General features: G+C 41.0%; 4 protein-coding genes, 1 long non-coding RNA gene, 3 other non-coding genes and 2 pseudogenes across 17 annotated transcripts in view; 5 read left to right on the top strand and 5 right to left on the bottom strand.

Annotated features, from left to right (window-relative positions):
- Fhit (fragile histidine triad diadenosine triphosphatase) overlaps nucleotides 1–44,046 on the bottom strand; it is a 1,445,121-nt gene extending 1,401,075 nt beyond the window's left edge. For 2 of the 5 annotated variants that reach the window (XM_058582092.1, XM_046453014.2), the window contains exon 1: nucleotides 43,875–44,044. The gene's annotated coding sequence lies outside the window, so the exon portion shown is untranslated. Of the gene's footprint in view, nucleotides 1–31,403; nucleotides 31,468–43,645; nucleotides 43,737–43,874 lie in introns of those variants that run through there. The other 3 variants (XM_046453018.1, XM_058582093.1, XM_058582094.1) reach the window with 3 other exon arrangements.
- A 127,688-nt stretch (nucleotides 44,047–171,734) lies between these two features.
- On the bottom strand, nucleotides 171,735–171,841 carry LOC124098250 (U6 spliceosomal RNA). The gene has a single exon (XR_006853521.1). It is a non-coding gene; the product is annotated as a U6 spliceosomal RNA (small nuclear RNA).
- Nucleotides 171,842–177,209: 5,368 nt separating this feature from the next.
- Nucleotides 177,210–189,078, top strand: LOC124098132 (charged multivesicular body protein 2a-like; annotated as a pseudogene).
- Nucleotides 189,079–238,113: 49,035 nt separating this feature from the next.
- Trnag-acc (transfer RNA glycine (anticodon ACC)) lies at nucleotides 238,114–238,186 on the top strand. Its single transcript has one exon. It is a non-coding gene; the product is annotated as a tRNA-Gly (tRNA).
- Nucleotides 238,187–345,349: 107,163 nt separating this feature from the next.
- Nucleotides 345,350–1,057,358, top strand: Ptprg (protein tyrosine phosphatase receptor type G). 3 transcript variants are annotated; one of them, XM_046452932.2, is made up of 30 exons: nucleotides 345,350–346,159; nucleotides 519,232–519,336; nucleotides 757,313–757,492; nucleotides 771,327–771,475; nucleotides 846,635–846,730; nucleotides 897,427–897,493; nucleotides 919,035–919,192; nucleotides 930,772–930,964; nucleotides 952,810–952,994; nucleotides 956,313–956,421; nucleotides 963,212–963,261; nucleotides 965,013–965,793; nucleotides 980,911–981,040; nucleotides 993,738–993,824; nucleotides 1,006,177–1,006,268; nucleotides 1,018,412–1,018,503; nucleotides 1,026,251–1,026,347; nucleotides 1,030,685–1,030,767; nucleotides 1,030,953–1,031,087; nucleotides 1,032,008–1,032,142; nucleotides 1,033,822–1,033,994; nucleotides 1,035,693–1,035,828; nucleotides 1,036,324–1,036,470; nucleotides 1,038,727–1,038,820; nucleotides 1,039,403–1,039,479; nucleotides 1,039,913–1,040,041; nucleotides 1,043,258–1,043,404; nucleotides 1,044,038–1,044,180; nucleotides 1,052,146–1,052,281; nucleotides 1,053,004–1,057,358. In XM_046452932.2, exons 1-30 carry the CDS (start codon nucleotides 346,075–346,077, stop codon nucleotides 1,053,148–1,053,150), a joined length of 4,338 nt encoding a protein of 1,445 aa, XP_046308888.1. In that variant the 5' UTR covers nucleotides 345,350–346,074; the 3' UTR covers nucleotides 1,053,151–1,057,358. The 3 variants fall into 3 exon arrangements, with proteins under 3 accessions (XP_046308888.1, XP_046308887.1, XP_046308889.1); XM_046452931.2 differs by having other exon boundaries at nucleotides 345,351–346,159; nucleotides 980,908–981,040; XM_046452933.2 differs by lacking the exon at nucleotides 993,738–993,824 and having other exon boundaries at nucleotides 345,351–346,159; nucleotides 980,908–981,040.
- On the bottom strand, nucleotides 885,997–886,070 carry Trnag-ccc (transfer RNA glycine (anticodon CCC)). Its single transcript has one exon. It is a non-coding gene; the product is annotated as a tRNA-Gly (tRNA).
- LOC124098195 (uncharacterized) lies at nucleotides 1,018,554–1,081,679 on the bottom strand. Of its 3 annotated transcripts, none has more exons than XR_006853495.2 (4): nucleotides 1,036,317–1,036,452; nucleotides 1,035,288–1,035,738; nucleotides 1,033,762–1,034,127; nucleotides 1,018,554–1,023,793 (listed from the first exon to the last, which is right to left on the bottom strand). It is a non-coding gene; the product is annotated as an uncharacterized LOC124098195 (long non-coding RNA). The 3 variants fall into 3 exon arrangements; XR_006853494.2 differs by lacking the exon at nucleotides 1,018,554–1,023,793 and adding an exon at nucleotides 1,081,608–1,081,679 and having other exon boundaries at nucleotides 1,033,931–1,034,127; XR_009227566.1 differs by lacking the exon at nucleotides 1,018,554–1,023,793 and adding an exon at nucleotides 1,079,873–1,081,510 and having other exon boundaries at nucleotides 1,033,931–1,034,127.
- LOC124098114 (mitochondrial import receptor subunit TOM6 homolog) lies at nucleotides 1,066,695–1,067,082 on the top strand (annotated as a pseudogene).
- A 2-nt stretch (nucleotides 1,081,680–1,081,681) lies between the features above and the next one.
- Nucleotides 1,081,682–1,095,752, top strand: Cep15 (centrosomal protein 15). Of its 2 annotated transcripts, none has more exons than XM_046452992.2 (5): nucleotides 1,081,682–1,081,838; nucleotides 1,083,141–1,083,224; nucleotides 1,084,964–1,085,087; nucleotides 1,093,386–1,093,460; nucleotides 1,095,359–1,095,752. In XM_046452992.2, exons 2-5 carry the CDS (start codon nucleotides 1,083,172–1,083,174, stop codon nucleotides 1,095,491–1,095,493), a joined length of 387 nt encoding a protein of 128 aa, XP_046308948.1. In that variant the 5' UTR covers nucleotides 1,081,682–1,081,838; nucleotides 1,083,141–1,083,171; the 3' UTR covers nucleotides 1,095,494–1,095,752. The 2 variants fall into 2 exon arrangements, with proteins under 2 accessions (XP_046308948.1, XP_046308952.1); XM_046452996.2 differs by having other exon boundaries at nucleotides 1,081,736–1,081,796.
- Nucleotides 1,095,753–1,131,504: 35,752 nt separating this feature from the next.
- On the bottom strand, nucleotides 1,131,505–1,135,389 carry Fezf2 (FEZ family zinc finger 2). Its single transcript, XM_046452678.2, has 5 exons — nucleotides 1,135,160–1,135,389; nucleotides 1,133,893–1,134,805; nucleotides 1,133,419–1,133,553; nucleotides 1,133,096–1,133,228; nucleotides 1,131,505–1,132,169 (listed from the first exon to the last, which is right to left on the bottom strand). The coding sequence occupies exons 2-5, from the start codon at nucleotides 1,134,745–1,134,747 to the stop codon at nucleotides 1,131,910–1,131,912; spliced, it is 1,383 nt and encodes a 460-aa protein (XP_046308634.1). The 5' UTR covers nucleotides 1,134,748–1,134,805; nucleotides 1,135,160–1,135,389; the 3' UTR covers nucleotides 1,131,505–1,131,909.
- Nucleotides 1,135,390–1,153,433: the final 18,044 nt, after the last annotated feature.

The following is a 1,153,433-nucleotide window of genomic DNA, read 5'->3' as shown; positions in this document are numbered from 1 at the left end:
TCTGCTAATTCACTTATTAAACCAGCATTTCTTTCTCTGTGAAGCCAAAAACCCTAGCACACATGCTCACAGAGATTCATACAAGAATGTTCACAGAAGTCTTTCTGGAATGGCAAAAAGTGCTGAAAATAACCCAACATCTGTCAACAGTACAACAAACACATTTTTAAAGATTCATACAATGGAATATTATACAAATTTGAAAAATCAGTGAAACCATTACCTGCATCAATGGTGTAAGAGAAAAAAATTATAGAGGGCCATACATAATGTTATTCCATGTATACAACATTCAAAAAAAGCAAAAACAAATACCATATAGTTTAGAATTCAACATATGAATGGCAAGGAAAAAAAAGCAAAGAACTTCTTTACACAGAATTCAGGCTATCTTGAAAGGAGATGTAATAGGTGAGAAGCACTGGAGGCATTTTGGAATATGATGACGCTTTATTTTCTTGGCTTAGAAAAAGGTATTGGGATGATCAGTTTATCATTTTCTTTAAAGTATGTATGTACACTTTCAAAAATTATTTTGTACAAATATGTAACAACAAATCCCATCCTTATACAAATATGATGCACCAATAAAAATGTGGGAAAAAAGATTGAAGAAATAGAAAAAAATTATTTTGTATGTATTCTCTATTTTAATTTAAAAACACATAAGAGTTATCACCAAGAGTAGAACAAAAAAAGGATACAAATTTCCAAATCAATGGTGGAAATAAAATGAAATAAAGTGAATTCTCCAGAGAATACTATAATGGAAGGGAGAAAGAAGCAAAGGAAAACAAGGTGAGTATAAAGTGAAAAAAAAAAAAAAAGTATTTCAAATAAGTTTAAATACATCAGTAAACAGAACAGATTAAATATCTGTAAAAATTAAAAATTTGCCAGGTCAGGTTTTTAAAAAAATATCTTGCTATGTGATGTTTTAAAAAAATACATCTAAACACGAAGAAGGCTTTAAAGGAAAAGTATGAAAAACCATACACCACACAAATTGGAACCATGAGAGTGCTAATGGAAATAAACTTATATTAGGTAAAATTGAAGTTAGCTATTGCTACATAACTAATTGCTCAAAAAATTAGTAACTTAAATAAATAATTTATTATCTCTCATGGCTTCTATGGGTCAAGAATCTGAAAGACCATTTTTCTTCATGCTACAATGCCCATGGCCTTAGCTGGAAGACTTAACAGTTAGGGACTACAATCATCTGAAGGCTAATTCCTTCCCATATCTGCCAGCTATTGTTGAGGGTTAGCCAAGACCATAGCTAGAATACCCACACATGGCCTCCCCACATGTCTTGGGTCTCCTCAAAACATGGCACTAAATTCCAAAGACAAGAGTTCCAAGAAAGACAGGAAGATGCTGTATTGTTTAAGCCTCAGGCTTAAAAATCACATAACACTATTTACACTGCACTCACTGGTCAGCATAGCCACAAACCCCTCCCCTAGCTCAAACGAAGAAAAGAAAGACACACACATCTCCAAGTGGAAGCACAGCCAATCACATTGTAAGAAAAGCACATGGGACTAGGTAAATGTGTCGGTGTCATCATGTTTGGAAACCATAATTGGCCTCAACATTCTTTACAAGTATCTGTGGAACATAAGCAAAAACATGACTATTAGGCTATGAGGGTGGTCTCAAAAAATACAAAAACTTTTCTTATCAGACTGCACTACAGATGGAAAGCAATTACAAAATGAGATTTTAAAAATACTTTTAAAAATTAGTTTCCCTTTCTTAACTGGGGCTGGACAAGGACATTGACCAAATCCCACTGCATTAGGGTCCATATCTGGAGTCCTAGAAAATCACTAGTCTGGTTGAGGATAAACTGGATTTGAAGTGTCCTTGAGACATCTAAAAGACAACATCCAGGTAAACAATTAAATATGCTGGTCTGTAGTTTAGAGAGGGGACCAGGGAGTGACGAGCTCTCTAAAAGCAGGAAGTAATGACAGTTGTAAATATGGATGTAGGTGTCCAGGGAGATGGTATCCAGCAGAAAGAGAAAGGAACCTACAGCTGATTCTTGAGGAAGTTCAACATGTAATAGTTGCGATGAGGAGGGTGAATCCTACACAAGAGAAAGAATGGCTGCCAAAGAAGTTAAACAAAAATCTCAAGCATCACAGAAAGGTCAAGTGTATAGATACCAAAAATGTCCAATATGAAAGTCACTGAGGAATTCAGCAAGAACTAATGGAGACAGAATGCACTTTAGAAGTGGTTAAAAAAGAAGTGGAAGTCATTAAAGGAAGACTATGAATAAAGACAATCTTGACAAGTGACTGTGTAAAAGTAGGTAGCAAATGGAGGACAGGGGACTGAAAGAGGGTTTATTCATACAGTTTTTAACATAAACAACCTGAGCATGTGTCAGGGTGATAAGGTGGTCCATTTAAGACAAGGAAGCTGAATGTACAGGGGAGAAAAAGAGAGAAAGGTAACTAATCCTGAAGGTTCCCAAGAAGGTTGGAAAAGTCAGCTAGGGAGACTGGTCTTAAATAAAGCTTTGGTCTAACGCTAAGCATTTAATGCCTTCTAATAAACATTCATGCTGTCACCTTAAAGTATTACTTTCTCAGGTGTTTGTTTTCTCTCCTCAATTAGAATCTAAGCTCTTTAAAACCTGTGGGCTTTATTATTCAAACCAACCTACCTTATTTACACACTTCAAGCCCCTGATTCTATGCCACCACCCATAGTCATTCAATAAATACTTTTGTTCTTTTTTTATTGCATTCTTGATATACATGAAGCAATTATTATGGTTGTTAGGTTTTGGCAGTACTAGAACTTGAACTCAGGGGCTTGAGCATAAGAGCCTTCTACAACTGAGTTATAGCCACATCCCCCATTCAATACTTGTTGAATAAACAAGTCCATGTGGATTTTACAGTCTTTGTGTGCATCTCTGGTGCCTGAAAATGTGTGTGTAGGTGTGTATGCACGGTGAGCGCGCATATGTTTGCTCTAATTATTCGAAGTGGGAGCAAATCCCAAAAGTTTTTGTTCCTATGCCAAAGTACATGCTCCAGCCAAAAATCAGGAAAGCCACTCAAGCCTCCCTCTCTTTCCCATGTTTTTCTTGACTCCAAAATTCAAGAACCTAAACTACAAAAAAAAAAAAAAAAAAAAAATCACCTGTAGCTCCAATGTTAACACCACTTCTTACACTCCTCAGGCCCAACTCCCCCACATTTTGTTCTAGGACAGACAATCTCTATGCCCTTCATATGACCTTCTGCAAAACATAAATTAGATTTAAATGAATCCAAATAGGTTTGGGCTTCTGCTGCTCCTAAAAGAAATCAACATGGAAGCAGAGCAGAACAGGCCAATAACACAATGATTTATCCTGGTTTTCAGATCTTACAAATCCTAAACCCTTCAATCCATGGTCCAGCACCCAGCTCCCTTAAAAACTGATATGAATTTAAAGAAACATCTTTCCCAAATATAGAAACCTGCTTTGATTGTGATTCATCTTCTCCCATTTGAAAACTATTACTGGAAACCATCCAACCGCACCTTGCCTAAGGGAAGATTGCCTGGAACTGAGGGATTTGCCTCCATTGTTAAGTTCTGCAGACCTCACCTGACTTAAATGCCACGTTGAAGGATTGGTTATTGACCTTTAAGTCTTTAACAGTTATCTACATACCTAGGAAAGAGTCTGTGCATTCAGGTACAAGAATGAAGACACTGAATAAATTCAGCCCTGATTTTCATTTTTATGCGACATTCAGTGAGCTGTTACTGCACACAAATTATTGCAACATTCTTTCAAATGATAGCCAATTTCCAACTACGAGAAGATTCTTAAACCTCTTTCTAAAACCTTTTTCTAATATCGGTGAGAACCAGGCAGTTGGAAAACATAGCCCTGGTTAAACTACCTGATGATAAATGACTATTTTAAGCACATGGGATTATTTGAGAATCTGCATACTGACTTCACAAGATATAGCAGGAAAGACTCAAAAACCTGACACTTCTTGGATACATTCTTAGAAGTTTTATATCCATTTATACATATTTCTTATTGAATTCTTTGAAAATTTAGATACATTTAGAGTTCAGAGAGGGTAACCGGAATAATTTTTAATTTTCTGATAAGTCTAGAAAATGAGCCAATATTGTCAAAATAAGTATATATAAGGCTTTCCACTAGACCATAAGTTCAAGAATAATACGGACCATGTCTCACTTGTTCTATGCTTAACCTACATCCTCTAGGACTGTGACTAGCATGTAAGATACACTCAAAATTTGCTTTATAAATGTGGAGAAAAAAGAATTTAGTCTTCATTATTATTAAATGTGAACAATGATTAGGAATTCTAAAGCTAGTTTTGTGCTTTGTTCTTGTTTTTTTTTTTTTTTTTCATCTCTTATTTTGGACTGAGACTTCCATAAAATTAAAAGACCTATCTCCACAGAAGCCTGCCTTTCAGTAGCCTCACACATGCATGCACATGTACACACAAACACCCTACACCCTTGTCACACCTGTTCAATACTGTCATATTTGCCAGGTATTGGAAAAGTAAATTTACCAGGTAGCACAAGATCTAGAAAATCATTAGGTGACATCTGTGGAACAGAATACCAATCAGCCAATAATTAGCATCTGAAAATTCATAGAATTACAGACAAATCAAATTCCATGAAATCTCGGGGAGCATGACCTGAGTTGACAATGGGGGGGGGGGGTCAATGAATCATCTGACCCACCAGACAGGACTAGAAAGCACTAGACTAACCCCAGGGGAGACACTATGACAATGTGACATTTGCACAGGGATGCCCTAACATGGCCCCAGTATGTTTTCTCAGAATGGGATGACATTTTAAGTTAAACAGCTCTGTTCCCAATAGCACAGGCCCTCCCCAAGCTCTACTAGCCTGAATTTGAGAAAAGGAGGCTCATTTTAGGGAGAAACTAAGATTATGCAGATACAGTGTTAAAATAATCCATTTTTGAACACGGGGAAGATGGCGGCGAGGGGAGTGCATTACCCCCGTGTGCTGCTTCACTGTGTGGGAGTATGACAAGTCAGGACGGCTAAAGGATATCTTGTTAGGAATTTCCAGCAATAGTGGGGTGCGCCGGAACCTGGAGGAAGGATTTCCATCGCATGAGGATCGGCTACGGGGACTCAAACGCGAGAGGTTTGTCGCACGGAGGGTAACACTGCTTACTCAGCAAATCGCCCCGCGGCTAGAGTCTGCAAGGCGCGCTGGGATAGAGACGCAGGGTTACAGCGCTGCAGTTTCTGCCAGACGCGCAAGCACCGCACTCAGGGCTGAATTCTGGGTTCGAGACGGGGGAAGGAAGCGGTCCATCTCGGTTCTCCACACCGGTCAGACCACAGAGGAGGCCAGCAGCCACCATGTTGGTAAACTGACGTCACCACACCTGTTTTTGACTGACCGCAGCTCATTCAGCCATAGAACAGGTAATTTCAGGCTGCAATTCGCCTGCGGCTTGCAGACAGATTGCTAGGGTTCAGCGCCTGGGGGCTTCTTAAAATCTGATCTTATCGGAGTGAACACGGAGCGCGGGGCGGCCGAGTCCCGGCTCCCGGAACCGTCCCGGAACCGCCCTGGCTCCTGCGGAGGCTGCTTCTTGGACCCTGCTAATATCAGAGCAAACACGAAACACCAAGAAGCCGAATTCCAGCTCCCGGAACTGAGCCCGCGGGGACTGCTTCTTGGAGCTTACACTTATAGGAGCTTACACCGAGCACAGAGCGGCCGAGTTCCGGCTCCCGGAACCGTCCCGGAACCGCCCTGGCTCAGGGCTGCGGAGCCCGCGGAGGCTGCTTCTTGGACCCTGCTACTATCAGAGCATACACCAAACACTAAGCGGCCGAATTCCGGCTCCCGGAACTGAGCCCGCGGGGGCTGCTTCTTGGAGCCTACACTTATAGGAGCTTACACCGAGCACGGAGCGGCCGAGTTCCGGCTCCCGGAACTTCCCTGGACCGGGGCTAGGAGCCCGCGGAAACTGTGTCTCGGTCCGGGTCCTGCTGAGGGCTGGTCAGGTCTCACCCGTTGCTTGGGTTGCCTGGCAAGGGGAACGAAATGCTGCCATTCGCATAGGATACCAACATGGCAGAGATCTGATGTCAGCAGAAAGCGGTGGAGGAGAGATCTTCATCAATACCAGCGGTGACATAAGCAGTTGGTCTCCTGGTAAGGGGGGTGAGGCTCAGTCACCCGAGTCTCCTCAATTTGTCCTCGAGCCAGAGGGAAGGAGCCGGGCCGCCGCCAGCCCCCGGAACAGGCCCAGCGGCTCGCCAGCGTGGTGACCGCGTGACCCCAATTGGAGAGGGGGCGGAGCGGAGCCGCAACCCACACCCGCCAGGTGGGCAGACCCACGACCCAGTAGTGCATGGGCGTGGTAGGAGGGGCAGGGCAGAGCCGCCCTTCGCGCTTGCAAGGTAAACAGACCTGTGACAGCCTGGCGGGTCAGGCCCAGTGGCCTGCCAGTGTGGTACACACGTCACCCCAACTCGAGTAGGGGCAGAGCAGATCCTTATCCCACGCCCAGATCAGGCCCTGCCGGTGTGGTGGTCACGTGACCCCAATTGGAGTGGGGGTGGAGCGGAACCGCCACCCGTGCCCGCAGGGTGAGCAGACCAGTGATCAACCTGCAGATCAGGCCCAGGGGTCCGCAGGCGTGGTAGGAGGGGCAGGGCAGATCCGCCGCCCGCGCCTTCAAGGTAGGCAGACCTACAACAGACCGGCGGATCAGGCCCAGGAGCCTGCCGGCGGGGTACAAACACCACCCTAATTGGAGTAGTGACAGAGCAGAGTCGCCTCCCTTGCCAGGAACAGACCCAGCATCCTGCAGGCGGGGTAGTCACGACACCCCAATTGGAGTAGGGGCAAAGCAGAGCCTCCACTCGTGCCCGAAAGGTGGGCAGATCTGCGACCGACCAGCAGGACAGGCCCAGTGGCCTGCTGGTACGACAGACACGTCACCCCAATTGGAGTAGGGGCAGAACAGAGCCTCCACCAGCTCCCAGAACAGGCCCAGTGACCTGCCGGCGTGGTAGCCACGACACCCCAATTGGAATAAGGAGAGAGCAGAGCCGCCGCCCGCACCTGCAGGAAAGATACGCAAGCAGTATGAAAAGACAAGGAAAGAAAGGACCACAAGCAATGCAGATCAACACAACTTTAGAAGAGGTAACAGCTGCAGCAGATGGAATGTCAGATAAAGAATTCAGGATATACATGCTTCAGATGATCTGGAGTATCAAGGAAGACATTAAACAGCAAAATCAGACAATGAAAGATCACTTCGACAACGAATTACGCAAACAAATCCAGGAAGCAAAGGATCAACTATACAGGGAGATAGAGGTTATAAAAAACAAGCAATCAGAAATCCTAGAAATGCAGGAAGCAATAAACCAACTTAAAAACTCAATGGAGAATACTACCAACAGAGTAGAACACTTAGAAGATAGAACATCAGACAATGAAGACAAAGTATTTCAACTGGAAAAGAACATAGACAGCTCAGCAAGACTGTTAAGAAACCATGAGCAGAACATCCAAGAAATATGGGATAACATCAAGAGACCAAACTTAAGAGTCATTGGGATACAGGAAGGTACAGAGCTCCAAACCAAAGGAATGAGCAGTCTATTCAATGAAATAATACAAGAAAACTTCCCAGACTTGAAGAATGAGACAGAATCCCAAATCCTAGAAGCCTACAGGACGCCGAATGTGCAAAATCATAAGAGATCCACACCTAGACACATTATAATGAAGATGCCCAACATACAGAATAAGGAGAGAATTTTAAAAGCTACAAGAGAAAGGAAGCAGATTACATTTAGGGGCAAGCCAATCAGGATAACAGCTGATCTTTCAACACAGACTCTGAAAGCTAGAAGATCCTGGAATAACATATTTCAAACACTGAAAGATAATGGGTTCCAACCAAGAATTGTGTATCCAGCGAAATTAAGCTTCAGGATGGAGAATGAAATTAAAACCTTCCACGATAAACAATAGTTTAAAGAATTCGCAGCTAGAAAACCATCTCTTCAAAACATCCTAGCCAAAGTATTACAGGAAGAGGAAATGGAAAATAACAATGAAAACCAACAGTGGGAGGTAGGACAGTAAAGGGGGGGGGGAAACAATCAAAGAGGAAAACAAACAATGTTTAGTAACAGAAATAAACAAATATGGCTGGAAGAACAACCCATATCTCAATAATAACCCTAAATGTTAATGGCTTAAACTCACCAATTAAGAGACACAGGCTAGTAGAATGGATCACAAAACAAGACCCAACAATATGCTGCCTACAGGAGACGCATTTGATAGGAAAAGACATACATAGGCTGAAGGTGAAAGGTTGGGAAAAATCATATCACTCATATGGACTTCGGAAACAAGCAGGCGTGTCCATACTCATATCAAATAAAATAGATTTCAAGCCAAAGTTAATCAAAAGAGATAAAGAGGGACACTACATACTGCTTAAGGGAACCATACACCAACAAGACATAACAATCATAAATATTTATGCCCCAAACAATGGTGCAGCTATGTTCGTCAAACAAACTCTTCTCAAGTTCAAGAGTCTAATAGACCACCACACCATAATCATGGGAGACTTCAACACACCTCTCTCGCCACTGGACAGATCTTCCAAACAAAAGTTGAATAAGGAAACTATAGAACTCAATAACACTATTAATAACCTAGACCTAATTGACATATATAGAGTATACCACCCAACATCAAGCAGTTACACTTTTTTCTCAGCAGCACATGGATCCTTCTCAAAAATAGATCATATATTATGTCACAGGGCAACTCTTAGACAATATAAAGGAGTAGAGATATTACCATGCATCTTATCTGATCATAATGGAATGAAACTGAAAATCAACGATAAAAGAAGGAAGGAAAAAGCATACATCAATTGGAGAATGAACAATAGGTTACTGAATGATCAATGGGTTATAGAAGACATCAAGGAGGAAATTAAAAAATTCTTAGAGATAAATGAAAACACAGACACAACATATCGGAATCTATGGGACACATTGAAAGCAGTTCTAAGAGGAAAATTCATTGCTTGGAGTTCATTCCTTAAAAAAAGAAAAAACCAACAAATAAATGATCTCATACTTCATCTCAAAATCCTTGAAAAAGAAGAGCAAAACAACAGCAAAAGAAGTAGAAGGCAAGAAATAATTAAAATCAGAGCTGAAATTAATGAAATCGAAACAAAAGAAACAATTGAAAAAATTGACAAAACTAAAAGTTGGTTCTTTGAAAAAATAAACAAAATCGACAGACCCTTAGCGATGCTAGTGAAGAGAAGAAGAGAGAGAACTCAAATTACTAGCATACGGGATGAAAAAGGCAATATCACAACAGACACTTCAGAAATACAGAAGATAATCAAAAACTATTTTGAATCCTTATACTCCAATAAATTAGAAGACAGTGAAGGCATAGATAAATTTCTTAAGTCATATGATCTGCCCAGATTGAGTCAGGAGGATATAGAAAACCTAAACAGACCAATATCAATTGAGGAGATAGAAGAAACCATCAAAAGACTACCAACTAAGAAAAGCCCAGGTCCCGATGGGTATACAGCAGAATTTTACAAAACCTTTAAAGAAGAACTAATACCAATACTTTTCAAGCTACTTCAGGAAATAGAAAAGGAGGGAGAACTTCCAAATTCATTCTATGAGGCCAATATCACCCTGATACCTAAACCAGACAAAGACACTTCAAAGAAAGAAAACTACAGACCAATATCTCTAATGAACCTAGATGCAAAAATCCTCAATAAAATTCTGGCGAATCGGATACAAAAACATATCAAAAAAATTGTACACCATGATCAAGTAGGATTCATCCCTGGGATGCAAGGCTGGTTCAATATACGGAAATCAATAAATGTTATTCACCACATCAATAGACTTAAAAATAAGAACCATATGATCATCTCGATAGATGCGGAAAAAGCATTTGACAAAGTACAGCATCCCTTTATGTTCAAAACTCTAGAAAAACTAGGGATAACAGGAACATACCTCAATATTGTAAAAGCAATCTATGCTAAGCCTCAGGCTAGCATTATTCTGAATGGAGAAAAACTGAAGGCATTCCCTCTAAAATCTGGAACAAGACAGGGATGCCCTCTCTCTCCACTTCTCTTCAACATAGTTCTCGAAACACTGGCCAGAGCAATTAGACAGACGAAAGAAATTAAAGGCATAAAAATAGGAAAAGAAGAAATTAAATTATCACTATTTGCAGATGATATGATTCTATATCTAGCAGACCCAAAAGGCTCTACAAAGAAACTATTAGAGCTAATAAATGAATTCAGCAAAGTGGCAGGATTTAAAATCAACACGCATAAATCAAAGGCATTCCTGTATATCAGCGACAAATCCTCTGAAATGGAAATGAGGACAACCACTCCATTCAAAATATCTTCAAAAAAAATAAAATACTTGGGAATCAACCTAACAAAAGAGGTGAAAGACTTATACAATGAAAACTACAGAACCCTAAAGAGAGAAATAGAAGAAGATCTTAGAAGATGGAAAAATATACCCTGTTCATGGATAGGCAGAACTAACATCATCAAAATGGCGATATTACCAAAAGTTCTCTATAGGTTTAATGCAATGCCAATCAAAATCCCAATGGCATTTCTTGTAGAAATAGAGAAAGCAATCATGAAATTCATATGGAAAAATAAAAGACCCAGAATAGCAAAAACAATGCTAAGCAAGAAGTGTGAATCAGGCGGTATAGCGATACCAGACTTCAAACTATACTACAGAGCAATAGTAACAAAAACAGCATGGTACTGGTACCAAAACAGGCGTGTGGACCAATGGTACAGAATAGAGGACACAGAAACCAATCCACAAAACTACAACTATCTTATATTTGATAAAGGGGCTAAAAGCATGCAATGGAGGAAGGATAGCATCTTCAACAAATGGTGCTGGGAAAACTGGAAATCCATATGCAACAAAATGAAACTGAATCCCTTTCTCTCGCCATGCACAAAAGTGAATTCAAAATGGATCAAGGAACTTGATATCAAATCAGAGACGCGCCGTCTGATAGAAGAAAAAGTTGGCTACGATCTACAGTCGGTGGGGTCGGGCTCCAAATTCCTCAATAGGACACCCATAGCACAAAAGTTAATAACTAGAATCAACAAATGGGACTTACTCAAACTAAGAAGTTTTTTCTCAGCAAAAGAAACAATAAGAGAGGTAAATAGGGAGCCTACATCCTGGGAACAAATCTTTACTCCTCACACTTCAGATAGAGCCCTAATATCCAGAGTATACAAAGAACTCAAAAAATTAGACAATAAGAGAACAAACAACCCAATCAACAAATGGGCCAAGGACCTGAACAGACACTTCTCAGAGGAGGACATACAGTCAATCAACAAGTACATGAAAAAATGCTCAACATCTCTAGCTGTCAGAGAAATGCAAATCAAAACCACCCTAAGATACCATCTCACTCCAGTAAGATTGGCAGCCATTAGGAAGTCAAACAACAACAAGTGCTGGCGAGGATGTGGGGAAAAGGGTACACTTGTACATTGCTGGTGGGACTGCAGATTGGTGCAGCCAATTTGGAAAGCAGTATGGAGATTTCTTGGAAAGCTGGGAATGGAGCCACCATTTGACCCAGCTATTCCCCTTCTTGGTCTATTCCCTAAAGACCTAAAAAGAGCATGCTACAGGGACACTGCTACATCGATGTTCATAGCAGCACAGTTCACAATAGCAAGACTGTGGAACCAACCTAGATGCCCTTCAATAGACGAATGGATAAAAAAAATGTGGCATCTATACACAATGGAGTATTACTCTGCATTAAAAAATGACAAAATCATAGAATTTACAGGGAAATGGATGGCATTAGAGCAGATTATGCTAAGTGAAGCTAGCCAATCCCTAAAAAACAAATGCCAAATGTCTTCTTTGATATAAGGAAAGTAACTAAGAACAGAGTAGGGACGAAGAACAGGAGAAGAAGATTAACATTTAACAGGGATGAGAGGTGGGAGGGAAAGGGAGAGAGAAGGTAAATTGCACGGTAATGGAAGGAGACCCTCAGGGTTATACAGTGGAGGGGGTAGAGAGAGAGGAGGGGAGGGGAGGGGAGAGGTGGGGAGGGGGGAGGGTGGATGATGGGAAAGGCAGCGGAGCACAACAGACACTAGTATGGCAATTTGTAAATCAATGGATGTGTAACTGATGTGAATCTGCAATCTGTGTATGGGGTGAAGGTGGGAGTTCATAACCCACTAGAATCAAAGTGTGGAATATGATATGTCAAGAAATTTGTAATGTTTTGAACAACCCACAATAAAAAATTAAAAAAAAAAAAAAAAAAAAAAAAACAAAAAAAAAAAAATAAAATAAAATAAAATAATCCATTTTTAAAAGAGGCCAAACCAGATATTCAGTGTTTAACTTCATTCTTTACCTCTCCATCATTACATAGACTGCAGACAGCCTTAGTCTGAAAATCCACTCTCATTCAAGCAAACTCCTAATCCTGGAGCATCCTCAATGGATACTTATCAATGCATGCTGAAACCAGTTCAAAAGTTGTGCTACCGAGAGGCATGGAGAGTGACTGTCAGTGCCCTGTGGCCTCACCAAACCCCTGCTGCCTGGAACTGCTGTCCACATGCTAGTTAGTCCAAGGACACATGGCCACCGCTGTTACCACTGCCTCCAGCCTATCTAAGGTCACCTTTCTTGCATGACTGCCTCCTCTTTCTAAAGGAAGGAAACAGAGAGGTTGGAGAATGAATGCCAACTCCCATTTCGTTTCTGCAGTTGCCAGTTCTACTCCCCACAACTTGAGGAAAGCACCCTAAGGAAGGAGTCCGAGATGAGTGGTCCAGCCTCCTACCAGACTGGGGGTAAATGCCCTGCCTCTACCACGTGGCCTGTATGTGCCAGCTGGATGTGCATCCCCCCCACCCTAAGCCGAGGGTGACTGTTCAGCCTGGCCCCCGCTCCACTGCAAGTCAGGCAACAGTCTGTGCTCCTACTGGCTCCTGGCCCAGTGCTCAAATGGCCCAGCTACGTCACTGTGGAGAGGGAGTCTGGTTGTGCCCTCCTCTGAACTCTCCATCTGGAAGATTCTCTGGCCTCCTTCCCTCTCATTTTTAATCTGACAGACACTGCTGGACAGGGAAACTCAGAGCAGCCCAAAGTTCATCTTCCCTTCCCCGCTTCTCGGCTGGTATAATCACAGGGGCAGAACAAGGTTGGCATGGACCAGGATGCCAGGAATTAAATGAGGGTCCCTGACCACTGGACCACATTAGTCCTGCCTTCCAAAGTCTTAATTAGTCCTCCTCCACCTGGCACACCCACTTGTCTCTGGAACCCACAGAGGTGACAGGGTAAGATGCTGTGCTCACAGCAAGGATTCAACAAAATATTGGTTGAGGATGGCGGTCACAATGCCTGCTGGCACATGGCTTTGCAAAAATAGTTTCGAGGTCTGGGCACCAGCAGCAAGATTTCTGCTTCCCTTTCTAATGCAGAGTTCTACTAGCGTTATTCTGAGTGATATTCAGCCACAGAGCTCAATTTGGAAGCAAAATGATCTTAACAAACAGTGGCAGACTTGACAGACAGGCTGCTGAGCCTAGGGACCAAAACAAAGGATGCAAAGCAAAAGAAAGGAAGGGTTTATGGCAAAAGGAAGACAGGAAATGAACGCGGCATAGAGAAATGAGAAGGGTATAGCACTAGATAACTCAATTCTACAACTCTGAACTGAGCTGGGAGCATAACAGATTCGGGGGTGGGAACAATGAGGGGGAAATCAAGGAAAAGGAACAGGGCAGCATCTGTTTAGAATTTTGATGCTGACACAGACACAAGGCTAGCATGGAATAGATTCGACAGTAACATTTGAGAGGTTCCAAAAAACAATGAGTCTTAATTCTGTCCTGTTTTGCACCTCTTGAATTATAGTGACACACCAAAATTTGCTATTTTTCTAAGAGGACATTGACAGATACAATGGAAACTCTGAATACATTTTTCCCCTCTGCATTCATTATCACTGGCCCTTTTCCACAGGCCTATTGCAGACTAAATTGGATTTTGGATCACTGGTACTGAGGCGCTGCAATTAATTAACAATAGAAACATAATATTTATATCCAGGCCTAACAACATCTGACATTTAAACTATTCTGCCAGTCAGGCAAATTCCATTCGACAAATTTTCATTTTAATGAACATGACAGGCCACAGTTTACATGATAGGCCAAGAAGCAGAACAGAGTTGATCTCTTGGCATGTGCTTTCAAGGACTGGCCATGCTGCAGGAGAAATAGGCTGGGAGACTGTCAGAATATCAGAGAGACCTGATCCCTAGTTCTACCCAAATAGACCAAGGGCATACCAGCCCATGTCCCTCCCTAAAGATCCTAGGATGAAACTGTCCTTGTTATGCAAGCTCACAATTAAACACTTACTGTCCCTTATGATCCACTGGATAATTTTTCTATCTTTGGGCTGCTGACATTTTGGGGGGTACTAAAATCCCTTAGTCCTTCCTAATTAAAAAGTGATAAACGTTTTGCAAGGCATCCAATAATGTGCAAAGTACACAAGAGTTGGAACTGATGCAGCTTTTTCCGTTGGCACAAGACTGGCCTTCCTTATTTTGCCAGATGGTGTATCTCAGTAAGTCCCCATTCCCTGACTCAAGTGAGGGGCATTGTCAATCCAATACTAAAGCTGAGACTGTCTTTAAATGCTATCTTATTTTGCATTATACTAACACCATGGGCATAACATTTATTCTTGCTGAAACTTTCACAGCTAAAGAAGTTTCATTCTTCTATGACTCATTATTCAAGCTAACCGAAGATGATACAGATGATGAGAAAATTCCACACCCATAAGAACCATGTGCATTTGCTGGTGACCAATGTTAGAGAGCAGATCTCCCAACCTGACTCCTCCTCAAGGGGCTACTGGTCTAAAGGACACTAGGTGAAATAGTGTGGATATTTCCAAACCCATCTCTACTACCCTAGAAACACAGATGTGAAGGATCGAAATGAAGACAAAAAAGCAAACCATACATTACAAGGCAGATACAAGCTTAACAGATGCAGGAAACAAAGTGAAACCCTAACAATGAATTGTTGAGAAGACCCCTTCTTATTGTAAAGGCCATACAAGTCTAGTTCACATGCCTAAAACATGCCTTATCTCCCAGCTTTTATGTCAATTCAAAAGGACTGAAATAAAGTTCCATTTTAAAAGTAATATTCTTAGAGTATGGATTTGGCTTCAGGGTTACAATCTCAACAAATGAAACAGCCACCTTCACAGAGATTTGTCTTTAAGTTGTGTCTCTACATCCTAAATGGTAACTATGTTATTTCAGATATGGCCACAATACCAGAACATTAAGCACCAATAGGATGAGCTGGGATTGTGGCCCAGTGGTAGAGTGCTTGCCTAGCATGCATGAGGCACTGGGTATGATTCTTAGCACTGTATATAAATAAACAAAAGATCCATCAACAACCAAAAAAACTATTTTTTTTCAAGTACTGGCTTGATGGTAGCATTTCTGCTATCGATCTCAATTTAGAATCAGTAAGACTTCACTTATGTGAAATCACATGTGGACAGACACACACCAATTATAATAACCATCACAGTTCATGGCTTTACATGCATCCACTCATGTATAACACCATAAGTTACATTAAGAAGTCTGTTATACACTAAAGAAAGGGTGATTACAGTTAACTAACCTTCCTAAAAGGTGAAGTCCAAGGTTGTAGGCATGTAAGTGGCAGAGCTGAGGTACAAATCCAACACTGTCTCCCTCCAGAGTCTGTGCTCTACACAACACAGTGGCATATGACGGCATCCACCAGGGAGAAGGCAAGAAGGAATTGATTCCTTTTGGCAATAGTCAAAATATCTTTTAAATATCAGGTATAAAACATTTTCAGACCACCAGATGCTTATTTAATTTTTGAAAAATCAATTTTATGGAGATGCTATGAGTAGTTACATGTTTGTGAGCGGCTGGTTATATTCTTGAAAAAGGAGAAGCCTGTAGATCTAAAAATGTCTGTCTGAAAATCAGGGGGGGAAATAAAACCCTAATCAGAGTGAATGAAAAATGTTTGACAGTACACAAATAAATAGAATCTGTAACTTCAACATGCCTTTGTTGCGGCACAAATGGTCATATCAAATTCTGAACACAAAAGATTTAACATGCTTATTGTTGTAAACAAAGGCATTTGGTTAAATGAAAGTCCCATCAAAGCTTAATAAGTGAATTCAAGTGAACACAAAGTAAAGGGTTATATACTTTCTGTGGTTTCAGTAATAGCTAATCTAATAATGGTAAATGGAAGGTTATTGTTGATTCCTTTGCCTCTGTTTCATAAATTAGATAAAGCAACCTGGCAGTTACAGTACTTTAGAGTTTTATTCGACTAAGTGATTTTAAAGCTATCTCAAAATATAACCAAGTCATGACTTGAATGACTGCTGAATTGTACCTTGCTTTCTGTCACCACATTAGAACTTTCACCAGTGTTAAGTAAAAAGCTTCCGTTGAACTAAAACAATTCTATAAAGCATATTTCTATCTTTAGAACCAAACCATTTAGAAGGCAAAGTGTCATTGATACAGTATTATCTGATATTCCGTTTCACCAGGGCTGAGCTTGTAAAATTTCAACTATAAGAGCAGTCAAGTGTTATTTATTTCTTCTGATCCTAAACTCAGGAACAGTAGACTTTCTCTGCCTAATGATTTTTTCATAGCACATTTCCAATTTTCTACTACAGTTTATTGATCTGGAATACTAAAATGGTTTTCCTCCCTGGCTAAAGAACACAAAGCCTATGCCCAGGGTCCCATGGGATGAAGCTCTGAAGACGATCGTGGTGGCATCTCATCAGGCAGCTGAGGGGCAGTAATATGAACCAAGGAACCAAGGCATTGTCCTTACTGAAATGAGGTGCTGATTCAATCTTGGGTCTTTTCATAACAGGAAACACATGCTGAGCCTCTGCAATTGGAGATGAGGTTCAACACCTTCAGCTAAGAGCCAAGAGTTGCCCTTCACAAAGGCAGTCTATTTTCCTGCATTTTCCCCTCGTGCCCTGATATGGTTACTTTCAATTACCCTGATAGCCCAGGAAGAAAAATATCCTTCTCTCCATATTTCATTCACATAATAAGAATCTGCAAGCTGTTCTGTATGACAGATGAGGACTGTGTGCTGAAGCAACTTGTTCCGCCTGTCAGCCTCCAAGAACCCACTGCGATGAGATACAATTGTGATGACATTACTAGAGAAGAAGTGGGTCAAATACATGGTCACTTTAAAACAGAATGTCAACTATTCTTTCTACTCCAGTAATTTGATGCAGTGGTATTCAAAACACACATACATATATACAATACACAGAGAGAGAGAGAGAAAGAAAGAAGAGTTCCCTATCATTATCTTAGTGTCCACACACACACAACACAAATGCAAACATTGCTAAGATGATTGTTCCGCATGCTCTTAAGTGACTTTTTCAGCCTCCAGCCAATTAGCCAAGAAACGCTTATTAAGCATCTAGTAGGAGCCAGACACTGAAGTAGGTACTGGTAGTAGAACACTGAAAGCAGACACAGCCCCTTGCCCTTGTAGCATTCACAGTCAAGAGTAAAGGACAAACATTAACATGCAATTGACATTAAAGTAATAAAGGTTGCAAAAAAATGAAATCCGAGGTACTAAGGGAGCTTGCAATTAAAAAAAGTAATCCAGTCTTATGGGTTAGAAAAGGTTTCCCTATGGAAGAGCTGGTCAAGTCTAGGTTTCAAGTGTAATTAGAGGTAGCAATGGAGGAGATGAGGGGAAGAGGGCCAAGCACAGGGCTTTTCTCTTTAAAATGACTCTTTTCAAAGAAACCATTCTGATAAAAACAGCAAGATGCAGTAGAAAGCCTAATGGACTAAAGAAAGCCACAGAGTCTACCACTGGGAGTAATTATCTATTCTCTATTTTAACCCCTCATTTAAAAATTTAATTAATTTTTTAAAATTTTAAACATTAGTGTAACTCTGTCCTATCTTGCCACTTAAGGGCAAAAGTTAATCATAATCACAATTTCTTGCTGATCTACATATTAAGGTAGATCTTATTTTTAAAAATCTAATTTATCTTGACTGTACTGACTAAAACCCATGGGTTATTTTTAAAAATATGTTTTGACAGCAGTGAAACTTGTAGCACATACAATACTGACAGCATGAATTTGCTCAGGGTACAAGTACATGGAAATTAACAGAAGCAGTTGGTAAATTTAATTTACAAAAAATTAAAAAGATTGCTTATCCTGATTTGAATATATATTTATTGAAACATCACATTGTACCTGATAATTATGTACAAGTATGTGCCTGTTTAAAGAATAAATAAATTAATAAAAAGACTACCAATTAATGCCACAATGGGTAGAAATGAAGAAGAAAAGTAGTCCCTTCTCCAACATTTGGTCATAAAAATCCTATTTTTTCTGCATAAAATTGTTTTGGATTATTATTCATCTCTCACAGTACACATTTTTTTCCATGGGATCAAAAAATTGGAAAAGAGAGGGAAAGCCAGACATATTTATGAATATGTTTGCCCTTTCTACTAAACCCCAGAGTATGCCATTTGGATTATTTTCTTTCCAAACTCAAAGTCCATCTCCAGAATCCAGAAATAATAAAAATTGCATTGGCATAACTGATGGTTGAATTTGGTCCTAAAAACTCAATGACTGTGTAGGGCAACTAATATAGGGAGTGGTTTTTTTCTTAATGTGTTTAGCTATTAACATCAGCAATGACTTAGGTGACTACTTTAAAATGAACACAATTCATAGCTATTGTAAAGAAACAGACTGTATGAACCATGAGAATTAAGTATAGTGTGAAGGGTAGCAGAATATGCCATCCCCAAATATGCCTATTTGGCATAAAACAAAGCACTTTAAAAAATAGCAAGCACAAGAAGAATGTTCTGACCCTCCCCCTTTTCCTCTTGAAAGCAAGAGCTAACACTCTCAATGGAAAAACTGTCCTCCCTATAGGAAAAGGAAACTAATATTCTTGTAAGGACCAGAAGTTGAACCAATAGAATACTGTATAAACAAACCTTGTTACACTAACCTTTATCTTCCTAGTCACTTCTTCACCCAATTAACTTCCTTAACCCAAGCCCCTGTGCATTATCACTTTTTCACAATATACTGCTCTCTCTCTCTCTAATTCAGCATATAAGTACTCAACCCTAATTTCATCTGTGGGCCCCTGTTTCCTTATGAGGGCTCCTATGCTACAAAAATTTATATTAATTAAATGCAAGTGCTTTTTTTCCCTATGAATCTATCATATGTCAATTTAATTCTCAGAACTAGTCAAATGCATAAAAAGGTAAAGGTAGAATTTTGTTTCCCCTACATCTGTACTTAGATCTTGAGTAGGGTTCAATCTGGAAGGCATATTTAAGGAGGAGTGTTGGCCAAATTAGAAATCACCTATTGGAAGGCAACTAAGAATGGGGCAGTTTCCAAACTTCACAGAAAGAACGTAGGGATATTCTGCCTGGAGAAAAATAATGGAAGACAGGAAATGTGCCTTTATGTATTCCATGGGCTATTCATTGCTAAAACCATCATTGAATACTTCCTTTAGACAAAGCAATGGAGATATGAGACTTCCTTATCACATGGAAGACAAAAGACACTGTATCTGTGGCATTCCACAGAATATGGCATAGCAGAGAAAAGCAGAGATTCTGGAATCACCAATAGAATGTAAGCTTGCAGCAGGTTGAATGGCAGACCCTCTCAAAATATGTCTGCCTCGGCCCCAAATTTCTTAATAAGACACCTATAGCACAAGAGTTAAAACCAAGAATCAACAAATGGGACGAATTCAAACTAAAAAGTTTTTTCTCAGCAAGAGAAATAATATGCGAGGTGAATAGGGAGCCTCCATCCTGGGAACAAATTTTTACCCCTCAAACATAAGATAGAGCTCTAATCTCTAGAGTATACAAAGAACTCAAAAAGTTAAACAACAAAAAAGCAAATAACCCAATCAACAAATGGGCCAAGGACTTGAACAGAAACTTCTCAGAAGAGGATATACAATCAATCAACAAATACATGAAAAAATGCTCACCATATCTAGCAATCAGAGAAATTCAAATTAAAAGTACTCTAAGATACCATCTCACTCCAATAAGAATGGCAGCCATTATGAAGTCAAACAACAATAAGTGCTGGCGAGAATGCGGAGGGGCGGGGTGTGTGGGAAGGTACACTCATACATTGCTGGTGGGACTGCAAATTGGTGCAGCCAATTTGGAAAGCAGTATGGAGATTCCTTGGAAAGCTGGGAATGGGACCACCATTTGACCCAGCTATTCCCCTTCTCAGACTATAACCAAAAGACTTAAGAAGAGCATACTACAGGGACACAGCCACATCAATGTTTATAGCAGCACAATTCACAATAGCTAGAATGTGGAACCAACCTAGATGCCCTTCAATAGATGAATGGATTAAAAAAATGTGGCATTTATACCCAATGGAATATTACTCAACACTAAAAAATAATAAAATCATGATGTTTGCAGGCAAATGGGTGGCATTAGAGCAGATTATGCTAAGTGAAGTTAGCCAATTCCTAAAAAACAAATGCCGAATGTCTTCTCTGATATAAGGGGGGTGACTCAAAATGGGATAGGGAGGAAGAGCATGAGAAGAAGACTACCACTAAATAGGGAAAAGAGGTGGGAGGAAAAAAGAGGGAGAAGGGGAGTTGCAAGAAAGATGGAAGGAGAACCTCATTGTTATACAGAATACATGTATGATGTTGTGGTGAGAAAAAGAAAAAAAAAAGTGTGTCACATTAGATTGGATAGAGAGAAAGGATGGGAGAGGAGGGGAGGAGTAGGGGGATAGGAGGGGCAGCAGAATAGAATAGACAATATGATTGATGTATGTACATTCCATGTATGTATTATATGTCAAAATACATTCTACTGTCATGTATGACTAAAAAAAAATAACTAAAAATTGAAAAAAATATGTCTGCTTCAAATTCCTGGAGCCTGCAAATGCTACTTTAATAAGAAAAGGGGTCTTTGCAGATGTAATTAAGACTCTTGAGATCATACTGAATTATCTGGGTGGGTTCCAAATACAATGACCAATGTCCTTATGAGACAAAGCAGATGGAGATTTGAGAAAGACTGAAGAGAAAGCCAAGAGAAATAAATAGGCAGCTACAAGCCAAAGAATGCCACTAGGCACTGGAAGAGGCAAGGAAGATTTCTCACCTGAGGCCTTATGAGTAATCATGACCCTGCCAAGCCCTTATTTTTAACTTCTGGCCTCCAAAATTGTGAGAATATTAATTTATGTTGTTTTAAGCCCCAAAGTTTGTGCTAACTGGTTACAGCAGCCCTAGGAAACTAATAGACAGACCACGCCCCTTTCTAACTGTGTTACCTAGTGCTTTAAATTCTAACCCTTTGAGAATAAGGCCATCCTTAGGAAATTGGAAACAATAAGAGTGCCTATCTCACAGGTCAGAGATTAAGGTGACAGTATGTAATATACAGCATTGGACCTGGGACAAAGTTCTTGGTACACATTATTGTTGCTAGCAATGAGTTCAGAGTGACAGGAAAACAGCTGTAGACTTTATAAGGATACATCACAGGTGTAAAGATTAATTTATATAATAGAAATGTCCCTACTATTAAACATATGCCAATAGAGACAAAATAAATAATGTTTCCAGAAACCCTGGAGAAGGAATGTTTATATTATGTGGGAAGCTGGACTAAACATTGTCTACACTTCCTTCTGGATCAACCCTGTAATCATTTCTCCTTGGTTCATAAAGTCAAGATCCATAGATCAAGTAATTCAGTAGGAAAACATGGGGGATGTAAATAAGGTTTTTTCTGTCACCTTGGAGAGCCCCTCCCCTCTCTAGGCCATGTTATCTTCAGATATAAAGTAGGAAGCATGCTTTAATCATCTCTCAGGTATTTATGCCTTGAGAATGCAATGATACAATGACAATGACTTAGATTGCACACTTAAATGTTCTGATCCTCAGACTAAAGCAATTAGGCTAGAATCCGGCTTCCCAAGAACCAGTTGGCCAACCAGGATCAGACTATCACCAAGTTTTTAACAGGTTCCTTGGAAAATGAGAAAAACATAAAACATATGTAAGTTTTTCCAATGTCTTTGCTTGGGAGAATTAAAAGTTAGCAATTCTATATCAGTTCCCACCCTATTTTATCTTCCAATTAAAAAATAATATAATCCAGGTGCAGTGGTGCACACCTATAATCCTAGCAGCTCAGAAGGCTGAGGCAGGAGGACTGCAAGTTCAAAGCTAGCCTTAACAACAGCCAGGCACTAAGCAAGTGAGTGAGACCCTCTCTAAATAAAATACAAGAAAACAGAACTGGGGATGTAGCTCAGTGGTTGAGTGCCCCTGAGTTCAATCCCAATACCCCAACCCAAAAAAATAACAACGTGTAGGGGCTAGGGATGTAGCTCAGTTGCAGAGCACTTACCTAGCTTATGTGAGGTCCTCAGTTCAATAACCAGTACCACAAAAACAAAACACCAAAAAAAAGGTGAAAATAAAAAAAATAACATTTATAGTTTCTGAAATTCTAAAGTTTGGGAACTTCTACAACACAAAGTAGCACATTGAAGTTCTATTCCAGTGCTAATACGCTATGGTTTTTAAAGAAATTTTAAAACTATGGAGTTTAGCCATCAAGGAAGTATTCAAGATTAAGAAGCCATCCTTTCAAAATTCAAAAATACTTACAATTATGCAGAACTAAAATAAACCAAAGTAAAACTGGAGAGATATCAGTGAGACAAGTAGATTACATCAATGTCAATATCCTGATTATGGATGTTAAACTAGATGTAAAACTAGTTTTGCAAAATGTTATCATTGAAGGAAACCAAGTAAAGTGCACACAAGAATCTCTCTAAACTACTGTACAGCTGCATGTGAGTCTAAAACCATGTGAATAGACATCTCAGTGAAAATATGCTCACTGAACTCTGAATGTCCTGGTTTCCATTTATTAATTTAGTCAAATTCAAATGAATGTAAGCAACCATCTTTTATATACAGCATAATAACAGTGATTATTATGAAGCACTAGTTTGGCAAATTTCCTAAACATCTTCTTATGTGCCAGGCACTTTGCTAGGCCCTGGAGTCCATTGGCTAACCCAACCCTTTCCCTCACAGAGGTTACACTCTATTCAGAGAGAAAGGCAGCAAATAAATAATCAAATAACTTAACTTTGTAACAAGTATTATGAAAAGAAGAAGGAGGTGAGGTAGAAAACAGGGGTTGCTTAGGATGATCAGGGAAGGCTCACTGAAGAGTTGACCATGAAGCCTTTTATAAAGGACACATATTGGACACGTAATTGTAGCTCCAGGAAACTAATGGACCATAGAAATGGAAAATTAAGTTACCATTTAGGCCCTTATCTCTTATATTCCTGTATTCTTAACCTGTTATAAATTCCAAATACTGGAAGAACATGGTTTGGTATGTTCTTAGAGTGAGCCACCACTCCTCCACACCAATAAAAAGAAGAGAAGAAAAGGCAAGACTGCCTTTAACAAAGGCAATATAAGATTTTCCAGATGTCAAATTAATCATACAATGAACTCAGCACTCTGTTAAGATTAAATTCCTTAAAACATATAAATTCCTTAAAGAATATAACTTTCTATAAGAGCGCACTATCCCTGAAGTGAGAATGAAGAACTTGGCTCTTTACCCAAATTAGAACATGAAAATATTTCATGATCAAAGCTAGGGGAGAGGGCTGGGGTGATAGCTCGGTGGTAGAGCACTTACCTAGCATGTGTGAGGCACTGGGTTCGATTTTCAGCACCACATATAAATAAATAAAGTTCATTGACAACTAAAAAAATATTCAAAAAAAGGTGGGGGAGAAGGACAAAACATGACCTTCAAAGAGCATAAGCCTACTTTGAAATTCTCTCTTCTTGGAAAATTCAGAATATTTCAGATACTGTCAACTACACACTGGAAGGCAGAGTTAAAATGTGCAGTAGGCCAGGCAGTAAGATAGGAAATTAAGACACATCTGCCTACTCCTATTAGTGGCATACTGCAGGGCCAGAATATCATGGTTTGTTTGGGCCTTGTTTGGCTAAAAGAAACAGGTCTCAAATAAAGCTAGAGAAGAGAATAAATAAAGTATGGAATATTCACATAATGGAACATTATACAGCAGTCAAACCAAATAAAGTAAGGTGCAGAACAATGTATATTGTACACTACTTTTTATATAAGAAAGGAAAATAATGTATATGTATTTTTTTCCTGTGTGCACTAAAAAACACAGAAGAGAAGTAAAAGGAATTAGCGATAGTAGCTACTCTAGAGGAGATGAGGACAGAGATGAGAGAATGGGAAGAAGAACAGGAGAAAAGGTTTACTTTATACCTTTTTGTGTTGTTGGGAAATTTGAACCAGATGAACAGGGTGCCTGTATGTGCATGTGGGCATGCATGCACGCGCGCGTGCGAGCACACACACACACCCACACACACGCACACACACACACTTAATTCTGTTAAAAACAAAGAGCTAAAAAGACTATAAGAACTCTCATTGCTGGTAGTAGTAGAAAGTAGCACATTTGAGGCTGGGGTTGTGTGTGCCTAGCATCTGTGAGGCACTGGGTTCGATTCTCAGCAGCATATATAAATAAATAAAAATAAAGCTCTATCAACAACTAAAAAAATATTTTAAAAAGAAAGAAAGTAGCACATTTGAAGAGGGCTATTTGGTGAAATTCTCCAAGGCCCTCAAGAACAGCCATTCCTAGACCCAGTGATTCCACTTTTAAAAGGAATTCATCTAAGGAAATAAGATATTCATACACACACGCACACACACACACACACTTATACACAACCATAAGAAGATGGTTCACTGCAGAATTGTTATATTTAAAATTCTGGAAAAATCTACATGTAAAATCATAGGAAATGAGTGAAGGAAATTATGAAGCATCCAAATCTGAGCAATGTGCAGCTATTAAAAACTGTGCTGTAAAATACATACTCTAGAAAAGTATTCAGTGATACAGAAATGTATTTAGACTCTGTTTTTTTAAAAAAAATTCATTAATTTTTCAGCCAGGCAAGGCAGTGCACACCTGTAATCCCAGCATTTCGGAAGACTGAGGCAGGAGGATCACGAGTTCAAAGCCAGCCTCAGCAACTTAGTGAGGACTAAACAACTTAGTGAAACCCTGCCTCTAAATAAAATATAAAAAAGGTCTAGGGGGCTGGGGCTGTAGCATTTGCCTAGCATGCATGAAGCACTGGGTTCGATCCTCAGCACTACATAAGAATAAACAGATGAAATAAAGGCATTCTGTCCATTTACAACTACAAAAAAAATTTTTTTTAAAGGGCTTGGGATGTGCTTCAGTGGTTAAGCATCCCTGGATTCAATCCCCAATACCAAAAAAAAAAAAAAAAGAATTCTTTTCAGTAAACCTTTTAAGCATCTATCAGGTTCTAGGCACAAATCTGGATGCTGGTTAAAAAGGTCAGTTACAGGCTAGGGTTTATAACAGTGGTAGAGCATTTGCCCAGCTTGTGCAAAGACCTAGGTTCCATCTCCAGCACCACAAAAATAAAGGCCAGTACACAAAAGGATAGAACAGGCAGTACAAAAAAGGATAATCCCACTTTTCTGTGCATTTATAACTAGATTATTTGTGTATATATGGAAATGAGAGTAATAATTACCTGTGAGATTACAAATTAAATGTATTTTTGATAAGGAACATATATTTACTTATGTTGTCTTAAATCACAATAAGAGAAACAGGAACAACTTCAATGGATCAGGCTAACAACTCCCAGGATCAAGATATATATCTCATTCATCTCTCTTGTCTATCATTCCTTCTAGGAAGGATAATGCTAGCTTCAGCCACAGCCATTCCATGACCATGAAGGAAAAGCCCAGAGCACTGCAGAAATGCTTTCCACATCTCTGACCTGCTGAATAGCCACCTGTTTCTGATTTTGTTGTTGTTGTTGTTGTTGTTGTTATACAGAAGGAAAAGAAAAAAATCCTCTTTTTTTTTTTTTTTTTAAGCCATCCTAAATCAGATTTTCTGCTACTTGCAGCTAAAGACATTCTGGCATACTTAATAATACATAACATGTATTATGGAAACATATTAAGTAATAGTGTTTACTAATATAATAAATAAAACATGGCAACATACTAACATACTAAATAATACATGGCAGGTCAAGTCTGGCACAAGCAAATCAACTCATTTGTTTTGATCAACCAGAAGAGCTTGAAGACTGAGAGAGTTAACTGTCCCATAAGCTTCCAGCTTTACAGTCTCTTCTCTGAAGCTCCAGGGAAGCAGAGCCCAGTGGAAGCAGTTAGTGAGGATTCCATGTCTACAGGGGATCCCTGCCTGCAGCAAAGGAAAACCAGGGGATCCCTCCCTGCAGCAAAGGAAAACCAGGCAGATGCTACCATAACAAACAGTGTGGCCCAGCACTGCCACTTATGAGAATGTATCCTAAAAAAAGAATCATGGATGTGATTACACACATATACAAATATTCTCTATTAATATATGTCAGGAAAAAATGATGGGGAAAACTAAATGTTAAAACAATTGGGAAATGTTACAGCAGAAAATCCATGTTCTAACAGGGATAAACCATGGAAACAGTGATGACCTGAGAAAATGCATATGAGTGACAACAGGTAACAAAACTATTTATAAAGCATGATCCCAGTTTAGAAAACTAAGAAAACAAATACATACATGTAATTTTTAAAAAGGCTAGAAAGGGCCTATCCTGAAACATAAACAGTGCTATCATCTAAGAGTGTAATGGCAAAGAGATTATTTCTATATCTTTTAAATCTAAAATTTCTTATGCAGCTACCAAGAGGTTTTGTTTGTTTGTGGTGCTGGGGATAGAACCCAGGGCCTCACGAATGCAAGGCAAGCATTCTACACTGAGCCACATTCCAGCCCTATTTTTTTTTTTTAATAGCACCTTCTCATAGATTATTCTGAGCTCTCTGATCAAGATGTTGGACTCATTTGACACCAGATATTTGTTTAATATCTTCCTGTAGATTCAATGGAGTTAATGAGAAACAATTTATTTTTGTGTTTTCAAAATAGACTGATGCTAACAGCTGCAAACTAGTCTACAGAAAATGATTTAAAAAGTTTCATGTTTCTAAGTGAATTTGCATTATATAAATGCAGTATGTTTTCTTTAATTCCATAAATATAGTTTTGATGTTGCCAATTTGAGAAAAATATTGATGTTTCCTTAAATAAATCTATTCTATATTGAAATTCATCAACTTACTTGGAATTGAATGATCTCAAAAACAATAAAAACAAATGTTAATTTGCTGCCATTGATAAAAAGCAAGTCCATTTATATTGTCTTTGTCCATTAGACTTCATTATACAGAGGAAGCAACTACTAAGAAGATATACCATCTAAAGAAATCAGCTGACAGAGTTCAAACTCCCTGGATGGATGGCTTGGATTCATGTCTTTGCCCTACCGCTTACCAGCTGGGTGCCCTTGAGAATTTACTTAACTTCTCGGAGCTTCAGTTTTCTCCACTACAAAACAAGGATAATAACAGTCTCTACTTCAGAGAGTTGCTATGTGAATAAAATGAGAGAATTCATGCAAAGCCCTTGATTTCATGCTTGGCCCATACTAATCCAATAAAATGTAAGGTATCTCCTAACTTGCTTTCAACTCCTGATCATGAACCTGAAAAAGCAGATTTTAAGGAAGCCTCAAAATCCTGGTTTGAGAAACAATGTTTGATATTTAACTTTTAAGTACAGATTTAACATCATTTACTTAGCATTCCCTATAATAAATGAGATGTTTAAGGAAGTGTTGGGTCTTTGAACTACCAGAAATATTCAGCATATGTATTTGAGAAGGTTACTATACTATACACCTCATATTATCTAGTTCTTTCATAAAAAGCACTATTATATTCAAGGTATTGTGAGCGATTATAAAAATGATAGATAGGGGCTGGGATTGTAGCTCAATGTTAGAGCACTTGCCTTGCATGTGTGAGGCACTGGGTTCGATCCTCAGCACCACATAAACATAAACAAACAAAACAAAGGTATCATGTCCATCTACAACCAAAAAAAATTTTTTTTAAGTGATAGATTTGGGCTGGGATTGTGGCTCAGCGGTACAGTGCTTCCTTAGCACAGGCGGGACCTGGGTTTGATACTCAGCACCACATAAAAATGAAGGCATTGTATTGTGTCCATCTACACCTAAAAACTAAATATTAAAAAAAATTTTAAAAAAATAATAGATTATTGCTAACATGTATTTACTGCCTACTGTATACCAGTTTTCATGTATTATCTCATTTATTCCTCCAACTAACCAATGAGGTAGGTTTTTTTGCCATCCCTAGTTTCCAAATGAGGAAACTGAGGACAAAGAGACAGAAAAGTGCTAAGTCAAGATATTATATTATATATATATATATATATATATATATATATATATAAAATAACTGTTATAGTTTATACATTAGGTATCCCCCAAACGCTCATGTGTGAGAGAATGCAAGAAGGCTTAGAAGTGAAATGATTGGGTTATTAGAGCCTTAACCCAATCAGTATATTAACCCCCCCCCCCATAGGATTAACTGAGTGGTAACTAAAGGCAAGTAGGGTGTGGCTAGAATAGGCGGGTTATTAGGGGCATGCCTTTGGGGTATACATTTTCATCTGGTGAGTGAAGTATCTGTGTGTCATGTCCTACCCTCCCTCCCCCCGACGCTTTCTGATCATGTCCTGGGCCACTTTCTTCCACCACACTCTTCCACCATGATGTTCTGCCCACCTCAAGCCCTGAGGAATGGAGCTGACTTTCTGAATGGACTGAATAGACTGAGACCTCGGAAACCATGAGCACCAAAATAAACCTTTCCTCCTCTAATTGTTCTTGTCAAGTCTTTTAGTCACAGCAGTGAAAAAGCAGACTAAACCAATAACACACTATACAATATTATGATATAATAACAGCAATAACAATATCACAGCATCATCATTTAATTCCTGTGACATGACAGATGCAATATCAGATACTCTCCAAACATCCTCTCTTGTGTTTAAAACAACCCTGCACTATTCCTACTTAATGGATGAGGAAGCCAAGGACTTAAGTGAATTACCTATGATAACACAGGGTCCCAGAGTCAGCTATGGCAGAATTACCCTCTGCAGAAGGCAAGAGAAATGCTCATCAGAGCCCAGATCTTCACTCATATCACATGATATTGAAGAAGAACAGGAATTCAGAATGATCAGACCCAAGCCCTGGCTTCATAGATGTAGAAAGGGAGGACCAGCAAGAGGAAGAGATTTGTGCAAGGCATTGGGAGAGCCAGAAATAAACTCTAGGTCTCCTGATTGTCAGTACTATGCTCTTTTGGCAACATAGTGAGTCCTTCTCATGTTGAGCTGGTTATTTCACATCCTGTGGAAACAGAAACAGAGAGCCCATCCACATCAGAATGATGGCAGCCACCTGTCCTCTCTCCCTGCACTCCCTCCTGACCCTGGAGACTCTAGCATGTGCTTTCTGGAACATTCAGAGCTGCAGCACCATGAATCACTGAGAAGAGCTGAGAAGCCTGGGGAGAGAGCCCCCAAGGACAACAGGAAGCACCCATGTGCTTTCATGATCTGCCAGTGGTCCGTTTCCATTGCGATTCTCCTGAAATAGAATTCAAGATCAAGGGACAAGGAGGGCTTGCTCGGATACATGTGTGTCTCTTTTGTTGAGATAAAACACAACAAAACCCAAGTCTTTGAAAACATGATCTGAATCAGCAAATCACCTGAATTTTTTTTTTATTTAATGCATATTTTTCTTAGTTTATATATTGGATAAAAATAAACTGTCTCATACAGATTTTTTTAATACAGCTTTGGGGAAACTGAATTTAAAATGTACCTAACATTATGTAATCCTTGAAATACAACAGTTATTTACTCTGCTTTGATTTCTAAGCTTTCTCTTTGATGACAAATATTAATATTTATCATTTTTCTGATGTTGGACTAATGAGAATCTTAAGTGTTTATGAGAAGGCATTTAAATATTACAGTACTGTGGATGTATTTGTTTTCTGATTTATATTCCAGTCTTTTACATCAACCAGCACTTATTTTTTTTCTTTTTTTTTTTTTTTTGCTAAATTCTGGGTTGTTGTTCATCAACATTTTAATATATTTTACATACTCAAAACTGACATTCTCTATGTTTATTTGATGACCAAAGTGAATATGAGACTTCACCATGTAACATTGTACAGATAAAAGGCTAGTTTTGATTTTCAAAGTGAAAACTAGCATATACATATAAGAATTAGCCTGCAATAAGAGATAGGCAGATTTAACAACACCAATTTCAGATAATATTTGTTGAGGGCTCACTATGTGCCAGGCACTATGTGGGGCATTATTTACATCAACGATTTTACTTATCTTTACAATAACTCTAAGAGCTTGGTAGTATTGTCATCTCCATTTTCCAGAAAGTGAGGTACACAGAAGTTGAACACTTCACTCAAGATAACACAGTAAATGAAAAGCAAAGCCAGCAGTCAGTCCTCAGAGCCAGATAATAAGCTCCCCGTTATGCCTTCCCCTTAAGAGTCTCTCCTTGACTCTCCAGCTTTTGAAAATTCCTATTATTTGCGCAGTACAAATAGCCAATCTGCATAGAGTATCCGCCTTCAGGATAAAACCAGGAGATCAACTTTCAGATCTTGATGGCAACAATGAGATAAAATTTGTTCTATCAGAGGCCATGCATTTTTCTATGTACAGACACAGAGCCATGAAAAAGACCAGCAATGTCCCTGTCCTCCTGGAGCTAACTTTCTAGAGAGGGAAGAAAGACAATATTAATATAATAAACAAGGTAATAAATCCAATGAGGAGGAAATGGGAGGCTAAGCAAGCTCAGAGAAATCTTAAGAAAGGTTGAAGTCTAGGACTTGTGTAGATTCACTTGCCTCTACACCCCACATGTCTAACATATAAAATGTCATAATTCTAACATGTAAAATTGTATATTACCTCTTCTTTCCACTAATCAATAGATCCCAAACTGTTCTTCCTCAGTCCTTTTCATTCTGTCCATCTACACCCTCCAGCAAGGGCTTTGCTCTTGATTATCAGTGCCATAAGGCTGAGAAGTCAGATCAGGAAGGATATGCACTTGACAGCACATCCAGAGCAGATATAACAAACACTGAACAGAAGCCAGATAAAGGAAATAAGAAGGAACTGTTAGATACATAGAACCTGGTGTCTGATGAGCAGGTTAACAGGCCTCCGAAGCAGCCTATGAAAATACTACCTTAGAGAGGAATCATCCAAGACTGTAACTGATGTTCCGGCAATATGGAATGACAAAGAAGTCTAAGAGCAGATTCTCAGTAAAGAAGTAAGCCAGGAAAGAAGGTCTGGACATCAAAGAACAAGCCTCCAACCACAGTACCAAAATTCAGGAATAGGACCATTACCTAGATAATTAAACCCCAACTCCATACCTTGACTCCAAGGCCCTAAGTAACTTGGGCATTGCCTATATGGCCAATCTCATTGGTGCCAGTCCCCACTTTAATACCTACAGTCCAGCCACAGAGATCTTTTTTCATCCCTTTGAGTAGGCAAGCTCCTTCCCATGTACCAGCTCTTCACATGGCTGGCTCTTTCTCATCCATTACTCAGGCCTATGCTTAAATATCAGCACCCTCTCTTATCCTTTTATTAGGTCTCTGCTCAAATCACTGGCCATTTTGTCTAAATAGGTTACCCACCCCTTTCACTACCATACTACTTCACAATCATCCTTCTTGAACTTGGCATTCTATAATAACAAGTGTCTGCTTACGTGTTTCCCATCTCTTCCATTATACCCCATAAGGGCAGGCACTGTGCCTGCCTTATTTATTGATAAATACCCACACTTAGCCCAGTGTCTGACCTACAGGAGGCCTCAGTACATGCTTGCTGAGAAAATAAACGATAAATAACAGAATGACTCATACCCAAAGAGACTGGCAAGAATATAGCTGGGGATTTAGGATAGAAATTGGGGTACCAGGCAGGTCAGGTTGCCAAGGCATGTATTGAGTCACATTGAGACCACAGCAGAGCCTGGGTTCAGCCACAATCAGAAGAGCATTGAGGCCCTTGGGTTTCAAGGTTAGAGCAACCTTCAGTATCAAATCAGATTTGTGCCTGGGCCTGTCACCAAAGTATTATACCACACTCCATCTGCCTACTTGATGTAACCAAGATCCCTTCCCCTTACCTACCAATACACCTAATGGGGACCATATACTGCTCCTACCACACTGACAGTCTACTGCCAAGAACTCACAGAAACATAGCCAAACCCTATTAGTAGAAGCTACTTGTGTAGACCCCTCAAATCCACTGCTTAGTATTCATAGTAATGAGACTAGCTAATATGAGCCAAGGCCTTCATATATCCAATATTATTCAACCCTCACATTCATAGGCCATTACTATTATAAATCCCTATTTTAAAGCTGAGGAAACTGAGGCTTAGCCAAGAAATTTGTCCAAGCACATGCATCTGGTAATTAGAAAAGCACATGTTTTGGATTTAATGGATATGAACCTCTGAGCTCAACAATAATAAAAATGTAAAACATAATAGCTGATTAAAATAGCTAACATTTACCAAGTATTTACTTGAAAGGCACTATGCTGACAGATTATCCCATCTAATTCAGACCTACCCATAAATTGGGTATTAAATACATTTTTCAGAGAAAAATAAAACTCTGAAAATAATAATCCTCACCCTATAATATAGTGATAGATAGGCAGACAGAATTTGGAAACTCTAAACAACTCTACTCATTACTTTAAAACAGAAGACATAAAGATCTAGAACACTGTTATTCCAAGGGGGGACCATGAACTAGCAGCTCATGCAACACCTACGAGTTTGTTGGAAATGCAGAAGCTTCTGGTCTCATCAGGACCCTTGCATATAGTTCTAGCCAGTCCTTCACCCACAGGAGTTGGACCCAGCTGTTCTATCTGCACCAGGAAGCCAAACACAGCTAATTCCTCTAGGCCAGTAAAACCTTGGACTGTTGCCTTGTGGAAGTTCAAGAGCCCAGAGGAAGTCTTAGATTACAGGAAGCTTTATCCCCTACTCCAAGGAGCCAAGAGTGGGCCTCAGCTGCAGATTTATCTGTGGCCACTGGCTACTGAAGCTTCCTGACCTTGTTTCTACCCACTAAGCCAGCAGAACCTAACAACTGGGATTTCAAACTGCAGTACTCACCTGTTGTTTTTATACCCTGAGTATCATTTCCCCCTCTTCTGAAAGTATCAATACCTCCATTTGAATAGGGTATCACTATGGTTTGGGTATGAGGTGTTCCTCAAAAGCTCATGTATGAGATAATGCAAGAATTCCGATGAAATGTTCAATTATGAGAACTATAATCTGACTGGTGGATTAATACACTTGAATGGATTCACTGGGTGGTAACTACAGGCAAGTAGGGTGTGGCTGGAGGAAGTAGGTCACTGGGAGCATGCCTTTGGGGTTTATATTTTGTCCCTGCCACCTCCCATAAACACATCTCCCTCCCTCCCTCCCTCCCTCCCTGCGCTCGGGCTCTCTCTCTCTCTCTCTCTCTCTCTCTCTCTCTCCTAGTGGTTGTTTCCTGGGCTGCTATTCTCTGCCTCATCTTGGTCCCAGAGCTAATGGAGCCAGCTGACCATGGATTGAACCCCTGAAACTAGGAGCCAAATACTTTTGCTCCTCCAAATTGTCCTTGAAAGGTAGATTGCTCACAGCAATGCAAAGCTGATTAAAACAGGCTGATTAAAACAGGCGTCTCTCTGTATATCCATGCCAGATATGCAATTCCATGTACATCAAAGTACATGTGAATGGTACCTTTGTTGCTGAGCAATGAGGCATCCCTGCCTATTTCCTTTAGATGAACCTCTCTTCTCCAGGGGTGGGCATATTCCCCAAGACTGGCCAGTCACAGAATCCCCTCCCACTGGGTGCAGAAATAATTCCAAGAGGTTGGCATATGACATGAGGAAGTCCTTCAACCCTTTTTAAATATTGGGATATTATGGGTGTATTTCAGCCCATAAAATTGAGTCTGTCTAAATTTGGTGAGAGAAGAACCCTGGTAACTTAAAATAATATATTATATCTGCTATATCTCATATTAAGAATAAAATGAGGGGCTGGGGTTGTGCCTCAGTGGTAGTGCACTTGCCTAGCATGCATGAGGCACTGGATGTGATTCTAAGCACCACATACAAATACAGAAAATAAAGGTCCATCAACAACTAAAAAATATTTTTAAAAAAGATTAGAATGAGGCTCCTTTGCCTCCTAAAAGAAATTTATTTACCCCAATTATAGTGCCCAATTCTTTACATAAATTTGACCTGTATGGATATCTTTCTAACCAGTTATTTGTGGCCATGGCTAAAAGGTGAAATCACCCAGAATGGGTCCCATTTAGATCAAATCGGGCGCTTGGGGAGTTTGTGCAAGCCTTAGTACCTCAATTTCAACTACACTGGAGTGTGACCACCTGTTTCTCTAAAATATCCACCTATGATTTTTGAATAACTTATAGTCTGTACCTCAAGGGAGTTCCAAATTAGTATACAAAAGTCAGTAAAAATAAGACCTACCGCTTTCATATGATATAGTGACAGAGACTTAATTTTAATTACACAGATGATTGTAAAAACACAAACTTTCCCTCCTCTTCCACCAGCCACCTTTTTGTTGCTATGTTCCTCTTCCATACCCTCTGCATTTATCCTCTCTCTGGTCCCTGTTCTCTCCTGGATTACTACCTTTTCTCTCACCAGGCTCATTCCTGGGAGAGGTTAACAGGAGTTATCAGTGCTTCAGGGTTAAAAACAACCTTATTCTAGCAGGTTCCCACCCCTCCCTCCATCTGTCCTCAGGCTCTGACTCCATACATAAACTGCCTGGCACTGGTTGAACATCCCCTGGCTCACGCAAGCAGATAAGTGTCCTTTAGGTAATGCAGTGTGAAGAAAGTAGCAGAGGGTTTTGTTTTTGTTTTTAAAACTGAACATACCAGAAGACTTCAAGATGTTTAGAAAATGAAAATTTTGTTGTTCCCACACACCACAAACTTCACTGATTAAGTAACTATAGACTGTAGTCTCCCTTCAACTGAAATATGCATGCATTAAGCCTCATGAGGGAGTACTGATACTTCAAAATTATCTATGATGGTTTTTAACTCCGGTAACTGTAAGTGTGAGAAACTGGAAAATATACTGAATTTTAATAGAATTCTGATTGTTAATAGAAAGAGGAAAATCCATAACAAGGATGCTAATAAACACATAAGAAGACTGAGTCTTTAATTTCCAGAAAACTGTCAATGAACCTTTTGTGAACTTGAACACCTTGTCAATTTTCTCTTCCACCCATACTTATTCATTACAAGAAAACACTGGCATACCTACAAAATGCCCCTAATATATGTAATTTTTAACTGTATTAAACCCTTTAGCAACAACATTCTTTTCCCCACTCTCTTTTGCTCTCTGTGGAGTCAACAACTAGAAAAATAAATCTACCACATTGTGAAATAACCTTGTGGTAAGTAGAGAGGCTTAGAAAATGAGATTATGGTGTGGGGTAATATAAATTCAGGCTAAGAAAGCTCCTGAACCTTTGACATTAGGTTTTACATACAAATACTCAAACAAATATAAGTGCACTCATTTTCTGTGAAGGAAAAAAATCTTAAAAGAAAGAGGAACTAAACGGGATCAGAATCTGCCACTCCCAAAATATGCCACTTTAGCATCAGGGTTGTTTTGAGCCAGACACAGGGAAAAATAAATAAATAAAACAACTCTGCCCTCCCCCATCTAGCTAAAAACAGGGCATAAATTTCCCTCAGCAAAGGAGACATATTTGTAAAGGTGGTCCTGGCTCCCTCCCAGAGACCAGAAAGGAGTCTTATCTACATAGGGAACCTTACTAGAAACAACCTTTTGTTCCTAGCCATCTTCTCCCAGCTATGCCACACCACTTTTTTCTTTGTCTAGTTTCTCTCCACAGGGCACAGAAGCTCCAAGGTCTGCCCATGGGTTTGGAGTCTTCTTTCCTATGAAGGCCTCCATGTAAATACATAACAAACAGTTTCTCCTCTTAATCTGGCTTTTGTCAGTTTCGTCTCCAGGGCCCGGGAGCAGAACCTAGGAGGATACAGAAAAGATATTTTTCCTCCCCTACAGTCTCCAATATATTATGAATAATCCAGAAAATTAAAGGTGTTTAATCAAATTAGCCTCATTATTATTCTGCCCTGAAATGGAGAGTGGGATAACTATTTTTTAAAAAGAAAGAAACCAAACTTTATAATAGGCAGCTTAAGTAGTTCATTTCAAGCTATTGCCTTAGAATGTAAGAATAGTATTAGTAAAAGTGGGTTGCATTTTACCGGAACAATCCTTTAAACCTTTTCCATAATACTGTCATGGGCCATGAAAGTTTCTTTTGAACATAGCTTTAATGGGTTTACCCTTTCCCCTCCAGCTATGAAGAATGAAACAAACTAAATACAAGAAAGAGAGAAACAAACTGAAAGTTGATATAAGGAAAATCCTGATACAGGTAAACAAAGCCAGAGATACAAGAGCTTCCCCACCCTCAAACATAACTCAGGGCACAACCTGTTGTTAGTTCATCAAATTGCACAAGAGCTCGGTGAGGGGCCATTTCACCTCTTTCACTCCCAAAGCCTTCAAACTGCCACTTTCTAGATATTTCATTTCCCTCTGAGGCCTTTACCTATTTATACCTGATTCATTTCACAATATTCTGTTGTTAGCATTGGTGACTCTCAGTTCTAAATGTACTTTGAAATCACCTGAGAGACTTAAAAAGGAAAATACCAGCACCTACCTCCCCTCACCCCCTCTAATTTGATCTATTTGGATAAGACTAGCCCCAGGTGATCTAATTGTAGCCAGCACTGAGAACCACTGGTTGGTAAGCAATCCAAATAGATTAATATTACATAAAAAATGAATTTCCATAAGAAGGGAAGATAACTTAAACTCCTACCTTAATAATCAGATATAACATGTTACTTTAAGGATCATAGATTCTTCCTTGAATTTAGAGAGACTCAACTGCACGGTGTGACGTACATCTATTTTCCCATGACAGGGTTCATTACATTATACCCCAAAATATTTAAAGCAAAGGAATTTGAAAAAGTTACAGAAGCAAGAAGGTTCTTCCTCCCTCCCTTTCCTGGAAGCAGGTCATAAAACCCTGGAAGGATTTTATGACCTTCCCATGAAACAGGGCATAAGACCTCTCATAAGAAGTGTCCTCCCTACACCGAAAGAAAAAGAATATCTTGCTCTCTGGAAACAAGGGTGATAGCAAAGAATCTAAACAAAGAGCCCATGTTATATTTCCTCCAGTTTACTAACATTAGATCAGACTTTAAAAATCTAATCAGACTTCTTCATAATTATCTCATTTTTATCAAAGTGAGCATGAAAAATACACAGGTTTACCAATTTATTCAGGTCTTCATTTCCTCATGAAGACTCCCATGTTTCACAAAAATTTTATGAAACAAATTTATATTCTTTTCTCGTACTAATCTGTCTTTTGTCATAAGTCTAGGATGAGTGAGAAAAAAAATAGTTCTCCTCCCTTGTATCCGTAATACCCAAGCATTTACAAAGGAAGAAAAAAAGTATCAGAAATGATATATGGGAGGTAAACAAAAATAGTAGAATTAAAAGTATTCATATATTACACTCAACATTCAAAATATGATAAAGAAATATAAAGCATATGCATAAAGTTGTGATTTTATTAACAATAATAACAGTAAAATCAAAAGCTACCATTTATTGAATGCCAGCTACTATGTTAAGTACTTTCCAGTGAGGGTTACCTCATTGAAAACTTAAAATACTCCTCAGCAGTTAGAATTATTACTTCCATTTCATATATGAGAAAATTGAGGCAAGATTAGGACACTTTCCCCAGAGTCACACAGATAATAACTCATAAGGCCAAGAGTCCATTCTCTTAACCACTATTATCTCTCACCTGGGCAACTCAAGCATCTTCTAAATACTTGCTACTCAAAATAAAGTACATGAACTAGCAGCATTATCCTATTAGAAATAGAAATACTAACTCTTTGTTCCATTTCAGATCTTTTGAATTAGAATCTACATTTTAAAAGCAGCAAGAGATTCATATGCACATTAATGTTCAAGTACTGTCCTACCAGGTATTTCCACATCAACCATTAACTTTCACAAATTTACTATCCATACCTCATCTATCTTCCAAAAAAAAAAAAAATCCAAACATTTCATTTCCCCACTTAAGACTGATAAATGATTTCCTAAATGTACTTGGAACAAAATCCAAAATTCTTTTAAGATGTAAATAACTAGCTTGGGCATGGTGGCACGTGCTTATAATTCCAGTAACTCTGGAGGCTGAGTAAGGAGGACCACAGTTTAAGACCAATCTGGGCAAGGTAGGGAGATCCTGTCTTAAAATAAAAAATAAAATAAAAAGTGCTGGGGATATAGCTCAATGGCAGAGTGCCCTCGGGTTTTATCCCCAGTACCTCCCCCCCACACACACACAAAATACAAGTAACCAACTGTGCATATTATCACCCATGCTTGCCTCTGCAGCCTCATCTCACCACTTCCTCCAGCCATTGATTTTTATACCACAAGCACCCAAACCTCTTTCTGCTCATCAAATCCCAACATCTCCTTTCTTTCCTTACTTCTTCCACTGCTAGAACATACCAGCACTCACCACCATTATCACTTCCCTGTTAGCTATATTCATTGCTCTATCACCATCATATACGGTGGTATCTGGCAGAGCCAGAAGCAAGAAGAATGTGCTGGATACAAGCACATTTAGGATGCCGAGGGCCTCTGCTGTTTCCTTTGCCCATCTGCTCTTTGTTTCTGCCATGATCCTCATTGTTGTTCCTCCTCCCTCCCTTGGCCTTTCCATCACCTTTTGCTGTGATTTGGATCTGGCATGTCCCCCAAAAGCTCGTGGGTTGAAAGCTTGATCCCCACTGCAGCAATTCCAAGAAGTGGTGCTTGAGGAAGTAATTGGATCACAAGGGCACTGACCTCATGAGTGGATTAAGCCATTGATAGCTGAATGGACTACTGGAAGGTAATGGAAACTATAGGCAGGTGGGGCATAGTTGGAGGAAGTAGGTTACTGGGAATGTACCGTTAGGGACTATATCTTGTTGCTGGCCCCTTGTTCTCTCTCTCTCTCTCGCTCTCTCTCTCTCTCTCTCTCTCTCTCTCTCTCTCTCTCTCATTCCTGGCTATCATGAGCTAAGCAGCTTTCCTCTGCCACACCCTTCCACCATGATGTTCTGCCTTACCTCAGCCCCAAAGTAACAGAATCAGCCAACCATTCACTGGGATCTCTGAAACCAGGAACCAAAATAAATCTTTCATTCTTTAATTTGTTTATGTCAGGTATTTTGGTCACAGCAATGAAAAGCCATCTAACACACCCCTTTACAGAAACTCACCTCCTATCTACAACCTCATAGCTACTGAAGTTGTCAGCTTCAGAAAGAAGCACTACCATGTCCATATGAGTATATCCCCTAAATTATTCACCAGCAGGGTGACAACTGTTTCCCTTCATCCTGAGGATCCTGGGATGGGCCCAAGTCCTTCCTAGAGGTAGAGAGAATATCTCACTGACAGAAGTAGGCTTCTTTTCAACCCAAGATTCAAAATCTTTCAACATCAGGGACCTCTCAACAGACAGAACCTAGCCGAAAACTTCACAATCACCCTGCCCACAAAGGAAAACATCACTATGCTAACAAGATGGGTTAGCAAGAGTTGTGACAAACTTCATATATTAAATGTTATGACTAAACTTGCTACTAAGAAAACAAATGGCAAATTATTCTATAAAATAGATATCTGGCTTAAATTTTAATCTCGAGTAAATACAAATTTTCATATACAAAATGACATTAATAATGAAAAACAAGAGCTATTATTTATCTATTTACTGAAATCTATTGAGAATCCAACAATATGCTCAAAGTTCAAATACTTTCTTCTTTACCACCATTCCATGAAGCGTGAATGGTTATTATCCCCATTTCACAGAGAGGAAACCAAGCCTAAAATAAGTCTAAGAGAAAGCTAAGATCTAAAATCACAAGCCTCCACATGACCAACCCCTAGTGCTTTTCTGTTATGTTTTGCTATTTAGAGAGCTTTTTCATCTAAGAAGTCAGAGACATGGACATGTCCAGAGAGACAGACCCTTGGAGGGGGACCTCAAAGGCTGAGATTTTCTTCAGCAATGTAGACGCTGAAAGGAAAGTAACCTCCTACATCTTATATTTCAAAGCTGCATTTCTACATTAAAAGAGAAAACTGAAATTCAAGGAAAAGATGTGGGAAGAGAGCTCAAGGGTGCTTATGAATGCAATTCCACAAATACATTTTCAGTATCTTCTAGTGGTCAGGCAGTGTGCTGGAAGCTGAGTTATCATTGTCACTTAGTAGAATGCTGGGTGACACGGCTTGATGGGGAGAATTCTTGCATAGTGAATCTTTCAGGAATGTTTAGTCAATAATTTACACAACTGTTATGTTATTATCTAATTATGTAGAAATCATCATTCATAAAGGAAAAGTGAGAGTTACTAGCTTATTATCTGTGAATACATAATTGAAGGGCATATGTATGTTTTAAAATCAAAGTTTTGTATGATTCAAATACCTCTTGTACATTTCTGATACCTTATATCAGAGGGTTAGATTTTAATATCTGTGAATGCAAATACAGTATCAGATTGTGTTATCAAGTATCTGAAAGAACAAAATGGAAAAATATGGACAGCCAATACAAGGCTAATTCCCAAAACAGAAATGGAACATATTGAAGCTGCATGTACATACAATTAAAGATAAGGATATATAAACATGTCCTAAAGCAGTCCACCAAATATTTACAGAATGAGGCTCAGACAAGGATATCAAGCAGAAGACAGTATGACCCTGGAAAGGTCACACACCATTCTGTGAAGCCTCCAGAAACCTGCCTCCTTTGAAACAGGATGCTTTTGACACAAGAGCATGAGAGGAAGACTGTATATCACTCCCCTAATTTATAAAATGAAAGAGATAGATGATTTATAAGTTCCTTTCAGCTCTAACCCAGTAAATAGTTTTCACCTCTGTGGCCCTTACACCTCAAGAGACATGAGTATATAAAGATGCTCAAAAGACATTTGTTGAGTTAATGAATTATTACAACCTTACCAATACTAAGAAAAGGGACTTTACAAAATTGGCCCAGTCTGTGGCATAGAAAGAGCAAATTAGTGGGAAAACAATTATCTAAACAATTGCACATGTGGTGCTTCTGCTTGCTGACTGCTGGCAAGAGGAAAATAACCCTGGACTTGGAAATAAGATGCGTGGTCTAGTCTCTGAAACAAACCAACCGTGTGACCTTGGACAAACTGCATTACCACCTGGGCCAGTTTCCCCATCTCTAAAATAAAGGTATTATGAGGCTATATATAGCTAACATTCGTGGAACCTTTACTATATGCCAGGAACTGTTCCAAGATCTTTGCCTTAGACTTAAATGATTTCAAAAGTTTTAAAAGCACTAATGTTTACTGTCTAACTACAGAGGTAAAAAGGTTGGGCTCTCTCTCAGCTCTGAAAGGTGGGGTCTTTTTCTAAGCAGAGATTGTGAAGCACAAGTGGCTACAATTCCAGTACTTCTATTCACTGGCTGGGTTAACATTCTGAATGAGTTGCTTAACCTTCCTGACTTTATTTTCTAATCTGTAAAATAGTTCGTTCTTTCTTTCATATAGCTTTTTAAAGGACTGTTATAATAAATGTAATATATATTTAGTAAAATACATATTACTTTTTATTACTAGCTGTGTAACCACGGGCAAACCATCTTCTGCATTTTCTCATATACAAATGGGAGATGCAGTGTTATTAAAAAGAGATCATGTGAACACGCTCTGTAAATTATTGTTCGCTGTTTTTGAAAGAAACGCACATTCTCTAATACTTAGAACACATTATACAATCCTATATCTCATACGCGTAAAAGTATAGATAACCAACAGTAAGAAAAACAAAGAACAAAAATCTTTACTAAACATTTCTCTCTAGTCCCGGCTCAAGCCGACTGGACTCAGACCACGGCAACCAAGAATGCAGAAACACTTGGGAGTTGTAGTTCTGAACGACAGGGCTGCTACACCGAGCGGCTGAAAAAGACTCCAATTCCCAGGAGACACCTCGCCACGCCAAATGGCACGTAGGGAGGTAAAGTACCAGATAGTTTGGACACAAGAGGCAGGACTCCAATTCCCAAAAGCCTTCGCTGCACACACTTCAGGTCATAACATGGAGCGGAAGAGGAACTTTTAGGCACACCTGGCTTAACCACAGGTGAGAGTTTCCACCGTTCTCTGTATTCTAGTCCTGGCCCAGCTGGGGTCAGAGCCTTTCTTTAAAAAAAAAAAAAAAAGGGGTGAGGGGCGATGTATTTTCCACTGGCCCGCAGCACATTTCTGAGAAATCCAGAATAATAATACCAGTTAGCTTGCAAATGGCAAACTTTCACCAACAAGACCTCAATTTAGATTTCGGCTTCAGACAGCATCCTTGGGCCACTTGAGCACTAAGCCCCCGCCCCCCCAGATTAGCACTGTGAGAGGCAGGTCCAAGGTGACACAGCAGAGGCAGAATCTGAACCTACCAGAGGAAGCTGCAAATACAGCTCAAGTTAGTCACTAAGTTGCGGGAGTCCCTTCCACAGCCCCCCAAATATGGATATACCTTTGAAATTCCTATATATTAATCTAAAAATCAAAACCGCAAACATAAAATATAAGTACTGATGAGTTCTCACACAACTAACAAGATGCTTTTTTTTTTTTTGGGGGGGGGTCTTTTAAATATCAAATGAGCATTTTTCTCCCCCAAATACTGACTTCTACATGCCCTGCTTTGCTCCTGTCTGGGCACCTCTTCAGAGCTTCTTTGGGGGACCCTAGAGTTACGTGTTTAACACAGAACTGTAGGGGCAGGGATTCCTGCTACTTATCTATGACACCGACAAACACTGGATCCAACAGAGAGGCCAGAACCGACTACAGCACAGGTGGCAAAGTAGGTCGGCTGGAGCGACCCCATACCTCAGTTTCCCCACTTATAAAAGGCAAAGGGTGCTGAAGAATTGAGGGGCCTGAGTCCCAAACCCGAGATGTCTCAGCTGGTGGGAGGGTCCTGCGGACAGAGCCTACCGCTCGCGCTAGCCCAGTCCCCGCCCCACTGGGCAGCGGGGGGTCGTGACTCGACGCACGTGGAAATCCAGAACCGCATCCCAGGTACACTGTTCCACTCAGGCTCGCCCCACGCCCCTACCTTCCAAGGTCTTGGCAGCTGGGAATGAAAGAGGGAAGGAGCGCGGGGCTGGAGCGCTACCCGAGCGTGTGCCCACTGGGATGGCCTCCAGAGGGACTTGGGGGTCTGAGTGCAAAAACTCTCTGACAGGGACACAGCAGGCTGGGACTGCAATTCCCAAATGGCCTCACGGTAGGGGCGGGACCCAAGATGGCCGCTCATCTGGAGACAGGTACAGCGACCAATAGGCGCAGAGCACGCGCCTACACTGGGCCAATCGGAAGCCAGTAGGTAGGAACCCTAATTATTTTTTCACGAAAGAGCAGTTGAGTGAGAATCTCAGAAAGGGATTTTTTGTCACAAATCGCACAATCCTTGGCCTTGTCCAAATGAAATAATAAACATGACCTTTTTCACGTGAAACGAAAGCCCGCGCTGTGTTTTTGCTTCCCTCTTTCCTCCTAAAATGCGTTTTCTTGCTCCCTCACAACTCCCTTCTGACTGGATCGCCTTTCACTGCCTTTCCCCACTCCCCACTCTGAATCCTTTCTTTTCTTTCCTTTCTTTGTTTTTCTTCCCTGTGTTGGGAATTGATCCCAGGGGCGCTCACCCCTAGCCCTTCATATTTTTGAGACAGGGTCTACCTGAGTTGCCCAGGCCGGCCTGGAACTTGCGATCCTCCTACCTCAGCTTCTGGAATTGCTTTTATCTTTCCTGATTCCTCAAGCCTTCCTCTCTTTATATTTCTATCAAAATACAAGCCCAGAGTTCCTTACGTTGATCCAGTTTAGGATTACACTTTTCCCTCCCTGACATCCCATCAAAATTGCACCACAGTCTCCCTACTTCTCTTCCTTCCCCCCTTTTTAGTGCGATTTTTTTCTCCTTAGCACTTGTCACTACCAAGCACATTGAAATTTGTTTACTTATATCTTTTATTGCCTTACTTGTCCCCTAAAATGCAAGATCTATGTAGATGTGGATTTTGTTTCTTTAAGGTATTTCCAGTACCTAGAAAAGTGCCTGACACACAGTAAATATCTTTTGAATAATTGAAATCTAGAGGTGACCCTTCTCCTCTGATGCAGATCAATTAAATTCATCTCTGACCACCATGGATCCCTAGTACTGGCTCTGTTTTTTAATTTAAAAAAATTTTTTTTCAGTATATTCTGTACCTAGTGTCATGTGGATGTGGGAGAAATCACTGATTCAATACCAATTCCTAACCTCAACATTTTCTGGGTCTGGTGGTGTATGAGAAGTAAACTTAATTTTGCAGTAAATGCAATTGCAAATTGCAGAGCAGGTAAATAACTGTCACAGCAGGGACTAGAATCTGGCCTTCAGACTCTTTGCCACTACTAGCCATCACTTCTTAAAAGACACCCCTTCCTTTTCTCCCATCCCCCCTTGCCAATCCTATTTATAAGGAAGAAGAGACATTTGCAAGTCATCTTTTCCATTTTAAAAGGGGAAAACAAAGCGCAATTATACTGGACAAACACTGACATGTGTCCCTACTTTCCCTAGTACAATATTCATTTTATTCTCTTTTTTTTTCTCTTACTTTTTTCTTTGACCTGATTCATTACATGCAGGTGATTACACCAAGTCTTAGATCTCTCTTCCTTTCTGATGTTTGAACCCCACAGAGAGTAGCAAGGTGTCCTACAAAGCATCATGGTGTGAAATACTGATGTCCTTGGAAGCTTGACTCTCAGAGAATGTCACACTGGATTATAGTCAGAATGTGCATATAACACAGAGACACTCTGGGCACATAAAATATTAGAGAATTGTGAATAATAAGATGAAACTGAAAACAATTATAGTTAAAACAGCAGGAATGTGATCAATATATATATGCAGACTAATTTTGTGCCTAGAGATTAAAACACCCACCCCCTTCAGGCTTCCTAGCTTAATCTTCTGTCAATTTGGGGTTCTTTCCTCCATACAGCAATTCTTTCTTGCTTTTACAAGCACAGACTTAGCTCAGCAGTCCCAGCTTTTCTCAAGCTTATCGGCATGTGAGATTTCAACACTTGTGTCAGCAGCCAGACTAAACATGGAAGAAAATCGCTGAACCATTTGAAACTGGAAAGCTCAACAACTAGACTCTCCTCCTGAGGAAATTTACCAGCTTATATCATTATATCTTCTACTTCATGGTTAAAAGGCAAATATCATCACAGTACTCAGGATCTAAACAGTGCTATCCAAAGATTGTTACAACATCGTCAGACCCTGTAATGAGCACATAGGTATTACTTGGCTGTGGATGTTGCTAACTGCTGGGCTGAATGTCAACTGTGGTCTTCAGCAACACATGCATTTACAAAGAACATTAAGACATGGAACTTGGGCTGCGGTTGTGGCTCAGTGGTAGAGCACTCACCTAGCACTGGGTTCAGTCCTCAGCACCACATAAGAAGAAATAAATTAAATAAAGGTATGTGTCCATCTACAACTAAAAAAATTTTTAAAAGACATGGAACTTCCCATGAACCAGACTCCAAGTATCAAAACAATCTAATTTACAACTTGAATGAATAATCATATTACTTTGGGTTTTCCCAGAAGCAGATCCTGAGACAGATAACCAAGTACAAATAGTTTATTTCAGAGGTAAGTGCAGGAAATAACCAATAAGAGAGTAGCAAAGGAAAATAGGCCAAAAAAAAAAAAAAGCCAATCCAGTTTGTACTAGCAGGAACAATTATAGCTTAATAATTCTAGGGAATTCTGGGAAGCAATATGGAACACATACATGTCTTATTCTGGAAATGAGTTATCTCACCAAGGAGAAAAGACAAATTAGTTGTTTAAACATAAATTCCCAATCAGTCAATGGGGGCTATTTTCAGGGACTATTAAAATTCCTGAATTGTCTGCCATGGATAAGTAGGTGAAGATACCTCAGTGGCCAAACACAGGCAGAATTAGAAGTACTGCCATTGGAAGTCAGGCTGGCATGCACTTAAATGGTAAGAAAAGGGTACTGACAGGCACCACTATCTACTACAGATGGCTTTGATTCACCACAAGCTCACATCACTGATAATCCAAAAATTAAGTAGATATATACAAAAATAAAGAAACCAAGATGGCTACCACCTTGTATCATCATCATGTGTGAGATCATATTTGTAAATCTTCATTAAGACGTATAAACAGGGCTGGGGTTGTGGCTTGGTGGTAGAGCACTTGCCTAGCATGTGTGAGGCACTGGGTTTGATTCTCAGCACCACATATAAACAAATAAATGAATAAAAAATAAAGGTTCATCGACAACAATAACAAAAAATTTAAAAAGACATACAAAAACAAAAGCCACATTTGTACGGAGAAATAGGAACTCTTTGAGGACAGGAGGAGGCATTGGGGGATTGGGGTGAGATAGGGCAGGGAGGAGGAAGGTCAAGAAAAGAGGGGCATGGTGCAGTGGTGCACGCCTGTAATCCCAGCAGCTGCCGAGGCTGAGACCGGAGGATTTCGGGTTCAAGGCCAGACTCAGCAATGGCGAGGCACTAAGCAACTCAGTGAGACCCTGTCTCTAAATAAAATACAAAATAGGTCTGGGGAGGTGGTTTAGTGGTCGTGCTCCTAAGTTCAATCCCCAGTACCCATCCACTGTCCCCCCCCCAAAAAAAAAGAAAGAAAAGAGGAAAGGGGAATTTTTTTAAAATGTATTTATTTTTTTTAGAAGTAGTTGGACACAATACCTTTATTTCATTTATTTATTTTTATGTGGTGCTGAGGATGGAACCCAAGGCCTCACACATGCTAGACGAGCGCTCTGTCCCTGAGCCACAATCCCAGCCCCAGAAAGGGGAATTTAAAGAAACTATTGTTGAAGACAATGTGTTTTTTATTTCATGATCTTGCAGAAGCACAAGTAAAGGGCTCAAATATTTTGAGAAAGTAGTACAAAGATATAGTCAGTCTTTGGGCCTAGAAGACAATTTTGTGAAAGACCTTTTCTGTAATTTGGCCATGATAGCACTACAAGTAAATAGCATTACTTGAAATTATAGTCACTATATAGTTGTCTTTTTATCATCTGTCTCCTCCAAATAAAATGTAAGCTTCATGAAGGCAAGAACTTTGTTTTTATCTTATTCAATAATAAGCACTTGTCTGGGTATAGTGGTGCATGCCTGCAATCCCAGAGACTTACTCAGAAGGTCCTGCTGGGAAACTTAGACAGACTGTCTCAAAATAAAAAATAAAATGCCTTATAGTTGTAGCTCAGTGGTACAAAACCCCTGGGTTCAATCCCCAGGACTTCAAAAAATTAAATAAAATAAAAATAAGCACTTAATAAATATACTTCAATGAATGCCTATGTTATGGCCACAGATAAAACAGAAGAGTCTGGCATTTGGGCTCTTGTAACATTTCTATTTTAATACTTATTTCTTAGTTTTAGGAAGACATGATATCTTTATTTTATTTTTATGTGGTGCTGAGAATCGAACCCAGTACCTCATGTGTGTTAGGCAAGCGCTCTACCACTTGAGCCAAAACCCCAGCCCTCTTGTAACATTTAACTAAGTCATAAAGAGGTACAGTAACCTTGCAATAACCTGCCATTATCCCAAAGCACAAGACCATCCTTATTTGTGGAAAGCCTGGTGGTCACATACTGTTTAACTTTAGTGAAACAACCCCAACAGCAAACTCTTCAAACCCTCAGGACCCACCAGGAAATCTCTACTATGGAAACAATTTCAAAACAAGAAAGGCCTTAACAATCAAAGAGTTCAACCCTCTGCATAATTCATCTCAGCCATATGTTACAGGTCATAAACTAGACTTTCAGTCAAGAATCTTGGGGGGATTTATTTGGAAAAACATCATATCTAATATGAAAATGCTATATTGGAAAAAGGAAAAGCAATACATTGTTTTTACAACACAAAGTATAGAAAGGTTGGGAAACTCAGCTGTTTCCACATTGCTCCAGTCGTCATCCCAGATTTCTCAGCACATAATCGTTTAATTGTTTGGACATGGAATATTCTAGATGCTAGTAAGAGCAAGAGCCATCTTACGATATGCTAAAATTCTCAACATTTCTGCCTACTACTTTTTTTTATTCTCTCGCCTTATTTTCCCTTTGTTGCTCCATGTTAAATGTATTCCTTGGGTAGATTTGTTCATCAGATATTTAGAGATCAGTCTATTCCCTATAGTTAGTGAACATATGCATGCTGTCTCCTTTTAACTATGCCTCATAAATAATCACACTTAATCCTTCTCACTGCCATCTTTTGCAATCATCTTCCAGTTACCTAGAACATAAGGTGCATAAAACTAAACTCAGTGTCCAAGCTGTGATCTCACTAGGGTGGCTCACAGATAAGCCATGATTTTTCATCTTTCTCTTTCATGAAATTATTTCTGTAAACACACTGCCCTGGTTTCATGGCGGCTTTAAAGACATTTCATCATTTTAAAAGATAAAACACAGTAAAAGCCTTTCCTCAAAATACAAAAAAAAAAAATCTAGTTCTTTAGTTGAGGACATAGGGAAGAATGACATGCATTTTTAATTCAGTAATTAAGGGTTCTTTTGTGCCAGACACTGTGCTACAGTTTGAGATTCACCAACAAATGAGATATACATCTGGAATTGTACTATAGTGAATGCAGCACTGTTCTAAGTTGTAAACAGATGAACAAATAATTGTGATGCTGTCTAGGAGTCCATGTCAGAATGAATCAATTTTGCTACCAATGGTGGAGGGGAAAGGGTATTCCAGCTACAGGTAATAGGCAAGCTGCAGAGCTCAATATAGATTCATCAGTCTGCAACATAGAAGGCAAGTAGAGTTGGAGCCAAAGACACCAGAAGAATCCCAAGGGTCAGCTCATGAGTGTTTTCTTGGTATATTCCTTAATTTGCTATACAATAATTTGGGAGTCTGATAACCATAATATAAATTACTTCATTTGAAGACAAAAAAAGGTAAAAAGTCAATCAAGAAGTCTTTATTGAACATAACATTGTTGACTACCTCTTTTTTTAAAGATGACTTTTTTAAATAACTTTATTTTATTTATTTTTATGTGGTGCTGAGGATCAAACCCAGTGCCTCCCACATGCTAGGTGGACGCTCTACCACTGAGCCACAACTCCAACCCCTATTGATTACCTCTTGAATCACCTATAGTTTTTAGCCAGTGGTACCCACCACCAAGCAGGCTTTAATTATTGTGTGTTGCTTTTTCTTTCTTTTTTTTTTGGGGGGGGGGTACTGAGAATTGAACTCAGAGGTGCTTAACCACTGAGTCACATCCCCAGTCCTTTTTTATATTTTATTTAGAGACAGGGTCTCACTGGGTTGCAAGTGCCTCTCTTAAATTGCTGAGACTGGCTTTGAACTCGCAATCCTCCTATCTCAGCCTCTGGAGTCGCTGGAATTACAGACATGTGCCACCACGCCCGATGTTTTATTAAAAAATTTAAATTTATTTTTAAATTATATGTGTGTGTGTGTGTGTGTGTATTTTAATGTGGTGTTGAGGATCAAACCCAGTGCCTCACACGTGCAAGACCAGCGCTCTGCCACTGAGTGAGCCACAACCCCAGCCCCTGTGTGTTGCTTTTTTGGTATTAACAGCTCTAACCCTACTAGAGACCAAAGTGAACCCTGATTTGTATGTCTCTAATAAGGTGTTTTATCTAGTGTTTTGAAATTATCCTGTGTAGTATTAATGTTACCGCATTGTCCATTTGGGCTCCTGTTGTTTACAACTGAAAACACTTGAACTGTCTGTTTCTAAAGGACAAGAATGGAATTGATGTTTGGAATGGCACTTCTCACGTAGTCAAGCACCTCAATGGACTAAAGCACTGTTTGTCTTTCTGTAGACATGGGTTTATATTCTCATTTCATGCTTAATGTCTTATTCTTTCAACATGGACATTTTGAGGCTAAAAAAATTACTTGGTTGAAAATAAAACATATAATGTTAGCCAAAAAAAAAAAAAAGTATTTATCGAGCACCTACTATATGCCAAGCATTGTTCTGGGTGCTAAGGATATGGTAGTAAATGAGTTGTAAAAAAATTCTCAGCCCTCATGAGATTTATCATAGAGAAAAGAAACACTAATATACAAATTTATAAACATATGATAAATATTGACGTATAAATGCCAGAGAAAGAAAGCAGAGTGAGGGACTAGAAAGTGATAGGTGGTCTTCTTTTACAGAGGGTGGTCAGGGAAGCCCTCGAATGAAGAGGTGTCATTTAAACAAAGACCTCTTTGAAAGGGTATAATGAAGTGAGGGACCCAGCCAGGAGGAAACTGATGTAAAAATGTTCCCGACATAGGGAATGGGAAGTACAAAATCCTTAAGTAAAAAAGGAGCTTGGCATGATGGGAAAACAGGAAGGAGGCCCTGTGACCAGAGAAGAGCCAGTGAAACGGAAGAAAATGGAAGGTGAGGTCGAAGGTACACAGAGGCTTCGTAGGCCCTGGTAGGATCTTTCAGGAAAATGTTAAATTACTCCATAAATGTAGTTGTCAGACAGTATGTAAACATGGATTACATGATTGCCTATCTAAAACTTTCGGTATAGATATGTTTTGGAAATTAGTTATTTTGTATGTTTAGAAAGGTACATGCCTATTCTACCTAGTCCATAACACCCCTAGTGCAGTCCTGGAACAGCACCCTGTCAACAAACATATTTCTATGTCTGCCACAAAATCTATGGGATAAACAAGTCATTGAAGCATGCCATAAATGAAAATCAGTTTGCATCAGAATCTACTTTTGACCTTTAGGTAAGTGGCCTCCTTAGTTTTCAGAGATTTTTTTTTTTTTTATGGATTTCAGAACTGTAGCTAAGGGACTGTGGACCTGTGCTTGCACTTGTATGGAAAACTTTCCAGAAAATCCCAAGTGATTGTGAACAATGTTTGGAGGAGTGAGATGGTGGTGCTGACAGGAATGTCTTTTCTTCTACTTTAAAATACCTTCCAAAGCTCTGAACATTTTTTAGCTAAGAATTACTTATGTTATTACAATAATACAAACTTAAAAAAATTTTTAAGGTGGATATCAACATTTTTATTAATGTAGTCTTTGGGTATGCAACAATATGGATGGTATTAAGGAAAAACATGTTCAACAAAAGAAGCAATAGAAAAGATTTTGAATATGCATTACAAAATTGCTTCTAAATTTAAGTATTTTAGTCATGACATTCAACTTTTAACAGGTACTCCATTTACTTTTCAGATTTTTTTTTTTTTTGGTATTATAAATATGTCTGTGGACTGGAGGGAGTCATAGAATAAAATGAGTTTATAAGGGGTAGGAAATTCATTTCTAAAATTCAAAATAAAATTTTTTTTTAAATTTATGATAAATCATGCTTCCTAACGTTCCAAGAAGTTTCCTTCTTTTCCTGATAGAACATGGTCCATTCTCAGGAGTTGTGATGATTCTGTTTTGTTTTGTTTTTAAGGCAAATCTGTGGGGTTTTTTCTGTTTTGATAACAGGATGTCATGCTTGTGATAAATACTTGCCTGAAAGATATTTATAATGTACAAACCCCTAAAATATTTAGACATTTTAAAATTGCAATTTACAACCTCCCTATTTCCTAGCACTCTCCCCCAACAAAAATTCAGAGAGATGTATTTAACAGACGCCACATTTCATGGTGAATGTTATTGGCTGTGTGGCTGAAAACTGTAATTAGCCATGCTTCACTGATTCATACATGAATCGTTTGGAGGTTTATTATTCCACTGGAATGTTAATGAACATGAATACAAAATACTCTGAGAGATTTTCTTTTTATCTTGGTAAAGTACATATGGTAAGGGGAAAAAACATTTAAAATAATTAATGAAAAAAATACTACGTGGATATAAGTAGCCCCTTGACTTGTTTGAATAGTAAAGAAGACTGTATAATTTATTACAGCCTCTTCTCTCTGAAGCATATGGTAATTTTGCAAGCATCGACTGATATAGCTTCAGGACCCTTACCAAGTAAATATTAATAAAACCCAGGACTCCTAGCTCTTTGACCTTTGCTCCAGTTTCCAGGTAAGATGCTTCCATATCTTCAAAAACAAAATGGTCATGAAACCAAAGCTCAGATGTCATTTATGAGTAGCATTCTCTTATGAACCCAGTTGAAAATAAAAGTAATTTAGGGAAAATAATATTTCAGCACTGCCTTCATCTAGCAGGGATTTTCTTCATGAGAAAATTAAACTAAACACAAACTGGAAGTATGACTTAACTGGGCCTGCTTCTGCATTTAGGGTCACCAAAGCATACTGTAAATGGAAATCAGATTGGTTTAGAATCCAAGAACAAACTCTACTTTTGACCTTTAAAAAGCTCATGATGTATATGCCCACAAAATAAACAAAATAATTTCAAAGTAAATTCGTTGAGTGCACCTGACCTTTGGAACAGAGCAGATGATGTTAATCAGATTTGTACAACGTTAATCTAGCTCAGCCTCCATCTCTCCGTGTATTTTTTTTTAAATATCATAAAGAAGAGTCTTACAACAGGAAATCTTTCAAATCAGAATAGGTTTAGAAATGGAACAGAATGTATGACCTGGCTTCAAACAATGAAGTATATATATAGCTCAAACATGTAAGCCAGTGAGCATTATGACTATAAGCCAATATATTATATGTCTGAAGAAACAATGACTTCTAAAAAATATTAACCTTGCTGGTGATGCACGCCTATAATCCCAGCTACTCAGACACTGAGGTGGGAGTATTATGAGTTTGAGGCCAAACTGGGTAATACATCAAGACCCCATCTCAAGGGGGAAAAAAAAGAAGAATTAAAGGCAAATATTAACCCAAGCACATTGTAGGCAGCCTTCTCAATAAAATACCGTTGGAGTCCTCTACTGTGTAATGTGTTGGTAAGGCAACTTTGAGTTGAAAATGGCCCTGCATATTACAAAAAGTTATTCCATCTGGCCATTGTTTCTATTTTCATCCAGTCTCATCATCTGCATTTTAGACTTTGAGTGTTTAAGCCATGTCCTTCCCAGAATAGCCCGTTAAGTATATTGGTAGGCATATGCTCATCTTTCCAGGATCATCTCATGCTGAATAACCAATCCTGACCCCATTCCAATCCATAATCCTTCCCAATCCAAGTGTCTCTGCTTGGGGCTGACCACATTTGTTCCTGGCACGGGGAGGGCTGGTCACAAAAAAACAACCTTCACCAAAGGACTTCATGCTACTTGGCCATATTGATTGGTTCAGGGAGGGCACATAACCCAAGCTGAGCCAATCCTCCTCCAATGTTTTGTCTGAGAGATTTTTTAAAAATTTAAAAAAAAAAAAGACAGTGGCCCTTTGTCTGCAATTATGAGTTGTAAGGACAAGTGTGGGGCTGCTGGCTATCTTGCCCACCCAGGAATTAAGTCAAACAGGGCAGAGCTGAGAGATGAGATGAAGAGAGGAATACAGCCCAGCTGGCACTGCATCCCAGAATCCAATTGCGCCTGAAGCTACCCCTTTGATTTGCCAGTTATAGAAGTCTTTTCTTGTTTCAGTTGGTTTGAAATAGGTTTTTGTTGCTTGGAGCCAAAGGAATTCTGACTAATCCGCAAGTTCAACTCTCAAGCTGCCTAGAATAGAAAAGTGAAATGAAAGGGATAATCCTCTCCCATGGTATTGTAATTTGGGAATTCTCCAGACCTGAAACCACACCAGCCTCTCCTCCACCAGCCACAAAATAGTATGTGAGGCACACCACAGTTGTCTAAGGAACTAGAGATGATAAGCCTGAGAAAGAGAAGACATAATGTGCACTGAGCTCAACTGTGTAGGGGTCTGTCTGTTTTGTGGCAAACAGGTTGGATTCATTCTGTGGAGGTAAAACTTAGACGATGAACACTCATCCTTGAAGGAAATAGTCTATACAACATGAGGGATAACTTTTCTAACAATGGAAACCATCCTAGCCTCTAGGTAACTTTCTATCGCTTTCTCTGCTGATTGAGAAGTTAGACAAAACAACTTCTAAGATGCCACTCAATTCTGATTCCTTGATTCAAGCCAAGTTTGGTCATATTGACTGCATTTGCAGTGTATCATAATGTCACCTCAACCTTTCAGCACATCACCAATCAATCATATAAAAGAAGACAGAGAGGAAGGGAAGTATTAGCAAAGGTTTCCTAAGTGGGATGATACTAGGAACAGTTTGTTGTTGTTGTTGTTAGGTTTTTTTTGGTACCGGGGACTGTACCCAGGGGTGCTTAACCACTGAGTCACATCCGAACCCTTTTTTATTTTTTCATTTTTTTAATACCTTTATTTTATTTATTTGTTTTTATGTGGTGCTGAGGATTGAACCCAGGGCCTCGCATGTGCTAGGTGAACGCTCTGCTGCTGAGCCACAACCCCAACCCCTCCCCCACTTTTATTTTTTATTTTGAGACAGGGTCTCACAAAGTTGCTTAGGACTTCGATAAGTTGCCAAGGCTGGCCTTGAACTTGCAATCCTCCTGTCTCAGCCTCCCAGGCCTCTAGGATTACAGGCATGTGCCATCATGCCAGGCACTTGAAAAGTTTGGATTACAAAAAAGTCTTGGTTTATACCAAACATACCATATTGATTCATACTTCATTCAATTCTGATTTTTTAAAGAAGCATTTGTCTCTGTAATATTTTCTTTAAAAATACATGCACATATGCAGAATAACAACCTATTAAAGTATGCTATAAATAAGTAAAAACTCTCTCAAGTCTTACAGCAGGGTTTACCAGATATTGTCAGTCAATGAATGCGGGTCCCCAGCTATCACACTTTACTATTTAACCCAGAGTTAGGAGTATTCTATAATACATGTTTTGGCTACACTTTCTACCATTATTTTATGTACTGCCAAAATATTTTGTGTCCTCAAAAATCACTTTTTGACCTACAATGTTGAACAAAAGGTATGCAAATAATATTCACATAGTAGATCTGTCATAATAACATGACAACCTCATGCTACACATTGAAATGCAAGTTTCACAGAGGTTCAGGGTGCCTTCAAGAAATGTTTGAGAAGATAGAATTGGGCACTTGGGGACTGATAGATATCCCTTGGCATTATAAAGGGCAGCATAAACACCACTGCAGCCAAGGAAAATAAACAAAAATTGTATGAATGCTACTTAGAAGAAATTATTGTCAGAGAAGATGTCATTACTGAAGGGGTTTTAAAGAGAGTGCAAGTGTGGTTGCCATGTGAAGTAGCAAGACACATCTCCATGGACAGTGTTAGGAAGACCTGGGGTGATGCTGATCATGACAACACTCCGATTTCCAGGAGCTGAACATCGCATCCACCTCCTGCCTTCTCTGGAAGCCAACTCTGTGAGTGCTGCAGACCAAGTTAGGGAAACGATTCAAGACAGAGGAAATAGCATGCAAAAAGGAAAAGTGTCAAACAGGCAGTTTAGAAACTGTAAGTGGTTTAATGTTACTGGAGAGGAGGGAGATTAAAAATGAGAGTGAATGCAAAAGCCAGACTATGAAAGAGCTGATGAAACATTCTCCAGACCTAGGGCTTGATGTGATAAACAGTGGGGAGCAAATGATTGGTTTTAGCAGGCAAGCGATAGGATCAAGTTTAAGTTTTAGAAAAAAAATTCCTGAAGCACTGTGGAGGCTTGATTGGAGTGGGATGTCGCTACAGGAAGGAGATCAGTGAGGAAGTCACTGTTAGCAATTAGACAAATTATTTTGCCTATCAAATTACTAAAAATAAAAATAACCCAGTGGTAAGAAATAAATCATAAATACCTAAAAAGCTGTTTGCAATAACCAAATCTAGTCAGAAGTTTTAAAATGCTAATATTGAAGAAGTTCATGACCCTTTGGCTTATGAATTCTATTTCTAGGAATCTGTAGTAAGAAAATAGAGATGAAGACAAAAGCATGTGCTCACCAGTCTTCCTTCTTCCTGAAAAATTAAAAACCATTTTTATGTCCAATTCAAAGAGTAATGGTTAAACAAATGAAATATGTCACTGTCATTTAAAACATTTCCAAAAACATTCAGTGACATGGAAAATTGCCCCAGGATTAGTGTTAAATGAAAAAGCAGAACACAACATTAAACATTCAGTATGATCCCAGTCTTCGGAAAGGTATATACATTCCCATAAAAACACACAAAAATGTAATGGCTGCTTATATCCAGATGGTGAAATTGTGGGTGATTTTCATTTTCATCTTTTTGTATTATTTTTTATTCACTGTATAAACATGTACTAATTTTGCAGACAAGCATTAGGTTGAACCATTTTGAATTGCCTGCTATGGACTGAATTGCATCTCCTGCACCCTCCACCCCCATGCATACATGAAAGTCTTAACTCCTCATATGATTAGATTTGGAGATGAACCTTTAAGAGAAAATCACGTTTAAGTGAGGTCACCAGGATAGGACCCTCATGATGGGATTAGTATTTTTGTAAGAAGAAGAAACAGAAGAGCACCCCCTTTCTTTCTGTTTCTCTCTCTCTTTCCACATGAAGAAGAGGTCACATGAGCACACAGTGAGATGGTGGCTATTCACAAGCCAGGAAAAGTACTCTTCACCTCTTCATCAGAACCTAATCATGCTGGAACTCTGATCATTGTCTTCTAACCTCCTGAATTAAGGGGAAATAAACCTCTGTTGTCTAAGCTAGCCCATCCATGGTATTTATTACAATGGTCCAAAGCTAACTAATACACTACTGAAATTGATTGTAAAAATGGCAATTCCATATGATCCAATATATAAAAGAGAAATAAAATCAAATGAGAGACATTCATCAAAAATGCTTTTGCAATTAATCCTAAGCAATAACAGTAAGATAAGAAGAACAAATATGCAAAGGATAGGGGCTAGGGTTGTAGCTCAGTAGTAAAGCACTTGTCTAGCATGTGGAAGGCACTGGGTTAGATCCTCAGCACCACATTTAAAAATAAATAAATAAATAAAATGAAACTGTTGTGTCTAACTACAACTAAAAATATTTTTTTAAAGAAAGATGCAAAGGTTATTAAGATGGCAGATTCTGTAGCTTGACAGTAGGTAGGATTGATATGGTAGTATTGGTGCTTAAGAGCAGGTATCTGTATCTAAAACAAATTCTTAAAAAAATTTTTAAAGTAAAAAAAAGAAGAAGAAGAAGAGAGAGAGAAGGCATCTAGAAAATGAGTCCAAAACTTTCAAAGTCATAAATTGGGGAAGGGGACATATTCAGGACAAGGAATATTCACAAAAACCTGTTTGGTAGCTAGCCTCTAAGGTGACCTCTAATAATTACCACCTCCTGGCATCATACCCTGGGCAACCTCCTTTTTTCACGTACAAGTGAATCAGTACACTGGTCCCTGACATGGTTCAACTTTACAATGATATAAAAACCATAAGTACTCAGTAGAAAATATACTTCAGATTTTGAATTTTGATCTTTTCTCAGGCTATTAACATGCAGTATCTCTAAATTTGGCTGTGAGCCAAATTTCCCAGTTAGCCAGGTGATCATGGAGATAAACAACTGATGCTCTATAGTATATAGTGTTGCTTGTATTTTTTGTATATAAACGACATTTAATTTAATTATAAGAAGCATTCACTATAAAATAGACTTAGTGTTAAGTGATTCTTCTCAACTCTAGGTTAATGTTAGTTCTGAGTATGTTTAAGATAGACTAGTCTAAGCTCTACTATTTGGTAGGGTTGGTATATTAAATGCATTTTCAAGTTAACAATGCTTTCAGCTTATAATGGGTTTGCTGGGACTTAGCCCCATCATTAGTCAAGGAACATCTGTACCCTACCTTCCTACTGCAGAAGTGATAGTGCACTACTTCAGAGATGAGCAAACCGTAATAGCTGGGTTTGGATACCTCATATCCAAACCCAGCTATTATGGTTTGGATATGAGGTATCGCCCAAAAGCTCAGGTGTGAGACAATGCAGGAATGTTCAGAGGTGAACTGATTAAATTATGAGAGCTGTAACCCAATCAGTCCATTTCATGGATTAATTAATGGGTGGTAATTGTAAGCAGGTAAGGCATTGCTAGAGGAAGAACGTCACTGGGGATGTAACTTTGGGTTTACATTATCCCTGGCTCTTTGCACTCAAGTTCCCTGCTTTCTGACACCAATGGATACAGCAGCTTTCCTTCAACACACCCTTCTGTCATGATGTTCTGCCTCACCTCAGGCCCAGAATTATGGAGTAAGCCGACTATGGACTGAACCTCTAAAACTGTGGGAGCCAAAATAAAGTTTTCCTCCTCTAAGTTGTTCTCACCGTGTCTTTTGGTCACAGCAATATAAAGCTAACACATTAGCCAACAGCCAGCAAAGAAGAAAGGTCTGAACACAACCTCATAAGAGAGACTGGAAGCAGAGCCTCAGGACCCAGTCAAGCTTTCCGTGGATGGGACAACCCCAGCTGATACGAATGCCACCTGATTCCCACACCATGAATCTCAGTGGTGTCCCAGTTCCTGTTCTACAACAACAGTGAGAGAAATGTTTGTTTTATACTGCTAATTTTGGGAGTAACTGGATGCAATGTATAATTAATACAACCAGTTTTGATTACTTTGCTATTCTAAAGAATTGGCTATTCCTTGAAAGCAGAAGTAATATCTTAATATGTAAGGCCTCTTGCTGTATTTGGCATATGATCTATATTCAATAAATATATATGGCAAGCTGAAAATGTAGCAAAGAGACTGGGAAATTTGGCAAGATTATCAACTGGTAGGGATAATCCCTGGTGGGGACCCATTAAAAGATCTCAAGGCATAACTTGTTCAGGATAAAGATTTGTTTGAAAAGCAATGTGGTGAATGATTTTTGTGCTTGCTCCTACTTTAGGGATATATAGTGCTTGTAAGTGCACTTTAATAATCTTTTGTGCTTTAAAAGCCCATAAATCCCAAAATACTCCAAATTGTAGAGTTCTAAAGCTGCAACTATTTTCATTTATAGAATAAACTTTGGAAAAGTGTGTACCTAAACATTTTTAAGTACAAAAAGTTTTAGCATGTGATTTTTCTCCAAATTCATTTCAGTACCTTACATAATTTGTAGATAGCAATTGCCTACTGGCTTTCCTTTTATTCTTTGAACTCTCATTGACCTCGATTTAAAAACTAGAGTTGGTGAAATTCAAATTTTTCTAGGACATTTTGCCAATTATATGCAGCACTCAATCCAAAAAAATCTGTCTTTTGAACTTCATCCATACCTGTTCTTTGTTGTTCTATCAACAACCAATTGGATCTCATTAATACGTGGACACATGCTAGAACCCAGAAGAACAGAACATACAATAAAGAGGTTCAGTTCATTTAAACCTGAATGTACCGACAAAGATGCCTGGTCTCTAAGTAGTTCCTTGCTGAAATAAACACAGAGACACACCCCCCAGGTTTTACAAAATCAACTCCTACTCTTTTCATCACAATGAGCACAATGAAAAATAGAGGGAATTTGCAAGTGTCTGGAAATAACACTGTATGCTGGCTGAGAGTGAAATCAGAAAAGTCTGTGGTACTCTTCAGAGTTCTTATTAAAAAGAAATAGAGGGAAATCTCACAGGCTAGCCAAATGTAAGCAAACTTCACATGAAATGTTTACATCTAGGAATAGACTCACAAAAACTGAGAAAGAAGAGGCAGGAAGCCTAAGGAGTTAATCCATTAATCCATCGCTCTTCCCAGGAAGGACTGGACTCTCTTTCTTACTTACCATAAAGTCTAATGTTCTCTGACATTCTCTCAGCCACCAAATTCTAACATATCTTGCTTCAGAGACTCCTAATTAATTAGGTACAGCAAATAACAGTTTCCCTCCCAAAAGGTGTCTGGTTCTTCCTCTTTTTTAAAATATCTCTTTTGATAATTCACTTTGATACTCCTTGTACCTTTTCCAAATAATTTGCAACTTTAAAATATTGGAAGACAGCCTTGCCATGCAGATTTCATTTAACTAAATCATAGTCAGGTAACTTTTACCTCCTTTAAAAAAGAAATGTCAAGAACATGTTCAACCTTCTATTTTTCCCATAGAAATACAATAAATAAAATATGAATCAATACAACAAATTTATTCATACTGAAAAGTGAATAATGAGGTATTTCCTGTCCTTATGTTATAGTCAATTAGAAGGACTTCCTATTATGTGACCTTTAGAAAAACATTTAACGTTTCTATGCCTTAGTTTCCTATTCTATACTAGTCTAAGAGTTCCTACCTTTAGGATTAACTAGAATTAATTTAGGATTAACTCATATTATATTATATGATTCTCTCATGACAGATGGTATTATTTGTAATATTTTCCAGAAACCTCTGGACTTAGTATTTTCAAAAAGTTTTGTATTTCTTATTCAGTTGGTGCCTTATAATCTAAAACAAGCATAATAAAAGGGTTTTGTTGCATTTTGTTGCGTTAAATTTTGAATTAGAAGTAGCTATTGAGTTGCAGTATCCTTAGATATAATGCTATGATAAGTAGTATGCAGACACACACATGTGTAGATACGTGTGACTATGTGTGTATGTGTACCTATGTATTTATATATCTACATTTGCATATATGGAAAACTCTAATACAATATGTTTTAAAAGTTGCCAGAGGATGGGCATGGTGGCACATACCTGTAAGCTCAGCAACTTGGGAGGCAAGAAGATTGCAAGTTTGAAGCCATCCTGGGCAATTTAATGAGACCCAGTCTCAAAAAATAAAAAGGGGTGGAGTACTTGCCTAGCATCCACAAGGCCCTGGGTTCAACTTCACAGTACCACAAAAAAATAAGTAAATAAATAATAAAGAAACAAAAAACAAAAGGAGGAAAATTGGCAGAGATATTTATGTTGAGGCATTATTACTTGTATATTTGTGTTTTAGTGTTCTTTTGTGATGAAGACATGGTAATTCATATATGCAACCTTCACTAGGAAAAAAAAACAAAAAACATGATACACCTCAGCACCTCTGAGCTGCTCCTTCTCCTGCCAAAGCAGTTATTACTCCCTCTTCTTTTCATGGGCTTCCTTCCCACTTCCTGGAAAGAAAGCTTGAGCTAAATTCATGGGAGGCAGAAGAGTGAATTCAGAGCTCAGGCTTTTAGATTTGCTTTCAAATCCAAAACCTATTACTTCCTATCTGTGAAACTATAGCTACCTTACCTTCTCTAAGTCCAATTTACCCTTCAACAAATAATGAGAGTCTTTGATATAACAGGGATTAAATGAGATCTCATGTGTAAAACACAGCATCTAGCACTAGTAGGCAGGCACTTCCAGTGTGGTTGATGGTTCTTGTATCAGACAGGTTCCAGCCATTACAGTGAACCACGAAGAGTCAGTATAACAAAAATTTCAACAGAGCACAATTTTGTTTCTCCTCCCTCAGAACCAATATGATGGTTCTAAAGGGCTCAGGTTTCTTTTATCTTATTGCTTTGACATAATTAACTGAAAGCTTCCATCTTCAAATCCAAGATGGCTGCTTCAACTTCTGCCATCTTATCTACACACAGCAATGGGAAGACAGAAAGAGGGAAGGTAGTTATTTATTTACTTTTCTGGAAATTTTTGCATAACAAAAAATGTAGTGACGTAAAACAGCAATTAATCATTCCCAATGATTTCTGTGGGAATGGCATTTGGAAAAGGCACAACCAAGATGGCTTGTTTCTGCTTCACAATATGAAGGGACCTCATTTGGGAAGACTTGAGGGTTGGGAGTTAATCCATGGTTAGCTTCTAGGAATCACTAAGCCTTCCATGCCTGAAGATTGATGGCTTCAAATTGGCACTCAGCTGAGGCTGTTAGCCAGAACACCTGAGCCTCTCCATGTGGCTACTTGGGCTTTCTGTTGGATGGCTACAGTCTAAGAGAGAGTTATCCAAACAGAACCAAATGAAAGCTGCATTGCTTTTTAATGGCCTACCCTCAGAAGTCAAGTAGCATCACTCTGCTGCTCACAAACTCTATTCAAGAGAAGATTGGTAAACCCCCTCTCAATGGATGGAGTGTCAAAGTCACAGTGTGAAAAATCATGTGGGATGGAAGATTGTAGGTGTCATTTCTGGAAAATATAACCTGAGATCATTGGCCTGTGCCCGCTATAGCAACTTTATGTTAGTAGTAATGCCTATTGTACTTTCAAAAAAATATTTTATGGGTGTATACTATGCACCATTCCAGTTTCTAGGGACAAAGTGGTGAACAAAACAAAGTCCCTGTCTTCATCATAATTGTATTCTCATGGGGAAGACAGAGTCTAAAACAAATATACTACACCAGTGTGTAGTGACACATGCTGGGAAGAAATTAAAATATAAAGATACAAAAAAAAATGCAGCATGCAGATGCTATTAACATAATGTTCTTTTCTGAGGAGGCACATGGGAACAGATACCTCCGTGGTTAGATGATCCAGCTATGCAAGAGCTGAGAAAAGAGCATTCTAGGCAAAGGGAGTTACCCAAGTAAAGATCTGTAGTGGAATACGCTTGACTTACTCATAGTACAGCAATAAACACGTGTGGCTGGAGAATAAAGATCAGTCAGAGCCTACCAATAGAAATTGGAGGTCAAGAAAATGAACCTGAATTTTTTTTTTTTTTTTTTTTGTACCAGGGATTGAACTCAGGGGCACTCAATCACTGAGCCAGATTCCCAGCCCATGAACCTGAATTTGATTCAAGGTATTTTAAAACAGCAAGATATATATATATATATATATATATATATATATATATATATATATATATATATATATATATATATAATTTAAAAGCTCCTTCTACTCTGTGTGAAGAACAAATATTACAAGAGGATAAGAATGAGAGTATAAGTTACTACAGGGATCCAGGAAAAGGTGACAATGGCCTGAGCAGAAGAGTGACCTTAGACATGAGGAGAAGTAGTCACATTTGTACTCTTTTGGGGAAGACCAACCAATCCTGATGTGGATTAGATGCGGGGTGTGAAAGAAAGAAGGTTATAGAGAATGACTTTTAGGCTGGAGGCTCTGTTTTGCACTACTCCACCACAAAGCTAGAGACCCTGAAGTGCAGTGATTCTTACCCTCCCCCAAGAAACTCAGGGTCAAAGCATAAAGTTTGAGGCACACCCAGCAGTGACCTTGAACTCCTCCAGTCCTCACAGACCAAGGGTAGAACCAGGTAGTGCCACATACAGAAGTTGAAGCTTCTCAGATGAAGAGAGAAGAAGGAAGCAGGGGGTGGGTCAGGAGTTTTGAAGGTTATTTGTGCAGTCGCAGTGGCACAAAGGAATCAGGCACTCCCAGAGCAAAGCACAATGGAGCCCTGAGGCACTCAGGCTGGGTAATTCCCTCAGAATTGTGGTCTTTGCTTCATTTCTGCCAGGCACCCAGTGGACACTCCCTGAACACCAATGACCACAGAAATGATGTTGTCGACTGGGCAGTACTGCACTCATTTGACCAATTATTCATGATTGTTCAGCTGATTTCCCACTCTTATAATAGGCTTCAATTTTACTGCAAACACAATTAGGGCATGCCAACATAAATGCTTTACCGCCACAGAAATAGATCTTACCTCCCACTGGATGCCTTTATGCACTAAATTTGTGGCTAACAGACCACTAACAAAATCCCAGGCAGGGTTCTCCTGCCTGCAAATGAAGATGATTGTAGGAAAAGTCAACGGACAGGAATCAGCCCTACCAGAGTAGGATGGGCCTACATTTTCATTCTTGGAAACCTTGGTCCATTTTCTTCTCCTCCTCATTCTACCATAAGCTCCCTGCATTTACATATTAAAGTATACATGTATGTAATTTCATCAAAAACCAATCTCAATTGATCCAACAGGCATTTTCTTACTCTTTCCCCCTTCCCTTTATATTTCATATTTAACTCAAGTTGGGGGATAAAGAAGGTTTGAAATTACATTTGTTTCCAAATCCATACAATTAATCCTTTCCCCTGGGAATGTCTATTTTTCCCTTTCTAGGTTTCCCCCTTAGTATTTATTCATTTATTCAATGTAGTCATGGAATTTTTTTTTTTCCTTGATATCAAATGATTTTGTGACATGGACCTTGTTTCAGTCAGTTTTTCATGGCTGTGACTAAGAGACCCAACCAGCACAATTGTAGAAGAGGAAAAGTTTATTTGGGGGCTCACGGTTTCAGAAGTCTCAGTCCATAGTCAGCTCCATTCCCAGGGGCTCAAGGTGAGGCTGAACATCATGGAGGAAGAGTGTGGTGGAGGGAAGCAGCTCACATGGTGACCAGGAAGCAGAGAGACTCTACTCTCCAGATACAAATATATACCCCAAAGCCACGCCCCACAATGCCCACCTCCTCCAGCCACACCCACCTGTCTCCAGGTACCACTCAGTTAATCCCATCCAGGGGATTCAGCCACAACTTGGGTTGATCCTCACAATCCACTCACTTCTCTGAACCTTTTCGAATTGTCTCACACATGAGCTTTTGGGGGGCACCTTACATCCAAACCATAACAGACCTTTTGCATATCACTACCCTCCCCCACCAAACCCAGCTAAGAGAAAAGAGGGATGACAAGTGCAAACCGGAAGTGAATACTAAGAAGAGGTGGGCTTCCCTTTACAATGCACAGCACCCCGAGCCCCCTAACTCATGCAGAACCAGGAAAAGCAATAACCTGCTATTTATTCCAGAACATGCTTACAGCAAGAAACCATGAATTGTGAATTTTCTAAATTTTAACATCGGTGGCCAAATGGGAAAATGTTGGAGAACACAAGCACCCTTGATTAGCACAACTAATCAATATTTGATCTCTATTTCTTTGAGACATTTAAACTATAGATTTTCCCCCCAAACACCACTTGAGTAAAAGCATTCTGTGTGTGACTGAAACTGATTCCAAGTTTCTCTTGTGGATGTGACAGGCTATCTCTTTTCTCTAGGGCTTGACTAGTCCTCACTTAACTATTTTGGGGTTTATTTTTAGGTCATTGATAAAGAAAGGAACACCTTGTCTCATTAAAACTGGTTGATCTGATATTTGTGATAGAATAAATAACACACTGATTCTTTCGTCGATTCTCTAATGTCAGAGACTGAAGACGTGGGTGATTTAACAGATTGGGAACTCCAGATCTCTCCCTCTTTTTTATTTTCCTGCTACCTAAGAGGGACTTATACTTAAATCTCCTACACTCTCACAGTCCTTTAAGCCCTAAGTATCACTTTACTTTTCAGTCATATGTCGAGATAATAGTAAACTGGAAGGGAAAACACTCAAAATTAAATCACGCTTTCCACAGACTGTTGTAGTTTTAAAGAATGTCTGCAAGTTTTTTATGTTCCTTCTTTGAGTGTAGACTGGACTTACTGACTTGGTTCCAACAAATAAAATATGCAGATGGAAGTGTTAATTGCTCTGATTTGATCAGTATACGCTGTATATGTGTGTTGAAATATCACACTGTACCCCATAACTATGTACAATGGTTACATGTTAATAAAAATAAAATATGAAGTGCCTGTTTGTGACTTTCAGGAGCGAGTCAGAAGATTCACTGTTATTTCTGCTGCGCTCTCTCTTGGGATACTTTTTCTGGGGTAGATGAGACTGGAAGATACTGCCCTAAAATATGGAGGTTTGCTCAGCTGAAGACAAGCAAGAAGAAGCAGATGCAGGAGTGCTCCCTCCCCTCTCTGTATTCCTGAAAGTAGGGCATAAATTTACAAAGGCAAGAGGCACCCTGCCCAACCCCCCTACGACGTTAATAAACATTAACTACTGAAGACAACTTTAGACACTCAGCCGCCTGGGGATAATATCAGAGGAATTTATATTAACAAGCTTTACTAATGTAAGGGTGGAAAGGTGTGATACCTTTCCATGCCCATCATAAGGATGAGGGCTGACACTCTTATAACAAAAGACAGGCTAACCAGAGAAAAGCATAACAAATTTTTGTGAAAAAAAGTTTAACATGACAGGGGTGCCTGCAGAAATGAAGAACCAGAGACCCAAGGATAACTGTCTATTTCTGTGCTGAGGTGGGATGACAAGTGGACAGCCCTAGAAAAACGTGACTGAACAAAAACGTAAGACCTATTGGTAATCAACTGAGGAGGGGGGCACTCAACAGCCCATCTGTTCAGATTCTTCTTGACCTGTTGGTGGAGCATTCTTCTAGCCCACTCAAGGGCAGGACTCCTGTAGAGTGAGGGTCATCAAAGGTGAAGGGAAAAGAAAGAGAGTGACCTTTCTGGATTTTGTTGCTTGCTTTTGGGGGAGAGGAGTTCTGGTTTCTATGATCTGCCTTGCAGGAGAGGAATTCTGGTTTCTACTAATCACCTTGGGAAGAAAGAAGGGGCCAGGAAATAGAAGGCAGGAAAAGGTCAGTAACATGTTCCCTCTGAGGCCTCCCAGTGTCCCTTAGATCAAAGTAATCAACCTGCCAAGGTGCCACACCTTGGCGTATTGAGTTCTGAGCCTCAGCACTAACTAACCTTTATCTGCCACAGGTTTGCTTTCCTCCCAAGTTGCAGCCCATAGAAACTCAATGTCCTTTCCCTTTGTCTTGTCACTTCTCTAAAAATTTACTGTTCTTGGTTGAAAATTCTATATAAGCTGAAATTCAAAACCATCTCTTTGAGAACAACTCATTTTCTGGGTATTTCCCATGTATATATAAAATGTACATGTTAATAAATGGTTATTTGTTTAATAAGCTGTTTATTTAATAAACTGTTGTTTGTTTTTCTTGTTACTCTGTGTGTGTGTGTTGGGGGGGCTGTTTTGTTGTGCTTTGCTTTTGTAATAGTAATATGTCCCATTTATGGACCTATGTGGGCTATTTTTTTCCCTATAGGAGGAAGCCATATCATGAAAATACTCATTTCCATATCATGAAAATACTCAAGTAGATTTTGGAAAAGTTTCACAGGACCAGGAACTAAGACCACTTGCTGACAACCGTGCAAATGAACCATTTTGGAAGTAGATCTTCCTGCCCTGGTTAAGATTTTGAATGATTAAAGCCCTGGCCAATGTCTTGATCATAGCATCATAAGAAACCCTGAACCAGATCCACTTAGTTAAGTTGCTCTTTAATCTCTTTCCCACAAAAACCGAGATAATAAATCTTTGTTGTTCTAAACTGTTACATTTTATGTTATGCTGCAATAGATGACTAATGCACCCATTATTCCACATGTTTTACATTCTGCTCAGTTTGATCTTCCATTGGTCACTATATCTTACACCTAAATTTCTGTATGCCCCTGTAATCGTGACAGTTGATTATTGCACAGAATATTTGTAAAATGGGAAAACATTTAACTAACTCAAAAGTATCCTGTGCTTTTCCCTTTTTGCTTTTGTTTTGTTTTGTTTTGTTTGTTTGTTTGTTTTGGGCACTACTGTTTGATCACGAAACATAAACAGAACTGCTAGGCTACACCCTTAGCCCATGTCTATACATTTTTCAAATAAGAAAAATATTTCTTAAAGTGTTATCTCTCAGATGGGAAATACTTATAATACTATTATTTGTTGAATACCTGTGTATTACAATTATTATATTACATTTATATATTTGTAATTTACATGTTATAAATTACACTATATTTATATATTGTATATTGTATAATCATATTTATTATGCTATATCATCAAACTATTTCATTTCATCCTTACCACAACTTTTGTTGTTAATATTATTATCACATAGAGTAGAAAAGTAAATCTCAGAGAAATTGAGCAACTCATTAATAAACAGCAAAGTTAAAAAATCTATGTCTTGGGAGACTAAATTTTATACTCTTTTGGCGTGACCACAAAAATTCATTTTCAAAAACTTCCCACTAAAAAAAATGATCCAATAAACACATGTGAACTTCAAATATGTATCTTTTTTTAAAATATTTTTTTTTAGTTGTAGTTGAACACAATACCTTTATTTTTATTTATTTTTATGTGGTGCTGAGGATCAAACCCAGTGTCTCGCATGTGCTAGGCAAGTGATCTACTGCTGAGCCACCACCCCAGCCCCCAAACATGTATCTTGTCAGACAAGATGTCTGACAGTCTTTCCATAACACTAACCAAGAGCCTAAATTATTATATTATTGTCTTAATCCATTTAGGTTGTTTTTGCATCAGTATTAACACGTTAGAACCTATCAAACTGATGTGAAAACTGTTAATCTCAGCTGTGCCCTGAATTTTCTTCCAGTGGCGAAATTCTTTTACATTATAATGAGCTTACTGGTACCATTCCTTACCCATTTCATTCTCTATTACTCTCACATAGGCTATAAAAATCTTAGCAAGTTGTGGGGAAAATTAATACAAACATCTACATCATTAGAGGTAAAATAATATTTCTATAAAAATCTGTCTCTGTGTCTCAAATAAGTTATGAGGAAATGTGCTCAATTTCAGGCTCAACAGATTTTTTTCTCACCATCAAAATGATCTTGCAGATAATTTAGGTCAAAATAATACAATAAGCACTGAGATGATTGTTAACATTTTTTTTTCTCTAAAGCAGTTTTTTTTCTTATCAAAAGTGACAATTAGCAATGGTTTCCTACATTCACAGGTGAATGATTTTCTCCACCTTATAAAATAAATGACCCAAAACAAATTACTTTCAAAAGCTATATTATTATGTTTGTGTCTCTACCTTCACATTTTCTTAATTCAAAGGCTAAATGAATTTTTAAATTTCTCAATAACAGGTTTCATTGTCTGAAATTTTCATGGGTATGATTCTTCATTGAAGCAGAATTTTTTTTCTTTCACATTTTCAATTTGACACTCCAGATTGTTCAATTTGTTGAAAGACAGAAGGCTTAAGAAGCACATTAATCTGTTTTTCAAAACTGTGGCAATTCTATAGTCTCCTCCTAAAATCTGCATAATAAAAAGTACATCTGTAGTATATCTGGGAAATAAAGTTTTTCTCAATTTAGCTATGAGGACATTTCTTCTGCAGTTTTCATTACCAAAGAACTTAGTAACTAGGAGACCAAAACAAGAAAACCCAGTGATTAGTTAATCACTCTATCATATTACTTGCAATTGGTCTTTGGACACTTACTATCTTATATCTCTCTATGAAGTTGTTTGTATAAATACATTATTTTCTTCCCTAGTAGATTATAATCAATGTATAAGCAGTCTTGTTCTTTCTTTTTTTTTTAATATTTTTTATTTGTTGATGGACCTCCATTTCATTTATTTGTATGTGGTGCTGAGAATCGAACTCAGTGCCTCACCCATGCTAGGCGAGCGCACTACCACTGAGCCACAACCCCAGCCCAGTCTTGTTCTTTCAAGTGTTTGAATTTTCTTTAGGTCCTAACTGAATCTTTCAGATTAAAATATCTCTCCAATTAAAAATATCTCTTATGGAACTTTTAGGACTTCAGACAGTGTTAAAAAAATTGGCTTTGGTGTCTGTTTGAAATTTGCCATTTATCAATTTTTCAAAGGTATTTATGATATATTAGATTGTTAATTCCAATTTTTCATCTCCTGTGATAGATTTATACATGGAATGTTACACTTCTCTCTCTTTATAAGTGAATGCTATCCTTCTGTCTTGTTGATATCAGACTAGGTCTCTGACAAACTCGCTTTGGCCAATAAAATGTTAATGGAGGCCTTAAATGCACAGTTTGGTCTGCCTCTTATATTTCTGCTCTTCATCACAAGAACTAGGTTTCTTTCTTTTCCTTTTTTCTTTTTGTACTAGGGATTGAACCCACGGGGTACTCTACTACTGAGCTGCATTCCCATCCCTTTTTATCTTTTATTTTGAGACAGGGTCTCACTAAATTGTCCAGGCTGGCCCTGAAATGCAATTCTCCTGCCTCAGTGTCCTGAAATTATAGGCAGGAACCACTGTGCCCAGCAGAAGTAGATTTCTTGAAATCACAGGCAAGCATGTTTTGTAGGAGGAATTGGCAGGTTAAAAGGTAGAGTGTTAATATGACTGTATTTAATTATTAATTCAGCTTCAAATGTCTATCTGCAAATTCCAGGGTTCATTTGTATCCCAGCTGTGCACAAAGATTATTGCTATAGTTATCTCAACATTTAGAAGCAAAAATATTGAAAACAACATAATGTATAATAGGGGATTAATTAAATAAAATTTCATGCAGATGGGATAGAATGAAGCTAGAAAAATATTGCATAATAAGGAACGATGCCCATTAGATGTAGCTTGAATGGGGGGGGGGGAGTTATAAAATAGTCTTTGTATTTTGACCCCATTTCTTTATTAAAAAGAAAAAAACATACTTGATGATATGAAAAACTACATTAAGAACCATTTCGTTTATGAGATTGTCAAAGACTTAAAGGTCAATTACATTGTGTATTGAGGAGTTGAGGGAGAAGAGATGCTTACTCATGGCTCATGAGAGCTGTAATATAACTTGTATGCATGATAGTTTTGCAACATTTATTGAAATTCCATATGTGCATTTTTTACTAAGCAATCCTAAATTCAAATTCTAGAAATTTCAAATCTCAGATTCTAGACTTGTATCCCAAGATATATTTTATTTATTTATTTTAATTTTTTTTTTTTTAGTTGTAGGTGAACACACAGTATCTTTATTTCTATGTGGTGCTGAGGATCGAACCCAGTGCCTCACACATGCAAAGCAGGTGCTTGACCACTGAGCTACAGCCTCAGCCCTCCAAGATACACTTTATTATGTGCAAAATAACATCATACAAAGTGTTTGTGCCTTTCCCCAAATTTGTATGTTGAAACCCTAGTCCCCAATACATCAGAATGTGAGCTTATTTGGAAATAAAATTGTTACGGAGATGAATGAGATCATTCAGGTGTACCCTCATCAATATGACTGGTGTTCTTGCAAAAAGGGGAAATTAGACATAGAGTCATTGAGAGGTGACATGAGGAGACAGTAAAAAGATGATTACCTAGAAGTCAAGGAGAGAGGCCTGGAATAGATCCTTCCTCACAGTCTTCAGAAGGAATCAACTTTGTTGCTACCTTGCTTTTGAACTTCCCCCATCAGAACTGTGAAAAAATAAATGTTTGCTGTTTAAACAACTTATGTGTGGTGCTTTGTTACAGCAAACTAATAAGATTACTCATCACAGAAGTAAGATTGGAAACAACCTAAATAACCATCAGTATAGAACTAGTTAATTAAATTAAGGTATAATGAATTTACATATTATATAAGAACAACATATATTTGTATATTGAATACTGTAGATTGATCTCTCTCTCTCTCTCTCTCTCTCTCTCTCTCTCTCTCTCTGTACTGGGGATTGAAACCAGTCTGCTCCACCACTGAACCACATCCCCAGCACCCACCCCCGCATTCCCATCTTTTTTTTTTTTTTTTCTTTTTTTTAAGTCAGGGTCTCACTAAGTTGCCTGGGAGGGCCTCAGATTTCCATTCTCCTGCTGCAGTATTACAGCTGTGCACCATCACTCCAGGTTCTAATTTTGTTGTTGTTTTTGGGGAAAAGGAAATAGATACTTTATTGCTTTGCTAGCAAAGGAGAAACACAGGAGAATCCTGTCCCAGAGGCTGTGATTCTATCCATCAGCAGGAACAGGGGGCTTTTAAGGAGGTGGTTCAAAGGCTACATTCCATATGTTCTCTGTTGGAGTTGTAATTCACTTGTTAATTTGGGAGATAGTCATTTCTGAGATCTTCTGTTACCATCCCTGAAGTCTGGATTACTTTGTTCTTATGGTGGGTATGTACTCAAGGACAGATAAATCTGCCTAAAATGGGGAAAAAAAGTAATCCTGTTTCCCCTGAGATTAGGGAGGAGAAGAGATGAGGGAGGAGAAGAGAGGAAGACAAAGAAACATATCTGTTCTAAAAATAGGTTGCAGTGGCAGAATGGCAAGAGCTATATTCAAAGCATAAAGTGGACCACTGTTACATTTCCTCACCGTTAATTTCTACAATCCATTTCCTTGGAAAAATTGGCAATGAATCTCCAAGCTGCTTCCTGTTGAAAGGGGTGAAGCCTTGTTCTCTATCAGGTGTGACATGGACAGTTAATAGCATTCAGCATCAGAGCAATCCAGAGGTCCATGACAGGTGACTGGACATACATAGGGCAGGGATCATGCTAAGACAACAATAAACAAGACAGCAAAGCATTACTTTTTTTGTAAACAATAAGCACAAAAGCAATTAATATTTTGGCCAGTCTCTGAAAACCATGAAGACAGGTCCTCATAATCATATCAATGAAAAATAGATTGCGTTTATCAAGGTAGGAGATTAGGAAGATTTGTAGGTCTAGATATTTTTTAAAGGGAATCTTTTGATATTATAATAGAAACATATCCAACTTAGATAATTAAACTTAAATGAATCTTAATCTTATTTGAATCTACTTAAAATACCTCTGTATAAAACAGAGTGTATTGGGGTCTCTTTGGAAAGGAACTGGACAGCTGAGGTTCTGAAGAAGGAAAATTTGTTCATTTTATAACCTTTTTGCCTTTTGAATTTTGAACCATGAGACTGCATTCCTCATTCAAAAATTAATTGGTGTGTATGTGTATACATATAGAAATTAATTGAAATGGTATAAGCAAAATCTTAGGGCAGTGAAAGAAGTCATTTTTCATTCTTATCTCCTTTATGATTAAAGTATTACCCTTGCAATTGGAAAAATCACTGGATTTTTAAAAAATGTTTTAAAAATAGAAATATAGAGACAAAAAGGAAAGAATTGTTTCATTTTTGCTTTGCTTTCTAACCAACATGGCAAGAAGGATGTTAATAGAAGGATGTAAGAGAGAATCTTCCATTCAAAGCAATATTAAATAATTTTCATGGTTATCTTAACTTTCATGTACTAAGTTAAGGAGAATTATTTTCTTTCAACAGATACAAATGCAACAACCTATTTCAATTCATTAGCTTGAAATATAAAATCAATTATTCATTGGAATGCCACTAAAATAAAGTCTGCCTGTGTCTACTCTGAGATTCAGTCCTCACAGAGCTAGTAATAGTTCATATTATGATTGTAAAGAAGCAGGTGCCTAACTTTTCTATGTAGAATATCATTAACAAACTGCATTATATCTGAAAGACTGTCTCTCAGATGGAAGAAATGAAATTGAGGGCAGGTATTTGAGCCCTTATCAGTTCATTAATGAACTAGAAACTTCTCTGTATAATGGATAACACCATAGGGCCAACTGAGCTGGAGCCAGGAGTGATACCATTGTACACGAAGCAAAACAGTCCCCATAGGCATGCTCTAAGATAAACCGTGAAGAAAGAAAGCCCTGAATAATGTGAATTTTAATGTTGACTTTGAAAAGATTTCATTTTTTTCCATAGCATAATCTAGGTCAGCAATAGACCTTTACAGATTTGGTAGTATTAAAGGTCTATAGAAAGAAATTGCTTATTAAAAAAAAAAAAAAAAGGCTGCACAATTTGTATTCTCTTGATTTTACAAAGCAGACAACATATCATTCATAGCCTCATATTTATCTTTAATATGCGGCTATTCAAGTACGAGGTAGTTCAAATGGGTTTTTCATTTGCTAGGTTAAAAATAAAATCTTGTCAAACTCAGCAGAGAATTTACAGAGCCGTAGATTGGTTTTGCATTACAGGTGGATTTAACATTCCAGTTCTTTGAGTTGGGATCCAAATGTTTCTCAGTGCTCATTCTTCTCTGCCTATAGCAGTTGGGAAAACATTCTTGGCTCTGCTTTAGAAGAGCCAAATAATACCTGAGTATTTTATATTGGGATTCGCTGAGGAACACTGAGGCAAAATCATGTCTCTATAATGCCCAGCATTATAAAAAGTATCAGGACCATAAATACCCCTAGGAATTATTTTGGGCAACAAGAGAAAGATATCTCCTGAGCCCACTGCAAACTCATTGTGATGATTTTAAATATATATATACCTCCTATAGGACTGCTCTCTCGTTTCCCGCCCCCACCCCTTGAATCTGGACTATCACAGTGACTTGTTTGTAACCAAAAGAAGGCATTGGAGGTGATGCTCCATAATCCTGAAACTAGGTCGGAAAAGGCCAGTCAGCTTCTGCTTTACTCCCTTGGCATGCTCACATGTGAGAAATCTGATGTCTAAGACCACTCTGCTGGAGACACCATGTGTAGGCTCTTGGTGGACACCCTGGCTGAGCTCCCAGCCCAGAGCCAGACTGAACAATGGTAATGTGAGTGAGCCATCTTGGATGTCCTTCCTGCCCAGTCAAACCTCCTGTTGACTTCAGCCTTGCCTGACCCACAACCACAACCACGTCAGAAACCCCCAGTGAGATCTGCTCAACTAAGTCCCTCCTGAATCCTGACCCGTTATAGAGTGAACAAAATAAATTGGTTAATTTAAGATACTCAGGCTTGGGCTAATATTTTACATTGCAATAATAATCAAAACATCCCTATATGCAAATCATGGTAATAGATAATGCTTCAGCCTTTTTGTGTCTGAAAATATAGGATTAGCCACCTTCCTCCAGGGAGACCCCTCTAACCTGGGTGTGTGTGTATGGGGGGGGGAGCTCCCACCACACCCTCCATGCCTTAAAAAGTATTTGGTATTTTTCCAACCTGTTCTGATACTTCTGGTTTCTCAATATTCCACTGATATTCAAATCTAGACTGCAGACCAGACTAAAAAAGATTGGACTGAAATGCCAATAACTCCAAGGGAAAAAAAATGTGGGTTTCATTTGCCAGCCAATACAATGGATTATTCCTGAAAGCTGAACAAATGCTACTTAAGCTAGAAGTCAGCCAGAGGAAGCCAGTGCTTGGGACCTGCAAAGAGTTTGAGAATATTGACTACATAGAAATACTTCACCTGAGCACAAACATATTCATGCCTTCTCTTGTTCCTAAATAAACATTGTTTATTTATATTATTCAAGGTCAGAATAAAGGTATTTTTGTTTTTTGTTTCCTTTGGTATTGGTCCCTAAGCACAGCCACTGCTAACAACATAGGACATACCTGCAGATGGCAGAGTTTATGATAAAACATAGTGAACGGTCTACAGTTCATCCACATCAGTGACTATTGCAGGACATTTGAAGTTCTTATCCTGCACAAAAGTGTGATGATTAGAGGAATTCAATGAGCTTCAGTTCTCACTTGATTTGCCAATGAAGCTAAGGACTTCCTGAAATGGGTGAGCATTTCCAAATGATAAATGACAAAGAACCTTAACCACATCCATTTAGATAACCTCCACATGGCGTCAGGATGAACTCAGGCAGAACAGCCTGCCTGGATGTCACAGCTCTGAGTCTACTTCAGTCATGACACTCGTCTCATCAGAATGATAAATTCTCAGGCAGATAAGCAGGGGAACCATCCCTGCACTTTGGCTAAGGAGTGATTTTCAGAATCTTCCCTGAGTTGTAATATTCTATATGAATAATGCACTGCGTCAAAGATGTTCTGTTGCAAAGAAAATTCAAATTTCTTCCTTACAGACTTTTTAATGATTCTCAAACACCTAACCTCTTCCTAGATCACTTTCTCTGTATATCAAGTGAAATTCAAGTAGCTGGTTATGAGTTCCATCAAAATAATTCAAAAGTAGAAGTTAGTCAAAATTATAAATTGGTTTTGGTAATTGGAGACTTTCAAATAAAGGGTCCTATATAATATCAGTTACATGCTCCATAACCTATGAATGGTTAATATAAGATAGTCATTTACTGCATTTTCCTGCCTAGCACTTATTCTGGAAATAAAACTCTTATTTTCTTTCAGGCAGTTGACCCTTTTCATCCTCAGGCCTTGTGTGTGTGTGTGAGAGCGTGTGTGGTATACCCAAGATTTAACCCAGGGGCACTTCACCACTGAGCTTCACTCCTAGTTTTTCTTGATTTTTATTTTGAGATAGAATCTTGGTAAGTTGCTTAGGACCTCACTAAAGTTCTGAGCTGGCCTTGAACTTGCAATTCTATTTCAGCCTCTGAAAGTCACTGCCCCCACACCTGGCTCCTTGGACCCAACATTTTGAGTAGGGTAGATCTCACCCCCACCTCCCATTTCATGTGTGAGCATATCATCCAGGTCTTACCAATTGGATCACTTAAGGAACAGGGTTAGGGAACCATAAATGGTTGGTTTTGAATAAATGGTGTTTTAGTCAACTATTTTGTAGCTGTGCTAAAAGACCTGATCAGAACAACTGGAGGAGGAAAGGTTTATTTAGGGGCTCACAGTTTCAGAGGTCTCAATCCATAGAAGGCTGGCCGAATTCCTCGGAGCTTAAGGTGAGGATGAACATCATGGCAGAGTGTGTGGCAGAGGGAAGCAGCTCATATGATGATCAGAAAGCAGAGAGAGACTCCAATCATCAGGTACAAATATAGACCCCAAAGCCACACTTGCAATGAACCACTTCCTCCAGCCACACCCACCTGTCTCCAGTTATCAGTTAATCCTATCAGAGATTAGTTCATTGATTAGGTTAAGGGTATAACCTAATCATTTCTCCTCCAGACCTTCTTGCATTGTCTCACATGTGAGCATTTGGGGGACACCTCACATGGAAACCATAACAGATAGTTTATTCAAAGAGCTAAGAATAGGTGAACACAAAATGAATTCCATAGCATGTGGAATTCAGAAGACAGAATGGAAAGAGGTGAGAGATATAAACCCTTGGATGCTTTTGGAGGAATTTCCCTGGGAGACATCTGAGGGCTTCAAGTAGGGGAGATATGAGAGCATTTCTGTATTTTCACCAGGTAACACGGTTTGCAGTGTAAATAATGAGTTTGAAGATGGGCCCAAGATGGAATCAGGGATACCAGTTGAGGAAAGTGTTGTAGAAATCTCCACATGTAATAGTTGTTCCTGAATCAGTGTGTGGAAATAGTATTGGTACATATTGAAAGGATTTAAAATCAGCATACTATAGTGATGCAAACACATCAATGTTTATAGCAGCTCAATTCATAATAGCTAAGCTATGAAATCAACCTAGGTGCCCTTCAACAAATGAATGGATAAAGACTATGTGGTATATATACACAATGGAGTATTATTCAGCCATAAAGAAAAATGACTTTATGATATTTGCCAGTAAATGGATGGAACTGGAGAGTATCATGCTAAATTAAATAAGCCAACACCCCCGCCCCAAACCCAATGTTCTCTTTGATATGTGGAAGCTAACCCACAAAAAGTGGGGAAGTGAGGGGAAGAACAAAAGTTCAGTAGATTAGACAAAGGGGAATGCAGAGAAAGGAGGAGGGATAGGAAAAGGAAAGATAGTGGAATGAATCAGACATAATTTTCCTATGTACGTATTAGAAAACATCACAGTGAATCCCACTATCATGTCCAGTCGTAAGAATAAGATCCTAGCTAGAATAAGACATATTATTCCATGCTTATATAATTATGTCAAGATGGATTCTAAATGTATAACTAAAAGAACCAATAAATGAATTTTAAAAAATAACTGTTATAGAGGTAGAAAGTGATTGCTGGTTTACTCAGGAGATGAGCAAGAGGAGGGAAGGAGATATGGGCTACCTATTTGCAAATACCATGTTAGGTTGCAAACATCTTGGGGCAGGACCCATATCTGGCTCATGTCAGTATCTTACTTAAAGAGGCTTTGTTTGAATTTAACATTGTGTGGTGGTTAAGAGCCCGGATTCCAAAGCCAATCAGTCCTGCCACTGACTAGCTCTGCCACTTTGGCATTTTACTAAATCCCCTTGTGCCTCAGTTTCCTATTTTGGAAGATGAAGGATTATACCTCCCTTATACGGCTGTTGTGAATATTAAATGAGATTCTCCATAGGAATATGTTTTAGAACATAGCAAGTATTATGTCTTAGCTAGTATTATTAATACAGTATATCCCCAATAAACATGATGATAACAAGCTGACACTGCCCCAAAACGCATATTCCAGGGGAAAATAAAATGATGTCTTTTGACATAATTTATCTTTGTTATCTGCTCCACAGGCTGAAATGAAGAAAAGTTACAAGCTACTTTCTGTTAAAAAATATTACAACAATATTTTAACAAGACTGGGGGAAAAAAAACCTGACAGAATAAAAAATAACTGTTAACAGGTCAGAGTCAAATTGGGAAAAGCAGTATGCTAGAAGGCAAAAACTGAAGCACATGCTATTTAATATCTTTATTAATGATCTGAAGCACCAAATGAATTGTACATTATTCTTATTTGCAGAAAATCATAAACAGTGAAAAATAGATCAAGAGGACCGAATAATCCAGAGACCTTGGAGAGGCACACCAGTTTAAGTGTGATGAGTTCAATTTACAAGAACATAAAACAATACACTTTGGGAAAAATACTAGAAGGCATAGACATAAACTGAGAATTCTTCTGAAGAACAAAAAGGCTGAAGAGGTTTTGGGGTGATAGTCAACTAATTCACAAGAGTTTACAATGTGCTATTAGTAATATTAAAAAAAAAAAGCAAGGGTGGTAAATGTTTTAAAAGAAAAGCAATGTGAAAGTACCACTACTGCAAACGCCAGTTAATACATGCAGTAATCTAAATTATTCCAAGTCACCACATGATTTCCTAATTTCTGTTTCAGGAAAGTATCTAGCAATATATCTCTCACTATGAAAATGGACACCTCCATATTTGTACTTCTGAAATAGCAAGGAACACAAGAAATGAGCCAGAGAGAATAGAAATCAAAAGGACTCTCTCCAAATAAAAATTGTCCTTTAAGGAATTGGAGTGAACAATAATACGGCACTGTTATCATAGACAGTAGTTATCTGTAAAGGAACATCAAATAAAAACACTGCATTGATTCATTAACTGATTCAGCAACAATTTATTGATAAATGATATTATATATGTTATATTTTATATATGTATTTATTGAGAATTTATATTATATGAATAATAATAAGGCATACTTGTGCAATATCTAGAGGTACAAAAATGAATAAGATATAATTCTCCTGTGAGAAACTGACCCTTCAGCTGATCCTTGTGACCCAGTGTAGCGAATCCAATGAAAGAGGATGAGAACTCTAATCCTAAGTAACAGGAGGACTGTGCAAAGTTAAGGTGAGAGGTGCTCCAAGCAGTTTGTGAACTAGAGCATGGGGTCTAGACTGAAAGAGGTGAGAGCTCTCTCTCTCTCTCACACACACACACACACACACACTCACCAGGTCCTTGAGGAATCACTGAAGAGTGTTAAGCCAGGGAGGATAAGAGTCATTTGGAGTATTATGAGAATCACTCTAGCAGCCAAGTGTGGAGGCTGAATTTGAGGTGTACAAATTTGGAAAAAATGGCACGTAAGAAACAGGGTGCTACGCAAGGCGCGGTGGCGCATGCCTGTAATCCCAGCAACTTGGGAGGCTGAGGAGTATCATGAGTTCAAAACCAGGCTCAGCAATTTAGCGAGGACCTAAGCAACTTAATAAGACCCTGTTTCTAAATAAAAAATAAAAAGGGATGGGGATACGGCTCAGTGGTTAAGTGCCCCAGGACTCAATCCCTAGTATTAAAAAAAGAAACAAGGTACTGTAAGTGACATCGGATATATTTGCCTAGGCAAAAAACAGTGAACCCTTCCTTTGGAAAGAGTACATGGATTCCACAGACTGCATCCTTGGTGAGAAGATATGGGCAGGAGACCTAAGCCAGGCTAATCTTAACCATGCTTCTTTTCTTCCTGGAATTTGAATCATGAGCCAAAGGACAAGCAGATTGTAAAATCATGGAGCCACTTTACCACTAGTTTATGCCACCTACATCCTTTATACTCCCTTCTTGTCCTTCCTAAGGCCTCAGTTTCTTTCTTAGAGTCTAAGAACACCCCTCCACTTTCTTTTGGCCTGATTTAGTCAAATTTCCATTCTGTTACTTGCAACTACAGAAAAACTAATAAAGGTCTGAGAAATAGGAGTTAAAAATAAGCAGGGCAGGGGCTAGGGATGTAGCTCAGTGGTAAAATGCTTGCCTGGCATGCATGAGGCCCTGGGTTCAATTCCCCACACTGCAAAAGACAAAACACAAACAAAAACCCAACGAAAATAAAAAATATATGTACATACTAGATCTCAAAGTAAAAATAAGAAGAACACTGTTTCCATGTATCACACTAGTTTTTGATTAATAAGCATGGCTAGGGGTAATCATATTCATATTTTTTCTAAAAGAATATGTAAAAAATTACAAATATTAGAAGTCCTAACATTGGCAAAAAAAAAAATTAGCAAGCACTTATAACTACTTCAGATGAACCACTCAAAAAACTATTTGTGAAATTTCTGTTTTTAAGACACAAAGCAATTTAACTTCCAAAAATATTGAGTTTCCCCAATTAGCATTGAAAGATGTTTAAAACTCTACTCCAAAATCCCTTAAAAACGTATTGAAGAGGCACGTAAAATCAAGTCATGACATCAAGAGAACTATTGAACGGTAGGCTCCCCAAGCATTTTCCCCAAGGGAAAATGGGTAGAGTACTTAAAATGATTTTTTCCATTAGGTATAGCAATGAATCAATTTGAAATTATTGAGTGGCCAATGTTATAACACAGAGGAATAATGTTCTGGAAGTCTCACTTAAATTACTGACATCAGATATTTGAAAATGAATGACTATGAAATCTGCCCACAGGTAAGACACCATGTATGCAATTATTCTTTCAATTTCAACTAGGGAAACATGCTTTTAAAAGCTTAAAATGAAAGGGTTTATTATTATTATTATTACAATGCCCATTATATGTATAATTGTACAATCATGGATATAGGGCTCTACTTTTTTTCCCCCAGTAATTGGAAATGGTAAAGTGAGGAACACCCTCACTTAGGAGTTCAGTACCAACTAGAGACATAAGGTCTCTTTGGGTCTCCTGGATTCTCCATTTGTCTCGGGACAAGTCCACTCTTTTAATGGAGATTTCAAGGACATCACCCATCAATGTACAACATCGTTCAGATTTCAAGTTGAACAAAATATGCTCAATCCTCTTAACTCCTTTGCCCTTGGATCCCTTCTTGGTGTAAATTCCCCATTGCTACCAGTACTGTCTGTCCATCTGTCCAAACTTAGTTAGTACTTACAGGTCCCCTCAGTATTTATCTTCTCTACAAAGACCCTTCCTCTACAAAAATCACCCATGATTTTTCCTCTTCCAAACTCCTCCTAAACTCACATATGTGCCAGTTATTGATCAAACATAATCTTGGGTTGTTACTTTTCTTGTTATATATTCAGCTACCATGTCCCTGGCTAGGACCTTTATTCATCCATCAAATGTCCTCTCACTTCCTACCATATGCCCAAGTAGTCTTATAAGAGTCCAACAGTGAGCAAATCAGGGACATATAGTCTGGTCAGGAGGTGGATGTTTGTTATTCTGGTAAGCATTGAGTCAAGAGTGAAGTTATTTTGTCCACTAATATAGCTCTAGTTTCAATAATAGGAAATCTTTACCCCAAATTGGCAAAACCGGTATGGATATGGGCCACCTTTTATAGGAAGCTTGGCAGTAAAGTGGCTCTACTTGCTTGGAGGCATCTCCAAGCTGGCCTCTGCTTTCTGTGGGCTCCATCCTCAGGGTGGCTCCAGGGTACTGCAGCTGTTCCTGAAAGCTCATGTTGGTCAGCAGAAACAGCAAAAAATGGACTGTTTCCTTCGAAATCATCTTAATAGCAAGAAAAACTATCTCCAGAAGCACCTAGCACATATCCCTTATTTCAATGGCCCAAATTGAATATGTGCCATCTTGTATCCAATCATTAGCAAGATAATTTACTTTAAGGTGGAAATAAAGTCATCTTCCTCTGAGCCACAGAGAGAGTGGAGGATACCTAAACAAAATTCAGTTTTTGTAACTAAGGAAAAAGGTATAAATGAGTGAAAAATAGGCAACCATCCGAGACTGGTGCAACTACCATTTGGAAGCTAGAGACAGAAGAATCTGATTCCATGACAGTATAACAAAAGAATGGTTCAGAGACTGCAGGACAGCAGAGGAGTGGTCCCATTTGTGATTTTGTGTGTGTGTGTGTGTGTGTGTGTGTCTGTGTGTCTGTGTGTAGGGGGTGGGATGGGGACTAGAGATTGAACCCAGGGGCATTTTACCACTGATATATATCCCCAATCCTTTTTATTTTTTTATTGTGAGATTGGGTTTTGCTAAATTGCCAAGAATCTCATTAAGATGCTGAGGCTGCCCTTGAACTTGCAATCCTCCTGTCCCTGCCTCCGAAATCTCTAGAATCACACACACATTCCAACATGCTGACCCCTTCCTGAGCCATTTAGGAAGTGAGATGGCCAAGACTGGAGGATGAATTGAATGGCACAGAGAAAAGAATGGCAGCATCAGAGATGACCACCATTTTCTGGCTAGCCTGGAATTAGATGAGAGTTAGGGCTACTTCTCAGGCTAGGAAACTTTGGAAGGAGACAAAGTATAAAAGGAAATTTAAATGATAATTCCAGTTTTGTGCACGCATTTTAAAAAATTACTTTGAAATATCCAAGAAGCTGAATCAATAAGGCAGATGGGCATATGGATCTGGAGCTAGAGAAGCAATCTGAGCTGAGAAATGTAACCTTGTGAAACATCTGGCCATTGCAGCCATGGGAATGGTTGAGATTTTTCCAGACAGAAAACTAAACGCTGATAAGAGATGGCTTGGGACTGAGTCTTAAAGAACTCCCTAATTAATGACAGAGAAAAGAAATTGGAGAGGAGAATGAAGAAAGAGTTGGTAGGAGGGAGTAGATTGTAGATTAACTGGGGCAGGAGCCTTTCCCCACTCCTCCTATCCTTCCGGTAATAACCAGCATGTGGGCTACTGGTTGTAAGCACTCACCATTTTTCTTGATTAGCTACAATGACTCTTTCCATTTAAACACCGTTCGTTAATGATCATCACAATTTGCACCTTTAAAAAAAGTACCATTATTCTCAACTTACCTCTAATATACAATTTAGCACTTCATTTTCCCCTTGTATTTGCATCCATAGAGAATTACGCATCTCCTACATACTTCTGTTTAACCTGCCTGACACGAAACCCCCCATTGGCCATGACCAGCTCTTTCAGTCTCTTTGTTCTCAAGGTCCTAGCACAACATTCTACCCACAGTAGTCTTTCAGCAGAAACTCTTGGAATTTAATTAAATTCATTCTGATACTTCCCATGCATTCATAATATCTTTAATTCTAGGATACTGTATAGTCTTACTGGTCTTGTGTTAAGTTTAGAGCTAGGCCTACCTTATGTTGCTGTGACAAGAGCTGAGATAAGGGACCAACCAATCTATTTCTAATCCATACCCATCACATTCCCAAGGTCAAAATTATCAAAAAGCATTTTTTTTTTTACTAACTATGCCTTTGCCATTTAATCTGCAGTGTCTCATTATTTTTCTAATAGAATGGTTAATAATTTACCAAGTACAAAAATGAAGACTGTGCCTTCGAAGAAACATGCCCCCCCTTTTTTAAACCAGATAATTGCTAATAACATTAGACTGCTGTCAATCAAGCCACCCCATTCTAATTTTATGCTCCGAAAAGGCATTAGGATTCATTTGTACTCTGTCCCTTTAATGGCCAACATTTCAAATTAATTTTAGAAATTCAGTAATGACTGTAATCTATCCCATTTCTAAGTATCTGCGTCTAAAACCAAACCTGTAGTCATCGGATGGACATCTGTACACCTTGGGATCTCTGGCAGCTGTCGTGGGAGCCTGCAGAATCATTTTAAGTAAAGGGATAAATAAATGTCTATCCAAATGAGCAGCATAGAAATATCACTGCATGAATAGGAAAAATGAAATATTTTCAGGAAAGCAAAGACCTGGTAGGGTTGATAATGAAGAAGACAGGCCATAGTAAGTTGCCACGAAATCAGCCAAGTCAGAAATTCTGGAAAAGTTCTTTCCAAGACTGCTGAAATTTTACAGCAACATCATTGACATTTTCAATAGGGAAAATCCTGGTCAGAATTTTTACCACTCGTGAGGACCCAAAACAAAAGAGCTGGATGTGCTCTGAAGCACTTTGTGCCAATCTGCAGTTTACCTACTTTGTAGCCTTTTAGGCATTGTGCCTTTGTGTCATTTAGGTTGTCAATCAATCAATAAGACCCATATTGAGAGCCTTCTGCAAATCCATGTGAAGGGGAGGCAAGGCTATGTAGTAGCAAGCTTTCTAATCTGGTACCTTGCATTAAATTCCAAAGTCACTTGTCTTTGTCTCTGTATTAAAAGAAATGATTTCATGTCCAGTCCCTCCTTTACAAAGTGGCAGAGCTCAACCATGCAATATTCATTAGTTCTTTTGGGCAACTTCCATTTAGCTAATGGAAAATCAGGTACATTCATGTGCAATTATTAGATATTGAAAAATTAGAAAATGTCCAACTTTTCTTCTTATAACACACCCATTCTCCCAGGTTTTACTCAACAGGTGTAAAATAAACACATGCAGCTGCAATATGTCAATAAATGTCTGTATAAGTGGCAAGCTTTCAGTTTGTTACATTTATGTGTAGTTTGACAGCCACAGGTTCAACTTCTTTATCATTACGGTTCTGCCCTAACTCTCTGAGCAACGCTGTATGTATGCCTGCTACTCAAAAGTTTACCCAAAGTAGGTAAAAGCTTAGGAGGATGGGTAGAGGTGAGGGACTGTGCACCCCTACACTATGATGTTTAATTTTAGGCATCAACTTGACTAGCTTAAGAGGTACCCAGATATCTGGGAAGCATTATTTCTGTGTATACCTATGAGGATCTTTCTGGAAGAGACTGACATTTGAAGTAGTGAACTGAGTAAGGAAGATCCACTCTTACCCAATGTGGACAAGCAGCATATAATCAGAACACAAAAGAAGAGGAAAGCCAAATTTGCGATTTCTCTCTCCCGTGTACAAGCTGGGACACTCTTCTCTCCTGCCCTTGGATCTTAGAACTCAGGTTCTCCTTCTTTTTTTTTTTTTTTGGTGGTGGTGGTGGTGGTTGTGGTGGTACCTGGGGATTGAACTCAGGGGCACTCAACCACAGAGCCACATCCCCAGCCCTATTTTGTATTTTTTTATTCAGAGACAGGGTCTCATTGAGTTGCTTAGTGCCTCACCTTTTGCTGAAGCTGGCTTTCAAATCATGATCCTCTTGCCTCAGCCTCCAGAGCTGCTGGGATTACAAGCGTGCACCACTGTACCTGGCTAGAACTCAGGTTCTTGATCCTTTGGACTCTGGAACTAGTTTCAGGGGTCCCCCAGCTTCTCAGGCCTTCAGCCTCTGACATAGATAACACCATTGGGTCTGGTTCTGAGGCTTTTGAACTTGGACTGAGTCGGTCCACTATCATTCTTGCTTTTCTAGCTTCCATATGTCATAGAGTGGGACCTCTCAGTCTCCATTATCATGTGAGTCAATTCCCCTAATAAGTACCTAGGCTAGTCTGGTTTTTTTGTTACTATGACCAATATACAACTGACAAGAACAACTCAGAGGTGGAAAAGTTTCTTTTGTTTCATGGTTTCAGAGATGCAGTCCATGACCAGCCAACTCCATTACTCTGAACTCAATGTGAGGCAGACCATAATGGAGGAAAGGCATGGCAGAGGGAAGCTGCTTTGCTCACAGAAATCAAGCATCACAGAGAAGATGCACCCTTCCAGGTACACTCTCAGTGACCCACTTCCTCCAGCCATGTACCACCTGATCACAGTTGCCACCCAGTCAGTCATTTCCAATTAGGATGGACTGATTCGGTTACAGCTCTCATAATCTAATCATTTCGTTGCTGAACATTGCTGCATGAATACATAAGCTTTGTGGGGGGGACCCCCATTTCTAAACCATAACAGTCCCTGATTCTTCCCCCACCCTCCAATGATTCTATTTCTCTGAAGAGCCCTGACTAATACAAACACTTTCTTGACAAAGCCACTCAAAGGCCAGTACCTGGAGACAGGTCTGCACTGATGGTTGACAGTGCTCACTGTGGAGTCACCTTGTTACCCATGTTATCTACAGCAATCTGTGTCATGTGTCTCAGTCTCAGCTTCTTCATCTGTTAGATGGAGATAATACTAGGACTAGAGCATGCACTATGATGAGATTTTTTTTAAAAAAGATTAAAATTTAATAGAGTGAGGGGGAGCATGGGAGGAATAGATGAACTTTAGATAGGGCAAAGGGGACTGAGGAGAAAGGAAGGGGCCTGAGGGTAGGAAAGATGGTAGAATGAGATGGACATCATTACCCTAAGTACATGCACACATGTATCAATATATGAATGGTGTGACTGTACAATCAGAGACAAGAAAAATTGTGTTCTACATATATAAAATGAATTGAAATGCATTCTGCAGTTATATATAACAAATTAGAATAAATCAAAAATTATTAAAAATTTTAATAGAAAAAAGCGCAAAAGTTCAGATAAATCATATTTTCAGGCAATGTGTTTTTTTATAAAATCAACATGATGATCTACAGAAACATTCTTTTTGGTCAATAAATTTTTTAAAACATTTTTTTTCGTTGTACATGGACACAATACCTGTATTTTATTTATTTGTTTTTATGTGGTGCTAAGAATCAAACCCAGTTCCCCATACTTGTGAGGCAAGTGCTCTGGCACAGAGCCACAATCCCAGCCCTCAATAAAGTTTTATTGGAACCAGGACCTGCATCAGGTGAGTGAGGGAGAGTCATGCAAGTAGAGAGATGGATTTTGTCTTTAAAACGTTGCTATTTTATTCAACAAGAGCTTTTTAGCATTCAGTTTGAACTTTGAAAAGATTGCATGAAAATATTGTGTAGCTGAATATCTGAGTTTAGAGCCATTCCTCTGCCTCACCCAAGTCCAGATTTCATGAGATGTTTATCTGGATCTTGGGTGGGGGGGGGCTCCCTCGCCTGCTATGCACAGACCCTGTGCATGTTGACAGCTTCCCATCTTATATACTGGGAACCTCTCTCCTCTCCCTGGAAGTTTTCTCCCCCATTAGGAAACTCATAAGCCTAAGATCAAGTAGGGAATTTCATGTCTCCAAAGGAAAATTCAATCAAAGAGGACTACGATAAATACCCTCCTTCAATATATACAACTTTCTTCTCACAGTCCAGCTGACTAGCAGAGAAAAAGCAGGACTAGAGTGGGGAAATAAGGTGCCAGCCTTCCAAGCAAAATTTAAGGGGGTGCCAAAAATTCAGTAGCAAGATATATAGTATTTTCATATGGCATTTTAAAAAACAATGAGCTGAGAAGCGGACAGATCGTGTGAAGACCCACTTAGAACCCCAGAGTTGGTACAAAGATGATTTTAAGCTAAAAACATTTAGAATTCAACAAATGTAGAAACAAGTCTTCTTGAAGATTCCCTTATCTGACTAAAAGCAGAAACTTCTGGGAAATGAGACTGCCATAAATTCCCTCTTCGGGGCAGCTTTTACTCCCAGGAAGGAGAGCAAAAGTAAACCCATCATAAATCCCCTCTGGGGGGTTTTATGGCAATGAAGAAGACAGAAAGGCTACTTGCACCTGCAAGAGCAAGCATTATCACAAACTTCCTTATCTCTTGTTTGTTTTTCTAGAAACCCATTTGTCTTTCCTAAAGAACCCCATTTGGTCCTCCCATACAGCCCTTTTCTCCCCACTTGCTCTTTCATCCTAAATGAGGTATATAAGTCTCTAGCCATTTATCATTTATTCAGCCATCATTTCTTTTCTTAGCTCCTATATTCATGCAAATAAACTCTTTTTTTTTCCTGCTGTTAATCTTTTGTCAGTTTAATTGGCAGGCCCTCACATAAGCAACCTAAGAGGGAAGAGGAAGAATTTTTCTTCCTGTGATTGTTTGGAACTGATTGTTTGATGAGGAAGTTGGAAGTCTTAAGTTCCACATCGTATTAACTCAATCTGAAAGTAAAGCTAGAAATGTATGTATTTGAATGTAACATAAGATGTAAGGAGAAATAACAAAGATAACAATTCTGTCCAATGTGAAATGAGTAGAGAGTTTCAACGTGCCAGAGATTCTCTTCATTTTTCTTTCTAAACATCCTAACACTTTTCCCCCAAAACAGATTACTCATTACCTACAGAAATTATGACTACACTGTTTTTGCAAAACAGATAATGAGGTATAACCAAACACATTTGGCTCACAAACACATTTTTCCCTTCAGCCAAAATCCACTTTTATTATTTTTCTTATTAAGAGATGAAAACAAATCCAAATATGTGAATCAAAGAAAGGGTCTTGTGTGTTTTAATTAATTGGTTTCTCCAATTCCACCTCATCTTTAAAAGCAAAGCCAAGTAGAGTCTGTCAAGAGTGCATATGAAATTGCCTCGTCCTGCGTCCCTTGGAAGAGGTTTTTTGTTTATTCACAACGCCTTACAATGCAGAAAACGTAAACACAGGATTTTTCTCTCCCTAATCCATCACAGCAGAATAAGATTTTAACATCGCCCTCATCCTGACCAGTTTCCCCTCACACCTTCATTCAGCCCTGTGCTTAGGAAAAGAATACCAGCTGCCCAGAGGAAGGGAGAGGCTGTGTGGAATCCAGATGCATGGGGACTCTAGTTTGTTTGGTCCTTTGCTCCAAGACTTCCATTGAAAGTATGTGATCCCCTAACCATCCAGGAAGATCAGGAAGAGAACACTTGGATCTTCGCTCTGCCAGAAGCATGGCATCTTCTCTCACTTCTTGATCATCCTTCTATTTCTAAGAGATCCTAGATGCACTTGAGCAGCTGCAACTCACTGAGCTGCTTGTGTTCAACCTGGGATGTAGTCCTTGTCCCTTCCGCACCACCTTGTCACCACAGCTGCTTCTGCAACCATAACATATGCCAGCCAGCCTTTCTCCACACACTGCCACCACTCAAGGAGGTATTAGTTTCATCCTATTTGCATTTAAAACTTAGAGCCCCATTCCCAGGAGAACTCATGCAGAAAATACTGATGAAATTTCACTAATAAGGCACGGTAGTGGTGACGGCCCACTAAATTCAGCAATACGCTACCAACCTTCATGGAAATAAATGCAGGCTATAAGAGGGTGTTTTTCCTCCAAGTAAATTCTAATGTTTTAAAAATTGAAACTCCAGGCTCAGATCATCAAGAAATTAAAAGAGAGCAGGATATCTCCTCCCTCTTCAGCAAATGTCATATCCTATTAGGCTACCTAAGCTCAATGTATGAAGAATCCTATTTAAATCTAAGGTAGACACCAAAATAACATATATTTTTTGAAGGAGCAAGGAAACACATTAGAGAGCTAACCACACAGTGTGAGATCCAAGTAAATGGGCATTGGATTATTAACATGTAAAAGTGCAACAAGCCTAACCAAGCACAAATGTTGCCTCTGAATAAAATATTAAATAATTTTACACACACAGTGAAAAGCAAGCCATTCCAATGTCGTTTAAGTCAGTTGGAAAATTAGTCTTAAACACAAGGGATTGGGCTGGGGATGAGGCTCAAGCGGTAGAGTGCTCACCTGGCATACTCGGATCGCTGGGTTCAATCCTCATAAAAATATAAATGCATACATACATACATACATACATACATACATACATAAAGATGTTGTGTCCACCAAAAACTAAAAAATAAATATTAAAAAATTCTCTCTCTCTCTCTCTCTCTCTCTCTCTCTCTCTCTCTCTCTCTCGCTCTTTAAAACACACACACACACACACACACACACACACAAGGGATACACTGTAATCCCAGTTGCATGGGAGGCTGAGGCAGGAGGATTGTGAATTCAAAGCCAGCCTCAGCAACTTAGAGAGGCCCTTAAGCAACTTAGCAAGACCCTGTCTCAAAACAAAAAGTAAGAAGGGCTGGGGATGTGGCTCAGTGGTTAAGCATCTCTGGGTTCAATCCCTGGTACCAAAAATAATATAAAAACTAAATATTAAAAACAAAAATAAATGGGATACATTAAGTGCTTTAGATTCAAATCTGAAATAGAAGAAATTGGCCAGGATTTTAAAAGATTGCATTAAACATGATCATAATGGAAAACTCATGTTTGTTACATTGTTACTTAGCTCTTGTGCTTCCAAAAGGAGAATCTATTTTCAACATTTTCAAAATCTCTTAAGAATATTTCTCAAAATATATTTAGAGATAGATTAACAAGATTGCTCAAGGAATGACAAATTCTGATCAATTTAATTAACCAGAAATCTCTTTCGATACTTATTGTTGAAATCCTTACTAAATTCCTTTTTAACCCATTAAGGCCCAAATTTTCACTTCTGAGGATACTACAACTAAATTGACACAGATGCATTAAAATAAACTGAAAATCAGAATCTAGAGCTTATATTGTCATATTAATAGAGCTAATATTGTATTATAATTGAACAAAACAGACATTATTATGTTATATACATATATGACTGTGTGATCAATGTGATTCTACAACATGTACAATCAGAAAAATGAGAAATTATACCCCACCTATTATGATATATCAAAGTGCATAAATGCATTCTACTATCATGTATAACTAATTAAAACAAACTTTAAAAATTATTTTAAAAACTTATTACTATTTCTATATAATTATATTAAATACCATATTTAAGGTTTTAAAGGTGCTCCACATCTGGGATGGTAGGACAAAATGTTAAGGAGAATGAACTGAACTTTGCCTTCTCCTGAGAATCTGCCTATGGGATGATGACTGATCACACATAACTTTGAAAAGAAAGCAAAGATTTAGTTAAATCGGTACAGTTATGCGACCTGACCTAGGGTCTGAGGGGAAACATAGACCCACTCATACTGCTTATTCTCCCTTACTCTATTGAGATATAAATGCCTGCTTAACCTAGTCAGGATCAGGCTTTTAAAAATGGTGTGGGGTAAGGTGGTTGTTCAGGGTTCTCCTGAGAAACAGCCAATAGGGTGTGTGTGTGTGTGTGTGTGTGTGTGTGTGAGAGAGAGAGAGAGAGAGAGAGAGAGAGAGAGAGAGAGAGAGGTATTCTAAAGAATTAGCTCTTATGACAGCAGGGACTAGCAAGTCCAAAATCTGCAGAGCTGGCTGGCAAATTGGAAACCCAGGAGAGAGTCAGTGTAGCAGAGTCTAAAGGGAGTCTGGAGGCAGAATTTCCTTGGGGTACATCCATTTTTTTCTCTTAATACTTTCAGTTAAAGAATTTGGGGTGCAGCTCAGTGGTAAAGCACTTACATAGAGTGTGTGAGGCCCTGGGTTCCATCCCCAGTCCTGCAAAAAATAAACAAATAAAATATAAATTTTAAATTCTTTCAATTGATTTGGGTGAGGCCCACTCATGGGGCCCACCCACTTTATAGAAGGTAATGTGTTTACTCTAATGATTTCACTGCCAATTTCATCTGAAAGCAAAAACAAAAAACCTTCATAGCAACATCTAGAGTAATATTTGATCAGGTATCTGAGCACTGTGGCTCAGACAAAGTGTCCCAGAAAATTAACCATCACAAGTGAGGTGGAAGATTTTTGAAGATACAGAATTTTTCAAGTGGGAAGAGAACTAGAGGGCAAGTTGATCTGCTTTACCCTCGTATGTAAAGGGAAGAGAATGGAAGAACTTGACTTTATATCAGCCAGGGTCTTTTTTCTTTCTGTTATTAACTGGTTTAAAAATTATCTACTTACATCTCCAAAGCATCAGGTTCCATGTTAATTGTTCTAATGTCCCATGCCTTTGCTCTGAGAACCTTGTGAAATGTCATGAGGTGGTAGAAAGTGATCTTTGAGCAATGACAACTCATTAAGATCCAGTACTAGACACTTTCCATGTGTTATCTTATTTCATCCTCAAAACAACCGTCTGAAGTAGATAGCAGTGTTTCATCATTTCACAGGTGAGAAAACAGGATCAGAGAGATGAAATGACCAGCCTCAGATCACCAGCAAGGAAGAGGCAGAATGATGGCTCTCAGGTAGATAATCTATTCCCTAAGCTCACATTCTTACGCACTGTAGTAGACCATACATCTCTTTGTTTTTTCCCCCATTAATTCTCAAGTGCATATCAGTTGTGATTACACATAAATTGTGTGCTACTTGGGCTACAAATATATAGGAAATGGAAAGCTGAGGATGGTGGTTGATGTGTTCCCCAGCTCTCTCTCTCTCTCTCCTGTTTTCCCACTTAAGAAACCCAGCCAAGCCATATACTGCATGCGAGTAATGTCAAGTCACCACCTTATATATTTCCTCAAATGATTACTGAAAGACAAAATGATATCGTCATCATGTACAGAAAGGAAATTTAGATATAAACAGCTACAACAGGGAAACGAACTAAATGTAACACATACAACATGGGGTACTGTGCATGCAAAATATGAAAAACATCCCATCATCCAGTCTGCCTTGCAAACAAATGCAAAGAGTTCTCTTTCTTAAGTATTTTGAAAGAGTGAACCAAGAATACAGGGCAGTCTGTACTCCCAAGAAGCTCAGACTCTTCTTGGAGAAACAAAACTCCAACATAAGGGCAAACAAATTATTTAAATGTAATTAAACACAAATAATAGTGTGTTAGGGGCTCTGGGAGGTGAGGGAAAGTTTTTTGGGGGTTTTTTTTTTGCTTAATAATTGGCCTTAAGTCTTTTTTTTATATGTATTTTTAAGTTTTTTTTTAAGTGGACACAATATCTTTATTTTACATTTATGTGGTGCTGAAGCTCGAACTCAGTGCCTCAAGCATGCTAGGTGAGCACTCTACCACTGAGCCCCAGCCCCTGGCCTTAAGTCTTCTAACTCCTCCAAGAAAATTCTAGGAAAGTGAGATTCTTGCCAAGAAGCAATGAAAATCATCCAGTGACACTTTGAAAGTGGTATACCTTGGCTGGAAACTTCCAGCTCAATAAAACCTGTTAACAACCTGTTGTGACTTTCCAAATGGTTCATCTTCACAAGCTTTGCTTTCACAAGTAGCATCCAAGGAAATAAAAGCAACCATGAGTTTCCTCAAGGTTAAACAATAATATGGTCAAGTTAGCAGCAGCTGCTGGCTCTGTATCCTGCCTGTGAGTTTCTAGATGGTCCACAATGGCAGGTTGTGCTTGGTTCATGTTATGGTTTAGATGTGAGGTATCCCCCAAAAGCTCATGGGTAAGACAGTGCAATACATTTCAGAAGTGAAACGATTGGGTTATGAGAGCCTTAATCTAATCAGAGGTTAATCCACTAATAGGAATTAACTGGGTGGTAACTGTAGGCAGGGAGGGTATGACTAGAGGAGGTAGATCATTGGGGGCATATCTTTGGGGTTTATATTCTGTTCCTGGTGAGAGGAACTCACCCTCTGCTTCCTGACTGCCATGTCCTGAGCTGCTTTCCTCTACCACGCCCTTCCATCCTTACCTCAGGCCAAGAGCAATGGAGTTAGCTATCTTTGGACTGAGACCTCTGAAATCATGAACCCCAAATAAACTTTTCCTCCTTTATGTTGTTCTTATCAGATCTTTTGGTCACAGTGGCGAAAAAGCTGATTAAAACAGTTCCAAGTTGGGGACGGTGGGCCACAGTGGGACAAGTGTCCCAATAATGACTGAGGTTAAAATGAGACCCGTCATCCCAAAGTGAGAAAACTTAAGCAAAGATTTAAGAAAGCTAAAAAAAAATGCAATTATTCTTCCACTTATGAGGCTGTAGATGGAGATTCATAACTGCTGCAGCAGTTTAGTTTACAAATTGCAAATAGTTAAGTGTAAAGTACTCGATTGGGGGTGCATTTGTCATCCAGGGAAGCCAGGTGAGGTAGTAAATATCATTTTGCAAGAAGCACATCCATGCAGAGCCTTGCTAGGATGCGAAAATGTCAACGTCAACCCAGCTGTGGTTGATGACCCTAGGGTTCCAATTTGGAACCTCAGGGAAGAATAATCCACACATGGACACATCTGGCAGCTTCTTCAGCCCCTTCCTCTTGCCTGATGACTCAAATTACATATCAACTCCAAATTACATATCAACTCCCCCACAATTTAAATTCATTTTGGTGCTAGGATAAGCAGTTTATCTGTATAGCAATCCCACTTTCTAAAGATTAACACCCTGTCTATGCAATTAATAACAACAAAATACAACATCATGATAAAATCTGCAAAAACAAAAGTCACGATATTATCTGTTAGTCCTTTCTGCCAGGACATGGATCCTTAAAGTGTAGGAAAAAAAAAAAAAGAAATAACCTCATGTTACCATTTTATAGAGAGCATTAATGTTAATCTCATTTTACAAATGAGGAAAAGAGAGACCTAAAATGGTTTAAAACTGCCTGTATAGATGGTAAAGGGAGAATTGGAATCCAAGAAACCTGACTCTAGAGCTCTTGCTTTAAAAAAAAATTTTTTTTTCTTTCATTATTGTAAAAGCACTTCATTTGAAATCTACTCAAGTTGCTGGGATTACAGGTGTGCACCACTGCACCTGGCTCTTAACAGATTTTAGAGTGCACATATAGTATTGTTAACTATAGGCACAGGCACAGTATTAGTATAGAAAATCTCTAGAATTTGTTTGTCTTGACTAAAACTTCATACCCACCGATTAGCAACTTCCCATTACTAACCTCTCCCAGACCCTGGCAACCATAACTCTCTTCTTTGCTTTCACAAATTTGACTGTTTTAGATAACTCAGAAAAGTGAAATTCATATAGCACTTACTGGCTATTTCACTTTGCAGAATGTCTCTCCTTCCAGGTTCATTTATATTATCTCAAATGTCAGGAATTCTATCTTTTTTATTTATTTATTTATTTATTTTTTTTTTGAGTTACCAACATTGAATCCAAGGGTACTCTATCACTGAACTGTATCCTCAGCCCTTTTATATTTTCATTTTTGAGATGGAGTCTAGCTAAATTGCTGAGGCTGGCCTCAAATTTGTAATCCTTTTGCCTCAGCCTTCTGAGTTGCTGGGATTATAGGAAAGTGCCATCATATCTGGCTAGGAGTTTCTTTTTTAAGGCTGAATAATATTTTATTGTGTGCACACATATGCCACATTTTAAATACCAGTTCATCTGTTGATGAACATTTAGGTTGTTTCCAAATTTTGACCATTGAGAATAATACTGCAGTGAATATGGAATTACTAATAGCTCTTCAGGATTCTGACTTTCAACCCATTAATAGGATTGCTGGATCACATGGTAGCTTTATTTTTATTTATTTTATTTCTTAAGCTTTTTAAAAATTTCATTTAATTTTTATTTGTTCTTTTTAGATATTCATGGCAGTAGAGTATATTTTAACATAGTTATACAAACATGGAATATATCTTATTCTAATTAGAATAGTAGTTTTATTTTTAATTCTATGGGGTACCATTGAACAACCCACCCACAGTGTCAAGGATCCAAACTTCTCCAAATCCTCTGCAAGTTGTTGTTTTTTGATTTTGTAATGTCAGTCATCCCAGTATAGATAAGACAGAATTTCATTTTGTTTTTGACTTGTCACTGATAAGCAACCATCTTTCTATATAATTTTTGATCATTGATAAGTCTTCTTTGGAGAAATAAAGCCCTTTGCCCATTTTTAGTTTATTTTTATTTTTTATTTTTTAGTTGTAGCTGGACACAATACCTTCATTTTTATTTATTTATACGTGGTGCTAAGGATCGAACCCAGTGCCTCATACATGCTAGGTAAACACTCTACTGCTGAGCCACAACCCCAGACCTACTCATTTTTTAGTCAGGTTATTTGATCTTTTTTGTTATTAAGTTGTAGGACAGAGGCCATGCTTTTAATTGTTGCAGAACATCTCCTTCACAGTTGCAGTAGTTCCCACCCATCTGTGGTTTTGTTTTCTACCATTTTGGTTAGTCCAGGTCAATCAAGGTCCAAAAACATGAAATAGATAATTCCTTAAATAAACTACTCATAAATTTTAAATCACGCACCACTCTGAGTAGCATAGTGAAATCTTGTTCTGTCTTACTTCATCCTCCCTGGAACGTGAATCCTCCCTTTGTCCAGCATACCCATGCCATAAAAGCTACTTGCCCACCAGTCAGATAAATTGTTGCAGTATCACAGTGATTGTAGTCAAGTAAAAATTAAATGAAACTTTATCATAAGTATGTATGTGTAGGAAAAAACATAGTATACATGAGGTTCCATATTATCTGTGGTTTTAGACATTCACTGGAGGTCTTGGAACATATTCCCCATGATTAAAGGAGGATTACTATATTACAAAACAAATAAGGGGTAGGTGTTTAAAGATGGCCCCAGGTTTGCTGTAACACACTCTTCAAGCCCAACTTTTTCATGTCCCTGAGGTCCCAGTTTTCCACCATCAGAGGGACAGCAACCACAACCTGCCCTGTAACTCTACCTTGTCTCCTTGCTTTAAAATTCCTTTCTAACCAAACCCTCTTCCCTGTCTGGGCATATGCCCCTGAATACCTCTGCAGGTGACATTTAATTCTTCTAGACCTAGGACATTCTACCTTAGAGAAACCCAAGAGGGACTGGAGTAGGGACAGCTCCCCTTGGAAGAGATATCCCATCTACAGGAGGAAGAAGTCATTTGAAAACTTGTGTGTGTGTGTGTGTGTGTGTGTGTGTACACTGTTTTTATTTGGAAAAGCATAAATTACATACTGTTGTACAATATAAACCTGTATGAAATGCAGTAAAATCATCTTTGGGGTGGTAGGAAGGTCTTCAAGATTGGTGATTTTCAAAGATCAAGGAACTAAGTTCTGATAACAAAAGCTAATTTGTTTTATTTTCAGAACATTAGTTTTGGTGCTCAAACTAATCATTGGGGTGCAAGTGTTAGGAAGTGTTCCCATAACTGATGAAGGTGGAGAAGGGAGAGAGGCAGTGGGAGAGGGAAGGGAAAAAGTCAAATAAGACTGTCATATATGCCAAGTCTTATTTATGGAAACCGCTCAATCTGTCAGGGAGCTCTGGGGATGGTGTAGGCAGTGATTCTCAAAGGGTGGTCCCCCGAACAGTACATCAGCTTACCTGAGAACTTGCTAGAAGGGCTAATTTTCAGGCTCCCCCTGAGACCAGCTGAATGAGAAACTGTGGAGTGGAGCCCGGTGCATCATCTCTGAACAAGTCCTCCTCAGATTCTGAGTCATGCTAAAGAGCAGGTGTAGGACATCTCAGAGCTGTTCCTCAGCAACTGGTGTTGGTGCTGTAGTAAGAGATCCAGTGGGCTTCAGGCAGCGGGCATTGAATCTTTCCCAAAGGGGTCACTGACATCAGTGTGACTTGATAGAGGTGCCACACGGCCCATTGCTGCCAGTCAAGATTCAAATCTAGGTCCATTTGATTCTAGAACAAATCTTCTAACCAAAATACTACAGTGCTTCAAGAGGCGCATGGGTAGAAAACATTGAGATGCATATGTTCCTGCAGACTGCTGGGGAGTGGGGAGTTCCCTCTCTTGCTCCTAGGCCTCTTTTCCTCAGCTAAATATGTTCACTGAATGAACCAATAGCTTATTAAAACATCGGTTACATCAATTTGCATAACCGCCAGGCTATCAGTGACAAAGCCACGCCTCTCATTTAGAGTGCCATCCTCTCTAACCTAACAAATCACTAGAGGCAGAAGGATTTCTTTCTTAGAATTTTATGGCAATAAAATTTTATGGCAATTCTACATAGAATATCTAAAAAAGTGGAAAGACCTGCCTTCTCGTCCAATCTGTAGTGGTATCTATTTAGATACTGATGAAGCAGATAAAATGGAGATTATATAAATTGGTTTTTCAAGCAATCCAACAGAATTACTTAAAAAGAATCATGATTCATGGGAAGGTTTCTAAATAATAACCTTACTTCCATTTTTTTCAGGTGTGTGTGTGTGTGTGTGTGTGTGTGTGTACTGGAGACTGAACCAAGGGATACTTGACCACTGAGCTACATCCCCAGACTTTTTTATTTGTTAAGTTGCCCAGGCTGAACTGGAACTTCTGATCATTCTGCCTCAGCCTCCTGAATTGCTTCGATTATAGACATGTGCCACTGTAGCCGTTCTTTTTACCAATGTAGCAAAAACTAGCAAAACCTGGAGAACACCTACTTCATTAAATATAATTATTCAGTGCAACTCATCTACATACTACCATGTAACATACAGTGGACTATTTCTCAATTTAGGTTTCACAAATAAGATTTTGTAAATTTTATACTGCAGTTCATGAATTATATAAGCATTTTATATTATCACTTATAATATTTTTTTTAAATCTGATGATTATAAAAAGAAAAGTAAACTTTGGTTGTTAATTATATTTTCTAGTAGATAGTTTAATAGAATTATAGATTAACACGGGTATCTCTTTGGTTGAAAAATCTTCAAATATATTTCTGGGGGCTCATTGGTTTTTCCCTTTACAAAGAGTCCATAAAGTACTCAAACATAAAAATCACCCTTGCTCCTAAAGTATGTTCCTTGGGGTACCTGCATCTCTTGGGGAACTGTTAGAAAATATAGAGTCTCAGACTTCACCCACATCTAATCAATCAGAGTCTACAATGGATTCTTATCCATAGCTTGTGATCTGATTCCAGTGCCAACACTTACCAAAAGTTATTTAACCTTTCTGAGTTTCAGGATTCTCACTGTTTAAAGAAGATGAAAATATAAATTCTTACTGTATAGGTTTGCAGTGGGGGTGAAATGAAAGAATACACAATAATGTTGTCAATGATACAATGTAACCCCAAGCACTCAGTATAGATTAGCTATTACAATATTTCTGTCAAAACAGTAAGAACAGAAAAATCTTATCATGAAAATAGTTTTCTGTTTCAGCCAATAGAATGATACATCTTGGATGGTTCAATGCTGACATTGCCTTCAATGTTCGGAGAATACACGCTTGGATTTCCTACTAATTTGTTAATGGATGATAGACCCAATATTGATTTCCTTAATGGCAATGTGTAACATGAGAGTTTATCAAATTCTCTGTGCAGTGAAAGTAGATTTCCAGAAACAGCGTTTAAGCTCTGCTTGATAGAAAAAAAAATACTTCTGTTTGCTACAAAAATGAGGAGAGGAAATTGGAAATGCTCCTACTGGCAGACTTGCATTCAGAAGAGGACTCCATCCATAGAATTCATATTTACATCTTTTCTCCAAAAACCCTAAAATATTGACTCATATTTTAAAACACAACGTCAAGTCCAATTCAATGTGACTGAAAGAAGCCCCGTGGACAGCCTTATCATGTCGTTATGGCAACTTCTCGTACAACATCCCTTTCAGTCATTGAACAATTGCTAATTTCCTTTCTTTGCAAAGAAGCCCAGTTGCTTTCTCAGAAGGCTCATCCTGATATCAAAAGAAATCTTGCATGATAGTGACAGAAACATTCCCAACAGTAACTTTTGGAAAAATAACATTTTATCATTAGTCCTTCTGCATTTCAACTTGTTTTCCCCCTCAGCATGCTGTTTGTGGTGTCCCTGATTTTTGCCAGATCTGCCGACTTTTATCAATAAAGGGACTGGTTGGAACTTTTATTTCTTTCGAAAACTCAGGATGGCACAAAAAACCCTAAACCATCTATAACTAAAAGGGATTTTTAGACAAAAGCTCTCTGTTCTCTGTTCTTCAAGTCTAACTAAACATGATTACTGGAAGAATAACAGACGATCACTGAAGTTTTGAAGTGTATTTCTTCGTTATTTCCACCTTTTCCAGAGTGTGAGAGAATCATGTTAATGTCTTACTTTTTCAAGACAAAAATGGAATAATCATATGAAACACATCAGATATTGATGCACAGTTGTACCTAGAATTGTGCCTTGAATGAGTGAGGCTCGATGAAGACGTTTAAAACTGAGACCTTTATTCATGAAACACTAGAGATAAGATAACTAAAGGCACTGTGGGAATCCCAGTTGAATCCTGGATTAGGGAGGAATAAACAGTTATAAAGGATATTATCAGGATAATTGGAGAAATTTTAATAAGGGCAGTATATTAGATAATGATCTTAAGATTAAATGGCCCAAATATAATAATCATATGGTCATATAGGAAAGTTTCTTTGTTATTAGGAGACGATTGCCAAACTATTTGCTATGATGCCTGTAACTAACTCTTAAATGGTTTTAAAAAAGTTATTATAACCGGGCACAGTGGCTCATACCTATAATCCTGGTGGCTTGGGAGGCTGAAGCAGGAGGATCGAAAGTTCAAAGCTGACCTCAGCAAAGGCGAGGAACTAAGCAACTCAGTGAGACCCTGTCTCTAAATAAAATATGAAATAGGGCTGGGGATGTAGCCCAATAATTGAGTGCCCTGAATTCAATCCCTGGTACTTAAAAAAAAAAGTTGCTGTATGTGTGTGTGTATGCACACAAAAATTCACAACACAATTATATACACACAGATAAAGCAAACAAATGTGGCAAAATTGTTAACAATTGATATATTTTGGTGAAGAACATAAGACGCTATTCTTGAAATCTTTGTAATAATAAAAAACAGAAGTCCTTTATAATGTCTTAAATCTGACAGCAGAGAAATGGCCAAAAGGTAAAGATGTGAGAGCCAAGACAATATGATAATCTCACAACGTAGGAAATGGTACAAAAACCTCTTTGGGGACCAAAAGTTTCCACATTAGAGTCCTATCCAGAGAGACAGCATTTGACCTTAAATGTATAAATAGATTTTATTACACATAAGATCAGACCTTTAAAATAACAGAAATAGAGCAAAATGATCCAAGAGAGCTTAGAAGTGGCAGAAATAGTCATGAAAGCAAGTGATGAAGAGAGAGGAATAGATACCTTGGACCTGTCCTCTTGGATGACAAGCCTGTGGACGGATGACTGGCGGAGCTGGGGAGCCTGGCTTTCAACCACTCACGTGAGTATTGGCATCAACTGTGTGACCTCTTACTGAAGTGCACAGTCCTACTCAAGGGCTGGACCCATCGACTGACAAGCTTTCTAAATGGCCGAAAAGATCCAATAGGCCAATATAGTTTCTTGGATCCTTCTTAATAATGGATGCAGATCTGACAAATATGCTTTTTACTGATGTCTATTGTTCTTATCCTGTTTTAAAATTTGAAAAAAAAACGGATCAATCTACTTCTTTCAGATACATTCTTCAACAATCATTAATGCACAGTGTAATGGACTAGAGGAGGGTACGAGATGGGAAGTCCATCTATACCAGAGGTTGAAATTTACTAGCTAGTCAATCTTTTAAACTTTCAGAGTCTCAGTGTCCTCATCTGCAATACAAGAAAAATATATTTTCCCCCTCACAGACTAGCTGAGCTTATTAAATTAGACAGTGCTTTTGGGAGAGGCCTGGTGACCCTCTACCTATCAGCTAACATTATTTATAATGCATTTCAATATACCTGTATTCACTTATTTCCTACAATAGGAGATACTAACATTTGGAAGTTACACATAGCAGAACACCTTGCCTCTATTAAAAAGACGGGTATAAATACTAACATCAATCATCTAGCATTCCTGACATCACACAACACGGGAGAAATTATATCAGACTTCAGAGTTTTAGAAAGCTGGGTAGAAATTTCTGATTTATTCTCTTTATCTGTGTGCTCTTGGCAATGCTTGATATCTTCCTGGATCCATGTTGTCATCTAGAAAATGGGACTAACAACACATTTCTTGCACTGAGATGACCAACTGTCAGTACAATGTCTACCATACTGCAGCCACTCAGGAAATGGTAGCCTCAATTGCTCTCATTCAGCCAGCCTACTGAACAGGTATGTTTGCCCAATAACATAAATATGTGTGGGTATTACCAAATTTTTTAAATAACAGTATTTCAAATAGCTTCAGTCATAGTCCATAGCTATTTAAAATGTTACAGCTTCCAGCAAATGACTTTGTAAACACATTGATTTTTTTTTTGTTTTGTCTAACTTTTTATAGGGGTATAATCATGCAATAAAATGTACTAATTCTCTAACGCTCACCAATCACAAGTGCACAGCTTGAGGAACTTGTATACACATGAGTTCACATCCACATACCCGCCACCCAGGTCAAGACATGAAACATTTCCAGCATCCTTGGGGTCTTTCCAGTCAAGGTTCATCCCCAGGGGGAGCCACTTCTCTGACTTCTATTACCACAGCTCAGTTTGGTCTCTTCTTGAACCTTCATAAACAGAATGACACAAAGCATACCCTTTTCTTTTTATTTATTTCCTTATGACATTACAATATGTTCTCTTTCGAAAACATACAAAACTTCCCGTGCTGTTTCTGTTGAGCTAGATTCCTGGGCTCTTCCAAGAATCTTTTTAGTAATTTTTTTTTTCATTATTGGAAATCCCTTTTGTTGGTCTTGTATTCGCTTTGCTGTTTGTTTCAGATCAATTTTCTAGACATGCTCTGAAATTAATGGACTGTATCCAACCATCTTTCAGGAACTAAATGATTATGACTTGTGTTGTTCTATTGAAAGGAAAAACATGGGTGTGGGCACTCAAGTACATCCTTTTGAGAAAGAACACACAAGAGGCTGCTGGGTGCTGTTACATAACCAACAAGCATATTCTGATATATGAGGCATAAATGTTTCCTGTTGGGGTGTGGGAACAAACATCCAATTGTAGAGTTTGGGGGAGATGAATACTCAGTAGGAAAAAGTCACTCCAGGAAATAGCTGCTACAAGAGCAGGATTAGAAAAGCAAAAGAAAGCAAGAATTTATGGCAAAGGCTTCTAAAATTACAATAGGATGTTATGCCCAGGAAAACAAAGGCGACTTTTGCTCAACAAAGGACGAGAGCATATAATAAAAGATGCCAAATAGACTATAAAGATGGAGGGACTATGTTGTCTCCACCTTTAACACAAAGAACGAAGAAGGCAGGAATTCAGTAAGATAAATATTAATGAGTCCCAGGGAATTTCAAGAAACAGAATTAATATGAGGCAGGTAAAAGAATACTTACACAATTTAAATATTTATAAATCAGCAGAGCTTGGGTGAAATTCATTTGAACATATTTGATGAACTGGCTAAGGCAAGGACGCACCTCTGATACTAGTATTTGTTGTAGAGACTTATATACCAGAGAAATTTAAGCAGGCTGATTTAGTGCTGGAAATAAAGCAGCCAAAAGCAGATCCGGGAAAAGGTGGGCTAGTTAGCGTATCCAAACTACCAGTCAAAACCGTAAATGAAACCATAAATCAGTCCATGAGCACCTTGAGGAAAATAATATGGTAAGTAATAGCCAAGGAGGTTCATAAAAAATAGAGCTTGTCAAAGCAACTTAATCCATTTTTTTTTTTTTTGGATACGTTAAGAAATTTGGGGAAGGTAATGGGTGTTACAGACATTGCTTAGGGAGTCTTCACCGATGCCACCAGACAATTCATCTGGACCCTTCTTGTTGATGTAATGGTTGCTGCTCTCACCATTTCCAACAGAGAAGGGCAATTTCATTTGCACACTTAATATGCAGGAATAGGACTCTCTGTTCATTCCCCATGGCACCCCAGCATGGAATTTAGCTACAGAATAAATCCAGTCAGTGCATAGAACTACCAACTAAATGTTACTCAAATGACAGTAAGAGATATTGATAATTCTGGAGCTAAACACTGTGTATGTCTCTCTGTGTGTGTATGAGTGTGTACAAATGTGCATGCAAATAGCAGGATAATTCAGACAGAAACAAATGTTTCTGCTTCAGTTCTCATATTATGAAAAATATGAAAGAATGTGAAAACAAAGATGCTTTTATAAAGTATGAAAACTTGATTATGTCACCAGGTTGTGCCAAAACTGTCCAAAGACTTCCCATTGTTCTCCAGTGAGCACATCTGGCCTGTGCTCACTTCTCCCACTCCACACTCCTCTGCTCTCTGGGCAAGCTGACTACTCTTATCTTCTTTCAGTTCTTTCAAGACTTCCTGTTGTTGTCACCACTGGGCCTTTGCACATGTTATTCTTCCTTTCACTTACTTAAAATATTCCTTCTTTAGCTTTCTACTTAAATCCTCTTTAATCTCCCATACCATATGATTTCCAGTGTATTTTACCATAATATAAACACATCTCCTTCTCAGACACATTTATTTTGAAGGGCAATTTTACATTCATTTCCAAAAAGAAAAAAAAATTAATACAGTCCTTCCCCACCAGGCTTGAAGATCCATAAGAGCAGGAACAGACCATAAATTATTTCAAGATTGTATTTCCAGAATCTTGCACAGTGCTGAGCACTAGATATTTTGTGATGAAATTTAAAAGCTTACATAGATAGGTTCTGTTCATAAAAGGTTAACTGGTGAGGATATCTCTCCATCCTGGATAATATAATATTCTCTTCAGTTTTTCTTTCAAGTACAATATACCAGGAAAAAGTCTTTAATGAGGGTCTTGTTGACAGAGGTGTAAAAAACATGAGGCAGCTAAAACTTGAATTGTTGAATCCTGCATTTGCACATTATATGTACCTCTGATGTGTTCCAAAATTTCATTTCATGGTGATAATGAATCTGTGGGAAATTAGCATTCTACCGCTCTTCCCATGAGAGTGTTAGTGAAGGTTTTCTAAGCTCGGTATCATACAGAAAACAAAACATTTTTCAGGTATCCAGCTTTGTAGCACACCCTTACAGCATGAACACATCTTTACACCTTGCAGATAGCTCAACCTTGAATGGAAGACAGCCAAGAAGTTAGAGAACAACATTTCCTTCTAAGGCCAGTCACTGACAGAAACTTTCTCCTTTTACTAGAATACTTGGATTATTTTTAAATGAAAATTTGTACATTAGCAAGTAACCAGGTTTTTTTTTTTTAGCAGTAAACAGTTTTATTTGGATGCAGCCAGGTTCGGAGGGCACAAGTAACCAGATTTTGATCCATCTGAGCCCACACAGAAATTTGTGACCCCGCAGGTTCTAGAAAGTAGGTTTCTGATTTTTGGTCTGTTGTTCTTTTATTAGTTCCTTTGTTTATTCAGCAAAGGAAACCTGAATGGTTCCCATGAGTCCAGTGCTGCATTAGGCACTGAGAAAACAAAGGTGAGGACACGGTTCTTGTGGAATTTATTGACAAGAGAAACCAAGCAAAGACAACTGACTACCACAGGACAGCCTCTCAGCTCACCTCGGATTTCAGCGGTAGTGGTGCTGGACAGTTCCCATGCCTGCTGCTGGGTTCCTTCCTACCTAGAGATTCTCTGCAGGAGTTGCTCAGCTGTAGACAGGACAGCCCAGCAGGGACTGAAGTGACTGTCAGTCCCTGAGAGCAACCTTAAACCAGAGTAGATGGGAGTTGGTGGATAAACGCCCAATCCCCATCCTTCAAAAGGACAACTTGAAGGGTCAGTCTACGTTCTGTCCACTTTACTAACCACCTCAAGAAAGTACCTTAACTGGCTACTTCTCCTCACTCCTTTACTATTGGTTGTTTATATCACCTACCGATTAGATTTCTTGCACCCAAACTCTTGTGACATCAACACACCACATCACTGAAGGAATGAATGCAGGGGAGACCCTGGAGCCTCAGTTGCAAACTGGAACATCTTTTGTTAATTACCCATGAAGTCACTGTCTGTGGTGCATTGGTCGGTTTGGGGTTTTGGTTTTGTACTCTGTACTTGAAGATTGTGTTGAAAGTGTTGGGTGTGGGAATAAAAAAACCAGGGCTTCCGGGTCAGAGTTGAGGAGCTTCATTAAATAAATAGAGATATAGGGTCGGGTGGGGGAAGGTAGGATGTAGGAGCAAAAAATATTGGGCTGGTGCACTTGGAGTCTAGGCAGGAAAGGAACAAAGAGTGGATACAAGCGAGGTGGAGAAGATTCGGCTCTTGGGGATTGCTTTTGGAAAAAGGAACATTGGGCTGGTGTGACAATTCCCCTGGGCTCTCCCTGGGCTTACACTAAGCTCTGTGTGCCTCTCAGGCTTCTGAGGCTACGGACACATGAGCATGGTTTCAGAGTCACTTCTGGGACTCTCAGCTGAGCTCCTTCTCCTGGAAATGCTGCCATTCACACTCATACACTGTCATCAAGCAATGACAGTGAAGGAGACGCCAAACAGGAAAGATAGAGTAAAATGTCTACCTAGGGTAGCATTCCTTAGGATTTTCAATGAAAACCACAACTTATTTACAAGTTATGCTTTACAATGCATGAATAAGGATTTGGAGTAAGGGAAATATTCCCAACCAATGTAATTTAGATCGTTTCTTTCTACCATGATGCTTCCCACTGTATGGGGACGACATCTGTGTTGGAGCCTCAGCATCCAGCATAGTGCTGGCTAGACTGGTATGCAATGCATATTTATTAAAGAAAATCAGGAAGCAAAGGAGGAAAAAATGAAATTATAATTAGATATCTGATCAATGAGTCATCAATCAAAGATTTTAGCAATGATGTGAATTCAGGATTGATGCACAGAACCCAGTAAATTAAATCTTCATGAGGATGAAGACAATAACAGAATTAAGGCTCTCCCTGGATCTTTTTGGTTAGGAATGTTATAGGAACTGGGGAGTGGGTGGAGAGAACACTGTGTTCCCACTGAGTAGTGAAAAAAAAATTTTTTTTCGCCTTTGGAAAACATCAGTGGGTAAGATGATGCTCTCTTAGTAATGAGATATGGGCTTCCTTCCAGAAAGTGACAGAGATTCTTCCAGCAAATCCTGTAGCCTTTGATGGGAGCACTGCTGAGAAAATATCTTCGGCTGAGCAAGAATGGAAGAGAAATTTGAAGAAGGCATTTCATGTTCTTCTCTGTCGTGTCTTTGATGTACACAAAAGATTTGGTCCTAGAAGATAAAGACCTCATCCGTTTTCCTTTCCCCTGAGGAAAGCTTTGTTCCCTATTTCCCTGTTGGGACATAATCCCATTAAATAGGTGGCAAATAATAAGGTGGTCTCATTATCCAAGTATTTATTACCCAAGTCCCCATAGGCAACAGGTTGCACAGAACAATAGTTATCATAACACAAAAATATTTACCAAGGAGTTTACCATTGAGAACGTTATCCCTGACTTTCAAGTTCCCTGCCAATCACACAAACCTATATTACACTGTGCAGCCAATCAACTGCTAAGAAAAATTGCAATTCTTATAAAGGATACAGTTTCATGAAGTCAATGGCAATGATCTAGGAGAAGTGCTCTAAGTACATCTGTCTAAACTTTGGCCAAAGACAGTCTTGCCTAGTTAAACCAGCTAACAGTGGAAAAAGAAGAAAACTAATAAGAACAATGACATAATGGCCCTTTGGAAAGAAAACGGTCTGAATATCAAACGAACAGATCCTTGGAGAAATTGACAAAGCCTGAATATTTTTCTCAAAATGATTTTTATTATGAATTTCTCATGCAACTTGAAGTATGAAGTAAAAGATGTCATTTGACTGCTTCCGTAAAATTTGTGTCAAAAAATTATGGACCTCAAACTCCTGATTCATCCTTTATCTGAAAAATTAGTTTATAATTGTGATTATACCCTAAATAATTACTGGTAATATAAAAATATGGGTTTGAAAACTAATTTTAGCTTAATTTTTTCCTGGTGAGTTCCAAACAAGTCATTCACCCTGCTACTTACTTGGAAAAAATGGCCCCTATACTAAAAAAGAGTTCATTCACTTTCAGGTGTCTCTTCCAGGTATCAATCATCCTTGCATAAAGAAGGCCTCTGTACTCTTGAATCTGTCTTCTCCTATCTTTACTGCCACCACCTTTATCTAGAGTCCATATTTCTCATGTGCATTACTACAAAATCCTTCTACTGCCCCTGCCTCCTGGTTCACCATCTTAGTTGTTCTCTCCACTTTAGCCACATGCGATCTTCTCAAATGCAAGCAGCCATGTCCCTCTCCTACCTGTAATTCTTTCACCAGGCCCAACTTACCTCAGTGCATACTTTTTAGCAGATCTTACAGAGTCCTTCATGAATGAACTCCCTTCCAGATTCAAGTCTGTTCTCTTTCCATTGTCCTCAGTCCTGGCTCCTATACAGTGTCCCCTTGATTTCACCCTCTCATCACTCCTTGAAACCACTACTATTCTTTAGCTCTGGTTATTGCACCAGTCTAATACCTACTCAGCCCCCAAGTCTCAATTTAGAGATCACTTTCCACTTCCCCCAGGATCACTGGGGTTAGGTGTTTCCCTGTTGTGGAACAACAGCATCCTTTACTGACTGACTAAAGTGAGGCCTTCATGACACAATATTATACCTCTCTCAGGAGTGAGGGCAGAGACTGGGCCTGACACTTCCAGGATCTCTGGCATCTCACTCAGAACCTGGCCCACAGCAGCTATCTAGTAAACGCTTAATAAAGGAATGAATGAGCTGGGTGTGGTGACACAGGCCTGTAATCCCAGTGGCTTGGGAGGCTTAGGCAGGAGGATCGTGAGTTCAAAGCCAGCCTCAGCAACTTAGTGAACACTTAAGTAACTCAATGAGACCCTGTCTTAAATAAAATACAAAAAATAGGGCTGGGGTGGCTCAGTGGTTGAGTGCCTCTGAGTTTAATTGCCGGTACCCAAACAAACAAAAAAGGAATGAATGAATGACTGCAGCATGAAGGAAATCACAGCAAAATGACTATATGTCACTAAAGGAGTGAAACCATACAGTTAGTCAGAGAGGTGTTCAAATCTGATGGGTAAAGAATAGAAAAGTTAAAACATCAAAACTATTCCCACTGGTAATTTCTGAGGAGTGAAGAAATTAGGGGAATATAAGGAAGGAATTTCATTTATTTTACATACCTAACAATTGTTTGACATTTTTGTGAGTATGCATTGCCATCTTAATAAAAAATATTTTAAACCATAAATTCCTATAACAGAATGTTTACTGTTAATTGTAAATGGCAAATGATAAGCTTCTTAATCACTTTCTTCTTAATTTGAATATTTCTACTTATTTTTTCTCCCTAAGTTGTTTAAATGTAGAAAAAACTTAAGAACTATCAAAAAATGAGTTGTTTTGAATATTTTAGATTGTTATCTGATGTGTTTACAGGATCTCAAAGATTTTTGCTGAGCACAGTGGGACACACCTGCCATCCGTGCAGCTCAGGAGAATGAAGCTGAAGGATCGCAAGTTCACAGTCAGCCTCAGCAACTTTGCAAGGCCTTAAGCAACTCAGTGAGACCTTGTCTCTAAATAAAAAAATAAAAAGTGCTAGGGATGTGGCTCAGTGGGTAAGTGCCTCTGGGCTAAATCCCTGATACCAAAAAAAAAAAAAAAAAAGATTTTTGCCCATCATGGAATCTTAGGATGTTTTTAAAAATAAAGTGCTTGGAGAATTTAATGTTAGTCCTTCAGTGAAGTGAGACTGGCTGGAGGGAAGAACAGGGTACATTTAGAGAGAAGGGACATCTAATTTTTACTGTATCTCCTTCTGTACTGTCCAAAAAATTTACAAGAAGCTCATTTACTAATGTAATAAACTAAAAACTCATTAAAAATGCAGAAGCAAATATTGGCAAGCATTTTATGAGGCTTTAAAAAAATACATTAACATTCTGGTAACAGCAAGGTACATGCTATCTTCATTTTAAAGATGAAGAAACTGAGACTCAGAAATTCTATGACTTGTCCAAGGTCCCAAAGTTAATTAGTGGCAGAATGAGAGCTCAAACACAAATCTGATTTTAAGGCTAAGATATAGCCCTTTAAAAATGTAATACACAATGTTTTGTTTTGCTTTATTAAACGGCAGATAGCCGTGTGCTTAGAGGATAAGCATGTTACTTTAGGGATGGAGAAAGATTTATTTTCCTGGTTTAGGGCAGTAATAAAGCTTAGGGATACAAAATAAATGCCTTCCTGGACTAAGGTACCCAAAGAAGAATTATATTAGCTGCCAAATTGAAAAGAAATTTCCTCCTAATACTATTATTAGTATCTTAAGCATTATAATGTTTCCTAAATATTATCTCTCAGCTTTGGCAACAATAAAGCCTTAAACATAGAGCTTTGTACATAGGAAGCAATCAATAGTTATTTTAAATTTGTTAAAGTATCAACGCATGTGTATATTTATATACATATATGTGTCTGGGTTTTCATATTTGTTTTTTCCAGAAAAAATGCACACTAAATGTAACTGTTAATATACTCAATAAGAAAATTATATGAATTATAATTTCTCTGGAATTTTCTACACTTTTTCATTTGCCTAAGATGAATATTTGTTATTTTTGTATAAATTATTCTAAAAGCTAAGGTGACTTACTGTAAAGCCAGAGTGACCATTTGTATTGTTTCAGGAATAGACAAACTGATCAAAGGACTGGAATACCATGGATAGCCCAGAAATACACATGAAAATTTTATATATGACAAAATTAATGGCAACAGTGTGTGTTAGAAGAATAGGAGATAGGAAGAAAACAAATTCAACAATTTGAAATGGAAAATACTATTTTGTCTCAGCACTTCAAATAATACTCAAAAGTATTATTAGAATAGTATCTTAGAATAGTATCTTAGAATATTGAGAGAGGGCTAGAGTTGTAGAGTTCTTGCCTAGCACGTGTGAGACACTGGGTTCAATTCTCAGCACTACATAAAAATAAAATAAAAGAATTGTGTCTAAATTTTTTTAAAAGTATATTGGGAGAAAGTTATTAAACAAGATATAAAATAATGTTAATCCTTAAAGGAAAAAATTGATAAGCTCAACTGCATTGAAACCAAGGATTTATGCTAAGAACACCCTAAACAAAGAAATAAGCAAGTCACAAGCAAGCAGAAGATATCTGCAAGGGTATGACCCCCAATACATCACAGAGAAAATAATATAAAAAATGAAAAGAAAGCAAACAAATCAATAGAAAAATGGGCAAAAGACATGAACAGACATTTCAATGAAAAGAAGACAGTGGCCAATTGATACAAAAAGAGATTGCCAATCTCTTTAATAATCAGAGAAATACAGATCAGGGCCAACCAAAATGCCACTTTATACCCATTAGCTTGCAAACAAACAAACAAACAAAAAACAAATGCAGGAAAGGATGTGGCTCAATAGATAGGTTGACATGTTCTGGCAGCAGGATGAATGATTGCATTCATTTGGGCAAATAATTTTCTATTACCTGTTGAAGTTAAACTTCCACATAGCTCAACCCAGGAGTTCTACTTCTGGGTTCACCCACAAGAAAAAATCCAGCTCATGTACCTCCATGTTCAAGAAGGTGTGTGGTAGTGTTCTCAATAGTAGGACGCAAGATGCCCATTGACAAGAAAATAGATCACCATGCCTAAGGCAGTGCCCATCAGTTCATAAACAGTCACTAAGCCGTGGTCATTGTTATTAGCCCTGAGCATGGGTTTCTTTGTGTATAATATGGCAATAAGACCTACTACATGGAAAGTGTAAAGAATTAAATGAGAACCAAATGTAAGCTATTTTTTTTTTAATTTATTTTTTTGATACTGGACATTGAACCCAGAGGCACTTAACCACTGAGCCACATCCCCAGCCCTTAAAATATTTTATTTTAAGGCAGGGTCTCACTGAGTTGCTTAGGGCTTCACTAAGTTGCTGTGGCTGGCTTTGAACTTGTGATCCTCCTGCCTCAGCCTCTTGGACCACTGGGATTACAGGTATGTGCCACCACACCGAGCAAATGTAAGCTCTTGACAGAAGACATTTGATAAAGGATACTGTCACCTGTTAGGCCTGAGTGAGGGCTGGGACTGAGCCCTCCATTGGCAATGGAAGGAAGCATGTAATGCCATGTTTCTGGTCAAGGCCCAGCCTTGGCAGGCGTCCATTGCTATCAGTTTTTATTATGAGTCAACATTTGCATGCCTACTCTCTGCCAGGAAAGCACTTTCTGAGGTGGTATGTTATTGTTCCCATTTTCCACATATGGGAATTGAGCCTTTGGGGGCTGGATGACTTGCCCCAGGTGACCTACTTTGGAAGGAGTAGATCTAGATCTCAACTCAGGTTCTCTGATCCAGGACCCATTCTCATAATCCCAAAGCCCTCTGCTACTTACCTAATGCTACCCAGAACTCAGCATCACCTCTAACAGAAAGTCAAACAAGATCTCAACTTGCAGGGATTCCAGATCCTCATTCTATTCCCCACCTCTAACTGAGGTGTGCATGTATATGTTTATGTGCATGGGTGGGTGGGTGTGCATACGTGGGCTGGGCAGGGGACACCCAATCTTGACAGCCTTTGGGAGACTTAGGAGCCAACATCAGCTCTGAGGAGCAAAAGCTACAAATGGTTAACAGCAGTTCTCTATGAAGGGCACCAGAAAGTCAAGTAAGCAATTCTTGACCTTTCAGAAGCTATTATGAAGAAACAATTCTGCGGTCTTAATGAAGGAACACTGGGAAAAGTGTAATGGGCTATTTGTGCACATCTCAAAAGCATCATATAATTTGGCACAATTGGCAGCCTTTTCTCCAGCATGGCCAAGCAGGGTGTTGCTACTTAGGCCCAAAGTGCTTTGGCAAAGCCAGGTCCCCACCTCCATCCCTTCTCCAAAACCCAAGGTGTTTCTCTAAAACCCAAGGTGTCCATGATTTAATTTCCAAGGCTTAAACATCGGTTGCTGAAATCACACATGGCACCGGCTCATTCATTTTCTCCAAGTGCAAAAATATGTTTTAGGCTTCAAAATAGAAGTCCTATTTTGATTCAGTTTTTTTTCCCCACTACAAATACAGAGGTTTTTTTTTTTTTTCTTTTAATAACATTTTCAGGCCATTAGTTCATTAGGTTGATGCAGCTCTTCATGATTTTGGCGGGGAATGGCGGGAGAGTGAGGTGGTACAACACTTCATTATTTTTAAAAATGGTTATTGGCCATGCTCAGCTCCCATATTTCATTCCCAATTTCATAAGGGCATTTAGTATGCAGAGTTTGTGCATAAGATCATCAGCTGCTACATTAGCACAATGGCTCTTTTGGAGCCATAACAGTCTACCACGGAAATGATCCGTGGATTATATAAGTTTATAAGGTCCAATACATTTACAAACAAATAATTTTTCCCTCTTTTCTATTATTTATTCCTCATTAGGCCCCCCTCCATTTTTTCCTGCTCTTTAATATAAATGCAAAAATAACACCCAACTCCAGGAAGAAACATTCCCAACTATGTTTAACTAAAGCTAAGAGAAGGCTGAGGAAACGAGTCCACCAAAGCAAAGATGCCAGTTATCTCTGGGCTGCAGCCTATGTTCTCGGTCCTAGAGTTTTTGTTAATCTTTATTGCCTTCCCAATTCATAAATAAGTGTGTGGCTTTGGGGATCAGCATTTTTGGGGGGTGGAAGTGGTGGTGGTAATGCCCATATTTGGAGGACAATCACATGATTTACACAAAGTGTTGCTCTATTTGCCATAAAGGACCTGAATCTATTTCAGGTTCTTGATCATGCTGAAACTGAGTGGCAAACATAAGAAGCAAACATGGTAACCATGCATCCGGAAAATGTGGCATTTTTAATTAATTTATGGAAAAGACAAAATTTTTTCTCAAGCCGACAGAGTTCACCAGGCAGAGAGCAAATTGAAATAGCTTCAGTGAGTCGAGTGACTCTGGGCTTAGAGCCTATGATTGGTAAAGTCATAAACAAAAGCACAGCAAACAGAATCTAATGACAACAGAAACGTGCCCTGGATAACTGTCACGGCTCCCGTTTGAGTGGATAATTTCTTACTAGAAGTACAACCTTACCCTTCATTTCTGACACCAGAAAATAGATTGTTTTCTTAGAAATGGAATCTTCCAGTAAAAGGTATTTTAAATATTAGTAGCAATGTATCCATTTGGAACAGAGAAATGATCATAAGCATTTATTGTCTCTCCCTGCCAAGACCCAATAAATGATAGTAAAAGAATAAACCCATAACCAAGATAGGCATGGAGGGGAGGCCATCAATGAAGAGGGCAATTTTCTGATGGGTGGGTATAGATGAGGAGCTTATTGGTGGATGAAAGAGAGGGCTATAGAGTGTGTTGGAGGAGAACACAGGAGGAAGGACACAACTGGCTAGGAGAGCCCTAGAGAAGCTGAGAGTCAAGATGGGCAGATCCTCAGAGGGTAAACATGAGAAAGAGGTTGATTAAAATTACCTTTGGAAAAGACAGTAGAATGAATCAGACATCACTTTCTTATGTTCATATATGAATACATGACCAGTGCAACTCTACATCGTGTAAAGCTAAAAGAATGGGAAGTTATGCTCCATGTATGTACGGTGTGTCAAAATACAGTCTACTGTCATGTAAAACTAAAAAGAACAAATTAAAAAAAAAAAAAAGAAATTACCTTTGGAATTTAGCTTCCTCTCTCACCTTCCCTTTCCTAACTCTGGAAGGTAGCATTTGGTTGATGGGACAACAGTGGCTTTCACAAGCCCCACCCAAGGCCCCAAACAAGCAAAGCTGGGTTTCACCTTACTGCTACTGCCATCCAAGCCCAGCATGTTACCCCCGTGCTGAAAACTAGATGAAAGTCAGAAAAGTCAAGTAAGAAATTCTTGACCTTTCAGAATCTATTATGAAGAATAAAGCAGTAGAAATAACTGCCTTGGAGAGGAGGGAATATTAGAGTGGATCCAGGTTCTTCCTCAGTACCAGGCATTTGGGAGCCTCCCATCAAAAAAACAACTTCCTGCCTGTTTATCTTGAAGTAAAACCATCTGAGTAGTAATTCTTGCATCCTCAGAACAACCAGGCAGCCTGCCCACTCACAGATTAGCAGCATGGAGACCTATGAGGGCTGTAATCAATAGTTTGTCATTGCTGTTGTGTTACCATTATCATCATCATCAACCACTTATTGAGTGACGTCATTTCCTGGATCTCTCAAAGGCATTGTAAGCTTTTCCACCAAACCGGTAACATTCTTCTCCAATTCTCTCCCTAAACTGCTCAACTTACATATTTCCTCTTTCCAAGAATGGGCCTACCAATTATCATAGTTAAAATCTGTAGAGGACTAACCTTATGCCTAAGCACATCACATATACATAAAACAACTTGTTTAAATCTCACAGAAACTCTAGGTGAAAGGGAAGACCCATCTGAAATCAACAAGTCTCCCCGATTGAACAGAAAAAGAGATCACTGAAAAGAGATTCAAATCTCTAAATTTGAAGTGATTTGGTGTTATTGTTCCTCTGATTCTGCATAAATTCCATACCAAAAAATTTTATGGTATTATTTATGTGCTTAGTTCTACACTCTTTTTCACATAAATTTTAGGTCCCTGAATCTAAGATTTAACCCTGAATCCAAGAACCTGGGACAAAGAATCAGACTTAGGTGAGAATTCTCACTGGCAGCATTGATATGCAAAATGTGTGTGTGTGAGTGTGTGTGTGTGTGTGTGTGTAGGCTGATGCAATTATGAAGGCTGAGACCCATGAAATTGACATGAAGATCATTTTAAACTAAAAATATTTGAGATTGAACAGATGCAGAAAGAAGTCTTCTTGGAGGTCCCTTAATCTGACTAAATACAGAAACTTCTGGAGATGGAACTGTCATGAATCCCCTCTTCAGGGTAGTTTCACTCCCAGGAAGGAGAATGAGAATGAAATTGACATAAATCCCCTATCCAGGGGGTTTGTACTAGCCACAAAAAGGATACAGAAGACCACTGCATTTGCATAAACAAACATTATCAAACCTTATCTCTGGTTTTGTTCTTAAAACCCATTTGTCTTTGCTAGAGAAAACTCATTTGTTCTTCCCATAGAAGCCTGTCCTCCCTCCCCACTCCTTTCACCTTCTTATAAAAGTTATAAAGCCCCTATTTCTGGCTGCTTGAAAAGTCAAAATTTCTGTGAATTCCCCTGCACATACATGAATATAAATCTGCTTTTCCTCTTGCTAATCTGTCTATTGTCAGTTAAATTGCAAGCTCCCAACCACTGAACATAAGAGGATAGAAGAAAAGTTTTTTTCCCTTTGAGAGTCAGGAAGACAGAAAAAGTCTTGCTCTTATGAAAACTACTAGAGAACATATTCAGAAAGAGAAAATACGATCAATATTTACAGATTTCAATTTTTGCCATAAACCAAACAATCAGGTGGATCAACACAAGCTGCTATTCACTCCGTTAGCCCCAGTTATTTTGTTAATACTGCTAACAGTGGTCCACTTTATGCTTTGAATATATACCCCTTGCTGCTTGAACATAGCAACTGATTTTTTAAATGGACAGGTTTCTTTCTCCTCCTCTCTCTCTGCTCTTCCCTAATCTGTCCCTCTCCCTGATCTCAGGGGAAACAGGATTACGTTTCTTTCCCATCCCAGTCAGATTTATCTGTCCTTGAATACACACCCACCAGGAATGAGGTAATCCAGACTTTGGGAGATGGTACCAGAAGAACTCAGAAAAGATTATCTCCAAAATTAGCAACAGAATAACAACTTCAACAGAGAACACGTGAAGTGGAGCCTTTAAATCACCTCTTTTAAAGCCTCCTGTTCCTGCTGTTGGGCAGAATCTCAGCCTTTGGGGCAGGAGTCCCCTGTGTTTCTCCTTTGCTAGCAAAGCAATAAACCTTCTTTTTCCTTTTTCTCAAAACTGTGTCCTCCTTATTGGATTGGCACCCAGGACAAGGACCGAGCTTTCGGTAACAAAACTATGAGACCAAAATAAACTTTTCTTCCTCTAAGTTGTTCTTGTTGGGTATTTTGGTCACAGTAATGAAAACCTAACACATTGGGGAAGAATGTTCTAGGTAGAGGGAGGAGCACACACGAATTGCTCCTGCCCTTTAGAGCACAAAAGTCTCAAGCGTGAGTAGGGCAGAGGCAGGCAGGGTGCAGGGGTGAGGTGAATCATGTTACAGGGACATGGTCCTGCCTCTGTCTACGCAGGATTTCAGAAATGGCCATGGTAGCCACTATAATCATTCTTTGTGTTGGTGTTGCCAAAACTTGGTTCATATCCTGGATGCCAGTCCAATGATGAAGGACATGGTTTTGCTAGCAAAGGAGAAACACAGGGGACTCCCATTGTCAAAGGCAGTGATTCAAAGGCTACATTCCTCACTTTCTCTGTTGTAATTCACTTGTTAGTTTGGGAGACAGTCTCAGATAGTTTCTGAGATCTTCTCTTACCATCCTCAAAGTCTGGATTACTTCATTCCTGTAGGGGGTATGTACTCAGGACAGATAAATCTGCCTGCTATGGGGAAGAAAGGTAATCCTATTTCCCCTGAGATTAGGGAGGGGGAGAGATTAAGGAAGAGCTGGGAGAGAGGAGGAGAAAGAAACATGTCCATTTTACAAATCAGTTACAGTAGCTGAGAAGCAAAGACTACATTCGAAGCATAAATGGATCACTATTACAGGAAGGTGTGGATGAGCTGAATCTAGAGGCAGAAATACAAAACATAGGGCATTTATCAAGTCATGGATCATGATTCGCAAACATATCTGACTCATTGTGTTTTAGTTTTCCTTTATAGGAACAGTAAAAAAAAAACAGGGTCACACATTAATTTTTGTACTCATGAGAAAAAATATTAGAAAGATTTATCCTTCATCAAGCAATTGATGGCATGATATCCCCTGGAGACAGGTATCAACATCCAGGCCCTCCGAAAAGGTAAGCAGAGCTGTTTTAAAACAATATTTATTGCAGCAATGAATGGGAGAGTTTCTACATTTACATGACTCTAATATTCTTATAATTCTGTCTGGCATCACTCACTGAGGACTTGGATCTATTTTTTTTTTTTTCTAAAGGAGAGTGAATTTTATGTCATCCTCGAGGAAATACAGTATTTAAAGTTAACCTTATTACAGGAGGAATTCCTGGAAAGATATAATAAAATCCAACAGTTGGTGGATTCGGTGGATTCCAGCTGGAGGTCACTCTAATTAAGAAAGGAAAGAGTAAATGGAATGCAAACAATCCTATTTCACACTAAACAATTCAACGTGAGGAATCATTTTAACATAATGACTCAAGGGCAGATTACATTCTCGGATGCACCAGCACAGCCCCCATTGACATCCACCGCAGACACTGATGCATCGCTTAGGAACAGTTTGGGGCCTAGAGGCTGGTGAAGTAAATTGTGTGAATCAATTTAAAATGCAGCCAGATGTTTTTGATTCAGAAAATAAAAAGACACAGGATAGGAGAAAGAAAAATCCACAGATAGCCTTCATGGCTAAAGACTGGCAATGGATGTTTTAAAACATCAAGGGAAGATGGAAGGGGAAGAAGAGAAGCCCATTGGATTATACAAGGGGGAATGAAGGGAAGGGAGGGGAGGGGAATAGGAAAGACAGTAAAATTAATCAGACATAATTTTTCGATCCTTGTATTTGAATACATGACCAGGGTGACCCCATATCATGTACGACAACAAGAATAGGATCCTAAGTAGAATAAGTTATAATCCATGTGTATATAATATACCAAAATACATTCTACTGTCATGTATATCTAAAAAGAATAAATAAAATTGAAAATTGAAAAAAAAAAAACACCATTGTTTCTGGGTGCAGAAACAGCCTATATAGGTAACAGCCTATAATCCCAGCAGTTTGGGAAGCTTTGGCAGGAGGTCTACAAGTTCAGAGCATCCTCAGCAACTTAGTGAAGCCCTAAGCAACGTAGTGAGACCCTGTCTCTAAATGAAAATAAAAAGGGCTAGAGATGCGGCTTAGTGGTTAAGTGCCCCTGGGTTCAATCCCCAGTACCAAACAAAAAACAAAGAAATCACCATTGTTGATTAACTTAAATTCTTTTCAATTCTTGCTATCCTTTCGCATTTAGTCCCTTCTTGTCTGTAGTATCACCTTCTGACGTTTCAGTTCCCAGACAACCACAGTCTGAAAATATTTAACGGAAGATTCCAGAAATAAACAATTTGTAGATTGCAAATTGTGCACCATTTTCAGTAGAATGATGAAAGGTAGCAGTGTCCTATTCCTTCCTTCCTGGGATATGAAAGCACATCCACGTGGTATACTCTACCCACCCGTTAGTCACTTGCCAGCTCAGTTATTAGATTAACTATCTCAGTAATATGTTCAAGTAACCCTTATTTGAATTCCAAAGTGCAAGCATAATGATGCTGACCATTTGGATATGCCACAGAGAAGCAATAAAGAGCTTTAAGAGGTGAAGTTTATCATAGGCATATATGCATAGGAAAAAATATAACATAGATAGGGTTCAGTATTACTGATGGTTTCAGGCCTCCACCCGCTGGAAGTCTTGGTAATACCTCCATAGATAAGGGGGGAACACTGTATTCCATTTCAGGAGAGTTCATTCCAATAAATTCTTTCATCTGACAAGCATTTCAGAAGGCCTCCTGAATTTAGAGTACCCTGAGAAAGGCAAACATGGATTGGCCTGAATTTGGATCTCTATAAGCTCAAGTTTGGGTTAAGAAATGATTTGTACAGCTGGGCCCAGTGTCGCATGCCTGTAATCTCAAGGGACCCAAGAGGCTGATGCAGGAGGATCTCGAGTTTAAAGCCAGCTTCAGCAAAAGTGAGGTGCTAAGCAACTCAGGGAGACCCTATCTCTAAATGAAATATAAAATAGAGCTGGGGATGTGTCAAGTGCCCCTGAGTTCAATCCTCAGTATCTTCCTCAAAAAAAAAAAAAGAAAGAAAGAAAGAAAAAAGAAAGAAAGAAAGCAATGATTTGTGCATCTATAAGCCAACAAGATTATACAAAGTGGGGCTAGGGTTTTGGCTCAGTGGTAGAGTTCTTGTCCACCAAGGGTGAGACACTGGGTTCGATCCTCAGTACCACATAAAAATAAATAAATAAAAATAAAGGCATTTTGTCCACCTACAACTAAAAAAAATTTTTAAAAATATTATACATTCATGAAATAATCACAGAGATATGAAACAAATGGCCTATATGGATTTTGGAAAATTGTATGTTTTAAGCATATATCCTAAATAGGGATTAACTAAAAATGATACTTTTCTCAAAAAGTACCTATTAATGGTGATGAAATAATTTGAAACTGTCATAAAGGATGTTAGAGAAAATACTTAAGAACTTGGAAAATTGTGGATGAAATATTACCAAGTGAAAAAACAAATAAGCAAATATTGTCTACAATATGATTTCATTTCTGAATGAATAGAAAAATATTTTTACACTGGTCTGTTTGTAGGAAGGAGGGAAATATTTATCAAAATATTTACAATTTTTATCTCCTAGTGTTATAATTATAAATATTTTCTGCAATAAACACCCACTAGCTTATATAACTAAGAAAGAAAAATACTAAAATGAGGGTTTATAGAGAGCAAGCATTCCTCTACAACAAAGAGAAATTTAGAAGAATGTCAATTGACACCAGGTGTGGTGGTGCATGACTGTAATCCCCGTGACTTGGGAGGCTGAGACAGGAGGATCACGAGTTCAAAGCCAGCCTCAGCAATTTAGCAAGGCCCTGAGCAACTCAGTGAAACTCTGTCTCAAGATAAAAAATAAAAAGGGCTTAGGGTATGGCTCAGTGGTTAAGCATTCCTGGGATCAATCTCCCATCCCAGAAAAAGTAAAAGAGAAAAAAAAAGAAGAATGTCAGTTGAGAGAAACTAAAACTAGAGAAGATGGCATTAGAGTTGGTCAATGGAGAAAGAATAGAGTTGAAGCTAAAAAAATCTAACATTGATTTCTTTCACCAATTTCTCACCATTCACTCTGCACAACCTTACCATAGAAGAAATAAGTATACTCAGCCATCGGTATCAGTGGGTTCCATACTTATGGGCTCAACCAACAGCAGGTGAATTTTTTTTTTTTTTAAATACAGCTGTACTGAACATTCACAGACATTTTTCCTTGTCATCATTCCTTAAACGATATAGTGAAACAATGGTTTACATTGTTTTTATACTGTATTAGCTAATATTGATATGCTCGAGTTCGGGACCCCCAAGAGACCACCAGAGACCAAGATTGATGTAAGCAGCAAAGAGGCTTTAATTTCGAGCTAGCTCGGTCCTCTGTACACACAGCAACTGGTGACGCTGAGAGGCCCCGAGCCCAGGGTTTGCAGCAGTTTTAAACACTCTTTGGGGAAGGCAGGGACTTCACATACATCATAGCATCTCTCAGCAAATCATCACACACCTCGGGAAAATCATAAAACAACTCTAAAACATGATTAGCACATTCACTGGTGGGCACAAGTTGGGTAGGAGTGATTGGTCAGTACAAGAGGGGGATTCGTTTGAACTGATTGGTTTAAGCCACGAGGGGTGTACGGACTGAACTACATGGTTTCCCAACATGTTATCTATCAACCACCATAAACTACTGGGGGGTCATCTGGCTTCCCAGGTATTTTCCCTGTCTCATGCTGATTGGTGGCTGCTAGGGGGTTGCTATGGGTCCTCACCTAGCCTGACTGAGTCAGGGACACCTGGCTCTGCAGCTCTCTCCTGTTATTTGCAGACAAACAACTCAGCAGGATGGGTATGTGCCTAGGAGTGCTCTGTGGGTCTTTCCAAGGACAATGGCCATGCCCCCTTCTTTGGACAGGCTTTGCTCTGAGGTAGAGGCTGGTTTCTCAAAAATGGAGTCACATCAGTTTCTCAATATAAGTAATCTAGAGCTGAGTTTTAAAATATGGGAAGATATGCATTGGTAATATGCAATTTTATATTAGGGACTTGAGCATCCAGAGATTTGGGTATCCATGGGAGGTCCAGGAACCAATCCCTCATGGATACCAAGGGACAAGTGTAGGCCAGGCCACTGTGCTGAGTAATTTTTTTTTTTTTTTGTACCCGGGATTGAGCTCAAAGTCACTCGACCACTGAGCCACCTCCCCAGCCCTATTTTGTATTTTATTTAGAGACAGGGTCTCACTGAGTTGCTTAGCGCCTCACCATTGCTGAGGCTGGCTTTGAACTCAAGATCCTCCTACCTTAGTCTCCTGAGTGGATGGGATTACTGTCATGTGCCACCGCGCCTGACATGCTGCATAATTTTTGATGGGCATCATTAATGTAAGTGGTGCCCTCTTTGTGTGTGTGTTTGTATGTGGTACTGGGGTTTGAACCCCGGGGTACTCTACTGCTGAGCTATATACCTCCAATTCTTTTTTATTTTTATATTAAAAAAGGGTCTCATGAAGTTACTGAGGCTGTCTTGGAAATTGTGATCCTCCTCCCTTAGCCTCCCAAGTCACTGGGATTACAGGCACGTACCACCATGCCCAGCTAATGGTATCCTCTTAAATCCTACAACCTGTCGACTTAAAGGCAATACACTCTTCCCCATGGGACTTATGGATTTTGTTTGTTTATTTGTTTTTGTTCTGGGAATTGAACCTAGGGGCACTAAACCACTGAGCCACATCCCCAGCCCTTTTCGTCATTTTTATTTTGAGTTGGGGTCTTGCTAAGTTGCTTAGGGCCTCACTAAATAACTTGGCGTCAAACTTGCAATTCTCTTGCTTCAGTTTCCTGAGTTGCTGGGATTACAGGTATAAGCCACCATGCCTGGCTTGTGGTTCTTGCTCAGAAAAGAAAAGAAATAGAAAAACAAACCAGGGAAAACCCCACAAGTTCATTGATCTAGATACATAGAAGTGTGGGATTCTACGAACATACCTCCCAAGCACCTAATAAAGACAGGTTTACTAAGTGAGATCCTGGACTTTTCTACCTTCCCTGCCCCATTTCCACAGGCAATTACATAATTTGCACTGTCTATTGCAAAATGAAAATATGAGGCCTCTTGTTATAAAAGCAGAAAAAATGTACAAGACGAAGGGATCTAACATAGGTCACATGGCACAAAAAGTATTCTGTGCTGAAGGCATTTGAAAATCAGCAGATGCAAGAAGAGGCTTTGTTTGAATAACCCTTCCTGCCTAAAATCAGAGCTTCATAAAAGAACTTAAGTGCCATAAATCCCCCTTCAAGGAAGGCTTCCTATACCAGAAGAAGAGTGACTCCTGTCACCAGAGATGAGAAACCAGTGCCAAAAAGAGAAATTGCATAGACAGACCTTCCCAAAACAAACCTTGACTTCCATTATTCCCCTCAATTATTTTCCTCAATCATTTCTGGTCCTTTGAAATCCTGACCCCTCCCCTCGTTAAGATGGTTTGTAAACCCCTATTTCTAGCCAGTCCTTTGAGTCACATTTTTCTGTGACTTCAAGCATACCCATAGGAATTAAAAAAAAAAAAATCTGTCCTTTCTCTTGCTAATTTGTCTTTTGTCAGTTTAATTCCAAGGCCCCCAATTAACCAACACAATAGGGAAGAGAAAACGTTTCTCCTCCGATGTCAGTATTACAATATAAAATTCTTTCCTTTCTTCTGTGATTTCTCTCTTGATTCGTCTCAATGCTTTTTAAATTTGCCTTTCAATGTTGTTCTAGGTAAGGAAAAATTAAAATTTTAAATTATTACCATCAGTTGTACCATTTATCTTTATATTGTGCAATACATAGTTTTAAATGCAAAGAGAACATTTAATTGATATACAAAAAAATCACTGAAATTACTCTAATTTTATAGCTTGTATATGCATACATATTTTGTTCTTACAAGAACAAGAAAGCTGCACAAATCTACCTCAATTGTTTTTTTATTTTACTTTTTGATATGCACATATTCTTCTAATACTCTTCACCACTGGTTTACACATGAGTTAGGAAAGACTGTAGGAAAAGGAACAAGAGGTTACTTCTTCTTTTTCTTTTCTTTCCCCCCACCCCACACCTTTTCAACCTAAGTAGTTGGCTGTTAGAGACAAGTAACAGGAATACCGAAAACTACAATAGAGTTTGTTGATTGTGTCTGTTAGAATGCCATTTCCTTCTTGGTGTTAGAAGCAAATTCTGGTTTAAATGAAAAGTGTGGCTTCTCCACCTATGCCTACTCAGTTGTAGATGTGACATATTTATGTTAGGATGGCTTCGAGTCTCCCTAACTCCCACACATAGTGGGTCAACTAGAATTCTATTCTCAAGGGATATTATCCAACTCTATATGCAAATGACACAGCCACATGCAAATGAGGCAGCTAGGAACCGACAACCTAATACTGCACCTACTCCTGTTCCCTGAGTATGTTCCATTGGCTCCTGGGACATCTTTATAAAACATAAGTTCACAAATAGAATTACAAAGGATTTCAAGTGGTAACAGCAGATCTCTAACCTGAGCATGGGGAACTTCTGAAAGAGGGACCCTGTGCCGTTGCCCAGGTCACATACCCACAAAGTCAGCCCCGCGCACTTCTACCAGAACAGTTCCATGTGGGGTTCCATTTGAAATTCCATTGGAAAATAAAAAAAAATATTAGTCTGGATTAAGAGACAAATTCAAATACCTATGGAAGTAGGAAGGTAATGGAGAGGCACCTATTAGGAAAGTGCCCTCCTCCTCTTGCTAGCTAACTGAAGCCTAACTTTAAACAATAACTGTCCCCCCTCTTGTTAGATAACTGAAGCCTAGCTTGTAGTGAGAACTGGCCTTGAATACAAATAGAAACTTACCCTTCCTGAAAGAAACTACCTGACTCTTATGGCCAGACCAAGAATGTTAACCCCTCCCTTTGCAGCAATGGCTGTTCCAACTAAAGACTGTCCCCCACTTAAAAAAAAAAAACAAATAACAAACTTGCTTAATTCATTCATCTATTGAAGGGCACCTAGGTTGGTTCCACAGTTTAGCTATTATGAATTGAGCTGTTATAAACATTGATGTGGTTACATCACTGTGGTATACTGATTTTAAGTCCTTTGGGGTATAGACCCAGGAGTGGGATAGCTGGATCAAATAGTGGTTCCATTCCAAGTTTTCTAAGGAATCTTCATACTGTTTTTCAAGAGAAGTAAGCCAATCCCCCCCCCCAAAAAAAAGGCCAAATGTTCTCTCTGATAAGTGGATGCTGCTGATCCATAATGGTGGGGGAGGGGCATGGGAAAAATGGAGGAACTTTGATTGGGCAAAGGGGATGGTGGGGTGAGGAGGGGCATGGGGACAGGAAAGATGGTGGAGTGATATGGACATCATTATCCTAGGTACATGAATGGTACAACGCTACATCGTGTATAACCAGAGAAATGAAAAGTTGTGCTGAAATTGTGCACAATGAATCAAAATACATTCTGCTGTCATATATATTCAATTAAAATAAATAAATAAATAGTTTAAAAAATCTTGCTTAAAAAACCCTTGCAAATTTTCTATAGGCGCAGCACTCTGCTAGGGGTGTCTGCCTGAAAGTCTGCTCCAATAAAACATTTTATTATATGCAGTGTGGTCTCTTCTCCACAGTTAACTTTATAGCACCAAGCTGACTTTCTCAGTCCCTCTTTTCCCCACTGTTGACAGATACAAGAGGGTAATATTATTCCATTTCCTCTTAAATCTACATAAGAAAACAACAATGATCATGCTATGATAAATGGCTTCTGACCCTAAGCTTCACTGTCTGGAGACAGAACGACAAGGGATTTCTGCCCCTCTGAAGGAGTAGCCCTTGTTCAGGGCCAGCAGCTGACCATGGAGGAAATCAAGCTCAAAGCTGATGGTGTAAAATGTACTGAAAATCCAAACTCTCAAGTGAAATCTTCCAACTGTTCAATGTTGTCATCTAATTAAACTGAATTTTGCGGCTGGGGATGTGGCTCAAGCGGTAGCGCGCTCGCCTGGCATGCGTGCGGCCCGGGTTCAATCCTCAGCACCACATACAAAGATGTGTCCGCCAAATATTAAAAATAAATATTAAAAAATAAATAAATAAATAACTGAATTTTGCATAGGGGACCTTAACATACAATAACATACCAACAAATCAATGGGGAAAAGAATGCTTGCTAGAGTGTTGGGAAAACTGGCTTATTTTATGGAAGAAAATAAAACTGAATTCAGAGAAGAATAAAACTACATCCTGAGGCTAGGGTGCAGCTCAGTGGTACATTAAGTGGTGGAGATCCTGAGTTTAATCTCCAACATCAAAACAGACAAACAAAAAACTGAATCTTAGCCAGGTTGGTGGTACATGCCTCCAATCCCAGCGGTTTGGGAGGCTGAGGCAGGAGGATCGAGAGTTCAAAGTCAGCCTCAGTGAAAGGGAAGCCCTAAGCAACTCAGTGAGACCCTGTCTCTAAATAAAATACAAAAAAAAAAAAAAAAAAGGGCTGGGGTTGTGACTCAGTGGTTGAGTGCCCCTAAATTCAATCCCTGTTATCACCTCCCATAAGAAAAAAACTGAACCCCAATGTGATTTCATATGTGAAGGATATAAAAGCTAACATAATAAAAATAGCATAAAAAATGTAGGAAAAATATCTTTGTGACCTAGGCATAGAGGAGGACCTCTTTAACAAAACTTCAAAAACACCAATCAGAGCAAAATAAGTGATATGTGCCATTACAATATGTCACCACAAAGTTAACAGATGTGCAACATATCAGGGAAGATGTTTGCAATGCATAAATTAGGAGATTTTTATATGGAACAGCACTGTCCAGTAGAAGCATACTATAAGACACATATGCAATGTTAACTGTTTGATAGCCACACTAGAAGAGTAATTAAAAACAAATTAACTTAGCCGGGCATGGTGGCGCATGACTGTAATTCCAGCAGCCTGGGAGGCTGGGACAGGAGAATCGCATGTTCAAAGCTACACTCGACAACTTATGAGGCCTTAAGCAACTCAGTGAGATTCTGTCTCAAAAGTAATATATAGGGCTGGGGATATGGCTCAGTGGTTGAGTGCTCCCGGGCTCAATCTCTCGTACCACAAACAAACAAACAAAACCCAGATTAACTTTAAAGTGTATTTTATTTCCATCCATCTTTTCAACATGTAATTTCTATAAAAAATTTTTGAGGTCTCTTAGGTCTCACAAATACTAAATATACCAACCAACACTCATGTTGGTATTTCACGTTTACAGCATGTCTTAATTCAGACTAAACACATTTCAAGGGTTAGAAAGCCACAAGTGGCTATAATCTCCCATGTTGGACAATAGAGGCCTAAAAAAAACACACGAGGAATTCCTTTAGATCAATAATAACAACTTCTGGTGTCAATTCCCATAGGAAAATGAAACAAATAATATGGAAAGACACTTTATTTATTTATTTATATTTTTTTGGTACCGGGTATTAAACTCAGGGGCACTTGACCACTAAGCCACATCCCCAGCCCTTTTTTGTATTTTATTTAGAGACAGGGTCTCACTGAGTTGCTTAGGGCCTCACTAAGTTGCTGAGGCTAGCTTTGAACTCATGATCCTCCTGCCTCAGCCTCCTGAGCGCTGGGATTACAGGCATGTGCCACCGTGCCCTGCTCAAAAAGGCAAATAGGGGAAATACTACTCAGATATGAAGAGATGCTCAGAATTGTTGCTAATCATAAAACCATCAAAATAAATCTGTATACTCAGAAAAAATCATGAAGTTACCTAATGCTAAGAATGGGTGAGGATATAGGTGTAAAGAATTCATCGGCCAGCAGGAGGCTAGACGAGTAGATATCAGGAAGGGTGAGTTCATCAAGACATTTGTTTTTTAGTTGATTATCTTCCCCACTGAAAAATAAGCCTCATGAGAGCATGGATTCTGTTTAGCCCTTCTTTGTACCTCCAATGTTATGTTCAGGGCTGGTGCAGAGTAGGTGCTCAGTAAATATTTATAGAATGCATGGATTACATGGTAATCATCACAGAAGCCCAGTGAGGCATAGATGAGGAAAATGAAACACAAAGCCGCCACCCCACCAACATTGCATCCAGTGGCCAATGGAGACATCATTAACATGAAGTCCAGCAGCTCAGACTAACTCCCAAGTATCATCTCTTCATTATTTCAACACTCCTTGAATGAGCACCTCACAGGGAAAGTCAATCTATAACTGGAAAGAGCAACTACATCACTTCAATTTCAAGGTTTAAATTAGCGCATGTCTAAATACATAAAGGGCCGCTTGGTAAGATTTCCTTTCAACTCCTTCAGAGGCGACTGGGTCATGCCATTTGCATGAGGATTTCTTTTTTAAAAAAAAAAAAGAAAAAAAAGAAGAGAGGAAGGGAAGGCAAAGAGATTGAAAGCTTTTGTTCTGATACACAGATTTAACCAGTCAGTCACAGAACAGGCAGTCTCAGAGAGAAACAAATCACAGCTTTATTTTACAACTTGAATGTTAAAAAAGGGTTAACACTTCCCCATCAGCTTGCAGGCTTTTGATTTTTGCCTTTTTTCCTCTTTCTCTTGAGAAGATCCTTCTGAATACTCTTTTCGTTTCCTCAGTTCTTTTTGGCCACCCATTCCTTGGCAGGTTTCACCCTATTTGGGTGTAAGTACCCGCTCTCCATCCCCTCTCCCTTCGCTATTTCATGAATCGAGTGTTAACTAACTTTGTAGCAAAACAAATCCATCTGGAAATTGGCATTTCTACGACGTGTTTTTTAAACTGCTGTTCATCATTCCCGGCGTGTACGCATGTGTGAAAAATTCAGAATACATTTAAGCAGAAAGCACTGGAAAGGCTGGGTGTGCATTTAGAAGTCAGACTGTCTGTCACAAGGGGAGGGCATACTCTTGAGCACTCGAGGGTTGACAGGGGATTGCATCGGGCACGCTAAATATTTGGCCATTTTGACTAAATGCTGTTAGTTTGAACACAGTCCACCTTCTCTGTCTACTGAAAGATTACTTCCTAATTGTAAAAAGGATTATAGTTACACAAAGTTAAAACAGAGTGCTTTTTCTTCATTAGTTAATTTATTTATATCCATCTTGGCTTGTTGCAAAAAAAAAAAGGATTTAAGGTAGCTCATACATGATTTGAAGGACTGTATTATCTGCGGGGAGGGGGAAATTCCTTTTTTATGCTGATTCCTATTTACAAAAACATAATAGTAATAAAATTCATAACAAAGTAATGATTCCAAATCAATAACATCCTTTGAGTGTCCACCATGCGCTGGATTCTGCACCAAGTATTTCAAGTACATTTTCTCATTAAACTCATACAATAACGCTTTGAGGAGACTTGAGTTCTATGCCCATTTTACTGATAGGGAAACATTATAGCAAATAAGTAAGAGGGATGAAGCCAGATTTGGAATCCAAGTCTGTTCCATAAAGTCCCCTCCTTATCAACTCTTACCTACTTCTTTTCTCATAGGTGTCCTTACTGGAGAAAATATTCCAATCAGCCACCTGAGTCCAGTCCTTCGTGATGAACTAAGAAGATGGGTGAACAAGACAAAATGTGTGATGATCTAAAGTTGCTCAGTGCAGGGGGACAAAACAGAGTTCCCACACACTGTTGTGCCTCAGGTTTCTCCCTAGATTTCAGAGCAGTGACCATTTCTATTAATTTACCAGTCTATACCTGTCTATTACACAAGCTTGGCAATCCAGTAGGAAATCACTGACTATTTCGAAATAAATGAATATACCATTAGGCCACCAGCTCAGGGAAAAAAAAAAGTCTAAGGAGGCAAGAATGTCTAAAGAGACACTGCCTTGAGGAATTGAAGCAGAGAGCAGGAAGATAAATGAATTACCTGTGGTAAACCACTTCTAAGATGCCTCCAGGGATTATGCCCTACTGTTACGGTTTGGATGTGAGGTGTCCCCCAAAAGCTCATGTATAAGACAATGCAAGAAAGTTCAGTGGAGACATGATTGGGCTATGAGGATCTTAACCTAATGAGTGAATTAATCCTCTGATGGAATTGAGTGGTGACTGGAGGCAGGTGGGGGTGGCTGGAGGAGGTGGCATTGGGGGTGTGGCCTGGGGGTATATATTTTGTCTCTGGAGAGTGGAGTCTCTCTCTGCTTCGTGATCACCATGTGAGCTGCTTCCCTCCACCACACTCTTCCTCCATGATGTCCTGCCTCACCTAGAGCCCTGAGGAATGGAGCCAGCTGTCTATGAACTGAGACCTCTGAAACTAGTGTGAGCCCTCAAATAAACTATTCCTCTTGTACAGTTGTTCTGGTTGGGTCTTTTAGTTGTAGCAGTGAAAAAGTTGACTAAAACACCTACCTAGGTAATCCTCTCCCCTTGACTGAAGGCCAGACTTACTGATTTGCTTTTAACAAATAGCATATGGCCCAAGTGATAGGCTATCACTCTAAAAATTAGACAACAAATAGACTGTAGCTTCTGAATTATCCTTTTTCTAGCATGTACATTCTTTCTTCTTTCCTCCTCCTCCTCCTCTTCTTCCTCCTCCTCCTCCTTCTTCTCTTTCTCTCTCTCCCCGTCCCCTCTCTCTCCTACTGTCACTCAGGGAGCCTATTGAGAGGCCCATATGGTGTAAAAATGAAGGCCTGCCAACAACCATGCAAGGAAGCTTAGAAGTGGATCATCAGATGCCTATCAATAGCCACAGGAGTGAGCTGGGAAATACTCTCCAGCCCCTGCCCCCAGGAGTCTTGGAATAACAATAGCCCAGTTGTAGACAGGTTGACAGCAGCCTTATGGGAGGCTTGAGCCACAAGCACCCAACTAATCCATGCCCATATATCCATAACAACTGCGTAATCAAAAGCGTTTATTGTTTAAGCTGCTAGATTTGGGGGCAATTTGTTATGCACCAAGAAATAGCTAATACAGTCTCCAATAACTCTCAAGAAAATGAATCAAGTAGTATCAATGAGGAATTGCAGCTATTGCATAAATGGTGTAAGAAAATGTAATAAATGGCCCTCGTTACAACCTGGCAATGAGATATAAATATCTTTACAACAGAAAAGGATCATGTTCATAGCCAGGAAAAGAGTGAGAAGGACTGGAGACACTTGGTCTCATTCCACAGCCAGTCCTAGGAAGAGAGGATCTTTTTTTCTTTTTTTAATTTGTAGTTGGACACAATACCACTCCATTCACTTAGTTTTATGTGGTGCTGAGGATCGAACTCAGGGCCCCGCATATGCTAGGCGAGCACTCTACCACTGAGCCACAATCCTAGCCCCATAGAGGATCTTTAATAAGTTCAACATGGGGTTGTAGGTTTGAAGAGGGAAGACAGGCAGGCATGGGGTACATACCCAAGATTAATAGCCCTGTGGAAAATTCATCTTGGATCACTGTCTTAATCAGCGTTTTGTTGCTGTGATCAAAATACCAGACAAAAACAACTCAGAGGACAAAGATTTTATTTTTGTTCATGCTTTCAGAGGTCTCAGTCCATGGGCAGCTGATTCTGTGGCTCTGGGCTAGAAATGAAGCAAAACGCCTTGGGGGAAGGGCAGCTGGAGGAAAGCTGCTCCATACACACCAGCCAGGAAGCAGAGAGAGAGGACGGAGCCAGGGACGGATGTAGTCCAAGGCCACACCCCCAGTGATCTACTTCTTCCAGCTGCACCCCTCCTGCCTATGGTTATGTTCCAGTAGTTCATTCAGCTATCAACAGAGTAATGCAGCAAATGGTTTCATCACTGATGAGGTCAGAGTTTTTATCATTGCCTAAACCCTCACATCTGCACTAGCTGTATTGGACACCATGTTTCTAACATAAGCTTTTGGGGAACATTCCAGATCTAAGCCATAACAATCCTCAACACTCATAAGGCTGGATTTGAGTGACAGATGAATTGTAATTAGGTTCAGCTGTAAGAAACAGCAAACCTCCAGTACCAAAATATTAAAGGAAAAGAATATACTTCTCTGTATGTAGAAAATCATTTGAAAATGGATCTGGCTTCTCTATGATGCCATCTGAAGCCAAATTCTTTGCATCCATTCTTGAGGACATGCCTAAAGGGCAACTCCAGCCTCAGTGGTTCAACATGGCTGCTTCATATTTGCACTTAGATCTGCATTCCAGCAGTGAGCGGAGAAACAGTCAAGAACACACCCATCCTTTTATTTTATTTTATTTTGGTACCAGGGATTGAACTCAGGGGCACTCCACCACTGAGCCACATCCCCAGCCCTATTTTGTATTTTAGTTAGAGACAGGGTCTTACTGAGTTGCTTAGGGCCTCACCATTGCTGAGGCTGGCTTTGAACTCGATATCCTCCTGCCTTAGGCTCCCAAGCTGCTGGAATTATAGGCATGTGCCACCACACCCAGATAACACCCATCCTTTTAAGTAGACTTCTTGGAGTCTTATGAAACACTTGTCTATGTCTCACTGACCAACATCTATTCACAGGCTACACCCAGCTACTAAAGAGGCTGTGTCATATGCCCAGCTAAATTCCAAGGTTCTGTTATTAAAAAGAAGGGAAAAGAGTTACTCAGGAGGCAGAGGCATTAGGACTCACAACGGGGTTATGTCCTGATGAACTCATTATAAAAGCTGAAAATATCATGTCAGAAATGCATTTACCATGCCTGACTTATGGAGCATGATAGCCTAGCAACACAGTGCCCCAAAGAGTTTTGGGTGAGCACGTGGCTCCCTGGCAACTGCAGCTCTTTACCACTGCCCAGAGTTGTGAGAGGTACCACATATTGTTACCTGGGAAAAGATCACAGTTAAAAACTCTTACTGTGGTTCCTAGTGAACAAGTATTACTTTTTTAATATTTATTTTTTAGATGTAGTTGGACACAATACCTTTATTTTATTTACTTATTTTTTATGTGGTGCTGAGGATTGAACCCAGGAACTTACACATGCTAGACAAGCACTCTACCGCTGAGCCATAACCCCAGCCCACAAGTATGGCTTTTGCACCATCAGAAAGTCAAAAAAAATCACAAATCAAAAACTTAAGTCAAATCACTGATAGTTGGTAACTGTCTGAAGAAACCTTTGCTCCAGGCGATACATTCACTAGAAGCTTTGTCATTCTAAGATTTCCATGGTCTAACCCGTGTTACAGGTTTCTCTCTCTTTTCCTTCTGTCAATCAGGACTAGAAGCTTCTCTTTGTACTTTCCCATCTTTTTTTGGTTTTGTTGTTGTTGTTCTTTTTAGATACACATGACTGGAGAGTGTGTTTTGGCATATCACACACACGTGGTATAACTTATTCTAATTAGAACCCCATTCTTATGGTTGTCCATGATGTGGAGATTCACTGTGGTGTATTCCTATAAGAACATAGGAAAGTCGTGTCCTGTGCCTTCCCATCTTTAAACCTTTGCTCCTGCTGGTGTTGGTGCTGAGGCTCAGCCCTCGCCATCCCTACTAACCCCATTCCAACATTGCATCCTCTGGGATTCTGTGTTCAGCCCTCTCTCCTCTGAAAACCACCAGTACTGATTTGCACCTTTGTCCAACTTAATAGAAAATATTATCATGTACTTTTCAACTGCCAGACAGTGCGCTTGGAATGCCAATGTGAGCAAAATAAGGACCCGGTCCTCAAAAAATCTATAATAGTCAACTGATAAATGTTTGTTGAATAATGGATGATTAATCTGGTTTGCAGTATGGTATCAAGCTTTTACTATAGATGGTGTTCATAATCATAGAAATGACAAAGGATAGAATGTGGCCCATGCACATCTAATTCAATAGGATTTCCTCCATCCCTCCTGTGTGCTTGCTATTATGTTTCAGACATGACCCTTCTTACATTCACATACTTATTTAATATCAAGTGTGTTTCTGATATTGTGCAAACCACTGTACATTAAATGACAATCTAGGGCACGCCTGTGATTCCAGCAACTCAGGAGGCTGAGGCAGGAGGATCACAAGTTTGAGGCCAGCTTCAGCAATTCAGCAAGACACTCAGCAACTTAGTGAGACCTGCTCTCAAAATAAAAATTAAAAGGACCGGGATGTAGCTCAATGGTAAAGCACCCTAGGGTCAATCCCCACGATTAAAAAAAAAAAATCCTGATCTCCATTTCTCAGAGGGAAAGAGAGAAATAGAAAAATAGAGTATTATAATGCAGTACAATAAAGAACTAAGTTAGAGATGTGTATGGAGTGATAAAAATACTAAAAGATAAGTTAGAAGTTAGCAGGGCTCAGAGGAGAAGGAAGAGCATTCCAGGGCAGAGGAAGCATCATCTACAAAAGCCCAGGGGTAAAAAATAGAACATGGTTTTTGCAGTACAAGTAACATTTCAGTATAGCCAGAATTTAGTATACAAGGTTGGGAAGGTACAGGATGATGTTGGAGGTAGAAATGTTTCCATGTGTCAGTAAAGCACTGAATTTGAATATGAACAAGAGATCTCTTAAAAGAGCATCTTAAATACTTAAAAGGCTGTATTTTTCTTTTACAACAATGACTCCAAGGGTAGGCAGTTTAGGTCTGGTGCAGACGTCACCATGAGGCACATAAGGGATGTCCTTTTATTACTGTGTGCAGACACTCTGGGTATATACTTGACTCCGGTGGTCCCAAGATGGTTACTGAATTTTTCAGCATCTTACTTGGATTCCAAACAGGAAGAAAAGGGAGGCCAGAGGTTCACCTTTTCTGTAAGCACATTGAGTCAGCTTTTGCATTGCCGTGACTGTATACCCAACAAGAACAACATAGAGGAGAAAAAGGTTTATTTTGACTAATGGTATCAGAGATGCAGTCCATAGTTGGCTGACTCCAGAGCTCTGGGCCTGAGGGGAGGCAGAACATCATGCAGAAGGGCAAGGCGGAGGAAAGCAGTTCAAGACATGGCAACCAGAAGACGGAGAGAGAACTTTGTACACCAAAGGCACACTCCCAGTGAGCTGACCTGCCTATGGTTATAGCCTCGTCAATCCACCAGTGAATTAGTCCACTGGTGACGTTATATATCTCAACATCTGATCATTTCACTTCTGAGAATTCATGAGTTATCTCACCCTTGAGCTTCTGGGGACATCTCATATCTAAACCATAGCACCCATCTTATATCTTACTGGGCAGAAGTATGCCATGTGTCCCCAACTAAAGCAACTGTTGGACTGGCTGGTAAACAGGGTCTGAGCTGGACCTACTGCTGCCCCTAACCATTAGGGCTCTGTTCATAAGGAAGAAGGGTAGAGGGGATGCTGGGGAGAGAGACAACAATCCATGTCAACCAACCAACAATCCATGGAGAACCTAGCACAGTCCAACCACAGCTTAAAGACTGATCCTCTGGCATTGGGGAGGAAGGAGCCTGGTTTAACCAGAAGAGCAAGGATCTAGCCCGATTTGCATTTCAGAAAGTCCTGAAATTAAACAAAGGGAAAATTGGGGGTAAGAGGAAGACAAAGTTAGAAATGAAAAAAATGTCAGGAGGCTTTTGTGGGAAGGACAAGAATATAGAGTGTGATCATGGGATAAAAAGGCTGGGAGTGGATTGAAGAGTACCCCTCACCCCAAGTTCATGTACAATCAGAACCTCAAAATGGGACCTTATTTGGAAATAGGGTCTTTGAAGATGAACTTAAGGTAAAGATCTAGATGAGACCAGACTGTATTAGGGTGGACCTGAAAGCCAGTGACTGTATTATTATAAAAAACATAAAAGACCACACAGAGACACAGAAAAATTGCTACAAAGATGGAAAAATACTGGAGTTATGCATGTACTAGGCAAAGAACACCCAGGATTGCTGGCAACCATCAGAAGGTAGCAGAGAAACATGGGACAGTTTACCTCCAGAGTTTCCAGAAGCAGCCAACCTTACTGACATTTTGACTTTGGACTTCTAGACACATGAACTGTAAGAAAATACATTTCTGTTCTCTAAAGCTTACAACTTTGTGGTGATTCATTATAGTAACTTCAGAAGATGGATATGAAGTTAAACAAAACAAACAAAGAAGACAGAATCCATAGGACTGAGTGGGCATGAAGGCAGAGTCCTTGGTTTCTGGCTTGGCCATCAGAGCAAATTCTGGTGCTTCAACTGAGATGAGGAGTACAGGAGGAAAGAAGGATTGGGAGAGGAAATAATAGGTTCAGCTATAGACGAGTTGCTTTGGAGGTGCCTAAAGGACATTCAGGGAACAGGTCTGGAATGAAGATTAGACCTAGCAGCACTTGCAAGATCCATTAGAGTGGATCATGCCCTCAAGTCACCTAATATTCTTCCAGGGCAATGAGACTTTCAGATGGGAGACAATTTGGGAATAGTATAAGAGAGTTTGTGCTAAATGGCCAAAATGTGGAGCATAACTATTTCAGGAAGCCTGAATTAAAGGAAATTAATGAAAGGTGGACAAGATGACCCACATCTCTATAGTAATGAGCAGGGGTTGCTCCATTTTTATTATTAATTGACACGAACCTGCATTAGCCTCTGACTAAAGAGGTTGTACCAACTCAGAGACTGGTTTTCATTACACTGGTTTTCATTACACAGAATGTTAGAAATAGAAAGGACATATCCTGTCCAACCTCCTTTCATACAGATGGAAAGCAGAGGCTTTGAAGGATAACCCGCTCAAAATCAGTAATGACCAAGTGAGATTCCAATATGGGTTTGGCCTCCACCCTGAAATTCACATAATAAAGTGCACCATGAAAAACCTCATCTAAGGGAAAATGAGGTGTGGTTTGCTCTATAAAAGTCAAATGATGAAGAAAATGAGCAGATGAAAATGTCAGTCTCCAGAGCCAGAAAGACTTGGTTCCAAATCCAAATGCCATCCAGGCGTATCAGTATGGATGCTTTTTTGGCTTTAAAAAAAAAAAAAACAAAACAAAACTCAGCAGAGGCCGGAGTTGTGGCTCAGTGGTAAAGTGCTCACCTAGCACATGTGAGGCACTGGGTTCGATCTTCAGCACCACATAAAGAAAAAAATGAAATAAAGATATGGTGTCCATATACAACTGAAAAAAAAAAGTCTAACAGTGGGGAGGGCTTGCAGTGTGATTGAAGCAGCATTCCAGTTTTGTTTTTACTCTTTTCCACACTTTTCTCTGTTCTTTGTAACATCTCCTTTGGACGGTTTTCCCCTAGCATCCTTATGTAGGTGTATCTTGTTCCAGAACACAGCTCTAGTACAGTGGTCTACAAAGAACAAGATGGTGGGAGTTGTCCACACTGGGAACAGATAATGGGAGGCATGCTATTTCCAGAGAATTTTAAAACAATTATAAAACTGAGGAAACTGGATCAATCATCCCCTGCAATGGCAACCTGACATAAAGTCAGTGATAAAATGCTCCTGTTCACAGCCAGGCCAGCTGGAACCATACCCAAAGCTTGGCATGCCAGTGCATCTGTGTTCCAGAATTTCAAATGGAAGTCCCTAGAGCCACACTGTTTGGATAACTGGCTAGATTAAGTCATGTGCCCACTCTTAAGCCAGTCACTGTGTGTGGAGCATGGAACGTGATAACTAATTCTGCTTAGGTTGTGGGCTCATCCTGAGAGGGAGAATCAACTTTCCCAGGCCCCTAGAGGTTTCTAATTGAAACCTTGGATGAGGGGATAAAGAAAGATGAATAGATTTGGATTAACCAGCCACTAGGTGTTCGCTATTCTGGGTAATGAAGGCAAATTATTGGACTCAAGTCTCAGTTATATGTCAGACACCATCCTAAGCATTCTACAGATAAGTAAACTCATTTAATCCCCATATCAACCATAGGATATAACTCTTCTGGTTATCTCCATGTATCAGCCAGGATCCCAATAGAAAACAAATAGCATTTTCAAGTTGAATCACTTTAACTTGTTTGCAAAAAGGTTAGTTACAAAGGTGTAGGTTGGGTGTAAGGAACTAAAGGGAGAATACAGGTACTTGAAGCTAGGAGTGATAGCTGATACCATCCCTGGGCCTGCAGGGACAATGGGGTATGTTGTTTAAATATGTTCTCAGCAACTTCATAGAAACTCGTTTGGCCAAATACACAATCAATCCAAGACCTCTTCTCAGTGAGGAAACATGATAAATAAATACACTAACCTCACTCTCCTTCCTCCCTCCCTCCAGCTATGGGAAGTGCTCCCTATTGGCCATCCTGAACAGGAAGCAGAGGACATAATAATCTGCTGATCACTGCCATCCAGTCTTGGAACAGAAGTTTGGATTTCTAGAAAGAGGTAGAAAGTAGATCTGGAAGGTCATAGAAAATATATCCAACACATCCCATATGGCAGGTGAGGACACTGAGATTTGGAGAGGTTAAGCCACTTGACTGATCCAGAGCACATGTTCTTAAACGCTGTCCTTGACAACCTCTTGGAGCAAGTAAAACACCAAGCAGAGTTCCTTATATACAATGCGTGCTTCACAGAACTTCGTTTCCACTTCATTGCTGCTTTCATTAGCAAAAAGAAACTACGGATAAAATCACAGTGTCCAGACCCTCACCAGGCACGATGCTCTCCCCAGCAAATGAACAAAGCCTCACCCTTCCCCGCCAAGGGAATAAACCTACATCTTACAGTCCACACGGTTTCATAGCACCCAGGAGACCACGCTATAAATGTAAACGACATGCTGCTCTTCCTCTCTGCCTTTCTAAACTAACTTGAATCACTGGCGGTACCACGAAAATAAATCAAAATGTGAGTCTGTGAATAGTTTCCATTCAAGGTGCAATTGATTTGTTACACAATGCACACGGTAACCAGAGCCACACAGACTAAGTAAACAGGGTGACTGACAAGGTGCACGTAGCCTAGCAGGCAGCGCCTGCCTATCCACTCTCTCCAAGAAAATCAAAGTGTTCGACTGGCTTCCTCTTCATCCAATTCATGCTTGCCTCACTCTTGTCAGAGAGGTGGGTGGCAGATATTATTTATCATTCCAGTGTCACTGGTGGGCTCAGAAGGGTGACATGATTTACCTATTGTCAAATGAGTTTTCATAACAGCTAACTCCGTTTGACACATTCTTTTCAGCAAGCCAAATATGCTGTCGGTCCATACCTTGAATGTGTCAAAATAATTTGCAAGCGACACCCACATCCCCATCCCATTTGATAGAGTTGGGTTAGTCACTTGGGAGAGTTACTAGGGAGGTTGTTCAAAGAGGAAGGATGCTGCAGAGGCTTCGCCTCACCTGGATGAAGCTGGTAATTAATTTGATAATTACAATACTGTCATGTGCCGAGCGCTGACGGTGGGTAGGGTGCTGCTGCAAAGCTCTGTGCTTATGTGATCCCCTTTACAGCTCATAAGCACCCTGTGAGGGGCACTACCATTTTACAGAGGAGGAATTTAAGTCTAGAGACATAAAGTAGCAAGCAACCCTGAAAGGGCCCTGGCACTTGGTTTAATGGTCCCTTGTTGCTAGCTTGAAATTGTAATTTTTACACAAGGGGACCTGCATTTTCATTTTGCACTGGGGACTTCAAATAGCAAAGTTGATCCTGCCTGGAGACATCTATTCTACAAACACGGACCGGGTGCTGTTTTAGGCAGGGGGTGAGGAATAAATAGTCACAAGAAGTGCAAGATCTCACTCTCACGGAGCTGCCATTCTACTTAGGGGAGAAGAATCAAGGGAACAGTAAGTTAACTATAGATTAGGGTGGATGCTAGGAGGCAAATGGGGTGATAAAGTAAATGAGCATGGGGTGCCACTTTCCACAGAGTGCCTTTGTTGGAAGAAATGACACTCAGGTGAGGCCTGAGACTGGGATGCAGCCAGCCTGGCAGGACCCTGGAGAGAGCTGAGGCCAAGATTAACGTAAGCAAGGGCAAAGGACACAAGGACAGCAGGAGCTAGAGAGGCTGAAAGGCTAGCAAGAGGCTGCAGCTGCTTCATGCGTCTGGAGGGAGCTGAAAGAGACAGTGAGGGGAGGAAGTCAAGGTGAAGTTGAGAATTAGGCAGAAACCAGACAGCACGGGCTCCTGTAGGGCTCAGTTAGGAGATTGGATTTGATGTTCCTGACATGGGAAGAAAGGGAATGAATGACAGGGGCTGATGCATATTTTAAGGTGATCACTCAGGTGACCAGATGGAGAACAGATTAGAGAAGGGCAAGAGACACGGGAGCAAACTAACTATAACCTGAACCACAGAGCATAGTGTCCTGCAGGACACGTTGGGTAGAGTGCAGGGATTCCAGGAAGGCATCCAGAGACTCTACACACAACGGATTCATGTCCTGTGTCTTGGTATGTGTGCATGTGTGTATGTACATGTGGAGAATACATATTTAACTGATTCACATTTCATAGATGTGTAAATACATACACATATACACCTATACATAAATTTTAAAAGAAATGTTAAAAAAATATGTGCACACAAATATATCATATTCCAAGTTTACGTTTAATATATGAATTTGTGGAGTCAGATAAACACCTTTCTGTATAACATAAGATTTAAAGTTCCTTTGCTATCCCTGCTTATTTTAAGAGTCTTCTGAGATTGCAGGATGATATCATTAACAACACTGTCACTATTTATTTATTTATTTATTTTTATTTTGTAGGGCTGAGGATCAAATCCCGGGCCTCTTGTACACCAGGCAAGTGCTGTCCCTCTGAAGCACACTCTTAGCCTTGTCACTATTGAAACCCACTTTCAGGCTCTTTCTACTAGGGTACAGCAACAAAGGATGCTGGGACCAGTAATTGTTAACTCTCACCCAACACCCACAATTTTATATTTGGCACTCCTCAGCTTGTCTCTGACAACCTTGAAAGAAAATAAAATGTTATGCATTTAAGAAGGTGTTCCTATTTTACAGTCTGAAAGAATGATTTGTTTATTTAATGACTATTTTGCAAACCATACTAATAGTGAATATTGATACACAAGTCAGGTCATTTAAACATATTCACTCATGAAATCCCAACGACAACTCCAGCAACAGGATTCAATTGTGGGCCCCCTGTTCACAGAGGAAGAAATTGAGCCACAGAAAACTTCATAGCTCCCCATATTAATAACTTAACAATAAGGTCATACAGCTAGTGAGTGGCTGTGCCAAGATACACACCCCAGTGTTGTAGCTGCAGAGTCCCTGCTCTGAACTGAGTTGGCAGAATGGATTGGTAAACTACAACCCATGGACCATCTCCACTCCTTTGTCTGTCTTTGTGAATAAAGTTTTATTATTAACACAGACATTTCAATCTAGTCAATGCCTGCTTTCGCTACAACGCCAGGGTTGAGTAGATGCCCCAGAAATCATATAACCTGAAAACCCTGAAATATTTACTGATTCTCCATAGAAAAACCTTGCTGGACTGCTCTAAACCACCATCCTCTACTGCATCTACGATGTACCAGACATTGTTCTAGACACTGGGGAGATTGTGATAAACAGAACTTTACAGAAGTTCCTGCTCTCATGGTGGTTATAATTCCATCATGGATTTCATGAGATTTTGTGTATGCCTACAAAGGGGGAAACTTCTGCTGCTAAAAATGCTAAGCATTCAAATGCAGATAATCACTTACTTCTCATTCTTTTGTTTAAAACAAGTATCTAGTGATAGCGGATCCAACGGTGTTCTAAAATTTCTTTAGAAGGGAAATTGATATCATTCTAGGGGGCTTCTGTTTCAGGCAAGCTACAAAGAGCATGGATCTGACCCAGCAGGGTAAGTCTTATGTATAAAATACACCTGCCTCTTAGAATTATACAGCTGGCTTGTTCTTGACAAGTATGCCAATAAAAAGATAATTAATAGAAACAAAGATTGCTGAGATTGATAAACGTTTATAAAAATCAAATCTGAGCTTGCAACTAAAAAAGAAACCTGACTAATACCATAGGAATTAAAATGTTTCTGAATCAAAACTCTACCTGCAATATTTATTTTTTCCTCCCACACCTTCAGTTGTCCCTATTAAGAGTTTGTGATTGTCAACATTACTATGGCAACCTGTTTGTAAAGGGCTGCAAAGAGATGTACCTCGGGCTTCCTTATAACTGATATACAACAATAATTCCCATCTTTGACTAAATGGGTAAGGTGCAAACTCTTGATGTAACCAATAACCTCTACCAAAAGGCTTGCTTTTTTAAAAAAACAGTTTATCAGGTAATTAAGAAATTCATTGCATTCCTAATATGAGCTGAATCCTGGTAAGATTTCACATTTGTAATCAAAACATGGTGAAATCCATCAATAGAGAACCGTTTGCTGATCATATTATCATAATTGTTGATTGAGTGATAGATGACATTAACAGTCTAAACACAGATTTCCTTCTCTTTTGAAAAATTCATTCTTAATTCTAACTTGTGGTCTTATCTCATGAATTTTGAAGCCACTAATTTGGAATTTGTGATTCAAATTCAATCAAAATGTATTGAATGCAGGTGCCTTCACATGCATCTTTCATTTAATTCTTGAAGCTACACAACTATTCTAGAAAGTACATATTATCACATCTATTTTGCAGATGAGTAAACAGAAGCTCAGAGAGGTTAAGTAACTTTCCCAAGGTCATCTAATTTAAAAAAGGAAGGCCAGGCACAGAAATGCATGCTTGTAATTCCAGCAGCATAGAGGCTGAGGCAGGAGGATGGCTGGGTTCAAAGCCAGCCTCAACAATTTAGCAAGGTCCTAAGCAACTCAGGGAGACCCTGTTTCTAAATAAAACACAAAAAAGGCTGGGAATGTAGCTCAGTGGTTAAGTGCCCCTGAGTTTAATCCCTGGTATGAAGAAAAAAATTTAAAAAGACAGAACCAAGAGTCAAATACTAGTGTGCTTTTGACATTTTCAAACCTAAATTGATATCTACCATTGCTTAGCAATATTTCCCTCATAGATTTGATTATATATAGTATGAAGATAGGACAGGCATTAAGATAAATAAGGCAATTATTTTTAAGTATCTCAAGTTCTTTAAAATATAACATCTATACTCAAATCCCTACAAATTTGATTAGTACAAATAACTTTCTATGTTATTAAGGTAGTTTAGAGACTTTGTAGAAAATATTGGGCTTATAATTAAAATTATTTCATAAGCTTGAAAGAAACTGTGCTGAATATTCTCCATTTGTCTTTCCAAACCCACTTGTACCCTTCTTCATCCTATTCAATGCTCTGGGAGGCCTTCCTGAAAAAAAGGAGGTGTCTTTGCCCTCTGCCTTCCTGATGGGTTCAGATAATGGGGGGCCCTGGAGAAGACCCACAAATCAACCCCTGGATCCTCCCTGCAAGCTGGTCAAGATTCTCTATCAATACACCAAACTCCTACCAGACTGTCTTAGCCCAGAGCTTCAGTTCTCACTATATTTCAGCAAAAGCTCCCTTTTCTCAGTCTTCAGACCTATTGGTGGCTAACACTTTCCTTTAGTGCAAAACCTGGGTGCACTAATTTCTTTTAATTCTCCTCTAATTTTTAAAATTTTATTTAAATTGATTTTTTTAAATACATGACAGTAGAATGCATTACAATTCTTATTACACATATAGAGCACAATTTTTTATATCTTTGTAAATAACATGTGTTCATGCCAATTCATGTCTTTATACATGTACTTTTTTTGCATTACAATTCTTATTACTCATATATAACACAATTTTTCATATCACTGGTTGTATATAAAGTATGTTGACACCCAATTCGTGTCTTCATACATGTACTTTGGATAATGATGTCCATCACATTCCACCATCCTTGCTAATCCCCTGCCCCCTCCCTTTCCCTCCTACCCCCCTCCTCTGATTCTTGTTAGTGATCTTCATGAAGCTCTTTTCAATCTAGTCTCTCAAAGTCAGAGTTTAGACTATTGATTTGAGACTTGCCTCTTTTTTATTCCATGTTAAGTTGTTGCTGTACATATTTATGGGATACAAAGTGATGCTATCATTTTTTTAATACATCGTAGAATAAACAAATCAAGTCAATCAACAAATCAAGTCAATCCATCACCTCAAACATTTGACATCTTCTGGTATGACAGCATTCGGGATCCAATCCCCTCCCCCAGCAATGCTGAAATGTATAGTACTAAACTACTAGCTATTTTCACCATGCTGTGCAACAAAGATCAAAATGATTTTTAAAAGAAAGAAATCAAACTTAGGTCTCCTATCAAATTGAGGCCTTTTACCTTTTGATGATCATCCTTATCACTCCTAACCCTCAATCTCTGGTAACTACCATTCTGCTCTCTGCTTCTATGAGTCCAATTATTTTAGACACCACATGTAAGTAAAAACCTGCAGTATTTGTCTTCCTGTATTTGCCTTGTTTTTCTATCCATATTGTCACAAATGACAGAATTTCTTTCATTCTTAAGGTTGACTAGTGTTCCATTATGTGTACAAACTGCATTTCTGGATCCGTTTATCCACTGATGGATGCTTAGGTTGATTCCATGACTTGGCAATTGTGTTTTCATTCCTTATTAACTTTCATTGGTAAGATAAAGATTTTTGCTGGGTGGTTAATCAGATTGTTTTCTTCTATAGAGTTTATTGAATTTCTTATATATTTTGAATACTAATCCTTTATCAGAAGTGTGGCTTACAATTATTTTCTCCTATTCAATAGATTGTCCCTTTTTTCTTTTAAACATCTCGTTATTAGACCAATGTTTCATTTATTTTTATGGGTGCTGAGGATCAAACCCAGTGCCTCACATGTGCTAGGCAACTGCTCCACCACTGAGCCACACCCTCTAGGTTATCTCTTTTTTCTGTTATTTCCTTTATCATACAGAAGCTTTTTATTTTGAGGTAATGCCATTTATGTATTATTTATTTTGTTGCTTGTGCTTTTGGGGTCATATCCAAAAAATCATTGCCCAGAACAATGTCTTGTAGATTTTTCCATTTTCTTTTAGTAGTGTTATAGTGTCAAGTTTTATGTTTAAGTCTTTAAACTATTTTTCTGTTGATTTTTATATGGTATGATAAGATATGGGTCTAACTTAATTCTTTTACCATATGGCTATCCAATTTTTCTGATGCCAATTATTAAAGAAACTGTTCTATTTTCATTGTATACTTAACAACTTTATTGAAAATCAACTGATTGTGTAAGCACATAAATTCACTTCTGGGCTCCCCTCCATTGGTCTATGCATCTATTGTTATGCCAGTACTATCTATTGCTTTATGATTTGAAATCAGATTGTATGATGCCTCCAGCCTTGTTCTTTCTTGCTCAGGATTACCTTGGCTATTTGAGATTTTTGTGGTTCCATATCAATTTTAAAATTATTTTTGCTATATCTGTGAAAATGACTTGGGAGTTTTGATGGGAATTGCACTGAATCTGTAGATCACTTTAGGTAATATGGACATTTTAACATTATTAACCCTTCCAATCAATGAACATGGGATGTCTTTCCATTTGTTTGTATCTTCATCAATTTCTTTCATCAATGTTTTAGAGATTTTCATGTATAGGTCTTTCACCTCCTTGGTTAAATTTATACCTGAGGTTAAATGTATTTATTGTTATTGTCACTATTGTTTTGTTTTTCTTTTGTTGGAGCTATTATAAATGGGATTATTCTCTTGATTTCTTTCTCAGAAAGTTCATTGTTAGTGTAGAGACATGGTATTAATTTTTGCATGTTGATTTTGTTTCCTACACATATACTGGATTTTTAAATCAGTTTTAACAATTTTGGGTAGATTTTTTAAAGGTTTTTATATATATAAGATCATGCCATCGGCAAATAATGAGTTTTACTTCTTCCTGTCCTATTTGGAAACCAATCTGACTTCTTCTCTCTACCTCTCACAGTCTTATGTTTGTTTTATATATAACATCCAGGGGTTTTAGTCACATGTAGCCAAAGGAATAGCATAAAGTATGTCCATTCATCTTGGAAACAGAAGTATTCACATCAGGTAGTTTTTTTTTTTTTTTTTTTTTTTTTTTTTATTTCTTTTTTTTTTTTTTTTTAAATTTTTTATTGTTGGCTGTTCAAAATATTACATAGTTCTTGATATATCATATTTCACAATTTGATTCAAGTGGGTTATGAGCTCCCATTTTTACCCCATATACAGATTGCAGAATCACATCAGTTACACATCAATTGATTTACATATTGCCATACTAGTGTCTGTTGTATTCTGCTGCCTTTCCTATCCTCTACTATCCCCCCTCCCCTCCCCTCCCCTCCCCTCCCCTCCCCTCCCCTCCCCTCTCTCTGCTCCCTCTACTGACATTCGTTTGTCCCCCTTATATTATTTTTCCCCTTCCCCTCACTTCCTCTTGTATGTACTTTTGTATAACTCTGAGGGTCTCCTTCCATTTCCATGCATTTTCCCTTCTCTCTCCCTTTCCCTCCCACCTCTCATCCCTGTTTAATGTTAATCTTCTTCTCATGCTCTTCGACCCTACTCTGTTCTTAGTTACTCTCCTTATATCAAAGAAGACATTTGGCATTTGTTTTTTAGGGATTGGCTAGCTTCACTTAGCATAATCTGCTCTAATGCCATCCATTTCCCTGTAAATTCTATGATTTTGTCATTTTTTAATGCAGAGTAATACTCCATTGTGTATAAATGCCACATTTTTTTTATCCATTCATCCATTGAAGGGCATCTAGGTTGGTTCCACAGTCTAGCTATTGTGAATTGTGCTGCTATGAACATCGATGTAGCAGTGTCCCTGTAGCATGCTCTTTTTAGGTCTTTAGGGAATAGACCGAGAAGGGGAATAGCTGAATATTTAATATAGGGAACTAATTAGAGAAGGTTAGATGAGTTGAAAAGACAAATGGTATAACAAGGCAACCCAAAGATCTGCAATATCAGGATGTGGCTATTACTTAAGGGCCAGAGTTAGACAAAGAGTATGTAGGTGGTGTTAACAAAACCCAGAGGCTGAAGCTCTCTGGTAAGAGAGTGAATGAATGAGGGAGAGATTGTACAGCATTAATTTGAACAATAAAGGCAAAGCAGCCAATGTTGGACTTCTAACCCTCCCTAACCACAAGTAGGAAAAAAATATTTTAAAAATACCCTGACTTCTCCCCTCTTCTTTCCCTCTAGTCCCCTTCCAGTGTCTCCGAATGGTCAAACACAGTCAAATATCAGTTGGCAAGGACGCCCTGGAAATTTGCAGGGATTGATAGAGACTAGGTCTGAGAGGAAAAAAGCAGATGACCGGCACATGGATAGATAGTTATTTCAGAGCTGTTATGGATTTGGAATTGAAATGGCCCTAACAGAATTATAGGATAACAGCAATAACATAGTAAATATATCAGAAGCCACAGGAAAAAAAAAATGTCTTTATTGGGTGGCCTTGTGTATGCTTGAAATTGAAGGAAGACCAGTCCATCAAACGCTAAAATATCCAGGTAATTTTCTTAAAATCTAACTACATTTCTCCAGCTGTAAGACTTCACTTGAATAACATCATACCCCAAGTGTTTGTTCTTGTAACTGTACTGTCCTTAGAGTCCAGTGTTCTGATAACCAAGGGGGAAAAACATAACCCAACATGTGTTAGGAATGCTTCCCTCTGTCATCTTCTTCGTGGGACTAAATTCTTTATAATACATTTTCATTCATTAGTGAAAGCGACTGTCTGTCTAGTGGTTTTCATTTATTTAAGTGATTTGAGTAGAGGTTAGGTGGCCTTCCATTTTCAGATGGATACATGAACTTAAAAAGAGCATTAATAAGGGACTGGAGGTGTATGTAGCTCAGTGGTAGAGACCTTGCCTAGCATGAAGGATGCCCTGGATTTCACCCCCAGCACCCCAAATAAAACAAGACCCAAACAAACAATAAGATCATTGCAAAAATGTTTTTCAAACTGAGTAGGAGAATAAATAGATATTCTACACCTAGAAGTCCCCTGAATAGATGAACCCACACAAAAGAGCAACAGAATTTTAAGGGACACTACCACTGTATCCTTGATGCTAATTTAGTAGCAAACCATGTGAAATTTCTGACACGTTGAAAAGGAGTTGGAAGAAAATTTTGTTGGTGGAATCTGTGAAATTAACAATAAAGAATGATGAATGGAAAAGCAAATATTTTAAAGATTGCTTTCAAAGAATCAATTTTAATAAACAAACATTGTGTTCCTGAAAATTCTTTGCCATTTCTTATATTTTGGAAACCTATTTCTAAACCTTAGAGGACTAAATCAATATTTTTATAAAAAATATCTCATAACTCAGATTTGTTAGTATACTTCTCTCAGTAGGGTGGAGGGTCAGTTCTATATCATATAAAGTAGTTTATGTCCAAGACAAACAAGCTGTGTCTATTCTCTCAAGTGAGTAACTTCTTTGATTGACAGGTTTTTCCTAATTAGCACAGCAACCATAGCTGACCATACTAGTGTTAAAAGCCCAGTGCAATAAATTACCCTTCAATTGTCATTCAAAACAAAGTTTGAGAAAGAACTAAACATTGAGTGGTAGGGGGTGTGAGATGCACAGTGTGCATAGTTTATTAATAATGTGCAAGGATGGCCAGCAGAGTGCTTAAATGAGATGGGGGTGATAAAAGTCAATTAAAATCTTGAGACAGTTTTTGAGATATGGAATATTAATTAGAAAAAGTAACCACAGCACACTGGCATAACCAGGCACACATTTGAAAATCTTGTTTGTAGTTCAAGAAGCCATTTTTTAAAGAGCACTTGAGAGACTAAAAAGATGCATCTAGAAAAGAAAGCAATTAAAATAATTCAGAGTTAGAAGACATTAGGTCAACTCGGCATGCATAGTATAAAAGGATTCGGTGGCTGGTTCTCCAGGAAAACTACTAGAACAGTTCGTTCTATGAAACTCTTTAGTGCTTATTGCTTTTTTTCTGGCAAAGGCCACTTTTGGGTTTTGTTTGTTTGCTGTTTGTTTTTTTTCAATGCGGGAGATTGAACCTAGGGGTGCTCAACCACTGAGATACAACCCCAACCCTTTTTATTTTTATTTTAAAAATTTGAGATAAGTTCTTACTGAGTTGCCCAGGCTGACCTCGAATTTGTGATCCTCTTGCCTCAGCCTCCCAAGTAACTGAGATTAGAGGCGTGCACTACCGTGCCAGCAAGGCAGAGGCCACTTTGAAAACACAAATGTGGAGGGAGGCAGCCACCAGTGAGCAGAGTTGCAAACTATTATGAATTGCTTCTTTCAAGCATAAGTGAACGAAAGGCCATTTCTGCTCTGGTTAAGCAAATCACATTTGTCTACAATAGGATTAGAGATGCTACTGACTGGGGAGCTTGGCTCTATTTCTGTGACAGGATGTCTGCCCTGCAAAAATAAAAATAACTAACATCTTTTGAGAGGCTTCTCATGTACCAGGCCCTATAATAAAATTTCTGAAATGGTTTTCTTCCTTCAAAAAGTATGCTACACAAAGGCAGAGAGGTTTGCATGTTTTGAACATTACTATACCCTGCCTGCTACATAGTAGAATAGTAGGCACTCCAAAAACATTTTGCCAAAGTTTGCTTCTCTAGTGGTTGGATTTGTGTGTGTGTGTGTGTGTGTGTGTGTGTGTGTGTGTTACTTTTATAATCTGAGAATAAAAAAGAAAGAAATTGTGTTGGACTGCTTCTTGGTATTCATGCCCTTGTGCAAGCCCCTCCATCTGAGGGCAGGCTGGACCTAGAGACTCAGACCGCCATCTTGCCTGCTATTGGTCCCTCACCTGCTGGTTATGATGGTAGCCGGCCACCATCTTTCCAGCTGCCCTATGAAGAGTCCCATGTTGCAAGGAACTGAGGGAGGCCTTTGACCAACAGCCAGCGAGGAAATGAGACCCTCAATTCATTAGGGACAGACTGCATCCTGCCAATAACCACGAATATGACCTCAGAAGTGATTTGCCAGCCCAGGGTGAGCCTCAAGATCACTGCAGCCCCAGCCATGTGATCTTTTGAGAGACTCTGAGCCAGGGTTACCCACTCAATCCATGCCTAGATTCCTGGCACACTGCAACTAGGAGATAATAAATATTGGTTGTTTTAAGCTACAAAATTTGTATATAATTTGTGATATAGCCATAGATAATTAATATATAAATATGCAAGAGTAGAGGCAGTTTTTTTATTCTTCTTTCTAATGGCATTATCATTTTCCACTTCCTGTTCTTTATGGGATGTACTAATATTTCTCAGAAATTAACCCTCCTTTGGCTAGTGATGCTAGCTGCTTTTTACTGGCCACCGGATGGAGGTGGAAAATTACAATGGAAAATTTATTGTCCCATTCTATAGGATACCCTGGCATATTGACAAAGGGATCCTTCAATGGTTCCAATAAAATTGTAAATTGAGTCAAAGCGGGGAAAAATAATTTAAAATCCATTAGGTTTATTCAACACAGCACTGTACATATCATAAAGTTACTATATGCTAAAATTAGTCTCTGGACACCCTCCTATTGAAGTTAAATGGGCTCTCTATATCTGGTTCCATCTCTGGCATAATGACATCCATTTGCTTCTTTGTTATTTGTTTTATAATAACCAGACAACATCTATAAAAATGAGTCCTATGGATTTGCACCAATTCACCATTCCATTCTGTTATCTGGCACCCAGATTCCAATTATATGTACACATTATAATTTAATTTTGTGCTATTTATGTATAAACTCTTAAATTTTCTAAGATGCATCCAATAATAAATGGAAACAAAATAAATTATTCTTTGAAACTTGAAGAGTCCTGTAAGCTACCATTATGTATAGCAAGTACTGTTTGAGTCAATTAATATGAGCCTCTTATCATGTAGTTTCATCTTGGCCATTTATTTATCATCTCCTAAACAGCAGATCTCCTGTTTTACCCCTGCAGAGCACCTTGCACACAGCAGGAAGTCAGAAGTCTATGTCTAATGAATCAACACATGAACTCCACCTACATTGATCCATTCAAAGGTAGTTCAGCATGATACTACATTCAAGGACTGATGGGGAGAAGAAGAAATATTAAAATAATCATGATACAAAATAGTAATAAAAACTACTTTAGAAAATATTTCAAATAATATTGGGTATTTATTTTGAAATATTCAGATCCTGGGTCCCCAGGCTCCAGCTGAATATTTAATTTAACATATAATGTTTAAATTTAACTTGGCTTAAGAACCAAGTTATAGATCAGAGGCTGATAAGCTTTTTCTGTAAATGTCTAGATAGTGAATGTTTGGGGCTTTGCTGCCATTGTAGCACAAGAGCTGCGGTAGATAAGTGAACGGATATGGCTGCATTCCAATAAAACCTCAAATATGGACACTGAAATTTTAATTAATTAGTTTCATATCATTTTCCCACATTAAGATATAATCTTCTTTTGATTCTTTTTTTCCAACGATTTCATAGTCATTCTTGGCTCTTGGGCTATATAAAACAGACTTTGCCAACCTTTGGCATAGATAAAAGAACACAGACTCCATCTTCTTAAGTTTGCATTCATCACTACTCTTTAGTAGCTGGTGACCTGAGCAAGGTACTTATTCTAAGTGAGCCTGTTTCTGCTTCACTTAAGACATAAAGAACTTCAGTCATACCTCCTCCATCCTTGAGGTGGCAAGAATCCTGAAGACCAAAAAAGACAGAGAGACATGGCGGGCAGGGGCAGGGGGTGGCTAAAATGCCAGTGTGTTAAAACAACAACTGTGCAACTTGAACTATCACAGTAAACATGTTTTCTTCTTACATGCCAATCAGGGAACTAATTTGGACATGGGATTTAATTAAATGCAGTTGGCTGCATCACTAATAGACTCCTCTCTCTTCATCATATTCTATTACACAGTAGTCACTTGGCTTTGGCATTTGTTATTGTAATGTGATGAGACCTCACCATAACGTGTCGTGGAGTGCACCAGGCAGCATCTTTTATTTTTATATGACTAGGTTTTAATGGGATTTTACGATTTAGCTCTAGGACGTCTAGCCTGCCAAATCATTCAGCAAATGCTAAGGAAATTGTCTTAACTAGCACACTGCAAGGAAATGGTTCAATTTAATACATCATAAAAATAATAAAAAGAGGAAAATAAAATGGATAGGGAAAATTATTTTGGAAAAAAAAAAAGCCTGGCTTTCTCCAAAATTAAGATTGTAGGAAATGAAGTTTATGGATTTTTTTTCCTGATGGGGGTTATAGCTACTGTGATCATGATTTCCCATCACTACCACCCCCCAAAAGACATGTCCTTAGTTTAATCACATTTACTTTATATGATTCCTAACAAGTAGTCAGTCATCCCACCTGATTATAGCAACCTGTCCCTGATCAAGGAGGATCATAAAGGAACAATGCCTTAAGCCAAGAGAATGAGTATCTAAATAATATAATAAAATGCATTAGACTAGAGGCAAGTGGGTAGAGGTCGGGAGTTGAAGCAGTAGACTTGTAGATAGAAAAGAAGCCTACCCTATTATTTGAGGAGCCCAGGGCTAGAGAACCCACGGTGACTGTATAATATGTGGAAATAAAAGTCAGAAATCAATCCAAATCCTGCCCAAGGCCCTGCAGCCAATATCTGGGAATAGTCCCCCAGACTGAGTGTTAAAAGCCTGCTGAACTGCACGGTGGCAGAGATATGCTGGGCACGGTAGGACGTGAGCTGGTCTTGGGCTTAAGCCCAGGGCTTCTGAGTTGTGACCTCATAATCAAGTCCAGCAAGGTTGCAGGATAAAAGATCAATATAAAAAATCAATTGTATTTCTAGACACTAGCAATGAACAATCCAAAATCAAGAAAATAATTCCAGGGGGCTGGGGCTGTGGCTCAGCAGTAGAGCACTTGTCTAGCACGTGTGAGGCACTGGGTTCGATCGTCAGCACCACATAAAAATAAATAAATAAATAAAGATGTATTGTGTCCATCTATAAATATGTATGTATGTATGTATCTATGTGTATATATTATATATATGTATATATATATATATATATATATATATATATAATTCCATTTACAATAGCATTGAAAAAAATAAAATGTTAACTGTAGACTTCAGAAAAGAAGAACACAACCTAAACTTAGAAAACATTTTTCAAGAAAACGAAAGACCTAAATAAATAGAAACAAATTTCACATTTATATATTAGAAGACTTAATTTATAGATGGCAGTACTTGCCCAATTGATCCACAGATTATACACGACCACTATGGGAACTCCAGCTGGAGTTTTATTGTTTCTGTTTGTTTTGGGTTTTTTTTTTTTTTTTGCAGAAATTGGTAAACTGATGCTAAAATTCATACAGAAATATAAAGGACCCAGAAGAGTAAAAAAAAAAAAAAGAAATTACCTTGAAAAATGGAAAAGTTGGAGTACCAATTTTAAAATGAACCACAAAGTCACAGTAATCAAGACAGTGTGATGTGTGTCTAAAATGATAGATGTAGATCAATGGAATAGAAGTGAGAATACAGAAACGAAACCTCACATTTTTTGAATTGTTGTCAGTTAATATTCTGCAAGAGGGCCAAGGCACTTTGGTGGGGGAAACAGTAGTCTTTTCAACAAATAATGTTGGGACATCCCCTACAAAATAGAATAACACTTGATCCTTACTATTCAGAATATTTAACTTAAACTGGACCATAGACCTGAATTTATAAGTAAAATTTAAAACTCCTAGAAGAGAGTATAGGAGTAAGTTTTCAGATCATGGGTTAAGCCAACCCATCTTAGATAACACACCAAAAGTATAAATGACAAAAGAAATACCAAGTCAATTGGACTTCATCAAAATTGAGACTTTTGTACCTCAAAGATACCATCAAGAGCATAAAAAGACAATCCACAAAATGAAAGAAAACATTTGCCATTGAAGGATGGCAGAATTTGCTATCTTAAAATGTGTCACTTTGGCATAAGGATAATTTTGAGCTATAAAGCAACTGAGAGAAAATTGATATGCCTGAAAAATGGGACCTAAATTTGTATGGAAGTTAATCCCTGACAACCCTAGACTCTTCTCAGCCCAAATACTGCATCCCAGGAATCTACATAACAAACTTTACCGACTAGCCCTTATTTCCCATTAGACTCCTATATTTTGACATTCCCATAAAATGCTCCCCTAGAAATGCAGTCATTTTCCATTGTCTTGTAACTTCTCTGAATATATATTGCTTTTTGTTGAGTTGAGATGCTGTGTAAGATCAAGTTCTAGCCACTTCTTTTAGTTACTCATCCCTGAGTTTCTCCTTTGCACAAATGAGATAAATTTATTTGTTTGTTCTCTTATTAATATGTCTTTGTTACAAAACCCCAGTCAAGATCTTAAAAGAGTACAAGGAAAAGTATGTTTTTTCTCCCTTATACTATATACATCTGATAAGGGACTTATATCCAGAATATATATATATATATATATATATATATATATATATATTTTTTTTTTTTTTTTTTTTTTTTTTTTTTGAGAGAGAATTTTTTTAATTTTTTTTTTTTTTTTTTTTTAGTTTTCGGCAGACACAACATCTTTGTATGTGGTGCTGAGGATCAAACCCGGGCTGCACGCATGCCAGGCGAGCGTGCTACCACTTGAGCCACATCTGCAGCCCCAGAATATATATATATATATATATATATATATATATATATATATATATATATTTTTTTTTTTTTTTTAAAAACTCTTACAATTGAAACACAAAAAAGAGCAATAACTCAATTTTACAATGGGCAAAGGATTTGTAAAATTTTTTTTTTTTTTTGCAAAGGAACAGTGAATAAGTTCATGAAAGGATGCACATCATTACTCATCCTTTGAAATGGAAACCCAAATTACAATGAGATATCATTTCACACCCACTAAGAAAGCTATGATTGGCAAGATGATAACAAGTGTTGGCAAAGGTGTGGAGAAAAAGATGTGATGCACCCACTTTGGAAAACAATTAAAATTAAACTCAAAATTAGCATATGACCTATCAATGCTACTTTCAGGTACCCAAGAAAAATTGAACTATTCGTGCACACAAAAGCTTACATATATTTATGGATAGAAACATTATTCATAGGAATCAAAAGGTGGAAACAACCCAAATGTTCATGAGCTGACTAGTGGATAATGGAATATTATCTGGCAATGAAAAGGAAGGAAGTACTACTCCATTCTATGACATAGATGAACTTTGAAAGTATTATTTGCATGTGGTCAAGTGAAAGAAGCCAATCACAAAAGGTCACATATTGTATTATATGAAATAAATTATATGAAATATAATACAATATATATGAAATGTTTAGAACAGGTACATCTATACAGACAGAAAATAGATGAATAATTTCCTAGAGCTAAGAGATTTGGGAGGATATGGGGAATGGCCATTAACAGATATGAGTTTGTTTGGGGCATGATTAAATAATTCTAAATTTGATTGTGGTGATGGTAGCATAAGTTTAAAATACTCTAAAATCCATTGTATCATACTTTTTTTTTTTAATTCCTTCCAGTGCTGGGATGGAACCCAGGGCTTCAAGCATGCTAGGCAAGTGCTCTACCACTGAGTTACATGCCTAGCCCTGGACTGTACATTTGAATAAGAGAATTCAATAGTATGCAAAAGGGCAGAATGTTTTCTCTAATATTCGGATGCTAATTCACAATAAGGGGGGGGGGGCACTAGGGAAGAATAGTGTTACCTTAGATTAGGTAAAGGGAAGTGATGGGAGGGGAAGGGAGGGGATGTGGGGATAGGAAAGATAGTAGAATGAAACAGACATTATTACTGTGTGTGTATATGTGATTGCATGACCAATATGGTTCTGCAACATGTACACTCAGAAAAATGAGAAGTTATATCCCATCTATGTATGATATATCAAAGTACATAAATGCATTCTACTGATTCTACTGTCATGTATAATTAAAATAAATAAAAATATTTTATTCATATATATATATATATATATATATATATATATATATATATATATCAGTAAAACTGTTATAAACACACAAAAAAATTAAACCACTCAGTTATCTGAGGAACCCAGGCTGTCTAGATATCTGCATAGGCTGACTAGGAGCAGACACCTTGAAACAAAAGCCACCCTGGTTCCCAGCAGGCTGTGATTCTCTCTCCTGTCTGGCCACTCCACATTTGCATACACCCTCAGCCTTCCATCCTCAGGCTGTGGGGGCTCACTTATGTTCAAAGCTCACTCTTCATTCCTTGCCAGTCACCATTCACTTTCTTATAAAAATGAAAAGAAAGCCTACCTGTATACCTGGATGTTTATAATACACAGGCATATTATAATATTCTTTAAAAGCTGGGTTCTTATCTTGACCATGTCTAAGGGCAGAGCCTGCAGGGCCTTTTAGAAGGTCCACCACAGCACATGGGGGAGACAACTGGACACTCCACGACTCTTGCTTATTTCCCATCTATGCTCAGATAACCTGAAGGACCCCTCGATGTTCTCATGCGCAAAAAACTGAGCATCACAGAGTGTGGTGTAGGCAATTGACTAGTTCCTCTTACCACCATACAATTCACCCATATACATGGCTAAAGATTGGGGATTTTTATACTCCATGTATGTGTAATATATCAAAATACACTCTATTGATCTGGGGTTGTGGCTCAGCGGTAGAACACTCACCTAGCACATGCAAGACCCTGGGTTCAATCCTCAGCACCACATAAAAATAAAAAAATAAAAATAAAGGTATTGTGTTCAACTACAACTAAAAAATAAATATTTTTTTAAAAATACAGTCTATTGTCATGCATATTTAAAATAATAATAATAATAATAATAATAATAATAAGAAGAAGAAGAAGAAGAAGAAGAAGAAAAATAGATCGGGGATTTTTATTTCAATGTTCTTTAAACTTAAATCTTAAATCAACCTCAATGGTCTATCTCTAACTTTCATACTATTTGTTTTCTTCCTTATGAATAACCCAGGAGAGAGTTAAGACTGTCTTTTTAAAAGCCTCAAATTATAAAGCAGTATTATGATCATTAAAATAATAGCTGACATTTTCTAAAAGTTTACTAAGTGCCAGGCATGGTGTGAAGAATGTGACAGTCACTTCAACCTCACCACACGTTTATGTAATGTGACTCATCGTCATTCCCATTTGCTAGGAAATCGAGGCTTGGGCAGATCTGAGGCAGAGACAGCTCTGAGAAGAGCAGGATTTCAATTTGGGAAGTCTTAACTGCTATGTGTATTAGAATGTTAGAATCGATTGTGCCATTCGTGGTTTTAAAACTGAAAGGAAGGAAAGTATCTGACCCCACAGAAAGTTGGATTCCCCCAAGCCCAGGGGAGTGGAAGGCTCCAGTGAAGTTCCCATACCCCACTCCCACCTGAACCCCGGCTAGTTGACAAGAGTTTTGATGGTGTGAGTATTTGGGTCCCTTGGGACTGAGTGCCAAGCTTCCTATTGTTAAAAGATGATATGGAGTCCCCAGAGCCAAATCTGGCATGGAACAGAAAGGAGACTCCAACACTACACCCACCTCAGTGAACTCAGGTTAGGGAGAAACAGAATAATCACCACGAATGGACACTATGGAGAACATTTTCCAGCCCTGGAGAGATGGGTTCCCCCAAATAACTCTAATGAGACTTGGTTCCAAGGAAACTGGTGAGGTCTGAGTTAGAGGTAGTTTAATTTGGCAAACTAAAGAAATGAGGGGCTGGGAATGTGGCTCAGTGGTAGAGTGTTGCCTCGCATGTGCTATGGCCCCAGGTTCAATCCCCAAAATAAATGTGAGTCTCCTTGTAACTAAGAACCACTGAACAAATCCAATACTAGAGTTGAAGGTGGAGGAAAGGGATGGTAAAAAGACCTTATATTGGGGTGACGGACCAAAAATTAGAAAGTTTACGTTTCTTGTTTGAAGGAGTAGAAGTTAGTGATCAGAGGAACTGGTTTTGAAGGATTAAGGGGGAAAGCAATATAAAGAATCTAATTCAATCTTCATGATCATAGTAAGAAATTACTTTAACACAGTTCTAAGAACTCAGACCAAATCTGCTTTCTATTTCTGTGATGAACAATACTGGGACCAAAACCAAATATAGCTTATCTGCTTACTCCAAAGTAGACCCAGGCCTGGAAGATAAGACTGGGGACTATCTAAACAGACTAGTATCAACATTTGCTTCAAGATTTCACCTTTTGACCACTGATCCAAATATTGTGCCATTAAACTCAGCCTGGTTTCCATCAGTTTCTTCCTTGCAAAACTTGCTTTAAAATCACCTTCAACTCTGTAAGGATCTCCCCCCCCCCAAGACATTACTAAAAGCCTGAAGGTGGTCTCCCCACTGCAGTAAATTTTAAAAACCTAGCTTTGCTTCATCAACAGGTTTTTCTGGAGATCTTTGAGAGCTGTTAGCAGTCAGCAATACAAAGTGGATCAATTAATAACTTGTAGAAAATGAATATCATGTAGAGATAATGAGGCAATATTGAAGTAAATACCTGAAAATGAAAATGATTATTTTTTTAAAAATGGCCTCCCTCTGGCAAACACAGGGGACAGAGAGAACACACAGAAAACTAGACTTCATGATGTTTTTCTGGATGAATTAGTTCTTTGTTTCATCTTTATTAGTTCATTTTTGTTATACATAACGTTGGGGTTCATCTTGACATAATTATAAAAGCATGGAATAAAATTTGCTCCAATTCAGTCCCCAGTAATACCCTTTCCCTATCCTCCTCCTTCCCTCTGTTCCCTTTTTTCTACTGATCTTTCTTCTATTTATTTATACTTTTAAAAAATTAGTGTATTATGTGTATGTACACAAAGGTGAAATTCACTGTAGTACATTCATATATACCAGGGAAAGTTTGGTCAGGTGCATTCCATTGTTTCTGCCTTTTCTCTGGACCAATAGTTTTTAAAAATTTGCTTGTGTATTCATCTGATAAAAATATCAAACTGTTTAAATATTGTTAGCAGTAATGCAGTGATGCTTAAGCCATTCTCGCAAGAGAGCTAACGCTCAACTTTTTGTATTTAGTCTAAAATAATATGATACTGAGTTAACAAAGCATTAGAAGTTACATCCTTTCCTGTCACATGGACATAAAAGCCACAGCATAACAGGCATATTTTGCAGGCACTAAGATGAGGCTGAAAAAATGGAAACTATTTCCAGGGTCCACCCTTCATCTGTTTCCATAGGATTTCCTGGATAATGATTAAAACTATAAATTGATCTGCATAAGTTTGGGACTGGGTCTCCCTCCACACTCCAACCACCCCTGCCGGCTCCGACACACATTCCCAGACAACTCCTACTTTTAACTTTCAACAACAACAACAACAAAAAAATCACTAGGAAGAAGTCATTTTTCTTGCAGGGGAGACCTTGTTCCTGAGCCTCAATTATGTTTTACTCTTAAACCTTAGAGAGAAAATTACCTTCTCAGATTGGAAATTACCTTTTCAGATTGGAAACCACCATTTCTGCCCAGCTTCAGCTTGAGTTTACCTGTGAAGCACTTTGCTGTAAAGGCACAGCGTTCAGAGGGAGTATTTGGAAGATTGATGGGAGAATTTAGAGGTAGGTTATGGAAGTTATTTGAGAGGTCTTAGCAGACCAAATGTAGACACATTCTTATTCGAAGAATAAACATGTATTGTGAAAGCTTCTCTTAAAGTAAACATCTAGGGATGCAGGTACAGTGCAGTGGTAGAGCATTTCCTAGAATGCATAAAGTCCTGGATTTGATCCCCAGCACTGAAAAAAAAAAAAAAAAGAGGTCCTTTGGAAAGTACATATCAAGACACATGCACATTCACATAGGCCATGTTCAAAGAGCCTTTTTCTCTACAAAGACCATAATGCATGTTAAATCTGGGTCCTCTTCCCACAAACCTTAGAACAAAAGAAAGCATCCACTGAATGAAGCCCGTCACCCCTAAACGTTAGAATCCAACCCCAGAGTTGGTCAAGAAAAACTTTTATGACCATGATGTGACTCTAAAACAAAAACAAAATCAAACCCCTCAACCCCCGTTTGGGGTAAGGGTTAGTAGAAATATTAACCAGAGTTCACTCAATAAACATCTGCTGAGCATCTAAAAGCCAGCCACAGTTCCGGGCACTATGTATGGGTAAGAAATGAATAAGACCAAGTCTATGCCTACAGAAACTTCCAATCTAGCATTTGGCACATATAAGGCCATTGTAAATACTTGATAACAAAATGAATAGTTTTGTAAGTCCAAAATAAAATAAAAATCACACTTGAGCAGCAGATGTTTCTAATTCTCTTAAAATACATTTTCAATGTCAATAAAGAGTAACTAAATTGGAAAAAAATATACAATGATAGGAATATTGATGATACTACTTTAGGGAGAAAAGACAATGTAAAACTATGTGCACGGTTGTGATGTTAACAAAAAAAATTTAAATCTCTATAGGAGGGGGAAAGATTTTTAATAAAACAATCTAGGATGATAATGCAATTTTATTTAGGATTAGAAATGATCTGCTTTACATTATCTATTTTTCCATATTTTTCAATTTTTCTATAGTAAACATACATTTTTCTCATAGGTAGGACATTTATTTTTATTTTTATTATTTACTTTATTATTATTTTGGAGGTACTGGGGATTGAACCCAGGAGTGCTTTACCACTGAGCTACATCCCCAGCCCTTTTTATTTTTTGAGGCTGGCCTCAAACTTGTGATTCTCCTGCCTCAGCTTCCCAAGATGCTGGGATTCTAGGCGTGCACTATTGCACTCAGCCCAGAAATTTGATCTTTAGCCGAGAACAAAATCAGTAGTAATTTTTCATGTAAGAGCCCTTCAGAAAGTGAACTGGACTGACAAGCTAACTAGGTTCTATCAACTTATTCTTGATACTACAAGACACTTTTATTTTTGCTTCTCAAGGCTTCTCTCTGGGTGGTGTGAGAGTTGCCCAACAATAGAAAAGAGACCAGAAGCATCAGCTACAGGAAGAAATCAGAAAAAAACTGCTACAGTTGTGCCATCCAGGAAAACATCAGGAACTCATGCAAGGCAGCCTGCACCTGGTACTAAAGAGCCCTTAAAATGACACATATCTGGAAAGGTCATTAAATCGATTCTTGATATTTTCATGCACCAGTTTCCAAAGTCATGAAACTTGTAATATGATGTTTCATATTTAGTATCTATCAAAGGATATGGTCCTTAAAAAATAAATGGTATCATAGAATAGGAACAAACAATGAGAATAAAAAGCTAATGATTTTTGCACAATTACATGTTCCTAAACTTGTGCTATACATTGTACATGTGTTATTTCATTTAATTCTGAGTCCTAGGAAATCGGTACCATTATCACCCTTAAGAGGAAATGGAAGAGATACTAAGGAACTCACAGAGATCATAAAGCTAGGTGAAACAGGTGGTCTCTAACCCAGGTTTGACAGCATCCCGTATCCCTAAGGAGTACGCGTCTGAGTTATTGACTGTTTTTCTTTCCCTGTGCCACCAAGAAATTGAGTGAAATATCTTCAAGCTATGGTATGTAATATTTTTTTCCAAATGCTAGGAGGGGAAAAGATGTGAGGTTTAAGTTTTAACAGCCTCTATTTAGACATTTACCCATCTTCCCCTCCTTTTTTCAAGAAAATAAAGCTTTAGAGAAGGAAACATTCTAAAATGATTTCTTGAAGCCCAGCATGGTGATGCACACCTGTAATCCCAGAGACTTGGGAGGCTGAGGCAGGAGGATCACAATTTGGAGGGCAGCCTCAGCAACTTAGAAAGGCTCCAGTAACTTAGTGAGATCTTATCCAAAAATTTAAAAAAAAAAAAAAATTAAAGGGCTGGAGATGTAGCTCAGTGGTTAAGCATCCCTGAGTTTAATCTTCAGAACCAAAAATAAATAAATATATAAATTTTCTTTAAACCTAAAAGAATAAGTCATTACATCTTATATGATCATTTCTATATCACGTTTTGCCTCATACCTTATATTTTTTTAAAAAAATACCCACCATATCATATTTGTTATTTTCCACCAGCCTCTAGAGTTTCGATAAAGAAAACCATGTAGACAGAATAATAATACTTCTGACGAGTGTATTGCTTCAACTTTTAACTTAGAATGTGTTAGAGAGAATCAGTAGGCACATACTCTTCTTGGGAACCATACTTGCATATTTAAACCAGCTCAGTACTTCTTTTGTGGAAACATATCAACAGCTTGCAAGTGGGTAGAAAAGGATCTATTTCACCGAAAACCTCAAGTGAAATAATAGTGAAGGAGAGAGGGATTGTACCAGACAAGAACTGTATGTACACACTCAAGGAGCACGGCTCTCTTCTATTATGTGTGATATGGGTAAACTCCAAACTTGGAAGGTTAGGTTTGAATAAGATGTCGCCTTCCTATTCAAAGTCATTAGAGCAAAAAGCAGTGCTTCTTAATCCTCAGGTCCTTTTACCAAAAAAAAAAAAAAAAAAAAAAATGAGGCTCCAATTTCAAATATTCTACCTGCCCCAGCTTCCTGGAGATTTATACTTGACATGATTTGAAGTATGTGGCTCATCACTCATACTTTGAAAAATACTGCTGTGGATTAGTGTGAATCCAAGCATGGATTCGAGTCAGTCTAAATCTAAGTTTGAATCATGGCCCTTCTATGAATGGACATGGCAACTTAATCTCTTTCAGTCTCAGTTTCTCCATCTGTGAAATGGGAGGATACCAACTATCTTTTAACAGCTGTTGCAAATTTTTAAAACATAGAATATATTTTTATAGAAGTGTATTCTTAACCTGCTATGCTTATGAAGTCCCCAAATTTCATAAAAGCCTTATTAGGTATTCAAACAGTCCTCTCTACATTTCAAAATATTAGAACATCAGGAGAGTCTATTGCCTAATTTGTTCTTAGTTGGTATGATAATTGTAACTGGTCTCGATGGATCCCTTCATGCAGTGAATAAAATAAATCCCAAAGCACAGAGAACCAATTAATTAGTTATCAAAGTATTGTGCAGATGTTTTCTAACAAGAACATTCTATATCACTATTTGATTTTTAAAGAATACACATATACTAATTAACTATAGTTTGCATTATAAATCAGGGTGGAAACATGTTTTGATATTAAAATCCAAGTTTCTAGAAGACCTGTGCTTTTGACTCTTTTATGGATCTCTGATGTTCGCACAGTTAAGTGCACAGTCTTCAGGCACACGCTCTGGGAATTCTGACATGGAGAATGTACTCCTGTCCCACATAGGAGATGGACATACAGAACACCACCAGAGTGACAGCTGGTCCCCTCATGCCCCTCCCAGTCACTACCTGTCCCATCTACCTTATCACCACCCATTAGTTTCATCACTTTCAAATTTCAAGTAAATGAAACCATAAAAGTATATGCTGTTTTCGGTCCAGATTTCTCTCTCATCTTTATGTCTTTAAGTTTGAGATTCATCTATACATATTATTTGTAGCAATAGTTTCTTTTCTTTTTTCTTTTTTTTTTTTAATCAACATAGAGTATTCTATCATATGCCTGGTCGCAAGGACCTATCTATAGACAATTGGGTTGTTTCGTTGGGGGCTATGATACATAAAGTAACTGAATATTTTGTCCATGATTTGTAGCAAATGTGTACTTACAGCAGAATTGCTGGGTAGTAGGTTAGGCAAGTGTCTAGTTTTAGTTAACACTACCCTCTAATTTTTTTTTTTTTGTACCAGGTATTGAACCCAGGGATGCTAAACCATGGAGCCACATCCCTGTTCCTTTTTTTGGAGAGTGGGGGTGGTACTGGGGACTGAATTCAGGGGTACTTGACCACTAAGCCACATCCCCAACCCTAGTTTTGTATTTTTATTTAGAAAAAGAGTCTCATTGTGTTGCTTAGTACCTCGCTTTTGCTGAGGTTGGCTTTGAACTCATGATCCTCCTGCCTCAGCGTCCAGAGCTGCTGGGATGACAGGCTGTGCCACCATACCTGTCCCTTTTATTTATTTATTTGTTTTAGAGACAGAGTTTCACTAAGTTGCTTAAGGCCTCTCTAAGTTGCTGAGACTGCTCTTGAACTTTTGATCCTCCTGATTCAGCCTCCTGAGCCGCTGGGATGTCAGGCATGCACCCAGCTAACCCCTAAATTTTAATGCAATAATTTTATCAATTTATACTCCCACCAGCAGTGTATGGGTTTAGATCTTCCAACGTCGTCAGATTAGCAATCTTGGTATTCTCTATCTTCTCCATTTTAGCTATGATGAAGCATCTACAGTGATGATGTGTTTTAGTTTGCATTTTTCTCATAATCAATGAAGTTAAACTTCTTTTCTTGTCTATACTGTGCACTTAAATATCTTTTTTTTAAATGTTCCTCTCAAGTATTTTTGCCCATTTCTCATTTGAGCTACCTATCTTTCTTTCATTTTTATTTTTAATAAATGTTTTAGGGGAATATTTTAGACTTACAGGTATACAGGGCATTCCTGTATACCCCTCATGCACTTCTATTTAATGTTTTATATTACGGCACCTTTGTTAAAATTTAGAAACCTACATTGATACATTACTAACCAAACTTCAGGCTTGATTTGGATTTTTCTCATTTTTTCCACTACAATATTCTTCTTCACTTCTGTAATTCAAATTAGAATATTGCATTTAGTCAATATTCCTTCTTAGTCTCCTCTGGTCAACAACAACTTCTCAGGTTATTTTCCTTGTTTTTTATAACCTTGACAATTTAAAAAATTATTCACATTAGCCAGATAGAATATCCCTGATAAAATTTATAGAATGTCCCTATTATGGTTTAGATATGAGGTAGACCCTGAAACTTCTTGTTAGAGTAGGAATGTTCAGAGGTGAAGTGATTAGATTATGAGGGCTGTGAACTAATTACTGGATTAATCCATTTGATGGATTAATGATTCTAATGGACTAACTGGGTGGTAACTGTAGGCTGGAGGAGGTAGGTGATGGGGAGTAGCATGCCTTTGGGGGTTATATTTCTCTGGTGACTTACTTGTGGGTTCTTTCTCTCCCCACCCCTTGTCCTTCCTGGCAGCCATGAGCTCAGGAGCTTTCCTCTGCCCCTCTATTCTGCCTCACATCAGGTCCAGAGCAATGGAGCCCGCCGACCTTGGACTGAACCTCTGAAACCGTGAGCCTGAAATAAACTTTTTCTCCTCTTACTTGGTCTTGGGTATTTTGGTCACAGTTTTGTAAAGCTGACTAACACAGCCCCTCAATTTGAATTTGATGGGAGCATGTGATTAGATGGGAATTACAGGTTTTGTAAAGAACACCACACACAGCCTGAGGGCCCTTTTCATCCTATCCCATCAGGGTTACCGAATAGCCATATAACTCATCCTGATGAGGTTATGTTCTTGGTTAAGGTGATGTTTAATCAGGCTCCTGCTCCTCTGTAAAGTCATTATATTTCACTTTCCATACACTATTTCATGGAAGTGAGTCATTAAATCCAGTGAAAACTGGACATCATTACTTTTTGATCTATGGTTTTAATGAACTCAAGATATGGACCTCGCATTGGTCATATACATGTACTATTTATCTTCTGTATCATCAAAGAATATACTCCATATGATTTTAATCCTTTGACATTTGTCAACACTTGCCTTATGACCCAGCATATAGTTTATTTTAATAAATGTTCTATGTGTCTATAAAAAAGAATGTGGAATGTTTTGCATTGTTTGATACAGTATTATATACCCCCACACATACACACATTTGCTCACTGTATTTCTCAAATATTATATGCTTTACTGAGTTTTTTTTAACCTTTATTTTATTTGTTTATTTTTATGTGGTGCTGAGGATCAAACCCAGGGCCTCGAACGTCCTAGGTGAGCGCTCTACCGCTGAGCCACAACCCCAGTCCCACTTTACTGAATTTTTGACGAGAAAGATATGTTAAAAATCTCTCACTATGGAGCTGGGGACGTAGCTCAGTGGCATAGTGCTTCATGTGTGAGGCCTTAGACTCCATCCCTAACAGTAAAATAAAATGAGATTAAAAAAAAAAAAACTCTCACTATAAAGATTATGGATTTGTTTATTTCTCTTCTTATTTGTATCTGGGCTTGGCTTTATTTTATTTTATGTATTAAAAATTTTTATTGTTGTTGTTGGACCTTTATTTTATTCATTTATTTTTATGGGGTACCGAGGATTGAACCTAGTGCCTCACAGATGCTAAGCAATCACTCTACCACTGAGCCACAACCCCAGCCCCTTATTTTATATTTAGGATATTTTATTTTTAACCTGTTCAGGGTTTATAGAGCTTCATGACTCTTCAGTCTGATATCCTTGATCAGTTCCAAAAATTATTTTGCCAGTATATTTTCAACTATTTCTCCTGTTTTATTTCCTCTCTCCTCTTCTTCTAGAACTTCAATTAAACATTGATTACCCTTACTACATTTTTTATCAAGTTTTATATGATATTATCTATATTTTCCATTCATTTTTCTTCTTTGAACTTCAAATATAATATTTGCTACTTACCAACTTCCAGTTTCTCAATTCTCTATTTTCAGCTCCCTAATTCTATTCTGTTGTCTCATCTGCAGTTATATTTTGACTTCTTGTTTTTTTCTCCTATAGAATTTCCATTTAATGGTGTTTTTATACATTCTAATGTTTTGATGACATTCTTTTGTTTTTAATCTACTTTCTTTAACCTACTGATTATATTTAAGATTATATTTCTGTTAACCCCCAAATCTATACCAGCTATTTTGTTTTGTTTTGTTTTTTTCCTGTTAGCTTTTGTCATTTGGTCCTGTTTCCTGGCACACATGGTCTTTTAGATTGAGCACTGACATTACATGCATGAGAGGTGGCAGAGATTCAATGGATGATCTTATATTTCTTCAGAGAAGATATTACTCTCCTCTGCCTGAAAAACAGGAAACCCTGATTGAATCAGGAATTAAAATAATGAAAGTCTTTTATAGGGAGGGAACTGTGATTGAACTCAGGGTTACTCAACCACTGAGCCACATCCCCAGCCTTTTTTTTTTTTTTTGTATTTTACTTAGAGTCAGAGTCTCCCTAAGTTGCTTAGTGCCTCGCTATTTTGAGGCTGGCTAAGGATCCTCCTGCCTTAGCCTCCCCAGCCTCTGAGATTACAGGCATGCACCACTGCACCCGGCAATGGAAGCCTATTGTTAACACTTTGTGAAGGCTGATCTATTACTGATTTATCCCTACCATCAGCCACAACACTTCAGAAGTATCATCTAAAAGCCGGGAAATTTTACTTTTGGCAGGTTCTAAATTATATTTTTGCTTGTTTGTTTTTTCCCCAGACTGCCAAAAGCTCTAATAAGCTTTTTAGCCTCTTAACATTTTTTATTTTTTTTCTGGATTTCTTAGCCTTTTACTCCATTCATGCATGGTTCAGGAATTAGCTAATGCCTTGAAGAGAAATTTTGTAAGGAATTTTCAGAGCACTCCTCTTCAGGATCTTGACTCCCTGTAAGTTCTGTCTCCTTCACTAGCCCTGAAGTTCAAATTTGATCTCTTCATCCTAGTGATATTGCTGCAAGTTCTAGATCTCTGCTTCCTGTTCAATCCTTGCCTGACTAATTACTCCATTTTTCAGAATAAAAATTTCACTTGAATACACAATATGCAGAATAAAAAGGTTTAATTTATAGTACATATGCATATCTTAATATTAATATTTCTTCTGTTTACTTGCATATCTGACATACTATTTTTTGGAAACCAAAGAAACTTCTATTTTTAAAAAATCAAGATTTGCTCATCTTTAAATCAATTCCAATGTCTACAAACTTATCATGTCATGCATGTAAACGTAAATATACATTTGAGTACAAAAAGCCATTCACAAAAGTCAAATATTCTTCTACATATATAATTTTCATAATATCTTAGGGCTAGAAGAAACTTTAAGGATAATTAGAGATTATATATGGAGATAGATGGATAGATAGCTATCTTCTCTCAATAAAGACACAGAGCTCCCAAAAGTTATCTTAAGGTAACCTAAAAGATATATCCAACATCACAGGTAGATCCCAAGTTCTCCAGACTCCCACTACAATACAATTTCTCCTTTACATATTCCCCAACACATAGTTTTCCTATAGCAAACTCCTGTTCCTACAGCAACAAATACCTCCTGCTTCTATACCCTAGTACATAAGAATTAAAGGATTTGGAAACTCTTTCATACTAAGATCTAAAGGGCAAGATATTTCCTTCTTCTGAATTTCATGTAATAGCCATTTAGATTTTTATTCACTAAGCATTTGCTAGGCTACCTATCAGTAGTCCCCAAGGATTTGGAGATGCAGATGGTTCATTAGAATTCTTTGTTTATTTCAACTGGAAGAATTTACCGAGTTCATGATTTATTAGGTAGCTGCAGCAGACACATCTGGTGCCCCAAGTCATATCCACCTAGCCTTACATTTGATTTTGACCAGATTGGAATAGTAATTCACGATAGTCTTAGATTTGCTTCAAATGATAAGATCTCACCCCTAGTCCCTACTGAATATCTTTACTTTCTGCCTCATGCCTGTCTTGGGAGCTTGAAAGAATTCTCTTAACCCATACATAAATGGAGAGAAAGAACAGAGTCCAATCTGGACCAATGGACAAGAGCTAATGGATATGCACTCCTGCCTCCCAGCCATTGTGCTGAAGATTGGGAGAGGGGGCAGTCTACGTGCTACTTAGTAAGTTCCAATAGAATTGAGCCTTATTGCCCACAGCAAGTTAAAATGTCAGACTTATGTTTCTCCTTTGTTCCTCTTCAATCTCATTCTCCTGCTCTCTTATGACTACTTCCAAGACCAACTTTTGGAGGAACACAAACATATAAAACTCCAACACTAAATTCTCCCATTTATAAAATAGCCCTATTCCAAAGCCCTCTCTTCTTCAGTTTCACATGGGCCGTTCCTCAGCTTCTGTTTCTGTGGCATGTCTTCCTAGACAGGAAAGGATAACTAGAACAAATGTGTTCTATTATAGTGCCATCTAGTGGCAAGGATGAATCAAAGCTCATGGCACCTAAGTGGCCATGGTGTAAATATTAAACTTGAACACTGGCAAATTCACATTACATGAGATAGATAGATGTATTCAAACAGCAGGCAATCCTACTACAATTCCACTGAAGGTCAAAAAGATAAATGTTTCTGACAGGATATTAAAAGGTTGGGATAATTTTATGATGTGTAGGTAACACAAGCTAAGACAATGATAAAGATAATCAAATCTCACGCATGAAAAGGCAAAAGCTAATTGCCGACAAGGTCAGGTGGAGCTTTACCTCTGTTTTGATTTAGCTGAGCATGAAGCCATATTAAACACACAAAGTTGTTTCTCACAGTACAGAAATCAGCCCCAATAGCCACTACTAAAGAGATCTTCAGATAGGAAAAGAGTCCTACCATGACTAGCAACTACTATTTAATGAGTACCTACTATGTTCCCAGGCTCAGTGCTAAGCATTTTATTCATATGGATTCATTTAATTTTCACTAAAAACCTATGAGGTGGTTATCACTGATATCCTTACTTTTTCAGATAAAAGCAAGACTTAAAAAAAAAATTGAAGTTCCCAAGGTCACATACTCAATACAAAGAAATGGGTTCCAAGTCAGGTCTATTTGGCTACAAAGTTGGTATTTTTTTAACCAAATACATAATTCATACAGCATTAGAAATCATAACTAATTTTATGCCAACTATACTGTTAGTGATCAATGTTGTCTCTAATAGAACCTCTCCATTTTGCAGATGGAGGGCTGAAATAGGGCTGGTTATTCTTTGCCTTGGGTTATCTAGAAAGCAGTAGCTTGCATGAATTAAGTCTTTCTGCTCACTGGACTCCAGTCAAAACATATATTCTTTCTTTTGACTGACTTCTGCCAGCAATTAATTTATATCCTCAAGCAAATGATCTGATTGCCTTATCTTAGATTGTGTAACAGAAAATGCTATTATTAGATAAGATATTCTACAAAACTATGAAAAATCTCTATTCCAGGGAATTTAACTTGATTCCATCTTCTGACAGTGAGTCTCACAGGTTAGTTAAGTTTTGGGTGAATCAGAACTTGATGGTCAGCATATATCATCCTGGCTGTTCATCCTAACACAAGAATCAGGGACAAGATGTATTGACTACCACTGCTCATATGAGCATCTCTGCAGCTAGAGACATGTCTCTCCCCTTAAGAAAGAAGAAAAAAGCTTTTGGATTCTGTAGAGAAAACTTTAGCAAAATCTTAAATAGAATATTTAATTTAATCTTTCTGAGACTTTTCTTTGCATCTTTGAGTAAGAACAATGAAGCCAAGTTCATAATGGTAGAGAGGATTCATCTACATAAATAATCAAGGATGACACATGATACATAGTAAAACAATTTGCTTTTATTTCCTTCTTTTATTTAGTAAAGAATTTTGAATTTGCTTATGAAAATGATCTCAAAAATGTTACCTCTTCCTCCTTCCTCTGATCTAGTGAAGAAAAATCTTTATAGCAAGTTGAACGCTGTAAAGGACTTTCAAAATGAATACCTTTGAAATATTTGGGTTTGCCAATGGAGAACAATTTAGCAACATCTAACAACTTACAAATTCAAATACTATTTGATCTAGCAGTCCCATCTATGGGAATTTAACCTACAGATTAAATAATATATGTACAAGGCTATTCATCACAGCATTAATTTCAAAAGGAAAGGAATTTTTAAATCTAAATGTCCATCAATAGAGGATTGGCTATATAAATTATGATGCACAGTAATCCATACAAGGGAAAATATACAACTAGACAAAATTCCAGGAAAAAATATATATATACTTTTTCTTTAGTTGTAGATAAATGCAATACCTTTATTTATTTTATGTAGTGCTGAGGATCTAACCCAGTGCCTCACATGTGTGAGGCAAGCACTCCACCACTGAGCACAACCCCAGCCCCCAGAATATATATATATATATATATATATATATATATATATATATATATTTATTTATTTATTTATTTTTTCTTAAATATGGAGTACTTCATGAATTTGTGTGTCATCCTTGCATAGGGACCATGCTAATCTTCTCTGTATTGTTCCAATTTTAGTATATGTGCTACCGAAGCAAGCACCCGGAATATATTTTTAATGGAGAAAAGTAGGATATAGAACATTATAGCCAGATATAGTAGCACATGCCTGTAATCCCAGTGATTCCGGAGGCTGAGGCAAGAGGATCACAAGTTCAAAGCCAGCCTCAGCAACTCAGCAAGGCCCTAAGTAACTCAGTGAGACCCTGTCTTTAAATAAAATATAAAAAATGAGAGGGATGTGATCAATGGTAAAAACACTCCTGGTACCAAATCCCTGGTATCAAAAAAAAAAAAAAACAAAGAACATTATGTATAATATACTTCCTTAATATTCCAAAGGAGGAAAGATAAATATATGTTAATATTACTTTCATAATCATAAAGAAATTGAAAGATAGCCAAAGAATGTGTGGTTCTGGTGGGAAGGGTGGATGAAACTGAATCCAAGGGTAAGATGGGTGGGGAGATTTTACTCTATTTCACATTTTTTTTTAAATGGAAAATTTTAATAAGTGTTTTAAATATTCAAAAATATTTTAACTGGACTTTTATCTGCTTCCTTCCACTAATGCCCTTTGATCTCACACAGCCTCTAATAGACAAATGGATATAGTGAGCCAGAATCTACCAGATTTTTTTACATAAAGACCATCATCCCATCCTGGAGACAGAGCTACTGCACCCAAGCCTATTTATATTCTTTCAATTTTGGTCACTATTTTCATATTCTTATGCTTTTCCAACAGGACAACATGGTAGCCAATCACAGGTGGAACAGTTGTACCACTGGCTTTTAGCATAACTAAGAACACATGCCATGTGCCCTTCAGGTCGTCTTCAGCAAATTCATGACACTTAATTGGACTGTGAATCACATTACTGATTATTTATTTATTTATTTATTTATTTATTGGTACCAGGGATTGAACCCAGAGGCGTTTAACCACTGAGCCACATCCCCAGCCCTTTTAAAATTTTTATTTAGAGGCAGGATCTTGCTAAGTTGCTTAGGGCCTCATTAAGTTGTAAGGTTGGATTTGAACTTGTGATCCTCCTGCCTCAGCCTCCCGAGTCCACTTCCCGAGTCACTGGAATTACAGGGATGTGCCTCCACACCCAGCTAAGAATGTCAATTTTAACTATAACTTAAAGATCTTCCTGCAATGAAAACTCCAGATCCAAATTATATATATATATATATATTCATATACACAAATTCTATCAAACATTTAAGGAAAAAAAATAACAATCTGAAATTCACAAAATAGAAGAGGAATGAACACTTCACAACTCTTTTTATCAGGCCAGGATTACTCTGATACCAAAACCTAGCAAAGACATTTTGGGAAAAGAAAATCCAGGCCAATATCCCTCATGCCTACAAATGCCAAAATCGTCAACAAAATATAGATGGTCTCTGATAGTTTGACTTAATATTCTTTATTTTGTGATGGTACAAAAAAAAAAGGCTATGCATTCAGTAGAAACCATACTTAGAATTCTGGATTTTGATCTTTTCCTGGGCTGGCAATATGTGGTATAGTGCAATAGTCTTCCGTAATGCTGGACAGCAGTAAGGAACCTCAGCTCCCAATCGGCCATATGATTGTGAGGGGAGATATGGGACATTCTGCAGTGGACCATGTTGCTAATCTGGGATGGTCAGTAGGTTAGAAACAGTAAATGCATTTTCAACTCATGATGGATTTATCAGGACATGACCCCATCTGTATTAGTAAGTTGAATCTAGAAACACATTAAAAAAAAATTCTATGCCAGGCATGATGGCTTACACCTGTAATCCTAGAGACTCTGGAGGCTGAGGCAGGAGAATCGCAAATTCAAGACCAGTCTCAGCAACTTAATGAGGCACTAAGCAACTTAACAAGATCCTGTCTCAAAATAAAAAATAAATAAGGACTAGGGATGTAGTTTAGTTCAGTGCCCCTGGGTGCAATCCCTAGTACCAAAAAAGGGGGAGGGGAATTCAATATTCAATTATTAATCCATTCAATCAATGTAGTTTACTACATTAACACAAATATAAATCCAATGATCATCACAACAAATATACAACAATTATTTGGTATGATAAACACTCAGAAAATTATTAATAGAAAGGAAATTCTTCATTTTATAAAGGCTGTCTATGGAAAACATACAGCTCTATTAATATATTGAAATTCTTTTTTATTAATAAAGGGTATCTATGAAAAAATGCAGCACATGTTAATATATTAACACTTTGCCTCTAAGATCAGGAAAAAGGCAATGGTTCTCTCGCTGCTTCTGTTAAAGCTAGTACAGAATGTCTTGGTACAATTAACCTATAAAAAGATATAAGCATACAAGCTGAAAAGGATAAAGTAAAAGTCTTAATTTACAGATGAGTTCACCATCTACACTGAAAATCAAAAGCAATCCATTTTTTAGAAAACTAATTAGTAAGTGAAGTTAGTAAGATTATAGCATACAAGGTCAATATACAAAAATTAATTATATTTCTGTATACTAGCAACAATCAGAAAATTATACTTTGAAATGCTATTTATAATAGCAACAAAAATATAAACATTTAGGAATTAATTTAGAAAAAAAGTGAAATCTTTACACTGAAAACAGAACAACACTGCTAACAGAAATTAAAGAAAATACAAATAAATGGATACAGATCTTCATGGATTGAAACAGTGATATTAAAATGTCAACTCTTCAAATGGATCTATAGATCCAATGTAAGCTCAATTTAATCTCATCAAGATTTTTTTATACAAATTGACAAAGTATTTCTAAAATTTACATGGAATTTCTAAGGTCTTGGAATAATCAAAACAACAGTTACAAAAAAGAAAACTAAATTGAAAAATTCATATCACCTGATTTCAAGATTTACTATAAACCTGCAGTAATTAAGACAAAAGTGGCAAAATAATTCAAAAGAGAAAGAAGAATTCCTGCAACAAATTGTTCTGGACTAAATGTATATTGTATAAAAAGTTAAATAAAAATCAACCCCTGGGGTGGGGGATATATCTCAGTTGGTAGAGTGCTTGCCTTGCATGCACAAGGCCTGGGTTCAACCCCCAGCACTACAAAAAAAAAAAAAAAAAACCTTAGACATGACCAGAAAATCATGACTCACATTATAAAAATTAACAAACTAATTTAAAATTTAAAACATCAACACTTCAAATGACCTTGGAGAGGAATTAAAAAGGCAGATGACTGGATAAAAATATCTGATGAAGATATTGAATCAAAAATTTATAAAGTGTCACTGAAATGCACACTTAAAATGATTAAATCATACACTTTATGTTATATGTGTTTCTCGCAATAAAAAGGTAAAATATATAAAGCACTTTTAAAACATCAATAAAAAAGACAAAATGGGCAAAAAATTTGAATAGACATCTCACAAAAAAAGATATACAAATGGCCAATAAGTACATGAAAAAGGATGTTCAACTGCCAGGTGTGATGGTGCATGCCTGTAATTCCAACAGCTTGGGAGGCTGAGGCAGGAGGATCACAAGTTCAAAGCCAGCCTCAGCAACTTAGTGAGGCCCTAAGCAACCTTGGGAGACCCGTCTCTAAATTAAAAAAATACAAAATAGGGTTGGGGATATAGCCACTGGGTGGAGTGCCCCTGAGTCCAATCTATGATATCCCTGCTTCCCCCACACCCCCCCCCAAAAAAAATAAGTAAAATGGTCTGGGAATGTGCCTCAATGGCTAAACACCCTTGAGTTCTATCCCTGGTATAAAAAAGAAAAGAAAGTTCAACTAAATTAATCAATAAGGAAATACACATTAAAACCATAATGCATTATCCTTGTAAAGTGGCTAAAATTAAAAAGACCAACAACAATACCAAGTGTTCACGAGCATGTGGAGCAACTCTCATGATCTGCCAGTGGGAATGCAAAATTGGCTATTTAGAAAAAATTTAGGAGCTTCTTTAAAAATCAAACACAGATTGGTGATGTAGCTCAGTGGTAAAGCATACACTTAGCATGCATAAGACCCTGGGTCCAATCCCTACCACCCAGAAAAAAAGGAAGAAAGAAAGAAAATTAAACATGCAACTAACTCAAGTTTCACATTTTCGATGCTGTTGACACTTCAGGCCTGGTAGTCTTTGCTGTGAGGAGTGTCCCAGGCGCTGTAGGATATTCAGAAGTATTCCTGGCCTCTACCTACTAGACGCCAGTAGCACCCTCACAGGCATGACTAGGAGAAATATCCCCTAATATTGTCAAATGTCTCAGAGGACCAAACTGCCTCCTGTTATTTTGGAATTTCAGAAAACAGATGCATTGAACTGCATATTTGTGTCCCAACAAAATTCTATGTTGAAATCCTAACCTCCAATGTAATGGTGTGAGGAGGTGAGGCATTTAAGTCATTAAGGTGGTATATCCTCAGGAATGGAATTAGTGCTCTTATGAGAGGGAACCCAGAGAGCTCTGGTCCTCTTTCCACCATGTTAGGATACATAAAAATGTTAGCAGTCGACAACCCAGAAAAACAACCTCACCTTGCTCTTGCTCTGTTGGCACCTTGCTCTTGGCCTTCCAATCTCCAGAACTATGAGAAAGAAATGTTGTTTAAGTCACTTAGTCTGAGGGACATTATTACAGCAACCGGAACTAGGACAGAGACTTTTGCACAAATGTTCCTGTGAATTCTAGTCTGGGGCTGGGGATCTAGCTCAGTTGGTACAGTGCTTGCCTCGCAAGCACAAGGCCCTGGGTTCAATCCCCAGCACCACACACACACACACACACACACACACACACACACAAAGTTTGAATTTTAGTCTGAATAACTCAAAAAAGCTGGAAACAGCCCAAATCTCCCTCAAAAGCTAAGTGAATGAACAGATTTTAGTAACTCCATACAATGAAATAATGAGTATATTTTTTCACTTTTCTCACTTGTCACCCCCACCTAATCCCATGCCTACATGAAATTTCCACAAGAAAAAACACGGCCAGTTTTCTTCATCAGTGTGTGCAATATTACAGTGGTGCCTAGAACATTGCAAATATTTATTAATTACTGAATGAGGGGATCAGCTATAGTCAATTGTATGACTTGAGTTAATGCTTCTGTCTCCTTCTGGACTTTGTCCCCTCTCCTCCCTCTGCCTAGTGGCTTCATGGTTTTCAAAGTCTTGGGACCTCTGGCAGTCTATAAGGTCAAAAGAATTTTCAGGGCTGGGGTTGTGGCTCAGCGGTAGAGTGCTCGCCTAGCAGGAGTGAGACCTTGGGTTCAATCCTCAGCACTACATAAAAATAAAATAAGTGAAATAAAGGTATTTTTTTTAAAGAATTTTGATAATAGCAGTACGACATTTGCTTTTTTTTTTTTTTTTTTTTTTACCATATTGACATTGGCCCCGATGGTGGGTAAAGCAGTGGTAGGTAAAGCCACGGGTGCTACTACATGAATTAAGGCAGGGGCAACCGTCTACACTACAAATTATTGTATTATTGTTCAGTTTTATTAAAAAATACCAGTGTCACTTAATATCTCGGCTGAAAGACCATAGCAATTAGTTTTATTAAATCTTGATCCTGGACTAGATATCATTTTCATAGTCTATATGACAAAATGGGAAATAGGCACAAAGTACTTTGCATAGCAATGTTGAGTGGCCATGCCCAGGATGGGTAGGTGTCATGGGATGGTTTGAGTTGCAAGGTGATCCAGATGCTCTTCTCATGGAATAAAGTATATAAGTAAAAAATCAGAAATTTGGAAAATTTGTATCCACCACGGGGAGCTCAACAACTTCCACCACTTAACACCCCTTCTGATGAGATCGATGGTCACTATTTTTATATGTGATTTTTTTTTTATTAACATGTTAACATTTGGAAGATCTGCAAAAGCTAATGATCTACCTCCCTAACTACTCCATGCATGATATTACAAAATTATCAAAGTGCAAAGTAGATCAATGGATTGTAATGGGCTTACAAAAAGTTGACTGATAAAAAAAAAAGTTTTTGAATCTACAGGACCACTTTTAAAAAACTTACCCTTTTTCGGTTTTGATATAATACCAAAAAAGAATGTTCACGGCTCTCTGAAAGCCCTCTTTTCCACCCAGACAAGGCTAGAGTTTCTTCTTGTATTTCCACCAAAACAACATAGCTCAATAAACTGAATACAAGAACCGGAGAAAAGCAACTGGATTAAGCCTCAACCTTACAGAGATTTGCAGAAATATAAAGCAATAGCATTCTTCTCATTATTTATTTGTTTTAGAAAACATAATTATTTTCACAGAAAATGTTAACACGCAAGGAGTTTATTGATTTATTTTTAAGGGCAATAGTAAATTTTTTTTTTCAATTTGAATTTTGAATTTAGGCAAATCTTTGTCTAGGCTGGGGACAGAACCTGAGGAAAGGGTGTTCTAAGTCCAGGAAGTGATTCTAACTGTGAGTGGGAAAAGACCCTGTAGGAGTGCACCTGGGCTTGCCTTCCAACATTTAGGGATCAGGAAGACATTCTGAAGAAGTCTAGGGAGTGAAGGCTCAAGATACAAGGCGTGATAAGAAGAGGAAGGAGCAGTGACCCCTGGATTAATGGAGGTCTTTGGAGATCCCAAGAGGAATGGAGTACAATTTCATGGGCTCATTTTTGTATACTCCTCAGGATGCCATGCACTTCGTGGCAAAAGCCCTGGCGCATACCTGGCATTGCGTGCTTAAGTTTGTATCATGCAGGCCAATGTCCTGGCTGAGTCCCTCAAGACTCAAGAGCTGAAGTCCAACAGCTCAATGGCACAAGCCATGAAGGGCATTACCAAGGCCAAGGGTACCATGAACAAACGTGTGCGCCTCTCCCTATCCCCCTTTACACTCCCATTGATTTTTTTTTTAATTTTTTTTTATTTTTTTAATTTTTTTTTATTGGTTGTTCAAAACATTATAAAGCTATTGACATATCATATTTCATACAATAGATTCAAGTTGGTTATGAACTCCCAATTTTACCCCAAATACAGATTGCAGAATCACATCGGTTACACATCCACATATTTACATAATGCCCTATTAGTAACTGTTGTATTCTGCTACCTTTACTATCCTCTACTATCCCCCCTCCCTCCCCTCCCATCTTCTCTCACTACCCCATCCCCTGTAATTCATTTCTCTCCTTGTTTATTTTCCCATTCCCCTCACAACCTCTTATATGTAATTTTGTATAACAATGAGGGTCTCCCTCCATTACCATGCAATTTCCCTTTCTCTCCCTTTCCATCCCACCTCATGTATCTGTTTAATGTTAATCTTTTCTTCCTGCTCTTCCTCCCTGCTCTGTTCTTAGTTGCTCTCATTATATCAAAGAAGACATTTGGTATTTGTTTTTTAGGGATTGGCTAGCTTCACTAAGCATGATCTGCTCTAGTGCCATCCATTTCCCTGCAAATTCTATGATTTTTTCATTTTTTAGTGCTGCGTAGTACTCCATGGTGTATAAATGCCACATTTTTTTTATCCATTCATCTATTGAAGGGCATCTGGGTTGGTTCCACAGTCTAGCAATTGTGAATTGTGCTGCTATGAACATCGATGTAGCAGTATCCCTGTAGTACGCTCTTTTAAGGTCTTCAGGGAATAGTCCAAGAAGGGCAATAGCTGGGTCAAATGGTGGTTCCATTCCCAGCTTTCCCAGGAATCTCCATACTGCTTTCCAGATTGGCCGCACCAGTTTGCAGTCCCACCAGCAATGTACAAGAGTACCCTTTTCCCCACATCCTCTCCAGCACTTGTTGTTGTTTGACTTCATAATGGCTGCCAATCTTACTGGAGTGAGATGGTATCTTAGGGTGGTTTTGATTTGCATTTCTCTGACTGCTAGAGATGGTGAGCATTTTTTCATGTACTTGTTGATTGATTGTATGTCCTCCTCTGAGAAGTGTCTGTTCAGGTCTTTGGCCCATTTGTTGATTGGGTTATTTGTTTTCTTATTGTTTAATTTTTTGAGTTCTTTGTATACTCTGGATATTAGGGCTCTATCTGAAGTGTGAGGAGTAAAAATTTGTTCCCATGATGTAGGCTCCCTATTTACCTCTTTTATTGTTTCTCTTGCTGAAAGAAAACTTTTCAGTTTAAGTAAGTCCCATTTGTTGATTCTTGTTATCAACTTTTGTGCTATGGGTGTCCTATTAAGGAATTTGGAGCCTGACCCTACAATATGTAGATCGGCACCAACTTTTTCTTCTATCAGATGCAGAGTCTCTGATTTGATATCTAGGTCCTTGATCCATTTTGAGTTAACTTTTGTGCATGGTGAGAGGAGGGGATTCAGTTTCATTTTGTTGCATATGGATTTCCAGTTTTCCCAGCACCATTTGTTGAAGATGCTATCCTCCCTCCATTGCATGCTTTTAGCTCCTTTATCAAATATAAGATAGTTGTAGCTTTGTGGATTAGTCTCTGTGTCCTCTATTCTATACCATTGGTCCACCCTCCTGTTTTGGTACCAGTACCATGCTGTTTTTGTTACTATTGCTCTGTAGTATAGTTTGAAGTCTGGTATCGCTATACCTCCTGATTCGCACTTCCTGCTTAGAATTGCTTTTGCTATTCTGGGTCTTTTATTTTTCCATATGAATTTCATGATTGCTTTATCCATTTCTACAAGAAATGCCGTCGGTCCCATTGATATTGAGGGACCAAACTCACCTTTCCCTAATTCCAGCTGAAATTGCCCCAAATCCAGAAGATCATGGTGGAGTTTGAATGGCAGGCAGAGATGATGGATGTGAAGGAGATGACGGAGGATGCCATTGAAGATGCCACGGGTGATGAAGCAGATGAAGAGGGGAGGTGTGGGGAAACGGGTGGGAAGGTGGGATATTCTCCTGGTCCTCAACCCTGCATAGCCCTCATCAAGCTCTTCCTCTTCCTTAGGGATGCTGTTGTGTCCCAGGTCTTGGACAAGCTGGACTGAGCCAGACAATAAGCTATGAAGTGACAGCTCCCTAATGGGTTTTTCTGTGAATGATGCTTGTGAATCCTGGTATATCAGAGTCTATTTACGTTTGTACTCTTAATTCTTTGGGATATGTACCTTAGAGTGGAGTTATTGGATCATCTAGTAGTTTTGTTACATTTTTTAAGGGATCCTCAGCAAAGGGGGGGGGGTGCGAGAAGATTGTGGCTCTGCGGTAGAGCGCTGGCCTTGCACATGCAAGACATTGGGTTCGATCCTCAGCACCACATACAAATAAACAAGTAAAAATAAACGTATTGTGTCCAATTACAACTAAAAATTTAAAAAAAGATTGCAAAGGGTTCCAAGGATTTTAAAAAAAAGAAAGTTGATGACTTATTCTAGAACATTCAAACTTTGCCTGGATAACTTCTGTTTGTTATAAGACAAAAACAGGCATCCTCTATAAAGAAAAACATTTAATTCAACTCCAGGTTATGAGGCTGTCCTAAATATTTATATTTATATTTATATTACATTTGTATTATACTTATATTTCTCTTTTAGTCAGCTATTTTGCTGTTGCAACTAAAAGGAGACCTGACCAGCACAATTGTAGATGAGGAAAGGTTTATTTGAGGGCTCATGGTTTCAGAAGTCTCAGTCCAAGGACAGTTGTCTTCATTCCTCAGGGCTCAAGGTGGGTCAGAACATCATGGCGAAAGAGTGTGGTGGAGGAAAGCAGCTCACATAGTGATCAGGAAGCAGAGAGAGACTCCACTCTCCAGAAACAAATAGGGACCCCAAAGACACATCTCCAATGCCACCTCCTCCAGCCACACCCACCTGCCTCCAGCCAGTTAATCCCATCAAGGATTCATTCACTGATTGGGTTAAGGCTCTCACAACCCAATTATTTCTCCTCTGAACCTTCTTGCTTTGTCTTACACGTGAGCTTTTGGGGAACACCACATCTAAACTGTAACAAACTCCATCATTGCTTTTAGTACACTGTGTTAAATCCCATTAACTTCTATTTTTCTCTTCCCAAACAGAAAATCCTTTGAAGGCAGGATTCAGATCTCTTGTATTTGGGTATATGCCCAATATCTGGAACATATGGTTCATGAGAAATAGTTGCAACATAGTTTTGAAGGAAATGAAAGATGATTATTTGAAAAGTTCCATAGGAAGATTAAATAAAAATTTCAATTATATGTCACCTCTAATGGTCTATTAAAGCTGCCCTGGAGGGGCGGGGGTTTTGGCTCAGCAGAAGAGTGTTTGCCTCACACGTGTGAGGCACTGGGATCCATCCTCAGCACCACATAAAAATAATAAATAATAAATAAATAAGCTATTGTGTCCATCTACAACTAAAAAAATTAAATTAAATTATTAAATTAAATTAAAAAGCTGCCTGAAGCACTGTGTTGAGAGGGATTCTGAGGTCATATAGAGGCTTAGAGGAAGGAGTGCAGGGACTAATTAGCAACATAAGTGGGGTGTGGAAATACCTCTTCCTAGAATAGATGCTAACCCTCTTGCAGTTCTAATATTCCATGTAGGGAAATATAATTAATTTTGTCTTCAAATCTCTTCTTTAATACTTTATCCTAAAAATCTGATTGCTCTTTTTAAAGTAAATTAGATGTGACTATGTTGCAGAATCCACTGGATTAAAAAAAAAAAAAACTTAAATATTCCCCCTTCAGTCTGTATCCCTAGCCCTGGAATCCTCCAAGATCAAAAGTTCCTTATAGAATTCTTCATGGGTTTTTACAACTACATCAATGCAATTTTATGATAATATGAGGCTGTTAGATTTGAAATGACTCACACTGCTTTCATCTGGGGACTCATTTCTTATCCAAGCAGCATTCAGAGGCAAATATATACAGCCCACATTTTCATTTTATTTCTAGTTTCATGTCTTTGGTTTTATTTACAAAAAGCTATACATTGTTCGAAAATGAAAACTATTCAAACATGTATTATTACATTATTTCTTCAATCTTTCTTTTGCAAATGGACGGCTGTCTGATATCTAAGAATTTACTGGCTAGGCTTAAAAAAAAATTAATGATGTCTCAGAAGAAAGACTAACAGGATACATTTGAATGGAGCATCTGTAATCAGTACAGCCTCCATCTCAGAAAAAAAGGAGACATCTATAAATTAAGTGCAGGTATATTACTATCCATGTGGGTGACATAATATGTTGGCATATCACTGTATTAATTTACCCACAGATTGATCCATGGAGTTGGAAGTGGACTGCAGATGTCACTCCCAGAGAAATCCTTTCATTTGTGCCGTTTAGATATGTTCAAAGATTATAAGGCCCCAGAGAGCACATGATGTACTTATCTTAAGCCCACCCTGGAAGGTGTAGAAACAACAAATGAGAAATTGAAATTTTTATTAAAATCTAAGTGATACTACCTTCATAAAGAGAAGAAATTCCAATTTCTCGAGGAGAGCAAAAAAAAAAAAAAAGAACTATGAATGCCCTTTTTCATATGCATGTATGTGGAGAAGAGTCAATAAACAAGACAATGGAAAATAATATTGCAACCAAGGCATACAAAAATACTATATCGAATTTTATAACACTTTTTGTTTTTTTTTTAAACACGCTCATATCCATTATTTCATGCTTTCCTTTCAAGAAACCTGTAAGGTAGGTATGTCAGGTTTCATTACTCCAAGATTTATCGCACTCTCTTACCACTACTATTTTATGATAGGGTTCATGGATCCAGAGAGAAATACTATTTGTATGGTGGCTATATCTGGTGACTCACAAGAATCAAAAAAAAAAAAAAAAATGAATTAACCATATTATGAGAGCCAGGGACACTCTTTCTTACCTTGGCAGTAAGATTTTCTTTATAAATATTTAAACAGAAAAAAAATATCAATAAATACATTTGTTTTACTAAGTTAAAATGGGCATTTTCAGACAAATCACTTTTGATTTGCCAGGATAAGGGGTAACTCTAAGACACAATCCCAATGACTATGTGCAACATTCCACTTTTGTTGTTTATTTTAAAAAATAATAATAAAATCAATTAAAAAAAAAAAACTTCCACTGTACCCATTCAAGTTATAATCCACATGGAAGTAAGAACTTTTCTGATTTCCACAGATTTTTTTCACCTTATTCAAAATACTATCTGGTAGAATTTAATAAAATAATACAATATAAATAAGTAAGTAAGTAAATAAATAAATAAATACAGCACTGCTCTTAATTTCCTTACCCTCTTATTAACTCATCTCTGGCCTTCAAAAGATCAAGAGTCAAGAGGAAAGGATAGGAGAGAAACTGTCCTGTGTAGACAGAGTGTGTGTTTCTATTTAACTTAAAACTAATACATGTGTGTGACTGGGGTTGTAGCTCAGTGCTAAGGCTCTTGCCTAACATGTGTGAGGCACTGGGTTCAATTCTTAGCACCACCTATAAATAAACTAATAAAATAAATATCCCTTGACAACAATTAAAAATATTTTTTAAAAACCTAATACATGTGTTATTTATTCTAGGTCTTATTAGAAATACAAATGAAAAACATTTATTGAATGCTAGCAGTATACTAAGCAGAGTCAATAAATTTGCATATAAAGATACTAGCTGGATCTCAATGTGTGCTCTTCTGTTATGGAGAACAGAAGCATCCTCTAGGGACGCAGGGCTCACACTGGGCCATGTTGATCAGGGGAACCTGTCCCCTGGAATTGACTAACATTCTTCTGACCATCTGATGATTGAAGACGGTTAAATATTATACCTACCATGCTCAACATTAGTATTTGTTATTTTATTTTCTTTTGTACAAGCTCAAAATCATGTATATGGTGTGTATATTATATGTAAATAGTGTATGTGCATATGTGTGTGTGTATATATATATATACATGTATGTACACACACACATATATATATACACATGCATATTTAAGATAAACGAGTATTTGGAAGCATTTCAACTCAGCTTATGAAATGAAGTGGACACACAGCATCAGGAGTCCCACAAGCTTCTGAACTCCCAAAGCCCCTCTCACCATGTTTAGACCTATCTAGGCTAAGAATCTGGCCTCTGCACTGAGTCTTAAGGCCAAATTCAATTCTTCCAGTCACAGCTTCCCTTTATTTTGAGGCAGTAAGAATGTGAGACAGTATTACTTATTAAGATACAAATTTAAATTTGATAGTATGGCAGGTGCCTCTACTGATTGTTGTTACAGGTAGTAGACCAAACCTGACCAAAAGGTTTTCCTCCTCTGCTCTTCTCTTGTGCTGCCATTTTCCCTTTTGATTGGGCAACTGTTTGGGGTCCACTGTGCAGCTAGAAGTATGTTCCATTTATCACCGATTTACTGTTCAATAATGAGAGGGCAACTCCTTCTCCTCTCCTGGCTCCTGGGAGTTACAGGAGCTTGGTATCTGTACCCTAATCCCTCTTTTTCTGAGTGACCTTAGAAAAAGTAATTTACATGAACAATCGTGTCCTAAAATGTAAAATGAAAGTACTAAAACCTACTTCAGAGGGCACTTGTTGAGAATTAAATGAGGTAAACTTAAGACACCTTGTGTAGGAGCTCCAGTGGAGCAATCGGTTAGCACGCAGTAATCATAAGACACTGTGTGTAGCATGTAAGTTCTCAGGAGATGTTAGGAGGTTCCCATGTTTGTACAGTTATAAAACATTGTACTTGACCATGATTACAGGCAACATTATGAGAGATGAGATATAATAGTCGGGAAGGTGGTTTTTTTCATACCTTCACTAATGATCTTTTCAAACAGAGCCCAAGATAAGTGTACATCTATATTGACTTTCTGAAGTCACATTAAAATATAATATCAAGACTGAGGGTGTAAGTTGGTGGTAAAGGGCTTGCATAGATAGCATGCACAAGGCTCTGGGTTCAATCTCAGCAAGGACAGGAGGAATACATACATATATATAATATGTAATGTATATGTGCATATATAATATAATTGTATATTAAGTACAGTGGAGGAATAGAGATAGGACATAATTGCATAAGATATAAAAAAGTATCACATTTCCTACCACTATTCCACTATTGTATCTAACATTCACTATGTATCATTCTGCAATTTTTTTTTTTTTTTTGGTACCAGGAATTGAACCCAGAGGCAATTAAGGGCTGAGTCACATCCCCAGCTCTTTTTATTCATTTAGAGACAGGATCTCACTCAGTCCTTAGGACCTTGCTAAATTGCTGAGACTGGATTTGAACTCGTGATCCTCCTGCCTCAGCCTCCTGAGCTGCTAAGACTGCAGGTCAACACCACAGCACCCAGCTTCATTCTGCATAACTTTATTGCCTTGTCTTAGAGAATGGGAGCTTTAGAAAAGAAATCTTTAACTTAACATTAGCTCTGGCTCCTCTAGGTCTACTGAGAGATTCTTACCTGGATGGTCCAGGACTCATATGGTGCCCCTGAAAAAACATTCTTCAATCCTGATTTCCTTGGGTCTACTTCTCCATTGCACCTACTTAAGGTCTTCTAGAAACCTCCCCTTTCCAAGATGCTGTTCCTGGCCAATTCTCCTCCCATCTCTCTGAAGATTTCATCTTCTCCTTCCTCTCTGACTTAACCTCCAGACATTTGTTTTCCCATTGCACTGTGGTTTAAAGAAAGATACAATTCTATATTTGCTAATGTAGAAAAATTTTCAAAACATAATGAAAATTTAAAAGCAAGGGGCTTTTACTTATTATCTGCTGTCTTGCTATCATTTTTTAAATTTTTAAAATATTCTTCCCATGGATATGTATGTTAGTCTCCTGGGGCTGTCAAAACAAAGTACCATAAAACTGGAAGGTCCAAACCACAGAAATTTATTCTGTCCTAGTTCTGGAGACTAGCCATCCAAAATCAAGTCAGTGGCAGGTTAGGTTCCCTGGAGGCTGGAGGGGGAGAATCTCCTCCTTGCTCTTTCCTGGCTCCTGGTACTCCTGGCAATTCTTAGTATTCCTTGGTTTACACCTGCCTGGCTTCGTTCTCTGCTCATGTAGTCACATGGTAATTTCTCTGTGTTTCTGTCTGTGCATGACTTTCCCTCTCTGTGTGTCTGTGTTTAAATTTCTCTCACTTTAATGAAGACACCAGTCTTTGGATTAGGGCCCACATCCCTAATCTGGGATAACCTCCTCTGAATTAAGAACATCTTCCTAGACCCCTACTTTCAAATACGCTCACAGCCACAGGTTGCAGAGGTTGAATTTCAAATACCTTTTTGAGCAATATAAATCAACCTACAGCACTATGTTTTACTTTTAAACTATTTTAAGTGTTAAAAAAGAAATCTGAGCAGTACACCTGAATGGATCATTTTCTTTTCATCTTTATGCCTTGTTTATTTTTCTAAATCTAACAATTGTCACATATACACACAAATATAAAAATATAGATATCAGAAGGCACACAAGCACCGCCATATATTTACAGTTATATAATAATTAGTGCCTTGTAACTTTCTGTCCTGAATTACTGAGGTCTCTATTCCTGAGTCTTTCTATCCACCCTGTGTTGTGGACTAACTTGTGCCTTCAGATTTACATACTGAACTGGGGGCAAGGCAAATGGCTTAGTCAATTTGGGCAACTATTTTTAAAAATGTACTAAGTGGCTTCAATTCCAAACACATGTTTCTCAATTTCTCACAGTTCTAGAGCTCAGAAGTCCCAGATCAGAGTGCCAACATGGCAGATTCTGGTAAGAGTCCTCTTCCAGGTGACACAGAGACAATTTCTCCTTAATGCTTATATAGCCTCAAGAAGATAAGAAAGCTCTCCAGTGAGAAAGCTCTCCAGTGTCCCTTTTATAAGGGCACTAATCCCATTCATAAAAGTGCCACCCTCATGATCCATTTTTTTCTTCTAAATGCCCCCTCATAATAACATTGCATTGGGGTTTAAGATTTCAATATGTGAATTTTGGAGGCACATAAAAAAAATCAGTCCATTGCAGTGATTCAACAGAGGACTTTTAAAGAGGTATTTCAGTTTAAATAAGGTCAGAAGGGTGGAGCCCTAATGCAGCAGTCCTTGTAAGAAGAGAGAGAGAGGCATGAGTGTTGTTCGCACACAAAGAAAAGGCCAGTTGATGACATAACAAGAAGACAGCCATTTGCAGGCCAAGGAAGAAAGTGGCAGGAGAAACCAAACCTACAGGCACCTTGGTCTTCTAGCCTCCAGAACTGTTAAGGAAAGTCACTCCTTAGGTTTAAACCCTTTGCTATGTTGTTTTGCTATGGCAGCCCTGCTGTGTTTGCACGGTTTTATTATTCTCATGAGTTTAGTTCCTCCCTCTGTGCTAAAGTTTCCCACATTGACACCTCTAGTTCCAACCTCTCAATGGGTTCAAATGTGCTACCTGACGGAGGGATCATTTAATATGTCCACAGAAAAATATCATGAGCTTTTCCTATTCAACTCCCATCCTGTACTTAGACTGTTCTGCCCAGGAACACCCCATTTCTGGGAGTCCTTCTCCCTCAGACCTCACATCCAATCACCACCCTGCTGATTCTGCCTCATTAATAACTCTCAATCCAAGTCCTCTTCTCCATCCTACTGTCATTGCTTAAATCCAAGTGCTCATTATCTCTTACCTGGGCCACCGTTAATTGGTCCCCCTGCATCCAATCTTGACCCCTTAAGTCCATCACTTCCAGGTAACTGGAGTGATTTATATAAAGTGCAAGTTGGATCTTGTTGCCCTGCTGGTTAAAACCTGTGCCTTGCTACCCCATCCCTCCAGCCCCTCAACCTGCACACAAGACCATCCCTCATCTGTCTTATCCACTCCTTCAATTTGATCTCTTGCTTCTCTTTTCCTTTAATGCTATGCTACTGATATCAAATTGCTTGCAGATACTGGTTCACGTGTCTCTTCTTCTGTTGGATTAGTCCCTCTGCCAAGAATGCCCTTTCTCTTCTGCTGCCTAACTTTTATTAACTTTAAGATGCAGTCCAGGTAGACATTATGTCTTCCAGAAAGCCTCTTTGAATCCCAGATGAGGCAAAGTATTCTTTGCCTGTGTGACCCGAGCTCTTTGAGCACCCCAAAGCACGCTTAAATTGTGTCTTCCTCCCTGAATCTAAGCACCTAAGTGACAAAGACTTTGTATTTTGAACTATGTATCTGTAGTGCATACCCTAGTCCTTGGCAAGAAATAGTTACTAAAGAAATGCAGGTTGAGTAAACACAAGAAATCGTCTTTTATGATTCAAGAATTCCTGTAGCTGGGCGCATACCTGTTATCCCAGCAACTGGGGAGGCTGAGGCAGGAGGATCATGAGTTCAAAGGCAGCCTCAACAACTTTTCAAGGCCCTATGCAACTCAGTGAGACCCTGTCTCTAAATAAAATAATTTTTAAAAAGGGCTGGGGAGGGGCTGGGCTGTAGCTCAGTGGCAGAGTACTTGCCTAGCATGTGTGGGGCACTGGGTACGTTCCTCAGCCCCACATAAAAAACTAAACAAATGGGGGCATGCTGTCCATGTACAACTATAAAAAAATAAAATTAAAAAAAAATTTTACAAAAGAGCTGGGGATGTGGCTCAGTGGTTGAGTGTCCTTGAGTGCAATCCCTGGTACCAAAAAAAAAAAAAAAAAGAGAGAGAGAGAGAATGTCCATAAACTGTTCATACATGAAGGAATAAATGACCATTTCTTTGTGACTTAATAACATCTTAATCATCATTTTGTTTGGTAGAGGTCAGGGTTTCTCACCTTAGAACTACTGACATTTGAGCTAGGTGATCCTTTATAGCAAAAGCTGTATCCTTGGCCTCTACCCTCCAGATGCCAGAGGCTCTCCGCTCCCCTATTTGTAACAATAGAAAAAGTTCTCCAAATTTGGCCAAATATCCCCTGGCCAGGTCAGGGATGGAGATGAGAGAGCCGGGGAGGGGTGAGATTGCCCACTGGCATAGACTGATGTTTAACATCAGTTTTGAATTTCATGACAGCTCTAAAGACAAGGATTCCCAGAACATTTTATTTAATCCCCCAGGATATCAATTATTCTGTGTAAGAACAGATCTGCCATAGTTTATCATATGTTTTTAAAGGCATTTTAAATCAACTATGTAAAACTTTTAAGAGTTTTTCTAATATAATTACCTTGTAAAAAGATGAGATCATGTCATTTATTGTTCTATAAAAATGTAGGTTGTTTAATATATATATATATATATATATATATATATATATATATATACTGATTCTCATATGGAAAGAAAAGAGGTCTATAATTTAATTTGAAAACCGCTCTCCTTCTGTCTAGGAGAGAGGGAGGGTTTGAAGGAAGAAGAAAGAGGGAGAGGGAGAGAAAAGAAATGAGGGCTGTTTTAATCTAAATGGGGGAGAGGGCCTTTTTCTGTTAACTCCCTATTTCCTTTGCTCTCTGCATGATTTTTACCCACTACTATTGATCATTGTGGTCAACATTAAACAAAGAACAGCGAACTCAATTACACAGCCTGGTCAAACAAAGGTCAATCCAATATTCTGGTTGACAGAGTTTCCAATATTCAAAGTTTTCTATTAAAACATGAAAACTGAACTAAAATATTTTAGAAATTCTTTGAGACAAAGGGACCACCTCCTCAGTGCCAGGAAGTATAGACTTTATTTTTATAAAAATGAATCACACAGACATGAACTGTATTCTCTGAAAGTTTATGATCTAGTCGGGGGATATAAAAATTAATGAAATAGTCACACTGATGGGGGTATAATTACAAGTTGAATAAATGCTGTGCAGAAAAGTAATTAAGGAACATGACCCAGACTTGAGGAAGTGACACTTGAATTGAGATCTGAAGAAGGAATCTAAGAAATTAACTAAAAGAGACAGAAGAACAGCCGCACATGAGGGGCTGCCCTGAGCTTGCAGGGTGCAGAACTGTGAACTGAAACGAAAAGTCAGGAAACCTGATGGATCTGGGGAGGTCAATCAGGATCTAGGGGGTCATGCTAAGGGCAGATGGATGGGCCATCCACGGATGTGCAATTTAAGAAATCATTCTGTACTGTGGGGAATGGATTGATTAAGCAGTATGGAAGAGATTCAGGGAAACTCTAGCCTCCCCACTATATCAAGGTCCTTCAAGATCAGGCAAAAAAGAAAAAAATCCCTTTGTACACCATGTATGAATTTTGACAATATTATGCTAGGCAAAAGAAGCCAGTCACAAAAAACTCCAATTGTGTGATTCCATATGTATGAAATGTCCAAATAGGAAAATACATAGAAGAGTTAGTGGTTGCCAAGGTGGGGATGAGGGGGAATAGGAAGCCACTGTTCATGGGGTATGGGGGGGGAGACGAAAATTACCAAGATTGAGTAATGATGGTTGCACAACTTTGTTAATATATTGAAAATCAATGAGATGAACACTTTAAAGGGTGAATTTTATGGCATGTGGATTAGATCTCAATAAAGCTGTTATAAAAATAAAAAACTTATTATGCCTTAGGACAAAAATGAGCCCTAAATTTCCTAAGTAAAAACAAGGTTAAGAGTTGACTTTCAAAATTCTTCGAGTCATGTTCTTTAAAATGTTCTTGCATTCTAAAATTCAGTTAGTTAAAAATTTAAAAATTATATTGAATCAGAAGCGTTTCAACCAGAGTAGCTGATCAGTGACTGAGAGAGCTCCATAATTCCCAAATCATAGTTTTTGTTAAGAAGAATTATAAGAGCACCAACCCCTGGGAATTAGATCAATTGGAATTTTACTATTTTGTCAATTCTGTCAAACAGCAGATTTTAACTCTTAGCACGGTTTTCACTTTCTACCTAGACAGCCACTTTGTAGGTATGGGATATCAATCTTGATTTCCAACCTCAGCTTTCTGTTCAAATTTAATGGGGAAGTAATTGTGCAAGAATGTGTTTTAAAACACAAATCTTGACTACCCTGTTATTACATTTACAGATGATTACCATGTGAATTGCCTTCATGTGATGCTAGAAGATCACTAACACTGTTCTCTGGAGGCCTACAGTATAGTACAAGGTGTATGGAACAGCTTCTAATGAGAATGACACTGCCTAGTATTTTTTCTCAAACTTAAATTTGTTTTAATTTCTTTCTTTTTTGTTTTTCGGTATGGGGGATTGAAACCAGGAGTACTTAACCACTGAGCCACATCCCCATCCCTTTTTTGTGTTTTATTTAGAGACAGGATCTCGATGAGTTGCTTAGGGCCTCGCTAAGTTGCTGAGACTGGTTTTGAACTACTGATCCTCCTGCCACAGCCTCCCAAGATGCTGGGATTACGGGTGTGCACCACCACACCCAGCTAAAATTTTTATCAAAAAAGAGAGAGAAAGACAGAGAGATTGAGAAAGAGCATCAATATATAGGGTAGTTACCTATGCTAGGACCCCTTTGGGTGTGACAGAAAATCCAACTCAACAAAATGTAACTGATGACATGATTTTCTGGCCTACTTAACTGCCAAGTTCAGGGTCGTGCTACCTATCGGCACAGATGATACAGGGCTCTTGGGTCTATTTTCTGCTAGCCTGCTAGGTTTTCATGTTCATACTCAAATTTGTCCCTCCTGACTGTAAGATGGAAGCAGCAGCCCCTCTTTTTCCTCCCCTGGGATTCTTAGCCACACACTCGCTGTGTCTCGGGACTTCTACTTGAGCCATGTGCTCAGCCACAGACCTATTGCCATGGCTAGGACAACAGGGCAGCGTGACTACTTGAGCCTAGGACACATGCTCACCCTGGGAGGACAGAATTCCATTTGAAGCATACAGATTGAGCGGAGGGAGTGGATGGACCCTTAGATGAAAAGTAGATATTGTGCCTAAGAGAAAGGAGAACTGTAGCTGTCAGAAAAAACAACAAATGTCATTAAAATTTCCAGTGAAAAGACAGGATACAAACCAGGGCAGTGAGTCAAACTAGTCCCAATGTAAAGCCCTCTAGAGAGAAGCAGTGGACCCTTCTGGGGGTATCTTCCCAGCCAATGACCTGTCCTGAGATTTTCTCCACTTGCCTGGTGGGTTGACCAAATCTCTTCTACTGGCTGTCCAGGGCCACTCTTCACCCTTTGAGTCCTGCTTTCTCTCCCAGGAGACTTAACTTACATGGAGGAGAACATTAGTTCCTGGACCCTAGGACTTCTGGTTGGGTTTGGGAATTGAGTGCATCAAAAGGAGAGGGAGGGAGAAGAGGAGGGAAGGAAGGGTCCCTTCCGGCTAGCTATATCAAAGACCAATCATCACAGCTTATTTTAATATTTCCCTCTCTACTTGAACTTTCACTCATGGCTTTGGGAACTGTTTACACTGCTTGATCTTTTACGGGTAAAGAATCCCTCTGTTTCACAACCTGAGGTGCCCTGCCATTTGTCATGGTTTGAATCTGGAATATTCCCCAAAGGCCCATGGGGTTCCGAGCTTGGAGCTTTTAAGAGGTGGAGCTTAGCAGGAGGTATTCAGGTCATTGGTGATGTGTCCTTGAAGGGAAATGTGGAACCTCAGTACCTTTCTCCTCTCGTTTGCTTCTCACCCATGAGTCACTTGTTTTGCTCTGCCACTTGCTTCCACCATGATGTGCTGCCTTTCCACAGGTCCAAATGTCACAGGAGCCACCAGTCATGGACTGGAACCTACAAAACGGTGAGCTGAAAAAATCCTTTTTATAAGTTGATGATCTTGGGTATTTGTTATAGCAATAGAAAGCACACTAAAGCATCATTCTTTGTGGGTTTCCCTGAACCCTGCTGATAGCTTTGAAAATAATCCCTTAATTAAACGCTTTATGCATTATGGTAATTTGATTGCACCATCTATTTCCTGCTGGGACTCTGACAAACACACATATGGAGAATAGCAGCCATTCTTTTACTGCATGACTTCACTTCATATATTATCTCTAATCCTTTCATTTATCCTATGAAACAGGTACCTAACTTCCCTTTTGACAGATGAGGAAACTGAGACTCAGAGAATTTAAGTAACTTGCTTAAAGTCTGATGCTAATTAGAACCCAGCTGACAACAGAAATGAGGTCTCATTCCTCATTGTGTGTGTGTCCAAGCTCTAAGATCTCCAGCCTGAAGCATAGCTTCCATTCTTGCCCTCTTACACATTTTCTCTGCACAACAGCCAAAATATCATTTGCTCTGTAGATCTGGCAAGACCAGTATGAGGAGCCAGGGCAATCATAGGCAAAGACAGCTTATAAATGCAACACATTAGCTCACTTAATATCTAGGTATATCCTCTGGTCACTTTCAGAATTTGATTCCTTGGGATTGGAGGATTTTGAGACAGTAAAAGATTGAATCTAGGGATCTGGTCCCCTCTGAACTTAGCTGACCCATCCTCATTTCCAGAAAATCTCCCTGATACTCCGCATGTCGAGGCATCCACTCTACACTCCCACAGTATTTATCCCTACCATAGTATTCATGCTGTGCAATGTTATTATTATTTGATTTCTCTTCCCTATCCCACATTCTACTCTAATTATCCATTTGTCACTCTCTTACTGGACACCAGTTTCTAGAAGGCAAGAGTGATACCTATTATTCATATGTCCCTAGTGCCTGAAACATACCTGTAGCTAGATGTCAAATGTGTTAAATCAATGCAACAATGTTCTGAACAAAAACCCTTCCTGAAGGGATCCCCTCTTGGCAGTTCCATCCTGCAAGATGGGTTATCAAGGACAATAATAAGGGGATCCTTCAATAGGAGGAGAAAGGGCCAGAACTGCTGAGATTATACATTGTTATGGTTTAGATATGAGTTATCAAAAAAAAACATGTTTGAGACAATGAAAGAATATTTGGAGGTAAAAAGATTTGATTGTAAGAGCTGTAAACTAATCAGTAGATTAACTGAGTGGTAACTGTAGGCAGGTCGAGTGTGATGGGAGGAAGAAGGTCACTGAAGGCACGACTTTGGGGTTTGTATTGTGTCCCTGGTGGGCAGATCTCTGTTTCCCGAATGTCATGTCTAAACTGCTTCCCTCTGCCAGGCCCCTCTGCCATGATATTCTGCCCCACCTTGGGCCCAGAGCTATGGAGTCAGGCAGCCACGGACTGAACTTCTGAAACCATAAGCAAAGTAAACTTTTCCTCCTCTAAGTTATTTTTGCCAGGTATTTTGGTCACAGCCACAAAAAGCTGACTAAAACACATCCAAAATCTAAAATTCTGTCATTCTGGGTAACTGGGGTATAATTTTACGAGGAAATGAGTTTCTCACAAGGGTATGTGTCAATACATCTTAAACTACCTTATGTAGTTTCTACTAGCAGTGATCAAATAACTAAATATATCATAGATGATAAGAACCAGACTTCTCACTGTTAGAAATAAAGACTTTAGTGAACAAACTGATGAAAAAGAAGGTCTTTAATCTAATTAATAGCATCCTATCAAGGCCAATTTCTAAGCATGGTTATGTAAGACGTTCACATTAGGAAAAGAAGGCTGAGTGGTACTAAGGAACTTCTGTACTATTTTTATAATTTTCCTGTAAATCTCAAATTTTTTTAGTTCTCAATGAAGTAGACCTATGTCACATTCTTTTAAAGCCAGGCTCTTAGAATCTAATATAGTTGGTTAACAAAAAAAAAAAAAAAAAAAAAAAAAAAAAAAAAACCTTCATCAAGAAGTTCAATAGGGTGCAACACATTAATAGCTTGTTGTGTTACAAAGGATCACAGGCTATTTGAGCTTGGATGTCATCTTGGCAGTCACAGTCCATCATGATGCTCTTGAGGGAATCCCCTCAGTATTGTCCCTGACAGCCTAAAGTCATTGCTGGGACATCTTCAGAGGGAAAGCTAGGCACCACGGCCCCAAAATGAATTGCTAGAAACATCTTTCTCCTTCTATACATCATGAGAAAATGTGCCCCTGGCTGATTCCTCTGGACTCACATGGTGACCCTTCCAGATGCCCAAGGAGAGTTGGCGTCGTCCCTCCTGCAGCTTCTCTGCTTCAAGAAAAACAACCCCAGTGTCTCTTCAGATGACATAATGATGATTTAATAGGGACTTCTTTGCCTTTTGGAGTTTCCGAATTTTTTCCTTAGTCATAAAACTCGGTCAAGGAAATGCTCGCATGAGAGGCAGACTGTAAAACAGATAAAAGTAAAAGGACTCCACCAGAAGTGGCAGGGAAGGACTATCTGCTCTCTGACACCTCCCTTTCCTTAGGGAAGTACAACCTTAAAACTTCCCAGAATAAAATTCAACAAACTTTCCTCCAACCAGAGGTATGAAAGGACAGGGAGTCTTAAATACCCAAATAGTTTGTAGGAAAAATGTTCTAAGTACATTCCCTCTACTGTCCCCCAGGGTTGACCACATGGATAATTCCTGACATAACCATTTGTTAGGTCATACATGGGGATAAGCATATCAACAACTAAGATCTAAGACTTCATATGTATTAATTCAAAAACCTTTATGATATGGATGTTGGGATCATCTCATTTTATAGATGAGAAAACAGAGACCGGGAGGTAAACCAACTTATACCGAGTCAATAGAGACAACAGAGCTCTGCTTAACCTGATATCAAACCCTTCACTATTGTGCTCTCCTGCCCATTGGGAATGGGGCTAGAGGAGAATTGATGGAACGTCAGCCCTCTCACCTGTATCCATGCCTACACTACTTATCTTCCAACCTGGAAATCCTTCTAGAGGAGATTAACTAGAGAATATGTTTTAAAACAGTGTGGGTCCCTAAGACCAATTCTCTCCAGATATAATGCACAGCCCTTCCTTCAGATACACCTGAGGTCTCATTTAAACAGCATCACCTGGGAAAGAATGGCTCTGAGGTCCTGCGGATAAAGCATTCTTAAAATGGCAGACCAGCTCCTGAGGTGGGGTCATCTCAATACACTCACGCTGCTGTCCTGCACAGCCAGGGGCTGAACTGACCTGGGACTCCACTCTTGCCTGTGACCTATGGTTGCTCTTTCCTTCCGTGGATGGCAAATGTTTGGTGAGCCTCTATCAGCAGCCTCCGTTCTCTAAGTGAGGACTAGGGTGGTGGTCATGTGATCACTGCCAGTCCAGCACCCATCCTCCCTTTGCTGAAAACACATATTTCCTTTTGATGGGACCCCTCCTGCTACCTTCAGTCCCTGTGGTTTGGGTTAGCAGAGCTCACTTATATGGGAGGCTGCCATGTCTTGTGACCAGTGTTTTTCCTCTCCTGATTGGTTTGAGGCACTGTCAGTCATCCCACCCTCCCATGATCTGGCTGCTTTCAAGTCGCCTTAGACAATAGCCTGGATCTTGGGGGTAGAAATAATGCAATCAAATGTGTCTTCATGCGTGGGCGTGCCTTCCAAAATCCCCATGGATTGAGCTATGCTCACCTGTTCCTTTGTGATATTACCCCTTTTCCCTATTTGGGATAGAATGTTATGTTCAATGGAAACACCCTTTGTGTGTCCCCTTCTCTTACTCTGCCCTTGGGTGTGGTCTTCCTAGATGCCAGTCATCCTGCTGACAGTGGACATCAGGAAGCTAGACTCAGCCCCTTGAAATCTGACTCCTTGTCTCATTGAATGGCTTCTCTTCAATAAAAGGGGTCAGCACCACACACGGGCTCTCTCTCTCTCTTTCTGCAGACCCTTAAGGTCAGAGGAGCTGCCACAGCACCCTCAAAGAAAAAGGTATATCTGTCTCTTGTGTGGTTATTTCACACAGCCCAGTTCCCCTGGAGTGACCCCTGAGTGTTTTAGTCATATGCAACGCGACAGGTGGCGTCCCTGGGTGGGCAGGTTTGAGTGTTTAAGTCACTGGGAACGCAACACACTTACCCAGTCCTGATTCGGGAGCAAATACCTAGATAAGCCTGATGATCAGCACATTTCCAGTTTCATGTGATCTAAGTCACATCAACGAGACTCTACCTTAGGACTTGTGTTGGAACCAGTGGGGAAGATGGTCTCTCTTCCCTAGAGATTGCCTGTTGAGCAGTTGCTTGTCACTGGGAGGGAACCAGCCATGGGTTGAAACCAAGGAAAAGAAGACAAAGCCAGGAGAAGAAGAGACAGACCAGAGAAGTTCACTTTAGCCATTGCATGCAGCTGGCTCTCCAGAACTCTGCTGTTAGCATGACCCAATTTCTTCTGCTCTGCTTTTCCCTTCTTCTTCCTTCTTTCTTCTTCTCTGCCTCTTCTGTTCTGCACCCTCTCTCCCATCCTTCCATAGCTTCACTAAGTTATTTAAAATTCAATTTTATAAGTTTGACATATGTATACTCCCATGAATAAATTGCCACAAACAAAAGAGCATGTCCATCCCCCCAAAGTTTTGCAAACCCCATTTTTTTAATATTTATTTTTTAGTTTTAGGTGGACACAACATCTTTATTTTATTTTTATGTGGTGTTGAGGATCGAACCCAGTGTCTCATGCATTCAAGGCGAGCATGCTACCACTTGAGCCTCATCCCCAGCCCCATGCAAACCCCATTTTAATCCCCTCCTCCACCTTCTCCATCCTGCCCACTATCCCCAAGCAATTATTGATCTGCTTTTTGTCATTATAGATTAGGTTACATGAACTAAAATGTTTAATAAAACAAATCACACAGTATGTACTACTTTCAACTGGTTTCTTTTCCACAGCATACCTATTTTTGAGATTCTTCCATGATATGGTCTGTCTTGTATTCTACTGTTTCATACTGCTGAGTGGTTGTTCTACCCCAATTTCTTTATCTATTTAATAGCTGTAAATTTTTAAGAAACTGCCAAACTTTTCCAAAGTGGTTATTCCATTTTACATTCCCACCAGCCGTGTATGAAAGGGCCAAGCACTTCACATGCCCATCAATACTGGGTGTGTCAATCTTTTAAAATTTAAATCACCACATGTTAATAGGTGATGTGCTCATGGATTCAAATTTGCATTTCCCTAAAGAACAATGATGTTGAGCATCCTTTATGTGCTTGTCTGCCATCTTTACAACTTCTTCAGTGAAGTCTCAGTTCGGATCTTTTGCTCATTTTTATAAGGGTTGTTTGTTTTCTTATGAATGTATTTTGCAAATCCTTTTAGGTATAAATCTTTTTCTAAGGTATGTGATTTGCAAATATGTTCCTCCAGTCTGTGGTTTATCTTTTCATTTTTATATCAGTATCTTTTAAAGAGAAGTTTTTAGTTTTGATGAAGTCCAACTTATTGATTTTATTATGGATTATGCCTTTGGTGTTATACCTTAAATGATTTTGCTTGGTTCAAGTTCACAAAGATTTTCTGTTTTCTTATAGATGTTTAATAATTTTGGTTTCATATTTAGGTCTATGATTTATTCTGAACTAACTCTTATATGTGGCATGAGCTATGAATTAGAGTTCATTTTGTTGCCCATGAAGGTACAATTGTTCCAGCACCAATTGTTGGAAAGGACTGTCCTTTAAATAGCCTTTGTCAAAAATCTATTAACTAAATACGTGTAGGTCTATTTCTGGAATCTCTGTTCTGTTCCATTGATCTATTTGTCTCCCTTAGTACTGGTACCAAGCTATTGTGATTACTGTAGCTTTAAAATAATTCTTTCTTAGCATCAAGTAGTGTTATTCCTTCAACTTTGCTCCCCGTTTTCAATTTTAGTATGTGTGCTGCCAAAGGGAGTCTACTCCCCATTTTCAAAGTATTTAAGGTTATTAAAAAAAAAAAGACACCCTGTTGGCATTTTGGTTGGGAGTGTTAGAAATCTATAGATTAACTTGGGAAGAATTGCACCCTAATAATATCAAGCCTTTCCATCTATCCAAGAGTATACATCTCTATTTATTTGTATCTTAAAAGGCTCTCTTATATTGTTTTATAGTTTTCAGTATACAGGTATCAATTTTTTTTGCAAAGTTTATCCCTAAGCAATTAATCTTTCAGATGTTGTTATAGTCTTACTTAAGGAAAGATTTTATAAAGCCAGGGAATCTTTTGAAGTGCTGGCTTGAGACCTTGTCATAGGCCAGGAATCAGCCAGTTCAATTGTCTATAGCTGAGTCCAGAGTCATAGGGCCTAGGTCATGTTCCCACCCAGCTAGGATCAGCCTAGAGTCCCCAACCCTCTGTAGGGATGGCCCTTGATTAGCCTATTCACACACAGGGTAAAACTAGCACTGACAAATCACTAAATGGGTCTGAACCAAATATTCATGTTATGCTTTTAGATTTTGCAGTTAAAAAAAAATACCTTATCTATGGCTGTGGAGGAGGACCATCAAAAAAGAATCCTGGGATCCAAGATGGTGGGCCAGAGGGAGGCACCATTCTGTGTTGCTCTGTGACCTGGGACTCAAGTAGTGAGAATACTGCTTCTCTGCCAGTGATATTCCTTCTCCCGCACAGGAATCATGGCCACCATGCTGTCCAGGGCTCCAGGCCTCAGCATCAGAGTGGGTCTCCCAACTACTCTCCCACACAGGACTACCAGGTAACTGAGTGGGACCATCAGCATCAGCACCTGCACAGAACTTTAGGTCACACACCTGAGCAGAAATCACCATTGCCACTCCCACACAGGACACCCGGCAGCTTCCCACATGCAGGAATTCAGGCTGCCACTCCTGTTTGGATCCCCATCTACCAATGTGGGGCTCGCCCAGTCGCCGCCATCTTGGGACTCTGCAGCGGCAGAGATAGTCCCCTATGTGCAGTAGCCTGCCTGCACCCGGGAACCTCACACAGGCCCTGAAGTCAGCCAACAGCCACACACTGCAAGCCACAGAGCTCATCTCTGAACTCACCATCTAATGCCACCACCCAGGTCCCCCCACCCAACCTAACACCCCACTGCTGAAAGCAAGCACCTCCATCTTGGGCCACCTTCATCACCATCTTCAGTGGGGGGAACTCCCAGTTTTGGAACTCTGGCTGGCCAGGTACCCAGTTTCTGACTCCCCCTCTCCCCAGCAGCCACTACCCCGACACAGTGTCACCCTGGTTACCTTCATCATCCTGAGGGCAGAGATACCAGTTAACAACAGATGACCCCACCTTTTGGATGAGAAAGGAAGCAGGAAAGATACTGATCTCCAACCAAAACAATCCCTGTTTCTTCCTTCAAGATTTTCCCCCTCCCTCTCTATTCTTTCGCCCTCGCATCCCCAACATATATGAAACCAAGTACTTTGCATGAATTAGGATTTTGAGGACTGGCACATCTGAATAGTATATTACAGTTGTGTTGTATATTCTTTTTATTTTTTCTCTACAATATCTACTATTTTAACATTTTTTATTTTTCCTAATATATATGTGTGTTTGTTTTACGTACTCTAGTGTCTTCCCACTTACTTGTCTAACCAGAATTATTTTCTCTCCCTTCTCCTGTACTCTTATTCCCTTTAGATTTCTCTTTCACACGTCCTAAGATATAACAACTTTATATCCTCACCTCCTACCTCCTCAGCATATCTTCCTACACCTCACCCTTGGTTCTGTGTCCACCATCAAAAACTGTAAACCCTTTTACAAACCTACTGAGTTTAATTGAATTCACCATTTCTGTACATTGTGACCAAATTGTAAATGTCTTACTAGCAAACATTTGTTTGTTTGGATAACATTTTCCTTCATCTCAAAGGAGAGATATTGGATTCCTACAGAGGCCCCATAAGCCTATAGGGTAAAAATGGTAATGCCTAGGATCCACAGTGCTAGAAGGAAAGACACAAGTACCCCAAATAAATCAAAATACCACATTATTAGAATCCATGGCCAGCACAGCTCACGAAATAACAGAAAAAGTTCAGGATGTACATAATTAAAATGTTCTGTGAATTAAAGGATGAGAAGACGCCATCAGAAGCCTACCAACCAAGAAAAGCCCAAGACCAGATGGACACACAGCTGAGTTCTACAAGACCTTTAAAGAAGAACTAACACCAATACTCTTCAATTTATTTCAGAAAATAGAAAAAGAGGGAGCACTTCCAAACCCATTCTATGAGGCCAGTATCACCCTGATTCCAAAATCAAGCAAAGACATCAAAGAAAGAAAACTTTAGACCAATATCTCTAATGAACATAGACACAAAAATTCCCAATAAAATTCTGGCAAACTGAATACAAAAACATATCAAAAGATTGTGTATCATGATCAAGTGGGATTCATCCCAAGGATGCAAGGTTGGTTCAACATACAGAAACCAATAAATGTAATTCATCACATCAATAGACTCAAAGATAAGAATCATTTGATCCCATCTCAATAGATGCAGAAAAAGCATTTGACAAAATACAGCACCTTTACATGTTCAAAACACTAGAAAAACTAGGGATAATAGGAACATATCTCAACATTGTAAAGGCTATCTACACTAAGCCTCAGGCCAACATCATTCTAAATGGAGAAAAATTAAAGGCATTCCCTCTAAAAACTGGAACAAAATAGCGATGCCCTCTTTCACCACTTCTCTTCAACATTGTTCTTGAAACAGTGGCCAGAGCAAGTAGACAGATGAAAGAAATCAAAGGGATATGTATAGGAAAAGAAGAACTTAAATTAGCACTATTTGCTGGTGATATGATTCTATACCTAGAAGACTCAAAAAACTCCACCAGAAAAATTCTAGAACTAGTAAATGAATTCAGCAAAGTAGCAGGATATAAAATTAACACCCATAAATCAAAGGCATATCTGTATATCAGTGACAAAACCTCTGAGAAGGAAATGAAGAAAACCACCCCATTTATAATAACCTCAAAAAAATAAGATACTTGGGAGTCAACTTAACGATAGAGGTGAAAAATCTATACAATGAAAACTACGGAACCATAAAGAAAGAAATCAAAGAAGACTTTAGAAGATGGAAAGATCTGCCTTGCTCTTGGATAGGCAGAATTAATATTATCAAAATGACCATACTACCAAAAGCACTATACAGATTTAATACAATTCTGATAAAAATCCCAATGGCATTTCTCATAGAAATAGAAAAAGCAATCATGAAATTCATCTGGAAAAATAAGAGACCCAGAATAGCTAAAGCAATATTTAGCAGGAAGAGTGAAGCAGGTGGCATCACTATACCAGACCTTAAACTCTACTACAGAGCAATAGTAACAAAAACAATTGGCACCAAAACAGGCTGGTAGACCAATAGTACACAATAGAGGACACAGAGACTAACCTCCAAAATTACAATTATCTTATATTAGATAAAGGTGCCAAAAACAGGCATTGGACAAAAGATAGCATCTTCAACAAATGATGCTGGGAAAACTGGAAATCCATTTACAACAAAATGAAATTAAACCCCTATCTCTCACCATGCATAAAACTCAAAGTGGATTAAGGACCTAGGAATTAAACCAGAGACTCTGCATCTAATAGAAGAAAAAATATGCCCTAATCTTTATCATGTGGGATTAGGCCCCAACTTCATTAATAAGACTCCTATAGTGCAAAAATTAAAACCAAGAATCAATAAATGGGATGGAATCAAACTAAAAATTTCTTTTCAGCAAAAGAAACAATCTGTGAGGTGATTAGAGAGCTTACATCCTGAGAGCAAATTTTTACCCCTCACACATTAGACAGAGCACTAATCTCTAGGGTATATAAGGAACTCAAAAAGCTAAGCACCAAGAAAACAAATAACCCAATCAACAGATGGCCAAGGAGCTGAACAAACACTTCTCAGAAGAGGATATACAATCAATCAACAAATATATGAAAAAATGTCCATTATTTCTAGCAATCAGAGAAATGCAAATCAAAACTACTCTAAGATATCATCTCACTCCAGTCAGAATGGCAGCTGTTATGAAGACAAACAACAGTAAGTGTTGGCGAGGATGTGGGGAAATAGGCGCGCTCATACATTGCTGGTGGGACTGCAAATTGGTGCAGCCGATATGGAAAGCAGTATGGAGATTCCTTGGCAATCTGGGAATGGAACCACCATTTGACCCAGCTATCCCTCTCCTCAGACTATACCTAAAGACTTAAAAACAGCATACTACAGGGACACAGCCACATCAATGTTTACAGCAGCACAATTCACAATAGCTAAATTGTGGAGCCAACCTAGATGCCCTTCAGTGCATGAAAGGATAAAAAAAAATGTTGCATATATACACAATGAAATTTTACTCAGCAATAAAAGAAAATAATATCATGGCATTTGCAGGTAAATGGATGGAGTTGGAGAAGATAATGCTAAGTGAAGTTAGCCAATCCCAAAAAAACAAACGCCGAATGTTTTCTCTGATATAAGAAGCTGACTCATACTGGGGGTAGGGAGGGGTAGCATGGGAGGAATAGATGAATTCCAGATAGGGTAGAGGGGAGAGAGGGAAAGGGAGGGGGCAGGAGATTAGCAAGGACGGTAGAGTAAAAAAGAGAGTAAAAAAGGTGGTGGAATGAGATGGACATCATTACCCTAAGTACACGCATGAAGACATGACTGGTGTGAATATACTTTGTATACAACCAGAGATATGAAAAATTTTGCTCTGTATGTGTAATATGAATTGTAATCCATTCTGTTGTCATGTATAACAAATTAGAATAAAAATTTTTAAAAAAATTTAAAAAGAATCGTTCATTAGAAGTCAAGTATTTATTTCTGTTGCCATCTCAGAATATAACCACGTGGTTCTAGAGGCCAGAATGTTACAAATTCTACCTACTACAAGAAAGTCTCCATTCCTGGGAGACCACATGTCTAACGATGTGTTCCAGCCCTTTAATTTATACTTTGGTCTATCAACAATTCTGCTTTTATCTGGTCTGCTGAGCATGGAAGGCAGTATAGTTCAAGGGACACTCAGAGAAAATAATAGGTACCTCTGATGAATGCCTGTCTTTGAGGAGCATTGGAATTTTGTGACTTGTCCACCACTCACTAAAAAATACATCTGAAGTCTGCAGCACTTTTAACGACTGCATTTGAAAGCTGAGTTTTCTTGGTTAATTATGATGTGTTCATATAACTCCCGATTCCTTAATTTTTAAAAAATTTCCTTTCATTCCTTCATTGAACAGGTATCCACAAGGATCAACTTTGGGTTTTGATGGCAGGGTGGGAGTAAGGATAGAAAGAAATATCAAGATTCATAGTAGAGGATACTTAATGATGGGGGAAAGACACACTTATACACCATATATAACGGTACAAAGTGAGATTAGTCGCTGTGATTTGTAACATATAAAGCACACTCCAATGTTTGTCATGTTATTACTCAGAAGATGAAATGACCCTACAGAGAATTGAGGGTAGCCTCTCAGAGGATAGAGTGTCGGGTGAACAGGTCTTCATTCTTTCACAGGGTGAGAAGATACAGAAAGAAGCCTTTGTTTTGTCTGTCATCTTCTCCAAAGAGTTTAGTGAATTATAAAGAAGGAAACTGGAGAAGAATATCCGGTAGAGGGTTGTGGTAGACTCTAATTTTCAAAGAAAGCCAGGTCCTCCATCAAGAGAACAGAATCTAACACTGGTAACTTCAGCCAATTGAGTACAGCAGACATAACCCTGCACTTAGTCCCCTTTCTGTTGCCATAATGGAATGGCAGAGACTAGGTAATTTATAAAGAATAAGTGTTTCTTTAGGCTCATGGTGCTGGAGGCTGGGAAGTCCAAGTTTGGTGTCTGCATCTTGTGAGAGTCTGAGAGCATCGTAACTGGCAAAATAGCAGAAGGCCCAGGGGCATTTTAAAAGACAAAACACAAGGGACAGCCTTACTACCTGCATTTTCCCAAAAGAAAGACATTTGTCCCTCTTAAACAAATCACGGCTTAAAGACCCCACACCTCCCAACATCACCATAACAATCAAATTTTAACATGATTATTCTATGATCAAAGCAAAGCATTTTCTTTTTTTACACAGTATCAGATAAATTTGAATATTATTATCAAAATATATAATATGTATTGTAAATATACACTAAAATAAAACTATGATTATAATTATGTCCACTTGAAAAAAAAATTTTTTTCAACATGAAATTTACAGGGGACAAATCACAGCAACTTCTAACAAGGTTAAATCCTCAAATTCTGTCTTTTTAACCAGAACACTCGTGAAGGGGCCTCAAGATACCATGTAAGCATTTCCACTGTCCCGAGGATGTCCTGTTGTGAGGAAGCCCAACCCGGCCCAGGCAGAGACCACACAGAGAAGCCCCAAGCTGCATAAGAGAGGAATGCCTGGCTAGCCCCCAGCTGTCCCAACCACCCTCTAATGGCAAATGCAACAGAGACTTCAATACATAACTGCTCCGCTAAATCCTTTCCAAACTTCTGACCCATGGAAGCCATGCAAGATAAAATAACTATTGTCATCAAAGTCACTGAGTATCAGGATGATTTGTTCCATAGTGACAGATAACCAGAACAAGCAAATGAGAAGTGACTTGTATATTTCCACTTTTCTCATCTCATATCAGATGAGATTTGGTGTAATCAGACAAGGTCACCTAACTAGAACCTAGAGATGAGCCTCACCCTGCAGTGCAAAAGAGGCTGTTAGGGGAAACCCAAGAGCAGAGGCAGAATCTAGGTAAGTGGGCATGGAGACAGTAGGTGACCAGGCCCTGCCAAGCCTGGAGGTCAAGAGAGAACTACACTAAAGCAGGCTGCTGAACAGACACTCAAAGCAGGGACACAAGCATCAGGCAAGGGCAAGACGCTTGCTCCACTAATAAGGTGACATGAAAATAAACAAGAAGTGAAACTTGAACAGGAACGAGAAGGGTGACTTAACACAGACTTGTGAAGCTTTGTTGCTCCCAACTAGGGAATCCAGAATGTTCTCAGAACCTGAGGTAGGGTGGGAGATGGGGCTGGTAAAGCTAAATTATTTTATTCTCTGCCTTCCCTGAAAACTGCCTAACCTTTTCACCTGCCCTTTAACAAGAGGAAAGAAGAGCCATAACAAGAGCCATCTAACAGAAAAACAAAGTGGGCCCTGCGTGGGGGTGTGTACCTGTAATCCCAGCAACTTGAGAGGCTGAGTCAGAAGGATCTCAAGTTTGAGGGCAGCCCCAGCAACTTAGCAAAGGCCCTAAGCGACTTAATGAGACCCTGTCTCAAAATGAAAAAAAAAAAAAGTGCTGGGGGTGTAGCCTAGTGGTAAGGGACCCCTGTGTTCAATCCCCAGTACCAAAAATAAAACTAGGAGTGAAAAGATCACTGATGGTGCCCTGGAATTGTTTACATCCACTGAAAACTCACTTTAGGAGCCCTCCCCTAATTTGGCAACATATATCAAAATATGCTTGAAAATATTTTTAAAAGACAGAACAGCATGAAACAAGTAACACAGAAGGATGATCATCCAACAATGTTTACAATAGCTACATCCATCCCAATATAGTATTCTCTAATTCTGAGCAACTGAAGTAAAGAATGCTATTCAGCCTGTTTTTTGTTTTTTTTTTAATGTTTGGTAAAGTGAAGAAATATTGCCAAGATATTTTTGGTTAAGAAAGTTCCTTATAAGAAGGTTCTAGGACTCTGTATCTTTAAACTTGACCTAAATACATGTTGGATATCCATAAAAATATTTCAAATGTATTCTCCTGGGGTCTCCTGCTTGTGGATGAATATTCTCTCTTTACTTAACTGTACACATTATGTCTTAGCCCCAATTATCCAGGCATCATTTGTTATAAATTCATTTATGTCTATTCAGGAAAAATCTTATCAAGATTGAAAAGGAGAGAAAAATAGAGAAATAGAGGATCGGCCCCCTTCTCAAGAGATTTTGTCTCCTAACACCTCTCAGTTGTTTCCAGCCTCAGTTAAGACCCCCCAACTCTGAAGCTGAATTAGTGCTGCGTGCACATTTGCCACTTGAATTGGGGACAGTGCCAGCGAATCGTTATTTCCCTCCCACTCCTCCATTTTCTCTGACAGCCCTGGGAATTCGGACTGATTTGAAGTGTGGGTGGTGGGAGAGTGGGAGGTGTTAATCAAAAGCCCCCTCCCCCCAACTGCTGCATCACACAGAGCTGCTGCAGAGATCACACCACCCGGGCCGCTCTCCATACTGTCCCAGGCGGGAGCATATGGAGATTCTTCATGTGTTTTCTCTCATTTCTTCCTCCACCCTCATGCTCGGAAGGAAATGGGTAAGGTTAGATAAAATTGCCACTTAATAAGGGGTTACTGAGTGTGTAATTGCTCCCAGAGTGTTTTTAGAGTGATAGTCTGCTGGTAAGAGCCAATCTGGCTATAAAGAATCTCACTAAACTGCCCAAAGAATGTAATTCCATTCATTCACGGTTATTTGAGTAACACACCAAAGATTAAGGAGCATCATTTACTAAAAGGCTTTTCCTCCCACCTCATCTCAAACGAGTCAGCAAATTCAGAAGTTCAAGGTTTCCATCCTTGAGCTGCAGAATGATCAGGGTCCTAAACTTAGTCTGAGGGGACCCTAGGATCTTCCTTCCCACAGAAGAATATACTAGCAAGTAGAAAGTGTTCTTTGCTAGGGTAGAAGACAGAATCACTGCACAGTAAAATTTTCGTAGAGCTTGAGGGATCTTCAGGACCATAATCGTAGTCATGTGCTCCATTTCACAAACCCGGTCACCAAGCTGGGAGTGGAAGTTCTGCTGTGTGCTAACTTACTGTTCTTCCCAGGACAGTGGTAAGGCCTAACCTGATCTCTGGTGAGGTGGTTCCAGAGCACTGGGACAGTCTGACTTGGTAGGTAGTTTCTGCCCAAGGTGCCCGCGGTCCTGGTGTTTCCCTTGGTGGAAACTGCCAGTTTTCCACTGTCCCACAATTGGTGTGAGGTGTCCCCAGCACCATCCACCTCATAGCTAGCCTCCTCCAGGCTTTGCCTTCAATGCCATGGCCTGGGAGTGGCAGGTGGACACTGTCCAAAGCCCCTCCCTTTCCCGTGGGTGCTCATGGGATCCTGAGCTGTACACTACTCTCTAACATGGTTCAGTCACAGGAACCCACTTCAGGGTATCCACCCAAAGGGCATCGCCCACCTGGAGATGAATGTGTTCAGTTCCTGTTATTTTCTCACATCCAGTCTCAGAGTTTTAGCTTCTTCTGGGACAGATGAGTCAAGTCAAACCCTGCTCACCTACTTTCCCAGCACCACTTCAAACCTACTGTGGTCAGAAAGGCATCTCCTCTTCAGGCCATTGGAGATGGAGTTCCATAAGAATTCTTGTTTTTTTTTTTTGTTGTTGTTGTTGTTTGGTTGGTTTTGAGGGGGTGGGGTTTCTGTGGGCTCTCCATTCAGCTTCTTGGGGAGTCAGACAGGTTTAGGGGATAAGATTTCTGCCTGTCCCCGATCCCTTCTTTCCATGAAATGCTCTAAAAACGAACCAAGTACGATACATGCTACAGCGTAAGAGAACCGCAAGTATGTCCCGCTGAGTGAAAGAAGTCAAACACAAAAGACCACGTTCTTATATAATCACATTTATAGGAAATGCTCATAAACACCAAATCTACAAAACAGAAAGGAGATCAATGGTTGCCTGAGAGTGGGCGTGGAAAGTGGATGTGACTGCAAATGAACATTCCTTTGGGGAGTGATGAAAATGTTTGCAAATTAGATTGTGGTGGTGGTTACACAACTGTAAAATTTACTGAATCATTGAATGGCACACTTAAAATGAGTGAATGCTATGGCTTGTCACTTAGACCTCAATAAAACGTTTTTTTTTGAAACCAGTGCAACCAAAGACAGCCATATAGATTATCTTAGACAACCAAGACCTCTTCACCCATCCTTGATTTTATTTTCTTCTGTTTTCTGAAGAGATTTACACCAATCCGCTATTAGTTTCGCATCCTCTGTACCAGCTAGCTTGTACAAAAATGATCCTAACAGAATCAGAGTGGTCAACCTATTCATTTGGGGCTATGATGAAGAACAGAAATAGAGCTAGAAAATATCACCAGCTAAAGCTAAGGTAGCATTGATTGTGGAAGCCTGTTCATCTTCATGGCTTGCACAACCAGTGAAAACATTCCACCCAATACAGACAACTTACTTATCTGGGGAGGTATTACATACTGCTAAGACATGGGCCATTTGCTTGCCTGAGAAAATAGAGCCAGCTGGTCATTTTAGGCATCCATTAAAACTATAATATAATTGCCTGGTTCGGAATGTAACATCACGGTGTGGAGAATGCTTAATGCAAATTTCTTCGCCCAAACATATCATGATGTTTCTCTAATCTCTGTAACATAAATAATCTTTCCGTGTGGGAGGGGCTAAGCATGATTTGACATAAAGATACAGAAAGAGCCAAAATATTTTTTTTTAAAAAAAATATTTATTTCTTTAATTTTTAGGTGGATACAGTATCTTTATTTCACATTTATGTGGTGCTGAGAATTGAACCCAGTGCCTCACTCACGCTAGGCAAGCGCACTACCACTTGAGCCACATCCCCAGCCCGAGCCAAAATATTTCTTGGCTACCAATAACCTCCTTTTTCCCTGAGTTGTAAAGGAAATATGATACTGAGGAACTGATAATTTTTAAAGTAACAATATCATGGCTAGGTCTTTATATTTTATAGAAAGTGTTCCAACTCAGTAAAAAAAATTTCCTTATATACATTCAAGTGACCAGCACTCCAGCCTGCCATTCGTAGGGTGCCTGAATGCATGATTTGAAGTGAGGCATCACGAACTGCTGCCCCGTTTATTCTTTTCCAAAGAGACAGCTGTTCAAAAACACTTTTTAAAAAAGAATTTTAGCTTTTTTGTCAATCTCCAGTATAGCTCATAAATTATGCCCAGGTATGCTTTAAAGAAAACTGACTTCCTTATTTAAAAAAAAAAAAAATTCCCCTATGAATTTCTTAGGCTGATTGGTTAAAAATAATAACCATTTTAAATGCATATGTATATGTAAAGTTCATATTTGCTTTACACAGCTGCTCTGGATGGCTTAATACCTCTAAGATTTTTTTCTTCTGATTTTTTTTTCTTCAATGAATGTTTGATGAGTCCCTGTGTGTCGCGTTCTTTGTGACAAAAACACTCAGGGTCACTCCAGGGGAACTGGGTTGCACAAAATAACCACACAAGAGACAGAGATACCTTTTTTCTTTGGGGTCCTGTGACAGCTCCTCTGACCTTAAGGGTTCAAAGAAAGAGAATGCTGAACCCTTTTATTGAGGAGAAACCATTCAAATGAGGCAAGGGGTCAGGTTTCAGGGGGTTGAGTCTAGCAGGTTGACTGACATCTAGGAAGGCCACACCCAAAGGCAGAGTAAGAGAAGGGGACACATAAAGGGTGTTTCCGTGGAACATTCTATCCCAAACAGGGTAAAGGGGTAATATCACAAACAGGTGAGCGTAGCTCAATCCATGGGGCTACAACCCTACGTCTGAAGACACATTCTGCTACCTGGAGGATCCCAATATCCAGGTCACTACAAAAGTGACTGATAGAACTGTCCAATCACGGGAAGGAGTATGCAAATTCATTCAGACTGGCTGCCCACACCTGTGGTGCACTCCTTCCACCATAAAATGCAGCCATTTGTGGGTAGGGTAGTGATAGGAACCCATAGGTACTGCTGGTATTGCCAGAGCAGCTATGTAAGGCAATTTTGCAAGGATTGCATCAGATGGGAGGGAGGGAGAGCATAAGCACCAACAGAGCAACCCCCCCCACCCCCGCCAAACACTGATGAGAGTCTGTGGATGCGCAGCAAAAAATGGGTTAAGAATTCTTTTCATGGAAAAACAAATGATTAAATGTTTCCTAATTAATCAGAGCACCTTGTAGGTATTGATTATAACTTAGGAAAATAATAAACCGGTGCATCATAAATCAAGCAGAACATATTCCTTAGGGCATGATGGATGGAAAACAATGGATTGAACTTATTAAAAGTTCACTGCAAAAATAAAAGGGTTTTGAAGGTAAATTGTTTATACTTCCTATTTATCATATGATCTTCCTAAGTGAAATAGATCTTGAAGCACATTTTTAAGAAGCTGAGATTCTGATCTTACAGCACTAATAGAAAAAAAGGAAAAAATATCAATCACCCCAAAATATTACATGATCCAATGTCTGAGGGACATAATGAGATTATAAATAATGAGAATTTGATGGACATTTTTTTTGGAGCTGTAAACAAAATAAAGCCTGAAATTTAGGTGTGTGTGTGTGTGTTTAAGAGTTTATTTGCAAGGTATTTCTTTATTATGATGCATTTAAAAGATACCCGAGCTTAAAATGGAAGACTGAAAAAAACTCTTATTTTGGGTAAAATAAAGAAAATAACTTTTGAGTAGTGTGTAAACAAAGGAATAAGTATTCAAGAGTGTGTGTACTGTAAAATCACACTACTGTGCACAAGGCCAGTGTATATTAGTAAATTATGAATAGGAAAATATTTGAAAAGAAAACAAATGCTGTTATTTTTCTAGTTCATGCCTCATAAATTGAAAAAAACAAAAGCCAACAAAGTGCGGACCTGATGTTAGGGGCTAGTTTTAATTAGTGTATGAGACTTATTTGCACCTAGATCAACAAGCACCCACTGAGCGCCTTACTGCATGTCCACCCAGGTGTAAAATGCTGGGAAGATACTTAGGATGACGTCATAAATTTGGCTTCCCTAGGAAATCAACAAATTTATTCAAAGCATGACCAATTAGAGACCAGTATAATTTTTTTTAAAAGTCAGAAACCCTTCATTATTACAAAAGAATGTATTTCATAGAGGGTCATTATGGGGAAATTGGGGCAATTTGTTGTTGCCCTGTCCTGTTATCCCGTGACATTTTCAGTAACCGGTGAGAACAAACAGTCCTTCAACTCAGGATCTGCTCCAAGTGCTGCTGGTAAACCCTCCATAATGACCCTGATCCTTCCATATTTTTTCTTTTCTTTTTTAAATTTGTTCTTTTTAGATATTCACGACCGTAGAGTGTATTTTGACATATTATACACCCATTCTTGTGGTTGGACATGATGTGGAGTTTCCCTGGTCGTGTGTTCATATATGAACATAGGAAAGTTCTGTCCCATTCACTCCACTGTCTTTCCTATTCCCACCCCACTTCCCTTTCCTTCATCCCCCTTCATCTAATCCAAAGTACTTCTATTCCACCCCTCTGCCTTATTGTGTGTTAGCATCGGCATATCAGAGAGAACATCCAGCCTTTGGTTTTTTGGGTCCCTTCTAATTTAAGGCTTATCTTTGCCATTGTAATGGGAAACTTAATCATTATTTTCATTATAATCATTTTCAAGGTTGTAATTATAATAGCGAACATTTCTACATGCCAGTTAATCTGCTCAGGTAGATACCTGATTTTTTGCCTACTGGTATCCGATTCCCCTTCTTTGGAAATGCAATCCAGATCTTACTTTGAGGAAGTCCTCCTTCCCTACCTCTCTCTCTTATCTCCCCAACACACGTGGTTTCGATCAGTGGTCCTATGACCAAGGTAGGATTTCTCAAACTATCTCCCTGACTATGGTCATGGGTCAAGATGACACAGACTGATCTAATGAAGACTAGATCTGATTTTGCTGGAACTTTATATGGTGCTTATTAGTTAGACGATAATAGTGTAGACTTAGAAAGACCTCTTAAGAATCAGGTTGATAGAGAATAAAGCAAAATAAAATCTTGATACCTGTATTCAGCAATACCTGAAATCCACTCCTAGACCTTTCAGTTACATGAGCATAGCCTCTTTTTTGCTTGTGCTCTTTTAGGTTCTGCTTCTAACCCTTGCAATGAGAAATATCTGCCTAATAGATGTTCCATTTCATTTGACTTGTACAGCAATCCTCTGGAGATGATACTGGTATTCTCTACATTTTATATGTCAGAAACCTGAGGCTAGCTGTAGTCTCAGCTACTGAAGAGAATCACCTGAGCCCAAGAGTACCAGGCCAGCCTGGGCAACCTAACAGGACTCTGTCTCTAACACAACCCCTTCCAAAAAAAATCAAAACAATAATAAATACTCTAAGGATTACAAAGATGAAGAACTTTTTCCTTTGACACAGACATGAAATGATAGAGCTGGGTCTCATATCTATGTTCATCTAACACCAAAGTCTTATCCCCTGTAGGCATTTTCTCCCATGCCTCATTTTTCTCTGTGACCCTATACTTAACACAGACTCCAACACATGCTAGGTGCCCTGTCAATGTTTTATGTCCAGTTGGCATTAGAAGAGAGAGGAACAGGCTTTCCTGCTCAGTGAATAAAGGCATAAAATCAAAGATCTGGGAGATAATAAACCAGGGAGTGGGGGATTATACCAGGTAGGGGAGAGGAAATGAGATAAATTTGACTAGAATAAAGGATTTTGGAGAATTCCTAGAAACTGGCCCAGTTAAATCCTTGATAAAAAACAGTTAGTTCTCAAAAGCGGGTTAAACATTTACCTGAAATATCTTATGCATTGGGTGCATTTACTTAGTAACCCACACTCCACAGATAACGCAAATTGTTAAATGTGCTCAGATTCCTAATGAACAAATGCAGATCAACATATTCTCCACGTTTAAGGCAAGCTTTTCCACTTTGCTACTCTATCATTTCTTTTTTGAGTCACACGAGTCAGTGATCCCAAAAGGACCCTGCTTCTGTTCATGTTCCAAGAGCTGTGATGCTGATCTGAGGACAAACCCCTTGCAGAGTTCAAAGGGAACCCTACCCTCAGATATGCTCTGTGGAATTGCATAGCAAGACAAGAAACAGCCTCTTACATGGGAATGCAGACGTGTGTGTCCTAATTAAATAATACCCCCACGCAGCCTCTGACTTAATCATATCACAAAACGTGCCCCAAATATCATCAGCCCCAATGCGCACCCAGGCACACCAGGGCCAGGACTGCAGGGTGAGGCAAAAAATGCACAGTGGAAAAATGGCTGCTGAGTTATATCCATGCCGTGGATTTCTGCCAAGGATGGCTGCCAAGCCTCACCTATCTGGTTTGCTCATCCTTCGCAGGTCTGAGTCCATTAGGCAGATGATGGGGGAGTGAGGCTAAAGCAAACCAAAGACATTAAGACTCTGTATGTCCCTGCCAATGGATGACTGCACAGAGATTCCATCCCAGGCGATAGCCCAGGAGGCAAAGAACTCATTGAGAAACTCCATAAATTGTCCTGATTATTTAGCATATGTCAAATATGTGAAATCACCATAATAGCTTCAATTTGCTGAAGTCCTGCTGTAGTTCAGGCACTTGCTAAGATTTCTGCAGTCCTGATCTCATCCTCATAACCAGACCTACAGGGTTTTTCCTACTGTTATGCCAGTTATCAAGCTAGGGAGTGAGGCTTGGTGAGCTCAGTCACCTGCTCAAGGTTCTACGGCTCCTAAGTGAAGTTCAGTTTTATGGCTGGCCATCTCTGGAATTAGGGCGCTTAACCCAATGCGTTCCACCACCACCAGAGACCACAAGGAACGTTACAGATGTCCTCTGTAATGTTTGATTCCGTTGCCTTTCTTCTGATTTTTTTAGGGTGGTTAACTATACATAACATAAAATCTGCCATTATAGCCATTTTTAAGTGTCCAGTTTGGTGACATTAGGGACATTCATACTGCTGTGCAACCCTTATCACCAGCCATCTCCAAAATTTTTTCATCGTGCCAACCTGAAACTCTGTATTCATTTAACAATAACTCCCCATTCTTTCTCCCCCTGCCAGCTGCTTGTAATCAATATTCTACTTCCTGTCTCCATAAAGTTGACCACTCTAGGCTCCTCATATAAATAGAAACATAGTACATCTGTTCTTTTGTGTCTGGCTTATTTCACTTAGCATGATGTCCTCAAGGTTCATCCACGTTGTAGAATGTAACAGAATTTCCTTCCTTTGTAAATCTGAATAAGATTCCTCTGGGACAGGTGCGGTGACACAGTTGTGATCCCAGTGGTTCTGGAGGCTGAGGCAGGAGGATCACGAGTTCAAAGCCAGCCTCAGCAACAGCAAGGTGCTAAGCAACTCAGTGAGACCCTGTCTCTAAATAAAATACAAAATAGGGCTGGGGATGTGGCTCAGTGGTCGAGTGCTCCTGAGTTCAATCCCCAGTACCCACTGCACACACACACAAAAAGATTCCTCTGGGCTGACACAGTACATTTTGTTTACCCATTTAGCTATTGATAGCCATTTGGGTTGTTTCTACCTTTGTCTATTATAATAATGTTGCTAGGAACATCAGAGTATAAATATTTGTCTGCATTCCTTACTATCAATTATTTTCAATATATACCCAAAGTGGGAATTACTATAGTATATGGTGATTTTATATGTAATTCTTTTTGAGGAACCTCCATACTATTCTCCATAATGGTTGCTCCATGTTGAACTTCACCAACAGTGCACAAGGGTTCCAATTCATGCACATTCATGCCAATACTTGTAATTTTCTAGGATTTCTTTCATTCTTTCTTTTTTTATTGCTGTGGAGGAATTGTTATTTTTCATAATGACCATCCTGATGATGGTGGAGTAATACATGATTCTGAGTTTGAGTTGCATTTCCCTAATGATTAAGGATATTGATTATATTTCCATATATTTATATGTCACAAATATGTCTTCTTTAGAGAAAAGTCTGAGTCCTTTGTCTATTTTTTAATTGGGTTATTTGGATTTTGTTTTGTGTTGTTAAGTTGCAGAAACTCTTTATATATTTTAAATATTAATCATGTATTAAAAATATGATTTGCCAGTATTTTCTCCCATGCTTTTTCACCCTGTCATTATTGTCTTTTGATATAAAAGTGCTAATTTCAATTGCATTTTAATGAAAAGCTGTTACCTATGTACACAGCATTGTGGTCAGGAAGAGATATGAAGATGAATGACCGAGATCTTCTACATCAGAGAGGGAAGCAAAGGTGATTAAAGACCCAGGGACATTAAAAAGTGCTGAGGTCAGAGGACAGAAGGAGAGGTGGCTCATATCAACAACAGAGACCTGGAAAGATTTCCAAAGAGGAGAATGTGAGAAAGGGACAGAACTCTGATGACCACCCGGAAACTCCTTAAGGGAAAAGGATCAAGACATAGCCAGGAGATTGAGAAGTCAGAGAAAAGGAGAAGCATCTGCTGATTGCTGTAAGATATCGCTAGGTACACTGGGAATTTTTTTTTTTTTTTAAAGGCCCAGTGTCAGAAGACCAGCATGAAAATCCCAGCTCTACCCAGATACCAAATGTGGGGTCAGAAATAAGTCATTTAACATTTCTAAATGTCAGTCTTATCTCTAAAAGGGGGGTAGAAGGACCTGTCCTTTCTACATTCATATCTGCTGTAAGGGTTAGGTGAGTTCATGTCGTCATAAACTGCAATGAACCGCTCTTGTAGAATTCTAAAAGTCAAGAGATATCAAGCAGAAGGGCATATTCAGCTGTTTAAAATTTGACCTAATATTTGAGAATTTAAGACAAAGATGTTGTGGCAATCTGGAGGTCCTCAGTGTCCAAGCAAGTCTCCTGAGGGGCAGGGGAAGAATAGAGGCCATTTGCTGCAGAGTGACTGGGAGAGGAGAAACCTCTGCAAAAATGGGGAATGCTTTCAAGTTATTTGACTGGCAATCCGGGAGGGAAAAGGGATCTTGGTAAAGTTGCTTTCTCCCAATAGTGGATGGGTCATCGCAAATCCAACTCAGTTGGAGTGATAGAAGGACCCTTTTCTTTAGAAAAGCTTTCTTTACTAAGGAACAGCTTTACTGAGATTAAAAATTCACATACAATAAAAATCATTCTTTTAAAGTCTATTCCTATACAATTCTTAAAAGAATATTATGTCCTTATTGCAACCTTCTACTCTTTTTCCTTCCACCACCCCGTCACCAAGGTCATTAGTTCTGATGGGGATGGCAAATGCATAGAATCTGCTCTCCACTGCTGTTCTAGAGATAGGTGGCCATAAGACTTAGGGCTGGCGCATCGGAATATCCTGTCCATTTATCCACAGTGGTTGACTCAGGATAAACACACAAGCCAAACCAATCCAGTCAGTGAGGACTGTACTTGCAGACACTGGAAGACAGAAGAGGCACTCCTTCCTCAGAGGCAACCCAAGTGAACTGGTAAGACTGTAGTTGTCCCTGTGGACCTCACTCACTGCCCCTCCTCCACTCACCTGGTTACATGGAGGAAGTCCATCTGCACTGAGCACGAAGGAGATCAACCAAAAAAAAAACAATGGACAGAGGCGGGTGAGAAAGAAACATACAGAGACACCAATACCTAATGATCTGTCTCCAGAACACAGTTCACCAAATCAACACCCGCCCTGGAACCCAGCCCTGCCCTGTTTGCACAGTGAAAGAGCTAAGTGTGGTTTTACACATGTATGTGGCTAGAAAAAAAATCAAACGAATATTAATAATTTGTGACACATGAAAATGATATGAAACTCCTATGAGTCTTGCCCATTAGTGAAGTTTTACTGAAAGACAGCCAGGCTGTCTTTTACTGAAAGCTGAAAACATTTACTGCCTGACTATTTCAGAAACAGCGCACTGATCATTGCTCTAGAGTAAGGCCAGTACCAGCCCTGAGACCCCCCAAATTCTCTTTATTGCCTATACCAATAGGGGTTGGATCTCTGCCTGAAAGATATCCTCTTGGCTTTAAGGATGAGGACACAGGCTGGCTTCGTGGATATGTACCCGGAGTAGCCAGCCAGGACCCTGTGCTTAGAAGGGGTCTGTGCTTGGTGTAGTGGCCTCTTATTACAATCTTGAGATTCTTTTAAAAATTTGAAGAAGAGTTCTAGCATTTTTGTTTTGCACTGGGCTCTGCCAATCACTAGCTGGTCCTGATGCTCCCACGCCATCTCCTCAACCCTTACAAGCCTTTCCCTATTCTAACCACATTCGACTTCAACATTATAATTTTCAATCACCCTAGCACATTAATATTAGAGAAACTGATGTTAGAGCAGCCTTCGTGTTTTAATTCCAACATAATTCATAGTCAAAAGCACACGTTTTCCCACCTTTATAACCAAATGAAGATTCTCCAAGGTTCACGTAAAATAGCTATAATTTTCTTTTTCATGTGATTTAGTCATTCTCCTTGGTAACTGTTTTGTATTTATTTTGTACTTCACTTGTGCCCTGGGAGTGGCGTGACAGTGATTCTGCAAGTTCATAAATTGTGAACAAGATCTTAAGGATGGTGCTTGTTATTGAATCATTTGGTTTTGATGATAATTGAAATGAAACTATATATAATGTGCTTAGATATCCCCAGAACAGAGCCATGTTTGGGTCAAGTAATTTATAGCACAGGGCAAACCACATTGTTTAGGTACTTAGTCCAACCTAAATCTCTGTCCAAAGCAATTTAGCCTGCTAAAAAATAAACCTAAGAAATACAAGAGGAAGGAGAAGTTAAATCACAGGGGACAATATTGCATTTTCTCCAACATTAATCTATTCAGTTTATATTAGATTTTTCATGTTACCTGGGCTCCTCATTTGTCTTAGACCTTTAACTAGCTTTTACTTACTTTTTTGGGGGGTGATGTTTACCATTTTTATAAATTACCAAAATAATACAATAATAAAATTGTTTATTGTAGGAGATTTTTTTTTTTTTGAGGAAAGGTAAGAAAAAAACATGAACATAAAACCACCCATTGTTTTACCACCCAGAGATAACTATGGTTAACATTAATTCTTGTCATTGCTAACATTTAGAATATGTCTTTTCTGACTGATTTTCTATGCACACAGAAAACTTTCAAAATTGGAAGCTCATTGTATACTCTGTTAGGAAAGAGTTTGTGTTCCTTTTCCAACTTCTTCATGAGTGTTCTGTATTCTCAGCTTAATGTCTTCATTCTGGGGCATCTGTTGAATAAATCCTTATCATTGGACATTGGGGTTGGATCTAATTTTCAGACATTCAAAACAACACTTCAGAGAATCTCCTGATAGTTATATTGATGCGTACACCTGTTTATTTCTTTATTTCATTTTCTATTAGAAACTAAGAAAAACAATCTTTTAAATTCTGTAATTACACAACTTCTCATTTCCATAATAGTATTATCAAGGAAGCATGGATAAAAGTGTGTGTGTGTGTGTGTGTGTGCAGGATCTCAAAACAGTTGTATAACATAGTATCTGCATAGTATCTAGTGCTTGCTCCAAGACAGCATAGCTCCCTGACATCAAAGTCTAAGAGCAGTTTATCTTAGCTACCATTTATAAACCTCAATGCAACCTTTTCAGAGAGATTTAAATATTCGTGTTGTACCTTCCCATAGAGTATGAGTTCTACTACTTTTGCAGCCATATTAAAAAAAGAGAGAGAGAATATCCTTTGCTCTCACTTATTTTTTTAGTGTGGTCCTCCTTCTATTATTTTAGGATTAGATTAATCCATCTGAACTAAAACTAGACACAAAATTTACAAACTCATAAGGATATATTTATATACAAAGCAGTTCACTATGTTCTTTTCTAAAAAAGTGCAATACTTGTAGAAACAAAGATCCAATCCCAACTTAACAAAAATTAATGAATGGAACTCAAGATTTTCCATTTTTATGTTAAATACATCTAAGCTATTTTATTATAACTGGCAGGTAATTTTAATTTTAAAAACTAGATTAAATACTAATAAAAAGTGGATTAAATTTCTTCCCCACTCGGTTCAATATTCTACACAGCACCAGTCTCTTTTAGACTTTCCAGTAAACAAACTTTCAACCTAGCAAATTTTCATTTAGGTGTCAACAGAGATGTCCCGTATATTGCAGGTTTTCTATGAATGCCTAAATAAAATAGTCATCACTCCAAGCACACTAAAGATGGCTTTGGAAAGTGTTGCAGTTGTTTCTCAACTTAGAGCCTGGAATATAGATTACAATAAAGTTTTCACTAATCAATCAATGCCATCAGATATTGTCTCTATTGCTACCATTCAGGGTAACTTTTACTTCTCTTTCTTTTAATCACCATTGATTCATAACTTCTCTTGGTCCTCACCTGTGTAAAATGAGAGTAGGTATGGTGCATCATGGAGTGATTGTGAGAATTTAGTGTACGGAGAACACCTAATGCCAAACACGGCACTTAATAATTCCTCAATGAATATTAGCTATTCCCACTAAGAGCAGCATGATCGCTATCACCACCAACATCACTAAAAGCAAATGCCAACTGTCCTCTCTCTTTTAAGCAAGACTTCTTTTCCCCTTGAGAATGTTATTCTGCTCTAGTTGTGTTTCCAATATATTCTTCCCCTGGGGGTACCATGTGGAGAGAAGTCAGGGAATGGCAATTGAAGGAGAGAAGGAGCCAGTTAATTTGGGGAAAGCAAGATATCCCAGAAAACCTTGGCCTAGCATAGGAGAAAATGGAGTTGGCAATTACAGTTGTTATGAAACTTGTGTTTTATGAAGCCAGAGGCTGGAACTGTACAATGAAACAACTCCAAAATATCCAAAGACCTCTTTGGGTGGCCTGCCAGTGGATTATAGACATGACTTTTATACTGAGAGGAGATGTCTGGCATTGAATCAGAGGAACTATATGGTTGGAGCAGCAGGATATCGGTAGCCAGTTTGGGTTTAAATAAAAAATCAAAAGTGGCACATTGATACAGCATAAGCAAAGCCTAAGAGATTTGTTCTGTACGGTGTAAAGAAAGTGGATTCTGTAAACATCAAACTCTGGAGGAAAATGCTGCAGATTTTCCTTATTTCTCTCAGTGCACTGAAACTTTTCGTGCACTTAATTGATTTTTAGGAAGACATTTAGCATTACAATCTAGATGAGAACATCCTTCAAGGTAATTTAAGAACAAATTCATCATAAAAACTCGTTTTTTCTAATTATTGAAGGGAGAATAAAAAAGATGGCAGGTTGAAAAGAGACATGTCAGAAGGGAGTTGCAGTGGGGGGCCAGGGGGAGATCTCTCTAATTTCCTCACATAAAAGAAGGGAAGGCAAAAAAAAATGCCCTTTGTTGAAAATCACACCTGCAAATGCTAATGGGAATATGGCATCACCATCAACATGTCTGTTTAATTGCCAATGACTGAAAAGTAGCTAGTCTTGTCAAAGCTATCTGTTCAACATGGAAACCAAAGCATGCATGAGTTTTAGCTCCAACTTGGTCAGACTACAGCTGATTCCAAAACTCGGATACTTGCTGCTCCCTCCCTTCAAGACAGATTACTGATCCACATGCAGTTCAAGTTCTAAATTCATTTTTGCAGCAACCACTGCCATTTCTCATCTGCCAGAACGCAACATATACCAAATGCACAAGCCCGCAAAATGGAGTTATGTTTTAGGCTGTTTAAGAGCTAAGTCTTCTGTGAAAGCAGGTAAATGATGAAATAGAAGAGAATCCCAGTGCTAAAACTGAATACAAACAATCTATCATTTCTCCCTGGAAACTTCTGGAATGTTTTTTTCCAGTGAGTTAATCCATACTAAGGAAGAGGAGACTTCTGGGTATTATAAATGACGTTGCTGTATCTGCAGAAAGCATCTTCCAGAAATGGATTGTTATAATATTAACAGATTTTAAATGTTTGTGTTTGGAGTGTGATCCACGTGCTGGGGTTAAAAACAGAAGGCTTCTTTCTGTCACACACTCTGATGCTACAATGTCCTGCAAACAGGACCTGTTTGGCTGGAGGTCCTGCCATTGGCTTTCCAGTGGTTCTACAGAAAGCGTCTGAGACCTAGATTGCAGCTAATTAGCTCAGCTCCAAGCAAGGTGTTTAAACGTACCACGGGTGCTGGAGTTCTCTCTCTCTCTCTCTCTCTCTCCTATTTTTTATTTATTGATTGATTGATTGTAGTTATAGATGGACAGCATGCCTTTACTTTGTTTGTTTTTATGTGGTGCTAAGCTCAAACCCAGTGCCTCACATGTGGTAGGTAAGTGCTCTGCTGCTGAGCTACAGCCCCAGCCCCTAGAGTTCTCTTGTTAAGCTCAGACTGATCTTGCTGCTCCCAATTCAATCAATCCTCCACCGCACCATCAGAGACACCTTTCTAAAACATAAATCTGATATTGTCATTACCCTGTTTTAAAAATCATCAGTGGCAAACCTCTTTCCTACTGGATTAAGTCCAAAATTCTTATAATAACCATTTTTTTAACTATGTACTGGACACTTCGTAAGCATTCCATCTAATAGTATAATAATTATAATATTTCAAAATTCTTAAAGACTTTTTTTAAGGCTAGGCATGGTGCTTATAATCACAGCTACTCCAGAAGCTGAGGCAGGAGGATCCAAGTTCAAGGCCAGCCTTGGCAGTTTAGCAAAACCCTGTCTCAAAACAAAAAGGACTGGGGAATATTGCTTAGTGGTAGAGCACCCCAGGTTCAATCCCCAGGACTGATAAAATTATTTAATTTCCCTTAAATCATCTACCCTATGGCTTTCATCTATTGCGTATACAGTTCTAATTTTTCCTGAGTAGAGCAGATATACACCACAGTTGTGGTTTTTAACCAGGAACAGTTTGTCCTCCAGGGGACATTTGGCAATGTCTGCAAACGTTTTTGATGGTCGCACTGGGAAGGGATGACTGACATCTAATGGGTGGAGGACAGGGGTGCCCCTAAACATCCTTACAGTGGCACAGGATAGCCCATTACAACAAAGAATCATCTGGCCCCAAAATGAATAGTGCCAAAGTTGAGAAACCCTGACATAAAACAATAAAAAATACTGCTCAATCTATGACCATGAAATTCAGGTTTAGAGTTTCAGACTATAGAAGTGGACCTTCGTGGCTGATAGATGGCTGCTTCTAGGAATTAACTTTGGCTTCACTTAGGGTTGCTGTGAACACTCAAGAAGGATATGGGATTATATTGCACCAATATATGTATTGTATACCTGGTGGGCCAGACGGTTTAGATGAGTTAGGCAGAGAAAGGGATCAGGATGAGTTACAAATAAAAATAAAAGAATGGCAAAGGAATTTCACTGGCCTATCAGATTTCTCAGCACTGGCAATATCATTCATGGCTGGATGCCCCTAGGAAGAATTTAAGGGACCTGAGAAGCCATCCATCTGAGAGCAAGCAATGACACATTCTGCTCTAGCTAACCATCTGTTTCTATATTCTTTGCCATTTAAGATTCTCACATCCTCCAACTTCTTCTGTTGGTGGCTCCATTAGACAAAAGCATATCAGGCAAACAATGATCTTGGGGAGCCAGACTGAGTTGAACAAGAAAAAGGAACTGTGATTCTCCCCTTAACATATCAAAAATGAATAAGATCCGAATCTACATATATTTTATCACAAACCAGGAAATTGAGATATAAGACAATTTCCCACCTTCCCAGACACCAAGTGGAAGGTGTTTGCACAATAGGGGGTCTGAGAGGAATGTGGAGGTAGGGGAAAGTTAGGCCTAAGGGTAGTGACTTCCCTACAGGCCCAAGAGCCTGGGTGGGGCCTCAGGAGAGGTGGTAAAATAAAAAATGCCCTAGCGCAACTGAAACCTTTGGGGATTTAGGATCAATATAACATTTGTAATTCCGGAAAGGGAGGGCCTTTCAGAATGCCTCTAACAAATATTCAATAATGAAGGAAAAGGAAACGTTGGTGAGCTGGGGGCAAAGAGATAGCCAGGAGGAATCCAGATGTTTCCACACGCACCCAATGAGGAATGCAAAAGTTAGCTATTAGGTTCAGTCAGCAGTTGAAGGAGAGGTGACCTTAGAGTAGAGACTGAGTGGTCAACCAGAGCCTGGGCCAAAGGGAGGACGCAGTTGAGGGTCACGGGATCTGCAGAAAGAGAGCCCATGTCAACACGGGAAGGAAGAAAACACATCATGGAAAACTAGTCGAGAAAATAAATGGTTTGCCATCTCTGAAACGCAGCAGCTATTGCCAAGTGAAACCAAACACATCTTCATGAGGTCAGCAAAGACCTGGAGAGACCAGCAGTGTGTCCCTGTGGACCTGGACTGGGTTAGGGACAATATGTGTGTATTGTCAATATATGTCATTGACAATGTAATATGTATTGTAATGGGCACCAGCTTAGGAAGAAGGACAACTTGCTGAGGGAGAGGAACAACGGAAGGTCATTCAACCTTGTGAGCAAGACAAAAGAATGGACACTCTTGAAATTGAGACAAGTTCTAGAAAATAAAGAAGCTACAACATTTTTGCCAACCTAAGGGATAGTATTTAAATGTTGATGCTCGTTTCAATAGGAAACTCCTAGATACAGAGTGTAATTCCAAGGAAACCGAAACACAAAAATAAATTGAACTGAACTCACCCAAGGTCACAGAGCCAAGAAGAGGGGGAGCCCTGGCTCCAAAGACCATGACCTTCCCACTGGGCCTCCCCGAGTCACCACATAGCAACACACCCAGGACAGTCTGGCCCCACCCTCAGTTACTGGCCAGCTAGGTCATTGCCTCATACTCTCTTTGTTTCAGTCACAGGATTAGTTCCCAAACAGGTCATGTTTTTTCCTCCACAGTTTTCTGAACAAGTTTCTCCTGCCCCATCCATGTACTCCCAAGCCACCCTCCCTCCCTCCCTCCCAGTTGATTTTTCTCTTCCACCCAACTTAACACCTTTGGGTAAGCTGGAGCCCTCTTTGTTGATAGCTAAAGGTGGGAAATACAGAGGAGCAAGCTGGCAAATGGCGTTACCCAAGCCAATTCCCAGAGAAAGAGCTCTATTGTCTTGCCCTGTCTGCTTTTCCTCTGGGCAGAGAAGCTGCCAGGTTCAACAAGCCAGGCGGTGTGAGTTTACAGTCCCTTACTTGATTTTTGCTGGCTGCAACCATTTCAGCAGTTACACCATGAAGCTCCCAGTCTCTGTTCAGCCACCCGCTGTACAGTCCCACCATCCCCTTGACATCCATCCTTGTCCCCCGCCCCCCGGCACACAACCTTCCCCAATTTCTCCCCGACTTTCCTCCACACGGAAGCTAGTCAGCCCTATCCCAAATTTCTGTTTATCTTATTTGCATGTGGCTTTTCTTAGTATCATGTCATTTAACATGAAATGTAAATCCCTCTAACCAAGATAATCAGAAATGTTTCTGCCGAATCCTCTGACTCATCTGATTTTGTGGTCCCAAGAATCTCAGTACCCTGCAACTTCTTTCCTTATTGACTTTTACTAAGGTTTTCCTAAAATTCCAGGTCAATTCATGTTCTCCTGTTGTAGAGAAAAACAAGGCAGGGCACCGAAGATAGCAGGAAACAGTTTTTTTTGGCTGCAGCCAGGTTCAGAGGGCACAGCTTTGGCTGTAATCAATCAATCCCCTGAACCCCAAGTTCAGGGAGTTTCAGAGTTTTTATACCCAGCTTGTAAGGGGAGGGGCTCAGAAGTTCACAGTCTGCAGAAGTTCACATAAAAGCAGCTTTTTCTTTCCTTATTTTGGGCAAGTTAACCCTTCAAGGACAACAACTGAGAAGGGGAGAGCCTCTTCTCCCCTTTCTTTCCTCCCCCTGCCAGCTGTTACCATGGAGCCCATTTGTAACTTATCTTAAAAATGTAGACATCTCTGTGAAGCCCAGCTCAAGGCCAGAGGCCTTGTTTGCACATTTCTTCAAAGTATTATACTGGATATGTTTGTAAAAAACTAGTAAGGGGGTATCCAGCACCTGGAGTACTGGTATCTTCTCGGCCAGTGGCCAAGTAAACAGGGTGACACGAAAATAGGAAGTTTATCTACAATGGACTCTTTTGCTGACAGTCCTAAAATCAGCCATGATGAAGAGGGCTTTTCTGTAAAGAAAGGGGGTGCCACTTCACTCCTAATGCCAGTTTAAGGATACTACAGAACTTTCCAATAGGATTTTGGGTGATGATGGAATATTCTACATCTGCAATGTCCAATATGGTCCCCGCAAGTCACATGTAGCTACTGAGTCCTTGAAATAGGGCTAGCATTACTAAAGAAGTGAATTTAAAATTTTCCTTAATTGTAATTCATTTAACTGTAAATGGAAATCACCATATGTAGCTGGTGGCTACAATACTGGGCAAGGACAGGGTTAGAACATAGTGTTTCTACCAATGTAATGTTCTCAAACATGTATTCCAAGTACACCATATGAATATGTACATTAATATATACATGGCCTGGCATAGTGGTGCATGCCTGTAATCAAAGCCAGCCTCAGCAAATTAACGAGGTCCTAAGCAACTCAGCAAGACCCTGTCTCTAAATAAAGAAATAAAAAAGGCTGGAGATGTGGCTCAGTGGTTGAGGACCTCTGAGTTCAATCACTGGTATCAATATATATATATATGTATATGTGCATACACACATGTATACATACCTATATATGTGTGTATATGAATATATGCTGATATATTCATATACTACCCACTAACAAAATTCATTTTATATACTTAATACTTAATCTAAAGTACAGTAGATTTCCCTTTTGTTCAATAAAAACTACCACCTATTATAATCAAGACAAGTTCCTCCCTGACGAAACTTTCTCTTGTCACCTCTATGGAAGCCATTGTCACTTGCATGCATTTCTCCCATGCACATCATGGAACCCATCCCTGAGTATAGGTTCATCATTTAAGTCTTGATCTCCCTTCCTGTTAGAATGGAAGGAGAGAAGAGATTCTGATTCACTTGACCCACCAACACCTAGAGCAAGAATAGTCGTAGGTACATAGTAGTAGTTGTATAAATAAACAGTAGCAGTTGGATAAATAAATGAATGAAAAATAATAGTGGAAACTTGACAGAAAGGTTGCAACTTCTTTTTTTTTAATGAACATAGGAATGATGAAACTTGGCTGGGGCAAAGAGGATAAGTGTATTATCATCCGGGGTCTTTTTCTTTCACATTTCTTGTAATGGCAGTAACTGTGATCTATTTGAGAGATGATACAGAATTCTAATTGCTAATAAGGCCTCCATAGAGGCGAGCATTAAGCAGTATTTGAGTTGTCAGTTATCAAATGTTGGGAGACAACATGCCTGGTGGAACAGTTCTCGCCACAGTTGTCGTCTGCTATGCACACCAACCCAGGACATATTTCTGCAGGCTTCTGAGTCACAATTACTACGCAGAGTGTTGCTGTCACTCAGCCCCCTCCTATCCTTTGCCAAAGCACAGCTTGGTTTTCTTTTTAAATGCAAATGATGTTGGGTCAAGCCCAGGATTAAAATCCATTTCCCACCCAACTCCTTAAAGTGACCTATAGGACCCTGAGTGCTCTCACACCCGCCCCTACTGCCCAGTACCATCTCACAGCATGCCCTACTCCAGCCCGATGGCCTTTCCTCCCAACATCAAGATCTCCATTACGGTCTCCACCACATTCCTTCTGGGCCACAGAGCAGGGGCACTTTCTACTCATGCCCCCTGGAGCCTCTCCCCTCTCTTTATGCATAGTTCATAATGGCAACTCATTCATCAGCTCTCAGCTCAGGACCCACTTAATTGGGGAAGTCTTTCCTGATGTCTGGACAAGGCCAAATCTTCCCTTTATCAACAACATATACCACTTCAAAACACTCATCACAGATAGTTTTACACCTTTTCATGAGTACTTGATGCATATCAGTCTTCACCCTCAAATGCTGAGTTCTGGGAGGATGGGAGCTACGTTTAATTTTAATTACCATGTGACTCCCTGGCCCTTAGCTCTGTCCTGATGGAATATTCTACATCTGCACTGTTGGATATGGTCTCTGCAAGTCACATGTGGCTATTGAGTCCTTGAAATATGGTAGCATTACTAAAGAAGTGAATTTAAAATTTTACTTAATTGTAATTCATTTAACTGTAAATGGAAATCACCAAATGTAGCTGGTGGCTACCATACGAGGCAAGGACAGGGTTAGAAAAGCAGAAGATCAATAAATAACTGTTGGATGGATGAGATCATGAATTACTGGTAAAGGCACAAATAATTTTTCTTAAGAGCGTATGCCCAACTACTAAATATTATCAAAGATCACAACTTGCAGTCCCCAAAGCTCACCAGAATTAGGTCCCCAACAAAGAATAAACACATTCATTACAGACCTGACTTTCTCAACAACAATAATGACTCTCACACAAAAAAATAAGGCACTCAGATCAGTTAACAAATTCTTTCTTATTCTAGTGCCCCCATATGGAAGTGACTAAATCGTCACACATATACAATCTGCAGTGACAGGCCAGCTGCGTCTAGGGGTAATTGGAAACAGTGATATTAAATTATACAGAAGCTATCATTGTGAAATTTAATGCAGGGGTCAAGGATGTAGACTTTTTAGCTTAAATGTTTTCCTTATAATTAAGACCAGCCAAGGGAAATGGAGAGTTTCGCTTTGCACATTTTGGGTCTGGTTTTAGGTACTGCCATGGTTTGGATGTGGCTCATGCCCCAAGGACTCATACCCTGGAGGACTCCTGTGCTGGAGGGGTGGTCCTCAGTTTCACTGTGTAGAGGTGGTAGGGAACCTTTAAGAAGTGGGACTCATAGGAGTTCCTGGGAGGGGCAATTGTCCTCAGAAAGGATTAAGGTACAGTTGTTGACAAACAAGGCAATATGTCCCCACTAACATGACTCCATTGAGTTAATTCCAGAAGGTTCTCTGCCATCTCACTTCGAACAGGGCTTTATTAATGTGCCAACGTCAGCGCCCAAAGGGTCCATGTTTTGTTTTCTTTATTTGAAGGGTTCAAAGGACCTCCTAGAGCAGAAATAGGGGGATTACTAACAAGTAATGGGTTGGTAGAGGTGCATACGTAGAATCTGTTCCAGGACAACTACAACTATCAGCTCAAGCTGGAGACATAGCAGTAGGGCTGGCCGATGGCGGTTAGAGGTTTTCTCAGCTTAGTACCCCCAAATGAGCCAACCTGAGTTGGCTTTCAGTTTGAATAGTGTTCCCCTTTTCCCAGCTGGAAGCTCATCTAGTTGTGGGAAGTAAAAAAACACACTTGCCTCTCCAGCATGCCTCTGAAATCTTTGGGCTAGAAGCCTCTTTCAGGGAGTCTTCAAGTGAATGTGTTGATACTTTAAAGTGAATGACTCAATCCTGGGGGAAGAACAAGTCCCCTTGGGAACAAGTGAGAAAGCACAGCGGTAGGTAGGGACACTACCCAGTTGGAGTCCTAACTGTGCCTAATGACCTTGCCCCAAAGAAGCGCGCTGATAAGTGTTCCCTTATACATTTTATTCTCCTGTTCTCACAGGAGAATAAAATGTATAGAAAGACATTCCTGGGGTCCAGTGAAGAATCGAGAGGATTTCTTTGACTATGTTGGTTATGGATTTCTCACACATACAATAACAAGTTTCTAGCTTCCCCGGCACATATGTTTGAGCAATGTGTTGCTGTATCTCTGACAGTTGGTGACATTTCCTTTGCAGTCAGCAAGACTTGTACAGAGGCTGTGTGTCCAACGAAGAAATTAACATCCTGAGTCCCTCTATTTATTATCAGTCACCAGTGTGCCTCTATTAAAAAAAATTGTCCCTGAACTCCTACTATGTGTTCAGCCCCCGCAGACACAGAGATGAATCCCAAGTAGTCACCTGTGCCAAAAGGAAATTACACGTGGGCCTAAATAGTTGTATTACCTTGTGACTTTATTAATTAGAACAATTGCAATTGACATTTATTAGAGGACTGACTTTGTGCCAGGAACTGTTCTAAATATTTTGCATGAAATAGCTCCTCTAATCCACTTTAAAGAAAAGGAACGTGGAAAGTTTTATATCCCAAAATCATACTAGGACCATGATAACAGGGCAAAGTGCTTCTAAGTTTCAAGAGAAGGGTCTTGGTCCCTCAGAGGGGTGCCAAGAAGGTTTAGCAGCAGAGACAGTGTGTGAGCTCATCTAGCTACTGCGCAATCTGTGAAGTCTGTCTGAAGGAAATGTGAGCACGTGTCTTTTGTGAGTCTCACCTTCAGGAAGCATCATTAACCTGCGTCCTTCATACCAGTGTAGCTTATGAATCTGCAGGTCCTGATAACAGACTTAACATGAAGACCTTGGGCTTATATTGATCTCTTTTCAAAGCTAAAAAAAAAAAAAAAGTTCATTCTATTGGTCTATTGTGTTGGAGAGCTGAGATTTCAGTAAATCGATTATACACAGGGGAAAAAAAACTACTACCGAGTTAGGAGATCAATTGAAGAAACTGATATTTTGATAAGTTACCTATTGGGTGAAAAGGCCATTATATAGTCAAAATTTTTCACATGGGTGAGACCTTAGACATAACATAATCTATCACTTTTGATTTAAAAATGAAAGAATGATCCGGGCACAGTGGTACATGCCTGACATCCCAGCCACTTGGGAGGCCGAGGAAGGAGCATTGCAAGTTCAAAGCCAGCCTCAGCAACTTAGTGAGGCCCTAAGCAACTCAGTGAGACCCTGTCTCTAAATAAAATACAAAATAGGGCTGGGGATGTGGCTCTGTGGTCGAGTGTCCCTGAGTTCAATTCCCGGTACCTCCTCCCCCAAAATGAGTGCATAAAGATATGTAGTGATAAAAAAGGCCTCAAAAGGCCTGTCCAAGACTTGTCCAAGGGCACAGCTGTCTTTGTATAGGAGTCAAGATGGCAACCTCATCTTCTGATTCCTAATCCAATGTTCTTCTTACTTAAGAGAATCATTCTATTGAGCTGAAATTGATTACACTAAATCACATGTGTCTAAAGTATACAATTTAATACATTTTAACATATGTATTCAACTGTGAAATCATCATCACAATAAATATAAATGATTTCATTGCCCCCCCCAAATTTCCCTTATGTTTTTTAATCCCTCTGAATACCTCCATGCTTAGGCAAGCACAGATCTACTTTCTATTCACCTAAATTTATATCTTTGACAATTTTATGTAAATAGAATAACACAGTGTATATTCTTTGGAGCTGATTTATTTCACTGACATCATTATTTTGATATCCATTCGTGTTGTGTGTTCCATAGTTCATTCTTTTTTCTTTTTCTCTCTTTTTTTTTTTTTTTTAGGTATTTAGTTTTTAATTTATTAGGTTCGTAGTACTTTCTTGTTGAATAGAAGTCCACTTGTTCAGTTATTTGATCACAGTAGCTACTATTTAATCACCACTGACCACATGTCAGGAATTGTACTAAGAATTATCATTACAGTTGGATCTAGATGACCCCCACTAGCTCATGTGTTGCAGGTTTGTTCAAAGGTGGGGCTTATAGGAAATGATTGGATCATAAGGTCTCTGACCTCATCAGTGGATTAATCCATTGAGGGATTCATAATTTAAATCGACTATTGGGAGGTGGTGGAAACTGTAGGAGGTGGGACCTAGCTGACGGAGTAGGTCTTTGGGGGCATATCCTTAGGATTTTGGGCATCTTGGGTCTTTTTCTCTCTGTGTTTCTCAGATGCCATGAGGTAAGCAGGTTTCCTCCACCCCACTCTCTCCGCCATGATGCTCCACCTTCCCAGAGGCCCAGAATCGATGGAGCCAGCAGAAACCTCTGAAATCATGAACAAAAACAAATCTCTCCTCCTTTTAAGTCACCTATGTTGGGTATTTTGTCACTGTGACGAATAGCTGACTAACACAATTTCACATCAGTGATCTCGTTTTAGGTCTCATATAACAACCACTGGAAGTCAGTATTACTAGTTCTGCTTAACACATGAAAAAAAAGTGAGTCATAGAGATGATAAGTAACTTGTTCATGATCCCCAAACTAACTAGTAGAGACCTACTTGAATCTAATTCTGTCTGATTTCAAAACCCAAACTAGCCAGACTTGGTGGTGCTCACCTGTAATCCCAGGGGCTTGGGAGGCTTAGACAGGAAGGTTGTGAATTCAAAGCCAGCTTCAGCAAAAGCAAGGGACTAAGCAACACAGTGAGATCCTGTCTCTAAATAAAATAAAAAATAGTGCTGGGATGTGGCTTGAGTTGCCCAGTGGTTGAGTGCCCTGAGTTCAATCCCCAGTCTCCTCCCCATCCCTCCAAAAATACTATTCACCATTAAACTCTACTACCTTTTGAATAACTGAATATGAATGTGAATGTAAGTGAATATGAAACCCTCTTCAACCCTCAATGAGTCTATCCCATAATATCATGAATTGATTGCAGACATTGTAGCAATTGACATTGAAATAATTCAAGAAATTCCTGCAGTCTTTAAATTTTTCAAAAGGAATAGGTCCTCCATGCTCCTGAGCAAATTCTGGAAGGAAGAGGGAATCCATATTTAGAACTTTGGTTACTAACTCTACTAACTTTTCCCTTTCCTTTTCTTTTTTGTCAACCCATGAAAGTTAATGTTTCAGCAGTTAATACCCTTTCTCAGAGATATATAAATGTTTTTATAATTTTTTTCAGAGATAGATGAAAATATATATATTATGGTTTGGATAAAAGTCTCACAAAGGCCCATGTCTTAAAGACTTGGTCTCTAGCCCACGGTGCCATAGGAAGGTGATGGAATCTTTAACAGATGACACCTAGTTGGAAGTCTCCTGGTCATTTGAGGGCATGCCCTTGAAGGAGATATTAGGACATGATTCCTCATCTTTCTGCCTTTGCTTCTCAGCTGCCATGAGAGTAACAGTTGCTCTGCCACATGCTCCTCACAATGATGCACACCTAGCCACAGTCTAAAAAGCAATAGAGCCACATAACTGGAATCTCCAAAACTGTAAGTCAAAATAAAACTTTTCTATTTTTAAGTTGATTTTCTCAGAGATTTTGGTATAGTAATGGAAACCTGACTAACACAATATTCTTCCCCACAATGTCCAGTGTTTTCTCGCCTTTGCCATGTACGAGTCTCACCTTGGGAACTTATTAAAAACAGAACACCAGGGCCTTGCACTCTGATAGTCTGGTTCAGTAACGTTGGTTCTGAGCCTAACATCTGAATTTTCAACAAACACTATAGCTAGAACACACAATTTTTTACCTGTAAGCTGCTTATCACTCATTCTGTGACCTAAAATCAACACAATTTTATTTGTAAGAATTGTCCCTCAGGGCTTGGTCCTGGTAGGAGGGAAATTCCAGGAACTGACTTCCATAGAGGCCAACCCCCTCTCCCCACCATCCATTAATCTAGATAAGAAATTGGCATGGGACCTAAGCTGAGTCAATTTTCTGTCTTCTCCCAAAACATTTTGATGCAGTTCAAAAAATGGCATTCTTTTTCAACCACGCCTACTTTTTGACCACAGGCTTTCCTTGGTACCTACCTGGTTCCCTCAGGATCCAATCAATTCTGCAAACTTTCATTCGACTTGCCAAAATATTTTTCAACAAATATCTTTCTTTCCTTAAGTTAACTGGTCGGTTTTTGAGGCTTGCAACCAAATAGTTGCACGAGGATACCTCAAGCAAATCTGAGGCAAAGGAGCCAAAAGCCAGCCCTGGGGAAACACCAACATTAATTTTTAGTGCTTCCCCACTTGACATCATTTTGGAAAAGGGCTTATTACCTCTGCTAGCTATATCCAGCTGTCATTGATACAGAAGAAAAATTCAAATGTTTTGCGAATCATAAGGGAATCCTATTATAATGTTTTATTCTTGTTTATCGCACACGATGCATGTAATCTCAACATGGAATAAGGATCTCTTTTGGACCAGTACATTGGAGCTCCAGAATGCATTTCTTGGGCTGCCAAACCCAGAATCATTCTCACCAGCTTTTTCTTTACGTGTGTACCTCAGGGGCCTCTGTTACAGCGGAAGGAGAGTTGGGAGAACCAAGTAGACATCTGACAAGCCACTAATTAGCTTCCTGGTAGTGTGCTGATGTGGGCCATGACCTCAGGGAACTGATTACAATGTGAAGATCCATAGGAAAGCATGGAAAAACCAAAAGAGCACCATTATTAGCAACTCCTGATGAAATGATGACATTCCCATGATAACAACAGATGCTAATTGTCCCCTCAAAGGAAGTTTCTATGGTAATAAGCCCTTGGTCACAGATTTGTGGCTAAAGAGTTAGTCATTGTAGAACAAATTATAGCAGAAAAGAATAAGGGTCGTGACCTTCTTTTCCCAACTAAGGCAATCTTTGTGTACTTTGGTGTTATGTAGTGTTGTTAGCAAACTAGTTCTGGATGTAGCCTTTATGTTGATCTTCAGAAGCATGGACATCTGGTGGGGTGTGGACGTCTGAGACTTTTGACTATCCAGAATCATTATTACCTCCCTTCCATTATTATTTCTCTTTCTAAGGATGAGATCCCTATGTGTCTCTGAGAGCCCTCCATTCTCCATGGTAGTCGATGTCATTTCAGTGGAATTGACACTATCTCCTTAGTTCAAGGTGGGCGCAGAACACATTCCGTTTCCCTGTGCACACTGACCGAGCCAAAGTGGGCATATGAGGTAACCAGACCGGTGAGACTTAGAGCTGCACTTTTTCCTAGAGCTATTGAGAAAAACCTGCTTTTGCTGAGTTGCTTAACTTACTTTATCTAGGCCAGTTTTGCTGCCATTAAGGGAGAGTCCATCTAAGAATCAAGCCAACTCAGGAGAAAGCAAAGCCAGGAGACGGAAGAAGACAGATTCCTGATCCCATTGCGGGAGCCCTTGAATCCGGCCATGACGGACACAGCACTACCCACTGGCCTTTTCAATCACAGCAGCCAATAATGTCCCTTCTGGTTTTACTGAAGTTGTTTCTGAATTGGGTTTCTGTCACTTCCAACCACCAACATCTTGATGAATCCACACAGGAGGCAGGAGATTAACCTCCACAAAGGTGATTTGATCAGTTCGTTAATCCATTCATCCGGAACTTTCTGATCCACTCTTTCTGGCCTAGGAGGGAAAGTGATATAGTCATAAGAAAAGAACACAAAGCTCTTATAATTGAATCCTCCTGTTATAAACACTTTCCCACACATTTCCTAAGCTATGCAGCAAAAATCTTGTTTCCCTGCCTTCCTTCTGTACAATGTTTCCAAATTCAGAACATATGCTGAAACACTCCAAATGAACTTGACTTCTGCTGTTTCTCTTTCTTCAGGAAACCATTTCAATTTTCAATGGAGTGGCGGGGCCTCTCCTGTCACCTCGATGTCTTTCTTCCAGTTGTGATTTCTTAAAGAAACCCTCCGAGGTCAAGGTCATGAGCTCTCACACTGAGAGCTCATGAGCCTCTTCTCCATCAGCAAATGAATTCAAGAGAAGACTGGTCAGGTTCGCCTGCTCGACCCTGTGCACACACTCTTACCCTTCATGAATTCACACCCAGGGAGGCACTCCAGTCCATTAATATTTAATCACCCTTTGGATGTGATGGGACAGAACTATTGAGTATCCCAACACACCTCACTAGCATGAAGTTATAAAGTCAATTTGCAGCTTATTACCATCCTTGACTCGTCACAAGCAATTTATTGCCAAACCCTGTGATTTATATCCACAAGGAGCTTAAAAAATGAAACTCAGATTGGCTAAAAGAAAACTCAGGGTTTTCAACATCACCAGGTCAGGGTGTGGATAACCCCATGATCAAGTGCATTCGCTACATGACAAAAAATAAGGTCTAAAATCTTGTGGAGACTAGCCAGGAACAAAGGAGAAGATTAAGAAAATGTGAATAACAAAAATCAAATCAAATCCCTGGATGGGTAGATTCAAAGGAAGAGACAAGTGGAAAATCATTCTGGAGTTTCTTGCTGAGGAAATTAGAAAGCAGAAAGTAGTAAGAGATGAAAGTCGGCAAGTGAAAAAGTATTACTTTTTTTGTGCAAAATAATACTGTTTGATTGTAGAAATGGAAATCACCTAAAACCACACTGTCCAAGTATAAACACAATTTAAAGTTTAATGGGTTTCTTTCATACCTAAATACATGCTCTGATTTAGAAAATCGGCATGATATTGTTTGTACTATTTATTACAACCTGTTTGCTTAAGCATAATATTTTATGATTATTTTGACACATCACTAAGTATTCTAAACACGATTTTTTAAAATTTCATTTTTCACCTAATTACTTAATAGTTTAGACATATCAAGAGGTATAAAGAATGAGATAATAGGACTGGGGAGGCAGCTCAGTGGTAGTGTGCTTGTCTGGTGTGCATGAGGCCCTCGGGGGGAGGGAGGAAAGCATGAGATAATAAACACCCAGCTCAAGAAAGAAATCATTACAAACACGGCTGGAGCTTTCCATGTGTCCTCGGGATACATTCTCCTCTTCTCCAGGGGTAACCACTTTATGCATTAAGAGTGATATTGTCCTGGTTGCAAAATGCTCCATCAGAGAAATGTACCGTAAGCTATTTAACCAATTCTTTATAGTCAGGCATTAGGATGGTTTCGAGTTTTCCATTGTGATAGCCAACACTGCAATAAACATCATCGTATATACATTGTTGCACACACATCTGTGATTTTTTTTATCCTGAAGACAAATTCCTAGAAATAAAAATGCTCTGGCCCAATGGTTAGCACATTCTGCTGGAGGGCAACATTGCCAAGTTGCTTTCCAGGAAAGTTCTAACCAAGTGTACCCCATCCCACCCTCAGCCGGGTTAGGAGGGAACTTGTCCAACAGCAGCTGCATGAGGAAGCCTGGGGAAGTGTCATAAAGTGTGCTTCTAATCCACCTTGTCAACAGGCAGACAGGATCTGCTCCTGGCCCTGGGCTTTCTGCCAGGTACTGAGAATACAAAGGCCAGTAAGCCACCCCCCTACTCCCACCCCTCGGATCTAACTAGGGATGGTGCTGCTGTGGGAACAGAACTGTGTGCAGTAGAGACACAGCCTGGCAGAGGCTTTGGAGCACCACTTCTGGTGCAGGCTTTGACCTTGGCAAACTGTTTCACTTCTCTGTGCCCCAGTTTCCTTATCTGTAAAAATAGGTGGCATGAAACTTGCCCAACTTCACCCATAAATCTGAGGTTCCAAAGGTGCCATGCACAGAGCCAATCGCTTGGAACATGATGTTCTTAACTCCCGCTTTTGCATGAAGTCTTAGAAAAGCAGGAAAGGAGGTCAGATCAAAGAGTCGAGATGAGTCAGGGAATCTGCCCAAGCTCATCTCATGGAAGGGAAGAGTAGAAAAGTGGTTGTCAAGGGCTGGAGGGGGTGGAGGGCAGGGAGGGATAGGAAGTGACTGAATGATCGAGATAGAGCTATGGTTAGACAGCAAGAATAAGTTGTTGCACAGCAGGGTGACTATGGTTAATGATATCATATCAAATATTTCTAAATAGTGAGGAGTCTGAATGTTCTCACGACAAATAAATGATAAATGTATGAGGTGATGGATGGGCCAAATACCCTGATTTGATTAGTACACAATGCGTACGTGCATCAAAACATCAGGATGGGGGTTGGGGATGTAGCTCAGTGGTAGAGCACTTGCCTACCATGCATGAGGCCCTGGGTTCAATCCCCAGCACTCCAAAAAATAAAATCACAATGTACCCAATAAATATGTTCGATTATTATGCATCCATTAAAAATAAAATTAAAAAATAGAAACAAGGAAGGAAGATGGTTAGGAAGGAGAGCAATGAGATTTGGGCTCATGGCACAGAAATACAATTACCATCCTAAGTAAGAAGGCCCAGTAAATGATCCATGCCAGGTTTCCTGTGTCCCTGCTGGTGTGTCACCCCCAAAACGGATTAACAAAATGCTTCCTGACTGTGATCCACTCCACTTGCCCGAGGCAACATCTGAGCTGTACAGAAGGCCAGTTACTAAGAGGGCCCTGGCTACTACACAGAAGGGTGTGTTTTCCGTGGCCAGAATGGAAAATGCTTTCTCTCCTCATACACTTCCTTTAGTTTATGGGTATTAGCACATACAAGAAAGCACACTGTGGGGAAGACAGAGGTATGGGGATTGGAAGTTTGAGGATAGCCTCAGCAACTTAGCAAGACCCTGTCTCAAAATAAACTATAAAAAGGGCTGGGGATGTGACTTTGTGGTAGAACATCCCAGGATTTAATCCCCAATACCAAAAAAAAAAAAAAAAGAAAGAAAAGAGAAAGCACACTGCAGAATAGTAGATTGCAAAAGATACCATAGACACAGATACAGCATGCAGTAGTTCATTAAGAAGTATTATTGAGGAGCCAGTCATGGTGGCACACGCCTGTAATCCCAATGGCTCGGGAGGCTGAGGCAGGAGGATCTCATGTTCAAAGGCATCTTCATCAATCTAGTGAGGCCTTAAGCAACTTAGCAAGACCCTGTCTCAGAAACAACAATATCAAAAACGGGCTGGGGATGTGGCTCTGTGGGTAAGCGCTGCTGGGTTCAATTCCTACCCCCGCCCCCCCCCCCAAAAAAAATCACACAATCGTGAGATCCACAATAGCCATAAAGACAGAGGCAGACAGACTAACAGAAACAGAAAAATAACCAAATAAACAAGGTCAAAGAAAGCTGAGAAAGAGCCAGGATGAAAAGGGGAATTAAAGACACTTCGATACCAGAATGAAACCGTTCTGCTTAATAATCTCATTTAATGATCTGTTGGAGACAGAGGTCAGCAAACTTTTTTCTGTCTGGGGCCCAACAGTAAATATTGTAGGCTTGGCAGATCTTCAGGTTCCCGCCACAACTACTCAGCTCTGCCATGGCAGCCTGAGAGCTGCCAGGGACAACACTGAGATGAAAAGGCAGGCTGTGTTACTACAGGACTTCACTGGTGGACAGGGGAATTGGAATTTCACAACACATTTTCACCTGTCATGAGATATTATTCTTCGTTTAATTTTTTTTCTTGACCATTTAAAACAATAAAAATTATTCCCAATTCTTGGAGCACATTTGGCCCAGGGGTCATAGATTGCCAACCCTGACTGAAAAAGCTAAAGCTACATGTAAGTCCATTCATGAATATTCCCATTTTTTTTCTTTTTTTTCCCTAGTCCCCAGGATTAAACTCAAGGGCACTCTATCATAGAGCTACATCCCCAGTTCTTTTTATCTTTTATTTTGAGACAGAGGCTGGTTAAATTGTAGAGGCTGGTGTTGAATTTGCAATCCTCCTGCCTCAGCCTCCTGAGTGGTTAGGATTACAGACATGAGCACCTGGCCCAATATGCTTTTTTTTAAATATTTTTTTAAAGGAGAGAGAGAGAGAATATGATTCTTCTTTTTTTTTTTTTTTTTTTTTTTTGTAGATGGATAGAACACAATGCCTTTATTTTTATGTGATGCTGAGAATCGAACCCGGGTCCCCACCCGTGTTAAGCGAGCGCTCTACCACAGAGCCACAATCCCAGCCCCCAATATGCCTTTAACTAATCCCCGACTGGTGATGTTAAACTAGTTTCTAGTTCTCCTTATAACACACAGTGCTGCGATGAATGTCCTTGTATGTGCAACTTTGCATCCTTGAGTGCATAAACGAGTGTCTTCTATCTCCCGGTCTCAGTCCTCTCCCATGTCCCCAGCACCAGCCTACTGGAAAACATTAGATGGGAGGGCTTCCTGAGCATGCCGAGGCTCATAATGGCTCTTTTATTCACCACCCTAATAATTCTATTTTTAAAGGGCTGTCAAATTGCCTGACATGAGTTATTCCTTATGAACCCTGCTGCTTGTTTTCAGTGATTCATCGTCCTCAATATTTACCAAAAGGTTCTCAAGATGGCCTTTGCAGTTTCCCCAGGAGGCTGCTAGACTCACTGGAGAGCCATTTGCCAGGCCACCCTGCCTCGAAGAGAGACCCCTCCTCCCAGCGTCTTCACCAGGCTACCCGCCCCATTTTTGCTTTAGACACTGAATTTGATGTAAGATTTCTTCCCCCTGCTGCTGGAACTCAGGCACTTGGATAGAGTTTGGGTACATTTGTAGATTTTTTTTTTTCTACGTATGCATGGCTATCTCCAACCTATTTCGTCCCCTTGCCATTTTTATTTTTAGGTCATTTTTGCAAAAAGGAATACATACTTATTGCAAGAAAAACAAAAATAAATACAAGCTAATTAAACCCCATAAAGTGGACAGTAAAAGCCTTTTTTCCCTATGCCCCACCACTAACCTTATCCAACGACCCAGTGGCAGCTATTTTTCAGACACACTGAGATTCTAACTGTAGAACTGCTTGTCTGTGTGAGCTTAGACAAGTCACTGAACTTCTGTGAGCTTTAAGTTCTTCATCTGTAAAGTGAGAATCATGCTTATGAAGCATTTAACATTTAGTAATACAGTGCCTAACCATGGTAAATGCTCAATAAACAATAGATGCTAGTACTATTATTAAGAACATTTCTTATCCTTTCTCTATTGCAAATATAGTCCTAATTTTAACATAATATATAAGATAAATGGTATCATTCTATGCATAAGTTTGGTATTTTTTGAGTCAATTCATCTTCAATATCAATCTTATTCTTTGTAATGATGATAGAATGCCAAAGTACTTGTACCTTATTATTTGTTTAATAATTCCATTATTGATGGTCATTCCAGTTTTCAATTCGGATTTTCAAGACTGAAGAGAAAATCCTTGAACATTCAAGGCTGGGTATTGATGGGAGTATTTTCAAAGGATGAATTCTCACAAATGGCCTTGCTCAGTCAATGGGTATAGATGTTTTGATTTTAATAGTTATGGCCCAAGGTAGGCATCTGCCCAGCTCTGAGAATATTTCCAGTTTTCTGCCTTCCAGAGCCTCATAGAGCTGCACCTCCTTGTCCCCTTGCCAGTAGAAAAGCCACAAAACTCAGTCAAAACATTATGTTTATGAGGGACGTGTACCTTTACCATTTTATTGCCAATTTGAAAACTTCCCGAGTCTCTGTCAGCTTCTACAACAGTGATCCTCGACATTCCAGGGAGTGGCTTCTTAGCAGCCTGAGTTCTGTAGTGATTTCAATATGGACCAACACCTCAGCTGACCTGCCACAAATACTAAATGAGGAAGAAACATGTTTTAAAGCCACTGTCATTGGGTCATGGTTGGTTACTATGGCCCGACCTGATGGATACTGCCAAAGAGTTCTCCAGAAAAGTTTCTGCCAATTCACACTCCTGTTTTCTCACATCCCTTTTGAAAGTTTTTTTTCTGAATTTTATAGATTTCTCTCTTCCATTAGACTTATTAGAGATGCTCAGAGAAAAAAGGTGTGTGATGTCTCTGCCACTTACCAAGGCTTTATTAATTTTATACCCCTTATTAGCAAATCCCATTTTCTCAAAAATATCCCACCACGCTAATATGCAACTAAAAGCCTTTCTCATGCTTTTTAATTCCTTGTCTTTTTTTTTTCAACACCTCCTAATTCCCTTTCTGCTGGCCTCATCTGAGGCCCAATAGTCTTAACAAGTATATTATAATCCTATCCACGTCTCATCTCACTATCTTTTTTTTTTTTTTTTGATGTAATAGGGTCAAATTTGTATTTCTTTTCAGAGGATGAAAATATTCATTAGCTTATTTAACAAGTATTATTGAATATCTACTACATATCAAGTACCATTCTGGATGCTAAGCATAAAAAATTTCCTGTCCTAGTGAACCATCTTGGTAATACTTTTAGGACCTCAGAATAAAAATAGAACTTTATTATGATGTTCCACAATTTATATGAAATAGTACTGTTGCCAGTTATTTCATGCTTAAGGCTGAAACTTTGATACACTACTTTTATTTTTTTTTTATTTTTATTTTTTAATTTTTTATTGTGGGTTGTTCAAAACATTACAAATTTCTTGACATATCATATTCCACACTTTGATTCAAGTGGGTTATGAACTCCCACCTTCACCCCATACACAGATTGCAGAATCACATCAGTTACACATCCATTGATTTACAAATTGCCATACTAGTGTCTGTTGTGCTCCGCTGCCTTTCCCATCCTCCACCCTCCCCCCTCCCCACCTCTCCCCTCCCCTCCCCTCCTCTCTCTATACCCCCGCCACTGTATAACCCTGAGGGTCTCCTTCCATAACCATGCAATTTCCCTTCTCTCTCCCTTTCCCTCCCACCTCTCATCCCTGTTAAATGTTAATCTTCTTCTCCTGCTCTTCGTCCCTACTCTGTTCTTAGTTACTCTCCTTATATCAAAGAAGACATTTGGCATTTGTTTTTTAGGGATTGGCTAGCTTCACTTAGCATAATCTGCTCTAATGCCATCCATTTCCCTGTAAATTCTATGATTTTGTCATTTTTTAATGCAGAGTAATACTCCATTGTGTATAAATGCCACATTTTTTTTACCCATTCATCTATTGAGGGGCATCTAGGTTGGTTCCACAGTCTTGCTATTGTGAACTGTGCTGCTATGAACATCGATGTAGCAGTGTCCCTGTAGCATGCTCTTTTTAGGTCTTTAGGGAATAGACCAAGAAGGGGAATAGCTGGGTCAAATGGTGGCTCCATTCCCAGCTTTCCAAGAAATCTCCATACTGCTTTCCAAATTGGCTGCACCAATCTGCAGTCCCACCAGCAATGTACAAGTGTACCCTTTTCCCCACATCCTCGCCAGCACTTGTTGTTGGTTGACTTCGTAATGGCTGCCAATCTTACTGGAGTGAGATGGTATCTTAGGGTGGTTTTGATTTGCATTTCTCTGACTGCTAGAGATGGTGAGCATTTTTTCATGTACTTGTTGATTGACTGTATGTCCTCCTCTGAGAAGTGTCTGTTCAGGTCCTTGGCCCATTTGTTGATTGGGTTGTTTGTTCTCTTATTGTCTAATTTTTTGAGTTCTTTGTATACTCTGGATATTAGGGCTCTATCTGAAGTGTGAGGAGTAAAGATTTGTTCCCAGGGTGTAGGCTCCCTATTTACCTCTCTTATTGTTTCTTTTGCTGAGAAAAAACTTTTTAGTTTGAGTAAGTCCCATTTGTTGATTCTAGTTATTAACTTTTGTGCTATGGGTGTCCTATTGAGGAATTTGGAGCCCGACCCCACCGACTGTAGATCGTAGCCAACTTTTTCTTCTATCAGACGGCGCGTCTCTGATTTGATATCAAGCTCCTTGATCCATTTTGAATTCACTTTTGTGCATGGCGAGAGAAAGGGATTCAGTTTCATTTTGTTGCATATGGATTTCCAGTTTTCCCAGCACCATTTGTTGAAGATGCTATCCTTCCTCCATTGCATGCTTTTAGCCCCTTTATCAAATATAAGATAGTTGTAGTTTTGTGGATTGGTTTCTGTGTCCTCTATTCTGTACCATTGGTCCACCCGCCTGTTTTGGTACCAGTACCATGCTGTTTTTGTTACTATTGCTCTGTAGTATAGTTTGAAGTCTGGTATAGCTATACCGCCTGATTCACACTTCCTGCTTAGCATTGTTTTTGCTATTCTGGGTCTTTTGTTTTTCCATATGAATTTCATGATTGCTTTCTCTATTTCTACAAGAAATGCCGTTGGGATTTTGATTGGCATTGCATTAAACCTATAGAGAACTTTTGGTAATATCGCCATTTTGATGATGTTAGTTCTGCCTATCCATGAACAGGGTATATTTTTCCATCTTCTAAGATCTTCTTCTGTTTCTCTCTTTAGGGTTCTGTAGTTTTCATTGTATAAGTCTTTCACCTCTTTTGTTAGGTTGATTCCCAAGTATTTTATTTTTTTTGAAGATATTTTGAATGGAGTGGTTGTCCTCACTTCCATTTCAGAGGATTTGTCGCTGATATACAGGAATGCCTTTGATTTATGCGTGTTGATTTTATATCCTGCCACTTTGCTGAATTCATTTATTAGCTCTAATAGTTTCTTTGTAGAGCCTTTTGGGTCTGCTAGGTATAGAATCATATCATCTGCAAATAGTGATAATTTAAGTTCTTCTTTTCCTATTTTTATGCCTTTAATTTCTTTCATCTGTCTAATTGCTCTGGCCAGTGTTTCGAGAACTATGTTGAAGAGAAGTGGAGAGAGAGGGCATCCCTGTCTTGTTCCAGATTTTAGAGGGAATGCCTTCAGTTTTTCTCCATTCAGAATGATGCTAGCCTGAGGCTTAGCATAGATTGCTTTTACAATATTGAGGTATGTTCCTGTTATCCCTAGTTTTTCTAGAGTTTTGAACATAAAGGGATGCTGTACTTTGTCGAATGCTTTTTCCGCATCTATTGAGATGATCATATGGTTCTTATTTTTAAGTCTATTGATGTGGTGAATAACATTTATTGATTTCCGTATATTGAACCAGCCTTGCATCCCAGGGATGAATCCTACTTGATCATGGTGTACAATTTTTTTGATATGTTTTTGTATCCGATTCGCCAGAATTTTATTGAGGATTTTTGCATCTAGGTTCATTAGAGATATTGGTCTGTAGTTTTCTTTCTTTGAAGTGTCTTTGTCTGGTTTAGGTATCAGGGTGATGTTGGCCTCATAGAATGAATTTGGAAGTTCTCCCTCCTTTTCTATTTCCTGAAGTAGCTTGAAAAATATTGGTATTAGTTCTTCTTTAAAGGTTTTGTAAAATTCTGCTGTATACCCATCCGGACCTGGGCTTTTCTTAGTTGGTAGTCTTTTTATGGTTTCTTCTATTTCCTCAATTGATATTGGTCTGTTTAGGTTTTCTATATCCTCCTGACTCAATCTGGGCAGATCATATGACTTAAGAAATTTATCTATGCCTTCACTATCTTCTAATTTATTGGAGTATAAGGACTCAGAATAGTTTTTGATTATCTTCTGTATTTCTGAAGTGTCTGTTGTGATATTGCCTTTTTCATCCCGTATGCTAGTAATTTGAGTTCTCTCTCTTCTTCTCTTCGCTAGCATTGCTAAGGGTCTGTCGGTTTTGTTTATTTTTTCAAAGAACCAACTTTTAGTTTTGTCAATTTTTTCAATTGTTTCTTTTGTTTCGATTTCATTAATTTCAGCTCTGATTTTCATTATTTCTTGCCTTCTACTTCTTTTGCTGTTGTTTTGCTCTTCTTTTTCAAGGATTTTGAGATGGAGTATGAGATCATTTGTTGGTTTTTTCTTTTTTTAAGGAATGAACTCCAAGCAATGAATTTTCCTCTTAGAACTGCTTTCAATGTGTCCCATAGATTCCGATATGTTGTGTCTGTGTTTTCATTTATCTCTAAGAATTTTTTAATTTCCTTCTTGATGTCTTCTATAACCCATTGATCATTCAGTAACCTATTGTTCATTCTCCAAGTGATGTATGCTTTTTCCTTCCTTCTTTTATCGTTGATTTTCAGTTTCATTCCATTATGATCAGATAAGATGCATGGTATTATCTCTACTCCTTTATATTGTCTAAGAGTTGCCCTGTGACATAATATATGATCTATTTTTGAGAAGGATCCATGTGCTGCTGAGAAAAAAGTGTAACTGCTTGATGTTGGGTGGTATACTCTATATATGTCAATTAGGTCTAGGTTATTAATAGTGTTATTGAGTTCTATAGTTTCCTTATTCAACTTTTGTTTGGAAGATCTGTCCAGTGGCGAGAGAGGTGTGTTGAAGTCTCCCATGATTATGGTGTGGTGGTCTATTAGACTCTTGAACTTGAGAAGAGTTTGTTTGACGAACATAGCTGCACCATTGTTTGGGGCATAAATATTTATGATTGTTATGTCTTGTTGGTGTATGGTTCCCTTAAGCAGTATGTAGTGTCCCTCTTTATCTCTTTTGATTAACTTTGGCTTGAAATCTATTTTATTTGATATGAGTATGGACACGCCTGCTTGTTTCCGAAGTCCATATGAGTGATATGATTTTTCCCAACCTTTCACCTTCAGCCTATGTATGTCTTTTCCTATCAAATGCGTCTCCTGTAGGCAGCATATTGTTGGGTCTTGTTTTGTGATCCATTCTACTAGCCTGTGTCTCTTAATTGGTGAGTTTAAGCCATTAACATTTAGGGTTATTATTGAGATATGGGTTGTTCTTCCATACATATTTGTTTATTTCTGTTACTAAACATTGTTTGTTTTCCTCTTTGATTATTTCCCCCCCCCTTTACTGTCCTACCTCCCACTGTTGGTTTTCATTGTTATTTTCCATTTCCTCTTCCTGTAATGCTTTGGCGAGGATGTTTTGAAGAGATGGTTTTCTAGCTGCGAATTCTTTAAACTTTTGTTTATCGTGGAAGGTTTTAATTTCATCCTCCATCCTGAAGCTTAATTTCGCTGGATACACAATTCTTGGTTGGAACCCATTTTCTTCCAGTGTTTGAAATATGTTATTCCAGGATCTTCTAGCTTTCAGAGTCTGTGTTGAAAGATCAGCTGTTATCCTGATTGGCTTACCCCTAAATGTAATCTGCTTCCTTTCTCTTGTAGCTTTTAAAATTCTCTCCTTATTCTGTATGTTGGGCATCTTCATTATAATGTGTCTAGGTGTGGATCTCTTATGATTTTGCACATTTGGCGTCCTGTAGGCTTCTAGGATTTGGGATTCTGTCTCATTCTTCAAGTCTGGGAAGTTTTCTTGTATTATTTCATTGAATAGGCTGCTCATTCCTTTGGTTTGGAGCTCTGTACCTTCCTGTATCCCAATGACTCTTAAGTTTGGTCTCTTAATGTTATCCCATATTTCTTGGATGTTCTGCTCATGGTTTCTTAACAGTCTTGCTGAGCTGTCTATGTTCTTTTCCAGTTGAAATACTTTGTCTTCATTGTCTGATGTTCTATCTTCTAAGTGTTCTACTCTGCTGATAGTATTCTCCATTGAGTTTTTAAGTTGGTTTATTGCTTCCTGCATTTCTAGGATTTCTGATTGCTTGTTTTTTATAACCTCTATCTCCCTGTATAGTTGATCCTTTGCTTCCTGGATTTGTTTGCATAATTCGTTGTCGAAGTGATCTTTCATTGTCTGATTTTGCTGTTTAATGTCTTCCTTGATACTCCAGATCATCTGAAGCATGTATATCCTGAATTCTTATATCTGACATTCCATCTGCTGCAGCTGTTACCTCTTCTAAAGTTGCGTTGACCTGCATTGCTTGTGGTCCTTTCTTTCCTTGTCTTTTCATACTGCTTGCGTATCTTTCCTGCAGGTACGGGCGGCGGCTCTGCTCTCTCCTTATTCCAATTGGGGTGTCGTGGCTACCACGCCGGCAGGTCACTGGGCCTGTTCTGGGAGCTGGCAGCGGCTCTGTTCTGCCCCTACTCCAATTGGGGTGACGAGTGTACCACGCCGGCAGGCCACCGGGCCTGATCCGCCGGTCGGTTGCAGGTTTGCCTACCCTGCAGGCGCGGGCGGCAGCTCTACTCTGCCCCTACTCCAAATGGGGTGACGTGTCTGTCGTACCGGCAGGCCACTGGGCCTGTCCCGCTGGTCGGTCGCAGATCTGCCCACCTTTCGGGCACGGGTGGAGGCTCTGCTCTGCCCCTACTCCAATTGGGGTGTCGTGACTACCCCGCTTGCAGGACGCTGGGCCTGTTCCTGGCACGGGAGGCGACTCTGCTCTGTCCCTACTCCAATTAGGGTGGTGTTTGTACCACACCGGCAGGCTCCTGGGCCTGATCCGCCGGTCTGTTGTAGGTCTGCCTATCTTGGAGACGCGGGCGGCGGATCTGCCCTGCCCCTCCTACCACGCCTGCGGACCCCTGGGCCTGATCTGCAGGTTGATCACTGGTCTGCTCACCCTGCGGGCACGGGTGGCGGTTCCGCTCCGCCCCCACTCCAATTGGGGTCACGTGACCACTACACCGGCAGGGCCTGATCCGGGCGTGGGAGAAGGATCTGCTCTGCCCCTACTCCAGTTGGGGTGACGTGTGTACCACACTGGCAGGCCACTGGGCCTGACCCGCCAAGCTGTCACAGGTCTGTTTACCTTGCAAGCGCGAAGGGCGGCTCTGCCCTGCCCCTCCTACCACGCCCATGTACCACTGGGTCGCGGGTCTGCCCACCTGGCGGGTGTGGGTGGCAGCTCCGCTCCGCCCCCTCTCCAATTGGGGTCACACGGTCACTACGCTGGCGAGCCGCTGGGCCTGCTCCGGGCGCTGGCGGCGGCCCGGCTCCTCCCCTCTGGCTCGAGGACAAATTGAGGAGACTCGGGTGACTGTGCCTCACCCCCCCTACCAGGAGACCAACTGCTTATGTCACCACTGGTATTGATGAAGATCTCTCCTCCGCCGCTTTCTGCTGACATCAGATCTCTGCCATGTTGGTATCCTATGCGAATGGCAGCATTTCGTTCCCCTTGCCGGGCAACCAAAGCAACGGGTGAGTCCTGACCGGCCCTCAGCAGGACCCGGACCGAGACGCAGTTTCCGCGGGCTCCTAGCCCCGGTCCAGGGAAGTTCCGGGAGCCGGAACTCGGCCGCTCCGTGCTCGGTGTAAGCTCCTATAAGTGTAAGCTCCAAGAAGCAGTCCCCGCGGGCTCAGGTCCGGGAGCCGGAATTCGGCTGCTTAGTGCTTGGTGTATCTCATCTCACTATCTTGATTTTTTTTTACCCCTCCAAAGAGAAATGAGCACTGTGTTTTATATGTAACTGTCTTGAACGTCCTTTTTAAAAACTCACATAAACAATTTCCTATCTTTTACTTTTTTTTTTCTTTCTTTTACAGCACTGGGGATTGAACCCAGGGCCTTCTAGTAATGAGCCAAGTCCTCAGCCATTTTTATTTTTTAGTTTGCAACAGGGTCCCCCTAAGTTGCTGAGGCTGGCCTCAAAGTTGCAATCATCTCACCTTGGCCTCCCGAGTGACTGTAACTACAGGTATGATCTACTGCACCCAGTCTTCTACCTTTATTTAACAAGAGGAAACAAGGATGGACATGCACCCTAGCCCTAATCACTTTCTTTTTTTTTTAAATTTGTTCTTTTTAGTTATACCTGAGAGTAGAGTGTATTTTGAAATATTATACACACTTGGAGTACAACTTCCTGTTTTACTGGTTGTACATGATGTAAAGTTTCAGTGGTCTTGAATTCATATATGAACATTCATATATAAACACAGGAGAGTCCCGTTCATCCCATTGTCTTTCCTATTCCCATCCCCCCTCCCTTCCCTTCATTCCTCTTTGTCTAATCCAAAGTACTTCTACCCTCCCTACCCCTCCGCCCTTATTGTGAGTTAGCATCCACCTGGAGCAAGCATCATAACCCAGATCTAATTCTGCTGAGAATGGAAGCTGAGAATCAGCCTAGTCATTCTTTAAGGATCAACTTAAGTGTCTCCTTCTTCCTGGAGTTATTCTTTGTCATTCTCAGCTTAAGTAACAGTTCCCTTCTCTAAAGTCCCACGTATTTATCTTTTTCACAACACTTGCTTTAGTGAATTGCAGCGAGAGGGGCTGCCTTGTGAACTCACTCTTCTTCTGTCTGTTTTGCGATCACATTGTTGGTTTACATGGAACACATTTTTCTGTTCCTGAATCATCAGTTATATCATTGGGTAGCAGCTCTCCCTGGGAGCCAAGGAGGGCGTGTGATCAGAGCACTAGTGTATAAAGCAAGACCTTCCCAAGAAGGATTTGGAAAAGCCTAGAAGCCTTAAAGTAGCTCAAATTCTCAAACCCCAAGTGCATTCTTGTATTTTTTTTTTTCTATAAGTCATGATTCTTCTACTGACAAAATTCAGGACAAAGGGATTTATGATGACCTTTGGTGTCTGAACAGTCTCTCTGATGGGATGTCTCTGGCTTGGAAGGATCTAGCAGGACAATGTGAACTAACTGGATCAAGCTTGAGTACAACTATTAGGTTTTTTTTCCTGATTTTTTTTTTCAGGCTGTATGTTCCAAGAGGGAACATAATAGTTGTTCATTTATTGTTGAATACATACTTGGAGGTAAATCCGTGTCAACTACCTCTTCCTTCTCTTGTTGCAATAAAGTCCAGCAACAAAAGCCAGTCCAGCATCAAATTCTATCACACAAACATTTATTGAATAAACATTTATCAGCAAGCAGGTACAAAAACAGTCACACAACTTCCAAGCTCAACCACCGCTCGCCTTAGCTCTCTGATCTTCTGTGTGCTCTGACCATTCTTGCAGGAAACTTCCCCTTGAGATGGACAGGACCACGTTCTTTTAAACACTAAGCCACATCCCCAGCCCTATTTTGTATTTTGTTTAGAGACAGGGTCTCGCTGAATTGCTTAGCACCTCACTGTTGCCATGGCTGGCTTTGAACTTGGGATCCTCCTGCCTCAGCCTTCCAAGCTGCTGGGATTACAGGCGTGCACCACTGCACCCAGTTCACACCCATATTCTTTTTTATTTATTTACTTACTTATTTATTTTTAGTTGTAGATGGATGGCATGCCTTTATTTTATTATTATTTTTCTAATGTGGTGCTAAGGATTGAACCCAGGGCCTCACACATGCTAGGCAAGCACTCTACCACTGAGCCACAATCCCAGCCCATGCCCACATTCTCAAGGCACAATTCAGTGAACCTCAGAACCAGCATCAGGCAACCAGAATCATGTGTTTGTGAACAGATGTAGGACCAGTTTAAAATCATGCCTCAGATGCCATTTTGAACATCAGAGACTAAAAAGCACACTCAAGTTTTGTGTCCTGTTCATGCAAGATTGAGAAATGTCTCTAATATATTTTAACCAATCTACATATCCTGAAAACCTGCCACTTTACAGTTGAAAGCCCACTTCTAATATTTATTATACTAATTAACATGACCTTGGGTACTGGACAAGCATGAATAGAGCTAGGCTACTGTGGTTAAATTCATCAGCATTGTGGTCTTTCAATCAAACAGGTGCAAATGTCCATCTCTGGAACATATTCCCAATCAGACTGTTGGGCACTAGGGTGTAGCTTAAAAATGATCAATCGCTTATTTAGACCACTATCCCTCCACTGGAATAATTTAAAATCAGTTACAATTATCAAGACACAGGTGTTGCTCACAGAAGATTCTATAGCACAAAAATTAGGGTATCAAATCCAGCTCTGGAAATCTGGGGTGGTGGCGAACAATAAGCTCCATAGGGATCTCTCTGTGTATTTCCAGTCACATTAACTTCTGTGACAATGTGATAAAATGGAGAATTTGACCCACCAAGAAGACATCTGTCCTGGTATAGTGGGAACAGCTGTCAGGTAAGGCTCAGCATTCCAAATCTATCAGAAATACAGATGTCTCACCCCAATGCTCCTATTCCAGCCTTGGAATGCTTCCAATACATTGTTTTATTCCTTTTATTAAAAAGATTTTCCTCTTGCCAGGTGCTGTGGCGCAGGCCTAGAATCCCAGCAGCTTGGGAGGCTGAGGCAGGAGGATTGAGAGTTCAAAGCCAGCCTCAGCAGTTTAGCAAGGCTGTAAGAAAATCAGTGAGACCCTCTCTCTAATAAAAATACAAAAAAAAAAAAAAAGGACTGGGGATGTGGCTCAGTGGTCAAAATGCCCCTGGGTCCAATTCCTGGTACTAAAAAACAAAAACAAAAAAATTTTTTTCTTCTTTAGAGCAGTTTTTGATTTGTGGAGCAGAAGGTACAGAGGTTTCCCACACATCCCTTTTCTTCATGTGAACAGCCTCCCTCATTATTGAATTCCCCACCAGAGGGGTCCATTAGTTTCAAGTGATGAGCCGGCAGTCACATGCCATTATCACCCAAAGTCCGTAGTTGACATTAGGGGATACTCTTGATTTTGTACCTTCTATAGGTTTGGACAGCTTTGTAATGACATGATTCCAACATGATCATTTCATACAGAGGAATTTCACTGCCCTAAAAATCTTTTGTGCTCTGCCCGCTCATCCCTCCCTGCAACCACTAGCAACCATTGATCTTGTTACTGTCATCCTTGACCAGTATTATAGGTCCTGTTAATTAGCATAATAAATATTAGAAGTGGGTTTTCATTGGTAAAATGACTAGTGTTCAAGAGATGTAGGCTATGGCTGGGAATGTTGGTGCACAACTATAATCCCAGTGGCTCCAAAGGCTGAGGCAGGAGGATTATAAATTCAAAGCCAGCCTCAAGAATTTTTTTTTTTTCTATTTTAAATTTTTATTAAAAGTTGCAGTTTTACATATACATATATATATAACTCTGCCATATATGTGTGTGTAAGTGTATATATATATATATATATATATATATGCTGTAGATGAACACAATACCTTTTATTTTATTGTTATGTGGTGATGAGGATCAAAACCAGTGCCTTCCATGTGTAAGATGAGCACTGTACTACTGAGTCACAACCCCAGCCCTGCAGAGTTTATTTTTATATATGATGCAAAACGTTTTATTTTTTAAATTAATTAATTTATTCTAATTTATTACACGTGACAGCAGAATGCATTTCAATTCATAGTATACATATAGAGCACAATTTTTCCAGCCTCAACAATTTAGGAAGCCCCTAAGCAAATTAACATGAACCTGTCTCAAAATTAAAAAAAAAAAAAAAGGCTGGGGATGTGGCTCAGTGGTTAAGGATCCCTGGGTTCAATTTCTGATACCAAAAGAAAAAATAAAAAAACAGATGTAGATTGGCTGAAAATATTTTAGACACATTTCTTTAAAGTGTTTATGGATAGAACTGGATTTTAGTTGTAGATGGGCATAATACCTCTTTATTTTATTTCTTTATTTATATGTGGGGCTGAGGGTCAAACCCAGTGCCTCACACATACTAGGCAAGTACCCGACCACTGATCCACAATCCCAGTCCGTTTTAGATACATTTCTCAACCTTGCAAGATTAGGACGTAAAACTCGAGTATGTTCCTCAGTCTTCTTAGTGTTACCTTTTCAAGAATGACTTACAGTTGGAATCCTACAGTAGTAGTAGCCTTTCCAGACGGGCTTATTCCTTCTGTATTGTTTTAAAGAAGACTATAAAGGAAATGAGACCTTCTCTTGGACCCTTACTAAATTGCCCCTACAAGCCCCCAGTCTGCATCACTCCTTCTCAGTATGTATGTGGAGGTGACGCAGATTTAGATGCAGGTGGATCTTGAGTCTCCCCCACCTCTTCCTCATTATCACTCCCCTGTTTACGGCCATGGCATTTTGCACAACATCTTATTGTGTCCCCATTATTCCTCCACCAAGCCAAGGGTCAGCATTTAAAGGTACAAGTGATGGTACTTGGCCTTCTGTTATTTCTTCAGTATTTACATAATGCCTCTTAAGTGTTTTTTAAATGTGTTTTGGGTCAGTGTTAATGGATAAAAAGTGTTGGATGGTGTGGCTCAAAATATGTATCTTCTTGTACAATAATTCTTATGGAAATAACTTCCCATTATAAGTTCTATGAGTTGCATTTTTTTTTCTCCCCGGGAAATAGCTTTGACATGTGATATGGACCCCTCATGTTTTCAGGCAAATTTCGTCTCCACATTAGATACTCTGAGGGCAGAATCTGCATCTCTTTAATCTCTGCAGGTCTAGTATTTAGCTCAGAGCAGAGGAACATAACAGGACTTCAGCAAGCATTTCTTAAGCAGGTGGATGGGAACTTGGGTGCTCATGAGCAACTGGTGGCTATTTGAGCTTGATTTCACTGTGCTTTTGGCAGTATTGAGACCTACTTTGTTCTGAAATTCTGTTAAAACTTCAATGTATTTAATTGCATCCTAAGCACATATAAAAGAAGTTTAGAGTCTAACTTATTTTATTTTTCCCTGGAACTAATTCTACATTTTTACAGAAGGATGGTAGGCATGGCGCCAACTCTGCAGAATTTTTGCCTAAAATTAAATCAGTAGTTGCCATTTTTTAAAAGACTAAATTGTGGGGACAAGTGGTAGCTAAGCAATTTTCGAACAAGAAGAAACCTTGGAGATTATTCAATAATACTGGTTTATGTTTACTGTAGACTTACCATGTGCAAGGCTTAGTGCCAAGTACCTTACAAGCATGATCTCATTTAATCCTTTTCCCTTTTTGCCTCAGGCTGCAGTATGGTTTGGCACAGCACTGTTACTGATCTTGTCTTTATTGAAAAATGTGGATAGTTTTTTCATCGTGAATTTTTTTGCATTAATTTTGACTTTTTAAAAATATGGTATTAAAATATTATTTATCTTGATTGCTGAGCTTTGGGGCACCTACCTACATTTTGTGCCCTATTCCCAGCAGCCGTCTTAGGAGGTGGGGGACTTTTATTTATTTATTTTTTTTTTTCCCCTTTAGAAATGATGAAACTGAGGGTCAGAGTGGTTGCATTTGCCTGAGGTTTATAGGTGCCAATAATATTGGAGTAAAAAAATCAGAATCCCCATGACCTGGCGTATCATCCCCCAGCACATAATTTCACAGATGGGGGAACTCAGAAGCAGAAGGTCTGGAGGATTTTCAGAGTAATTCAACAGCTTTGGGGCAGAACCATATAAAAGCCCAGGATTCCTCACCTGTTACTAAAATGTAGCAAAAGGAGCCATTCATTGTGAATGTGTCATCCTGATTCTCCAGACTGCACCAGGCTAAAGAATTCATTCTTTTCATAATTGTATTAATCATCTCCTAGGAGCAGCATAATATGTACCAACTGCTTGCTGATCAACTTCTTGGCAAAGAGGCTTGGGGAAAGGTAGTCTTAGAAATCACTCCGTCCTTCATTCACTGTCTTAGGCAGAAATACACAGCAGAACATGATTCTAGGAGGTTCACTGAAAAAAAGGATACAGATATAAAAGATGATAAGCTCACCTGTAAGAAGTGCTCAAAAGTTACAGATCCCCTGTTGCAGATTCTGAATGCTGAGTAGCTTCAGTTTAGCAAAACAGCGCAATGTGCTGGTGGAAAAGAATTCAAAATGTAAAGTAACGGGCTGAGGCTGTGGCTCCGTGGTAGCGCGCTTGCCTGGCATGTGTGAGGCACAGGGTTCGATTCTTAGCACAGGATATAAATAAATAAAATAAAGATCTGTCAACAACTAAAAAAAAATATTTTAAAAAAATGTAAAGTAAGCTCCCTTTCTTTCAGGCATTTATATTCCACTTGAAGAAAAAGTTCATACACATTTGACATGTCCAGCACTTACCCAATCCCCTACTTAGGCAGGTGACCCTTTTAGAATTCTCGTAGTATACAGATTTGTCTGTTGTATAATCATTCATTTCTTCATTCCTGAAAAATGGGTTGCCTGCCTACCATGCGCCAGGCATTTTTCCAGGTGCTGGAGAGGTATGTGTGTAAAAGGTGGAGCTGATATAAACAAAGAAAATAACTTCATAACAAAAAAGACCTAAGACAGGTTTGTTATCAAAAGATTGGTCCTCAGCCAGGCACAGTGGTGCGTGCCTATAATCCCAGCGGCTCAGACAGGAAGACTGTGAGTTCCAAGCCAGCCTCAGCAAAAGCAAACCCCTAAGCAACTCAGTGAGACCCTGTCTCTAAATAAAATACAAAACAGGGCTGGGGATGTGGCTCAGTGGTCAAGTGCCCCTGAGTTCAATCCCCAGTACCCAAAAACAAAAACAAAAGCTTGGTCCTTGTCCCTGATGCCAATCCAATAATAAGGACACCATTTTGAGAAAAAGGAAAAAGAAGTTTTATTGCTTTGTTAGCAAAGGAGAAACACAGGGGACTGACTCTTGTCCCAGAGGCTGTGATTCTGCCTATCATGGGGAACAGGGGGGTTTTAAGAGATGAATCAAAGGCTACCCTCTCTGTCAGAGTAGTAATTCACTTGTTAATTTGGGAAACAGTCATTTCTGAGATCTTCTGGTGCCATCCCCAAGTCTGAATTACTTCGTTCCCGAGGTGAGTGTGTGAACAGGTAACTCTGCCTAGGATGGGGAAGAAAGGTAATCCTGTTTTCCCAAGATGAGGGAAGAGGAAAGGAAAGGAAGAGAAAGAAACAGGTCCATTTTTAAAATAAGTCACAGTGGCAGAGCAGGAAGGGCTATAGTCAAAGTGCAATGTAGACCACTGTTACAGGGTGAACAGATGATGTATGGAGGAAGGTTTCTATGAGGAACTGACGTTCGATCTGAGACACGAATAAGAAAGATCCATTAGAGATGATGTGGAGCCAGGCATGGTGGAGCACACCTGTCATTCAGCACCTCGGGAGGCTGAGAGGAGGACTGCATGTCAAGGCCAGCCTCAGCAACTCAGTGAGACCCTGTCTCAAAGTAAAATACAAAATAGGCTGGGGATGTGTCTCAGTGGTTAAGGGCCCCTGGGTTCAATCCCTACTACCAAAAACAAACAAACAAAAAAAAACCCAGAGATGATATAAAGCCAAAGCACAAGGTAGTAGCAGGTGCAGAAGAGACTCTGGGTGGGAATGACCTTGGCTGGAAGTTCAAGACAAGATCAGAGACAAGCCACACCCAGATCATGTTAAAAAGAATAATTTTAATCTAAATGTACTCCTCCTGTAATAATTTCACAACCGCCTTCCAAATGAGGAGAGAAGACCCCCAGGGCAGGGGTTTTACTGCTTTTGTTCTCTAGGCCTGGTCCAAATGGCGGAGAATCTGTATTCAATACGTGTTTGGGAATGATAAGAACTGCAGAAAGAAACCCTTTAGGAATTGTGTCATTTTGGACACATGTTTCCTTAGAAGTTCATTTTGATGGATTTATTTTTAACATCTTCTTCTTGCCCTCAATCACCAACTTTAATCATCCATCTGTGCTCCGTGGGCACAAGCTATCACAGATAGATGGCAATGGGATTAGAAAGGATCCCTGATAAAATGTTTGTACTGGAATTTGGCTGAAGTAAAGAAGTATATGGTACCTTCTCCAGATGAGGTGTTCAGCATCTGATAAACATTCTGTCGTGTGGGGTAATGGAATCTAGATTAATAAAGCCCCAACTCTGGTGACTTCTTTAACTTGAAGAATGGATTATTGAACTAGAACTAACTTCAATGAAGCTGTTTTAGGGTGATTATGAGGGTTACCTGGGGTAGGTTTTTTGTTGTTGTTTGTTTGTTTGTTTGTTTGTTTTCCCCAGTGCTGAGTATCAAATCCTCACATATGCCAGGCAAGATCTCTACCCCTGAGCCACATCCCCAAGCCCTTGCTTGGTTTTTTGTTGCTGTTGTTGTTGTTTTTTAATAAAAAGACTTAAGACAGATTTAGAAACCATTGCTGGATATATAACCTCACGGAATCCAAGAGTCAGATTATTTGTAAACAAACCTTTGAAAAGACCATTTTAGAAAGCAATTCAGGGCTTTCCTGTCAGCAGGGCAGACACTAGATAAACAACACTGCTGAACAAAACAAGTAAAAAAGCTGGATTAGAAACATAAAAATGTCTGTTTAAGTGCTTCAGTGGACTGGGAGGGAAAGAAGGATTCCCCAGAGGCCAAGAACAGAAAAGCAAAGTTCCTGGGAAACATTCTTCTGAGATGAGAGACCTTGAACTTGGTCACACACAGCTGCTCAGAGTGGGCACCCGAGCTGTAGGGGTGCAGAGGGTGCTCATCGGACATCCCCACACAAAAGTTGAGACCCTCTGTGCAAGACGCAAGGAGAAATAAATCTAGAGTATTGACAGAAACCAAAAGAAAAGAGCTCTGGGCAAAGATAGGGAGTAAAAAACCCTTCCCCTGAGCATTTGTAACAAGGCAACCTTCACCTTCCTGGGTGTGCAGTCTGCATTCTACCTGTAGGATCCTAAAATACTTTCAGAATAAGATTTAATATAAAGTAGGACGAGAGAGTTTAAGGTTGTGCCTTTTTACACGTTGAAAGGCAATTCTTTAAAATCCTTTCTTTTCTTTATTATACAGGTACATTTAATTATCATATGTGGGAAAAAAACAGGAAATGTAGAAAAGAAAAAAAAACAGGAGCAGATTTCAACAAAGTCTACATATTCTGAATTAATAAGAAATTGGAGAGTTTTAAGAACCGCAGGCAAGGAGTGCCATGGTAGCAAAATGCTTAAAGGTCACACAGTCTAAAGAGTGACTTGTTTTAATTATTGGCCTGTCTTTTTAAATCTTTTTTTGGCTTTCATATGAGAAAAAGGAAATGAAGCTATGGAGGGATACATTGGAAGCAGGTGATGGGACGATCCTCATTAGTTTGCTAAATTAATGACAATCAATAGTTTTTTAAAAATTATATCAATATTCTAGCTCAGGGGGACTGATAGTAGACTTTCCCTGGACTTAGTCAAACATTGAACACTGGAGCCTGGCACACTGGCGCACGCTGGTAATCCCAGTGGCTCAGGAGGCTGAGGCAGGGGGAAATCAAGTTCAAAGCCAATCACAGCATAAGTGAGGTGCTAAGCAACTCAGTGAGACCCTGTCTCTAAATAAAATACAAAAAAAGGGCTGGGGCTGGGGCTCAGTGGTCAAGTCAATCCCTGGGTTCAATCCCTGGTACCCTGTCAAAAGAAAAAAAAAACCACATTTGACATGGAAGATCTAAAAAGCTACTAGATAAATGGGCAAAAGCATCAGATCCTGGTACGCGTACTGGGGTCACTAGGGGAGAAGTAACATAAAGGGAACAATTATCTTGACATATCAGTGTTTTCCTCTGATAGTTAGCCTCAGTCTTCCAGATGTTTCAAATTTGCTTTATTTGTCCAAAGGGAACTGAGGAAGTCTAAAAAGCACATTGTTAAATAGGCTCCATATTTTATCCAAATTGATTTGTCCCCTATCCCATTCTTTGCCTGATCTATCTTTCTTCTTGGAAACATCCCTCCTATATAGTATATCAAGTAATTCAGGCACTGCCATAAATTTAGCTATTGAGAGACAAGGAGATGAGACTGATACTTACCAATGCTAAACCTAAATAATTAGTAACTTGATGTTGGGAACAGGGCTTGGTAGTGAGACTGGAACTATTTTAAATCTCCAATCAAGATGTCTCAGCATGACTCCTTTCAAACTATGAAAATAGGTCTCTATAGTATTTCATTAACCATAAAGGCACTTCTTCCACAAGTCAAAATGAATCTCATTTTTCTGAAGGATGCCTTCAATACAAAGAGCTAGAGCCCATCTTTTTATTTCCAAGCCAGCCTGTAATAAGTGGGAGGATGATTATTCCTCTAACTCAAGTTCCACTCACCAAAAACTGGTAAAAAAAAAAAATTATACTGCATTGAAATTTAGAAAATAACATAAAAGGAATATGCCTTAAATTATAAACATTTTTTGAGAGAATAGTTATTGGCTGCCTCCCCTGAATAAGTTCTCAACCTTCTTCCTTTTTAACAGGAACCCAAATTTCTCAGTCAAAAGATCTGGCTGAAATTGAACTCTCCCAAGAATCCAAGGGTAGGATTATTATCAAGGATTATTAATCAACACTTATTGACATAAGCCTTGACTGGCTTATGTCAATACATCCTTCTCTCAACCAGTGTGAATGGCCTTTTGGAGGAATTCTGGGGAAAAAAAAAGTATCTTCTCTTTTCTGTGGAAGCTGCCAAAAGAATACATTCTCCAATCTGCTGAAACAGAAAAAAATGGAGCTTCTGTTTCTACCACGAGCCTTTTGAAGTCATGAAGAATTCCAACCTTTAAATGGAACTAATGATAAGGAAGATAATATGGAGAAAGGCAAAAAGCACTCTAGTGATATGGGTAAACCACTAGATCAATCTACGCCTGAAGTTTTAACCTATCATGGAACTTCTTGGTTAAATAAGCTGATGAGTTCCTCTTATTGTTTGAGCTAGTCTGAGCTGGGTTCTCTGTTACCTTGTAAATAAATGAATCCAGTCAATTATTAATGGAGGTTGAAACCTCCGAGGTAGGTAGGTGTCCTTTCAAAAGTCCAGACTTGAATATAATTATCCAGGTATCTTAGGGATTCACAACTTAATTAGACAGTGTAGGGCATCTTACTCAACTGTAGCCTGGTGTTTAGTAAAGTTGAATCTATTATGAAGAAAAGACTTCTAACACTAACATGTTGAAAAATCTATTACTGCTGCCAGAGTGGCAGATTTTGTTAAAAACAATTCACTGTGGGAAGAGTGAAGGCTCATACCTCTCCATCCATGCTAATGAATAGGCAATGAAGAAAGAAAGAAAAAAAAAAAGACCCAGTATATTATTTCCTTCATTATCTCCATGGTAGCTTTCAAAGTCTCCATCACAAAATGTTTAATCCAAGAACACAGTTGGCTGGTTGATGGAAAGATTGGTTGGTTGATTGGAAGGTTTGAAGAAGAAAGATAGGAATTCATAGAAATAGTCTTTGCACATCCAAGTTAAAGCAAAGAATTCTTTCCCACTTTTCCTTCTGAACGCCAGCAAAAAAAGCAGCACATCTAGAGATTTCCTCCATGTACTGTACACTTCTCCGTTTGTCCAGGTAGTGCCTACCCCTGGCTCAGTCTCCCTTTCTTTCATGCACGTGGTAACACTGGATTCCCAACAGCCATGATTATTTACAACTAGTCTGTACTTACTGGCTTCTATTTATTGCACCAGGAAAGAACTCCTATTCCAATGAGCCAACCAATATCTTTTCTAGAAATCTGGATTTGAAACCAAGAGGTTGTCAAATTACTATGTCTACTGAAACTGAACTGGGACATTTAAAATCTATAGGATTGAGCAGGTAGGCTAGGAAGTTAAGAAATCAAGTATTCAGTGGTATATTATAATAATAAGAATTCAAAGAGCTCTCAGTCACTCTGATCAGCCCTTTTTACTTGTGTAACCTGCTTAGGGCTCAGAATTACCTGTGAGGACATTACTGTTATTTCCCCTTTACAGATAAGCATATGGAGTGGTTAAGTAAATTATCCAAGGCCAGAGGGCTAATGTCAGAGCAAAGGTTTAAATTCCAACCATGTGTCTTTAGACCATTTGTTTTGAATTTCTAAGTCCCATCCCTGGTGCCATTTTGTGTCTGAGTTTCAGATATAGCTCCGTCTTTCAATCCTAAAAAAACCATCTAGGTTTTTTTTGTTTGCTTTTTGTTTTGTAGACCTGGGGATTGAACCCAGAGGTGCTTTACCACTGAGCTACATCTCCAACCCTTTTAATTTTTATTTTGAGACAGGATCTCAGTAAGTGGCTGAGGCTGATCTAGAATTTCCGATCTTCCTGCCTCAGCCTCCCAAATTGCTGGGATTACAGGAGTGCATCACCCTGCTTGGCACCACCCAGCATTTCTATGATAAAGTTTCTCTTTTAGCATAAGTTGGTTTCTGCTTGGAAAAAAAAAAATGTCTTAAGGAGAACATTACTAACAATCAGGGATCCACATTTATAGTTCCCAGGAACTCAATAAGCAGTGAGTAAATGGGTAATCGAACACCACAGAGCCCCCTCTGCAGTGGGCTTCTGGGCATCTTAATTCAGGATGACTCCAGACTCTGAGTCGCTGAGCAATGCATCCTGTTTGTGCTCTGTACGAAGCAGATGCTCCATCCCTGGGCATTTTGGTGGTAGGTGGATAATTTCCTAGAACTGGAAGCACAGACAATACCCTCCTCTGCAGGCTTGGCATTTTGAAGGACAGATGTAGGACTCAGTCAGTAGTTAGAAACCAGGGGAAAATTGCATTGAAATTGAATTTTTGAAAAACAAAGCCATACTACTTATGGCAAGATTAACTCAAGGCTGAGAATCTAGCTTTGGAGTCAAGCAAATCTGAATCCGAGCCCCAGCCAGTTCCACTCTGAACAGTTTTGTGACATTGGTCAAGCTTCTGAATGTTTCTCTAAGTTTTATGGATTTTTAAAATATTACCTTGGGAATTGAAAAAGTAACCCAAGAAAATTAAAAAAAAAAAAAAAAACAAACTATGTTTCCCCCAGAACTAGTTGTCATTACATCTCAGCATATTTACCCCTCTGTGCCACTTTTTATTTTATTATTATTTTTTTTTTTTTTTGCTTATTAGTCTACTTGGTTAGAAACATCACACAACGCTGTTATAAAAATGGTACATGTTCATTACTAGGAATCCAAATGATACAAAAATTAAAAGGAAAATTTATTTTTATCACCAGAATTCTGCCATCGAGAAATTACTATTATTTATATTAGAAAATTACAGAAATTTTTCTAGGTATATACGTACTGATAGAGGGTTGACCACACATAAAATTCATTGTTTGATAAATAGATTAGGTAGATGGATAGAAATATTTTGCTAAAATCTGATCTGCTTTAGATGGTTTTAAAAATAAAAGGTTAAATTTAATTTTGTTTGGCTTTCATTTAAAAGGAATAATATATTTTAAAAAATGAAAACATTTCAAAAAAAATAAAATAAAAAGAACAATGAACTGCAAGGATGCTAAGAGCACTAGTACTGAAATTTTTAACTTCTAATTTTCTTCTGTGTGTTTCTTTTTTTTCCTATTTTAAGTGCCCATGTCCTGGATGATGCTTATGCAAAACTTCTCACACTCCCCCAACATCTGGATTGCTTAAATTTCAGAAGGAAGATCCAGAGATCATGCATGTTCTTAAAACTAATAAAATATGTAAAACATAAAATTTTATCATTTTAACCATTTTGAAGAATACAATTCAATGGCACTTAGTATATTTTACATGTTGTGCAAACACCTTTATCTAGGTCCAAAACATTTCACTACCTCAAAACAAGATTCTCTATGAGAATAATAAGTTCCCTCCTCACTCTCTCCTTCCTCCTTTGTGACAACCATTAGTTGGCTTTCTGGATTTGCCTATTATGAGCATTTCCTATAAATGGAATCATGTAATATGTGAGCTTTTTGACTGTCTCTTACTAAGCATGCTTTCAAAGTTCATCTATACTGGAGCACATATCAGTATTTCATCTATTTTATGAATGCATAATATTCCACTGCATGGATATACCACATGTTTATCCCTTCAACAGTTGATGGGCATTTGGGTTGTTTCCACCTTTTTTTGCTATTATGAATAACGCTGTTCTGAACATTCATGTACAAATTTTTTATGGGAGGCTCTTCTTCTGTTCTTTTGAGAATATACCTAGGAATGGAATTCTGGTCACAAGGTAATTCTATGTTTAACTTATTCAGGAGTCACCCAACTATTTTTGATAGCAGCTGCCCCATTTTTCATCACAGGTTTTGATTTTCATCACCTCAATCCACACCTCTCAAGACTTCCTATTGAACAAGGTTAAAAAATCCCCAAGGCCAGTTCTAATACTTTCCAACCATATTCTGCCCATTGCTCCTACTGGACTTAGATGGACCCAATCATAGTCAATTCAACTGCTATTAACCAAACATGATCCTTTATCTGACTGCCAGTCCAAAAGCACACACTGTCAACTGATCAGCTCTCTACAACGCAGCAACAGCTTCAGAATTCCCAACCTACCCCCACTGCCAATCAACTAATGGGGAAACAATAACTGAGCTTTTTATCCTCCATGCCTCAGTCTCCCCTGTGTTTCCCTCCAGGTATCTTGCTCACCAGGAAACCCCTTTTCTTGGGAGTCTCAGATGTCTGTTTGCAAGACCAGATCAGACTTCACTATTTTCATGAGGATACCAGTTTCCCCACTGAGAGCTCCCAGAGCCACCAGCCTGTGCCCATCGGTGCCCATTTCGAAGCTCTTAGCTTTACACCTTTTGTTTTATTGTATAGATATTTTCTACCGAGCACACATGTTCCTTGCACACTGTGAGTGTGATACAGACAGGAAGAGTGAGCAGAAACCAGGTCATATGGGTCACTTACAGGCTGACCTCACACTCCGTTATCATGAGACAAGCCCCCTGCCTGTCTGGACCACCTCTCTTTTCCCTCCTATGAAATTCTGACATTGCATGTTTTCATCCTTAGAAATGATGCCTATGAAATTCATGGGAGGTGAGCAATAAATCGGGAGGGTGCAGAGCAACATCATCTATATTTTTACATCTATCTCTCATCTGTCACTGACAAACACTGCACATAGTAGGAGGTCAGACAATGTTAGACTGTTGCCTTCACACTACACTCATTCACCACCCTTGGTTGGAGATTAAGAACCAGTAGAGCCATGCATTTCCTAGTTTTTAATATTCATTCATTTTCTTATCTATTTATGCTCATCTCTTGCCCGCCCCCAAAAAAGTTGATGGGACACACTTATTCTCTTGTCTAGGTAGGCTCTTTCCCTGTGAACTCTCAGCACAGCCCTGTGACTCAATTCAGCAGGTACTACTGTCATCCCCCTCAGGTGGGGACATTGAGGATCGGGTCAGGGTTAGCCCTACAGCTCCTCAAAAAAATGGCAGAGATGGAGTTTGAGCACACTGTCTGACTGCTTGGTCCTCGATCTTAACTCCTACACTAAGTTGGGTCTAAAAGGAGCGGGTTTGTAGCATACGGGATTTTTGTCCCATGGAGCACAACACAAACCTAAGAGAAAATACACACACACATATTTTTAAGGAGTAAATAAATAAAAAACAAATGATTTAACTTTCAGGCCCATCTCCCACCAACACATTTCAACATTAATAAAACCTGATGTGATTATACAGTCTTTAAATCATTTAACCAGCATTCACGGATCATTACTCTGTACTAAGCACTGTGCTTGGTGTGGTATCCTTTTGAAATTGTTTTAAAAAAAATTTAGTCCATAAATTTAACCATTAGATGTGCCCTATGTTTCAGAGAGACTACTGACTTTGCTGTAGGCATTGCTCAGTTCTTCTGAATGGACCTGGTAATTAGTTACTAAGAACAAGATTAAAGAGGAATCTGAGCTTTTATTAAAAACCATAACAGTATCTTCATCAATATTATTAAAATTTGACTCATCCTTATCACTTCTGTGAAAATTAAATGTCATTTAAGCCTAAGGATTTCACATAGTTAAAAAAAAATCAAGTCAACATGGAATGATTCAAGCATATTTTTAGAATGAGACCACAAACACTCCATGTTCTCACATCTTTGCTGTTGGAATCAGAAAACTGGCCCTTCGAAGATGTCCACATCTTAATCCCTGGAACCTGTGACTGTGATACCTCACATGGCAAAAAAGCACTTTGCAGTTGAGATTAAGTCTCTTGAGATGAAAGATGATCTCGGAATACCTTGGTGAGCACAGTGTAATCACAAGTGTCCTTAATAAGTGGGAAACAGCAGATAAGGGAGACAAGAAGAGAGAGGGTGAAGTGATGTGGGGCTATTAGACAAGAAATGTGGGCAGCCCCTAGAACTAAGAAAGAGGAGGAAGCAACCTCTTCTAGAGCCTTCAGAAAGGATGCGGCTTTGCTGACACCATGATGTTACCTCATTAAGACTGACTTGGACTTCCAGAACTGTGATGTAATAAGTCTGTATAGTTTTAAACCACGAAACTTGTGATAATTTTTTATAGTAGCAGTAAGAAACTTACAGACAGACCTTTCTGAATCACATAGTAGATGTTAAGTTACCTCTGAATCCAAGATCTGACACCATAAAATTACATCATTAAAATAAAAAGAAATGCCTTCTCCTGCTACTAACCTTTTTGCAAGCTCAAGAAAACTAAACCTAAATTATGGCATTTGCCAGTAAATGGATGGAACTGGAGAATATCATGCTAAGTGAAATAAGCCAATCCCCCCCCAAAACAAAGACCTAATGTTCTCTCTGGTATGTAGATGCTAACCCATAATAAGGTGGGGTGGAATGGGATAGAAGTTCACTGGATTAGACAAAGAGGAACAAAGGGAAAGGTAGGGGAATGGGAATGGGAAAGACAGTGAAATGAATGGGTCAGAACTTTCCTATGTTCATATATGAACACACGACCAGGGAAACTCCACATCATGTCCGACCACAAGAATGGGGTTTCTAATTAGAATAAGTTATACTCCATGTGTGTAGAATATGTCAAAATACATTCCACTGTCATTGTACCTAAAAAGAACAATTAAAAAAAAAAAACACTAAATCTGGGCCTTTTGTAAAGGTAAAGGAAACAAAGATGATACAATGTCTAATTTGACCTTCCTCAGAGTTCAGTGTGTCAACTATAAACACAAGAAATAATGGCAATTCAAAAGTCTAACCTACATAAAACCCACACACACCCCTACTGCATGGTCCAGTTTTAACACCAGAGTCACATTCAGAGAAACAAAAATCAGATTTAAAAAGCACAATTCAGAGCTACTCAAATCTTGTTTAAGAACATTCTAAAAGGGAAAATTCATGCCATCAGCTGAGGAGGCTGAGGCAGGAGGATTGCTAGTTCAAAGCCAGCCTCAGCAATTTAGCAAGACCCTAAGCAACTTAGTGAGACCCTGTCTCAAAATAAAATATTTAAAAAGGGCTGAGGATGTCCTTCAGTGGTTAAATATCCCTGGGTTCAATCCCTGGTTTCCCCAAAAATAAAGAAGAAAATTCACTTTTAACTGATAACTTCTTAAAAGTCTTCTTGAGGTTTATCTCATTCTTTATTTAAAGCATAGCAATGGCTCCCCAAAAGTTTCTCTTTCTCTCTTTCTCCCAGAATTGTCAACACCCAGATTTATCTCCTTTCTGGTCTTGTTCCCCATCCTCTCCAAGTCTCAACCCTTTAATATGTAGATCTGTGATTCTCAAGGAGGGGCTAAAATACACAGGCCAGCCTCACAACAAAGAACTGTCTGCACAAAATGTCAAAGAACCAGGTAGCTCCTGACCAATGAGGTTTCTTCCCCACAGAAATGAAAGGAGGGAAAACATTTACAGTATCTTATGATTTCGGTCTATTTTCTTTTATATCTGTGCCATAAGAATTCTATGTGATAACATATATAAAGTTTCCAGAATGGTGGCTCAAACCATGAATGCTCAAAAAATATTAGTTCTCATCCTTTTTCTCTTGAAGGGAATGAAGAACCCAATTTATTCTAAATACAGTATCCCTAAAATAAAATAGCATTTCACCCTCTGTGGCCTTCCACCTTACGGCTGCCTCAAACTTCTGAATATTTCAATTATAAAAACTATTCACCTACTAAAAGGGAGTAGCACATTCCTCAGGAGAATTAGGTTTGGAGAATAAGAACATCAGAAAAACAACAGATAAGAGGATTATTAAAACCCAGCATTCTATTGCTGAATACTGAAGACTCCAATTAATATGTTTCAAACTTAAAATTTTTATCAAGTAGCATGCACAATTTGTTAGAAAGAAAACGACTTCTACCCTGTTTTAAAAAAATGCCACATTTTTATTGTTATGACCAGGAAGACCTTTGCATTTTGGTTGGATATATATAGAATTTTAATTTCTCTGCATATGTTTTTAAAATTATGGAATATATATTATTAAATTTACCAATTTAACCATTTTAAATTATACTGTTCAGTGGCATTGAGTATATTTGCATTGTTGGGCAACCATCACCACCATTATCTCCAGAACATTTTTCAATTTGCAAATCTGAAACTCTGAGCCCATTAAACAATAACTCTCCATTGCCCACTCAAGCAGCTCCCCGGTGACCACCATTCCACTTTCAATGCCTATAAGTTTGATTGTTTTAGGTCCCTCATACAAATGGAATCATGCAGTCATTGTTCTTTTGTATCTGGCATATATTATTTAACATGACATTTTCAGGACTCATCCACATTAGCAGGTGCTAGAGTTACTTTCCTTTCTAAAGTGGGATAATATTCCATGGTATGGATGTAGCACATTGTTTATCCACTTATCCATCAATATGCTCTTGGATTGCTTCTAGTTTGTTGGTTCTTGTAAAAATAATACTGATATGAACATGGCTGTAGCATGTATGTTTTATAAATACTCAAGTCATGGCAACTGAAAGAATCATCTGTATTTACTTTCGTTTGTAATTATCGAAGGTATTTGTTAGACAGCTTTGCATTGTTGGAACCAATATACTGAAAAGAATAACTGAGAGGAGGAAAAGTTTACTTTCAGCTCATGGTTTCAGAGATTCAGTCCATGGTCAGCTAACTGCACTACTCTGAGCCTGGGGTAAGGCAGAATATCATGGCAGAAGGGCTGGTGGAGGAAAGCTTCTCAGCTAATGGCAGCCAGGAAAGAGAGAAAGGAATGGGTGGATAGATAGATAGACAGACAGATAGATAGACACACACACTCACACACACAAGGGGGGGGGGAATAGCACACCAGGAGCCAGGAACAAGATGAAGTCCTATGGCAGGCATAACTTACTTCATGGATCACCTGTCTACAGTTACCACCCAGTAGTCCATTCAAATTATTAATTTATCCAATGAATTAATCCACTGAAAATCTAATCATCTCACCTCTGAACATTCCTGTATTGCCAAACACATGAGCTTTTCAGGGCACCTTAGCCAAACCATAAAAATATGGAACTCAAATTTTACTTTTGCAAACCTGCAAAAATAAACCAGTTAAGGTTTTTGAAGCAAAATTAAACAAAACAACAACAAACTCATTATTTTAAGGACTAAAGGTGCCATGCTCTTTTGTTAACCTAGCCATGTGCTACTTTAGGGAAGTAACTTTATCTTCCAATAGTAATTTTCACTGAGTGTCTACTATGCACCAAATATTATAGCATACTCATAACAACTCTATGAGAGACAGATCATCACTACCTCTAGCCAGGAATAAGGGTATGGACTTGAGCTACATTACTAACTCCTCTATTTACTAGCTATGAGTCCTTAAGCAAGTTAATTAACTATGTATTAATTTCCTCTAATGTAGAATAGAGGTAGTAGTATCTACTTCAGAGTGCTACTGTCAGGATTAAGTGAGATGATATATGTGAACATTTATCTTGGGACATTGCACATAATACTTACTCATAAATATTGCATGTTAATATTTATGTCTACTTTTCAATTCAATCCCAGCACATTTCTTTCCTACATCTGATAGTCATATTTGAAAAATGAGGTCAGACTTTACAAACTAATGTTAATATTAGCTTAAGCCAAAAGAATATATAAGAAGTCAGCTTTTCTTTTAAATTATATAAGAGCAGAATAAAGGTGGTATTAAGATCACATTCCAAGTTCAAGTAAAATCAGTTGAAGCTATTTATCAAATTCTTCTCTTCCCTAGTATGGATAATGACTGAATTGAAATTTGAGGGACATCAGTTTGAGATCAAATTGTTTGCCAGTCTTGCAGAACAATCTTGGACAAATTGCTTCAAAATACTGTGGCTCATTGTTCTCTTGAACTCCATGTTGGGGGAAGCCCCTTGTCTCTCATTCAGCCTAACAATGAGGACCCTGCACAGGTCAAAGCAGGATTATTTCCTAACTTCCTCAAACCTGTTAACAGAGAAATCAGGTGCCCAGTTTTGTGTGAAGGCAAAATTTTTACATATAGTTTGTATTCTTCTGCATGCGTATGCTATTGTTTAATAAAGAATATCTGTCTATTTCCTTAAATGACCCAGGCCCAGTGGTACAGGCCTGAATCCCAGCGGCTTGGGAGGCTAAGGCAGGAGGATCATGAACTCAAAGCCAGCCTCAGCAACAGTGAGGCCCTAAGCAACTCAGTGAGACCCTGTCTCTAAATAAAATACAAAATAGGGCTGGGGATGTGGCTCAGTGGTTGAGTGCCCTGAGTTCAATCCCTGGTACCCCCACCACCACCAAATTTTTTTTTCTTCAAATGAGCAGTTCCTGAGTGGCTCCTGTAACCCATCAACTGCTTCCTGTTTCTTCACTTTTATGAACGAAGTGGCTGGCATAGTGAAGTTTTGCTGACCACAGCACCATGCCTATAGCCCATGGCTTTCTGACTTAGCATGTGCTATTTCATCCATAGGCATATCCTTCCTTCCCAAAGGAACAGTTATCTATTCTTAATGGTCCACTTCAAATACCATGTTCCCCAACGATATTCCCTACAGTCTGACCATTTGTAATGTTCTTTCCCTTGTAGTTCCAATAGCATTCATATTGCATTAGTTTGTAACTATGGATCTTTATCATGTACTCCTCTGCTTGGTCTGCATATGTGCATCTGGGGACTTTATCTTTTTCATCTTCAGAATTCTCACTTAATGCGGCATATCACAGATGTTCAACAAATATTTGATGCTACCTGTAAACTACAGCATCTACCAGTAGATGCCACCGAGGAAAATGAATCTGATAATTCAATGCACGTGACTTGTTTTTGTTCCTGGCCATCCACAGAATAGACGGTGCTGAAAAGATTTGTCCAAACAGACTAATTGTTTTGCATCACCTTGACATTGTCTAAGTCTTCTTAATCAGAAAATGTAAGAATGAGAACCCAGAAAACCAAAAGGAGCATCTTTTTCTATTCTGGATGGGAAAAGCTTCTTATGCTTGGATTTGGTGGTGTCCTTAATGACCTAATGGAAAGAAACAACAGGCTTTGGCAGGGATGACTTCCTTAGTATGCTGTGAAGATTCTAGGAGATAAACAATCAAAGAAGAGATGATTTCAAAAGCCATCATGGATAATCTCATTGGATACTAAACTAGACCAAATCTCATCACAAATAAACAACTTTGGGTAGAAATAATGGTTGGAAATATGCAAACATAGACCGATACCAATTTGCAACTTTTGTTAAGACAAAGTGGACGGTCTTTTGGATTTCTCACAGCTATTTATAAAAGTCCAGAGGGCTGTGGATTAAGAATAAAGTACTTGAGAGTTGGCAAGGCGTAAAATTCATGGGCTGATATCCAGAACTGAGGTCACCTTAAATGCTCAAAAAGGGCCCTCTGTCTCACTTTGGAGAACTGAGTTATGCGTAATGTTAAAGGAAGAGAAACCATATGCAATTGAAGACCAGAATCATCAGAGTCAATATGCACAAAGATGTCAATTGGCAAGCAATATTTATCATGAATAATTAAATCTAGTATTGGCTGAAGCCAGACTCCAAGTAATTCCTTAATGTAAAACCAAACCCATTGAATAACCTCAAGGGAAGATGCCCATGTGTTCAATGGAAACCTCAGTCCCAAGGATCTGCACCTGGATCTTGGAAAGAGAAAAAACTGGCTACACTCCTGACGTTATCACCAAAGAGCCCTGCCCACCTTCTCAGGAACTGAGATGCCCAATTTTTCTCAAATCAAAAGCATATAAGTACAAAATGGCAATTACTTTTTTTTTTTTACCAGAACTACACTTTTTACCATAAATATTTGTGCTTGTGTTAAGAGACACAGAGATAATTAAGTCATGGTCCCTTTCCACAAAGAGCACACATTATATTAATAATAATTACAGTAAAAGGATGAATGCAATAGAATCATAGACAATTCTCATTCAATATATGGAAAGACCTTTAATCTTGTTCTTTATTAAAATTCTTTTGTAGTTGTAGATGGACAGAATGCCTTTATTTTATTTGTTTATTTTTATGTGGTGCTGAGGATCGAACCCAGTGTCTCACACATGCTAGGCAAGCACTCTGCCACTGAGCTACAGCCCCAGTCCCTCAATCTTGTTCTTTAATTGATTTTGCAATTGTAGGTTGCCTGCTTCTACATTTAATTTTATAATCTGTTCTGTCAGTTTTTACTGAAAAGGTGACTGAAATTTAGAATGGAATCGTGTTGAATCAAATATCAACTTAGAGTGAATTGACATTTAGCAATATTTAGTTTTACAACCCATGAACATGGTATAATATCAGCTTTTATTTGGGTCTTCTTTAAAATTTCAGCCATACTTTCAGTGAAAAAGTATTGGTTGATTTTTAAGTATTTTGTATTTGCAGACATTACTATAATTAAAATTTAAAATTTACTTTCTTAATTGTGGATAGTGTATAAAATTCATCTGACACATATCTAAATATATTTTATGTTATTGTACACATATAAATACATATTGTGATATATTTTGTGGTTTGTTGATATGAGGGATTGATTCAATTGATTTTCAAAAGTTGGATAAGCCTCACATAACTCCAATAAAGCTCCCTGGATATGGTGTATAATTTTTAAGACATTATTGAATTGAGTTTGTTAATATTTTGTTGAGAATCTTTATATCTAGATTTATAAGAAATATTGATTTGTAGTTTTTTTTCCTCCTCCTCCTCCCTCCTTTTTTTTTAATTTTTACATTGTCTTTATCTGCATTTAGTAATAGTAAGAGCCTCCAATGAGTTGAGAAATTTGCCTCTTCTGCTTTCTGCAACAGATTATATACATTTGGGATTAATTTTTCTTCCAGTGTATTTTAGGATTCTCCAAATGAAGCCGTCTAGGATGGAAGATTCCTTTTTCCGAAAATTTTAAAATTATGACCTTAATTTCCTTAGTACTTAAAGGAATGTACTTAGTACTTAATCAGAATGTCTTTTTCCTATTGTGGCACTTTGGTAGTTCACGGTTTTTGAGGAATTGATCCATTTTCCTCTAAGTTGTCGAATACATGAGGCTAAAGGTGTTGACAGTATTATTTTATTACTGTATTTTTAATGTCTGCAAGACATGTAGTGATAGTTTTTTTCATTCTGATATTGGTGACTTATTTCTTCTCTATTTTTATTTTTTCAGTACTAGAGGTTTATACATTTATTAATTTTTGAAGGACCAGGGTCTTTTTTTCCCATAGAGATTCTCTATTGTTTTTCTATTTTCAATTTCAATGATGTCCGCTTTTTTTCTTTGTTATGTTCTTTCTTCTGATTTCCTTTGAGTTTACTTTGCTCTTGCTTTTCTAATTTCCTGAAGTAGGAATGCAGTTTATTGATTTTAGATCTTTTTCGTTTCTAACGTAATCATTTGTGCTTTCAATGTCCTTCTCAACACTACTTCAGGTGCATTCCATCAATTTTGATAAGTTGTGTTTTCTCTTTCCTTGAGTCCTGGGTATTTTTAAATTTCTATGGAGACTTCCTTTCTGAGTCATGGATTACTTAGGAGTGTGTTGTTCAATTTCCCGGTTTTAGAGATTTACCTCTTGTTTTTCTGTGATCTAGTTGTTTATCTGTGATTTGTTTCTAGTTGGATTCCTGTATGTTCAGAGAAGACACTATCTAATTTCAATTATTTTCCATTTATTGGTGTTTATTTTAAAACTCAGGATATGGCCTGTCTTGATGAATGTTTAATAGACTCTTCTGCGATTATGTTCTACGTATCAGCTGGCTCTGTGGGTTGATGGTGTTGCTGAAATCACACAGATGGCCTCTGCCAAGATGCATGTAACTGAGGATTTGTCTATTTCTCCTTTCTACCCTGTCAATTTTCGTTCCATGGGTTTTGAAGCTCTGTTCTTCAGTGCATATACATTTAGGACCATTATGTCTTCCTAGAAGATTGATTGTTTTATCATTCTGTAATGCCCCCTTCTGTCTATAGTAATTTTCTCTTGTTGAAACCTGCCTTATCAGATACTAATAATATTTCTGATATTACTGATTGTTTGCATGGTGTCATGTTCCAACCCTTTCTTTCGACCTACCTGTGTCATTGATTTGGAGTTTTTTACATACTCCATAAGGTTGGGTCGAATTTTCTTATATTGCTCTAACAATCTGTCTTTCTGTGCATATATTTAGATCATTTACATTTGAGGCAATTCTTATATGATCACACAAATCTGCAATTTTATTATTCACTTTTATTATTCATTTTTATCTATTTCCTCTCAATATTGTTTCACTGTTTCTGCTTTGAATTTCTGTGTATTGGACATATTCTAGGATTCCATCTTGACTTACTTATTTTGGAATTTTTGAATACATACCTGTGTATATTGGTACTCTGGATATTTTAATACATATATGTGACATAACATTGACTGGTATCTTTTAGCTATTTGTGCAGGGGAGGGGACAGGGGTTGAACTCAAGGTCTTATGCAGGCTGGGCAAGCACTTTACCACTGAGCTACACCCCCAGCCCATTTTTTTAGGTATTATTTTGAGACAGTAAATTGCCCAGACTGGCTTTGTACTTGTGATCCCCTGTTTCAGCCTTCCACAGAGCTGGAATTATAGGCATGCACCACTGTACCCAGCTCATTTTACCTTTTTAAAATTTTTTTCTCTATTGGAGATTTAACCCAGGGGCACTTTATCACTGAGCTACATCCCCAGCCCTTTGTTAAAATTTTTACTTTACACTTTTGAATATAGACATCTCAATTCCACTTAGATCCTTTGACTTTTCCCACCTGTGCCTTGAACATAAAATGGTGTTATCATTTGGATGTTGATCATTAAATAAAATCTATTAAATTCATGAGAAAAAGAATATTAAAAAGCAAAAAATGTGTATTCATGTTTCTGCTCTTTCTGTTCTTCATTTTTCCTTCCTGACCCTCCAAGAGTCTTTTTTTTTTTTTTTAAGAGAGAGAGAGAGAATTTTTTTTAATATTTATTTTTTAGTTTTCGGCGGACACAACATCTTTGTTTGTATGTGGTGCTGAGGATCCAACCCGGGCTGCACGCATGCCAGGCGAGTGCGCCACTGCCTGAGCCACATCCTCAGCCCCAACCTCCAAGATTCTTTCTTTCTGTATTGCGTCCTTCCTATTTGAAGAAACTCCTTTAACTAAGAGTAGCTCTAGCAGTAACAAACTTTTTTTTTTTTTAGTTTTTCCTATTTCCCAGTATTCCTGAACAATAGTTCCACCAGATTTAGATTTTTACGGTTGGTAGATGTTTTTTCTTTCAGCACCTCAAAAATAAGGTAACACTTCCTTTTGGCCTCCATGATTTCAGATGAGAAATGTGCCATCATTTGAATTAATGTCCTCTGTAGGTGAGGCATTGTGTCTGACAGCCTTCTTCATTTTTAGTTTGCAAAGGTTTAATTACGGTATGTCTTGGCATGGATTTCTCTGGGTGTATCATGGTTTGGATTTGATCGGCTTCATGGACCTGTTTGTATCTTTAGCCACATTTGGAGAGTTTTCCATCATATCTCTTCAAATAGTCTTTCAGCCTCACTCTCTTTCTCCTCTTCTTCTGGAACTCTGATGCTACAAATATTAGATCCTTTATTATTTCCTACAGGTCGCTGAAGAGTTGTTTGTTTTTACCTATTTTCCTTCTTCTGTTCAAATTGAGTGAATTCCGTTGTTTTGACCTCAAATTCACTGATTCTATTCTCCTCACTCATTAAGCCCGATCAGCAAGTTCATAAAATTTCCACATTATATTTTCTGGTTGTAGGATTCCCAATATCTTCTTTTTTATAATTTTGATTTCTTTACTGAGATTGTATGCATTTTTCATTGAAGTTTGTTTCATGAGAATTTGTATTTGATTGCTGAAACATTTTTATGACGATTGTTTTAAAATCTGACTTATCGCAGTATTGCTATCAATTGATTGTCATTTCTCATTCAAATCGTTATTTTTCTTCATTCTTGATTTTGGGGTGATTTTCCATTGTATTCTGTATGTATTTCTATATCGTTACAAGACTCTGGATCCTATGTAAATCTTCACATTTTAGTGGTCAATCACTTATTTAGCTTTAGAACATGGATCATGGATCATGGTCTACTGATCATGGTCCAAACTATGGTTTCAATGACAGTTTAATATTCAGAGACTTTGGGATGTAATTTTGCTCTGCTTGGTTTGCCTACTGACTCCGGTGCCATCCAAATTGACCAAAGAGTTTTCCCCACACTGGGCTACCAGATGTCTCTTGGTGAGAGGGAAATGAGGTGGGATTTGATTTTAGATCTTTTTCAGCTGTTGCTTTGGTATCTGTAGGTGAGGAAAGAGAGTGTGGGTTTATGGGGACAAAAAAAGAAGCTTCTAGACTGGGTCACCTAACATACTACAAGCGCTCCTGTAAGCTCCGTATACCCAATTTGGTATCTTTGGGCACAAATGGATAGTCTCAGGTATGTAATAGAAAAAGAGATATCAAATGCATTTTTTCTTTCTTTTTTTTTTTTTTTTTTTTTGGTGGTGTTGGGATTGAACCCAGGTCCTTGTGCATATGAGGAAAGCACTCTACCAACTGAGCTATATTACCCTATCCCTATCAATTAAATTTTAAGTGTTAACTCAATCTTGCGTTTCTGGAAGATGGACTCAATTTCCTTAATTTTTTTTTTTTTGCTCAGGATTTGCATCAGAGGTTCTCAAGGATACCACCTATAATTTCTTGTACTGACTCTCCTCTGGTTTAGGTGTCATAAAATAGATGGAGGTGGACTCTCTCCTCTTTTCCCAATAGATTGTGTAACAGTGGCTTTGCATCTTCCTTGCATATTTAGTAGAATTCAACAGTAAGACCATCCAGACCTGGAGGGTATTTTATTTGTGGAAGGTTTTATGATAATGTATTCAATTTCTCAAATAGCTATAGGGCTATTGAGATTTTCTGGTTCACCTTGTATCACTTTAAGTCAGATGTATTTTTTTTTAGGAAATCTGTCATTTCTATCCAGCCTGTTAAATTTCTTGGCATAAAGTTGTTTGTGATATTATATTACCCTTTTAATGGGTGTAGGATTTGTAACTAACATATTTGATTCCTGATATTGGTGATGTGTGTTTTGGTTTTCCCTGACAATTCTACCTGGGAGGGTTGTTAATTTTGTTATTTCAAAGAACCAAAGTTTTAAGTAGTGAATTTTTCTTGTTACTTCTCTGAGTTTTATTTTGTTTTTCTCATCCATCTGCTCTTAATTTTATTATTTTCTTTCTTCTACTTATTTGGGCTTACTCTGTTCCTCTTATTTTAGCTTCTTGTGAATGCACAATTCTTTTTCTTAAAATTTGTTCAAATTAGTTATACATGACAGTAGAATACACTTTGACACATCATACATATATGGAGTATAATTTCTCATTCTTCTGGTTGTACATGATGTAGAATCACAGGGTCATGTAGTTATATATGCACATAGGTAATAAAGTCTAATTTATTCTACTGTCCTTCCTCCCCCCATACCCCTCTCCTCCCTTCACTCTCCTCTGCCTAATTCAAAATAGCTTTATTCTTCCCTAGAGCCTCTTTATTGTAAGTTAGCATCAGCATATCAGAGAAAACATTTGGCCTTCGGTTTTTTGGGGATTAGTTTATTTCACTTAGCATGATATTCTCCAGCTCTATCCATTTACCCGTAAATGCCATAATTTCATTCTTCTTTGTGTCTGAGTAATATTCCATTGTGTATATATACCACATGTCCTTTATCCATTCATCTGTTGAAGGATACCTAGTTTGGTTGCATAGCTTAGTTATTTTTAATTGAGCTGCTGTAAACATTGATGTGGCTTTGTCACTATAGTATGCTAATTTTAAGTTGTTTGGGTATAAACAAGGAATGGAACAGCTGTGTCAAATGGTGGTTCCATTCCAAGTTTTCTGAAGAATTTCCATACTGCTTTCCATAGTGGTTGCATCAATTTGCAGTCCCACCAGCAATGTATGAGTGTACCTTTTTCCCACATCCTTGGCAACATTTATTGTTGCTTGTATTCTTGACACTTGCTGTGAAAGCACAATCTTGATACACAATCTTGTGATACATCCCTGTAATCCTAGTGGCTCAAAAGTCTGAGGAAGGAAGATCACAAGTTCAAAGCCAGCCTCAGCAACTTAGCAAGTCCTCAAGTAACTCAGTAAGACCCTGTCTCTAAACAAAATATAACAAAGGGCTGAGGACGTGGCTCAGTGGTTAAGCACTCCAGTACCACCACCCCCCCAAATTTTGGCACCATCATTGATATAAGAATTTAAAGTTCAATCTTTTCATCTAGAGTGATTTTAGTTTCACCTCACAAATTCTGACATATGTGCATTTTTTATCATATAGCTCAAAGTTTTCTAATTTCCCCACTGATTTTTTTCTTTAAAACATGAAGTTACTTTTAAAAAAAAATTTTAGTTGTAGTTGTTGATGGTCCCTAATTTTATTTATTTATTTTTATGTGGTGCTGAGGATCGAACTCAGTGCCTCCAACTGCTAGGCAAGCGCTCTACCTCTGAGCTACATCCCCAGCCCCTAAAACAAAAATTATTTAGAAACACATCATTTAATTTCCAGATGTTTCAGGTTTACTTAGATACTGTATTGCTAATTAATGTTTTATTCTTCTGCAGTCAAAAATAATACTTTATATGACTTAATTTAATCTATGGCAACTCTTTTTATGACCTAGCTTATGCTCTGTTTTGTAAAAAAAAAATTTATTTTTTAGTTTTTGGTGAACATAATATCTTTATTTTACATTTATGTGGAGCTGAGGATCGAACCCAGTGCCTCCTGCATGCTAGGTTTGATTCCTGATATTGGTGATATCCAGCGCTCTACCACTGAGCCACAACCCCAGCCCTTATGCTCTATTTTTATTAATGTATGAATGAAAAGAAGGTATATTCTGCAGTTCCTGATACATTTTATATATATATATATATATATATATATATACATATATATCAGATCAAGTTGACTGATAGTGCTATTGAAATTTTCTAATTCTTTACTGATTTTTTTGGTCTAGTTTTTCTATCAATTGTGATGGGGTATTATAACCCAGTACTACAATTATGGAATTATTTTTCCCTTTAATTCTGTCAATTTTTCTTCATGTACTTTGAGGCTCAGAAGTAGTAAGCAGCATGATATAGTCAGGAAATATAACAACTGGGACTCACAACTGGGCAAGGCGGGGCATAGAGTAATGTTGGAGCTATTAATTTTCATCTTTATTAAATCATGTCTGTGTGGGTAGTAATAACAACATTATCATGCTGTTTCCAGCTCATACTGTAAGACTTTATTACAATAAAAATAGTTATCAGGAAAACCTCCAGGTGCTTCCAGAATAAAATACCATTAGATGGCATTTAAGTGTAATCCTTTATAGAAATTTGTCTTAAAATGTATACACACAAGTAGGAAGCTCCATAATGATTATCATTATACTATCAGAGGTAGAGTCCCCTTCTAACCAGTTCCATGCCAGAGAAGGTTGTGTTCTATAAAGTCTTTTGTACTAAAAAAAAAGTTCATTAGAGTTGTTTTAGAAACTTTTTATAGAGTCTCTATGGTGTTAGTGAAAGGGAACTCTTTTCTAAGGAAAAGAAAAAAAGAGTTGGGTGGGAGATAAAAATATTCTGAAAATATATCTTGATGAAGAAGAATTAAGTCTGTACATAAGCATATGGGGAAAAAACTGACCAGGATGTACTGTTAAATGAAAGAAAGAAAGAAAGAAAGAAAGAAAGAAAGAAAGAAAGAAAGAAAGAAAGAAAGAAAGAAAGAAAGAAAGAAAGAAAGAAAGAAAGAAAGAAAGAAAGAAAGAAAGAAAGAAAGAAAGAAAGAAAGAAAGAAAGAAAAAGAGAGAGAGAGAAAGTTGTAGAGCAATATATAATGTAGATTTTTAAAGACGTGCAACTCTACATGTGCATATGTATTTGCACAGGTCAAGATCAAGAAAGAAATTGTTAAATACAGACAACTCTGGTGGGAGAAACTTGGAGGTAGGGAACTGGCTCTCCGGGGGCATGAGAAGTGGAGGAGTACAGGGGTCGGGGGAAGAAAGGGGCTTTCACTTTTTTCTTTTTAGAGTTCTATATTTGCATCTTCTTTTATCACCAATAACTACTGTTAAACAATAACTTCTTTTTTAAGTTTGAGCATCAAATAACTAATCAAAAAAGCAGGGCTCAGTATATTAATGGTGGAGCACTTGCTTAGCATGTGCAAGGTCCTGGGTTCCATCCCCAGTAACACATTCGCACGCGTGCACACACACACACACACACACGGTATAAATTTGGTCACACTTACTAACACTGGGAAAGAACAGAACCTCGAAGAAAGATAAAGAGGCACTCTCTGGTAAGTTTTCTTCTATAACAGAAGGCTCTTATAGATACTTTGGGAGTATCTTTTTTTCCCATAAATTCACAAAAATAATCTTCTCTGGGGTTAATGATAATTATAGATTGTAACTTATTTGATCTATTGGATTTTTAATCAAAATTAAAAAAAAAATACAACTCAACCTCCTGAGCAATGTAGCACCATAGCAGCCCTCTCCTGTGCTGTACTTTTAAGGTTAATTAAATGAAATTGGTTGTTGGGGGTTGCAAATTCTACAGAAAGCTAACGGACCAAGACGCAGGGGGCTCCCCAGCCACTTTGAACACAGGATCAGGACTTGATTTGATGGGCTGGTCACCGAGAATCAGAAGCTTCAAACAATAGCATCCTTAAACAAATTCATTTTGTTCCAAATAGATATGTAAGGCCACTCAAGTGGGGTCGTTCAGAATGCAAAGCAATCCTCTAAACCAAGCGGCAATCTGGTTGTGTCACAGACGTTTTAGGTGCCAATCTAAAGGCCATTTCCCTACCCTTTTTTTTTTATTGCTAGGCAGTCCCTTCCTCAACTTCTAAGAAGCTGAAAATTCAGTTACTCAATTTCTTAGCCTTCTTAAGTGAGGGCGTAGTTATGTGGCCCTGTGCTGTTCAATGGGATTGGACAGGAGGAACTTTCCTGGAATAAAGAGATAAATGAATGAAATGCCTCTCACACCCTCGCTGCTTTTGAACATTGTAGGTTTTTGCTGCTACAGCGGCCACCTTGCAGCTACAGAGGGACACGTGTCACTGATACACTGAGGGTGCCAGAGCCATCTGAGGGAAATGACCTGGGCTCATCATCAGATGGGAACCCCTCGTTGGAGTCCCCTGACTGTGATTTTCTATAGGCTTTTCCTTGGGACATGGAGAGGTCTGTGGTCTGCAGAGAACCTGAGCAGAAAGAGTGGACAAAGAGGAAGGGTAGGTGGCGTTCACATCTTTGGTAGAGATAGGAGGACGGCCGCAGTGTTGCAGAAGTGTTAGGCATGCGATAGGAAAGGTTCTGTGTTATCCTGCGTGATCTGGGAAGGTGCTAGAACCATGGCGGCTGGAAGTAGAGGGTGAAATCCTCCTTGGGAGACTCACGGCTCCTCCCCAGCCAGAGCTCTGTTTCCCAGAGTGAATCCGCATCGGCCAGGCCGATTAGCAGGCAGTAAAATAGAACCCATTCAGCTGTTCCAAGCAGATACTAAATCCATCCAATCTGTCTCTCATGTAAGTCATTCATTGTACAGAATTTCTCATTGTTGGGCATCAAGACCACTTATCCTCCATGGTTCTTCCAAAGATCCTCTTCAGAGACTTCTACCTCCAAGGACCTGAAGAATTCTGTACTGAACTGCTGCTATTCCAGCTGAGGATGTTAATTCCTAGGCAATAATAGTGAAATAGCTAAAATTTACTTATGAAATAGCTTATTCTATGCCAGGTAATATTTTTTAATGCTTTTATATGTTAACACACAATAATTCCATAAAGAAGATAATACCATTTTCCTCCATTCTACAGACAGGAGGCTGAGGCATTAGGTAAGTCAGCATCTCACATCTTGTAGGTAGCAGAGCTGGGCTGTGATCCCTGGCACTGTAGATCCAAACACTGTGTGCCCAACTCCCCCTTCCCATTAGTACTGGGAATTGAACCCAGGGGCACTTTAATAGAAAAAGCCGGGATATTGAGCCATATCCCCAGCAGTTTTTATTGTTTATTTTGAGACAGGGTCTCACTAATTTGCTTAGGGCCTCATTAAGTTGCTGAGGCTGGTTTTGAACTTGTGATCCTCCCAAGCCACTGGGATCACAGGCATACACCACCATGCCCAGTGATTTTTTATTTTTTGAGATAGCGTTTCACTAAGTTGCTGAGGCTGGTCTCAAACTTTCGATCCTCCTGCCTCAGTCTCCCAGGTCACTGGGATTATAGGTGTGCACCACTGCACCCACCCAAAACTTCAGAAGTTTCTTTCCAAATTTAAGTGAAGGCAGGAGAGAAGAATTAATCTGGAGAACAGATGGGTAGAGGACAGCGTAGAAAGAAAGAGAGGCCACAAGTAGAAAAGTGATCAACAACGCAAGTGACTTTCCTGTGTCACCCAGTCATTCCAAGTCGGATACCCTTATATTTCCTTCTTTCTGGAAAGAAGCAAAAGCATCACTCTAATCAAAAGACCTCCCTCACCAGCTTGCCAAGGTTGCTAATCTCTCTTCCCAAAGCTCCTACTTTCACTCTATGCAATCCCTCATTGCATTTTGTTTGTTTAATAATGTATTTGCCACATGGTAGATCTGAGCTTGACTGTTGCTCTTTTTTTGTGGCGGGAGGCACTTGTTTGGAGACCATGACCCTTTTGGTGGCATATGACAAGGATGAAGTTTCAGTTTTCGTAAACAGAGATGAGCCACAGGGTGGAATGATATACAAGAAAAATACCACATTTCCTAGCGTTCCTTTTACCTAAGGACACTCACAGCCAACAGAAGACTGGGCTCCCAATGCTTCGTCTCTTCCCCCGGCCACTTTTCCCAGTAAGGATCCCCAGCATCACCGAGACTACATCAGAAATTGTTTAACCAGAATTTTCCCCTAAGACAGTCATTCTCCTGAGTACAGTTAAAATCACCTGGGGAGCTTAAAAAACAAACAAACAAAACCTCCAGGAGCCACACTATGCCTCAAAGCAGTTACATCAGAATGGCCTAGAGGTGCCACCCAAGGAACAGTATTATTTAAAGTACCCCCAGTGATCATAATGAGGTTGAGAATCACTTCCCTAACAGAATGTGTGACCTCATTGTTAAAATATCATTTTCAAAAAGGTAAAATCATGACTCTTATGCAAATATAAAATGAATGTGTCAAGTTTGTTCAACTCATCAATGAGTGAGCCAGTAATATGTCAAAACCAGTTCAAAGAGCATTTGGGGAGCTAAATATTTATAGGCGATGTTAGAAAAAGGTTGTTGTATTACATACAAAATTCATTAATGTCACTCCCTGAAGCAAGTTATAGATTCAATGCAATCCCTATTAAAATCCCAGTGGTGGTATTTTGTTTTGTTGTTGTTTTGTTTTTGGTACTAGGGATTAAACCCATGAGCGCTTAACCACTGAGCCGTATCTCCAGCCCTTTATGTTTATTTTGAGACAGGGTCTCGCTAAGTTGGTTAGAGCCTTGCTAAATTCCTGAGGCTAGCCTTGAATTTGTGATCCCCCACCTCAGCCTCCCAAGCTGCTGAGATTACAGGCATGAACTACCAGGCCTGGCTCAATGTCCTTTTTTTTTTAGTTGCTATGGACCTTTATTTTATTTATTTATATGTGGTACTGAGAATCGAACCCAGTGCCTCACACATGCTAGGTAAGTGCTCTACCACTGAGCCACCACCCCAGCTCCCCCAATGTCATTTTTAGAAGAAATGAAAAAAAAATTAATATGAAATTCCAAGAGACATGAAATCACCAAACAAATCTTGAGAAGCAGAAAAAAGTTGACAGACTCTCACTTGCCAATTCCAAATATTATTACAAAGCCATAGTGCTCAAAACAGTGTGGGACTGGTATAAAGATATGCGCACATTACTGGAGTTGAATAGAGTCTGGAAATAGACACACCTATAGACATTTGAATTATTTTTTTTAAATATTTTATTTTTTTTAGTTGTAGTTGAACACAATACCTTCATTTTATTTATTTATTTTTATGTGGTGCTGAGGATTGAACCCAGGGCTCTACCTGTGCTAGGCGAGCATCTACTGCTGAGCCACAACCCCAGCCTCAGACATTTTAATTTTGACAAGACCAATAAATTGAGGGAAGAACAGTCTTTTAAACTGATGGAGCCAAAATAATTGGTTATTATTACAAAAGAATGAAATTGGACCCTTATCTCAGATCATATACCAAAAAATCCTCAAAATAAAAACCTAGGGGTCAGGGTTGTATCTCAGTAGAGAGTACTTGCTTAGCACATGTGAGATACTGGGTTCAATCCTCAGTACCACATAAAAATAAATAAGTACAAATAAAGGTATTGTATCTATCCATAACTAAAAATATTTTTTAATAAATAAATAAAGTCCTAAATGTAAGAGCTAAAACTATATAAATCTTGGAAGAAAATAAGGAAATAAATATTCATGATTTTGAATTTAGAAATGGTTTCTTAGGCCGGGCCTGGTGATGCATGCCTATAATCCCAGCAACTCAGAAGGCTGAGATAGGAGGATCACCAAGTTTGAGGCTAGCCTCAGCAATTTAGCAAGATCCTAAGCAATTCAGTGAGACCCTGTCTCAAAGTAAAAAATAAAAAGGCTGGAGTTGTGGTTCAGTGGTAAAGCGCTTGCCTAGCATGTATGAGGCACTGGGTTCAATCCTCAGCACCACATAAAAATAAATAAAAAAAAAGAAGGAGGAGAAAAGAAATAGTTTCTTATATTTGACACCACAAGAACAAGCAACAACAGTAATAAATAAATAAATAAATAAATAGAAACTAAACTCAAGAAAGTGAAAAATAAAATCCACAGAATGAGAAAAAAATACTTGCAGATTATATATCTGGTAAGGATTTAATATGACGAATACATAAAGAATTCCTAAAACTCAACAAGAAAAAGACAATTCAACCCAAGTTAACACTAGCAAGGGATTTGAAAAGATCTTTCTCCAAAGAAGATACACCAGTGGCCAACGAGCATATGAAAAAAGTGCCCAGTGTTTTTAATCATTGGGAAATGCAAGTTAAAACTATAAACACATGCCATGCTATACCCACAGGGGTGTCCATAAACCCTCCACAAAAGGAAAGTAAGTGTTGATGGGATTTGGAGAAGGAGGAATCCCCATACACTGCTGGCAGGAATGTGAAATGGTATAGTTGCTATGGAAACAGTTTGGTACTCCCTCCAAAGGTTACGCATAGAATCATTGCATGACCCAGAAATCCGACTCCTAGTTACATACCCCCCAAAGAATTGAAAATGGGTATTCAAATACTTTAACGTATCACTGTTCACAATAGCCAAAGGTAGAAACAACCCAAATGTCCAAACACAGAAGAATGGCTAAACACAATGAGATAGAGCCATATGTGGAGCAGTATTCAGTCATAAGAAGGAATGTAGCCACCACAGAGGAACCTTGAAAAGGTGGTGCTCAATGAAAGGTACCAGACACAAAAGGCTACATTTTGTATGATTTCACTTATGAAAAATTATGAAATTTTTTATATTTTTTACTTGTAGTTGGACACAATACCTTTATTTATTGATTGATTTTTATGATGTGCTTAGGATTGAACCCAGGGCCTCGCATGAGCTAGGCGAGCCCTCTACCGCTGAGCCACAACCCCAGCTCAAAATATTATGAAATATTCAACATAAGTCAAAACACCTCATAATCTCTGCCCTATTTCCAAGGTTTGGATATTTTTGTTGACAGAGACAGAAATCAGACTCATGGCTGCAAAAGGAGTAGGGAGATGGTGGGATGGGATTCCATTGGAGTGTTGAAAACTTTTTAGAACCGTAGGGAGATGATGGCTGCACAATATTTCAAATCCACAAAGTGCCCCTGAATTATACATTTTAAAATAGTTAATGGAGGGCCAGGGGTATAGCTCAGTTGGTAGAGTGCTTGCCTTGCATGCACAAGGCCATGGGTTCCATCTCCAGCACCACAATAAATAGATAGATAAATAAATAAATAGATAAAATAGTTAATGGTTGATTTTACATTATAGGAATTTGACTCCGATTTTATAAAGAATTAGTTAAATGTCCAACAAGACCATAAATGGGAACATTTATGTTATCTGTTCCACCAGACAGAAACTAATTTCTTCTGGCTAAACCCAAACAGAAAAAAATCTACTCGCTCACCTTTGCCCCTGTGGGTTGACAAATGGCCCCAACAATAGGAAATCAACCCAGCAATGCTGCTTGCAATGCGTTGAAAAAAACACCTCGTAATCTCTACCCTATTTCCAAGGTTTGGATATTTTTGTTGGCAGAGTCCACGTTACTGATTGAGACTTCATCCTCACCCTTACTGGGGATTACTTACACGTTTGGAGAAAGCATATATAAATATATATATATATATATATATATATATATATATATATATATATATATATATATATATATATATATCTTTATTTTATTTATTTTTATGTGGTGCTGAGGATTGAACCCAGTGCCTCACACATGCTAGACAAGCGCTCTACCACTGAGCTACAATCCCAGCCCCACTCCTTCTTTCTTTGTAATGGAGATTTAACTAGGTTTACCACAGAGCTACATCCCCAGCAACCACCCTCCTTTTTTTTTTTTTTATTAATTATGAGAAAGGGTCTTGCTAAATTGCTTGGGCCGTCACTCAGTTACTGAGACTGGCCTCAAACTTGCCATCCTCCTACCTCAGCCTCTGGACTTGCTGGGATTACAGGTATGTACCATCATACTTGGCCAAGATTTGTGCCCTCCCCTTTTTGTTTTCTTTAAATCACCTGGTCTCATTCAGAGCCACCCAAGTCCATTTGAAATTTTGCATTTAAAGCAGAAAGGGAAAGTTCTAGGATTTAGATTCTTTTTACCATAAAGGTTTTTTATTAGCCCCTGTGTAAATCTGCCCTCTCTGGGCAGGTTTATCTATTTACTTATCCATAGCATGTATTTATCTGTGTGGGCCATGGGTCAGGAATAAGCATCTTTCACTCAGTATTTTGCAAGTAAAACAAATGGCAAATCCTACCAAACCCTTTCTCCAAAAGATAAGACAGACAGGGTCCAGGAAGAGGGGCAAGGAGAGGTCAGGGAGAAGGGAGAACTCAAGAGCTCACAAAAGCTGGCAGTCACTAAGGTGCTTCTGTGTGTCGCTTCAAATGTCGCTAAATGTTTTAGGAATGACAGAACCCTTTGAGAATTTAAAGAAAGCTGAGGATATATATTTTTCCCCCTGCAGGAGAACACGCATGGGTATATCAGAAGTCTGCAAATAATTTCAGTTGATTTTATTCCTCCAGAAAGGTTTCTAAGAATTCCTACTCTCAGTCCCCCCAAAACCAGCTGAAATGGTCAGGGTAAAGCATTTTAAGTTGCTTTGGTGTGATCTGACTAACCCATCTGTAGACAAAGCCTCCAGCCTGTAGCTTTCATCTTTAAAAAAAAAAAAGATCCACAGAATATATGAAATTGCTCCCTTTATTTGTAGGTTCCTGAAATGAGGTACTGTTCGAATTGTGATGGAGAAGAAAACATCAAAGAGGAAAACTTCCGCATAGACTCGCTTTCTGGAGCTCTGTTATTTTAACTAATTAGTCAACTGCGGTTAAAAGACATTATTTTGAGAAACGTATTTATTTTGCTCTGCTACATTGATTTGCTCCGTGTTACTCTTCTGTGCATAGATTACTGGTTAATGAATTCCAGACCCACCGTACCCAGCAGGCCTTGCCGGTTCAGGTGAAAGTGCAATGAGCTATCTCAACCTCTCACTGAAATTACTCATCCTCACTTTTTTTTCTCAGCTGGAATATATTTTTATGGCCCCTTTTGCCCCTCCTACTCACAAACTCATTATTTTCATCTGCTAATTTACTTTTTAATTACTTATTTTTACTCTCGCAACCCAACAGTATTCAGTGGTTCTTAGTAAACCTTGAGCCATTTCAGAGAAAAAAGGGGGAGAAAAAAAATGTCAAAATGGTATTTTTTCAAGGGGTCTAAAGTTAAAAATGAGATTGACTCTGCATGCACCATTAAACGTGATAAATCTCTCAACTTCAGTTAAGAACATAATAGCATCAAATGTCACAGAAATCCCTTCTCTATGCTACTTATGTCATTATGAAGTTTAAAGTAGAATTGAAGGTCTTTTTTTTTTTTTTTTTTTTTGAAATGTCATAGAGTTGATGAACAATGCTTCCAGAAAGATGGGGAAAGAACTATACAACCAGAGCTGGTAATCAGTCGCCATGCATCGGTACCCAGTGCGGGTTTTCACAGCGAACGTCCCTCTCTTTGAGCCTGTAGTCACTCTGATTGGCAAAGCACCTTGTTTAATCTGGGGTAACCAATTTATCCCTGATTGCCTGAGACTTCTTCCGCTTTAGCACTGAAAGTCTCACATTCCCTCTCAGTACTAGGAAAACTGGGACAGTTGACCACCCTAATTACCCCTTTCAGTAAAATCCAACATTACTAATTTAAAAGCACCTCAAGTCTACGTTTTATAAACAACTGTCCCTCTCCAGGTTTGTGATATATGCCAGAAAAAAAAATGCCTTTAATATACCTACTTAAAACACATTTAAGACCAGAATGGAAATTACATGAGTATTATGTCAGAAGAGTCTTGTAGCAGAAAGACTAATTTGCATTGGCATTTACAATGGAGGAAATTTACATATTACTTGTGAAATTAAAAATAAAGATCTTAAAAAGAGGCAGATTTGGAAATCTGCCTATAAGATGTTAATCTGAGAACAGTACAGAATGGAATTTTCTTCTACAGCTCAGATGTGTGTGTGTGTGTGTTTAGTTGTCAATGGATCTTTTATTTTATTTATTTATATGCGGTGTATGGAACCTAGGGACTCACACATGCCAGGCAAACTCTGTATCACTGAGCCACAACCCCAGCCCTGTGTTGGTGTTTTTAAATCTGAATCGTATTTATTGGAATAGGTAGTAAACATATAGAGTATAAAAGTTCAAAAGAAACACTTTGTATGCACCATGAATTATCTCCCTTCCACCCCACCCAAACGATTGTTGATTTTTAGGATTCGTTCAGGGGTGATCTATGCAAATATAAACAACTGGAATTTTTGGAGAGTAAAATGATATTTACTGAATGTGGAGTTGGACTTTTACAGAGGGCCTAACCTGGAGCAAGGGTTGGAGAAATCTGCCCTGCAGGCTTGCTTTAAAGTTGAAGGGCAGGGATTGCCAAACTGGAAGGGCAAGGGGGTGCAGAGGCACAGCAGGCAGGCAGCTTTGGAGCCTGCAGGGAACCACCTTGGGTTCAGAAGGATCACGGCAAAGGGTACAAAAGCGGTGGGGGCAGTGAGCAATTAATCTGGAGAGACAGGAAGGGCCAGCAAATACTCTTTCCTTTGGTAGGAAAGCAGTTTTTGTTTTAAATGAATGTGAGCCAAAGAAAAGCAGACTAAGTCTCTAGCAGGGGAGGAAAAGCAACAAAAGGTCTTGAGAGACAGTTCTCTTATCAGTTGGGACCAACCTCTGCATGATGTGTCAAATGGCAGACTGTGGAGGAGGGAACAAAGGGATCCACATTCAAGAAGGTATCTACAACTGACATGAAATGGAACCACCATTTCACCCAGCTAACCCATTCCTCGGTTTTTGGCATATTCAAGAGCTTAACTAGGTGGTTTTGACTCAGGATTTCTCATGGGGTTAGTTAGCCAAAGGACTTAAAATCAGAGTACTACAGGGACGCAGCCACATCAATGTTTATAGCAGCACAATTCACAATAGCTAAACTGTGGAACCAACCTAGATGCCCTTCAGTAGATGAATGGATAAAGAAAATGTGGCCTATATACACAAAGGAATATTACTCAGCAATAAAAGAGAACAAAATCATGGCATTTGTAGGTAAATGAATGGAGTAAGCTAATCCCAAGAAACCAAAAGCCAAATGTTTTCTCTAATATGTGGATGCTGATCCATAATGGGGTGGGGGGGTAGGAACATGGGAGGAATGGAGGAACTTTGGATAGGGCAAAGGGGAGGGAGAAGAAGGGAAGGGGCATGGGGTTAGGAAAGAGGGTGGAATGAGATGGACATCATTACCCTAACTACATGCATAAAAAACACGAATGGTGTGACTCTACTTTGCATACAACCAGAGACATGAAAAATTGTGCTCTATATGTGTACTATGAATTGAAATGCATTCTGCTGTCATATATGACAACTTAGAATAAATAAATAAATTTAAATTTTAAAAAAAAGGTATCTACATTCAAGACCAGGCTGAGTTGCCTCCAAGATTGGTGTCCATCTCCATGAAATGAACCACAAGGAAAACTCTGACAAAGGTAGGTGACGAAGTTGTTTCAGTAAGGGCCTCCACTTCTCCCTGGACCTCTGGGATAAGCAGGTGGGTGGTAAGGGCTGCTTTAAATGGGTCTCATCAGTGCTGCCTCCTTCAATCAGGGTTCAGCCGAAATCAAGTCTGCGATCTTGCTGGGGTATTCTCTCTAGGAGAAACAACTGGAAAAGCTTAAGAAACACAGTCCTTCTGTGCACATTCCTCTGCCTATCAATAGGCTTCTGGCAACTGTGGGCATGTTCCCGTGGCTGAGCCAATAAACAGGGACTTCTATTCTAGAGAGAATGACCTGCAACACTGCATAGTAATTTCCAAGTCAAGAGAATTCTCAAGCAGAGTAAGGCTGTAATTCCTTGACCTGGCTCTGTATTGAAGCATCTTGAGAACTTAGAAAAATAAAAGGTTCAGGGACCCAGCCTAGATGTACTAGGTCAGAAGAGGGGAGGGATGATAAAGGCTTTTGTCTTAAAAACAAAAACAAAAACACCCCTGTGATTATCATGATAGATTAGATTTGGGACACTCCATCTGCCAATGCAGAATAGGACAAAGTCCTCAACTTGTCAATCATTTGTAAAAATAGAACTTGCTTTGAATGGGCAGGGAGGCTGTAGGAAGGTTTCTGATGATAGTTTGGGGTACTCTTTAACCCCCTGGCAATTTGCCAGCTTCCACAGCAGAGAAGATACTAACAGAAACCCATTGGTGGTGGGTCATTTAACCACACTGGTGTTCCTTAACGCAGATGTGCTTCAGAAACAGGAGTGACTAATCAAATATTTCAAATGTGTTAGAGTCTGTAAACAAGTCAGGATGGCGCCTGGCAAAATGCCAGAGGGAGTGGTTTGTGAAGTAACACCAGCGAGCCATTAAGTGTGGAGATTTCTTATTGGTTGACTGATGTATCTAGTTTATGCTAATTAAGATAAGCTGTGTGGAATGTATAAATACCACTCCTGTCCTACAATAAAGGACTTCCACTCCAGCTGTATCAATCTACGCAAGTTGTTCGTCACCACCCGGTTATTTTGCTGCAGCCGGACTGCGGCACAAATGGAATTTTTTTTTTTTAATTATGGGAGAACTAGAGATTTAAAGGGATTTTATGTGGCATTTTTCAATTTTTTTTTCAGGGATTGAACTCAGGGGTACTCGACCACTGAACCCCATTCCCAGCCCTATTTTGTATTTTATTTAGAGACAGGGTCTCAATGAGTTGCTTAGGGGCCTCGATTTTGCTGAGGCTGGCTTTGAACTCACGATCCTGGTGCCTCCCGAGTTGCTGGGATTACACTCATGCACCACCACACCTTGCCAGTATTTTATTTTAAATGTTAAAATTCACACAAGTAGAGGAGGAAAATAATATGAGAGGTTGAAGTCACTCTGCCCCTTCTCATTCCTTCAAAATAATCAGTTTTAACCTTTTCTTATTTCCCAACCATTTTTTAAAATATTTTTTAGTTGTCGATAAAACTTTCTTTCTTTTATGAGGTGCTGAGAATTGAACCCAGTGCCTCGCACATGCTAGGCAAGCGCTCTTCCACTGAGCTACAATCCCAGCCCTTTCCAGCCATTTTAAGTGCCTGTCCCATCACTATTTCATCTTTTCTTTTCCCCACTATTAATACATGATGGGCACCATTCCATGTTAGGAGATATACCCCACCTTTCTTGTAGTGACAGAATGAATGCATCATAGTATCTATGGTCTGTGTAACTTGGATCTCTCTCTCATACACACACACACCCACACACACCCACACACAAATGTTCCAATGAACATCTTGGTAAATACATTCTGTGAATATATCTTTATACATATATTAAAACGTATTAGTCTATTTTCTGTTGCTAAAAACACAATACCCCAGACTGGTAAGTTATAAAGAAAAGAGGTTTATTTTGACCCATGCTTTTGGTCCAAGATCAAATCTGTGAACGGTCTTCTTGCTTGGCAGAGTCTTGAGGTGGTCTAGAGCATCACATGGTGAGAGAAAGAGCACACACGCGCTATGTATTTGTCCTGATCTCCCTCTGTCTTCTTATTAGGACACCAGAATTTAATCATGAGGACGTTATCCTGATGATCTCCTTTAATCTAAATACCTCTCAAAGGGCACCATACATGGATTAAGTTTCCACCTTCTCAATACCCCTTATTGGGGATTACATTTCAATATAGTCTCAGAGGGGGCAACCCATACTCACACTATAGCAACAGATATGCATATATCTATGGGATAATATATGGTATACTCACCAGATAATGTTCCAAAAGTAAAATGGCTAGGTGGACTATGTGCACATCAAATGCAGTAGACATTTTCAAAATGTATTCTCCCCCAAAGTGCACCCACTTCCACTCCCAACAGGATAGGTGATGGTGGCCGCCTGCCCACTTTCTCACCTCCTGTCTGTCCTATCAAACTGTTTCCTCTTGGTCAATCTTATCAGCAAAAACGGCCTCTCATTCTTCCTCAAAGTCGTGCTTACTTTACACGGAGGCCGAGTGTATTTTTCTGTGTTCACCAGCCACTTTGATTCTATGGAGAATTCTCTCGAGAAGGAGAGTCATTTTTCAAAGTGATCCTTCAGCTGCCATGATTTATCCCTTTCTAAGTTTGGGCTGTCACGAATCAGCCAGAACAAGTCATTTCCAAGGGGTAACCATGCACAGGTCACCCTTATTTTGAAAGAGCCATCGCTGGATCTGCTCCTGTCCCAGTTCTGCCTTGCCTCGCTGCCAAGAGGTTGATGCTCATTTCCTCCCGCCCACACCTTCCTTAGTGACCAAGCCCTGGCATCTGTCCCCACCACTCTCCTGAAAGGGCGTTTTGGAAGGTCACCAAGTGCCTCCTTATTGCTAGACCCCTTGACCTCTGCTCTGTAATGATTCTCCTCCGTGTGTGGGAAGCCCTTAAGGGGCTCAGCCATTCCCTAACCTCTCCTGGGATAACTCCAGAGACACTAATAAGAATACCCTTCTTGTCTTGGGTTTGATGGGAGTTTTAAAAGAAAGAATATTAGTGTACTTTGTAAGTTATAAAACACTACATAAACACAAATTGTCGCCATTGTTCACCTGGACCCCCACAGTTCCCAGGACAGGGTTAGGCTTCAAGGAGACAGTTCATTCTTATTGATCAGCTGATGAACTGTCACTCTTTAGTGTACTGTCTCTCTGAAGAGGTTTTTATTGAGTACCTACTATCTGCCAGGTAGCATATGGGGGAAAGGCAGTAACCACTTTCAGGAATATAACCAGTATGCCCCACTGTATCTAGCAAGCCCCCGGAATGAAGATGATTAAGCCCCATATGAATTCTCAGAGGCAAGTGTTTTTACCGTGTTTTAAAGATAGGAATCTGAAGCCAGCCATGGTGGTACACACCAGTAATCCCAGCTAATCGGGAGGCCAACACAGGAGGATTGCATGTTTGAGGCCAATGGGGGCCACTGGCCAAGACCCCATCTCAAAATAAAAAATAAAAAATGGGTGAGGATGTAGCTCAGTGCTAGAGCAACTCAGATGACGGTTACCTTGATGAGTCCTTGTTTCCCCAACACCAGAGAAGAACACCCAGGCAAGTGGAGAGTAGAAACCGACTTCTCCCCAGAGGAAGAAGGGGACCCGAAAGACGAAATCCATGAGATAGGAAGTCCCTCCCTTTTATATTTAAGGTTTTCTTTGTCCTTTTACATTCCTGTCTTTATCTTACTTGGGATGGGGGATGCAGGAGGGAAGGGCCAAACGTGGGCAACAGGTGGGCCCAGGCAGCTGGAGGGGGAGTGATGGGGCAGGAAGGGCCTGGGGTGTACTGATTAGCACCTCTCTATCTGCTGGGAGCTGCTTCATTAACAGTTCTTTAGGACAGGCCAGGGGGCCTTGGGGACATTAACATTTCAATCTTCCAGATGCAGTTTCTGATTTCCCGGACTCACATCAGACTCCATTTTCTTTATTAGACTGACTCCTTTTTTCTCTATTAGACTGGATAGCAGACCTGATTTACCTCGCTACACTAACTACCTCTCTTTAAATCTGGCTTCACAGGGTTCAATCCCCAGTACTGCCAAAAAATACAATAAATAGAAAACTGAAACTCAGAAAGGTTATGTCATTCATCCAAAGTCACACAGGTAGTAAGCAGAGAAGCTGAAATTTGAACACAGGTCTTGATAACTGCTCCTCCACAAAATGCTTATGACCTGGTACATACACCTGCCTTATAAGGCTGGTGGGAGAGTTCAGTGAGACAAGGTAGGTGCTGAATGAGATGATGTAGCTAAACAGGTGCTTAATAAAGTTCAAGCTCCAGGACCAAGAATGTCAACATGGATAACTCAGGCACACTCAGGTCCTAGACAGGATGGACTTGAGCCAGCACACAGGAGGTGGGGGGGCACTTTGATCTTCCAGGTGAGCCCAATAATGACTCTGCATGGTGATCAGCCTGTGTCACAGCCAATTACCAAGCCCCCCTCCTGCCACAGGCAGGACTCTCCTGCTTTCTATGGCCTGTTATTGGAGACAGCAACGTGGGCTCAGGTGTCAAGCTGTCGTTTTAAGTCGTTTTAAGAAGAGCTTTAGGCTCAGGTCCCTGCAGGCAATGAGAGCAGTCAGCTTCCACTGGAGAGGAACCAAAGCACTCCTTAAGGATGAGGATAATATTCTCTTGAACAGGGCACCCTGAATTAGTGATCATTCTGGGTCCTTTTGCACATTTATCAGAACCAAAGAGAGACAAAATTCATTAGTAAACCATCATATCAAAAAATGGGCCGGGCGCAGCGGTGCACACCTGTACTCCCAGTAGCTTGGGAGGCTGAGGTAGGAGGATAGAGAGTTCAAAGCCAGCCTCAACAATGTTGAGGCCCTAAGCAACTCAGTGAGTGTCAGGGACTAGAAGGAAATTCTCCTTCAAAGATTAGCCTGACAGCCCCCTGGGAGACATCCTGCCTGGGAGGCATCCTGCAGCTACCTATCTCCCTGGAACATCCTGCAGTTATCAGGATCATCAGACATCTTGCACCTGGCAGTTTTACCACCCACATCCAGCAGTTGTTGATTAGAGAGCTTCCCCATCCCCAGCATATAAATACCCCTGTGTGAACAATAAAAGTCTGCAGCTTGATCAGACACCTGTCTTGCTGTCACCTTTCGTGTCTCTTGTCCCTTCATTCCTCCCCATCTAGGTTCGCTGCCCACGTTGATGTGTCCTGCTGGACGGGACAAGTGAGACCCTGTCTCTAAATCAAATACAAAATAGGGCTGGGGATGGGGCTCAGTGGTCGAGTGCTCCTGAGTTCAATCCCCAGTACCCACTGCACACACACACACAAAGATTCCTCTGGGCTGACACAGTACATTTTGTTTACCCATTTAGCTATTGATAGCCATTTGGGTTGTTTCTACCTTTGTCTATTATAATAATGTTGCTCCTGGGTTCAATCCCCAAAACCAAAAAAAAAGGAAAGAAAGAAAAGAAAGAACAAAATGTCAGGTACAGTGGCACACACCTATAATCCCAGCGGCTGTGGAAGCTGAGACAGGAGGATCTCAAATTCAAAGCCAGCCTCAGCAACTTAGTGAGGCCCTGAGCAACTGTTTGGCAAGACCCTGTCTTTAAATAAAATATTAAAAAGGGCTGGGGATATGGCTCAGTGGTTAAGCACCCCTGAGTTCAATGCCCAGCACCCCCCCCCCCCACACACACACACACACACACAATTGCCTCTACGGTGCTAAATTGTTCCACCAGAGAAATATACTTGGCCCCACGGGCAGCAGATGCAAGTCCTATCATGACAGCTATGACTGCTGCCATTTCTCACCCAAACTACAACAATAGCAATTGTAGAACATGCCACTTTCTAAAAATGAAGAGGCCTCCTCATTTTTAGAAGTTTGAAATGTGGAAAAAAAAAGTTTCTCAAAATTGGTAGAAATAAAAACCACTATTCATTCTTCAGAACCCCATGAGGGAGGTGTAACCACCCCCTTCTTTCACAGGTAAGGACGTAGAAGCCTAGAAACATCTCTACCAGTCACACAGGATCATAGAAGTGTCCCTGGGTTCTAGATCTGTCACACCCAAGTGCTCTTTCTGTGACCACCTCCCATCAATTTGGAACAGGTCAGCCTGTTCTTGGGCATGCCCACTGGGCACTCTGGAGCCATGGAGATCAAGTTGGAGATTGAGTGTGGGTGGGAATGGTGCCCAGAGCTGCCACCTGCTAAAAGAAGACATGGGGACAACAGGCTGCAGGAGGCGCCTCTGGCTCCCTGAATGGTTTCAACAAGGTCATCTGACATCAAAGAACAGGAGAAAAGTTCAAGGCAAGTTCTGGAATGGAGTGTACCACCAGGCCTCATTTATCTTCTGTAGCAAGCTGACCTAGGGAGAGTGACAGGAAGCACAGTGGAAGGGGCTCTCTCCGCCGGCTTCCCTTCACCTCATGTGGCTTCATTCTGGAAAGTTCCCTGTGCCCAGACAAGGCTGGCTGGCCCAGTCAGAAACAGAAGAGCCCCTTTTAGGCATTGGCTCTGAGAAACCTCTAATGAACATTCGAGAAACACTAGTTGTAGTCATATGCCCTTTGATTATTAAATGCCTATTTTCAGCCACAGCTGCTCAACTTCCTCACACCCCGGCCCAAGGCCAGCTTACCCCATCTTCAACAGCTGAAGGTCTGAGACAGGTAGAGGTCATGGTCAAGTAAAAAACTACCCCCCACCTTGCTCCATCCCATTCAAACCAGTTTGCCTCAGCTAAATGTTTTTACAAGGTATTGTTAGCCAGCTTTTTGTTGCTGTGACCAAGATACCTTGACAAAAACAACTGACAAGAGAGAAAGTTTATTCTGGCTCATGTGTTGAGTCCGTGGTCAGCTGACTCCCCATTGTTCTGGGCCCAAGGTAAGGATGAACGAACGTCATGACAGAAGGGCCTGGAACAGGTAAAGCTGCTCTGCTCAAGGCAGCTAGAAAGCAGAGACAGGGAAGGGGAATGAGCTGCAGGGGAGATGCACCCTTCCAGGACACGCCCCCAGGGACCTCCTCCTCCAGCCAGGCCCCACCTGCCTCCAGTTACCAACCAGTCTGTCCATTCAAACTAGGAGGGAAGCATTAGGTTACAGCTCTCATATTCTAATCATTTCACCTCTGAATATTCCTGCATTGACACAGGAGCTTTGGGGAAACACCTCGGTGGCTCCAAACCATAACACAAGGGAAATCAATTTTGTGACTAATAAGGGACAGCAATGTCCTCCAGCGATATTCTCAACAGATAAGGCTTTCCTGAGGACTCTCATTAAAATATGGATGCCTGCCTCTTTCCCCACACCTACTAAATCAGATGAGGATCTATATTTGTATTCTAGATCTAGAATTTGTGTGGGGTTTTTGTTGTTGTTGTTTGTTTGTTTGTTTTAAGCACTCTTGGTGAGTCTTTTGAGCAGGGAAGTTTGGAAAACTCTGCCCCACAGGCACTTCTTGTTTTAGTGGCTAAAAAGCCACAGAAACAGGAGGTACTTGGGTTAGCAAGCTGCTGAAATGCAAATTCACTTTTTGAGACAAATGTGTAATTGGAAGAGTCGTGGTTCTTATTATTTTCTTTAAGAATAAAGTTCTCCCAGCTATTTCCTGACGTTGATGGAGATGACTTGTGCTCTTAGTGGCTACAGCACAAGATGGAAACTCAAGAACTGCAGATCACGGACCATAATTTTCGTGGCTACTGTTAAACTTCTTGAAAGCAAGAATAGGTGTGCACTGTTATTTTTCCCATTTCACAAGATGAAGATTCCAAAGCTCAAAGAGTTTAGCAGCCTGCACAAGGAGTCAAATAGTAGGAGAGCTAATGGGAGCTGAAGAGATAGGAAGGAGTCTAAGCTTAAAACTGTCATTTAGGTAAATCTAATCTCTCAATCTGGAAATGTCACTTTAGGCCTTTTAAAAATCATTAGATTTTAAGATATGGAATCAAGCCGGGCATGTGGGCTCATGCTTGTAATCTGTGACTCAGGAGGCGGAGGATGGGAGGATGGCAAGTTCAAAGCCAGCCTCAGCAGTTTAGGGAGATTCTCTGCAATTTGGTGAGATCTTGTCCCCAAATAAATAATAAAAAGGGCTGGGGATGTAGCTCCATGGTAAAGCACCCTGAGTTCAATCCCCTGTAAACACACACACACACACACACACACACACACACACAAAATAGAATGGGAAGGGGAAGATTGGGGAACAAGTTGGTTAATGGGTATAAAATTACAGTTGGATGGGAGGAATAAACTCTAGTATTCTATGGCACAATCAGGTGATAATAGCTAACTTATTCTCTCTTTTTAAAATTTCTGCTGAGCCACATCCCCAGAGCTTTTTATTTTGTATTTTTGAGACAGGGTCTCATTAAATTTCTTAGAGCCTCGTTAAGTTGCTGAGGCTGGACTCCAACTTGTGACCTTCCTACCTCAGCCTCCCAAGTTGCTGGGATCACAGGCCTGTGCCACCACCCCTGGAGAAACCCATTTTTAAAAATAATGATGGGGAAATATTCATTGCACTTCAGTTGCACCCATTCATGGTTCTAATTGTAAAAGGTCAAATTGACAAAAACGGGCTTTCATTTTGTACAAATGCAAACAAAACTTCCCTCTCTTTGTGCTATTAAAATAATTCCTTAGCTCTGTGATGGAATGTCAGTGTGTAGTACTCCTTTTGCAGCTTGTTTGCAGGGCAGAATTCATTCAACAGATTAGGTCTAGGGTGAGACTGAGACAGGTGCATATTCATAAACAGCCCATTTGAATCCCATTTGAATCCTACCTATAAGACTCTACATTAGCAAAACTTCTTGGTAACTACTTTTCATTCTTACTGTCCTCTTTTGCTCCAAGACAAACAATTCTGTTTTTTTTTCATTCATTGAATACAGAATTCTCAGAGGTGGCTGGGTTTCAAGAAAAACAGGTGAATTACCAGCAGTGATTTACGAAATGAAATGGCTCACTCATTTAGGCAAATCGGCTCCCCCTGGTGGAACGTCTTCTATGGCAGGTATTGGCCTGGGTTAAGGAACCACAGGTCTTGATACTGAGCTGCCCGACAGAACTCCACCGAGAATATTCTTGTGGTTGTAGAAGCTGGAATTCTGGAAACTCCATTTGTTTTCCTGCCTTCTCCCTCACTTGACTTCTTGCATCTCATCTGATGGTCACAGTTCCTGTCCCACTGATGGTATGAATAGAAATCAATGGACTTACCCTGGGTCCAATTTTTCATTTGCACAAACCCACTTAGAATTTAATTCTACCACGTCTGCTTTGCTCCAAGCCCTCTCTTTCAGAGGTAAAATCCCTAGAAAAACAAACCACCAACAAAAAAAGTTTTCCCCTTGGCTATTTCCAAAGATAGATAAGCTAAATGAATTTTACATAATAGCTTCCATCATCATTTCTAAAACACACATTTTTTTTCAAACTCTCTTAATTCTATGATAATCTCTTGTAATGTGTGTTTGCCATATTATTTAAGATTATTCAATTCTGCAATAGAAAATAAGAGACACAAATAAGAAAAAAGAGATGAAGTTAAACATAAAAGCTTATGAGACTCATTAGATATAAACAAAGTAGAGCAAAACACAGGTTTAACATACATAGGAGGGGCCAGAAAAATCAACAAGTACCAAGTACTCCTTCTACAGTAGAAGTTAGAGACAAGTTGTTGTTGTTTGGGTTTGCTTTTTGGGGGGTGGGGGGTGTCTACTGATTTAAACCAGCGGTGCTCTACCATTAGCTACATTCCCACCCCTTTTTATTTTGAGAAAGGGTCTCCCTAAGTTTCCCAGGTTGGCCGTGAACTTGCCATCCTCCTGCCTCCCGAGTCACTGGAATTACAGGTATGCACCACTGCACCTAGCATTAGAGATGAGCTTTTTAAAAGAGATGTTGTACAAAAAATTGCATTCATACAATTGGACTTCAGGGAGAGGAGGCATTCAGTATTCAATCTATGGGGTCATAAGTGGGCTCCCATGGGTGACACCCTTTCTAGTCACAAGGTGTATGCCCAAGAAATATCAATGGCTGCTCCCCAGGATTTTTGGCAACCTACAGGTGTTGGCCAGGGGTACTTCCAAGTGTGTTTCGTTTTTATTATTATTATTGGCTTTTTTTTTAGTTATACATTATAATAGAATATTCTATGACACAATTATAACAGCATGGAATATAATTTGTTCTAATTCAGTCCCCACTATTTCCTCTCCCCTTTTCTTCTTTCCTCCCATTCCGTATCCCCTCCTCTAGTGATCTTTCTGCTATTATAGTTTTTTTTTAATTAGTATTTGTGGATGTACATGACAGTGAGATTCACTGTGGTATATTCCTATATGAACCCAGGAAACAGGTCAGATTTATTCCACTGAATTTCCCTATACCATCCCCTCCCTTTCTTTCACTCCCCTCTGTATACTTCTCTGACCTTAGTCTTATTCTTTCTTTTTATACTCCTCTTATTTGAATTAGCTTCTGTGTATCAGACATTCGACATTTAATTTTGGGGGACTAGCTTATTTGGGACTTAGCATGATAGTCTGCAGTTCCATCCATTTACCAAAAGATACTATAAATTCATTCTTCTTTATAGCTAAGTAATATTCCATTTTGTATAAATACCACATTTTTTTTAATCCATTAAGCTGCTATAAACATTGATGTGTTTGTGTCACTGTAGTATGCTGATTTTAACTCCTTTGGACATATACTAAGGAGTGGGAAATCTGGGTCATATGGTGGTGATTTCATTCCTAATTTATTTTTTTTTAATTTTTTTTTAGTTAAAGATGAATACAATACCTTTATTTTACTTATTTATTTTTATGCTGTGCTGAGGATCAAACCCAGTGCCTTACACATGCTAGGCATGTGTTCTACCACTGAGCCACAAACTTAGACCCCTCATTCCTAATTTTTTGAGGCATCTCCATACTGCTTTCCAGAGTGGTTGTACTAATTTGCATTTCTACCAACAATGTACAAGTGTATGCTTTTCACAACATCCTCGCCAACATTTATTATTATTTGTATTCTTGATAATTGCCATTCTGATTAGAATGAGATGAAATCTCAGTGTAGTTTTCATTTGCATTGCTAGAGATGTTGAACATCTTTTTTTTTTTCATGTTTGTTGACCATTCACATTTCTTCTTTTGAGAAGTATCTATTAGCAATTGTGAATTAAGCTCCTCTAACCATTTCTTGTTTGGGTTATTAGTGTTTTTGGTGTTGAGTTTCTGAGCTCTTTATATATCCTGGATATTAATGTTCTATCTGAGGTGCAGGTGGCAAAGATTTCCTCCTATCCTGTAGGCTCTCTCTTCATGCTCTTCATTGTCTCCTTTGCTGTGAGAAAACTTTTTGATGTCATTCCATTTATTGATTTTTAATTTTACTTCTTGCACTTTAGGGGTCTTCTTAAGGAAGTCAGTCCTTGAGCTGATATGTTGGAGTGCTGGGTCTACATTTTCTTCTAGCAGATACAGGGTCTCTGGTGTAATTCCTAGGTCTTTGGTCCACTTTGAGTTGAGTTTTTTGCAGGGTGAGAGATAGGGGTTAAAGTTCATTTGACTACATATGGATTTCCAGTTTTCCCAGCACCATTTGTGGAAGAGGCCATCATTCCTCCAACATACATTTTGGCACCGTTGTCTATTATGAGATAACTGTGTGTACATGGGCTTGTTTCTGTGCCTTCTATTGGATTCCATTGGTCTTTGTGCCTGTTTTGGTGTCACTACCATGCTGTTTTGTCACTATAGCTCTGTAGTATAATTTGAGGTCTGGTATTGTGATGCCTCCTGCTTCACTTTTCTCACCAAGAACTGCTTTGTGTGAACTGACCTCTTATTTTTCCAAACAAATTTCATGACTGCTCTTTCTATTTTGGTGAAGAACATTATTGGAAATGTGATGGGAATTATATTGAATATGTGTAGTGCTTTTGATAGCATGACCATTTTGACAATATTGATTCTGCCTATCCAAGAACATGGGAGGTCTTTCCATCTTCCAAAGTCTGCAATTAATTTCTTTCTTTCTTTTTCTCTTTCCTTCTTTTCATAGTTGTAGATGGACAGAATGCCTTTATTTTATTTGCTTATTTTTTTGTGGTGCTTAGGATCGAACCTAGTGCCTCATGCATGCTAGACAAGCGCTCTACCACTGAGCTACAGCCCTAGCCCTACAACTTCTTTCTTTAGTGTTCTATTTTTTTTTCAATGTAGACATCATTTTGCCTCTTTTGTTAAATTGAGTCCCCAGTAATTTTTTTTTATTTTTTATTTTTTATTTTTATTTTGTGTGTGTGTGTGTGTGTGTGAGGCAATTGTGAATGGGGTAGTTTCCTAATTTCTTTTTTCAGCAGATTCATCACTGGAGTATAGGAACATGATTGATTTATGGGTGTTTATTTCATAGTTCAATACTTTGTAAAATTCATTTATGAGCTCTAGAACTCTTGTGGTAGAGTTTTTTTGGGTCTCCTACAGAGAGGATAATGTCACAGGCAAACAGAGATAATGTGAGCTCATCTTTTCCTATTTGTATCCCTTTAATTTCCTTCTCTTGCCTAATTGCTTGGGCAAGTTTCAAGGATTATGTTGAAAAGCAAAGGTAAAAGTGGGAATCTTTGTCTTGTTGTGTTTTTAGAGAAACAGCTTTCAGTTTTCTCCGCTCAGAATAATTTTGGCCTTGAGTTTGTCATATATAGACGTTGAGGTAGCTTCCTTCTATCCCTAGTTTTTCTAACGTTTTAAACATGAATGAGCACCGACTTCATCAAATGCTTCTTCTGCATCTGTTGAGATAATCATTGTTTCTTGTCTTTAAGTCTATTTATGTGATGAATTACATTTATTGATTTCTGCATGTTGAACCAACCTTCCATCCTGGGGCTCAATCCCACATGATCATGGTGAATTATCTTCTAAATGTTTTTTGTATGCACTTTGCTACTATTAAGAATTTTTGTGGCTGGGTAGGGTGGCTCACACCTGCAATTCCAGCAGCTCAGGGGGCTGAGGCAGGTAGTTCCTGAGTTCAAAGCCAGCCTCAGCAAAATCGAGGTGCTAAAAGCAACTCAGTAAGACCCTGTGTGTAAATAAAATACAAAATAGGGCTGGGGATGTGGCTCAGTGGTCTAGTGCCCCTGAATTCAATCCCCACCCCCTACAAAATAAAAACAGGTTTTTTTGCATCTGTATTCCTCAAAGATTTTGTTCTGAAGTTTTCTTTCCTTGATATGTCTTCGTCTTGGTATCAGGGTTTTGGTGTCAGGGTGATACTGGCTTCATAGAATGAGTTTGGGTAAAACTCTGCTGAGAATCCGTTTGGTCCTGGGTTTTTCTTTATTGGAAGGCTTCTGATGGCTGCTTTGATTTCATTACTAGAAATTGATCTGTGTAAGTTTTCTACGTCCTTCTGGTTCAATTTGGGTAGGTCATACAGCTCAAGGAATTTGTCCATACTTTGAAGCTTTTTTAGCTTATTGGCATATAAATCCTGAAAATAGTTTCTGATGATCCTTTGAATTTCAGTAGTGTCTGTCATGATATTTTCTTTTTCATTTTGGATTTGGATGATTTGAGGGTTTCCTCTCTCTCTTCATTAGTTTAGCTAAGGGTTTATCAGTTTTGTTTATCTTTTGAAAAAAAACCCAACAATTCCTTATTTCACTGATCACTTGTATTTTATTTTTTAAAATCTCAGTTTCCTTGATTTTGTCTCTAATTTTAATTATTTCCTATCTTCTACTGATTTTGGTGTTGTAGTTTTCTTCTTTTTCTAGGGCCTTGAGCGGTCACATTAGATTATTTATTCGCTCTTTCCATTTTTGTATGAGCTCAACGCTATGAAATTTCCTCTTAGAACTACCTTCATACTGTCCCAGATTTTGATACATTGTATCACAGTCCTCAGTTACCTCTAAGTATTTTTTTTTATTTTGCCCTAATTTCTTCTGCTATCCATTCATCATTCAAGAGTGTATTGTTTCGTCTCCAGGTGTTAGAGTGGTTTCTATTTTTTATCTTATTGTTGATTTTTAATTTCATTCCATTATGATCTGATAGAAGTCAAGGTATTACCTCTATTTGTTTGTATTTGCTAAGATTTGCTTTGTGAACTAAAAAATGGTCTACTTTAGAAAATGTTCCATGTGCTGCTGGGAAGAAAGAGATGAATAAATTATTCGAAAGATGTCTGCTAGGTTCAGATTAGTAATTGTATTTTTTAGTTCTAAAAATAATCTTTATTTAATGTTTGTTTGGATGATCTACCAAGGGATAAGAGAGGCGTGCTAAAGTCACCTAGAATTATTTTATTGTGATCTATTTGATTGTTAATAATGAGAAGGGCTTGTTTGATGTATGTAGATGCTCCATTGTTTGGGGCATGAATATTTATAATCATTATAGCTTATTGATGTGTGATTCCTCTAAGCGATATCAAATGACCTTCTTTGTCTCTTCCGATTAATTTTGACTTGAAGTCCACTTTATCTGGAATGAGAATGTTGACCCCTCATTGTTTATATGGGTTGTATTTTTTTTCTTTTTCTCCTCATCCTTTCACCTTCGATCTGTGGATGTCTTTTCCTATGAAGTGAGTGTCTCATAGATAACATATTGTTGAGTCTTCTTTTAGACCCAATCTGTCAACATATGTTTTTTGATTTAAGAGTTTAGACCATTACATTCAGTATTATTATTGAGAGAGATTATTATTTCTCCTGCCATGATGATTTATTTATAGTGTTTACATTGGATTTCATTCTCCCTTGATTGACTATTCTTCTAATGTAATGCCTCCTTAGGCTGGTTTTCATTTATTCTTCATGAAATATTTTCTGGAGTATGTGTTGTAGAGCAGACTTTCTAGTTATGAATTCTTTTAGCTTTAGTTTATCATGGAAGGTTTTCATTTCATCTTCAGTTTTGAAGTTTCATTTTTCTGGGCACAGCATTCGTGGATGGCACCCATTATCTTTAGAAGCTTAGTATATATTTTTCCAAGCCCTCTGTACTTTCAGGGTTTGGATTAAGAAACCTGTTGAAATCAGGATTAATTGACCTCTAAACCTGACCAGTCATTTCGTCTTGCAGCTTGTAGAATTCGATCCTTATTCTACATGTTAGGTCTTTTCATAATTATATGTCTTGGAGAAGATCTGTGGTGATTTTGTAGATTTGGAGTCCTATATGCCTCTTGTATTTAAATTTCCATTTCGTTGATAAGTTTTGAAAATTTTTCTGACTTTACTTCATGGAAAAGATTGTGTATTCCCTAGTTTGTGTTTTTCAGCCATCATCTATCCCAAAGAATCTTAAATTTGGCCTTTTAAGGTTATCCCAGAATTCTTGAATATTCTCTTAACATCTTTTCTCTGTGGTCAATTTTATTTTCAAGATTATATACTTTGTCCTCAAAGTGGTCTAATCTATTGGTGATGCCTCCTGCTGAATTTGTAGCATGATTAATTGATTTCTTCATTTTGAGGATTTCAATTAGATTCTTTTACAGAATCTCTTTTTATTTAAGTGATCTTTCACTTCATGTATTTTCTTTTCAATTTAACTCCCTACATCATCTTTGAGCTCATAGAACAGTTTAACTATGAATTCCATCTCTGACATTCCTTTTAGTGTCCTGTCAATGGAGTCTGTTGTTGAAGCATTATGGGTTGTTTGGGGTGGTTTGTTCCCTTGCTTTTTTCATACACCCATCTATCAGTATAGTTCTGACTTCTTCTTTTAAGTGAAGGGCTATTATGTGAGCTACTTATTCTTGAGAGCCAGAGGTTGGGTGGATGTCTAGACTAGGATATTTTAATTCAATGTTTGACCTCTGCTGACCCCAGCATTAGCTCCACTTGAAGAGACACCACTGAGCCCTATTTACTGTAATCACTTCTGAGCCAAGCCTCATACTATTCAACCTTGTAAGAACAAAAACTGGTTGCAGGTGTTCTCTGCAGTCCCTCAAATTTTGGCATCATAAAGTTCTGGAACAGGTCAGAAAATTAGCAGTTAAATTTAGTAAGCTTAAACCATAAACCTTAAATGAGTGTTTAAAGGGGCAGGAAGAACGTTTGGGCAAATGGGGGAGGAAAAAAGAAAGAAAGAGAAGACAGATTGAGATAGAGGGAGAGAGAAGCTATAAAAGGGTAATTTACAACAAGGTGGAAAGGAGAAATAGATGAATAGGTGTTATCTGAGGTTGTAGCAGGATTGTGCAAGAGGATGAGTGGGAGTAAGAGAGTCAGGTAAAACTAGAGTAAGGAAAACAGAGATAGGAAGATTGATTCCAATTAATGCTTTAAACCATTAGATGAAGTACATTCAAATGGGTTAGAGACACACACTGTTGGCTATTGAGTTAACGATTATTATCCAAGTTAAGGAATTATTTAGATGATCAAAGCTGACATTAGAGTTGTATATAGTCTTGCAGCGCAGTGAGTTGGCGGATTCTAATGTTGCAAAAATCTAGGATGCAGACTCTTAAGTGCCCCCGAGTTCTCTGTGGGTAGGGGGTATACCTCTTCCACTCTACCAAATCCTTTTCATGGTAGTGGAGAAACTGGTAGCTGTACAGTAACGTGGCTGTGGGTTTTCCCACACTCATTCTAGTTTTGCCCCTGCTGCCTCCGCTGTCTGAAGTGCCATAGTGAAGGGTCTCTAGTGGTTCACCCGGATTCTAGTTTCCACTGCCCCAGGTTATGAATGGTGGATGTTGATTCCCTTTGCTTAATAAGTCTGGTGCAAGGTCCCACAAGTATCTAAACAATGCCCTGTCACTTACCAGTTGCAAACACTGTTCAGGCTGGTATCCAACCCCCTCTGCTATACAGCCTCTGGCAATTGGGTCTGTCACTGAGTATCAGGGAGTTTCCCACTGGAATGGAGCTGCAATCCCAGAATCCCATGGTGCCTCCCCTGCAGTGCCAGTGGTTGGGACCTGGTGACTCAACTTTCCTTCTTTCTGGTTCGAAGTTGCTTCATTGTGGCTTCTGAGTTGAGGGAACCTGTGCTGAACTTTCCACCCTTGCCTGGCGCTCAGAGGCTGGGGGGCACTAGCCCTGCACTTCCTTGCCCAAGTCCCCACCAGCCCACTCTGTTCCCCTGGTTCATGGTGAGGGGGCTGGTGGACAGGAATTTGCAAGATTTACAGCCAGTAGTGGTCCTTCTGAGATAGGAAAGGACAGGCAGTGGAGAGTAGGGAAGGGACAGTAAAGGTGGACAAGAGGGCAGCACCAGGACACCCATTGTAACATGCCCAATATGTTATAAAATAGTTCTTCAGAAGTGGTATCAAATGCCATCCCGCCAAAAGTGAGTGCATAATCCTTCCTCCATCCTCCATCCTGCACCCACCACGGGACAGTTGAATTATCGAAACCCAACAAGAGCAGCTTATCAGTCTCCCCTCACGTGCCTTTCTAAGGAGGACTGCTGCAAGACTTATCCAGCTCCCTTGCCCCTTGACATGCTAGCCTGGGCTTCTGGATCTTTCTCTTACTTTAATTCTTAGTAAAATTCCCACTCACTTGTGTTTGCGATGTTTGGCCTTTGACTCATGGAACCCAATCTGACTCCTGCCAGTCACACTTCAAGATGGTCTTTCTGGCTACATTCTCAAGAAGTACCACTGCAAAGGGCTCCTCTCTGGTTTCAAGTGTGGCTGTCCAGGTGTGGGAAGACGCCCAGATGATTCAAGAAGGTGACTGGTTGACTGTGGACTCCACAAGATGCCTGAGGGCCATCTGCTCAGCTTTCTCATCACAATTTGATTTTAAGCAGTTTGTGCTGGGTTTTTTACTTATTTATTTATTTATTTATTTATTTTTAATGTGGTGCTGAGGATGGAACCCAGCAACTCACACATGCTAGGCAAGCACTGAGCCACCACCCCAGCCCCCAGTGTGTGCTGTTTTAAGGAGCCTTCTGCATTTTAAATGTTACTGTCTTTGCAACACTTTTCCGACAGTTTTTAAGTGGGTGAGCTTAAGAGAATGTCCTCTCCCACCCACTTTCTTTTTCTCTCTCTGATGCCCTCCCCCACATCCACAGGTTCAGGTTAGGGCACTCTGAGTTTTATTTCCTCCTCTGGTAACCTATTTTCTAGTCCTTCCAGATCTCCAACTATGTAGCATCGAATCCCAGAGCATTTATTTTATCACACACCTCTCAATTCTGCTTTTATTCACTGCCTCCTCTCCATGGTGGGCAGAGATCTGGACTTGCTGCCTAGTTTGCTTCCACCATCTTCTGAGAGCAAAGAAAAAAAAAAAAGGCAAATATTTGAATCAAGAATTTGAAGCGGAAAACTCATAATCTAACCAATACCCTCTTGGTTCGAATCCTGTGATTATATCTACAAAAGTCATTCAGTTTCTGAAGCTATAAAAGTCCTGCACCCACTCTGCCTCTTGTACAGAACGTCAGTCATCACGATGAGTTCTTATTTAAATTTAAAAGCATGGTGGATTGTTAGAGTCTGTAAACAAGTCAAAATAACACCTGGCATTTAGCCAGGGGAATGTTAGAGTTCGTAAACAAGTCTGGATGGTGCCTGGCAAAATGCCAGAGGGAGTGGTTTGAGAAGTAACAAAAGCGAGCCATTAAGTGTGGAGATTCCTTATTGGTTGACTGATGTATCTAGTTTATGCTAATTAGATAAGCTGTGTGGAATGTATAAATACTGCTCCTGTCCTGCAATAAACGGCTCCTACTCCTGCTGTATCAACATACACAAGTTGTTCGTCACCCCCCCCACCCCCCCCACCGCCCCCACCCCCCCCCTCGTTAGTTTGCTACTGCCAACTGCAAACTGCCAACCGAAAACAGAATAAAATAGTTTGGGGGATGGAGAATGAATGACCAATTAAGAATATTGAAGCTTATTTGTTTATTTATGGTATTAGGATTGAATCCAGGGCTTTGCACTTGCTGGGCAAGTGAGGGCTCTCTACTGTTGTACTGCATCTCCAGCCTTATAGTTTGGATTTTTGTTTTGTTTTCTTTTGGTGCTAGGGATTAAATCCAGGGGCACTCTACCACTGAGCACTGAGCTATATCCCCAGCTCTTTTTATTTTGAGACAGGGTCTGGCTACGTTCTGTAAGGCCTTGCTAAATTGCTGAGGCTAGCCTCCAACTTTCCATTCTCCTGCCTCAGCCTTGGAGCAACTGGTATTACTGGGATGTGCCACCACCCCTAGCTTAGTTCTTACTTGTTAATCACCAAATGCAACAAGCTAGGTTTAGGACATAAATATACCTCCAGTTCTCTATTTTATTCACCATAATTGGTTCTCCTTCTCTCCCTTCCTTCCTCTACCCTTCGGTCCTGTTTTCTTCTAAAGGGTCAGGACAAAATGTAATTCAGGATATTGCCCACTTGATTGTGAATTCACTTAAATGAAGACTGTCCTAATTTCCTCCACTATACCATTTTTTTCTACTCTATTTCTTTTTTAGAGATCTTTCTTCTTACACTTTACTAAAAATACTAATATTATTTTAAAACATAAGAATCAATTAGAATTCAAGTTTCTCAGTAGCACTAAGATAATACAGTTTTTTTTTAGGGGGGGGTGCATATCAGGAATTGAACTCGGGGTCCCTCGACCACTGAGCCCCATCCCCAGCCCTATTTAGTATTTTATTTAGAGACAGGGTCTCACTGAGTTGCTCAGGGCCTCACTAAGTTGCTGAGGCTGGCTTTGAACTCACGATCCTCCTGCCTCAGCCTCCCAAGCCACTGGGATGACAGGCATATGCCACTGCACCCAGCTAATGCAGCTCTTCAGTGAACTTTTACCTGAGCTTTTATTAATTTATATGAATATTTTATTTGATGTTTATGTGCAAGGTCTCATCTTTCAGTCCTCAGCTAAGTGTTACCTTACCACTTAGACTTGCTAACAGCTGTGTTATTTTTACTCACATCATCCTGAAATCCGAGTTTTCTATTTTTGTTTGCTTTTAAGTTTAGACACAGTGAAATGGAAAACTTTGGTTAAATTGAGCCTGAAGTTTTTTTCCCCCCACTCATAGTGTTTTTGTAAAAATTTGAATTAATTGCTAACTTAAAACTAGGGAAATTTTGCATATTTGTATATATTTGTAACTTCTCGTAAAAAATCAGAAGGCCTGGAAATGTGCCAGGCCTGTCTCCTCCATCCTGTCCATCCCCAGGGTCATCTGCTTTGCTGAGAGCTGCATTCCTAATACCCATCACGAGGCCTGGCACATACGAAATACTAAGTAAGAGTATTTACAGCAAGAATATGGATGGAATGGGAACAATTCCTTTTAACTTATACAAGAATCAAGTAAGTGTCTTATGGATGGTTTTGGGGTTTTTTTTTGTTTGTTTGTTTGTTTGTTTTGTTTTTTTTGGTACCAGGGATGGAACCCCGCGGTTCTTAACCACTGAGCCACATCCCCAGCCCTTCTTATATTTTATTTAGAGACAAGGTCTCACTGAGTTTCTTCAAGCCTCACTAAGTTGCTGAGGCTGGCTTTGAACTCCCAATCCTCCTGCCTCAGCCTCCCGAGTTTTTGGGATTACAAGTGTGTACCACTGCACCCAACTTCTTATGGATGCTTTTAAATATCACCACAAATTCCATGGCACTTCTTCCTATAAAAACTGGAGCCCAATCCTCGTCCCCTTGAGTGTGAGATAGATTAGACACTCACTGCTAATGAGTTGAATGTGTTCACTACAGTGTCTGTGATTCTTGCGTCTATACCAAAACAGATATTAATACTTTTACCTTGCTGCCTTGGCTGAACGAAAGGCAGGCTCAGCCTTTAGAGAGATTCACATGGTCGGGAGCTAAGGCCTCCTGCCTCCAACAGCACCATCCTGCCAGGCCTGAGAGTGATCTGCCTTGGAAGCATCTCTGCACTCAACTCAAACCTTCAGGTGACTGTGGACATGGCTGCAGCCTCCTGACTCTGAGCCAGGACCTTCCCATGCCCCAGCCACCTCTGAATCCCGGATCCAAAGAGATTGTGAGAGAATCAATGCTTATTGTCCAAACTTAAGTTTGAGGATACTTTGCAAAAAGCAATAAATCACTACTATCTCTCAAAATAATCTAAGTAAATTTGATTGTTCACAATTCATGCGTTGTATTTGATGGACACATGTCCTAATAGTCTGGGTAGGGGGAGGACTAGCAGTTCTTCCTGACATAATTACTGAATGGAAACAACAAAAGGCGAGGCTCCGGTTTGATTTTTCCAAGCAAACAAGCAGGTACAAAACTGTCACACATTCAAGTGTTTGAACTTAGCTGTAGCCCTGTTTTCTGTCATTACAGGCACCCTGACAGCATTTTGCATGAAAGGTTTATTCGGAGACAAAATGGACCCTGTTATGACCAGGTGAAAGTTGGATCAGATGAAAGAGTCTTCCAGTCAGTAAGCAGACATGACATGGAACTGAACTGAGTCCTAACCTCAGGATGATACCCAGGAGGCGTTAGGCTTCTGGGCTCACCAGGTAATGATACCTCAGCCGTGCCAAAGTGAAGATGCTGGGGCAGTTTCCTGCCAACTTCACATCATTTCACAAAAGAAAACTTATTTTTAACACTTTTTGTGTTAATTAATAAAACTTCTGGTGCTGATTCAGATAGGGATATTTGAAGCTCTTGGTGTGCTGATTTCTGATGAGAAGTCTCAGATGCCAATGCGTGTAGATTCTTGATCAGGGCACTCTATTACATTTAATAGGGTGATGGAGTAATGTTAATGTGCACATATATTAAATGTCAGCTTTCTTTCTTTCTTTTCTTTTCTTTCTTTCTTGCAGTGCTGGGGAATTGAACCAGGGTATCTCACATACTTGGCAAACACTCTACAACTGAGGCACATTCCCAGCCCTCTTCTGACATATTTTATTCTATATTTTTCTTTTTTTACTTGGGATAAAACCCAGGGGCACTTTCCCACTGATCTATACTTCAAACTCTTATAATTTTTTATTCTGATGCAGGGTCTCTCTCTTATAATTTTTTATTCTGATGCAGGTTGCTGAGGCTGGCCTTCAACTTGTGATCCTCCTGCTTCAGCCTCCTTGGTCACTGGGTCACTGGAATTACAGTCATATGCTATCATACCTGACTCCCAATGTACTTTAAGTTAGGCTTTAGAACTGGGGTCATACTTCAGTGGTAGAGCTCTTGCCTAGCACGTGTCAGGCACTGGGATCCATCCTTAGCACTGCCAACAAACTTTAGACAAAGTAAAATTAAGAGATGTGAGAGAAATTACTATCATATAATGTAGTCTCAAGTATGCTACTAAGCTAGGTAACTAGGAGGTCACTTACCTGAGAGTCTTCCAACCAAAAGAAGATGTTCAGAGTCGGGCGTGGTGGTGCACGCCTGTAATCCCAGCTGCTCCGGAGGTTGAGGCAGGAGGATGGCAGTTCAAAGCCAGCCTCAGCAAAAAGTGAGGCCCTAAGCAACTCAGTGAGACCCTGTCTCTAAATCAAATACAAAATAGGGCTGGAGATGTGGCTCAGTGGTCAAGCACCCCTAATTTCAATCCCCAGTACCCCCACCCGGCAAAAAAAAACATGTTCAAATCTTAAGGTTCATTGTAGTAATTAAAAACATAGTCTCACTTGGGTATGGTGGTGCACACTTATAATTTCAGAGAATCAGGAAGCTAAGGCAGAAGGATTGAAATTTAAGGCCAGACTCAGTAACTTAGCAAGACCCTGTCTCAAAATAATATGTATGTATATATTATATATGTAATATATGTGTATATATGTGTGTGTACATATTACATATATAATATATACATATATATTATTTTGAGATAGGGTCTTAAAAATAATATATATTATATATGTAATATATGTGTATATAAATGTGTATAAAATATATATTATACATATTTTTATACACATATATTACATATATAATATATACATATATTATTTTGAGACAGATTCTTGCTGTAAAATAAAATATGTAAAGTAAAAATATAAAAAAATATAATATAAAAGTAAAATAAAATATAAAAGTAAAATAAAATATATATACATATATATGTATATACATATATTATTTTGAGACAGGGTTTTGCTTATATGTATATAAATATAAGACTGGGTTATAACTCGGTGGTAAAGGGCCCCTAGGTTCAATTCTCAGTACCAAAACAAACAAGCAAGCACCCCGCCCAGCAACAAACCAAACAAAACAAAAACAACCACACACACAGTGTCAAGCAAAGGGGAAAAGATAGGGTATGTTAACACACTTAATATAGGGTACTGATGGGGTGAAAGGACACACTATCTGAACTCTGTGGATGTTTATATATTTTCCCAATCCCCTCTCTCTGTCTCTCTCTCTCTCTCCTATATCAGTCTTCCCTGAGATGGTGTGTTTATGAGGACCAGAGGTGTGGTTTGATCAACATACCCAACAGACAAGAGATACCTGAGACCCCATCTCACGCTTGTTGAATTAGAAGCACAATCACAAGAACTGGGAGGAGAGCTAGGCAGTGAGTCTCGATCTGACTCTATCAGATCATAATGGAATGAAATTAGAAATAAACAATAAGATAAAAAGTAGAAACCACTTTAACACCTGGCGATTAAACAATAAACTCTTTTTGCTTAGTTATAGATGGACATAATATCTTTATTATTTTTATGTGATGCTAAGGATCGAACCCAGTGCTTCACATGTTCTAGGCAAGCACTCTACCAATGAGCCACAACCCCAGCCCCAAACAATACACAATTGAATGATGAATGGATAGCAGAAGAAATCAGGGCAAAATTTTAAAAATATATTGATTTTTTATACTAAAGTAACTGAGAACTGTGATGCAATATATCAAAATCTCTGGTAGAGTATGAAGGCAGTTTTAAGTGGAAAGTTCATAGCTTAGAAATCATACTTTCAAAGAATGGAAAGACTGCAAATAAATAACCTAACATGACCACTCAAGGCCCTAGAAAAGAAGAAAAAATCAAATACCAAATCAGTAGAAGACAGGAAATAATTAAAATCAGAGCCAAAATCAAAGAAATTGAGATTAAAGAAAACCCCATACAAATGATAAATGAAACAAGGAGTTTGTTTTTTGAAAGGATAAACAAAATTGATAAACCTTTAGCCAAACTGAAAGAAAGAGGGGGGGGGAACCTCAAATTGTCCAAATCCAACATGAAGAAGGAAATATCATGACAGACACTACTGAAATTCGAAGGATCATCAGAAACTATTTTGAAGATTTATACTCTAATAAAAAAGCTTGAAGATATGAACAAATTCCTTGAGACATATGACCTACCCAAATTGAATCAAGAGGACATAGAAAACTTGACCAGATCTATTTCTAGTAATGAAATTGAAGCAGCTAACAAAAGCCTTCCAACAAAGGAAAACCCAGGACCAGATGGATTCTCTACCCAGACTTAAAAGAAGAATAATACCCATCCTCCTCAAATTATCCCATGAAATAGAAAAGGAAGGAACTCTATCAAACTCATTCTATGAAGCCAGTGTCACCCTGATACCAAAACCAGACAAAGAAATATCAAGGAAAGAAGACTTCAGACCGACATCCTCGTGGATCATAGATGCAAAAATTCTTAATAAAATAATGGCAAAACTCATCAAGACAGTGTACCAGGACCAGGTGGGATCCATCCCAGGGATGTAAGGTTGGTTCAGTATACCAAAATCAACAAATGTAATTAATCACATAAATAGACTTAAAGGTAGAATCAAATGATTAACTAAATAGATACAGAAAAAGCATTTGATGAAGTCAGTGCTCATTCATGTTTAAAACATTGGAAAAATTAGAGATAGAAGAAATCTACCCCAACATTGTAAAGGGTATATACGACAAACCCAAGACCAACAATTTTCTGAATGGAGAAAAACTGAAAGCATTTTTTTAAAAAACAGGAACAAGACAAAGATGCCCCTTTTACCTCCCCTATTCAACATAGTCTTGAAACTAGCCCAAGCAACTAGGCAAGAGAAAAATATTAAAGGGATACACATAGGAAAAGATGAGCTCACATTATCTCTGTTTGCCGGTGATATTATCCTCTACTTAGGAAACCCAAAATACTCTATCAAAGACTTCCAGAACTCATAAATGAATTTCACAAAGTAACAGACTATGAAATAAACACCCATAAATCAATCGTGTTCCTATATTCCACTGATGAATCTGCTGAAAAAGAAATTAGGAAAACTACCCTATTCACAATATCCTCAAAAAAAAAATACTGGGGACTCAATCTAACAAAAGAGGCAAAAGCACCTATACAACGAAAAAAATAGAACACTAAAGAAAGAAACTGAAGGAGACCTTAGTAGATGGAAAGACCTCCCATGTTCTTGGATAGGCAGAATCAATATTGTCAAAATGGTCATGCTACCAAAACACTACACATATTCAATGTAATTCCCATCACATTTCCAATAATGTTCTTCACTGAAATAGAAAGAGCAGTCATGAAATTCATTTGGAAAAATAAGAGGTCAGTACACACAAAGCAGTTCTTAGTGAGAAAAGTGAAGCAGGAGGCATCACAATACCAGATCTCAAATTATACTACTGAGCTATAGTGACAAAACAGCATGGTAGTGACACCAAAACAGGCACAAAGACCAATGGAATCCAATAGAAGACACAGAAACAAGCCCACGTACATATAGTTATCTCATACTAGACAAAGGTGCCAAAATGTATGTTGGAAGAATAATGGCCTCTCCAACAAATGGTGCTGGGAAAACTGGAAATCCATATGTAGTCAAATGAACTTTAACCCCTATCTCTCACCCTGCAAAAAACTCAACTCAAAGTGGACCAAAGACCGAGCAATTACACCAGAAACACTGTATCTTCTAGAAGAAAATGTAGACCCAGAACTGCAACATGTCAGCTCAAAGACTGACTTCCTTAAGAAGACCCCTAAAGTGCAAGAAGTAAAATTAAACATCAATAAATGGAATGACATCAAAATGTTTTCTCAGCAAAGGAGACAATGAAGAGCGGTGAAGAGAGAGCCTACAGGACAGGGGGAAATCATTGCCACCTGCACCTCAGATAGAGCATGAATATCCAGGATATAAAAAGAGCTCAAAAACTCAACACCAAAACCACTAATAACCCAAACAAGAAATGGATAGAGGAGTTAAAAAGACACTTCTCAAAAGAAGAACTATAAACAAATCAACAAATATATGAAAAAATGTTGAGCACCCCTCTCACTTAGAGAAATGCAAATTAGAACTACACTGAGATTTCATCTCACTCCAATCAGAATGTTAATCATCAAGAATTCAAATAATAATAAATATTTTTGAGTATATGCCTAAATGGTACACTCATATGTTGTTGTGGGACTACAAATTGGTGCAACCACTCTGGAAAGCAATATGGAGATTCCTCAAAAATACTGTACAACCCAGCTATCCCACCCCTTGGTGTATATCCAAAGGAATTAAAATCAACATACTGTGAGGCAATCACAGCCATGTTTACAGTAGCAAGGTTCACAATAGCTAAGCTATGGAGCAACTACGTGCCCCTTCAACAGATGTATGAATAAAGAAAATGTGGCATATATACACAATGGATTATAATTCAGCTATCAAGAAGAATGACTTTATGACATTTGCTGGTAAATGGATGGAACTAGAGACCATCATGCTAAGTAGACTAAGCTAGTCCCCAAAAAATTAAAGATCAGTTGTCTTCTCTGATACGTGAAAATTAATTCAAAATAAGAGGGGGATGGATTAAAAAAAAGAATAGAAATAAGATCAGAGGAGTTGACAAAGGGGACTGAAAGGAAGGGAGGAGGGATGGGATAGGGAAATTCAGTGGAATGAATCTGACCAAACATTCTCATGTATATATATGAACATTAATCTCACCATCATGTACATCCACAAGACACTAAGTTAAAAAAAAATTCGAAGTAAATAGCAGAAAGATCAGCAGAATTGGGGGAAGGAGACAGGGGTAGGGAAAAAGGGTGGGGAAATGAAAATACTAGAAACTGAATTAGAACAAATTATATTCCATGCTTTTATAATTATGTCATCACATATTCTATTGTTATGGAGAACTAAAAGGAATGGATAAAAACAAAATTAGCCTTTGACCTTAGAGAAGTTATTCCATCTTTCTAAACTTTTTATCTTTTAATCTGCAAAATGAAGATGATATTGGAGATATATGATCCTTAGTGCTTTGTGTCATCCGTTGTCATTACCGGGTCACGTGCCTTCCATATGGCCGTCTGTGGAAAGGAGTCAACTCACCCACCTCTTGATTTTTCTTACCCTTAAAACCACCTGTTCCTTGTAGGCTACAATTTGGTCCAACAGCTGCTTTCTTTCTTTTTCTTTTCTTTTTTTTAATGGACACTGTACCTTCATTTTTAAAAAAATTTGTATGTGGTGCTTAGGATTGAACTCAGTGCCTCATGCATGCTAGGCAGGCGCCCTTACAACCCCAGCTCAATAGCTGTTTTCTTCACTTCTTCTTTAACATCACAAGGTATGTGTTTTTTAAGTCCCTGACAAACTGCCCCAACCGTCTTCCCAGAGGTTCAAATCCTGGTCTTCTGTCCCTGACCTCCTCACTTAAACTCTCAGCTTATTTGCCTGGACAGAAGAATAAAATCACTTTCCCAGCTGTGATATTAATTAGAACAAGTAAAGTGTTTTGGAAATGCAAAATACAGTTAATTTTTAAAGGGTAAAACATAAGTGTTAAGTTCACTGGAAATTTTAATCACACTGTAGAGGGAATATAACTGCTTTAATGCTTTTTTTTTTTTTTTTTTTTTTTTGCAGGAAAACACTACATGGTGGTGGTAATTCTGAGCTTTCAGAGACCTGGGTTCATATGGAGCACAGCTAAAAAGAGTTTTGTGAGCTGAACCAAGTTCTTAAAAATTGGAATAAAAAGAAACCAGGAATTTTATAGGGCTACTTTCTCTATGAGATCTCTTTAGTTAAAAATGAATGTTTCCAGTTTCCAAAAATTTCCACTATTGAATATCTCTAGTTTTAATATGGACATAATAGAATGCAACTTTTCTCTGTGTCACTAAGGGAATCTCGGTTCAGTCTGAAACTGCTCTTTCCACTTGTGGAAGTGAGGGCCCAGGCCTGAGTCACCAAAGAAGTGTCACAGATTTTATGAGCTGGTTCCTATCCGTAAGGTGTTGTAGAGTAATGATTTGCTTAGAGAACTGTTTGGTTTTGCTAAATGTAAGTATGATCCCTTTGACTAATAAAATTGACATAGACATTCCTAATGGGGAGAAAAATTGTTCATGACCCACGTAGAAATCGATGTTGATAATGACCAAGGATGCTGGCTCACTTTTATTTTTTTAAAGACTGCTAATTTTTATTTATTTATTCATTTTTATTCCAACCTTTGAAGATTCCCCCATGAGGCAGAAGAAGAACATTATCTCCATGGATGGGAGGAAATGGAGGCAGTTGGTTGAGCTTGGTGACTAAACTTTTCCTGAGTTTGGGATTGAAGCTAATGAAAGAACCAAAATTAGATCACTGGGTTCCTGCCCACGGTGCTTGCTCCTCTAAGCCCACTTCATTCCAGGCAAAAGTGCACTCCACTTCACATTTCCTGTTTGATCTCCAGGGAACTCCACCCCTCCCTATTCTTACTTTTTTTCCTTTCGTCTGGCCTTCCAAAGACAGGAATATTTATCAAAGTCCTCCTTCCAACAGTTCTACCCAGCACCAGCCATTTTTAAATTTTACTTAAAAACCAAGCTGGGGATACCCAGCATTTGTTGAATTGTTTTGAGGGGTACAGTGGTATGCCTCTGTCAAGGGACAGAGGATGATTAGAAGGGCTTAGAAACAGTGGCTAGGGAGGCTGAGGCAGGAGGATCGCTAGTTCAAAGCCAGCCTCATCAATTTAGCAAGGCTCTAAGCAACTCAGTGAGACCCTGTCTCTAAATAAAATACTGGGGATGTGGCTCAATGGTTGAGTGCCCTGGATCAAATCCCTGGTACAAAAAAAAAAGAAGAAGAAGAAGGAGGAGGAGGAGGAGGAGGAGGAGAAGGGGGAAATGAGTCCCATGTGACGAGGACGAAATTAGCTGAGAAAAAAAGAAAACAAAATCTAAAGAGGACCTTGAACAGGAAGTATTAAGAAAAAGAAAAATAGTAACTGGTGCTCTACAGTGATTGAGAGCAGAGCTGGAAATCCAAGTCTCAAAGTGCAGGAAAGACGTTGAAAGAAGAGGAAGTTTTTTGCTTCCTGGCTCTGATTAGAAAGGTGGGTAATTTGATGATGTTGATGTACTCGGGGAGTTTGGATGCAATGCTGCCTGGGAAAGGGAATGGAATAAATGAGACTTCTTTCTGACCCACTGTTTCAGACTGAGAGTCTGAGGCAGGCTAAGGCATGGCACTTGCTCAGTCAAGTGCATATTCTAATTCCCTGTGCCTAGATGTGGTTCAAGTTTACATTTCTATCTTTTTTTTTCTTTTTTGGTACAGGGCACTTAATTACTGAGCCACACCCCCACCCCTATTTTTTTTGAGGGGGAGTTACCAGGAATTGAACTCAGTGGCACTCAACCACTGAGCCACATCCCCAGCCCTCTTTTGTATTTGATTTAGAGACAGGGTCTCACTGAGTTGCTTAGCATCTTGCTTTTGCTGAGGATGGCTTTGAACTCACAATCCCCTTGCCTCCTCCTCTGAAGCCGCTGGGATTACAGGCATACATCACCGCACCTGGCACACATTTCCTTTTTCTTTTTCTAGTACCAGGGATTGAATCCAGGGGCTCTTTACTATTAACTACATCCCCAGCCTCCCCCACCCCCTTTTTAAAAAAATTGTTTTTGATACAAGGTCTCAGTAAGTTGTTGGTGCTGGCCTAGAACTTGCGATCCCCAATTCCTGGAAATCACATGTATGTGCCACTGCACCTGGCTTTCAATTTACATCTCTTTTTCTTTTTTTGGTACTGGGGGTTGAACCCAGGGCCACTCTACCACTGAGCCACATCCCCAGGCCTTTTTGTTTATTTTTATTTTGAAACAAGAGTCTCACTAAATCACTGAGGACCTCGCAAATTGGCTGAGGCTGGCCTCCAACTGGTGATTCTCTTGTCTCAACCTCCCAAGTCACTGGGATTACAGATGTGTGCCACCAGGACAAGTTTTCAGTTTACATTTCTAACCAGCTCCCAGAGGCTGCTGCTGGTCCGTGGAACCCAGTTTGAGTACCAAGGCTCTAGAGTTACGCTGTTAAATAGACATGTGAGGCGAGCCACAAATGTAGCTTTCAATTTTCTCATAGCCATCTTCCAAAAAAATAGATGAAAGTAATGACAATGTTTTATTTAGTACAACATATCAAAAATAGCTCCTACTTACTCTGTAATCAACCTAAGATTATTGATTTCCATATGGAATGTTTGATATCTGGTGTATATTACATACTTACATAGCATCTCATCCCATGTACTAGGTGCACAGGTCTACACAATCCCAGCAAAACTTTAAGAAAAATACAGATGTTATTGGCCAACTGAGGATAACTGTGATTTTAGCACTGGAATCCACTTGGGTGGGATCTAAGACAATCCAGGTGCCTATGAATTCTCTAGTATACAGCAGAAGCCTTCAAAGTGGAGTGATTCACCAGGATCCCCCAGAAACAGGGTTAAATTACAGATTCCTGGGCTTAAACCCTAGAGATTAAAAAGAAAAATAAATAAAAAAAATTTTGTCATTAGAGTGTGAGCATCTATACCCAAAAATAGAGGAAGAAAAACATCGGACCTCTTCCCTTTCTTTAATGCCACTGACGTTTTTGTTAGAGAAACTGGGTCATTTGGATTATCAGGGCTCTTTGTCCCTCTTTCTCAACTTGGCGTGATTGCTTCCCCATAGTGTTGTTTTCACTCATTCTTAGGTTCCCCATATTTCCTGCAAACTGGCACTTATTGCTGGAGAACTGGTAAGATTCAGAGTCCCTGAGATTCTAATTAGAAAGGGGGTTTTCAACCCTGGCTCCATATGGGAAATGCTTGGGAACGTTACAAATTGCTGATACCTGGGTCCCGCAGAACTCCGGATTTCATTGGTATGGGGCATACTCTGTGCAATCAGGACTTTTTGAAAGCTTTGGGGTGATTCTGGTGTGCAGCAAGGGTGGAGAACCACTGAATTCCATAAGCTGGCTTGAAATAAGGCCAGGGCTTCATATGGGCCTCAAATACAGGCCTTCCCCTCCTCCTTATATCATCCTACATCCTATCCTGAAGGTACCTACCTTCTATTCCCACAGAAGGAGAAATCCCTGAAACACTCCTAGAGGAAAGCCTAGAACAAGTTGACAACGTTTACTTGCAAAATAAACTTTCGTTTTCCATTTTAGGATTTGCCTTGCAAAGGTGCTTCAGTCACAGGGCCTTGCTGGGAAGCTTACCAAAAAAAAAAAACCCAAGTCCATACCACCCTCAGAGAATTTGATAGAATTATTTGGGGTGGTCCCTGAGTTCTGAGGTGATTCCAAGGTATAACAAAGATTGACGTCTAGAATGTGCTTCTCAGTTTGAATGAGCATACGAATCATCTCCTCAGATTGTTAAAAAAGCAGACTCTGATTCTGCAGGTCTGGGTTAAGTCCCAGGTTCTTCATTCCCTTGAAACCTTTGGGTAACGCTGATGCTGTTGGTGCCACCCTTTAAGCAGCAAGAGTACAAATGGATAATGCCCTGCCGCAGTCTGGCTGGGCACAAATCACGAGCCACTGAAGCAGGAACAAACTTTATTTCTGAACTCTACCAGCACACTCCACACACGCTCCCCGGGAACTCTCCCTAACGCCATGCGGCTCCTCCAGGAACTACCAGCCGAAAATCCCTCCTCCGGCACTTCCCCAACCAATGTGAACTCTTCAGGAATCCCCGTGAGAGCTCAACCGGAACTCAACGGGAACTCTGCGAGAACTCAAAAGTCATCATCTTAATGGCTCGCTGGCATCACCTCTCAACCACTACTTCTGGCAAAAATGCCATGCGTCATTCTGACTCGGCTGTGGCCCTCAACAATGCCCACTTTTCCTCTATGGCTAATCAACACTATCGTGTAAGAAAGAACGGCGTTTGATTTCTGCTTTTGCAACTTTCTATCTTGTGTGACTTTCAGCAAATCATTTCAAAACCTCTCTGGTCCTTTTTCCTCACCAGCAAAATAGGGATAGTAATAACGCCTACCGTTAGCCCATCCCATGCCAGGTGTTCAGTAAATAGCGTCCCATTACTGAGGGATGTGAACAGCCTAGGGAGCCCAGTTGGATGTGGGGTCCCTTGAAGTCTTTTCCCAATGATGCTCAATCATTTCCAGGAAGTCTGTTTGGCTTCTAGCAGATCCCTTGCTCATACTGTCAGATCAGGGCACTTAAAAATAAGTATTCTGAGACCAGCAACCCTATTCCTCTGCTTGGTGTCAGGCTCTCTGCTTAGCAAAGCAGAATTTGAGACCATCCATGACCTGCAACGCCAATGCCCTCCTTATCCTCATTACCTCTGATGGGCATCCCACCCACTTTGCTTCTCTCCGGTGTTCTGGATTAATCGTCCTCATGTCGTCATAAATCACAGCTGGCACCACGCATTTCTATGTCTACCTTGAAATAAAACGCCTCTCTGCTCACCACCCGCCTCGCTTGCTCCACATCTGAATCTCAGCTGGTTCTCCAGGTCCTGACTTTCAGTGCTCAGAACACTCGGCCACAGGAGTACCAACCATAGGTTGAGAAAAGATACCCCTGATTACCCCTGATAACAGGATTTAGGAACTACAAGGTCAGATCCTCTGCATTTATCCATATGGGACAAACTGGAAGTTTATAAATCACACGACTGTATGAACTAAACCAAAACAAACTTTTTGTAGTAAAATAAAAATAAAAGTGATATATATATATATATATATTTTTTTTAAGTTGAAAGTAAAAAAAAAAAAAAGTTGCTATGGCTTCTTGACTTGACAAATGCACTGTCCCAAAGTTAGGTGAGGTTGTGCACACCTGGAATTCCAGCAGTTTGGGAGGCTGGGGGCAGGAGGATCATGAGTTCAGTCAGCCTCAGAAACTTAGTGAGGCCCTAAGTAACTTAGTATGACTCAGTCTCTAAATAAAATATAAAAAGGACTAGGGATGTGGCTCAGTGGTTAAGTGCCCCTGGGTTCAATCCTTGGTGCCAAAAAAATAAAAAAAAAAAAACAGTGCCCCATTGTTCTTTGTCATCGTTAACCATTCACACGGGAAACTAACACCATGAAGAGTTTTTTAGTTCGATAGCCCTCTCGCATCTGAATTACTCTTAACATTTGTCCATTTTCCTCCCATGCTTCCCATTCTGGTACCTGAGTCTCAATTTCAAGTTTCTATTGTCTTTTGAGGGATCAAATAAAAAGGCTTTGTATTTGTTTCCCTGTGGAGATGTCCTTTTGCTAAACAAAGTGATTGGGAAAAAAAATGTGTTTTCTATTCAAATTAGAGAAGAAGAGATGCGACCTCTCTACATCAGTATTTTATTTTATTTTTTATTTTTTTAAGTTGTAGATGGACAGAATACCTTTATTTTATTTACTTATTTTTATATGATGCTAAAGATCGAACCCAGTGTCTCACACATGCTAGGCAAGCGCTCTACCCCTGAGCTACGACCCCAGCCCTCTACATCAGTATTTTAAAAGCAGTATTTTATTATCAGTATTTTATTAACTATATTAACTGATTCAACGAGTCATTATTGAGTGTTTGCTGTGTTAAAGATACCGTGCTGAGTACTGTGGAAGGAACCTAAAGTGAGGAGAATATAAAGTGTCTGTCCCAAAGGACTGGAGATTCTAGAAGGGAGAATAATCTACATATATGCATCTATAATATGGGCACAATGGGAAGGATGTTTCTGAAAGCGTTCAGGTCCACTGGGAGTTTGCTTGTATTCTCTGTACATGATGCAAATACTATCCGTCTTGTTATAATTAGTTGTCCACTACCGGGGCCCTTGGGAGGGCTAAAAAGACTGGGAGGTCAGAAACCTTATCTCAGTATCTCTATGGCCTAATTGTGGGTCTAGAACACAATGGGCACTTGAGGAATGGATGAGAGGAAGGGAGGGAAGTGTGTGTGGTTGGGGGAAGAGGCCAAGTTGGAGTGAGTGGACATTAAGGGTGAGAAATGGTACCTGTACTTCTGGCACTTAAAGCCTGTTGAGGGAGGTGAAATCAAGTCAGGTTGGAAGATTAAGAATCACATTGAGCAAGCCAGGCACAGAGCACACACCTATAATCTCCGTGGCTACCGAGGCTGAGGCAGGAGGATCGCGAGTTCAAAGCCAGCCTCTGCAAAAGCGAGGCACTAAGCAACTCAGTGAGACCCTGTCTCTAAATAAAATACAAAATAGGGATGGGGATGAGGCTCAGTGGTTGTGTGCCCCTAAGTTCGATCTCTAGTACCCCCCCCAAAAAAATAATAATTATACTGAGTAAACATGTAAAACATCTTCAGGTTCTGTAAGCCAAACTCACATGGTCAAGGATAGTGTTTTCTCTCATTTGTGGAAACGAGAGAGGAAACAGGAAAAGAAAAGGGGCTGGGGGCAGGGATCTCATGAAAATCAAGGGGGAGATCAATAGAGGACAGGGACCAGAGGAAGGGAGTAGGGGAGGGAGGGGGAGCCCTGGGAAGTGTTACTGGCCAGCTTATATTGCTATGTGGTGTGTGTGTAGGGATATGTAACAAATTCCATCACTAGGTACAAACATAATGCACCAATAAAAAAATGTGGGAAGAAAAAAATAAATGGGGGGGTGGGAATTCAGGCTCAAGAAATGCTAAGAGAGGTCTGGGGTTGTGGCTCAGTGGGAGAGCACTTGCCTGGCACATGTGAGGCCCTGGGTTCCATTCTCAGCACCACGTAAAAATAAATAAAATACAGGTATTGTGTCCATCTATAACTAAAAAGGGAGGAAGGGAGGAAGAAAGGAAGGAAGGAATAAATGCTAGGAGAGCTGAGTACAGTGGCACACACCTGTAATCCTAGAGATGGAAGGTGAAGGCACGAGGATTACAAGTTCCAGGCCAGCCTGCGCAACTTAGTGTGACCCTGTCTTAAAAAGGGGGACAGCAGGACTGGGGAGGTAACTCACTAATTGAGAGTCCAGGGTTCAATACCCAGCACCAAAAATAAAAATAAGTAAATAAGATAGATGTGATGGCACATGCCTGTAATCCCAGTGGCTGGGGAGGCTGAGGCAGGAGGATCAGGAGTTCAAAGCCAGCCTCAGCAATTGAGCAAGGCCCTAAGAAACTCAGTGAGGCTCTGTCTCTAAATAAAATATTAAAAGGGCTGGGGATGTGGCTCAGTGGTTAAGCACCCCTGGGTTCAATCCTTGGTACCAAATAAATGGAAATTTTAAAAGTCTCCGAAAAGCTGAAACCCTCCGCAGTGAAAATGATAAGGAAAGAGCTGGTGAAAGTCCTGGTGGCATAATCACCCACTCTCTTTGGTTCATTAACCCAACATATGTGATTGAATGCATTGAACCTAACCCTGTGCAGGCTCTGCTCCAGGTTCTGGGGACCAGAGTAGTGCGGATGAGGTTCAGGGTGGATGGAGAAGAAGGCACACTGATGGGAGAGAGCAACAGGGTCATGCACATACATGATGGAGTGAGTTCCTGCGGAGGGGTCTGTGCGCTGAGATTGAAAGTGACCCGTTGGTAGGGTGCTCAGGGACGCCTCTGTGAAGCTGAGCTTGGAATAGTGCAGATGGAACCACCCAGCGTTGACTCCGGCATAAACAGCCATCTCCACGGCGGGCATTTTGTCCCCACGGAACATTAGGCAGTATATGGAGACATTTTTAGTTGTCACATCTTGAGAGGAAGGAGGGTGGCTGCTAACATCCAGTGGGAAGCAGCCCAGGATGCTGCTAGACATTCGGCAGAGCACGTGACAGAGCCACAGCCCTGAGTTATCTGGCCTCAAATGTCAGTGGTGCATGGGGTGAGAAATGGGGTAACCTCAAGACCCTGACATGGGAATTAACTAAACTTTTTTGGGTTTTTTGGTGGTGTGGCGGTGGGGGAGTGGTGCTGGGGATTGAACTCAGGGGCACTTGACCACTGAGCCACGTCCCCAGCCCTATTTTGCATTTTATTTAGAGACAGGGTCTTACTGAGTTGCTTAGGACCTTGCTTTTTGCTGAGGCTGGCTTTGAACTCGTGAACCTCCTTCCTCAGCCTCCCTGTGCGCCAGTGCACCTGGCCAGAATTAATTACATCTGACAAATAGGCACAAGGCTAATATGGATGGAAGAGTGGGGAGGCCTGGGAGGAATGGAATGTGAAAGAGGGATGGAGAGGCGGAAGGCCTGGGGGACAATGTGGGGCGTGAGTGACAATGAGTACACCTCCATTGTGGTAGTTTGGAACAATTAACCTGGATCCCATAATAGCTACAATTTAACATTTTAGATGAATAAGTTATTTCCTTTTTCTCTTTCTTTCTTTCTTTTTCTATTTTGTGGTGCTGGGGATGAGACCCAGGGCCTCACCCTAGCTAGGCAAGCGCTCTACCACTGAGCTGCACCCCCCTGCCCCAGGGTACTTCCTTTAATAACTTTTAAATAAACATGTCATCCTATGCCGGTTGCTATTCCCAGCTCTCTGCTATTCCAATAACAGAGGGAGAAAAAAAATGATTTCAGTACAATTTTCTTCTAAGAGTTTGGGGAAAAAAAAGAACTTGCAAACAATTGGCCCCTTCATTCTGTGGATCAACAAAATTCCTGCAGCAAAGAGGGACCCAGAAAATGGAATCTTGTTTAACCTTGTTTAATCCAATTCTCCAGTCTTCTTTCATACATCTTTATGGCTCTTTCGCCCACCTAAATTGCTAATGTGGAAAGAAAGACACCTTCATTACCGAGAGCTCAGACATGATGGATGATGATGTAATGATTGATTGGCCCTTGTTGGAAAACGGAGCTGTACATGTTAAAACCTCATCGAGAGAAGCAAGATTGAACGGGAATGTGGCTATTAATGTGGTTGCAGAGAAACATGAAATAATGTGCCTTCAGAGGTTTTTTCGTGTTCACACAAAGATATAGCTTTATAAACATATTCATAAATGCTTGGTTCTCTGTCATGCATGCTGCTAATACTATGGAACTACTACTCTGCGGAGGAGAATGTGTACAGTATTCAAAACTGAAAGGAAAAATAAGGCAGAGTCCTTGGTTTCAAAGAATTTGTGGTTTATGTGGAGGTCATCACAGAGTTGACAAGAGCCTCCTGTAATGCAGAATGTAAGAAATGCCAGGTGGAAGGCAGAGATATCTCTAGTTTCTGATCTATCTAGCATGTATTTGTTCTAGTAAATAACAGCTTGGTTTTTTTCCTACTTGGAACCACCTCGCCCTCACTCTCAGTCCATATAGGTTGGATCAGTTTGATTCTCACTTACCCTTATACCACTGGGTGTGGGCACAGGACCCAAGCCCAGCCAAGAGCATATTCCATTTCTTTGGCCACAGGTGAGCATGGTCCATGATCTCAGGATGTACACATGACCTACATTGGTCCAAAGAGAATCAACCCCATTAAAAAGAAAGTCTCTACTTCCCATGCCCCTCCCTGCCCCTCCCACCCCTCTGCCCTATCTAGAGTTCTTCTCTTCCTCCCCTGCTCCCCCTCCCTACCCCACTATGAGTCAGCCTCCTTATATCAGAGAGAACATTTGGCATTTGGTTTTTTTTTTTGGATTGGCTAACTTCACATAGCATTATCTTCTCTAACTCCATCCATTTACCTCCAAATGCCATGATTTTATTCTATTGAGATTGTCATGTGATTCTCTTTATTCTATTGATGTGATGAATTACAGTTGTTGATTTCCATATGTTGAACCAACGGTGCATCCCTGGGATGAATCCCACTCAATTGTGGTGTACTATCTTTTTAATGTTTTTGCATTTGATTTGCCAGAATTTTGTTGATAATTTTTGCATCTATGTTCATTAGAGATATTGGTCTGAACAAACAGAATCTTTTTACAAAGGCAATTTAATGTGTACTCATTTTAACTGTGTGTGCATTGGTTTATATTTGCTACAGTATAGTGCTTACAAATAGCCTTTCAATAAATTTATATTGAAAATATGAATATAAAAAAAAGAAAGTCTGTCTTAGACTATATCCAATTTAGAGCAAAAGAGACAAGAGTTGGAGGAGGTTAAGTCTTATTGTTTAAGCTCCTGGATTCAGCCATGCCTGAAGTCAGTATCCCATTTTTTTAAAAAAAATATTTTTTTAATTACATGCAGGAAAGCATCCATAGTTCTAATGAGTTTTAACACATCATATATTCATGTAGCTACCACCACAATTAAGATTCAGAACAATTCCATCACCCTCTTAAACTCCCTCCCTCGTGATTTTATAATCAGACTCTTTCCATAGCCCTAACCCTTCTCGTCTACTGTTCTGTTTCTTTCCTTATAGTTTTATCTTTTCCAGAATATTACTAAATAAAACCATGGAAATTTAACTTTTTGAGACTGGTGTCTTCCCCCAAGGATGACACCTTTGAAATTCACCCAAGATCTTACATATATTAATATTCATATCTTTGTATTGCTGAGAAGTATTACATGGGTAAGACATATCACTGTTTATCTGTCTCCCTTTGAAAGGAATTTGGGTTGTTTCCAATTTTTGAGTGGTTATGAGTAAAGCTTGTGATCACATTACATACCAGGTTTTGTGCAAACATAGGTTTTTCATTTCACTTGGGTAGGTGCCTAAAATGAGATTGTTGGGTTGTATGATAAAAATATATTTAACCTTAGAAAACTGCCAAAATGTTTTCCGGAATAGCTGTGCATACTACATTCCCACTAGCAATGAATAAGAGTCCAATTTACTATGAATCCCAGGCAACCCTGGGCTTTGTCAGTCTTTCTTAAAGCCCTTTTCACAGGTGTATAGTGATATTGTGAATCAGCTTGCCTATATCTATGGAAAGTCCTTCTGGAATATTGTTAGGAAATGCTTACATCTGTAGATTGATTGAAAAGGGACTTCGAAACTGTAAGGAGTCTTCCAATCCATGAGCATGGTATAGTTATCATTTGTTTAACTTGTATTCTGTGTTTCATCAGCATTTTGTAGTTTTCAGTATACTGATCCTGTGGATGGGTTGCTAGATTTATACCAAAGTGTTTAATTGAGGGGAGGGGGGGGTGGTATTGTAAATGTGCTTTAAAAAATTTCAGTGTCAAATTATTTTCTGTTCATAAGTGAACATACAACTGGTGTGTACAGATTAACCTTGTATCCTAGACCCTTGCTAAACTCACTAGGATATTTTTTATAGATTCCTTGGGTTTCTCTGTGTAGACAATCACGCCATCTGCAAACAGGGGCAGGTTTATTTTTCCTTTTTATGTCTATTTATTTATTTATTTATTTTTGGTACCAGGGATCGATCCCAGAGTTGATTAACTGCTGAGCCATGTCCCCAGCCCTTTTATTTATTTTTTTATTTTGAGACAGGATCTTGCTAAGTTGCTTAGGGCCTCACTAAGTTGCTGTGGCTGGCTTTGAAATTTCGATCCTCCTGCCTCAGCCTCCCCAGCCTCTGGGATTATAGGCATGCACCAAGCACCCAGCCATATATGACTTTGTAACTTGTGTTATTGTACTGGTCAGCATTTCTAGTGTAATGATGACTAAGAGTAGTGACAGTGGATATCCTTACCTTGTTGCCAGTTTTAGAAGCAAAGAATTCAGTCTTTGACAAATAAATATGAGATTAACTATTAAAAAAAAACATAGATGCCCTTTACCACATTAAGGAATTTCCTTTCTGTTCCTAGTTGGCTGAGAGTTTTTGTCATGAATGAACTTTGAATTTTGTCACATCCTTTTCTGTTCTAATGGATATGATCATATAGTTTTCTTTAATCTGTCAATAAGATAGAATAAGCTAGGCACAGTGGTTCATGATACCAGCTGCTCAGGAGGTGGAGACATGGTGATCACCAAGTTCAAAGCCAGCCTGTGCAACTTAGTGAGACCCTATTGCAAAATAAACTAAAAAGGGCTGGGGAAGACTGGGATTGTGGCTCAGCGGTAGAGCACACCCCTAGCACAGGCGGGACCCAGGTTCGATTCTCAGCACCACATAAAAAAATAAAGGCATTGTGTTGTGTCCATCTCCAAAAATGATTCTCTCTCTCTCTCTCTCCTTAAAAAAAAGGGCTGGGGATGCTGCTCAGGGGTAGAGCATTTGCATATATATGAATGATGTAATATATTGACTTACTTTCAAATATTGAACCAGCCTAGATTCCTAGCGTGAATCACAATTAGTTATTGTGAATTAATCACAATTAGTTATTAGTTAATTCATTTTTTGTTATATATCATAAAACTCAATTTGCCATTATGTTATTGAGGATTTTAAAGTCTCGTTATTTATTTATTTGTTTATTTGTTTGTTTGTTTATTGTGTGATGCTAGGGATTGAACCCAGGCTCTTGTGCATGCAAGGCAAGCAACCTACCAACTGAGCTAGATCTCCAGTCCTTATTTATTTATTTATTTATGTTTAAGCCAGTTAAAGTTATATTTCTGACACTTACAACTATAGGTTCAAGAAACTAGTGTGAGGACTAAGAAGAAAATAGAATAATTTCTGAATGTTATAATCAGGGATGATTACTCAGAAGAGGTATGTAATACCTGTCACAAATAGTAGCTGGGTACAGTGGCACATGCCTTTAATCCCAGCTACTTGGCGGGAGGATCACAAATTTGAGGTCAGCCTCAGCAACTTATAAGACCCTGTCTCAAAATAAAAATTAAGAAGTAGTTCATGGTAGAGTGGTGGGTTCAATCTCTAGTACTGAGAAAAAAGAAGTAATAAACATAAAAAAATGTGATGGAATTAAATCATTATAGAGTTTCCTATAGTTGTTTTAATACGTATTCTTGGACTTACATCACAAAAGTAAGTTGTTTTTATAAGTGAAATAGCTTTACTTTTTGAGATTGTACAGGTCATATGTACAGGCAGCATAAAATGTCCAGAACAGGGAGACATTTCTGTAGGACAAAAAGAAGATCGGGGGTTTTCAGGAGCTGGAGGGTTGAGAAATGGGATGTGAATATTTATTGGGCATAGGGTTTGTTCTGGGAGTGATGAAAATCTTCTAGAATTAAGTACCCAGAATGGTTTGCACAACCCTGTAAGTATGTCAAATGCCAACAAATTGTGCATTTCTGAATTTTAAATTTCATAAATTTTATAATCTCTGAATAATATCTCAATAAAAGTGTTATTAGAAAAGAAGAAAGAATACAGAGAGATTCCAGGTGTCCAAATGGTAACATCTCACAAAAATATATCATGATATCACAACCAGGATATTGACGGGAAAAACCCATTGGCTGTCTGTGGGGTCTTTTCATGTCTTTTGCCCACTTTCTAATTAGTTTATTGATTAATTTTTTTTCTGTTGAGCTTTGAGAAGTCTTTAAATACTTTAATTCTAGTCCTTTGTTGGATAATTGGTTTGCAAATATTTTCTCCTACCCTTGTCTTTTTGACCTTTCCATATGAACTTTTGCAAAGCAAACAACTGTTAATTTTGATGAGGTAAATTTTAATCAGGCTCTTATGCTTTGATGTTGATTCTAAGTACTCTTTGCCCAGCTCTAGATCCTAAAGATGTTCTCTTTTTTTTCTCCAAATTTTTATAATTTTATCTTTGACATTTAATTATATGATATACTTAGTTAATTTTTTTATATATTGGGAAATATATATATATATTTGTATCAGAGATTGAACCCAGGGACACTTAACCACTGAGCCACATCCCTAGCGCCTTTTTATATTTTATTTAGAAACAGGGTTTCACGAAGTTGCTTAGGGACTTGCTAAATTGCTGAGGCTGGCCTTGGACTTGCGATTCTTCTTCCTGAGCCTCCCAAGTCACTGGAATTATAGGTGTGCACCACTGTGCCTGGCTATATGTTTATATATTTGACTGCAGATGCCCAATTGCTCCAGCTCCATTTATTGAAGAAGGTATTCTTTTAAAAAAAATATGTATTTCTTAATTGTAGTTGGACATAATACCTTTATTTATTTATTTTTATGTAGTGCTGAGGATCGAACCCAGGACCTCGCATGTTCTAGGCGAGCACTCTACCGCTGAGCCACAACCCCAGCCCAAAGCTCTCCTTAATCTATTGAATCATTATTACATCTTTGTGAAATAGTTCTGGGACTGGTGCTATTCAAGAGGACTTTCCTGCAGTTTCTGAAACACTCTAATCTGCACTCTGCATTGCCGCAGTCTGGCTGGGCACACAATCACGAGCCACCACACAGCTTGTAGATTCAAACAGCAACTCTTTATTCCCGAACTCACACCAGCCGTCTACAAACACGTTCTGGGGAAATCCACGTTCTCTGCCCAAATCCACCTCCACTGGGCTTCTGTCTCCCAAAAATATACTGTCTGAATCCCGTGAGAACTCAAGGGGAACTCAGGCAGCAGGATACGCCCTATTCCCAGCAGGAATAATCTTAAACCTTAAACCTGGAACCTAAACTGGGAACGCCCTAAACCCGATTATCCTAAACCGGGAACACCCTAATCCGCCCTGGTCCTTGAGCAAGGTCACCTACATTCAATGTCACTGCAACAAGGGGTACGCTGGCAAGGAAATTGTCATACCTACTTGGCTAATGGCTCCCAGCACTGCATTATGGCTGTCACTAGCCCCTGATGGCTACTGAGCCGTTAGGAGGTAGCTAGGAAACGGAATTTTTAAAAATATGTATCTAGTTTTCATTCATTGAAATAACCATGGGTGACTTTTGGCTTCCACATTAGACAGCACAATTTTGGATGTCTTTCCACATCAGAATTTACACCTCTACACCTTAATTTTTAAAATTTAGCAAAAATTGATATATTTTGTGTATTAAATCTCTCTGTCTAAACTGTTCTGCCTAACAACCAACTCTCCGTACCAAATTCACTCACTTACTCATTACCACCTGTCTTCCTTCCTTTCTTGCAGTACTAGGAACTGAACCCAGGGCCTTGCAAATGTTACACAAGTACTCTATCACTGAGCTCTGTCCCCAATCCCCAAATATATATATATATATTTTAAAATAGATATTTTTATAAAGAAGTTTTACATTCCAGATAATGGTTGGAAAGGACATGGAAACCTCAGTTTTGAGAAAGATTTATTACATAGCAATTATATCAGGGTTGCTTTGGACAATAACTAACAGAAAACTGTTGTAATAGTAGCTTAAGCAAATACAAATTTGTCTGCTATAGGAAGTCTGAAGCTCACGAACATCACCAAAGACCCAGGATTCCTTCCATATTTCTGCTCTGCTCTTATCATCTTCATGCTCTTAAGCCTCGTGGTAGCAGGAATGCTGCTATAGCTCCAACATCACATCCATTTCCAACTAAAGGGAAAGGAGAGAAAGGAAAATATCAGCTAAATCCACCCGCCACATGCACTTTTAAGACATTCTGGGAAATTTCAAACTTATGCCAAAGTATACAAATAAATGTAATAAATTCCATGTATCCATCATGTAGTTTCAAGGAAGATCAACTAATAGGCAAAATGGTCTAATCTATCTCCCTATCTACTTCTCCTACTCCAAAGATATTCTGAAGCAAGTCTGAGCCTTCACTATTATTTCATTTTCGAACATTTTAGTATTCATCTCCAAAACCAAAGGTGAGGCATGAACAAAATGCTAAATATCATCGCTACTCTTACAAATTTCATCCTTTTTTTGAATTTGGGGCCTCTGCTAATGGTTGATATGACTCTCAAGTCACTTTTAAATCTACAGATTATATTGTTTTTCTTCCTTCGCAACGAGTATGCTGATAAAATAAGGCTTTCCCCTGGTTTTCCTTGGTCAGGGTTCTGATGTTATTGATGTGAGGTCATGAAATCAATTTCTCTTCATTCTGTATTTGCTATAAAATGATAGTTGAATCTACAGGCTCCATCTGATTCACAGATTCATATTTAACTTTTAAAATTTATTTGATTCACTTTTTGGAGGTACTGGGGATTTAACCAAGGGGCATTCTACTACTGAGCGACATTCCTGGCCCTTTTTAATTCTTCTTTTGAGACAGATTCTCCCTAAGTTGCTGAGAGTAACCTTGAACTTGAGATCCTTTTGCCTCAGCCTCTGAAGTTGCTGTGTGATTACAAGCATGTGTTTCTGGGCTGGACCAATTTTTTAGAACATTATTTTGTAAGTGGGGGTGTAGTCTTCTCTCAGGAGGCAGGTATTAAAATTAAGCTCCACCAAACACTCTGTCTCTGCGTCTCCTGCCCATCAACCTTCTGCTTCAATCTTATTGATCAGAACTGGATCACATGACTATGCCTAGTTGCAAAGGACATTGGGAAGTCAAATATATAAAGTGAGTGCTCACAAGTGCACACCAGTAATCCCAGCTATTCAGGAGGGGAAGGCAGGAGGATGGCAGGTTGGAGCCCCCGCCTGGCAATTTAGGAAGACCCTGTTCCAAAATAAAAATATAAATAAAATAAAGGGCTGGGGAGGTAGCTGAGTGGTAGAGTATCCCTGGATTCAATTCCCACTACCATTAAAAAAAAAAAAAAAAAGCTGGTGGGGTGGCACATACGTGTAATCCTAGCGGCTTGGGAGGCAGAGGCTGGAGGATCACAAGTTCAAAGCCAGCCTCAGGAAAAGTAAGGCCTTGAGCAACTCAGTGAGACTCTGTCTCTAAATAAAATACAAAATAGGGCTGGGGATGTGGCTCCATGGTTGAGTGCCCTGAGTTCAATCCCCAGAAACACCCCCCCACACACATACACACAATAAACAAATAAAGAAAAAATAAAAGGTGTTGGGATGTGGCTCAGTGGTTAAGCATCCCTGGGTTAATCCCTGGTACCAAAAAAAAAAAAAAAAAAAAAAAAAAAGTGAGCAGGATCTAGAGGGGACCCATTAGTCCTATAAACTAAATCAGGGTTCTCTTAGGAGAAAGAAAGGGCAAGAGGTGTTGTTTGGGCCGTGAAAATTTGCCATAACATAAAAATCCAGTATTATCCTGGCTCTGCAAAAACTAAAAATAAATAAAGGATTATGCAATGGTAAGTATTGTTTATAAAGCATGACAAGTGACACTTGTAGATGGCCATTAGATGTTAGAAAGAAGAGAATAATTAAGGTTAATGATAACTTGTCATAGTATTCTTTATTATGTCTCATACAAGTCCGCCTATATTTGGTGGCTTATTAAATACAGTACAAAATGGCAGTTATAGATAATTTTTCTTAAAACAATTTGATTTCCTCAAATGATCCCTTAGTTTCTCACTCTCCTCCTGTTTGATATGCTGAAAGGAATATGTTTCTAGGGTCTTTGAGAATCTTCTAATGAGGGCTGGCTGAGCAGCGAACCTCATATTTTCACATAAAAATAAGAATTAAGTGGGTTTATTGTACAGTTGAAGAGCTGTTATTTGACTTTCTAATTTTCTCTGTTCAAACCAATTTCAAGGCAACAGTCTCTTAAATTTTTTCAAAGTAAATGTTTCTGTGTTAAAATTTTCATTGTAGAAAAGTTAAAAAAATGTAAGAAATTTAAAGAAAATAAAATCACTGGGAATTTCACCACCCTGAGATGATCATTGTAAATATTTTAGTGTTTTTCTTTCTAATAATTTAAATATGCATGTAGCTTTTCTATAAAATTGAACTACAACCATGTATTTAAATTTATGCCATGGGCTGGGGATGTGGCTCAAGCGGTAGCGCGCTCGCCTGGCATGCGTGCGGCCCGGGTTCGATCCTCAGCACCACATACAAACAAAGATGTTGTGTCCGCTGAAAAGCTAAAAAATAAATATTAAAAAAAAAAAATTAAAAAAAAATAAATTTATGCCGTGATTCTTACCTGACACAGCAAGTTAAGCTATTTTCTCTGTCTTCGTAAACCTAATTTTAATGTCTGTGCAATAGCCTATTATATGGATAGTAGGTTAAAACCTACTAAAGTAGGTTTTTCAACATATTGTTGTGCATTTGTAATTTGCTATTATAAATATTGTTGAAAGGAACATCTTCCTAAGTATTTTTGAGGGACTTCCTTTCCCGCCCCCCTTCCCTCCCCCTTAGTAAAGGGAATTGAACCCAGAGCTTTGTGCATGTGAGGCAGCCTTCCTACCACTGAGTTACACTTCCAGACCTTTTGGTTTTCATTTTGATACAGGGTCTCACTAAGTTTTCAAGATTGGCCAATAACTTTTGATCCTCCTGCCTCAGCCTCCCAAGTAGCTAGGATTAGAGGCATGCATCACCATGCCTGGATCCATTTGCAATTAACACTATTTTTTAACAAATTTTTTTATTTGTTCTTTTTGAATATACATGATAGTAGAATGTTTTTTGACATGTTACACATACATGGAGTATAACTTCCCATTCTTGAGATTGGACATGATTTGGAGTTTCCCTGGTCGTGTGTTCATATAGGAACATGGAAAGTTCTGTCCCATTCACTCCACTGTCTTTCCTATTCCCATCCACTACCTTCCCTGCATTCCTCTTTGTCTAATCCAATGAACTTCTGTTCTATGCCCCCACTTGTTGTGTGTTAGCATCTGCATATCAGAGAAAACATTCGGCCTTTGTTTTTTAGGGACTGGCTTATTTCACTTAGCATGAAGGTCTCCAGTTCCATCCGTTTACTGGCAAATGCCATAATTTCATTCTTTTTTTATGGCTGAGTAATATTCCATTGTGTATATATACCATATTTTCTTTATCTATTCATCTGTTGAAGGGCATCTAGTTTGGTTCCAATAGCTTAGCTATTGTGAATTGAGCTGCTATGAATATTGAGGTGGTTGCATCACTATAGTATATTGATTTTAAGTTCTTTGGGTATATACCAAGGAGAGCAATAACTGGGTCAAATGGTAGTTCTATTCCAAGTTTTCTGAGGAATCTCCATACTGCTTTCCAGAATGGTTGTACCAACTTGAAGCTCTACCAGCAATGTATGAATGTGCCTTTTCCCCACATCTCTGCCAACATTTACTGTTACTTGTGTTCTTAAGAACTGCCATTCTGACTGGAGTGAGATGGAATCTCAGTGTAGTTTTAATTTGCATTTCTCTAATTGCTAGAGATGTTGAATATTTTTCATATATTTGTTGATCGATGATCGATTGTTTTTCTTCTGTGAAGTGCCAGTTCAGTTCCTTTGCCTGTTTATTGATTAGGTTATTTGCTCTTTTTTTTTTTTATTTTTTATTTTTGGTATTCAGTTTTTTGAGTGTTTTGTATATCCAGGCTGAAGTGCAGGTAGAAAAGATTTTCTCCTGTTCTGTAGGAGATCTCTTCACCTTCTTGTTATTATCACTATCTTAAGAGGGTACGAAAAGTATAGTTATTGGGCAAAAACATATGAAGATTTTTGAGGTTCTTGATACAGACTTACTGCAATGATCTGAATCTGATTTGGCTTTCTGGATTCATGCAGAAATTTAATCTCCATTGTGATCTATTCAGACGGTAGAAATTTAATTTGACTGAGATGTTTAGAAGTTTGCCCTTCGGGAGGTGATTAGGATTCAATAAGATCATTACAATGGAGCTTCTATGATTGACTCCTCATGGCTTTGTCTTTTGCCATGTGATGCTCTATACCACTTTTCTGTCAGCAAAAAGACTTGCACCAGATGAGACCTCTAGATCTTGCATCTCCAGAGCCATGAGCCAAAATAAACCTCTTTTATTTATAAAGTAGCTTGTCTCGGGTATTTTGTTATAACGATGAAAAACATACTAATTGTTTTTCAGAGCATGTATATCAATTCATATTCCCCTTTTACTGCATTTTTTTTTACCAGCATGTAGTATTATCAATGAATATTTTACATGTGAATTCCCCACACACCTTTGTTTGCTTGCTTGCTTGCTTTTTTTCGGGGGGGGGGGGCGGGGCAGGGTGTTGGTTTGCAGAGATATTATGTGTTTAGAGATCAATCATTTCAGAAAAATATTTGGGAACCTTCTTTTTCTTCACTAACATGGAAGAAACTTAAACAGAAATCCTAAAAACATTGTTTTCACATACTTCATTTAAAGTCCCCTTATTTTCTGCAATTGTGGAAAGCATTGTTATGGCTGTGAAAACTGTTTTACGTTTTAACATGATCAATTTTAAAATGCTCATCATGAATAGCAGCATAATATTCCACTAAGTGGTTACACAATGATTTGTTTAAACTGATCCCCAATAGTTGAAGACATTTTAGTTTGAAATGCTATGAAGAAGATGCTTCTCTATAAATTGCCACTATATCTGGTCATGCTGGGCCTACGATATCAATGTGCCATGTTTCAATGATTTAACTCTGGCTTCAGCATTGAGGTCTGGTAACTAGGCCTCACAGCTTATTTCTGAGCCTATGGTATCCAGCAACTGAGTCCCTGGAGATTAATGCTTTCTCTGAGGTGTTGGTGGCAAAGATTTTTTCTCCAAAGCTTCTCCTTGGAAGCTTCATTTTGAATTACCTAACTTCTCAGTGCCTCAGCTTCCACACCTTCAAAATAGGAATGATAACAGTTCCCACCTCACAGGGCTGATGTCAAGAATTAAATGAGGGGCTGGGGATGTGGCTCAAGTGGTAGCGTGCTCGCCTGGCATGTGTGCAGCCTGGGTTTGATCCTCAGCACCACATAAAAATAAAATAAAGATGTTGTGTCTGCCGAAAACTAAAAAATAAATCTCTCTCTCTCTCTCTTTAAAAAAAAAAAAAAGAATTAAATGAGATTGCCGTCACTTTCTCCCATGGGACTTTTTCTTATTCCTTGTCTGTCTAAAGTGCTGAAAACCAGGAGTGAGTTTTTCTTTTGCTACCAGGTTGGCCAATCCTAGGACCTTGGTCCAGGCAGGGTTATAGAACCCAAGATCAATCATGACATCTTGGGGCTGGGATTGTGGTTCAGTGGTAGAGTGCTCGCCTAGCATGCACAAGGCACTCGGTTCGATAAATAAAGATATTGTGCCCACCTAAAACTTAAGAATAAATATCTAATGAAAAAAAATCATGACATCTTTTGGGGGAATCAATACTGAAAATATTTCAGGAACAGCAGTCACCAGGAGTCAGGGAAGGAGGGCAAGGAAAAGGATGGTTCAGTATTAGTTTCATGGTGCTGCTGTAACAAAATGTCAGAAACTAGGTTTCTCTAAATGATAGAAAATTATTTTCTCACAGTTCTGGAAGCTAGGAGTCCAAAATCAAGGTGTGGATGGGGTTCTGCTCCCTCGAAAACCTTTAGGGAATTCTTGACCTCTTCTTGACTTCTGCTGGTGGCTGGTACTCGTTGGTACTCTTTTGTTCCTAGATGCATCACTACAGTCACATAACTGTCTTCTTTTTGTGTCTTCACTGTGTACTACTGGCTGGTATCTAGGTCCAAACTTTTTCTTTTAAAAGGATACCAGTGATATTAGACTAGGGGCCTACCTTAATGATTAACTTAATTACCTCTGTAAAGATCGTATTTACAGATAAGGTCACATTCTGAGAAACCCAAGGTTAGGACTTCAACACCAAAGGTTAGCACTTTCAACCCCTAACAGGCTTGGAAAAAAAGCAGTTAGAACAGGCATTGTGGTGTACGCCTACCATACTAGCAACTTGGAGGCAGAGGCAGGAGGATTGCAAGTTTACAACCTCCCATCTCAGAATGAAAAATACAGGGCTGGGAATGTAGCTCATTGGCAAAGTGTCTCCAGGTTCCCTCCCCAGTACCACAAACAAACCAAAAGCAGTTTTCTTTCTTCTTCTTCTTCTTTTTTTTTTTTTTCAATGCTGGGAATGATCCCAGGGCCTTGCACATGCTAAGCCCCACCAATTAGTTTTAATAACAGTTGGTAGACGAGGTACCTCATTTGCAAAGAAGGTCACCACAATTCCTCCCAGTCTTATAGCCATGTCCCTTTGTGATGTGACTCTGCTGATCTTCCCATCAAGAGCCGGAGTCTGTTTCCACCTCCTCTTCAATCTGACCTGGTGGTGCAACTTGCTTTGACCAATAAAATGCAGTGGAAGTGATGTCATACGGTCGCTAAGCCTGGGTCTCCTGATGCCTGGTAGCTATTGGCATGGATCTCCGTCAGTCCTAAGATCTTTTTGTGAATGGATCTAAGATGGGCTGCTGCAAAGACAAATGGATGTGAACAGCCAGCACCACACTGCATAAGCAATGAAGTTTTCTTAAATGATGTGGCCCCAGCGGAGCCTCGGCATGCTGGAACTGTCATTGCACGAACGACCTCAGATGAGGCCGGCAGAACTGCACAGTTGGGTCCCGCCCAAACTTTTAGTCTAGAGCATCGAGAACAAGCAAAAATGGTGTTGCTTCAAGCTACTAAATTTTGGAGTGATTCGTGAACCTGACAATAAGTGATTGATACAATAGATCTGGTGTCAGAAGCTCGAGTCTTCTGTGGTTGACCATCTCAATCACCTCAACTAAATCACTTAGTTCTATCAGCTCCTGCTTCCTTCTTTGGTGACATGTGGACATTTTACGTACCCATCACCCTTGGTTCCAGATTTCAGGTTTTTAGTTTCAATAAAACTCCACTCAAAGAGGAATAACCAAGTAAGAGGAATTTATCAGCTCAGGTAATTGAAAAGCCCAGTTGGTTCTGGCTTCAGGTATAACTTAATTCAAGGACTCCAGCGAAGATATTGGGGGTTCCTTGGCCCCCACCTCTGCTCTGTTCTGCTTCCTTATGTTCATTTCATCTTTAGGCAGCCTCAATGCAGCTGGCCCCTCCCCTCTGACTTCAAGGCTTAAGTTCATCCATCCTGGCCAACCCAAGAGGAAGTTTGACTCTCCTTGTACCAAGTGGAAACAGGGCTGGTCAGGTTGGGGGGCTGAGATGCTTGCTCCCCACAGCAAGTGAAGTAGGGAGGCAGAGAGTAAGGGGTGGGGAAAGATTGGAGGAGACTCACCAAGACCATCTGGGGAGATTTGTACATAGGGAAACCGGGGTGTTATTACTAGAAGAAATGGAAGCCTGCGCAGCTAGAAAATAACAGATGTTCGCTCTCTATCGCATTGCTGGGTGAACAGATAACAGTAATAGCTTACATTTATTAAATGCTTATTAGGTGCCTGGCACCACTTTGAGTACTTTATGTATATTAATTCCTTTTAATCCTCTCAATTTGGAAGTAGATGCTGTTATTTTCCCACTTTACAAATGAGAAAGCCCAAGCACAAAGAAGTTAAGTTTGCTGTTGGCCACACTTAAATAAGCCACACGAGAACCCAGCTAAGGTAGCTTGAGAACGAGTGTGCTTTTAACCACCCGTCTATAGAGATGGTCCCTGACTTAGGAGGGCTTGGCTTTATGATGGTGAAAAAGTGATCTGCATTCAGTCCAAACTATACTTTGAATTTTGAAGTTTGAACTTTGACAGGGGCTAGCGCGAGTTCTTGAGATGCTAGGCAGCAGCGGCTCTTAATTAACCACGTGATCCTGAAGGGAACTGATATTCTACAGTTGCTGTGTTGCTAGGCTAGTATGTTCAGTAGGTGTACTAAATGCTTTTTTTGCCTCATGATATCTGTGACTTACAGTGGGTAAGTCTGTAACCCCACCAGGCTGTAACCCCATATGTTAAGGAGGATCTGTACTCCCCATAGGTCACTAGCAGGATGGTCCCTAAATTTCCCACTCCCTTATATACAATCCTCTTGTCCTAAGAGTGAGTTAGTTGTTCATATTGCAAAAGTGACAGATAGTTACTCTCAAGCCAATCACACGGGGTTCTCTTGCCAGCTTGGAAAAAGGGAAGCTGCCATGTTGTATGTGGAATTGAACTTGTAACGAAGAACAACCTGGGCCAAGAGCCAGCAAGACAATGAAGATCTCAGTTCTACAACCACAAGGAACTGAATTTTGCCAGTAACTAGAAGAGGACCCCCAGTTCCTAAGGAGAGAGCCTGGCCCACACTTTGATTTCAGCCACATGAGCCCCTGAGCAGAGGATCTGGCTGTGCTGTGCCCCAAACTCAGGCTTTTAAGTATTATTATTTTTTTAAATTGTAGATGGACACAATACCTGTATTTTATTTTAAAATTCTTTGGTGGTTGTAGATGGCCACCATGCCTTTATTTTATTTGTATGTGGTGGTGCTGAGAATCAAACTCAGTGCCTCACACATGCTAGGCAAGCACTCTACCACTGAGCCACATCCCTAGCCCCAAACTCAGACTTTTAGATTTGCAAGATAAATGTGTGCCGGTTTCAACTGCTAAATGGAGGGTAATTTGCTGGGGACGGAAGCATCTTCTCATTGAAGCCTTCTCATCTTCCCATCAAGGAAGTGAGCTCCTCTTTCCTCTCCCATCCCCAAGACATTCAGGCCAGCTCTGCTTCCTGGACTGTGCAGCAGCCACATGGGGTAGGGGTAGTGCACATTGTAATCAGGTGGGAGCATGGCAGGGTCACTGCCTGGTAATCTTGGGGCACCAGTATTGAAAGAGTGCCTGGTGCTTATGCTGTGTGGTTGGTTGTAGAATGAATGGAAACACATCTGTGTAACGTACCTGTAATACCTGTAAAACTTTTTAAAATAAGAACAGATGGGCCCTGGTTTGTGCTTCTGAGAGCAGTTTGGGGTAAACTTCAAACTGGGGCCTGAGGGCAGTCAGGCCCAGACCTACTATGAGATGAAATTTTAGCATGAGGCCCCTGCACAGTGGTGATTCACTCTCCAAATCCGCTCTGGGTTTTTTTTCTGGGACTCTGAAGCCCTGTCTTTTCATTATCAGAGTTGTGTGTGGTGTTCCCAGCATGCTCTGCAAGGTCAGTGCTCAATAACTTTGTTGAAGCAGCGAACAGTTCATAGAAGGAATTTGGCATGGTGCCTGGTAGACAGTAAGCGCTTCACAAAGGGCAGCTTTTATTATGTCCATTTTACAGATGAGGAAACTCGCCTCAGGATGCTGATCTGAGAGTTCTTTAAATTCAACAGATTACCCCCCATTGTATCACTTAACCTTTAAAGAACTAGGTTCGCTGGGGTCATTCCACCCTGTCTCAAACCTCTACTAACACATGAACGTCCCTTAAACGCAACACTTACAAGAAAAAGGGCCCTCACAAGCATTCAAAAAGGATTCAGGACTCCAACAAAACCAGGAAGGACCAAATTCCAAAGCAAACAAACTGGCCTCATTCCCCACCCTGCGCAGGGTGTTCACCCCGTTCTGCTAAAGATAGAGCTTGGGCCCTCCCCAGGAACTTCCTGGCTTTTATTAGTTTGTCATCCCAAACCTAACTTTTCAAAGGTTTTGCTTTGGAAGCGTGGGTGTGAAATTGCTTCCCTAATCACATCTTGCGGGAGGATCTCCGAACATCTGTATATTATTTGAAAACCGAGCATCCGGTTGGGACGTTTGGGCGTGTGTGGGACCCTGCCGGGGTGGGATGAAACTGCAGGGGCACGTTAAAAACATGTCAACGGCGCTTTTAAACAGAGGCAGAAGAAATTAGGCAAAAATTACAAATGGCTAATTATCTTGGCTCAATTACACATTTAATCAAAAGCCCGCCTCCCCCACTTTTAGTATTAGCGTAAGAAAGAAAATAGGGCGCTTAGAAGTCTAAGCGATAAAGATCTTCTCACCGGGAGCCAAGGGACAAAACTCATTACAGATAAGCCTAGTCCTCCCATTTCCCCCGGAAGCCTCTCCCCATTGCTAAAGAAGCAGTGGCTCCCCGGGTAGCTGCCAGGAAATCAGTCCTGCCCCGCGGCGCTGCTTTCACCCCGCCAGGGGTAAGAGGCGCACTTCCCGTGCCCTCCCCGCGGTCAGACTCGGGTGCACGAACCTGAGGAGCTGCGAGTTGGGAAAACTCCGCCACCTATTCTTAGTGGCTCCGGGAAAGGGGGTGTGGGTCTTGGAAGGGCTAGATTTTGTAAGCCTGAGATCGATATCCCTCCCCTCCCCCCTCTCCAGTCGTGGACTCGGCCAATGGAAGCTCGAAAAGGGGGGAAAATTAAATCTCAAGGCAACCCGAGTGCAAAGGCCGCTCGGCTTTGTTTCTAGGTGGGGGAATGCGCTGGGCTGGGGGCGCGAACAGGGGGCGCGGATGGTGCGCCCCACCGCGGCGCTGTCAAGGCAGTGAAGCTAACAGGAAACCCTCTCGCCTTAGAACAGGCAGCTGGTTGCCTCTGTCTTTTCCCCAGACTCGGGCCAAGCCACCCCTAACCCCACCCCAAGTCCGGGATCAGCGAGCTACGCGGACTGGGGAATCTAGCCAAACGCGCGGAGCGCGCAGCGTCTTTGAGAACTCGCACAACGGGAATCTGGCAGGCACGTCGGCCCCTGAAGGCTGCCGCCCTCCTCTGTCTCCGAGATTGAGCCAGAGTCACCCCCAGCCACCAAAACTCTTCCCAGTAGAGCTCGCAGCTCCCAGGGTGCGCTTGCAAAGCTGAGCTGTGGGACCTTCGGAAGGCGGGAGCCAAGCGTGGCCGCTTTAAGAGCGCGGAGCGCGCGTTCCCGTCGCCGGCTGCCCCGGGCTGCGCGCCCCCGTCGTCACAGCGCGTCCCCGCCGCTGCGCGCCCCCTGCTCGCTCGCTCGCCCGCTCGCCGGCTTTAAAGTCTCTGCCAGGATCCATGCTCACATGTTACTTCCTGTATGGAGGCATGGCCAGTTTCCAGCCCCGCGCTCCCGATTCCTCCCCAGCCTGCGCCGGAGCCACAACTTTCAGGAGCATGGACTGAAGGCGCCCTCGCCCCAGCGCCCCTCTGAGATCCTTTGTGTTTTCCTGCGTTTCCTCCGGCCGTTTCTATTCTGGGGGGGCCCTTCGATCCCCCCGCCTCTGCCCTCCCCTTCCCCGATCGCAAACATGCCTCCTTCCTTCCCGGGGCCCTGGAAGGAGCTGCCTGCCTGAAGCCCGGAGACGCCGCGCCGCGATCAGCCCGCCGCCGCCCGCCGGCTCTCCGGCTGCGCTGTGCTGCCGACTCAAGTTGGAGATCCTCGGCTGCTCGCCGTCGCCGCCCGCGGTCCCTGCCTGCCCCGGGCCCCGGGCTTCGTCGCCGTCCGCCCACTCCTCGCCCTGCCCGCTCCGCTCTCTGCTGTTTGAACGGCAACCAGCCCTTCTCCGCCGAGAGGATCGTCCCCAGCGTGGCTTTGCATCCTCAGTCACTTTTTGAGATTTTCCGGGGGGGCGCTCGGCGGCTTCCCGGATTCCAGGGGGACTCGCCGCTGAGCGTGGGGGGCCCGTGGAGCTGGCGAGCCGGGAGAGCGCCCAGGCTTAGCGGAGGCTCGCACGGAAGCAAGAACTTATTCAACAAGTTTACCCCCCCTGCTTTCTTCTTTTCGATGTGCGTTTTCGGACATGCGGAGGTTACTGGAACCGTGTTGGTGGATTTTGTTCCTGAAAATCACCAGTTCCGTGCTCCATTATGTGGTGTGCTTCCCCGGTGAGTGCCGGCGGCCGAGGGCACGCAGCCCCGGCCCGCGCGCGCTGGGTATGCCGAGTTGTTGCCGGAGCGCGGAGCTTGGGCGCCAGTCCTAGAGACCCTGGAGAGGGTGGTGGGGGGCCGGGCTCCTCGGGGAGGAAAAGGGGCTCTGCTTCACTGGTTCTGGCGACGTTTGGCGGGACTGGTGGTCTGAGAGGGTGAAAGCAGGGGCCAGCCGGGTAGAAGGATTGTAAACCAGGGGTCTGCTCCAGCTCTGGTTTGGGGTGGGGGGGAGGCTCGGGAAGCTGGAGTCTGGAGAAAAGGGGACTTGCTTTGCTGATCCGGCGCCAATCGGGAGGCTAGAGTTGTAGGACGGTTGGCGAGACTAAGGCCGTGAGAAGGATGCTTCTGTGGGTTTTGGGGGGTCCTGGGTGCTTCCCTCGCTCCAGCGGGGATTGAAAGAGCTCTTAAAGGGAGCTCGTTTTGTAGTTCTCCGACCCCTTGGAAGCGCTGGTGTTCGGGGATAGTAGCTGGAGGCTGGCCGCGTAGCATTAGGGGAACAGCCCGCCTTCTGGTTCCAGGGGCCGGGGGCGCCTCTCCTTACCCCAGCTGGGTCTGGGGCGCGGGCTACGCCTCGGTGCTGGCGCGAGGCAGCTCTCTGGGCGTGGGGGCCTGGGCACAGTGGGAGGGCAGAGAGTAGGCTGTTAAGGGAGATCGGTTCTCTCGCGTCCCGCGACCCCCTTTCCTTGGCTGCTTTGCCTTGCCGGGCTGCCTGAGTCGGGGCGCAGGGGGCGGGTCGGCGTCTGGGTTGCGGTTCGCGCCGGGAGGATTTTTTCCCTGGCTCGCACGCCCTGCCTACCTTCATCTTTGCCCTTTTGCAGGCTGTTCGCGGCTGACAGACCCAGACCCGCTCCTTTCTGGCCAGGTTAAGACAGGAACAATATTGGCCACTGGTGACAATAATAAATCACTGCACGTAACGGTGTGCAGCTCGGCGACCCTCCACTTCCCGCAGCCGGCAGACACCCTTCCCGCTTCGGGAGGGCAGAGGCCAGCTGCCTTTCTTTCCCTTCTGGCTGGGCCCCCGTGCTGCATCCCCAAGCTCCCTCGAAGCTGTCCAGCTCCTTCCCTGGGGATGGAGGCCACGTCCTCTGCCCTAGCCTGGGGGAAAGAGTGGGGGAAAAGGAGGCGACTCTTCATTTTTCACTCCCCTGAGGACATAGAATCCCCCGTTTTTTCTGCCTTCTCATCCACCAGTTCTTGGGTACTTGGAGGTGGGGGTTATCTGAATTAAAAAAAAAAAAAAAGAGGCTTGTGTCCTGATGTTTCTGCTTTCCCTGGCAACAGCCGCCTGTCCCAGGCAGTCAGAGCGCCAGGTTTTGGTGCAGAGGGTCCCGTAGCCCCGTTGTGCACCCCAGAGCAGGGCGCGGGCGTCCTGGTTGCCCTCGGGGACCCTCTCCAGAGGGACTGGCTGCGAGTGCACCCTCTGCAGGCTCCGGGGTGGCCTTGAGGGACAGAGAGGCAAAACATTGTCTTTTTTTCAGCCCCCCCCCCCTTTTTTCTCTTCAGTCTCCGGAGCTGCACTGAGCTCTTGCCACAGTCCAGAAACCCAGCCCTGAGGCTGAGCGAGGATGTATGTCCACAGTAACCTGGAGGCCTGGTATCTGCCCACCAAAGTCCTGCCTCCACGGGACTGGGGACCATGGGGCATTTCTCCTAAGAAAGAGCCACCCTTTCCCCTTTAAAGGCCACCGGTCAGTGTTTGTATTAGTCGTCTCCCCTTGCTAGGAGCTCCTTTGGCACCGACTTGGCGACTGAGTGGGTTCAGGTACACACAGGGGCTTTGTGAGGGCCACGCTTAAATAGGGGAAGGGGAAAGGCATCGGAGGGCAGCCTTGAGAAACCAATTCCCAGTGTCATTTCTGGCCTTCCTATTCGGTGATGGAGTTAATGTTCCCACCATGATTTTCTTCTTTCTTTCTTTTTCTTCTTTTCTTTTTTTTCTTTTGGTGTCTAAGGAAGCTTGAAATCCAAAATGGGACTTGTCAGGGATGCTGCCTTGGTGGGGCTTGGACCACTTTCTTATTCCCTATTTTATTTCTGTGCCCGTGATGCGAGATAAATAGTCTTTATCCTTGTCCGGGAGCCGAGGGGTGTAGGAAGGGAAGGGGGGTGGTGGGAGGCATGGTTTGGAAAAGTACAGCCAGAAGAGTGTGTCGCGGCTTTTAGAACCAGGCAAAGTTAAAATGTCAGAGCCCTGAAAGACACCGGTTTTCGGTTTTCCGAGGGTGCCGCGACGCCGGTGGACCTCAGGGGGCGCCCCCGAGCCACTCATCGTGTTCCTGCCACCTCCACTGGTGGGCCTCCGCCACCTCCACGCAGCGGGGATGGGGCTCACCCGCCCAGGTTCGAGGCTGGGGGGCTGCGACGCCCCTGGGCGCCAGGAGGGGGCCACTGGTCTCCTCTCCAGCTCCTTGGACGTCTGAAATCGTGTGTGTGTGTGTGTGTGTGTGTGTGTGTAGTGCGGGGTGTCCAGAGTTCTCTGGGGGACTCCCATGATACCTTTGAAGCATTTCAGTGTTTGACCAGAGGGATAAAAATGCTTCTAGTATTGGATTAGGGTCTTCTTTGTGAGATCTTAACCCAAATCCAGTTCGGGATTCAGGGTCTCTGTAGTTGAAGAAGGCTTTGAAAACAGCCCCGGCATAGGTCTTTCCCCAGGGGATCCGAATCGGCAAAGGGTGGCTTTTACTCTTTGAACAGCAGGGCAGGTGTGGAATCCGCCTCCCCTTTAGTGCTTCAAGTGATGGCTTTCAAAGCGCAAAGCGGAAGGATTATCAAACCTGATATTGTGCATCTTGCATTCTTCTATATCTTTTTTCAAAAAAATTATTATAAAAAACATAAATACAGAAGACTATAATGGACCTCTATTATCTCTTACTGGGCTTCCACAGTTGTCAACTCAGTCTGATTTCATCTATGCCCCCTTCGCACCCCACCCCACCCCACCCCGTCCAAATATTTTTTTCTTCTTCTCCTTTTTGGTGATTATAATTATACACAACAATGAGATTCTTGTTACATATTTGTACATGCAATAATATAACAGTTAATTTGGCTAATTTCATTCCCAAGTACCTCCCAGTTTCCTCTCTCTGGTCATGCTTCTTTACTCTGCCTGTCTCCGCTCATTATTTTAAAGCAAATCCTACTTACAATTCATTTAAATATCTGGTACGGCATCTCCAGTCACAGGATGTTAAAATCATGTTACCTGGAAGGGTTAACCTTTTAGCTCTTTTGCATTCTCCAGCTATTCAGCACAAACTCTTTTTAAAAATAGGTTTCTCTCTTGGCCCTCCCAGTGAAACTTCTTTTTCATTCCAGTGTTTTGTACCATGATTCCTTTGCATCCAGGTGGCTGCGTTGGAAATACTTTGGTTGGACAAGCTCAGCTGTATAGCCTGATATATCAGAATTGGAAGATCCATGATTGATGTCCTGTGAATCTCAATTTCCCCTAAGCCATCTCGAGATTTCCTGCATTTGCATGTTTTTGCATGCTTTAGTCCTGATGGGTATCCCTCCTGGCCTTCTTAGTAGAAGGCAAAAGTAATATTTGGAAGTTGGCCATCTTACTCTCAGATACCCTGTGAGGGAATCACACAGGTTCTCCCTATCCCCCATGTCAAATATATCCTTGGAAGACTTTTTACCCAGTCTCTAAACTAGGTCTTTTTTGGACAATGTTTATGAAATAAGTTTTTTGATATTCCCTCCTAGACAGTGTTCATGGGAGAGGGTTGATGAAGCAGGAACATTAATACAAATAGGTGTTACAGGATCTTTTGAAATAGAGGGAGTAAGGGTCCCTGGAGGAAGAAAGGGTGTAGGAAAGGTTTGTTAGCATATGAAAGGTGCTGTCCCATGGTGAATCTGAGAACAGGTCCCTGTTTTCACTGGACACAAATTATGTTGTTTACATGAAGCTGTCCAGGAAATGCTGACAATTTAATGCAACAACACAAAAAAACCTTCCAGATTTACTTTTCTTCTGAAAATCTCCTAAGATAAACATCGCACGTATGGGGTTATGATTGTGCACCAATTCCTTGCTGTTCATGTAATATCATTGTAAATGGCCTAATGTGATCATTATTACTTGTTCTCTTTTCCTATCTCTCCGCTCCCTTTTTTTTTTTCTTTTGGCAACTTCTTACCCAAAAAAAGAGTCTAGGCATTGGAATTGATCTGATCTGGGTTAAGCACTGGTAGCTAGTAGGTTGTTTTTACAGTTAGCCTTTGACTGTGAAAGGTGGTGGTGTTTGCTTTTCTTTTTTTGGTAATACTATGGATTGAACCCAGGGATGCTTAACCACTGAGCCACATCCCCATCCCTATTTTTTTTTTTTTTTTTTAATTTTGAGACAGGGTCTTGCTAAGTCACTGAGATCTTGCTAAGTCACTTGCTAAGTCATCAAACTTGCAATCCTCCTTTCTTAGCCTCCCAAGCCCTTGGGATTATAGGCATGCACAACCACTCTGTGTGGTGGTGGTTTTTAATCTAATTTGCATCCAGTGTTTTACTAGCAGTATGTGGGGCTATGCATGTTGTTTCTAAGCAGGTTGAAGATTGTGAGTGTGTATTTGGAATCTGGAGATTAGAAGTTACGATTGACCCTTTATCCTGGGGGCACACTTTTCTAGAGGTCATATTTTATAAAGAGGAAAACTGGGAACATTTGAAGTTCCCTCAACAGTATTTAATGCCCTTCAGTAAGTCCTTGGTACACCTTGGTTACAGGTTGGCTGCTATCAGATGATGAGTGAGAATCCCTTGCGCTGTGTTCTTGGCTGCGCCTGTGTAGGGAATAAAATCTAATAATGTAGTGGAAGCCAAGAAAGAGGGTCCCAATTCTGAATTCTCCACCAGGGCTCAATCTGGGTCAAGCCAGCAGCCACTGCTGAGGTAGAGGGAGGGGCTCAGGCAAGTGAGAAATGTTCTGAGACTGTGAGACCTTCTTGTGGAATTTGGCAACTGTCACTGAATATGTCCCAGAACAATGTGGCCTGGGCACATATTAGGCCAAAGTTGTCTGTGCATGCTTTTGGCCCTTGGTAAATATTTGCAAAAGATTAAAAGATCAAGTACCTCTATTTCCCTGTCTGAGGAATGGGGCGACCTTCTTGCCTGCAAAGAGCCAAGTAAGTGCAGGGACTATGAGAATGTTCTTTGCATTTAGGAAAAAAGATGATAGGCTACTGACTTTGCTTTGACTTATTTTAATGCTGTTTATGTTAAGTTGTAACAAACAAAACAAAACAATAGTGACCCCAAGGCTGGGGGCTTGGCTCAATGGTAGAGTTGCTTAGCATGAGGCCCTTTGTTTGATCCCCAGCACCACAAACATGCACGTGGGCACACATACAGTCCTTCTAAAAATGATGTGTTTCACCACTCTGTGTTTACTTCCCCCTGTTTTTTTTTTTCCCTTACAATGCTCCTGTCTCAAATTTCCAGAACCAACGAATTGTTAATCTCTTAGAAGAATAAAAATCTGGAAGTAACTCCGGTGAATCTCACTTGGAGGGAAGTCCATGATTCCAGGAATGTCTAGCAGGTGATTCACACTTGACCCCTATTCTGAGAAGGATGGCCAGCTCTGTAAGCAGTGGCTGTGCAAGAGGGTTGGGTTTAGCTAGAGGATGCCATGAACAATATTCCCGTTTAGGGACACCTGTAATTGGAGGGGCCATTTTACTTGGTGTCATATGTAATAAAATGTTTAGTGTTTCAGACAGAATAAAAAATCAATGGGAAATGGCTTACTAGGTCTGTGCGGGCTTGTGGTTTTGATGGGCACTTGATATGACTAACATTTAAAAAACATTTTAACAAGTGTTCTTTAGACTGGGTAATGGGCATCAGGTTCTCTCTACGCAGTGCTCTGTTTTGGAAGCTCAAATTGGGCGGTGTTTCTGTTATCCTTCGGGTTGGTCCTGTGGGAGGCGATTCACACCATGAATGAGAACTTTGGTATGTGTTGGCCAGTTTAGAAGAGTCTTGGCCAGCACAGAGCAAGAAGAAATCCTGTAGTAGTTTGGAACTTGTTAATGCTTTTAACTTTTTCTAAATCAGGTTCCCATGGAGAATTGTATGGAATATTAGAGGACTAAGAATTTGGGCCTTTGGAACCAGCTTGCTTCTGCCCTAACTAGCTCTGTCACCTTAGACAAGTTACCTAACATCTCTGTGCCTCTCTTTTTTGTTTTCCATTTTGTGAAATGAGATGGTGATTGTATCCTGACTCCTCAGATCATTATGCGACTGGAATGAAAATTCATGTTAAGGACTTATCATTTATAAGTATCATACTTATCATTACATGATAAATAGTGAGTCTCAATACATTCACCATTTTCATGTGTGTGAAAGAGATTTGAATAGGAGCGTATGGAGAGAGGAGAACGGAGCCAAAGACCATGTAGGTATAAACACATTTGGTTTTTTTTATTTGTATAATGTACATATAATGGGGTTTTGTGCCTGGCCTTGCTACTGGGGTTGGGAAAGAAGGACTGGCTGGAGATCATCTCAGATCAAATTAATAAAACTGTTAAATTTGGAGGTTGAAGAGATGAGATCGTCTCCACGAGGTGTAAGGTACTGCCTCGTCCCTCCTTGTCCACAGTGCAAAGAGCGTCTCTGCCTTTTCTGTTTCCAATGGGAAAATTGCTTCCCGAAGGCTGAAAATGCTCCATGTGCGTCTCCCAGGTTCCCTGCAGGAAGAATGCCTTGGTGCTGGCTCCTCTTCTGTGGACCTGTGCTCTGTTGCTGGCATTCTGGGGTTTTAATTTGGTGCCACCGATGGGAAGCAAACAGTACTATTGACTGGCTGCTTTCCCTTTGCGCCTGGGTGACCCTGGAACAACACATAGTGTCCCTGTGTCCCTGTTTTCACAGATCCAGACCTGCCAAGGGGTCGAGAGGGAACCCCCAGACCCAGGTGCGGCCCCTGTCCTCTGATCACTTTTATTTTTTTCTTTCAGACTGAAATCAGCCTGATGGTTTTCTGGCCAAACAACAAAATGTGATTTTTAAACTACTCGGTTTAGCTATTTTTGGGGTGTAGCAAAGTGACACAGTTGGCTGCTGAAATCTAGCAACTGAAAAGGGAGGAATGAAAGCATAGTTCATGGAATATGTAACACTTCCATGGAAGAAAATAGGACAACTGGTCTTATTTTTGGGTCTGTGATACTATCTTTCTAACAAGGCGAGCGGGAGCGGTTGTTGTATAATGTAGCGGGTTTGCTTTTGAGGAATTCATATCAGTTACTCTGTGAATCAAAGAGCTGAGTTCTCATGCTGCTGCCGCCTCCCGAATTCCTCTGCACACTTCAATCAGATAAACTCATTAATTTGGAATAATTTGGGTAGGGGGCGTGCAGCCAGAAGCCATTTACCAAGCAGAGTCTTGATGAGTAGGGAACATGCTGTTGATGTCAAGATTGTCTTTAAAACTTTTTCAAAATTCTTAGGAGGGTCTGTTATGTATTCATAGTCCTGTCCATTTAAAAAAATAATACCCCTTAGCTGGGTGCAAACCTGTAATCCTAGCAGCTTGGGAGGCTGAGGCAGGAGGATCAAGAGTTCAAAGCAATTTAGGGAGGCCCTAAGTAACTCAGCGAGATTCTGTCTCTAAATAAAACATAAAAAGGACGGGGGGTGTGACTCAGTGGTTAAGCATCCCTGGGATCATTCCTCGGTACCAAAAATAAATAAATAAATAGATAATAATACCCCTTTTTCTGAAGTGTTGCCATTTGGGTACTATGGAGGCTCAGGGCTGGCGGCTGTTCTTAGTGCTGGCACTGGGTGGCAACACTGCCTTCGGCAAGTGACCCAACATCTCTTGGAAGTGGGATTGGGTGGTGCTGAGGGTCTGGGAATTCCAGGTATATATACCTTTTATTTAGAAACCATACCAAGTCCTCACACACTGAGGCTGGACTTCTAGGTCCATTGTAGCAGTTGTCTTGGACAAACACACCTCAGCTTTTTCATCTCTAAAATGGGTGCAGTGGTTATGATAGCCCATACTCACTGAGCATGTGCACCATCTAGACCCTGTGCCTGGGTTTTTTATATGCCTTTAATTCTCTTTGGAAGTAGAAACCATGCCTATTGCCACTTTGGAATGAGCAAACTTGAGCAGGGGAAAGTTTTCACTCATCTGAGGTCACCTGGGCAGTTAGTGGGGGTGGCTATAGTAGGTTTCTCTAATCATCTCTTAGGATTATTTTGGTTTTCAGAGCAGTTGCTGTTTGAAGGCAGTTTCCAGTTTTTCCTAATTGCACAGGAGAGACAATTAAAAGACCCAGTTTTACGCCTTCTCCTATATTATTTTTCCTATGTAAGTCAGTCCCCTAAATGCTGGGTGGAATAAAGGTGTCTTCCTGTATTTGCTACAATTAAATAAGGAAGTAATGCAATTAGCATAGGATTTTATTTGGTTACATCAAAGGGACGACCTTTTAGCAAATTACTTGAGCTTCTGAATAAGCAGATAATAACTGTAGATAGAGTGAATTTGTTGGTGGTGAGGTTTTTTTTTTTTTTTTTTGACTCCTCTTAAGAATAATTGAAATCGATTTGATTTGTCGTTTGAGAACTACTGTTTGGGGGCATTGACTATAGTTACTTGGTAATAATGTGGTATTTTTATTATCCCGTATATCATCTGAGTGCGGGCTACAGGCTCTGAATCATGTGTGACTTCAGGCACAGGTCTGAGGGAGCTGGACTTGAACTTGGCAAGAGATGGTTTGGATTTTGGATTTTTTTCCTCTGGAGTTTTGTCAAAGTGGCTGGCTAGGCAGCTGTGGGAGCATGTGAAGGGTTTTGATTACTTTGGGGATGTTTTCTTCACCCTTAACTAAATAGCTTCTAAAATTCTTTTGGAATTTTAGAGATTATGGACCCTATGCTCAGTAGTTTGGCAGGGTTGTGGCCCTTTTGCAATGTGCAAGTCAGGTGCCTGGTGCTTATTGTGATTTGTGAGGTGCACTTCCTGTTCCTTTTTCCTGTGAGTTTGCTTCCTACAGAGCTAAGATCCCTTCCATTATCTTGCTAACCTTGCTACCTCCAGGAAAGCCAGATGTTTTATAAATCCCAAAGGGAAGAGAATATTGCCTCCACTTTTGTCTATAGGTTGTACAGTTTCAAGAGGGTACCATTGAGCTGAGCAGGTGTTGCACTCTGGTAATCCCTGCAGCTCAGGAGCCCTGAGGATCTCAAGTTCAAGGTCAGCCTCAGCAATTTAATGAGCCCCTGGGCAACTTAGCAAGACCCTGTCTTAAAATGAAAACTAAAAAAATGGGCTGGGAATGTGGCTCAGTGGTTAAGCGCCCCTGGGTTCAATGCGTGATACTAAAAAAAAAATTTTAAAAAGGGGAAAAACAGAATATCTCCAGGGAGTAGCAACAAGATGGTGGGCAGATTCTAGTTAATGGAATGCTGTAAGTTTCCCTACCCCCAGAAACTCATTTATTCAGCAGATATTTATTGAGCACCTATGGGCCAGGAGTGTAGTGATAGAGTGGTAAACAAGAAGGACTTCATATCTGCTTTCGTAGGGCTGAGGATCTAGCTTAGTTTTTAGAGTGCTTGCCTAGCTTGCACAAGACCCTGGGTTCAATTCCCAGTCCCACAAAAAATAATAATAATAAACGGCGTCTACTTTTCGTATCTGCTTTCGTGGCATTTAATTACGGTAGTGAATAGCAAAGCCATTCCAGGGTATAATAGTAAGAGTTTGTAATCCAGGGACCTGACCCTGATTGGGGATCAGAGCTCTTGGTCTTTGAGGCTATAAATAAGCAGGAGGTGTTTGGGTTGGTGACATGAATGAGCTAATGTGGGTGAAAAAGCACCAAGTCAACTTTAGAGGGTTAGTTGTGAAAAAGGAGAAGGTGGATTGGAGTGGTGGCACACACCTGTAATCCCAGCGGCCCGGGAGGCTGAGGCAGGTGGATTGTGAGTTCAAACCCAGCCTCAGCAAAAGTCAGGCACTAAGAAAGTCACTGAGACTCTGTCTCTAAATAAAACATAAAAAAGGGCTGGGATTGTGTCTCAGAGGTAAAATACCCTTGGGTTCAATCCTTGTTACTGAAAAATACATACATATGTACATACATAAATAAAACTAAAGGAGTAGGTGACAGTGTGCCCTAAATGTCAGCAGAAGTGCAGATCAAAGGCAGTGACATCAGACAGAGATCAGGTTTACAAACTGATGCTGTTAGTAGGAGTTCAGGGACTCCCAAGTTTGCCGAGTAGGGATACAAGAAAAATGCTGCTGTCAAGACCTGGAGATGAGGCATCAAGTCCCATTAGCATGACCACTCCTGCCACTGAGGACTTATCGCCCACGATAACTTCCCATGATAACTCCTGCCACAGGGTTGGTATTCTAAAAAGACTCATGGGGGTAAAGTGGACAGTATTTTATTTTATTTTTTGGTACCAGGGATTGAACCCAGAGGTGCTTATACACTGAGCCACATCCCCAGCCCTTGTTTAATATTTTATTTTGAGACACTAGTCTCGCTGAGTTGCTTAGGGCCTCGTTAACTTTCTGAGGCTGGCTTTGAACTCGCGATCCTCCTGCCTCGGCCTCCCCGAGCTGCTGGAATTACAGGTGCACCATTGAGCCTGGCAAGTGGACAGTATTTAAATTAGGTGTTCTAAAGTAACCAAGGGGGGAAAATTGGACACTCATTTCCGTCAGGTGTCATAAGATGATCAATGGGAGCAAACGGAGTAAGGTCTTCTATCAGGTCTCTATAGGGAAGAGAACGCCTCACAGCTCAGCATACGAAGTACCAATTTCCAGACATGGGGCCTTGAGCCTCTCTCTTGCTGGTCCCACTCTGCTATACCTTTTGGAGTGCTATTTCTACCTTTGCCTTCAACTGCTCTGTACTTTGCTATTATTTCTGTGTGTCTTGCTCCGTTCTTTGTTCAGGACACCAAGGACCCGGATCCCAGCTGCACACCCCAAAGATAACAGCGCTGCTACAGAAGTCCAGCAGGGGTCAGTCTGAGTTTTTTTTACATTAAAACAAGATAATAATACCTGATTCAGGAAACATGACTACATGTGTAATACCCCTCAGTAACACTATCCCAGGATTGCTTGGTTTTGTGTTTTTTAAATGAACATTCAGCCTTATTTCTTCAAAACTCCAGATTAATAAAACCAGAGGTTCGTGCATGCCAATGAAGTTACCGGATGACTTAAAAAAAAAAAATGGGCTGGAGATGTAGCTCAGGGGTTGAGCATTTGAGCATTCCTGGTTCCATCCCAGTACTAAAATAAAACAACAACAACAAAAAAATCTAATGGTTGGGGTGGTGAGGAAGGAGTCTCTCTAAAATGAGAAATCAAGGCTAGTTCTGGATTTTTTTGGTCTCAATGTAGAAGAGAGAAGTGGAGAGAGGACAGTTATTTCAATGATCTGGATTTCGGTAGAGGGCATTTAGCCAACAGATGCTCTGTTTGGTCAGACTGGATTTAAATAAAAGAGAAAAAAATGGAGCCTTTCACATTCATGCCTTAGAGTGTCTTCCAAGAACCTCCCATGTGCCAGGTGCTGTTCTGTGCACTGGTAAGACAATGGTGACCAAAACAGATGGAACCTCCTGCCCTCATGGGAGATTCCCATAAAAGGCTAGGTTACTTTGGAAAAATCGGGAGTTAGGCAGCCTCCTCGTTGGTTGGCAACGTCACTAAGCCAGAATTAAATAGCCGCTGCCCCTTGGGATGGGGCGCGCACCTGGCCCGCAGCGGTTATTTACAACAGTAGCTGATCCCTGGAGGTGTTGGCTGCCCTTGGATAGGTGATTACTACCTGAGAGATAGGTTTTTTTTTTAAATGCTTGTTTAGGGTTTATACTGCCTGGATTGGATGCATGTATGTGCACAGGCACTAGTGTAAGCACACATGGATTGTTGACTGTCAGTCAATGGGATTTTTTGCTGTCAATCTAGCCTATGAAGCTGAAGCTCAGCTGGGCTAGTTGGGTCCTTTTTTTGGCTCTGCAAATGGCCTGCTGCTTGCATGTTTCACAGTCACATGTTGACATCTGTTGATGATCTAAATAACTGTTGGCTTGATCAATGAAAAAGAAGTGATTCAAATACTCTCTCCTTTGATGGAAGAATTGGCTCTCTTGGGACTTTCTTGTTAACAAAGTATGCAAGATGGGGATGATGTGGGGTGTTTTAGTCAGGTTTTTGTTGCTGGGACCCAATGATCTGATGAGAACAATGTACAGGAGGAAAAGTTTACTTTGGTTCATGGTTTCAGAGGTTCGGTTCATGGTTGGCTGACTCTTTAACTCTGGGCCAAAGGTGAAAATCAGCTCAGGATGTGACAACAGGAAGCAGAAGAGCACTGTGCTCACCAGGGACCAGATGTAAACCTCAAAGGCACGCCCCCAGTGGCCTACCTCCTCCAGCCACACCTTACCTGCCTCCAGTTTCTGCCCAGTTAATCCATGCCAGTGGATTAATCCACCGGTTAAGACTCAGAGCCTAATCATTTCAATTCTGAAAATTCTTGCATGAGTTTTTGGGGGACACTGTATTTCTAAACCATGACATGGGCCAATAAAGGAGGCCAGTGATCAATACGGTATAATTGAAATAGATCAGTATTGGAGATGCTGTATTAGTGGGTCCCTTGCCACTTAAATTTTTGCACCCCTAATTTTTGTAGACGGATTTCTAATAAGTGATAGAAGTTTCACATACTTTAAATTTTCCAGCACAACCTATGAAAGCCTGTGGTTTGTATTGAGTAGAGTTGCCCGCTTGTGACTTGGACAGACAGAAGACTTGAGGGAATGGATTCCCCATTTATGACTCCACGCCTGATTAGATGGTTGGTGAGGACAGGCCCACGTCCCTTCTCCCATCTGTTGTATCCTCAGTGTCCAGGTGGCAGTAGTCACATTTGAGGACTGACAGGATGAGTAGCATCATGCTCTCCAAAAGGACCACAGGACATTTTACAAGACACTGATAATCATTGCATGTTGTTCCCAGACATCTCACATTTGTGTATCGTGTCCTTTTAGAGAGATGATGATGTCAGAGGTGGACGTCTTCCTTAAGAGAATTTGGAGGGTAGATGTTGTCTTTCAAAACGGAAAAGCTCAATTTGCACCTCGGTGGCCAGCCAGCAAGGTTGTCTATTGCTGATGACAGGCTGTATTCTAGTTCAAGGTCAGGGTTGTGGGCTGGATGGTTGCTGTGGTAGCAAACCTCACCTCTCTTCTGGAATAGCTTAGGCTACATTCTCTTCTTCTGGTGGTCATTATATCACAAACGGCCTTGGCTTTAATATTACCTAGAAGCAGCACTCTCATTTCTGCTTTGGTTGTTCTAGAAACAGGATGGTGAGGTATGTAGAGGGCAGCAGAGCCTGCTGCAGCTGACCAGATGGCGGGAAGATGCATGTTCATCGGTTGCTTAGAGATAGCTCTGATCTAGGAGAAGGACACTACAACTGACCATTTTTGCTTGGGTGACAAGTACTGACTGGCCTACCCACCTTGGCTAGTGCCCTCAGTTAGATACACATTGGCCTGTGCGGCAGGCTGATTCCAAATGTGTTTGGGCAGAAACACATTTCTAGGAAATTGGCTAGTCCGTGCCTGGCCTATTTTATTCTTGATCCAGCTAGATTTTTTTTTTTCCTTTTTCTTGAATGAGTGTAAAGATGTGAGTGGAGGGTGTGGACTATCCCTTGACAGTTTTAGGCATCAGTCCATCATTTTTCAACTGGTCAACTTTAGAAGAAACTGCTGAAATTATTTCACGTGATAGGAGTTGGGTCAGTCTGGCATTAGAATTCTTTTTGAACTTTAAAAAAAAATTTTTTTTTTAATTGTAGACAGAAACACTACCTTTATTTATTTATTTATTTTTCTATGGTGCTGAGGATGGAACCCAGTGCCTCACACATATTAGGCAAGTGCTCCAACACTGAGCTACAACTGCAATTCTTAAACATTTTTAATGCTTTCAAGAAGAGTAACTTTTTAGCTGCTATTGCTTTTAATTTTTTAATTTTTCAATTTCCTTGGTATTGGAGATTGAACCCGGGGGTATTTTACCATTGAGCCACATCTCCAGCCTTTTTTCTTTTTTTTTAAATTTTATTTTGAGACAGGGTCTCACTTAGTTGTTGAGGCTGGCCTCAAACTTGTGATCCTCCTGCATCAGCCTCCTGAATCACTGGGATTACAGGTGTGTGCCACCATGCCTGGCTGTACTTTATTAATTTTTGTCTAGTTACTTAGCCTATTTGGTTTCCTCATTTGTAAACTCATAATGTTAGGTTCAAACTCTTAGGCTCCTTGTGAAGATGAAATGAGATTTGTGGGCAAATCATCAGAAAAGCATTGGGGATACAGAACCTTATAAATTGTACCTGTTTTTAATAGCTGTTTTCAAGATATAGGCAACAAATATTTGCATAAACACGCTCTTAATGAATGCTATGCAATGCCACGAAGAGTCGAGGAGGCTGAAGCTCAGTGAGAGTGGGCAGCCCACAGATATTGAAGTGGCAGAACCAGGTTGGAACTGGCTCGCTGGATGCTGTCATGCTTCTTCTTTATTAAGAGAGCTGATGGAAGATGAATTTAAGGCCCCCATGGCTACTCAGGAACATTTTTTATTGACTGCAATTTAGCAGAGATGACTCTTGTGGGGCTCATTTCCCTTGCTGTAACAAAATACCTGAGATAATCAACTTAAAAGAAGAAATGTTTATTTTGGCTCAGTCCATGCTGGTTTGGATCTGTGGCAAGGCATTCCATCATGGTGGGAGCAGAGAGTGCAGGAAGTGTGTTCACCTTTGAGTGTTTGAGAAGTCACTTCCTAAAGGTTGAACCACCTCCTCAAGGTCCAAAGATTCAGCTACCTCCTCAAGGTCCTACCACAGGATGGTGATCAAACCTTTAACCCATGGGCCTTTGGAAGACACCTTAAATCCAAACTGTAACAGCTGTTGAAGTTTAATCTACCCTGTATGCCCCATAGTTTGAAGAGAAACTGTAACAGCTGTTGAAGTTTAATCTACCCTGTATGCCCCATAGTTTGAAGAAACGGATTTATAGATATAGGTTTTTCTTCCTAATACTGTTGGTATTTTCATTACTGAAATTATCTGGATGCATATGCCTTGTTACATAGCTCTGTGATAAAAATGGGGCCCATCATATCCTCTGGGTGCATAGGAAAAGTGCAAGTGAGCAGTGCATGTCTTCTTCTTATTCTTACATTGTTTTGCAAATTTTCTACACAGGGTTAGAAGTTGGCATTTGAGCCCAGGATTCCCAGTCCCTTAGCCATGGCAGACATTGCTAATCGATCACAGAGTTGTCTGTGCTCTACTAAAGACATATTAGCCCACCTTTGAAAATGCTGTTAACGAGGGGAACCACACCCAAAGTCTTTAACATCCTTGGAATTAGTCGTGCTGCTAAATGGGCAATTTTTAAAGTTCTCTGATCTATGAAGTTGGTTTTGTGTTTGACTCACTCATGTTTATTCAGGGTTAAAAAACAAATCCAATCTATCTCTTGATGGTGGTTACATCATATTGTAATTGGTGAGATCTACTCATGGAGTTTTAGGGGATCTAAAATTACTTGGTTATTTTTCTTTTCTTTAAAGCCCTGTGGTTTTGCATCAGATTATGGCACTCCAGGACTGTTTGTATTCCAATGTGACACCCTTCTGAATTCTTAGCTAGTTAAGTAAGTGTTAAGTATGGGGTTGGTGACAGCAGTTTTAAAAACTGTGACTGACTTAATGGGTCTCTTTCCTCTTTGCTACCTGGGTAAGTATCTTGTGTTTACTTTGAATAAGTTCATTGTTACCTTTAGGGTAGCTTGTTTCTCAAAATTTGAGTGATCCTCTGATGAGTGTTATTTTTGTAAGGGAATTTGAGAGTTGGGATGAAAGACAAAAGGTATTTTTTTGTGAAGCTGACATGAGACCCATTATTAATGAATGGGACATACCAAATACTCAGATGGCACCAGGTTTGGTTTGGTTCCTGGATGTGCAGTTTTTCCTCCAAAGTTTTCCTCTGATGGTAACATCTTGACCATTTACCAGAAATGTCTGTGGAACTGCTGTGTCTGCTTTGGTAGCCGCTAGCCCTCATGTGTCTGTTGCAAATTTGAAATGTGGCTTGTCTGATTTTCTTTGTGCTTTATGTATAAATACCCATCAGATTTCAAAGACACAGGAAAAAAGGTATGTAAAACATCCTATTAAAGTTTTATATTGATTGCCTATTGAAATGATAGTGTTTTAGATATAACAAGTAGAAAAATACCATTAAAATTAATATCATCTGTTTCTTTGTACTGTTTCGTGGGACTACAATAAGGCTTAAAGTTTTAAATTAAAAGAAGCTTAAAATGGGGCTCGTATGCACAGCACGTGTCATCCGGGTACACACCGTGTGTTTTTATCTGCGTGATCATCTGGAGTGCTCCCTTCTGCCTTACCTTATCTTACCTTGTGGATGAGTGGGTTAGAGCTACAGTCCTGTGTAACCCAGATGACCTCTTCTGCCATCCTTATCCCCTCAAAACTTAGAGCCAAGAGAAACTCTTGGCCTTTTGGAAGACACTGTGGCTAGCAAACATGGGAGTCTGGGTATCAGGACAGGGTGCTGGGTTATTTAACTTTGGGTCTTTGTGAAGTGGGGTGATAGCCCCTGCTCCCTGAGGGTGTTTGAGTAATGCATTAAGTAAGGCTCTTAGGATTTAGATATGAGATGTCCCCCGAAAGTGCATGTGGGAGACAGTGCAGGAAAATTTAGAGGCGAAATGATTGGAGAGCCTTAACCTAATCAATGCATTAATCCACTTGAGTGGATTAACTGGGTGGTAAGTCTAGGCAAGTAGGGTATGGCTGGAGGAGGTGGGTCTTTGGGAAGGGTCCCTTTGAGGCTTATATTTTGTCCTTGTTGAGCAGAGTTCTCTCCCTTTGCTTCCTGATGGCCATGTCCTGAGCTGCTTCCCTCTGCCACGCTCTTCCGCCATGATATTCTGCCTCATCTTGGGCCCAGAGCAATGGAGTCAGCTGTCTATGGACCGAGACCTCTGAACCTGAGCCCCCAAATAAACTTCTCCTCTAAGATCATTCTTGGCAGGTCTTTTTGGTCATGGCAGTGAAAAGCTGACTAAAACCAAGGCCATAGAAGGTGCTGTAACAGGCATAGGGGCACTGCCGGGCATAGAGAAAGCACTTGGAAATAATAGCCTTCATTGTCATTTTACCTGCTTGCGACTGAGCATTGAGCAGAGTTCCTGGCATTGATTTCTCCCTCTGGTTCCTGTTGATGATGTGTCATGGGTCTTGTGGGGGATTGCAAAGCATGCTGGCCTCTGCTGCCCAAGAAATCCAGAGGCAGCAGGACACCTTGAGCATTCTAATGGAGCGCCTGTTCCGCAGTGTGAAATGCAGAAGGGACCTTGGAGCTCTTCAGACATTGCATGTGGCCCACACAAGATCCTTGACAAAAGTGCCCCTGGGTAGCAGCCCTGGTCCCTCCTGCCTGATGGAGGATACTTTGTAATCTTTTCTCATATCCCATCCCAGACCCTGGCTTTTGCTTTCCTGGTTATTTTATTTTATCCAAGCCCAGGTTCCCATGTTTAGTGTCTAAAAGTCCAGAAGGATCTGAGCTCTGGACTCCACGTTATTTCCAGGGGTTCAGGCTTTATTCAATATAGCTACGGGTTTATTTGGTCAGTAGGATTGGGTGGTGGTCTCTGTATCCCAAACTCCCTTTAAGGATGTTTGGTTCCTTTCTCCAACATAATGTTAAAATGAGTGGCTCTTTCAAGTGGAGTAAATATTCTGTACTTTCCACTTTGCTACAGTCATCCCTTGGTATCTGTGGGGATCTGGTTCCAGGACTGCCCAAGGACATCCAAATCCACAAATGCTCAAGTCCCTTAAACAAAATGGTATAATATTTGCATATAGCCTCTGTGCATCTCCCGTATACTTTAAATCCTCTCTAGATTACTTCTGATGTTCAATAAAATGTAAATACTATGTAAATAATTGTTATACTGTATAGTTGTTATACTTTATTGTTTAGGGAATGTGATAAGAGAAAAAGTTGGTGCATGTTAAAAGAGATGGAAATTTATTTTATTTATTTATTTATAATTTTTTTTTCCAGATTTATTTCACTTAACATGATATTCTCCAGTTCCATCCACTTACCAGCAAATGCCATAATTTCATTCTTTTTAATGGCTGAGTTATATCCATTGTGTATATGGACCATATTTCTTTACCCATTTATCTGTTAAGAGTACTTAGGTTGGTCCCATAGTTTAGCTATTGTGAATTGAGCTGCTATAAACTTTGATGTGGCCGCATCACTATAGTATGCTTATTTTAAGTCTTGGGTATATGCTGAGGAGTGGGATAACGGGGTCAAATGTGGTTCCATTCCAAGTTTTCTGAGGAATCTCCATACTGCTTTCCAAAGTGATTGCACTATTTTGCAGTCCCACCAGCAATCTATGAGTGTATCTTTTCCCCCCACATCCTCATTAGCATTTATTACTTGTATTCTTTTTTTTAAAAAAAGGTTTATTTATTTCTGCTATCAAAAATTCTCAAATTATCAAAATTCTCAACCGAATTATGACAGTATAATTTAACAATCCTAATTGGCTTCATTTTTAATTTTAAAATCAGGTAACACTTCATTCCATAAAACAGAATCAGTTTTCCTATGAGCCAAGCACTCATCAAAAAAATTTTGATGAGTTAACATCAGATTATTTATTTTGCTTACACTAAATAAGGACAAGGGAACTTCACTATTTCGCCAGTTGAGAATGGCTGTTCTCCCTCCAATCCAGATTTCTCTTGGAGGACCAGATGTGTCAGCTTGGTTTGATTGACTCCATGTTGTCCCCCCACCTCCCCGAATATTGTCTCTGTTGAAAAACTGGCTTCACAAAGAAGGTGGCAGCAGGAAAATTTCAGAATCCAAAGCTTAAAAATTAGTCTTGGTTAGTGTGGGGTTATTTTCTGTCTCTGGGAGGGATCATCCGGTGTCCGAGGACTGGGGATAGAGGCAAAGTCCCCAGCCACCCATCCAGGAGATGTCACTCTCAGTAGCATCTGGTGTCCTGACCTGTGCTTGCCCAGGATGACGGTGGGTAAGGAACAGCAGGTCACAGGGGCCCCATGACCCTCTGGGAGACAGAGCTCTCCCTGGGCAGACCCCCCGGGGCTGAGGGTCAACGGCCAGGGGAGAATCATGTCAACGGCTCCCCACCTGTAGTCCCTGAGGTCCTGGGGCAGGGAAGTAGGAGGCAGCTAGTGCCATAAGACGGGACATCCCCAGCCAGGCCAGGCGCCTGGCTAAGCGAGGAGAAAGTCGGTCTTCCTCCTCAGGGCCTGGCCCCTGCGCTTGGTCTTACTTCCTCCCCGGCACTGCCTGGAAGGGGAGGAAGTGACACCAGGGGAAGGCCGGGAAGTGAGGCCACCACCGTCACATTCAAGTTCAGGGTGTGACAGCTCAGCTCCCCTTCATGGGCCACATCCCTTCTGAGAGTCACGCCCTGCCCTTTATAGGCACAAGGACCCAGAAGTTCCAGGGACACGTCCATGTTTAGGCCCTCGGATCCGGAAGTGCCTCAAGTGTCCATATTTAGGCCCCCCGATCCGGAAGTTCCTCAGACACCCATGTTTAGGCACCCGGATCCGGAAGTTCCTCGGGCGCACATCCATGTTTAGGCTGTAGCGTCCAGAAGTGCCTCAGGTACACATCCATGTTTAGCCTCCCCCGCCCCCATCCAGAAGTTCCTCAGGTGTCCATGTTTAGGCCCACAGATCCGGAGGTTCCTCAGCATCCATGTTTAGGCTCTAGGATCCGGAAGTGTCTCAGGCGTCCATGTTTAGGCCCCAGGATCTGGAATGCCTCAGGCATCCATGTTTAGGCCCCCCGGATCCGGAAGTTCCTGAGACACATCCATATTTAGGCCCCCAGATCCGGAAGTTCCTCAGGTGCATGTCCATTTTTAGGCCCCCAGATCCGAAAGTTTCTCATGTGCATGTCCGTCTTTGGGCCCTCGGATCAGGAAGTGCCTCAGGCTTCCATGTTTAGGCCGCAGCATCCAGAAGTTCCTCAGGCCCACGTCCATGTTTGAACCCCCGGGTCCGGAAGTTCCTCAGCATTCATGTTTAGGTTCTAGGATCCGGAAGTGCCTCAGGCATCCATGTTTAGGCCCTGGGATCCCTAATATTTTTGATTCTTAGTTGCAAAACCCATGGGTAAGGAACTGGTAAGTAAGGAACCCATGGACATAGAAGGCCAATAGAACTGACAGAAAGCTCTGTTAGATTTGCCCAGAAGCTCTGTAGCATGGGATCCTGTTGTGTTATTGTGCCAAGAATGTGGTCCAGGGTGGCCTGTGCTGGGGAGGGAAGCCAAGGGACAGCTGGGAAAAAGGCCATCCCTCTTTAATTGTGTTCCAGGTTCCCACTGGGAATACTTCCTTTGCAGGGAGCTTGGCCCAGTGGATACCTACTCCTTTGTTTGGTGCAGGTGATAAGAATCTGGGTTTCACTTGGAAGTTCTTTTACAAGAATAAACAAGGATGCTCAAGTCTTCCAGTGAGGGTGGCCGGAGGGGGGGTGATGTAGGAGGAGGCTGCCTTGGAAACCCAGGAGAGGGCTCTCGGTGCAGCTGTGCTGCCCACGTTGGGGGGGGGGAAGAGAAGGAGTTCTCTGAGGACTTCCTCACACTCTGCAGCTCAGCCAGACTTCAGAGTGACTCTTAAAGGAGACTGGTTCCCCTGTTGGGTAGGCGGCAAACCCCTTTGTGGAGAGGGCTGTGGTGGCCTGTATCTTCCCCAGTGACAGCTGCTTTCTTCCCTGTCCCTTCCCTGTCGTATTTTCCACTGTAAGCCCTGAGCCATCTTCCTTCCATCCAGCTTGTAGGGTCAGGGAAGGTGTCTTGAAATTCTGCTGCTACTCCTTGCACAGTGTTGTCGTAATGCAGCTAAGGGAAACCACCATGTATTGAGCACCTACTGTGAGCGTGAACCAGTAAAATAGAATGGCCTCCTTTTAGGTCAGGATACATACACCTCATCTGTTCATCCTTGCATTTCCAGAAGTTTCTTAACTAAAAGTGCTGGCTTCATAGCTTGCCATCTTTCAGACACCATGGTGCTTCTATTTGTCGTACATAGATAACCGTCTACACATCCTTTGTGAATTGCACTTACTGTTTTAAGCTCTGAGTACTTTGCTGGTGGCCGAGTTTTGAAAAGGGGAAAGGATTGAAGGCTAACTTGGACTGATGTTTTAATTCTGTAGCACTTGGCCACCATAGGGATCCATAGGGTAGGGTCACGTCCTTGAATATGCTTTAGGGGTGATGAAATGCTCGAATGCATTTGAAATTTAGTAAATGACATATATGTTAATAAGAGTGAGGGAAAAAAATAAGTCTTGCTGGGTGTTTTGTTCCTTTGTTTTCTTGTACTAGTAATTGAACCCAGGGGTGCTTAACCACTGAGCCACATCCCCCACTCTTTATATTTTTCATTTTGAAACAAAGTTTCACTAAGTTGCTTAAGACCTGGCTAAGTTGCTTAGGACCTTGCTAAATGACTGAGGCTGGTTTTGAACTTGTGATCCTCCTGCTTCAGCTTCCCAAGTCACTGGAATTACAGGCATGTGCCACCCCACCCCCCTGCCCCCAGCCCAGGTAAGTGTATTTGATTCCTGTGTTCAAGAATTAGGTAAAAGGACTTAAAGCTCATTATTTTCTTCTGGCTGCAGAAACCCTTCCAGAGCTCTTAACACTTTGCTTTGGGTAGCAGATATAATGACACCCTTTGTCTGCAGAGGGCATGTTAGTAAAAGGTATTGTGTGTTTTGGACTGGTTTCCGGAGGCTTCCAAGTAGATATAGAGAAGTCATGTCTTTTGATGGAGAGAAAATATTCGTGTTTCCTTCATTGCCATCTTAGTCAGGGAACACGGCAAACACATGTTCTTGGCCCTCTGACTTTTCTGTTTCTGGGGCTTGCTCCAATCAGGGGCTTTTGCTGATGATACCATGTATCTATAACCAAGGAGGCAACCCTGTAGCCAGGAATGAATTTTGAACTTCTGCTGGCAGTGGATACTTCTGAAGGCTGAATAGGTGGACACTGTTTGAATAATGAATCCCTCCTCGGGATGCCAGCAATTCCTTCTAGCCTGCAGGAGCTCTGTGTTGCAAAACCACACTCATCAATTCCAAGTTGCCAAGGTTGGTTTGTTTCTTTCTTTCTCGCCACACCTGTTAATTAGTTGCAGACTCTAGTTAATCGGACTGCAAGTGTGAAAGCCCAGGGGTAACTGGGAAGGTCAGACGGGTTGTCTTTCTGCACACACAGTGGAAGCCCTTGTTTTAATAGAAAGGTTTGGTGGGGGCTCCCCCCTCCCCCTGGGTTCCCTAATGCTGGGTGTGATTCATGACTGAGTGCATCATACTGGCTGTGTGGCATTTGTGTCCTGTGATGTTGGGTTTGTGCATACTGATTTAAGAATGTGACAGCGGGATGGGGGGGCAGGGGTGGTGGCTCAACGGTAGAGCGCTCCCCTAGCACGTTTGAGGCTCTGGATTTGATCCTGAGCACCACATAAAAATAAGTAAATAAAATAAAGGTGTTGTGTCCATCATTAACTGAAAAAAGAAAAAAAAAAAAAAAAAGAACGTGAGCTGGGGTATCCAGAGGCCAAGGAGGGCAAGAAAGAGATGTGAAAATCTGGGTTGTTTCTTTACCTTGGCAGCTGCCACACCTTTATTTTTATTTTGGCTGGGAGTGTGGAATACATAGTGCATATTTACATGTGTTTGAGTGCAGTTTGAGGATCCCTGATCCTAAATGCACACCACTGGCATCCGATCAGATGTCAGATTATCCCCCCCCCCATTTCAGAATATTTGCATATTCATGATGAGGTACCTTGGCGATGGGATCCAAGTCCCAGCATGAAATTCACAGATGTCTCATGCACTGTACACACAGAGCCTGGAGGTAATTTTTATACGCTATTTTCAGTGCACCTGCATTTTGACTGCGGCCCCTGGCATGCACTCAGGTGTGCACTGCCCACGGGCCACATTGATGGGCAAAAAGTTTCATATTTTGAAGCATTTCGAATTTGGGATTTTTTCAACCTGTATATAAGAGATGAAAATTATAAGGGTAGTAACTAAGTGTGACCAAAATCTTTATAGTTTTTTTTTTAACCTTAGTTGTAGATGGACACAATACCTTTATTTTATTTATTTATTTTTATGTGGTGCTGAGGATCCAACCCAATCCTCACATGTGCCAGGCAAGCACTCTACCACTGAGCCCCAGGCCCAGCCCTTGAAGAGTTTTTAATACATTGTTTCTCAGAAGCTGCCTCTTTGTGAGTAATGGGGCGAATCTAGGGGCTAAGAAGTAGCATAATTTGAACTGAGGACACCTTGCCTATTTTTGACAAGAGTGGGGTTAGTGTTGAATTTTGCTGTGGATGATTGTTTTCGGGGGCAGGGGGAGCAGGTACAGGTAATTGAACCAGGGGCATTTAACCACTGAGCCACATCCCCATCCCTTTTTTTTTTTTAAAAAATATAATTTTGAGGCAAGGTCTTGCTAAGTTCTTTAAGGCTTCACTAAGTTGTTGAGGCTGGTCTCGAACTTGTGATTCTCCCGGCTGTTGGGATGCTGGAAGCGGGGCAGAGGATGACCAGACCCACTCTTGGTTGAAGCAGGTGACTTTGGGACACTTCTCTTTCTGGTCTGTACTGACAAAAATGAAGGGCTGAGCAGTCCGATGGGACAGGCTGGTTTTTGATTGTGGTGACACTTCTCTTGCACATGATTCCAAGGAAAGGCATCATCAGTCCAAGTCAAGTCTTAGTGGAAACTTTATGAGTTAGCACTTTGGGGTGATGGGGGTTCTTAGAATGTGTGCAAATTGAGAACTAAGATAAAGGTCCCTAAAACCAATTGTGTAGCTGAAGATCATAAAGTGATGAGATACTGATTCAGATCCAAAAGTATTCAGGAGCCACAGAGAATTGAGCTCCCTGAGAAGAGGAGGTTTTGTGAACTTTTGAAGGAACTTTCACATGTGTGCATGAAGTAGGGCAACCAGTAAAGGGAACAGTGGCTCAGCTCACAGAGTTGACCAGTGTGTGAATGTGCTTCCTCCTAGGGCAAAGTCAGATGCCTCTGGGACTTGAACCCCTGTCTACATTGTGTCTCTGCTTCTTCTTCATGGAATGAGTCCTTTCATAACTAGATTTACAGATGGGTGCTTGCAGAGATTTTTTTTTTTTTTTTTTTTTTGGTACTGGAAGTTGAACCCACTTTACCACTGAGCCATATCCCCAGCCCTTTTTGTTTTTTATTTTTGAGACAAGGTCTTGCTAAGTTGCTTATGGCCTCACTAAATTGCTGAGGGTGGCCTCAAACTTGTAATCCTCCTGCCTCAGCCTCTCAAGTCACTAGAATTACAGGTGTGCACCGCTGCTCTTCCCTGAGATTTGAGAGACATGGGGACCAGTGTTGGATGCTTTGTATGGCCCTTGACTGAGGGACCATCTGCAGATCAAGGGACTGTGTCATTCCTGATCGAGGGTGGTACAAAGCCCAGGCTAGACTGGTCACACTTTTTCTCCCCGGATTTGATTGTTCCAGTCAGGTGACACAAGGATGCCATTATCTCTCTCAGTTCCAACTCCCTGAATCCTCACAACCGCTCTGATCCCTGCCCTTTCCGAAGGCGGCTTGTTGGGCGGTTGATTGGATTCTTTGAGATGTCCAGGTTCCTTTCAGTATATTCTTTCTCTGCCTGTATTATCTCCGGTTGATTCTGGTCATTTTCAATCAAAGGTCCCCAATCTCAACTGGAAGGAACAAAAAGATGAATGCCTGGATGTTGAGAAGGAAAAGGAACCTTCTTCCTGCCTGACCCAAATAGCCTTTTCATAGTGGTTTTGTTCCTGTCGGCTGGGTGATTCGAGTTCATTCATTTAGACGTTTTTTGTAAGAATCCAAGGACTTTTCTTTTGCTGTTAGGGAACAGCCTCTCTTGAGAAGACATGCTGCTAACACTTAGCCTTAACTGCTTCTGTTGATTTTATTTGAAAATTAGAATCCTAAGGATCTGGAAGGAAATGAGTAAAACTTAATTGAACAACATTTTTGCAGCCAGAATTAAAAAAAATAATAATAAAAAGAGTCTGTAATGGTTAAGAGGCCCTCGGGGATGAGAGGGACGCAAAGCCATGTGTCACACCTAATTCTTCTGGTCGTGTTTTAACTACTGCTTAGACTGGAGGTCAGCGGAGTGTCTGATTGCCCCCAGAGTCCTCCCTTATCATGTCGGGTCCTCATGAGCCGTTTCCTCTTCCGGCATTATTGGACAGAAAGTGTTCTAACCTAAATTAAAATCAATAGGAAGCAATTTCATTTGTGTTTAACTACGAAGATGAGCGTTTTCAGCTGAGCGCTGTACTTCCAAGTAAAGTTCAGTTTGGGAAGGTTTTCGTTTTTATTTTTACTCCTTCTAGCTGGTGTTCAAAATGCATTGATTTTCATCCAGGCACAATAGCACACACCTGTCATCCCAGTGACTCAGGAGGCTGAGGCAGGAGGATCAGAAGTTCGAGGCCAACCTCAGCAACTTAACAAGGCCCTAAGCAATTTAGTGAGACCCTGTCTCAAAAAATAAAAAGGGCTGGGGAGTGGCTTAATGGTTAAGTGCCCCTGAAGTTAAATTTCTGGTACCAAAAGAAAAAAAAAGCATATATTTTCAGTGTAAACCCTGCTTTGATTTTGTTACAAACTGGGATTGTTGGCATCTGAATTGTTTTTGTGTTTTATAGGTCCTTAGCAATCAAAGCACCATGAGGGTTGTGGGGCCCTTGCAAAGGATCTTGTTGGAAATGCAGTAGCCCAGCCCTGCCCTGGCCATCGGAACCAGAATTTGCATTGCTACTGGCTCCCCAGGCAATTTGGTACACTGCAGAGTCTGAAGGCTGCTCTCTGAATGGGAATGTTATTTTAATCTTCTTGTTTTTTTTTTTTTTCATCATTTCTTCACTGATTATTGAAGTGTAACAAATGTTCATTATAGAAAACAAAAGACTTCTTAAAGATACATGGGAAAAAATAGAAATCATCTATAATGTCAACACACAGGGATAACTCATGGCTCACCACTGGGTCTGTGGCCTGTTGGTGGGTCATTGGCATGTTAAAAAAAAAAAAAGAAAGTTATAGATTCATACTGTGAATATGAAGCTATCTTCCGCATAAAGCTTAATTCTCAGGAAGGTGAAGGCGAGAATTCTCAGGAATTCTCAGAAAGTTCAAGTTCTCCTTTGATCAGTGGCAGAAGATTTTTTTTTGGAGAAAGCTGACTTGTATCCAGATGTTTAGAGCCAGAATTTGAAACATAATAAAAAAGAGTCCACAATGGTAAGGAGCTCTGGAGGATGAGTGAATGTAAATCCGAGTGTCACACCCCATGTTTTAACTACTGCTTAGATGGGAGGTCAGTGGAGTGTGATCGCCTCCAGAGTTCTTCTCTCTTTTCATATCTTGTAGATTTATGGGGGACCTACTATGTGCCAGATGCTTCTCCCTGCCTGATGGAACCATCATGTCAATCAAGTGGATAATCTCAACTTGATTCCTTTAATGGAAATTAAGGCATGGATTGGGCTTTTCAATTTTTTTTCTTAAAATTTTCTATAATTTTAGTTGTAGATAGACCTTTACTTATTTATTTATTCACTCATCTATCTATCTATCTACCTATTTATTTACTTACTTATTTTTTATATGTGGTGCTAAGACTTGAATCCAGTGCCTCATACGTGCCAGCCAAGCACTCTCCCACTGAGGCACAACCCCAGCCCCCTAACATGCATTTTTTTTTTTTTATGAAGCCTCTGGACAGTTGAGGCATAGGAAATTATTCATATAGTTTGCTTTTTGTTTAATTTTCCTCCTTTTAAAATCTATTTATTGCCTTGTTTTTTCCTGAATGGATTTTGAATTAATTGCATCTTTAATTGCTTTAATTAGGCGATAGATTCCTCTGTGATTGAGTAGACATTTTCCATCCCACTATATCCTGGAGTTGAAACTTAAGGTCAGCAAGGACAAGTTCTTCAGCAGGGAAATTGAAAAAAAAAAATAAAAAAGAAGAATAAAGTAAAAAAAAAAAAAAGGTGGTTGTCTTGGTAGCGGCTGCTTGCTAATTACACCGCCAGTTGTAGTATCTATTTATGATGGAGGCACTGGGGACCCAATTAGCAGGTCATGTTCATGTAAGGGCTTTGGGATTGGGCCCTGGTGTATGAGGATGATATTGCAACCGGTGATTGCCTTCTCCGGCAGGGGACCTGGGGATGCTGTTAGATCTCCTTGCCTTGGATTGCCATCCTTCGCTGACAGGAGACTAAAGCTCCACTGTTCCTTCTCATGGGTGCAGAGTGGAATGTTACTCACTTGGGGGCTGCCAAGGGCAGAGAGAGATCGTGATGAAGCCACTGTTAAAAGGATGGGAGAAGATGGGCGTGGTGGTGCACACCTGTAATTCCAGTGACTCTGGAGGCTGAGGCAGGAGGATCGAAAGTTTGAGGCTGGCCTCAGGAGCTTAGCGAGACCCTGTCTCAAAATAAAATATAAAAGGGGCTGGGAGAAGCACTTTGATTCCTTTTATTTTGCTCAGGGCAGAAATTAAGGGCCTGTGGTGACATCAGACGCAATCTTGGTGTTAGCTTATTTGCAGCTCGAATGGCAGATATCACGTTACCTGGTTTTGAAAGGTAAAAACCTAGAAAGCAAACAGGTGTGCTCTCTCTACCAAGGGCTTTAATATCATTTGTTCTTTGCCTTTCAATTTTGAAATAATTTCAGCTTTCCAGAGAAGTCTCCAGTGGATTCTCCCAATATTGTTTCTCATATTTGTTTTTTTTCTCGTTATATACACATACCCAGTCTCTCTCTTATTCCCTCTCCCTCTGTCTCTTCTTTATTCTCTCTCTCTCTCTCTCTCTCTCTCTCTCTCTCTCTGAGTTTGTTTCTGGACAGTTTGAAAGTAAGTCGCAGATACCACACTCCTGTACCCTTAAATACCAAGGTGTATTTCCTCAAAACAATTCTCTTACATAAGTATAATAAGGATACAGTTCTGAAATCTAATTGATAGTTTTTATTCATATTTGCTCAATCATTCCGCTACTGCTCTTTGTATAAAACCAAGAGATTTTTAAAGTTTTTTTAAATTTATTTTTTATTTTTTAACTTTCTTTCCCTGGGGCTGATGCTGTAGTTCTGTGGTAGAGTGTGTTCCTAGCATGCATGAGGCCCTGAGTTCCCTCCCCAGTATCTGGTCCGGGGTCACAGCCATGATCACATGTTTCATTGCTGTATTTTACCTCTTTGGTCTCCTTCCGTCTGGAACTTGCCCCATGACAAGGACCAGCCACTTACATTTCAGACTCTCTCCCTTTACTGGGTTTGTGGGACACGTCTTCATGATTTGATTCAGGTTGTGGTTTGCTCTGTATTGCAGTCAGGTGTCCTGTTTGAAAAGAGACACCTAGACCTCACCTTAACTTTTTTTTTTTTTTTTAGGTGGGGGAGGCACTAGGGATTGAACCCAGGGTCTTGTGCACTCGAGTCAAGCACCTTACCGACCGAGATATATCCCCAACCCCCTCACCTTAACTTTTGGATCTGATTCTCTTTTAGGGGGAGAAAAAGTTTTGAACGTAGACTCCTAAAATCCTTAATTTTATAAATTATACCTGCACCACTATACTGATATCATACATCATAGAACATTCCCCCAAAGAGGGATAAATTAATATTTATGTAATGTGTTCATATGTATCTATACAAGTACCTATGAAACTACCTGTATGTCTGAGTATTCAAATGGTCTCTTTATTTCTTTAAGTAGCCTGGTGCTGGAGGCTTCTGCAGGCACCATCAGTGACAGCTCTCCACATGGTGGAAATGCTTATTATGGGATAGGTTGGTAGTTATTGGTCGCTATGTTATAGGATTTCTTCTAATACAGGGGTCAGCAAACTGTAGCCAGGGGCCAAGTCTGGCTCATAGCCTGTTTTATATAGCTAGTGAGCTAAGATGTATTTACATTTTTTAAGTGTAATAATTAAAGTTTATTATTATTATTATTTACTGGGGATTGAACTCAGGGACACTTAACCACTGAGCCACATCTCCAGCCCTTTTTAAAATTTTATTTAGAGACAGGGTCTTGCTGAGTTGCTTAGGGCCTCACCAAGTTGCTGAGGCTGGTTTTGAACTTGTGATCCTCCTGCCTCAGCCTCCCAAGCTGCTGGGCTTACAGGTGTGCACCACTGTGCCTGGTTTAAAAATAATATTTCAATAGAAAAAAATGATGACATTCAGATTTAAGGTACATCAGGAAAGTTCATTGGAAACCAGCCCTACCCGCTTGTTTAAATGTAGGATCACAATGGCGTTTTCCTGCATAGTCCACACCCCTGAAGTTGTTACAGAATAAGATTGCCAAGTCCTGCACTAACACCGTCTTGTTCATTAAAGTGTCACGTGTTAAGTGAATGATGTTTCCAGGTTCTGGACTTGGCTTTTGGCATGTATTAATTAATGGCACTGCAACCCCTTGAGATGGGGGTCTCCTAAGCCAGCTCAATGAGAAATGAGAAAACTTTGAGGCTTCCAGAGAGAAAGGTCTTCCCCTACTTGTACAGCTGATCATTGGTAGGGCTGTTTGTGTTTTGACTCTTGGTGACTGAACATCATTGTGCACTGTTGAGAATTCAGGTGACAGGGGGACAGGTTACTGTGAGAAGCCCAGCCCTCTTAGCTGGTCTGCATGGTCAGAATTGCCCAGCCCATATCTAGGTCTAGCACTTTGGGTGGATGGCAGGTGCCTGGTGAAGAGCTGAAGGGTGGATGGATAGATGTCTCACCCAGCATGAAAATAAAAAGCAGAATAGGGCCGGGTGCAGTGGCGCACACCTGTAACCTCAGCGGCTCAGGAGGCTGAGGCAGGAGGATTGTGAGTTCAAAACCAGCCTCAGCAACTTACTGAGGCCCTAAGCAACTCAGTGAGACCTGTCTCTAAATCAAATACAAATAGGGCTAGGGATGTGGCTCAGTGGTTAAGTGTCTCAGAGTTCATTCCCCAGTACAAAAAAAAAAAAAAAAGGAATAGGGACATAGGGTCAGCTGTTAGATTAGATTAACAGAAAGTGACTAGAGCAAGAGATCTGCAGTCTCAGGGAGTCTGTGATAAGAGGTGGAAGTTAGGCAACAGTGGAGGCGGGAGGTCATGAGGGCCCTGGGATGAGGTTTCCCAGACACCTAGGTGGTGACTGAGGGTGGCATAGTTCTTGGGAATGCCTAGACCTGGCCTCTGTGTTCCTTTTCAGGCTGGCCTCACCTTCTCTTGCAGGAGAAATACAGCACTCACTCCTGTGGTAGGAATTGCTGCAATTTATTTGTTTTCTTTAATTTAAAAACTTCTAAACCCCGTGTGGCTCCTGCCTGTAACACCAGCTCCTTGAGAGGCTGAAGCAAGAGGATCACAAATTCAAGGTCACCCTCAGCCAACTTAACAAGACTTTGTGTTAAAATTTACAAAAAGGCTGGGGATGTAGCTCAGTGGTAGAGCACCCCTGGGTTCAATCCCTGGTACTCCTCCTAGCCCCCCCCCCCCAAAAAAAAAAAAACCACCCAGCCACAAACAAACAAACAAAAAAAAAGACAATGATAAACTCAACAACAACAACAAACCCCAAAGCAAACAAAACAAACTTCTCTCTAATATATGAATATGTTCTTGTTCAGGGCATTCCAGCTAAAGCTTTAATCTGTTGACTACTTCCTCCATCCTGCATGTAGAGAGCACAAAACTATTTTAATAGTTTTATGTATGTGTTTATACAAATACATAGATAACTTTTACACAAATAACACTGTATTTATCATCACACTGCTTGCTTTTTTAAATTTAATAGTGGTTTATAAAAATTTTTTCATTGTTGATCTCTCATGTATTTAACAGTAGTCCTTTTAATTGCTGTATAGTATTACTTTGTTAGAATCATGCCACACAGGTGATTTGATCTGTTCTTGCTACTAGTCATTAAGACCATTTCACAGAGAACAGTCGTTGCATATACTTCCTTGTGTACATTCGCCAGTATTTGTTTAAAGTCAGTACATGGAATTGGACCTGCTGGGTCATAACAGAAAAGTGTGGTCTTGGCTAGCTTGTGGCTCTGGTCCTGGTAACCTAGCTCTTCTGTAGGTTCTGATTCAGCCTTCCCTAGCTGGTTTTCTCCTGTTTCTTGTATGCATCTTTTCTCATTCTTTCTTTGTGGAGGTGGAGAGGGCTCAGGGATCAGCCTGCTGTGATAGTTGCACAAATCCAGGGACATCCTGCATTCTTTGTCACCAGCCAGGATACATTTGTCTTAGTTCTCTCTGTGTATTGAGCAAGAGAGGCCAGCGGCAGCCCCTCTGCTTGGAACCTACAGAAAACAGTAGGCAGGGGAGAGGGCAGTGAGGAGTGTGGGCGAATTAGAGAGAATCCTGATTATGGGATGTGCTCCCGATGAGAAATAGTCTCAAGAATCCCATGATATAGTTGCAGAGGAAGAAGGGGTGGAAGGCAGGCGGACGGGCTTTGGAGCTGGGTAGATGGATTTGGTTCAAATCTTCTTTTAATGCACGACCAGCCTAGCCACTCAACTTGCTCTGAGCCTTGACTTCCCTGAGGATCCTTTGAGATTCATTCCTCAAAGTAGACATAACCCAGAAGATGATGGGCGTCAAGTGCCATACACGTGCCTCAAACTTAGAGACTTGTTAATTATTAGTTCTCTGCTAGGTGTCGTTTACTCAGTAACTAAGACATGCTCTTGCCTAGAATCCTCCTGGTTATAAACTTCCATGTAAGGAGGGCGCGGTGGCACATGCCTGTAATCCCAGTGGCTTGGGAGGCTGAGATAGGAGGATTCCAAGTTCAAGGCTATCCTCAGCAACGTAGCAAGACCCCATCTCAAAATAAACATTTTAAAAAAGGACTAGGGGTGGTTAGGTTGTGGCTCAGTGATAGAGCACTTGCCTAGCATGTGTGAGGCATTGGGTTTGAATCTCAGCACCACATAAAAATAAATAAATAAATAAATAAAATAGAGGTCCATCGACAACTTAAAAAAAAAAAAAGGACTGGGGATGTGACTTAATGGTTAAGCACCTCTGGGTTCAATCCCTGGTGCCAAAACAAACAAACAAAAAACACCTAACACCCCCAAAGTTCCTTGTAAGTCAAAATTACTATTTGATGAGCATGAATTGCAGAATCTTAGGACTGATTGATTCTTACTGTTTGGAGTGTGGTGTCTCCTCTTTGGCCTAAGTGTGGTGGCCAAGGGGACCTGCTGAAAGTGGTTTCCTAGGGAGAAGGATGCTCTGTATGGGGATAGGGCATTCTGGGCTATGTAGTATCTCACTTCTCAAAGTCTCCTCTGATTGGTTAGCATCACTTGGGAGCTTGTAAGATGTAGAATCTCAGACTCTCAGCCCCCACACGGGGACCTCCTGGATCAAAATCTTGTACTCTTAAGCGATGCTTAGGCACATTGAAACGTTCTTCTTTTAACCAGGACCTTACAAATGCCAACGCTTGCTGTCCACCATGAGCTACTCCCACTCCACCCCCACATGGGAAATTTGAGATGCACTGGGCTGGGACCAGTCAGGGCCACTCCGCCCACATCCACCAAGCATGTCCCCTGCAGACACTTTGAAAGGATACAACTGTAGGTCAAGAGAGACCCCATGTTGGAGAATTGCTTTCAGGTGGCCCATTCAGTGCAGGAATCAGCATTTTCTTTGTTAGCTAGGTAAAAACAATGACACTTAAAAAAAAAAAAAGGCCCACATTTTCCTCATAGTCCAAATAACTGTGGTTTCATGGGTGGGAATTGCTGCTTTAAAGGCTGCAAGTCTGTTCCTTCAGAATAAGCTGTGTATACAGTTCTCTTCCCTTAGCTAAACAGAATGAAATGGCTTTCAAAAATTGGAGATGAATGAGGTTTTTATAATAATCACTTGCATTACTCACCAGCTCTTGTGTCTTCGTTTCCTTTTCAGATGGAGGCATTTTTTAACCAGGAAAGGAATTGGAAGGGGGGGAGGAGTGGGGGGGTTAAGAGAAACCAACACACAGAAAGAAAAATTCGGCTGAGCTCCATAGCCCTTCTCAGTTCTTTAAAGTGCTTGAAAAGTAATATTTTGTTGCTACTAAATCTAATTAATAGCTGGCTGGTACTCATCAAGACCCCATTTATTTCAACCTTGAAGGCAATTGTAAAGATACACAGTTCTGTGTATTATCACAGCGAACAAATTCTCATTTTTCCTTAATCACTTAGAGCTTTATCAGCAAGGTAGACAGCAGACGGACAGCTGTGTTTAAAAAAATAAAACACCTCTCAGGGTGTTCACTGTGGCATGTAATGAATGTGTCTTGATTGTGAGAATTACTTTTTTTTAAGTGTGATTTTTGAAAGCAGAGTCTAAACTATGTACTAAGCATGTTTCTTAAATTGAGTACCCAATGTGCTCCTGAGCATCTGGATGAAATGAACAAGTATTTGGAAGCCGGAACGGACACATCAGAATGTCATGGACCCAGATGGTTTTAAATATGGTGAGAGAGCCAGGTGTCTAGGTGCATGCATGCCTGTAATCCCAGTGGCTCCGGAGGCTGAGGCAGGAGGATCGAGAGTTCAAAGCCAGCCTCAGCAGTTTAGTGAGACCCTAAGCAACTTGGGGAGATCCTGTTTCAAAATAAAATATAAAAATGGCTGGGGATGTGGCTCTGTGGTTAAGCATCCCTGGGTTCACTCCCTGTTATTAAAAAAACAAAAACAGTGAGAGGATTAAAAAACAAAAACAAAAACAATGCCAAGTAGATAGATAACCACCTGGACCCTCTGCATCTTGGCCTGTGCAGGGTGCAGTTGTGAGTTATTAGTTCTGTGGGTATGTGTTCATTTTGAGCCCTCCAAGTGTGAATTGAATTGGTGGCTGAAGTAGTCTCAAGGGAAAAAACAGGTCAGGCCTTTGTTGTGGCTGTCCCACCCTGGGAGTCTCAGCAGAAAGAAGCAGCTATTGCAAATGCTGTTTATTTAGAGGGCAAGTAACTTCAGAGGCTGGATGAGTGTATCCCCTCCCCCCCATACAAATCAATTAATTCTGTCCAAGCACCTAGAACTGAAGTTTCAGTTTGGCGTTTATTTATTAAGGATCTACATTGTGCCAGGTCCTAGGTTTGAGCCTCAGATCTGCTGCTGGGGTAGTTTTGCTGGTGGCATGGACATCCACCAACACTTTGCGTGCCCCTAATTTACACTATGCTAATAATCTGGCAGCCTGCTTTCAAGCTGACTCTTATCAATAAAGCATGACAGGGATATCTGCACAGTGTGTTCAAGGAAATAGTTTACAGGAAGAAACAAGATGTTGCAACAAAATTGGCCTGATCTAAGCAGAGCCAAGGTCTGAAATCCACAGGGAATCGTTACAATTAGTGGTGGTTGTTTTGTTGTTGGAAAATGAAGGCCCTTTTCTTAATCCAGATGAAACGTGAGAAAGCTGGTCTGTTTGCTTGCAGATGTTTGTCGTTTAGTCAAAACACACAGATGATGGTCTACATTTTCCGGTTTCCATCTGGACATGTTGTTCAGGCCTGCCTACAGACAGCAGCAGTAATCTCCCCATCTCCCTGGACAGAACTGAACAACATGGGGGTGTTTCCTTTGTACCCTGAAGGTAGAAGCTTTGGCCTCTGTGTGTGCTGATGGACCATTTGTTTCCACACTGCATGGATGGTAGGGGCCGCCCAGTCATATTAACACTTCAAGATGTTCTGTCTCCTGCATGCAAAGAAGCCAACTAAATAAAACCGTGGGGACTGAAATTCGTGTCCTTATAGTCAGGAATATATCCTCAAAGTTTGGGTGTTCTGCAAGACACATGGCTGGAGCAGTGTTACAGTTCCAAAGAAAAGTCTAGATGTCACAACTTGGGCAAAGCAGGCATTTCCTGCAGCTGTGGGGGCAGGGGGAAGGTGGTAGAGATCTTCATTTTGATAGTTAAGTGGTTTGATCTTAGGCCTTGATGCTGCTGCTAAATGAAAATACATCATACTCATAACCTGGCAGGCTGGAGCACTGAATATCAATCAATCCATCAGTTAATCAGTCTACATATATGTGTATGTGCACATGTATACTTGTGTAATATGGGTGTATATGAATGTAAATATGTTTATATGTAAACATATATGTTTATATTTAGGCAGCAGCTGCCAAGCTCTAGTGGGGCTGTGTTTAAGATCTACATATACAGCTGGACTTGAGTCTATCAGTTGTACAGATGTAAGTAACTGGTTTTATTGATAGGCAAGAAGTCTAGCTAATGTTCACATGTGAGTAAAGGTATAGATAATTCATAAGTTGCTTTTTTTTTTTTTTTGCTTTTGTTTCCACTCGTAAATGACATTTGAGGCAGCGACTGGAAGGTTACCATCACTGTATACTTTTGCAAGACCTGAGAAAGTGGAAAATATTTTTGAAAAGGAAACTGTCCCTTCTTCATTTAATGTATACATAGCCTACCCTCAAGGCAACACCGTCTTTAGGCAGAGGGCAATTCATTTTGAAAACAAATATGAACCATCTCAGTTTATGGCTGGTTTTAGAAATGGAAAATATATGTGTTTTAAGTCAGTTTTTGGTGACGTTGGCCAGAAATTATTGTAGGGCAGAGAATATTCTGTAAGAGTTGCTTCTCTCTCTCTCTCTCTTTCTCTTATGGGGGGGTGGGTGCTGGGTATTGAACTCATCAAAACAGCCTGCACTACATTACCAATACACACACACACACACACACACACACACACACACAACACTCACACACTCTCCCTAGCCTGCCAAGATTTGAAATGCAATGTAAAAATTTATATGTTGTCATCTGTATTCTTGAACCCTCTAATATCAGGCCCAACTTGTCTTTCTGTGTCTAAAGACAGTGGATGTACACATTTATCTTAACATTGAGTGGAATTTTAGGTTATTTTCACATGTGAGTGAGGTATATACAAGTAACAGGATTTTTTTTTTTTTTTCTGGGAAAAAAAATCTAGATATCACCAGTGGTTTTCAACCTTTTTTTTTTTTTTCTCCAAGTATAGAATCCCTTTTTTCCTTTTTTTTGAGAGGGGGGGGAGTAGGGAAGAGTGGATTGAACTCAGGGGTCTCAACCACTGAGCCACATCCTCAGCCTGCTATTTATTTATTTATTTAGAGACAGGCTCTTGCTAAGTTGCTTAGGGCTTCACTAAGTTGCTGAGGCTGGCTCTTGATCCTCCTGCCTCAGCCTCCTGAGTCACTGGGATTACAGGTGTATGCCACCATTCCTGGTTCAGAATCCTTTTATTAAACCTTATTATTGTTATTTTTTTAATTGAAATACAGTATGTGAACCACATTGCATCACCTCCTCATTTGACAATGAATGATCTGGCAGCAGCAGAATGAGACCTTCTCTATCATAAGGCTTTAACAACACATGTTTGTTTTTGAACTAGTGGAAACCGTCTCTCACTCCTGATGAGAGAAAAACTTAGGTCCAAGGAGTCAGAGACCCATCGTAGATCACAGTGAGTTGCAATTGGATTTGAAACCCAACTCTTTCAGTTGCTAGCTCATGATTGTTTCTGTGTTGACAGGAAGATGAACAGAAATGGAAATTGCATGAATATGAGTTTAAAGTCTCTTACTTTACAGAAGCAAATAATTTTCCCAAGGTTCATTGAACTCTAAGTAAATGTGCCTTAGTCCATTTTCTGCTGCTGTAACGGAATGACTGAGACTAGGTAATTTAAGGACCAGAAACTTATTGGCTCACGGTTCTGGAGGTTGGAAAGTCCAAGATCAGGTGGCTGGCATCTGGCATGGGCCTTCTCAATGCAGCCTCCCATGGTTGAAAGGCAAAGAGATGAAGGGCAATTGGATATGTAAGCAAGCATACATGGTCTCACGGCCCTGAACTTGTCCTTTCATTTATTTACTTTTTCCACACATTTTTTTTTACTGGTGCATTAGAGTTATACATAATGGTGGGATTCCTTGTTACGTGTTTGTACTTACACACAGTAGAACAGTATAATTTGACCAAACCATTCCCCAGGATTTTCCCTTTCCCTCCCCCTTCTCCTTCTGTCTGGTACCTTTTCTTTATTCTGCTGATCTCTGTTCAATTTTCTGAATTTGTCCTTTTATGAGGAACCCAATCCTGCCATCATGAACCCACTTCCAAGATGACAGTGACCCACTCGTGAGAGCAGTACCCCTACGTCCCAAACACCTCCCTTAGGCCTCACTTACCATTGTGGCTCCAGTTTCTAATCCATAAAATGTGGGGGATTCTTTCAAACCAGAGCAATGCATATATGATTGAAATAAGTGATGGAGAAGGTTTCCCTGGTCTGTTAGCTTAAGATACCACCAGCTGCCCTTGTTGTCTAGGATAACCAAGTTATTTGTTAAAGGGTCTGATATTATTATTATTGGTACCAAGGATTGAACGCTGGGGAGCTTAACCACCAAGCCACATCCCCAGCCCTTTTTATTTTTTATATAGAGACAGGGTCTTGCTAAGTTGCTTAGGTCCTCACTAAGTTGCTGAGGCTGGCTTTGAACTTGTGATCCTTCTACCTCAGCCTCCCATGCTGCTGAGATCACAGGCCTGCCCCACTTCCCCTGGCCAAGGGTCTGATTAATTGTACCATGTACAATTTCATGTCAGGTCCTTGTCCTCAACATAATGGGTTTGTTTTAACATCTCACGTGTTGCATGCTCACGTCATGTTTCATTTAATCCATTAAATGATTTGAAAGGACGTTGATGATCCTGAATTTCTTGGACAGATTTTTGCGAACCCTTTAATGACTTTATTTTTTGGCCGCCTATTGATATTTACATGAAAAGGAAATGGAGTGGCTTGCATTAGTAATTAGGGTCATTTCACTAATATGAAATTTATCCTCTTAAAGCTCTCATGGCCATTATCATGGAGCATAAAATAAAACAAAAAACCAAACATCATCCTGGCATGGCCAATCCACTTCACAGGCATAGTTTGTTGCCACAGTTTTTTTTTTTTTTTAACCAACCAAAGATACGACTTTGAAAATGAGTGGCTTTGGCCTTGGGAAGGAGCCATGGGCACTGAGTGAATGCAGCTTCTGCACATGCTTGTTGTGAAATTCCACTCCCCTTGTTCGGGGTGGACTCGTCTCAGTGGAAAGAAGCTTAAAATGAAATAATGCCCTTTCGCCAACACCATCTCGATTCCTCTTGTGTGGACTTCGGGAGCCAATGTAACACATAATGTAGAGTAAAACAAGGAATCGATAAGGCCATTAAGCTGCTCCCTGTCCGGGGAGGAATGTTGATGAATGGGTCCGCGTTTCCCCTTGGGTGTTTTTATTCACCGCAGCAAGAAAAGGAGAGGTTCAGCTCAGCAGAGGAATGGAGACCGGCCCTTCTCCACGGACTGGGGCCACCCAGCCAGTTTCTCTTGTCTTTTTACCTCGTCCTCTTACATGTGGACTTGGGTATGAGGTTGGCTGCCCTGTGCTGTCCCCTCCCTGTCTTCTTATTTTTGGGGGCCTCCTTACTCGATCAAGGAGGGAAGGAGGTGTAAATCACACTCATGAAACTCAGCCACCTGTTAAGTTTAAGACTGCTTAGGTAGACAGGAACAGTGCCCTAGAACTTGGGTTTGACAGCCATGGTAGAGTCAAGCTGCAGAAGAAAGTGTGAGCTTTTAGTGTGTTTCAGGGACCCTGTAACAAGACACAGCATGGGTGGGTTAGACAACAGATGGAGCGTTTCATAGGTCTGGAGATTCTGAGTCTGAGGTCAAGGTCGGGTACAGTTGTCTAGGAAAGGCTGTTCTGTGCCTCTCCTTTAGCTTCTAGGGCTTTGCTACCAGTCTTGGGCTTCTAGAAATACCACCTCAGTGTCTGCCTTCTTGCTCATGTGACATTCTCCAGATTTCCCCTTTTTGTAAGGACACCAGCCCTTATTGGATGAAGGGGCCTCCCTAATAACCTTATCTTAATTCATTACATTTGCAGTTGCCCTGTTTGCAATTAAGGACGGATTTCAAGGCACTCACTGAGATTAAACAATGGGAGTTAGGGCGTTGGGAGTTTGGGGGACACGATTCAACTCATCGTGGATAGAAATATAACTAGTTTTGTATCTCTAAAAATCTACATTAAGAGTGACCCCAGCCAGGTGTGGTGGTGCACACCTGTAATCCCAGCGGCATGGGAGGCTGAGGCAGGAGGATGGTGAGTTCAAAGCCAGCTTCAGCAACTTAACGAGGCCCTAAGCAACTCAGTGAGACCCTGTCTCCAGGTAAATATAAAAAAAAGTGCTGAGGATGTGGCTCAGTGATTAAAGGCCCCTGGGTTCAATCCCTACTACCAAAAAAAAAAAAAAAAAGAGTCAATCAAGGAACCTACAGATTCAAAATGGGAGACACCTGCGATGTCAGGATTTATTTTCAGGATTTTCACACACCCTGCACTCCTTATTACAACAGTTAACTGTGTTCATTTGTCCAGAAGCTGCAGAGGCATTCTTAGTAGAATAAAAGAGAACAACCCTGTAGGTGAATGGACATGCTCTAGAATCTTCTTCTCACCTTGTGTTCTCTTCTGGGTACCGAAAAGCAATTCTAATCCCCACTCTTTTACATGAAGCCTTTGATTTTGAATCCAGCTCAGTGGGTGGCAAATGTAGGCATTAAACAAAACATGTACTTTGGTTTGGGCTGTTCAAAGGATTCGTCAAGGGTCATTTTGACTGTGACTGTAACTTGTGTACTGACTGGCTTTACCAGAGTTTGGTGATGATGTGTCTTTGTTTTGTTTTAAAATGTCTTCAAGTTGAGTGTTTTCAAGACTGCCTTTAGCAGTGGAACGTGTTTTGCAAATAAAATCATATTTGAAATGTCAATATAAAAAACAGATTTTTAAAAAGTGCTTCATTGATTAACTCAGGGTAGAGGCTTCTGGTCAAGCTCTTCCTCCTCCTCATCTTTCCTTGGTAAGTTAGTGAGCTCACTCATCCAGAACATGGTTGGGGAAGACCTAGAGAAATATTGAGCTTGTTTGTCTCTGTGTGTGTGTGTGTGTGTGTGTGTGTGTTTTGTGTGTGTGATTTCTATTTTTAAGTTTTTGTTCATGTTTTGGTACTAGAGACCGAACCCAGGGGCACTTTACCACTGAGTTAATGCCCTAGCACTTTTTATTTTGAGACAGGGTCTCACTAAGTCATTTAGTGCCTCACTAAGTTGCAGAGACTGGCTTCAAAGTTGGGATCCTCCAGCCTCAGCCTCCTGATTTGCTGGGAGTACAAGTGTGCCACACCAAGCCTGGTTATTTTTTATTTTGGGGGGATACCGAAGATTGAACCCAGAGCTTCATAAGTGCTAGGCAAGTACACTACCACTGAGCTACAATCCAGCCCATGATCAGCATTTAATACCTAGGGGAAAATTGCAATAAGTACAAATATTTTATGCTTTGGGTTGTTACAGGTTATTTATATTCTCAAATCAGTGTTCATGGTGTATTCTTTATTCAGCAAAAATTGAATGGAATTTGTGTAAGATGTTGGAGATTTGAAGATCAGTGATAATACATAATCTCCTAAGAGTTCCTATAGTGTATAGTTCATCCATTCATCCATCTATGGAGTGCGTCCTATGTGCTATAGCCCTTTTTAGGTCACTGAGAAAATGACAAAACCAATAAATAATACCTGTTCTTATGGGGCTTGTGTTTTATTGGGGAGGGTGGTAAGTGTCAGGAAACAAGAGAGAAGGATAAGGGAGTTTGGGAGTTCCTGGAGGTAGAGAGTTGGATAGGTTGTCACCTATTTTAATTAAGCCTCATCGGAAAAAGTTGACATTTGGCAAAAATACGAAGGAGGAAAGTAAAGCCTGTAGGATCTGGGAGCAGAGGGACAGACACCTCCCTGCAAGAGCTGAAGTTCACTTGTCCAGGACCAGGTGGCTAGGAGACAGTGGCGGAATTGCAGCCAGTGGGTGGCTTTGTGCTAGATGCACCTGGCTAATGGGACAGAATTGTCTGAAACTGTATTCATGGGAGCCTTCTTGGGGCTTCTGTTTCAGGCTCTCTCTAGCCTTTTGCCAGCCTCTTTGTGTCAGGAGGACCGGGGATTTTGTGTCTGTCTTGCTCACATGGTCTTGAGGGTGCCTAGATCAGGGTCCTTTCTCACTGTACATGTTTTGGATTGACCAAAAGAGATGGAGTCCTCCCCACCCCCCCGCCCCCTATGTAATTAGCGAGAGGTTCAAACACCCAAGGCAGCAGTGCTAAGAAAACAGTCCCCAGAGTCCCTGGGGAGTAAGCCTGGCTTCTGCCTGGTGCTACCAGTGGAGCGTCCAGCTGTGCTGCAGCTGGGGCTCCTGTAGCTGCCTTACATAAGCAGGCCTCTAATTTTCTCTGTGGGTCACACTAAATAGTCCATTGTTCATCAAGGAGAGCGGAAATTGATTTCAAATTACTCCTGTATTGGTTAAAAACCGAACTGCCAGGAATGCTTTATGGGATCAGGGAGAAGATAGGCCCAGGGTTTAGCTGCAGTAAAACCTGCTTAATTAACCGAACACTGTCTATTACCATGTGACAGCCAGCGTGACCCTCTTCTGCACAGGGGCTTTGTTTTGAAGACCATGTTCCCAGGGCAAGGTGTAGTTGAGTCCTGGGAGGATGGGGGATTTGTATTGTGAGCTCTTCTTTTCGGATTTTCATCTCCTTGCTGGGGACACTGCTTGTGCTGGCTAATGAGGTCACTGGAGGAGTTTCTGGCCAGGAGACCTGGACTCAGGGCCAGTAGGGTCCTTGGCATATGTGATGGAAAAAAAATTTCAGTACACACTGGTCAGAGACACAGGTTTATTTAGGAGGCAGATGCACACGTTCAAAGGAGGATGCCAGTCATCTCCAGAGGAAGAGACATCAACTTCTTTGTCTAGGGTATTGATATTTAAGGAGAGACAGGAGCCCCAGCTTACAGGAGCCCCAGCTTACAGGAGCCCCAGCTTACAGGAGCCCCAGCTGCAGCTAGTGGCTAGGCTAGAGGTGGAGTCAGGGTAGAGTTACATAATTTCAGCTCGTTTTTCCTGTGTTGGGGTATTGCCTAAGTCTGTTTTCTTTTGCTTGCCAGGACACCTGGTAAGGACTTGGGCTAAGTAAGGACGCGGCTGGGCTGCTCATGAGTTGACTGTTTTGCATTTCAAAGGTTCATGGGTGTTTCCTGCAAGGCTTCCTGGGCTCTTCTCTTTTGAGACTCAATATATCTTTCTTTTTCTGTATCCTCAGATTCTTTTATCAGTGAGAACTGATTATTGCATATTCAGGAATGTTGAGAGCTGGTTATTAAATAGTCTTTTAAAAAACACAGAATTGTGTAAACTTACAATTAAATTATATTTAAGAAGTAATGAATACCCCCAAAATCATCACTTTCTAATTATTTCACTACATTTTCTATCATCTGTACTCTTGAGGCTGTCTTGTGTGTGTGTGTGTGTGTGTGTGTGTGTGTGAGAGAGAGAGAGAGAGAGAGAGAGAGAGAGAGAGAAAAGAAGAAGAAGAAGAAGAAGAAGAAGAAGAAGAAGAAGAAGAAGAAGAAGAAGAAGAAGAAGGAGAAGAAATAATGCTGTTTGCTACTGCACATCTCTTTCCTGCTTCACTTTGGTTTTTTGGTTTTGGCTTTGTAAAATTTAATTTTCTTGTTTTATTTTATTTTTTTTTTGGTACTGAGGATTGAACCCAGAGCGCTTCACCACTGAGCCACAAGCCAGCCCTTTAAAAAAATATTTTATTTAGAGGCAGGGTCTTGCTGAGTTGCTTAGAGCCTTGCTAAGTTGCTGGGGCTGGCTTTGAACTTGCGATCCTTCTGCCTCAGCCTCCCGAATTGCTGGGATCACGGGCATGCCCCACTACATCCGGCAATACCATGTCATTTTGGTAGCTTGAAATTGACCATGGAAAATGAGCTGCCTTGGGGCTGGAGTTGTAGCTCAGTGGTAGAGTGCTCGCCTAGCCCGGGCAAGGCTCTGGGTTCAATCCTCAGCACCACATAAAAATAAATAAATAAATAAAGGTGGCCAACTACAACTAAAAAAAAAAAAAGAAAATGAGCTGCCTTTCCAGAGCTGGGTAGTAAACATGTATCAAAACACTACTGACCAGGATCATCTTCTGTGTTCGTTTCCCACGGTGGCCATAACAAAGTAACATGACAGAAATTTGTTACCTTTTTGTTCCAGAGGCCAGAGTCCAAAGTCCAGGTGCTGGCAGACTTGGCTCCCTCTTGGAGGCTCTGGGGGAGGTTCTGTTCTTGTCTCTTCCTGGCTTCTGGTCCTCCCTGGCTGTCCTTGGCATTCCTTGGCTTGTGTGTGTCCCTGTGATCTCTGTCTCTGCCTGCTCTTGACGCTCCCTGTGTCTGTTTTCACACGGGCACCTTCCCTCTATGTCTCTCCTTAGCATGAGGACACAGTCACGTTGGCTGAAGGACCCATCACTCTCCAGAATGAACTTATCTTACCTAAATATAACTATAACGACCCTATTACCAAATCACGTCCCTCACATGGTGAGGGATTAGGGATTCAAGTTTTAATGTGTCTTTTGGGGGATGGGCTGCTCATGAGTTGTGCTCTTAGATATCCTTCAGTGGTCTTCAGTTGCCTGTTGGGGTACCTTGCCTGTGTAGGAGCCCAGCTCAGGTAAGTAAATGTAAGAACCTTCCATGATAATTCAAGTGGGTTCCTGCACCCGTTCACTCTCAAACTCCTGAAAATGAACTGACATTGGTCCCATTTAACAGACTAGGAATTGGGGTCTGGGTAAGGTGGAATAGATATTCTAGGTAGCAAGTGGCATATTAGGTATTTGAACCCAGATCTGTGACCACTATATTATCCTAGTGTCTGACATCAATTTGTCATATGAGGGTTTTTTTAAAAAATTTTTTAAGTTGTAGATGGACATAATACCTTTGTTTTATTTTTTAAAATTTATTTTTATTTTATTTTTACGTGGTGCTGAGAATGAAACCCAGCGCCTCACATGTGCTAGGCAAGCGCTCTACCACCCAGCCCCAGCCCCAGCCTCAGCCCCAGCCCCTGTCATGAGTTTTATTTCTCCAGAACCCATTAGTTGTGGCAAGTCCACACAAAGGGCCAATTATGGCAGAATAGGAGAGGTGAGGGAGGTTACACACACACACTCTCTCTCTCTCTCTCACATGCATGTATATATATATATATATATATATATATATATATATATATATATAAAATATATACACACACATGCACATATATGTGTATATATTTTTCTTCCTTTTTAATTTTATTATTATTTGTTTCGTGTGTGTGTGTGTATGTGTGTGTGTTAGTTACTGAGGACTGAACCCTGGGGTGCTCCACCATGGAGTTCTGTCCCCCTCACTTTAATTTTGAGAAGGGTTTTGTTAAATTGCTGACGCTGGCCTTGAACTTGGTGATCCTCCTGCCTCAGTCTCTTGAATTGCTGAAATTACAGGCATGTACCACCACACCCAGCCTGTTTTTTAAATAAAATTGCTCATACTCTCAGGCACCAAGCTGAGGGCCTTGACATATATATTGCCCGATTCAGTCCTCATGACAAGCTGAGATGGGGCCTCGGGTTTCTCCTGACTCACAGACCCTCCTTACGGGATCCTTGAGCACATCCACATTGACCTTGAGCACATCCCACATCTGATAACCTGGCACCTCCCACTCCTGGTCTTTCTCCTTGGTGGAGGATTTAGCTACACATTTGTTTTCTCATTCTGTTAATAAGTATTGAAGAAACCCTGTCCGTGTGCTCAGGCTGTTAGGGGATGACTTGTACCTTGAAAAGAAACATCACCAGTTCAAGTGTTAGTACTAGAAACCAGTCTACCACAGCCACGTCGTGCCCTTGGGAGGGCACCAGGTCCCGCCTCTGTCTCTGCCATTTTCCTGCTGGCTGGCAACCCTCAGTACATCTGGTGTATACAGTTTCTTTTGCTGAGTCACAAGTGTCATTTTCTTTGGAAAGAGAAGTCTTTGCCAAGAGAAGAGGGCAGTATCCTTTTAGCATGTGAACGTGACAGATGCCACTTTAGGGAGACATGCATACCCATGCTTATCACAACACAGTGCACAGTGGACAAGTTACAGGATCAGCCTGGGTGTCAGCAGATGAGTGGATCAAGACGAGGTGGTATATGTTTGCAGTGGAGTTTGATTCAACCATGAGAATAAATTTATTTGCAGAAAAATGGATGGACCTGGAGATCATTAAGTGGAAATTAGCCAAACTCAGAAGGTCAAGGGTTGTATGTTTTGTTTCCTATGGGGCAGCTAGAAGGAAAAAATAAATGGTCATCATTAAAGCAGAAGGGAGACCACTAGGGGAGAGGGATTGAGCAGAGGAGACAGGACGAGAGGATGGGGGAGTGACTGAGGAGTGAAATTGACTAAATGATGTTCTATGCATGTGTGAATATGCCACAATGAAAACCCACCATTCTGTATTATGACTATGTACCAATAAAACATGACAGATGCTGCTGGGCATGGTGGTAAATGCCTGTTACCCCAGTGGCTTGGGAGGCTGAGGCAGGAGGATCGAAAGTTCAAAGCCAGCCTCAGCAATTTAGTGAGGCCCTAAGCAACTCAGTGAGACCCTGTCTCTAAATAAAATACCAAAAAGGGCTGGGGATGTGGCTCAGTGGTTAAGCGCCCCTGGGTTCAATCCTCAGTATCAAACAAAAGAAAGACAGATGCCCACCTTGGAACCTGGGGTGACTGGCACATCTTCCACATGGACCTGACATAGTTCTATGGGTCTAGAATTGGAACTCTGTCCTTCTGGCCTCTACTACAGCTGGTGAAGATGGAAGCTGTGTGGATAGCCCCAGATGGCTGGGGGTTAAATGTTCATCCCTGCTAGGTGTTTGATTTGGTATAAGTCCTCTGTCTTCTTGACATCGGCATCCTTTTAAATACTCTTGAATATTGTCCTGAGAAAATACCACAGGACTTCAGAAGGCAGATTAGGCTGTGCTCCTTGGGATTCGTTAAATCTAGAATGCCCGGAGCCAAGTGCTAGCAAGATGCATCAAATGCTAAAGTCGATCTGGGCCACATCTCTATGCTGCTTTCATTTCACTGGGTTTCCTTCCCACAGTAAGGCCATCCACCAAGTCTTTACATTTTATGTGTGTATGTTTTTTCAATTTTTTTTTTTGGAAGGGGTACGGGGGTTGGAAGGAGGGTCTGAGCAAAGATGTCAGAATGTGGCTAGAAATTTGATGATTAACCTGAATCTCCCCTCCTGCTTCTTTTTGGAAGTAAATGCTCCAGGAAGAGACCTAGAGGTGGGAGTTCTAGCTACTGGATTTTCTCTGTTTGAGGGCCCACTTTCTTCTGCAGATCTCTGTGGTCACTAATGCAGGGGTTGCCTATTCAAATAAATTCCATTGTGTTCAGGAGGCTAAAGACAAGAAGTGAGGTAGGAGAGCAACAAAGAACTGGACAAGACTTGCCTCTTCTCAAAGGTGAGCTTGGTCAGTCTTAGGCTGGTATTGCTCTGTGGGTTTTTGAGTGTGGGCCGTTTGTTCATTCCAGTACTTTTGTAGAACCTAGAGATCTGAAATTTCACCTGATTTTGCTAACGAATTGTTTTTGTTATATCATGAGGCCAGAAAGTATTGTTTTTGGTTTAGGCTTTTCCTGTGGGTAACCAATTTTGATCTCTGGTCTGCATCTTGCCCAGGTAGGAAGGTTTTGGGGGCATCCATTTCTGTTTGCCTTTTTCCTTATAGAGTCTCAGTTGATTTTTGGTACTGGGGATTGAACCCAGGGTTGCTCTACCACTGAACTACATCCTCAGTCCTTTTTTACTTTGTGGCAGAGTCTCACCAAGTTGCCCAGGCTGGCCTTCCAACTTGTCATCCACCTGCCTCAGCTTCTCCGGTACCTGGGTTCACAAGTTTGTGCCACGGTACCCAACTAGACATTCAGGTTTGCACAGGTGCCCACCTTTCCCTGTGGAGCCCTTTAGCTAGGGAGGAGCCAAACCCCAGCTCTGCTTTGGATTTATTGGGTTAACATCCCTTATTCATGATTGGTTCATTACTGATCATGTGGTTTGACTCTGTCCAATGAAATGGGAAGGTGTGCTGTTGGGCCCTCCCATGGAAAACATCATCTTTCCTTCAATCCTGAGAAGCTCGGTCAAGTGGCTGTTGGGATGTGCCACCTGCAGCAGACTGCCTGACTGATGGAGTCCGGAGTCCTTCCCAGGAAGGGAAGGGAAGGGAAAAACCTGGACTCTTGAGCTGCTGAATCAGCTGCCTTTGAAACCTGTCCTTTCTTTGGACTTCTATTTGTGGGAGATAATAAATTCTTTATTGCCCTTCTTTATTGTTGAAGACAGCTGGAGATGGCCTGAGCAGCAGACTGGGGGAGAGGTTCCAGTCCACTCCTTGACCTCAGAAACATTTGTTGATAAAGAATGCCTTTCTCTATGCTGAGTTAGGGGCTAGAGGATGGTGGAAGGATTTTTATCTTCTTTTTCTTTTTTTGTGTGTGTTTGGTACCATGGGTGCTCAACCACTGAGCCACATTCCCAGTTCTCTAGATAATCTCTAGATAGCTAATCTCTCTTTTTTTGGTTTGTTATCAGGTTCCAGGGATTGAACTCAGAGGCTCTTCACCACTAAGCACAACTCTCGCCCATTTTGAGACAAGGCCTTGCTGAGTTACTTAGAGCCTCACTATGTTACTTACACTGGCTTTGAACTTGAGATCCTCCAGCCTCAGTCTCCTGAGGTGCTGGGATTATAGACATTGTGCCACTGCCCCAGACTAGTATATTTATCTTTTATCTTTATGCTGATCCTTTGCTGTTAGCTCTTTGGAAGATGATCCAAAAGCAATATTTCATCCTTCTCTTGAAAAAGAACCCACCTTTCTGGACTTGGTGGAGAAGAGGAATATGATCAGTTATATTTGCTTCAGGGGCTCAAGGTGAGGACTGTCAGTGACATCATGTGTTCACCATCTTTGGTTCAGGATCCGGCCAGCCTGATCGTGATCCCAAGAACTTGGGTCTCTGCAGAGGATTAGATAAAGATGAATACTAACTAAAAACTGTGACCTTTTCCATTTATGAAAATTATTCGTCAGGATGTCCCTTTATCATGGAAAGAGCCTCTCACCCTTCAAGGGAGGCTGAATTATAGTCAGTGCAATCCAAAAAATTTAAGGTACTTAGAAAAGTTACAACAGAAAAGCAATTCCTGCCTGACCATTGGTTCTCTATGAAAATAAATCAACTTGAAGCACCCCACATCTCTGTACATTCCTGTTTCCTAATCTGTGAAACAAAAGTAATTCTGGGACCAACCATGGGGGGATATGAGAACTAACAATTTAATGCCTTAGTACATTTAAAGTCATTGGAACAGTGTCTGGCGCACTCTCTGTGCATTTGCTGTTAGGCATAGTCAAAAAATAATGGTAATTAAATCTGCTGTACTCAGGCTGACTGTATCATCAGTCTCCGTTAAGAGATTTTTGAAGACCCAAATCATTTGGTAGATGTATTGTCACTGTGTCTTAGATTACAAGTGATTTATTGCCATACATAAAAAAATTGCCCTGGGGGGTGAGCCTGGGGGAAGGAGCATCCTTGGGACAAGGATACTGGGCTGTAGCCAGCTGTCTTCATGGCAGATGGATAAAGAGATTATATAGTGAGTTTTCCTAGGATGGATTCGGCTGTCCTCAGGGTGATAGTAAGTACAGGAACGAAATGTTACTTAAGAGCTCAACACCAAAGCGTGTGGCATTTAGCGAGACAAACCTTTCTCTGTCAGATGGCCATTCCTCTCAGAACTAGGTGAAGCTCTTCCTTTCATTTACTTATCATTATTCTTCTTCTGTCTCACCCACTCTCTTTCTGAATGTTAAGAGCTGTGGAAGTGTGCGGGCACCAATCCTAATCATCTTGTAGTAGAAATGGTGTGGATTTCAAGTAGTAAAACCTGTACGTGAACTCCGAAGACATCGTGAAGTGCTATGACTCCAGGAGGAGGTTATTAATCTCTCTTGAACTCAGTCATTTCATCTGTGAAAGGGGGACATGCATCTCTCAAGAAGCTTGCTAGACGCATCAAATAGAATCACATATGTAAAAGTGACCAGCAAGCACTGTGACATTCTCATTTTTTTCCTCCTCTTTTTTCTGGTCTATTTCTAACCAGCATCTTGGCTACCAAGTCAGAGAACCTGAAAACTTTTTTGGAGGACTATTATATGGTGTGCTATTTTTTTTTCTTTCTGATATTTCTGGTAGAGTTTTCTGAGATGGGAGCCTATTTTTAGGCTTAAAAAAATCACTTTTTTTCCTCTCTCATGAGTAACTTCATTTTTATCCTGTCTTTTTTGGAGACAGGGTCTCACTGTTTCCTAGCAACTCCTGGGCTCAGGCCATCCTCCTGCCTCAGTCTCCCAGGTAGCTGGGACCACAGGCAGGTACCTTTGTACCCAGCTAAGTTACTACATTTTTCTAAAGGGGCTTTTAGTGTATTTGGGGTTTTTTCTTGATATTTGTGGGTGAGTTAAGGCAGAGGTTGGCAAACTTTCTGCAAAGAACCAGAGAGTAGACATTTTGGGCCTGTGGGCTGTCCATTTTATCTGTACCCACTTAGTGGGTTGCAGCGCAAACGTAGCCACAGACATACATCAGTGAGCGGGCCTGGCTGTGGACAAATAAAGCTTTATTTATGCACCCTGAAATTTGTATTTCATGTACTTTCACGCTTTTGATTTTTTTCAGCCACGTAAAAATACTAAAACGATTCTTCACTTGAGGATCGTACAAATAGTGCCAACAAGTTGAAGTTTGTTACCTCCTGTAATAAGGGGTTTGATAAATGGCATTGGAACCTGTCTAGGGGAGAGGCTGTCATTTAAAGACCTGGCCTGGCCTTGTGCCTGTAATCCCAGCGTCCTGGGAGGCTGAGGCAGGAGGATCGAGTGTTCAAAGCCAGCCTCAGCAACTATATGAGGCCCTAAGTAACTCAGTGAGACCCTGTCTCTAAATAAAATACAAATTAGGTCTGAGGATGTGGCTCAGTGGTTGAGTGCCCCTGAGTTCAATCCCTAGTACCCCCCCCACCCCCCCAAAAAAAAAGACCTGATGTGGTGAACATCCTGGGTGTAAAGCATCTTTCTGTAATATTTGTAGTGTCTCTGCCATTTGATCCTGTTGAGAAACTGTTTTCTTGGTCAGCCTTTGCCCAAAGTGAGATGCACTCATGCTTTCTTCCCAGTTCAATTCCAGGCAGTTGTGGGAGGAGTAGCGCGCAGCCTGTTTCCAGTTACCAATGCTCACACTGTGAGCCCCAGAAGCTGCAGATGGCCACCCTGAAAAGCTGTCAGCTTCCCCCCCCCCAGCTCCTCTGAAAGAGCTTCAGCTTTGTGCGGTCATTCCTGTGCCGATTTTCTTTCTTTGGCGTCCCCCACCCTTCCCCTCATGCCCGCCTGTCTTTTCTACATTAAAGGTGCGTTAATGTATTCTCAGCGCGACACTTTAGAGTTCTTGGAATGGGCAGAGAGCAGTTATATCCCATAATAGCAGGATAATCAATGGAAAGAGATAGATCACCAGGTTGTAAATCATGTATTTGATGATATCAGCTTGGGGTGGTGTGGGGAGGTGGATCTTATTACTCTTTCTAGTTCTGAATTCTCTGGTTCCTGGAATTAATACCCCCCCCCCCCCACTTGTAATCATCTGGTAGAACAGCCTTTGCCATGAACTGGAGGATGACTAAAGAACAGGTCAGCTTTGTGCAGCACTTTCCCTCCATTTCTCCCTGTCCCTGTTCACCTGAGATGGGCAATGCTTTCTGGGTGGCCACAGTCAGCACTGTGGAGTGGCTTCTACTTAGACTGTCAAAAAGTGGGAAGCACATTTATTTCTCCATATTCAAAAATGAAGAAAATCACACCCTTCCGACCAGGACACTCAAAAGCCTGGCAGCATCCTAGCAAAATGCAGTTGCTGGCAATAGAAAGTGAAGGGCTTTTTCTGTTTTCCAGTGAATAAACTGTGCTTTTTACTTTCTGACTTAATGTGGAGAGATAAAAATATGCTAAAAACATGCTCTTTTTTTTTTTTTTAAAGAGATAGACCAGAGACATTCTGAAACCTTCTCATCTTGCAAAGCCAGCTTCCCTTTAAGCAAAGCATCAGGATTGCTTCAATATTTAGGTATTAATATTCCCTCGTGGCTCAATCAGCTCTTTGAAAATGAATTTCTCTGCAGTGCTGTCACAATTAAAGACAGGCATGCTGAGGTGAATGGGAATTTGTGTGTTTCTTAGATTGGAAGAATGTGTTGAGTCAAATGAACATCCTCTCAAGGTTAAGTTATCTATTTAAATCCCTCCCAATTACAGTGCTAGGGACAATCTCTGATGAGATTCAGAGAGAACAAATGACTTCATCTGTGGGACAGAGATTCTCTTTGTGTGAAGGCGAGGCTATGAAATCAGAATGAACTGGACATTGTTTACTATGAAGGGAAAAATAGTTACATAAATTGAACACGGTGTAGTCCCGATAAGACACGAGCCATTATTGGGTGACTGAAGGCGTCACTATAGAAGGGGGGAAGCAGTGATTTCCTTGCTAGTTGTTAATGGTTTGGATTTTTTTTTTTTTTTTTTGTACCAGGGATTGAACTCAGGGGCATTCAACCACATCCCCAGCCCTATTTTGTATTTTATTTAGAGACAGGGTCTCACTGAGTTGCTTTGGGCCTCACTTTTGCTGAAGCTGGCTTTGAACTCTTGATCCTCCTGACTCAGCGTCCTCAAGCACTGAGAATATAGGCCTATGCCACTGTGCCTGGCTGGTTTGGGTCTTAAATGTCATCCAAGGGCTTATGCATTGAAGGCTTGGGCCCCTACCTGATGATGTTCTTGGGAGCTAGTGAACTCCCATGGAAGGGAGTTAGCTCATTGGGAGGGGTCTCCTTGAAGAAGATATCGGGACTATGGCCCCTTCCTCTCTCTGGTTCCCAGCTGCCATGAGATGAACAGGTTTCTTCTGCCATGCACTTCTGCCTTGATTATTCTGCTTTACTATAGAGCCTAAAGCAACCAGGCCAATGGACCAAGGCCATAACCTCTGAAACTCTGAGCCCAAATACAGTTTTTCTCAACTTAAGTTGTCTGTCTCAGGTGTTTTGTCACAGTGACAGAAAGCTGACCGAAATACTAGTTGTGCTTTTATGGGGGGGGGGGCAAGAATCATGAGATGAACAGAACAAAAACCCACCAGCAATCGATACTGTGACCCCTCTGTATTGCAGAGTGTCACTGAAGGAATTTGGTTGGGACTACAGTTTTACTTAAAAGATGATCTCCTGGTGTGACTTTTCCAGAATCATTACCCAAGTCCTTTGACTTTTTCCTCCAAAATAAATCAGGATCTAGGGCTGGGTTGTGGCTCAGTGGCAGAGGGCTTGCCTAGCATGCATGAGGCACTGGGTTCGACCGCCGGGACCATATGAAAAATACTAAATAAACAAAATAAAGGGATTGTGTCCATCTACAAGTATATTAAAAAAAAAAAGTCAGGGTCTCTGTGGCCAGTGCTCTTTATCCCTACCACTACTGACTTGGTAGGACATTGTCTGTCCTCTTGTAGTTAAAACATGGTGACTTAAGTATGTTTCTGTATTCAGAAATATCTTCCCATTACACGTGCTAAAAATCTGAACTCTGAGCCAAGGATCTGCCTTCACCTTTTCTTTAATTTGCTCCTGCTCCAGACTTTGTGGCTGAGATGCTCCAATGGATCTGTTTCCATCTTGCCTCAAAGTCCTTTGCAGTTAGTGACTTGGGTTTGCCTTGATGGTCCAGTAGTTGCTAGAATGGTAGGTTCAAATCTGAGTTGTGCTACTAACCAACCCGTGACCTTGGGTGAGTTATTGAAAACTTTCTGTGTCTCAGTTTTCTCATCTTTGAAGGTAATAATAATTCAACTTTAATAATAATAATTCCTCTTTAAGTAAATGATTTAACATATGGAAAGAATTTAAGCCGTGGCTTTGTTCTCATTTGTAAGCACTGCTTAGATGCTGCTGCTGATTTGTTATTAAATACCTATTGTAATTATCATCTTTGGCCCTCGAGTTTTTATAGGGCACCTCCATCTCTTGCACATCTTAGCTCAAGTGCCCTTTTCTTTCTTTTTGAGTTCCCTTTTTTACTTTCTGGAAAGAACCTCCCACTTCCAAACATACCTTGCATTCTATTTCAGATTAAAAAAGAAAATTAAAAATCAGCTGGGCATTGATGCATGGTGCATTCCTATAATCCCAGTGGCTTGGGAGGCTGAGGCAGGAGGCTCTGATCTCAAGTTCAGAGCCAGCCTCAGCAATTTAGTAACATCCTGAGCAACTCAGGGAGACCTTGTCTGGAAGTCAGAAAAAAAAAAAAGGGCTGAGGACGTGGCTCAGTGGTTAAGTGCCCCTGGGTTCAATCCTTGGTACCAAAAGAGAAAAAAAAAATCACAACAGCATGTAAGAATTCTTTTCTGCTGAACCACTTGGGTTCATTTGCCAACCTGGTGTCTTATCATCTCTGAGCACTTGAATATGTATTTCCTTCAAAGAAAGAACTCCTACAGTACAACAACATATCAGTCAAAATTGGGAAATTAGCTTGACACCATACTATCTAATCCCCAGACGCCATTCAAATTTGCCCTGAATGTCCCAATAACAAGAAACGACTTAGAATCCTGTGTCACTTGTTATGTCTCCTTCAGCCCTGGAGCAGTTTCTTGGGTTCTTCTAGATGTTTATGACCTTGACACTTTTGAAGCTAACACGCCATTTCCTTGATAGGCTGTCCTTTGGTTTTGGTCTGTGTGTCTCCGTTCTTGATTAGACTCAGGTTGTGGGTCAGGCAGAACGCCACAGAAGGCCTTTTTTATTTCTTCCTGCTGCCTCCCATCACATAATTTTGCTTTGTCCCTTGCTGGTGGCATTAACTTTGGTCACTTGATAAAGTCAGCATCTGCCGAGTTTCTCCACTGTCAAGTTACTTTCTTTCCCCCCTTTTGGTAAACATTTTGTTTGCAGGGACTTTGAAACCATTCTCTTCCAACTTTCAGTTTATTCATGTATTACATGTGTTTGAACTTAAAGTTATCATTATATGGTATTCATTTTGACCCACATTTAGATACGTGGAAATTCCTTTCAGTGGGTTCCTATGGCCTTTGAGACATATCTCCGTTATTATTTGAATATTTCCTTAGTTTCTGGATCAAGAAGTTCCGGTTCATGTATTTTGCTGGACACAACCCTGATTTCTTGGCCAAGGACAAAGAGCCAAAGAGCTCTGATTTCTTTTAGAGAAGAATGGTATTGAGTAGCCAAGATGTGGGCATTAGGTATCCTCATTATTCTTGGAATGTTGCAGCTCCTAAACCTTTGAGTGATTAATAAACATGTCCATGCATGTCTCTAAACACACTCAAATCTGTTTTCCCCCCTACCATTTTATGTATTAAAAATCACTAGTTCACACTGATACTTCCAATTCAGTTAAACACTGCACAGTTCACTTTGGTATATTCTCTTTCGTAGATATGTGTTTTAGTTAGTTTTTTCATTGCTGTGAGCCTAAGATCTGATAAGCACAGCATAGAAGAAGAAAAGCTTATTTTGGCTCATAGTTTCAGAGGTTCAGTCCATTGTTGGCCAACTCTATAGCTTTGGGTCCAAGGTGAAGCAAAACATGGCAGAAGGGTATGGCAGAGGAAGGCTACTTAGGACAGGACAGCCTAGAAGTAGAGAGAGTGTTTCACTCACAGAAGGACAAAACAAATCCCAAAGGCATGCCCCCAGTGACCCACTTCCTCCAGCTGCCCCCATCTGCCTATACTTACCACTCAGTAACTGGATTAGTCCACTGATTAGGTCACACCTCTCATAATCTAATCATTTTACCTCTGATCTTTCTTGCATTGTCTCACACATAAGCTTTTGGGAGACACCTCCTATCTAAACCAACAATGTAGAAGTCCTTTTTCCAGCAGGGGAAAATCTTTCTTCTCACTGTCTCGAGTGTATTTACCTGGTCAGTCCATTGCACTTCATGTTGTGCCACTTCCCTCTATAGACATCCTCCTCAAGTTTGCTAGACAGCAACACTTCACACCAAGTTCTTCCTGCAGGGTACAGGTGCCCTCCTTACTCCACTTGGATGTCTCTTCTGGGCAGAGAATGCCTTTGGGCAGTAAAACCCTTCTGGGTGGACAGCAGCACCATGCTAAGGTGTACTCAGCTTAGCAAGCAAGGTGTGGGGGTTCAATGTCATTTTCCTTAGCTGACCCTGCATGTTTGTATTCTGTATAAAGCACCCAACTTTATGTGGCAACCCTGAAGACTCTTGGTCCCTGGTTTCAGTTGATTGGCCCATGGTGGTGGGCTTCTGACCCACCTTGGGACTGAGATGCCACTGCTGTGGCCGCCATGTCTGTGTTGAACCAAGGAGATTGGAGAAACAGCGGCCGGTAGTTGACTTCTTGGTCTTAACAGTGGAAAACAAAAATCTTGGCTCAGTGAGAAGGAAATAAAACTGATAGGGCAGAGAAGGGAAGGAGAAAGAGAACTGTCGGAAGCATGGGTTTGTGTTTGGATCCTGGTTTGTGTCTGAGGCTCTTGGCAGGAACAATCCTGTATTCTTAAAATACAGTTATCTCCAAGTTAAACTGCCAAGTCACATGGCAAACCCCAAGACAAGGGACAGAGTGGTGCACTGTATGGGAGGTGCCATGAAGTTACCTGGCCAAGGACCTGGACACAGGGACCAAGTATCCAGTCCACTTAGAGAGAGGTCAAGTTGTTTGCCAAAGGCCAACTCTTCGATAAATGGTAGAGCTAGGAATCCAATGAGGTCTGTCCAACTAGGTTGATGGCATAAACTCCTCCATGTCTTCTGGATAAAATACTCAGGGATTTGATCTGTACATGGGTTTCTTGGGGTGTACAAGTGACTACAAGGGCTTTCTCTCTCTCTCTCTCTCTCTCTCTCTCTCTCTCTCTCTCTCTCTCTCTCCTTTCTCCTGCCTTCTTGTACATAAGGAAGTTTACTTTCAAGAAGATGGTGTTAATCAGATACACATCTTCCAAGAACCAGATGGCTTTCATTTCTTTCTCCCTGATTAGCTATATAAAACTAATTGTCCAACTGAGAAAGGCTTAATTTTAGAGGCTTATAGGGGAGGCAAGTTTATTGTTTACAGCTTTTCACCCCCTTCTTGCCTCTCTTGCCAGAGGGCTCTGCTCCAGCAGGGGGGTCTGCATCTAATAACTGAAGACTTTTGTAAGAAGTTGGATTTTTTTTTTTTTTTTTACAAGGAGTCGCCACCTAATAGGTATGAGACCCTTCAATTCTGTGCAATTCAAGTTGTGTCCGTGAGGTTCTTCTTCCTCCATTCTGTGTTCTCTTTTAAATGGCTTTGAGCAGCAGTGGGAGTTCCGAATGGTGTTTTTTGGGAGATTGTCTGCATTAATGTCCTGTAGGCCGAGGCCCAGTAGTGCCGTGGACCAGAGTTAGTAATTGTAATATAAAAATTATGCTGCATTGTAAATGTGCAGGAACACATTATTCTAACTAATTATTAAGCTTACAAAGAGGCCAAGTGGTACTTGGTAAATCTGATTATTTAGTGTGGCAGAAAAACATTTTTTGCATCGTGGAAATATTATGCCAAAGCATTGTGCCTTTTATGTGGAGTGAAGATAATAGTGGCTAGAATACAGGATTAGCCATGTGCTGTGTGAAAGATGGCAGGCTCTAAAAATCCATTTGTATTTTTTGGCAAATTATCTTAATAGAACAAACATGCCTTTCTAATTTAAAATACAAAATTTCCATAAAGTTTATGCCAGAGTTCTATCCATTAAGAAACCGGTAAAAAGAGTTAAGTCATAAAGCCTGGACTCTCGCATTTGGGGTGTGTGGTGTGTGTGTGTCCTGCTAATATTTGAACTGTGGATTCACTTCGTATTCTCTCCTAAGGATATGCCATTTTTAATTAAGACTAAAACATGGCGGGGTATTCTAAATTAGGACTGATTATAATTGCAGATGGCAATTGAGCTTTTGGAAGCTGTTTGTTTTTTTAACTCTTAAATAAAAATTGTCTTTTTTAGTATTGGTTTGTGAAAGTTCAAAAGTAGTTACCGAGGGAAGGATATCTTTCACCTCTATATTTCCAGTCAACTAAATAGCATAGCATATCCTCCTACTGAGGTTGTTTGGCTCTGAAAATTTTTGTCTTCAGATTTTCTGAACAATGGATCAAGTAAGAAATCTTGGCCCTTAAAACTGAACTTTTGCTGAGTGCTGTGGCGCACGCCTGTAATCCCAGCAGCTCGGGAGGCTGAGGCAGGAGGATCGCATTTTCAAAGCCAGCCTCAGGAATTTAGCAAGGCCCTAAGCTACTCAGTGAGACCCTGTCTCTGAATAAAATATAAAATAGGGCTGGGCATGGGACTCAGTGGTAGAGTGCCGTTAGTTTAATCCCTGGTATCCCAAAAAAGAAAAACCAAACCAAAAAAATAAAAACAAAGAAAAAAAAAAACCCCAAAACCCCACAACTGAAAACTTCTGGAGACTTTCTCTTGATGAATATGGAAAATTCATGATAAGTGTCGTCCAGATGTTGTTCTCTGGATAATTTTTGAGCCAATGCAATATAAACTGGCAAATTTGGGGGATTGTACTGGGGTCTAAACTCATTCTACCATTGAGCTACATCCCCATCCCTTTTTATTTTGAGATAAGTTGTCTCTGATTTGACCAGTTTGGCCTTGACCTTGCCAGCCTCCTGCCTCAGCCACCTGAGTCACTGGGGGAATCACTGGGATTCCAGGTGTGAGCCACAACACGGGGCCTGTTCTTTTTTTATGGCAAAGAGCCCACTTGACCATGCCCCTGTTAAGGATCACAGTCAGCATCTTACTTTAGCCTTCTGTTTAGGGAGACAAACTCTTTGTTCCAGGTTCGAGAAAGGAAATGTGGGCAAGATAGGCTGTTGCCTGGGTATGGAATGGGTTTGTGCATGGAGTTCTCTGGGGATAGAAATGATTGATATACAACGCCAGTTTCTACCTGTTAATGGCGTGTAAATCCACCAGACCCTCGGTTCACAATTGGGATTTCAGTTTTGTTCTGCCAGCATTTTCCATTGTCAGGACTAGGGGCTGATGTCCCTGGCATTTGCTAGCTAGAGGCTGGGATGCCTGGAATGCCACCAAATATCCTGTAGTGCACAGGACAGCCCCCTGCCTCCTGGAAGAATTATCTACTGCAACACATCCAGAGTGCAGCTGTTGGAAAACCCAGCACTGAACCCTGAGGCTATAGTGCCTCCCCTGGTCTCCACTGTACAAATGGACTTGGAATCACTGTGAACCTACTGTATCTTATCCTCTCATTACAGTACCCATGGGTTGTCTAGTGAATTAAATGTGACTTGATAAGAACTGGTTTTCTGGCTGAGGGTGAAGCTCAGTGGAAGAGTGCTTACTTAGCAGGCTCGAGGTCCTGTGTTTGGTTCATAATACTGTTTTCCCACCCCCCAAAAAAGTGTTTTCTGGAAGAAGTCAACAAGGAAGTCAGAGCTGAGCCGTGAATCAGTTTTGAACTGGGTAACTGGTATCCTGGACCAAAGCAGAGGTTACACAGGCCAGGTGGTGGATTGATTTGTGGGCTCTGAGGAAACAGGATGCTTTGATCCCTAGAAGTTGCCTTTTTTTGCCGGGGCGAGGGGTGTTGGGGATTGAACTTAGGGGCACTCTACCACTGAGCCACATTCCCAACCCTATTTTGTGTTTTATTAGGGACAGGGTCTCCCTGAGTGGCTCAGGGCCTCGCTTTTGCTGAGGCTGGCTTTGAACGCACGATCCTCCTGCCTCAGCCTCCCAAGCCTGTGGGATTATAGGTATGTGCCACCGCCCCTGATTTAGGAAGTCGACTTTCAAAAAATTTTTATTTGGGGGCTGGGGCTGTAGCTCAGTGATAGCGTGCTTGCCTAGCCTGGGTGAGTAACTGGGTTTGATCTTTAGCACCACATAAAAATAAATAAATAAAATAAAGGTATTGTGTCTATCTACAATTTAAAATAAAAAAGAATTATTTATTTGCAGGTGGGTACTGGGGATTTAACTCAAGGGCTCTTTACCACTGAGTCACATCCCAGCCCTTTTTATTTCATTTTATTTTATTTTTTAATTTCAAAATAGTTTCACTAGGTTGCTTAGTTAGGGCCTCATTAAGTTGCTGAGCCTGGGTGGTCCTCCTGCCTCAGCCTCCCTGATTGCTGGGGATATATGCCTGTTCCATTGCACTCAGCAGAAGTCAACTTTTTCATAGGGCCCATCTTGTCCCTGAAACATTAGTTCTCCTGAGTGCTGCATTCTTGCAAAGGTGCTATGAAAACATCTTAGTAAATAACATCCCACAACTGTGTTATCCTTCACACTGAATTCTGCCTAATAGGATTGGCTGTGTACAGCCACCACTGCTTCATTTTATTACACTTGGTATGCACCGCTCAGAAAATTAAGAGACCCAGGGAACCAGTATTGAGTAGAATAATAAAAGGACTTTCTTGAATGGTGGCACTTTGGATACTTCTTTCTGCCTTCCGTGACTGGAGGAATAAGGATGTCATGGGGTTTATAAACAGCTGATAACAACAGGCTTCGTTTACATTTTGTAGCTCATGTACCCGCCTCCTTCAGGCACGTGCTGAGGGAATTGAAATTGCAGTTTGCCTTTTATGTGTTGGCAGTAATCTTTCAAAAAAAATTTTTATGTTTCAAAATCAGGCAGCCAACAGCAGTAGCCAGTGATCTATGGAGCTATTGATGTGAATTGAATTTGCAGAGGGAAAATGGGATTTGGTTGCAGTATGAACTCATAATGAGGTGGCCCCACACATTTGTAATGGTCAGCCATTGTTTATGCCCAGAATCAGCTAGAAATCAAATATCTTCTGAGCAGAGACTGAAATGAGACTTGAGGGCTTTAAAAGAATTTTTTTTTCCTTCAATGCAAATAAGTCATTCCAAGTTGATGTCATTTAGTTGGGCTATCAAAGATGTGCAAACTTAACAGAATGACCCCTTTTGATAAGTGAAGTTGGATCAGGGATCTTCACTAATCTCATTATCTTATTGATAAAGAAATGGGACCCAGACCCCCAATATATATATTCTATAAATATATAAAATACATGCATCATTTTTTTTATCAGTAATGTATATGTGTTCATATACTGAAATCTTATGTAAAGTAGAAAACATAAAAAATGCAAAGTCTGAAGGAAAAAATAGTTTTTACTGGTTACGAAGGGTAGGCATCTGTTCTCACAGGCCCAATGCAGTTTCTTATGCACCCTTGGGTGCTCATGATGGAAATGACAGTTGCTAGTTAATACTGCTTTAGGTGACTGTGGCCGGTGAGGGAGGACCCTGGCTGGGCTGCCTTTCCTATCAGAGTGTAGCAACTGGCTGAGATACATGAGTTCATCCTGAGCCTTTCTTATGATGTGGTGGGAGCTGTAGACAGGGGTGGGATAGTATTGAAGATTCAGAAGCTGTTCTCCTCTGCTGCGGATGTAGGCTGGGAAGAAGTTTAGCCAAAGGAAGCGCACCCACCCCTCATGTGTTACTCGGATGTAGTGCCTAAGAAATTCATTTCCTGAGTCATTGCAATATTTTCTTTTTTACTTCCTTTCTCCCTTTCTTCCTCACTCCTTCACTCCTTTTTAAACCTTACTTATGTTTGTTGTCTGGGAGACTGGGGCACCGTATTTCCTGTAAATATATTTCTTCTCTGAGGTCAGAGTTTTGGGTTAAGAGTATGGGTTTGAAGTTACAGTGATTGCTGTATTTGAATAAGTTGCATGAATGAATATTGGGATCTGTTCCCGTAGTCCACATTGTGATGCTTAGGCAAGCTGGTAAAGCCCTCTGATTTGACATTTCCTTAATGTTGGGCCATGTGAACCCAAGTGCTTCTCTGTAGGTTTAAGTAAAGGGCATGTGACGTAGCCATTGTGTAAAGGCTCATTTAATCTTGGTGGGTGTGATCATTCTCACTTCACTATAAGTCTTCAAAGTGTTTCCTTTCTTTTTTATTTTTTTTGGCACCAGGGATTGAACCCAGGGGTGCTTAACCACATCCCTAGCCCTTTTGATTTTATATTTTGAGACAGGATCTCTCTAAGTTGTTTATGGCCTTGCTAAGTTGCTGAGGCTGGCTTTGAACTCACGATCCTCCTGCCTCAGCCTCCTGAGCTGCTGGGATTATAGGCCTGTGCCCACCATGCCAAGCTTTAAAATATTTTTTAAAGCCTTCACTTAACCTCAGAACATTTTATACCCAAGTGTTAAATGGGACACTATGTACTGGGCCTGGGACATTCACTTTGGTGTTCTCGTTTTTTGGAGGGTTGGAATTAAATCTTAACTTTCTATTATGGTTCATGTGTCTTACCTTTTCCCCAACACCAGGCCGAACGGGGAAATCAAACAGCTAATCCTTAGTTGTCAGGTGAAAAGGAATTTTTGATGTTTGAGTATGGCTTTAGATTGGATCAGAGGAGTTGTTTTTAGTATTACAGAAGTTGAATGAGGAAAGGAGGAGCAGGAAGGATCTCAGGAAGGAGATTTTGCTAATTGTAATTAGTGTTGAACAGAAGTTGGTGCATTTCTGTAGTTTTCTGATGTCAATCACTTTCAGTAAGAAAAAAAAAATTTTTTTTGCTATTATTTTTAAGTGACAGATTGCAGTATGTATTTTAGGACCTGCCACCCATTTTGATTGGAAAAATTATGTTGTTTGAATTTTAGATACTGCAGGTAAAGTCCTCATTTAACTAAATAACAGGGACTTAAGGATCTTAAAAATTACTCTTGTAACTGAAGGTGTTTTTCTCTGACTTATTATTCAGATAAGTGTAAATCCTATAACTGAGCAGAATAAAATTTTTCATGTCCTTTAGAATCTGTTTTCTGGCTTCATCTGAGGCTGTCTTACCTTAATAGGCAAGAAGTACAAGTTGTGTGGATTATGGAGCAAAGATGAAGGGCAGCATATTTTGCTTATTTCCGGTTTGCAGCTGCCTTTTAATGTATCAGATTGAATGCCGCAGCTACTTCCTTTTCGCCAAGTTGTCTTTGGTAAGGCATATTTGCACCTTTTTTTGGGAGGGATGATAGGGATCAGGGATTGAACTTTGGAGCACTCCACTGAGCCACATCCAAGCCCTATTTTGTATTTTATTTAGAGACAGGGTCTCACTGAGTTGCTTAGGGCCTTGCCATTTGCTGAGGCTGTCTTTGAACTCGTGATCCTCCTGCCTTAGCTTTCGGAGCCACTGGAATTACAGGTGTGTACCACTGTGCGCAGCACATTTGTACCTGAAATGCAAGACAGAGAGATTGTTATTTTGCTCTTTTTTCAGTAAAAAGCGATAATGTCCTTATTTGTTCATTCTAGAATTCCAGGCATCAACCCCTGAAGCTGAAGGAGAATCTCATTTTGCACCATGTATGTTAATAATCAGGGATGTGTCTCAAATGCACTTCAAACCGATGACACAGAATTCTTGGTTGCAGGCAGCAGAGTGGGTTTTGACTGACTTGGCTTTGGAAGGGTACTACAGACTTCTCAGGATGAAGGAAAAGAGTGGGATCATCAAACCTTGGAAAGTACAGGAGCTAGTAACAGTGGGGACTGAGGAACAATTGGTATTCGAATGAATTGGTCCCTACTATGTTACCTTTTTAGGGATGGCACTCAACACCCAGATCCCTCTCTGGGAAAGCTTCTGATCAGCTTGGTGGGGGGACAAGGTGCTTGCATGGATAACAGAAGGGAACATTGGGAGCTATGACATGGAGAAGTGGGGAAAGGACCATGGAGTTAACTACAGCTGGGCCTTCTGTCCCTGCGGGCTTCTGTCATAGAGTGGCTTATCAACCATGGGTGTCAGAACAGGATCTGAGCCTCCTGACTCAAGCCCTAAGGATGGACTTGTCCGGAAGGCATAGCCAGTTCTGTAACTGATGGCTTAGCCTCGTTTTCTTTACCTTTGCCCCAGGCTAGAGAATTGGTTTCTGAGTGATGCTGTCTCAAAGTGGGAAAGAAAAATCTCTCTTAATTAGCAAAGATAAAGTATTGACAGTGCTATGGAGCAGATGCTTGGAAACATAGGCCTTCTATAATTGGAAAGGAGCAATTAAAGAAGACACAAAGAAAACTTTCAGTTGCTTTTTGTAGAAGCCAAGTTAAGGTTTACCTGTGAAAGGCTTCAGCTATTTAGGATCTTAATGATTCCTTGAACAAGGAGGGCACCTGAAGGCACGGTAGCATGCAGGCATGTCTATTCCCAAATTTCACTGTCCAGCACCGATTACAGTCTCTGGTATTTAGTTGGAAAAAGCTCTTTTTAAGGTTGGGGCATGGGAGAGGGCTCTGCTCACTCTATTCCTTCTTTGGACTTGTTGCCAAAAGGTTCTTAGTTTACCTTGAAACCCCAAGGAGGGGCCACTGAGCTCAGAAGCAGCTCTTGGGAAGCCAGACTCTACAACTCCCTTTCACATAAGACTACCCCTTTATACAGGTCTTGGGTTTTCTGGGAATGTAGTACAGTCTGGAGATTCTGAGTGTGTGTTGATGCATCCTACTTTCCCACTAAAGAGCTGGGCATGTTTTTAACCTCTTTGGGTCAGTCAGTTTTAGTCAGTTTTGTTGGTTGTGATCAAAAGACTATTGAAGAACAGTTGGGCGGGCTGGGTTGTAGCTCAGCGGTAGAGTGCTTGCTTCCCATGTGTGAGGCACTGGGTTTGATCCTGAAAATTCTCGCATTATCTGGCACATGAACTTTTGGGGGACACCTCATAGCTAAAGCATAACTGGGATTTTTTTGCTGGATTGGCCTAATCGGGAGCCATCACCTCTTTTTTCCTTCTTAATTGAATCTGTTATTGTGATGGTAATGAACCCCTAAAAAGAATGGTATTCACCAGCTCCCCTGCCAGTAGGGATGGTTGTTGAGTTACATGTAAAATTTGTTGTTTGGGGCATCCGGAAATGTTATTTTTGATTTTTCACATTTTACATTTCAGATGTGAAACAGATGTAATAACTCTGAGCTGCAGCACCCATTTTGGGACCATGAGGGAAAGGCCAAAGGAATTACAGAGATTGGGGGTTTCTTCACACTGCTGTGTATCAGTAGCTACTGAAAGAAATCAATCCTTAAGTATTGCATCCCCTATAATGGGCCTCCAATAGGGTTGATAGTAGAGGTAGGAAGGGGAGGGATATGGTTATATAGTTACAAGAGTCGGTTTTGTATTTTCAAACCTTCATTTTATTTTGATGTTGTTGCAGGATGGAAACAGTGTTATGGTTGTTGAATAAATAAGTCGAGCAGGAACAGAATACAGCTCCTGATACCAAAACTCAAGGTTTTCCATTTGGAAACTGAGGACACCAGCTCTTACCTTGTAGGCTCATTTCTCAGGATTCATAGAAAACATGCAATCTGCCCCTGCACTGACAATCAACAGCTGGTACTTTTCACTTTAAGTTGTTGTCACATAGCGCATAGTGACAAGTATTAGTTTGCTAGAGTTGCTGTAACAAAATACCACAAGCTGATGGCTTATTTATTGCCTTGCGGTTCTGGGGACTAGAAGTCTAAGATCAGGGTGTTGGTAGGGTTGGTTAAATTTGAGGACTTGGAGGGAAGGCTCTGTTTTGGATTTCTCCTTGAAAGAGATGGCTCACTAAAGGCAGATTACTGTCTTTTCACTCTTTTTACATCATATCCTTTCTCATATTGTCTTGTGTCCAAATTGCAAGGGTACCAGTCATGTTGATATAGGGTCCATTCTGAGGTCTCCTTTTAACTTGATTACCCAGATAAAATGAGGTCATGTCCTGAGGTTACTAGGTAGAGCAGAGAACTCCAGCATACCTTTTTTTCAGGGCACAATTGAACCCATAAATTGTACCTATGTAAAATATTACCAGTGAAGCTTTAAGTCTTTAACGTTTTTTTCTGATTATAGAATCTCTCTCTTCTCTTTTTTGGTAGTGGGAATTGAACCCAGAGGCACTTAACCACTGAGCCCTTTTTTAGATTTTTATTTAGAGACAGGGTCTTGCTAAGTTGCTAAGGGCCTTACTAAGTTGCTGAGGCTGGCTTTGAACTTGCAATCCTCTTGCCTTAGCCTCCTAAGCCCTGCTGATTATAGAAACTTTACAAACAAATCAAATACCTGTAATCCCAGCTCCTTGGGAGGCTGCAGGAGGATCACAAGTTTGAAGGTCAACCTCAGCAAATTTGGGTGAGACTCTGCCTCAAAATAAAAAATTGAAAGGACTTGGAATTGTAGCTCAGTGGTAAGAGTGCCTCTGGGTTCAATCCCTACGATCAGGGGTTGGGGGCAGGATCAAATACTTGTCCATGAAAAATGTCCCTCCAAATGCCCTGTTTTATAAATGACTTTTAAATGTATATCTCTGGATTCTAGAATCTCAGGGCTTGTAAAGAGGTCTTTTATAGTTTTAGGGGTGATGATTATCAGCTCTTATCATGCTCCTGGGTTTGGGTATTGGTTTGGATAGGTTTCAAGCTCATGACTGTATTTTATAAAGTATCAACACCATCAAGGTCATTCATGTGGTCCGGTGGCAGGTGCTCTTGGTGTATCCCAGAGCCTCATGGTTCAGGATGCCCAAGATGGACTACCTCAGGATATTGGACAATGCTACTGAACATATCAGCAATATTACAAAATACTGGAGGCTCCACGTTTGGCAGAATTCTTTAGTTCCCATTAAATTTGGAACCCAGGGTTCTTCCAGCTGCTCTCTTTCTCTCTGCAAACATTTCAGGCGTTGAGAACATTACCTCCTGAGTGCAGCACGGTAGCTTGTGCATTAAATAAATAACATTCCTGTCCCAACTGGCTTTTTTTTTTTTTTCAAAGATCACTTTTAGGCGACATTCTGTATTTGTAGGGGCTTGTCTGCAAATAAAAGGAGTAATTGAAATACAGCTGAATAGGAATCAAGAGTGCGATTCAAGTGTAAGGTAAAACTGATGACATCCCTTATTGCTGTGTAGATGAATTACTTTATGGTGGCCTATTTCCTGATAAAGCTTTTTTTAAAAAACTAAAAAAGCATTTTTCTTTACTCTAATCGTCCATCCTGACAAGAGAAAAAAAAGAAAGGCTGTTTTCCCTCCCCTCCCTTAGCAACGATAGTAGAAATTGCTTATTGCTTGAAAATCTATATTTGCCTGCTGGTGTGCCATTAAAAAGGGATTTGATCGCCTGGATTACATTTTTTTATTTAACATAAGATACAAAGGATTAGAGTTTCCATATTGGCAGAGTGTGGAATGGATAGGTAGGTTTTCTTTTTCAATTAAGAGAATGTTCAGATCCTACATATGCCAAGGAATTGGGCATGTTTAAAAGTGAGCCCCAGAGATGGCATTTGGGCTCAGAGTCAGGAGCCCAGCCAGGGAGGTAAGGTCACCACTTGCAACTGTTGCTCTGTGTCTCCTAACGCTGGAATCCAAAGGAGGACGCCTTTACAAGCTCTGAGATTCCAGAATCTCAGCTTTCTAGCCCTCACCTGGGATAGGTGTGGGATGGGTGGGGGGAGGAGTGCTGTTTGGCAAATCATTAAAGGCATTTTACATTTGTTTCCCAATTTCATTTTCATGGCCCATGTGACCAACTATGATGTATGTTTGAGGGGGAAAAAACATAAATCAGATCAAACCTGGATCACATGCTGGGAATAGAGCATAAAGGAAAATGAGACAACTCAAATGTAATCAGAAAGATCTAGAAGGAGGGGAATTCTACACTTCAAATTATTCCATTTGGGCTGGGGTTGTAGCTCAGTGGTAGAGCACTTGCCTTACATGCATGAGGCACTGATCCTGAGCACCACAGAAAAATAAGTAAGTAAGCAAGCAAATAAATAAGTAAAAAATAATGATATTGTGTCCATCTACAGCTAAAAAATTCCAATTAAAAAAAATCATCTGTTTATGGAATTACCACTTTTTAGGTACAGATCAAATGAGAGAACAGTGTTGGCATTCTATTTTTAAAAGTCCCTATCTTTTAGATAGATGCTGAATTATTTATAGATGAAAATTTGATATCTAGAGTTTACTTTAAGATAATTTAGTTGTGTAATCCCATCAGCTGGGGAGGATGAGGCAGGAGGATTGCAGGAGGGCTGTGCCCTTGGGTTCAATCCTCAGTACAAAAAAAAAGAGAGATAATTCAGTTGGAGTAGGAAGGGGTAGGTTGGGGCACAAAAGAAATAAGGTTTGCCATATGTGGCAATTTTTGAAGGTGTATGAGGACACTCTTCTATCTTTAAATACTGGAGATTTTCATGGTACAAAATTAAAAAAAATAATCATGACATACCTGTATCCTATTCTTCATGATGACTGCAGATGTTGCAAGACTAACTTCTTTTTAAATATTCGGGGGGTAATGAATATTTGAATATATAACCTTTCACCTCAGAATACTCTTAAGTTTAAGTCTGGCCATTTACTGCAGCAACAAAGTCTTGCAGAATGGACAGGTTTTATTTAATGACCCATTTTCCTTTATTTGAACTAAGCCCTATGGAATACAGGGGATGTTTTATTCATTAGACTCTCCCCCCCCCCTTTTAAAAAAAGTTTTTAAATCTTAGCATGCCTTTGTAGGAATTAGCAGGTGTTTAATTATCAATAGGAGGATTCTTTATTTGCTGAATGCAGTAGAAAGTCATTAAAAGAAGTTTAAAATATGAAAGAATCAAATGGAGGAACTTGGGGGAAAATGAATAAATCTGGGTTTATCAAGGTCAGGTGACGTGTGGCTCAGTGTCTTGCAGCTCCCTTGTAAAATGAGCCAAAGTAAGATCTTTCTGCCTTTGGATCAAACATTCCTTGTGAAGAGAGACCACCTAGGATGCATTAATGCCAAGGTTTGGGGGTCATACCATAGATCTTAAGGTTTGGATATTTGTGGACAGATTTGTCCCCAGTCTCTGCATGAAACCATCAATTCCTTTTTTATTTTTTTTGCATTTCATTTCATGGTCTAAGTACATTGTGGACTTCCTCTCCTGTATTCACCTGTGTTCTGGGCCCCCAGGGAAAAAGACAAGTAAAAATTATATATATTTTGCCTTCTTTCTGGTTCCTCTTGTCCTATCTTGGTATCCTTTTTTTTTTTCATTTTTAATTGATTTTTTAAAAAAAATAAATGACAGTGGAATGTATTACAATTCTTATTACACCTATACAGCACAATTTTTCATATCTCTGTTTGTATATAAAATAGGTTGACACCCAATTTGTGACTTCATACATGTACTTTGGATAATGATGTCCATCACATTCCACCATCCTGGCTAATCCCCTGCCCCTTCCCTTCCGCTTCCTCCCCTTTGCCCTATCTAGAGTTCCTCTATTCCTCCCATGCTCCCCCTCCGTCCCCTTCTCTTTTTCTAACAGCACCATCCTCTCTGTTTCTGATGATATAATGTTCGTGTGACAGTTGTTTGGGTTTAGAAGAAGAATAAGAATAAGAAAAAAAGATGTGGTTAAGTTGAAGTGTTTGCAGATGGGGTGAGGTAGGGGAAGGTGAATGGCTCCCATTCATCCAGTTCTGACCCTGTGCCCTGTGCCTTCATTTATCTCATCCCTAAGTCCTGCTGTTTTATAAGGAAGAAAAGGAAACTCAGAGCTTAAGCCACGGCCAAGGTCTCATGGCTCATAAGATTGTTTGATGGTAACTACCAAGTCTGTTTAGCTGTGGGGCGATGGACAGCCTGGGCAGTTTTTAACAACACATCTTCCATCTTACACCATGATGTTGCTTTTCATTGATTCCATCATGAGAAGCAGAGAAGGAGGTAGGACCAGGACATTTAGGAAGTAGAGGCTTTTGAGCCTTTCATCAGTTCTCTTAGGGTACCCGCACGGAGTCTAAGATTCCCTCAGTTAGATTTAGAGCTCAAATATTTTCTGAGTAAAAGAAAGATGAACACTGATAGGTTTGGCTACTGTGAAATAACTCTGTTTTTCTACATGCTGCATTGTTTTAACCTCAAAGTTAAAACACCTCCATGACTTAACACAGAGATTTTCTGAATAAGTCTCCTTGCAAATCACAGGCATTGATAGGAGCATGCTATCTTCTCCGGCTTGTAACTGATATTATTTTTGTGGTCTCGGGCAAATAAAGGATCACTGTAGTTTGTCTGGAAGGCGTGTGGAGTTGGTGGTGAAGCCGGTTGCAGCTGGTCCCTTGGAAAGATCTTCATGCTGTGAAGTGTCTTCAGCTTGGAGTCTTCTGCCTTTCAAGGGCCTCTCTGTCAGGCTGTGGGCCACCATGCCAGGGACAAAGTTGGATGTTAAAGCAAAATGTTTGCTAAGCAGTGTTGATGGAGGGTGCATTTCAGGCTAATGGGGAATAAGTCATAGAAGTAGAAGTTACTCAGGCTGCAGAAAAGGGCCCAAAGATGCAGAGCTCATGACAGATGTGCATTGATGTGGTGCTTTGTGGGTCCATGTAAGGTATCAGTGGTAGGAATCAGTCAGCTGGATGTGCACTTCAAATGGATGATACTATTGGTAGGAAATAAAACAGCGAGTATCGACTTGTGTGCTGCACCTTATTCTGGGTCCTCTATAGATTTTGGGTAACCTTTCATTTAGTTAGAGAGGTTGTCTTGAGCTTCATTCTCAGGGAGTTGACGTGAGCTAACTTGTGTAGCGTGAGCATGCTGGCCTTCCAGCTGTGTGAATACCAAATGTCACCTAGGAATAAGGCATGTATGTTTTCTTTAGTGTCTTAAGCACTAAACTATAAAGTATCTGGAATACTTAAGTATTCTGTGCTTCCTTGTTAAGAGTGGCTTTTTTTTTCCCCCCGATGTCATCCACCTCTAATAAAAAAATTGTTTCTTTCTTTCTTTAGAGAGGTCTTTAGGGGGTCTTTGTGTGTGTGTGTGTGTGTGTGTGTGTGTGTGTGTGTGTGTGATGCTAGGCATCAAACCCAGGGCCTGTCTCTGTCTCATGCTAGGCAAGGGCTCTACTCAGGCACCCCTCCAGCTCATAGGGGATCTTTTTAAAGATTGGCTCAGCCAAAGGAGTTTTTCAGTTCAGTGCACATTCTTTGCAATGTGTCTGTGATCTGACGTGGTTCAAAATATTTATTATTTCCAATCTCCGGCAATGAGAATAGAATGAAATATTAGTGAGCCTTCCTCAAAATGTGGTAGTAATTTGTAGCTACTTAAAAATTTATATATCCTTAAAGTTAATAATATTCAAATCTTCAGACTGTTAGGGGTAGGAAACTGTTATTGGGAACGAGCAATCAAAGCTGGCTACTGGTCTTACTTCCTTGAAATTGTACACTTAAACAAAGAACAAAACAAAAAAAGGCTAGTCCAGGCACATTGGTGCACACCTAAAATCCTGCAGAGACGGGAATAAACAATTGCTAAATAATTGCCAGCCTTTTTGTTTTTTTGTTACCAGGGATTGAACCTAGGGGAGCTTCATCACTGAGCTACATCCCAACCCAAGTCTTTTTTATTTTTCATTTTGAGACAGAGTCTCCTTAAGTTACTTAGAGCCTCACTATATTGCTGAGGCTGGCCTTAGCTTGAGATCCTCTTGTTTCAGCCTCCCGAGTTGCTGGGGTTGGCCAGAAGATGGATATTTAAACAACAATCAGTTGCAGTACAATGGTGTAGCTGTTCTGATTGTCACTTAGAGTGGAGGGGGAGCCAGTTACAGGGAGTGCTGCAAGAATCTGTAGTAGAAGTAATTAGAAGACACATAGACAATGAACTTAATACTGGATAGGGAGTGCTGAGTTAAAGGAGGTAGGCAGGTAAAGTGCTCTTTGTTTCTAGAAAAAGAAATGACAGTCTTCTCTCTGTATCTGTGAGGGTTTGGTTTCAGGAGCCCCTGGGTATTCCAAAATCTGCATATGCTCAAATCCTTTATACAAAATTGTGTAATAATTTGCATAGAACCTTCACACATCTACTCATATATTTAAATTATCTCTAGGTTACTTATAATACCTAATGCAATACTATTACTATGTAAATAGCTGTTTTACTGTATTGTTTTATGGAATAAAGGCAAGAAAAATGTCTGTGCACGTTCAGGACAAATGTGATCATTCTCCACTCGCCCCCCTCCCCCGCCCTTTTACCTGCCTACCCTCCTTCCCACCCCCCACCCCCAATATCAATCCCTGGTTTGTCAGGTCTGCTGTTGGTTGAGTCTGCGAATTTGATAGAGGACCACCTTATGAACGGATTATAGTCCCTTAGTCATATGAAAAATGTGGGAGGCAATTGAGATAAATTACTTAGTGGATCGGAGAGGGAGGAAATAGATCCAGGGCCACACAGTGAGCAAATATGTGAGCTTGCACCTGAGTTGAGCATTTCTGACCATTTAGTACACAAAGAAGTGGAGTGATCACCTTATGTCACTTCCTTTCAACTTCCCCTCCCCCATGCCACCCTGCTTCCTGCTCATGGCTTCACATAACGGATGGGGTGCAGCTGTCTCCAGTACGGGCACCCTTGCTTACCCTGGAGGTCAGCTGTTTTAGGAATACACTAAACTTATTTTCAACTCAGGGTTCTTTAAGACACCTGTTCCAGTTGCATGGAAAGCCATCCTGCCACCTCCCTTCCTGATTTGGCTCCTTGTCAGAATGGGTACTTTCCCTGGCCTCCACATCTAAGCATGCTTCCCTTCTTACCAGTCCCTGCCTCTCTGCCCTGCTTTATTTATTTATTATTATTTTTGGGTACCTGGGATTGAACCCAGGGGTCCTTAACCACTGAGCCACATCCCCAGCCCTTTTTTATTTTTTATTTAGAGACAGGGTCTCACTGAGTTGCTGAGGGCCTCACTAAGTTGCTGAGGTTGGCTTTGAACTTGCCCTCATCCTCAGCTGCTGATTTATTTTGGTTATGGCACTTAGCCGTACGAGAAGTTATCATTGTTCATCTGTTTGTTGTCCCAGCATTTCCAACTACAGGTGAGTTTCATGCTGGGGGTTGACAGGGATTTTGTGTTGTTTAACATTATATATCCCCATTGCTTGGGATATAGGAAGCACTATATAAATCTATTAAGTGGACAGTTGCTTGAATTACAATTTAGGGTAGCTTACCAAGAACCAGAAGTGAAAATCATTGGGAGGATTTTGGGGGGACAAGGTGATGCGAAGCACAAACTATTAATTTCATGATTGGATTGTTCATTGCTGATGTATAGAAATGGGAGCATATTTTGTATATTTATCTTTTGTCCTACAACCTTGATGTGTTTTATGATCTCGGAGACTGTGAGTGTGAGTGTGGTGTGTGTGTGTGTGTGTGTGTGTGTGTATTCCTTAGGATTTTTTAAAAAATATATTTTTTTTTAAGTTTTAGGTGGACACAAGATGTTTTATTTTACATTTATGTGGTGCTGAGGATGGAACCTAGTGCCCCGTGCATGCTAGGCAAGCATTCCACCACCGAGCCACAACCCCAGCCCCTTCCTTAGGATTTTCGATCATGTCATCTGCAAATGGTTTAACTTCTTTCTTTTCCATCTGGATATCTTTCATTTTTCTCTCTTGCTATCGCCCTGGCTGGATCCTCCAGTAAAGGGGCGAATACAAGTGGCCTCCAGGAGAGAAAATAGGAGATCAGACAGCCTTATCTTGTTGCTGATCTTAGGGGGAAGCAGCCTGTCACAAGTGGGTCTGATGTTAGCTGTGGCTTCTTACAGATGCCTTCTAGCGGGCTGAGGGAAATTCTCTTTTATTCCTGCTTTGTTGAGTGGTGTTGTTTTAAACCATAAAATGGTGTTGAAGTTTGTCAGATGCTGGCTCTGTAGAAACCTAAACTTCTAGAGGAACATTATATATATATAAATGTTTTTTACCAAGCACAGATCGCATTGTAGAACCTTCCTTCCTGACCCTGGCTTGGCAGAGGTTTGAAAGTTCTGCCCTTGCCTCTGGTGACCTCACTAACCACCTGGAGCGGCATTTGTCACAGGTTAACTGTCCAAGAAAGATGCTGTCCCTGGGGAGAACTCTAATGACAGGACGTTTCTCAGCAACCCCCAGAATGCGGTGCCACATCTGAGGAGCACAGGGTGGCTGTTTGTTTTGCAGGTGTAAGACTGTCACCACGCTGTTGAGTGAGTGATCTTGAGCTGTTGATATAGTTCAGACCTTGGCAGTGGTCTAATCTCCTTGAAGCTTTAGTGTTTGATTGAATTCGTTTGCCCTGCAAATAGTCAATGGTGTAAGTGATCTCAAAGTGAGAATATATCTAAAGCCTGTATTTATAATAGACAAGGTTCAAAGGAAAGCCGAGACCTTGTAAAATACACATACGGACTTCCTGAGCAAGTAATGAGGACTTCACTTCCACCTGTGAAGTCCTCATTGGAACCTGTCAAACAGTCAGATTACAGGCCTGGCTTGGTTGCATGAGACTCTTTTTTTTTTCCCCAAATTTATTTTTTTAACTGATACATAAAATTATAAAATTATACCTATTAATGACTCTTATAGTCACTACAATATCATCCATAAAAAAGATTAGAATCTTAGTATCTTAAAGATAGTTTCTGAGAACCAAATGGAAATAAATCCCTTTGGTAGTATTCATGACCCAGACTCAGGTAACCCATGCATGGATGCTTCTAGTACTGGGGAGCTCACTATTTCATGTTAGCCATCTTTTCTGTTGTTGTTGTTGGTGGTGGTGGAGGAGGAGGAGGAGGAGGAGGAGGAGCTGGCTTTGAACTTGGCAATCCTCTGCCTCAGCCTCCTTAGCCGCTGGAATTATAGGAGTATGTGCCACCACATCCAGCTGAGCATAAAATTTTCAAAGTTTGTCCATTTTATAGCAGGTATCAGAACTTTATTCTTTTTTTATGGGCAAATACTACTCCACTGTATGGATGCACTACATTTTTCCCCCATTCATTATTTTATGGACAACTGTAGTAGTTTCTTCATTTTAACTGTTACCAGTATAGGTATTTTTGCAGGTAAGTTTTTGACTGAGGAGTGGGTCTCTCCCTGCTTCTGCCCTGTTTACTTGTTGGTTCATCTGAATATAATATCATACTTGGTAAAATCAAGTATTGTTGGAATTGGTTCCATCTTGTTAGAAGTGTGAAATTCTGGTTCTTTGGCCGGTTCTGTGATGTGTCCATTCCAACCTTTGTGCTATGCCAGTTGGTTTCATCTCCGTTCTCTGTCTTGAGCCAGCTCATAGATCAGAGCACTGAACAGAGTGAGGTTGGTTCTCTGCCACATTCCTTGATACTATGGCGATGGCAGGGTGGCTGTATCCTTCTAACTGTTGGCTTCTGTGCACTGAAGGGACTAGCACTTATTTATGCTGATATGAGGTATTTGCATTCTGGGTCTTGTACCACTGAGTACCAGAATGACCTTGGGCAAGTTACTTGAAGCTTAGCATGTATGAGACACTGGGTTCGATTCTTGGTTAATTTTCTCTTCTGGAAAATGAGGATAATAGTAGGACTTTCCACACAAAGTTATTGAGAGGATTGTGTGAAGCAGTCTGTATAATAAAGCTCACATCATGTGCCAGGTTCGTTGCTAAGGGCCATATTTCAAGCAAGAAAATGGAGGCCAGAGAATTTTCTGTTCTCATTATCGAAGCCAGAGCTGCACTGATCCAGCAGAAACACTTCTTGTTCCTTTGGAGCCTTGTTCCCTAAAGGTTTCAGTTCCAGAAGGAAGTGAATCTGTTACTGATGCTGAAACACACACCTGTGGACTCCTAGCTTTCTTAGGGATTGACCTGGTTTGCTTTATGTGGCTTCCAGTCTGCTCCTTCCTCAACACTGTGGTCAATGGTGAGTTTGTGTGTGTGTGTTTATCCTTCTTGGCCATGCACCACAAACAGAGATGTCAGTCACATCTGAAACCCTGTAGGGCTGGGCTCCATTGTGCACACCTCTAATCCCAGCAACTCAGGAGGCTAAGGCAGGAGGATTGTAAGTTTGAGGCCAGACTCAGTAATTTAGCAAGGCCCTAAGCAACTGAGTAAGTCCCTGTCTCAAAATAAAAAATAAAATAAAAATAAAAAATAAATAAAAAAGGGGGACTGGGGTTGTGGCTCAGTGGTAGAGCACTTGCCTAGCATGTGTGAGACAGTAGGTTCGATTCTTAGCACCACATAAATATAAATAAAGGCATTGTGCCATTTACAATTTTAAATGAATGAATGAATGAATGAATGGGCTGAAACTCCGCAGGTTTTGCCATTGAGAAATCTCCTGCCCAGAAACATGCATGGCCCAGTGTTTGGAGAACCTCATCTCCCTAGTGAGGTGGATAAATGAGGATAGCCATCTTCTCATTCAAGCCTGTGAATTACTGTTTACTTGGCCTAGAATAATCTCGTTAAGAGAACTGTGTGGAATCTCTGCATCATAATCGGATTTCAGTTATCTCTTGGAACTGTGACTGGGTCTTAAGTAATTTTAAGGGCATAATTAAAAAAAAATGTTGATTGCCTTCTAAAAAAGGTATTTGTTATCCTTAGAGCTATTAAACCTTCGGGCACTGCTTTCCAAATTGTGGTACAAAATTATTACAGGTTGACTATCCCTTTCCTGAAATGGTTGGGGCCAGAAATGTTGCAGATTTTAGACTTTTTTGGACTTTGGAATATTTGCAGATTTTTACCCATTGAGCAGTCGTTAGCTGAAAATCCACAAAGACAAAATGCTACCAAATGCAAAACTTTTTAGGTGTCTTGTTGGCGCTCAGAAGATTTTTAGACTATTTTGAATTTTTGAATTAGGGATGCACAGCTTATATTTGCAGGTATTTTTATAAAAACCAAAAATGCCGAGGGAAGAAAGGTATCTAATTCTGCTAATTCTCTTCGGATGCTGATATGGAAATGCTCTCATGTTCGGTATTCAAGAACACCCACCATAAGGATATTTAAATTAGTATATGGTTGTTTTCTGTGTGGTTTAGAAAAATGTTGAGACCATACTATAGCAATGTGTTTCTCAAATTTAATTAATGATCAACAGGTAAACACATTGGAAGAACCTGTGAATTTACCCACACCCTACAAGCCTAAGGTAGGTATAAACACACACACACACACACACACACACACACTTTTTTTTTTATACTGGGAATTGTACCCAGGGGGGTTTAACCACTGAGCCACATTCCCAGCCCTCTTTTTTTTTGTTTTTAATGTTTTGAGACAGGGTCTCCTTAAGTTGCTGAGGGCCTCACTACGTTGTTGAGGTTGGTGTTGAACTTGTGATCCTCCTACCTCAGCCTCCAGAGCTGATGGGATTATAGGCGTGCACTACCACATCCAGCCTTCGAAAATACCTTGACTGCCAGCTTTCGAGGCTCTTCTCTGGTTTGGTCTTCACAAATGGGAGTATTTATTTGATTTTTAGAGTATCATGGAATTGAGAAACTTGAACCTCTGACCTCCTGAGGCTTTCCAATATCATTTTGAGAAACACTGCCCCTGGGAGAAAATGATGACCTGGTGAACCCCGTGGAGGAGAGACCAGGTTGTACCTTCTTGAAGTTTGGGGTCAGGCTGTGAGACATTTTTTTCTTTTCTTCTGGGATTTGGTAAAGTAGGGGGTGCTAGTTTGGAGGACAGTTTTAAAAATAAAATCGTGTGTGTTTGTGTGTTTGTGTGTGTGTGTGTGTGTGTGTGTGTGTGCGTGATTCAACCATGTATTTATCAACTTCACATCATGAGTTCTTATCTCCAGCTGATGCCCTGGTTCCTTGGACCGTCTCTGCAGATCTTGCCTTAGCTGCCTTGAGCTGGACTGCCAATTTGTCACTGTCTGACGGAATGTGGAACCTTCTGGTTGGGTTTGTGCCTCCTGGATGCCTTAAGGAACTGGAGGTGACTCCTTAACTCTGCTGCCTGGACATCCGAGATTCCTAGGGCTGCACGGCAAATCACCACGAACCCAGTAGCAGCGTTAAGCTAGAGAAATTGATCTCTTGCAGTTCTGGAGACCTGAGGCCACAAATCAAGGTGTTGGCAGGCCTCGTTCCCTGGAGCTTCTAGAAGAGAATTTTTTTCTTTCTTTCTTTCTTTTTGTCTCTTGCAGATTCTGTGGTGTTGGCCTCCCTTGACTTGCAGCTCCCGCTCTGTCTCCTTGATCCCCCTGCCTCCTTGTCTTCTGCCTGTCGAATTTCTCTCAGCCTCCCTCTCTTGAGGGTAATTGTCATTGGGTTTAGGGCCCGCCTGGGCACTCTGGGATGAACTCCTTTCAGAATCCTTAATGGCATCGTTTGCCACGTTAAGGTGCACATCTGGGGGAAAGAAACCACTGGGTTAGCAAGTGCCTGAGCTGAGTGGCCCAGAGCCTGAGGGTTACCAGTAAACCATTCTGTAAAAGAGGCCTTCAGGATTTAAGGAAACCACAATTCTTTTAGAGACACTACAGTGATGTATTCAAGATCCACTGGCTTCTGGATATTTTATGTTCCCCCTTCTGGATTCTTCCCAGATCACTTCCTGAATATGGTGGGTTGTGGAGGAAACAGTGGCTCAGGCTCTGAGAAGTTTTCTTTCCTTTTTGTGTCCCAAGTAGGGGGTGTTGGAACATCAGGAGAGAAGCTCCTGATGGGTTTGGGGGTGCCCCTTGCCTCCTGAGGGATCTGCAGGGAACTTGGCATGGAGATGGAGGAGATGAGGGAACAAGTGTCCCAGCTTTGGCCAGGGGAAGTCCAGGTTGGTTATTTTTGATTTACAGGGAAGAATCTGAAGCTTGCCCATCATCCCCTCCTGGGAGTGCCCTTTTAGTTCTGAAGGCCTCCTGCTTTTGGAGAAAGGAATGCAGTTCTTCTTCTGTGGTGCTGGGATATCACAGTGAGACAGCAGCAGGCAAACACCCCTGCCCCCTGGGCAGTTCTCTCTGGGGACAAGGTGGAACAAGACATGTCCAGGAGAGCAGGGCTTGCAGCATGAGTTACCCTGTGGACCACAGTCATGGCGCTTGGACTTGCTTAAGCAATACTTCTCCTTATTAATCTGGGAAACGGAAAGGTGCCAGGTGTTACCCATTGTATAAAAATACCCAGTGTATTTTTTTTTTTTTAGTTGCAGATAGACACAATATTTTATTTACTTATTTGTTTTTACATGGTGTGCTGAGGATCAAACCCAGGGCCTCGCACATGCTAGGCAAGCACTTTACCACTGAGCCTCAACCCCAGCCCTTACTGGGTATTTCTAAAGAAAAATCAGTTCATACGTCAATGTTTCCAATTCATCTGAGGCTTATCAGCTTTTGTGTCTCCTCCCCACTGCAGATGGGCCTTGTGGTTCTGTGGGGGAGATGGGCCTTCAGTTACTCATAGGGAAACTTTTAATCCAGGTTTAAGAGTATCAACAGATGTCCTTGGGAAATCTGACACAAAACAAAAACCCCACAATTCTCTGTGTGGTTTGGGAGGGGCCGGCCCCAATCCAGGAGCAGCCCACTGGCCATAATTTCAGTGCTTATGCCTTTTAGAAAAATTAAAATCAGCAAGGAAACCTTGCCTGCCTGAGAGGTCTGAGATTTAGAATGGATGGCTCTAATTTTGTTTTGCATTTATATTTAATGGCCTAGGCCCTTTTCCTGTGGTCTGGGACACATTTAGCTAATGAATGCCTTCGGAGGGGACCTTGGTGGCAATAGGGAGGGCCTGTCCCGCCTCACCATCTGGAATCCCCAGAGAGGCCACTGCAGGGTTTACCTGTGGAGTTGTTGTGATGCCTCCCATTTGGCTGGATGTTAATTTATAAAAATCAAAGCACCGAGGCAGAAGCCCAAGTGCTCACCCTGAGTAATCTATTTATTTATTTATTTGGAGGGGAGTAGTACTGGGGATTGAGCCACATCCCCAGCCCTATTTTGTATTTGATTTAGACACAGGGTCTCACTGAGTTGCTTAGGGTCTTGCTAAGTTGTTTGAGGCTGGCTTTGAACTTGTGATCCTCCTGCCTCATCCTCTCAAGCTGCTGGGATTACAGGCTTCACCCCTGAGCCTAGCCTCTGATTATTAACTCAGCCCCTCCAGCGGTCTCTGCTTAACCACAATGCTGCCTGCTAGTACTAGGCCCTGATCCTGTGCTGTGGTGTGTGCCCGTCTACACCTCTGGCCTTCAGCCTTCCAATTTTTAAGGCTGTTGCTCAGTCAAGTTGAGACTGTTGATTTCATGTTTCCTGTGTGCACTTTGCACGGTTCACTGTTCTGGTGTGAGGACCTTCCCTGGCCCACCTCTGGGATGCTCTCTTCAGGTCCCCATGCCTGCCTTGGGTGTGGGGAACAGCTCAGGATCCCCTGATGACTCGGGAAAGTAATCAAGGTCTGGTCTGATTCCCCCAGCAGGGGGCTGGGTGGATGGCTAGGTTGGCAACCCCTGGGAGAGGTCGGCATCATGCCCCAGGCAGCAGAATATGAGGGCCTCCTGAGTTTTCTCCCACTCCACCTGTTTTCCTTACCGCCCTTTGTACCGAATGGACATAGACACATGTGTGTGGCCATCTTGTCTTCTTTTTTTTTTTTTTTTGGGTGGGGGGTTTCCCCCTGAACCTGAGAATTGACTTAAAAATAACAAGACTTTTGGAGGTGGCTTCTGGTCATACTCCATGTGGTGGAAGTCTGGGTGTATGGTATGTATGTATTTAAAAAATATTTAAAAATAGTCAGAAGGCTGAGCCAGGAGGATCATGAGTTCGAGGCCAGCCTGAACAAGACATGTCGTAAAAACAAAACCAAACGAAAAATCCATTAAGAATAGCTTTTGGAGCTGGGTGCAGTGGCTTACCCTTGTAGTCTCAGGCACTTGGGAGGCTGTGGCAGGAAGATGGCAAGTTCAAAGCCAGCTTCAGCAATTTAGTAAGAACCTGTCTCAAAAAAAAAAAAAATAATAATTGGCTGGGGATGTGGGTCAGTGGTTAAGCACCCTAGAGTTCAGTCCCTGGTACCAAAAAAAAGAATAGTACTTGGAGCTGGAGGTGTAACTCAGTGGTACAATGTTTGCCTGGCATACACTAGGCCCTGGGTTCCATCATCAACACCGCCCCCCCCCCCGCCCCAACAACAACAACAACAACCACCACCACCACCAAACTAAAAACCATACACAGCCTTTTAATTCTGGGTAACCCAAGCTGCAGATGAGGGCAGAGTTTTCTCTATAAAATCATCATAGCATCATAGCTACAAATGAAGACAGAGGATGGAAGAAGAGCCATTTTGTAGCCCCTTAATATAGTGACCCATCTGGGCTTGCAACTTCCACAGTTGGTAATGTCCTTAAAAGAGACAGCCATGTGCCCCTGGTGGTGGAACACTTGATTATCTCCAGCCAACCTGATTTGTTCAACTATTTTTTATAGTAGGAGTTAGGGCAGTCCGTTAAACATGGTAAACATCATGGGAAATAATAGGTAAATTCCAAACTGACTGGAGATTTGGTTACTTGAACAATTAAATTGCAATGAAAGAAATATGGAGATAGGAAAACCTATAGACCAAAGACATTTAAGAGACATAGAAACCAATCCCTGTGTGGACCTCAACTGGATCCTGATTAAAATGAAATCAGTAAAAACCAGGCATTTGGAGATTTGAAGCCTAATTGGAAATAAGGCCATATCAAGGGAACAATTGTTGAAATTTTTTAGGTGTAACAATGATTTGGTGTCTTTATTTTAAATATTTGTGAATGAGTTGGTGTGGTGGTTCAGGTCTATAGTCTCAGCAACTTAGGGGACTGAGGTGGAGGCCAGCCTCAGTGGCTTTGCGAAACCCTCGGCAATTTAGGGAGATGCTATCTCAAGAAAATAAAACAAGTACTGGGAATGTAGATCAGGGTTAAAGTGCCCTGGGTGCAGTCCCCTGTACTGCCGCCCCCCCCCCCCCCCGCCCATTAAATAATATTAGTGGATGAAGGTATTTGAGATTTGTTTCAGATTATTTGGAAGGAGAATGTGAGTAGGTGTGTCCTGAAACAGGATTGGCCATGAGCTCATAGTCTGTGAGGCCGGGTAGTGAGTGCATGGGAGTGGCACTTCTTTACAGTATTTATTTTAGCCTGTGTTGGAAATTTTTCATAATTGAAATGTACAAGGGAAATATGGCAAGGTATAACCAGAAAAGCTTTTATTGTTTTCCTAATATAAAACCACATGTGCTAACTGTAATAAATACAGATAACATAAATCTCTTTGAGTTACTTGCTTTGAATACCTTGATGTGTTTATGTGCATATACATATCTCCGTTTTAAAAAATGACAGCAAATACTATTGTATGCTTTAGTAATCTGCCCTTTTCATTGATCTGTTTATTTTGAGTGTTGTTGTAGGCTATTACATCTCTTCTGAAACCTTTAGAATTGACTGTAGAGAAATGTTTGATTTAATGCTTATACCATGATTTTTATTTAACCATTCCTTTATTGTTCAGTAAATGGTACTTATAATTTTGGATGTGATAATGAGCGCTGTGATGAAAGTCTTTCTAAATAAATCTCAACACATATCCATCTTTCTTTAAAATAAATTTCCTGGAAGTGTTAACCCATATTTATCCTTAGTAGATTTTGCTCATGTCCTTTGCTTATGAAATTTTCTTAACTGCCTCTCGGAAGGATTTCACTTTCTTTCATGCATTGTACTGGTCTGGAAGCCAGGCCCCATATTTTCAAAATCTTTTGTGCTTTGTGAACACCTTGTCTAGATGTTCACGAATGTTCACTCCATTGCCTGTATTTCCCCGAATCTGTAAGGGATGGAATTCTTACTAGAGATTGGTGATGATGACATTGTTATTAATTGAGTGTGTCCATGTAGCATTTTAAAAATAAAATGAATAGTCAACATTTTCATCAAGCTTAAAAGAAAAATTGGAGACCCAACCTGTGCTCTGACATTTATGAGTCTGAAGGTAAAATTTTCCTTTGTAAGCATGGAGCACCAAAGGTCAATTAGTAAGGAAATAACTCTGCAGTGCTTGTCTTCCATGCATGTTTGAGGTGGGCAAAAACCTTACTAATAAATGCCACCACCATTGTTTAAAATGCTTTAGTTTTGTTTGGGTGGCTTGGGTGCAGCCAGCTGTGAGGTTGTTGACATGTCATAGAACATGTGTTTTGTGATCAGAGGGCTGCTCTACACCGCCCATACCCTTGACCTGCATTCCCCTTTTCCAGTTCAAGACTGGATCATGCTTTATAGATGGACATGGAATTGCTGCTTTGCACTTCCAAATTCCATTTAAGAGCTCATCCTCTCTCCATGGACCAAGGAAACAATACAATTTGAGCATCTCTAATCTGAAAATCCAAAGTCTGAATTGCTCTAGAATCTGAAACCTTTTGAATGCTAACATGACACCCAACGTGGAACATTTGCACCCCTAACCTCATGTGATGCGTCACAATCAAAATGCATGTGCCCCAGCTGGGGGCTGTGGTGTACACCTGTAATCCCAGCAGCATGGGAGGCTGAGACAGGAGGATCGAGAGTTCAAAGCCAGCCTCAGCAACTTAACAAAGTCTTAAGCAACTCAGTGAGACCCTGTCTCAAAATAAAATACAAAATAGGGCTGGGGATGTGGCTCAGTGGTTAAGCACCCCTGGTTTCAATTTCCTGTACCAAAAACAAACAAAAAGCCACATGATACTAGAGATAAAGTAGCTTCTCTAAAAATCATAGTGTTATTAATGAGAGCCTGACTTCACCTAGGTCTTCTGTGAAGGTGGCCAAGTGGAATGAATAGCCAACCTGTCCTTGACTCTGTATAAACCCACACATGTGGGGTCTTCTATATGACTTTGGAGGAATAGGCTAACTCTAGCTTTGTTTTTTAAGGCTATAGTGTAAACAGAACTGAGTTTGACTCTTAGTATGCCACACACACACAGAGTTTTGTCATCTCTGGTAAGGCATGCCACAGCCCTGCTGGCTGGGCAAAATAACCGGGGGGTGACGAACAACTTGTGTACATTGATACAGCAGGAGTGGGAGCCATTTATTGTAGGACAGGAGGGGTATATATACATTCCACACAGCTTATCTTAATTAACATAAACTAGATACAGCAGTCAACCAATAAGGAATCTCCACACTTAATGGCTCGCTGGCGTTACTTCACAAACCACTCCCTCTGGCAAAATGCCAGGCGCCATCTTGACTTGTTTACAGACCCTAACAAAAGTACTTCAACTCGTGCCTCAGTTTCCTCACTTGTAAAATGGTGAATGACAAATAGAACTCCTTCACCAGGTGGCTATGAAGGTTAATGAAATAATGAATGAAGGCATATATGTATGTTTGAAATGGTTTGAACAGCACCTGGCATGTAATTAATTATTATGTTTATACTGGCTTTCTTTTAAGACATGTTATCTAACACAATGATTGCATATGGCAGATGCCAGTAATTTTTTGTTAAATCCTTGGTTGGATTGTATGCTGTATCATGTTTATTGCAAAACCAATCTACCTTCCCCTAAATAGAAATTCCATGCTCCATTTTCCAAAGCGGGGGAAGGGTAGCCAGGCTTGTTTTATCTCTGTAGAGGGAAGGACTTTGCTGAAGGAAATTCAAGAATGATTCCAAAGCTTGGTGGTTTCTTGGTGGTTTGGTTTAGATAGGAGGTGTCCCCCCAAAGCTCATGTGTCAGACAATGCAAGAAAGTTTAGAGGTGAAATGACTGGGTTTAGAGCCTTCACCTCATCAATGCATTAATTCACTTAAATGGATTAGCTAGATGGTAACTGTAGGCAGGTAGGGTATACCTGGAGGAGGTAGGTCACTGTGGGTGTGCCTGTGGGGTACATATTTTGTACCTGGGGAGCGTAGCTGTCACTCTGCTTCTTGATGGCCATATGGAGAGTTGCTTTCCTCCTCCACACTCTTCCTCCATGATGCTCAGTGAGTACCTAGAACAATGGAGCTGGCCATCTGTAGACTGAGACCTCTGAAACAGTGAGTGCCGAATAAACTTTTCCTCCTCTCAGATTGTTCATGTCAGCTCTTTGGTCACAGTGGTGAAAAAGCTGACTAAAACAGAAGATAACCATTTTTGAAGGGCTTTGAGCTTAGACCTTGCAAGACTTAGTTCCGGCACTAAAAATATGTGCCTCTTATTTGCTCCCTTCTTATTAGTTGTTCTGTCTCTGTCCCAATTGGAAATAGTGTGGCTTTAGTTAACTGGAAGCAATCCTTACTTTGGAAATCCTGGATACATGTTGGGATGCTGGGAATGATTCTTCATATTTAAAAATGAAGGAACTCTGTAAAATTTAAAAGAGGTGATTTGCGTAAGATTATCATTGAAAACACTGCCCCCCACCTTCCTTAAAAATAATCTTTAGTTACTTGTAAGCTTTAGATCGTTGGGGATTATTACTTCTTTTTGAATGGGCAGAACATTCATTTGTTTTTAAGCCAATCCAACAAGAGGAGATGGTGTTACTTTATGATTGACAGATCTCATTTTTGCTAGGATGTTTCTAGAATGTTTGGGTTGCCTGATTTACATTGTTATTTATTTTTTTTGTACTACTGATTAAACCCAGGGATTTTTAACCACTGAGACTGAGCAACACCCCCAACCCTTTTGTAAATATTTTATTTTGAGACATGGCCTTGCTAAGTTGCTGGGGCTGCCTTTGAACTTGCGATCCTACTGCCTCAGACGCCCAAGCTGCTGGGATTACAGGCGTGCGCCACCTCACTCAACTGCCTTGTCTTTTAAAATCAACTTCATTCTAAAACCACACAATGGAAGAGGGTCTGAACTTGGGTATTGTTACTTTGCCTCCTACTAAATTAAGGGTATTAAAAACTACAATAAAAAAAATGAAGCAGGTCCCACCCAGGAATAAAAATATAGTATAAAAGAAATAAGGGAAAACTGAAGAGGAAAGTAAACAAATAGAAGCCCAGGCTCAGCAAATATTGACAATGATGAACACCACCTCTTAGTGGTCAAGTTGGCAGAAAACCCAGTGTTCAGGTTGAGCCACAGAAAGTAACAGCTAATTCATTTGGGTGGAGGTTCATAGCTTTATCCACATTCCACACACTCCTCCTGTGCTGTGGTTTTGCTTACTTGCTGTCTGGAACCCCTTCCTGGGTTTTGCCTGGCCTGCTGTGGGTCCTGGTTGGAGGCACAGAGTCTATTTATCTGATGTTCAGATTTCTAGCCTCCCTTGCAGCTATTTGGGCAAGGACCTGGATGCCACCAGTCGCTTGGATCCGCCCCAGAGGAAAAGACATTTTAGCAATGGCTATATTTTATTGACAGGGACACAGTGGTGACAGAGGGGCCTCACTGCCTTAACTGGCCTGATTCTTGAGCTCCGTTATCTAGCCCAGGGGTTAGAAGATTATTTCTATGAAGGGCCTGATTGTAAATATTTCAGGTTCTGTGGGCCATGCAGAAACTTTGCTGAAACTACTCAATTCTGCTCTAGTGGTAGAAACGCAGTTATAGACAAAACGTAAATGAATGAGCATGGCTGTGTTCCAGTAAAACTTTATTTAGAGGAACAGGCAGTTGGGCTGGACTGGATTGTCATTTGCCAATTCCTAATCTCACCCACCAAGTGAACCTGGGAGCTGGGCTGATAAACTCTTGTAATAAATTCTTTTTCTTAGATCTGGTAGAGTTGGTTTATTTTCCTTGCTGCTAGGATAATAATTCCTACTTCCAGAGTCCATTGTCTAACTTACTGTGTGTAGAGGTACCTGCTTTATGGTAGAAAAATAGGGCCACTTTATGCAGAAGTGGCAACTCTCCTAGGGTAAAATATGGCTCACTCCTGATTCTTTGCAGGGGATAATTTATTTCATTCCTTTTTTCCTTCCCTCCCATCTTTCCCCACCTGCCTGCTTCCTTCCTTCCAGCCCTGGGGATTAGATACTGGGCAATATACTCTACCTCTGAGCTACATCTCCAGCCCTTTCCTTGAATATTGGAGGGGACTCATTCAAACCACACCAGGGCTGTCAGACTAATACAGCAAGGAGGCTTTATTATGTTAACCATAGCACAGGGTAGTTGCCTTGTATCTTGACTCCTTAGAAATGGATCATCTTATTGTATAGATGAGCAAACTGACAGGAAAGTTTTAGGTTTTTGCAACACATCCTGTGACAGCTGATAGGGCCTCTAACTGATAGAGGCTGTGTTTGGAGCTTGAACATTGCTTTTAAAAAAAAAAAAAAAAATCTCTAACTCCATTATTTCAGCAGGATGCTGTGTTCTAGTTCATCAAAAGCAGACTATAAACAACCCCTTTTACAGAGATTAGCCTGAAAGTCCTAGTAAACTGGCTACATTACTATTGAACTTATTATGAATCATCTCCGATTTCTTTCCATTTTGTCCGTCCTTAATTCCTCGCTCTGTTCTTCCCAAAAGGAAAAATGATGCCCACAAGCATCAGGAATTAAAATGCTAGGTGTTTTTTGTCCCCCTGTACAAATGCAGCAATACATAGTGAAAGTACAAAAATCAGGGCTATACGCTGCTGCTGAGAGAGAGAGGTCTTTGTGCATCGGGGTTGCAAAACAGCATCCAGGAAGCCAACCAAGAGTGGGGGCATCATGTACTGCAATCCTCAAAACATCGAATGCCAGCGAAGTATCTTGGAATTTGCCATTGCCACACACTGGGAACAGCAACAGGAATGTGTCATACAAGATTTTTGTGGAATGAGACTCATGTTCAAAAAGCAGAGTGGCGAGTTCTGCACAAACCTTCTGAGAAGCAGCCAAAAGAGAGCTCGTGAATGAGGGAGCCCCGGCCAGGAGAAGCGGAATTTGGCACCTGGCTTTATTAGGATGCAATAATTATCCAACCTTTGGATGCATCTGCGGTTTTCCTGAAGAGGTGTGTGGGATCTAGGGTGATAATTGGGGAGGAGGAAGTTTTGTCTTTGAGTCTGTGTGTTTTTAACCAGTAGTGTTCTTTCCCTTGGAATAAATGTTCTCCAGCACAAGTGTGAAAATTGAATCAAATAAACATTTCATCACCAGGCACACTGTCAGGTTTTCTTTGTTGTTGTTATTATTATTTTGTTTTTGGTACCAGGGATTGAACCCAGGGGTGCTTAACCATTGAGTCACACCCCCAGCTATTTCTAATATTTTATTTAGATACAGACTCTTGCTGAGTTGCTAAGTGCCTCACCAAGTTGCTGAGGCTGGCTTTGAACTCATGATCCTTTTTTTTTTTTAAGCCTTGATTTTATTTATTTATTTTTATGTGGTGCTGAGGATCAAACTTAGCGCATCACATGTGCTAGGCAAGTGCTCTACCACTGAGCTACAGCCCCAGCCGGAACTCATGATCCTCTTGTCTCAACCTCTTGAGCCACTGGGATTATAGATGTGTGCCACAATAATTGGCCACATTAATTTTTTTTTTGAAAGTTTTATTTGTGTGATCACTTGCAAATGCTTCATATATACACATGTGTGCTTGTGTGTGCATGTGTTATTTACTGGAGATTGAACCAAGGGTGCTTTACCTCTGAGCTATATTCCCAGAGTGGGCCCCCCTCCCTTTTTGAGAAAGGTCTTGCTTAACTTGTTGAGGCTGACCTTGAACTTGCCATCCTCCTGCCTCAGCGTCCCTTGAGTGGTTGGGATTACAAGCAGGGCCTTTACACTGTGCTAAGTGCTTCCTATTGTTTTAACTCTTAATTTGCAAATGAACTAATTTGTGAGATTTGTGCATCTGGATGGGTCTTTCACCAGGGGGCTTATAACTTGGTTTTCTTCTCAATGTTGTAAACTAATTTTAACTACCAATAAAAGTTTTAGGAATCCCTTTTACATCTGAACAGTGATTCAGCAATTTGAAACTATATTTTTTGCTCTGGAGTTGTCTAGTAAAAAGTTTATATGGCTCTGCTGACTCTAATGGCTCAGATAAATTACACATTTATCTTTGTGTATGTTTATATTTCTTTTCTCTGTGCCTACACTTTTAGAATCCTATTCATCAACCTCAATTATATGGGTGTGTTTGGACACTCTTTCTCTCTCTCTCTCTTTTTTTTAGAAGAAAACCATAATTTCTGTATGCTACCAGATGGGTATATTGGCTGTAAGATTAAAAAAAAAAAAAAAATCCCCGAATACTTAACAGGCCATCTGGTACCTTGGTGAGGTTTAGTTGATTAAGTTCTTGGGTCTTGATTTTCAGCCTCAGCAGAGGTAATCTCATCCCATTTGGATTTCAACTTTAAAAAAAAAAGAAATAAAAGTTGTCATTTATGTTTTGTCTCATGGTTAGTTTTTTTATTTTTATTTTGGCACCTGGGATTGAACCCAGGGGCACTTTTTAAAGATTCTTAGGCACAAAACTCATTGGTGATAGATAGCAGTAGTCGTTTGTTCACAGGTTCATGCTGATGCTGGTAGACAAGCTGTAGGTCATGCTGAACAGGCCTATTGAGGCTAGAGAAGGAGGCTCTGGGATATAGCTTTCTTGGGGGGATATGTATATGTGTCCATTTGGGAACTGAGCTTTTGTAGATTCACTGATTTTCAAGTTGAAGCCAAGCAGATTCCATGCACCAACATGTTGGACGTCTGTACTTAGCAGGCTGCTTCTTAACCTTGTGCCCTTTGTGTATGTTGGACAGGATTAGAAGCTTGATAGGCATTGACCCATGTAAGTCATTTAAGAGATAAATAAGTAGCACTCATTATGGGGCCCTTTCTGCAGACGCAGACTGTGCTAGCCAGTGGCACAGTTCCCTGTCCCTCTGCCCCCGCCCAGCTCTGAAGTTGGAGCTGCCTTTGGGGTGCTGTTCTATGCTACCTCTTAGGGGGGACTGATGCCAGTCCTTGCCTTGTGCCCTGAACTGTGTTGGGGTTAAGGCATGCTCAGAAGAACACACATGTCCCTTTTACCCTTTTGGAACCTTGTTCTTCTACTAATAATACCTCATGTTATTTCAAGAATAATGTTTCTTCTATCATTTATATTTAGGATAGGTAACTCAAACTCCCTGCTTCATAATAATGAATGCTTTTCATTCTAATACCTCGAAACAGGATTTCTCAGCCTCAGCACTATTGACATTTTGGGGCCAGATAATTCTGCAGCCCTGTGCATTATGGGATGTTTATTTACCCATCCAACTTTCCCTAGACTCCAGCTCCTAGAATCCCCTTAGGTTAGAACAACCTATTTGGTTGATGGACATTTAATTTAATTTTAAAAAATTTTTATGTTATGCTTTTATAATGCCTTTTTTGTGGGGGGGTGCCAGAGATTGTATCTAGGGGTGCTCTACCATTGGGCTACACCCCAGTTCTTTTTAATTTCATTTTGAGACAGGATCTCTTTAGGTTTCTGAGGGCATTGAACTTGGGATCCTCCTGCCTCAGCCTCCCAAGTTGTGGATGTTACAGGCATGTGCATAAATAATGCTTTGATTTACTTCCCAAATACTTAATTTACACCATACCGTATGCCAGTCACTCCTTTTATAAGGCACTCAGGATAGAATGGTGAACTAAATAGATTTCCGATCTCATAGGTCTTACAGTTTTGTTACACAGTTGTCGCTATGACTTAGCGCACATCTTTTGTTTTGGGGTTGGGGAATAATTGTGCCTTATAGTTGTCCATAGGTGCTGTCCTGTACCCATCCAACTTTCCTTGCTCTCCAAGGCAAACTCTTCCTGTGTAAGGACCCGATCTCTATGAAAAGAAAGCTCTAGAATCTGTTTGCCTGCGAGATTAGAATCAACCTTGGTTCAAACGGCTCCCAGTTACTTAGTGTTACTTAGCAAGTTACTTAGTTTCTTCCGACCTCAGTTTGGTGTTGTGCTTCTTAGACTTGGTGTGAGAATTGAATCAGACATGGGAGAAATATTCATCATGGGGTCAGGGGACTGGGGGCTCCTCAAGAGAACAAGCTGTTCTCACCTCTAGCTGGTCTTATGAGGGACTCTTTTTATAGGTATCTGCCATGGGCCAGGAACTTGACATGTGTTCTCTGATCTAATCATCTGAGCACACCTAGGAGAGTTCTGTCAGGTTGTGCTTCCTGTATTTTAGGGCCGTGTTTGGTGAATAGACCTTGACACTATCTTTCTGGGGGATTGGCCATTGTATCTTGCATGCATCTTGGGACCTCACGGGCTGAACTTCCTGCTGGTGACAAAGAAGGAGATTCACTCTTGTTTTTTGATCATTTTGTCCAGATTTGGGGCAGAGGTGTTCCTGGTCACCTGACGAGTCATCCTACAGGTGAAGTTGCTGAGTCTCTTGAGTGCCATGCACTTGCCTCTCAGTGACAGGAAATAGACATCATCTCTCCCTCCCCCTGTTTCTCCTTATTTCAATCCCTGATGATTGTCATCCTGGCATTTAATTATAGTTGCAACTTCTATTCCATTTCTTTGTTGTCTCGTTCACGATCTTCCTTTACTCTTTAGATGAAGATCTATAGGAGCTGTTATCAGTTGGTCACTGTCGTATCATATAGTCATAGAAGAGCGCCTGTGTGGCAGGCGCTTGAAAATGTATGTGGAATGAATATTGTCACTGAAACTTCTCAAGCAGGAATAATTGTCAGCTAGACTTGGTTGTTTTGCCTGAAGATGTACTGATTTGTGCTAATAGGTAGTTGTACCAATTGGCTTTGACCAAATGGATGGTGCCATTTATTTCATGGAAGAGTTTCCTCTTGGAGTTAGTGTTGCCTTTTCGCGTTCAGGCTGGGCAATGCAGAGGTGCCCTGGATCTCAGGGATCAGCACATGCAGAATGGAAACGCTTCTGAAATCCCCAAGTTATACGTAAACACTTAAGAGCTGACATTTCTAGGAAGTGAGATGTAACTGGAAATGCATTTTAAGGAATGAGTGTTAGGATGGGCAGCTTTCCAGAGGAAGGAGGAAATACTGGTACTCTGTGCTTGGTACCAATGCCATTCATTCTCCTTTGACTACATTATTTTAAAAATTCACTGTACAGGCTTCTTCAGGTATATTCAGCCTTGTAACAATGCTTTGATGTGATTTCATTTGATGGGTCTATTAAGACTCAGAATCTCTAGGATTCTGAAATGCCAATTTTACCTTTTAGGAAATAGGTTCCCTGTTTCATGTCCAATATCCTTGAGTCTCTGGAAATAACAGGTGTGGCAACCACGCCTGGTTTATTTAATATACAAAGTTTTGTGTGGCATGGAAGCCTCCAAAAATTAAGAGCCAAAGATGTAGGGAAGCTGTATTTTTATGGACCTTCATGAGGATCTCTGATTGAAGGGCAAAGGTCATGATTAAATGTCATAAATCAGGGGTGGGGAGCTCAAGAGACCTTTGTTTAGATTCTTCCTGACCTCTCTGTGTCTCCAGAGATGACGACCCCCGTGGAATAGGGGTCTTATGATCTAACTTGCAGGGGAGAACATCAGCATGGGAGCAGGGGGAGGGGACGATCACAGAGCCCTTCCTATTCCTGCTGTTCTCAGATACCTACATGTCCTATTTTGGGACACTGTGTCCTGGTCTCCTGCATCTCTTGTAGCTCCATCTTGGCATGTATCTTTCTTGGGATTCATTGTAACCTTGCATTTCCTGCATTTCCTCTCCTCTCTTCAACTTTCTTTGCTCACAATATAATCAGTTGATTAAAAATGAAATGGATTCAAGAGTCTTTTAAAGTAGTTATTCACAACCGGAGCATTTAGATGTCCCCACTTAAAGAGCACTGTTCACAGGGCCACCCAGAGTTCTGTGGAGACCGCTTCTCTTTGTCCTGAAGTGGATCCATAGCAGGCGGCCGCGGGGAATGTGCTTTAGAGTTTGCTTGTGAAGAAGAGGGCTTCAGAGCAGCTGGGGCCAGCGGGGCCCTGTCCCCACTGACCTGACGGGGGTGTGTGCCTGTGCTTGTCTAGACTGCGCTCATGGCGCTGGCTTTGAACAAGGGTCAACACAGCTTCATGATGGACCTGCTTGGGAAATCCAAGAGCTATGGGCTCTGGGAGGAAATGCAGACAGGACCTGATTCTGGATCCCAGATTTGGAATTGAAGAGTTTTTTGTTTTTGTTTTTTAAATTAGGTGACTCTTCTGACGAGGACTTGGTGGTGTCGTTGTCCTCAATCCCAGGGGCTGCCCAAACTGCTGGGATAGAAGGGTTCTGGCCTGACTCAGGTACTAGTGCCTGTCCACAGGACAGCTGAACATTGTGAATCTAGGTGGCCCTGACGGGAGGGTGTCCTAAGACAGTGACCAGGTCCAAGGGGTCAGCTTGCAGTCGGAGGGAGAACTTGGGTTGGTCCTGTAGTCGGGGAGCTGTGGTTTCAAATATCAGCTTGCCCTTAGCTATGTATGTGACCCTGGCCAAGTTGGACAGCAATTTCATCTCCTGTCTCCATCTTTGGTTGTCATTTTGTTACTGGGGATTGAACTCAGGGGTGCTTAACCCCGAGCTACACCCTCAGCCCTATTTTGTATTTTATTTAGAGTTGCTTTGGGCCTCACCAAGTTGCTGAGGCTGGCTTTGAACTCGCAGTCCTCCTGCCTCAGCCTCCCAAGCTGCTGCGATGACAGGGATGCGCCACCGTGCCCAGCATTCCCCATCTTTGAAATAAGGGTCTGATATCTCACTCAGCTCCCTGGCTTCTGTTCTCTGCCTTCCTCCTCTGTCACATTTCATTTTTAAACACTGTCTTCTTTCTATCACTCATCCTTGAAATAAGGTGTTTGTTTTGTTGTGTGTTTCACCAGGTTGCATATAGGTTTTTTGAGAGCAAGGGAACTGATTTGTCTTGTTCACTGCTCAGTCCCTGCACCTTGGACTTATCAGGGAAAGTATTTATCAGATGAAGGATGGGTTCGCTGCAAGCTCACGGCCACTATCCTGCCTGCGCACCCTGCCCTATTTCTTGGCCACATCCAGGAAAGATCACATGTATGTAGCACAGAGCAAGTTGAGCATCCCTTGTTGGAGACATTTAGAACCAAAAGTGTTTCAGATTTCAGAGGTTCTTGGATTTTCTAATATTGGTGGATTCCTGGTGAGATGTCTTGGTGGCACCCAAATCTAAACCCCAGATTTATTTGTGTTCTGTCAATACTCCATACACAGAGCTGAAGGTGATTGAATATAGTATTCTTAATAATTTTGTGTATGAAACCAAGCTTCACACATGAGCTCAGATGTGGAATTTTCCACTTGGGGTATCTTGTTGGCTCTCTGTTTGGGATTTGGGAGCATTTTGAATTTCAGAGTTAGGACCTGGGGATGGGCAATCTGAATATGACTATAAACCTTTTAGACATCATGGATTCTGCCCCTCATGGCCTTGGCATTCAACCTCTGTGCTTGTTTGCAGATGAATAATTGATCACTCTTTGTTGTGGCTTGCTTTGGAGGATGTCTTTGGGAATTGTCGCTGACAGCCGTCAACTCAGGGGCATGAGCTCTGCTCTTCTCTACCTGCCCCTGTCCTGCTCCCCTTTCTCAGACAGTGCCCCCTGGGCCTGGAAGGGACCCCTCTTGGTACCTCCAGCTTGAAAGCCTTGCTGATCTCTGTTTTTAATGGTCCTGATCCCTGGTCCCATGAAAAATCAAAGACAGGATACTGGTTGCTTTATTCTGGTAGCCCCAAAGCTGTCAGTCTGATTAGGTGTTTATATAGGCATAGAAAAATGTATGTTTTCTCTCATCAACAAAGGCTGTAATTGTGCAAGTCCAAACAGTGCCGCTCAGCTGTGTGTTTTCTAGTTTGATTTTCAGGAGCTCTTGACTGACTGCGCTCTGCTCGTTGGAGAGGAGGATGCTTTGGTAATGTTGCTGTGTGCACCTCTTCAAGTGGAGAAGGCTTTGCAGATTGTCGCATGGTTGACTGCTGCAGGAAGCAGATTCAGAATAGAGTCCTGATTTTGAGAGCTTATTCCCCTAAAACACTTAAGCAGTTAAATATTTGTTTTTAAGCCTTTGAGGGTCAAGTTTCTTCTTTCTTTTTTTTTTTAAAGAGTTTATTAGATTCAATGCAATGCAGCCAATAGACTTCATTTGAGTGTCTTTGATGATAATTAGGTAGAGACTACTTGGAACCCTGTGTTGAGAAGGATTCTGAAGTCACATGTGGGCTCCTTGGGAAAGTGTCCTGATGAGACTTATAGGTGACTTATTTACCTAAACCAGATGTGACTAGTTTTTCATTCCTGTATGTGACATAAAGTTTCTTTTAAAATAGATTCATTTAATTGAAAGACTTGAAATGCTGTTTTAAATAAGAGTAAGTTAGAGATTAAGGGCATAGAGATATGGCAGAGATTATGAAGGTCATATGAGATAGAAATTCTAGAAATGCTAGAGATGAATGTTAACCTGTCCAACAGGATTGATTTGGGGTTTGGAAGCAGGTGGTAGCTTTTTTTTTTTTTTTTTAAATAGTTGTAGATGGGCAGTGTGCTTTTATTTTATTTATTTATTTTTTATTCATTGCTGAGGATAAAACCCAGTATCTCACAACGTGCTAGGCATGCGCTTTGCTGCAGAGCTTCAGCCCCAGCCCACGTCACAGCTTTTTAAAGGTATCACAGAGATACCACATTGTTGTTAAACAACTTTATTTAAAAAAAATTTTTTTTAGTTGTAGGTGGACACAATACCTTTATTTCATTTATTTTTATGGGGTGCTGAAGATCGAACCAGTGCTTTGTAAGTGCTAGACAAGCGCTCTGCCACTGAGCCATCACCTCAGCCCCTATACTTCTTTCTTGATCAGGAGGCACACCTGAAACTAGAGTCTTCTCAAAGCACATGGCATGGTGAGAATGCCTTGCTGTCCTGTGTTCACAAGACCAATAAGTGTGCAAATTCTCCCCTGAGCCTTAGTTTCCTTTGTATTAAACTTGGAATAATAATAATATCCATTTTATGGATTTTGATGTGAGGATTAAAGGGCTAATTCAGAGGAAGCATCCAGAGTAGCATCTGATTGGGTGTAACCCAGTGTGCCCCTGTTGGCAACGATGGTGATGTTAGGATCGGGTACCTTATACAGTTCATTAAACAGGTTTAAATATTTCCTTCTCGTTGACGTCCCACACCCTTTTTGGGCTAAGGATTGAACCCAAGGCTTTGCACCTGCTAAGCACAGAATCTACCATTAGATGTAATTGCCAGGACCTCTCCCTCATATTAAAACAGAGGTGGTTGACCTTACTGATTGCTGAGACTGAAGTCTTACTAATATTATCAAATTTGCCCCTTTTATTGTGGGGAGGGAGAGAAGTTATTTCTGGGAGGAGGAGGAGGGGGAGGAGGCGGAGGCGACCTTGACATTGGCGAATATGTTATTTCTTCCCCAGTTTCTATGTGTTTCTTCTTGTGCTGTGTATGTCTTATTTATCTGGCTGCCCGAGGCAGTTTAGAATATATAAGCATTCATGCAACTGAATATTTCTTAAAATCGCAGCGTCTTTGGTGAATGGCCCCTTCTAGGCTGAGACATTTTATCATGCTATAAATACCCCAAAACACTAGGAACTGAAGAAGAAGTTTTTTCATTTTAATTTATAAATCCCATCTCTTTTGTTTTGTGTAGGATAAATAACCTTTTTTTAAATTTATATTTTAGTTTTAGGTGGATACAATATCTTTATTTTTTACACTTATGTTGTGCTGAGGATAGAACCCAGTATGCTAGGCAAGCGCTCTACCACTGAGCCACAACCCCAGCCCTGGATAAATAACTTTTTTTAAAAAAATTATTTTTTACTTGTAGATGGACACAATACCTTTATTTTATTTATTTATTTTTATGTGATGCTGAGGATTGAACCCAGGACCTCACTTTCCATTGAGTATGTGACTAGACTTAGTGACTCACTTCTAATGGACTCAGTAAGGAAAAAGGATTGCACCTTTAGAGATGAGGTCTCTAGAAAGACTTGTGCTCTTGGGTCACTCATTTTGGGGAAGGCCACCTGTTGTAATGGGAGGTCAACCAAGTAGCCCTGTGGGGAGCCCATGTGGTGAAGATTTGGGGCCTCCTACTCTAGCCACGTGAGTGAGCCTGGAGGGTGAACCTCTATCCCAACTCATTTATTATAGCTAACAGCTTGAGTAACCCCATGAGGAATCCTGAGTCAAAACCACTTAGTTAAGCTCTTGAATCGGAGTGCCAGAAACCGAGATGATACATGTTTGCTGATAGAAGCCCGTCTATTGTGGGCTCATTTGTTACACAGTAATAGATAATGGATACATGTTCATCATGGGAGTCAAGTGGACAGGAGCAGTCACATGACTCTCGTTGGTGTACATACCCTCTAAATGGACCAACGATGGTGGGTTATCTGGGTGAGGTCTTTCTGGCGGCAGAATAGGGAGTGTTTTCAGATCAAATTTGGTATTTAAGGAGGATCTGTTCCCATAGCAATTTTAAGAGTTACGGATGGTGTCTTGGTGCAGACAGCTGTCAGGATGCAGGTGTGGGGGTGAGCAGGGGGATTCAGAACAGGATGGAGAGTTCAAAAACTGGCTTCTGATTCATCTCTAAACCCACGTACCTTCTGATGTGCCTCCTGTCCTAAGTTTTCAAAACCCACTGTGAAGAAGCAAGGATGTTGGGACCCCAGTCGAGTTTTGTTGAGGAATCTGGCTTGGCCCTCTGAATGATTGACATCTCTGTGCAGGACAGTGGGTGTCTGGTTCACACCTGAGTACCTGGCATCACAGAATATGGAATGTTCTCAGTAGATCTTTGTTGAAAGAATGAATGGACGTCCTTGCATGATCTTGAGCAAATGACATCCTTCCGAGCCTGGGTTGCCTGTTCTGTATGATGGGGATACCTCACCTCTACCTCTTGTGGTCATTGTAAGGCCCGGAAAGAGTGTGTTCAGAGCACCTGCTGCCACGTCTAGCCTGTAGTCGTCGGGCTTGCATTTCCCCAGGTGCTCGGAACTCACTCTGGTTGGGATGGTCCCAGAATGACCTTGGAGCGTGGATCATGTTGCACTTTCTATTGGGGCAGAAGTGGTCTGAGTCATTCAGGTCTTTAAGTTGTCAGTGATGAATTCCGAAAAGGAACGGTTGCCTTTGGCTTCACGGCTGAATCCTGTTAAGTGGATCATCACCAGGTTCCCACTGTACATGCTCCTTGCACTGAGGCTGATGTCACAGACTTCTCCTTTCCAAGGGGATAACTTGACAGCTCTCCAGCAGGAAGCCACATCCCCAGGACTGACACTGTGGCTGAGAACAGAGCTCTTAATCGGATGGAGCCCACTCCTTGTACAGACTACAGTCTTCTGTCCCCAAGCTTGTCATGATCTTTTATTTCCTTCACTGTGGCTGTTCCAGTAAAGTGACCTAGTGTACATTTTCGGTAAAAACAACTCACTTTGACCTTTGTGTTGAACATAGTAATTGTGAGCCTTATCTAATGCATGGGATGTCACCCATTTTTAACTTTTTTTTTTTTTTTTTTTTTTGGTACAAGGGATTGAACTCAGGACACTCAACCACTGAGCTCCATCCCCAGCCCTTTTTATATTTTATTTAGAGACAGGGTCTCACTGAGTTGCTTATGGCCTCGCTCAGGTGCTGAGGCTACCTTTGAATGGTGATCCTCCTGCCTCAGCCTCCTGAGCCATTGTTTTACTTTCTTTCTTTCTTCTTTTTTTGCTAAGGTTGACAGGTGGAGTTTGCTGATAAATCTTAGTGCCTCTCCCTGTCACCCTGTAAATAGAGAGTTATGATGGGATTCATGTTTAATGTCAGATTCCTTCTGGTTTGTGCTCCTGGGTGAAATTCTGAGGGAAGGTCATCTTGTGCTATATGCAGGGGACAACCCTGACCACACTAGCTTTTGCCTGTCTGCCATCGAGGACCGGAGACCTGGATAAAGTAAGAAATGGGGATCCCAGAAATACATTATGGGGCCTTTTGTGATACTGGCCTGTCTGTCCATTTGCTGTCTGTCTCTTCCTGCTTAATGTGGTTTTGCATTTATTGCAGAGTCACATAGGTGGACTTCTGTGAGTCAACAGATATTTGTTTGGGGAGCAAGGACTGGAGATTGAGCCCAGGGTGCTATACCACTAAGCTACTTGTAAATGGCTGAGACTGGCTTTGAACGTATGATCAGAGTCCTGTCTCAGTCTTCTAGTAGCTAGGATTACACGTGTGCCCCACTGTTCCTGGCTCAATAGTTCTTTTATAGAGATATGCCTTCATTTTATGGAGGCTCAGAGTTTCCTTGCCAAGTCAGGACCAAGTTAGGAGTGAAAAAGTTCAAAGCAAAAGATACCGAGTTTTAAAAATTGAATACATACGTTGGGCACGGTGGCACATGCCTGTGATCCCAGCATCTCCGGAGGCTGAGGCAGGAGGATCATGAGTTTAAAGCCAGCCTCAGCAAAACTGAGGCCCTAAGCAACTCAGTGAGACCCTGTCTCTAAATCCAATGCAGAATAAGGCTGGGGATGGGGCTCAGTGGTCTAGTGCCCCTGAGTTCAATCCTTGGTTCCCCCCATACATAAATATATTAATTAATTAAAGATTTAATTTTTTCTAAAAAGGAACTATGCAGATGGAAGCTCTCAGTTGGAATTTTATATGTGAATTTGGGCAATAGGAAGCTGGAAATGAATCTCCCCCCCCCCCCCAATAAGATGGCTAATTATACTGGGAGTCAGAAACAGGTGGCTGTACATCTTACTTGGGTAAATAAAGAATGATGTTAACCTTTCCTGAATGCTGGTGTCTGTTGAGTTTGAGAAAATCCTATAAAGGAGAAAGAGCTGCAGTGTGTAATCAGCTCCCAGGTGCTCGATAAGGGCCTGTTCTTCCTGTGCCGGCTGGTCAAGATCAAGGGTGCTGCTGCGCTGTTGAAGGCTCCTTCCCGGTGTTAAGGTGATGAGATCTCTCTTTTGCTATCTGTCTGAATTACTTCTGGGCTTGACAGCGATGGGGACTCATTTGATAGCAGCTCAGAGACTTTGGATATCTTATTTCCCTTCAGTTGAACCTACCAGTCTTGAATTGTTGAATATTTTCCACTTTGGGCCGTGTGTGTAGCAAACCCGCCAAGTTTGTGTTCAGTTCCTGATGTTAGTCTGGGACTGTGCAGCGTGGAACAGGCAGCTCACCCTCTCTGTGCCATCTTTCCTGGTCTCTGTTGCTAGACAAAGAAAACAAAACTGTGTTGTAGGGTTGTTATGAAGGTGAAATGAGATGATTAAAAAAAAAAAGAGCTGACAGGTGGTTTTCTTCTCAATACCTTTCTCCAAATCTAAGACAGTGTTTTCTCAGTTTTAACTCTGTTGACATTTTGATCTAGATGATATCTAGGGTGGGGTACCGTCCTGTGTATTGAAGGGTGTTAGGAGTATCACTGACTTCCTTGGCAGATGCCAATCGCACCCCACTCTACTTTGTCACCCAAAGATTCCTCCAGATGAATTTGGCCCTTAACACTGACGAAAACGTGCTTATGAAAAACTGCTGTCAGATTTTCTCTTTATGAAAACTTGGTGTAGAATAGTACTTGGAAGGCATGGGTGATGTGAATTTAATAATTGCTTTTACATGTAATGAATAAATTGTATAATGGCATTGCTTGCCCCACTCCCAATTCATCGAGTTGCTGATTGAAAAAGTGCTTTTAAAACTTCAGCCCAGCCATCTCCTCATTCTTTTTGCTGGAAAGCAGCATTAAATGCTTTAGGATGATTTTGAAAACAATAGTGGAAATGGTGTCCTACGATCCTAGATCACAACAAAAGAACTGAGATCCTAAGACAACCACAAATACCCCTGGAATAAGCCCGAAACTTCAATGTGTCCTCAGTCATTTACATTTGGGGTGTGTGACTTATGTATTTGATTTGACATTTTAGCTTCTATAATTTTTCCCTGTTTGGGAGTGATCGGAATGGAACCCAGGCCTCTTGCAATCTAACACAAGTGCTCTGCCACTGAGCTACTTCCCCAACCCTAATTTTATAAATTTCTTAAAAGTTTTCTGCTTTGAAGATGTATACCCATGGATTGTCAGAGGGATGGAAAGAAAATTTCTTTTTCAGTTTTTCTAGAAAAACCGCATCTTTGACATAATTCTAACAGAAAGAAACGTACACGTTTGTTACTGGTTCTTGGGTAATGGTATTAGTTATATTAAAAATACTGCATGTAGGGCTGGAATTATAGCTCAGTGGTAGAGCACTTGCCTAGCATGTGCGAGGTACTGGGTCTGATTCTCGGCATCACATATAAATAAACAAATAGTAAATAAATAAAATAAAGGTCTATCAATAATTAAAAATATATTTAAAAAATACTGCATGTAGCCGGGTGTGGTGGCACATACCTGCAATCCCATCACCATCAGCTTGGGAGGCTAAGGCAGGAGGATTGCGAGTTTAATCCTCAGCAATAGTGAGGTACTTAGCAACTCAGTGAGACCCTGTCTCTAAATAAAATACAAAATAAGTCTGGGGATGTGGCTCAGTGGTTCAGTGCCCCTGAGTTCAATCCCTAGTACCCCAATCCCCCCAAATATACAGCTTAATAATGTAACGGCTACTATTCCTTTCCTTGAACTTTCAGTTTCCTGGTTTCTCAGAATAAGCCTATGGTGAGGTTCTGTTAGGCTTTCTTCTCCCTGTTCATTTACTAGATAAGGAAACTGAAGTGAAGAAGCTAGGTGACTAGCCCAGGACTACCTAGCTCACAAATATAAGTTTGGCTACTAGTCATATTTTATTCAGTTGATTATAAGACTGGATCCACAACATCAGGAGTTGGCAAACTGTGGCCCACAGGCAAACAGCTGGCCTGTTCTCTAGTTTTGTAAATAAAGTTTTATTGCAACATGGCCACTCCTTCCTATCTGTGCTGTTCTCTTGCTACAGAGTGTTTGCAACAGAGCCACAGGAAACGATCAGCCTGAACTGTTTACTACTATATGGCTACTACTACTATATGGTTTACTACTATATGGCTCTTCACCGAAAACGTCTGCATACCTCTACAAGAGTATTCTCATCCATATGTATGGTCTAGAGAAAATAAAAAATAAATAAATAAATCTCCCAAATCCCATAAATTTAAAAATGCAATTTAGTTAAAATTCATTTTTATACATTGAGACTCTTAAGTATTTCTTCATGGTATGCACGGTGGTAGAATGGATGTTAAAACATTTATAGTACAACCCTCTTCCTCAGGGCATTCCCAACAATTCTACCCAAGAAAGGGAGAAGGAACAGATAAAGTTGAATACATGAAACACGGGAGTGAATGTGGCAAGACAGGTTGATAGACACTTGTCAGAGAGTATGCAATTAAGGTCTTGCAGAAATGAAAAGTGAGGGTGGACGGTCTTACTCTCAGTGTGGTGCTTGTCGTCCTTGCAAAATTTGAACATAATACTCTAATAAAAGTTTCCATTCTTCCTGCTGCTTTTCTGCAACAGGTTGGGAAAAGTAAGTGATTTCTTTGATAGAAAACATGTTATAGAAAGCACCCAGCAAGCAAGTCTGGTGGCGCATGCCTGTAATCCCAGCGGCTTGGGAGGCTAAGGCAGGAGGATCTCAAGTTCAAGGCCAGCTTCAGCAACTTAGTGAGACCCTGCCTCAAAATTAAAAAAAATATAAAGGGCTGGGGATGTGGCCCAGTGGTTTAATTACCTCTGGGTTCAGTCTCTAGTACCAACAGAGGAGGGGGGAAGGAAGGAAGAAAAAAAGAAAAGAAAGCAAGCAGTGTGTGGGTTTTCTCCTTAGATCACAGCAGGTCAAGTTTGAGAAGGGGGAGACCAAGAAATGAGTTTCTTTTGTCAAATCCGAAATTATGCAAATTCTTCAAAAAGTATTAGAGGAAATGGGTATGGCTTTAATTGGTTTTCATGGCTTTATCGCTTTTTTAAAAAAATAGTCACTTTGCCCACATTATCCTCTGTTGCTTCTGCTGAACATTGTAGACACTCCCTGAAGTTTAATGAGATCTTGGAGGAGAGTCACCACAAATGCCATTCTCGAATATTTTCGAGAAGTGGTGTTATCTTAGGCTAAAAGGGTGTTACACTAGACTGTCCCTTATTAGGAGGATTCTCTCCACCACGCAAGCCTCTCTTTATCTGAAATGACTGACAGGTGAAGCCCTGAGCTCACACCAAGTCCGCAGACCTACTTATTTAGTGTATACTAAACCAGTGGTGGCCTAGTTTTTTTTTTTTTTTTTTAAAGGCTCATGTATTATGCTGAACTTTAGTGAAACGGAAATTCTTTATAATTACAGTTTTGTCCCCTGGTAAAACTAATAACACCGTGCACGGCATTTTTATTATTGACATTTCCTTCTAGGCCGTCTGGAGTGAAGAAGTTGGGGCTGCTCCTAGGATGGGTCACCCTGCTCTCTAGCTTCTGTTTGGGCGTGGCCTGAGCTTCTGTGGATCCAGACAGGAAGGGTCTTTTCAGTGCATCATTTCCCGTGGGGTGTGGATGGGCGATGTTTGTGGTTTAGAACTTGTGATATAGGATCAGGTCACAAGGACTGATTTCAGACGGTGCATCGTGGGGCTGGAGGTGTAGCTAGAGTGCCCACGTGAGCCCTGGGCGGCCCTCCTCGAGCTGCAAAATAAATAAATAAATAATACATAAATTAATTAATGGAAAACTTAATTTGGTCCCTGGGGATTGGTTGTAGAGCACATGCTTCAAATGCATGAAGCCCTAGGTTAGGTCTGCAGCACACTGGTGTACACATGAGTGCGTGTGTGTGTGCGTGTAATGCATGCACTACACACACACACACACACACACACACATACTGTACCATGCTTGAATGCTGGTAGGGGATCAGCACATGTCAGTGGCTACACAGTCACACTTGTAGCTGTCCTGTGACCTTCAGGGTCTTTAAGGGCATCTACTCCTGCCCTTCTGACTCTTCTAATTATAGACTCGAACCACACTGTTCATTACAGTCGTGTCTATTTCAGACTCAGAGTTAGTCTGGTTGTCTGTCAGACCCCAGCGCCTATAGTGTATTGTTAAACGAGCGGATGTTCTGATATTTCTTCAAGGAATTTCCTGCTTGCAATTTCCTCATTGCACAGGTTTATCTTAACATTCCAGCTCTGGTAGTATATATTCCCTCCATTGTTGCAAAAACAAAAAAATCAATCTATTGTTCTTCATATACTTGTGGCATGCCATGGGGCTGAGAAGGGACTGGGGCAGGCCCTGGTTGGGCAATGCCATGGTAACAGGTTAGGAGGTTTCAGAGACCAGAGCCTGTGCTGCCTGTGTGTGCAGGTGGAGATCAGTGAGTGCAGTCACCGGAGCCTGCTCTTGTGGGGAAGAGGCAGTTATTTAAGAGTTTCAGCTATGAAGTCTAGAAACTTAGATTTCTCATAGACGCACTTGCTCCAGGAGCGCCTTGACCTTGGATAACTTGAAGTCCTTGACTATTCCGTCTCTTCCTTCCTTTGATGGGGATAAATACTGGCCTCATGCATAGCTCCTTGCAAAGGTGTTACAAGCCCAGCGCTGGGTCTTGCTGGTCAGTACATTCTAAGTGTTAGTTTCCCCTAATTGAATTGCATTGGGACCCTGTCTGCCCTCAGTGGCCTAAGGTACAGAAACTTGGAAGACCCAGGAGGGAGTTTGGCTTATCCTGCCATCAGGTGTTTTTTGTTTTTTTTTTTAAATGATTTTCTAATTCTTCCTGGCCAGCAAGTTCTCATCTAAGGCTGTTGGAGAATTAACTAGTTCCCAGGGGTCTTAAAATGTCACTGTGGCTTCCAGACACATCTGAGTTATTCTTAAGAGCACCTTGCCTGGTAGGAATTCATTTTGTTATATTTGTTTAAATTATGTTACAGTGCATTGTGGACGTGTAATCTGTTTTCAAAATGGTATTATCTGCCCCCATATTGATCAACGCCACATCTTATACTTGCTTATCTCGGCTTCCCATATGGTCAGACTCCAAAGCCAGGCCTAGAAGGGTCCCGCTAACTCATTAACCTCCTTGACACCAAATACAAACCTCCCAGAGGGGGACTCACTACGGGAGGCTGAGGGTTTAAAATCTCTTTCTGCCCCGTTGCTTTTTCCTGAGACCTGGTGATAGGTGTTAGATTTGGTGCAAGTTTCCACAACACGGGAGGATTTGTCCTGGTTGGGTTTGTGTTGTCATTTGAAAATTATGACTCAGTTCTTTGAGAAATAATTAAGTTGAAACCCAGAAAGGAGCCCTTTATTGTCATCTCAGCCCTCAGCAGGCCTGCCCTGACATGGGGGCGGTGTGAAGCAGAAATTTTGCAAAAACTGGAGCAGGCAGGCAGTGCTTAAGTTCATGGAAGCCAAAACTGTGATTCAACTTGAGAACATGATTGTGTGTCTGTCTCTAGGCTGTGAAGGGATCCAGGAGAGACCAATGGGGAGAAAAGAAAGGAAATAAATGCATCTGTAGGAAAATCAAGTTTTTCACTATGTCCTCATCCTGACATAGTGTGACCATTTTGCAGAGAAAACTCTTTGGAAGAGCGCCTCGTATTTGGAGTCTGAAATGTTCCAAGTTGTTCCCACGTAAAGCAGAAGTTGTCCTGCGTGTTAACCAAGTTCTCTGTGCTTTCTGAAAAATCATAGAAATTCCTGTTGGATTGACAGCCTGGGCAAAGGTGCTTTCTAAAACTTTAGGTTAGAGGCTTTGGTAAATGACAAAAGTGCTTCAATGTCCCAAGGGATAAAGCGCCAGATTGAGACTTAGAAAGTTGAGCTCTTGAGATATCTGTCAGTGTGTGGAAGAAGGATGATATGTTGAAGACAGTGAAGTTCAGGGCTGTCACTGAGTCCTGGTTTGCCATTGGGCATCAAAATGAGTGGATAATGGATCCCTACAAGTTTTTCTTTTTTCAATAGAGATGAATGTACGAGCAACACTTGAATGATGGGGAAGACTGGAGTAAGAACAACGTAAATTCCTTAAGTTAAAACCTGGCAGAGGAGGCTGGGGCTATGTAGCTCAGTGGCAGAATCCTTGCCTAGCATGTGAGGCACTGGGTTCGATCCTTTGCACCACATAAAAATAAATAAATAAAATAATAATAATAAAAAAGAATTGCTATAAACAAACAAAACCCAGCATGATAGAGGGGTAGGGGTGTTCAGTGGTAGACCATTCACTTAGTATGCAAAAGGTACTAGGTTTAATACCAGTACCCTCTCCACCCCGCAAAAAGATTTGGTTGCAAAAAACCCCACAGTGCTGTGCTTAATGTTGGCTTCTGTAGAAAGAACTGGATCCTGGCTGGGTACAGTGACACACACACCTTCATCCTAGTAGCTATTGAGGAGGCTGAGGCAGGAGGATGGCAAGTTGAAGGCCAGCCTGGACAACTTAATGAGACAACCTGTCTCAAAATGATAACGAAAAGTGTCTGGGGATGTAGCTCAGTGGTAGAGTGTCCCCAGGTTCAGTCTCTACTACAACAATTAAAAAGAATAAAAAGATATGGGTCCTGATCTCCATCTCCCCCACCCCATTATTAGATTTTTACTATTACCGAATGCATTTACAGCCATAATGAGACTCTGTAACTATTCATTATTTATTTTTTAAAACATGGGTGGAAGGAGAGGATTCCCTAGTTCTTAAAAAAAAAAAAAAAGGGAGACTTGATACACTACTGAGTTCTCTTTTGTTTAGCAAATGTTTATTGACTACTTAGAGGTCAAATTGATCCAAAAATGAATCTAAAATAATTTTTTCCTCGACCTTTTCTTTTTTTTTTGCAATGTTTACATCACCTCATGAGGTCGCTGGGAAAGTCCTGGAATGTGTTTCAAACTCTGGGTGGGGAATTACTGTTTAGAAGTTGTCAGCCAGTGTCACTAGGTGATAATTCCCCTCTGTGTGAATGTCATGGTTACAGTCTGCTTTTTTTCTTTTTTTTTCCTCTAAAAGAACAATTATATTCCAGAAATTTCCTAGTGCATTTAAAAACAGCTGGGTGAAAGTCATTTTAAATCCCCAAATCCAACACATTAGTTCTTTTATGCATTTAATTAAGCAGAAGTTAAAATAAATTAGAACAGAAGACATTCAGTGCTGATTGTTGAATCAACAAAGCAAGAAACAGCCTAGCATTACCCCACCGCAGATGTCTGTCATTCAGTGCCGGTGCCCTAGAAATTTGCATCAACTCTTAACATTTTTTGAATAATGATTTCTTTTCTAGTAAAAAAAAAAAAAAACTGGCACATAATGTACAGTGGGCAATGTTCTTTAGGAAACTATTGTATCACTGGGTGTGCACATATGTTTGTTGTGTGTGTAATTTGTTCTCTCTCTTGATACCTTTCCATGGCTGACCAGATAACTTTGTTTTTGGAGGATGGGGGAGGGATAAGCAAGATTGACAAGTAAATTTGGGTATTTTTAATGGAAGTGACTCCCCGTGATGGTTTTGTTTCTTGCATTCTCAAGGACAGAATGAGTTGGAGTTTAATTTTTAATTTAATGCCAATAATGTACTGTTTGTTGCAGAAAAGGCTGAGTAAAAACACATCATCTCAAAACTGGGCCCTGGATTCATGTCACCCATGGATATCATTGTTAGTATTTCTGTGCAAAGACTTTTCCCCTTGCGTGTGTGTACTTTTGGCTAGTTTCTTAGGAACAAATATGCTTTCTAGATAGTCCTATGTCTTTTTCCCTCTTTAATATCATGATTGCTTTACTATTTCTTACTGCTTTCCATACAGTCAGGGAGAGGACTTGAGGGTATGACTACTGCTTTAGTTCATACAAGATTTGCTTTAAGATTAGGATAATTTTGTGGACGTAGTAACTTTGGAGGCTAAGGCTGGAGGATTGCAAGTTTGAAGCCAGCCTCTGCAATTTAGTGAGGCCCTGAGCAACTCAGTGAGACCCTGTCTCAAAATAAAAAAATTAAAAGTGCTTGGGCGGATGTGGCTCAGTGGTTAAGTGCTCCTGGGTTGGATTTCTAGTGTCCTTTCCCCGCAAAAAAAGATTGGGATAATTTTTGTAGCTGGGCAGTGGGAATATGAGGGTTCATTATATTCTGATGCTTTGGCCCACAGTTTGAATTTCCCTTAATAAAAACATTTTGTGTGTCACCCAGTCATGAACTTCTCCCAAGGTCTACACATTCACATCTATGTCCTTCTTACTCTTGCAAGCTGAGTTTCCGTCCATTGAGCATGAACCATTAATTCAATCAATATCCTATAGTCTGATGCCTCTGTCCTCAGACCATTCTTGTCAATGGATGAAAATTTGTTGGATCATCTTCTTCAGGAGAACTTGTAGGTTAAAGTTTTATTCTTTTCATAACCCAACAAAGACTCTTGAATCCTGGTAACCAAAGAGATTGGCTGGTATTTTACTTACTTAACTGAACAATAATCAGAAATGTAGGAAAGTTATTAAAGTCTATGAAATTGTTAAAATGTCTGGGTACTTTGTTGTAATTCAAGTGCATCGTGTAGTTTCACTCACATACTCACACACACGCTCATATACACACCCACACGCACCATGCACACACACAGAAGTTTCGTCCCCTTGATGGTTTTTGTTAGCAGAGGTCTTGGATATATTTTATCATGGGATGCAGTGGCTCTTCTTTAAACATCTACTGGGAAATGGAAATTGGATAGTTCATGTTTGATCTGTCTTCCTGTGGTTTTGTTCATTTATCACCAACAATTAATTCTCATTTCTCAGCAGAGAGCTTTATTGGGCAGTAGAGTCCGAGAGAGATGGGGTGACTCTCCCATTGTGGGCCAGTGATCTCTCTCTGTTATCTCCTTTCATGCTTAGGTCACAATGATCTGTTTTGTAAGCCTCAGTCCAACTTGGGTGACAGCAATCCATTAATGATCACTACCTCTTAGTGTGTGTAGAATGAGACAGGTGCTATGTCACATCTGCTACTACTATATCCAACTGACTCTTTGTAGTAGCCTTTGGGGAGCAGGCTGTGGTCTTTTCCCTACTTTATAAGTGAAGAAATAAGACCTAGAGAGAAAAAAAATAACTGTTTAGCTAAGTACAGATTTTTGGAGACTGTTATCAACCCATTTAGTGGCTTCGATCAAGATCCTGATGTATCAGTGATAGATTTTTAATAGATGTGCATTTCCTTCTTGATTATAATATGTGCAAATGGAAGTCCTAGATATAGGCCCATGATAAAATCTGCTTGTTGGTGACTCTGAAAGTTTCTTTTCTATCCAAGCCCTCTATAGCTAAATTTTGCCAACTTTCCATTTTCCGTCCTTAATTTGATTCAGAATAAACAAATCTCAAATGCACAATGTCCTGGGGGCAGTAGAGTGGTTTGCTTATTCGACATATTTCTAAAGTTAGAAATTTCTGCAAATTGGCAGCCTCCTTTGATATAGAAGACTTAGACCATAAGTCAATTATAGAGAACTTACAGAGCTGGGCAAAGTGGCACACGCCTGTTATCCCAGCAGCTCTAGGTCTGAGGCAGGAGGATCACAAGTTCGAGGCCAGCTTCAGCAATTTAGTGAGACCCTTGGATTCAGACGTCAGTACTGGAGAAAAGAAAAAAAAAAGTGTGCTTAGGCAGGCTGAGAGTGGGGTTGGAAGGGGCAGGGAAATGACTGGTAGAGTTTCCATAGGCTGTTTGTATACAGCCCTTCCTCATGGATTAAAATTTATGAAAGCTGTTTCGGGAAATTCGATACCCAGGGGTACGGGCACTGCTCTTGCAAACAACATGCTGTGTGCAGAGCACAGTTTTGATGTTGAGTAGATTAGGATGCTTTATCATCATTAGGCCAACCGCACAGACCAGCCAGAAGTAGAGGCTGGGCTGGGATGAGCAGGCTGTATTCAAGCAAGCCAGGTAGGTGTGTTGTGTTAAAGGTGGATATAAATGACTGTTGCTGCAAAACCAACAGAAAACTCCTCTAAATATCCGGATGGGTAGTTTGATGCGTTTTGTAAAATGAAGGAAGGGCTAGATCTTTAAGTTTGGTCCAGGGAAGACATAATCATTAGGTGTTTGAGCATGTCTGCTTATTCGTCTACAAGCACTGTCATCTGAATACACAAGGGGGAAGAAGACAGGTGTGAATGGAATTGGCACATATACCCTGGTGTTTCCCCTCATCCTCCCCCTCCCCCACCTTATTTTTAAGAAGTGTACTTCATGGTAGCTTTTCTCTTCTGTCTTTGCATCTTTGATTGCTCCAGCTCAAAGTCTCTCCAAACCAGATTGCTACCTCCTTGGTAAAAATTATTCAATAATTTGGTGACAGGCAAGGTGGCACAAAGCTTATCATCTCAGCTGTTCTGGAGGCTGAGGCGGGAGGATGGTGAGTTCAAGTCCAGCCTGGGCAACTCAGCAAGTCCCTGTCTCAAACAAACAAACAAAAGCCAAAAATTCTTTGATAGAAAGCTCAAAGTGAATTTCCCATATTGGTTTCCAGGTATCTCATTTGTAGAAAGAGTCACAATCCTGTTATAAACCATGTCCCATTTGGATCATTATCAAATCAACCCCAGATTCACCCATTTTCTTTATGGTTATTTGACTAAAACATTTTGTTTTCCAAAAGTAGATGCTTATTGTAATAGCCAGTGTCCTCTTTCACACCCCCAAATTTTGGAGGACTTCCAATGCCTATCCCTCATGAAAGATCCTATAAAATACATTCATTTTTCTTTTTTCCTTTCCTGAAGGCTTCTCTGAAATAATGGATATTCCCCCCTCCCTACAGTGAAGACAATCACCCTAAGTTCAGTGTATCTGAGGTGGAAGGGGAGAGAATATCCAGTCTGTGGGATTGCAGACACGAGCCCGTGCCACGCACAGTGAAATTGGATAGTTTGCAAATCGTGCTGCCTTAGGGATGGATGTACATACAAACTCCCAAATGGTACATTAATTGATTTTGATTATATGACTGATTCCAAAGCTGGAGCATTTCAAACTGTTTTCAAACTAATGGCCGCTACATTTGGCAAGGAGCCCAACCGCGCGCCGGGTTCATTATAAAAGGAGATCTTGACAGCCCATCAGGGGGACAGAATGCATGCTAGGTTTCCGAGTACTTGCTCAGTTTTGGAAGACTTTGTATTGTTCTTCCTTAAAAGGCTCCAGAAATTTAGCATCCCCACCTCCCACAAGAGCCAGGCCTGCATAGGGCAGAGTGACCCCGGTAAGAACAACAAGACCTTTACCATTTGGGCGTTAAGGTCCACTGATTAGATTCCAGCTGAGGTGCAGGGGTTTCAGTGGAATTGGATGGGAAGTCGAGGGTGATCCTCAGGATGAGTAAAACCTGTGACACCTCGCCTACTTCCCTGTGTCCCACTTTTTCCTGACCTGCCTGGTTACTGGGACATTTGTCTCTGTTTTCATTTTTGATTGTCCCCTTCAGCAATTTACTAATTAGACATTAAAACTTCTATCCTCTCGATCCCAATGCCAAGTGGATGAGCACAAACCGGTTGAGCTAGAAAAGAATGAAGGCAGATCTGGTGAGCACAGACTGATAACCAGAGCCAGAATGGGTCACCCAGGCAGGGTGGCCGACGTCCGGTGAGTGCCAGTCAGCTTGTCCGAGTGCAGTTATTATCAGCTCCTCTTTCTGTGGTTAGAAGTGTCCATGAACAGTTAATGACGAGGCCACCCTAGAGCCAGCATCACTGCAGGGAGCAGGGTGGTTGAGCGGGAGAGGACCTCATCTTACAGGGGTAGCTGGCAGCCTGCTTCAACATCCTTGTCACCGGTGAATGGTGACATTCACTGTTGCCCCAGATGAGTTTCAGAGAGACCAGAAGTCTGGATTTTTAGGTGAATGTCCTGGTTTTAAATGTCCAGATTAAAAAATAAATAAAATAAAAGGTTGGCAGTTATCCAGTTTTATAAAAGCACCAGCCAAATATGTCTATGATATTTTGGTTGATTGGAATGAAGCGTTCCACTCATTCCTTTTAAAAAAAGGAGAAACCAGGAGATGAAGGAGGAAAATGGGATGTCATGGAGATCCGAGCCTTTGACAAGGACTGCGGTACAATGGTGAGCAAGGAGACTGTTCCTATATGCTTCTTCTTCTTCTTTTTTTTTTTTTGTATTGAGGATTGAACCCAGTGGCATTTAACCACTGAGCCACATCCCCAGCCCCTTTTTAATATTTATTTAGAGACAGGGTCTTGCTCAATTGCTTAGGGCCTCACTAACTTGTTGCGGCTGGCTTTGAACTCATAATCCTCCTGCCTCAGCCTTTTGAGCTGCTGGGATGACAGGCCAGCACCCCCCTCCCGCAACCTCTTGTAGCCCTTTCGGATAGTGAGGTGTGGATCAGGGGACAGCAGGGTGAAGGAGCTGGTGGACCCTGCTGTCCCTGGGTTGGTGTTTGATGTCTAGTGTAAGTGGCTGGGGAATGGAAATCTGTGTGGAGCACATCCCATGTGCTCTGTGGGATGTGTTTAATATGTGGGAAAGGAGCAATACAGAAATCATCATTTGCAAATGTGGCCTTGGCTTTTAGGCTGTGAATTTTTGTACATTTCCACAACCAGTTTAGACGAACAGCTTTGGTTTTGAGTCAAGTTGAATTAATCTTATATCTTTATGTTCTTCTAAAAAAGAGATGCAATAATGTTCAAGTTTCCTCAGAGCCATTTGTGTCTCTGCAAAATAGGCGATTTAAGGTCCATCCTATCCTAAAAGCTTTTAGCTTGTGCAAAGCTTCTTCTTCTTGTTTTTTTTTTCTTTCTTTTAAAACCTTTGCTCTGTATTTAGAATAAATGGCAATCCTAGATCTGTAAAATAGGCAGTTAATAATGCCCTGGAAGCTGCCCACTGCACACCCAACCATAAAACCTGCTTGGAGGGCAAGACATGTTTGGAATATTCTTTAAGGATCAGATGCTGAAACATCACAATCAGCCGTGACCCTCCCATCTGCATGGCTAATTGCAGTCTTCATTTACCGTGGGGTATTGATCTGCTTTTAGTTTGTCCTGAAGGTGACGGGATCTCAGAGATCTATTTGTGCCTGTGGGGACCAGCTTGAACTGAGCTTCTTAGAGGAAACATTGTCACAGGGAGAAGATGAGGCTGTTCCTTTCACTTTGATAGGATTTCCAATATAAGCTTCATTCCTCTCCTGCAGAATGTGGGTCGGGAAGGACTCATGACCCATGAAGTCTTCAAGGGGTTGAGGTAACTCCTGTGACGTGCTTGCTACGGGCACACAGTAAGCTGTAAAGAAACAGTAGCTGTTTTGATTATTTGTTTGTTTATTTATTTGCCCCAGATTTTAATTTTTTAAAGTTCTAAATTTTGGATTAGTAATGTCATTAACTCTGAAGGAAAGTTGACAAAGGATGATGGTTTCTTTTTTGTAATTACTGGGAAGTGAGCGGGTCAGGAAAACAAATGGCATAAAAGAAATTTGGGGAATAATTGGTAAAATGCAGATATGGACTATAAATTAGATCACATCGTAGCAAGGTTCGATTTCCTGAATATCATTACGATCATTACATCAGAGCACATCCTTGTTTTAAGACATTCACTCAAGCATTTGGCATGGAAGGGACATGATATCTGCAGCCTACTCTCAGAGGGTTCAAGAAAAAGTGTGTGCCTAGAAATTTTAAAGCAGATGCTGCTAAGTGTTGACAATAATGGCGTGGAGTTTGTTGGAATATTCAACCTTAAAAAAAAGATTTGGATAAAGCAGGCTGGCCAGGGAAAGTGTACCTGGTAATTGTTCCTTGTTTATTCACCAGGTAAAACTATCAGTTCAGTTCTCATAGAACTTTCTCTCAAAAGATGGGTTTGGCCAGGCATGGTGGTGCACACCTGCAATCCCAGCCTCTCAGGAGGCTGAGGCAGGAGGATCATGAGTTCAAAGCATCCTCAGCAAAAGTGAGGCCCTAAGCAATTCAGTGAGACCCTGTCTTTGTACTAAATAAAGTACAAAATAGGGCTGGGGACGTGGCTCTGTGGTTAAGTGACCCTGAGTTCAATCCCTGGTATCCCCACCACCACCACCAACAACAAAAAATAAAAAGATGAATTTCTCTCAATTAGTCTCCCCATCCTGCTCTTTTCCCAAACCTGCAGTTCTCCATTCCTGGAGATGGTTATTTGACAAGAGGAACTTCCTCACCACAGTTAGTGCTCCTGCTGTTTTCGTTTCCAACTCCCAGCCATAATCCTTTGTTCATGACATTATAATCATCACCACAAGTGGCTAATTGTGATGTCACAAATGGAGGATTATGACTCAAATGAGGAATAAACAGCAGGGGTGGATTAATTCCTAAGCAACGTAGAGGAAGATTCTGTTTGGTGCAAATGCCCCAGGGTAATAAAATTTAAAACAGAAAAAACACAAGTGGAAGAAGACAAAGGCGAACATATGTGATCTATTAGCCAAATTGTCTTTAAGTGGAGGCACCCCCCCAACCACTTTCTTTTTACTAAATTTTCCACGTGGCAAGAATAACGTAGATAAATGTATTTGTTTTCAAAGCTCAAGGCGTCTTGCTGACTAATTACAGGGCTGTCACACCTGGGCTGAAAAGTGGGTCACTGTGGAGCCATTGAGGTGTTTCCATTTTCCATAAAGTTGGATTGCTCGGTGCCTTCAGCATTGCAAAAGTCAGCCGGTAAAGATCAGCGTGATGGCTGCAGACAGCTGGGCTGATAATTGACAGCAGTCCAGACCTGGAAGTCCTGGGTGAGGCCAGCAGTGCCAGAATGACATCCTTAGCTCAGGACAGTTTTCTGAATGGGTTACATACACATGAAACACGGGTAACAGCTGTTGCTGTGGATTGGCCCCCAAATTAGTAGTCAGTTCTCCCTGGGACTATAATTTTCAATTCCAAGTCGAAGGATGCATTTTTCCCCCCGTTTTAGGAAATATGTGGTTCCTATACTATTCAGTTAACCAAGCATCCAAATTCTCCTCTTCAAGTGACATTTAACAGCTCCTTTATCCCTGAGGGTTATTTGGCGGTCTCAGGAGTACTCTTAAGTTTGTGGCCTTTTTGAAAACCATGGTCTCAGTAGCCAAACTAAATTGGAAATCCCTTGGAGTTGTTTTCCTCTTCCTGGGACATAGTGTCCCCTTGTTCTGTCCATTATATTTAGTTCTTTTCTCATGCTCTCTTGAATTATGACTTAACCTCCGCTTGGAGCCTTGGGAAACATCCGCCAAAGACTTGGGGCTACGGTCTGGCATTAGCAGTGGAAGAACTAAACCCACATCTTAGAAACATGGTAAATTGAGTTCATCAAGAAGCCTTTCCATTTGAGTCTAGGCATTTAATAATAACCTTTATGCACAAAGTAGAAATTATGTGATTATGATCTTGGGGCTGTGATTAGAATGTGTTGCTATATTGGTAACATTTAGAAATATGTGACTTTATCCAGTGGCTTAGATAAAGCAGTTCTGTGGTATCTGCAGCATGGCTGGAACATGGTCTTGTAGATGCCTCTAGTTTGAGGTTCCCTGCAGGCAGAACAGCCACGGGAAAGTCATGGTCCCGTTGGTCACTGTTTTCTATGGGAAGAGTCTGGTTGCTCACCATCGTAATACCCTGTGACAGTTGGCTGTTCTTTGTAGTTGAACTTACGTTGAGATTCTCACTTTGGGTATTCTGAATGGAGCATTTGTGGCCCTTTAAAAAAAAACAAAAACAGTCATTTTGGTGTGAGTGCCAGAGGGGCTCTGTCTCAACACATGATAGGAGCTCTCAAACCGGGTATAGTTTGGTATTGTGGGAAGTCTATATCACCCAGTGCTGGGAAAAACGCACACTGTGACCTCTGATCCTTAGGTTTTATACAACTTCATTCAGGAGCCACCCCGGCTGGCCAAAGCTTAGCAGATGCTTACAATGATTGCATTGCCATGTGTAATAGCCCAGAGCAGTTTCAAAGCCAAGAATGAGCAACAGTGACTAGTATAGAGCGAAACTTGCCTCTAAGTTTTCAAGCAGCTTGGAGTTCTGAAGTAGTTAGGTTGGGGAACCAGGTTTTAGAAGAAGCAACAGAGGGTGGTGAATATGACCATGATCTTTGTCATCAGAAGCACTTGGGTATGAGTTTCCCTGCCTCTGGGGACCTATCTGGTTTCTGGAGATGGATTCATCTCCCCGGACGCCCTCTTACTCTTTTTTTTTTTTAACACGCGAGCACCTACCCACATTATCACATTGTCAAAATTCAGGGAGAGAGAAGGGCATGTGAAGAATTGGACAAAAATGTCTGCATTTACTAAATTGAGAATTTGAAATGATCAGTGGGGGCAGGAGGAATGCCAGGCAGGGAGACGAGCATATGCAGGCAGACACGTGGACAGAGAAGGATTCCACGCAGGGCCCTGTGATGGAGAGGTTAGAGTACCAGAAAGGAAGGTCTGGGTCTGGGATGCAGTTCATGGCAGTGTGTGCTTTTAGCATGCTAAGGTCTTGAGTTCATTTCCCAAACGTGTGCATGCACACATGCACTTATAAACACACACAAAAGAGAAAGGAAAAGAAAGCAAGGCTCAGGAGGTCTGAGCATGGAGAAGGTTTGATTAAAATTAGGAGTGCTTATAGTCCCCTTGGGGATCTGACTCCCCCATCGTGTCATTGAACCAATTCAAGGATGCAGGCACTAAGTTAGTGGTGCAGGGTATTTATTGGAGGTTAATGTCTGATATAGAAGAAGGAGTGTGTGTGTGGGGGTCAAGATTGGGCAGGAGAGCCTCAGAATAGGATGCAGATGTAACCGTCTCAGAGCCACGGTTCCCTGATAGGTGACTCCTCTGAGTCCACTTGGGCAGCCTTGGGGCTGGGGATGAACTTTGATGTGACCCCAAATGTTGCTTGGATCCTGCAGGCTCCTTACCGTGGAGCAACAAGTTCTTTCTTTAAAGGGAGCAGCAATTGCTGTCCCTCTAGGGCTGCATGTCAGTTGGGGCTCCTAGCTTATCATTTCTAGCACAGCGTCATGTTTATTGCTTTTTTAGCATTTTATCAATATTAATAAAAAATTTGCATGGTTCATTTCGGTCCCCAGAGTGTGGCGTCTGTCAGTCTCGGATACTGGAGCTTAGATGTGGGCATTTCTTGGCAGCCTGGCCGACAATGTGTCAGGCCTCTTACTGCCACCGCCTCTCATTTGGGCTTGGAAAGATTAGATACCACGTGTTGGGCTGTGAGCAGCAATGCAATCATTGTAAGCATTTGCTAAGCTTTGGCCAGTGCCGTGCATTTTGGTGAGTAGCTAGTGTATGATTTCTCATTCCAGCAGTCCATTCTGGGAAGGGACTGGCTTTTATTGGAAGGATGCATGCATACATTTCCACCTGATGAATGAGGAAACCAACCTTGAGAGAGCTTAAGACATTTAAGACGCTTCAGGAGTGGCAAAGAGGAGACCTCAGCTCTCTGGCAGGATCCCACCATGCCTGCCATCTGAATTGCTCTGCTATCGGGTGGCAGATAGAAGTGGGAGTTAGTGAGCTAACAGAAGGAAGATTTGACCCACACCTGCCCTCCGATACTTCTCATTGTTCTCTGTGCCAGAGTTAATGGCCTTTTAAAACTGGCCGGTGCCATTAATAGCTGGTGAGGCTGTGGGGAAATGAGTCACCTTAGATGTCACCAGTGGGGACTTCCAACTGGTATAGTGTCTGTGAAGGGACTAGGCTGTGTCCATTGCAGTAGAGAGATATATCCTTTGATCTGGCAACTCTGCCCTCCAGGTGCTTACCTTACAGAGGTGCTTGTCCACAAGTATAAAATGACTCATGTCAAAGTTAGTCGTAGCAGCAGTGTTTGGATTTGGGGAAAAAAAAAATTGGAAGCAACCTGACAGCCCATTAATTGGGGCAGTTTTAATAAATTATGCTCTGCTAAATAGCAGCATATGTGCAGCTGTTACAATTAGCAAAGCATCTCCCTATGAACAGATACATATGTTTACCCATATATCTATCCATATCTATTTCCCCGAGATATCTTGTTAATGGGGGTGGGGAGCAAAGCGTACAACAGGATCTAGATGAGGGTAAATTTCTATGGGATTTACATATGGGTTTCGCTGAGTAGTATTGGGAAAGATGAGGGAAGAGGGTCTAGTTTGTATTGTCCGTCCTTTTCTACCTGTGATGTTGATTTTTTTTAATTGTATATGCACGCATCATCAATTCAAAACAATAAATTAACAGGTCTCCAAAACCCACTAAGCCCAAATGAATCAGTCATTGGTCATTAGGACCCAGAAAAAGATGATTCATAGTTTACCACCTAGATAACATATACCATAAACCAGCATTTGTTTCTTTCCCATCCAGAGCAGAACACCTGGGTGATTTGCCTTCAAGTTTGGCAGAGATGTTGGGAATGGTTTGACTCGAAAGTCTTATTTGGAATTTCCTTTAGGGCTTTCAGTGACACCCTATGTAAGTCCTTGCCCTGGAACCCAGATGTGTAGTGGTAGTCCTATTCAGGGTAAGAGCATCATATATTCATGTAACTGTGATTGGTGATTCTTCTGGAAAGTGCTGAGGGGGAAACCCACCTTCCATATGGATTTGTCAAGGTGGTAAATAGTATTTTAGATACAGATAAGATTATTCTAAAATTTATATGCAAAAGCAACTGTTTTAGAATACCCTGGGTCCAGACATCAGGGCTCCTGGCCCTTATCGACTTAATGTGGCTTTGGGACCCTCTTGGAACTTAACTGGTTGATACCCTTTCTTCCTTTTTAAAGCAAATGATTGCCTTGAAAAGAAAACGAAACTGTTATCTTTTATATTTATACAAAAAGTAAGGGAAATAATGAGGAGTAAGGGAAGTGTGCCTTATTTTTTAAGCAGGACTTTGTAGCGTGGCTGGTCATAGAAATCTTTTTATTAACACATTAGACAAATTCTGTAGAGGCCAATTTGCATTCACTTAAGAGAAACGCGTGGGGGTGGTATATAAATGTGCAGCAATACCTGCTTCTTTTTGGGAAATCAATTTGTTAAATAGCCCTCGGAATATGACAGCTTTGTGGTAGGATTATGACTTTTTTTGTTCCCATGTCTGTTACAGGGCTAACAGAATAAGACAGTTTAATCACATGCCATTATGTTGATAGGGGTGTGGGAAGCTCAGATGTGCCTCAGAGAGAGAGGAATTGGATGCCCAGCTTTTGCTTCTTGGCAGAGGCCTGTAATTAATTCCATGGTTTAGGTATGTGCCCTCCCAGCCCCGCTTCTTCTAAAGGTGTTTGCTAAACTGTAGGTGACATCACTTTGGCCACCACAAACAAATCTGTTAAGGTGGGCTGTTAGGGAAGATGGGCTACCAAGTAAGGGCTTTATTTTGAGAGACAGACAGACAGACAGACAGACAGACACACACACACACACACACACACACACACTGACTTCCCCATGTTTCCAGCCACAGGTCTACTCTTTACAGGGGTTAGGCAGGGACCAGGATTTAGGCAGGTGTTACCCTGGAAAATGGTTTTCAATCCTCAAGCCAAAAAGGGCTTTGTGCTGGACTAGGGCTGTGTCCAGGCTTTTGTCCTCCAGCCAGGGATCTTTGAGGAGTTACAGCTGATAAAGCCAGAGCTCATCAAGGCTCTCTTTTTTCCTCTTCCCCTCCATCTTTCCGGAGACTCAGAGGCCACCAGCTGTGGCAGCGGGGTCTCAGCTTTGTCAGTGATTAGCTGCTCTGCAGGGAAGGCTCTCAGTGTTTCTCTGTGTTCTGGGAAGCTCTTTGGTGGATTGGAGCCCTCTAATCTGGCCCCTCACCGGGCAGGATGCAGGCAACTCAAGGAAGAGAAAGCATCCAATAGTCCACCACCCCCTTGTGTTTTCCATACCAAAGGACTTAGCATTTATGTTTGCAAAATTCAATTGTCAGTGCCCTTGTCAGCTGCTGCTTTAAATTCTGTGTCCTTTGCCTGTTTCTGGGTCACTGCCTAGTCAATGGTAAACACTTCCATATCCCAGCTTTCTTTTTCTGGGTGACTTGGTGTGTGAGCCTTGTTGGTAGCAGAAGCTTAGATAGGGTGCCTTGACCTTGACCTGTCTGCCACGTTCATATTTGTCCTGTCTCTCTTCTCAGCACATCAGGAGAAATATCTGAACATGTCCAGTGTGATCTTGAACCAGACAAAGAGGGCAGAGGTTGAGGAAGTTTGGCAATGATTTTGCCCTGGGCCAAGGAGCTGGTATCCCTGAATCACACCTTACTTCTCATGAAGGACTGTTCTTACTGTAATATTTTATCACTCCAGACTTCATGTTCTAGGAATGAAAATTATACTCACTATTAGCTGAAGGAAAACATTTTTGGCAATTCATATTTGGAGCTGCTAATCACAAACATCCCTAACACCATCCCGAAGCCATTTGGTGATTGGAATTACCAATTTTTTGGGCAGTGATTCATGTGTGCAGACACCCATGTGTGTACACATACATATGTCTTTTTTTTAGTAGGTCTTACAAAAAATTCTAGAAGGATTTTCAGTGAAATGTGGATACATATTTATGATGGTCTGAGTTAAAATGTAGACTGTGTGGCATGTATGAAGTTCATTTTAGAGGGTACCATGTTGGTCAGCTTTTTGTTGCTGTGACCAAAATACCTAACAGGAATAACTGAGAAGAGGGGCTGGGGTTGTGGCTCAGTGGTAGAGCGCTCACCTACCATGCATGAGGCACTGGGTTCAATTCTCAGCACTACATAAAAATAAATAAAGATATTGTGTCCAACCAAAAAAATAAATATTAAAACAAAGATGTTATTTCCACCTAAAACTAAAATATAATTAAAAAAAAAGAATAACTGAGAATAAAAAAAAAATTAACTTGGGCCCACTGTCTCAGAAGATCAGTCCATGGTCCACCAACTCCATTGCTTTGGGCCCAAGATGAGGCAGAACATCATGGTGGAAGGGTGTGGTGGTGGAAAGCAGCTCATGTTAGCAGGGAAGCAGAGCCAGGGAGAAGAGATAATCCCTTAGGACATGCCCCTCCTCAGTGACATCCCTCCTCCAGCCACCCCCACCTGCCTACTATTACCACTCAGTTGTCTATTCTGATTATTAATCTATCAAATGGATTAATCCACTGATGAAGTTACAACTCTTATACTCACTTCTCCTCATCATTTTTTTCGGGAGACAGCTCACATCTAAACCATACCAAGAGCTCCGGGAGAGTGGGAGGAAGGAAAGGAGAGAGGGATTCTTTTGTAGGGCAGCTAAAATTGAGAGTAAGAGGCCCATGTGGCTGGGAGGATCTAATCTCTGCTCTAGGATGCTGAGGACTATGGTGTCTCTGGAAATTGGGGCAACACAGCTGGAAGTGTCAAGGGAAAATGTGAATTCTGGACATCGATTTGTTTCTCTCAGGTGCATTTCTGTATAGCCCAGGTGCAGTGCCATTAGGAAGTCCAGTCTTTAGGAAGAGAACAGACTAGCAGGCTCATCACAGTGAAGGCAAGAACTAGCAGTCTGTCTCACTCGGAGCGTGATCATCCCCATCACCTAAATGCATGGATCCCAGAGACTCAAGTCTCCGTCGACTTCTGTTTATTTTCTACTGGAGGCATTTCGGGAGTCTCAGCTTATATTCTGATAATTTTCTAGGTAGGAAGCTCTTCATAGGGCTCAGAGTAATGTTCCTCTCAAGAGCTTTGGACACAGCATCAGGCAAGGAAGGGGCACATCTTCTTGCAAATCCCACTGTACTTTCCATTTGCTGCCTGCTTCCATGTCTTTGCCTCCTCTGGGTGCCCTCCAAGCCCTCCCCTGGGTTAGGTGATGAGCCACGGTTTCACCAGACTTCATTCTGGCATTAACTGCAACCAGGCGATGGGCCTTACTTGTTGTGACAGTGTCACCAGCTCTCACTGTAGTCAAGCAGATGGCTTGGAATGCAAAGCAGTGATTCCTGTGGTTATCACTTCTTGGAAGTTCTGAGACCTCCAGGTTCTTCAAGGCTACTGAACCCAAGAAGGGATTGGGGCGGGGATGGCAGAGACTTCCCAAAGGGGAAGCGCCACATTCCTTTCTGACTGTTGCTGCTTCTTTCCAGGACAAAAGGTAAGTGCCTAGCTGTCCCTGTGCTCGATGGGCACGTGTTATATAGCAGCTGTTTTGGGACCCTCTCTGCCTCGATTTCCCTCTCCTGGACCTCTGATGCATGCAAAGTGGAGGGAATGTAGGAAAGGGTAGAAGACAGGTTGAATCAACATGCACAAATTTAAGTAAGGCTTAGGTCCCTAAAACCCTGGAGGTGCACCAAGGGATAAATTCATCCCCTTTCCCTATTATCAGGCACCAAGGCCACCAGCGATGTGCATTCACAGGTTGTACATCCTAAGAGAAAACCATTCGCTCACATCCTTTCTGATAGTTGACTCTTGTTCTCTTTGAAAAGTCCTCCTAAGTATTTGGCCAGAAACAAAGCTCTTTGAATAACAGCAACCCTCTGTTGGCTTTTGAGCATATGTCAGGCTTTTTGCTACAGAGTGATTTTTTTTTTCCTAAGGAAATTAATAGATGATACATTCAATGCCAGACAGTTTTAGATCTTGGAGCCGTCTTCCTCGAAAGGCACATTATTGTGTCTTTACATCTCTCAGATGGAACTGCTTAGGGGATGATTGATTGGTGGAAGGAACTGCTGTGTTTTTACATAGACAAAGTAGAATCCTGTCATCTGTAGATGGAGGAAAGGTTGAATTAAAATTATGGCATGCCCAAAATGGTGGAATATTATGTACCCTCAAATGTCATAAATGTATATAATGACAGGGAGAAATGTCTGATGTGTTGTTGGAAGATAGAAGCAAGTGGCAGAGCTGTGTGGAGATTGATCTTATTTGTGTCTTATAAATGAATTTCAGGACCTGCCTAAATATGTATGCATATCTCTGCGTATGTTTGCATATTTATTTCAAAAATTTGACAAAAAAGAGGAACAAAACTGTGTTCCCTCAGGGGTATGGGGCAACAGTGGCTAGAAGAGGACAGAGGGTGATCACTGTGTTCGCTTACACCTATGTGTTGTCTTTATCTCTCACAACAGGCGTATATTTATATGCCATAGATATACAAATTCTGGAAAAAAATCTCCCAGCAAGATCAGTAATGCAGACAGTAAGTACCTTACCTGAGGCTACCATTCTGGTTCTTATCAAGAGCAGTTGTTAGCATTCAGCATTTCAGTAAAATATGAATACTTTGGAAAGCACATGGCCTTCCCCAAGATCTGGCAGGTACAGTAGAGTCACATTAACTAAACATTAACTAAAAGGGCTTACGTTTGAATCCCTGATTCATAATGAACTTACTGATGGGAAGACAGAAAGGGATATTGTTAGCATACACAGGTCACACAGATGAGCACATCTTTGGTTGTACAGAGTAGATAAAGTAAGTAGAATGAGTATTCCACCCTGTATTCGCATATATTATTATTTATGGAGTACATTCCAATGCTAAACATAATGAATCAATGACAAATATTGAAATTTCTTTTCCTACCATGCTGTGTCCCCATAAGGATGCAACTGCCCATCGGTAGGTACGGTCAGGTTACTGGCTCCATGAAGAGTTTCATGTTATACTTAAGTTGCAAATAACATTTGTTTTATTTGCATGCCCCATGGAACTGGACAGATCATTGTTCAAGTCTCCATCAGGCAGCTGAGGACCAAACAGTACATCCTTGTGTTAAGCTTGCAGCTAGACTTTTCAGCTCTAAAAAGTAAATGACAAAATGACGTAGCTCCGCAGAGTTGGGATGTATTAAATGAAAGAGTTCAGGGGGGCTGGGGTTGTGGCTCAGTGGTAGCGCACTTGCCTGGCATGCATGAGGCACTGGGTTCTATTCTCAGCACCACATTCAAATAAATAAAATAAAGGTCCATCAACAACTTTAAAATATTTTAAAAAATATGAAATAGTTCATGAGAGTGACAAAAGTACAGTTGGTGGCGTGTCTTGTTGAATGGATATGAACTGCCTTTACTATGTGTGATACCGTGCAAAAGCACAGAACTGAAAATCTCATGGCAAAAGGTAGCTGCTTCTATGCAAGTGTGTAGTAAAATTTTTCTTATATATTGTTCATTTCCTTCCCAGCTCTTTTTGGTAATAAGTTGTTTTTATAGCAATTGGATTTGATGTGAGACTAAGAATTTTTATTAATTGGTTTCTATTCTTTGGTATAAAAATGAAAAAAAGATTAACAATGGAAGAATATTAAAAGCGTGATTTGGCCATTTATTACATCAGCTGTTGCAGTTTTATAGAGACGTAGGCATCTTATTAAGGTCTAACTATTCAGCAAGATGTATAAATGATTAATATACAAGAAATTGTGAATTTAATACCTGTCCAAAACTTGTTAGAATAAATGATTTTTATGTTTCCATTAGGTTTTGTGATGGGAAATAATATATTTTCTGTAAGAGAAAATTCAAATCCTTCTACTTATTACCCACGATGTGTCTGTAGAGTTGGCACTGTCTTTTTCCCTAATGTATTCTGAGCTCTTACGGTTCAATGCCTAGGTAATGTGTTGTAATTGTGTATACGTTCATATGGGTGGTGTCTGTGAGCTGGTATCCAGAGGACTCAGCAGACATGTTCTGTCCATTAAGGTGGTTAGACTCAGTGCTCATGAGTGCCCAAAGAGTCTGAGACCTTTGCCCTACAAAGGTGTCTTCCAGTACTCCAGGGGGTGGGATGAAGGTACAGGCTGCCGCAAAACAAAGGTCTTGAAAGATGTGTGCATACTGGACCCGAGGTGCATGCCAGGAATCCCAGTGGCTAGGGAGACTGAGGCAGGGGGATTTCGAGTTCAAAGCCAGCCTCAGCAAGAGTGAGGTGCTAAGCAACCTGGAGAGACCCTGTCTCTAAATCAAATGCAAAATAGGGCTGGGAATGGGGCTCAGTGTTAGTGAGTTCTATCCCTGGTACTACCCCCCGGCCACCCACCCCCCCCCCCCCCCCCCCCCCCCCCCCAAAAAAAAAAAAAAAAAAAGAAAAAAAAAGATGTGTGCATCTGGATGTGAAAGGAAGAACTAATGAAACCTGACTCTGGGCTTGTGTGTGGAGAGAGATTACGAGAAGTTAAGACTGAAATCTAATGGGTATTTGGGTTGAGTGGGGGATGATTCCCAGGCAAATAAGAACCAGCCGTGACATTTCAGAGCAAGGGGATAGCATTTTACATAGAAGACGAACATGTGCTAAGATGTGTGCACCAAAAATGCCAGTTAATTCTTTAATCCATTATATCCCAGCATCCCATAGAACCCCTATAGAAAAACTGAGTACAGGTTAACCTGTATATTTGTTGGATAAGTTGGCCTATGTGTCCTATATATGGCACACTGGGACATGGTGGTTAAGGAGTGGCTGAAGCTGTAATGAAGATGACTGTGGGTTAAGGTAGGCCAGAGGCTGGTTCATGAAGGACCTTGGAGAACTTTGCAGACAGTAAGACTGTGGCTGTGCTGGTGCAGTGGCGCACACCTGTAATCCCAGCATCCCGGGAGACTGAGGCAGGAGGTTCATGAGTTCAAAGCCAGCCTCAGCAACTCAGCAAGACCCTGTCTCTAAATAAAATAGGGCTGGGGATGTGGCTTAGTGGTTGAGTGCCCCTGAGTTCAATCCCCAGCAAACCCCCCCCCCGCCAAAAAAAAAAAAAAAAAAAAACAAGACTATGGTACTAAGGAGCCCTCATAGGACTAGCAGTAGTTGTAATAGTTGTTGTTTTAAATAAAGTCCCTTACATATCAAAACCACAACATTATTTATCTCATGTTGATTGGCAAAGATGAACATGTTTTTTGACAAAACAGTAGGTTGATAAGGATGTGGACCAAAGTACTTTCTAGCTGAATTACTACCAGGCTGTAACCATGCCAGTGGGAATATATACTTGGTTCAGTGATTTTTGAGAGCAAATCCTTTCATTTTCACAGACAGTAAAATTATGTATGCATTTTGATTCAACTATGCCGTTTCTGGAAATTCATCCTGTGGACAAACCTGCTGGTTGGTGCCAAAGCTGAGGTTCAGAGACGGCCATTGCGGCAGCTATTGGAAAAGCATGAGACTGGAAACAACCTAAATATCTGTGATGGGGGTTTTAAAATTGACCATACTTGTGTAATGGGGCACGAGGCAGGCATTTATAGGAAAAAGAGGCATTTCCATGTATTGATCTAGAATGGTTTTCAATCTGCATAATGAGTTAAAAAAAAAAAGCCAGAGGTCGACTTGGTGTGGTATTCGATTTGTTTCAGTTTATGGGAGACAGGAACATATTTGTGTGTGCATTCTCTTTCTTTCTGTACCTCATCCTCTTTGGAAGGATCTGGAAGAACTGTTACTAAAGGTGGCTTCCGGGGAAGGGATCTACATTATTTATTTTTTTTTTATTACTACACTTTTTATTTAAAGTCTTTTGAACTCTGGGTTTTTTGTTAACAGAAATTCCCATCTTTTCAAAATTTAAAAATTTCTTTTTGTGGGGCTGGGAATGGAACCCAGGGCCTCACACATGTTTGGCAATTTGATTTTTCAATTATTGACTATTCAAGATATGTTTTTTTTTAATTTTAAAAAATATTTATCTATTTATTTATTTTTGCATTGCAATTCTTAATACATCATTATATCATAATTTATCATATCTCTGATTATATATAAGGTATGTTGACACCAAATTCTCAAGAGGTGTTTTAAAAATCAAACATTTCTATTGAAGCGATGCGTTTTAAAGCTAGTGTGATTTGTTCCATTTCATGGTGGGGTAGCTCAGAAGGGACTTTCTTGTTGATTGAATTTTAATTTTCCTGTTTTTGTCAGGTAAGCAATGATTATAATAAGGATGCTATTGATTATATGATGTACAGAGTCATTTTGGAGATTTAAAAACACTGCTATATTAAATATATATTGATTTTAATAAATACACCCCAAGTTCAAAATGTTAGAGAGAATGAGAGGAACGATCATGGGGGATGGAATGAGACAGGGATTTAAGGAAATGTTTTAAGCACATTTTATGGTGCAGTCAATATGGGGTTGGGCTGATTGAAATATAACTGCATGAAATTTTTTGGGGGGGCCGTGGGGGCCGGGTGTATCATGGATTGAACTCAGGGGCATTCGACCACTGAGCCACAATCCCCAGCCCTATTTTGTATTTGATTCAGAGACAGGGTCTCACTGAGTTGCTTAGTGCCCTTCTTTTGCTGAGGCTGGCTTTGAACTCGTGATCCTCCAGCCTCAGCCACCCTAGCTGCTGGTATTATAGGCATGTGCCACCGTGCCTGACTAGCTACATGTTCTTAAAAGGAAGACTTTGAGGATGTTGCCATGAGAATATAATATGGGGTTCTTGTATGTACCAAAGTGTCCCTAAATTCCTTCTAATGCTTATGTGGTTCTGCTTTTTATTTATTTATTTTTATTTTTATTTTTTGGGTAAACCCCCACAAATTGACATCTTAAGTACATATGCATTAAAAAGAAAATTCTAACCTCATGCTCATTTCTAAGGTGAGCCCATGCTCAGCTTTATAAGGCTTCCTCAGTGATGGGCTCCAGGAACATCCTCTGCCCTTTGTCCACACTGGCCAGATACCTTGGGGAGCAGGTAGCTGATGATGCTAGCAACCACCCGTCCAGTGGAAATGACTGGACTCCAGTTCTGTCGTCAGTGGGGAGGTTCCTTTCCTGGATTTGGGCAGTATAAATCGGAGATCAAGAAGGCTTTATGAGAAGTTAACCATGTTTCCTTTTCATGCTTGAATTGGCTCCTGGTTGATCTTGGAGTCCGTTTTGTGTTTGCATGTGTGGCCTTCTCCACTGGGACAGCCTTGGGACCTGAAAGCACCTCAACTTTGTGAGCTTTAATTTTTCTTTTTTTCTGTATGCAGTGAAGATGAAGACAGGGTCTCCCTCATGGAGTTATTAGGAAGATTGATTTTTGTCGGGGTTCAGAATACACTATTCGGAAATCTGGTACCTTGGCATTTGACAAAATAGCAGCAGCTGTCTAGACTGGTTCAAAGGCCCTTGTCTGAGAGGTCTCCTCCCTTACTCCGAGGGAAGGAACATTCTTACCATCGAAGACACAGAGACTCTGAGAAGGATCTGAGCACACAGGCTGTGCCTTCTCCCCATTCTGCATGGCTGTTGGATCACCTCTGTTCATCCTCCACCCTGTTTCCCTGTGACTGTCACTCCCCGTCAAACCTAGGCATACAGTGTAGGCGTTGACCTGCATCCTAGGGTCATGAGTTCTGTAGGAAGGGCTCCTTGTCTCGTATGTTTTATGATGCTTCATCCATGGACCCAGGATGCGAAGAAAAGATATTTCTTTCACTTGGTATTGGATCTATGTAAACTGCCCCTGGCACACAGTGCCTGGCTCATGGAAGATGGCTAATTAGGGTGGGTTATCACCACCACTACCACCTTCATTATCATTTCTTCTTTTCTGGGGTTACCGGGAATTGAACTCAGGGGCACTTGACCACTGAGCCTAATCCCCAGCCCTTTTTTGTATTTTATTTAGAGACAGGGTCTCACTGAGTTGTTTGGTGCTCAATTTTAATTGGCTTTGAACTCAAGATCCTCCTGCCTCAGTCTCCCAAGCTACTGGAATTACAGGTGTGCACCACTGCACCTGGCCATTATCATTTCTAAAAAGAGCCACATAGTCAATATTTAAGGCTTTGCAAGTAATACCTATAGCTATGCCCTTGTAGGGGGGAAAAAAAAGACAACATGTTAACCCATAGGTGTGACTGGGTTCCAATACAATTTTATTTAAACACACACACTGTATTTGACCCATTAATAGTATATGAAACAAATGTAGTTGTGTGTCAATACAACCTGCTTTACAAAAATCAGACAGGTTAGATTTGGCTTATGGGACCTAGTAGTGATACTTAGACCTTTTAATTCCATATTTCCTCCACACTGTTACAGATTATTGTGGAGGGGGCTGGGGCAATAGCTCAGTGGCAGAGCGCTTGCCTAGCATGTGTGAGGCACTGGGTTCCATTCTCAGCACCACATAAATATATAAAATAAGGGAATAAGAAATATAGTAATATTTTAAAAAATTATTATGGATGGTTTTGTTGGGAAGTTGAGGCAGGAGTATCAACAGGTTGAGGCTAGCCTGGACAATTTAGGAAGATCCTGTCTCAAAAAAAAAAAAAAAAAAAAGAATAAATAAAACATGGGCTTGCATGTAGTTCTCAATTACATGGCCTACCTAGCATGCATGAAGGCCTTGGGTTTGACCTCCAGCACCCCTCTAAATATATCAGTATGTACCCCTACCCCGAAGAGCTTTTGTTTACATGTATTCTATCCATTGATCTTTATCATTTTAAAAATCAAAACCAGAAACTTAAAATTTATTAACTCACTTAAATTAACAATATGAACACCATAGCATGTTAACATAAATGATCCTTTTTTTAAAAAAAAATTTATACTTTTTAGTTATACATGGCAGTAAAATGTATTTTGACATATAACATGCATTCATGGAGTCTAACTTCCCATTCTTGTGGTTGGACAGGATGTGGAGTTTCCCTGGTCGTGTGTTCATATATGAACAGAGGAAAGTTCTGTCCTATTCACTCCACTGTCTTTCCCATTCCCACTGCCCCTCCCTTCCCTTCATTCCCCTTTGTCTAATCCAATGAATTTCTGTTCTTCCCTCCCACCTTATTATATGTTAGCATTTGCATATTAGAAAGAACATAAGGCCTTTGGTTTTGGGGATTGGCTTATTGAACTTAGCATGATATTCTCCAACTCCTTCCATTTGCTGGAAAATGCCATAATTTCTTTCTTTCTTATGGCTGAGTAATATTTCATTGTTTATATAACACATTTTCTTTATTCATTCATCTTCTGAAGGGCATCTAGGTTGGTTCCACAGTTTAGGTATTTTAAATTGAACTCCTATCACTAGTATGCTGATTTTAAGTTCTTTGGGTATAGACTGAGGAGTGGGATAACTGGGTCAAATGGTGGTTCCATTTCAAGTTTTCTGAAGAATCTCCATACTCTTTTCCAAGAGTGGTTGCACCAATTTGCAGTCCCACCAGCAATGTATGAGTGTGCCTTGTTCTGCATGCCAACACTTATGTTGCTTGTATCTTGATAATTGCCGTTCTGACTAGAGTGAGATGAAATCTGAGTGTAGGGCTGGGGTTGTAGCTCAGGGCTAGAGCACTTGCCCAGCATGTGTGAGGCTCTGGATTCAGTCCTCAGATCACATCAAGATAAATAAATAAAGGTATTGTGTCCAACTAAAAAAAAAAAAATACAAAACTCAGTGTAGTTTTAATTTGCATTTCCCTAATTGCTAGAGATGTTGAACACATTTTTTTCATACATTTGCTAACCAATCATATTTCTTCTGTGAAGGGTCTGTTCAGTTCATTGGCCCTAAATGGCACATTTTTGTGAAAAGGATTTATTTGCCAAAACAAAACACGTGAGGGGAAAGAGTGCCTTGGCTTTGCACATCTCAACATCCGGCTTAGCAGGAGATGGCTAGATTCTCATAACTGCTTTTGCATCCAGTCCCTTGTGATGTTCCAAGTCATGTCATCTCTGGAAAAGACCCCCTCTACCTACCTCCCCAACATGTCTTGGGTTTCCGGACCACAATCCAAGCATCTCTGTTCTGTAGACATGATTAATGGAAATGAAGTGAGCCCTTACCTGGTAAATACCAGCTGCTTCTACCTGCCATTTCAGAGTTCCTTTGTCATCTTTTTTCTGAGCTGGGAGGGAACCCTGCAGTGTCTTCCCTTGCCTGGTCCCCCCCCACCCCCCCTTCCTGCAGAAGGCATCTGCAGTCCTGTGGTAGGAGGTGGTGAGAGCAGGAATGCTTTATTTTCTGAAATGACTGTCACCTTCACTTCCATTGTCTGTCTCTGCATCACAATAGAGCTTCACTGGGGCCCAGAAACAAAAGCCAGGAGACAGTCTGAATTCAGAGTCCTGTGATGACAGAGAAACCCCAAAAGAGCGATTTGCATAAAACGGAAACACTGGAAAAGCTCCCAGAAAAATCAGGTTAAGTACAAAAGACGCTCAACCTCCAAGTGGCGGCTTTTGAAATAACTTTTCAGGATTTTCAAGAATCAATGTTTCACACATGGTAGTGTTGAGGGCCCTTGAACCATCCAGGGCAAAGATGTCTAAAATCTGGCTTCTGTCTCTGTGGGCCTCTCAGAATGCATCCTTATGTCACTGAGACCTGGGGTGGCTCTGAGACCTGGGGTGCTCTCATAGTGCCTCTGTCTATACCCCAGGCATTTCCACAGGCTGGTGTAAACTTGACTTTTCAACCAAGAAATAAGATGGACTGGGCCTGGCTGAGATCCTGCTGTGAGATCCTCATGGAAACCTACATATGTGAGATTTTTTTTTTTTCCTACAGAAAGGCAAAAATTATTTCATCCTATTTTCTTAGATATTTGTGAGTAAACAGATTGGGGGATAAAGTGGCAGATCAGTTGAGGTGGTTGAACCCTGAGATTTCTCCTAGTCCTGGCTAGATGGGAATGATTGTTCAAAGTTATTCAGCACAGCGCTAAAAGCTTGTACCTAATTGCCTTTTCTTTATATTTAGCTTAACTTTAAAAGAAATTTATAACTAAATTGGGCTCAATGAATTCCCTGGTTGACTACTTTTATTATCCATTAAAACTTATTTCTATATTTCTGTTTAATTTACCTCGTAGAGCCCTGTTCCTTCAGTGAGGATGTGGGGATGTATTTGGAAGATGGTGAAGTGAATTTGATGTATTTGGAGGTTGAATTCTAGGGCCTCTGGAAGGAAGGAAGGGAGGAAGGAAGGGAGGAAGGAAATTTGGACCTGCATCAGTGGCCCATTTTATGCCTTGAATGTAGCCCCTGCTGCTCTGCCACTGTGACTTACTTTTAAAATGACATATTTCTATTCCTCTCTCCCTCCTCCTTCCTACTCTTTCCCCTTCCCTAATGTCACACCCACCCCTGGATGGAAGTAATTCAGACTTTGGGGATGACACCAGAAGATCTCAGCAATGGCTATTTCCCAAATTAACAAGCAAAGTACAACTCCTGACCGAGAACATGTGGATCATCGCCTTTGAATCACCACTTTAAAAGTCCCCCTGTTCCTGCTGATGGGCAGAATCACAGTCTCTAGAGGGACCGTAGTCCCCAGTGCTTCTCCTGTGCTAGCAAAGCAAGAAAACTTCTTTTTCCTTTTTCTCAATCTGAGTCCTCTTTATTGGATTGGCATTGGGGATGAGGACTGAGCTTTTAGTAACAGATGCAAGTTTATAGTTCCAGTGCCTCAGGAGTCTGAGGCAGGAGGATCACACGTTTAAGCCCAACCTCAGCAACTTAGAAAGACTCTGTCTCAAAAATGAATCAATAAAAGCCTGGAGATGTGGATCAGTGGTTAGGGCACCTCTGGGTTCAATCCCTGGTACAAACAAAACCAAACCAAACAGCCACAAAGCAACCTCACCTCGTTCCAGAATGTTCTCATTTTTGTGTTTTTCTTTTTCCTCCTGAATGTAGGAGAAATGCCCCCGATTTTTTCTGTCCCTCGTGTTCGGTTCTGTCATTTTCACTCTGTGTGTACGCCCCTGCCCCATTTGTGACACCTGTGACTTTTACACTCCACAGGAAATCAGTGTGGAACAGCAGAACCCCTCTGATGCTGAGAAACAAATGTGCGCTCCTATCATTGAGCCACAGCTGTAAGCTCTGCCTCCATCCAGGTCAGAAGGCCCTGACATAGAAGGAACCCCAGCCGTTAGCCCCCAAGTGAAGACAGGCCGGTGAGGCGGCTCCTGGTATCCTGGGCCCACGTGCACGGGGAGATTCGGCAGTCCCTAGCCCTGCTCACTGGCCCCTTTGTTTGGGTGCCTGTTGGCTGCACATTTCTCCCTGTGTGTTCCCTGTGCCCTCCCCATCGCACCATCTGGGCTCTTTCCTCTGGTGATTAATCAGGTGGCACGCTGGGCTCTCGATTCCCCCGGGACCAAGTTTCCTCCTGGTCTTGTCAGAACATGCGGAACATCCCTGCCGCATTTCTCTCCTTGGTCCCCACCGAGGTCCCCACGACTCCTCCTGATCCCAGGGGATAGAAGACCCCGGGAGGCTGCTGGGCTGCTGGGCCTGTTTCATTTTCAGATCTCTAGTAGGTCCGAGTTGGAGGAGGCCCAGGTCACATTTTCTGATTTCTGTTGCATCTTTAATTTTATGTTGTTATGATACTTATTATTATCATTTTTATTTTGCACAAAGTGGTGTGGTGAGCAAAGCCTCCATGCAGGGGCTAATTCCCACCTTTGCAATATATGAACGAAGACAAGTAAAGAAATATAGAAGCATTATTATTGTTGTAGTTGGGCGTGGTGGTGCATGCACGTAATCCCAGGGACTCAGGAGGCTGAGGAAGGAGGACTGCAAGTTTGAGGCCAGCCTTGGCTGCTTAACAAGATGCTCAGCAACTTAATGAGACTTTTGTCTCAAAATTAAATTTAAAAAAAAAGGGTGTTGAAGGGGCAGGGGATCTTGTTCAGGGGTAGTGTACTTCTGGCTTGAATTCTCAGTACCCCAAACAAACAAGAATTATTACAATGATAATCATGATAGAAAAAATAGCAGCCTACATGCTGTCAAGAGATAAAATTACAACAAATTTAGTTATGAATTGAATTAACTTTTGTTCATGCCTGAACGGGGGCCGCCTCCTTTCTTTGGAATAGAATCCCAGCTCCCACTGGGCAGTGGCAGAACAGTGAGTTTTGCAAGTAGAAACAAGAAAACAGAATAGGGAAGAAAAAGCTACTTGTTTAACATCAGGTTACACTTTGGGGAGTGTTCCAGCAGAGGGGACTTTCTTGTCATAGGGACTGGAGTATACTGGAATCTCCTGTTTTCAGGAAGAATTGGCCTGTTTAGGGGTTCAGTTTGATGAGGTACTGCTTAGCCGGAATGACTCTATCTTGGTTTGTTCTGGTCTGTTTGGGTATAATGCAGAAACTCAGACTTCCCATAGTCTACTCCCAAACCTTGTTTTATATTTGTCCACAGGTGAATGTGGTGGCACATGCCTGTAATCCCAGTTGCCGGGGAGTCTGAGGCAGGAAGATCACAAGTTCAAAGCCAGCCTCAGCAACTTAGTGAGACCCTGTCTGTAAAGAAAATACAATAAAGGCTGGGGACTCAGTGACTAAGTGCCCCTGAGTTCAGTCGCCGATGTATTAAAAAAATTTTAACCACAGGTTGGTAGGATTAAAAACTATTACTGTCTTCATTTTAGAAATGTTGAGGCTTAAGAAGTGAAGTACCTGGCCTTGAGTCTTTCAACTGTTAAGTGGTAGAGTCTGCTGGGCTTGGTGGTGCAGGCCTATAATCCCAGCAGCTCGGGAGGTTGAGGCAGGAGGATCGAGAGTTCAAAGCCAGCCTCGGCAAAAGTGAGGTGCTAACCAACTCAGTGAGACCCTGTCTCTAAGTGAAATAGAATATAGGGCTGGGGATGGGACTCAGTGGTTCAATGTCCCTTCGGTCAATCCGTGGTACCTCCCCCCTGCCAAAAAAAGTAGCCGTCACATGGGTTTTTTTTTTAAACAATGAAACTTCTCTGGTAATTGAGTTAAAATGTACATATCTTTATCTATCTATAGTAAAGTGCACACATCTGAAGCTTGTGACTGGAGACACTTATGTAGGTGACCATTAACACTGCTATCATCCTAGCCACCTGGGTCAATGCTCCTTATCACCCCCTCCCCCTGCACACACCAGGGAACCACTATTGTGATCTCACTCATCATAGATAATACTGCCCATAGAACCTCAAGTAAGCGCATCCTGCAGCATTTTCTCTCTTGTCCTTATGTCCCCAATGTAACATTGATTCGAATCACTCATTGGGGCTGTGGCTCAGTGGTGGAGCGCTGGCCTAGCATGTGTGAGGCACTGGGTTCCATCCTCGGCACCACATGAAAATAAATAAATAAAATAAAGGTATTGTGTTCAGCTACAACTAAAAAATATTTTGTTTTACAAGAGTTACTCATAATGTGGTGTGGGGTATCTGCTCTTGAGTTGTCGGATTATGTGAATACATAGCCATTCACCCATTTCCTGTTGTTAAGCCTCTGAGGTCTTTCTAGTTTTAGACTTTATTTTTATTTTGGTACTGGGGATTGAACCCAGCGGTGCTTAACCATGGAGCCACATCCCCAGCCCTTTTTTATATTTGATATAGAGACAGGGTCTTGCTAAGTTGCTGAGGCTGGCTTTGAACTCTCCATCCTCCTGCCTCAGCCTCCAGAGCCACTGGGATTACAGCATGCACCACTGCACCAAGCTAGTTTTAGGCTTTTAGGAATAAAGCCGAAGAGTGTTCTTGTCAGTCGGGTCTGTGCATGTTTGTCTGTGGTTCCTGTGGGTGCGTCCTGTAGGGAATTGCTAGGTAGAAACAGAACTTCACTTGAACCTTGATTCTGCGTCCCCAAAGGTTTGGTACTTTACCACTATACCCTCGGTTGCCGCCTGTTATTTAAAAATCTGAACTTATCCTCAGCCAGAGATGTTTTGGATAGTGTGTGAAAGTGCCCATAAATCTGAACTTTGAGGTGATTCTTAGCTACTTGTCCCTGCCCCACCCATCATATAGGATTGTTGGTGCTTTGAGTGAGGGAGTGCCATTTCTTTCTACTATTTGACACTTTGTGCCCACATAATTGTGGTGGAGGGATGTCCTGTGCTTGTAGGGCATTTAGCAGCATCCTTGACCTCTCTCGGTACACTCAATTCCTCCCGTGTGCCCATGAAAAATGTCTCTAGGCATGGCCAAGTGTCCCAAGGAGGGGACAGAATTGTACCCCACTTCCCTCTCCCCTTTGAGAACCACTGGTCTTAGGTTCAATTAGCTTCTAAATGCTATGGCCCAAATTGACTGTTACCTTCAAGAAAATGTCCTTTGAGCTGGGCGAGTATCCCAGTGACTCTGGAGGCTGAGGCAGGAGGGTTTCGAAGTTGAGGGCAGCACCCTCAGCACCTCAGCAAGTCCCTGTTTAAAAATAAATAAATAAAAATAAAAAAGGGCTGGGTTCATGGCTCCGTGTAAAGCATGTCTGGTTCAATATCCGCCCATGACGCTGTGAGGAGTAGGGACAGAGGAAACAACACAGAGTGGCCTCCTCCCTCCCTCCAACATGAGGACCTGGATCCAATTTTCACCTTCTTAAGCTTCTCTCCTGATTTTTTTTTTTTTTTTTTGGTACTCGGGATTGAACCCAGGGCCACTGAACCCCTGAGCCCCATCCTAGCCCTATTTTGTATTTTATTTAGGGACAGGGTCTCACTGAGTTGCTTAGGGCCTCGCTAAGTTGCTGAGGCTGGCTTTGAACTCTCCATCCTCCTGCCTCAGCCTCCTGAGCGACTGTGATTACAGGTGTGGCCACTGCATCCTTTGCTTTTAACCTTTCCCTAAGTAGCTAGCACAACTGCAGCCACCTATCTAAAACTCTCAGTCTGCATCTTGTTTCCTATTGCTGGAAAGTGTCTCGGGGGACATTTATGGTTTCCCCATCCCCACCTTCATCATCCCTATTCGCAGGCCAGAGAGGGGCTGAGGATTGAAATGTGGGGCATGTGATCCCTGCCACCGCAGACAAGACTAATTGCTTGCGAGCTGTCGACACTTTGAAATGCCTTGCATTTCAGACTTAAGGAGAGCTTTTGGAATTGGGGGATACCTATTGTTAAAATATCCTATTTAAAAAAATATCTTGGGAGAATGCTGTATCTGGGAGAGGTCCCGATGATTAAGTGCCCAATATGAGCTGTGTCTGCAGTTTAAACCAAGGCACTGACCTATTTTTCTTACTAATCATTGGAAAACATATAGTGATAGAGCATCTATAGCTGGGATGCATCGTAATTTGGTGCTTGGAGAATGAGTATGAACATTACATCCCCTCAGTTTCTTTGCATTTTATCTTATATGCCAGTATATTAACAGTTTTGTTGGATTTTTAAAATTAAATAAAGTGATGTATGAATACAATGATGTTTGAAATTTGAAAAAATAGAGAAATACACTAGACCTACTCCTTCTGATTCCAGAACCCTCTCAAAGAAAATTGTTGTGAATTGTGGGCATTTACCTATGGGGAAATAACTAATTTTTATGTTACACAAATAGTATGTTCATATTGTTAGTAAATTTTTTTCCTACCTAATATCTCCTGGAAATCTGTGCAAGTTATTGTGTAGATAGTGGATAGTAGTTGCATCATAGTTCACTGCTGCATAGTATTCCATAGCTACATAGTATTCCATAGTTTATAGAGCATATAGCTGTTCATGATTGCAGTGGCATCATTCCAGTTCAAGTTCAATAGCCTTAAGACTCAAGTAGAGCTGAGTTTTCAATATCAGTCTGAAGGCAGGGTCCAGGAAGGCTCATAACATGAAGGTGATCAGGCAGGAGGAATTACCTGTTAGGAGAGGATTAGCCTTTCTGTTCTATCCAATCCTTTAACTGGTTAGATGAGGCCCACCTACACTACAGGTGCTCTGCTTTATTCAGCCCACAGATTTCAAATATTAGCCTCTTTTTATGTGGTGCTGAGGATCGAACCCAGTGCTTCACACGTGTTAAGTCAAGCGCTCTATCAGTGAGCTACAACCACTACCCCGCCCCCCATTGGATTTTTGAAGAATGTTCTGGAAACTTCTTATTCTTCATGTTTCCACTTCAAACTGTCTTGGAAGGGACTTTCCCTAAGAACAGAAAGCCAATCGAATAATAAAAAAAAAATCCAAGTCACGTGATGTGGCAGGTTTGGATTCTATCCCAGGGAAGTCAACATTAGTTATAAGGGCAGCCGGCCCTAGGTCGGTTATTATATTAAAGGAACCGTGCCTTTCTAGGTCTGGCACTTTCCATGCACCAGGTCCATTTTGGTGCTCAGTCCTTCCCATGGACTTGCTGAGCCAGAGCTATTTCTGTCCCATTTTGCAGCTGAGGTTCCTGAGGTAGTTGCTGCTCATGCACAGCATGCAGAAGGGAAGGTGGGTGAAGCCTGTGATCTAGTGGGTCGGACCCAGAACTCTTGGCTAGGTGTCAAGCAGGTGGCTACCTCCTGCCTGGTAGAGCCCTTAGCTGGGAATGGCTTTGGCTTTTTTGGGTGATGATGTTTTTTTCTTGTTGTGGTGCTGGGGATTGAACCCAAGGCCTTGTGCATGCGAGGCAGGCACTATACCAACTGAGCTAGATCCCCAGCCCAGGGTGATGTGTTTTAAATGGTTCCATAAATACCTGCAAATTTGGCCCACAAAGTGAGAGATGTGTACCATCTAACCCTTTGCCAAAAAAAATTCCTGCAGTTCCTCCTGTTGACTGGTGTCCCTTCTCCACTACCCACGACTGAAATCTTTTGGGTCAGATGAGAAGTCATTGAAGCTGTTGCCCCGTCCACCTTCATCACAGGTCAGAACGCCCAGGAGGCCTTGTTCAAGTACAGAGGGGCAGATCCAGCCCTGAGATCTGGGTGGGGCCTGAGAACTGGCATTTCTCAGTGGGTTAGGGGGCGCTATTCCCCAAGATCACAGGCTCCAGGACTGACCTTGGAGGAGGAGCTGGGAGTTACCCATGTTTACCAAGGAGCTGCCAGCTCTCCCTCCAGTTTTGGGGGACTGGGAGTGGCCCCTTCAAATTTGAGCTGTAGAGTAGGGTTCATGCATTAATCTAGAAGGCTCTTTTTTTGACACCAACAAATTCTACAATATGAAAATGGAGGACTTAACTACTTCAGCTTTTCCTTCTTAAATATTTTTAGTCACTGGAGTGGTTTGATACATATTTAAGCCTTTTCGTATTTAAATGATGCTCATTGGTGTCGATGATGATACTTTGCCAGCTGTAGGTAGCACTTAGGTGCCAAGCTAGACTCTCTGTTGAATCTTTTGCACTGAATACAACAATCCTAATAGACTAGATTTTAGTACTTCCATTTTTTTTTGTTTGTTTTGTTTTTGGTGAGGCCAGGGGCAGTGCTAGGGATTGAACCCAGAGACACTTAACCACTGAGCGACATCCCCAGCTCTTTTTTGTATTTTATTTATAATTATTTTTTTTTAGAGAGAGAGAGAGAGAGAGAGAGAAAGAGAGAGAGAGAATTTTTAATATTTATTTTTTAGTTTTCGGCGGACACGACATCTTTGTATGTGGTGCTGAGGATCGAACCCGGGCCACACGCATGCCAGGCAAGCGCGCTACCGCTTGAGCCACATCCCCAGCCCTTGTATTTTATTTTGAGATAAGGTTTCACTGAGTTGCTTAGGGCTTCTCAGTAAGTTGCTGAGGCTGGCTATGAACTTGCAATCCTCCTGCCTCAGCCTCCTAAACTACACTGGGATGATAGGTGTGCGCCACCATGCCTGGCACTACCTCCATTTTAAAAAGTAAACTGGAGCTTAGTGAGATGGAGAAAGGAATGTCTGTCCGAGTCACTTGTTTATGGACCTTGTTTATGCTAGAACTTTCCCTTCCCTCCCTTAACATCCTGACTCAATATTCCTCCACAGCTACCACGTGGATTTATGTTAAGTGAATCCTGTTTGTCTCTTTAAAATTACAAAAGATTCATTCTGAGGGGAAAAACATGGCTCCTACAGGTACAATTTTATCAATGCCATTATTTTCCTAGACAAAGCCTCTACTCTTGAGTTTCACTGTCTTTGTTTTTCTTAAATTCGAGTTTTCTTCAGTTTTTCCATGGAGAAAATGTACCAGACATGCAAATATTTTGTCACAGTTGCCTAAGAGGTTTTTGTTTTAAGAAATAGAAAGCACTAGAGATTTACTAAGTTCCTAAATATCCACACACCCCTTCCTTCTCTAGCCCAGCGTGATCTCTTGTTTTATTTATTGTGGCCAGACTACAGGAGCATACGTGGAAGATCCTGAGTGGTGGCTTTGGCGTGTGATGTCATTGTTATATGTGTTGACAGATGATGGAGAGAGTCCTTTGTGAGAAGTGATGGGAATAGACCCTTGGGGCTCTCTCTGCATTGCAACCAAATTTTTAGGCAGCACATTAACCTCATGCCAACACCTAGACCACTCTCAGGCACCCCTGCCCTCCTGATTTACGTCAGATGGGATTTTTTGTTTGTTTGTTTGTTTTTGGTCCCAGGGATTGAACCCAGGGCTGCTTAACCACTGAGCCCCATCACCAGCCCATTTTGTATTTTATTTAGAGACAGGGTCTCACTAACTTGCTTAGGGCCTCGCTATTTAGCCGAGGCTGGCTTTGAAGTCACGATCCTCCTGCCTCAGCCTGTAGAGCCACTGGGATTATAGGCCTGTGCCACTGGGCCCAGCAGGATTTTGTGGTTGTTTGGTTGTTTTGTTTGGATTTTCCTGTGTCTGTCTGATTCCTACAGTGCATGTCTTTAGGGGTCAGAGCTTTAAGTTCTTGTCAGAGTTTGACCAGAATCTTGGAAGCAATAAAAATTTTTAAATCCCGAGAGGCATACAGTAGAGTATGAGAGCGAGGTGGACATCCCCCTTTCCCCCAAAGAAGTGGTATTAAGGTCATTCCAGTTTTCATCCTTTGCCCTCCATTTTCTATCATAGGATTTTTCCAGAAGTGACCAATGCATGCAGTCCCAAGGAGGCCCAGGTTTTCTGTGTGGGCCTTGGGGTTTGGCCATGGTTAATGCCATCCTTGTGTGTAGCCGGCCCGGGTGTCCTGATTTTTTGGTTCATAAAAGGTGGTCACCTTATCTATTACCCAGCAATGAGGCAGCCACACTCTTATGAAATGGCCTGCAAAAACTCGATGACCATTTGTTATTAGACATGGTGCTAATTGCACGGGTGATTTAAATGTTAAAAAGGCATTAAAGCATTTGTTGTAATAATTAACAAAGGGATCGGTAGGTCACAAATGAATGATAATGCCATATTTTTAAAATATAGCGTTACGTTTCGGCATAAAGTAGGATAGTTATGAAACATTAATATCCAAATGAGAGGTTTGAACCGAATGATCTCTAAAATCCATTCTAGTACGTCCACTCTGGCTTTTCAAAGTACGAGCTCTACAGCTGTGAGAGAAGTCAACTGTGCCCCACTTCTCTGCACACCTCAAGGAGAACCCACGTCTGACCTTTTTTTCATCATACCGCTGTATTAACTGAACCTCGGGCCCTGGTCTAGAGGCTGCTTATTGTCTTCATTTTTATTTTTCAATAACAAAAAAAAATCTTTGTTTTTGAGGTGAGCACAGAGTTACCTGGAATAAAGACCAGACTTCAGCCTTTCTTGGAATTAGCTATGATTTAAGCTCTGGTTGGTGGAATATAAGTGGAAATGACATGGAACCTTCCAGGCATTTTCCTAAAATGGGATAGGAGCGTATCCTTTTTTGCTGCTTCTTATCTTGCTCGGTTGGAATGTGGACATGGTGACTGGATCTTAGGCAGCCATTTGGGATCATGAGGTTGGTACTGGGTGCACAGACATAAAATGGAAAAAGTTTGGAGAGGACTGTAATATTCTGTTATACAGAAAGACTTGGGGGGTTATATACGAGGGGTTGAACTTTGACCCAGGCTCTGTTTTCCAAGTTGTGTAATTGGGTGGGAGTTATTTATTTATTTATTTATTTGATAAACGAATCATGTGTTTGGTAAACCATGTACCTGAAGGGCTCTGGAGATCTTTTCCTAACTTTTTCAAGAATCTTGATGCTGTGGAATGACCCACCATCCCAAACATCCTACTTCTAAGCTACATTATTGGTAGAGAAAAACAGCAAGAAGGATCTTGTTTTGTCTTATATCGATTCTTTTTTGTCATTTTCTGTTATCCATACCTGGAGCCCAACCCTGACCAATATATCACTGTCTTTATGTTTGCAAGGGTCGCTTTGGGTTGATTTGTTTGTAAATAATAAGAAGCAAATATGGGTTGTTGAAGGCAGTGGAAGTTCTTGTCTTCAGGAGCTTATGGATTAGAGAGGCAGACTGGAGAGTCCCTGTTGGTCACAGGGAAGAGACAAAGAAATGGCACATCCCTCGGAGCCAGGCTGGGAAGGGTGCTGGGTACTTGGAGTAGTGGAACTCAGAGTGGGGTGGGTCTGTCCCCTATGGGCCTCTTCCTGCAGGTCAGCAGTCCCCAGCTCTGTCTAAGGAACCCTGACTCAGCAGGACTCAGTGATCCCAGGAGGTCATTGTCCACTCCCTGTAGCCTGGATCCTCTGTCTTATCCCTGACTGCTGGGCTGGGCAGAGGAAGGCCCTGCCCCTTGCCTCCTGCTTCTGTAGTAAAGTGGCTTGCCTCTGGCTCAGCTGTCTCAGTGCCTGCAGTGGAGGGAACACATTTTCTCCCCAAAAAAAGGAAAAAAAAAAAAAGGAGCTGCAGATGGGGGTGGGGGAATGCCTGCCAAGCAGCCCAGAAGGAGAAACAAGGAAAGAAAGAAAATAAGTTGATAAAGATGATATATGTGATCACACCCCTGCAGCTCTCAGAGTCAGAAGTGGAAAACCAGTTTCCAACACCCCCTCCTACCCCGATTTCTTTTTCTTTTTCTTTTTTGGTCCTTAATTCTCTACCATCAAGAGGGCAGTGCTGGGCCGGGGCTGGGGCTCAGCGGTAGAGCGCTCACCTAGCACCTGTGAGGCGCTGGGTTCGATCCTCAGCACCACATTAAAAATAAACGTGTGTGTGTGTATATATATATATATATATATATATGGTATTGTGTCTACCTACAACTAAAAAGAAAAAGAGAGGCGAGTGCTAACTCTGTCAACCCAGATCTATTAGTCCGCAGTTCAATCAGCAGATCCTCATCAACTGTCCCCTGGAAGATAGAGAGGGGCACTGTGACAGACTGGATGGGGTGGGCTCTCCCTGTCCAGTGTGTCTGGTGTCCTGGCCTGCAGAGTCCCCTGGAAGCTGCCAGAGTGACTCTGACCCTTCTGCCCACCTGCTCCTTCCCGCTCCCCTTCTCTTCTAACCTTTTGGGGGATGGTTGACCGGCTTTTGCCCCCAGAGTCTCCGGGATCAGGTCTCAACTCCGAAATTCTAATATCGTCTCCAACCCTGCAGAAGTACGGCTCTTGCCTCTGAAGTGCCGTTGCGCGGTAATTTTATGGCTGTTCTTCATGAATAATTTACCCGTGGAGTCCTGATACCTTTGTATAACAGTGGATCCCGTTGTTTATCAAGGATGTATCTCCAACTGCAAGAGCGAGATCAATTTCTTATTACGAAGCAAAACACACAGATGAAAGATCACCTGCCCTCTGGGAAAACAGGCTCTTTTATAAGCATTTTGGATGATGATTATTTAAGTCTTAAGGCCATAGATATAGGAATAAATTACGATCCTGTGTCATAAAGAAAAGGGCGTATTTGCGACTCTTTTTATATGTGTTCTTATGATCTGCTTGTGTTGTTGGGGGATGACCGGCCCCGTGTTCCCAGGGTCTCCAGCCCAGTGACAGATCTGTACTCCACATGTTATAAAAATACTTGCCTTCCCCCGACCCCCATGAAAACAGCATATCTCTCCATTCATTTAAAAAAAGAAAAAAATATATATATATATAAAATATGCATATATAATATATGTTTAATATATTTATATTATATATATTTGTTGATAGACCTTTATTTCTTTTTAAATTTTTTTTAGTTATACATGGACACAATATCTTTATTTTGTTGATATATTTTTATGTGGTGCTGAGGATTGAACCCAGGATCTCAAACATGAGAGGCAAGCGCTCTACCGCTGAGCCACAACCCCAGCCCCAGACCTTTATTTTATTTATTTATTTATATGTGGTACTAAGACTCAAACCCAGTGCCTCAAGTGCTCTACCGCTGAGCTACAACTCCAGCCCCTCTCCATTCATTTTTTTAAATTATTTTTTTGGATCTTTTTATTCGTGCATTACAGTTACACATAATTGCAGGGTTCGTTTTGACATACTCATAAATGTATAACATATTCATAAATGCATATAACATCACTGGCTCCATTTCAGTGTCCTGTACTGCCCATGTCCTTCCCCTCCTCCTTCTCCCAGCCCCCTTCCTCTAGTCTATGGATCTTTCTTCTGCTAATTTAGTTTTTAAAATCGGTGCATTGTAGTTATCCATAAAAGTGTAATTTACTGTGATATATTCCAATATGCCTGTAGTGTAGTTTGGATGATCTCATTCTGTAATTCCTCCCCTTTAATAATCGCCTGAATTTTTAAAATAAAAATTTCCAGAAACATTGGCTCCATAAACTGATGACTTGTCTATTTTGCCTTAAGATTTTCTAGCTCTTTCTGGAAAAGGTACATTGATACTCCTGTACAATGTTTTTTTGTTTTTTTTTAATACCAGGGATTGAAACCAGGGGTGCTTAACCACTGAGCCACATCCTCAGCCCTTTTTATTTTTTATTTAGAGACAGGGTCTCCCTGAGTTGCTCACGGCCTCACTAAGTTGTGAGGCTGGCTTTGAACCCAGCCTCCTAAGCTGCTGCGATCACAGGTGTGCACCACCCTACTCGGCTTCTTGTCCGATTTTTATAATCAGATTGTCCCTTGACTTGTGATAAGGCTACAACCAAATAAGCACATCGTAGGTTGAAAATCTTGCCCATTGACAATCTTCCCTAACCTGGCTTGCATCCTCGATGGGCCAGTCAGCATACTATAGAGGATAGATTATTCTGCTCCTGATCTGCCTGGCTGAAGGGAAGCTATGGCTTCCTGCAGCTGCACAGCATCTTGGGAGAGATTTACCACTCCGGGGAAAAGATCACAATTCAAATGCAAAAGTGTGGTTTCCACTGAATGCATGTCACTTTCACACCATTGTAAGGTTGAAAAATCGTGTCAAACCATCTTAACTTGGGGACCATCTGTATAGATTTCTTGGAATCACATGCTGCAAAATATGTGCCTCTTAAGCCCAGAAGCCCATAATGTCTGTTTTTCTGTGCTTTTTGCAATTAATCTCTGAATGCCCAAAGGAAAGGAGGCTAGTAATCATAATGGTAATGGTTATAAATCTTTGAGTTCTTCCCTTAGACAGTATCTAATCCTGACCACTACCCTGCGAGGGCCATACAGTTATTATTCCCGTTCTACAGATGATGAAACCAGAGCCCATGTAAGTTCTCAGGGCCAAAGGCAACGACGGATTTGGAACTTGAGAGATCTCTGTCTCTTGGAAACCCATATCACTCCTCTGTTTCTCCATTCCTAGTAGATTGATGTCTACTGTACATTTTTACTTGAAGGAGAAATTGCAAATGTAACAGCAAGGATCGAATTATGTTTTTTTGGGGGGAGAGGGGGATGTGGCATACCAGGGATTGAACTTGGGGGCACTTAACCACTGAGCCACATCCCCAGCCCTATTTTGTATTTTATTTTGAGACAGGGTCTCACTGAGTTGCTTAGAGCCTCACCATTGCTGAGGCTGGCTTTGAACTCACAATCCTCCTGCCTCAGCCTCCCACATTGCTGGAATTACAGGTTACCTGGTCAAATTATGCTTATTGTAGGGACAAGTTGAGCATCCTTACAATACAGGCTGATCCATATGCTCAAACAGTTTCAAGTTTCAGAGCTTTTCTGATTTTGGACTTTTGGATTAGGTGTATGCTCAACTGCTAAAGTCTGAAAATACCGCCCCACCCCCACCCCCAATTTGGAAATGCTCCAGAACCTGAAATACTCTGGGCCTCAAGCCTTGCAGTGAAGGGATACTTAACCTGCAACAGAATGTGTTAAACTCCTGTTTGACCCAGAGGATCTCCAATTTCCTTCTCTTTCGATTGGCCTGTTCATGTCAGGGAAGAACGTGTTAGAAAAATTCTTTTCATAGTCTTTCTTGCTATTTGCCTTGGCCAGCTATAATTGGTCACAGAAATTAGTTGGTGCCAATAGGACTCGTCCTGCAGTCTGGAGAAGGAAGGCATGGATCCTCATGTTGTGAATGCATTTTTACTTTAGTGGGTTAAAAGAGTAAGAATGGTATGATGGTATTTTGATATTGAGCTTTAAAATCTGAGAATTTTTTTTTGGGGGGGGGCATGCAGGAGTCCTGGGAATTGAACCCAGGGATGCTGTCTGTACCCCAGAGCTACCTCCGAGTCCTTTTTGATTTTGAGACATATCCCTGCCCTGGAAAAAGATCACAGTTCAGATGCAAAGTGTGGTTTCTGCTGAATGCATATCATGTTAACACCATGGTAAAGTTGAAATCTTGAGGCCAGTCTCTGCTACATGGTCACCCTCTGCCTCAGCCTCCCCAGTTGCTGGGATTCCAGAGGAGCATCAACCACTTCACCTGCTAGGGGACTGTTTTATAATGGTTACTGGAGGTGAACAGAAAGCATGGAGAGTAGAATTTTTGCCTCTATCTCCATTGCTTTGAAACGAACTCAGGAATTCAGTGGGTCTCCATGAGCAGCCTGTATACCTAGCTTGCTTGCTATTGAGGTTCAGTAGCTCTTCTTAGGGGTTTAAAACTGGGGCCTCTGGAAAGCAGAGGAATTGAAGGGGCCCAGAGACTGAGGACAGGTGGGTAAGCTTGCCAAGTGGAGCCTCTGCGCCCAGGTTTTGATAACCTCTTGGCCTGGGGCTCTGCTTCCTGGAGTCAGTTTTCCATTAGGTAATACAAGCTTGAAATTCAATGCTGTTGACTTTGAATAGTCCTTGAATTGTGAGGCACACAATGAATTCGGAGTTTGGTTCTTACCTTGAAAGAGGATACACCATCAGCTTTGAATTGTTACCTGTTAGAGCTTTGGTGGCTTTGTAAAATGCCCCCAGTGATCCATCATGAGTGGTAGACACACCTGTCACCACCTGGCTTCTCAAAAGTGATAGAAATCCCAGTCCACTCGGCTCCTGCAAAAGTTTTCATGAGCAGCAAGGATTCCATATTTGAAATACTGTGTTGCCTCTCCTGCTGCTGAACCATAAAAAACTTATCACAGGGTTTGTGGCTCAGTGGTAGAGCGCTGGCCTAGCATGTGTGAGGCACTGGGTTTGATCCCCAGCACCACGTAAAAATGAGGTATTGTGCCCATCTACAACCAAAAATAAACAAACAAATAAATAAAATAAAAAAAAATAGCTATCACAGAGGCCTGGGAGTGTGGCTCAGTGATGTTACACTTGCTTATCCTGTACCAGGCCTTGGGTTCAATCCACAGGATTGCCAACAATCAAACAAACAAACAAACAAAGCCTGAAACAAAGCAAACTATCAGAGGGAGACAAATTTTCAATTGATTGTGAACCTTAGAAGTTTTGGAGAGGTTTTTCCCTCCCTCCTTCCCTCCACCCCCCTCCATCCTTCTTTTCCACTTGTGTTACAATGATGTAATTGAAGAATGTTCCTGGGGTTACTTTCCTCAGTAAAAGACTCTGAGCCAGGCATGGTGGTGCACCCCTGTAATCCCATCTACTTGGGAGGGTGAGGCAGGAGATTTCCAAGTTTGAGGCCAGTGTAGAAAAAGTAAAAAAGGCCTGGGGATGTAGCTCAGTGGTAGAGCATCTCTAGCATTTATCAAGCACCTGCAGCCTTGGGCCTTTACCCCAGGGGCCTCTGGTGACTGTGATGTGCAGGTCTTTTCCTACTAGAGTACTGGGGACAGGCCTCCTCTGTGTCCTTTACAAGCTCTTCAGGGTCTCCAGGCCTGCAGTCACCTTCTGTTTACCCAGCTGTGGTTGGCTTCTGGGCTCTCCCAAGTCTTCCTGCTTCCTGACCTCCTCCATGACAGTGGGGGTCTTTGGCAGCTGGCATGGTAGTGTCAGAGACAGGAGAAGGAAGAATGAGCCAGTGGTGGCCTGCTTCCCTTGTTTTGACCTTGATCCTTCTCCTCCTGAGCCTGTGTGTATGTAGAAGGTGGAAAAGTGGAGCTAATGATTGGGTGGGTTCTGTGATGGTGTGGATGGGAAGTGTCCCCCAAAAGTCACTGGTGAGATAACACAAGAAGGTCCAGAGGAGACATGACTGGGTTGTGGCCTTAACCCAACCAGTGAATGAACCCCTGATGGGATTAACTGGGTGGTGACTGGAGGCAGGTGGGTGTGGCTGGAGGAGGGGGCACTGGGGGCGTGGCTTTGGGGTCTCTATTTGTCTCTGGAGAGTGGAGTTTCTCTCTGCTTCCTGGTCACCATGTGAGCTGCTTCCCTCCACCACACTCTTCCTCCATGATGTCCTGCCTCCCCTCGAGCCCTGAGGAATGGAGCCTGGTGTCTATGGACTAGGACCTCTGAAATTGTGAGCCCCCAAATAAATTCTTTCGCCTCTACAATTGTTCTGGTCGGGTATTTGAGTCACAGCAGTGAGAAAGATGACTAAAACAGTATCCTGATCGTCACTTTCATGGTTCTTTGAGGAATGACACAATGTGTCAAGGGTTGGGAGGATCAGTGGGGCCCCCACTTTTTTGCATATTCTTGTTCTTATTCTTCCAAACTCTGAAAGGTCCATTGTTTTCTGTATCTTGCAGTGTTTCTCTGGGGAGATCTTGTCACCCAGGGGACATTTGGCAATGCCTGGAAACATTTTGGCTTGTCTTTCTGAGGAGGGTTTTGCTAATGGCATCTAGTGGATAGAGGCTTGTGTTGCTAGTAGAATGACCCCCTACAGAGTCTTGTCCTGCTCCAAGCATTGTGGGTGCTGAGACTGCAAACCCCCTTCCCCTGAGACATCTCACTGGGCCCAGCAGGAGCGCATCTTGCCTGGCACATGCATTAATTGCTGCTTTAGCTTTCTGAAGTGTATAAATCTGATTTCCTAAACTGGTAATCATTGTCCTTTTAATTTGTATTGCAAACTCTCTTTTTAGACAAGGCCAATTTAATTGCTTCCCCAAAGGACCACCAATTCCAAATTAGTGGATTCCAAATTGGAGGTATTTTTTTCCCCCTCTGTTTGGCACCAGGGATTGAACTCAGCGGCACTCGACCACTGAACCACATCTCCAGTCCTTTTTTGTATTTTATTTAGAGACAGGGTCTTGCTGAGTTGCTTTGAACTCGTGATCCTCCTGTGTCAGCCTCCTGGGCTTCTGGGATTACAGGTGTGTGCCATTGCACGCAGCTGAATTGGAGGCTTTATACCCTGGGAGTCATGCCAGTTATGGGTCATTGACAGAAAGTCTGAATGATCCATAGTGTGGTTGACTCGGGGCTGAGAGTAGGGATTTGATGTTGCTGGTGTTCCCCTGGTATGAACAATCGCTTAGATCCATCATTTGTGCCAAATCATTTTTGTGCTGTGTTATCTTTCCGATCTCCTCTGCACTGTGCCATTTTGGGGTTCATCTCATCTGTCACTTTCCCCTGGATGCCTCCTCAGTGCCTCAAGTTCAGCTTCAGGATGTTCATTGTCACTGAAATCCTTGAATCCCAGTGGCTTGTTTGTGACCCTTGAAGGGCCAGTGACTTCAATGGCCAGCGCCTTCCGCCTGTCTTATTTCCCTTCTGCTGGACACATAGTAGAGCCTCTGTAGATAACTGCAGATCGTCGAAAGCGTGCTGCTTAATTGCAAAAGGAATGAAGGTAGGAAAAAATAGAAACTTGGTGTCAAAAAATGTATGTTGAGTGGATTCATGAATCTTCTTCCTTTATCAAGTAAGTGGGCTAAATGAAAAAGTTCTAAATGGGGAGTCTTTGTGTCTCCTGTAGGCACCCTCACGGGGACAGTACTGTCAACATGAAAGTTGGTTCAAAGACAAAATGATTCTCTGTCTTGGAAATCCCTGTGTGACCATTACAAGATGAATTCAGGTCTTACCACTGCAAGACTTCTTTTTATTGGTCGCAGGGGGCGCTGAACCACGGAGCCCCATCCCCAGAACCTATTTTTTATTTTATTGAGCGACCGGGTCTCACTGAGGTGCTTAGGGCCTTGCTAAATTCCTGAGGCTGGCTTTGCACTCATGATCCTCCTACCTCAGCCTCTCGAGCTACTGGGATGACAGGTGTGTGCCACTGTGTCTGGCTCAAGCAAGAGTTCTTCCTTAGAATATCAAGCACCGGGGACATCTGGTCCCCATCAGTGTCTGACTTCTGCTGGATTCCTTGCAAGCTTGGCTCTAGGACCCTGTCCCTGTCCCTGGGACTCACATTTCCCAAGTGCCTTCATGCCTCAGCTCTTTATGCAGTCATCCTCCTTATCTGCAGGGAATGCATGTTGCAAGACCCCTCCCCACCCCTGTGGCTGCTGAAAAACTCAGTATCAAACTCTCTGAAGTTCATGAATTTTTTTTTTCCCTGTACATATTTAACCATGACAACCTTTAATTTATGCATTGACAGAGTAAGAGATGAACAATAACAATTGTTATTTAATTGTTATTTAATTCTTGGGAATTATTTCTAGAATATTCCATTTAATATTTTCAGACTGCAGTTGACCACAGGCACTGAAATCAGGAAGCAAAGCCGGGGAGTCAAGAAGGACTACTGTAATTGCTTTTTCTTTGCTTGGAATGTTCTTTTGCTGAGAGACCCACATGGCTTGCTTTGAATTGCCTTGTGGCTCTTTGCTCAAAGGCACATTTCCACAAAGCCCAGTGTGGCTACTCTATCACCAATTACAGCCCCCTTTTTTCTTGTCCTATCTCCTCTCTCCGTTTTATTATTATTTTTCCCCTGCCGAGCGCCATTTGTCATTCTTTATATTTTACTTTTATTTTTTAATCTTGCTCCTGTCTCTGACTTTCTTCCTTTTGAAACTGTAAGTGCCCAATGGTAGAGAGAACTTTTTGTTAATTTTTATTGAATCGTAATAATACGCCTATGAGAAAGTGCAGACTTTATAGTGGATAGTTTGTTGCAGGGCCAGAGCACACGAGTGTCACCAGCCCCAGGAATTAAAAAAAAATACTGGCAGAGAAACCTGCATATCTGAGGTAGCTGGATTTTGGAAGCTGATCTCTATTTATGGATTAATGTATGTCTTTGGAAAATGCAGTTAGAGGCTTTTGAAGTTTTATCCCATGGCAAGACACCGGCCACTCTAACTCAGGGCAATTAGATTTGTCACTTGTTTCTGCTGCGTTGGCCTTGATTATTTAAGTATTTTACCTGTGATCTCTTTAGGTCCACTCTTCTGGCTCGTAATTTTAATTTATGGTCTATTCTATTTGCTGGGCACTTAATCAGACATCTCTCTGGTGATTGTCGTCTTACAGGATTATTTAACTTCTTCTTACCTTTTGACTGCATTGTAAATTTAACAAAGCATGATAAATTTGCACCAAATTTTCCCCTTTGGTCTTGATTCTGTCCTAGCTGAAATGATTGTGCATTTCAGCTTCTGGTCACTCGCCAGTCTCTGGGGCTATTTGAGAGTTGGTTACTGTTCCACATGGCTGCCTGCATTAGAATTGCAACCTGAGTTGTTTTAGTACTTTAAGTAATAGAGTGTCATCAGATCTGATTATATTGCTCACCATTTGAGATTTGATGATGGGTTCAAGGCCGAAGTGGTTTCTCCGGCTGTAAAGTTGTCTGCAGTTTCAAGGATGTGCCATTCACTAGAGTCACTTTGTAAATGATGAATAAAGTTATTGGGCCTTTGTCCTGGAAGATGGTAGTAAAGTGTCCAAAGGAAGGAAAACCTTTTCTAACTCACAGGAAGTTCCATATCAGGTGACTGTGGATGGAATATTATACAGTCAATAAAAATCAAGAAGAAACATTATATTTTAGGGCTAATTTTTGTCCATCAACACCGTAAGCCGCATATTTTCTTAAGTGGGGAAATGCATTGAGAAGTCAGATTTTTTTCTCTTAAAACCCCCAGAGATTTCCTCCACCTCCCAAATCTTTCAACAAGTGCACTTTGGTGGATCCATTCAGACCGTAGCAGAGCTGTCAACTGGGGGTAGGGGGCCGGAGAATCCAGGGACTGAATTCATTCTGATCTGGAGGAGGAAGCAAAGTCACTTTATGGTGGGGGGTATATACAAGACTGGCATCTGTCCCAACTACTGGTATTCACATTGGGCTTATGCATAAATCTCTCCAGGTTTATATTTTAAACTACTATATGAGATATCAAAGTTAATATTGGATTTCTAGTTCCATTTTTCTTTGATTTAATATTTTAAAGTTAAATTGCTATTTTGCTTAGGTAACTTAATAATGGTGAATTTAAAAAATCAATTTCTGTTTAATTTTAGTTGATTTTTGCTCATGGGGTGTCGGGGGAGTACTGAGTATGAAACTTGGAGTTTTGCTTAAACTAGGCACATGCTTTCTTACTGAATTACACACTGAGCCACATCCCCATTCCCTGTTTATTTCTTTATTTTATTTTCAGACCGGGTCTTGCTATATTACTGAGGCTGGGTCTCAAACTTCTGTAGGTGGAATTATTTAGGACTGCTTATGTTTTCTTTTCATGAAAAAGACTGTTTTGTAGAAATCACGTAATTCATCCTTTAACTGGCATGTGGTTCAAAGGTCTGGTCATGTGCGGTAGGTAACACACTTTGTTTTATATCCCTGTATTTTTGAAGATAATCAATAGTAAATACACATTTAAAGTAAGGTGGCTTTTCTACCCCCACCCCCCACCCCAATTACAGCATTATTGATATTCTTGATCTGATTATCTGTGGAGGTGTCTTTCTAAGAGGTTGCTAAGTGTCAGAAGCCCCCATCTCCTCTTCCCTTTGGTTTTTTTTTTTTTAATTTTTAGGGTCAATTTATGAATAGAATATGTGTGTAAGTTTTTAGTAGAACAAGAAATGGGGGGGAAAGGAAAGAAAAAAACAACCATGCTCTCATCGTATGTATGTATGTATGTATGTATGCATTTATTTATTTATTATATTTGGTGCTTGGTTTTACCACTGAGCTATCTTTTTATTGTGATCCTCCTGCCTCAGCCTCCCGAGTCTGGTATTACAGGTGTGGGCCACTGCATCCAGAGAGACAGGAAATTTTTTTGTTTTTTTTTTTGGAACCTGGGATTGAAACCAGGGTACTTAACTACGGAGGCACATCGGGAGCCCATTTTAGAGACAGGGTCTCACCGAGTTGATTAGGGCCTTGCTAAGTTGCAGAGGCTGGCTTTGAACTCACGATCCTCCTGCTGCCTCAGCCTTCCAAGTTGCTTGTCAGCATGTTTTGATCATCATAACACTCCTCCTCTCTATCTCTGTTGAGTGTACCAGTAACCTGCAAGCTTCTTTGCGGAGTAGGTCTTCATGGTGTGGATATCTCACCATTTTTCATCCTTTCACCTTTTGAGCGAAACTTTGGTTGTTTCTACTTCCTTCCTGCTCCGAAGTCAGTTATTAACAGCTGTATATACCTAAGAGATTTCACTTCTCCGGGATAAATGCCCAGGAATATAATTGCTGGGACATATGGTGAGTGTATTCTTAGGTTTTTTGTTTGTTTGTTCGTTTTAAGAAACTTCCAGACTCTCTTTTAATGTTTTTTACTGTTCTAAATTCCCAGTATGTCAGAATTTGCTTATTTTAGCTATTCTTTTTTTTTTTTCCTTGGTTCCTGGAATTGAACCCAGGTGCACTTAAACCGCTGAGCCATATCCCCAGCCCTTTTTAAAAATATAATATTTAGAGTCAGGGTATCGATAAGTTGCTGAGGCTATCTTTGATCTCGAGATCTTCCTGCCTCTGCCTCCAGAGCTGCTGGGATTACAGGTGTGTACCACTGAGCCCTGCAGATTTTAGCTATTCTGGTCACTTTATAGAGATACCTCAGGGCGGTCCCAGTTTGTATTTCCCTGAGGTTGATATTCTTGCTTATCCCCGGTGCTCACTTTCTTATTGGATTGTTTATTAATTTATTTTTTACTGTTGAGTTTTGAGAGCTCTCTGTACACTCTAAATGGCAGTCACCTGTCAGATACATGTTTTTGTTTTTTGTTTTTCCTGTTGCCAGTCTACACCTCTCCTCCACCAAGGCCCTTCACAGAGCAAAAGCTCTTACTTTTGATGAAGTCCTCTTTATTAATTTTGCCTCTTCTGCACATGCTTTATTTGTCGGGGGAGGGGGGGAGCAGTTGGTGGAGTGATGGGGGCCGGCACAGGGGATCAAATCCCAAAATTCTTTCCTAAGCCCCAGGTCCAGAGGATTTATTTTCCTATTTTATTTCCTGAAAGTTTCATATTTTACATCTATATTTATGATCCATTTTGAATTCATTTTTGTACAAGGTTTAAGGATTAGGTGGAGATCCACCCCACCACCCCCGCATGTTTTTGTTTTGGATTTTGTTTTGCCTATCGATCAGCCAATTGTTCCAGAATGATTTGTTAAAGTTTTTGCACCTCTTTCAAAATCTTTTTTTTTTTTTTTGGTACCTGAGATTGAACAGGGGCACCTAACCACTAAGCCACATCACCAGCCCTTTTTATATTTTATTTAGAGACAGGGTCTCACTGAGTTGCTTAGGGTCTCTCTAAGTTTGCTGAGGCTGGCTTTGAACTTGTGATCCTCCTGCCTAAGCCTCCCAGGTTGCTAGGATTACAGGCCGGTGCCACTGAGCCTGGCCAGGTCTAAAAATTGGGGCAGAGTGATTCCTTCTACTTGGCTCTTCCCTTTTGATGGTATTCTCCCCCCGCCACCCCCAAGTTTTTGCTGGGAATGACTCTCTTCCTGTAAATGACCTCAGGGCCCTTTGATGTGGCACTTTTCCTGATGGCCAATTCCAGAGGATTAGCAATGTCTGCTTATCATCTGTTGCATTTCATTCTTTTTCTGGAATCCAATTTTGAGCCACGTGGAGAAGACAAGACCCAGTTCAGTGGGAGACCACTCTGATCCTTGAGTCCTACCTGCTCGGAGTTTAGAAGAGGCCCATGGTGTCCACAGTGCTTGGTGTTTGACTTACAGACTTCAAACAAGGCACTGGCAAGTGGTAGCTGGAGAAGAGCCAGAAGTTTCTGACTGCTTTGGAGACGAGCAGAGAAGGCGTCTTCCCCGCACTTTTAATTTAACCTCTCTGGTTTAAGCATTTCCCATGAATCATCTTCCTGCATGACCCTGTAACATACATCCGCGTGGAGCTGCAATGCTTTTCTTCAGACTTCAGTCAGATCTCATTATGGTGGTTGGTGTGCTGTGGCTCTCTCTTCTGAGCCTCTGCTTACCCTGCTGGCTGCTTGTTTACCATGTCTTTCAAGTGCAAGGGTCTCTCCATTGTTAACTGCATGGGATCTTTCTCAGCTCCCATAGAAGTGTGTATGGGATCATGACTGAACATGTTCCTTGTTCAGAATGTTTCTAAAGCAATGGGGCGAATCATTCAGGAGGAAACAACATATCAGACCTCATTGGTATTGAGAGTTTTTATAATGGAAATGTACGGCCCCTTAATGGATGCCAAAAAATAGATGCTATTAAATAGAACTGTAAGGGGACACTTTCCTACTTAGGGTTTATGAGGTACAGTCAAGGTCATTTTATAATCCATTCATTCCTGCTGTAGCACACTGTCTACTCCAGTGTCTGTTCTAAATTGCCTGTTTTGATGCCTGAAGTTTCCCCTGTGAGGATTATTATTATGGTATGTTTGCATCCCCGGAAATTTTGTTAGGTTGACAGTTGACCTGGGTTCATGATATAGTAAGCTGTTCCTACCTGAGATTGGACTATTGAATTTACTTTTAATTTTATGTAGCCTTTTTTTTTTCCTTTTTTTAAATGTGCAGATGTTTGGAATGGAAGCGGGGAGAGGGATAGGCCTATTTTGGGAGAATGGTGGCAGTCACTAACCTTGAAAAATCATGATTTAAAAAAAGTTAAAAACATGGCTTTTATACAAATAAAACAAATACATATCAAATTCAAATAATTAATAAAGAAAATATTAATATGATAACTCTGGCTAAAAGGGCATTTTAAACAACTGGCTGTCTATAGGCTAAAAAGGAATACTGGGATGTGATTAATAGATTCTATCCAACACTGGTTAATGTCTATAGGATAATAAACCTATACCTGTTTTACTTCAAACTGAACTTAAATCTACACGTTAATCTGTATCTTTATCAAGTCTTGTCTTTAATCATAGTGCACAGCAAATCAAACAAAGTCATGTTCTCGGGGGTAATTAAATAATTTGGGGGTAAGCTTGTACAGTTCTGACCCAAATGACATTGAAAGGGCATGCTTTATTCTCTTTATGTTATTTCCAATTTTGGGGACCCCCACCCCCACCCTATCAGCGGTTTGTGAAGCTTCAAGGCAATAGCAAATGTCTGGATTTGACTGACTTCACCATTTGCCTTTGGCTGGTACCGAAGGCTGGTCTACCTGTCTGCAGGGTGAAAGTCTGTCCAATCATGGAGCTGACCCATTTGTGAATTTTTTTTTTCTCCTTCTCTGTTGACACTTAGCAAGTTCAGTCTCAGCCTTCGTCACTTTGTTCATTCTCGATGAGTACTTTATGCTCCTCCTAGTTGCTGAGCATGCTGGTACCCAAGACTGGGCTACTGGAGAAGACTGAATTCTAGAAACATCCCTCAGGGTCTTTGCTGTCTTGGGCTCAGCCTTGTGTGGACATGCCTCTGCCACCCACGACCTCTGTGACCCAGCCAAAGTCTCTCCAAATCACCTAAGATGGGCTTGACACTGGTGCTTATTTTGAAGGGATAATGTGAGGATTAAAGGATTAAAATTAGTATTAAAAGTCCTGCTTAGCACAGAGCAAGTTTTCAGTTACGATCATCTCTGAGAGCTCTGGACTGTTATTTGGATCTCTAAAGGAGCTTGGAGGTATACTCTAGATTACTCAGAGGATTGGCAGAAGTCAGCAGGGGAGGGGACAACTGGCTGCTGATAACTGGAGTCCCCTTTGGGCAGAGAATCTTGCATGTAGGGTGATAGGGAAGGGGAATGGGAAGGTGGCCCACCCCTGGGGCATTTGAGGCAGTTGTCACCTTGTGGTACAGAAGGGCTCCCTATGAAGATTCAACGAGGCTTCGTATGAATTCTCATGTGTTCTTTCCCCTGTGTAAATGTGGACAACTGATAGACATAAAAAATGTGCCAGGTTTGTGGGTGCCCTGTAGTTGGCTTGAGCTTGCTCCATCTGCTCTGGGTTGATTCAACAAAAAGAAACATACATTATTTAACTCAGATCATGTCAGACCTTGAGTGACTGTAACAGTGATTTCCCCAGTATCCTGCTGTGGAGACAAGGATGTGCATTTGGGCAGAGTCCTCTGTCCCATTAGTGGTGAAAGTTAATCCCACTGTTTTTTTATTTTTATTTTTTTTAAGTTTTGGATGACTGTTACTAGGAAAGTTAAAAGAATCTATGTGATTCAATCATGTTAATTTCTTTGGAGAGTACTAGGGGGAAAAAAAAAGGTGAAGGAAAGAACCCACCATTATCTAACGTGTCTAAAAGGTGTGAAAGTCACGTGATTTTATGGAAATGAGCTTTACTCTTACACATCCTTCCATGGGGGGTGGGTTATAAAGGTTGGCACAGACTCATTTTTGGACAGTTTGACATGCATTTAAAAAATGAGCCTATTGATTATTGAAAGAGAGGAGGGGAATGCACCCAAATCGGAAGAGTGTTTATGGTTATTTTTATTTTCTCGTTTATGCTTTTTATGTACTCTCTTGTCTACTTAATGTACTCTGCTCATTAATGTACTTTGCCTAATGTGCTCCTATCATGAATATTTATTGCTTTTATAATCAGAAAAAGCAATAAATGCTCTTAAAAAAAGAGTTTATCATGGAAATGACTAGATGTGTGATAATATGATTATTGATCAGTTCCACCGCCCCAAGAGTGTTGCCAGCAAATAATGATTCACTATTTCATTTGCTCCAGAAAAATGATAGTGCATCTTGCTTTGTTCCTTAGATATGTTTGCCAGGGTCTTCCTGAGGTCTGCGGTGATTTCTTTGGCAGAATGGGTTTGAGACCACCACAGGGTGACATCTGAGTAGCTGGTGCCACCCCTGGGCAGCCTGCCCGCGGGGGATGCCGTCTGTTGTGGCAGAGCCAGCCTGTCCTGCTGGGTGGAAGCCTGCCAACTGTTGATGCCACAGTGTCCCAGCTGTTGTATTTTTACACTAACTGTTATTAGCCATGCAGACCTTTATAGTTCAAACCAGGCCACATCTGCTGCGAATTCTGTGACCTTCAAAACCCAGACCAAGAAGAGGAACAGTTTGACCAAAGAGCTGTCTTCTAGGGCAGGAACACAAGTAGTAAGTATGTCACCAACCGGTGGCATTGCTAGCTGGCTTCCCTTGTGCCACTCCAGGATTTAGAGCAACAGGTTTTTAGACACATTCGATTAGGAAAGGGTGCTTTCTTTCTTCCACTGCTTTCCTAACTTTTTTTCTATTGCTTTCCAATAGAAACCTAATGTGAACAAGCTGCATAGATGTGTTTAACTTTTCTTTATTTTTTATTATTGTAGTAGAGATTGAACCCAGGGATGCTCAACCACTGAGCCACATCCCCAAACACCTTTTTTTAAAATTTTGGGACCGGGTCTCACTAGGTTGCTGAGGCTGGCTTTGAACTTGGGATCCTCCTGCCTCAGCCTTCTAAGCTTCTGGGATTATAGTGCTACCACCACCAGCTGCTTTTAACTTTCCTAGCAGCAGTCATCAAAAAGTAAAAAGAAACAGACGAAATTAATAATTTATTTTATGTGACCCAGTATATATATCCAATATATCACTTTAACACATAATCAAAATGAAACCCTGTAGGGACATTTCGCCTCCTTTCCTTGTTTAGTCTCGCATGTTTTCTTAAGCCCGCGTGGCCAGGGGTTCTGTGTGGGATGGTGGGGTACTAGAGACTCCTCTCATCCCCAGGTCTCAGTGACGGTGTGAACATCTGTCAGTGTGGGATATTCCCTTCCTGAGTCTTGTGTTCCCTGCAGTTAGTTGATATTGTCATGCCTCCTGTGTCAGTTGTGGTGTTAGGATTCTCTTTGTGAGCCTTGTAGTAATTTACAGGAATTATCACTTTTATTGCAGTATCTTTTGGTGCAACTAGAGGGACTTTACTGTGTGAAATCACTTAAAAGGATGATCAAAAGCATATTCTGTTTCTTCTGGGACATAGGGTTGGGCATCCAAGTGCCTTAGTGGAATCCTTGAGACAGAATATATCACATTAGTATCATCCAGAAGCTTTCTGGTTTAAAGGTCACTTTGTTACATTTGGTCCGAATATGTTGCTTTGGAATTTTGTGTTTAGGTCTTTGTGTATGTTTATTTGAAAAAATCCCTAGATCTATACCATTCATAGTGGAGCATCAGTGGAGATTTATTTTCTTTTCTCTATCGGTATAGTGTCTGGGTTTGAATTCCTTTCGCATACAAAGTGCTTTGGCAAGGGACTTAGACCTTGGTTGCCCTTTTTTTTTTTTGGTATTGGGGATTGAACCCAGGGGCACTTAACCACTGAGCCACATCCCCAGCCTTTTTTATATTTATTTTAAGACAAGGTCTTGCTAAATTGCCTAGGGCCTCCTACATTGCTGAGGCTGTCTTTGAACTCTAATCCTCCTGCCTCAGCCTCCAGAGCGGGCTGGAATCACAGGTGGGCACCACTTTGACCTGTGTTTGCCTGGTTTTGAACCTGGGAGTGACATTCTGCTGATGTCAGCCTGAGGTCATCTAGTTAAAGGAATCCCAGCACTGTCCCTCCTGTTCCACAGTGATTGCAAAAGAAATCTTATTTGTTCCCGGCATCTTTATTAATTTTAGAAATTTAAGCAGTGTATGCAAGAGAAATTTTAGGAATGGATATACTTCTTTGACATTGAGATGGAGTTTAAAAAAAAAATCTGTATTTCTTCCCCAAACATATGTTAAAAAACCTTCCTTCTGGCCCAGTATCTCCAATCCCATTTCTCTGTTCCTTCCACTGTTTTGTGCTGGAATTGAGTCTCTCTTCATTTTGGGTAGATTATTTTAATAAGAACTTCCTGGTTAGAGTATCACTCTTAAAAAATAAAAGTTCCCAATACATTTCTCATACTGTATTTTCTTTTTCTTGCTTTTTCTATAGCACTAGTTCCTGAATAAACCTCAGATATCATCCAGGGGCTCTACAAGATCTAAAATCAGCAGAAGGTTTTCTCCAGTTTTGGGTTCCATTGTGTTAAATAACAAAGGATGGATTAACCAAACCTTGAACACACCAGCAGGAAAGAAAAACCCCATGGTTTCTATTTGCTTCTAGTACCTCTCTGGCTCTTCACTTAATACTCCCTTGCAGATTATGCAGAGGTGATATTTAAGAGCCCATCTGTTGAATAGACCTTTGTAAGTAATATTTTAAAGGAGTGTTTATTTTTCACGATCCACTCAGAATCTCTGTCACCCAGGGCCCTGTAGTCTTAGCCCACGTGTTGTACCAATTTGTTCCAGAATATTCAACTGCATATGCTACATCCTTCTTATCGGCTGTGCAAAATCAAATGAAGAGTTGACTTCATTCAATTTTGCCTGATACTGAGGCCCCCCAAAGACGTATAAAAGCTGCCTGAATATTTATTTTAAACCAATAGGATAACACTGTCTCTTTATTTCCCCTCCTGTCCCATGTTTGACTGACTTCCAGTCATAAAAAGAATTTAAATTTAGAGTAGAAAAGTCTCCCTGAAATTGATTTCACTATGCTTCTTGTATATAAGTAGGTATTGACGGCGGGGGGAGGAGATATTGAACTGAAACTTTCAATTTTGGAGTTGAGCTTTCTAAAGTCATAAAACGGCTTTTCCATTTGACTCTTGATGGGTCTTGTAATGTAATTGGTCCTAGCCTGAGAAGATTTTGGAAGAAGCAGAACCAAGGAAGGAAAAAGAAACAAACCTTGCTTATTTAATTGCTGCCCTTTCTTCATCAGGAAAAGGACGTTTGGTGAAATAGCCCTTTTTCTAAAAACGGGAAAATTTCCCCCCCCTTATAATTATTTAAGAAATTGCTTTTAGAGCTATCTAAATAGACTTAGAGATAAGTGCTTTAGCCATCTTGATGTGATCTGGTGAAAATTTTTATGTGGTTAGGATTTTTTAATTAAATCGTTTTATTTTAAGATTGTAATAGCCCTCTTAAATTATTTTCCTCGAGACTTGTATTGTGTTATTTCAAGTTAATAACTCCTCTTCAAGCAAAGCAAAAAATGCAAGATATTTCTTCTGATGATTTCTTTGCTGCAATTGAAGAGAACAAAGCCCACCTTACTCTTGCTGGAATGGAAGCAAATCTAACACTTAATAAAAATGGAGATAACAAAAAATGAACTTGTAGTCCTGGGATATTCTGGCTAGTAGCATTAAAGTGGTTGCCTGGGCAATACTAACCCAGTTCCGCGGGTTATTATTATTTTTCTTTTAAACGCCAGCGACAGGTGTCAGGGATTGTATCAAAGAAGGCCATCCCAGTGGCCTGTTTTTCAGGGTTTCAGGAGGCAGAGTATCCTCCTGGGGGACTCCAAAGGAAGGAGGAAGCAGTCTCTTTAGTCATTTATCTCCCTATCAGTGCCTAGCATGTTTATCCCTGGGTGCATTTGCATGATTATAGATAATCTTCAACAGTTGCTAAAGACAAATCTTTATCATTGTGTAGAGATGAATTACCTTTGATTTCACTTATCAATTGGCCTTTGTCTAAGTTGCCTTCTGTTCCAGTTGCTCACCACTACTTGTGGGAGACTTTTTGTTTTCTTCTTCTCCAGATCCATTTCTGGGAGAGATGGGGTTGAGGCCATGGTTTCATTCCTGCTTATACATAAAATGGGTTTTTAAAATATCTCCCTCTAGGGTCCCTCTGAAATACCAGTAAATCCGTTCCTTTCCAAGGATCATACAGACAGGTGCTTATTATCATCATTATTTTTTACATGATATTGCAGATATGTAGTTTTATGCAGTATGTAGCTCTGACAGAATATAGTGAGAAAGATCCTTCTTGCTTCTTTCTTTTCCTTATTGTATTGGTAAATAATTGTATCTGCTTTGACTCTCATAACTGCTATATTTTAAATTGCTATTCCATAAGCAACCCCCCACCCCTTCTGGAGAACTGAACCCAGGGATACTGTACCGCAGAGCTACAGCCTAGCGTCTTACCAAGTTGCACAAGCTCATCTTTGAACTTGTGATCCTCCTGACTCAGCCTCCTGACTCACTGGGATTATAGGCACGTGCCACTGCACCTGACTTGCAACTCATTTCTAGATGGTTCTTAATTCAAGTGAAAATGGTCAAAGTGATGTCCATAGAAAACAACAGAAAATGTACATATTAGGGTAAAATGTTTGCTCTCCAACATTTAGCTTCTGGGAGAATGTCTCCGACTTGCTTTGCACAAGTGCAAGAATACACTTAGTGAATTTTCTGTCCTGACCTCCCTCTTCCCGGGGGCTAGGGAGATCAGCTTTAGCTTTGACTCCCACCAGCTTTCCTCCAATCTGTTCCCTGCACTTCAGAGTCATGTTTTAAAAGCATACATCGGTAAAAATGCTCTAAAATTAGATTATGGTAATGGTTGCACAACTCCGCAGTTACACTAAAACCCATTATATCTCAATGCAGCTGTTTTAAAGGATATGATACACGAGACCACATTGGCTGCCACCATTGAGCTCCCCAGTCTCCCCTGAGGTCCTGGGGGATCCTGCCCTTCTTCTTCCTCCATTTCCCCCTTCTAGCTCCCCAGCTGAGAAGCTTCCACCAGACCAGCCTCCTTAGGCCACATTTTACTCTGGTTTTGCATCCTTATGTAGGCTGTTCCCCAGTCCACCCTCCCTCCCTGCCAGTGCTCTCCACTAAAACATCTCCTTCCCTGATCATTCTCTCCAATTATATTCCTCCCCCACCTGTGCCATTTGTTTCATTCCATTTTTGCATTCTGTTCACCAGGTTTATAAATTAAGCCTCTAGAGGGCAGGCAGGAGGGTGTGTAAGTAGGTATGGTTAGAGGCTCCATACAGTAGCATACTACCATGGAGAGATCCCAGACTCCACAGAAACTCTCTTTAACTACTTAAGTGTGGAGGGAGAATAGAAACTTGTTGACCAGTCGTCCATATGTCTGGGGAATAGTCAGTCTCCTGAATGACTGGCCAGACAGAATTTAAAAAACGTCTCCAACCTAGCCCTGGAGGTCACAGGTCTCAAAATTGATTAGATGGATGTATGGAGTGCCTTCTGTATTTGATCCTCAAATGTAGGGCCTGGGCTTATACCTGCAATTTACCATGGTTGGGGATTATCTCTGTAGATATTTGTGTTATTGTGAAGGTTACTGTCTTTGTTTTCTGTTGCTATAACCACAGACTGGGTGGTTTATAAAGAATAGATGTTTATTTAACTTACTTAGTGAAGGCTGGAAAGCTCAGAGACATGGCCCTGGCATCTGGTGAGGGTCACCTTGATTTGTAACACGGTCGAAGGGCCTCACGTGGTAAGACACAGAGCAAGCATGCCAGACACAACTGGCTTTTATAATAAAGTCACTCCTCCCTATCCCGTTAATGGGTTAATCTGTCCATGATGGTAGAGCCTCATGACCCAGTCACTTCCCACAGGTGCTACTTCCCAGCTCCAAATACCACTAATGAATAGATCGGGGTCTTACGGCTCCAAAACATGAAATTTGGGGGACATTTTTCAAACCATTGCACTTACCTGCTCCGAGTTCTGGAGCTGTGAATCACCTGCTTGGTGATGTTGTATTTTGGTGGAGTTGGTGGATGTGGTGAGGTCAGCAAATGGTTTCCCAACCACTTTTAAGTAGGATTTCTTTGTCTACTCTTTTTCACATAGAATGTGTGTGTGTGTGTTGACTGGACTCTATAAAAGGCCCAAGTTAATGTTCATTTCTTAAGAATTAAAAACAATATATCCAGTAGTCAGTTACACATTTTATGCAAAAGAATATGAAAGATGAGAATTTATTAATCCATATATCACTTTTGTATTTCCTTCCCCAAGTTTTAACAATATGTATTTCCACTTGGTATGGAAGTGGCTTTTTTTTTTTTTGGTAGACCAATAACTAATAACTAATGTTTGCCTAGTTGTAATTGGAGATCCTCAACAACATGGTAGAAAAAAAATCATTCTTTTTTATTTTTCTCCTTCTAGTATTGGGAATTTGCTTTTTTATCTTTGACAATTCCCTTTGGTAGGAGGAGTTGTCTAGACAGCTTCCTTCTTTTGAAATTCTTCTATTTTTAGTTGTCTGAGGCTTATGTAGGAACTTACTTGTGATGTTATTTACCTTTGAGCAAGTGGAGTAGCTATTAACTCAAAAGACTTTTTGTGAATGTGAAAATTTCAGTTTTGTGATGAATATCTGTAAGAGGCCAGAGGTGTGGCTCAGTGGTGGAGCACTTGCTTATCATGTGTGAGGCCCTGGGTTCCATCCCCAGCAATACACACACACACACACACACACAAATAAAAAGTAAATTTAAAAAGATTGTGATAGTGTTAACTCTACAGTCTGTAGAGTAATATCTGGCTCAGGTCTCTGTGTTCTTGGGCAAGTAACATATCTTTTCCGAAAGTTATACGTAAACTAGGATTATTGGAAGAATTACATGAGCCGGTGTATTGATTATACTTTTAACAGTACTCAACCCATGGGCAGTAATTGACTTAGTAAATAAATTACGATTGTGCCAGGCCACGGGGGCATGCTCAGAGGGCCATAGGTAGACTATTTAAGAAATATAATTGATCAACTGGGACTGGGTGGAGATAGGGGCCAGTTGGAAATTCTTGGCTCTTCTCTACGGAGAAAATTCATGTAGCATTTTGCTGCTAATTGGGAATAAGGTCCAGATCTCCCATTACAAAATAGAAGACAAACTGGGCTTGATGATTCACGCCTGTAATCCCAGCTTCTGGGGAGGCTAAGGCAGGAAGATTGCAAGTTCAAGGCCAGCCACAGCAACTTAGGCCCTAAGCAAATTTGGGAGACCAAAACACAAAAAATAAAAACATAAAAAGGACTGGGGATGTGGCTAGTGGTTAGGTGCTCCTGGGTTCAATCCCCAGCAACCCCCACCCCCACCCCCCCACACACAAAAAGAAAATCCCAAAACAAAGACAACATTTGTTCTCTCCCCTGCCTTTTCCTACTTTGGAAATTCTACCTGCTTGTGTACACACACACACACACACACACACACAGAGGATAAAACATCTGATGCATGGGTATGTTCAGTATGGTGGCCATGCAATCTTTGGGCTGGATCCCCCCATTTTTCAGATGTTGAAAGAGATGCTGCAGTTGTCAAATTGGAAGTAACTATCCACAGCCCGGGACATTTCCACAATGCTTCCAGTGAACATGCTTCAATTTCTGGATAAATTACAGAATGAAGAGACTTGATTCATTGCAAACCACAGGATAAAAACAGACTGTCTCTGTGTGGGTCTGTCTGTGTGTCTATCTATCTACCTACCAACCTACTTAGAATACTCAGTTGAAACCAAGGGCACTTTACCACAAACTACATCCCCAGACTTTTTAAAATTTTGAGACTGGGTGTTTTAAGTTGTGTAGGTCCTTGCTAACTGGTTGAGGCTGGCCTTAAACTTGGCAATCCTCCTGCCTCAGATGCCCTCGTCCCTTGAATTACAGGCGAGTGCCACTATGCTCGACGGGGTTGTTACATTTCTATGCGATGTTATATAGTTTTTAGAAGCTGGGGGCATTTTTTTTTCTTTTTAAAGATGTTTTCTCTATGAAAGAAAGATATTTTCAGTTTCTTTACAAATGTATAATGAGCCCATTCATTATAAATCAATTTTCTAAGTGTGCTTTTTCTAGACCTGTTGGAAAGTGTGTGTGTGTGTGTGTGTGTGTGTGTGTGTGTGTGTGTGTGTGTTTAATTTCTGAAGTTTTTAAACTATGAGAGTTAACAGCAGAGGGATGGATTTTTCTTTTTTTGGGGGGAGGTCTCTTTTTAGTCCTTATTTCTTTAAAAAATGGGTTCTACCTTTTTGGGTCTACAATATTTTTTAATAAACTCACAAGAGAAACTCAGTATTTTGCTCTCCCACCTGACAACTCATTTTTACAAGGGCAGTTTGTGTTTCTTTTGCTCCTTGGGATACAACATTGCTGTCTGATTCCTTTTCCCCTTGCCTCTGAGTTTTAGTAATTCATTTTACTTATCTTAAAAATAAAACAAGAAAGAAAGAAAGAAAGAAATCATGGCTCTATATTAGATCTCTTTATCACTTTAGATGATGAAAAAATTTTCTTAGTTGAGACAATAGAGACATTTGAATATGATAAAATAGGCAATCTACTGTAATATTATCTATTGTATTTGAGGTTAACTCAGTATCACAAACAGCTAAGAGGACCGTTTGTAATGCAGTAGTTGTAGAAGAACACACTTCTTGATCCTACTATTTGGGACACTCACCAAGTACGTTTTTAACACAATTAATTGAAACACAGGCACAAAGGAAATGAGAGGCTGATTGGAATATTTAATTACTTTTAACTATAATTTGATCCTTTTGCCTATTGTAGGCACAAAAAAAGATAAAGATATATTCGTTTCAGACTATTGTGTGGGATTTTATGTTCTTAAATGCTCTTTAAAAATTTGGAGAAAATTGTGCTTGAATGCAGATTTTGCCGTCCTTGAGGGATCTTTAATTTGTTTGTTGTATGAGCAGTTATAATAGATATAAACAGCCTGCTTCACTGCTTGTCTGCCATTCTGAAAATCTGTATTCCGGACTCGAAAATGAGAGTGCCTATTGCTTATTTTTAGTGGGCTCGTTTTTTTGGCAATGACTCTGGAGGAAGAAAGAAAACTCCTTATGTGAGTGTGACCCATCCATCATCCTAAGTAATTCTACATTCTGGCACAGGGGCCTCAACATTTCTGTGTTCTGCTGTTTTCCGGTTTGGTTGGGAGTTGAATTATTCTGCCCAGCTGTTTATCCTGTGGAATGATCTAGAAGTGGCTATGGGGTGAAGTGGAAATAACTTCATGTATTACTGCTGTAGTTGGCTTTGGGCCCAAGACGTCCAGTCAAATTGTAGAAGGAACTTTGGGATGTTCTGATTATCTGCCTTCACCCATGTATAACCTGTGCTGTGTACCCGCTTTTCCCCACAGAAGATCAAGACAGCAGAGATCAAGTGGATGTTGTGGGTCTATCCGGGATGATGAAGGACTACAGTGAGTGGTTCTTTTGAAATCCTTGGTGGCCTCTTGTCTTCTTTTCTTGGTGGACATCTTGGACTTCTATTCGCATTCCCGTATACAAATGCACGTAGAAATGGACCGCCTTTGTCAAAAGAAAGTAGGGCATTGTACTCTCTAATTTCAGTTTTGGAAGAAAAACGTTTTCAACCCCCATGTAGTGACTTTATTGTTATCTAATCTGGACTCAGGGATTCTTGCTTCTTTCGGATGGGAAATCCTAAGAACTGTATGTCAAGAACATTATTTAATATGCCCAAAGGGGCAAGGCTCTTAGATGGAAAAGGTTCCCTGCAAAATATCAAAGAGTTAACACAGCTTGAAGTCCCCCCCCCAACCCACCCTTCCCCATGTCAAAATATCTGTGAAACACTGAGAACACTGACTACACAGAATTCTCCTGAAGATCCAGTTAAGGCAGATGGGTTACACATCTGCTTTAATATTCCCAGAATAAAAACATTTATTCTTATAAACTATGTCCGGTAGCTGTGGGAAATTAAATCATGCACATAGGAAGCGGTTGCGTTGATATCTTCAGTAGTAGGTAACTCTGAGGCTATTTTTATAGGAAAGGATTGGGCCTTTGGGGCTGGAAACATTTTTATCTTTTTCGCTTCAGGCCTGAAATGAGGTAGGCTCCGTAGAAGTTCTGAGAGGAAATGGAGTTTTTGAAAACTCCCTGATGAAAATACCTGTCACTCATTTAACTCTCTGCCTAGCAACCAGGTTGACTTAAGATTCCTCTTGCTGAGGGAGATGTAAGCATCCCTGGCTAGTTAATACTACTGGTTTTGAAATCTCCGCTTTCATCTTGTTGGAATTCAGAGACCTAGATTCTCCTGGAGGATGGGAGTGGCTGGATTCTTCCATGCACATGATCCAACCCTCAAAGGCAACTTTAAGTTCAAAATTCCTTATGCTCTGGTTCATCACCCCACCAAGGGTGTGTGTATGGTGGGGTGAGGGTGGGGCTCAAACAATACTAGAATTGACCACTTTGAAGAGATATACAGCTGTGTATACGTCTCCATATATAACTGTTCTTCCAGTAAGTTGCAATGTTATAACATGATAAAAAGTCCTCCTGGGCTTTTCTTTGACAAATGAATTTAGCTCCATAAACCATAGTGGTTTGGTGCTGTAGAACCTGGTCGAATAACGTGTTTGCATAAGCCAGTCCTCCCTCCCATGATAACCATAGGCAGATTTACGCTTATTTTCTGTTCTGAAGTGAAGCTACATATTTTCATAAGCATGCTCCATTTTTAATTGTGTAATTAAGTTGCTGACATAAGCAACTATGCAATTTCACATTAAGGTAAGGATTCGTAAAGGCATGCATTTGCATAATTTAATTTTCTGCACAGAAGATATTGAAAATCAATAGCATGATTCATAGCCATACCATATCATTGCCATGCCGCCATCGGTTGGCTGTTTGAGCTTAGGAGGGTACAAAGAGTATTAAAATTGATTGAATTTGGTGTGCTGACTCTGTATCTTTACTTGGGAACCACAGACTGTTTCTATTTGCAAATCTTCTGTTCCTTGCCAATACAATATGAAGTTGTTTAATACTCTCTATATACATTTTTGACTGCTTTTCAAATAATAGTTTCTAGAAAATTGTTATTTTTTTAGAATCACATTATTATTAACTGAAGTGCATTGAGGAGAGAACTTAAAATTTTGTTTTAATTTATGCAGCAATCCAGTAATGCATGATGATGTTTTTATTGGGGGTTGGGGTAAGGAATCACACATTACTGACAGATGTAATAAAAGGGAAAACTAAATATAGTCACCTTTAATGAATAATTTATGTGTTGAACAAAACAAATCTGGTGCCAAGTGATAGAGTCCTTGGCTACACTGTTCCTTTCTGCATGGCCTCCCTGAGGGTTTGCTTATTAGATAGTCAGGATGGTTCCTGCTTCAGATCTTTCTGAAGGAGAAGGTGGCGTTTTTGTTATGTATGCACACACATACACATACACATACATACACTGTTACATCCTCTACCTGCCAGAGTAGTCGCCTTGGACCTTTCTGTCATTCATTCATTCACTCACTATTCATGAACACACAGTATATGGGGGAGCTCCATTATGGGGGTGTTTTGGCAGTAGTCCAGGAAACACATGCGCTTTTCCTGGGTCCCTTCAGCCCTTCAGAACCCATGCAATATGGCTTTCAGAAGTAAGTTTTCCTGCCCGAGCTGCCCTGGCTATGTGAAATACACCTTGTACTTCAGTACTTTGAGGGAGAGTGAGCAAGACAAGGGGACCATCTCTCTTGGGGTGGCCCTCAGTTCTTCTGTTACTGCTTGTCAGCTGGGCTGTGTTCGACATTACTGCAGCTCCTGTTTTGTTCCAAGAGACCCATCTTTAGACAGGCAGTTTCTGCTGCTCAACTCAGATCCATGTTCCCTATGTCACTTGGAAGGTGACTGCACATTACGGGTATTGAGTGCATAGGGGAGGATCTTATGGTGTCAACTTCTCTGTTTCTTCCATTGGATATATCTTTGTGGATTTGCTTTTGCATTAATAATTTAGTTTGCTTCGGGAGCTGGTTAAGGGTGGGACCTCAAACCTGATGGCCTCAATGCAGACTTGTTCAAGGCTATTGGGATACAGGTCCTGGAGATGTGGGCTTACCTGACTCAGCTGTGGACCTGCCACTGGGCTTTCCCAGCACTGATGCTCCTCCAATAGGAGACCTTCCTGGCAGTCTCTGTGCGCCTTGCACTACCCTGATGATCCCAGAGGTTCTGGGAATCGGGGGTTGGTGGGGATTACGAGTCTGAGTTCCATCAGAGCATGGGAAGGAATTAATATCCTTGAAGAACACCCCATTCCTTCCTTAATTTCCCACCTGGTTTGTTTGTGAGCTTTCAGGTTAGAACTCTGTTCTTGCTCAGTTTGGAGCCATGTTTTGGTCAGTTCTGCAGCAGGCCCACTCCCCTGTGCTCTGCCAACCCTGCATCAGTGTGAAGCCTTTGGCTGTGAAGTTACAGACCTTGAGGACAAGAGTTGGGAATGTCAAAGATAAGGGCGACCTTAGGCCCAGCTCCCTTGGGACATTTGCTGGTTTTTATCTCTGGGTTCAATGTAGAATCACACAGAGGCAGGAGCAGTGGCTCATTCCCACAGCCCCAGCTACCCGGAAGACTGAGGCAGGAGTTTGGGGCTAGCCTGAGCTACATAGCAACACCCAAAACTGGTGTCTTAGCTCCACCCCAGACCAATTAAATCCAAATTCCAGGTATAGTTTTGTGTTTTTTCCCCTCCCCTTTTGATACAAGGGATTGAAACCAGGAGTGCTCAACACTGAGTTGCATCCACAGCCCTTTTAAAAAATATTTTTAAAAAATTTGATACAGGGTCTTGCTAAGTTGCTTAGGACCTTGCTAATTTGATGAGGCTGGTGTTGAACCTGGGATCCTTCTGTTTCAGCCTCCTAAGCTGCTGGGGTTACAGGCGTGCGCCACCACACCTGGCTTTTTTGGTTAAAAGCAGTTCAGACCACTATTCTAACAATGGCCCTTTATGAATGGAGAAATTGGCAATCAGAAGTTGAAGCAACTGTTTACAAGACACTGTGGGTCTCACTGGGCTATCTTTTGCATGTGAGAAAGAGAAAAAGACACTTGAACAGGTAATTGGTTCATGAAGCTATAAAGCCACAGATAGGGCTGGCTTTAAATTGCCTTTGTCCAGGTCATAGACATTATCAAGAGAGTTCATCTATAGGTTTGCCTCCTCTGACTTGGTTCCATTTTTTATCTCCTCTGTTGATACCTTACTTGATCCTTGGCCACTCTCTCAAGGCTCTGGGCTAATGTCATAACACCTCCAGAAGGAAAGGAGAATCTCTGATTGGCTGATATCCCTAGGCCTGGATGCATCAGTGGGAACAGGGAGATGATATAGTGATTGACAGGCTGAAACAGTCTATCGCTAGAGCTGGCAAGATTGGTGATGACAGGGAGTGGCTGTCCAATCTGTAATACCCACTTAGGTTTATTATTGCAAATGAGGAGACTGTGTGGTAAATTTCTACTGTGTTGTGTTAAAAGGAACATCCTTAGGTCAATTGAATTTAGCAGAGTTTATTTGAACAAAACCAAAAATGATTTGTGGATTGAGTGGGTTCTGAGAACTCCAACCAACATGTGATCTGACGGCATTTGTAGGGAAATGAAGGTGAGACAGAGGAAAAACAAGAACTTAACAGGCTACAGCTTAGTCAGTCACCTGGTTGGCTGGTTACCCATTAAATGTTTGCAATCTAATATTAATTGGCTGCAGGTACTTCTGCACCCAGCCAAAGCTCAGTTACTGTGGTTAAACTTACATGTTGGTGTGGTCTCTTGGCCTCAGTCTAAATCCAGGGCCACTTACGAAATGTTATTTCTTTACAGGCATTTAAAAAGCATTGTATAATCAGTCGTTTTTACTCATTTTGTGTGGATACAACGAGAAAGAGTTATTTGACAGAACTTACTTAAAGCAGAGTAAATAGGCAAATAAAGTTTCCCCATATGCAAAGAACATAAATAATCCTAATGATTAATAATTTAGTTTTCTTTTGTGGAGGGTTAATGGATTAGGGGACTAGATGGTGAGACTTTACTTTTGACCTCTAGAAGCTCGGATTGGCCAACTTCCTGGGGCTCTGAAGGGTTCAATTCTCTAGAATCATAGGATGAATTGGATGATGATTACCTAAGCCTTTATTGTTTTATGGATGGGTAGTAATCAGAACCAGTGAATAAATATGGGGATACGAGGTTTACTGTTTGGTTATGTTTTGGGGTTAATCAGATTCCCCCTTTTCTCTAAAGGGCTCATACTCTATAGAATCTCTCTGCTCAGGCATTACTTGTGTTAAAGCTTGTCTGTGCACTTGAAGTGGAAGCACAAAGTACTTCTTTTTCCTGATTTTTCTGTTCCAGCCTGTCACATCCTCATCAAAGCTACATCATAATATTATTATTATTGACGAATTTGGAATGGAAAATGTATTGTGCTTTCCCGTGGCTCTCTTCATCTTAAATTGAATATACAGATTCCTCTCCCCGTTTTCTTTTACTTTTGCAAAGCACTTGATTTTGTTTGGGTGGATTTGAATATTAACATCGTCAGGTGGTGGGTATTGTTGGAGTATAATTCTGTTTCATTTTGGATTCCGGGCACCTGTGATATTTCTCATCTAATATATCAGTGCATTCAGGTGTGGATTCACAACAAGAGAAATTTGCATCCATGAAGAGGCTGGGAGAAGGGTCTTTGAACGCGGGAGCAGGCAGATGGGAACTCTCCATAATGGGGTTGAATATTTTTGCTTTTGCTTGATGGATCGGATTCATTTCGAGTTTTCCAAAAAATACATCATGAAGCAGTGTTTCTTTTCTGAGATTGTTGCGGGGGCTTCTTGTTTTAGGGGCTCAGTACTGCAGGTGACTATTTGTGGGTCCAATGGTGTGGAACATGGGTACTCACCACGGGAATCCTTCTCATGTCACACTGTGCCTTGTTTGGGCGGGATAGGCCCTGACACCCTGGTCTGCATGCTTACCTACGGGTCCTCTACTTATAAAACAAGTAGAATGAGCCCCAGCTCTGTGAAGATCACATAGGCCAGGGGACCTGGGTTTATTGATGTAAGTAGAACCAAAGTCCTAGATTCCAGTTCTACTATTTATCTGACCTTGGGTGAGTGACAGTTACCACCACTTCTTGAAACGTTAGTTGGCTCAAAACACCATAGGGTGCTGTTTTGCAGACCAAAAAAGATAGTGCATACAAAGGACTTAATGTCCTGTGCTCTTTGCTACAAAGTGAAGGGCTCATGGTAGGCTGTTATTATATGAGCAGTAGTCGTGATAATCTGTGGATTCTCCTGCAAGTTTTTTTTTCTGTAAAATGAGGTTCTATTTGGTCATTCCCAAGGTCTTTGTTTCTCTGAAGTCTCCCAGATCTGTTCATGAGACCCCCTGTGTGTACGTGGTGGGGTGATGACTTTGTCTCACTGTGGGTCTCCTCTCCCTCTTGCAGCCTTGACGGAAGGCTACGTCGGGACCCTGCATGACAGCAGACACGGCAGCTCAGTGCAGATCCGCAGACGCAAGGCTTCAGGGGACCCATACTGGGCTTACTCTGGTAAGTCACACTGTTGATATTGGCACTATAGGCATCCGGTCAAGTCTGGCTCAAAATCCTGCTTGTATCACGTTCACACCTGAGTTCTGTTTATTGCACCCTTTTATAGTTCACTACTAGTGAAGTTGAAAATATTCAAACCTGTTTTTCTCAAGGTTGTTAATCTTTCCCACCTGTTTTCTCCCTCAATTTGCATTTATTTCTGAACTCGTTCATGAGTTATTGTACCTAACTTGTGACTTTCCTGAAGACGCACATTTTCTTTTCTGTTTCTTTGGTGGCTGTGATTTTTGGAGACCACAAATTGTAAGGCTGGTCTTCAGGTGCTTAAACTTCTGCTAAGTATTATAAAGCATTAGATATCCAAAACTAAGCAGAGAAATGCAACTTTATTTTCGAATCAGTCTTGTTTGTGGAATTTATTGTAGTTCTGTTGACTGCAGTTGTTTTCATTTATATTTTGACTGTTAGCCTTTGAGCCAGTGAAATGGGAGATCTTTGTTACAGCTGTGTTGACAATTATATTGGAAAAAATTTTCTTTCATTTTAAGGTGGGGGGAATGGAGACATACCATATGGAGGGTCCCCACAGTTAACCAAAATGTGACCGGTGGATTGTGATTTCTTAAAGAGATTTCGAAGCTCAAAAATATACGGAAAATAGATTATAGCTAATTAAAGAATACTTGAGGAAGATAGACCACTTTGGAAATTACTTTGACACTGAATAATTCGGATTGCTTATATGAAGGAGCTGAAAGTCATAGAGTATTAGTCTTAATAATAAATCTATGCATTATGCAATGTTGTTGCATATAGAGCCGAAAGCGCTCCTTTCATCGTTAATGCTCTGGTTTTAAATTCTGAATTTCCGCCTGGAAATCCTGTTAAATTTGTGTCAGTGTAAAATTTATAGGTCTGATCTTTAATTACACCTTATCTATTGGCTTTTTGCATCCTTTTGTCTATTGATAAATCTCCTGCCCCTACAGGGAGAAAAGCCTATCTGTTTTGTTTTGTTCCTAGCAGATAGTGATTCTGAAGTCTTCCATCACATCCAGTTCTTTGTGATTAGAATTATCTAATTAGAGCCTTTTTGTCACCATTTCTGATAAATGAGGGAAATTGGAAGATGAAGGCCAAAATTACATATAAAAAATATATATATATAGCTTCATGCCAAGAAACCCAAAGAAAATTTATCATTTTGTTCTTTGCGGCTCTGATATCAGTCAGGAAGAAGTGTAAAGTGGCCTGCTGTTTACAGTTCGTCAATCTAGAATGATAATGCTGTTACTCAGGAAATTGGAAGTTATATCCCATCAGCATCTCCAATTGCCATTGAGGCAAAGAAAGGAAAGGCCTAAAACTTCTCTCATTACTCAGTTAAGAATAGACATAAGCGATGTTATCTTTGGGATGGAGGCATGATTGATGTCCTTCCTTGGGTGGGCTTAAACAGCCTCTGTTTGGTCCCTGTGGAATGCACGGTGTCTGGATGTGGGTACCTTGTCCGCCTGTGGCATAAGTTGAGGCACTGGGACACTTTTTCTGAAAAGATACATCTTGGGCTTTTCGGGTCACGTGGTCTCAGTTTCAGCTACTCAGATTGGCTGTTGTAGGGTCAGAGCAGCCACAGAGAGTACAGGGCTGTGTTCAGATAAAACTTCATGAATTTGAGTTTTGTAGGATTTGTCTGTGTCAGGAAGTCCTGTTCTTTCAACTTTTCCACCCAACCATTTAGAACTACAATAAAGCATTCTTTCTTCACAGGGTGTGCAAAAACAGGTTTCTGGTTAGATAGGGTTCACAGGCCACCGCTTGTCAACTCTTGTTTTAATTGATATTTTCCCTCTGAAATTCAGATTAGGATAGTGATTTGAGGAATCCTTCAGAGGCTATGAACTGCTTTGTTAGGTGTAATAGAGAAAATAAGGAGAGTGAGACAGATATCAGATAATGGTACAGATTGATATCCATATATCCTTATCGAAAATACTTGGGAGTATTTCAGGGTTTTTTGGGGGGGGAGTTTACCGGGGGTTGAACTCAGCAGCACTTGACCACCGAGCCACATCTCCAGCCCTATTTTGTATTTTATTTAGAGAGAGGGTCTTGCTGAGTTGCTTAGCGCCTTGCTTTTGCTGAGGCTGGCTTTGAACTCGCAATCCTCCTGCCTCAGCCTCCCAAGCCCCTGGGATTACAGGCTAGCGCCAACATGCCTGATGGTTTCTGGTTTTGCAATATTTGCATATATAAAATGAAATGTCTTGGAAATGGGAACCAGGACTGAGCATGAAATTAATTTGTTTCACATGAACCTTATATAGACAGCTGGAAGCTGATTTTATAGGACATTTTTACTGTGCCTGTGTTTTCACTGGGCTGTGTCACCAGGTCATTATGGAATCTTTACTTGTGTTATCACGTTGGTACTCAGTTTTGGGTCATGGGGATGTTCAGATTTTTGAGTCGGGGATGTTTAACTTGTATGCGGTCATCATGTGTGAGACGGTGCTTGCTGAGAATTCCACGGTCTCAGTGGTTGTCACATGCCAAAGTGATGGTGGTACTGATTCCCACATCAGGAAGATGAGGGGTCCATCAGAGACACTCCTCACCATTTGGCCAATAAAGAAAGGGCAGGAAGAGTTGGAGCCTGTTGTTTTCGGCAGTTCAACACCTTAAAACTATCACAGACCTAGATGTAGGACTAATAGTTGTACATGTGAATCTCAAGGTATAAATGTTGCTTGGCAAAAAAGACTGACAAATGAGGTCAGGCTCTTTGCTGGGGGAAATGTTCTTAAATTTAGCTAAGCTGAAGCAGGCCATTCTGAAAGATTGGATTAATGGTCCATACTTTATTTTCCTGTCTTATTCTCTGATTTCATTTGCTTTCTCCTACAGTACTGTCTTGGGTGGCTTTGGGGCATGTAGTGTGTGAGAGTATGGTTTGGTTTGTTTGTTTATTTGGTGTTTGGTGGTGCTGGGGATTGAACCCAGGGCTTTGTGCATGGTAGGCAAGCATTCTACCAACTGAGCTATATCCCAGCCCTGAGAGTATAAATTTTGTATTTATATAGAGAGACCACGGTTTTATCAGTTAAGATTCTGCAAGTACATGTAGTTGCTCGATGCCTCAGTTTTCCCATCTGTGAAATGGGGAACAATTAATAGGACTTCCCTTGTAGGGTTGTTATGGGGTTGAGTTTAACATTATCAGTAAGTACCTATTGCTGACACTGTTATACGACTTGGCTGCTGTTGAAGTTGTTCATTGAATTTTCTTTGGGGAGTCATGATTGACAGTGGGTCTATTACTAGGTAATACTGAGAGCTAGTACCCAAGATTCACTCAGCTGTAAGTCACAAGAATTGCCTAGTTGGGATTTGGGAAATCTCAGTTTTATCAATTAGGATTTTGGAAGGACACCTAATTGCTCGCAGCCTCAGTTTCCCCATTTGTGTTGAGCCTCAGTATCTTTGGCAAGCCTTTTCCACAGCATTCCCAGTGGATTCTGGTGATCCTTCTGTTGGGATGGCCTTGGGAGCAAGGAAGGCTAGTGAAGAGGGTGGTGTTTTGGGGAATGGGTCAAGGTGACCAGTGGTGTTGCCTGGTTTGGGTTTCAGTATTCTGCTCCTTAAGTCACCTTTGTGTGGAGTGAAGCTTGATTGATGTTGACTCTGTTATTCTGATGACATCCCTCCCAGACCTGACAGATAATTGCATGAGGTTCTGATCGTGGATGGCTTGGTTTTGGAACATCTTCCATATCACCCACAGTTCGTTAATATTGGGATAACACTTCACTTCTCACTTTAGGACGAGCCTAGCTATTTCATTTCCCCTGTGTCACTTTAGATAATGGAGATGCCTACTTATCTTTGAAATGTCAAAAAACTTTGCTTTCATAGTCTTATCCAAGTATTCCTTTGTGAACACCTGTAACTTTAGCAGAGGGGATTCTGGATGGCAGAACCTGTTCAGTTCTGTCATGGTCATCTATATGGGTCACCTTTGTGGTTCTTAATTTAGTCTCCTGTACAAAGGGATCATAATATCAGCTCAGTGGGAGAAAAAAATCATCCATCAGATAGATAAGAAGATATTATTGTTAACTCTTAGTAATAGGAGTATAATTTCAAGATTGATTTATATGTCCTTGGATTTCTTTTTTCACATGCTAACACAGAGGGGGAATCAAAGGGAATGATCCTTTAATATATTTCATGTAGAATGACATCAGGAAAAAAATGCAATAGTTTAAAAACATATCTCATTGGGAATATTAAAACAGTTTCTCTTCTGTTCGTTTTACCCAGCTGAGATGTAGATACTTTTCTCTGTGACTTGAAGTGATGACAGCTCATGAATTTTTGGAGTTTTCCCAGAACTTCTGTAATTATTACACGAAAAGTAACACATGTTGGGTACGTCACTGTTGCCGGAAAGAGGAATGAGAAACAAATCTGGGACAAGCCAACTGGAAATTCAAGGCATTTTTATTAAGCAGTTTTCTCTCTTCTCCCTCAGATATTTAGAGAAAAACAGGTGTGGTCTCTGCCACCCCATTTCCCCCCACATCTTTAATACTCTACATCTCATGTTCCTTCTGTGTTTAAAGAACTATAAAGTCAGGCAGGTGTGGTGGTGCAGGCCTGTAATCCCAACAACTTGGGTGGCTAATTCGTGTTTGAGACCAGTCTTGGTAACTTAGCCAGTCCCTGTCTCAAAAGGAAAAAAATAAGAAAGGGCTGGGGATGTATCTCAGGGGTAGAGCATCCCTCGACTCAATCCCTAGTACCAAGAAATAAAAATAAATAAAATAAAATAGAAACTTAATCAAGACATCATTAGAAGAATCCAAAATTGAAGCATGTATTAACCACAGTTCTCTGCAAAAGTTCTGGCACTGGGGTTAGATGAAGGTCAAGTGGCGTAAGAGGCATTCCTTCCTAAACCAGGGGACATGCATGGTCCTGGGGTCGATAACTTGCTCAGCTGTCATTGGGAGATAAATGGACACACTTGATGGGATGACTTGGAGGATTTGATGTATGTCAGCACGTGGTATAATTTTTGGCTTGCACCCGGCCTATCAATTATATGCCACCCCACTATGTGTTCATGTGAACATCTTGTATTGTAGCAAGATGCAGGTGTGTGTGTCATTACTCCTGCTAAATGTAGAATCTTTGAGGACAATGGTTATAGTTCAGGATACCTGGCTTCTCCTGCTGTGTCAGAACATCTCCTTTTGTGGATATTTGGGGCACAATTTTCAAATGGACAGAGGGATGGACAGATGGATGAAGATCTTGACAGTCTGTGCTGAGGCACTCACTCTGGGGGGTGGGAGCTTCTGATACAGTAGAGGGTGATTCACAAAAGCTTTCCCTGTTGGATCCCTTCGAGTAACAAGCTCCCCTGGTGAACTTAAAGATATAATTAAAATTCCTTAAAATTTCATTTCCATACCTATTTTTAAGAAGGTCTGTGCAGGGTAAATCAAAATATGCATGCCTGCAGATATCTGCCTTTGTCATTAGAAGAATGGAAGGCAAGGCAGAGTCCCCAAGGTTTAATGTTAATATTGTCAGATTATTTGCACCCCTCCTAAAGCCTCCTAGGAAGCCTCTTAAGGGAATCATTCCCTAGAGAGCTTCTCTTCTTTGCAGTAGACATCTCTGCTCCAATGGAGCCACATCCCTGGGTAGAGATCAGCCTTGCATTCACTCTTGACCATCCCAGCCCCAAAGCTATCTTGGCCCTCCTTGATCCATCTTTCCCGAGTCTCCTTTACATTTTACTTTCCATCTTCTCTCCACGTCCATATTAATCCGATGACACTTTGTAAGTCAGAGTTACTTGTTTGTCATGCTTGTTAACTGCTTATTCTCTGCCAGGTGTGCTATCACAAGAGGTACCAGAGCAGCTACTTTGCAGAATTGCTTCTGCCAGATCTCTACCTTTAAGGGTAGATAAGGAGGCTCACGGGCCTTTGAGACCTGAAACGCTCAGATGGTGACAAGGGAACTGGCTTAGTATATCCAGAGCATGTAGCAGGCCAAGGAAAGTTAAGGGATTAATGCGGAATATTGGATTTGGGATATGGAGAGGGTTGCAGTATTCCTGGGACCTAGAATTTCTTTCCGGAGGTATTAGGGATTTATGAATGGATTTAATGGAAAACTGTTGCTTTGGGGTAAGAACACCATTTGAGGATTGGTAGGAGGAAGGAAAAGTGTGAGAAGAAGAATGTTGAGAACTAATCATACCTCATGGGGATTTATTATTGCTTGTATGTGGAAGAGAAAGTAAATCCTAATCCCCGAGGGTGACTGAAGATGGCACTGCATTTAATTTAAAATGAGTGAAAGGGAACAGGAGTGTGGGATAGTTGTACAGTTTGGACTTGAACCAATTAAGATGCATGTTCTTGAGTCTCGTCGTTCTTTGAGTAGTACCTTTGTCTGTAATTAATCTTCCTTGATCCGTGTTCCTATCTCGATGTTTTGGGGGTAGGAGGTCCTCAAATTAGGGAACACATTGTAGGATAAACTGTCTTCCTGTTGGTATTCTTCTTCTTTTGTGTTCGATCTGTGTTAATAGGGATAAAAAGAATGAGTCAAAAAAAAAAAAAATCACATGATCCCATAGTTGTCAGGGCTTTCTGTACATAAGGGAAAAAAATGTGTGCCAACATTGGCTTTGGGCACCTTGAACTTGTCTCAGTACTAGGCCACTTTGCCTTTTTTTTTTTTTTCCTTACCATTTGAAAGAAGTTGTTTTCTCAGCTCCCTTCTTTCTCCCGAGCTGTATTTGAATCCTTGCTACTCCTGGAGCTAGTTTCATAAGCGTTTGTAAAGTTCATGGATGCTGATGGGTAGGAGGATGAACTATTGTCCAACGTGGCATTGGTATCAAGTGCTTTGCGTCAGTAATGATGCCTGGTAATGGGGCTTTTGAAACACCAGTGAATGGAAGGCTGAGAATTTTGATTTGCAATGGACTCTAAAGGGAGCAGGTTGATGAAGCCTTTTTTGGAGGGCTTTTTGGTAACATCTGTGAAAAAATTAAAAATTGATAGTCTTTCGTCCAGCGCTTCTGCTTTTAGGGACTTATCTTTTAGATACACTTTTGCATGTCCTGAAAGTGGCACTGTGTTGAGCAATCTAAATGACCATCAGGAGGGATTTGGGTATGTATAGTACATCCTTATGGTGAAACGCTTACCTAACAGCCACCAAAACAAAGTAGGTCGAGCTAGAGGAGGAGTTAAGATAATATGGGTAAATGGTCCTGTTCATGAATACAGTCGAATTTTGGAGACTGGCCACTAAAGTTAATTGTGGGGGTATTATTGAGAAGTGATATGTATTGCATCTTTACATTCTTATTTCTAAAATTGTTTAATATTTTATGAAAGTATATCAAGAATTAAGTTTCTTATACCAATATATCCGTAATATGTCAACTTATATACATTATTTTAAAAATACATAATATATTTCATTTTATTAATATATAAAATAAAATATGTATTCACAGTGAAAAAATTTTAAGTTGTACATGGACACAATACCTTTATTTATTTATTTATTCATTCATTCATTCATTTTTATGTGGTGCTGAGGATCGAACCCAGTGCCTCACACATGCTAGGCAAGCGCTCTACCACTGAGCTACAACCCCAGCCCCCATGTATTTATAGTTTTTATGTGTGTGTATGTGTGTGTGTGTAAAATGTATATAATTTTTTTTGGCGGGGGTACCAGGGATCGAACCCAGAGGCACTTATCTTCTGAGCCACATCTCCAGGCCTTTAAAAATGTTTTTATTTTGTGAAAGGATCTCACTAAATTGCAGAGGGCCTTTCTTAGGGTTGGGGCTAGCTTTGAACTGTCAGTCCTTCTGCCTCCCAAGCCACTGGGATTACAGATGTGGCCATGTGCCCAGCTTAAGAGAGAAGCCAGAGGGAAAGCAAAAGCCTTTTTCTCTCTTTAATTGGCTGTATCTAGTTGTTTTTTTTTTTTTTTTTTAAGGTGGATGTTTTCACCGGCAATTCAAATTTTATAAAACGCTGATACGAACCATGCAGAAATTAATGAACTGATATTGACTCAGTGTGAAAATGAACATGGAGATTTATTGGGCAAAGCAGTAAATATTGACCCAGGCAGAGATAAGGTCAATATTTACTTTGACATTACATAAATCCTTATATTCATTAATCTATAAGTTTAGTGGGTCTACAGAAGGCACACAGAGAGTTATATCTAAGTGTATATTTTTCATATCTGTGATGGATCAAAGTCAAACATCTTTCTTTTTTTTTTCCTGGTTGTAAATTTGAAATGATGATTTTTCTCTCACCTTTGAAACTGACTTCTTGGGGAGAGGCCTGGAGGAAGTGTGGCGGGCGGGAGGATGTGATTAATTTAAATGTTGGGAGGGAAAGTATATCTGGCCCACTACGTGCCTAACAGATTCCAAATGCTGTGTGATGTCCTTAAAGGCTGCAGGTCTTTCTTTGTAACCTGACAAAATATACTCGTTTATTTTATCTGTATTCTCGTTTATTTTATCTGATTTGGTACACAAAACCCACTTTCTGCTGATATAAAACAGAGGAACATTTTGTCTTTCCCTCCAGATATTGTTAAGCTACCTTTTGTAGAATTTTCTTTTGACAAATAAAATATCATTGGTATGTGTCATGCTGGGTACCACTTTTTTGGTCCTTGTTGAAATTATTAAGTTGAAGTCTTCCTACTTTTCTTGGCAAGGTCGTCTTGGTGGTAATGTAACAAGTTAAGGGAGGGCCAGCCATAGTGACATACGTTTTTAATCCCAGCAACTTGGGAGGCTGAGATAGGAGGTTCATAAATCCGTGGCCAGCCTTAGCAACTTATTGAGACCCTGTCTCAAAAATACAATGGAAGGGGCCGGAGAACATGGCTCAGGGTAAGTGCTTTGCCTAGTATTGCCATGAATAAACAAAATAAATAAAATTATGGGGGAGCTTTTTTATTTATTTATTTATTTATTTTATTTTTTTGTTTTCTTTTTTTCTTTTTTATTTTTTATTGTTGGTTGTTCAAAACATTACAAATTTCTTGACATATTCCACACTTTGATTCAAGTGGGTTATGAACTCCCACCTTCACCCCATACACAGATTGCAGAATCACATCAGTTACACATCCATTGATTTACATATTGCCATACTAGTGTCTATTGTGCTCCGCTGCCTTTCCCATTCTCCACCATCCCCCCTCCCCACCTCTCCCCTCCCCTCCCCTCCTCTCTCTCTACCCCCTCCACTGTATAACCCTGAGGGTCTCCTTCCATTTCCATGCAATTTCCCTTCTCTCTCCCTTTCCCTCCCACCTCTCATCCCTGTTAAATGTTAATCTTCTTCTCCTGCTCTTCGTCCCTACTCTGATCTTAGTTACTCTCCTTATATCAAAGAAGACATTTGGCATTTGTTTTTTAGGGATTGGCTAGCTTCACTTAGCATAATCTGCTCTAATGCCATCCATTTCCCTGCAAATTCTATGATTTTGTCATTTTTTAATGCAGAGTAATACTCCATTGTGTATAAATGCCACATATTTTTTATCCATTCGTCTATTGAAGGGCATCTAGGTTGGTTCCACAGTCTTGCTATTGTGAATTGTGCTGCTATGAACATCGATGTAGCAGTGTCCCTGTAGCAAGCTCTTTTTAGGTCTTTAGGGAATAGACCAAGAAGGGGAATAGCTGGTGCAAATGGTGGCTCCATTCACAGCTTTCCAAGAAATCTCCATACTGCTTTCCAAATTGGCTGCACCAATCTGCAGTCCCACCAGCAATGTACAAGTGTACCCTTTTCCCCACATCCTCGCCAGCACTTGTTGTTGTTTGACTTCCTAATGGCTGCCAATCTTACTGGAGTGAGATGGTATCTTAGATGGTGAGCATTTTTTCATGTACTTGTTGATTGACTGTATGTCCTCCTCTGAGAAGTGTCTGTTCAGGTCCTTGGCCCATTTGTGGATTGGGTTGTTTGTTCTCTTATTGTCTAATTTTTTGAGTTCTTTGTATACTCTGGATATTAGGGCTCTATCTGAAGTGTGAGGAGTATAGATTTGTTCCCAGGGTGTAGGCTCCCTATTTACCTCTCTTATTGTTTCTTTTGCTGAGAAAAAACTTTTTAGTTTGAGTAAGTCCCATTTGTTGATTCTAGTTATTAACTTTTGTGCTATGGGTGTCCTATTGAGGAATTTGGAGCCCGACCCCACCGAATGTAGATCGTAGCCAACTTTTTCTTCTATCAGATGGCGTGTCTCTGATTTGATATCAAACTCCTTGATCCATTTTGAATTCACTTTTGTGCATGGCGCGAGAAAGGGATTCAGTTTCATTTTGTTGCATATGGATTTCCAGTTTTCCCAGCACCATTTGTTGAAGATGCTATCCTTCCTCCATTGCATGCTTTTAGCCCCTTTATCAAATATAAGATAGTTGTAGTTTTGTGGATTGGTTTCTGTGTCCTGTATTCTGTACCATTGGTCCACCCGCCTGTTTTGGTACCACTACCATGCTGTTTTTGTTACTATTGCTCTGTAGTATAGTTTGAAATCTGGTATTGCTATACCGCCTGATTCACACTTCCTGCTTAGCATTGTTTTTGCTATTCTGGGTCTTTTATTTTTCCATATGAATTTCATGATTGCTTTCTCTATTTCTACAAGAAATGCCGTTGGGATTTTGATTGGCATTGCATTAAACCTATAGAGAACTTTTGGTAATATCGCCATTTTGATGATGTTAGTTCTGCCTATCCATGAACAGGGTATATTTTTCCATCTTCTAAGATCTTCTTCTATTTCTCTCTTTAGGGTTCTGTAGTTTTCATTGTATAAGTCTTTTACCTCTTTTGCTAGGTTGATTCCCAAGTATTTTATTTTTTTTGAAGATATTGTGAATGGAGTGGTTGTCCTCATTTCCATTTCAGAGGATTTGTCGCTGATATACAGGAATGCCTTTGATTTATGCGTGTTGATTTTATATCCTGCCACTTTGCTGAATTCATTTATTAGCTCTAATAGTTTCTTTGTAGAGCCTTTTGGGTCTGCTAGGTATAGAATCATATCATCTGCAAATAGTGATAATTTAATTTCTTCTTTTCCTATTTTTATGCCTTTAATTTCTTTCGTCTGTCTAATTGCTCTGGCCAGTGTTTCGAGAACTATGTTGAAGAGAAGTGGAGAGAGAGGGCATCCCTGTCTTGTTCCAGATTTTAGAGGGAATGCCTTCAGTTTTTCTCCATTCAGAATGTTGCTAGCCTGAGGCTTAGCATAGATTGCTTTTATAATATTGAGGTATGTTCCTGTTATCCCTAGTTTTTCTAGAGTTTTGAACATAAAGGGATGCTGTACTTTGTCGAATGCTTTTTCCGCATCTATCGAGATGATCATATGGTTCTTATTTTTAAGTCTATTGATGTGGTGAATAACATTTATTGATTTCCGTATATTGAACCAGCCTTGCATCCCAGGGATGAATCCTACTTGATCAAGGTGCACAATTTTTTGGTTATGTTTTTGTATCCGATTCGCCAGAATTTTATTGAGGATTTTTGCATCTAGGTTCATTAGAGATATTGGTCTGTAGTTTTCTTTCTTTGAAGTGTCTTTGTCTGGTTTAGGTATCAGGGTGATGTTGGCCTCATAGAATGAATTTGGAAGTTCTCCCTCTTTTTCTATTTCCTGAAGTAGCTTGAAAAGTATTGGTATTAGTTATTCTTTAAAGGTTTTGTAAAATTCTGCTGTATACCCATCCGGTCCTGGGCTTTTCTTAGTTGGTAGTCTTTTTATGGTTTCTTCTATTTCCTCAATTGATATTGGTCTGTTTAGGTTGTCTATATCCTCCTGACTCAATCTGGGCAGATCATATGACTTAAGAAATTTATCTATGCCTTCACTATCTTCTAATTTATTGGAGTATAAGGATTCAAAATAGTTTTTGATTATCTTCTGTATTTCTGAAGTGTCTGTTGTGATATTGCCTTTTTCATCCCGTATGCTAGTAATTTGAGTTCTCTCGCTTCTTCTCTTCGATAGCATCGCTAAGGGTCTGTCGATTTTGTTTATTTTTTCAAAGAACCAACTTTTAGTTTTGTCAATTTTTTCAATTGTTTCTTTTGTTTCGATTTCATTAATTTCAGCTCTGATTTTAATTATTTCTTGCCTTCTACTTCTTTTGCTGTTGTTTTGCTCTTCTTTTTCAAGGATTTTGAGATGAAGTATGAGATCATTTATTTGTTGGTTTTTTCTTTTTTTAAGGAATGAACTCCAAGCAATGAATTTTCCTCTTAGAACTGCTTTCAATGTGTCCCATAGATTCCGATATGTTGTGTCTGTGTTTTCATTTATCTCTAAGAATTTTTTTAATTTCCTCCTTGATGTCTTCTATAATCCATTGATCATTCAGTAACCTATTGTTCATTCTCCAAGTGATGTATGCTTTTTCCTTCCTTCTTTTATCATTGATTTTCAGTTTCATTCCATTATGATCAGATAAGATGCATGGTAATATCTCTACTCCTTTATATTGTCTAAGAGTTGCCCTGTGACATAATATATGATCTATTTTTGAGAAGGATCCATGTGCTGCTGAGAAAAAAGTGTAACTGCTTGATGTTGGGTGGTATACTCTATATATGTCAATTAGGTCTAGGTTATTAATAGTGTTATTGAGTTCTATAGTTTCCTTATTCAACTTTTGTTTGGAAGATCTGTCCAGTGGCGAGAGAGGTGTGTTGAAGTCTCCCATGATTATGGTGTGGTGGTCTATTAGACTCTTGAACTTGAGAAGAGTTTGTTTGACGAACATAGCTGCACCATTGTTTGGGGCATAAATATTTATGATTGTTATGTCTTGTTGGTTTATGGTTCCCTTAAGCAGTATGTAGTGTCCCTCTTTATCCCTTTTGATTAACTTTGGCTTGAAATCTATTTTATTTGATATGAGTATGGACACTCCTGCTTGTTTCCGAAGTCCATATGAGTGATATGATTTTTCCCAACCTTTCACCTTCAGCCTGTGTATGTCTTTTCCTATCAAATGTGTCTCCTGTAGGCAGCATATTGTTGGGTCTTGTTTTGTGATCCATTCTACTAGCCTGTGTCTCTTAATTCGTGAGTTTAAGCCATTAACATTTAGGGTTATTATTGAGATATGGGTTGTTCTTCCAGCCATATTTGTTTATTTCTGTTACTAAACATGTTTTGTTTTCCTCTTTGATTATTTTCCCCCCCTTTACTGTCCTACCTCCCACTGTTGGTTTTCATTGTTATTTTCCATTTCCTCTTCCTGTAATGTTTTGCCGAGGATGTTTTGAAGAGATGGTTTTCTAGCTGCGAATTCTTTTAACTTTTGTTTATCGTGGATGGTTTTAATTTCATCTTCCATCCTGAAGCTTAATTTCGCTGGATACACAATTCTTGGTTGGAACCCATTTTCTTCCAGTGTTTGAAATATGTTATTCCAGGATCTTCTAGCTTTCAGAGTCTGTGTTGAAAGATCAGCTGTTATCCTGATTGGCTTACCCCTAAATGTAATCTGCTTCCTTTCTCTTGTAGCTTTTAAAATTCTCTCCTTATTCTGTATGTTGGGCATCTTCATTATAATGTGTCTAGGTGTGGATCTCTTATGATTTTGCACATTCGGCGTCCTGTAGGCTTCTAGGATTTGGGATTCTGTCTCATTCTTCAAGTCTGGGAAGTTTTCTCATATTATTTCATTGAATAGACTGCTCATTCCTTTGGTTTGGAGCTCTGTACCTTCCTGTATCCCAATGACTCTTAAGTTTGGTCTCTTAATGTTATCCCATATTTCTTGGATGTTCTGCTCATGGTTTCTTAACAGTCTTGCTGAGCTGTCTATGTTCTTTTCAAGTTGAAATACTTTGTCTTCATTTTCTGATGTTCTATCTTCTAAGTGTTCTACTCTGCTGGTAGTATTCTCCATTGAGTTTTTAAGTTGGTTTATTGCTTCCTGCATTTGTAGGATTTCTGTTTGTTTGTTTTTTTATAACCTCTATCTCCCTGTATAGTTGATCCTTTGCTTCCTGGATTTGTTTGCGTAATTCATTGTCGAAGTGATCTTTCATTGTCTGATTTTGCTGTCTAATTTCTTCCTTGATACTCCAGATCATCTGAAGCATGTATATCCTGAATTCTTTATCTGACATTCCATCTGCTGCAGCTGTTACCTCTTCTAAAGTTGCGTTGACCTGCATTGCTTGTGGTCCTTTCTTTCCTTAACTTTTCATACTGCTTGCGTATCTTTCCTGCAGGTGCGGGCTGCGGCTCTGCTCTCTCCTTATTCCAATTGGGGTGTCACTGGGCCTGTTCTGGGCGCTGGCGGCGGCTCTGTTCTGCCCCTACTCCAATTGGGGTGACGAGTGTACCACGCCGCAGGCCACCGGGCCTGATCCGCCGGTCGGTTGCAGGTTTGCCTACCCTGCAGGCGCGGGCGGCGGCTCTACTCTGCCCCTACTCCAAATGGGGTGACGTGTCTGTCGTAACGGCAGGCCACTGGGCCTGTCCCGCTGGTCGGTCGCAGATCTGCCCACCTTTCGGGCACGGGTGGCGGTTCTGCTCTGCCCCTACTCCAATTGGGGTGTCGTGACTACCCCGCCTGCAGGTCGCTGGGCCTGTTCCTGGCACGGGCGGCGACTCTGCTCTGCTCTGCCCCTACTCCAATTAGGGTGGTGTGTGTACCACGCCGGCAGGCTCCTGGGGCTGATCCGCCGGTCTGCCTACCTTGGAGGCGCGGGCGGCGGATCTGCCCTGCCCCTCCTACCACGCCTGCGGACCCCTGGGCCTGATCTGCAGGTTGGTCACAGGTCTGCTCACCCTGCGGGCACGGGTGGCGCTTCCGCTCCGCCCCCACTCCAATTGGGGTCATGTGGCCACCAAATCGGCAGGGCCTGATCCAGGCGTGGGAGAAGGATCTGCTCTGCCCCTACTCCAGTTGGAGTGACGTGTGTACCACACTGGCAGGCCACTGGGCCTGACCCGCCAGTCTGTGACAGGTCTGTTTACCTTGCAAGTGCGGGCAGCGGCTCTGCCCTGCCCCTCCTACCACGCCCATGTACCACTGGGTCGCGGGTCTGCCCACCTGGTGGGTGCGGGTGGCGGCTCCGCTCCGCCCCCTCTCCAATTGGGGTCACGCGGTCACCACGCTGGCGAGCCGCTGGGCCTGCTCTGGGCGCTGGCGGCTGCCTGGCTCCTCCCCTCTGGCTCGACGACAAATTGAGGAGACTCGGGTGTCTGTGCCTCACCCCCCCTACCAGGAGACCAACTGTTTCTGTCGCCGCTGGTATTGATGAAGTTCTCTCCTCCGCCGCTTTCTGATGACATCAGATCTCTGCCATGTTGGTATCCTATGCGAATGGCAGCATTTCGTTCCCCTTGCCGGGCAACCAAAGCAACGGGTGAGTCCTGACCGGCCCTCAGCAGGACCTGGACCGAAAAGCAGTTTCCGTGGGCTCCTAGCCCTGGGCCAGGGCGGTTCCGGGAGCCGGAACTCTGCCGCCCGGCGCTCGGTGTTCGCTCCGATAAGATCAGGTTCTAAGAAGCCCCCAGGCACTGAACCCTAGCAATCTGTCTGCAAGCCGCAGGTGAATGGCAGCCTGAAATTACCTGTTCTATGGCTGAATGAGCTGCCGTCCGTCGAAAACAGGGATGGTGATGTCAGCTTTCCAACATGGTGGCTGCTGGCCTCCTCTGTGGTCTGACCGGTGTGGAGAACCGAGATGGACCGCTTCCTTCCCCCGTCTCAAACCCAGAATTCAGCCCTGAGTACGGTGCTGGCACGGCTGGCAGAAACTGCAGCGCTGTATTCCTGCGTCTCTATCCCAGCGCGCCTTGCAGACTCTAGCCGCGGGGCGATTTGCTGAATAAGCAGTGTTACCCTCCGTGCGACAAACCTCTCGCGTTTGAGTCCCCGTAGCTGATCCTCGTGCGATGGAATTCCTTCCTCCAGGTTCTGGAGCACCCCACTATTGCTGGAAATTCCTAACAAGATAGCCTTTAGCCGTCCTGACTTGTCATACTCCCACACAGTGAAGCAGCACACGGGGGCAATGCACTCCCCTCGCCGCCATCTTCCTAATCCTGAGCTTTTTTACTGGATTGTGAACTTTTAATATTGCGAGAATGTAGCTGGAATAAGCATCTGATGTATGCATAAATTTTTTTTATTCTATTTCAATGCAGAAACTAATTCAATCATAAGGTTAAATTGCTGGGATTAAAAATGTGTCTTACATGGTCCTTTCATCTGTTGAGTTAGTCAGTTGTCTGTTACTGTGACAAAAGGCCCAAGCCAATCAACTTACAAGGAGAAAGGTTAATTTGGTGCATAGTTTCAGAGATTCCTCTGTTGTTCTGGGCCCATGAGTAGACATTGCATCTTGGTGGTGGTGAGTGGTAAAGGAAGTTGCTTACCTCATAGTAGCTGGGAAGCCATTGAGGGGGTCTAATATTCCCTTCATTGGCACTCCCTTAATGAGATAACTTCTTCCCAATAGATCCCAACTTCTTCCCAATAGATCCATCCATCCTTCCATCCATCTATCTGTCTTTTGGTGATGATCAAATTTGCTAGGCAAGCACTCTACCACTGAGCTGTATTCCCAGCCCTTAGACCCTCACCTTTTAAAGGTTTTACCTGCTTACAGCAATGTCACAAGTTAGTGACCAAGCCTTTAATACATCAGCCTTTGGGGGTGTTCAAGATCAAAACCATAGCACCTGGAGTCTTCTTTGAGTGACAGTGATATGCTCCAGGGGTTTGTTGACTGATTCTAAAATGATCCTCACCTTTACCTCTCATCTGGTGGTACTCTTTTATGACCAAACCTATTTGAGATCAGCAGCCTTCAGACTTGTGTATTTGGGTTGATTTTCATGCTGTTAAAACAGAAATGTTTCTTTTACTTTAAACCCCATTTCCTATTTTGTAACAAAGACCTATAGATTAAAAAAAAACAACAACAAAAACTCAACAGTAGTATGCACGTAGTTTAGAATCTTCCCTTTTTGTGAAATACTTGGTAGTAACTTTTGGAATACTCACTTTTCATTAATACCTCTCTACCCTATATTTTCACTAACCTTAACATTGGATGTGACTATTGTGCTACTAGGATTTGACATAATAAATGTTATACAGTCGTTTCTTCTTGCATGGATTTTTAATCAAAGAGAAACTCTGGTAGGGATACATATTTAGCACCTTGTGATTACTTGCTAATATCTCTTTCCACCAAAAAGCAATTGGACTGGCTCAGAGTCTTTAGCAGGGAGAGTATGTGAAAGCTTGACCATGTGCATTCCATCATTTCCTGGTACCCCTTCTATTTAGCAAGCCCTGCTAGTTTTCCGTTTTGGGTGTGCTCTGTTTCCTATTAAAGTCTAGTTAAGACTTTATTAAAAGTGGGCCATTTTAAAGACAACTTTTATCTAAACAGTTGTGCAGCTGGTATTCCAGTTGGGTAGGCATAGGTTTTCTTCTGTGGAATGTCTTCTCAGCATCCTGGAAGGACTTGGAAAAGCCACCTGTTTCCTGCCATGCAATCAAACTGGTTTGCAATATAAAAAAATACAAAGGGTATGGAGATTCCTTGAATCGGTTTACAAATTAGTGTCCTGATTCAGAAACCACAGCTCATTGTAAGTATTGGCTCTAGTATGTGTAAATAGGGAATAGTTACAAATCTTAACAGTTTACATGTGACCCCTCCCCTGTGAATTGCTGCTCTGCCACTGCTCAAGAAAACTGCTTCCTCTATGGTGGGGTCTCCTCAGGGTCCTGTAATGGACCCCCACAGGCATCCCCACCACCCATCCCAAACCTCTGGTTCCTCAAGTGTTTTAAATGTCATCTCTGCATGTCGCGATGGAGGGAATTTCAGCAAGGAATACGTTGAGGGTCCTGGATGTGTTTCCAACCCTGTCCTCCACGTCTGGGCTTGAGATTGTCCAGGAAGTTGGGCAGGCCCTGGATACAGGTTTCTTGTACATGTTGCTTCACATTCTCCCAGTTTGCAGGCCATTCCCTGGGAGGAAAAATAAGCTCCTCTGGAAGCTGTGTGAAACTTTGCTGCTCCCAAAGGTACCATTTAGTAGCTCTGCTGGTTATCACTGGCACTTTTCTCTCCCGTAGACAATTTTTCTCTGTCCCATCCTTTCCTGTAGTTCCAAACGCCAGGATGTTGCTCTTCCTTTGAGCAGGGTGTGTGTGCCATTAGTACAATCAATATCGATTGGCTATTGAGAAATTTTTAGCAGGGAAATGAAACACGAACCTTTGCTGAGCTGTTTGACTCACATCTGTTAAGGATGAGCAAAGCCATTTTGGGGCTTGTTTCTGCTTCTGCAGCTCACGGTGCTAATGGGGGGTACTCTTTTCTCACTGTTGTTAAGTACATAGTCCCCGCTCTCCTCTTGGGGAGTGGTTTTGACACTTTTTGAAGGTCCTGTGGCTTTTATGTTCTTACACCACCTCCTAATGAGCTGTCTTATAACAACCTCTTCATGTACAGATTGCCCTTGCTCTCACCATCCACTAGGGTGTGAAGAGGAAGTTTCCACACTCACAGCCAATTGGGCCGCTCACCTGCTGTGCCAGAAAGAACTCCTCCAGGTTCCACTTCCCTTTTGTCACTTGAGTACACTGTCGCTCGCAATGCGACCAGGATTTTTTTTTTTTCCTAAAATCTCACAGAAGTCATTTCCCAGAGCAGGTTCTGAAAAAATAACCCTGACAGATATGGCTTAACAAGGCCGTTTGTTATCTCATGTGTCACAAGGAAACTCTGGGCCACCTCTTTGTCCTGACTCTGTCATCTGTAAGGTACACTTTCACCTTCTGGAACCTTGGCCCTGCTTTTGCAGATATGCCTGGTCTTTAGAATCACTTTCCTCCTGGTTTCACGATGGTTTTAGGAGTTCTAGAAGTCAAGTAGGTGACTTATCAAGTTCAGCGATAGAAAAGTGTCCCTTTCATGGTTTTAATTTAAAAGCAAGGAATAAGTTCCTTGTAGCACTACAAGTTCCTTATAGCGCTCCGCCCCCTCTGGAGTCAACTCATTGACCAGACCCAGATCACCTGTAACTACCAGTTTCTGCTAAGAAGAAGGAGATTGGCATGACTGGCCTAGATGGGTCAGGACTTAACTCCAAAGTCAGAAAAAAATGGCTGTTGGATAAATACCCTCTGGTTGCTGCTACACTTGGCAACTTTTACAGGTCTTTAAGGTTAGGCAACCCAACAGTGCTTCAGAATGAAGGAAGTTATAAATAAAGAAGTTTGTTTACTTTAGAAATAGAAATTTGATTTCAGAAGGCCGACCTCCTCATTGCAAATAATTTAAGTAGTAAATCTCTGAATTTGGAGTGCTTTATACTATTCAAGTTTCTCTGTCTACTTATGTAGCCACGGGTCATATAGGTTGCTATCGAAATTTAGACTAATTAAAGTTAAATGAGATTTAAAATCCAGTTCCCCAGTCACACTGGGCACATTCCAAGTGGCTACCCGACTGCACAGCCCAGATGTAGAATGTTTTCATCCTTGCAGAAAGTTCTGTTGGACAGTGCTGTTCAGAGGATGTAGAAATTACAGAGGAGCCAGTAGGTGAACAGTTACTGAGCACTGACTCAGTCCCAGGCACTGGGCTGGTGTGCTGTTTCTTGTTTTTTCTTTTTTGAGACGGTCCTCTTTATGTTGTCCAGTCTGTTCTGCTACAACCATGTTAGTAGCTGGGGCTTCAGGCACGGGTCACCACTCCCTGGCACTCTGTCTAAATTGATGTTCCTATCAATCCCCAGAGCTGTGCTCTTTTTGAGGAAGGGAAAGTAGCTTCTTGGGGAGCAAGTGAGAAACCTCCCACCAACTGTCCACTCTACCTTCCCAATCACTAAGACTGAATTTGGGGGGTGGGACATTCTCCTTAATGGAGGTCCAGGTGTTGCTTTGTGATCTTCCCGAAAAGCTTGCAAAATGCCCCAAGTATGCAAACTTCTAAGATCAGGGTGGCCCATGTTGACCCCCCACCCCCACCCCCCTTTGTGGGACTCAAGAAGTGAGGCTAAATTATAGCTCCTGCGCATCATTTTCACCAAGGTTCTCCATCTTTGGCTAAATAAGTCAGCAACTTAACAGTAAGTAGGGTGTTTTGGGGGATGGTAGTTTCTCTTGCCCATTTTCATTCATTGAGTCATTCACCGAGAAAGTATTATGAAGTACTGACCAGGTGGCCAGCTGAGTTCTAAACACGAGATGGCAACAGAGAACATAACATGAATTCCATTTCTACCTGGTGGAGATGGACATTGAAAAATACACAAAATTAATGTGCAATCTCCTCACATAGTGCGTGAAGTAAGTCAGGTCATGCTATAGAGACTGGCAGAGGCCAGCAAGGTGCTCTTGTAACCTGGAGAGATCTCTCTAATGAGAGCGAATACCTAAATGTAATGAGGGACTGAGCCCTCTTATGCATCCCATGGGGTGGGCATCCCAGGCTAAGGGAAGGGGGACAGACACTGAGACCTCGGAAAGATTAAATGATGATTTACTTCAATTTGTTTTAAGTTTAGTTCGGCCTCATTCTGGAACCCTCTGTTTCTGGAGTTTGATTGAGGAAAAAGTTTTCTTTCGTGCTGGAGAAATAGTTCTCAATTAGGGTCAATTTTATCCCCTCTGGTAACAAACTTTTTTTGTGTGTGTATGGGGTGCATACTGGGGATTGAACCCAGGGGGCTCTTGCCACAGAGTTACACTGCCAGTCCTTTATATTTTCCATTTTGAGACAGGGTCTCACCAAGTTGCTGAGGATGACTTGAACTTGTGATCCTTCTGCCTAAGCCTCCTGAGTTACTGGAATTACAGTCATGCTTTATTGAGGCTGGCCCCTGAAAATATTGGTTTTTTTTTTTTTTTTTGGTTGTGACAATTGGGGGTGACTGAGTAGGTAACTGGTATTTTGTGGTAGAGGCACAAAATCCTATTCAGCATCTTGAGATTCATAGAATGGTCCTTATTCGAAAGAATTATGTGGTCTCAAATGCCTAGAGTCCCAGGGTTGAGGAATCCTGGTCTAGAAGCTCACCAGAATTCATCACTTCTGTGCACTTGGTCATCATGATGTTGTGAGAGTTAAACGTTGACTAACCAGTTATTGACCCAGATTTTTCCTTGAGTGAGTGTTGTGTGGTAAGAGCAGAGCAGACTATATTGTGCAGGAGGGCTGATGCATTACAGTAGCAAGTGAGTGGCCTGGGATTCAGTCCTGTCCCTGGAGAATGGAGAAACCAAATGGAAATTTGATAAGCTGAATATTGCAGAAGTCACTGCATGAAACCATCATGGCATGAATCACACTTCTGATCACCATGAGAATCCTTCATCTCCTGTCACGTGGAGGTGACAAAGGATGGTAGTGGTGAGATTGCTTTTATCATTGTTGTGTTATTTTTGAGGTCCCTGATGACTACTCATGTATCAACTCTTTGATCTAAGAGGCTGTTAGAAAATAATATCCATTTTAGTATCTCTAACCATGAAGGACCCTGAAGAATCAGCTGGCCATGTCTTTGCAGTACCGTGAGATAATTTATAGTCATCCAGTGGTAAACCTTGACAAGTCACTTCAGGGCTGCGCAAGGAATAGCCACTTCTTAAAGGATGTCTTTAACAAAGGGGGTGCAAAGGGAAATAGAGCTATGAATGGTGATTGACAAATTTTTTTTTTTTTGGTCATGTGCCACCACCTTAATATTTGATGAGTTCCATAAATGTAGTAATGGCCACAGATTCCTCTCAAAATCGAGTTTTCAACTTTGTGTCCAGGTTAGACCAAAATTGCATCTTGCTGGGGTTTAAAGGCAAGTCTGTTTATCTCTTCCTTTTCTAGTGCCTTAACTTTCCACAGCGCAGATTGGTCGTCATTGTCAGCCCTCTTGTACATGTGTGATTTTAAAGATGGATTCATCTGGTCACTGTTCCGGGAAGCTCAGAGTCTCTTTTCTTCTGAAAGTGAAATTTTATTATCAGTGATAGCCACTGAAGGTCAAACATACCAAGACCAAATATGTTTATCATGCTGTTAACAGATAGACCCATAGATCTATGTATTTCCAAGAGGTTGACAATGTATAAGATCATTCATATACCAGGGCCACTTTTAAGTTTCTCCTTTAGATTTTGAGTCTAACATCCCTGATTGATACTGCATTTTCCAGGTCTCCATCTATATAGAAAAGGGGTAGGTTTGGGATATCCCATTTCTCAGATAGAAATAAAGACTGCATTTTCAAAAGGAAAGATGGTGGCTGGGGTTGTGGCTCTGTGGTAGAGTTCTTGCCTAGCATGTATGAGGACCCGGGTTTAATCCCCAGCACTGTCCTTCACCTCCGATAAGAGGAAAACACTTGCTTATCAAAAATGTAGTGTTCAACACCATTATTATATAAAAACATTTTCTTAATTTAAATGCTAATAAAATAGCCAAAGATTATTAAAGCTTGCTATTTCAGAGCAAAAAGAATCACTACACTCTATTTCTTAAATGTTAATTTTTTAGTGGTCTGAGAGCTATCTCATGTTATTTTATTTTGCTCATATTTCCTTTTTGCTTATTTAAATATATGGTGATTTTCTTGTACTAAATTATTTTTTTTAAGTTCCCCTCACACAGATGATTCTACAATGTATAAGATTCCTATGTAAATAATTTTCTTTAAGTTGGCTTCCAACGAGTTCTGCCATTTGTAGAATGCTTTACAAAATATTAAGAGCATTTGTAGTGTTCTTTAGTATTAATTACATGGTACTTAGGTATTCTATTTTTAATTAGGTAAAGCTTTGATAGAAAAAGTGGAACACACACACACATTTTCACTGTTCAAAGACACTTTAGTGTATTGTGGAATACTTAACATGGGAGTAAAATGGAATATTTGATACTTTATTTCTCTTCTCATTACAGAAAAGAATAGATTTATGTGTCAGGACAGGTAATATAATAATTAGAAATATATTAATTGATTTTAGATTTTTGTCTGTAAAATAGTAGTCATAAATACAGTTATTAGAATCCATGTTTATGGTCTTGGAATTTGATTGAGACAGAGAGTTATTCATCAAAAAAGCCACCAGTCTCACCATTTATCACAACTGATCATGAATTTATATCTCTGCAACTCACAGGTGTGATGTATGTCTTCTTTTGGTAGGGACATTTACGACAGGAATTAATTTCAGACATTGGGAGACTTTTACAGTCATTTTAACTGTTGAGCCACCTAGATTTCAATAATTTCTTTAGTTTCTTGGCATTCGTCTCTGGGAGGAGAGTCCTCTATACAAAACAGATATCATTAGTGCAGAATTGAGTCCTTCTCTGATGACCCGCCCTGCACTACTGATTCTATGTGGAAGTTTCTGGCAAGGGGCTGGGTACAGGTGATTGGTTGCTCAGGGTGATTTCCCCAGGTCTGCACCTGAAAGATTAGTGGAGTTGGCTGTTAATAGGCCTTTCATGGAAGGAAGGTTTTGTGACCGAGGAAGATGGGGAAATGCTGAATAAAGATAGTAATGCTGCTTTCTTTCTTGGAGGACATCTTGGCGCCTTTATCTGTACTCCTCATACAGAATTTGATGCTCTCCTTCACTGTGCACTTAGACATTCCTTTAAGAAAGAAAGGAGGGCTGGGGTTGTAGCTCAGTGGTAAAGTGCTTGCCTAGCATGTGAGTGTCAGTGGGTTCAATTCTCAGCACCACATATAAATAAAATATAAAGGTCCATTGACAACTAAAAAAATATTAAAAAGAAAAGGAAAGAAAGAAGAAGTGTGTGTGTGTGTGTGTGTGTGTGTGTGTGTGTGTGTGTGTGTTTTCAAGCATGCAGCAGGTGGGAGGTAGGAGGTTGATTCTCCTGAGCTGGGTCAATGTCTGCTCTCATTAGTGAATTCCCAATAGCTCAAAATTGTCCTACCCTTGAGGAGTGTGGTGACCAGGGAATTTCAGTCTGAAAAGATGAGTTTCCAGTGATTTCCACACTTAGCGTAAAGTAGCAATAGGCAAAACTATGCCAGTGTACATCAGAAATGTTTTCCTCTTTTATTTGTTTGAAATGGAGCATTTGGTGTATTAAAGAATTCCTTGGGGGGTGGGACACTGTTTAGTTTAATGTGATGAAAATCTGTGTTTAAATCACTATAAATGAAAACATTTACTCGAAATGACTATATTCAAATTTATGGACATGTTTTTATGTATTCCCTTCCTTAAGAGAGTGATGATGTATGAGAGTTTTATTTCATATTGATTTTGGGATCATAAAATCATTGCCCCAAATGACTAGATGAAAGGAATAATTCATCCCCCCAACCCAGCTGAATTTCTGATAACAACAAATTAAAAGACTTTAGTGAAGCTAGACCATGTGTGACTGGCTCTTAGTGGTGAGGGTCCCAAGGCAGATTAAGTTTAGAAATTTAATTTTCCTAGGGAAGAAACAGACTTGTAGATTATTTATAGAGGAAGAATATGGTAATGTGATTCTCTAATTTGTCCTTTCATTCTTTGTGACTGTGAAGAGTAGCACTTCCCTCCATTGGGAAAAGTGTGTCTGTTGCCCCATGTCCCCAAGAGAGGCAGGGGCAGAATCCCTCTTGGTGGAGAATCACAGGTATGAAATGCTAAGAGGTAACAATGACACAGGATAGTGTAGAATTTCTAACTGATCAATGTGGCCATGATGTTTGACCTCCCAAGTTTTTGGTGATAATTGTAAAAAGCTCTTATTACATGTGGGCCAATTTTAACCCTTTCTTATCATTTGTCACAGCTAACGAGGTAGGTTGGTTTTCATTTCCCTTTAATTTGTGCTGTGTCAGCCCTGGAAAGCTTGGGTGAGGTGGATTATAGTTTATATGGAAAATGACTTTCAGGTCAGAGGTGTCAGTCTGTGCAATTATCGTTTGAGTTTAATATTGTGGGATGAGTGAGTGGATTTGTTTTTCGACATTGGCTATGTTAGCAGGATTGTAGTTGACAGAATTTCTTCCCATTTATGGAAGAAATCTGATATTAATATGACAATATAATTAATATTACAATATAATTGATTACAATATAATATTACAATACAATTGATATTAACATTACAATCCTGTTTTTTTAAACTATTTGAGTATGTTAGACTGCAGAATATGCGTGTATATATACACGTGTGTATATGATATCCAGCTATGTGTGTGTTTGTGTGTGTATACATACATTTTTTTTGTGTGTGGAGATTGGGGCTTATTAGTTGAATGACTTTCTTAATTTTGCATAAATTTTCCCTGCCTCCCACATTTAATCTGTTTTCTTTCAGATCATCTCTAATATCTGGAGGAGTGGCTTCTCCATAAAGAGTTGGAAATGAACTGTGACTGGAGATTTACTCTTAAAAATTGCATTTGTCTGGATTAGAATTTTATCTGGAATTATAATTTAAGAGCTCTTAAATTTATTTTCAAATTCTTATCTATCTCTTTAATCTCTCTTTCTCTCTTTTTTGTACTGGGGATTGAACCCAGGGGCACTTAAACACTGAGCTACATCCTCAGCCCTGTTTTTGTATTTTTTTTTTTTTTTTTTTTTTTTAGAGACAGGGTCTCAATGAGTTTGTTACAGCCTTGCCAGCCCTCACCAAGTTGCTGAGGCTGGCTTTGAACTCCAGATCCTCCTGCCTCAGCCTCCTGAGCTGCTGGGATTACAGGGATGGGCCAACATGACTAGCTCAAATTCCTATCTTAATGCAATCAAAAGTTAGCTGTTTTAGGGCACAAGGAAAGCTTTCTTCCCTCCCCACAAACTCTTCTTTGTCTGCCAAGGGGTGCTAACCCCTCCCCACCTTGGCATGGCTATGGGTGCCCTTTGCCAACAATCTTTACTTAGAACCCTTTTGGTGTGCTGGGTCTAAAATGATGTCTGGCACAATTTCTGCTTTCTCCCTTTCTCTCCCCCTGGTGCAGATAAAGTCTGCCTTCCTCTGGCCCCAGATTGTATCCTAGCTCGGCTCCATCTCACCATTGCTATGGTTGCTTCTGATTCTTCTGGACATTTTTCATTTGGGAGAGTTTGGCAGGTGGGGAGAGTTGAATTCAATGTAAAGAAATTGAACTCTTACCTGTTTTACACTAAGCAATGCCTTTAAAAATAAAAGAAAAAGAAAATAACAAAGAAAATACAATGCATTATAATGAAGCTTTGGCAGTTTCCCATAACAAAGCTTTTAGTTTCCATAATGTGGAGTTGAGGTCAGAAAAATCTGCCAAACCTCTTGCTCTTTGTGCAGCTTATGTTTATTCTGGCTTCTAATGGGGCAGGAACAGGGGGCTGCAGAAACTTGAGAGCTTTCTCTTTGGGTCTTTTTATTTTTGTTGTTTAAAAAAAAAAATCTCTGACGAGAGTAAAAAGTGTGCATTTATTTTGTATTTCAGTAGTTCTTTGAGTTTCCTTTAGACCGTACAAGCTGAGCATTCCATGTGACTTCTGTCTATGTGTTAACTCACATTTAAAGATCATTAACATGCTTAGGCTCATTACTAGACTCCTTTGGCATCCTCATAACTTGTTTTTACAGTTTAATTGCTGCAGAGTTGAGATATACAGCCAATACCAAAAATAATTATTATGCCTCCACATCTCGTATTTCCTCCCTCAGTTTAATGGGTTTCAGTGCGCTGTCTTTGTTTACAGTAATTCTCCTTCTGAACCCCAGTAGACTGGAGGCAGCTTGAGCAGGTGGGGGGTTGTGATGGCCTCTGAACCATCTTGAAGGTCCCTCTTTTTAGCTTCTCACTAGGACCCATCAGGGCAGAACCAGGATTTGCCTGAAGATTACACAATTGAAAGAGGGCGAGGGAGGTAAGTGGGGAGGAGAGAAGTGTTTGGTCCATCACAATCCATGAAGCACATCTGGAGTGTTTTCTGGGAGTTGGGGAAAGCTTCTGTTTTATTTCTGCCTATCATTAGTGATAGGATTATCAAAGTGAATTACAAATATGCTTCACCATTACATCATTTCTTTTGCATAATGCCTGATTCTTGGATCTATAATTTTTCCCCTTTTTTTGGGGGGGGTACCAGGGATTGATCTCAGGGGCACTGGACCACTGAGCCCCATCTCCAGCCCTATTTTGTATTTTATTTAGAGACAGGGTCTCACTGAGTTGCTTAGGGTCTTGCCATTGCTGAGGCTGGCTTTGAACTCGCAATCCTCCTGCCTTAGTCTCCTGAGATGCTGGATTTACATTTCTTTGTATTTTATAAATAACATGCTTCATTTAGTGAATTAATCAGTGGAATAATAGTTGATGAAATTGGCATTCCCCTCCTCTCATCCTGCCTTCTTGGGATAGCCATTCTAATCTTGGTTCATGCATACCACAGAGCATGCTCCCTCTGTCCCTCCGTCCGTCCCTCCCTCCCTTCCTTCCTTCCTTCCTTTCCATTTGTTCTTTGATAGCATCATTCTCATATCCATAGAATCTGTAGTCATCTGAGTCAATACATAAAACAATCCTTTTGAAAAAAAATAACTCTGAATATTTCCTCTTGATAGACATTTAACTGTACATAATTCTTGGATGTTTCCAAAACTCTGCAGTGTGCACTCTCACACACTTTATTGATTGATTGATTGATTGCCATTGATGGAGAAATGGTCAAAATGAGATTCCTGCATTAAAACGTGTTGCTTTCTCCCCTGCCATTCAGTATTGGGCTTTTCAGATTTGATGATTTTCTCCATCAGAGAATGGGAGGAATGAATGAATGGTACAACTAATATTAGACTAAAAATGGGAGAATTGATCAACCATGAAGGAATTGCTTTTATAGGCAAAGGTAACATTTTAAATATCACATGTTGGTGTGCTGAGTTTAAAATCAAAACACACAGGTGTGTGTCTTATAAAGAAGAGGAGCGAGGGCTGATGTACATAGGTTAGAGGGCTGGGAGGTTTGTCTTTGAGGGACTTGGTTGTACCCCATAAAATCTTCAGAAGGGTATCTGACAGATGTAGTCAGCCATGGAAATTTTTCAGAAGAAACTGACAAAGACTCTGTAGTAACAATTAACTAATTAACTAGAGAGATAGGAGATAGGGTTTTTACGAGAGAGAAAATTTGAGAATTGGAAGAGATCCTCTGGTTGGTTGCGTGTCTTATATGTTGTTCATCTTTTTGAAAAACAGTTTTTTACTTGAACTGAAGGAAACGAGGGAGCAAGAGGAAAGATTAATATATAACTCATGACCAGTGAAAGCAAGGTAATAAAAGACTCCAGTTCACTGGGGGAGGAAGTGGTAGAAAGTTCTAGGGATGCTGTGGATTTGAAAAAAACGATACCATTTGAGTAAAATGAGAGGCTTTTGGGATCAAGGACAGTTATTGGATAAATAATTTATGGCTTTGTGTAAATGTGTTTGAGGTGAATAATGTCTTTTAATATTTTCCGGCAATCTTAAGACAAAGATGTGGAAAAGTAAGAGTCATAGAATTAAGAAACGTGCCCAAATATTGCTACTTTGGCTGAGAGCATTTGGAAGGGCCTAGCACATAGTGTGTGCTTAGGGAAAAAAAAAAATTAGTATGAGATGGAAGATTTTATAAAAGCAAAATCCAAAGCCAAAAAAATAACTTGAGCTGGGCACAGTGGCACAGACCTGTAATCCCAGTAGCTCAGGAAGCCGAGGCAGGAGGTTCTCAAGTTCAAAGCCAGCCTCAGCAACTTAGCGAGGCCCTGAGCAACTTTCTCTATATAAAATATTAAAAAAAAAAAAAAGACCGGGGATGTGACTCAGTGGTAGAGTGCCCTGGCTTTCAATCCCAAGTTTAAAAACAAAAAACAAAAAACTCAAAGGTCAAGTGCAAATGAGTTTGGTTCCTAGGAATCCCTGAAGTATGAGACATTCATGCTCATCTTGCCAGTGTGTTGGGAAAGTGTACCTGGGCTCAGGTTGTGTGGTTAAGTGTTTATGTGCTTTGGCTAATCACTTTTGCAGATGATTGTATTAATACTCCATTTAGAGCTTCTTTACTGGCACTTAAACATTTGGCTTCTACCTAAGTAATGTGATAGCGAGGACTGGAACTATCGCATAAGAGTCCAGATCAGTTATGAAGTCCATGAGTGACACCTGAGGACAGTTAGGCTCTGGGATGCTGGCAGTCTGGATTCAATGCAAATCTGGTCATTTCTGCTTTATTTTCCGTTTATAAGGCTGGATGTGTCTTGATTACTCTCCTGGGAGATTCAAAGTTAAAATCATTGTTTTATAATTAGGCAGTGTTAAAATCGTTGTCAATTATAATAGAGTCAGCATAAAAGATGTGTTTTCTGGCTCTGTACTCACAGGCAGAGGGAGGTGAAGGATGCTTGCTGGCTGGTGTCTCTGCCTCACTCCCCACCCACAGGTGGCTATTGAGTTGCTTCTCAATTTATTAAGAAAACAGAGCCCTAAAAGGGTTTTTGGTTGAAACAAGGTTAAAATGGGTGGCCAAGTGACCCAGGGATTGCACAGTGTCAGACTTGTCCTCAAAATGGAAAATCTATTTTTTTAATTAATGTCCACTCTGTACAATTCCAAATTAAACCCCTTTCTTGGGCCTTCTCTAGTTTCAACATCAGCAGAAGAATGGCATTCCCTACTCCCAATTAACATGGTTGATTAGTTTGTGATCCTGTGACATTTTATTTCTTAATGTTCTTTCAACATTTTCAAACTTGCAAGACTCTAGCAAACCTCGCAAAGCACCGTGGCCTGCCTTCCCTGCTGATGACGAGTCTGTGTCTTTAGTAGTGCTAAAATAATGTTGCCTGAAAAATATTTTCCTCAGAATAGAAATCTCACTTTTTATCCTTTAGTGGATAGTAAAAATAGTCTTATCAAATGCTCAACCATCTTAAAAATAGCTTCACTTAATAGCTCATTGCTGTCCATGACAAACACTAAAGGTATTGGCTGAGAATTCGAGGTTCTGATACCATCTGTGGATTAGGTTGGGCTGACAACTTCATATCTTCAAATTTTTATCCTGATCTGCAGCATGGGGAGTGATGTGGAGCCTCAAGGTCACAATTTGCCCAGGGATTGGTATTGCTGGCCAACCCCAAAGTGTCCTGCCAGTGCTTTCTTGGCAGGGATGTGAGCCACAAACTGGATTTTACTTCATTAAAAGGTTGGATGACTTTTTAACCCCAACTTCTCATTATTACTGGGATTTTCAATTTAATTTCCTTGAACAGATCGTTATCAACATAGGTGTTTTCCCCTTCATTGCCAGGCATATTCAGGAATCCAAAGGAAACCCTTCATATTTATGGAAGGAATCAGTTTGTGTCTTGCTCTTAAATTTTTTGAGAGTCCAGTTCCTCAGGCTCAGAAAATTGAAGCGGAGAGGTTGCCATCCATAGTGAAATAGGGAGATACCTTCTACCTAGGAATTTACAGGCTAGTATCTGTTATGGTTTGGGTGTGAGATATCTCCCCAAAAGCTCATGTTATGAAATGCAAGAGTGCTTAGAGGTGAAAGGATTAGATTATGGGAGCTGTAATCTGATCATTGGATTAATCCATTTGATTGACTGATTTGAGTGCATTACTGGGTGGTAACTATAGGCAGACGGGGGCATGGTTGGAGGATGCAGGTCACTGGTGGCATGGTCTTGGGGATTCTATTTTCTGTTTCCTGGCTGCCAGGAGCTGAAAGCTTTTTTCCACCGCTTCCCTCAGCCAAGATGCTCTTCCTCCCCTTGGGCCCAGAGCCATGAAGTTGGCCAATCATGGAATGAACCTCTGTGAGTGTGTACCCCAAATAAACTTTTCCTCTGCTCTGTTGTTCTTGTTTTAGGTATTTTGGACACAAGTGACATAAAGCTGAGTAATACAGTACCCAGTTTCCTGCACAAGAAATTCTATCCTTTAACCAGAGCCTGTTGGAGACTGCCTGGTTGCAATGAACTGTAACCTCGTATTTTGCCACAGTTTCTCTTGTACTTCATACTTGAGGGCCAAAAATATTTGTCTCTTGAACATTCTTGATTTTTTTCTTTTTCCTGCAGCTGAATCTTAACTTATATAGACTTTTTGAATCTTGGATGGCTTCTCATTTTCTGTTAAAACCCTCCCTATCTTCAAGGAGTATCTCAAAAACTGTTTCCTTGCCTGAATGTTGTTAGAATTTTAAGTTTCACTCCATTCTCCATTTTGATTTAATAATTGCTTGTCCTCGTAGCTTAGGAATTGGTTTTGTACTGAATTGTTGGTGACTTTTGACTGGTGTATGGTGCTTTGCATATAGGTTTGAGAAATTCTATTTTTTAAATACTGGGGATTGAACCTGGGGCACTTAGCCACCGAGCGAGCTACATCCCTAGTCCTTTTTATTTTTTAAGACAGGATCTCTGTGTGCTTCTAACGATGGCATGGAATTTGCAGTCCTCCTGCCTCAGCCTCCTGAATCCCTGGGAATCCAGGCATGTGTCACCACACCCAGCTGGTTTGTGAAATTCTTGAGGGTCAAGGTCTTACTCCTTGGAATCTCTGCTGGGCCTAATCTGGTGCCGCACATAGAAAAGTTCCTCAATATATGTTTGAAACATTTTTAAGTATCTCTGTGGAATGTTAGAAATAACAGCTCTTCTAAGTCAATAACTAATAAAGTGTTTACTTGTGGGTTTATTGTATAAAGATCCATACCAACACTGGTCCAATAGAATTCTCTTTCATGAAGGAAATGTTCCATTCTGTGCTAACACCGTAGCCACTGGGCACGTATAATCATCAAGCACATTCAATATGGCTAGTGTAGCTGAGGAACTGAATCTACTTTCATTTAATTAACTTTAAACACCCACGTGCTGCTAGTGGCTACTGTGTTAGTGAAGGCAGAGGAATAAGCTTTTTCGATCTTGATCTTTTCCTGCTTTATTTCAGTAATCTTTATGAAGCACCTGTTAGGTGGCAATCCATTTTCTAAGCCCTGGGGATACTGAGAAGCATTGGTTCATTCCAGGACTGGAGACATGTTCGCAGTACTATAGAGGGACTGCCAAGATTTTATCGTTCCTTAATGTTGGACAGTAAATGTAGTGCTGTCAGGATGGACAGGCAGTTTGGGAGACATAGAAGAGACTGGTTTAAAGCCAAGGATTCTTTGTAGCGCAAACCTTGGAACTCAGGCCATGACAGGACAGGTCAAGGAGGTCTTCACAGAGAACAGTGAATACAGTTTACTGGCCATGGTGGCAAAGTCATTAGCTATAGGTTTATGAAACATGGCAAGTGGCAATCCAGTTACCTGTTTGTTTGGAAGAAAGTCTCCTGTAAAAGAGCATTGAATTGCTAATACTTTGCCCAGCACAAATACCTAAAATCCTATTTGTACAGGGTTTGACTCTCAGCCAAACACTTTTAAATATGCAGAGTTCCAACTATGTTATAGTTGGATCTCCTGTGTCTAGTGCAATACCTGTCACATCCAACTTACAAAGGAAATTTTCATTTACTTATTTCTATAGCAAATGCTTACTGGCCTGCTCATTAGCACCTCAGCTGTACTGGAGAATGTGACCCATTTGGTCCCTGCTGACATGACACACATCTCAGTGAGGCAGTCAGGCAAGAAACTATCGGAACACTGTCAGCTTTGAGTCACTGTGACGTAAAGACCTGACAAGAACAACTTAGAGACGGAAAAGTTTATTTTGGCTCACAATCTCAGAGGTTCAGTCTATGGTTGGCTGACTCCAATGTTCTTGCCCCAAGGTGAGGCAGAGCATCATGGTGGAAGTGCATGGAGGGGAAAGTGGCTCAGCCCATAGTCACCAGGAAAGAGAGCTCCACTCACCAGGGACAACATTATAAACCCTGAGCTCAGTACAAATATCTAAATCCAGTGACCTTATTTGTTCCGTTACACCCTACCTGCTTGTATAGTTACCACTCAGTTAATCCAGATGAGTGGATTAATCCACTGATAAGGCTGAAGCTCTCAAAATATAATCTTTTCACTCAAGTGAGCTTTTGGGGGACACCTCATATCTAAACCCTAACAAATGCATCAACGGATAAAACTCCTGTATTCTAGCCATAAAGGAAATGAATGGGTCTGTGATAGGTGGCAGCACTGGGAACCAGTTTTAGATGATGACCCACAGTCACGTGATCAATTAAGGGGAAAGAATTCTAGGCAGAGGGGATGGCAAATATTAAGTTTTGGGCATAGTGGGGGAGGTCATTAGCTATAGGTTTGAAATATGGCAGGTGGCAATTAAGTGACCTGTTCTCCTCATCTTGGTTCTGAATAAAGTCTCTTATAAAAGACAGAGCTCTGAAGTCCATGACTTTCCCAGTTCTGTGACTCTCAGCCAAATGCTATTAATTATTCAGGGTTTCCCCAAAAGGCTATATTTATCTGACAATTGCCACCACCACGGCCATCGCTAAAACTTTTGGGGAAAGCACATGATATGTTCCAGCATTTGATCGAAGACCAAGGAGGCTGAAGTGTGATGAAGCAGAGGGGAATAGTGGAAGATGATGTCTGAGAAGGGAGAGGAGGAAGAAGGAAAGACCTAGGTCTTGCAGAGGACCTTGGAGGGAAGAAAATTCCAAAGTTGATAAACAGTTATTCAAGGTAAGGACCAGAGTTTGCATTCCTATCAAGGATGTTTTCACACATGGGCAACTCATTCTAAGGGAGGAAAGTTTGTAATGTTCTACTTCATCTGAGAAGTTACTGACCACTTCTTAGGGTTCGTCACATTGCTATTTTGAGATACCCTCATTTTGGCCATAGTTTAAAATCCATTAGGAAACTGTAGAGTGCTACACACTCCTGGGAGTGCTTGAAGCTAAGTATGCTGGGGGAACATCTGATGAATCCTTGGAAAGACGAAAGTGGAGGAGATAATGCTGCACAAGTAGGTTTTGACTCCAGGTCTAATTTTAAGAGTGAGCCTCCCTGTGAGAGGCAATAATTGGCCAGAAGAGTGTGATTGCTCCTAATTGCCTTCCTAATTACACATTGCCAGTGTTGGGGGCTGGAGGCCTGATGCTTGGCACTGTACATCATGGTTTACTTGTCCCAGGAGAGCTGAGACTAAAATATCTCCCAAGGATGAGTCTATTTTTGCAACTCTTTGGCCATTGAAGAGGTAGGTAGAGATTGAGGAATAGAGGTTATATAAATATTCTTTTGTACATGTGCACGATCCAGCTCCGAGAGGAGACGTCCCATCAAACCTTCTGGCATTAGGCATGGGGACTTCTCTTTTTTTAGCCCTTGCTCAAGGTCACTAGGGTATACCCAAAGTCCACATAGCATATATTCTGTTACTTCCTTACCCATCTTTACATTTCACTATCTTTCTTGTGCATGCTGATCTGTTCTGTCTTTGAGTTTTCTGGAAAAAATAGGAACCTACATCTTTTAGTTTAGGAGGGCTGGGGAGATCCATGTCCCTTGGACAACAACTTTGAACCAGTAATTGATCAGAGTTGGAAATCACTCATTTGCCTACTATTGTGGATTGATTTAGAGGTGCTCTCCAAAATTCTTGTGTTAATGCAGAAATGTTCAGGGGTAGGATGATGGATTGGTGAGGGCTCTAATCTAATCCGTTCACCCTAGTTTGAATATATAAATGGTAAGGATAGGAAGGTGGGGCATGGTTGGAGGAGGTGGGTCCCTTAGAGGTGTGCCCCAGAACCCTGTGTCTTCCCTGTGTTACCATTCTGCTTCCCAATTCTTCCATGAGCTGAAGAGTCTTCCTCTGATGGCCCCTCCCACCATGGTGTTCTGTCTCACCAGTGCCCAGAGCAATGGAGTGGGTTCTCTATGCCCTGAGTCCTCTGAAATCTTGAGCCCAAATAAACTTTTCCCTCTAAGTTGTTCTCGTCTGGCGCTGGAACTCCTCCCTCGTCTAACCCAACCCTGTTGTTTTCAGGGTCATCTCATAAATCAGGTACTGGTACTTGAATCTTTGTCTCAGACCCTGTTGGGAGGGAATCCTGCCTAAGGTGCTCTACCTCAAGAAAAGTTGATTCAAGAGCTTCATGGTCCACAAAGCTTTATTGACAGACTTGGAAGTTGCACATGAAGCCTAAGTGTGTTTCTCTGAATAGGACAGCCAGGCTTTGTAAGGAAAGTATAATCAAGTGGTGACAAGTGGCTTCAAATCAGTCATTTAATTAGCACCTCTAGGTTATGATGATTGCCCTTTTGTTTTGTGATGTGGATCCTTTTATGAAGGTGGAAAAATATTTTGACTCTTGGGTTGGGGACAGGTGGATACTCAGACGCTCAGGGAAAATTTTGGGAATGCTTAAGGAAGCCGTTGTGAATTTATGCATGGAACTAAATCACTACTGGTAAACTAGAATTGTCTTGAATTGTGGACTGCATTTGCTCTGCAAATATTTTGTGTGAGAGTGTTTCATGTTTTAGAATCAGTATCCCACATTCAAAAAAATTGGGAATGTTAATTTAAAAGCTCAATATTAATATCTCGTGTCAAAAATCACCATGCACATTTTCATAAAGGAGATAAAAATCACACAGTCGAACAACAGGGAGTACATTTCTGCATGTCCTCAATTCCTCCTACCCAGTCCCTTCTGCTCAGGAATATTTTGAAGTATGCCATTCATACTATCTGCCTGGCCCCGTGAGACAGTAGAATTTGCATCTGTGATCTCAGAATTTGTTTTCAGTTCATTAACTCTTTGAAAAACTTAATTCTGAGGCACTCCTGTCAATTACCTTTAAATATGAAGAGAAAAGATCTTTGGAATTAAAATGCGAGCCTGTGTCCATCCTTTTTATTGTAGAGGGTGGTCTACTTGATGGAGTGGTATTAGAAGTTAATGGGATTTTGGTAACCAAACACGGATTAGCTTAGAGCTGTCCCTGAACGTGCCCTCCAAGGGAATGGGGAGGAAGTTTTATAATTATGTAGTTCTTAGAGTGCCTGACTTGGGTCTCCTTAGTTATGTTAGCTAATTTCAGATGGCGTGGAGTGTCTGGCGAAATGTTGAGGGGATCACGTGGATTTGAAAAGGATTTGGGTAGGAAAGGCTCATGGTGATCTCGTAGGAGGAAGGGTGCCCCATGACTGTACCTGGTGTGGAATTCAGTATGGATTCCTAGCTCCCATCCTATTCACCAAGTTCATAAACCTTAGCAGCAGAAGAGCTAATGAATCGCGAATTGTTCCATATAAAATGATTTTAGTTATATGCTCTCTGCAGATGAAACATCGAATGATGACTGGATATGAACATTTAGTCAATTTTTCTAAAACTCTAATGATAGATAAAAACTCTAACTCCAGTTTGATGACTGTCTGATCGATGATTATTTCTAATCTATTTTTTTGAAACTCACGGGGAATACTCTATGTTGTGTGGATCAGTGATTTTGAAATAGTTTTCATCCCTTTATGTATCCTGAGCGAGTCCTCCGCTCAACAAAATTTTCATTCATGATCCTTATATTGCTTCTTATCAAGCATACCACTAATTCCTACTATAGATAACAGTTGATTTTCAGTTCAACTATTATGTCAATTACTGAATGAACTGAGTACATTATGTAATTAGTCATTTTCCTCTATTTCTTTTTTTTTTAACTTTTTTTTAGTTGTAGTTGGACACAACACCTCTGTCTGTCTGTCTATCTATCTATCTATCTATCAATCAATCAATCATCTATGGTGCTGAGGATCGAATCCAAGGCCTCACACGGGCTAGATGAGCACTGTACCACTGAGCCACAACCCCAGCCCTCCTCAGTTTCTTAATTAACATGATTTTAATTTGTCAGAGCTTCTGCTGAGCCCATGATGGTCAGCAGCACCACAATGAATGAGCATCATCCCAGCCCTAAGCAAAGTATTTTATTTTGGCTCACCATGCATGACATTGGGAAACACCACTGAGGTATAATTCAGAACTGAGCCGCTTCTTATTTCCATTTTTCCTTGGCTTTCATTAAAGCTTGTGTTAAGCCGGGTGTGGTAATATGTGTCTGTAATCCCAGGGTCTTGAGAGACTATGGCAAGAGGACTGCAAGTTTGAGGCCAGCTTGGGCAACTTAGTGAGACCCTGTCTCAAAATAAAAAAAGGGCTGGGGATGTTGCTTGGTGGTAGAGCAGTTCCCAAGAATACCCCCATCCCCCTTCCCCCTATCCCACCCTCCCCAACAAATGCGAACTTGTGTTAGGGTACTCAAATGAACCTATCTCATTCAGCATCTCCTCAATCTTAGGTGCTCTTAGTTTTCCAGGGTGTCCCTGAGGTAATTTGATGAACCTATCAGTGCTAATTTAATAACAGATGAAGACAATGCTCTATTCATCGGTTGAATCATGTGTTAAATCTGTCCGTAAATTGAATATGAATCGTTAAGCCCGCCTGATGAATCTACCTGTGGCAAAACATAGTTTGTATGAAAGACGAGAACCAAGTGGGTCTTGTCATCATTCGTCAACATAAAAGTGTGAGGTGTGCAAAGAAGAATTTTGGTGAACAGCTCAATGAGAGTGTTGAGTGGGCGAGAAACTAAAGTCTTAAGGAAGGGAGACATTGATGTGAAGCCAGACAGCGTGATCCCATGAGATGAATTCAAAAGGAAAGAATGAAGAGGAATATGTAACCTAGTTACCCTTGAATCTTTCTTGGCTGATGTGATCTTTAAAACTGAGGGGTCTATTCAGCATCTGCTCTGTCTTCCCAGGTAATAATTGCATGAGTATGGTTTTATTTTCCTTTGTAATTTATTTTTTAATGTACATATACTTATTACTTATCCACTTTGTGCCAAGGGGTCTCCTGGGTACTAAGGAGCTGAACAGGCAAGAGGAACTCACTGAGGGAAATCTAGGGACAGGGAAATGAATCCAGTAAAGTCAGAAGAGTATCTGGTGAGCCCCAAACTGGCTTGGATGTTTTAAATAGGACTTTAGTGGATGAGGTGAGTGGAGCCACACTCCCATTCCATTCCCAGCAGGTGATCTGTCCAGCAGCACTGCACCATGGGGCCTAGGATAAGGTTAGGCAGAGCTGGATCAGGCAATAAACACCTGTCAATCAACAAATTTTTTTTCTTTCCTCCATATTTTTTTAAAAGATAATTATTTTCTTAATGTCTATGATAATATGTAAATACATTTTTGATTCTGTAGAGACCTTTTTTTAACCTTGTGAATCCTGGGGTTTGTTCCTGGAAGCAGTACTGAGATTGGGGACATTGAGGCTGAGTTAGATGCTGGCAGCTGATTCTCTCTAAATCCTCCTGAGGCATGTGCTACATCTAGGTGGTTGTTGGCTTTTAAGTTTCTTGGGCATGGTACTAGGAAATTAGGGGCCCGATAATTTCATTCAGTGACCATAATCTGTGTCTTTTGCTTTTCCATCTTCACGTGTAGAAGCAAATATCATTAACAACCAAAATGATCCATTTGCTCTCATTACGCGATACAATTCTTCTCGAGAATTTAGTATGCATATCCTTGACCTTTTTGGGAATTAAAAATTATCTTGCAAATTTACCTCTACATCTGTAATTTCTGTGGTGTGCTCAAGAACAGCTTAATAGTCTGAAAACGGATGAATTTAAAATTAGAGAGTTGAAGGTCGTCACCCAGCCATGATAACTCAGCTAATGAAATATTCATTTCCAACTACAAAGTGGCACTGTATATCAATATGTTGTCACTGTCTGTCATCGTTACGTAGAGCGCAGGTATATTTATGCATTTATAAATAGCTAAGGGGAGAAAAAAAGAGGCTAATTACATGCAGGAATGTTAAAGAAATTTCCAGGGCCCTGCTTCTCATCGCCAGCCACGAACCATTTTTCCAACCCACGTTTATGAATTAAGTATGGGTTCTGCACATTAACCTCTGGTGTATTTGGTTTTAGAAGGTTGCAATTACAGGAAGGACAGTTCAGGAGATATACTATTTTTTTTTTTCCAGGTCGGGTCCACATCAGGGGTTTGTTTATACAAATGTAAAATTAAGTGTGGAATGTAGCACTTACCTGGAAAAAAATTGAACTGAAAACTCTGATTCGAAAAATCTAGAATATTGTGGAAGAGATATATGTTTATATAATTAGCTTTACCAATTAAGAATGGATCCACTTTAGCAAAAATCAATGTAATTTTCCAGATAATTCAGGCTAATTAAAGTCCTTCTCACATCCGTAGACCTTCATTAGCCGTGTGTTTCTGGTAACAGTCAATTTTTTGGTGTTAAATTAGCTTTATCATTTGTATTCCTCTTGCTTTATTTGGCTGGTGTAGAACTGGGTTCAATGGATAGTGCCTGTTTGATCAATAGATATCTTCAGGAGAGAAAAAAAGTGGGAAATATAAGAGATTGAATATTGAATTGACATCATGAAGGTCCTTGTGGACTCATCTCAGAATATGGGGTCTTTAGATCCATAGACACATTAACCATGATGGAAAATTTTTAAGAAACCTTGAAAACTGGGTTGAATGTATACATAGGATCGTGAGAACAATACTTCAATGAACAGTCTGCCTTAGAGATGAACAGATGGACAGATGGACAGACAGACACACACATACACACTCAGATGCGTATACATAGGATATACTTCAGGGAAGCATTGCCACTTTCACCCCATACCTTCCCCTTCTTTAATCCTGTCCTTTCCCCAGATCTGAAAGTAACCACCCTTCTCCCCAACCTGACTTTTTGGACAGCCCCCTCAAAACTGAAAGTGACAGCCACTGAAACTATAAATAAGTGCCACCTTAAGTAAATGTCATATGCAAGTTCTCTAAAAGTCATATGTGCCTCTGGCTTTTTTCTTACCCTTCACTGTGGGATTTTTAAAGCAATCCGCATCGTACCCCATGATGTGAGGCTGGTGGAGTAGGTGGTGTCAGATGTGTGCGTCATGGTGGTGGTTCAGAAATGAAAAGACGATTTGCCTTGGGCAATTGGCACTTCTCATTTGAGCTCCCGAAAATTTCATTCTGCTCCCCCCCCCACACACACACCCCTTGGCTTGACTGTTTCTATCTTTTAATGGGAAAAAAAGAACACAGATTATGGTGAGGGTTTGCTTTATGGCATGGAAGCCGTTTGATCACAGCTAAACGATCTGAGTCCACTGCCCGGCTGTGAGCTAACATGGTACCAAGGGCTGTAGAGAGAAGTCTTTCCTTATCAGTTAGTCACACTTATGGCTCTTTGTCTTTAGGGGGATTTGAGAGAAATTCTCAATCAACTAGGCTGGTTATTATAATTATTGTAGGAATTCAAGGGTGGTTGGAGAGACAGGGTAGGAAGGGAGGAAAGCAGTAAATTCCAAAGCAGAATGCATATCACTGGGAGTGTCAAGAACAGGCAGGCATCTTATTTTGGGGAGGGAACAAAAAAGGCCCCCTTTTACCTTTGGTGTCCTTCTATTTTTATTCTCATGTCTCATGATTTTATTTTTAAACACCAGAGATGACATATGTCTATCAAGTTTTGGGACTAATATATTTTAAAATAATTATTCTCTGTCTGATTAGATCATGTAGATTTAGAATATGCTAAAAACTGAAGAAAATTAGCATTGTGTCTTTGAAATGTCCCGCTGGGAATAGAAGCTGTATTCAATGCAACTGTGCTTAAAAGACAGGGACAAAACAGATGTGTTTGAATACTTTCTGAATTATATCTTGATTGTTCATGTCTCACTGCTGGCCTCCCTGATAATCTAAGTGCACTTAGAATTTTTAACATAGCCCACTATTTCAAGGGGAAATAGTGATCTAATATGCTTCTTCAAATGTGCTTTATAAAATAGGCTAAAAGAATCTCTAATATTTTCCTTTGTAAGAATCTGGATCCTTTGTTTTGAAAAACAGGGAGAAAGATATATATATATATTTTATTTTTTGGTAGGAGGTTTTACTGGGATTGAACACAGGGGTGCTTAATCAGGAGCCCAGCCCTTTTTCATATTTTAATTAGAGACAGTCTCTTGCTGTGTTCCTTAGGAGCTTGCTAAATTGCTGAGGCTGGCTTTGAACTCAAAACCTCCTGCCTCTGCCTCCCTAGCCACTGGGATTACAGGCTTGTGCCACCATGCCCAGCTGGAGAGATTGATCTTTAACCTAAGAAACAAATAGCTTGTGGAGTTGACCTTTTTTTTTTTTTTTTTAAAGAATTTTTTTAATATTTATTTTTCAATTCTCGGCGGACACAACATCTTTGTTGGTATGTGGTGCTGAGGATCGAACCCAGGCCGCACGCATGCCGGGCGAGCGCGCTACCGCTTGAGCCACATCCCCAGCCCTGGAGTTGACCTTTTAGCACATTTTTTTCCCATTACCCCAGAGGCAAAACACCCTAAAAACTTAAATATAATATATAATATTTAACATTATATGCTAATTAATCACAAAATTATAATAAAATATTAATTGATAGATTAATAATACAACCTCTAGATTGTGATTTCCAACCTATTTTAAACCATGCATGTCAATTTCTTTGAAACATTCATAGAATTGAATACTTGGGGGGGGGGCGGGGTTGTGGCTCAGTGTAGAGTGCTCACCTAGCATGCGTGAGGCACTGAGTTCAATCCTCAGCTCCACATAAATGTAAAATAAAGATGTTGTGTCCACTTAAGATTAAAAAATGAATATTTTTTTTAAAAAAAGAGAACTTGGGACTTAAGTTAAGCTCACCCATGTCCCCTCACCACCCCCTCCCAATAAGGTGATTGGGAAAGAAGGAATTACAGCATTGAATAATTCCTGGTGGCCTCTTAGTGTTCATTTGTGTTTTCCAAGGATGGTTAAAGTTAAGGAAAATTACTTCGGAAAGGGTCCAGCAAAATGAAAAACATCAGTTGCTTTTCTGAATTTTTTTCTGGATGCATCTAAGGCAGCTTTGTCAAAATTACATTGTCCCTGCTGGAAAAACTTCCTCGTGATTAGTTTTGGTGACTGGATCATCTTGTGGGTGTTGAAAAGTTGGATCCCAAGTGATGTCCTTCCTGTTCCATTTTTGGTGGGCTGTGACCTCAGAAGCCCCCGAGCAGCACAGACAGGAGCTCCATCAGCACAATCTGCTTGATTAGGCCCTTCTAGAAGGCTCCTCTGACTCCCATCACTGACCTTGTGGACCTTCAACATCCCTCTTTGCCCGTTCTGCACTTTAATGTCCTTTCCTGATTTCCTGAAAGCCTGTAATTTCAGTACGACGAACATTATATCTCAATAGTTCCCCTGGAGTTGTTAAAGTCAATTTGTTCTTAGAAACTTCTTAAAAGTCCAATTTATTGACTTGATGGGCTGTAAAGCTGTTTCCCTTCATTAGGAGAATTACCTTCTTAGCCAGGCACTCATGGTCACGATGGCTTTCATGATCATTCTCTTTACCCAGTGATGTTCCGTTAAAATTCTCAAAATGGGGCCACCTGTTCCCTAATGAAGGCGTCTCCATGACTGTCCTTTTGTTTTTGAAGATACATCCCAATTTAAGGGAGATTGTGAGTTGATCTTGAGCAAAAGATTGATGTGCAAACTATCCAAGACAGAGGCTCCAAGTTTGAGAGCTGCCTGTCCCTTGGTTCTTCCTCTGTCTTCAGGATTAGCATGTTGGTCACCTTGTGTCTCCACCCAGCTGTCACAATGATTTACCCTGATGGTTCAGACTTGAAGTTTCCAGCTTCAGCGTGCTCCACTTGGGGCCTTGTGAGTATCCAGGCAAGGAGATACACTTCACTACTAGCTACCAGAAAGAAGTCCAGGCCCTTAGGATTATTTAGATTTATTATAAATATTTTTTAACTGTATCAACTAGAGTACATGGGATAACAGAGGGAACTAATTATATTGAGATTGTTATCCAAACATTTAAAGTTTGTGACCGACAATACATAAATGTTTTATTAACACATTACAAGATTCACTAGCCGGTCTAACAACTAGCCCCACATTGAAGTCATCATGAGCGCCTGTGATATTTCAAGATTCCTGTCGTAACTGTAAAGTGATGTCAAATGAGGACAAATTCTCAAGTACTGCTAGTAGTAGTACTTTGCCTGTTCCTACATTCATGATCTTAAGAAATGCTAATTGCCATAAGAAAAATTAGTCCTTATCTTCAATAACCTCAAATAGGTTGTTGAAGATAAAGACTAATTCTTTCTTGTTGCAAGTTCATAGACCACTGCAATTTTAACTGCAGTTTTTTCTAGATCAGGAGGTTCAAACTTTTTCGGAAAAGGGAAAGGTGGTATATATTTCTGGTTTCCTGCATCTCTTACACTCTGCCCCACGAAAGCAGCCATAAGCAATTCTGAATTGATTGGTCTAGGCCAGATTCTAATAAAACTTTATTTAGAATCACAGACCCAGGGCTGGACTTGGGCCATGGGCTATAGTTGACTGACCTCTTTGTTAGGTGACGGTTGTTCTTGCCAAGGCTTATTCCCTGTCCTGACTGGCACATTCTCATTTGGGGCCTTAATCAGTGGTTTTTTTGTTTTTTTTTTTTTCAGTCTGCTTAGGCCTCTCAAGTTTGATATTACACTTAATTTAAAAAACCTTGTAACTTGAGTACTCATAGTTCTGGTTTCTTAGAATACAAAGGTGACTATGACTGATTCTCTCACCTTGCAGAACCTCACGCTAGTTGTGTGGACCAACATAGAAGTGGGATGCACGGTGGGTAAACAGATTGTTATCATTGCTGTAATAGTTAAGCATACAATGTTTTTGAAACAATGGTGACCCCCCCCCCCCAAATGCCTTATTACAGTCCTCTGTACTTTGCATTCAACACTTTTTAAAGAAAAGTGGGTTTTTTTTTTGTTGTTTCTTTCTATGACCCGGTACCCCTGAAGGTCATTATGAGTATATACTGGAGTTAAGTATTTTATTTGAATGGGCAAAAAGCTGAGAAATTCTCATTGTTTAGATTATGATAATACAAGTTTATGTGCAGAAAATCATGGATGTCCTTTCTTTCCAATGAGTTGACCCTTATTTTAAGCTTCTGTTGTTAGGTAGAAGAGATAAAGATAATGCTCAAAATCCTAGTCCTCTAACCTCAGGGGAGTAGATTTTGTTCATGGAGGGAGTGTTTGCATCTGGCATGTCTACCCTGATCGAGCCCTGTACATTGTATTATAAAAGATTTCATTTCCAGCTTCTAGGTACCATCGGGGTGAGCGTGCCCAGTGGGTTTTGTTTCCTTGCTTCTTCTAATAGATGATGCCTTTCCCCATGATTGGTGCTTCCTGGCTCGTGATGCGTTTATTATATTTCTCATAATTTAGAAAATCCTTACCTGCTAATGTTTCTGGATACACTGCTTGCTGGTGGACTCTTGGGTCATTGCCTTTGTTTCTTCCCCTCTTTGTCCCCTCCTTAATCAAGCATGAGGTACACAGGAGAGCCATCTCGTCTTTGTAACTGTCTCAGTCACCTATTCATTCTAAATTTGCTGCTGAACAAAAAGTGTTTTAGTCCAATAGTTTGGAATAAAATCAAACTTGGTGAAAAAACTGAAACTGTGCTGTTTTATTGAAAACATCAGTATTGAATTTCTTAGAACTCGTAGAGCTAAATTAAGAACCATCATGAGCCGGGTAAAGTGGTACAGGCCTAGAGGCTGAGGCAGGAGGATTGGAAGTTTGAGGCCAGCCTCAGCAATTTAGTAAGACCCTGTCTCAAAATCAAAAGGGGCTGAGGATGTGGCTCACTTATAAAGCAGCACTGGGTTCAGTCCCCAGTACAAACAAACAAACAAAACCAAAAACTAATCTTCGTGGAGAACATTGTTGCTGTGGGTGGTTTGCTGACCTTCGTAGTTAACACATTCTTTTGCTTTTAACTAAGTTTATATATAAGATTATAACTTTCCTTACATACATGCCAAAGTGCTGGAACAGAACCTTTACAGCTATTTACTTTGCCCTTGGTACACAGCATAACATTACCCAAACCCCACATGCCAGTTGCAAAAAGTCACTCCATTTTCATCTCTAAAATTCTTTGGTCTTTGAATATTTGGGGGGCTATAAATTTTTCATAACATTATGTATTCACATCATGATTTAATTATTTCATCTAGGAAAGTACATATGAATCAGTCATTTAACTCTCTCATAGATTGGTGATTGATTTGTTGATCTACCTTTAAAAATCAATAAGATAAAGTATATGTAAAATCAGACTTTTTGAATTATTGTTTATCACCAAGGATATCCTTGGTTAAAATGGATCAGAGGGCCTGGGGACATAGCTCAATGCTAGAGCACTTACCTAGTGTATGCAAGGCCCTGGGTTCAAATCCGGGCACCACACACACACTCAAATAAAATGAATTATAAATCAGTTCATTTTTCTCCTTTTACTGTGTTAAGATAAGACTAAAAGATAGTCTAATCAATTGTTGTCATGTTGCTAAGTTATTAATGAACAGCAGAGAAGTGTGGTGTCATTTTTTTTTTTTTTATTATTTGACTTGACTTCTCCACTTATGTTTACACATAATTGGTCTTCAGCTGGTAGATCTCAAACTTCGAGGACAGGTTTGGGAAGCCAGAAACCATTGTTTCTCAGTGGGCTTTCGGGAAAGACAGAGTCAACTTTTGGCTTGAGTATTTAGAAAGAGTTGTTTCTTAGATTTCCCATGGAGGCTGGGGAATATCTCCCATTTGCAATGATGGGTTCCCAGAGATGTGGTGTTCCAGCCTTTGATGTCACATCTCCAAGTTACTTTAGGAACAGAAAGGATCCTATGATCCTGTGACTTAGATCCCCTGTTTGAGGTCAAGATTGGTGAGGTATTTGTAACAGTTTTAGGTTCCCAAGCCCGCTCTATTTGCAACAAAATTATTTTTAATACTGAATGAGCGTTCTGTACATTATAAATCTCTGTGCTGAATGTGACATTAAGGCATTCTTTTGTTTTCAGAGGTATTTAAAGTATCAGGCTTCAGGTACAGCTGGCTCCAGGGGCTGAGTTGGTATCATCATGGCTCTCAATCTTTTTTTTTTTTTTTTTTTTTTTGGCCTTTTAGGCTAACACAGTAATTAATGGTTGTCATGCTTGCTGCTAAATTATTAATGAAATAGGGAAAAAGTGTGGTGTATTCTTTATCCATGAATTATCTAGGAACATATGTCTGAATAAGTCATACATTTCTGTCATGGGTAGTTGGTTGATTTATTGATACATCTATGAAAATCAGTAAGATAAAGTATATGTACATTCAGATTTTTTTGACCTGTTGTATATTAGCAAGAATATTCTTGGTTAAAATGAATTTTAGGTGTTGTGGATTCTTTGTATAAATCTCATCTCATGGTTTAGGTTTTGTTAATGATTTTGTAACTTTAAGTGCTTTGGGGTTTCACAGCAAGTATAAGATCCACCGAATGGTTGTGAATATTAAGCGTGTCAGGACGTTTCTTTGTTGGGCCCTCCTACACCCTCTCAGGTTCCTTGCTGGTCCTCACCCTCCACAACCCAGGGAGGGCTGTCGATTATAGTGACCAGAACAGGAGCCGACCACGTGCCTCATCTGTCCTCTCACGAGTGGGTATGCTACATGGGTTTTTTTTGGAGAAACAGGCATGGTTTCAAGACCAGTCATGTGTCTTGGTAAGGCTAATGAGTATCTTCTCTGAGTTTGCTAATCCCCTTAAACAGAGCATGTATCTTCTTAAGAATTTATTTCTCAGACTGGGGTGGTGGCTCAGTGGTAGAGTACTTGCCTTGCATGTGTAAGGCACTGGATTTGATCCTCAGCACCACATAAAAATAAATAAATAAAATAAAGTTGTTGTGTCCATCTATAACTAAAAAAATATAATAATAAATTTTATTTAAAGAATTTATTAAATTTATTCATTTAAATAAATTTATTTATTAAATTTATTAAAATTTGTTAAAAGAATTTATTTCTCAGCCAAAGAAGAGTTTGGCTTTGTGAAGGCAGCGTATTAGCCTAAAAAAGCACAAAAGGGACCTGAGCTATGGTGACACCAGCTGTACCTGAAGCCTTTTACTTTAAACACTTAAAGTGTTTAAATTGATCAATTATTTTTTTTCCCTTCTGTATACTTTTTAAAAAATTTTTTTTAGTTGTTGATGGACTTTTATTTCACTCAGTCCCCCTTCTGTATACTTTTGACATAGATTTATGTTTGTTTTACTCAAAAGAGAAGCAATATCCTGGGGAAGTGGGTACAAAATACTGCTGATACAAAAATCAGAACACTCTTAACTAGCTCAAGCCTTCACTTACACAATAACAGGAGTCTGGATACAGACTTCAGGATGTTGTCTGCTTGAAGTCAATGCCACCGCACCCCCCAATCCCTGGTTCCTCCTACCACCCCTTGCCTGTCTTCTTTTAGCTATGAAGAGCAAAATTAATTCCAAGATCGGTTAGGTTGTGAAAAAGAAACAGGGGATCAGCTGTTCTGTTTCTCCCCGCCACACAGAAATAAACATCGCCTCAGTTATTCCATTCCAGCCGAGCTGCTGTTTTTCCGTGGCATGTTGAGGTTGTTTCCACTGGATCTTGTTGGAGCAAACTGATTTTGCTGTGCAGGAGGTGATATTCCTGTTAGTGGGTGAGGCTACAAGTTTGGTGTATCTGCCTATAGCTAGAGGCTCACCTCTCTGTACAGTTGGCTCAGCTGCCCCATCGTTTCAGCCCCGAAGATCCTTTTGCATCAATGCTTTTATCTAAATCCCATCTTTTCCACCACTTTCCCATCTCGCCCCCGATTTAGCTTTATAAAAATCCGAATAGCATTTATCACGATTAGTTATTATGGCCTGTATTTGGGTGTCCTTTAAAGGATGTGTTAGGATGACTATTATTTTTAAAAATCCTCCTTGTCTTTATTTTCCCGTTGCCATCTGTTCTTTCAAATATTCTCAGATTGTTTACGGTTGCAGTTTTCCCTCCATACATTTCCTGGCATTTGGCTCTCCTCTTCTGCCACGATAGGTCAGGCTTTTAGAAATCTGGCCCCTGTGTAATTTGACTTTTTTTTCCTCCGTCAACACACCGCCTATGCCTTCGGAAATCTTTCATCTCTTAGGTCTTCGAGCAGATGTTAACTGTTTCAATATTTTGTTGTTTTGGTGTAAAGAAAATTGAAATATAAGCCGTCAGTGATAGCATGCGTTGCTTATACCAGACCAGATTGCTGCTTTCAAGTGGAATATGCAAACGTCTTTAAAACATGGAACATTCCCTTATGCATTTTAACCATCATCTACAGGTTGTGTGCTCTGAAGAGGGAGTGAACGCTCCAGGTTACGGTGAAGGTTTTTGTTGAGCCACTAGATGTCTAGAAATGGGCATTTTAATTCTCTGAATTTAATTTTTAATTTTAATTTTTATTTTTTGGTACTAGGGATTGAAACTCAGGATTGAACCCTGAGCCACATCCCCAGCCCTTTTTAATATTTTATTTAGAGATAGGGTCTCACTGAGTTGCTTAGGGCCTCACTAAACTGCTGAGGCTGGCTTTGAACTCTTGATCCTCCTGCCTCAGTCCTACCGAGCTGCTGGGATTACAGGTGTGCACCACCACACCTGGTTCTGAATTGGTTTCCAATGGTGGGATTTTACTTTGGAATAGACTCTGCCTTGTATATGAGAATGAGAAGGCAGTGGCTCTGTGTGTGTGAGTTATACCCCATAATTTCTGGTTCACATTTTGTCAGTGGTGGCATTTGGAATGGCATGGCCATCATTTTGGTATTGTTGGTATTGAAATGTCAACTAGGAATGTCCCATCGCACTTAGCAGCAGCAATAGCAGCAGTGTGTTGGGAGTCCTCGGCTCCAAAAGCTAACTTCCTCATCCCCCCCCCCCCCCAGAAGAGCCGTCCAATGGTGAGCCCTGCTGGCTCACATGATCCTTACCCACCAATCAGACTAGCCCTGCTGGCTCACATGATCCTTATCCACCAATCAGAAAGTACCCCATGCCAACTGTCAAACCCTTCAACCTTTAAACTGTCATAACTGTCAAACCACCCCCGGCTCTATAAATATGCAGAGCTGTTCCTCAATAAATGGGCATTTTCTCCGACAACGAGCCTTGTTCGTACTTTCAGGTGGTATTAATGAACAGTTTAATTGAACACTTAGCATTTATTGCTGGTCCTGGCCCAATGTCTTATCTAGACTTTCTCTCAGCCCTGGGTGTTCATCCCTATGATGTTCCCATTTTTCAGACGAGGGGACTGAGGCTCAGAGTAGTTAGCAGCTTTCCTAGGACCTCAGGGCTCGTTTGTAATGGGGTTGGGACTGCAGTCTCCGTGATCCATGCTCATCGCTTATGGGCTTGACCCCTAGTGAAGGACTTTGTAAGAGTCCAGGCTGTGAAGATCAAGACGATGCATCTTCTTTATTTCCAGCTGTAAATGCAGACAGGAATTGCATCTACCTATGTTGAGAGGTTAAATGACAGAATGCCCATCCCCGGCTGGTAAGTGGTGAGTAAATAACCAGCTGCTGTTATTTTTGAAGCTATCAATTACTGTTCCACCGTGGAACTTTAGGTGTTACCTTGCCTCCGCTATGAGGGGGCCTCTGGACAGTCAAAGTTCATTACGGTGTTGAGTGTAATCATATCTTTGGGCGGGTAATGCTTCACTACCTCTGTCTTACATGATATATTAAATAATTGAAGAATAGCAGATCTCTCCTTCACTTTATTCAGATTTCATCCTAAGCCTGTTTCTCTACCAGCCAAAATGAGGAGAAATTTGTAGCTCAGGCCCTCACGTTGAAAGTGGACATTAATATTAGCAAATTCCCTTTAATAATCACCACATTAAATTTGATGACTAGAGGGGACATCCTCATAGCTTATAAGCAGGAAGTAATGTGTGTGAGAGACAAAGGAGCCTTCCTCAAATGCTAAGTCTTGAGCAAGATTAAAGAGGACCCAGGAGGCCCAGGGTGGGCGTGTCTTTCCTCTAGTCTACACTTGGTAACTGCTGGTAGGTTTCCTGAGTACCCTGCAGAAAGAAGGTGATAGAAACCCATCCTAGAGCAAAGATCACTGACACTTTTTCTTCTACGTGATTCAGAACAAGAGGATTGTGATAAATAATGACTCTGACCTTGGGGTTATTAAATAGGAGTCCTTGAATTTTGCCTACAGTGGAGCTGGTAGTTGCCTAGGCAGGAGTCTGGAATGGCAGAGCTTGGTTCCTGGAGGTCCAAGCTGCCTGGAATCGATGAAATCTTGCATAGCACTCAGTGCAGGTCCAGGGGGTGATCTAGAACCAGAGGACAGTGTGGGGACCAGGGGATGGCTCCTTGGCACTTTGTGCCCAGATCTTTTGGCCCTGTGAGCATCTTCCCTCTGCTTTCTCCTCCTCCTCCTCCTCCTCCTCCTCCTCCTCCTCCTCCTCCTCCTCCTCCTCCTCCTCCTCCTCCTCCTCCTCCTCCTCCTCGGATACTGCAGCAAGGAATTTGTCCATCTTAGGGCATAACCCAGGACAGGATGGTGGATGGTAGTGGGGAACTTAGTTCCCAAAACCATTTAGAGCATGAACATCAATTGCTATCTTATTCCATATGTAGTTAGGAAACCACTGTCTACATCTCTCTTCTCCCAGGGGAAGGAGTTAGTTTTGGGATCCAACTTGATCAGCTCGAAGAAGCCCAGGGAGGGACTCTATGAAAATTTGCATGTCGCACACTGCCAGGTGCTGTCAGGTTCTTAGACCCAGGGAGCAGGCGAGAGATCTTCCTCCCCACAGGGGCCAAGATGGCCCGCATCTTGGAAGTACAGAAAGGGTGCTCCCTGGGTCATCAGCGTCCTCGGAGTCTTAAAGGATTGAGCACATTTTCTTGTTGCTGATTTTTTTTTGTTAATACTTTGAAATCCAGAAGGTAGTTTTCATTTCATCATGTTTAGGAATTGTTTTATATTTCATATGTTTAAACATTATGGAACTTGGGGCAAAGGCTGAATTCTTGAAATAAAGTAATGGTGGCAGGCGAGGTATGGGTGAGGCTAGATGTTATCATTTTATTCTGGAATAAAGGAGAAAAAATGTAGATGCAGACCTTGCCGGGAGAAAGAAGGACACCTTCCCATGGAGGAGGAGCTTGGGCCAGGTCCCTGAGGTGAGGCTCTTTCAGGTCTAGGGCTGGCACTAACCTCTTGTCATTTTACCTCCCTGTGTCCTCTATAAATCAGGGTTTTGGGTTTCAGGCAAGGGAAATAGGTTTCATTTCGGGTGCTGTTGATTGACAGCTGCTTATTGGAGCCCAGTATTCAGAAAGATCATGCTGCCAAGCACTGAGGTTGTAGGCCCATGTTAGCATCATTAGTGCCTTGGGGCGTGGTGAGGCACACCTGTAATCCCAGTGGCTTGGCAGGCTGAGGCAGGACATTTGCAGGTTTGGGGCCAGCCTGGGTCATTTTGCAAATCCCTGTCTCCAAATAAAAAGGACTGAGGATGTAGCTCAGTTGTAAAGTGCCCCTGGGTTCAATCCCCAGCATAATAACCCTTACCAGGGGAAAAAAAAGAAAAAAGAATAAGAAAAAGAAAAATCTGGAGGAAGATGCAGGGTGGGAGAATGCCTTACATTCCACTCCTGGATTAACTGGGCATTAGCTCCAATTTCCAGTGTTAAAAAGAGAAGAGTGAGGAAAGGAAGGAAAGGATGTAAGGAAGGAGGGAGAAAGAATAAGAGAGAGAGCTATCAGAACAAAGAATCAGTGGCACTCCCTTCCCAGCATAAGATAAAGGAAAGTAGCGATTTTGAGTCTTCCTACTGAATCCTATCACGTAGTCATTCTCTTGGAACAGTTATGGGCACATAATTTTGTCCCTTCTTAGAATACATGTCTGCATTTTAATGGAGATAATTGTATTAATTATCTCTTACAGGAATACACTTTTCCCATAAAGACTATCTATGCCCACATATGGTAGAGTTTTGTTTTGTTTTTCCCCAAAAAAAGTTTTTTTGGCTGTGATGTAGGAAAGAAAATTTCACTTCTACTGCAGAAGGTTATGGAAGGTAGTGGACACAAGTGTAACAGAAATACTAAAATACTAGCTCAACATTTGATCCCCCAGATACACTCCCTCCCCGCAAAATGTTGCAAAATATGATCTAAAATGATATCTAGTTAATTCTTTTGGTAGGTTAAGAAAGACTCTTTGGATATTGAAAATAATATCAGGCAGGAATTTTTCAGTGTTGTGTCCATCAAAATTGTCTACAACTCATTGCTCTTTGAGGCTTGTATACAAAACATTTCCCAGAATGAAATAAATTCTTTCAATGTCACTTGGCTTTAGTAAGCCTGTTTATTACCAACATACTAGGGCATTCAAGTGGTATTTTTGCTGCTGGTTTTCTTTTTTCTCCTTTCCTTTTTAAATCTCTGAATGATTTGAATCGTTTCCTTTTTACCTTTGCTTTGGCAGGGATGGTTGATGGAGGTGTTTTCATTTCTAGGGGTCTTCCTGTAGTTCTTGGATCAAAACAGCTGGTCCGATGACTTGAGAGTTAGAGCCACAGACTTGACGAGTGAATTAAATGATCTGCTTTAATGTTTCACTAGCAACTAGAGCGTGAAGTGATCCACAGACCAAACCAGAAGCATCATGGGATTTTGACTGATGGGTGCCTTCCATTCCCTTGACCCTGAGGCCCAACAACTTTGAGGGTTTCTTAGGTCCCCTCTAGCCATTCAGGGACTTTTTTTTTCCCCCTGTACTAGGGATTGAACCCAGGGGAAATTAACCACTGAGCCACAACTCCAGCTCTTTTTTTTTTTTTTTTTTTTTACTATATTTTATTTAGAGACAGGGTCTCACTGAGTTGCTTAGGGCCTCACTAAGTTGCTGAGGCTGGCTTTGAATTCACAGAGCCTGAATGTGGAACCTGGCATGCTGGAGTGGCACGGGTGGATTCAGAAGCCAAATTAGATTCTAACCTATCCAGCTATGTATCTCAAGAAGTTAGTTCACCTTTCTGGGCCTCAGTTTCCTCCTCTGTTAATAGGGATCTAATAAAAAGACATAGTGAACAGTAAAATAATAGTCTAGGAATAATCTATGGCACTGTGCTTAGGCCCCTCCCTGTCAAATTAGAACTGCTTATTAATATTGAGCTTATGTAACAAAGTGAATTGGCGTGGGGCTTGGGTGCCCGTCCTACTGGTTCTCAATTAATTTGTTTTCCGATTGAACCAGTTTTGTAGAAGATGGTGGGTTTTCCGAGTGAGTTAAAGACCATTGATACCTGGCTGCAGAACCAATTTCCCAATAGAAACCAAGAAGATGCTGTGGGTCAAAGCTGCCCTGAGCACTGGTAGAAATTAAAAAGTTCCTCTGAGAAGACTAGTGGGTGTAAGGATGGAGGAACATTCTTAAGGATGCTTCTGCATATCTTTGTGGGTTCAGAGGTTGATGCAGGCTCTGGATGAGTTGCCTCCAGGGCCTAACATTCCCTGTGAGTTAGATGGTGTTCTTATTCCTCTCTTGGGATTAGTGTTTCAGGCTGAGTTTTGCTAGGGTAACAGGAGTGGAGGAAGAAGAGTGAGTGGAGTGGCCACCAAACTCTGTGCACAGGTCCTTTAGGAGGGAGAAGCCTGCTAGGAAGCAGAATCCATGGGAAAAGCTTTGTTTGCTGTGTTCCTGGGGTGAGGCCCAGCCTCAGGCCCTCCTGCTCCAGCTTTCCTCTGGGAAGTGACTTCCTGGTGAGGGGAAAAGTGTGTAACCAGATGCTTCTGGGAAACAGATGTCCCAGCAGCTCAGGGGAATGCTCCTGTGGAGGGAAATGGCTTCTGACTGCTTAATTTTGCTTCAAAAGCACACACACATTTTCATGATTATCCCCCGGGGGTCGATACAACACACTGAGGGACCCACAAAGGACACAGGCAGGGTATCCACATATACCTTCCAGATAGAGACCCTGAAGTGTGTGCTTGTGTATCATTTTTTTTTTTTCATACATATACATAGAGAGCTGAAGGGTGGAGCAGGGAAGGGGAGTTAGGAGACTGGGGGTGATGGTTCTAGAATATTCAATGTCCGACACCAGCAATAGGTGCAGTTGGTTTCAACAATACAGCAAAAGACTTAACTTTGGCCTGGTCTTCCTCTTGGTAGGATTCAGCACCCCACAACTGTTAGGGTCCCTGTCTTCTTTCTGTTCAGGGTTTTGCCATCCATAGTACAAACACCATTTTAACTCTGGCTCTGCTTCATGATGTGCATGTTGCTGTGTTTTGTTTGGAAGGAAGAACTTTTTAGGGAGCCCTGGGGTCTCAGTGTGTCAGAGGGCATTATGGTGCCATGGCGCTGTTTTGGTGTACCTGGCCATCTTCAGGGTGAGGTTTGTGGTGCAACCCTCCAGTCTGGGTGGAACCTGAAAATATCTTTTTAAAAAACTTTATAGCAATTATCAGTAAAATATAAAAGTAGTTTTAAAAATACAGTGAGCTCCAATATGCTCAGTGTTCCTTCCCCAGCCTGGGCTCTCTCTCTCTCTCTTTTTTTTTTTTTTTTTTTTTGCTTTTAATCATCAGTCCATGGTTCAGACAAAGAAAGTATGACCGCCTAGACTAAAATCAGGATTGTGGCCCAGGGATGCTAAAATAAACTTCCAAAGATGAGGAAAGAGAAGGTGAAATGAATGCTGGGAATGTTACCATGGTGTTTATTGCTTGGTTGTTTTGGGAGTCCATCCCTGATGGACATGTTAGAGGAAGGGTTTTTTTTTTTTTTTTTTGGTATTTATTTAGTGTGCTATAAAGAAAATATCATCTGCAGTTTCCTTTACTGTTGGTGTCTGTGTTTTGGGGAAGCTTGACCAATATATTTATTGCAGATTTTATTTCCTTTATCAATAGTATCATTGGACTCATCCTTGTTGAAGTGTGTTCTCCAGATATAATCATTAACGAGGCCCCTCCTTTTCTTCTCAAATTTGATTTCCTTTGGAGCATAAACTGTCTGGCCAACATCTTTCTCAGTCCCTGATAGGAATATCCACGATCAGATTTCCTGACTGCCTGTCACCTTGGGGTGCCTCTTTCTGTACTACCAGCTCTACAGCAGAAATGCTAAGGCAGGCACAGGGGTGTATCTCTCAGTTTTCTGTCATTGGAACAAATACCTCAGAAAAATTACTTGGAGGAGGAAAGATTTATTAGGGCTCATGGTTTTCAGCGTATTCACTTCGTGGTTGGCTGACTTCATTGTTTTGGGCCAGTGATGAGGCAGACATCATGACAGAAGGGTTCCACAGAGCAAAGCTGCTCATCTCATGGTAGCCAGGAAGCAGAGAGGGAGAGAGAGAGACAGAAAGATACTGGGGAGAAAAGGCATTGTCCCTAAGGGCATGACCTCAGTGATCTATTTTCTCCACCATTTACCATTTTTCTCTATCTCCCCAAATACCATCAAATATGAATCTTTCCACTGATGAGGTCAGAACCCCTTTGATTTAATCTCTTCCCCAAACTTCCACCTTGAAACACTGTTGCTTTGGGGACCAAGCTGTCAATACCCAACTTTGACAGACCATCTGGATTTTTTTTTTTTAAAGAGAGAGAGAGAGAGAGAGAGAGAGAGAATGAATTTTTTTAATATTTATTTTTTAGTTTTCGACGGACACAACATCTTTGTTTGTATGTGGTGCTGAGGAACGAACCCAGGCCGTACACATGCCAGGCGAGCACGCTACCGCTTGAGCCACATCCCCAGCCCAGACCATCTGGATTTGAAGCATCACACAAGGCCATTGCTTGGAAGGCCATTTAGTCTTGTGAGTGACAGGCACTCTGGGGACCAGAAACACTAAAGCCCAGTCCAAAGGCTTTTCTCATGTAGATTTGTCCAGAACCCATGCTAGATACAAAAGTGTAGTTGCCAGCCACATTCAGACCATGGATTCCTGGTATGTCCATCTTCCTCTTTGTAGGAAAGTGCTGGTAGACCCCAGGTCAGCAAATGAGGACACAAATGCCAGGTTTAGCTTTCAATCCCTTTTGCAAATAAACCATGATTGGAAACCAGCCACGCCCGTTCATTGGCACCTTATCCGTGGCTGCTTTGGCACCATAGTTCCAGACAGAGGCTAAAATTTGTTTTTTTTGTCAGATGCTTAGAGGAGATTGCTGACTCCTGTTCTGGAACATTGCTTTTTAATAGCTACATTCTTTGAGCCATCAGTGTGAGTCACAAATGTATTTTAAAATTTTCTAGAGGTCACACTTAGGAAGTGAAAAGAAACAGGTGAAATGAAGTAGTATTTTTGTCAATCCATTATGTCCTGATTATCAAAATAGCGTGTCATCAATGAAACTATCGGCGAGAAGTTGTACGTTCTCTTTTTCCTGCTTGAATAAACACATTCTCCAGAATAAACACATCTCAATTCTGACTATGCCACGGGTTGAGTGTTTAAGTGGTCACAGTGACGAGGAGCCCACTCTATTGGACAATGTGGTTTATAGAGATTGGGCCTGAATCATTTCTCTGAGTTACTTTAGCTTCTATTGGCTTTAAACTCCTATTTGTGTTTTATTACATACATTAATTTTCTCCCAAATGATGTCTTTTTTTAATTTAATTTTATTTTTATTCTTGTGGAATGATGATGGTTTACCCCACTCCAGTGCTGGGTTGTGAGTGTCTGGAGATCGGCCCGCCTCTCCTACTGGGTGACAAACCTCCATATACCAGATTTCTGGGGCTCCAACTTGTTTCTTCTTCAAGAGATTTAAAATTACCTATTTGTCTTGGCTCTTCTGGGCCTGTTAGAATAATCACCAAGCATTTGAAAAGTTAAAAGTTGCAGCGCCAGGGTCTTTTGTGCTTCCTCTAGGACATAGCTGTCAGGTATGAAAAATCTACCACGGCAAGATCCATTTGTTGTATTAATCACTACCTTTCCCTTGGAGTTGATTTACGGTTCAGTGGGAAATTCTGGAAAAATGCTTCATGCAAACCATGCTACTTCCTTCGTGGACTGGAAAATGCATGTTCAAAGTGAAGGAAAATTCCAATTTCCCTGGGGAGGGAAAGGCTGAAATTCCCACGATAGGCTTTCTGTAAGTTTACCTATTTGCTGTTCTTCCTTGGGTCTTCTAGCAACTCACACAGACATGTAAGGGAGCAGTGTTAATTGCACAGGGTCAACTCACTACCAAATGTTCTTTTGGATTAATCTCAGGTCTCTATTGGTATTTGAGGCTGATAAATAAAGACATAAGGTGCAGGATTTCCTTCTCTTATTGGAAAGGTGGTCACTTGAGGGGCAACTTGGGGTAAAGGGTGAGAACTAGTTAATATCATCTTACTGGAATGTGAGCTATGTCACCTGAGTAGTCCAATTTCTAAGGAAAGAGACGGTAATTTTAGGTCTTAGCTTTTAAAGCTGCCAGACTTGGTTTGCTTTTATATCTCCCAAATGGAATTGGAACCCTCTTTATCCCAATGGTACTTTGCAATAGACTGTATTTGGCAACCTCTCCTGCTTAGGGGTTAAAATAAATCTGTCTCATCAGTGTCTTTTTGTTTAAGGATAGCATAAAAGTGCTGATGGTTAGCTTTACTTGTTCATATGCTCACTTTTTTATTTTTACTGCAGGATGTACTGACTTTTCCCCCCTTTTCTCTCTCCCAAAAAGAAAAGGAAAGACAAAAAAAAAAAAAAAAACCAAACCTTCATTTATATGTCAAAACCATGAAAATATATTATAAACATAATGTCTCATAGCATTAGACATTTGCCAAAACAGCGGTTTTGAAGCCCCAATTTTCCCCTTTCCTGATGTATAGATGCCAATTCTCCTTTCCCCTCTGCAAATGCACACATTTTCCACTTGGGGGTTCAAGTTTTATGTTAAGACATTATGAAGAGTTTGACAGATTCTTAAAAGTCTGTTGTATTTCTTGTTGGTGGTGGTGATGGGGAGACAGGTGACAGAAACCCAGAGAGGCAGGACAGATTGGCAACATTCTTCCTTACAACATCATCAGGGCCAACCTTAGTCATTTTTAAGGGTCTATTTTCTTTGTCCAAAAGCAGTGCTTTCTCGCCTTGGGAGCGATTGTTTCCCTCGTGGGGACATTTGGCAATGCATGGAGACAGTTTTGGTTATTATAACCGGACTGGAGCCAGCAGTATACTAGACCATGGTTCAGGATGCCATTAAACATCCTTCAGTGTTCAGAATTGTCCTCCCAGCAGAGAATAATCTTACCCAAGTTGTTAATAGTTCCAAGGTTATGAAATGCCACTATCAGGAGTGCTTCCTAGAATCAAGTGGTGGCTTATGTGTTTCTCCTTTTTTTTTTTTTCCTTCCCTTTGCTCTTCAAAATGTGCCACAAAGTCAAGAGCCATCATGTATATTCATAATAAATTGCCTCTTAAAGAAAATCTCAAGTCTACTCTTCCTGAAAATGGGAAAGAAAAATCCAAGTGGTCCCAGGTTGCCAGATGGTGGCATTTCCGGAAGAGGGGGCTTAGCTTAAAACTAAAAGGTAGCAAAGTCTGTGTTCAAGGTTGTCACCGATTCAGCCCCCAGGTAAACCCCTTCATTGGGATGTGGGATGTGTAATTGCAGTTAAATCTCATATTGCTTTTATTTTGTGATTCGATAGAAAGGGTTGCTCTTTAGTCATTCTTACCCAGAACACAACTCATATTTTGTAGTCTTATGTACCTTCTTGTGAAGGATAAATGTTGGGTAGTGAAGGGAGGGGGGTATTGAATTTACAAATATTGTACTTTGCAAAGTATGACGTGACCTTTAGTTTTTATACCTTGGATTGTGTCTTCTATTAAGCTGTCAATCATATTCTCTCTTTGCCATTTAAGGAAAAGAAAACCTTGGGCTGGGGATGTAGCTTAGTGGTAGAGCACTTACTTAGCATTTATGAGATTCTAGGTTCATTCCCCAGCACCACAATAAATAAATAAATAAATAGATAAATAGACAGACAGATAAATAGAAATCCCTTTTTGTAAATATTAGTCCACGTTGACAAATTTTGGTGGGATGATTGCTAAAGTTCCAGAACAGGCCTTTGGAGTGGATTTCTTTGAAATTGATGAGTATCAAATGAATTAAACAGAATTTTGGGTGCTGAGATCTCTACGAGAACTTGATCTCAGGAGACAGGGGAAACTTGAGCATTATCATTCTGGTCTTTTAGAGTGGCTTGGGGGCAGGGGTCAGGCAATCCAATTATTGCAGGCATACTTGATTGACTTAGAATGGACTTTGTGGGAAATAATGGTGTTGGCGAGAAATAAAGTTAGTTGTTGAAAGGTAGTGAGCCCGTGTGCATCTGTCAGCACAAGCGCATCCAGGAGAAGTCTCCCTGGAATAATTCAGTGGATATTTGTAATGGATGGGTTAAAGACTTCATTTCACCTTCATCTTCTTCCAAGTTCTAAATACATATGCCCTGCCTGCTCTGTGGTTCATTTTAGATACAGTGAGTGGAAAATTGAACTTAATTATTAAGTCCCTTTGGTTTCTGAGTTTTGGATATTCTTATGATTTTGTTTGTGTGTGTGTTGGCGCGCATGCGCTTCTGGGTTTACAGGGCATCTTAATCAATATCATTTCCCCCCTCCTTTAATTGTCTAAAAAATGTGATAGAGTGTAGAGTCAGTTGTGCCGATTACATCTGTGGGCTAGTGAAGGAACACAGGGTGACAGAGCAAGGTTCCTGTGCGGGCAGGTACAAGCTGAGTCCCAGAGTGGTAATTATTCTTTAAATACTAAAGTAGAGTTTTACTTCTTAGAAGTCCTGATAAAACCAGGAGCTGCCATGTATCTGATTTCTGCTGTTGATGTAATTTTAGGAAAATCAGATGAACGGAGGTGAAAATGAGGTTTCATGCTCAGTGGCTGGTGTGCCGTTTCCTAAGTTCTGGGGGAACGTCATACAAGTTTTGCTGTGAAAACACAGCAGAGCCCCAACTTTTATCACTTCAGAGAACAGGCCCTTCATAAACAGAGAACACGAGATCCTGCCTTTTATCTTGCTATTTAAAAATTCTTCATTTTCTGCACTCACGTTATTGATCATATGGTGCGGGGAGGACACTTCAGAATCTTGAGTTTCGAAAAAGGAAAAGAAAAGCTGCTTGAATTTCTATTAAAATGAATTGTGGGCTGGGCTGGGCTGGGCTGGGGTTGTGGCTTAGTGGTAGAGCACTTGCTTAGCATGTGTGAGGCACTGGGTTTGATCCTCAGCCCCACATAAGAAAGTAAAAAAAAAAAAATAGTTATTCTAAATAAAATATTTTAAAAAATGAATCGCATAGGCTGCGCATCACTTTCTAATTTCTGAGGTGACTTGTACATCCTGGGGACAAAAGAGGTTATACCATTGGTCAGGGGGAAAATGGGAAGTCTGTCAAAGACTAATAAGAGAGAACTGCTGGTCTGGGAGACCCTGGCTTGGCAAACCAGTGCATTTTGAAATTCATCAGACTTGTAAGCAAAGGGAGAGCTCAATTAAAGTTACTTGTCACTATTCCAGTTTGCTACACTATCTCTGGGACAGAGTGTTTGCTTGCCGGTGACCTTGTCAGAACTTGGATCTGACCTCCAGAGCTGTGTGTTTTTCTTCAACTCTATTCCCATTCCTCTTTCATCATACAGAAATTTGTAATCAATTCTGTGTCACAAAGTTGATCAATAGAAGTCCCAGTGGTTAACTAGATTGTGTTTTTCTTCATTTAAAAAAAAAAAATTTTTTTTAAGCCTGTGACTACAAAGTGGTTAAAGTAATCTGAGTTCCAGGAAATGCCTGGTAGCATACACTTATATACATGTGCGTAAACCCTGTAAATGCACACACCACTGCATATCTTGCATCGTGATTGATTGGTATGTGTTTGTGTATGTGTGTGTGTGTGTGTGCAGATATATGAATCATTGAATCTTGTCCAGATGATGGTTTATCCTTTCAAACTCTGAAGTGTGTCTTGAGGCTATTGATGCTTTTCTTATAAGCGAACCCTTTCTTTCCTTCCTTTCTGCAAAGAGGCTCAGAGAGTGACTTTATCTGGGAGATGACATTTTTGATCTTGTGTAGAGCGAGGAGCACTCTGACTTCTGCTTCAACAAAGTCTGGAAGGCTTAGGCATCCAGTCCTTGTGCTGCTGCTGTTAACGCCTGTTTATCAGATTATTGAAGGGCAAGCTGCTTGCCTCAGAATGTGCTTGCTGCTCCCAGAGTTTCTGTCATCCTCTCCAGGCCCAGGCCTGATAGCTTTGAACAAACAGAGCTCTCAACAGACTAAAGCTCTCAACCTTTCAGTATGACCAAGTAATGTAGGTGACCTAGTAATCGCAGTTTGCAGCTTTTCAAAATTGGTGGTGTTAATCTCAGAGAAGTCGAGAGTAGAGTAATGGTTACCCAAGGCTGGGGAGATGGAGAGAGATTGGCCAACAGGTACAACATCACTGTTAGGAAGAACAAGCTCTTGTGTTTCTAGTGCACAGGAGGATAACTTTACCTAATAATAATGCATTGTATATTTCAAAGAGGTATAAGAGAGGATTTTGAATGTTGCCACAGCAAAGAAAATGATAAGGGTATAAATTGAATACGTTGATTACCCTGATCTCATCCTTACGTGTTATATACATTGCAACATTGAACCCAATAAATACATAGTATTATTTCATGTCAATCCAAATAAAAATAAACTACTTCACTTAAATCAGTGGTAGTTTTGGATGCAGAAGCTAAAAATTCTGAGAATCTCTATTGGATTTGTTATTGTTGTTGTTTATTTGTTGGGTTATTTATAAATGGATGTGTTTTAGAGTCACTGTTAAGGTGTGGTATGAACTGGAATGGACTGGTTCTCAAATCTTCCATCTCACCAGAAACCTCTAGGGAGCTTTGTAAGTGGTTTCTACCTTTTTTCCAACTTGGACACCTCTACCTTTTTTTCATCTATCAGGATAATTCTTGCCATGTGTGTTGGTGCACACCTGTAATCCCAGCGTGTTGGGAGGCTGAGGCAGGAGGATCACGAGTTCAGAGCTAGTCTCAGCAAAAGCAAGGTGCTAAGCAACTCAGTGAGACCTTGTCTCTATCTAAAATAATACAGAACAGGCCTGGGGATATGGCTCAGTGTTCGAGCACCCCTGAGTTCAATCCTCAGTACCCACTAAGAAAGATAATTCTCATGGGACCTTGGTCCACTTTGGGAATCCTAAAATAGGTTATCCACCTCATCATAACCCATCCAAGTAGGAATCAATTTCCTTGACCCATTTAAATTTTATGATGCAATATTGGCCCTTACAGCAGATTTTATTATATAGGACAGACGATCCTTGTTACAAAACACAGATATCAAGTGAGGCCTGAAGTCTTTGGAACATATAGTACATTGGGCACAGATCCTCTGGCCTAGATAATACTGAATTAAACTCCTCCCTTTCCTGCCCTCCCACATGGAACTTGGCAAGAGAACCACTGTGAAGGCTATTCTTAAAACCAAGCCTGTTGTTCAAATCTGGCAGTGAAAAGGGCTTTAAGACTTGGGTCCACTCCTAATGGAGCCTCTTGATCCAAGTGCTTTAAAGTCTAGACCTTTTGTGTCTTTGTTGATGAAGACCGAGGTGTAATATACCATTTTAGAATGTTCCATTCTCTCTCCTGGTTCTGTCGGCTTTGAATCTGTGTTTGCTTCCTATGAGGGAGGGGTGTGACTTGGAGCAGGTGACTTTAACCTTGGCACACTTTGTTTCTTTATGAGCTGAATGGGTTCAGTGGAATCCATAGAGTTATTGTAGGAATCAATGGAAGCACACGTAAAGCGTTAGCTCATTATTTTTCATTTGGCAAAGGCTCCATAACTGTGGTGTCACATTATCATCCTGGGGGTGGGGTAGGGGGGTTACAATGCAAATGGACAGCAGCTATTGTCCTGCAGTGTCAAATTTGGGATAAGGTGGAATTATATACCCTAGCGCTGGTAAGCAGAACGACAGGCTCTCAGAATAGAACAGAAAAATGATTGCATTATCCCCAAAGGAGATGTGACTGCTGGTGGCCTTTTGCTGACTCTTTAGGGGAGACATTCATCCCCCAAGGAAGGACTTTCTTTTCAAGCTGAAGTTAGAAGGGAAAGGGAACTGGGGCCACTAGGGGAAGAAACCGAAAGAGGAAATGATATGATGTGACAGTATCTGACACACAGAAAGTACCCTGCAAACAATGGCGGAAAAACATGGGGCTTGATGGGGAGAGAAACTAGTCTTTTCTTACAAATTTCTGAAAAAATGGTTGTTATGATGAAGACCCCCGAGGGGCAGAAGCACCAGGTGAATATCATGTGATGTGCTCAGCAGGATATTTGGCACACTGTAAGATTGAAAAGACATTAATGTCATTATTCTTTGTTTCTATGATGGGGAAGAGAAGATATAGGACTAGAAATAAAAGAGTGGACCAGGCAATGGAAACATTTTAATACTGAGATTTTACTCACTGGGACTTGAGATCCATGGAAGCTCTTAGATGGGATGTGTAGTCAATGAGACTCTGCGCTCTGGTGATTTCAAGGTTATGTCCTCAGGGAACAGCAAGAAGGGACGAAGTTCTCCCCCCACACCTCCTTTCCAACAGGGATGTATTGCTTGGGATTGGATCCGTGCCCACCTGATAGATGCACAGGGATGCCAAGTTGTCTCCTGATGAGCCTCTGTAGCTGGTCATGAGCTCTGTGTCCACTTCATATGGCTCTTGGCTGTGGCCAGGCAATCAGTGACATGTGGGAGTGTACTTTACAGGGATTGCAGAAGATCAGAAAATCCATCCAGTTGGCTCAGAGAGGAGCAAGGGAAGACATCTGTGTGGGAGGCTGGAGCCTTTGGCTTGTAGGCTCACAGTGAGTTCAGGTGCAGGTCGAATATCGTGGAGGAAGAGATCCACAGGCGGGAGTAATTTAGGAGCAGAGCACAGGTCTGGAAGTATTATTCTGACTATCATTCACTTGGACGGTTATCAAAATCCCAACTAAGGAAAGATTGTAGAAAAACGAATAAGAAAGGAATAACAAGCCTAAGGAAATAACTTCCCTTTTGGTGCTCTATAGGAAGTAGCAGCACCCAGGGGTGCCTCATTGAACATTCATAAAAATCTCTTCATCTCCTCTGTAGGAATGTGATCTCAGTAAAAGCAGCAGTTTGTAGATGATGCAAAGCCACTAGAAGGCAGGTTCTTGGGTTTGGCTGCCCACCCCACTTCCTGCCCCAAATCCTGTCTCCTTCTCCAAGCAGAAATTCAGTTGCTTTCGCTGGGCCTTTGATGACAGAGTAACAGAGACCAGCTGAAACGAATCAGGACGAACCAGGCATTTCTTATAATTTAATGTAAGCAATTCAATGACGAATGGAGATCTCCATCCGCAAGAAGGTCCTGCAAAGAGGGCGGCTGTTGGGCTTTACTTAACTTTCCGCTATCAAGGTGACACTGCAGGGAGAATGAGTGTCTGATTGGCCACCTGCCCGCCAAAGAATCATCTCCCCTGCATGAATCATCTGCAAGAATCATCTCCTCCTTAGCCTACCTGTGGTGAAGCATGGGGGAGTATTAGAGGAGGGTAGGTTAGGAGGAATTTGGAAGCCAAGGTGTGCTGAACCTGGTGGGTAGATTTGACACTCAGGAATAGTCCTATTATGGTTCCCTTATTGGATGACTGTGCCATTCCTCTCACCTGGGCCTACTGAGGACATTTTCCTGCCCTGTTGACCTTGGACTGGGTTCTGTGATTCTCTTTAGTCAGTGGAAAGTTGTGGAAGGTATATGAAGAGAGAGCTCCAACGTGCTTTCTTGGCTTGACTCAGCCTCTCTGCTTCTGCTGCCTGCCATGAGAAGACCATGACTTAGGGTCCCTGGTAGCTGCTGGTCCCAGAATGAGAGAGATGTGGAATTTCCAGGACCCAGCCTGTAGCACAGCTGTCAATCACCCCAGCGTATCCAAATACTGGCGAGCAAGAAATAAATGTCGCTTTTTGTCCACTACCAATGTTGTTTTTTTCTTTGCCCATTCATTTTGGCCACACTGCATTATCCCAGCAGAAATCTGACCTAGACAGCAGGCAAGCTGACTCTTCTATCTGCTCTTCAGCCAGAAGACGGAGAGGAGCCAGAATGGCTCAGAAATGAATCCATCATGTCTAGGGTCACAGAGCCCACCCTCCACTGGACCACCACTGATTGTCAATCATGCCTATGCTGAGTATTCAGTGATCATCTTCTTTTCTTTTAAAATAAAACCACAACTTGTGCTTTCATATTCTGATTAATAAAGGCAATATATATCATTAGTGTTAATTTAAAGGTGTAATCAGCCGTGTCAGTCAGGTAAGGGAGAAAATGGTGCCATGGACCTTTTCCAAATTCCCACAGGCTTAAAATATAAAAAACTCCTTCAATAGTGCTGACAGCACACCTTGCCTGTTATTATAGCTTGGGTTTTGTTTTTGTTCCTGTGCCAGTACGAGAATATCATTAAGTTACAAATCAGATCTAACGGTTTCGATTATTGTTCATCTTGAGCTCTGTGCTTTCTCTCCATTAGTTGTGGCATAACAGAAATAATTTAATTTATTAGTCGGCCCATCTTCAAAAAAGGCTTTTATTACCATATGTGCTTGAGGACATGGCGGGGGGGGGGGCGCTGGGGGAGAACCACAGACCTGTCTTCAGCATCTCAGGAGGGAAAATTGCTAGGATATAACAGGTTTGCAGATAGATGTGTGGTTTTGCCCAATGAAGAGATACTTGTTACCTGATATAGCACATCCTTGCTACAAAGAACAGATTTTCTGGCACCTTCTTTCTGGTAGCTGCAGTTGGTTGTTTTCAGCACGTCAATACCATGATTTTAGATTTATTGTCTCGGGGGTAATTGAGCAATAGTTGCTGGCACTCATGCATCTCCTACCCTTTGTCAATCCGTCTGCCTGCCGTTCAGCAAATATTTATTCTCCATCTTTTCAGGGCATGGCCAATTTTTCTTTTATACCTAATAGCCTTTTACACAGGTTGAAGATTATTCAAAATGGATATGTACCTTTTAGCAGTACAATGAAAACTCACCAGTTGAAGCTCAGATTTGTTACTAAATTTCATGTTGCCTCCTAGCGACCGACTTAGTTGCTTTCCATAGTGGAGCCTGTGGCTCTTTCTGAATAGATATGGGGTGCCTGTGTATACCAATTTAAATTCAGACTTGTCATTACATTTCCGTAGGATTCCAGATAGTTCCAGCTTCTTTTCAAAGTGGGGATGGCAAGATTAGCAAAATGTTCCCTGGTCTTTGTGGGTTTTGTTTGTTTTCTTTGAAATACTAGGGATAGAACCAAGGGCCTCTTGTATGCAAGGCAAGTGCCCCACCACTGAACTTCATCACTAGCTGGCATCCAAATCTTTAAAAAAGTACAAGCACTCTCAGGGCTTTCCTCATTCCCACTCTCCCCATGTTGACTCATCTGTGAGTTCCTTCAAAGATGTGCAAGGAGCGTGGGAAGTGTTGGAGGACACCCAGGTGGACAAGGATGCTGTGAACAGCTGTTTTGCTGGTTTGACGAATATTTAACGTGCACCTACTGGTTTAGGATCCTGGATTTACTTAAATGTGCATAATTGCCTGTAGGATCTGTAGAGCTGCCCCTGTGATTTATGGTGACATTTAAATTTTAACTTCCATAAGCAATGTTGTTACAGGTAATGAATAATTGCTTAGATGATCTGAAACAGGTTTCCGCCAATTACTGTTCAACAAAGACCAGTGTCTGGAGGTACTTGGACAGTTGAGTGAGGTGGAATAGGGAATTTTTTTCTAGTATGGGATTTTGTGTTTGTCTCCACTTCCTGGTAAAGGATAGGGTCTGAGGCTACAGAGACACTATGGAATTTAAGAAGTAAAATCTTTTTTTTTAAATATTTATTTTGTAGTTGGACACAATATCTTTATTTATCTATATGTGGTGCTGAGGATCATACCCAGGGCCTCACAAATGATAGGTGGGCGCTCTACCACTGAGCCACAACCCCAGCCCAAGAAATAAAGTCTTATTTGTGTTTTTCTATGTGTGGAGGGGTTTACGTTGTTTTTTTGTTTGTTTGTTTGTTTTGTTTTGTTTTGTTTTGTTTTTTGGTTTTTAGCTATCCTGGTATGAAGAGTTCTGGATGCCTATAATCATGGTAGTTATAGTAATAGTAGCTATTTATTTATTTTTATTTTATTTTGGGGAGGGGGTTTGGTGCTGAGAATCAAACCCAGGGCTCTGTACATACTGAGCATGCATTTTTATCACGCAGTATTTGATTGGGTTATACTTCCAGCACCAATAGTAGGCATTTATTGAATGCGTACTGTGTTCCTGGTTCCTCCCATGGAACATCTTGTTTGATTTAGCCTAGTAGACCTAAGATGAAACAGTTATTACTTTTCTCATGTGGCAAAAGAAGCAAGTCCATGTTCCAAAGTCCATGTTCCAAGGAAGGTTCTGTATGTTCCATTTATATGTTGCTGTAACATGCCCTCTTCATGTATTACTTTTTTTAAAAAAAAAATTTATAGCTATAGATGGACAGCATGGCTTTATTTTATTTACTTTTTTATGTGGTGCTGAGGATCAAAGCCAATGCCTCACACATTGTCACTGAGCTCCAGCCCCAGCCCGTATTACTTCAGTTCTTACAGAAACGTCAGATACTATATTTAAAGCAATGACATTCAAGTGCACTAAGTTAAGGACCTGTTGAAAGTCATACAACTCATTAGTGGAGGAGCAGTAATTGAACCAGACCCCATATCTTCTTTGTTAAGAGCACCTACTCAGTAACTGTTCAATAAATTATCAAACTGAGGGATGGACTTTGACTGCTTCCACCCCAGACAGCTTATGTGAAATCTACCAGGAGACCTAAGTGTAATGGTCATTTGCATTGTTGGTATATGACCTTGCTGGTGTACAGTGTCTCTAATAAACACACAGTTTCTGCTTGCGATTGATTGATTGATTGATTTATATGAAGTGCAGAGGATTGAACCCAGGGCCTCCCACATGCTAGGCAAGCATTCTACCTCTGAGCCTCAGCCCCAGCGCCACTTGAGTTTTTCTTTGTAACTTCAGAACTGCTATTGAGGTCTCCTGAGACCCCAGGGAAATGTGAGTTACAGAGAAGGTTGCTCACAATTCTAGAAAATTGGGATTAGATACCTGGGGTGCCTCATCCATAAGCAACATGAAAAAAGTATATAGAAAAATGTGGGTGCCCCTATAGGGTGTGTCTATTGCTTTTTACCCGTGTCTCACTTTCTTCTTCTTTTTGTTCGTCTAGGGTGAGGGGAAAATTAATTTTCTTCTGGAAGGGCTTGGGAAAATGCGTTTTGTTCCATTGCTCTTCTCTGTCAGGTACATAACAAGAGTGCTTGGCATATCTGATCTCATTTACCCCTGGTGGCAACTGTTAGGGAACTAGCAATTTATAGTATTATACTGTAAATAAAGATGCTGAGGCTTAGACTAGCCAGTGGTAGAGACAGGATTTAAAGTCACATCTGCCTGGCTTTCAATGTGGTCCATTTTCCCCTCTGCAGGTTGGCCTCAGATTCCGATTCTACGACCCGCCTGCTCATTAGGCAGATAATGGCTACTGCTTTCCCAGATTTAGTTTTGTTTAGTATTAAAAGAAATCTCATTGTTTCATTTTTTCTGTCTCTATCGGCTGCCACCCTGTTTCCAGTGCAATCTTGGAGATGGAATACATTACGATGGGGATTACCATTTCCCTGTGTCACCTCTCATTTGAGCTAATCAGAGAATACGAGCTTATATTGTGGCAAGATTGTTGGGACCCAGATCATGGGCCTTCCTTGTTTTACTGAGCAAAAGTAGTTTATCCATTCTTTATTGCAAGTGCTTATGGAGAACCGTATTGCTCTGTGGTTGCAGTTATTACTGAGCAAGATGAAAGATACAGTAACAATTTATTAGGTTAAGGGAGGTCCATGCAGCCATCCAATACATATTTATAAAGCTCCTGTCCATGCTGGGCACTGGTATAGGCACTGGAGATACAGGAGTGAAAAAAGCTGGTCAGGATCGTGATTTGCTATAGAAGCCTAACTAGTCTTTGGAAATTGTACAGGGGCTTTTTCATCCTATTCATTTTTATTTCAGGCTAGGCTGTTTTATGTCCTAAGATCCAGATGACGACTGGCCATCTGGAACCCCTGAAGATATTCTGTCAAGAGCAGAACCCATAAGTGTCCTTGTGGGTGGCTGAACAGCTCTTTTAAGCTTGTTGGTGAAGTCTCTAAGGTGACTTCAAGATCATCTTTGCCAAGCTTCCACATCTGTGTGGAGAGCATATTGAGGTCACGTTTAAATAACTAGGCTACTCTGTTCAGAGAAGGAAGGTTGACGGGCTGCTTTGGTGGGTTGACATTCCTGAGCAGAATCCATAATGCAGAACAAATGGCAGACTCCATTGGTCATTTACTGAACATGTGAGCTTTCCCGGTTCTGAAGGTTTTGAGGACCAACAACTCCTTGGAAAACTTCTCCCCACAGAAATTGCCCCATGAATTCATATATTCAGATTGCTTATACAGTTTTTGAAGATGGTTTGAAAAGGGATGTGGAGGGTTGTTTCTTTGGTAATTCTAATGAGAGATGATGACAGGTTGAGGATGAGGGGACGAGTGACCAGATTTGAAGTTTGGGTGGTGGTGCTGGAAGAACAGATTCTCTTGTAAATTCTCATCGAAATGCAGCTTTTGGAGTAGAGATATTTAAATTTAATGGTAAGAAGCTTGTTGTAGTTAGTGTTTTCAGTGATCAATTTCCTTATGTGTCTATTTGGGGATATATTTACAAACAGCTATTGATAATGTGAAATAAAAGTAATGCTTTTATTTCAAAGTAATTCTTTTATTTCAATCACTAACATTTTTTTTTCATGGAATAAGCTCTTGAACAATTTCACAGAAAACATTGGTAGGTGGTGTTTTTTTTTTTGCCTTTTGGAGGCAGTTGAGACATTTTTAATGTACCTTTAAATATTTCTAAGAAAAATGAAATGTTTAATTGATTGTTTTGTCTTGAGAAACATTATAATTTGAGTTGTCAGTGTTTTCTGAAAAGAGAACAGCCCTGGTGACAGTTTTTCAATCTCACATTCCTCCATTAAAAAAAAAAAAAATTGAAACAACTAGGGAAGCTAAATTATAAAATCACAAACATATCTGCAATACAACTAGGTCATGAGGGGATGGGGTGGTGGGTCAGTGGGAGAGCACTTGCCTAGCAAGCTTGAGGCACTGGGTTCGATTCTCAGCGCCGCATATAAATAAATAAAATAAAGGTCCATCAACAACTAAAGACATATTTAAATTTTTTTTTTAATCTGGATTATGAGGTATCTCTGTTCATCTCACAGTACATGTGGATTGGATAAATCACAGACAGCTATGGGACTGTGTGGAATTATCCCTGGAGGGAAGAGACAGAAGACCTGCACCCCCAGATCAGCTGCAGATTACAGGCACCCATGGGAAAGTGTGGTGTGCCCATATGGAATGTTCGTCTGAGACTGGGAATGGTTCCACAGGATGCTAAGTTCCTGGATCAGGGCAAGGAGACTGTCTGTGGTATACAGCAAGGTTTGCTGATGCCAGGGTTCCCCCATTTCTAAACTAACAAACTGAATTTCCCTTCTAAGGCAAAACACCCCACCCAGCAGGAACTGTTGGGAGTTAAACCCCAACTGAACCTTTAGATGGAGGCTCAGGGTCCAGGGAAGGGAGGGTTCTGTCAAGAAGGGTGTTGAGACATTTGTGAAAGCAGAAGGTCACAGGTGTTAGAATCATTTTATGAAAATGCAGATGTAGATGTTTGCAGGTTCAGCAGTTGTTTTGCAATGTTTGTTTTACATTACGTTGAACAAAAGAAAAGGATTCTAATTGGACCCCCAACAAAGCTCTTATAAAGAAGCAGTCTCTTAGAGTTGAAAGCTACATTCCCTGATATATTAGTCTTAGAGAAGTGAAGAGACCCCCCCCCCCAAAAAAAAAAAATTCAGGCAAGGCAGAGAAATAAAAGGAAACAATTTTAGAAAGTGAAGAGTAAATTTGAAAAAAAAGTCACAAAAGGAAGTAAACACAAGTGGTAATTGTGTTAGTAATTTTTCCATTACAATAATAAAATACTTGAGATTGGGGGCTGGAGGTTGTGATTCAGCCATGGAGCATTCATCTAGCATGGGAGAGGCCCTGGGTTCCATCCTCAGCACCACAAATAGATAGATAGATAGATAGATAGATAGATAAGTAAAAAGGTATTGTGGGTTCGATCCTCAGCACCACGTATATAAATAAATAGATAGATAAGTAAAATAAAAACGTATTGTGTCCAACTACAACTAAAAAATAAATATTAAAAAAATACTTGAGATAATCAGCATATAAAGAGGCATGGTGCATTCTGGTGCACAGTTTTGGAGGTTCGGTCTGTGGGTTGTTGGCTTCATTGTTTGGGGGCCTGTGGTAAACCCCACTTTAGTGGGGAAGCTGCTCATTTGTGCTGGCCTGAAGTGAAACAAGGAGATTGGAAGGGGTTGGGGTCTCATTATTGTCTTTGAGGATGAGCCTCCAGATGTTCTAAGGCCTCACTGCCTCCCGATAGTGTCAAGCTGGGGGCCGGGTCTTTAATACATGGGCCTACTGGGGACAATTTAGATTCCAACAGTAGCACTACTATAAGAAAAGTCAAGGAAATGGTTCAGTAGCTTATGTCTATAGTCCCTGTGACTCAGGAGGCTGAGGCAGGAGAGAATCTGAGACCAGCCTCAGCAACTTGGTAAGACCCTGTCTCAAAAAACTAAAAGGTCTGGAATGTTGCCCAGGGGTAGACCACCCCTGGGTTCAGTCTGCACCCCATACCCCTGAAAAAGAAAATAACAGTAGAGCAAACAGGTATAATTTCCTTTTTCTGTTTCCTCTCCCTGTCTCTCTAATTTTGATGGTATATACACTGCCTAAGTGAGCTACATCCCAACCATTTTATTTTTATTCTTTTTTACTAACATTTTTATTTACTATTTTTTATGGAGTGCTGAAGATTGAACCCAGTACCTCACATGTGCTAGGTAAGCACCCTATAGGTCTATGCCACCACACCCAACTATGATGGATTATTTTAATAATCAAAGAGAAAATAGGTGCAATAAGAGTATTCAAAAGAAAAAACTTGAAAATAAACAGGAAATAATAATAATAATACCCTAAGAAAACCTGATTGACATAAAAGTCTTTTTCTGGGGGTGGGGTTTGAACCCAAAGGTGCTAAACCACTGATAGCCCCACAAGATAGTTGGCACTATCAGGGTGCCTAGCCCTTTTTATTTTTTATTTTGAGATAGAGTTTCACTAAGTTGCTTAGGTTCTTGATAAGTTGCTAAGACTGGCCTAGAACTTCAAATCCTCCTACCTCAGCCTCCTGAGTCACTGGGATTACTGCACCCAGCTGAAATAAAAGTCCTTGAAATCTACATGGAAAGGTTTATTGTATTCCTCAGAAAATCATCTCATATCACTTCTGAGACAGTATAGTGGAGGGATGGATCATTAACAAAAGGCAAAAACAAGCAAATCCTCTGAGCATCATGGAAAAAAAAAGACTTTATTGCTATCAGGAAAGGAAAATGAATTCTGATGAATTTTTTTGACAGTGTTGTAATACCCCAAAAAACAAGAACAATGCAATATCAATTTAGGATGAGCAAGGACGAAAATATGGGCATGAATTTCATAATGGTCCAAGCTGATCTGTAATATAAATCAGGCAGGTGATTATAAATATACCAGCAACCAAGAAATTTTATTTCTATGTGAGTTTATTTTAAATAGATATTTTTTTAAGTTGTAGATGGATATAACACCTTTGTTTTACTTATTTTTATGTGGTGCTGAGGATCAAACCCAGTGCTTCACACATGCTAGGCACATGCTCTACCACTAAGCCCCAGCCCCTCCATGTGAGTTTTTTAGGGATTAGTAGCAGCTAATCATCATGGAGTTTTCAGTGAACTGGGGAGAGGTAGCACTGAAAGCTACATAGTTTTGTAACTATTATGGCGAAAATCATTAAGAGTCACTAGTGTCACCACTAGGGAAATGTATATGGATCTTACATATTTCCTGATAGAAATCTTCAACACTATCTGTTAAATAGTTCTGCCAACAAAATGTGCATCGTCTGATCCAGCTTCTGAATCTTACAAATTAACAGAAAATAAAATGGTAACATGTTTATTGATAGGATGGGCAGGCAATTAAGTATACTGGCAAAATCCTGAACATGGGAAGCTTCACAAAACAACGGGGGTATAAGAAGATAAAAAGGGAACTTTTGGGTTAAGGGATTGAAGAACACATCGATTTATCATCATGCATAAATCTTATTTGGGTTTTTATTCCAGCTACTACAAATTGAGAAAATTATATAATTGAGAAAATGTGAATAATAGATTTTAAGGAAATGCTGATTCATATTTTTAATGTATCATGGTTTTTTAGTAATAAGGCAAAAGAACAGATTAAGAAATAATGTTTAGTGTGACCAATTAAAAAGTATGAAATGATGACTCATTCACTTGAGATCTTAGCAGCTACATTAGCCAGAGAAACAAAATTAGCAAAGAAATTTATTGTTCAGGTTAAGCAACCCTGACCAAAAAATCCCAAATCTGAAATGCTCCAAAAATCTCAAAATTTTGAACATTGATATGGTACCCCAAGTGGAAAATTCCACACCATGATATTGCTTTATGTAAGAAAATTATTAAGGATATTACATAAAATTACCTTCAGGCTATGTGTGCAAGGTCCAGATAAAGCAGAAATGTTTCTATGTTAGGACTTAGGTTTCATCCCTAAGATACCTAATTATGTACTTGCAAATATTCCAGAGTTTGAAAAAGAAAAAAATTCAAAAATCTTAAACACATCTGTTCCCACACATTTTGGCTAAGGGATACTAGGTCTGTAGGAAATTGTCTCATGTGATTATGGAGGCTGAGAAGTCCCAAATCTGCCATCCTCAAAGTGAATATATGGGAGAGCCAGTTGTAGGTTCTTATCTGAATTTGAAGTCCCAAGAAGACCAATAGCAACAACAACAAAAATCATACTCAGGTAGAGAGAAGGTGAATTTTTCCTTTCTTTACCTTTTTATTTAATTCTGGACATTAGGAAATCGGACAATGCCTACCTACATTTGCTTTATTCAGCCACCAGTTCAAATGCTATCTCATCCAGAAACACCTTGACACATACTGTTTATACCAAATACCTGGGTACCCCAGGGCCCAGTCAAGTTGACATATAAAATCACCCATCCTGGTAGAAAACACTCCATTTTTATTTTTCATTCCTGTGTTCCTTTGGTCCTTGGGGCTGTAAGTGATCAAACATTTATTTATTGGTCTTGAATCACTGTGGTCATCAAAATGGAAAAGCAGATTTTACAGTTCAGTAGTGAGGCTCCTGACCACTGGGGGTTGTTCAGATTACAGGCTCAATATTCATCTTCAGTGGATCTGGTTTTTTTTTTTTTTTTTTTTGCACTACCTGTTATCGTGATGGAAAAGTGTATGTGAGTGGAATTTCTTGGGGTCCCTTGGACACTCTAGAGAACTTAAGTACTTGTTACCTCTAACACCTTTATTCAACTTGATATGTTTTGATTCTCTGGGAATATTTATGGGATTATTCTGTTCCCTATACCAAGTATTTCAAATACTGCTATCCTTAATCAGGCTTTTAAATTTAATTTTAATTTTGGATACCAGGGATTGAACTCAGGGGTACTCAACCACTGAGCCACATCCCCAGTTCTATTTTGTATTTTATTTAGAGACAGGGTTTCACTTAGTTGCTTACCACCTTGCCATTGCTGATGCTGGCTTTGAACTTGAGATCCTCCTGTCTCAGCCTCCTTAGCCGCTAGGATTACAGGTATGCACCACCATGCCTGTATGTATGCAATCTTCATTTCAGTGTTCATTTGTTCTAACTATTGGTAGCTGCTACTTTGTCAACATTTCTGACAGTAAATAATAGCAACAACAACAAAAAAATCATACTCGCTGTGACCAGTTCTTGTCTTTATGACCTTCCTAGGTTGACAGAAGAATTGTTTTACATGATGTCATCCTGGATCATGGGTAGGCTTTTTGCTTCCCAGTTGCATGCCAGAAAACTGGGGCTAAAATGATAAGTGACATGCTATGAATTATAAAGGCAATGAGGGAAAGCTAGGATGACCCGAAGGGTACAATAAAGAGGAGAAGAGTTAAGAGAAGGATAGACAGGTTAAGGAGGTATGAAGAGCAGTAAGTCATGAGCTGTGAGGGAGATTCATGAACAGCCGTATGAGCCATGACACATTTAACGATGACAGCGACAGCAAACATTCTTTTGGAAAATCGGGCTGAGATTTTCTACACTGTCCAGAGGAGTAAAGAGTCACCTGGAGATTTTGTAAGTTGAACTGGGCAGGTGCTACCTAGTCAGTGCAGGGCTGTGACCCCGTAATTGGACTGCCTCTGGAACATACCTTAGTCTGTGTCTTACTCCTTCATCTCCCTGGGTTTAGGTAACTGTGGTCCAGAGAGGTGAAGCAACTTTCCTATGTGCTTAAAATGAAGAGGCAGAGCCAAAAAGGGAATCTCTTATGTTCTTTCTGGAAGCATTATGACTTTGCTCACTGAGTTTTGTTTGTGGAACAGCTTCTGCAAGGCCAAATTCTTGTCCCTTCAGTTCTGTTTCTTTGACTTCGTGGCCTGTTTTTTATTGTTTCACCTCTTGTCTTTCCTCCCACATTCCCAAATATGAAATAGAGAGATTGACTTTCATGTTATAATTGGAAAAGGTAGAAGCCAGCCTGAAGATAATTCTGGCCCCAGAGGAACCTCAGTTTGATGTTAAGAGAATTATTTTCTTTCTCATCCCTGAGTTTAGATTTAACTTTTTCATTAAGGAAGACTCACAAGTCAGCATTGCCCCTGAACTTTCTTCACAATAGCCCACTAGTGGAAGCATCTGGAGCCAGTCCTGGTTGTGAATGCAGAACACCAATCTTCTGTAGAAAAGGGGAAGGGGAAAAGAAAAAAAAAAAGAAATTCTGTCTTCACAGGGATCCTTCTTGTTTGGAAAAACCAAATGGACAAGAAAAAATAAATCAGACACTTGAAGGAAAGGAGGGACATCTTTGAGAGCATTATATTCCTGAACATTCTCATCGTCCAGAGATTTCCTTGCCAACTGAAGCAAAGAGGAATTTTCCATTGTGAAACTATTTTCACATGGCCATGAACAGGATATTTTTGGTGCAAAAGTAGTTGCTGGTCCTTAGTGTAGCAACCTTTTTACCCTTTGAGTCAGATGTATTGCTCTTCCAGCCACACACAGTAGGAGACTTTTCTCAGTCACAGCCTCTTCAGACCTTCCCCATAGAAGGAGTCACAGGAAAGGAATATTCGTTTTGAGACGGAATTTTCCAAGGCTAAGGGTGCTTGAGAATATGTTTTTTGCTTCTGTGGACAGTGAAGAGGAAGGGAGCCATCCATTCTCTGATGCTGTTCGGGATAGCATCCCTTTGATAGTCCTTGTGCTACAATCCCTAGTTAAGAATTCCTGAGAGCTTTCAGTCTCTAAGGGTATTTACCACCATCCACCCCAACCCATTATATGGCTTTTGTTATTTTTTCCCCCCAGTACTGGGGGTTGAACCCAGGGACACTCTACCACTGAGTTACAGCCCCAGTTCTTTTTTTTTTTTTTTATTTTGAGACAAAGTCTTGTTAAGTTGCTGAGGCCAACCTCAAACCTGCCACCCTCCTGCCTTAGCCTCCCAAGGAGCTGGGATTATAGGCATGCACTTTACATGTACTTTTTATCCCAAAGTTGGTTGCATTGGGAAATTGATGAAGCCAGAGTTAATGAATCAGTTGCAAAGGGATTTTTGGTGAGTGAAATTGTTTTTTCCAGTGCAGAGGAGCAAGTAGAACTTAATCATAGCAGGAATATTTGGTTTATCATGTCTGTAATTTTAAAAAATGAAATTAATTTTATCTTAACACAGCGAGAGAAAACTTTTGAGAGATTATTATGGCTATTTGTAGTATTTTTATTTGGTAGGGTTAGCTCTTAAGGTAAAGTACCTGTTCTTCATGCAGGTAGAGTGTATGTAGATTCACAATGTATAGAGGAATTGATAACAGAGAAACATTTATGTTTTTTAGAAATATCTGTCCAGCAAATGCTCCAATGATAAATATCAGTGATACAATGATGGAGAAAAATTGGTTGCTAATTATGAGATTTGATTCAGAGACCTTGAATAATTTTTGCAAACCAGTCTCCTGTTGAGTTAGTTTAAGACATTTTCCAGGCTTTTTTTGCAGAAAAGACTTGTCATATTTATAGATGAACTTGTTAATTCTGCCTGAGAAACCAGGTTGCATTTTTATTCGTTTACTTCTGTGGGTGTTAAGATTTTGCTTCATGAAAGAGTAGGCAGCCTTTACCCATAAACCCCACCGAGGTTTCTACCATGAGCTTGCTCAAGTAGGGAATTATGTGGAGATGGCTCTCCTTGTAGCAGGAAAAAACCATAGCTACAAGCTGATTCCATGTAAAGATTTGTAGTCTCATGGAATGTAATTTCTCCACAGCCAAGAAACTATGATACATGAGTTTAACCACAGCCCTTAACTACCTGCTTGCCATGTTGATAAAACCATTCAAGGTCCAACTGGATTCCTTAGGTTTAACAACCCATGCAAGCCAGCGCCTGTTGGTTTAGCCACATGGAGTCCAGAATCATCCTTTGGATGTGGGCGGGGCAGAATGGGTAGCATCCTTGTAGAGAACAGGGAAGCTGCTTTTAACCCTGATTCCTGTGTCTGCTATGAGGGTGAATTGGTGAGAAAGGCCAGGATGGCGAAGACGTGCCAGTCAACATACCTCAGGCTGGACACACATTCCTAGTTATTGGTCTGAATTGGCTTAAACTGCAGTACATCAATATATCTCAGTGCTTTTCAGGATCACCAATGAAGACAAACCAAACAGGCTTATCATTCTCCTAGCTTTTATTTTAAAGGTTGGTAAGGTAAATGCTTCGGGTGTTGAGACTGTTCATATTGCATACCGAATAGTAAAAATATTGAAAAATGCAGATGGGGATTTATAATCTAAGAGATCAGTTTGTTTTTGGTGATGTCCCAGTAAAGACTAGAATATATGCAGGGGAAAAATAGAAATGTAAGTGTTGCATACCTATCGTTTTGGTAATTTTGTAATGTGTACCATATTATTAAAAAAAGCTACATTGGGTGTCGGTTATTAGATTCTAGGTATGAAATAGGAGACAGTATTGTAGGGTAGTTAAAGAAACATCATGAGCCTAGTGTAAGACCAAGAGTTGGTCTCAGATCTATCACTTGCTAATTCCATGATCTTGGTAATAAAATGAAGCTAATAATAAGAATTTTGTAACAGTCACAGAAATCATGCTTGCAGTGTGGCTGGCATATAGTAAATGCTCAGAAATCTTTAACCATAATTAGAATTAAAAACTATCCCCATGGTTTTGAAATGATGTAATAAATATCTGAAATAAAACTCTTTTTTTTAAAGTTTATTTTTTATTGGTTTTGCATGATTTAGCTGGGGGAAAGCTTCTTTGTTTCCCTTCTGGAAATTTAGTTTGTATTTGCTAAAGACGTTGCTCCCCTCTGTCAAAGGGTCTACTGTCTCCCATGGTGCTTTGCATGTACAGAATATCAATGCAGATCCGCGGAAGTCCTGGAAGCACGGGGGACTGGCCCACGGTGATGCTAAGTGGATCAGACATGGTAATGACATGGAGGTTGTCATGGAGGTTGCTGCCGATTAATCCAGGTCACTGGAGAATCATTGGGAAGTGCATTTGTCCTTTCACCTGACCCTCCCACCCCCATAAAAGTGCTTGACAGGAAGCTTGGGGTCACCCTGGCCATTTCTCCACATCTTCCAGAACTTAAAAATGGAATGTCTATACTTTCGGTGATTGCTGCTTTGTTAAACATGTAAGAATGGCTTGATGTTTGTGTTAGTGGCAGCCTGGATCTAGGTATGATCATCTTCTTTCGGTTTTCCTATTATCGTTCTCTTCCCTTCCCTTCCTTGAGCTAGATCGCAGATCTTCCAATGTGCCAGGCAAGTACTCTACCACTGAGCTCTGCCACCAGCCCTAGGTGTGGATTTCTTGATGATTATGCAAATTGCTTCTCCCCCAACCACCTCCATTGCACATCTCCTATAAAACCTCTTTTCATAAGCAAAGATGATTGACTCCTCTGTTCCTCATCTGTTAAGCACTACAGGTCTAGAGCTTGTGAGACGGTGTGGCCAGGTAAAAAGCATTCTGGGGCTGGGGCTCAGTGGTAGCGCAACTGCCTGGCATGTGTGAGGCACTGGGTTCGATTCTCAGCACCATATATAAATAAATAAGGGTCTATCAACAATTAAAAAAAATTTTTTTTAAATTATAAAAAAATGGATCCTCCCACCACCCCCATTTTTCCCCCAAACCTAGTGTGTCCCGAAATCATTGGTGATCTGAGCAGTAGTCATTATATTTCAAGAGATATTTGACTCTCCACTTCCACGCCTGTGGTGGCCTTGAACTTGCTATCTCTCCTATTTTGGGCTTGCCTGTCACCCTAGCTTAAGAGAAATGGAATTCAAGCGAGTATAAAGAGTGCTATTACCTTTAGGTGGGAGCTTGAAGACGGATGGTGTGCTTTGGTCGGGAAGACTTTTCTTTTCTCTGCAGATAGGGAAACTTGAAGGGGAGCTTCCCTGGCCTGGGGACCTGATGGAAATATTGAGCCTCATCTTCCAAATGGTTCATTTGGAGCATGAGGAAGAAAACGCACCATATTGGTGCAAGTTTCAGTTCTGGATGACTGTTTGTTTTGGCCACATAATCTAATTCACTCCGGAAATCTTGAGGTCAAAAGAAGACTTTCATGTTTACTCTTTCATATAATTTATTATGGTTTTGGAAAAGGGTTTCAGTCCCCAGTTCCCACTGTCTCTCTTGTCCCTCCTCATGCTCTATCTTCTCCCTCTGTCCACCTCCATGATGGCCAAGTTCATTTGGGAGAAGAGATAAGGAAGTGAGAATTTGGTACTGGCTTTAATCACAGATTAGTATCAGAAATCTCTATCTATCAATCAACCAATTATCTAGCCTTCCCAATTTTTAACTTCATTACATTGTATAAGTATCAAAATGACATAATATTAATGTCAGGTAGATAAAATACATTTTTCCCCCTCTTCTAATATACAGGTCACAATTGCTGGCTCTATCCTTACATAGCTAGTTTAGACATCTAAGGACGTAAGATATTATTTCAAGAATAGAGTGCCTGCTGTGCTCATATTCTAGTACCTTAAAATGTTTATAATAAGACAAAATAGCATGTTACTTTATATGTACTACTTAAAGTGAAGTGTCTTCTGTTTATTGGTAAATTTGAAGTGCTTTCCTTAACATTAAAATGTGTTTTCTTTAGTCATTTCCTTCAATCAACTGATGATTGTTAGATCAAGTCCATTATTCATTATTGATTTATATTCCATGTTGTTTTGCTGTTAGTTGTGAGTTGCAGCTACATTTTTCTTTGCCTTTGCTTCTCAGTATATAAAGGCATTTTTACATGTATTCTGTGTTCCAAGCCTTGCTAGAAGATTATATAAGTGTCATCACATTTTAAAGGTTTAAAATATTGAGGAGACAAAGGGAGAAGTTACTTTCTCATTTGCAGTCGAACCTGTGTGACAGTATAGAAGATAGTATCAGTCTATACCTGTGTCTATGCCGCAGTCTGGCTGGGCACAAATGCCGCAGTCTGGCTGGGCACACAATCACGAGCCACCACACAGCTTGTAGATTCAAACAGCAACTCTTTATTCCCGAACTCACACCAGCCGTCTACGATCACGTTCTGGGGAAATCCACGTTCTCTGCCCAAATCCACCTCCACTGGGCTTCTATCTCCAAAATATACTGTCTGAATCCCGTGAGAACTCAAGGGGAACTCAGGCAGCAGGATACGCCCTATTCCCAGCAGGAATAATCTTAAACCTTAAACCTGGAACCTAAACTGGGAACGCCCTAAACAAGATTATCTTAAAACCGGGAACACCCTAATCTGCCTTGGTCCTTGAGCAAGGTTAAGTACATTCAATGTCACTGCAACATGGGGTACGCTGGCAAGGAAATTGTCATACTTACTTGGCTAATGGCTCCCAGCATGTCTATCCTTTAACATCTTTGTATTATGTAACTACCCTGTACCGAGTGTCCTCAGAAACATCTAAATATATACAAATTAAAAGGACGTTTTAGACCAGAACAAGGTAGACAGATCAATTTTGTGCAGGACCTATCCCCTTGTTTGCACGGCTGGCACATGATTAACACCAAATAGCTAGGAAGCTGGTGTGTGGATCTGGTACCTACAGCTACCCAGCACCACTACCAGGTGCTTCATCTGGATTCTGCAGGAGGTTCTGGGTGAACCCAGGGATGGAGGGACTGCGCCAAGCTGAATGTGATGCATTGGAAAGCATGCAGCTAGGGAGGTTTGGGACCCTAGCAAGTGGGAATGGTCTTGGTGTATAACTTGGGACTGGGGACAGCTTGTGCAAAGGCACCATGGCAAGAATCATGTGGAAAGAGGTACACTGTGGTTTTCATTTCCCTGAGGCATCTGTTTATTTGGACCAATATCATTTCGATTGCTCTGTTGGTTCTTCTTGGACCAATATCATTTCTATTGCTCCGTTAGTTCTTCTTGGTCAAGAGTGAAAGATAGTTACCTGTGACTGACAGTTGCCAGAAGAGGTCACAGCCAACTACAGACCCCATCTGCGTTGTGTAGAGTGTGTGTTTTGTTGGCCTCTGCTTGCATCATGTGCAGATCTGTGTTCTTTGCCCATGGCATGCGTGCACACGTGTGACGGGGGTCGACTGGACTTAGTGTGCCACGGGAAAGGAGCTATTCAGTATTTGTTTTGACTCATGTATCCCCACAAAGGAGAAGTAAATGTCGGTGGTGTCCTACATAAAACACGAAGCACTAAATAATATTGAGAGAGCCTTATGGAGCCCTCCACAAATAGTACATTAATGTCAAGGAAGTGTTGAGGAATTCCCAGAGAGCATTGTCGTTCAATAATGACCGTTATTTATCACAGATGTGCATTCTGTTTATTCACATTGGGTAATGAATGACCTTGCTGTTTCCAAGGCCAGGGCCAAACAGGCCTCTGTCGACACCGATGCAGGCTGGGGGCCATTTATCATGCCTCACTTAGTGGGATCACTGCCTTAAAGGATGCCACCTGGGAAATGCCCAGCTTAAGGGATCAGGCCAGGGGAAGGCCTTCAGGGGTTAAATACTCCAAAGCAAATACTGACCCTCCCTTCCTGCTGTGAGCACCTCACTCTCTCTCTCCCTCTCCTTCTCTCTCATCCACACACCAACCTTGCAAGTGGTTTTTTTTTTTTAACTTTTTTTTTTTTTGTAAATGGACACAATACATATTTTGTTTATTTATTTTTATGTGGTGCTGAGGATCAAACCCAGTGCATCGCACGTGCCAGGCGAGCGCACTACCACTGACCCACAGCCTCAGCCCCCAGTAGAGTTTCCATCAAGACCCTTGACATTGTGGACAGGGAAAGTGAATTAGCGTATTTCTCCATCATAAAAGTCTATTTCCAATATTGTTGCTACTTGTAGGATTTGGTCCATTTTGTTGTCATATGCCATAGCTTTATTTGTTTGTTTATTTATTTATGATATCTTCTATTGTCCTTGAAGTAAGAGTCAGACACTTCAGAAATATCACTTAGCAGTGTTTTTTGGTGTATCATGGTTCTGAACGTGGGATAAAAGGACATAAATGCCTGTGGGTGTTGTGGGGGAAGTTGACTACTTCAAATCTCTAAGGGCTCTCAGATTTGCATGGACCTGAAGAGAATCCATGTTTTTTGTGTTTTTTTTTTTTAATTTTATTTTTAAAGAATGCCATCAGGTTCCCTGGGGCACAGCTCCTGGAAAGGAGGACGGAGAGGGTTTAGTTCTGATGATTTAAACACTGCAGTGTGAAGATGGCATCTTTTTCACACTGAGTAGTTGTCCTTAAAAGTTAGATTTATATCAGATGCTGGTCAAATTTATTCACTTAAAAATGCATTTAAAAGCCAGCTCTCAGAAAGGCTGTGATGTCATCTGGCACAACCCTGGGACTTGTGCCAGTTCTAGAAACCTGGGTAGCAAATCAGAATTGCCATATTTTTGGAAACTTGACTGTGTGAATTTTGAGACTGTTATGCTTTGGAATTGTCTGGTGTGAATGATGTTACCTTCCTATAATAAAGAATGCTATCATTTTTCAGCTTAAAAATGTTTAATTTAGATGAGTGATTGAATTTCTACCATTAAAATAAAAAAAAGAAATTCCTTTCTTTCAAAATCAGAAAGAAATCTCCTTCCCCTCCTTCCTCTTCTCTCCCACCCCATGTCCTCCCTCCCTTCTTTTCTTCCCCTTCTTTCCTCCTTCCCAGGTTTGCTGACGCTTGACAGGTTTATTGACAGTCTTTTCTTCATCTTCAACTGGTGATAGTTCTCTTGATCAGGGTTTCATCATAATGCATGGAGCTAAAGTGAAGTTTGTGCTTCTTTTTCACGCATTGGCATCTTTAATTTTGTTAAAGACATAGTGAGACTATTGCGGGTTCAACACTCAGTGCCGTAGCTTGATACTAAGTATTTGAAGAACATCAGGGGTTTGATGAACATTTAGCTGTATATTCCTTCAATCACGTGCATGCTTCATCTCTCTGAGCTAAGGCCTTTATGTGTATCTATCCTAGTTCTATGGAAGGATCAAATTCAGGCATTAACCCAAGATTCTCCTACCTGAAGGTGCAGACGTTTCCACCGAAATATATTATTTATACATATAAACATCTGTCTCACAACTTTTGACAGGGAACATAATATGCATTTATGGTAAAAGAAGGAATTCACTTTTTAAGAATTGAAACAGTGAACAATTTTATTGGGAGTAATTTTTGCATATTGTAAATATACACAGAAACAGTCTTTTGTTCCATTTTTTTATTTTATGTGACACACCCCCCCCACACACACTTTTTTTTAGACCTCTTATTTCTTCCCTTGCTTAATACTCAAGCCAGTGTTCCTTTTGGGTCCTGGATAGCATCCATCTCTTATCTTCTCTCTGTATGAATCCAGGTGACTTACCTACAGTTGTTTCTGTGCCTTCATAACTTGGGAATTTTAGGAATGGATGAGCTGGGAGAAAGCCAGTGGTCATTTGAACAGAGCCAAAGTCTACCAAATTTTGGTTATTTTTTAACCTCTTCTTCTTATGGGAAAGGATGTTTTTGATTTCCCACTGGGAATAAAAAAAGAGATCATTTTGGGTAAGACTTATTGGTTGTCTAGATAAATAGCTAAACCTAAAGGTACATATATCCATGCACACACACCACAGATATTGATGTGATCAAAGTTTCTAATGACTTCAAATGAGAAGACCAGGAAAATGACTTGCTGGTCTTCGATCATAACTATTCTAGGTGGTATGTTTTTTTTTTAAATAATTTAATATTTCTATAATGTTTCTAGATGAGGGATTATATTTATACACCGATTTATACATTTGTATCTTATAAATATCCCAGAAAGAGTCAATCAAGAAATTATATCTGCCAAAATACGTGTAATCATGTTGTTCAGTCAACAAGGAGGAGGAGGTGCTTTGCATGCACAATTCCATGCAAATGAATTCACATTTCCATTTAACTATAATGGGCATATTCTCTCCACAGCTGTGCTTTTGGTTTTGACATGGTGATAGAATCCCTTCGTTCAAATGGTTGGATTTGGAAATGGAGTTTGGAATGTTGAATTTGCTGCCTAAAATAATAGCATTAAAAAATAAAAAAGAAAAAAGCATTATTAGTTGCCAGGCACTGCTTAAACCCTTTGCCTGTACTAATTCATTTAATGTTCATTGCCACCCTAGGAGATAGGTATGCTAGAATCTTGCAAAGGAGTCTGCAGACAGAGGGTGCACATTTGGGTCAGGGTCACACAGCTGAGAAGAGACAGAACTCCTACAGCTGAGCTCAGTGGTGTTTTGTGGAGGGGTCTCTGGCCCTCATGTCATTTTTCTCACCCATTTCCCTCTGCATCCTGTAGGGTGGGTATTATTTATTTTAGGGCTAAGAAAACCCAAGACTCAGAATCTCTGGGACCAAAAAAATTAAAAAAAAAAATAAAAAGAGTGGGTGTTCTTTGTATGTGCCTGCTTCTTTTTATTTTTATTATTTTTATTTTTGCAGTGTTGAAAATTGAACTCGGGGTCTCACACATGCTAGGCAAGCACTCTGCCACTGAGTCACACCCCAGTTGCACCTGAAGCTTTTTCCTGGGCCGGTGGAATAGAGTGGGCTGGATGTGTGGGTAGAGTCTCTTGATTGAAAGTTATTTCGTGGCTTCTCCAAATTCTATAGAATGTATACTTTAATGCCTTCAATTTTGTGGGGGCAATTTGGTACATCTGTCAAGTTAAGCATGCCTATTTTTGATATAGCAAATCTGCTTAAAAGCTAGTGGAAGAAATCTCAAGAGCTTTTACTGGTTTAATCGAGTTTATTTCAGAAATTTAGATTTTACGCTTGGGCCAGTGTTTGTGGCAATGCTAGGCCCATTGGTCCCTGCAAGGACATCCTGAACACTCATGTCCTACCCTGGCAAATTCCTTTAACCTTTGCCATTTCTCTCCCAGTTCTCTGCAGCTCATTCCTTCAGCGTTGAAGTGTTTTTCAGGGTCGCTCAACGTGGAGTGCTCTGTCCAAATGTTAGACATTCTTATCCACAAGGTTATGGGTTTTCTTTCTTCTCCTCTGTATTACTCTTCAATTAGTCACAGCGCAGTAACTTGATAGGATTAATAACGCAGAGGACAGCTTTAGAACTTTAGGAGGTCCTTTTCTTGGGAAGTAAACATCATAGGTCGATTGTTCCTATTTTCTTTCTTTGAGGTTATTTGTCTAAGAAGACATCTGCCTTGAAAAGAAATTATTTGTTATAGCGTCTTCTTTTGACGTGTTGCCTCTCTGGAGTTGCTTCTCCACAAAAAAATCTCCTGCAGTTACAGTGTTAGATGGAGCTTTGATAAAAATCCGTCTTGGAATCATCTGGAATATTTATACTGTCAAGTATGATCCTTTTTTTTTTTTTTTTTTTTGGCCTTAAGATGATTTTTCTCTCAAAGATATTCTCTTGGTAGGTGGGCAATTTACAGTACAGAACTGTTTTTACTGTTGAGCTTAATTTATTTAAAAATCTGGTTCTGATGTGAGGTGTGAATTTTGGTTTTCATCCTGAATGGCTTTTAAAGTGGACATATCAGAAATCTGGGGCTCAGGATTTAGACAGTTGGGTTTTATTTCAGCTAGCTTGTCAATCCAAGCCCATAAAGGTTTGCTTTTGTAGGCTTGTTATTATTATGTTATTGGATTTGTGTCATATTTACAATCTTTAACTTTGCATTCCATCTTTAATTCAGCTAAACGTAGAAGTAAAATCTAAATACACCCGAGATCCGGCATCATAAATGTCAGGGCATTTGAGAGATGATTTGTATTTGTAGTCCAAATGATACTGTCAAGCGTGGAGGGTTCCCGGTGTCTCTGTTCTGATGTGATAGGCAGTCTGCCTTGCTTTAGCTCTTTGTTGTGAATCTCTGCCTCTCAGTTCTCAGGAGAAATGGGCAGCCAGGCTTGCATCCACTTCTGGTTATCCTTCTGCCTTTTGTGTTTGCCTTCTCTGCTCCGGGCTTTTCCATAAATGGGGAAGTCAGTATTCTTCCTTAATCAGATCGTGACATTGCCACCATCCATGTTCTTGATGATCAACCTTGTTTGCAACCTCAAGTCGACATCCGTGGTTCTTGAGCCTGCCTTGCCACCAAGATGATGTTGAGCATATGTTAAAAAACAAAACAAAACACACACATGCACACATATGCACCTGGGCCCTGTTGTAAATTAATCTTTGGGTGACTCAAGCATTGAGCCTGGTCCATGCTCTGGGAACTGTTTGTGGGAACCACTGGCGGGTCTTCACCTTTATGGTCTCTTCTCTCCTTTCCAAACCATTGGTCTTTGTTTATCATAGAGTGTATCTCTTGTGTGTTTCATATACTTGCCCTTGACCTCTGGGGAGTGGGCTTTCCTCCCCTTTCTCCTTGCTTCCTGAGTGTGTAGCACATTTCACTAGTTTGGACATAGTTGACCTGAATATTTTCAAGGTCATTCCATTCGGGGCCATGGTATTAGTGTACAGGATGCTCCATTCCTGAACAAGCCCCTCACCTCATTCACTGTGCTCTGCTGTCTTACACACACATTGCTTAATGCCTCCTAGACATTGCTGAAATCCAGTTTTGACATGAAAGATATCAGATATCTATTGCCATCACTTTGTAGTTGAAGAAACAGAGGTGCAGGATGAATAACGTGCTCAATATGGTGCAGTTTGTATGTAGGCGTTGTGCAGTATGAATTCAGGTGTCTTTGCCTTTATTTAGACCTTGAGGTTTTGACAGTTACCCAGGAAAACCTCCTGAAATGTGAAACAGTGGAAGACAACACAAAGTGTGACTCACAAGAGGGTTCCCGTTTGCCCGCATCTTGCAGAATACCAGGGTTGCTCAGGGTACCAGACTGTCAGTGGCTGAGTACAGACTTGCACTCTGAAAGGAAATCATCGATCCAGGAGGGCAGGGACATTTTCCAGATCAGACGAGAGTTTGAGTTTGGCCTTAGATTTTTAGTGTGAGGATTGTCAAAAATAAATGAAGGCTGGGTGTGGTGGCACACACCCGTAATCCCAGCAGCTTGGGAGGCTCAGGCAGGAGGATCATGAGTTCAAAGTCAGCCTTAGCAACTTAATGAGACCCTGTCTCTGAATAAAATATTAAAATTAAAAAAAGAAGAAGAAAAGGGGGCTGGGGATGTGGCTCAGTGGTAAAGTGCCCCTGGGTCCAATCACTGTACCAAAAGAAAAACAAGTGAAAATATTGATACCAGGTATATTCGTCTCCTAGAGCAGCTATGACAAAGTACCACAAACTGGGTGATTTAAAGAGCAGGAATTTATTTCAGAAGGCTGGAAATTCAAGATCAAGGTGTTGGCAGGTTTGGTCTCCCCTGAGGCCCCTTTCTTGGCTTGCAAACAACTACTTTCTTACTTTGTCCTCATTTGGTCTTTCTTCTTCTTTCTCTTATGGAGACATCTGTCCTTTCTGACTCAGGCTCTATCCTTATGACCTTATTAAACTTAAATTACCTCTTTAAAAACCATATCTTGAAATACAGACGGTTTCTGACTTAAATGGTTAGATTTAGGATTTCGCAAACTTTACTGTGGTGCAAAAGTGATAAGCATTCAGTGAAAACTGCACTTCAAATTTTGACCTAGCCTCATGGTAAATTAAAGAGCATCCATAGATAGAGGTTAGGGTCTGGGGAAGTGAAACCCGTGACCAGATAGGGTAGAACTTGAAAGAATTCCCCACGCAAAGACACTTCGCCAGGAGAATCCCAATTTTATTGCAAAAAGCTGTGTGCTTATATAGAACTAAGGGGGAGATGGTAGGGCTTAGATAAATGGCAGGCAACCCGTTTATTGGCAAGTTCTTTCAGATATCAGCTCCGGAGCCCAGGAATTAGTTCTCATAGGGGCTAAGGTTCCCCGCCAGCGAGATTTGAAATTGGCCCCAGCCGGAGAGTTCACAGGGGTGGGAACTTTTCAGGCCACTGCAGAAAAGAAGAAGGTAGGAAGAAGTCCTTAGGCGTCATGTTGGGGTTTTTCTCTGGGGTATGGCTGCCATTTATACTTTTCCCAACAGAACTGGGCCAAGAAAAAGCAAGATTTCTATGACAAAGGATGAAGGTACCAGAATGATTATTCCACATTTAGTACCTAAGAAGCTCTTGAGAAGTTTTGCTGTTGGGCTGGGCTCAATCCCAGAGTTATTTTTGGCATGAAATGATGGATCCTAGAAGTTGGGACTGACTATAGATTCAGGCCACTAAAAATACATGGATGTACATGCTTTTATTTTTCCTTTAATCCTTTTGAAAAATGCCTTTTGGATGTAATTGCAAAATCAGATTGTCAAATTTAACTTTGAATTAATAAGTTTCAGCATGCCTTGGAGATTTCGATGTGCTAGACTCAGGAAATTTAACTTTCTGTAGATGGCTGGCCTGAAGTGAATGAACAGAACCTGCAGTGTGATGTTCTGACCCACATGGTGATTAAACCAGGCTTTTCTTTTAAAAAATTCAACAGAGTGGTTTATGGCTTCAAATCCTGTATATATGTCTGATGTCTTAAATAAGGGATGCTTTCACTTTGTTGTCCTAGACCTTTTGAACTAAAGATCAAGTTAGAAAAACTTAAGAAATATAGGTGATCAAATTTTATCTCAAATCACCAGAATATCCTATGTTAAATGACTGGACCAAAGAGAGAGAGAGAGAGAGGGGGAGAGGGAGGGAGAGGGAGGGGCACTGAGTGTCCTCACCACTCTTCCTGAGCATTTTCTTCTTCATTTGTTTTCTCCTGCTACAACTGTCATTTGGAATTAGTTCTTGTCTTGTGTTTCTGTAAATAAAATTGATAGCATGTTATTAGTGTCTTTGTTTCCAGAATTCTGAGTGTTTGCATTTTAAAAGGAGCTATATAAAATCTAAGCTTTTCATGTTTAAATGGGCTGGTCTTTATGTGAACAATAGTGTGAAGTTAGCAGATATTAATTAAAATGTCTGGAAAACCAAAGCTTTATGAATTCAGAAAGGATTGAGAGAAGTGTGTGAGTTTCTGCTTTATATGCTATTAACAGAGAATTTTTAATGTTGTAAGCAAATTGAAAACCAACATATCCCTCCCTGAAGATAATGGATAACCTTTCATTTCTGTGCTTTAAAGTAAGAAATGTTGCTGAGAAAAGACATTTTCGAATAAACTATTTTTATCGGTGGCAAGAGAAGTTCATTTGATGTGTGAAATATGTTTACATAGCTCTTGAGTTGAGTACACCTGAATACTATTTACCTTTAGATAGATATGAGTTTGGCCTTTGTAGAACAAATGTTATTTTAGATGCATGGAAAGCAGTAGACACGAGAGAATGTTCTGTGGTTTTGTTTCTTTAAAAATATGTCCAGCTGCTCCAGAAAGTCCTAGATCAGCAAGGAAGATAAATGCAAAAACAAACCAAAGACAAACAGTCAATGTTCTCTTGCTGCCAGGAGAGACTTCTAGGAAGGACCAGCACTAAGAGCCACAGCCTGAATGACATGTCTTAACCCAGCCTTGACAGAGTTGGGGCTTGAACTACAAAGGCAAGAATTTGCCTTACAAAACAGTACAACCTTATAAAGCCATATTGCATTCTTTGGGGAATAAAAAATGCTTTCAAACATTTTTGATGCGATTGATTTTTCAGGTTATAGAGGCCACACGTGCTCAGGAGAGAGACAAGTTAGAAAACAGAATTTTTAGAGAAATGAAATAACAGTTCATTAAATTCGTGTAAAAGAATCACTTTTGACGTTTTGTGCCTTTTCTTTCTGTTCTGTTCTCCCACCCTCTCAACTCTCCCCCCTCCCCCTTCCCACACAGCAATTTCTTCATTATAAAACTCACAACCCCCATACACTCGGTTTATTTTGTAATCCAACTGCATCTCAGGAGTTGTCGTGGTTTTATGTGGTACTATTTCTTTTTTTCCAAAAAAAGCTGCTATTAAAATGACTGTGTATTTCAAAATTCATGGAGTCTTACAATTTAGGGAATACAGCACACATTTATTTATGTATACACTTACAGTTTATATCCACATATAGATTTAGATGTGTCTGCATTTCCCCCTTGATATGAGATCATAAGCAGTTTCCTAGTAGTATGAAGGTCTAGGCCCTTGCAATGGCGAGATCACATTATGTGATTATGTTTTAATTGATAGGATTTTGCTTCCGTCAGTCATCCTGATTGCTTTTACTCTTTTGACTAAATATAGGTAACTTTCTTAAGAATATTCTTGGATCATTTCTGTATCTAAATATCCAGAACCCATTTTGATCTATATTCTTCTAGTTACCAAATCTTTAACATGTAAAATAGTGAGAGTTGGGTACCCATCCTGATCTTAGAAATGAAAGTCTTACACACTGACTTGAGATCTGGGCAAATATTTTGTATTGTTCTAGGGCAACAGTGACAATTTAAAAAAAAACCACACACAATGCAGCTTTCCTTTCAAAGGTAGTGATTTAATAGGCAGGTAATGAGTGTCTAATGAGGATCATTTGGATTTCTTTACAAATGATGTCAGAGTGTAAATTGTGTAAGACTTCCTTGCTTGGGTCATGCCAATCTGAACTCTAGGAATAAAATCTTTCTTTATTTGTCAAGGAATCTGTGAGTGACCTGTCACCCTCTCTGTGGTCATGATTGGGATGGGATGTGTTTTATGTTTTGAAGTTTACTCTGGAGGGAGCAAGAGGACATCTGAACAGACAAGAGGCAAGGTATACATGATATAGGTAGCGGAGTTATACTTTTTTTACTCAGTTCAACGTACAGAGACAATTTTAAAAGCATAACTGTTAAAGAAGTTTAAGCAAAAAAAAAAAATATCAAAGAGGTGTTTTATATGTAACTGTTTTATATGTTATAGTTGCGGGAGGGGTCTTGTATTTGAAAAACCTTTTGGCTTTCTAAGTCAGATGATTGTTGGAAAGACAGGAGCTCAAGGTAGGACTTCCAGTAGAGAAGAGACAATTAAGATCCTTTTGCTTTCTTTTCAATGATTTTCAGTGTTGTGAGGTTTCTTTCTTTCTTGTGAAAGAAAGAAGTGGGGTGGGGTGGGGGGGGGGGAACCTTTGTCCTGGAGGTATAAAGTCATTACAGGGACTAATGGGGCATTGAACTAACCTGAGGTACAAGGTGGAGTCTTTGTAAACCTTTTTATTGAATTCTTTTCTCTGTCAGGTCAAACAAGATGTGATTAAACTTAGCCACCTCCACCGCCGCCCCCCCCCCCCCGCTGCTGCCCCCAAGAATTATTTTCATGCTAAGGAAGTGGCCCCACAAAAGAACCATCCTGGCTTCCATCTATTGGCAGTTTACTAAATAAACTAAAAGTAAGGGAGAAAAGAGAAAGCTATGGGGTGGTTAAGTTGTTCAAGTATAAGACAAACATGTGAATAAAGAAAGAGCTTTGCATGTGCCAGGTGCCAGGGGCCCTCACTGTGTCCACAGATTTCTGGCATTGAGGGCTCACAGAGCCGTCTTCTTCCTGGCCACCTCTGTGTGGACTTGACTTAGGAGACATGATCTTCCCGACGAGCTATCCTGGGGTGCTGGAGGCAGACGATGCCAGAGCACAAGGTTGCTTTTAGGGGTGCAACTGGAAGGAATCAGTAGTTTTTATGGGTCCAAGGAGGAGGTATGTACTCCCAGGCAAGTGAGAGCTCGAAGCCGTGTCACTGGGGCATGTCAGGAGTCCTGTGGAAGGCGAGGCCCACCTCTGGGAACTAGATCAGAAGGCTGTGGCCCTCTGGATGCCCAGGCCCTCCCTTGGTCCATCCCAGCCTGGTGCTTTCAGGGCTCTGTTGAAATGCATAGTACCAAGGCAGTCAAAGGCAGGAGATGGTTAGGATGGAAGGAGAACGCACCTATTAGAACCTTTTAAAATTAGTTGCCTAGATTCTAGGTGAATCCAATCCAAATGTCAGGACTTTTAAAACTGAAATTTGGCCACCTGACTCAAAATGTGTCAGAAATCCAGATGGTGTAGACAAGCCAAAACAAATTGGCAAAAGAACAAAATTGGTGGCTGAACGTATCTGATATGAAAACTTTGCATAAGGCTCCAGGCAACCAAATCACGAGGTCCACAGAAAACTTGTACATGATTGTTCATAATTGGCAGAGACTGGAGTGTCCATGAACTGGTGAATAAGCATTTGTGGTACATCCATGCTCAGAAATCCACCTTGGCAACAGAAAGGAACTTGTAATAGGTGAATCTCAAACACATTATGTTTTGTCAAACAAGCCAGACATAAAAGATGATGTACTATGTGATTTCATTAATTCAAAATTCTACAACTCAAAAAAAAATTAAACTGTGATAAGGAAAATCAAATGAGTGATCTCCAGGAACTAGGTATAAGTTGGCATAGAAACTGACTACAATTTCATGGCATCAGGGAACCTGGTGGGGGAGGAGTGATGGGAGTATTCTATATCTTGCTTTTAATGCTGGTTATACAATTTTGTTATTTTGCTAAATAAACAAATTGTGCAATGAAAATGAATAGATTTTACCTTAGGCAAATTAGACTTTAATTTAGTTGGCATAAAATGAAAATGAGAGGTCATCACGCCTCTTGCCTTGCTTATTCAAGTTATGACTAAATGGAGACTTTGGAAATCTATTCCTTCCATAGAATATGAATTTCCTAAGCTCTTGATGTAAACAGAAACTACATTGTTGTTTTAATTACCTAAGTTTTGCAGTATTTTCGGTGCATGGAATTGATAACTTGGAAAACTTTTATTTTGAAGAAACGTTTAATTTGAAGAAACATCTAATGTTTAAGAGGTTTTTTTGCTGTGCATACCAGGTGTCAACTATCACCACTGGAGAATAATCGTTTTACTGTAGCTGTGTCCGAGAAAGATATGAGCTAAGATTTCAGAGTTGTAAATGAAAAACCCTTTCTGGTCAATGGAATCTTGCTGATAGAATAAACATTTGGGTTATGGTAATAAAAAAGGAGAAGGGAAATTACCCCAGAGATTTACCTCCTGGATTTGGAAAGGACTGGAGAATCTGAGAACTGCCAAAATTATTAAAATACCTGACATAAATGCTTAGTCAGCTAAAATGCCACTTTTTTACCAAAACTTTTTAATTAATTTTCCCTATCAACATATTCCCTGAGGGTAAGTTTTCTCTTACATTCATTCATCTTTCTCTCATTTTTCATTTATACATGAATCTGTTTCTGTATATGTATGTGATCCTGGGGGTTGAACTTGGGTTTCTCTATATCACCAGCCCTTTATTTATTAGGTTTTTTAAGACAGAGTGTTGCTAAGTTGCTGAGTCTGGCCTTGAACTTGCCACCTTCCTGTGCCAGCCTCCTGAGTAGCTGGGATTACAGTTGTATGCGGTGGTGCCTAGCTTTTATAGTGGTTTCTTTTGGCAATACCATGCTTCTTCAGATACGAAATTTAGAGTATGCTTTTTCTTGTAATAAGAACATTAATATTTACATTTGATTATTCAACTTTTTTTTTCTGGTGGTTCCTGCTTCCTATGAACTGTAGACCTAACTTAGACATTTCCAGATATTGGTGGTCATGTAGCTCATCAAAATTTAAATCGACATATGCAGTCAAACTGGCTTTTCTTTGCAAAATGAATCAGTGTGAAGGCAAGAAAGAAGAGAATTTTTGCTAGGTGTGGTGTGGTGTGGTGGTGCATACCTGTAATCCCATTGATTTGGGTGGCTGAAAAGAGGGTCACGAGTTGAAGGCCAGTCTGTGCAACTTAGCATCACCTTGCTCAAGTTTAGCAAGGCCTGGCTCAGTGGACTTGGGATGTAGCTTACTGGTAGTATGCCCCTGCATTTGATCTTCAGTTCTGCCAAAAAGCAGAAACAAAATCAGGAAGTAAAAGGAAAAACAACAACAACCAAAAAACAAAACAAAACAAAAAAAACAGAGACTTTTCCTATAAAGTGGGAAGCATTATAGTATCCGGCTGGTGTGATCCAGTTGTAAAAGAGATGCAAGTCGATTTATGAAATATAATTTGAGTCTTCATTTGCTTTGCAACGTCTTAAGCATAGGTTAATAATGTCAGTGGCTGGAATAGCTTCTCAGATCTTGATTGTTTAACACAGTAGAAGTTTGTTTCTAATTCATGCAAAGTTTACTACAGGTGTGTCTGTTCACCAAGCTCCCCTTCAGGTTGTCATTTAGGGGCTCAGGTCCTATCTGGGCTATAGTTCTGTAGCTCTGGTGTCCCTATTTAGCTTCCAAACATTATATGGGTCAGGTCCAGAAGTAGTGCCTATTGCACGTGCCAAAATTCCATTGTCCTAAAACACTTTTGGCGTCCACACCTTAACTGCAGTGAAGGAGTTTGGGAAACTGTGTGTGTGTGTGTGTGTTTCTGTCCATTGAACCCAGACCTGGGCCTACTGCATGCTGGGCAAGTGCTCTACCATGGAGTTAGACCACCAGCCCTACTTACTTCATCTTTGTCATAGGGAGGAAAAAAACAGATTTTGTCGTAGCAGTAGAAGCCTCCACTATAGCGTATTTGAAACGTCCTGCATATATGTAAGTCAGTTGGCTTGGTTCAGCGTAGACCTGCACAGCTTTATTCACTAGTCCTTGATATAAAAGATGACCCATGTAGTGAATGTAGATCTGCACCATCTTCCCTTGAGGATATTGGTGGCATTGACAGTCCAGAATAAGGACTTGAGCCAAGCATTGCTGGCTCAATACATATGTGATGCAGGGGATCCACCACCCTCCACGTGTGGCCTTCCTGATGGATGTTTGCAGCAGCAGGGGGCTGACCTTGACTGTTTGGTACTAAATGTGGCATAGGGTGTGAGAGCCTGAGAGCCCAGTCTGATTTTCTCTTGCCCTTTTCAACACAGCTCTGGTTCCTGTAAGTGTATTTATCAAATACAACTAGAAATTGCAGTCTCACAAAGAAAACTTCAGTTATCCCTTCCTTTTTTTTTTTTTTTTTTGTTCACTCAGGGTGGGTGTTTTGTACATCACTGGGGGTTGCCACTCAGAGCAGCTGTCATGGAACCGTGTAGTGACCCAGGTTCTCCTGTGTCCCTCTCCCACGCTGTAAACCAGATGATTTATGTGCTGATTTGCCTGTGGTTATTAATGCATCCAGCTCTGGGAGTAAAATCTCTATTTCACATTTCCTTTTGACCAAATGATATGTCAGGCTTACCAGCTAAGATATAGATATGCTCAGTTAAATTTGAATCACAGGTAAAGGACAAATAACTTTTTGTATAAGCATGTCACAAATACTGAGTGGGACATACTAAAAAAAAATGATCTGATTTAGATTTAGTTGGGTATCTGTATTCTGTTTGCTCTATCAACTGTAGTTTTGAGAGCTGTTTTATCTTGTAACTATAAATAGACATAAAATGGTTGCATCATTTAGGGATACCTACATGAAATAATTGCAGTAGCTGGAAGATCTTATTTATTTATTTATTGGGCACCAGGGATTTAACCTAGGGACACTTCAACCACCGAGTTATATCCCTAGCCCTTTTTATTTTTTATTTTGAGACAGGGTCTCACTAGGTTGCTTACAGCCTCGCTAAGTTGCTGAGGTTGGATTTGAACCTGTGATCCTTCTGCCTCAGTCTCCTGAGCCTCCAGGTATTACAGGTGTGTGCCATCACACCCCATAGTTGGAAGATTTATTGGCTCCATATACTAGGATGAGATGAGGCTGCATTGGCTTATTTTGTTGTTCTTGATTTTATTACAGAGTCTGTCACCAATATCCAATATCCATTTCTTATATGGATGTTGGTGAATAAAGGGAAATTCATTCATTCATTTTGTCATTCTGTTCGTTTTCATTGTGTCACACTCTCCACAGCAGTTGAAAGGTCTTGTAGATGGCGCTTGTTTCCCATTCTTCCTAGTGTTTTTACAGTATTTGTGATTTCAAAGGCACTGGTAGGAGACTTGTGAGTGAAATATTCAATTGTTTTAGTGGGTGCAAGTACACTGAAGGATTATTTGAAGGAGCAGCTCGTGGTTACCATGCTGAAATTTGAAAGAAAGCATTCTAGGCTCCAGAGGAGGACCAGCAGCCTCGCAGTGAGGATGATTAAACTCTCCTTTGCCTCTTGGGGCAAACAGTAGTGACTGCTGCTTTAGGCAGTCAGAGGCAGATGTCTCCGCTGGGAAATTGTCTATTGATCTTATTATCCCGGGACCTGAAATAACTTTTCAATTTTCCTCTTGAAAACCCTTGATGTTGCTTTTAAAATCACATTCTTTATCCTTAAACTTTCATGCAAAGCTATTATTTGTGCTAAAACTCTCTTCCCAGAAATGTCTTCAAGGAACACATTCAGTGTCTTCGTGTATATTGTGGGAGATGAGGGGGCAGGGGAATCCTATGTTGTGTTGTTCCCAGTGTGAAACAGGTTGGACTCTTTACAAGGTCCCTCTGGAAGCTGTGAAATAATCCTGTCATGTTGCATTTTTCATTAATTTGTTGGTTTGTAAGCATATGTAAAAGTTGTCAGAAATCAAATGGCAGAGAGGCCCTGGGAGAGAGGGTTTTTTTTTTTTTTTTTTCTTTCCCTGGGCAAACCCAACCAATGTGAATTTGGATCCTAGATGAGATGGACCAGTCAGTCACTTGCTTTGTGACCTGGAGCAAATTGCCTAACCTTTGAAAGCCTCAGCACATCTGTCAAACCAGGGTAACAATGCTAACTGTTGAGAATTGTTAGAAGGTCTATATCAAGCACTCACTTTAGTGTCTAAATGCCCTGCAAACTTGATCTGCTGTATTTTATTACTTCTACAGGTAACGTTTAAGAGATAATTATTGTTACATTGTTGAGACTCAAAACTTCAATAGCAAGTAATTAATCCGTATGACAGCAATTAATATCTGAGTGATGAATTGTCTTCCTATAAGAAATAGCTAGGCAGTGTAGTCAACCTTGTGATTATCATGTGTCCCAGGGCACTTTCAGAGTTAAATTGCAAAGGACAGAGCTAATGGGTGGAGCAGCTTCGCATAGTGTTTGGAGTCAAAAAAGACCTACTGGGAATCACATCCTGACTCTGAGCTTGTCACTTACAGGCTTTTGGACCTTGAATGAAGTACAGGTACTTTCCTCCCTGAATTTGAGCTTCCTCCCTGGGTACCTTCCTCCCTGGTAGAAATCCTTCTGTGCATGGAGCTTGCCACCAAGCCTGGAACCGACCAAACCGTGGTCAGAGAACACAGTGAAAGAGACCACATGTTAGCCAGATGTGTGCAAATGAAATAAAATTAAAAATTTACTACCTCCTTGGTCGAGGTTGAATTTGACCTCCCTTTCCTATATGCATGGCTTAAAGCTCAAATGCCCAGTACCCAGAACCCTAGAAAGGGACCTTATTAGAATAAATAGAGGTATGAAAGATAAAATGAGTTAATACAAAGTGTTACTGGAATAGTATGAGCACCTAATCTGGCAACTCTGGTGTCCATACAAAGTGGGCAACTTTAGATGGAGATACTCAGGTAAAGCAGCACATAAACTTGAGGTCAGGGATCAGGATGGTGTATCTACCAGCCAAGACATGTCAAAGACTGCCAGCAAATTGTGAGAAGCTAGGACAGAGTCTTGGAAGACATTCTCCTTAGAGCCTCAGAAGGAATCAGCCTGGCGGCCAGCACCTTGATTGCATAACTGTGAGACTCTACATTTCTGTTGTTTAACGCCACCCAGGATGTGGTCCTTGCTTCAGGCAGGCAGCCCAAGAACATTTAATACCCCGAGCCCAGCTAGCTGTATACAGAGGGTTCACCAGCCACCTGCCACTACCATCTTGGAAAGTGAAGACACTGAACATGAGGATCACTGTAGAAAGTCCCTGTGGGCAAGATTCTTTTGGGGATTCCAGGTTGTCTATAGCCCCTAAAACTGTAGTTTTTAAAAAGTAGGAAGGATTAGAATGAATTATATGAATTATATTCTTTGTCCTTATATCCAGAGCAAAAGTAATAAATGGTTAAAAATAAATAAATCAATAAAATCTACCTTAAGCCTAGGGTGGTCCTTGTGGCCCATATGGACAGGGACTTCCTGCTCTGGAGGAGGTAGAGACAGCAGCTGAGATGGCCCTGTCTCCTGTGCGGGATGAATCTCTCATCTGCTTCCAGTGTTAAAGTCTTACATAATTGCGTTCTATATATAGAGCTTCCTTTTGTATCCAGCTCTGCTTTTCTCCCCTTGTCTTCTTCAGACTCTATAAAAGTGTTTGCAAAGAATCATCCCCCCCCCCCACACGCTGTGGTCTGTAAATAGGCCCAGGGAGGGCCTGCTCCTCTGTCTGGTGACTGACTGCTCTGCCTTGGGAGGGTTATGGAGCCTTCCCTGGTTTTGAGCTGTGGCTGATGACACATGGCAAAACTCTGGTGCACCCTTGCCTTTGCTGGAGCCCAGATGTCGCAGAACCTGTTCCCAGAGTGGCTCATGACATGTAGCTGGCAGTGAAGGGCCTCCTAGGCCTGGATTTGAGGTGAAACCCTCTAGACCTGGCTGTCCACCTCCTCCTCTTTGGGATATGTATCTGCAGGTGGTCGTGATCTCTGCTGGGATGGAGGTCATGGGCCTTTCTGCAGGCTTTGACCCGGTCACTGTCCCCGGTCATGTGGGAACAGTTTGCGTGTCAGGCCTCCACTTGGCCCTGAAATGACTCTGTTGGCAAACTTGTCCTTTGGTGAGTCAGAATGTGCTACCTTTTCAAGTTCCAGTTGTACTTTTAAAAGTAGGGTTATACTTTAGAGGATCTCAATGTCTTTTATAGCAACTCATGATCTCCAAAAATGGGTCTTGTCTTTTCATGGTAGGAATGTAATTCGAGACTATTTTTACTCATTAAGGCTTTGGCTAAACTGAAGTTGTTTCTATAATGAACAAGGAACCTAAAGAGTTGCTTTTCCCTAAATAGCTCAGGACATTGTTATCTTTGGTTGCTTTACACTTAACCTGATACTTAAGATAAAGCATAAAACATACATTCACATTTGTATGTACACAGATGTATAAAATAACACCCTACTATGTCGCACACGCACTCTGCAAAAATATATTCATTTTAATCCTTTCAGTAAATCTTACAAAGAGACTGAAATTAATCCCATTTCATAGATGGGGACACTGAGGTTTGAGGGTCTCCTTAACAGTTCTCCTGGCTGAAGAACAGAATGAAACTTAGCTGACACTCTGGCCACCCCCACCCTCACCCCGTGCCTGGGAAACAGTGATTTCATTAAATATTGTTCCAACCAAAATTGTGTCTGTTCTCGCAACCTTTGGAGCACACTGGGTCCTTTGGAGTTGGGACAAGCCCATTTCCTTTCTCAGCGGGAAATGCTCCAAAGTAGTCCTCTTGAAACAAAACACCCAGGATTATTTTTACAAACTTCTGTGGAGTCATTTTTGGACAACACCCTGGAACAGGAAACCACAGTTTCTCCTAAATTTGTATGGGATGGAAATAGATAGCATTTTTCCTAAAACCATGGCCACAATTAGTGCTTTCAGATCAGCATAAGGGCAGAGGGTTTGTCTTAGGCATTTTTTAACCTGAACAGATTATTGGAACCTGCCTCGTGGGGAAATTTCATGAATCATTTTAGAGAGTTTTATTTTATAAACTAGAAATGTAGTGAAAATATACATTGAGTTGTGGAAGGAGAGTGCTATATAACTCAAACTGTCTGAAAGTTTTCCCTGGAAAATGGACTAGACATTAAATGGGGTATAGCACTGTAAGTGATGAGGATGGCCCAGCCCGGGTATTGTTCAGTGATACTGGAGAGAATGTGATCAACTTAATGACATAGAAGCTCCTTGTGGTGACAGCCTGCATAGCAATCAAAAGACACCTGTTCTTACAGGTTGAAGTTTTCTTCGCTTGCCTCTAAGGGAGTAGCCAAAACTATTCAAGCGCAAATCCTAGGTACACCCAAGTTTGGATAGAATTGGGGTGCTTATCTAGTTAACCCAAAACACAGTGCCTGTAGTCATTTTTCTAAAACCTCCAGGGCTCCTTTAATTTTAGGCTTATTTTGGCCATGTTCCAATAGCTAAGTTGACTAAAGCTGATTAAGTGTTTTGAGGCTACTCTATTTTCATGAGTAGTTTTTAATTATTATAAGCAATGTGTGGTTCTGTTGTCCTGGTGAGAGATTGACGGGTTCATACAATCCAGTCTCATTCCTTCCACATGTTCTCTAATCCCAGACCCTTCTTCCTGCACATATGCTGAAAGCAGTGGTATCAGCCTGTAATCCCAGTGGCTTGGGAGGTTGAGGCAGGAGGATTTAAAACCAGCCTCAGCAAATTAGTGAGGGAGGCTCTAAGCAATTTAGCAAGTCCCTGTCTCAAAATAAAAAAAATAAATAAATAAAAGAGGCTGGGAATGTGGCTCAGTGGTTAAACATCCCTAGGTTTAATACCTAGTACCAAAAAATCCAGCACTGGGTTGGTTTGTATATTACTTGTTTGCTTTGATTGTGTGTGTACATATCTATGTCCCCAAGGCAGATATTTAATATTGTTTTTCTTTTTAAATGTGGAAATGTTTGTGTGTACGTGTGGGTCTGTATGAATAATATGCTTTTAAAAATTTACTTTACCTCATTTGTGCCTTTTCTACAGTAGTTTGTGTCTATTTTCTTCATGTTTCAAACTACTGCTGACGGTTTTCTTACTCTGGTTATTTTATGCTGATTTATTAGTTCTTTGTCATGAGATGTTTAGGTTGTTTATATTTTATTGACATTAACAGTGATACTTTCCTTAACATCTGTCTCCCTGCCACCATTACATAAATGACAATGTTTATGGTAATCACATTTTAAATTTCATTTTGTTTTGGTATCCGGGATTCAACTTAGGGGTGCTTAGCCACATCCCAGCCCTTTTTGTATTTTATCTTGAGACAGGGTGTCACTCAGTTGCTGAGGCTGGCCTTGAGCTTTTGATCCTCCTGCCTTAGCTTCCTGAGTCACTGAGATTACAGGTATGCACCACCATGCCCTACACATTTAAAATTTTAATTGTGCAAATGCGAGCACCATTTTAAAGCAAATCTTAGGGATCCTTTTTGCAAAGCAAAACATATCTTTGTATGAAATAGGATATATTCAAAGGTGGATCCCAGGTTTACTTCCCTGTGTTATGTCTGAAATAGATGCATGGGTCCCTGTGACTAGGTATCTTAGAGTGTACACTGCTGTGCAGGTTGTTACCAGGATAGATGGGTTCATAGTACTGCTCCCTTGTTTTTTCTGCCCACTGATAACAGAGTGTTCTGGCTATTGAACAAGCACTATGTGGAACTGAGTCCTCAAACAATAAAAAAAGTTGACATGGATCATTCACTGTTGCAAACAGCAGAATGCTCAGCAGCAGCAGGGATGTACTTTGTTGGAGAAAGATAAAGTAACTGGTGAAACCTGTGGGAAAACGGAAAAATCCAGGTCAGAAGAGATTAGATCAGTGGGGAATCTGACCTGAATTTTTTTCTTTTCCACTTACAAATCTCTTTAGGGTAGGACAGTCCTACTCTAGGGAGAGTGATTGCCTGCTTGAATGAAAGATTCCTACAGAAAGTATCTGGTTGGGAAAGTATTAATGCAAAAGAAAGATCCAACTGCTTTGAGCAGAGTGAGGAATGCAAATACTGAGTCCTCAGAAAAATACACAATAACTGTTCCCCACAAATACATTTGGCCATGTATCTCAAAGCTTTCTGTATCAGAACTGCCTCACATTTTCAAAATTTGACTTCCACATCTAATTCTTGTTTCTTTGCCTGTTTGGCAAACAGGTTGTTAGGACTGAATTCATATTTACAAAGATTATAAAGTGGCCTCAGGATTTGAAATGTGGAAGTTGACATTAAGATGCAGATTTATGTTTAGACACATCCGCTTGCCCAATTCCGATTTTTTCCCCTGAAGAGTTTTTATGATTTTATTTTAAGTTAAAAAATATATATTTTTTTTCTTTTAAAGAGAGAGAATTTTTTTAATATTTATTTTTTAGTTTTCGGTGGACGCAACATCTTTTTTATTTTTATGTGGTGCTGAGGATCGAACCCAGCGCCCCCGCACATGCCAAGCGAGCGTGTTACAGCTTGAGCCACATCCCCAGCCCAGAAAATATATTTGTAATTGATTCAGTAGTGGTACATATTTGTGGGAGAGAGGATAACATTGCAGTACATGTATACAATGGCATCATTATCAGGTCAGTGTCATTGGTATTTCGATCAACTCATTTATCGTTTCTCTGAGTTGGGAACATTCAAAATATTATCTACTACCTATTTTGAAATATTGGGTTATTGGTTGTCTAATGTAGTTGTCCTATTGTGTTTTTTTTTTTAAATTTTAATATTTATTTTTAATATTTGGCAGACACATCTTTGTCTGTATATGGTGCTGAGGATCGAACCCGGGCCGCACGCATGCCAGGCGAGCGCGCTACTGCTTGAGCCACATCCCCAGCCCTCCTATTGTGTTTTAAAACATTGGAAGTCATTCCTCCTATCAACTGTATGCCTGAACCCATTAAGCAGACTCTGTTCCTTCCTGCTGCCCCAAACAAAGCCTTTCTAGGCTCTGGTAACCACTGTTTTGTTCTCTGTTTCTTTCAGATTAACCTTTTAGCATCTGCATTGAAGTGAGCATGTGCAGTAGTTGTCTTTCTAAACCTGATTTATTTCACTTTACATCCTGTGCTCCTGACTTAAACAGCTCCAGAGATGTTATAAAGTGGGGGTGAGACCAGAGTTATCAAGTATGTTATGTTTTACGTACATCAAGCCAAGTCTCATAGGAGGAGGTGATGAGTCTTCCCTGTAGGGGTAGAATTGAGACTGGAATTGGGCGCTCTTGATTTCCACAATACTCAGCGCTCTTCACTTCATGGTACCTGTGTTTTTGGTCAAGTTCAGGCTGGCTCCTGAGGACCATGAGCTTTGAATATCACATGTGCTAGAACTGTGGAACAGTTTCCTTTATGAAAATCGCCTGGTTCCCTCTTGTTTCAAGGTGTCTATTTAACAGTTTTCCTCACACTAAAGTCTAAGGACACGATACCAGTGTTTGCAATGGTCCAGAAGGCTAGACTTCTTCAAGACCTTGACTTCATGAGTGAAGTGGACATCTCCTGCTATCGCTTGCCTGGCAGCCATTTCCCGTCTTCTCTTCATCTGTTCATCCGACTTCCATTTATTGAATGGCTTCTGCGTGCCCGCTGCTGTGTCAGATGCCATGGATAGAATCTTGAATGGAACATTCAAAAACTGCTGTCCTCGTGGACTTGCATTGTACGATAAGAAAGACTTTATGAGTCAAGTGAATGAATAAAATATGCTCCTCAGTGATCAGTTCTAAGGAGAGAAGGAGAAAGCAGAGAAGGGAACTGGGAGAAGAGAAAGTTGAATTTTGAAAGAAGGCATCTGCTGGCCTTCGAGTGGCCTCCAATGGGCCTTTCTTCTTGTTATTCATACCTTTCTAGTCTTTTCCACAAAGGATCGAAGCTGGTTTGTGGGATCAATACAATATCTGTGACTTCTGAGACCAGGCTTTGTGACTTCTAATTTGATCTCAGGATTTTTCCCCATGGATCAGGCCAACCATCCAATCACTTGGCCATCAACTGGCACTATTTGGCCCCTCATAGGAATTAATACTGCCAGGACCAGTGCAGCCTTAGGTGACTTTTTGCCCAGGTGACATCTTTGCTGCAACTGTCTTAGATACCTGGAGTCTCAGCCTGCAACTTGGCCATCACTAAGTTACTGACCAGTGGAGACTGCGATAGATACTAAATATGTACCGAGGTGTTAAGTTACTGAGATCTGGAGTCTTCTGCTATAAGAGACGTAATGACTCAGAGAGAGGAAATCCTTTCTATAAAAAGTGCGTTTGGGGAAATGACTGTACTCTTCCATGTTGATGTATTCTGGAATGAGCCATTTTCCCTCTGTGTGCTCTAGGAATGGACCCAGGCTTGGTCATTTAGGGTATTAAGATTGCTTTGGTAATGAGAGATGCACTTGTTGTGTCCAAGGCCCATTGAGTGAAACTTAGTTCTGTGCTTTTCTTCAAATTACCATGTCCAAGTCCTTTGTATCCTGAGTTTTCTATGCCCATAGGAACATTAGCTAGGAGGCATGGGTGGACTATGCAGAGAGAGGTGCCTGTTTGACAGTGTTATCAACACTGGAGCCAGCCTGAACTTGATAGAATGAGCAGATGAGAGAATCTGAGCTCTGTATTCAACACTATATATACCCAGAGGTGCTTTACCACTGAGCTACGACACCACTCCTTTTCATAGTTTATTTTGAAACAGGGTCTTGCTAAATAGCTGAGGCTCTTGTAAGTTACTGAGGCTGGCTTTGAACTTGCAATCCTTCTACCTCACCATCTCAGGTCATAGGGATTACAGGTGTGCACCACCATGCCCCACCAACCCCTGCATATTTTAGATTTGTTTCACATAGGCCACTTTCCAATAGGTTTGTCTCACTCTCAGCCCATGTCCTGAGTTCTTTGTTTTAATCTAAAAACACATCAAGCCTCATTTTTCTCATCTATAAAACAAATGGGTCTGATTTCACCTACTTTTGGCGGTGAAAAGTTATTAGGAAAGGTATGTAGTTACAGAGTGAGACAGAAAGTTAAGATTGGATGGGGTGTGTAGTTCAGTGGTTTGCCTAATATACATAAGGATGTGCATATTAATACCTAGCTCCACCCCCAAAACAGTTAAGATTTCTGCTTCTTCTTCCCTTGATCCTCTACTTTATTTTAAAGAACTGAGAATGTTATCTCTTGAAGTTTGTGCTTCTTAGATGCAAACAGGGCTGGCAATGTGGCTCAGTGGTAGAGTGGTTGCCTAGCATATGTGAGGTCCTAAGTTCAGCCCCTAGTTTGCAAATAAATTAATAAATGTGTACATGTGCATGTTTACATACATACTTTTAGACTTTCCCTAGTACACTGTAATGTGTGTGCTGTATTGGCAGTTACCAAAACTGTGCTAGCAGATCAGACATAGATAAGATCCAACAGGGTCATTTCCTCATTTCCTGTAATTGGAGCAGCCTGCATGGGCAGTATAAAACGGAGATTTCAAACAGTTGTCAGGGAGGAATATTGGTATTTGAGGATCCAGGTACCTTAACAACCTCTAGTGTGAAATGTGTAGAGAAAGTTACTGCTGATACTGTGATAGGGAGGGATAGCTTCTATTTCTGGTTCACCAGTAATAGGTATATCTCCCTGTTATGCTTTTGAATTTAAGATTCAAAATTCCATGTTTTGGGATTACTTTTTTCTTTTTGCTGACTGCGTTCCTTTTTAGCATTAATTTTTGTAGCAAATCTGGAGGGTTGCTGGCTTACTGCGGTATGAAGTCTTTTTGGAGATTTAATATTTCTTATTTTCATTGCTTTAGAAGGTGAGTGACTCCTTTGCGGTTCTTGTGTTTGACACCAGCTTTTCCTTGCTAGTTTTGTGCCCAGCCCAGTGTGGTAGGATGGAAGAAATCAAGACAGGTAGAAAGGAGACGAGGGGCCACACAAGAGTGGCCACGATGTACAGTCCAGATTTAATATCCATTTCGACATGGATTAAAAGTCCATGTATAGCAGAGCATGATGGCCACACACATATAATCCCAGTGGCTCAGGAGGCAGAGCTAGGAGGATCAGGAGTTCAGAGCCAGCCTCAGCAACTTAGCACGGCTCTAAGCAACTCAGTGAGACCCTGTCTCTAAATAAAATACAAACTAGAGCTAGGGATGTGGCTCAGTGGTCGAGTGCCCCGGAGTTCAATCCCCAGTACCTGCCCCCACTAAAAAAAGTCCATACTTAAAGGTCACCTACAGCACTATTAAATCAATTATTAGACCTTATCTACAAGGTACACCCATGTAATACTATGTTCACAAAGCAGAATGCATCCAAACCAAAGAAGAGGATAGCATCTCATTCCAATAAAGGTGAATTCAAAAGTCAGTAAATGACCCCCATCCTGGTGATGGACGACATGCGCAGTCACCAGCACAAAGAAGAACTGTAAACAACCCCCTTCAGTGAATGTCTATGAACCTGTGGGTAGTGCGTTCTCTCCAACACCTGAGTTTTGCCCTGTCTCTGTGGGTGTGTTCTTTCTGTCTATAAATTTGGTCTGTGCCTTAAGTTGACTTGTCCTCAACTGACCTTTTTATTTGTACCAGGGATTGAACTCAGGAGCACTCGACCACTGAGCCACACCCCCAGCCCTATTTTGTATTATATTTCGAGACAGGGTCTCACTGAGTTGCTTAGGGCCTCACTTTCACTGAAGCTGGCTTTGAGCTCCTGATCCTCCTGCCTCAGTCTTCTGAATTGATGGGATTACAGGCATGCACCACCAGACCTGGCCTCGAATTGCTTTTTGTGGCAACATCAAGGACCCTCGCTGCCTGAATTGAGGTCCACCTCCCTTTTGGGGGACCTGCTTGGAACACTGTCCCAGAGACACCCCTACACAGGTTCCTGAAAGCATTACCAAGCTTTCTGGGACCATGGCTGCTAGCCTTAAGTCATAGACCTAGAGGGAGAAACTAATGGGTGTGGAGCTTTTACCACTGGAGTTTGGTTCCAGTTCATCTTTCTTTTCTCCTTCTGAAGGCACTCATTTTCCCCAAACATCTCTCTCTGTGCCTCGGAGTTTAAAGTCATCTTGTTGGAGCTTACACCTCCAGATTCTGATAATGAATCCCTCTTTGCTTTCATGGTGTAAAGATGTTCTCACACCCCTTTCGACACAGTAAGACTCTTGCCCAGCCTGCCTGGTTCTCGGGGTGTTTGTGAGAATTCTGTGGTTCCTGGGTGTCTTGGGGAATTTTACTTTCTGCATTTGGGTCTTCCATGTAAAACTTCACAATGTAGTTGGAAGAAAGACTCAAAATAGGCTTTGAAAGTTCAAGTGAAAGTAGAGTTGTGAGATGTTTTTCTAGGGTTGTAAAGTAATCTGATCGAGTTGAGCTTTTTAAAGTAGAGCCCTATATGTGATGGTGATAATTTTCTTCCTGAATTCTGTCCTGGCACCCCTAAGTTCTTGGTTGCCTTGTGTTCTGGGCCTAGCATTAGGAGATTTGCAGAGGAAGCAAGGCTCAAGCTGTATGTATGACCGCTGTCTTGCTGGGGTTCTGAGACTTTGGCAGTTGATGGGTTTTAAACCAGGGAAGCTTAGAAAGTGTCTGCCCCTGGGCTTCAAGGAACATTGAAGTCAGATTTCCTTGCATTATGGAAGAACAGGTGACTCTATGACTTCCTGGGTGCATTTCTTTTCTTTCTGCCATATTGTCTTGCTATCCAGGAATGGAGGTGCCTAGGGATGGTAGTTGGTCTTGGTGAACCCAGTCTCTTCTACTTATGTAGAACATTAAGATCACGACATTATAAAATTGTAGACTACATATAAGATTTGCCATTTTAACAATTGAAGATGTACATTTCAGCAGCCGTACAGTCACAATGTAATGCATCTAGTTCTTCACCCCCAAGTGGAGTCCCCATGCCCATTCGGCAGTCATGCCTCATTCTCTGCTCTGCTCAGCCCCTGGATCTATTGAAACTAAGCATTTGTGTAGGTATTAAAAAAAAAAAAAAGACAATATTTGCCTTTTAAGCTCCAGTGTAAGAATAAGCCAAGAGGAATGCTCATGTGCAGCCCACAGTCTTCTCCACCATGTTACCCTTCTTTTCAGCATTCCTGTTCTCCACCTCCAGCCCCAGTGCCAGGTGTGTGCTGGAATCTCCTTCCATGTTTCTTTTATGAGCTCATCTCTAGGTTCTTACAAACAGTTCTAGCTCATTTCCTCTATAAAACACCGTATCCAGGTGCGGTTGCAGACTCTTGTAATCCCAGCCACTCGGCAGGCTGAGGCAGGAGGATTGGAAGTTTGAGGCCAGCCTGGGCAACTTACGGAGGCCCTGTCTCAAAATTAAAAAAATTAAAAGGGCTGGGGATGTGGCTCAGTGCTGCCCCTAGGTTCAGTCTTCACCTCACCTCCCCCCATTAAAAAAACCCTCTGTGGTGTTTTATGATGGGGATAGTCCACAAATCTCTCGATCTTGCTGCTCTTGGAGGCCCTTTGAAGAAATAATCATTAATCAAGGAAAGGTTCTGTGATGATGGCTGGCTCTTGACTATGTGAGGACATTGAACCGGAGAGGGCAAGTCATTTCCCTAACAACACGAAGATAGTAGTACTCTGTGACACTGTCATTCACACTCTTGTCTTCCAAATCCGTTCCTTCCAATTCCAGTGAGTTTTTTCCACATGCTGTTCCTTTGTTTTTAAAGATAAAATGCTGTTTTTCGTTGGCTCTTTGTCTGATTAATTCTGAACCTGCTCTCATATTCCTGCGTGTGTCTAATCTTTCTTCTTTACTCCCTCCAAATAGCCACATACATTTAGTATTTGGCAGTTTTGTAGTTGAGGTACAAATACCTCATTACTTCCCAAATCTCATATTGCAACATCTTATTTAGAGTTAGAATTAAAAAGTCCCCTCGAGGTCTCTTAGTGTCTGATGTTAGAATGTAAAGAAATATACTGAGAGTTTAAGTGACTTGCTCAAGTTCATACAGCCCTCCAGTGGCCATGGCGAGACTTGAACCCACCTCTCATGAATTCATTTCCCATTGTGGATGCCAGATACTGTCTGTCCCATGGAAACTCCTTCCTGTAGAGGGTGCCTTGAGTACCATAGGAGAGTAAATCACACCTTTGGATTGATTACTGATATCTGCCTTGAATGGAGTCACCCCAAGAGATTGGTAGGTGTGTCGTGGGTTGCTTTCACCCCAGCACAGCACATTGACATCTATGATTCTGGAGTGTGGCTATAGAATTATCATATCTCAGCCCAGGGACCAAACAGGTTGAGGTCCTGCATGTCTTAAGGCTTTGGGACCAACTAGCTGACATTTTCTTTAATTTTATTTTTAAGTGGTTGAATTATAAGTTGCTAATTTGGTGCCATTATTAGTGTCTTTTTATTACCCTCAGGAACACTAATTAGTTACTATTGTGTTTTCTATTTTTTTTTTTTAACCAGTATAGTGCCGTTGACTATGTTGAGTTTGTGAAACTGGTTCCTTTCTTTCTGCAGTCGAATATGTCTGTCTTTTTTTCTTTGGAAGAAATGGTATAGGTTGGCTTAAACATGGCCATCACTGTCTGCACCATGGATCTCGGGGCTAGATAAATCTCGGTTGTGGGAGGGCTGACCTGGGACTTCTGGGATGTGGCCTCTGCCCACTGGCACCAGTAACATCTTCTTGTTCCCCCCACCTCCCCAAGCTGGGCTACTGGGAATTTCTCCAGACATTGCCCAATACCCCTGTAGGCAAAATCACCCCTGTCATAGAATTACTGGGTTAACTGGATATATGTTTTTAATGGGTTATACTAAATGTTTTAAATGATTATTTTCTCTGTGGTTCTGTTTGTATTTTAAGTGTTGGAATTGGAACAGCAAGGCATAGAGGGGAAAATGAATACTCTTTACCATTAGGAAGAGTAGCTGGCCTCCCTCCCTATTGGACGAGCAGGAAAATCAAGAATATAGAAGTTCATGTTACAACAATAGGTGGCACACTTCCACCAGAAGCCAAGTTCAGGAGTGGAGGAAGAAGCAGTATGCACAAGGAATGTGTTTCAATCCATTTTTACTAATAGTATTACTGACTCATTCTCTTATTTTTCTCAAAAGAATATTTTGCTTAACCGAATTTTGTTCTGTAAAAATGAACACCATTTACCATGTAGTTTACAAAATAAGCCTACAACCAATATTGTATTTATAATGGAAATGTCATTTAATCATGGGATTAAACCAAGTGAACTTTGATGTGCCAATTATTTTCTTAGTGCAAAACAGAAAAAGATATTCCCCCCACCTTTCCTGGGGATGTTAGGTGTTCTGTAGGTAAATTTGTTTGAACAAGTAAATGAATATTTACTCTCTATTAGTACTTTAATTAAGAAGCACACTATTATAATATATGGCTTCTCTACAAAACAGGTCATGAGATGCCAGTTAGGGGGAACTGAAATTATGGCAGCTCAATGCCTGTGTTCCTAGTAAAAATCGCCTTAACTTTTAATTATAATGCCTTTGTGTGTATTTGGAGAGGACTATAAATTGAAATTGAAATTTAAAAATTATATCCACAGTGCTTACAGCTAGCATGATAGACTGCTTCATTACAAACTCTCTTTAATAAACTGTCTACCAATAAATTTTAAAATAAATACTGTCTTTTTCTTTTTAATGTATGCAGGGCATGATGAAAGAATTAGGAATTGAAGCCCCTTCCCCTCATAGATACTAAATGAACATTTAAAAATTTTTTTTGGTATATGTCTTACTTTTTTAGGACTCAACTAGAATAAAGCTTAGTCTTGTGGAGGATCACGAATGGGAAGATCACGTTCCCTTTGAAAATCATTACAATTAAAATGCATGTTAATATTTTTAAACATTTAGAGATGTGTGGGTTCTTTATCACATGAATACTATTGATCATTTATTGCTTTCCTACTATATGCCAAATATTCTTGAAGACTTGGGAGACATTTTCTTTATTTCCTACAATGATTTTGTAGGAGTGAACAAGAAGGATCATTATGTCCCATTGTTATTAAATCACACTAAAACCAAGATCTAATTTTGAATTAACCCTTTATATAAAGTCAAAGAATGTCATAAGAAGGAAAAATTAGGCCTACTCTTTAACTATTCCTATGTCCCTAACATTCCTATTTCTTCAAACCATATGGAAAGCCCAAGTAAAGTTGACCAAGGGGCTGTTTCTTATTTTAGGTCCTGTGTGATGGTCCATCATTATGGATGCTTGGCTTTGAAGACTTACATTTATCAACCTACTGAACTATTTTGGACTCCTATCTTTTATTTTAAAATAAGCAAAGAAATTGAATTATGGAAGGGTTCATGATTGACCAATGAATGATTGAGCTGTTGTTAAAGAAATGACCTGAATCTAATAGTCTTGAAAAAACGCTAGGAAAATGACATTTCTCCTGGAGTATTTTGAAATAACCAAACACTGCTGCCCATGACATTTAATTTGTGTGTCTAATTCCTGTCTCTTTACTTGTATATTTCTGAACTACAATGCAGACTTCCTTGTTCAGTGTATATTTTTAGTACTTTATATAGTCCTTGGCACATAGTATATGCTCAGTAAATTTTTGTGTAGATATATGAGTGTATCATTAACCTTTTGTATGCAACTGCTCATCTTGGGACATTCTCAGTTTTGGTCAACGAAACAGATCCTGTATTATGTAACCTTTCCTTTATAATTTAGCAAACTCTGGAAAACACTGAGTGATTCTCACTTGTACATCAGTTTCTAAAATCATGTGTAATTGCTTAGTCAGGTCATGAAAGGAGGAATACAGGAGGAAACGTTCTATGTGCATTTCAGAATTAAAAGTTCAAGGTAAGGATCTGAAACTAAAACAGTTGGTCAGGAGTCCTGGACTGTGGAAGAATTTCTTCCCCTAAATCTTCCCATCATCATTTCCTATCTTTCTGACAATTGGTCTTGTTCTTCCAGCCATCAAAGAGTCCTTCTCTGCCTTAGAAGGTCATTGATTGATGAACAAAATGTGAAGTTTATCCCAGGGACATAGAAACATAGCTCACTTTTTACATTAAAACTTTTCAGATAACTATTGTTTTACAAATAGCTGGATGAAATAAGAAGAGAAATCTTATAAAATTCTTACATCTCTGTGTGTGAGTGAGTGAGTGTGTGTGTGTGTGTGTGTGTGTGTGTGTTGTGCACAAGTTCATTACCTTTTAGGTTCACACATCCACCACCACAATCAACATCCTAAACAAGTTCCAAGACCCTAAAAGCTTTTGCCTTTCTACCAACCAGGCCTGCCTTCCTCCTGGTTCCTGATCCTTGTCTCTGATCCTGAGCAACCTCTCATCTGTCTTCTGTTTCTAAATTTTTGATGTTTTAAAACATTCCAACAAAAGGATAATAGAATAAGTAACTTTTTTTGCAATTGGCGTTTTTTTTTTTTAATTCAGTCCAGTTTGCTGGAGAATTGCCTAAATTGTTGCAGATGTCAAAAATTTGTTTCTTTTTATTGCTGAGTTTTAAAAATAGGCCTGCATTAAGAAGGTGCATCAGGAAGTGAGCCTCCAGTATGCAAGGTGCAGTGACATAGGTAGAAAGGCAGAATGTTTGTCCTAATTGCTGTTGTTTTGGAGTTTCAGTAGAGTATAGCTTTTAAAATAAATAAACAAATAACATAGGCATCATCCCTGAAAGCTTTTGTCAAACTGGGGGCTGAAAAACCCCATGAAGTTATTGATCAAAGGTATCCCTGTAGGAGTCAGTCCTGGAGGGGAGAAAAAATGCTATCTTCCTTTTCCTGTGTCACTATTGTTGGCTGTGAGTAGAAGCCTGTCCTTTGTCTTCAAAGCTTTGGAGAAGTACTCCACATAAAAGGAAATGACGCTGGGGCCACCAAAGAGGCCTGTCTTTGTTGTTGTTTATGTGGAAAGTATTGTTCTTTGCTATTGGCAAAGTAATTTTCAGCTCCAGGTGAGCCCAGATCAGTCACAGTGGTTTTCACAAGGCTGATAGGGAGGCCTAGAGTGGTGTTAATTAGTCAGAGGTGGGCGATGGATGGCCTGGGTTGGCATTCTCCACCAGCACGCTTCCTTTAAATGGTGTGAGAGCATTCCGTAGTGGTCCTTGGGATGGTAGGGCATTTAATGCATGCTGATGCCCGTGGGTTTTATTGCACTATTTAAATCTTCTGCCATCCTTCCTGATGGTAGGAGCTCAGTGCTACTTCCGAGATGCGATCTGAGTTGTGAAATGAAATTGAAAGAACCTGATGGGGGCAGAATTAAGATATGGTACAAGCGGAGGCAGAAGGGGTGAATGTTCTGACACTCTGGAGTTGTAATACTAGATGGATTACTCATCTAGTAATAAATGTATCGGAACTCTTGGATATTGGCACTGAGAATAATGGCCTCCCTTGGGCTTTAGCCAAGGACCCATAACTAGTATTAAAGGATTATTGTAAATGTGGATTTTTCACAGACCTAAAGAATGGAAGAGCAGCCACGTGTGGTGGTGCATGCCTATAATCCCAGAGGCTGAGACAGGAGGATCACGAGTTCAAAGCCAGCATCAGCAACTTAGGGTCTCGCTGAGTTGCCTAGGGACTCCCTGTCTCTAAATAAAATGTTTAAAAAGGCTGGCTTTTTAAACATTTTATTTTAATTATAATGCCTTTGTGTGTATTTGGAGATGTGGCTCAGTGGTTAAACACCTCTGGGTTCAATCCTCAGTACCACCCCTTCCTCCCAAAAAAATGCTGGGCATGGTGGCATAGAATTGTTATCCTAGTGACTTATAACAAGGAAAAAGACCCTTTAGGAACTGAAGTCTTACTTCTTAGCTAGTCCCATGTCCCATTTTTGTTCCTTTCTTTAGCTGTGGAAAACTTTGGTCAAGTAAAATCATATGGAAGCCCCAAGTACAGTTAACACAAAGGGCGGTTTCTTATTGGCAGCCTCCATTAATGGTCCATGGTTTTATTTGTGAAACCACGGAACTGGTTCAGACTCCTGACTTTTTTATTTATGAATAAGCAAAGACACTGAATCATGGGGAGCTTTGGGAGGCCTCAGGAAGAGGATTGTGAATTTGAGACCATTCTCTGCAACTTGGCAAGACCCTCTCTCAAAATTAAAAAAAAAAAATTTAAAATGGTCGAGAATGTCACTCATTAATAGATTGTGTCTCTGTTCAATACTCAATTCCCCTGGGTGGAGGGGAGTTACCTATCTCTTATGTGGACTTTATTTTCTAGACCTTCTTGTCAATCTCGTAGGGACTTCCCTCCTGTTTGCTTTGCTTCAACCCCATTAAGATTAAGTCCTCTTGTATTTGTGACCCTGAGCATGATAGTGAAACTCTCAGGGCCTTCCCTGCCTCTAGGGTAAAGCTAAAGCTTGGATTTCAGTAGATGCCCCCTAAATTCCCCTCATGTTGTAACAGTCCGTACGATTGTTGAGTATATAATACAAGACCTGGCACCTTTTCTTGAAGAGACTGATTATGCATGAGGTGGCCTTGAATTCCTGGAGAAGACTCTGGCCCTGTGTTGTCCTCAGATACAGGGAATCTGCCTGTGTGTCTCCTGGGGCTGCCAGTACTTGGAGACATTACAGGCAGATTCCCTTTATCTGAAGACAGTGGACTGTGTTATGGTTCAGATCTGGAATGTTCTCACCAAAACTCATGTGTTGAAGGCTTGGTCCCGGGGGCAGCAGTGTTCAGAGGTGAGGCTTTTGAGGAGTGATAGATCATGAGGGCTCTGACCTCATTAATGGATTAATCCCTTGGTGGCTGAATGGACTACTGGGAAGTGGTGGAAACTGCAGGCTGGTGAGGCATCTGTGGCTGAAGCAGGTCACTGGGGACATGCCTTGGAGAGGTTTATCTTTTCCAGCCCACACCCTTCTGCTTCCAGGCTTTCGTCACCTCTGGCCCAAAGCATTGGAGCCAGCCCAACCTTGGACTGAGACTTCTGCAACCATGAACCAAAAAGAAATCTTTCCTCCTCTAAGTTGTTCTGTCAGGTATTTTGGTCATGGTGACGGAGGCGGACTACCACAGAACTGTGTGGGGACTCACTGTCTTTACCCGTCTCCGTCAGTCAGAAGGGGTCTTGCCCTCCTCTCATGTCTTCCTTGGTAATGTTAAGGCCGACATCTGAGTGGTAGGTATGTAGATGTTCACTGTAAAATTCTTTAGACCTCTTAAATATATTTGAACATTTCCATAATGACAAGTAGAAAAACAACAACAAAGAAAAAAGAAAATCTAGCAGAAATTAAATTGCTTCAACTGGGGGAGGAAGTTGGAGCATATGTTTATTAGCTGCAGGTTTGAGTGACATAGACCTCATTCCTGGCTTTCTTGGACCCACATTCCTCTGGAAGGTCAGTTGTCTGCAGGGCAGGAATTAGTAAATGGAGAAAGGACGGCTTCATTTCCTCTTTGGCTTCTTTGCTTAGTTGCTATGCAAGGCAATTATCCCGCCCTTCACCCCCCTTTTGGTACTAGGGATTGAGCTCAGGGGCACTAGACCACTGAGCCCCATCCCCAACCTTTTTTTTTTTTTTTTTTTTAGAGACAGGGTCTTGCTTAGTGGCTTAGGGCCTCACTAAGTTGCTGAGGCTGGCTTTGAACTCGCGATCTTCCTGTCTAAGCTACCTGAGCCACAGGTGTGCATCATTGTGCCCAGCCAGTTATCCGAGTTTTCGATGTGGGGCTCAGGAGTACTGTTCCCTCAGACTCTGGCTTTTTAAGAAGGGGTTATGCCACCCTGCTGCTGTTTGTATGAGTTAAGGCTCCCCTCCCCTGTCATTATATCATTTAAACTGGTAATAGGAGAGCTGAGCTTTGCATGCATGGTGAAACCTTTCCCTTTCTCTAGAAGATTGTTCAGCAGTTTGAAGGGAAAGATTTAGAACGAACCTCAGTATTCTCTTATGCATGTACAGAATTCACTTTCCTATACCAATTTTAAACAGGTTGCCCACGCTTAGTTAGATTGATGCTGTTTAAGGGAAGTAGCAATGGAGCCTGATCATTCCAGGTCCAAATCCTGATTCTTGCTTGGCCCTGAATTATGGAACTTAGACAAGTCACTCAGCTTCTGATTTTCCAGTGCTTCACATTTATAAGAGTGAAAATACTTAACTTGTAATGTTATTACAACAAAATCAAGCAATCTCTACAAGAGCGTGTCTTTTGCACCTGTCTTGATAATTCTCAATCAACATGTCCTCTTTCTGCATAAGTAAAGCCTATTCTATCATTTACCCCTATATTTTCCCTCCAGACTTATTTTATTAGAACCCCAACAGACAAAGACATCCTTATAGCTCATAGCAGTGGGGAGACTTTGTCTCGGGCCATTGATCTCTAGAGGTGATCTTTATATGAAGAATGGATAACTGGGTAGTTGCTGTGATTTTGGGTGCACATTGAATATGCGCCTCCAGAATTCATGTGTTGGAAGTTTGGTCCTCAGTGTTGGTACTGAAGTAAAGGAAACTTAAAGACATGGGGCTTAGTGGGAAGTAATAAGGTGCTACCCTCAGAAAGGATTAAAGCAATTCTCTAAGCACCTGTTATTCACCTTTAGAAATGTTGTTGTAAAAGAGCAAGAGAGACCTTATCCTTACTCTCTGGCTTTTTGTTTCATCTTGTGATCTCACCTCCTCCAACATACTCCTGCCATAATGCCATCTGCCATAAGACCCTCGCCAAAGAACCAACAAATACTGTTGCCTGATCTTGGATTTTCAGCCTCCCAAACTCAGCTAAGTAAATCATTTTCCCCCTACAAATATTTCAGCCTTGAGTAATTTGTTATAGCAGCGGAAAATAGACTCATACAGTGACATTCTCTAGTCCATGATTGCAGGGTATGGAGTTTCCCAACCTTCTTATTCTGTCTAGTAACAAGAAAAATAAGTACAACCGAGTACCTTAAGAATTCTGGGACAATTAAAGTAAACTCGAGGGGGATAAGAAAATGAGAGTCGTTTGCTTGTCACATGATCTCTTAATAAATAATCAAGTTCAGCTTTGTAGGCTGAAAGGAATCTTATTTCAGCTCTTAATTTTTTACCTTGTAGCTGTCATTCTCTGGTTACTATTGTTGTCTTTAAATTCGGTTCAGCAGCCACCCAATGCATTCAAATCTCCCAGGCATTGTCTCTGTAACATCGGGAAATTGAGAGGAGACCAGAATTTAGGAATACATTGGGAATACCACAGGCTCCATCGCCTCGCAACATGTAGTATCTATTTTCTCATTCTTACTAGATTATTCCATAGTGATTCTTGCCGTACTTCTGTCTAAATGGTTTTCCTAACGCTCTCTGATGGTATTTTGGTGTCTAGAAGGGCCTTCTGGTTCAGCGTGTGACTTACAGTTATTCTCTCCCCCTTCCCTGCTCTGAGACCATTTTATATTTGCTCCCTCCAATGTGACATGCTGAAGTGATGGGCTGTCATCGGGTGCCTGGAAATAGGGGGTCATTTGTGCTGATGATTGGGGATGATGGTGCTTTTGTCCTGACACATGCTGAGGAGTCGCTTTTTGTATGTGTCCAGGAGAGAAATTCCTTCAGTTTCTGTGGGTTTAATACCAGGCAACTTAAGAGTGCTATTCTCCACTCCACTGATGCTTGTCCAACCACCTCAACAATTGCGGGCGTGATGGTAATAATGGTAACAGTTTCCAGGCAGCCTGGAGTGAGGCCTTGTTTCAACATCTCATTTAATCCTTCCGATTTCCCATGGGGAATTTATTTTTCCCATTTTCTGGCTGGAGGTGGGAGTAGGACAATCGCAACCAAAACAAAACATGAGCATTAGAGATTCTATTCCAAGGCCCGTGTCTTGTAAATGGTGCAGCCAAGACATGAAGTCAGGTCATAACCACCTAGTAACCCGGTTAATACTGACTGTGCATCATTCGCTACTATTATTATAAGCTACTGTGCAGTAGATAGGGTTAGGGGCCTGTCCCCCTTCTGATGGCCTCATACATGCTCATAATAAAATCATACTGTCTTGGACCTGGTTTCCTCCCATGCTGACAAGACAGGTGGCCGAAAGCTGCTTCCTCCACATGAGCGTGGCAGAGCCCCTTGGCCTTCTCATCAGAAAAAAACCTCTCTTTCCTTTGTGCACATGTGTCTTCTCCTATTGTAGCCAGATTTTGGTGTGCACTGCCCCAGGAGAAAACATATTTTCCCTGATGGCCACATAGCTGGAGCAGGCACTGATGGCCTGGGGCGTGAACTGCTCTTCATTTTCTGCTGGCTGCATCTGTAGTCTTCTAGAAAATGTGGGGATTCAGCAGTTGTTCAAAAGGCACTGACATGTAATTATCCTGTAGGCTCCTGCCAGAACAAGTCTCCGTAGTTGGTTCGGGGCTAAGACAGCCTTCTTTACAAGTCAGGCGGGCAGGGAGTGGGGTGGGCCCTGGTTCATTCATAGGTTTCATCTGCAGCCCCTTTAAGCACCAGTGTGAGGAGGCTGGGGAAGTTCAAAGGTCAGACAGTTTCATAATTGAACTAGAGCGCTCCTCAGCGCCCGCTCCTGTGAGGCATGGTAATAGTTCACACATTGTCTTGCTCACTGAGTCTACCAAGAAGTGGCTAACCTTCATCTGTCCAGTTTTTATTTTTAAATTGGGGATTCAACCCAGGGGTGCTTAACCACTGATCCACACCCCCAGCCCTTTTTATATTTTATTGAGAGACAGGATCTCCCTAAGTTACTTAGTGCCTCACTAAGTTGCTGAAGCTGGCTGTGAACTTGCGGTCCTCCAGCCTCAGCCTCCCAAGCCACTGGGATCACAGGCATGCACCACTGTGCCTGGCCATCTGTCCACTCTTGAGGGCAGCTGCTTCCAGCCATCTTCACCGAGTATCACTGTGTTATTCTACACTGTCCATCTAATAATGTCTGATTTCCCTTGTTCTTATTTGGATGAAGATGGAGTACTTTTCATTTTGCCATGGTAACACGTGCTTCTTTTGGCATACCACCCAGGTCATCTTCTTCAACATTCTCCCTGCTTCTCACAGAGGAGCAGCAGAAGGTTGTGTTGGTCAGGCTTCGGCAGGTTTTTTACTCTACTGTGTGGGCCAATGTGGGGCTGGGGCTGCGTTATCCATTCTAGAAGATCTGTCTAAGAGAAATGAACCCAGGTCCTTTCTGTAGAAACCACATTTATTTAGAGTGGTCCCTGTTTGGAATTGGTGGTTGTTTTCTCCTAACAGAAACTTGTTTGAATGGAAGACAAATGATGGGAAGGCTCAAGCCCTGTTCAGGGCAGGGTTGGCTGGGCATGGCAGGTCTTCTCGTTGGCTGGTAGAACCTTGTCCTCCAAGTCAGAAGTCGTCCTTCATCCCATTGCCTGGGATTGGAAAGGGATCAGTACCAGATGGCCTCCGGGCCCCAAAAGTTCCTTCTGGAGCCTAGCAGGGCTTCCTTGTTGCTGTGATTTTTGTGACAGCAGGCAGTGATGGCCGCCACTCCGGGTGCCTGGCATGGCCTCCCGCCCCCTGCTTCTCTGTAGCCCTCCTCTATGGCCAAGGAGCAGTTGCATATGGAGCCTTACCAGCAGCCTCCCCGTGGAGCTGACTCGGTTGCCTGAAGAGAGGATGGTTAAATGGGTAATTGATGGAAACAAAAAGCCAAGGGAAGTAGGTACCTGCTGGGTAACTGGTTAGCTTGAGAGGCTATGCACATGTAGTTGATAACCTTTCCAAAGTAGGCCTTTTCTCTCCTTAATAACATTCATAATGCATTACTTTTTTTTTTTTTTTTTTTTGGTACCAGGTTTTAAACCTGGGTGCTTAACCACTGAGCCACATCCCTAGCCCTTTTTAAGATTTTATTTAGCCACAGGGTCTCACTGAGTTGCTTAGGGCCTTGCTAAGTTGCTGAGGCTGGCTTTGAACTCGTGATCCTCCTGAGCTGCTGGGATTATAGGCATGCACCACTGCGCCCATTTAACTCATTACTTTTTTATAAGTCATATCCTAAGCTCCTTAGTTACAATGACCTTTATATTAAAATTAAGGAATTAGGAAACCAGAGAGGTAAAAGGAAGTGCCCAAGGTCACACACTTTGATTAGTGGCAGAAACTGGGTCTCAGGGCAGGTCCTTCTAATTTGACTATCCAAGCTTCACTCTAACCCTCTTCTCTATGTCTTTCTTCAGCACCTTTTTTTCCCCTTCTTTAGAGGTTTTCTGAGCTCCTGTGTTGGGGGTGGGGTGGGGTGATCGAGTTCCAGAGAGACCTTCCTTTAAGGAGCTCCACATTTCCGATGAGGGGGCAAACAAGTCCTCCTGACTCCTCATAAGGTGGGGAAACCCAGGGTTGCACAAAGCCCTTTGCCAGGTTTCCGCCTGAGCTGGGGGAACTTCGGGTACAATATTAAAACTCGAGTGCTGTATTTCCCCTGTTGCAATCTGGGCTCAGAGCATTTCTTCAGTACACCAAGCATGCCTTAGGAGCCAGAATGTCCCCTTTCCTGTAGCTATCCCGTAGATGCGGTTGAACACATAGGATTGGCGAGTATAACATACATGGGCTCCTGATTTCCTTAAGTCAAGCCCCAAAGTCTCCCCTAACCAAGAAGAATGGGGAGACCTGTCCTGAGCCCCCATTCCGTGCTGGGGTTTGGACTGCATCTTTCCATTGCTAGTTATATCATCTCTTCTTGACTCTGGATTCTGTTTTACCTTGTCACTACAAGTAAAACCCCAAGATTAGAGAGTTTTTGGTAGGTGTTATGTCACTTCTGTGCTTCAGGCCCCTCTCCCAATGCCTTGCCTCTCAGAATTGATTCCAAAATCTCTATGTGTTAGAGAAAGGCCTCATAAGATCTTGACCCTGTTATCTCATTGATCTCCTTCCCTGCCACTCAACTCCAAGCGCCCTGGCCTCTCTGTTGTCCCTTGATACTCCTGTTCTGGCTTTCTCTGTTCATCTCTTCTTCCAGTCTTTCTTTTTTTTTTTGTTGAATTCTTCTTGTGTGAATTCAACTTCAGAGGTTTGTTTTTTGTTTTTGTTTTTTTTTTTGGCAAAGTGAACACATTTGACCTATAGAATTGCCCTGAGGCCAATTTATAGCAGAAAATGTTTGAAAAAGAAGGATTTTTTTTTCATTGTTGTTGTTTTTTTAAAGTCACAAATAAGGTGAACAATCCTAGGTTGAGGTCAAATACTACTTTTCCTGGTTTCTAAGGCCAGGCTCTCTAGTTCTTGTATTCTTGTGGACTCCTTTGGGCCTGTGTCTTTCTACCTGAAATAACCTCATATATTGAATTCATCACACACATTTATAATGAGGTCTAGTTTGATGAGTTGCCCAGGATTTTTTTTTTTTTTTTTTTTTAAGAATTTTGGCAGAATCATGGGGCCTTCTGGCCTTTTGAGCGTGTCCTCTCCAAACCCTTTTTTGGTAAAGCAAGTCTGATCTTGCCTCTCTTTCCTGATTTTCAGATCATTAGGAGAATGGAATTTCACAGCCTGTCCCTGGCCTTTCCTGCTGCTCACTGAATTTTAGCTCTGAGGGATCTCTGACGGGTCCACTTAGCTGATCTGTCCCTTGCACCTTCTAACATTGAGGCTGCCCATGAGGGACTGGACTCACCAGAGGAGGAGCACCCAGATCTCAATCCAAGGAGATTTTCCTCTTCTCTTGGGTGTTTGCATATAATTCAGAGTTTATTTCTAAATTTTGACCTAAGGGCGTCTTCCTGCCATTCTCTGGGTGTGGCTCTCTTTTTCAGGAAGCACAGAATGGAAGAACATCTTGCGGTCAGTCTGTGGGCAGATCTGGGGTGAGAGATGAAACCACACTGTAGTATTTTGGCTGCATGACTAAAAAAAAGGTCAAGACCCACAAGGAATCCTTACTTCCCAGGCAGCGGGCTTCACACGCTCTGAACAACCAGCAGGCTGCACACGCTGCGAACAACTTCAGTGGCTGCTTTCATGTGTTCCCTTGTTCCCAGTAACCTGTCTTGTGCTCAGAAGCCATGGGTCTGTTCTGGACTGTGTCACCCAAGTATTCCTTGTCTCCTGTCTTTCTGCCCCTAGTGCTCGCTGTCCCCTTCCTCTCCTTGTTCCCTCCACCTCATTACCATCATGGTTTATGGAGCTTCTACTTGGCACAGGCCTGACCTTCCAAGGACCCCACCTCCTAAGGCCATCATGTGTGAAGTTCATTTTCAACACGAATTGGGAGTGGGGGTGCAGCACAAGCATTTAGATTCTAACAGTAAGAAATATCCAGTGCTCCTGTTTCTATGACCTTAGGACAGAAGTGTTCATAGATGCTCTTGTATAAATCTTCATTCTGGTTTCTTTTTGTTCAGGAGACAGTTTTTATACAAAACCTACTTTGATGTTAAAATTTCCATTGCAAAATTGAAAAGATAATTTTTTTTTCTCTTTTTTTTTTGGGGGGGGGGAGGTACCAGGGATTGAATCCAGGGGCACTTAACCACTGAGCCACATCCCCAGCCCTTTTTTGTATTTTATTTAGTGACAAAGTCTCACTCAGTTACTTAGAGCCTCACTAAGTTGCTGAGGCTGGCTTTGAATTCATGATCCTCCTGCCTCAGCCTCCTGAGCCACTGAGAACATAGGTGTGAGCCACTGTGCCTGGCTGAAAAGATAATTCTTTACCTCCCGGCCTTGGGCATCATCACACAGTCATGTAAAATCTAAGAAAGGGCTGCCTGTTGAAACCTTCAAGTCCCTCTGAGAAGTGCTGGTTAAAATTGAGGCAACCATAGGAGAAATAATTGAACCATGCTAGGTTTCTGTTTATGCAGTAAGTTTGCCATTTACTGAAAGCTCCATTAATGGATGGTACTAGGAAATTTAAAAAGAAAAATGACTGTTCATAGCCAACAGTGGGCTAGAGTCACATACAGATAAATATTCCAACTGGGCAATCTTAAGAATAACTGAGAGTGGTTTTTTGGACGGTCAGGCGGTATTCACTTTCCTTCCGTCGGCCTCTCTCCCCACACTACCTTTTATTGTTAAGAACCTTGAAATGCTGACCATTCCAACGGTGTCTGATTCTAATGGACGAAGTATCATACTATGGGCTATGCTGGATCACGGATCATACTGTTTGGCAGAATCACTGGTGATTTCTATGAAAGGAGGACAGTTTGGGTGATGTGAAGTTTTGTTGCTCTCCAGCCTTGTATTTGAGAATTCTTCTCGTGCTCTGCTTCCCATTGATTCTGGGGGAGTCGCTTTGGTAGTCAGGACAGCAGGGCCTAGAAATCTCCAAGGCCTTTCGGAATTGCAGCTCCCAAGCAACATTGCCTGCTTGCCTTGCTGTTTGAAGGAGATAAATTGCTCTCTCTCCCTCTTTCTCTTCCTGTTTCTCTGCAAGGCTGTTTAACTTTAAAGGCCCTGGGCATTAAGGATCCACGGTTCTGTGTTTCAGTGCTGAGTGCTCTTGCCTAACCTTGCAGAAGCCCAGCTTAGAGCCAAAGCTCTCCACTGCTGAATTACCCCCTTGCTCTATTCATCCAGGGAAGCCAGGCCAGCTTCTAGGATAACAGAGCTTTTCTCCTATCCTCCAGGGACGGTTGAAATCCTCAGTAAAGGAAACACTTTCCAAAGTGCCTTGTTATGGAAAGGATTGGGCCAAATAAGTGTATTTACTGTGGAAAGTAGTGTGTGCTTGCACAAAAGGGTGGTTTCTCTAGTACAGCTGGAGTTTGAAATGCAGTCAGAATGTTAGATCTGGTGTTGGAATGAATTGGTGCTAGCGTTTGGCTTTGAGGCACACTTGTATTTATGATCTTGGACAATATACCTTTGCCCACATTTCCCCATTTGTAAAATGGGAATCACAGTTGTTTTTGAGCTGGGGTCATGAGGCAGGGCATGATCTGGCTGTGTTAGCCTTACCTGGCTCCGAGTCAATGCTCATTCATAAGGACCTAACTGTTGTTGTTGTTGTTGTTGTTGTTTTTTTTAATGACTTTTCATATGGTATATGATCATATGTTTGAAAAGGGCCATAGTGTCAGGCACGGTGGCACACGCCTGTAACCCCAGTGGCTCCGGAGGCTGTGGCAGAAGGATCACGAGTTCAAATCCAGCCTTGGCAAAAGTGAGACCCTGTCCTTAAATAAAATACAAAAATAGGGCTGGGGATGTGGCTCAGTGGTTGAATGCCCCTGAATTCAATCCTGGGTACTGCCCTGAACCAAACAAACAAAAAAACAAACAAACAAAAAAAAGAAAGAATAAAAGAAAAGGGCCATTGTTACTTCTCTTAGGGAGCTTTTAAAGCTATCTGCTGTGTGTGAGCTGCAGTAATGTGGTTTTCTTGGGAGCCAACCATCTCTGAGCTGGTTTGGGTATGAGGCTTTTGCAGTCCTGTGTGCCCAGAATAATCCAGAAGTCCAAGCAGAATTAAAGCACGGAGCCTGATAACAGCACTCCATTGAGATGGAAAGATGTTGTTAGCATTTGGATATCAGGTGGGCCCCCAAAACTGCTGTTGATACAGGAATAGTCAGAGGTAAATGATTAGGTTTGTGAAGGTGATTGTGGATCAGGGCCATCCATTAGCGCAATGACAAAGACTCAGAGAATGAATTAAAAGTTGTAAACTATAACTTTTTTTTTTTTTTTTAAGAAGAGCCATTGAGTAGGAATAAATTGATAAAACCACTTGGGGCAACTATATAGTAATTCCATAAAGTTGAAGCTCTGTCTACATGGAGGATCTGTGACGCCATTAGTCACTTAGAGAAACTTTTGATACATGCAGCTGGGGTGATAGATACGAGAAGGTTTCTAATTTATAATAGCACTTTGGGCGGGGGAGGAAACTGGCTACAACCTGAGTAACTATCAAAGGCAATAAGTAAACGTGCTGTGGTTTGTTTACACCTTGGGAGACCACACAACCGCTGAAATGAGTAAACAGGACCAAGAGATCAATGTGAGTACATTTTTATTTTACCTGTAAGATTTCATATCTTAAAACAGATCTCAAGCAAACATAGCAAAACATTAAATTTTATTAAATAATGGTGACTTTGTGTCTGTCAGTTAAATTATTTCAGGTGTTTGAAACCATTTTTAATTTTAGATAGCTGGTGGAAAAGAAGAAATATTCTGTAGATGGGTTATGGGTTTCTTTTGGCATTAATTTTTTTAAAAATATTTATTTAGTTGTAGATGGATACTTATTTTTATGTAGTGCCGGGATCAAACCCAGGGCCTCACGCATTCGAGGCAGGCACTCTACCACTGAGCTACAACCCAGGCCCGTTGACATTGATTTTTATGTTACAATATACTGTTTCCTTGAGGGAAATAAAATGGAATATGTGTCCCAGGGAATGTTTTGAGGGAATGTGGGTATTTGGGGGATAGAAGATTGATATCACCTGACCCCCATTCTAAACAGTGGGAATGACGAGCCCTCTTTTCTGGGGTTTTGTCTTAGTCACTGTTCTTCTTGCTTATGGGAATGGGTTGGGGAGACTCAATCCCCCTCCCACTGCTTGACCTATGAACCTGACCAGACGAGTAGTGTGGATTGAATGAGATTATCTCTCTGGATTCAAGTACTGGACAGTATGACTGTGTTCCGCACAGAATCAAAGTCAGCTGTTTTTTATTGTAATGACCTGATATGAGAAAAGGGATTCTGGGTGCTGGCAATAGTACTGAGCTGCCTAGAATATGGAAGGTATAGATACAGGTGGAAGCCTCCTTCTGTAATCTGGTTCACCAGCTGGCACTGGGAAGGCTGTAGAGCCCATTTTTACCCTTTGCAGATGGGTCTGAACTACCCAGGTCCACGTCAAAGGTACTTGGTTCCATCTGCAAAGCAAAATGCTGAGGGGGTGAGGGGTTCAACTAAAGGAATTATCGTGTTTTTAATGTTAATTCTACAGGATACTCTATTAATCAGTAAAGTGCCATCTTTGTATATTAGGGAAACTGGGATGTGTCACAAAAGGAAGGTTGCCTAGTGGCTACAGAGAGATGCTTGCTTTGTATCTGTGTTTTACAGCTTGGGTAGCTTGTCAGATGGAGAGCTGTCCCTTTGGAGGCATGTCTCAGCCACACACACACACACACACACACACACTCTGTCAAAGCCTTATTGCTTTTTAAGTGTGCCATTGTGCGTGGAGAACAAGGCTCACATAGCTAGGTGAGTTCCTTTCCTACTCCCACCTTCTTCCTGGAATTAGGGTGAGACATAGGTCACAGTCCATCTGTTATTGTCCTGATTTGGTAAGAACCCAAGGTAAAGGACCCAACTAGCAGCATTGAAATGTTATCCCTATTTTTTTTTTTTTGTACCAGGGATTGAACTCAGGGGCACTTAACCCCCAGCCCTATTGTGAATTTTATTTAGAGACAGGGTCTCACTGAGTTGCTTAGGGCCTCACTTTTGCTGACGCTGGCTTTCAACTGGAGATCCACCTGCCTCAGTCTCCCGAGCTGCTGGGATTACTGGTGTACACCATTGCACCTGACATGTCCGTATCTTTGATGGTCTAAATCATCATTGATTTAAAGTGTTTTTCCCTTTTTTAATAAAAGCCTTTATACATAAGGACTTTAGGATTTGAGTATTCAGTAGCCCATTGTCTGTCCAAAAATAGTGGTTAGGAAAGACATAGGATGATTTCTTTGTGATCTTGACAAATGCATAACCTCACTCCCATCTTGAGACACAATAGATACACCCACATTGGGGCTTGTTCTATAATAATAATCATTAACCCCAATTCTTCTGCAAAGATTCTAATAGACCAGGAGTCAGAGGGACTGTTACACAGTGGATGAAGGAGAGGAGAAATTGCAACTAAGACCAATTTGGAGTCGTGGATGGAATCCTGCATTGGACAGAGGACTTTAGGGGGGAAATCTAGGACAGTTCAGATCACATCTGACATCTAGTTAATAGTGTCATATTGATGTGGATGTCCTAGTTTTGATCACTGTGCTGTGGTTATGTTAGGTGTCAGCCTTTGGGGACTCTGGGTCAGGGGTATATGGAAATTCTGCTATTGTCTCCACCTTTCTGTAGATCTTGACTTTTTTTCATGGGAATAAATATTCTTTTAAAATCAAGAATTAATGTGTATAATAACCAAACTAAGTTAAGCCATTTCTATTATTTTCTCATCCAGATAGGATTTTAAATAGCATTTCATATAAATAGTTTTCACACCTATTTGTCTTATGAATTGCAAAACCACAAAAGTATTGGTTCCAAATATCAAATGACAGATTAATTTTTAAAATCAGGAGGATACACTAGTAAATTTTTTGATGTTTAGTATCTGACATTTAAAAAATGCAAATGTAATGGGCTTATTATCAAAATCTAAATAATGCAAAGTAGAAATGAGAATTCTATTGAATTCCTGTTTTTATTCCTCCTTATATTATCAGTATGCCCCTCCCAAAGTTAAGTTAGGTGCCATAGTTAACAGGATTTTTATTTCATACATGTTTATGTATATAATATATATTAAACAGAATGGGATCATCTCTCACCAGTGGTGATTCAAGGCTTTTTCTAGTACATACATTTCTGCTGTAAAACATTACCTTTTTAACAATTTTGTTATAATGTGATTATTTAATTACAGCTATCTCTTGAGTATTAATTTATAAAGTGTTAACCTCCTTGAGATCCTCTTTGTCCACCCCCCAAGTTGAGCCACCTTGAGACTTGAAGAATCACTTTTGCAATGCACTGATATTCTTTTATCAGGAGAGAGCAAAGACTTTGTATTGTGCAAGGTATATATTCCTTTTAAATTCTTTGTTGCTAAAATTTAACTTCCTAGATGTCAAATATCTCGGCCCATCTCTGAGAACATATTGCATTTGAATCTGCAAATAGAAGACCACCCCTATTTAAATTCCATGGTTTCCTGGTTTTGGACCACTTTGGTCGCATAGGAAGGCAGAATGGTGTGTTGGCATTTGGATATTGAGAATGCAGTTGCTCTGAAGTAATGGAGAGGTGTATGAGTAGTCTGGCCTTGTCCTCAGAAGTTAATTTTGTGTTTCTAAACTCTGGTAGAAATGCTTAGGCTCCCAGCAGGAGGTTAATAAGTCAACCACAGAGAAGACACAGAGGTTTCTTCCCTAGGGTTGGCTTGTAGTTTATCATTACACCAGAGAGGGTGTTGCAGAACAGCTGACCAGAGGGTTTACAGAAATGTATCATATTTGAGTGGTTAATAAATACATATTTTGTATTTGCTTACTTGAATCTCAGAAATGTGCTTATAGGATGCCAACATGTTTTTCACAGTAGGACCAATGTCATGCCAATCAGGACAGTAAAGTGGAGGAAATATAAAATGACTCCTAGTTGGTGAAGAAAACTGTCTCATCATCTGCAAAATATTTACAGTCCAAACAACATGTGTGTTGTGGAATTTGGGGGGTTAGTCAGGACAACACTGAACATAAGAAAGAATGAGTTGAAATTTTGAATCTAGCAGACTCGCACGATTACTCTAAGTACAGTAAATGTCCCTATCGTTCTTTGGGTTTAATCTGAACATAATTAGCTCCCCGCACAATGGAGTGTTTAATTTGAAATGCTGCCAAGGGTCATTAAGTGAGAGAAGTACTTCCTGAGATCTCTGTTGTTAAATTTGGGCCTTTTTGTATGAGATAATTTTCACTTGACATGTCAGGGTATCAGAATTGTTGCTCGTATGCTGGCATTTGTCACCAAAACTCACTGAAACACTTAACGTTTTCAGTTTTATTGATGGAGCCTTTTATGAATATTGGGGAATTTGCTGGATCACATGGAAAGACATTAATTTCAGGAAGCTTGACAGCCCTTCTGAGGGATAGACCCATTTGATTCAAAGAGACTTTTGGATACAATAGTAGTAGCAACTGTGAGCCATAGGATTTAATTCTCTCTTCTTGTTGTAGGTTCCATTTAGGTGTTTGATTGCTCAGGAATTCACAATTTGAACACGAGTTTTCTACTTCTGTTTTGGTCAGTACTTGACTTTCCCCCAGCTTTTCAAACACAGTGGAATGGTCCTCCAACTTATAAATCTGATTATATGGTATTTTCACTTGCTTCCACAGTCTATAGTTATGCTAAGAGGCCTTCGTAGCACATCTAATTATATAAAGATCACTGACCTGCATGTCCTGGAATCCCTGGGTCTCTTCAACTATGCCCATATAGAAACAGAAAATCTAGAGTCTAGATCACAAGGATGCAACACTAATTCACCAGGAATACATCCCTGTGAGTCAACCTCATTTTCATTTGTGACGAGAAATGAACCAAAGTTCTAAAAATTCCTTGCAAATGTCATCGACAGTGTGAGCTCTAGGACTGTAAGGCCTTTTCCTTTCCATGGTGATCAGACACCTGTAGTCTTGATTAATCACTCAGTGAATATCCTGAGGGACTCTCTTGTGAGATTCTTAGACTATGTTTGCTCTGTCTCCTTATCGTCAGCTCAGACTGGAATATTGCAGCAATATGAAATCTTCTGATAGATGAGCATGGGATAGCTTTCCAATTTATTTATATCTTCCATTCCTTTCCAAGGTGTTCTGTAGTTTTTCGTATACAATATTTGCATTTCTCTTATTTCTAAGCATTTTATCTTATTTTAGGTTTTTTTGTATTTATGTCTTTGCAACACTGAGGATTGAACCCAGGACAATTTGCATGCCAGGAGAGGACTCCAGCACTAAGCTGTTTTATCATTTTTGATGCTCTCTTCAATGGAAAAAAATTTTTTTAGTTATTGATTGATCTTTATTTATTACTTACATGCAGTTCTGACAATCGAACGCAGTGCCTCACACATGCTACGCAAGTGTTCTACCAAATGAGCCACAACACCAGCCCAAATTGAATTATTATTTTTTTAAATATTGTTTTTATTTGTAGTTGGACAAATAGCTTTATTTTATTTATTTAGTTTTACGTGGTGCTGAGGATCAAACCTAGTGCCTCGAGTGTGTTAGGCGTGTTCTCTCCTGCTGAGCCACAACCCCAGCCCCCAAATGTAATTATTTTTTAATTTCATTCTTGCATTGTTAATTGATCATATCTACAAAAAAAGCTTAATTTTTTTATGTTTCTCCTGTATGCTGCAAACTTGATGAGTTTATTTATTAACTCTAATAGTTGTTGTGGATGCCTTAGGATTGTCTATATCTAAGATCATGCCATCTGCAAGTCGGGATAGCTTTTCTTTTTCTTTCCCATCTGGATGCCTTATGTTTTTCTTGCCTAATTGCCGTGGCCAGAACCTCCAGCACAGTGTTGAATAAATTAGGTGAGACTAGACATCCTTGATTTCCTAATGTATTCTGGGAGTTGTTTTCTTCTGCAGTTTATGTACAGAGACATTTTTAATTATAATACAGCTCAGGCTATATATACTTCCCTACCCAGTGCTTTTGTAAGACTTTTTGATAGAAAGATGCAAATAAAAATGCACTTTATAGTTTAGGATGTGGAAAATTGAATCGAGGGTTGTCTCTGTTGCAGTCTGTGGTCCTTTTCATGGTCCTTCCCATGGAAAGTGACCCAATGGTAGCTCCATTCCTTTGCTATTCCTCTTTACTGGACCATAGAGCCCCTCCAGCCTCTGGCTCCATTAATAGAATATTCTCTTCTGGCAAACTAATAAGGACATTTTAATTCATGTATTCATCACACATTTATTGAGTGCCTACCAAATACCGAACATAATTGATGGTCTGAAGAAACAACAATTTGTAGGAAACTTCGAGCCGAGTAACTAGACGCAAAGTAAAAAAGTTATAAACGTAAAATTTGTTTTGAATATTGTCTCCCCAGCACCATCTCTTCTACAGTTTGTGTTTTAAAATTTGTACAGAAATGGAACTATGGTTTGGTAAGAAGCCTTGAAGCCCTAGAATGGGAAGAGGAGCAAAAGAGTCTTGGAGTGATTACATGATGTTTAGCCATGCAAGTTGGGATATAGGAGAGGAGAGAAGGGAGGTGTATGTTATGGTGACTGAGTAGTTGGTGCTCCTGTAAGAGACTGGGATCTCTTTATACCAGAGGATCTCCCGACTCAGTTCCCAATGACCTCTTTTCCCTATTGATCTCCTTTTCACTTACCATTATCCTTTTACAGGGGTTTTGTAGCCATTAGGGTTGTCAAAGAGCAAATTAGTCACCAAAAAGCAGCTGTGACTGCCCCATGGAATTGGCTAGATTTCTACAGAACACTTTCCTTACACCACACTCCAGTATATAGAAGTGAACATAGGACCGTCACTTCTGTCCTTATCATATCCTCTTGGCTTCTCTTTCATGGTCTTCACTTCTGATGGGGCTTTTTCAGGGCCATGGAGCTGATTTGGAGAATCCCTGGATCTGGTGATCTTTCAAGGTCTATCTTTCTCTATAATCATGTTTCTCAATATCAGCACTGTGGACATTTAGGGGGACTATAATTCCTTATTGCGGGGTTTTCTATACATTGTAGGGTCATCAGCAGCATTGCTGGCCTCTCTACCTGACGCCACGATCAGTCATGACCATCACAAATGGTTGATGACATTGACATTATCCCCTGTGTGTGTGTGTGTGTGTGTCTCAAAATGGGCTCTGATTAAGAAGAACTCCTGGGTCTATGTTAGGGGTTTGCTTCTGCCTTTTCGGTCTTAATCCCATTATATCCCATCATCCTTAGTATAGGAAACCTTTGAAATTTTATAGGACTTTCCTAAATAGCTCAATAGATTTGTAGATCCTATACCGAAAAACATCAAAGAACATTTAGTAGTTTTGAATGTTGAAGCTTCAACTTTCGAGATTGATGCCTTTGGAGCTTCTCTGTTATATTCATAAGATGAAATTTAGTTACAACTTCCTCCTTGAAGTAAGTATGGGTGTAGCATGTGGCATTGCAGATCTTAAAGATGGAATGTAAACAGGACAATGGATGATTTAGGTTGTTTGAGAGTGTGTTTATGTCTGAAACTCCTTTTGCACAGCTATTTCCAAACATTCCAGTAACTTCTTTGAAAGAAATATTTTAGAGTTTTAGCAACCGTGTGTTGCACCCACCCCTGTAAAGCATGGTCTTGCTGTCCCTATTGTCCCACTGCAGCCTCTGCATATGTGACTAAGCTGCCACTTCCTCACGGAAGCAGCCCACAGGGGTAAGAGCACCACTTTTGACTACTGCCCTGTTCATGGTGTTAGTAGTCACCGTGTTTCCCCTTCTCGAGAACATACATGCCAAGTCTTTCATTTCCTGAGAACATAAGCTGGGAACCGTTCTCCAAATGCAAAAATCATTTGGCATTTTGAAACATAATTAAAGAGCATCTGGGTAACTCATAAATTGTGGGTCCGTCCACTGCATTTGTCGTTCATACAATGCCAGCAGAAACTAGTTGGAAAGCTGCTTCCTCTGAACCGAATGGCATGCTCGGATGGATTTTCTTTCCAAAAGGCTGGGATTGTTAAATTGGTTCGTATTCTATTTTCAGAAGCCAGAATGTCCTAGAAAGTATGTGGTTCTGATGGGGCATGTTTGGAAGTTACGCTCCTGCACTTAGTGAGGTATCCTTACTCACGTGAGAGAGGTGAGTCTGAACCTTGGAGAGGATGGTTTGGCTTGGTCCAGTCTTGGTGGCACAGTTAGTATGAGACACTAAGGGCTTTTAAAGTGTGTGTCAGCTTTAGGGCATTTACATTCCCCTCTTTCTTCTCTCCTGTATTAAATTATTTCAGAATTTTTTCATTGTTTTCTCCTGCTACCCCCTTTTTGGAAACCTTTCCTATGTGGTTGCTAAATTAATATCTATATTGTACTCAGAGGCTATGGCAGGTAGAATACTGATTTAGGAATGGGTTTAAGGTTGATGTCTTTCACTTGGCATAAAAGCACATGGCATTACCCCCTTGGTGAAGGGGATTTTAAGATGATGTGATCCGATGTAATGTCTGCCTTCCAGTACGTCAATTTAATCAGAGATGGTACCCAAGTCACATCTGTATTCTTTCTAGAAAAGTCCAGCACATTTTTAATAAAGGTCAACAGTGAAAAGAACCTAACCGTGAATCTCCACATCATATACATCCACAAGACTGGGCCCTAATTAGAGTAAGACATACTTGATTTTGAATTCATACGTCAGTATAGCTCAGCTCAGTGACTTAGGACTGTAATTCCAGGGGCTCAGGAGGCTGAGGCAGGAGGATCACGAGTTCAAAGCCAGCCTCAGCAACTTATCAAGGTCCTAAGCAACTCAGCGAGATCCTGTCTCTAAATAAAATATAAATTATGGCTGGGGGTGAGGCTCAGTGGTTGATTGTCCCTGAGTTCAAGCCTTAGTACACCCTCCCCGCAAATATGTCAATAGATACTCTACTGTCATGTTTAACTAAAAAGAATAAATAATATTTAAAAGGAAAAGAAAGTGAGAATTCTTGTAATTTCGTATCTCAGTTCTTCCCCACCTCAGGCTAGTTGCTCTCCTACTTTCTAGAATGTTCCTCTCTGGATTCAGGGCTGTTTGTGTTTTCACCTCAGAAGCCCTATTACAGTGTGTGGAAGCTGCCTGTTCATCCGTGTTTCTTTCCCCCCTCGATCATTGGAATCCTTGACCACTGACACAGGCAGGGTTCTTAAAGGTGGGTCCCCAGGTTGTGTGTCCTTCTTGGTGACTAAGTTTATTTGACCCTTCCAATACCATTATAAAGAGAAGGAAAAAGAATTATTAAACAATTATATTCTGAACCCCGTGTGCTATGTTCTGACTAAACTACTCCTGAGCTTTTTAGTCTCTTTTATATATTAATGCCCCTTGCTGCCTGTACCTAGCTGAAGCTCCCGGTGTTCGCCGTTACCCTGTGATTTTCTCTATGGTTCTTCATCTGGGAAGCTCCAACCCATCCCACAAGGCCTACCAGGAACAACATCCCATCCTCCAAAAACTTTTCTCTGTGGCTCCACGCAGATTAATGTCTCCTGCTTGAGTGTCCTTTTAAAATATTTGTGAAATAACAACCCTCCTTATTTAGTAATTAATAACTCGCCTTGTTCCAGAAAAGGAATTTAAAGAGCTTACAGGGATATGGAGTATTCAATAAGAATTCCATGGGAACAAAGAACTGTATCTCTATAATTAGGATTAAAAAAAAAAAGTCCAGAAAGAAGATTTATATAAAAAAAAATACACGTCATACAGCCTGAAATACCTTTATGGATGATTGTACATTGTATTCTGAGTTCTGTGCTTGTTATCTTTGCTTATAAGCTTTTGGTGATTAAAATGGCAGAAGGCAATGGCAAATCCATGACATCTTTAGGGCATTTACATTCCCCTCTTTCTTCTCTCCTGTATTAAATTATTTCAGAATTTTTTCATTGTTTTCTCCTGCCACCCCTTTTTTGGAAACCTTTCCTCTATGGTTGCTAAATTAATATCTATATTGCACTCAGAGGCTATGGCAGGTAGAGTACTGATTTAGGAATGGATTTAAAGTTGATGTCTTACACTTGGCATAAAAGCACATGGCATTACCACCTCGGTGAAGGGGATTTTAAGATGATGTGATCCGATATAGTGTCTGCCTTCTAGTACGTCAATTTAATCAGAGATGATACCCAAGTCACATTTCTAGCACTGGGGCAAAACACCTGAGATAATCAACTTAAAAGAAGGAAACATTTACTTTTGCCTTAGGATTTTCAGAAGTTTTGGCTCAGAGTTGGTTGACTCTGTTGCCTTGGACTTGTGGCCACCTGGTACATCCTGGTGGGGAACCTGTGGGAGAGGAGGCTGTCATCTCATGCCAGCTGGGATATGAAAGAGAGAGAGAGAGGAAGGGGTGGAGCATACCAGTAAACCTTCAAGGACCTGCCCTCAGTGACTTAACTTAGTGTCTCCTCCCAATAGCACCATAGACTGGTGACCAAGCTCTTAAGTCATGGGCTGTTGGGGAACATTAAAATCCACACCATCATAGGGACAGTGCTAAAGGTAAGTAAAGAAGCAGATTAATTAAGTTACTAGAAAACATGTCAGGTATTTGGAAGGGAAGAAATTTCTGTGCCCCTGGATCCTTTAAGAAGGAATGTTACAGATGGTCTTCAAGATAGCATTTAAACCATCATAAAAAAATGGAAATTCTGTTGTGAGGAGTAGTCCTTGGTAGGTGGAAGAGTTTACCCAAGGGCTTCAGGGTTGCTATTTGAAGAAGTGAGAAATGTCTATAGAATCAGAATAATTGAACTTATTTTCCTTTGCGAAATTAACATTCTCTTTAATGTCATAGGAACTTCGTTTATCTTTGTCCTTTTATCTCTCTCTCTCTCTCTCTCTCTCTCTCTCTCTCTCTCTCTCTCTCTCTCTCATTGGAAAAAGCAGTGGTTGATACAAGGCTGCATCTTGCTCCAAGATTCTGACTTGCCACTTTCACTAAACTCGAAGAGAGTGATCTTCATATTTGATTCCTGGCAGACTTAAAATGCCCCCAGCTAAAGAAAACCCCAGAGGAAAGACGTGGTTAAAGCATGGGAAAGTGGGATGCTTCAGGTTTAATCAGAATCCTGCTCTTGGGCCCAGAGTGGCTTCCAAGCTCTGTCCTGCGTATGTAGTCAGTAAATAATCTTGACATGTGGTGTTCGCTTTCATTGCCGGCTGGAGCGAAATGTCATTTATTTCACTCTGCCAAATTGAAAACCATGCTCTTTTATGAAAATACAAATAGATGAGGTGTAGAGGTGGGGTTTCTGCTGTCTTTTCAACCAATTTGTAAATTTCATAGATCATACAACAGGGTACACCCTGACAGTTTTGCTTAGAACCAGACGCTATGCAAAATGTGTTTTGAATTTTACCCACCAATCTCTGTTCTGCTCTTTTCAAAAAGCAACCAACACAGAAAAACCAAAATACCTGTGTGGGGTTTTTTTTTTCTTTCTTCTTCTTCTTTTTAAATACTGTGGGTTACTTGAAAAATACATTAAACCCTAAATAAAGCAAACATGGTTCCTCATGCTTGTAAGACCAAGAGCTAGCCTCTTGGTGTATGAGCAAACTATCCATTTTATCAGTGATCAGGCAGGGTTGCACAAGACAGCTTAGATCTATAAATGAGGTAGAGCCTTTTTATATCTTTGCACTGAGTGTAAATCTTGGACCTCCTCATGAAGAGATGGAGTGTGGAGAGAATATCCCTGTTGAGACAGGTACACTGATGGTTATTTTCTCACTGTCTCATTGCCTGCAGAGTAGAAGGTAATAGAAGACACACACACACACACACACACACACACACACGTAGAGAGATTCTGACCCAGGATAATGAGAGCTCTGCTCTACAGTGACATGTCACATGTCACCTGTAGAAAGAGAACTGGTCACATACAAGTTATTCAAGCAGTTAGAAAATCTGAAGGATATATCCTGATATCCATTGGATCCCTCCTTCCTGTTTCAAATCAGAAAACCTCCTTGCTGTCTACAGACAGAATAGGCCATGAGGATTGAGATGGAGAATTACTAATTTTTTTTTTTCAGGGAGTGTCAGGTTAAAACCATGTATTTTCAAGCCTCCTTGAGTAAAGGCATAAAAGCAAGCCTTTCTGAATTGGATTTTCAGGTGGTATTGAAGGACTACCTAATGGTTAATTTAATTTGCCTATAATTGTATATGCTTTTAGGTGGGAGGAGGGTTATTTTGTGTTTTTATTGAATAGTATTCTCTGAGGTCACATGGAAATCATCTTGGAGATCTGTGACCTAGAGGAAGTAGGAGAGTCCTCGGGAGCAGGAATATCTCATATTGGGTGGTCTACGTATTGTCCCGCTTGCGGGTTGGAGCCCACCCTTTACTATTAGGATCTGCAGAAGTCAAAGATATGGAGGTAAAGAGCCTGAATCGGGCATAGGGAAGTTGATCAGAAGAGTTACTTGAGGGCTGGGGTTGTGGCTCAGTGGTTGGAGGACTTGCCTAGCATGTGTGAGGCACTGAGTTCGATTCTTAGCACCACGTATGAATAAATAAAATAATGGTCCATTGACAACCAAAAAAAAATCTATTAAAAAAAAAGTTACTTGACACAAGCTACATTGCTGGGTTTATACTTCCTAGTTAGTTATAACCCAAGACCGTTTTGAGCTCCATTAACTAGCCCTTCCTTTTGCTATTTGTTTTTAGATTTGTGTTTTGTAGATAATCTTCTTCCAAATAGAAGGGTTTTATTTTCTGCTTAATTGAGTGTAAACAATTGATTACATGTTTGCTTCACTAGCTCTGTTTTGTGGTGTTTTTCTGCTTTGGGAGAATTGATCAGAACAGGACTGGACTATTTTTTTTTTCCTTAAGTGAAGTTTTGATTAGGAATGAAGACAAACAGTGCACAGTGTTCATGGACAATCAAGCAAACCACTGAAGCATCTTGTACGCTCTGCTAATAAGAGGAAAAAATCTCGGGTTCCAATTTTCTGATTGTTTTCCGCTGAAACACTATCTGTAAATAGTAGTTTTGAAAATATAACCATAGTATTTTATTTTTAAGTGCCACTATTAGATACTCATTTTCATCTGGTAAAACAAATTCAGCTATCAGTGAGGAAAGGAAGATAGTTTTGAATAAAAATCTATAGGATGAGACTCTCCTGTGAATTCTAAACCCCTGGAAGTCATTTTCTTGACTTGAATTAATTTTAACAGAACCTCTAGACACAGTGAAAAAAAAAATGTATGCTAAGAATCCAGCAAGATGTTGAAAATTTTCTCACTTAAAGATTTACTAATCCCCTTCAGTCTTGAAATGTATTCAGATAGGAAAACAAACAAAATCACACAAAATTTACCCCTACACTAGATGGGAAGTTTCTTTACCATTTAATGAAATTCTTGCGACTTTTGATATGAGCACAGGATTGACCTTCTTTGTTCAATTGGGTGGTGGTGTAGAACAGTAAGGGCATTATGGAGTTTGACTACTGTTGTTTTGTGGATCCTAAGCCATATATTACCAGATCTTAATTATGGATATTGGCCTTCAGTAATTAAAAGAAAAAAGATTACATGGTTACATCATCCATATTTATTTAAAGCACAATAGGACCTCAGAATATTTTGCATATGGTCTTCTCTCTTAAATAAAAATTAATACACCATTTATCTGAATATTGCTGAGGTTACATTCCAGGAAATGCAAAGATATTAGAGGAACATTGCTCAAAATCTAATTTTTTTTCATAGGGACCATATTATAGATTAAATCAGAGAGTTCTGGAGAATACCAAAATGGATTAAGGTAAGATCAAATAAGGGAAATATGTCTTTTTATAAATGGAGCCAGGGCTGGGGTTGTGATTCAGTGGTAGAGCGCTTGCCTAAATGTATTGTGTCCATCTACAACAACAACAAAAAATATATATATATTTTTAAATGGAGCCAAACAGAGTCACAGCTACAGAAAGTTCCATGTAGGTCATTGCCTAATGGTGAATTATCTATGTCTTTCTCTGCACCCTAAGAGTTTTTTGAATGTCTTTATGTTTTTATATAATTTCAAATATTGAGGAAGCTTGAAAGAATAGTGCAAAAACCAACTTCTGATTCAGACTTGCCCATTTTAAATTTCTGTGTTTATTGGGTTATTTATAAAGTTGTATGTCTCCTTACAAATGTTTTACCATGACCCTCCTAATACAACATCCCAACAACCATATGACTATGTATATTAGGAAATTGCTGATATGGTACCATCATCAAAATCCATATTCCAGAGTCACCATTTGTCCTTTATAGCAAATCTCTCCTCAATCTAGGCTCTAATGCAGGACCAGGCATTGCATTTAGTCTTCATGTCCTTTTAGTCCCATTCATGTGTCTTCCTTTGAGTTTTTGTGAGGATGACATTTTAAAGAGTACTGGGTAGTAATTTTTCAGAATGCACCTCAAATGCGGTTTTGCTGATATTTCCTTATGCTTCCATTTAGCTCTTGTGGGAATGCTCAGAGGTAATGTTGTGTTTTTCTCAGTGCATTGTATCAGGAGGAACTGAAAGTCAGTTTGTAAATCATTGTTGTTGACGTTCATAGAAGCTTAGACATATTCCCCCAGATTTCTCAACGAAGAAGGGATTTGTCAGGTGATGTTTTGCATATGTGTTAATATTCTGGGTTTTTTTTTCCTTCAAATGTTATTCATCTCTTAAGGTTTATTGAAAAAATGTTGATGTTACTGCGATGGTTGCCAAATGATAATTTTCTATGATTTCTTTGCATTTATTGCTTTACCTTCAGTTGGCATTCTTCTGAATGGAGGTACTTCCTTTCTCCTCTGACCATATATTTATTCGTTCATTGACTTTATCATTAGGACTCACATATTTTATTCAGTGGATTATAATCTGTTACTTTATTCAGTGATTATTATGGTTTTGGTGGTTACACTGATTGTCTCTGATTGGGCTGGTGGGATCCTTCAAGCTAATTCCTTTGCCAGATGTGATTCGGCAAGTTAAATTTTACCACAATGGGTATGTGTGTGCATGCACGCACGCACACACACACACACACACTCACACACACTCATGCATGCAGATATATTTATGTTCCATGATGGGAAGACTTGACCATTAAAATGTGTCTCCATTATTTCCGTCAGTATTTTTTTGTTGTTCATACAAAAGGCTCTTGCTTTTGTTTTCCATTTGTATGCTTGAGCTGTGAGTTTGTTTAGACATTATAGTCTACTTAAAGTTAATTAATACTATCTTAAGCAGAATCCTCCAATAAGTGGGTTGTTCTTAGGGGGATGGCATTGCACCCTGCCCCAGAAATCTGTCATGCCCTGCTAAACTGTTTGCATCATGAATTGCAGATGCCATTGAGAAACTTCTTTTTTGTTTTAATAGTTAGCTTATTTCCCATGTCCCTTCTGAAGCAGGCCAATATTCATAATCTGAATTTAATTATAAAAAAATTAAAGATAGCCCATATTACAAAGACTTACCTATAAACAAGTGAAGAATGTCAGAGAAACTGACAAAGGTGGGGGGCATTCTCCCTGAAACACATGGAATTCTTTTCACAAGTATTCTGTTAAGAGGCTGCCAAATGGTGAGAATTTTGCAGATAACTATTCTCATATTTTTTTGTAGAAAGATATTTTGAGTTTTTCCCACTTAAGCTTTTCTGCAGGGTATATGCGGACAGCTGTTGCTTTTTTTTTTTCCTTTTAGTAGCAGAGTATGATTCATTTTGCCATCTGAAGGTCAGACTTGAAACTCAATTGTTACCCCGAATGTATTTAGTGAATGGAAAATAATCCATAGCTTGATTTTTAAGGTTAACTGGATTGCCAAATTTAACCTACCAGGACGATTTAGCGAAGAGTGTCACCATGTCTTGTCTTCCCTGTCCTGATTTCTCTTTCCTGAGGATGGCTTAGACCTTTGGATTAACCAGGCCAAGCCTTCCACCATCAAAGATGGTGAGTGATGGATGGATTTGTGGATTTGTTGTTTTGCTTTTGTTCTTTGTTTTGCTTTTTTTTTTTCTTTTCTTCCTCAGGTTTTTCAGTTGTCTTTTCAGTTCCTAGCTGAATAACTCCATCATCTTTGGGCAAAGAAGCCTGGAAGTTTTGGCAAGAAAATTACAGGCATTCCTTGAAATAGCTGTCCCTGTGCCTTCTGTCCCTTTTGGTTCTAAATGTGAAAGGAATTGAAGTCAAGTCTTCATCTTGAACTCCCCCTATTTTTCCCCCCCAGTGTCAAGGGCTGAACTCAGAGGTGCTTCACTACTGAGCCATATCCTCAGCCTTTTTTGAAATTTTCTATTTTGAGACAGATTTTCTCAGGGCCTTCTAAGTAGCTGAGGCTGGCTTTGAATTTGCAATCCTTCTGCATCAGCCTCCCAACTTCTGGGATTATAGGCATGCATCACCACATTTGTGGAACTCCCCAATTTAAGAAAGGCTTTTTAAAATATAAAAAAAGATATTGCACAGAGGTCTGAATCCCACTTGAACGCCACTTCCTGTTTGAAACCCACCTTGCTCCTTGCCTTCTGAAAGTTTGTGAACAGATTCTAATAGTTCTTGAATTTCTGAAGGAAGGCTGTGCTCACCTAACTCTTCACCCTCTGAAATCTCATGAGCAGATTCTATCTGCTCTTGAATTTCTGAAGGAAGGCTGTGCTTACCTAAATGTGCTAGAGAGTGAGGATACCCTTGTGAATTGCATTCAAGTGTTCCCTTTCCTCAGTAGGAAAAGACAGTTCTTTTTTTTTTTAATGTGTAATATATATTTTACAAACTTTGAGTTTGTAAATTGATCTGATGGAGAAGAGCTGTTGATTTTAGATGTCTGTCTTAATCTGTTTAATATTTTTAATACTTTAATAATATCAGTGGCCTTCCTTACCCTCTGTCCCACCCTGCCTTTCATCTCAGCTGGCTTGGGTTTTTGGAGACATATCTTCTGAAATGTGTAGACCGACCTGGAGATTTTTACTGTATAAAACCTTTAATTTCTGTCTGATAGTGGAAACAGCTGTATAGTCTTAAAAGTTGAACTTTTTTAGGTTGTTGAGTCAACCTGGTTAATTGCTTAATAATGGTGAACACAAGTCAGTGAATGAAGTCCAAGGGAAAGAAATAGTTCTTGCTAAGCATGGTCACGCACAACTGTAATTCCAGAGATTAAGGAGGCTGTAGCTGGAGGATCACAGGTTCAAGGCCAGTCTCAGCAAATTATCGAGGCCCTAAGCAACTTAGGGAGACCCTGTCTCTAAATAAAAATTTAAAAGCTCTGGTAGAGCTTCCCTGGGTTCAGTCCTCAATAACCTCCCCCAAATTTATATAGTCATAGTGTAACTTATGGAAACCTCATGGGGTAACTCCAGACAGGAGGGATGACCAGAAGTTGGTTTTAAAGTGGAAAAGCCCTCACATTAGTCTGGATTCTTGAGAGAGGCTAAGGTACCCTCTAAGCCATTACATACCTAGCACTTAAAATTCTTTGGACCCTTTTATGTGTTATGGAAAGTTTCACTTTCTTACTTTAATGGCAGTAATACACGTAAGATGTTCACTTACATACATGTCAGTCCTTTGGGATGTTATCATTTCACTAATTTGCTAACACAAACTGCTAATTCTTTGAACTGTGAAAATATTCAGCTGAACTTTCACTTCGTTGTTGCCACTATAAGAATATGCATTTTGGGTCTGTGCTCAGTGGTAGAGTGCTTGCCTAGCACTTGTGAGGAACTGGGAACAATCCTCAGCACCACATAAAAGTAAATAATTAAAATTTTAAAAAATATTGTGTCCATCTACATCTAAAAAAATACTGCATTTTCCTATCTGCTGAAAACATACACTGTTCTTAAGAAATATTTTTTCATTTTGAGGTTCTCAATATTTCTGTGAAGTACTATTATTGGCTCCCTTTTGGAGATGAGAAAGGCTATCTCGGCTTATGGAACATTCTCCTGTCCATCCAACTACTTACAGTAGCAGACACCAGGTTGGCATTACTATGTCATAGTAATGCCGACTGAGGTCCTTCTATGCCTCCAGTCGATTCTCAACTTCTGTGTGTATTAATGATGAAATTAAAAATTAGGGGCGTTTAGTTCAGTTTTTTTAAATGAGACCATCTTAAAGATTGAGGTTGGTTGATAAAGAAAAGGCATAATACAGAATGAGAATGAAAGTCAGATGCATGGGAGACCTCCAATGCCTGCTTGGAACATAGGGCTGTAACAGATGTTCTCACATCTAAACTGTTACCTTGATCGGCAGCACATCATTACCGGCGACTGCTGATGAATCTTGGGCGACTGTTGCTGGGAGCCACGTGTGATCGGGGAGGAAGTTCTGATTGGAACCTCTGAATGTGGAAAATTTAAGAACTTATCAAGGTTTTAGGAGGTAGCATATTTTGGGAAAGCGAGTGTACTTGCAAGCTGTTGAGAGATGTTCGGGTGCACTCAGTGAAAATTCGAGATCTGCAGGATGCAAGGGTAGGAAATTCCAGTTCCTTTGTTAATAAGGATAAAAGCCCCTATTGAGAACTTGGTAGCATTCACGTGCATTAAATGTACTATCTTACTATCTAATTTAATCCTTATAAGAACCCCATGCGGTGAGTTCTGTTAATATTCCTTTTTAATACTCTGAGCATGTAAGACCTAAATGGGTAGATAAGTTGTAGCGACTGTAGATGGAAAGAGCCATAGTCTAGATTTCATGTACTTCTGCTGTCTCTGTGATTTTTAATGGCTCATGCTATTTGGAGACTAGGTGATATTTTCTTTAAGAGAAAAGTCTTCCGTAATCTCTTTAGTGTTCCTGGTGTATCTGGGAATCTGTAGGTACAAACATTTCCTTCTAACCCTTGTCTTTATTTCGAGGAGGAGCCACCTCTGTGGGATCACCATTTTATCATTTGGGCCCAGAACAACCAGGCTTTTGATGTACAGTAAATTTGTTGACCAGACTTGGATTCCTGAGCTTTGCTGTTCAGGGCCACTGAAAACATTTTATTTATGCAAAACAATTCTTAAAGCCTAGATCTCAATCATGCATTGAATGGTTGGATGTTACGTTGTTTGGCTAATAGGAATGGTGGTCTCTTCCTTTACTCCTTGTATGGGGCTAGTAGGAGACTCGTAGAGTTGCTGGTGGTGGTACTCAAAGAGAAACCAACTGGCACTGATGTAGCAGGTTTATTAGAAATGACCAGCTTTGGGGATTGCAAATTGGTGTAGCCAATCTGGACAGCAGTATGGAGATTTCTTGGAAAACTTGGAATGGAACCACCATTTGACCCAGCTATCCCACTCTTTGTTTATACCCAAAGTACTTAAAAACAGCATATTACAAGGACACAGCCACATCAATGTTTATACCAATGTGGAACCAAGCCAGATGTCCTTTAGTAGATGAATGGATGAGGAAACAGTGGTATATATATATACACAATGGAACATTACTCAGCATTAAAAGAGAATAAAATCATGGCATTTGCAGGTAAATGGATGGAGTTGGAGAATATAATACTAAGCGCACTGTGGCAATCCCCCCAAAACCAAGGGCAGAATGTTTTTGTTTTTTTTTCTTTTTTGATATGAGGATCTAGACTCATAAGGGTGATGCGGTGTGGGGGTGAGGGGAGCATGGGAGGAATGGAGGAACTTTAGATAGGGCAAAGGTGAGGGAAGGGAAAGAAGAGAGGGGACAAGAGTAGAAATGATGGTGGAATGAGTTAGACCTCATTACCCTAAGTACATGTATGAAGACACAAATGGTGTGAAAATAAGTTGTGTACAACCAGTGACTTGAAAAAATGTGCTCTATATGTGTAATATGAAATGAATTTCATTCTGTCATTACGTATAACAAATTAGAATAAATAAATAATTTAATAAAGAAAAAAAAAGAAATGACCAGCTTTTATCTGGCACTGGAGGAGCAGAAACTAGTTAAAAGAGTAATCAAGTTTATTCTAAAAAAGAGGGAGAATGGGAATTTGTTTACTCACTGGACAGCTGAGAAATGAAAAGATCAATGAGAAAGAAAGAGTCCATTGGTAATAAAGATTCATGTTTATTGTCTGGGATCTACACTACATTCTTAGGTAGATCTTATTTATTTTCATTTTTCTAACAGCTCTCAAAAGAACAATCCACTTATCTATAAGATAATGCATTCTTGCAAAAGACAATTGCCTTACTTAATGTCACCCAGATATTTCAGATCAAAACTGGGATTCCAACTTGAGCCTTAATGGTATCAGAATTGGTGTTCTTAAAATGCTTCATGATCACAGAGAAAATCATTGGGCTGAATCCCCCTTAGCTGTTACTCCCCTGACATGCTTAGCCAAGTGTCCTTGAAGGTCACCATCACTAAGTAGCTCTAATTTCTTAAGCTTGTTGTATTGTTGACTTTGTGTTACTATGATAAAACATCTAAGATAAACAACTTGTAAAGAGGAAAAAAGTTTCATTCCATCTTGACTCGGTTGCTTTGGGCCAGCAGCAGACTAGCAAACCATCACAGGAGTGTGTGGCAGAACAGGCTGGTGGCTTTATGGTGGGCCAGGAGGCAGAAAGAGGGCAGGAAGGAGCTGGGTTCCCAGTGTAACCTTCAAGGGTGCACCCCCAATGACTTAACTTTCTCCCATTGGGTCCCATCTTCTAAAGGTTCCACCATCTCCCAGTAGCTCTATGGACTGGTGACCTGCTGTTTAACACATAGTCCTCTGGGGGATAATGAAGATCCAGACTTTTACACTTGCTCTCATATCTTCTGAGTTTTCCTTTTACATCAATGCAAGAGGAAAACTCAATGAAAATATTCTTTTATATCAGGCAGTTTCAACCTCAGCACCGCTAACATTTTAGACCCCATCAGTCTTTGCTGCACTGTCAAGTGCTGAGCCGTATCCCCATCCCCTCCTACCTCCTAGTTGTGACAACCATAATGTCCCTTGATAGGCATTGCTAAAAGTCTCCTGGGGCAGAATTGGTCCCTGTTGAGAACCACTACTCTAAATGAAGAAGATAACAATAAATCATAAACAGATAAATATTCAAACAGGAGTTCTGAGATTCTCTGTGGAAAAGTCACTTGATATATCTTGTCCAAGTGGTTCTTCCTGAGCATTACCCTGACTTAGCAAGTCTAGGTCGGAAGCAGGAAATCTGCAAAGGGATTGGTAGTCCTGGACCCTACTTTGAGAGGAATTGGCCACGAAAAGCTGAACCTCACATCCTGCCAGAGAAGGCAGCTCTGCTTCAGAGTGCACTACCTTTGTGGGTACCAGAAAGCTCTTCTTCCCAATCCTTTCCATCTTTCTTAGATTTGCTGGCCTGTCTTCTTGCAGTGATTAAGTTTACAGTTCAGCTAATGATTGGCTCCACATTTCCCAGCTTGTTAAATGGCATGCTGTGCATATAAATGCGTAGGATTTTGACCTTATAAACCGAGGAGCAATTATCCACATGTCTTAAGACCTGGGAGCCACCTCTTGACTTTGAAAGTGTCACCAGGAAGGTGTTTTAATTTTAGGAAGTCAAGTTTTGTGTTGCTAAATATCTGTTTATTAGACTTGATGGTAGCAGTTTATAACAAGCTTTTGTAGGGAATAGGGGCTGGCACAATTGATAGAATTGAAGTTCGGGGTTTTAGGATGGGATTTGGTTTTTATGTCACGCTGGTCTCCTGTTGCTGCCTATAAGCAAAAGTTGGCTCTCTGGGCGAGTTCTGCCAGTGTTCAGAGGGTTCTTTCCAAATCTCAATTTAGAAGGCATTGTATTAGCAGGTGATTCTTCTAATGAGTTCTTTGTTTTTCAAACACTGCTTTGGGGTTGGCTTTGATAAATTTGAAAGTGAATCCATTTTCTATTTCAGGATCTGTACCAATCAGCCACATCTCTAGCCTGCTCAGCAGCATATATATTTTTTTAACTTATTTTTTAACTGATATTCATATTCAGTTGTACAAAATAATGCAGTGATAATACAGAGTGATCCTTTAGATACTTTGCCAAGTTTCCCCCAAGATAACATTCTACAAAACAACAATGCAGCTTATCACAGCATATTGACAATGATATAATCTTCTGACCTTATTAAAATTCCCTGAGTTTTACTTGTAGACTTATTTGTGTGTTCATTAAATTTTGTCAAATAATATGTATATGTTGGGTGCTGGGGATGGTTCTTAGGGCATTGTTGCACATGTATTCTTCTAACCACGTGCACCCCCAGCCCCAGATTTTGTACAGTTTTATCAGTTTTAGAGAATCCACCACAGGGGTCAAGATATAATATTGAACACTCCCCATACCCAGGAGTCTGTGTAGAAACAATCTCATCCATAGCCCCCTTCTGTCCCTAGTTTCTGGATATCTATAATGTCCTGTTTCCATTTGTAAAGCTTTCACAACTTCAAGAATGTTAGTTACATGAAATCAAATAGTTTTTTGTTTTTTGAGTTTTTTTGGGGGGTGGTGGTACTAGGGATTGAACCCAGGGCCTTGTTATGAAGCAAGCACCCTACCAACTGAGCTATATCCCCAGCCCCAAATAGGATTTATATCTTTCGAGATTTTTTTTTTTTTACCCTAACTCAGAATCATTCCTGGGAATTCAGCCAACCTCTATGGATCAAAAGTTGGTTCCATTTTATTGTCAAGTAATATTCCACTTTTGGGCTACTATAGATGAAGGAGCTGTGGACCTTTGTTTTTGAGTGAATGTTCAATTCCAGTACACTGGAGAAAATATCCACAAGAACAATCTCTGGGTTACGTGGTAGTTGCATGTGTGGTGTTATAAAAAATGGAAAAATGGTTTCCTGAGTGGCTGTACCAGTTTTTCTTCCTGCAGCAGCATTTGTGAGATTCAGCTTACCTGTTGCTGATGATGTCATTTTACCCTTCCTCATGGGTGTAAGTGATAGCTCATGGTCATTGTAACTTGCTTTTTCTTCATGCCTAGGTAAAGATCTAGTACTCCTTTCCATGTGCTGTTTGCTATCTGTGGATTCTCTTGAATGTTCTGTTAATGTTTTATGTTCACTTTCCAATTTCATTTAACTTTTTTCTTTTTACTTCTAAAATTTCACAATTCTTCATATATTCTAAATACTAGTCCTTCCTTGAACCTGTGGCTTGCAAGTATTTTTCCCACTCTGCAACTTGTCTGATTTTCTTTGACTTTGTCTTTATAAATGTTCTCAGAGCAGAATTTAAAAGTTTCATTCAGGCCCCGTTTACCAAATTTTTCCTTTGTAGATCCTGCTCTTGAGGTTTAGTTTAAGAACTCTTTGCTAAGCCCTATATTCTAAAGATTCTCCATGATTTCCTCACAGGTTTCTAGCTTTACATTATACATTTAAATTGACGATCCATTTTGGGTTAATTTTTGTCTAAGGTGTGAGGTTTAGGTCAATCTCCTTTTCTCATTTTTGGTCCCTGAGTGTCTTAGATACTTGAGCACCATCTGTTGCAAAAAGACTGTTGTTCTTTCAATAATTTTAAAACTTCAGCAAAAGGATGCACGTGCATTTGTGTGGGTTTGTTTCTGAATTCTGTCTTCTGTTCCATGGATTCCTGTGCTTATCCCTCCACCAAGTCATGCTGTTTTGATTGCTGTAGGTAAGTGCTACCTTACCTATGTGGTGAGTTTATTGGTCAAAATTATTTTTAGCAATTCTAGGGCCTGTACTTTTCCGTGTAAATATCGCAGTCTAGTTGATTGGTATCAAATAAATAAATAAATAAACAAATAAACAAAATTAAAACTCCTGGCATCCATCTATCTATCTATATCTATCTATCTATCTAGATATTTATTTATTTATATTATTTGTGCTGGGGATTAAATTCAGGGGCACTTGACCACTGAGCCCTATCCCAGCCCATTTTTGTATTTATTTTTAGAGACAGGGTCTCACTGAGTTTGTTACAGCCTTCCAGCCTTGCCTAGTTGCTGAGGCTGACTTTGAACCTGTGATCCTCCTGCCTCCACCTCCAGAGCTGCTGGGATTCAGGCATGAGCCACTGTGCCTATGTTTTTAAAATGTGCTGCTGGCATTTTAATGGGAATTGCGTTACCAGTATAGATTAGTTTGGGGGAGAGTTGATGTTACTGTGCTGAGTCAGTCCATGAACACCATTTCTCTATTTATTAATTTGAGTATTCTTTGGTTGCTTTAAGTATCATTATAATTTTCAGCCACCATATCCTTAACTTTTTCTTTTACTTTTTTTTCATACCAGGAATTTAAACCAGGAGCAATTAACCACAGAGCCACATCCCCAGCCCTTTTTATTTTTTATTTTCAGACAGGGTATCTGTATATTGCTGACGCTGGCTTTGTCCCACCACACCCTGCTTTTTGTTGTTGTTGTTAATTGATACCTAAGTATTTAATTTTCTTTGGGATAGTTGTATAAAGAAATGTGATTGCGCTGGGGTTGTGGCTCAGAGGTGGAGCGCTCGCCTGGCATGCATGAGACACTGGCTTTGATCCTCAGCACCACATATTTCAGCCCAGAGCAGAAAAGTTGGGGTGCATACTGTTAGGTGTTGCATCAGAACCACCCACGTGCTCCTTCATGCCTAGCTCTTCTGATTGGGCAGTTGAAGCAGGTGACATGTAGCCTTGCCATATGTTTCCCTGACATGCTTCTCTTCCTCCTGTGCTCTGCCAGTGGATTCTCTTTTGTCATTGGGCAAAGCACAGCGGGGAGAGGTCTCCTTTGGATGGTCCACCTTGCTGTTGAAGAGAATAAGAACAGAGGAACTCAGAGAAACAAAGACCAAGAGAAAATGATCTTGGTGCCTGCGGGGTCAGGTTAATCTGGGTTGAAACTTGGTTCTCAGAATTGGTCATAGTGTGTCTGTCCCTGGGCAATGTGCTCCACTCCTTGTGACCTCTCTCAGGGTGGTTTAAATGAAATCATGCGTGTCGCCTACTCTGCCCACTGCCTGGGTGTCTGGTATCCTCATGACCGGTGGTTAGTTTTGATCTCAATCCCTCAGTTACATATGGAGTGCGTCAATAGGGATTTAGTAGGGATGGAGGATGGAAAGAAGAGGGAGGCTGTAGGATGGAGGCTGATATAAAACAGTTAATATTTTTAGGTCAATGAAACCTAAGGGAAATCTTTTCAGAGAAAAAGCCCAAAATGCCTGAAATAGTTGTGTTTCACCATGAACATATGGAAAACTTACATATTGAATCATTATTTCTTACATATATATATATATATATATATATTGATGGCCCCTTCATGAGGAGAGCTGTCAGTTTCTGCTTTGTTAACGTCTCAGTTTGGCTTATAACTTTGCTGTCTTCTCTTAATACTGCCCATGGGAGAATGTGAACCTTCCAGAAGGCAGTAATTGGTCCCAAGCCAGACTTTCCTGCAGACTCATCTGGGGAACACCTGCTACTGTATTTTCAGAACCTGTTTCTTTATTCTAATTCAGTAGATTTGGAGTGGGGTGAGGAATCTGTATATATTCACTGATACAACCACCCCAGGAAATTCTGATGTGGGGCCAGAGAATGAATGGGAACCATTGGAGTGACATCATCATTTGGGACCCAGTGGCTGCAGTAACATCTTAAGTTCTGCTACTGACTTGGTGTGTAACCCCAGGAAAATCAATTAACCTTTTTGTACCTTCTTTGATTCAGCCTTTTGAAAGAGAAGACATAAGGGATAATAACTCTGACCTACTTTACATGGTGGTTGTTAAGAATGATGTTTAAAAATGACTGCAAAGCATTTTACAAATAGAAATTGCTCTATAAACGCCTTTTTGGGAAAAAAACACATAATTTTGTAACACAGCTTTAAACACAAATAGTCTTATAGAGTGCATCCGCTCAAATTACAAGTACCCAGTGACATGATATGATAGTTAGAACTGGTGTTTTCTTATATTTTTAATACCCAAAGTTGAAGGCAATAAGGAAACAACATAAAGTTGTAATCTCTTCTTTATCTGTGTCTTTGTTAAAAAATAATGCCGATGCTAACCTCTAACATCCACATTTTGTTTTGTTTTGTGATTTTAATAGGTTACTCCCACCAGTTTGAGAATTTAATTAGAAAAATAAATGACTTCTACCATTGCTGCTGTGTTATTAACTCCCCCCCCCCCCCCCCCGAATCCCAGTCTCTCAATTAAAGTCTCGCTCTTCTAGTCACAGGCACATCTGTGGATCTGTTAGAATTCTGCAAATTGGTGTACACCTGCAGAGCTGGCAAAGACACCTTTCATCCCTGTCCTCTGATGTGAAGTGTATTCTCCTGTCACTCTTCCATCCCTGTTGGAGTGCCTCGAAAGTCAACTCCTAAAATCTGCCAGCACAGATTCCCCCCGCCCCCCAAAACCCATTCTCTACTACTAAGATGCTTAGAAGCCTATTGATGGTGATGGATGTCATTTGGATTGGGGATAGACAGATCAAAATTTTGTGGCAGGATTGTTAAGGTGATAACAAGTATCTGACAAGTTACAGGGGAAAGTCCGTCAGAGTTCAGAACTGTTTTACTGTAGGCACTCACCATTAAATGTACATATTGTCATTTTTTAAAAATGTAGGTGGAAAGACTGAATAGTTTTTTCAGGGTTGGATGGGCCAGGTACAAGTGCTGGCCCCATTGTGGCATAAGGCAAGCGATCTAATCTCATTCAGCCTCCTTTAACTCATCTTTGATGATGGGATGCTACAAGTAAAGATTTCACAAAGTTCCTTGAAGCTTCATGGAAAAAAGCAATGAAAATCCTTAGTTTGGGGCCAGGGATGTATTAAGTGCTCAAGTAGCTCAGCAGTCTTGTTGGCTGACAGAGGCATTGGTGCCCTTGTGGGAAGAGAAGGCAAAAGGGGTAGACTCGTAAGTTTCAAAGGTTGTAGCTGTCTGCATGTAAATATCTTTAAGCACTAATACCAATACATTTATTTACACGTACAGCTTACATTTTGCTACATTTTCTTTGAAATTATATTTTGCTATTATCGTGTACGTATTTAGTTTTCTCTACAGATAGCAGCTTTACTCTGGGTGGTTTTATGTACATTACATTTCAACTATTTTAACAGACAAGATGACCAGAGAACACATCAGCAAGCAAAGGGCTGCTAACTCTGGTTTAGTTTTTCCATGCAAAAAGTTATTAAATGGCATCCTACTTTTAATTAATTTCTCTATTGACTATGCTATGAAAATGTTATTATTGGCCCACTCTGGGGTGATATATATTGAGAACTGGTAGACTTGGAAATAATATAAGAAAAACACATGGGTGTGGTGTTTCAGCTCCCTTAGAAACTATTAATTGGAAGGTGAACTTGTGTGAGGCATGCAGAATGGATATGCTCCCAATGTGAACTGGAGATCCCGCAATCTATGCCGAAGCATTTGCCTTTTGTGCCCTCCGTTGAGATGGGGCTGAGTGCTAACAGCATCCCATACTCTCCAGTGCAGCAAGCTTAGAGCCTTTTCACACTGTTCCTCAGATAAGCCAGTTTGCCACCTGCTCGCCCCGAGTGACCACCTGCTCCTAGGGGCAGAACCATTCTGTTTTAGACAAATTCAAGATCCCCAGTTTAGGACTGCCTTTTCTTTTACTTTTATTTTGAAACACTGATATCACTGCCAAAGATCTACCCATTTCAAAAAGCAAAAGGAAGCTAATAAATTAAAATGACACTTACAAAGGGCATTAGCTGGTAGATATGATTGCCAATTTATATGCCTACTCCCTCTTTCTTAATGAATTTTTTTTTCTTATAATGAAGCTTGATAATGAAGGGCAGATTGCATGAGAAGGTCCTCCACTGTCCTATAAGCTTGGGATGGAGACAATGAAAACACTGACTATATACCAAATTATTGTCATCCAGTGTGGATTTACCTTGTCCCTATATTTTGAGATTAATAATACTTTCATTTAGAGACAGGGTCTCACCGAGTTGATTAGGGCCTTGCTAAGTTGCTGAGGCTAGCTTTGAACCTGTATTCCTGCTGCCTCACCCTCCTGAGCCTCTAGGATCACATGGGTGTGCCATTGTGACCAGCAAGACTTACCATTTTTTTTTTATGTACCACAAAGGAGGAAGATTCATTACCAATCAAATTTTTCTGCATTGCTCAGATACCACCTATTATAAAATAGTTTTGATATCGGAGAGAGAAAGATGTCATTTGACAAACATGGAAGCACTTTCATCATAAATTTATAAGAGCCACAGTAGTTCACACCTGTAAAATGTCGGCTCTATCTAAGCACATTGTGAGCACTCAGTAGTCATTCGTGTTATTCCCTAAGCCATTTTTCCTCCTGTTATTTTCTTCTTCATTTGTTAGTTTTGTTTTTTTTTTGTTTTTGGTACTCAGGATTGAACCCAGGGGCACTCAACCACTGAGCCACATCCCTTGCCTTTTCTAAGTTTTCATATATATAGTAGAGCATGCATCACTGTGCCCAGCTGGCTCAGTCTTTTTGAGTGCATGATACAGATCTGGCATTGTTCTGCGTATTGGGCTGTATCGACAAACAGAGTAGTCGTAGATCCTGGCTCTGCTGGGTCTTATAGTCTATTCTGTGGGCTCACTCCAGACTCATTACATTAGTAGCCCATATGATGATCCCTGAACTCAACTCTCCCATTAGAACCTGTCCTTGGCCCCATTTTTTGGAGTTGAATGCCTGTGTCATTAGCACCTGCACGTGGGAGACCTGCCTGAGTGCCCATAGTCTGAAGACGCTGTGGTCTTTTCTACCTATCCATATTCTGACAAGGCTGACCGTGCATCTCAACTTCCAAGTCTTTCTCTGTGTTGTGCCCCCCACTCCTCATCTGATATTTCATTCTTTAGCCATGAGTGCAGTGCAGCTCTTCCCAGTACTTTCCAGAAGCTGCCTCTTTGCTGATGCCTTTCCTAGCACTTCCAGAATTGAGTTTACCTCCTGGGCCTTCTCTACCACACTGCTTTGCATTGGTTTCTTGGGTGGTGCTTACTGAAAATTGCAGTCATGTGGATGTAGACTTTTCAAGGAAGCCCAGTGAACAATCATTGCAGGCCAAGGATACATGTTGTTATTTATGCACATGCATAGTTTTAAATAGCTTTCTACCTTGTCTCTCTGCCCTGTTCTTGCTTCCGCATGGTCTATTCTGAATACATCATTCTGGCTGGTTTTATGAAAGCCAATTGTAGTCCCCTCTATTCTCAGTGAATACATTTCAAGACCCCTCCCTAGTAGATGCTTGAAATTATACATAATACTGAACCCTAAATATAAAATGTTTTCTCCTGTGCATACCTATGATAAAGCTTAATATTGTTTGTGTGTGTGTGTGTGTGTGTGTGTGTGTGTGTGTAGCAGATTAAACCCATGGACACTTAACCACCATCCACATTCCCTGCCATTTCAAATATTTTATTTAGGACAGGGTCTCACTGAGTTGCTTAGGGCCTTGCAAAGCTAAGGCTAACCTTGAACTCACAATCCTCTGCCGCCTGAGTTGCTGGATTATAGGAGTGTACCACCACACCCTGCTATGACATTTAATTTATAAGTTAAGCACAGTAAGAGATTAACAACAATAAAAAAATACAACAGTTATAAACAATATTCTACCATAAAAATGAACGTAGTTTCTCTCAGAATATCTTTTTGTATGTACATTTCTTCTTTTAGGGATAATGCAAGATGATACTTAAAAGGAAGCATTTTTTAGCTTCTCTTGGGCATATCTGAATTGCCAGTGTCACTGTTCTTCTGCTTCGGGGCCATTATTAACTGAAGGAAGTGTTACTTGAACACAAGAGCCAGTGGGCCACTATAGCAGATCTGACACCTACTACATCGCCAGTGAGTGAGTGGCATTTGCAGCCTGAGTTTGCTGGATAAAAGGCCGATTCACCTCCCAGGAGGGACAGAGTGAGATGGCCTGAGATGTTATCACGCTCCTCAGAATGATCTGCAACTTGAAACATATGAATTGCTTATTTCTGGAATTTTCCATCTAACATTTTCAGACCACAGTTGATGGTGAGTAAGCAACTCCCCCCACCACCCCAAAGAACAGATAAAGGGAGACTATTTTATTCCATATTTTAAACAAAAGAAGTCCAGGGCCTTCCTTCCATGGAGGGCATACCACAGTCTGTACCTACTGAATTATTTTTATGTTTTATTAACTGGAAACCGCCATTCAGTACCCACAGCTCTTCTCACCTCGTGCCTTTTTATATGTATGTCTGCTCTGTCTCCTCGCATTGCTGGACTGATGGGAACTTGTCAGCTGGTGGATGGATGTCACTCAGGCTTTGGCAGGAAGAGGTGCTTCTGGTAATAGGCTCTTTCACATCTGGGTGTTCTTTTCTCCAGTTGGGGCTCAGGGAATCTGATGAGCCTTGGGCAGGAGTTTCCACACCCAGGACAGCTCCAGATTGTGCCGCTTAGTGCTCTGCTAGGCCCTAACCTCATCCTGTCCTTCTGCGTTTTTAACGCCCAAGTGCAGCTGCAGGGCCCTCAGCGGCCTCTGGCTTGCCAGTACCCACCACTTGAAACTGGGCCCTGCTGCAATTGTGATTCTCTATCCAGAAGGAGCCAAGCTTTTCTCCAGACTCAAGAGACTGTGAAAGTCTCATGAAGAGGAAAAAATGTGTGCCAAGAGGAAGGCGTGCAAACACCCTCTGCTTTCCGCCTCTGCAGCAGGGCCAGTGGTTGTGCTGCTGTGTTTTCTTGTGTCATTTGACTAATCATATTCTTACAGGCCCAGGCAAATGTGATCAGTGCTGACCAAGCCTCCCAGGACTCTGGGAAGTATCTTGGATGAAGGATTTTCCTGGGTGAGATGTGATTCTAGACTCCCTTTGGTAGGTGTGAATAATCAATCTCCCTATTTTTTTTTAGGTGCAGGGAAGGCAGGGGGTGCTGGGGATTGGATCCAGGGGTGTTTAACCACAGAGCCACATCCCTACCCCTTTTTATTTTTAATTTAGAGACAGTGTCTCACTAAGTTGCTTAGGGCCTCACTAAGTTGCTGAGGCAGGCTTTGAACTCTCAATCCTCCTGCCTCAGCTTCCCAAGATGCTTGGATTACAGGCATGCCTCCCCCACGTCCAGCCTGTCTCCCTAGTTTTGTGGTCAGCTTTCTAGCTCTTACGTAATCCCTGAGCATACAGCCGTGGTTTTTTTTTCCTGCCTTTCAATTGTTACTCAGAATTTTATGGAGTCTTTATTAAAAAGCTTTTCCCCAGGTGGTTAAAAAAAAAAGGTGTAAATTCAGTCTGTAAAAGCTGTGAATGGCATATATATATATATATATATATATGGGTACAGTCAGCATTTAAAATTTTTCAGACTTTTTTTTTCTGATTTTCTACAAAAACCAGCCTAGTAATTTTGTCCTGGGTTTCTTCTATTTTACTTCTTTGTTTTACTTTCTTGCATTCCCCTTCTCTCCCTCTTGCCCCCCCCCCCTTTATTCTTAAGAGCAGAGTTGTAAATAAATAAGACATCATTCATTTGGAAATTGTCCTTGGCACCCACCTTTTCCCCCACATGGATGGTGAAGTCTTACCCAAGCCCATAGAAGACCTCCCAGGTGAACCCTATTTTAAAAAAATAGGGTTCTCTCTTTTTGAAAGATTTATACATTGTCAATAATCCGAGATTATATTTAATGATCAGAAAATTATTTTGATGACCTGATTACTCTGACTCATGTAGCTAATGTCACTCTGTCATGTCTGTTAACACATGACAGGTAAGCAGAATGTTTATACTTCAATGGGATAAAATGAAGTTACAGACAGGAGGCTATGTGCTTGGGGTCACATGCCCAAAATCTCAAGTATACTATGGCTCGATTTATCTTTTAAATAATCTTCTTGTGCCCATTTCAGCAATCACATGATAATCTTCTAAGACCACATCTATAACTGAGAAGTTCTTTTATGCTCCCTTCCCCTCTGTCTTTTGACATTGTTGATGCAACCCTTAGGGTGATTTATGTCCCTTCCAAACTTTATTTTCCAGGTTGAAGTTTCATCTTCTCTGGCTAAAGGTGGTCTTTTTCCTTTCTTTTTTCTTTTTCTTTCTTTTTTTTTTTTTGGGGGGGGGGTACCAGGGATTGAACCCAGGGGCAGTCAACCACTGAGCCCCATCCCCAGCCCTTTTTTGTTCTTTATTTAGATACAGGGTCTCACTGAGTTGCTCAGCATCTCGCTTTTGCAGAGGCTTCTTTGAACTCACAATATTCCTGCCTCAGCCTCTGGAGCTGCTTGGGATTACAGGAGTGCACCACCATGCCCGGCCAAATGGGGTCTTTGATAGGGGCTGGCTGTATCTATTAGTTCGTTCTTTTCGCTGTTGTATATTTAGCATAAGTCCCTAGAGACTGAGAGTGTCTTATTTGCCTCTTCAGAACATTCAGATTGAAGAGCAAACTTCTGAAGTCAAACTTGGCAGCTTCCAATACTTGCCAACTTGGTCATTTTTTCTCTTTTATTATGGGCGATCAACAGGGATAGCTGAAGTTTCTACTAGAAGGTTCCCAAGTGGTCAGTGAAATGGGCAGCAAATGCTGGAGAGTCTGTGTCCATTTGACTTCCAAACACTCCTCTTCTTTAGGAAATAGGTTCATGTAAAGGCAGCGGTAACATTAAATATGTCCTATCAAGAGATCTCTTGTAGGTTCTTCTCTTTTGAAGGAATCCTATAAATCTGACTGTTTTTATTAATATATTCCATTTTGGAGAGACAAATATATTAGGTTTTCCTTTAACTTTATAGTTGCATGTGACATCATTAAAGGTGGAAGACTTCTTTTGTTTTTCCATGAAGAAAATGAGGTCATATTTGAAGAGACTGACACCTTAATATCTGAGATGGGAAAATGATGGGGTTATATTCATGTAGGATATGTGATAGATATGTTACTGTTCTGAAATTGAACATATTTGGGTTAGGTTTTGAAAGCTCTGTCTCAATACTATTACTCCTGGCTCTGAAATTAAGGAAAATTTCCCAGATTTCTTTTTGGGAAAGAGCAACATATAGTTTTTTTTTCCTTTTTCATAGAAAACTGAGTTAATTGAACCAATAAATGAATTTATTGAATATTTTTGATGAGCAAAGTAAAACACACATGGTTGGAGATTTTTAAAGCCCTTTCTCAAAATGCGTTCTCTGGGATATTTTATATTTGTTACTTTTTCTTTTTCCTCCCCAGTTTCTCCCCATTCTTTTTCATATTAATGGTATTTCATAGGAAGTATTCATTATAGAATATAACACCGACTGGTCTGGGTTGCTGCATGCCTCATTTGTATTCTTGTAAGAGAAACTAAAGGATAACTCCCAAATCTCAGACTATAAGAAGCATTTTGAGCACTTGGAAAGCCTTCATTCTGGACCTGCAGGTGCTTGGTGAGTCTCTCTGGTTCCATGATCCTGGAAGACATCGATCAGGCAGTCTTCCCAGCAGAGCCCAGATGTACCTGCCTGTTCTTTCCAGCACTCCTGTGCAAACTGCCTCCGTCAGTCACGTTGAATTGGTACTCAAGATGAAGTCTGTTAGTCCCCCCTGAATGAAATGTTTTTATTGAAGGTCCTCTGATAGGCAGAACTTGGCACTGAAAGGAAGTACAGAAAATCTTTTCTTTTACGAATTTCTATTTCTAGTAAGGAAGATTACTACCACACTCCGTAGAAACATTTGCAAACAGTAGATAGATGCTCTTATAATGAAGAGGCCACAGACATGGGTCCTAGGAAAATCCTCCATTGCTCTGATGTAACTGAAATCAGCCTGTCAGTGATTCTTCTTTCCTAATCATGGTGAAGGTGAAGAATTTGTTTCCTGCATAGCTCTTGAGCAGAGAGACCAAAGCACAAAGCAAATCAAGGTTTAAAATCAGTGTTTTGGGAGCAGAAATCTTGTAAAATATATGCGGGGAGGCCATTGACCATTTGGCCCCAATTCTGAACCCACATAAGCTTTGGAGGATATGGTTAGAGTTTGAGCAATTTAGGATTCATCGTTCTATCTTGCATAATTTAGTGACTCGACACAGTAATAAACCTTGGAACCTTCTGCTTCAGTGTTTCTTCTGCACAGAAATTAAGGAACGAGAGAAAGAAAGCAAACGTAAATTAATTTGATATTATACACTTAAGCAGACATAATGAGAACCTGTTGATGAGGTAGAAGTTCCCACCAATCTACATAAAAATGAATAATATGGACATTAAAAGAAGAACATCAATTATGTTGCTGTGATTGCAGATCTAAATCACTTCCAGACTTCTGCTTACACTTAAGAGTCTTAGGTACCTGAGTTTGTTGGACATTACATGGAAGCCAAGATATGGTGGAGGGATCTGGAATGCTGTCCTGCCTGTACCAGGCAAGATATGCTGTTCCTTTAAGTGACTTTCCCATTCATTAAATAGCCCTGCCCCAATTGGGAAAGCTAAACAGACTTTTATGGCTTTTCATGAATTAGGAATGAATTGGGTTTTTCTATCCCCTTTGATAACCAGGTAATTTTAATAGCAAGTTTATACTTTGCTTCATTTCTTGGCCAGTATGGAGATGATTTTTTTGGGCACAATAGAACCCACATACATTGTTACAGACGAAGAATCCAGGATTTCCTATTATAAGAGTTCAAGCAAGTAATACAAGTTACACAATTATTTCTAAGGCTAAGTGGACCTCTTCTGGCTAATTAATGTAAATCTCTGTTGTTTTAGTCAGCTTTTTTGTTGCTGTGATAAAAAGATCTGACCAGAACAAGTTTAGGGAAGAAAAGTTTATTTGGGATTTCACAGTTTCAGAGGATTCAGTCCATAGACAGCTGGTTCCATTCCTCAGGGTCAAGATTAGGCAGGACATCATGGAGGAAGAGTGTGGCTGAGGGAAGCAGCTCACATGGTGATCAGGAAGCAGAGAGACTCCACTCTCCAGAGACAAATATAGACCCCAAAGCCAGCGCCCCAATGCCCCCTCCTCCAGCCACACCCACCTGCCTCCAGCCCCCACCCAGTTAATCCCATCAGGGGTCCATTCAGTGATTGGGTTAAGGCTCTCCAGACCCAATCCTTTGTCCTCTGAACCTTCTTGTACTCTCTCACACGTGAGCTTTTGGGGAACACCTCACATTCCTAGTCATAACACCTGTCAATGTAGGTTTTTTAAAATGTGTGAAGAAATGTGATTAAATGTGAAGGGGAACAAAATAACAATCAGAATGTATACCCTTTGTTTGAAAAATATAGATGCTGATGTTACTTTCATGATGTTCTGATCTGATAAAATATCAAGTGAGATTTATATTGATGAGAAAGAATAGTTTCCAAATTACTTGGATATTTTATTTAAAAAAAATGTAAATGCCAGGTTCGGAAAGTTAAATCAGTATTTTTCATTTGTGAAGGGACCCTTGTACTTTGTGTTTTACTTCTTTATGTTTCTCTTTCTCTCAAATTCCTTTCATTTTTCCCTCAAAGATATTTACTACTAGTGTTTTTAATTCACCCAGTGGTTTTATGTTATAGAGCCCCATCTCTTTCTGCACATTTTAATGCAATAAATACCATCTTTCAACAGCTGAGTTGCCTTCTACACATCTTTTTTATTGCATTTGTTTGTTTACTTACTCAATTAGAACTGGGGATTGAACCCAGGGGCACTCAACCACTGAGACATATCCCCAGCCCTTTTAATTTTGAGACAGCATCTCACTAAGTTGCTTATGGTCTTGCTAAGTTGCTGAGGCTGGTCTCAAAATTTAAGTCCTCCTGGTTCAGCCTCCTGATCCTCAGGGATTACAGGCCAATGCCCTGCCCACTCCTCTGCCCCAGAGCCTGGCAAGTTTATTGCTTCTGATTGCCCTGTGGAATTCCATGCATCTGTTCTTCCATTCTACTTACTTATTGCCACAGATAAGGCCACCTTGGTTTTTTTTTTTTTTTAACAAATCAGATATCATATATTATTGATAATTCATCTTTTAGTTTTTGGTGGACACAGCATCTTTGTTTGTATGTGGTGCTGAGGATTGAATCCGGGCCGCATGCATGCCAGGCGAGTGCGCTACCTCTTGAGCCACATCCCCAGCCCCCACCTTGGTTTTTGAACTCAGTACTGCCATGCGTATCTTCACACCTACAGATCTTTATATATGTGCGCACACACACGCCCACACATTTGTGTATGTAACCATCTATTCTTGCATCCATCCAAAAATGGGTTTCTCGAAACCTATCCAAAAATGGCTTTTGGTGAATTGATGAAATTCAGTCATTTGGGTGGCTAGTCACAAACATCTGCTTTCTCACTTTCTGAAATGACTGTTTAATTTTTTTTTCTTGATCCAATATTCTTTGTATGTGAAGATTCATATGAGCGTGCCAGTGATTGACATATATTGATTTCAGACAACCCAGTGGGTATAAGATGGTAACTTAGTGATGTCCTTATTCTTCTATGGTTGTTGTACCTTTTGATATCCCTAACTACTGGATTTTCCCCTGGGAAATTGCCTATTCCATTCTGTCCTGTTTAAAAATTGCATTTTCTTGCAAACAATGACTGTTTTCTTAAATTTGTGTATGAAGTCTTGTGTGAGAACATCCTTCAGACTTTGAGGCTGTGAAATACCACCTGAAATTTTCTCCTCTTGTTTCTTTTTATATTTTTATTTGTAGATGGACATAATAACTATTTTATTTAGGGTTTTTTTGGGGGAGGGCGATAACGGGTATTGAGCGCAGGGGCACTGAACACTGAGCCCCATCCCCAGCCCTATTTTGAATTTTATTTAGAGATAGGGTCTCACTGAGTTGCTTAGCACCTCGCTTTTGCTGAGGCTGGCTTTGAACTCACAATCCTCCTGTCTCAGCCCCCGTGCAGCTGGGAGTGCAGGGATTCGCTCCTGTGCCAGAAAAAGTTATTATATTTTAATGTGGTGCTGAGGATCAAACCCAGTGTCTCACATGTGCTAGACAAGAGCTCTACCACTGAACCACAGCCCCCTCTCATTTCTTTTTAAAAACCCAAAGTCCTGTTTGCACCTGTGCTCTTATTAGCCTCCTGCTTTCCCAAATAGCTTCCTGCCTCAGGTGCATAAACCCTACAGGCTTCACTCTCTGAGCCACCTCCCTTGGTGCTTGGTGCCTGGTCTGAATCTTTGCAAGGTCTGGAGACCCCTCTATTCATGATTTCACACTCGTCTCTGATTCTGTTTCCCTTTCCCAGTGTCTTCTCTAGAACCAGCATTCCCTGTTCCCTCTCTGTACACTCTTTCATCTGGATAATGTCTACTCTTTGGTTCTGGAAGCATCTTCAGGAAAGTCCTCCTTGGCCTTTATATTGGGTTAGGTCTCTCTGTGCTCCCCACCCCAATGGCAACCTTTACTGAGTTTTTTGAAACATTTTCTATGCTTCATGTTCATCAACTAACATTTAATATGTTAGAAAGGGGACAGGGGAGTTGAGGTTTCCTTTGGGGGGTAAAAAAAAAACATAAGGTCAGTACCTTACATGTGCTTCATTTCTCCCTACTGTATCCTAAGCATCCGGTCCACAATTAGGGTAAGATGGGCACTTAATATGTGTTGACAGGGGATAAAAATGTGGGCACATGAGCTGGGTGCCGTGGTGCTTGTCAGAAATCACAGCTGCTCCAGAGACTGAGGCACAAGTATTACAAGTTCAAGGCCAGCCTGGCCAATATAGAGAGACCCTGTCTCCAAATAAATCAGGAAGGGATTGGGATATAGCTCAGTGGTAGAGTCTGGCAAATGCAAAACCCTGGCTTTCAATCCCCAGTTCTGCAGAACAGCACACAACACCCATCCCCCCAAATGTGAGCACACTAAATGGTAATTTTCTCATTTTGTCTTCCTGTCTAAAATTTAGATTATTTTGTCCAACTGGACCTACTTTTCATTGTCTTTTACACTTATATATATGTATATCTAATTTTATTTTTCATGCTGTGAACATTGTTTGCATCTTTATTTTTAATAGGGACAGACTAAGCATGTCATTAGAATAAACATTATTATAGACTGAGATGCTATATCATGGTTTTTATAATCATTTTCCTATTTGGAAACACGAAGGTGTTTTAAGTTTCATTATTATTATAAGAAAATGTGATATTTCTTGGAGTAAGTTAATTTCTTTCCCTCCCCCAGTTATTTCTTTGGGATATCTGCTGTTCTTATTAAAGGCTGCTCCATGGTTTAGGAAGATTGAAGTTGGTTTCATTGCTGCAGTGTGTACCTGTTTATCTAGAGCTCCATCAAAATTGAGGTTTATAATTTCATTGTATTTTAATAGCTCTGAAGTGTAACTTTCAAATTGTTTCCATTTGTGTTTCTTTCCCTGCTGATAAATCTGTGCATTTTTTCTTCCGGAATGATTTACGCCCTCAATTTCCTCCATTTAAATAGTCAGGGTGTGTTTTCTGATGTCCTCCTCATGCAATTAGATCTTTTCTTCTTGTGAGTGGGTCTCAAGAGCGAGAAGTCAGGATCTTATCGCACTGCACACTATTTTTTGAAGTGTGTTTGGAACCTCACAGGATTGGCTTTGCAGAGTGTTCCGTGATACTCTTAGAAAATATGTATGAGATGCAAGTCAGCCTTCAAGTCTCCCTTCATTTATAAATAATTCCTGTTTAAATGTAGTTATGGCCCCTACTACTTCTAAGACCCAAACAGTACAAACAAAATAATTCCTCTCTTCATCTGATTGAGAAATGTCCCACAGAAAAGATAGGCATTTGTATGTAACAGAGACTGTGTTCTTGGTTTACTTTTAAATTCAAAAGTTATTTATGGGTTTGCATTCCACCAGGGCCTTGGCATCATTTAGAATTAGGCTTTGGTTACTGAACTCAAACTGCAGACCTCACTTAAACATGACTCAATTACTTTTTCATGTAAAGGGAAAATCAGAAAAAAAAAATCCATTGGAATTTGTCATTACGATTGATTCTTGGGCACAGAAGACTGGCAATCTTTTCCAGAACTTTCATGGCTGGTTTTGATCTCTTGCCTTTTTTGTTTGATATACTTGAATAATCTGCATAGTTTTGATATTTAATTCCCCTTATTCTTGTCAATTGGGATCTAGGTTTGGGAGGTTGGCATTTCTTTATTCTCCATGCAGTTAGAGGTTTCCTCTACAGCATTTAAATTATGTAAAACCTAGAAGCATTTCACGAGTGGTTTGATGTGGGTAGTTTGGTTTACTGGGAGGTATTGGGCTGCATGGATTTGCATCAAGTGAAAACGATGTTTAGGTATTAAATCATTTTTCTGTCATTGTTTAATTTTGTTTCCTTACCATTTCTTTTCTCTTTATGGGCTATTCTCTTTTACAAGTGAAAGACTACAGTGAACAGCTGGGCCAGATGTTCACTGTGCAAGAGCACCAGCCATGAGGTGCAATCCAGAACAAGGGACACTTTTTTTTTTTCTCACTCACAGAAATGAACTCTGAGCTGGTAGCTTCCTCCTGTGGATGTGACTATAGCTGTCACTCAGTTTTCTAGGTCCTGCATTTCTATGTGGGGTTCCTTTCCTTGATCTCATTCCTGTTCTTGCCTTTGTGGCCTTTTGAAAGGGAAATGCAGAGATCCCTTTCCCCATTTATGGTGAGTTCCTTACTAAGCCAGCACCCTTGGCTGCATCCTTGTTAACCCACTCATTTAACCTGAAGTGAGGGCCCTCTGTTATGTGACTCATCTCTAAGGGAGAGCTCCTCAGCTGTTGGAGCTTCATATAGCTTTCTTCTCCCCAGGGAATGTCTGGTTTTACAAAGCTGTGTAAACAGGGTCTTATGGAAGACCCCAGCTTGCAGGGATTAGTACAAGTTGGCTAAAGAGACCTCTTTTGTGTCTGTGCTGTAACAGAAGGACCCCCTCCTCCTTTTCAGCCTAATTGAGTATGAATCACAGTGGGAGCCCAGGAGCTCTGGTGTTATTTCCCACTGAATGGAAACCTTGGGTCATGGAGTTGCCTTTATTCTCATACCCAGTTCCTCTGTAGTTCATATTTTGAGTGGAACAAGACTCCAGGTGAATGATCCCACCATTGACATCCCCATCCCCAATCAGATGAAGGTCAAGATCAAGATTCCATTGGTCTCCAGTTTCCTCCCTTTCATGACCCACTTTTTCTGTGTTGGAAAGGGTTCCTTTTACTTAATTTCTGTTTGCAATCCCATGTTGGCAGCTGGAGTAAGACAGGAAGTTTATTGATGTTCTTGAAGCTACATCTTCTACTTTAAGCCTCAGGTTTAATCTGCCACACTCACTCTCTCATGGGGAGGGCTTTCTGCACCCTGCTCATTTTGAAAGAAATGTGCTGGGAACTCTCAGCCATATATGGTGGCCCCTGGCCTCCTAATAGTTATTATCAATTATTTCTTTTTCATGCTAAGAATACAGTAAAGTGGGCAGTGGAGGCTTGCCCATCTGCTTGAATAAAGATGTTCTTCTGAAATAACATTAGTTTTTCTTCCAGTTTTTATTAGCTCAAATTTCTTCCTAGCACCTGACCAAGGATGTTGATGGTAAAGGGAAGGTATGATTATCCCAGCATTTAAGTTAGTTGAACTTAGGACCAGAAAGATATGTGCAAAACCAAGAGTCATTGTTACCTGTCCTGGTGAGGAGAAGCCCTGCCTGGAGGACCCTGTGAGCTCTTTGTAGGATGCATTTTCTATTTCTCCAAACTTAATCATAATGTGTGACCTATACAGTGCCAATCTATTAGTTATGTAAGAACAAAGAGGACAAGATTGTGAAAATCACTTGAAGACTTTATTTCCTTAGCCTTTGCACCTTCTGAAACGGGGCAGTGTTTCTCACCCACTTTTCCTGTTCTGTGTTTTCTGAATGTTTCAGGACTTCGCTCTCACTTCTCTCCTGTGCAATTTGGCAGTGGCGGGGGAGTAGAGCGGAAATCCTGATGAATGTGGAAGTGTTCCTGTGTCTTTACTGTTTTTAGCAAGAGATCGCTCCGAGTTGGAGGAAAGCGTTGTTGTTCTGTAATTAGAGCTGCAAATGCATCTTATTTGTCATTATTTTATTTCTCCACCTGTTTCTAGTGCAAAAAGTTTGTGAGCCCGCTTTCAGAATCTGTGGCTCCAGGCTTTTACAGAGGGAGGCCTTAGAAATTTTCTTCCTTATTGGGGGGACAGAAGTTCAACAAGCATATGCATCTAGTTATTTTTCAGATACTCTATGTAAATGGAAATTAATTTTTCAACAAGAGCACTAAATCTTAGGAGGTATTATTGAAGTTTGCAAAGCATCTCATTATCACTTGATTTAAAATCAAATACCTGAACTTGAATAATATGGGAAATTGCAAATAGTGACACCCGGATGTAAGGCAGCTGGGGTTGCATTTATAACTCCTAGCCAAACAGCTCCAATAATTGCAGCCCGTTCCTGAATTAATGTGTCTGAGCCCGTGACTTAGCACCTAGGAGGGAAAAGTCATTTGGGAGGCCCCTGGACTGTGTTAATTCTCATGGATGGAAGGTATACATGGGTCTGTGCAGTGAGGCAGGACTCTTGTGGCACCTGAATGTCTGAACCCCAACCAAGGCAGTTGCATTTGCCACAGGAGAAAATTTAATTTGCCCTTGAGTCGGGACACTGAAGAAATACTCTCCTCTTGAGCCATTAAAAGTTGGCTGTGTATTTTTCTTTGTTGGCTTTTGCAAATTGAGTTTTTCGCAGGATTCTAGACTTATTTTTGGCTGTGTGTATAGAGTCATAATATTTAATGAAAATATGGTTTGATTCAGACGTTGGGCAGTGGTGCTGGAAATTATTTAAGTAACCAGGTTAACATAGTTTAAACCTATTTTGCAAATCCTAATTTCAGTGCTAGAGAGTACCAAGAGACCATCTATTTCACGCCTTCCCCTGAACTATTTTAAATAATTTTTCTTTCTTTCTTCCTTTTTCTGGGGGCGATTCTGGGTACTGAAATTGGGGCGTTCAACAACTGAGCCACATCCTGAGCCCTATTTTGTATTTTATTTAAAGACAGGGTCTCACTGAGTTGTTTAGTACCTTGCTTTTTGCTGAGGCTGACTTTGAACTTGCCATCCTTCTGCCTCAGCCTACTGAGCTGCTGGGATTACAGGCTTGCATCACCATGCCTGGCTCCCTGCACTGTTTTAAATAAATAATCTCTAAGGCTAGGGTGTAGCTCAGTGGTAGAACACGTGTTGAGCTGGGTTCAATCCCAGTGCCAAAACCGAAAAAAAAATAATAAAGATATCTAGAAGCTATGGCTAAACTGTGCTGAGAATAAAATCTCACTTTGAAATCAGGTATATATGTATTCTGATAGGAGATGGTGGTCATTTAGTTTAAAGGGGAATTTCATAGATGCCTGTTTTGTTATAATTTTTAAAACCTGTTTTGGAAGAAAACTTAAAAGCTTACTTTATTGTTGTTATTAGATATCTTTATTTTATTATCACATATGTTTATTGCTATCTTGTGGTGAGTTCAAAACGTACAAAATCCCCATAGAGTATGAGTCCTTAATCTCCAGTAGATATGGTCTAAGGCCTCTAGCAGATGCCTGTAAACGAAGGATAGTACTGATCCTTGTATATACTATTGTTCCTATACAAACAGTCCTATGATGCAGTTTTATTTACTGTTAGTCAAAGAAATTATCAGCAATAGCCAATGGCAAAATAAAGCAATCAATAGACTGTCTTAAAATTGCCATTATCACTCTTCTTGGAATTTTGGAGCTTGTATTAGAGAAAATAAGGATTACTTGAAAACCGTGTCAAGCTGGTAAATGCTACAACTATTAACTGACTTTAACAGGAGGGTGGTATATCCAGGATGGATATCGTGGACAATGGGAGCGATTCATGTTTCGGGAAGGATGGCATGGGATTTCATCATGCTACTCAGAATGAAAATAATTTTTAAACGGTACGGATTGTTTCGTTCCAAAATTTTCCATATACTATTTTCAAACATCGTTGGTGATGGGTAACTGACACCTTGTGGCTAAGAGTGGCTACTGTGAATACTGACATCTCATAACAGAGCCATATGACTTACAGGTACTGCTGTCTTTTAAAGAAACTAAGGTATAGGAATATTTACAAAACCCTAGCCAGTTCTTTCTTTCTTTTTATCCTGGTTTTAGGGATTGAACTGAGGGGCACTCTACCACTGAACTCCATCCCCAGCCCTTTTTATTTTTTTTTTATTTTGAGACAGGGTCTTACTAAGTTGCTGAGGCTGGGCCTCATACTTGTGATCCTCCTGTCTCAGCCTTCAGAGTCATTGGGATAATCCACAAACCCCAGCTAGCCAGCTTTATGTTTGAATATAATAACATTCTGAGAACGTCTAAATAATGGGCCTTACGGGGACAGTGAATGAGACTCTTCTGGATAGTTCTTTCCATGTACTCTGAGCCATTGACTGAAGAAGCCTCTGACCTGTCTTGGTCCTGGTGATGTAGGCATTGGAATGCTGTGGAATCAGCTGTCCTGGCTGGTGGCAGATGCATTTTGGGTCAAGGTGGCAGCCAGTGCTTTTTGGGTCTCCCGCAGCTGTTGCGACAGGATGAATCTGCGCCATGGAGGTCTGCCAAGTGAGACTCGCAGCTTCTCATTATGCTCTGGAACTCACACTTTCCACAAACCTCCTGCCCTGCAGTGGCTCACATCAGTGCATTGCTATGTCAGGCTGAATAATTCGCAGCATTTAGCACTTAAATTGGCTCATTGCAGACAATCCAATTAGAATAAAGTCTATTATCGTTTTGGTACCTTGGAACGAAATGGGGTGTTTAAGCGATGAACATGTCACGTTGCCTAGCGGTTGCCGCACGTCTAACTCATCTTCGTCTTGCAGGTTCTTTGCGTCTAACTAAAATGACACCCTGCCGCCCTGTGAGCCTTCCATGAAGTTCAGTGACACACCTTTTCTCCGACAAGCTTTCTTGGGATGCGTCACTATCTGGAGGCTTCTGAGAGCAGGATGATCATCCAATGATCATTAAAATGATAGTTATCCATCCTGCTAACAAGGGTCATTTAATTAAGGTGGCTTTTCAGATCAGAGTCAAGAATCCAGGTGCACTGTAGAGGAGGTAACAGCATCCTGTGAGGAACAGATCATGCAACTTAGTAAATTAGAAGTTGGAAGGGAGAAGCAACTTATGGTGGTCTTGTATATGCTTCTCTATAACTTAACCAGTGATAAGGGAGAAAGGGGAAGAAACTGGGACAAAGTCATGATGGGGGAGAGATAATTTAAGGATGATAGTGAATAAAGACTTCCTTGGACTGAGCCCCTGGTAGAAACGTGGCAATTCTGAGGTCAGTGTGAAAGCTAGGCATTCTTGGGGGACTAAGTCAGAAAGAAATGGGAACTAAGTACATCATTCCTAATTGATATCATAAAGACTCAGATATACTTAGACTGCTTAGGTTAATCAGTAAGAAAAAAAAATCATTATTGAATGGAATACACATGTTGAATATATGTGTATGGGCATTTTTAACTACCCAGGGATGGGTCATGGTGCTCTGAAAATATCATCAGGTGTTGTGATTGGTAGAGCTGGATATGATATTAACCTCTGTCGTTTTCTAGTTGTGTGACCTTAAGGTAGAGCAGTTAATCTTTCTAATCTTCATCTTAACCTGAGCATCGTATCTCTCCCCCTGTACAAATGGTACTAAAGCAGGAAGAAATATGGGAAAACAACTTGTATTTAGCAAAATACATCAGTTTGGTCTGCTTGTTTCATCCATAAGCTCTGGAGTCACATGGACAAGAACGGTGCTTTGAATAGCTTCCTTGCCACTTTGAATCTGAGTTGGACCCTGTGTAGGGATCATCAGGAGCAGGGCTGGGGGATGCCCTTGCCATCCCTTCAGTGTGGTGGCTATGTAGACCACTTCTCTCGATCGCACCTTCCTTTTGGTCTGATATAACTTTTCTGTTGCCTCTTAGATTTATTTTGCGCTATGATTCAAAAAGCCTGCCTCATTTCCTGGGGACAGTGTTGTTCTGCAAATGCCTTTCATCCTTCTGTAAATGCCGTTAATGGCCTCTTAAGAAGTCTGCAGTTGTGAGAAGGGTACCCGGAGATCTCTGTAAGTCTGCTGGCACGCTGTAGTGAGAGTTAGTTTTTAACTCTGTTCCCTGTTTCTGCAATGCTTCCACAGGTTGGATGTGCCCTTGTGATCCCTGTATGTAAAGCCAGCGATGGGCATGATGCTCATGTTCTCCTTGGGAAGCACTGGGGTTTGAGCTGGAAAGGGAGCGCTGTTTTACATGGGGGAATTGCCATCTGATTTTTGCTCATCTCTGCTTCATCCAGGTGTTGTGAAGAGGGTTAGAGTGCAGATGTGATTGGTCACACACAGTTGAGGAGGCGAGTGTATGGGATCTTTCCAAAAAGAAACAACAGTAAGTTTGGAGAATGGGCAAATGTTTGCTCTGCAATACTCAGAAAGCAGATTTAACACGTCCGTAGTATCCAGGTGGTCATCTGCAATGTGTGTTGCTATAGGTGGAATTCCTGGGTCCAAGTAACTCCACATACCTGTCCCCTTATGACGTCTCCTGCTTGATAATGGGCATGAACTTGGAACCCACAGCTCTTCTCAGACAGTAGGGGAAATTGCTCAGTCGAGGGTTGTGAACTTAGGTGAATGGGAATAGTTCTGAATCGTCCTGTTCTGTTCCCTGGGAAATCCCAGTGGCATGCAATCATGGAAAGAATTTTCTATATTTCATGTACCCCTTCTAAGCAGCAAGCTCCTGTCCACAGTGTGTTTAAATGCAGTCTTTGGGGATTGGATAAAGAGTGCTTGCCTGTGTTCTCTTCCACCCTTCCCTTGAAAGTGCAATCACCAGGGGCTCCTGTCTACTAATCCTGTTCACTACCCAGGAGAAGCAGAAAAAAAAGGATCTCAGGCATGGGGTAGGAAATTCTCTTGATTTTCACCATAACCAGAAGTGTGAAATGAGAGACTGTTCCAGCTTCAGAAGTGATCTTAGGAGGGTGTGACAGTTCTGATTTGGGAAAGGAAGATGGTCCTGGGGTGAGATATTTTCCTCTGGAGGGAGGTGACTCCTGGCTTTGCATCTCAGTTCTAGAGCAAGCCTTGTCTCCCTTCTCAGGGGTACATTCCGGAGTCCATGCTGGTGGAAGGCCATGTCCAGAAACTACGCTGTTTATCATTCCCAGGCCCCTCCCCAGTGTTTTAGTGCTACAGTTTGTGGTTGGATGAGCTTCTGCAGAGTGTTTTGATAGTTGCTAATTCTCCATTTTCAGGTAGACATTTTTTTAGACTTCCTTTTTTTAAAACCATAAATTCAGGTCCAGTGAACAGCTGAGAGAAAGGCACAGAAATATCTTGTATGCCCCCTGAGATAGACATTTCCATCTTTCAACATTTTTAAAATTTGGCTTACTGTTTATTGTAGGACTAGCAATACTTAAGACATTTTAATGTACATTTGATGAAGGTGAATTTCAAATTGGTAGGATCTTAGGTGAATGGTGATGACTTCTCTTGTTCAGTTGTAAACCTCCCCAAATAAAGAGCTTTGTTTATTTATTTTCTATTCAACATCCCAAATTTTGGCTTATGATAGGTACTTTATATTGCATCAAAATGAGGGTATTGTTATAATAAAAATGTTAATATTTCTATTATTATTTTTGCAATGCTGGGGAGGGGAGGGACCCAGGGTCTCTCGCATGCTGAGCAAGTGCTGGAACCCTGGAGCTACAGCCTATTCTTGCTAAAATAAAATCCTTGAGCTGGTTCATTTCACTTCTCTCTTCTCCTCTTTTCCGAATTCCATCTCTCTCTTCTTCTTTCTCCTTGCCTGATTGAGAACAGCTTAGAGAAAAAGATTGGACAGATGTCTCATTTGGCTTTAGGAAGTTTGTATTTCCTTGGAATTAATTTCATCATGTGGATAGTGTGAAGAGAAATCTTGAGTTGGAGCTAAGTGCCGAAAACACAAGGTTGAAGGAAAGAATGTCAGAGGTGGTGGTGGAAAACGGAAATGGAAAACACTGTGCTGGAGTGCAAAGGTTTGTGAGATGGATCGTTCGCCTTTGCTGAGAGGTTTTCCTGGCTTCTGTGTTTACAGGACAGGAAATTGGTTTCCTTCCAGAATGTCTTCATAGGGAGCAAAAAGCGGAGTCTCCATGTATGTGGAGTTTAAGTAAACTGCATCTCAACATTTGCACACATCGCACATCACTTGCGTTCCTATAGCCTCTGTGTGTTTAATATGGTAAATTAAGCATCCAGATCTGTTTTTAATTGTATCAAGCATGACCCTCGCCTTTAGTGTAAAGGAAGCTCTAAAATGTAAATGTTGCCCAATTAATTGAGCAGGATGTGCTGCAATCAAGCTGCTTACTTTCCAGGTGATCTTTTTTTCCCCAGCAACATGATGATTCTCCTCAGCCATAAGCAACTGAAATCCCCTTAATGGCTTTGAATCTTGGGTAAAATGTAATTTACAAATAATTGTGGAAAACATTTTCCTGGGATCCCCTTTCTGCATAGGGATCTGCAAAGTTTGCTCAGTCGTTCAACAGACATTTGGGTCTGTGTTGGAGTTGCATGATAGGATACAGGTTTTGTGCCTACAGAGGCTGTGGTCTAGGGAGGAAAATGGCTAAGCAAGGTAGAAATAGCAGATACCCTGAGAACCAAGGGAGCTGGGAGGTGCATACACTTGGGCTGGTCTGTGTGTGTGACCCAAGAAGAAGCCTTCTTTGGCACAGGCTCTGGAGCTTGCCTTATTCTTGTCTGTGGCCTCTCTAAAAAAAAAGAAAAAAGAAAGAAAAAAAATTCTACCCTGCTCTATACCTTTCTCCCATCTTTTTAAAAATATTCTTCATAACAGTTTTCCCACAGGCCTTGGTGTATCTGTTGTCCCACTCCTATGAAAAATTAACTCTGTATACCCTGTTGTTTTCCCACTGCCTAGAGCTTGGTAGGTACTGATTGAAGTTTATTAAGTTAATTAATGCTGACAGAGCAGCTCACTCTTTACCGTAATTTGAGCCCTTTAACTATTTGTGTCTGTTTTCCCCAAACATGGCAAAACTAATCTGGGCTTTTGCAGGTGTGTAGGTGGAAGCCCTGAGCTGTATGCAATGACTTTAGAACAGTGCTGAGAGTGGTCTTACAGATACATGATATTTTCTGCTCCTTGGTATTTCTTTACTTGCTGAGTGATGTCGTTAGGGTTTTCCCAGAAGCAGAGGTCTCCCCTTGAAACTGTTTCTCAGGCATGTCTTTCTGGGGGGAATACCCACAGACAGTCTATAATAGATTATTAACTGATCCTATTATAAGTTGCTTGTAATATTGTTTCTGATACAGGAAATCGGGCAGGAGGACGAAAATGCGAGTAGAAACACCATTTTAGAAAAAGCAGAAATAACTGGGCGCAGTGGTGCACATGTAATCCCACGGCTTGGGAGGCTAAGGCAGGAGGGTCACAAGTTCAAAGCCAGCCTCAGCAATGACAATGCCCTAAGCAATTCAGTGAGACCCTGTCTCTAAATAAAATACAAAATGAGGCTGGGGATGTGGCTCAGTCTTCCAGTGTCCCTGAGTTCAATCCCCAACTGGGTACTCCCCCCACCCTACCTCCGCAACCAGAAAAAAAGAAAAAGAAATAGCAGCAATAATGCTTTGCTGCCATATGATAGTCATGCCATAATTTTGTAAGGGAGTGCTCTGTTGTGAATGGTCCCCCTCCCCCAATCAATATACATGTCTAGGCCTAATTCTTCAATGCTGCAGTATTGAGAGGCGGGGCTTAGTGAGAGATGTGGTCATAGGGGTGGAGCTTCAGGAATGAATGGATGAGTGCCTTTCTCCAATTTCTGCTTCTCTAGGACTGAACTGGTTACCACCAGAGCAGGTTGATATAAGGCAAGGCCACACTCCTGTGCTCTTACCTATTGCACTACCTGTTTGCCCTTCTCCTCTACACCATGATTTGAAATAGCACAAGGCCCTCACCAGATGCAGCCAACATATGTTTGGACTTCACAGCCCCTAGAGCCATTAGCCAAAATAAAGCTCTTCCCCTTACCAATTACCCAGGCTCAGGTATTCTCTTATAGCAATAACACATGGGCATGGTCAGAAAGGTGGTTTTTATTTTTTTATGGCTATGTTATGGAGTAGAAAATAGAGGCTCTTCAGAGCCCACATGATTCACCCAGGTCCATTTGAAGATAGTCTAGCCAAGTTCTTACTCCACTGCCTGTTTTGTTTTGCTTGTTTGTTTGTTTTTGTGTTTAACCTCTGTGATATTATTCTACAAAATTTAACAGGTACATTAACTTCTTCTTTAATCCCAGTGGCTCAGGAGGCTGATGCAGGAGAATCACAAGTTTGAGATCAGACTCAGCAACGTAGCAAGGTCTTGAGCAACTTAGGAAGACCCTGTCTGGATATTAAAATTCTAAAAAGACCTGGGGATGTGGCTCATTAAGTGGTCCTGGGTTTAATCCCTGGTGCAAAAGAAAAAAAAACATACACACACACACACACACACACATTGAGTCTTAATTTTATCAAGGAAAAATTTGTCTTTGAAAACAACTGGTAGATATTGATTTACAGCATTCTGTTTTTTTCTACAAGACAATCTTATAAACGTCTATAGAAGTCTCTTTAAGATATCCTGCAGTGACTCTCATGTTGCAGGAAGCTGGGGCTTTGACCATCCTTGGATCTCCTGTTTGGTTTTCCCTTCCTTCCTTTCTCACAGTTTATGTTTTCTCTTGGGCTCACAAGAGGCTGCCTGCTATTTTGTGCTCTTGCTGTGCTGTGGACTTGAGTTGACTACATCTCAGGCTGCTGGTCCTACAGTTGCTGACCTACACTTCCAGGTCATAGGGAAAACTGCTTCTGGATATGACCAAGTCCAAATTGGAAAACTACACAGGAAGGAAGTGGGGTTTGTGGAGGATGAAATGGAGGCTATTATTATTAACAGGGGGTTATATTAAGACCAGTCATTTTTAGCACTTTCTAAATGCCTTATATCGAAGAGCTAAAGAAGGGAACGGAAACTGCGAAACAGTCTTTGATAAAACATAGGAGCCTAATTGCAATTTGTACACCTTTTCTGTCATCTTCTATGTGCCTGGCATTGTGCTGGAGCCTGGCATATAGTAGTGAGCTAGAAAGCTTTGGAGTTCACTCTCCAACATGGAACATGACTGGATAAAATAATCATTCATTCTGGGAATCCTACAAAGGTTAAATGGAAGAGGCCATGAGGAATCTGGGTAGGTAATTTCATATCTATGCCAGGGGTCAGCAGAACATTTATGTATTTATTTATTTAGGTGCTGGGGATTCAACTCAGGGAGACTTGACAACTGGACCACACCCCAGCCCTATTCTGTATTCTGTTTAGAGTCAGGGTCACATTGAGTTGCTTAGTACCTCCATTTTTCTGAGTCTATATTTGAACTCCTCATCCTCCTGCCAAAGCCTCCCATGCCACTGGGATTATAGGTGTGTGCCACTGTGCCTGGCAGCAGAGCTTTAAAAGTTCCAGATGGTAAAGGTGTGAGACTGCCATGGCCATGTGTTCTGTTACAGTTACTCATCTTTAGAATGTAGCTGCCATGACTGAATATTGTGTAAGTCCTGAAAGTCATGTTGATGCCTTAATCCCCAATGCGATGACATTATGTGGAAGGACTTTTGGGGAAGGTCATTAGGTCATGAGGGTGGACTCTCAGGAATGAGATTCATTCCCTTTTAAGAACAATTACAAGAGAGATGATCTCCTTCCCAGCCATGTCAGGGTCCAGCCAAAAAGTTCTCTCTCTTCTCCAGCACCCCTCCAAACATGCTGGCATCTTAATCTCTGACTTCCCAGCCTCTAGAACTGTGAGAAACAATTTTCTGTGGTTTAAGCCCCTGACATGGTTTGGTTTGGTTTGTTTGGTTGTTTTTTGTTGGAGTACCCTGAGCTAAGATAGTAACCATAACCTGGTTCATCATAAAATGGCGCATGGGACTGGGGTTGTAGCTCAGTGGTAGGTCACATGCCTTGCAAGCATGAGGCACTGGGTTTGAATCTCAGTGTTTCACATAAAAATAAATATATTATGTCTATATACAACTAAAACAATATTTTTAAAAATAGGACATGGCTGTCCTCTAATAAAACTTTATTGACAGAAACAGTTGGAGGCTTGGATTTGACCCCTGGGCTGATTTTTGTTCTTGGCCGCTTTTCTTCTTCTCTGCTGTCTCCCTCGGTGTGTGCCCTTTCGCTTCTGTCCTTGCCATCTTGTGGTTCTACAATGGCACTTCAGCTCCTTGGAGCCTCACCTCACATGGCCAATTACAGAGGAGGGACTAAGGGAAGAGGAGAAATGATATTTGCATCAAAGCAAGTCTAGAGCTAGGTTCTCCTGAAAATACACTGTCCTACGTGGAAACAATCACCTGCACACCCTACACCAGTGTTTACCAGAGAGAATCGGGTTGATCAGGATGGCGGGGCCAGGGTTGAGCACAGTTTGCTGTTCCCTCCAAAAAATAAAAAATAAATAAATAAAAATTCTTTCCTCAATAAGAAAATGAATGGCTGCCAATGAGGCTATTGATGAGGTTTCCATAGGAACTGATCTCCTGGCTACTCCTAGCATGGTTCCTGACCAGCAGCCTCAGCATCACCTGCCGTCTTATTAGAACTGCAGAACCTCAGAACCCCTGGGAGAACCCATCAGTTCCCCAGGGTGTGTGCACACGCATTCAAGTTTTGAGAAGTGCCTGTCTAGAGGGGTCAAAGCAGGCCATTTTCAGGAAATCCCTGGCGAAATCCAGGCTCCAGGACATTCCACTGGCCAGCTTTGACTCCCATTCATGTAGTGTCATGACAATTTTGTCAGTTTCCAATGGCATTTCAAATTTAATCCAAATCTTAGCACACTTGATGGTGTTTGATGTTCAAAGTGGACCACAGATATTTACAGGATCCTACTCATTCCATTTTGCCTCCAGCAAGTCATAATTGTATTAGATGTTGAAAATTCAAAAAGGAACTCCCCCTTTACAAGTCCAGGGGTAGGAAAACAAAAGTCAATAAACTTTTTTTTCTTTTTACTTTCCATAACATTACAAGGTTTAAGGGTGACATGGAATTTCTTTTATTTTGAAAATAATTTGCTGTCCTTCCTAATGTGCCACTTCATGTATGCATGAGAGTATCAAGTGTCTGGATTCTATTTTCGTTTATAGGAGAACTCCACAGTTAAGCAACAGAATTCTATTTCAGAATTCCACTTCTGTTTGTTTCTTCTGTTCCTTTGATCCTTTCCATCAGCACACCCCTACATTTTAGAGCATGATGACACCACCCCCGCCCCGCCGTCCAGCTATATGTTCTGCTCAAAACACTGAGGGCTTCTCCTAGAAATAACTGCCTAGCTAATTGGAAATGGGGTTGATCTTAGGGTATATCTTCAGGTCCCAGAGCAAAGCTCTGTACCTCTGGGCGTCTTTGTGACATGGTCCAAGGCAGCTCTCTTAACCGTTCCGTGGAATTGCATTATCTGGCATGCAATTGTGAGCTAAATACAGGGAGAGGCCTATTGGAGATTTTCCCAGCCAGCTGGGCAGGTCTCCCACTTGGCTGGTTTGAGAATGGCTGCATCCTGTACTGTGGAAACAGGATGAACTTGGCCATGAGCGCGGGCCAGAAGCCCTCTCTCCTCTTTCTCTCCTCTTTCTGTGCCCTTGCTGGCTGGTTCTGAGAAGTGCATGACTTAATTTGGAAGCTCACTGTGGTTTGCACCTAACCATCTTGACTCTGCAGAATGATGTCTTTAAAGCATGACGGGACAAGGTATCCTGGGGGCTGTATGCGGTGCGGTTTGTCTGGAAGGTTTTAAAAGCTCACGATAGGATTTTCTTGCTTGATAAATTTGAAGCCTTCTTGAAATGTGGTGTCATTTCTCTGGTTTGGAAATAGGATTAGCGTCTGCTGGTAAGGGTAGTCTTTTCATGTGTAATAGAAACTGGAGATCAAATTCCTCCAGAACGATTTCATAATTATTTGTTTGGTAAAGTTGAACCTTTCTCCTGTCTCTTGGTGAAGTGGACTTGTACTCAAGGAGGTGTGGAGCGTGGGTGTGGATGGCAAAGGTGTTGACAGTGTTGAGCAATCCTGTGTGGCTCAGGGGTTTTCCTTTTTTAGCCTACTGTGTGCATCAAAGGACAGTTTTCTGTGGAGGTGTGGGTGAAGATAACGTAGGTGGATGATGGGTTTTTGGACGTGTGGTATCCCCAAAACTCCTGTGTGAATGCAGGGATGGTCAGAGGTGAAACAATTCGATAACAAGAGCTATAACCTAACCCGTGTGTTCCTTGTCACCTTATAAGATCTGGATGGTCAGTTTAAACTCCCAAGTGAATGTAGAATGAAATCCAATTACATTTTCTAAATCATAGTTATTATTTTACCTCTGTTTCTATTTTTTTTTAAATCCCTTCCTTTCTACCTGGAAAAGAAATTACATGAATTTACTGAAAGAAAAAAATATCATAGCAGTTGACAGATTGTATGAACTGGGGATTTATTCCTTTTTCATGTATAAGGTCAACATTTGCTAGAACAAGTTGATGAAGTTTGTTTGCTTTTGAATTTTGGGATGCTGTTTGAAAGTCTCTATCCAATGAATATGTTAACACTGCTGTGATAATAGGAACCCGAAAAGACAAGGATATTGGTGATTTATTTTATTTACTTTTTTATCATTTTGCTTTTAACTGCTGTATTCAAAGTTTTTAATTAAATTTCCAAAGATGTTGGAGACACAAGGTTCGAAAATATCATTGCTCTTTTTTTTTTCAGCTTGATATGTTTATATAATAATATTCAGTATAATCCAACAGTTTCTAAATGTAAGAAATTGTCATTTCACTAACAAATACTAACAAACAGTTGATTGGAGAGGTCCATTGGTTCTCAACTACAGGAAAGTTTTCTTTCACCTCTCACAGAGAATCTGCAGGGTCCAGAGAGATGTTTCATTCATAACTAGAAGATTGGCACCAAGTAGGTAGAGGCCAGAGATGGCGCTAAGCATCCTGTGGTACACAAGGCACAGTACAGCACACAATGCAGATTTTGTTGTTTTTACTTACTTAGTTATTTAGTTACGTTAACTTAGCTAATGGTACTGGAGATTAAGCCCAGTGGTGCTCTTCAGTGAGTTACATTCCAGTTCTTTTCATTTTTTAAAAAATTTGAGACTGAGACTTATGAAGTTGCCCTGGCTGGCCTTGAACTTGTGATACTCCTACCTCAGCCTCCCAGTAGCTGGAATTGCAGACACACATCACCACACCCAGGTGAGCACCATTTTTTAAAATAATAAATGTGAAGTTGATGTGCAATACTGTTTCCTAGAGGTAGCTTTCTCTTTGGGATTGAAGACTAAGGTGCTTTTTCACCTTCTAAAATTCTAATGTGCATTAGAATTGGGTATGATTCTAAAAATTATACTGCTTTGACCTGATGATTTCCTTAACACAATTTCTCTTTTAATCCAGTGATTTTTCAAATCACCCGATGTGTAGTACTTTGATTCCTTTCCTAGATTGGAACTCAATATTTAATTTATAGGTTCCATATGCTTTTCATTCTGTATTTCCTTTGAGAAAAGCCCATTAATTGAGCTAGCTTGTCCTTTTGGATGTTAGCTCTTTATTGTGAATTTCTGCCCAAAAGGTGATGAATTAAATCCTTAAACTCATTTTATTTGTGACCTGAGATTAATGGAAGTATATTAGAAAATACAGCCTAGATTTTTCTAGAAACAGGGCATCAGCATTTCCATCAGAGTTAGTGTAGATGTGCGGTTGTGTAGATGCCACTGCTGTGGGCTCCAGGGTACAGTGTTGAGTAGCAGCAGCTGGTGGTAGATTCTGTGCAACATGACATCCTTTTGAGCTTGAATGGTATTAAAGTTTACAAGTTTTAGCTTCAAGATTTTTATTTTCCTTCAGCTTTGTGATTTTTATTTGTCTCCATTGTATTTTATGAACAGAATCATGGGTACCACTTCAACTAGATAAAGGGCATCAAATTGTCAGTAATGAAATGTCAGGTAGGCTTTAATTAAAATTATTAGTAATGTCCTTTCTTGCCCTGGGTAGTTGGATATTGACATGATTAATAATAGAATAACAGAGAATGTGATTTTTTTTTTTAACTCCTACAAATTGCTTTTCAGTTCTCCATGATCTGGTTGACAATTGCAAGCATAGTATTTATAGAGAAAGATAAAGCTGGAGCTACCTACACGATGTCTATAAATACAGCTGTACATACCAGTGAGAAGATGACAGCCATCTTGTTTATATCAGATGTGCAAGATTTTAGGAAGATTTGAATATAGATTAGTATTTATTCAAGTTGGGTTTTTTTTAAAAAAAAAAATTCATGTAGCTTTCTACTTTCCAGGGTGGATTTTTTTTTAACGTTTTTTGTTCTTTTTACTTATATTTGGCAGTAGAACATATTTCAACATGTTATCCATGCATGGAGTCTAACTTCCCATTCTTGCGGCTGTACATGATGTGGACTTTCCCTGGTCATGTATTCATATATGAACATAGGAAAGTTATGTCCACTTCATTTGAGGGTCCATGGTGATTTTGATGCAAGGACACCAGTAAATTCGTGCCAATAACTTCCATTTGGGAGAATGGTAGTGATTTTCTGCAGGTTAGAGTTGTAGCTCCTTGCGTCCCCATAGGCGTGAACCTAGCAGCTCTCCACACATGAAGGGTCACATCCATTCATTTCGGTGCAGGACTGGATCTTACCCATTACCTCTTGCTTGTGGCCTCTGTGAGCAACTGTTTCCTTTAGCAGCCACTTACGCACTAATTGCACGCAGGAAGGGAGAGAAGACTGAAAAGCTGTGTGAAATTCACACGACCTCAAAGCTCTGGATGTTTGGTGGCCTGTGGTTCCGCTTTGTGTAGGCAGGCATCACCCTGGGTGTCATCCATGGGTGTTCCTAAAGGAAAATTATAACTGGAGAAAGAATCCTGGTGATGGTGCTATTAAAACCATACAAAAGGCAGCATGCAAAAATGGGTTGACTGTGATCCATCACTTAGAGGGTCCACAGCCTCTGCCTACCCCGTGTGCTGTGCGCTCTGGCTGCCCATGGCCTCCCCAACTTGTTGCCTTCTGCTGTCTTGCTCTGTATGCCCCTGCAGCACCTGCTGCTGTGCCAATTTTCTCTCTCCTGTCCACGTTACCCTTGCTGACTTTTCGGTTGCTCTAGAATTGCTTTTCTCACTTCTCTTTACAAACGTGAATTCTTAGAGGAAGAGACCCTGTCATCATTCCTTTGCCCTCATGTTCTTCTGCTCCCCTCCATAGACGGAGTTTGCCATAAGAACTTGTTGCGTGAATGCATACTTTTTTTTACCCTACAGTATTTAATTAAAGGTAATTTTCATATTTAAAGGGTAGCATTCATGTTTCTGAAATGAATTCTAGGAGATAACGATGAGTGGAATTTTGCAGACCAAAGGCTTTCCCAGTTTATTTTAGACTGAGATGGTGATGCTTTGGGATTCTTGCTAAATTTTGACTCAGTTCCCTCCATGCTTCTTCTAGAATTCCGTGACTCTCATGGAATCTTCTGGAATGCCCCTGCAGGCACAAGCACAAGCCAACCCCTCCCAGTCTTCTTCTTTGCCTCCTCTGACCATGCTGGTCCTCAGCTTTCTCCACCCAGAGAATACAGCATTGAAGCTCATGATCCACTGATGTTATATTTTTTTGGGTAGACTCAAATTAACCATGGAATCAATGCTGTTTATTTTCTGGTGGCTTATTAAAATAAATAACCACTACTAAAAAGAAAACAAACAAAATGCTAGTAGATTTTTCAAGAATGATGATTATGTCATCATTTGGCAATAATAATTCACGTGAGGTCCCAGATAGATATTAGCATGAACTTTCATCTTGGATAACAACTCAGTATTCCTATATTTGGCTCCAACTTGAGACCTATGGGTGTAATGTTTTGTAAGCTTATGCATGAAACATGGCCATTTATGTTGTCTTCCTTTCTTATCAACCAGCAGGGTTTCCTGTACTCCCATAGACGGCATTTATTCACTATTTCTAATTTCATTTTATGAGCTTTATTTTTTTGATTATTGAATAGGCGAGTTAGTTGTGGTTTAAAAATATTTTCCCCTATCAATATCTGCTACCTGTTTAAAAATGATGATCAGATTTACTCCACAGTTCAGCAGAATATGTCCTACTGAAAGCATGTAAGATGTAGTCTCCAGATGTGGGACTCACTTGCTTAAGCCAATGGTCTGGTAAATCCTTGCTGGCCTGAGTGCTGCATCTTTGGCTGGGGTATTGCCTGGATTCTTGTTATACAGCACGACATGGAATTATCCTACTGTGGGCATCAGTGTTGAACACAGTGGACCATAAAATTCCATTTCATTTCTGTTGCATAAACATAGGATCACAAATAGTGTGATTATTTCTGGCTGCCTCGGGCGCCTTAGCCAAGAGAGAGATGTAGGAGAATATGAATACTTAAATATACTATAAGCTTCCCTGTGTGAGCTGACCGAGTGCCTTTGGCATTAGCCTTTAAAAGGGTCAAATATAAAAATCTCTAATACCGCCATTTTCTGAGTTCTTACCACGTGTGCAAGGCACCATTTTCTTGATTCTATTTCTGTTGTCACAGGTAGTCTTCAAACCAACAGTATAGTCTGTTCTGTTCCCATTTTACAGCTAAGGGAATGGAAACTCAGAGAGCTCATGAGATTTGGCCAAAGTGTACCACAAAGAAGAGAGATGGGCTGGGAACCCATGTGTTTGGACTCCAAAGCTTGTATCCACCACACCCATGCATATTCTGGTCTCATAGTCAGAAAGAAAGGACTTCTTTTGTCACTCTTTGATTTTGATCTGTTTTCCCTGGTGAATTTTTCAAGTGTCACCTACTCATGTTCTCCCTGTTACCAGATCCCAGGGAGTAGGCATGGCTTGGGACTCATGGGGGTCTCATATGGATCAAGAGAAGAGCAAGAAGAAACCAAGACCCCCCCACCCACCCACCCACACACTCCTTTTACTTTTAGCTAAAGAAGCTGAAGTCCAGAATGGCTAAGCTGGCCGTCTGGAGAAGGACTGCCAATTAAGAAACCCATATGGCTAAGAATTTGTGGTCAGACAAGCAAAACTGAACACAGCCGCTGCTGCAATCCTATAATTGGGGTCCCTGAAGCATTATAAATATGTAAAACAGGGAAGGTGTAAGACAGGAGGAAATGAGGGTGCCCCAGTCCACATGGAACCATGTGTTCCCTCTTCAACTTCAGGTTTAAAAAGGAACAGTATCAAGTGACAACTTGGTGGTCGGTCATAATGTTGCCAAGATATATGAGTTTGTGCCTTCTGCATTTTGGATGCAGGACTTCAAAGGCAGAGACCTTATGTCTTGTGATTGTGCTTTGTGCTTGGCTGGCACTTCTTAAATATGTTGAGTGAATGCACCTTGGTTTCCTCATCTATAAATTAGCCACCATAACAGTTCAACAGCTTAGTAGAAAAAATGAGACTCTCCTTGCTCTGTAGCAATGATGGTGGAATGTGATGGACATCATTTTCCAGAGTACATGTAAGAAGACATGAATTGGTGTTAATATACTTTATATACAACCAGAGATATGAAAATTGTGCTCTTTACGTGTAATATGAATTGTAATGTACTCCACTGTCATATGTTTAAAAAACCAATTAAAAAAAATGAGATTCTCCCCAAAGTGCATTGGCTTATAGTCTGGCAAGTGTAGGTTCCAGCAGAAGTGTTGACCATTGATAATAAGTTCGCACAAGTTGAATAATTGATTGCTATTGTGTCACTCCTTTTGCTTTTTTTGGAAGCAAATATCTTTTGGAAGAGATCATTAAAGTGTGATTCACATTGACATTGGAAACAGTCATTTATCTTTGGCTGTTTTTTAATTATTTTTGAAAGGTTGAAGATTGAACCCAGGAACTTACTTATGCAAGGTAAATGCTCTACCACCAAGTGACCTCCCTGGCCCATGGCCACTCTTAGTCCCATTGTTTCTCTACATTTTCTAGAGTGATTTTTTTTTTTAAGGCACTGTATCTCACCAGTAGCCACAGAAAATGACAAGATAATCTAATTGATTTCCCCCTTGTCTCCTCAATGACACCAGTCTTTTCTTTCTCTGGCATTTATATCAAACATATAATCAGTAGATCAGCTAGTTTGAAAATAGTCTCCACTCTAGAAATTCACCCTGTTAGATATTTGTGCCATCGAGCCCAGGGAAAGCAAATTTCCTCTCTGCAAGGGAGCCACATGTGGGTTGTGCCAGGCCCAGTCTTTCAATCCTGCACCTGGGCTTCTGTGCCTGAATATTTTATGGACTCAAAGATGCAGTTATAATTACCTTGCTTTGTGAGAACATTTAGCTTGTTCAACTGGGTGTTTAGATTCTCAGTGGAAGGGGGGATGCTCATCTAAGTTATGTATCCTAGCAGGAACCTCCTTTAAACAGGTTGTCATATTCAGTTCTATATATGCATGTATAGTGGTATGTGTGTGCAACACAAAGAAAGTGAATACACACACACACACATTGTGAATTTGAATCATGGAAGGTGGAAGCTTAAGTAATCTGAAGAGTAGATTATATTCTCGAATTTGCTGTAAAACTTGGATTTTTAAATATCAGTTTTGTCACAAATATACGAGTATGTTTTTTTAGGTAAGGATAATTGCAATGCTATACATCTGCTGTGATAATCCAAGGAACACTGACTTAACCAATATGGTGAATTTTGTTTTCATAGAATAGTCTACAGCAAGCCATTCGGGGCCTATCTGGGATTTTTTTTTTTTTTTTTTTTTTGGTAATCCTGACTCTCCCTATCTTATTATTTGCCTGTTCATGAAGTAGGAGTCTCAGCTAGAAAATGCACAGTGTATGGTGTTTCCCAATCCTTTTAAGAACATGTGCTACCCCCACTCTCTTCCTATTGGTCAGAATTTAGTCACATGTATATACCTGGTTGCTAGGAAAGCAACTATAGAGCCTGGGTGGCCATTAGTCCAGGTAACATTTCAAAGTTCTGTTAGTATTTCATCCAAATGAGTTGTTGTGGTTTATAATCTCACCCTGGTAAGCCTGTTGGTCTTCTTGAGTGTTGGCTCCTGGATAGTCCTATCATTGGGAGGCATATCATCAATACATGAAATAATATTCCTTAAATAAATGAATGAAATGGAGGCCATTTCATCTTTGGAACTTCCTGAGTGTGGAGTTCCCAACAAATCCTGATTTCACCTCCTTTTCATTACTCTTCTTTCTATGCCATGGGTTTACACAACACCCCCCTCTTCCCACGTACGTGCTTAACTTAGTTTGAAGACAGCTGCCATGTGCAGCCTCTTCCTCTCTCTGCCCCCCCCCCACCAGGCCCTGCACCCACATTCCCTGTAACTGTTGTGCACTTTTGTAAACTGAGGTCCTTCCCCCATCCTTGTCTCTCACTTCCAAACACATTCCAGTTTGCTCATTTCTCGTTTCAAAGTGTGATCTACAGAATGAAGCACAGCTTCTCAGTTTCGCAAGTTGACAGATGGACAGAAAGCAGTCTGCTCCATGTGCTTTTGATGGACACCCTGTCTTCTCCAAATTCTTGATTGCAGCTTCTCCCTGTGTGTCATGGAGATTGGCAGAGATACACACGTGCGAGCACACCCACCCTCACACCCTGCCCACTGAAAACACATTCAGTGAGCCTCCCAGGAGGTGGAAGGAATGAACTTCCCATGTGTGAGGGAGAGCTGGTCCCTGGTCCATTGTGTGTCACTCTTAGCGTGCTGGGATCTGCAGAATTTCCTTTTGACTCCTGACTTGACCTCTAATGTCATCTTTCTTTTCTTACTCTCATTCTCACTTTTTAAAAATAATTTTATGTTCTACTTTCTGCACATTTATAAAATGTCTCAAATCCAAGGAAGGGCTTTGGCTACTTATACATGTCTTTGAATTATTTTATCAGTAGCCACCCTCATCTAATCTTTGATCTGTCCTGGGCACTTTTTTAAAGAACTTTATGTAGACTCTTTAATTGAAGAACCCTGTGGAATGGAAATCATTTTTCTCTTCCTTAAGAAAAAACTGAGGCTAAGAGAAGCAAGTAACTTGTGCAAGATTCCTTTGCAGAGATTCGATTCAGTACCAGGTGAACTGATTCCAGAATTTATCACCTTGAGCCATCATTGAGTGCTTCTGTACACACTTGTGACCTTGAAGTTTGATGTTAACCTAGGCTCACTGTAACTGTTGCCATAGTTCATTGTGCATAAAGGAAATGAAAGTTGGGCTCGGATTGTGGCTCAGTGGCAGAGTGCTTGCCTGGAGCATATGAGGAAGTGTGTTTGATCTTGGCACCACACACACAGACACACAAAAAAAATAAATATATAAATAAACAAAATAAAGATTATGCCCATGTATACATTAAAAAATTTAAAAAAGAAATGAGTTCCCTATGTACACATTCATATACACAAGCAACTGTATACACACACATACATACCCGAAAATAGAACTGTGCCCAGTAGAAAGAGGACCACTATCAGAGCTGTGTGTTTGGAAGGGCTGATTTGCATGGTATCTACATTGCGCCAATCATGCCTCTCTTTGCTTTTCCTTAACATGCCTGCTGTGAAATGGGGACAATCAATTGCATTTCAGGTCTTCTTAACACTGTGGGGATTCTGGATTGTATCTCAGAGTCTCATCTTCTGGATGTGGAAATTGTATGGTATTTATAGCTGACACATGAAGAAAATTACCAGAAGTGGTAATGAGGAGGGAATACCCTTTGTGGTTTTACTCCATCAAAAAACAACCGCTGTGCAAACACCTCCTTATAAAAGCCATCTGAGGGAATAGGATAGTTGGCTCAGAAGCTTTATGATCCTTGAACTTCAGAAAAGTGATGTACACGTATATGCTTTTAACCCTCAATTCCAATGACCGGACCAACAAGGCTTTTTTTTGAGACATCTCCCAGGATACAGTTGGCTAAAATAGGAACCGTTTTCTCTAAAAATAGTGCACTTTCATTTAGATGAGAGGTAGTATCCAAAGAAAGTTCTCGTGATATTGCATCGGCTAAACTCTTTCCTGGAATGTTGCAATCCTGGAGGGGGAACCTAGCCTACGTGACGGGGTGCTTTCTGGGATGTCAGGCTAGGTAAACAAAGAGATTGAGCGGGGATGCCCAGCAAATTTAGCTTCCCTACCTGCTCTTCTTCATGTGAGAATCACTGGCCATTTCATTTTCACTCAGATCTTGTGACTATTGTAAACTGGCCTTTCAGATCTCCGGTGAGCTTTGCTACACTCATTCACATTCCTGGACATTTATGAGAGGCAGGTCTCTTACAGTTGAAACCCGTTTCCTGGGCCAGGATGTCTGTACATGTTGGTTATCAGATCTAGAGACTGAGAAGCTGTTTGAAACACTTACTGAGGATTTAAACCCGATCATATTTCCATTATTCAGCACAAACATTTAAAAATCTAAGACCAACTTGCCTTTGATGGAGGCGGCTGAAGCAGTCAGAGTTTGCCCTTCTCTTTTCTGAGCCCGGGAAACATGGAAACAATTTCACAGCTTCTTGCTTATTTTAGAGGCAAGAAACATGCAGTCAGAGAGGATGGCATTTTTAGATTTATAACAGGTGACGGCAAAAGGAGAACATTGTGCTCATGGTACTCCTAGTGCCACTTCCAAATCCTGGCTCCCATGTATTTATTAACATCTTTTGAGTAAAGTCTTAAAATTATCTATTAAGCACGATTTTTCACCCTTTCTGACAGATTACCAGTGCTGCCAAGAAGCTTTTAAAGCTGTAAATGAAAAGGAAAAACAATCTTGCATTTGATCTTGGGCGCCCCCTCCCCTTCTGCAATGAATTATCTTGGAATAGAATTGTGCCCTGAGTGCTTTTTATTGGAATTTAAAACTATAATGCTACCCTTTTTCTTCTGTCTGGACTTTAGATTTCCTACTGTTCTAAGACTGCATTTGAAGTTATCTACCTTATCTTAGTAAAGGTTTTAAAAATACTCTTCCTTTTCATTTAAATTTCTTTTCTCTATAGTTAACCAAATCTGAATGATTGATTTTTATCAAAGCTTTAATATGCATCCCTTTTACCCCCAGACACTTTTTTTTTAACATTTTGCCCCCTTTTCTGTCTTTTTTTAAAAAAGTTTTTTACTTTTATAAAACTTTCCAGATTTGGTTGGATTACCATATGGTTATATGGGTGTATAAACTTTTTCTGTATGGCTAAAAACTTTGAAAATGGGTTTTAAGAAAACATTTGCACCCTCTTATCCTGCAAATTAGAAACTTTCTGATCTGGAAAAGGATTTAAGGAATGTCTCATGTATTTCCCTGGAGTTTTATGTAAATTAAAATTTATTATGAATCAGATTCTATTTTAGGTGTTCTTGAGGAATCTGTAAATGCCAGTAGAGAAGGGAAATTGATTTAGCATTCAAAACTTTGTGTTTGAAATGTGTAAGTTCTTCACTTACATTAGTTATTTTTCCTATAACCTTTCAGAAGAATCTACTAATGAAAGCCGTTACCAATTGTTCATGGACAGTGTGCTCAATTGTAATATTTGCAGTTGCTCTAGACATTATACAAAACCAAGTCTAAAGTGGAAAATGAAACTTTTAATTACAGTTGTCCATGTTTCTAGAGGAAATAAACAGATCTTTTGGAAGGAGATACCATCAGTGTTGCTTAACGTCTTCATCATCCAATTACCATTGGTCTTTGGATTTTTGCATTTGGGGTGATAACTTTTTTAAGTGACTATTAATCCCCATCATAAATAATGGGAAAAACTATTCATTATAAATGGAAAAACCAATTCAGACATCAGTAACATTTGCTGGAAATAGCCCATTGCACTTCATGGTCAATGTGTCATTTTAATTATCATAAGTAGAAATTCCTCAAGCAAGTGGGACCAGAACTTGGTTGAGAACTTGGGAAAGTGGTAACGTCCACACATAGGATTTTGACAGTTGTTTGGATACTGTGCAGAGGAGAATAAACTGGTAGTCACACTTACAGTGTATTTTAGAGCAGTTTTCGCACAAATTAGGGAAACTTAAAATACCACTATTTTCTGACACAAAGCAGCTCTACATAAACTCACACGAGTTCTACAAAGCTCAGTGGAAACCTTGACATCTTGCACTTATAAGTAGACCTCAGAGAATCGCTTCACCTCCAGTAAGTATCAAAAGAGGATGACTACAGAGCAAACTTGAGTGAATATATATGACTCATAAAAGTCATAAATGGTGGACCCTAAAGAAAAAGACAATGTGTGATCCAATTGCATTGTGAGGATACATTGCTAAATCTGCCATCATAGGAAAATACCCGACAAATACAGAGAAAATGCTTGTAAAGTTTTTCAGGCTTAGCCTGCATTTTGGAGAAGGCAATCCATACTCTAAAATGATGCACCGCTAGTTTTTATTAATAGTACAGGAAATATTTTGAAGGTTATGTTTGACTGTATTTTCTTGCTTTAATCTAAAGGTTTCGATAACATGCTGAATTTTATTATTTGAGGAATAACAGTTACCTGTTTTGAAAAGCCAAATGGGAAACCCTATCTCTTTCATGGAGAGTGTTCAGTTTCTGAACCTAAAACTGCACGTACAGTTTCATTTGGGGCCTTCCGACCACAGTGCATTTGGTGGGTGTGCACCCATGTTAGATGCAGAGCTAGAGTAAAAGACATTTCTGTAAACCTTTTGGATTGACTGGAAAAAAGTCTGCACTGATTTCAGTTCTTGGCTTCATCAATAACTTGTATTTAATGCAGTTGCATGCATTAATTTTTTTTTTATTTCTTGTAAAGAAAAGGCCATTTTCTAGGAAGAAGCCAATTAATCAGTTCATAGTTTTATGGCAACAATTGCAAAGGTTGTACACGAATGAATGAACTGCAAGAAATGATGTTGAACCTAAAATCTCACAGCCCTGAGAATATTCTAGAGGAACTTCCAAGATCTTACTTTATTTTTCCAACTTCACCAATTGCTAGTTTGTGCCAGTGATGTTTCTGCATCTGACCTGGGGTATGGGCTTATGTGAATTATGATGATTTCAACACTTTTTTCTATCAGTAGGATTATATGTTTTTCTAGGAACCGGACCAAGTTGCATTCTGGTTTTCATAGATTTCTTTCTATTCAGTAGGTTGTTATTATTTGATGGTAGAACATAGCTTTGAAGGGAGAATTTCTGTACTTGGGTGGATGGATTGACAGTCAGATTCCAACACTAGCAAACAGTTACTGTATTTTCTTGAGCAAAACGATAGCCCTGTCCAAACTTCTAAAAGTTCCATTTCACAAATATGCAAATCAGAACCCTGAAGTAAACACATATTTTCTCCTTGTATCTGTTAAATAAGAGGAAACAACAGTCATCCTAAGAACATCCAGTATTTCCTTGAACACTAATTAAGTTTACTGTATGACTGCTTTTTTTTTTTTTTTCATTTTGACTTTATTTTGGGGTCAAATTCAGTCCCAAGACACATTTGTTGTCTACTCTGTGCCAAGAATTGTGCTGAGTACATTTCAATACCTCATTTAATTCTCTCATCCAATCTCTGAGATGGATGATAATGAGTATTATTTCATCTTTTTCTGAGAGATGAAGAAAATGAGCCTCAGAGAGGTTGGTGAACCAACATTAATTTATACAGCTATGAAACAGAGGAACTAGGCCTTCACCCAGACCTGGGCCGACCTTATTTATTTATTTATTTATTTATTTATTTAAATTTCTCTGATTTTTGTTTTAAATTTATTTTAATTAGGTATATATGACAGTAGAATGCATTTTGATTCATTGTGTACAATTTCAGCACAACTTTACATTTCTATGGTTGTACACGATGTAGTGTTGTACCATATGTGCAGTCATACATGGACCTAGGGTAATGATGTCTAGCTCATTCCACCATCTTTTCTACCCCATGCCACCTCCCCACCCCTTCCTCCTCTTTGCCCCATCAAAGTTTCTCCATTTTTCCCATGTCCCCCACATTATGGATCACCCTTCACTTATCAGAGAGAACATTCAGCCTTTGGTTTTTTGGGATTGGCTAACTTCACTTAGCATGATATTCTTCAACTCCATCCATTTACCTGCAAATGCCATAATTTTATTCTCTTTTAATGTTGAGTTATATTCCATTGTGTAGATGTACCAGAGTTTCTTTATCCATTCATCTATTGTAGGGTATCTACGGCATCCACAGTTTAGCTATTGTGAACTGAGCTGCTATAAACATTGATGTAGCTGTGTTATCATTGTATGCTAATTTTAAGTCCTTTGGGTATAGACTGAGGAGTGGGTCAAATAATGGTTGAGCTGGGTCAAATAATGGTTCCACTCGAAGTTTTCTAAGGAATCTCCATATTGCTTTCAGATTGGTTTAATTCTACGAAGCTAGTATCATCCTGATACCAAAACAAGGCAGAGTCACATCAAGGAAAGAAAATTTCAGACCAATTTCCCTGATGAACATTGATGCAAAAATTCTCAATAAAATTCTGGAAAATCACATACAAAAACATAATAAAAAATAGTGCACCGTGATCAAGTGGAGTTCATTCCAGTGATGCAAGTTTGCTTCAACATATGGAAATCAATAAATGTAATTCATCACATCAATAGATTTAAAGATAAGATTCATATGATTATATCAATTGATGCAGAGAAAGCATTTGACAAAATATAGCACCCTTTCATGTTCAAAACACTAGGAAAAACTAGAGATAGCTTTTACAATGTTGAGGTATGTTCCTACTATCAATGCTAAACCCAAGGCCAACATCATTCTAAATGGAGAAAAATTGGAAGCATTCCCTCTAAAACTAGAACAAGACAAGGATGCCCTCTTTAACCACTTATATTCAGCATAGTCCTTGAAACTCTAGCCAGAGCAATTAGACAGATAAAAGAAATTAAAGGGATATGAATAGGAAAAGAAGAACTTAAACTATCATTATTTGCTGACGACATGATTCTATACTTACAGGATGCAAAAACCTCTACCAGAAAACTTCTAGAATTAATTAATGAATTCAGCAAAGTAGCAGGATATAAAGTCAATACCCATAAATCAAAGGCATTTCTATACATGAGTGATGAATCCTCTGAAAGAGAAATTGGGAAAACTATCCCATCCCATTTACAATAACCTAAAAAAAAAAAGAGAGAGGTGAAAGACCTCTACAATGAAAACTACAGAACACTGGAGAAAGAAATTGAAGAAGATTGAAAGATCTCCCATGTTCTTGGATAGGCAAAATTGATATGGTCAAAATGGCCATACTATGCAAAGCTCTATACAGATTCAACGCGACTCCCATTAAAATCCCATTGCCATTTCTTATAGAAACAGGAAAGGCAATTGTGAAATTCATTTGAAAAAATAAGGACCCAGAATAGCAAAAACCATCCTTAGCAAATAGTCGGAAGCAGGAGGCATTACAGTACCAGACATTAAACTATACTACAAAGCTATAGTAACAAAAATATCATGGTATTGACACCAAAATAGACATGTAGACCAGTGGAACATAAGAGAAGACACAGAGACAAACTCACAGTTCACTAGTTGTAGAGAACTGACTGACTTCACTTTGCAACATTCCATACTACAGCTGTGCTGTTGGGTTATTCCAAAGTTGAAGGGAGTCACGTGTAAACCGTTGTTTTCCTAACAAATACTTTTACTCATTTCAGGCACCAGATGTTGAAAAATGCCTGTATAAAACACAGCTATATTATTTGTCATAGGGAACAAGCTGAATTCCTGGTTGGAGTTTTGAGGTTCATTTTATTGTTGTTAGCCTGCTTTTCCAAAATCCTAATATGTAAATGATCATAAAAATACATCTATGGGGCTGGGGATGTATCTCAGTGATAGTGTAGTTGTCTAGCATGCGTGAGGCACTGGGTTTCATTCCCACACTGAGGGAAAAAACACACACACACACACACACACACACACTCTGATTCTTACAATTCTTACCATTTAGGGTTATAATGCTTGCATAGTACTGAAGAACACACTGCAAGTGACAAGATGTATATTCAGCCAGGTACAGGGGTATATGTAATCCAGTGACTTGGGAGACCAAGGCAGGAAGATTGGAAAGTCATGTCCCTCCTGGGCAGCTCAGTGTCTCCAACCATCAAAACAACAACAAAAAATATTGGCCTGGGGTTGTGGCTTCATGGTAGAACACTTGCCTAGCATGTGCTAGGCCCTACCTTAGATCACCAACAACAAACACAAGTGAAAAAGTTATCACTACAGGGGAACTTTCAACATGCCATTGATTTACCATCATTATTATCTTGAACTAAAATATTCTCATTCTGTTAATAAGAATAACTGAGAGGAGGAAAAGTTTATTTAGGGTCACTGCTCCAGATGTTCAGTCTTGGGTGGGCCGACTCCATTGCTCCGGGTGTAAGGTAAAGCAGACTGTCATGGTGGAAGGGTGTGGTGGAAGGGTGCTTAGCTCAAGACAGCCAGGAAGCAGAGAGAAGGGGCTCCCCAGAAGATGCACACTTCCAGAGCATGTCCCCTCTTCAGCTGTCCTCACCTACCTACAGTCACCACCCAGTCAGTCCATTCAAACTAGGATGGACCGAATAGGTCACAGTTCTCACAATCTAATTGTTTTACCTCTGAATCTACCACAGGAGGTTTAGGGGGACATCTCACACAAACTAGAACAGACAGCAAAGGACATAGCTAAGTTTACGATCAGTAAGTAGAATATCAATTAATGTATGTTATAAGGGGTGCAGACCTGGCCAGTGAGTTTTATGCACAGTACCAGGAACTTCCGAATCTAGTAGGAAGTTTTGTATACTTTTGGCAAACTTCTGTTCCAGCTGACACTGAAAGCCCTTCAGTCAAGGAAAACTTAAATCAGGGCCTTGCAAGAAGATTTCATGAACTCATCTGAGCCATAAAGGATGCGCCTACAAATCATAAAAAAATGGATTTAAATGAACAGATGGAATTTTTCCGGAAAAGGATATTGACGAACTGCAAATAATAATTTATTGTTGCTAAATTAATAAGATCAACAAAGGCTGCCATTTATTGAGCATTTACTGGGCACCTAGGCACTGTCCTGAGATCTGTAAATGTAGAGTAAAAACTGAGGGCATTAGCCAGGAAGACCGGCATTGCAGTAGACAAGATTGCTCTTTTTATTATATAGAGGGGAGAAATGAAGCTCAGGAAGATGAAGTGGCTTGCCCAGACTGTAGAGTTATTAAACATGGCTGTCGAAGAGTGCTTTCTTCGGCTCAGCCAAGTTTCCTGACTGATTCCTTCAATCTTCATCATCATCATTGTTTTTACAATTGTTTCTCACTGTTTATTTGATTTGCCACTTATAATACTTTGCTGGAAGGTTATTAGCACCAATTGGGGAATCGTTTTTCTTTGTTTTTTTTTTTTTTTTTTGGGGGGGGGTCATCATCTTAGAATTCCATAGTAGATTCCACTATGCCTAGCAGTGAATAAAATCATCCTGGATAATAAGGTTCACATTTTCTTTCTATCAGATGCATGGTTAAGGCTGAGCTCTGCAAACAAATAACTCCACAATTGTCAGAAGCTGAGGAAACAACATATATTTCTTAATGTGATAAATTAAAAAAAAATGTTAATGCCTGCTATGCCTAAGAGGTTTGGATCTGGGAACAGAGAAGGATTTAATTTAGGGAGCACAGAAGGATTTAATTTGAAAATGATTTTGTGAAGACTTAGGTTATAATTAAGAAGACTGAAGGAAAGGATCAGGCCCTGCCTGCCCCCGGCCAGCCACTTTTTATGGAACTGTTTGATAGTGAGCTGACTCCCACCTTCAGAAGGTGTCCTCTGAACCCCATGAACTGCTGTGAGCATATTTGAATACAGATGGGATGCTTACCCACAGGTAAGCCAAGCACAGATACCACAGTCCGTGGCAGTGGATTTTAGCTGTCTTGATTTTGTAAATGAGAGGCCCGAAATACCTGTGCTCAGTAATTAGTGTCGCTTATAGCATCAGTGTGCTATTTTGGCACCCCACTCTTCTGTTGCAGAAATTCGAAGACATCTGTTTACTTTCAACTCTCAGAGACCTTTTTAAGCACCCTCAATTGGTAGGACATGAGCTTGTTCTTACATTAGAGTTCTTTGCGGTATCTTCTCTCTTCTAGAACATTTTTCCTAAATTGTCAGAAAATTAGTGAAAACATTTGAGCAAATTTAGACGTAGCATGATGAGAAATGACAGCTTCTAATAATGGAAAGAGTGTTCTGCTGTGATTCTTGCTTGGGGGATGTGTGCTGGGGGTTAAGTAAGGAAGTGTCGCAGAGGGTTTTCAACAGAGATTCAGTTCTCTAATAGAAAAGGCCCCCGTTGCTTTCCAAAATCACCCAAGTGGATCCACCAGGGTGACAGTCCTTTTATTAGCAAAGATAATTAGCCCAACCAAATTGCATCTGCATTTGAGCTTCTGATCCCATGCTAATTTGTGAGCCTGCAGAAGGAGAGAAACTCTGGTGGGCTAAAGGTCAGCTTTGTGGTTGCCTGAGATCGAGCATCCATTCCAAGCATAGAGGGTGATTATTTAATCACGAACAACAATTTATGAAACCATCTTAGATTGGAAAGGACAGTACATGATTTGCACCCTAGGAATTATACATACAAAATACATGACACAGGGAAGGAATCATTTCTGCAGTTGTGGTTCTGACATGTGCCTGGGCACCGTGCTAATGATGGATTGAGGTGAAATCCAAGGAGATGTTGCGTGAGGGAATGTCACTGACCTGGGACTGAAGCACAGGAGGTTACCCAGGTGAAGGTGAGGAGGTATATGTCTCTGTTCATTAGGACCCATCTGGAGCATGTACTAGAAGATCCAGGACAAACTGGATTGAAGCAAAAACTGAGATTTATTGACTAAAGTAACTGCAAAGTCTGAGGAGGTTTCTGCCTCCCCCATCACTGCACCTGCAGGGTTCTGCCTGATTTGGCTTTATTCCTAGCCAGCTCTTTCTTCATGGTGGCCTCCAGCATCAGTGGGCTTAAATCATCCTTAGAGCTTACAATGTCAATGGAACGAGAGCTCCTTGACCTATACTTTCCTGCAGAGGTCTGATCTCTGGACCAGTCACACTCTACATCTGGTGGTCGGATGGGAATAGATAGTTGCTAGATCTGGATTTCTACCGGCTTCGATTTTCAGAAGAGACCCCTGACACCCTGCTTGCCTTTCAGAAAGGCTGAATATGGATCGAGGGAGTCACTTCCAAAAGGAATCTCAAGCATGTCTTGAAAAGAAGAGAAATTGATGCAGGCCACGAAGAACACCTGTCTCCCAGGGAATCAAAAAGCAATCTGTTCATCCATTCATTCGCTCTCTCCTGTCACCAAAGAAAAATTGAGCACCTACTATGGCCAGGCATTGTTCTAGGTGCAGGGAGTTCAGCAGTGCACAAAACACCTGCAGCCCCTTTCTTCTTGCAGCTCATAATGTCTTCATGCTATTGTTGGGGGGTCAGGAGTGGGGATTGTTCCCAGATATTGAGTGGTTGGTTGCTATAGCTACAGAAAAGGGCAGAGGGGTGGACTAATTCTGTGAAATGAAATCGAGGGAACAAGAGATGGGCATGTTTAGAAAACAAGGATGGAGAGAGGTTTAAGGACTTCTGAAGAGGAAGCAGGCAGTGGGTACCTGGTGTATTTTATCAAGCACAGAGGGGTTTAACTCGGGTACATAAAAGCCTTTCTGGTTAATTGGGAGTGGGAGAGTTAATGTATTTACTTTTGAAAATGCAGTCATGATACTGTATTATTTTAGATGCTTCGCCTGCCCTGGAAGAAGCACGAGTTGGTGATCAAATAGCTTGTTACCACTGTTAATGTCTATGATTATCTTTGTCACAGTGGGAATATAGCTGTCAGGGAAAGAGAAAGGCATTTCTCCTTCACTATCAGTAACACAGCTCAACTTGCTAAAGCAAAGGCACTTAGCGGAAAAAACAGAAGCTAAAACCTGCCTCGGGACCTTGACACGTGGAGGCTTTTAATTCGAGTGTGCAAATGGTATCACTAATACCTGGAGGTTTTGCCCCCAAAGGTCTCAGCTCTTCAGAGTGTGACCTGATGGCTTATAAGGCAAACAAACACAAAAACCTAAACCAGAGAAAACAAAAACAGGTGTGACGGGGGTATTTATAACTGAAGGAAAAACAGATTTAAATGAACAGATGGGAAAATAAAAATAATGCATTTCTTGTTGATGGTAGCAGAATGAGGATTTATTTTTTGAGGGATACCAACGGGAAGGAGAGCATCTGATAAAAACTGTCTGAGGGACATCGCAGCAGGAATCACAGAGGAGAGGAGAATCAGGGACTGTCCCTGGTTGGCAAAATCCATTGTTAAGACAAGGCTTTGGTGGGGCATTCATCACATGCAGAGTGGGGTGTCTTACTGTTTTCATAACTCATCAGGAACCAGTATTGTCCCAATTTCACATGTGAAGAATTTGTGATAGAGGTTCGGGAGCTAAGTTTGCTCAGTTGGCAAATGCTAACTCACAAGGTCACATTTTTATCCCACTTCTTGAAGCTTTTGATGTATTGTTGTGGTTATTGTTGATTTTTTTTTCTTTTTTAACCAGGGATTGAACCCAGAGATGTTTAACCACTGAGCCCCATCCCCAGCCCTATTTTATATTGTATTTAGAGACAGGGTCTTGCTGAGTTGCTGAGGGGCATTGCTAAATTGCTGAGGCTGGCTTTGCACTCACGATCCTCCTGCCTCAGCCTCCTGAGTTGCAGGTATTATAGGTGTGGGCAACTGTGCCAGCTTTTTTTGAGCTTTTTGATTGTTTGTTTGGTTGGTTTTTTGCTTCTGGTTTTCCCCCAATGCTTTCAATGCCATTGTCCCTTGGTATCCAGTGGGAATTGGGTACCAAGGATGGTATTCTATGATCTTTCACACATAACAAAAGATGCTCAAATGCTTTAAATAAAATGGCATAGTATTTGCATATAACTTGTGCAATTCTCTTGTATACTTTAAATCATCTCTAGATGACTTGTAAGACCTAATAAAATGTAAATGCTATGTAAATAGTTGTTATACTATATCATTGAGGGAATACTGACATAGAAAAATGTTCAGTACGTATGGAGTTTTTAAAAAATATTTTTTCTGGCCATGGTTGGTTGAAAATGCTGAGGTATCATCCATGGATACAGAGGGCCGGTTGTACTTCAAATTATCTGGTCACCATAGCAAATGAGGTCAGGATTCTCCAGAGAAACCCCTTGGATGGCCTGGTGGAGCTGGTAAAATGGAGCTTTCCATTGCATGGATTACAAGATGCTTTCTGAGCCTGATCCAGCTGATTATTGACACTCCCGCTCTGAACCATTTCCTCTTTTCCATCTCCCACCTGCTGGTGTCTGTCTGTCTTGTGTCCATGCAATTTTGCTTATACCTGTGATGATAGTTTGGCCTCCAAATTGCATTTTTTTTTTCTTCTGAATGCTTGACTGCAGGAACTCTCAGATGTTCTAGTCTTGCAGAAATTGTATCTTTTTTTTTAATCACCTTCATGTTTTACACGTGGTAAATGTACAGTGAAGTGAAGGCTGGAGGAAAAGTGCAAATGGAGGGTTTGAGAGGCTCATTAGTTATTGGTATCCCCCCCCCCCACACACACACACTGAGGATTGAACCCAGGGGCGCTTAAAAACTGATACACATCCACAGCCCTTGTCTTCTTCTTCTTTTTTTTTTTTCTAAATTTTGAGACAGGGCCTTTCCAAAGTTGCTGAGGCTGACCTCAAACTTTGGAGCCTCCTGTCTCAGCCTCCTAGATCACTGGGATTATAGGCTCACACCCAGCAGTTGTTAGTATTTCTTTACGTACTGAAGTTCCAAGATGAAGTTTAGGAGGAGGAACAGTGCCTTAAATGATTTCTATTAATATTTTGAAAAACTCATTGGCTATAAGTTCTTTCTGTATGATTGTTTGAGAGAGAGTGGGTATCCTTGTGCCTCTGGTAATTGGATGAAAATGTGTTCATTCACCTGGGAAGTTTTGTTCATAGTTCCCCTGGCTGATTCAAGCCCCTTTTATTTTATCATATTTATGGTTGCCAAAGGATATGTGAAAATTGCTATTTTTAGATCACTAGTTTGAAATTATTAAGATGAGGCATAACAACTGGGAAGAGGGCTTGGTTGCTACATGACTTGCTGTATTCACAGTTTCCTATTAAAGAAAAAAAAAATTCTAGGTTAAATCGTGGTAGCTTGATAAGGATATAAGCCTTTTAAGGATAAATCAAGGAACTACGTAGTTCCTTCTCCTGCAATATGGAAGAGTCCTTTTTGTGTAGGTGAACCCTGGCATACCCAGGTTCTATCATCTCTCCCTCCAGCTCACTGACTTTGCAGAATTTTCATTGCAGGAAATTGGAACTGGTTAAATATAACTTTCCTGAGTAGTGCAGGAGGCCAAAGATTGTCCCCAACTTTGAGAGAGACAGCAGTTGGTGTCAGATGTGATAACATTTATCTGTATGTCCATTCAGACTTTAGAAATGCTTCTGAGTCTTTTAGCCCCTTCTGGTCATATATTTTATATTCAAAAAGAACCTTCTGCTGTCTAATCCCTAATTGTACTCTTTTCTCCCAGTTACTAAAATTGGAATTGACAGTCAATTCTTGATTTTTTTTTTCCTCTTTCTTTCTTTGTGGTCCTGGGGGATTGAACCTAGTGCTTCACCCATGCTAAGCAAATGCTGTACCACTGAGCTCCATCCCCCAGGGCCAACTTCTCATTCAGCTGCTGCAGTGTTTCCTGAGGTCTCTGCTGAAACTGTCCTTTTCAAGCAGATCAGAATACCTGCTTGACCTGCAGCTTTTATTAGTCTGAGTTTCATAAGAATTCAGTTTTTTCAAAATTTTCCTTATAGTTCTTTAGCCCACGGTGGATGATCATCTGCCTTTGTGCTGGTCGAGCAAGATATTTCTCTCCTTGTGGCAAATGTGGTACCAGGTTGTGTTACTTTGGGAGACTTTTTTTTTCCAGGAACATTCTTCATCTTTATGTGTGTGTAGGAAGTCTTCCCAGGTTTGGTCTGGATTATTGGGCAGCATGATGTCTCCCAGTCTCCCCTGCTGGTCTTCTTAGGGCTGAGGATTGCCCTCATTTTCTGGGATATCTCCAGTTCCCCTTTCAGAGCTAGTCTGCAAATAGTGATGCTTGGGAAGGTGCAAGGGTTTCACCCAGGGAGCAGTTGAATGGCTCCTGCTGTCTTACTGAGCAGACAAAGAGTTGTTCATTTGGTTCTGTGAAGTCCTTTTTGTCTGCCTGAAATTAACATATAACTCAAATCCAAATAAGAATTGGTAGACTCCAGTGGAATCACACTATTCCTCAAACCTGCAGGCAGTGAATGCTTAGTAGCCCTAAGGGGTAAGATAGCACAGGGCTACAGGGACCTGTTGATGATCACACAGAGCCCAGTGACCCCCAGTCTCTAAGCCAGGAATCTGAAACTTTTGTGGGCAATGTTGCTTTAAGCAGTGGAGGCTCATACTCTGTAGATTTGTGATCAGGGAATGACAAATCATTAACCAAGTGAAGGCTTTGAATGATAAAAGGGTCAAATCATTGTCTTTCATTAAGTTCCTTAACTGTTGGAATTCCCCTAAGGATCATCTGGGGGCCCTTCTCTTCTCCTCTGTTTACTTCTTTCCCCAGCGGCCTCCTCATGGCAAAAATTACTGTCTGTCCCAAGAGCACTCTCAAATTTTGGCTGAGATCTCCCTGCTCCCTCCTTGACATTGGGGTTCTCAGGGTACCTTCAAATCTAGCTCAGTACCCGCCCCTCCCCCTTTCTACTTCCTCACCTCCAACCTCCTCTTCTTCCTGTTCCAGTGAAAGGCAGAATCCAAGGTCCATTCCCTGTGAGCTAGTTCCTGTCAGTTTTCCTTCTCAGTGTCCCTGGAATCCATTCTTTTTACCCACCCCCAAGCCCACCTTTCAGTAATGGTCTCTTCAACTATCTCTCCAAGTTTACTCTTGGGACCTGCTGTTATCTGCACAGAAATCTGGGGGATTTTTTTTTTAATGGATACATGATGGTGTCAGTAACTGTTATGGTTTGGATGTGAGGTGTCCCCCCAAATGCTCAAATGCTCACCTGTGAGAAGGTTCAGAGGAGAAATGACTGGGTTGTGAGATCCTTAACCCAACCAGTGAATGAATCCCTGATGGGATTAACTGGGTGGTGACTGGAGACAGTTGGGTGTAGACAGACTGGAGGAGTTGGCATTGGGGGCGTGGCCTTGGGGTCTCTATTTGTCTCTGGAGAGTGGAGTCTCTCTCTGCTTCCTGATCACCATGTGAGCTGCTTCCCTCCACCACACTCTTCCTCCATGATGTCCTGCCTCCCCTCCAGCCCTGAGGAATGGAGCCTGCGGTCTATGGACTGGGGCCTCTGAAACCCTGAGCCTCCAAATAAACTTTTCTTCCCCTAAAATTGTTCTTGTCCTGTCTTTACATCACAGCAGTGAAAAAGTTGACTAGGACAGCAACCTTTCAGGTGAAAAAGTAAATGAACAAATACCCTGTCAGTGGATTCCCATCTGTCTCGGGGCGCATTCCAGCACGGCCTAGCCTTGCTACCTCTCTTGTACCCTCTCTCCATGAGCTTGGTTTGTGTCTGCAGCCACCTCTACTGGGACCCTCTTTCACTCTTCCCAGGCTTCAATGCTCAGGTTAAATTCCTTCTTTAGGAGGCTTCCCTAGCCTCCAGCTAAGCCTTAATTGGTTGTTCTTCTTTGCTCTGCTATAAAACTGACAATGAAGGATGACCTGAAAGGGGCAGAAATAGAAGTGAGGTTCTGGCACAGGCATTCAGGCAAAAGGCATGGTTAGACCAGGAATTGAGGGGTCAACTTGCTGTGGTTGACTTTGTCCCTTGGTCTTTGCAAACCTGGGTAGAACACTGACTGTCAGTGTCCCCTGCTCCAGGTGAGGCACCTCTCCATGCCAAGTTCACTTCTAAAGCTTTCCCTAAGAGCCCCCTAGGAAATTGATCTCAGATGCAGTGGCAGGTAAGCAGTGTAATAAATGGGGTTTTTAAGGTTATTCTGTGGGGCTAGAGAGACTCTTCCCACAAGCTGCTCCTCTAATTATCATAATTTCTTGCCTAGGGCCCACTGCAGCATTTCTCCTCCAGTGTAGAAGGACATCAGATGGGTGCCATTTTTTTTTTCTTTTTTTTTTTTTTTTTTTTTTTTTAAATACTTTCTTTTTTTTTTAATATTTATTTTTCAGTTCTCGGCGGACACAACATCTTTGTTTGTATGTGGTGCTGAGGATCGAACCCGGGCCGCACGTATGCCAGGCGAGCGCGCTACCGCTTGAGCCACATCCCCAGCCCCATTTTTTTTTTCTTTAGCCCATGATATGCACTCTTGCTATAAGGGGAAAGGAGGGAAAGGAAAACCCACCCATAGATACAGTGCTCATGGTCCACCCTGAAGTACATATGCCCCAGAGAAAGTTCAGGGGACTGATAAAATCAGTCAGATATTGCAACCTGTTCATCCGGTGAGTTCCATGATTCTCCATTTCTGGCTACATCGATTTCCTACCCATGGTTAAATTGCAAGCCAGTTGCTGTCTCTCATACTTCCCTGGGCAGAAGGTTGAGTTGGAAATCTGGGGAAAGGGCAGACTTATGTGTCTTTCTAAAGGATTTTGGAGAGATAATTTTGATGATACTCTGCTTGGTTTAATAGTTTGTTGACATCAGCACCAGATTCCATCCATTCCCAGCTACCGTCCCCCACCAAATACCCTGGCCTTTGGTTAAGGTCGAGGGTCTGCAGAGATCCCCATTAGTTCCTCTTATATGATGCTCGTTTCTGTATAACTCAGATGTGCTGGGAAGCCGGGTAGTGGCAAATTTGCCCCTGACTTTTCACAAGCAAACGCAATATTGAGAGAAACTGGGCAGGGAAGGGTGATAAAACACATGCTCCCACACTTGGAGTGTTGGGGAAAGCTATAAATACCATCTGCTCCCATCACCTTGATGGTCTGTATAAGATAAAATGATAGATAAAGACAGGGTTGGCTTGTAGAGCTTTTCTATTTAATGAAGTAAGCAATAGGGACCTGCAGAGATTCACGGGGGAGATGTTTATTACAGCCCTGAAAAATGGCACCATTTGGACAGGCAAGATTGGAGTGGGGAGACCAGACTTAAGAAAAGCAAGCAGGAGAGTGGCAGATGAGACTCAGCAGGAAGATACTTCCCTTTTAATCCCTTAGGAAATCTCAAACTACATCCATGATTTCTTTGGTGAGCTAATGTATCTCAGGGGTCGCCTGGAAATATTTTGCAGTGAAATTATGGGAATTTGGTGCCTTGAAGAAGGAAGATCAGGATGTACAGGTGAGAACATCTCAGTGAGAGGTGGAATGCAATTTAAGAAATCAGATGGGAAAGGAGAAGCTTGAGGAGAAATCAGTGGAGGTGAAAGGAATGGTGTGCATCTGAGTTTGACTGAACAGCACCAACTTGTCCTGGGGAAGGAACGGCCTTGTCTAATACTGATCTGATGAATTAACTCGAGATTAATTGTTATAATCATAGTATTATTTTAATTTAATGACCTTACATAATAGCATCTCCCTGCAATTAATCTAACATTAACCCCCACCTTAGTTCCTGGACATAAAGTATGGTTTAGGCTGAAAACATGATGGATAAGAGTCATTGGCTGCTCTGGTACTCTGGACCTATATATAATGTGTCATATCCTTGGACTTCATTTATTTATTTTTTCAGCTTCAGTGTTTTCAAATCTTCATCCCTGAGACTGAGTCTGTTATTTGTGGCTCAATAGGATGTTAGATGTTTTTAACTGGAAAATGTTAACAGCCACCTCCCCCCTACCCTTAGGAGAAGTAAATGTTATATAAATTGAACTTTAATGCTTTTATGGTCCCAGAGGATGATAAAAAACCATTAGCTAATGATGATGGTGATATTCAAATTGTTTTTAATTGTAAAATAATTTTTATAACCTGCAATGCTATTCCGTTGCTTTTCAGACTTAGGAAAAATTTATGAACATTTACATAAATGTATGTAAGTTAGGCACCAGGCATAAAAATGGCTTAAATCTCTTCCTATGTGTGTTTGCATCCCAAGCAATGTCAGTGTCTGGCTAAAAACCCGCCTGCACCAATTATAACAAAATGTCAGATTCTCCTACAGTTTCCCATTATTAAAAATATCTGTGTCTTAAATTTACTTTGTCAGGGGAATGTGCTTGGTGATTATCATTTTGTGTTACTCTAGGGAGTTAAAAACATTTATATTGTATTTCAGTTCCACTAAAATAATGACATTCACCGCCACACACGTATCTACATGTATACATAAATGTATTTGAGACAGTTCCCCTTTAACAAAAGATGGTTCTAATATTGTCTGAAATAAACTTTTTAAAAAAGCTTTGTTTCCTATCACTGAGTAGTGTCATACCATTCTTATTTTTTTTTTCTGCACTCCTGAAATAGGTAAGACAACATAATATGTTATGCTCATTAAAGAACAGAGTTTCAATTTCAGGGATGGAATTGCCAAGTTCATTATTTCTGGGAAAGGAACAAATACACCAACCCACTCCCACAATGAAAGAGCATGTGAACAAATGAAGTATATCTATTAAAAAATGGAATGTTCTGTCTTTGAGTTGCGTTGTAGTTATTTTCTTGCTTTTTCTTCTCCCCACAGCAGATGTTGGATTCCCCTCCTTGAAATGGGCCATGAGGAATTACTTTTAATTTTCTTTTCATTAATTATTTATATACTGTATATCAGTGTAACACCCAGCTCTTGAACACCCCCCGGCACACCCCCTCCACCACCCCATTACATCCTCACCTGTTTATTCTTCCAGGAAGAGATCACAGAAGGAACACTTCTAGAAAGTTCTATTCCAGCTATGTGCAGAACCATGTCAGAACCTTCTTATCACATCTGTGGGTTAGATGTAGCCCTACTGCCTTTGGAAAAATGTTTCAGAAGGATGGAGTACGTCCCTGTCTAGTTAAAAAGACCAAGAAAGACCATCTATTTATTTACTAATTCCTATCTCAAAGCCAGGTCAACATTTAACTCAGTAGCTGTACCAGACAGTCAATCTAGAGGGTAATGTAAGGAAATTGAAAGACAATAAAGAAGATGAAGCAGGACAGAAAGGATCTTATGAGGCGGGGTGACCTGTGCATGTGGTTCTAGCTTCTGGGGAGGCTGATGAGGGAGGATCTCTTGAGCTCAAGAGTTTGGAGCCAGCCCTGTGCAATATAGTGAGACTTTGCCTCTGTTTCACAAGAAAAGAATTACAGGGCTGAGGGTGGAGCTCAGTAGCCTTGGTTTCCATCCCCAGCACCCTCCCCACACCAAAAGAAAAAAAAAAAAAAACTTAGTATTGCTATAATGAAATGAAAAACTACACTGTCTTCTTATATCCATGTATTGAGATTTTTCACTTGTCAATAGTTGAAGAAGACACTTTCATACTTCTTTTCAAAACCATTTTTGAATATAATGTCCTTTCTCATTGACATACAGTGTGACATATGGAAGGAATCTTGGTTATTCATGTCATAGCTATCTTTTTTTCATCCTGGAATAGTACCACAGTGTGACTCTTAACCTCCTTAAAACACTCATTAATGAAATTGTGTTGGAATGTACCATTCTTCTGGTGTTTCTCTTTTATTCTGTTGCCTTGTTGAGCATATACAGAAAGTTGAGTTGAAGACTTGTTAGGATTCCACATTAGTATTAACTCGAAGTCTCCCCCTCGTATCACTGAATCACTACAAATAAAAACTGGTACTGTGATGCATGTTGCTTGTCTATACATACCACCTGAAAAAAGAGAGCAAATAAAACCGTGTATGTTTAACTGGGAACAGTTGAGAATTAATGCTAAATTAAAATATTGTCACACAGATTAGTAGAAGCAGACACACACACAGTCAAGTCTCCAATGCCTTTCTCTTTACTGTGAACACTGAATAATAATTATTTTACGAAGGTAGTGCATTGTAAATATTTATAAACAGAAATGTAAAACAGTGAGACCACAGTGAATAAATCATTTTGAAATATTTTAAAATCCAGTTTTTATATGCTTTTTAGTAAAAAATTATTCATGGTGATCAATATTTCTTTCGCACTTGCCATCTGCTCTGCTTCTTTGGCTGTGCAGTTCTAGGTGAATGATGTACTGTGCTGTATAATTCACTCCACAAATTTATTGACTTGGATGCAGCATTTGTAGGGCGAGCGTGCAAACATGTAATCACTGAGCAGAGGTCTTCTGGTGTTGGGGATTGCCAATTCTTTCCCATCCAGTGGACCAATTAGGTGATGCTCTCTCTTCTCTTAGGTGTTACTGAAGGACACCAGAACTATCAGATGGGAGGAATTTATTCCACATCATCTGGAAACACTACTCAGAATATCATCTTGTGTCCTGCAGGCAATTTTTGTATTTTTCTGTTATATCTGTTTCATCTAAAATAGAAGTTGTAAAGAACTCTTTGTCATATCAATTCCTTTTTTAAATTTTATTGATTGATTGGTTTTGACACCAGGAATTGAACTCGGGGGTGTTTAACCACTGAGCCACATCCCCAGCCCTTTTTATTTTTATTTTGAGACAGGGTCGCTAATTTGCTGAGGGCATTGCTAACTTGAACCTGGGATCCTCCTGCCTCAGCCTTCTCACCTGCTGGGATTACAGGCTTGCACCTCCACACCTGGCTTCAATTCCATTTTAATTGATTCTCAGCTGCCAGCCTTATACCCTGGATTCCGCCCCCTCCCACCTCGAAGCCTCAGTTAGGGTCTTTGGACTGAGACAATGGCATTTAAGTGGTTTGGCCACCCCTTGCTTCATCTGAAAGCAGTGTGTATAGCTGGTTAATAATCTGTGACTCTTTGTTTTTTTGCCTGGCTTTGGGGACTTGCCTTAATGAGGTGTTATATGTTTCCTTGTTTTGTTGAACATCCTGTCCATCCCCCTAAGCAAACTATCATGGACTTTATTATTGTTTTAAATTTCACCCTGTTCAGGCTGAGGTTTTGGCTCAATGGTAGAGCGCTTGCCTAGCAGGTGTGAGGCCCTGGGTTCAATCTCCAGCATTACATAAAATAAATAAAATAAAGATATCGTGTCCATCTACAGCTAAGAAAATTAAAAAAAAAATAATCTGCCTGTCCTAGGAGGGTTACAAATAGTCAAGAACTTTTCTTGAAACTGGTAAGATGATAGCAAGGGAGTGGTGTTGCTGGTATCTCTCAGGACTGATGAGGGTCAAAGGTCTTAATGAGGCCACTCTTGATTTTGTTCTTTAAATTAATTGCTGTCTTTGGTATGCATCCAGTCCTCCCCTTTTATGTGCTGCTTTACATATATTGCTGTTGTGGTCTGCTTCGATGCTGGAAGGCAGAATCTACAGACACAGGAATGGAGTTCTTCTCATCTCTGTTTCCTGCTGCAGAGCATAGAATATATAGTTGATAATTACTTGTTAAGTTGAAGACAGTCAAGTTCTTCAAGTCTAAATACCCTCTGGACCCTCATTGTATCAGTCAAGGACCATTTGGTGTTGAGAATAGAAATCAGTAGAAAGTTTCTTTTAAAGCAAAGGCAGGAGTTTACTTGGAGAATACAGGAGTGGGTCTGTTGGATTCAGCTGGGGAGCACATCCAGCCAGGACTCAGGGAAGAGACAGTTTATGCTAGAGTCCTGAGATCCCTGCACTATCGCTCATGGACTGTCATGTGATTCATGATCTGTTGTCTCAGCATCTGTCAGTCTATGGAGACAGCATCTTTCTCTGTCCATAGAGCCCTGTCCCTCTGAACCATTAACTAAGAATCTATCCAGATGGCTGTGTTTCCTTCAGTTTCTATAAGCCTAACTTCAGATTCCCTGTAGAGACAATACTGTGGGTTTTCTGTGGATCCAGAGGTTTTTTTTTTTCCCGGAGGGCAGGGTGGTGGATTAATCCAAAGCCTTGGGGAAAGAAAGACATCTAACAGAGGGTCATTCTGGCTGGGTGCAGTGGCTCACACCTGTCATCCCAATGTCTTGGGAGGCTCAGACAGGAGGATTGCGAGTTCAAAGCCAGCCTCAGCAACTTAGTGAGGCCCTAAGCAACTGATTGAGACTCTGTCTCTAAATAAATATACAAAGGGCTGGGGATGGGGCTCAATGGTTAAGCATGCCTCGATTCAACCCCCAATACCAAAAAAAAAAGTGTCATCTCATTTGGAGAGCTACCTTGCCCTCAGATAGATGGGTTCTCTAAGGGGTGACTGTAGATGGACAAAAGTCATTGGTGAAATCATGTGCTCGGTATCTACAGTACAGTTCACCAAAGACCTTGGGCAGTGAACATATTTGAAGGGAGAAAATAATGCCCATGTTTGGTTTTTTTCCCTCAAATTTTTGTATCCTTGCCAAAGTCGTGTTTACTTCTCTCAAATGTACCACCTGCAATATTTGATCCATATGCCATCCTATATAAGAAACCTTTCTGGAACACTGAGCCCAGAGTGGTCTAGTTTTTTCTTTATGCTTTTAGAGAATAATTTATTCCTATTTGTGAGAGTCATACATGCTCGGCAAGTGCATCCCCCTGAGTTTCCAACCCTGGGCCATGTTGCCCCTTGCTCCTGTTTTCCATGTGGCCTTCATGTAGCCATCAGAGGTGGGCTGCAGTGTCACCTCTCCAGATCCCCTCTGCTGTTGTGGATTCTCCCAGATCGTTGCACCTCCCATTCTGTTATTTCCTTTTCTTTTTCACAAATTGGAGTTGTACAAGTGGGTGCTCGGTTAATCCATTAATGCCTTTCTCTTTCTCTAGACTACAAGACCCTGAAGTCTCTCCTGCCTTGTTTCCCTTGGGGCTCATTGCTTGGTATACAGTGGGAGCTCCATATATGTTTCTTTCACGTGCATCTGTGTGGTTGTCATTCATCTCCCAGAGGCTCATCCTTTTGAACAACTGACACTGAACCCTCTGTTAGGCCATCTACATGAGGGCGATTAATTCTCAGTCTGCTTCCCTGCCATGAATGTGGCACTCCATTATGAGCATAATACAATCATTGAGCTTTTGGGGTTGTTTTTCTGCATCATTGGATCAAGTCATAAACCTAAGTTATGAAATCTACTCTGGAGACTGAGTCTAAGTAAAACAGATCAATGCGATCTGTCTCAGGAAAAAGAAATTTAATATACTCTGCCTGACAGCTGACTAGAGTCATTGTATTTTGCCTCCTAAATGCAGGACTAATGGTCCATATATGACAAGAGGTGGGGTTTTTATTTTTACTTTTTGAGGAGTGAGAGAGACAGTTTTGGCCTCCTTGTTTTGGGATCAGAGGACAAGATGGTTTTAAGCTTGGCGCTTTGGGTAGTGGAAGAATCATACTTTTAGAGTGGGACTCCTCATGGAGCCTGGTGATGGCCAGTGCACAGGCAGTGAGAATCCACCAACACAAAGAGAAGCAATTAAGTGAGTTTGTTTATTGGAGGATGAGAAGCTGCAAGGTAAACACATCTGTGGGCTCAGCAAGGATCTGGGTTTATGTGGGCTTCTGACTTCTTTGTTTACCTTTGATGGCAATTCTTGTTAGGAGTGCTTTCAGCTAGATGAAGAGTGATTGACAGATTCCTCTGCCTTGATTTGGATGTGAAGCTCATGGGTGAGACAATGCAAGAAGGTTCAGAGGAGAAATGATTGGGTTGTGAGAGCCTTAAGCCAATCAGTAAATTAATCCTCTGATAGGGATTAACTGAGTGGTAACTGGAGAACTGGAGGTAGGAGGGGTGTGGCTGGAGGAGGTAGCATTGGGGGTGTGGCTTTGGGGTCCATATTTGTCTCTGGAGAATGGAGTCTCTCTCTGCTTCCTGATCACCATGTGAGCTACTTCCCTCTGCCACACTCTCCTGCCATGATGTTCTGCCTCACCTTGAGCCCTTGAGGAATGGAGCTGGCCTTCTGTGGACTAAGATCTCTGAAACTAAACTTTTCCTCCTCTAAAATTGTTCTGGTCAGATCTTCTAGTCACAGCAGGGAAAGGCTGACTGTAACCCTTGCCCATACTGCTTGTTACACGTGCACCAAATGCTTATTCCAGGTTTTAAATCAGGGGCATGAGATGCAAATAATATGTATGAGGCCTTAAACAGGGAACTTTCTCTTCTTCAGTGACTTTAGATCAAACTTGCTGGTCCGTGGGGCAATATGTGCATGCTCATTGGAAAAGTTGAAAAATCTTTTGAAAAACAGAATCTTGCTGTTTACAATTTGCAGAAAATAGTTCCTCCAATAACCATACCGTGGTTTAGCACTTTAGTTATGCTCATTTTTTTTCTGCATTCTTGGGGTAATTGTAGCGTGACCCTTTAATGCCCCAAATAAGAATGGTTAGGCATTGTTCCTTTGGTTTGGACACTCTTTTCTTGCCTGAAGTCTTGTTCTAACTGAATTATACCCTATCTTAAAAACTCAGACTGGGAAAATTCAGCCTTGCTTGAGAAACCTTCTCTTGGTATTTTTTTTTCTCAGTTTCAACAATCAACTAATACTGAGTAGAAGCGGCTTTCTTTAGACCAGTTGTTCTCAAAGTGCAATCCCTAGACCAACAGCATCACATCAACTAGGGACCTGTACAAAATGCACATTTGCACACTGAGACACTCTACGGTGGGTGCAGCAACCTCTGAGGAGGCCCTTTAGTGATGCCCATCTGGCTGGAATTTAAAAAGCTATTGCAGACTGAACTTGGGCTTTGAAGTTTTCCACAGTCTCCACTCTGCCCCGCTGCCTTGCAGTAGTAGGCTCCTATCATTGAATTAATTACCTTCCTGGTGCCTGGAGACATTTTTGTGTGAGGTCTTAAGGATTTTAGGGTTGTGATATACTGTAGTTCTTTTGAGTTCTGCCTCAGTAGGTCTGATGCCTTAAGCTCCTTAACTCCTTTAAGCTCCTCTCAGCCCAAGTCAAAATATATGATGGAAAGGACATGTCTCCAGGAGTGTGCTTAACACCCCAGAAGATTGTTGACAGGTATGCTGACTCTCGGCACATACCCTGGATGGAGGACTATCTCAAAAGAAGGTCCTAATTTTATTCCCTAAAATAAAAGGTAATCACCTTTTTTTCTAAACATACTAGCAAATTATAGGATGTGGAATCAGGTTACCTGTTTGCAAAGTCTTTGTTCCTGAAATTGCCTGATTCGAGGAGCATTGTTAACGTCTCTGAGTATAACTTTCCTCATCTATAAAAGGGGTATAACAACTCATCTCAAGGAGAAACATGGAGATTTAAGTGGTATATATAGAGAAACCACCTCCTTAGCTGGAAGGTTCACTTTTTCCTATCTATAATCAAACTTTCTGAAGAATAAATGCATACTTTAGGAATCACAGAGGAAAATGAGAAGCTTATTTGTAGATTATTTTTAAGAAAACATATAGTTTGTCATACATCAATAATGTGTATACTACATATAATGTCATGAATCATATTTGGGTTTTTTTTGTTTTGTTCTGTTTTTGATTGAACTCAGAGACACTGTACCACTGAGCTATTTTTACCACTTTAGTTATTTTTATTTTCCTGATTTTTTAATTTTAAGGCAGAGTCCCTAAATTGGTTAGGACCTCACTAAATTGCTTAAGCTGGCCTTGAACTTGCAATCCTCCGGCCATAGCCTCCCGAATCACTTGAATCACAGATATAAACCACTGAATTGGGTAGGTAAATGGTTTTTGATGCTTAATATTTGTGAGGCGCTGCTCTAGATAGGGGTGGGGACATCACAGAGGGTACTTAGGAAAGATCCATGCTTCTGTGGTGCTCCTATCCCACTTGGGAGATGGAGAGAAGAGACAATAATAAATTGTATGAGAAATTGTAGCGCATGCCTGTAATCGTGGAAGCTCATGAATTCATAGCCAGCCTCAGCAACTTAGCGAGGCCCTCAGCTACTCAGCAAGACACTGTTTCTAAATAAAAATTTTTTTAAGGGCTGGGGATCAGTGGTTAAGCGCCCCTGTATTCAATCCCTGGTATTCCGTCACCACGCCCCCCCAAAATCAAATGTAATTCCATATGTTCTTTCAGATAGTATTCTATGTAGTACCTTAGTAACAGTTACTCATTTAATGCCTCCAGGTAGCGTACAGCCATCTGGAAAAGTATCAGTGGAATTGTAAGCAGTGGTGTGAAATGTGCTCAGTGCTTCTAACCCACGCTGTCCTGTGGGACAAGTTGGTGGGGCCTTGGGCACATGGTGCGTTATCTTTTCCAGGAATGTGGAACTAAATTGATGGGACTGAGAGAACCATTTTATTCTATCATCAGTAAAGCAGTTTGGAGACTTTCCCAAAGATACTGCAGAAAGGCTGTATAATATCAACCATGACTTAGGATAAAATTAGCCCTCTTCACTAACGTGGGGAATGAGGTAGGTAATGCCCAGGGGGGTATTGCTCGGATGGCTCACTCCTGGACAGCGTTGCCGCGGTCCACATTTATTTACAGTGGGTTACAAGTTAATGACCCCCCTGTACCCTGATTCCAGAACTAAAGGTTTAGGAGAGATCAAAACCCTCCGTCAAACACAGTTGAATTCTAAATCACTGCACTGCCCTTCCCTGGAGGGAAAAACGATAGGACCTGTTCCGCTTTTCTCCAGGAACCTCTAAAGCCAATAATTCTGCACTCATGTGGATCTCCTCTTGTCTTGACTGCCTCGGCCCCTTTTTTCCGCTCTTGGTTACAGTTTCTTTGGGTCCGTGGCTTTCCATGCATGGCTCAGCCTGACTTCGGACTTTATTCCCTCTGCTCTTTTTAAAGCCTTTTTGATGAGGTGCTCTATCCTCCAGCCCACACTGTTGTCATTTGATTACGTGTCACCTCAGTGACGTAGAATTTCAGAAGGAATGCAGTAGAGATCAGTACCTGAATTATGCAGCCTTTTCTTTAAAAAAAAAAAAATTCTAACTAAAATGAAATGATTGTGTAGTTAGTAAGTAGTTAGTAAAGAAAGAATCCACAACGACAATGTGCACTGAGAGCCTTTGGGGTGGGCTGATATTATTAATGAATGAAGAATGTTTGAGTTATTGAAGTGGGTTTTTCTAAAGTCCCTGCAAGGATAGTTTTCGGTGTCCTCAGTCATTCCGTCATTCTTCCATGGGTATTTATCATGGTCCGACTGTGTGTTCAGCCTTGGGCAATAATAAAGCTCTGTTTTCGTCCACTTTGTGTCCCTGTGACCAATATAACTGGCCAAGAACAATGTAGAGGAGGAACCATTTATTTTGGCTCTTGGTTTCAGAGGTCTCAGTCTCAGTTCATGGTCTGCTGACTCCATAGCTGTGGGCCCAGTGTGAGGCAGAACCTCATGGTGTGGAAGGCTGCGGTGGAGGGAAGTGGCTCGGGACATGACAGGCAGGAAAGGGGGAGAGAGAGAATGAGAGCACATGCATACGCTCAGCTTGCCAGGGACAAAAATATAAAAATATTTATATAAATAGTTCTGCATTCTCTCATAAGAGCTTTGGGGGACACTTCATAATCCTAACTGTATGCTCCAATTAATAACAGCTAATACTTAACCATATAGCATGCTGTTTGCAGGGTACCATTTAAAGCACTTAATCTCATCCCTTGCTATGAGTTAGGTACGGTTATGAACCCCATGTTGCAGACAAAGAAATCGAGGTGCAGAGTATTTAGGTAACTTTCCCAGGGCTGCTTATAACCCTCTAACTCCTGTATTCATGGTCATATAGTATATAGCATATAGCTATATGATGCTTTTATTTGTTGAACTTATCTGGTTGAACTGGATCCATGCAGTTTTATTTTTAGGATTCTCGAAGCAAACCTGACCTCTATAGCATAAAAACGGGTCTTTATTCTAGTTCTGCCTGTGTTGTTACATGATTCAAATTAACGGAGTTTGAAGGAAAGTGATTTAAGCACGGTTACCATGCCTCTCCACCTGACTTGTGACTTGCATGTCAAGAAGGTCTTCCATATTGACTGGCACTTAGCATGTGATATTTGGTTATGGAGTTTAAGTTGGGCAGCACCTTGCATGCGTAGCTACCTGCTGGCGAATACTTGATGCCCTGGGATGTATCCGAACCAGTGGAGCATTGCAAGTTAATTACCAGTGAGCACAGCAGGTAGTGCTGGAAACAGGCAGCCACAAGCAATTCAGGGATGAGATATTACTTGAGACATCTGATATTGGGTTGTTAATGAGTCATTTTGATGAGTGGGAAATAGAGAATGTGAAGCAGGCCAAGTACAGCTCTAATCTAGAGGAATGTTGGTTCTGATGGAAGGTGGATGGGCTCTGAACCAAATCATTGTTTTAAGCTCTGGCTTGCTGCTGTGAGGGTGTCATGTGGTGGCACCAGTAGAATTGTAGGACAGGGATTCAGTATTGATAATGCCACTTCCATCCCATATGAAAAACATCTGTTAAGGGGATCAGGCACAGTCACTTAGTTTTCATTTATTTATTAGTTTTTGTGTGTTTGTTGGTTTTATTCATTTTTTTACTTTATGAATTTGAGAAAGATCTATTGGGTATCCATTTAGAGGTCCATCAAGATATAAGGGGAACAAGTGGGAGCAAAAAGGACAGGTGGCTCTAGACGTTTTATTTAAGGTTTAGTTACTACAGTGTGGAAGTTACAGAATGTGTCTTGATTCAGCAGTGGTCTAGCAAGCAATTTGCTTTTACTTACTTGCATGATTATTATAATGCCATTTAAGGGTAGCCCCTTAGCCAAAGTTCTCTCCTAGCTGTAAGAATTATAGTCAGTCCGGTAGGAGGTAGGAGTTGTGGCAAACTCAAAGGCTCAAAGGCTTTCAGGTGAATCAAGGGGATTAACAGTTTCAGAGGAAAGTGATAGTTTTCTGAAGCTTATGACAGAGCAGACTGATCTAGGATAAGGGTTCAAGGAAGTTTCTTGAAGAAGTGAAACTTAGGCTGAGATGTGACATGGATCCTATACCTGACCTGGGCTGTCACTGGAGACCCCATACAGGGCTGGTCAAAGGAGGAATGTGGCTACTTGTCTCCATATTCCTAGTGGGGAGATGGCTCTGTTAACGAGGGCCTCTGATTATGATTGGATATCTTGCATTGATCATAGAGGCTTTTTAACAAACTAGGGAGACCTCCATTAGAAAAAAAAATTGTTCTTAACTCATTTTTATCAAGACCTTCAATTCATCTCAGCCTTTTCAGTTCCCTAATCTCCTTGTCAGAAGTGGTGAGAAATATTAACCCACCCTAGGAATGGTCTCAAGCCTCATTTCAAATGTTAGTAATGCATCAAAACCCTAAGTCTTACATTAGCTGCATTTCAGATGTCTTGATTCATTCCCTTCTTGGGAAGGAAAGGTATATACTTAAAAGCAGAAAAGGGCTAATGACATAATAATTTATAATCATAGCCTTCAGATCAGAAATGGGTGACATTCTGCCAGATTCAGTGCACAGAGCTGCCACTGAACACAGATTATAAATTTGGCTAATTTGAGCAGATGCTTCCCTTGCTGGGCTAAGATTGGCCATGCCTATTTGACAGGTTATAGAAATAGTGGCTATAATGTTGTAGGAAAACATTTTTTAAAATAGAATTCCTGGGACAAGGAGAATGGATTTTTTAAAAAAACAATTTTTTTTTTAAAACACATTGATGGACCTTTATTTTTATGTGGTGCTGAGAATCAAACTCAGTGCCTCACACGTGCTAGGCAAGTGCTCTACCACAGTCACAACCCCAGCCTGAGAATGGATGCTTTTAAACATGGTTGATGGATGTATGTCTAAGCAAAATGTTATGCGAGTTTTTGGTAATATGTATATACATTGATTTCAGATTTTTCTCTAAAGAGCATGCTAAACAAGCATTTTCCTAATAATGATGATATGAATAATTTTTAAAAAATTTCTTGCACTTCTCTGGGGAGATAAAAGAGAAGTTATATTCATTGTAAAATATATAAAGCAGTCCCAGTTGGAAGTTGAGTCAGAATAATGAAAAACTGTTCACAAGAACATGTTTATTTCTTCCATGAAATAATTGGTGCAGACTTTAAGCTAAGTGGTTGCTTCCTTTTGGGTCTTGAACAAGTACTACATTTGACTCATAAAATGGTCAGAACCCTTAAGCATAAAACATATTTTATCAAACATTTGTAGAGTGGTGATTTTTACAATCGTGGATATATAATTTCATGCTCTGATTTTCTTCAATGGACTTCACCTCTATATTCAGAGCTCTGCTGGTACCATCTCACGAGGTATACCCTCTCATTGTTGGGACAGGCAGTCTATTATTCCCCTTTTCACATTAAAAATAGGGGTAGGAAGGTTATCTGGGCATAACTGCTCCTTTGCTTAATTGCATTTTCTTAGATTCTTATATTCCTGCATGTGGACTCATCGGATGGAAGTGTGAAATTTGTTAAAAAAATCATATATATATATATATATATATATATATATATATATATATATTAATTATAACTAACTAGTGTTTGTCAGCATTTTGTTCCTGTGACCAAAAGGGGTGGGAGGGGGAGAATCCTGATAACAACATAGAGGGAAAAACTGTTATTTTGACTCATGGTGTCAGAGGATTTAGGCCAAGGTCAGCTGGCTCCTAGTTAGAAACATCATGGTGGAAGGACCTGGTGGAAGAAAGCTTCACCTTCATTCAAACCCTGAAGTTCTTTGAGAGATGGTGTCTGCACTCTGCATATTTTACTGAAAAGATAAGGTCATATAGGATTAAGATCAAGAGCAAAACCTTGAGTCTTAGATTCACTAGGATTTGTATTCTCACCGCATGTGCTATATTGCCTTGGTGCATGAGTTTACATACTTGTGTAATGGGAAAGTGATACTAGATTTGACTTAGGACAGAGTGAGGAATAAAATCAACAATGCAGGCCAATTACCTGGGTCAGTGAAAGGTTCCTGGGAGGTAGTGAAAACCACACAGCAACGGCAGGAGCTGTGTGCACAGTTCTTCATGAGCCAGAGTCCCTTGTCCCTCACTCATAGTCTAATGTATCCTAGATGCAGGTCCCAAGAAATATGAGGCCTGCTGGGTGCAATGGCTTGGGAAGCTGAGGCAGGAGGACCCCACGCTAGTCTCAGCAACTAAGTGAGGCACTTAGCAACTCAGTGAGACCCTGTCTCTAATAAAATATTTTTTAAAAAAGACTGGAGATGTGGCTTTGTAGTTAAGTACCCCTGTGTTCAATCCCTGGCACCAAATAAATAAATAAATAAATAAAAATGCTTTGAATACTTGGATTAATGAATATATAATAAGAGTGGTAACAAATAATTATGTTGCAAATGCATTGATTATTTTCATGGGGAATGTTATTGAATTAGTAAGATAATTAAAAAGTTGGGGAAATAGTAATCTCATGTTGAATTATGTGAATTATCTTTCTCAGATTGATGAAAACAGGGTAGATGTCATTCAGGGAAGCAGGGAGTGGGTGTGGTGGATAGTAGAGGATAACTGGGAATAAAGCAAGGAAGTGAGATGGCTCTGGGCTTGGCAAGATAAACCTTGGTAAAATTCCCCCCACCCCCGCCCCTGGAAATACACTTCAGACTCAGGGTCCTCCACTCCCTCTATCTTGCATGTGTTTTGTGGACCCTGGTGTGCACATCTGGCTATTAGCACAAATACATTTGGCATCTTGAACCTGCCAAGGGACAGCCTGGGGAGCCTCTTGAGGGGTAACAGGAGAGGAGGAACACAGGGATCGTGATTTTCACCTTGGAAAGTGGCCCTGGATGGATGGTGCGTGGCTGTGTGCCTTCTCAATCACACCGGTGGGACAGATTAATTTATGTGGGAGTGCAAATTAATATGAAACCAATGAGGTTGTTTTGAGATTAATGCATTTCAAAATCAGCTGAAGATCATTCTGAGTTGAATTTTGAGGCAGAACGATCTTCAGTGGTAGATAGATTCCTATCATCCCTTTTAGCAAAGATAATTGTTCATTTGACTTTGGTCGTAAATATCCTTAAGCGAGGTAGTGAAGTGCTACTTTTTTTTTTTTTTTTTTGGAATGATGTGAGATCCATCTTCTGATTGTTTGTGTTTATCATGTCAACTCAAGTTATTTTAATTCACCAGCGTAGGCTACCTGGGTGGCATTTTAAATTGTACTGAGAAACTCCACATCTCAAGAGGAAGAGGAAAGAATGCTTTTAACTCCTATCATCTTCTCATCTGTATCTGTGTTTTATGTTGGGAAGTCTATATATTAGTCCATGTTTTAATAAATGACCACCAAAGTAATGCAGAAAACTGAGGGAAATATCTAATGTGGCCTGAAGAAACCACAGTTGCCTTTTCAAATTTGTTGTTGCTACATTTGGAAGCTAATGTAATGTCAGAAATAATCAAGTAGATCTTCATACCTTCATTACTCTGGGCCTGAGAGAGAAAGTCTTCATGTTTGGAAGTGGTCCTGCTCCAATCATGCCCTGCATGTTCCTCCTGAGACTGGAGCTAGGTAGAGGGATCACAAGCACCTCAGCCTGCCAGGAACAAAGAGCTAGTGGAGTGGTTTGATCGATTTCTCTTGGTGTCCTGCAATTTGCTTCTCTTTTGGATCTCAGAGAGAGGAACAACCTATACCGTATCGATCCTTATAGAAATTTCAAGTTTAATATTAAGCACAGTATTAAGTGATGCTTCTCTATGTGACCTGTCTCAGTAAACATGGTTCAGAGGTTCCTGCTCAAAGAATTGTCTGTTCTTTACCAAATATTTTTTTCTCTTGTTTTTCTGAGATGGGTGTTTTGGAAAGAGTTACTGAAAAAAACTTGATGCTAATAAATGAAAACAACCTCGCCTAATTGAAATTCTCGAAAGGTCTCAATTTCCCCTTAAAAAGTAGTCCTGCAGTTGAACACCAAGGTTGCAAAGAGAATATAAACTGATTACAGCATGCTTCCTCCTCTGTCCAGTATCTTCTGAAAATGGTTATTTTATATTGAGACTTTGTCTGCATTAGCAGTTTTATCTGCAAGGAAAGGACTTCTAATTTGCTAATTAGAGCACTTGTTTTTTTTTTGTTTTTTTTTTTAAAAAAAGCAGGATCCAACTGTTTTGGAAATCACTAAGCATTTTCTTTGGGACCAGAGCTCTTGAACTAAAGAATTCTAGCTAGGTTCATCAGTGTGGTGGACAGGAATTGACATATGCTTGCAGCTCTCAATGTTCAGTTCTAGGATCTGGAAGGAAAAAAAAAAGTATATTCTGCCTCCTGCTTAGTCACAAACTGTGGATCTTCCCTATTAATCCTATTTTTTAGATCCATCTTGCCAAACATGTTTCTTCCTTGTATTGTCTCAAACAATTATTCCTTTCTGATATTTACCTCTCTTTTCTTTCCTTTTTCTTCTCTGTTTTAAACATAGAGAGAGATCACCATGAAATTGTCAATTCATGGTGTCAAAAAACTGTCATCAGGGACAATTTTTTTCTCCTTGATATTAGTGATACTTAAATAAAAGATTGAAGGATTGCAGAACCACACTATAGAGTCACATTTCGAGCCCACGTTTTTTCTCATCAATTCTAGTTAGCATGTTTTGACTGCAATTACTGACCATAATCCCTCATAACAGTCTTCATATAATCGGGTTGGTATTGTTTCTTAAGTATTTTATTCCCTTTAAATTGGACAGAACCTGTTAGTACACAAAAGTCTATGATATTAATTTTCATTAAGGTAACATTTCCATCAATTTTTCCTTTCATCTTAATCTCTCCGTGTTTGTGGCATGAGTCTTCTCAAAGGTGGTGTGATAATTAGGGAATATGTGTCTTTCTGTGGCTGGTTGTCTTCAGACAACAAAAATTGTTGCTAACTCACTTGTTTCTTTTGTTCCCCGCCTACAGACACATAGTTTTATTGAAAATAGTACAGTGTTTTCGCAAGTACTTGGGTAATTAATTATCAGCGTCTTCTTATTTTCAAAGGTGCTGATAGGTGATTCTATCCAGTCTTTGAAGTTGCTGAGTAATGGGCTCAGATTTCAAATCTAATAAGGATCCAGAGTTGAAATTGACCTCTAGATTTAACTAACACCAGAACAGCCCAGAAGGACTTACTCATTTAAATAGGACTGTAGTAGGAATGTTAAGAGGGCATCTGGAGCCCTCTGAGGTTGAATCTTGCCTCTACACTTTATTTATTTTTTTAATATTTATTTTTTAGGTGTTTTTTGGTGGACACAACATCTTTATTTTTTTATGTAGTGCTTAGTATTGAACCCAGCGCCCCGCGCATGCCAGGGCAAGTGCACTACCACTTGAGCCACATCCCCAGCCCCTCTACACTTTCTTAATGGTGTGATGTAAATACTAAAGAGTTTGATCTTTCTAGGATATGGTTTCTCCATTCATAAACATTGGAGATAATTTTTTGGCGGGAGCAAGTAAGATCGTTGGTGGACCTAGACTATTATCACTGGCCTGCATATATTACCTGTTAATAAAGAATGGTTTTGGAGGGGTGGGGACTTGACACCTGTTTACTGGGGCAGAGATGTTGGATAGCTTATTCAACCCTCATACCCTCACATGCCCTATCTAAAATGCAAGGATAATAGTGGAATTTCTGGCCTATAGTTGATTTGAGAATTATGTGAGATGACTCTTTTACTTTGCACAAATGTCTGCTAACAGCTAGCACTCGATGTCAGCTCATAGTTTCAAGGATATTTTCATTATTCTTAAGGCACGTTTTCCTTCACCTTAACTCTTGGTGATGCTGATATGAGGCCTGAGGAATGTGGACTTTGTAATGAAGTTCCCAGGTCCCAAACACCAAGCAACAGGCTTTGGTTCAGTGTTTGGAACCCCTGTCTCCCTTATCCCCAGCTATGCTCAGTGTCTTGCCATATAAATCCTAAACAGAAAGTGTGTTTCACTTACAAATAAAATTCCAGCTGGTGCATGCCTGTAATCTCAGCAGCTCAGGAGGCTGAGGCAGGAGGATCGTGAGTTCAAAGCCAGCCTCAGCAAAAGCGAGGTGCTGAGCAACTCAGTGAGACCCTGTCTCTAAATAAAAAAAAGAAAGAAAGGGCTGGAGATGTGGCTTAGTGTTCAAGTGCTCCTGCTTTCCGTCCCCAGTTCACACACACACACACACACACACACACACACACACATTCCAGGGTTTTTCTCTATATGATACTTAGCAGAAAAAGTGTTTAACTTTTTTCTTTATCAGTATAAGTCTTCTGTAAGTCTTGTAATTGAATGGTTTTTTTTCTACAATGATCTGTTTAGCCCTCCTGTATTGGATGCCCACTCCGACACCTGTTGGTCTACCAAAGCGAGGAGATTTGTGAGAACAGTGTTCTGATATTTCACTGGGGAAGTCTCTGTTACCCGCTGCTTTGGAACCCTGCAGTGTGTTGAAAACATGACTTGATTTTCCAAGTTCAGCCGACATGGGTGTCTGGATTTCAACAAGAACCTTGACAGATTCTCTCTTGATATTCTTAGCATTGAGAGGGAGACGGGAGGATTCATAACAGATTGAAAAATCCTTCCCAGGGAATTCTGGAAAAAGCACCACTCTCATGATGAAGAGTTCTATCTTTGACCCTGGCCTTTTGAGAATTTTTTTTTTATCAAACAACTTGACAAAGGAGATGGATTTATTAAATTTGCGAATGGCATGTTGCCGGGAGGGACAGGTCACAAATTGAAAGACAAAATCAGGATCTTCCCAGTTCCTGAAGGGTGAGAATGATGACTAAAAATGTAATGTAGTGGAGGAGGGCAGCAACAGGCAGTACAGCAGACCAGGGAGGTTGGACCGCTGCGGGTTCATATCACAGCCTCAGCCCTTGCTCAGCCTGTGAGGGAGGCCGGAGTGAACATTTCTAGTAGTCTGTGGATAGGTAATTTGTCAGGTCTTCAGATGGGATTAAAGTACAAAGCAAAAGTGAGCACCCTGTTGACCTCTCATAATTGTGGGTTCCTTTGTCTCATATTTAGGTTAAAATATGATCCCACTTGACAGTCACATAACAATGCCCAGGGTGCCTTCATGTCCCCACATCATTCCACAAGGTATTATTCCTTAACCCTGTGTTTTAATTTTTGCCTTGTCAGATACAGCTTTCCTAATCCCTGCCCCGTCTACTGGCCCAGCACATGAAACCTTGGTATCACAGGTAGATTGTATATCTGATGATGTACTCCAGGTTTATGTGCTTTAAAGGTAAAAAATGGTGAGCTCTTTTAACTTCCCAAGTGCAAACTTCAACTCCATTGGAGACAATGCTGTCCCAGGAGAGTGCATGCTGGGATGAAAGCAGAGTTTCAGATTCCATCCAGAGGGCTCAGGGGTCAAGGTCTGGCGAATGTATTTTTCCACATTTCCATACACTTCTTCTTCTTCTTCTTTTTTTTTTTTTTTTGATCAATTGGGGAAATAACATATGTATCCTCAAAATGAATTGAATACTCACAGTAAGTGTTACCCTACATCACGCTATTCTCATTTGACTCTCTTTTCAGAGGTGATCATTATCAAACATGCAACAGGCTTCATCTTAATCTTGTGTTATTTTCTGTTGTGATTTATTTATTTTTTTCTTTACATGTTATCATGTAATTCTGTAATCCTAACTCAGGATTTTTTTTTTGTTCTTGAGAATGGTGTCAGATACTCCTATCTCCATTTCAAATTTCTGTGTAGTGTTTAAAATCAAACAGTAGGAAAAATGTTTATATAGTTCAGTGTTCAAAGAGTATAAAAGAATAAGCAGTGAAAAATTGCCCCCCCCCAGTTCTTCATCATTGGTGGTACAGTTTTTTAAATATGCTTGCAAAGTATTTGATACATCTATAAGTAAATACCTATAGTCTTTTATTCTCCTCGTTTTTCACCTTTTTCCGTTTCATCATGCTAGGCAGTGAAACCTGGAGGTTTGCACTTACCTAGCAAGTTCTCTATCACTGTTTTTTTTTTTTTCTCATTTTAAAAACAAGCAACAGCGTATTATAATACATGTTGGGTTTTTAACTTAAAAATATAACTTTTCCATTTTAGCTTAAACAATTAGCTTTCCTCCCTCAAGTTTAGATTATTTCATTGAATTGATTTGCCATAGTTTAGTTCGCCAGCCCTTTAGTGACGTGTATGTATCATGTTTCCAGTCACAAAAATTGATCTTGCTACCATTATTAACTTTAAGCTTATACAAATGCAAACATTTCTATAGAATTAACACCTACTGGGTCTTAAGTAGTTTATATTTGTAATTTTCATAGCTAGTACCAATTTTCCTTCTGTGGGGGTTGTATTAATATCTGGGTAGTGATAAATGAAAGTAGTTATTTCAACACATCATTGCTAACTATGGAATCAAAAGTCTTGATGTTTGCAAATTTTTTTCCTATTAATTGTAGTATATGTTTCTCATTATTCCTCAGAACCAATTTCACCATATGAAGGGATAATTTGCATTTCCTTTTTTAAAATTTTCCTTTTTTTAAATTATGGGTTCATATCCTTTGCCTACCTTCATATGAGGTTTTGGATTTATTGATTTCTGTAATCTCTTGTTACAGTAAAGAGGCTTTTATTCAATAATGTGATATTTCCTTTAGTTACAAATATATTTTGAGTGTCGTTCATTTCTTTAATGTGTCTTACAATAGTTTTTGCAATGCAGAAATTTAAATATTATTTAATGTGTTTCATTTTACTAGTTGTCTAACTTTAGGGTTTAGATAACATGTAGAAATGCTTTTCCTCTTCCATATTTTCCTACAGTTTCTTCTTGCATTTTTATTTATTTATTTTAAATATTTAAATGTGGATTCATTTGGAATTTTTCCCACAGTAAGCTTATCTACTTTTGGACGATTTGTATAATGTTATGTACTGAACACAATCAGTTTAGCAAATCCCTTCTGGTGAATATTTACATATGTTCTATTTCTGCTAGAGAAGCAACATGGTATTCTAAAGCCAGGGAAAGGAAGCATTTCTTTTAAGAGTCAGGGGCTAAATATTTTTGTGTGGTATCTCTTTCATGACTACCCAACTCTGCTATGACAATTTGCAGCCACACACAATATGTAAATGAATGGAATGGTTGTATTACAGAAGAACTTTATTTACAAAAAACATGTGTTAGACCATATTTTTGCCAATAAGCCATAGGTCGCAACCCCATTTTCTAGAGCAGATGAGACTTCCTGATCTGTCACTTACTACAGGAGAGCAAGTTTCCTAGCTTCTGGAAGCCTCCGTTTTCCCATCTGTAAAATGAGAAAAATGTAAAATATAGTGAACATTCCCAGTGAATATTCTGTCCATTGATGAAGCATGGTTGATGTCATCCTATTGCTATCTACTTTTAAATATCAGTCTCTCGATCAGTTAATACCAGGACTATGACTAAGGTTCCCAAAACTCGGTCATCAAGGTCGGTTATATTTTAGAACAACATTTTTAATTCCTCATTTTTTCCTTTGGCCCCAGACTCTTAATTATCTTTATTTAAAATTTTGATATTTTGCTTATGATGGATGTTTTTCACATGTATTTTACAGTTTAAAATATAGTATTAAAATGTTGATAAGTAGGATTATGGTAGGTGCTCTACTCCTATCCCAGTTGAGCATATATGTATTGAAAGTGAACAAGTCTGTGACCTCAGGGACCTTCTTTGCTACTGGTCCTTATACCAGGAAATGGAGTCAGATGGTGAAGGAAACAGAGAGGGTGGGATGCGATTTTAGTGGTCAAGGAGAGCGAGGCCCCTTCGGTAGCTGGGTTTTATCCCTACAACTTTAACTAATTTTCTTTCTGTATCCCAGTTGTTGGAAGTTGCTTATACTATGAATTTATCGAAATAGAGAAAAGAACAACTTAACATCTAGTCCTCACCTGTGAGAGTGACACAGGGACTCCCTCATGTTGTTCTGGCTTCACCTGGTAAATGGGGCACTTTGTTTCCTGTCATTGTCCCGGTGGTGTTTAATAGTTAATGTATTTTGGAACATACATCCCTTTTTTTTTTTTCTAGTTGTCACAGGAAAGGTGTCAATCATCCTGTGCACACCCTCAGCAGTGGTGTGGTCCATATTTTTAATTTTCATTTCTGATGGGTTGGTATAAGACTTTCTCTTCTCCCAAACTCCCAAATGATGTCTCTGGGAATCCTCTCCCACATCCCTGTCTTTTTGTGAAGGAATTTCTGATGACCCAGAGTGACTTAGAATAAACAAAGCATTGTGGCATAAGATATTGATGGTAGAGAAGCCGTGTGAAAAAGTCCTTTCTGAGAAAGACAAGAATCCCAGCCATGTTTAATCCAGACTCAACTACCAGGTTTCATTTTGCACTTTGGGCTGCAGTTCTGACCTTGCAGAATAATTCATGGTCACCTTAACGGGTCTTCCCCACATAATAGCCTGAGCTGTGGCTGGTCTCTAAGGTGAAGAACTTCAGTGAGATACAACTCTTCCCATTTAGTCTCTCATGGGTTCTTTTCCCATGACCCAGTGTTACCTGAGTAAAAATTTATGGCAAGGGACCCGAGAGCCTATTTCCTATCCTTATGTCTAAATGAGATCTTTAAATCCTTAGCCTGGTTTATTCTTCTCTTATGGGGAAAGAGGATAGGAAGAAAGAGGAAGCAGGAGATGTTATCTGTGTATATTCCATTCAGCACACATTCCTGATTTTTATCTTTATAATTTGACATTTTCATCTTAGTGATGAATGAAGAAAGCATTGAATAACTTAACTGTTGGTCTCTTAAACCAACATTGTTTACACCCTATGTTGTTAGTCACAAATACAGAGAGCTTACTCCAGTGGGTTTGAATGCAAAGACACTTGAAATAGAAAACTATGGAGATCACATTTAAATTTGAAGTATGATTTCATTGGGTCCCTGCCTCCATTTCTTTTACCTTCCTTATGTTCCTGACTTTGCACTTGATAGCTGATTTAAGCTGATTCTCTTCTGTTTTCAGGTGAGTTCCTGCCTGTTGCAGTCAGGTTTTTTGTTTTTTTCTATGCTGTGACCAGAAGACCTGACAAAAGCAATTTTGGAGGAGGAAAAAGTTTATTTAGTTCTCATGGTTTCAATGGTCTCGGTCCATAGATGGCCAACTTCATTGCTCTTGGCCCTTGGTGAGGCAGAATATCATAGCAGAAGGAATGCACCTCAGGACATGCCACCGGGAAGCAGAGAAGAAGTGATATCAATCTGCAGATTTGCTCACCAGAGACAAAATATGTACCCCAAAGGCACACCCCCAGTGACCTGTCTCCTCTAGCCACACCTTGCCTTCCTGCAGTTACCACCCAGTTACTCCACCAGTGGATGAATTCACTGATTGTGTTGAGACTCTCCTAACCTAATCACTTTGCCTTCTAATTTTTCTTGCATTGATTTCACTGCCCATTCTTCTGTATGCACCTCCTGGAAAGTAATTTCCTCCCACAGACTCTGAAAGTTCTCACTGCCTTGTGAATAATACCAGCCCAAAGTAGTTTCTCTGAGCAGGGAAATCCCAATGGATGCCATACACTGTATGGACATGATATTGTGCCCCCATAGGGTTAGGCCCACGCTAATGCACTTTCCTGGCTCAGTCTCCTATCAAGAAGGATGAGATTCTGCTAATTGCCAAATGCTATAGTGGAGATGGGTCAGGGTCATGCCTTTCAGACATAAAGGTTTAGAAGTGGTTATCCTAGAGGAAAATGTAGAGAAACCTGTTTATTGAGCATTTACTGTATGCCAAGCACTATTGCCTAAGCTTTCGATATAATTATTTAACCCTCATCATATCTTTGCAGTTAACTTTTAAGAAAGAAAGAGGAAGCAGTGGCGGGGTTTGGAGATTGACTGGAGACTATCCACAAATATCTTACATGCTGACTGATTCTTCGGGTGTTACTGGAAATGCTTTTATAAAATTGAGAACTCTCAGGAGTTTTGGAGATGAGGTGATGTAACCTTGTAATTTACATATAAAGAAACTGAATCTTTATTGAACTTGACTCCTTCCACTGTCAACTGCAATCTCCAGAATTGAAACCTGAGGGGGAAGAGCAATTGTGTGACATGCTGTCCCCGCCTGTCCCTCTGTAGCCATGACAGGCATTGCTAGTGTATTGTGGCCCTCATGGTGAAGGAATCCTACAATCTGGGAGACATTGAGAGCCAACGTGTTAGTCAACTCACTTGCCACTGTTGAAGATGAACTCTAGTTGTTAACTTCTTTGCCTGTTGCTCTTTTCTCTATGCTCTATGATTTTGTATGAGGGTGATTGTTTTTGTTATGGCTTGTATGGATGATTAGAATTTTTTAAAAAATCAGTTCTGTTGTCAGATACAAGGCAAGGATTCCTGAAAATGTACCTCCCTTGAAAGTTGAAAGCTTTAGATCTGGAATCTGCTTAGCTCCATTTTATACAAAAATATAATATGTTTGGCATTTGGACAATAAAACATGTGATGACCCTATTAGTAACTCAGAGGCTTATTTTAACCAATTTCATGATGCAACTGGAAGATGTAACAGTAAAGATGCCCCAACTTGAAACCATAGTAGTTAAATTTTGAGTGAATAAATGGTCTGAATTAATGGTAGGAATTTTTTTAATTTTTTATTTATTTATTTTTGGTTCTGGGGATTGAGCCCAGGCCCTTGTGCATGCGAGGCAAACACTCTACCAACTGAGCTATATTCCCAGTGCTTGGTAGGAACTTTCATTAAATATTTGGATGCAGGGTGGATGCAATTTGAAATTACATCTATTTGTCTCAGATGGATCTGATAGTGCATGGTTTCAGACTATGACTTGGAAGAACCGAGAGTCTTTGGGTGTATGAATTGCAGGCATGTTCATGGTGCAAGTTTTGCTACTCTCATCTACCCAGGTAATTAATCAACTCATATGGAGCCTCCACGTAGGCTCCTGGTGGCTTCAACCTTTCAACTGACCCATCTTTAAGATATCCTCAATTTTCAAAATAGCAAAATAGAATCCAGAAATCCTTATCATTAGAACCTGGGACACCCCCCCTCTCCCGCCCCCGGCATCTCCTGCCCTGATTTTAAAGACTATGTAACTAGGAAAGTCACACAGTATGGTGAAAAGAGTACTAGGCAAAGAAGATAGCAACTCGGATTCTAGTTCAAGGGTGACACATAGCTGTGACTCACCGGCTATCTCTAGATGACTCACCTATCCTAGGATCCATGAAAACTAGATCTGTTAGCAGTGCCTAATATTAGGGTTTGGATATGTGGTGTCTCCCCAAAGCTCCTGTGTTAATGCAGAATTATTCATGTGAAATGATTAGAATCTGAAAGCTGTAACCTAATCCATCCATCCTAGTTTGAATGGACTGACTGGGGGGGGGGGTAACTATAGGCAGGTGGATTGTGGCTGGAGGAGGTGGGTCTCCCCCTGCTTCTTGGATGCCATGAAGTGTTCCTTTGCCACGCCCTTCCACATGATGTTCTGCCTTATCTTTGTCCCAAAGCAATGGAGTCAGATGTCCATGGTCTGAACCTCTGTAACCCTGAGCCAAAATAAACTTTCTCCTTCTCTTGGTTCTTGTCCTATATTTTGGTCACAGCCCCCAAAAGCTGACTAGCACACCTGTCGAAGGTGAAGAGGGGCAGTTGGGGACAGCCAGGTCCTGCGTTTGCTTTTTCCATTCCTATTTTAACTCTATAAAGAGAGTGGAGTCGAATGTGGAAGTTGTCAAATTTGATGGTCCTATATAAAATTTTACCTGAAATTACTTTTAACATCCAGCCCTCAAATAGGTACCCTGGGAAATTAGACAGATAATGGTGTTAAAAAATGAAGAAAGGAGCTCTGATTTCTGGTGCTATTGTCTGCTGGCATTTCTGGTATTATGGATAGTTATCAGTAGTTTCCTCGAAGCGCACCATTGATGTGGAATGGGAGAATGAAGTTTTCATACCTGTAATTTCAAAACCTCAAATTTTGGAAACTGTGATTTGTTATCTGGGGTCACTGTACATTTTTTTAATTGATTCAACAGTTAACAATATTCCTATAAACAAAGTTGAACAACTTCATAATCATACGTTAATAAAGTAAAAAACAGTGGAGAGTAACAGGAATGTGTTTTAGTGCTTTTCCCATTTTTCATTTGTATAACAATAAATGCAAAAAGGAAATTAACCTACCAGTATGACAATATGCAAAGGAATTGTAAGCTAAATCCCATAAAGGAGTTTAATTAAAAAATGGAATAGTTTAAAGATGTATACTAGATTGGGAGAAAAAGCATTAATTATAATGCCAGGTAAAAAATGAATGCACTTATTTTTTGGATTGTTGATGTTGGTTAAAAGTAGATTCCAGGATGCAAGAGTAATAAGCCTAGATCCAGGTACTATTTTTAATAAAAGTTCCCTGAGGGGGGCATTGATAAGCATATTTGACTAGAAACAGCACATAACATGTATATTAGTTTTGTTTTTAATTAGATTTGGACAGAATTCATTATTTTTAATGGCTTTTCATTAGTGAATAGAAACCATTATTTGGATGTATTATGGTAAAATAAATTCAAGGTGCATGCTTATTTTCAGCAAAATACCTCTTATGTATTTAAAGAAAGTATTGTTTGGAATACAAATCATAGGTGGGTATTTGAAATTCCTTGGTCTTAGACAAAGATATGATTAATATGTCAAAAAATACTTTTTCTTAAATTTTACAAAACTCTTGCTGCTGACTTAAAAAAAATTTTGTTTTGTACTTGGGATTGAACTCAGGGGCACTCAACCACTGAGCCATGCCCCCAGCCCTATTTTGTATTTTATTTAGAAATAGGGCCTAAATGACTTGCTTAACACTTTGTTTTGCTGAGGCTGTTTAACTCGAGATCCTCCTGCCTCAGCCTCCCAAGCCGCTGGGATTAATAGGTGTGCACCCAGCTTCTGTTTTTATCTGGACTTTTAGGAATGCTTCATGGTATGGGTAGAGGTGGAGATGCAACAAAATTTAGATGCTTCTCTCATACATGGCAACCAGATTCCTTGGGCTGAATCTGCCTAAGGAAAAAATAAAACATTGAATATCAAATTGACTCTCAGACATGAGCCCAGATTTACAGTATTTGCTATTATTTCTGCATGGAGAATTGTGTCTGCCTCAAAGAGGCCAGTTGGAATTAATCTTCAATTGCATGATTTATGCTCCATACTATAGAAATATGTCTTTCTGATGCTAGTCAACTAAATTGTAGCTTCTCAAAATGAGAAAAACCACAGTGACTTGTTAATGGCACACCGAGGAGGAAAAGTGGATTGTTTTAAGGCACAAATGAGCCATAAATTAAGCTCATAATGTTGTTTCTTAACTACAATTTTTAAAGGTGAATTTCTCCAACTTTATATATTATACAATTTTATATAACCTTAAATAATGAAATATCACCTACCAGCTCAGTGGATTTTTTTTCTCTAGCTCAGTGGGTTTTTAAAAAATTTTTTTTTTATTTTTTCCTCCCTTCCATCTTTCTCTGTGCAAATTCCTTTCCTGCAGGAAAGGTGCTGTGATATCATCTCTCGTTTATCCCCCACCTGTTATGCCCTTGACACAGTCGCAAATTCATACTAGCAAATGCAATCAAATAGGCATATTAAATTTTAAGTCATTTAAAAAAACGTACTTGGCCTCTGTTCAATTTCTTTTATTTATTTATTTATTTATTTTGGCAGGGGGTTGGGGTGGGGTACCTGGGATTGATCTCAGGGATACTTGACCACTGAGCCCCATCCCCAGCCCTATTTTGTATTTTATTTAGAGACAGGGTCTCACTGAGTTGCTTAGGGCCTCGCTGTTTCTGAGGCTGGCTTTGAATTCACCATCCTCCTGCCTCAGCCTCCCCAGCCACTGGGATTACAGAGGTGCACCACTGCACCAGTCTCTGTGCAATTTCTTTTTTTTTTTCTAATATCATTTTTTTTTAGTTCTAGATGGACACAATACCTTTGTTTTTATGTGGTGCTGAGGATCAAACTCAGTACCTCACATATGTTAAGGAAACACTCTACCATTGAGCTACTAGCCTAGTACCTGTGGACGATTTCAAAAGTAGTTTTTCATTTTGTTTGCAGAATAGCCACTAAGAATAACCTTTGGACCGACATCTACTGGGAAATCAACACTGATGTATTATTAACTGAATTTCAAACTTCATTCAGAGCTCATGAGTTTCTCCATTAATTCCCATTTTTGGTTTGACCCTTCAATCTTGAACAACACATTGTATTTATGATTACAACTCCTTGTTCTTCTCTGGTCTGGGACAGGGAGTTACTCTTTCCATGTTTCCCATGACCTTGATGTTTTTGAGGAGGGATGGTGAATTGTTTTGTGGATTGTTCCTCACTTTCGGTTTATCATGTGTACTCCTTGTGATTGAGGGGGTCTATGGATTTTTGAAAAGAGTACTACCCAGGTTAGCATATCCGATCAGGACCCCCACACTAGCATCATGATCTCGTCAGTGATATCTTCTTTTACCTTTAGTTGAGCTGGCATTAATTAATCAGGCTGCTTCATTTGAACGAAGTTACTGTATTTATCTTTTCCTGCTTAAATCTTTGCAAGCAAGTCACTAACTAGCTGAATCTGGGATTCAGCTCCATTTCCCAGTGGAATCAACTGGCCTCTCCCCAAGTGGGAAATCCTTGAATTAAATGACCTGAGCTTTGTAAACCTGGGTGCACTGGAAGTAATATCATTCAAATGTCCCTTGTCTGCTTGTTCCCACTGTGGGAGGTGAGGCCCCTCCTCTTTCTTTGTATTCCCCAAAATACCTGCATCCACCTCAGGAGCCCTTGGTTGGACTGCATGTCCATTTCTTCTATGGAATACAGCCTTCAGTGTATTTTGTAACCCAGCAACAAAGAGCAACCACTTGGTGACATTTTGTTGAGTGATGCTGCATATGAACTTGATTTACATGATTATCTTGTGTAATCTGCACACACAAGCACCCTCTGTACAGATAAGGGGCCTAAACCACAGAAGGCTTAAGTTGACCAAGGGAACCCCAAGGAATCTGGGGCAGCCCTGTTCTCTAAACCCATTTCTCAGGACCATACCTGGTACTATGCAAGCATTCAATCAGTGTTTGAATGGCAACACTGATGGATTGGTTAATAAGACTAAATTTCCTCCTCAGTTGACCTTCTTTGATGAGAGAAGTCTTTGAAATTATACATGAAATAAGAGAAGTTGAAACATGACTATGTTCTACAAAAATGTTACAAACTAAAAAAAAAAAAAAGAAAATAATAAGCCACCCTTGTGCAAATTATTAAATTTGCACATAGATTTGGATATGTGTATCTCATCTCCTCAGATAATGTTCTGACTCCCTGTAATAGTGAAAAAAAAAAGTTGCATTTTCTTCAGTGATGTGTCCTCAGAGAGATGGGTAAAATTAACACCAAATCACGCACAAAGAGGTTTCCGTAGTGCAATTAGAAGACAGAGCTCGGCCACTCTTTGATCTCCTCCTGTAATTATCATTCATGTATGTAAATTGTTTTAGGGCCTTACTATGTGGAAGACCCTGTGTCAGGCATTGAGACCAAATTGAACAAAATATTAAAGGAACCACTTCTCACAGAATTTCCCTCTAGTGGGCAAGACATATATTTTGTACATATATTTATTAGTGTATAATAAACACTAAATTTCAACGATGATATAACTAGGCTCACAGGAAACCCACATGTCTATGCCAGGATAGCATACCACCCCTCTGTTCTCTGTGTCCCCGAGAAAAGGACATTTACCCTGAGATCAAAGGAATATTTCTCATCATTTGTTGAATATGAAGCCTTGTTAGATTCCCCTAGTATTGAACGGTTGGCAGAATGTCTGTATCCAGATCTCATTCCTGCAAGGTTTATTTTTTGATTTTTTTGATTTTTTGATTTTTGGATACTGGGGATTGAACCCAGGGGCACTTAACCACTGAGCCACATCCCTCGCCGTTTTTATTTTATATTTTGAAACAGGACCTCATTAAGTTGCTTAGGATCTTACTAAGTTGCTGAAGCCGGCCTCAAATTTTGTTCCTCCTGCCTCAGCCTCCTGAGTCTCTGGGATTACAGGAGTGTGCTACTGCCCTGGCTCATTCTTGCAAGATTTGTAACAGGTGGATGGGAAATGGCTTTCAGCATTCCTAAACTATCTCGAAGTTCCTACCTCTGCCCTCCCCTTTTCCTCTCTGAGAATGTAGGCTTGTCTATCAGGTAGTGATGTCAGAGTTGGTTAGCTGTTCAGAATGAGATGAGCTGCCAATATGCAAATATCCTGCATTCTAAGAAAGCTAGTAAGAGGAAACTAAAGTGTAAAGACTTCTTCTATTTTAGATGGATAACATCATACCTAAGGAAGGAAGGCTTCTTGCTGTTTTTTTTTTTTTTTTTTCGGTCCCCCATCCCTACTCCTAGGTTTCAGCTAACCACAGTCTTTATTTAGTGTCATGTTTTTTACTTAGAAACATTTATTCAAAGTTCTCAAAAACAAAGCATTCAATACTAGGAGTCTCTGCGCAAGTGCAAATGATTAATGATGTAATTCTCAGCCCTTTATAAAGTGTCTTAACACCAGAGAGATTTATACAGTGTGCAATGGTGGTAGTGCTTGGATGTGAGAATAGGTAATCAATATCTGCAAGCTTGGAGAAACGGCTTCTATTTCCTCCACTAATGACATAGGGGGTTTTGCAAGGCAAGGGTGTCTGGAGCATGACGCGCTCCAAAGAAGAATTAATTTAAAATCTGAAGTGGAAGATCAGTTTCAATTAAAATTGCACTTGAACGTCTATTGGTGCAAGTGTGAAAGTAAGCATGGCGTCAGCTTAAACCTTCAGATTGTTACCACTGAATAAATGAATCCCGCGAGTCCAAGCCCTGATTATACTTTTATAGAGCACTAAATTATATCTCACTCATATCTGGAAGGTTATGAGAAATGGCATGAATGGAAGTCCTTTCTGACGCTGCAGATTATTGTTGTTGTTGGCGGTAGGATCATTATCAGGTATCTGTGTTTTTGTAAAGGATGACTTGCATTTATTATTCCTTTGGAGTCGTATGTGTTTGGGTGTATTTTACCATCTTCTGTTCCTTTTTTCCTCATTGAGTGTGATTTTATTGTAGTAGTAAAGTCCTGTAAGGCATTATTTATTTATTCTTTTTAGTTGTACATGTCAGTAGAGCCAATGTTGGCATATTTATACAAACATGGAGTATATGTTATTCTCACTAGTATCCCACTCTTGGGGTTGCACATGATGTGGACTTTTACTGGGTGTATTCATATATGAACATAGGAAAGTTATATCAGATTCATTCTACTGTCTTTCCTATTTCCATTCCCCTTTCCCTTCCCTTCATTCCCACTTGTCTTAATCCAATGAACTTTTATCCCTCCCCCCTTATCGTGTGAGCATTCACATATCAGAAAGAACATTTGACCTTTGATTTTTGGGGATTGGCTTATTTCATTTCACATGAAAGCTTTCAAATGCATCCATTTACAGGCAAAAGCAGAATTTCATTCTTCTTGATTTCTGAGTAATATTCCATTGTGTGTGTGTATATATATATATATATATATATATATATATATATATATATACCACACATTATACACACATACAATATTAACAAATGAGTTCCCATGTTTTAGACATACAGGCCCAGTTATAGAAAACTAAAATTTGTATTTCTGTCACCTTGTTTGATTAGTTTTCGTTTGTTTAGTCTTTGGACATGTGAAAGAAAATTTAAACTTGTCCCTGTAATTGGAGGCCATCTTAACATTCTCTCACCCCACCTTTTTCTTAAACTATACAGATGCATGGGGCTGGAAATGTAGTTCAGTGGTAGAGTACTTGTGTAGCATGGGTAAGACCCTGAGCTCAATCCTCAGTACCTCAAAACAACAAAAAGAAGACAGAAATGTGTGTGTGTGTAAGGTGAAAGTGAAGTTTGGGTAAGATATGGAAATGCACAGTCTGTGCTTCACCTTCTTGGAAATTCAAGCAAGAGGTGATACAGCAGGAATAAAGTGCTCATGACGTTTCCTAGTTTAGTTGGAGTGCTACCGTAAGGAAAGTTGACTTATTCCAAGAAGTATTATGGCATTTGCAAATGACTTACAAGTGTTCCAAGATCACCCATCTTTGCCATCCCCAGGGGATGTTCTTTATATGTGTTTTTTTCTTACTGTTTGGGATGACAATTAGGGGAATTTTTCAAATAGGAAGACCTGTATCTTCCTTTGCACAAGCTTGGATGTGTACTAATGCACAGAAATACCAGTGGATGAACAAGTTGGTCCCCTGGCTCTTCTCCTCTTCTGTCTGATCTATGAAGACATTTAAAGCTAAAAAAACTGAGACTATGAATGTCTGCATGTTTACATATATTAGCATGTGTATTTACATATACTCAACATTCTTATCTGAAAACCTTGGGTTTTATCTACCTAAAATTGTCCAGTTTAGACTTACTCTATGTCTCATTCTCAAAAGGAGATTCTTCCTAATCTGTTTAGCAAAGATTGTGTCTTTCCCTGCTTTGTTATACTGACGTGGTTAAAAGTAGAATGCAGAAAATCCTAAGAGCTCATTATCCACTTAACAGACATTGACCCCACAACATTTCATTTCCAAATAGGGCAGAGAAGAAAATATAGGGGTTTTTCTGTGTTCGAGTTGGATTGGGACCTATACGAATCATGCTGTATAATTGTACCTCTTCCTTTATTTTTATGGCATATGGTTTCCCCAGGTGTCTATTATTTCTATGAGCCCTGAATCCAATCTGAAGGCAATCTCATACTTCCCTCTCTGAAGAGAGAGAGGTTTGGAGAAAAAGAATAGTTTAACATCTGAGACCACAAACTAATCAAACTGGGAAATCTGTCACAATTCACCAAAAGAAAAGCCTGCCTTATTGTTTATATCATTTCTAATAAATCTCATCTACTTTTCTGTGACTTACTTTATTTAGTTAGTCAGTTAGTTATTTTTGAGTGCCAGGGATTGAACCAAGGTGCACTTAACCACTAAGCCACACCCCCCAACCCTTTTTTGTATTTAGAGACAGGATCTCACTGATTTGCTTATGGCCTCACTAAGTTGCCAAGGCTGGCTTTGAACTTGCAATCCTCCTGCCTCAGGCTTCTGAGCCGCTGGGATTACAGGCGTGCGTTTCTGTGACTTTTAATTTTGATTTTTTTTTTTCCTTTCCTTTCTCTGTTTACAGACTTTGGTGTTGTTAGAAAAAAATTGTGTTTCGGATACTGTTCACATCAACAAAACATGCTAAGTTGATTAAGTCACTTCCTTGTGAATGAACGCTCTGCTTATTTTAAGAAACTTGTTTCAAAATTGTCAAAAACGTGAACAACTCTTGACAGCCCTTCTGTGCAACTCCCTGAATCTGATTACAGATTAAGTTAGCAGGGGTTGTAACTCAGTGATAGAGCACTTGCCTACCACGTGTGAGGTACTGAGTTTGATTCTCAGCAACACATTAAAAAAAAAGATATTAAAGTTTTTTTTTAAACATAGCAAACGTTTTGATTGCATATCAAGAAGCTAAACTATCTTGGGTCATACATCTTTTCTGAAATCAAACCAATGGCATCAACCTATAACGTGTAATACTGCACGGTATGACCTCTTTAGAGTTGGCATGTGTTGGAAAATGTAGTTTGGTAGATGTGGGGTTCATCTTCCTGAGTCTTATTCATTCCATCTCTGATACTTGAGCCCCGAAGATTGAAGTGTTGCTTTCTTTCGACAGGTGCCTATGGTCCTGAGCACTGGGTCACGTCCAGCGTCAGCTGTGGGGGTCGTCACCAGTCCCCAATAGACATCTTAGACCATCATGCACGTGTTGGTGAAGAATACCAGGAGCTACAACTCGATGGCTTTGACAATGAATCTTCTAACAAAACCTGGATGAAAAACACAGGGAAAACAGGTAGGCATCTTTACTTGTCTGTGGATCAACAGGTAATATTTTGTAATCGCTTGTGTTTACCTTTCCCGGAATTTGCTCTTAAATAGTGCACATGGCCATATGGAGTCTAAATTAATCATGTGACTTTGGGCAAAGAGCACAGCCACTCTGAGCTTCAATTTTATCAAAAATATATAAAATGTGGCTGGGCATGGTGGCTCACACACTTATAATCCCAGCTGCATGAGAGGCTGAGACAGGAGGATCCCTAGTTCAAAGCCAGCCTCAGCAAAAGCAAGGCACTAAGGAACTCAATGAGACCCTGTTTCTAAATAAAATATAAAATAGGGCTGGGGATGTGGCTCAGTGGCCCAGTGCTCCTAAGTTCAATCCTTGGTACCCTCCCACACACACACACAAAAAAAACATATTTATATATTTGGACAATGACATTGTTTCACCCTCATAGCATTGTAATGATTCAACGAGTTAAAACATGTAAGGTACATAGTATGATCTTTCCAATACCTATCCAGTACGGTAGCTTTTGGCCACATGTGGCTATTTAAATTCAAGTTTTAATTAAGAATTAAATAAGATGGAAATTCAGCCCCTTGGTTGTACTGGGCACATTTCCAAAGCTCAGCAGCCGCATTTAGCAACTGGTATCATATTGCAGATACAGACAGCACTGGGCCCTATGTGCAGATGGAAATAAAATGATTTTCTTTGAGGTTTGGCTTTGTTAACATTTCTTATGAAAGCATGTGTGAACTTCTCCCTTGGTGTGTTTTCTGTGTGGTTCGATCCCTCCACTTTCTTTTTACCTCTCCACCTTGGCCTTTGGGGATCTGTGAGTAGTTGTCATCGTCTTTTTACCATGGCTAATGCGGAGAGTGGCCTCCCCGCTCATTAGTGTTGGGTAGCTCTCAGCTTCAGGATTTCCCTGTAAGTCTCTGTGTCCCCAGTGTCTGATCTGAAAATAAACACTGAGATGTGATATTATACTCCTGCTTTCTGCTGCCTGGGGTTACATTGATGGCTAAAGAAATTTTCTACATCTTCTTATTTCACTTCTTACAATTTTAACCCGTTAAAACACATTCTCTTTTCCTCCTTTTCTTCCTTTCCCTGTACTTGAACCACTCTGAGCAATCCCTTTTAAATCCTGGACAGCCTGAGGCCCCATGCTGGGCTAAAATGACTTCACTTTCAACCCTTTGGTTCGAAGCATGTTGTGTGAGCCCCAGAGCTGACTTTTGTCTTAACCTGACTGGCTGCCCATGCAGCTTGGGGGATCCATTTTCTTCCTGTGTGCCCGCCATGGCCTGAGATCATTCATGGACCATAGCCTGGCTTGTTCGTAGAATTGCTTCCCATTCAGAACAGTGATTCCTGAGTTTGGGCTTTTTCATAAACAGTTCTTCCCATCTACCAGCTGGCTATCCTCTCCTCTACCTTCATTCATCTGTTTCAGTAGCTGCTATGGAAAAACTTTGTGCACCTGCAGTGTTTGCCATACCCACCTGTCATCCATTCACCTCTGCTCCTCAGCCTGGTCTGTGTGCTTATCATTAGATTTCACAGTATCTACCCGTGCTCCTGGCTTATATGTCAGATGTAGCTGTCCCTTGAAGAACTGCAGTGGGAACACTCCTCTTTGACCATCTGATCTTAGCGGAGGAGAGCTTTGCCACAATGGGTGTGATCAGAGCTTAGAGCTCCGAGCCACCTCAGTGGCCCATTCTGGGGGCCTGTCAGTGGAATGCGCTGGGCTCTCTGATGCGGTTTTCTTCTTGACTTACCACGTTTGACAGCCTTCTGCAAAGATAGCACGTTTCACTGACAGCTGGGTATCACCAATGAAAGATTTGAGACGTGCGTAGGGTTCACTCAGTGGAAGTTGATTCATGACCCTTGGTCTTCCAGAAGCTGATTATCAATCTCTGTCACTCGGCTGACTTTCTCGATTGATCCACAACTTGCTGCCTCTCTGGGAGTGCATGCTTCTGGTTTGAAAGCCCAGCTAGCCAGATCCGTGCACATCTGTCTCAGCAAGCTCAGAAGCTCAGCGCTGAGCCGCAGGAATAAATCCCTGCTACTGTACTGATTCCTGTGAAAATTCTTGAAATTCCTGTGAAAATTCATACTACCTAGGCCCCCATCTCATAAATCCTTTGAAATGGCTTTAGAGGAGGGGTTTTTATAAAGCGACAGCCAGTTATATGCAATTTAAAACAAGAACATGAAATTGTTTTCTTCATTTCACAAAGTGTCAATTCGCAGTCGTTTAGAAAGTTTGATGCAGAAATCAACTTGTGGGTTTTTTTTTTGTTGTTGTTGTTCTTTTTTTGCTTTTTTTTTTTTTAATAAGCAGAAGGCTAGGAAGGTTTCCTTCTGTATATCTTGAAATGCCACATTAGCTCATCAATATTCAAGTATTTAAGCGAAACGAGAATTCATTTAATATATTAAATGAAGGCAACCTGAATAATTGCAGTCTTTTTTTTTAAAGCACACATATCATTATGTGTTTTGAAAGATGTTATGAGTGAAGGAAATAGAGCTGTAGGAGCAAGGTGTTTCATACAACTGCACATGAATCTACAATTACCAGAAAAATTAAAAGTTTAAATTTTTAAATAACGCATCTGACAGGAGCCACATGGTCTTGTCTTGGCTGCAATCATTCACTTTATATCTGCCCCTCATACCTTGTTATAGAAAATGCTTCTTTTGCTTAAATCATTAATTTTTAAGCAACACAGATTTTTTTTCTCCTCTCCAAGTATTTTTGTGAACTTCATCTTTCCAGAAAGTAAATTCAAGAGGGAGTATTTATTTATTTATTTATTTATTTTTTCCCTGATGGAAATTTACAGGTCACTTATCTGTAAAATAGACTCTGTCTTTGGATATTAAAATATGAATATAGAAAGTTAATATTTAAAGCAGCCTATTACATACAGACAGTAACTTTCCCATAAAACAGTTTTAATGTTCAGATCTGTCTTCACCCCCGAGACTGCTATATATCCCCATCCGGCAGAATCAATAGAGCGACTTCGTTTCACCTCGCCCACTTCTCGAAAGTTGTCTCAAATATCTTTACAAGACAGATAGTGTCTCTCTATTTCTTCCCAAGGAGCCATAACTAACTGTCCGTTGTGCCAGTACTCATTTCATTTCATCTAAAGTTATTTCTCTCGCTTTCATTTTCGAGGGATGAAAAGATAATGCATTCTATCAGGAGCACTTCAAGATGATCTTGCTGTTGCTAGCATTAGCTTCTTGCTAAACGCTCGGAATTGAAGACTTTGATGGCATTTTTTGGGTGTGTGTTAATAACCATGGTCCGTAAATTTTAACTATTAGGTGTGCTTTTTGATACACACACACACATTGATATATATTTTTTTGTATCAGGGACTGAACCCAGTGGCGCTTAACCACTGAGCCATATCCCCAGCTCTTTCTTATATTTTATTTACAGACAGGGTCTTGCTGAGTTGCTGAGGGCCTTGCTAAGTTGCTGAGACTGGCCTTGAACTCGAAATCCTCTTGCCTCAACCTTCTGAACTGCTAGGATTATAGATATGTGCCACCACACCTGGCTTTCCACGACTTTTTCTTAAATTCTGCACTAAGGATAAAGAGGAAATGTTCTCCATGAAGTACTCCCCCCACGTTCTGTTGGTTTGCTGTATTTCTTGTTAGCCTACATTCTGGTTTTTATTTTTAATTTTATTTGTAGATGGATGCAATTTCTTTATTTTATTTATTTTTATGTGGTGCTGAGGACCGAACCCAGTACCACCCACAGGCTAGACAAGTGCTCATTGAGCCACCCCCACTAACCCAGCCTACATTCTTTCCTATTGGAGTGCAGAGACCACAGTTCTATTCCAGAAATAGGTGTTAATTTAAAAAGGATAGATGGCAGAGAGCACGGGTGTAGATAGTTAGATCAGGATCCATTTCCTAGTATGTTCCCCATAAAATTCAGATGAGCATCTGAAGACCACTGTACTCACTTTATTTCACCTGGCCTTGGAACTTTTATGGGAGAGTATCAGCACAAGAACACACACATTTATGAACAAACAAATTGCTGGAGAAACACAGAATCTTACTCCTGTTTATTTCTATACACTGTCTTCCTAAGTGACTGTGTGACCCAGGTTGAGTGGCAGAGAAACATGCGGCTTTGCCCTTTTTCCCACACACAGGGGTAAGGCCCCACGGAGCAGTGAGAGTCTAATGCTGAAACTTGCTCCATGGTCATGGTCCCTGTAGTCCCGAGCTGGAGCTCACCTATTGCCTCTGTGCAGCCCAAAAGGTCGCTGTTCTCTTCCAAGGTTCGCAGAGACAACAATCCAAGCCTTTGGGTGTCAGCACTGGGCTGCCACAGTGGGCGCCCAACTGGGTTTTCAGGTGCATTCTTCATGATACATGAGCTCCCTCCCAAATTCATGGGCTGTGTTGCTTAGCCCCACCCCACAACCGTACCAGCCTGGTCACCCTAAAGTCACTTGCAGGCAAGAGCCTTTGTCATCTGGAGATCGGAAAGGAAGTGTTTTAGTCAGTTTTTTCACTACTGTGAGTAAAGGACCTGAACAGCACAAGTGTACGGAGAAAAGTTCATTTGGGGGCTCAGGGTTTCAGAGGTCTCAGTCCATAGACAAAGGCTCCATTCCTCAGGGCTCGAGGTGAGGCAGGACATCATGGAGGAAGAGTGTGGTGGAGGGAAGCAGCTCACATGGTGATCAGGAAGCAGAGAGAGACTCCACTCTCCAGAGACAAATAGAGATCCCAAAGCCACGCCCCCAATGCCCCTCCTCCAGCCACACCCACCTGCCTCTAGTCCCACTGGGGGTTAGTACCCAGGGCCTTGCACACTCCAGGCAAGCGCTCTACCACCAAACTACACCCCCAGCCCCAAGAATCAAAATTTTTTTTAAAAAAAAATATGTATTAGGGCTGGGGCTGTAGCTCAGTGGTAGGGTGCTTGCCTAGCATGAATGAGGCACTGGGTTCGATCCTCGGCACCACAAAAATAAATAAATAAATAAAATGAAGGTATTATGTTCATCTACAACTGAGTAAACTGTTTTAATTCATAATATCTATGGAGCAGAGATTTTGGTATTGACTTTACCCTAAATTCATTCTCATTTCAATAAGAACTATCTTTTTTTGTTTCTGGGTTTTTTTTTTAGAATTTTTATTTATTTATGTGTACACAAATGGAGCATAGCTTTTCATTTCTCTGTACACAATGCTAAGTCGTACCATTCATTCCATCATACATGTACATAGGATAATAATGTGAGTCTCATCCACCATGTTTCCCACTCTCTTTCCCCTCCCCTCCCCTCCCCTCCCCTCACTCCCCTCTGCCCAATCCATAGTTCCTCCATTCTTCCCTTACCCACCCCCATTATGCACCAGCATCCACGTATCAGGGAAAACATTTGGTCTTTTTGGTATTGGCTTATTTCACTCAGCATGCTATTCTTCAGTTCCATCCATATACCTGGAAATGCCATAATCTCAAGCTTTAAGGCTGAGTAATATTCATATATATATATATGTGTGTCATATATATATATGTGTATATATATATGACACATATATATCTCACAGTTTCTTTATCCATTCATCTCATTAAGATCTATCTTAACCCTAATAATCCTCTTGGCTGACCAGGACCTGGATCATTTCATTTGACAGATTCTTCACCTGTATTTCCTTAGGAGTTCCAACTTGCTTTGTGCCAAATCCTTACCTTTATTTTTATGACAACATCCCCAAACCCACTTCAATTCTTTAATGACCATTAATTGGTATGAATGTGGGATATGGAAGAAAGACCAGTTTGGGGTTCATAATTCCTCATTTCTTTTTATCTCCAAGTTTTGTTGATGTCGCTACAGATTGATGGCTAAGCAGGCTGCCAAGCTCCTTAGCCATCAATCCGTATCGACACAAACAAAAATGGATTTTTGGAAAAATCTCTGATTCGGCATCATTTGTACTGGGCATCCCTGACCCTGTGTGCGTATTACACTGGGTCATCTCTGCTTAGCTCAAGGTGGCCCAAAAGAGAAAGTTTAAGATTAAATTTTTGTAAGTCCATTCATGGATTAAGAAATTGTGACACATACAGACACGCGCACACACACATGCAGTGGAGTTCTACTCAGTCCTAAAGAATAAAATTATGGCATTTGCTGATAAATGAATGGAAACAGAATATCATGCCAAATTAAATAAACCAGACTCAGAAACTCAAAGGTTGAATGTTTTCTCTTGTTATGTGGAAGCTAGAATAAAATAAAGGACAGAAGGGTTGATGGAAGGCTAGGGTCACATTCAGGCATAGGGAAGATCAGTGGTGTACAAGAAAGTGATCAAGATGGAGAGGTGAGATGGGAAAGGGGAGGTTATGCAGAATGAATTCTTTGAAAATCAAGTGTGCATCTATAAATATACCACAGGGAATTTTTACCTTTATACATAAGTAGAAAGCCCCAATCAAAAAATATATAGACAGGCCAGGCTTGGTGGCATCCACGTAATCCCAGCAGCTCAGGAGGCTGAGGCAGGAAGATTACCAGTTCGAGATCAATGTTAGCAACTTCGTGAGGCCCTAAGCGACTCAGTGGGACCCTGTCTTAACATAAAAAATCAACAGGGCTGAGGATATGACTCAGTGGTTAAGCACCCTGGATTTTATCCCCAATATTAGTTAGGTAGACATACAGACAGACAGACAAAAGGAAGACTGGTAGAGTAGAGGAAGGATAACGGGCATCTGGGGAAGGAGAGCAGGGGTCTGGCAGATGGCAAATGGGGTTCGTGAACTGAAATTAAATTCCATGCATGTAGGATTTTGTCGGGATGAACCCAATTACTATATGTAATTCTAATGCTCTGATATAAAAAAGTCGTCCTCTGGTATACAAAAGGAGTCCATTCTTTTGAGGAATACTAGGCATGATTTGGCTCTTAACTTTATAAATTACTTTGTTCCAGAAGCCCCAGATCATTATTTCTTTCTGATTATTAACTATCTCATCTTATCTGAATCCTGGGATTCAGTTAGGACCGATTTCCCCGCTTTTCTGTTGAGTGAGAGGCACCGCAAGCTCTGTTTCTTGTTTGCTAAGCTCCATTTCCTTTGTCTTGGCCCCTCGGCCCCACACTCTGCATTCAGGTTGTAGGTTAGAGTAGCTGCAGAGACAGAAGCACAGTTAACCACTTGCCCTGAAATTCAAGGTCACTTTGGAAGTCCCCTTTCTTTTTTATGGTACAGAATCTTCTGTGAGACTCCTATCTGTCATATCCTCCATGGTCAGAGGGTTACCAAGTCCATGTTGTTCATCTGTGCTACATTTACTAGTGAGTTAACTGAGACCTAGGATAATCCTGTGGTTTGTCATCTCTTGGATGTCTGTTGTTCCAACAGAGCATGTCCAGTGTCTTTTCTGAATAACTGCAGGAACTTTTTTTTTTGTTTTCTACTACCAATTTTGGTTTCCTCTCAAGCCTTCTCCACAGCGTAGCCGTAGGAATCTACCTAGTTCTCTAATCTGATCTTGCTCATCTCTCTTTCCTTTTCTCTTTGGTAACCATATCAATGACTTCCCATTATTCTTGGGACAGAGACAGGTGGCTCACTATTTCTGCCTCTTACTACATCCTGCTTTCTGGGTAGAAGTCACTCTGGCTACCTCCTCCTCAGTCCTACTCCCACCACTTCCACTACCACAGGACCTTTGCATAAACTCTTTCTCCCTTGACTTGGTCCCTTCTTGTGAGCATTTCCCCAGGGAGCTCTCCTGGTCAGGCAACTCCTATCAAATCTTGACATATCCTGAGTTAGATGCCCATTTGCTAGAAGCTTTGCTTCTGCCATCTGTTTAGTCCTCAGTGCCTGTCATTCCCGTTGAACTTCAGCTCCACGAGGGCAGGAATATGTCTGATTTTCCTGATTCTCTTCCTCAGCAATTATTCTGTAACTATTTATTGAGTCTGCACAATAGCACATGCCTGTAATCCCTTAGGCTCAGGAGGCTGAGGCAAGAGGATTGCAAGTTCAAAGCCAGCCTGAGTCACTTAGTGAGGCACTTAGCAACTCAGTGAGACCCTGCCTCGGTGGAAGGCTGGAACTAGATCCCAGGCCTCCTGGCTTTCAGACCCTGGCCCTTCCTTTTCACCAAGAGCCCCAGGACAATACAGAAGTCAATATGGTAGAGGGTGGTCTGGGGTCCTGTGTTCAGATCCAGTTTCGCAGACTTTGCTGGCTGAACAGAGCTGCAAATGGGAGAGGGGGTTCAGATAGCGAGCAGTTGGCACGCCTCCCATTTATTTTTCTTTTAACTTTTAGCACCAACTGCTGTTTACATAGATTTGTGGTGTGAACATTTGCTTTAGCCCGGAATTATATACACACATCCAACTTCAGTTATCAACTCTTGCTGGATATCCTGTGAAAAACTGCCCCGAGTGCCAGGGCCGAGGTCATCCTTTCAGAGATAGAAGGAAACCAACGCAATTCTGTCTTCACCCAGCAATCTGACTCCCTCTCTACCTCTGGTTCCTGAGCAGAACCTATGGCACCCTTACATTATGGGGGTCGCCAGACCCGGGGGCAATCTGGGGAGAGCCATGGATCGGCTCCCTGGGTTAATCACTTGATAAACAGCACTTCCTGGAGCCAGCTGTCGGCTGGGACATCGGTGTGAATGGCTTTTCTGAGTATTCTTTCTGTGTCCACCTTTGTGATCCTCTTTCGGAATCTGTGAAGTCCTTGCTGTTTTATTCCAGTTTTACAGAGCAGAGGTACCAAAAGATGCATTTTTTTCTTAAAACACGGACCATGTGCGATCTAGGTTTCCAATTCCGACTCCTGGATTCCTGAAGTGCAGCTGTGCTCAGAATGTGACTTCTCATTTCAGGGGTCATGGATCCAGAGCGCTGTAGGTGGGTGCCACCGTGGGTTTTTTGACCTCTGGGTTACGGGGCCCTGACCTGAAGCTCCCATCTTCTTCTGCCTTCTCCATCCTACTGCTTCAATTTTACCATAAGCCGTGTTAGCCCCCAGGGCCCGTTCTAGACAATCCACTCTCATGTATACGTTTCCTCCCCCTCCTCCTCTCTCCCCATCCGTCCTGGTCAGTTCAGGCTGCCATATCAAAATGCCATTTCAGTGAGTTGGCTTCCACCAGAAATAATCCTCAGAGTTCTGGAGACTGGAGATCCCAGGTCCAGGCAGTGGTAGTCTCTGTCTGGTCAGGACCTGCTGAGAAGAGGGCACCTTCTCTCTGTCTTCAATAGGGAGGTCCTCTCTCAGGTCCTTGTGAAGGGCACTAATCCCATTCATGAAGACCCCACCCTCATAACCTGATCCCTTTCTCATGAGCCCCACTTCCTCCTAATTCCCTCATATTGGAGATCAGCCTTTGAGTTTATGAAGTTTGTGTGTGTGTGGGGGGTATATTAGTGAGCTCATTTTACCACCCATAAATTTACTACCAATAGTCCTGATGAGAACATTTAGAGGAGGGAAAGTTTATTTGGGGCTCATTGTTTTGGAGGTCTCAGTTCATAGTTGGCCAGCTCCATTGCTCTGGGCCTGAGGTAAGGCACAACATCATGGCGGAAGGAGGAACGCAGCTCATGACATAGCACCAGGAACAAAGTATATATCCCCAAAACAGGCACCCAGGAACCTACCTCCTCTAGCCACACTCTAGCTGCCTATGGTTCCCACCCAGCTAACCCCCGAGGGGATTAATCTATGGATGAGGTTACACCTCTTATAACCCAGTCATTTCACCCCTGGACTATCTTGCATTATCTCCCACATGAGCTTTTGGAGGACACCTCCTATCTAAACCATGACAGGGGAGCTCGATCACAGGCTGTGATGCCAATCTTGGACCATCTTGCATATCTACATTCAGCTGTTATGGCCCTTGTTTTAAAATCTGCTTTTGTTTATTATTCTTGTAATGTTATATACTTGCTTTTATTTTTCAGTTTGCTTATTTTGTTTTCATGAAGTCAAATGGATTTTAAAAGAAAGCTTTTTATGAGCATTGTCCGTAGGAAAAAACCCCATGCTCTTTGACATGGATAGTTACTGTGAAAAATTTTACGTGCATGGTTTATGGAAAATAAATCAGTTTCCCATGTTATCAAAATCTAGTTTAATACTTTCGGGGCAAAGGGGAAGGAGTGTGTGCCAAGGATTTGTAGAGCACCAAACAGGAGATTTTCTTTTCGTTGATGTGATTCAAGGGATAGAAAGAATACATAAGAGCAAATATCTTTTTAACAGCTGTGTTTTAGTGAACTAGAAGTATCAATCACCCCTTAAGATCTGCTCCAAGAGAGTATTTGGGCTATACCTGGCCTTAGTGGTGGTCCTATGTCATGATGCCTCTTATTTTCTTTCTTTTTTGGGTGGGAAGGAGAGAAGGGGATGGTTGTACTGGGGATTGGTCTCAGGGCCACTAAACCACTGAGCCCCATCCCCAGCCTCATTTTGTATTTTATTTAGAGACAGGGTCTCACTGAGTTGCTTAGGGCCTCACTTTTGCTGAGACTGGCTTTGAACTTGCGATCCTCCTGCCCCAGCCCCCCCAGCTGCTGGGATTGCAGGCATGTGCCACTGCAGCTAATGTGATTCTTATTTTCTTCCAAGACCGTGTTGCTTTCATGCTGAACTCTATCTAAAAAGGGACAGTTCCACCTGTATGGCCACCCCACTCCCTGTGCTGTACCCATGTTCCAGGCTTGATTCTAGAAATAGTTGACAGACCCCCCATTGGTCACATACCTTCCAGATTCCTGGCACTATACTCAGCTCTTTGGGAATGTGGTTGCCTCTAAATGTCAAAGGAGCCTCGAAGCGCAGGCAGGCAGTATTGGTACTGCCATTTGATCAATGGGGTAGGATACCTGCCTGAGGTCACGCCCCTGCCAAGTGGCAGGATGAGATGCCAGTCCTCTCGGAGCTGATGCTCATAGGACATATTGTGTTCTCTGGTAACTACCTTTGGTCCCTTGTGTTTTGAAATGATGGCCATCCTCAGGGTCCTTAGAAAATTGTTACAGGATAGCCAGGATGATGCCCCCTCCCCAGTTTTATAAGTAAACAAAAATAGAATCCATTCTTGAAAGGGGCGAATGTGCGTGAGGCACGCTGTGTGCTCTGGTGAGAAATACAATAAAATGAAAAATGAGATTAATGTTTCAGATTGTACAGTTCCCTAATTATGTCTTTAATTATTCATATAAAACAAGTAAAATGACCCCTGACAGAGACATAAATGATTTAGGATAAAATCAAATATTTATAGGATGACGCTGACTCCCTGCGCGTATTGTAACAGATGCACTTAGAATCTTTGCCTTCGTTCTCTGGATGTAAAATTTTATATATTGAATTTATAGCAGTGTGAGAATAAGCAACAGTATTTAGGACTCTACTGAGTTAATACCTGGGTGTTTGACATTGGAATGAAAGGTATGTGCAACATATTATCTGATATTTTGGAAGCTACATCTTTATGTATATGTCAGTTTAGATATTATCTTAGCTAATATTTTATCTTACAAGAGATTACATTTTCCAGGTCATGGAAGGACAATCTGTTTGCTTTTGTTTACCTTTTAATGTTTTAATTTGAGACAGGGTCATGCTAAGCTGCGTAGGGCCTCACTAAGTTGCAGAGGCTGATATCCAACTTTTGATCCTCCTGCCTCAGCCTCCCAAGTTGCCTGGATTACAGGCATGCACCATCATGCTTTGCTGTGTTTTTTTTTTTTAATTTATTTTTTAGCTGTAGGTGAACACATACCTTTATTTTATTTTTACGTGGTGCTGTGTATCGAGCCCAGTGCTTCACGCATGCCAGGCAAGTGCTCTACCACTGAGCTACAGCCCCAGCCCACGCCTGTCTGTTTTGTTTCTGGTGTATCAGGGATTGAACTCGGGCACTCCAGCACTGAGCCCCATCCCCAGCCCTATTTTGTATTTTATTTAGAGACAGGGTCTCACTGAGTTGCTTAGCACCTCGAGTTTGCCGAGGCTGACTTTGAAGTCAAGATCCTCCTGCCTGGGCCTCCGGAGCTGCTGGGATTACAGACGTGCACCACCACACCTGGCTTGTTTACCTTTTTAAGTGGTTAGAAAATCAAAAGGAGGAAGAACTCTGTGAAAATTATATCAAATTCAGATTTCCATGTGGTTAAGCGAGGTTTCACAGGAGGCTGGCCTCAGTCATGTCATTGTGTATGCCTTTGGCTGCTTCTGTGGCATAAAGCTGAGACCTAATAAGTGCACCAGAGAGGGCAACTACTCTATTAAGCCTAAAATATTTAGCAAATGCCTCTTAACGGGAAAAGTGTGCCAACCCCTGTTCTAAAACATGCCCCAAACAGGAAAAAAAAAATTAGAATAATACCCTAGCGTGTTTAATTGGCACAAGAAACACTTGCTTTTACTTCATTTCATCCTTTAATTTGCTGTCCCACTAATTGAATGTTCCCTGTATATTTTCTCAGAAGTTGGAGAAAAACTGCCTTTTGAATGCAATAAAAAGGGATTTATATGAGCAGGGTTCCTTCTCTTGTGTTTAATGCTTCCTTTATTTAGAGAAGTACTGAAACTAATTGCCCTGTTTTAGAAATGGGTCATTAGTCTAGTCCCTATCTTTTATGGAGACCTCATTTGCATGCAGGGTTTCTCTCTGAAGCTCTAACTGGGATCTCTTCAGCAAGAGGAGACAATGAGGATCTGAGAGCTTTCCCATGGCCCACACAAGCTTGGCTTTTGGTCATAAGCCATTCGGTATATTGGTTGGCATCTTACATGTACTTAGTAAGGATGTATTAAATGAACTAATGGATCCACTTTAGGAAAAAGAAAATGTATCCCTTTTAAAATAGAAACTAGTATGTACCCATTAGATATTAAGATTCTTTTGCCGAAATAAATTTCTCCAAGAGCCTTAATCTAAGTTGTTCTCCAATTTTCTTTCTCCTTGTTCAAGAAGGAAAGATGTGTTTTTGCAATGAAGGCTGTGATCAGGTATAGATCCCCAATGTTGTGCATGCTCTCATGATTTTGTTTTCCCTCATGGATAAGGGAAGTATTCATGTGTTTAGAATTAAGAATAGAGGAGTTCTAATTTGCAATGTTCGAGTGACTTAATAAGTAGATTTTCCACCGCAGTTCCCTGGGCATGTTTATCAAATGTCAAGACTGCCATTGCCAGTCCTAATAGTCTTCTAATTTTTGCATTAATATTGGGAAAACTTGCAAATTCCCTCCCTGATATCTTGCCTGGGTTTTCTGATCAAAGAAACATGCTTCATGCATCTGGCTCAATGTATACATTTCCTGTCTCATTTTCAAACCTTGAGTCTTGGGGGTAGCCCCAGGAAACAGTGCTTAAAAAGAAACCTCTCACTCTCCTGGTAGTTTTGATTGTCATGCTAATTTAGGAGACACTGTCACAGACCAACTTAGTTTGTCATATATTCTCTCTCTCTCTCTCTCTCTCTCTCTCTCTCTCTCTCTCTCTCATATGTTAAATGGATAAAAAAATTCTGAGATTTCTCTCTCTGGGAATTGTCATGATGGAGAACCTACGGGTGATCTAAGCTTGTTCTGCTGCTAGAATGTCCTAATTTCTTCATGCCCGTGGTTTTGACTTGTTGTTTAACAGGTCGGTGAGGAGATGATTCCCACCATGACAATCATGAACTGTATTAGAAGCAACAGAAGCAATCCTTCCTTAGGGTGTGAAACTCACGGTGTGTTCCCCTTCTCTTTTAGTGGCCATCCTTCTCAAAGATGACTATTTTGTGAGTGGTGCTGGCCTGCCTGGCAGATTCAAAGCCGAGAAGGTGGAGTTTCACTGGGGCCACAGCAATGGCTCTGCGGGCTCCGAACACAGCGTCAACGGCAGGAGGTTTCCCGTGGAGGTGAGAGAAGATCTCTAGAGATCTGCAAGCATGGCTGTCCTTTGAATGTTGATGTTAATCACATGCTCTTTCCTTACCTTCATTTTTTTGTACAAATCAGACTGGATAAAAAGAAACATTTCTGCCAAGAAATCCTTTATTGGCTGGATATCATGATGCATGCCTGTAATTTCAGTGGCTTGGGAGGCTGAGGCAGGAGTATCGCAAGTTCAAAGCCAGCCTCAGCAACTTTGCAAGGACATTTGCTCAGCGAGACCCTGTCTCTAAATAAAATATCAAAAAAGGATGGGGATGTAGCTCAGTGGTTAAGTGCCCCTGGGTTCAATCCCTAGTACCAAAAAAAAAAAGCCCATATCTATAGCATGTTATCTGGATGCTTCCTACCAGGCCTCTCCTCCTTTGTTCAAGGGGAGAAATAGGGAAATTGCAGGCATCCTGGTTTGGTGGACTCTCCCCTGGTCAATGCAATTGATCATTTGTTGATTTGACAGTCTCTTTTCACAGTTCATTTCTGAAACGTTCGTTGCTCTCTGAAGCCAACATTTTGTGTGAAACTTGGGTGACTTTCATTGTCATTCTTTGGAAAACTAGTGACATGAAGAAGGGTCTCAAACCTTCTTTGTTTGGAGGGTTTTCTGCTCCTGGCTACTGTTGAGAAAGATGGTCTGTTAGTGGCCTGAGTCCCTGTTAACTTTGCCTGGATGGATGATGACATTTTGCTTTAGTCCTGACATACCTTACACCTTTTTACAGACCCTCGGTGCTGATGTGCAGGGAGGAGAGGGATCTGGTCACCAACTCCGTCATTAACCTTAGCTAGGGATGCGACTTCCCTTCTGTGGCTGACTCATTGTTGTGAATATTCTTCTGCTGTGATAAACGTGTTGGTTGGCTCCAGATGTGGTCATTCTTAGGTCTAAAATGAATGTATTTCCTGTCTATGATTCTACCCAACCATGGAGTGACTCTGAACTGGTAGCATGTTATCATCCAAGGAGCCAAGTGGCCAAGGACTATTTCCAACCTTTAACGTTTCTTGTCCTGCTTTGTGAATCCAATGAATATGGTACCACCTAGGCGTTCTGGGTTTATTGTCCCTGTTCAACAAAGAATCGAAGAACAGACACAGATAGCAAGCAAGAAGTAGGTTTATTGCAAAATTGACAGAGATAGACCTCTCCCAAGAGAAGGGGCCTCAGAGCTGGGAATCCAGTGGGGGAGTTCTGGCCTGTTCTTTTTATGGTCTCTGAAATTTCCTCCTTTCCTTATCTCCTCCCCTGTCCACGTGTTCTTCACTATTGGTGCCCCCCTGTCCACATCTGTTTTAATTTTTTCTTGGATCCCTGCTTAGGAGTACAAGTATAGAAGTGTCTTTCTGATTGGGTCCCCGTTTGTGTCCACGAGCGCTTTGGTCCTGCAGGAAGTTGACCTCCCTGCTCCTCTGTTCTGGCCCCGCCCCGACCTCCTCACTTACCATCTTGCCCTGGCCGCCTCGGCCCTTCTACATCTCCCTCAAATACCTGAGGCTCCCTTCACAAAGAAAATACATGTGCGTATCCACACAGAGGTGTTCATTTGCTTCTAATTGCTGTGAGCCTTTGGGGCACATTCCAGATCCAAACCCTAACCACATAGACTTGCATGTAATTTCTCGGGTTTTATTATTCAGCCCAGCGCCTCATGTCTGTGTTTGGACCTTCTGTGTATCCTTGGAGCTTAGGTGAACGTGCCCTATAAGATGGGGAAAATCTCTTTGTTTATAGAAACTTTCAAAGGTAATAGGGGAAAAAATTCCAGGTCAGTTCTGTGATTCCCCAAATCTGTGATCCCAAAAAAATTACATAATCATTTTTCCAGCAGATTCTAAATCGGCATTCTGTCCATCAATTCAGTTCTGACACCTTCTACCTGATAGAGCTTCAGACCCAGTCTGAAGTCTAGGTCTCTGGAACGTCTGTCCAATCCAAATTGGGGCTCCCTTAACCTACTCTTTACATCCCATTAATTTGCTTGAGTGGCTCACAGAACTCGGGAAAATAGAAATGTTTCTTTGTTTATTATGAAGAATATCTTAAGGGATGCACACAAGTAGGCAGATGTCTCCATGGGGCTGGGGTGTGGCACCCTTCCTGCACATGGTTTAGTCCTTGTTCACTTTCTTGTAAGATGCTAGGGATCCATCTGTCCTAGAGCTCTCCATGGTCAGTTTTCTGTCACTCTGACAAAATACCTGAGAAAATCAACTTAAAACAAGAAAAGGTTCCTGGTTTTTTTGTCCATGATCACTTGCCTGCATTTTTTCTGGGCCTGTGGTGAGGCAGAGCATCATGGCAGGGAAGTGCCTGTTGGAGCTTATCTCCTGGTCACTAGGAAACTAAAGGAAAGAGTTAGAGGAAGGGACCTGGAATGAAATGGTACATCTGCAGTGATGTGCTCCCTCCAAGAAGGCACTACCTCCACAGTTTCCATTACCTCCCACCAGGTCATGAAGTTATGAATGCATGAGTGAATTAATCCATGAATGAGGTCAGAACCCTCATGATCCGGTCTCCTCCCCAAGGGCCCACCTCCGAATACTGCTGCCATGGGGACCAAGCTTTTAACACATGAGCTTTGGCAGACATTTTAGATCCAAATCCTAGCACTCTGCAAACCCTATCCCTTGGGATTTAATAGAGGATCCATTTAAACATGGACAGCCCTAAGGAAAGGTGACTGGACAAAAGGAATGTGAACCATTGTTGATCCTGTCTCTGTGCTCCTCTGCCTCTCTGTGCAATATTCTTTCCGCCTGGGTACACAAGAGGTGTCTTAGGATCTATTAGCAGATAAGGCAGGTTTATTACCTTTTCATTTCTGTCACCAAACTACCTGAAAAGACCACCTTAAAGGAGGGGATATTTATTGGGGGCTCATGGTTTCTGAGGTCTCAGTCCATAGACGGCGGAACCAATGTCTCTTGGGTCCAATGTGAGGCAGCATATCAAGGTGGATGGGTCCAGAGAAGGACAGCTGCTTACCTCATGGCAACCAGCAAACAGAGAATAGAGGCAAGAGGGGAAGGGGCCGCAGAGGAAGATGCACCCTTCCAGGACATGTCTCCAGTGACCCATTTCTGCCAGTCACACTTCACCTGCCTACAGTCACCACCCAGTGAGTCCCTTCAAACCAGGGTGAACTGAATGGTTAAGTTACAGTTCTCATAATCCAATCAGTTTACCTCCAAATATTCCTGCATTAACATGCCAGCTTTTGGGGGGACACCTTGTATCCAAACCATCATAACAGGTTACAGAATTTCTTCATGGGCAGCTCCAAGACAGAAAGGTAGAGTTTCTCTGACTCAACTTGGGGAAGGGATTCTAGTTTCTGTGGTCTACCTTGGAGAAGGGATAAGGAATCTTGGATGAAAACCAAAATATGCATATCTTAAGACCACATGCTCCTACTGATGCACAAAGAGGTCATCCCACCCACTGTTCCTTGAAAAAACCAGCAATTGCTACTCTGGGAAAACAGTTCGTACTCTTTCTCATTGAGCTGACAGATTCTCAGTACCCAGATCCTCTCCCTGCACAGGGAGTCCTCTCTCTGTGGACTTCCTGTCCTAGTCACACTAATTATATATGTCTCCTGGGAGGGATTCTACTTCTCTCCACCCTTTGAATGGGATGAATCATTTCTTAGAAGTCTCGCTTTATTTATACTTGGAAAACTTGATTTTGAGAAGCCAAATGACATCATGCTTTTCTAAGTGTGGGGTTTCCCTTCTGGTCTTGCTGTCGGGTTCCCATTGGCAGTGAGAGTGGAAGGGGCCGTCTGGGTCCAGCCAGCTCTGCTCAGAAGCCTCTTTGTCTTCAAATTGGGTTACCATTTGTTCCATTCATGTTTTTCTGGACAAAAGACCTGTGCTTGAAAGCTTGAAAAAACTTAATCGGGCAGCTACCTTGGCAAGGAAAGTCTGTGGAGCTAGGAACTGGGGACCCCAACTTCATTTGTCACCACCTCCTCTAATACCTAGACAGCCCGTCTCCTCCTTATATTTTATTGTGGAAAAATGCACAGAATAGATACATACTTTCATGAAACCTTATTACTCATTTTAAAATAAGTGTCTCAGTTTTCCATTATTTAAACCATTGCATTCAGAAGCTAATCCACGGTGGCATCTACGACTGATTGTTTTTACCAAGTCGCTTAAGGTTTTTTTTTTTTTTTCTTTTTATCAGATGGTAGGTAAGGATGCCCATATTAATTGGATTTCTCCTCCAAGCCCATCAGGTTGCACGCTTGCTTTCTGCAAATGTGATAATCATGTTCAATTTCTTAGTGGTATCTTTGGAGGAACTCGAATTTCAGAGATGAGAGGTAACGGAAGCAAATTTAACTTTAAAATATGCACAACCCAGTTGCTCACTTTTGTCCAAAACGTGTCTGCAATATTTTATGCTAGGTTGCTTTATTTGAGCTCTTTATTAATACTAGCTCTTTCTGAAATTTTTATACTGTTTGAACATCTCCGAGGTGGATTATTTCTTTTCATGTAACTACATCATACTTCAAGAAACTAGAGTGAAAGTTTAAAAAAAATAATTAATGTGTGATGGAATAATTTAGCAGCATTGAGGATAGTATTTATCCTGTATGTACTGTGCATGAGGGCTAGGGGACAGTCATTGCAGGAGACTGCACTGGGACTGGTAGAATAATTCAGTTGTGGCTCTCAACTGAGGTTGATGACCTACCCCCTGTCACCCTGGCCAAAGTCCAGGAAGCACTGTCTGGAGACATTTTTGGTCACACCATGTTAGCAGGGATATGCTACTAGATTCTAGTGTGTAGAAGACAGGGATGCTCCACAACTTCCCAGTATCCACTGCATCTGGTAGCCAGATGTTACTCGTGTTACCACTATGAGCTACAGGATCAGAGAGATCAGGGTGTTGAGTGGAACTGAGTCTTTTAAACACATTTGGAGACTGAAGACTTGATGGGTGCAGTGGCACATGCCTGTAATCCCAGCAGCCTGGGAGGCTGAGGCAGGAGGATCATGAGTTCAAAGCCAGTCTCAGCCACAGCGAGGCCCTAAGCAACTCAGTGAGACTCTGTTTCTAAATAAAATACAAAATTGGGCTGGGGATGTGGCTCAGTGGTCAAGTGCCCCTGAGTTCAATCCCAGGTACAAAAAAAAAAAAAAGGACTTGTCTCTTGTGGTGGTTAGGTGGTTAGAGAGGAATCGTTCTTTGCCTTGTGCCCTATTAGAATGACTGGTCCTGCCTGTTAGACTCTACTGTTCATACAGTCACAACCTTGGGAATTTCAATAGCTGGCTCAGTCCTTCAGCCCCTGCAGGCTGAATTTGAAGCTTGTGCCCCAGGAGAAGCTGGAGCCGCTCCCTGGGGGTAAGTGGCAACAAGCCTGCCTTGTAGGTTTCGATGCTTTCCAGGAACGCTCTCAGGTCATCTACAACGTGGGCATTCAGAAATTGGAGCGCTCCACATTTTCCTGGCTGAAATCCTGGATTTGGTTTTGCAGGGGCAACACTTAGAAACTTCCAGTCTGATAATTAACCAAAGACAGTCCCGTGAAGACGAAAGAAAACAAAAACTCTTCCTTTGCCAGTGTTCTGGACGGCTCAGTTAAAGTCAGAAAAGAAAGCCTCAGTAGTTGCAATGCAGAGCCTCAGAGACTTGACCCTATTTGGGTCCTGAAACATCCTCAATGCCCTTACTTTTTGAGCTTGATTCTCTGCCTGAAGGTGAGCTTTTCCTGAGTCTTTTGTTGTGGAGGGGTGGGGACAGAAAGGTAAACAAGAAAGTCACAGACCATGCCTTCAGGCTGTTTATACATAGTGATGCCATAGAAATTGAACAGTCATATCAATGCTATCTAGTTCCAGGTTGACTAGTCTTAGAAGCAGAGGGACATTTTGCCACAGATGAAAGATTGTTGTCGAGTTAATAGTATTTACACAGATGGAAGAGATGGATTGGAGCCTTTTGGTAGGACAGAGATGTCCAAAGGCCCTGGGGCTGACCATGCCTGGTGAGTTTTGGTAAAAATCCAAAATATCTACTCGTTAATTCCTAGAACCTGTGAATATGTTCCTTTGCATGGCCAAAGGGAATTGTAGATGTGATTTAGTGTCTTTTAAGATCATAAAGCTTAGAATAAGATAGTGGTGTTATAATGGTGACTGGAAATGGAATGTTCCAGTTCTTCCATGACTGCTGGACTTTTCTGTGATCTCTCCCACCACAGTCATCTCTGATAGCTCTTTTGCCCATGTGAGTCTCCTCCCCGTTCCTTGCTCTGTCCGCGTTTTGTAGTTGGTGATCTCAACACGGGTTCATATAGTGCTAATTGGAATTGAATTAGGCCATGTCTCCACTAATAACTGCAGTTGGATTTAATTCAAGGAGAAACCTCCAGGTAAGACCTCTGAGCTCCATTAAAGTAGAGGTCCTATGGGTGTGTGTTGACTGAGGTAATTAAAATCTTATTGATTATAATAAGAGATTGCAGGAGTTGTTGATTCAGACTTACTGGCGCTTACGTCTTCAGTAAGCTTCAATGATCCAAAATGATTGTGCCCTTTCCAGCAAAACCCCCCGGTGGCTTATTTCAGCTCTCTTGAGAGCATCTTATCAAGTGAAAAGCAGCGGAGATGTTTTTCTTAATATATCCCATGTACACATCACCATATGGTTCCGATCTAGAAGCCCTTATCTGAAACCTCAGAGGCCAGATGTTTTAGATTTCAGAATCTGTTTTTGGAAAGGTGCTGTCGCCTACATGCTTGGCTGTAGTGCAGAACACACGCACGAGGGTCTGCAGACACCCATCTTAAAGGATTCACCATTTCACGTGGCCTGAAGACTGTAAAAACATCTTGACGTGTTAAAAAAGAAATAGTTGTTGAGTGTCTTTGTGAACTAGATGCTTGTTATTAAGTTGGGGGACTGGGCCATTCTATTAAAAATAACGTTTGCGGTATCCAATTTTTTTCTTCTCATACGTTGTGTACTTTTGGGGTCACTTTGTGAAATTGTTGCAGGCCACCTTGTCCAGCCCGGGTTCACAGAGCCCTTTGACAGTGGAGATGATGACCAGGCTGGTTTTTGACCTGCACCTGTCTCTTAATGGGATCTTTTCTTGCAGGTGTCACAGAGGGTCCCATGGCTCTCTGGTGTTTGCTATCTGGTGCTGCGTGGTTTGCTCTGTATTGACTTCTGTCAAATGGCCAAGGAATGAGTTGAAATTGAGTCAGCGACCTTATTGAAATAAAGACTCTATTTTGGAGAAGGGTGTTTCAGCCTTTAGTTTTCATCTGGCTGATCTTTCATGCGCACGTCCTGTGTTGATAAGAGGCACATTTGAGGAGGTCCCTATACTTGGGGTGTGCTCCAGGGAGATGTCCCTGGCTGGTTGTGCAAAGGCAGGGAGCAGGTTTTTGTGAGCTAAAACCTACCTTGTCCCTGTGTGGTATCTGACAGAGCTCACAGGTATCTTTAGATGTGACCTTGCCTTGGCACCATTTGATGTTCTGTCCCTGACATGTGATATGTTGATAGCGGGTGGAATTGTGCTGAGGACTGGTCAAAGAGATGACACTTTCTGAAAGGGACATTGGGTAAATTGGAGGTAGCCACCAAGGTGAAACCTGGGCGCCTTCATACAGCCCAAGAGAAGGCATTGGGTGGGTGCTACAGTTGGGGTGGGGCGGTGACGGTGACCGTGTTGTAGACATATCTTAATAAGCACTGCTTGGTCTAGAACTTTCCAGACGCTTGCTCCTGGGGTTTTCACATCAGTCTTATAAGCAAGGTGCTCTTACTACACTGAGTTTAATTATTGCTTCTCCAGGATCCAGGCTCTGATAGCTCCAATACCCGAACCACAATTTTTTTGTGATAAATAATCTCATTGTTTTTCTTTTTGGTGTTCAAGGCTGTTTTGTTATAAACACCCATGCAATGGAAATAATTTTATTAGAATCTTAACTACTGTTTATTGTATAATAAGCAGGCAAGGAAAAAAAATAAACCCAAAGGGCTTTAAATGCTCAGATTGCTTAATCATAGAGAGGGGGCATGAAGGGTACTGGAAGTATTGTCAGCTCTGTGCTTAGAAATATCTACCGAATATACTGGTTTTTTTTAACCCGATTTCATCACTTAGAGCAGCTACACCTGAGAGTCAAGGTGAAGTTAGGCACACATTCTACTTCTACATTTTATATGTACATATATATATATATATATATAATATACATATATATATAATATTTATATTATATATATATATATTATTTGCTACTTCCAAATTTTTATAAGGAACATTAAAAGCCATAAAAGGAAACAGGTCGTTTTATTTGAGTTTTACAATTAATTTTATTTTCTATTTAATTTATATGATGCCATAAAAATGCAGCTTATGCACACACTAATAATTGATCATCATAAAAGCAATTAAAATCAAACTGATTTTTAATCCATTATATTTACCTTAATGTACTCAAAATACGATGCCAACAGAAATTGAATATAAAAAGTTATTACTGAGATACATTGCACTCTGTTCTTGTACTAAGTCTTTGAAGTTCAGTTCATATTTCATGCTGACAGCATGTCTCTCCTTGGACTGGCCACCTCTAAATTCCACACGTTTAGAAGCCACAAGTGGGTACGGGCTGCCATATGGAATCTGGCAGACTTATGGATTCCAGACATCACTAATGGAATTTAGATGGTAGACTCACCAGGAGATGAAGAGAAGCTGATTTTTTTTGGTAGTTTTTCACTTCCAGCACCAACAAAAAGCAGGTGAAAGGATACATGATAGCAGGTATGGAGGATGAATGATTTTAAAGATCTCATGTGCAACATGAAGACTGTATTAACAGAATTGTGTATTATGCTTTTGTTAAATGAACAGACTTTAGTTGCTATTGGCCCAATAGGGAAAAAAAAATGGGGACCTATGTGAGATGCTGGATGTGTTAATATGATTCACTTTTGTGACCATATATGTATGTATGTAGGTTTATATATATTTTTTCTCTATATTTATCTCACAATGTCACATTGTGCACCTTAAACATACACAATAAAATCTGTTCACACCCACACATATGCAATAGTTCAACTTTCCATTGGAACCACAAAGTGTTCACCTAGGTATATAGCGGGTTTTTTTTTTTTTCTTTTATAAGCTTTTCATTTTTTCCCCCTTATTTTTTCACTTTTACAACATTGATTCCCAGAGCTTTGAACACTATTCTTCTCAGAATCCATTTCCAAGCTGAAGAACTCAAATAAAGCTGGCCAGGGAGACCTTTATACACGGAAGGTAGAGACCTCAAGCGGCTGGATCAGATGTATTGTAAGTTCAGGTCAAGAGGATTTATGGGTATGTGGTTCAGCAACACCCCCCGCCCACCATCTACCCCCTCTTTTTTTTTTTTTTTTTTTGTCCTGTCAAGATTTGAGCAGAAAGATTTCAAACCATCTTAAATCTAAAGCCTTTAGCAAGTTCTTTAGTGCCACTGTCACTCAGAGGGGACAGTCAGAAAGATTTACAAGGAATAAAAAGAAGGCAAGTTTAAAAGAAAGTCTATTTCTTTTCTCTCCTTTAAATCTCTCTGGTACAGAAACTCCCAGCACCCTCTTTATTGAAATGGCAAGAAAGTTCCTAATGCGTATCCATCTAGAATTCATAGTGTTCTGGATACATTGACTGTGATACATGGAAGCCAGCCAGGCAAATCACCAAAACCCTATTTTATGTAAAAATATAAATTTTACCTCTTAAATATTTGAGGATGTCTTAAAAGACAGGCCTTTAACACTTAGGTTAATACATGGAAGATTTGGGGGGGTTAATTGCAAAATAACTTCTTAATCCCAGCTCTTAGATCATTCGGATTCAGCTTCAACTTCTGATTCTCCTTTTTTAATCCTCTACTGCATTGGGTTAGGAAGTTCAGTATTTCAGGGAATTTCCGTAGTTTATGCCTCAGTATTTATTATTCCATGGTCAAGGTAGCCATTTTTCAGGCTCCCTCTGTGTTTGCTGTTGAACTTGCCTCTGTCTCTCCTTTCTCTGTTTATCACTCCTTGTCTCATTTATTAGTGGGCCATGTTTGAGCTGAAATGACAGAACTAGGCACAGGAAAATACCTTTAAATAAGCGTGGCTCCTGTATAGTTTCTGGATTCTCGTTAGTCCTCTTTCATGGGTCTACATGAAATGTGAGCTGTGGTCAGTTATATTTAGGAAATTCTGCATAATATGTCTTTCTCTTACAGCTTGATAATGAGCTAACAGAATAGACATCTTGAAAAATACTCCAGGAGAAAGAGGATTTTAAGGGATTTTCATTTGACTGGGACTTGCTCAAACCCAATTGACTATGAAACTTGTTGTGGTTTGGATGTGAGGTGTCTCCCAAAAGCTCACGTGGGAGACGATGCAAGAATGTTTTTAGAGATGAATGTTTTTAGAGATGGGTTATGGGAACTTTAACCCAATTAGTGATTGAATCCCCTGATCGGGATTTACTGGATGGTAACTGGAAGTAGGTACGGTATGTATGGAGGAGAGGTGGGTCATAGGAGGCATGTCTTTGGGACAACATATTTTATCACTGGAGAATGGCATCTCTGTTTCCTGGTGCCATGTTCCCAGTTGCTTTCTTCTGCCACATCCATCTGCATGATGTTCTGCCTCACATCAGGCTCCAAGGAATGGAGTTGACCTTCTGTGGAATGAGACCCCTGAAGCCCTGAGCCCGCAAATAAACGTTTCCTCCTCTACAATGGTGCTCAGTAGGTCTTTCAATCACAGTTGGGAATTGGCTGACTAAAACGGGACCCTTCTTATTTGTCTATCTTGTGAGATTACTGTTGAGGAGAATACCCTCGGGAATGGCCGCCCCCAAATCTTTCAGGGCAGAGCTTTTCCTTGGTTGATGTGACAAATATTTAGATTATTTGTCTATGCTCTTCTTTTCCAGTTCCTGAATCCTCAACAGGGTTTCTTCATTCAGCAGGTTGAGGAGTCTTCTTTGTGTGGGACCCACAGGGTCCTGCCCTCAAGGGACTTTAACTTCAGTAGGTGCTGAAGGCCTGAGGCAGAGGTTTGCCCAGACTGTTGGTAGCACATCCAGGAGGCCAGTGCTCCTGAAGGAGAGGCAGAGGGGATAGAAACAGGAAATGCACTCAGGCAAACCCTCTAAGTTCCCAGGCTTTGAGGCCTTGTGCACCAGGGGAAAGTCCTGGCCTGTACTTCAGGCTGGTTTGAAGCAGCTAGAATATTCTCAGCAAAGGAGTGATATTATCTGGCTTATATTTCTGAAGCATCTCTCTTGTTCCACTTCAGAGTAGGAAATATCTGTGGATGTCCAGTGAAAAAATAATGGTTATCAGTAGAAAGGTGACTGCTTGGGCCAGGAACGGCCAGCAAGAGGCCCAGTTCAGATTATTTTGAGTGAAGAATGTGCTCACTAAGAGGGAGATAGGATAGTATTGTTATCACAGGTGATCAAATTTGTATTTCTTGGTTACCAAAAATATATATAGTAATTATAATAATAATAATGTACAATTTGAAGCAGACTTCAGGATAACTAACCAGTCTAATACTTTGCAACATTTCATGTAGATTTAAAATAAATCTTTCGAACTTTTGATTATGTAATATTCACATATATTATTATCTATTACATACGAGTTTTCATTGCATAATAGATGCTGTATGCTGAAGAAGAATGGAACACAGAGATGTGATTGTTCAACCTAATATAAATAAAGCAAACCTCCTCCTCACAGGGTAATTTCAGTTAAATCGAGTGCTTTGAGCCAGACCCGCATCTTCTCAGAGCTTATTCACTACAGATGGTCCCCCATTTATGATGCTTTGATTTGGAAGGAAAGCCTGGAGAAAACATACCTTACATTTTGAATTTTCATCTTTTTGGAGCTATAGCCCTTTCTCTTCATGCTGGGCAGCCACAGCGGGCCACAGTTCCCAGTCAGCCCATGATCATGAAGGGACCAATAGCCACTCTGCCGTGGACCTTGTTATCAAGCTAGATGATTGGTGCATTAGGCATATCAAATGCATTTTTTCACTTTTTGTTTTTGGTACTGGGGATTGAACCCAGAGGTGCTTAGTCACTGAGCCACATCTCCAGCCCTTCTTTATAGTTTCTGTTAAGCAGGTCTCACTGAGTTGCTTAGGACCTCACTAAGTTGCTGAGGCTGGCTTTGAACTCACAATCCTACCACCCTAGCCTCCTGAGCTGCTGGGATTACAGGTGTTCACCACTGCTCCCATACATACAATATTTTTTGACTTATAGTGGATTTATTTGAACGTAATCCCATTCTAAATTGAAGCCTCTGTAGCAGCCATTAGCATTACCTTGATTGTCTTCTCAACACACTGATCTTCAATTCGTCTATTCCCCACCACCACACTTTTTCCATCATTTCTACCCTGGCTCAAGCCATTACCATCTCTGATTTTCATTTTGCTACTCATTCTTCAAAGGTCTTTCTTGCCCCCAGCAAGTGATTCTATACAGTAATGAGAGGTTACTTTTAAATGCTTGGATTGCTTTAGCTTAAATTCTTCTAGTGCTTTCCAATCACATCTTTAATAAAAAGTTCTTACTTTGACCCTCAGTGCCCTCTTGACCTGATTCCTATACCCCACTCCCTTCCTAAACTCCTCGCCACCCTGTGTTCATGCATTCTTTGATTCCAGAATGTTCTCTTCCTGTTTATTGCATCTCCTGGCTCATTCCTGTCACCATCTTGCCAGGTATAACATAGCATGCTCTCTCCTCCCAACTCAGTCCTTTCCAGTTACTTAGTTTTATTTTCTGTATAGCAACTGCCACTGTTTATAACTATATATTAATTTGTTTACTAGGTTTGTTTAAACTCTCCTACCCCTCAACCACCCCCACTCACTGTCTATAAACCTATGGAGGAAAGGAGTCAGTCTGTCTGTTCACTGCTAAATCTCAGCTACTAATGAAGACAGTCCCGTCACAGCATAAGCAATCATATCTATTAGGAAAATAACATTCTTGTATTCTATCCTCATCCTGTGGGCACACTGGTTAAAGAGCAAGAAACGAATTCCTGAGAATGGAAACTTTTAATTCATTCATTATAAAGATGTTTAAAGAAGCAAATCCTCCCCCTAAACTACCTCTTGTATGAAGAATATGAATGACCCAAATAAATTAGTTACTCTCAAATAAACACATTCATCCTCTTGCCTCATGCCGTGAGGCTGAGGGTTAGTTGTGTGGCTCAGAAAAGGATCTTTTTAAGGTCCGTACTTCTAGAGTGTAGCTCTTCTATTAACAACCATTACGCCCAAGTATCAAGACAGATTGTTCCAATTAGTCAACGAGGTCCGGGTTTTTGAGAGCTGTTAATATGCACACGAGCAATTACTGTTGCAGAATTAAAAGGCACAGCTTTGGGAATTTTAGATTGAGATTATCAGTTTTGGTTGAGAGCTAAGGCAGAAGCCATAAGAATGGTGTGCTGCCTTTTTCTGCGGCTCTCTCATGGGAAGGTGCTCTGGTGCCCACACACAGAAGGTCCTGAGGTTGCTACATTCTCATGCCATCTCAGATCAGTGTCTTCCTCTGTATTCATTGAGAATCAGTCATGGCTGTGTCAGAAGGAACAAGAAAAACCAGCCTCTTGAGCTCATGAAACCTAAGGGACCAGCAGAGTGAATCTTAACCAGAATTCACATTAAAAGGAAGTAGACATTTTTTATCTTTTAAAAGCACATTCGAGTTGTTTTTTTTTTTTTTCCTGGTAAACGAAAACATTCTCTTCTCTCCTCCTCCTCCTCCTCTTCTTCTTCTCTCTCATCTATATTTCCATGTTTTAATAAAATGCATACAACATTTCCTATGAATGTCTCTCCATTGATCTATAGTATGCACTACCTTCTTTCCAAAATTTACTAGAATCCCACAATGTAAGCCGAAACTGGAGTCCTGGAGTCAAAGAATATGTGATTTGTAGACTTTGGAGGTGACACCCTCTTTTTTCCAGTCAATCTCAAAAGTGCTTGATAATCTGCTCTTGCAGCTAAGGTACTGCTGCTTTTTCAGAGTCTCACCTAAGGAGGGAATGGAATGTGAGTTCTCGATGGTTTGGAAACATTAGTAGGATTCATCCCATAATGCCCCAGTGGAGCATTGTCAAGAGCAAGGCATCTCTTGGGAGAAGGTGCTTAGGACATCAATTGTGATAAATAAAGGCAGGCAGGCCTGGGTGAGTCACTTCCAGGAAAGGAGGACCCAGATAAGTTATGAATGAGGGTGTGGATTGCAGAGAGTGAGCTGGCCTTCATCTCCAGAGGAAGTGATTGGAATGGACAGCGGTGTGCAGATAGAGGGTTTTGACATGTTTTGAAGGGATTCTCTTAGAGAAACAATCTGCTTGGTCATTGATGTCCCAGAGGGAACCAAGTTGTACAGAAGTGGTCTCTGCTGAAGAATCCGATTACAGTTTGTGACACAGCCCCTGGGTCAACAGCAGCTGTTAGCCATGGGATTTGTCCTGCTAGGGACCTACTCTATCAGGTGTGGAGAATTAAAAGATATTGCCCAAAATGGTATGAAAAACAGCTCCTTGGAAGAGGAAGAAATTCAGATCTATTGCACAACATGGTCATTGTAGTGAATAACAGTGTGTTGAATATGTGAAATTTGCTAGGAGAAAGGGTTTTGTTTTATGGCCTTAAAACCAGGTCCTTGTGCATTCTCATGCCATCCCAGATCAGTGTTTTCCACCACCAAGCCACACCCCAGCTCTGAGAGAGTAGATTTTTAAATAATCCCAGAAAAAAAAAATAAGATAAGAAATGAGATGATAGATATACTAACTTGATGTAGTCATTCCACAGTGTATGCATATATAAGAATATCATCTTTTATAACTAATTGTTTTAGTCAGCTTTTTTGGCTCCTGTGACTCAATCACGTGACCAGTGCAGTTGTAGAGGAGGAAAAGTTTGAGGGCTTACAGTTTCAGAGGTCTCAATCCTTAGAAGGCCAGCCTCATTCCTCAGGGACAGGACATCATGGAGGAAGAGTGTGGTGGAGGAAAGCAGCTCACATGGTGATCAGAAAGCAGAGAGAGACTCCACTCTCCAGAGACAAATAGAGACCCCAAAGCCATGCCCCTAATGCCACCTCCTCCAGCCACACCTTACCACTTCAGTTACCACTGAGTTAATCCCTATCAGGCGATTAATTCACTGATTGGATTAAGGCTCTCATGACCCATCATTTCTCCTCTGAACCTTCTTGCATTGTCTCATAAGTGAGCTTTTGGGAGACACGTCACATGCAAAACACAGTACTAATATATGTAAAATTTGTGTTTGTCAGTTAAAAATTAAAAAGAAGAAACAACTCTTGAGATAATGATGGTAGTTGACCTTCCAAAAAGTACTTGACTATGGTTCCTTACAGTGCTCTATATACATTCTGTCATTGAATTATCGTTTATTAGGAAAAAAAATTAGAAAATAAAAAAGCACTTAATAACCAGTATCTGGGGCTGGAGTTGTGGCTCAGTGGTAGAGCGCTCTCCTAGCACATGTGAGGCACTGGGTTCGACCCTTTGCATCACATAAAGACAAGTAAATAAAGGTACTGTGTCCATCTACAACTAAAAAAATTAATTTAAAAAGTAACTGATATCTCTACTTTATGAATTTAAAAACAAAAATAAGGTAAAGGGATCATCCTGATAGACATCTCTGTATAACCTAATGTGGACCTGCTAGAAATCAGATATGGAGCCTGGTGAGTTAGGTGCCATTTCTCATTGATCACATAATGCTATCATTATGGCGCATTTCCAGTATTTTGCAAAGGACAGGGGCCAATGTATGTAGAGCCATTATCAACAGGAGTGTGTTCCTAGCCTACAGTGTGACTTCAAATCTTATTTCTGTTTTCCATCTTTGTTAAAGTTCTCAGAACTTCTAAAAATTAAATCTAATTTTCCTACTTACACCTTACTGCATGCTACAGATTTTTTTTCCGAAATTAGTGCATTTTACTTTTCAGAATAGGAAATAAAAAAAGAGCAGAACAATGAGTCTAATTTAATGTCATTTCTAAGACCTTATTTTGCTAAGCAAGAACAAGTACAATATAAAATCATAAAAGCAAATTGTCCTTAAAATGCAAATCATTCATGGCCTTCAGATTGTCAAAATAATATATATTCAGTATAAAATAATTTAAGCAAACTTGTGAGGAAGCATGTTTTTTTGCAGACAGATAACGCTCTTATAAACGCCCAGATGCTGTACACAGTTTTATCATACCTCTCTGACGGGAGTTTTTATGGGAATTAAAATTGTAGTGTTGTGAAGTACTTAGTGTAGTGTCACATAGTAGGTAATCAATACATTTTTTTGCTTCTCTCCACGGAATGCATGCAGCATAATTTATTTTTTTGCCTAACGTTGGTGGACATTTGGGCTCCTTCCATTGATCCCTGTTAAAAATGTCACAGCTGGGTTGATCATATATCATGGATGAACCCAGGTCTTGTAGAGAGGCCTGGCCTAGGTGCCAGGGTAAAAGGTAGGGATGTCCTACAATACTATTTGACTCGTCAACATTTGGAAAGATTAACCAACTTAGTCAGAACTTTAAACTTTCAAACGAAACTGGGAATATATTTGAAAAAAGCCAGGAATTTATATTTGCACAGACATAGCCCCTTTCTGTTAATATGTACTGCATTGGCCTTCACAAGTTACCTATGGGTCTTTGGGGATCACTTAGGGTTTCATATCTAGAATATTTCCTCTCAGTTGTAAAGGTTTTTGTCTTATAGCTATCTTTGTTTTCCTTTACTTACTTAGGAATGTTTGGGATGAAGTAAATATTGCCTAAATATTTGATAATATATGATATAGCTGTTATGGTTAAGCTATGACCCCCCAAAAGCTCATGTGTGAGACAATGAAAGAATGTTCAGAGGTGAAATTATCAGTTTATGAAAACTCTGACCTACTCAGTGGATTAATCCACTGACATGGTTTAACTGGGTGGTAACTGTAGGCAGGTAGGGTGTGGATGGAAGAAGCAGGTGTGTGCCTTTGAGGTTTATATTTTGTCCCTGGAAAGCAAAACTCTTTTTCTGTTTTTCCTGATGTCCATGTCCTGAGATGCTTTCCTCTCCCACATCCTTCCACTGTGATGTTCTGCCTCATCTTGGTCCCAGAGCTAGAGAGTTGACCTACCATGGACTGAATTTCTGAAACCAGGAGCTAAAATAAATCTTTCCTCCTTTAAGTTGTTCTTGTCAGGTCTACAGGCCACAGCAATGAAAGATTGACTAAAACAATAGTGGATTTATATGTGAATTCTGAAACTCTGTATAACAATAGCTTTTCTTCACCAGGATACCAAAGAAGGACACATAAGAGAAGACTAATAATAAATCTCCTCTATTCATGTGTGAAATTTTGTGCATATGCATATCTTTTTTTTTATTGTACTGTATGAGAGGGGATCTAGTGCTTCATTCAGATTTAAATATCATTTTCAGTTTCTCTTCTGCAAGCCTCCCTCCAAAACAGATCCTTCTTTTCTTTGGGACTAATTGTCTTTCGATTTCTAATGTACAGAATATATCATACTTACCTACAATTTAATTCAACACCACATTACTGACGTAAAATTTCTGAGCATTAAAGAATCACAGGCAGGCTGCTGTAGGTGACTTTTCTAACAGCATCCTATGGGCAGGGAGGACCACATCTGTCTCACTAATTTCCTTAACCTCAGTGGCAAGTAGAGTGGCTTGTGTGTTATAGGTGACCTATTTCAAATTTCTGTTAAAAATAAGCCCACTGCTTTTTCTCCTACTTCATTTCGACATTTGAGGAGTGTTCCAGCTGTGGTTTGGGACAACTGGATCATAAAATGTCAATACCCTATCATGACATTTAGGTCCAGCACGGGCACTTGGCATACCAGTACCTGTGCTAATGGGCATTTTGTTTTGCCATCACTGAATAACAGGCCCAGTGCTTGTCACCTTCTGTTGACTCAGGAGAGGGTAGAAAGTTCAGGAGGTCTTACCCAACAGGCTTTGTTCAATTTAAGTAGATTATGGTGTGAATGATGGAGGAAGAGATGAGAACTGGCAGGGAAGTGGGATTTGAATAGGACCTTCAATTTATTTGACATGTCTAATGTCCCTATGAATGGGGACGGAACCCTGGTTTTTAGTGATAGGTAGAAAGATTGGCTCCAGGATTGATAGAGTCTTGGGTGGATTAGAGAATCGATTTGCTGCTGGAATGATATGCCTTGGGGGTCTGAAATTCACCTAGCAGTAGCTTAAGATAACAAACTGAGTGCCACTTGCATTTCAAAGGTATTTTGTGTATGAGCTATCAGTGGCTTTTGTGTTGGAACTATTTTTCTACAGAAAATAAAGGCTGTTATTTTACTTAGCAAAATATGTAATTAATTTCTTGGTGATATATCATTTATCTCAAGGTTTTTGTATTCCTTGGCTGTTCTTTTTTTTTAAGAATGTGTTCTTCGCCTGTTGATTAAAATAATATAATAAATAAATTCAAAACAAAATGAACTCATTACTTAAGAAAACACTTCACTAATTAATCAAATTTAACCTCGAAAGGCTGCAGCTTAACTTTATACTGTATACTGTTACATATGTTATGATTAAATTACCTGTTGTAAATATTTAATAAAACAGGGGGGGGAAGCAATAGGAATGCATATTGTCTTGCCAGTAAAGTATGCTTCACACACAACCTCACATCAACCTCAGATGTTGTGGAGATGTTAATAAGCAGAGAGTGTGGTTCACACCCCCATGGTACTAATGAACACCTCAGGAAATCACAACTTGTCCTTGGCTTAAAGATGGGATTGATCAACATCAGAATTACAAGGACATTTCCTCAACTGTGTTGAGTACTTTTAATGTGTTTTCCAAGGTATGTCTCCTTGGAAATTTCCACCAAAGACCCTGTTTCTTTCAGTCTCTTTACACCTTCCTGCTGGGATTTCTCCAACCATTTCTGTTCTAATGTGCTAGTAAGTGTTCCATCTGCTTTGGAATATTTCTTATCGCTATGCACTCTTCCAAGGGTTATTTTTGAATATGCATTACTTTCTATGTATCATCCCTATTTACTCCTAAACAAACAAACAAAAAAAATTTTTTTTCCCTGCACAGGTGCCAAAATGGTATAACTGCCTGAATTAGGGATGTATATAAATTCTTCCTGTTTTGTTGATGGGGAATCCACAGTCAATTGAGTGAACGTTCTGAGATCCCAGGGCCAACCTTGTCAATGCCAAGCCTTGAATACAAAGAAGTTAAGATGCAGGTCCCTGGTTTGTGGCAAATGGTGAAGGAGTTGCTGGTTGTGACAGTGTTTTGGAATGTAGTTACTGAACCCGGGGTAAATGTAAATTTATATAAAATATGAATAAGATTATGAGATGCTGGACAATAGTCCTTCAATAACTGTGTTATTAACCGTGATAATAGTGTTGTTAATTATTGGTGAATATGTGAGTCCTCAATGAAAAGCTTAGCTTAGGACATATCTTGTTTTCTCAGACATGGAGGGATTCAAAGAAGCCTAGCTTTCTGTCACTATTAGAAAGACATGAAATAACCCTGTCTTGAGAGTATCTGTTTACTGGTTCCTCCCTCCTTCCCTCCCTCTCCCCCCCGCCTTCAGTTTTACTTTTTGAATTGACAAATAAAATTGTATATATTTAGGGTGTACATAATGTTTTGATAGATGGAGACATTGTAGAATGTCCAAATCAAGCAAATTAATAGATGCATTGCCAATTCTTTCCCTGAACATCCCATGTCACCCTTTCCCATGTCTGTTTTGCATTAATTCAGTCCTTTGGTTTACCCCAACCTGGTCTTCCAGATCTCTGTACAAAGATGCTTTTGGAGAACTCGCAATACTTTGTTGAAATAGTTTCTTTTGGAAGTAATAGATAAAGCCACTACTTTATCTTTATGAGGGTTTTTTGTTTTTATTTTTATTTTTATTTTATTTTTTTTGAAATAAGGTATAGAATGTAGGTTTGGGTTTATTTTTCTATGCTGAGGATCGAAACCAGGTCCTAGTGCATATAAGGCAAGCTGTTTACTACTGTCCGATTCCCAGTTCTGAACATAAGCTTTTTTTTTTTTTTAAATACATGGCAACTTCAGAAGAATATCTGAAACTGTTATTGTATGAACTAATTAGGATTATTCCATCAGATGTAGGTAGTCTGTTCTCCCTCTATTTAAGTACAGATAGAATGGAAACTAAAGTCAAATCAGAAGGGATCTGAACTTCATTGGCTATGAGTGTTTTACCCAGTTCATTCGTTGTTGCAGAATTTTTTGTTCATTTTATCATTATTACCCTTTATATTAAGTGGATTTTTGAATGAAGTAAAAAATTTTGGAGCCTGGCAGGTTGGAACATGCCTGTAATCTCAGCAGCTCAGGAGGCTGCGGCAGGAGGATTATGAGTTTGTAGCTAGCCCCAGCAACATAGAGAGGCCTTAAGCAACTTAGCAAGATCCTGTCTCAAAATAAAATATATATAAAAAGGCTAGAGATGCATTTCAGTGGTTAAATGCTCCTGGGTTCAATTCCCAGAACAAAAAAAAAAAAAAGAAGGGGATACAAATCTTCCTTCTAACCCTAATGCATTATCCCATTGATTTGGATTGATCAGTTGATGAATTAATTTGAATTCCATAAATCAGATAAATGCTTTGGATTTGAAATCATTGTACTGGTTTTAGGGTCATAAATAGAGCTTTGTTTTATGGCTTTTGACATTCGATGTTTCTGTCCACCACATAATGCAAAATGACCACATTTTCCATAGTAATCATTCTTGAAAAGCAGGATGATACCTCTTTCGTGTTGTGCTAACCTTAGCAGTTTCTCATTGTTCATTACTCCAAGAGTTATCTTTCTTGAGTCTGAAAGTCAAGCTTCTGACCTTCGTTAGAAGGGAGATCCTTATGTAATAGGCTGGGAGTTGGACCAGAAAGTTTTCATATGTGGGCAGTGAAGTCAGAATTAGTGTAAGAAGGAGTAGGAAGAAGCACTAAAAATGTTAATATGTGGTGTCTTTGCTGTCACTACCCACCTCTGCACTCGAGAGATTTTTATTGTTTTAAAAAATTATAGCATCTGAATGCCTATAGAGAGAAAGCGACACTGTTTATTTGCCTTGCTTTCTTTGGTGGTGCTGGGGATTGAACCCAGGGCCTCCTCCTTGCTAGGCAAGCATTCCAAACCTGAGCTGCAGTCCCAGTTCCAGTTCGCATATTTGTGATGCGGGTGTGTCCATATTAAGTTGTGAAACTTTGCTTTTTTCTTTTGCATTGGTGTTGGAGAATTTAGTTTTGCAACCACAGAAGTCCTCTAAAAGTTTGCTGTTCCCTTGATCTACAACTGTAGATATTTTTTAGGGATTCCTCTTCGTTTGATGAATACTTTTCCATTTTTACAATAACCAACCTTATATCTTTTCTTTATTCTGATTGAGTGTTAAGGACCTCAAAGAGCTGTAAGGCTTTTGTTTCATTGAAAACTGTGAACAGGAACCAATTGTGAAATACTCTGTCTTGGAATTCTTTTCATGTGATCTCATTTTTTCTAATTTTTTTTTCACCTCAAGTATCTAGTTGTCCTTAAAAGCCACCAAATTTCAGAACAGTTGTCTTATGAACTAATGCAAAAGTTATAAATGTTTTAGCATGAAGACATAGTAAAAATAATCCGATTTGAAAAAAAAAAATTGGTGGTATGGGCCATGCCTACTCTAATCTTCAATGATGGCCTAACCAATTTTTATCAAGTTAAGAGAGAGAATCTGTAGCAGTGGCTTCCTCCGTTATTGGCATTTAGAAGGCAGAACCATTTTTATATTCTTTCTCATATTTTACTGATACATTTCTAGTCACAAGTTTTTCAAAAGGTTAATAGAAATTGCAATGCTTTATTGTCATGATGCTTAAATGATTTCTTTTTCAATAAAGGGTATGTTATTAAAGAGAAAAATGATTTTGCAACCCGTGCATTCAAGTATGCACTGCCATCTGTCTTAAGCCTGGGTAATCAATGGTGTAAGTGAGGCCAGTTTATTTCTCATAGATTTACTAGCATCCCTGCATAAGTAGCCATAATGGAATTGATTTCTAGGCTGAAGCAGCTTTTATCATATACAAGTATTTGATGATGACTATATTAAGCATTGGCCTTTGATTAGTCTTGGGCTTTCTTAGATACAGAGGTTTCAGCAATTTTAAACTTAAATATTAAAAGTGTAATATTTTACACATTTGAAAATGTTATATATTCACTACTTGTCCTTTTTATTTTATTTTTTTATTTCCTGTACAAATCCTTAATGCTCCATGATCTTGACTTTTCTATATCTCAAATTACTTTGGTTTCTTCCCATAGACATGTCCTTGATGCTCATCTCGAGAGACACAAAAGAATAAGGTAGCAAGTTAGAGCATGAGAGATACATGTGTCTTGGACCCTCTGCTCCTCTGGAAGGGCCTGAGCATGTGACTTTACTTGTGCAAGCCTCAGTATTCTCATTTCAAAAATAGGTATAAAAAAAAAACCCACTTAGATGATAGTTATGTAAAGCAGAATCAGTACTATGTTGATAGAACTTGGCAGGGTGCCTAACATGGGCAAATGAATGGTAGCAATTTTTACTATCATCGTCTGCTCTTACTGTTGTTACTACTGCTGAGTCAAAGCAACACTCTTTTACAGGAATCAATTAGAGTCCACATAGATAGTCTCTGAGCAAAAGGGCCCTGTACAGTTTAAATTATTTTCTCCAGAGTACCCCCACATCCCTCCACATGCCCAGGACTATTTAATAGGGCAAATTAGGGATGAAGCTCATTATATTAATCTAAAATGATCTTTTTGCAAATGATTTCAAAAACCACCAATGCATAGAGCAAAGAGGACCTCTAGGCAAATACAGGTATGGAAAACACTATGAGGCTAAGGAGATCTATGTTTCACCCAGCATCCTACCTGCCCCAGAACTGTCTTTCTTATCTGAACTCCACTACTAATGCTTTGTTCTGATTTGGGTCACAGATGGTAACTGGCAGTGTCACCTCTACTTGGAAGTCACAGCATTCCTTATACCCCCCTCCCCCCTGCCTCTCCAAAATGCAGTGGGCTGTGGTCGGATCAGTCATCCCTCAGAGACCCCATGTGACAACCACAGTCCTACATGCCCAGGGTCCTGGCTCAAAGCAAGACTGATTAAAAAATAATTTGTCACTTACCTGGAAAAGCCTGTATGCCATGCTAAATCTAATTCGTCCAAATATTTTCAAGTGCCGACTCATATTTTAAACCAAGCAGCTGACAAAAATTTACCTGAAGGCTTGCTTAATCAGATTTCACCCTAGTCAGAGCCTAGCCAAAGAAATAAACTTCCTTCATGAGCACAGATTTCCAAATCCATCAAAAAATATGCCCCAGAGCCAACATGACTTTTTTTTTTTAAAGGATTTGCTAAATGATCACCCAGAAAATGTGTGTGTTCATCTATAAGACAGGGCCAGGGGTTAGGAAGAGAGGCACTTTTTTGTGTTTCAGTAAGTAATTTTCCTTGTTACAATAAAAAATCACATCACTTGTTGGAAATCTGGTTGGTACCCAAATGCTCCGGGCAAATGTTTGCAATTCCTGATTATTTATTCCCAGATCTTTTTAGATGTGCTATGTGTGAATCAGCCCAGCCTGCATTTAAGACTTGAAAAATGTTCTTTAGGACTCCTTGGTATCAAAGCATCCATTAATTACTGAAAGGATGAGACAGTAGTTTACTGGAAGTCAGAAGCCACATATTCTTTGTTCGAAAAGGGATAAAAAGAGTCTTCCATATAAAGGAGAGCCACTTTTTAAAGATACCCTTTTAATATCCTGCTGAAAAAAAGGTATTTTTTTCCCTATCATAAAGAGCTCTTTCAAAATGATCTTTCTGTGGTGACATCCACATTCCACTGGAAAATATTCTCGTGTTTCTGGCAATGATACACTAATTACTGACTATACATTTTTAATAGTTTAATCTGTCATATTCTGGGAGAGGAGTGATTTTGATTCCAAACAAAACTGCAATGCATGACCAAACGCATTACGAAATGTGTGGTTTCACGAGATCCTATTGTTAATTCAGTCAGAAGAAAATTGTTTAGTACAGATGGAATAGGAGTGCTGAGGTATTATGATCACTTTTCCAAGAGCACACGTATCTTACTTTTCCGAGCAAGTTTCCCTGCCATATTATGTTGGGAAGCTTGTTGGCCATCCAGAAGAAATTCAGGTCACAATTTGAAAGCAGATCACTTCATATACCTGGCTTTGTTAGCACTTCTGGGTTGCTTGTAACAGAAACTCATTCAAGTCAGCTTAAGCAGATGAAAGTTTATTATAAAGATATAGGAGGGTCTTGAGGAGTTCAAGGGGACAGAAGCTAGAAAGTAGAAGTCTTTTTTTTTTTCATCTTTAGTTTCTATTTGTATCTGCATGATTCCTTCCTTTTTCTTTTCTGTATTTTTTTCTTTTAAGTGTATTGAGGGCTGAGCCTAAGGGTCCACTTTACCACCTCTGGGTGAAAGATAGGCATTTTTTTATGGTATTCATAATTTATATTTTATGATTACTTGTAATATACAGCTTAAAGTAAATGCAAGGTCTCATAAAAGAAGACCTGATCTCACTGAATAAAGAGGAGGAGCTAGATCAGGATTTGGACTACATCCTTAGTATTTCTTCTTCTGCTATAAACAGGCTCCTTCAGTCTATGCCATGGCTGGTTACTGATACTGAGTTCACAGGTTAGAGATTGAGTCTCACTGACAGTCTCTTGGACCTAAAGCCAAAGACCCTGGTCCATCCTTGGGTCAGGTGGCTCATACCTGGTCTGGTTGCCTGTGGCCCTGGGATACAGAACAAACATGGCAGACACGATCTTCTACCTGTGGTCTCTCTGTGTGAACATTTCCATAGAAAAAGTGGCAGGGCAGATTCCTTACCACATTCCCTTCTCACACACTAAAAAGGTTCGTATTCTAACTTCTGAAAGGCTAGATGCATCTGGGCCAGCATCAGATCTCAAGAGGATGGTATTATAAGAGCTTCTATTCATCATCTGGTCACAGTTTAGTGTCTGCAGGAAGCAGGGCTGACAGAGGTGTGAGTTAAGAGTCTTTTCCAAGACACTTCTTACTTCATTTGCAGGAATACACCTCTCACTTTCACAGGCTTCAAAGTTGCTTCCTAGAACAAGAAAATATCTGTTATTTAAAGATGGGCTCATTATCAAAAGGTGACCAGGGGTGTCCTTGTCTTTCCTAGCATGTCCTTTAAAGACAGCTAAAAACCCAGATATTATTTATGAATGAGTCAAAATAGCAGCATGTCATCTGATGGGATGCTTGGGTTATTTATTTATTAATTTATCCCTCTCTATTGGAAAACTTACCATCTGGATGCTGTCCACACTTAACAAACCCATAAATTAAAACCCAAGGCAAATTGACTACATCAGGGGCGACCTTCAAACCTCCTCTTATCCCAACCAGCCATTTCCCATCCTTCCTGCACTAAAAGGAGAGAGGAAAAAAGCAGAAATATGCGCAAATGCTGACTTACCTGCTCCTCTTTTATTCAATGAGATCAACTCTTCTTTTATGAGACTTTGCATTATTTTCAACTGTATATTACAAATGACAATAAAGTGAGAATTGCCAATACCATCCAAGAGTAACGTTCCTAAAATAATACACCTCATTTCATATTGCCTGGACACCTTCCACCTGTCACAAAGCATTGTCCAATCTGATTTTCCAACTTGCATTTTTCTGGCTCCAGTCAAATGACTTCATAAATTGCTTTCATGATTATCCTCACGTTTCCATGAAGGATATAGGTTTGATGAATAACTATATTGTTTACAATTTGCCACTATCACTCGTGTGTCCTGAGTTACTCAAGTTTTAAATTGCATGAGGCTTTTAGTGAAATCATGTATATCCAAACACAGGTTTAACTGTTTGCTGATATATATTCTCCATATATACACAATTCTAAAATGATGGGGAAAATGTTTCTTGTGTTTTTTAAATTTAAGTTGCTTTCTGCAATTTTTTGAATGAAGGTCATAATGACACATGACCACACCAAAAAAGGGGAGTATGGTTTGTTTAAAAAAAAAAAAATGGAGCTGGAGTTGCGTTTCAGCAGTAGAGCGCTGGCCTAGCATGTATGAAGCACTAGATTCGATCCTCAGCACCACATAAAAATAAAATAAAGGTTTTTTAAAAAAAACTTACGTTATTGATCTTTTTTTTTGGTACCTGGGATTAAAATCAGGGGCACTTAACCACTGAGCCACATAGTCAGATATTTTTATATTTGATTTACGGACAGGATCTCACTAAGTTGCTTAGGACCTTACTATAACTTGCTGAGACTAGTTTTGAACTTGGGATCCTCCTGCCTCAGCCTCCCAAACCGCTGGGATTACAGGCATGGGCCACCGCACCCAGCCTATTATTAGTATGTATCTGGTGTCCCAAGGTCAAACTGTCAGATTTCTCACAAATGAGTTGCTTCTAAAAATGGTCTGATTGAAATACTGCCATAAGGAATTTTTATCGGGAGGGATGCGGACAAAACATAAGACTAATTAGTAGTTTTGAACAGATGATAGAACATTTCTATAAATTAAAACCTCAGCCTAGGGATTTATTGTAGAATTGTGGTTCAGTGGGTATTAGTCAGCTTGAGCATGTTTTACGGGTAAAGGGGATCAGGCTTTTACTGGAAATGCCCTCATTGATCAATCAGTTGACCAGCAAGTGAGGATGGAGGAGGCGTGGGTCCTGGAGAGGTAGGGGACGCATAAATCACAGCATCCAGTTTGGGAGGCAAGATGCACTCATGCACGGTTAATGAACAGCATATACTACAAAATGAGGAATTGTTGAGTTGCAGACAAATCTGAGGCTATGACATGATTTTCTATAATGGAATTAATTGCACAAGATACTAAACAAAACACAGAATTGTTATCTGCTTCATTTAGGATGAAGTGTGATTTGCCTTTGGAATGTACTGGAATGTACTGTGATTGACCCCAGCTATTTAACAGTCAAGAAACAGGTGTAGAGCATTAATATATTCCCATTTAATGAGCTAGGTGTCCGAGGTACGACTAATACCCTAACTGCCATTGTAGCACACTAAGTGACTTAGAGACCAATATGGAAGGTAAGGAAATCACGAAACTTACCTGACCAGGAAGCTCAAGGACTTTTTTCTTAGAGAAGCTATATATTCCCTGAAACAGAACAGAGAGGGAATTGGAAAGGAGAATATAGGGAAAGGTTTGTCCCAGGGAATCAAGGACAAGAGTTTAGGGAGAGAATGGCATATTTGAGAAAGAGTCTTAGATGGCTATGGGGCAGATTGGCATGATGAAAGAAATATGGACAGGTAGATAGAGAATGTGACAATAATGAGCCTGGATTTTATCCTAAGGGAAATGAGACTCCTTTCCAACATTCTGATCAGAATGCTCCCTGAGGAAGATGACTGGACCGTGGATTGGATCAAAGAAGCCCGTCCGTGGTCTACAGTTACCTTGGGAGGCTCGGGAAGCAATACAACTAAGTGATGATGGTTACTTCTCCAGATCTGACCCAAGGCAGGGTCCTGGAAAAGAAGTTGACAGATTTAGGGAATATTTAGCAAATGAGGTTGGCATGTCTTGGGGTTGGGTGTGGATGGAAGATATATAAGATGTGAAGGTTTTGTGATTTGTGCAGTTGGCTCCAAGGTACTGCTATGAGCAGAGAGCACTTGGAAGAACTGACACAGGAAGAGCAAGTTAAAGTCTGCTTTAACATATGCAGTATATCTAGTTGGCGAGGTCTAAGAAGCCAGTGGTGTGGATGGATCTGCCATTCAAGAACAAGTCAGAACTGGAAATGAAGATCTGAAAGGCATTAGCACCCACATAGGAATCCATGACTTAACACTTTTATGCTGTTGGCAAGTCATAAATTAGTTCAACCACTAGGGAAATCTGCATGGAGATTCCTCAAAAGATTAGGCATGAAACCATCACATGACCCAGCTATACCACTCCTGGGTATTTATCCTGAAGAACTGAAGTCATCAAACTACAGTCGTACACGCATACCTGTGTGTATAGCAGCACAATTCACGGTAGCCAAACAGTTGAGACTAGGTATCTTCAATGGATAAAGAAAATATGATGTATATACACCATGAAGTTTTATTCAGCCATAAAGAAGAATGAAATTATAGCATTTGCAGGAAAATGGATGGAACTGGAGAATATGATGTTAACCAAAAAAGCCAAACTCAGAAGGCCAAAGTGATGAAAAGAGAAATAAAGGCAGGGGGATCTCATGAAAATCCATGTGAGATCAGTAGACTAGAGAAACGGAACCCAGGAGAGAAAGGAGTGGAGGGAAAAAGGAAATACTGGAGAATGATACTGGCTAAATTATATTATTATATTGTGTGGGTGTACAAATATGTAACAACAAATTCCATCATTATGTACAGCTATAATGCACCAATAAAAAATAAGGGATAAAAGGAATTAATGTCTTAGGGCTGATGAGAGAGACTAGGGACAGCTGGGTTGAGTGTGTGCTGGTGCTCCTGGGTTCTGTGTGTAGCACTGACCTTTAGGAGACACCTGGGGGACCAAGGAGGGAGTAGAGGCTGCAGAGATGGGATTGCCAGAGAAGCGGAAGGAAAATGTGTACTCACGGAAGCCCAGGACCCATTTGCTTGGAGAAATGCAGGAATAGTCAGCAGGGCTGGGTACACCCTCCACATCACGTGGGGATAAGAAATAAAAAGAAACTCCCAGCTACAAACAACCTTACCAGTGACCCCTGCCCAAGCAATCGGTGTACATTTTATCAAAATGGATTGGAATAAAAGTATTCAACACCCTATTGGCTGCACAAACCTGAATACCAAATGCAGTGTTATAGGAAATTCTCAAGTTTCCAGTGGCTGAACCGGCAACCCAATAGAGCCTTTGTGGCCAAGGGAGGAAGGCAACCACTGGATTTTATTGAAGAACATTCCAATTTTACCAAAGTATTGAAGGAAGGAGGGAAGCAGCAAATCTGATTTAGTGAAGACATTTTCTTTGACAGCAAGATTTACTCCGGGGTTATAAATTTGCCGTGATCGAGACTAAAATGCAGCGAAAGTTAAATTTCACCTATATCTCATTCAACGCCTAACGTGATTTAAATGACAGGATTTCAGAAGTGACAACGTAGCCTTGGATCTAAATATATTTTTTATGGTTGGAAATTTTAATTTCAGATCAGTGAAAAATCATGACGCCTCTTCATGTGGAAGCGACTTAAAGAGTGGAGTGTGGGGCCCCGTGCAGATGGTTTTGTCAGGCATAACTATTAATGCTGAGGGGAATCAGATGGCAGAATTTGCACAGGCTTATCTATAAATTCGCTCCCGCAAGATAATATTGAAATGGTTGAATGACCGACCTAGTTCTGAGATAGAGACACGATGAGTTCATCTTGTTTTAATCTCACATTGGATGTTCAATTTGCCTCTGACATGCTGGCATGGATGCCCTATAAAAGTATTATCCGTGCACAACGCAGCTCCTGCCTCCTATTCCAGCTGCATCTGGAAATATTCTTAATTTTTTTCTCAGCTCAGGCTCCAGCTACCACCTTCCTTCCAAAGCCTTTGCCTCTTTCCACCTCAGGACATTTGAACCTTCTCTCTCAGCTCATTCTGCCTGTGAGCAGACTTCCTGTCATATGCTACTTTTGGAGAAAGGCTTTTCTCACTTTCTTGTTGACATCTAATTTCCTTGTCCTCTACTATCATTATCTCCTGTCCCCTGTATTTTTTTGGTAACAAGAATTGAACCCAGGGGCACTTAGTCACTGAGTCACATCCTCAGCCCCTTTTCATACTTTATTTAGAGACAGCGTCTCGCTGAGTTGCTTAGGGCCTCACTAAGTTGCTGAGGCTGGCTTTGAACTCACAATCCTCCCGCCTCAGCCTCCTGAGCTGCTGGGATTACAGGCTTGCACCACCGCGCCCAGTTCCCTGTACTTTTTTGAGTGAATGGAAATGAGGCAGGAGGTGAATGGACTAAGCACCACCTTAGTACTGTTTTAGGTTTCCAGAGAACACGTTGACTACTGATTCTCACAGAGAAAATGTTAATACAGGTGAACGTTCCATTCCATGTTTCCTGAGTGTGTTTGCTGAGTATATGGATCGTTTGAAAACTCAAGGGAAACCTGAGTTGTCAGTGTTATCTCTGTGCCCATTACATGAGGATCCAGTGCTCATTCTGGCCACCTATTTGCGATGGGAAAACAGCCTGAAGGAGCAAGAATGAAGGGGTACTGGCAGGGGGTGCCAGAAACAGGCACAAACCTAATTCTCTCCTCAAGGGTATGAGGAGTCATCCCTGTTCACAGTGTCAGGATCACATTCTTCATCTCAACCCATTAGGGCCAATTTGTGCCCACTTACATGAGGCACAGAGAGATCGAATCACCTGGGGTCACCCAGCCAGTTGAGTCATCTAGTAGAGTCGATGGAGCTCAGCTTCTCAGGGAGGTCTGATGGTGGGGTGTTTTTGAAAGACAGCTGATCAAAGCCCTGTGTTGAGTCTGCAGGTTGAATGTCTTTCAAAGCCTTCTTTTTTTTCTCTCTCTCTCTCCCTTCCTAGTTTGTCAGTTACACTTACTGCCAGGTATGTATCTGTTACAGTTCTTACCAGCAGCCAGGAACTGGGGCACACACCTGTAATCCCAGCGGCTCAGGAGGCTGGGGCAGGAGGACTGGGAGTTCAAAGCCAGCCTCAGCAATTTAGTGAGGCCCTAAGCAACTTAGTGAAACTTTGTCAATAAAATATAAAAAGGGCTGGGATATGGCTCAATGGTTAAGCACCCCTGGGTTCAATCCCTGGTACCAAAATAATAATAATAATAATTATTAAAAAAAACTTAGGAGCTGGGGTGCATTTCTCTGTTTTGATGATTGAATAGGGTGGGCAAGTGTCTGAGGGAAAGGTATTACAGCAGTCCTAAATCAGCATCCCCTGCAAAGAAATTTTCTTAGTGACTGTGCTAGCAGAAGAAAATAATGAATAATTGAAAAATAAATAAGAGCAAAGCCGTAACTTGGATGGGCTTTCTGTATGATCCTGTTTCATTTACTTGGTCTCAACGGCAGGTGCCAGATCTGTAATATAATGGGAACAGTCACATTCTATTACTTTTAAATTAACTCGGTCCATGCAGCTGTCATCATCCACAGCTCCTCTTTGGGGAGGAGGACTGCATCTCTGATTCCGGATGGATGAGAGTGTCCTGTACCCGGGGCTCCAAGGAGCGGACCCCCGAACCTCTGAGTCAGGTCCATTTAAAGTGCAAATCTGAACATCAAGGCTGTTCTTGGGGCTTGAGAATGGCCCTGTTTTCAGACTGCATTCCGAGACCAGCAAGAGACAAAGCTAGGAGAGAGTGACATGAATTCATGGTCACCAGACCCTGCTAATAGCTCAAAACCCTTAGCATCCCCTGAAAGATGGAATGACACCTTGCAACATAAAAACCAAACGGAAAGGTGACAGTTCTGCTTGTCAGGCCCTGAAAAGTGGATGTGGTGGCATGGGGTGGGAAACTGTGAAGATTCTTCCAGGACATTTCAGAAGAATTGTAACAATAATGCATTAAGGTGTCAGTCGGCAAAATGATTAATTGAATTTCCCTTCGTTTTTCTCACTTATTTGCTTTTGGTCCTGTCTTCAGTGTCCCCTATTTAAAAAATACAACGCATCCTGTTCTGCCCAGTCCTCAGAACTCTCTCTCTCTCTCTTTCTCTCTGAAGTCCTTTATTATTGCAAAGTGACATATGTGAAACCTTCCCACTGACATTCATAGACTTATAATCCTACTCCTTCAATTGCTTTATTAATGCTTTGGCTTTCAGCATAAAAGCCAGCACATTGAAAACCACAGAAAATTTCTGATTATGACAGTGACATTTATCATTCTCTAATGGAGAAGCTGTAGCTTCTAGCCAGGAAGTTGGCAGGTGCATCCAATGCGGAATTCCTCATTTTAAATGCAGCCCTTGCTGAGAAGAGCTGTGCTCCCAGGCTCTGGATAATTCTTAACCCTCAGAGAGATGTAGGCCTATGTCCAGTAATTGGCAGAGGCACTGTGTGTTTTTAACTGTAGTTTTTATGGGTGAAGAATTGATGTCTTATTAATGTAGTGATACCTTTAACACATCAAATGCCTTCTCTGTTTCAGACACTGCTTAACACACTTGGTATGTATCAGTGAACAGAATAATATTCTAGCCACCATGGATCTCATTCTAGCAAGGGGGAGATGAGCTGCAAAACATTAGAAATAACTGTCTGTCTTGTAAGGCATAAAGTTCTTTTTGGGGAAAAAAAAATATTGTGTCCTTTCAGGGAAGTCTTTCGAGTCAGAGATTTGGAGAGGTTGTGGGTTATAGATGAAGAGATTGAGGTTTAAGCCCGGTCTCCAAAGAGGTGAGTCTCGTTTGGCAAATCACAGAAATCCATCAGGGATTCCAAATTCGGCATATAAAAAAATAATAAAACCTGGGTTATTACAAATTATACATGCTTTCTTTTTTTTTTTCTTTCCAACTTTTGAATCCTCTTTTCTGCTATCTGAGCCCTGGCATTTGGGGGACCAGTGGCCTACCTCATGCCACTCCCCCCTCTAGTGAGACTTGGATTGAGTCAGGAGAATTCTGAATGTGACATCTGTGTGTGACGCTGACAGCATGCCGTGAGATCTGTTCAAGAGTTAATAAGTGTGGGTGCTGGCTTGAGGCAAGCTTTCGCTGTACTTTCACTGCTGTTCCGTGTGATTCACTGACCTGAATCAGTTTAAAAGGTTCACTTATAGATGCAACTTCTTGAGAAGGAAAAAAAGATTAAAATGTCCCTAGAGCAATTTTACTGAGATTTTGGTCCAAAAGGAAACGGTGTAAATAAACAGCAAGAAAAAAGCAGGAGCTAAGGCAGTGGTGCTGCAGAACAAGCCAGAAGACAAATGCTGGGTAATTTGTACCATCCTCTGATTAAATGGCCATGAGCAAATCATCCGGGCCTCCGGGGCACACTCCATCGCTCTTTGTTGTGGCGGTGGGATGACACACGCCTGTACAGAGCTCTGCACTCAGATAACTCACACCCGATTGCCACCACGTCCCCATCACCCTGAGTGCTCCATACACAGTGTTCCCTAGGAGTCAGGGATGGGCATTATTTAATGGAGGATCTAATCTCTCAGCAGCCTTATCAGCAAAGTGCCTATTTCGACCTCAGTTTGCAGGTATGAACCAGGGGCCTTGTGTGATTAGTGATGCCCAGGATATGCAGATAATTGGGTGATAACAGGTCGGGTGAGAATGCCAGACAGTACAAGAGGTGATACAAGAATATTCCATTTCTATACTGATAGGTCATTTCTAATGATTTGGTGCCAGATAACAGAATTGAAGGGGTTTTTTTTTGTACCAGAGACTGAACCCAGGGGTGTTACCCATTGAGCCACATCCCCAACCCTTTTTATTTTTTATTTTGAGACAGAGACTTGCCAAGTTGCTTAGGGCCTCCCTACATTGCTGACACTGGCTTTGAACTTGCAATCCTCCTATATCAGCTTCCCAAGCCTCCCACCCAGCAGGATTGATGAAACTTGTGTCTCATTATTGTCCTTCCTGATGGGCTAATGGATGTCTCCAACCCTCACCTCCTGTCTCTAATCTACCTCTCCCAGTGCATGTGTCCTGTGCACCTTGGATATAGGGCAACATCCCTCTATGTGTCAGATGCCTGGAGCACTTTGTCTTGGTCATGACAACCAGGATGCTCTCAATATTGCGAAATACTCCCCGGAGGAACAAAATCTCCCCTTTTGAGAACGGCTAGTCCAGATGCTCAAGTAACACACACTTTCTCTCAGGTGTCCAAATTGAACTCTTCGTCTCTACTCATCTTCTAATCTGTGTAGCAGCAGTTGTCTGTGGCTATGTGTATTACTCTGCCAAGAGGGCTGTGACCAAAGACCAGTGGCTTAACAATAAAAATGTATTTCAAGTGGTTCTAAGTGATCAAGACCATCCAAGGTCAATGTATAGTTCAGGAAGGTAACTTGCCTTGTCCTCTTTCTGCACTTAGGGAGCTCGAGGGAGGGCAAGGTCTGTGGTACCTCTATTCAAAGTGTACTAACCCCCCCTGTGAGGTCTCGACCCTCCTGACCTCATCTACCTCTCACTTCCCCCCAGAGATCCCAATTCCAGATACCATGAGGGTTAGGGAATGACATCTGAGTGGCAGGGAGAGGCCCAAACATTCAGGCCATTGCTGAGCTTTGATCCATAGGAAGGATGGAACAGACAGTCCAGCTCTTTTAGAGTCTTTGGAAAAATTATTTAACTTTTATTAGTGCATTTACTGACTTGCTAAATTGGGATAATATCAGTTGCCTTATTGGTTGGTTTTGGAGATTAAATGAAATAATCTATCCCAATATGTATAATTTTTAACATGAAATAAATTTTTTCCTATTTTTTTGTTCCTCTAGAAGTCTAACGCACCCTATGTGGGTGATGTAGGTCCACTTTAAAGATAGAGAAATATATTAATTTTTATAGTCTAATAATGAAGAAATATGTATTTGGAGAGAGAAGGTGATTGGCCTTTTTTTTTTTAAGAGTACAACTTAAATTAAAAAACAAAACTATTTTTGGAAAGCCACTAAGAAACCTCTGGAAAGTTTCTTACCATCTCTGGTAAGAATTAAGTGTTTTCATGCAATAAGGACAAAAATCCTTTTCTCTAATAAAATTGTGGAAACAAGATGAGTCATAGCAATGAAAAAGCTTAGAATGTTCTCAGAGTACTGCAGTATGTGTTTTGTCCCACATTTCTCTCAAGGCCAGTCATGGTCTCGTACACAAATGGCAACTTCAGATCCCAGATTTCGATGGATCTGAAGATTGTCTATGTACAGAATTACTATTTGCCATCCCGACACGTTCTTTTCATAAATGATTGGTTAAACAAATGACCACATGTGAAATTGGACGTTTGGTTGGTTTCTTTGGTACCAGCGATTGAACCCAGAATGGCTACATCCCCAGCCCATTTTATTTTTTATTTTGAGACAAGGTCTTGCTAAATTGCTGGGCTGGCCTTGAACTTGTGTTCCTCCTGCCTGGGCCTCCTGAGCCATGGGGATTACAAGCATGCACCACTGCTCCCTGCTGGCTGTGTGTTAAATTTGATTTAAGAAGGCTTTTGAGTGATCAGCCGTGGAGGGACTCCTGCAGCTGGTGAGCCTTAAATGTGCTTTGCAAGGATGTCACCGCACTGCCAACGCAGCTGTAAACACTTGGCGCCTTTGCTCGTAACAGTTACAGTGCTCGCCTTTCCCCGAAGCCTTACGAACAGTGCTAATCATTAAGTATGTTTAATAAAAAATATCTTCTCAGCTTGCGAGTGACTCTCTGTGTTAAATATTTTAAAAAGTTATTCCACGCAGTGAGACACTCTTGACATTAAATAGATTTAATAAGAAATTGTTGGTTTCTGATGGTTTTCAGTGTTAAGTGTTTTTTATAGGTAGTTACTTTTCCAGCCAACAACCAGCTTTTTGTCTTTAATATTTAAAAAGTTGCTTTTATAGCTTCTTGGTACATCTGTGTATAAAACACAACGTGAGGATTGCCTCTCCATTTTGAAAGACGTCTTCCTAACGAACGTGAGAAAGAAAGCGTTTTCATTTGCTAAACATTTTTAATTCATAGACCAAAGGAGATTCCAGATTTCACAAATTGGAGACACCCCCCCCCAAAAAAAAATATATCAGTTTCAGTATCTTGTAAGATGTGAGATACCAAGGTGCACTTGGAGAAATACGTTTATCCAGCACTGAGCGCCTATGGAGAATGTGCTGAGGTATTGATTAAGATGTATAATGCTTTGTCCCATTGAAGCTCTCTTGAGACCTTGAAGAAAAGTCCTTTCATCTTCATAGAATCTGCTTGTGGTTCTCAGAAGTAGTTTTTAGTTGTGTGTAGGGCAATGACGTGTAAGAGTTTGTCAGAGGTTTGTTAGTGACATCAGGTAGACCTGAGAATACACCTTTATTTCTATATTAGGAGAACCCTTCTGTAAGGTATAGATCTGAAAGCCTGGGTTTGGGTAATTTTGCCATCTTAGATTCTTATGGGGGCTAAGTGCTGGGGTGGGTGAGCTGCATAGGCAGGTATAGAGGTGGACACTAAAGGTGACATTAAAGGGCCCCTGCATAGAGTCCATGGCTCCTTTGCTTCTCTCATGCATTCTGGGTCATACCCTTGAACCTCTTGGCGTCTCTGTATTTCCCTGTGTGATGTGGGTACCAGTGTCTGCTGCTTGGTATTGGGAATCAGATAAGCTGATGCATATTGAAGTCTTTGCTCTCGGCACCCACAATCTATTCAATGTTCATTCAATATTTACTGTTAGTATATTATTCTTCTGTGTAATTGAAGAGCAGACTTAATCCTTTGCAGAGAATGATTGACATGGAGACTTAGAAGCCTCTCTGGAGGCTGAATTGGGTAATTCTAGAACTCTGAACATAGTCTCTTCCCTTGCAGCACCCAGTGAACAATGGCACATTTTTCCAGGGCTGAGAAGACAAAAGGTTGAGATGACATGGTAGAAACTCCAAGCTGTAACTTTGAGCCTGAAGTTGACATTGAATCGAGGGTGTCCTGGAATTTCTCCCTCTTTGTCACCATGGAAATTCTGCAAACATTCTTCCTCCAGATACAACCTACATCAGACCCCTGACTCTGATGTCTCCCACTTGTGGCGCTCCCTCCTCTGCCTCCAGACAGGTGTTCTGGGAGATGACCCAGGATTAAAGTGGAGACGAAAAGGAGCTTCTCATTTCTGCTTAGCAAAATCTTCTCCTAGACCCCATGTGCCCAGACATAATGGTAATGATAGTTACAATGGTGACAGTGAAGGTGATGCTGCTGCTGTTGTTTTTAGATTTTAATTACAATGTTGTTGGTGGTCCTGGTGATGAAAGTAGTGTTTGTGGGGGTGGCAGCTCCCTTGTGCTGACAACCATGTGACCAGCCCAGGGCCGAGTGCTTTGTCTGTAATATCTCTTTTAACCCTCATGGCTGCTTCTTAATTCTGCATTATAACCCTTTCTCTTTATAATGGACAAGCTTTAGTTTCTGCACAGGTTACCCAGGAAATGATGGACTGAGGTCAGAACCTAGTCCTCCCTCTTGCTTTTAAGTGATTTTTGCTGCCTCTCAGGGAGCTTGGGAGATCTGGCAAGGCCAGCATGTCAGTTCCTTCAAGACCTCATAGGTTTGGGGGGACCTACTCAGAATCAGACCAGTTTGACTGGGACTGTCCACAGCAGTTATAGAGTCAGGGATGTGGGCAGTGTTTCCAACCTTGGTTTGACCTCTCCTGAAGCCATGTTTAGAGACCAGCATGGGACAAACCTGGGCTTCGAAGGTAGAATCCAGGTGTCTGTGTGCATCAGAACAAGTCTCAGGGTAGCCATGTCCATGACCTGTGATTTTTGCAATGTGTCTTTATTATGCTGAAACCCTTTCCTAATTGAGCTTTCCTGATCTTCTGACATTTTCCAGGTCTCCTCCTCTTTCTATACCACTGATCTTTTAAAACATTTTTTATTATTTTTTGTGTGTGTGTGGTTGTAGATGGACAACATGTCTTTATTTTGTTTATTTTTATGTGGTGCTGAGGATCGAACCCAGTGCCTCACACTTGCTCGGCAAGCGCTCTACCACTGAGCCACAACTCCAGCCCTCCCTGGCCATTTTTTTATTGTTAATATCCCAGTGGTAAATGACCGTACTGGCTTCATCCTGGAAGAGTTCACATTTCGTTCAGCTTCCTCTCTGGGTGTTCTGGAAATTTCTTTCATGCCCTACACTTCTCTGTGTCTCTCATGAGCATTTAGTGTCTACCTCGGTGCAGGGTTAGGTGTTCAGTAAAGATTAATTTCCTGCTTGAATGAATTCATGTTATGTTTGTATCTCAGAAACACACGAAGAAGTCTAGGATAGGATTAGGGTTCTGACCTTTACCTTTGACCCACACCTTCAAGGGGATCCAACTCTTTACTTATGTATAATTAACCACTTGTAGTAAAAATAAATTCCCAACTGAAAGATGCTTTTCAGGTTTTTGTTGTTGTTTGTTTGCTTGTACCAGGAATAGAACCCAGGGGCACTTAACCACTGAGCCATGTTCCCAGCCCTGTTTAGAGCCAGGGTATCACTAAGTTGCTAAGGCTGACCTTGAACTCATGATCCTCCTGCCTCAGCCTCCTGAGCCATTGAAAACTTCATTTTTAACAGAAGGCATAAGGAAAAGCAAAAACATTTTCTTATTCTAATTTGATCATATGAAAGTTATCCTAACAAATACAAAGAAACCCAATGTTTTTTTCCATTCGATTTCTGTATTTATTTTGTAGAATCAGCTCTATAGACTCACTTTTAGTGTTTTGTTCTCCAACATGCAATATTGCTGGTTCTCATATCCTATTTACTGTCTTCAGCTGCATCCATCAAGACTTTTTTTTTTTTTAAGTGGTGCTGGGGATTGAACCCAGGGCCTTGCACATGTGAGGCAAGCACTCTACCAATTGAGCTATATCCCTAGCCCCACATCAAGACATTTTAAATCAATATTAATTGTCACTAAATGATTTTTCTATCATTTATTTCAGAACGATTTTAATGTGGTCGTGTTTATTTTATTAAGAATTTTTCTCTCTGCTTTGGGACAGTGCAATAAGAATATTTTCCCCTTATGCAAACACTAGAGAACCCTGTGCATGAGAGAATAAAAGAGGCCCACAAAGAATGAAAGTTGTTGTGTTTTAAAAGGATGAGGAAACTATTATTGTGTATCTTTTGATTCATAAGGCTTTTTTTCCCCCTTTCTGTTAGAGATTGGGTAATCCAGAGGATTACCTCATATGCATCCTGGCATCTCAGTTTCCATATAGAAAAACAAAATTTTATCGTGGGTCGTGTTTCTTCTTAAAACTTCTCATTTTAATGACTGGGACCAGGATAAGCTCTCTTGGGTTCCAGTGGGTTCCAGAAACATTGAGAACCCAACCCTGGTCATAATCTGGTTAGTTAAGAAAGAAATATGTAAATGAAGAAACCAAGTTGAGAGTGAAAGTAAGTTTTGAAATCTCCATCAAAGGCCATTAGAAAGCAGAGCTGCTTATTAAAATCATAATGGCCTAGTGGTGACGGTTAGGTTTTTTTTGGGGGGGAACTGAGGATTGAACCCAGGGGCACTCACCACTGAGGCACATTCCCAGTCCATCTTTATGTTTTATTTAAAGACAGGGTCTCACTGAGTTGCTTAGGGCCTCGATAAGTTGTTGGGGGTGGCTTTGAACTTGCAATCCTCCTGCTTTGATGATTAGTATTTTTAAACCTCTAGTTGAAACGTGGAATACGAAGGTGGCAATTTTCAGTTTTCTATGCATTTGGAAGATAATGTTTGCTTTGATGACAAAGCACTCAATATCCTCTACCCAGCCTGGAGGGTCTCATACTTTTCATTGTCTTTTGCTGCCTTCTTCCAGTGTTCCGCATATACAGATTGCAATCATGAGATTGCTTTTGTAGGATTAAATGAGCTGCTGGGCGTGGTGGCACATGTCTCTAATCCCAGCGACTTGGGAGGCTGAGGCAGGAGGATTGCAAGTTCATAACCAGCCTCAACAATTTGGTGAGGCCCTAAGCAAGTTAGCAAAATAAAACATAAAAAGGGTTGGAGATGAGGCTCAGTGGTTAAGTGCTCCTGGGTTCAATCCCTGCTACCCAAAATAAATAAAGAAAGAATGAATGAATGATTAAATGAACTATTACGTTCAAAGTAGTTAGCTGTGGCTATTAATAAAAAATAAAGAGAATCAATAACATATGTTTTGTCACAACATTTTCCTTCTTATTAATATCCTCCTAATCTCAAACATGTCATTGCTCAGCCCAAATGCCAGCACTTCCATTAAGCTTTTCCCCCGTCACCCATCAGAATTAATTGCCCTTCTATATTCTTATTTACTTTTTCCTATATGTTTATTATAGTCCTTAATACTTAATGGATTTTATTATGTATGTCCTGGAAACTTGGGACCATTTCTTACCCATCCTTTTAATCAAACCCTAGCATGGTAATTATTTTAAATTAAACAGCATTGTGGTGGAGGAGAGGATTAAAAAAAAAAAAAGTGTGACCCTGATAACGTGTTTTAGTGTTCTTTCATTATCGGAAAGTGTGGGGTGAGGCCAGTATGTTGTGGGATCCAAGGTGGTGGTCCCAGAATCCTAGGATTCTTGGCTAGACCCTGGGCTATGTGTTTGGAAGTAAAGCTAAGATTTTGGGTGCTGCTTTTCACAGCATGCAAACTCTGTCTGAGGTCGAATATTCGTTATCCAATTCACAAAGAAGTCTCCCCAGATGGGAAGCCTTGAATTATTTATGCAGTGTTTATCTCTGAGTTTACTTCCCATCACAACCAATTAAGGCTATTTGGTTTCATTAAAAATAGCATTTTCTCATTTGGGAAAACATTTATCTGAAGGAAATTTAAATTTACCCACTCAGAGGCTCCAAAGCTGGTGTGGAGTTAGCTCTTCCACCCTTAGCCAAGAAACAGAAAAGGAAACCCATGCCGTTTTTCTCTGCAATGGACATATATATATTTTTTCTCCTTCTTAAATCTTTAACAGATATGAATTAGTAGAATCAAGCTTCATTTTTGTCCAGATTATAGATTTAAATCTCTGCACATCAGAAATACATGTGGCACCTAAAGTAGATTGCATTGCTTCCTCCGTCCTTCATTTCCCCTCTCGTTTCTTTCTGTTTTGGTACTTGGGATTGAACCCACAGGTGCTTTAGCACTGAACTACATTTGCAGTCTTCTCTCTCTACATTCCTGAGGCTGGCCTCAATCTTGCAATCCTCCTGCCTCAGCCTCCACGGGGATTATAGGCATGGCCAATGCCCCAGGCTGCATTTCTGATTTTTATACCATGGCAAGTGCCTTTAGTAATTAAAGTAGCTTTGTATACAAGGAATGGTACCTGTCACTCAGGGCCATCATGACTGCATGAAATATGTTCTGTCTTCTTTTCACCAGCCTATAATCCATGTTTCTGAGCCCCTGCCTCCCCCAGCTGTGATGGGATTCCATTTATACCATGCTCTAGTTTTGCCAGATATCACACAAGGTTTGCATGAAGTCATTGATGGCATTTTTGAAACAAGACTTACATTGGATGAGCAAAGGGGACGACATTAAGGGCCAGGCAAGACTGAGTGACCCTTCAGCCAGGAAGTCTCAAAAGCATTGTTCTGGCAGGCTACCGTGGGTGAGACTGTGACCGTAGCAGGTGGTTGGCCTTTGCAAGGTGTATTTTGCTGCTCCCTTCTTCCTAGAAGCTAGTTTCAGAAGGCAGCATTCATAGTCTTTCTTAGCCAAGAGTGAGGTCCTATCAAACTTTGGTAGTTATGCTTATCCTCTCCTCCCCGAGCACTCTTTATCTACTCTGAGTTTCATAAAGTGCCAATTATAACCTATTAGGCAAGAATGAAATTGGAACAAGCCTTATAAAACTGGCTGACACTGATGGATGATGACACTAGTCTGTCCCCTGCATCCCAGTGTTAGGGAACAGACAGATGAGGATGGTGGGAACATGAGTTAAGAGAGTTAATTCTATAAAATGGGCCCATGGTGCTGAGCCCCACATGCTTTCTTTTCAAGAAGCAATTCACCTGCAGCCCTGCCTGGCCTCTGTGGACAGGACACATCACATTCCTCAGCAAACTACTTGTTCACTGCAGGAAAAATGCAGGCCCAAGATAATGTCAATGGGAGGAACCCAGGAGACCAGATCCTGAAGCCCTGGGAGGTAAGAATAGTTCCTCCTAACCATAAAATCTTAAGAATATATGATTAAGAATCCAATTACAACTAGTCAACATGGGCCAAGGTGACCTAGAGTTGCCATGACAGTGGGGACTTGAAAGTCTGGTGTCACCTCCATCAGTCAAAAGCCAAAGAGTGGACCTGGGTGGGACTCTCTGGAAACTTCTCTGGGATCCTAATAAAACTGGAGTGGCAAGAGGCACATGGTCCGTCTCCTCTCCGAGAGGACCCACTCTCTGCCTTGAGAGTGTCCCCTTTCCCTTTTCCTATCTCTTCAATAAACTCATTCCTGTTACTCTGAGCGACATGTCTGAAAGTCTTCTGACTTGGTCACGAGAATCAGGGTTTGAAGAGGGGTCTTCATGCTGCCTCAGTTTCTCAGAAGGCCCTAGCTCTGTAATATCAGGATATCCTTGCCTATTCTCCTCCTCTCTGGCCTACCATCTTGGAAGGCACCTGGAGGGGTGAACCCTGCAGGTTTTCTTCTGTTTTTCTCCCCAACTTTGACTCTCTACCTACCACTGACCTCTTTCTCTAGGGGAGACAACCACAGATGGAGAAATAACAGTTGCCTTATATGTTACCCCCTAAACCCACACCACCTCTCACTCACTGATCCTAGAGTCCTTTCCCCTGAGTCTAATCAGATTTCTGAATCCTTGTCAAAGATTGGAGCCAAGCAGCCACCCCCCATTAGTCATCACTCCCATTCTAGATTAAACCTGTTTGCTGCCTTCCATTTACATTAATGTCTTACTTCCCTGTCTTTCGCCTGGGGATCTTTCTGTCTCTTTACTATTCTGTGCCGATTTTTTTTAAAAATCAAAAACTTTTAAGAGTTCACACACCATCTGCAGTCTGAACTGGTCACATTTCCCCACACAAACATTTTGGTATGCTTTTATTAGGAGCCAGGGTATCGAAAAACCCTTTTGGAAAGATATTAGATATTTCGAGGTAGATGTTTGCTATCTATCTGGATGGCCTGAGACTCTTTTTGAATGGCAAGAACCTGCACAATGCATGGAGAATAATATGCTAATGGCAACCACTGTCCTTCACTGGGCACTTGCTGGATACCAGATTGTGCACTGAGCTAATTAGGAACATAATGCCACTTAATTCTCACCAATGTGTTAAGTAGGTAACATAAACTGCATTTGAAAGGAGTTTCTAGAATGCAGAGATTTTTTTTTCTTTTTTTTTTTTGGATTCTTTGCTTCACACACCCAGCTTCCTATGATTTAAATAGTATTCCTGAATGCCTTGCTCACAGTTGCAACTTGCATGAAGTTCAAATTTTATGTAAGCCTCCTCTACCCCATTCAGCTGTCACTTTATGTAATATGTATTTTCCCTCTTGTTGCATTCCTGGATGTCACTGCTGAGTTCCTCAGAGATAGTACAGGCCTCGGGATGGGAGGACCCCTTTAACCTAGATAGAAATAATTCCAGCAGAGGCCTTTGAGTTCATAAATGAAGTAAGCTTTCCTCTTTTCCTTCCTTTATTATCCTTCCACCCAGCCTTTTAAAAACAGATTTGAGGTTTAGACTTACATGAATGCAAAAAAAAAAAAAAAAAAAAAAAGCCAGCCTAGTTATTTAGCTCCAGTCTGCAGTTAAAACAGTGGGGTACATAGCTCATTTCACTCCTATTTTGTTTTTTTAATGTGCATTAGTAACCTGACACTCCATTAATTACTGTATTTCATATTGGGAAGCGAAACTTGCTTTTCTGAGAAACCTGCTGAAATTAAGACAATTACCTCTGCAAGCTCCCTCCGAGTATTTCATATTCAATATAACATGTTAACATAATAATGCTGTTTATGGAGAAAAGCAGGTAAATTGTATGCTAATGATAAAAAAGCCTACCCCCATTTATGGTTTGAGTGTGAGGTGTCCCCCAAAAGCTCATGTGTGAGACAGTGCAAGAAGGTTTAGAGTTGAAGTGATTGGATTATGAGACCCTTGCCCTGGGGTGTGCCTTTGGGGTATATATTTTGTGAACCGAGTTTAGTGTGCATATTCTCTCTGTCTCTCCCCCTCTACCTCCCCTGTCCACTCTCCCCTCTCCCTCCCCTCTCTCCCATCTTCCTCCCCTCTCCCCTCTCCCTCCCCTTTCCTCTCTCTCTCTCCCCTCTCTTCTCTCTCTCTCCCTCTCCTCGCTCTCTCCCCCTCTTTCTCTCTCTTTCTGACTTACCTCAGGCCTCAAAGAATGGAACCAGTCATCTATGGACAGAGCCCCCGAATAAACATTTCTTCCTCTAATTGTCACATATTCGTATTTATTTATAAGTTGATGGACACCATACCTTTATTTTATTTATTTATTTTTATGTGGTGCTGAGGATGGAACCCAGGGCCTCACAATTGCTAGGCAAGTGCTCTACCACTGAGCCACAGCCTCAGTCCCCCTCTAATTGTTTTTGTCAGGTCTTTTGGCCCTACCAGCAACACAACTAACTAAAACATCTCCCTTGCACCCCACCCTCACCCTCCAAAAATGAGAGTGACCAGGAATGTTGTTGTTAGAATTAGAGGAAATACACCTATGAGGGAAGTGGTATCCACAGATGCCCAGGAGAACACCCTTTCAGTTTCAGTGGGAAATGGATGTTGTGACTTGCTTACGTGTCAGTCCCGAAGTTTTCTGCTACTTCCCTCTGAGTTTTTGAGGGGAGAAACCAGTCTAGAAGGTATCCTTATTTCTTATAAGATATGTATTTTGTGCCCTCTCTAAGTACAGGAAAGATAGAAAATAAATGCCCCTTCTGAGCCACAGAGAACTGCAGCAGTGATCAGCAGTAGTTCGCCTCTTGCTCAGTCAGGATGCAAGAAAGCTCTAGCGTTATCACCAGCAAGTACAGTCTTTCTTAGGAAACTTTTGGCTTCTTATCACCTAGTTCACCACGGGGTCTTTTTCACTGTGAAAAGATCCCCAGAGCACTTGCAGGCTAAAAACTTGAACTACATTATGAGCAGTCTATTGCCATCATCAGAACATGTTGGTGGTCCTTTGTCCACCTAGAATCCTGCAGGTTGCCTGCAATGACAGTATTGCTGTGGCATCCCATTTTATTTGATCTCTAAAGGTAAGGCTGGTCTTCTCCCTTCCTGCCAGGAACAAAGCTGAAGAATATGTTTAATTCAAAATTGGTCCAGCAAAGACACATAAGTCTCATTTAATTAAAGTGGCTGAGTTAAAGGGAGTTTGAGATAAGCTTGACCAAGTTAAGGCTCTGCTGTCTGTTTCCCTCTGGCCTTTTCAAAAGGGACACAATATAGAAATGAATACCTTGTGAACCGAATGAGAAGACACCAAGAGAAGAAATGACTTTGATACACATTTGAAGTTGATAACCTTGAATTCAGAGAAGGTGAAGTTCCTAAAAGTATTTTTTAAAATATTTTTTTAGTTGTAGGACACAATACCTTTAATACCTTTATTTTATTTATTTATATAGTGCTGAGGATCAAACTCAGTACCCCATGCATGCATGCATGCAAGGTGAGCGCTCTACCATTGAGCCATAACCCCAGCCCTTAAAGGTATTTTTAAAAAAGGAAACACAGAAATAGGACGTTGACAACCCGTCCGTGCAGTTCCAAGGTACCCTTTAGTTGTCTCAGAACTGGAGCTGTTCCCTGTCCGTTCCAGGTCTCTGCTCCATTTTGCTTTGGAGATGAGTGGAACGCACCATTTCCTAATTAATGAATGAATTGCTTTGCCATTGGTGTATGGGTGGAGAAGAGTTTATTCAGGAATAAATTTGAAAGTCCCCACCTGGTAAAAATATCTTTCCTGCTTCAAATAATTAAATTGCGTGTTTGATGGAAGTCTGCTTTGAATGGTGTTTGCTATTGTCTGTAATCAAATGCCTCTTGACTCAGTAACATTCCAAGTGGTGTGTAGGATTTCATTGTCTTGCACCCATTGATATCATTGACTGGAGTGGAACAGCTAGATAAGTCGCAAAAGATGCTGGGAGGTGACTTCTGTTTGTACCTGTGGTTTTTGGAACACTACAACATATTGATGAGCAAACTCCTGGGGACACTTCCATGTACAGCATTTTATGAATTCCCCAAATACTCTGCTTCTGTGGCCAGTCAAAGGGAATTTAAAAGGAAAATATTACTGAGCTGTCCAGATGAATTTTGAGACAAGATAGAACCTTTCTCAAAAAGTTGAAATAAAGTGGTGTTAGGAAGTAGTTTTTTGTGTGGCTGTATGTGGAATTTCTAACATTTGCTGTTTCTCCTAGGCGCTGAAAAATATCTAAAAGTAGTATTAAGTTGGGGGAAATAATTAAAAATTATTGAAATGAATGTGTGATTACAGTGATACTAAGGGAGGTTTTTTTTTTTAAGCTGTCAGTGGATGGGGAAATTAAGTTTGTTGAGTTTTTCCGTAGAAGTCAACAGTAACAGACAATATCTGATCAGGGAAGTTGTTAAAAGAGGTTGCAACGGGTCAAATGGAATTTATCTGGGAATAAAAGAAATACAGTCTTGGAAGGGGCTTGAGAGGCAGCTCGGTGGGACACTGAGAAGCAGGTTTGTACAGGAGGCTCTCTCCTTGGGCTTGATTGGAATCCACTGGAGGAGAGGATTCCTGTACTTCTCTGAATGTTTCCAGGAAAGTTGCCATATAACCTCTGCCTTGTGGAAGTGGATTCTGTTTACTCCTTGTAGCCCCAGGCTCTGCAGGCAGCTTTTCTTGGAAGGGTGGAGAAGGAATTGTTATCTGTAGGAAATCAGAACTTGATTATTGGAGGTGAGAGTCAAACAACCAAGTGTCCTTTGTACAAACCATAAAGCTACTTAAGGCCACTTCCAGGTTTCCTGGCTACTTGGTCAACTACTATTTTTTTTTCCCCATCTGGACCATTAATCCAACAAATATTCACTGAGTATCATACATGAAGAAGATACAGAAAATACCAAGAGTCTCACTCTCAAATTGATTCCAGTGTGAATTGGAGAGGTTCTAGGTGCCAGGGTCCAACTCCAAGTGCTTTCTCAATCATTTGGCATAGCTGTCCTGGACCTCCTGGATCACAGTTTCTGTCTAGGAGCCCAGAAATCTGATCTTTAAACAAGTCTCCCTGTGATGCTCTTGTACAGCCAGTTTGAAGAAAGAATGTGCAAGAAAGAAGCACTCCAAACATGAATAAATGTCTTTCCAAAAGGGTTTGCACATCATTTCTGTCACTCTTGAAAACCAAGTTAGAACTTCTAAAAGCTGGGGCTGCAGAGCATGAGATATGGGATTGTCGTGTCAAACTATAATGATCCCACTGCCCCAGTCAAAACCGTTCACATTTCTTGTCTCGGATTTAGAAATCTATATTTTTCTTCAAGCTACCCATGTGAATTCTGATGTATGGTCAAATGATTCTTCAAATTGGTGTGTACAACATTGAACCGTTGAGGCTCAGGGGAAAGTGTTTGTTAGAATGCAAGTTTTATGTTTCTTTAATTAAAAGAAAGCTCTGTTAATATTCAATATGTGCCTTGCAGCTAGCATTCTCATGTCATCTGAGAGCCAGGAGGTCACATGTCTTGTTTGCTAGGTATTCAATGGAAAGAAAGGGATTAAGAATATTTGAGCATCCAGTTGCTTTCTGCATATTTCAATCAATTGCATTTTATGTGTGCCTATTATAAATAAATCTGTTAATGCAATGTTTGTAACTAAACTGCTACTCCCCAAATAGACAAATGGCTTAATCAACATGCTCTCTAGTCAGCCATCTTTGGGAGGGGTATGTGGGGGGGAGCTGGGAGACAAGGAGAATCTAATCAGATCTGCCATGAAGCTGGCATGAAAATTACAAATTACCAGTATGTCTTGATATGTTTGCATGTGCCCTGTTATTAACCAAGAACCTCAATTGAAGTCTTTTTTTGTGTATTATTACCAAATAATGATGTAAATATGAGTATGATATTTGGAAATGATATTTTTTCCTGCATTACCATATCTATTTTTTGTTTTTATTTCTGCATGTATTTTAAGAATGAATGTGCTATTACTGCAATGATATGTATATCCAATTTATCAGTAAACAGAATAAGTGCACACTCAAACTGATACAATGATACATGCATCTGACATGTCAGTAAATAAAAAAATGTTGGGAATGCATGTACATACACAGGAATTGGTAGGTGAATGATCTAAAAGATTTGGAGACAACTGCTTCATTAAATAGAAAGAAAGGACCAGTCTTTGCAGTTCTTATGCTGGAATATTTGATTAGCTTTTTATTTCCTTGTCACTTGACTTTAAGAGGACAAAGAGGAGCCGCAGCTATAACTGAATTTTAGAAAACCTTCCCTAGGGCTGGGGTTGTGGCTCGCCTGGCGCATGCGGGGCCCTGGGTTCGATCCTCAGCACCACATAAAAATAAATAAATAAAACAAAGGTATTTTAAAAAATCTTTTTAGTTTTAGGTGGATACAATATCTTTATTTTATACTTATGTGGTGCTGAGTATCGAACTCAGTGCCTCACATGTGCTAGGCGAGCACTCTACCACTTGAGCCACACCCTAGCCCCCAAATAAAGGTATTCTTAAAAAAAAAAAAAAAGAAGAAGAAGGCCTTGGGCTTCATCTCCAGTTCTGCTTAAAAAAATAGAAGAAGTAGTAGTACTAAACTGTCATTTAGTGTTAGTTTTAAGCCCTAAGGAAAATACTGCATATGTATTTACATGTTAGGAAATTGCTTTCTTTCTGTTGGTCAGATTCATTTACATATTGCTTTGTTCCTAGAAAGGGGGGAGATATCCAAGTAGCCAGGACTCAGCTCTCACCACACATTAATTTTTAAACTACTTTTTATCACTCAGTCTCTTGAATCCATTTGCTTTTTCCAGTTTCAATACCATTTGATAAAAGGAATGTCTTAGCGTGCATTCCTCTCTGCCTTTGGGGGAAAAAAGTTTTGGTTTTTTTTTTCCTAAGGGTACATCAGACTCTTGACAGATATTTGAGTGTCATTTTTCATGGTTTAATATAGACTGTATTCATATTTATAAATGTAATTGCTCTCCAAAGGAAATCAGTAATTTGTAAGTGATTATCTGTATTTTGAACTTGGCTGCCTGGCTTTTAATACATTTGAAACTTCTTTGGCTGGTGCTTAATATTCTGAAGGCATGAATTTGTTTGCTGTGAGAGAGATAAGCGTGACATCTGCCTCACACCTGTGGCGTTGAGGATAAGGAGCAAGCAATAAGTTATACTCAGAGCTCTTTGTAGGATCTTCAGAGAATGGTCTAGGTCTGATGTTTCCTCTCAATTCAGTGTAAACTAAAGCATAGTCTTCCTCCATTCCTTGGGTCTTGAGGCCCAGTTTCTTGGCCTCAAACTGATGGTTAAATCACCTGACTTCTAGCTCTGCCCAGCCAGCTGAATAAATACATATTAAAAAATAAATAAAAAATAAATAGTAAAGAATAAATACATATTAAAAATTAGCAATGCATGAATATGTATTATTCTTTTTTTTTTTTTAGTTGTAGTTGACACAGTACCTTTATTTTATCTATTTATATGGTGCAGAGGATCGAACCCAGAGCCCCGCATGTGCTAGGCGAACATTCTACTGCTGAGCCACAACCCGAACCCAGCATGGCTAATTTTTAAATCTCTTTATTGAGGTATAAGCTACATAGTGTTAAAGTGTTCAGATGTAAAATGTATGGCCTGATGAATTTCTCATGTGTGTGCATTCATGGATCCAACATCCAGAGCAAGATGGCGAACACATCCTTGACCTTGGAAGGCTCCCTCCAGCCTCTCACAATCAGTAATCTCGCTGTTACACCAAAGCCAAGCAGACTTGAATCCTCTTTTGGCCCCTTGGGACAGTTGAAGACCAATGAAGGATGCCGCTGTTGTTGTTGTGCCTTGTTAGAATATTATTCTTAAAATACTTGCAGAATAGTTCTCCAATTTCTTTAGCTTGGAAAGGAAGACCTGGCTCCCTCCAGAATTTTCTGGTGGATGGACCTTCAGTAATATTCAGGGCCCACTGTTATTCAGCTACTACTTGAAACAATTCTGTTCTTCCATTTTGATCTTGTCTGTCTAGTTGGTCTTTAGGGTGTATGTTGCCAGTTCAGAGAAGCTTAAGATATTACAGTCTACTAACCCATTTGTAAAGGTAGTTGGATCTTCACTGTTTGCTGTTTCCTAACCGTGGGTGTTCCAAAGGAGAGAGTCTTTGTCCAGGTAATTTTATGCAAAGAAATCATTAGGAGGGGCTGGGGATATGGCTTGCCAGGCATGCGTGCGGCCCGGGTTTGATCCTCAGCACCACATACAAACAAAGATGTTGTGTCTGCAGAAAACTAAAAAATAAATACTAATATTCTCCCTCCCTCCCTCCCTCCCCCTCCCCCTCCCCCCCTCTCTTTCTCTCTCTTTAAAAAGAAAGAAAGAAAGAAAGAAAGAAAGAAAGAAAGAAAGAAAGAAAGAAAGAAAGAAAGAAAGAAAGAAAGAAATCATCAGGAAAAGTCATGGTTCTTCCAGAGTCACCTGACATCACCCGCTCAGTAGGGAAGACCCTTTAAAAAGAAGAGAGAGTTAATATAGAGATGGAGGCAGCTGCCTGGCCATGTTGGGAAATTTTAATTCATTCCAGCATGTGGAAATGGAAGCAAAAATGAGAATCCCTAATGTCTTTGTACTTTAGGGTCACATTTCTCAATCTTAATAAAACTGCATTAAGCCTTCACTTATGAACTGTGCCATAGCATGTGACAGGATTTTCAAAGATGTGGTTCAGACCAATACACGGGAGAAGCCATGTGGGTCCCAAATGAGTTTACAGGCCAGTTAGGAAAGCTGAATTGCCTGCTTTTCTTGGGACAAAAAGTAGCCTGGGCTTCTAGCATACCTTGGGGGAGCCAGGGCAGGAGAGTGCTGGAACATCGGTCAATATCAGGTAGCATGTAGCACTCAATTTGAATCTTGAAAGATGATGGGTGGGAGCATTCTAGGTAGAATTATATATTAAGCTTTCCTGTTTCTGGTTGTTCTGAACTGACACACTCACATCATAAATTGCTATTGTGGTTAATATTGTAATTAAGGCTCAATTATGTTTTAAGTATTAGCAGAATCGAGTCCACGCTTTCACTGCCTTGCAAAATCTAAAGCAATCATTATTATGGGACTATTATTACAGCATTATACTCATTTTAAAGATGACACCTTAATTTTTTTTTTATATTTTGGATTAGAATTGCAAAACATGTTAGAAACAAGAGCGAAGTTTCCTTCTGCAGAAGGAAAGCTAAAACGGCTTAGATCTTTCCTAATGAGGCAACAGCTACCATTTCTTGAGCTTCTAATGTGGACCAGTTGCTCTGATTCACTTTATCTCAGTTACTTTTCTCAGCAGTCATGAGCACTAAGCACGACTATATATAATCCTATTTTTCAGATGTAGACAACTAAGACATGAACAGTTGTCTTCACAAACCACCACCAAAAGGAGATTTACTGTCCCATGGCGCCGGAAGCTAGAAGTCCAAGGTTTAGGTGTCAGCAGGGTTGGTTCTTCCTCAGGGCTGTAAGACAGGATCTCTTCTGTGGTCTAGTAGCTTCTGGTGGTTTGTCAGCAATGTGTGACATTTCTTGGCATGGGCCTGTGTGGCTTGCCTGTATCTTTGCATGGCACTCTCCCCGAGTCTGTCTCTGTATCCACATTTTTATTTTAAAAAATAAGGACTTAGTCATATTGGTTTAGAGTCCATCCTAAGGGCCTCATCTTTATTTGATCACCTGAAAAGACCCTGCTTCCAAGTAAGGTGATAATCACAGGTAGAGAAAGGTAGGACTTCAGTGTCTTTTCAATGGTGGCACAATCCAGAACTTAATGTTGCCCAGGCTGGCCTCGCTGGTAAATACAGGAGACTGAATGCCAACTCCAGTCCATGTGACCCTGCAGCACAGGGTTCTAGAGGCTATGCCATCAATCATTAGGAAAATGAATTCAGATTCAAGAATACTGCACACTTCTTAATTCAGCAGTGAGTATCCTGATGTGAACTTCGTGTCCAGATGGGATTGATTAGAGAGTATGCCCTGTTACAGACCGTTAATCTCGTTGTTGTGGAACTGAAGTTTTAGACATGCACCAACGTGTGTTATGTGCCCTGTTTAGAGGGCAGAGAGTGTTTGAGATAACTCTTTTTTTGTGTGTCCTGTGTATTGTAGGATGTTTAATAGCCTTCTTTGCTTACCCTAAGGTAGAATAGATGTCAGCAGCACCCCTGCTGCAGTTGTGACAACCCAAAATGCCCCCAAACATGGGACAGAGTCACCCATGTATGAGAACCACTGGATCAGAAACCGAAGAAAGGCATTGTGGCCAAACTGGCCCTGCCTGCCACTTGCCAGGCTCTGCCAGGACTTCATGTCTCTTCAGAGTGGCAGCTGGCAGAGTGTGAGGATGACATACTTGAGGCCAGGTGACATCCATGGACATGAAAAGGAGGCTGACAGGGAGCATGGAGAGCCGGAGACTGAAAGCACATTATGAATGCTCTTTGATCAACTTGATTTTTTTCAAAGCAAAGCAAGACAGTGATTTTTGAATAAATATAAAAGTAAAGATGCTGCATCTGAGCAAGGGATCATCCACGTTTCCAATAAAAAAAATCAAACGCATGAATGTTTGTGCTTGCTGTCTGGGGGAATATTTGCCGTTGCAATCAGGGTTTTAATATGCCTTAGGTTTTAGGGAAAGAGCATGATTGGCCCTGGTTACCCCTGCAGGAGTCTGAGATTGTTACTTTCACCTTTAAGGTGAGAGGCCATTCTCAACAGCTGGAACAGTGTCAACAGACTCTGACTTAAGGCCACCCATGTTCTTTATCCTCCAATTTATCCTGTTTTCTACTGTCCACCAAGATAAGGGAGTATCCTTCTGCTTTGGGAAAGAGATACTTCTTTGCATGTGGATTGGCTGGGACTACCAAACTAAACCATTTCCTCAGGGATGCCCAGGTGTCTGCATCTTTGACAGTGCTGTTATCACCTCCCCACATTGGTCGGTGTGTATTACCCCAGCCCCAACAAGGAATGTGATGGTGGACACTGGTCACAGCTCAAAAAACTGAAAAATCAACTCAGAGTGTCACTGCAAAGAATGCCAACTAGCGAAAATACCTCTGCCAAAGCAGTATCTGGACATATTTGTAGCTCTATCAGCCAGTGCTGATGGCCTCACTGCCCAGGAGAATGCTTTAAAAAAAAAAAAAAATTCAATTGCCTGTTTAACATTCCAAAATGGTACTGAGACACAGGGAAGGATAGATTCACAGACAATGGAGGGTAAGAGCAATTTGCAAGAATTTATTTTCACAATGGAGAGGAAGCATCTCTCTGACCAGGGAGAGGTACCCAGGAGGTTGCCCTTGGGTTTCTGCCTTCTAGACTTTATATGGTGTTGCTGCAGGTGACCTTTGAAGCTATTGGCTGATGACATATAGGGCGGGGCTATCTTATGTCCAATCAGAGTGAGACGCTCCTCAACCCTGCGCCGCCTGTCCAATCAGGATGTAGTGCGTGTGCTCTGCCCTGCTTGATCACATGTCTGTATGAGGAATTGTTGCAGTTGAGGTCTTTGCCCTGCCTGCTTATGGCATTTCTGGCTCTTGCTCTCGGTATGAAGCCTGAGAACTGCCAATGAGTCCTATTGTGACTTTGAAGACTCGGAAATCCCAGAAAGCTCTAAGTTCTTCATCCCTCTGTGCTCCTAGACTGGGAACAAAAAATCAGGGTGTCTCCGTGAAGTGCAAATAGACCACCGTGTGGAGGAATCCTTGGGTAGGAATTATTGAGCCAGCATGTCATAAATACTTGAGGTGTAGGCGTTTGAAGAAATAATAAAACCCAGGACTCCAGCCTTTGGGCCAGGGCTCATGCTATATTAAGATGGAATACAATGCTTCGGATAAAAATAAAACCCTCCACCAGAGACCCCTTTGAAAATACTATAATGCATGGTCAGATGTGTTTCTCCTAGCGTGAAAATTCCCACAGATTCAGCCTTCCTGCCTTTCTCTACCCAATTTTGAAGGCAGGACAGAAAATTGTGTGTAACCAGCCAAGATTCTTCACTGTGTTTTGTGTCTTCATTGTATAGAGTCTGGTACAGAACCCATTCCTAACCTCATTTGATTAAGTTTGTAATTTAAAATTTTTTTAACTTTAAAACATTAAAGTTGTGCAAAGGGGCTGAGGTTTTGGCTCATGGTAGAGTGCTCGCTTTGCACCTTGTGAGGCACTGGGTTTGATCCTCAGCACCACATAAATATAAAATAAAGGTATTAGGTCCACATATAACTTAAAAAAAATAGAACTCTGGTAGGGTTGTTTTTTTTTTAAGCTTTACAAAGTTCTAGGTTACCAGGTGATATTTCAATACTTGAGTATACTGTATACTAAATAATTTTTGAAGGGAGGATACATTGCTTTATGTCAGGAAGGAACAGCATGACATTTGGATGTTCACTTTAAATGTTGCAGTTCTTTTATTCTTAAGTCTATATCCCCATCCTTCTTTGTGTTCATGTCCAAGTAATACTGCCTATGGACTCTGTTGACCTCTGTTCTTGCCCTGCATTTATGGATCTGGGAAATCAATGTACCAAGTGTGCAGATAGCAGTCTGTCCTGGGCTGAAGAACGTGCCTAGGGTCAGCTGGCTTCTTAATGGGACCCTAGTAGACAGAGGGACTTGGTGGAGTTTGGAGTCAGTATGAACATCCCACAGGTAAGAGTTTGATTCTGACCAAAGTTGTTGAGACAAAAATGATCCAGGCCAAAAAAGAAAGAAAACAACCCCCACTTGTCAGAACTCATTGCCTTTGAGCTCTGGGTCCAGGGCCAGGCTCTTGCAACTTCTGAACTGCATCCTTGTGTCTGCTGGTGCATCCTGTCACCTGCCCATGAGTGGTTATCAGACCAAAAAGAACTGAGGAATCCCAGAACTCCATCCTTGATGGGCAGAGTCACAGATGAGCCTATAGTGTCTGACAGGCCTGGTGGAATGTGGGATCTACAGGGAAGACACAGCCTGTAGAAGGGCCCTGACTTCCAGCATGTTCTTCCCCGTCTTCAAACTCAGGGTAGCAACAGTGCCCCCTAGTGTTGTCGTGGAAGTAAAATTCCCTAATCTTAAAGCACTAGCTCTGTGCACTATTGCTTAAGTGAAGTGCACACAATTCTAGATGATGGTTTTGAGATTTGAGTCTCTTGAATTCTGTTTCCTTGGAACCCCCATTTCATCCAACTGCTAGTAGTCGGCTTGAAAATAGCTCTCAGGTTTGTCCTCCAAGACTTTTATACCATTCCCCAGGTCCTAATGTTGGTAAAACAGGACAGGGAGTAAGAACAGCTGTAAGTTCTGATCTTACAGCTGTCCACCTTATTTAAAAAATGTGGACTGAGGCGTGGTGTGAAAGAGGATTTAAAGCATCATAGAATCTCATGTTTAGAGTGAACTTCAAAGTTATCTGGTCAGAATGGATCTCTGTGCTGAAAGTCAGGAAAGGTGACTCAAGGTTGGGGATATTGATGGTTGGGGTAGTGACCAGATGAGAGCACCCGGTCCATCTTGGGGACCAGAAGTGGCCTATCTCCTGTTCTGGATGTTGGTTACATGGGCTCTGAAACTTCACTGAGGTTACTCACAATTGCGCTTAGAACTGTGCACTCTTCTGTTCGTTTGTCAGTATTTAGTTAAAGTTCAGGAACTTACTACTATCCAGGTGCTGTTTGGTTCCTGTTTCCATCCTTCTTTGAAGTTGCTGTCTTATATTTATTACTTCAAATATTTATGAAGAAATTCTTTTTACTGAAAGATGTTTAAACTACTGAATTTGTAGAGTAAAAGTTGAAGTCATTGTTTTATCTCAGTCTCTGCATTCTTTGTTCTCAGAGACAACTACAGTGAAATCTCTTATACATTATTTCAGGTTTTTCCGTGTGTGTGTGTGTGTGTGTGTGTTTTCATGCCTTTACTGGAAAAGTGGGGTGAGCATGTGTATACTCTTTCATAACTTGCCTTTTTTTGGTACTGGGGATTGAAGCCAGGGGTACCTAACCAACGAGCTACTTCCTCAGCCCTTTAAAAAATATTTTATTAAGAGAAAGGGCCCCATTGGATTGCTAAGGCCCTTGCTAAGCTGCTGAGGCTGGCTTTGAACTCATGATCCACTTGCCTCAGCCTCCTGAACCTTCAGGATTATAGGCATACACCACTGTGCCTGGCTCATAACTTGCCTTTTAAATTTCACAATTTATCATGTGCCTCCTTACATATCAGATACAGAATTGGCATCTTTCTTTTGTAACAGCTGCATAATATTTCACAGTATGGATGCCCCTTAATTAGTCTAGTCATTCTCCTATTGATAGTGAATCTGCCTGCAGTCTTTTGCCATCATAAATAATGGCTTTTGAACTTCCTGAACCGCTCCTGTAACATCCACAGCACTGCTTGAAGCCCAACTAAGTCAGCCAATTTTTAGCATCTTTTGATTTAAAATAGCTTCTTCATTAAGATTTTGGGCAGGAGGTTTTGTGAACACAGCTCTCAATGGTGGATGATTCTCAGGTTTGTAGATAATGAACCAGGTCCGCTTCCTGGGCAGGCTTTTGGGCATGTTCACTTTTACATTATGTATTATAGATCCAAGACAAGTAAAAGAAACAAGTGTTTGAGCACAATTATTTAACATGCAGTCTTTTTGGATGTTTTCTATATTAGCTAATCAGGATAGGTCATGGATGGAGCCAATCAATAACATGATTATTGGCTGACACTGTCTTCTGCAGATTCTGGGTTTCATAAAGCATGGCTTTGATATTTTCTTATTTTTAATCCCCTCTAAATTATTAGCAGTTGCCTGCTGAGATTTATCTATCAGAGTCTCAAGATGCCCTCATTAATAGAGTTATTAACCCCTTTACACTCCAGCAGTGCATCCTCTGGCTGGGACCCAAAGCCTGCTTGGCTTCCTCTGGATGTCAAGGTTACTAATTTGGCACCAACTGGATGTTAAAATGTTAGAGTGCCAGTGGGGTCCCCCCTACATACTAAAATTCAGTGCCCGATTAGATGAATGGGTAAAGGAATGAACTATTGTTTGAAAACCGAGTATATTAAAATGTTAATGGTGGAATTGATGTGGTGAATGTGTGTGTGTGTGCACACGCGCGTGTGTTGGCAGATGTTGCTGTATTTAAAATTGTGTCACAACAAAATGTTGGAGGGGGAGAACATGAATCAGAATAAGAATAAAATTAATATGACTTTAAAGTCATGTAATAAATGATTCAGTATCAATTAAATGATTCCACAAAAATGTATGTGTTTGGTTTTTTTTAAGATTTTTTAATTTTTATTTATTTATTTATTTTTGGTACCAGGGATTGAACCCAGTGGTGCTTAACCACTGAACCACATCCCAGGCCCTTTTTATACTTTGAGACAAGGTCTCTCTACGTTGCTTAGGGCCTTGCTAAATTTAAAGCTGATTTTGAACTCACAGTCCTCCTTGCCTCAGCCTCCCAAGTGGCGGGGATTACAGGTGTGTGCCACCATGCCTGGCTTAAAAAATTTTGATGATAGTGTATTTTCCACTCCATCATATATTTTCTCTGGTTATGAGGTTCTGAAATCCAAAGTCCAATCTAAGGGGAATTCTTGGAAAGGAGAATCCTTTAGCCAAGAATATTTTGAACTATGTTCAAAGGTACCGTGATGGCAGACCTGTCCTCCAAACCACTAAGTTCTTCTACCACTTCTTCCACAGCCTGTTTCTAAATCATGTCTTCCATGTTTTACCCGCTTGTTGTGGATTAAAAATGAGGTGTCTCCCAAATTCTTGTGTGTGAGGTGAAATGATTGGGTTATGAGAGTTGTAACCTAACCAGTGGATTAATCCACTTATATGGATTAACTGGGAGGTAACAATAGGCAGATAGAGTGTGACCAGAGATGACTGGAGAAAGAAGGTCAGTGGGGGTGTGCCTTTGGGGAACTCCCTTTCTGCTTCTTGGTTGCCATGTCCTGGGCTGCTTTCCTCTGCCACACCCTTTCCCCATGAGGGCCTACCGCACTTCAGGCCCCTCTGAAACCATGAGCAAACATAAATTTCCTCCTATGAGTTGTTCTTCTCAGGTCTTTTGGTCACAGCATCAGAAGGCTGACTTCAACACCCGTGTACTGGCAACACTGATGCTCTGCCCAGCTTTGAGTGGCCTTGTTCTGCTCCCTGATTCTCTAGTGTCTTTCTAACCAGAGATGTGGCTGGATAGGTAACCAGTGATTAGGCTAAATAAATAGACTTTTCAACAGAGTCAGTGTGTCAAAGGAATTAAACAGCCTCCGTGGATCGAAATGGTAGCTCCCTCTTTTTCTCTCATTCTGCCTCCTTTGCAGTTTCAGTGGAGTAGTTATGTTTCATTGCAGTCAGAAATGAAGAGTGAGTCGTGTCAAAGAGAGATCAGGAATAAAGGAAGATCACACTCCCAGTGATGCTGAGCTGTGTGTCACTGTGGCTGACAGATTCATTCTTTGGGAGCACTTTGCTGATGAGGCTGGTGCTCTGAGCCGAGTCCCCAGTTCCATCTATTAGCTTCACCTTCTCTCTCTCTCTCTCTCTCTCTCTCTCTCTCTCTCTGGAAGTTTCAGTGTTCTTTTCTTTTTCAATCTCTCTATTTCCTTTTTCCTCCCTTCTTCCTTCCTTCCTTACTCTTATTTAAAAAGGATTTTTTTTTTTAAACTAATGAGCTGTTAGAGCCAGCAAAGTATTTTGGGTTGTGATAAAACAAACACCTTTTTTGGACTCAAACCAATCTGCCTCTCCTCCCCTGAGATTTCTCCCATTTATTTGTGTCACTTTCTCAGAGCCAGGCTCTCCTCACTTTAGCTCTGTCTGTCTGTGCATATGTGTGCTCGATGATTATGGCATTATCATGCTTGGTATTTCTGAAATCAGATGTGACCACACAGTATTTATTTGGTATGTTGACTTCTCCATTTATGATTTATCTTTTAGAATTTTCAATGTTAGCACCTGTAGTTCACTCTCTTTTCCCCTTTGATAAGTTGTTTCATCAATTCTTTCTTTCTCTTTCTTTCTTTCTTTCTTTCTTTTTTTATCATACATACTGAGGGTGGGTTGGTGGATGGGTTGGTTTTTTTTCCTTAGGGGACTTGATTTGCCTTTGTATTTTCAGCTTTGTGGCAAATCATTGATTTTTCTAAATAAATAGCCTACTTAAACAACGGAAGGGGTTATCATTAGAAGAAACTTAACAAAAAAAAAAGGAGTTCTGGTTTTTATACCTATTGGTGGTTTTTATACCTATTGGTTGTTTTTAGGAAAATTTAAAATGAAACAGAAGTGTTCATCCAGTGGATGAAAATAAGAAGTTTATAAATTCAGTGTTATGGTTTAAATATTAAAAAGTCCCCTGAAAAAGTGCTTATGATGATGTATGAATGTTCAAAGGTAGAAAGATTAGATTCTTATCACCTAATCAGGGATTCATGCACCTGATGGGTTAATAATTTGAATATAGTACTGGGTGGTAACCATAGGCAGGTAGGAAGTGGTTGAAAGAAATAGGTCACTAGGGGGCATGTCCTTGGGAACTTGATTTTCTTCCTGTCTCCTTGAGCTCTCTCTTTGTTTCCTGGCTGCAAGGAGCTGAGGAGCTTTCCTCCAAGATGCCTTTCCACCATGATGTTCTCCTTCACCTCAGGCCTGGAGCAATGATGTCCACCCACCCTGCACTGAGAAACCATGAGACAAAATAAACATTCCCCTCACCTCTGAGTTGTTCTGGTTGGGTATTTTGGTCCCTGTGATGGAAAACTGACTAACACAGGTGTGGGAAGATTGGCTTTTTCCTGCGTTGTTAATTGGAGTGTTCAAGGTGCATATTTTTCAGGAGATGGTTTGAGCCACGTCTGTGTATGTGTCCTAGAGAAGGGCTTTTGTGCTCACTCTGTTTTTTTCAGAGCATTTAACAGTAGTGATTCATAACCTTTCTGGCCTTGAAGATTCCAGTGAATGCCCCAGACCTTATGAGATCAGGGCTCAAAATGTATCTTAAAGGGGATCAGCATGTGGTCATAGACTCGTACATCTCTCGGATGAAAAGTGATAGATGATATCCAGCACACGCATGTACCGCAGTGTGGAATATTTGGGGGGATGTGCAACCCCACTGGAAGCCAGATCCAGAGCTCAATAAAGAAATTGCTCTTCTGTCAGTCAGTTACAAGTATTGCTTATGATATGGGAAACCGAATAATGAAAAAAAAGAACAAAATAGCGAAATAAGATGCATTTCCTCCTGTGTGACAGAATACCTCCCATTCACACATTCCACTGTCATTAAATGAGTTCTTACTGTGTGCTTGACTCTGAGGCCAGTGTCATTGAGCTAGTACTCAGAAAGGTCACAATACCATATCCAGATGAGCCCATAATGAGGAGACCTCCAGAAGAGATAAAAAGATGACCTGGGGACCAGGGGGCTATTTTAAAGAACAGATGCTCTAGATTGGTTGACCCACCTCATCTGAATAATGCTTCGTGGTGGAGGTTTTCCTGAGGACAGCAGAGTGTGTGGTTTAGATTTATAGAACTCAGAAGCCTTTGGGAAGCCTCCAGGTTGTCTTGCGTGTGTGTTCTCAGAAATGTTCTGCATAAACCTGTTTCTCATGAACACTGTAATTTGGCAACGTTCAGCAGCACTGGGAAAAATTCAACTTTCTGGGTATCAGAGCACCCCTGGTTTTCTGTGCACATGAGCTTTCTCGGAATCCTCAAGCTGGGAGAACGGGAGGGGATACAACCAGCTCGACACCTGTGTTAATTTTATTTAGCTTAATTGCAAATTGATGGCCTTGCCATTTCCCCCAGAACCTCTTCTGGGGTGGAAAATACAATATCAGAAGTGAGGAAAGAACTATAACGGGAACTTGGGTGAGTAAGTAAAAAATAAACTATATTTCAGGTTTCTTGTATTTCAAAACGGGAGACATATTGCTGATTCCTGGTTGGTTTTGAATGATTTATAACCTTTTATTTGTGGTTGAGTGTCGCAGTCTATGTTGTCATGGAAATTCTATTGAATTTATAGGTCCATTTATCCAAAATGATTTTCCAGACTTCATTTCATGGTGAATCATGTGGCTGTTACTCCCAAGTACAAAGCAATTTCTAAAAAAGTCTCATATTACAAAGAGCACAAACACTGTGGTGGTGATTTTTGTGTTTTTGAAATACAAATAAGTTCCAGATGCACCTAGAGAGCCCTTCCCAGCACGGTGTCCAAGGCAGTAAGTTCCACCACATTCCAGAACCAGAAAACCAGGGTGCTCTGATACCCAGAAAGTTGAATTTCTTTCCCAGTGCTGCTGAACGTTGCCAAATTAAAGAGAGAGAGAGAGGTCGGGGGGGGGTAGTGGGGGAGAGAGAGAAGTTGTGCAAGCACAGAAGTGTGGCTTGGATAGAAAAGAAAATCTTTATAATAATCTCAAGAATTAGGTTTTTACCTTCAGGTAAAAGTCCTGTGAAGTTACTATTTTATGGATAGGACAAAATACTCTCGATGTCTTTGAGCCCCATTATAGATGACTTGTTCCTCCCTTTGTTTTAGTCAGAGTTTTCACTGCAGTGACTAAAAGACCCAACCAGAACAATTTTGTAGGGGAGGAAAAGCTTATTTAGGGGCTCATGGTTTCAGAGGTCTCAGTCCATAGACAGCAGGCTCCATTCCTTGGGACTCAGGTGAGCCTGAACATCATGGTGGAAGAATGTGGTGGAGGGAAGCAGCTCACATGGTGATCAGGAAGCAGAGAGACTCCACTCTCCAATTACAAAATATAGACCCCAAAGCCATGCCCCCAATGCCACCTCCTCCAGCCACACCCACCTTCCTCCAGCTACCACTCAGTTAATCAGGAACTCATTCATTGATTGGGTTAAGGCTCTCACAACCCAGTCATTTCTCCTCTAAATCTTGCATTGTCTCACACATGAGTTTTTGGGGATATCTCATATCTAAACTATAACACACCTCAGTAGTAGTGGGAAGGGAAAGAGAAGCATAGTGTTTTACCATGTGCATTGAAGATGTTTCATGTGACAGCATAGGACAGGGTTTCTGTACATCCGCACCATTGACATTTGCAGATAGATAATGATTTGCTTTGGGGGGTCTATCCTGTGCATTGTGCAATGCCTAGCAGCATCCCTGACCTCTTCCCACTAGATGCCAGTAGCACCCCCCCCCCCCATAGCGAAAACCCACAGTATCTCTAGACTTGGCTAGGCGAATTTCCACTGGTCTATAGAATCGCCCCTAGGTTAAGATAACCACTCCTCTGGAAGCTTTGGGCTAGGATCCTAGAGATAACTTATTGGTAGTTCTCATTGTTGAAGGGGAATTCTGAATAGGATGTTGTTTGGTAGAGCAATGTCAGTGAATTAAATGCTGGCATTCAAATCCCAGCTTTGTTACTGCTCAGACAAGACAGAGTGGTTCAGGCTTCATTTCCTTTCTATAAACTAGGAAAAACCGTAGGACCTCCCCCTGAAAATGGTGATAAGGAATAAAGAAATTAATTGATGTAAAGCAATGTTAAGATTGAGGTTACATTAGCGGGGGAGGGGGGTGCACACCTGTAATCCCAGCCACTGGGGACACGCTGAGGCAGTGTGATTGCAAATTTAAGACCAGCCTCAGCAACTTAGAGACACCCTGTCTCTAAAAGGACTGCGAGTGTCACTTGGTCAGAGAGTACTTGCTTATGCCTGAGCCCTGGGTTTAAATCCCCAGTCTTTGGGGTGGGGTTGGGATATTTAAACACCCTCTTGGAATGTTTTAGGAATGAAGCTGCTTCTAGTCTTCATCTGCGGTGTCTGCCTCCAAGAGAAGGGTGGACATGGGTGTGCCTGGTCCACATAATAGTTAGCTGGCTCCTCAGCTGGAACGATTCTACACATGGTGACCCATCGCTATAACTTGCTCTGTCAAGCAGATAAATTTAATCTAGCTCTTCCCCTAGGTGTAGAGTTGCCTAAATCAAATAGAACGGGTGCAGAAGCAGGAAGCAGACCCTCTGGCCTTGCTCTGTTATCTGAGATGGCTCTGTTTTGTTTCAGAAAGCACAGTTTTGCTAATTTTGTTTATTCACTATCGAAGTGTCATATGCATGGAGGAAATAAAAAGTGTAAAGCCGAATGAGTGCTCATACCCTCATAGCCAATGCCCAGATCAAAGGAACTTATTAACAGCTCCAGACACCTTCTTTAATTACTGACCCTGTTGGGTTAACCACTGAGTTTTCCTCGTGCTGCATGAGTTTTTCCTGTTGGCTCACCTGCCTCTTTCCATCTCTCCCTTCCATCGGTTAAGGCTTGAATATGATGGGGTCCCCCAAAAGCTCCTTTAAACGCAGGAATATACAGAGGTGAATGATTCAGTTGTAAGAACTGTAACCGACCCAGTCCATCCTAGTTTGACTGGACTCACTGGATGGTAACTGTAGGCAGATGGGAGGAGTGGGTCAGTGGGAGCTTTCCGTAGATGGGGGTGGCCCCTTGCCATCTCTCTCTCTGCTTTCTTGCTGCCATGGCATGGAGCCACTTTCCTTTGTCACATTGTTCTGCCATGATATTGTGCCTCAGTTTAGGCCCTGAGCAATGGAGTTGGCCAACCTTGGACTGAATTTCTAGAACCATGAGCCAAAATAAATCTTTCCTCCTCTTAAGTTGTTCTTGTCAGGTATTTTGGTCACGATGACAGCACATTGACCAAAACACCATGTATCCATGTTGCTTGATTCACTTTTGTGAGATTCGTTTGTGTTCACTATATGTAGGCCAGTGTCTTTTTTGACCTTCTATGGCAAAACTGTTGTAATTTATTCGGCCGTTTGGTTGTTGGCTCTCGTGTGGATTGGTTCCAATTTGGGCATGTGGCTTATGGCCCTTTCACTAATTTATTTGTAGTTGAACAAACTGGTGACTTATGGTGTGCCAGACAGGCAAAGTGAATTATGCTTTACTTGACTCCTTTTACATTCAACTTACTATAACCCACTGATAGAGTTTTCATTTGGTTTATCATGGGGTTGATCAGGCTCAGAGAGGGTAACCAACTGGGAAACATGCTGTTAAGTGGGAGAGCTGTAGTTTATTGTCCCCTTTCCTAAATACATGATATGGGAATATGGTCATGATATAGCCATAGGTTGAGCCTCCCCCGTATTTGTATCCAGACTTAGGCTGAACTGTAAGAAGTAACTTAAGTATCAGAAATTCGTGAATTCCCGAAAAATGTAACCTACTGTTGGAGTCAACAGCCTGAACTCTTCTGTATCAAAGGAAGAATGCCAAGATTAAGTATTTATTTGATTAATCAGATGCATCATTGAGGCAGAAATTCTTAAAATCAACTGTTGAATAGACATAATGAAATAAACAAGTTACACACAGAGACTTTGTGAGGAATCCCCACATTGTCCCAGCACCAGTTTGTAGGGTTCATAGCCCTGGTGTGTACTTTGGGTTCTTCCATTCCAAAACCTTGGATCCATGCTCTCAGGTAGTTGAAGATAATTCCACAGTACAGGGCAAGTGGAAAAAAAAAAAAACAAATAATTAAGGATCCTTGCACTCTGTGATTAATGGTATTGTATAAAGCAAACCTTTCAGAACGTTTATTTAAATGCTGCATTGCCTGCAAAGATGCCCAATACCTACTATTCTCAGGAGCTTGGTTCTTCTAAAATTACTTTTCTGATGAAGACTGCATGAAACCCTCACTTAGTTTCTTTGCTGCTTACCCTAGCATGACTTGGAACATTGGCTGGCCCATGGAAAGGGATTGATTTAATCTTAATTTACATATTCCTTCTGTTCATTAAGTCATCAGGATCCATAATAATAGGAAAGGAAAGCTGTTTTGTTTGCTGTATCAAAAGCATGTACTTGGTGCAAGTTTATTACAGGAGAGCATGACCTTGATTTGCTCTCTCTCTAGAGAGCTCAGGCATCTTCAATATACAAATTAGGTGTGATCTTCCTTTCCTAGAATCCAATTCTTCCTACTTCAAGGCATTGTTCCATAGGGTACAAGACAGTGATCTGGGTTGTAACAGGGGTAGTATTCTCTAGGAGAAGCCTTTAGAAAGAGGATACTGCAGTTGATAGAGATCAGAGCTCAAAGGAGCTCAGAAGAAAACTGAGTCAGAATCATTTTATCAGGTGATATGCAGACACGAGTGTGTGTGTGTGTGTGTGTGTGTGTGTGTGTATATATATATATATATATATATATATATATCATTCTGGCTTGATTGCCTACTTTCAACAGATGAGGTAAGACCCATCTACATCATGAAGGGTGATCTGCTCTCTACTTATAAAGTCAGCTGATCCAAACATCAATCACATCTACTGAATATGAGGGGGGTCCCCCAAAAGCTCCAGATTTTTTGCTGCTGTGACTAAAAGACCTGAGAAGAACAATTTTAGGAGGAAAAGTTTATTTGGAGGCTCAGAGTTTCAGAGGTCTCACTCCACAGACAGCTGACTTCATTTCTTGGGGCTCGAGGGGAGGCAGGACATCATGGAGGAAGAGTGTGGTGGAGGGAAGCAGCTCACATGGTGATCAGGAAGCAGAGAGACTCCACTCTCCAGAGAAAAATAGAGACCTCAAAACCATGCCCCCAATGCCACCTCCTCCAGCCACACCCACCTGCCTCCAGTCCCCACCCAGTTAATCCCATCAGGGGTTTATTCACTGGTTGGGTTAAGACTCTTTTAACCCAATTATTTCACCTAAGCCTTCTTGTGTTATTTCACACTTGAGCTTTTGGGGGACCATGACCTCTACAAAATATTTTCATCAAATTCTATCACAATGGCAACGATTCTTTAAAAAGGTAATAAGGAATTTTAAAAACTCCATATCATCCTTTGAAGGGCACCTAGGTTGCTTCCATAGTTTAGCTATTGTGAATTAAGCTGCTATGAACATTGATGTGGCTGTGTTACTATCCTATGCTGATTGTAAGTCCTTTGGGTATAGATGGAGGAGTGATCCCACTCAAATCAAATGAGTCAAATGGTGGTTTCATTCCAAGTTTTCTAAGGGTGGTGTGTGTGTGTGTGTGTGTGTGTGTGTGTGTGTATATATATATGAATATTACTCAGCATTAAAAGAGAATAAAATCATGGCATTTGCAGGTAAATAGATGGAGAATATCATGCTAAGTGAAGTTAGCCAATCTCCAAAAATCAAAGGCCAAATGAATGTTCTCTATGAAAAGTGGACACTGATCCAAAATGGAGAGGGGAGGAAAGGGGAAGGGGAAGGCATGGTTAAAATGGAGGAACTTTGGGCAAAAGGGAGGGAGAGTGGGGAGGATGCGGGGGGGGGGGGGCAGGAAAGATTGTGGAATGAGATAAACATCATTACCCTAGGTACATGTAAGACTGTACATAGGGTGCCATGCTACATCATGTACAACCAGAGAAATGAAATGTTGTGCTGCAGTTGTGTACAATGAATCAAAATGCATTTTGCTGTCATATATACCTAATTAATATAAAAATTAAAAAAAACTATCAAAGTCCTGAACTCATGTTTATATTATGTGTCTTCATGTAATATGAGTGTGTGTTTATCATTTTCTCCATAAGTCAAATGGGTAAATCTTTTTTGAGCATTAAAATTTTAGGCCACAGGTCATCAGAAAATGGCTTGAATTTCTTGTAATTTAAAGAGAAAGGAAGAAACTTAATCTCTGTTTAGCAGAACCAAACTTGGGGCCACCTAGCCATTTCACAGTGATCTGGGCCTGAGTTTGTATCTTTCCAAGCATTCACTGCAGTAGTTTAAATTTCTCTGTTCTTTCAGTCTCCTGATGGCTCCTTGATTTGTGTTTTATTTCAAAAGATGGCAAAGACTTGCCAGGCATGGTGGTATATGCCTCAATCCCAGTGGCTGGGGAGGCTGAGGCAGGAGAATCGCAAGTTCAAAGCCAGCCTCAGCAACTTAGTGCAGCCCAAGCAACTCAGTGAGGGCCTGACTCTAAATAAAATACAAAAAAAGGGCTGGGGATATGACTTGGTGATTAAGCACATCTGGGTTCAATCTCTGGTACCCAGAAATTAAAAAAAAATAGCAAAGACTTAATAAAGGTGTTTGTGGGGTCACTGTTTTAGGTATCCTTGCTTCAAGACACACAGAGCCCCCATTCACTTTATTCTTTCCAGAAATAAACTAGTAGTACTGGTAATGAACACTACTGTGCCAGGAACATACTCTTGAACTAGGCAGACTTAACCCTGTCTATATAGAAATCCCTGTCTGAAGGCTTGATCAGAATTAGGATGTAGTGTCATATGCATGTGTGGTATGGCTTAATATTATTAAAGTTCCAACATAGTTGAAAAATCAAGTTGGCTTAAGAGCCTGAATTCTGACATCATCCGATGCAAATCTTCCAGAAAATGAAACCAGCAGATCCTTGACTGGGTGTAGACGTCCCAGCTAGCTGCTCACAGGTCACCACCAATCATGATCTGGAAAATACAGTTCACTTTTTCAGTATGGTTACCTGCTGCCTCCTGCATAATTTTTAAATCTGTTCTTTACTTTTTTTTTCATCACTCTCCTTATCTCCTCCTGTGTATGCCTTGTCTCTAGCTGTTCTCTTCTGGAACTTTTGCCTGTGTCTTCTTCTTTGTCTTAAAACATCCCAGTAGCATCCTGGAAGGATCTGCTGGATCATTCTGTTAGATTACTTTTCTGCTGAGCTGTCTGTGTCCTGTTTCCTTACTTAATTCATCATGACTTTTTCTTGGGCTTTGTGTGGGGTGTGTGTGGGAGACATAAAAGTTTTCTAAAGAAAATGAAAATGTAGTGCTTTCTCAATCTGCAGAGAACACTGTTGGTTTTTCCAGTATGGCACTGAGAGCTGACTTAAGAATACAACCACAGTCATGTACTATAGCACAAGCCTGAATCCCACTGACCTGGGAGGTTGAAGCATGAGAATTGCAAGTTCAAAGCTAGCCTCAGCAATTTAGTGAGACCTTACCCCACAGAAAAATATGGAAAGAACTGGGGATGTGGCTCAGTAGTTAGGCACCCCTGGGTTCAATTCCTGGTACCACAAAAAAAAAAGCCCACAAAAATCCAGAAAACAAACAAACAAAAAAAATCTCATAGCCATGATAGTAGAAAATTGAAAATTCGCCTTTAAGAGAATATCCCTTTTTGCCCAGCACCTGTATTAATTCGGTGGTTACTAAATGTCTGTCTGTGTTGAGCATGGCCTTTTGTGATACATTTACTCAACTTTGGTATTCAAAGAAAAAGTAAACCTTGTCTCATTAATGATATTTTAGCCTTTCTGAACATCGACTGCGCCTTCCTAAGTTATGGTGTCTTTATGCCAAATAGGCAGTGAATATATATTCTTGCTGAGTAGAAAGACGCAAATTTTGGAAATTGTAAAATTTGAAAATCCTTTGCCTGTAAAATGAACAGTATCATGGCACCTACTTCACTAAGATTTTTATTTTGTGGATTGGAGTTGGTACTGGGGATTGAATCTGAGCTATATCCTCAGCCCTTTTTTAATATTTGAAAAAATAAATTTGAAATAGTGATCTTGCTTCATTGCCCTGGCTGGTCTCAAACTTATGGTCTTCCTGCCTCAGCTTGGACTTATGGACATGTGGCCCTGCTCCTTGCTGCACCGACTGTTAATAAATATTAATACAATACCAACAGGAAGGAAGGGAGGGAGGGAGGGAGGGAGGGATATAGATATATAGACATGTCGGTATGTAAGCATATGATATTATTTTAGTCAGCTTTTTTGCTGCTGTGACTAAAGGACCTGACCAGCAAAATTATAGAGGAGGAAGAGTTTATTTGAGGACTCATAGTTTCAGAGGTCTAAGTCCATACAAGACTGTTTCCATTCCTTGGGGCTCAAGTTGAGGCTGAACATCATGGTAAGGGTAGGTAGCAGAGGGAACCAGCTTATATCACGGTGATCAGGAAGCAAAGAGAGACTCCACTTTCCAGATACCAATATATAGACCAAAGTCATTCCCTGATTCCCACCTCCTCCACCCATACCCCACCACTTCAGTTACCATTCAGTTAATCCCCATCAGGGGATTAAATCACTGATTGGCTTAAGACTCTTACAACCCAATCATTTCTCCTCTGAACCTTCTTGCATTGAGTTTTGGGGGGACACCTCACATCCAAACCATAACAGATATATGTATGTATATATATGCACATAAATACACACACAGTGTATATATATGCACATATCATTTGCTTATATATCTGTATATTTATAGACTCTAATTTTCAGATTGGTTGCTTTGTATTCATTCAACTTGGCATGGATGGTTACTCCATTAGAAACTAGATAGAAACTAGATAGATAGACAGACATAAATACATAGATCTAAATATTGACATGCAGATATGGATATAGATATATAGATACACAGGACTCTATTGGCAATCGATAGATACATAGATGTATACATATATACATGTATATCATATGCTTATATATCTATGTATCTATCAGTTGCCAAAAGTGTCCTTTTACATATAAGGGGGAAGTTGTACTCACACAAGGAAAGAGATGGGCTTTTGTGTGACTGTGCAAATGTCCCACCAGCCCCTCACCCTGGAGCACTGGCAGCACTGCCCATTCAGCCTCCTTCCCAGTTCTTGGTGGCACTGCCCTTGGGAGGGCATTCCCTCTATCTGTATTTTAGTCCACGCTTCCTGTTCAGCAAGGAGATATCAATGTGATTTGATGTTCCCCTATGAAAGGCTCATTTCTAGCTATCAGCTTATGCTGTGGGAGACTCTAGTTTTTCCATCACCTTGATCTGGCTAGAGAAATGCCCAGAAGGTTTTCCGGTCCAGCTGTTCCAGCAGGCCTAAGGGGACGATCCTTGCAGGCCTGTGGTCCTCACTAATGACTTGGAGAATGTTGGCAGAACTGGTCTCATGGCTGAGCCCTGCTGTGCACAGCCTGACGGTGGCTTTTCAGTTGAGCTGCCGGTAGCTGGTGTCTGTGGACAATGAGACGCACCTCTCACGGAATGCTGCATGATCCAGCCGTCTTTCCTCGGCAGAGAGGTTCTGGTTAGGATAGATTCACTGACCTTAAACTGTAGCGTGTTCTTAAAGAAACAAGGACCCAAATCATCTATTCCCGGACATTTTTCAAAAATAGTGACTTAAGACTTTAAATAGCACTTCCCACTAAAAGGAACCAGGACTCCCTCGGATGGCTAATACTAGGTCTGGGGCAGGGAAAATACAAATTGAGTCCAGCACATCTGTGCCTGATGGTAACCAGATGCTAAAATTAAAAAATAAAATGATAGGAACATTATAGAAATACAGAGGAATCTTTTTAAAGACTTTCCTCCTGGGCAAGTCTGGGGCAGTTTGAGCATCTGTGTTAATAATGGATGTAATAGTGGCTTGAATAAAATAGAAACAAAAGGCAGTGAGTCCATATAGACATAAATAAATGAATAAATAAACTGTGGAGAAGGGAAAGCTTCTCCTTCTATGAAATGGCATTGATGAATAGGAAAGAAACAGTGGAGTTTAAAAATCACCACGGATGCTAAAACTAGTGGCTGAACATTGAAAGAGGATCAGGATGTTAGTGTCATCTGAAGAGTTTCCCTACAAAGTCCTTTCTAATTTCAAAAGGAAAATTAATAGCTTTACAGTGGAGAAGGTTTGCCAAATGTTACCCTAACTGTGTGGTCAAGATAAACACCCTAAATTCTGGGATAAACCCTCACCATATGCCTCTGATAAATACAGCAAGAAGACACAATATTACTGCTGGGGTGACCTGCTCAAAAAGGTACCCCTGAATCTAATCATCAGAAACCATGAGATATACACTACCCATTGCAAGAGTAAGGAAGGACATCGGCTGAGGCACTGTTCTAGATAAAAGCAGGATGTGGGAGAGGCCAGTATAAAGAAGGAGACCACCCAGTACAAAGTTTAACCCTCAGTTGGATCCTGGACCCAGAACCAAGCAATGACCTCTAATGAACTTCCTCTGGGCACCTACCAGAATTTGACAATGAACTGTGAATTAGATGATTGTATTACATCAACATGAAATCTGGTAATTTTAATAACTATACTACAGTTGTCTAAGAGAACATCATTATTCATAGAATTGACACACATATATTCATTGGTAATGGGATATAGCATTTCCCAATGATTGAGGGGGAATAAGGAGTGAGAGTGTGTGTGTGTGTGCGCGCGCGTGCGTGTATGAGAGAGAGAGATGATGGTACCAAACATAAATAGTTGGCAATACTCAGCATGTGCTATATATGCACTAGTTAATAAAACTTTACTATTGAATTCGCCAGATCTTTTTTTCAGTTTTGTTTAGCAGTTGGGTTATTTGAGAGTAATTATGACAGTGGCTTTTACTACTTAAGGTCTCTAACGGCCAGCCCAAACACCTACCAAAGATGACTTTGAAAAATATATTTCCTGCCTCGGTCTGGATTTCTCTTTATCGAGAGCAACCAAATAATGCCAAAGTCCGGTTCACTCAGCCAAATCTCATCTCCTTATTTACTTTCATATTTCTGAGATAGCTTCAAATGTTAACATAATTCAGCAGGCTACAACTTGAGAGAAACAGCAAGGAAAATTGATATTTCCGACCTGTGCTTCTGTTCTCTTGATGAGACATTTTATTATCCAGGTGGGTGGAGCCCTGACTCAAACACATTTTCCAAAAGTGCATTTCCTTACCTAGTTGTAAATGAAAATGCCCTTGAAGAGGTCTTAAAGTATTTTGTATCACACAGTATTCAGGTGATGCATTAAACAACGCCATCCCTGTTCGAGGGAGAAAGTATAAGAAAGCCATCTGTGAACCTACTTAATTTGAGGGCCTGAGTTTTAAAAGGAAAGTGAAGTGTAATTTTCTGAATATACTTGTGTGGAGTTTCTTTCTTGGGTGACTAGCATTGTACCTAAAGCAATTCACCCAGTATTATGCTGTTTTAATCTGTACCTCATCCAGTGGAATCCATCGAATGGATTCATGATGTCTAAAGCTGTCCAAACCTACACACAACACATTTGTAAGAAACTGCCAGAATAGGTGGGCACAGTCTTAAGAAAAAGAATTGGTCACATTGAAGATAACCCTGAGTAAAACACTAACCTTATCTACTGAGGTACCTAAATTTCCCTGGAAACAGACCAGATCTGGGCTACCTGATTTCACTCTTTAGGGGGGAAAATAATGATATTATGTTCCTAGCATCTTGGTTCATTCAGTCATCAGGACTGTATTACCCTTGGACCTGTGCCTCACCTAGTCACTCTGGGGCATATTTGCTTTCCGGGAATTTGTTGTCTAATGTCAAATCTCCAAATTCCCATCTAGGATGAGGTTGTTCAGCCAATTACAGAAGATGATATCATGTCATTTGGAAAAGTGGTAAAATAGAGGTCATGAATGATTTAACGAGATAGGAGATCTGCTTTTCTGTTAGGAATATGGTCATCCTGGAAGATTCAGTGGAAACCCATTCTTATTAGAAATTTCAAGATGTCTGCCATATAGTCACTATAACCAACAGTGGCCATGTTGGTGGCCTGTGGAACACTGATGAGATCCACCTGTGGTGCTGTTGTAGGGGACAGATGAGGCAGGGCACTGAAGATAGCAGGAAACAGTTTTATGTGGGTGCATCCAGGTTCAGAGGGCACAGCTTTTGCTGTAATCAATTAATCCCCTGAACCTCGAGTTCAGGTAGTTTCAGAACTTGATACCCAGCATATAAGGGGAGGGGCTCAGAAGTTCCCAGTCTGCAGAAGTTCACATAAAGCAGCTTTTTCTTTCACTGTTCTGGGCAAGTTAACCCTTCAAGGACAACTTCTGAGAAGGGGAGAGCTACTTCTCCCCTCTCTTTCCTCCCCCTGCCAGCTGTTACCATGGAGCCTAATTGGTAACTTCTCTTATCTTAGAAATGTAGACATCTCTGTGAAGCCCAGCTCAAGGCCAAAGGCCTTGTTAAAGGATCTGCCTTTATTATTATTATTATTATTATTATTATTATTATTATTATTATTATTTATCATCATACTTTGCATTTGCAAACACACTTTTACAAACTATTATACTGGATAAATGTTTGTGTAAAACTTAGTAAGAGTGTGTTCAGCACCTGGAGTGCTGATTTCTTCCAGGCCAATAGCTAAGTAAAATAGAGAAACAGGAAAATAGGAAGTTTAACTACATTGAATGCTTTTGTACAGACTCTTAGGCTGATAGTCCTAAGATCAATTATGGTGAAGATTTCTGGGACAGCTCAATTAAGATTTTCTGTGAAAAAAAAATTTTAAAAATTTCTTGTAATTTAAAGAGAAAGGAAGAAACTTAATCTCTGTTTAGCAGAACCAAACTTGGGGCCACCTAGCCATTTCACAGTGATCTGGGCCTGAGTTTGTATCTTTCCAAGCATTCACTGCAGTAGTTTAAATTTCTCTGTTCTTTCAGTCTCCTGATGGCTCCTTGATTTGTGTTTTATTTCAAAAGATGGCAAAGACTTGCCAGGCATGGTGGTATATGCCTCAATCCCAGTGGCTGGGGAGGCTGAGACAGGAGAATCGCAAGTTCAAAGCCAGCCTCAGCAACTTAGTGCAGCCCAAGCAACTCAGTGAGGGCCTGACTCTAAATAAAATATAATTTTAAAAAGATTTTCTGTGAAGAAGGGGGTGCCACTACAGTGCTATATGTAACAGCAACATGTTGGAGCCTCACAACCACCCTACCAAGTGGAGATACTTGACCTTATATGGGATGAACCAGATACTGGCAAAATGGCTTTCCTAGGGCAAGCTAGACCTTTCATCAAATAGTTGGTCTCAGGGCAATGCTCTGTGATCCACTGTTGCACTTGAAACCTTTTTCAGTATCAAGGTATATTCAAGCATTCGACTTAGTGATATTAAGTGGATCCATTTGTGTTTTGCTTTTTGAATAAGCAGCAAAATATAAGAAGAGGTATTTTAAGGTCGGGATGAGAGCCCCTAGAATTTACATTGTATCTGATGTTTAATCTTAGGCAACAACTTACTGTCAGATTCCTGAAGCACTGTTTCCTCGCCTCTAGCTGAGTATAGTAGTGTCTGCCCTCCTAGGGTTGCTAAAAGAATTAAGTGAAATAATATATGGGGTAGCTTTTTGCAAACTATAAAATATAAAGCCTGTTGTTATCATTCCTGTCGTATTTCTTTGTGAATTTACTGGAATATGCCCTTTAGGTGATTTCTCAAAGCTACTGAAATATTCCTTCAAATTCCCATTTGTATATATGCAAGTTATTTATAAAAGGTGGCCCTATTTGAGTATGAAAATTTTAGCATGTGACTGAATCTCACAAACTTAGTTTTCTGCTTCAAGGTATTTAACTCCATTAAAAATTTGCATCTGATTAGGGAGATTGACCATGACCTGGTTAGTAGGTAATGAGAAGGCATTGGTATGATTTGTTTTGGAGCAGTGTGAATGCATTGTAGTTACATGAGAAGATGTGATGCATATGGAGGGGTAAAATCACACAGTGTCTGGTCTCTGCTCTCAAATACTTTAGCAAAGAAAAATATGAATAGATGGCAAAATCTTAATGGGGAATATAGGTCCATCACACGCTTCTCTACTTATGTGTAAGTTTGAAATTTTTTCCTAATATATTTTTTTAATTGTTGTTTTACAGATGCAGATTTTCTTTTACAATCCAGATGACTTTGACAGCTTTCAAACTGCAATTTCTGAGAACAGAATAATTGGAGCCATGGCCATATTTTTTCAAGTAAGTTAACAGTGGCTGAAGTACTTCAACCAAAGAGTTTTCTGAGTATTTTTTTTTAATTTGTCGAATTGTTCCATGTTTAATGAATGCATCTGTTTCCTAGTTCACACCTGTCTAAATGAAAGATATTTCATATTGTCTAATGTGTGATTTAAAATGTAAATAAGTATGTTTAGAAACATAATGAAAATTTTTGCATGAATTATTCTGATTTTATTGCTACTTGACTGGTGCACAGATTGAAGAACACATTTATCATCTAAGTTACTTCTCTGCTGAAGCCTTTTGAACAGGTTCCTCCAGCATATTAAAAGGCTGCTGTTAAAAAAAAAAAAAAGTGGTTTTCTTGTGTTGTGAGCAACTTTAAAACTTGACATTACTTGCGACTAGATTAATAAATAGCATCAGTCACTTCTCTAAAGAGACCCCTTTTCTTTCCCTCTCAGAAATCACCATGGTAACCCAAGTTTTTGTTCAGACTCTTTCTGAGTTAGTACATTGGTGAACTCCCAGTCTTCCTTTCTCTTTTAATGTGCTTATGTTGATTCATGCTCATAGCTCATAAATCGATTATGCACATAGAAGCCAAATCTGACATCCTGCCATAGATGGTGATGCCCAGGTTTTTAATAAGTTAAATCTAATTAAGGGACTGTGGATCAGTGAGTGTCTTGACCATGTTCTGTTTTGAGACAGGATGCTTTTTTTTGTGTGTGGAAGGTAATTTCAATAGTAGCCACATGATTTGTTCTTCCATCTTAAAATGTGCCTAAATTTTTAGAAATGCAGAGTTTTTCTTTTTCTTTCTTTCGTTCTTTCTTTCTTTTCTTTTCTTTTACTTTTATTTTAAAGCAGAGCTCACTAAATTGCTTAGGGGCTGATTTCAAACTTGTGATCCATCTGCCTCAGCCTCTGGAGTCGCTGGGATTAGAGAGAAGTCCTGCACCCAAGCAGGTGTTCCTTTTACCAAGGGGGTCAGTGTTGGAAAACTGTGTCTTCCTGACAGTTCAAAGGGACATTCATTAAAGACTTCATGACTTTCTCCCACAGAGGTCTTTCAGGTCTACCTTTTTGAGTAAGCCTTTCTTGAGATGGGGGCATTCTGGTATATTAATTTTACTGCCCTTTCTAATGGATGACACATAATTGACAAGTCTCTTTGTTGCTCACCTCTCCTTCCTAACTACTTCTCTCCCTTCCTTTGGAAGAAAACTCCAGTGGGAGATTTTATGCAAAAATGTGAGAAGTCTAGTATTGTGATGTCAGAAACGGTTGGTTCTGTTATGGCACCAAATTTTAGATGTTGGGTTCTGTTCTACTGGTGGGCTATGAAATCATTTCATTGACTCCTGACAAGCATTTTAAATATAATGAAATAGAGAACATAAAATGGGTAAAAAAAATAATTGGAAAATAGCAACATACATTTCACATAGTATGGGTAATTTTTTAAATTACTTTTTTAGTTGTTTAACATAGTAATGCATACCGGGTATATTCTGGGTCATGATATAATGTTTTATTTTTAAAAAAATAATAACAAGGTGTTTTATTTGCTGTGGGTCTTGGAAGTTTTGGAAGTTCTCTGTTTATGCTGTATCTTGGGGTGATCTTCCCATTGTTCTTGAACGCATCTCTTTTCTCTTGACTTTCATGAACCGCCGTTGAGTATCATGTTGAAAGAGATTATTTTCATTGGGGTAGAAAGTATTTACTTCTGAATCCCTCCTCTTTCACCTAACAGCTGCATAAAGGTAATGTCATTTAACCTTCCCAACCTCAGTATTCTCATCTCTAAAGTGGGGATGACCACTGGCACATCATGAAGATTATAATGGTAATTGAACGAGTTACTGGTATGATTCCTGGTACATAGTATGCTCTTGGTAAATGCCACATGTTCTTTATCACACCATCCATCTGTTTCTGTGGGCTGGGGACCCTAAGATGTCCATGTGTTCTTTTCATGAGCAGAAGTATATTCTGGCATACCCTGTTGGGAGATGGCCTGGATTCATCAGGACCCTTCTTGTTCCTAAACCATGATTCATTTGCCTTTGATAATACTGGCATCATCTAAGCCACTTGAAAACAGTTCCCACTTACCTACCTAACCCGAGTTTTCTGTCATTTCCCTCTTGCATACTGCTTTTTATGTAGCTGAGCCTCTATTTACCTCTCCCCTTTCTCTGTCACACCCATCTATGTCCAGACCAACCACATCCTACTTTATCAGACACTTTTCTTATACAAAAAATAAAAATTTTAAATGTTTTTACGAGTATTGGAAGGACTATTTCACAGCATGCTCTACCCAAATGCTTTCCGTTTTTTTCCAGCTCTGTAAACACTTGTTAAATATAAGACCAATTAACAGTCTTGGACAGGCAAACCAGCGAAATACTTCACTGTGAAATCTGGGTTTTGAATTTTTAAAGAATTTCTAGGACAGGGCTTCTAGTTTGCATATGAAGAAATTTTAATGTGTATTTCACTTGTTTGGTCCTTTTCTAAAATTTGGCTTGCTATTCTGTAGACACAAAATAGAGGGCAGATAATAAAAACTAAAACAGAATTTTATTTAGACAGCAGCTGTGTTGAGCTGCTCCCTTTGTTTTCCTTGTAAGTCAGTCCACATGTGTGTTTATACACTTGGGTTCACACTGTGTCATGCAATGGAAAGAAAAAAAGTATTATTGTTATTTTAATTTGGCAGTCTACTTAGTTCCCATATTTTAAGATCTTTGTATTTTGAATCTTTCTGTAAGAATAAGTTTGAGAGTTTGGTGTTTCTCTCCAAAGTAAAGAAATCTTTATATGCATGTATGTGTGTATGTGTGTGTGTATATATTTATATATTCCAAATTCAAACCATCTTAAGTTTTGGCATTAAAGAAGTGTTTATTGTCTATTCAGCACAGGGTCTGTGCCAGAAATGGTGGTATTTGCTACATTAAGTGTAATGAATGTAACAGTCTACTAGGACCTGTCACAATCTCTTGTGACAATGGCTGAAAGGAGGCAACAGAGACCTTCCTCTACCTCTAAAGCAGCTGGAGTCTGACTTGGTGCTCAAAAACCTACATGTTCATTGCCCAGGGTTTCATGATGCAAATGGCCTGCAGATACGTGTCCAGGCAAGCCCAATTTCCATGGAGATCTTGGAGTCCAGGTGTTGACACACCATACCCAATAATGATTTTTTTTTAACTTTCAGTTTTTCATTGTTTCTATTTTCTTCCTCCCCCCACCCAATGTATATTTATTGTTTGGGGTAATTTTGGTGCTCTCTCTGCCTTTTCTGTGATGAGAGATGATAAAGTTAGTCATGTTACCTGAACACTTTAAGAATCACAAACCTGATGGGCACATGGTCGACAGAGGAACCTGATGTTGGCCTAGACTTGAGGTCGCCTGCTTGTGGCTTATAGGCATGATGTGTGGAACCTCTTCAGTGTTTAAAATTCTTTCCTTCAGTTAAATATGGGAGGTTTGACCTAAAAGGATCTTTATGATCTAGCAGTGACCAAGATCAGAGTGCTGGCTGTGTATGGTGGAGGGGGTGAGGTCTCCAAGTGGGCTTCTTCATTCAGCAAGGACCTGGCATGAACCCTGGCAACTCTTGAGTGGCAGCTGACATTTGTTGGAGAGTTGAAGAGTGGTTGCAGTGTTGAAAGGTGGTGAGCCAGGACTCCCTGTGTGAACACTGGGAGGGAAGGAAGGACCCTTCCATGGTAGAAGGTGGAGAATCATGGCAGTCACATAGGGTTGTACACCTCTTGGCCCTCAGAGCTATAGCAGGTGAATTGCATTCATAGCCTCTGTTGAGTGGAATATTCCTAAAGTATGACAATGTGTATGGAGGAAGGGTCACCTTTAAATTTTTTTTTTAGTTGTTGATGGGCAAAATACCTTTATTTTATTTATTTATTTTTATGCGGTGCTGATGATCAAACCCAGTGCCTCACACATGTTAGGCAACCTCTCTGACACTGAGCTACACTCCCAGCCCAAATTATCACCTATTTCTAGTCTACACAAATCAGCTTTGTTCTATCAGCCCTCTTGAAGTAGGATAGGAGATAGATAAAGTAAATTTAAAGGATTTTTAAGAAGAATTAAATTTGAAATAAACAACTGGCAAGGAATCAAGGCATTTGTTGTTACACCACTCAAGAGAATGAAGACACGTTTAGGTGATTAATATGTGTGCAAAAATTAAAATAATTGTGTTTTTTTTTAAGTAGAGTCTCCATTATTCTTTCCTGTTAACTTGATTTGCATTCTTTAGAAATGGAAAATACCAGAAGCTAAAGTGCTCTTTGGAAATATCCTATTATTCTAATTTCCTACATGGTTAAATACAGAAACTGAGGTTTACATGAAATTCAGTCAGTGGGATAATTAAGCAATTTGTGGAAAGGTGTATTTTGTTTTTAACGTAATTCACAAAAAGACTTAGTTGTCTCTAATTTAGTTTATAGAATATCCATTTTCAAAATGACCTTCCCTTTTAATAGGCCTATATTTTTTAGACCCAGGCATGATCATCATCCTTTGAAGTGAGTTCTGATTGTTTCTCTCTTCCAATCTGTTTCTTTTACCATTTCTCATTTAACACTCTTTTGACCATGACGTCTGACCATGCCACCATCTTGATGGGTTTGAAATCTGTTGCTTGTAGAAGTGTGGCATCCCCGTTCTACAGGTTTACATATCTGTGTTTCTTCATGAAGAATATTGATTATCACTGAGTTTATGATTTGGGGGGAAGGTCCCATCTGTTTCATTACCCGATTGTGATATGAGTACCCAACATTTATATTCGTGGAATACATGAACCTTTGGACTAATAAATGCACAATTGTTTCAGAGCATCTACATTAAGCGATTTTTCTCATATGACCCTCTCTCTTTTTGGGTGTAGTTACTTCTGTATCTTTGATTCATATGCAAAGATATAAAATTATTATGATATATGTGTATAAGCATAGTTAATAAGTCCCTCCCTCCCCCCCACTTTCTTTCTTTCTTTTCCCTGGATTGAACCCAGGGGCACTCTACCACTGAGCTGCATCCCTCCACCCTTTTTTTATTTTTAATTCTGAGACAGGGTCTCACTAAATTGCTGGGGCTGGCCTTGATCTTGCTGTCCTCCTGCCTCAGCCTCCCTACTCACTGGGATTACAGGTGCGCCACCACACCCATCAACAGGTGTATTCTGACACAATTCAGAAATAAATAAATTGCATCTGCTTATAGATCACCTTTTTTAAAGTATATCTTTTTAACAACCCATCTCCAGCAACTCCGTTGATCTCTTCATTTCTCATTAGTGTTTCTGGTTCTACTGAGCTGAGCCCCTTTTTGTTAGTATTTTTTCCTTTCTTTTAAATTCTACCCAGAATTTGACCGCAGTCCGTTGGTTTTCCCTTAAGTCTCTAGAGCCGCTTGCCCTCTTTTCGTTTCTGTCCTTATGTTGCCGTTGCAAGGAAACTTGAGGACTCAAATGTCTCACAAGTTGCTAACCCATTCTTTATACCCCGTCGGCGCTACAGACTGCTTAATTCTTTTCCTCCATCTGGAGAGGCTTCGTAATTAAACGAAATGGCAGCACCTGGGATTATTTATAGACATGGAGAAGGCAGGAGGAGTTCTCGATGACTCATCCATCCAGAGCTGGCAAGGGAACCTGGGTCCCCACTTCCCTGCCTTCCCCCCTCCACACCCGCCTCTCGAAGTAGATGTGATTTGTCCTTCCTTTGACCTCTGGTGACTCCTAGCATCCATCTGGCACTGAACCTGTTACTGTTCTTGCCTTCACAGCCTTTATCCTCTGAGATCATTGAGGACCAGGTTTGACTGTCACTGTGTCTTTTGCTTGTCCTTAACACTGTGACTTGATTGTTGCAAATACTTAACTGACCTTGGTGGAAACATGTTTAGACTCTTTTCATCTGAGTTGGAATGAGACATGCTGATAGCCTACCCATGAAGGAGTTTTAGAAACAGGGACATGGAGAAGTAGGACCTGAGAATGCTAGAACTTAAGGGTCTGCATCTTGCTCCTCTTCCACCCACATTTCCCTAACCCTCACACAATGGCTTGCTGTAAGGGTTCCTCGGGAAATATGTGCTCAGGAGGCTGGAGTTCAAGGAAACTGCTCAGGGTCCTGCCACACCATGAATAATGTGTAGTTTTGGAAAAGCACCATCTAGATGAATATGTAAACATCACCCCCCCCAAAAAAAAATGGTGGTTTTTTTGAGATGGGTAAGGACATTAAACATGAAGGTGCACATCTGATGAGTCATTAGGATCACTGTGACCCAGGACTTCATGAGGTCTAACATTTTGAAGGAATGTTTCTCCATATTTTGTAATTGTGAAAAAGCAACAGGGATTTGGGGGGATTGAACCCGGGGGTGCTTTACCACTGAACCACATTTCCAGACCTTTTTAATTTCTATTTTGAGTCTTGGTAAGTTGCTGAGACTGGCCTTCAACTTGCCATCTTCCTGTCTCAGCCTCCCAAGTAGCTGGGATTACAGGTGTGCACCATCACGCCTAGTGAATTTAACAAATCTTAAAGTGGTAGTGCATCCAGAGGGCCTAATGGAGTATTTTAGTGTCAAGAATATCTGGGTAAAGCCAGGTACTGTGGTGCATGCCTGTAATCCTAATGGAGTATTTTAGTGTCAAGAATATCTGGGTAAAGCCAGGTACTGTGGTGCATGCCTGTAATCCCGGTGGTTAGGGAGGCTGAGGCAGGAGGATCGCCAGTTCAAAGCCAGCCTCAGCAACTTATCAAGGCCTTAAGCAACTCAGTGAGACCTTGTCTCTAAATAAAATACAAAATTACAAAATAGGGCTGGGGATGTGGCTCAGTGGTTGAGTGCCCCTGAGTTCAACACCTGGTACCAAAATAAAAAAGAATATGGAGTAGAGGCCCTAATGAAATAGTGGTCTGTTGAGAATATTTGGGTGTGTCTGAGAATGTTTTTATAAAGTTTCTCACATGTTATCACTTATGGGTACTTAATTTGTCATGATGCAAAAGAATGAGGGCTTGCTGCTTTCTATGTGATTTATTCCTTCCCGGGACCCTTCAAGATATTCTTTCATTTTACAACTGTGTAGGCTGAGGCATGGATTTTCAGTAGGTTCATTTGCTAGTTTATTTGCTCATTCTGCAGTATCTCATCAGGCACCAGGCTCCATGAAAATTGCCAAGGTACCCTTAGTCTTGTATCCTGCCCTCAAAGTAATTGGGAACCACTAGTGTTTAGAAGGGGTGGCATTTGAATTCTTTTTTTTCAGAGGTGGCCGTCATTTTGTCACTGGGAGATGTGGAGGAGGATAGATCAGGTCAGGCAGATAAAATATCAAGAGAAGAGTGTAAGAATTGTACCTGGTGTATATTTTTACAATGATAAAAATTTCATTCAGAGAGCATGAAGTTGCCTCATTGAGAATTTTAAAATTGGACTCTCTCCAGTTTTCTTCTGTCTTCCCCACCTTTTTGAAAAAGCAAAATACAGCATGAAAGCAGAAATTATTTCTTTTATTCATGGTGATCTATTTTGATCTTTCAACTCTTTACACCTTCCCCAAGAAGTCTTTTCTTGTGTTTTTTTTTAATAAATAAAGAATACACATTTCATGATTGTTATATATAGCTCTAAATTCCACCTGCTTCTGGTGGCATTGTGAAATCAGGGCCATTGCGAGGGTGGGGGGAAGAAGGAAACAAATTTGTAATTTTACCCATTCCCCCCCACCCCCCCCCCCCAGAAAAATACACCAATATTTTTGATTCTCAGAACCTGTGAGTCTGTGTTGAAGAGTGGTGGCAGATTATTCCTTTTTAGACTGCTTTTCAGGATAATCGCAGTAAACTGATATGATCTTAATTTATTCCTTTCCAGTTGCTGCTATTTGAATATCAACCATTCCCACATTTTCCCCATCCTTGGTTTTATCTAGTTATAAGTTCAATTCTTTTACTACATTACCTTGAAGTGCAATTTCAGAATGTTTGGGGCTGATTAAGAAGACTTTTTTTCATATACACACACAAAAATTAAAATACATATGTTCCAATTAAACTATTTTAACAGCTAATTGATTTCCTAGGATTTACCATTAAACAGAGGCCAGAGCCATTCTGAATATTCAGATGCAATTTTGGAATAGATCTGTGCATACGCAACACCAAATTTATTGCCTATCAGGTGTTTCCATCACATCTCCTGTCTACAAATGGCCTGTAATTCAAATTTCCTCTCAGTGGACATTACAGAGGACTGTTTAATTATTGGCGAAGCATTACATGATTAAGAGACTGTGAGTTCTTTGGATATGACCATGTGAAAATCTATTTTAATTAAATCATTGCACTTCAAGGGCAGTTACCAAGTACTTCGCTGCTGTACATCCTTGGGTGTAGTTTAGAATTCTTTTTGTCTTTAGCTCTAACGCCTGTCAGATTCTGACTATCCCAATCTTGGAGAAGATCTTAGGCACTCTGTAATAATCCACTTTACAACGACAGCTAATGAACCTGGCTAGATGGTTAGATGGTTGACCAGATCCTCTAGCTCTTTGCAGTCTCCTAAGCCAATAATTTGTATTTTGTAACTCCTGGTACAGTTGTGGCTTCTTCCTAAGCTGTGACCTCCCTGGGGCATGATTTTGCAAGCTGTCTAGCTGATGAGAGTCTTGAGAGGACTCCACACAAACCTCCCACGTTTAGAGGCGATTGACCATTCTCCACATCCCAACTCTCCTCCCCCAGATAAATCAGTTGAAAAAAAATGCTTCTTAGTAGAATGTAAACACTACTGAAAAGTTATCACTTATGGGGATTTAATTTGACATGAAGCTAAAGACTGAGGGCCTGCCATATACTCTCTGATTTATTCCTCCCTGGGACCCTTCAAGATATTATTACTCTCATTTTACAAATGCAGAAGTGGAGGTATGGATTTTCAATATAAATTACTCAAAATTAAACAGGCCAATAAATATGGGAGCCAACATTTCAAAGCAGCAGTGTGTCCCCAGGGTATGTGCTCTCTATGGAGAATTGAATCAGAAAAGTTGGGTTTTCTGTTGAAGAAGGGCGAGGGAGAAGTATATGGGGTTGTACCCTTATTGTCATGTTTTTATAAGCACTTTAGGGCCTCTTCATTTTGCAGATACTAGAAGAGTTACTTTCTTATAACTTAAAATTATGTTTTTGTTCTTTTGTCCTTAAGTGAAAATACCTTTGATCCTAAATTCTCTTCTGCTTGTGCATGTAATTATTTTATGTATTTGATGACAGCTTTTTTTCTTGAACTTCCTTCTTTCCGTGAAAAAGACTTTAAAGAGTATAGACAGAGTGGTGTGGTTAGATAAGAGTAGCAAATGAACAGGGTAACAATTGCAATGGTCGTTCATTAACTTTTTTTGTGGCCATGGTTCTCATGGGGGTGGGGATGGGACAAAGGGTTTAGTTCCCCAGGGGACACATGGTCATGTCTAGAGGTGCTTTTGGTTGTGACACCTAGAGCAGAGGTGCTCCTAGCATCTGGTGGATAGAGATTATGGATGCTGCTGTGCCCTGCAGTGTGTTGTAAAGTCCCCTGCAACATAGGATCACCAGGCCCCACATGCCAGTGACGGCTGAGAGTGAGAGCCTCTGCCTCATAGTCATCTGCATGAACGAGGTCACTAGAATGAGAGGGACTTAATCTACGCTGTTTGGTTTATGTTGCAGTTTAATGGGACATAGGATGAGCCAACCATCCCAGACCCAAGAAGTCCACTGGTTCCCCCAGCCAACTTAGACAGTAGGAAGTTCAATGTAAAGTGCAAAGATTCACCTGCTAACGTTTTTAAATCTTGTTTTATTTCTGAGGATCCTTGTTTGCCTCTATGTCCTTGAATCCCAGAGCCCAGGCGGTATCTGTTCTCAGACTGCAATAATTTTTGAAACCAGCACCGGAATAATAGACAGTTCACATAGGTTTGGAAAAGTAAGCAAAGGTAAGAGCATGTGCAAATGCTTTTGAACTTGGTATCAGGAAGAACCAGCTTTGAAAAACTCAAAGAAACTCTCTTGTGGAGTTGTAGAAGAATCTGCTTCCACAGATCACCGCACGATACTGTTCCCACCACATTGTAGAATTTTCCTAGGGCAGGATTTTAAAGCTGTTAATGCTGGTTTATTTTAGGGGTTTGTTATTGACTCTTCTGAACTCTTATTATTACGTGGCCAGGTAAACATTAATGGCCAGAATAATAATAATAATAATAATAATAATAATAATAATAATAATAATAAATATTATTGTTGTTGTTATTATTATTATTATTATTATTATTATTATTATTATTATTTGTACCAGAGATTGAAACCAGGGGTGCTTAACCACTGAGATACAATCTCAGCTCTTTTTGTTTTTATTTTGAGATAGGGTCTCTCTAATGTTGTTCAAGGCCTTACTAAATGACTGACCCTGGCCTTGAACTTGCAATCTTCCTGCCTGTGCCTCTCAAACTATTGGGATTACCAGCATGCACTACCGTGCTCAGCCAGGGTTATATTCTTTATAATTTTGTGTACATCCTGATACTACCTTCCTGCAGTACACAGCATTGACCATTTGAGAAGCTTGCAGTTCTCTTCTGATTTTATATTCAGGGTTACATTGAAGCTACTTTGTTCTCTCTGTTGCGTCTTTAGTATGTATAGTATGTTTTGAAGTCGTCTGAAACCCAGAGCTTTTGATTTCAGTGTGTTCCAGGTGATGTCTACCTATCTCTGGGTGTCCCTATAGCCCATGTTCCGAAAGCAGATTTCACATGCACCACATAGATTATATTTTAAGACAGGTTTACAGAGATCTTTCCAATTGAGTAGAAATCCATTCAACCAGTTTTACATGATGTTACAGGAGACTTGGGGAGAAACTGCATTTCATTCATGCATGTGTGTCTTAGTCCATTTTGCGATGCTATACCAAACTGCCTAATACTTGGTAATGTATAAAGCAAAGAGGTTTATTTGGCTCATGATTCTACTAACTAGAATGTCCAAACGATGTGGAGCTTGTGTCTTGTGTGAGGGCTCCTGGCTACATTGCAACATGGCTGATAGCATCCCATGGTGATAGTGTGTATGTGAGAGTAGCAAGAAGCAGCCTGCTGAAGAGCTGGCATGTTGAGGGGAGCCAGACCCTGTCTTTTATAAACAACCCATTCTTGTGGGAACTAATCCACTCTAGTGAGAGGAGCATGAATCCCTTCACAAAGGCAGTCATCACCTAGTCACCTCCTACTGCACCCCTCCTCTTAGTGCTTTTGCCACCTGTCATTGTGATTGCATCGGGTACCAAACCTCCAGCACATTTCTGGGGGCAAACAATATACAAACTGTAAATCACTTTTTATGATTCTGATCCCCAGGATCCCGCTTGTTCTGGAACACCTTGATCTCGGCAGCACAATGTTGCCAGCTGTGGTGTTTTTTAAAGACTGCATCTCCTGTGGTTTGTGATGGATTGGGAGACGGAGTCTATTGGGAGAACTCCCATACTAGAAATATTTCATTCTTCTGGGCTTTTAACGTGCCATCAGTAAGCATCTAAATGTGACAAAGGCACAGGGTTGGGGCTCACATCATTTCTTTATTTTAACTGTACACATATCTTTAGAGGGAATTATTAATATCAAATTCCCCCCACACCCCATTTTGATATTTGTGGGAGCTTTTAAACCTACTTAGGCAATTGATTTATCTGGATACATGTATCTAGCAGATTCTATTTTTCTTAGCTCATGTGTTCTTGGAAAAGATACATACTATGTGTGTGCCTGTGCATCCGCCTGCAGGCAAATTGCTCCATAGCTATATATAAAATGATACAATAGAAGGGGCTGTGGAGGTAACTCAGCGGTAGAGCACACACTCAGCCTGAACCAGGCTCTAGGTTCTGTCCCCAGCACCAAAACAAAAACAATACAGCTAGCTAATTTAGATCTTGTGTGTTTGGAATTTTTGCCTGAGATGATTCTGAGTTCTGCGCCCCTGGTAATTCAGTTCTGGGGACGTCTTTATCTGTATTACTGAGGTCCTGCTCCACTCAATGTTCTGTTTTCACTGGCAGCTCGGCGTCCTTGAACGCCATTCTAATGAGGTTTCAGTAAAATATTTCTATTTTTAGGCACTCTTTAAAGGTGGCTGCCAGGCCACTAGTTTATTTATTTATTTTTTAACTGAACCAATCTGGATTTAGTGCCAGATGCTTGACAAATACAACAAACTGACTAACACGAAGCCACTTCCTAAATCTTTCAGGAAAGGAAATGAATGGTTAGGGTCATATTTGAACTTGGCAGCCCAGCTACCACTACCCACCTTTTTTTCTTTTTTCTTTATTGGTAATAAAGCTGAAGTATTGAGGTTACTTTATATTTTGAATTTTACAGGTAAATGATGTCCTCCTCTCACTAAAACAGACAAGGCAGGTAAAAACTGAAAGTCCTTTGAAGAGAGGCTTTCAGTGTCTGATTCTCTTTGGATAATAATTTTAGTGATAATAAGATGTGAAGCTGGGCATGGTGGCGCACACCTGTAATCCCCGAGGCTCGGGAGGCTGAGGCAAGAGGATCAGGAGTTCAAAGCTATCCTCAGCAACAGTGAGGTGCTGAGCAATTCAGTGAGACCCTTTCTCTAAATGAAATACAAAATAGGGCTGGGGATGTGGCTTTGTTGTCAAGTGCCCCTGAGTTCAATCCCTGGTACCTCAAAAAATAAATAAATGAAATAACAATTAATAATAATAATAGTTGATGTGTATGAACTGTGCTCTCGTGTCAGGTTCTATGCCGATTCCGCAAAGCATTGTACGTACCTTATCCTATGTAATGCTCATAACAGCCCACCAAAAAGGGAACTTATGATTCCAGAGCCTTCCCCAGATCCTAAGAGTCCCTTTGATTATGAAATTGATGTCTGAGGATTTGGAGTGGTATGTCTGCTAAAATTCTGACTTAGTGCTTCCTGGCTTGGTCCTTGAATCCTCCCCTCTGCCTCCATTCCTTTATCCCTAAAATAGAAATATTCACATCAGATTGATTGGTTGTGAATTTCACATGAGAAGGTGCATAGGAAAGCACTGTGGAAAAGTCTTTGAAGCACTTAATAAAAACTGACAAAATAATAGTAGTTTGGATATCGAGAAGACAGTGACGAGAGTCAAAATGCCCAAACAGAAGGGCTCACTTTGAACCCTTCCTTTCCCCTGTCCTGAGTTTCAGCCCCAAATATACCCACTGAAATAAGCACATCGCTCTGGACTGTCACATATACAGTGCTTTCTCCCAGACAACCTGAGATTAGGAGGAGGGTGCTTGAGGTCTCTGATTGCCTTGGCTGGGAGACAAGGTCTTAAGTGGCTGTTATTGGTGCTGTAACTCACTAATTCAGGAGGAGGTAACCAAATTCAAATTTCCTCAAGGAACATCTACATGTCTCTCTTACTGCTTTAAAGAGACGCTAAAGTAATTAGACGCAACACCTCGCATGGCGAAATAAATAGTTATCTAATTGAAGCAGCCAGTTGACTGGAAAGGGGCTAGTGACACACTGGTAGGGACCCAGATGCCTGCAGACGATCGTGAGGTCCCATAGGATCTTCCCCTCGACCCAAAGGGATCGTTTAATTCCTAGTCATGGGTGTGTTTGAAAGTAATAAACATGGGGAGTGGTGATGGTCAGATTATATTGTTATATTGTGAGCATGTATGAATATGCAACAATAAATCCCACCATCATGTCCAACTATAATGCACCCATAAAAATGTGGAAGGAGAAAAATGTGGGGGGGAAGAAAGGAAGAAAACAGAAGTCCTTTATGTGGTCTTATCTGTGCTGGGAATAAAGAATCTGTGATCTCTTGAGTCACTGCTTGTTCCAGTGATGGATTTCATGAGTCCCAGTGTGGATGTGGGTGGAAGGTGGGATTGAGGGTGCGAGATGTGATGCTCTTCTGCTGGCGACAGTTTTGACTGTCTTTCCCTAGTCTGGAAGAACAAGATTGCCCCATCCACACAGCCCTCTGTGCTTCTCTCTACATCCTTTCTCTTGCCTTTTTTCATATCTATGGTGTCCCATAGAGAGTGGCCAGCCAGCACAGCCACCAGAGAATTACTAGCATGGCCCCTGTTACCATGGAGCATCCCACCCCATAATCCCTGGCCCGAGACAGACAGGCAGGCACATATGCATGCTCTACACCCCTTAGGAAGAGATCTTTCCTTGTTTCATGTTGAGATTCTCAATCACAGAGACAGTAAATGAAAATAAGAGATAACTTAAGAGTCAACTTGGAGGAGAACATGGACTCTAGACCCCGATGGCTTAACTGAATCACAATTCTGTTCATACAGAGCAGTAGAGATTGGTGAAATTCACTTAACCTTTGTGTATGTCCATCTAAATGAGGATGCATCTGAAAAATGGGACCGATGGTAAGAGACCTTCTTGGGAAGGTTATATTAAGGTTTGTGTGAGTTCAGACTGGTGAAATGAATCTGTGCTGAACCAGGGTCCTCAGTAACTGTTAGCTGTCATTATAATCTAAGCAGTAGTATGTATTGTCATAAATGCAGTGATAAAAATCAGTTACCAAGTACAGCCCTTGTGCCGAGGGGAGAATCATTAACCTGCCTTGTGATAAAGAGGAAATTCATTTTCACCTGACAGTTTGTGATGTGCTATCTGGTTTTTTTCTTTTTCCCTCTCTTTTTTTCTTTTCCTCTTCCTCTCCTGAATCAGTGGGCTGAAAATGTATAAAATGATTAATCTCAACAGTGGCTCCACACTGGAATCACTGAGCAGATTTTAAATAACACTAGAGGCCCACCCGCTGCTGATCCTCCTTATTGGTGGGTTAAACATACCGTTAGTCCAACCAGAGAGCAGAAATACTTTAAAAAAAAAAAATCACATCTGCATTGAACGTGTATAGACTTTTCTCGTCATTAGTTTTAAAACAATGCAGGATGGCGACTATTTACATAACATTTGCATTTCATTAAGGCATATAAGTACTCAAGAGATGATTTAAAATGTGCAGGAAGATCTGCATAAGTTGTATGCCATTTCCTATAAGAGACAGGAGCACCCATGGATTTTTTTATTCCTTGGAGAGTCCTGGAGTCAGTCCCCCACAGAAACTGAGAAGCAACCGTAAATAACCTGGAGGTCCCCTGAACATCACAACCTGGAGGTCACCTGAACATCACGATTTTTTTATAGCCAGGTGCATAGTGCCAAGTTGCGGTGCAGGTTGAGAATTCCTGGCACAGCCCTCTCTCCTTCTCTACCCCAGCTAGCTCTCTGGTGACTGAATGAGGCCTTGCTCTGGGAGTTTTGGTTTCTTTGAGAGCGTGTTCTCAACTCCTGTGACCCTGCAGATCCTCCTTCCTGCCACATTTTGGAGTAACAACAGTGACCCATCCATTCTCTTCATTTTGCTGTGTACAGTTCCGGAAACTGATGGCAGGAAGTGCCAGTGTCTGTTGACCCCACATTGTTTGATTATCAAAAATAGTAATAATCTCATAGTTGTCGGGAGCCTCATCATGTCATTTGTCCCACTTCCTGGTTTGAGTTAGAGGAAACTCAAACATAAGATTTGATCGCGATGAGGTGGATGGAAGGATGTGACAGGGACCTGAGGCCCTTTGTCTTCCTGCTCCTTCTTTGAAGATGCAGAATATCTGGAGAAGGCCAGCCTGAGCCACTTAACCAGGCACAAGGGGTGAGGATTCAGGTCTTGGCCTGGCCCCCTCTGGGTCTGTGGGCCTGGGTGTGACCTAGGAACTAGAGACACTGCCCTATCCTCCCCCAGAGGACTGCCTGGTCTGCTTTTGAGCAGCTTAAGTAGTAGGATTAACATAGCCCTGCCCTAAGGAAAGGCCTGTAGGGTGGGGGGAACAGTGTCAGGCAGTTGGAGGGAGGAGGGGGAGAGGATGCTTCATGCCAGCCATTTGCAGTTCCCACTTGTGGGGAGCCAAGGAGGGAGGCCTGCAGTAGAAGAAGGGCCAACTCTGACCCCTCCTGGGCCTCCCTAAAGATGAGGAGGGGCAACCTGTGAAGTCACAACTTCTCTCCACAACTGACAAGTGAGGAAACCAGAAAGCACAGGTGTTCTATGATCTGCCAAAGCCAAGCAACTACAGAATGGCAAGATTCGAAGCTATGACTTTCTTATCTAGAGACTCCTCCTCTTTTCTCAAGGTCAACAATTAGGCTGCCTCCTATGATCCTCTAAATGACCCACCCAGAGCCCCTTTTTTCTTCCCCATTGTGGAGCTAGGAACCTAAAAGTTTTTATAATTGCTTTGGGGTGGGCACCATGGTGACCATACTGGGGATTTAAGCCCATTCTGAGGACTTTGAGGAAAAGTCTTTGGTAGGGGGAGAACCTGGTTTTGAACTTCTCCCTCTGCCTATAGCTCCCTCCTGAAATTTGGATGATGCTAAGGTTGTAATGGCTTTGGGTTTTTACCTAAACCTGCCTCCAAATTGCCACAATGTCCCATAAAAATTGGGCATTGAAGGCTGTCCACACATAGCCCCCCCAACACCCTTTGTCCCAGTGCTTCAGTAAAAGATGTCAAATACTCTGGGCTGCAATGTTCCAGGCACTGGTGATATCTGCAAAGCAGCATAGTACCCAGAGCTAAGACATCCCAGCCTGATGTCCCCACTGAGGCCATCTGGAGCTGATGCTAAGAATTTATGCCTTTCATTCATTCATTCATACATACATTCATTCATATATACTGGGGATTGAACCCAGGGCTGCTTTACCACTGAGCTATATCTCTAGCCCACACAGTTCCCCTACATTTTTTTTCTTGAGACAGGGGTGCTGAATGTCTTGCTAAGTTGATAAGGCTAAACTCAAACTTAGATCCTCCTGCCTCAGCCTCCAGAGTCGTTGGGATTACAGGCATGTGCCACCGTGTCAGGCTCTGAGAATTCATTTCTGTTCTGGGCTATGAAGGACGTTTGTCTTGTGAGACTAGAGATTCTCAGGCCCCTCAGGAGGCAGGTGGAAACATTTTGGAAACCCCAAAATAGTTCTCCTCATCTTGGACTGCTTTGTGCCAAGAGGCTTTGTATTTTTTTTTAATTAATTAATTTATTTTTTTAATATTCTTAGATCAGGAAGTCCAAGGCCTGCCACAAAGGGGCACTTCTAGCCACACACTAACTGAGCAGAGCACAATGGCAGTCCACTTTCCGTGTCTTTGTCTTCCCATCCCCAATTTAATCATCTTCTCTCTGGCTTTATAAATGATGCACCGGTGCACAGTGTTCCTCTGTAGAGCACATGTTTAAAACGAGGCCGTATACCCAGCCTAGTCCTGTGCCTTCAATTACATCCTTGTTAAAAAGCTTCCTTCAGAAATGCTGGGGTCATCAAGCTGTTTCCCATCAGCAGTTTTTGAGCAGACAGGCTCTGTGTCAGAGGGGACCCTGTCATGCAGCAAAACTCTCAGTTTTGGAGGATGTCAAAATTATATCCCCAGCGCAGCCTTCCATGTACAAAGGATAGACGTCTAAAAGGAGATTTTTATGACTTGTTATGAACCTGACTGAGGAAGCACGAGGCTCTTTGGGGATACAAATGAAGATAGTTGCCTATTACATGTGCATGTGGAATCCTGTGCTCTTGATGAAAGAAGAGTGTTACCATCTACATCTGTCCAGCTATGTTTAAGGTATAACCTGAACTTTTCCAGTATTCATGTGCCACATATTCCTTGTAGCCAAGTGTGCACCTGTGCTGGCACAGAGTGCCCAGGTAAGAACATAACCATGTGGTAGTTGGCTTTGTGGATGTCCCAGTCTGTTGCAGGAAGAGATGTTAATCACAGAAATGTGCCAGTGGCCATCTAATTGATCTTGTGTTAAGTCCAGCGAAGGAAAGAGACAATTAGTGTTTTGAGAGCATGGGATGGAATCCAGTTTGGGATCAGGCAATTCCAGCCAGGAGTAAACAGTTTTTTGTTTGTTTTGGTACTGTGGATTGAACCCAGGGATACTCAACTACTGAGCCACATCCCCAGCGCCATTTTGTATTTTATTTAGAGACAGGGTCTCACTGAGTTGCTTAGGGCCTCACTGTTGCTGAGGCTGGCTTTGAAATGGAGATCCTCCTGCCTCAGCCTCCTGGGCTTACAGGTATGCACTACCACCCTGCTGAGCAAACAGTTTTGAGATTGATCAGGAGGTAGAGGCTGAGTGGTGCCAGTTTTTAGTCCCCAGGGCCTAGCACAAGCAGTGGCCCAGGGCAGGAGGGCTGAGTGATCCTGGGCCTGAAAGAAAGCCACAAGGATTGGATGGAGCTGCAGCATTGACCTGAACAGCATTGAAGGCCATCGAACTTGGGCTTTTCTGGAGAAGTCACTCGAGGGACAGATGTTGTTAACATTTTGAGCAGATCAGGAGCCCTGGTGAGAGGAGAGGGCTGAGCTGGGGAGAAGCCAGGAGGAATGCACTGTCATCCCTTTGTCATAAAGAGAAGAGATGATAGTAGTTGGGACCTTGGGAAAAATGATCTCTTTCTATTACCAAGACTGTAAGAATTTTATGTTCTTATGTAGGAGGAAGAAAATTAGTTTCAGGCTCTGGGAGCATGCATTTGAAGCAACTTGGTGACTAATGAAAATAGCACTTCAGGAGTAGGGAAGCAGGTCAGACGGGCTTTATAAACGCTGCTCACGATCCAGCTTGTGGCAACATTCTTATTGTTGTTTTGATACTGGCAATTTTTCTGAGCTCACTTTTTACCGCTTTTCTCATTTGATGTTTTCTCCTGTTGTATTTATTTCTTTCCTTGTTTGTGTGTGTTGCATGGTGTGTATCGAATAGGCCCTCTGTCTTCTTTTGGAGAGCTGGACAGAGGCAGGATTAGGATGATCTGTTCATGGGTGTGTTCTGCAGTGCATTATCTCCGCAAGACAAAGTGACCAATCTCCATTGGAAAGGTTAATTTGGGACTGGGGTGGTGGCTCAGTGGCAGAAAGCTTGCCTAGCATGTGTGAGGCACTGGGTTCAATTTTTACCACCACGTATAAATAAATAAAATAAAGGTCCATTGACAACTAAAAAAAAAAAAATTTTTTTAAGTTAATTTCACAGCCATAGGTAAAACCCAGGAAATAAGCTTGTTGGGGATTTCATTAGTATATTTCTATGAATAGATGTAGATGTCTAGTACATAAAAATTATAATTGTCATTCACAACATCATATTACCTCTCCACCCTCTGTGTTTCAGGACAGATTGCTAACCAGGCTGAGGCCTGAATATGAATATCTGCACTAAAGAACAAATTCGGCCAGTTGGTATCTACTTGCCGTGGCCCTTAAAGCCACACACATTTCAGACTTGATTGCAATTCACAGTTCCAAAGAGCTTCCATCTCAATTTCATTTCTAGTGCAGAAGGATTTTTAAATGTACACAGTTTGCCATCCTAAAAACACATAACAAAAAGCCAACCATCTTACAGGTGAAATTATGGGCCAGGCAGGTCATATTGGTGTTTAGGAAACTGAGGCAGGAGAATCACAAGTTCAAAGCCAGCCTCAGCAACTTAGGAAGGCCTTAAGCAACTCAGCAAGACCCTGTCTCTAAATAAAATATGAAAAAGGGCTGGGGATGTGGCTGAGTAATTAAGCACTCCTGGATTCAATCCCCGGAACCAAAACGAAAACTGAAATTATAGGGCCTGAGTATCTTAAGCCATATGTGACTGCTATCATGCACTTAAGCAAAGGACAAACTCAGGAGTCTTTCTGTAATGATTGACTCCTTCCACTTAGCACCATGGAGGAGAAAATGGTTGTAAAATCTCGCGATATAGAACAGGCCTTCACGGTTCCTGTAGGTCCTGCTCATGTGCTCTTTCAGGTGAGAAGTGAGAACAGGACTCCTGTTAAATGCTGTTCAGGATGTTCTGCCAAGCATGCCCTTACTTTAGACCCCTGACCTGCCCAGCCAATGGACATGTCAGTGACATTTCCAGGACAGCACTGGTGGACAGACTTCTGGTCTGAGCATTTCCATGGAAATCAGTGAACACTCATGAGTAATGTTGTGATTGGATTTACCCACTTGACTGATATGAGAATGTGAATTGAGGGACACTCCCCTTTGGAGGGCAAAAGAGGACCTACCCTCCCCTAAATTAAAAAACACTATGGCACATAGTCCAAAACCCCCCAAAATTCTAGATAATATCCCTCATATGAAATAAACTTAAGTCTTTATACTGACTTTTCTAACATCATTAGAAAACACAACTTCCAAGAGTCCTAATAGGCCATAGTTAAACACATTGAATTATGTATATTAAATAAAAAGGAAATAATATTAAATTACCCATAAAGGGATAAATACACATGAATGATCAAAAAGCACCTTAGACTACAAATTTATTTTCCTAAAAGATCTCTTCTGTAGAATTTCTGTTCCACTGTAGTCTTTTCTATTTTGAAACTAGTCTTAAATCAGATTATGCATTTTTAATACAGAAAAAATGGTGTTTATTTTACTCTTTGATCCTCATTCAGTTTTCTATTATAAGGCACACAAAGTATATTATTTATGTTTTTAGAAGTATTTTAGTAGCATGACAAAGAAGCAAGCATTATCTCATGTAGCCCTTTCTAGGAGATGTGGCATTTGGGATTCTGAAATGTTTTTAGATGCACCATATCACGCTAGTGATTGTGACATTCTAGTAAGCGATAAATATCTCAGACTAATAACTACCACCGTCGTGCTTTATTTACCAGGTTTGAATGGTTTAGTAATCAGTTTGAGATGCTGAAGAGATTTACTGATCCTGATTAGAGATTATCTTTGTAGATACAGAATTTTTGAGAGATTACCCTTCTAATAAAAGAATAAAAAATATTATAATATCGAGTTACTCTTCTATGGGGCTCAACAGTTATCAAGTTCCTTTTACTTGTTCTATTATTTGATCCATAGGATAGGTGGGCACACAGGCATTGGGGAACTCCTCCCACCCTCTACCCTGACCCCAGAATGTTTCATGGTCATCTTTCCTAATCATTTTGAGGAGAAAGATCCTAGTTAAGTGACTTGCCATGATCATGAAGCTGGAACTGGTATCTAGACTTTTAACTTTTATTCCTGTGTTGTTTATCATCTTTCAGGAAACCTGATTTTTCTATAGCTGTTGGCTTTCTCTTAGGTTTCACGAGTGGACAGGCTGAGTGAATATTCTAGAAAACATGCTAAGTATTTTTATGTTGATTCTCTGGAAGATAGCCAGCAACATTTGGTAGCGCCCAGCCATTTGTGCTTGTAGGTGGTGGAACTGATTTGAATCCATGAACTCGAAGGACCACAGCCACTGAATATATTCTGACTCTCCGGATAGGAGCTTGAAAGGCAGGACATTTTAGGAACAAATGTGCTTATGACAGTGTCGCTGGACAAACAAAATCCGAGATGATAAATTTTTATCCTACTTAAGACCTCAGAGTGGGGGCCCAAAGTGCTGTGAGGGCCACCTGCTTACACACATAGCTGAGTTTTCTGATTTGCTCTAAAAATCCTACATTTAAGAATTCTCATCATTGTGCCAGAATTAAGGTCCTTTTCTGGGATTTGACTATGTAAGGAGGATTTGCCTGCACTTGTGATTCAGAGTCTAGCACTAAAATCCAAAGTTGGATTAGTTTAGGATTTTCATATCCATCTATTTCTGCTTTTACCACAAATTATGGTTTAAGCAGTCCTTTACTGTGAATCTTGATTTTTTTTTTTTTAATTCCTTACCACCCATCACTACTTACTAGTCTTTAAAAATGGTATTTTAGGCCTGGAAATCAATCTTAATAACTTAAATGTTGGAAAAGACTTGGGAACAGAAATATTGATTCCACTATTATGATAGTGAAAATTAGCAGAAATTGCACAAATATTTGGAAATGATTACTAACTTCGCCCTGTCCTGGAGTTGATTATTATGTAGCCATTAAAAGCCATGCTTTGTGGAGACTTTTCATGATATGAGTCACATTATAAACTAATGCTGTTATTGATAAAACATTAGGATGATAAGTGAACATAGCAATTACGAATAGCAAACCTACACACTCCTACATTGCTGGTGGGACTGCGAATTGAATATACTCTGGAAAGCAATATGGAGATTCCTTAGAAAACTTGGAATGGAACCACCATATGACACAACTATCCCACTTCTCAGTATACACCTAAAGGACTTAAAATCAGCATACTACAGTGATGCAGCCACTTCAATTTTATAGCAGCTAAATTTCCAGTAGCTAAGCTATGGAACTAAACTAGGTTCCCTTCAACAGGTGAGTGGATAAAGAAAATGTGGCATATATATACAATGGAATGTTACTCAGCCATAAAGAAGGATGAAATGATGGTATTTGTGGTAAGTGGATGGAAGTGAAGAATATCATGCTAAGCGAAAGAAGCCGAACCCATAGAACCAAAGGCCCAATATTCCCTCTGATATGCAGATGCTAATACAGGACCAAGTGATTAGGGGAATAATAGAAGCTCATTGGATTAGACAAAGGGGAAGGAAGGGCAGGAAGATAGGACAGGGAATAGGAAAGACAGGGGAATGAATGGGACAGAACTTTCCTAGGTTCATATATGAATATACGACCAGTGAAACTCCACATCATGTCCAACCACAAGCCTGGGATCCTGATGAGAACAAGATGTACTCCATGTTTGTATAAATGTCAAAATATACTCCACTGTCATGTATAACTAAAAAGAACAACAAAAAGTAAGTGAATACAATAATTCATAACCTTTAAAATAAAGAATAGCAGACATGCATGTAATTACACAGACATGCTCTTCTCCTCTTAACATCTCTCAGGTCACGTTGAGGTCAGCAGTCATAATGGCTCTGTGACGGATATACTTAGTGACTTCCGGTTCACATGAAGATCCTGGAGTCTAGCTAGTAGATCACATAGTTACACAGTGGTGAAATGGGGATTTGAATCCCTGAACTCAGTCCCTCCTGCTGTTTTGCCCAATATAAGGTCTATAGCAAATGTTTCATCCATGATGCAGAATGTGTTTTAGGTATGTGTCCTATGTGGAGGGAATTCCAGTAGGTTCTTCCTGCCCTGGCCTTTTCTGTATCTTATAAAAAGCATATGTTCCTTTTGTTATTTGAATATCATGCAATTTAAAATAAGGAAATGGAAGACTTCCTTATGCCCTCCCAGAATTCCCTTGTCACTGAGTGCACGCCCACCCCCACCCTGTTATTCACCAATCTTCATTTCCTGTGTGGTCACACCACAGTGAAGGCTTCTCCTACCGCTGGATACAAACCAGATACAGACCAGATTTACTTGATGTTTTTCCAGTTTCTGATCATAAGGGGTTGGGGGGAACCAAGAAGCATATGGGAATGTATGATCCCAAGTCTGTTTCCCTCAGTTCCATGTCATAACTTTTTAGTTGTTTTGGCTAAATGCTTGGGCCTTTAGCCAGGGAATAAATATTAGGAAAGGCATGGAATAAATAATGAAGAGAATGTTCAAATGGTGCGCTGTTTCCATTGAGCTGTGGACAGATGGGTTGTTTATAAGCTGTTTCAAATACAACTCATATTGGGAGTTTTTTGGATTTTTGTTTGTGGTGGTATTTGTTTCTTGTTCATTTTTTTGCAGGGACAAGTAGCATCAGGGTTCTATGGGGTTTTTTTCCTCCCATCTCTCTCTATTAAACCTTCCACCATATTTAAATGTTTGCCTGTATAAAATGATAAAGGCATTGAAATGATAAAGTGGTACTCAGAAATGCTTAGGGAGCCTGATCAAAAAAACAGTTGAAGAATCTTTCTTATAGAAATACATAGGAAAATATTTGGTTGTATGGCTGAGGATTTGCTTCAACCTGATTGGAGGAGTATAAGATGCAGATTAAAGGAGGTCGGGTCAGATCAGGTCAGACATGGTGGTGCACACCTATAATCCCAGCAGCTGGACAGGCTGAGGCAAGAGGCCACCCTCAGCAACTCAGTGAGGCCCTAAGCAACTAAGCAAGACCCTGTCTCTAAATAAAACACAAATTAGGGCTGGGGATGTGGCTCAGTGAGTAAACACCTCTGGGTTCAATACCAGGCACCAAAAACAAAACAAAACAAAAAAGAGATAGAGAGGAATTAATATCCCACCTTCCTCCATGATTTTTTGGTTCTATAAAATCACTTTTGTAAATAGACATTCTCCCATAAATTTCCCTTGTTTTGTGTCCCTGGTATTGAACATTCTTCCTTGGGGCTGTGATCTTTCTGTAGCATGGTGTGACTCCCTCCTAACAGGAGGAAGCCCAGCGTTTGTGTGGCCTTGGTAAACGTCCATTAAATCAAACTCATTAAATCAAACTCTTAAACGTCAGAGTACTCCACCCTCAGCGACTCTCCACCAGGTATCCTGATGAACAGAATTTCGCCTTCTTTTCCTCCATGCTCAACCAGAATTCTTCTAAAGGAGTGAGATAACAACAAAATAAGAGTAGTCCAGCTGAAACTGGGCACAGTGGCACACACCTGTAATCCCAGCTGCTCTGGAGGCTGAGGCAGGAGGATCGTGAGTTCAAAGCCAGCCTCAGCAACTTAGCGAGGCCCTAAGCAACTTCAGTGAGACCCTGTCTCTAAATAAAATGTTAAAAAAAAATGTAGTCCAGCTAAAACACCTGAGATGCCACTTCCATACTTTTTTCTTTTCTTTTCAATTTCTTTGTTGTTTCTGAGGCTGGAAAGGCCAGCCCAAAAATGGAGCATATAATTACTCTCCACTGGGTTCCATTTCCTCGGTTTCCTGTGAAGAAATTTCAAGCCTGTGATGCCTTCTCCTGCAGATCCTCTTCTTTTCATTCTGTAATTGTTTTGTGACAGATGGTAAATAAAGCAGCAAGCCCAAGCCAGGTGGCAGAATATCTGCATTTTGATGGCATCTGTCACTAGAGAACCTAGGTGCACAGGCCAAGATGGCATCCAGGGACCGGGCAGAAAGGGGTCACCTGGAAATCTCACCATCTAAAGAGCCTCATCATGGTCTCAATTGCCCAGAGTTTTGATAGGAGTGTACAGGTAGACCCAAATTTTACATCTACCTGCTCATAATTTGAACCCTAAGTTTTTCTTACTGTTCTCACCATCAGGTGCAGAATCCTGTTGTAATAAAATCATAAATACATATACAGCCAGCATTATGTCATTCCTCTAACTACCCCACACTGCTAGCTCTTGCACTAGTATATCAGGTGTATTTTTTTCATATTTAACTGATTCTCCAGTATACGTGCTCAGAAGCTGGGCAAAGAGAAAGGGTTGGAGCTCTTTCCCACAGGTGTGCCTGTTCTCAAGTCTCTGTGTCATTTCGGGTCAGTTTGTCTGTCCAACCTAAAGCAATCCACTAGCAAAGATCTTACCCTAACTTCTTGCCAAGATCATGTTCTAGAAGGGAGTGCAAAAGCACAAGAGCTTATAATTGCAACCTCTTGACATTACAAGCTTTTCTGATGCAAGATGAAAGGAAAAAATAATACACTTAAATGTTTCTGCAGTCAGCATTTTCTTTCAGTCAGCCTATTTACCATTGGCTCTACCTGTTTCTCTCTGTGTTATACTCTGTCTCCTCATATGTATTCAGCATGTGAATGAATGTGTCTATCCATTCATCTTTAGATAATTTTAGATACTTAAACTCACTTGAATATCATTAACTGTATTAATCAGCTTCCTGTTACTATAATGAAATACCTGAGATAATGGACTTATGAAGAAAAAAAACTTAGTGGTTCAGTCCATAGTCAGACATTCTCATGCACGGGAAGGAGCCCTGGACACTTTTTTCCTGTCAAATCACAAAATGCACAATGCTGGGTTGATGGTTTCCAGGGACTTTTTTTTTTTTTCCAGTTGCAGATGGCAGAAGGACACTGTTACAGTGCCGTTTTGTACACCTTGTAGACCCAGGCACAGTGTCATGGTGAAATGACAGCAGCACCGTTCACTCACTGTCCTGGGCTTTGCTTTGTCAGCCATTTGTGAGATGTAGACATGACATCCTACAGCTTTCGAAATTCCCGAAAACTTCTCTAATAGCCAAAATTACCTTGCCACACTACCTTTTAGTGAGACGTCCAGTCTATAGGGCTTTCCATCCCTTGCCTTGTTATCTGGAAATTGGTTTTCTCCTGGTCATGACCTTAACTTGACTTATTTACTCATCCAGTCATTCACTTAGTAAATATGATGAAGTCCCCAGTGTGCACCAGGTACCATTAAGCTTTCTTTTTTCTTTTTCTTTTTTTTTTTTTAATCTCAGTGTCAATGTCCATTGGAGAAATATAGGCTGGTGTTTATAGTTACAGTGTCAAGGACCTTTTACAATATTGAAGTTGAAGTTATTTCTCTGCTTCTTTGTTACTTCTTCCTTTTGGTGATGAAGATTCAAAATTCACTTGAAGTTCCATTGGGAAAAGCCCTCTCATACACCACCAGTGGGAATCAAAGCTGAAACTGATGATATAGAAGGCTGTATGTCAAAAACTTGAGAGCTTTGCAAATTTTTAATAAATCTAGGGTTATTTCATTATTTTAGAATTCTTGTATTGTTCTAGGATTATTGCATTAAAAAAAAAAAAACAACCAGGCGTGCTGGTGCACACCTGTAATCCCAGGGGCTCAGGAGGCTGAGGCAGAAAGGAGAGCAAGTTCAAAGCCAGCCTCAGCAAAAGCGAGTCCCTAAGCAACTCAGTGAGATCCTGTAAATAAATAAAATACAAAACAGGGCTGGGGATGGGGCTCAGTGGTCGAGAGCCTTGAGTTCAATCCCTGGTACCACCCCGCTTCCCTCTCCCACCCCCCAAAAAAGAAACACTAGAAGTCTGTTGATCAAAACAGCAACACTGTTTATATGTGGGAATAGATACATTTTTAGTTTTGTTTTTTGAGTTTGCCTATCAGTCTTTTCTAATTTTCTGCAATTAACTTGTCTTAACAATAGGGAACTTGTCCATTACAATAGAGAACTCATCATTATTTAAACAAGAGTGTTCAGGGAGGAAACATCTCAATTAAAAAAGCAAGGGCATTATGGAGCTGTGAATAGCCATGTTTTCTGTTAATGGATCTGGGAACTTCTTTGGTAGAGCATGATATCAGGGGGGATGAAACAGTTGTCCACAGATATTTATGACTGGAGCTCCACTAAGACAAATAACATGTTTTAGTCATCGTCAAGGGGGAAATTCATTGTATTTCCAGGGCATCTGTATTAGCAGCCGTGGCCAAATAGCTATATTAATGTTATGGTGTGTGATTTGGGTTAATTACTGTCATAGTTTTATTAGGCTTTGACATAATTTCTTTTCTAGCATGTAAAACTCAAGAAAATTCAAGATCACTATTAACTGTGTTGCTGCAAATGAATTTCTAATATAGACAACTAAAATCAACAACATAAAACCACACTGTCAATAGAAGAGTGAAGGTCTCTGAATACAGACGTAACGTAGAGAGGCTCACTTTGGTTTTCACTTCCCTTTAGATGTATGTTAATTTGTTTACCTAGAGAGGCAGGAAAAAAACAACCCAAAACTAGAAGTCTCCCCTTGGAGTAAACACTGATGACGTTGTCTCTGGTCGGAAACCTAGAGTTAGAGCCTCAGGATAGGTGGATTCTGGTGTTTCTGGTTTGGTCAATCGACAGACTCCAAGTCACAGCTTCTACAACTCCTAGAGATAATGTGGAACCCTTGGTGTGGGATTATTGTGTTACTATTACCTATTGGGAGAATCGGGAGTCCATTACCCAGTAACGTGTCACCTAGCATCCATCAATGTCATGGTCTCTTGTCAAGTTTATTAACTCATTCATTTGATAAATGTTTAATGAACATTGCATGAGCTGCTTAGGATGCAGCAATGAACTTGATGAGTACCATCTCTGCTTTAATGTGAGGATTTCTAGTAGAATTATTTTCCGTAGTAGCATTCATAAATTTAAAATTGTTGTTGTTGGTGGTGATGGTTACTGGGGATTGAACCCAGGGGTGCTTAGCCACTGAGCCCCATCCCCAGCCCTGTTTTGTATTTTATTTAGAGACAGGGTCTCACTGAGTTGCTTAGAGCCTCACTAAATTGCTGAAGCTGGCTTTGAACTCACGACCCTCCTGCCTCAGCCTCCTGAGCCCTTGAGATTATAGGTGTGCGGCACCATGCCCAGCAAATTTGGGAATTATTGTTATCTTTTTCATAAGTCTGTTTCACATCACAATAAGAGATCTTGTATAGTCGTTATCTAAATTAGAACTCCCCAATTTTTCTTTTCATAGTAGCCCTACTAAATCTGATTGTGTGTGTGTGTATGTGTGTGTGTGTGTGTAGAGAGAATATATATATATATATATATATATATATATATATATAGAGAGAGAGAGAGAGAGAGAGAGAGAGAGAGAATCCAACATTGTGAATCTTCCAAAATTCAAAATTGACACCACAGGAGGAAAATTCCACATCTGGCCTCATGTGTGTGACTGGTCATAGTCAAAATGCAGGCATACTAAACAAACATAAAATTACCTTCAAACTGGGCATGGGCTGTATCTGAGCCATAAATGCATTCCATGTTTGGACTTTGGTCCCATCCCCAAGATATCTTTTTATAGATATGTATATATTTTGACAATTGAAAAACCTGAAATCTGAAACACTCCTGGTCCCAAGCATAAGCATTTCCTATAAGGAATACTCAACCTGAGTCACCTCTTAGGTAACAACTGTATTACCTATAGCAAAAGCAAAAGGAGCCCTTAATGGGCAGATTCCCTACTGATACCATCATTTTTCCATTGTGGAGACAGAGGTAAAATCACAAGAGGCTCAGGGATGTGCCCCCCAGGTTGAGCTGTGTTTCTCTGTGTTATTGGACACTAGCTTCAGAGTTAGGTATCACTTTGTTAAACATCTCAGCAGACATCACGTACTGGATGTCCTACCTCGGGCAGGAAAGTGAGATGAGAAAAGAGAGGACTCTTGTCAGGGATCCAATAGCCAACATGTTGTTGGTCCTAGGGCATCAATATATAATTCTCTTTTAGTCCAATCTTTTCTTTGGCAGTCATGAGAACCAAATCCAGGGTGTGTAATACATGCTAGGCAAGGGCTGTCCCTCTGATCTACACCTTTAGCCCCCTGTGCAACCATCCTCTGAATGACATTGGGATGTTTTTAGTGAAACGCTTCTTTCCAGTAACAACAAGAAGAGATACTGGTGTGTTTCATGGAGCAGTACATCTATGCTCTGTCTAATGGAGCAGTTATGTAGCTAAGATCCTTTGAACCTTATCTGATTCTGTAGCCCTGGATATCTTTGGGTGCCTATGTCACATCCATTTTCCTTTCTGAGGGTCTGAGGGATCATGTGGTTTGCATCAGATGAAATTAATCCTTTGTATTATCACAGGAAACTTAACGAAAAGAAAAGTGGTAGCTGTCTTTTCTTGATTACCTTCTGGAAATATCAATGTCAGGCTACTCTCTACATTAAGAAGTTGATTTCTTATATTGAACTAGAATCTCTCTAAACCTGTAATTTAGAGGTGTTCAAGGTGTTCCAATTAAGGCTGAGAACAAGAGAAATGTGAAACAGTTAGTTGTAGAAATAGAAATTACAAACATATGGTTGGTTATATCTCACTTTCACAGTTGGCATGGCTATGATGGATTGTGTCTCAATTGGAATTTTGTCAGTAGAATCAGATTCTTAGGGAACCAACTGTTACAAAGACCTATATGGTAAATCACGCATACAATGAAGCATACTTCTGTAAAATGATTAATCGCCTACCCATTTAGGTAGAGATGTGTGTCTCCTTAAGTTTTCATAGAAAGGAAGCTTCTGAGCTATTAAAGTTACATTGATATGCCTTCAGCATAAAAAAAAGTGTATGAAATACCATTACAACAGATAACACGATGAAGATAACTTTTTATTACACAACCAAAATATGTCTAAGTCCCAGAAGATAACATGCTCACTCCAAGAAATGTTTATATCTGCTATAAATACCAGTGCATAAAATAGATTAAGACCTCACTGGGGATTTTTTTTCCATACAAATTGAGTTTTGAGTAAAATATGTCACATATTATAGTGAAAGTTTTCTTAACTGATCTTGTAAGAAAGGAAATATGCAAGATACATATTCTGTCCTATCTGGGCCTGCTGATACTCTTTTGAGAAAGGGGCATGCTAACCAGAGTCCTGGCTTAAGATAAATCAGTAAAAACATCGATCTGTTCCTTCATTCATTTGTAACCTGTTTACTGAGCACTGACTTGTGCCACCCATCATATTAAGTACTTATTGTTTTCACATTCTCGAGTAACAGAGGGAAAGAGATTTTAATCAATGGCTTATAAAAATTTTTAGCACCCGCTGGTGATGAACCAGTGGAAATCTCTACCTTCTCCCTCAATGTCTCCCATGGAAAGTATTCCAGTTGAGCAGTTACAAATTTGCCCTTTTTTGCCCAACTTTGTGCCAGTCTTTTTTTAGCAGCGGATGCAGTGGTAGGCTCTGTCAGCAGAGGGCAGTAGGGAGCACTGCAAAGGACAGTAGGGCTGGGGCTGCCCTTCCTGCAGTGGTTAAGCAAACGGGGTACTCGGTTAAGAGGGAATTGAAGTGGGTCTCTCTCAGCCTCTCTCACAATAGCCCAGACCTTCCAGCAACTTCTTCCCTGAAGGCGGGCTATCCCTGTAAGCAACTCCAGCGCACCAATACTGGACCTGCTAAGACCTATGCATTCTGGTAAATTCTCTACAACCACATGAAGCACTTTTCTGTGGTCAGTACCCACTCCAGCAGCCTTCTTGACTACCTACAGGGTCATTTCTATAAGCCAGCGCCAGTCCATCCTTTGGCAGTTTCCTTGTCTTGAGCTATGTGTTCCTGTGATGTTCTCATCCTCTCCAGAGGTCTGAACGTCAGCCTTGAGGGGGGGCCACTTCTGACCTCTGAGAGCCCTTCTTTTTCAATCGTCTTGATCTTGCAGAGGTAATAGCTGCTTTGTGCATTAGCATTCCCCACACCTCTTACCGTCCTCATTCCTTCTCTTTTAGATATTTACTCCCCCTTTTATCAGTTATCAGTTCTTTGTATTAAATCTTCCACTTTCAAATCACAGGTGTGGTTTCCATCTCTTGATGGGACTCTTAAGGAGAAGGGTAAGAGAAAAAGCCACCTACGGAAAGAATTAATTGCCACTAAACTGCCAACTCACCACCAAGTACCCCGTTTGCTTTCAGTGTGCTCCATAACAGATTTTATTTTTGTATAGATGACATCAGACATTCCATAATCAGGTACTGAATATTTTGGCCATCATGACTGCATTGAGCACAAAATAAGTAAATACCCTTTTATGCCTCTGTAATATGAAGGCATTTATCCACTCAGCAGAGATATATTCAGCAGCGTCTGTCTGTTCGGTTCTGGAGTAGGTGCTAAAAAAAGGAATGATACTCAGGCCTTGCCTTGCAAGTTTGTCAGGGAGACAGAACCTGTGTGTGTGTGAGAAGTTAACCAACAATGCAATAGAGTTTGCAAGGTGGCATACGGTCCCATTAGCATTTGTATTGCTTCATATTTCTTGACTAAGTAATGTTGCAGAACACCCATATTCTGTTCTGTACAATCCGTTTGCATTTCTAAGCGCCAGGGTGTTCATTTGTCTTTTCAATTGTTTCCCATTTTATCTACATACACAGTACTTGCTGGTAGGAATTGCAAGGGCTATAAATTGGTAGATCCTCAGTAATCAATGAAAATAAATAGTTTGTGACACCAGATTTTTTGAAGTGGCATCTGAATATGCACACTCTGGGGCTTTAGGAAGCATCTCTTGTACTGTATAAAATCACTGGAAGGCAGCCAGGAGAATGAAGCAGCCGGGCTCCATGGAATGGTGTGATTTGGAGATCGTAGGGCTCCGTGTAAAGCGGTTCTGGACTGGGAACATTTGCACCAAGTTTCTTGGAACCAGCCTGGCTGATGCGGTGGCACACGCCTGTAATCCCAGCAGCTCGGGAGGCTGAGGCAGGCTGATCGCGAGTTCAAAGCCAACCTCAGCATCTTAGTGAAGCCCTTAGCAACTCAGAGAGATCCTGTCTCTATATAAAAAAGGGTTGAGGGTGTGGCTCCGTGGTTAAGAGCCCCTGGGTTTAATTCCTGGTACTCCTCAAAAAGTAAATAAAATAAAGATTCTTGGAGCTAGCCTGAGGACGCCTTGGTGTCTCTTCATACATGTACACTCTGAAGAATCATATTTAGGATATCATCATCCTAGAAACTGTGTTCCCTGCAGTTCTTAGAAGTTCTATCACGTTGGTGGGCTTTGCCTTTGGAGTTCTCCAGAATTGTTCTAGCAAATCGCTCAAGTGAAACTGTACCTATAGTTCTTATAAACAAGTTCAATCACATTGGTGGCCTGTGCTTTTGGAGCTGAGGGAGATGCTCTGGAATTCACTAGAACAGCCTTTCCCAGGACTCACCTTGAAGAGCAGGACTCCTTAAAGGCACTTGACCTTGACCAGCTCATGACAAATGCTGGGTCTTCTTCCTGGCTGTGACTGACAGCGTGATATGGATCCATGTGAGAAAGCCTCACGGTTGAGTCCCAATGTGAAAGGACCCTGTAATTGTCTAACTTCGTGTTCCTGAAATAATATTCACTCTGAGTCCTTATTTTCCCTCAATTACCAGTTGTCCCACATTTATCTCGCTTTCCTACACTAATTAGGGAATCTGTTGTTTTGTCTGTTTTGCTTCAAAGCACTCACCTACGTGTGTGTGTGTGTGTGTGTGTGTCTGGATTTTTAACAACTTTTCTGGTAGTCCATGCCATCCTTCAGGATTTGAAAGACTAGAAAAATGATCATAGCCCTTGGAAGTGTTACCATCTAAGACAGCTGGGTTCGTTGTCGCTGCTCAGCAAAGAATTGAAGAGCAGGACATCGAGACAGCAAGCAAGCAGCAGGTTTATTGCAAAAGCGACCAGAGACAGACTTCTCCAAAGAGAAGGGGCCCCAGAGCTGGGAGTCCAGTAGGGGAGATTTGGCCTGTTCTTTTTATGGTCTCTGGAATTTCCTCTTTTCCTATCTCCTCCCCGACCATAGTCTCCTCACTATTTTTGATTGTTGCCCCCTCTGTCCACACATTTGTTTTAGTTTTTCTAGTTTAGGTTTTCTCCCCAGCTTAGCAGCATGAGTATGGAAGTGTCTGTCTGATTGGGTCCCCGCTTGTGTCCACGAGCACTTTGGTCCAGCAGGAAATTGACCTCATCAGATGACCCTCTCCGTGCTCCTCTGTTCTGGCCCTGGCCTCCTAGGCCCTTCTAGATATCTCTCAGAAGGAAAATATGGCTATGAGGGTGAGGAATTGTGATGAGGTCCACAGTGGCCCACACAGCACCAGAAACACCTTGGTCCTCGGTTGGATCCACAGCACCCCCGTGTTCTAGCTGTGACTGTCACTGAACCTCTTGCTCCGTCCAAGCCGTGGCTGCCAGAGCTGATGGGCCAGGAGGAATGTGTTTTCCTGTGATGGGTCATTATGGGTAAAGGGAAATGGATCTAAAGCTCTTAGGATAGTGTGCTGTGTGGCCTCTGAGAGCCCAGGCTACATATTAGCTGTTGGGACTCAGAAAAAGAATAGATTGCTGCCAGCACTGGCTTTGTCCTGCCTGGACATTGAGTAAAGCCGTCTGAGAGCCGGGACAGCAGAAGCCCTGCAGGTGCAATGAAGGTGGTTGTAACTAATACCAGGTTAAACTGGAAACAGCACCACCAGGTCCCTAAGGTGTGACTGTGTGAGAGGAAGGGCCCTGGAGGCCCCTTTATGGTATCTGATGTCCACATTTGACACTTGTACTATGACCCCTTCCATTGGTCACTTCGGGGTGCATTCCTTCAGATCTGGTCTGCCTGTCACTTCAGCCCATGTCACCTGAAAGCCTGCTGCAGTATAGAGAATCACATGCATCCCAATTCACAGAGAAAAATAAGAATCCCTGTTGGACAACTGATTTCACTCAGGACCTACTTGGGAAAATTGCTTCTTATGTTTAGTAAATATATGTCTGCGTGTTCCTTGCCCGGATCGGGGTGAGGCTGGGCTCTCTGCAGTTCAGGGAACCTGCAGTCTTCTGTCCTGGGCTAGCTTCACATGGCAGAGCATATTAAAGATTAGTTGTGCGGGAATGTAGCCTATTACCAGCCGCCGGGAAATCCGGCTCTGAATTTACAACGCCTGACAGTGCCTCAGAAACACGGCCACACCTGGACACCAAGGTGGCTCGGTTCCCACCACCAGCCTGGGGTTGGTCTTTGCTATAATGCCTGCTTACTGCAGTACCACCGTATATAAATCAATAGATTTATCATTAATATATCTAATAAAGGTATGCTAAATCTGATGCATGCACAGGTCCAAATCACAAAATTCACATGTAAAATTTGATGCTTATGCCAATATAAATCTATATATAAAATATAGCAACATCTGAATACAATATGTTTTTCAGCATGCAATAACTTCCTTATGTTCTAAAAGTAATGACGCTCACACAAATGTCAAGCCACATGAGCAGCTTTTAAGGAGAAGAGGAAAGTGGATGCCCCTTGATCCCACCCCCTCCAGAGGGAACCACTGATGTTTACTCTCTCTGCAGTCAGAAGTTTTAAAAGCATTTATACAAACATCTAACCTAAGAGGGGTGAACAACTCTTGAAGTGATTTTGACCCCAGCGATATGCCATGATCACATCTGCATGTTAGCAGTTAAGAGATGTTTCTTGTCCTTGTTTAACCACTTCACATTATACCAACAGTGATGTCTTTATTTATTTAACTAATTAGTGATCAGTGGTACTTTGCATTTTGACCCTATGGTGAACAACACTAAATAGCCACAGATATAGATTTCCTGGCTCAAGAGTATACCTAGTTAAAATTTTTTTTTGTTGGTACCAGGGATTGAACCCAGGGGTGCTTAACCACTGAGCCACAGCCACGGCTCTTTTTCTATTTTATTTAGAGACAAGGTCTCACTGAGTTACTTAGGGCCTTGGTAAATTGCTGAGGCTGGCCTCTAAATTGCAATCCTCCTGCCCCAGCCTCCCAAGTTGCTGGGATTACAGGCGTGTGCCATTGCACCTAGCCCTAGTTTTAATTTTAAAAGTAGCTGCACATTATACCCGCCTTAACTAATTGGCCTGACACTCTCTTGACCATGAACACGGGGCATATTGATTTGGGAGCCACTCTAGTAACTGTAACTCATCAGGTTGTGCTGTTCTAAAGTTTCTATCCTCATTTCTGGATGTAATCAGTGCCCCTCACACACTGCTGAACATGTGAAAGAAGTCAGTAAGAAACAGAATAAGACATGTTGGCCTACAAAGTCATATTAATTTTAAAAGCAACTATTTTTTAAATACAAAATACATAAAGTGATTGATGACCTTGATACTCTTGAGCTCGCACTAGTGGACTCAGTGGGATTCAGCTGAATGCTTCTCTTGAACAGAGGCCCAGTCAAAGCTTCCACGTTTCCAGGGCATCGGGAAAGTATGGATTTTTCAGGACATCGTCACGTTTGTCTCTTATCACCCTACCCCCTGATTATTCGGTACCCTCGAGGCCTGACCACCAACCAGGCAGAATTTTAATCTCCCTCGGGTATCATGAGAGGGGGTATATAGAGTATCTAAAATCCATAGATAACCTTCCTATTGGTTTATCTTCTCAACTTGAATGCAGACGACGAAAAATCACACACAGAAAATTTCCCTTTCCCTCAGGAGATTCAAAAGAGAGTTTATCTTGGATGCACACTCCCAAGTAAAATTGTGTCCGGTGGTATGTATCAACAGATTTTCAAGGAGTTGGGAATATAAGCAGGTGGGTTACTTCTTTGAGAAAAGGGAGGAAAGACGGTGAGATTTGGGTTTGCTCTCTACTGTCAGTGAAATCCAAAGATAGGAACTAATATGTCCTTTATGTATGTGGTCAGTGATATTAATTTGTTATCTAAGAATTTCAACTAAGATTATAGAGTATAACTGTACCCAGGCATTGATGTACCAGGTATTGATGGATCCACGCACATTCTAAATTCTAATAGTGGGAGAGAAGTAAGGAGGGCTGTTCAAGTAAAGTAAAGTTAAGTTTGCAAAGTTCAACACTGTTATAGTAAAGCTGGGGGTGTTGCTCAGCAGTTAGAGTATGTGGTTAGCATGTGCAGGGCCCTTTGTTCCATCCCCAGCACCCCTCCCCAGCAAAAGAGCTTGCTACAGTGTCTTCAACTTAGCTGATCAAGATTTCCATATGTCAAAAGCACCTGTTCCAATTAAAGTAATAGTCAATATTTTGAGAGGCTGAGGCAGGAGGATTCCAAGGTTAAGGCCACCATGGGCAATTTAGCAAGATCTTGTCTCACAAAGGGCTGAGAATATAAGCCTGGTTGTAAAGCACCCCTGAGTTCAATCCCCAGTACACGCCGTTTCCCGCCAAAAAAAGGCAGATCACAGTACAGAAGTCACCTGGGGCCTCCATTTCTATGAAGCTGGACTAAGGCCCTCTTGAATCTTTTTTTTTTTTAATGAGTTTTCTTATTGCTGTACATCTTAAGTGTAGTTCTGTTACCTGACAACTTTGAGAAACTGATAGGCAACAGCTCTAAAATAATTCTGAATGTTCAGAGGAACCAATTTACACATCAGTACATTTGTTCTCTACAGCACTTGCACCACATTGAGCAGAGAACTCTCTGGGGTTCCACATGTCATTCTTTCTGAGACCCTCAGCATGGGTGGGTGCCTATACTCCAAGATTTGCTTTATGAGAACCTAGTCACCCAATTATTATTCAAAAGCACCATCTTTAGTCATTTACAGAGGTTTAAATTATGTCTAAGAAGGCAATGAAGCATGTAATACATTCTGTAAAGCTTTGATCTGAAGCGATAAGAATTGTTTGAAATCTTCACAGGATCTTCTCTGAGGTGGCTGACAATCTGCTTCCGCATGGTCACCTACCAGCAGGACTGGTGCACAGCGTACCTATAACAGTGTTGAACTTTGCAAACTTAACATTCTAAGTTCTCCCACTTCCCAGCACCCTCTTAGTCTTTCTAAATGACTTGTAGTGATATCAAGATCTGAATAATACAACTCCTGTGAAAAGCTGTTTCTGGGTGTATGGAGATTTTCACGTGATATTTACAGGTGGACACGGTTCATCGTGCCATAAGACTTCAGCAGATTCTGTGCCACCATTGGGACTTTATCTCTGAGTTGTCAAACCAGTGAGACAACCATCAGTCACTCATTTATTGAAGATTTTTTTGAAGACTGTTCTGCAAGGGGCACTGAGCTTCTTTTTATAATGTATCTCCCAAAATATTTTTTTCTTTTTTCACTTTCTGGGTTTGGGGTTGTTAATTATTGCTTTCGGTTTTGTTTTTGTTGGCTTTTGTTCATCTAATAACCTAGTAGACTTGTCTGGAGTAAAAAATAGCTTACTATAATTGTTGGTATTTATTAGGTACTTAATAAATATATGTTGAATGTCTGAGTTAGTGAATGGGTGGATTTTAGCATAACAATTTTAACACCATTTAATATTTGATTGAATTCTTCGTACATACTTGGCACTAAACTTGGTATATTTTTGCACCTTATCTTAGTTGACCCTCTATAGCCCTATGAGGGAAGTACTGTTAGGATCTCCACTTTATAGACTGAGAAATCTGAGCAAAGTCACAGGAGTTACTGGTATAAAGCAGGATTAGCAGATTTTTCTGTTAAAGGCCAGAGAATAAACACTTACTGGCTTTGTAGGAGAAACTTCAGTTTCTGTCCCAACTGCTCAACTCTGTTGTTGGAGCACAAAAGTAGCCACAGTCAATATGCAAATGAGTGGACATGGCTGTGTTCCAATAAAACTTTATTTACACAAAGCAGTCAGTAGGTGAGAATTACCCCAATGTCCAGTTTGCCAACCTCTGTCACTCTTTGGCAGTTTTGGACTTGGAATCCTTGTGTCCAACCAATTAGGAGCAAATTTTTGATAAAGAAAGAGGAAAAAGACCAAAAAAAAAAAAAAAAAAAAGGACACTTGCTTTAGTAGTCTTTTTTAATAGTCAGTCTTTTTTCTTTTTCCCCTGGTGCTAAGGTAAAACCCAGGGCATTGTGCGTGCATGGTTTTACACTGATTAAAGATGGGCAATCAGGATGAGAACCACTGTTCTATTATGCGAAGAAGGAATTGATGGCACAGCAGAGAGTAGGGACAAGAGTTAACCAAGAATGTCGGAAGTAGTTTCGGGTTATGATGGTTGTGGCCCAGGATGGAGTTAAGAGTGGAGGAGCTAGAAGAAAAGTTCAGGGAAAGTTCAAGATGTGTTTAGGAGGCAGAGTCCTCCAGGATTTCTGAAACATCATATGTGGGTATGCCAGGGAAGAGAGGAATCAAAATTATGTTAGCCAACTTTGTATCCCTGTGACCAAAATGCCTGCTGAGAATAACTTAGAGGAGGAAACGTTTCTTTGGGGCTGACTTCAGTGGTTCTATCCATGGTCATCTGATTGCATTGCTCTGGAACCAAGAGAGGCCTTGTGGTTGAAGAGTGTGATGGAGGAAAGTTGATCGGCATATGCCACTGGGAAGCAGAGTGTGTGCTGGGAGCCAGGGAGAAGATATCCAATTCCCACGACACCCCCTCAACAGCCTATTCCCTCCAGGTATGCCCACCTGCCCGCAATGACCACCATTCAAATTATTAGTCCATCAAATGAATCAATCCACTGATTAGATTATGCCTTTCATGAACTAATCATTTTGCCTCCTACATTAACATAGGAGCTTTTGGGGGTCACCTCATATCCAAACCACAACAAAAATGATTCCCAGGTTGGAGAATGTGGACTGATGGTTGCCATCTTATTGAAATGAAATAGAAGATGAGAGATTAGGGTGGTGTTGTAGGGATCCGGACTGACTGAATTTATCTTAGGACCCCAATGTAGTTGGTCTGTCTGTAACCAGAAGTAAGGGTGTATTGGGGGTTTTGTTTGTGGTGCTGGGGATTGAACCCAGGGCCTTGTGCATGGGAGGCAAACACTCTGCCAACTGAGCTACATCCCCAGCCGTATTTGGGTCTTTGTGTGTGTGTGTGTGTGTGTGTGTGTGTGTGTTTCTATACCTGGTTGTATTACCTGCAGGGTATACTGTCTTTTGGTGGGGGTGGGAGGCAGAATGGCTGTGTCTTCAGTTTTTAAGAATCTTAGGTGAGTCAGAAACTGTGCTAAGCACTCATATAACCATCTCACCTATCCTATGAGGTTGGGTCCAAGAATAATCCCCATTTTAGAGATGAAGAATTTGAAGTTGTTACTTTCCCATGAAAGTCCAGCTGTTAAGAAGAAAGGAGGAGATGGAGGGAGGGGGGTTGAACCTGAGTCTATTTTCAAACACCCTGCAGGTAACCACTAACTAGTCTTATACTCTCAACTAGCTGTTGAAGATGACCTAATTGCATTCAACTGTAGAAGATAGAGCTGCATTTGTTTCCCCTAAGGAGTTACCTAGCCCCAGGTTATTGTCAATGACAGTTTTATATAAGATAAGCTGCCTCCTGGTTAAATGTTTCCTGCACTCCCTCTTTCCTCCGCCCTGTGGAACCAGCCATTTTTTCCAACTGAACTGCTGGAAGAATTGAAAGCGGCTGAGCACTGTTGCTTAAATAAGTAGACTACATGCTCTATGAAGAAGTCATATTATTTTCTCAAAGGAGGCGGAGTTGGCCCAGTGAGGCCTTGATTGCTACGAACAAACTTTCTGGTTTTCCATTTTGTTCTGCTACAAATGGTGTGTTCTATCAATCAAGGCCTGCTGGGAAAGATTTTGTCTTCTCCTTGTTGGAATTTAATTTTATCCTCTGTTGAACTCAGGTGCATTTTAAATACAAAGCCCAACTGTTTGGTTAGCATAAATCCGGGTCCTCCCCTGAGATGGGGCTGGATGTGCTTTCGACAACCACTGGCTAGAAAGGAATGCCCCTCATTGGTGGCTGTAAAGATGTTTGTCCACTTAAATAATGGATTCGTAACCCCAAAAAACATGGCTTAACAAAAGCTCTTAAATCAGATGCTCAGACAACTTTCAGGCAGAGGGGAGCTCCCGAAAGCAGTGTTGGTGAACCAAGTGGGATGTTTAGATGAGTTATCAGGTTTATTTCAGAGGACAGTGACAGGGAGCCGACGTCTCTCTCATATCATCAGGCACCAAGCCGTTGACCTGAGAGCATGGCTGGGCGTAGGGAGCAGCCTACAAGGCTGGATTGATACTTAATCAATCTTCAGAGGCTGCATTCAGGGATCTGTCCATCAGTGTTCCATGATGTGGTGCCTGATGTGTTTGCACATGGTCACTGTGAGCTCGAGACAGCAGGTGCCTTGCTGCTGTGTGGTGGCCTGGGCTTTGCTCAGGGACTCTTTTCATGATGGACGCCTTAGGTTCCATGCTGCCATTTATTGGTTTTCTTTCTTTTTTTGAACATAAACACTACTGCAAACTTGGTCCCAGAATTGATTTTTGGCATTCATTTGCTCCATTTGGGGGCCTTCTAGTTTTTTCCAAGTTGTCCTGGTTGGAACCTGGCTTCCAAACACATTGCTCCTTACTCAGCTCGAGAAGCTGTGATGTCACATAGCCGCTGAGGGTCCCTCAGGGGCGAGAGCTCACTCAGAAAAATGGGAAACTGCTTTTCGATATCTCCAGTATAAAAAGATGGTGACTCGTGAATTGTTTATGGAAACCTGGACTTCATTCCCTTGGTGACATCCAGCTACACTCTGGTCCTGTGGGCACACAGGACTTGCTGGGATTTACAGAATTGCATAAGCTGCTCTGCTACCCAGGTCCTGGAACATGGTCATCCACTGCTGGATTAGAAATGATTTTATATCTGGCAACTCCAGGCAGCAGGCATGGATCTTCTCATGGCTCTGTGGGTCTTCTGATTCAAGGTTTCTCACAGGGCAGCCACCAGGATGTCAGCTAAGCTGTGGGCTCATATGGAAGTTCTGCTGGGAAACAACCCATTTCCCAGTGCATTAGGGTGTTGGTAGAATTCATAAGCTCAAGGGCTGTTTGACTGAAGAGCTCTCCCCCCTTAGCTCTTGGCCAGAAGCCCCCTTCAGGTACTTTCCTGTGGGCATCTCACATGGGACTGCCTACTTCCCCAAAGCGCACTTGGGCAGTGAGGGATACTTATGGGCTAGCAAGACAGGGGTTAGAATCTTCTGTAACCTAATCCTAGAAGTGACGTCTCATCACCTTGGCTCCAAAAAGCCACCCCATCCAGCCCACCCTCAGGGGGAAGAAATGACACAAGGGGTGCTCGGGTTGTGGCACTGGGTTCAATCCTCAGCACCTATCAAAATAAATAAATGAAATAAAAGTATCATGTCCAACTACAACTAAAAATATATATATTTGAAAAGTTTTGTTTTTGTTTTTTTAATTACACAAAGTCTAAATACCTGGAGCTGCAGCCCACCTCAGCCTACAGTAGATGCTTAGTCCAAATTACAAGCATGCAGCGCTTCAAGCTCAGCCCCTCCACAAATATATACTAAGACCATTATAGCATGTTTCCCCCCCTCTTTATACAACTAGAAGATGAGTCAGATCAGTTCGATATTTATTTATTTACTATTTTGCAGTGCTGGGGGTCAAACCCAGGGCCTTGTGCATGCTTGACAAGTGCTGAATCCTTGAGCTATATCCCCAGACTAATTTTACTCCCTTTGAATGTGAAACCTCTAATTATGGAGAACCGTGACCTCACCGAACACCTAAGGAGGCATTTTTTTTTTCAACCAGAGGATCCACCTGGCAAGCCCTTTGATCTAGTAATGTGCGGGTCTGTCTCTCTCATGTTTTTCTTGCTGCATACCTGGAGGGGACTGAAAGCAGTCGCCACACAGATGCTTTGCTTTCTGGCTTCGGAGGCTTTTGTCAATGCAGTGCCCAGAGCAGCATTTTGCTTGGAGGGAATGAAAAAGCAAAGGTGAGAGGTCACATCCAACGTGGTTCTGTTGAAGTCACTTGCTAAGCATGGAAACAGCCGGCTCTGCTTTCTCCCCTAAGCCTTTGATATTGTTGGGGCTGAAGTGCGTGGCGGGATTAGTAACAAGGGAAAGTCAAAGTTGTCCAGCACTGCGGGCAGTGGGAGCGAGGGAAACTTGCAGGCGAGTCACTGAACCTGAAATAAGCTTTTCTTGCCCCAGGCTCCACCACATCTCCTAGTTTTTTTCCTCTCTTTTCTTTTTCAATTCAAAGGTCACGACAATATTGCTGTGAAATAGTTTGCATTGTAGCTTAAGAGTCCAGGCCTTGCTTGGCCGGGTTGGAATTTCTTCTTTGCTTCTTTCCAGATCAGGAGCAGCCTTTTGCTTGCAGAAGACTGACAGGGGTGGGACATGTGGCTGTGGGCCCCCATTCTTGAGTGGCTATAAAAGCTTCCCGCCACTTTCTTGGCTCTGAGACACAGAGCATTAAAAAGAGGACAGAATCCACCACGTGGCCCCTCTGGAAGCACCATTTGCCAGATGCCTCTGCTGGCCTGCGCCCTCCCTCCCCTCTGCTTTGGCTTTGGGTTGAAGTGTTGGGTGAATCCAAAGCCAGAGGAAATGGAAATTGCAGATGCAGCCCAGGGAACACTGTGATTCGCATGAAAATGAGAAATCTCCTGTATGGACAAGGATCCAGCCTGCTGCAGCCTTGATCTGCACCTGTGCATATCTGCTCCTGGTCTCCCTGTCGCGCTGCAGACATTGGTTTTCCAGTAATAGACTCCTCTGGGCCACATCTGACAGCTATGCGGCCCATACTCCAGTGGTGGGGCGGAGGGGCCGCAGAGCATGGTCAGTTTCTGTAGACCAAGAGCACAAAATTCATTTCCTGGGAGACTTTCTCTGGCTGTGAATCTCGGTTCTCTGGAGATAATAATTTGTGAATTGATGAGTTTCCGCTCATATTGGGAATTAACAGTAAGTAAGCCATGTCTGTAAACTCAAGCTGCGTTCATCGGGAGGAGGGTGAACCCTATCAGCATTTATAATTGTGTTTCCTATTCATATGAATCCTGCCCATGGTTGTGGAATTAGGGGTTTTCTCATCTGCTGATGGAACCAGTCCCTGGAGACTGTCTTTATCAAGTGCCAAAACCTAGGTGATGATCCAGGGCTCAGACCCTTCCCCTCTAACAGAAACCTCAGTGACATTTTGTAGATATAGATGAGGCTCAATGTAGAGTCCTGGGATTTTAATAGTCACATTTAAACTAGCCTTCTGGCCAGGAATGCACATTTGGTCACCTCAGCCTTCAGTTGGTTGGAAGAATACAGTCCTTCTATTCACAAAAAATCCTACCATTTTGCAAAGCTCTCTTGCCTTCTTCTGAACTGCATCCCTCTTTTCCTCTCTGACTTTATCCCATGGCAGTTTGGGATGTCACACCTCTGACTCGAGCCATTGATAATCCCCTTGCTGAAATGATGCCCAATAGAGAACAGAAAATGATGTTGGGGAGCTGGGGTTGTGGTTCAGCAGTAGAGTACTTGCCTCGCACGCATGAGACCCTGGGTTGCATCCTCAGCACCACATAAAAACAAATAAATAAAAAAGAAATATATTGTGTCCATCTACAACTAAAAAAAAAATTTAAAAAAAAGAAAATGATGTTGGGGTGTCAGAAGGGAAAAACGGGAATTTCTACATCCCATATTGAGTCTTTAGACTATTGAAGAAGAAAAGCAATATTTGTGAGTCATAAAAAGAAGAGTCGAGAAGGAAAGGGTATTTCCAATAGAGCTCAGCAGTTCGTGGTGTAATGCTACCGTTGCCTTCTTGACACATGGTAGACACATTTTGCCTAAATTATTGACAAGTGTTTAACTTTTTAATAAAGGAAACCAGTCTGTGCTTGGCTCTGGTGGGGAAGGAATAAATGAAAAGTAGTGGTTCCCAAGGAGCCAAGTTATAAATGTTTTGCCAGGAAGTTCTTGACAGCAACTTGAACTGAGATCTAGTGAATGGTAGCCAAGATACTACAGCCAGAGTGGAACCGAATACAACATCCTCGCCTCTGTGGCTCTCGGGGTGAGAGTCACGGAGGGAGAGCCATGGGTGGATAGGAGACTCGGAAGTCAAATCAGACCCCAGGAGAAGCACTTGCCCTTGTGATGATCACGTGGTTTTATTTTTTATTTTATTTTTTTAGAGAGAGAGAGAGAATTTTTTAATATTTATTTTTCAGTTTTCAGTGGATACAACATCTTTATTTTATTTTTATGTTATGCTGAGGCTCAAACCCAGCGCCTCGCGCATGCCAGGCAAGCGCACTACCGCTTGAGCCATATCCCCAGCCCGATCACGTAGTTTTAAATCTCAATACACAGGTACCTGCTAAACCTTGGTGTGGGTGAATCATCATCTCTGTGATTTGGAAAGGCTGTGTGGAATCTCTGGTCCCACTGTCCATTCCTTCCCCTGTAGCCATGGGTAATGGTGTGGCCATCCACCCACAGCAGGCATAAATCCTTTTTCCCACAAGAAGATATTGGCTGGATGTGAGGTTTATGGGTCTAACGGAGCAGCTGGTAGTGTCGGATTCAAGGCAAGTCAGTTCTCTTGGCCATCCTATTTAGCAGATGGCCAGGACTTGATAGATTGAAAATTATTAGGATCTCAGATGAGGGCCAAATGGCACAGGGGGCAGGCAAAGGAAATGGCAAGTTCGTGCGGTCTGATGGGGCCTCCCTGTCTGCTTTTCACTGGGCTTCTAGTGGAAATAAACACAAGCCCTCCTGTAGGTTCTGGATTGTGAGCATGTCTCTAGAGGTTACTAATAAGTTTGCTACTAATTTGATAGTTGGTTGAATCCATATGGTGAGCTGTGATGTAGAAAGATTTTTTATGAAGTTTCAGTTTCATCCACATGTATACACATTTGGCCTTTAGCAGGGCACGGTGGTGCACGCTTGTAATCCCGGTGGCATGGGAGGCTGAAGCAGGAGGATCGTGAGTTCAAACCAGCCTCAGTGATTTAGCAAGGCCCTAAGCAACTCAGTGAGACCCTGTCTCTAAATAAAATACACAAAAGGGCTGGGTATGTTGTCCAGTGGTGAAGTGCCCCTGAGTTCAATCCCTGGCACAAAAAAAAGAAGGAGGGAGGGAGGGAGGAGGAAAGAAAATTGGCCTTCAGTCCAAACCTACATGTCCTAGTTTTCTCTATTGCCGTGTCTCTGTGCATTTGGGGTATATCTAAAGACAGTTGGAAAACTTGAACCCAAAACCTTCAGTCCTGTCTGTGTGCCATCTCTTTGAAGATGACTCATGTCACAGAAATCTGCTCAAACATGGAAGTGGCAGGAGCTAAGTTTTGCAGGGAGAGGGGCGTTGCCTGTTTCTCCTCCACGATTTTAAGCTCATTTGTGCAATTGCTGCCTTCTCAGGATTACTGCATAACTCCTTTGATCTTAAAGTGGAGGAGGCAAGTTTCAAGAGCCAGGAAAAGTCCTCATGTGGTTTTAAAAGGAGCAGCATATTACAAAATCGAGTGGATGTCAAATAAAACGTAAATTCAGATCTTTTGAAATTGGAGCTCAAAGAGACCTCACTTTGAGAGCCAAGCATGCTGAGAAGCTCAGGGACAAAAATGCTGTTGTTTGATATTCGTTTAAATTTGACAATTTAGGTTAACCTGGTGCTCGATGCTATCCATCCCTGGGCAGATGCTATCTTTCTGTTCACCATTATCCTGAGTCTATACCTTATATTTCAGTCTGCATGAGAATGGGGTGAGATTTTGTTCCCATTGTACAGATGAGGACCCTGACGCTCTCCCCAGATGTGTGCCTGATTGAGGATTCCATTTTTTTCTTCACTCCCTTGCCCTGTCTACCCTGGGCAGAGAACAGAATATAAATGTAAACGCGGGTTGCTAAATCCGCTTTCTTTCTGTCGCCGTATTTAAAAGCTGCCCAAATGGCTTAGCTTATGTCCACAAATTTTTAAGTGGCAAATTGATTGAAACAATAAGTGGAAGGGATTATTTCAGTTAGGGTTGTACCTTACTGGAACAAATCTACTGATTAGCATGCTATTTGGATTCCCTACCCAGAGATTTGGAACCAAGACACTTGCCTGGAGAATGAGCTCAGTATTATCAGTAAATGTCTTTGACCAGCCAGTTATCTTCATTTTCTCTCCTTTTCTCCTCATCCATCTTTTCAACCCCAACTGGATGAACCAGAAGTTGAGGCTGTGAGGCAGAGTGGACAGGGTTTAAGGCTTTCCATGGATGGGTTCGCTTAGAATCTGGGGTCAGGCCTCTGAGCTCAGATGAGGCCACATCTGAGTGTTGTACAAAGAATGAAATGCTGTAAGCACAAGTGAGCTGAAATTGAACTTGGATTGGGTTGCCTGGTTATTTTTCTCTTGCATGGCCTACAAATGTTATCAGCGGGTGTCAGTCATGGAGGATTAGGGACACTTTTCTTTGAGACTTCATATCATCAGACAAGACTAAATGCATTCAAGTGTCCCTCTAACTATAATATATCCCCTCTCATTTTGTATGGATCATCCAACACAGTAATCTCCCTTTCTCTGCAAGGGATATATTCCAAAACCCCAGTAGATACTTGAAACCACATAGTACCAAATCTAAATAAATAAATAAATAAATAAATAAATAAATATATATATATATATATATACACACACACACACACACATATACATATATAATGTATATATATAATGTGTATGTATATATAGTATCATATATTTATATATACATAAATATAGATTAGGCATAGTAAGAGACTAACAATAGTAACTAATAATACACTTATAAAGTATACTCTAACAAAATTGCCAGCATGATTACTCTTGCACTTTGGAACCATTTTTCAGTAAAATAGGGTTACTTGAACACAAGTATTGTGACAGCTAATCTATTAACTAAGACGGCTACTGAGTGACTAACGGGAAAGTAACTGATACAGTGTGGATACACTGGGCAAAGGGATGATTTACATTCCAGACAGTATTGAGTGGGATGGAATGAGATTTTTATCTTGCTACTCAGAGCAGTATACAATTTAAACCTTCAGAATTATTACTTTTTGGAATTTTCCATTTAATATTTTTTGACCACAGTTGACTCTGGGTAACTGAAATTGCAGAAAGTGAAAACATGGATAAGGGGAGACTACTATATCTGAGAAAGGTCACCATGGTAGAGGAAGGGTAACAGTTCTGGAGGAACTCCTGAGTTGATCAGGCTTATTGTATAGAACCTTAATGAGCTTATTGTATAGAACCTTAATGGGCTATCTTTGTGATAAACCATAGCAATAACTTAAGAAAATTGATATTGCCTATCCCCCAACCTCTACCTTTATACACAGACCTAGAAGCTCCAATAGCCAAGTTTTGCCCTGTAACAAATGATCCCAGTTAGTTAAACAACAGTCATTTTATTATTTCATGATTTGATAGGCCAGCTGGTTATTTGTGGTTGGGGCCACCTTTAATGACCTGGAGTGACTCACTCACCAGTCTGGTAGTTAGTAAACCGGTGGGTCTTGAAGGACCTCGTCAGGGACTGTCTCTGTCTGCTCCTAGGGCTCTGTCTTCCTCCAGGAGATCAACCTGGGATTCTTCCCTTGGTGGTCTGAGCCTGTGTGTATGACGGTCAGTAACTTCACCTTAGCCAAAGAAAGTCATGTAGACAACTGGATTTCAAAAGGGAGGAGAAATTGTTATACACTCTTGATGGAGGAAAATCAAAATCAAACTGCAGCATTGCCTGGGGCCGGGATGGGAAGAATTTAAAGTGACAGATATTAGTGTAACTACAGGTAGTTAAATTGGCATGAACATCTCCACCAGAAACCACCTGGGTTAGTCAGCTTCTCATCACTGTAAAAATACACCTGAGATAATTCACTTAGGAAAAAAGGTTCATTGGGGCTCACAGTTTGGGAGGTTCAGGTCCATGATTGATTGGCCCCGTGTTGGGGAACCTGAGGTGAGTTAGCATATCATGACAGGAGTATGTGACAGAGCACATCAGCTCACCTCATCTGCCAGGAAGCCAAACAAGAGGAAGAAGGGGACAGTCCAGTTCCCTTTAAGGCCACATCCCTCACCAACACCCTACCTCCTAACGGTTCCACCAGTCTCCCAGTAGCGCCACATGGGGACACTCGTCCCAACCTAATTATGGTGCTGTTTTTTACCTACAACTTCGACTTGACGTGGGATCTTTCTCTGTGATTTTCTTGTATTCAGGACTTTTGAAATTTGGCCACATTCTCTGGTTAGAGTTTGTTCTCTTGCATTCTTGAGTTGTAGTTCTATTTTGGCCAAGTATTTGAATTTCAATGGCTAAGGTGCAAATTACAATATTTCTTCAAATACAGTTTTGATCTGGTGTATTCTGTGCATGTTCACCTTTCACGAATGTTGATGCTTCAACCCGTGACAAGCCTGGCTTGAGCTTGTCCTCAGGCAATTTGGAGGTACACTCATGCCAACTCCCAGAATCCTACATTTGTGACTGCTACACTGGGTCCCTATTTGTTGATCTTTTTTCTTTTCCCCATACCTGTAGTGTTTATGATATAGCACAAGGTCCACATTATTTTATTAGTGTATAAATACAACTCTGTGCATAATTGCACCTCTGTTCTGAATTTAGGCATAACTAAGACATTAGGGTGTGATCACTGTTAACTCACACAGCAATTATCTAGGGTTTCCCACCCTCACCCCCTGCACTCAGGCCAGGTGATTCTGTTACAGGGGTACTATTCTGAGCACATGGATATTTAGCATAGTCCTGGCCCCTCATCACTTGAGGCCAGCAATATTTTCTCCTCCTTTTTCCTGTCCACTGAGTAGTGACACCTAAAAATGTCTTTGAGCATGGTCGGTGTCCCCTTAGGAAGGTATAATTGGGACGACACAGCTCTTACCTAGTGATGCTGAAGCACAGAAGAGAAGGAAATGTACCAGATATGGATTGTTATCAGAGAGTACAAACTAGTTCCCCACTGGAACATCTGTAAGAGGAGGAAAGAGTGTGGGAAATTGGCAGTCACTGTAGAATTCCATCTAGGGATGGATCTGGATTCCTCTGAATTAACTAACTTGAAACATCAAATTGGATCTTGCCACACACTGAAAGGTTCATTACGACCTCATAACTTCATTATGTAAGAAATGGATTAATGGCAAATAGTATCTCTGGAGGAAAAAAAAATTAAAGACCGGAACTGTGCTGACCACAAATAATGAATTTTGAAAGCTCTTTATTTTGGAAAAAAAAAAATCAAGCATACACAAGAGTAGAGAGAATGTCTTATTGCCAGATGCAGTGGCACACGCCTGTAATCCCAGCATCTCAGGAGGCTGAGGCAGGAGGATCGCTAGTTCAAAGCCAGCCTCTGCAACTTAGTGAGGCCCTGAGCAACTTGGTGAGACCTTGTCACAAAACAAACATGAAAAGAGCTGGGGATGTGGCACAGTCGTTAAGCGCCCCTGGGTTCAATCCCTGGTATCGGGGAAAAAAAAAAAGTCTCATTACCCATCTCTACCCATCACCCAAGGTGAAGGTCAGTCTTTTTGCATCCGTACCCTGCTCACTCTGCCTGCTGTCTATTCTTGGATTGTTTTGAAGTACCTTCAAGACATCATCCCATTTGTAAATATTTAATGTAATTCTAAGGAAAGTACCTAAAACTTGGAATATGCTGGTAAAATGTTAATTTTCTAGAAAGGGCAAGATTGAGAATTTCTGCTAAGGAGGGTCAGTAAAGGGGAAGAATGAGACAAGTCCAAGGAGGGCTTGGTATTGGGAGCATTAAGTCCACACAGGGAAACTGAGGCAGAGTCACTGCTTCTTGGAGCTCTTTCCCCTGCCTTCTTGCTTTGAGTAACTCTGACAAATGCCCCGTATGTCGTGACATTTTTCCAGGGCCTGGGGTCCTTCTCAAGGAGAATCCATTGGCAGGGAACAGATGCATTTTCTAAGGAGAAGGAAAAACCCCAGAAGGTATTGAAATCCTCAGTCAATGATGGATGGCTCTCTTTCAGTGACTTTTTAGCCTATTGGGGGCTACCTTTAATAAAATGAAGCAGAAAAAAGTCTCGCAGTTGCCTTTAAGATTTTGCTAAGACTATGGTATGTCTCTCTGGTTATTATGTATTCTGTGAAGTTTCTTTCTTTTGATTTAGACCTCCTCGCTTGATTTTATTATGTCATAAATATCCTGCATTTGGTGGGAGCCAGGGTCTACGTGAGACCTGAGAGCCTCGGTAGATCACATCTGTTTCCCCACCTTCTTTTTAGAAGATTAAACTGAGGCTGTTGTATCTGATGCCAGAATAGATTTAACCAATCATGTCTCCTTTACATGTAGGTCAGTCCGAGGGACAATTCTGCACTGGATCCTATTATCCACGGGTTGAAGGGTGTCGTCCATCATGGTAAGTAAAGCCAAATCTACTTCCTTTTGCTGGAATGTGTAGGGCTCTGAATCCCCCACTAGAGGAAACAGGTTATCTTGCAGAGGACAGAAGGTGACACCCATTTCTCATCCCCTGATATTGAAGGGCATTAGAGCCATTATTTGATGGGTAAAGGGCACGCCCATTTATTACCTGCAAATGGGTCTGGGTTAACAGGAATCCATTTGTTTCTCTCCGGGCACCACTTTTGAATGCATACGTTATAAATCAAAACGCCTTAAGGGATGCTATTCTACTGGGTCACACCTGTCTTTTGTCTCATCTCTCTCCTAAAAATATTCTTCTTGGAAGCGTCTTCCCACTTATAAATTTTTCGATCTGCCTCTTAGGTTTAGGGTGGGACAAAAATAAGTCGCCAGGATAGGTCATTAAATTTCGTAGCGTGTGAACAAGCATGATGGAGTCGCTACGACTGCAAAAGGCTAGACTGATGTTGTGCAGGGCACGCATCTTCTCCTCAGGCATAAAAGTGGGAGAGAAAGCAAGATGAATGGGTTCTGTCTTTTGCAACTGGTTTTTATTGGAGCAATTTCCCTGTGGTTTTATTATGGGCAGTCCATCATTACCTGTGACATCGAGATCCTCTAATTTCAAAAGTACTCTTGTCGCGGGGAGGTGTGGAGTCTTCATCTAATGCAGTGATTTGCAAAGTTTTAATAATCTAATTAGAATTCCAAAGACATTGGCAGAAATAGCATTAGGAACCCTAATAAATCTCTCCTTCCCCCTCCCTACCCCCAGCCCCACTGTGACAAAAACGTGTCTCTACACCCTTTGAGAGGGTTGTCATTCGACCTGCACCAACTCTGTAGAGCTTAGCAAACATTCTCATTCTCTCTCTCTCTCTCTCTCCCTCTCTTTCCCCCTCCCTCCCTCCCTCCCTCCCTCCCTCCCTCTCTCTCTCTCTCTCTCTCTCTCTCTCTCTCTCCCCACCTCTCCCTCTCCCAGGGAAACCAGAACCAGTTATGAGAGTTCATTTAAGTCGGATTTAGGAATAACTGATCAGTTCTGCCAACTGTTCCATTGTATAGCTGGTAACAGGGATAAAACAAATGCAAATGGAAGTGTAGTGTCTGAAATTATCCTAATCTGGGATGTTTCCATTGATTCTCCCCAAGTTTCAATTTCAGGAAAGGGTACTCATCTCATTTGTGAGGGCTCTGACCTCATGACCTAATCTCAGATCCACAGGTCCCACCTAATGCCCTCGCCTTGGGGCTTAGCATTTCAAGGGTGGATTGAGGAGAGGTACAGACCTTTAGCAGAAGTTGTTCCTTGTGGGAATCCTTCACTGGCTGTGGATGGCAGCAGAGTTGCCTGGGTTGTGCCTTTGACCCTGCTGTCTACCTGAGAAATCGGGAGATTGTAAAGAATAATTCCCAGCCAGGCACGGTGGCACTCACCTGTAATCCCAGTGGCTTGGGAGGCTGAGGCAGAAAGATCAAAAGTTCAAAGCAGCCTTAGCAATTTAGCAGGATCTTGTCTCTATTTAGAGAGGATATAAAAGGATTGCGATGTGGCTCAGTGGTTAAGCACCCCTGGGTCAATCCCCAGGACCAAAAACAATAAAAATAATTCCCTACAAAGTAAGTTCATTTATTTATTCAGCAATAATAGGCTGCTTTGTCCCCATACTGTGCAGATGTGGAATTAGAGCAAAGATGAAGGCAGACCCAGGCCAGCTGTCACGAGAAGGGAAGGGAAGGAAGCTGCAGACCCCTCCTCCTGTTGCCTCCCAGCCGTGGTGGCTTCCTCTGTGGGGAGAGAACTCCCTTCACTTGTACCCAGTCTGATCTCACTTTTATGCTTTCAGGTCTTATTTGAGATCTTGCCTTCTTAGTGAGTTCTGGTTATTCTGTCAGATTGCCTGCCTCTTCCCATCTCCTTCACTGTCTGTTATATCTTCCAAGTTTCTTTCTTCAAAGCACTGAAGTACATCTGGAATGTTCTTGCTTATTGATTGGTTTACTTATTTATTTATTTTGGGGACCAGAGTTTGAACTCAGGGTGTTTTCCCACGGAGCCACATCCCCAGGCCCCTTTTTATGGGTCTCACCAAGTTGTTTAGGGCCTCACTAAGTTGCTAAGGCTGGCTTTGAACCTGAGATCCTCCTGCCTCAGCCTCCTGAGCTACTGGGATTATAGGCTCGCACCACTATGCCTGGCTCTTGCTTGTTTATTAATTCATTTCTTACCTACATAAATATACCAGCTACAGTGCGCCATATACATAAGTATATGGCGCACTGTACCTGGTAGAGAGTAGGTGCTCAGTTAACTATTAGCCAGAGGAATGTCAAGGAAACATATAAACTCCTCAATAAAAATCTCAAAATAGAAAAGCAGATTAAGAGGAGGGGGACCAAAGCCTCCTCGGGTTCAGCTTCCATTGAGAAGAGAAAGGGATAAGAATTTCTCACTTATCTGAAAGGGAATGGACATTTAAAATAGCTTAAAAGGACTTGCATTTGCCGTGGAAGGTCTGTGAGGGATTTGTATGATCTGTTAATTTAAAGGAGCATAAATAATTGTGCCCTTCAAAGAGACTCTGGTTTGGGAATGATGATAGAGATGTTGTAAAGAGGGAAAATAAATCAATATGGGTTTCTGTCGCAGATCAGAAATAGCTTTTATTTCTTCAGCTCTGGGAGTCATATCTAAGAATGTTAATTTCTCATTAAGTGATTTTTTTAAAAAAGAAAAAGAATCTAATATGTTCCTTCAACTGAGAGTACAATGAGTAATCTGGTCCTCGCAGCCAACTGTACTTGGTGGTTGGTCATCAGAGTCGGCCTTGAAGCAGGTGCCAGAATGGGATTTCTTAAATGCAAGAGGGAGAGAGAAAGGGGAGAGGGACTAGGAGGAGGGAGGGAGGGCGTCCAGACTCTCTGGCAGGTGTGACCACCCTGAAAGGGAAGGAGGCAAGTGAGGAGAAGGAGCCAGAACCAGGCTGCCCCACCCCCAGTTGGACAGGAACAACCCCGTGTCTGTTCCTCACTGTGTATGGTCCTGGACTGGAGCATCCTGGAGATGGGCCTCAGTGTGAGCACTGGGGGTCAAGAAGGTGCAGTTTATCTCTGCAGGAAAGATCTCAGGTGCGCTCCCTTGTCGGGTACAGAGCTCTGTCGTCCTTCCAGAGAACCTGCCTGATGGCACTCCTGGAGGGTTTTCTCCTTGATACTTGTTTTAGACAGCTTTTCCGCTGCTGTGACTAAAAGACCCAACCCACACAACTATACAAGAGGAAAGGTTTGTCTGGAAGCTCATAGTTTCAGAGGTCTCAGTCCACAGACAGCAGGCTCCATTCCTCGGGGCTCGAGGGGAGGCAGGACATCATGGAGGAAGAGTGTGGTGGAGGGAAGCAGCTCACATGGTGATCAGGAAGCAGAGAGAGACTCCACTCTCCAGAGACAAATAGAGACCCCAAAGCCACGCCCCCAACGCCCCCTCCTCCAGCCACACCCACCTGCCTCCAGCCACCACCCAGTTAATCCCATCAGGGGTTCATTCACTGGTTGGGTTAAGACTATAACCCAGTCATTTCTCCTCTGAACGTTCTCGCATGAGCTTTTGGGGGACACCTCACATTCAAACCATGATACTCCTCTCTTCTCAAATGCTCAGTAGTTCTTATAAATGGTGCTGGTTGTTCTGTCCAGAGTTACTAATGTACGCACACCACAAACCTGGCCACTGGAGTGTACAGATCCGCCCCGTGGAGTTGACAGGCTCTTGGGGAAGAGCCACAGTTAAGCAGGTGATTAGAGTGGGGAGCAGCCGACTTCACTCAGACTTGGGTCAGTGAGATCTACAGAAAGCATAGAGCTCATCCAAGCAGGAAGGGAAACTTAGGTAGGGTTCAGGCACCACCGGCATGGATGATGGTGTGTGCTGGTGGGTCGGGCTGTGATATGTTTGGGGCTCTGAGCTCTGTGACCTTGCTTCTCTGGTGCTGGCTAGAGGTACCCTAGAAGACTCTTGCCCAAATGAAGTGCTGTTTCTTATGTTCCTTTTTTGTGAGTAAATTATGAACATGACCGACTTGAGCACCACGCAGAAATATGGAGAGAGTGGAATGAAGTAATTTACCCTTGGTTCTCTTTTTGTCTGTCCATCCACAGAGGAAGAGATGAACACCCTAAAATGTATTTTTTATTTCCTTTGTGCTACCACCACCATCCACTGGAGAGGAGAGATTTAGGGACAAATTGTGAATGCAGTACAGTGCATCAAATTCAGCTATTTGTGCTCTCTCTCTCTTTTGCAAGCCCTTATGAGTGGCCACATCTATGTAAACATTGCTTCCCCAGAACTGAGTCTAGTTCCCCCAATTTGCTTAAAACCCATTCTTTTGTTGTTGTTGTTGTTGGTGGTGGTGGTGGTGGTGGTGGTACCAGAGGTTGAACCTAGGGTGCTTAACCACTGAGCCACATCCCATCCCTTTTTTATATTTTTTTAGAGACAGGGTCTCGCTGAGTTGCTTAGGGCCTTGCAAAGTTGCTGAGGCTGGCTTTGAACTCATGATCCTCCTGCCTCAGCCTCCCAAATCACTGGCATGCACCACTGTGCCCGGCTTAAAACCCATCCTTAAAAAAAGAAAATTTAAAAGCAACCTGTATGCAGCAAGCATGGAATTATTGTCTTTCTTTGTTACTTGTGTTACCCAATTGGACAGTGCTAAGAAAGGTGTATTTTGTTCAAGGTCATTTAAAAGTATAAGTATGTTTTTTTTCTTTCCAGTTTTTGTATTACATGCTTTCTAGTCCTCTTCCTAGCACCCACCCAGAGAACTCCCAGGGGTCTGTGTGCAGTTGAGCGTACTCCCAAATGTAAAATGACCACTTTTCTGTTTCTGAAAGGAGACTCCGTAGCGGTGGTGATCTGGTCGAGCAGCTTTGCCTATTTGTCCGTTGTTTCCCAGCGGCCCTCCTTGCCCTCCCACTCCCCTTCCACTGGACCTGACACCTTGAGGCAGCCTGCTTTCTCCCTCGGGGAATGGGAGGGGGAAGGACAGCAAGAAATTGTCTCCAGAAAGGCCGAATCCCCCACTGGTCATTTTGAACAGCTGCTCTTCCTGCTCTCCCTCCTTCCCTCCCCGAGCTTTTCCAAGAAAGCTATCACTGAAAGAACAACTAAATTGTCACTGAAAACACCCTTCTGATAATGTCCCCAAATGAGGCTCTTGAGAGCTTTTCCTTTTAAAAATGGAAGTCAGGGCCTGGACAAGATCAGAACTTACAGAAGAGTTTCTCTGACTTACCAGTTTATTACCTGGGCTCCTCTGAGGTATTTCTCCCATTCCCCTCCCTCCTGCCCCTGCCCTGGGACACTGATCATCTCCTACCAAATCTACGGACACAGCCCTGGGGTGGCTGTCGTTCAGCACAGGCCCCTGTACAAAGGGAAGGGAAGCAAGAAGGTCTATTTGCAGATGTGTATCAACTGTTCCACCAAGTTTTTCTGGGTAGTGGTAAGAGTGGGTGCTTCTCACTTCCTTCCCCCCACCCCCGTCCATCACACCAGCCAAGACTGAGCTTCCTACCATAAAGGGGTGTCTGCAGACCTGGCGATCCTCTAAGTTCTACTGAAGCAGCCAGTAGGCTTCGTGTCACATCATGGTAGTGGCAGGATGAACTGTTTAGAAAGAAACCAGCCCTATGCTGCAGGTGCACATGATATAGTACCTTTGACAGCCAGTGTTACACATCCACCTCGCCATCCATCCTGGCTGGCAATGCCATATGTAGATCCTATCAAGATAAATGTCCACCTAGCCAAAGACTCATGCATGTGAGCTTTTTTTCTTTCTACTGGCCCAAAACCACAGCAGAGAGATACAGGTTGTGGTATATTCATATAGTAGAATACTATGCAGCAATTAAAAGTAATGAACTACTGACTTATCCCAAAATAAAAACACCCATACCACATAGCCCCATTTATGTAAAGTTTAAGAACAGCCCAAACCAGCCCATGGTGTTAAAGGTCAGAATAGCGGAGTACAAAAGGGACTCAAGGAAATTTTCTTGGAGGGGGGGTGATAAAAATGTATCTTTCTTTGGCGGGGAAGGGGTAACTAAAATTGAACCCAGGGGCACTCAACCACTGAGCCATATCCCTGGCCTTATTTTGTGTTTTATTTAGAGACAGGGTCTCACTGAATTGCTGAGCGCCTTTTTACTGAGGCTGGCTTTGAACTTGCAATCCCCCTGCCTCAGCCTCCCGAGCTGCTGGGATTGCAGGCTTATGCCTCCACACTCCACTTAAAAATATATCTTGATCCAGAAGATGATTACATTGGAGTCATAAATCTTTACCACACAGTCCCATTCGATTTGTGCATTTGATTATTTGGAAAATAGTTAAAGAGTAGCCCATATATATGTGTTAAACATGGATTTCTCAAAGCTCTCTCATGTATGAAGCTTAAAAAAAAATCCAGCAGCATGCATGAGAGTCAAATATTAAAAATGCTAAACAAGTCAAGCACCAGCAAGTCTGTGTGTGCCAGGCACTCTCGTGGTGGCTGTGAAATCAGTTAGGGAGACCAGGCTTTGAAAACACTTGGTAGTATCCAGCTCTTTTGGTTCAAGAGTCCTGCTCCATAGAAAAAACTCAGATCTAACATAGGTATACCCAGAGATGTGTCCAAGGATGTTTGTGGCATTGTCAATTTCTAATTTCCCAAATATAAAAATGCCTTAGAAATCCATCATTCGCAGACTGGATCAATACGACTTCCTATAGTCATACAATAGAAAGGAACAGAGAGCCTAATGTCATGGTGCACCCAAGAAACACTCTGTTCAGCTTGTGAGACTAGATCCTGAACAGTACATTGCATGTTCTTCAACATGAGTTTGAAAATGAGGAAACGGAAGCTATAATGTTTAGGAGTCTGGGAGGGAAAACTAAAAGGAAAGACAATAATGATTATTTCAAAGTGGGAATAGTGGTTACTACTTGGGGGTGGGATGGGATAGGAAGGACTGGCCCTGTAGGGGAAGCCAGGTCCCCTCCAGTTCCAAGTGGTCACCCCACACTAGGTTTCCCTGTATGATTATTTGACAGTGCTACATTTTTGGGGTATTATTATTATTATTATTTTGGTACCAGGGATTGAACTCAGGGGCACTCAATCACTGAGCCCCATCCCCAGCCCTTTTTATATTTTATTTAGAGACAGGGTCTCACTGAGTTGCTTAGGGCCTCACAAAGTTGCTGAGGCTGGCTTTGAACTCACCATCCTCCTGCCTCAGTTTCCTGAGCCACTGGGATGACAGGCGTGTGCCACCGTGTGCCGGCACTACGTGTGTGTTTTGCATGCCTTTCTGCCTGTGGATTCCGTTTCACAGTTAAAAGAGGCAAAGATTAGCACAAGAAAGTGAGAGACGCAGACAGCGTGCCCCTGTGGGACACATCCAGTACCAGGTGGCCTCACAGTGAGCAACGCAGCAAGAGCCACCGCACTTTCTTAAAAACTTGTGCTGTAACAGCCCTTGACAGGCTGTTTGTTCTCTCTGCTAATTGATTGCATGCCAGTGAGAGAGCTGCGGCTGCCTCGGGATTGTGTCATTAAAAGATGACTTTGGATGCCAGCATCTCCTTGTGGAGTTGAGAAGAAGGAGATGGGCAGCAAAGGGAGGGGGTGGTGACAGGTCTGGAAGCAAAAGGCCCCTCGCTGCTGCAGTGCTGGTGTGAGCTTGCCCTGTGAGGGGAAGGGCCAGATGAGCTCTAGTTAGCATCACGGAACTTTCTAGAAGCCTCTGGTCTTGCCTTGGTTTACATGGCAGAGACAGGCACACAAAGCAGGCAGTGGCTGGCAGCTTGCCCCAGAGTCACACCTGGAGAACACACCCAGCCCAGGTCCGACCAGGCTCCTCACAGTCTGTCTCCCCCTCTTCCTTTGCCAGGTCCCCACTCGCTTTTTTCAGCATTGACTGAGTCACATCAAATGGTCTCTGTTAAAGGAGCAAGTGAAAAAGTACTTTCTCTCTCTCGTTCACTCGCTCTCTCTCTTAAATTGGACTGGAGATTGAACCCAGAGCCTTGTGCATGCCTAGCAAGTGCTCTACCACTGAATTATGCTGTCAGTGAGGTCATAGGACCTTCCCCCTGTGATTGTTCCTTTGTCACTATTGTAACTATCACCAGTGATTAAAAAGTCTGTCTGAGATTAAATGGCTAGAGTTCCTGAAAATATATTGAAAGGACTTTGGAAGAAGAGGACTTATTCTGGAACAGGAGACTTGCAGGGAAAAAACTAACCTAGGAGACTGGGTTATATAATCCAACAGCAAGAAGATTCGAGCAGAGAGATGAGTTGATGTTGTTTGAGGAGTTCTTCCCTGTTCTTTGCACATGAACTTTAAGCTCCTTTAACCATTGAGTCTGTTACTCCTTTCACCCATCAAGTGCCCAGTAAGTATTAGTCAGTGTACTGAGGGTGAAAGGAAGATCCCCCTTGCTCTTGGGAAAGTCTTATTAGAATCCTTTGTTTTTCTTTTTTTCTTTCTTCTGTCCTGGCTGTTCTTAGTACTCAAAAAATCAATGTTACTTGTCTGCAAAGTAATTTCATGTATTCACATCTTCATGGGCCCACGTCTTTTTTAGTGAATAGAGTTTTATTGCTCAGCCACATTCATTTCTGTATGTATTGTCTGCTGGTACTTTGGTGGCAGCGTTAGTAGTTGTGACCTAGAGACTCTCTGGTGCAAAGCCTTCAATATTTTCTCACTGGCCCCTTTACAGAAAAAGTCCACTGCCTGCCTCATCTGTCTGGTAGCTGTTGTGCTTGCTCTGCTAAACAATATCACCTTCCCCAAGTGGTTTGTTAATGTTGGGACAATGAGAATACCCATTTAGGCCATGGCTCCTCTCTGAGAGACTCCACAGAGATTGGCTTCATTTTTCATCTTGATCACATCATGGTGTACATTCTGAACAAGTGAATGAAGGGTCCATTTTCATCTTTATCTTAAAGAAGGAAACTCAGGAAATTGTTTTCTCCCTTTTGTATGGGAAAACCAATACTAAGCCATCTACAGAAGACTGGTAATTTCAAATGCAATAACGCACAACAAAATTTCCCGTTTGAAGTTTATGCGTGCAGCATTAATTACGTGGAACTTTCCTGAAGTGTGCTGTAAATAGGTGGTACCTGGGCTCCAATGCCTTGGCTCATACCCTTTCAAACGGATCCAGGAAGGACTGATACTTATCAGAACACTTTTGATCTCAAAATCTTCTAGAAACAGGCACACTTAAGCCATTTCCACAGTTTCCTGGATTTCGGTGTATCAGAATCATGACCATACTTGTGAGCTATTTCCAGTTCTTTCCTTAGCCAAGGCCAGGAAATAGGATGCTGTGCAATTTCTATTATCACTTATAGCATTGTTCACAGTAACGCCAAGACATAAAAAGACTTCAGAAGTGATTCCTTTTAAGTTTGATTTGAATCTGGGGCCGGTTCTCACCCATCCAGCATTCTTTGTTAATAGTTTATTATTTGAACATGATTAGGGGAGGCCAGGAAAATGCCTTCTCCTGTTTGCTTTAACAAAATGTGAAGCACAAAGGATTTAAAAATACATCTCCAGGAGTCTACCGCAAAGATCCTTGCTAAGTACTTGGGGATACAGAGATGGTTTCTTTCCTTGATTTTATGCTCTCTTTATGTCACCTTGGTATAGGAGAGGCACTGTCCAGTGGCCCAGAACATAGGTTCTGGCTTTCAATATCATTCCTGATCTGAACTAATGGTACAGTCCGCACAAACCGCTTAACCTCTGTGTGCTTTGCCCGCTGTAATCATAGTGCAACCTTAACGGCTTATCCTGGGGATTTCTCTTCTTTTGCTATCCAGGGAAAGAGCAAACAAAACAAGAAAGTGGGTGAAAAGAAGAAGCAGCCCCCCAGGTGCCCTATAAACAGGTCTGTCCATCCCAGCAGTACACAGTGAGATAAGCATTCTCAGTTCCGTTGTGTCAATGGGTGAACTGAGATTTCAGGGAGATGAGCTCATTTCCCTCAGCTCTTGCAATGTAGCCACGATTTGGATCCAGTTCTTTTTTTTTTTTTTAGGACTTGGAGATGTATTATTTTCTTTCTCCTCTGCTACGCCAGCATCGACTGGCTTCCAGGTTATTGTCAAAATCACTTAATTCTTGTGCATCTTAGGTCTCCTTTGTGAATTAACTCATTGACTGGTGTCAAAAGTGAACTGAAAGAATGCACGCATCATGTCCGGGGTGGTCACCAGAACCTGGTCGGGGAGAGTGGGGAAGACCCTGGAACTGCTCCGTGGGGATAGTGGGGTTGTGTCCATGTAGGACTTCATGTCATTTAAATGTCATGTTCATTTCCTTAGTTGTTGACAAGACGGTGACCTTCGTGTGCTTTCTCTTTGGAAATATTGATGCCAACCTATATTTTATTCACACACCAAGTCTCATATGAAAATGCCACACTTGGTCAATGGAAACCATTAATAAAGTCGGGGAACCTCGATGTCCTTAAAATTAGCACAGTGGATTATGTCATGACTTGGACTGTACTTCTGGGCACTTGAATTTGGCTATCTGATTTTTTTTTTTTTTTTTTGGTACCAGGGTTTGAACCCAGGGGTGCTTAACCACTGAGCCACATCCCAGCCCTTTTTATATTTTGTTTAGAGATAGGATCTTGCTGAGTTGCTTAGGGCCTTAGCGTCCCGAGTGGCTGGAATTATGGGTGTGCACCATCGCACTGGCCAAGGATTTGATTTGTCAGGAGGGCTTGCTCTCCCCAAGACCCTTGCCTAGACCCCATAACCACACTAGTTATTTGTGCCTCTGGAAATTTTCTCCAGACTGTAGCTGTGGAGAAGGTGAGAATAGTGTTTCAATTCACTGCACACTGGTGGAGACCTTCTTAGAAGCAAAAGCAAGTTCTAGGCCTCTCCCTCCACATATAGTTTGCCCTATGGGTGCTCAAATGACATTTCTTTCTTCTTTATATTATTATTATTATTATTATTATTATTATTATTATTATTATTATTATTATTTTGATACTAGAAATTGAGCTGAGGGGCACTTAACCACTGAGCATGCCCATCCCCAGCCCTATTTTGTATTTTATTTAGAGACAGGGTCTCACTGAGTTGCTTAGGGCCTTGCTAAGTTGCTGAGGCTGGCTTTGAACTCACGATCCTCCTGCTTCAGCCTCCCAAACCAGGGGACTTACAGGCCTGCACTACTGTGTCTGACTTCAAATGATATTTCTGGTTGCTGCCTGCTCTTTGTATAGAAGCAGGGATCAACAAATTTTCTCTGAAAGGGGACTGATAGCAAATATTTTAGACTTTGCCAGCTGTATATTTCTCTTTTTTTCCCAACAACTCTGTGTTTCTAGTCCCAAAGCAGCCAGACGATACATAAACAGGCATGGCTATGTTCCAATAAAACTTAATTTACAAAAATGGGCACGAGGCCAAATCTGGCCCACAAGCCATAGTTTGCCTGCTTTTGACTTAAGAGTTTCTTAGCACTTTGGTTCCATTCATTTCTTTCAGCTCTTATAAAGGACCTGCTCTATAAAGCACTGTGCTGGGTGTCAGTCAGGAGATGTGCTCCTACTATATGTCGTAGAGCCCCGGCCTGGTAAAAGACCGCTATTAACCATTTCCACAGACTACAAATTAAGCCTGGGTCTGTTCAGCTGTGACCTTGAGGGAGTTCTCAGCACCCCCTGAGAAGATTACAACCTGTTCCCTAAGTTATGAGACCTCAGGTAGAGAAAGGCCAGGGCAGGGCCTGGCACCCAGTTCCTGCACCAGAAGTATAAACTGGGCAAAGGAAAACTGCTGTGTATTCCACTGTGTGGGATAGAGTCTTGGGATCCAGGCCAGTGGAGGGTAAACTGAGGCTGGAGAATCCAGTCTTTTTTTTTTTTTTTTCTTTTTTTTTTGGTGTGTGGTGTGGGGGGCATGTACCAGGGATTGAACTCAGAAGCACTCTACCACTGAGCCACATGCCCAGCCTATTTTTGTATTTTATTTAGAGATAGGGTCTCACTGAGTTGCTTAGGGCCTTGCTAAATTGCTGAGGCTGGTTTTGAACTCTCAGTCCTCCTGCCTCAGCCTCTTGAGTTGCTGGGTTTACAGATGTGCACCACCATACCCGTCTTGGAAAACCTAGTCTTTATCAACAGATGAGAGTCAATGTGTCTGCCTGCTCCTGGGAGCATCTTTCATCACAGTCACATAGGACAAGCTCTGGACCCAACTTCTTCTAGACTTATAAAGACAATGAGACCTTAGGTCATTAATCCTTTTGAATCCTATCCTTATATGATTCTCATCTGTCCTTGCAAGTCTTTCTCTTCGCAATTCTAAAATCGGGATGCATCTTTGAGTTGCTATCAAGTCATTGTTTAACAAGCAACACGTAACTTTTATCGATGAATTTTGAAATAGCGAACCATCTTGTGACTAGTGTTGACTTAGATACTGAAGAAATGGAGGATCTTGGATTTGGGGTTATTTTAAATGCACCAACTGCTACTATGTGCATTTTTCCCCCTCTCTTATGTCGGTTTGGTACCTCCTTTGTTCTGGGAACAGAGTATTTTAGCTGCTAGGTATACACAGAGGCCTTGGCCCTGGTGCAGTAATTGGGCTGTTGGAGTAGACAGTAAACAAGTTAATGGAAGCAGCAAAAGAAATGAATGGAGTAGGTGGATGTAGGTAATTGACAGCAGAGGGGACATCCCTCGGGTGGATGTTCAGGCAGTGGTGAGCAGAGACCCAGATGCTAAGATGTCACCCATGAGATGGTGGGAGGGAGAGCCCTGCAGGCAGAGAGAGCAAGTGGGCAGCCAGGGGGAGACGGGGAGAGACCCTGCACAGAGGTAGATAGGACCTCAGGGCCATGGTGAGGAGTTTAGATTTCATCCTAAATGAACTGAGAAGGCTCTGCAAGACTTTAAGTCGAGCAGTGACAAGATTCATTTTCTGTTTTTTTTTGTTTTGTTTTGTTTTTTTAAGTTCTAAGTCTTCACTGAGCTGATCATGTTTACATCTTCTGCAGATGAGCCACCAAGAGCCCAGGGGTCTAAAGTGAGGCACTAGAAAGAGCCCAGGGCTGGGCATTGGAGACCCAGAATCCCTCCTCAGGCCGCTGTGTGGTTTCGGGGCAGTCTCTTTCCCTCTCTAACCTCATTTCCTTTGTTTCTAAAATGAATTAGAACCAGTATCCTTTGAGGACACCAAAGTCCTAGTCTCTCCTGACTCTATTTATTCCCTAATCCCTTTGACATCCTCCACTTCTCTGTGACTTTTGGGGGATTTCCCGAGTGACACCTGGTCATGACCTAGGCCTGGTACCTGTTCCTGGTACCATGGAGCCTTATAGAAGCCTGCTCCTTGAACACGGGACAGCCCCATTTTCCCTCCCATCTCATGCTCCTTAGGAAACACGCTCTGATAATGAGCAACCAGTTACACAGACTGGACATTGTTGCTTGTATGTAGATCATAAATTCCCTCCTCCTAGGCTCCCCTGGGGAGGCCCCTACCCATCTTAATTATGATCTCCTATTTTCCAGCCTCCCCCAGTGCCACAATCCTAACCCCAGGTTCTGGTCCTCAGGCCCTTGTGTCCGTATTTCCTGCTTCCCGTCTATGCCTGGCCTGCCCTCCTGTCGCCAGCTGTCAGCCCAGGACTGCCCCAGATCACACAGTGCGTGCGGGGCAGGTCTAGACTCAGCCCAGAGCTGCCGACCCGTGTGTAGTGTATCCCCACCCCCATTCCAAGACCTTTTCACAGTTTTTAGCCAAATTATCAATTATACTTACCCAGCTGGTGATTAGCATCCTTGAACCTGTTCAATTGGGGGTTTGAGACTATTTCTTCTCTCTTTCCTCTGGCTTGTGGCTGCCTAGCCACACACCAGGAGGAGCGAGCTCTGTGCACTGGCCTTTCTCTGCCTGTTTTCCCAGGTGGCTACAGGTCTCTTGCTTCCCCACTGTAGCCAGGATTTAAACCAGAAGAAAAGTGACATTCACATACCAAGATGTTACCAGCAGCAAAGGTGCATGAATCCTGACCCCAGCCATGAATGGAAGAGGCAGAGCCAAGAGCCAGTGCAAAGGCCCTGGGGTAGTACACTCATGGAACCCAGAGGCCAAGTTGGCTGTACCTAAGAATCAGAAAGGAGATGTGGATGAGCCTGAATGACCTTAAGCCTTTAAGGAAAAATAAATTGCTTTTTCTTAAAAACAAAAAATCCACACATAAAAAGCAGGGGCCAAGGAGGAGACATTGATTAAACTAAACAACCCTTGTGCTAAAAACAGAAGCTTGGCCTCCAATGCCGTTTCCCGAAATTGAGAGTGATGTTCATTTTCTCCACTTGGAGTGCCCATATTCTGTCCAAGTCCCTTCCAGGGTACTACGTTGATGACCGTGTATGCATGCGTATTGGGGGTCTTTACACATTCTTCATGACCCTGCAGGTTCCTCTGTATGTCGACTGTGCACCGCGTTTTATAAAGAGCCTTCTCTTTGCCTATTGCAACCAAAGCATTGAGAATATTAAGTTATTAACACATTGGGAAAAAAATGCAATCAATCAGATGATTATCATCTAATGTTTTAATGATCACATTTTTAATCCAATTACGCATGTTTGAATCTTTCAAATTTTCTTTAATTAAAAATTGCCTCCTGGCACTGCTCTCAGAAAGAAGATTGAACAGAATCAGCCAGATAGAATTTAATGTGGAAAGGAAACTGCGGAGATAGCAGGGCTGCGCTGGGTGGAAGGGTTGACCAACGACGTTGAAGCCCTCGGACGGAATTTCCTAATTGATAAGAAAAATTTAATCATCTTCAGATAGACCCCGTTTGCATTCAAATAAGGTATTCCTTTGCCAAATAAACCTCCCCTGGCTGATTATTCACATTGTCGTTCAAAATGCTTAAAAATGAAAGAAGGAGTTGGGTGAGTCGCAGACTACTTCATACAGTGTGTATTTAATATAAAAGCCATGCATTATTCATCCTCATAATTTGAATAACTTTGAATTTAGCGTCCCGTTCCTCATCTTTTCCTTTGATGAACAATTAATTATTAAAATATAATATTGTCTGCATACAGCACCCAGGATCCTCGAACGTGTGGAAGATGAGATTCATTCCTTTTCAATTCTTTTATCTAGGAATGCACAGTACCTGCTAATTATGGCATAATGCATGAATGGTGATATAAGTAGAGTGTTTCAAATATTTTTCTCAACTGGTAAGTGGCTGGAATAGGCATGTTTGGAATTCGAATTGCTAATTAGGATTGGGGGAGGAATGCTCTCATCTGGATGGATATGGCCTTTTGTAATGGGAATTATTTACTTATTTACTCGCCTGGGTGCTGGGGATTGAATCCAGCTCTGTACCACTTAGCCCCAACCCCAGCTTTTTTATATATTTTATTTAGAGACAGGGTCTCCCTCTGAGTTGCTGATGCTGGCCTTGAACTTGGAATCCTCCTGCCTCAGCCTCCCGAGCTGCTGGGATTATGGGTGTGCACCACCACACCCAGCATAACAGGATTTATTTAATAAGCACATATGTACATGTACTCTCTGCCAGGTACTCTCCTAATGTCTCCTAACTTATTTAATAGAACTTCCCTAGGAGGTGGGTATTGCCATCCCATTTGACAGGTGAAGAAAAAAGTTACAGAGAAGTTTGATAACTTATTGTAGGTCAGACAGTTTAAAAAAAAAAGTATTTTAGTTGTAGATAGACACAATAACTTTTATTCATTCATTCATTCATTTTTATGTGATGCTGAGGATCGAACCCAGTGCCTCACACATGCTCGGCAAATGCTCTACCATTGAGCCTCCCCAGCCCTATAGGTCAGACCTTTAAGTGGACTGGTCAGGATTTGGATCCACGGGGCTTGGCTCTAACATTTCTGTTTTGTAATGTCTACATTTATGACGATGATCTTCCTTAAGCATTGAAAGGTTGTTCCTCCTCCTTCCCTGGGCCTGTCCTCAGAGGTCTCCGTCTTGGGTCCAGGTAGTTGAGCAGACTTCATGGGCAGTACTGGGAATTCAGGGCTCCCATTTCAGAAGCTGCCCCTAATGTAGAGTGAGGCCCTCTGTGCACCCCAGAAGGCTGAGCAGGACTTGGACTTTTCAGAAAGATCACCACTACACACCGACGTCCTGCTTGCACTCAGAAAAACCAAGGAGCAGAAACACCTCAAGAGTTAATTCTGTAATCTTAGTATATTGTTCTCAAAACACATGATCATTTAATGACCACAGAGCCTAGACATGTGGCCCTCCTTCCCTTGCCCCCAAGACTGGCTGTGGCTTATCAAGGTGACCTTTGAACATGTGACACTCCTTCCTACTACATTCAGGTGGAAGTAGGTATGGGCCTGAAGCCCAGATCCATTCCACAGCTTATTTTTATATGGCTCTGAGCTAAGAATTATTTTGTTTTGTTTTGTTTTGTTTTTGGTACCAAAGAATGAACTCGGGGGTGCTTAACCACTGAGCCCCATCCCCAGCCCTATTTTGTATTTTATTCAGAGACAGGATCTCGCTGAGTTGCTTAGTGCCTCGCTGTTGCTGAGGCTGGCTTTGAACTCTCGATCCTCCAAGTCTCAGCCTCCTGAGCCACTGGAAAAGAATAGTTTTTACATTTATGCCCTAGTTAAATGAAATGCTATTTCCTCCAAAAGAATTCTATTCTTCTTCTTAAGGGGACATGTATTTTGAAGATTGCCCTCAGTTGTTATTAGCGTTTTGAATATTGTTAATATTATAGAAGTGGGTTAGTTATGTAAGTACCTACACAACGTCTTTGATTTTTGCCTCTTGCCTGCAAAGCCTAAAATATTTACTATGTGATGCTTTACAGAAAATGTTTGCTAATCCCTGGTTTAAAACAGAGCGAATCAGCTTGTGATTCATCTGGGCTTGTTCTCAGGCGCGCGCTTGCCTTCACAAATCAGGGCTTACAGCGAGCCAGGCACTGTGTTAAGCCCCTTACATCAATTAGCTCCTTAATTGGCACAGCCACCCTAAGGGATACATGTTCTCATCATTGCCATTTTTACAGATCGAAGAAGCAGCTCAGAGACGTTAAGGCCTTTGCCTAAAGTCACACAGCTGTTAAATATCAGTTGGTTCCAAAACTCTTGCTAGAGATTTAGCATAGAAAACTCCCACCAGGCCTGCTGAGGCCGATGGAGAATATAGCAGACACAGTGTGTGTGCACTAGTTATGCAGTTGTTAAAAAATACATACTCACAAAGCAAGCAAGGAAGTACAGGGCAAGACCTCGGCGGATAAGAGGAAGAGTAATTATACATAATTAGGATAGGAATGAGGTCAGGATGGTGGCTAGACTCCACGTGCAGCTCTGGGTGACATGGGTCGCTGGTCCGGGTGTTTCAGGTCCTCAGTGGTTTCCGTAAAGCAAGAATTCCATTCAAGTCTGCATTCTTGAATTTCTGACATTGGGTCTGTTAGTTCCCCCTGGTCTTTTATTCCCAGCTCCAAAGTTAAAAGAATTTGACTAAATTGGTGCTTTTCAAAGTGTCCCTGGGTCCCCAACTCAGCCTCAGCCATGGTGGCTGTGCCCTGAGCTCTTAGAAGTGCTGGACTTCCAAGTGTGGGCTCCCTGGGGCAGCCCAAGCCTTTTTGTGAATCACAGAGTTCTAAAATCCGTACCAGCAATGGTGGTGGTGTGAAGAAGCATTGAAGCCAAGCCCTCTTCTTCTGTCCCCCAGTCTGGGTCTCCCATCCTGTCACTCATCCAACTGAGGTTTTTTTTTGGTCAGGGGGGTGGTGGGGGTAACCAGGCATTGGAACCCAGGGTCGGTTAACCACTGAGCCGCATCTCCACCATTTATATATATATTATTAGAGACAGGATCTCCCTGAGTTGCTTAGGGCCTCGCTGAATTGCTGAGGCTGGCTTTGAACTCACAATCCTCCTGCCTCAGCCTCCTGAGCCACTGGGATTGCAGGCACAAGCCATGGTGCCCGGGTCTGATTGCACTCTAAATGAGTGGAAGCCTGTACCTTGCCTCTAGAGCCCTTGGATTGGTCAAGGACAGAGAAGCCCTCCTGCATTCACACAGGGGTCTCACTTCCTGTTTCCTGCCCAGTGAAGGAACATTATTTGCAAGTCTGATCCTGCTGTACCCTTGTTCCCCTTTGAAAGGGAGTCTCCCCTGCTGATGTGCCTGGTGTTTCCGCTTTAACTTTTGATACTCTTCAACCTGGTGGCCTCCTGGAGGGGGGTGTGGTCCTGGGAGCTCTGCTGCAAGGGCCCCCCAGCCCCCTCCTCTGCAGGGGTTGTCTGCTGCTTCTGGAGGGCTCACCAGGGCTTCTAGATCTGGCCCTGGGGGAAAACACCTCAGATTGTTCTGCTCCTTTGGTTTGGAGCCACGGACCCTAAGGCAGATTTGTGTCCTGCAGTGTGACACCAGCTTCATCTGCCACCAGGGAGATGGGAAGGTTGCAGGTGTGCACTCGTGGTGCCAAGCCCCCTGCACCCTCTGAGTGCTTCAGGATTCCTGTTGGCTATTTACACAGCCCTGGAAGTGCAGAGGCTTTAGCTAAGGCCAGAATATTTTCTTCTCCCAGCCAAGCCAGTCCCAGCCAAGCCATGTGCACTCCTGGAGATTCCCCCCTCATTAGGCTGCTGGTTCCAGGGTTAAATTAAAGCCCAGCCTTGCCAGTGGGTAGAGGCACAGTGCCACTGTTTGCAACCTTTGATCCAACAGAAACTGGTGTGGTCGTCCTGATTGTGGGCCCTGTGATTTGAAGACTTTTGCATCTTTTAGTTGATACTTAATTTTTCCTTTAAAAAAAAATGTAGCAAAAACCTCTACGAGAATCAGCTTTGGTTTTGAAGGTTTGTGAATCACAGCTATTACTACTCCACTGCTCACATGTGACCATGGGCCTCATTATGTCACTTTTCTGTGCCCTAAAGCCCACATCTGGAAAGTTGGAGAGCATAGTGATGTGGATTATGAAGGTCAGGGATTGCAAACATAAATACCTGGTTTTGGGCTCTGTGAATTGGGAATGATCCTAGGACAAACTTGGTGAAGTTATACTGAATATCAAATAAGTTAAAATGTAAAAAGCTTTTACAGTGGGACCTGGCTCATGTAGAACGTGCTGTTTAAAGCCACATGTGGTGGCACATACCTGTGATCCCAGTGGCTCTGGAGATGGAGGCAGGAGGATCGCAAGTTTAAAGCCAGCCTCAGGAAAAGTGAGTGAGGCCCTAAGCAACTCAGCAAGACCCTGTCACTAAATAAAATATAAAAAGGGCTGGGGATGTGGCTCAGTGATTGAGTGCCCCTGGGTTCAGTCCCCAGTACCAAAAAGAGAAAGTACTGTTTAAATGTTTGCGGCCAGTAAATAGAATCATGCCTTAGCACATATAGTAAAGTGCAAATCAACCTTAAGTCTTGTCCTGTCCAGCTCATCTCTTTCAAAGGGGAATTACAGTCGTTCTGATAGAGTCGATTTCTATTGGGGTTTTTGCATCATCCTCCAGTTACATAGACATCTTTAGCCTCGGGATGCATTGGGCCAGATACCTGTGCTGACTCATCTGCATGAAAGATGGAAGATGAGGGAGAGGTATGAAGCTTGGAAAAAAATATTCCAATAGGCACAGGTACTTCTGTGAGGTCCCCCAGGAGTGTCCTGGGAGCTATAGTAGAAGCTGTTTAGGAGCCAAGGCAAAGCATTAGCAGGACTCTAATAGTCTTAATGCATTTTTAACAGGAATGAAGACAGAGTCACAGATTTAAATTTAGGACTCCATCTCCAGAGATCCAAGTAGGAACTAGAATTTTCTCTGAGTTGTGAAGGAAGCTGGATGATCTATTGAGCCTGCTTGGGAGAATTATAAGATAGTGCCCAATCTTTATTAGACGATTCCTATCTGCCTCGGGGCCTTTGCACATATTGTTCCCACTGTCTAAAATACTCTCCTTCACTTTTCGATTTTCTTCCAATTAACTTTATTTAGCTCCTTTAATCAGATCAGTGCAGTCCTGGGTGTTGAAATACCTGGCTTGTATCCCAACTGTGCTTCTTAATTGCTCTGTGACTTTGGCTAGATACTAATCCAGACTCTACTTTATTTTCTCATAGAGTTTTTATGAGGCGTCATTGCTGGGTCTCACCTTAAGTGTCATTCTCTTTGCAAATTAAAACTGTACTGAGATTTCATCTCACTCCAGTCAGAATGCCAATTATCAAGAATACAAATAACAATAAAAATTGGTGAGGGGGCTGGGATTGTGGCTCAGGGGTAGAGCGCTCGCCTAGCACATGGAGAGCCCTGGGTTTGATCCTCAGCACCACAAAAAAATAAATGAATGGAATGAAGGTATTGTGTCCAACTACAACTGAAAAATACATATTTTTTAAAAAAATGTTGGTGAGGATGTGGGGAAAAGGTTCACTCATGCATTCTTGGTGGGACTGCAAACTAATGCTACCACTCTAGAAAGCAGTATGGAGATTCCTCAGCAAACTTGGAATGGAACCACGATTTGATCCAGTTGTCCCACACTTCAGTATCTACCCAAAGGACTTAAAATCAGCATATTATAGTGATGCTACCAACTCAATTCACAGTAGCTAAGCTATGGAACCAAGCTAGGTGCCCTTCAGTGGATGAGTGGATAAAGAAAATCTGGTATATATACACAAGGGAATATTACTCAACCATAACGAAGAATGAATTGATGGCATTTGCCGGAAAATGGGTGGAACTGGAGACTATCATGCTGTGTGAAATAAGCCAATCCCTAAAAACCCAAAGGCCAGATGTTCTCTCTGATTTGTGGATGCTGACTCACAATAAGGGGAGGGGAGGGAAAAATGGAAGTTCACTGGATGAGACAAAGGAGAATGAAGGGAAGGGAGGGGGATGTGAATGGGAAAGACAGTGGAGTGAATGGGACAGAACTTTCCTATGTTCATATGTGAACACACGACCAGGGAAACTCCACATCATGCCCAACCACAAGAATGGGAAGTTAGACTGCATGTATGTAGATATGTCAAAATGCACTTTACTGCCATGTGTATCTAAAAAGAACAAATAAATTTTACAAAAAATGTCATTTCTTTGGTTAAGGTGAAGGTATATTTGTAATCAGGAAGCAGCCTATCTCTGGGATCCTCGTTTTTAACTTCAGAGCTGTGCCTTGGTCAGGCCTCACTTGACTTGGGCAGCCTCAGGTGCAGTGGTAATGAACTGAGGCCAGCTGCCTTGGTGTCTGAGGCCCCCGGCTGACCCCGGAACCAGTGCTTCTCAGGGCTGGTGACGGACATGGCGCCAACCAGCCGGGGGCGTGGCTACCTTTGTGGGGGGGTGGCGCCAACCAGCGGGGGGCGTGGCCACCTTTGTGGCATGGCGGCTCTCACCATCTCCTGCCTCTTTCCCACAGAGAAGGAGACCTTCCTGGACCCCTTTGTCCTGCGAGACCTTCTGCCGGCATCCCTGGGCAGTTACTACCGCTACACGGGCTCCCTGACCACCCCGCCCTGTAGCGAGATCGTGGAGTGGATCGTCTTCCGGAAGCCCGTCCCCATCTCTTACCACCAGGTGGGTGTCCGCCCCAGGGTCCTGGTTCACCTCTCCTGTACCCACGTGGCCGCCTGACATCCTTGCATGTCACCAGTCAGGACTTTTTTATTTTCTTGTTTCTTTGCTTTTCATTGATTTTTTTCATTATTTCAGACAGACTTGTTTTTGAAACCAAGGAAAGTCAAATGTAAAATATGGTTTCTTGGCTGCCAATGAAGGGAGCTTGGGAAGAAAGATGGCCGGCCTGAGATCTGGAAAGATGCAGTTACCATCATCCAGGATGATCTCTGGTTTGGATTTGGTACCGGGGATTGAACTCAGTGGCACTCGACCTCTGAGCCCCATCCTCAGCCCCATTTTGCATTTTATTTAGAGACAGGGTCTCACTGAGTTGCTGAGGGCCTTGCTTTTGTTGAGGCTGGCTTTGAAATCATGATCCTCCTGCCTCAGCCTCCCGAGCGGCTGGGATAACAGGCGTGGGCCACCGCGCCTGGCCTACAATATGTTTTTCCTGAGCCTCTTTTAAATTTTTTGCGTATGTTAATCCAATTAAACTTCATGAACAACAGCCTTATGCAGAGGATCCTCTTTGCACCTCATTGTTTAGAGGAGACTTTGCAGACATGCCTTGGGTCACACAGCTGGTAACCCAGCCATGGTTTCCCCAAGCTCTGACCACTGAGCTCAGAGAGATGAAAATACCAAATACATAAAGAAATGGAATAAAACTTCCTTGACTAAGTGCTTTCTGAATGCCTTGGACATCAGTAAGCACTTTACATATTTCAACTTAGCCTGTAGCAAAGCAGCACTGAGAGATGGACCCCACTCACGTGGCACACAAGGTCATGGAGGTACAGGAAAGGTCAGGTGACATGCTCGAGGAGTTACAGTTAATGAATGAAAAAGCCAGAAGCCAGGCTTGGCTTTGTTGGATTCCAGAACCCCCAATGTTTCTGACCTCTGTCCTGTCCTGCCTCCCTCTGACTGTGATTAGCACACATCTCACAGGAAGGGAGGGTTAGGCTGAGTCGCCAACTGCAGGTGAAAATGGATGAAATAGAAATGGGGTTGGGGCATTGCCCGGAGAATGGGAGCCACAGGCAGAGAGAAGGGCCTTTAAATTACCTCATCAGGATTAATAGATAGAAGGTGAGAATTCTTAGAAAGCACATGTTGTCAAAAATTCAATATGCACCAAGATAGAAAAAGAGTGGGATTTCTTGTGCATAATTCTGGAAAACAGAGCTAGGAACAATGGGTGGGATTTGGAAAAAAGTGAGTTGGACTTTAAGTAACCAGGACTGTCTAAAAATGGAAAGTTCTTATCAGTGCCCTCCATAGAAATGAGTCCCTCATCCTCACCCTGTCAACTTTGCAGATAAGAATAGGGACATTGTGGAGAGGAGGGGGAAATTCTGGAATTCTGCAATAATACCAGTCAAGCAGCGACAGACACAGGCAGCAAGATCCCTTGCAGCCTGGCTGGTACTGGGGACGGTCTAAAGATTCTCCTAGCCAGGGCAGAGGGCAGGGAAGATGTAATGGGAGACAGAGGGTTGGGCAGGATTCTGTTTGGGCCTTTTTTTTTTTTTTGGAGAAACTACAACTTAAAGTAACTCAAATAAGAAAGAGTTAATGAAACACTAGGAAAGCCATTCTGAGATGAAGCCAATTGGGTCTCATCCTGAGCAAGACCATAATCACAAGGTGAAACTCGAGGTTCTGTCTTACAAGGACCACAAGGTGTGTGTGTCTCTCTCTCTCTCTCTCTTTTTTTTTTTTTTTTTGGTACCAGGGATTGAACCCAAGGGGCACTTAACCACTGAGCCACATCCCCAGCCCTTTTTATTTTTTATATGAGACAGGGTCTTGCTAAGTTGCTAGGGGTCACTGGGAATTACAGGCCTAGTTCAAGGGCCTCTTAAACCTTGGAGTTTCCAATGCAATTTTGTGATTCATTCTTTACTTTTGCAAAATTCAGGTCCCTGTTTCTGAGTTTGTTCTCTCTCTCTCTCTCTCTCTTTTTTTTTTTTTTGTGGAGCGGGGCGGGTACCAGGGATTGAACTCAGGGCCGCTTGACCACTGAGCCACATCCCCAGCCCTATTTTGTATTTTCTTGGAGACAGGGTCTCGCTGAGTTGCTCAGGTCCTCACTAAGTTGCTGAGGCTGGCTTTGAACTCTCGATCCTCCTGTCTCAGCCTCCTGAGCTGCTGGGATGATAGGCATGCACCAGCATGCCTGGGCCAGCTTGTTCTCTTTTGATTCCATGGGCCACTGTGATTGCCCTAGTGTCAGTTGACCTTTAAACTCAAGGTTTAGCAGCTACTAACTCCTTTGGGTCTATGTGAAGCATTTAAGAAGATGATGGCCAACCAACTAGTGGGCTGGCCTTGGGTCCTGTGACCATCCTTCAATAAGTCATCCGGGTTACCAGATAGTGTCCCAAGACATCTAGCATGGCTATTCCAGGGATGAATGAGGCAGGTTCTCTAGCTGAAAATGGGGACAGGAGAGTTCTTTACCTTCCCAATGAAATTAGGTGGTATGGCGCCCATTCCTTTGTCCTTTCTGCCATTGGAGGTCCTTTGCACTTTGAGAGTTGTTGTCATTTTCATTTCTCTCTGATGAGAAAGGAAGGCCTGGCAATTTGGCTTCCAAACAGGATCTTCCAACCATAGGGAGATAATGAAACAAGAAAAACAAGTTTTCTTCCTAATGGTAAAGCCATCCTTGTTTTACTTAGAAAATAAATGAATAAATAAGATTACAGTGCAATATTTGCTTCTGCAAGGTTGAAAGAAAAGAATTTTTTTTAAGAGAGAGAGAGAATTTTTTAATATTTATTTTTTAGTATTTGGCGGACACAACATCTTTGTTTGTATGTGGTGCTGAGGATCAAACCCGGGCCGCACGCATGCCAGGCGAGCGCGCTACCGCTTGAGCCACATCCCCAGCCCAAGAAAAGAATTTTTAAAAAATATTTTCTTTGTTGCCAATGGACCTTTATGTATTTATATGTGATGTCGAGGATCGACCCCAGTGCCTCACACATGCTAGACAAGTGCTCTACCACTGAGCCACCCCCGTAGCCCCAGGAAGAATTTTTTTTAAGGGATCCTTTTTAAAAGGATAAAAAAAAAAATCTTCAAAGATTTCAAGGCTTGAGATAAGGAAGTTAAAGAAATGCAGTTTGGCACTTGCCTAGCCTGTGCAAAGTCCTGGTTTAATCCCTAGGTTGCAAAGAAAGAAAAAAATGAAGGAAGGAAAGATGTATTGAAGAAAAGAATCAGTGAAGGAGAGAGAGAAGATTTAGCTACTTTTTTGATAAGAGTTGAGGTAAAGGATGAGGTTTAAAAAACAAAAAGTTGAGGTGAAGGGTTCCTTGACAAGACAGAATTGGAGAGCATTAACACATGCTATCGTAGATATTGAACAGGGGCAAACTTAAGGCACAGTTTGGGGCTTGGCCGCCTGGTTAAGTATTCATCAGTTAGAAGCATTTTGGCATCTGGTAGCTGGAGCTCGAAAAAAGCTCTTTGTTAATACCTGTTTACCCCTCCATCCACCTCCACCACCGTGATACTCAAGGGGGAGACATATTGGAATTTTCTTTGCCTTCCAATACATGACTTCTCTAAGGCATGCTGTTTCAAGGAAACAAAAGAAATAAATTAGTCATATTTTCTTTCCAATTTTTTTGGGGGGAGTGAACTCGAGGGCCCTCAACCATGAGCCACTGCCCCAGCCTTATTTGGTATTTTATTTAGAGACAGGGTCTCACTGAGTTGCTGAGGGCCTTGCTTTTGCTGAGGCTGGCTTGGAACTTGCGATCCTCCTGCCTCAGCCTCCTGAGCCGCTGGGATTACAGGCATGCACCACTGCGCCCAGTTCCAATTTCTTTACTGCAAAATATCCTAATTTAGCCTCATCAGGTACTACCTCAAGCATCCCTGTTTCTCTCCCAAGAGTTGAGATACCTGTGTTCACGTGGCCTAACTGCTGGCTACCTTCAACGAGGTCCCAGCTGTGCCAGCCCTTGGACAGGGAAGCATTAGCCATCCACATATATGGCTTCAGGCCTTCCCACCCTGACGTGGCCGGTATTCTTTCTGAAGTTTAGCACAGAATGTTCATTTCAGAAAGGCAAACGGCCAATTCAGAGAAGTCAAGTAGTTAAGAATTCCCTGTCTGCTTCCATCAGAAAGAAAACATCCCTAGACCTTCATTCCTCTGTTCCCCTAAAGCCTCAGTCCCTTCTCTTCTGTCTCTTTTATCCCCGGGGGGTGCCTGCAAGTAATCGAGATGAGAGTGAGCGCCCCTTAAGATACAGTACTTGCACAGGCTGGTGACACCTATGACGTGACTTTCTTTGAAGCCTTGCAGAGTATACATGAGCAGCCACTTATCTGTCCTCTTTCATTCTTTTTTGTGAGTCAAGTTGGACACTTAAATCAGCTCTAGTCAGTGAATTTTGCCTCTCTGGCTTGTGGGATGATCTAGTCAGAAATTACAGGATTGTCAAGGGAATCCCAAAGTGGCTTGGCTGGCCAGTGGACAGCATGGGCTAATATGGCCACACTAACCATCAGCTGTAAATACCAGGATGAAATCATGCTGTGACCTTGGCACCCAACCAAAATGGTAGCACCCTCAGTGTTGGTATGGGAGGTCAAAGGACCAGGACAAGCACCTGAGTCTTGTGGTATCAGTCAGAGAAGAGGATTGTCTTGGAGTCCAGTGTACTAGGATTTGTTTGATTCTAGAACAGGGGTTCTCAAAGGATGGCTCTTGGCACGTTGGCAGCCTTCCCAATGCATCCTACCTAGGGCTGGGCTATTGCTTCTGTAGGAAATGTGACATGGTCTGTAATCTCCTCCAGCATGGATTTTAAGTGCTGTTTCTGGGTGCTATCAAAGCGGTAGTAAGAAATCTGAACATATCTAATTTGTTTGCCCTTGAATCTTTGATTTTTCTTTCCCCCTAATGGTAAGCTGAACTAGATAGGAAAGGTTTATTTACATGACCCCTTTTAAACCAGTTATCTCTGTCATAAGAGTAAAGATGTTTTCAACAAACTGCCTGACTCTCATTCCTGGACCTGATCTTTGGCCAAATGACTCAACTTCTCCACTATCCCATGCCTCATTTTTCTTATCTACAAAATGGTGAAGTGGAGGCATTAGAAAGATCAAATAGGCCAGGCATAGCAGCACACACCTGTCATCCCAGCAGCCTAGGAGGCTGAGGCAGGAGGATTGGGAGTTCAAAGCCAGCCTCAGCAACTTGGTGAGGTCCTGAGCAACTCGGTGAGACCCTGTCTCCAAATAAAATATTAAAAAGGGCTGGGTATATGGCTCTGTGGTTAAGTGCCCCAGGTTCAATCCCTGGTACAAAAAAAAAAAAGAAAAAGAAAAGAAAAGAAAGATCAAATGTTGACGTGTACATAAAATACAAGTGCTTGGATCCAGAGGATGTATCTGGAAAATAATTAGGTGAATTTTGTGTTTTGTTACTGTTTTTAAATGATCCCCATGCCTGTCGGGCAGCCTGGCTCAGTAGAAGTAAAGCAAACCACATAATTTTATTTCCTCTAAGAGTCACGTTGAAAAAAATATAGACAACAAGTGAAATTAATTTTTAATAATATATCCCAAATATTAATATTTCAGTGTAGGGGCTGGGGATGTGGCTCAAGCGGTAGCGCGCTCGCCTAGCATGCGTGCGGCCCGGGTTCGATCCTCAGCACCACATACAAACAAAGATGTTGTGTCCGCCGAAAACTAAAAAATAAATATTAAAAAAAAAAGAATAAAAATTATAAAAAAAAAATATTTCAGTGTAGACTAGCCACATTACTAATGGAATGGCTGTGTGTGGCTGAGGATTGTCACACTGTAAGGTTGATCTCAAGGCCGTGACAACCAGCGAGTCCCTTAATTCAGGAAGCTTCTGTTCCAACACTGTGTGATGTGTGGTGCATATGAACAAAGAAGGTTTCTGAACAGTGGCATGAAGATTCCATTTTTAATCCAAAAGAGACAGCTTTCTTTGTTAATGATGGTGAAGTCTCTTTCTTTCTATAACTATCTTCTCAGAAAACACTCTGGGGCCACAGGAGGGACCTGGCTCCCCATGTACCTGGCTGTTGTCAGATATCATTTTTGCAGCTAGTTGTGGTTCAGTCAGTAAAACTTTGGATGCTCCAGGCTATGAGGAATTTAATATCCCATCCTTCCTGTCTGGTTTAATAAAGGGACACAAAATAGGACCTGCCCTGTCTTCCCTCAAATGTGTTGAGAAGCCAAAGTGTCTCTGTGACCTTAGGTGAGATATTTCAATATCTTAATGTTTATCTTTGGGTTTCTTACCGTCCTAATAATGGACTCTGGTTTTGTTTAATTGACACTATACACCCCCCTCTTAAAGAATTGTGCTTATCGTTCTTTTAATGGTTCATAATTCTGTTATCTCTGGTTCTGTCCTTTGAGCCACAAGGTCCCCTCCCCACATCTTGTGCACAAGGACTCTTGGCTGCACAGGAATGGTACAAATAGGTTTCAACTTTCCTTTGATTCGAAGCGACAGATTGAAAACTAATTACTCCCTGTAATACTTTTATAATAAAAACTAAGTTGAAATGATTTATACACACTTCCAGCCAACCCATTTGCAATTCAAGGTTAAAATTGTTCCTGAAACAGCACCAGTTAAAATGCAATTACAACTCCCCAAGCAGGGATAAAAGAAAGAAATGTGTTACACATTCCCTTCAAAAGTTAAAAAGTCCATTTCATATTATAGAAATAAAAACTTTCATTTATTTTTACGAAATGATAAAGACTTCATTAGTTGTGTTAAAGGAAAGATAAATCTGAGTGTTTTAATACCCACCTCTGGGCGAGGGCACAGTGAATGAAGGAGAGAGCTCGGGAGGGGAGGTGTTTGATTTTGCACCTCCCATTTGCTCATGGCACCCAGGTCCTTCTGAGATGGGCCACAACTGGCTTCTTTTTGGATTACAGAAGAGGATAAGGAGATTCCTGCTGCCCTTGCTGGGTTCCCTTTCTCTGGTACCCTCAGGGTCAGCTGAAGGGAGTTGTTTGGTGACTTCTGCTTTCTCCATATTCAGTCATAATGAGAGCTTGCAAAGGGCGTAGCATGAAGTGGCAGAGAGCCAGAGAAACAGTCACACAGACCTGCGTTTGCTTTTTTTCAGGGGGGAAGGCTATTGGAGATTAAACCCAGAGGTGCTTGATGACTAGTCCACGTTCCCAGCCCTTTTTTATATTTTATTTAGAGACTGGGTCTCACTGAGTTGCTTAGGACCTCAGTAAGTTGCTGAGGCTGGCTTTGAACTTGCGATCCTCCTGCCTCAGCCTCCTGAGTGCTGGGATTACAGGTGTGCTCCATCATGTCCATCTAGATCTTGGTTTTAATCCTTACTTCCTCTTTTGGTTCCTGTGTGGCCTTAGGCAAGTGACTGAATGTCACAAAGACCAATTTCCTTATTGGTCAATCCTGCTGACATTATTAGTTATAACAACTCCACCAATCTCCTAGGATTTGTCTGGTGGTTGAGTAACAAAAACTACATACCATTTTTTTTGTTGTTGTTTTTTGTTTGTTTGGTACCAGGGATTGAACACAGGGGTGCTTAACCACTGAGCCACATCCCCAGCCCTTTTTGTAGTTTACTTAGAGACAGGGTTTCACTGAGTTGCTCAGGGCCTCACTAAGTTTCGCAGACTGGCCTTGAACTCTCGATCTTCCTGCCACCGGGATTACGGGTATGCACCACTGTTCCCAGATACATACCACTTTTTGCACAAGGCCTTGCACGTAATAGATGCTTAATAAATATCAACTGCTAATGTTATATTGTAATAATAGCATTAATAATGTTACTATGCCGAAGTTAGAAACATAAGTAATGTCTTTAAAGTGCATAACAAGGTGCCTGGCACATAGTAGGTTTAATAAATATAAGTTATAAACTGGTCATTATTCCCAGTGGTTGGGAGGCTGAGTCAGGGGAATTCCAAGTTCAAAGACAACCTCAGCAATTTAGGCAGGCCGTAAGCAACTTAGTGAAACCCCCGTCTCAAAATAATTCTTCTGTTTTTGTTATTGGGGATTGAACCCAGAGGCTCTTAAGCCCTGAGCTAGCACCACCACACCCACTTTCTCAGACAGGGTGTCCCTAAGTCACTAAGGCTGGATTTGAACTTGCAATTCTCCTGCCTCAGCATTCTGAGTTGCTGGGTTTACAGGCATGTGCCACTGCACCCAGTTTCAAAAAAAAAAAAAATTTTAAAAAGTGCTGGGGTGAGGCTCATTGGTTAAGTGGTCCTGGGTTCAGTCCCTAGGACCAAAAAAACTAAATAAATAAGTTAAATAAAGAAGAGAAGGAAGATAACAGAGCACTTTACAATGGTTGTAACCACTGAATTCAATCATAGTTGCCACGTTCTTTGTAAGAATAACAGTGATAGTAATACCAATACTTACTGAGCACCTACTGTTCATCAGAAATTATTCCAAACATTTCGTATCTAGCAACTCATTTACTAGAAAAATTACACAAGGGATAGGTAATGCTGTTATCTCTACTAAACAAATAGGGACACTGAGGCACAGAAAGTTTAAATAAGTTTCCAAGGTCACACCTTTGTGCAGCAGGGTCTAAAAACAAGATTTAGAACCCAGTTAGCAAAAGTAAAAGTTTTGAAGTTGGAGAATCAGGCCCAGTCCACATCATTAGGGGCCCACAGTTAAGAATGGGAGACTGGTTATAAAACTACTTAAAAAGAATTTTAAGGGTGGGGCACAGTGGCGCATGCCTGTAATCCCAGTGGCTCAGGAGGCTGATGCAGGAGGATCACAAGCTCAAAGCCAGCCTCAGCAACTCAGCGAGGTCATAAGAACTCAGTGAGACCCTGTCTCTAAATAAAATACAAAATAGGACAGGGGATGTGGCTCAGTGGTCGAGTACCCCTAAGTTCAATCCCTAGTACCCCCCCCAAAAAAAGAATTATAATGTAAGGAAATTTCCACAGTGAAATACAGTGAATAAATTGTATTTACAATTAAAAAAAAAGAATGGGAGACTGGGCTGGTGTTGAATGGAGGCTTACCCTATCTTGTATACATTATTAAAGAATCATCGGAGTCCTTTACCCAGATCTGGAAGGGTCAAGCACATGAATGGCCACAGATGTGCACCTGGCAGGGGACACAGCTTTGTCTGCGTTGCCCTCATGGGCTCCCATACTGCACAGCTCTGGGGGCACCTTCTCATTGTGGTCTCGTGCTCCACCCTGGGAACTGAACAGAATGGAAGATCAAGGCAGGGGTGAAAATCCAGGCCCAGCCTGAAGTATGTATCTGTAGATTTCTGGCCCAGGTCACGGCCACTCACCTGCCAACATGCAAAACCTAGACTACCCTCAGCAGACCAAGAATCATGGCTTATCCACTCTGTAGCCCAGCATGCCAGTTACCAAAGAGACAGGCTACTGGCAATCTTTATTCCATTTAGAGGAATGGCAGGGTTTTGTGGATGCTGCCAACCTACATAAGGGCATCTGACGAGTCTGCTAAGCTTGCCCTCCTCCTGGAACTGTTCTGTGTGACTGTCAGGCGAAGCTGTGATCCAATTGACAATATAATATCATTCAGGTCATCCTTTCTCTCTCAGAAGCATCACATCCTTCCTTCAAAATCTGGGCAGGTTGAGTTAATGACCAGGAAGGAGCCTGAGCTTTTAAGCCGGATGTAGGATGTCATTAAGCTCTAAGTGCAATTTAAGTGAAGGCATTTTGTGTGTGTGTGTGTGTGTGTGTGTGTGTGTGTGTGTTAAATTCGGAACCTGCCTCTTTTTACAGTTAGGTGACTAATTCTCTTTGGAGGCATCAGAAATAAACTTCTTAAGAGCACTATAGGCTCGATGTGAAAGAAGCAAGCATTGTAGAGAAGAAACCAACTTTGGAGCCATATTGCAGAGCCCGTCTCTCTGGCATCTCAGAGATGAGCCTATTTCAGGACCCACTGCGGTCTCTTCCAGAATATTTCCAGTCTAACTCGCCCAGTCCATGTTTTTAAAAAAAGCTAAATTATATCATCCTGAGAGTTAAAAGAGATTCCTTCCCTTATTCAACTCACATCTGTGTGGCTTTAATTTGAGCCAATTTCCTTTTATTCCCCCTTCTCTGGACATGGGAAAGATCTGGTCAGCATCTTCCACGTACAAGGGCCTTTAATCAAATTACTCCTTACTTGCCTTTTCTTCAGGCTAAACAATTCCACTTTCTTTAACCTTTCTTCGCAGGATTTATTTTCCATCCTTTTAATCATGTCGGTTGGTCTTGCCGTGGACCATCTCCAGAGGGTCTTTGTTAATTCCTTCCATATAATTTTAGAAAGTCATTTTGTCTAACAAAACAGAATCCTGCGCTTTTTTTTTTTTTTGTAGTGGGGATTGAATCCAGAGGCACTTAACCACTGAGCCCCATCCCCAGACCTTTTTTGTATTTTATTTAGAGACAGGGTCTCACTGAGTTGCTTAGAGCTTCGCTAAATTGCTGAGGCTGGCTTTGAACTAGCAATCCTTCTGCCTCAGCCTTCCAAGTCAATGGGATTACAGGCATGTGCCACCACGCCCGACTAGACCTTTCTTAATGGTATGAATGTACAGAATCCCTTTTGATAATAAAAATGTGATCCTAGAGTTCTGATTTTTTTCTTCATTTTCACTAAAAGTTTTGCTAGCATTCTTATGGAAGGTGTTTCTTAAGATTAATAGTAGCAGCCGATCTTCTAGATGGCTTACTATGTGCTAAGAAACTTACTAAATTTAATCTTTTCAAGAACTTTAGAAGATAGGTTCTACTCTTACAGATGTTGTACAGATGAGGAAACTTGAGTTTTAGGAATCTGGAATAGTTTGTCCATGACTAGCCATTGAGTAATGTTGAACTTGGGCAGTTCAATTTACCTATGCATTCGTTGATTAGCTGAACTTAATCCTAGTGCGTCAGAAGAGGCTTATTAATAAGAACTAAATCGTTAATATTCATCAAGCTCTTATTGCGTGCCAAGAACTGTTTTGAGCACTGTACCCTGAGTGTTGTGTCATTGTCTCATATTTACCAAAACCCTATCAGGTAGATCTTCGTACAGTTATTACCATTTTATTGAAGGGCCTGGAGGCTCAGAGAAGTTAAGCAACTTGCTAGGGTCACAGAGCAAGTGAAGAATAAAGGTAGAATTCATACCCAGGCTCTTTGGCTCCAGGACCTACCAGGTTTACCTTAAATCTGTTCCTCATGCTATAGTTCTTGGCAGGGAACATTGTAGAAAGGATTCTTATCTGGGGTAGACTCCAATAGTCCTGCACAGCCCTTAAATGGAGAGTGGTCCAGGTTAGCTGAGAGACCATAGCCATATAAGCCCCTGGGAGGTGTCCTGCGGGTTCATGAGTCTTGCCAGCAGCTCTTCCTACCCTTCTGTGTCCTTATAGCCCCCACCTGCTTTGTATCACAGAGCATTTTTCATTGATGTGGATTTTTTTCTCCCCCTCTGGTTCTCTGTTCAGCTGGAGGCTTTTTATTCCATCTTTACCACGGAGCAGCAAGACCACGTGAAGTCGGTGGAGTACCTCAGAAATAACTTCCGACCGCAGCAGGAACTGAATGACAGGGTGGTGTCCAAGTCCGCCATCCGGGACGCCTGGAACCACGATATGGCCGACTTCTTAGAAAACCCACTCGGGACAGAAGCATCTAAAGGTAGAGTTGGAGAAATTGTCCTGGAGGAAGAGTCCTTATCATAAGATACTTTAAATTCAAAGGAGTTCAAAGCCAGCCAAGAATTGGAACTTGGTGTAAGAGTATATCATTCTCTGCTAGCAGAAACTGGCCTTGGGTGATAAATAGAAGTGGCTGTGGGAAAAATGTGGGTCACATGGATATGTTACAAATTGCCCTTTTGGAACCCTGTGTGGTGATGCATGCCTGTAATCCCAGTGGCTCAGGAGGCTGAGGCAGGAGGATCATGAGTTCAAAGCCAGCCTCAGCAACTTGGTGAGGCCCTAAGCAACTCAGTGAGACCCTGTCTCTAAATAAAATATAAAATAGGGCTGGGGGTGGGGCTCAGTGGTCGAGTACCTCTGAGTTCAATCCCTGGTACCCACCCCTCCCACCCTGGAAAAAAACAATTGCGCATTTGGGCCAGATGAGGTGGCCCATGCCTGTTATCCCAGCAGCTCAGGAGGCTGAGGCAGGAGGATCACAAGTTCAAAGTCAGCCTCAGCAACTTAGCAAGGCCCTAAGAAACTCAGTGAGACCCTGTCTCTAAAATATAAAAAGGACTAGGGATATGGCTCAGTGGATAAGTGCCCTGGGTTCCATCCCCAGTATTATACCCCGCCAAATTTGCCCTTTTGACAAGTAATAAATTAGTCATCCTCTCTGCATTTTTACCTTGTACTTCAAAACTAGTGCCATTTAAAGAATACTTTTGTGGAATTTCTCCATTTTTCTCTGAGCTCAACATCATTGCCTTTGCATTACTCCCAACCCCTCATGTATGCAGCTTTCCTGTTCCTGTTCACAGCAGCGAAAGCTCCAGGTCCGCCTCTGCACCCCCCACTGGAAACCCCTTGCTGCTTAATACTATTCAACAGCTAACTCCCATATCTGATAAGCAAAAGTTTATCTTCCCGAGCATCTTGATATTTTCCATTTCAGCTTTCTCACATGAAATGAACATGTGTTTCCTTTGGTGTGAAGAGAGGGGCATTTCCTAGCTCAGTGCTCCCTTCCTTCAGAACTGGGTGACCTGGGAAGAGCTTTGTCATTTATCAATGTGGGTGTAAACTGTGGTCTTTGGTGTGATCAGTTAACTGGGCAGATTTTGTTTCAAGAGCATCTCCACACCCAGCTAAAGGACCAATTTTTAAGTATGCAAATTCTATAGGAACCAGTGGGTCATTGCTCGAACACACTTTTTTGAGAACAAGGATCCCATTTTCAGACTCTTCTATCTGAACAACAGCTGGAAGAAGAGGAATTGGAAGTGGGGGCATGTGACCCTTCCCTTCCTGCCTCTCTGATTTTCTCCTAGCCAGCTTTCCTCAATTTCAACTTAAGATCCAAGTCATCAGAGCTGACACTGTGTTGCCGGCATTACTGTGTTGGGGCATTGGGAGAATTCAGAAAGCTTAAAACCCGTGAGAGGTTTCAGGTCAGGTGGGCATGGAAAACCTCACTTGGGATACTTTTTTTTTTTTTTTTTTTTTTTACTTAGCTAAAAATTGAAAAATAAATAAGCTCAAGAGACTTTCTCCCAAGGGAACTTGCTTGGGAGAAGGAGGACTCTTAAGAGATATGTAGAAGGTAAAGAATTTATAACTCAAGTGAGTACCAGATTTGGTGGCTCAGAATTGCTGAGGCTGTGGCACTGATAAATAGGTTGAGCCTGCAACAGATACATCTGCTGTGTAGAGAGAGAGAGTGGCCTTTATTAGCCTGGACAGAATGGAATGGTTTTCCTTGCATTAAAGTGTCAAACTGGGCAAGATCTTCTACCAAATAGGCCTTCTCTGAGTTTGGCCCGTGCCATGGACCCGTCCTTAAATGTGGAGAATTACATTTTATGAGGCTTGTTCCAAATATCCTTATACCCATTGCTGACTCTTATGTTGTATGAATATTAAAATAGTTTCTTTTTTTTGTATTTTCCAGGTTATTTTATTTTATTTATTTATTTTTATTAGTTGCTCGTGACAATACAATGATCTTGACATATCATACATTTGATTCAAATGGGATATGAATTCTCATTTTTCTACGTGTACAGTTTGCAGGATCAAGGGACAGAGAAAAGAGAGATCCGGGACACAGTTTTGTTTTTTAAACCATTGGGGAGTGTAAACTTTCTCTTACCCCCCTCCCCCCAGGTAATTGAGTCAGTGAAATAAACTATAGGCAGATTCATATGGGGAAAAGTCTACTAATGTATTGGCCATTCAGCCATATCACTCTGAAGAAGATTGAGTATCCAAATATGCAGTAGGTTCTGGGAGCTTGTATACTCCCCTCAGATGGGAGAGGGGAGAGGAAATGATGTCTGGCAAAGGCAAATATGTCCTTAAAGAATAGGTAACACCCTATGACGAAGTCTGTTGGGCTGTTACCTATGTAACAGCCGACCCCTAGCCTCCCCTGGGATACAAGTCAGTCTTTGCTGGCTGGTGAGATTCCCAGGGAGGGTATGCATGACCATGGAGTTCCTTCTAGAGTATGTGTCTGCAGGCAGATAAGGAGAACCCAGGGAAAGCAATTTGGAATCCAATTTGGAATCCAAAGTAGCATATTTGGGAATGTCATTTCCTGAACTCCTTTGATATTTTATTTTGTTTTGTTTTGGTACCAAGGGTAGAACCCAGGGGTGCTTTAACGACTGAACCACAATTCCAGGCCGTTTTTTTTGGTGTTTTTATTTTGAGATAGGGTCTTGTTAAGTCCTTAGAGCCTTGCTAAGTTGCTGAGGCTGGCCTCAATCTTGCCATCCTCCTGCCTCAGTCTCCTGAGTCGCTGGGATTGTAGGTGTAATCCATGCCCAGCCTTCAACATTAGAGTGTCCCCCACACACAAAAAGGTCACATGGAATATGTGCATACCATGATAAATATCCCCAAACTTAACACACATGAGTCACAAGTGCCCAGATCAATAAATCAACATCCCCAGCCCCTCAGCGAACTCACGACCACCTGATCCTGACGTAACCACTGCTATAAAGTGGCTTGGCCTGTTTGTACATTTCATGTACCTGGAATCACCTGGTGGTTCCTTCAGTGTGTCATGCTGCTTTGTCTGCCTGTTGGTTTTGAGTGTCCCTGCGTCATTGCCTGTAGATGTGGTTCTTTCTTACTGCTGAATTTCTCAGTGTTGACTGTTCCAGAATTTGTTTACATCTTACAGTATACACGAAATCCTGGATCATCCCCAAGTTTTAGTGATTATGAAAAATTCTTGGGCATGCTTTTTCATGAACATAGAGACTCATCTCTATTGGATATATACATATATATATATATATCTGGGGGTAAATGGCTGCATCCTAAACTGCACATGTTGATATTTGGTTAGGTGTTGCCAGACCGTTCCAAAAGTGATTGTGTATATCACTTTATACTCCTCCCTGCAGAACAGGAAATCTGCTGTTTTTTTTTCCTCCCCAGTTCTGGGGATTGAACCCAGGGCCTCCTGCATGCTAGGCAAGCATTCTACCACCAAACTGCATCCTCAACTCTCCTTCTTTTCTTTTTTTTTGGTACTAGGGATTGAACCCAGGGCCACTAACCACTGAGCCAAGTCCCTAGCCTTTTTTTTTTTTTTTTTTTTTTTTTTTTTAGAGACAGAATCTCACTGAGTTGCTTAGGGCCTCACTAAGTTAATGAGGCTGGCTTTGAACTTGCTATCCTCCTGCCTCAGCCTCCCAAGCCACTGGGATTAAAAGTGTGTGCCATGTGCCCAGCCCCCTTCTATTTTTTTTTTTTTTTAACACGCTTTTCGGGAGAGCATGATGTACATAAAATTCAGGTATCACAAATCTAGAGTCTGGTAAGTTTTAGTAAATTGATAGCCGTGCCACCCTGGCTGTTGTCTAGGTATAGGGCATTTGATGGCCATGGACAGTTGTGCATGCCCACCCGTGGTCAGGGCTTCCTCCTGTCCTCAACCCCAGGCAACTCTGGTCTTGGTCTTTCACTTGGTGGTAGGATTTTAAGAGTCAGCCTCGTAGTGGCATATAGGGGTAGGTCATTGTTTTTATTGCTGAATAGTATCTCTGCTTGTGGTTTACTGATAGTTTTATTGAGATACAAAGGGTACACTTCAGTGGTTTGTAGTATATTCACAAGGTTGTAGAGCCATCACCAGAACATGTTTATCACCCCAAAAAGTATCTCTAATCCCATGAGCAGGTCACTGCCTCCCTGTTCTTCTTCCCCTCAGCCCTCCCCTGCTCTCTCCCTCAGCCCTAGGCAACCACAACGAATTTTCTATTTCTAAGGATTTCTGTGTTAGGCAGCTTTTCATTTCTGTGACCAAAATACCTGACAAAAACAACTTAGAGAAGGGAAGTTTATTGGGGGCTCACCGTCTCTGAAGTTCAGTCTATGGTCAGCCTACTCCATTGCTCTGAGCCCAAGAGAGAGACCATGGTGGAATGGTGTGGCAGAGGACAGCTGCTCAACTCATGAGCCAGGAAGCAGAGAGAAAGAGATTCAGACACCAGAGACAAAAGTTAAACCCTGAAGGGACCAAGTGACCAGTGACCAGATTTCTCTAACCATGCCCCGCCTGACACTAGTTACCGCCCCATACAGTTATCCTTTGAAATTACTAATCCATCAAGTGGATTAATCCACCAATTCAGTTATAGCTCTCATAATCTCATGTCATCTCCAACATTTGTTCAACACACAAGCTTTTGGAGATACCTTACATCTAAATAATAGCAATTTGTTTATTCTGGACATTTCATAAAAATAGATCATAGAATACTTAATCTCAGGGTTCTTTCACTTAACAAAATTTTTTTATATCCATGCACATAAGAGCATGTATTAAAGATTAGTTCCACTTTTACGGCCAAATCATGTAGCACTATCTGTGTATACCACATTTTGTTGATCCAAAGATTTTGAAGAAGATTTCAAAATTTTGTTGATCCATGTATTAATTACTAGGTATCATCTTGTTTTCTTTCCACTTTTTTTCCTATTATGAATAATTTGCTCTGAACCTTCACATTCAAGTTTTTGTGTAGATATGTGTTTTTACTTCTTTAGATATAAACTCAGGAAAATTGTTAAGTCCTGTCATAATCTTAAGTTGATAGTGTTGAGGAATTGACTGTTTTCACCTTGGTGGCACCTGTTTATATTCCCATCAACACTGTATGAGGGTTCCAGTGTCTTTGCCAACACTGGTTATTATGCATCTTTTAAAATTCAGGTGTCCTAGTAAATGAGAAGTACTTTTCTTCTATATTTCCCCCACCCCTTTGGTACCAAGACTGAACCCAGAGGTGCTTAACCACTGAGGCACATACCCAGCCTTTGTTTGTTTGTTTGTTTGTTTAAGAGACAGGGTCTCCATGAGTTGCTTAGGTCTTTGCTAAATTGCTGAGGCTGTCTTTGAACTCACGATCCTCCTGCCTCAGCCTCCCAAGCCTCTGGGATTACAGGTGTGTACCACCATGCCTGGCTGTTACGTACTTTTTAATTCTATTACCTTAGTGATTAAAGATACTACTTTTTGCTTCAAATGCACCTGTCACGGACCCCTACCTGACCAAATGTTCTGCCTTCCCCCTCCCCTCCAAAGAAAACTGGAGTAATTCAACAGGGCTGTAGGTCAAAATCCCTCCACAGATGCTAATAGTCTTCAAGAATCCTGCAGGACTCAGATGACTGACCTTAGAGATGGAAACAGTAAAGATGCAGCACAGCCTGCTACAGAAAACAAAGATTTTGAAGAAGATTTCAAGAAGACGAGGGTGGTATTCTGCAATCTTTGGGTAATTCAAGATGAACAAAGCTTATTGGATTGACATTCTCTATTAAATCATTATGGATAGCTTTCAATGCTCAAGAAAACTATGATGTTTTATACATTTAGTGGGCTGTTGTCACAGAAGAAAGGAAAATAAATTAATGATGTAAGGCTTGAGTTATTTAAAAACTTTCTTGGCTAAGGGCCAGATAGTGAATATTTTAGACTCTCTGTAGGCCCAGTGGTCACTGTTGCCATGATTCAATGTAGCCATAGCTTCAGGAAGGCAGCTGCAGACACCTTACAGATGAAAGGGTATAGGAAAAGTCTTCCAGGAAAACTTGAGTTACACAAATAGATACAGAACAGATTTGGCCTAGGAATCCCAGTTTACAGACCCCTGCTCTAGGGAGGGGGTGGTCAGACTAAGATGGAGAAATCATAGATTCTTTTAAGGGAAATGCTTAATGTCTTACAGGTAATCATGGGGCTGGGGCTGCAGCTCAGTGGTAAAGCACATGCTTAGCATTCTTGAGGCCCCATCCTCTGCATTAAGGGAAAAACAAAATGGTGGTAGTGCCCATGACTGAGTTGATCAGTTTTGCTCTTCGATTCCACCGCAAGACCCTAAGAGCAATTAGAGATTTTTTTCAGCTTGGTCATGGTCTACTTACCAAGTCCCCTTATCACTTGATCATCTCTCACATCAGAGGTGCAGCCAGAGCCACAGAAGACGGAACGTAGTCCCTCACTTCCGTGTTCATTCCCCTGGCTCTGACCATGAACTACAGCACGGTTGTGGTGGGCTCCTGAGGAAATGCACCCCCATCCTGCCCTCTGTTAGGATGATGGGAGGAACTGGAAGAGAAGGAACAGGATCCAGCCTTTTAGTGCCAAGCAGGAGAGACGTGGGCACCTAGGATACCAAAGGGAAAGGAAGAAAAAGTCATCTTAATATTGGATTGTTGCTGAAGAAAGACATAATGGGTGTCATCCGTAAAGAATATAATGCTTTAGTTTCCAGTAAATGGAAACAATATTTAGACACCGTGGGTTGTTTGAGGGACATCCGATCCGCCACTCTGCCCTTTGTCGGTAAGGAACTTGGACAGACTTTAGGATTTAATGGGCTGTCATTTCGGTTATTCTGCAGCCTGTCCCAGGCACATGGAAGAGCATTCTGTGATTAAGTGCTGAATACCGTCCATTGTGAAGATATTTGGAACAGTGAATGGCGAAAAAAAACTTTGCTTCCAACAACATGAAACATATGGTTTATTAATTTAACGAAACCTGTTCAGCCCACAGTGGAATCAGAAGCACTTGATCTGATAATTTGATTTGATGGCTTAATTAAAGTGACACTATGTAATGTAATAAAAGCAGAGGAAATAGAGAGGACACTGGGCTGCCTGCATACCCTTCAGTCTCATAAGTCCGTGCTGGTTTTTTTGGAAAATGGTTTTGGCTTCTGCTGATGGATGTCTTTTTCAGCTCCATTTTTCAGTGCTAAAGATTGCCTCTTATTTTGTCTAAAAGCAGTTCTTAAGGACACACACCTCCATGTGAGAATGCCTGAGTAACTAGCCGGTTTTAAATCAGAATACATTGAGGAAGAGTGTCACGTTTTCTACCTAAATTAGCAAACAGAGAAGTAAACCCATGATTGCTTTAAAAAAAAAAAATGAGTTTGACATGAAATCATCACTTTTTTTTTTTTTTTGCTATTTTTGGAGAAAATACTAATGTTGTTCTATTTTCAGGTTAATCATTTTTAATATGCTGGGGTTACTTTGTCTTACTAAAAGAAGCTCTGAAATAGATGCTTCATTCCTCTATAGGCAACTTCCCACCCAGAAATTCTTCCCCAAAATTGTCTTGTTACTTCCAGAAACTTTCAGGACAGGAAAACGCTATGACCTTGAATATTCCTAGTTATCTTACTTTTGAAGATTCTGTCCCTTTAAAAAAAATGGGGGTACTATAGATTGAACCCAGGGGTACTTAACCACTGAGCCACACCCCCAAGCCTTTTTCTATTTTATTTAGAGACAGGGTCTCGCTGAGTTGCTTAAGGCCTCATTAAGTTGCTGAGGCTGGCTTTGAACTCACGATCCTCCTGCCTCAATTCCCAAGTTGCTGGGATTACAGGCATGTGCTGCCATGCCTGGCTCCTTGGATAGGTTTTTGTTTGTTTGTTTGTTTTGTTTTTTTAATATTCATTTTTTAGTTTTAGGTGGACACAATATCTTTATTTTTATGTGGTGCTGAGGATCGAACCCAGTGCCTCATCATGGTAGGCGAACGCTGTACCACTGAGCCACAGCCCCAGTCCATCCTTGGACAGTTTTAAGCAGTGCTACAGAATGACCTTAACAGGGATGTGAGCCTATCACTTTGTGTGGACAGTGTTGGCAGAGGATTTGGAGTCCACAAGACCAGCTGGAGACTGCCAGGGAACATTCTAGGTCCGCTGAGGATTGCCATGATAGTGACAGAAGTGACCTGCCAGGAAGGGATGTTGGAGCAGAGCATTTGGGCAGGGATGAGTGGACTAAGCTAAGAGAGAAGTGAAGTCTCACAGTTTCTCCCTAACAGCTGAGGGGTCGAGCACCCACAGAACATGGTGAACTCACCCGGAGCCTCTCAGCCAAGTGGTGGTGAAGCCAAGATGTGAACCAAGATCCTCTACATTCCTTCCATCACCTGCAGGACAGAGGGGATCCAAGGGCAGTGGCCTCTTTGTTATTATAGATGTCATCAGGTGGCTTGAGCAACATCATATATTACTCCTGAATGAAGGGGATTTGGAACTAAACATACTGCTGGGGATCTAATGCTCTTTCCTTCCTAAGAAGGGACCACTAGCCTCCATCTTTATCTACTTGGCTTTATCTGTTTTGTCAAGTTATTCTGGGTGCTCAGGACACTGGTCACTAAGCCCTTGGACAGGGGTTCAGTATCTGGGAGGCAAGTGCACCTAAGTAGGGATTTGGACGGTGAGACCTTCTAGGAGGGGGAGCTTGTGCAGCCTTGAATCATCAGAACACAGCCAGGTACAGCCATCGTTAGTGACTGATGGGCCAGTACAAGGCAGTGTTAGAATATAGATTGGGGCTGGTCACAGTGGCACATGCCTGTAATCCCAGCCCTTGGGGAGGCAGAGGCAGGAGGATCGGGAGTTCAAAGCCAGCCTCAGCATCAGTGAGGTGCTAAGCAACTCAGTGAGACCCTGTCTCTAAATAAAATACAAAATAGGGCTGGGAATATGGCTCAGTGGTTGAGTGTCCCTGAGTTCAATCCCAAGTACCAAAAAGATATAGAGAGAGATTTGGGAGTCAGTCAGAGCTGCACTCCAGTCCTCAGCCAACCATTTACTCCTATGCGACCTTACCCAGTTGGCATCTAAGCCTCTGTTTCCTTGTTTCTAAAATAGAAATAATACACATACCTAGAATCAGCCTCTGACCTTTTAAATGAGACAGTCACAGGAGAGATAGTGCAATGTCTGGGACATGGAAACTAGTCTGCAAATAATTGTACTTTTTGGTCTGTCGAATAGTGGTGGCCTCTTTGCACACTCAGAGCCACTATATGACACAGACATTGGAGAATGCATTTCAGAAGGAGGGGACCATGCTTCCTCAAGGAAGAGTGAAGCCAGCCTCTTTGCCCTTGTGGCAGCCTAACGTGATCTACCAGCTAAGTCCTGCCCGCTGCCCAGACCATCTTCCTCGTCACTTCCCTTGGCTTCCTCTGCTGCAGTCCTCAGTGCTCAAGAGCCTCAGGCTCCTGTCCCATATAGAATTGTCCCCTCACCCTGCCCCATCTCTTGGAAAAAGGGTACCATAATCACTGATGATCCTTCAACAAATATTGTATTGAATAGATGAATGGGAAATGGATGGGTTGATGCATGGAGGTGTGGGTGGATGGATGGATGGATGGATGAGTGGATGGATTATTAAGTCTTGCATGGCAGGTGAACAGGATTAGAAGATTCTTGCCACAAGAGTTGGCACAACCAGAGCATTTGACGTTTCGCCATGCCAGGCGCTCTTGTGGGGAGAACATAGCTAAGCATTTGAAATTAGATTCCATGCCATTTCTAGAACCTGCAGTCATAGGCATCAGCTACTTGAGGAGCTGTCTTCCACTCGGACCATAAAACACTTTGGATGGAAACATTCATCCTGAGAGGGCTTTCCCTGCTATCCCAAGGAACAGCCCAAAGGCAGAGAGTTGACAGGGACCATTGTCAGGATACTTACTCCCAGGTACCACTGCTGTCATGGCTTGGGAGTTGTTGAGCTGAGGCAGGTAACCCACAGGAGGGGCTGTCAATCATTTTCAAACTTTATACATATTACCTCATTAACTTAATCCTCTGTCTCCAGGCAGGTAGGCAGAGTTTGATGCTCAAGGCCAAGGTAGCACCCCTCCTCCTGTTTCTGCTTTGCTTTGTTCACCAGAATTTTCTCTGACATTGGATTTATTTGCATGGGCACCTGTGAACAGCAATCTGAAATTAATAAAGGCCAACAGCATCCTTCCTCCCAGAGTGACACGCCTTCCCTTCCTTGCTAACTAGCATTCACAGCCCGTGAAGCATGAGGCTCTGGGATGTTTGCATGGCGCTCCTCAGAGCCACAGGAGGAACGAAGCCGGGAGACAAGACTATTTATCTTCCCTATTCTTCCCAGTTTTTATTCTCAAGCTGAGGCGATTGAGGTTGTTTTTTGGTCAGGTACTTTCCAAGAATACGGAAAGAACCTTGCTTTCTTGTAGCATAAGAAATAGTCTCACCTGCCTGCCCCTGAGAATCAAGGAACATCTGTGACCACCTAGCAGAGGGGAACCTGGCCAGTGGTCCTTTCCTCTTAGCACAGGCAGTGGCCCGGTGTTTTACTCTTGGGCAGTCTCATGGTTCCAAAGCCCTGGCTTGAGCTGGAATGAATGTCTTGGCTGTCACATTTCGAATCTGTGCCTGTAGAGAGAAGCCTCGGCCTGTATATGACACTAAATGCTGTCAGGTATTATCAAGTGCACAAACACGTGTGGTTTCTGCAATTCCCAGAAGACAGAAGCCTTCTCAATGAGGAATGTGCTGACCACTTAAAGTGGCAGGTTATCATCTGCCAGCTGCAAAGCCCAACTCCTCCAGCTAATGGACCTGTTTGCTAGAGGCAGCCACTGGACAGCTGTGTCTATGTCTCTTCCTTGTGCATCAAAATCTGTTGATTTCCAGCCAGGAACACTAGAGGGAGCTGCCCATTCCTAGTCCAGCCTCCATGCAAATGGCTTCCTGTTTGCTTCTTGGGACCCCTTGACCAAGGTCAGTTACCTGAATATAGGAAAAAAAAAAAAATTAAACCATACAATGTAGGACCATCCTTACCAAATGACAAGTTAATGGATCCAAATGTTCTATTAGGGGGTTGCAGTGAGGTTGGAATCCAAATGATCCTACCACTTCACCCCACTCAGCTAAAGCTGAGAGCAGCAGGTAGCTAGGAAGAATCAGAGCTCCAGAGCCAGTCTGGTGAATGTGTGGTATAGGGTCAGGTTTTCCTTTCAAGTACAGTGGGTACCAAGCCTACTTCTAAGAAGGAAATTATTTTAAGGGCCAGATGGAAAACAAATGAGGACATCTTGACCAATTCAATCATAATCATCTTAAATAAGTTATTTAAATGAAAGACTAGCTTAGCCCATCTGTGTGAGGACTAGCTGATTTCTTGCCATGGTTGTTGGGATCACTTAGCCAGCTTATAGGCTCTTGGACCTTGGATAGTGTTTGGATATCAGTCTCGCATCGCTAAGGGCAGCTTTCGGGCTCTATTTTAAGTGACCCAGCTGCTTCTTTACAGTTTTAATATCATCTTAGCGCTGCCACTCCTGTCATCCCAGCAGCTCAGGAGGCTGAGGCAGGAGGATCAGGAGTTCAAAGCCAGCCTCAGCAAAAGCAAGGCACTAAGCAACTCAGTGAGACCTTGTCTCTAAATTAAATACAAACTAGGACTGGGGATGTGGCCCAGTGGTCAAGGGCCCCTGAGTTTAATCAGGAGTCTCAGCCAGGGGAAACCCCTGTAATACAAGGGTGCTGGGTGTGTGCCTGCCATTGCCTGGTCTCTGGTACAGATCCCATGACACAGCCAGGCAGGGGGAAGCAGAGGAAGGGAAGACACTGTGCAGAGGATGCTGCATTCAGTCTAGGTGGGGCCTGTCCACTCTTCTCTCTTAGCAGGCAATCACAGCATTTTAAAGTTGAAGGCAGGGAAGGTTCCGAGAGTCTGGAATCCCACTTCTCACCCAGAATCCAGGACGCGGCTGTTAATGTCCATCGGGGCTAAGAAGATGCATTGTTATGAACTTTGTCATCCCCCTAGCACTGAGCTGAACAATGCTTTTATTTTCCTGCTCAGGACAGGGACACCTCTCATGGCCTTTAGCTTGCAGAGGAAGAGAGACATGGTGTAGGGAAAAAAGACTGGAAGGCTCTCGGGGAGTCAGGAATAGCGTAATGTGGGAAAGTCTAAAGCACAGGCCCGGAGCGCAGGAGAATCGCATTTCAGCCTCTGCCTTCCCGAGCAGTACCTGGTGCTGCTAGGAGAGGCCATTGCATGGTGTGGGAGAAAGTTCACGTGCTGCAGGTTATATCAGTTAAGACACCAAAGACTTCAAGCTCGAAAGCAGTTGTCCTAGTGCTTGGCAGAACTTGGGGCGACTGAAACCAAGGTCTCCCACATTGCAAAGTGGACATCCAGCACAGCCTGGCCTCGAGAGTCAGACCCACCCTAGGAGGTACCCTGGCTCCCCACCTGCTGGCCTCATCTCGACCCAGTCCTTCTCTTTCTGTGCTCCCAGCCACACTAGCTTTCTCTCCAGGTTTCCCCCACGGGGTCTCTGCAGCCCTTCTCTTTGTCTGACCCACCCAAGCTTCTTTCCCTGTTCACTGTATTAACACCAATTCATTGTTCAGATTTATTATTATTTTTGTGTGTGTTTGGGACCGGGGATTGAACCCGGGGCCTTGTGCATGCAAGGCAAGCACTCTACCAACTGAGCTAGATCCCCAGCCCCTCATTGTTCAGATTTCAGCTCCAACATCCCTCTGCTCAGCACGACTTCCCTAACCCACCCCGCCAAATCTAGATCGGGGTCCCTTATTAAATTCTAATACAGAGCCCCTATAACATTTTCCTTAAAAGCATGCTTATTCCTTAGTGCCAGGAACGTTTACCGTATTTCCTTGCATAATCAACACAGATTTTACCCCAATTTATTTTTGCAAAAAAAAAAAAAAAAATGGGTGCCACCATTATGTAAATATTTTTTCAAAAAAAATCTGCCAGTTATTACTTAAAAATAATTTATTACTAAACTATCTGTGGTGCAAGATCAGGATGTGTGGAATGTTGGTGAATATGCTCAATGCAGTGGCGAATATCATGTGTGTGAAATACGGTAAGATTTCGGGTACCCTTGTAGCCATTCCAGTGGATCCCATGGTCCTATTGACATATTCGTCCATTTTATGTGCATAAAGTAACTTATGACTGGTTGTATGGGAAGCCAATTATCCTGAGATGTGATCAAATTGTTTTAAGATTCTGATGTACTAATTTATCTGCTTCTTGATGAAGGCATTTAAATTACAAGATCTAGCAGCAGGTCTAGTAGCCATTAGACTCAACTAGTGATGTCACACTGACCTTCTAAAGCCACTAAATGTTGTTGACATTTGAAATGTAAGAAGATGCTACATTGTACTGATTAGTGAATACCTGTGTGCTTCTTCCCCATCTAAGTTCCTAGAATGAGTGAATTTTCCCCAGAGACCCTGAGGAACCTAACGTTAAGAAGGTCTATTTTAGCTGGGCTTGTGGCACATGCCTGTTATCCCAGCAGCTCAGGAGGCTGAGGCAGGAGAATCTTGAGTTCAAAGTCAGCCTCAGCAACTTAGCGAGGCCCTAAGCAACATAGTGAGATCCTGTCTCTAAATAAAGTACCAAAAAGGGCTGGGGATGTGGCTCAGTGGTTCATTGCCCCTGAGTTCAATCTCTGGTACACCCATGCCCACCCCCTGCCAAAAAAAAGGAGATTAAAATTAAATGACTGGTATCTTTTCTCCTGCTGGACAGCCATCTGCAGGAGGTCAAGGGCCACACCGGCCTTTATTCACTTTTATCTCACTTCCAGTTCTGAATGCTCCTTCCACTCTGTGTCCTTGGCCCCACTCAGCGACTTGGTCTCTCTGGACCCCAGTGTCTTCATCATTATTGGGGAAGATACTTGAATCCACCCTTTGGAGTCGGTTACTGTGGGCATGTGTTACAAAGTTGGGGCTTCCGAGAAACTGAGGCAGCACAAAGAACCCCCTCTTCATACCCCGATTCTTGCTATCAAGTCAAGATTTCAGACATGTCACTCAGAGTAGCAGGAATGAGTTTATTGAAGAGCTCAGAAAAGGGAAAAGGGACACTCTCAAGGGAAAGAGCGGGTCCTCTCAGAGAAGAGAGGGAGGATGTGTCTCTCCTGCACTCCAGTTTTATGGGGAATCCCACAGAAGTTTCCAGAGATTCCCGCTCAGGTCTACCTCTTAACTTTTGACTGACAGCAAAATGTATCAGACTTTCAAGTCCCTGATGTTAGGGCAACTCTAGGTCACACATGCTCACCGGTTCTAATTGGATTCTTAACTACATTCTTACAGATTTTATGGTTAGCAGGAACCATCCTTATCTCCAGAGTTTAGGGATCTGGTCACAGAAGCCTCTCCCTTCAGGGTAACTTGGGTCTCTTATCAGCGTTACCATGGGCCTGCATTTCTCCTGCAGTGAACAGGTAGCTTGCTGAGGAATGTGACATGTCCTGTCCTCTGAGGCCAGGCAGCCAGCACTGCAGGCAAATTGCTTCTTGGAAAAGAAAGTGTGTGGGGCTCAGCACCGTGGGCCCACTTTATGGAATTACTCTCCTACCCTCGTGTTCCCCCATCCTCACCAGTCTGATCCTATCACGTAGGTGACCTGACATGCATGCTCAGAGCCAGGCCAGGCAGACGCGCTGCGTGCACGTGGGAGCTAGATAGCTGTCACTCAATCATGCCTGGAAGTTGTACATCCAAAAAATACCCAAGGTGGGGTTCTGCTTTGATTCCTTCCTTTCTGATTCCAGCACCTTCCTCAGGGCAGTTTGCCCTTCATGAGCTCTTGGACAGTGAAAGAGGTGATACCCCAGAGCGTGGAGCTTCCTGATTTGAAGTCCTGCAGTGGTCCACTGTTGGGGACTTTGTGTTTGCCCAGATGTCTTTGATACAGTCCTTCAAAAAGAGAAATCCTTCCCCAGGCCATTTCTTTGCAAAGCTTCCAGGAAGGACTCAGGTTCCTGAGCCACAGAAATGACAGACATCAAAACAGTCTGAAGTAAGGCTCCCAGCTCTGTCCCACCCTGTTCCCCTCTGCTCTTGGAGGAGGAGACAGCGCCTGCTCCCTCTTGTCCTGAGCCAGGCAGGCCCCTCCCCCACAGTGCTTGCCAGCTTGGGTCCAACTTGTTCCTCAGAGGCCATTCCTATGTGGTGGCTGGTGTCACAACCTCCCTTCGCCATAGTGGCTTCTTATTTTTTTTGTTGTTGACAGCATTGTGAAATGGGAAATGAAGTCCAAACCACTTTGTTTAAGCAGCCTGGCTCTCTGTCTTTTGGTCCCTAGTGGGCCTGAGGCTTCAGGTGTGAAGCTCGAGGGGCCAGATGCTGGGAGGGGTCGGGAGGAGCCTTACACTCCAAAGAGTTGAAGGCACTTGGAGATGACACTGACCTTCAGACGCAGGGCTTCACATAGTTTATCTAAAGCCCCACATGAAGAGCCTGGGGTGGGGTGTTGGGGGGAGACTTAGCATTTACTTGTGGAACTGCTGAGAAAATATCCTTGACATTGATTTAGAATCAGAGGACCTTGGGTGCTCTGCTAGAAGCCTCTCCATTGTTTAACGAAGCCTGGGATCATAATTAAAGGTGGTTCAGAGTGCAGACAGAAATCCTCAGAGCTGGCAGCTAGCGCCATCCCAGATGCCTGCGAAAAGCAATCAGACCCTGGTGAGACTGTAATCAGGTCTTTGAGAAGGGAGGTGTCGGGGGCACCTTCTGGGGGATATCTGTGTAGTGAACTGGGTGTGGCACCTTCTACATAATTAACAGTCTTCAATTTTGTGCATGATTTAGGCCAGCAGAAAACCCACCCGGCCCTGGTTGCCAGGCAGCTGCAGGTGAGATGGGCTGAGAGAGCCGATAGGGAACAGTGGGGACTGTGACAAACAGGAGGATACACCCTTAGTCTCAAAGAGATGATTGTTCCGCTGCTGCAGCTCAACACTGCTGCATGTAGATGCACACTCAATTTAAATTACCAGATGTATACATAAAATATACCAGTTTTTTAAACACTGTGTGGGCCCAGGAGCTTGCCACTCCGCCCCCCCCCCCCACATGCCTGAGGCCCACAACCTCCAGTTTATCCACCCACAGTTCTTGTAATCCTCACCCTGACCCTTTGAGGAAGACAGTGCCTCATATACTCACCCACTTTTTAGAGAACACAAGGGGCTATCTTACACCAGCTCTTCCAAGCCAATTCATAGTCTCTCATGCCAACCACATGCAGTGGAACACGGCTGTAATCCAGCAATTCAGGAGGCTAAGGCAGGAGGAGGATTGCAAGTTCGAGGCCAGTCTGGGCAACTTAGTAAGACCGTATCTAAAAATAAAAAGGTCTGAGGATGTAGCTCAGTAGTGAATTAACCCTGGGCTCAGTCCCCCATAATGCAAAACTCTCTCATGCTTCTTTTTTCTGCTTTATATTTGAAATTCCAAGGGAGGCTGTGTTGGAAGGAAGGGTCTCCATTACTGAGCAAGCAAACAGGACTTTGGAAGCAAGCTGCCTCTTTCTGCCTTCTTTGACGGGCATATCTGGTCCCCTGGCAGTCTGACCTCAGCTGCTGAGCATTCTGGGATTTTTGTTGCCTCCATAGACTGAATGGAGTTCCTAATTAGCAAACATCCCTTTGCAGAAGGTGTGAGTTAATAATGACTGGGGGCATGATCTCCACACAAACTACAGGCTCCTGAAGGTGACCCCCCAGCAGTGAATTGTGTGGCGCTAATCCTGGAGATGGGAATCTCATCCAGGTGCTGCCTGAAGAGTGATATCTCTTTTTCTGAAATGTGAGCTCTTCCCAGGGCACTAGCAACCAAGAGCTTGGTCCCTTCCCTGGAGGGTGCTTCCAGCCCAGTGAGAGGAACAGATGGTGAGGACACAGTGTACTGGACACTGTGAACAGGGCAGAGGGGCCACATGACGTTGAGATCGTCCCTGAAGCTGGGGTGGGGCTGACCAGAGATCAGCAAGTGACAAATGACCTGGAAAGCTGCGGGGATGGAAGCAGGAAGGGGGATCACAGAGGCCTCCCCATTAGGGGAAGGACTAAGATTTCTCTTGCCACATTTTTTACTAGTGCATTATAGTTATATATAATGGATTTGTTGTTTCATATTTGTGCATGCACACATCACAGCAATCTCATTTGGCCAGTATTAAACTAAGATTTTTATTGCATGTACAGCTAACACGTCGTTCAGCAGATTTGTTCTAGTGAGCCTACTATGTGCTGGCCTGTGCTGTAGATTCAAGAAATATGTATCGAACAAGGCAGAAAAGGAACCAGCCTCGGGCACTTCCACTCCAGTGTGGGATTGCTCCAGTTCATTCCACAAAATCAGTAATTGAATTCCCTGTAGCTATAAATTCTATCAAGAATCTGAGTTCCATGGAGGAGCTGGCTTGTCAGTCTGGACTGAGGGGTGGAGTTCACTGCCAAGAATATAGTTGCAGTTGAGCTGGATGCGGTGGTGCACACCTATAATCTCAGCTGCTCAGGAGGCTGAGGCAGGAGGATCACAAGTTCAAAACCAGTCTCAGCAACTTAGTGAGGTCCTAAGCAGCTTAGAAAAACTGGCTGGGGATGTGGCTCAGTGGTTAAGGGCCCCTGGGTTCAATCCCTGCCCCCCCCCCAAAAAAAAAAAAAAACATGCAATTGATAAACTTGTTTCAGTTAATAATTTAGCCTCTCCCATTATCTTCTAAGTCTCACCTGCCACTATCTTTTGATAAACATGGGTTTTATATTTTTGGACAGTAGGAAAAAAAGTCACAAAAAATTTTGTTTCACATGAAAATCATAGGAAATTGAAATTTTGTGTCCATAAATAAAATTTTCTTGGGCATAGTCACACTGGCTCATTTTTACTTAGTACTTTTGCAGCTTTGTGCTTCAAAGGCAGAGTTGGTAGTTGAAATCTGGAAACCAAAGCAGAAAATATTTACTATTTGGTTCTTCATGGGTAAAAAAAAAAATATATTGCCATTCTCATTCCTCCAAATGTGTCCCAATGTGCCCATAAACATTCTCCCTGTCCAGGAAGGTGAAGAAGGAGACAGCTAAAGTGAAGCTTCTGTTCCTGCAGTGCTTCTCATAGATCCTGGGCAGGGGCTCCTTAGCCTACAATCTCTGGTCCCCTCTGGCCTGAGACTCTTCTGATGTGTTGTCTTGGGCAAGCATGGTTTTGCAAGACCTTAATTACAGAATTCCCTTCCTGGCAGGTGATTCCCATTAGAGAATGGCCACACCTGCTTCCCTGTAGAGCTGAGCTCAATATTTTCTCATAGGTTGAGGCAGTGGGATTCTTCCCTTTCCTTCAAAGTGATGATAACCAAGCCCTGTGTATTGCAAGGAAGTATACCCATGGCTTATTGGACAAAATGCAGCAACAGCAAATTTGCTTACAAATCACATGCTTCCATTTACATCAAATGGTATTTATGGACTTCCCCACATGTATGAGCAATAGAGCTCTATCTGGATGTTGATCCCCAGAATGTTCTCCAGGGTTATCTGAGGTTGCATTGAGATTTGGGCTGATTTTTAAAACTTTCTTCTTACTTTTTTGTACTCCATGTGTTTTTTTTTTTTTTAATTAACATGAATCATCTTAATCTGCACAGAGCAACCCAGTTATTTTCATTTCAAGAAATAAATAAGAAGGATGGCTGCATCCGAATGTGGGTGAAACAATTATTTGTGTGGTTGTGATGTAACTGCTAGAGAGAGATGTCGTTTTCCTACTGCTCACCTCTTGGAGTGGGGAAGTGCGTGGCTTTGGAAAAAGGAAAATAATTAAGAACATCGTAGGAGGTGAGGGAAGATATAGAAGTGAGGTCATCATTCTGAGATGCAGAAAGTTCCCCATATATAAATCTCCCCGGTTCACTAGTAGTATTTGGAAAGGGGTGGGGGCGGGTGTGTACCTTTTCTGGTCCTTTCCCCCCACCTCTAGGAGCTCTTGAGAAACAGCCTCTATGAAGTGTTTAAAAAACAGTAGCTTGGCGCCACCTAGTGTCGGTGCTCTGTCACTTCACCTGAGCATCTGAGAAGCTTCCCTTCAGATTCTTTGTTTGATGTCCCTGTCCTGGTGGCATTTGCACTGCAGGCAGCGTGATGCTTCCCTGGGGTTCTGCCGGGCAGTAGGGATGCCTCATTAATTTATCCCTTCCTTCCTGTCTCAGTCACACAAAGCTACTGGCCTGGTGTGGTTCTGCAGTTGAAGGGGGGAAAGGATGCCTCTGTCAAAGCCCATCCCTGCCTTTCTTCAGCAGAGCACCCTGAAAGGTGGCCCACACTTCTCTGGCTGGAACACAGTCCTGCTCCCCAGAGCTGCCTTGGGTTTGGGGCTCTTGAGTGGGAATAGGAGGGCCTGGCTGGTGGTAGGCTGCTTAGCTATTGGCTCCACCCACAGTCAGAACTGAGTTCTCCTTCCCCACTCCAGCAGGCTCACCTTTAAAAAAATTTGTTTTTAATACCAGAGATTGAACCCAGAGGCACTTAACCACAAGCCACATCTGCAGCCCTATTTTGTATTTCATTTAGAGAAAGGGTCTCACTGAGTTGCTGAGGCTGGCTTTGAACTCAGGATCCTCCTGCCTCAGCCTCCAGAGCTGCTGGGATTACCAACATGCACCACCTGTGTCCAGTGCTCACCTCCTTCTTACCCACCTTCTGCACCCCATGCCTGTTTGTCCTCCATTTCTCATCCTTCTGCTCACCTGGTCCCTCACTACGTCTCATAGCTTTACCAGCTGTTAGCTCTAGAACCTTCCACTCCTCCATGAACAGCCCCTCTTTCATTCTGGGACTTCTTCACTCACCCATTATGTGGAACTTTTTGTCAAGCAACAATCTGGTTGTCATTCTTGGGTTCTGATCTTTTTAGTGGCTTCCAAGGTCTCATAGGAAAAAGATCAGATTTGGAGTCTGGCCTCTAAGACTGCTGTCCACCTGAGCCAGACCCCTTGCTGGCTCTTCTTCTCTGCCTTGCTCCCACCTGTTGACGCTTTCTCTGCTCTCCCTTCTTCCCCAATTTCCCAGTTAATTTCCTTGGGCCCACAGTTCGAGTCAAGTGCTCCCCAGATATACTTAGAAAACACCCATCGCTCCCCTGCCTCCATCCCGTCCTGGCTCTCAGAATCGGCTCTGCCCCCATGATCTTGTCCTTGGATCTGTTTCCCCTTGTAGATCACTGGTTCTGACCTGGGGGCAGATGGTCCCTGCCGGGGATATATTCATCTGTCTCTGGAGATACTTTTAGTTGTCACAGTGGGAAGGGGAGGGAGCTCCTGGCCTTTAGCAGGTGAAGCAAAGAATCATCTGGTTCATGAGGTCAAGTGTGGACAGGAAGAAAGCCTGCCCCAGACATGTAAAGGCTCACTCGATGCGCTCAACCCTTTCGTAGACTTGTGCATAGATGTAGATCTCACCATGTCTCTTAAAATCTCCCAGCCACCAGGAAAAAACGGAAGAATTAGCCTCGCCTGCCCTCCTACCCCACATCAGGATCGTTAAGCAGGGTACTGCTGCTGCCCCAGAGAAAGTCACCCTTTTTGTGTGTGCCTTTGCTTCAAAATTATTTAAGGTCTCATGCTAAATTGTATTTATTTACACTCTGATCTGTTGACAGTAAAATCTCACCTACAGTTGTAGTTGGGACATTCTGTAAGCCCTGGCTTCTTCAAAAAGTTTACTACAAGGGCCAGGGATGTGGCTCAGTGGTAGAGCGCTTGTGTGAGGCCCTGGGTTCAATCCTCAGCACCACAAAAGAAGGAGCAACAACAAGAAGTCAATCATGAGAAAGGGTCATTTGACTATGCTGGGTTAAAAGAGAATAAGGGGGGTGGCAAGAAAAGATTTTTGAGACAATGGGAGAAATTTGAATATGGACTATGTACGAGATAGGACTCCTGAGTTAGTATATGGGTTTTTTCTTTTTTTTTTTTTCTTTTCTTTCAGTATTGGGATGGAACCCAGGAGTGATCTCTCCCTGAGCTACATCCATCCATCCAACCATGTATTTATTTATTTGTTTGTTTATTCTTGGAAGATTGAACCCTGGAATGCTTAATCACTGAGCAACATCCCCAGCTCTGCACATCCCCCTCCTCCTTTTTTTTTAAATTTTTAATTTAGAGACAGGGTCTTGCTAAGTTACTTATGGCCTTGCTAAGTTGCTGAGGCTGGCTTTGAACTTATGATCCTCTTCCTCAGCCTCCTGAGCTGCAGGGATAGCAGGTGTGATAACAGATAAGCCACTATGTTGGGCTTATCCTAATATGTGATTTAAGTATGACAGTGGTATTGTGGTGATGTGGGAGTATTAGGGTGGAAGTGTCAAAATGACACTTCGTAGAGTATTTAGGGTGGAAGTGTCAAAATGATTGTAATTTGCTTTCAGTGACTTAGCTGAGAAGCAGGTGTATGTGTATATGTGTGTGTATGTAAGTGCAGGTGGAAAGAGAAGAACAGATGAGGCCAAATCTGTTAGTAGTAGGTGGATTTCGGTAAAGGGAGTCTGGGTGTTTGCCGTGCTATCAGTTCAACTTTTTGTGGTTGGAATCTTTGGGGGCACACGGTGGAATGGCATACTCTGCCGGAAGCCCCCTGAGCCTGGCCATCTGTGTCTTCAGTTTGCAGCTCCCCACCCATCCACATGAAGGTGCAGCCTCTGAACCAGACGGCCCTCCAGGTGTCCTGGAGCCAGCCAGAGACCATCTACCACCCACCCATCATGAACTACATGATCTCCTACAGCTGGACCAAGAACGAAGACGAGAAAGAGAAGACGTTCACAAAGGACAGTGACAAAGACTTGGTAAGGACCCCTGTTTCCAGATCGAGGGGCTACAGCCCTTGCAGTTTCAGAGGGGCCTGCTGAGCTTAGGGACTGCCGTGGGCTATGCTCCCACATACTAGCCACAGGAGTGGACAGTGGAAGGAGCCTGGCTCCATCCTGACCTCGCATCTGTGAACTCTGACCTGGAAGAGCTAGTTAATTGTTCTTTGCAGTGGCCCTCCAAGACTGATAACTTTAGCTGCCATTATTAACAAATAGAAAGCTTCTAATAGTCCCTTTTCATCCAATAGGATTACTGTACAAATTAAATGGTGCATTTAAGGATCCCCCAGGTTCTGGCATACAGCAAGCGCTACATAAGTATTCACTCTTATAATCACAGTTACTCCACCTCAACCTCTGCCTCCTTTTTCCTTCAACTTCCTGCTGTCACATCACCACCTCCCTGTCCACAGTCCCCACCATTCCCATTTGTCCTATCTTGCATGCTCCCATTTCCTGCGGGATCCTTGTGGCCATGGAACTTCAGCTTCTGTTCTGCAGCTCCCAGATCCCAGACCATCTGACCCCACTGGGAGCAACCTGGGCTCAGTCCCCTCCAACCCCCAGTTCCCCAACCCCACACCCCATTTCCACTCTCACTGGGCACCCAACAAGGCCCCTCCTTAATGGTGTATGCAGAAGCTACCTTCTCAAAGCAAACCCTCCAACAAGCAGTAGTCTTCACTTGCACAGAAACTCAAAGTGACACATTTGCTACATTTATCCTTAATCAAAGGAAGGCTTTGGAATAATGAAACCTGTAATTGTATATGTGCATGAAAATGCGGGGCACCTAGTGGGATTCTTAATGACTGTTATCACCTTTTTTTTTTTCCCTCCCTCTCCATACAGAGTCCTCGGGGCCCATTCAATCAGTTATAGAATAATACTTTTCTTATTTCTTTCGATGGAGAATTTTTCACTTCATTTCCATTTATATTTTCCATTTCCCCACTGGACTTTGTTATCTGGGTCACATTAGGGAGTGACGAGCCCTCTTGAAATCATAGAGGAATCTGTTGAAAGGCACCCAAGGTTACGATGTGTTTTAACCTTTCTCTTGTCACCACTGGATGCCCGTAAGGGATTTTCCCCTCTCTGAAGTAAAGCTGGCTTGCATTAATCAGCAGAAACTATCTAGGCGCTGGTTTAACCGGTTTCTTGTTCTAAGTGGCAAATAATTAAACATGCAAAGATGAACAGATACTGGCTTGGGGTGAATTCTAATAAATCCCTGCATAGATGGAGTGAAGATTTTGTGCTCTGAACAGAAGATGGGTCAGAAGATTAGGGAATGAGGCATAAATTAGGTTCAGAGAGAGAGAAACACACTTTGACAGCCAGTTTTGATCCCTAGGAATTTCTAGGGGTGGTTATTTTCTTTGGGGACACACAAAATTAATTTTCTTAATTTCTCAGTACATCAAGAGAGCCGACTTGGTGGCCAGAAAGCTGTGCTCCCACCCCTGGTTCCAGAAACCTAAAAGCAGAACCTAACGATTATAGCATTCTTCAGTCTAAGGTCCCTCCGTCACATCCTGTCCACAAACCTGGGAGCCACGTGTGTCACACCACCTTTTCCAAAAGAGATAAATGAGGCCTTAGTTAAATAACAAGACCCTGCCCTGCTGCTCCCATCAGGAAGCTGTGTTCTAGACAAAAGCAGCAGCCATCGCCACAGTGACGTTCATACCCATCAGAGGTGTGCAGTGGCTGTGCCAGGGAAGCGCCCTTGTTGGGGAGGCTCACGGGGCAGCTCTCTGCCCAGAACATACAGGTCAGTGACATCTCATCCACTGGGAGGAGTGTATGGAAATTGCTTGCTTCTGTTTATTTCTTGGGGAAACAAGTACTACCTGCTTTTTAGGTAGGTTCCATTTTCTCATTTACAAGGGCTCTTAACCACTGAGTCAGTCACATCTCCGGCCCTTTTTATTTATTGATTTTTTTTTTTTTTTTTTTAGCTGCTTAGGGACGCTAAATTGCTTAGGGACTTGTTAAGTTGCTGAGGCTGGCTTTGAACTCACGATCCTTCTATCTCCCCCAGCCTCTGGAGCCACTGGTATTACCAACATGCACCACCAAATCCAGCTACAAAGGCTCTTATAATGACACATTAGGAATGGTGACTTGGATTTATTTGCCTGGTGATATTTGATCAGACACAACATCTTTGTTTGTATGTGGTGCTGAGGATCGAACCCGGGCCACACGCATGCCAGGCGAGCGCGCTACCGCTTGAGCCACATCCCCAGCCCCACAAACATTTTTCTAGAATGGGCCAGATGATGAATATTTTAGGCTTTACAGGTTATACAGTCTCTCCTAACTATTCATCTGGGCCTTTAAAGGGTGAAAGCAGCTATCAGCAACATATAAATAATAGGGTCATGGCTGTGTGCCAATAAAACTTTATTTATAAAAACAGAAGAGGGGCTGGATCTGGCCTGCAGGTTGGACACATCCACCTCCTGTGTTAGACCAGTGGTGCTCTGTCTGCTGTTGAGTGTGGTACACCATGAACAAGGTTTTCTTGACCTGTGTTACCCAGTTCTCAGAAGAACCCATGAGGTAGCTGTTCCTCTTCCCACTTGACAGTTGAAGGTAGCAGAGGCTGAAAGCCATTGAGTAACAGCTAGTGAGTGGTGTGATGACTTTACGTCTCATGACCTGTGGCCTAGTGTTCTTCCTTGCCTCGTGCTCTCTGTTATACATAGTCAGGATACGACAAGACCTTCAAACTGCAAAGGAAGAGAGAATTTCTTATTGATGTTCTGCACTCTGCATGGCTCTGGAGATTATTTGGTTGATAACTCTAGAGGCCATCTAGGACCAGTAATTATAGCTTACATGGTACAGTAATTGTGACAGAAATTCAGACCTTGTGAACAATAAAGAGGACTAAGTCCTCCAAGTCAAGAATGATGCTGTCAGGCTGGGGCTGTAGCTCAGCAGGAGAGCTCTCGCCTTCCAGGTCCAAGGCACTGGGTTCAATCCTCAGCACCGCGTAAAAATAGATAAATTAAACAAAGGTACTGTGTCCATCTACAACTAAAATATTTTTTAAAAAATAAAAAAGAAAGAATGATGTTGTCACTTCTTCTCTTCTTAAGTGCTAAAAACAGATTCCTGGGGAAGGTCATTACAAGGTGATCTTTCCTGCCAAAGCAGGCTGTGGTCAGTGGGGAACACCACGTCTGCCAGGATTTGCCAGGGTATCCAGATTTACTTTTGAGCACAAAGTGTGCCTGGCTTTCAGAAGAAACTCATTGCCTCCTCTTTCTTCCCCTGCAGAAAGCCACCATTAGCCATGTCTCACCCGATAGCCTTTACCTGTTCCGAGTCCAGGCCGTGTGTCGGAATGACATGCGCAGCGACTTCAGCCAGACGATGCTCTTCCAAGGTAAGGCTGGTTTCCTTCTCACTCCCACCTGACCCTCTGTTCATGCTTTGTCCTTTTCCTGGAGGGGTTTGGGCACAAGAACACAAACCCAGTCTAAGGATCCACGTAGGCATTTAAAGCACACCTAGAAAACCCCAGGAATTTGTATCTGTCTTTGAGGTTGGACATACCCTAGGTCAGAAGAGGGGAAGAAAAGCAAAGCAATTTTTGGCTTATTGATTTTATTGTTATTTTCCAACTTTGGGGAACCAGGCATGTGGGCTTTTCCACTACCCATTGTCTAGCCCCATGTCAGAGTGTGTTGGCAGGTGTCCTCTTTGGATTTCCAACATGATTCTGTCTATTGTTCCCTCAAGAACTGCAGCCAGGGCTCGGATGCAGCTTGGTGGAAGAGCACTTGCCCAGCATGCATGAGGCCCTGGGTTCCATCTCCAGCACCAAACTTAAAAAAAACCAAAAAAAACTTAGAGCCCCAAATATGTGATTCACCTTTCCCACTTGCAAGCCACAGACAAGCCCTTGCGCTTTTTTGTATTTTTTTATTTAGAGACAGGGTCTCACTGAGTTGCTTAGCACTACACTTTTGCTGAAGCTGACTTTGAACTCAAGATCCTCCTGCCTCAGCCTCCTGAGCCACTGGGATGATTGGCATGCACCACCGTGCCCAACAAGATACATAACTATTCAATGGGATATTTTTTTTTTAAGAAAACAAAATCAGTACAAAGAATTTTAAATGAAGATGAGGGGCTTGGGATACTGTAGCTCAGTGGTAGGTAGAATACATGCTTACCTTGCCCTTGGTTTAATTGCTAGCACCAAACATATAATAATAAAAATTTAAAAATAAAGATAGGATGCATTCTGTCTTACTTGCCCCAGCCTAATCTTGGTACTGGTTCCCAAAACAGGCAGCCCTATGGGCCAGAGGTTGTGGATTTGGTTTTCTGATAGGCACTCTGAGCAGTGTACAAGTAAGGACCAGGGCACTGGACGGGACTCTGCCAGTCTGAGGCCCTTCCTGCTCAGGATCTTTACTTCTTAGGGGCCTCAACTTTCCCATTTCCAAATGATAAACCTGCACCCCAGGATACTGGTTCTTAACCTTTTTGAGTCCCTGAAAAATGCAGAAATCCTCTAGAACATATCATAGGTCATAGATGAGCAGCATCAGCATAGGGAGGTGGTCACAGGCATCTGAGTTCTAACAAGGTGCCCCTAGTGACTGGCACACACATTAAGGGCTGGCAAATGCTAGGTTGGAGCCGGGGATCTGGAGTGAGGGTCTCCAGTGTGTCCTGGCTGCCAGTTAGCTACTGTGCCACTCTTGAGAATATCTCTTATCTTGGAGCTACATATAGCCTGCCAATCCAAACAGTGGTGGTATTGACAGTACCAACCTCACTGGGTCCTTGTAGAGTGACAGGTGAGGCATATTAAAGAACTAGCATAGTGTTAATTACTGGCAGTGCTGTTGACATCTCCTTAATACAGGTTGAGTATCCCTTATCTGAAATGATCAGATGGGTTTCACACTTCAAAGTTTTGTTTTTCGGGGGTGATTTTGGAGTATTTGCATAGACTTTACGAGTCAAAGATCCCTACTTAGTAGCTAAATGATTTTCTCCTTGTGCATCCTGAACACATCCTGAGCATCCTGGATCATTTTGGAACACAAACTCAAGATCCAAAATGATCCAGAATTTAAAACCATTTCTCAGTGCTTATAAAGTTTTGGACTTTGAATTTTGGGGAGGATTTTGGATTTTTAGATTAGCAATGCTCAATGTGTATTTTAGTTTGATGTAAAAAAAAAAAAAAAGTGATGAACTCAGGGCAAGAGGCCCTCTGGCCTAGATTTCTTTCAAGGCTTCTTTCTAGCTCAAAAATTTTGCATGTAGTATTTATTCTTTGCTAATGATCTCATCCTTTCTATTTAAACTAGTCAAAATTAGCATGATTGCGGTTTTACATAAGTAAATCTCACTCACTCTGTCTATCCATACGCTGAATATATTAACCCTTTCCCAGTGTTAAGACCATGAGCCAAGGGGAGAGAGAAGGGAGGGCAGACTGGGAGCTTGCTACAGCCGGGCCTAGGAACTTCAGACATATCAGTCATGATTAGGCCTCCCCTGTGCTCCATCCAAGAACTCTAGATCTACAGAGCTGCCTCTTCTGATGAATAGCCCTTGAGCTGCCTGGCTTTCACGCTGACTTTGAAAAATTAAATGTTTATAATATAATGCAATTCAAAAAGGCCCTGTCAGCTGTAAACTCAAAGCAAAGAGTGTTTTAAATGTCTGACCACAGTGACTTATTAAAAATGGCTGGTGTCTCCTTTGTCCACCAATATCTTTGCTCAGAGGTGGACAGGAGTTTGCTCCGTGTGCCCTGGTGCTTACTCCTGTAGGTGCGTCAAGGGGCGGGATCTTTCTTTACACCTGCCCAGGATAGCTTCAGCATTTTTTCCTACAACACATGTGCATAGTGTAAAAACCTAGATCTTGATGTGGGTGAGCTTACTTAGCTTTTCTGCTGTGCCAGGTGTAGGCAGTTAGGAGCAAGAGAGGCCAGGGTACCAAATTCATCAATGTGAACTTAAGATTCAAAAGGAAAGAAAAATTTTAAAAAAAGGTTAGAGAATTCTATAGCAGCTTTGTTCACAGTAATAAATGTGCATATGATTTGGGAACGAGAGAAAGTCACATGGAATATTTTACCTTATTGTAGTAACTATTACAATATTTAAGTATAGAAGATAATCAGTATATTTACCTTACTGTGGTAAATATAATAGCCATAATACTAACAAGTGGTATTTTTGAAGTGGCTCACCATTACCAGGCATTTTTACCTAAATTACTTCATCTGAACTTCACTTGGTGACAGCCACTAAGGTTATATGTTTTATAAATGGGGAAATAATGTTCAGGATGCACAAGGAGGAAATCATTTAGCTACTAAGTGGAGTTTGCTCCTCTTCTTCTTCTTTTTCTTATTATTATTATTATCTTTTTTTTTTTTTTTTGGTATCAGGGATTGAACCCAAGGATACTTAAGCACTAAGCCACATCCCCAGCCCATTTAATATTTTATTTAGAGATAGAGTCTACCTGAGTTGCTTAGGGCCTCACTAAGTTGCTGAGGCTGGCCTTGAACTTCTGATCCTCCTGCCTCAGCCTCCTGAGCCACTGGGATTACAGGTGTGCGCCATCACATCTACTTCTTTTCTTATTCTAAAGCCCAATCATTGTTGTGCAGCCATGGACCACCCTAAAGAGTTATGACTCAGTAGCCCAGCTGTTCAAAGAAAGGATAAAACAATAGCTGACTAAGTATTCCAAGCCATTTCCCAGATCTCAGCAGTCACAGGAAGAGGGCTGGGGGTGGGGGTGGGGGTTCCTGAGCTTTTGCTTTGAGTCACAGACCCCAGGAGACAGCCTGGAGAAGCTCACAGATCCTCCCTCAGAATGGTTTTAAATCAATGAGTAGAATACATAGCAGAGGAACCAATTATGTTTAAATACAGTTGTCAAAATATTTTAAACCAATCCGAGATTGAGCAGTATATGCGCTAACTGTAGTAAAGTTTTAAATGACAAACAGCTGGCCTGTGAGTGGCTGTTATTTCTGAGCATTGATGAACATCAGTGATATGCCCAAATAACCACTATAATGCCAAAGCAGTGTGAAAACAATATGGATCCTGCGTCCTTCCTTCACGACAGGAGGTGCACAACTGCAGGGAGCTTAGCCAGAATACAGATGTCACACACACCCCCCACACCTCATCCCTGCATTCCATTAGGCCTCTGGTCCAGGTTTAAGGACTCCTGATCTGAGAGTTCTTAAAGAAAGTTCCTGATCACCAGAGCTACCACTGACCCTAGTAAAGACTGTGCAAGACTAACAAAAATCTGACACATAGATGGAGTAACTGTTGAGTTTGTTGGCCTTCGTTAGAGCCCTTTCTAAAGGGCAGGTAAGGTCACTCTCCTGAGAACTTTCCTTCCTGTGTTAATGGAGGGAGGCGTGTTCACCTGTCCAAGCAGTTGAAGTCTGGATGCCTGGGCAACTCCATGATCATGGGAGGCCACTTGTAGTCCCCGTGAGACCCACACTATTTGTTCCATGGCTGCTTTGTTGGACCTGGAATCTACCCAGTTGCTTTGCCTTCTAGATCCATCTCTTCCCCACATGAGCCTCTTTACATATTTCAGTATCCAACTATGCAAAATGAACGTATCTTTAGGTCAAGGGGTTGCACGCTCAGGTGCCTGGGGTGGGGGCAGGCATGGGATAGGTTGTGAAAGAAGGGAGGGTTCTCCGTGGGAAATGTGAGACCATGCACCCAGCTAAAGGGGGTGACAGATCCTTGGCCCCAGGCAAGTGTTGCCCTGTATGGAAGTCACCCAGTATTGCCAACATTGATCATAATTTTGCAGATCAATGTTCACCTGAGAGTTTTTGAGGTGGAAGCCTTTACAATGTTGGGAGAAGATTTGATTTTTTTTTTTTTTAATACCAAGGATTGAACCCAGAGGCACTTAAATACTGAGCCATATCCCCAGACTTTTTTTTTTTATTTAGAGACAGGTTGCTGAGGCTGGCTTTGAATTTGTGATTCTCCTGCCTCAGTTTCCTGAGCTGCTAGGATTATAGGCTCAATTTCTTAAAGAGGCTTACAAGGCAAACAAAAATATACATAGGTCACTTGACATTTTTGATGTAGTTGTAAAAACTGTAGCAGGCACAGGGTAGTTAGGTAATTAGCATTTGGGGGCTAGTTTTTCAGTGCAGTGTATGTAGGTGGCAGATTTTTCGCTTCTTCCAGCACTTTCGGTTTTTGCAATAACCACAAAGTTTGATGTTTTTAAGTTCTGTTGTTTAGCATTATTCATAATAGCACAAAGGTAGAAGCAGATGAATGGATAAACAAAATGTGGTATATATGGCTGTCCTTGAGGAGATTATGCTAAGCAGACTAAGCCAGTCACAAAACCACCAATACACAGGGTGACATTTATATTAGATGTCCAAAGAAGTTCAGTTTATAGGAATGGAAAGTAGAGAGGTGGTTGCCAGGGTTGAGGGTAGGAGGAAATGAGCAGTTGTTTCGGTATGTAGAGTTCCAGTTTTCCAAGATGAAGAAGTTCTAGAGAGAAATGGTAGTGGTGGTTGGTTGCACAATAACATGAACATTCTTAACACTACTGAACCATAGACCTAAAAATGGATCACCATGCTGGGCACGGTGGTGCACACACCTGTAATCCCAGTGACTCGGGAGGCTGAGGCAGGAGGATCACAAACAAGTTCAATGCCAGCCTCAACAATTTAGCAAGGTGCTAAGCAACTCAGCGAGACCCTGTCTCTAAATAAAATACAAAATCAGGCTGGGGATGTGGCTCAGTGGTCGAGTACCCCTGGGTTCAAACCCCGGTACCCACATCCCCACAAAAAAATGGATCAAGTGGCAAATTTAATATTGTGTATCTTACTATAATTTAAAAAATTAAGTTACATTGTTTAATTATAACCATATGGGAAAAGAAAACTACAGGAAGAAATGAGCACCACTGAAAGGATAATGAATGATGAATATCAGCTAGTTTGACCATGTGAAACAGTGGCACTGTCTTAATATTTTAAAACACAAGGAGAAATTAAATGAATAATAACATACAAAAGGGGTAAGATGCCTGGCGTGGTGGTGCACACCTGCAATCCCAGCAGCTCAGGAGGCTGAGACAGGAGGATCGTGAGTTCAAAGCCAGCCTCAGCAGCTTAGTGAGACCCTAGGCAACTCAGTGAGACCCTGTGTCTAAATAAAATCCAAAATAGGGCTGGGGATGGGGCTCAGTGGTCGAGTGCCACTGGGTTCAATCCCCAGAACCCCTCCTCCCAGAAAAAGCGGGGTAAGACAAAAAAATAGGCTTTGCTTCATTTTTTAGATGATAAAAATATTAATTGAAGAGAGGCATATTAGAATCCCAATGGATGATACAGGAAATGATGACCAAAAAGATCATTGAGAAGAACAATGGAATAATATAATTCCATTTAAATACAGTTCAAATATTGGCAAAATTCTGACAGAGTAGAATGTGGGCTAACTTTGGGGCTGAGTGGATATTATCTGGGTTGGGGGTGCAAGCAAACCTTTACAGCAGCAAAGCACCAGAGAATATCTAGATCTTTTTTTTTATGATTAAAAACATCATTTACTACATGTTCAAATGATAATAGTTTGGACATATTGGGATACATAAATAAATACGTTTTAAAAATTAATTTTGCTGTCTTTTTTTGGTATCTTAAAATGGGTGTTACACAGGTGTTTACATATGTAAAAAAAAACTGAATTGTATATTTAAATCTTGTGTACTTTACTGTATGGAAGTTGTGCCTCAATATTAAAACAGAAAACTACCAAAAAAATTTTAAATTTTAATCAGCACCTTAAGACAGGGGACAGCAAACTGTGGATCATAGTCCAAATCTCTGCATGATTTTGTATGACTTGCAAGCAAGAAAGGATTTGGGGTTTTTTGGTTGTTGTTGTTGGTGGTGGTGATTTTTTTTTTTTTTTTTTTGCATTTTTAAACGGTTGGACAAAACCTGCAGAGGAATGTTTTATGACATGTGAGCATGTCGTAAATATGTTTATATGTATGTATAAAAATTCAGATTCAGATTTGTGTTCACAATTAAAAGTTTTGTTGGAACTTCCTCTCCCCCAAAGAAAATGGTCTGTGGTTTACATTGCCATTTCTTTATTTTTCAGCTAATACCACTCGAATATTCCAGGGAACCAGGATTGTGAAAACAGGAGTGGTAAGTAAAGAAATAGTGGTTGTTTTGTCCTGGGTGGCTGTTAATTTGCATGCAGTTATGAGTATTACCACAAGGTGGCAGTATGATATTGTTGAATTGCACAATCTGAAGATGTTAAAATAGAGAAAAAGTATTCACTCTTCGATACGTTTTGAAAAAGAGCTGTGCAATAGTGTTAGAGGTTTATATTGTATAATTTTGTAATTATTTTTGTTCCCTGAGATCAGATGATACAAGGGGGTTAATCTGTTCTGAGCCCTTCATCTGGCATAAAATAAAATTAAAGATTTTGTCACCTGCCCAAAGTTACAGAGATTTGCAGATTTCTGGAGCCTGAATTAATATCTCTGTTTCCCCATTCCTGATACAACTAATAAAGATGGTGGTTATAACAATAATAGCCTGAAACTCACTAAGCACTTCTGAATTTCAGGCACAGGTTATTTTACTCACTTCTCAAAACAGCCACAAAATTGCATTACTATTCTCCCCATTTTACAAATGAGGAAAATGAGGTTCATTGAGTTAAAGTAATGTGCCCAGCATCAACCAGAGAACAAGGAAGGGGTCATCAACTTGGGCCCAGGGAGCCTGACCTTCTGTATCAAGTCAAGTCTCAGGTGGTATTTTGTCTTCATTAATGAACTTCAGAACTCAGCTTTGCTAACCCGGTCTTCCTTAAAGTACCAAGTTTTCACTTGAGGATGAAGTCAAGAAACCTGAGTTGCTCCCGTTATTGTTTTGAATTGTATAAATGATAGGATGGAATTTTGGATTCTAGCTTGTGAGAACTAAACTATCTCGGAACAGAAAAATTTATTATTTTCATAGATACCTTATATGAATAAAACTCCAAAACTGAGCCTCAGAGTACAGTGATCAGGATGAGCTGAGATTTGCCAGTAGGTAGCCATGTCTAGCTCTGTCCTAGCTCTGTACCTGGGGTAAGCTCCTGGACACTGTCCTCACCTATCAGATGGGGTGAGGATCAAATCTGCCTCCAGGGTAGCATGGAAAACCTTGGTACACAATTGGCACTTGTTGAGTGCAACTCTTGATATTGTTGTTAATGTTGTTGTCATCTACATGGGCATAGGTTTTGCCATGGACCAGCCCAGAGATTCTGAAAGGTACCATGTCCATGGGCTCAAGTGTAGAAAGATAGAAATGTAAGCCAGTTCCCAGAGCTGGCAGTGGGAAGTAACTCCTGCTCCTGACTGTGTCAGAGTGCCCCTGGCCAGGCCATTCCCCCTCTCTCTCCATCCATTCCCTCAGGGCAAGATGGTGGAGTTGGACATGATTCCTTAGGGCCCTTCCAGACCTAAGAGCTACGTGTTCACCAGAATTTCCAATGGTTGACATAAAAGCATGAAACTCGTGCCCTTTGTCACCTTGAGAATAGTAGACTATCTAATATTGCCAAGTTGTCGCTTTTCACTGTCTTCAAGCCAACTTGAATGCCACGCTTAACTTTTGTGCCACCTAGCCTCATCCTGAGCAACATCAGTGACATTGTGTTTGCTACACTAGTTAAATGTTTTAATGCATCCAAATTATTTATAAAACCATTAAAATAAGAGTTGGCCACCCATGGTCAACATTTGCACCAACCATTGGCGGACCACATGGATGGATGAGTCAAACTCTATGAGGTTTTGCAAACCAGGGTCTCATTCTCAGTCCTAATTACTGATACCTGTCTGCTTTTTCATTCCTCTGCTGCTTCTGCAACCTCCCGGTGACCTTTTTAGCCCACAGCGTCTCCTGCCTCTTCAGCTGACATGGCCCCCATCAGCTCGGGATCTTCCACCTGGACGTCCTCTGGCATCCCCTTCTCATTTGTTTCCATGGCAACCGGGATGGGCCCCTCCTCCAGTGGAAGCCAAGCCACCGTGGCCTCAGTGGTCACCAGCACGCTCCTTGCAGGCCTGGGTTTTGGGGGAGGGGGCATCTCCTCCTTCCCCAGCACCGTGTGGCCCACGCGTCTCCCCACCGCTGCCTCCGCCAGCAAGCAGGCGGTGAGGCCAGTGCTTGCGACCACGGAGGCCCTGGCTTCTCCAGGGCCCGACAGTGATTCGGCACCCACCAAAGACAGCGAGGGCACAGAAGATGGGGAGAAGGATGAGAAAAACGAGAGTGAGGATGGAGAACGGGAGCATGAGGAGGAAGGAGAGAAGGACTCGGAGAAGAAGGAGAAGAGCGGGGTGACCCGTGCCACCCAGGAGCAGAATCGGGTCATGCCCACCTCGACCCCCTCGACTCCTAACAGGACTACGGAGGAGGGCGGGCATCAGACTATACCGGGGCGCAGGCAGGACCATCCTGCCACCCCTACAGAACAGCCAGGCCGGGCAGGGGATGCCGCCCCAGGCCTGGACTCGGACGTGGTCACCCCCACCCAAGTGCCCCCCACAGCTACAGAGGAACATTATGCAGACAGCGATCCCAAGAGGCCCGAAGTACCATCTAAAAAGCCTGGGTCCCGAGGGGACCGATTTTCCGAGGATAGCAAATTTATCACTGTCAACCCAGGTAAGTGGGGCGGGTCCTCCTTTGAGGTTTTGTGCTGCTGGGACCCAGTCTAACCCTTTTTATAAGAATCCGGGGTGGAGGATGATAATTCAGAAAGTAGTAGAGTCTCTCAGTACTGTGTGTGCCCCTAAAGCAAGAGGAGTGAGTGTGTGTCCTTGCCTGTGCTGACCGCAGGTGTCTCCCTGTTCTATTCCTATAGAAGAACCTAGCCTCTGATCTTGGCTGAAATAATTCTCTTCTTGATACTTATGTCCTTGCCTTGGAGTACCTCCCAAGACTTCAACCAGGCAGTGAAAAAAGTGAATAAAAAAGACAGTAATCCTAAGAAGTTTACCCATGAAGATTTCATCCCTTAACCCTTTAATTAGCACATGGGCAGTCAGTGTTGTGTGGGGCACTTGGCTGGATTCTGCATCCAGGACTCCCAGAGCCTGCCTCCTGGGATAAAGGGAAAGACAGATGATTGGCAGCAGCTCCCTGGAGCACAAGTCAGGAAACTGGGTAGCAGGAACAGTAGAGGGCCATCCATTTAGGTCATTAGGTGGCAAGCCAGAAAACTGCCTAACTATAAAGGGTTTTTTTGTTGTTGTTTGTTTGTTTTTAGTATTTTTTTTTAGTTGTAGTTGGACACAATGCCTTTATTTTATTTATTTATTTATTTATTTATATTGTTTTAATGTGGTGCTGAGGATGGAACCCAGAGGCAAGCGTTCTACCACTGAGCCACAACCCCAGCCCCCTAACTAAAGTTTTTGATTATAAAATGATAACAGAGAAAATAATCACAATGTAATCAAAGAGAATTAGGAGGACAGGGACCTACTCCTGAAACCTTATTAGTCCATGGTCTTGTACTACAAAATGTGGCCCTGTATCCCAGAGCTGTCATTGTCTATGTGAGTTGTTACCCAGTGTCCAGACCAGGGCGTGGCTTGTCTGGCCTCTGCTTGATGTGACAATTTTTTCCTTTTTTGCTTTATCGTATGCTCAACTCTTAATGAACCATTCTGATAGTTTCCACAAGGGAGCTATAGCATGAGGGGTTGTTATTGTTGTGAGGGGTTTTCTTAATAAGAAATTCTTCGTTTTGCCAGACTACAAGATGTTTAGCAACAATTTTTTTTCTTTCTTTTTTTTTTTTTTTTGCGTCTAAGCTGTTGTAGAGTTATAAGAGTGCAAAAAAAAGGCAACTGGTAAATATTTATTTGCTTTTGCACTTGTAAACATTAAAATTCATCTAAAGCTGAGATCTCGTATGTCAAGATACAACTTAGAATAAATTTTCATGTTTTGAATTACTTTCCTCTTAAAGCTGGTATGAACTAATTTTTTAAAGTAGGGGTCTCCCTATGGATGTTGCTCAGTTTGTTACAGCTTTAGGGAAAGGTGCTCAGGAGCCTCGTGTGGAATTAAGTGAAGGAAATATGGACCCCTTATGAAGCTGTTCCTTGATGAACATGACTTTCCCTCTAGGGATTGCTGGGAGACAGCTGAATTTCTTGCACTTGAAGACATCATAGAAAAAAATAATAATAAGGAGTGCCCACTGTACCCCTGGCACTGGACTAGGCACTGGGATGAGACCCTAGATCAAGACAGACTTCTGTTCTCCTGGGGGTTAATAGTCTAATGGGGGAGCTCGAAACTATTGCATTAAACAAATGCATGTCTTTTAAATAGTGTTCATTGCTGAAGTCAGGGAGAGGGACAGTATAACCCTGAGTGGCCAAGGATGACATTTGAGCAGTGGACCAAGTGCTGAGGAGAAGCCATGTTGAGATCCACAGAAGAGCATTCTAGGCTGCAGGAACAGCAGGTATAGCAGGACCCTAAAGTGGGCATGAGTTTGGATGGGTTGAGGAGCTATCAGAAAGAAGGCCACTGGAGTGAGAACATGAGGGAAGAAGTGAAGTGTGAATTCAGAGGCTGGCACAAGTCCTGTGTGGGAGGGATTCATTGGCCATGCTGAGGATTGGTTGTACTTGAAATGGGAAACCAATGGCAGAGTCCATCTCATTGACTTTTTTGAAAGATCACTTGGGCCTTTGCATGGAAATCATAGGGGAGCCCTGGTTAGGACTCACTGGTTATATGGCGAGGACCAGCCATTGTATTTTCTCCCAAGACAAGGGGTGGGTTTGGAACTGTTCTTTGAGCTTGTGTGGTTTGACCTCTAGACTAAAGGTTCTGGCAAATAGTGTCCTCAAACCTTTCTTTGACTATACTTTCGAAAAATATGGCTGCTGAGAGCTTGGTTGGGAGTAGTCACAGCTCTAGAGGCTGGAAATGGTGTGGAGTCCAGGACTACTCCAGGTGGGTGGCAATGAGTTCCTGCCACTGGATTCGGATTCCAGGGAGAGGGGAGAAAAACGAGGGACAACCTTGGGGATTTCCAGCGCCAGGTATGGGGCATGTGCATCTCTGGGTATTAGAGAGCATTTTATAGTCTTGAGGAGAGTGGCTTTTGGAATCAAATCATCTTAGCTCAGTCCCTTATTCACTCCATGTCCTCATCTGTAATGTGGAGATTATACTAGCCCATTGGGGCAAAGGGTGATGTAGATAAAGGAGGAGCCATGTTGAGATCCATGGAAGAGCATCCACCTCCTTCTTGGTGACAAGGAAGGAGGTGCTCTCAGCAGGAATAATGGCAACTATGAGGAATCCCCCTAATTGTGTGTGTGTGTGTGTGTGTGTGTGTGTGTTTGGTATCAGGGATTGAACCTAGGAGCACTTAACCACTGAGCCATATCCCAGCCTTTTTTTTTTTTTAATTTTGTGGCAGGGTCTCACTAAGTTGCTGAGCTTGGCTTTGAACTTGTAATTCTTCTGCCTCAGCTCCCACATCACTGAGATTATAAGTGTGTGCCACCATGCCCAGCACAACATGTCTTTTTTGCAGACATCCATGGACATTGAAGAGCATATCAAGACTGGTCCCCAGTTAACTGGCTTTAAAAATGACCTCCAGGGCTGGGGTTATGGCTTAGCAGTATAGCTCTCGCCTCGCACATATGAGGCCCTGGGTTCAAGCCTCAGCACCACATAAACATAAATAAATAAAAGATATTGTATTCAATTACAACTAAAAAAAAATTACCTCCAAGAATAACTGTCCATCCTGGGCACTGGTAAATCTGGCTTCTCCATGCCAATGGGAAGATCCACTCCTCCCCAAAGCCAAAGAGGTGCTTCTTTCAGAATTTCAGGCAATTTGAATTTGAAAGTGGCAGTGGAGATTGTTTAAGCCAGGGTTTGACAGATTTCTCCAGCAAATACCAGACAGTAAATATTTGTAGCTTTGCCATAGGTGTTGGTTGCGACCACTCCGTTCTGCCTCCCAGCAGCCACAGCAGCCACAGAAAAGACATAAATAAGTGGATGTGATTGGAGGCCAGGAAACTTTGTCTACAAAAACAGGCAGTGGCCCAATGGGGCCCATGAGCTGTCATTTGCTGGTTCCTGATTTAAGCAGGAATAATTGTGTGTGTGTGTGTGTGTTGTTTAAAAAAGGATGTAACTTGAAGGCAAAAATGGCAAGCCTACATGGGTCCATGATCCTCAAGGTCTCGATACATCTCCATCCATCCATCCCATCCTGCCCCCCATCTGCCTCCACCCACTTGATGTTTGTTTTTTCAACTGAAATAATGGTTGTTGTAATATTAGTGGTGATTAATTTTAAAGACTTTGGACATACATTTGTTTGAGTCCATTGCACACTTAAATTATTTTCACATTAACTAAAAACAATTATTTGAATTAATATTTAGCCTCCTTGAGAAAAGTGATAGCATCTAAAGATATAAACTATTCTGTTTTTATAAGTATCTCCAAAAGGCTTGTTTACAGTCCTTTGATAACATCCTTGAAGAGCTGAGTAATAGCTTTATCCCCTAAGGGAGGAAAGGAGGGGAATCCTTCTATGGATGAGGTGACAAAGTCAGGCACCTCCAGAAATCAGACAGGCAATTTCAGTGACAGAAAAGGAGCAGGTATTAAGCATTAGGGACTGGTGAGGTCTATAGCACGCTAGGGAACTCCTGCCTTTTCTCAAGAGGGCCTTCTCAGCTGGGCATGGTGGTTCTCAGCTGAGCATGGTGGTACACACCTGGAATCCCATCAGCTTGGGAGGCTGAGGCAGGAGGATTACAAGCTTGAGGCCAGCATGGCAATTTAGCAAGACCCAGTCTCAAAATCAAAAATACAAAGGGCTGGGGATGAGGCTCCATGATTAAGCACCCCTGGACTCCATCCCTGGTACCAAAAAATTAATAATATCAATAAAAAGAGGGCCTTCACAGTTCCATCTGATTCTTGCTTTGAAAATGCCTGGTGAGTCAAATGATTCAGGTTTTATTGCAGAATCCTCCAATTTTAAGTGATTTCAAATCTCAAAAACAAGTTTTTTTGTTTGTTTGTTTGTTTCCACGTGTGCCAAAGAAAAACACATCCCTGGACCAGGTAGGAACCACCAGTGCTCCGCTCCTGTTACAGTGGTGACCGCAATGGTTTGCCTCACTTTGGATGCCCGTGTGTCGCAGTCATCTCCTCCCCTGTCACCAACCTTTTTTTGAACATCTATTTAGTGCAAAGCCCTCAGCCGGATGTGTGCTGCGTGGAAATCCAGCAGATGGTCCCTCCTCAGGAGCCCCTGCGTGAATATGGAGGCAGACTAAAAACCCATCTGATGCAATTCTGGGTTCTTGGGTCAGCGTGGGGGTGTGGCAAGCCCCAGCAACACATGCGGAGAGCACACAGTCTACAGACTCGTCATTTTGTGCTAGGATTTGTCCACGTTTGTTTGCTTGAATGAAGGAAACTCAGATTAAATTTGATTCAGAACTGCAACATATCCACAGTGTTTCGTGGATGGTTTACCAACCACTTCTTCCAGTCAGCCCTGGGCAGATGCTAAAGGGATGGTCCAGCTCAGGTCAGCAAACTACAGCCCACAGGGCCAGTCTAGCCCATGGCCTACTTTTATATGGTGCATGAGTTAGAAAGGGAGAGTTAGACAAAGATCCTGGCCTGCTCTTCTTATTTGAGCCAGAATGAAGGGTGCTGAGCTCTGTCTACCCTGCTTCTTTGGGGGGAAAACCCAAGGTTTTAGAGGCCTCAAGGTCCAAAGAATCCAATTTGAAAACCTTTGATTATCAAAAGACATCGTTAGCCTCATCAGTTTATGTTAAAGCATTTCCTGCTGACTGTGCCTGTGTTAAAGACCAACTACCGGTGTCACTTATCCTATAGCAATCCCTTGCTGTCTGCACTGTCATTATTACTGTCACTTCAGTGAGGAAACCGAGGCTCAGCAGGGTAAGAAGCGTGCCCAGGTCACAAAGCACAGGGCAAGACAGGACCTGAGCATGGGTCTGGCTCCACAGTGCAGGGGAGTCAACCCCTCACCCTGCGGCCTCCCTGTTGGCTTTGGCACTAGTTCCCAGAGCAAGTGACACAAGATGATTTCAAGTGAAATAGTAATTGGCTCTTTAAATGTAGATTTCCAAAAAGCTATGAGTTTTCCATATACATCAAAGGTTCTATATCAGGGTGATTTTTCTCCTCACCCCAGGGACCTTTGGCAGTATCTGGAAAAGGTTTTGGTTGTCATGACTGGGGAGGAGGATGACACTGGCCTCTGGTGGAGAGAGGGCAGGGATGCCATTAAATGTCATGGAACACATAGGACAGCACCACACCAACCAATTACCAGGTCCAAAATGCCTATAGTGACAAAGCTAGCATTCATACAGCTTCTGACCTATAGTATTATTATGAAGTTTCCTTTTGAAAAAAAAGCTGGGGACAAAAGTCGATCCTAGTGCAGGTTTATAGAGTTAGGGCAAAAATCATGAATATGGTACACAGCTTGTTGGGAACAATGTAGTGTATGTTATTGAAAATAAATTAAGACAGGAACTTGTATGGACTACCTGAAGTTGCTCTCAGCCAAGTCTAGTTACCGTCAGATTGATTTGGGGGGAGATGCTTTCCTTAGAATTCTGTTTGCCCCTACTTCAGGCTGTATTTTCCTAGGTGTGACGGGAGGGATCCGCCTGAGGCATCATGAAGAGAGATTTCAGCTGCCATGTATGGTTTAATTTCCTTTCATAAAGTATGTGTGTCCTTGGAAGTTTCCTTTCCTCAAAGTGATCATTGAACTGGGGTGGATTGTGCATTTCTTGGTGTGGAAAACTGAGGAGACTGGATTGAGAAATTCAGATTGTGGAGGACAGTGCATTTGACATAAGATATTCTAAGGCTTCTGTCTGTGACTAATTTCAGAACCTCAGGATGCTGCCACCAAGCGCCGATGGTCCCAGTTGTCGATGGTGGCAGTCTGGTGGGTTAAGGACCGGCTGTATTTGTGAGGCTTGGAATTAATTTAGGAATTCGCAAAACCCTCACTTTCCCAGCATCTAACTGAAATAGAAATGGCAGGCTGTCACTTGGTTATCTAGGTCTGGTGAAACAGGCCCTGTGGGAGATGGTGAAGGAGCCTGGCTCAGGATAACTCCAGACTCCAATAAGTGGAGACAAATAGTTGCTCTAGTTTGGCTCACATGGAAATGGGAGTGGGATCGAGGCCTGGTTGCAGCAGAATATGTGCATCTGCAATCAATAAGCAACCATTTCTCTGTAGTAGTTGGCTTAGGTAAGCGTATGGCTTATGGTTTGGATATGAGGTGTCCCCCAGAAACTCCTGTGTTAATGCAGAAATATTCAGAGGTAAAATGATTGGGGTGTGAGAGCTGTGATCTAATCAGTGCATCTTAGTTGGAATGGTCTGACTGGGTGGTAACTGTGGGCAGGTGGGGTGTGTCTGGAAGAGGTGGGTCACTGGGGGTGTGCCATGGAAGGGTTCATCTTCACCATGGTCCCCACCTCTTTCTGCTCCCTGGGTGCCACCAGTGGAGCATCTTCCTCTGCTGTGCCCTTCTGTCATGAAGTCAGCCACCCATGGCCTGAACCTCTGGAACTGTGAGCCCCAAATAAACTTTTCTGGTCAGATATTTTGGTCACAGCAACAAAAAGCTGACTTATGAAAAAAAAAATAGATAGATATGCAAACCTACAAGAGCCCTGTTTTAAAAAAAAAAAAAAAAGAGAGCTGCTTTATCACTTCATACCCGTTAGAATGGCTTGTATTCAAACAACAGAAAGTAACAGTTGGTAAAAATGTGGAGAAGTCTTTGTGCTAGTGGGAAGGTAGAATGGTGTAACTGCTCTGTAAAACAGTACAGCAGTTCCTCAAAACATTGAAAATATGACTATGTGATCCAGCAATTCCACTTGTGGGTACAGAGACCCAGAAGGATTGACAGCAGAATCTCAAAGAGAAATCTGCACATCTGGGTCCATATTGCTCTACACAATAGCCAAGAGGTGGAAGCAACTCAAGTGGCCTTCCATGCATGAGTGGATGAACAAAATGTGGCATGTATATATCCAGTGGACTAGGATGCTGCCTGTGAAGGGAAATCCCATTGCATGGTGGGGCATGGATGAGCTTGAGAACATCATGCAAAGAGAAATAAGCCAGTTGCAGGAAAGACAAATCCTATACCATTCCATTTCCAGAAACTGCCTGCCTGATTCGTAGAATGAGAGTGTAGAATGATGTTTGGTGGAGGCTGGGGGAAGGAAGAATGGAGAGTGGTTTAATGAATGTAGTGTCCGTTCTGTAAGATGAAGTTGTTCAACCACGGATATATTCTGAACATTACTACACTGCATACTTACAAGTGCTTAAATGGTAAATTTTATATTATGTTTTGTTTTTTTTTTTAATTTTTCATACTGGAGATTGAGCCCAGAAGTGTTTAACCACTGAGCTACATCCCCAGCCTTTTTTATATTTTATTTAGAGACGGGATCTCACTGAGTTGGTCAAGGCCTCACTAAGTTACTGAGGCTGGCTTTGAACTCGCCTTCCTCCTGCCTCGGCTTCCTGATGCTGAGATTTCAGGTGTGCGCCACTGTGCTCAGGTTTTTTTGTTTGTTTGTTTGTTTGTTTTGTTTTTTTTAATCACAGTCAAACAAAGAAGCAGCCATCCTCATTTCCAGTGGGTGGCTATTAATGACAGGTGCTACTGAGAGCAAATGCAACATTGCCTGGGATGGAAGCAGACACTAGATTCACAAGTGTGCAAACCGCCCTTCTCTTCATGTCTCTGACACAGAAACGTGCTTTTCCCTGCTCTTGACAGTGCCCTCTCAGATCCAAGCTATTTTTATCCCTGACACACAGAGGTCCTTGCCCTGTGGCCCAGGCTGAGCCCTTAACCGTGGGGCAGGAGACGGTTCAGTGGGTCCATCTCGTGCATCGCCACCCAGAGCATCGACAGTACATTGTACTCCATTTTTATTTGCTTCTACTGGGATGAGAGCCAAGCCAGTAAAAGGCAAACAACATTAATTCAGTGATGACATATGCCACTGAAAACTGTTTTTCTTTTCTCTCTTAAATTTTTTTTTTTTTTTTTAAAGCAGAATGGAAGCACTTCACTGGGTCCTGCCGGAAGCTGGGAATGAAAACTGGGAGGAGGCGAGGCTGGGGGGAGGTCCTCGAACCTTCCCTGCCTCCCTCCGGCATGTGCTTAGGGAAAGATGCTTCATGTTCTGCTTCAAGTTTTGTTTGGACGCCTTTCTGAAGTAGGCCCATTCTCTTGAGTCCAGGCCTCAGGGACAGATCAGTGAGATGCGGGCCTGAAGAGGGTGTGGAAAATGTCACATTCATTGAGGAGAATGCAGCTTGTTGGATAGGCAGAGAAACAGCGTGGTTAATTTCCTATTGGTCAAAAATAAAATCTCTTTCAAAATAAATTGAGGTGCTGTGTGCAGAAACAGCCTCTTGTGTTGAGCCAAGTTAATGATGTCAAGGTCAGGAGTTTATTAAACCAGGATGTTTGCTTTTGATCTTGAGGCCTTTTTAAAAGACCTAAGTTAGTGCTTTTCTGCTGATTGATTGGGTCCAGGTACCATCCTGCACCCCGAAGGTAGGTCAGCTAGAGTGAGCTGACAATAAGAGTCAGGGATAAAGAATGCCTATGCAGCGGGTGACGTTGGGGAGTAATGGGGACTACGGCAAACTGGCTAGACTCCCTGTCTGAACAAAGAGAGTAGGTTGCTTGGTTCCAGCATGTGTTTGCCGTGTGGAAATTCAGGCTCTTGTTGTCAGCCTTCAGCATTTCCAGTAGAAGCGTCCAATTGCTGATAGTTAAGTAAATTCATATTTAAATGTCAGCAGGTAAGTCACAACTTAAAAATAATTACTGAAGCCAGGTGTCGTGGCCATGCCTGTAATCCCAGCAACTTGGGAGGCTAAGGCAGGAGGATCATGAGTTCAAAGCCAGCCTCAGCAACAGTGAGGCCCTAAGCAACTCAGTAAGACCCTGTCTCTAAATAAAATACAAAATGGGGTTAGGGATGGGGCTCAGTGATTGAGTGCCCCTGAGTTCAATCCTCAGTATCCACCCACCCCCAATATAATAATAATTACTGGGCATAAATGTACTTGGTACTGTGCCAAACACATCTGTGGGTTGTCACTTCACAGTGTGTGGCACACAAGAATTGAAGGACTAGTCCTGCTGGGGAATCTGCCTAATACAGATGAACTAGAGAAAATTGTTCAGGCCAGGGCTTGGGCATTATGAAGGGAGACGAGCCATCTAGTAACTGGGAAGCCCAATTACTGGACCCTGCAGGAGACAGCTAGATCCCGCAGGAAGATCCAAGTCTAGGCACTTGGGGTGGGTATCAGCTGCTATCACTTTCCCCATTCTCTTCCTGGCAGTGGGTGAGATCTATCATCCTCTCAGGACCCTTGCTTGGATCCATGGAAGGGAAGTAAACGTTGCCAGGTGCCTCCTCTGGGTCAGGTACTGAGCCTGACAGGTCAGGAGCAGCTTTGTGACCTGGGCACTCACACTGGACTCAGAAGGGCTCTGTGTTTGCCTTTACACCATACTGTCCCCTTCCTGAAACTAGTAACTTTGAACAAGGACCCCATGGTTTTATTTTGTACATGGCCTTATAAATCATGTAGCCATAAATTACGGTCATCTTCACATAAATTATCTCATTTAATCCTCATGAATCTCCTGAAATGTAACTGTGAATCTCTGTCTCCCATTGACAGAAGAGAGACCAGACGCTCCAAGATGGGAAGTCATTAGCTCAAAACCACACACAGACCTGAGTCAGAATTTGTGCCCAGGTCTGCCTGACTCTGAAGTACAGGATCATACCCTCATGGCACACTATTTCAGTTGTACTGGGAAAGATTTATACAGGTGTCCCCTGACTTACCCACAGTTTCATTTTCCATAGTTACTTGCCATCAATCTTGGTCTGAAAATTTTAAGTGGAAAATTCTAGAAATAAACAATTTTAAATCGGACACAATCTGCGTAGCCTCAGGAAATCTCACGCTGTCCTATCAGGCCAGGGGTAGGAGTCGTTCCTTGCTCCAGTGTGTCCATGCTGTATATACTATCCACCTTTTCATTAGCCACTCGGTAACCATCTTGAATATCAGAATGACTGCAGTACCGCAGTGCATGTGTTCAGGGAACCCTGATTTTAGTAATGACCTCAAAGCACAAAGTAGGGAAGTTGGCCATTCAGATCTGCCAAAGGGAAGCTGTAAGGTATTTCCTTCAGAAATTAAAAGTTCTCGGTATGGGGGGAAAAAATCATATGCTGAGGTTGCTAAGACTTGCTTTACAGTAAGGTCTCCCTCTCTCTTCACATTCATATAACTTGTATTCCATGATGTCATTGCAAGTCTTCTATTTTTTCTTACTGTTGTTGATTTCTTGATGTGCCTTACTTATAAATTAAACTTTATCATAAATGTATCAGTGCAGGGTTTGGTGTTATCTGCAGTTCCAGGCGTCCACCGGGGTCTTGAAATGTATCCCTACAGATAAAAGGTGGGGGATGCCTCTGGTACATTCGGGTCTCTGGAGGTGTTGACACGGGGACAGCTGGGGGCAGGATTGGGCCACAGCCTGTGCTGCAGACAGACGTTTCCGGTGCGGTCTTATCTGGAGCCAACTTGGAGGTGCTAGCATTTCACTAGCTAGGCAGCCCCTGAGTTCCTGGCCCACGCGTCTGAAGTACTTCTGACTGTCACTTATGCACTTGGCGTTTCAGGGAGCAGTCAGATGCCATAGACACCCCGTGAGCGCCGCCATCTGCCTGTTGCCGTGCTAGGATGTTGGTGAGGAAGAAAGAGAGCAGTGACAGAGGCAGCGGTGATGATGATCATGCTGCTGCAGATCATGGGGTGACAGGGGTGATGACAGTCACAACAGCTCACGTTAGCCAGGAACTGGCGAGTGCCAGGAAACCTTCTGAGTGTTCTATACATACTCTCTCCATCCTCACACCACCACGGTGCACTGGGCTGTAGTATTCTCTGCTTTTACAGAGGAGGAAACTAAGGCACAGAGAGGGTAGGACACTTACCTAGAGTTGCACAGTGAGTGGGAGGCAGAGCTATATTACTGTTCTAAATACAGATGCCGATCAGCCCTGCTCAGAGGACCCAAAGTAACAGAAGGATACTCATGATGGAGTGTGACATGTACAGTAATAGCAGCATGAGGCGATGGTGACGGTGGTACATGCTTATCCTTTGCCTTTGGCCCAGCACCCTTCTAAGCATTCTCTGTACATCTTCTCATTGAATTTTCCCAATTACAAGAAATAGGTGCTTTTAACCCCATTTTAGAGGTGACAAACTTCAGGCCCAGGCTGGTTGGAGTTATAGGTCAGAGGTCACACAGAAAGGGGCAGAGCCAGAGACTGACCCTGTGATCTCAAGTCTCCTGGGCTGTCCAGAGATAGCACAGCCTGAGGACTTAGTGAGTCCTCACAGAGAAGGTGACTCTCAAGCCAGGACTGAGGGGTCATTAAGAGCCTCCAGGGGCCAGAGGGCACAGTCATTCCTGGCAGAGGAAATATCAGGGGCAAGGCAGAGGGGAGACTGGAACACAGCGTGGTCACCAACATGGCGAGCGTGGCTGGAACACAGAAGGTGGGACAGGAGAGGAGGCCAGGGTGGGATGGCAGGCCTTGCTCTCCCTGTCCAGGGACTCAGGGTCTTCCTGAGGCTATGTGGAGCTCGTCAAGAGGGACAGGAGCAGATTCTGGTAGTGGGTCGCCTGGAGATGGAATCCAGTTCCAGGCCCCTGTTACCACGAGCGCAAAGCAATGCTGTGAATGTGGAAATAAAACTGGTTTCATCACGTCCCACATGGAAACCCAGTAGCACCCCTACTGTGCTCTGGCCCTCGTGCCAGCAAATCCAGCGCCTGCCATAAGGCAGGGTCAAGATCCAATTGTTAGGCTGTGCAGGAGGACCGCAAGTTCAAAGCCAGCCTCAGCAACTCAGTGAGGCCCTAAGCCACTCAGTGAGACCCTGTCTCACAATAAAATATGAAAAGGGCTGGGGATGGGGCTCAGTGGTTAAGCACCCCCGGATTCAATCCCTGGTACCAAAAAAAAAAAAATGCAACTGTTGTCAGATGGTTTCCTTAAGTTGCTCACACTACAAATTGTTGCCAACTCGAGGCCTCCTCCACTGCCATTTAGACAGATGTGTGATTTCAGGGACAACATACCATGCCCCTGATCCTCACACCAGATGCTTTTAGGATGGCCAAAATAGCATGGAGCCGATATATCCAAAGAGTGGAAATTGTGTGAAGGATGCTTTGGGCCGAGAGTCCTTTTCAGTGGTTTAGGATGTAAAAGAGGGAGTTTCCATCTCCCTCTACCCAGCAGTAGCACAGGCAAGAATCCTCTGTAGGGAGTGGGAAAGACCCTGCGAGACCCCTTGCACCTGAGGGCTGCCCAGGGTAGATACTGAGCTAATTGGACCTGTGGCCTATGTCGTCAACCCTCCTGACATTTTTTTCCATTATCAGAACCTCCAGGTCTTGGAGACGCCCCCATCTCCAGCCAGATAATTGCCTGGCTGCGCCGACCCCTACTGGGGCCCCACAAAATTATTCTCATTTACAACTCTAGTTTCTCTGGCCAGTCGCCATTGCTTTGCAATAAGAACATTAAGTGGCCAGGAGCTGTGTGTTGCCCGGGCTTCATGCCCTGCAGGAGCGTCCGCCTCCCTTAGGGCCAAAACCAGTTCCCTCCGAGACCCTGGCTCATCTGGCTTCTCAGTCTCCATCTGGGTTCCCCTCCTCCTACTGGCCCTCCTTTGAATGGCATGCTCTCTCTGGGAAACCCCTACTCCCCGACATTCAAGCTGACTGGCACCCTTCATCCTTCAGATCTCACCCTCACTTCCTGGAGCCCCTGAGGGGACATGGTTTCCCCTGGTGCCACATGTATTGTGTTCGGCTGTGGTTCAGAGGCCCACCCATCTCCTTCAAGTGACACCTGCCTCATGGGCACAGAGGTGCCCCTGGGTCCCTAGAGTATAGCATCCTGACCAACAAACAGGAGCCTGGCAAATGTGTTTCTAGTTTAAAATTGGAGTTGACCGAAATGAGCAGCCATTAGTACTTTTATTTTATTTTTTTTAGGCACTGGTTCTTTTATAAAGGTCCTGTTGAGTAAGGTGCTCTTGGGTGGCTTGTAATCAGTGTGTTCCCCGCCCCCCCAACTCTATCTTCTTACCTGGAAATAGGGCCCCAACTGAATCCTCGAAGGTGTTGGGTGTGAAGTAACTATAGGAACCCTGGGAATCACTGCAATGCATCTCCTGTGACTTAGGGAGTCTTTCTCTTTAAGTCTTTGCATCTGACATCAATTATGTCTTTCCCGCTCAGCCCACCTTCTCTGCCTTGGAAACCCAGCCTGATTAGCCGTACACTTAGTCTATCCTGCAGGGGGACACCGCGGGCTGGTGGTGCACTGGCCTCATTTTTGCAGAGCAGATGGAATCTTTGCGAGCCCAGGTCAGCCGGGAGGCAGCTTAGGGATCCTGAGGGGGGCTTCTCCCTGCGTCCCGGTTAACCTTTGCTTCCTGGTTAACCTTTGCTTCCTGCCGCCCGCCTGCGGGGGTGGGCTCTGCGCACCTGTGCTCCTCCAATCCCGCATCTGACCTGCACTGCAGACACCTGGCCACTCCCAGGCCCTGCCCTTCAAAAGAGCATAGGATTTCCTGCTGAGCTACTGGAGAGGTGGAGGAAGGAGCTGCCCGGGTAGGAGGTATCACCTGAGCAGGGAGAACCCTGAGCCAGTGGGTAGACTTTTCCCGAGACCCCGAGACTGCGGCTGCTACTTAGAGATGGTCCTGTGCTGCGAGGAGAGCGAGGGGTGCCTCCCCATCTTTCACTGTGTTGGAGCCCTTGAGCGGAACGCGGGTAGGTGCCAGACTCAGGGAGAGAACAGGAGTGCTGGGGATCTGGGTGGTGGAAATCAACAGGACAAGATATCGCGGTGCCCCAGCTCCTCCGGGGTGCTGTCGGTCCATCTTTGGGACTGGTCGAGATTCCAGGGCCAGAGTGCCACACACACCCTCGGCCAGGGGAGCAGGGAGACCCATATTTACCTGGGACGCCCCACCGTGACTGCTAGGGAGAGGTGCTTTCCCAAAATAGAATCGGGGTGTAGTCACCTTAGGAAAGGGGAGCGAGGTGGCCCTGTAGTCCCAGCTGCCTATCCTGGTCCCGATAGCAGAACCCATGGTGGTGTGGTGTTGCTCCTGCCCGCATGGGGAACCCTGGAGGCGCTCCAGTGGCCCTTTCCTGTCCCTTCCTGGAGACTTCACCGCATTTGCTCAGTGTGCCAGAGTCCCCTCAGTGTGGGTAGCACTCTGTGAGTCTAGCTGCATATCCCTTCCACACCCCTCTCTTTAAAAACATCCTCAGCTCCACCAGCAGATCCGTCCCTCTGGCCATTGGAGAATACACCCTGCAGGTGAGGCACGGCTGTCCTGGGGCTGGGACAGGCAAGGAAATGGAGCGAGGTGCATGTTCTCCTCCACCCCACCTACCTGCCACAGGGCAGCCCAGAGCGGGCCACCCAGCTTTCCGGAAACCAGACAGAACTGGATATGGAACTCCGCACTGTGTTCTGGCTGCCCAGCTCCGCTGGCCTCTGTCCTCTAACTGGGATGGTTTCTCTTTGCAGCAGAGAAGAACACCTCAGGAATGATCAGCCGCCCTTCTCCTGGGAGGATGGAGTGGATCATCCCTCTGATTGTGGTGTCAGCCTTGACCTTCCTGTGCCTCATCCTCCTCATTGCCGTCCTCGTTTACTGGAGGTAAGTGGCCCAGCGGGTGCTGGCCAGGTGCTCCTCACTGGGGAGGAGAACCCCGGGGCCTCGGCATTTAGAAAATCTGAGACAGCTGCGTTGTTTCTAGTGTTCTCACCTGGGAGACCCTGTTGACTCTGGGAGACAGTAGGGGCCAGAGCCACTTCTCAGGGTGAGGGACTTGGGGTACGCTTCTGGGACTTTTTGCCAAAGACGTTTTGCTGGAGAATCGGGGAGATTCCTGTTCAAGCCCCAACTCTGCTGCTTGCTGGATTCAAATCCCATCTCCACTTTGAGTCTGGGTTTCTGAACCTGCAAAATGAGTTAATAAGTTTCAGGGTATTTCTGGTGTCTCTGAGACCAGGCTTTATTTTGTTATATCCAGCTAATAAAAATTCTTCACATTAAAATTTTTTTTCCTAACCTTTTGCCAAAAATTACACTGGGTGAGTGGGGGGGGGGGTGTTAGGAAAATATTCAGCACGGTATGTGGCATTTGACCTAGGAGATTAAAATGGCGGACTATAGTCAGGTGCAGTGGTACACACCTGTAATCCCAGCAGCTCTGGAGGCTAAAGTAGGAAGATTGAGAGTTCAAATCCAGCCTCAGTTTAACAAGGCCCTGAGCAACTCGGGGAGATCCTGTCTCTAAATGAAATGTTAAAAAATGGCTGGGGATGTGGCTCTGTGGTTAAGCACCACTGGGTTCGATCCCCAGTACCACCCCCCCCCCCAAAAAAAAAGGTGGATTGTAAGCCATCCTTCCATTTCTGTCTTCTTTGAAGTGATTTCTGATGCACCCTGTGGAGCCAGCTTGCAAGTTATGCTGAAGTTCTGGTTTTTCAGCTGTACAGCCTCAGCCAGCTCAGCTGAGGCAGGCTGGCCTGCTTGGCACTTCTCAGATGAATATAGGCAGCTCCCGCCCTGTACCTTAAATGTGTCTCCAATGACAAACAGGGTTATATCTTCATCCCTCCCTCTCATTCATTCAGTTAATTTTGAGCCCTTTCCATGTGGCAGCTAGTCCTCTAGGCCCTGGTGATACAAAAGCAGAGCCAGACATAAATCCCTGCGCTCACAGAGCTTGCATTTTAATAGAAAAGACAGGTGATAAACCACGCAAATAATTAAAACTTACGGTTCCTGAGCTGTTAGGCGTGTAATGGGGAAAACTCGGGAAAGAGGAGGGGGCATGCTGGGGCAGGGGGTGAGTGTTCAGAGTGGTCGAGAGCAGTCTAACTGGCCAGTGATACCTGAGGGAAGACTTAAATGAGATCAAATGAGCTCCATCTGGAGCACATTCCAAACAGAAGAAAGAGAAGTACAAAGGCCCTGAGGCAGAAGCATGGCTGGCATGGAGCAGGACTACCCCAGTGGGTGCATATAGCTGGAGCACTTGAGCCCAGAGGGAGAGTGGTAGGAGAGGGTGTCGGGAAGAGTCAGGGCAGAGGAGGATCAGGTCACAGAAGGCCTGGGGACCACTGTTAACACATAGGCTTTGACCTTGACATAAGTGTGATTGGGTGTAGAAAGGTATTGTGATCTGACTTCAGGATTACTTGGGGGCTATGCTAAACATAGATTGAAGAGGAGCCAGGGGAGAAGCAGAGTCCATCAGGGAAACCCTGCAGTGGAGGACGTGGCCGGGGCCCTGGTGAGATTGTGCAAGTGGTGAGCAGCAATAACACATAGATATATCCTAAAGGTGGGATCAACAGAATGTGCTGACGGGCTGGCTGTGTGTCCTGGGGTCTGTTCTCAGTCACTGAGATCAGGGGGGTAAGAAAAGGATCCTCTCGGGCCTCCCCCAGGTGTCCAGTAGTAACCTCAAGGCTGCTAGTGCTGGACTGTGAAGTGCCTGGTGTCCAGGGAGCACAGGAAGATAAACTCCCTGACATCCCCTCTCCAGCAAATAGTGATTTGCTAACAAATATTTGTCTGGAGCCTGCTAGTGCATCCAGGTGAGTGTGGGAAGTTAAAGATCCGCATGCCCAGCTCCCGGCTCTGCGGCTTAGGTCTCAGCCTCTCCCTTTGTGGAGCACAGAGATCCCGCAGCAATCTGCCACTAGTGACCCTCGTTTAGCAATTTGAGCTTAAAGGAAGCATCTTGTACACAGTACTTTCGCAAATTCTTCAGGACTGTTTCTGATCAGCCCGCCTTGGGTCTTCTGTCTATTCCTGAGCAGATCACGGGGGCCAAGGAGGACCATGAACCTAGCAGGCAAAGGTCCAAAAAACAAGCGTTTATTGCACCTCCTTCTATATGGCCATGGACATGGTGAAGACGGCTTTAAAACCCTACTGCTCAAGGTGTGCCCTCCCTTGAGAAAACAGCTGTTGAGACTCCTGAAAACCTCAGTTAAAATGGGAAATATATTAACAGCTCCTGCTCAGAATAATTTTATAATGGGGTATGTGAGCACATGCTCATGTGTGCATATATGTATGTGTATACACAAGTTTTCTAGGGAAAGATTATATACAAAATATGGGGGGAAATCTCATTCATACGCCTGTATTTTTCCAAAATTATATACATAGCTTGGTTTCAACTAGCCAGAGCTTTCGCCCTCATCAGTAGAGTCTAGATTGGGGCTTTTACCAAATTTAGTGCCAGTAGCACAAAAATCAATGCAAAACAGAAAAATTCTTACACAAAGAAAATAAAACTGAATTAGTGTCAGTGCGTTGGCTAAGCCTGGAGGAGACAAGGGCCCTTTTTTTCTGTCCAACTTTTTCCTTATTAATGTGGAAGAAGCGGCGCTAGGGAGCTCACGTCGAGAATTGGCACTTGCGGAAGAGACGTGCGTGTCCCTTTGGCTGTGCATTGTTGAAGCTGGAACTCCACTGTTTCCCTTCTGCCTTCTGAGGCCCAGTGGGAGTGGGTGATTGGCAAGTAGACTTGACATAAGTAGAGCATGGAGGCAGAGCAAAGCCTCCTGGGTCATTTCCTCGGGTAGCAGGTCTGGCACCAGCTCCCAGCGACAGCAGTTTCTACCGCAACCAGGGCCTGATCGTTTGCGGCTAGCATTCCAGAATGCTGGGTGAGTTCACTTGGAGTCGTTGACACTGCGATTCAATGGGAGAAGCAGTGAGAAATTAAACCCAGGCTCTCTAAATTCTGTCTCCCCACCCGTGTTCCACTGTATGAGGATGTCGGTGCTCGCTGACGTTCGTTCAGTGGGTCCTTTTTGAGGGCCAAATACTTGGATGGTACCATCCCATGTGGCTCTTACGAATCTGTGTGCAGGGTACAGTGTCTAACCCTTTTCTTTGAACTGGGAAGAGAAAGGGAACTAACATTTGTTGAATACCTGCTGTGGACCAGGCACTGGGCAGTACTGTCTCATACCATATTGCTCAAAACCCTTTTCTGTTGCAGTCTGACAAAAATCCATTTCACACTGCCTTAAGCACACAGAACAGGAATATGTTGGTTGATTCATGGAGTAGGAAGTTTCAGGAATGTCAGGCCTGGTTGGAATTGGAAGGTTGAACAAGAACAGGAGGCATTGGGCTGGTGTAGTCTGTTTCTGGGATCTGTTCTCTGAAGCAGGCCTCGGCCTGTTTCAACACATGGTGAGCTCTGGCCCATGTGCGACTGACATCTCTCCATTCCCGTGGAAAGAAATGTTTCCTTTGATAGTCCAATTAACAGGAGGCTGAGGCAGGAAGATCGTGAGTTCAAAGCCAGCCTCAGCAACTTAGCAAGGCCCTAAGCAACTCAGCAAGACCCTGTCTCTAAATAAAATATTAAAAAGGCCTTTGAGTGTGGCTCAGTGGTTAGGTTAAGTGCCTCTGGGTTCAATCTCCCACTCCACCCCCCAAAAAAGATCCAAGTAAGTCCTAAGATGGCATTGCTCAGGAATGACTTATACCATTTGTCCATCCCCAGAATCGGGCCTCTGTGCTTGTTGGGCCTATATCTTAAATTTAACTCTGCCCCAAAATGTGTGTATGTATGCATGTGTCCAAAATGAGTCAGTGCCATTTCCATGAAAACCAGGGACTTAAAACTGGAGAAGGGGTTACAAAGGACCATCCTGGCCCAGAAAGGAGGCTACTTTAGAATGTTTGGCTCAGTATTTTGATATTTAAGAAATCATAAAGCATTTTGTGCTATTGCATGAGCATGGACCCATTTTCAACCTTTTATTATTTATGCAATCCTTAGAGGTCCTGCCATACATTGTGCTGGGCCTGGTGATTCAGGGTTGATGTCCTTTGGCCCTCACAGTCATTGGAAGACGTGGATGAGTGTGAAGAGTTTTTGGAAAAGGGCTTCAACCCAGCCTTGAAGATGTAAGCCAAGGGAGGAGAACATAAAGAGGTGACACTAGAGAGAGCCTGGCCTCCTACAAGCAGATGTGGGTCACGAGAGCAGAGTGTGGGACAGCAAGGGTCAGATCAGGAAGGCATTGGATGCCACCCAAAAGGATGTATGCCTTGCCATGAGGATGATTGAAAGGCACTGAAGGAGCCCAAGGTACAGGAAGGCAGATCAGAGAGGGGCCTTGCCTCATGTTTAAGGGGGAACATGGGTCCTGAGTCACAGCCTGGATTCAGAGACAGTTTGTACCACACTCATCACCGTGTAGCCAGAGAGGGTACATAATTGGAGCTGCCATCCCCAAAGGGGAGCAATTGTTCTAGGAAGGTAAAGAAAACTTGCTGACTTGGAGTGTAAAACACAGATAAAGCATGTAGACAGATATGCTGTGTATTCTTGGTGTTAGTATTGCCTGGGGTTGGGCAATTGGGAAATGATGCCTGAGCGGAGCATTCTGGGAGGTGCCAGTAAAAATCAGCCTCAGATGAAGGCTCCTTCACCAGCTTCAGTTTCCACCTCTGCAAAATAGATTTAAGAAACGTGCCACCCAAGTTCCCATGGGGATTCGGTGTTTGCTGTGGGAAATGCCTCTCCTGGTGCCTGGTAGATGGATGCACAGACATTTGCCACCAGAGCAGATGGAATTCTGGGTCCTGAGGTGCTTAAAAGTTTTTAATAAAATGAAGTTTACAGTTTTCAAGAAATGCCATCCCTCAACTGTAATCACATTGTGTTACTGTACACAATTTCTAGTAATAGGACCATTCCATAAAACAATAGACAGGAACTTCTGGAATTTCCTTCCAAGTGTATTCTTTGGAATGCTCAGCTGTACAGAGCATCCTAGAAATAGCGAAAAGTCATCCATTTAGAGCTAAATATAGTATAAATGTAGGTTAACAAAGTGAGCAGATTCATTTTGGGCCAAAAAAGCAATGGGTGACAGTCAAGTTAATGAAATTGGTTTGGGTGATGCTCCTGATGGGGCGAAGGCAATTGCAGAGGAGGACATGCCTGAGTAACTAGGTTGAAGATGTGACCCCAGCCCCCACCTCCACCCAGGGGCAGGACTTTGAAGCCCAGAGAGCAGCCTCGTGAATTCAGAGCTGGCTGTATTGAGTTTACTCCATCAGCCCCTGCAGAAGAAGACCCGTGGCCTAACTGCACACCCTCTCAAAGACTGATGGGGCTCTGAGGTCCTCCACAGTGGCTCCTCTGCTGGGAGTGTGTGGCCCCCACATTGCAGCTGGCTTTCATCTGCTGGGCCTGGGAGTGGACATTTCGCTCCCATTCACTCATCACTAGCTCCAGATGGCCACACACCCAGGGATACCAGATGAGGTAGGAGAGTGCCTGGTGTTTGGGAAGCACTGCAGCAGAGAGCCTTAAACACTGAGGCCCATTGACGTCACTGCATTCAGTGTGTTTCCTGAAAGTGACCATGTTGGGGACCAGTCATTAATCTCCTTATTTCATACATGGTCAGAACCCAAAAGTATGGGTACAAATCTCAGGTATTTGTATATCTGGGAGACTTCAAGCGAAGAGTCCCCTGGAGGACTATTGAGCAGTATTTTGACAGGTAGCAATGTGGGTCTATAGGAAGAAATGGATTTTCTTTAATTTTTAATTTTTTTTAGATATATGTGGCAGTGGAGTGTATTTTAACATATCATAGATACATGGAGTATAGCTTATTCTAATTAGGATCCCATTCTTGTGGCTGGACATGTGGAGTTTCATTGATTGTGTATTCATATATGAACATAGGAAAGTTATGTTTCATTCATTCTACTCTTTACTGTTCCCATTCCCCGCTTCCCTTCATTCCCCTTTGTCTAATCCAGTGAACTTCTGTTCCCCCTCCTCCTCATTGTGTGTTAGCATCTGCATATCAGAGAATATTTGGTCTTTGGTTTGTTGGGATTGGCTTATTTCCCTTAGCATAATGCCTCCAATTCCATTCATTTATCAGCAAATGCCATGATTTCATTCTTGTTTATGGCTAACTAATATTCTGTTGTTCTACCACATTTTCTTTGTCCATTCATCTGTTGAAGGAACCAACCTAGGTTACCATCACTTAGCTATTGTGAATAGAGCTGCTATAAACATTAATGTGGCTGCATCACTGTAGTATGCTGATTTTAAGTCCTTTGCGTATACCAAGGAATTGGATAACTAGGTCAAATGGTGGTTCCATTCCAAGTTTGTTAAGGAATCTCCATACTGCTTTCCAGATGGGTTGCACCAGTTTGCAGTCCCACCAACACTGTAGGAGGGTACTCTTCCCCCAGAGATATAAATGTATTTTCTAATACTTTGGGCAGGGATGTTACAGGTAGCCTGCTGCATTTGTCTTTTGAATGGTCCTTGCAAAGGTCTACCTTGAAGAGATGTAGGATCCAGAATCCATAATGAGGAAGAAGTTGCAGTGAAGAAGCTAGGAAGAAATGTGGTGGGTAGCTAATAAAAATAAAATAAACGAACAGTTAAAGGAGCTTGCCTCATTCTGCAAAGAGTGCCCTGTTGTGTGCCTGGTAAATATTGTAGTCTACCTCAGTCATGCAATGTTTCCAAGCTATTGCAAATGATTCAGAGTAATTAGAAAGCATTCAGAGCTCTTAAAAATGAAGAAGAAATCAACTCAGTAGTTTCTGAAGTGTGCCATTGTGGCCTTACTATTCAAGATGGTAACCATACACCTTCTGAATTAATAGAAAGCATATTCCAAGAGTTGGATCCCCTGCCTTATGAAGACAAGCTGTTTCTGTGGCATTAATGTTCCTGAAAACACTTGGAGCTGCGTAGCTGCTGCCACTCAGAGATGAGAGGAAAATTAGGGGAAAGTTCCTTTTTGATCTGCTTTCATAATTTGAGGTAGATGCTGGTAGAGGAGCTAAGTGCCTGGTGTACAGTCCATGTGCTTGAGTGTTCATTACCAGCATGCTGTAGAAGAGTTTTAGCTGCTATGAAAAGGGCATTTGTGTGCACTTAGAATTATGCAGATTGCAAAGATTTTTTTTTTTTCCTGGAATCCTAAAGGAAGTTGCATTCCAAGGTAGCTTTTTTCCTTATGGTGAGCCAAGTTGTGCCTCTGAAGTGGCTTTGTACATCTTAAGACCTGGCTAGCCAAAAACCTTCGATTGAATTTTCACCATCCTAGACCTGTGTTTAGCAGATAATATTCCCACTTAATTGGCATGCATATCTTAGGAAGTGGTTAGTATTGTGTCCATTTTGTACATTGGAAGATTAATGCTTGGTAAAATAAGGTGATATGCCCAAGTCACAGTATTAATCTCTGGATCCTGGGCTTGAACCCAACTAGTCTGATTTTTCCTCGCCTGCTATCTTCTCCATCACATTATCTTGCCTCAGATGAGGGAGTAGCATGCCTGGGGGAAAGCATTCGCTTCATTCCACAGCCAGCTCCAGTTGTATGTGTTCGCCTGTCAAAAAGACGCTGCAGGAGTTTGGAAGGCTGGACTGCAAGTTCAAAATCTCTGAGGAGCTGGGATTGTGGCTCAGTGGCAGAGCCCTTGCCTCAAAAGTATGAGGCATTGGGTTTGATCCTCAGCACCACATCAAAATAAATAAATTAATTAAATAAATGTATTGTGTCCATCCACAGCTTTAAAAAAATAAATAATAAAAAATGGTTTAAAAACAAAAACCTGTCTCAGCACTTTAGCAAGGCCCTAAACAACTTAGCCCTGTCTCAAAATCAAAAATAAAAAGGTTGGGATGTGGCTCAGTGGTTAAGTGTCCCTGGATTCAATCCCTGGTTACCCCCCAACACACACACACATACACACACAAAAAAAAAAAACCCTGCAGGAAGATGAACTCACTTCTGCGCCACCTTCTCATTATGGTGGTCACCAGTATGTACTTGGGGTTTAGAATTGCCAAGATCAGTGGAAGAAAACCTCAGGGACCAACTGTGTTCTTAGGTATTCTGGAAGCTAAATAAGGATGTATCTACTTGGTGACATCTTCATTAGTCTGAGAAGGTTTTGATGTTGTATAATATAACCTGTTTGGTCTCAGTCCCAGCTGGTCAGTTTCCTTGATGATAAATTTAGTATCTTATTAACCATAACTTGGAAAAGGACTTCCCAAAAGCATAAACCAGCTTTACTTCTCACATAAGTATGAGCTAACTACATGGGTCCTGGGACAGAGAACTGGAAACTATGTGGAAATTGTAACATCTGACACCAAGTTTTTTTAAATTTGATATCAGAAAGGTTGCATGCTCTGAGCAAGGTAGTGCACACATGTAATCCCGGCTACTCAGGAAACCATGGCAGGAGGATTGCAAGATCCAGGCCAGCCTGGGCAGCCTTGAGGTACCCTGTTCCAAAAAACTGATCTGGAAAATGCACGTCCCACTTGAGCCATCTGTAAATCTGACAAATCCATCAACACCAGTTTAGCCACACGAGCCCATAGAAAAGGGTTTCTTTTAGTCTGAGTCCCTTCTTTAGACTTTTAGAGATTTTTGTTGTGCATGGTGCCTCTTCATTAGGAATGCTGTTCGTGAACACAAGTGAGTTCTGTTGACACTGCAATTTTTTTTCTTTCCTGGATGTTCAGTGGGAGACAGAGTGTAATAAATACAAAGGGATGCAAACCGCAAATGTGTGGGGGATTCGTGTTGGCATAACAGAGACTTGGGCAAACAGATGCACAAGGAAGTGGAGTGTGGGCATGTGGTGACACGCCTCTCGGGCCCGCAGGATGACTGACCACAGTGCCTCACTGTAACGCAGATCCCTCCTGTATTCCCACAGTAGCAGCAGCGACACCCATCTGCTCTGTGGCCGAAACTTCAAATGTCGGCTTGCCGATGAATGGGTCTGGATTAGATGTTTCCTCCAATTCCACCCCAGGAAAGCCTGATTATTCTTCATTTGCATACAGTGCAATAAGAATGGCTTTCCCTAAGCAGGTGACATTGGAGGGATAGCAAAGGGGAAACGCTGCTAATAGAAACCACTAGTGATGGTTGGATTAACACAAAGCACATGCTACGTTACTGAATCCTGGAGCAGCCACGGGCGGTGAGCAAGCCATCAGGAAGCCCTTCACCCCTGTCCCCCTAGAGAAATGTAGGTCATTTCTCCTTCTGGGAGGATGCAGCTCGCAGGTTTTGGAGTTCCTAACGCCTGGGATTTTGTATTGTGTGGCTGGCCTGTTTAGTCCTCCCGTTGTTCATTCATCCACCACTTTTTATGAATCTCGTTGTGCCCGGCACTGGAGGAGATTCATTCGAGGGGTCCTTTCTTGCAGGGGGTTTTATATATATAGCTTGAAGGAGTAGATGAGCAGGTAAATAAAGATCATCCCAAATAAAGGTCAAAAACTCCAAACCAGTGGTCTCCCAGCCAGTTTTATTCAGCTGATCATTTTAAGTTTTTGAATTATTTTAGAAATAAGACTCGACTTGAAAGCCCAGCTTTGTGGGTTCATGTGGCAAATCAGAAGGTCTGGCAACATAGTCCTCATTGCCCCTTCTGGACTGTTGGGCTGGCTGGAGCCGAGTGTGTGGCCCCTTTGCAAGGGACACTGGTTCTTTAGTCTGCCAGCCTCTGCCCTCACAGCTCTTTGACACCTGGCCCCTGTGGGTGGTTACATTCAACTCCCCTGGCTGCGGTGGTGATAAGGGAAACCATGTGCTCCAGGATGTTAACTTTAGCCAGAGTGTGGTGGGAAGGAGCGGGAGTCAGGGAGGGCTTCCTGGAGGAGTGGCTGTTTGGGTTCTGACTTTTGCAGAACAAAGAAAAAGGACAAATGTTTAGTCAGGCAGCTGTGAGCAATGACCTGGAAGCGCTCAGTCCTGGCACATTGAATATCACCAGGGGCCAAACTCCTCTAGACGCCCTTCCTGTATGCAAAGCAAAGGCTACTTCCACAAGAATGATCGGGATCTTTTCCAGGGGATTCTGTGCGTACACAGGCACAGGGTTTTCAGTTCTAGTTGTCCAGTGTCATCTTGTGCTGGGAGAATAAGAATGGAAAGGTAGGTCTTCGTAAAACTGTTTTCATGTTGAGAAAGATCAGACTTTCTAAGAATAACTTTTGGTGGCTTTATGTGATCACGTCTATCTTTTCAGCATAAGACCTCATTCAATGACCCATGGGTGTACTGGGCATCTCCCCTTCCAACTCCCTGCCCCACTTTTAAAATCAGTGGCTGCCTGTGCAACCCCTCTCTTCCTGGAACTTGAACTTGTGGCCATATTTCAAGACCTTTTTTCTTTTTTTTTTTTTTTAAATCATTAGGAATAATTTTTTACCATTCAGCTCTTAAAAGCCTGATAATGTGTCAAGCCAGTAAGGAGAACTAGAGCACGGTTTATGATGCCAGAAGATGGCTTGTTCAGAGGGTTTGGGTTTGTGATGACACTGGTGTTAAACTGTCTTGCTCTGAGATGCTAACCGGAATGGGGGAGGGGAGCCTTGGAGGTCCCCAGCTGTTCCAGGAGGTGGCTCCTTTTTTTTTTTTTGCCTCCATACAAATATGCACAGAGATTGTGGCAGCTAATGCCACATATCCCAGGCAACTTTTTGCTCAATAACTGTTTCCCAAATGGCTACTCGGGGGCCTTTCAGAATTCAAGAGAGCTGTCAGTTGTTATAGTAACCGGCCCCCTGCTGTCGAGTTGGCCCTGAGATGCCAGTGGAAGTTCTTGGAACAGGCTAACACATAGTCATTAGACAAAAGCAGGGCAGGAGACACAGCTGAAGGCTGCTGTTTAAACATAGCTCCATGATACTTAAAAGACTGGACCCACTCTTAGGGAAGATGGATAACATCCTTGAAGCAAGCTCACTTTTCAGCAAAGGGAAACTCCCTGGATGTTGTGTGGTGAGCAGCCACCTCTTTGAATTTCTCAGAATCCCATGCCTTCTCTCCCAGGGTTGATGGTTCGCATTTGCTCAGGTAGCCCCCGTGATCATTAGCTATTGATGGTGTGGCATTTGCTTCTCCGCGAAGTGTTGTCAGTTTGCAGGTGGTGGTTTGAAGCGCCTGTGATTGTATGTGAGGAAAAGCTGCGGAGATAGCCGGCTCCGCTCCAAAACTCCCGAAAGAGTGAATCTGGCAGAATTCAGAGTAGGGCTAAGGGTTGAGAAAAAGTCTAAATATTTGAGGAAGCTGCAAATTTCAAGTTTTTATGAAAATTTGTAAAAACATTCCAACACACTCGTGATTTCTTCAGATTAATGTTCGGAGCCACACGGCATATCCGTGACGTTTAGGGGGACAGTGGTGTAGTTCCAGAATGTTCTCAACAGAGGGAGACAAGAAGTTCTGAGTTACAGCAGTCCCTCCCACTTTGTAGTCATACTCCCAAGTTTTGGCTTCTCCAAATTCTGGTGCCTGTGCCATGTGCTTTTACCCCATGCACAATTAATAATTATCAAAGAAAGGAAAACATTTATGAAGGGAGAAAAAACCTAATATGGAATAACTGGAGGCTGTTCATTCCTCGAAGTGAAAAGCTGCTAAACAGCAAGAAGTGACTCAATATTGCATCTACCTACCTGATGCAAGATTCAGCAGAGCATCCATTATAGCTGATGAACTTGGAGAAAGAATAGGAATCATTGTAATATGAAATCCTATAACCCAGGTGGTTTGGGGTATCAAGTATAATTGAACAGACACTTTCAGGTATTCTGTGGAATATGTACATCTTTCAAAGTCTGTAGCTCAATGTCATATGCTATGGTTATTTAAATTTTAAAGGGAAACTAAATATAGGATTTTATATATAGTAATATCTTGCCAATTGCTGTCCCCATCTCCCTGAGATGCGTCCCTTATGTATTCTACAATCTGTATTGTGAATCTGGAAGGTGGCCAGAGACCACAGGAACGCATGGGGAAAAGATGAAACCCCAGACCACTGGTCTAATGGTATGAAATTGAGAGGGAACCGTAGCAGGAAGGAGGCCCAAATGGTCCCCAGGAGATTCCTGCAAGGTTCTGTTCATTCCCATGGAATTCTGAGCCATCCTGTTAGCCAGGGCAGCTGCCAAAGGTGGAAGAGGAGGTCTCTGAACGACATGGTCATGATGGTACTATCCTTGCCTCTGTTAATACCAGAATAATGCTGCCTACTGATAAATAAGATGCTATTAGAGCAAAGTTTGCATTTCACATTTCTGTCTCAGCATCAGAGATCTTCCTCAAACACACCATCTTTGTTTGTGAGCTTCCTCCTTTGGTGGGGGGAATCCCAAGGAGGCCTGAAAATGGGGATCTTGGTGTAAGAGGGAAGGGGAGGGCCTGTGTGGGGCTCATGGTGGCTGACTGGAAATACTGTCTTCTACACCTGTTCTCTTTTGTTTTTGTCTATTTAGAGGGTGTAACAAAATAAAGTCCAAGGGCTTTCCCAGACGTTTCCATGAAGTGCCTTCTTCTGGGGAGAGAGGAGAGAAGGGGAGCAGGTGAGGGGCGGTCAAGCTTAATGGGGGTCTTGATGGCTGGGACTGGCTTGTGGAATTTTTGTTTTGTTGCCTTGGGGATTCAAGTCTTCTAGCTGAAACTCCCCTGTTGTATTCCAACCCTTGAAAATAAGCCTTGTAAATATGAGCTCAGCCTGCCGGTAGCTGGTAGCAGTAGAGTAATGCGTGTGCTTGCTTCACTTTGTTTGGCAGTGGGGGGGGGTGTCTCTAGACTGGTATATCCTGGGGTACCCTGTGTTTGTGTGTCTGTGTGTGCTGCATCCATTTTCTTTCCAATTTTTCAGATGTTTGCATGTTTTAGAGCTATTTTTAATTTTTAAAAATGCATGTATTTAGCTGTATAAGAGAGAAATATCTTTTTGAAACCTGAATTTATTCATAATTAAGGAATGAAGAGTAGGAAGGGGGGAGAGAGGGAAGCAAATGTGTGTGCTTTTTCATAAGAAGGGTGAACACTTTTTTATAAGCAAAAGTGCATGTGTTCTAGACAGTTTGAATACTTTGAAAATTCGTTGTCCTGGAGAGACTTACAACAAATGTTAAGAAGTCATGAATTCATAATCTTACTCACCACACTTGAGCCTCTTGATAATATTTATGTAAGGCTTATCTTAGGCAAACTGTATACTATTAATATGATAATCTTTTAATATTGATAAGTAGGCTAATTCACTAGTATTATGTCATGAGTAGTATCTTTACTTTCAATTTATAAGACTTACATTTGGAATTTTACATGGATGATTTGTGTCCACTGGTAGTAAATAAATCAGAATATTGAGACAAAATTTCTGTGCATTATAATCAGATATACCTATGATATCTGAGACCATATAATAAAGGAATTGTGACAGATTAATGAGAAAGTCCATGACCTATCTTCTTTCAAACAGTACGGTGCAGTTTTGGCCTTATAGAGAAGGAGTAAATGATTGCTGGCCTGGGTAATGTAACTATTTTATTATGTTTACTTATTTCTAGAACATTTTCAAAACTGGAAGGATAAAAACTTTAATAGGTCCCCCCTCCCTTTTATAGCTTTAGATTCAAAGAGTTCCTTTTTTTGTTGTTGTTGTTGGTACCAGGGTTTGAACCCAGGGACAGTTAACCACTGAGCCATATCCCAGGCCCTTTTTTATATTTTATTGAGAAGGTCTCACTGAGTTGCTTAGGACCTAAATTGCTAAGGCTGGCTTTGAACTCATGATCCTTCTGCCTCGGCCTCCCGAGCCACTGGGATTACAGCCCAGCTGTGCAAAGAGTTCATCTTAAGAAAGGGACTCTTGAACATCACTTGAATGTTTTATACTTGGTCCATTATAAGGTGCCTTTTTTGTTTTTCACTGTAGCATCATAAACAGCATGATTTCATGATCAGCACTAAGATACATGCACATTCAATCTCGAGGTCTCTCCAGAAATGATGCTGTAGCCTGCAAGACCATCTCACTTATGTACCTGGCCCCCAGTGTGGGAGTGCGCTTGTTATAGTCACACTGCAAATTGTAAGAGAGACTTGGGGACAGCTTCTATTATAGGGCACTTGGTCTCCTGAGTGAGAGAAGAACAGGTCAGCTTCAGCTGGGTCCAGGAGCTGGGAACCATCCTGGGAAGCCATGAGTATTTAAAAAAACCCTCTGGCTATGGATCACACCAGTTAGTGCACTTTGCTTTTCAGGGTGGTAGCTACAAAAGGCAGGCTTTGCCTGTGCTTCCACCTAGCTGTTCCACCTCCTGGCTTTATACCACAAAGCCTGTTACAGAGCCTCAATTTCCTCATCTGGAAGATGGGTCTCCTGATAGCTCCTTTTTCTAGGATTGTCATGAATATTAAATGAGGTAGCATATATAAAAGGCTTAGTGTACAGATTACATCACCCTGTTGAGAAGATGAGGAAACAGACTCTGTAAGGCAAGACGACCTGCTTAGGTGGCTGAGCCTGTTCCTCCCTGCTCCATCCTGGGGTTGCTCCTCCATGAGGAAGTGATGAATAGAGATCCAGGGGTCCAAAGTCTCTGTTCTTCCTTTCCTGGCCACTCTGCCATTCTCTATCCCTCCAAAAGCTACAATTCCATGTACCTTCAACCACCAGCCCACGCCCCGCTCTGTCCTGTCCTCCTCTGTCCCATGGTGCTCTGGGTGCTACCTCCTGACCCAGCTCTCCCTTGCTGCCCATCTGTGATAGCCTTCTGGAGGGCGGAAGCCCCACTAAAGCCTGGCTTCTGTGGGAGCTGGAATAGACCAGGGCAGTGCTTTCATCAGACTCTGTGTCCCACCTGTGCCCCCCCTCTCCCTCTCATTTCATCCCCTGGCCTGCATATGTCCAAAATGCAGCCAGGAATGGGAGGAAAAGCCCCCAAAAATGCCTGAAATAGAACCCTCCAAACAGCTGTAAGAGCTATTGGAGCTCCTGCTCTGGAACTTACCTCTCTCCTCCAAGGCACTCAGTAGCCCCTGATGTGTCAGGAGAGGGAACCCTGGGTGCCCATTAAGTCGCAGGGTAGAGAGGATTGCTCAAAGCTTAAGAGGGGAGAGCTGATGACTCTCTCAGAAAGGAGAGGACGAAACTATAAAAATCGAAGCCCAGTGTTCAAGTTTTTAAAAAAAGCCAATTTAAATTTTGAAGAGGTAATATTGACACAGTTCAAAACCAAACAGTTTAATCATATACACTCCTTCTCTCCAGCCCGTCGCCGACCCACACTGTTCCCTACCTGCTCCCAGAGAGGTAGCCACTACTGCTAGTCAGTTAGCTATTCTTCCCAGAATTCTCTTACACAGGAACAAATATAATATCCCTTTTGTCCCCTTTGACACAGTAAAATACTGCATATTCTACCATGCCCCTTACTTTTTTTTTCTACTTTAACATGATTTTCTCTCTACATATATAATTGGCTTATTCTCTCATTCAGAAGCATGGATTTTTTTTTTTTTCGGTATAGATGAGTCATGTTTTTTTGTTTGTTTGGTACCAGGGATTGAACCCAGGGGTGCTTAACCACTGAGCCACATCCCCAGTCCTTTTTTATATTTTATTTAGAGACAAGGCCTTACTGAGTTGCTTAATGGCCTTGCTAAGTTGCTGAGGCCGGCCTCCAACTTGCAATCCTCCTGCCTCTGCCTCCCAAGCTTCTGGGATTACAGGTGTGCGCCACCATGCCCAGCATATTGTTATTTCTTTAAGCAGTCCCCAAGGCTGTATTTGGGGTTGTTTCCATTCTTTTGCTATCACAGACAATATTACAGTGAATAACTTTGTTTAGATCATACTGCCAGTGGATACATGTAAATGCAGGGTGAATTCAGTAGATTGGCAGTATCACAGGGTGGGTACGCTGTAACATGGGTGATGTCATTTTGACCTCCATGGTGGGATACCCATGGATTCCTGTTCCTTTACAGCCTCCCAAACAGTGTGCTGGCCGTTTTTTGCTAACTTCGTCTGTGAAAAAGAGGTGGTATCCTCCTATAATTCTAATGTGCTGCCTTTTAAGGGAGGTTGAACTATTTGTTTTTCTATAAAATTTGCTTATGTCTTTAACTTATTTTTCCTTTGTATTGTTGGTCTCTTTCTAATTAAGAGAGTCTCTGTTAGTAATATGGATTGCAAATATTTTTCCCCAATTAGTAGTTTCTTTTTAACTATGTTGATACTCCTTTGACTTTTATATTTTCGAATGTATCTATATTTTTACTTCCGTTTTCCACATTTTGAGTTAGTTAGAAAGTATCTCCAATTCCAGGGTTGTTGGGGTTTTTTTTTAATATTTTTTACGGGTTCAAGTTTTAATAGTAAATTCTGAAAACACTGGGAATTTAATCTGGTCGATAACACGTGTGATCAACATTCTCCCCCACCCTTGGTAGTCCCAAATATTTCAGGAATACACTAGTAAGAGACTATTTAGTAAAGAGGCACATGGTAACTTAATAATTCTTAAAATAACACTTTTATAGCAAATCAGTCCATCATGATGGTAATGAAATAAGCAGTTGCCAAAAGGCTTTTCCCAGACCATTAAGATTATAAATACTGAAGAATAATGTGCAGTAAATTCATTTTCTACCTCCTCCCCAAAATGAGTTGGGCCATCGCATGAGCGTGACTGTTCCCAAGTCAGTGGGTGTTGTGTCTGTGCCCTTAGCACAGTGGCAGATGGGACAGAGCCTCAGTCCAGATGTTCAGAACGTTCCAGGCTCAGGTCCAAAGGGTGAGGCAGCTGCTCAAAGCCCCAGATGTCAAGCCATCTTTTCTAGGTGACTCCTGGGGGCCTTGGGAAATACCATGCAGGGCTCACTTCTTGAAGCCAGCTGGGGTACAAAACCTGTTAGGGTTCTTGTCAAAATGTGGCTTAAAAAGTGGCCTCTGCTTTCTGATCTACTGAAAAGTGTTGCTTCAACTTCAGTCATTCCTACCTATCTTCAAAGGATTTCTTGGCTAAGCTCATGTTTAAGAAGAGAGTTCATTGTCTTGACCACTTTCATGTCTACTGTGTTAATCTTCTCCCACCTTCATAAAGACATTAATGACAGGCAGCCTGAATCACCCAAAACAATTCTCACTGCGGAAACCAGATTTTTGTCACTTCCACCTAAGCAGGAGTTGCCTGGCACACCTCTCTACCCAAGTGAAATCCAAAATATCTGGAAACATTTTTCTCCTCATTTAATATCTGCATCCCCAACCACACCACCATCCATCTGTCTGAGGATGTCATTCTTTTTTCTCTCCCTTTCTGGCTTTCCTCCCCTCCTCCTATCTGAGAAGCCCTACTTACCCAAACTGTGACAACCATGTGCCCCAGGATTTCCAGGAAAGCCCTGATGTGAAGCACTCTGTTGTTAGATTATCCCCAGAAGCACAGTCCCGTTTGTCAATCTCAAGTCCCCTTTTATGGTTTGGAAAATCTGCCAAACAGAAGTGCGTTTTGATTTCTGAATTTGTCTTTTTGGAAGATCCCTTCCTGAGGAGACACCACCAGTGTAAACTGAGTGGTATAAACTGAATCACTTGTTGTATATGAAAGATCTCAACTTAGAACTTATGTTGGGCTCCTTTCCAAGTGAAACTTCAGAGTCACTTCAGGCAGATAGACACTCCTGTCTGAGGGAAAGCCCAACGATGCTCACAGCCTTCTCCTCCTCACTGTCGCTTAAATGTTTTGCCCTGATAAATCAGCCATGTCTTTTTAACACAGTTCTCAATCATCTTCCTTGAAGGCACATGAGCGTTTCCACCTTTCTGTGTCTGAGTGGCTCTTATTCATACAACAGAGCCATTTGCAAAAGTAATGTGATTTCTGTTCTTGACAGCACAAGAATAAATGGGATGATTAGCGGACATGCCACTGTCAATTTAAATGACAGTCTATAGATCAGTTAGGATTGCTTGATTAATGTTCGTCAGCCACTCAGCCAACTGCCTGCTGTAGTCTGCAATTAGAATTTGGAGCTGCATGCTGCTAATAAGTGCCTTCTCTTGTGATTATCAAACCATTGAGCTTAGTTTGAAGATAGTGACGTGACTTCTAACCCTGTCAACAGTTGGTTTGTTCGTGGGTCTGAGTTTTCACACAAGTCTGGAAACTGGGTGAAGATCCTCCTCCCAGCCTGGGCCTAAACACTCAGTGTTAATGGAGAACAGTGTTGTTAGGCTAAGCCAGGGACCCAGGATAGGAGTAGTTGGACATCTCACACTTGTTGAAAAGAAATCGATAGACCTTGAAAGCCCCTTGTCATCAAAGCAGTTTTGGATGCCGGGTCTCAGAGGAGCTTTGTGATAAACAGGAACCTTGAGTGGAATTCAAGACCTTTCTGGACTCGGTGTCAGCATTTTGCTTGTGTAAGTCTTGGTTACAGGGTCAGAGATTTAAAAGAGATTAGTTCTGCGAAAATGGTTAACCCGTATCAGAAACTGTCTGAACAGGTCCTGAAAAAACAAACAGAAAGGCAAAGTTTTTGTGTAGAAATTTGGTCATTCTGGGTGTTAATGCCTTAAGAAAGAAATGGGGGAGGGCATTGAAGTCATGAGATTTTTCAGGTTATCTTTATTGTTTTGAAGGATAAGCCTCTTGAACTGGAATATGTATTAATACTTACAAAGCACTATCAGAGCAGATGTGTGTATGTGCATGTGCGTGATTAGTCAAGAGCACCAGTTAAACCCCCAGACCCTGTCGTGTGCTGGGGTGTGTGTGTGTGTGTGTGTGTGTGTGTGTTTCAGGGACTTGGAATTGACAGCTAATTTGGGTGGATGCTTCCTGCATCCTGATTAGAAGATGCACTCTGCTTTGTAAAGAGTCAAATTTTTTGTTGCTGTTTCTGGAAAGCTCTCCATCCTCAAGTATCTTCTTTATTTGAAAGGATAGGAAGTTATTTTGAGGAATTTCAGTCCAGGAGCAAATGCTCATGACTGTAAGACCATAAGTCTCCCATGTCCTGTGGGCTTTTAGAAGGTAGATTCATACATCCATGCACACTCCTACCACGAGGCTGTGGTAGGATGGGCTGTGGCCCATCCTCCAGATCTCCCCACACGGGTGGGTTGTGGGCTGGAAACCAAGGGAGCCACTAGCCTGAATCCATCAGCTTTGGCAGAGGATGCCATACACACACTCTTGACTTCTAGTCAAACATTTCTTAGAAATATTTTCAAAATATATGTGCTCACGTTGGTTTTTTAAGAAGGGATATGAATGAAGAAGAATGTAGGCAGCTTGTTCCCAGTCTGCTACTTGAAACTTCCTGGAGTCGTGCATAGATCTAACATGTAACCCATCCTTGATCAAGTATCAGATGCTTTCAGGTCATATGCAGGGGTAAAGTGGAAAGATACATACCATTAAGCAGAAGACCCACTCTGTGCAGCAGGGTGCTCACTCTGTGGGAGGCATGAGAGTGTGCCCAATTTAGGGACCACAGATTCACGTCACCCACTTCACTTTCATCCTGTCCTGTTGCATTTGAGGAAATAACGTCTGCACAATGGGCTATTATCTTTCTCCCATCTGAGCGTGTTCCACGGACATTTGATGTCACTCACTCTTTCTTGGTTGGTACTTTGCCGATGGGGTGGATTTTATAAAAGTCAGGACACTTGGGATTCAGGACATCCTGAACCACTTAAAATTGGAGTAGACACTGACAACTTGAATTCCTTTATAGAAACAAAAATGAATTTTGCTCTTAGACAATTATTGCACAAGTATGGTTTCAGGGGTAACTTTAGGAGAAAAGGTTTTCATTTAAGAATCATAAGTCTCTTCCGTAACCTAAGAAAAGACATTCTGTGTAGGTAGCATAACTGGTTGCTCGAACTTGAGAGATTGCCATCCTGATTCTGAAAACTCGGGTTCTAGCAGGAGAGGAGCAGAAGATCTTGAAATTCCTATTCAACTTCTACAACTTTTCTTTCTGTATTTGAGATCGTTATATTAATACCCTTCAAGTCTTGATGTCTGCAGGATCCCATATGGGATAAGAAACAAATTCTCGTTTGCCTTTTTTTGGGGCACTTTAATAGTACCTGCCATTCCAGGTTTTTTTCCAAATGGCTTCTTGGTGGCAGTGCTGGAGATTCTCAAGAACCATATTCTCTTTGTCACAGTCATTTTGAACCAGGAACAGTACACACCAGACTCCTTGGGAGTGGGGGGTTCAGAATACACAGGGCTGTGCCCATCTGTGCCCAGGCCTACTCTGCTAGAACCAACAGGAGTGGAGCTCAGCCTACATGAATATTAGGAGGATCATGAGTTCAACGCCAGCCTCAGCAACTTAGTGAGGCATTTAGCAACTCTCTCTAAATAAAATATTAAAAAGGGCTGGGGAGGTGGCTCAGTGGTTAAGCACCTCTGGGTTCAATCCTCAGTACCCAAAAATAAAAACTCCCTCAACCAAAGACATATGTTCTGCTGATTAAATAACCCCTGCTTGACTGAAACTTGGATGTGGGAGAGATTGATTATTAGGATCCTACAAACTTCAATTGTGAAACTCAACATCAGAAAAACATATAGTGCAATTATCGGTTAGGGAAATCAGAAGAGAACTAATTTGGATACTGAATATGGCAGTCAGGGTCAATGAAATTAATGTTGCCTGACCTCAGTTCCCTAAAGGGAACAGAGAGTACCCTGGAGGGATGGGAAGTTTAAAAAAAAAAAAAAACTATAAATATAGAATGCATACTGGAGACCCATTGGATTACACCTTGTTAAACTTATAAATGCATTTGTTTGTTCCAAACATGATCTATTTCATCATTTCCCCCTTGGTGGTTTAGTTTTTGGTGCTAGGGATAGAACCCAAGGCCTGGTGCATGCCAGGCTAGCACTTTCCTCCCAGCCATATCCTGAGCCCCATCATTTTCCCTGTTGATGATACTTGTGTAAACGTGCTCACTGTGGAAGTAAGGATCATTTTAGACGATTGCTCTTGGTGACCTAGGAACTTGTTTCACTTGAAGGAACTTTTAGGATTAAGCTAGTTGAAAGAGAATTAGATCAAGATAAATAGAAAATTGGAACTCCATGCACACTGGAGCCATTTCAGAAATTCTGTCTCCATTCCTCTGAATTTGGAATTGGAGATATAGTACCTGCATGTTGGAACTTGTCACAGGTTAGAAGTTTTAGAGGCACTAAAACTTGTGGGTATTTTTCCTGTTCTCCAAGATCCCTTTGTTGGCTCTTTTTTTTTTTTCTTTTTGTTTTCTTAAGACACTTCTAATGGTCAAGAAACAATTTTTTTCCCCATGGGACTTCTCAGAAATGAGCAAATTAAAATGCAATGTCCAGCTGCTTTTCTGAAATATTAAGCTCACCGTGGGGAATTGGAGCATGCAAAGGGATCATCACAGTGTTGTGGGGTAGTGAAAAACCCTCATCAGTGCCTGGGTCAGAGTGGACCCCTAAGCAATAAATTAAATACCAACAATGTAGTATCTCCATGAAATGGAAGATTAAGAAAACATTAGCAATTCTGATGCCAACTGTATTTGTTATCAAGGAGATGTGTATAGTTCGACTGCACTTTGTTATTAAAAAATTGAAAAAGCAGAAAACTGCCATCTGTCAGAAATTGGGTGACATTACAACAGCAGCCCTCTGATTGATTTCCTAGTTCCATTCTTGCTGCCAAATAATCCGTTTCTCACAGAGCAGCCCAAATGAGGTTTTTAAAAGAGGTGAACCTGAATGTGTCCCTCCATGGATGAAAGCTCTCCCTGGCCTTCTATTGCCCTTAGACACCAGCCAAGGCCCTTTGGGGGCTCCTGGCCCTTGCATGATAGGCTCCCACCCCCTGTCCAGCCTTTTCTGGCTGCCTTTCCATTCCTACATCTTCTGGGCCTACTTTGCTCCTAGGTGCTGCCACTAGCTGCCAGATCTGCCAGAGTGGTCTTCCGTTGTAACTCGAGAGCTCATCCTCCATGATTGGGTCTCAGCTCCAATGCTGCCTCCTTGGCAGAGTCCCTTCCTTCACCCCGTAGTTCTTTTTTTTTTAATAGTTTCTGACTATTTGCAAGTATTGGTTTTCAAATTTGTGATTGATTCCTACCCCTGCTGTTTTCTGCAGGAAAACAGGATGGTCATGAGGACAGTGCCTTTTGTCTTCTATCATCCTGGTCTTTATTGCACATGACCAAGGATCACTCACTCAATAAATGAGGACAAGTGGGGAAGGATATGCCCCCAGTATTAACAGTGATGATCACAAGGAGAGGGATTAGGGGTGATTTTAAGTCTTTTTCCTTTTGTTCATTCCTGTTTCCTAATTTCTCTGCCAAGTTCATCTGATCCTTATGTAAATCTTTATAAATTACTCCAGTGCTTCGCCAGGTTTAAGGCAGTGGTTTAGGATTGCAGACAGTAGAGAATGTTCTCTGCACACCCAGTGTGGTGCAGTGGATGCTGAATGAGAGTTTCCTGAATGCATTGAAACCGTCATTCTTACGGAAGCCCTCACCTGCCAAGTTGTGCCGCGAGCTGCCCACCCACGTCTTTTTTATGGGAGGAAAGTGTGCGCAATGTGCAGCAAGGTGCAGATGTACAGAGCTTTGTCCGGGAGTTTCTGACCCTCATCTGCAGTTGTGTGCTTTTTCTCTGGCAATCAGAGTTATTTTGCTCCAGGGAAAATCCATTATAAACAGCAACACATGGGGCACTGGAGTGTGATCTGCTTCAGTACACACTGCTTTTTTTTTTTTTCCTCCCCCCCGCCCAAGATAATGTGGATCCTTTCATTCCACATGTAACTGAGAGACCGGCTGGACTATGTGCCTGTTTTTCCAGAAAATAAACAAAGCTACTGTACAGTCTGTTCCAAAGTTGCGGGGCTTTAATAGTGACTTGGCCTGCCGTGATTCTACTAGTACTCACGTTATGTTTTAGGAACTGAATAGGCATGGTAATTATGGTCTTAAAATAGAAATTATTTTAATAATTTCTAGCCTGGTAAATTGTGTGCCCCTCATTCCAGTGACTTAAGGCACTTTTAGGGGCTATTGAGTGGTGAGGCTTTAACTCTGCAAAAGCTGATTTTCCTTAGCTAGACACCAGTCACTTATGGTTCCATCTCACTGTGAAGTCCGTGGCCTGTGTTTTCACTTCACTGGCAGTTTCTGGTTGTCTGTGCTCACTGGGGAGGTGAGTGAGGCAGGAAAAAAAAAAAAAAACTTCATAATTTAGAAACAGAAAAAAACCTATTATTTCAAACAACAGAATATGCTTTTGACATGTTTCCATCATTATTCATTTAATGGATGTGGCCACACCAGAGTTCTTTCTTGCCCATTTCATACCCATGTAGCTTAAGTCTGGCTAGTGCTAATGCCAAATTTAGGTAAAGATAACTAAGTGAAGAGAGAGAAACTCTTTTCTTAACTGTTTGGATTACAAATGCCATGTCATTCTTGGAAGAAATCATTGTTCCTCAGCTACAAGAGTGGTCCTGAGTGACATGTGCCAAGAGTTGGTGTCGTTTATGTTCAGGACCCCTCCTAAGGGTATGGAGGAGGAATCTGGTTTGATTCTAGAAGAGTACCGACATGTAAAGTTGGTTCGAGCTACTTTCTGTCAGAGAATAGCCACCACTTCAGAAAAGCACATTATACTGTCACATTTGATCATTTCCAATTGGAAATGGTTACAATAGCCCAGTAGAAAGTGGAGATGGAAAAATCTGTATGAGCTCTTTTTTTTCTTCTTACCCTCTAATTCCCTTTTTTAACTTTGTAGAAACACAGTGTATCCAGCAGAATCATCCCAGAATGCTTTTGATTAGACAAGCAAAGACACTCCAAGGAAAAGTTGACTTACTCTAGTAGTTGAAATTTGGATCCAATACAGAGAAAGAAGAAGAAAAAAAAAATTGTGTGTGTGTGTGTAAATGTTGCTTGGTGTGAGACGCCAGAGGGGTGGGACAGATCCCAGTGACACAGAGCACCAGAAGGATGCCGCCTGCTTGGCTAAAAGACCCAGCAGTAGGGCCTGCTATTGTAAAGCCCCTCCGCCAGATGAACAGGGACCCTTCTCTGGTCACAATAGCCATTCACACTGAGCAGCCTCATTAAATATTCAGCCTGTGCTTCCGGCAGCTCATTAGGGCCGCAGTGACGCGGATGCTGGGAGGCTGAGGGCTAGCCAGCATCAGTGGGCAGAGGCTGAGCAGGCTGCTGATGGCTTTTCTGTTTGCTGCCTGTCCTGTGATGACCAGCGTGTGCTCCCTGCTTTGCTTGAAGTACAGGTAAAAAGAAAAATAAGCAGAGGACACTGGAGGGCTTCAGGCCCTTGTCTTAGACGCCATCTAGTAAGGGCCTCAGATTTTGGCATGTCTGCCCACTGGAAGCCCTGTGACCCCTTTAGAGAGCTGTCTGAGGCTTCAAGAGCCTTGGCTTAGCACAAACAATGTGGTGCTTTTGTGGAGTTGGGCTGCTGGATGACTACTACATGGAGGGCATCTGAGGTGTGGTTTTGAACTTGATGCTAGAGGTTTAGAATAGGTCAAATCTAAAAATAACCCGGGGGTGATCCTGTGGTTTGTGCAGTGAGTATACCTTGTCCAAGTCAAGTTTTCACATATTGGAGTGGTTGGCTACCAAGTCTTTCCCCTTTTACTCCAGGGCTGGATGTGGCTATGATATAAAACGTATATTTATCTGCTTCAGTCCGCTGAATGTTGTGCTGCTTGTGTCTTGCAACTTTCCCACGGGCTTGCCCCCAGGGCTATGTGATGCAGGAAACTGGGGAAATCTGTGAAATAATTATAAAATGAACTCCGAGTGTGTTTCTCTGATTGCACTGTTAATGTGTTTTTCTGTTTTCCTCACAGAAAATGTTTCCAGACCGCTCATTTCTATGTGGAAGATAGCAGTTCACCTCGGGTGGTCCCCAATGAAAGTATTCCTATTATTCCTATTCCGGGTAAGTAGGACACTGCTCTTACTTCCAATGGGTTGTTTTCTCTTTTGTTCTTAGTTTTTGCAATAGCCATGAAAAAAAATATTGTTTTTATAACTTTTCAAAGCTTGTGCGGTCAGAGATCCTTAAATAAGGGTAATTAATGCAATTTTAGCTACTTTTGCATATCAACAAAGTAATAAATTCCTCTTTAGAGGAATGCATAATTATGAGTTAATATTAAGCACAGAGGCACATGTAGGAAAGGAAAGTAACAGTAGAAAAATGTAAATTCATACAAAAATCATTTGTAATCTACTCAGTCTGTCTCATGTGGATGAACAATTTGTGCTTTTATCATAATTTGTGATCGTTTTTTAAAATTTTGTCATATGGCAACAGAATGCATTACAATTCATATTACACATACAGAGCACAATTTTTCATATCTCTGGTTGTATACAAAGTAGAGTCACATCCTTTGTGTCTTCATACATGTACTTAGGGTGATGAGGACCATCGCATTCCACCATCTTTCCTACCCCTATGCCTCCTCCCTTCCCCTCCCTCCCCTTTTCTCCTTTGCCCTATCTAGAGTTCATTTAATCCTCCCACCCCACAACCCTGCAGCATATTATGAATCAGCATCCTTAAATCAGAGAAATCATTTCCGAATTTGGTTTTGGGGGATTAGCTAATTTCACTTAGCATTGTATTTGCCAGCTCCATCCATTTACTTGCAAATGCCAAGATTTTGTTCTCTTTTAATGCTGAATAATATTCCATTGTGTGTATATACCACATTTTCTTTATCCATTCATCTACTGAAGGGCATCTAGGTTGGTTCCACAGTTTAGCTATTGTAAATTGTGCTACTATAAACATTGATGTGGCTGTGTCCCTGTAGCATGCTGTTTTTAAGTCCTTTGGGTATAGATGTGATAGTTTTTTAAAGGCAAGTTTTCACCTAAGATTCCTAAATCTGAGAATAATTTCTCTTCATATTGGACGTTTTGGTTCTTGGGATGTGATATGGGAGTCTAGGGATATGTTGTCGGTCTGGTGCGTGTTTCATTTGTCCTCAGGATAAAACACTTGGCTATGTTAGGAGTAGGATTGGTGGAGCATGAGTCCTAGAAAATGCCATAGATACTTAAAAGTTCGGTGGTAGGTTAGTTGTTATAAATAGGATGTGGGCTTTGGAGATCTCACCCACCATTTTTTATGTGGTATCCTTTCCCGTTTGCCAGATTGGAACTTTCTGATGCTGAGTTTCATTATACATCTATTCAGATGTCTTATCCATCTTGACATTTATTACTGCTTTGTAGACAGAGGCCGTGCTTTTATTATGGTGCTACCCTCATCCTGCTTATCTGCCTCATCTCTATATACTTCCACCTAGGAATAGATTTAAAGTTTGCTGTCCCTTCCCTCTAGAATGAGAGCTCCGTAAGGGCAAGTGGATAGATTCTCAGTGCCAGAGTAACACTCTGCACACAGTTAGGCACTCGATTTGATGGATGCATGCATGAATGAATATCAGCCAAACTTCCTTCAAGTTCTCAAAGGTCAGGGTTGAGAAGCTCAGAGTTGAGAAGCTTTGTTTGTTTGCTGAGTATCAGTAGTTGTCATTAGGATTGGGAGCTTAACTGACCTTTTAAGTGTGTATAAATGTTCAATCCTTAAATAATGCTGAGATTGTCTGTGTTTTCCATCCATCCTGGTCAACTCTTCTCATCAAAACTTGTCACAGGGCAAGAAGAAGAACAGAAAAGTCTCATTCCTATCAGACCATTCTATGGCTGCTCAATGATTGCCATACAATTGGAGCCAGGTTTTGTGCTACCATGTGGTCCTGTCCATGAACCTTCATCTTTGGGTGGAAATGCCCTCTTACCTTGAGAGGAGGCAGACAGGAATCAGGCTTCATCACCATGGGATAAGCTGTTTTGTCCAATCCACCATATTTGCACAATAGTGTGCATATACTTATATGCATATACTCTTGCATCATCTAAAATTTTGACCACTGGGAAGTTTCTGGGAGCCTGGTTTGTTGGATAAATATTGCTGTTGAGTAGCTGTGCAATTAAAGTTTTGTTGTTGTTTTTTTTGTACCAGGGATTGAACCCAGGGGCGTTTAACTACGGGGTCATGTCCCATCCCTTTTTATTTTTTATTTTGAGACAAGATCTGGCTCACTAAGTTGCTGAGGCTGGCTTTCAACTCTCAATCCTCCTGCCTCATCCTCCAGAGCCACTGTGATTATAGGCATACGCCACCACACCTGGCTAAAATCCATTTTTAAAAGGATAAATAGTGAAATACTTCTTGAGTTGTTTTTTCAGGTTTTTTTTTTTTGTTTTGTTTAAAAAAAAACCACTGTGTTAGAAATCACATTACCTAGGGTCTCACTTAGGCTGTACCATGAATCTTGTGGTCCATGTGTGAACCCCTCGGAGCCTTAGTTTCCAGAATCTATGAAATGAACAGGGTGCCTGCCACCTGTGGCAACTGGAAAGGCCACATGAGATGATGTGTGGACAAGTGCTTGGAAAGCATGCACAGCGATAGAAGTGGGAACTCTCCAAACTTATGGACAGTGTTTTCATGGCTGCCGTGTTAAAATCCTCCCTGACTCGCAACTACACCCACAGGGCGTGGCCTGTCTCTAACTGCTTTTCCTTCTTTGGGGCTTTAATCTCCTGCTCACTAGAGTCCTCTGACAATGCCATAAATTCTGCCTGTCTTGCCGCATCTTTTGAGTAGATGTCCCAGGCCAGAAATTGCCTTTGAATGTTTTCCTGCTGTATTTGCCAGCTACTGGTTTAATTACCATGTTAATACTCGGCAACCCCACACATGTCTTTTTCTCCCCTTTCATTGTGAGTTTCTCCTAATTGATACTCACTGATAATATGTGTGAGTGTATGGAAAGAAAATTTCTTTGAATTTTAACTGGTGTTCAGTTGTGCTTCACTTGACATGGGAGGTGCACTCTTGAAGAAAGGTAACACATTTCTGAAAGTGAATTACTTTAAATGTTGTACAGCCTTGTGATGTCACAGGGCTCACCCAGTGACATCATGAAGCCCATCTTTCTGATTCCTTCAAGTTTTCCTAGAGGGCAGGGTCATTAATAGGGGCACACCTAGACTAATGAACTGCTGGCAGAGTTACCCAAGTATCCTTTTCTTAAAGAGCTTTCAAGTTCACCAAAATCTCTTTTTCTTAAGTAAAACCCCCACAGTCCTGTTCAATAGCTATATTCATGAAACATCGTAATTTATGAAGCACTTTTAGCAATCTCTCATCCTATTTATTTTCAGTTTCTTCTGCTTATAGCAGTGCAACTTTGTATAAGAAAATTCAGTGTAAGAAAACCACAGTGTTTAACAGGTTCATGAGTTATTTTCATTCTACTAAAGCCTTTACCACAGCTTTCTCTCATGGAGATCTTCATGGGGTTATTTAGAATGCTTTGCCTTAGTAGTCCATTGTTATGATTCTAAAAATAGTGAGAGATTTATAGAGCTTATATAGAATGCTTATTCTGCCCACAGAATCTCATTCAAATCTCTCCTTTTCACTACAGTCCTGAAGCAACAAGCACAGTAGATATCCCCATTTTACAGATGAGGACACTGAGGTTAGGAGACATTGTTTAGTTGGCCCAAGGTTACATCTCTAAATAGGGGAGCTAGCATTGGAATTCGTGGTGTGACTTCAAAGCACAGATACTTAGAAATGGCTCGGCACGCTTCTTGGTCAGAACTTGCCTCAAAACTTCAGAGCCCCTCATTTGGATATGGCCTCATTAAATCAAGGCATTTGACAATGCAGGTAATGTTCTTTTTAGTTTTTTCCTGAGTTCTTAAACCTTTTCTTATTCTTTAGCAGACACTGGCCATTCACTTCTCCATTATATTCTCTTTTATCCTCCTGAAGGGAGTTCCATAATTCTTCTGTTGAAGTTTCTTCCATATTAAAAAAAAAAAAACTCCCTCGCATATCTGCTCTCTAGTTATTTTTGTACTCTTCCTTTCCGAGAAAAAGACTCCCAGCCCAGCAATTGCACTTCCATTCCTTTTGCAAACACAGGTCTGTATGATTTAAATGACTCAGGGAGCAATTCACAGACATGTTAAATATTGAAGAAATTTAGACATTAAATCAGCAACTTTTGGATGATTCTGCTGTGGTTAAAATTCATAAATACACAGCTCAGGATTTAAATCTCAAACCACAAGTGGAATCAGTAAGTCACACTGTTAGAAGTATTGTAAAATAGGCAAACGATTAAGGAAAGCTTTGCAAACTTTTGATATGCATCCCTTGAAGAGAGCAGTTTATAGTCATTTTTGAAGAACTTTGAGTTATTAGTTTTACTAATTCTAAATGAAAGGTAATTTAGGACCCTCGGCATGTTCTTTTGGTTTAATAGAGCAAAGACAGTCTTAAAAATGGAGATATTTTACAAATAGCCAAAAAATATATGAAGATGTTCAACATCCTTAACAATCAGGAAAATGCAAATGAAAACTACAGTTTTTCTTTTTCCTGTTAAGATGACAGTCATCAAGAATACAAATAATAATAATTGCTGGTGAGGATGTAGGGAGAAGATACACTCATACATTGTTGGTGGGACTGCAGATTGGTACAACGACTTTGGAAAGCAGTGTGGAGATTCCTCAAAAGACTAAGAATGTCCAGGAGCAGTGGTGCACACCTGTAATCCCAGAGGCTTGGGAGGGTGAGACGGAAGGATCATTAGTTCAAAGCCAGCTTCAGCAATGGCAAGGTGCTAAGCAACTCAGTTAGACCCTGTCTCTAAATAAAATACAAAAATGGTCTTGGGATGTGGCTCAGTGGTCAAGTGCCCCTGAGTTCAATCCCCAATACAGAAAGAAAAAAAAAGACTGGGAATGGAACCACCACATGACCAAGATATACCAATCTGCAGTATTTATCCAAAAGAACTAAAAGCAACAGGCTATAATGATACATGCATAACCATTTTTACAAGAGCCAAGTTATGGGACCAGCCTAGGTGTCCATTAATCGATGACCAGATAAAGAACATGTGAGAATACTTACACAGTGGAGTTTTACCCAGCCATAAAGAAGAATGAAATTATGTCATTTGCTAGTAAATGAATGGAACATCATGGTAAATGAAATGATCCAGATTCAGAAAATAAAGTTCAGATGTTTTCTCTTATATGCAGAAGCTGGAGAGAAATAAAGAATCTTTTCTAAAAGAAGGATTTCATAATAAGAAATCAGTGGAGTAAAGGAAGGAGAATAAGGGAGAGGGAGGAGGGGTGGGAAAGGGGAGGAGCAGCAGAATAGAATTAACCAAACCATTCATGTCCATGTATGAACATATCACAATGAATTCCTCTTATGTATAACTAAAATGCACTGATTCAAAATAAATCAATGAAGAATACCCCACTATTCTCAAAATAAATATTGCAAGCTTGGAAAGCTACCTCTGAAGAGGCAGGATCTTCCTAAAAGAAAGAAAGGAGGTATTTTTTTTGCTGACCTCACTACCCTCGGGTAAAATGTGGAAAATGATGAGCATTGTAGCAAAACTTAGACACAGTAGAAAGAATGTTTATCCAGGGTAGAAGTCTTTTGAGGTTAGTCTCCAGTCACCATGAAATCCACATTATCTTTCATATTGGGAAGATTTTGAATTATAGTGCCTGTTCTTAGGATGTATGGGAAAAGTGGGAGTGGAGGACAAATTCAAGTGTGTCTTATGCAAGAGAATGAAATACGTTTTGACCCCTAATATTTTTCACAAATGGTTTTTGAAAGTCAAACATCCTGTGGTTACTTGTTTCCCATTGTTAAAACACTGTGAGGATGAAGCATAATTGAACGAGATAACCCAGCTGTTGGTCATCTCTGATGCTTTCCATCTTCTAAGATACTGAAGTCACAAATTTCTATCTTAAAGAACTGTACTATCTTTAAATTGACAAGTAATTTTTAAAAATCTGGTGATCTGGGAATATTCTTTTGAAACAACAAACTTGAATAATATTCTTCCTACAGTTATTCCTAAAGCATTCCCTATACCTATCAACTATAAACTGTATACATTATTCTTTTAGACTTTAATTACATATTAAAATTTTAAGATTAGGGCTTATACTCTATAACAGATTAATTTCATGAGCTATCAAAAGTTTTCTAAATGTTCTTACATATGCTTTTCTGTGGAAATTAGAAAATCTAACTTTCTAATAAGAACATTACAAAACAAAATGTTGCTACCCAGTGGCTTAGAAATCCAGAAATGATTTGTGCCTTTCCAGCAGTTAAAATACATCTTAATAATTTGAAGGTCACTGGCTTCAGCAGGGTGCCAGCATAGAAAGGGGCTTTAAACCTGCACTTTAAAACCCTTGGGATTAAACCAACCTTGTTGGCATATTTTATTTATACAGAGATTATCTTCAAAGGAGATTCATTGGTCTTTTGAATATAATGAAGCCCTTTCTTATGGACTTCATTGTGCCATAAATGAAAAAGAGATTTCTTTTTATGTCAGGAAATAAAATGTCCCAATCTCCACAACATTCCTTGTATCCGAAGAGTCTGATTTAGACAAAAATCTATTTGTTGTGCCCTAGCTCAGGAATGAAAATCTTGGTAATATTCCTTTATTTCCTGTTTGCTTTATCTTCCTAAGTTGACACAGAGGCATTACTGAGCAGAGGCCTGCACTTGGGCAGACAAGAGGGGAAATCCCAACTTCTAGAAACTAAGGTCTACCTACCGAGGGAGTGGTTAACAATACCTGATGGTAGCCCGGGTATGGGGACAGAGGAAACCGGAGCAGCACTTCTCTGAGGCAAGCACCCTACTGTGCTAGGGCCTCCCATGTGACCCCAGGTGAACTGGACTGTGGGATAGGGTTGAAGATCTGCTGAGGGTTACATGAACTTTACAGGCATTGTTTGCAAAGCAGGGGACTTAAGGACCTCTGAAATCTTTACGGTATTTATGTGTATACCCACATACTTCCTAAGCAAGCAGGTAGGGATCTTTGCTTGAGTAGACCTTAAGCCAAAGATAGCAAGGTAACTATTTGTAACTAGGTAACTAACTACCTGTCATCATGAAGTGACCAGTCTACCAGTGTGAATTTTCCAGGTTATGAAGCTTAACTTTAAAGCATGTCATTTCAACCTTCTGTTTTTCCCCTAGCAGGAAGTTCCTTTGAAATGTAGGTAGGGTAGGAAGGTAATGTAGTATGGAAGGACCCAGGGTCTGGAGTCAGCCTGACCCTATTGGTGGACAGTGGCAGTGGGCCTTGGGCAGGCTCCCATGGTCTCTGTCAGTTTCCTCATCTGTGGAGTAATCACAATCCCAAGTCATTGAGTTCAACTGTCAATGCAAGTGGCACCTGGCAAGGAATCACAGCTGTTAAATATTCACTAAATACCAAGCACTCTTACAAGCACTTTTTTACTTTGCATAACACCATACAAATCAGGTATTGTTGCTGTTCCCATTTCACATCTAAGGGAAGGGAATCCCTGAGAGGCAGAGTCACCACCAGGTACTTTGGCCTTTCTGCTCACACCATTGCCTCTGGCTGCCTAATTCCAGGAAGTATTCCATCAGTGGGGGCTGAGAAGAGTAACAGATACACAAATTCTTCTGAGGTCCTGGTTAATGGCCCTTCCTTTTGCTGGGCAGTGCACTGAGGGTGGGCCCGCATAGCTCCTCCCTGTGGTGTACATGCAGGATCAGCCTCCGCTGCCTATTTTTCCTTTCTAATAGCAAACCAAAGATTACATAAAACAAAGTGTTTCTCTTTATTTCTCCTCTTCTCCTTAAGATGAAGAGAAAGCAAATTTAACACATAGGAGTACATTAGAAGCATGAAGTGTTGGTGATCTGCCTCTTGCAATTCTGAAGATGCAAGTACAGGAGAAAGGCACACATGGATTACAGAAACAGCTTTGCCTTCTGTTTGTTAGCTTAGTTCTTTATTACCTGCAGTTGTGTGTGAGGTCAACACTGTCTCAGCTCTGGTGCTTTCCTTTCTGAAGAAGTTACTGTCTTCAGCTCACCCTCTAATGCTCTGCTTTTAGTACTCTTCTGGTTTGAATATGAAGTGTGCCCCCAAATCTCCTGTGATGATGCAGGAATGTTCAGAGGTGAAATGATCAGACCGTGAGAACTGTAATCCAATCAGCCCATCATATATATATATATAATCCAATCAGTCCATCGTATTTTAATAGGACTAGGTGGTATGGTAACCATGGGCAGGTGGGCATGGCTAGATGAGGTTGGTTGCTGGGGACATGCCCTGGAAGGAGGCATCTTCGGCTCCTTCCCTCTCTCTGCTTTCTGACTGTCCATGAATGGAGCAGTGCTCCTCTACCACAACCTTCCACCATGGTGATCTGCCTCACCTTGGGCCCAGAGCAATGGAGTTGGCCACCCATGGACTAACTCTAGAATAGTGAGGAAAAAAAAAACTTACATATTTTGTTCACAGTGATGGAAAGCTAACAGAGACTTATACAGGAATTTTTGTTGTGGATTGACTCAAATTAAAGGCATTTACCTACAAGCTTAAGTCTACCCATAAAAAGCTAAAATCTTGGAAGTAAGCATAAATAATTCTGTTTAATAGCAGTAAGCTCACTCCTCGGATACCAATTGTCATTTGAGTATTTCAAGTATTTTATAATAGGGTGATTTAGTAGTAACAAGTAGTAGTCCTGCTTTTCCCTAACTTAACCCTCAGATATCTGAAACTTCTATAAATAAAAACATTGGCACAAAATTATAAAGTAATATTTTGAGCACAGTAACCAAGATATCCTGTTCAATGTCTTGGTCTTCCTCCAAACTGTGGTACTTTGAGACAAGGATCAGCAAGCAGTATGTTATGGTGCATAGGGCTGCAGGCTGAGTTTGGTAGACTTGGCTTCAGATCCTAGCTCTGCCATCTAAATGTGTCACTTGGGACAAGTTTCTTCCAGTTTTCTTTTACAGACTGTGAGGATACCTGTGTTTGCATCACCTGGCTCTTGAACACCTGAATGTATAAAAAGCCTTTCCACGGTCTCTGGAAACCAGTAAGGGCTGAATTAGTGGGAGCGCTCTTTCCTTACCCTGGGCTTTGTTATGCTATACATACCCAGCTCCTGTCAAGACTGGAGTTACTAACAACATGTTTGCTTTGAGTCCAGCCTCTGTTTTCTGTATGCTTCGACCACCACATCACTGACCTTTATTCTTCCCCAAGTCATCAAACCCATCTTCCTCCTGGCACTCAGCGTTCACCACGTCTTTGCACACTATGCGTGCCCTGACGTTCTTGTGTTCATCTCTGCTCCGACACACATGCAACCCCCTGAGCAGAGACCATCTCCCTAATATCTGGCGGAGTTCTGAGAGCTCAGTCAATGCTGTGTCCAGTCGTTTTCCATCCACTGTGGCCAGACCACAGCCATTTTCTGTCTTAATTGGAGCACTCTTTCCCTTTGGATCTGCAACTTCTTTCTTCTGCCATACTTCAGCCTTCGGTTATTTTGGACCTGTTTTCTCACTGCATGGTGGGTTTGAAAACTGTGCCTGTCTCTTTGCATATTAATACACATAATGTGCATCAAAAGTACATGGTCACTAATTAGCACTGCTGCTGGTTCCACAACTTTGAATGAAACTCAGACATTTGTCTATAAAGAACACTTTCTGCATGGACATTTTCTTATAGCACCCAGGATCTTTCCAGATAAGAACTACACAGATCAGGCCTATGATGCTGTCCTAAACTGCTGACCCTTTTGCTAGTCATATTAACTTGGTAATCTCCTGCCTCACAAACTTAATAGAAAAATTATGAGAGGAAAATAATTGGTACTTGTAATTGGTCATAGCCTTATATTCACCATAACATGGAGGAAAACAAATTATAACTCTGTTACTTGAGAAAAATGATGTAATATCTGGGTAGCTGAGGGAGGTCAGTACAAAAGCATTTGTATGTGCATCTGTCTGTCTAGTAGTTATATGACATTATTGGCAGTGCCTAGAAACCCCAGGGGTGTGGCTAGACTTCCTTGGATAAAGACACAAATTGGAAAAAATAGTCATAGTTCCACAATTACCATAGTGAGCTCTGCTGGATTTTACTGCTTCTAGCTATGGGGAGTAGCGGGCAGATTCATTTCTGGGCATGTGTAACATGAGCTTGAATGTTACTGTTGAGCACTTTGCAGGGGCAAAAAAAAAAAGGTTAACCAGAAAGACTGTCTGTCAAAGATTTGAAGTGGGCTGTGACTTTTCATTGCCATTGATTTTATCCTAGAATCCTGTAATATTTAAAATCTTTTATGGGGAAAAATGGACATTTTCCTGTTTTAAACTATAGCTCATGTCCTTAATCATGGCTTACAGCTTCATTGGGAATCAAAAATTCCAAAGTAACATTATGAAATAAATATTGCCCTCTCTATGTTGCACTATTAATTATACCCATTGTATCACATTTCTAAATAGGGAGAGAAGTGATATGGTTTATAAACTTGGGTGTTTGGGGGATTGGGCTGTGTCTTCAGCCGTTTTGCCTCCTGTCCAAAGATGAATTAGTCCTTGTGCAAATCCCTGAGAGACTCCCTAACTCTATGCATATTAACCCTTTCCTCAACTTGATCATTATTGTGGAATCCACTTACTTCTAAACATCTCTAAGTGAAGTGATCAGATAAATTTGGAAATTTTTTTTTCTTGAACTGTGCGATCTGCTAAATATTCTAGGGAAACATTTTGGCTGTGCTTAGTCTGTTAATGCTGGTTACATCATGGGAGCTATAGATTTCTTGGGAGTACAAAATGATTGCATATTCATGAACATCTTCAATCCTGAAATATTTGTAAATAACTTGGCAATTTTTTTTCATAAAGTTGCCTATTAAAATGATCAGGACTTTGTATCGGAAAGAAGTTGTGCTTACAAAGGAATGCCTCTTTGATAAATAACGTATTTCTAGGCTAAGCAACTTGGACTATGGACATATAAATCACCTTTCTTAAACAAAGTATAAGAGATGCTATTTCCGCCTAAGGATGATTCAAGTTTGAAAATGTCAATAGATGCAAAAAGCCACCCTAGAGCTTTGCTCTCTCAAAAGAAAGTAGAGAAGGAATGACATAGTCAATGTTAACTGTCACCAGATGAAGAGAAATCAGATTGTCAGGCCTGGATCTATAAAATTCTTGCCAAAGTAGGACTTCATTTACACATACAGATCTTCATACCCTTTGCTAAGAAAAGCATCTGTGGCAGTTTAGATGTTTGTGCGTTTGCCAAAGATCTTTCACTCTGAATAAAGTAAATGTCATGTCTGTTGTTTATCTCAAATTCAGCGGAGTATTTTTAAAAGGAAATATTTGCGGGGGAGGGTCGAGGGAGAAGGGAGGCGGAGGCGGGAGCTCCAATGAGGTGGGTGTGGCTGTTGTTTAGGAGGACCAGAGGGGGTCTCCGGAAATAAGCCTAAGACATACTTGGGGCTCCTGAACTGAAAATGTCCTTTTGAAGTGACAACACTACAGCAAGTTGGAATGTGGAGTCTTCCTGAATCTATACCTAGTCTGTCAACACCCCCCCAAATCCAGTTAATTTAGTCAAACTGATTATTTGGCATCATGGAGACACAGCTGTCTTGAACTAAAATCCTGAACACGTGGAGATGGCATTGTACCCAGAGCCAGCCAGTACAAGGGGATCTGTGTATAAAGGCTCACGTAAACGTCAAAGATTGGAAATAGAAGTTAATTGCTCCAAATTTAAGCTAGAACCCTGGTGAACAATTAAAAAAAAAAATTCTTGTGGTAAAATTTCTTGGCAAACGGGTACCATTGGTAAATTAAGATTCAGTTAAGAGTATGATGTCATATAACTTTGTAAATTGCCTTTAATATAAAAAGTAAAGGGAATTATCTACTTTTTTAAAAACTCCTATTTACCTGGTTTATTGGTACTCAAGTTCCTAATGGGAAATATTTCAGATAATGCAGTATCACTCTTTGCAAAAGTCGAGTATTTGTCTTAAATGAGTATGGTTTGCTCCATGGAAGTATTCTGTGTGACCCTGAATTTCGCTGTCTTCCCCCAGATGATATGGAAGCCATTCCTGTCAAACAGTTTGTCAAACACATCGGGGAGCTCTATTCTAATAACCAGCACGGGTTCTCTGAGGATTTTGAGGTATGTTTCAAAACTGGAAATTTCTAGAAAATTAACTCTTACTTCAGAGATTATTGTCAACCTGAGTTTATTTTCGGCATAACAAAACAACTGACAATTGGAGATTATTTTTTTCATATGTGATTTTTACAGCCATTCTCTTCCCAGAAAAATCATGTGAAAGGGAATTGGTTGCACTGGTCCTGAACATGTGCTTTTGTGAAAGAACAGACTTAGTGGTTGAAAAGAGGCAGATAGTGGTGGTTGATTTTGGGGGTTCTTTCTTCACCTTCCTTCTAGTGGAGAAGTCATAGTTAAGCGCCCCAATTCCCTGTCATGTCTGCGCTGCACGTGGTGTAGCGGAGACAGCAGGTTGGCGTGAGGAACTGGGTGCTGGCTGCACCAGTAGTGAGCTTCACAGCCCGTGGGCCAATCACTTCATCTCTGATCCCTAGTTTCCTCATTGAAAAAAAAAAAAATGCTGCTAATGTTGCCCACATCCTAAAGTTGTTACGAAACACACACGATAAGCATCTTTGAAAGTGCTGGGTTAATTATTAAGAAGCAAGCAAATCATTGATGGTGGTTGTTTGCATGATTATTAATCCTTGGAGACAAGACGTGGTTAACACAGCCTTCTGATTTTAAGAACTGGTGTATAGGAAACAAGGTAGAGCGCGGCACGCGCTATCCTGCCAACTCTGGGTTCTGTGCCAGTTCAGCAGTGACAGGGTGTCAATGAGGAGCTATTAAACAGACTGCCCTTTTCTTCACTGAGGCGCTTAACTAAGGCACATCTCTGGCAGCAAGAGTTGTGCCGAGGAGGCCAAGTTTTCATGGCAGCTCAGCTGTCTTCTAGCTTTGTGGGTAAGTCAGTTCCTTTCTCGTTCTCATTTCTACTTTAAAATGGAAATGATGGTGATGATGCTAACCTGCCCACCTCTTTTTCTGCACAATTGGTTCTGGGGCTCAAGTGAGGGGATGGGAGGTAAGTGCTTGGGGAATCATCCGGGAGCCACACAGCTGGGAGGAGTAATCATCCTACAGGAACAATGAGAAATAGGACAAAAATCCCGTCTCTATGCAAATGTGGAATCCCCAAAGGCTATCAGAAAGGCAATTATATTGACAACTCATTTTAAATTAAGTCTTTCTCTTAGTTTTTGTGTCATCTCTTTGAGCAGAACAGGGGCAAAGGTGGTAGAAAGGACTCTCGCGATTTATTCTGCAAAGTCATATGTTTCCTGGAACAAACAAAAGCATGTCAGGTACTTAATGCTCCTATTAGATGCCGACCCAAAAAGGTGCCTATTCAACTACAGTGAACATGGTTTAAGTCAAACATTTTGTATTCATGAGGACAGCAAATGTGTGTGGTGTTAAAGTGATTTAGTTCAATTGACTGTTGGCTGGATGACTGAGCAAGAATATTGAGGCATTTAACAATGTTGATGGTATTCAGGACAAACATTTATCCTCTAGAGAGCAGAACTTGATCAGGATGATCAAATGCAACTCTGGTTTCTCAATTATTTATGATTTGAGACCCCAGTGCTATTCATCACAGCTGGTTTTGACACCATTTAATTATTCAAAATAATCAGCTATACCTCTGTGTACTTAGTCTGACTTAAAATGGGCTTGGCTGCATCCAAATCATGACGGTTAACAAATTCTGGGCATCTGTGCCCTTAAAAATAAATAAATAAATACAGTGACTGAGAAATTTAGCCCCCCTCCCCTGAACTTTATAGTTTAAATATTGTTTGCTGATATTTATAGGAGTGGAACAGGGAATGCAGGCAGGAAGGACATATCTTTCTACTGTTGGCACCTCACAATCTTTCCTGGCTTGAAAGATTGAAAATTGAAGCTATTCAGATTAGGAAGAATATTCTCTTTTCTAAAGAGAACAGTAAGGGGGAACGTAAAGGGCAGAGTAAGTACAAAATCTTGCCTTGCAAAATTTGAAAGATTTTAAAAGCATTTATTCCTTTTTGGCAATGAGCTACATTTAAAAAAAAACTAAGGCTGTTTCATAAACAGTTAATAATAGGCTATATAAAGAAAGGTAGAAAAAAGATTGTAGTGATTAAAAAGTAAAGGGTTTATTTTTAATTATTTTGGTGATAGTAGTACTCTCACCTTTGGATTTCTAGATCCATATAAGGAATATTGATGGCTAGCATTCACTTAGCACTGAGAATCTATTATTTTACTCCTTCAGAAATACCCTCTGAGGTAGGGCTTACTGACCTCACCTCTCAAATGAGGAAACTTTGCCCATGAGATAACTAAGGCATTGGGTGTCTGTTTTTGGAATGGCAGCAGCAGGGTTTAAGACTAAGGCTGTCTTGGTTCAAAACTACCTGGTTAATTCTGAGCCCATCCACATTCTCATTAAAGTCACACTCATTATATAATGAGCCAAAGTGAGAAGCAGAACTAGCCAAGATGGCAAGTGACACTCTGAAACTGGCCATGAAGCTAGGACTTGGCAAAAAATAAAAAGAGCCCTCTCTTAAGAATACTATTTGGTCCTGGTGATCTAGAGCCTGTACAGCTAGCTCAGATTTTGATTTTCAAGACAGGAACAGTGGCACACACCTGTAATCCTAGCAGCTCAGGAGTCTGAGGCAGGAAGATTCCAAGTTCCAGGACAGCCTGGGCAACTTGGCAAGACCCTGGCTCCAAAAAGGCCGAGGATGGAGCTCAATCGTAGAGGACTTGCCTGAAACTGGGGAAGGTCCCAAGTTTGAGCCCTAGTGTCCCACAAAAAATCAGATGTTATTAACAAAACTCTCACCCAACATCTGAATAGAGGCCTAGAATTAGTCATTGTTCCAGTCATAGAGTAAAAGAGAATACCACTTAGTCAACAAAACAACTCATCTAGTAGTTACTAAGGACTCACCAGAGACCACTCTCTGGACATAAGGTACAATGGTGGATTAAGTCTTCACCATAGTGGCCAAGGTTGTAGCTCTATGGCAAAGCTCTGTGCACCAACAGAATTATTAGGCAAGGTTTGGAAGAATCAGAAGTTTAAAGACCGGGGACAGAGATGAAGCCAGAGGTCCCAAGCTACTTGACAGGATCCTCTGGGGGATGGCCCCTGTTACATTAACCAGCTGAGCTAAATCTGGGCTGGCTGATCTTCTTAAATCAAGAGAGCATGAGGACCTTTTTGGTAATAAGCTACATTAAGAAACAGCCTTAGTTTTTTTTTTTTTTTTAAACAGTTAATAATAGGCTATATAAAGAAAGGCAGAAAAGGAGAAGAAAAAAATGTAAAGTCCTTGCCCCGAGTAGTTTGGTCTGATGGGGAGACCAGAGTGTTTACACAACTAGAGTAAAACAGGACAAAGCAAAAAACTCAGTGCTAAAATGCAGGTCTGGAGTTCTGAGGGACTGAGAGGAGAAAGGCACCTAGGAATTCTGATTAGTTATTTCAGTGAACATTCTTTCTGCCCCATGTGGTTTAAAAATCTTGGAAGTAAAAAAATTTTGGTGAATAGCTGTCATATTTTCAGAGCTCTGCTACTTCGGTGAGAATAAGAAAAACAACTTCACTGAGAATATTGAGTCTTTGTCTAGAGGTGATGCTGAAAGCTAGCATTTTGTCCTTGTCAGATAAATTTTGGACACTGTGAAAAGCTGGTGACATTGTACCTCTAGAAGATTTTGCAGTCAGTGGCAATAACATCAATCCTTATCTCAGGGTAATATTTCATGATTCCAGTGCCCGAGTTCTCTTCACCCTCACTGTCCTTCCTTTTCATGAAATGGCTTCCAAGGGTGGTTTTAAGGGATGAGCAGCCACTTTCCTGGCCCCCACCATCATAATGCACGACATCTCCAAAAATGCAGTGGCAGCACTCTCCTTCAAAAGGAGGGAGCTCCAAAGCTCTGTGCACCAACAAAATTATTAGGCAAGGTTTGGAAGAATCAGAAGTTTAAAGACTAGGTATAGGGATGAAGCCAGAGGTCCCAAGCTCCTTGACAGGATCCTCTGGGGGATGGCCCCTGTTACATTAACCAGCTGAGCTAAATCTGGGCTGGCTGATCTTCTTAAATCAAGAGAACAAAGCTGTGTCCACCTGAGCCCATGCTCTGAGGGAGTAGTGGCCACAGTCACTTTGTGTCACGAAAGGACACTTCCAGGGTTGCCGATAACATATGACAGAGGTGTAATGCTGCCTAAAGACTGCTGCCTGCAAGAGGGCAGAAATTGACTCTGTGATGCTTTTGTGTCGGAATGCCAGTTTAGACTTGGATATCAAAAACATTTTAGACCCTTTTTATGAAGAAAAAAACATAACTGTTTAAGAGGAGGCACTCTGCGAAGAAAGTGAGCTAGCTAAATTTCAAAACCTGCACATGGAAAAAAAAAAAATTATTCTATGTCCTAGGCCAGCTACATTGTGCTCCATGGAGATGGAGGGGAAAGGCAGTCATTTTAGGTAAAGACACAGATTTGGATAGGGGAAGAGAAGAGGCATTCTTAGCAAGGTAAATGGCAGGGAAGCCAAGAGCAGGGAACCATCATCTTCCAGAGGGCATGGGAAGGCAGTTTGTGGAAGATGCGTGGGACCTCAAAAGGCTGGTGAAGAAATTGGAGGTTTCTGAGCAAGTCAACACAATGGAAGGTGGCCAGGCTGGCAGCACTTCGTGACCTGAGTGGAAGAGGACAAAGGTGGGAAGATGCGGCATATGTGGTACCTGTCAAGCACTGAGCCACAATCATGACCTGAGACAAGCAGTCCTCTGTAGATCAGGTCCTGTCCGACGGCCGTGAGCCTCAATGGTCATATGCTCCGTCCAATACGGGGTCATCAGGTCCACGTATTTTCTTCCAGGCTTGTCTTGGTGAAAGATTTCAGATGTGTTTTTGTTCAGCTTTATTATTATTATTATTTTTAATGGAAGCACAGAAGGCAAAACAGCAGGTCTTGAAGTATGCTGTAGCCAGCATCTCCCGTTGACAACTCCAGGCAAGAAGTAATCTAGCTTCTCAATTAAATGAACTATTTTTGTTGTGTTAGACCTCCTTTTCCCCACTGGCCCTCTCCTCTGGTTGTACGACTGTTCACATTAAGACTTGATTCTTACATAGAGAAAATGCAAACAAGTTTAAAATATCAGTGCTAATAAATAGGTTACTTTACTATATACACTCCATTGGCCAGTGTCATTTTAAAGGGTTTTAATACCTATTATAATCACATTAACTCTGAAATGCCAGTTTTGATGGAGAAAAGCCACTCCAGGATCAGATGATATTATCTGCATCTAAATGAGCCACACAGTCCTGCAAGGAATTACAAATGACATTATTACCCACAAGATAAAATCAGAAGGCCTTCGGCAAACCCCGTGAATTCTAATAAAATCAGATTTAACATTATTTATGACTATGCTTTTTTTCTGTCATTCACATAATTGGAAAAGTGAATTAGAGGCAACAGATTAGACCGAGGGTTTTGGATAATAAAAGAGTTTGGCCATACTGAATGACTGTTTTAAACCGTGCAGACAGCTGCTCCCAGGCTGTCCTGGTCAATTGTAGTACATTGTAATAGAGGCCCAACCTCAGTGTGTAGTTCGGGCTGTCAGATCCACACAACAGGGAAAGAAAATCAATAACAAAAAAGAATGAGACTAAAGGACTAAAAGCAAAAATCTCTCAGAACAAAATCTCTAAACAGTTCAACCCGTAGAGGTTCAAGCCAGAGGTATGACTTTCCAAACCCAAGGATGTCAGTTTGTTTCTGGGATTTGTAGGTAGAGGAATTAATACCATCCAGAATACAAATCCACTTGCAAAAGCTTCCTTCCTTTGAGACAATTCTAAAGGGTGTTTACAGTAGTTCCAAAAGGGAGGTCCCACTATTTCAAGTACAGTTAACATTGCTTATGTTCTTGTAGATGTTAACCAATCCAGACTCATGACTTTTTGCCCGTGCTTTGAAAAGAAATGAGCCAAAGGCAGCCTTCAGGCCCTTTAAACTAGTGTTTGCAAAACCATTAGTTATGAACTCTTGTAGAATAGAAAGCAGCAGAGCTTATCATATTTAGTAAGGATAATAAACAGTAAACACATCAAATCAAAAACACTCCCCAAAGAGGCGGGTTGAATTAATGCTTGTGGGTCTTTTTTTTTTTTTTTTTTTTTTTTAATGGGCAGCTGGGAAATTCCACAAATATGAAAAATTCAGTGTATAATTTCCAAGAATCAGCGAGTCCATAAATATAGTTCCTTTGAAGAGATAGTAACCCTTTGTTGTTATACTTGACATTCTTTGACTACAGTGAGCCCCTCCTTAAGGGAGAAGGGGGACTCCTTTCTGGGAAGTACTTTGTGAATATAAAAGACAACCAGTTCCTTGTTTTCATTATGCTTAATGTAAATGCTGTGGAAAACATCCGTAATTGCTATGCAACTCCTTTGTGAAAAAAAGTCGGCACACTCCTAAACTCTGTTACATCTGCTACGTGTAAAACATTTCTCCTGATAATTTTGTGTTATTTTGCTCCTGCTCTTTGGAGCAGCTGTGCAGTGCTAATGACTTCCCTTATTAGTTAACTCCAGTCCTTTCCTGGGTTTGAAGCATACAGTGTGGAAAAACTTGGCTTTTCGGAAACCTTGTACTTGGCTAATGGATAATGTTTATATCCAGGGCCAAGACGGTGGTAGAATTGTTTCTGCCACTGCTGTTTTTCTAAAGAAAGTTCACTTAGATGAAATGAAGTGTTCACAAATAATTTGTCAGGGCCACGTATATCCAAGCCAGACGTGACAATTAGACTACAGATTAGTGTCATTTCAGGACTGAGTCTTCATAGTCAATTTGCAGTCTCATAAAATGAGACCATGAGACCTATGAATATATTTCAAATCATGGTAGAAACTGTGCTTCTTGGGAATACCTATTATCTTCTAAGACACAAGTAAATTGTTGTTGTCTCCTGGTTTAAGCTTTCCCCTGTTCCTGTCTTTGCTTCCATCAACCTTTTTTTCAGGCCTCTTTTCTGTGGTTCACATTTGGTAGCTACAGAATCTTTTTCTTATAGACTACAACATAGCCAGAGAGATTTTTTTTTTTAAATCCCAATGCATAGGTCAAAAACTGGAATAAGGAGAGATGGATGAATTCATAAATGAAATCATTATACCTTAATATTCTACATATGCTTGTTACAATCATGGCTATAATTATATCAGAAATTAGGATTGGGGAGGTCCTGGTGACTGTCATATTTTATTGCCTAGCACTATCAGTGTGTGTGTGGTCATTGCTTAAAAATAAGGACAAGTTCTGAGAACTGTCTCATTCAGCAGTTTCATCCTTGTATGAACAACATAGACCTGATGATCTTGGTCACCTAGCATTGCCTCTTGATGCAAACCAGGCACGTGGCACTATTGCAGTTATAAAAATGACAGTTTTTTACACTAAACTTGTCTTAGGTGTATGTTGTAAAATAATGATTAAAATATAATGCACAGTTAATTATCATCATCTCATGTGCTTAGGTATATATGCTGTCCTTTGTGTGATTGGTATGGCACAGGTTTGTATCAGCATCGCCACAAGCACATGAGCCATGTCCTGCTCTGGTATTACCACTGTTTCAACTTTTCCAGGTGATGGGAATTTTTCGGCTGCAGTAGGGATCACTGTGGTGCATGCTTTGCAGAGCATAACTATAACTCCTTTGTTTTTTAAAGGCTGTTTAAAACCTTGCTGTTCATTCTCTTCACTAGGAAGTCCAGCGCTGTACAGCTGATATGAACATCACTGCAGAACATTCCAATCATCCAGATAACAAGCACAAAAACAGATACATCAACATTTTAGCATGTGAGTAACAGACTTTAAACCATCTTTGACTCTGAGGAGATTACATTTTCCTGCTGGGTTTAAGCTGACAGGCAAGCAGTCAGAAACAGGGTGCCAAGAAAGAATGATATTTGTGAGCTAACCTCTCCTTAGACCATCTTCAGTAGTGTGGGGACATGTTCGGCCCCCTTAGCCTCTTGTTAGGCTGTCACCATGTGAAATGTTCCAAGCCTATTTTCATGTGAAGTGATAGCACAACAGATGTGGGGAGTCAAAGCTTGGATGTCACTTGGCTGTCTTGACCTTGATTTTAACCTACTCTTCTGTATTTTTTTATACTGTTATTTAATGTGGTGCTGGGGATCAAACCCAGTGCCTCACACATGCTAGGCAAATGCTCTACCACTGAGCTAACCATAGCCCTTAACCAACCTCTTTTTATATATATTTTAGTTGTAGGTGAACATGTTACCTCTATTTTACTTTTGTGTGCTGAGGATTGAACCTAGTACCTCATGCATGCTAGGCAAGTACTCTACTACTGAGCCACAACCCCAGCCCCCCAAATTTTTATAATACAAATAAAATTGGTGGAATTAAGTGCATTTCCAGGCAGTCTGTATAAGACTTCCTAATTGGCCTTTCCTTAAAGGATGAGCCTCCAGTCCTTTTGGCCCATGCATTTAGGTCTATCTTCAGGGCCAAGGGCATGCTGGAGATTAGGGATTCAAACAAATAGGCATTTTTTATATAGAACCTCAAAGAATACTCTCAGACTTTAGGCTACTTCTGTGCAAGGCCACTTTTCATGGACACATAGGACTTTGGCCATTGTTTTTAATATAAAAATCTGGAACTCCTTGAGCACTGACATGACAAAAAGTTTCAGACTAGGGATGCTCAGCCATACAGTCTATGCAAACTATTACAGAATGAGGGGAGGGGAAGAGATCTTGAACACATCTGGTCCCAAACATTTCAGATAAGGATACTCTAACATACAATAAGGACCACGTTATATAGAATTTTATATAATAGAGTTTACACATCACAAAACTTAAAATTTGAACACAACTGGTAAGTTTTTGTAATAAAGCTTTTGGGAGATATAATTCACATATTGTATGTATAAATTTTACCCATTTAAGTTTACAATTCAGTGGGTTCTGGTATATTCCAAGAGTTGTACAGTCACCACAATGCAATTTTAGGGTATTTTCATTACCCCAAAAAAGAAACCTGATATCTGTTAGCTGATATTCCCATACCCTAGCAATCTCTTGTCTACTTTCTTTGGGGACTTACATATTCTGGCCATTTCATCAATATTCATCCAGGTTGTACCCATATACATATACTCATCCATTGCTTTTTTATAGCTAAAAAATACTGCATTTTATGGATATATAAATATTGGTTATTCATTCATTTTCCCCACTTTTTGGCTATAATAATGCTGCTGTGAACATCCACACACAAGGCTTTATGTGGACATGTATTTTCAGTTCTCTTGGGTATACATAAGAGAAGAATTGCTAGGTTCTCTGGCAACTCCAAGTTTGACATGGTGAGGGAACTATCAATTTGTTAGCCAAAGTGGCCGCACCAGCAATAGGTGAAGGGGCCAGTGTCTCTACATCCTTACCAACATGGGTTTTTATTTTTTACATAACAGCCTCTGGGCGTGAAGTGTATCCCATTTTACTTTTGGGAGAGTTTTGTTTGTGGGTATCGGGGATTGAATCCAGGGGCGCTTAGCCACGCAGCCATATCCTTGACCTTTTTTACATTTTATTTAGAGACAGGATCTGGCTAAATTGCTGAGTGTGGCTTGGAATTCATAATCCTCCTCACTCAGCCTCTGGAGCCACTGGGATTACAGGTGTGCCCACGGCACCTGACCCCATTATAGTTTTGATTTGCATTTTCCTTACACTTAGAGATGTTGAACGTCTTTGCATGTGTTTATTGGCTACTTGTATATCTTCCTTGGAGAAATGTCTGTTTTTGACCCTTTACCTGCTTTTTAGGGGAAAAAATGGATTATTTGTCCTTTTACTGTTCAGTTGCAAGGTTTCTTTACAAATATCCTAGATACAGGTCCACTGTCCACTATAAAGATTGCAAAGTTTTTCACCATTGTCTTTTCAGTTTAATGGTGTCTTCTGAAGCACACATTTTTACATTTTGGTGAAACTCGGCTTACTTTATTTTTTTTACTAGTGGCCAGGGGTTTTGGTGTCATATCTAAGAAAGAATTGCCTATTCCAATATAACATCAAGGTTTTTATTTTTTACATAACAGCCTTTGGGTGTGAAGTGATATCCTATTTTATCCCATTTGAGCACTGACATGAATTTTATGGTTTTGGTTTTTATATTTAGGTCTTTGATCCACTGTGAGTTAATTTTTATGTGTGGTCCGAGGTTCTTTTCAGTGAATACATAGGAATAGAGTTGCTAAGTTACATGGTGACATTCCACCTTCATTCTTTTCATGTCCCAGAACCATTTGAGAAGACTTTCCTTTCCCCATTGAATTGTCCTAGTACTTTTATTGAAAAATCAGCTGTCCATGAAGGAATGGGTTATTTCAGGACTCACAATCATATTCTGTCAATCTTATGTCTATCCTTTTGCCAATACTGTACTGTCTTCATTACTGACAGCTTTGTGACAAGTTTTGAAACTGGAAACTGTGAGCCCTGAAAGACGACTTATGAGTCCTCTTTTTCAAGATTCTTTTCGTTTTTCTGGGTCTGTTGTGTTTCCATATGGATTTTTATGATCAACTTGTCTATCACTATAGAAAGAGCTAGGGTTTATTTTGATGGGGATTGACTATACTGAATGTGCAGATTAATTTGGGTATCCCTGCCATCTTAACAATATTGTCCTCCAATCCATGAACATGGTGGTCTTTCCACTTATTTAGGTCTTTTATTTCTTTCATCGATTGTAGTTGGCTGTGTATTTCTTTTGTCAAATATATTCTAATTGTTCACTTTATGGTAGTTTTAGGTTGTTGTCTACTGACAATTTATAAAAATAGTTGATTTTTGTATATTAATCATGTACTATATCCTTGCTGAACCCATTTATTCTAATAGCCAATTTTGTGCATTTCTATAAAGATACTTTTACTACCTCAAGTTTTTGTTTTGTTTTGGTAGATGGACACAATACCTTTATTTTATTTATTTATTTACATGTGGTGCTGGGGGATCGAACCTAGTGCCTCATACATGCCAGGTGAGTGCTCTACCACAGAGCCACAACCCCAGCCCAAGTTTTAAAAGAACTACTTTACTTTCAAAAATTCAAATTAGAATCTTGTATTTTGACAAGTCCAGACAGCTGGGTTTTGTTGTTTTCTTGGTCATTTGGACTTGGGACACATCACCTGTCACTTTTGTCTACCCTTAATATGAATGCCTTTATATAGCAATGTTGTAGAAACACGACATCAGAAAAGCCTTCTCCCTCAGAGCTATTATAATTTTCAGGGTACATGTGGATATCATCAAGCCACCTCTGTTTGTCAGTCTAAGAAATAACAATACAATGGCTAGTGAGGCATAAGCTGCTCTTATCCAGGTGCTGTAGAACAAAATTTTCATTTGCATTTTATGTTAACTGTACATTTTCTTAGAATAACAAAGACAGTAGAAAAATTCAAAGCTCCAAGAAAATAGAGAGCTTTCCAAAAAGTGCTTGGTGGAATCTGGGGTCATTTATCCCTAGGCTAATCCCTGAGTTGACTTCATTTTGAGCTAGCCTTTTTTTTTTTCCTAGTCATTATCAAAAAAAAAAAAAAAAAAAGAAAGAAAAGAAAAAACATCAACCTTTGCCCTTTCTGTTCCTTACTAGAGAAAATTTGAACTTCAGCTTCCCTTCACTACTTCTGTTCTCTTGAAACACTTAAGCTCGCTGTTTTGGGCAACTAGACACATGATGGTCCTCCCCACTCCAAACCGTTTTGTTCCCAAACTAAAAATAGTGGATCTTAATATCTGACCTCAGATTCTTCTTAAAATAACTGGTTTCTTTAGTTGCTTAAGTTCTGTGGAGATGGCAGGGAATGGTATCAACTGAATACAGTTGTTCCATAAAAGTCACTTTTTTCTGTCTGTTAATGGGAAGGAGATAGGTGAGTAGTTCTTCAAAGGCCTTGGAACGTGCTACAGGTGACAGCATGAGGAAGAAGTAGCCCTATGTTTATTTCTGTTTAATAGTTATTCTGCCACAGTTTTCTCAGGACATTCTGATAGATGCCACCTCACCTGATTGCCTTGTCTTTTATTTAGAATGCTACTGGGTTTAATTATAACGCTGTTTTTGCCTTCTCTCCTCCACAGATGATCACAGTAGGGTGAAGTTAAGACCTTTACCAGGAAAAGATTCTAAGCACAGCGACTACATTAATGCAAACTATGTTGATGTAAGTCAGAAACAGTCTTATAAACTCATTTCTGAACAGTGAAAGCTGCAGACTCTTGCATGTATTTGAGTACCGCACAGAACTTTCACTAAGAATGCAGCCTGCACACTGTGGAAGGGACTTGAGTTATTAACCGGTCTTCCATGACACTTCCTTCATCTCACTTTGTACTGTCATCTTTGAAGGGTTACAACAAAGCAAAAGCCTACATTGCCACCCAGGGACCTTTAAAGTCTACATTTGAAGATTTCTGGAGAATGATTTGGGAACAAAATACTGGAATCATCATCATGATTACAAACCTTGTGGAGAAAGGAAGAGTAAGAGCATCTTGGCTTATTATCTTAATAATGCATCATCAAAATATTTTAAGAGTTCTTGCTGTACTGTAGGAACTTGACCAGGTATAAAGAGTTACAAAAGAGATACGTGTTTGCTTTGCTCTTATCATGCCTGTGGTCTGGTGGAAAAGAGAGCTAGGGCATTCGAAGTATGGATTAAATGTGCTGATAAAGGTGTGTTAGGAGATTGCTGTAACATGAAGGAATGCGTTCTCTAGTGCGGAGGCTTTCAAAGGAGTTAATGTTTGAGGTGAAAGGACATTCAACCGAAGAGCAAAAAGCAGGAAAGTTGGAAGATGCATATGGTAGCAAAGAAAGTACTACCAGGACAGGATTGTAGAGGAGTGAGAAGCAATGAATGCTTAAACACCTGGCCATCATTAAGACTTTTGCTTTACATTAAAAAAAAAAAAATTGCTATAGAGTGTACTGGATTACAAGCTTGGACAATAATAAGGTAGGCTAGAATTAAAAGCTAAGCCTCCAGTTCATTGCTTAAAAATCTACTAGTGCTTCACTTTGATTACAGGATCCCTAATTTTCTTTGATGGACCCAAGTTGTAACAGAGTCCCACTTAAGAAAGACCTCCCATAAATCCATCACAGCCTTCCAAATGACATTTAAATTCCCTTTATAATACATCCTACCCACATGTCTCATAGGTTCAATGAAGAGGTTTCTTTCTTAGGCCCTCTTTAAAGTTCTTCATGTATGGAGAGATGATCATAAATACTAGGCCCATTTTTCAGATGATCTCGCCCACATTTAACACAATTCATTAGCTTCTTCAGAGATCTCCTCTGCCTTGACGCATTCAGCCCATGAATTTCTTTTTCAGTCAAATAAATGAATGTTTTAAGGTGGTCGTTTGAAATTCACAACTTTTTTCTTCTTACAGCGAAAATGTGATCAATATTGGCCAACAGAGAATAGTGAGGAGTACGGGAACATAATTGTCACACTGAAGAGCACAAAAGTACATGCCTGCTACACTGTTCGTCGTTTTTCAGTCAGAAATACAAAAGTGAAAAAGGTATCGAGGGAACTGGGTGGGCTGGCAGGATGTCTCTCTTTAAAAACCAAGTTGGTTTTCATACAAGTATAAAAAAGTATTTTTGAGACATTTTTTCATAAGTCTCTGGATATACCATTGTATGGTGGGAGAGGTACTGGCAGAGCACTTAATAGAATGTAACTGGCCCAGACGGTTTGTTGATCTCTTCTTCCAGGAATTCATTCTCTCAAGTTTTGGTAACACTCAGCAAATACTGTAGCATCTGTTTGTTGATGTCACTTTTTAATTCCAATTTCCTCACAGCTTCAGAGCATTGTTTCCCAAAGAGTGTTTTATTCATAGTCCCATGGATGCTTATGAAAAACCAAGTTCTGCTATTCAGTAAGAATGGGAGATGAATGCTAGCTCACATTTTCCCATTTTATAAATTTACAGAAATTACAAGTGACTGGAATGATGGAATTAAGAAACCTGTAGAACCGATTCCTGGTGTGACTTACCCATAAACTCCTTTCTATAGTACTACTAATAGCCTGAAAAGTCACACTGCATGGAAATGCTGCTTTTGAGCTGTTTCAGTTTCCAGCTGAAACTCCACTGTCACAGCAATATTTGGTTCTTCAGATAGATAGCTCAGTAATATGGCAATCATTTGTAGCAGTGGGACCTTTTTTGGCATCTTGGACATGTTTAGAATGTTATAAAATAGTAGCCTCCTTGTCCCAGAAGAATGTACATTTACTCAGACTTTATATACATTTTTGGGTGGCTCTGAAGCCCATCTGTGATCCAAGATTAACAGTCCTTTCTATGTCTAGTTATTTCCCAAAATGGCAGAAATACACGAAAATCGACAGCTCTGTATCTGAGTTCTCTATCATATAGCTGTTGGTCCAAGTGAGCCAGAGCCAATAGACAAAGCATATTACGCATGGGAACCCTTCAGGTGTTTAAACAGGCCCACTGTACCTTCTTCTAGAAACAGCTTAAGTCAGAGATATCAGGATACAGAATACCTGAATTTCCTACTGATAAGAAAAAGCAGAAAAATGAAAGTTTACACACAATGACCTATCAGAGGAGACTTTTCATTCAAAAGGGTTTGTTCTTTAAAGGAAAAGTACTCTGAGAAAGTGGCAGATGCATGAGACCTTGCCTCTGATTCTAGAGATGGAGAATCATCTGACACTTAATATTTTCCCTTCACTTCCTGGAGAATGCACAGCACAACCTGTCCTCCAGCTCCAGAAGGTCTCCCTTCTGGAGACAGTGGGCAGAGTGAGAATCATGGCCCATGATCTAGTTGGGCAGATAAAAGCTAAGTGAGGCAGCATTTAGAAAATGGAGGCCTTGCAGGAAGTTGACCAGAGCTCTGGATAGTTCTAAGACTATGGAGCGTCCAGAAGACCAGAATTAAATGTTCATTCTTGGGATTTTTTTTTAGTTGTAGATGAACACAATATCTTTATTTATATATGGTGCTGAGGAGTAAACCCAGTGTCTCACATGTGCTTGGCAAGTGCTCTACAACTGAGCTATGACTCCATTTCATGAAAAACATTGGGCACAAAGATGAAATAACCTGGCTCAGCACCTGGGGGAATGAAAACAGAGGGCATGGGTCCTAACACCCTTACCTTATTTGTTTCCAGAATGCTCATATGCAGATTAAAGAGGTCTTCTTACATCATTCACAGGGCCAGAAAGGAAATCCCAAGGGTCGTCAGAACGAGAGGGCAGTGATCCAGTATCACTATACACAGTGGCCTGACATGGGAGTTCCTGAGTATGCCCTCCCGGTCCTGACCTTCGTGAGGAGATCCTCAGCAGCTCGGATGCCAGACATGGGCCCTGTGTTGGTGCACTGCAGGTAGAGCCAGCGTCCTTCTCTTTTTTCTACCTGGGATTCAACACATGAAGGGGGCTGAGCAGGAGCTTGGGCCTTGTGAACTTGGACCATGGAAACTCTGCTACTGTTTTGATTACTTGGGCCAAATCTTCCTCTAAAAATGGGATAAATAAACCTGTTAGTCTTTTCAAGTAGCTATATTTCCATCACATTAAGAAATCATTTGAAATTCTGAAAAAAAAAAATCTGCTCAACTAGATGAATCTCTGGTTTTAATAAAATGATCTTATCAGTAAAAGTTCCTATTGTAAGAGCTTTCCACACCAGAGATTATGGCTTTTCTGTAAGGTTCCTCCTAATATTTACAGTACATATGAAAAGATGTTTTTAAAGTTTCTGGTTTATACATGCCATATAAAATATCTTTTAAAAGGCACTTGGGCTTGGGAAGTCCAGGCAGGAGGATAGCAAGTTGAAAGCCAGCCTTAGCAAAAGCAAGGTGCTAAGCAACTCAGTGAGACCCTGAGTTCAATTCCTGGTTACCCCCACTAAAAAAAAAAGCACTTGGAGCTGGGCACGTTGGTGCACTTGTAATCCCAGCCACTCAGCCTTGAGACTGAAGAGAGAGCTTCAGCAACTCAGTGAGATCCCATCTCAAAAAAACAAAAAGTGAATCCTATTTTTTTTTTTCCTTCAACTAAAGTAATTTTAGATGGCTGTTTAAAAATGCTTTGATTACATAGAAATGCTTTGATTACATTTCATTTGCTATTGCATTCTTGACCTTTTGGGTTTTTGTTTGGCTTCAGTATTCAAATGGATGTTACTTATTCTGTGACTGATGTCACAGAGCTGCATGGCATTTTCTCAGCATTTCTTTTGGGCTGTTCTTATAAAATTCTTTCACAAAACAAACCCTTTCCACAAGTTAGAACACATCTTCTACTTGAAATCCCATGAGAACTCTAGTGATTCCTAAATGGATTAGTGAAAAACTAAAGTGGAGATAAGTGTCAAACAGCCTAGGTATTGTGCTAGACAGGAACCTTCTGGGGCATTCTGCCCAAACAAGCTTGTTATTCAGTACTGCAGAATTCAGATCTTCCTGGCTATTTATTTAAATCACAATTAAGAAATGCACATATAAGAAACCAAATTTTCTGAATGTACCATTCTCATTCTACAACTGATTACTAAAGAAAAACATCCCTTATTTAAATAGGAACTGTCTAATAATGAGATCATTAGTTTCTTAGATGTATGCAACAGAGGCAGATGTACAGAAAAGGGGTTTATTAAAAGGATAATGCATACTCAGACTTCCTGGGAGAGTTGGAGAACCAAGCGCAAGTTCAAAGGCTGCCCACACAGTGCCTCAGCAGGCCAGTCGTGGTGTGGAGATTGCTGCTGCCATGAGACGCCTCTCAGTCCCTTGCAGCTGGAGTCTCATGCCTTTGCTTGAGCTGCAAGGGAGTCCGAGTGCACACCCTTTGTCTCCCAGCTCCTATGGGAAAGTCTGTACTCCTTGTCAAGATTGTTCATAGTGAGACGTGTCCTAGTGAAGTTTTGAGGTGTAATCTATGTGAATATCCTTTGTCATTTATACTAGGTTATCTAGACAAGAGGGTTATTTCTCATTTCATTAGATACTTGCATTGTGACCATGGATTGGGGGGGGGGGATGACAAAGTCCTAGTTGAGTGCCTTCATTCTTTACAGCGCTGGCGTGGGCAGGACAGGCACCTACATTGTGATAGACAGCATGCTGCAACAGATCAAAGATAAAAGCACAGTCAACGTCCTGGGATTCCTGAAGCATATCAGGACACAGCGCAACTACCTCGTCCAGACAGAGGTAAGGAGTGACTGCCAGTGCGCTCTTGAGATTCCAAAAGTTGAGCCACACTGGAGGGACAGATTCATCCTCTTAGGGCTCGAAGGAATTTACAGGTTTGTATTAGAAGATACACTGACCACAATTCCACTCTTTGGATCACAGGATTTTGTTTCGATGTGGATCTTAACATCATCTCAGTAATCAGATAAAGTTGCATCAAGAGCTGTGTTAGATGCTTTGGGAGTTAAACATGTTTTCTGGCCTGAAAACATAGTAGATGATGGGTCTTAAGCCCTTCATTAAGCACACATTCTCAATTGCTGGCTGCATTGAACCACCTGTTCCAGGCATGGTGTGGAATTATAATGGAAAAGGAACCACCTAGTGACAAATGCTTGAAGGAGCTCACTAGGAAGTCCCTTATGGGAGCAGAGTTAACCTAAGGCTAACTTCGTGAATGGCTGGCTACCTCCACATCTCTCACTGGTGATCACCCCATATCGTACCTTTCAGGAGCAGTATATTTTCATCCATGATGCCTTGTTGGAAGCCATTCTTGGAAAGGAGACTGAAGTATCTTCAAATCAGCTGCATAGCTATGTCAACAGCATCCTCATACCAGGAGTAGGAGGCAAGACACGACTGGAAAAACAATTCAAGGTAGTGCTCTGAAAAACTTCTTGAGCAAGGAAGCAGAAAAACACCTTGCGTTTGGGATCATGTCTTCTTTGCGTTAATGTATAGAAGGAGTATCTACGTAAACACCACCATTATGTATTGGTGGTGTTTAAGTAGATAGTACAGTGCTGTATTGTCTTCTGAGTAATTTACAGCTTTATCCAAACAAATATCATCCTCTGGCCACAAGGTACAGAAGACTTGAATGGTTTGTTCTGGTCCAAAAGAGTATTCAGGATGTTTCTTCTGACCTATGCAATGATACCTTTATTCACAGTGGTTATTTGTAAATATATTGTCCTCAAAATATGCCTTTTTAGAAAACTAGACCAAAAGAATTTGGAAACTACAAGAGTTACTACTATACTAAACAATACTATAGAAAAGTTAACTTTCCCTAAAATGGTTATTTTTCTTTGGGGACATGGTGAAGTTCAAAGGCAGTTAAAGTTTATATGGACTCGACAGAAGTAAAGGTGGAAAGAGAGACTGTGAGGGCGAATAAATTAATTTAGACCAGAAAAGCTCAAAGAAATAATTGTAACTTACTAATGCCTCCTGTCTTTCCAATTACTGAGTGCCTTCCTATTTATTAGTCTATTCAATTCTTTTTTTTACACAGTGTTCCATATGTGATTTCTCATTTTGTGTCAAGAAAATTAATCTGCAGTTTTAGTTTTCAATGGTAAGGTTTTCCAGAGTCTGAAACTTTCATTTGACTCTTAGCTGAAGAAATGAGACAGCCAAGCAAATTATCCCAGGTGATAGGAATGGATTCAATGAAAGTAATCTATTTTCTTTTCATAACAATAATTTTACACTTCTGGCTCTTTATGTTCCTACTACAAAACCATTTGAGGCAATTAATTGTGAGGACACAATTTATCATTTTAAATGTTTACAATGAGTTCTTACAAAATATTAAGTACCAACATTTCATCTGAATCTTTTTTGCAGAATTTAAGAAGAGTTCAGAGACAGGAAAGTGTTACTGTGAAAACTAAAACTGCACAGATTCATCTCATTATTTGCATCTTGACACAATATAAGAAACCACGTGCAAAAAAATAAAAATTGAAAAGACTAATGACAGCATCCTTAATTCAAAAATCTGAAATCCATAATGTCACAAGTAGAACCATGAGCCTTGTTTAAAATTACCTTCAGGATAGATATTATATACACACACACACAAATTTCAATCCTAACAACAATTTTAAATTTATAGCTGTTAAACATCCTGGCTATTGTAAAGCCATTTGATTCCCATCTTTAAAATGCAAAATTTTACATATACACAGAAATATATTCCAAAATCCTAAAGAATATGACACTATGTTAGTTCCACCCATTTTTGGATAAGGGAGACTCAACCTGTATTAGTTTGCATATCCCTTTAAAAAAAATTCTCCAAAGAAATCAGCTCAATTGGAAACCAGGTTATTACAGGCACTAATCATTTTAGAACTCAAGAAGGAAAAATCAGAAACTCAATCATGAAAATTACCTCTAAGGTGTATTATGGTAGTAATAAAGCACTTGAAGACTGTACCGATACACTCATTAAGGTAGACCCACACAAAACAGATTGATTATTCTCCTGTTTACCTAGCTTGATTGAACTGAACTACTGATTTTTTTGGTATGGGAGAGTGAACATAGGGGCGTTTAATCACTGAGCCACGTCCTCAGCCCTTTTTCATTTTATTTTGAGGCAGGGTCTCACTGAGTTGCTTAGGGTCTTGCTAAGTTGCTGAGGCTGGCTTTGAACTCCTGACCCTCTTGCCTTAGCCCCCTGAGCCACTGGGATTACAGGTGTGTGCCACCAAACCTGGCTACCGGGCTGATTCTTAATAACGGCTTTAGAACAATGTCAGTTCAACAGAAATGTACCCAGAACTTAAGTTCTTCATCTTCAAGAGTAGAGTCACTTGAGTCTTATGGGCCCCTGTGGAATTATGGACAAAATGCACAATAGCAGTAACCTATGCAACAGCAAAACTCCACACAGTTCAATCATTACTACACACAGTCCCTGCCAGAAGCCTAAGGCTGACAGTAGAATTAAGACAAGGACACAATCAAGGTCACAGAAAGACGTGCTACTAGTGAAGCAAGAGAGCATTCTTCAGGGCATAAAAATGTTGTTAGTAATCTTATTGATATTGTTCCAAATTGCCTAATAGGTACTATTGGTTATACCCGTGAATGCAGACTAAATTGTTGCTTTTCTTTCAGCTTGTCACACAGTGTAATGCAAAATACGTGGAATGCTTTAGTGCTCAGAAAGAGTGTAACAAGGAAAAGAACAGAAACTCCTCCGTCGTACCATGTAAGATCTTAACAGTTTGATTAGTTCAGTGTGTTGGTATCTTTTTAAATTGGGTTTCATATAATCTGTAAAGAGGCAAATGTTATGTTGAACTGAGTCAAAGTGGAAGGGTGGCTTTGGTGCCAGCAGTATCTGATGTGAACTCAACATTTCTCGGTGAGCAGAAGATAATCTCAGGACACAGTAGAGGACATTATGGGTGTGCACTATAGACACAGGCATGGCTGCTCATTGGAGAGGTGAAAAAGGCCCCTGCTTTTATAAGCCTTTAATGGACAAAAAGAGCAAAGTATACTTTTAGGAATACCAAATCTCAAACCCTCTCGCATGTCTGTACTGTATAGTCTCTGAGCGATCTGCTATGAAGACCTCTTGCACAGTAAAAAAAATTTTGATTCCTAAAATGTTTGTCCTGAGCATGTGCAATAAAATTTCATTTTACATTGTTTTAGCTGATAACACTTTTAGCTTCTTTAAATATATAGGTATAAGTCTTGGACAGGGAGCCAGGGGATAAGTAAATCTCAGAAAGAGCTGTTGGTTCCTATTTATAATATGGTGTTATTTTTTTCCATGTGATAGCGGAGCGTGCTCGAGTGGGTCTTGCACCATTGCCCGGAATGAAAGGCACAGATTACATTAACGCTTCTTACATTATGGTGAGTCAACAGCCCATCAGACATAAAGTCCATTAAACTGAAAGGTGTTAAAAGAACAGATACCACCTATGCCACAGATTCTGGTTTTGAAATATTCTGTGTAATATCAAACAGATTGCTGTATCTTGATATTTTTGTTGTCCCATAGTCTGGTTAAAAATAACTAAATGAAGCAAAATGCTTCTTAAGGAATTAATGTTGAAATTAGAGTTAAAACAGCAGGGGTAACTTGAAGTGAATTGCACTTGGAGAGAAAATTGTATCGTGTTAGCCGAAGTACATCGAAGAATTAGACAAATGTATTGAATGCTTTCCTCAGTTATTTTAGTAGGGTCAAAACAGTGCTGTTTTGTTTCAGGAGTATATTTTGTCATGTCATAAAGTTAGAAGCGAACCCTCATAATCACTGATTTTTCCCTCTTCCTAACTGAAGGGCTATTACAGGAGCAATGAATTTATTATAACCCAGCATCCTCTGCCGCATACTACGAAAGATTTCTGGCGAATGATTTGGGATCATAATGCGCAGATCATTGTCATGCTGCCAGACAACCAGAGCTTGGTGAGTACAGCACATCTGCTATATATTAATGAGCCCGGGAGGCTACAAACATAAATTACTCTGATACCTTGCCACAGGGCTGTACTGTCTGTAGGTGCTAGGGAGGAAACTTAGACTTTCTGTGGGGGTTCACTTCACTTATTCCTGTGTGTTCCATTATTTCTCTAATGCTGATGACATTACCCTTCAGTTGTACTCTATGTGGTGGAAAGTTTCAGAAAAAGGTGACTTTAGACCGCTGAGCTGCTGTACGTCATATTTCATGTATGGAATCTGTAACTATGCTTACTCTCAATATATTAACCCAGTGAAGCCTCACACCATCTTTAATGACATAAGTACTACTACTCTCATCTAGTAGCTGAGAAAATAACTGACTTATCCAAGAGCATGCACGAACAGTTGGAGCCAGGATTTGGATCTAAGTCATCTTGCCTTCAGAGTTCATGCTTTCAATTGATTTTTTTTGTTGTTGTTGTTCAGAAACAATCATATCAGAAGTACTACTAATATATCAGGGTCAGACCCCCTGCAGGGAAGAGAGGCTTTGGGGGTCCCACTTAAGATTTTGACTAAGCTACAATTTCTTTCCCTACTTTAGTCATTCCCTATGGAAGCCTAAACTCTGTAAGCGATGGGTGAACAAATTTATAAAACAGATTTACACATTTCTGCTTAGATCTCCTGCATACTTAACTTTCAGAATTATCTGGGTCTTAAAAAGGTTACTATGTGGACATGTGAACCCACAAGATACTCATGGAGGCACAGCCTCATTGTTTTTGTCAGATTAATGAGTTTTTTAATCAAGAAAGAACAGCCTGTGATTGAACCCCTAGTCTCCATGACATGCGTTTGACTGTGTGCCCAGTCAGTAGGAACTTCTTCACTTTGTCGCATTTTGCTCCAGCTTCAGAATACCAAGGCTGCTTCTGTATGGTGGAATGGCAGCAAAGTTGAGAATCAAAAGCTGGAGTGTAAATTTTCAAATTAGCTGGCAACAAGGGTCTATTCAGTTTGGCATGTGGAAATTGGAGGCTTTTAGGGTTAAAACAGTCATTTGTTGGATGAGTCAGTATTTTCTTATTGTCACTTAACAGAGGACAGGCACCATAAAGTATCTACCAGGAGCTCTTTTGTATGGACTGGACCCAATAATAAGGGGTACATGTTCTATGGACGGCAAAGGTACAGGAACCACTATCGAACGCATCTATGTCTCCGGGAGGCTGGGCTAGAATAAGTGTCTGCTCTCAATTGTGAGATTAAGAGTTTCGTCATTGCACAGTTTTTCTAAAAATGAGCTCTAGATGATTCTTATTATTGCTACTTGTCTCTACCAAAACTGTTTAAGACAATAATCCTATAAGTAGCCTAAAAGTCACTGGTTCCTAATTCAGAAAGCACTGTTATCAAGGCTTAGACTTCTTTGAACTGTATTTGACAGCAAAATAATGACTCCAGAATGCCTGCTGAATTAAGAAGCAGTACTTGATTTCTTAGTCTTTCAAGATGAATAATTATTCCCTAGTTTGATTTCTCCATTCCAAAGTTTTCTTCTGCCTTTCCTTCACCATAGTTAAAATGTCTTTAATGTCCTTTAGTTAGGTAATTTACTATTCCTGTTTCTTCGAGGTATGTAGTTTTTTTATTCCCCCTTTTCAGACATGGAAATTAAGACTCAGAAAGACTAACTTATTTGGGATCACATCCGATCTTAGTCCTATGTTTAATCTGTGTACATTGTTTAAATTTAGATGCCCTGCTCATCATTACTTTATACCAGGAATATCTGTTTATGGGGCCATACTTCCGTTTCCTTGGACAGAAAATATAAACCCACAACAGTTACAGACTTCTTTTGTATAGACTAAACCCAATTGCTAATCTGTTTCCCCTTATGCTGAGCTTTAAAAATAAAAATGTACTTGGCAATAAGCTACATTGAAACTTGAAAGGGTGATAAGTCTTATTGGACTGTTGGCTCATTTCTAATGCAACCATGTAGGATTAAACAAAGCCTTCTTTGTTTTGAACATTATTCAGAATTATTTCTGACTTCAATGAGAGTAGCTAGGCATTTTCAGGAATATGCCCATAAATATGTACATAGTACAGGCAAACTGGAATTTGTCATTTGAGTTAAGAAAGTTAATTGTTACATAGGTTGGAGAAGATGATGTGTGCCTGTCTCCATTTTCTTAGGCAGCTAATGTAAAGTTGAAGGACTTTCTGTGTTATCCCCCTTGAAATGCTGCTGGAACTAGAGATCAGAATAGCTGTTGTGGGAAACAACACAGAGAGGTTCTAGTAAGAAAGTGAAAACTACCACATCACCAAGAACCTATCCAAAGAAAATGACATCACCACCATGTAAAGATATCTGACCTTCCATATTCACAATAGCCAAAACATAGACGCTACCTGAAATGGTGTGTTTTTCAGCCCCCAAAAAAGACACAGATCGTGCATTCGCCACATTGAGCTTGGAGAACATTATGTTAAGTGAAAGAAGCCAGACACAGAAAAATATTGCATACTCTCTAAAAGTTTGATTTTTTTTTTTAAAAAAATTAGAGAACAAAGCAGTATTTATAGGGGAAGGAGAAGTTTGTCAAAGGATACAAAGTAGCAGAAATGTGGAATGGATAAGTCTAGGAACTAAAATTGAACTCAATTTATGCTGTTGTCACAAAAAAAGGTTTTTGACCATAGTAACCTTTTTACTATGTGTATCCCATAACATGATGTTGCATTCTTTGTAGAATAAAATTTATTTTTAAAACATTCTTTATCTTACTACCATATTGTCAAAATTAAATAAGATAATGCTTGTGAACATCCTTTACAAAATATTCAACTATAGATTTTTTTACTAACATAATTCTTAGGAACTAACAGCATGACTTGGGTACTTAACCAATTATAAACTAATAAAATTAACTGGCCTACATCCCCAATGGAGCCAGTGTTTTGGGGGGTTGTTACAATGACATGTGAGAGGTGCTGGGAAATGGCTCTCAAAATGTATTTTATAGTACACTACAATCACCACTGAACTCAGCATGACTAGGAAGGGATATAATTCTAACCGGAAAGGTATGGGAAATGGCAAACTTAAGAAATAATTTTGCAAGACAATTTAAAAAAACAAATGTTTGACAACACTGCAAGATAGGGGAAAAAAAAAAACAACGTTTTTCTTTGTTCCCAAAGGCAGAAGATGAGTTTGTGTATTGGCCAAGTCGAGAAGAATCCATGAACTGTGAGGCCTTTACTGTCACCCTTATCAGCAAAGACAGACTGTGCCTCTCTAATGAAGAACAAATTATCATTCATGATTTTATCCTTGAAGCTACGCAGGTAACTGAAACCTCAGTTCCTCTGTAATAGGCATACCTAGGCCCTGGATCATTCTTTTAAGTAATAATGGAGTAATTTGCCACCCTCAAGACAGGCCCAGGCATTTGAGTAAGACAGTTTTAAATATGTACATTTCTTTTTTTGATTCCTTCAAATACGTGCTTTTTCCAGCGGGCTAGGTGGAAAGTAACAGTGCATGCTACAAATCTGTCTGTTGACCTGATTATAAAAACAATTAGAGCTCAATATTTTCTTTGCCATCAGAAATGTAAGCCTTGCAATGTGTTACAGAGCCAATGATGGATTTTTTAGTAAACATTTTTTAGTGTATAATAAGTACTTTCTTGTGACAAGAATGGGGGGCTCTTCAATTTCAATAATGATCACTTAAACCCATTTTTCTTTAATTTTACAAATCAGAGTGAGGAATAAAGCCTCTTACAATTTACTGTCACTTGAACAATGATATTCTAGCATGACTTGTTCAATTTTTTTTTTTTTTTTTAACCAGCTACAGTTTGGTCAACCTGACATTGGTTCCGAGTAACCTATAGCTTTTCAGTGAGCAAGTTTCATTCAGTTGACTGATAGGAAACAATAGACAGGCTGTGACTCATGTCATATTGTTTACAGGATGACTATGTCCTAGAAGTGCGGCACTTCCAGTGTCCCAAATGGCCCAACCCAGACGCCCCCATAAGCAGTACCTTTGAACTGATCAATGTCATCAAGGAAGAGGCCTTAACAAGGGATGGCCCCACCATTGTTCATGATGAGTATGTATCTATTGTTTATTTTAAAATCCCAGACCCTGCAATGTATGTTAAAAAGGAAAGCAGAATTTTTAAAAGCTACCCTCCCTCTGGGATTACTTTTAATGTGTACTTGCACAAAGTGTTATGGTTCTGTTTACATTTCAATAATCACATCATTATTTATTAGCTATTTACATTGGTTGAATAGTTGCATTTATTTTAAACTCCTTAGACTGAATTTCAGCAGACATTTTTCAGAGAAGGAGCCTTTTAAAAGTATGATTTAGTTATTTAATAGTGATAGTTATTAATAATGATGTGGTTTAAGGTTTATAGCACTGTCCTGGGGGACTTAAAGAATATGAATCTCACCGAGAACAAATTACTTGTGCCTGGTCTCAGGGCTTCTGAAGGTCAGAATGGTATTCAACCCAGCATCTTTCCACTTAAATAAGGAAAGGGTCATCAAGTATCTTATGGAAGAGTCAAACTCTTGAAAGCTAAAGTTAACTTGTCAGTCAATTGCAAAACCCTGCATCTTTTAGAATCATACCACCCTTTAACTAGTGTAGAATCAATTATCCATCCTCTTGAGTTCCAAGGAAGCTCCCTAGATCAACAACTTCTCAGTATATCCCCTCTATGACCAATTACTAGCCAAGTGTGATGGTACATGACTATAATCCCAGCTACTTGAGAAGCTGAGGTAGAATGATCCTAAGTTCAAGGTCAGCCTGAGCAATTTAAAGAGACCCTGTCTCAAGATAAAATTTTAAAGTGCTGGACATGTGGCTTGGTGATAGTGCTTGACTAACATGAGGCCTCAGGTCCAATCCTCACCACAAAAATTAAAAATAGTGACTTCCAATTTATTAGCACCTTCACAATTAGCAAGATTAAAAAAGCATCCTAGTTGAAGTGTTAACTAAATAACACACTAAGATCCATCCCTGGAGATGTGATAACCACTATCAGTGTTTAAATGAGGCAGCTGCTTTGGATCCAAGAAACTCTGTCCTGTAGTTTCAGCATGAAATTAGGGCTGCTTCTAGAGCCCCACCCATCTAGATTGACTTTTCAAATGTATTGTGACCTAAAGTCATTAATGCAGTTAATCTTATATATCATGATGGGGAAAGAAAACAGCAAAACACTAGACAGAACCATTTGATTCACTTGTCTGTTAAGCTTCATGTGATTAATTCCAGAGGTGACATAAAAGCTAATTCTTAGCCCGAAACAGGCACAGAGCAAATGCAGTCAAGCCCAATGGATCTGCAAGTGTCATAGAGGCAGACACTATGAAAAGCCACTGCCAAAATATGCTAATTAATTTCTCTATCATCTATGGGAGATTCATTCATTCAACAGATATTACTCAAGAGCAAACGTAGAATTTTTCAACAGTTGCTAGCACTAGTGCAGTGTCCTAAAACACCAGATAACTTTCAGTTTCCACCTTATATATTTTTGGTACCTATAAACATCCCTTCCTGGTGGCCTGCACCTTCCTCCAAACTCATCATCCCCACTCCTGTCTCCATTCACTTAGCTGCACAAACCAGAAACCCATCAGAGCCTTCTTGGGAGTCTCCCTCATCCCCACGAATTATCGCTATACATTCTTTAAAGATTATTTTCAACATCTTTTGACAACCTAGTTTAGGTATACATTTCCATGTGCCATCCCAGTCCTCCACTGAAGACTTTCCTGCAGACCACCTTGTCCCTTTTGTTTAACACACAGTCCAAGAGTCACTTTTCGAAACCATCTCCACAGCTGGTAATGTCACATTCTCAGTCATAGTATGACATGATACATAGGAATAAGTTTGAGCACTATTTGTGTACATGGCCTGTTGCTCTAGAGGGTGAAGCCCAATGCCTGGGATATAGTGGATGCTGGATAACTATTGTATGAATGCGTACTTCACATTGTTATGACTTGAAAACTCTTAAGAATACATGCCCCTATGGGAATTATATCCACAGAGCCTTGTTAAGTCATTTTTTCTGCAAACTATAAGATCAATTTACAGGATGTTTTTAAGCTCTGTCCAAAGTAAGAATGACCACTCTTGCCTTGCACGCATCCAAAGAATCAACCTTATTGTACATAAACATCACAGTACTGATTTGGTCTTCATAGACATAACACCTGTTCTCAAGTTATAGACCAGATGGAAGGCATTTTCCAGAGGATAAAATTCCTCACCAAAAGTCAACTTTTAGAGAACAAGTGGAGCTTAAAGGCAAACTGATGTACTCTCAGCATCCTCTATTCACTATCATTCCTGTAAGTTTTTAAATAGCCTATGTAGACAGTTAATTGTAGATTAGACCACCAGCCATATCATCCCCTTTACTCACAGAATGAGAAATAGTTTCCTGTGTAAGTACTCGACCTTAATTATTCACTCTGGAGGTACATCTATCTTCCTATTGGATGTCACAGCAGTTCCCAAAGTGTGAGTTGAGGACCACTGGGGGAAGGGTGGTGGCTTCAGGCCTTTCCAGGAGACCCAGGCAGTCAAAAGTGTTTTCCTATTAAGACACTGGCTGCCCTCACAGCGCTACTTGACATATGATGAGATCTTCATTCCATTCTCAGGATTAGCAGAATGTGTGCATGTTCTTGTATCTTAACATGTTTTCAACATAAGTCAGTGCTTACTCTACTAGAAATTTATCTAGTCCACATAAGCAAAAGCTCAATAAGTACCCTTTGGATTTGGTCCTGAAATCAAAGAGTCTGTTTGAATAGTGTTCTATTTTGTAAGAAATGCAGATTCCTCTCTGTACCCACTAGTGCAAAGATACACACAAATCACAGCACATTCACTTATTTCCATAATCTCAAAATCATCTCACTAATAAATTTTATGATCTCCACCCCACGTAAACAGGTTAGAGTGAGTTGCCTAGGAGCTGTGTAGACTTCTAGTGTCAGGCAGAACCAAGTCCATAATTAGTAGGTTCTAGCGTAATATGGAGACCCCTTACTAAAAAAATGAAGAATCTCCACATGGCAAATGCACAGCATTACACCAACTGCAGGACCAGGTCCATTGAGGCAAAGGGCCCTATGCAGTTCATAGGAAGCTAACCCTAGGCATATGCAAAGTCACACATTGAGTGAAAATATTATATGGTGTGTGAGTGTAAAGAATGGCTAAACGAGGGAAAAGCACACTCCATCACAAAGATAAGGATTGTTATCCAACTTTTCTGACTGGCTCTAAAGAGCTAAAGGTGGGGGCCACTGAGGTTATTACACTAGAACCATTCAGAATAAGTGAAGTTCAAATACTATGCTAACATAAGGTCAACTCAATACAATTTGAAATCAAAGGAAAAAGAACATCATGACTAGTAAGCAAAAAACAACAAATCAAAGTTCACAGAGTTGATTAAAATAACATGCTCAGGGATCTATAGGAAGGTTTCATGAAATAATTAAGAATATGTGTTATGAAGCAGGAAAAAATATTATTTGTAAAATTAAAACCTAAGAGATAGGCTCGTAGTGGAATGTGCTGAGCTAAATACAGACATCCTAACATATGCTTGAGAGGTGATCTTCAGAGAGACAAGACAACAAAGAAGTAATGACTGAGGTTTTCTAGGCATTGAGATCTTCAACTGAAAGATCAGGATAGGATACTTTTCAAAATTAACCTTCTGAGAGATTTGAAAGCCACAGCTATTCTGATAGCATCAGAAAGAGGTCTGTACCCAGAAGAAATTGAAAAGACTGTGAAGTGTCTCTCCTTACAAACACTTTAAACAACAAAAGCCAAAATTTGTAATTTCAGTTCATTCCTAAAAAATTGGATGCCACACATGGCCACACTTGTTGATTATAATGCATTAATATTATTAACCCACATTGAAATAAGATTCCCCAATCCTTATGCCTAGAAGCTGAAAGTCTTACACCTATAATTACTTATAAATAATTCATGGATTAAAGAGGTAACCAAAATAGAAATTGCAAAATGCTTAAGACTACATGAGAAAGGCTTTGCATTTCAAAAACTTGGGGAGGATGAAACCAAAGTACATTCAGGAGAAGGAAAAAAAAATATGTGGCCCAAGTTACATCTGTTAAAAATAAACAGCTTTCAACTAAAGAAGCCCCAAAATACAAGGAATTAAGCAAACAGTAATGAAAGAGGAGGAGCAAGTAAAATTTAAGCACTAAAGTCTAATAACAACTTTGGCAAATGTGAAGAAAAAAAAGGGAGATAAATTAAGGTTTAAAAAATAAAACCACCATTTTCTGAGTTACATTGAGAACATTTGAGAATTGTTAATAGTTTTATTCATAATTATTTTAGTACAAAATACCTGGATTGTGTCAACATGGGAGGGGAGGACCCAGATGAAAGTGGAGCATCCCTAAGCCAGGTGCGACTGAATGATGGCTACATGAAGGCCACTGTACTGTTGTATATTTGTGTATTTAACAAATAGATATTTATTGACAACTGTGACTTTAAGCCTTGATGATATGCATATTAAGATAATGTTTGCTGAACACACAGTATTGCCCACCTCTGCTCTTAGCCACTGACATGCATCAGCTGAATTTTAAGCTCTATTTAACTATGAGAGCTTAACCAGCTAGTGTACCTGAACATGCCCTGCTTTTTCAGCCTCAGATCAGGATAATAATAGTATCCACACCATGGTGTTATTGGGAGGAGTAAGTTGGTACATGTAAAATACCTAGAGTAGCACCTGGCACATAAATGATTAAAATTTGAAAAACAAAAAGTTGTTATCCAATGTTAGGACCCACAAAGTCCTAACTGAGGCTACATCTAAACAGTAACAGATAAGACTTTATGCAAACCTGATTAAAACAGACAAGACTGGCACAAGGAAAAAACAAAGGCTAATCTTACATATTTGATTATGGATATGAAACTTTAAATTGTCTAATAAAACCCAAATATAGTCAGAGAGTGGCACATTATAAAGTAAGATTTATTCTGATGATGTACTGCTGGTTAAATGTCACAAGAAATCTATTAGTAAATTCAGGACATTATGAAAGGGATTCCAAAAAGTTAATGGGAAGCATTCAATACTCTTGACCATCCCAAATACTCTTGGCTAGCTAACTAAAAATGGTAAGTATTTATCAAAAAGCCTAGACCAGTTACTTTTATTTTTTAGTGAAAACTTAGGCTCTGCTTTTTATGGTCAAGCTTCCAAACCAAATTTTGCTCTGTGACTGAATACAAGCTCAACTATAAACCTGGATGGAGTGGGGTGAAAGGCTAAAAATATCTGTAAGTGAATGTATAAGTGAACATAATATATGGGCTTGGGGCATAGCTAAAACACATGTTTAGCATGCATAAGGCCCCAGGTTCAATCCCTAGCACCAAAAACAGAAAAAAATTTGTAAGATATTTAAAACACTAAAAACAATGTGAAAGAAATAGCCAAAATTATTATGGAAAACGATCAGATGTAAAAATTTAAGACCTACAGGCATTCAAACGTGGACTAGCATAAAAAATAGAGAACAGAGTTCAGAAACAAGCTGCATAAGTGAGAATGTAATATCTGAGAAAAGATCAGAGTATTTAATAACAAATGTTGGAAAGTGGTTATCCATTGGAAAAAAAAATAAGTCAGATCATCAAGACTGATGAATTAAGTAATTAAACAAAATAGAAAATACAGAATTTTTAAAAAATATTTTTAGTTGTAGATAGCCACAACACGTTTTTCTTTGGTGGGGGAGTGAGAGAGAGACTGCGGCAGTCAACCACAGAGCCAAGTCTTACCGAGTTGCTTAGTGCCTCGCTTTTGCTGAGACCAGCTTTGAACTCGCAATCTTCCTCCTGAGCCTCTGGGATTACAGGCATGTGCCAACATGCCTGGCTCACAATGTCTTTTTTTTTTTTTTCCTGTGGCACTCAGAATGGAACCTAGTGCTTCCACTTGCTAGGCAAGCACTCTACCACTAAGCTACACCCCCAGTCCCAGGAGAATACCTTTAAAATACTGGGCCAGGGAAAGCATTAAAAATGTCAGAAGTTAAAAAAATTGATAAACTTGATTGTATCAAAACTATATACTCCAATATAATAAAAAAGAGCACAATGGTAAGAGAATAGGGGGAAAATAGTAGCAACATATACTACAGACAGTATAAAATGACTCCTATAAATACATTTGAAAAAAAAAACAAAACTAATAGAAAATTGTCCAAAGTATAGTAAGCCATTTCAGAAAAAGAAATACAGATGGTCAGTAAAAAAACATTCAGCTCTCCTAGTAATCAAAATGTTCATTAAAAAAAGTTAAGAGGGGGCTGGGGTTATGGCTCAACGGTAGAGGGCTCGCCTTGCACGTGCAAGACCCTGGGTTCGATGCTCTGCACTACATAAAAAAAAAATAAAGGTTTTAAAAACAAAAAGGTTAAGATACACTTTCTCACCTAACAGACGGTCAAGAGATTTTAAAGTTTAAAAGGATGAGGAAGCAACAAGTATTCTCACCGTGGCAGTATCTTTTAAAACTAAAAAATGGACAAGCCTTTGCTCTAGCTGTCCTACTCCTGGCATCTGCTCAAGTGCACAGACACAAGTTAAACGTCCATCAGTAGGGAAGTGAGAGCTGGGCCAGCATGTATCGAAGCACCTAAATCTGGAAGGCTGTACCTAAATGTATTAAGATTTTTGCCTCTGGAAAAAAATTTTTTTGAGAGAGAATTTTATTTATTTTTTAGTTTTCGGTGGACACAGCATCTTTGTTTGTATGTGGTGCTGAGAATCGAACCCGGGCCGCACGCATGTCAGACGAGCGCGCTACCACTTGAGCCACATCCCCAGCCCTAGAAAATTTAACTTAAAGATTGGGTGACGATTAAACTGGACTTCATTCTTATGACGTAAACATCATAATATTTTCATCTTAAGAATGATTTCAGAAACTCTAGTTAGTAGTACTTCAGAGAACAGCAGCATGGGGCATCGAAACACTGATCTATCTTCTGCTGTGAATGAGCAATACCACCTTGAACCATTTGTTTTCTCATTACACACATGGAAACACTGTGCCATCACAGATTCCTGGGCTGATCTTTTTTGTGAATCAAAGAGAACCAAATTTATTTTTCTAAGGATCTTATGGAATCTCCTGTCATTTGGAAAGTTCCTCTTCATTGCCCCAAATAATTTAGATGAAACTAATTTTGAAAATTCAGACTTTGAGCCATGTTCAGTCACATGTCACTTAATAATGGGGATCATTTGATTACATCTGAACTATACTGTCTGATGACGGGGGTGGGGGAGGAAGAATATCCAAAAGCACTGTTCGGCGACTTGGTTGCTGTGGGAACATCACAGAGTGTACTCTCACACTCCTAAGTGATGAAGACAAGTATTTTTGTACCGTGCACAGTTGTCTATGCTGTACTTCTATATGTGATGGCAGCACAGTGGGTATGTTTACGCCAGTTTCAACACACACACACGGAACATGTTCCATGAAGATATTATTACAGTTATGACATCACTAGGCAAGAGGAATTTTATAGCTTCGTTATAATCTTAAGGACTGTCATTGGTGTTGTCTGTGGCGAAATGTCTTTATCCAGTACATGACTTAATTTTTTCCACAGCCCTTCACCACTTGCTAGTTATCCAATAGCCTAATCGTTTTGTTTTTACTATTCATCAAATCTATAGCTCTCCCAAGTTATGTTTGAAACTCTTATTTCATATTAGATATCAAACTAAGCATCTGATGAAGCAGTTTGGGAAATTTCATATTCATAAACATTATGTCACCTTTATGTAAGCTTCTAAATCCCCCTGTCCAGAGTTCACCCATTTTTGTCTTCTAGAATAGATGTGAATAACAGTCTAGTTCGTTTCTAAGAAAATACATGATGGTAATTTTGTTCCAGTAAGTTCAGTCTCTTAGTAAATCTGAGTGTCTTTTTTCCCCCTCCCCCAGGTATGGAGCAGTTTCAGCAGGAATGTTATGTGCCCTTACTACCCTGTCCCAGCAACTGGAGAACGAAAATGCCGTGGATGTGTTTCAGGTTGCAAAAATGATCAATCTTATGAGACCTGGAGTATTCACAGACATTGTAAGTAGTTTGCATATATGTAAAACATTTACATCATCAATTGAAACTCCAACTTATGCCTGTAGAGCAGGGGTTGTCAACTAGGGGTGATTCAGCTCCCAAGGAACATCTGGCACTATCAGGAGACTGTTTTTGGCTGTTGCAACTGTGGACAGAGAGGTGCTCTGGCATTGAGTGGGTAGAGGCCAGGGATGCTGCTAAATCTACCCATGTGCCCAAGACAATAAAGGAAGAATTATCTAGCCCAAAATGTCAGTAATGCTGCCATTGAGACCCTGCTTTAGAGTACAGAACGCTTTGTTATAAGATGTAGATATTCCACTGTCTTTGTGAACTACCAGACTTATAAGATCTATATCATCTCCTCTTGATCTCTATAAGACTCAAGTGTTCTTTAGGTTTTGGGGGTAGTACTAAAGTTTAAATCTAGGGACATTCTACCATGGAGCTATATCCCAGCCTTTCTGTTTTTTTTGTTTATGAAAGAGGGTCTTTTTAACAAGGCTCATGCTGGCCTTGAACTTGAGATCCTCCTGCCTCAGCCTCTCAAGTAGCTGGGATTACAGGCAGGTGCCACCATGCCCAGCGTCAAGTCAGTTTCTTTTTCTTAGATAGCATTTTGCTATTCCCATGCCTTTACCAGTGAAAAATATACTAAATTTTCATCTTAGGTGAAATGACTAAGCTCTTTTGGCTCACAATGTCTTCCTCTTACTTTTCAGGAACAATACCAGTTTGTCTATAAGGCAATGCTCAGCTTGGTCAGCACTAAAGAAAATGGAAATGGTCCCATGACAGTGGACAAAAACGGTGCTGTTCTTATTGCAGATGAATCGGACCCTGCCGAGAGCATGGAGTCTCTGGTGTGACTGGAATCCTGAAAGGGCACTTAATTTGTAAACTTCTGAAGACAGAGAACTTTTTTGAGGCCTTTTTTGCCAGACTCTAGGTTATACAATAACCCAGTTACTTTTTTACACTGATAAAAGTTTTGATATTTATTTTTTGCCATTTTATGTCTTAATGGTATCCTACTGAGCATTTGCACCTCTGTTCATTTCACACAGTGAAACGCAATTTTACCTAGTTTGCACTATATGATCAGTGTTACTGCCTATAATCTAATATTAAAGCAAACCCTAATGTGACATTCCATGACAACATGCAACTTTTTAGTTCAGTACAATGAAGATCTTTGTTGTGACAGTGAATCTTGATTTTGTCATTGTTGCTAACGCAGTCATTCTACTAGCAGGCAATGCTGTACTTCTCCCGGTCCTCCCCTCCTGTTCTTCAGGCACTGTTCAATGCTGAATGCCTTCTGTATTTTAGTGGAGTGGATGAACATTGTTTTCTTTTCTAGAACTGCAGGCTATTGGGAGCTACTAAGAAGGTCTGTCAACATTATGGCCTTGAAATTGTTCCATTTTTAATGGTTAAGAGAGCCATTAAGAAATGAGAAGGCTTAAGAGTTGCCTCTTGTGAACATCTCTTATTAGTTTTAAAGTTATATTCATAGCTTACAAAAATGTGTCAAAATAAAGGATAACTCTGTATTACAGCTTTCCTAGTAGCTATGTGGACAGTGTGTGTTCTTTCCTTTTTGACTCTTGGAAATAGCTACACCCTAAAATCTGGGCTCCTCTTTTACTGTAGCGAGATGGCAATGTTCTCCACAACTCAGTTATGAGAACTTTAAGTTAATCCCTACTAATGTAATGCTTCTTGGTTTATAATACCATACCTCACAGTAGGTAGGAGAATTAGTGCAAGTATCTGATTTTTGAAACTAGTTTTCTAAAAATCCCCCCTACTCATATAGCAATGTAATAAGAACTACCTATACAGTTAACATTCTTTCCTTTTTTTGCCAAATATTTCATAATAAATCCCTTAAGTACATACATTCTTCTATGGAAGGTTAAGTTGAAAATACCGTATTAGCCAGTGTCTTGGACTATTTAAATCTCCACACCTAGATAAATCTTATTGGGAACAAGACAATTAGAATCTTGAACAAAAGGTGATGGCTACATTTTCAAGTCATTTTAAAAAGGAGACTGCTTTGAATGCTTTTGTGTGGTTTAGTCTCAAGAACACACACACTTCAGTAAAAGATGCTGATAAACCATTAGAGAGCCCAAGGAAGTTATTTGTCCACACTACATAACAGGAAAATTAGGAATGTTATTAAGAAATTTAGTCAGAAAAATAAGCTACTTGTTGAAATCTTTTCTTCTATTGCATGTTTGCTTTTGAGCATCAGCTTCTATCAAACTTGAAATCATCAGAACCGGGCCTATTAAAAACAGCTTGGCTTATTTTTAGTGCCAATAAACTTGGACAGAAAGACCACAATGACTGCTATCATATTTTTCAGGGTGGGCATTAAAACATAAATGATGTTTAGCACTGAGGTTCTACTCACCTTGAGTTGGCCTACATGGAGTTTGTCATAGTTGCTAAGAAGACAGGGTCTCGGAGCCAAGTCCAAGGGTTTCAATGCATAGGGCAGGACAACAGAGTTTTCATGAACTACCTAATTATCAGGGTTAATCTTATCTTCTCATCACACAGATTCAACCACAAAGAGTAGTCTACTTTCGAAGAACTGTATAGGCTATCTTGAGTAAAAGTGTTCCAGTGAACAAAGTTTGCTAAATCGTGTGTACTAGAAGACATAGGCACTTTCACAGCCCTCTGCTCCCACCAGAGGTGACTCTACCTGACACAAGGAACACTTGAACATAGGAACCCTACAACTCCCTGGAGGCTGAAGGGACTTAGGAGAGGAAAAGTTTCAGATCATGGCAAGAACTAGAGATTTTTAGTGGGGTATTTTTGTTGTGCAGGGCATTGATATGAGCTAATGTTTTTCAGTAGATAGTGCAGTGGCTTTGACATTCAGAAATAACATTTGAATTGGAATTCATGGTCTCAGTAATTTTTCTTAATAAACACTGGTTAGGAGGCAAATAGCAAGTATTCCCTTCTGTTCTACTTATAGAGAGCTCAGTGCATTGAAATGCATACCCCCCAACATAGTTCTGTGACTCATCAGATTAATGATAAAACAGCTAGTGAACAGGACAGAAATATGATAAAAATGGTTTAGAAGTTCTCTGTGGGGAACCTGTGTCTCTACAGCAGACATGAACCAAAGTCTGTAGACCTGAACTCACTGAACTGTGAGCAATACCTATTTGCCCATCTTGCCAAAGTGGTCCAGACCCACTACACGGAGTCCAGTTATCTTTAGTCCCTCACCCTTCACCAGAGTGTATCCTCAACTGTTAGTCATTCCTCACTGGCAAAAAAATAAACTTAGATCTTTTCTGGAGGCACAGAGTTCCAAAGACGGTGTCTGAACACATTGCTTAAGGACATAACAAAGTTTTTACCACTTGTCTCAAGGGGAAAGGAAATAGTTCTTGGAAGTCAGTGTGTGCTATTTTAAGAAAGTAAACTGTGTATTTGATTTCAGCACCAGGTAAACAGAATGCACACATCGTACAAAACTGAATGACTATAATCAGACCAGGTAGCTGTTCTGGACACCAAGACATCTCATTGCCACCAGGAGACCATTCTTGTACCTGATAGCCACAATACCAATCTTTTACACTTAAAAAAAAAAAAAAAAAGTTAATGTCTGAATTTCAAAACAATTTAAGAGTAGCTCACTGGTTTTCCTAATTTTTTATGGCTTGGAGTCCATTTCAAATAAGAGTCCAGCAAGGGCAGAGAAGAGTTATGATGTTCAAGGTCTGGCTGCTTGAGTGTTTAGCCCAGAGTGACACTGAAATCCATAAATAACTTTAATTATTATTTTTTAATGACAGCACAACTGCCTTGTTACCACTTTTTCCTTAAATGCATATATACTATATTTAAAATTAAAATAGATACCAATTTACCAAAGATACATATTACTAATTCTAAGCAAAAAAAAGGGGGGGGACCCAATCTCATCCTAATTTAAGAGAAAATAATCAAAATGTAGTTTTCTTAAGGATTTAGCAGTTATACTGGAAAATGCATTTTCAACTCCTATGTTCCAAAATTTCTGTTCATGTGGTGCCAGTGAATTTTTATATGAAGGGGAAAAAAATGCCTGCTTTTTTTTTCCCCCAGCAGCTGTAATTTCACTTTACCCTTTGCACTTTCTCCCTTAGTTGCCATTTAACATACAATATTGGCTTTCCTTATCTCTAGAAAGAAGGCATGCTAAAAATAGGAAGGAATTGTAATAATGGTATTTGGCCTCTACTTTTTGTCTTAGCTGTTAAACTGTTTTTAGTATTTTTGTTAAAAATTTGCAAAGGGAAGCATTTTCTACAGAGGATAATTAATTTCAAGAAAAATATCTTGAGTTTTAAGAAATAAACATCTCCAAAAAAGGAGACAGTCAATTTTATAAAATGTCGCAACTCTCCAACATTTGGGGTAGTGACTCCTTTTTTTGTTAGCACATTTGAAACTAGCAAGCAGCCATTGTTTCTAAAGAATCCACCCTTCACGTCAAATCGTGTTTCTTTCACTTCATTTTGAAATAGCTAAAACCATTAAAACTGTAAATATTTTGTTGCTTGGATAAGCATCTTCTGGAAACTTTGTATCTATGGTATATAATCATAGAATTTTATATTTTCATATAAAGCTAATTTTTTTCTAGTTTCAACTCCGTTGTTGTTTTTCTTTCTTTTTCTTTCTGTGGTGGATATGTGAATTCAACTTTCTGTGTATTGAAGTAGCAAGAACCATCTCTGCATTCCAAAAGAATCCAACGTGTTATTTCTTTGAGGCAGTGATTGTGAAAGTTGGGCTTTCTTTTTAATTCCATTGAACATTTGTGCAATAGGAATTAGACATAATTAGTCACTGAATACATTCGTTGCATTGACCCATTTGGAAAAGTGATTTTTTTTTTTAATTTGTTCTGGGGGGAGGGGTTTTGTAACCTGAAATTTTTCCCTTTTTTCTTCTGTTTAAAACTATATCAAATCATTCTATTATAGTGTTATTTAATATGTAAATTGTATTGCTATACATAAAATAAAGTATGGTTTTTGATGTATTCATTAGTGCTGAGCATTTCTGTGAAAATGTCTACACTCAATAAAATCAGCTTTCTAGATTTCCTTAACAGCACATTAATACCCAGTAACCCTCTGTCTTATTTTTCATGGCAATGAAGTGAACATTAGTAGTCATTGTTACACAGGCAGCAAACCAAAAGGAAGTGGCTTTGCCGAGTTGATTTATCCATTTTCTTCCTCCTTTAAAAAGTAAATAAATGTGCTGGACATGGTAGTGCATGCCTGTAATTCAGTGACCTGGGAGGCTGGGATGGCAGGATCACAAATTCAAGCCCAGCCTGGGCAACTTAGCAAGACCCTGTCTCAAAATAAAAAGGGCTGGGGATGTGGCTCAGTGGTAGAATACCCCTGGGATCAATCCAAGGAAGTAAGGAGGAAAGGAGGGAGGGAAGAAGGGAACTGACAAAGATTTACCTGCATATTAATCAAACTTCATCTGTTTCATGGATCTCCTACTGAGAGCAGAATTACTACTCTCTCCAGCGTATCAACTACATCTGCCACAATTTCTCCCTCTGAACACTTACTATCTAGGATAAGGGATATGTCCTGGCAAGACTTTTGGAGGATCTATGAAATATATGTAGGATAAATATAATTGCTTCTACTTCTAGGGAATTCTGACATTTCCAAACAGGGATACACAAGTCCTATGGGCTACCATTCTGTCTTCTAGTGATTCCACATCCAGTGCTCAACTCTTTCTAATAAGGACCTACTTTTTCTTTCCATATAAGAGCTGGTATTTAATTCTCCCCAAGTTACTGAGAATTTAAAAAACAGTATATTAATCCCATCCAGGAATATATGGAAGAACAATTCCCCAAAACAGAAAGCATCTCTCAGGTGACACGACCCTAGTCTCCCTCACACTATACCCATAGGGACTCTCAGAGCATGTGTATACCAACGGTCACAAATTAGTCTGTAGATCCTGGTTGTTCTATGAATCACACTTGATTTTGCCTTGTGGTTTTCTTTTAAATTCATATTAGTTGCTAACATTTTAAAAATGAAAATCTTTACATTCAAATTCCAAGCTCCTTTCAAACAGTTCTCCCTTTGTGGTTGGGTAGGGACTCTCCAGATCACATCTCTCCCTGTCACCTTATGTCTGGCCATCATCCATCACAAAATCTGATTGTAATTTGCCAATAGCCAACTCGTGGTTCCCATCATCTAAGTTCTTTTATTTGATATTCCCAACATAGGTAGGTGAAAATATGAAAAAAGAAGTACATCACACTTTGTACCAGCATGAGCAAACAACTAAAACTAATAACTATAGACACTCCTATTATTCACGGTGATCACCAGTGACTGCTCATAGGATCCAGGGAAAATAAAGGGATCATCTTCCATCTCTGGCCAGTAAACTGACCACCAAGGGCAGCAGAAGTGTTTATATTGGTTTTGCATCGTTAAAGTCCCAATAGTCAGAACAAAGCAAAGGGTTTCCTACGTTCCTAACTCACTGAGTCCACTCAAAATGATGTCATTTAACAGCAGTTACAACTGTTCAAAATTAAATCCCTTTTCTAATTACATTGTTTTTACTATACTGCATATAACCCTAGATGAGGAAGTTCCACTTCCACTACTAAGAACAGGCAAAGAAATAAGAGTGCAAAAGCACTGCCCCAAAACTCCAGTTTTTAAACAGCTAGTTGTGGAACTTAGGAAACGTCCTAGGATTTAGGAATAAGTCAGTAATAATCATGCCTGGATTCAGAGACTGGCTTCATATTTTCACCTACCTATGTTGGGAATATCAAATAAAAGAACTTAGAAGATGGGAACCACTAGTTGGCTATTGGCAAATTAAAATCAGATTTTGTGATTATGAAGTGAAATTTGGCAAGGAAGATCACAAGAGCTGCAGTTCATCTGACTCTAACAATTATCTTGCTCAAAAATTGTAAAAGAAGAAATTAACATAACTTATGCGTTGTAATTTGAAATCATTTGACTTGTTGCTGCTACAGGCCTGTACACTAACTATTTTCCCTTCCCCACATCCTACATCATCTGCAAGGTGTAAAGCCAGGTTCTGTGGTAATATCCAATAGACCTTGCAAAGCTTTATAACATTCTAAAACAGACATCTTTAACATTATGTTAGAATCCATTCCACGAACATCCCATAAGTCATTCCATAACTATACTACTCAATTTACATTCTTGTTTGCGGATATCTTTCAAGTCAGACAAGGCAAAAATAATTTAGTCTAAAAATGAATTTTCAATTTATTCAGAAATATTAATTTGGCTCTAGGTTTTTAGAGTAAAAAAAAAAAAAAGAAGTACATCACACTTTGTACCAGCATGAGCAAACGAGTAAAACTAGTAACTACAGACATTCCTATTATACACTGCGATCACAAAATTCTATTCATTCTATATTAAACTAGGTATTTGAACTTAGAAAGCACCTGTCCATAGGGGGAAATGGCTCAAGAGTAAGGACCATGGGATCAAAACAGCCAAGGTTCCAGTTAATTCTGCCACTTACTGACTGACAGTAACTTGGTCATGTTACTTCACCTACATGCCATTTTCCTCTTCTGTGAAATATAGAAACTCAAACTGTTAAGTAAAGGATACATGCAAAGACCCTGAGACAGCAAGTATTCAATATTAGTCATTAGTATCTTATAATCCTGTTTTATTTAATTGCTTAGCAGACCCATCGTCAATCATGAAACAAAAAGTCAACTAGTGGCTTACCCATTTAAATAGTAATATTGTCCTTGGCACACACCTGTAATCCAGAACTCAGAAGCCTGAGGCAAGAGGATTGCAAGTTCAAGATCAGCCTCAGCAACTTAGCAAGACCCTGTCTAAAAGTGAAAAATTAAAAAGAACTGGTTCTTTATTATTATTTATAGTTTACTGGAAAGCACCCCTGGGTTTAATCCTCAGTACCATAAGTAAATAAGAAATAAGTCTAACACTAAGAAATTTCCACAGTGAGGAGGCTCACCAAATGACATCATATCCAAGGGAGGTAGATGGAGATAAATGTGGACAGTGGAAATAACTCCTATATCCTATTATTCAGAAACAAAAGTGAGGGCAGAAACAGGAAATGGACAAAAATGCATGATACTTTAAAGCCCATTTCTCTTATTAAAGTTTCGATTTTGGTACATTCCAAGGTTTATTGTCGTCGTTTTTTGTTTTTGTCTGTCTATAGTACTGCGGATTGAACCCAGGGAGTGCTCTACCACTGTGCTACATCCCCAGCCCTCTTCTTTTTTGAGACAGGATCTCACTAAGTTGCCTAGGCTGACTTCAAACTTGGAATCTTTCTGACTCACCCTCCAGAGCAGCTGAGATTATAGGTTCGCCACTGTGCCTGGCTCCAAGAAGGAAAAGCTCCCTAATTTCAGAAAAGAGAAATAGGAGGCTACGTGATTCTTGCGAATGTTAAGCCCCAACTGCAGAATGTTGCACAGTAATATGAAAAAGGTGTATGCTGTTTCTATCACTAGCAGCAGAGCTCTTTCTGTACCCCCAGGATCCTATAAACCAATATAAACAGTGAGATTGTCTATATGCTCAGTTGATTTGTTTTAATCTTCCACATCTCTCAGTACTTTCTACAGATCACTCTCATTATCATAACCTTCATCATCCCTCATCCTGGACGCATGGCCTGGTAAGCCACTCACTATTATATTATGATGAACTAGCTGTAAATGAGGGCCAACTCCTGTTTTAGGAACATTTTTTTTTTAATTTTTTATTGTTGGTTGTTCAAAACATTACAAATTTCTTGACATATCATATTCCACACTTTGATTCAAGTGGGTTATGAACTCCCACCTTCACCCCATACACAGATTGCAGAATCACATCAGTTACACATCCATTGATTTACATATTGCCATACTAGTGTCTGTTGTGCTCCGCTGCCTTTCCCATCCTCCACCATCCCCCCTCCCCACCTCTCCCCTCCCCTCCTCTCTACCCCCTCCACTGTATAACCCTGAGGGTCTCCTTCCATTTCCATGCAATTTCCCTTCTCTCTCCCTTTCCCTCCCACCTCTCATCCCTGTTAAATGTTAATCTTCTTCTCCTGCTCTTCGTCCCTACTCTGTTCTTAGTTACTCTCCTTATATCAAAGAAGACATTTGGCATTTGTTTTTTAGGGACTGGCTAGCTTCACTTAGCATAATCTGCTCTAATGCCATCCATTTCCCTGCAAATTCTATGATTTTGTCATTTTTTAATGCAGAGTAATACTCCATTGTGTATAAATGCCACATTTTTTTTATCCATTCGTCTATTGAAGGGCATCTAGGTTGGTTCCACAGTCTTGCTATTGTGAATTGTGCTGCTATGAACATCGATGTAGCAGTGTCCCTGTAGCATGCTCTTTTTAGGTCTTTAGGGAATAGACCGAGAAGGGGAATAGCTGGGTCAAATGGTGGCTCCATTCCCAGCTTTCCAAGAAATCTCCATACTGCTTTCCAAATTGGCTGCACCAATTTGCAGTCCCACCAGCAATGTACAAGTGTACCCTTTTCCCCACATCCTCGCCAGCACTTGTTGTTGTTTGACTTCCTAATGGCTGCCAATCTTACTGGAGTGAGATGGTATCTTAGGGTGGTTTTGATTTGCATTTCTCTGACAGCTAGAGATGGTGAGCATTTTTTCATGTACTTGTTGATTGTATGTCCTCCTCTGAGAAGTGTCTGTTCAGGTCCTTGGCCCATTTGTTGATTGGGTTGTTTGTTCTCTTATTGTCTAATTTTTTGAGTTCTTTGTATACTCTGGATATTAGGGCTCTATCTGAAGTGTGAGGAGTAAAGATTTGTTCCCAGGGTGTAGGGTCCCTATTTACCTCTCTTATTGTTTCTTTTGATGAGAAAAAACTTTTTAGTTTGAGTAAGTCCCATTTGTTGATTCTAGTTATTAACTTTTGTGCTATGGGTGTCCTATTGAGGAATTTGGAGCCCGACCCCACCAAATGTAGATCGTAGCCAACTTTTTCTTCTATCAGACGGCGCGTCTCTGATTTGATATCAAGCTCCTCGATCCATTTTGAATTCACTTTTGTGCATGGCGAGAGAAAGGGATTCAGTTTCATTTTGTTGCATATGGATTTCCAGTTTTCCCAGCACCATTTGTTGAAGATGCTATCCTTCCTCCATTGCATGCTTTTAGCCCCTTTATCAAATATAAGATAGTTGTAGTTTTGTGGATTGGTTTCTGTGTCCTCTATTCTGTACCATTGGTCCGCCTGTTTTGGTACCAGTACCATGCTGTTTTTGTTACTATTGCTCTGTAGTATAGTTTGAAGTCTGGTATCGCTATACCGCCTGATTCACACTTCCTGCTTAGCATTGTTTTTGCTATTCTGGGTCTTTTATTTTTCCGTATGAATTTCATGATTGCTTTCTCTATTTCTACAAGAAATGCCGTTGGGATTTTGATTGGCATTGCATTAAACCTATAGAGAACTTTTGGTAATATCGCCATTTTGATGATGTTGGTTCTGCCTATCCATGAACAGGGTATATTTTTCCATCTTCTAAGATCTTCTTCTGTTTCTCTCTTTAGGGTTCTGTAGTTTTCACTGTATAAGTCTTTCACCTCTTTTGTTAGGTTGATTCCCAAGTATTTTATTTTTTTTTTGAAGATATTGTGAATGGAGTGGTTGTCCTCATTTCCATTTCAGAGGATTTGTCGCTGATATACAGGAATGCCTTTGATTTATGCGTGTTGATTTTATATCCTGCCACTTTGCTGAATTCATTTATTAGCTCTAATAGTTTCTTTGTAGAGCCTTTTGGGTCTGCTAGGTATAGAATCATATCATCTGCAAATAGTGATAATTTAAGTTCTTCTTTTCCTATTTTTATGCCTTTAATTTCTTTCGTCTGTCTAATTGCTCTGGCCAGTGTTTCGAGAACTATGTTGAACAGAAGTGGAGAGAGAGGGCATCCCTGTCTTGTAGGAACATATTTTTAAAGCCAATAAAGTCTATCTTTTTAGAGTACCTCACCAGACAAATAAGATCATCTGTTCCTATGCCAAAATTTTAATGACTCAAAGAAGAATAATGAGATATAACCAAAGTTGTGATTATTTTTCTTATAATTCCTGGTGTTTTAACAATAAATATCAAAATATATCCCAAGACTTAACATTTTCATGACTCTTGAATCCTGACAATGTTTTAGAGTGACTGTTTAAAAGCTAACACAGGATGGGGTGTTGTAATAGGATAATAGGGTATGAACATCATTTTTTCATGGAAAGACCACGATCACATGAACTTAAACAGAAAATGATCAATGATATTTATCAATATACCTTTTGTTGGACAAAATTCTCATATTGCCTAAGAATATTTGAACTGAACTTTGCAACAGGACTTCCCAGTAGACTACCCAAGGTTCTTCATTTTTTAAGCTTTTCCTGGGCCAACTCAAAAACCCTCTCCTAGACAGCATTTCCTACTTTTCCTCTTTTGTTTTTCTCACTTCTTAAATGCCTTATGTGGGTGCGTGCATGTGTGCACCCAGGCTGTATAGTTCCAAACCCATCCTTTGGTTTTACAAAATTATCCCAGGCTTTTTTTAAAACTATAAAGGAGTTCCTGCCTATTCTCAGAAGTATGTGGGCCTAAATATTCCCTCAAATTCTGAAAAGGACTAAGGAAAAGCAGCTGACCCCACCCCCATCTCCCTCAAGAGCTCCCTTTTTACCCACTGTTCTGAAAATGCTCTGGGTTAGACTCACAGGAAACCATGTCTCTAAAGACCATGTCACTGGACCGGGTAGACTACAGATTCAGCTGGCAATTGCTCTAGTCTCTTATTAAACATCCCTTACCATATTCTTCTGCTTATAAAACATGAACCCAAATGGATGGTATGGTACTATATACTGCAAAAATACTCCAAAGAAAAATATGGACAGTTTCTATAATATATTATGGCAGCACCACTGACAACTGGGTAAGAAGTTTACCTAAGGAAGTTTCAATAAAAAACTTAGTTGGCTTTTGCCTGAAGATAGCCCTAAGATCTCATCAACCTCCCTGCATCTATAATCCACATCTGCCTCCCCTTGTCATAGTGGAAGAAGGATCCCTGTGACTTCGGAAGCTCTTCCATCTTCCACCACTCATAGGTGGCCCATTCTTTCATGTCTTCTCAAGAATGTCATTTTGTTTAATGTCCTTTTCTCTTACTTGAGCCTTCCCTCACTTGAATCAGATATATCCTTCTCTACAAATATACTCTGATTATTACTAACTTACAATACTTTCTCTTGATGCCGAGAATCCTCTGACTAATCTTATTCTAACTATTCCCCCTGATGGTAAAACTTCTTAGAAAGGGCTGGGGGTGTCTCTCCATGGCAAAGCACATGCTGAGCATGCACAAGGCCTAGGTTCAATCTTCAGCGCAGCAGCAAAAATAATGACAAAACACAGCTTCTTGTAAAAGTTATCTACAGTCACAAGATCCATTCCTTTCTTTCACTGTCTCAATCTTTTCACATCATCCCACATTCTTCTTGATTCTTAACTCCACTAGTTTTGTCAGCAAAACAGCACTTTCTTTTATTTTTTTCCCCAGTATTGAGATGAACCCAAGGCCTTACTCATGCTAGGCAAGTACTCTACCACTGAGCTATATCCCCAATCCTTTTTATTTTATTCTGAGATAGCATCTTGTGAATTTGCCCAGGCTGGCCTTGAACTTGCAATATTCCTGCCTCTGCCTCCCAAGTAGCTGCACCTGCAGTCATGCATCACTGCTCAGCATACCACCTTCCTCTCCAAACATTCAACAAACATTTACCAACTATTATGGTAAGAGCTGGTACAGGAGGCATTCCAGGTGCTAGGGATAAATTAGTCCACAAAGTAAATCCTTGACTTCATGGAACTTAGAGCTATTAGGTAGATAACAAACACAAAGTAAATATTTATCAGGATGACAGTTAGTCATGAGGGTTGATAAAGTGATCAGACCTGTCTACAAAGATAAATGAAGTTTGGTAGTTGATTTCTGTGCTTTTCTTGGAATGTTTCTTTAGCTCATTGGTAAGGAACATTCTGAGAATCATCCGGGGTCTAACAAGTCCAGTTCCCTTAATTAAGTATTTCTGCTGAGAAAAAATTGCCCAGGCTTTGAAGAGATTTCTCTGTACCTCAGCATCTACTATTTCTCAAGTCTTCATTCATCTCATGTCTTTAACATGTGAGCACTGGCATGCCTCACATTCCCATTAAAGTAGTCTGCCCCTACTTATTTTTTAAAGCTTCACTTTCCCAGAATTCCTTTTTTTTTTAAGTTGCCAATGGACCTTTTTTTTTTTTTTTTAATGAAATCCCTAATTTTTTAGTTGTAGTGGACTCAACACCTTTGTTTATGTACTTTTTTTTTTTTAATGTGGTGCTGAGGATTGAACCCAGTGCCTCACACCTTCCAGGCAAGCACTCTGCCAGTGAGCCACTACCCCAGCCCCAAAGTAACCCCTTTTTATTTTTGTATATTGATAGTCTCCCTATGAGATGGATTTCATTCCATCCAATCTCATGGAATTACATACAGGATATATGTCAATAGCTCACAAAGTCTACATCTAGCCCTAGTCTATACCATGAATTTCAGATTCACATCCAAATGAATATTTTTTTAATTTCAATTTCAAGTCATAGTTTTTAGTAAGCATCCTAAACTTAACATGACAAAAGTACAACTCAAATTTTTCTCCTAACCTTTTCCTTCTCCAGTCTCCTGACACCTAAAAAAATAGCATCTATTCAAGTGATCAAATTAAAAACTTAGTAATCATCCTTATTTCTCTTAATTTTCTGCAATTTTTAAATTTTTATTTTTATTTAAGAGATGTACATCTCACTATTTTGCCCAGGCTAGACTTGAACCCATGGGCTCAAGTGATCCTCCCACCTCAGCTTCCCTAGTAGCTTGGAATACAGGCATCCAACACTGCATCTGGCTCCTGCCACATGAGAAAAAACAACGTGTAAATGTAGGCAAAATAGTTGAACCGTTCATCAAAGATAAAAAGAGTAACAGATAAGAACATTAAAAAACTCAAAAACCTTTGTCAGGTAAATGCAAAAATAATACCACAATGTCAACTTATTAGAATCAGTGAACTTGAAGGCAGGTTAATATATATAATCCAAAATGAAATTTAAATAGGAAAAGAATAACCAGAAAAGCAGTATAGAGAATCCAAGTGCTGTGGAACATCTAGTGACATAGAGACATATAATTGGGATCCCAGAAGGAGAGGGGGGAAAAAATCAAGAAGCAGAATATCTGTGGACATAATATCTACATTTTCCAAAATTAGTGGCACCAAACCACAGATCAAAGGAGGTTAGAAAACACAAATCAGGGAGCCCAAAGATATCAATGGCTTCCAGCAGGATTGCAGTGAGGGCTGCCACCACTGGCTGAGTAAATGAAGCCCCCCCAAATTCTGGACAACATAGGAAACTGGCTCCAGGACATCTAATGCTTTGCCATGACAGGAATGATTTCCAGAGGAACTTGATCCTCAATTTGGGACTTTGCTGTGGGAACGTAGCTGGCCAGGAATTTTAGTGACATGGACCTAATGGCACCTCAGCCAGGGGTGTAGCCAAGTAGATTAATGGGACTCCTGTGCTGTACTCAAATCTTCCAAAAACAGAGCCTACAATCTGACCACCATGAGGTATGCCCCAGCAGTAGCTGATATGGACTGTCACTGCCAATGGCAGCACAAGATACGCCCCCTTCCCTTTCCCCACCTCAGCTCCAGTCTCTGGTCAGAGGCCTGGTTCAGCTCAAGTGCTGCCTCTGTTCTGTAAAGTTCTGCACACAGTTCTTAAGATTCTTAAGATTCACAAAGAAAAAAATGCAAGAAAGAAAACACAAAGCAAGCTAGGCCTAGCAGACTCACACTGCTGAAAATCAAACACAAAGAAAAAGTCTTGAGGACCACTGTAGGGATTCATAAAAACATCACCTAGGGGCTGGGGATGTGGCTCAAGTGGTAGCATGCCCACCTGTCATGCGCGAGGCACTGGGTTCGATCCTCAACACAACATAAAAATAAAATAAAGATATTGTGTCCACCTAAAACTAAAAAATAAATATTTTTTTTAAAAATCACCTAAAAGTAAAGAAGAACTACATCAGATTTAGTATCATGACCAAATAAACCAGAGAAAAACAGAGTAACATATTTAAAGTGTTGAAAGAAAACTTGTCAACCCAGAATTCTACATCTAGTAAATAGGAAGTCACTCTTTGAAAATGATATAAATCATGTGACTGGGCAAAAAATATTTTCTACTATAAGCCATACCCTTACAGACTGCTTCTATTTTCCAAATGAAAGTCAACATTTGGTATGTATGGTTCCCAGGTGATGTGATACTCTACATGAACAATTTAATCACAGCTTTGTTAGAAGTTATTAATGTATTTGTTGATGGAAAAACTTAGGTCAGTAAATCCCTATGTAAAATTATCAAGTAAAAACTGAGTTGGAGCCATGTGCAATGGCACACGCCTATAATCCTAGCAACTCAGGAGGATGAGGTAAAAGGATCACAAGTTCAATGCCAGCCTCAGTAACTTAGCAAGCCCCTGTCTCAAAAAATAAAAATGGGTGGAATGTAGCTCAGTGGTTAAGCACCCTCAGGTTCAATTCCCAATACAAAAAAAAACTGAGTTATAATTGGGAAAAGGAAAAGCTACCAAATTATTAAATTACATCATACATATGCTTTTAAAATAAGATCTCATCGCTTTGTTAATGAAATCCACTGGGACTATTCTGAGATTCACATCCACATTAAAGAGGTAGAAAAACAAATTTAAAAGGCAAGATTAAATCTACTATTAAGGAATAACCAGTGTATCTTTAAAACAACAGTTTGGTTGAAAGTCTGAAGAAATGAGTTGCCTCGCTTGGGCTACTTGCAAACCATACCAGACACAGGCAAAAGGGATACAAGCCAATGTCTTCATGGAGATATCTGACAATCATTTAGCTAACCCAAGTACAAAGTTCTCTTAATTTCCCTTAAACCGGGCTGGGGATGTGGCTCAAGCGGTAGCGCGCTCACCTGGCATGCGTGCGGCCCGGGTTCGATCCTCAGCACCACATACAAACAAAGATGTTGTGTCCGCCGAGAACTAAAATAAATAAATAAATAAATATTTAAAAAAAAAAAAATTTCCCTTAAACCAATTCACTTCATCTCATTAATCCTTCTTAGAACATTGATCAGTTCTGTCTGAAAATGTCAATTCTTGTCTTTAAAAATATCATCATCCCCCCCTTTACTACTTCTATTTATCCCATCTTCTATCTCCTCTCCTCTTCAGCTCACACATTGGCTCCAGATAGGTTCACTCTAACCACACACTGACCCAAATGCTCACTGCTTCACTCCTACAAGCCCTCCCGTCCCTCCTCTTCCTTAGAATGCCCTCCCCTTTGCTCTCATGCAACATGCAGGTGATAACTTTCTCTTGGAAACAGTTTCTGACTAGTTAACATGAAAACTTTTTTTAACAGTAAGATGAACCCCTTGGTTCTTAAACTCTTGCTACTATGGCAACTTATTCCAGATCTGTTCCTCAACTAGTTAAGCAGAGGCTGTCCTGGTAAACTAATGGTGAAAAATGAAGACCTGAGCTATGTCTTACCTTGCAAGAGAAACAGGCACTAAGACATCAAGTGACCAATGCACACATGAAAAGCCTTGGGCAGAATGGTTTTCCTTTAACAAGAGAAGTTGACAGGGACATAATCCCTTGTATAGGAGTATGTGAAATGAAGGCTTTCAGTAACTGACAACTCTATAAAGAGAATGTATGATGACTAAATAGTGTTCATTTTCCTAAATGATGTTTTAAACACTTGTGTCAGTGTTTCCAAAATGGAAGTATTGTTCAAGAATGCTGTTGGGCTAAAAGAATCCAAACCCTAGCTTCTATGAATAAACTGAGGTCAGCCCATCCTTAATTGTTAAACCAGTCTTCCAACTAAGAAATACAACACCAGAAAGGTTAACTATCACGATCCCTTTAACATTTATTGAACATGTTTTATATGCCTAACTCTATATATTCTAAGTCCTGTAAGAGTTAGAAACGATGAAAATACATGGTCTCCATGCATAAAAACACAAGCACATGAAAACAGATACAGACCTGAAAACTCAATAACAATACATGGTGTTTTATCATGGGTCCCAAGTCAACAGATATTAATAGAAATAAATGCTACAGGCATTCAGACAAAAAGCTCCAAGAAGGCCATGATACTTCAGCTGGGCATTAAAAGATAGATAAATCTTTGGTAACAAAATAATAATAAAGGACACTCCGTCTTTGTGAAAGTTAGAAAAAGCCTTGCAAAAACAAAATTTTTGTTTAAAAAAAAAAATGAGATGAACTTGGAAAAATAAGTGAAGTGTATACCATGGAAGAACTTGACTATCAACCTAAAGAGTTTAGACTTAGTCTGAAAGTGACAGTCACTGAAGACTGTCCCACCACTGAACTAACGTGTGGTTAGTGTGATGTAGGTACATCACCACAGTGACTCTTCAATAAAGACTATAAAACGGACTATTTGTCTGAGTCAGTACGGTTTTCTCAATTTTCTTCCTCAAAAGTATATTTCTTCTTCCCAAAGACAGGTAACAATTTTATTCTGCAGCTTTAGGTACGACTCACTGTACTTAAAAATGTGTCCAACAGAATGATTGCAAAATTCAAATACAAATAGTACAACTCTTTTAAATATCTTGATATATTCAAAACAGATTTAAAGATATTTTGCTGAATAAAGGAAGGGATAAAACATAAAGGGTTTTGGTTTAAAAATAAAAAACATGGATGTCACTTACTTGTATTATGTAACAAAGTCATTACTTTATAAATGTATGACTTAGGGAAAGTTGTTGGGGTTTTTTGTGAGTGGAACACTCATTGGGAATATCTGCAGGGCTGGGGATATACCTCAGTTGATAGATTGCTTGCCTCACATGCACAGGCCCCGGGTTTAATCCTCAGTACCATGTGTGTGGGGGGGGAATATATATACACACACACACACACATTCATACATACATATATATATATATACACACACACACACACACACATACATACACAACACAAAGAGAAGCAAAGGACACCTTCTGACCTAATGGAAGTCAAATGGGGAACTAAATACAGATATTTTAATAAGTTTAAAAATTCAGTTCATCCCATCTAACACAGATTCTTTCATTATTAAATCTCTACTATGTATATCTGTCATAGTCAAAGAAAACCAAAACAGAATGAAAGAATAGTATTATACTTTTTATTGAAGATTATTTTTTTTAATTAAGAAAAAATTCCTTTGTTTTAATAAAGAATAAGTAAAAAATGGTGGAATCTGTTTCATACATCTGAGGATTAAACAGTATTATTATTTTGTGCTTTAAAGAAATACATAAATAGATTTGTTAATTCTACATTCTGGGGAAACTCAGAGTTTAAAAGAGTTTTGAAATTAAGTTGAGATTTACTTATCAGTGACTTTTAACTTTTAACTTTCCAGAACAAAAGATGAATTCTCAGTAATTATGAGTCTAAAAGACATGGGAAAATCAGTTCACAAAACTCAATTAAAAAAGTAAAAAGCTCATGATTTGCAGGTACAGCTCAGTGGTAAGAGCACTTGCCTGGCACAAACAAAGTCCTGGATTTGGTCTCCAATACCAAAGGAGAAAAGAAAAGGATCATGGAGAGAGAAAGAGGGAGGAAGGAAGGGAGGGAGGGAGGCAGTGAGGGAGGGAAGCAGGGAGGGGAGGGGAAAATACAAACTAGAAATTCATATAGTAAATCAGAAACAAACACCCCAGAGCCTTATAATCAAGGGAAACTGAGTCCATGGAGAGATCCATGTTACAAATTAAATAATCTATAAGGTTTTTGCACTAACTTAGTACTAAAATGTGTGATATAGTCTAATAAAATAGATCTATTTTTTCCATTAATGCCACTTTAACATGAAAACCTTACATTTTACAGTGCCTTTCAATTCTGAAAACACTTTCATATTCATTTTCTCATTTGGCCCTCATAAGTATCCTGCAGAAAAAGAAAGCAATATTTTCCTTCAGTGAAACTGAGTTCTAAAGTAATAAACCCAGAACAGAACCCAGGAGTTCTAATTTGGCAATACTGTTATTTCAACACACTGCCTTTCTACCAAATACCAGTGAAGTATGCCCTCACATTTCAGTTGTGAAGGTCACACCTCTTAGTTCTAATCACAGCACAAACTGGGATACAATTTCTATTACGTCTGGGATAGGAAGATGAGTTTACTACTTCAGCATTTCTTTTCTTATACATGCTTTGATTAAGTGTGGTCTACCCTTAACCAATCAAGGTAGAAATTTTTATAGTTTAACTATATTTATATATTTAAAAGTTGAAAGAGAAGCAAATTTACATAAACAACATTTTTTTTCCCCACAGACTTTTCCATAAAATCACATAAGCACTCAACAGATAATAAAGCTATCATGGGGGGGGGGGGGGGTGATCCTAGAAGAAATCTGAATGTATGTTAGTAGTCAGAAATTCATTTGAACTAGAAAATTATACAGCTTTGGTATATATTTTGGGTGTATGAAATAAATGAATGTTCCATTCTCACCCACCTCTGTTATCTTTTATAGAAAAAAAAAGTTCACATGCAAAACAAAATTATGACAACAAAAATATTCATGAAAAAAATCAACAAGGCTGAATTATTTTAACCATATAACATTTTTCTGTGCTGTCTCTACTGTGAAATGCTTCTTTATCAAAAGTTTACCCATATTAAGGATAATATAAAGCAAAGCAAATACCACATCAGTAATTTTAAATCTCTGCGCCTTTGTAGTCCACATGCAAAACTTAAAGGTCACTTATTTTAATTTAGTTCTATAAAGCATGTCTGACACCATTTTTAATTCTGTCATACAAACAAAGTATGTATGATATAGTAATATAGGAAGTCAAATTTCTAATACTGAGAAAAAGCTTTGGGGGGCTTTGGGGGCAAAAGGTCTACTGTACCACACTGAGGCACCTGGACCATAATCTGTAGTATCCCTGGTCCAAAGCCCTTCCCAATCTTGAAATCTCTCTTCTGCTACACAACATCACAACAGCTATCTAGACTTTATTAATTTTGCAATTGTTTAAGCATTATAGGACTAGGTCCTGTTTTAGGTATTAAGAATACTGCTATCATCAAGATGGGCAAGGCTCTAGTCCTCCTAAAATGCATATACCAGTTAAAAAGACAAGTAAGCAAACATTTATCAGGTAAAAGTTAGTGCTATTAAAAATTATAAAGCAGCTGGGCCCACTGGGGCATGCCTACAATCCCAGAGGCTCAGGAGGCTGAGGTAAGAGGATCTGAGTTCAAAGCCAGCTTCAGCAATTTAGCTAGGCCTACGCAATTCAGCAAGACCCCCGACTCTAAACAAAATGCAGAAAGAGGGCTAGGGATGTGCCTCACTGGTTAAGTGGCCCTGGGTTCATCATAAGTTTGAGGAAAAAAAATGATAAAGGTAAGAAATTATGATAAAAGGGATTATCTTTGGTGAAGTGGGCAGGACCTTTCTTAAGATGTGACCTGTGTAAAGTTCTGTGGAAGATATTCTAAGGCAAAGGGAACACAAAGTGCAAATGTGCTTGAAATGAGACTAAGCATGGCATGCATCAGCAAGACCACAGGGAACAAGGCGGAACCTGGACAAGAGATGACTTTAGAGTTAAGAGGGACCTCTGTTCAAGCAAGGACCTGCAGGAATGTGGGTTTTACTCCTGCCATGGAAAGCCAGTATGGAGGTTGAAGAAGGGGACTTTACCAGTTCCGATTCACATTTTTGTAAGTTTACTATAATCATACAAAAGACTGTAGAAGAAAAAATAGACAAAACTAATAAAGAAATGATCACACAGTCCTTTAGTACTTAAGCTTTTGGACACAAAGTAAGTAGCACACAGTGACACTCCCAAAACTTCAATTTAAGGTAATTCTTTGAGAATAAAACTACAAAATGTAAACCTTCAACCCCTCCCACTGGGCATAAAGTTCAAATAATTTCCAGCTTCTCTGTACAGAGAATGATTTGGGAGATAGCTCCTCTGAACCCTTAGTCAATAAACCTGCTTCCTAAAAATGCCTCAGGTGGAGAAGATAATGCTTAGTGAAGTTAGCCAATCTCCCCCCAAAAAATGCTGAATGTTTTCTCTGATATAAGGAGGCTGACTCATAATGGGGTAGGGAGGGGGAACATAGGACAAATAGATGAATTCTAGATAAGGAAGAGGGGAGGGAGGGAGAGGGAGGAGGCAAAGTACTAGCAAGGATGGTGGGATGTGATGGACATCATTATCCAAAGTACATGTATGAAGATACGAATTGGGTGTCAACCTACTTTATATACAAACAGAGATATGAAAAATTGTGGTATAAATGTGTATTAAGAATTGTAATGCAAAAAAAATTTATATGTATAAAGATGTGAATTGGCATGAATATACTTTATTCAAAGATATGAAAATTTGTGCTTTATATGTGTAATAAGAATTGTAATACATTCTGTCATGTATTTTAAAAAATTAAATAAATAAATAAATAAATGACTAAAAAAAAAAAAATGCCTCAGGTGTCCAGGCTCTTCTATCCTACATCATATCCAAAAAGGAGAATGACTGGATTGCAAAAAAGATTTTAAGAAATCAATTTTAAAATATAAAAATGAGCTAAAATGAGAATTCTACATACTAAAGTTTACATACTGTCATTCCACTGGTATGTTTTAAAATCTTTGCTTTGTAAATTTTGGCTTATTTACTAATACAAGGAATTAAGATGATTTTCCACAAAAAGTCATATTTTTGTCTGAACTTTAAAAATCAGCAGCTCTGGTACCTTGTATTCTTGCAAGGCAACAATCTGTGGGAGGTGAGCAGGAATTCTATTTATTGTTATGCAGATGCTAACTCACAATGGGGGTCACTAGGGAAGAATAGAGTTACTTTATTAGAGGAGAGTGAAGGGAGGGGAGGAGATTTGGGGATAGGAAAGACAGCAGAATGAAACAGACTTTATTACCTTATGTGCATATATGACTGCATGACCAATATGGTTCTACAATATGTACAATCAGAAAAATAAGAAATTATATTCCCTCTATATATAATATATTAAAGTGCACAAATGCAATCTACTGTCATGTATAACTAATTAAAACAAAAAAAAATTAAAAAGTCCTAATACAAACTTCTCTAAAAGAAATGGATAAATTCTTTCACTTCAGTATTTGGGTAACATAAGACTTTTTAGTTGTGCTTTTAAAAAAGAAAACAGTGTTATCATTATGTCAACTTTAAATGGGTATTTATCAAGAACCTATTAGGAACCAAGAACTGCTACAAAGAGTATGGAGCCCAGAGAAATGGCTTCAGTCTGTCACAGGAGCTCTCCAATGTGATCACAGTTCTTGGAGATGCTACTCAAAATGTATTCTACAAACAACCTAAAGGTAATCACTAATTCCAAGATCTGAAGTGTTCAATGAGGTTCTAGAGGCTCATCTATACTTCCACACCTTTGTTTCTTGAAAGCAACATTCCTTACAACAACTTCACAAGGTCTACAAGAGTGGGGACAGTGAGGCCCCCCCAACATGGGCATTAGTTGAGGTCTGTACAATAATTCACCATTTAGACAGACTCAAAACATAAATTTATAACTACAAGAAATGAGACTCAAATAAATCCTTTCAACGAGAGTCAGTTATTTCCCATAAAGTCTAGAATAAAAATGTTTAGAGCTAAACTTTTCCTTTTCTAAGCCATCTGACAAGTCAGATGAGACACTTTAGGCCTCTCCTAAGTCCTTTTGTACTATGTGCTAGACATCCTATGGCATATGGTAATCATAAACAAGAGACAATTCCATTCTAAAAGTGTATTGAAAAGACACTCAAAGAGCTGAGACTATGAGATGAGAACCACGATCCAGCAATTTTTCCTTTCCCTTATACATGCTAGAAACACAATTTTAGTACCCTGAAGCAACAGGCCAACACTGTGAATTAAATACTTACATGTAAAAATGTATTTTAAATGCAAAGCAAAGGAAAAGAAAATGCAATCTCAAATAAACATGCATGGATATCTATGCTAGATTTCTGAGTCTTTAACAGTACACATTTTTTTCATGAAAATGGCTTTGTTTCTATCTGAACATTTCAAGAATTAAATGTGTAATAATCTGAGTGCGGAAAAAGAATTACAAAAGAAAATACAAGCAATGCACAGGTGTATACACTATTACTAGCTCAAAAAAAAAAATCGCAGGTACAGGCCTCCACCATGTTTCACTTGTGTATAACTACATTTTATACATGTTTATTTAGTATATCAATGCAAGACATCACATTGAGAGTATAATTAACTGGATGGTAAGACAAAATGCACGTTTATGTGTGTGTTTTACTATTTTTGTGTTTCTGTGTTTCAAAAAAAGTTGATCTTTGTTAGTTGTGTTTAACTGCCATCTAGAGTTAAAATGAATCCATTTCTTTTCCCCTCTAACTATTCTTCTTCAAAATTTTAGGCATATAAGCCAACACATTTAACCTCTATTTCATGACAAATATTTTTTTTGGACACCAAAATTATAAAATTAAAACCATTATTCAGCTTTTCAAATTAACAATTGTACCTACTGTAAACATTTTAAGTTGAGTGAAAAGACTTGTATTTAATGTAACTAAAACACTACTATTGATTATGTAAATAAGACAATATAAGCAATCTAATACACATTTGGACTTAAGAAAATACATTAAAAATAAATTCATGGTCTGTTTCTATGATTCCAATTTCTATTTTTTTTCAGAGTCCAGAAAAGGCAGACCTCCCCCCCCGCAAAAAGAGTTTTTTCATGTTTTTACCCCTGAAAAATTTGATAACTATCCAAATCCCAAGTATATATTAAAACAAGTGAGCTTTTAAATACCCTGACGTTAAAATTAGCATTCATAACCAAACTGGAGGATTTTACAAGAATAAACAATCAGTACAATCACTCAGTTTTCAATTTAAGAAATTATGGGAAATCAAGAGATACTTTTACAAGAAAAAAAAAAAAGATTCGAAAATAAGACTCAGTGCCCTAGAAGCAATATATTCAGAAGAAGTGTTAAAAAAGAGAGAGAGAGAGCACATTTTCTTCTTGCTGTTTTCACATAAAAAAAAATTAAAATACTTATGTCCTTCATTTAACTAACTATCCCAAAGGCATTAAACCACAACAACATTTTCTGACTATATTTTTCATATCATTAGATCCTGAAACAAAGAAGTTGCAAAGCAGTAAAACTGCAACTTGCATTCTTTCAAAGGAAGTCATATGAAAGTTTTCAAGGGAATACATATAGCAAACGAAAATGAAGCTGGCTAGTATAAGATGATTGATTGTTTTAAACAAACAAGACATTTCGCAATAAGCATTGCGAAAAGATGGGGGAAAAGATAGGAATGGCAGCAATGCTTACCATTCAAACATAGTTCAAGTATGCTTTTAAAACTTTCTTAGTTGCTTAATCAATCATAAATAATAAAGTTACAAGATTATAAGAGCAAAAGGGGAAAAAATGGAGAGAATAAAGAACCAAGCAAGAAGGACACAATGAGAAAATGCCTACTTCAAGACTGGCTGGGCACAGTGGCACATGCCTGTAACCCCAGCAACTGGGGAGGCTGAGATAGGAGGAGCACAAGTTCATGGCCAGGGGCAAATTAGTGAAACCCTAACCAACTTAATGAGACCCTGTCTTAAAATAAAAAATAAAAAAGATTGAGGATGTAGCTTAGTGGCAAAGTGTTCCTGGGTTCAATACCCAGTCCAAAAAAAAAAAAAAAAAACCTAAACAGTAATAGACTAGTGAATATATTAAGAGTGAGAAATCAGAGACAGGATTGCAAAACAATAACACAACTTCTATAAATTATACACAGCTAGAAAGGCAACAGTATAAGGCAAAAGGACTGTGCGAGCTTTTTTATTTTTCTTTTTAGATATACATAACAATAGAGTATATTTTGACATATTTGTGTGAGCTTTAAATTACTAAAATATGAGAAGTATATATATTTACCATGCATACAAAAATGGTTTCCAACAATTATGTGTGCTCTCAATGTGAAAATTTTTTAATTTTTTCTAAACTCAATTTTAAAAGTGGTGAGGTTTTCATTTACTTTCCTAAGGAAGGAAAAGGCACATGCAAATTCTCATTGGAAATCTGTAAGGTTAAGCATAGTTTTATCAGCAAGACCTTGTTAGCCAAAAATGTCTATAATGTATGCACCATCTGTGATAATGATTTCTCTACTGCAGTGTTTTATCTGATTGTGAGATAGTCAGGGACCACCATGGAGGGACAAAAGGCTGGAATGATGAAATAAACCCCTGAGCACAATGTGCATGGCATGTGGGTTCTCTACCTTGTGCTTTTCAGCAAGCCTGTCATGAGAACCTGATTTAAAAAAAAAAAAAAAAACAACAACAATGTTTGCACAAGATGAAATTGTTACCAGGCGGAAAATCTAAGTATACCTCTAGCTTCACTTGTTCTTAGTTACCTACAAAATTAGTGACTTTTAAAGTTAACAAAACTGGGCAATACATTATTGGTGTCCTACTAGTTTTGTTGCAGATAACATCTCTGACATGTAGGTTATGGTGACAGAAGTTTCCTATGTTACTTTTCAGGGATCTGAAGCCTGCTTTTACAGAAAATAGATTCTTCACTTGGACCTGCAGATGTCTGATCAGCTACTGCAATGTGATAAAAAGGCTTGACATCTCTGTCTTCATACTGTGTCTCTCTCCTTTGCAAATTTAACCTCTGGGTCAGAGTCTACTCAGGTCTGCACATAGATATTTTGACTGCCTTCAATATAGACATATTAAAACTGATTTGCGTTTTCTACTACACAGCTCTTGGGCTTTTTCAGCAGATACAGCAGCCCAGGTAACCAAAGTTCATCAGCCCTATCATAAGTCCCAGATTAAGCTATAAGGCTAGGATGTTTGCACAGGATAATGGCACCAGCTGCAAGAGTAACTCAGCAGTTCCTGGGATAAACTGACCATGACTGTTCAATGTTCAAGGCTCTCACAAGACCACCATCTTTTGGAAGTGCCCCAGTCAGTGGAAAATTAATGAATTTTAGCCAACTCAAGCAAAACAACAAAAGTTTACATCTTTTGAGGAAACAGCCTGTGTTCCACTCAATGCTGTCTCCCTACAGGTGGAACCCCAGTTAAAACCTTGCCTTTGTGTATTCCCCAAACTTGGCTGGTTTCATTTCTATGAAATTTTTCATTTTCATCCCTGAGTTAGAAGTTCCCCTCTTAGATAAAACCATGGCATTTGCAGGTAAAATGGATGGCGTTGGAGAAGATAATGCTAAGTGAAGACAACCAATCCCCAAAAAACAAATGCTGAATGTTTTCTCTGATATAGGGAGGTTGACTCATAGTGGGATAGGGAGGGAAAGCATGGGAGGAACAGATGAATTCAAGATAGGGAAGAGGGGTGGGAGGGAAAGGGAAGGGGTAGGGGAATAACAAGGACGGTGGAATGCGATAGTCATCATACAAAGTACATGTATGAAGACTTGAATTGGATGTCAACATACTTTATATATAAACAGAAATACAAAAGCGTGGTATTTATGGGTATTAAGAATTGTAATGCAAAAAATAAATAAATAATGTTACCTTAGATTAGATAGAGGGAAGTAAAGGGAGGGGAAGGCAGGGGATGTGGGGATAAGAAAAATAGTAGAATAAAACAGACATTATTACTGTATGTATGTATATGACTGTATGACCAATGTGATTCTACAATATATATACTCAGAAAAATTAGAAATTATATTCCATCTATGTAAAAATTAAAAAAAAAAAAAAAGAAACAGCACATGGACTTTGAAATCCTCCAGAAAAAAAATGGGGCATGTCCTGGGGAACTGAGTTATTCTTGTTAATAAAGTGAACTGAGTCATGACCAGCAAAAAAAAAAGTTCCCCTCTTAGGTAACAACTAGACCTAGACTGATACTTGGTTCACTAACAAAAACTTCTAAAGAGGTATCTGGTTATAAATTATTTCTGATTAAAATCCACCAATTTAAAACATTTCAGATATATTGAGTGTAGAATATTTTCCCACAGTCAAATGATCAGAGTACAAATATGAAGCAAGGTGAAATTCTAATGATTTTATCAAAATAAAGAAAAGCAGATACAAAGGCAATTGGATTGCTTTATCAAATTCCTGAAAGTGTTAAAAAAAAAAATCAGCTTCATTTCAGCTATAAGTTCTTGATGTTCTTTGTACTTACCTACCCAGAAAAACACAAAAGATGGCTTTCTCTAGCTTGGTGTGATGGCACACAGCTATAATACCAGTTACTCAGGAGGCTGAGGCAGGAGGATAACAAGTTTAAGGACAGCCCAGGCAACTTAACAAGACCCTCTCTCAAAGTAAACCAAGGGCTGAGAATGTATCTCAATGGGTAGGAGCATCCCTAGGTTTCAATACTTAGTACTGCAAAAAAATTAAAAAAAAAAATGGTTCTATATAAACTATAACAGAATTTACTATAGCTTGAAGTCTTTGAAATAGAAAGAAATAAAATAATCGCTGAATCTGGCTAAGTTTGTCACTTCTTTTTCCATCCTGAAGCCTTTCTTATCTGTCTGCATTTCTATACTCAGGAGTCTTACCTTCTCCAATTATTTCTCCCACTTTTTACTGTCAAGACTCCATTTTTAAATACCCTACCAGAAATAAAACCTTCAAAACTAGTGAAAACTATGAAAAAACACTGTTTTCAATGCTCTTCCCAGACATACTCTCATGTACACATTTCTGTGCTTACTGCTTCATAGCATACTGCTATGTCACAAGGAGAGTTACAAAAGTAAATCCTTTAGAGGAGCATTTCTATGGAATGCTAGAAAATATAAATTATAGTAGTCTATCTTGATAACCTTTAAGTCTCTGTTATTACTTTTGGTTACTGTTTTCCTAAATGTCACAAGAAATTTTCCAAACTATTCCTCCTTAAGACAGACAATGACCTCTGAAAGAGCTGGACTCAAAGGTGAAAGACCACAGTTTGTCCCAACCATGCTGCTATGAAAACTTATGCAAAGCAGGGACGAAAGCAAAGTTTGTCTGAAGCAACGTACAAATGCTTTAATGCGCAGTCTCTCAGTATTCTGTTTCATGTAACTTATTACCGACTTAAAGAAAAGTTTTCATTTACCTACTCACATAAAATATAAAATGTCTGTAACCATGCAAAAGCCCTGATTCACTCCTGGAACCCAGAATCTATTTGTCATCTTTACTAAGTGTTAAGGGTGTGGAACAGTCCTACCAACTGAAGACAGAGCTCTGGGAAATTGTTTTGTATTAGTGCATTAGAACTGCACAATGGGATTCATTATGCTATATTTTTACATGCTCATAATGTGACCAGTCTCAATCGCCTATACCTTCCCTTTTCCTCCTGAGCCATGAAACAGCTTTAGCGAGAATTATTTCACCAATTCACTCAAAAATTCTGAGTACCTACAGCAGTTCTAGTTGCTGAGGAAACGGCACCCCAAGAGACAAAAATATCAGTTCTTAAGGAGTCTGGATTCTAGTGGTGGGTGTGCTCATAAACAAAAGAGCAAGTATATGGAACATTACTGTGTGGTGCAGAAACATAAGTAGGAAGAAGAGGATAGGGAGCCAGAAGGTAGGGATTTAATACTGGGGTTGCAAACTACAGACAGACAGCAGACAGTGGCTGGGACACCAAGGTAGGGTGCTTCAGGCTACTCCACAGGTATTTGCTGAATAAACTCTGCGGCAAGTTCATTCAAACACTTAGGACTACTTTGCAGAGCTTTTCTCCACAACGGTTCCTAGGAAACCACCTCCACCCTCTGAAGTATTTTTTAACATATGCAAATTCGAGTATAGAAGAGTTTGAAACGCAGCCACCACCAAAAAAAATTTCTCCCCCCAAGTTCCTAAGTACCCTTTGGGCACCTCCCGCGCACTGCCTACCAGACACGAACCTTCTCCTCAAAGCAGCCACGCGTCACTAACCTACTCAGGCAACACTTGCCTTTTATAAAGCTGTGGTGACGTCGTAGCGCATGTGCGTGCATAAAGATGGCGCCCCGTTCTCTGCGCCTGCGCAGTGCGCTTTCCCGGAAGAGCTTGTTGGTGGGCTCCGTGAGCGAAGTCCTTACGGTGGTGCGTCGGTGCGTGACTATCAGACCACCGCATAGATGTCTGCAGGGCCGGTGAGGAAGAGGGAAGAGCCGGGGTGATGAGGAAAGTTCTTGAGTATTTCAGAAAGAAGGGGGAGTTGGGGGGGGGGGTGTCAAAGGGCCGACTCGGAGCGAATCTTGGTTTAAAACGCGCGATTTGCCCTGTCTGAAGCGCCGTAGAGGTACGGAAAAGTTGCCGTGGACCGACTTTCCGGCCTTGCCTCAGTGCTGCATCAATCAACTCTAGTTTCTATGATGCTAGAGAAGCGGCGAGGAGGATTAGCCTTAGCAGGAAAATATCTGTAATTCGACCTTGGCCCGCTAGCGGGGCGACTGAATGCTGTCCTCGGTTCTGAGGAAAGACCGCCAGGCCTTAGGAGGGAAACCCCATGAAGGCAGGCCGGCTGCCAGCTTCCCTCCGCCGGGCTCAGCGCTCTACGCTCTACAGCCAAAGCTGTGTGTGAATGAAGAGTTCAGATTTTGCCTGGATGTTGGTCAGTCAGGCAGCTAATTCATGATCAGTGTTTAATTAAGGAAAAAATATCCTCATTCCAGGAAGGAATTTTCCTTTTTTCCTTTCTTTTACCCCGCCCCCCCCTTAGGTCAGGCACCTTCTGGTTTTACGCCCATCCAGATGTGTCTTCAGGCTTGGGCTCTTGAAAGCTTTGTGCTAGAGCTCTAACTGCTCTGGTCCGTGCTTTTTAACCAAGGTGAACTAAGTGTGTCTTGAAAATGAGAGCTCTTAGTGGCCAGGGTAAGGTGAAGGTACTAACTTGTGCTTTTCCTTACAATTACACATGAAAAAATACTTTCCTATTTGGAAGAGACGTGGTAGAACTGGGCAGTCTTCCAGTAAAGGAAAGACCATGAGCTTCCAGTTGGTTCTCATACTTGTTTGCCTTTCTGTCTATGTGTGTGTTTTTGTGTGTGTGTGTGTGTGTGTGTGCACATGCAATAAGGAATGGTATTCCTGCCTTGAATTTTACACTGGATTTTTTTTTTCTATCTGTTGATACAATAAAGTGTTCATTCGTCTTAGTACCAGCTGCTTGTTTTTAATTCTGATGAAGGTTAAGAGTTTGAAAAAAGAAAAACAGGGGGAAATGTTAAGTATTTGAATTCACCTGAGTCATAGTGTCCTTAGATGGATCTGGCATACGAAAAACTAATCATCTTGAATAAAAATGTATTTAAGTGCAATTCTTTCATTTTATACATTACTATATCTTAAGTTTCCATTTCTCCTCTGAAAGAACCAATGGGTTAAGATACTAATCAAATACTGCATAGCTGAGGATGTGGTAGAAGTAACTTTAAATGTTTTTATTATTTTAGAAGAAAGCTTATGCCACAGCTTTGATTAAAGATGACTTCATTTTTCGCTCAAGAAGTTCGCCTTTCTAAAAGACATGAGGAAATGTAAGTTTTTTTAAAAAGTATAATGCAAACATAGAAGTTATAATGATTTCATTAGCGAAACACAGTGAAGATTAAAATTTTGAAAGTGTGTCATTTTAATTTTCTGACACCTAAGAGATTTGCACATGGGCTGGGGTTGTGGCCCAGCAATAGAGCACTCACCTAGCATGTGCAAGGCCCTGGGTTCGATCCTCAGCACCAAGTTGAAAAAAATAAATGAATAAAGGTATTGTGTCCAACTACAACTAAAATATAAATATAAAAAAAGATTTGGGCATAAGGAATTTTCATTGTTTCTTAAGAAAAACCAGGATTAAAAGGTATAATTCTTTTCTATCTTTTTTACCTTTTGTTACTAATATCTAGATAAATTCACTCTTCTTCTTCCCCTTAGCTCCACAATGACACTTAACCCAGTAAGTCCCCAATTTTCAACTCTGCAAATATGTCAGTGAAATTGGAAAAGGTGCATTAAAATTGATTCAAAATCACAGTCTAGAGCCTATATTTTTATTATTATATTAATTTATATCATTACATAATTATGTACTATATAACTATGTATAAATATAAACTTACTATACTTAAGTTTTTAATAGGTGTTCCACATCTGAGACGAGGGGACAAAATGGGTTCATGGGCTTCTCTAAGTCTCTTACCAGAGGGCCTTCATGGGTATGTGACCTACACAGTCACTGGCCCTGAACTTGGTTTAATACCCTGATGTCACAATCCTCAATCATTGTGCACCAGGTCCTACAAATTGTGCAGCCAGTCTTGCTCTTATATTTAATATTAGTCCTCTCCCTCCTCTGACTTTCATTTACTTAATTACCCAGGTCCTTCTCCTTGGCTTTCTAAAATAAATTTCTAACCCTGTCTCCGTACTCACTACCCAAAAAAATGATTGTTCAAAGTCCTTAGTTTTTAATTCTACCTTTAAGACACCTGTGTGAAATGGTGTTTCTTGAAAACCTCCACAACTATCTGAAAATGGCTAGACTTTTATGTGTTTTTAATCATCTGACATATTTTCTTATCATTTAAGACTAAATGAGCACTTGAGCAGCAAGAAAATTTTAAGTATATTATATATAATGAAGTAGTTTGAGAATTTAATTACTTTTTACATCTTCTTTCAAGTACTGTTTTACCTTGTTGTCAGCATTCATACATACACACTGCCTCTCACTCATATATCAAACCATCATCTTTCTCTTGGAAAAAGAGGGAAAAAATATTTTTATTGCTTCTTCAAACATATGGAAGTTTAGCACAATTCTAAATGTGTAACATGAGATTCAGGGGTACTGAAGTGTTAAGCAGAAGGTTTCATATAGCAAGTTATATCAATGTATATGTGTGGGGAGGTATATATAACTATGTGTACAAGGAGATAGATATGTATTACAGTTTGCATTTTCACCAAAAATTAAAACATATCTTCAACACTCTAAAATAATTTCAGAAGACCAGAGGCTAAAAAACAGAAGCATGTACTTACAAGCATATATAAAGAATGTTAATGAAAATAAAAAATAATTTCACCCAGATTGACTTAAGACTTATTGAACTACTTAAGTTACTCACTGTCCCATTAGTTGATGACATATCTGACTTTCAAAACAGGTTTGAGTTGAAATTAGATGCAATTGAGAAATGAGCTTTTTATACTGGGCAGGCAATAAAATGTTTGCTTTTTAATTTTTTTCACTCTTTCTACTCTTCACTTTTTCTAGAGTATCACAAAGATTAATATTACTTCAACAAATGCAGAATAAATTTGGAAATCAAAACACAGAAAAGGGATCACAACTGCAAGCAGCTGAGACAGCTTTTAAAAGGAATCTTAGTCTTTTAAAGGTAAGCTTCCAGAGATGTTTCCCACCTTTCCAAAAACATTTTACGTGAATTTCATTATTTTCATTTATATGACTCTTTGTTGAGTAATAGGTAGAATTAATGGGGGAGTATCTTGTTTCAAACCCATGTTCATCAGACAGATAACATATGGGTTCTCATTTTTCAAGATGAAAAAAAAAAATTCATGAAAAATGAATGTTTTCAAACATCCAGAAAAATCAATAACTACACAAGGAATATTAAAGTCTCCATTGTGCAAGAAGTAAGAAACAGAAGGTGTCCCTTTCCATTTTCCATCTTCTTTTATTTGAAAGAAGATCCTGAAAGACCTTAAAGTACCTGTAATGTGCTTAGATCCAACTCAAAACCATTAAGCATTATAAAAATAAGAACAATTTGATTTTGCCCTCTTGGAACCACAGTCAACACACAAAATTCATGTCTACTATAGCAGATTTCCCAGATCCTTTTGATGGTTATGGAGGAGGTGGTCAAAGTGTATGATTGCGCAGGGCCTCACCATTTGGCCAATGTGCCCATTTGGAGTAAAATCATATGTGTAACATTTTTGGCTGCTTGCTATACTTTGCTTCCAGAATTGTGGCTTCATCCATAATTAAAACCCTAAAGTTTGCTTCCATTCAAGCTTCCAAGAGATCCTATGACTAAAACATTTGGTAGTAAGACTATATTATTTAAGTTATAAAGCAGTGTTTTCAGTTTTTTATTGTTAAATATTTTCATCGATAGGCATGATACAGTTATCTTCTATCCTCACTAGAGGATAAAGGAAGAGGAAAATTCAGTTATCTTCTCAGCTTCTGGCAGTTTGATCCACAGTAATTTAAGTCACAGCCATAGTGCTACCAAAGCATTCTATATTGCCATATGTCTTACTTGCCCAATGGTGTTAGCAATATTTATTTTTAAATGGAAATATATAGGGTATTCTGGAATTTGCTGTGAAAAGTTAGAAAAACTAAATTAGAATGCTTGATTGCTACCTACCTGAAGCAAATGATGTGATATTTGGTTCTCAAGTGGTGTCCTTTTAATGAGCAAGTATTTGATGAATGCACAGAAGCTGAAAGTGGAGACAGTGAAATAACTGTAAATCATAGTTCTTGATATGAAGGTAATTAGTTGATCATCAAGGCTTAGTTGATGATAAAAGGTTATAAACTCCCTAATATCAGGAACTCTGAGACTTCATGTGATTAAACACTAAATGATATGAAATATGATAATAGGTACGTAACGATGTTTGAGAGGAAGAATATTCTGAGAGGTCTCAGAGAGGAAGCAAGGCTTCATTTATATTTGAATAGGCAGAAAAAAAGGTATTCCGTTGGATTCTTAGCAAAAAGAGCCAAGAGCAGAAAAAATAAATGGCCTTATGAATGTTCATGGTACTACAAGGTAACTAGTGTGCAGATTCACAGGAAACAATGTATGTTGTGGGACAAAAGAAGTTGAGATTTAATATGCAGAGATAATATTGTAGAGATAATAAAGTAGTGACAGTGTCTAAGCAAAAGAAAAATACAAACTAATATCAGAAACATATGAGTGGGTGTTTAAGAAAGTTCATTTACTATTTAGATGCAAGGTGATAACAAGAATAGAAAAACTGGAATTAAGAAGAAAAGCTAAGGGCTGGGGTTATGGCTCAGTGATAGAACACTTGCCTAGCACTTGTGAGGTACTGGGTTTGAACCTCAGCACCACATAAAAATAAACAAATAAAGGTATTGTGTTCATCTACAACTAAAAAAAATGTTTTTTTAAAGAAGCAAAGCTAAGAAATTGTCATGTATGGATGATCCCCTACTTACAATAGTTCAGCTTACACTTTTTTGTCTTTAGGATGTTGTGAATTTAATTGACACCCAGGCTAACAATATGCAGTAAGCTACTCTTGGGATGCTGGGCAGCAGCAGAGCTAGGCAGCTCCCAACCAGCCATGCAAGATCACAAGGGAAACAAGTGATTTTCTATAGTGTGCTGTGTGGCCAAGCTAGGATGCTCAGTAGGATGGGTGCTTTACATATATTTTCACACTGTAGTCTCAAATTATGATTTTTTTGACATAATCCCATTATAAGTCAAGGAGTGTTTGTAGATAAGAAAAATAATGAACCTGGTTTTATAGTTGTGAGAAACTTCAGTTTGGTATGGCATTTTCCCCCTGATTACCAAAGTAATATATTCTCATATTTAAAAAAAAAAAAAAAACATTTAAAAGAAAAAGATGAATCACTATATATCCATACCATCCTACCCATCTGGACTTAAGTACACTTTTGTATATTTCCTCTCAGTCTTTTAGTAACCACTGTTTGAGCACCTATTACATCAGACATAGTGCTTGTTGCTAAAAGTAGTCTTTTCCCTTTTCTTTTAATACATACTTTGAGTAATTATATAGACAACTTTATCCTGCTTTCCCCCATTTTTTTTTAATTTTGGAAATAATGTTCATGGCTCTACTATATAAGTCACTATAATAAATAGGAGTTAATTACAGAATTTTGAGATGGGAGAGAACTTTTTCAGGGGAGGGGAATCATTCCACCACTGAGCTACTTTAGCTCTCAGGAGAAACTTTAAATGACATAGATATTACACTAGAGTCTCATCTAAAAGATTTAAAACATTTTTAGCATTAAAACTTTTTCTAAAGACACAAAATAAATAAAAATGGACTTGATTTGGCCCAAAGCCCCATCCAAAGCCTTTCTTTGATGTGTGGCTCTTGCACTAAAAACCGAAAAACCCTAATCTGGGCCAATTCTTTCAAGATGAGGAAACCGTAGGGTAACTATTCCTAATGCCTCTTGTCAGACACAAGTTAAGTTACCTCTAGGATAGGTATTTCTAAAGTACTGCACACGCCTTAAAAAATGGTACCATTAAAATCTGTACTGTAACGATAGGAACAAATAAGGATGGCTTCTATTATCATCCATCATTTGACCTCTTAGATCTTGTAACCAATATAATAAACATCAAAAGTTAATGGCCACAACAGACACTAGTATGGCAATATGTAAATCAATGGATGTGTAACTGATGTGATTCTGCAGTCTGTATATGGGGTAAAAATGGGAGCTCATAACCCACTTGAATCAAATTGTGAAATATGATATATCAAGAACTATGTAATGTTTTGAACAGCCAACAATAAAAAATTAAAAAAAAAAAAAAAAAAAAAAAAAAAAAAGTTAATGGCCTTTAACTTTTGAAAAGGAAGATACAACAGCAGCATTTTATATTATATGGTTATATACTTTAAAAGGCTAAGTTTTGTGAATGGAATCAAATTAACAGATTAAAAGTACAAAAATTAATAGCAATTCTGTGTATACAACCAGAAAAGAGATCAGATTCACATTAACAATAAAATTCTAAGATATTTGGATGTGCTCTTAACAAGGGTTATTCATGATACTATAAAACTACTTATTACACCACGAGATTTAGCAGAAAGCTTAAAAGGTGACATATGCCTTAATCCCGACTAGGGAGACTGTTGTTTTTCTAAAGTCACTTGTCACAAAGTTTTTTTTAGATTTTTTTTTTAATTCCAAAACTTTGCATTGAACTCAGTAAGTTTCTGAAAATTCATTTGGAAAAATAAATTGTCAAGAATATCAAAGAATAAGGAACATAATAATCCCGACTAATATCTGACCATATTAGTGAATATACGGCTGTGAATATAAATAAGGAAGAAACAATCAGAGTCCAGTCATAAATGTCATTAAACTGAAGTTAACTTGGAAAACACAGGCTAAGATATTTTCCTCTATTAGAATTAGTTAAGTGGAATTTATCTGCCTTTTAGAAATATAAGTATAATTAGTGTGAATTTCAGAAGAAACAGGATTTTGTTACCATAAATACTTGTATGATACAAACTGTAATTTCTCCCCATCACCTCCCCAGAAAAGTTAGTTTTACACAGAAAGGCAGTTCTGTGGAAAATAATGTCATCTCATGAGAAAGCCAGAAGCATACGCCAGAGGAAGAAAGAAGAGGAAAACACTCCTACAGATCAGAGATTCAATGAGTGCTTCCTCTGAAGAGTGATCTGGAAGTGTCCATAGGACAGCTGGCAGTTAAATGGGGCCTTTGACCAAACTGCCACCCAGGATGGCTAGTTACTTAAGTTTTCTACTAACCACCTTTTAAGACAAGAAACAGATGAAATGTATTATTTTAAAATAATGTTTTTAGTGAGGCATATACAAAATATTTCAAATGTTGGCTATAAAAATGTTTTCTGAGTCTTCAAAATTCCATGTATATTTTATTCTTAAGTACATCTTAACTCAGACTTGCCACTTCTCAAGTATTTGGTAGCCACAGGAGGCTAATGGCTAGTGTATCAACAGGGCAGATCAAGGGGCCTCGGCAGACACAGGTTTGAAGTTTAGGGAACGAAAACTTCTACAATGGATGGATGTCTCTCCTTTTGTAATTTGGCAGTCATTGATGAGCACTGCCTTGCTATGTTAGAGGTTGCAAAGAGTAATATTCAGATTTTTTTTATTCCTTCTCATTCAATTGCTGAATGAATTCTTTCCCTCTTCGATTACTTGGTTACACTGATATCCAGTTCACATAGGAAAAGGTATGCAGAGTATCTGATCTTTCCCCATTTTTAATGGTGTGACTTTGTGCACACATGTGTGTATTTTGTTTTTGCAGTTCTGGGTTTTGAACCCAGGGTCTCACACATGCTAAGCTACACCCCCAGCCCTATATTTAGTTATTTTTATTTAAATTTTTTTGAAGTTGTAGATGGACAGAATGCCTTTATTTTATTTGTTTATTTTTATGTGGTGCTGAGAATCGAACCAAGAGCCTCACGCCAGGTAGGCAGGCACTCTGTCACTAAGCTACAGCCACAGTCCTATATTTAGTTTTTAAAATAATATTGTTTTTACAGCAGTCCTCCAGAGGTGATCACTGAGGTATTGTTTTGTTTTAAATTTAACTGGAATTTGAAAACCTGAAAAATTACAATTTTTTAAATTCTTATTTATGCTTAAATTATGGCACTTTTACAAAGTGGAAGCCTCTTCAAGTTAGCTCCTGAATGTCTTTGACATGATCTCGATAGTCTTTGATAAAATTATCTGAAAGAAAGTAATCTATCTAGGCTTACTGGGTATGTTTGCTGCCCACACCAGGAATTGGTCATTGCTTCAGGGAGTCTTGGCTCCTTTTGGCAGGAAATATATTTAGAGCCCTCAATTTGGGCACTAGGACTATTTATTGCAACTTCATTTGATCATTTTTTAAAGATAAAATATAAGAGCATCTATCAGTACTTCCAATTTAATTATAGGATTGCAAGTTTCTTAACTCAAAACCTTGCACCTATAGATTTTTTTTTCTCAAACCTAAAATTCCATTTCCCATAGAATTTTCCAATACCAACATAACTACATATAGTAGACCCTTCCTTACCTGTGGGACGTATGTTCCAAGACCTCCAGAGGATGCCTTAAAACTGCAGATGATGCCTAATCCTATATATGCTATTTATTTCTACACATAAAAACTTGTTATGAAGCTCAGCCTATAAATTAGGCACAGTAAGAAAGTAACAACAGCAAAGAATAACGGAACAATTATAGCAGTATATCATAATAAAAACTGAATGTTTTCTTTCCCTCACTCTCAAAATCTTATACTATACTCACCCTTTTTATGATTATGTGAGCTGATACAATGCCAGTATGATGAGATGAAGTAAAGTGACTGACAGACATTGTGACATGGCAGCAGGCTACTACATGAGGATAACTGAAACATAAGCACTGTGATACTGTGGCAGCTAAGCTGATAACCCAGATAACTGCTAAGTGACTAACAGGCAGATAGCATATACACTGTAGATACACTGGACAAAAGGGTGATTCATGTGCTAGGATGAATGGGATTTCACAAGGTTTCTTGCTACTCAAAATGACAGACAACTTAAAACTTGTGCCTTGCTTACTTCTAGAATTTTTTTTTCCTTTTTCTTTCTTTGTGTATATACCCATGTGGGCATGCTGTGCTGGGGATTGAATCTTGTGCATGAAAAGCACACACTTTTTAGAACATTTAAGCAGTTTCACAACAGGTGTGGGTAGAAGTGAAATGATATATACTCTTGGCATAAGTCAGAGGACTTTGTAAGTACTTATTGAGTAAGGAATTCCCACCAGCACTCATTCAAGTGGGAAAAAGATGAGCCTCCTTTCATTGGGTTGAGAAGTAAGGGTTAGGATGCCAGGTTGGCCAGTCATCTACAGAGATACCTGGAACTAGATGAGACATAATCTTAAAAGGATATGGGGTAAAAATATGAAGACAGATATCACAGTTCTTAAGAAACCCACACTTAGAAGCAAGGAAAGAAAAAGAAGCCAGCTAAAGAGAAAGAGGAAGTAAGAGAGAGGGGTCAGGGAGAGGGAGGTGAACAAAAAACATCTATGTAAAATATCACTAAATATAAGAAAGAGGCTTTTCTGAGATGTGGTAATCTTGGGGTAGACATGAAAGTCTGTCTCACCATAGTCCTGCTTTCCCAGCCCACGTGCGTCTGCCCATATCTGCTCTTTTGTTTGCAAATCTGCTCTTCTAAAGAGATAATCAGCATCTTAATTTTCTGGTCTTCAAGAAAAACATTTATAATACTGTCTACAGTGCTAGTAACACCTAGATCCACAACTAACAATAGCTTTATAAACTGTTCTTAGAATATTGGCACAATTGAAGGTGTGATTATTCTCTTTGTGTTTTGGTGACTGGATTTCTAAAAGTAAGAAATAATTTTCCAGGACCTTGTAAAATCTGAGCATAATCACAGAAGAGTTAGGCTTCCATGTCTGTTGTGTTGGCATCAAACACTCTTCAGTGTGCATCTTAGATGTAAACCTCTGAGATGGGTTAGTCATGCTAATAGATCAATTTTTTAAACCCCAAATTGATGTTGTTTTGGTTTTTTTCCCCCCCTTCAAATCACCTTCCTCTAGACAGCAGGTGCACTAATGGTTGTGCAACTTTGGGGAGTCCCTTTAGGGAATTTCCTGTTTTTCCCTTTTACATTTCACACCCATTCCTTGCTCCCGCCGCTACCATCTGCTATCTTTTTTCTCCCGTTCAGCTTTGGCTTCTTCACACCCCACTCCCACGCCCTTTTCCATCTCTCTCCGTCTGTCCAACAGCCCTCTACTTAGATTGCTCCAATGCGTGCAGGGGATCAAGAGAACTTCCTCTTTTCTATCAATTCACTAAGCTCCAAGGAGAAACAAAATTTGCATGGCCTTGAAGCCAGGCCTCTGTGACCTTGATAAACTAGTAAGTGGACACCAGACAAAAATAGGTGCCAATTTGGGGAGTGTTTTTAAACGAAGTTCAAAGGTCTCAGCAACAACTTGCAAAATCCTACAATAACTGGGCAAATGTTTCATGCATGTATGAAGCTAAAAAAAAAAATTGTACCAGGTTATAAGTTTAGTTATCCTGGTGTTTTGACAACTGTGAGAGAAAATACACGTTTCTACAAGTTAAGCTACGAATTAAAGCACAGTGTAACTACAAATTAAAGCACAGTGTTTGAATGCCATCAGCTGAATAATACACTACCTAGCAATAACATTTATCATTGAAATTAACATCGAAATCTAGTCCTCAAAATCTGGATAGCTTAGTAAGAAGGTCTTGGCAAAAAGTACTAAGGCACCTCACTGAACTTCTTTTAAATATGTGAAATGTTTGCATCAATATAAAAAATTTAAAGATGAAATGCTGAACCAACAAAATGTGTGCCACTAATTAATGTACCATTTGCATCATCAGGGGAGACTGGAACTCATCATTTTTAAAGTTAGCACAGTGTGGACTTGAGTATCTGTTTTTGTACCTGGATTCTTGATTATTTCATTCGTCTGGTTGTTTTTAGGTCATCTTAAAACTAAGTTAATGCTCTGAGCATTTTTAAAGGAAGTTCTTTTTGCAAAAATTACTGGCATTTACCAGCTATTCAAAGTGAAAAGGCAAAATGTAAAAATACCACCCCCCTCTTCTATTTTAAAATCAGAAACCCTGCACTCTTTAGTAGAAGCTGGTTAATTGAGCTATAGTCAGTTCTCCTACCTCAATGTCCCTCCATCAGTTAAAACTGTGGGTCTAGAGAGGAGCTGAGGTGAGAGATTTAGGGTGTAGATACTGGTAGGATAGGTGTCATTTGTATTACATAAATACACTTTGATGATAAAATGTTCTCTCTATATACAGGATATAGAAGCAGCAGAAAAATCTCTGCAGACCAGGATTCACCCAAATCCACGGCCTGAAGTGGTTTCTCTTGAGGTGAGACTCTTAAGGGAACAAAAGTAACCGAGACCTCACCCTATCAGTAGGGTACTGTAAAGTAAACAGTGGTTACATGTGTGTATTACCCAGATTTATTTATTCATCAAAATAAGCAAGACGTGTTCAATTGATCTTTTTATATCCACAATACCATGTTTTATAGGTAGTGAGTAATGAGAAAGGATTTTGATGAAAATAACTTTTTTTTTTAAATCTAATGGAATTTTTTTTAAAGGTCTTTACCCCTCTTCCCTTAGAAACAACAGTCCTGTTAAATCATAGAAAACATGATGTAAACCTTAAGGCAGCAGCATGCTTAACCAGAGTGCTTTTCCTGTTAGAAGTAGCAGTTCTGTCCCTTCACCAAAATTCAACCAAAGCTATTTAAGTACACATTATCATACATGATAGTGTGGCTTTTGTCTGTTTGATTTAGCTCAGTTCAAGAGCAGGGTGAGAAGATGTTTGCAAAAATGAACCATATTTGGTATATGAATGTGTTTGTGATGAATGGGAATTTACTTCATGTAGAATAGGTTCTATTATGTATTTTTAATAACCCTTTTCAAATGGCAATTTTGCTTTCTGCCCAACGGGGGATATGAATGGACTCAAAATTAAAGGATGAGAATTTTGCCCTCAATTTTGTATGTCATCTAGGGTAATAAGAAAAGGCAGTGATCGAAGAGAGAAAAAGCTGTGGTACAATGTCATGCTCCAAGCGTCTCTTTCTTTGTTGAATTCTCCAATACCTTACCCTGGCAAGCACAGGGCCCACACAATAGGGGTTAATCCAGCCGTGAATGGCAGAGAAACTCCCAAGCACAGGCCTTGGATGGTATTTTTCTTGGCTAGTCTTGCACAGCAGGATGACCCTTTATTTTAAAAACGTCAGGCTGCTTCTGAGACCACAGGCATAGATTGTATAGACATGGAGAATCCCTCAGCATTTTTAATTGTCAAAGCCACTGTACGTTTTTAGTGATCAGTGTAAATAATTATGTGTTCCTAGTGCTATCCAACTCATTGGATGCACTGCCCCAAATGGGACTGGTAGTGTTGATCTCATAGAAAATGGTCTCCTATGATGCAGGAATTTTCACAGTAGCTCTCTTTAGTCTCCTTAGGACAGTTACCTAAGAAACCATCACAGCTCCTAGTCACAGCAATGTTACATGAACTTCTAAAGCCAGACGCCACTAGAGTCAACCAATAAAAATATAGCATCTCAAATTTCCAGCTATGTGTATTAAAAAATGGTTAAGCTGTATTGATAGTATTTGGTCATACAAAAAAAATTTAAGACAAATTTCAATTTGAAATGTCACGGATTTGTAAAAGGTAGAATGGATACATATCTCCCATATACCTAAGGGGCCAATCCATCTGACTCCTAGACTGTAACATACTAGTTAGAGTTCCGTTCCCGATCTCATCCCAGGTCAAATCATTTTATGTAATTCTGAAGAAAGTATTCACGTTTGACCACTTCACTGTAATCATTTTGGTATCATTTAGTATAAGAAAGATCTGGAACATTAAGCTAACATATTTAATGATTTATAGCCATAAATGACACAACTGGCAATAATCACAAGGTTGGCCACAAGAGGGCGTGTAAAATCACAATAAAATTCTAAAACCTGTAATTCTGCCAGGCTCTGGTTTTACTGAGAAATTTGAAAATTAACACTAGTAAGTAGCCAGATTTTTTTTCTAAAATTAACATAAAATATTCTGTAGAGGAAATTCATTCTATGTATATATGTGTGTGTGTGTGGTGTGTGTGTGTGTACACGCACACACACACTTAAGTGAATAAACATTTAGACTATTATGAAGAGCCAAGTTCAATTGCTTGATATGCTTTTTTACTTCTGGATTTTTTTTTTCAGACTCGTTACTGGGCATCGGTAGAAGAATATATTCCCAAATGGGAACAGTTTCTTTTAGGAAGAGCACCATATCCTATTGGTGTTGAAAATCAAAATAAAGCAGAAAACACCCTTCAAAATGAGACACAGCAATAACTTTTTTGCATCCTGTTTTTAATTATTTAATAAAGCTAAATAAAGAACAATAATTGCAAGAACTTTGGGAATTGAACATGGTTCATATTGTTCAATTAACTCCTAAATGACAATGAATTCAGAAGAATTTACTGAGAAGTCTCTAGTTATCATCTATTACTATCCCAACGTCATGAATTTGCTTTCTACCAAACCCCTGAAAGTGTTAAAAACTAATATTACAGGTGAACTATTTATTAAACAAGTTACTAAATCTGCATTGTGTGTGCTATTTTAAATATTTACATCACTCTCATCTAAATAGGTTGGTTATAAGTTTTCTAGAATCTTTACTTTTTATTACTTTATTATGGGGACAAAAGTAGAAGATTAAGTAGTTGCCTAATTTTTTTTTTAACGTATAAACAGGGACACTTAGCTACTTTTGTATAATACTTATCAGTAGATAGATTTATAGAATTTCGTGCTTCACAGGTAATCATATCTTCCAAAATTCTGGAGATGGAAAGAAATGAATTGTAAAATAGTGGATAAGTAGCCAGTTTCAGGAAGGCTCATCCTTGGTTTTGAAAAAGGAGATCCATCAGAGCTGGAAATGGTTTTGGATTTTAACTTGGTTATTTAAGGATTGCCAACCCTGTGACTACAAATAATCCCTCCCTAATATTTTCATTTTTAAACTGTCCTTCTGTCTCCCTTCTATTTTCAATTATTTTTGAAAAGATTGTTAGTCAAGACAGGGGCAGTGATTCACCTCTATAATCTCAGCTACTCAGGAAACTGATGCAGGAAGATTACAAGTTCAAGGCCAGCCTGGGCAACTTAGCAAGACCCTGTCTCAATATATAAAATAGAAAGTGCTGGGGATCTTGTGCAGTGGTAGAGAACCCCACTGGTTCACTCCCCAGGACAGTAAAGGAAAAAAAAAATAAGTGTCAGAAAGCTTTAGGTCACAACCCAATGCAGCTTTGAGATTCTTAGTATACCAAGTACTTGAGCACTAGAAAGAAAATGGTAGTTTTCTAACTATAGAGGCAGCCTCTGCTAGTAAAAGGTCTATGCTACATTACAATTAACTTAAATTGTAAAGTATTTTTTTTTTTAAAAAAAAAGGACAATAGGACAAACTTAAAAAAAACTATTGAAATGTCCATCCTTCTACTAAGTTCCTTTAAACTACCATCTTGGAAATATCCTGTTGAGTGGGTGTTGGTGTGGGTAACAATAACGTTGTTTTCATAATATGTGCTGGCAGATTAGCACACTTCTCTACAGTGTTAACAGTTGTAATTAAGGAATAAACAGCACAGAGTGTCAGTCCGATAACAATTTCATCTATGGTGTCACAAAATGTCACAAAATATTAGAACTGTTATATAACTATAAAAAGTATCAGCTTAAAAGCCAAAAGCCTTTTAAAAAAAAAAAAAAAAAGGAAACAGAAAGGAAGAAATAAGAAAACTGGTATAGCGGCCAGAACAATTTTATACCTTCTCGAGAATGTTCTGTCATGAAAATAAATTGATAAATTTTTTTGCTGTTACATTACAGTTTGGTTTCTAGCCATCCAGTTGATTTAGCAGGAGAATGCAGGTTTTTTTAGCAGCTTTGAATTGGTAAACAGATTTAGATGTAGTAGGAAGGAGCATGAGGAAGTTGTGGTTTTTTTTTTTTTTTTAACATCCAATCTTCCCCAGCATATGCACATAAGAAGGTGAATGAAATGGAGCAATGTGAAACTTATTTCTCTTTAGTCAAGTGAAAAAAAAAAAGACTAAACATTTGTTAGCTGGTAAAATATTGTGTCAAGCAAGTAGGCACATTCCAAAATTAAACAGTGGTTGATACGTTAACGTCCTCAAATATTTGAGCGTACACTTCCTTTGAGATCTGTAAATTAAATCACCAGTAGATTAGATTAAAATACAAAATGAATGGCAATGTAACCATCTCAGAAAAGGTTCAGTTTTTTTTTCTCTCCTAAACTGATTAACTTGCTGGTTTTTTTGTTTGTTTTGTCATTGTATCTAAGTCTAATATACCCTGAATTGCAATTTAGGGCAGAAAGGAAGGTATTTTCAGGTTTCAGCTTTACAATTCCCCCCCCCTATTTTAACTAATAACTCAAAAACTCCCAGAGATGACTTTATTCTTGGCCCTTGCAGAGCTCCCCCACCCCACCCGCCTTGTAGATGGTAACAGATTGCACCACATGGTGTCTGTATAAAAAAAAAAAAAATTCCCATAGGGACCTGGATATCCCATTAAAGGGCTTTGTACTCTTAATGGCAAATTAGCTTTACATAGGAATTTCCAAACATTGTTTTCCAGGGAAGAAGGGCGGAATACCATATATAAAAATATATTTTTTCTACAATTGGTAGGAATATCAAGAAAAAAGAAATTTCATCTACTTATCCCTTCCCCCATGGAATCAATGTACTTATCATACTCTACTCAACCCACCATTCTCCATGAAAACTATGAATCTGTATTCCCCCCCCCCTATTTTTTTTTAAATGGGAATTTTCAAAATGCAAGCCATTCGAAGAAATTTTTTAAAGCCTTTCTTGGATTGTTGCAAATGCATAAATATTCAAAGCTCAGTTTCTGCTGAGACACTTCTGGTCTATGAAATTATTAAACTAGAAAATGCTAAAGATCAGAAGGAGCTGCAGTTTTCTTCCAAACTTTAAAAACATAAATTTTAAGTATTGAGGAAAAATGCCTAACATTGTGGAAAACAAACATCTGGTTGTCTATGTGAGGGGACAGTGTCCATGGAACTGAAGTCAAATGGACAGTTTTTTCTCTGCTTAGTTTTAGGTGTTTTAGCTGATCAGCATAAGACTTAGATGAGGATAAAGATCTATTTTAGACTATCTTTCCTTCTTTTCCACAAAAAATAATAAAGTGGATGTGTGGGCATATTTATTTTTAATAAAAAACTTATTTAGAGGTTATGTTATCATTTTTCACAGAATACAAGAACTGTGTGTGTAAAACCAGGGTTTGCAATCACCAATTTCAGAGGAAGCTACCAGGTTTTCTATCCATTTAAGTTCTAGTGCATAAAAATTTAGTGCACCGGCCATGAATTTCGCTTACATACAAAATACATTCTTCCATTTTCCTTTATTGCTGTATTCATTTGTCTTTTTACTCTAATTTATAGCCTTTTCCTTTTTGAAAAAAAAATGTTTTTAATTTAAAATAAAGTTGTCGATTCCCACCCCCCCCCCCCCATGGAATTCTGCTCCTTTCAAGAATTGGCCAAATATGCTACATGTCCTAACACACTCTTCAATTAGTCATCTGGTTTTTACCGCTTCCACTTTAATTAGGAAACCAAGATGATCTCCCCCCCCCCCCCCTTTTAAGAGTTTCAGATCCAAATCTACCCTTCTGAGAAGGTAGTAGCCAGGTAATGAGTGCAGAGGAAAACTGTGGACTAGGGGGAGGCAACTCAAAAGAGGAGACAGATTACTGTGAGAAAACATCATCCTGGAACCAGGGGCTCTGCCCCACCCCCACGTGTGTTTTTGTTTGTTTCTGTTATAATTTAGAAGTTAATTTGTCTACGTAGGAAATTTAATTCCCCCACTGCTAATAAAAGCTCGTTTAGAGTTTTCTAAGGCCAACATGGGACATGTCAAGCTTTGGCAATTAAGAGGAGGACTGATTTGTGGATTTGACATCTGGCATTGTGATCGCCCTTTCTAACTGGAACCAAGATTACATCCTTGCTAAAATCCAAGAAAAGGAAAGGCGACTCCAACAAAGCCAGAGGCTCAGAATGCTTCCGGACCTTATCTTGCCTGGCAGAGTCAGGTTTCCTTGCTCCCTCCTAAGTTTATAGCAATGTTTGAAAGTCTTTGCAATTTTAAAAACCCAAATTCTCAGACAAAGACTGAGATCTGTGAAAGTGGCATCTAGACTCACCACAGGGGGAAAAAGAAAAATCAATATCTAGTTGCAGTAAGAGGAAACCATGAGATGCACTTGTGTTGAGAAGTGATGATTTAGTGCGTTTCTTTTTATGATAATTGGTCTTTTGACCTCCACTGTTCAGGTTGAAATGTTTTTCATTTGAGTCTAGGGTATCAATGTAGAAGTTTCTGAATATTTTACACAGTACTATTTTAGGGACAGTACAGTCAAATTAAAGGAAGATTACAGATTTTATAGTATACGTCTCTATCTTCTCTCCCAATACCACTTATTGTTCATACTTTTAGACATTTAGAAAGTAACATATAATTTTGGGGGGTACTAGAATGCTCTACCTCAGGAAATGAAATACTGAAATATGCCAAAGGAACTCAAATCTAGCGCCCTTAAAATCATAGCCAGTCAACACAAAGGTGGGTAAAATTTGAGTTCCAGTCATTCATTCATTCAACAGATCCTACTGACTGTTTACTGTGTCAGACACGGTTCTAAATGCCAAGGATACAGAAGCAAACAAAACCAAACCCCCATCCTCACAGAATTAACATTCCAACAGAGGCAACAGAGAGAGGGGTTGAAGGTATAGATAAACACATAAAAAAGAGTATGTGGTGTATTAGATGGTGAGGAAGGGGTAATACAGTATGAATATCTAACACAGCCTCTCAATGCAAGAGAACAAAGCAGACTTCATCATTTCTCACATATAATGACAGTAACAAAGTTCTTTTTCCTATTCAAAGATCTTGAGTTGGGGTTTTCCAATGTAGCAACACTTTTGTGGCTACTAGTTTGGAAGTTGCATGATGAACAGGTTTATGAAAAAAGAATGAAAAGCAAAAATCCTCACTACTTCAACAGGTATTTGTAGGCAATGCTTATAGCAGCGTTATTCACAATAGCCAAAAGGCAATTCAAATGTCCATCAATGGGTGAAAGTCTAAAAAGCTGGCTATCTGGTAGAATGTCACTCAGCTGTAGAAAGGATTCTGCCAGACCTGGTGGCAGAAGCATCATGAGTTCAAAGTCAGCCTCAGCAACTTTCCAAGGCCCTAAGCAACTCTTCAAGACCCTGTCTCTAAATAAAATTGATATATATATATAAAGGGGGTGGGGAGCTGGGGATGTGGCTCAGTGGGTAAGTGCTCCTGGGTTCAATCCCAGTATCAACAATAAATAAATAAATAAATAAAGCAAGGAAATTCTGATACAAGTTATAACCTGAATGAACCCTGAAGACATTATGCTATGGACATAAACCAGACACAGACAAATATTGTTTAATTCCACTTTCACTTGAGGTTCCTAGAATAATCAAATTCATAGAGGCAGAAAATAAAATGGTGGTTGCTAGGGGCTGGGGGAAAGAAACACAGGGCGTTAGATAGCATTTAATGAACACAGATTTTTTTTTCAATTCGAGAACATGAAAAAATTCTTGGAGATGCACAGAGGATGGGTACACACAATGTGAACATGCTTAGTGTCACTGAACCATATGTTCAAAGATGGGTAAAATGGCAAATTTTGTGTTATGTGTTTAGTTGACTGTAATAAAAATGTCCCTTACTAAACATGACCTGAATACACCCACAGTATAAGCTATTTTGTTTAAATCTTGTTGTTTGTTTTTTTTTCCCTGACAACCCAGTACATACAAGCAAGGTTGATTCCTTATAGAAATAAGCACAGCCATGCAACGCACAACTAAGCTCCAATCGGTGACAAATTGCATAATGATGGTGGTCCTATAAAATTGTAATGAAGCTGAATAATTCCCATCACCTAGTGATGTTGTCACACAAGGCATTACTCAGGTTTGTGGGGATGGTGGTGTAAACAAACCTACCTTGCCGTCAGACATACAATAGTAGAGCCCATACAATTTTGCACAGTACTTAATACTCAATAATGATAATAAACAACTATGTTACTGGCTTATGTATTTACTATACTATATTTTTTTCTTTTACATCTATGAAACCCCTTATAAAGTTCTAGTCCCAAGTCTACCACTGTTACTCAGTTTCCTTACTGAGTTGAATGTACTTTCTTCTTAGGAAGAGTTTACTATAAAACAGCATGCCATGTATCACCAGCAGCAGCCAATAGGACTCCTGTTTACCGTGTCTCTCTCTCGTGTGTGTTTGTATGTGTGTGTGTGTGTATGTATATATATATATATATATATATACACATATATATATATATTTTTTTTTTTTTAAGTTGTCAATGGACCTTTATTTTATTTATTTATAGGAAGTGCTGAGAATCGGATCTAGTGCCTCACACATGCTAGGCAAGCCCTCTGCCACTGAGCCACAACCCCAGCCCCTACCATATCTCTTGACTGTGTTCATTATCTTCTCTTGGGCTTGAGTTGGGGTTTTCATTAAAGCTGTAGGAGCAACAGTCTATAATCTATATTATATTATTATACATGTATTATATATGATACATAATATTATTACAAATAATATATATTATAGACTATTATACATATACATTTATACACACACACAAACATATACATACATATAGGGAGAGAACACATACACACCCCATAAGCCTAGGTGTGCAGTGGGCTGTACCATCTAGGTTTGTGTAAGTACACTCTGAAATTTGCACAATGACAAAATTGACTAATGACAGCTTTCTCAGCAGCAAGTCCCATCATTAAGCAATGGGTGACTAATTAATGTATTATATGCCATGTTTTCAAATTCATTTGAATGTCTGCCACTTGAAAGGCTGATGTTCTGGGTAATTTTTTCTTTCTTTTTGTTTTTTTTTTTTAATCTATGAAACCCCTTATAAGGTTCTAGTCCCAGGTCTACCACTGTCACTCAGTTTCCTTACTGCGTTGAATTAGACCCTCATCATCCAGCAGGACTTTTTGTGAACAGCGGAAATGGTCTACATCTGCACTGCCCAATATGGCAGCCACCACCATATGTGGCTATTGAGCACTTGAAATGGGGCCAGTACAACTGAGAAAATCGAATTTCAATTATTTTAAGTATGGTTGGGACAACTTGGGTATGTGGGGCTACTTTTTTCAACTGTAAATTTTATGAAATCTATATCGATAAAAGTATTTCCAGTGAAAATTTAGCCTCTTAAAGGAGATATGCTGATATAAGTGTAAAATACATATTGGGTTTCTAAGACAGTATAAACACAATAATGTAGATGGTTAATAATTTTTGTTTCAATTACACATTGAAATATTTTTCGTGGATTAAGTAATATAAAATACATTAAAATTAATTTCACCTGTTTCCTTTTTTTTAATAAAGTAGCTACTAGAAAATTCAATACTACTACTGTGACTCACCTTATATTTTACTGAACATCATTAAAACTAGACAATGCCTAATAGCCTTTGCAATTCTGAGTCAGTAACTTTATAAGCATTCATTAAATCCACTTTAATATTTAACTGAGTACTATAGTTGATGAATCTGGGGGGAAACTTAGTTAAATATTTAACAGATTTTCAAACTCCACTTTCAACAGAATGCAAAAGAAAACAAAATATAAGTGAAAAGTTTGTAGGTTAAGGATTGCTTTGTCCTCAGAGTTGTATTCTGAGGCGTGCTCATTTTTAGAATCCCAAATCCAAGCACAATGCCTAGAGGGTATTAGATGTTCAATAAATGGTTTTTTGGAGGGATGGTAAAACCAGGCTATGCATTTTGACCAGACTCTTAAAGTACATTTGATGAGAACACTTATCAAAAGTGAGACAGTGTGAGGCGGCAAGCCAGATAAAATAATTTGGCACTCGTTTTCTTATGACGCAAGATAAAAAAGAAGCTGGATACCAAAATCAAAGGTTTATTTTTTTCCTTGGAGGACCTCAATAATCCTTGAAAAGCATGTTACTACTTGGTGATTGCAAAGCATCTTTCTTTCCCAGGAAACATACATTGTAGATAAATACCACACATCATCAAATTACAGATGGTGAAATGGAAACAATGTGACATTAAGTCACCATTGGGATCACACCAGGGATCCCTTCTTATACCTGGGCACTCAGCATTCTTAGCTTCCTGTCTCCCCTGTTCCCAACCACACCCACAGGTTCTCTAACAGAACCGCAGAAAAGCAATTCCCAGTTAAAATTAGGTTGAAAGGAAACATTGCTCTCACAAATTATATATTTTAACTTCTTAAACTTAACAGGCTGAGAGACCAAAATGGAATTAACATCATCCCTAACTAGTGGAAAGCTCTGAGCAAAGATCTTTATATTAACCTTCTATCACATTAAATTAAAAAACAAAACAATAACAACAACAAAAAGATATACCAGGGATTCTAAGTTCCCTGGCCTGCTGCTATTAACAACGTGAGCATCACAATAAATGGTGCCATTTTTTGCATCAAAGGGATGATTCCTTGCTTGTCTGATCGCTCCTACTTTATTTACTCTCCTACTTGTTTGTCAGATTCAGAAGCTGTTATGGTGTGGATGTGAGATGTCCCCCCAAAGTTCACGTGTGAGACATGCAAGAAGGTTCAGAGGAGAAATGACTGGGTTGTGAGAGCCTTAATCCAACCAGTGAGTGAACCCCTGGTGGATTAACTGGGTGGTGGCTGGAGGCAGGTGGGTGTGCTGGAGGAGGTGGCATTGGGGGGCGTGGCTTTGGGGTCTCTATTTGTCTCTGGAGAGTGGAGTCTCTCTCTGCTTCCTGATCACCATGTGAGCTGCTTCCCTCCACCACACTCTTCCTCCATGATGTCCTGCCTCCCCTCGAGCCCTGAGGAATGGAGCCTGCTGTCTATGGACCCAGATCTCTGAAACCGCGAGCCCCCAAATAAACTTTTCCTCCTCTTCAATTGTACTGGTCAGGTCCTTTGGTCCCAGCAGCAAAAAACGTAAGACAGGGGGCTGGGTTTGTGGCTCAGTGTTAGAGCACTTACCTAGTGCATGCGAGTCCCTGGGTTCGATCCTCATAAAAATAGATAAATAAAAACAAAGGTATTGTATGCAACTCCAACTAAAAAAAAAAAATGACAAGGCAGAAGCGTAGCAAACAGAACAAAGCTACCTTTTACCACATCTTCCCTTTTCAGGGCCAATTCCACAGTGCCTGTTACCTAAACCCAGGATAGACTAGGGATTGTGCATCAGGATAAACAGTCTGCCTGCCTCAGGGCTCTTGGCTGATGGGGGGTGGGGGAGGAGTCAGCAGTCTATCCAGGTAAAGTAGAATGTTCTAGAAAGCCCAAGGTACAGCTTCTAACCCAATCTGGAAAATGGGGGTGAATGGGGTGGGGAGATAAGGAAGCTGGGAATGAAGAGAAACCTGGGCTGCATTTTAAGAGATGAGTAGAAGTCAGCCAGGAGCCTTCAGCTTCAACATGGCAGAGAAGCATCCCTGCCTGCACCCAAGCCTTATAAATGAGTGACTCTACCTCCTGACCTCTGATTTTCTCGACTGAGACTATTCAAGTGGAGGTCATCGATACCTACTATTGCACTAAGACCAATGTCTGTCCTATGTACTGATTTTTTCCCTCAGTGATTTAATGACTCCTTCATTTTCTATTTTTTTTTTTAACAGTCAAATGCATTTTGACAAGTACAAAAATGGAGCAGAACTTCTCATTCCTCTGGAGGTACATGGTTCAGAGTCACTCTAGTAGTGTAATCGTACATGTATAGAGGATAATAATGTCTGTCTTTTCTACCACCCTTCCCACCACCACAACCCCATCCCTCCCCTGACTCCCCTCTACACAAACCAAAGATCCTTTCTTCATTCTTCCCTACCCACCTTCTCCACTATGGACCAGCATCTGCTTATCAGACAAAACATTCGGCCTTTTATTTGGGGGGATTGGCTTATTTCGCTTAGCATGATATTCTCTAGTTCCATCCATTTGCCTGCAAATGCCATAATTTCATTCTTTTTTAAGGCTGAGCAATAAATGGGCTAAGGAACTAAACAGACACTTTATAGAAGAAGAAATACAAGTGATCAACGAACATATGAAGAAATGTTCATCAGCTCTAGCAATCAGAGAAATGAAATCAAAACTACTCTAAGATTTCGTCTCACTCCAGTCAGAATGGCAATTATCAAGAATACAAATAACAAGTGTTTGCGAGGATTTGGGGGAAAAGGTCCTCATACATTGCTGGTGGGACTGCAAATCAATGCAACCACTCTGGAAAGCAGTATGAAGATACCTCAGAAAACTTGGAATGAATCCACCACTTGACCCAGTTTTATACCCAAAGGACTTAAAATCACCACACTACAGTGACGCAGCCACATCAATGTTTATAGCAGCTCAATTCATAACAGCTAATTTATGGAACCAACCTAGATGCCCTTCAACAGATGAATGGATAAAGAAAATGTGGTACAAATGACTCCCTGGTTCTTGAAGTGCTTTCTCCGTACTTACCAGCTTCTATTCCTTCTCTCTGAATATTTTCTCCCAAATAATCAAGTACCTCACAGCTCAGTGTTTGACCCTCTTCTCTTTTCTAGCTATTCCTTCTGTGGTATCATCCAGATTTTCCCCTCGAGTTGAATGTCTGCTCTGCACTTAGATATCTAATAACATGTCAGCTTTAACATGTCCAAAATAGACCCTTAGTCAGCCCTCCAACCCATTCTTCCCACAGTCTTCTCCATCTTTGAAAAATGCCGTCACTACCCCTCCAAGAACTGAGGTCAAAATCTTGAAACTAACCTCAAATCTTGTTTCCCTTCACCACCCAGCAAATAATCCATTAGCAAGTAGTCACATTAGCTCCACTTTCAAAAAAATGTCCCATATCTGTCCCTCACCAGCCCCATCACCATGATCCTGATACTGTAATAACCACTTGACTGTTGTCTATGTTTCCATGCTTTAAAACACAAAGCAATTAGAGTCATCTAAATGACACTCTCTTGCCCCAAAACCCCAAGTCTCCCCATGACCCTTGAAAGAAAATATACACTCTTCATCACTGTCTGGGAAGTTGCACGGGGTCTAGATTCTGGCTACTTTTGCAATATTCTTTCCTACCACTCTTCCCCTTGACCTCCTAGTTCCAGCCACATGAACTATCTTTTGCTCCCGTCTGACTCTATGCTCTATGCCTGCAAACCTTTCCAAAAATAAGATTCCTCTTCTTCAGGCCCTAGAACTCTACCATCTTACTGGCCTTACGTTCCTACAGCGTGACATGGTATCTCTGTACCCATTTGTTAATCTCCTCTCTACTTCTCCCTCTGAAACATCCACGATGGCATAGATCTGTCTTCTCACCACCCTTCTCATCAGCCTCTATCAATATGTGGCATTTGGAAGGTGCTCAATAAATGTACTTACAATAAATTAGAAAAGCAAGTACTATATAACCCTGTTTAAAACAAGAAGAGCTAGGCATGGTGAAGCACGCCTGTAATCCCAGCAGTTTGGGAGGCTGAGGCAGGAGGATAGTAAATTCAAAGCCAGCCTCAGCAACTTAGTGAGACCCTAAGCAACTCAGTGAGATCCTGTCTCTTAATAAAATATAAGAAAAGGGCTGAGGAAGTGGCTCAGTGGATGAGCATCCCAGGTTCAATCCCCAGTACTAAAATAAAAGGTTACAGAAACTTGGTTTGTAATATTTAAAAAATAAGAAACAACTTGGATTCCCTCCAGAGAGAAATGGATACAAAATCTCATTGTCTAGTCATACATAGAATATTTAAAAGCCATGAAGTACATCTACATGTGATAATACAAACACCTCTTCAAAATACTTTTAAGTGAAAAAGACGATTTGCACATTTTATATATATATATATATATATATATATTTATTTATATTTATATATATATATTTATATATACACACACACTAAAATACATGCTTAAAATGTATAAGATATTTAAGATTGGAATTAAAATTTATGAAAGAAAATGCACACAGTAAAGTTCATTTGCACAGTATGACCATTATATCTTACAAGGTCATGCATATTTATAAGTTGAAGGGCACAGAAGCAGGTGGATCGTCACAGGAGACCTCATCTTTATAACTCTTAAGTATTTCACAGGTAATACACAAAAATCTGTGAATTTGTATTTTCTGTAAAGTATAAGGAAGCAAGGTTCAGTAGTGTACACTTGTAATCCCAGCAGCTCTGGAGGCTGAGGCAGGAGGGTCACAAATCAAGGCCAGCCTCAGCAATTTAGCAAAAACCCTCTCTCTAAATAAAAAGGACTGAGAATGTAGCTCAGCAGTAAAGTGCCCTGGGTTCAAAACCCAGTACAATATGATAATGATGATGATAATATTTATTTTTAAATTTTTTTTAAAAACTTTTTTTTAAGAGAGAGAGAATTTTAATATTTATTTTTTAGTTTTCGGGGGACACAACATCTTTGTATGTGGTGCTGAGGATCAAACCCGGGCTGCACGCATGCCAGGCGAGTGCGCTACTGCTTGAGCCACATCCCCAGCCCTAATATTTATTAATAAATTATAATAAAGTGTAAGAAAATTAATTTAGGGTTGATAATAAGAACAGAGTTAACAGCAAGAAACATGAAATTGTTTAGCTTATTTTTTTTTTTTTTTTTGGCATTGGGAATTGAACTCAGGGGCACTTGACCACTAGGCACATCCCCAGCCGTATTTTGAATTTTATTTAGAGACAGAGTCTGTGTTGCTTAGCACCTTACTTTTGCTGAGGCTGGCTTTGAACTCAAGATCCTCCTGCCCCAGCCTCCCAAGCCACTGGGATTACAGGCGTGCGCCACCACAACCTGCTTCAGCATATTTGAAGAATAAATAAGACTGTCTTGCTGGAGCATAAAGATAGAAGCAAATGCGGACCTGAAATCCTAGTGACTTGGAGGCTGAGGCAGGAGGGTGGTGAGTTCAAATCCAGCTTCAGCAACTTAGGGAGACCCTGTCTCTAATAAAATATAAAAATAACTGGAGATGTGGCTCAGTGGTTAAGCACCCCTGGGTTCAATCCCTGGTACAAAAAAAAGATGAAAGCACAGAATGACAGAAATACTGGAAATGGCTGCCTGAGCCAAGTCTCATGGACTGTATCCAGCGATTCCACAGCATTCACCCACCAAGTCATAACTTTGAGAGTTATGGGGAAGTTCTCCATGACTACAGTTTACCTTGCACATAGTTTAAGTATTTCTTAAAACACTGAGTGATCTTGCAGTCTTGAAAAATAGTCATTATCTGTAAGCTCTTTTCACAATGTATTAAAGTTCCCTCATTAAAACCATATTATACATTTTAAAAAAAACAACAGAGACCAACTATGGTACCTAATAAATTATCTATACCCTGCTTCTTCAGGACCTCAGGATAAGAACGAGACTAAAGGAGCATAATGATGCTTAATCATAAAGATGTTTTCAGTCTGCATATTTAACTTCTGTACAAGTGAGAGCATCCGGTCCCTCAATGACCCCATGTGTACATCAAGTATTTGAATCCTATGGATTAGATGCTGAGGCTCAAATGATAAGCAAGGGCAGCCCCCTGCTCCATGGGGTTTGTACTCTAGGCAGGGAAAGAGATATAAGATGAATTGCTGGAATGAATATATATATATAACTGCAACACAAATTAGGGGGGTTTTTTGTTTGTTTTTGGTACCAAGGATTGAACCCAGGGCACTTAACCACTGAGCCACATCCCCCTCTTTTTTATATTTTATAGAGAGACAGAGTCTCACTGAGTTGCTTAGGGCCTCGCTAAGTTACTGAGGCTGGCTTTGAACTCGCGATTCTCCTGCCTCAGCCTCCCAAGTCATTGGGATTACAGGCATGTGACACTACACCCAGCCACAAATTAGCTTTAACACCCATGGAGGTTTAGGCACATAATAGGTAAATGACTTAGGGAAGTCAGAGAAGGCTTTGCAAGGGAAACAAAGATTGAATTCAAAGGAAAAAAAATGAAAAAGTGTAAGTGGCAGTGGGTAAGGAAATTCATTCTTCTTGACACATAGAATAGCATATGCAAAGGCCCTGTGGCTGGACAGGTATAATGCTGATATTTCAATGGACCTTTTGGAAAAGAGTTGCTAGGAAAAACTCTGTCTTACTGTTCCTTAATTTGTTGAATTGAAGAGAAGAAAAAGAATAGAAATAGATTACAGTCCTAAACCCTTGGTCTTGTCATCTTGCCAACAAAATTCTTTTTTTTTTTTTTTTTAATTTGGCAGACAAGGGGCTGGGGTTGTGGCTCAGTGGTCGAGCACTTGCCTATGCATGAGGAACTGGGTTGGATCCTCAGAACCACATAAATGGAAAATAAAGATATTGTCTCCACCTATAACTAAAAAAGAAATAAATATTTTTAAAAATTGGCAGACAAGGCTCTATAAATTCATTATCTGAGAATTGAGGTAAACCTGATCTCACATCCTCTCTAGTTTTAGTTACTTAATACTCAAATAGTTAAATAAGCAGCCTCTAAGGATGAATGTCACATGTATTCATAAAATACGAATATTCTGATATCAGAATACAAGGAAGTCAAAGTACTTTTGAATTTAGAAGAATTAAGACATTGACTGCAGAAGTTTTAAATATACTGTATTCTTTTGGTGCCTATAGAAACTGCCTGTTAAAAGAAGCAAAGTTTGGGCTGGGGTTGTGGCTCAGCGGTAGAGCGCTCGCCTAGCACATTCGAGGCGCTGGGTTCAATCCTCAACACCATGTAAAAAATAAATAAATAAAATAAAGGTATTGTGTCCAACTACAACTAAAATATATATATTTTTTTAAAAAAAAGCAAAGTTTGCTCCTCTCTCCCCAAACTAAAAATTGTCAATACCTTCAGCAAAAACTTTCCAAAATATTTTTTGACTGCCCCATTAAGAAATGAATCCCAGGGCTGGGGTTATGGCCTAGTGGTAGAGCACTTGCCTAGCATGTGTGAGACACTGGGTTTGATTCTCAGCACTGCATATAAATAAATAAATAAATTAAATAAAGGTCCATCAGCAATTTAAAAAATATTTTTTAAAAAAGAAGTGAACCCCATGCTCTGTACAAACAGATGTACAGACACATAAATAAAGCAAGTTTAAAAGTTTCAAATAAAACAACCTTAAAAATGTTGATTTAAAGAGTGAAATGGAGGAATTGGAATATAAATTGGCTATTATATGATATCAAGTAATTATTGATTTCAATAGCAACAATAATATTTAGATTGTGATTATTTATAAGAAAATATTATCCAGATATAGCGGCACACTCCTATAATCCCAGCTACTAGGGAAACTGAGGCAGAGCACAAGTTCAAGGCCAGCCTCAGCAACTTAGTAAGATCCTGTCTCAAACTAAAAAGGGGTGGGGATGTGGCTCAGTGGTAGGGCACTTGCCTAGCATGTTCAAGGCCCTAGGTACAATCCCCAGTGCCTCAAAAGAAAACATCTGTCCTTTTAAAAGATACACACTAGGGCCAGGGCTGTAGATCAGTGGTAGAGCACTTGCCTGACATGTGTGAGGCTCTGGGTTCGATCCTCAGCACCACATAAAAATAAATTAAATAAAGGTATTGTGTCCCTCTACAACTAAAATTTTTTTTTAAAAGAGACACAGACTAAAGTATGAAATAAAGTGACATCTAGTATTTGCTTTTAAACATATCAGGAAAGAAGCAGCAGCTTATTTAAAAAAAAAAAAAAAAAAAAAAACAGAATATGAACAAACCATTGTGGTCAAAACTCAATTGTTGTATCTGGGTGACAGTGTGTGAGACTGATTATACAGGTCAAATATCGCTCATCAGAAAGGCTTAGGGTCAATGGGGGGCTGGGGATATAGCTCAATTGGTAGGGTGCTTGCCTCGAATGCATAGTCCCTGGGTTCAATCTCCAGCACCACCAAGAAAGAAAAAGGCTTAGGATCAAAATTGTTTCATATTTTAGATTTTATCTTAGAATATTTACATATACATAATGAGATATCTTAGGGAGAGGACCCAAGTCTAAACACAAAATTGCTTTGTTTCATATATACCTTCTTCACATAGCATGAAGGTAATTTTATGTGCCTGTGTTTTGACTGTGATCTGTCACAGGAAGACAATTGTGGGATTTTCTTGGATCCTGTAAGGATCCAAGAAGTTCGGGATTTTTAGAGTCATCTGGATTTTCATATTAGGGACGCTTCATCTGTGCTGTTCTTTCTACTTTTGTATATATTTAAAAGTTTCATAATAGAAAGAATTAAGTTCAAATGAAATATATCTATTCTTCCCTTACTCTATGCAATGCCCTCTGATATTTTTCTTATCATTTGAAACTAAATAATAGAAGGAAAAAAGAAAGCCGAGGGTCAGCCCCTCATTGAACTCGTGATCTCTTGCTTGTGAAGCATGATTTGAGCCACCAGCTACCGTCTCTGCTCTGCCCATACAGAAAGCATTCTAACGACAACAAAAAAAAGACACTCTCTGGTCACTTGAATGCAAATTCAAAACAGAAAGCCCAATTCTCCCGTGTTTCCAACTTCCAAAAATGTAATGCTTCTTGACATTTTCCATCGTTGTCTCTTTAAGTTCAATGTAAATAGCTGCTGCTACTTTGAGAGTGCCTGCTAATGTCTATCACAGTACAAGGATGTATGTCTCTCTGGTGACATCTAAATGTTGATCTTGTAAATTCTGCAGCAACACATAATGTAGTACAAAGACATGCCAAGTAGCATCAAAAACATTTTTTTTTTCAAAATCTGGGTTTAATCTAAATGTCAAATCAAATTTAAAGGAAAACAAATTACAAAATGTATTTAGATGACTTCAGCTAATTAATTTTCCCCATTGAGAATATTCTGAACTTTGGACACAAAGGTTAAATGTTGGATTTCTGTTGTTACTTAGAGTGGCTAATTTACAAAGCGAGTTAATTATATAAACTGAAAAGAATTTTTTTTAAAGACAAATTCTATTTTTGTACTAAGTGGGAATTTCCAACATTAAAATCTATCTACATTGAGTGCTTTTATTATGCTGAGATGTAAATTTCTTAAAACCCTGTAATCCAACAGATAAATATATCACTTTCTACCTTCCTTTTGCTAACCTGGGGGAAAATTTCCATCAATTCTGAAAAGTACCCCCTGACTCCGTGAATCGCTTCCTCTTTCCCAGAGCCAAGTCTAGCAGACACTTTAGACTGGCTCTAAAGCATTCTATCCCAGCTCCCACCCACATCCCCCTTCTTAACTTTAACTACCACTTCATTTTATTCCAATATCACCTTCTATTTTTGTTGTTGTTGTTATTATTATTAAGCCACCGAAGGCTTCAGGAAAGCTGTCCCACCCCAACTGGTAATTCCAGGGGATTTATTGCAACTGATCTAAACAAGTCATGCCAATCTCCTTCTCTTTGCCATTTCATGTTTTAGGAATGAACATGTGATACCATTCTGGCCAATGAGTCAGAAGAGCAAGACCACTGGCAGGATTTCTGAGAAAGGCTCTCTTGGTCCAAGGATAAACTTTGTTCATCTAGAAATTGCTAGAGCTGCTCCTGAGGTTGTAACTTCAACAGCTTTTTTTTTTTTTCTTTTTTTTTAAACCAACCTAAAGGCAAACTTGGCAATAAGGTGGCCAATCTGAGAGAATCTCACCTCTGCCTCCGGGTTTCTTGTAATATGAGGTGCTCAATGTCCTTACATGCATGCTACTTGTAACTAAGAGTTCTAAAGGACACATAGGCTTTATAGTTTCAGGCACAACTTCAAATCCATTATTTGTGAGCTTCAACTCAGAATGGATCTATGCAAAATGATTAAATATCAATTTTTTTTAAAGAACGGATTGATTCAACTCTAAAACAGCTGGTCATCTCAGTTCAAAAACAAAAAGATAAATGTATGAGTCCATGTGATGTCAAGGGAAGTGTCTAAAGGCACAAGTCTCTGGAAAGTTTTGAAGTATATTAACAGAGTTGAACACAGAGGGGAAAAAAATAGACAAAGGAGTGATAGGTAGGTTAACCCTATTAGAACAAGCAGGAAGGACCTCACACACCTCCACTTCCCACATCATTATTTCTAATTCATTTAGAGGCAGGCCTGTTAACTTGTCAGCTGCTACCAAGAAAGATCTCAGCATTCTGGCTTAATGACGAGACAAGCTGTACTCTCAAAAGGCTGTCCAAATGGCTAAAGTTCTGAACACATCCATGAGATGGTGTGACCCCATCTATTTCCCCACATGGTTCTGCACAGTGGAGATGAGCCAGCCATTTCTGCAGTTAAGTATCAGCAGAGGAAGAGATGCTGATCCCATCTCCTGCTTGGAGAGACAGAGAGTCTAAAGAGAAGATAGAGATTTGGCAACAGTTCTTTTTATGGTTAAGGGGAGAGTAAGCCACCTTCCTTTTACCACTGGGCAGCACCAAGCAGAACTATCCCTTGCTGTCTTCACCGCGAGTGTCTAAATCAATTCTTTTCCATTTCTAATGTTTGGAAAGGCCTGCCTGGTGGAAGGAGAGGTGGGTAGGACGTGGTTTCCGTTTTTCAGAGGGGTAATGTGAAGATAATGTGTTTTCACTCTAAAAACATCTTGAGCTCCTTGAAAGAAAGGAACTATGTGATTTTAAAATGAGAATAATGATATATTTTATGTAAAAGAGTGATATGCTTGGCTTATGATATTTAAAGCAAAATGATCACAGCATATGTTTGTTTTCTGTTATCTGGGAAGTAATCTTCGATTTCAGAACAGTGCCTGGCCCTGCTGATACAGGTTGAAGGACTATTTGTTAAGCCATGGCTAGGAAAAAAAAAAAAGTTTAAAAGGATGATGATATATTATTGTTTCACCTGAACGATGGGGGAAAAGGCTTATTATTACTTCATCTGAATAGGGGGAAAAGGCTTTTTTAACTTCTAAAACTTCTAAATAAGCCTAAAGTCTTGTTGCATGCTATAACATTAGAATAAATTATTTCTATTATTACCTTGGAGGGTTTTTTTAAAAAGCTGACAAGCTTTTGAACTAGCAAATATATTTTTAAACAGTTTCTAAAAACTAAATTAAGCTTGATAATTAGGTGAAAATGGAGATGTGAGTGGCAATTCTATTTAAACTCTAAAATCTATTCTATAATTGTCAGTATTCTTAATACAACATTTGAATTTTAGAAGAATTTGAATGGAGATAATGTTTAGGCATATCTGCCTGCCATGGAAGCTTCTCTGGATTTATTTCACATATGCTTTTTGCTTTTTTTTTTTAATCTTATCCAATAAGTCTAAGAATGCAACAGGACTTTCATTTATGGGACAAGATCTCAGAACCCCATTTGGAAACTGTACAAAGTACATTTAATTCTAATCTGACCCACACACGTACTCTTTCTTAAAAGCTTATCAAATCCAAGCCTTTGAAAATGCATACACTGTAACAGATTTTTTAAAAACATGACAGAAAATATATACCACCCAGCTAAACATGCTCCTGATTTAGAATCGAGTCCTATATGTTTCTATTTCCATAGTGACTATTGCTGTGGAATCGACATGTTTTAATTTAGATATGAGATTATAAACATCATTTGGAGACAGAATTTATTTTCTTCTCCTACAATTTCTGAAAACTGATCAGTCGAACTGCTGAACAGAAGCAAATTCTGGAGTGGGATTGAGAAAGTATTTGGCTTTCAGGGGCATCTGTGACTAACAAAAGGTGAGTTTTCACAGAAACTCATGGTTTTAAAATTGTTTTTAAAACCCACAATGCATTCCCATATTTGATAAAACAACCAGTGCCGAGATTCCCAATCAGACCTCTCTCGGGGAGCATTTAAATCATGCTAACATCTAACTGTCTAAGAAATAAAACATTAGGGCGACCAGAGAAGTAGAGATACTGCAGACATTTTTGCCCTACATTTCTTTAAAAAAAAAATGTTGAAATGAGACATTTTATGCTCATCAATTATCTAAGAAGTGCAGTTAGGGTGTGATTCACATTTAGGTCAAGCAACCCAAATCACGAATGAAGAAGGAAAGGGGCACATTATATTCATTCATTAAGTTTTTCAATGAAATCTTTGGAACCCCCACTAACCCCGTGCTTGTGAAGCTCAGAGCTGAGGGTGGGCAGAACCAGGAGACAGGCAAGTGCGAGTCTTGGAAAACGCAGGGTAGAGAGACCCAGGAGGTGCTGTTGGAGGCACAAAGAAAGCAGGCGTGAGTGGTGAAGAGGTCCTTCGTATAAAATGTATACATCATAAAACGATTTTTTTTCTCTCCCTGGTACTGGGATTGAACTGAAGGGTACATAAACACTGAATCACATCCTCAGCCCTTTTTTTTATTTTTTATTTTGAGACAGGGTCTCACTAAGTTGCTTACAGCTTTGCTAAGATGCAGAGGCTGGCTTTGAACCTGTGATCCTCCTGCCATAGCCTCCCAAGCTGGTGGGATCACCAGCATGTGCCACAAAAAACGATTCTACACACACACACACACACACACACACACACACCCCATGCAAAACCCTCAGACACATCTGTTGAATATGGTGGACTCACACAGCCCAGTTGGCATATAAAAACTGAGGTTTTTTTAAAAACTCAGTTGTTAAAAAACCATACTTATTAAGGTAACCCTTGAACTCGGCTTTTTGCTTCGATGAATGACATTGTTCAATCTCTCATTGTTCAATCTCTCCAACTTTCTCATTGCTTTTTTTGTTCCCTGTCTTAAGAGTGGAGCTAAACCAGAAGTTCATAGAATACAAGGAATGCTAAAACTGCCCCCACTTGCAGAAGCCTGCCGGCTCCTTAGCCCAGGGATGGTCTATGATGAAAAGTAATGGAGTTTGCAGAGAGGAAGTCATGAGAGGTGTCAGTGGTGAGAGGTGGGAAAGATGACAAGCAAAGACATCATTTTGTTTCATTGGTGACCAGCTATAATCATCAATTCCAGCAAAAGGCAAAGAGCTACAGCTTTGCAGTATTATTTCAGGCGTGGCTCTTCTAAGTCCCCAAGTATTTGCTGAAAATCTTCACCACTTCAGTGCAATAGGCCTGACATTTTTTTTTTCTTTTTGTAATGCTGAGGATTGTGCCCAGGGCCTCATGCATGGCAGGCAAGCACTCTGCCACTGAGCCACAAACCCAGCCCACCAGCATACTCTTTGGAAGGACCATACTGTAGTGTTGCATCTGTTCATTCTTTGAAGCAATGTTTTTGATGAAGGCTTGCTGAGACTTAGGAGGAAGAGTAATGGGGCAGATCAGAAGGGACAAGATAGCCATCCATTTAATATTTATTAAACATCTACTATGTGACAGGTACTATTCTGGAATCTGAAAAATGCAGCAGGGAAGAGAACATATGAAGATCCTTGCTGATGCTCTTCTAATAGGGGAAGAAATACAATTAATAAAACAAGGAAGGGCCATAAGGAATGTGTGTGGGAAGGAGAAGGAAAGGAAGGAGATTATATGCATCATAGGTGAAAGTTCTGCATTTCAAGTAAATTGCTAGGGGAAGGCCTTCCAAGATACTATTATTCAGACAAGATGTAAGCATAAGATAAGGATGAAAAGGGATGGAGAAAATGGTTCCAGAAGAAAGCATGGCAAATGTAAAGGTCCTGAGGCAGGAACTTGCTTGGTACCCAAGAGGCCAATATAGCCCTAGGTGGAGTGAGGGAAAGAAGGTAGATGAGCTCAGAGACATCGGTGGGAAGGGTTGCTGTAGGGGCCTCATAAGTAACAACACAGCTTTCACTCTGAGTGCTCAGTGGTAAAGCACTGGATGTTGTGAGCAAAATAGTGACATGAACTAAAGTTTTCTAACAGATATTTACTGAACAGCTAGTGTGGGTCAAGCACTGTGCTGGTGATATACTAATAAACAAGAAAAACTTAGCCCCTGCCCTCATGGACTTTATATCCTAGCAGGAAAGAGAGAAGTAAAAGTCACATAACTAGTCTCCAGAGCATAAGGAAGACAGAGGTGGCTGAGTTCATAGCCAGAGGCTGCAGCCAGACCAGCCTGCTAAAGGGACCTATATATGAAATTGGTGACACAAGGTACAAAATGGCAGTTTTAACCCAACTAGAAATTCTTTTCATGACATCACGAAAGAGGTATAGATAAAGTTTGAGAGGCTGAGTGTGGTGGTGCACACCTAGGTTCCTAGCAACTCAGGAGGCTGAGGCAGAAGGATCGCAAGTTTGAGGCCAGCCTCAGCAACTTAGTGAGACCCTATCTTAAAAAATAAAAGGGGCAGATGATATGGCTCAGTGGTTGAGCAACCCTGGGTTTGATCTCTGATCAAGAAAAAACAATTTAAATAAAAGGTTTGAGTTTTTAAAAAAAAAACTGGGGCACCTGGAAGGAAGCACTGTTGAGCTACACTTTGAGGGTGCATCAGATCTGGCCATGTCCAGAAGGGGAGAAGACATCACCCAGAGGTAAAAAGGACACAGTTGGGGACTTGCATCTGCTTCAAGTGCTTATGCTGCCAGGCACAGCTGGGGTCAAACTGGAGCCTTTGGGAATCTCTGTTCACCCCCAACTAAAATGATGACACGTGCATTTCAAGTTTAGGAGAACTGAAATAACATTCAACTGGGCATGGTGGCATAAGCCTGTCATCGCAGCTACTTGGGAGGCTGAAGCAAGTTCAAAAGCATCCTCAGCAACTTAGTGAGATCCTGTCTCAATTTTTTTTTAAAATACTTTTTAGTTGTAGATGGACACAATACCTTTTTTGGTTTATTTTCATATGGTGCTAAAGATGGAACCCAGTGCCTCACACATGCAAGGCACGTGCTCCACCACTGAACCACAATCCCTACCCCCTGTCTCAAAATTTTAAAAAAGGGCTGTGGGTTATACAACCAGAGATATGAAAAATTGTGCTCTATATGTGTAATATGAATTGTAATGCATTCTGCTGTCATATAGAGCAAATTAGAATAAAAAACCTGTCAAGCATAGGTAAACAGTATTCGTTCTATAAAGAAAAAAAAAGAAAACACTGAGCATCAAAGTACTTAGGAAAGAAAAGACATTAATAATAATTTTGTCAAACCCTCCTCAACTAATGGAAGTAGATTTTTTTTCAGGACAGAGTGTTGCTTCTTGCATTTGAAAAGTGACCATTTTCTTATTTCTCTTCATATTCTAATTCATAGTATGTCAGAGGCAAAGGGATATTTTGCAATATTAAACAATTCATAGTAAAAAATAAATTTTAAAAAAATGGGCTGTGGGATGGAGCTCAGTGGTACAGTACCTCTGGTTCAATCCCTAGTACAGAAAAAAATAAAAACAACATTCATCAAACTCCCTGTATATAGCAAATGCCAAATAAACTATAGTTATCATGACAGAATAGAAGTTCTGTTCCTTCCCAGTTTGAGAGCATGGAGTCTGCAACAAGTACAGTCTGAACCTTGCTTGTGATAAATACTATGAAGGAAAAGAATGGAAGAAATGTGAAATGAGCCGGGCACAGTGGCCCACACCTATAATTCCAGCAGCTCAGGAGGCTAAGGCAGGAGGATCCCCAGTTCAAAACCAGCCTCAGCAAAAGTGAGGCACTAAGCAACTCAGTGAGACCCTGTCTCTAAATAAATTACAAAATAGGGCTGGGGAGTGGCTCAGTGGTTGAGAGCCCCTGGGTTCAATCCCCAGAACCAAAAAAAAAAAAAAGTAGTGAAATGAGGGAAACAGAGGAAATATAGGTTGGGCAAAGAGAAGAGGAAGTAAAGACTCTTTTCCAAATATATGTCTCTTTGGAAGTCAAACTTCTATCAAGCATTGCTACACAGTCAGGATTACTGAACTCCTGCCTTTCCAGGAAAGGCTTTTCTGAAATACGCTACTCCCAGGACAAAAAGGAGAGAGTCAAAGGAATAGAGAAGTAAAGAATACCCATCCCTTGGGCAGAGTAAAAGTGGGCAAGACCAAACCTAGGAGGAAATCAGCTACCTCTCAAGAACTCACGGCGAGATTCAAAACTCCCAAATCTCTCCTCTCTCGCAGACACTTCGGTATTTATTCTCCCAGAGGATGAATGTATAACACTGCCTTCCCAAGCTATTGATTTCGCGTGATCTAACCAGAAGCAATGAGTAGTTGAAGCTTCGAGCAGCCACTTGTGAGTTCTAAAAAGCCTCCCTCTGGGGAGGCAAGTGCAAACACCGCTACATTCTTTTTCCAACACAATATTCCTTTGCAGTAGATAGTCAGTGGTCTTATGTCAATTTTATAGATTTGAGAGTAAACCATAGAGACCCAGTGCACCTTCTTCAAATTAATCCTAGACCCACAGTTGAAATCCCATGTTTATTCTGGCGCATTCAGAACATCCAACTCACTCTGCCTTCATCCCCCGAGAAACCCTGTACATTTTATGACAGATGTATAAGATGAGAAATTGATATGAGCGTACATTCTGGTCAAGAAGGCAATTTTACTAGAAGACAGGCATTTACATGATTCAGCCACAATCATCAGATAAAGGAGGCTCCCTGCATACCCCACCCCCTGCAAACCCCCACCTCTGCACATAAATTCTGTGCCAGGACAGAACTTGGTAGTATCTTCTAGTTGTTACTGAACAACCAAACTGATGCTAACCTGTAAGAGTTTGATCTTATAGGTTAAGATTTGCGAGCCCCTATGAGGAGTCATAAGCACATACTTCACAGTATTCAAGATGGAAGAAGTATGGGCTGGGGGGTGTGACTCGGTGGTAGAGCACTTGCCTTGCACGTGTGAGGCCCTGGGTTCAATCCTTGGCACCACATAAAAATAATAAATAAAATAAAGCTATTAAAACTAAAGTTTAAAAAGGAGAGATTGAAAGAAAACCTGAGAGCAATCTGACCCAGGAAGTTCTTTTCTGGTGTCTCTCAAATAATATCAGGACAATAGAACCCATTTGTCTTTACCATTTTTGTCCTAGTTACCAGGAGATTCCATGTTTGTGGAAGCAAATCCTTTATCTCAGTAACCCTCGTAGACAAGTGTATTTTTCTAGTATTTTTTCCTTTGGTTTTCTATTTATACTGACATCCTTATAGAGCATATGTAGTTCTAGGTGAAATTATATGAATTCATTTTTGGAAAGGAAAAAAAAGGAATAATAAAACTTCTTGCTCCAAATGTGCACCAGTTTTTAGGATATGTATTCTTCACTTAACAAAGCATACTGATGCCGGAGGATGGCAAGTTCAAAGCCAGCCTCAGCAACTTAGCAAGGCCCTAAGCAACTCAATGAGACCCTGTCTCTAAATAAAATTTAAAAAGGGGCTGGGGATGGGGCTCAGTGGTTAAGCACCCCTGGGGTTCAATTCCCAATACCAAAAAAACAAAGCAGAAAATTCTAGGCCAAACCCCTAGAAACCAGACCTCATCCCATTACACACAGTCTGACCGTAGGCCACTATCTTTTTCAGGTCTATGTGGAGAGGTCCCCTTTTTCAGTAGACTACATTTAACCAGTTGTTCCTACATCATGAAAGTGCTAGAGGGAAAAAAGTCCACCAGATTGTTCCCTGCACTTTTTAAAGCAAAACAAACTCAAATTCCATTATTATTATGCTGTACTTTTAATCTTTCTCTTCCTTGAGATGCCCCAGACTCAGCCCTGTCTCCCCTGAATGTGTCTTCCTGAAAGGTTCTCAAAAGTGTAGGAAGGAATTCATGTTGACAATAAAAGACTAGAAAGGATACTCTTAAACTTTAGATGTCCCTTTTTTTAAAAAAAAAAAAAAAGCACATTTTTTTTTAACCTTTATTTATTTTTATGGTGCTGAGGATCAAACCCAGGGCCCCACACAAGCTAGGCAATTGCTCTACCACTGAGCTACAGCCCCTGGCCCTTAGATGTCCCCTTTCTAAGGACCCTAAAGAGAAGGTGGGTCGTGGGTGGAAAGATTATTAATACTAATCTTTGGTTACAAACCACAGAAAACAATTCTGGCCAAACTGGGAAAGAAACTCACAGGAATGGCATGGCAGTGCCCACGTCACAAAGGGAAGGGCAGCAATGAGAGCCATTCTGGATTCACATTCTCCTTGGAATGAATGAGCTTCAGTTGTTCTGCAGCCTCATCCCTCTGCTCAAGGGTCAAATTCCACAGAAAGCACCTATAGGACCCAGCTGGGGTCCCATGTGTATCCCTGGCCAGTGGTCATAGAGAGGCATGCATTCTTTCACAGTTGCAATGATTTGTGTTCAGTGGACAGGGGCGGTTCTTCCAAAGCAGAATCAGAAGGCTGATAAGCAGAAGAAAGGAAGTGGAGGGTGAACAGCCCCAAACAACCAACTGAAGCATCTTTCCGCTTCGGAAGGGTTATTAGTGGCAGTCACTGGCACCAAGACATCCTCCCAGCCCCAGCCCTTCTCAGAGCTTGTGTAACAGTTCACTGTGTCGTTCCCATCTCCTGACACCCCAGCTAGGTCTCTGACTTCTGTGACTTCAGGAAGTGTGAGAGAAAGAGTGGTATCCTGGAAAGCTCTCACCCAAAAGTCTGTTAAGAGTCTCGGGTTCCTAAGACAAGCAACCACCTCCTTGTAGAAAAATATGGCCTACCCAATATAACTGTTAAACAGTCACATTTAAGTCAAGGATGTGTTGCTTCGGTGATTCCATCTGGAGACTTGGCTGGGAAACACACGGTTGAAAAAACATGGCAGCAGAGCATCTCTTTCTATAAAATTTTTCACTTTGATCAATTACCATTCCATTCGGTGGGAAAATGGTAAATGGGTCAAAGACCTATACCGCTCTCTGTTTTCCGTGGTATCCCTTGGGAACCTTCTTTGCAGAGTCCCAAGCAGATGTGAGCTGGACCCACCCACCAATGGGTGATGGGGGACTGTGGGGGAGGGGAAATTTTCTAATTTAAATCCAAGCAGATCCACCGTGAGGGACCAATTGCAATTGCATCCATATACTTCTTTTAGTTCCTGGGTGCATCAGGCACTTGAAGTGCCACCAAGCTTGAGACTGACCTCCTATTTCTGATAGCCTTTGTGCAGACATGACCTATCTGGTCACCCTCTTTTACTTCCTTGCTGGAAATTATTATGTGTCTTGGTTTATCATCAGTCATCCATCAGAATGCATGATCCTTCAGGTTAAAGGTATTTTGTTTACACCTGTATTCCCCCTACAACAGTTCCCAGCACACAGCAAGCCTTCTATACATGTTTTAGGAACAAATTCCTACAGGATGGAGCGTGAGGTAGCTGCTAGGAGACTGGGCTGGGTAACCTTCTCACCCAGGGGGAGGAGTGAAGGCTGACACCCAACCCTTAATTTCAGTGTTACCTCCTACAAGCCAGGCATCGGGCACAAAGAGGTCAACCCAGTCCCTGCCCTTGTAGCCCAACAGCACTTCAGTTGCTAAACAACTCTGGAGTCCTATTGCTCTGCTGACCAACTGTCCCAGGTTTATTTAAGTGGTCATAACAGCAGCCCTAATTAGCAAGAGTAAGTTGCTCCAATGTATTGAATACCCAGGTGACACGCATGTTACCCATTTTTAATCTCATTTAAATTGAACACACCTCTTCGTTCTAAAGGCTGTAAAGACTAAGCAAACAGGTCTCACAATATTAAGTGGAATCACCCACAGTCATACAGCTGGGGAGTGTTGAAATCAGCTGCTCCGCGTGACTCCAAAGCCTAGGATAGTTCATCTACAATCCCACTGGAGTAAAACAGCCCGGGGGTGGGGGGTGGGGAGACACGGGTAGGGGTACTTTTTCTGCTCTAAGATATCTCCAGCTTCTAAAGACCACTCCATTGGACCCATCAAGAAATCTTAGCCGATCAGTCACTCCCAGTTGCGGTATCTAACTTTCCCGTTATGATAATTTCAGTCACTTACCTGAATGCCTGGAAGGGTTCAGGTGCTTAACTTGTCCCATTGCACAGAATGGACCAAACAGCCTCGGGTGGTGGATTCATTGCTGTTCCTCATGAGGCGCAAAGAAAGAAAGCCTCTAGCTGGCCCAGGATCCCACAGCTACGCAGAAGCGGAACTCGGCTTCGAAGTCAGATCTGTTGATATTGCACTTAGCCACAGCAATGGCATCTAGGTGCCATCAACTCGCCACCAGTTATTTCTCCTCCTAGATTTTTCACGTCGGCTGCACGAGGTATCTTTTCCTCCGCACGGTTAAGAGCTGCTACTCTTTGACATCTTAGATATCTCTTTCCCGACAGAGGCACCTCGGACTTCTCCTGCCCAGTATCAGGAGTCTCCGGGAGGCTACCAAAGCAAGTAGTTGCAAAGTCCCCCTGTGCATCCAGTTTCTATCACGAGGGGTCCTCAATTCCTCTCTCCGTCAATCTCTAATACTGAGGCCCACATCAGAGTTCCAGATCAACAGTCAACCTACTTATAAAGCCTTCTCCTCGGGCAAAAGTCCTGGGTTGGAGTCTCATTGGCCCCATTTGGGTCAGGTGCCCAATCCTGAGCCTTTGCTGCAGGCTAGGAAGATGCTCTGCTCTGATTGGTCCGGCCCGGGTCACGTGTCCTCCATGGAGGGATGAAACCGCTCCCACCTTAACCATATGGACTGAGAGTGGGGGAGGGGTGGCTTCGCCAAAGGAACTGTTAGATGTTGTTACCAGACGGGAGAATGATGATCAGCAGGCAAAAATAACAGATGTCCACTGCACACACCAACCCAGACTGGACTGAATGCCCAATTTCATCTTCATAACCAAGTATCCTGCTGGGATTTTTGTTGTATGTGTTTTTCTCCTCTGCTAAACTATAAACTCCTCCAGGGCAGAGGCTGTGTCCTCCTCCTCTTGGTAACTTTCAGTGCCCAGTAGAGTGCCTGGTGCATAAGGGGTATTCAAGCCATGTTGGTTGAATGAGTGATCAAGCGTGCTAATTGATAAGGGGTCAACGAAGTTATTTCATCAATTAAAGGCAACATCCTGATGAGTTGGTGGAAAGGACAAGGGAATTCAGTGTTTTGTTTTTTTGTTGGTTGGTTTGTTTTTGAGACAGAGTCTCACTAAGTTGCTGAAGCTGGCTTTGAACTTGCAATCCTCCTGCCTCAGCCTCCTTAGTCACTGGGAGTGAAGGCGTATGCCACCTCATCTAGCGCCATCAGTGTTTCTGAGTCGGGGAACTACCTGCATCTGTTAGGATGCAGGTTCCTGGGCTACAGAGAGATTTGTTGACTTAACATGTTGATAAATGAGGTGCAAGAATGTGCATTCTTAGCAAAAATGTTGTGATTATCATGCATATTCCAGTTAGAACTGTGTCAACCTACTCACAGGCATCTGAAGGTAGATCCCAGCTCCACTCTGTTCCACTTCTGTGACCTAAAGGGAGTCAGACCTGTCAACCACTCAGTTTGCTGCCCCTTCAAAGTGGGGCTTATGAGGACTGGGGTTCAGTGGTAGAGCACATGCCTAGCATGCAGAAAGCCTGGATTCAGTCCTCAGCATGAAAAAAGAAATGATAAAAATGGGACTAAGTGACCTACCCAATTCATATGTAAACAGTAATGAACAAGATAATATAGGTGGTTTCTATAAAGTGTTCCATTAAAGTTTTACTGATACCAATCTGGTGTGCTGAGGCATGCAGGAGCCAGCTGCTATTCTAAGACTCCAATGATAAATGTTGACTTATTTCATCTTCACTGTTGCCCTGGGAGCGAGGTGTTCTTAAGAACCCCATTTTGCAGACAAGGAAACAGAAGAGTGATTTTTCTGGGTAAGTGACGCAACAGGATTTGAACTCAGCTGCTCTGGGATCAGATCTCAGGATTCAAACTACATAGTTTCCTTTATCCTTATAGATCATTTATTATCTTCCTCTAGGCAATTCACTACCAGCCACTTTGGGTACACTAAAACTCTGGGGAGAAAGAACTGCAAATAAGACTTAGGGCTGAAGAAGGCTGATGAATGGGGAGAACAATAATGAATAGGTCAGGTCTTATGGTTTAGACAGGATGCGTTGAGAAAGAACCAAATATATATCAGACTCTGGTCTACCTCCAATGGAATCGTTCCTTTTCTTCTCCCTTTCCTGACACATGCCTTCTAGATTCTATAACACCTCTGTGCTTTGAAAGCCAGAACTGGTCCTTAATCTTAGATGACTGTTTTTATTTTGAATTGGTAGACTTCTTCCCCTTCCTTACTTCTAGACACCAATATATTTTTTTCTTTTTTTCCACGAAGCATGAGCAAAGCCTGGAGTGTAAGCCAAGCCCTCAGAAATGTGACAACTGCTACCAAGTATTTGAGAGTAAAAATACAAAACCTGGAATCAAGATACAAATGCTATACTCTAGTACCTGCAATGGCATCCTTCCCACCTCAAAGATTGGATGGATAGATAAAGGCATTAAGAAAACACAGGCAAAAAAAGAAAGAAAAGAAAACACAGGCTTAGCACTCACCTGGGCACAGTGGCACACGCCTGTAATCCCAATGACTGAGGCTGAGGCAGGAGGATCACAAGTTTGAGGTGAGCCCCAGAAACTTACTGAGACTTTGTCTCAAAAACTAAAAAAAGGGCTGGGGATGTGGCTCAGTGATAAAGTGTGTCCGGGTTCAATCTCCATACCAATAAAATTTTTTTAAAAATTAAAAATAAAAATTAAAAGGGCTGGGGGAATAGCTCAGTAGTATAGCACTCCTGAGTTCAATCCCCAGTACCTTCCCCATGGGGACAGGACCAGTGGGGGGCACACAAGGAAAAGAATCACAGGCTTTATTCTGGATTACTTAGCTGGGAGACTCACCTTGAACACTTATCTCACCTCTGAATTCTGTTTACCTGGCTCTTCTCAACAAGGTTGGTAAAAGAACCTCAAACACTGGGGCTGCTAGGGCTGCATTTATAGCTCAGTGGTAGAGCGCTCGCCTAGCATGTGCGAGGCACTGAATTTGATCCTCAGTGCCACATAAAAATAAATAAAGGTCTAAAAACATAATAACATTAAAAAAAAAAAAAGAACCTCGAATGCTTCTGACTTTGGAACACCTAGGTGCTTATGTTAATTAAAGTATAATGTGTCTCACATGGACATACACCCTTGGCCTACTTTGGTCAAAAAGGAGACATTAAAATAAAGCTATTCTTCACCCAGATGCACAATTATGAGAAATAATTTAAATCTGTGATGCCTGGTTCCACAAACCTAAGTGCCACCAATGTCCTCATTTCCTGGCCACCTCTGCTTCATGCAGAATTAGGAAGCCAACCACTTGAGGGTCAAAACTGTGAATGGTCACTAGGAGAAAGGAGAACAGAGAACCACCTGAGTGTGTGCTGATAGCACAGGGTGTCCCCTGGGGCCAAGGGGTCTAGAAGAGAAGGGATGGTTTGGCACATGCCAATGGCTAATTACCAGAGACCAGAACTTTTGGGGGGAAACCCTCCAATGCTGGCCTGATAGATTTTTGACTCATGAAAGAAACATCCAGAGGGTGGGTGGGGGAGGGGGACGAAGCAAGAACTTCAAATCAGCACCTCCAGAGGCCCCGGGGCCAGGACGGGAGCTTGCTCTATGCTGGAGAGCTCATTTCCTGGCTTCTTTCCTAACTCTTGGCCTGTTGAGTTCTTCACACTGTCTGTCCACTGTCCACCAAGGGGCCTGGCCGCGGCTCCTTTTCTTGAGCTATGTACTTTCAACCAGTTTTGAGCAGCCCCATTTCAGATTGGCCTTTTTATGTTTGATATAAAGAATAGTTGTTGGCCAATTTCATCTTTTCATCGCTGTTCTCTAGGCCTGAATCCAAGCAGTTTGTCAGATGCTCATTAACTCCCCCTTTGGCTCTTTCCAGTGTGTCTCCTAAGCTCATTGTGCCAAGAACTAACGCTTTCTTTTACACGATTCTCTTTCTCTGCTCCATCAGGGAGACAAATTACTTTCCAAAAGGGATCGCCAGGGATGGTTTAATGAGAATTTCTTTGGGGCTAGGCATGGAACGCAATGTAGTTAACATTCGGTGGACTTAATTGGACTTTTCTTTTCTGCCTCTTTTAAAAAAAAAAAAAAAATCTGAAGCTATCCTGTTAATCTCTCATTTGTAATCAATTGTGTTGACTAAACAAAAGTCTAGGTCGTCTTTTCTTCCTGTCCCAGACAATCCTTTGTTGCCTCTAAATGCCTCATTCTTGAGTGATCCTGGTCTCGTAGATGGGCCCGATTGTTGACAGTTCATTATTGCGCTTTTGTCCATTTAATCTTTCTTGCTGTGTTTTGCATGTGCATGCCTTAATGAGCTCCGTTGGCAATTAACATGTTTCTAGGAGCAAACTGGTTGCTCAGACGTTTGAGAGGCAAGTGCAGGGAAAAGGGCAACGCAGCTGCCTTGAGGTTGTTTATTTCCCAGCGTTTTCTTAAGATTCCTGTCCCCTCTTTGGCAGCACCCCCACACACACACTTCGTCCCATCCCTTTCCCTACCCGAGCCCATTCACCACCTGCACACCTGGACACGCCTTCTTCAGTAACTTACAGCCCCACTCAGGCCACCCCCTACCTTCTCCTGAGCCAAACAGCAAAATGGGGGAGGGGGCGGCGGGAGGGGCTTGAAGACCCACCTCTGCAGCCAAGGCAAGAACGGTCGGTCGCAGTACCCCCCAAAATGTGTATGGATCTGGCAACTTCTCCATTCCGCTCTTTGCAGAGAGGAACCTCTAACCCGCCTAAGGCAATAGGATTGTACAATCTGTTATGTACAAGGCTGTGGCTTTGGAAGAGGCTTTTTTTTTTTTTTTTTTTTGAGTCTTGCTGGCAAGATTGCTGAAGTGTGAGCAGTCATGGACAGAACAAACATCTTGTAGGGGAAAAGATAATTGGAGTCTTTTTTGTGTCTGTGACAGGATTCCCCTCCCCCGCAACTTGATTTTTTTAAAAATATTTTTTTCAGGGTGGCCTCTTCAATTTAATCAAGGTTAGAATATTAATATGCAGCTGATGACTACCTTGTTTAAGTCATTTATTAGTATTGTAAGCTACAAGTCATGCAAACAGTTTAATATTAAGAAAGGGAAAAAAATCAGAAAACACAGCCTTTCACCCATTAATTCCGATGCATAGTGAATAACTAAGAAGAATCCCAGCTTAGATTGTTATTGAAGAGGCTTAGCATTGGCTTCAGAACTGGTGCTGGCAGTGAAAGGTGTGTAGTAATTCAGGCACAAGGTTCCTTCTCTCCCCTGCAAGGCTTTTCAGGTGAAGGAATCCTTTCCTGCACCCCACACCAGACGAGAATCCACACGTTCAAACCCGGGAGTGATTTCAAACCCATGGAAAGCAGAGCTAAACCTTATAGATGCAGAAATATTCTGTTTATCTACAATTACAGTCAGATGTGAAATAACACCTTCTCAGGTGAGAGCGATTGACAGAAGCTGGTGTGAAGGTTAAGAAGCAATCAAGTTACAAGGGAACAACCTCAAGGAGATTGGTGGGTGCAAGGAACTCTGAGCAGGTATACCCCTGAGCCACAGTAAGTTTTCCAGACTGCAGAGATGAGCAGTCCAAGAGAGAAATACCTCCTAAGACACCTACGAGTTTTATCTTATTTGCTGCCTCCTTTACAAGGAAACAATCCCCACCCCTCTTCAGAACTGCCAATCTGGAAACAATTCTCTCTTCCTTAGGAGATGGCTGACCCTTTTAGTCTCTCTCCTGTAGAAACTTATTACAGAAGACTCTCTCAAAGAAAGTTCTCTCACTTGACGGGTTAGAAAGTTATCTCTCTGACTGGCATGCTCTGGCTTCTTTATTTATCTTTTTCTTCTTAAAGAGAAGAACTTGACCATGATTTTCATGTGCAGGCCAACTTCCCTCTTTGCATTCGAAATCCTGGTGTCTGCTTTGCCCAAAGTTCTGGAGCTATTTAAGGAGGTGGGCTTGATGTCCTCCGATCTCCAGAAGTCATTTCAAAAGGACCAGCTCCAGAGAACGGAAAGGATTTTGGTTGACTATCATAGAGTACTCAAGATGTCCCAGAATTTAGGGGGCTGTGGGAATGTCAGTTAAGGCTAATAAAACATTGTACGACAACAAGTGATAGAGCTGACTCCCTAAACCCCACGCAATCTGCACGGGTAATGCTTGGGGAAAGTAAGAGGACCACGTCCTTAGTCGCCAAGTCCTCCTCGTCTGCCCATGCTGGGGTTTCCTGAGGTTTATAGCATGCACCGAGATTTGGGAGTTTTAAATCTGCATATTTCTTTGGGTCCCAATCTCCCCTCAACAAACCGTAGCCAGAACGAGATAACATTTAAAATCCCCCTGGCTTCCTCGTCCCCCCTCCCCTGGCTGCGTTTTCCCAGACTTGGGGTGGGGGGAGGGAGGAGAGAAATAAAAAAAAAAAAAAAAAAAAAAAAAAAAAAAAAAAACGAGGACGCTCTCCTTTCAGGAAATGGAATTCTAATGTACGCGTTCCTATTTCTGAATCGGAGGTACTAAAAATACCCCCGCGACAGCCTGAGGAAGCTGTCGCCGTCCTCTGTGCAAACAAAATCGACAATTCTCCTTCCCTGCGCAATGGGTCTTCGAATTGGGCGGGGGCCGGGGACAGAACCGTCCGCTGAGACCAGGACGGATCTTCTACCCTGCCCTGGAGCGTCATTCCCTGGAACCCCAATCCCCAGATTCCTCCTCCACCAATTAGGACTGAAGGCAGCGTTGGTCTCCTAGAAGCTCGAGTTTGAATCCTTCCTACCTAGCCCGTTGACTCTGTGCATCTCGTTTAGATGATCTCTGCCTCTATTTCTTCAACCGTAAAGTGGGAATAATCAGCGACAGTTTATGGGTTATTGTCAACAACCCAGAGAATGGATCAGATTCCTGGCTTGGAACCAGTGCTCTGGACAGGAGTTTTTTTCGCTCGTGGAAGCCACTGGAGCTCTCAGCACTGAGCACCTACTGTGTACCACGCATTGGGCTCACCAACACTCAACTCACTTTCAGAGATACTTGGGGGTGGCCCTTTGCATTAACCATCGTTCCCTCCAAATAGGCGCCCCCACAGTGGAAATCCGCGTGGGGTCAGCGCCCAGCTGTCCTCGCCCCCTCAATGGGGAAGCTGCGTGGAAGCACACTCCCGGGCCCAGTGCCGCATTTCTTGCCGGCGCTGGGTAACATTGTTCCAGAAGACGTGGGCTGAATCGCGGCGCGGATATTAAAAGTGTGTGGGGAGGGTGGGGGGCAGGCCCGGCGCGACGCGCCAGTAATCCGAGCTCTTGATTATCCAGATTCGGATCAAACGGGGCGGCGGCGGCCGGCCCCCTCCTGGGAATGATTAGATGATTAATGTAATGCTGTTTGAAGGGTCTCTGTTTTCTCTCTTAATTTGGGTCATTACTTAGAAAGCAAGCGTGAGATCATTTCATCAGCGTGCTCGGCCGCGGAGATAGCTATTCAGGAAATGGGCTAACTGCGCAGTAATCAGGACCCAGGAGGCGGCAGCGGCGAGCTCAGGGAGCCCGGGCGCGCCCTCCCGCGGCAGGGCGCACGGCACCGGGAAGCCAACCCCAGCCCAAGCGCGCAGGCTAGGGAGCCCGGAAGCTCTCGCGTCCCTTATTCTCCAGCTCTAGCCGCCAGGGGAGGCTGGGAGCAGTGGTTACCTTCCTTAAGTTACCTAGAGGAAGGGACGTGCCTAAAAGCACCACAGCGAGGCAGTGCCCTGGCCTTTAACCCTTACACTGCGCGCCGCTTTTTACTGGAGCACCCAGAAGCTGCTCCCTAAATTCAGTCACTTTAACCCTTTAAATTTTTTTCTCACCCAATTAAAGCAACACCCAGAATCCCAAGCGTCTGAACAGTCACCAAATAAAAACTTGGCACCTCCTGGAGGCGGATGTAGGCCTTTTTGCCCTCGCTTCTGGGTGCTTTAGCACACAAGCGCCGCAAGAACACCAGTTGGGCCTCACCTTGGGCCCAAGTGCTCCAAAGGAAGTCGTATTGGGGCAGGGAAAGGTTATAAACGTCTATTTCGAATTCGTTCTTTGGAGTTGCGGAGTTCACCTTCCGAGGAGGGGATGGGGGAAAGAAAACGCGCACTAATGATTCTGTTTATTGAGTCATATGTGTATATATTCCGCGTTCGCTTGTACAGGAGGAATTACATGGCTGTATAAAGATGGCTGGGAACGCCGCGCTCTTCTGGGGCGCTCACGGTGACAGGCTGAGGTTAAAAACCTGCTGCCCGAGGAGAAGCCGAGGCCTGGAATTAAATACGTTTCGGCGCACTGGATTTAAATAAATTTCCTGAATATACAAAGGTGGGAGCCACGCGTTTGCTGCCAGTCATCGAGGAAACGTTTAACTTTCCAAAAATATGCTGGTTTTGATAAATAGATATTAGCCTCTCTGCTATAGTTTTTTTTTCCTTTTAATTTTAGAAATAAGTTTATACGTGTGATCTGTTTTTGGGGTGGTACAGGGCGGGAAGGGAGGACAAGGCAGTAGCTCTCAGCTCTGCACTGTCCTAGTCAGGTCCTTTGCGGAGGGGGCGGTGGGGCCCACGCTGTCGTGGAGTTTGCGCACGTGTTTCTTTAAGTCAAAGTTTCTGCAAAAACCTTTGCCGCAAGTGGTGCACGTGAAAGGCTTCTTGTCATTGTGGGTGTGCATGTGGAAGGTCAGATTGTAGACCTGGTGGAAGGCCTTGTTGCAGATGGTGCATTTGTACTGTTTCTCGCCGCTGTGGGTCAGCTTGTGGTTCTTGTAGTTCCCTACAGGAGACCAAAAACAAAAACAAAACAAAACAAAAAGTAGGGGTATGCAGTGGAATGAGAGGGCCCAAGCGTCCCGGGGGCGGCTCAGGTGCCCGCGCAAAGAAGGCGACGCTTGGCTAGGCGGGCGCGACCTCTTCGAGTGAAGAAGTTGTCAAACTTCGTATGCGTCAAGCCTGGGGCACTCCCCAAAAGGACGGAGCACTGAGTCTTGCGGAGCCGGCCCGAGCCCCTACCCTGCCCCGCACAGGGGCCGGTGAAGCTTCCCTCCTGCCGCGCTCCGCCAGCCGGAAAACTTTCGCAGCCCAGACACACCGTGTCCTTCTTCTAGCAGATGCCTCGCTCGAAGAAATTCGCACGAACCCAGGCTTCCTTCGCCCCCCCCCCCCTCTCTTTTTTTCCTTTATCATTTTTTAAAAAGTCACTCCCTCTAGTCTCCTAATAACCACCTGGAGATCCAAAAGTGCCTTGGGAAATCTGAGCAGGGCACAGGGCCTGGGGAACTGGGAATCCTACATGTTCCCCCCACCCAAGTCTTAAGTTGTTCCCAGGAGGCAGAAATTCCCTAGATATATATATTTTTTCCCATTTCAAAAGGGAGAGCCGAATACAAAGGGAATCTTTTTCTGGAAGGCTTTACTCTCTCCTTTTCCTACTTTTACCTCTTCTGCCCTCTTCCTTCCTTCCCACCTCCCAAATTCAGAGTCTCCCGGTGCATCCGGCTGGAATACAGGGAGGTCTATTAACCCAGGCCGGAAAGCTTCCACCTACACCCATCAAGACCCGATTCCAAAGAATCGCTCGGCTCTACTCTGCGGCTTTTGTGCTGAGGATCTCCAGATCCCTCTTTGCCGTCCCCCCCACCGGCCGCAACCCGCAGAGTAAAGTCTCGTGAGGTGGGGAGAGGGCCTCGCCGGACACTTTACCTTTTTGGTGAAAGCCTTTGCCACAAAATTCGCAGACGAAAGGCTTGTAGCCCGCGTGGATGCGGATATGCGTGTTGAGCGTAGAGCTGCGGTTGAAGGCTTTGCCGCACTGGTTGCATTTATGCGGCTTTTCCTGCGGAGAGGGGCGCGCGCACAGTAAGACTGAGATCACTGCCAGGCAGAGGCCACCTCCCGGACACCTCAAAAGGGACACGGTTTTCCCCGAAAGGGTAAGGGGGAAATCTTTGGCCATCCTATCCCCATCGCTCAGACTTGGGGTGGGAGGTTGCGTGTGGGCCAGGCCTGACCCGGGGGCCACATACCTGGGTGTGGATAATTTTGTGTCTGCAGAGCGTGCTGGCCTGGCGAAAGCCTTTGCCGCAGACTTTGCACACGAACGGTCTGGCACCGGTGTGGACCGGCATGTGGCGGGTGAGGTTATAGTGAGCGTTAAACACCTATGGAAGGACAAGAGGGGGCTTTGTGCCGAGTTCCACAGAGGGCCTGCTACCAATCCCAGGAGGCCACAGCCAACCTCCCCCAACCAACACCCCAGTTCAGAAACCAGAGCCCTTTAGCAAAGTGTTTCCCAGTCTGCTTCCACCAAGTACCGTGTGACTGCTGACAGCGGCATCCCCATTTTACAGAATAGGAAACTGAGGCCCAACCAGGCACCCAATTTGAGTACGCAGCTACTGGAGAGCTCCTCAACTGGAGAAAGGGGTGTTCAAGGCTGCCCCAGGGAAGCAGCCTTCGCCGGTCGCCCCGCCCGGCCCCCAGAGGACCTTGGGCCTCACCTTGCCGCACACCTCACAGGTGAAGTTTTTGGGCTTGCCGTCTGCAGAGCCCCCGGGTAACTTGCTGTGACTCTTGACGACCCCGCGCTCAGCGGTCAGGGCCGAGTTCTCCTTCAGCACCTGTTCCAGCGGCGCGGGCAAGCGCTCCTTATGGGGATAGGGAGCTGGATGGGGGAACTTGTCCGCAGCCAGGCCGGCCAGCTTGGCGTTCTCCAGCAGAAAGAGCTTGGGATGCGCAGCTAGAGCTGTGGGAGCCTGCGCGTTGAGGAGGCCAGAAGGGAAAAGGTGGCCGCCGAGAAGCTCGGAAGGTGGGTATGCGGTCGAGTCCAGGTAGTTGAAGTAGTAGAGCGAGCCGCTGGCCGGCAGCCCCACGGCTTGGTTGATGACCTGCGGCTTGATGACCCTGCCCGCGGGCAGTGCAGACGGTGCAAGGCCCAGCTCGGCCTTGCAGCACACGCCACAGTTGGTTTTGCACAAGCCGCTGGCGCCACACACTGGGGCCCCCCCGCCGCCGCCGCCGCCGCCGCCTCCTCCTCCTCCTCCACCGCCGCCCGCCCGGAGGCTGCTTTTCCAGAGCTCAGAGTAACTGAGCAGTGTCTTGGACGGCACCTCGTAGCCTAGGGGCTGGAGGGGGATCATACAGGGCAGCGGCGAGCAGAGGTTGAGCAGTTTCTTGCTCTGGCTGCCGTCCGCCTCTAGCGCCCCAGGCCGGGGCTCAAAGGGCGCGCGGGGTTCCGACGTCTTGGCCATGATGCGCTCGATGGAGAAGGCCAGCGTCTTGGAGGTGGCCGGCGACGCTCCGGCGCGCGGACAGGCCGGGGGCACCATGGTCTCCAGGGAAGCCGAGCTGGCCATGGCGCACGGAGCCGAGCCGAGCCGGGCTGGGCCGGGGCACAGCCTCTCTCCTCTAAGTCTGCATTCCGGAAAAGGCAGGGGGGGGGAACCGCAATTTAATAAGCACCTAGTCGGGCCGGGTCACCCATTTGCATTCAAATGAGCAGAGGCAGAACAAAGTGCACCCAAGGGTACCAAATTACCGCCCATTAACCCGGCGCGCAAAGGAACCCACCAGCCCCTGCCCTGGGACTATGAAAGGGGGAAGGGGGAGGGTTTACAAAGGAAAGGGAGAGAGGGGAAAAAAGAGAAAAGAGCCTCAAATTAACCCCCCTGAGCCCTTCCCTGGACCCAGGCCTCCGCCACGCGTGCTGGGAGCTGGACAGTGAAGGGGCAAAGTTAAAGAGGACCGGGAGAGCCACCTCGCTTTTACCTCTTTCCCCCACCGCCAAGGAGATGCGTTCCGAGCCATGCAGCGTGTCTCTTCTGTCACATTTTGATGGCAAACATCTTCCCCTCCGCGTGAGATCACTGTCTTTTACATTCAGCTGACATCACATGAAGTCACTTGAAGTGGAATGACATGGGCGGCGGCGCGGCTCCCGTAGCGGACCGTGTGTTCCCCCGCGCCTGCCGGCCGCCGCCGCCACCGCCCCTCAAACTTTAAAAGGAGGCAACTGGCGCCCGCGCTCCCCTCGGGAAAGTGCGAGCGGTTTGCGAATCGGGAAGGAGGGAAGAGACGGGAGGGGGGAGGGGTAAGGAATCGTGATGGTTTTGCCGGTGGAAGGAAGGGGGGGGAGCCCAAACCCAAACCTAGGCAGAGTTCCGTGCGTGATTCACAACTTTGGGGGCCTACGGGTTTGGGGGCACGCGGGGAATGCGGGGAGTCCCGGACGCGCTGCCCCAAAGGGCCCCCGTGTGTCGGTCTAGTCACCGAAGTATCCCTTAGCCCTCCGCAGCCGAGCTGGGCATCGTGCTAATAAACTGCCATTTACCCACGGAGCCGGCGAAAGCCCCGAACACGCGCAAATGATAATTACCTCATTAGGATGTGGCGCATGGACGCGGGCGTCGCGTTTGGAGGGGGGAACTTGTTAATGGGGAAATATTAATTTATGCAAAAGCAACGAGCTCGCCTTGGCTGGCGTCGGAGGTCGGGAAAGAGCTCCCGCCGCCTAAGGACGACCTCGAAGCGTCCGAGAGAGCCAGGCCGGGATCCCCGGGGCCTCTGCGCGGGGCGGGTGCGCCTCCGGCTTTCTGGACTCCCCACCTGAGGCCGGGGGTGTCTGCACTGAGAGCTAGAGGACTTTTTGAGATCCTAATCGATCCGAATTGCTGATTTATGATCGGGTTTCCAAGGCAAAGCCGGGCTCTGAGGCTGGTTTAGGGCTGCGTGCGGGGAGGATTCGGAGAGCAGTTCTCCCCGCTGATGGGTACTTACTGTTTGTATAATTGAGAAGGTCCAATCTCCACCTGTTTAAGGAGCAGATTGAAACAGCAGAACCTCCCCTGGATCCTATTAAAACGTTTTTCCTCCTAAGGCCATTCAGTCGAACCAATTTTCCGAAGTGATTCATAGAGCTGAATTCTGCCAAGGCAGCTCTTTCACTTTTAGCCACTAAAGCACCGCGTGGAACCGGGTTTTGTGTTTTTCTAAAATAAAGAGAAGGATTATCAGAGGGGAGAGGGAGGGGGCCTGAAGGGGGGCGGGCAGAGACTTAGTGTGGCCAGAGGTACAGGCAGAGGGAAGAAAAGGCCCTTTTCTAGACAGGCCCCAAGTAAGTTCGGAGGAATTCAGCGTTTTGTGCCTAGCGCACAAAAGCAGCGCGCTCCGCGCTTGGTTTGGAGGGGCTGAATTCATCTGTTTGCAGACCATTCCACCTGCGTATCACAACAAACTGCTCAAAGACGCTCCAGCACTTTCAACAGGCCCGGTGCTCTTGGCGACAACAAAAGTGGTCGAGGCTGAGGGTTCTTATGGGGAGGGGTGGTGGCTAGCAAGAGAGCGAGCGAGAGAATTAGGTTTAGGAAAGGAGGAGGGGTGGGTGCAGGGGTTTTTGAAAACTTTTGGCTGGTTTTGTTCGCGGGACAATTATATCTTGCCAGCCGGCTTTTGCAAGACCACGAGCTTTGTAGCCGCAACCACAGTTTAAGAGGATTACGGTGGGTATAATATGAGCAAACAGCGTTGAGGGTTTGATAGTGAATTCCATCTCCAAAGACACACGATCATGTGGAGCTGGAGAAAGTGCTGGTGGAGGCAGATCCTTTCCTTCACTCAGGAACAGGTCTTGAAGGGCTGAGTTCCATTCCCATCCCAGGCCCCACAGCAGGGCAAAAATACCCACCCACCCCCAAACCACCAAGGGACGGGACAAGGAAAGCTCTAGTTTTAGCTGCTGGCAAATAACTCCCTTTTCCCTTGTAGAACTTCTCTTTCCTTCTACCCATCCATCCAGTTGTAGCTCCTCTGTCGTGCTATTTCAGAGCAGATATGGACAGATAGGGAAGAGAGGAACAAAGAGAGGTCTTTGAGGAAAAATGGCTTGGAGGCAGGCTACAGGAGGTTAATGTTCTCATTTTGCCAGGCTCAGAAACTGCCCCTAAATTCAGCAGTCTTAAGTCTGTTCCCTTAACATCACCCGCCCCCCCACCCCCGGCAAATTCCAGATTTCCAAGCTAGAGAGAGGCTTTCCCGTCTGGAGGAGAACATTTCCATACAGCCCATTTAATTTAGGACATGTTCAGAGAGACTGAATTTCAGCCCCAGTGTACTCCCTTCCCTATGTTAATAGGAACACAAGAGCCCAGGTTCCTCTCCTCTCCCACCAAACACGAAGCCAACCACTCACTCCAACATTGAAACAATATCAACACACCCGCAACCTCACAAAACCTGAATTGCTATCCGACTTTCCTGTGGATCCTGTTCGCCACCAGCATCGCACCCCAACCCTTTTTCCAAATTGGGTAATTGTTGATCTCCGCAGCAGCTGAAAGATCTGCTGGTTTGAAAGCTCCATCAGGCTGAAAGGCTTCTAAAGGCTTCCCGTGAACCTGCCTTGCCATCTCTAGTGCTTTTTTGTGGCTGTATAAGCCATCTCTCTCTCACAGGCATCACAAATGAGTGCTACCTCCACAGAAAGAAAACATTTGGGTAAAAACAAGTTGCCCCTAATGTGCCTCTCTTTCCAAATGTTGGGTGAATACACTGGCTTTTATGAAAGTATTTAATTAGCTTCCACAAACTTCTCCTTCCCTCGCCTGCAGATTATATTGAAGTGGAGGGTTGGAAACTATTTTACACCTTGCCACTCACATGTTAATTAATCTCTATCTAACCCTAATTGCAGTTTATTCAAGCACCGCTCAACAGCTCACCCACACAATAAACACTGATCCTACTTTTATACATATTACTTCACGTTAACACATTGAGTAATTAACTCCAGTACCAACTAATAGTGCAAACAAATATTTTCTGTAAACGAGATGATTTCAGGCAGAATAATAGAAGACTGGGGAAACGCGGTGAATGGTGGAGAGAGAGCTGAGATTTCCACTTGCTGTCCCCCCAACCCTCCAAATCCATTCTCCTAGGAAGCATCATTTTTTTTCTTTTCTGAGACTGAAATGTTATCTTTTTTTTTTAAAAAAAGAGGGATGATAGAAATTAAATTCTCACAATTTGAGGGAGTTGGAGTTCTGTGGGTTTAGGGGGGTGACGTTTTTTTCCCTGCCTACATATTTTCAGTGTGTATGTTGTGGGGGAGGGATCTCAGATAACCTGACACGGAAGGTTACACCAGACTCCAGCACTGAGCAGATGTTTCAGGGACAGAAATTTTCCCAGAACCACCCCTCTAATGACGTCCTGTCATTTAAAGCAGTGATTTTTCTAACCAAGTGGGGGCCAGGGCTCTGGTGACCTTCTGGAGTCTCTCTCCAAACCAGGACAAGCACAAAAGCTCCACTTTGGGAGTGCTGGTGCCCTGGGATGGAGAGAGGGACACCGTCTGTTGCCTGAGCAGGAGGTAGGTAGTCACAGCCCAAGGGAGACCTACTAGGCCGCAGTATGCTCTCTTCCCCTGTATTCCCAGACATGCTCGGGGCAAACAGGGACACCTAGGCCTGCAGGGTCCCGCCCAGTTCTACTAGGTGTGCCCATCACACAGGGCCACCAGGCCTAGGCCTCAGGTGCAGGCCTGCCTGGTTGGGAGAGCCCCCGTCCAAATCCAGTCGTGCTTGCTTCTTCACCATCTGTCCTTCTCTGGGGCTTCAACACCCAGCCTCGGTAGGAAAACACCAGAGTTAAGCCTGAGGCCCTTCTGCGGCCTGTTCCCTTCCCACTCTGCAGAGCCTGTGGCTCCGTGGGGCCTGACCTGGGCCTCGACCTCTGGGATTCGTGGCCTTGTGACGCGACACTCAGGCCAAACAACTCGCACACCCTTGATTGGGGATTTGGGCGCAACCCCAAGGACCTGAGCACAGGGCTTTAATTGAAATCGCAGTATTAAGCACAGCTGGCGGCTGTCTATTGATTTTACAGAAGCTTCTATTGTAAGAAGCATATTAAATATGACTGGCCCGGCTAGAGCTGAGCTTCTCCTCCCGCCCTTTCTCTCTGGCCATTTTATGGTCACTAACTCGAGCCACTGTTAATGATGACTTTAAAAAAAAAAGAAAAAGAAAAATACTTTCAAATGCCAGAAATCGCTCACACTTTAGGACAAATTACTTAGCTGATGCCTCCCTGCGGTGTAGACAACCTCAGAGGAAAAATCCCTTTCTTGTGCAAAAGCTCACATATTTGGGCCCCTTCTGGCATCACAGAAGGTAAAGACCACTCCAAAAAGGTGTTACAATGTCATTCTGTGTCTCTTGGTTCTGGATGACAAGGGACACTCTTCATTCTTTCAACCATTATCATTTTCTCATTTGATTTAATAATATCGTCCTCTTACTCACCTTCCCAGGGTGTCAGCTTTTGGTTGGGGGAGATGGTGCACTCACCTTCTGAGTTTGGGGAAAACACACATGGGGTGGACTTGATCTTCTTCCATTCCTCTTCCCCGTGATTTGTTTGGGGTGGTGAGGAAAAGCCAAACCAAACCCAAACAAACTTTAGGGTTTAAGTATTGCTTCCCTCTTTCCTTCCTTAACCCCTTTCCTTCCTTCCTAAGGATCATTTAAAGTCTGATTTACTTGGTGCCGCAGCGCTTAACCGCTACTGAAAATAGATTAACTTCTGAAGACAAATTCTTCTGCGACCCTCCTTCCCCACCCCCCAACCCCAGGAAGCATTTTATTGAAAACATTGGACCAGACTTGCCCGTGGCGGGTTTGTCCAAGGCACAAGGGCCCTCCGCCTTCCCTGAGCGTTGTTCTCAAGATTAGAGCTGTCGAGAGACAAAGAGCCCTAGATACCCTAGCCCAGCGAGGCCCAGAGCGCCTGGAGAGTTCCCGGGTTCCGGAAAGCGCTCAGTCCCAGGCCTGGGCCCCTAAGGACAGATGGGCCACAGCCCTTTGCTTCTGCCCGCATCTCTTGGGAGGCTGCTCCGCTCGCAGCTAGGGTGGCAGAGAGCTTGGCCCACTGTACCCGCTGCTGCTTTGCAGTTCTGGTTGCTTTCAGGGACTAGTCTGCAAATCTCAATGCACCCACAGACTGGTTTTTACCCTGGAGCAGGGGCCGCTGGCTTTGCAGCCTGGGGCGGGAGTGGGGGCGGGGGAGGGGCGATGATACAAACCTATCATGATTTCCAGGATCCTCCCAACACCCTACGCGATCACATCAGAGGACATTCGCAGTGTCTTCGGAAATCTGGGCAGTGTATGTGCTCCTAGGCCAGAGGGAGTCTCCCACAAGAGCAGATCTGCAGTCTCTACCCGTGCAAGTTTGGTGCGCTCTCCTCTCTGCCCTGGATGCATATATAATCACAAACATATATATGCATATCGTATATATGCATATGTATGCCTATCGTGTATATGCATGCAAGTATGTGTATATATATACTATCGACAATCTAGAAATGCCATTCAATTAGGAATCTGATCCAATACTCCCAGCGAAGCAATTCGCAAGCGGACTTGTCAGTTATCCAGGCACAGACGAGGAAGGAAGGTGACCAGGGCACCTGGATTTTCCGCTTGCACCCGATTTTGGGTGTAAACACAAAGGAAATGATCATTTATAAGGAACAATTATGTTTTTCTAATGCCATTATATATACATACACATATGACATAAAAAGGCATTTTGGTGAGTGTCGGGCCCTGCGTATGTGGGAGACGTTGATTTGCGACTCTCTGGGAAGATGGTTTAGGATCCTCTGTGTTATTTAACTTGGCAGCTGGTTAAACTCCGCGGTGGAGCCTGCCCAAAGGTATTAGCTTTAAGTGCTGAGAGCAGGCGTTAAGCCGGCAGGGAAAAGGAGGGACCAGCGGGGACCAAGGGTGAGATGAACCGATTTCAGTTTCCCCCAAACTTCTGTACCTTGACAGGGCAGTGCAGAGCAGAATTGCCTGATGCTTTGCGGAAGAACCCAAAACGTTGCGAATACCCGGCTTCGTTTTGCTTAGTTTTGGTAAGCACTTGCCCCTGTGTGTATACAAATGGCAAAGGTCTTTATTGCTCCTAACTCTGGAGCTCACACATCTTCAACTGAAATCCATCTTTTCCTTACCTGGGTAAAGATCTCTGATTGTTGCTGCACTCTGGGAATTTCAAAGTTTGACTTAGATAAACACAAATGGAAAACTACAAAAATGTCGCAGGGGAGCTCTTCCAAGAATGGGTCAATCTGGTTTTTGCCTCCCTAGCACACACAGATCGTTCCTCTTTGGGGATATAGCTAGGTTAGCGATTATCAGATGATTATTTGTAACTATTGTACACAGGCAGAATACTAAGTTAAATACTGCAGTCAATTCTCACATTGAGGCCCTGAGAGGCTAGTAACAAACGCAAGCTCACAAAACTGGTTAAAAGAGGTGGTTTTTAGAGCTGATATACTCCTAAGCACCATGCTTCAAACCCAGAACCCAAATCTAAACAACTAGGTTATACTTCTGGTGCAGTGTAAATTGAGACACTTTGGAAAAATGAGTTGGCAGTAGCTACCAAGTTTGAGTATTTCCGTTATTTATAGCCCAGCAATTCCACTTCCAAGTTCATACCCTGCAGAAATGCACACCTATGTTCACCAAAAGACAAGTACTAGACTGTGGATAGCAGGACCATTGTAGACCTAAATTGGAAATTGAATAGCCAGTATGATTGGAACCCATAAATAAATAGTAGTGTGTTCACAAAATGAAATGCTATATACATCAGTAAGGGTCAGCTCACTACAGTTATACTCAAGGTCATGAGTGAGTCTCACAAATATAGTGTTGAGCAAAGGTAGTCAGATCTAAATACTGGATACCACATGATTCCTTTTTGAAAAAGTTCTGAAATAGGCAAAATGGCGGCGGGGGGGGGGAATGTGTGGGCATAGATCAAAATATGTTTCCTGACCTGGGATTTGGTTTATGAATGTTTATCAAGCTGTGTATGCTTGTTTGTATACCTCTCTGTATATGTTATACTTCTTTGTATCTGCTAAATACACTTTTTAGTTTACAATTCTATGTATGTATTATAATATCAAGGTGCCTGTTAAATAAATGAATAATCAACATGAGTATGTTCAATTGCACCCAGCCACCAACTCTACAAAGACACACTGCCCCTCTCCTGGCTTTTGAGTAATGCTTCTTTAATTTCTTCCTTCGATGGACCCAATAACCATAGCAATTAATTGATCTCTCATACAAACTTTTAGAAAACCACCTGTATCCAAACTTCCAATATGGTTGTCTTTGGAGTTGCACAGTTGATCCAACTTCCAACAGAACCTTCAATGGGCTCAAGTATGCTTAATCAGGGGAGTTCTTTTGAAGTGTCCTCACCCACAACATCAGCAGAGGGGTGGCAGTTGTAAATTTGTACCTTGCCCTTGGTCTAGGGCTCCAGATGAATGGTCTAGGAACTGCACCAAACTTCCCAGAGACACATCTTTTTGGTTGTCTTGAGAGGTGAAGGAGCTGGTTGACAGCAGGAGGACAGGGTATGAGAGAGTCTGGCATTAATAGAAAGCTTTGGCAAGTTCTTAGACCTCAACTCAATGGGGCTTAGCCCTTGACAAGACCAGGGGGGGAAAAGACAGGATCTTGGCTCTCTGGCAAGTGACCCAGTTAACAAAACTAGCTGTTTTGCTCTGGAGAGAGTGGGGAAGTTTATTTTAGAAGGAAAAAAGGAAAAAAAAAAAAGGTCTGGAACACAAAACCAAATCAAATACTCTATAATCCCCTTGTGCAAATTCATGCTGCTTTCTGCCAGTGACTCCAGTAGCAAATCTGACCTCAGTATTTCAAGACAGATAACTAAAAACCTACAACTAAAAAAAGTATTAAGGCAGGGATAAGGAGTGCAGAAGGGCTGATGCCCTAATTCAGATAGACTCAAAAGATAAATCCTTTGTTCTGAAAAACTGAGAGGGGGTAGGACCTAAGGCGAAAGGATTCGTACATTAGTTAGCCAGCACACTTGTTTTGAAACTTTCTACACTTGGTACAATCTAGCTGCCTTATGAAGGTTCACACAATTCCTGCCCTTATGGAATATACATTCTGCCATGCAGCCAATAGTCATGCAGAGCTGCCTTCTATAAACCAACTGATGTGCCAAGTGTTGGAGGCTGGGTAATGGACATAGGGTGATACAAACTCTCAAGTGGTGGAGTTGGGGGAAAAGTAAAAAACAAACAAACAAATAGAATAGTTCCTTGGTAGTGAAGTTTACAAATTTAAGAAACTTCACGCTCTGGCAGAAGTTCCAGGCCAAAATAATAAGCAGTGGGTTTCTATGGGCATTCCAGTGATGGGCGGGCAGACTCACCCTTTGGCAGCTTCTTGCCTGGACTGCTTGTTGCTTGTTTTCTTGTTTTTCTTTTTCTGGGAATTGAACCTAGAGCTTTGCACATACAAGGCAAGCACTCTACCACTTGACCACATCCCCAGCCCTTTTAAATTTTTCTCTTGAGACAGAGGCTCACTAAATTGCCCAGATTGGCCTCAAACTTGTGATCCTCCTGCCTCAGCCTCCCCAGTCGCTGGGAATGATAGGTATGTACCACCGTGCTCAGCACCTGGCACTTTTTCTAGAGATAGAATTCTGGAGTGCCTGGATGTGGGTATCCCTGGGGCATGGAGTTTCTTGGGATAAAAGGGATACAATATCAAATTCCTCCCTGAGCTTTGTAGGGTTGTCTTTGAGGGAGTGTTTTCTGGAATCAGATCAAATTAGAAGCCTGATTCATTAGTTAGCTGTGTATCCACAGTCAAGTTAATCAACTTCTCTGAAAGCCCAAGGAGCCTGACTTTCACGGGAGATGAACACCTACCTGGCCACAGAGTGATGAGGATTAAATGAGAAAATGCACAGCAATTGCATTTTGGTGATGGGTCAATGAAAAGCCCTCAGCAAGGATGTGCTGTTGTTACAATAATTACTAATAAAGGAGAACTATATAAGAGGAGAGGGAAAACAAAAACAAAAACAAACCAAGAATCAAACCAACCAAGCAACCAACAAAAACCTCCAAAACACTAAACAAAACAGAACAACCACAGAACCCCCTCAAAACCAAATTCTTATTTTGTTCTTGTTTTTGTACATATGGTGAATTTTTTTTCCTGATTTAAAAAGTAACCAATGGAGAAATTTGGGGGAAAGAAATTTGGGGACAAGAATTTACCAAAGAAAAAATTGGGAAAGAATTGCAAAGAAAAAAATGAAAACTGCACGTCATCTTACTCCCCAGGAATTGCAGACAATTCATTGAGGTATGTTCTTTCTATGCATTCACAAGATTGACATTGTAATGAGACATACAGCTTTATCATCTGCTTTTTCATTTGATCTAGCATGAACATTTTCCTGGACTTTAAGTATGCTAATAAGACATGATTTTAATGTCTCTGTAGTACTTCACTCTATGTCTTCAACATGAGTTAAATAGTCCTTTGCTGTTGGAGAGTGAGGTTGTTTATAATTTTTCTGCAATAGCTCCATCAGGAACATTCTCACACATGATTTCTGTGCATAGCTAATTCCCGTAGGACAAATTCCCAGAAGTGGAATCACTATGGCAAGAGATACACACATTTTTAAAGCCTTAGACACCAACTGACAAATTGCCCTTCAGAAAGGGGGTACATATTTATCCCCACTCCAATCAGCAGGACGTGACAATTTCTTTTCCCAGAACCTTTTACACACACTAGGCATAATCTTTTTTTTTTTCTTTTTTAATCTTTTGATAGGTCCCAAATGGTATCTCATTGCTATTTCTGCCCATGTGTTCTTGCCCAGGGCAGATTCAGTTGCCAAATCGTGGAGAACTTGGAATGTACAAATGATGGTGCAGACCTGGGTGACAGAATAGAGGAAGACATATGGGAAAGGATGTCCCAGAAAGAGAACCGTCCAGAGAAAGAGGAGACCAGTGTCACATCACTTTTGGCATCCAAATATTTCCCAACTGCTTTAGGCTTTGAACATTTCCTTGAGAAGCATCCTTACTCTCCTTTGCTCAGAACCCTTCATCAGAAATGGGCGGCTGAACTTTGCACAGGTCTAGAGCTTCTGTCCTAGGTCCTGACGTGGGTGCTAACCTGCAGCTGGAGATCTAGCCCAGTGAACGAGAGCCTCAAGCTGAAGAACCCAGGGTGATCTGTGTCTCTCCTATGGGCTCCCAAACAACTGTGTTTGGGCTGGGCCAGATGTTTTGCAGATGTGAGCTGGCTGCCAGGAGGGAAGAGTGCTCTGAGAACAGCTGGAGCCATCTAAACCTCTCACCGTGCCTAGAAAAAGAATCAGTTGTACTAGAAAGGAGAACAGCGGTCTTGCCTCTACTTACAGTACAAGAGAAAGATGATTTCCCTGTTAAAGCTCAATCTTTCAGAGAACCACATTCTTTCCTTACTACTCTGATTTCTGCTGAATCTCATCCAGTGATTAAAACCCAACCAAATCTTAACTACAAGTCATTTTGAACATACAAAATGAAGTACATACATTTGAACATACAAAAGAGAAGTAGAGAATAATATAATGAACCCATATTCCATCACCCAGTCCCAACCTGATTCATATACAACCCAATATATCCCCCCCCCTCATATTATTCTTTTTTGTACCAGGGACTGAACTCAGGGGTGCCTAACCACTGAACCACATCCCCAGCCCTCTATTTAAATTTTTTTTTCTGTAGTTGTACATGGACAACATGCCTTTGTTTAGTTTTTTTTTTTTTTTTAATGTGGTGCTAAAGATCAAACCCAGTGCCTCACACACGCTAAGCAAGCACTCTGCCACTGAGCTACAACCCTATCAACCCAGCCCCCTGTTTAAAATATTTTATTTAGAGACAGGGTCTCACTGAGTTGCTTACAGCTTCGCTAAGTTGCTGAGGCTGGCTTTGAGCTCACGATCCTCCTGCCTTAACCTCCCAAGCCGCTGGGATTATAGGCGTGCACCATGGTACCCATCTTCCCTCCCCATATTATTCTAATGCAAGTTCCAAACATAATATTTTATCATTTATATGTAAATTAAGGAGCTAAAACACTAACATTAATTGTCTAAAACACTAACATTAATTCCTTAACACAATCAAATAGAGTCTTTGAATTTCCAATTTTCTTATAAAAATCATAATTAAAAAAACCCTTTGTTTAAAGTGTGATCCAATTAATGTCCTATAATTTATAGGTTCCTCAGTATTTTTTTTCTTATTTTTCCCTTGAAATTTACTTCTTTTAAAAAAATCAGTTTTTCTCCAGACCTGTAGAGTTTCCCACAGTCTGTGTTTTGTGGAGAGCATCCCTGCAATGTTGAGAATTTTAAGGACTTGCTGCTTCTTCGGATGCTGTGCTTCTCTCTTAAACACTTTTTTGAGGGTAAATCTTTGCTCTATAAGTCCTCTGGCCTATGAACTCCTGGAGGGTAGGGGCCTCTCTTGTTCAGCTCAGTGTCCCTGCTGTCACACCCACCACCTGAGCAGCGGGTATACTTGGTTTGCTGAGGCATCAAAAGACTGAAAGTGGTGGTGGTGCACGCCTATAATCCCAGTGGCTCAGGAGGCTGAGGCAGGAGGATTGCAAGTCAGAGGCCAGCCTAAACAATTTAGTGAGGTCATGAGCAACTCAGTGAGATCCTGTCTCTAAATTAAAAAAAAAAAAAAAAAAATATATATATATATATATATATATATATATATATATATATATATATATATGGCTGGGGATGTGTCTCAGTGGTTAAGCATCCCTGGGTTCAATCCCTGGTATAATAATAATAATAATAATAATAATAATAATAATAATAATAATAATAATAAATACAGACCTTGCCCCTAATGCACTCTTAATAATTTAGCTCAAGCTGATTGTTTGTTCCTGATGGTCATTCACAGACTGGGTTTTTATACTCTATAGTTCCTAAACATACTCTGTTACTTTAGTTCTCCCTGTTAGATGTTAACCAAAGAGGAGGAATCTTCTCAGACTTTTCCTTGGATATTGAGAAAACACTTGTTAATTTATAGAATAAAAACTTCCTGTAGAGCTAGGTGTGGTGGTGCACACCTGAAATCCCAGTGGCCCAGGAGGCTGAGGCAGGGGGAGGATCTTCAGTTCAAAGCCAGGCTCAGCAATTTAGTGAGGCTGTAAGCAATTCATTGAGACCCTGTTGCTAAAAAAAATACTCCAAAGGGCTGGGGATGTGGCTCAGTAGTTAAGTGGCCCTGGGTTCAATCCCTGTACCATAAAAAAACAAACAAACAAAAAACCCCCCAAACAACTTCTTGTAGAGTCTCTTCTGCCTCCCACCTCTACCCCCACCTCCACAGGTTCCTCTGGGGTGACCATGGAGGTGGTACAGAGAAACGCTCTCAATAAGGAGAGCTTGCTTGGAGAGGGAAGCGGAGCTACAGCTAGTGCTTTGTTATCCTTGTGGTTAGGCATCTGCTTATTTCACATACTTCAATGTGCTATTTTCTTTTGATTTGTGTTTGCAGATTAATCTTTCAACTAGAGAGCAAAGGAGGAAGTAAAATAATATTGGTCAACACTGGGCTTATTAGTAGATGAGAGTTTTGTGCTTTCCTACTTCTCAGATGTAGTGATCATGATTAATAACATTTAATTGAGTTCAGACAACATATACAGTATGTAATGAAAATGAAGCTTCCCTGCCATTCTCAATCTCTAATTTCTTTACCCAAAACTGTTGTTAGTTTCTTGCTATGTTCCAGGCCCAGTAAAATTATTATTATTATTATTATTATTATTCAAATATTTTTAAAAATTTACTATTTTTTTTAAATTCAAGGGACAATGGAAACCAATTAATTCAATTAACATTCTGCAATCCTGAGATGCTTTACTAATAAACTCTTCTATTTTTATTTTATTTATTCTTTCTAGATATACACTAGAGTGTATTTTGACATGCTATATACATATATATAGAATAAGTATAACTTGTTCCAATTAAGATCCCATTATTGTAGTTGTATATGCTGTGGAGTTACACTGGTCATGTGAGCTTAGTAATTATTAGCAGGAATTACTAATATATCAACAAGGTGGCCTTATAAAGCAGGTAGACCAGTTATCCTCACTTCAGATGGAATGAATGAGGCTTGGTGAGAATTAGCAGTTAGTCCAATGCCACGGGTTCAGTTGAATGGCACAGTGGAAACTTCTAGCTGGCCAGCTGAGACCCTCAAGCCCCCTGGCTGTTAACTATCTCACCCTATCTATGAAGAAAAATGTGACCATTTGGTATTCTCCAAAATAAAGTGTAGACTGATGGGTTGAATTGTTTGGGCCAGTTTGAAGGTTTGATTCTCTTTTAGGAAAATGTTTTGACCAATGTGGTTTTTATAAAAAGGGAAAGGGGAGGCTGAGGCTGAGAGTGTAGCTCAGGGATAGAGCATTTTACCTAGTGTGTGCAGGGCCCTGGGTTCAATCCCAGCACTGCAAACACACACACACACACACACACACACAGAGAGAGAGAGAGAGAGAGAGAGAGAGAGAGAGAGAGAGAGAAAGGATACTATCAAACTCCCAATTTTGTAGCTAAGGAAATTGGTATAAGAGTCAGTGAGGGCTGGGGTTGTGGCTCAGCGGTAGAGCACTTGCCTAGCACGTGCGAGGTGCTGGGTTTGATCCTCAGCACCACATAAAAATAAATAAAATAAAGGTATTGTGTCCAATTAAAACTAAAAAATATATTTAAAAAAAGAGTGAATGAAGGAAAGCGTGAGATGGAGAAAAGGAAGATCTTTGGCATAGAAAGCTTTTTGACCTTGCTATGTGAGCCTGAATGCTTGATTATGCATGTGGCACTGCCCCATGGAGCCTTCTGACAGGTTGGCAAGCCTGTGGACCTCTTAGAATAATGCTTTAAAATGAAAAAGATAGGGCTGGGTGTGGTGGTGCATGCCTGCAATCCCAGCAGCTCAGGAGGCTAAGTGGGAGGATCCCGAGTTTAAGCCTCAGCAACTTAGTGAGGCCCTAAGCAACTCAGCAAGACCCTGTCTCTAAATAAAATACAAAATACGGCTGGGGATGGGGCTCAGTGGTTAAGCACCTCTGGGTTTCATTCCTGGTACCTAAATAAAGAAATAAAATAAGATAAAATATGTAATATTTCAAAGGATACTCATCATATTAATGCATAGTTATCAAAATATTTAAAAAATAAATGTGTGATATACAGTGATACAAGTGCTTCTCCTCCTCTTCCTTTGTTTAAAGTTCTGGAAACTTCTGGAACCTATCCATCCCGTGTTCCTGACACTTACCAACATTGTCCTATTTCCCCCAACCCCTAGCTTCTGGTGACCATTGTTCTACTTTCTGCTTCCATGAGTTCAACACTTATAGATTACACCTATAAGAGAGATCATGCAGATTTTGTCCTCTGTGACTAGTTGATTTAACTTAGTACAGTGTTCTCCAGATTCATCCATGTTTGTTCAAATGACATGACTTCCTTTCTCTTTAAGGCTGAATAGCATTCCTTTGTTTTACACATACACACACACACACACACACAGAGCAGTTTCTTTATCCATGTACCCACTGAGGTTAATTCTTGGCTATTGTGAAAAATGCTGCAAAGAAGGTTGGAGTGCAAATATCTGTGGTATGCTTCTTTCTTTTATTTAATTAATTAATTTATTGTTTTGGTATGAGGGATTGAACCCAGGGATGCTTAACCACTGAGCCCTTTAAAAAATTTTTTTTTTTTAATTTTGAGACAGGGCCTCACTAAGTTGCTTAGGGCCTTGCTAAATTGCTGGGCTGGCCTTGAACTTGCAATCCTCTTGCCTCAGCCTCCCAAGCTGCTAGGATTATAGGCATGCACCACCACACCTGGCTTGCTTCTTCCTTAATGCATTAAATAAACCAAATAAGACCTAGAGGCAGGTCTAATAACTAAGTCAATTTAGAAACACCAATAACTGTAGTTTTGCAACTGTAGTGTGTTATAAAAATATCTGTGGTTTCTGTTTAGTGACAAAGTCACAAATACTAATACAATTTGAAGCTTCCTCTCACCCCCACCCCCATGGGATTCATGGATCTACCTAGTTCTACCTAGCCAAACACTCCAGGTAAAGGACCCTTCTGAGGGACTGAGTGGATATCTCAGTGGTTAGAGCACTTACCTAGCACACATGAGTGAGTCCTGGGTTCAGTCCCCTGCACTGCAGACAAATAGACAAACACTCCCAACTCCTCCCTGATAGGAGGACCCACACAGACATTGGAGGATGATACTTAACCTTTTATCCTACACCTGTATTAGTAATATACTTTATTCTGCATTTCTTTCTTTTCTTTTTTTTGGTATCATGGATTGAACTCAGGGACACTCAATCACTGAGTCACATTCCCAGCCCTTTTTGTATTTTATTTAGAAACAATGTCTCATTGAGTTCCTTAGTGCTTTGCTAAGTTGCTGAGGCTGGCTTTGAACTTACGATCCTCCTGCCTCAGCCTCCCCAGCCGCTGGGATTACAGGCATGCACCACCATGCCTGGCCTAGAATCTGCTCTTATCCTCCTCCTTCTAATTGCTCCTGCATTATCTGTCACTCGATTCCCTACAAATCCTGCAGCTCTTTGCTTTTATCTTTATTCCAATATTCTACAAGAAGTGGCTCAAGCCCCTGTGCTTTGGAGTAAGAGGGTGTAAGTCTCGCCCACATCAAGGGTCATCTTTCCCTCATGTATTGGGGGAGGAGTAGGCCTTACATAATGTCCACTGATGAGTCCATCCCTAATTCTGTTTTTGCCATCAGCCCTCTTCCCTGGCTTCTCAGGCTCTTTGCTGGGACAGACATCTTGTGTTCTCTTTGTTGTTGTAGTTTGCATTACCCAAAAGAATATTAACTGAAGCCTGTGTGTATAGCAGCCTGGTTTCAGAGCTTTGTGATAACAGAGGGTAGATGGTTTGGCTTCCTTACAGTGGAAGGACACAAACCACCTTAGAAAATCTTAAAAGTGAAAACAGGTTTTGCCTTAGTATAAATGAAATATAAGAATTGAATATAAGTGGGAAAAGAAATGAATCAGAGATGGTTTTACTAGCTAATGATGTTAAAAGAAACCCATTTTCTTCCTTCCTTCCTTCCTTCCTTTCTTTTGGTACTGGGGATTGAACCCAGGGAGATTGACTATTAAGCCACATCCCTAGTCCTTTTTATTTTGTTATTTTGGGACAGGGTCTTGCTAACTTACTTAGGGCCTCACTAAGTTGCTGAGGCTGGTTTAGAATCAATGATCCTCCTGCCTCGGCTCTCCTGAGCCATTGGGATTACAGGCATGTGCCACTGTACCTGGCAAGAAACCCATTTTCTTGACATTTCTTGATGGGTGGGGGAGGTCATTGCTTGACTTAATCTCTCCAGAATAATTCTGAGGGAATATTTTCTTTTTCAGTACTTGGAATTGAACCCAGGGCCTCATGCATGCTGGACAAGGGCTCTACCACTGAGCTATATCCCCAACCTCTCCAGAATCATTTTATCAAAACTATTCAAGTCCTTTGAGTTTTGGAGAAAACTATATCTCTTTATCCTGCCAGAAATCACTTCATACAAGTTCAACATCCAATATCACAAAATCAGAAATTGTTATTTAATTAAAGCTCTGAAGAGTTCAAATTTTCCAAATAAATACTATGTCAGTACTCTCCATATGCTCTGGAATTTTTAGTCTATAATCTTCATGTTTTCTTTTTTAAAGGATACTTTTATTTCCAAATCAACTCGTGGACCCACGAAATGCTGCAGAGGAATTTATTATGCTCAAAGCCCTATTCTGGAAGGTGTTTGAGGAGACCTAACAAGGTATATAGTTTGGTGTTCCCTTTTATAATAATATGGTGGCATCAGAATGTGACACATAGCCACAGTTTCCACAGAAGCTCTACTTTGATTTACACCAAATAGTACCAGTGTTTGTCTTCTGATTGTTGCCTTCGATTTTCTTTTAGATAAATTCCAGATTTTCCAGCACTTTCTTTGAGGATTGTACTGTCTTTACCACACATTTCCTGCCTCAAGCAAAAGCCTTGTTTATTCTTTGCAATTGTGTTCACCTCCCAGGAAACAAGCCAATTTGCTTCTGATGGACACAGGGAAATATGCCAACTTAACCATGTTTACAATTGCTTTTTGCCGTTCCCCCATCCATTCTTAGGAAATTAAGAAAAATAATTTATTTGTGTACTTTTGACTTATGGTTCGCTTTGCATTTCCCTTATTTCGTAGTTGTGTGATTAATTGTAATCGTTTCATCCCACTGCTAGCTGGTGGCGGTGATTAATTCGTTGCTCAGTGTTTTTCTGTGACCTTCAATGTACTGTCATCAGGGTAGAGAACTCTGCTGGCAGATGGCACTGTGGTTGGACCTTCTCTCGTGTTTTGCTTAGTTACAACAAATGCAGATTTACAACTTTAGATGAAATGCATGGTTTCATAAGGAGGAAAACAGATGATAATTTTAGTATTTAGATGAAGAAGCAAAACAACCTTGAATAAAAAATGAATATTGATTTTTAAAAAATTTTGTTTACCAAGAATTGCAGAATGGTGCATAATTTGATTTCATTTGAGATTTGTTAATCATGTCTCCAATGGAAATTGGCCACAAAGAACACACATACTTTGGATCTTAAAATTTAAACAAAGTGAACTTATTCAATGTTGTGCTTAAGTCATTAATGATACAACTTTGTGGTTTGGTTGACTTTCTGAAATTCTTGCAGAAACCCAAACTTATGACAGCGTTGATTGTTCTTGCCTGCTTTGGAAATCCAGGTCATTGTGATGTAGAGGTGGATGGCTTTAGAAAAGCCATCCTGTTCTCCAGTCTCTTTTGAAATTCTTTTATAGATGGAACAATTGCAATATATTAATTTTATGCTTTTTTTTTGTACTGGGGATTGAACCCAGGGGTGCTTAACCACTGAGCCACATCCCCAGCTGCTTTTAATAATTTATTCAGAGATAGGGTCTTGCTGAGTTGCTTAGAGCCTCGCTAAGTTGCTGAGGCTGGCTATGAATTCATGATCCT

This window comes from Marmota monax, unplaced genomic scaffold (assembly GCF_021218885.2).
Source record: "Marmota monax isolate L192 unplaced genomic scaffold, Marmota_monax_Labrador192_F-V1.1 WCK01_AAM20220418_F8-fsc00042, whole genome shotgun sequence".
NCBI classification, from domain to species: Eukaryota; Metazoa; Chordata; class Mammalia; order Rodentia; family Sciuridae; genus Marmota; species Marmota monax.
The sequence above is the reverse complement of the archived record's forward strand: the minus strand, read 5'-3'. Positions and strand labels throughout refer to the sequence as shown.

Coding starts and splice junctions, on each gene's coding strand:
- Fezf2 (XM_046452678.2), bottom strand. CDS start 1,134,747: ATGGCCAGCTCGGCTTCCCTGGAGACCATGGTGCCCCCGGCCTGTCCG. Junction 1,133,554..1,133,892: donor CCTGTGAGGTGTGCGGCAAG/GTGAGGCCCAAG, acceptor GTCCTTCCATAG/GTGTTTAACGCTCACTATAA. Junction 1,132,170..1,133,095: donor CAAAGGCTTTCACCAAAAAG/GTAAAGTGTCCG, acceptor GGTCTCCTGTAG/GGAACTACAAGAACCACAAG.
- Cep15 (XM_046452992.2), top strand. CDS start 1,083,172: ATGACTTCATTTTTCGCTCAAGAAGTTCGCCTTTCTAAAAGACATGAG. Junction 1,085,088..1,093,385: donor GGAATCTTAGTCTTTTAAAG/GTAAGCTTCCAG, acceptor CTCTATATACAG/GATATAGAAGCAGCAGAAAA. Junction 1,093,461..1,095,358: donor CTGAAGTGGTTTCTCTTGAG/GTGAGACTCTTA, acceptor TTTTTTTTTCAG/ACTCGTTACTGGGCATCGGT.
- Ptprg (XM_046452931.2), top strand. CDS start 346,075: ATGCGGAGGTTACTGGAACCGTGTTGGTGGATTTTGTTCCTGAAAATC. Junction 757,493..771,326: donor GAAAAACACAGGGAAAACAG/GTAGGCATCTTT, acceptor CTTCTCTTTTAG/TGGCCATCCTTCTCAAAGAT. Junction 965,794..980,907: donor ATTTATCACTGTCAACCCAG/GTAAGTGGGGCG, acceptor TTCTCTTTGCAG/CAGAGAAGAACACCTCAGGA.